We start from the raw sequence: 1,145,289 nt of genomic DNA on the forward strand, positions 1-1,145,289 counted from the left end.
AAGGTACTGTTTCTGAAGGAATGGTGCTCAGAGGCAGGACAGTGTGTGAGACTATGAAGAGGAGTCTGAGCAAATGGCAAGTCAGTGAGTAGAAAGAAACTCCTGGAAGTGAAAGAGTCCATAAAAATATGAAACCTTATTCTCTCTTTCCTTTTCCATGGCTTTTCCCTTGGTATGCTATGTTAATTACAAATATTCCCGAAGACTTCTGCTTTGGCTCTGACAGACTAGCTTATTGCAGACCCATCAACTTTCCAAGAAAATTAGAAAAGTGAAAAGCTAGATTAAAATACACATGCATGCACACGCACACACACACACACACACACACGCACATCACCCATTATCTGTTTGAAGATACTGGAGAAATTCTAAGGCAGCAAGTACTTGAAAGTCAGATGGCTGAAGAGAAGAGAAGGAAACTAAACCAACACAACATTCTGTGATGCCTTTACTCTCAGGTATTTGCAAATTTGTAACTGAAGGATGACTGGTCAGAAATCAGACCAGAGCTTGAGAGACAAAAATGGAATTCAGCGATCATTATGGAGCAGAGACCTAATCAACAATTTGAATTTCACTTTTGACTTCTAACGAGTTATTCTTTTAATAGTAATGATGAACCAGAAATAAACTGACCCGCACTGCAGGCTAAACTCAGCTTCAAACTAAGCTCAGTTTCAACTTCAGACTGGATTAAGGTGAATTTTCCTTACCATAACTGCTTACTAAAAGAAGCAAGATGTCCCCAGAAGTTTTCATACCTTCCAACATTCACTTACAAATTTATCAAGCTAGAGGAAACAAGAAAAAAATGACTAATTAAAAATTTAGTAAAAGTCCTCAGAATTTCAGATTAGTATCTTAGGTCTCTCCACCTTCCTAGGACCTGTGATATGTTCAAAGTGATATGAGCTATTAATAATTTCACATAATAATTCATGCTAATATACGGAGGACTTTTCAACATCTCCTTGAACCATTTGATAAACTTCAGGATTGTTTCAAAGAAAATAACTAGCTAGTTGTATAACCCCAAAAAGCTGGTTGATATTTCAGGCTATGTTGGAGAGAAGAACATTGGTAGTATGTGCGGGCACTATTTCAGGGACATGAAGATTGCCTTGGGGACCCTCTTGTGGCTTTATGTCAGCTATCCAGCCTGATTCCATGCATGTTAAACTGTTTACAAGCACAATTAACCACTGACCATATGATTTTCTGTCTGATCTGCATGCTATTACTGTTCCATGCTTTGAGAACCTCTTCTGTATTTCATGCAGTTCTGTTGTTTTAAAACACTGATGGGATATTACAGTGGAGCGACTCTAAACCTATCAAACTGCCACAACCAGTATCAAGTCCACCAGGGCATGATTGCTGATGTAAGGCATGAAGATCTGTGTTCGCTATGCTCCAGTGGAGACAGGCCTCGCTTAAGGAATCTAGGAATCTGAAAAGATGAAGGGCAAAAGGCTCTTGGTTTGTTTTTTAGAGAAAAGAGACATGACACAACATTTCTGAGTCTAGGAAAGGAATGCTTTATCTTTTCCTTTTCTTTTTTTGTAAGTTGTAATGTTGAAAGTATAAAAAACAAGGAGGAAAACAGGAAATTCTGTTGCAAGATTGAATTCTGTTGAGCTCAATAGAGCTATTGTTCTGTCACTATTGACACTGCCAATTCCCATCTTTTGGTGTTTATAAAATCCAGTTAGACCTGAAACAATATACACTAGACTCTAGCCGGCAAGCAATTTCAAAAAAAATTGAATAATATGCCTTCAATTATTTTTAACTCTAGGCCTTGCAAATTGTTCTGCCTCCAAACTACTCTGAATGTGCCCAAGCTCATTCGACTTGACATTGAAGTCAATTTCTTTCAGATATGTGTTTGGTATATATAAGTGTGATAAAATGCTCTTCAAAGGTACTTTAACTTGGATAAATGTCGACATTAAACTTCATCACTACTTTTAGGAAATATTGTCTTTAAAACAGATTTCCTATCGCTTGAATTAAGCAGTTTTAGTAAATACTTTACACAGACTTCCCTGGTGGTTCAGACAGTAAAGAATCTACCTGCAATGCAGAAGTCCTGGATTTGATCCCTGGGTTGGGAAGATCCCCTGGAGAAGGAAATGGCACCCCAGTCCAGTACTCTTGCCTGGAAAATCCCATGGACAGAGGAGCCTGGTAGGTTATGGTCCATGGAGTCGCAAAGAGTTGGACATGACTGAGCGACTTCCCTTTCATTTTCACTTTCCAGTACTCTTGCCTGGAGAATTCCATGAACAGAGGAGACTGACAGGCTGCAGTCCATGGGGGTCACAACAAGTTGGACACAACTGAGCGACTAACGCTTATAACTGAACTTCATTTGAGTAATGCTCAGCATTTTAAAGATCTGAAAATACAGTCCTAAATTAAGATCTTAGGAGGCAATGCTAGTAAGGGGACCTGGTACTCAAATATTAGGTTGGCCAAAAATTTCAGTTTTTTCTGTAAAATGTTACAGAAAATGTTACAAACTTTTTGGCCAACCAATACTATTTATTGGATCATCAACCCTGCCTTTATTCACATTGCTGTGTAATGTAGCAGTACTTTATTGATTTTGTCTGAGAAATGGAAAATAAAAGATAGGAGGAATTAATAAAATAGATATTGAAGAGATAATAAAAAGAAAGAATTAGAAGGATAAAGTGGAGGAACAGAAGAGATTAGAAGACACCACTGAGCAAGAAGTAGACTTGTTTCAATATTTACAACTAATTCAGTGGACATAACGCTGCTTTATGAATACTCAAGACCACATTTTTAACTGTTCATTACTCATTTATTTAACAAATAATCGCTGAAGACCTAATAGAAGCCGGAAACTCTTCTAAGTACTAGTGCTATGGCAGTGAACAAAACAGATAAAAATTCCTGTTCATGAACGAACTGGTGGATGAATGGATAAGCTAATGGTATATACATACAGTGGAATATCATTCAGCCTTAAAAAAGAAGGAAATTGACACATGTTACAACATGGATAAACCTTGAGAACCTTTTGCTATGTAAGATAAACTAGTCACAAAAAGACAGATACTATCTTATTCCACTTATAAGAGGCACCTAGAGTAGGCAGATTCAGAGACAGACAGTAGGGAGGCGATTGTCGGGGGCTGGGGGCAAGGAAGAATGGAGAATTATTGTTTAATGGATACAGAGTTTCAGTTTGGCAGCGTGAAAAGAGCCCTGGAGATGGATGGTGGTTGCACAACAGTATGAATGCATTTAATACCTTTGAACTGTATCCTAAAATGGTTTTAAGAGAAAATATTTATGTTATATGCATTTTAGCACAGTAAAAAAAATTAGGGGGAAAATCTTCCTGCCCATGTGGAGTTTATTATTTGGCAAACTCTGTTAACATTTTCCTATCTGTAGGTCGCAAAACGATATTGGTAATAGTTTTCTCCCCCTCCCACATTCTTCAGGGCGAAATATAACCAAAAGAATGTTGATTTTTATAAGATTCTGAAGAAACTTAATGCAAATTTTAGTATTCACACATCAGGGTAATCCTTTAGCGCATGCTGTGTGCTCAGTTGCTTCAGCTGTGTCTGACTCTGCGACCCCAGGGACTGTGGCCCACCAGGCTCCTTTGTCCATGGGATTCTCCAGGCAAGAATACTGGAGTGGGTTGCCATGCTCTCCTCTAGGGGATCTTCCCAACCCAGGGATGAAACCCACATCTTCTGCATCTCCTAGCATTACAGGTGGATTCTTTGGTACTTACTGTTAATAAGTTCCCTTGTGTTCTCTTAGGTCTGTCACACTGAAAAGGGAGCAGTGGGCAGGGGAAATCCCAATAGAAAGACTTTGCATGGGGAGGACTGCTGGAAAAACCCAAAGTTTAGGGGAGTTCAAATTGCTAAGACTCACTGCCAGCGTAATGGGCACAGCATCCTTCCTCCTGTGCCCATTGCTGGGGCTTCCTGGGGCCACCATAAGAACCAAGAATGGAAAGAGAGAACCTTTTGGCTCCTCATTTGCTCATCTTGTAGAATGCTTCAGTAAGGGCCTTAGAAATACATTGGTCGTGGGTGCCCCTCCCTCAAACTGAATTGTTTCTTACTTTTGACCTGTTCTCATAGATTTTCCTCTTTGAAGAGGAGTGATGTTTCTGTGGACCACTTGCATCAGATTTATCTGTGCTTTAAAAAATATGATGGTTCCTAGGCAGAATCCTTAGGAATCTGTGTTTTACTAGTAAATGCTAACAAGAAATGAATGAAATGATTATTTTCATATTGATTTGAGTATCAGACAAGTCCAGCTGTTGTGCAAGATGCTGGGGATGAAGTAATGAACAAAATGATTCTACTCCTCACCCTCTTACGCAGTTTCTAGCATAGCTCACAAAAGACGGGTGTGAGGAACACAATCAAAATATATTAAGAGACTGTGAGGGAAGATGATATGCAAGAAAACATTAATGGAAGTAATAGAAGTTTCTGAAAATAGAGTAAATGAAACAATCAATCATCAAAGGTATAACTAGGAGTGGGTAAAGGTACTAATTGTAATATCAAAAAAGTAACCAACAGAAACAAATTGCCATGTAAAACTATTAAATTTTAAGGAGAGAAAATAAGGGTTTCTGGGTTTATTTAATAAAAATTTTAAATTTTAGAGAAAATATTTTATGTATATGTATAGATGCATTTTTTCTGATGAAAAGATCCAATGTTTTATCATTTTTATTAGAGATCTCTGACTCTAAAATTTTAAAAACCTTTATCGTAGTAGAGAATGTTTTCCACAATTTTTAGAACCATGTTTATTTTAAAAGACAGTTTTCAAATTGGGAATCTGTTAAGGACTTTAGTATAACCTAAGAGAAAAATTATCTATCTTATATGTATCCATAGCTTTCCAATGTTTTCTATACTCCATCATCACAGTTTTATTTAGCATCCAGCCCCCATACCAGGAGACTGTAGGAAATGCACTCCCATGTCCCACACTGTTTGTGAGGGCATTGGGGTACACGTATGGAGCACATCTCTCCTCCCCTCTTGTTCCAGATGCTGCTGAGGGCTTTTCTGACATACCTGGTCACCTCTGTACCACAATGGACAGAGGCCAGTCAGCTTCACACCAAGATAAGCCTGCCATCCCCCAGGTCTGAGCAAATTGTTGGCTATGGTAGGGAATGGCCAGGACTGAATCTTCCAAGTAATCTTAACAACGTAAAGATAACTTTGGGGCTTCCCTGGTAGCTCAGTGCTGAAAAGAATCCACCTGCAATGGAGAAGACATGTGTTTGATGCCTGGGTCAGGAGGATTCCCTGGTGAAAGAAATGGCAACCAAATCCAGTATTCTTGGCTGGGAAACCCCATAGACAGAGGAGCCTGGAGGGCTACAGTCTGTGGGGTTGCAAAAGAGTCAACATGACTTAGCAACTGAACAACAACAAAGATAACTTTAAATTGCATATCAGGACTCACTGCTCCCAGGAGCTACCATCCCTCTGATCTTTTCTTTCACAAAGATTTGTCAGACTCATCCCCAAGCTTTGAGACCCATGCACGTTCCTCTTTCAGGAGCACTTGCTCTTTCATGTCACCATTCTCTCATGCCCTCCCCCAACCCCAGAATCCTCAATCGGTCTACTTCCCCCAGCTCAAAATTATATCTTTTGAAGATGCCACCCAGTCCACAAATAAAATCATATTCCTATTATTTAGTGGAGCAGTTCAGTTAGTCTAGATTACCTCTTTCTTTCCAGAAGAGGCCTTGCTTTGGTGTAAGTGTTTTCCTAAACAAAACAGCAGCCTTTAGTTCACTCTATAATGCAAAAATAGCTGCCTTTTTTTTTTTTTTAAGTACCTTTTATTTTCCCTGGTGGCTCAGAGGTTAAAGCATCTGCCTGCAATGCGGGAGACCTGGGTTTGATCCCTGGGTTGGGAAGATCCCCTGGAGAAGGAAATGGCAACTCAGTTCAGTATTCTTGCCTGGAGAATCCCATGGACGGAGGAGCCTGGTGGGCTACAGTCCACAGGGTCGCAAGGAGTCGGACACAACTGAACGACTTCACTTCACTTCACTTTTTTATTTTCTGCAGAAATTTAAATAAACAAAAAGAAAAATAATGAGCTGAGAGAACAAGAAGAAATTCTAGGACGAAGAAAAGAGCAGATGGTGGTTGATTATTTTAGTTAATTGTTCAACCAAAAGCTGGGCTCTATTCAGTTCCCTCTTCCTCCCCACTGAATTGGATTAGACTGAGAAAGCAGGGGTCAGATAGAAGAAAAGCCAAAAATTATTAAAAACTTCCTCTGTTACAGAAGGGATCAAAGTTGTTGAGTTTGTTTGTGAGGCAAAATCAATGATTAACTTGGAAATGGTTTTGGTAAGTGACTTCATTTGTTTATTTCAGCATGTTTTCAAAAACAGCATAAAAAGATTTTAATGTTACAAAACTAAAAGCAAGTCTATATAACAAATGGAATCATAGATAATATAGACTTACCCCTAAAAAAAGTATGCATTTACATAAAGCCAATAAAGAATGACATATGCAAAAAAAAAAAAGAATGATCTGTGATTGGACTAGCATAGGGACTACGTCTGTGACAAGGATGTCTAAATTCCTCGCCAAAAATAGGGTAGTGTGTATAAAAAAAGGAATAAAATATGATAATTTGTATTACTATAACACTGAAACAAAAAACATTAAAAATAAAAGGTTAAGGAAACAAGAAAAAAATGAATGTAAGTTTCAAGTGGAATTTAAAGCAAATATAATAGTAATAGCTAACATTGTATAGTACTGATTTTATGTACAAGTTCAAGTGTATCTCTTAAATATTTAATCTTCATATAAAGTCTATGTGGCATATACAGTTATCATCATTTTTCAGGTGATGAGATCGAGTGACAGAAAGGACAGATAATTTGAGCAAAGTGAAGGGAGAGTGAAAGTTGCTCAGTCATGTCTGACTCTTTGAGATCCCATGGACTATACAGTCCATGGGATTCTCCAGGCCAGAATATTGGAGTGGGTAGCCTTTCCCTTCTCCAGGGGATCTTTCCAAACCAGGGATCAAACCCAGGTCTCCCACATTACAGGCGGATTCTTTACCAGCTGAGGCACAAGGGAAGCCCAATTTGAACAAAATCACACAGAAATACTGGGTCTGAGATTTGTGCCCACAGCCTTCTCCACACACTGTGCTGATGTTTGTTTGTTGGGTTTTTTTTTTTTGGTACTATTTGTGGCAACTTTAAAATAAAATAAGAATATAGAGAAAATAAATCATTAATAATAGGAAAGAATTTATATTTACCAAAATGTATACACCATAAATAAAAATTATTCATTTTTAAGCACACAGTTTACATATTGAAATTGCATGTATAACAGAAAGCAAAGAAAGTTTACATAAATTCAAATGCAGACATCTGAAGAATGTATTTTCAGACCACTGTTCAATGAAACTAGAAAAAAAGTAAATTTAAAGAAAAGTGACATGCATAATTTTTAAAAACTATTCAGTGAAATAACAATTGGGCCAATAAATCAATAATGATTGAGGAATAGATCAATGAAACAGCAATAAAATGTTTCTGAAATGACAAAATATTAACCCTTGTATAAACTTAAACTCTATGGAATGAGGCTACACCATTAATCAAGATGAATTTAGTAGTTTTAAAAATATTTTTGATGTGATCAAATGTATAGAAGATAAATTAAGTATTCAACTTATTATACTAATAATTATCCAAAAGGAAAATTTAGGACAAAATTTGTTGTAATAAAAGCAAAATAAAATTTCATGTTGAATAAAATTTTACAGGGAAGAAATATGCCTTTAGCTATGTTCCTAACTTGATAAGATTCTGACTGTTTTTATACAGGTTGACATCTTTGGTGAGAAATTTTACTCCCATTCTTTCAAAATTCCTTGATAAAATCTTATTAGTAACTTTGATATTTTTAGGAAACTAGACATGAATTTTCCAAATTTCAATACTAATTCTTAACTATATTTCTTTTTCTGCTTTGCAATTATTTTCCAAATAGGTCAAGCTTTCATTTTGCCATTTGAGAAAAAAAAAATTAATTGAAACCAGACAAGTTTCCTTTGAAGTGCTAAGAAATAAAAATGGTTTCAGTCAGTTCAGTACAGTAGCTCAGTCGTGTCCGACTCTTTGCGACCCCATGAATTGCAGCACGCCAGGCTTCCCTGTCCATCACCAACTCCCGGAGTTCACTCAGACTCACGTCCATTGCGTCAGTGATGCCATCCAGCCTTCTCATCCTCTGTCATCCCCTTCTCCTCCTGCCCCCAATCCCTCCCAGCATCAGAGTCTTTTCCAATGAGTCAACTCTTCGCATGAGGTGGCCAAAGTATTGGAGTTTCAGTTTTAGCATCATTCCTTCCAAAGAAATCCCAGGGCTGATCTCCTTCAGAATGGACTTGTTGGATCTCCTTGCAGTCCAAGAGACTCTCAAGAGTCTTCTCCAACACCACAGTTCAAAAGCATCAATTCTTCAGCACTCAGCCTTCTTCACAGTCCAACTCTCACATCCATACATGACCACAGGAAAAACCATAGCCTTGACTAGACGGACCTTTGTTGGCAAAATGTCTCTGCTTTTCAATATACTGTCTAGGTTGGTCATAACTTTTCTTCCAAAGAATAAGCGTCTTTTAATTTCATGGCTGCAGTCAACATTTACAGTGATTTTGGAGCCCCCCAAAATAAAATCTGACACTTTTCCCACTGTTTCCCCATCTATTTCCCATGAAGTGATGGGACCAGGTGCCATGATATTCGTTTTCTGAATGTTGAGCTTTAAGCCAACTTTTTCACTCTCCTCTTTCACTTTCATCAAGAGGCTTTTGAGTTCCTCTTCACTTTCTGCCATAAGGGTGGTGTCATCTGCATATCTGAGGTTATTGATATTTCTCCCAATAATCTTGATTCCAGCTTTTGTTTCTTCCAGCCCAGCATTTCTCATGATGTACTCTGCGTATAAGTTAAATAAGTAGGGTGACAATATACAGCCTTGACGTACTCCTTTTCCTATTTGGAACCAGAGAAACCATTGGACAAACCTAAATTGAGGGTCATTCTATAAGCTAACTGGCCTATTCTGTTCCAATATGGCAAACTCATGAAAAACAGTTAGAATCAAGGGTGGTTTCAACTTAAAGGAGATCAAGAGCACATAATGGACATTACTCGGGTTCACAGCAAAGTTTGAGTAAGATCTACAGACTAGATAGTGGTCTTAGATCTGTGTTACTTTTCTGATTTTGATAATTATATTAATACAAGAAAAAATTGTGTAAGGAAATTGCAATTGACTAAAAGAATGTCCTCAAACAATCCTTACTAAAGGAATTTTAAAAGTTGTGCTTCAGACAAAGAGTAATCTCAGAACAATCTGACATGAGCAAAGGAAAAAGGAACAAAGAATTTGCTTAACTAACATTGACTAGGAAATAACAGCATGGTATTATGGAATAAAAGGAAAACCACCACAAAGAACTAAAATACTCAACAACAGCATCAAGTAGATCAGATGTGTTTAGAGTGCTAAGACTTTTGCATTGTAGGAAGGATAATAAGCATTTTAATTGATTTCAAACTTTGAGAAGCTAAGGGCTTATGATAGAAAGCTTAAGGTAACTACTCTAAGAATAGGAATGTGGTATTTATCTCCAAACTTATACTGAAAAGAGATGGAATAGTAAAAGATAATAAATATTTTAAAAAGCAAGAAAGGAGAAAAAGCAACATTGAAAGTGAAACCAAAACCACAAAAACAAATTCAAATGTATCAATACCCATTACGGACATAAACGGAATAAATACACCAGTTGAAAAATTGGCATTTTGGGTCTGTTGATGTTTTTTTCTCAGAATGGATTTAAAAACACATGCAATACAACTCAATTATATCTTGTTAATAAGAGGTACATCTAAAACATAATGATCCAGAAATTCTGAAAACCAAAGAGTAAAAATAGATATTCCTAACTAAACAAAATTTGGTATACTTATATTAGTATCATATCATATAAAGAAAATTTAAAAAGAATGTAAAAGGATATTCCCAAATAAATGAAAATTGATATACTTAGATTAACATCATACGAAGGAATCTTAAAAGCAAAAAGTATTTTTAAAGATAAACGATATCATAATTTTTTAAAGTATTAGTTCACCATATTTTAAAATTGTATGTATCTAATAACAAAATTTCAAAATACATTAAGAAAACATTAAGCATTTACAAAAGAAATAGAGAAATCCAAAATATAATGGTATATTTAATCATAGTTCTGAATAATTGATGAATCGAGCATACAAAAAGTTCTTTTATTTTTAAAAAATGTAGACCAATGGTCTTATGCTTAAATGTCATTGTGGTTATCCACATTCATAAACCATAACTAACTGTAAAAGACCCTCCACAGAAATCCTCTGGACAGAGGTAAAAATGTGAACAGAAATGACTTATAAGACAGTGCCAGTTTGACATAATTCTTTTACAATTAATAGTTGTTGGAAAATGGAGTCTGGCCTGATTTACAGTTATATCAACATTCACAGAGGCTGAATATAACAAACGTAAGGTTCACTGCAACCAGAAGACTTTTTTTATCACACTTTATAAATAGTGTTCTCTTTTAGCTGTGGAAGTCAAAGGGTCTCTTTGGTGGATAGAAATTGTAGTCAGGTTTTCCTGTCATGCTTCCACATAGAGTTCCCAATGGTTAGCTACTGTCCAGTTTCTTTAATATAAAACAAGAGACTCCCAGCAGGCCCATGTAGATGAAGACCTTCTGTAGGGTGCAGATCACATCTTGGAGCATCTTCTGTTTCCTCTCCTTGCCCAGTTTTATCCAAGCCTCTCAATACAGAAGGTTGCAGCTCTGCCTCACTGGGCTTCATGCCTGTGCTTTGCTCTCTCTCCTTCCTACCTGAAGCCTGGACACTTTTAACTTCTTCAAACCTTGGTTACCCACTAAGCAGAATGGTAACCATAATAAAGCCATAATCGATTGCATTGTTGTGAATCCTAAATGAGATACACTCTGAAAACCTTACCCAGAGATATTAGCATTCCCACTACCTCACACCATGCTCCTTAACCTCCTGTTACTCGCTAGGACTAAAGTCACTGATAACCCTTCCACACGGGGGATGAAAGGACTAAGATCCGTCACCTCCAGCTGATGTCATGCTACGTCAGGTGCTTCCCTATCTCGGGCATCTACTCTGTTCCCTCAGTGTCCCTGCTGCGGGTCATAGTCCGGGTAATTTAGATGCCAAGCTTAGCAGCCAGGGAGGCTGCATCATGCTTTCCTTTCTGTAACCAGCGCTGTTGCTATTGTAGTGTTTTGTGTGCGCTGAACACCAGATCACTATTATTATCATCACCGTTGCAACTGATGACAATAATAAAACAATGTCTCGGGCTTTGGCGGATGATGTCCACTCTCCCCAGGCTGTTTGGCTGATTCTGTCCTGTCCTCTCTGCCTGATCTAAAACAGATCCCTGAGTTGTCTCTTAGCTGATAATCTCTCTCCTACCTCATTTGATTTTACTCAGTTTTTTCCCCTCCAGATTTTAAATGATGAGCAAGCTCTGTACAGACTCTTCTCAAAACTGATTTAGTTTAGATTCAGCAGCAGTCTTGCAGGATCATGGAGAGAATGCTAGTTTAATGCCACAATCATCTCAGCTCCTACAGAGTATTCATTTCATTGTCAGCTGGTGGGAACAGGCGATTGCCATGGTAGAAGGCTGATTCCCTTCAGTAATGAAGCAAGGAAGGCACTGGGACATTTTCATTTCTGAATTCCAAGTGAGTACATATTGTCATTTCAGATGCTATTCCAAGAGCTATCATTTGCTGGAGTGCATCTGGTATCACATTTATTTACAGCATTCTAATTTTTCTTTAAAACTTAGGGAATGTGGGAAGAAACTGAGGATATTGATTTTGGATATGTAGAACTCAGCTAGCAAGATAGTGTTCAAGTAATATTCTCCAAGGGAAAAATGCTCAATTTCTCATCATTTCTGATACTGAAGAGAGCATTGGCAAGAATAATTGAAAATAGGTAATGGGCAATCAGCCAGAGGGTTTATTTGATAGCAAAGAGACATCCGAGTCCCAGGGAGAGAAAATCAAGTTGTAAGGGAGGTGAAGTCCTACCAAGTAGTAATAATGGAAAATTGTGCAACTTTTTACTTTGATACTGAATCATCTCTCATCCTGCTCTAACTGAGATGAAGAACACAATTTTATTAAATAAAACAGTAAAGGAAAGAAAAACAGAAGAGTTGTGTAAGATAATGATAATTGCCTTGCCCCGAGAAAAATCCATAATACAAAAGGAAACTGTAACACAATACTGAAAAATGAACTCAATATAATTAAACAAGTAACCGAGGATGTAAAAGACAACCACAAAGTGGAAGCTGAAAACTGTCAACAATAGCATATAATGTTAGATAAAAATAGGGTGATATTTTCAAGACATTCAAGGAAGAACGTGTGAGCCAAGGGTTTTATATGCAATACTTCAGTTTTTATAGCTATAGAAAACCAATTTTAACCATGTAAGAACTTGGAATGTTGCGCTTACAATTTTTTCCTGAGGAATCTGCCAGAGAACAATCAATCAAGAGATAACTTAAGGGACTTTCCTGATGGTCCAGTGGCTAAGACTCTGTGGTCCTAAAGCTTGGGGCCCAGGTTCAATCCCTGGTCAGGAAACTAGATCCCACATGCCACAACAAAGACTCAGCACAACCAAATAAATAAATGAATTTTTTAAAAGAGGTAATTTTAGCAAAGCCCTTCTAGTCAACATTGTTTTATGTATTTAATTATACATCCAAGAGTAAAATAAAGATGAGAATAAAGGTGGAATATTAGAATGTAAATGTTAAATGGTTTGAGTAAATAGAAACAACTCAATGCTTTGAGTAAATAGAAACAACTCAATGGTTTGAGTAAATAGAAACAGCTGAAAAATGGACAGGAAAAAATAAAGTTAACAAATTTGAAAAAGTTATAGAGAAAACCTTAAAATACTTTTGAAATGTACATTATATTTGAACAAATGGAAAGGTATTCCATATTATTTGAAAGGATAAGCATCATCAAGATGTTAATTCTATCCAAGATAACATAAACTCTAATAAAAATACCTTTTAAAAAAATGACAGAATTAGATGAACTGAATCTAAAGGTTATATGAAAAAATATAATGAAGCTCAAATTACTATGGAGAGAAAAAAATAGGAGAAAAAGGGCAATAGGAAGTAAGAAGATTAGCAGGAATAGATACTAAACATACTACATAAACCTCTAATTAGAACAATGTGGACTGGTGCATGGATGCCTCTGGTGGGTCAGTGGTAAAGACTGCCTGCCACTGCAGGAGATGTGGGTTCAATTCCTGGGTTGGGAAGATCCCCTGGAAAAGGAAATGGCAACCCACTCCAGTATTCTTGCTTGAAGAATACCATGGACAGAGGAGCCTGGCGGGCTACAGTTCATGGGGTCACAAAGCGTCAGACACAGCTTAGCAGCTGAGCACGCACGCTCAGAGTGATGCGTTAATATAGACTGACTGACATTCTAAGGAAACACACAGAAAACTAAAAAACTAGATCCAAGCATGTAGGATAATGTATGTATGCTAAATCAATGGTGAAAGATAAATTTTTCAATGGAAAAAACCTTGAAAAAAGATAAAATTAAATTCTAACCTCCAACTATACATAGGAATAAAATCCACTGATTGAACAGATATCTGAATATTTAAAAATTAAAAATTCTATAAAACCTATGTATGTACCAGAAAAATAATGAATTCTTGTATCAACTAGAAATGGAGAAAGCTAACTTATGACTAAAGCACTTGGAACTATTAAAGAAAAGAGAAAAAAGTTCAACCTCAAAAATTCATAAGGCAAATAAAAGAAGTTTAAAAGAAGAATAAGAGATTTAGAGAGGGAAGGAAAAGATTTGCTTTGCCACTGTAGTTAGTCTTTTGCCTTCCCAATTTGATCTTAAATAGTTTTGAATAAAGAGTCTGGATAATATGATTTCTAAAGTTCCTTTAATATGAATGTTTCAGAATTCTAGCATACCTGAACTACCGAAATACAGGAAAAAAACAGTTATATGCTTGGTTGAATATTGGTCTTTTTAGTCCCTTCTCAGTAATCTGAGTACTTTCTTTTAAACTCTTTACCCAATCATAAAATGCCAGCCCTGTTCCACTGTTTCTTCCCCCGATGGCCTTCATCTCTTATCACTCCTCTCAGTATGATGATCCTGCCATTAGCCCATGAGCAGTTATTCAAATCTCATGGATCAGAATTTCTGTTTCCTCCAGCAACCAAGAACTTTGGAATTTAACAGTGAACAAAAAACAGTTGATCAAGGTCACTGTGTTTATGGGGTGAGGGTGATGCAGTTAACTCAGAGCTTTTGCCTTGGGAAAGGTGGTAGGGAAGGAAAATATCCAATAACAGGAAATAAGTTCCATAATCTTTGACTATGATGTGTATTGGTGGTAATTTGTGAAAATAAAGTGTAAGACGATGGAGAGACAGATGTAGAAGAGAAGCAATATTGCTATCAGAAATAGGAAGTCAATTGTAATTTTATTTTACATAAACATACAACTTTTAGCTATTTAGAATTTATTACAAAAATTGTTTGAAGTTGCTTAAAACAGAAGATGCAGTTCTTTTTCCACTAAAGTATAGCTGATTTACAATATTGTGTTAATTTTAGATGTATAGCAAAATGATTTAGTTATATACATATTATTTTCCATTATAGGTTATTATAAGATATTGAATTTAGTTTCCTATGCTATACAGTAAATCTTTGTTGCTTATCTATTTTATGCTAGAAGTTTATATCTGTTAATCCCAAACTCCTAATTTAATCTCCCATCTCTTTCTCTTTTGGTAACCATAAATTTGTTTTCTATGTCTGTGAGTCTTTCTGTTTTGTATGTAGATTAATTTGTGTTATGTTTTAGATTCCACATAAAGGTGATTACAGTGTTTGTCTTTCTCTGCCGGGCTTACTTAACTAATTATAATATTCTCTGTGTGTGCTCAGCTGCTCAGCCATGTCTGACTCTTTGCAATCCCACGGACTACAGCCCACCAGGCTCCTCCGTCCATGGAATTTTCCAGGCAAGAATACTGGATTGCCATCTCCTTCTCCAGGGGATCTTCCTGACCCAGGGATCGAACGCTCATCTCTTGCATTGGCAGGCAGATTCTATGCCACTAGTGCTACCTGGGGAGTGGGTATAATATTCTCTAGGTCTATCCATGTTGCTGAAAACAGCAATGTTTCATTTTTTTAAATGAATGAATAATATATATGTATATCTCATATCTTTTTAAGCTGAGCATCTATTGATGGGCACTTGAATCATTTCTTTGTCTTGGCTATTTTAAATGGTCCTGCTGTGACTATTGGGGTGCAGGTGTCTTTTTGAATTAGAGTTTTCATTTTCTAGATATATACCCAGGAATGAGATGTCTGGGGCATATGGTAGCTCTATTTTTAGTGTTTTAAGGAAACTGCATACTGTGCTCCATAGTGGCGACACCAATTTACATTTCTACCAAAAGTGTAGGGGGTAGAAGACCCATTTCTAAAGGAAAAAAAAATCATATAGTATGTGAGATTGAAGGTAATTATATATAAAACCTTGGGTATAAATAGTGTTAAGATTATGTATTTATTTAAGGCATGATATTGTAGACGCTAAAGCCAAAAAAAGGAGAGTTGTGTTATGTAATTCCTATTGTCATAAAAGTCAGCATTACATGTTCTTTGAATTAATAATTCTATTTATTTATTTATTCAACATCTTTTTAAGCGAGAAGAGACAGAATGATTTGTCTATTGCTGACTTCTTTCAGTAGCTTGTTTACCCAAAGGATCCTAATATGGGCCCAGGAAAGATTTACCACTGGGTCTGTAACTAGTTTCCCTTCCTCAGGGATGCCTGAGGTAAGATTGACCTGAACTTGTGCAAACATTAACTTACGGAACAGGAATGCTTTTAGAAGAGTTCCCAAGAATAGCAAGGAGAGATAAGAAAGCCTTCCTCAGCAATCAGTGCAAAGAAACAGATGAAAACAATAGAATAAGAAAGACTAGAGATCTCTTCAAGAAAATTAGAGATATTAAGGGAACATTTCATGCAAAGATGGGCTCGATAAAGGACAGAAATGGTAGGGACCTAACAGAAGCAGAAGAAATTAAGAAGAGGTGGCAAGAATACAGAGAAGAACTGTACAAAAAAAGATTTTCACGACCCAGATAATGACAATGGTGTGATCACTCACCTAGAGCCAGACATCCTGGAATGTGAAGTCAAGTGGGCCTTAGAAAGCATCCCTACGAACCAAGCTAGAGGAGGTGATGGAATTCCAGTTGAACTATTTCAACTCCTGAAAGATGATGCTGTGAAAGTGCTGCACTCAATATGCCAGCAAATTTGGAAAACTCAGCAGTGGCCACAGGACTGGAAAAGGTCAGTTTCCATTCCAAACCCAAAGAAAGGCAATGCCAAAGAATGCTCACTACCGCACAATTGCACTCATCTCACATGCTAGTAAAGTCATGCTCAAAATTCTCCAAGCCCGGCTTCAGCAGTACGTGAACTGTAAACTTCCAGATGTTCAAGCTGGTTGTAGAAAAGGCAGAAGAACCAGAGATCAAATTGCCAACATCCGCTGAATCATGGAAAAAGCAAAAGAGTTCCAGAAAAACATCTATTTCTGCTTTATTGACTATGCCAAAGCCTTTGACTGTGTGGATCACAATAAACTGGAAAATTCTTGAAGAGATGGGAATACCAGACCACCTGACCTGCCTCTTGAGAAACCTGTATGAAGGTCAGGAAGAAACAGTTAGAATTGCACATGAAACAACAGACTGGTTCCAAATAAGAAAAGGAGTATGTCAAGGCTGTATATTGTCACCCTGCTTATTTAACTTATATGCAGAGCAAATAATGAGAAATGCTGGGCTGGAAGAAGCACAAGCTGGAATCAAGATTGCCAGGAGAAATATCAATAACCTCAGATATGCAGATGACACCACCATTATGGCAAAAAGTGAGGAACAAAAGAGCCTCTTGATGAAAGTGAAAGAGGAGAGTCAAAAAGTTGGCTTAAAGCTCAACATTCAGAAAATGAAGATCATGGCATCTAGTCCCATCACTTCAGGGGAAACAGATGGGGAAACAGTGGAAAAAGTGTCAGACTTTATTTTGGGGGGCTCCAAAATTACTGCAGATGGTGATTGCAGCTATGAAATTGAAAGACGCTTGCTCCTTGGAAGGAAATTTATGACCACCCTAGACAGCATATTAAAAGGCAGAGACATTACTTTGTCAACAAAGGTCTGTCTAGTCAAGGCTATGGTTTTTCCAGTAGTCATGTATGGATGTGAGAGTTGGACTATAAAGAAAGCTGAGCACAGAAGAATTGATTCTTTTGAATTGTGGTGTTGGAGAAGACTCTTGAGAGTCCCTTGGACTGCAAGGAGATCCAACCAGTCCATTGTAAAGGAAATCAGTCCTGGGTGTTCATTGGAAGGACTGATGTTGAAGCTGAAACTCCAATACTTTGGCCACCTCATGCAAAGAGCTGACTCATGTGAAAAGACCCTGATTTTGGGAAAGGTTGAAGGCAGGAGGAGAAGGAAAGGACAGAGGATGAAATGGTTAGATGCCATCACCGACTCAATGGACATGAATTTGGATAAACTCTGGGAGCTGGTGATGGACAGGGAGGTCTGGCATGCTGCGGTTCATGGGGTCACAAAGAGTCAGACACGACTGAGTGACTGAACTGAATTGAATTTGGTTTACCTAGTTTAAGTCTTATAAATAAATCTGAAATTTATGGAATTATGTGCTGTATCTGTGTTGAAGTGAAGGTGAAAGTTGAGTCATGTCTGACTCTTGGCGACCCCATGGACTATATAGTCCATGGAGTTCTCCAGACCAGAATACTGGAACGGGTAGCCTTTCCCTTCTCCACGGGATCTTCCCAACGCAGGACTCGAACCCAGGTCTCACACATTGCAGGCAGATGCTTTACCAGCTGAGTCACAAGGGAAGCCCAAGAATACTGGAGTGGATAGCCTATTCCTTCTCCAGCAGATCTCCCCCACCCAGAAATTGAACCAGGGACTCCTGCATTGCAGGCGGATTCTTTACCAGCTGAGCTCTCAGGGAAGTGCATTGAAGTATAGAATTTAATTATGTAGCCAGAACAGATCTATATGTGTGATGAATGAGGCATAATTCTTTGCAACCCCATGGACTGTAGCCCGCCAGGCTCCTCTGTCCATAGGATTTCCCAGGCAAGTATACTGGAGTGGATTGCCATTTCCTACTCTGATTCTCTGTTCATTGGTTTCTCTGTGCTTAACTTGTACCCAATTAGACAGCATAATTCTGAAAGCAAATGAGCTCAGGTACAGAAATGTGTACTCTGAGAGCTGCATCTGATATTTGGGGCCTCAAGGATATTGGTGCTGCTTGCATTATTGTTTTAATTCTTTGCTAATCATTTAGCTTAAGGCTGAGAAAGACTCTTATTTCATTGATTGATAATTCAGGGCTTTGTGATTGTACAGGTATAGTGAACAGTATAAGACACAGCATCTCCCAATTTCTTTTAGAAGGGATGCTGACACATTCTTCACATAACTATTCCTTATAAACAAACTTCATAGTGTCTGAAGGGCCAACACAGTGAAAGCAAACTGATTTTAAAGGGATTCAAAACTCTCTGGGACACATGTGTGGCTTCTTAAGGGTTTGGGCTCTGTTCAAGTCTTGAATTTCAAAAATCTAGAGTGATGAATTACTAGCAGTTTTCATAGTCTCCCTTTCACATATTAGTGGTGTCTACAGGGCTTATATCAAGAGCTTTGCAGGGATCCATTCCTAGAGAATGCCTGATATGTATTTGTTGAGTACAAAAATGTCTTTAAGATTTAGAAACAGGATGTAAAATATTAAATTGCCATTGTTATAAATTTTGAAAGATTCTTTTCTTTCCTATGGTTTGGATGCAAGACAATTATTGTATGATCTATTGACCATTTATAGTGATCACTGAACAGCAAATGCCAATTCTGAATGCGTTAAAGTCCAAATCATTCTTTTATGAGTACTACTTGCTTATACCTAAGATATGCAGATGACACCACCCTTATGGCAGAAAGTGAAGAAGAACTAAAAAGCCTCTTGATGAAAGTGAAAGTGGAGAGTGAAAAAGTTGGCTTAAAGCTCAACATTGAGAAAACGAAGATCATGGCATCTGGTCCCATCACTTCATGGCAAATAGAGGGGGAAACAGTGGAAACAGTGTCAGACTTTATGTTTTGGGGCTCCAAAATCACTGCAGATGGTGACTGCAGCCATGAAATTAAAAGACTCTTACTCCTTGGGAGAAAAGTTATGACCAATCTAGATAGTATATTCAAAAGCAGAGACATTACTTTGTTGACTAAGGTCCGTCTAGTCAAGGCTATGGTTTTTCCTGTGGTCATGTATGGATGTGAGAGTTGGACTGTGAAGAAGGCTGAGGGCCGAAGAATTGATGCTTTTGAACTGTGGTGTTGGAGAAGACTCTTGAGAGTCCCTTGGACTGCAAGGAGATCCAACCAGTCCATTCTGAAGGAGATCAGCCCTGGGATTTCTTTGGAAGGAATGATGCTAAAGCTGAAACTCCAGTACTTTGGTCACCTCATGGGAAGAATTGACTCATTGGAAAAGACTTTGATGCTGGGAGGGATTGGGGGTAGGAGGAGAAGGGGACGACAGAGGATGAGATGGCTGGATGGCATCACGGACTCAATGGACGTGAGTCTGAGTGCACTCCGGGAGTTGGTGATGGACAGGGAGGCCTGGTGTGCTGCGATTCATGGGGTCACAAAGAGTCGGACACGACTGAGCGACTGAAATGAAATGAACTGAACTTGCTTATAAGAGCACTCACTATATGTGTTTTGTATTTAGAAGTTGTTAGATGCATGGTGCTTGTCTGTTTTCCTCTTTTTTAAAACTTAAAATTATTTTCCCTAATAAATGTTCCTGCTGGATAAAGAAGGTATGATTCAGTGCACATAAATATTTTTTTGCTCCTGGAGGACTTCTCATTGTAAATTGATGAATGATCTTTAGCTGATTGAGCTGAATCAGTCTTCTAGTGTTTATCACAATAAATTTGCATTTTTTTTTACCTGTAAGTATGAGTATCAGACCCTGGCCTCATGGGAAGTCTACCAGAGAGATGATTCCTGGGGAGGCCCTACTTATAGCTGTGAAACTTTCCATCTGTTCTAAGTATACCGAATAGTGGAAACACCTCCTCGTTAGGAAAGCAAAGTGTGGGGCATGGGGAACAAAATGAAATAACTTTAAAAATGGGAATTCAAAAGATAAGATTATGAAATCTCTTTTGAGTCGTGGCTCCCTAAATCCCTGAGTTACATTGGTACAGTGAATATTTATTTTTACATTCTGAATGTATTGATATTTTACTGGACAGTATTGTCTACATCAGGGCTTCCCAGGTGGCGCAGTAATCTGCCTGCCCGTGCAGGAGATGCAGGAGACGTGGGTTCAATCCCTGGATCGGGAAGATCCCCTGAAGGAGGAAATGGCAATCCACCCCAGTATTCTTGCCTGGAAAGTAACATGGACAGTGGAACCTGGGGGACTACAATCCATGGGGCTGTAGAGTCAGACATGACTGAGAGGCTGAGCAGCACACACTGTCTACATCACACCCAAGGCTGATATGTTTAATCAAATCCATTTAAACAGCAAGTATTTTTAAATGCCTGTTTTTGCTTAGCACTGGAGCTTGTGCTAGGGATACAAGATATTAGCAAGATAGTTAGAACTTCTTCCCTTGGGGAAACCACTATCTCCAGGGAGAAACAGACATTTAATTAAGCACTCAAGTGATTATTCAATTATAATTGTGAGAAATACCTCAAAGGACAGGAGCTCCGAGCAATGGAAGGCTATAAACAGATGATCTGATGTGAAAGGAGGTTCAGAGAAGTTTCTTCATTGTCCAAAATCTTACAGCTTACAGGTAGCAAAGCAGAAATTTGCATCCAGGAAGAATCTTACTCTGATGTATTACATTTACTGCCTCCAATTACACAGCTAAAATAGTGGCACAAAGTGCCATGTGGTTAAAATGAATGGTGCATCAGTTTTCTAAGACTGCTGTAACATATCACTAAAAATTTAGTAGTTTACCTTAAGTTATCTAGGTTAGAATTCCAACAGTTCTCATGGGCTAAAGTCAAGGTGTCAGCAGATCTGTGTCCCTTTCTGGCGGGTCTAGGGGAAAATCTGTTTCCTTGCAGAATTTTCCATCTTCAAGAGGCTACCTGCATTCTTTGGTCTTTTCTCCCTCTTCAATAATGATGAGCTGGGTTCTTCTCACATCACATCACTCTGACATACTCTTCAGCTTCCTGTTTTCATTTTAAAGACTCTTGTGATTACATTAAACCCATGCAAATAATCCAAGACAATTTCTCTGTTTTAAAATAGCTGATTAGCAAACTTAATTCAATCTGTGACCTTAATTCCCCCTTCCCATGTAAAGCAGCATAGTCACTGGTTCCAGGAATTAAGATATAGACATATTTGGGGGCTGTCCTTCGACCTAACCACAGAAGGGGGGTGGGAAGGTTTCATAAAAAGAAAACTGAAACAGCGTGAACAGACCCAGAAAAAGTGGTTTCAAGTAATGGAGAAGAGTAGTAAATTTGATTCCTTTTCCTCTAGTTCATGGGAACACTAATGGGGAGACTATGAAAGAAATATAGTGGATGCTAGTTAGAATAGTCAGGGGTAGGCCAGATAATAGTGGCCTTGATTAGCTGGTTACACAAGTAGGGTTTATCCCATGAGCAGTGGCAAGGCACTGAAGAATTTCAGCAAGCCACAGTATGGTCAGGCTCTATTTTAGCTTTATTCCCTTTCAGATATAAATGGAAAAATATTCTCCTCCCTGACCCACTAGAACCATATGCAGTGATGAACCTGGCTGTATGCTAATCAGTAGGGTTCTACGCAGATGCTCTTTTTAAGACACCACCAGCCTGTGAGGAAGTAAGAAGGGGCCCCTGAAATCAACACTGGCCAGCCAGAGACTTCCTCACTTTAGCCATGACATCTCTCTCTCTCTTTTTAATCTTCAAGATAAACAGATAAGGGAGGGGGTAGCCAAGATGTCAGAGTTAGAAGACCCTGAGCTCACCTCCTCCTATGAGCACACCAAAATTACAACTATTTACAGAGCAACTATCAATGAGAAAGACCAGAAACCTAGCCAAAAAAAAAAAAAAAAAAAAATCTACAACTAAAAATATAAAGAAGGAACCACAGTGAGATAGGTGGAAGGATGGAGAGATGGTACAGTTAAGACCCACACCCTCTGGATGGTCAACCCATAAAGGGGAGGAAAATAACATTTGCTGAAGTCCTCCCCAAGAAGCGAGGATTGAGCCCCATGTCAGGCTCCCCAGCCCAGGCATTCTGCACTGGAAAGACGAGCCCCCAGGATATTTGGCTTTGAAAGCCATCAGGGCTTACTTTCTGGAGAGTCAGAGGGCTGTGGGGAACAGAGACTCTCCTATTAAAGGGTGCACACAGAGGTTCACACACTTTGGGACCCAGGGCAGAAGCAGTCATTTGAGAGGAGGCTGGTCAGACCCACCTCCTGATGTTGGAGAGCTACGTGCAAAGAATCAAGCTGTACTACTTTGTCACAGCATGAGTAAAAATAAATTCAAATTAATTCAGAACAGATTAAAGACTTAAATGAAAGACCTGAAACTATAAAACTTGGGGAAGAAAACATAGGCAGTGAGCTCTTTGACATGGGTCTTAGTAATATTTTTTTGACTGTATCTCCATTTGTTTGGTAGTATCTCCTCAAGCAAGGGAAATTGAAGCAAAAATAAATGAATGGGACTCTATCAAACTAAAAAGCTTCTGCACAGCAAAGTAACAACAAAGCCGATCTACTGAATAGGAGAAAATAGTTGCAAGTGATATATGAATAAAGGGTCAATACCAAAATATTCAAAGGACTCATACAACTCAACATTTAAAAAAAAATCACTCAATTGAAAAATGGGCAGAGCATCTGTACAGATATTTTTTCAAAGAAGACATACAGATAGCCAATGAGCACATGAAGAGATGTTCAACAGCATTAATCATCAGTTCAGTTCAGTTCAGTTCAATTCAGTCACTCAGTCATGTCCAACTCTTTGAGACTCCATGAACTACAGTATGCCAGGCCTCCCTGTCCATCACCAACTCCTGGAGTTTACTCAAACTCATGTCCATTGAGTCAGTAATGCCATACAGGCATCTCATCCTCTGTTGGCCCCTTCTCTTTCCACCTCAGTCTTTCCCAGCATCAGGGTCTTTTCAAATGAGTCAGCTCTTCGCATCAGATGGCCAAAGTACTGGAGTTTCAGCTTCAACATCAGTCCTTTCAGTGAATATTCAGGACAGATCTCCTTTAGGATTGACTGGTTGGATCTCCTTGCAGTCCAAGGGACTCTCAAAAGTATTCTCCAACACTACAGTTCAAAAGCATCAATTCTTCTGCGCTCAGCTTTCTATATGGTCCAACTCTCACATCCATACATGACTACTGGAAAAACCATAGACTTGACTAGATGGATTTTTGTGGGCAAAGTAATATCTCTGCTTTCTAATATGCTGTCTAGGTTGGTCATAACTTTCCTTCCAAGGAGTAAGCGTCTTTTAATTTCATGGCTGTAGTCACCATCTGCAGTGATTTGGGAGCCCAGAAAAATAAAGTCAGCCACTGTTTTCACTGTTTCCCCATCTATTTCCCATGAAGTGATGGGACCAGATGCCAAGATCTTCGTTTTCTAAATGTTGAGCTTTAAGTCAACTTTTTCACTCTCTTCTTTCACTTTCATCAAAAGTCTCTTTAGTTCTTCACTTTCTGCCATAAGGGTGGTGTCTTCTGCATATCTGAGGTTATTGATATTTCTCCCAGAAATCTTGATTCAGCTGTGCTTCTTCCAGCCCAGTGTTTTTCCTGATGTACTCTGCATATAAGTTATATAAGCAGGGTGACAATATATAGCCTTGATGTACTCCTTTCCCGATTTGGAACCAGTCTGTTGTTCCACATCCAGTTCTAACTGTTGCTTCCTGACCTGCATATACGTTGCTCAAGAAGCAGGTCAGGTGGTCTGGTATTCCCATCTCTTCAAGAATTTTCCACAGTTTCTTGTGATCCACGCAGTCAAAGGCTTTTGCATAGTCAATAAAGCAGACATATATGTTTTTCTGGAACTCTCTTGCTTTTTCCATGATCCAGCGGATGTTGGCAGTTTGATCACTGGTTCCTCTGCCTTTTCTAAAACCAGCTTGAACATCTGGAAGTTCATAGTTCACATACTGCTGAAGCCTAGCTTGGAGAATTTTGAGCATGACTTTGGTATCGTGTGAGATGAGTACAATTGTGCGGTAGTTTGAGCATTCTTTGGCACTGACATTTTCCAGTCCTGTGGCCACTGCTGAGTTTTCCAAATTTGCTGGCATATTGAATGTAGCACTTTCACAGCATCATCTTTCAGGATTTGAAATAGCTCAACTGGAATTCCATCACCTCCACTAGCTTTGTTCATAGTGATGCTTCCTAAGGCCCACTTGACTTCACATTGCAGGATGTCTGGCTCTAGGTGAGTTATCACACCACTGTGATCATCTGGGTCATGAAGATCTTTTTTTTTTTTTTTTTTTTTACAGTTCTGTGTATTCTTGCCACCTCTTCTTAATATCTTCTGCTTCTGTTAGATCCATTAATCATCAGGGAAATTGAAATCAAACTCACACTGAACTGTGACTGCAGACCTGTTAGAATGACTGTTATCAAAAAGACAACAAATAGCAAGAGTTGTCGAGGATGTGGAAAAAGGAAACTCTTGGGCCCTATTGGTGGGGATGTAAACTGATGCAGCAACTATGGAGAAAGTATGGATAGTCTTCAAAAAATTAAAAACATAACTACTGTATGATCCTGCAGTTCCATTCCTGATAATTTATCCAAAGAAAACAAAACCACTGATTAGAAAACACATGCACCCCTATGTCCATTGTAACTTTATTTACAGTAACCAAGATATGGAAGGAATCCAAGTGTCCATGAATGAATAAAGAGATGGTGTGTGTGTGTATATATATATATATATATACACATATATAATGTGAAGGAGGTGAAGGAAAGAAATATTACAGGGAGATTAAGAGGTACAAACTCCCATTTGCAAAATGATGAGTTATGAGTACGAAATGTACTGTGTGGGGAACAAAGTACAGTGACAGATAATAACTAGATTACCGTCGTGATTATTTTGAAATGTATAGAAATAATGAATCAATATGTTATGTAACAGAAACTAACATAGTGTTGTAGGTCAATTATAATACTCCAAAAACAAGTAAGCAAACAAACTCATAGAAAAGATCAGATTTGTGATTACCAGAGGCAGAGGGGAGGAGGAATTGGATGAAGGCAGTCAAAAGTTACAAACTCCCAGTTATAAGATAAATAAGTACTAGGGATGTAATGTACAACATGCTAAATATAACTAACAATGCTGTCTGTTACTTATGAGCTGTTAAAAGAGTAAGTCCTAAGCGTTCTCATCTCAAGGAGAAATATTTTTTTTTCTGTTTTAAAATCTTGTGTCTATATGAGACAATGGATGTTCACTAAACTTACTGTGATAATCATTCGACTATGTGGTGATGGTTTAGTTGCTAACTTGTGTCCAACTCTGCAACCTGTTGGACTGTAACCTGCCAGGCTCCTCTGTCCATAGGATTTCCTAGGCAAGAATACTGAAGTGGGTTGCCATTACCAACTCCAGGGGATCTTCCTGACCCAGGGATCAAACTCGGGTCTCCTGCATTGTAGGTGGATTCTTTATGGTCTGGGAAACCCTTGATGATGTATGTAAGTTAAATCATCATGCTTTCTGCCTTAAACTCATACAGTGCTGTATGTCTGTTATATCTCAGTGATACTGGAAGAAAAGAAGATAACCACATAAGAAATCGGTATTCCTGTCATGGGTGGGTAAGTCATTTTCTGCCTTGTCAACATTTAAGCCTCCAGTAAAATATGCCTTTAGTTTTATTGCAGGTTCAGTTAGACTCGAGCAATCTTTTAGTAACGAAAAGTTCTACCTATCACACCTGATACATCTCTCTATTTTCTCTTTGGTAATATTTTATTAATTTGAAACACATTTAGTGAGGAGGATAAAGTATACAGTATACAAGGTGACAACTTCTTACATTGGCTTTTTACAAAAATCCTCAACTTTTTACCATAAAGGTGCTCACCAGTGTAAGACCCTTTACAGTAAGTTTTCATACTTAAAAAACAAAGACTTAACTTGTGACAATTAAGGTAAGTTGGTAAATAAACTAGTCAATAAAGGAAGAAATAAATTATTTATCCCATCTTTCTTACCAACTGTGTATCATTCTTTAGCCAAGTATTAATAGAGGAGATATCCTTTTTTTTTTTTTAATTTTTTATTTTTTTTAAATTTTAAAATCTTTAATTCTTACATGCGTTCCCAAACATGAATCCCCCTCCCACCTCCCTCCCCACAACATCTCTCTGGGTCATCCCCATGCACCAGCCCCAAGCATGCTGCACCCTACGTCAGACATGGACTGGCGATTCAATTCTTACATGACAGTATACATGTTAGAATTCCCATTCTTCCAAATCATCCCACCCTCTCCCTCTCCCTCTGAGTCCAAAAGTCCGTTATACACATCTGTGTCTTTTTTTCCTGTCTTGCATACAGGGTCGTCATTGCCATCTTCCTAAATTCCATATATATGTGTTAGTATACTGTATTGGTGTTTTTCTTTCTGGCTTACTTCACTCTGTATAATTGGCTCCAGTTTCATCCATCTCATCAGAACTGATTCAAATGAATTCTTTTTAACGGCTGAGTAATACTCCATTGTGTATATGTACCACAGCTTTCTTATCCATTCATCTGCTGATGGACATCTAGGTTGTTTCCGTGTCCTAGATATCCTTTTTATAAAGGAATTCCAGCTTAAAAAATGAAAAAAAATGGTAGAAGTGAAAAATCATCATTATACAAATTCTAATAAATTATTCAACTTAATTAATAATCATCGATGACTTAACATCGTAAAAAAGGATAATATTGGACATTTTGTGTTCCTCCTGGAAGAAAGTTACCACATCTGTGAAGTAGTCTAGAAAAAGTTGACCCTGATTCTGCTCAAGCTTTTAGATCTAACTGCCAATTTTAGAACTATGGAGTTTATAAAGGAACATGTTAAATGCCACCAGTGGATACAATAATAATATTCAGACAACAGGACAGATGCCATAGTTTCTTCAACAATTAAGTTTCAAAGAGAATGAAGAAAAGTAGAGCGGTATCTGATAAATTAACAGCAACTTAGATAAAGCAATTAATTGTGAGGTGAGTCTTATTGGATTCCAGTTTAAAAAAAAAACTGGAAAACTTTTTAAAAATTATTAAGCAATTGGAAATGTGAAACTTTCAAGATATTTAATGATATTGAAGTATTGTTACCTAGTTTTTAGATATTACAATGGCATTATGGCACTGTATATAAAATAGTCCTTAGTTTTTAGGAATATGTACGTACTATCTTCCAGTACAGGGAAGGGGAGAGATGAAACAGAGCTGGCCACGAGTTGATGACTTTTAAATCAGAGACCTGAGAGCATGAGGATTCATCATCATGCTCTTTGGTTTAAAATTTTTCATAAGAAGTTAAAGTTAAAAGTAGATCTTTCCTTTGCATTTGTTATCAATCTTTTCATGTATTTTATTTAATCTGGTCAGCCATTGTATTATCCAAACAATTCCAAAGAAAGCATTTACATTTTTACTTTGCAGGTAATGATCTTGTACCACACTGACATTCCACATCATAAATTGATCATAAATTTATTGGTGGATACTTAGAGTTTAATTATCAACACCAGTCAATTACTTCTCATTCCATCTGACAAAATCATGCTATCATTGACATATCAAAGGGAAGATACATGACCTTTAATCTTAGAACATATAAAAATACTGACTGGATAAAACTTAGCACCGTGGTCTATAAATCATTACATCTGCATTGTAGCCTTGACTCTGTCTATCAAATCACAGTCCTTTATGGCTTTTCAGATCAACTGACTTTTGAACAGGGCTAATAATATGCTGACTTCCCTGGTGGCTCAGACGGTAAAGCGTCTGCCTGGGTTCGGGAGACCAGGGTTCGATCCCTGGGTCGGGAAGATCCCCTGGAGAAGGAAATGGCAACCCACTCCAGTACTCTTGCCTGGAGAATCCCATGGATGGAGGAGCCTGGTGGGCTATAGTACATGGGGTCGCAAAGAGTTGGACACGACTGAGCAACTTCACTTCACTTCAACAATATTCACTTAAAGGAAAATGGTGGGGATTAGTGTATTTGACAGTGTTTTAGCTCTCAGCATGAAGTTTTAACTGATGGTTTCAAAGTGTAATTAATTAATGAAAATAATTTCAGCCTTAGCATATTCGATAAAATATCTGTGATATCTGTTACTGACATGATTAACAGTTAAAGTACAGACTTTGGGAGTTTCCTGTGTTGTAGGCAATGACAATAACTCAATTAGTGCTTCTATAAAGACCATGATAATTTTTTAATATGGCTCCTTGCAAAAGCTTCACCCAGTTTAAATTAGTCTCTCTTGTAGTTACTCATGGAAATAAGTGAGAACCACAAAGTCTGACATAGATAACAAACAGGAGTGAGCACGACGACATCAAGAGTGACTGCTGCTTTCATTACCTATTGAGGAGCTTGGTCTGGTCTTTCTTCTGACTTTTCAGATTTTACATACCACCTTAATATTCTAGGGCTTAGAAGACTGGGCTTCTCTGGTGGCTCAGACAGTAAAGAATCCTCCTTCAATGCGGGAGACCCAGATTCAATCCCTGGGTCAGGGAGATTCACTGGAGAAGGAAATGGCAGCCCACTCCAGTATTCTTGTCTGGAGAATTTCATGGACAAAGGAGCCTGGCTGGCTACAGTTCATGGGGTTGCAAAGAGTCTGTCATCAAATGACTGAGCAACTAACACTTTCACTTTTCACTCGAGGAATGGAAATCAAAGCATCAAGCTCAGAGTTATTTTACCCCTTTGATATCAGAATCACGGGAGCTTCTCCATTGCTTTGAGCAGGAGGTTTACTTAAAAGACACCTAAAATGATTAGTCTGTACTCTAGTCTCACCTTAGAATTTCTAGTATTTCTATTTAAAGCTGTTTATTGACTTGTTATCACAGAAGCAACCTTAAGCTGCTTTTGAAAACATAGTCATAAATTTGTGCTGCTTTACCTACGTGTTGGGCTTCGCAGGTGGAGCCAGTGGTAAAGAATCTGCCTGCCAATGCAGGAGATGCAAGAAACGTGGGCTGGATCCCTGGGCCAGGAAGATCCCCTGGAGAAGGAAACGGCAAGCCACTCCAATATTCTTGCCTGGAAAATTCCATGGACAGAGGAGCCTGGCAGGCTGCAGTCCATGGGGTCGCAAGGAGTCGGTGAGGACTGAGCCACGGAACACACACACTGCCACGTGCTTATTGCCAGTTTCCTCTGTTTGTGAACCTAGCTTCTGCAGAAAACCTGGCTGTTACCCTGGCACAGTCTGTGGCTGCAAAACAATTGCTCCTTATGTAAAACTACCTGGTAAGAGGAATGTTCTTGGGACCATGGTTTCATGACTATGAAACTCTAATCAAGCAAGGAAACCTTTAAAACGGAACTGTCATACTCAGTTGCCTACACGGTGAACCCTGAGAACCTCAATTTCTCTGAAGGCTGAGAAATTTTTTGGACTGAGATCTTGGCAGTCGCTGATGAACTATTTTAATTCTTTTGAATACTAAAATGCTCTCCTTTTAGTTTAACTCTTGTGGCCTTTAGAACAGAGGGTGGCTTTACTGAGTTATGATCAGAAGCAATCTTTACTTACAGTCTCCACCATAGGTGGCTGGTTTTATTGCCTTGTATATGCTGTGTGCTCTTTTTTGGATGTTAGTTCTAAATGGTCTTGTAGGTCTTCACAGAACCGTTCAGCTTCTTCAGCATAGACTTGGGGCATAGACTTGGATTACTGTGATATTGAATGGTTTACCTTGGAAACGAACAGAGATCATTCTGTTGTTTTTGAGATTGCATCCAAGTACTGCATTTCGGACTCTCTTGTTGACCATGATGGCTCCTCCATTTCTTCTGAGGGATTCCTGCCCACAGTAGTAGATATAATGGTCATCTGAGTTAAATTCACCCATTCCAGTCCATTTTAGTTCGCTGATTTTAGAATGTCGACATTCACTCTTGCCATCTCTTGTTTGACCACTTCCAATTTGCCTTGATACATGGACCTGACATTCTAGGTTCCTATGCAATATTGCTCTTTACAGCATCAGACCTTGCTTCTATCACCAGTCACATCCACAGCTGGGTTTTGTTTTTGCTTTGGCTCCATCCCTTCATTCTTTCTGGAGTTATTTCTCCACTGATCTCCAATAACATATTGGGCACCTACTGACCTGGGGAGTTCCTCTATCAGTATCCTATCATTTTGCCTTTTCATACTGTTCATGGGGTCCTCAAGGCAAGAATACTGAAGTGGTTTGCCATTCCCTTCTCCAGTGGACCACATTCTGTCAGACCTCTCCACCTTGACCTGCCCGTATTGGGTGGCCCCACAGGCATGGCTTAGTTTCATTGAGTTAGACAAGGCTGTGGTCCTAGTGTGATTAGATTGACTAGTTTTCTGTGAATATGGTTTCAGTGTGTCTGCCCTCTGATGCCCTCTTGCAACACCTACCATCTTACTTAGGTTTCTCTTACCTTGGGCGTGGGTTATCTCTTCACGGCTGCTCCAGCAAAGTGCAGCTGCTGCTCCTTACCTTGGACAAGGGGTATGTCCTCACTGCCGCCCTTCCTGACCTTCAACCTGGAATAGCTCCTCTAGGCCCTCCTGTGCCTGTGTAGCCACCGCTTCTTGGATGTGGGGTTGCTCCTCCCGGCCACTGCCCCTGGAGGCAATGCCAAAGAATGCTCAAACCACAGCATTATTGCACTCATCTCACATGCTAGTAAAGTAATGCTCAATATTCTCCAAGCCCGGCTTCAGCAATATGTGAACTGTGAACTTCCGGATGTTCAAGCTGGCTTTAGAAAAGTCGGATGAACCAGAGATCAAACTGCCAACATCCGCTGGATCATGGAAAAAGCAAGAGAGTTCCAGAAAAACATCTATTTCTGCTTTATTGACTATGCCAAAGCCTTTGACTGTGTGGATCACAATAAACTGTGGAAAATTCTGAAAGAGATGGGAATACCAGATCACCTGACCTGCCTCTTGAGAAATCTGTATGCAGGTCAGAAAGCAACAGTTAGAACTGGACATGGAACAACAGCTTGTTTCCAAATAGGAAAAGGAGTACATCAAGGCTGTATATTGTCACCCTGCTTATTTAACTTACATGCAGAGTACATCATGACAAATGCTGGGCTGGAAGAGACACAAGCTGGAATCAAGATTTCCAGGAGAAATATCAATAACCTCAGATATGCAGATGACACCATCCTTATGGCAGAAAGTGAAGAGGAACTAAAAAGCCTCTTGATGAAAGTGAAAGAGGAGAGTGAAAAAGTTGGCTTAAAGCTCAACATTCAGAAAACGAAGATCATGGTATCTGGTCCCATCACTTCATGGGAAATAGAAGGGGGAAACAGTGGAAACAGTGTCAGACTTTATTTTTGGGGGCTCCAAAATAACTGCAGAAGGTGATTGCTGCCATGAAATTAAAAGATGCTTACTCCTTCGAAGAAAAGTTATGACCAAACTAGATAGCATATTCAAAAGCAGAGACATCACTTTGCTGACTAAAGATCCATCTAGCTAAGGCTATGGTTTTTCCTGTGGTCATGTATGGATATGAGAGTTGGACTGTGAAGAAGGCTGAGCACTGAAGAATTGATGCTTTTGAACTATGGGGTTGGAGAAGACTCTTGAGAGTCCCTTGGACTGCAAGGAGATCCAACCAGTCCATTCTGAAGGAGATCAACCCTGGGATTTCTTTGGAAGGAATGATGCTAAAGCTGAAACTCCAGTACTTTGGCCACCTCATGCCAAGAGTTGACTCATTGGAAAAGACTCTGACACCGGGAGGTATTGGGGGCAGAAGGAGAAGGGGATGACCGAGGATGAGATGGCTGAATGGCATCACTGACTCAATGGACGTGAGTCTGAGTGAACTCCGGGAGTTGGTGATGGACAGGGAGGCCTGGCATGCTGCGATTCATGGGGTCGCAAAGAGTCGGACATGACTGAGCCACTGAACTGAACTTATGCTGTTTGCTCAATGGCTTAGTCATGTCTGACTCTGTGGCTCTATGTACTGTAGATTGCCAGGCTCCATATCTATATAATATGCCAAGATTTTAGTAATTAGAAACTGAGGGTCCTAAAAATTGGGGAAAAACCTTTATGGTGAATCTATAAATCTAAATGAATGATCATAATATATTCACAAAAATTATCTAAAGATGTAGAAATATTTATTTTGCAAAATAGAAGTAACTTAATTTTCCCCCATTGTAAAAGGAATATATGCATGTTCATTGCAAATAATTCATAAAATCCAAAATGTACAAAGAAGAAAATTAAAATCACTACAATTTCATCACTGGAGGATGAAATCTGCTTACAATTGACTATATATATTTTTTCCATACCTTTAAATATATCTGTTTATTTTTACAAAGATATGATCATACTGTATAGACCTGATCCCCTCATCCCAGAAACACACACACATGCATGTTCACACACAAGCGCACATACCACTGGAATCTTTCTGTTTAAAAAATGCGCTTATATAGAGTCAGATACGACTATGCAACTGAACAGCAACCAAAGCATAAATATGTTGAATAATGTCTAATCAGAGGGCTTTCTATTTAGGAGTAGGAAAGGTAAAGGATGACTATTTATAAATTAGAAATATCAGATGTGTATATGTTTCATAAGGATCATATCCCCAGCTTAGCATGATAGAGGCACCAACGCAGTTTGAAGAAATATGTCATTTCAGGTATGCTACAGAAATAGGGCAGTATTTTCCCATATGGTTGAGAACAACATTCCAGTTTTCATCTTACAATGTCAAGTCTATATTGGTATTTTACTTTAAGACACTTTATTAGTGGGCTGGTTACCAAGTTATGCATAATTTTATTGTCTACCAGCTATATGGTGTGCTCTCCATATCCTTGTTGCTATATGGAAGGTGAATATGAGGAAGATAAAATACAGTTGCTACTTATGTCATCAGTCAGTAAAAATGAAATAGTTCTCCTGGAGTCCCGGACTTGGCAGTGCTTACAGATTCCAGAAGCCAAGTTCAATGTAGTTAGAAGGAGCCTTGAAGCATAAGCAAGCATTCTAGCTTTTAAGTTGCAGCTTTTTAGACTGCATGTTGCAGTAACAACTTGTCTATTTTAGAGATTGCCTAAAATACTAGGTGTATTCAAGCCTAATTTTCCTATATCAAACTGAATTTACCAAATTCTTGCCCTAAATAAGAGTCATCCTGTTAAATGTGATAACGCATCTCCTTTTGTCATGTGGGGTGCTGGGTGCTAAGTCACTCAGTCACTCAGTCCTGTCTCTTTGCGACCCCATGGACTGCAGCATGCCAGGCTCCTCTATCTGTGGGATTTCCCAAGCAAGACTACTGGAGTGGGTTGCCATTTCATACTCCAGGAGATCTTCCCAACCCAGGGATCAAAGCCATGTTTCTTGCATCTCCTGAATTGGCAGGCTGATGCTTGACCACTGTGCTACCTGGGAAGCCCCTTTGTCATGTGATCATTACTCAAAGAATGCTAAATATGCACCTAATATATTTAAGATTTATCTAGTCAAACCATCTTTAAATTACCAGTAGAAGAATTAAAGACTAGAAAAGTGACCTTGTAACATCACACAGATAATTACTGACTGAGCAGCAATAGAAACCTATGACTTGACACCTACGCAGTCTATTAGACGATGTAAAGGATTAACCATGTCTCTTATTTTTCGTGTTCTCATGCTTTGACATCTGGGGCCTTTCCGGTCTGGCGGGGCTACCCTCTTCAGAATTAGCCAGCTCCTAGAGGTGGTAAACAGCTTGCTCATCAGAAAACTTTTGGATGGCAAACCAATCAATCCAGAGCCCACCTCCCTAACAACCTCTTCAATGGACTTTCACACACCCAGTCATTGTCCATCTGCTCTAATCACCTTAGGACCAGGTACTAGGCAACTGGGGACAGTCCCTATGGCCTGAAACCCACTGAAATTATTCAAACTGGCCAATCTTATACCTGCTGACGCTGTCTTCCTGTTCCTCCCTGTGGAAATCACAGTAAAGGTGTGTCCCCCTACTTTCCCCTTCCCTCCACCTCCTGTCTGATCCTGGTGCTTCCCTGGGTGGTACCCACCCCCCACCATTACATGGCGATGTCTTCATTTCTTGTGACTTGTAAGTATAACAAGCTAACTTTTCAAGAGCAGTCATCTCCACATCTGTTTGCTTTGCCATACCTGATAGTAATCAAAATAAATCTATATATTAAAACACGTAGACCCTTCTTAACATGATTAACTTCAGTTACGTTACTACCACCAAATGAGCACTATACATACAGAGATTACAATCAGTGCTTCTGATTCTGCTTTATACCAATACTGCATCTTCTCCAGTCATTCAAGTCCATCTGAGAGGTTCATACTATACCTCTGTTATAATATTGTGTCTATTTTAATGTATACATAATATTATAAGTACTATACATATTTCAAACTTTCTTCCCTTTCAGTTTCTCCTTTTCCTCTTCCAGATTTGTAGAGTTGGCAAATAAGTTTTGATGTGAGAATCCCTGACAAGCTGCTCCATTCAATTCAAAGCACACAAGGCATATGACCTTTTGGTTTTGTTTTGGAAGTTCTGAACTATTTATGACAACATTCTTGTAACATGCTAGAAAAGAAAGGTGTGCCTAAAATCCACACCATTCACAAACGATATCCTGATGACCACTTAGAGTGTCCACCACCAGATGGACAGACTATAGGGAAGTCAGGTTTTGGAAAAGCATTTAAGAGTTCTCAGAGTGAGGGAACATTTTCATATCAGCATTTAGAAAAGTCTGGTTTTTTAAAACAAAGATTTGTATAAAAATTTCTTTCACCTATTAGGTTGAAAATTTCCAATTTTGTAGGTGAGAAATGGTAGAATATTGATGATTCCCTAATGTTTCATCTTATTACTAGAGTAAGTAGGGTTTTTCTCTGCCAGGAACTCCTTTTCATCAATGTGAGAGCTAGAAAAATAAGGCCTTACTCATAATAAAGATAAACTCTTACTCATATTTTAATTATCCCTTGAATCTATAGATAGACGATTATAGCATAATTCTCACTGACACAGTCTTACAGGCACAGTGACTCTTGCCTGTAAACCAAAGAGAGGAAGACAGAGCAAGATTTCAGGATTGAGAAGATAGAAACTCCCCTTCTGTTTTCCAGAGCAGAGCCTGTTTTCTGCTCTGGTATTATTACCTTGTCTTGTCGCTTCTAATAGGACAATTACCAAGCTTTCTGGTAGCTTTGACTGATGGTCTGATAATTTTATTTTTGTATCTTTCCCTAGCTTTTACAGATGCTGACTTCTATACTGGTTTCAAGAAAATACTGACTATTAACTGAGTACAGAAATTTCCTCAATATTTTTCTCCCTGGCATTATATTTCAACAGGGTTAAATTTGCAAAATGGATAGAGCAGCTGGTAAACAAAGATTGTATTAGTAAAGATCTGTACCTCCTCCAAGGGAAAGGAATTGATTGAAGTGAAAAAGAGTTTCTGTAGCGTTTATTTATAAAACGAACACAAGCAGAGCAAAACCTCCTGGGAGTCCTGTCCCTCCATGACCGTGTCTGTTTGTAGATTCCAGGCTTTGGTGTAAAAAACCATCAAAACCACTTTGTATTCATATGCATGGACTTTCTTTCCTCTCTCCTGATGTCTGAATAGCTGGAGAACATTAATAAATTCACTTTGGAGCCTGATGTATATGATCCACACGATCTTATATTTCACAGCGAGCTGTAGACTAGATGACCCAAGAGACACACCTTGGACAGAACCTATAGTTCTTTCTCAGAACCTATAGTTTTATCCGACTTACCTTTGTGCATAGGTTCTTGGTATTGTGTTGCAAATCAGCATATTGTTTCTTTGGTCTGATATGTTGAAGAGCATAACTGTATTGTTTAAATGCTAATGAACTTAAAGTCCTAGAAAGTCAGGTATAGAAACAGTGTGATCTTGGCCATAGTGTAACTCTACCATGATAACCTCTCAGTCATGACAATAACCGTCTGGCCAATTGTTGCTGTTGCTGCTGCTGCTAAGTCACTTCCATCGTGTCCGACTCTGTGCGACCCCATAGATGGCAGCCCACCAGGCTCCCCTGTCCCTGGGATTCTCCAGGTAAGAACACTGGAGTGGGTTGCCATTTCCTTCTCCAATGCATGAAAGTGAAAAGTGAAAGTGAAGACGCTCATTTGTATCCGACTCTTAGCAACCCCATGGACTGCAGCCTACCAGGCTCCTCCATCCATGGGATTTTCCAGGCAAGAGTACTGGCGTGGGTTGCCATTGCCTTCTCCAGTTGTTACCCAAGAGTTAATCACAGTCTGAGATAAAGGCCTGAAATAAGTCCATGGCTTTCCTTAACCTTGGGCTTCCCAGGTGGCTCAGATGGTGAAGAATCTGCCTGCAATGCAGGAGGTTCAGGTTAATTCCTTGGGTCAGGAAGATCCCCTGGAGAAGCGAATGGCTACCCATTCCAGTATTCTTGCCTTGAGAATTCCATGGACATAGGAGCCTGGCAGGCTACAGTAATTTAGTCATTTATTAAAATGACCAGTTGTGTGCTTAACTCATAGGTTTATTTCTATGATCAGAGATACTAATGCCTTTGAGGGCTTTTATTTCATAGAAAATAAGATCTTTACTAACAAATGATTTGCTGGAACACGTTCAAACTCCTGGATAGTTTTTTAAAATGTAAACTCAAAGCAACAATGATGGAAATTTATAAAGATTTGTGATATTTAAAACTGGAAGCATCAGAATGCAGTGAGCAAAATTCAAAATGTGAGGAGGAGAAAACACTCATGTTTGAGAGGAACAGAAAAGGAAAACTTAGACAGAAGGTTAAGAAAAGGTTGAGCTGTGACAACAATAGGGACTACAGTCTCCAGATCTGTCCCTGTGCAGGCAGGACACTGGCCTTGTGAGACCACTGGGTGGGCAGTAAACCAATACTCTCTGGCATTATTTCACCACCTGAGTATTTCTGCATTTCTCTTGGCTTATCTAGCCTTTTTATGTTGTAATTTCAAGCAAGTCTTGCCCCCCAGAATTAAGATCTTCTTTTCTACGAAGTGGTATCCTAGGATCCAGCATCTGGGAATAAATTAGCTTCTGTTGTGACTACATGTATTCTGTAATGTAGTAAAGACTCCTCATTTTTTTTTTCAAGTTGAATGTTAAGAAACCTGTAACATGTTTTTTTTTTTTTAAATTAAATCTTACTTTTGACTTAATAGAATTAAAGTGGTAAGCTAGTTTTCAAGTTTCCCTGATGGCTTAGATGATAAAGAATCTGCCTACAACCTGCCTGGGTTCAGTCCCTGGGATGGGAAGATATCCTGGAAAAAGAAATAGCCACTCCTTCCAGTATTCTTGCCTGGAAAATTCCATGGACAGAGGAGCCTGGTGGGCTATAGTCCATGGGGTTGGACAGAGTTGGACACAATTGAGCAAGTAACACACACAGGACAGTCAGTTTTTACCCTTTTAAGGTTGTGAAAATGTGGAGTGTGACTGTATTTTCAATGGTGTTTGCAAAATAGATACATGCTAAAGATTCACTGTGAACTGGTAATACTGTTATTAAACCTTGTAAGCCATCTCCTAATTATGAATTTAGTGCTGTGTGAACATAGCTGGGCATGATCTGGGGGTGTGATGTAGAGGTGCCCCAGATAAGGAGGCAGGATCAGAGGTTCAGAGGTGAGCAACTAGACAAAAGAATGCAGTAAAAGCAGAGGCAGAAAGTAGGATGGTCCTTCAGGTTCTTCTAAAATATGGAAAGAATGTACCAAACTGAGCTGATTTTGGATCAAATTTGGGGCATCCAGCTCTCAAAGAGCTGCTCAGTTATGCTCTAGGTAACTGATGCTTTGGGATTTGTCCAGTGGTTCAGAGTCCCAGTTCTGGTGATCAGAGAATAAAACTGGTATGCAGAGGAGCTTCAGTTTTATTTATCTTTCCTAAACTTGGACACCAGCTAAAGTTTGGCTTATAAATCTCTCTCCTTTGCTGGTAAATGAATGAGCTCAGGTATCCGCCTGAGTATGAAGAACATTTCATTGAATGTCATTTATGATTAACTTACTTTCAGAAGATGTTTAAACCTCAAGTATCAGTTTAACTTTTTCCCCTAAATAATATATGGAAATTAAACTAATAGTAATTTTCAATAAAGCAGTATAGTATAGAGAAGAGGAGTAAATGACAGAGCAAAGAGAGAAGAAAAAAAGTTTGCTTAGCAGGGGCTCCCCTGGTGGGCTAGTGGCTAAGACTCTTCACTCCTAACATAAGGGGCCCAGGTTTGATCCCTGGTTGGGGAACTAGATCCCCCACGCTGCGACTAAGATTGAAGATCCCGTGTGCCACAATTAAGAACCAGCACAGCCAAATAAATAAATATTTAAATAATAGCAATACAATTTTTAAAACACATTTAAAATGTTTGCTTAGCATCTTCCAGCCCTAATCTGTAATTATTGGAACACGCATACTACACTTTTTGCCAGCTGCTCAATAAAGAAGATAGATTGCTTGAGCTCCCTACACTTACTCAGTCAAAAAGATCAACCAATACCTTGTAAGCATATTTGCCAGGACTGAAAACCTGTGGCCATATGACAGTGGATTAAAGTGACCCACAGAGTGGCCCTAGTGGTTAAGAACCCACCTGCCAATGCAGGAGACGTAAGAGACACCGGTTTGATCCCTGGGTCAGGAAGATGCCCTGGAGGAAGGCATAGCAATCCACTGCAGTATTCTTGCCTGGAGAATCCCATGGACAGAGGAACCTGACGGGCTACAATCCACAGGGTCGCAAAGAGTTAGACGTGACTAAAGTGACTTAGTGCACGTGCGCACGCACACACACACACACACACACACACACAGAGCATTGAGGTGCTCTAAAGAAAATAGCTACTTACCAGCCAAGAACTATTCCAAACACCCTTAGATATCATGGTTAAAGGACAGCTTAATCCAGCTTTTGTTTCAGGTATCTTTCTGACTTTGCATCAAAACCCTACTTAAAACGGTTTAATCAGTAAGACTGAAGTAGATTTGATTTGTTCTGGCTTTAATTTGATCAACTCAATGGCAGCCCAATTTAGTCAATGATTAATAAAGCTATGGTTCTTGAATTAACCATGTTGTGGTATGTGGTTTTGTCATTATTGTAGCTGGTAGGCATAATACCATGGCTAGTTTTCTTTCTTCCTCAAATGATTCTGCCCTTTTAACTTTTCCTTTCCACTATACTGGCTGTTTTTACTTGAGTGATATTGGTATTTAAGTGAGGAGATGGGTTTTCTTTTCCCCCCTTTTCTTGATTTCATAAAGACCTTGAATGCTTTTTTCAGGTATCTTTCAGGTGGTTATCTTACAGGTACGTCAAGGCTGTATATAGTCACCCTGCTTATTTAACTTCTATGCAGAGTACATCATGAGAAACACTGGGCTGGAAGAAACACAAGCTGGAATCAAGACTGCAGGGAGAAATGTCGATAATCTCAGATATGCAGATGACACCACCCTTATGGCAGAAAGTGAAGAAGAATTAAAGAGTCTCTTGATGAAAGTGAAAGTGGAGAGTGAAAAAGTTGGCTTAAAGCTCAACATTCAGAAAACAAAGATCATGGCACCTGGTCCCATCACTTCATGGGAAATAGATGGGGAAACAGTGGAAACAGTGTCAGACTTTATTTTTGGGGGCTCCAAAATCACTGCAGATGGTGACTGCAGCCATTAAATTAAAAGATGCTTACTCCTTAGAAGGAAAGTTATGACCAACCTAGACAGCATATTCAACAGGAGAGACATTACTTTGTCAACAAAGGTCCATCTAGTCAAGTCTATGGTTTTTCCAGTAGTCATGTATGGATGTGAGAGTTGGACTATAAAGAAAGCTGAGCACCAAAGAATTGATTCTTTTGAACTGCTATGTTGGAGAAGACTCTTGAGCGTCCCCTAGACTGCAAGGAGATCCAGCCAGTCCATTCTAAAGGAGGTCAGCCCTGGGTGTTCTTTGGAAGGAATGATGCTAAAGCTGAAATTCCAGTACTTCAGCCACCTCATGTGAAGAGTTGACTCATTGGAAAAGAATCTGATGCTGGGAGGGATTGGGGGCAGGAGGAGAAGGGGACGACAGAGGATGAGATGGCTGGATGGCATCACTGACTGGATGGACGTGAGTCTGAGTGAACTCTGGGAGTTGATGATGGACAGGGAGGCCTGGCGTGCTGCGATTCATGGGGTCGCAAAGAGTCGGACACCACTGAGCGACTGAACTAAACTGAACTGACAGGTGGTTATTATCTTTTTCTCTGAATTAATGGAATGTTCTTTTCTTCCTGTGATTTCTCTAGAATAAATCTTTGCATTTTTGTTCATGGAGGCCCGCTTTGTCTCCTGCTGAACACTCTGACTAGGCCTTTGAGCTGTGACACTGAGTGGCAACGACTGTGGGATCCGTTAGCCCATGTGCTAGGCCCAGGTTTCTGCCCCCTGGATACCTAATGCTTTCCAGTGATTGGTTTTCAATGTCTATATGCTTTCTCTGCTCCCCCTACCCCCAACTTTTTAAAGTTGAATCTCAGTTTGTTCATTTCTGTTCTTATTTCCCAAGTCTTTGGGGAAATTTACATCATCTTCCTTTTGTTTTTTTCCATCATCTTTCTTTCCACGCTAAGTTTGTCGAGCAACTTCCAATTTGAAATAATTAGCCAACATGGTTTTGAGAAGTTCATTTCCTATTTCAGATTATTAGTAAACAAAAAATCTGTTCCTCTCTTCTCCTTACACCTCTCATCACTTCCCAGACAGCTCTGCGTATGATTAGTTGTGTTCATTTTTCCACTAGATTTTAAGTGTCTTTGGGGCAGAAGAGATGCAGCTTTGTATTTTCCATAAGGACTAGCAAAATACTTTCCACAGAGTAGGAATTTAGTAAATATGTGGGAATTACATTATTATGGATTTTGCAGTAGACTGTGAAAATGCCTCCTTAGAACTTGAAATATTGCCATTCAGTCTAACACATCATTTGTGGTTTTTTTCTTCTCAGTGTCTTTCAGCTGGTGTTTTCCACATGTACTTATGCAAATTAATTTGAATTAACACTGTTTTTATAATTTAGGATGCTGCAGTATGTCTTCTAAATCCCAGACACACAATAAGGATTACATTTGTTCTAATCACAACATGAAATTCAATAGGGAAGTTTCTTTTCGAGTTAATTGAGCATTTCCATCCTGGCATTTAAGATTTTAATTGCTTTTGTTTCAAGATATTTAAGTATTTTCTCTTGGCTATTTTCTAATTATTATATAACATCACAGAAGCAGATAGACAGGAATGATGTTTCGGTCTTTTCTCTGTTTTGCCAGGGAGCCCAAAGTGACTATATCAGCCTTGAGGTCTCTCTTCATAATTTCTGTGCTAACACATTCTTCTGATTTCAAATGGAAAATAATTACACCGTAAAGAATTTAGAAAATGTAAAAACAAAAGCATAATAAGGAAGTATAAATTAAATATAACCTAAAGTTCAGATATGATATAAGATATCAATAATGCTGAGGAGTATATTCTTTCATTTCTTAATTAAAATTTTTTGTTTTATAATTCTTTTTCCACTCAAATTCATATATGAAGCTTTCTTTTGAGTCCTTGAATACTTTACAATATCATTTTCAATATTTTCTTATTGTGATATTTTGCTATATCATGATTTGTTTTGACAGCCTTCTAGCTTTGAGTACAAAGGCTGCTGTTCTCATTCATATCCTTATAAAAACCATTGTGTTACCTTCAGGGATACCTTATGGTAAATTCATTTTCAATGCGTAGGCAGTCTTAAGTGTAGACCATGGTTGGCACATGGGCTGTGTTGAAGTTTAAATTCTTAAATTTCTTTTCTTTTGTTTTTACTTCAAGGACCACTGATTTCCACCGGTGAGCCTACAATCTGACCCGATAGTTTTTAGGCACCAAAATTAGGCTGTTTATTTTTTTTTACAGAACACCATAACTAGAGCTAGTCAAAGGTCAAAGCATTAGTGTGGTCATAAAGGAAGTGAACAAATTTTCTAATCTGTGGTGTACCATGGATAACGAAGTATATTTTCTTTCAGTATTTCAGTACTAATGGTAATGTAAGTGCTGATACTGAGTTAGTAAAAAATTGAGCTGTAAGTAAATTGGGAAGATGAAGAAAGGAGAGATAAGTACCACGGTGTTAGTGTGCCATGTCAGTGAGTCTGTTAGGATTAGGTTTGGCTGTATATAAAATAAAAATACAAAAGAAAACAGGCTTATTTTCTCTCAGGTAAATAAATCTGGGAGATAGACTGTCCAGATTGATTTTAAAAAGTTGCACCAACTAGTTGGGGACCCATATACCTTTAAAATCACTACCTAGTGATGCTCGGTCCACTTTGGACCTTCATACTCAAGGTCTAAAGTGGTTGTGTTGATCTATCCATGGCATCTGCCTCCAGAGATGAGCATAATAGGATTAGCAGTATACACCAATCCATCAAAGAAAAGTGTTCATTTACTTTTTTTTTTTTTCAATTTCAAGGGAAAAAAGAACTCAAGAACTAACCAAATCAAAGATTTATTTGAATTTGGAATTTGTGTGACATGACTTCTTTTATGCAATCATCATGAATTTTCCTTACAGTAAGTAACCTTGAGCCTCTCAGACAATTTTCTAGAGTCTCAAAACACAGATTGGCCCTCCTGTAGAATTTCAATCTATTTCTGAAATGTATACATTCCTTTCTTGGTAGGAGCCAGAATATGCTAACATCACTATATCCCCCTGTGTCTATGGTATAGTGGCCTTTGGCTTCAAGTAAAATAAAGGTGTTGATTGAGCAAATGAAGGAACAATTAGCATAACTTCTGGCAACTCACTGATTACTTTATGTTTTATCCTGTCATATTCCATATAGCCTGTTGATTTTCTAAGCCTTTTCTCTCATCTTGTTCTGAATAAGTCTGGCTACTATTCTGCTCACCTCCATTTCCCCAGGAGAATGTAGGAAATGATGCTTTGGTTGTACCTGGTTCAGATACTTAATGGCAATTTGAGCACACTATGTCACTTTTGAGGTGCTGGGTTTACTCATAAAAAGTAAGATAATGGTTCTTGCTGTATTGGCCTCACAGATTTCCAAAAAGATCTAATGAAAACTGATGATGAAAAATGTAAAAAGCTGCAAGCCAGGGTACAAATAGAATGTGGTGACATTCACCAAGCACTGAGCATGGATTGGTAAGCTCAGAAAGTTTTTAAGGAGAAGAGGTTATCCAACACAGGGTCCTGCATCAGCTCTGCTCCTTCCAAGCTTTTCCTCCTCTCCTTAAATAGACTATAGTCACCTGCAAGTATAAGAACTATATTTTTTTCTCTTGATCACTCACATTTCTTCTGCTCTTCAGTCTGAAGTGTTCCTTCTTTGACACTTCTGTTGCAAGCTTGAATCTCCTCCCTCCTCTCCCACCCCCTAAATTGGCCAAGGACATTCTTGATCTCTTTTAAATTCTCTCTTTAAAGCTAAGTTAATATCTGGTCTTGTTTTTTACTCTATTATCAGCCATAAGTAGCTTTCCCCAGAATCTTTTCAATATTCCAATGTTCATGAAGGAAAAGTTACTGGAGCAGAGATGAGAAGTACAGAAAGGAAAGAGTAGATACAGAAAGAGAAATGGAAGTCTGCAACAACCAAATATTTTTTTCCCATGTGATGTTTCTCTATTGATTTTCCAACCAAGCAGACTAGCTGAAACCTGCCAAAGAAGCCATCTCAGACATCCGCATGCACTGCTTGGAGTTTTGCTTTCAAATATGTAGAATCATTTATTTTCTAGGACCAAGAGCTGTAGAAACGCATACATAGCACATAGTGGGGAAACTGTATAAATCACTTTTTAAATTGTGACACGCCTAGTGCTCAACAAATATTTATTAAGTATTTATGATAAGCCAGGTACTATATTAGATGTTGGTGATAAAGGAATAAATAAAACAACAACAGCCTAGAGTGTAGTTTCTTTATACTTTTATTTACAGATCTTTTTGATTTTTAACTATGTGTTTCTGGTACCCTTAAAGTACTAAGTGGCAAACAAAATATACTACAAATGTACTTTATTTAGTGCGTTGCTTTTATAGCAGTAATTATTTCTTCAGTTACCTCTATGTGATACAGAAACAGAACTTGAAATAGTAATTGAATATGGAACCAATCAATAGAAGTTAGTAATGAGCAGTCAAAGACGGAAGCTCTGTACAGTCAGCAAAAACAAGACTGGGAGCTGACTGTGGCTCAGATCATGAATTCCTTATTGCCAAATTCAGACTTAAATTGAAGAAAGTGGGGAAAACCACTAGACCATTCAGGTATGACCTAAATAAAATCCCTTATGATTATACAGTGGAAGTGAGAAATAGATTCAAGGCACTAGATCTGATAGATAGAGTGCCTGATGAACTATAGATGGAGATTCATGGTATTGTACAGGAGACAGGGATCAAGACCATTGCTAAGAAAAAGAAATGCAAAAAAGCAAAATGGCTATCTGAGAAGGCCTTACAAGTAGCTGTGAAAAGAAGTAAAGCAAAAAACAAAGGAGAAAAGGAAAGATATACCTGTTTGAATGCAGAGTTCCAAAGAATAGCAAGGAGAGATAAGAAAGCCTTCCTCAGTGATCAATGCAAAGAGATAGAGGAAAACAATAGAATGGGAAAGACTGATGATCTCTTCAAGAAAGTTACAGAACATTTCATGCAAAGATGGGCTCAATAAAGGACAGAAATGATAGGGACCTAACAGAAGCAGAAGATATTAAGAAGAGGTGGCAAGAATACACAGAAGAACTGTACAAAAAAGATCTTCATGACCCAGATAATGACAATGGTGTGATCACTCACCTAGAGCTAGACATCCTGGAATGTGAAGTCAAGTGGGCCTTAGAAAGCATCACTATGAACAAAGCTAGTGGAGGTGATGGAATTCCAGTTGAGCTATTTCAAATCCTAAAAGATGATGCTATGAAAGTGCTGCACTTAATATGCCAGCAAATTTGGAAAACTCAGCAGAGGTCACAGGACTGGAAAAGGTCAGTTTTCATTCCAATCCCAAAGAAAGGCAATGCTGAAGAATGCTCAAACTACTGCACAATTGCACTCATCTCACATGCTAGGAAAGTCATGCTCAAAATTCTCCAAGTCAGGCTTCAGCAATACGTGAACCGTGAACTTCCTGATGTTCAAGCTGGCTTTAGAAAAGGCAGATGAACCAGAGATCAAATTACCAACATGCGCTGGATCATGGAAAAAGCAAGAGAGTTCCAGAAAAACATCTATTTCTGCTTTATTGACTATGCCAAAGCCTTTGACTGTGTGGATCACAATAAACTGGAAAATTCTTGAAGAGATGGGAATAGCAGACCCCCTGACCTGCCTCTTGAGAAACCTGTCTACAGATCAGGAAGCAACAGTTAGAACTGGACATGGAACAACACACCGGTTCCAAATAGGAAAAGGAGTACGTCAAGGCTGTATATTGTCACCCTGCTTATTTAACTTATATGCAGATTATATCATGAGAAACGCTAGGCTGGAAGAAGCACAAGCTGGAATCAAGATTGCTGGGAGAAATATCAATAACCTCAGATATGCAGAAGACACCACCCTTATGGCAGAAAGTGAAGAAGAGCTAAAGAGCCTTTTGATGAAAGTGAAAGAAGAGAGTGAAAAAGTTGGCTTAAAGCCCAACATTCAGAAAACGAAGATCATGGCATCTGGTCTCATCACTTCATGGGAAATAGATGGGGAAACAGTGGAAACAGTGGCTGACTATTTTGGGGGCTCCTAAATCACTGCAGGTGGTGACTGCAGTCATGAAATTAAAAGACACTTACTCCTTGGAAGAAAAGTTATGACCAACCTAGATAGCATATTCAAAAGCAGATACATTACTTTGTCAACAAAGATCCATCTAGTCAAGGCTATGGTTTTCCTAGTAACCATGTCTGGATGTGAGAGTTGGACGGTGAAGAAAGGTGAATGCCAAAGAATAGATGCTTTTGAACTGTGGTGTTGGAAAAGACTCTTGAGAGTCCCTTGGACTGCAAGGAGATATAACTAGTCCATCCTAAAAGAAATCAGTCCTGGGTGTTCATCGGAAGAACTGATGTTGAAGCTGAGACTCCAGTACTTTGGCCACCTGATGTGAAGAGCTGACTCATTCGAAAAGACCGTGATGCTGGGAAAGATTGAGGGCAGGAGGAGAAGGGAACAACAGAGGATGAGATGGTTGGATGGCATTACCAACTCAATGGACATGAGTTGGGTAAATTCTGGGATTTGGTGATGGACAGGGAGGCCTGGCATGCTTTGGTTCATGGGGTTGCGAACAGTCAGACATGACTGAGTGACTGAACTGAACTGAACTGAATGAGGAGGAGGAAAAATATTATTGAGTCCAAGCTTATACAGCTTACCACACCACAGACCAATAAATCAAGAAGTGTTGGGGCAAAAAATAGTGAATTTACTGAGAATGCCCACAGACTAAGGAAATGGTGGATTAATGTTCCAAAGAACCATTTTCCCTGTGTGAGAATTCTGGCTTATTTTACACTAAAAAGGGAGGGGATGTGATTGACTGTTGCCAATGTCTTTGTTCTTGAAACTGTCCTTGTAGGTCTGGTTGCAGTGTTCTTTTAAACCTCCAGCAAGATAATGTTCTGTTTTGCAATTTTCTAATATTATGTGAATTGTGAAGTGTTACACCTTTAATGGTCTAGCCTGGTTGGCAGAGATTTGAGAATGGGTTATTATGTATATTTCAGGCTATGGGCAACCTTCTTTACAAAAGTGCAGAGGCAGCATGATTAAGCACAGACAATGAGATTTGACAGAAAACAGCAAGATTCTGTAAAGCAATTATCCTTCAACAAAAAATTAACTAAAAAAATAAAAAAGAATAGGTCCAATATGGAGTTAGTTTTGTTCTTCTCTGTTACAAGAGGAGGATGAAGTCAGAAAACTTTAATTATTACCAGATTTGAAAATAACATTGTACCCTGAGATATGGCGTGATATAGTAGTTGAAGGGGAACTATCAAGAGATCTGGGTGCAGGCACCTACATTTGCCACTTTTTCTTGGGCAAATTAGTCTCTTTGGGCTCTTTGTGCTATTTATAAGATATGAAAATAAAATCATATCTTCTTAGGCCACTAGAGGCTGCATAAATCAAATAATATAGTATATGTGATAATAATTTTGTGCTTTGCAAAAATACTATTAAATATTATGATTAGTAGGATTTATGTTGAAAATATTTTTCAGTAAATCTGTCTTCTCCAAATGTAACTAATATTTTATTAGGAAATTTATGACCCCAATAGCCTATCTTCACTATTAAATGGAAAATGTGAGACCTATTTTCTATTTCTCAAAATGAAAACATGAGAAATGTTTGAGACAGGCATATTTCTTTTATGGTAAGGAAAGATACTTAGTTGTTTGGAAAATGGTCCATGCTGGTGAATCTGTGCCATCTTTGTCATCTCCATAGCAACAGGCTCTGATGTAACAAGCATCAAACCTGATGGAAAAATCAAAAATAGCTCAGAGATATGGTAATGGGAGTTTATAAAGTTACTAGCAAAGTAAGAAAATTAGTTTCTTTTAAATATCCTCTTTCACCTTTATCCTTAATGTGAAATTCCTCTTTAAAAGTCATTTGTAACCATGGCTCTTAAATTTTGTATACCAGTTATTCTTTTTTCTCTCTGTTAAATAATTGGCTTTTGCCGAGTGAAGCATTTTGGGGATAACAAAATATAGCAGGCTTATCACTTCTGACTCACTTAAGCAAACATTTAGCCTCTGGGTGCAAGGTAATATTCTTAGAGCCCAGCTATGGTTCTGAGAGTATACTCATCAGGGTCTCATCTCACTGCTCTTGGCTCTTTGGCTCCCACACTTAGAGTATTGAGAAATGAGAGTGACCGATAAGTGGACTATGGTGTATGTCCTTGTGCTTAGTACTTTCACTATTGATTTAATGATAGTAATAATAATAACAATGAATATTTATGTAGGGCTCACAACTAGCAGGCAGTATTCTAGATGTGTGTGTGTTTTCATTCATTGTATCATTAACAACACTTAATGAAATAGGTAGTATTATTACTCCCAAATTATAAGAAACAGAGTTCAAGTAACTTACTTCCAATTGCATAGCTGGTAATATTGACTGTTCTGTTTGTTTTATCTGGCCAATGGCATTTTATTTGGCTTTGTACCTAGAGGATCACCATCTAACAATGATGATTATTGTGGTAATATATCACATTTCCACCAGGTACAAAGAAGACTTGAATACTTAAGGAGGCACAGAGAAAAGAACTGAGAACGGTTTTTCCTGAGTAGGCACAAGGAGAAAGGGAGATGAAGTAGATTTTGGTTCAGGATAAATTCTTCTACTGTAATTTGCAATAATTGATAACCACCATTTTTAAAGCACTTTCTATGTGCTGGGCAATATAATGCACAATGTATATTGGGTTAGCCAAAAAGTTCGTTCAGGGTTTTCTGTAAGCACTTAGAAAATCTGAATGAACTTTTGGGTCAACCCAATATATAATATATGAAAGTGAAAGTGAAGTCTCTTAGTCGTGTCCGACTCTTTGCAACTCCATGGACTGTATCCTATCAGGCTCCACATACTATATATACACATATATATATATCTCTCTCTCTCACTTAATTCTCATAGTAGCCCTTTATATAGGCATTAGCTTCATTTCATAGGTGAGGAAATAGGGACAAAAGGATTTTGAGAGAATGATGGAATGATGAAATTGACCAATAATTTTTTATGCTTTCAATGGAAAATTTATCATGTTTGATGTTTGTCTTGCCTCTATCGATGCCCTGGACAATTATTTTATCCTTTGTGTATTTTGCTGTATCAAATTCTCAGAGATTACCAAAAACATATGGCAAATATGCCCATGTGTTATTTTACATTCATTTGTTCATTCAAAAAACACACTTCGGTTCAGTTCAATTCAGTCGCTCAGTTGTGCCTGACTCTTTGCGACCCCATGAATCGCAGCACACCAGGCCTCCCTGTCCATCACCAACTGTCGGAGTTCATTCGGACTCACGTCCATCGAGTCAGGGATGCCATCCAGCCATCTCATCCTCGGTCGTCCCCTTCTTCTCCTGCCCCCAATCCCTCCCAGCATCAGAGTCTTTTCCAATGAGTCGTCAACTCTTCGCATGAGGTGGCCAAAGTACTGGAGTTTCAGCTTTAGCATCATTCCTTCCAAAGAAATCCCAGGGCTGATCTCCTTCAGAATGGACTGGTTGGATCTCCTTGCATTCCTTGCAGTCCAAGGGATTCTCAAGAGTCTTCTCCAACACCACACTTATCTGACACCAACTCTGACCACGTGCCATGGCAAGTAATAGGAATACAGAGGAGAATAAAATATCCCCCTTGGCTTCAAGTTGCTTGCAACTGAAGGGGTAAGATGATAAACAAATAATAACAAATAAACATGCAGGATAAGCCTCTCTTTGGGGGGCTTTGGGAGTTGTCAGGGAAGTAATGTCTAACAGGAAGTATTGTCTGAACAGAGATGTGAAGGGTGAATTGAATTTTTCCAGGCAGTCTGGGAGGGGAAGCTGATTTCAACCATGGGAGAAAAGGGTGAGATTTTAAGATATTATGTGAAGAGAAAATAGAAAAACAAAATTGCCTTGTCTGAAAACCGATCACCCCTCTAAAACAAGTGACTTTTTATTTTTGTATTAGCAGTATTAATTTAAAAGCAAGCTTCTGATTTCTCAAGAGGATATACACTTGAAAGACCTTTTATGGCAAGATAAATCCATCAAGAGAATTGAGGATGATTTCTCATTGTTTTCTGCTTTTCACTCTTAAAGATATTTGTCTAATGAAACTGTTTTTCCCTAAGCATATTTCAGGATTTTTTGTCACATATATTGCAAATGTAAGCATTTTAAACAGAAGGTATTAATAGAAAGCTCAGGATATATTAAAGTGTACTAATTGAGTTGCAAATTGACCACTTTTGATGATAAACTTCCCACCCAGGCTTCCTTCAAATTTCAATTTATCATTTTAAGACTCTGCTTAGATATTACTTCCTTTCTGATCTTCCTTTTCTTCTTCTTTTTAAAAACTTTTTATTTTATATTGGAGTACGGTTGATTGACAATGTTGTCATAGTTTCTGGTGGACAATGATCTTCATTTTTTAATAATTAAAGGGTCTTTAGAAATGTTATCTTTCCTTCCCCAACTAGTGAAAGTATATGAAATACAGTTACTTTTTTCAGTTTGAGAAACACTGTCTTCCAAGTGAGGAATGCAAAGACACACTCAACTTTTTCTACTGATGTCTTTTGATGCAGCCATGTACAATCCTAATTTGTCTTATTTCCTGTCCATTCCAATCTCTCCTTTTGTCCCCAAAACTCTTCCACTTACCCCTTCTCTCTTATCATTAGGTCTAAATCACCTGTTTGGCGATCCTTCATCTACTCATGAATGTGGAAATTTATTTTTCCATCCTACCCAGTGCTTATGGTTTGATGAGTAAACTCTTTTCTGGAAACTCTCCCAAATGGCTATTTTAACTGCTGACAAATTTCCTAATCAGATCACTAATTCAGTGTTCCTGGGGATTTTCATAGGTTTGAAATCACAAACAATCCCAATCAATGACATCGTGTAAAAACCAGATTTCTTGCCTGCTTATGCTTGTGCATGTGTCGGTTGGAGGCAATCAAATTTTAACTGTCATAGAATCTTTTCATTTTTGAGCCAAAAATAATCTAGTGAATCTTTAATTGAGTCCCTTCATTTTCATAAATAGCATGCCTAAGCCCAGAATCTCATTGCAAGTAAGGGAGACCAGATTGCAAGGTAGGACCACAGGCTCCAACCTGCGCCACCACACCCCAGACTCTCAGTGCCCATCTGTTGAAATCGACTGGGCTTGGCCTTTCGTAAAATGTAGATTAAAAAAAAAAATTCTTTTAAAGAAATGGCTTGGAAAACACATCCTGTCTGGTGTTTGACAGCATCTTTCATTTTGGTCTGATTCTTTTCACTGCTGTGCAAAGAAGTAGTGGAGATTACATTTCAAATTATGTTTACTGATGCCCTCAGCTCTGAAGCACTTTGCTGGTCAGAGAAAAAAGGCATACAGAAAAATTAGATTCTTAAAAGTAATTAACAAGCTATTTAAAATGCATGATTCAGTACTCTGTAGGAAAAGGGTGAAGCTCAAAAGAAATTGACTTTTACCCCTTCTCTAAGGGAAAGCTCATTTTGGTCTCTTGGGTACCAGGCTTAGAGTGAAATTCTGAATGATAGGGTTTACCTAACCATGATGCTTAGATAGCATCACTGACTTAATGGGCATGTTTGAGCAAACTCTGGGAGATAGTGAAGGCTAGGTGAGTGTGATGTGCTGCAGTCCATGGGAGTGCAGAGTTGAACACAACTGAGTGACTGAATAACAGCAACAGCAACCGTATTTTCAAAGTGAACCCCTGTCATTTCCTTAAATATTTATCTCTTTTACTCTTTCAAGACCTGTCATTTATACCAAAAATTTGAAGCCATTTTTTTTTGTTCTTTCTATAATAATTAGATATTTTTCCTATCCCAGAAAGAACAAATTAACCTCTCTGTGCCACATAATCATGAGAATATTACATAGGATTCCCAAATGTTCTTCCTTTGAGACTCACAACAAATTGATGGCCTCATGCTGGGTCATTTTGGCTCCTCACTCATGCCCAGAGCAACCTCCTTTCTCTGGCTATCTCTGAGATAGCAAAGCTGAATTTTTTTTTCCTTCCTCTGTCATCCCTCCCAAAACTTCAGATCTTCTTCTGATTGGCTATAGAACGCAGAAATAGACTTGCTCTCCTTCTCGGTAATTTCCCTTAGGTATAGAATTTCATTCCTGGTATTTGAGCAGTGATGAAGGATTTGGGTTGCTCCTTCCATAGCACAATATTTCACAGGAGGCTGCAGAAAAAAAAAAAAAAAAAAAAAAAGGATCTCATACCTAATTCTCCAGAATAGTTGCAGGGGGAACAGAAATGCAGAAGTTAGAATCTAGGGGAGAAACTCAGTTTGAAGTTTGGTAGGTTGTCTGCTGCTAAGGTAAACAGGGCATGAGTCTGAATGAAAAGTTACTTTTTGCATGTATCCCAGAAATGTATCTGAGGATATGAAAGCACACGTGGAACTCATAGCTACAATGCATTCATTTAACCACCGTAGTAAAGGAGGCGGGGCTAAGCAAGTCGTTTCTATTAAATGTGTTTTCTTATTTTCCAGTGTTCACTAGGTGTATAATACATATGTATGAACATAAATGCATGCATGCATCTGCCCCCAAGTGATCATTATGATCGGTTGGTAATTTGCTGCTTTTATGCAGGAAGCTTTTAGAGTAAAAATGTTAGCTATTTTACATCTTAAGACAAGTCACTAAGTAAGGGCTGATACTGCATTCTTTAATAGTAATAGCAAACTACTCAGCATGAGTTTGGAGGCAGAAACATATATAGAAATTATATACCCTCAATATACACTTGGATCTCATTTGAAGTTGTTTTTTTTATGGTGATTATGGAATCTGGACCTTAAAGGCAAGCTTTCCAAAGTAGCCTGTCCTTAAAAACAGTGATAAAAATGGCCTCATTTACTGTTGAATAAGTAACTTGTCATTTCTGTTCTTTATGTCAGTGAAAGACCAAAATTGAGGGGAAAAGGACTTAAAGAAGAGAGTGTACTTGAGTACACTGTAGACTGCACTGTACTGGAGTAGACTGTAACAGGATTTATCCAAAGATAGTCGATCTCTGGTTTGCTCACATGACTAAAATACCAGCATCACTAACTGATTCAGGATCTGAAGCTAGTGATTGCAAGTCTTTGGGCTTGATGGAAACCCAGTGAATCATATCAAAGTGATGTCCTTAGTACAGACTTCTTTTATGTTTCCTAGTAGAATTATTGGCATAGGAGAATGCAGTACATATAGTAGTATTGAAAAGAAGACGGTATGAACAGGTGAGAAGCAAAGTTTCCATCAGAAACTGCTGGAGTGCTCCAGAAGGCCCTGGACAACCTCTGAATTTGCTGACATGGGGCCAAGGAGGATCATGAACACAGTAGCTGACCTTGCAATATTCTAGCTTTTCCCTCCTGTATTGTAGTACACATGGAAACTGATCATGTATGGAGTACACACCAAAATTAAAGAGATTGATATTTTGGTACTTTTGTAGAGCACACACTGCTGCATACTGATTGGGAACCTGGGATCTTGGGATGAATTATAGTCTTACTTTTGACATGTGGCTTCTAATGTGTTGTGGTGGTTGTTTAGTCACTAAGTCTTGTCTGACTCTCTTTCAACCCAATGGACTGTAGCCCACCAGGCTCCTCTGATCCATGGGATTTCCCAGGCAAGAATACTGGAGCATATTGCCATTTTCTTCTCCAAGGAATCTTCCTGACCCAGGGATCAAACCTACCTTTCCTGTATTGGCAGGCAGATTCTTTACCAGTGAACCACCAGGGAAGCCCTTGGTTTCTAATATATAGTCTTTGCATATTATGTTGGACACCCTTTTGCTGGGCCAGCAGGGTACTAGGAGGTTGTCAAATGTGGACTCACTCATTTGGGAGGCCTTCATCAGAGAAATCTCTCTGGGTGATCCCATCTTGTTGTTAGCATCCACTTCCTCCTCCCAAGGGAGTGGGAATAGTAGGGGCACAATCTGAATAGGTGCTAAAAAAAACAATTATACAGCTTTAGAACCTTTCACCATGGAACCCCCTATGGGTGCTGGCATTTTAGCAAGTCTGAAATACTGGCCAATATAATAAATTTTATAGATTTCTAAAGGTGAGAACTAGAGGTTCTTTAATGGTTGCAAGTTTGAGACACTGAAAAACCTGCCTAGTTGGGAGGAGAAAGGGGAGAGAAGAGGTCAGGCTTGCAAAGGAAAGCAGGGCTGTGATAAAGAGGTTAGGGTTAATTCTAAAGGGAGAGAGTTAAGAAACAGCATGATTAGAGCCAAGATCACTTGACTACTGTGTGCAGAATAGGTTGAGGTGGGGGAGGGAAGCTGAAGAAGTGGATTAAGAAGACCATCAATAGGGAAACCACGTTAACAGTTCAAGCTTAGTGGTGACTTTGACTAAGGTGGTAGCAGTGAAACTGGGTAGAAAAGATTGGAGCCAGGATATACTTCAGATTCAGAGTGTATTATTCAGACCTTAAAGGAAGGGTTTTGACATTATGTTGGGGAAAATATTCAGGTTATTCAATATAATTGGGAGCCTATAATCTGACATTGATGCTTTCAAAATGTGGTGCTGGAGAAGACTCTTGAGAGTCCCTTGGACTGCAAGGAAATCAAATCACTCAATCCTAAAGGAAGTTAATCTTTAATATTCGTTAGAAGGACTGATGCTGAAGCTGAAGCTCTAATACTTTGGCCAACTGATGAGAAGAGCTAACTCATGGGAAAAGACCCTGATGCTGGGAAAGACCGAGGGCAAGAGGAGAAGGGGGCGACAGAGGATGAGATGGTAGGATGGCATCCCTGACTCAATGGACATGAGTTTGATCAAACTCCAGAAGACAGTGAAGAACAGGGAAGCCTGGCATGTTGTAGTCCAAGGGGTCAAAAAGAGTTGGATATGACTGAGCAAATGAACAACAACAGTAAATCTGACATTAATTACATTAACCCAAGACAAGAGGCCCTAACAGTCATAGCTGGGGTAGACAGTATGGTGATCTCGGCAACGTTTATGGTTTTATTTATTTATTTACTTTTATTTTTGGCTGTACCGAGTCTTCACTGCTGCATGGGTTTTCTTGTGTGGGCTTCTCACTGCAGTGGCTTCTCTTGTTGCAAGCACCGGTTCTAGGGCATGGGGACTTCAATAGTTGTGGCATACAGGCTCATTAGTTACAGTTCCCGCGCTTTTGAGCGCAGGCTCAATAGTTGTGGCCCACGGGCCTAGTTGCTCTGTGACATGCAGGATCTTTCCAGACTAGTGATCAAACCCGTCTCCTGCACTGACAGTGGATTCTTTAGCACTGAGCCACCAGGGAAGCCTTCTTGGCAAAGTTTACATCAAGACTGATTGCCTTTCCTCAGGGCTACAAGCTTAGAATTGGACCCCTAATAAAACTGGGGGAAATCCACCCCCTTCTGCCTCATCCTTCAGAATGTCCCTCCTCCTATTGTTCAGAGTCACAATAGGTGACTCATGTGACCACTCAATCAGAGCAGACAGATTCCTGCCTGCTCTAGGCTCTGGTGTGAATACCTATAACCTGTGAACCCTTCTAGAAACACTTGGAAACCCAGTAAGAGTGTTAGCATGTGAATCTTGACTTGTAAAAAAATATATACAGTTTTTGATTGAATTTATCCTGGGCACAGAGATCTAAATGCTGCCATCTCAAGCCTAAGAAAATCTGGACCATTTGGTTAAGCAAAATATACTTCATATGTTTGAATTTCAATTCATTTGAATTTCTGTTTGAAGAAAGAAAGGATCCAGATATTGAAATGTTGATACAGGATTCTTTGACCTAGGCTATGAGCACCAGATGCCAAGTTTCCCCCACCCAATTGACATTTTCTGGCTAATACTAATTTTTACTTTTCAAATATCTGTTTCATTTTATTCTTTACAGAAATAACTCAGAAGAAGCCTGATTTTTCAAAAAGCCATAAACTTTTTACATCTAGACAGAAATTCCTTGAGTTCTATACAAGCTCCTGACTCCCTGTTTATCTTCATATTCCCTTGAACGTTAGAGTTTGAGGCCCCCTTTTAAGGATGATAACTAAGGCTGATAAATCACTCACTGATCACTATATTAGAAGTAATCACTAACTACCAATTGGTAAATTTAATCATTTTTCTTCCATAAAATATTTTTTCCCTATAGGCAAAAAAGTAAAGAATTGCTGCTTTTTTTTTACCTCTAAAAATGATAATCACAGAATAGTAACAAGAAAGAAAACTTGAATATGCTTTCTAAATCTCTTTCAAATAAGCTTAGATTGATTTTTTCTAACCTAAGCAAAAATCAAATCTTTTCCCTTACCCCAGAACTCTTCAACAAATTGACATTCACAGAGAGTGCTATTCCTGCGTTCTGAGAATTTTAAGTAATTAGGTCAGTAAAGTAGCCCATATACATGTGGAAAATCAGAGCCAATGGCCAGAAGATGATTCAAGCAGTGAGCTCCTATTGACTGAATGACCTCTAAGTCTCTCGACTGGAGGAGTTCCGCCTTGGTTGGACATGAGATTCATCTGGGAAGCTTTGAAAAATGCTGAATCTTGGGCTATACACCAGACCAGTTTAGAAAAACCTCTGGTTTTTGAGGCTGTCAATGGCACCCCACTCCAGTACTCTTGCCTGGAAAATCCCATGGACAGAGGAGCCTGGTAGGCTGCAGTTCATGGGGTCTCTAATAGTCAGACATGACTGAGCGATATCACTTTCACTTTTCACTTTCATACATTGGAGAAGGAAATGGCAACCCACTCCAGTGTTCTTGCCTGGAGAATCCCAGGGATGGGGGAGCCTGGTGGGCTGCCGTCTACGGGGTTGCACAGAGTCGGACACGACTGAAGCGACTTAGCAGCAGTAGCAGCAGCGATCCCCAGATGTAGCCATGGTGAAACCACTGATGCATCAGAGTTACTTGGGTGTTTTCTCCAAACTCACATGAATTTGAAACTCTCAGGATGTGAAGTTATTCGGTTAATATGCACAGAAAAGTTGGCACTATTTGCTGCTTCCTGTCAGTAAGCAGGTGTGAACCAAAGGATTGCTTTGAAGACCTGGGTGAAAACAGCTCAGCATCACCTAAACAAAGCTGCCTTCTAGATAGGTCAAACCCACCCAGTTATTAAGTGGTGCTTCTCAACTAAACAGAAGGAACAACCTTGGGAGGACAATGAAAGAGGAAGCTTACTAACTACTCACCTGTTCCGCCAGGTGCCAAGACACCTATGAATCACAGTAAGTGGGTGAACAGACACGGGCCTCTTCAGAACTTGGCTTCCATACAAAACCCAGGTCTTCTGTAAACCAATAATCATGGGACAAAAGGAGGAAGCAGGAATTGTCTCTAACTGAGGACAAAAATCCACTCCCAACAGAAAGACCCTCCCACTCCAATACACACTCAAGACTGTTTCCATCTGAGGAAATGGCCATGCGTGCACAGGAGGTAAAAATATTCTTTATAAAGGAATAATTAAAAGCTCTTTGAGGTCACAACTGAATTTGATTTTCTCAGTCTTTCTGGAGTAAGCCAAATTATGATGTGTTAACTGAGTAAACAGAGATTCATTTTAATAAGTGGATAGAGGAATAGTATTCTCCCTACCACCAGCAATGATGATGTGTTTTGGCCTCTGCTCTGTAACTACCCAAAACCTTTCAAAGTTATTATTCAAAGAGCACAGGTTAGCAGAGGATCTGTGCAGTTGAAACTGGTAAACATCTGGGAATCCAGGTGCTCGACATCTAAATTCTCTGTGGCAGAAGTGTTCCTTCATCATATGAAACTGTCACATTATTATTTTGCCTAATGATACCATCATTATCATATTCACTTGACTAACAAAATGCCAGATTCGTGCTCATCAATTTTCTGCTGTGCCTTTCCAAATCAAAGACCTTTATCTTTTTAAATCTATCAAATTAGCATGGTGGGCTCAGGCAACAGAGATGGCGTTTCAGTTGTGATATTCAAAAATTATATTCCATCTTAGTCCATCACTGTAATTTATGCATTAAATTTAATGCTGCCAAAATTTAGCCATTTAAGCTTGAACTGTTCTGAATTTAATTCTGTGTATCAAGACAAATACTTAAGTGTGAAAATTTCAATCACAAGAAATAAGAAAAAATTTAGAGAAGAAGGATAAGAAATATTCTTATTATACCATTTGGCTAACCTACCTATATAATTATAATTTGTTGGCCAAAGTAAACGAATAAATTTGCATTTCATGTAATTTTAAATGGTGCTTTGTCCATAGATACTTTATAAGCAAGCATAGTCAGTAGGAAGTACATGAAAATAGTTGCTGGAGTTGAAGAGTCTCAAGTACTGTAACAAGTGATTTGGAGAGACCAAATACAAAGAGAAAAGCAAGATGCTTTTCTTGTTAGGGGTTTTGGCTCTGGAATCAAATAAGATGAGTTTAAACCTTGGCTCAGTTATTTATATGTGAACTGGACAAGTCATCAAACTGTTCAAAGCCTTATTTCAGCACCACTTAACTCACATGTTTGTTGTCTGCCTCGAAGTCGACAACAGGTCTGGCACACAGGAAGTGCTAAACACTGATTATCTATTACTGTTAATAAAAAGATATTACATTGAATTATATTACATGAGAGTAAATAATATTTTATTGTTATAAAGTAATTTTTATTTCCATTTATTGACTGGTACCCAAGAGGGATGAGTGGACAGACGGTATTTAGATTTCGGCTAACTTTTGAGAGATGCTTTCATAATATTCATGTGAATTAAATGAGGGTGATGAACTTTTAACTAGATGATTAACTACTTGACATCAGTGAATTTGAACTCAGTAAACAGGATCTGCTTCAGCTCAACTAATGGCACCATCTAGACACCCACCAAGAGCAGAATCCTCTTGGCCTCTGAGAGACCTCAAAGTCCCTCCCTACTCCTCTCCTCAAGTCATTAACACAGATTTCTCCAGTTACAACTCTTGGAAACCTCTCTAACCATTTCCTTCTTCTCTATTCCTCTCTTAGCAAAGCACTACACTTGCTTGAGTCTCACCTTCCCATTCTCCTGCCCGTGTAATCTCTCAAGTTTCTGGTTTAAGAGCTCCTTACTTTTCTAAGTTTGCTTTCCCTGTCATCCCTTCAGTCCATAAGAAGCTTTTATCTTTCCTCTCGTTACAGAATGGCTGACAAATGCAATCCTAGTATGAGGATTAACTAGTTAAAACCACGTTTTGAGCAAGGATTTGATAAATTTTCACATCATTAGTTTTGCTTCCCTGGTTAAATGTGGAATACACAATTAAAACCTCTCACTTACACAAATCAAGAACAAGCCACATATATGCAGACCCTCTAATTACTAATGATTCTTCAGCTCCACCGCATGAAACAAATGCAGTGGACTCTTGCTATGTATCTGAGAAGAGCTCTCAAGCATGATGAAGACTAAAGTAGGCATATGGCAGTTAAAGGGGCTTCCCTAGTGGCTCAGATGGTTCTGCCTGGAATGCAGGATACCCAGATTTGATCCCTAGGTCAGGAAGATCCCCTGAAGGAGGGCATGACAACCTACTCCAGTATTCTTGCCTGGAGAATCCCATGGACAGAGGAGTATGGTGGGCCACAGTCCATAGGGTCACAAAGAGTCAGACATGATGGACACATGAATGGAAGTTAAAAGCATGAACTGTGGGGTCAGACTGCCTTGTTCAAATCTGTTCTAGGTGTAACTCTGGGGGAAGTTATTCAGTCTTTACTACAGATGCTATTGAAACATCCATGTAAATTGTTTAGCACAGTACCTACTGTATTTTCAGCATGCTATGATTGAAAGATCAAAGTGAAGATTCTGTTCTATATTTCTGGGAGTGTTTCTATATGGGGATATGCATGTATGCTTTAATTTTTCCTTCAAGGGTGATCTCTAGTACAATTCCAAAGAAAGCATAAAACAGAAGTGGGGGCAGGTCCTTTTAAAGTGTGGGATGTCTGCATATAAGGATTTATAAAAATCTAATTGCTAACATGTTGGCTTCCCCCAAATTTCCATTCATAAATCATATGTATTCATTTATTTAAAATATTTTGACATATGTTACTGAGTGTCTACTATGTCTACTGTTCCAGGCACTGGAGATAGAACAGTGAGCAAAACACAAAGTTCCTTAAATCCTAGGGGAGGGTAGCAGGCGGTAAACAAGCCAGTAAATATACAGTGGATCAGACTGCGATGAGTGGAACAGAGAAAAACAAAGCAAGATGAGGTATGTTGGATTTCCTCTTGTCCTGCTTTCATTTCTTAATTAATAATTGGAAGACTCCTGCCTAACTCATGTTGATTAGTTCCATCAGAAGAGCAGATCAGTAGCAGATAATGGGACATCTCAATAAAATCAGCTGGGATGGGTATAGAATAATCTTGGACTGTCAGGTGGGACACACAGCAAAAACAACAGCCTTTTGCATGAGGAATTTCTGAGAATATAGCAGTGTACTAATGAAATACATAAGAGACACTAAGTGAGGTGTTAGTCACCCAGTGGTGTCCAGCTCTGCGAGCTCATAGACTGTAGCCCACCAGGCTCCTCTGTCCAAGGAGTTCTCCAGGCAAGAATACTGGAGTGGGTTGTCATTCCCTTCTCCGGGGGATATTCCCAACCCAGGGATCAAACCCAGATCTCCTACATTGGAGACAGATTCTTTACCCACTGAACCACCTGGGACGCTCAGGGAAGACATGCTAAAGGGTAGTAGCTAAAGAAAGAGCGGTGCTAGAAAGGAATTGAGAGGAATGAACTGAATTGTGCCCTCCAGCACTTCCTAATACCAAGTTGCTTTTCCAGATATGAAGATCAGCAGAGACAGAAGGAAAGAAAGACAACTTTAAGTTAGCATTAGAATAGACACTTAGGAATCGATTGCATTGAATAATTATGTAAAAGAAGTCCTGGATTTTACATAGGGTAGTCTATCTGATGAGGCCTCACTATAAGGTGTCCAGGGAGGAGAGAATGGAGGGAAACACCTGTGGGAAGACAATTCCAGGAAGAGGGAGCAGCAAATTCAAAGTCCCACCAGCATGAACATGTTAGAATCGTTTTATGAGCAGCAGGAAGAACCATGAAGGAGATGAGGTCAGACAAGGTTGGGGGGAGGGGGGGCTTGGGTAGTGGGCAAAATACATAGGCTTATAAGACCAACTTAAAGACTTTGGCTTTTATTTGGAGTGAAAGCGGGAAACCTGCGGAGGGTTATTGAGTGGAGGAGCGGTGTGATCTGATTGATGGACTGACGGTCCCTCCAGCTACTCGGGAGAGCAGACTGAAGGGAGTGGGCAGGGGAATTGGGGGGTGGGGGGATGGGAAGCAGGGAGCCTTATTAGGAAGTAATGGCTACAATCCAGCCAGAGTTGATGGTGAAAGCCTCAGAAAGTGGTGAAACAGGATCAGATTCTGGGTGGGTGTGTGTTTTTTTAAATTAATGTATTTATTTTAATTGGAGGCTAATTACTTTACAATATTGTAGTGGTTTTTGCCATCCATTTGCTGACGTGAATCAGCCATGGGTGTGAAGGCTGAGCCGACAGGATTCATGGCTGGATCAACTTGTCACAGGTTACAAACTTCATCTGTGTATTAGTAGGTTGTCTCATTTAACTCTTGAAAGCTGGGAGACAGCCTCTGCAGGGCTGCCGCGTGGCTTTGAACTTGGTGTTATTACTCCCAGCTTCCTCTTCTTGTACAGAAGTCTCTTTCCCTAAGAGTTCTCTTAAGGCCCTTTGATCCAGTGCAACATATATTTAAGGTCAGAAGAAACATCTTAATTGAATTCGTAGTGCCTTCCTATTACATACTCATTCCTTTGAGCCATGAGAAATTTCCCAGCCTTCTTATAATGTGGCTTCATAGTGTCCCCAGGAGAAAATTTTAACTTCTGCAGAAAGCTCACCAGCTTCTTTGTCATTTGGTGATGGGTAATTTTTGCGGCTTTCTAGCTCCATTGCCGGCTGGACTCCTCACCTCTACTCCTTACCTCCACCCCCACCTCATACCTGGATGACCAAACACACACATACCCTCAGATATATCATCACCTCCATTCATAAAATTACCTTAACCACTTTAGATGTAGTTTCCAGGTTAACAAAACAAATCAAGTGTATATTTTCTGAGCTGGAAGGATAAAGAGAGCAAAATATGGCAAAACAAACCAAAAAAAAAAATTAGTCCTCTCATAATATTGTCATTAAAACCTCAAATATCACATGAATGTCCTCTTTTGGTTTTACCTTTGTCTTCTCAGTACTAGAGAACTTTTGTTTTGCACTTTAAAAACACTTCTGGGATAGGGTTGCTGGGGAAGGGATGTGTGATGGAGTGATGGAGTCAGAGAGATTTCTAAGTAGGCAAGTTATTTCCTTGAACATAATTAGAATTTAAACAGCATGATGCCGATTTTTCTCATTCTTCTCACTGAGGAATAAATGAAAATTAACAGCAGCATCTTTACTGAGATCAAATATAAAGTGATTTCGGCTTAGTCCCTTATAAAATCAAGGTAATTTCCATCCCTGGGATAAACAGTCCTCCAAACCCTGTGAATGAAAACTCAAATACGATCTTTCGCAGTTGTGTTCATTTTAGGTCCTATTTGCTTTTTTATAAAAGCAAGCAGTGTGGGAGGGGTAATTGTTTAGTCTCCAGACAACCTTTCCGCTTGCTCTGCAGCTCTGAGGCTCTGGCATGTCTGTGAGGGGAGCCACAGAAAGCTGCTCCCATGCTGGATCTTGGCACATGGGATGCCTTTCTCCCTGAGCCATCATGGCACCAATATAAGGCAATTTGGCTGGATTGACTTCATCAGGAATAGAGCTGTATTTTAGTATCCTTAGCAGTGCCCCCACCATGGAGAGTGGGCACAGGTCCCAACTCCTTAATGATTATTACTTGTGTGTGCAACTCTATTTTTCCATTTCCTCCTCTGGGAAATGAGTCTGAGTGGCTGACTTGAAGTTACAGAGAGGTAAGTTTACACAACCAGCTTCCCGATCGTTCAGCTCTCTGCTTGGTTTCTAGAGACGATTAAATTGATGATGACTGATTCAAGTTGATGTACGGCAGAGACCACCACATTGTAAAGCAATTACTCTGCAAAAACAAAAGTTACAATGTAAAGCAATTTCCAACAGTTATAATTCAATAAAATCCCCTGAATATTAAAAAAAAAATTGGTTCTGTTACTGTAGTACTTTGCTTCTGTTGGCCTAGGCATAATAAGTCACTTCTGGAAAATGCCAAGTCCTACATTTGGATCAATCAACAAAATGATTTTCAACCTCAGTGGTTCTATAATAATAATTTTTTTAAGAAAATACCTTTCTGGTAGAAATGGAATAGAGTACTAATTTCCAAATGTATAAAACAAATAGATTGGGGGTGTGGTCAGTAAGCTATCAAATAAGAAGCTGTTCCTTACTCTGTAGCAAGTATTTGTTACAGATTCCATTCATTTGTTTCTGTGTGTTACTAATAGTCTTGTGGAAACAGTGGCATTCTCGAGCAGGGTAATATATTAGGTTATTATCAGCCACAATAATTGTGATAGGTTAGATTCTTTACAATATTTACATAGTAGGCTTAGGACTCAGGGTGGGCAGGATATAATACCCTGCGTTTTAATTTTGGGCTCAGATGATGTCTTGCTTTGTCCAGAGGGTTATCAGCAGACTTGAACTGTGATTGCCTCATCGGCCTTGATCTCTTACTGTCATTGTCAAACTACCCCCCGGGAGCCTGCTGTCCCTTCACCCTGGGCCCCAGAATGACATGTGTGGAGACCGGAGCCCAGGAGCAATGAAGTCTAGCCTAGGCCGGCCACCCTAGGCTGTAAGTTGTTTGTGTGTTTGTACGTTTGTTGTAAGTTTTTATGTTTTTAGGTGGTTCGCTATGTAAAAAGGGCTAACAAATACAATAACAACATGGGCTGCTCAGTGGTAAAGGATCCATCTGCAATGCTGGAGACTTGGCCACACAGCTTTAGTCCCTGGTTGGAAACATCCCCTGGAGAAAGAAATGACAACCCGCTCCAGTATTCTTTCCAGGAAAATCCCATGGATAGAGGAGCCTAGTGGGCTACGGTCCATGGAGTTGAAATGAGTTGAGTACTTCTGGCAACAACAACACAAATGATAACAACTGGTAATTGGACATTTACTGGTTTAAGGGGCTATACATATATTGTCCCATTTAATTCTTACCTTAAGCCTCTGGGTTAGACATCATCCAAATTTTGGAACAAGATATAGTTAATGTCAGAGACAATACTTTTAAAAATGTGTATTTTTAGTTTTTTTGTTCATGCCACGGGGTGTATAGGATCTTAGTTCCCCGGCCAGAGATCAAACCCATGTCCCCTGCATTGGAAGGGTGGAATTTTAACCACTGGACCACGAGGGAAGTCCAGAGCCAATAATTGAGCCCAACCTTTTATGACTTCAAAGTGAGTGCCCTTAAATGATTTCAGAATTAAGTAATTCAGTAAAACTAATAGATGAGAATGAGACCCTAAATCTGACCTCTTGGCCAAGACCCAGAGGCCTGTATGATTTACACTTCTCACTTTTTCTCAGTGTGGCTCTGGCCACCTTGATATTCTTTGGAACCCTCAAACTTGCTCAAATTTACCTCTATCAAGCCTTCAAATGTGTCTTTTTTTCCCTTTTCTGTCCTTTTATGGCTGGCCACTTCCCATCCCTGGGATTCAGAAAGATCGAACAGACCATCTTAAGATAGCCTTTTTCCTCTCTTTATCCTATTTGTTTCTTTCATAGCATCAAAGCAGTTTACAGTTATCTTGAACACTTGCTTTTGCTGTTTCCTTCCCCTAGTGCAAGTCCACGAGGCAAGGCCACACTCTTACAGACTGCAGTATCCAGAGCATCTAGGGCAGTGCCTAGGTGCTCAGCAAATATTTGGAGAATGAATGAGTGAACCTATGAGGAATAGGACAGGAACATGAAGAGCAGGCTGGTGAGTGGTGAACTCCAGACCTATGCTGGACAGCACGGAGGGCAACCCTGGGTAACTAGACGGAGATTTAGGGTTTAGGGGGCGCAGGACAGGGGGCAAGGCTGCAGAGATAAGGAAGAAGTGTCAGACAAACATTGCCTGTTCTATAACCACACACACACACACACACACACACACACACACACACACAGCTTACACTAGGTTCTCAATAGACTTTATTCCTTGCGACTCTTTAAGCCGGAATATATACCATTGAAAACACACACTAGCATGTGTATCACGCCTTTTCAATTTGAATTGTATCTTTCATTTCCTTAGGTTAGAGAAAGAGGTTAACATGAGAAACAAAAACAAGAAGCCTCACAATAACCAATGCAAGGGGAACAAGGGCACCACATCAGATAGGACCTTGGGTGAGTCCCTGTAACCTTCACACAGGATCCTAAGACTCAAGAGTAAAGTTCAGACTGGAGCCTCACAACACTGATGCTCTCACTGGTGAATTTCCTTGGGGGGAGGGGGAATGGTAACTCTTACCACATGAGGAAGAAAGCAAAGCAAGATCTTGACAAGATGATGTGTGACAAGGTTCTGAAAGGGTTGGTTTCATGCTGGAGAAGCACAGCAGGGTGAAGCTTGACTTCCAAATCTGACTGTGGGATGAAGTACAGATGGATCCTCAAGGATTATATTTTAAATGAAACCTCACTTCTGTTACCTAGCTATGCTGTTATTTTTTAGTCGCTGTGTGGCCCACCAGGCTCCTCTTTCCATTTTCCAGGCAAAAATACTGGAATGGGTTGCTGTTTCCTTCTCCAGGGGATCTTCCCAACTAAGGGATTGAACCCATGTCTGCTGCATTAGCAGGTGGATTCTCTACCACTGAGCCACCAGGGAAGCCCCTACCTATAGTCCCTATACTAGCCATGAATTGCTTATTCCAAAATGCTGCAAATTATGATTGATGAGGGTACTGGTTAAGAAAAACAGTTTGTTCCTGTTTTTCTCCTCAGAATGCAAGGTTGTACTTACCGAATCTATTCACTTACTGATCTAACAATATTATTCGGCTCCTACTATCTTCAGTTCGGTTCAGTTCAGTCGCTCAGTCGTGTCTGACTCTTTACGACCCCATGAATCGCAGCACGCCAGGCCTCCCTGTCCATCACCAACTCCCAGAGTTCACTCAGACTCAGTCCATCGAGTCAGTGATGCCATCCAGCCATCTCATCCTCGGTCGTCCCCTTCACCTCCTGCTCCCAATCTCCCAGCATCAAAATCTTTTCCAGTGAGTCAACTCTTCGCATGAGGTGGCCAAAGTACTGGAGTTTCAGCTTTAGCATCATTCCTTCCAAAGAACACCCAGGGTTGATCTCCTTCAGAATGGACTGGTTGGATCTCCTTGCAGTCCAAGGGACTCTCAAGAGTCTTCTCCAACATCACAGTTCAAAAGCATCAATTCTTCGGCACTCAGCCTTCTTCACAGTCCAACTCTCACGTCCATACATGACTACTGGAAAAACCATAGCCTTGACTAGATGGACCTTAGTCGGTAATGTCTCTGCTTTTTAATATGCTATCCAGGTTGGTCATAACTTTTCTTCCAAGGAGTAAGCGTCTTTTAATTTCATGGCTGCAATCACCCTACTATCTTAGGCATTAAAATATAATATGATGGTTCAAGGAGTTGAGAACTTATGAAACAGTACTGGAGAGTCCGTAGGGAGAGCATCTCTTACTTGACTTCTTAAAAGAGGGGAGACTTAGAATATTCCATTTTATTTTCCCCTAAAATAACTTAACAATTGTGGTGATATGATGCAATATAAGAATGGAGTATGACAGTTTAAAAAAAATAAAGAATGACAAAGAATATTTTAGGATCTGCTTGTGAGTGTTTTTAAGTATCAGAAATATGTAGTATGAAATACTCATATGGCACTTTTTACTTTGATTCATTTCATCCTTATAGTCATCAACATTTTATTCTCCCCATTTTACAGTTGAAGAAACTGAGGCACAGGAGTTTGAGGAGACTGTCATTATCACCCATCTATGAAATGGAAGCACCAGGGCTTTACCCAAGGTAGACTGGCTTCAGAGTCCATGCTATACCAGATGGTGAATTGACCAAGCCCTAAGGAACAGTACTTATGAGAAAGTTCCAGCATCCCCAAGTGGACAAGGAACATTCATCTTTTGACCCTCTCATGCATGTAAATCCCACTGCATGAGATGTCTTGCTCTCTTTGCCTGGCATTATCCTTAAGATACATCCCAGTAGGCAGCAAGAAGCCTCCTTTGTCTCCTCCAGCCTGGATTAAGTGTCATTCTCCTATGTTCTATCGCCTCTTATTCCTGTGCCATTCACCTGCAACTCACCTTCTATAGTTTATTTGCGTGTGTTGCTTCCTCTGGATATGAACACCTTAAGGGTAAGATTTATGTCTTTGTGCTAGCTACCTAGGAGTTCCCTCATAAAGACCAGTTGTGAGGATTATATGAGATGGTACCTTTAAAGGTACAAGAAAGTGAAATTATTAGTTGCTCAGTTGTGTCCGACTCTTTATGACCCCATGGACTATAGCTCATTAGTCTCCTCTGTCTACGGAATTTTCCAGACAAGAATACTGAAGTGGGTTGCCATTCCCATCTCCAGGGATCTTCCTGATGCAGGGATCGAACCCAGGTCTCCTGTATTGCAGGGAGATTCTTTATGTCTGAACCACCAGGGAAGCCCAAAGGTACAAGAAGTGAGGGATGGTACGGGGAGAGAGGTGGGAGGGGGGTTCAGGATGGGGAACACGTGTATACCCATGGCAGATTCATGTTGATGTATGGCAAAACCAATATAATATTGTAAAGTAATTAGCCTCCAATTAAAATAAATAAATTTATTTAAAAAAAAGATTTCTTCTTATTAGCTCTCCAACTTGATTTTCTAACACTCTGTTTCATCTAAGAAGCTTCTTTCCAACTGGCCTTTCAGTCTGGGAGCCCTAAGAGCTCTGGTGCACACTCAGGTCTTTTGCATAGTTGCCTCCCTGCCTGGAGTGCCCCCGACGCCCCTCTTTCCATGGTTGTGTCTTCACTTCTCTCAGCCTCCAGCTAGACCATGTCTGATTTCTTATACTATAGACTCCACCTTATCATCTTCCAGTGAAACCACATTTGTTTCTTGAATTTTGTATCAGAATGAACTGTTGTATTAATTTACATTTTCTTTTTGCTGGTATAGAAGAAGCAAAATGAGGAGATTTAGTGTGATTTTCTTTGTTTGTTTTTTAATTTTTCTCTCCAGATTTTTTGCCTAATTTCAAAGAGGATATTATGCTAGGTACTCCAGAGGGGAGAGAAGAGAGGCTTATGCCTGGGAAGCTGGGGATTGGAGGATGGAAGAAAACATTTCCAAGCTTGGGAAAGAAACAGTATGAGTCCATCGGCAGGGGTCAGCTCTGGTTTGCTGGCAGTTTTTCAGAAAAGGTTCAGAATTCTACTGTATCTCTGGAAATGTTGATACCTTGGAACTGGACTTGTTGCCTCAGCTGAGTTCAGGGTTCAGATGTGGTATGGGGGCAGCCTGCCCATCCAGGACCATGTTGACTCAGTGACCTCAGCAAACCAATCCTAGCCATGCTGACCCAAAATGAAGATTCCTTCCCATATTCCAGAGCACTGAAAAGCTTCCCTGGGGATTTCTTTGCAACCCTAAGGAAGAAAAAGGGGTGGCCCCTCAAAATGACTGATTGAATTTTTTGCCAGTCTGACAGGTTAGGAATTCAAAGGTATGTTTAATTTTGTTTGAAGAAAATAAATTAATCTGACATTGCAGGCTCACCTGATTATAATTCAGACCTGGTATACTAGTTTTTAATCATTATCTGCAACTAATATGTAATAGTTTTTTTCTTCACTTGTTTATAGTTTGTCTTACAAGACTGCACATTCCGTGAGAGCAAGAAAGGGTTCAAGTAATTTTCTCAAATAAGTATTGAAATAATGAATTTTGCATATAACATGGTAGCTGTTCACTTAGCTCATCAGTGAAGTATACTTGCTAGACTAGAGTGTGAGGTGTTCTTTCTCTGATGCATCAGAAAGAAAAAAATATTCAAAGGAAGAACAATAAGCTTCCTCTAGTTTTTATTTCTACTTACTAAGAAAAATGTCTACCAAATGACCTCATCCAAAACTTTCCTTAGGGCCTAAAATGTAACAGTCATTGTGGTGTGTGATCTGTTGTAAATGAACAAAGGAATAGTGGGGGATTCGAAGGATAAAAAAGACATGGGGCCAGGAATGAAAGAGCAAAAGGGAGAGGGTGAAAGGGCAAACAAGGGGAAGGATGCTCAATAGAAGCCTGAGAAATTCCTGAGGAATTGCCCAAGAATGTTTTAGAAGGAGAGAGTGAGTGAATTTAGGAAATAAGCTCCACAAAGAGTATACTCAAGAGTCCCGGAGCCTTATAGAGGCTGAGTCCTTTTCCACCTGCACCCAGGAGACAGTGGCCTATCATCCACCCTAGGACCTATGCCAGCCAGTTCCGTGGCTGATGCTGCTACACCAGCACCTCACCATAGCCTGGCCAGTGGGAGCCAGGCCTCTGTCCAGCTCTCCTGTGTGTGCATCCCCTTGAAGACCAGATGAAGATGTTGAGAGACCCCTCAAAATAACAAGATTTGGATGTATTCCTTTAATGTAATTCTAATCAAAATATTTTAATGACTCAAACTTATACATGTGCTGAATCAGAAGCTCAGACATTTGACTGCTAAATTCTAGATAATTGAATTGAAGTTGAACTATCTCTGCCATGTGACCTTCCTTTGCTCAAGCCTTTAGTAGTTCCTTAGTCTTCTTACTAGATAATCTGATCACCTAAATACAAATTATACACCAGGGCACCTAGGAGTCTAAAGGAGAGAACCTGAAAATCAAGTGGGTAGTGAGTGAAGAAGAGTTGTACTTATATTTTGGGGGTCCCTGATCTGAATATGGTTTTTCCAGTGGTCGTGTATGGATGCAAGAGTTGGACTGTGAAGAAAGCTGAGCACCGAAGAATTGATGCTTTTGAACTGTGGTGTTGGAGAAGACTCTTGAGAGTCCCTTGGACTCCAAGGAGATCCAACCAGTCCATTCTAAAGGAGATCAGCCCTGGGTGTTCTTTGGAAGGACTGATGCTAAAGCTAAAACTCCAGTACTTTGGCCACCTCATGCGAAGAGTTGACTCATTGGAAAAGACTCTGATACTGGGAGGGATTGGGAACAGGAGGAAGAGGGGACAACAGAGGATGAGATGGCTGGATGGCATCACTGACTCAATGGACATGAGTCTGAGTGAACTCTGGGAGTTGGTGATGGACAGGGAGGGCTGGTGTGCTGTGATTCATGGGGTCACAAAGAGTCGGACACGACTGAGCTACTGAACTGAACTGAACTGATCTGAACTGAGCTGATCTGAATACTTCTTAGATGCCTGAGCTATAATAGCCCTGATGGTTCCACAAGGAATTATAAAGAAGAGGAGTAGGCAGTATATTGAAGCGCATAATGGAGTGACTGATATCTTGGTCTGGCTTAGGGAAGACTCCCCAAAAGAGGCAACATTTTAGCGCAAGCAGGGAAGATGAACATGAACTGGTCAGAAATAGCATGGGAATGTGGATGGAATCTTGTTTAGGGGAGGTACTAGATGGGGGGAGGGGGGCACGGGGGGAGGTCTTATTTCAGGTCACTATACACTTTTCTCTGTGTGGGTATGTGTTCAGTCATGTCCACATCTTTGTGACCCCACGGACTGTAACTCTCTAGGCTCTTCTGTCCATGGAATTTTCCAGGCAAGAATACTGGAGTGGGCTTCCATTTCCTTCTCCAAGGGATCATTCTGACCCAGGGATCAAACCAGTGCCTCTTGCATGTCTTGCAATGGCAGGCAGATTCTTTAACAGTGTGTCACCTGGGAAACCCACCTACCTCCACCTTCGTATATACTGTAGTCTACATGAAGGGCTGATTGTATAAAGATGCAGAAAAGAGATTTCCACTCTCAATAAGAAATTGTGCACAGAATAAGGACTTTATAGTTCTCAAAACAGAAAATTAGAGGATATAGGTGCCTATCTGGATTGTTTGTGTTTATTTCTCCTGGATTTGTTAATTCGATTTCAGTATCACCTGCTCAGATGTTCTGTTCTTTACAAATTATTACAGTGTTGCAGCATTTGAGTTCTGAAGATCTACCATGAGTACAGAGAGTTATGAGCTGTACCTCTAAAACTGAGATGCCTTTGTGCAGAGTGGCCTTAAAACTAGCCGTTATCCTTGGATGCTCTGCATTTGGCCACAACAGAGCCCTGAAGAGAGGCTGTTGGTGGAGGACCATAATTTCAACTCCAAGTAAAAATGACTCTAGGAACAAGACTTTCCATCCATTAGTAGTTAGTGGTGGGTTAGTAGTTTGATCAATAAAAACAGGGAAAAATATTTTGCTGTTGATTAAAAATATCTGAAATGTGCATTTTATTTTTGATGACAATCCTAAACACTGGTAACAGATGCTGGACACATTTCTGCAAGAAGCAAGTGAAAAAGCACAAGTCATCCATCTCTGATTTCATTGTAATGAACCTGCAACTCTCTCTCTCTCTTGCCCCAAAGAAAGCTTTAAGTAGGACCTAGGGCAGTACTGGTTATGCAGAGGAAAATTACATTTTCCCCCTGTGTTAACAGTAAAAGTAAGGACAAGAATCCAAGAATTGTCAGAAAGAGGCTACTCCTCATTGGCTCCCCTTTTTTGTTATTTTGATGGTGCTAAGATTGGAATCAGGACAAAATGGAGATGTGCGGAGATGAAGGGCATTTTTCAAAATTTACAGATTGCTAGTTAAGCTGAAATGGTCTTTTGGCACTCTCTGAAGTGGGCCATTGTAAGAGAAAAAAAATCATTTTTTTTTTGCTTCCACTTTTGGCATTGCAAATGAATATCCCTTTAGGAAAGTTATACGTGGAAGGAGACTCACAGAATCCATTGCTCTGTTCATTCAATGTGACAGGAATGAAAATGATTCTCCAGAAAACAAGGCAGGAGGAGTTGGATGGTATTTCTTGTTGCTTGTAACCTAAACTTTTTCCAATGACAGGATGATGGTGTCTGTTAACAAATATTTATTAAGTCCTCATTGTGTCTTGTGCTTAAAGTAACCGGACAGGAATGGAAAGGAAGGATTTTGGAATAAAGACGTAGACCTAATAAGACTCAATATGGTATCAACCCATCAGTGCTTTACTCTTACTAGAGAGCACCTGTCAATGTTTTTTTTTCTTCCCCCAAGATCTGGCTTTTACAATCAGGTAGAACTTACTCTAAAAGGAAAGGCCAGAAAGACCAAAAAAAAAAAAAAAAGAAAAAAGAAAGTACCAGAAGAATGTAAAAATAAGATGTATATACCTGGATGTTTCCAGACAGTCCATAGAAACCATTATCACATATGGATTATGACAAAAATCTGGACCTCCCAGCACCGGCTAAGGAGTTCACCTTTTGATTCTTCAGATACTTTGGCAAGGCTTTCAGTTATAAGTAAACATGCATAAACAACTGCCCATGATGAGGACACCAACAAATATATAACTGAAAAATTACTGATTTTAGAGTTAATAATTTGGCATCATAATTGATACTGGATAATAAAATTATAGGCAATGTTAAGTTCAGGCCTGCTGGTAAGTTGTTCTATCTTTAAAATTAATATGGAAAAGGAGGGCACAGAACTATTAAATAGTTTACCAAAAACCATTTCTGAAGGATATTATTAACCATTACCAGACATTCTGGTTTTCAGAGAACAGAATCAGTTTATGACTGCTGTCCTGACATAAATATTAATGCATTCCCCTTTAACTCTCAACAGTATACCACTCTGAATAAAAAATTATATCTAATAATGGGTCATCATGACTACTGTAGAAGATGAATCTGAGGCAAGATGAATAAATTTGCATTCCACCTGGGCTGTATTTATTGAGCACCATTGTAGACTCATCAATGATGATGATGATAGTAATGATAATAATAAGAACAGTTGTCATTTTAGCAGGTAATATTTATTTTGTGATTACTATGTTCTGGGTAATACACTAGACACTTTACATAATTAACTCATTTAATTTTTACAACAACCGTACAAACACTATTACTGCCTCTATATAGATTTTTTTTAAAAAAGAAATAGAAGCACAGAGTGATAAGTAACTTACCTAAGGTCACATAGACAGTATGTGTTGAACCAGAATGTTCAACAGAAACATTTTGATTCAAGAGCCTATTTTCCTAACCATTCCTGTTATTAAGAAGCTTCCTAATGCAATAGTTATGTTAGGAAGTATTACACAAGCATATGAAATAGATAACAGGATAATTAATGAGACAAAGGGAATAGTATTGTCTATTTTCCAGTGGTTTTTCCATCTGTGGAACTCAGAGTTACTGCAAGAAGTTTAAAAAAGTTATATAAAATATAATATATTGTCTATAAACTAGATAATATGTTCATATGCATTTCTGCTATATTTTTGTGATTCATAAGTTGTATCTTAAAAGCAGTACAGGATTCAAAGTAGTTTCTTTTCTCAATCCAAAGAAATATTTCTTAAAAACCCACTAATTTCAAGTTTCTGTGTGGCCAGAAGCAAGGAGGATACTAGAAAATCAATAAAAGCTGGAAAAATGGATTTGCTGAACAGCCTCAAAGGCCCAAGTGAGGTAGACGAGAGCTGAACAAATTTATATATTATTCTATTTGGGGGTCTAATCTTGTCCAGATGATATATGGTTTTCCAGTAGCACCAGGCTTGGAATGCAGAACATTAAGAGCAGGCTAGTGAGAGGCTGGTGATAGCAGCACTGGAGGATTCACCCATGGAATAATGTGTCTTCCAAACTGAACCAACAGAACCAATAAAGGGGAAAAGATAGAAGAATAAGAGGTTTGAAAGGTAAACCTAGAGAGTACCAACTTAAGAAAAAATAGCTTGAGTTAAAGGCAACTCAAGTTGGAGAAGCATCAAACTTAAGATGCAGGGTACTGTGAACTGAATGTTTGTGCCCCCCTACACAAATTAATATGTTGAAACCTCAACCTATAATGTGATGGTATTTGAAGATGGAGCATGTGAGAGGCCGTAGGGGTGGAGCCCTCATAAAGAGAATTAGTGCCCTTATTATAAGAGACATGACGGAGATGATCCTTCTCTCTACCATGTGAGAATGCTACAAGAAAGCAGCCATCTGACAGCTAGGAACCCCACCATGCAGGCACCCTGATCTCAGACTTCCCAGGCTTCAGAACTCAGAGATATAAACTAATATTATTTTAAGCCACCCAGTCTATGCTATTTTGTTACAACAGCTCAAGCTGCTTAGATCCAGTGTGTAGCTCGGGGTGTCAAGTGGCTAATGTGGCATGGAGATAAACAACTGTATCTGTGTAGAAGAAGCAAGAATGATTACTTCAGAGATGGGCTTCCCTGGTGGCTCAGATGATAAAGAATCTGCCTGTACTAAGGGTATTATTAGTAGTGTTAGTCGCTCAGTCATGTCTGACTCTTTGCAATCCCACTGACTACAGCCTGCCAGGCTCCTCTGTCCATGGGATTCTCTAGGCAAGAATACCGGAGTGGAGTTCCATTCCCTTCTCCAGAGGATCTTCCTGACCCAGGGACCGAACCTGGGTCTCCTTGGTTGCAGGCAGATTATTTACCATTTGAGCTACAGGGAAGACCCTCTAAGGGTATTAGTACACTGTAAATGCTTATTGAGTGGTTGTTCAACAAATGCTACTGAGAAATGTGACATGTTGATATTAGGGTGTTAAATCATCATGGAATTTGGAGATGCAAAACTAAGTTTGAAGATAAAGAAGAAAAACATAAATGAGTAGTTGGAGACATCTAGAAGACAAAAGTGAGTCTAGCAGAATAAGCAGGAAATAGTAAATGGTGGTGGTCATAGTGACTGGGAAAGGAGAATTCAAATGTTGCTTGAAAAGGAGAATAAAGTTCTCCAAAGCACTCACAAAATCCTTGGGAGGTTTGCTTCCTTCTTTTCTGCTCTTGCTGCAATTCAGTTTTCCATAACTGCTTTAGGTAATACATTCATCCTTTTAAAGCTAAATTTGTTGAATCATATATACTAAAAGGTAAATGGTGGGAGTGTTTATAATAAGTTCAAAGAATAAATAAATGAAGACATTTTTGTACATTTGTATTCCATTGTGCATTTATATTCCTCATTGTTTTGTGGATGTTTTGTGATCATTCTCCACTCTGTTTGCCATGAGACATGGTGAATGTTCTTAATTGTCGTCATCAGAATGATGAAACAGTTTCATATCACAGGTGTTGACGGCAGACAAATCTGTGGCTTCAGAAAAGGAAGTTCCAGTCTGAAGACAAATGAATGTTTATAAAAACCGAATAGATATTTCAAGGGTATTACTCTCAAATTTATAGGGGGAACAGTGCATGTCATTTCTGCAGGCCAGATTTAGGACATATGATATGAGAAATGTTTTCCATTTTGATTTCAACAAGAGCATAATTGTTCTCTTGCCTTGTGTCTGGTGCAACAGCACAACCCTTCTTCCCTTAATTAGATTTCCGAGGGTTCAGAAAGGGCCCACTCCTGATCTGAATCGTTTCCCTTGGTGACATTATTGGATTTTATGTCAGCAGCTTGGAGGCAAAACCCATCAACCAATCAGCAAGTTGATACGGCACCCCTGCTATGCAGTTGGTTTTGTGTTAGGTGCTCTCCAAGCGCCCACGATTGAATTGAAAACACAAAACCTACACATATGAAATAATAAGGGAGCAACAAAGGCCAAGCTGGGTGGAGCTGACACTCAGCACAATAGAAACTCAGAGCAAGGAGAGATCAGTGTGGGCTAAATAGCCAAAGTTTTTCAAATTATTATTACCAATGACTATCATTATAGCAACAATGGGCAGCTTTTATTGAGCATTAATTTCTCACCAGATGCCAGGTACTGTGCAAAGTACTCTGTGTGCCGTCTCTGATTTAATCCTCACAACAGCCCTTTTAATTATTCCCACTTAAAGGAGAAAACAACATACTCTTATTATTCACATTTTATACATGTGGATACTGAATCTTAAAATGGTTTCATAAATTTAACCGTGGTCACAGAGTTAACAAACAGTGCCAGAATTCAGACTAGACTGCAAATTTGTCTGACCCCAAACCAGTATACATATTAGCACAATATGTATTGCCATTCTTTGTAGAAGGAGACAGTCCATGAAGTCAGTCTTAAAAAAATATATGTTGATTCCAAAAGGTAGCGGAGAATGAGGGAGGGCATTTCAATGGGAGGAATAACATACACACCTAGCTGAACACAAGAAGGAGCATGAGGTCTATAAGGAACAGTGGAAAACAGCATGTCCGGAGCAGAAAGTTGGTGGCATAAAGGACTGTGAAAGCTGAGTGGATCTGCTTTGCATAGCACTATGCTGGGAATCTGCACAAACCAAGGTGTGGAGATTGAAGTTGAGTCAGACAGAAGACAGGTGGTACTATGAAGAAATTAGAATCATATTAGATAGCAAAAACTTTATATCAAATTACATGACCAAGAGGCTCAGGTCCACAAGAATCAGAGTAACAGAACAAGAATAGGTAGAGTAGGTCATGCGTTCATTCACGCTCTCCCTTCATTCACCCACAGGGTTGTACCCGCAGCATTCAAAACATTACACAAGGCACTGTGGAAATTAAGGAGATGATAAAGGCAGGCTTTCTTCCCTGAAGCAGTTTGCAGTCTAAACAGGGGTGTCTTGAGCTGGAGTTGTTAAAGTGTATGAGTCAGGAGAAAATGGAATGGGAGAAGTTTTTTTTTTTTTTTTAATAGAAATGTTTATTTATTTGGCTGCATTGAGTCTTGTTTGTGACACGAAGGACCCTGGGTGGGGAGTGTGGGATCTTCCGTTCTGGCTCAAGGGCTCTCCATTGCAGTGCTCGGGCTTAGCTGCCTGATTTCATTTGGGATCTTAACACTTTCCTGACCAGGGATTCCACCTGTGTCCCCTGCGCTGGAAGGCAGATTCTTAACCACTGAACCACCAGGGAAGCTCCAGGTGGGAAAAGAACTCTGAAGGGAGACTAACGCATGCTGAGTGGACTGACGACTCAGTCAGAGACATCATTTATTTATTCATAATTTATTCATTAACTGATATCAAATTGCCAACATCCACTGGATCATCGAAAAAGCCAGAGAGTTCCAGAAAAACATCTATTTCTGCTCTACTGACTATGCCAAAGCCTTTGACTGTGTGGATCACAATAAACTGGAAAATTCTGAAAGACATGGGAATACCAGACCACCTGACCTGCCTCTTGAGAAATCTGTATGCAGGTCAGGAAGCAACAGTTAGAACTGGACATGGAACAGCAGACTGGTTCCAAATAGGAAAAGGAGTATGTCAAGGCTATATATTGTCACCCTGCTTATTTAACTTATATCCAGAGTACATCATGAGAAACGCTGGGCTGGAAGAAGCACAAGCTGGAGTCAAGTTTCCCGGGAGAAATATCAATAACCTCAGATGTGCAGATGACACCACCCTTATGGCAGAAAGTGAAGAGGAACTAAAAAGCCTCTTAGAGGAGAATGAAAAAGTTGGCGTAAAGTTCAACATTCAGAAAACGAAGATCTTGGCATCTAGTCCCATCACTTCATGGGAAATATATGGGAAACAGTGAAAACAGTGTCAGACTTTATTTTTTTGGGCTCCAAAATCACTGCAGGTGGTGACTGCAGCCATGAAATTAAAAGACGCTTACTTCTTGGAAGGAAAATTATGACCAACCTGGATAGCATATTGAAAAGCAGAGACATTACGTTGCCGACTAAGGTCTGTCTAGTCAAGGCTATGGTTTTTCCAGTGGTCATGTATGGATGTGAGAGTTGGACTGTGAAGAAAGCTGAGTGCCGAAGAATTGATGCTTTTGAACTGTGGTGTTGGAGAAGACTCTAAGAGTCCCTTGAACTGCGAGGAGATCCAATCAGTCCATCCTAAAGGGTATCAGTCCTGGGTGTGCATTGGAAGGACTGATGCTGAGGCTGAAACTCCAATACTTTGGCCACCTCATGCGAAGAGTTGACTCATTGGAAAAGACTTTGATGCTGGGAGGGATTGGGGGCAGGAGGAGAAGAGGACAACAGAGGATGAGATGGCTGGATGGTATCACCGACTCGATGGGCATGAGTTTGAGTGAACTCTGGGAGTTGGTGATAGACAGGGAGGCCTGGCGTGCTGCGATTCATGGAGTCGCAAAGAGTCGGACACGACTGAGTGACTGGACTGAACTGAACTGAACTGAACTGATATAATATCTATTTTATGAGTGCACACCTCATACTACATGTTGGGGAAAATATAGAGTTCTCGTTAAACTTCAGTTCAGTTCAGTCACTTAGTGGTGTCTGACTCTTTGCAACCCCATGGACTGTAGCACACCAGGCCTCCCTGTCCATCACCAACTCCCGGAGTTTACCCAAACTCATGTCCATTGAGCCGATGATGCCATCCAACCATCTCATCCTCTGTCATCCCCTTCTCCTCCTTCCTTCAATCTTTCCCAGCATCAGGGTCTTTTCAAATGAGTCAACTCTTTGCATCAGGTGGCTAAAGTATTGGAGTTTCAGCTTCAACATCAGTCCTTCCAATGAACACTCAGGTCTGATCTCCTTTAGGATGGACTGGTTGGATCTCCTAACCCTAATAGTTAAACTTAGATATGGATAAAGGATAGACTTTAATAAGATGACCTCACAGTGTAAGGTCAGGGCATGCCTCCCTGAGGAAACGAGTTGAAACTGAGGTTCTCCTGGGAAGTAGCCCCCTCCTCAGGAGCTTTCAAAAATCATCTCATTTACATAACAAAGGATATTTGGCACTGTTCTCAATTAGGAAATCCCAAGGATTTTAGGAACTCTGTGCCAGAAATTGGAAGGGAGACCAAATATATATTTCTTATTGGAAATCACAGCATCCCAGGACTTTTTGTTCACTGCTAGAGCATACCATAGTGTCTCCATGCCTCCATGACACCATTCACCTCTGTCCCATGGGTTATACAGCTATAAACACCAGCTGTGTACAACAGCCAAAGTTGGAAACAATGATATTGAAAAACAGAGGAGGAATTCCATTGGGCAGAAGCACTGAGACTTGGCTCCAGAGTCTGGAAACTGTAGGCAGTGTGGGAGAAAAGCTTCCTTCTCCTCCTGGAAGTGAGGAGCCATGCGAGGGCGAGTGTAAAGGGGAATGAATGAACAGAAATGCAGAGAGAGCAAATATTACTCTCTTCAGGACTTCAGAGATAAAAGGGTTGAATGCAATAGAATGTTGATTTTTAAAACTAGCTTAAGGTTTGAGAGAGGCAGGAGTGAATTAAACATGTTTATAACTAGAAAAGGAAGAGGCTGGAAGAAAGGTGACTGATCCCTGTGACCAAGACCAGTGGTGAAAGCATTTTCTCTAGAAAGAACAGATGTGTTCCCCACTAACATCAAAGGGGAGGAGTGTAGATGAAGATAAATATTTTTGAAGTGAAGAATCAGGAATCTTTATCTTCTAGATATATTTTGACTATTGATTTCCCAAAACGATGCTTTATGGACACTGTGCTTTGCTACATATCACTCTGCTAAGAACAATAAACAAATCATCTTTAAAGAGACTATACAATGAAATACAAACAAACACCAAAATGGACTTTTTTCCTCATGTTGAGATATTGTTCCATCAAATATCCCGTCTTACCTCCAAATATTCTCTTCCTTCAGCATATAAAGGCCTTCTATGCAAATAAAGAGGTCATCTAAAGCTGTGTGTTCTCCTTCTTTCCTCCTTTTCAGAGATAACCATCTCACTGGCTCGTCTTCCACCCACCCTTGAACCTACTGCAATTTGATTTCCATGCCCTCATCGCCAGGAAAACGCTCTCATGTGAGGTCGGTCATGACCTCCATTCAAGGACACATTCAAGGACTAATCCTCTTGTATCTCGCTCTGCTCTTGACCCCATTCTCTCTCTATGCTTATTCTCCAGCCTCTCTGATGGATCCATCTCCGTCTCTTCCACATGTTCTTGTCCCATCTTCTCAAAAAAAGCCAGTGTCCCCGGGAGTCCTGCTGTAGCTGCAATCTGGAACATTTTGCATATATTATGAGCATAATTCAAGTGAAGCAAGCTTGAAGAAAGAGACTGAAATGGTCAGGAAATAAATACTAATGAAGAGATGATGAAGAGAGGGTCGTGTTGGAATGATGACAGTCCTGAGACCTTTTAATGAAATAAAGTAGATTTATACTGAATAGAGACATGGGAAGGCAGGGTAATTTGCAGGGTCCCTGTGTGACTGAACAAGACTGTGGACAAGGTCATAGATTCTCAGGTCTGCCCATGTTGGATCAGAAGAGTTGATCAGGTTTCTTGGCACACTCAGGGTTTTGCCACAGTAGTCAGTAGGGACCCTGAACTCCCTCTGATAGTTACATTTTTTGGATGATGAACTTTCAAGAATATGATGAAAGTTATGTTCTGTCTTCCTAGGGAACTCATACATGTCCACAGACATGAATTGAAGAAATTCACAGATCCTTACCCTCGATTATGGAAAGGGACTTCTCTGGTGATCCAGTGGCTAAGACTATGTGTTCCCAATGCAGGGAGCCCGGGGTTCGAACCTTGGTCAGGGAGCTAGATCCCACATGCTGCAACTAAAAAATGAGAAGTCTTGTGTGCCACAACTAAGACCTGGTGCCGTCAAATAAATAAAAGCTTCCCTCATAACTTCCCTGGTGGCTCAGACGGTAAAGCGTCTGCCTACAATGCAGGAGACCCAGGTTCAATCCCTGGGTTGAGGAGATCCTCTGGAGAAGGAAATGGCAACCCACTCCAGTATTCTTGCCTGGAAAATCCCATGGACGCAGTAGCCTAGTAGGCTGCAGTCCACGGGGTCGCAAAGAGTTGGACACGACTGAGCAACTTCACTTTCACTTTTCACTTTCCCTCATAGCTCATTTGGTAAAGAATCTGCCTGCAATGGCGGAGACCCTAGTTCAATTCCTGGATTGGGAAGATCCACTGGAGAGGGGATAAGCTACTCACTCCAGTATTCTTGGGCTTCCCTTGTGGAAAGACCTGGGCTCAATCCCTGGGTTGGGAAGATCCCCTGGAGAAGAGAAAGGCTACCCACTCCAGTATTCTGGCCTGGAGAATTCCATGGGCTGTGTAGTCCATGGGATCACAAAGAGTCAGACACGACTGAGTGACTTTCACTACTCACTTAAAATTTAAAAATCAATTATGGAAAACACCAAGCTTTGCAAACAAGTAAGAACACCCTACCCATTAACCTATTTGTTTGTACTTTAGCCAGAAGCCTTCACTAAGTAAGTCAGTATAGTTCTTAATAATCAAGTTTTACAAAAACTGAACTTGATTATTTTTCATTTTTTCCAAGTGCTATCCTATTCAGCTCCTCTACACTTACTGCTAAAAAGAGCACAAACAGGCATATGTTTGTCTTTTTTGTCTGAAATTTGTACACGTGACAACATCAATTCACAGTAGTTCATCCAGTTTCTCTTTTGCAACCAAATACATGTGGAAAGCTCTCAATATGACTGTTATATTATCCAAGAGGGGAAAAATGCATCTTGAAGTTTGTCAACAACAGGTTACTATAGATTTTTCTCACTTAACAGAGAATACTTTGGTGCAATACTTAGAAGTCATTGTCTTTATTAAAACATTCCCTGAACACTCATATCTTCTGTAAAAGTGGTCTGATAATGATGTGAGCTTACTTCTATTCCTATGGTATATATTCATCTAACCCATTGAAAGATAATTTCTGAGTACTCAATAAAATACTCAGTTCTATGCTAGATCTAGAGAAATGGTAAGATGAATAAGACAAAGTCTTAGTTAAAATTCTTATTTCAAAGGCCTGAGTCATTTGGCAGAGATAGACATGTCAATAGATTAAAGATATGGTATAATAATCAGTGGTCCTCAACCCTGACTTCATAATAGGATCCCCAGAGAGACTTCTCCAGAAATGATGATTCTGGTCTCTAACCAAGAGATACTGGTTTAACTGTTCTGAGATAGTGCCTGGACAACAGCATTTTTTAATAACACCCAGGTAAATGTAAAAACATCTGTGATGAGGAAAATATAGAGTACTGTGGAAACATTTAGGGATTATATAGGACCTCAATTGTATGTCTGAATTGATTCACTTAGTGAAAAAAGAATATCTAATTGAAATAGGGAGAAGGCTATCCCAAACAGATACATCAGTAACCTGCAAAGACATGAAAGTGGGAGGGTACAGGATGGGTTTATTTATTCCTTCACTCACCAAATACTTATTGAACACCTTTCTTAGAGCAGACACTATCCAAAGGCCCCAAGAGCTAGGTCATAGTAACCAGACAAATCATCCCAGCTCTTGTAAAAATATAGTATGATGGAATCGACTCAGTGGACAAGAGTCTGAGCGAATTCCAAGAGATGGTGAAGGACAGGGAAGCCTCGTGTGCTGCAGTCCATGGGATCCCAAAGAGTTGGACACTATTTAGTGACTAAACAACAGTAAACAACGATAGAAATATTAACATCATACTATTACTTGTAGAAATGATTGTTAAATTACAATTCTGAGAAATACTGTAAAGCAAGAACTATGAGGGTAGACCCCACTCATTCTGGAGAAACCAGGAAAGTTTAACTGAAGAATTGTTATTTAGGCTGAAATTTGAAGGATGAGCAAGATGTAGTCAGCATAAGTAAGAATTCAATGCAAAAAAATCTGCTGGCAGAATAGCTGTGAAAATCCCTGATATAAATGCAGGGTCACTGAGTGGTCAAACACAATGAGTTAGGGGAGAGTGACTGGGGACTGTGAAGAAAGAGAACATTTCCTCCATGTGGTCAGACCACCCAGGACTTTGTGGACCATGCTCCTGAGCACATCACATCCTTTCTGCTCCTGTACACCATCAGCAACCCACTGGTTTATATCTCTTGGAGATTATCAAAACGTCTACACCAAGAATCTCAAGGTTCTGAAGAAGTTCTGTCTCTTCGTTAATGTCCAGAGATGCTAACTGACTTGTCCAAATTTGCATCATTTAAAATCAATCTGAAGAGCTAAGTTTAGAACCCAAGTCTGGTGACTCCAAACCTGAGCCCGCTTCCATCACATCACAGAAAATGTTTTATGAGATGTGTTTTATGCAACTCAGATTGTGCTCATATGTCTAGAGTCACTTGTCTAAGTTTTATGACGGTACAAAGATGTCAGGAGCACTTGGTCGTTTGTTGTTTGTTTTTGTAAGAATAATAAAATCAAAAGATGGAAGGGCAGTCTTTTCAGGCCACACAGCAGTGGCTAGGGAGAACTGTCTAGATGACAGGAAACTATGAAGATAGATCTTTGTTTAGAGCTGGAGGGATGTTATTTACTCAGTAAATGTGTCCAAGAAGAAATGAAACCTACACTCTCTAGGATGAAATGTGAAGAAAAGAGAGGCTTCTCACTACCCGCATTCTACTGATGTAAAAAAAAGAGCTCTGGTTTGTCAAACAGAATCCAAGGAACCTGCGGGAGCTCAGAGAAAGCAGCTGACATATCTGGGAGTTCTTTGCCCTGCTCAAAGCCCTCATGCTTTGTGTATCCAGCCAGGAAGAAAGTTGTGTCTGCTAAAGTTGCCTCCACACGCAGACCATGCTAACTGGCTGCCATTTTGCTGGTGGGACCACTTCCCTCCAGTGACACCCCCAAGGAAACTACAGAGTACCTGCCTGGGTGGAAAAGATTCACAGTAAAGAAGAAACATATAGCAAGTTATCCTTTTTGGCACTTTTCCTCCAGACCGGATAAACTAAAGCAGCTATCACCACAAAATGATTCAGAGAGAAATGTTCCCTATTGATAGGAACCCGGGACACAAACTATATGTTTAAATAAGTAAACCACTAACTAGTTAGAACTAAATGCCAGGAAATGTAACATCTGATGACTCGCTAGAAATGTCAGTTATTTCATATATCTCTCAGTCTGTATCCTGAATTTACAATAATATAATACATACATATTTCAGAGAATAGAAGCCAGATTGTTTTGAACTTGGGTGAGCCTTTCAGTTGCTTGAATACATTCAAGGCTTTTATAAATTCATGATTATCTCATTAGGTCAGTATCGTTAGGAAATGAAATATCCAAAAAAGCGAATTTCTGATCACTAAAAGCAAAAACTTGAAATGTCAACATATATGTTCCGTTATTTCCACATTTACCATCCTTTGTATATTTCTTCTTCTTTTTACCCTGTCCCTCAAGGCAGACTCCCCACAGCTCTTTGTTTCTCAGATCCTTTATCCAATCTGTCTTCTGGTTTGATAGATTCCACCTCCTCAAAGTTCACGTGTCTAGTTTTGATTCCTATTTTCCCTTCCCATTGTTGGTGTCAGAGTTTATAGATCCCCTGAATTATTGCAAAATGTCTTAAACTCTTTACAGGGTTGTCTGCTTCCAACTCAACATTAACTCTATTGCCAGATTAGGTGCTATATACCAATGACAACCCAGCACCTGGGGCCAGGCTTACTATGCTTGGTGAATTTCCAACATTATGGAATCCACCTTCCTAAGGTAGATGTCCAAAATCAACCTTTCTGGCGCTTGGTAGCAAGGGCACAGGCGTGAGCCCAGGGCTCTGTGAATTAGGTTCACCCATGCAATACTTGGATTTCAAAGAGGGTGGCGGGGGAAGAGACTCTGTGTGAATTCCATTTCTCTAGTAGATGTTATGGCCAAAAATCTTCAGTTTCCAGTAGCAGCAGCAACTCATGTGGTTATCTCCTGGGGAGCCAGTTTTGTGTGTGATGCAGAGTGTCATTCTTCAAAGTACTCTTGAGCCTATTTCTTCACCTCTCCAGGGGTCCCGTGCATCATCCAGTATCCTGTAAGTATCCTGCCAGGACTCACTGCCCAGGTGCCCCAAGCCTGGCTGCACATAGGGATACAGGTCTGAGGGTCTTGCAGCAAACCACCCATGCAGGGCTTGTTGTGTTTTCAATTTCTACAGTGGTATTTTTACAGAATTCTAAAGAAAGCTCCCAAAGAGTTCATTTGAGCGTCTGCAAAGATTTCAGTCTGAAATTATTTTAGTTGAATGATTCTATCATTGGGATTTGTCTGTTTTCTCCTTTTCATTCCCTGTTCCTTTTAAGTTGAGTGACATGGGCAGAGCAGTTTCCTCTCTAAACTACTGGTGGCTCAGGGGTTTCATAGATCACCTCACTCAGATTCTCCTGTAGGGACTAGTTTCAAAGCACTGGCCCTAGTTGATAACCACATTCACTGGCCATCTGAGTCTGTCTACCTCCCTGAAGTAGCTGCATCCTACTTTTGCTGTGATAAATACTGACCCTCGAGAAAGGAACATTGTGTTCAGGTCCTAGATTATCTGGGAGAAATGATCAGAATGGCAATCTCTGGACGAACTCAGTGTTGTAGAAGTTTTTTGTTTTTTGCTACAAAAAGTAGATTATTCTGTTTGTGTTTTATGTAACAATGGGATGCTATGTTACAGTGGAATGCAGAGGTAAGAAAAGCATTGTCTTAGGGTGTCTATAGCTTAAGTTAGCTTTCATCCATGGAAGTTCAGTGGCTCATCTCTGACACCAGGATTTGAATTAGAAGATGCAAGTGTCCAGCTTCAATTTGGTTTCTAAAACATGTAGTTAAAACACCTTAATTCTGCAATAATAAATGCATCTTTAAGTATATCCTTCAAGCAGAGCTCTTGGGAGATTCATTTCATATTCCAGAGATTACTTAGCTGCAGTGTACAATAAACAATGCTCCTCCTGGGATACGAGGATGCTTTGACCCTCAATTAGATATGCCTTTGATTTTTTTTTTTAATTAATGGGGCAGATTTGTGCTCTAAGGCATCCTTGTTTTTTGTTGTTGTTTAGTCACTAAGTCATGTCCAACTCTTTGTGATCTCTTGGACTGTAGCCCTCTGTCCTTGGAATTGCCCAGGCAAGAGTACTGGAGCGGGTTGCCATTTCCTTCCTCAGGGTGTCTTCCCAACCCAGGGATTGAACTTGCGTCTCCTGTGTCTCCTGCATCTCCTTCACTGGCAGACGGGTTCTTTACCACTAAGCCCCAGGGAGGCTTGAGGCATCCGTGCTTCCTGTGATATGTAGCTGGCTAGGTTTAGACTGATCCTGTGCTATGGGTTACAGGATAGAATTTTGATTGGAAGAATCACAAACAGGATCACATGCATGCCTTTAATTCTATTAGTATATTGAGTCTGTTGCAAATATTTAAATATCAGGAGATTTCACATAAAAGAATATGTATCTGACTTTTTTTTTGAAAGAGCTAAAAAAAATATCAGAAAGCTTGAGATTCATCATGTCTCATGCCAGCTGGGTCTGAGGATGGCTGTCTCCTTCAGAGGACCAGCTACTTTCGCTTTTACCAAGGTCCCCAGCCTGACTTTCCCTTTCATATCTAACTGTCTGGTGTTGGAAAGCATTTGGGTTTGCAATCCCTGCTTACAGGCTGTTTTATTTATTATCCATGGAAAGACATTGGCCTTAATTAAATTACTTCCATCCAGTGGTCCTCTTTGATGGAAGAGGCACAGATTTCCCAGTTATTTCCACCAGAAATGCATTTTATACTCTTAATGGGATTAAGCCCTGTAGCTTGTGAATCAGCAAGTCTATTAGGTTCATAGAGAAGATCTGTCTATATCAAAGACATTCTTGTAACTCAACTAATTTTTGACACTCAGAAAATAGAGTACTTCAAATGATTAAAATAATTAGTAAAATTCTTCATCTTAAGATTCTGTGGTCTCTCAGGATTTCTAAAGTCCTCTATATTGTGACTAATCCACCCATGTCAGCCTCCACTCCTTTTGCCATGTCATCCCTCCAAGCAGGACAGTCTCCTCGGGCCCTCTAAATATTCAGAATCTTTCCTTTTAGACTCAGTTTAATTCTCAGCTCATGCCCTGGCTAAGGGGACAACATGATTCAATTTGTCTGTGACAATCCCAGAGGAATTATTAACAGCATTTCTATTGTTCTCAAAAGTGTCCATGTTTGAGTCCTACCCCTGGCAGCCTCAGTCCATAGTGATACCTGTGTTTGTATGATCATCACACAGAAGGGCCCATGTTCTAGAGTTTAGCAATTACAATTTTCTTATTACATAGCAGATTCTTTGAGTAGAAAGATTTCTTTTTATCAGCATCAAATATAATGGGCAAAAATAAGAATACACAAAAAAGATCTTAGTGACCCAGATAACCACGATACTGTGATCACTCACCTAGAGCCAGAAATCCTGGAATGCAAAGTCAAGTGAGCCTTAGGAAGCATAACTATGAACAAAGCTAGTGCAGGTGACGAAATTCCAGCTGAGTTGTTTCAAATCATAAAAGATGATGCTGTGAAAGTGCTGCCTCAATATACCAGCAAATTTGTAAAACTCAGCAATGGCCACAAGACTGGAAAAGGCCAGCTTTCATTTCATCTCCAAAGAAAAGTAATGTCAAAGAATGTTCAAACTACTGCACAATTGCACTCATCTCACACACTAGCAAAGTAATGCTCAAAATTCTCCAAGCTAGGCTTTAGTAGTACGTGAATTGAAAACTTCCAGATATTCAAGCTGGATTTAGAAAAGGCAGAGGAACCAGAGATCAAATTACCACCATTGGTTGGATCATTGAAAAAGCAAGACAGTTCCAGAAAAACATCTACTTCTGCTTTATTGACTATGTCAAAGCCTTTGACTGTGTGGATCACAATAAACTGTGGAAAATTCTGAAAGAGATGGGCATACCAGATCACCTGACCTGCCTCCGAAGAAATCTGTATGCAGGTCAAGAAGCATCAGTTAGAACTGGACATGGAACAACAGACTGGTTCCAAATAGGAAAAGGAGTACCTCAAGGCTAAATATTGTCACCCTGCTTATTTAACTTATATGCAGAGTACATCATGAGAAATGCTGGGCTGGAAAAAGCACAAGCTGTAATCAAGATTGCTGGGAGAAATATCAATAAACTCAGATATGCAGATGACACTACCCTTATCGCAGAAAGCAAAGAAGAACTAAAGAGCCTCTTGATGAAACTGAAAGAGGAGAGTGAAAAAGTTGGCTTAAAGCTCAACATTCAGAAAACGAAGATCATGGCATCTGGTCCCATCACTTCATGGCAAATAGATGGGGAAACAGTGGAAACAGTGACAGACTTTAATTTTTGGGCTCCAAAATCACTTCAGATGTTGACTGTAGCCTTGAAATTAAAAGACGCTTACTCCTTGGAAGAAAAGTTATGACCAACCTAGACAGCATATTCAAAAGGAGAGACATTACTTTGCCAACAAAGGTCCATCTAGTCAAAGCTATGGTTTTTCCGGTAGTCATGTATGGATGTGAGAGTTGGACTATAAAGAAAGCTGAGCGCTGAAGAATAGATGTTTTTGAACTGTGGTGTTAAAGAAGACTCTTGAGAGTCTCTTGGACAGCAAGGAGATCCAACCAGTCTATCTTAAAAAGTAAATCAGTCCTGAATATTTATTGGAAGGACTGATGCTAAAGCTGAACCTCCCAACACTTTGGCCACCTGAAGCAAAGAACTGACTCATTTGAAAAGACCCTGATGCTGGGAAAGACTGAAGGCTGGAGGAGAAGGGGACAACAGAGGATGAGATGGTGGGATGGCATCACTGACTCAATGGACATAAGTTTTAGTAAACTCCGGGAGTTGGTTATGGACAGGAAGACCTGGTGTGTTGCAGTCCATGGAGTTGCAAAGAGTCAGACACAGTTGAGTGACTGAACTGAACTGAGCTGAATATTCTATTGTTTTTATGTGCCATATCTGCTTTATCTGTTCCTCTGTTGATGGACACTTAGGTTGTTTTCATAACTTGGCATTATGAATAATGCTGCTGTGAGCATTGGGGTACCTGTGTCTTTTTGAATTAGTGTTTTTGTTTTTTCAGATATACACACAGGAGTCAAATTGCTGGGTCATATGGTAGTTCTATTTTTAGAGAGTAGGTTTGCTTTTGCCTGATTTTTTTCTTGCTTCTAAGTTAGTCTTGACTAATTGTTCCTTTTACCCAAGTTCAAAGTACACATTCCCAGACTAAGCACGGGCTGCTATATAATTAGTGAAAACATATGACACAGAAGTCAATCCTGAGAAAGAGTTCTCTCAATGTCTATGAAAACATCTTCCAGATGAGTGTTCACAGCAAGTGCCTGAATATATAAGAAGATGAATGATTCTGTGTAAAATTATCTTAAAATTTCCTTTATATTATTTAGACTGGATTTCTTGATAACACTAGATTGTGTTATTTTAGGTAGCAATTAGGTATTATTAGGTACCTATTTTAAGTAGCAAATCACTTGACTACTTATTTAGGTTGATTTTGGATAGTTTCTTTTCTTTTTTAATGGTATTTTTTGTTTTGTATTTTTTAGGAGAAACATAACCTCAAAGGTTAGAAATCTCTATATTTTTCTAGAAATTTCTGAGGTGTCAACATTTTTTCAAAGGAAAAAGTGAACATGTGTTCTGAAAAGAAACTCTAAATCAGGACTGGAGATATAGAATTGAGATATAGAATATAATAGCTAGAAGAGATATGAGATCATGTAATATAAACCTTTGATTTTTAAAGGGTGAATAATGAAGCCTGCAAGGCTAAGTTTATTTATTTGGAGGCTGCCCACAGAGAATTCGTTAGGCAATGAGGAAGGATGGGAGGCTCTAGCCATAGTCATCTGGGGCTCCCCACGTGGCTCAAGCGGTAAAGAATCCACCTGCCAATGTAGGAGTCGCAGGAGACTCGGGTTTGATCCCTGGGTCAGGAAGATCTCCTAGAGGAGGAAATGGCAACCAATTACAGTATTCTTGCCTGGGGAATCCCATGGACAGAGCAGCCTTGAGGGGTTAGATCACTGAGAGTGAGACACGACTGAGCATTCACACACAGCCAGTCATGAAAGAGTTGACAAATGGAAGGAACTTTCAAACTTGTAGTAACTACGGAGGTACAATACATATTTAGTAAGCAACTGGAGTGCTTCTCTCAATATGAAAAAGTTGACCCATCAGCTGTCTCAATGACATATTAACTAAGGCAACAGGGAAAATTTAAAGAGCAAAGGTAAAATGTAAAGAGTCATCATGAAGCTGTCAGAGCAAGAGAGTGTTACTATAAGAGATGAAAATCAAGCACTAGTCTTTTATAAAGGCATGGATAGGGGACTGGCAGATGGCTGCCTTGGATCCTTTAGATATGGAGCGAGGCTTGGCATTGAAAGAGATTAAACTGACCATTAAAAGACAAAATTTATATACATCCAAAGTTTAGAATGATGCTCCAAGTAGCATGAAATCAGATGCAGAGACTTGAGGGTGTAAGAAACCATGGGTTCTATTCCCAGTTTTTAAGGAATCGCCACAGTGTGCTCCCTAGTGGCTGTACCAGTTTGCATTGCCACCAAGAGTGTAAGTTCAGTTCAGTTCATTCGCTCAGTTGTGTCTGACTCTTTGCAACCCCATGAATCACAGCACACCAGGCCTCCCTGTCCATCACCAGCTCCCGGAGTTCACTCAGACTCATGTCCATCGAGTCAGTGATGCCATCCAGCCATCTCATCCTCGGTCGTCCCCTTCTTCTCCTGCCCCCAATCCCTCTCATCATCAAAGTCTTCTCCAATGAGTCAACTCTTCACATGGGGTAGCCAAAGTACTGGAGCTTCAGCTTTAGCATCATTCCTTCCAAAGAAATCCCAGGACTGATCTCCGTCAGAATGGATGGGTTGGATCTCCTTGCAGTCCAAGGGACTCTCAAGAGTCCTGTCCAACACCACAGTTCAAAAGCATCAGTTCTTCGGTGCTCAGCCTTCTTCACAGTCCAACTCTCACATCCATACATGACCACAGGAAAAACAATAGCCTTGACTAGACGGACCTTAGTTGGCAAAGTAATGTCTCTGCTTTTGAATATGCTATCTAGGTTTGTCATAACTTTTCTTCCAAGGAGTAAGTGTCTTTTAATTTCATGGCTGCAGTCACCATCTGCAGTGATTTTGGAGTCCCCAAAAATAAAGTCTAACACTCTTTCCACTGTTTCCCCATCTGTTTCCCATGAAGTGATGGGGCCAGATGCCATGATCTTCACTTTCTGAATGTTGAGCTTTAAGCCAACTTTTTCACTCTCCTCTTTCACTTTCACCAAGAGGTTTTTTATTTCCTCTTCACTTTCTGCCATAAGGGTGGTGTCATCTGCATATCTGAGGTTATTGATATTTCTCCTGGCAATCTTGATTCCAGCTTGTGTTTCTTCCAGCCCAGCATTTCTCATGATGTACTCTTCATAGAAGTTAAATAAGCAGGGTGACAGTATACAGCCTTGACGTACTCCTTTTCCTATTTGGAACCAGTCTGTTGTTCCATGTCCAGTTCTAACTGTTGCTTCCTGACCTGCATACAGATTTCTCAAGAGGCAGGTCAGGTGGTCTGGTATTCCCATCTCTTGAAGAATTTTCCACAGTTTATTGTGATCCATACCGTCAAAGGCTTTGGCATAGTCAATAAAGCAGAAATAGATGTTTTTCTGGAACTCTCTTGATTTTTCCATGATCCAGCGGATGTTGGCAACTTGATCTCTGGTTCCTCTGCCTTTTCTAAAACCATCCTGAACAACAGGAAGTTCACGGTTCACATAATGCTGAAGCCTGGCTTGGAGAATTTTGAGCATTACTTTACTAAGAGGGTTCCCTTTTCTCCACACCTCCAGAATTTATTGTTTGTAGACTTTTTAATGATGGCCATTCTGACAGGCAAGAGATGACACCTTATTGTGGTTTTGATTTGCATTTTTTGAATGATGAGTGATGTTGAACATCTTTTCATTGACCCAGCAATCCCACTGCTGGGCATATACCCCAAGGAAACCAGAACTGAAAGAGACACACATACCCCAAAATTCATTGCAGCACTATTTACAATAGCTAAGACATGGAAGCAACCTAGGTGTCCATCAGCTGATGAATGGATCAGGAGGTTGTGGTACATATACACAATAGAAAATTACTCAGCTATAAAATGGAATGCATTTGACCCAGGTGTAATGAGGTGGATGAAACTGGAACTTATTAGATAGAGAGATGCAGGTCAGAAAGAGAAAGACAAACACTGTATATTAACACATATTTATGGAATTTAGAAAGACAATAAAAATGATTCTACGTGTAGGGCAGAAAGGAGATACAGATGTAAAGAATGGACTTTTGGACTCAGTTGGAGAAGGTGAGGGTGGGATGATTTGAGAGAATAGCATTGAAACATGTACATTACCATAAGTAAAACATGACCAGTGCAAGTTTAATGCATGAAGCAGGGCACCCAAAGCCGGTGTTCTGGGACAACCCAGAGGGATGGGGTGAGGAGGGAGGTTGGGGGGGGGGTTCAGGATGGGGAAACACTGTGTACCCATGGCTGATTCATGTTGATGTATGGCAAAAACCATCACAATATTGTAAAGTAATTATCTTCCAATTAAAATAGATAGTTAATTTAAAAAAGAAAGGGAATATGGATTTTATGGGGGGAGAAGAGACTGCAGATAATTTGTTGGGAAACTACTTTACAGAAAATCATCAAAGATGAAACAGGGCAGGGCAGAAAGATGAGGCTGAAAACACAGACTAGCATTCTATTCTGTAAGGCCTTTCAAATTACGTATGGATATTGGACATTTTTTTCCATAGAGAAGAGGCACTGGTATGTCCAAACAGGAGAAAAATGTGGTCAGATTCTTTGGGGAAGATCTCTTTGGTGTCATTGTGGAGGATGTATCATTGGAGAAGGTGTTAGGAATGGAGACATAGACCAGTTATGAGGCCAGTAACAGTAAGGGAAGGCGAGTCTGAACAAAGAACAGTGGTCATGGAGATGAGGAAGACATGAGATTTGAGAGCACTGTAGGGATAAAGAGAAGAGGCTCCATGACGGACGAAGTGGGGAGTGGGGATGAAGAATAGAACTGACATAATGTCCGGATCCCTGGTTAGTGGGGACCTGGAGCCTTCTTGATGCCATGACAAACTGACCCTATGTTCTAGTTTGTTTGGGACTCTCCTAGTTTTCGTACTGAAAGTCTCATGTCACAGAAGACTCTCAGTCCTGGGAAAACTGGTACAATTTGTCACCTTAGTTATGAGCCTGATATGCTGGCCCCTCAGGTCACCACAGACATCTTCATGGCCACTAAACTGCCACTCTACGCTCAATCTCTGCCAAGTTTTCTAAATTAATGTATTCGTATCACACTCAGAGTTCCTGATCCAGGAACGGCTTACTCATCTGGGCAGGACAGCTGCCTCACTCATGGACGAACTGGCTGTAGACCCTCCTTTCAGCAGCTGCACCCTGTTTACCACTGTATTCCCAATAGAAAACACGGCAGGACACTCAGAAGTGACTCTGGCTGCTGTGTCTTCAGGTGGCCTCAGTCTTGCAGCCCTGTGCTCTGTGCCTTCCTCACTGTGGATGCTCAGTCGCTCAGTCATGTCCAACTCCCTGTGGCCCCATGGATTAAGCCTGCCCTGCCCCTCTGTCCATGGGATTGTCTAGGCAAGATGCTGGAATGGGCTGCCAACCCTCCTTCAAGGGACCTTCCCAACCAAGGACCGAACCCGCATCTCCTGCACTGGCAGATGGATTCTTTACTTCTGCCCAATTATGGTACCCAGTTATGCTGTCTGTGGGAAGTCAGATTAGTGGTGACTTGGGGGCGGGGGAAGCACCAGCTCTGGAATCACACAGATCTGGATCTGAACTTCATATGAGTGACCTCAAGCAATTTACTTAACCTCCTGGAGTTTCATCTGTAACAATGAGACTATTATTAGAAATCAAAGGCATGACAAAATACAAAATACCAGCCATCAGTAATTTGATTTCTTTTTCCTTGGTCTTTATAATTTCAGGTGATGTCTCCCCCTGAGGAGAGAGGCTGAGGTTCAGTTCACACTGTCAGCCTTGGTGCTTCCTGGCCAAGCTTCTCTATTTTCCCAATAGAGAATTTCTACTGAAATCACTGAGTGGCTGATGTTGAATCTGTCCAAGAGGTTACATCCCTATAGGAGTAAAGAAAAGAATGAAAAGCCTGGAGGAAATATGTTAGGAGTTTCCAGTAGTATTAGGTTCACACTGACTCCACATGTGATTTTCTGGATGTCTATTTATAGAGTCACACCTAGGCATTCACACGTGTTTAATATTGTTAACATTTCCTTTATAGAAAATATTAGCATTTCTAATTCTTAAATAATGATTGATGAATAATCCATTTTCCTTTGGCGAAATCAGTGACGCAATAATAACTAATGCTTCTTATCCAGACAAATGCATATTTTGAGGAATAGAACTGATTGGTGAAGTTGAAAGTAACTTACACCTTAAAAAACACCATTTATGTCCTTTTTACCATTTATGCAGCCAAGAAGTAGAAAAGTAGACATATTCATATGTGCAATCTAAATTTCTGTGAAGGACAATTTCAACAATTTTATAGGAAATGTGATTTTATGCTCAAAGACACAGGAAAATGCCATCCTGATTGTCAACAAGGCAAAAGTCATTGCTATTAACTGTATATCAGTAAGTGAGATGTCAATATTGAACCAGATTCTAGAATGGAGACATTCTAGAAAGGGAGACAGTTGAGTAGGCCTGAGTTCATGACAGTATCCAAAAGCTACTTTCTAGTGCAAGAGTGTCAACTTGAAGGAAGGTACTTGGAGAAGGGAACTTGCTGAATACATTATCAATTATTTTGAATAAAAACGTGGAGGACACTATCATTAAATATGTTTATAGCATGCATATGATAAGTAGCCCAAGTCATGGCAATTTAAAGTATGTGTAAAAATCTAACAAGATGGAAATTAGTAGGGCAAATTTACCATATTTTTTAAGATGACAAGTTAGAGATTACTAAGCTATAGCACATATGCAAATTTATGGCATAGCAAGTTCAAAATATTACAGCAATGTTATGGAGCAAATGTAGCTGGCATTGCTCTAGGAACCGCATCTAGAACCAGGGAGGTGATATTCCAGCTCTGCTTCTGTGTGCCCAGCAGCATATGCAATAGAGCATGAAACTCATGCCCTAGCCAGGGCTATAGAATAGCAAAAAAACGCCATGTCCTTAGTTTAAGATGAACTCCCAGAATAGCAAAGAAACATAAAATCTGAGACATGAGACAGTGTTGAAGCAAATGGGTAAGGGAAGAGTTCAAATATTTAAAGGCTGTCATATAGAGGAGTAGCTTGATTTTCCCCTTAGTGGCCCCCCAAAGCAGAATTCAAACAGTAAATGGAAGCTACAGGAAGGCAAATTTTGGCTCAATGTCTAAGGGGAGAAATCTAAGAAGAGGGGGGCTATTTAATATGGAATGAGGGGTGAATCATCCATCATTAGAGGCATTCAAGAATGGGCTGGGAAAGAATGGGTTTTTTGTTTGTTTGTTTGTTTGTTTTGGCACTAATATTACTTGTGGGACTAGAAGAATACTTGTGGGACTAGAAGAATTTTCCCAACCAGAGATGCTATAATTCTCTAAAAGTAGAGAAAAACACATTTGATCAAGACTTTCACTGTGAAATGTTATAATTTATTTTAGGGACTATGAAAATGGAGATTATTTTGAAAGACAACAGAGTACTCAGCATTAATTGCTCTCCAATAGCACTTGTCTTATGCCCTACAAAGCCACCAGGAGTTCTTGGCTGTGTACACACTGCCTTCCCCATTGGATAGCAGGTCCCTTGTGAAGAAAACACAGTCTGTCATTCACATCAATGTACTCACTACAAGAGTCCATTTTATCAGCCCCATTTCTTTAAAACCTCCTAGAATTCAAGCCATTCCTCATCCCTATTATTTTATATTATGTTTATCCAGGTCAAAAGTGTTAATTAAGCCAAACCCTCATGGTTTGTCCTCTAATGTGGTTTAACTCTGCTTCTGCTGCTGTTGCTGCTAAGTCGCTGCAGTTGTGTCTGATTCTGTGCGACCCCATAGACGGCAGCCCACCAGGCTCCCCCGTCCCTGGGATTCTCCAGGCAAGAACACTGGAGTGGGTTGCCATTGCCTTCTCCGGTTTAACTCTACAGTCCTACAAATGAAGAAGAGAATGTTGTTCTGAAAATGTACCTCTGTGTCTTTGAAAAACAGAGAAAGCTTAAATAACTTATCTTCTATTTCTTTGCACTGATCACTAGGAATGCTATCTTATTCTTTGGAACTGTGCATTCAAATGAGTATATCACTGCAAAATCATTGCAGATGGTGACTGCAGCCATGAAATTAAAAGATGCTTACTCCTTGGAAGGAAAGTTATGACCAACCTAGACAGCATATTAAAAAGTAGAGACGTTACTTTGCCAACAAAGGTCTGTCTAGTCAAGGCTATGGTTTTTCCGGTAGTCATGTATGGATGTGAGAGTTGGACTATAAAGAAAGCTGAACACCAAAGAATTGATGCTTTTGAACTGTGGTATTGGAAGGACTGATGTTGAAGCTGAAACTCCAATACTTTTGGCCACCTGATGCAAAGAACTGACTCACTGGAAAAGATCCTGATGCCTGAAAGATTGAGGACAGGAGGAGAAAAGGATGACAGAGGATGAGATGGTTGGATGGCATCACCGACTCAATGGACATGAGTTTGAGTAAACTCCAGGAGTTGGTGATGGACAGGGAGGCCTGATGTGCTGCAGTCTTTGGGGTCACAAAGAGTCGGGCATGACTGAGTGACTGAACTGAACTGAAATAACTTATCAGAATAAACATTGGTATGTTTCTTCATAAGGCTGTAAGTAGTCACAAAGCACATACTTCCTTCCCCTAAGCAATAAGTTTCCTCTATAAGCAACTATTTGGACCAAAAGCCAGCAAACTCAAATAGTAATGGAGAAGTCAAGTGGTAAAGAGCAATGACTGCTGTAGCTATGCCAACAGAAATTTACTGCAGGAGGGCACCCTGGCTGACTTTCTGTATTCATGTTAACGATACACTTAGGTAAAAATCAGGTAAAAAATGAAATACTCCACACTTAGGTAAAAATTGATTTCTAAAGAAGATGGGTCAGCTTGACAGTAAGCTGGATTGTGTCAATGCCACTCACTACACTTAAAATGAAATCGCTGTTAGAAACTTTATCTTTTCATTGTCATCAAGGCCAGGAGATGTATCAAGCTCAAATGGACAATATATTTGGAGGCAAAAATGAAGGGAGAAATACCAACGTTTTTCCCAAGAAAGAAAACTGGACCCATTTGTCTATGAGCAACAAAACTGAATTCATAGCAGCACTGAGATTCCTAGGGGAAAAATTTGACCTTTCTTGTTGCTTTAAATTGGTCTTTCTGCTGCTGTTGCTGCTGCTAAGTTGCTTCAGTCGTGTCCGACTCTGTGTGACCCCATAGATGGTAGCCCACCAGGCTCCCCCATTCCTGGGATTCTCCAGGCAAGAACACTGGAGTGGGTTGCCATTTCCTTCTCCAATGCGTGAAAGTGAAAAGTGAAAGTGAAGTCGCTCAGTCATATCCGACTCTTAGCGACCCCATGGTTTATCTGGCTTTACCCAAAAGCAGTTTCTGATTGCCTACTTGAACCCTATGAAATTGTTATAACTTCACAAAAGGAGCGAACACTTGGATCAGCCAGGGTCATAGCGTGGTTCTATGTGATTTTTGTCTTTGGATCTTCAGCTTCCATTTTTTTGGAGTCCTAGAGTTATAGCGATCCTCTCAGAGCACCTCAAACTCTGATCTGCCTTCCACTCAGGGACTGACAAGAAAGGCTACATCTGGGAGTCCTGGTTCACCTCTGAATTCCCTGGAAGTTCTCGCGAGGAGTCCCACACTGTCTCCTATGCGAAGGCTGCTGGAATAGGACCATTACATAATGTAAGGAGGCAGGGTGGTGAGGGACAAGCAGGGAGCAGGACGACTCAGAGTTCTAGACATTTTTGAGTAGCTTGGTTAGGTTTCCTTTTCTAACAATGGGCTGAGTATTCTGGTATGTCTTTTCTCTTCCCCTCTTTCCAGCATCCCCAGCCTCCTCCCTCCATCCCTGAATTTTCCTCTCTCATCCCCCAGAGAACTCAAGATAAAGACATAGTCAAGCTTGGTCAAGAGGAAAAAACATCCCATCCACCCCAGTGGCGGGTGTGACTGGTTGTGTCTAAGCAGAATACTGAAGTGTTCAGGCAGCTGCTGTTCTTGCCAAAAATAGATCCTCCTCTTGTGGAATTTGCTTTGCTTCTCAGTTCATGGGAGTTCAGGTCACCACCTCATGGGACACAGTTCAATCTTCATCTGTTCAGTCAGTCATTTACTTCATGGTATTAGAGGAATGATTATTGAGGTTGTGGTTAATAATGAATGATACCATTTTAGGAGTCCAGGGAGTGGTTCATGAACCTGGAGTCTCCAGGGCAGATTACCTTACCCGGGATAATGCCTTTATCCTTTAGTTTAGAAAATGAAAATCAAAACTGATACAGTTAATTGATGTGGGCCTGGAAATTTCACTTTCATCAAGACAATTCATCACCTTAAAGAATAGAAAAGTAAGCATGAAGAAATAAAAAATGCTAAAAAGTGTCAAAGTAAATGACTACTGGATGCCAATTAGGAGGGGGAAAATTATCTTAGTTTTCACAGGAGAAGGCAATGGCACCCCACTCCAGTACTCTTGCCTGGAAAATCCCATGGATGGAGGAGCCTGGTAGGCTGCAGTCCACGGGGTCACTCAGTCGTGTCCGACTGAGTGACTTCACTTTGACTTTTCACTTTGGTGCATTGGAGAAGGAAATGGCAACCCACTCCAGTATTCTTGCCTGGAGAATCCCAGGGATGGGGGAGCCTGGTGGGCTTCCGTCTATGGGGTCACACAGAGTTGGACACGACTGAAGCGACTTAGCAGCAGCAGCAGCAGCAGCAGCAGCAAAAAGGTTTTAGCGCAGAGCTCACATACGGAACTCAGGGAGTAAACGCTTCACAGTGCAGTGTCTGGAAATGATAGAATTTATGATGATAACTAGAATATATAAATGGGATGCATGATAAGTGAGTTTCAGAAAGAGGAACTAGTCAAGGCATAGAAGCAAATGACTGTGAAGAGAAAATACTTGCATACCTGCCTCGATAGTCTAAGAAAGAGCAATCAAGTAAGACTGGCATGCACTTTGAACTCAACAAATTTGAAGAATGAAAACGGGCACTCATAGTTGAGGGAAATGCGATATTTTTATATACAAGTATGCATGACTTAATTCACCAACAATAACAGCACGTTGATTCTTTTTCCTAAGCACTAAGCATACACACTTTTTATCTAAGTATTTATGGGTACATTTGCAATGGAGAAATATGCCCCTGTTGAACACACCATATGTATTTTTTCTTTGAAAAGCTAAATACTTTATTGAAGAACTGCTCCTGTAATCCATACTATGTAAGCAATGAGGTTAATTGGTTCCTATTTATCTGTACTTATAGGCCAATATAGAGAAATTTTTCACTGAGTCAAGCGAAAGTCCCTTTGCTTGTCACTTTGCTAGGGACATAAGGGAAGTAAACTAATATCCCCATTTATTCACAGAGTTAGCAAGTTTATTGAGGATTTGAGATTGATATGCATTATTAAAATAGTAATTAATGGCAGATTTTTTACTCACAAGCTAAAATGCATCTTACAGATACTATGTTAATGATTCTCAAATTTTAGTATGCAGGGAGCCAACAAAAAATAACCCTATAGGGCAGGGACTCTGCACTCTTGTCAAGCACTCTGTTATTTGAACACAGGTGGCCGGAGAAGCTTCCCAGGTGAGTCCATGAAGACTCAGAAGTTGTCAGGATGGATTTATAGAAAGCAGAAGATTTGAGATGAGTGTACTAGGTCAAATTTCAAGGATGGTGGGATTTAAAGACAAAGAGGAAAGTATTTTCTTAGAAGAAGGAAAGGCCTGAAGAAGAGCACCAATTTGAGAGTAAATGTGGCATAATAAAGGGCCAACCAGAAAACAAGCCTGAGAGAAGTATGAATGTTGGCACTAAAAGCTGGTTTCCACTCCCCTTGCATCAATTATCTACACAAACACAACTCAGGTGTCTAATGTCTTCATGAACATAACCAGAATATATACAGAAGGAATCTTTCTTTCTCTTTATGCCTGAACCTGATTTTCACATATGTGCTTAATTGCTTTGTCATGTCCAGCTCTTTGCAACCCCTTGGACTATAGCCTGCCAGGCTCCTCTGTCCATGGAATTCTCCAGGCTAGAATATTGGAGTGAGTAGCCATTCCCTTCTCCAGAGGATCTTTCTGACCCAGGGATCGAAGCCAGGTCTCCTGCATTGCAAGCGGATTCTTTACCATCTGAGCCACCAGAGAAGCCTGAATTTCATGTGTTATGTCCAATTATAAGGCTTAATGGACATTAAGAAAGGAAGCCCTAGAGCTACAATTGCTAAGCCAACCAAATTGTGTACCTATAGACAAATGCTAGATTTGATGGGTTAGTGCTTAGTGTCAAATTAATAGTCATTATGGCAGAAAAATGGCATAGTACCCCACCAAAAAAAAACAAAACCCACATCTTAGATGCCAGAAATAACTGAATTTAAATCATTGTCATATCACTTACTAGTGAAGACATTAAAGTTGGCCTCTTTGGAATTTTAATTTTCAAATCTGTCTAGGAGAAATAATTATAAAAGCACATACAATTCCTATAACTTGTATTGGATTTTGAAGACTGAATGAGATGGTCAATCTGACAAAGTAGCTGGCAGTGAATGAATGAACAATATTTGTAATAATTTCTATTTATAAAGATGTTTTAAATGGATTAATCCATGGTTATACAATGATATACTTCCCTGATGGCTCAGACAGTAAAGCGTCTGCCTACAATGCTGGAGACGTGGGTTCAATCCCTGGGTCAGGAAGATCTCCTAGAGAAGGAAACGGTAACCCACTCCAGTATTCTTGCCTGGAAAATCCCATGGACAGAGTAGCTGAGTAGGCTGCAGTCCATGGGGTCACAAAGAGTCGGACATGACTGAACGACTTCACTTTCATTTTCACTTTCTATTCAATGATATGATTTGTTTTAGATCAGATAGAGAAAACATCACAATTGTGATATAGGGCTTTCCTGGAGGCTCAGACGGTAAAGAATCTGCCTGCAATGCAGAAGACCCAGGTTCCATCTCTGGGTCGGGAAGATCCCCTGGAGAAGGAAATGGCAACCCACTCCAGTATTCTTGCCTAGAGAAACCCATGCACAGAGGAGCCAGACGGGCAACAGTCCACCAGGTCACAAAGAATTGAACATGACTGAGAGACTAACACTTTCACTTCACCTTCATTTTCAAAAGAGATTTATGCTTTTCTGTGCAAATAAGAGGTGAAATTTGACAACTGTGTAACTGTTTAGCAATGTGATGTGTTGTGAAATACACCTTAAGATACGTTTCTAAAGGGCCCAAAGTCTCCATTCGAGCTTCACTCCCTGCTGATGCTCACAGAGGTATCCAGTCCTATCAGTCATTTGTGGTTAGTGTGAATTGTTTGGTCAAATCTTTTAACTTACTGACAGTTGAGAGTAAATTCCTGAAACAGGAGATTGGCTGGATGTAAAGAAAAGATAGAACCATTCTGTAATAAGGAGCAGCCACAGAAGATGAAGCTGGCTAGATCCTCAGGCCATCATAGGGGAGGTCCTGCAAAACCTGGTCTGGTGAGAAATGGGAACCAGAATAGAGAAAATGACGCAAAGAATGGAGGCCCTGATGAAATGTCAAGTGTTTTTCCTGTAGCTTCCTTCTTGCAGGAGTATCACCGTTCCCTGCATGCATAGGCCTTCATTTCTATTAAATATCACACAAATGCCTTTTCCTTTTTGGTGACATCTCACAGAGCAAAATCTTCTATGATGAGAAAGTGAGGCTCAAATGGTCTCACCAGGTGGCCAGAGGAAATCTGAGAACAGAAATGATTTCTCCAAAAAATATATGTTAAAAAAGCATGCAATGAACTGTGCAGAGTGTGATCTAGGAAAAAAAGTATCAAAGGTGTTTGAAGTAACTCATTCCTTTCACGTGTTTTTTAACACTAAGATCACTGCTGCTTTACCACTGCTCACTATTCATTACTATTATTTATAATTACCCTCCTTTTTTTTCACCTGAGGAACTCAAGATGTAATGTGCCTTTCTGGTTTGCAGACTTTTTTTTTTCTGTTTACTATTCTGATTTTCCTGAATCACTATAGATGATATCTCTTTAGAAATTTAAACTTGTAGAGGGAAAGGGTGTCTTCCCATCTACATTAGCAGTACAGTGAGGTGAGTTTTATTGAAAGAATTCTCTTTCTTGATGGGAAAAAAAAAAGCAGAGTTACATTAGTGGGGAATTAGAAATAAGATCTACATCTTAATCATCGATTGCATAAAAGTGAAGTTATTTGTCACAAGAGAAATTGAGTATAGGATGGTGCAGTGGTAAAGAATCCGCCTGCCAATGCAAGAGACACAGGAGATGTGGGTTTTATCCCCGGGTGGGGAAGATACTCTGAAGTAAGAAATGGCAGGGGGGGGGGTGGGGCGCTTCCCCGGTGGCTCAGAGGTTAAAGTGTCTGCCTCCAATGTGGGAGACTCAAGTTCGATCCCTGGGTCGGGAAGATCCCCTGGAGAAGGAAATGGTAACCCATTCCAGTATTCTTGCCTGGAGAATCCCATAGATGGAGAAGCCTGGTAGGCTACAGTCCACGGGGCCACAAAGAGTCGGACACGACAGAGCGATTTCACTTTCACTTTCTAGTATTATTGCCTAGAGAATCCCATGCATAGAGGAGCCTGGTGAGCTACAGTCCATGGGGTCACAAAGAGTCAGACACAACTGAGCAACTAAGCACACAACACACACAGAAGGAAATGTGTTTGGTTTATACCCACAGCTAGTTGCTTAGTTGAGGTTACTTGGAGGATTAATTTACCAGACAATGAAAAATTAATCAATGACTCCCTAGCCCTAAGGTGTTTCAAAACATATCCTTGCTATTGCTGTCAGAACAGTTCCCATCTACACCCCCCCACCCCGACACACACAGACACTCACTCTTAATTGATGCTTTTGAACTGTGGTGTTGGAGAAGACTCTTGAGAGTCCCTTGGACTGCAAGGAGATCCAACCAGTCCATTCTGAAAGAGATCAGCCCTGGGATTTCTTTGGAAGGAATGATGCTAAAGCTAAAACTCCAGTACTTTGGCCACCTCATGCGAAGAGTTGACTCCTCGGAAAAGACTGATGCTGGGAGGGATTGGGGGCAGGAGGAAAAGGGAACGACTGAAGATGAGATGGCTGGATGGCATCACTGACTCGATGGATATGAGTCTGAGTGAATTCCAGAAGTTGGTGATGGACAGGGAGGCGTGGCGTGCTGCGATTCATGGGGTTGCAAAAAGTCAGACACGACTGAGCGACTGAGCTGAACTGAATGACTCTGTACAAATTCCCTGATGATTATCTAGTCAATCCAGCCAGTATCAGCACAATAGTATCAACCTAATCCTGAAAAAGTCTTACAGCTGAGGGCTGTAAGACTTTATGATAACTTGATTTCCTATTCAAAGAAGACATAGCATCCAAGAAATACACAGAACTGTGCATTTAAACAGTGAAAAAATTATTGTGTACCTGGGTGTGGTATTGGGGCTTCCCAGGTGATGCTTGCGGTAAAGAACTTGCCTGCCAATGCAGGAAACACAGGAGACACAGCTTCGATCCCTGGATTGGGAAGATCCCCGGGAGAAGGACATGACAACCCACTCCAGTTTTGTTGCCTGGAGAATCCCATGGACAGAGGAGCCTGGTGGGATACAGTCCATAGGGTCGCAAAGAGTCAGGTACTACTGAAGCTTCTACATAGTATGCATGCACAGGTGTGATATTGGGGATCTATTAGCTATCAGAAGCATTGGTATTTATCTTTGGAATGAGAACAGGGAAGTTCTGAATGAGAGAAGTCAGGAGCTCTCCTCGGAGCCAAACTCCACAAAGGCAGTGGACTTTCGATATCTAATCTGAGCAAGCCCAGGAAAACCCATCTGTACCCAAAACTTGCCTTTCACGTTGGAATTCCTACTCCTGGGGTTGCTATTTCGATTCACAAACTGAAAATGTACTTCATTGGAAAGGACACTGGAGGCACCCAGTAAAGACTTGCTCAAGGTGCCACCCAAGGGTGGAGCCTCATAATCAGGGGACATCAAAAGGTGGGGAGGGAACTCCTTGTGGGCAGACTCAACCCAGCTCATGGTTTCGCCTCCTAGACTTAGACAGTTTCTATTCCAGTTACAATACACAAACTAAATAAGGACAGTTTTTGCCTTTCAAAAACCCTAGCAGAAAATGGTCTTTGATTTCGCACACTCTTGGGCTTATCTCTCCATGTGAATTCTGACAGTAAAACGATAAAAACTGAGATTTAATTTTAACTCATGTTGGTGAGTCTGGGGCAGTAAATGGAGATAATGAGCTAGAGAAATATTAATCCAGGTCGGTTATTTAAGGCCTGCCCTTTATTTGAGGAGAACACTATTGAAGCCACCTGTGCAAGACAATGAAATTCTTCAGTTACGTTTTGGTTTATCGCCGGTTGCTCCTTGTAGTTTTCACTGTGTTGATTTTATTGCCATTGCCACTCATCCTCCGCTCGAAGGTAAGTGAACCTGGAGAACAGGCTGGTGGGTTTTCTGAGGTATCGAATTGCCCTTTATTGTTGCTATGCAATTATCTGTCTTGGAGCTGGAAGGGTGGTGACACCTTGGGCTTGAAATCAGGATGGTTATACATTGTACTTTGTCCATTTCTCTCCCTTTTAATGATTAATGCTGTTGATACTCAGTGTGATTAACTAGAATAATTAAATAGTATATTCAGTCAGAATTGTTCTCTGCTTGGCGACCAGATGAGAAGAACAAAAGAATCATGACCCTTGAGATCTTGTTGGTCTAGTTATCAATCTCCAGGGAGCATCCCAGGTTAACACAGTCCCTTGCCCTGAGACTAGGCAGCAATGTGACACTGGTGGAAAGAGCTCAAAGGACAATCGGAATTCCTAGGGATGATCTGTGCTATGTGCTTAGCCTCTTCAGTCATGTCCAACTCTGTGACCCTATGTACTGTAGCCCACAAGGCTCCTCCGTCCACGGGATTCTCCAGGAAAGGTGATCTACTGCAAATTAATTTACTTGGCAGTTCCATGTTTTGGTGTAGGCCATGGAACCCCCTGGAAGTGCTGCAGCCCTTGGGGTCACAAAGAGTTGGACACAACTTAGCAAATGAACAACACAAGAACATTAGAAGAAGACACTGAAAACAAGGAGTAATTTTCCTTGTTTAATCAGAGAATCTAACACATTATTGCACATGTTCTGATCGTTTGAGGTTTTTTTTTTTTTTTTTTTTTTTGGTGTTCTTGTAGGGATTTTTCAGTTTCCTTCAAGTCTGGTCAATCTATTAAGTGTAGAAATATAAACCCAATGCATTTTTACTACCTTGGTAAAATGATTTGTATCTGCAAACATTTAGTGACTGCCTTATTTGTGCCAGGTGTGACAAGGGTCTCTTGGTGGCAAGAGAACAGTCCCCAGAGCCAGGCTCTCTGCTTTAGGTCCCAGGTTTCCACTTAGAAGCTATGTGACCTGGAAAAATTAATTGACCTTTCTGTGCTTCTATTTTCTCCTATGTAAAACTGGGATTGTAATGGGCTTGCTGTAAGGATTAAGTGAATGAGCACCCACCAAGAACTTACTTGGAGCTGTGGCTGGCACACAGTAAGTGGGTTAGTGAGAATCTCCCCAAATCTGTTAACCCTACAGTGGTGCGGTTCCCACCACCCCATGATGCCTTTTCTCTGAGTAGAAGAAAACCTTCCTGAGGTTCTTCTCTAACAAGCATTAACCAAGGTTATATGAGTGTGAGTAAAAATAGAATCACAGTGATTGAAATACTCCAGCCTCCCTCAGCAGTCTGCCACTGGTCTGAAGGAAAATTGTCGTTCAGTCACTAAGTTGTGTCTGACTCTGCAACTGCATGGACTGCAGTATGCCAGGCTTCTCTGTTCTTCATTATCTTCCAGAGTTTACTCAGATTCATGTCCATTGTGTCAGTGATGCCATCCAACCATCTCATCTCTGCCCCCTCCTTCTCCTCCTGCCCTCAATCTTTCCCAGCATCAGGGTCTTTTCCAGTGAGTGGGCTCTTTGCATCAGGTGGCCAAAGGATTGGAGCTTCAGCTTCCGCATCAGTCCTTCCCAATGAATATTCAGGGTTGATTTCCTTTAGGATTGAGTGGTTGGATCTCCTTGCTGTCCAAGGAACTCTCAAGAGTCTTCTCCAACACCACAGTTCAAAGGCATCAATTCTTCAGTGCTCAGCCTTCTTTATGGTCCAACTCTCACATGTGTATATGACTACTGGAAAGCCCATAGCTTTGACTATACGGACCTTTGTTGGCAAAGTGATGTCTCTGCTTTTTAATAAGCTGTCTAGGTTTGTCAGCTTTTCTTCTAAGCCTTTTTCATTCACAGTGTGAAGGAAAGTGAGATGAGATAATGAAAAGTCCTTTTTGGCTCTGCCAAGTTCTCCTTTACCAACAAAGCTGGTGAGGGGCCTGGCCTTGGCTTCCCAAGGCTTCAAGCTGTCACCTGGTGGGGGGTGGGGGGAGAAAGAATGACCATGAGGGGCTACAGCCTCTCAGGCTGGGTCTCTCTCAGCACTGAGGTCTCACAGCACCCTGAGGTGAGAGGGAAGAACTCCCCTCCCCTACTTTTTATCAGACATTGTTCGGAACCCCCAGATTCTTAGAGAATTTCTTGTGAAAACAGCAGGCAGCCCCCGTTGTCCTTGATTTGGTGGGTTTTGTTTTCAAATTCCATGTGATTCATCCTCCCCTCTTCCCCCTGCCCCTCCTACCCCAGCTAGCTCTGAGGACTCCTCTGAGTCTCTGGCAGCCACTAGATGACAAATGTGAAGCATAGACACAAGTCTTTCATCTGAATGCCACCCCCACCCCTCCACCCACTTCAAAGACTCATTACTCCTTTCCGTGTTCATATGGCCTTCTTTTTCCAACTCCTCTGGTCCTACATGTCCCCCAGACCTGGCTGACTCTTACCGTGAGTACCTCCTGATTCATACCTGGACCCCTGCTATATTTTAATATTTCTGGTTACTCTCAGCATAAAGTCCTTACTTAGGGCTGAGAAAGTAAGTTAAACCAGTCAAGACAAACTTTGTCCATGACTGCATATCATCTGTGCTGCTCCTTTGACATATACATGCTTGACACTTTGCTTATCTTAACATAATTTTCAGAGAAAATGAATATAAGCTCTTTGCAAGGGAAGGGCAAGTAAATAAATAAAAAACAATGTTCTCTGTGCATGATTCATTAACCAGAAAAAGTGTACTCTTGCTAAGAAATGTAGTCATTTACTTTTTTTTTTTTTTCCAAAGTGCTATGTCAAGAGTACATTAGGTCTGTGGGGAAACCTGACATCAAGTTGCATTTGATGAACTGTGTCCTCTTTCCTTTCCCTCTAATCAACTCATTTGTTAAAACTCAATTAACATTATTGGGAGGATTTTTCCAAGTACAATAACATAATTTCATTTTTTTGCTACTTTGAATGCATATTTAACCATTCAATCAACTGCTAATTAAACCCGAAGTATATTATTTTAACTGTTGCTTACAATGAAAGCAGAACTTTCTTTCAGAGAACTTAGGACTTTAGAAGGCATAAAATTGAAGTAGCGGCTACTTTGGTGTGGATTGAAGTCATTGTATTGTAACTTTCAGGCTACCAAAGTGTGAAGCCTATACTTCTAAACACAGAGTAACAGAACAACTAAAGAGTTCAAGCAAACAAAAAGTCAATTTTGCTTCATAAAAACACAGTAAATCTATACGATGGTGGAACTAATAAACAATAAATTATTGACTGATTTTTTTTTCATTTCCCTGCTGAATTTTGAGTTGTTTCTGTAGACAGGCCTTAACCCTTAGCTTAATTCAACCTTAATTAAAAAATGTAGCTTCAAAGATGAGAGCCCGTAAGTGGCTTTACCATGTAATGTTCAAAAAGGAGGGGAAGGGCTTTGCTTTGCAGAGCTTGCTTCTGTTCCAGGCATTCTACCAGCTGCTTTATCCAAGTTATCTTATTTAAGGTTCATTACAAACCAAGAAGACAATCATAAATGTCCTAGCATTCTCATTTTACATTTTCAGAAACTGACATTCAAAGACATGTGACCCAGCAAAGGCCACAGGGATGGTGTTGAAATGGGATTTGAACTCAGGTTCTGTCAGAACTCAGATTCATGCTTTAACAGTGGTTTTGTTTTACCCTTTTCTATATTTTATATTTTTGAAGACTTGCCTTCTATTTTAAATAGTCACAAAATGTGTGGCTTGATACTCATTTAGCAACAACTCAGGCATAACTCCTCACCATAATGCTTTAGAGAAGAGGTGTAAATTATTAGCCACTTCCTTAACTGACCTCAGGCAACTCAACTTCTTGAAGGTAGACAAGTGCAGTAATTTTATACCCTGGGGATGGACCTAGGAGAACTGGAGTAAGGGTCTCATGTATGTCATCTGCTGAATGTCCCAGAGTCCCAGCTCTACAAGCTAGTGCAATCAGCTTCTCAGGATGTGATCCCCCTTCTCTTCACCCTGGATGTCTACCATGAGTCATGGCATTAAGCTGGCATCTTACAATTTTTAGATGGAAGAGATTTTGCAACTGTGTATTTCCATGTTTTCATGGAAATAATATTTTATAGCAAAAGAAAATATTCATCACCCCAGAAACCTGTGGGTCTAAGTCAGACAGAAGTTCAAATTGAGTCCTTCTGAATCAGGTATTGTAATTGGTCAAATTTTGAAGATTAGACTTTGCGATAGAAACAAGTCAATAGCTTACCAATACATGGCTATACAGATGTCCAACCAACCTCTGTCTGACTCCAGAGCCATAATCTCAACCACAACTAAATATCTGTGTCCTATGTCTTCCAAGGGGAATAAGTATACTCCTGATACATTGGTATAAAAGTCACTTTACTGAAGGAATTTTATCTTCTTATTGCTTTACATGAAACATCAGAAATACTGTCTTTTTAATCATCACAAAATTGTAAAGGTAGTCCCAGTCCTTCCCCAATTAGTAGTTGTGTGCTTTGTGCTCAGCTGCGCAGCTGTGTCTGACTCTTTGCAAGCCCCTGGACTGTAGCCCTCCAGGCTCCTCTATCCATGGGATTTTGTAGACAAAACCATTGGAACAGGTTGCCATTTCTTCCTCCAGGGAATCTTCCTGACCCAGGGATCGAACCCATGTCTCTTGCATTTCCTGCATTGGTAGGTAGTTTCTTTACCACTGAGCCACCTGGGAAGCTCCAAATTAGTAGTTAGTGGTCAGTAAAAGAAGCCTGTGATGTAATTGATGTTCATGTAAATGAGTAAAATTAATCCTTGAAACTGAAATGTTCTCTCTTTGGAGAGGAACTACCTTAAATATTTCCAGATAAAAACTTGTTAAAATTGGCCTAGGCTACACGCCTTAGTTCCACTGATATTCCCCGTGCAACATTATTCTTTTACGACTATTTTTAGCAGCTTGTTAATTTTATTCTTCTCAGAACTCTGTGCTATTTCTTTGCTTATTTTTCCAGTTCTTGGCTCTTTGTATTTCTTGTGATGGAACAACATGATAAAAAGAAGGCCAGGTTTGTCTGACGAGTTGTAAGGGAAGAAAATTGGACAATAATATTTTCTGTTTGTAGAGTGCATCTCTTACTGATATGTCGGGCCCTCTGGTTTATGTGTTCATTATGGACCCCCGTTTTTTTCAGGAAGACAGTCCCACAGATATTGAGCAGCAGTCCTTAGTTGACTGGCTATAAATCCAAGACCAGATTTCAGATTTCTGTCAGATACTTTAGGATTTCCTGGGAAAATACTTTATGCCAAGAGAAAGTTGAAAAGAGGAGAGGGAGAGTCAGCTGAACAGAGCCTTGGTTTGCTCTACCAGCCACAGTCAGCGATGGAAGAAACACGGCTGAGAGGGCCGCCTCTGTGTCTGTGGCTGTCGTGGGCTGCTTCTGTTTCCTCCACAGTCTATGCCTCTGATGCACCGTGAATCTCAAAGTTATAATAGAAATTATGATAAGTAAAAGAAATAATACATAAGGAGAGACTTAGGTGCTCCATCTAGAAAAACTAAACAGATGGGAGAAATATAGCACTTGTAAAGAAATGTAAACCTTAAAGGGATAAAGGCTCTGATGGAAGAGGGGAAGTGGTAGGTTGAGAAGCCTGACAAAGGAAAGGAAAATGAGTGGGAGAGAATTTTAAAAGACCACAAGTGAGAGAAGAGGGAAGAGAGGAACTCGGAGAAAACATAAGGAACTTCTAAAGGGGCAAATGAAATTGGATATTGTTTTCAATGTTGGTCTAAAATATTGTAGGGATTTAAAATAAAGGGGTGTGTGCATGCTAAGTCATTTCAGTCGCCTCTGACTCTTTGCAACCCCATCGACTGTAGCCCACCAGGCTCCTCTGAGTGGGTTGCCATGCCCTCCTCCGTGGGATCTTCTGGACCCAGGGATGGAACTCACATCTCTTATGTCTCCTGCATTGGCAAGCAGGTTCTTTACCGCTAGTGCCACCTGGGAAGCCCAAGATAAAGGGCTAAATGCTATAAATGCCAAGAAAATGAACATTTTAGATACCAAAGAGCATCAGAATGATGGAGGGCAAGAAGAAAAGTAAACATAGAATCATGCTGATGGTAATGTGGTAGGAGATGAACAAAACCAGGAAATCCAAATGTGATATATATTTATTTCATGAATATTTGATGAGAACTTTCAAAGCCCAAAGTATGGTGCTCAGTGTACAGTGGCATCTTACGCAGTGGAGGGGGATTCATGTTTGGGAACGCATGTAAGAATTAAATATTTTAAAATTTAAAAAATAAAAAAATTAAAAATTAAAAATTAAAAAAAAATAAATTAATGTTTCTGCTTTCAAGTAGCTTGCAAGGTTGCTGAAAAGTTAATATATACCATGGTCAGCATTCATCACAAAATAGGGTTGTATATAAATCCATGCCAGTGATGGAAACATATCATTTATTTTATCGGTGTGTAGTTAAAGGGTGACTCTATCTAGGGAAGCAACATTCACCACCCCCTCCCTTCCCCTACCGTGCACAGTCCCGCTTGCCTACAACGTGCTGCTCCTTCTCTGTTCTTTGTCTCAGAGAATCGGCTGCCCCTCATCCAGGTCTGCAATCTGTGTGTCACGTCAGATCCCTCAGCTCCTCCTAAGCCCACGCCACTCAGTCTGTGTTCCTTTACCTCCTGAATCCACCTGCCTCCCATTTGAATCTTCATTTCCGTTCCTGCCGGCACTGTTCTCCTCTAGGCTGCCTTCAACTCTCTCTTTCATAGACCATTTCTCACTGTTACCCTCTGAAGTCTCCTGCCAGAGGACTATTTTTAAAATGTCAGCCTCATCCTGTTGCATTTACCACTGGTCCTAATTCTTCCATGGGCTTCCCAGGTGGCTCAGTGGGTAAAAACACAGGCAGATGTGGGTTTGATCCCTGGGTTGGGAAGATCCCCCGGAGGGGCCCATGGAAACCCACGCCAGGATTCTTGCCTGGAGAATCCCGTGGAGGAGGAGCCTGGCGGGACACGGTCCATAGGGTCACAAAGAGTCAGGCGCAACTGAAAGGACTGAACACTCACTGGTACCACCTCTTCTGTGACTCCCTTTTGCTGACAGGGGGAAACATCTAACAGAACTTGTAGATATGCTGGGTCTTGGGATTTTGCCATTTCTTTGTCCTAATAGCCCTCCCCAAAGCCCCCGATATCTGAGTTCTTCGTTCACACTTCACTATCTGTGCCCCTAGAGTACCCATGACTATCCTTGCCTTTCTGTCTTTGATGTGCTGTGTCCCCTTCAGGGAGTGCCCACTCCTCTCACCTTGCGCTTGCTGGGAAAGGCAGCCCAGGCTGTGATACAAGCAGAATCACTCTCCATGCGCTCATTGCATGATTGTGAAGACATCAGCCTCCACTGTACCGAGTATTCCATTTTGCCTTTATCTTCACGTCCCCCTCTACACTGCAGATACCTCAAGAGCGCAGAACACGCTGTTTACTTGTTTCCTCTGGCCCAAGCACAATGCCTGTCCTACAGTAGATGGTTGATAACTGTACTGAACGAAAGGATTAAAGATCTCTCATGGCAGAAGGATGCAGATACCTGAGCGAGATCGTATAGGAAGCAGAGGATACAGGAGAAAGGAGATGATGAAGGAACTTCAAATACAGTGTAAGAGCCACTAAGGGTCAGAACAAGAATGTAGGTAGGTGTATCAGGGGAATGGGGATGTGTCTCTTCCACGAAGCTCTTCTCTTCAAGATACATTTTTATACTCTGTTTGGTAATGATAAAGTGAATGTCTACTGTGAGCCTCCAGCAACCATTAGAGTAGTCAATATTATCCCCATTTTACAGATGAGCAAGCAGGTACTCAAAGAGGTTAAGCAATTTGCCCAAAGTCACACAGTCTCTAACGGGAGTGAGGATTTACAGACAAGCTGTCTGACTCCCAAACTCATCGACACTACTGCTTCCTTGCTGGGATTTACATCAGATTTTTAAAAGCTTGCGCCGTGCTGTTCTTGCATTTGTAATTACTAGAACACATATTTAGATGAGGTCTCCCACTGGATGGCAGAGCAACTATGACACAGGATAAACAGATCATGTGAGCAAGAAATAAACACTGGTTGTTTCAAGCTGCTGAGATTTAACCTAGGCTGTCCCAATTTATCTAGCATATTCTGAAAAACTCCCTAACTGGTTCTGTCAGACTGCCCCCTGGTCCATGCCCTCATCTGTAAATTGAATAAGATTCTTACAAGAGTTTTGAGCGTTGTCTGTGAATTGGCTGCCCCAGGGTCACCTGAGGTACTTGTGGGCGTGAAGTCCAGGATGCTGCATGGTTAAGACGCATCGTAACTCTAAAGCAGTTAACCCACAGCCGGCATTTTTAATCACACTCTAGCACGTCATCAGGTTGGAAAACAAGGTGATCTCTGGCTGTTTCCAGTTCCGCTGTGTGCGTGGGATGTGAACACAGAACATCTCCATTGCTAATTGGTTTCGGAAGTTAAATGAAAAGGAAATAAAAATTCCCTTGTAATTGACATAGTGGAGCCACTAATTGCCTTCCCTTGCTACCTATTTTGGGCTGAAAACGAATAAGAAATGCTAATTATTTTTCCTTAACTTTGTAGTTGAGCTTCTTACTCTCCATCTTCCAATCTGAGGCCAGTAGGAGTCACTTTAGGGTTTTCAGTTAATATGGATTGAGTCTTGAGAAATTCCTGCCACAGTAGTGGTAGGTGTGTCAGGAACCATGCAAAGCCCTTTACAGGCTCTGTCATATAATAATAGTGTTTTTCTTGTAGCACACAGATTCATAATGCGTGATTTTTCTTTCTCCCATCTTAATTGCTGTGCATTCTCTTTGAAAATCAAATGCTGTGACTGAGGCTTGTGATTGGTCCTACTTTTCTCAAGCTGTGCTGAGAGACCGTACCCACATATGTACTAATTCCACATATGCCAAATTACTCCCTAATATCAGTCAGTGTGTCATTAAAAAGGAGAAGAGGTGAAAAACTGCATTTTAAAGGCTAATTTTTATTTCAATTCTATCCAGAACTATAATTTAAAAGAGAGCTGAGGTGATTTTAAAATACAATCAACCACATTTCCCAAGATAACTTGACACTCAGAACTTTAGTCAGAGGGGAGTCATTATCCATATTGCCTTGTCATAGCAGCATTTGCCTTTTCTGCCTCTGTAGCAAGTTCCTGGCTGCACTCTCTAGGGGTGGTTAAAACTAGATACAACGATGATATTGTGAAATGAGGAAGTGACCCAGGCAAGTAAAAGCTTTAGTTCCAATTCAAGCTCATTAGCAAAAGAGATGAAAACCTCAGGAGAACTATAAAGACCCATTATGATGGGCATCAAAATATCCAGTGCCAGGCAAGTAGAAAAGAAAAGAGAAAAGGCAAAGAAAAGAGATTCCTAGACTAAATAATTTATGCCTAGTAGAATATAGGGATCTCCTATCTAGGGATCAAGGTTTATTGTTTAGTTACTCAATAGTGTCCAATTCTTTGTGACCCCTTGGACTGTAGCCTGTCAGGCTACTCTGTCCGTGGAATTTCCCAGGCAAATATACTGGAGTGGGTTACCATTTCCTTCTCCAGAGGATCTTCCCAGCCTAGGGATCGAACCCTCATCTCCTGCATTGACAGTTGGGTTCTGTACCACTGAGGCACTGAAAAAGCCCAGGGATCAGATATCTGAATAAAAACAGTAGTAGGAAAGACACTGAGGAAAAAAGCTTCAGTCATTTAATAAGTGCCGGGCACTTACTATATGCCAACCATTGTTTTAAGTGCTTGGAACAGGGTAGTAAATGAAATATAAGACGTGCTCTCATGAATGTACTTGGGTAGAACTCTACTACATATTATTAGCAATGTGATTGTTGATCCTTCATTCAACATGGAATTAAAATACCTACTTTATAGAATTTGGGGAAGGACTACATAAAACAAGTATTATACCTGGTATGTCACAGGCATTCATAAATGTTATTGTCCCCTCCTCTTACTCAATCAAGTCAGAAGAACAGATTCGTCTCTTTACTCAGCAAATATCTTCACCTTTGAAATGAGGTTTCCTATCTATAAAGCCTATGGTCAGCAGTCTGGATGAAATTTGTACAATGAAGTCCCCTCCACCCTATTCTCCACCATAAACACAACGCTGATAAACATTTTGATAAATCAAAATGGATCAGAAAAGCAAGCAAGGAGAGCAAACATGAGAGAGAAAGCTGTGGTCTAAAGTGCTCCCACATCGTTTTGGGGTCAGAATTAATTTCAGTGCCACAAACTAAGTGCTAGAGAGTGATTTTCTTGGCAGGTCTGAATGACCAAACAAAACAGCTAGGCTGACCGCTGTCTGTGGAAGCATTCAGAGGAAGCAGTTTCTGCCCAGCCCCCAGCCAGGACTGACCCAAACTTCCTGATCCAGCAAGATGGCTGGATTTGCATTGTTCTGGCAGGACTGAACCTCAGGCTGACAAGATAGAGCACATACCGGACTGCAAGCTGGGGACTGGCTGCAGGCAACTGTAAAAGCTTTAGGAGGACAGAAGGGAACAACACAGAAACAACTACCATGCAGGGTCAATCTGAAAACAAAATTTCAAACTGCAGGAAGACAATCAAGAAGGTCTGATAACGAAAACCAACAGAGACGGAAACACTCCAAATAGGATAAAAGAAAGGGAAATCAGTAGATGAGAAATGGGGGAAGGGATCCATAATAAGTAACATTATTTTTGAAATAGAAATGTATCAATTACACCAACAAATTGAATAATCTAGAAATGGATAAGTTTCCAGAAACATACAACCCATGAAGACGGAGTCATAAACAGAAAATCCTCAACAGATTAATAAAGAGTGTGAGGTGCTTGAATCATAATCAGAAACTTCCTAACAAAGAAAAGCCCAGGCTCAGAGCTTCACTGGTAAATTCTACCAAATATTTTTTGAAAGAATTAATGCCAATCCTTTCCAAACTCTTCCAAAAAATTAAAGAGAAGTGAATACTTTCAAACTGATTTTATGAGGCCAACATCCTGATACCAGAGTCAGACAAAGAGTTAATACAATGAAAGAAAATCACAGGTTCATATCCCTATAAACATGCACATAAAAATCCTCAACAAATACTAGCTGATCAAACTCATTAGCACATTAAAAGGATCATACAACATGACCAAGTGGGATTTATCCCTGGGATACCAGGATGATTCAATACATACAAATCAGTTAATGTGATGTATCACATTAACAGAATGAAGGATTTCTTTTAAAAATTACATGATCATATCCAGCTGCATGCAACAAATTCTGGTAAATTCTCTTTTCATTTTTATTATGTTACAAATATTTTCTAATTTTCCTGGTTATGACTTCTTAGATACACCCATCATTTAAAGTAGACATTTACTTTCCAAATACATGGGGTTTTCAAAGTAAAAATAATTATCACATTATCATCCCAAGAGATGCAGACAAATCATTAATAAAATTCAACATCCTTTCATGATTAAAAAAAAAAAACTCTCAACAAATAAAGTGTGCAAGGAATGAACCTTGGCATAATAAGGGATGTATATAACAAGCCCACATGTAACACCATCCTCAGTGGTGAAAAACTGAAAGCTTTTCTATAAGACTAGAAGACAAGGATGCCCACTCTTACCACTTCTATTTAATACAGTACTAAAAGTCCTAACTAGAGCAATTAGGCAAGAAAGAAAACAAAAGTCATCAAATTGGAAAGACGTAAATGATCTTCTGTGTAGAAAACCGTAAATACTCTACAAAAAACTTAGAACTGATAAACTAATGTAGTAAAGCTGCAGGATACAAAACCAATGTTAAAATCAGTTGTTTTCTACATGTTAACAACTATCAGAAAAGAAAGTTAAGAAAATAATCCCATTTAAAATAGCATCAAAAATAATAAAATACTTAGTAGTAAACTTAACCAAGGAGTTTAGCCTTCTACACCGAAAACTATAAAACACTGATTAAAGAAATGAATGGAGACACACATAAATAGAAAGACATCTCATTTCCTGGATTAGAAGATTTAATATGCTAAAATATGTCCATCTACCCAAAGCAATCTACAAATTCAGTGCTAACCACATCAAAATTGCAAAGACTTTTTTTTTTTTACAGAAATAGATAAAACACCCTTAAAATTCATATGTAACCACAAAACTTTGAATAACCAAAGGTTATCTGAGCAAAGAGAATAAAGCTTGAGGCATCCATACTTCCTGATTTCAAAATACATGACAACACTACAGCAAATAAACAGTATGATACTGGCATAAAGACAGATACTTAGGCCAATGAAACAGAATAGAGAGCTTAGAAATAACCCATTCATATATGGTCAACTGATCTTTGACAAGAGTACCAAGAATATACAATAGACAGAAGACTTGAATGCACATTCTCCAAAGATAATATACAAACGAGCAACAGACAAATGAAAAGGTACTCAATATTTCATTGATCATCAGGGAAATGCAAATCAAAGTCACAGAAGTTATCACCTCACATCTATTAGGATGGCTTTTACTTTTTTCAAAAAAAAGATAAGTGTTGGTGATGATGTGGAGAAATTTGTACCTTTGTACACTGCTAATAAAAATGTAAAATGATGCTGTCACTATGGAAAACAGTATGGAGGCTTCTTAAAAAACTAAAAATAGTTACCATATGTACAATCCAACAATCTCACCTATAGATATATAGCCAAAAGAAATGAAATCAGGATATTCAAGGAGTATTTGTACTTCCATATTCATTGCAGCATTCTTCACAATATCCAAAACATGGGAATAACCTAAATGTCCATGGGCTGATGAATGGATAAAGGAAATGTGGTGTGTATAGACAACAGAATATTTATTATTCAGTCTTAAAGAAAAAGAGGCAATCCTGTCATCTGCAGCTACATGGATAAACTGGGAAGATATTATGCTGAGAAATAAACCAGTAATAGAAAAAATACTGCATGATTCCACCTTTACGAGGCATATGAAATAGACAAGCTCATAGAAATATAGAGTAGAATGGTGGTTGCCAAAAGTTGAATGGATGGGGAGTTGTTCAAAGGGGAAAGTTTCAGTTATGCAAGATGAGTAAGTTCTAGAAATCTGCTGAACAACACAGTATCCATAGTTAATATTGTACTGTACACTTAGAATTTTTAAGAATGTAGATCTCATGTTATGGGTCTTTAACACACACACAGAAACAAACAAAACCCAAAATGGGGCCTGAGGAAACTTTTGGACATGATGGATATGTTCATTACTTTGATTGTGGTGATAGTTTCACAAGTATCTACATATGTCCAAAACTCAACTAATTGTATACAATATACATGTACAGTATTTTGTGCATTAATTAATCCTCATTTTAAAAAGAAATATAAAGCAAGAACAGGTGAATACAAAAAAAAATGACTAGTTAGAAATCTTAGAAATGAAAGTCTTCTCTGAAATTAAAAAGAATTAAAAATTTAAAAACTTAAGATGAAACTATAAACTTTAACCTGAGTGCACTTGAAGACATACTCAGTGAACTAAAAAAGAATACTAAGAATTCACCTAAAAATCAGACATAATAAGTAAACATGTTTTACATGAAAGAATGATTTGAAGGTAGATTTAGAATTCCCAACACACATGTGAAAGGTATTCTTGTAAAAGAGATTAGAAGAGAGATTATATTCAGAGTAATAATGGCTAATTTTTTCAGAATTAAAAAAGATATGAATCCTCAAACAGAGCATTTCCAAGTAAAAAATAATTTACTTAAATATTAGTTCATGTTTAGATACATCATAAATGAGACTTTGAAGGAGAAAACCATTGAAGGAGAAAAATTTAAAGCTACCAAACTATAAAGAGAAAAAATGTATACAAAAGGATGATAATTAATTTCTTATTTTTTTCAACAGTAATGAAGATATCTAGTAAAGATTCAGTTTAAGTCAGTTCAGTTCAGTCGCTCGTCGTGTCTGACTCTTTGCGACCCCATGGACTACAGCACGCCAGGCCTTCTGTCCATCACTAATTCCTGGAGTTTATCCAAACTCGTGTCCATTGAGTCAGTGATGCCATTCAACCATCTCATCCTCTGTGGTCCCCTTCTCCTCCTGTCTTCAATCTTTGCCAGCATCAGGGTCTTCTCCAATGAGTCAATTCTTCATATCAGGTGGCCAAAGTATTGGAGTTTCAGCTTCAACATCAGTCCTTTCAATATCACAATTCAAAAGCATCAATTCTTCGGTGCTCAGCTTTCTTTATAGTCCAACTCTCACACCCATACACGACTACTGGAAAAACCATAGCTTTGACTAGACAGACCTTTGTTTGCAAAGTAATGTCTCTGCTTATTAATATGCTGTCTAGGTTGGTCATAACTTTTCTTCCAAGGAGTAAGCATCTTTTAATGTCATAGCTACAGTGACCATCTGCAGTGATTTTGAAGCCCCCAAAATAAAGCCTGCCACCATTTCCACTGTTTCCCCATCTATTTGCCATGAAGTGATGGGACCAGATGCCATGATCTTTGTTTTCTGAATGTTGAGCTTTAAGCCAACTTTTTCACTCTCCTCTTTCACTTTCATCAAGAGGCTCTTTAGTTCTTCTTCACTTTCTGCCATAAGGGTGGTGTCCTCTGCATATCTAAGGTTATTGATATTTCTCCCAGCAATCTTGATTCCAGCTTGTGCTTCTTTCAGCCCAGCGTTTCTCATGATGTACTCTGCATAGAAGTTAAATAAGCAGGGTGACAATATACAGCTTTGACATATTCCTTTTCCTATTTGGAACCAGTCTGTTGTTCCATGTCCAGTTCTAACTGAACATACAGATTTCTAAGAGGCAGGTCAGATGGTCTGGTGTTCCCATCTCTTTCAGAATTTTCCAGTTTGTTGTGATCCACAGAGTTAAAGGCTTTGGCATAGTCAATAAAGCAGAAATAGATGTTTTTCTGGAACTCTCCTGCTTTTTTGATGATCCAACAGATGTTGGCAATTTGATCTCTGGTTCCTCTGCCTTTTTAAAAACCAGCTTGAATATCTAGAAGTTCACAGTTCACATATTGTTGAAGCCTGGCTTGGAGAATACAAGACCCTTACGGAGAAAACTACAAAATATTATGAAAAGAGTTTAATGAATACCTAACTGAAAGAAGAGTTCATGGATGAGAATATTTTAAGGCCATTTCTTATTTTATAAATTTCATATAATTTGAATAAAAATCTAAAATTCAAAAGTAGAAGCCTAAAACTATCAAGACAACTTTGAAAAAATATAAAATATGGGACTTGAGTTACCGATTGTAAAACTGATTGAAAAGCTGTAGTAGTTAAAAGAGTTTAATAATTCTGCAGTTCACCACCTTTTGAAAGGTGATGGGGGTGTAAGTGATTGAGATGTAGAGTTCATAAATGCATGTGTCTGCATTTGTAGAAATTTGCCACAGGAAATATATAGTAGCATGAGTTAGTGGGCAAAGATGGACCATCTAATTAAAAAGAAATCAGGAATTTTGATTATCCATTTAGAAAAAAGGCATCAGACTCCTATACAAATCAATTTAGGTCCACATTTGAAAAATTTTTTTTTTAATTTTAGAAAAAAAATATGGGAATACAATATGTATAGAAAGAATTTCTCATACAGGATAGTAAAAACACAAAACATAACAGAAAGGACTTTAAAATAATTGAATCAAAATTAAAATCTTATCACTCAGAAACACAATAAATCAAATTTCATAGATAAGTCAGAGGCTAAGAATAATATTTATAAATATACATGTATAAAGAAATATTAAGAATCTAAAAATAACCTCACAAATTCACAATAAAAATAAACAACAGAAACACGAGAAAACACTATAAACAAGGTAATTTTCAGGAGAGGAACAATTATGTTCAACAACCATGAAAAAATACTTCAATGGTATTCAAGCAAATGCAAATTAAATTAAGAAGAACTTTCCATACTATCAGATTTCAAATAAATAAATCACTCCAATATACCAGTGGCTGGTGAATTGGAACCTTCTCATGTTGTTGGTGCTAATACTGTGTAAACTGATGCAACCTTCTTGCATAGCAGTTGGGCAATACCAGTAAGGTTCCAATGCATCCTTTCCACTCAGAAATTTTGATAATTACTTTCATATAATAGCTTAGAAAATCTCTTTCTTATATTCACATGGATCCAGGTATAAAGATGTTCGTAGCATTATAATAATGAAAAATTGAGAGAAAGAGCCGTAGACAGCCGTCAATAGAAAAAATGGACAAATGAACTGTAACATATTTATAAAAATAAATGCTATATCCATTAAAAAAATTAACAATAAGTCTATATGTATCAACATGAACACATTTGAAAGCAATAAAACATTGAGTGTAAAAACAAGTTGAAAAATCACACAGAGTGAAATAAGCCAGAAGGAGAAAAATAAATATCAAATATTAACACATATATGCACAATATGAAAAACGTATAGATAATCTGATCTACAAAGGAAAAATAGATGCAGTTGTAGAGAACAAACGTATGGCTACCAAGCAGGGAGGTTGGATGAATTGAGAGATTGGGATTGACATGTAACACTACTGATGACATGTGTAAAACAGGTAACTAATTATAACCTACTGTGTACCACAGGGAAGTTTATTCAATTCTCTGTGGTGACCTAATGGAAAGGAAATTCAAAAAAGAGGGGATATATGTATATGTGTAGCTGATTCACTTTGCTATACAGTAGAAACTCACACAATATTCCAATAAAATGCTTTTAAATATGTATGTATGCTAGATCACTTCAGTCATGTCTGACTCTGCAGCCCAACACATGGTATTTTCCAGGCAAGAATACTGGAGTGGGTTGCCATGTCCTTTTCCAGGGGATCATCCCAACCCAGGGACTGAACTGGCATCTCACGTTATACACACCAAAATCTTATTTAATCTCAAAACCGTATGTTGTTTATCAATGTAATAATGTCTAAATGTAATAAAATCATGAAAGCATGGATAGAAACCCAAATGAGCAATCCAAGGGTTGATTCTGAAAGGGTAAAGTAAGATTTGCAAGGAAGAGCAGGTAGGCAGCACTTTTATTACCAGAGATTTTACTCAAATGACATCTAAGGCCAAACAGGTAAGAGAATTCATGAGATGGTGCAGAGGCACCAGGAAAAACTGAGAAGCGCAAGTCAGTCTTAAAGGGGAATTATTGGAATTCTCAAGTCTGGAGAATTGTTGACCTGGAAGAATATGATCCCAATGTTGCCAAATTCCTCAGTTTTTCAAGAAAAGCCAGAAATTTGGGTTTTATTTCTAATATGAAATCTGCTGGTTTGCAAATCTCGACTCAAACATACACACACACCCCCAACCCCCACACCGTTGTAAGTTGTATTTTCTTCTTAGATGTGGCCATCAGTTTTCAACTGTTTAGTCTACATAATCAAACTAGGTTTAAAGTGTCCCTTCCAGAATATGGTCACAGGCAGGTAGAAGCTATCACTTGAGAGTGTTGGAGGCACACTGGGATGACTACCTGTTAAGGATTAGAGTTTAGAAAAGCAGTGTATGAGGAGCAGGGATCAGAATTCATATATGAAGAAGGAATGTAGATAAGACTCTTTAGAAATATTTTAGGAAGTACTGGAGTGAGTCATGTTATAGGTAGAGTGAAGGTGGCCTTCAATGCAAGTTTTGGATTCTTTTCAATAAGCAATTCAAAAATTACTGACATGACCATTTTAAATTATGTATGGGCCAGTTAAAATATGAAAGTTGTCTTGACAAGCTAATGATTTAACACTTGAAATTTTGCCCCCAAATTTGCCCCATCTGAGCAGACTATCAATGTCTAGCTGAAGTAGACCCATGTGGAAATGAAATTTCAACACTATGGCAGGGATTTTGTGTGGTAAAAAGAATTTGCTAGCATCATATTCTTTTTATTTTTCTGATGTTTTAGCAGTTCCTTGTAGAAGGGTTCTCCAGACAGTTGTCAGGATAGCTAGTCCCAATCCAGCCTTACACAGAGGAATGACAAAAATGAATTAAATTTAAAATCAACGGGTTTTGGAACAGCTTTGCCTACAGTGGAGGAATTGGAGTGGAGGCTGAAGGGCAGAGTCGAGAGGTAAAATGACAGTGGGATAGATAAGATTAAGAGACTGAAAGTGAAAATGTTAGTTCAGTTGTGTCCAACTCTTTTGCGACTCCATGGACTGTAGCCCACCAGGCTCCTTTGTCCATGGAATTCTCCAGGCAAGAATACTGGAATGGGTAGCCATTTCCTTCTCCAGGGGATCTTCGTGACTTGGGGATCAAACCTGGCTCTGCTGCATTGCAGCAGATTCTTTACCATCTGAGCCACCAGGGAAGCCCAAGAGACTGGTTGGCTGTGATTAAAAGGCAGGATAGTAGAAAGGTCCATTTTATCTTTGAAATCTAGGTCCTTGTAAGTATGATAGAAAACATAGAGTCACAGTGAAGAGTTTGGGGGTTATACGTGTGTTTCAACAGGCTTCCCAGGTGGCACAGTGGGAAATAATCTGTCTGCCAATGCAGGAGATGCAAGAGATGTGGGTACAATCCATGGACTGGGAAGGTCCCCTGGAGTAGGAAATGGTAAGCCATTCCAGTATTCTTGCCTGGAAATTTCCATAGAGGAGGAGCCTGGCAGGTTATAGTCCATGAGGTCACAGAGTCAGAGATACGGCTGAGAGACGGAGCGCACACACATGTGTTCTAACTAAGAGAAAAAGCAGACCTGGTCTTTCTCCAACATGGGCATTTTAAGTTAAGCACATATTCACAGATTCTCTCCAGAGCAAGTCAGAAAGATTTAGTCAAGGCTCAACTTTGCTCCACTGTTTTATTGTTTGTCAAGATTATAGAGGCAGACTTTGTATAAAATTGTCAACATCAAAACACCTTTATTCTTTCTCCTTGAAAAAGACAGCACAATAAAGATATGACACAATCGTGTCTTATTAAGAATTTCTTAGAAACTCCCTGAAGGTGCAGGAATGTTGGGTGAGTTAAAGACCAGGCCCAGAGGACTCACCGTGAGGTAGGTGAATCAGAGGGCAACAAAACTAGAAATGCTACTGCTTTGGGAAAACCTTAAATAAAAGACCTCATTAAACTCAGACAGCAGTTTGAGTTTTTTAAATTCGTAAATTTTGAGTTTTATAAATTTGTTAATTTTTCAAATGCAGCTCAGAATTTATAGAGGTTAAGCAGTGTGAGAGCAAAACCAAGCCATGTAAGATATGCTGCCCTTTATCGATTTAGTACATAGTGATATCATATAAAAATTATTTATGTAAGCCAAAGTAAAAGTATTAGTCACTCAGTCATGTCCAACTCTTTGTGATCCATGGACTGTAGCATGCCAGTCTCCTCTATCCATGCAATTCTCCAGTCAAGATTACTGGAGTGGGTAGCCATGCCCTTCTCAAGGGATCTTCCTGACCCAGGGATTGAATCTAGGTCTCTTGCATTGCAGGCAGCGTCTTTACCATCTGAGCAATCAAGGAGGCCCAATATAAGGATAAATTTCAACCATTCCTTAACAATGCCCTAAGCCAGAAACCCACAGATTTATACCTGGCAAAGCAAAAAACTACATTAAGAGCCTCTATCCTGTTTAGTTCCCTGTGTCTCCATAGAAGCTCGACTGTCTTTCTGAAAAAGCCAAACAGAAGGCTCTTCACCTCCAGGTCTGCATCACTTAGGAGCAAATTCAGTCTTAATCATGCACATAGCGAGGCAGTGTCCTTTCTCTGCAAAAAAGTACACCTAACTTTTTCTTCTGGGTTGACTTCCCCTTTTAGTAGAGAGAGAGGAAAGCTGGTGTGCATGGGTCCCACCCAACTAGAAACCAGGAAACGTAGGTAAAAGGAAGGGTGTGAATTTTACAAGCCACAGGAAAGTAAAGGCAAACACCCATAAATGCTGACATGAGCATAGAAAACTGACTATATGCTCTTACCTAGTTTGAAGGAAATGTGAAGAAAATATAAGAAATGAGGATGTTTTCATGTCATTGGTTTTTTATGTGTATTAAATTTTGACTCTTAGAGACCCTCAGAAATAACCATTTGCGGCCCTATTCTAAAGAGCAGAGACCTGCAGAGTTTCTTCTTAATTTCTCTATTCAGCAAGTGTGACTGCGATTTGAACAATGATTTCTCAGCCTTGTTATTTCACCTGACATCTTGCCTTTGCTCTGTCCAGGAAGCGGAATGTGCCTACACCCTCTTTGTCGTCGCCATATTCTGGCTGACAGAAGCTTTGCCTTTGTCGATAACAGCGTTGCTGCCTGGCTTAATGTTCCCGATGTTTGGGATCATGCCTTCCAAAGAAGTAAGTTTTCCTGCAAATGTTTGACTTAATTAGATTCCCTATTTTGTGCTGATACTTCCAGTGAGAAAGTTGTATTTAAAACGAGCAGTAATCCTATAGATCAAACCACTCAATCCTAAAGGAAATCAACCTGAATATTCATTAGAAGGACTGAAGCTGAAGTAGAAGCTCCAGTACTTTGGCCACCCGATGAGAAGAACAGACTCATTGGAAAAGACCTTGATGTTGGGAAAGAATGAGGGCAGGAAGAGAAGAGGGCAACAGAGAATGAGATGGTTGGATGGGATCATCAACTCAATGGACATGAGTTTGAGCAAGCTCAGGGAGATAGTGATGGACAGGGAAGCCTGGCGTGCTGCAGTCCATGGGGTTGCAAAGAGTCAGGCATGAATTAATGACACAACTTAGTGACTGAACAACAAAAACAAAAGCCTGTTGGTAAGGCTTCCACATAAGTCCTCCAGACTTCCAGCCATGCCTTGCCTCTAGAATTCTGCATGTGTGTCCACCTTCAGGTGGACAAAAGCAAAACACAGGCTGTGGTTACTTGAGCTGTGAGTGTCAGTAGAAGAAACGCATGTCTGATCTTTCCAGGCTGTCATCTACGCCCGGTGCCTCCCTCCTAGCAAGAGGGCCAGTTCTTTCACATCCTGCATCAGCTTTTTCTAGTCAACAAAATTCAGTCTCATACAGTGTTGGAAAAGTAATTTTTTTTTTAATAAAGAAAAAGCTTCCCTGTTTTCTTTTCTAGAAACCTGCCATTTCAGAAGATAAACCCAAATTAACTTTCATGTGTATTCCCTTTTTGTTCTTACTGAGAGGAGTTTATTCACGCTGAGAGGTGTTTCTTACCTTTATACAATCTAAGGGTACCCATCTGAAGAAAACGGATTCAGTTTCCCATTAAAAGCATGAAATGCATTGAAGCCAGAATATCTGTCTGCATGGAACTCTCAGCCACTCAGCACACAACTGCCTAGACCTCAGGTGAAACATTCTCAGGAAAGATGGCACATTCAAAATGCCAGGCATGTAATTTATCACCTGGATTTCCGTCTTTTGCTTGGGTACAGTACTGCTATCATGAAGTTCATCTGTCCAATATTGTGGGTGGAGACTTCTTTAAAAAACTAACCCTTGACACAGGTCTTTTTTTCTTTTATAGTTGAAATATAACCCACAATACAGTTTCTCCCCCGCCCCTCGCCACCCGCCACCACCACCCCCCCCCATGCCATGGGAGAGGATTTCTACACAGCCTTGTGATTCAATTTAAGCCAAGTATTTTGTAAAGTCAGGACTCTTGAATATCACCAGGAGGTACTTTAAAATAAGGTTTCTATGATTAGATAAGTTTGAAAACCATGTGGCATAGGGTATGCCCCTCTTTGAGAGTGAGCGTTTACACGGGTTTAAAGGTTTGGAGAAGGCCTACAAGAAATAAAATTTTAGAATCTTAAGAAATTTTGTTTTCTCAACTTATTTGACAACAGAAACTGTTTTTAAAAAAGGAAAATATTAATGTACCTCTCAGAGAATTATTTTGTAAATCCTGCTGCAAATGGTTGCCCAAGTGTCTGTATGCTCTACTAATCGCCATTCAAAATACAAAAGAATGACTGCAGTCTGGGCGTAATGGTGATAATGAGGATACTGGTGAGCCAGAGCTTGACTTGAGACTTTTCCTCATCATAGCCATGGCCAGTCTGCTGTAGGGTTGCAAACTAATTAGCCCCAGTTTACAGACGGAGAAATTAAGCAATAGAAGGCACTTGCCTGACATTACTCAGGTCTTTAAAAACTCAGTATATGGGTACCCTCTCTCTGTGTATATTTTTTCTTAATACTACTTTTTCCGGATCAGGATGTGGAACTGCTTTACGTTTGTATTGAAATACATCTGCATTCCGTTCAACAAAATAGAAAGATTATGTAGTTGAAGGTCAAAGTTAGGAGCGGCAAAATAATGCCTTTCTGGTGCAATGTTGTTTTCCCTCGTCAGCATAAATACTCATGGGTTTAATTGCAATTTCAGGTGGCATCTGCTTATTTCAAAGATTTTCACCTACTGCTGATTGGAGTCATCTGTTTAGCAACATCCATAGAAAAATGGAATCTGCACAAAAGGATTGCTCTGAGAATGGTGATGATGGTGGGTGTGAACCCAGCATGGTAAGTACTGTGTTTACTGCTCCAAGTTTACATTCCATCCAGACCATTTTTGTACAGAGCAAATAACCAGATAAGTAATGCACATCCAGGCAATCATTTGTATGGCAGTGTAATTCATGATTTTTTTTTCTCTGCAAAAATGAAAGTGATATAAAGGGTACTTGAACTGGAGGTGAAAAAAACTTTAATTTCACTGCAAGTCTAATTATAGGGAGATTGGAATAAGTGCACACAACTCTTTCACCTTTTATGCTCTGTAGGAGTCAAAGCTGAGAGAAGCCTGTACCTCAACAAACAAGATTGATAGACTTTAGAGTAGATTTCAGTACTATCTTGTTTATTGGTCTGATTACATATTCAAGACTTGTTCAAGAGTACGCTTGATCATCAGGAAGGATGTTAAGAACCAAAGACAAAGACATTTACGGACAAAATACAAATATGTGCAGAAAAATTGCGAGGTTAACATTTCTCTTTTTAAATGAATTGTTCCAGAGTAAAACAATCAATTAAGAAGTTTCATCTATAGAATGTGCCCACTAAAATAAATTTTGCCCACCAAAATAAAAGGATTTTGCCCATCAAAATCCATTAAATTAATTGGCCATTTTGGTTTTAATTCTAGCTCTTGTTAAGAACATGCTGCTGCTGCTGCTAAGTCACTTCAGTTGTGTCCGACTCTGTGTGACCCCATAGACGGCAGCCCACCAGGCTCCCCTGTCCCTGGGATTCTCCAGGCAAGAACACTGGAGTGGGTTGCCATTTCCTTCTCCCATAGATGATAACTAAAAAAAAAAAAAAAAAAAAAACCTCCAGTGTCATAATCATTTACATAATGGCATTATGCTTTAAAACCTTAGGTGATTCTTCCCATCTCATCTTTCTCTAAACATAAGAAAATTTATTGAACTGTGCTGCATAATTCGTGTCAGAGTATAACAATGTCTGTGTTTATCATTTATGGAGCACTCTTTTGTAGACAGAAAAAGCATTCAATATCTCAGATGAAGCCTATTTTGTACAAACATCTGTAACTTAAAAATTTTAGAACATGTACGTATCAAGGACGTTTCACTCTTAAAATGAAATGGTGTTCCATGCCTCTTGAAGTGCTATAGAAATGTGTCTCTTTCCTTTGACCATCTGCTCACTGGCCCCAGGGGGTGGAGTCATGCACTGCACAGTGGGACAGGGTCCTGTCCTTTATACCACTAAGTGATTTTTCAAGTTAAGGTATTTTCACCACACAAAAGTTTTACCAGTTCCCAATCTTTTTGTACTGAGAGATTGTTTTGCCAATGCCTTAAACTGAAATTGTTTCTATTTTTTAATTAAGAATAGTTTATTGTTTAAACAGTTTGCTTAAAAGTTTTGTTTCATTTTTCACATAGAAAATATCCACCTTATCTGTAGTTGGAAAGTAGGATGTGGAATTTTTCTTACAGATCTATTTCAAAAGAAAGAGAATTTCATAAATGGTTCTATATGGAAAGACATGCATCTGAATGATATTCTTGGACCTCCTACTCAAAAGAGATCATGTTTTTCCCCCAGTTGTGATTCTGAAAGCTTATAGACATGGTTTAAAATCCTATAATTTTAGGTATGTTATTTTTTAAGGGAGAAGGATTACTCTATTTGTACGAGGAGACAATGTAATACATCCAGCTCTTGACAACAGGCAGGAATGTCAGATTCAGGAGAGCATGAATAATTGAATCTACAGAAAATTCTGAAACCTCATTTTAGCTAGTGATTTTAACCATTTCCTCCACCCACCGTATACTGAACCAGAGTAATAAACGAGTAAAGAGCAGGTTTATAAATATTAACCTCCCTCCTTGCCCTTGTTCTTCCTTGGCACATATACAAATAAACAGAGATAAGACCCAAATATAAAAGAAAGAATAAGGGATCCTAAATGCGAATGCCAATTGCACCTTATTTTACTAGTATTTGAAGATGGGCCATCTTTGAAGGGCATTTGAATTTTGGTGTAATATTATAGGCTATTATACCATCTACCAACTTGCAGTTTGATTATAAATTTTATCATTTTTTCTGGTTTTGAAGAGAAGACTCTTACAGTTTCCAGGGAGACAAATCTTGTAATAAGTCCTGTCTTACATGTGCCATTTGGATTTCTACCTGTCTATCCTATTCTCAGAGTTCTTTACCTGAGTGAAACCTTAACTGTCTTTATGTTTTGTAAAAATGAATTCTTAACTCACAAATAACATCCTTTACAGGTAAGCACTACAGAGCTGGTGAAGCTAGAGAGCACAATTCATACTGAAGGCCCTCTTGTTTCAGGCTGTCCTTGGGGTTCATGAGCAGTACCGCCTTCCTGTCAATGTGGCTTAGCAACACCTCTACAGCTGCCATGGTGATGCCCATCGTGGAGGCTGTGGCCCAGCAGGTCATCAGCGCAGAGGCAGAGGTGGAGGCTACTCAGATGACTTATTTCAGTGGATCTACCAACCAGGCACTGGAAATAGATGGTATCACATTTGCTTTGGCCACAGTGGGATCTAGCTACTTGGGCAATGGGATAAACTCAAGGATTATATTTTGAATTAATTACCCCCAGGCATGATATGAATTCATCCTTACTCTGCCTCTATTTCCCAGTATTTATACCAGGAAATTATATTACCCAAATATTTTACCTTCAATTAATGGTTGAATTTACATTCTCTGACAAAAGGGGAAGAAAAAGAATGCCTTTTCTATGCTTCAACCAGTCTGATAAAACTCCCTTTTGTCTTTATCAGTACACTCAGGTTACTCTTTTACCCTGAAATGACTTTTCTGCATAGTGTGTGAACCTTTAATTCCTGTATTCTATTTGGAGACAGCATCACATTCTACCTTGGTTATATCTGGTTCTGATAAACTGCTTTGATGCAGTGAGAAAAATGTTGGGAGGATATTGATGTTTGTAAAACACTTTATTATGATGAAGGTTATGTCAGTACAAAGCAAATTTATTTTCAGCCTCTCATAATGCTTCCACCTTCACACACACACACTGATAATCCTTCATTTTAATTGTTTTTCTATTTAATGTTTTGCAGAAAGTATTAACGGACAAGAAGCAAATGAGAGAAAAGAGAAAACAAAACCAGTTCCAGGGTAAAGAATATTATTTTGATTAGGATTTTCAGAATTATATTTTAATGAAATTATAAACTGGGTCAATTTATTTTTCAGATACAGTAATGATGCAGGGAAAATTTCAAGCAAGATGGAGCTGGAAAAGGTACATTAAATTTGATTCTCTCTAAATAATTATACATGAAATTATATTAGATCTGCAGTTAGATATGTATGCATTTTAAAATCTGTTACTTGCTTCCTTGTCTATGAATTACTTTACTTGCCTACGTCAAAGCATGGTGTGATGCTTTGATAAGCCTTCATGGATGGACTGAAATAAAAATCCTCATAGAAAAAGTTTTAGGCTCTGAAATCAGCATCATTTTCTCCTTTTAACAGATACCATAGTGATGGCAGTTTGCATATGTAATTTAAAGAAATAGAGTGCTAGCCTCAGAATATTGTTTCATTTTCTTATCAAAATCTTGCTGCCTTTTTATTAAGCACATTCTATTACTTCCAGGTTATGAACGTACAGCAACTCCTATTCATATAATTACAATCTAGTTATCTTTAGTATCCTCCTTGCCAATAAATTCTAGTAGAATTCAGAAGCTGCTACCGTCAAATGAAGATAGAGGGACTGTTGTAGCCATTCTGGCTATTAAAAGAAGGAAGAAGACTTTTGTAAACTATCCCATAGAATTCATTTTCCCAGAATAAATCAATATAAAAATACTATACTAGGTTTTATTGGGAGAAATATATCTCAAGACCACTGAAAAGTAAACCTGCACAGAAATAGTCCTACGGTAACCACGGCATTAGAAATATGAGAGTGGGGCATATGTTCCTTCCTCAGGCTATAATGCATCAGCATGCAACTGAATAGGAAAAAGAAAACCGTCTTGTTATTTACAGAAATCTTTAAGGAAAGAGTGATTTTTATGTAAAGAGAAAACTAATGTAGTGATAAGTTTTAAACCACTAGCTACAGTGTACTTAAGGGTTTTTAAGATGAGAATTGAATACATATTTCTGAAAATATTATCATCTTTAGGGAGGGAAATAATTCTTTTAGGACATAGAAAATCAGCAGTCTGCCAGGTGTATTACAGAAAAATGCATCAGAAATGACCTTTAAAAACTGTTGGGTATACTTGCACTCACTTGGTAACTCTCTTTTGGTCATCTTTAGAAACCCAGTTTTCTGGTGTGATGCTTAAAATTTGAGATCAAGACCCTTCCAATGGACTGGTTATCCAGCACTGTCCCAGGCATGGTAGGAAAGTCTACGGATGAAAAGACCTCCTCTTTACCATGAGCAACTCAGGGTCTAATGGGGAAGATAAACTTAAAAAAAAAAAAAAAAACTGACATAAATACCACACCAAAGGTACACACAGAGACCAGATCTCCCAGAAGCTGAAACAACTAGCTCAGTCTGGGAATATTGCCAAGAGAGAATGTGAGGTCAAGAAATCTGAGTCTGGAGGGAAGATGGCACTCACAGTCAGAGATATGCACCCTCCAGGTGTGCAAGGACAGGCCTACTTGGCTCCCCATTTCACACCCTACCACATTCCACTGCTTGACAGAGAGTAAGTATTCAATAGATAATTATCTTGGCTAATTAATGAAGGAATGAAAAAGGAAGAGGTAATGTAATCAGAGAATACATAAAATTCAAAGACCCCAAAATGTAGAGAAAGGGGATTTTTCAGAAAGCATGTCCAGTGCAGGTGCCAGGGATGAGCTGTGGAAAGTGAAATGTTTGGAGAGGTTGGGCCAGGTGAAAAATAGTAGTTCGTGCCATGCAAAGGATCCTAGTTTATCTTAAGGGAAATGGAGAGCTTTGAAGCTAGGAGGGAGTATGGTAAATTCTGCCCTTTGAGAAGCTTACTGTGATAACAAAGTGAAGGACAGAGGGTATGGGCCTAACTGGACTTTCTGATTAGTATGACTTTGTGGATGAGAGTGATAAAAGCATGGAAGATGCCTCTGCTACAGAAAGCTAGATAGAAGAAGGTTTCTGATGCCACTGAGGGAGGAATAAGTTTTCAACAGGGAAATGTGAGATAACTGGGGTCTATTTTAGGCAGTAAAGATAAAAAGTTCTGAGTTTGGTAGAGAAGAGCTAGGCCTTTGAACAATGATTCTTTGGTTGTTCTATAACTTCATACATAAAATTTTAGCTTGGTGTAAAAGAAAAATTAAGAGATAACTTTTTGCTCTAATAAAGTGCTGTTTATAGGGGGTCACATAAAAGTATTTTTCACATACTATACATTTAAGATAGATTTTTATTTTGACAATTACAAATCTCAGATATAAATGTAGTAGATTATTATAACATGTTGTTATAATAAATTGCACCTCTTCTTTGCCAGATTTAAACTGGATAATTTAAGATTAACGGATTATGTGGGAGAATCTGTATCCACTTAATCTACCTATAAAATGGAAGGAATATTTATATTCATAATGTTTCAGTCTTCTACTTTTTTCATCAAGTAGATAAGACATTTTATTGAATTAAATTAAATCCTGTGTGGTTTGGCTTTGAACGTGAACTGCATGTCAAAAAAGATCCAAATATTACTCTTTTTGAGAGAGGATGGTTTAAAATAAATTTCAAAGAAGAAAAAGAAGAAGCAAAAGGGCATAGAGTTTTTTTGTAATTTGCACCATTTTGCCATGTTTTTACACATATGAAGCACCAACGTGTTGATTTGATACACCTACATATTGAAAAGTGATTACCACCATAGCTTTATTTAACACCTCCATCATATTATATAATTACCATTTGTTGCAGTGTGAATGCTCAAAGTTTACTCTCAGCAACTTTCAACTAATGTATATAATGTTATTAATTATAATAATCCTGCATTAGATACCTGGAACTTATTCATCTTTAAACTGGAAGCAGGTACCCTTTAACCTTTATCTCCCCATCCCACCCCCTAACCCCTGGTAAGCAACACTCTCCTCTTCATTCTATGCGTTCAGCTTTTATGGATTTCCCATATCAATGACTGTTGTTGTTTTAGTCACTAAGTCCTGTCTGACTCTTTTGCTACCCCATGGACTTTGTCTCACCAGGCTCCTCTGTCCATGGGATTTCCCAGGCAACAATATCGGAGTGGGTTGCCATTTCCTTCTCCAGGGGATTTTCCCAACCCAGCAATTGAACCCACATCTCCTGCATTGGCAGGCAGATTCTTTATCACTGAGCCACCAGCGAAGCCCCTGTAAAAGTGATTCCATGCAGTATTTGTCCTTCCCTGCCCGACTTATTTCACTTAGCCCAAAGCTACTATAATGATTGCCATTTCAACAGGTGTGAGATGATAACTCACGTGCTTTTGATTTGTACTCCTCTAATGATTAGTGATGTTAAGCGCCTTTTCATGTACCTGTTGACCACTTGGATGTCTTCTTTAAGAACTTGTCTTTTCAGTTCCTCTGCCTGTTTTTCAGTTGGATTGTCTGGGAGGTTATTCTGTTTGCTTGTTTGATTGGTTGGTTGTTTTTGCTAGTGAGTTGTGTGAGTTCTTTGTAAACGTTATCAGTCTTAAAATTCTTGTTATTAGAATTGCAAAGTATTGGTATAGGTGCTAATGATAATTTGATGGTAATTTTCCTATTGCTGCTGCTACAGCAAGCAGCCAATGGTGATGATTATATGTTGGTTTTGAAGCTGATGGATATTCACCAGTTCCTCAGATTCCAGAAGTGATTCAGGAGCACTCCTATCTGAGTCTCATTCCTATGCTGCATACATGAAAAAGACTCACAGTGTTCCCTTTTCACCATAGACAATGGCCCAAACATTAGCAGAGCTCCCTACTCATGCCCAGAATAAAAATGATTGATAGGTAGGTATTTAGCCCATAAATTCTTTTTACTCCAAAAGTTGCTGAAATATTTTTAGAGAAGAAAAGGAATAAGAAGAAAGGAAGAGCCCAAAAGACACTGACATATATGAGGGAATAATTTGTCAGGTTCCAGTGGAGCAGTTGGGAGACCAATCATCACTCATATTATTTCCATAAGAAATGAATTTAGGTATCCAGAAATCAATTTTTACATACTAAAAGAAGAATCAAGTTGCTATGTTTTTTCCTTCTTTCAAGCACTGGTATTAATCAAAGAAATATCTCAGATTTTTACAGTAGCTCAATTTCTAAACCTCCAGGCATCTTTGAATGAAGGGAACTGGAAATTCAGTATGTTTTTAATGAGAGGCCTAAAATAATTGTTTTCCATTCATCTGATATAATATGCAGTTTCCCCAAAAGGAGAAGTCCAAAGGAAAATTTCCTTGAACAAATTGAATGTTGCTGTTAATTAGATGTTGTTTAGTTTGGTGGTGAAATCCTTATTATTCAAAATCGAATTCTATAAAACAGCACTCTCTAATATTCTCCAAGAATTCTAAGGACCCTATAAAGGTGATAAGCATGGTTCATAAAATATCATGAACTAGGGCTGTTATTTCTGCCAAGTAGGGAGATATCAATTCTAGAATATCTGGCCCCTAGATCAAATGCAGAAATGGCATTTTAAATTAGATCAGGTAGGTGCTACAAACAAAAGTTCTAAATTGCTTTTCCCTTTTCCTAGACCAGGCGAAGATAGTTGGCCCGCAAAGCCAGTTTTAGCACTGCTGAGACTTCATTTGACACAACCTACTTTCCTTTACCCATCCAGCCAAATTCTGCAGGTTATGAAGATGTGAGCAGAAAGAGAGAGAGAGAGAAAGGCTATCACATACCCTTTAGGAATCACAGCATCACCAAAAGGCAAGAGATAACAAGGGCTGTGGAAGAAAAGGGAGCCCCTATGGATTGTTGGTGGGAATGTAAATTGGCGCAACCACTACAGAAAACAGTGGATCAAAATACTAACAGGGGATCTAGCAATCCCACTACAGGGTGCATATTCAAAGGAAATGAAACAGGATCTTGAAGAGATATCTGCACTCACACTGTAGCGTTAGCCACAATAGCCAAAATATGGAAAAAATAAATGAATGGATTAAGAAGATGTGGTATGCATATACCATGGTATATTATTAAGCCATGAGAGAAAAAAAAAAAAAAGGCAATTCTGCCATTCCAATTACATGGATAAACCTTGAGTACAGTATGCTAAGTAAAATAAGCCAGGCATAGAAGGACAAATACTGCATGGTTTCATTTATATATTGAATCTTGAAAATAAAGGTAAAACTCATAGAAATAAAGAATAGAAAACTGGTTCTCAGGAGTCAGGGGGTGGGAGTGGGTAAACAGGGAGATATTAGCAATAGGGTACAAGCATTTGGCTATAACATAAATAAGGTCAGAGGACCTAATATAAAACATGGGGACTAGAGGTGATAATATTACTGTATGGTTGAGATTGGTTAACGGACTGATACTTGAATGTGTCACCAATGAAAGAGAGAGAAAGGAAGGCGGGAGGGACACATGCTGTAAGTGAAGTATTTAAGGGCTGGGTGGGAATAATCTTTTCATAATGCATATGTAGATCAGATCACCATGATGTACACTTTAAATATCTTATGATTTTATTTATCAGTTATACCTCAATAATGTTGAAAAAGATCATAAGATATTTAAAGTATGCATTGGTGATTTAAGAACTATTCATGGTGAAATGGTTTCCCCTACCTGCTTGATTGGCATATTGATTGCCTCACATATTTATCTTTTTCTCTTTTTTTGAGAGCGTTTTAGTTCTACTTCTGGCAAATTTCAATTGTTGAGTGTAGTGATGTCAACTCTAGTCACCGTGCCTAGTCAATGGCTTCTCAGTCCTTACTCATAGCTGAAAGTTTATGCATTTTACTTGGTTTTTTTAACTTGGCAGTTTTCTGCACCTCTAGGAACACAAGATGAAGTTGAAGTTTTAAAAGACATTATAACTATCCTACTCACTAATCCAATTTATGAGAACTCATGCCATTCAACTGAGAATTTGGAAGCCTCATTATCAATGGCATTAAATCAGAACAAGGGATGATATTTCTGACATATACTGGGATTCAGATGGTGCTGATTCAGGTACTGGGATTCAGCAGGCAGGTGGTACTTTCCTGGTGGCTCAGTGGTAAAGAATCTGCCTGCAATGCAGGAGACTCAAAGATGTAGACTCAATCCCTGGGTCTGGAAGATCCCCTGGGGGAGGAAATGGCAACCCACTCCAGTATTCTTGCCTGGGAAATCCCATGGACAGAGGAGCCTGATGGCCTACACTCCATGGGGTCATAGAAGAGTTGGATACAACTGAGAGACTAACAACAACAAGCAACAGGTGGTGAGGTGAATTCACCTCTGAATAAATGATTTATCTAGACAGTCATAAAAAAAGAAGAATCATAGCAGCAGCCTGTGAGCACAACCTCACTCAAGATTTTAATGTTTATTGTAGTCAAAACCCTGGCTGGGCTCCATTGGTTTACTTAGCTGGGTTTCCACAAGTTATTAAAGAAATAATTTGCTATTGACAATGCATTTTCTTCTATATACCTTTTAATTTTGAACCACAAAAGCATGGTTCTTCACCTTTTATATTGTGGAAATATTATGTAGCAAGTAACATGAGCTTAGCCATGTTGGAAGCAACTGTACTTTCCCCTAACTGTACAACAAACCTCCATAAAATAAACCTCCCATAGAATTTATTCTCATACTGTGTTTGTTTTGTTTCCTAAAATTCTCAACAATATTTTTCTTTTCATAGTCCAATGATATTTTCTAACAAAAGGATACATTTATTTTGTCCCCAAATTGTTTTTCAAGTATCTTGATTGTGAAATATTTTAATATATACATATTTAAAGAATGTAACAAAAAATTTAAAGAAGATGATAAAATGGTTTATACCAATGCCCCAGCTTAAGAAAAAGGACATAACAATTTCTAAAAGTCCCCATGAGCTCTTCTTTGATTCCATCTCCTTTCCTCACACAATCATATCCAGCCCCTTATGGAGGTAGCCACAGTCTCCAGAATTTCGAGTTAATCATTTTCTTGTTTTCTTTTCAGTATTACCACTTCTATTAATTACTTCTTCATCTCAACAAACACCCCAGATAACGATAGTTTTAATAAGATAGAAATAGACTGGTATAACGGTTCCACGATCATGATGACTTTGACTGTTTCTATTCTTGCTCTGCCATCATCAGCACTTGATGGCTCCCTCAGGGTTCAGGATGGCTGCTGCATTGCCCTCTATCCATTCTCTGTTCCAGCTACTGGGAAGCAGAAAGGAGAACGCAAAAGGCATACCAGACATACACTTAGCAATTCTTCCATCCCTTTCCTGGGTTTAGAATTACTCACATTTCTAATTTCTCCTTGAGTTTTAGTTGTATTTTTCTAGGAACTTATGCATTCCCTCTCAAATTTAGTTGCATGTTGTTTTTAATATTCTCTTATTACCTGTTTAATTTCTATAGTATTTTTGGCTTTGTATCTTTTCATTCCTACTATTGGAATATTTTTTTCCAAAAGTGTACATTTTATAAGTCTGCCAAAGAACCAACTTTTGGCTCTTTTGATCCTATTTCATGTTCTACATTATTAGTTTCTTCTTTTTATTACTTTGTTCTGTCTACTTCATCTTTCCATTTAGTTTCACTAATTTTAAAATATAAATTTGCATTATTTGTTTGAACTTTTTCTTCTCTTCCAAAGTAAAAATTTGAGGAGACAAATTTTCTTCCATTTCTTCTGCTTTCCTTGTATTCTATATTTTTCAGTTTTTTATGTCTTCTGATTTCCATTATATTAGTCTTTGATTCATGGGCTGCTTAGATGTATGTTTTAAATTTTGAAATAAATGAAACGTTTGTAGCTACTTCTTGTTTTGTTGTTTATTTCTAACATAAATTCCCTGTGGTCAAAAGCTTGTCTGTATGACATCAGTTCTTCTAAACTTGCTGAGGCAGATTTGTGGACTAGCCATGGCCAATTGTGATAAATATTTCATTTTACTTAAAAAGAACTGCATATTTTCAACGTATTGGGTGCAGTATTTTCTAAGCCTTTTAGATCAAGTTTGCCAGTTGTGATTTTCAAGTTGTCTATGACCTAACAATTTTTGTCTGGTTAGCCAGCAATGAATGCAGCTGTTTTGTTGACATCTCCCTCTATGATGTGAATATGTCTGTGTCTTCTGATCTGTCAGTGTTGGTTTCTGTATAATTTAAGATTATGTTATTACATCCCTATCAGTTTAGAATATTTATATATTCCTGGCTAAGTAATGCTTTTACCATTTTGCCTGTCCCTTTTAATCAATGGTAATATTTTGGAATCAGCGTTTGTCTGATGAAAGTATAATAGCAATACTAGCTTTCCTTAAGCTGGTGTTTACTTGGCATTACTTCTGTCCTTTCAGTTTCAATAGTTCTATGTCCTTATACTTTAGATGTTTCTTTTATAAAAAGCATATTGTTGGTTTTTGCATTTTTATTCAGGTTAGAAATTTTTGCCTGACAAGATTGATCCACTTGAACTTTCTGTGACTTTATAAGTTTAGAGTAATTTTTAATGCCAGGTTTCTGTTTTTCAAGTACTTATTCTTTCCATCTCTCTTTCCTGCATTATTTTGCAGTTGTTATCTTTTTGTTCTTTGTTCTTTTTATATAATCCTACACAGACACAGGCACGCGCGCGCGCACACACACACACACACACACACGTACTGATGTCCTGTGCTGCTATGTTATTATATATTATTTCAGTCATTTTTTACCACTATTAAAGAACAGAATCTTTTTTTGAAATAGCATGTATGGTTTGGTTTTTTGTTCTTCACTAAGAAATTACAAAGGAAGCTTCTAAATACTTAACAGGATATAACATTTTGTAAAATAAATAATGGATTTAATTGATTTTCAGCATTGATGAAAACAGAATTTTTATGAAAAGTCCAGTTTTGTGTGCTAGATTTTAAATACCTATTTATTACACTATTACTATTAACGTATGAACTAATATCCTGATTCATACTATGCATCATAATTCTTTATTAACTATAGTGGATAGAAATCCTCATTCAAGGAATCTTACTGATAACTTCAAATTTGTTACCAGCTCTTCTGAGTCCTTCAGAAGATTGTATCTGATTGTATCCTCACCAGATCTTCATGAAGAGTTTACATCAAGAGTAGGAGAAGGATGTCCTCTTACATTTTCTTATGTTGTCTTCATTCTAGGGCTTTTTTTAAGTAACTTCCTGTAGAAATCACTTAAAGCCAGAAGCACATCGTGGAAGGACTGGTTGAATTAAAGCTAGAGAGGATAATTTGTTATCCTCTTAACCAAGACCATATAAACTCAACACGTCAAGAGTGAACAGGGTCGCATGGCCCTAATGTCACTCTCTCTATGCACTCTGGAGCTTTCCTCTCCTTTCCCTGTTTTCTCCGTCATCCCCCAGTGTGGATGCCGTTGAGCCACGAAGGTCAATCCGTGCGAGAGTTATTAGTCAAGAATCATTCATTCACTTGTATTTTAAAGTTAAAAGAGAAATATTGCATCTTCCAATAAGATGGCAGATTAAATAGGTCCATTTACCTTCACTCTATCCTGAATCTTCATTTAAAAAAAGAATAGACTTTTCAAGGTGAAGTCACAATTATAAAAATGTCAAGTGAGAAAATGACAGCAAAATCACTTTGAAACATGGAAAGTGAAAGAATAGGTGGGAAATGCCTCAATTAGTCAATGGAAGTGAAATTCTAGTCAACAGTGAGGAAAGAAAATAAGCAATCTAATTTACCTATCAGTAGCCCTCAAAGTTTTTAAAATGTTGAAAAGTGAAGGTACTTAAAAAATTGTTTAAGAAACAGTTAAATATACAAGTTTCTCCCCCAAGTCTCCATGGATGCAGCTGTTCCTCCTCCACCAAACAGAAGTGTAATCTTTAGACAGGTGACACAGAGGGTAAGGAGAACTTGATGCAGTTACGAATCAGGGATAATTTCATGATGAAAACAGAGATACCGACTGACCATTTATATGTTGAATGGTGAGAATCCTGCCTTCCACCCTGCTAGCCCCAATAACCAGACCTATTCCCTCCTCATGTCAGTAGGCAAGAGGCCAGGGAGGTTTTTCTTGGGGTAATGCAGCCAGTATAAGGGAAAAGATGAAAATATATAGCATTGGGTTTTCTCCCAAAAAAGCCCCAATCAGATGATACTAGATATGAGCCCACATTTACCAAAAAATCCCAAAGCACATGTACAAGGATTCCAGCCAGCTTTTCACTGCTTTAAATATGAGCAAAGCACCAAAGTTCCTGGATATCTGAAGACAGCCTCAGGCATGGAAGGGAGAGACTTAAACAAAGAAAAGGAAAACAGAAACTTGCAGGAAACAGACTGTGCAAAAAGATGAAAACACAAGAAAAGAAGCTATCATTAATATATTCAGAGAGGGAAGCAAAGAATCTGCATTCGTGAAATATGAAGGACATTCTGTAATAGAGGAACAAGAAGCAGAACATATATAAATAAAATAGGAAATAAATTTATAAAATACTAAATACAATGTAAAGATATGAAATATAAGTAGAAACTTTAGTATAAAAGGAATAAGCAAGAAGAGAAAAGATAGGAGTTTCAGAAAAAGAGTAGAGAAAATGGAGAAGATTCTATCAAAATTCAAGAAAACTTCCATGATGGAAAAATATAATTTTTATGACAAGCTCACACTGGGTACCAGCAAGATGGATGGGACAGATACACATAGGGAAGGACATTGAGAGTTCAGAATACAGTGAATGAGAAGACCCTAAAAGTTTCCAGAAAGAGAGAAAAACCAATTCCTTTGGATAAAAAACATGAATAACAGAAGACTTCTTTAGGGCAACCCTGGAAACTCACAAGCAATCAGGGGAGAATGCCTTCAAAAATCTAAGTAACATTGTTTCCAACCTAGAAATCAATACCCAGTGGAACTATCAATGAAGGAAGAGGGTAGACTTAAGTCTAGATAGCTCCTTGCAGGTGGAGAGTAAGAAAATGACTAGATGTAGGGCAGACAGGAAAGCCCTGAAGAGACAATGTCTCTAAGACAATGGAATTGGTAGAATATTGTTCTAGATTAAATATCCGCCTGCAATGCCGGAGACCTGGGTTCAATCCCTGGGTTCAGTCCCTGGGTTGGGAAGATGCCCTGGAGAAGGGAAGGGCTACCCACTTCAATATTCTGGCCTAGAGCATTCCAGGGACTGTGTGGTCCATGGGGTCACAAAGAGTCAGACACGACTGAGCGATTTTCACATCACTTTGTTGTAGATTAGGTGTTGCATCATTTTCTTTTTCAGAGAAAACATTTAAATAACCAGGGAATATTTTGGGCTGATTTAGTAGTATCCACTTAGAAAACTAATCAAGTAAGCAGGGGACACAAAACAAGAAAAGTAATATATACATCTGATTTCTCAGTTGTTAGTAGATCTCTAGACAACATTCTGAATGCTGAACTCTGCTCTAAGCAAAATTATGATGGCCATAATGGGAGGGTGATGGAGACTTGAGAAGTCTTAAGTGTGTTCAGTGGAGGAGGCTGTGAAAGAAAGTTTAATTCTCATCATGTAACATAGTGGAATTTTAACTCTAATACCTTCAACTGAGAAATGGTACCACAGGAATAGTATTAAAATGCAAAATTACAGTAAAGTCGCTCAGTCGTGTCCGACTGTTTGGGACCCCATGGACTGTAGCCTATCAGGTTTCTCCGTCCATGGGATTTTCCAGGCAAGAGTGCTGGGTGGATTGCCATTTCCTTCTCCAGGGGCCTTCCCGACCCACGAATCGAACCCGGGTCTCCCGCATTGTAGGCAGACGCTTTACCATCTGAGCCACCAGGGAAGCCCCTAAAATGCAAAAAATGCTCAAAAAGAGCTGGAAGATTTTAAACTTTCACAAGCAGAAAATGATTAGCAGGAACTAATATTTTGGGCAATTAGCCTTGCATAAACATTTAAATATAAATATAACCCATAATGTTTTTATACCACACTCACCCAGTTGAATTATTTTGTACAGAGCAGTGGACACTGGTATAAGTCCATAGTGATTCCTTTATTTTGATAGCACCTGGGGTCGGTGTATAACATGCCCCCAGAATCCACAATCACTGCCACCAGGTGGCAATAGTGAGTTATATCGGCACCTGCAGGATTTCTGTTCAGAAATGTCCCTGGAGTACTACCCATTTCACGGTGTCTTAGGATTCTGAATTTGGTCATGTCCTGGACGAAATGTTTTCAGTTACTTGAAAGAAGCTGTAGAAGACATACTCACAAGGTTGGTCTAAATGTCATATATTGTCGGAACTACAAATGTATGATGACAGAATTGGGATTGAATAAAAATACACTAGGTTGCAGTTGCTGTTGTGAAAGCAATATGAAAAGTAATTAGAGGTAAAGTTTTGGGTATAGATTAAAAAACTCACATAAATAAAAAGTGTGTTCTGGAAGGCAAAATAACACAAGGGAAATCACTGAAAGGAAACTCAGATACACAGAAATCTTCATTTCTGCTGGGACCGTTATGTCACATTGAGACTTATTTTGTTCTTCTGAAAATGTAGGTCTTTGTACCAGATTATCTCTAAATATCTGTACTCTATGATTCTTTTATATATTAAAAAAATTATTTTATATTGTGGAAGATAGAAACAGTATCAAGAAAGTAGCAGGCACTCTCATATCTTGATATATTTCACTTCAGTATAATTTCTTTTGTGTATTTGTGGATAAATGTTTTATTTTTAAAAAACTACATCATTGTATACATTTAATTTCATGTACGTCTCTCATCAAGAAACATAAAGTAAGCTCTTTCCTGCTCACAATATATCCTTGTCTCTGTCCTTTGTCAGCAGCGCAAGAGGTTTCCTCTGCCCACCTTATCCCTGAATGTCTCCAGCTTCAGCCCCTAGATGCTTTGCTTCTCCCTTCTTTGCTTTGGATTTTTTTTTCCTCTCCCAGTTTCAAAGAAAAGATACCTCACACACACACACAAATTCCTGCTCCACTCATAGATAAATGTAGTGATTAGTTCAGATAAATCTGCAAACATGTACTCTCAGGGTCTGAATCTTACTGTCTACCCAGAGTGACTTATTCCAACATCATTTCAAGATTAGGGTCAAACACTCTAAAATTAGGGTCAAACACTCTTGAAACTACTGTCTTGAGCAGATCAATTTGCTAAGGACTCTCCTACTCCTTTTTAGAGTTTCTGTACCAATCATTGTCTTAATTAGTGGTTCATCTCAGACTTTCTTATGAGCTCTATTTTCCTGCCCATTGCTCTCTACTACTGTCTCTCTGGTCCTCAATCTTTGCACCTTACTACAGTATCATCTTTTCAAGCTTCTCCTCCCACCTTCAATCTTTCAGGCATCAGGGTCTTTTCCAGTGAGTCAGTTCTTCACGTCAGGTGGCCAAAGTATTGGAGTTTCAGCTTCAGCATCAGTCCTTCCAATGAATATTCAGGACTGATTTCCTTTAGAATGGACTGGTTGGATCTCCTCGCAGTCCAAGGGACTCTCAAGAGTCTTCTCCAACACCACAGTTCAAAAGCATCCATTTTTCGGTGTTCAGCTTTCTTCACAGTCCAACTCTCACATCCATACATGACCACTGGAAAAACCATAGCTTTGACTAGATGGACCTTTGTGGGCAAAGCAATGTCTCTGCTCTTTAATATGCTGTCTAGGTTGGTCATAGCTTTTTTTCCAAGGAGCAAGTGTCTTTTAATTTCATGGCAGCAGTCACCATCTGCAATGATTTTGAAGCCCCAAAACATAGTCTGTCACTGTTTCCATTGTTTCCCCATCTATTTGCCATGAAGTGATGGGACCAGATGCCATGATCTTAGTTTTCTGAATGTTAAGTTTTAAGCCAGCTTTTTCACTCTCCTCTTTCACTTTCATCAAGAGGCTCTTTAGTTCTTCTTCGTTTTCTGCCATAAGGGTGGTGTCATCTGCATATCTGAGGTTATTGATATTTCTCCTGGAAATCTTGATTCCAGCTTGTGCTTGATTCCAGCCCAACATTTCTCATGATGTACTTTTCACATAAGTTAAATAAGCGGGGTGACAATATATAGCCTTGACGTTACGTACTCCTTTCCTGATTTGGAACCAGTCTGTTGTTCCATGTCTAGTTCTAACTGTTGCTTCGTACAGATTTCTGCATACAGATTTCTCAGGAGACAGGTCAGGTGGTCTGGTATTCCCATCTCTTTCAGAATTTTCCACAGTTTATTGTGATCCACACAGTCAAAGGCTTTGGCATAATCAATGAAGCAGAAGTAGATGTTTTTCTGCTATTCTCTTGCTTTTTCAGTGATTCAAGGGATGTTGGCAATTTGATCTCTGGTTCCTCTTACAATAACCCAAATCAGAGATAATGATGACTTAGAGGAAGTGATAGTGGAGATGGGAAAAACCAGCAGAGTCCAGACATTTTTCAGTAGATACGATTGATAGAATTTAGTGGGATGAGAATGAGGAGAATTTTAAGGACAAGCAATGTAGTATAGTGGCTGAGAGTGCTGTGGTATGAGCCCTGCATGGTCTCCAAACTTAAGTCTGCCATTTCCAGGCTCTGTGACCATAAGCAAGCCGCTCAGCCTCTCTGTGCTTCACATCTCCATACGTAAAGTCAGATAATGGTAGTACCGCTCTCATTATGTTGTAAGAAAAATGTGAATTAAAGCATTTATTTGATTTTAACTTAAAGCAGTGTTTTTGTATACTCAGCACACTCTAAGTGTTTGTAATCATGGGGGTGGTAATGCTATTATCTTCTGTAGACGATCCTGAAGAAGAGGATTTGAGGAAGGAAAGAATGAGTTCAGTTTTGAATATTTGGGGATTGGAGTTTTATCTGAGACATTCAAATTATATTGGACAGTCTGTCGGATTCATAGGTAAAAGGAGAAGCCTGGCTGAAAACATGTTAGGTGGTGTGATTTTCTCTTTCATTAAACCAGTGAAATGTATGAAAATCCCTAAGGAGAAATCTTACTGTGAGAAGAGACAAGCAAGCACCTGTGACAGGGTTTCAGGAAACTCCAGGGTTTTTTTGTTTGTTTTTGGCTGTGCTGGTCTTTGTTGCTGCGAGGGTCTTTCTCTAGTTGCAGCGAGTGGGGGCTCCTCTTCATTGCATTGCACAGGATTCTTATTGCAGAGGCTTCTTCTATTGCAGAGCACAGGCTCGAGGCACCGAGCTTCAGTAGTTGCAGCACATGGGTCCATAGTTGCAGTTCCCGGGCTCTACAGCAACAGGCTCAATAGTTGTGGCCAGTGGGCTGAGTTGCCCCGAGGCATGTGAGATCCTCCTGGATCAGGGATCAAACTCTAGTCTCCTCCATTGGTGGGCAGATTCCTTACCACTGAACCATCAGGGAAGCCCAGGAAACTCCAGTTTTAAGGACGCATCAAGGAGAATGAACAGGCAAGGGAGACAGAGGAACAGGCAGAGATGAAGAAGAAAAACCAGACGACTGAAATGTCACAGAGCCCAAAGAAGAGTTCTCCAGAGAGAAGGAGTCATCAACTCTTTTATGTGCTGCTGAGAAGTCTCCAGGGACTTGCCAGGTGGCACTAGTAGTAAAGAACCCGCCTCCCAGTGTAGGAGACGTAAGAGACACAGGTTCGACCCCTGGGTCTGCAAGATCCCCTGGAGAAGAAAATGGCTATCCATTCCAGTATTCTTGCCTGGAGAATCCCCTGGACAGAGGAGCTTCGTGAGCTACAGTCCACGGTGTCGCAAAGAGTCAGACATGACTGAAGTGACTTAGTGTGTGTGCACAGGAGAAGTCTGCAAACCTGGGGATGAACAATAGCTACTGAGTTTGTAATATGGAGGTTATGAAAAATCATAGCAAGTGCACGTTGAGCTGATTGAAGAGAAAGAAGCCAGATTAGAAAGGTTAAAGAAATGGAGCAGGTGAATATAGGCAATTCTTTTGTGTAGTTTGACAGTGAAAATGGACTTTTTGTAATTAAATAGAGGATTCTTCATTCCAACTAATGAAATGAGGTTGCTTTTTTTTTTTTTTTTTGCTAAACATGACTGAAAACTCTTGACTAAATGAAGTGACCCAAAAAGTTATAGATTCTATTCCAGATTTCAACAATCTGGATCGCAACAATCAGACCAAGAGAGTGTGTTAAATGGGCCACATGTGAGAGAAGGAATGAAGTTGCTTTTGTCTTTCACCTTAAGTTCTATCCTTAAAAAAAAAAAATTAGAAATAGTTATTTTTTTCAGATGGAGTCATTGGAAGATGTATTGTCCAGGAATTAGAGTACAGGGTGACTGAGGAAGAGCAGATTGAAGGTCTCTGGAAATGAGATTTTTAAAAAACATCTGTAAGGCTGGGATCTCTGAGGGGTATTCATAAAGATCATCCAGTTATCCAGATGCTTGACAGGATTTTCAGGATGGAGGAGTCTTGTGGGCCAGATGGGAATGTCATCTTAATTGATAGCAGTGGGTGATCAGGAGATCAGAACATCCTATTCAAAAGAATGGACAGGGAAAGAGATAGCCAAATGACATGAGCTTAAAGAAAAATTGATTTATTCTCATGTCAGTAGGAGATTAATGTTCTGGAAGAGGGTGGGGAACAAAGAGGACACTGACTCCATCTCTCAATGCTGAAGTATAAGGGGTTGAAAACATTCAATTTCAGAAGTAGTGGTATCCTCTGGAGAGGACCAGTTAAGGTGCCAAAGTAGAGAGACACTCCCAAAAGAGATTTAGGAAGAATTTTTCTTGTTAACATTTCTGTTGATGGAAAGATAAATGCTGCATTACTGGGCTGCTCTGACAAAATGCCATAGACTGGGTGACTTAAACAACAGGAATTTGTTTCTCCCAGGTTTAGAACCTGAAAATCCAAGATCAAGAAACCAGCAGGATTAGTGTCTGATGAGAGCTGTCTCCTTAGGTTGCAGACAGCTGCCTTCTCTCTGTGGTCTCACATGGCAGAAAGAAAGAGAGAAATCGAGCTCTTTGGCGTCTCCTCTTGTAAGAACTTTGATCCCATCATGCCAGGCCCCCACCGTGATGATCTCCTCTAACCCCATTACTTGCCAAAGTCCCAGTCTCCAAATACCATCATATTTGGCATGAGGGCTTCAACATATGAATTGGGGGTGGGATGGACATACATATTCAGTCCATAACAAATGCTATGACTGCTTCTTAGGATCACAAATAGGGCTCTTCTCATGGTACATTTTATTGTTGAACAGAATTCAGGCACAAATTCTGGAAACAAATATCGAACAAAGAAGGACCACATGATGTGTAAACTTATGTGTTTGTGCATTGCTTATTCTTCTACCATTGGTGGACTGACAACAATCACTGGTACCTCTACCAACTTGATCTTCGCTGAGCATTTCAATATGTAAGTAAAATGGTTGGGTTGATGATTTGATAAATGGACAGCACACAAATTATAAGAATTATTCTTACCTGTTTTAGAGAATCTAGAGAGAGAGAGAGCTATGTTGAGTTAATCCTCCTTTGTTCCCCATCAGGACTGCTATAGGTCTAGAAACCTCCCTTCTGCTTCTTTCAATAGAGTTAGATATGTAGGACATAGTGAATTAACAGGTGTTTGTAGATTCCAAGGTCAGCTTGGATAAAATAACTCCTGGGTAATCACTCTCACCAAACACGTGCGTGGGTTCCCAGTTGCTCAGTCATGTCCACCTCACAACCCCATGGACTGTAGCCCAGCAGGCTCCTCTCTCCATTGGATTTTTCAGGCAAGAATACGGAGTGGGTTGCCATTTCCTCCTCCAGGGGATCTTCCCAACCCAGGGATCGAGCCCACCTCTCCTGTGTCTCGAAACACAGAAGACACTTTTTATTATAAATAATATTGCAAATGGTAGTTACCTAAAGTGAAAGGGATTGTTTACATGGGACAATTTGTGTAGGGTTTGTCAACTGACATTTAAACTTAAATGATGAGTAGTAAACAGAATTGCTCATTACAGAAGATTTGGTGTTAGGATTGAAAAATATTTGAAGAATTGGACAATTACAAAAAATAGAAAGTAATAAAGTATTCTAAGGACAGATATATGAATCTGAAGGAGTGGAGTGATGCTACTTCAGTGCAAAAAATTGAGACTCTTGGACACAGGACACTGGAGTTAATTCCACTTTTCAGTCACAATAATAAGTTCTTCCAAGACTTAATTTTCTCATATCTAAAATAGTCCTAGTTCATATGAATATTGTAAGAATTAAATGAAGTAAACTATGTAAAAATACTTGGTACTATGTAAGAATTAGGAGAAGGCAATGGCAACCCACTCCAGTACTCTTGCCTGGAAAATCCCATGGACGGAGGAGCCTGGTAGGCTGCAGTCCATGGGGTCGCACAGAATTGGACACGACTGAAGCGACTTAGCAGCATGTAAGAATTATTGAAACAATACTTTGAAAGTCCACAGTGTTTTGTGAGAGCTCAATCTGGTTCTACACCCAAGGTATAATTCTAAGGACGAAGGACAGATAATAGTCAGAGTTTCTGGAAGGTGGGCAGTGTTGATGATGCCCTGGAACACGATTTAAGTCCTTTTCATAGAAAAATTCAGGGAAAACCACACTGTAGGAAGCAGAATCACAAACTCTGTAAACTTTCTAAGTTATTTACAAGATGTTCCAAGAAATTCAAGATTCAAAAAATGTCACTCTCCATTCTGGAAAGAATGAGAACTTACGTACAAAAAACAACCCTAACAGAGCAGTTTAGGGACAATATTACACAGACTACTGTGTGCATTTACTGGTTCTATGAGTATACATCCATCATGTGTACTCCAATGACTGACTTCGAAAAGAACCTTAGAAAGACATTTGGTTTATAAGTGAGAGACTTCTGAAATTCCCAGTGCCAGAAAAGATTTATTCAATGCATCTCCTAATTCAAGGCAGGAAATGTACTTAATCCCTTTCTGAAAGCTAGACTTCTATCTTTTCTCATGAATCCCCCAAAGAAAGAGATTCTACATCTCAGTCCTCTCTATAAATCTTTTCTAAAATTTAGACCAAGTTTTTATTTTTATTTTTTTTACTTTGTTGGTGTTAGAGAACTGCTGGTTTCCACCATTCCTGTGAAATTACTTGATATCGTCAAAATAACTATACTGAGTTTGCCCTTGGTCTTTGTGTTCTTACCCGATGCATCAACAAAATTCTCTTTCTTTTATTTAACTGTTCCCTGGACTCTTTGAATGTATTCATCCATTTTTCAATGACAGATTGAGAGCATTGTAGCACTTGGAGCAAAATGTTTCAGTAACTCTTTTCCCTAATTGTCTGATCTTGTAATTCTCCTAATCATGGGAATTTGGCCAAAACATTCTTTTTAGAAAGTGCTTAAAATATAATTAGAAATTTAGAGATTTTTTTTCCTTCAAGTTTTCTTTAGAATTAAGAGTTATATGAAAACTGGAAAACTCAAAATATCCCTTCTTGATAGAAAATATTGAAAGAGAAGGAGCAAAAAAACCTTATGTATAATTAAGGGCAGATGTATGAATCTGAATATAAGTTAGCGCTATGATGTTCCTTCAGTGCAGAAAATGGGGAAGCGTGGATACAGTCAGGGCACTTGAGTTAAAAATTCTACTTTTCAGTCCCTTACATCGTGAATTTGAACAATAAAAAGTAAGTAGCTTTAAAAAGTATATAGTAATTTGTATAATAAAAAGTAAATAGTAAATAAACAGACTAAGTATTTAATGAATGTTTTCTTAAATATTGACCCTAAAAATACAACAGCAACCCAAAGCAACATTGGAATGAAATGCACTCAATTTAATTGGGAAAATTTCCAGAAACTTAAAACTGCATGAAATAAAAAAAGGTTTATGTTCTATGTTCAGATGTTTGGAGCCAGAGAGAAATCTTCCTTTATTTCCAAAGCCACTACAATAATCTCACCTTTTCTCCTGACACTTCCTGCCATCTTTTTGAGCAATACCAGTGATCATTTTGTATAAGTTCATTTTGGGTCTTACCAAACTCTGAAGGGTACATTAGCCTGAGAGTCAATTATTTCCTGCCTTTGACACTTAAAAAAGGAAGCAACTGGATAATACATTTCAAAGCCTTATCTATCTAACTGTTTATCTACTTACTTAAATATAAAAGATGTTTATGTTTTATGCATGTACTCTTTTTGTTTTCTTTTTTACATATGGAAAATAAGAACAATGTCTGAGAAACCTAAATTTATCCTGTGCAAATGAAAACAGATCTTCATCCACTCAGTCAATTAACAAACATTTGTTGAGAATTGACAATGTGCAAGGCATGGTTTTGAACTCTTTTGAAGAAAACAAAAAATAAAACCTACCAGAAAGAAGATTCTAGCTTATTGCCTAGGCAAAACATACATATACAGAAACCATTAACAATTTTAAAACAGAATAACTTTTGTTTTTTGACATACAGAGAAGAAGGTAAAGTGACAAATGACAAGTATTGAGAGCCCTTGCCAGATGAATTGCATATATTATAGTGCACATGAACCCTTATATTTTTGCTCTGGAAATGGTATACAGTGGTGATTAAAGGCATTGACTCTGAGATTCAAATGTCTATATTCAAATACCAGCTATTGGACAAATAACTCAATGTCTTTAAGCCTGTTATTTTGCCAGAAAAAAAAAAAAAAAAACAAGGATAATAATATCTCTCTCTTTCTCTCATAGTTTCAAATTTTACGTCAAATAAATACCACTTAGAACGGTGCCTAACATAAAGCACGTGCTGTATAAGTGTTGGGTATTATTAGTAGAGTTGAAATTTTTGATGTTTAGCTTGGCAGTTTGCAGACCAAATCAAGATCAGTCAGACCCCAAAGTCTATCTTCCTAAAATATTATCTCCCTAGAAACGTTTGAACATGTGTCTTTAAAGAAGACTCTAGTTGTGTGCAATGCTTCTAATCACTAGAGAAAATTTGTCTGTGTAACCCGGCTCAGTCTTAAACAAAGTAAACAGTAAATACCATGCTCATGGAGGAAATGAATGCAAATAATCCATGAAATCAAAGTACATAAATTGTGTAGTCAGTTTTTCCAGGAAGTAGTAGAATAGCCTGTGCATGTCTTTGCACAATTGAGAAGAGCAATGTGCAGACTGATTGGCATTCTAAGAATCTGGGGACAGGAGACCAACGAGGAGTCTATGACCAACTTGTTGCCAAATGATGAGAGGCACAGCCAGATGAGTCATGAAGTGATGGGTGGATTTAGACTCAGGGTGCCGTACACTCAGAAGGTGGTGAGTGACTAGGCATGAGGATTTATAAGGGTAAGGAAGGGTTAAGGCAACTCTAGGAAATTTTGACGCTAGGGCTATATGTCAATAGATGGTGATTTCATGAAGTTCTAGAGAAGACTAGGCACATTCATTAGAGAAATGAATAAATTTTATTTTGGATATGGTGAAGTGACCTGCTCAGAATCTATCCACAAGGAGATTTTCAGCAGGCATTTACAAATTTATTGTTCCAATTAGTTATAAATTTGGGACTACATTTATGTGTGTGTGTGCTTAGTTGCTCAGTTGTGTCTGACTCTTTGTGACACTTTGGACTGTAGCCTTCCAGGCTACTCTGTCCATGGGATTTTTCAGGCAAGAATACTGGAGTGGGTTGCCATTTCCTTCTCCAGGGAAGCTTCCAGACCCAGGGATCGAGCCTGCATCTCCTGTGTCTCCAGCATTGCAGGCAGATTCTTTACCTGCTGAGCCATTAGGGAAGATATATATACATATATATACACACACACACATGTGTATATATATACATAGAAATTAAAATCTTGAGTGTAGCAAGGGAAATATAGGGAGAAAAAAGATAACATAATTGAAACATGGAAAGATTCTTAAGAAATATTGACAAAACGGAAGATGAGAAAAGTTAATCAAGGTAGCTGGAGAACCAGGAGCATGTGGGATTTTGACAGATGGAGGGGAAGACCATTTTCCAAGCAGAGAATGAGTCAGGAGCATGCAATGTGGTGGGAGGGTCAGGTAAGATGATGGCTGAAAAGAGGATTTTAGTTTTCATCTGTGACCTCCAGGAGGGCAGATGCAGGGGAACAATGTGGACTGGGGCAGAATTCAGGCTAGAGTGAAGGAGTGAGGACATAGTGAGAGAACAAGGCAGCTAGTTTAAATGATTGTTTTAAGTTTAACAAAAAAAAAAAAGAAGAAGAAGAAAGAAAGAACAAAAGAAGCATGGTGTAACCAGAGGCAGAGTGTTCCTTTAGAATAAGGAGGTATCAATTTAGTTTTACACTCAGGCAAAAGAGACAGTAAAAACAGCTATGTGAGGTTTGCGGGGAAAAGAAAGAGAGAGAAATTATTAATTGGCTAACAGTCAATTAATGGAGGTGGAATGGGATAGATACAAGGGCAAAAATGTCAGTCTTGGAAAAGAAAGATGTGTGCTCCTGAGTGGCAATGAGAAGGGACAAGTGAAGATAGAAATATTTCAAATCATGTATATACACACCCTTGTTTCACAGATGAGGAAACCAAGGCTCCAAGAGTTTAAACAATGATCACCAGTCAGTGGAAGCACTGGGAGGTGAAGGCAGATGGCCTGAATCCTGGTACCCTTTTTGCTCTGCAGCCTCATTGCCTCTCCCACCATCTGGGAGGGGGCCATGTTGACAAAATTTTTAAAAATCAAGTTTGCTGCCCGTGACAAGTAAAGACTGCATTGGTACTTGCATTCAAGTATTGCACTTTCTCGGAGAAGGCAATGGCAACCCACTCCAGTACTCTTGCCTGGAAAATCCCATGGGTGGAGGAGCCTGGTAGGCTGCAGTCCATGGGGTCCCACAAAGTTAGGCACGACTGAAGCGACTTAGAAGCAGCAGCAGCAGCATTGCTCTTTCTTTTTATAAAAGATAAACATGCACACATAAGAATTATTTGAAAGAGTTGCAATGCTGAAAACATGGCTATTTTGACTGAACCGCCCCTTCGTTGTTTTTGTGGTAAGTTGTTAGTTGTGTCCGACTCTTTGTGAGCCCATGGACTGTAGCCCACCAGGCTCTTCTGTCCAGGGGATTCTCCAGGCAAGAATACTGGAGTGGGTTGCCATGCCCTCCTTCAGGGCATCTTCCCAATCCAGGGATCGAACCCAGGTCCCCCGCACTGCAGGCAAATTCTTTACTGACTGAGGAACCAGGGAAGCCCTTGTCATCCTAAGCTGATATATAGCTTAGCAGGTGATTTTCAGACGATACTAATAAGACTGAGCCAATTATCTAAGTCAACCACAAGGTATGAAATTTCTTGCGTCTTTATCTTTGAATCTAGTACATGTGGCACGTAGATTCTGACTCCCTTATGATTAACTCACCATTAGTTTTTGACTTACCCTTGGGATAAGGCATTATGGAAATATTCTTTGTTTTCTGTACCTACTGTTACAATCTGATAGATTCTTTGGATTTTTATTGGCTCCTCATTAAAGAAATCCTGCTTGCTCGGCGTTCTCTACCTGACCCTTCTGCTCCACTGATACACTCTTCCAATCTCCTCCTTTCCTGACATTATTGTTAATAAATGTCACCCTGTAATTAACTCACTTCTTCCTACTCTGGTTCTTTAAAGACCTCCAGCTCTGCCAGCTTTTCTCTACTTGTGTGGATGCTGTATCATTTGAAACTGTTCAGTTACTCCAAAACTTACATTCCAGTCCCATCTCTTCTTATCAAAGCTATATTCACATTTCTATAAATTTGTCTTATCCATGCACACCCATAACCAGCACACCTGATTGCAAGCTTGTAAAAGTTTTCATGAATTATTGAATTATAATAATTATTATTATCTTCTTTTAGCCCCCAAGGAACACAAGTAGATGATCAATAAACATTGGTTAAGATGAACTGAACTAAGACATGAATGAAGTGCTGATTGTTCCTGGGGATCATCTAAGTAACTGAATAATATTTTGATATTAAAATAAAGTTATTAAGGGAAATATTCCTAGGAACAATTATTGCTTTCATAACAGAGGAGTTTTGCTGCATCGATATCACTTAAGAAATACACCAGCCATTAGTTAAACACAAAAAGCCAATCTATCATATTAAGAATACAAGATTATCACAAGTAAAATTTCACAGCTTGCTGATTATCAAAGTATATTATTCAGCTTGTGGGCGTCTGCTGTGAAATGTGTGGGTATACAAAGCAGCTTGAAAGGAAGTTGAATTATCAATGATTAGCACAGTCACTGTTGCTAATTATATGTTAAATAATAACTATAATTGCTTCACAAACCAAGAGATATGTTTATAGGCGCTCTGAATTCAAAGCCCACCTCCCTAACCTATCTGCTTAGCTAATTACAGAGGAAGAAGGTAAACCAGCTACCTAGCAATAGCCACGTTCAAAGCTCACCACGATTTTCTCCTGCAGAAAAGCGTAATATGTGCTTCTAAGTAATAATTTCTCTGGCAAATAGTACAGAAGAAAGTTGGGTATTGCAAAGGTTAGGCTTAGACGTTGGTTCAGATTCAACTTTGCCATATATTAGCTTAACTTCTACAAATGTAAGTCTCTTGCATCTGTAAAATGGAGGCAAAACTAGAACATACAGCCTTATTATGAAGAATAAATGGCATACTGCATCCGTGGCTCTTAGCAGAGGGCCTGGCAGGTAGGAAACTGTCAATAACCCCAGCCATTGTCATTGGTGCTGCTTCAACTTTTGCTCTTGCTGTTAGAAATCTAAGTCTGGTTCATGCATAAAAAGTAATTAATATTTGAAAAGTAACCTCTGGAAGTACATAAATGCAAATCTGAAAAGCGGCTTTGACTCAGAAATAATCAAAATAGTCATTAATCAAAAGGACTATAATCAGCGTGGATATCAGCTGATCTTGCCCTTAGTGGCCAATATCTGTTTCAAGGCAATAAATATCCACACTCACACACATTCTTTTGAGATCAGTGCTGTGTATTTAATTAGCATTATTTATGATTTTGTACTTGGACTTAAGAACTGCATCTATAGCACTGTCTTCCTAAATTTCAACACGACATACTCGTATGCTTCAGGTCGAAGCATGTCTCTCCTATGCCATCATTCCTGTGGGGTTCTAAAATGTCCTTAAAACATCAAGTCTGTACTCTAGTTTATGGATATTTTGAAATATATGTGGAATTTTCTCTCTTCACTTGGAAGGACATTGAGAACACTGGGCTTTAAAGAAGAGAGGTTGTGTTTTCAACAGTCCTCCTGGGTTTAAATATCCAGCTTGACACACTCTGTGACCTTGAGCAATCCACTTAATCTTCTGAGACTTTGTGTTTTCTGCATAAAATAAAAATATAATACATGCCTACAGGAATTTTGTTAGAATTAAATGTGCTTAACTCATTCCTGCCCCTCTGCCTGACCTCTAAGACTTAAGGTGCCCCTGGTGTATTTCCTTTTCCACTCATCTCCACTGATTCCTGAAATTGACACACCCATTTCCATGGTTTCTAAAGCTACCTGTGTGTGGGTAACCATCAATTTCACATCTCTAACTGCTTTCTCAATTCCAGACTCATCTATCTAACTGACTATCCACCAGAGCCACCAGGAAAGCTAAAGGGCACCTCACATGAACACCCTCACAGCAGCATCCAAGCCGCCAACCTGCTCTTCCCTCAGATTCATGTCAATGAATAGTACCTTTTCCTACACTGTATGCCAAATATTTGTAAAACCCACTGCCTTCTCTTCATCTATGTTGCTACCAATCTAAATGAAGTGAAAATCTACTCACCTCCCTGCTCCTCTGCAAACCTGCCTTGGTCTTCTAACAGATTCCGCGTTACAGATTACCATAAACTTTAGCAAATAGAAACAGCAGGAATTTATGACCTCATCATTTCTGTAGGTCAGGTATCTAGGCACGGTTTAGCCAGGTCCTTTGCTCAGCTGAAGTCAGGGTGCCAACGGGGTCTGCGATCTCCACCGAAGCTCAGAGTCCTAGGACAGGGTCATCCAGGTTGTTGACAGAATTCAATTCATTGTGTTTGAATCACTGAGGTGCCCATTTTATTGCAGTCTGTTGGCATAAGGTCACTCTCAGCAACTAGAGGATACCCCAAGATCCTTGCTAGATGGCCCCCTTCCTTTGGCATCTGGAAGCCAGCAGGAACAACTCTCTTTTAAGGGTTCTCTTGAGTAAGTCAGGCCCTCCCAAGATAATCTCCCTTTTGATTAACTCAGAGTCAGTCCACTGATGGGAACCTCTGCAAAATCTCTTCACTCTACCCATTAAAGAACTTAGCCTCAGGAATAAAATCTCACCATCTTTACACGTCTGTCCACACAGAAGAGGAAAAGAATATACTAAGTATGTATGCCAGGGGCAGGATTCTTGGGGGTCATCTTGGAGCTCCACCTACTAACTTGGCTTCCACTCTTGTTACCATCCATCTTCACAATCCATCTAGCTAACATGTTTTATGAAATTCATAAATTTACATACACTTTACATTAGATCATGTCACTAGCTTACTAACTATGTTTCTATTACTCCTAATTGCATTAATGAAAGTGAAAGTGTTAGTGACTCAGTTGTGTCTGACTCATTGCACCCCTATGGACTCCTCTGTCCATGGATTTCTCCAGGCACGAATACTGGAGTGGGTTGTCACTCCCTTCTCCACGGTATCTTCCCGACCCAGAGATTGAACTTGGACTTCTTGCATTGCAGGCAGATTCTTTACCATCTGAGCCACCAGGGAAGACCAATTGCCTTAGTATTAAAATCCAAATTCCTTCTGATGGCCTACATGGCTGTATATGAACTGACCCCTAGTGGCTATTTCTTGGACTTTATTTCATGTGACTGTGAACTTAGCTCACCACACACAGCCACAATGGTCTTCTGTCTAATCCTCCAACATCCCAAAATCATTCCTACCCCAGGGCCTTTGCACTTGATATTTCCTCTGTCTGGAATACTATTTCCCAGTTATTTACATGACTAGCTCCTTCTTGCCATTTAGATACCATCTCAAATTTCATTTTCTTTGGCCACGCTATGTAAAATTTCTCCCTCCACCTAATCTCTTTTTGCCACACTATTCTGTTTTATTTTCCAATTCATTATATGCTTACCTGTTTTTCTGCCTGTGTTCTTCTTTTAATACAAACTGTGAGAGTCTGAACTGTGTCCATCTAATTCACTGCTATATCCCCAGTAGCTGCAAGAGTACCCAGTGCATGGTAGACACAAAACATACTGCCAGGTGAAAGAAAAGGATTCCATCAGAATTAAATGTAGTTAGCATGGTTAATGTTAGAAGAAATCTCTATTTGCTTTAGGCAGACACTTGCAGTCCCTTCATTTATGGACTATACATGCATACACGCTCAGTCACACAGTCATGTTCAACTCTTGTTACCCACAGACTAGAGCCCTCCAGTCTCCTCTGTCCATGGGATTTCCCAGCAAAAACACTAGAGTGGGCTGCCATTTCATCCTCCAGGGGATCTTCCTGGCCCAGGGATTGAACCCATATCTCCTGCATCTCCTGCATTAGCAGGCAGATTCTTCACCTCTGAGCCCCCAGGGAAGCCCGTTATGGAATATAAAGGAAGTGGGGAAAGAATCACCACTGTGAAACTAATCCCTTCTAGGGTGCCACTCATTCCATTTTCATTCAAAATATTTATACCTCAGAGTGTTTACTTTCTTACTACTGAACAAAAAAAAAAAAAAAAAAAAAAAAAAGGGAAGAAAAAAGAAAAAAAATCCCAAAGTTTAGCTTTTTTAAACTTTCATTTTTCTAAATGGCCTATCCCTCCAGGCAAAAATTCTGAAAAGCTCCACTTCCCTCAAATCTCACAGAATTCTCTGCAATGGGTGGGGAGAACAAAGCAGCCTGATTTCAAGGTATGAGCTACAGATGGTGAAAAATGAAACTGGGTTTGGGGCATTGTTTTGAGCCTAATCCATGCAGCATTTCTCATTGTCTTTAGGCTGAACAAAATAACACAGGCCACTGACCTGTAATCCAAGTCTAGTAAATTGATGAAAGATAAGCTTAAGCCTTTTCTCACTTATTTTCCAACAGAAAACACTGTTTTTTTTTTTAAAGCAGATAATTCTCTACAGAGCCTCAGAGTTGGTAAAGCATTTTTTTTTTACATTCATCAATTTTATATATTCTTTATCATTTTTTACTTATCATTTGCCACTTTCAAATGGCACAACTGAGCTTCCCAGGTGACTCAGTGGTAAAGAATCCAGCTGCCAATACAGGAGACTCAGGAGACGCAGGCTTGATCTCTGGATGAAGAAGATCCCCTAGAATAGGAAATAGCCACTTGTTCTAGTATTCTTGCCTGAGAAATCCCAAGGACAGAGGAACCTGGCAGGCTCCAGTGCATGCGGTCACTAAGAGGTGGAAATGACTTAGTGACTAAACAAGAGCAGTAACAATGGCATAACTATATAAGCTAATCATAGGATCTCTTCACGGTAGATAAAATCATCCTCAAGTTGCCAGTGCTAATTCTAGGACCCAGGGAGATCAGCTCATAGAAATTGCAGACAAAAGAGAAATCTGCAGTTTTGAAAGCTTAATTTTGTTTTTTCTTTAAACAGCCTTTGCATTTCTTAGGAACCACGCTAAAATAGCAGTGTCTAAAATAAATAAATTTGGCTTGTGTTGATGTGTATAGCATGAAAGATCTTATTTATTTACATGATCTTTTTTAAGTAGCAAAATACAAAGTGTGATCTAAGTAGAAAAAAATACTGAAGTCTAGCATTTCTATTACATTCTCTCTATTTTGTGATTTCAAACATAATAAAAATATGTGAACAGTTTTTTTATTAATTCCATATTATTTTCTGTACTTTTCTCATTTCTGACTCTGTGTTACTGCTTCAAGAAGAAAAATTAAAGATAACTGTTTCTTGAATTTCCATTTCCCCACAGTCATAAAATAGATAACTATATGAGAATTTAGACTACATTTCAAAACAATGAATGTGAGGTTACCAAATAAACCGTGCTTGTACCTGACGTGGTTTTTTTTTTTGCTACTTTTTTATTATGTGAGCTAGAAAGCTGAAAATAACTAGAGAGTTAATGGAAAAGTTGATATTTTTCACAGGACTTTTAATTATTTTTATCTGGTCCTGATTTATCCCATTTGAGCCCCAAAGCACTGTCTAATTCTAGGAAGAAAAGTCTAGAATATGTCTGATAAGATGGTTGTAGCTGCTTTGGGGCAGAAGAAACAAGAGGGGAAAACAGCTTTGAGGGACAGTGTGGGTCAGATCAGAGTCCCTTCAGATTCTGGGATGTCAGCTCCCAAGATGAAATGGTAATGGACACATGCAGTCCTCTTAAGCTAATTTTCACCTGTTCCCAGGTCTGCTTGTTTGTCTTTCTTCACTCATGCACTGATGATTTGAATACAAATAACAAAACACACACACCCATGGGTACCCATTTCTTGTGCAATTCCACGAGTATCAGGTACTGTGCTAGGTTCTTTGGTAAACGATTTCTTAAAGATGGAATAAAGGGAGGAAAAGTCATAACATATCCGCCCTCGTTGTTGTGAGAAGCATGAATAACCATGCAGCGACAGAAGCAAGAGATGAGGAGCAAAGCTAACTCCTGTATTTAGTAGGGAATATCCCCCCGCCCCACCATCTTCTTTCTTGGCTACTATCGCAGGAAAGACGGGAAGTGCTGCTTCTCACGGACCATCAGAAGCGATTCCACTTGCACTCTTGCCGTGAACACTTTTCTGTATTCTCACACAGGCGCTATCCTGACTGCCGTTGCATCAACTTTGGATCATGGTTCATAATGTCCTTCCCGGCTGCCATTATTATTCTCCTCTTGTCTTGGATCTGGCTTCAGTGGTTTTTCCTAGGATTCAAGTGAGTACATAGTCCATGTTAATCAGGTCTTTATTTATTGGTGTCTGGGTTCCATGTTCTCAGCCCCTCATCCAGGGCTTTTACACCTATTTCATGCATGCTGCATTTCTGCATTTCTCTTCCCCACAAAACTGATATGTATGAACACATGCATTATGGATACTCTAGAATATCATCTATGGAAGAGTGTTTGTAGACAGAAACTCTATCTTGGTCTCCTCTGATCCTAAGCCATTAAGATATTAATAAACCAGAAGGACATATGAAGCTCATTATGATGAGGACCCAGCCCACCTGTTAAAGCAGAATTTTAAGAAATTTTGCTCCTCTGGTTTAATGTGTGGATTTCCTCAAACTATCAGGTAACTTTAAGCTGTAGCATGCAGAGCTTCCTGTTTCATCCTGACATTGTACTAACATTGACATGCCCTTGAAAAACTAAAACAAAAATCTGAGAGCATGCTCTGTGGAAAGAACATTGGATTGAGAATCAGGAAACCAGGGACAAAGTTGTGGCTTCTCACATGACAGATGAGTGATCTTTGCAACTCCTGATCCATTCTCAGTCTCAATATCTTCAACTAAGTCAGGAGAATTTAACCGGAAAATCGGCAAGCTCACTTGCAATGCTATAATTCTAATGTGGATGGGCCCTAGTTGAATATAGAGAAATCGAAGTATGAAACACTGATCAATCAAGAGCCAGAGAATTTGCAGATGTTACCTTGGCTGCGACTGAAGTTAGTGGTTCATAAGTACCAATGAGTTATACAGCTCAAATGCCTGCCAGCATTTAAAATTATGCAGGGTTCTACAGCAAAATTGAAAATGCTGCCTCAAGAGATTCAGCACATATAACAATACCCACAAAGAAAGGGGAAAGGGCTGTCTATCAAAACTTCAGGATTTTTTTCATGAAAAAACAAGCCAATTCACTTCTTCTTCTTTTTTTTTTTTTTTGGCCACCCTGAGAGGCATTTCCCCAACCAGGGATGGAACTCGCACCCTCTTTAGTGGACGTGCGGAATCTTAACCACTGGACCTCCAGGGAAGTCACTCAACTTTATCTTTATAAGGTTTTATTTAAATAACTTCAAGGACCTATGAATGAAACAGCATGTTATCCACTACAGGGGAGACTGAAGTCAGCTTTCTGTACTTCCTCTGAATAGCCAAACACTCCTGTGGAGTCATGTTCCATACCCGCGCCCACATTTCCCAAGCTTCATCATATAAGGATTGATATTCTTCCCTCTCCATTCCTCTTCCTGGTTTTTCTCCAGAACTGCCTGTTTTGTTAGTAGTGAGGAGATAGTACTGATGGTTTTTTTGAACAATCTATTTGTCCAGATTGCGGGAGCAGCATGAGGCTGCGCTCCCACTGGAGCCAATGTGTGGAATGTCACTGCCTACGGCAGGTGAGCATCAGAGGGAAGAGGCCAGCTGCATACTAAATGCCCCTTCCTGGAAATCCAAGCCTTTGGGGGTCTATTCAGTTGTGCAGGTAACAACATAGGATGCAGGGGACTGGAATCCCAAACCAAAGGAGAAAGCATCCAGTCTCAGACCCCAGCTGTTTCGTTCTTTTTTTGACTATATATAATTACTTTATAAAATATGTAGGCGACCCTTATCATCATTTTGAAGTGGCCCACCACTTAAAAAGGAGAAATTTAGAAGATAATGGGCAGAGGCACTGAAATGTGTTTCTCCGTGAGGAAAAACATCCTGTGAAGTGCATATATTAGCCAAGTCCATAAATCATGATCAGTGGCATGTTGAAGCAGTCCCCTTGCTGTCCAGTGTTGGTTACACATGGCACAGATTTATGCTCCAGCTAATTTTTCAGTGTCCTTTTCGATCTGCCAGGGTGTTCACCTCCAGAGGTTTTAGATCAACAAACAGAAATGATCAGCCCCTCCCCTGGCAGGCCACCAGACATTCTGATGAGCACATTGGGTGTTAACACAGTTAACTCACCCATTATAAATGACCCCAACCTATTGGGGAAGTGAAGCTCATCTGTCAGTGCCACAGGATTTATTTCAATGGAGAGGTTGATTCATTGTCATATGCTTCATCAGTTCCATTGCAAAGGCATTAACCTTCATTTGTAGCAAAGACGCTTTGGATTTTGACTTAACTATTGATCGTCCCCAAGCAAAGTGACAAAGTACATAGGCAGTCTACTGGGTAGAAAACAGTTTCTAAGGAGACTCATCCTTTCTTTAACTCTACTTTTTTTTTTTTTTTTTAAATTCTATTGATGGCTCTCAAGGCGGTCCACAGATTAGTTTCTTTTAATGGTAGAATTTATATTCTGACAAGAGGAAAAATTTCAAGACTGGCGCTAGTCAATCATTTAATGGAGGCTGTAAAAATTAAATATTACTCTTTTGATCTTAAATGCAACACTGATCATCTAATCATGTTCATTGGGTGGGGGGTACATGTGGGTGATGATGAATATGTAGGATGGATGACTTAAGAATTGAGGAATTTCTGCCCCTACAAAAGTAGTAACAGTCCAAACATATCTGAGTAACGAAACTGCAGAAAAATAAATATAACGTGTCTTCATGTGATAACTGCCCTCCTCCCACAGTCTTTGTCCCATCTACTCTTTCATAAATAGCCATGTTTACCCTTTAAAAACTGCTTTATCGAGGTGTGCTTGACATACAAAAAGTTGTAGTTACTAAATGTATACAAAACTTACTGTGTTTGGGGATAAGCCTATACCCATGAAACCATCGTCAATATCAATGCCATAAACTTATCCATCACTTCCAAAAGTTTACCCCTACCCTTTTGCTTTTTTTCCACCTCCTTTTGTGATAAAAACTCTTCACGTAAGATCAACCCTCTTAGCAAAATTTTAAGTATATTATTGTTGTTGTTCATCATAGTCTCTATTTGTACAGAGATATCCAGAGTGTGGAGGAGGGCATGGAAACCCACTCCAGTATTCTTGCCTGGAGAATCCCATACACAGAAGAACTTGGAGGGCTATGGTCCATAGTGTTGCAAAGAGTTGGACACGACTGAAGCAACTTAGCACAGAGACATCCAGAGCTTACTTATTCTGCATAACTGAAACTCCATACCCTTTAGCCAACATCTCCTCATTTTCCTCTTATCCTAACCCTTGGAATATACCAGGTTACTCTCTACTTCTGTGTGTTTAACTACTTTAGATTCCACATATAAGGAAAATCATGCAGTATTTGCTTTTCTGTCTGACATTTCATTTAGCATAATGTTCTCCAGGTTCATCCACATTGTGGCATGTAGCAGTGCTTCATTCCTTTTCATAGCCAAATAATATTCCACTATATACGTGTGGAATAGTTTTTATTCTTTTTCTTATCCATTTGTCCATCCAAGGACATTTGAGTTGTTTCCATATCTCGACTGTTGTGAATAATGCTGCAATGAACATTTGAATGCAGATATTTCTTAAAAATGTAGATATCAGTTCCCTTTGGATATATACCCACAAATGCTTTCCATACCAACATATAATGTAATCTAACTGAGCTACTCATACATTCCAAAAGATAATCCACGAGAATCTGGCCAGTTTTCCATTTGTTTCTTCCTCTGGAGGGATATTTTTAAATCAAGATTTAGAGCAACACTTCGCAAAATGTTATTCAAGGTTTTGAAGACCCTGGACTTCAGGATACAAGAATTAGTCACAGGAGAAAGGGGTCACTAAAAGTAAGCAGCTAAAATAAATAGAGACTGACAGTTACTGTTAGAAGTAAATTGGAAGATTATCTGGTTGATGCCATTAGAACATAAGGAGTAAAGAAATGCAAATAAAACTGTAATAGAATTGGTTTTATTTCTGAAAATAGACGGAGTTTGGACTCTGTTCATGATCAGCATATGTGACTTGTGTGCCTAAAGTATAACTGGAGTTTAGCATATTGTGTGAAAATTGATGGCTCTAACAACCAACTATCTTGTGTGCCTGACAAAGCTACTATAGAGTTAATGAGTCAAGTATTTACTGTGTATGCCAGTGTTTAGAATTACTGGGCTCCCCTTGCCAAAAAAAACCAAAAAACAAAAACATGGTACAGCCCCCATTCTCTAATAATTCTCACTAGTGAGATAAAACTTTTCTATGAAAATTAACAATCACACTTAAGAAACATATTAAAATATTTAACAGTCAGGTACGTAATAAAGTATTAAATTAGAGATGAGTGGCACATAGCAAAATTCCAGTGATGCCAAAGGACTTGGAAAAGGAAAAGCTTAGCAGATGATGTCATGGAAGGTATAGAATGACAGTTAGGCATTGAAAATTAAGCAAACCAGGAAAAAAACAGAAAAGAGGGGAGAGGACATTCAGAGAAAGAGGCAGAGGTACAGGCAAAAAGCACAGGTTTTTGTTATTAGCGGGGACCTTTATATTTTCTGACACTTTCACACACATATCTTCTATAAAGGGAAAATTCTTTGTTTAACAAGCTTAATTATTCTTTTTAAATTAATTAATTTTAATTGGAGGATAATTACCTTACAATATTGTGATGGTTTTTACCATCCATCAACATGAATCAGCCATAGGTGTACATGTGTGCCCCGAATCCTGAATCCTGTTCCCACCTCCCTCGCCACCATATCCCTCTAGCTTGTCCCAGAGCATCGGCTTTGGGTGCCCTGCTTCATGCAGCAAACCAGCACTGCTCATCTGTTTTACATATGGTAATGTATATGCTTCAGTGCTATTCTCTCAAATAATCCCACACTCTTCTTTTTAGCTTTAAGGAGATGTTCCAATGTGGCAAACCCCCAACAGCCAAACAAAAAGCCTGTGCTGCGTTTATTAAACAAGAATACCAAAAACTTGGACCAATAAGGTAAGACACACATGCACATAGACACAAACACACAGAGGGATGCAGCTTATACTGCAAGTATTTGTTTAAAGACAAATATGTGCATAATTATCTGTAATGTATTTATTACACTTGATAAGGGCCCCAAGTGTTCTACCCTTTATAAATATAACTCCACATGATAAAATACATACCATGTCTAACTAAAACTTACCAGGTAGAAGGATAAGAAGCTGAAAGGCCTACTGAGGAGTAAAGCCCCTTTCTAACTACAGATTCTCTTAAATAATTGATACATCCGATTTTTACAGTGTTTGCGTTCTCCCTGACAACAGTTCAGGGAGGTTCTGCAAAGGTTCTGACTGAGAAAGTAAATGAAAGGATTGGAATTTTCCCACAGATATCAAGAAATTGTGACCTTAGTCCTCTTCATTGTAATGGCCCTGCTATGGTTCAGCCGAGATCCTGGATTTGTTTCTGGTTGGTCTGCGCTTTTTTCAGAGTAAGCATTATGCGTTATATTTGTCACTTGTTTTATGCTCTGCTTTTCTCCTAAGTGGTTCTTATAACTCTGAAAAACTATATGAGATTTGCTTTTCTTCCTTTCCATTGAAAAGATTTTAAAAATTCTAATCTTTTCAGGAAAAAAACAGTGATAAAGAATGAAATTTAGGGTAAGGCAGCAAGCTCAGAAGCCAAACTGCCCTGTAACTAAAGATAAGGCTTCTTCAGACAAGATTATTTTCTTCCTTACAAAATTAGAAGGATGATTTTCAGGAAAGCCATGTTTTAATACGGTCAGGAGTAGAGACCTTGGAGCCGCACTGCTTTGGTGCTGTTCTTGGCTCTTCCTCTTACTTTGGGCAAGTCACTTACTTCTCAGTTTCTCCATCTGTAAGCTGGGGCTAATAATAGCACTTAGAATAGTGCTGTATTCGTCCCACAAGAAGTTCAATACAAGTGTTTATTATGTGCACTGAATACCACTCAGTGCTTCCTAATAACCTGATATGAATTCATATTCTGTGATTTTTGCCAACCTGTTTTTATTTCTATGAAGGGTATTTAGTTCATATTTTGTCTTTTCCTCTGTTGATGTCCATTTTTGTACTATTTCCCTATAAATCTATCCCTGCCCCTATTTTATAAATAAGGAATTACGGAATAAGCAAGAAGACTGACTTTACAAGCTACTGTTAGAAGCTGGGTCAGAGTTAACTTTGTCAGTGATTTATATCCCAGCAGACACTGCTGAGTCATGTGGAGTGAGGGGGATGATTGTAGAATAATTTGCTAAATTAAGGACCATCCTACATGTCCATATAAATACCTTGGTTTGAGGTTCACGTTTCCAAATCTGTCTTTCACTGAAGTCCTCTGTATCCTAAATTCAGCAGATCTCTGATTTCAACTTCCTGTCTCACATCCCCCCACAAAAATCCATGTTGTGGGGGTAGAAACTAAAAATGTTTGAGTGAAATCTATTCTGCCCACATGGATTGAAGAAATTCTTGCATCAGAGCCTTCTGGTTATATAGGTATTGCCAACATTTTTTTAAAGCCGCCAAGTGTGCTCGCCAATTCCTAGTGAGCACCCAAGAGCAACAGTGCAGTGTGGGGCATATTTTCAAGGGTCAGCTGCAGCTTCATAGACTTTTTCTTTCCATTAGGGTGAAACCTTTTCATTTCAAGAAGTCTAAACAGAAGGCAATATCCAATCACTTATAGCAAGCTGTTCATAGCAAACTGTTGTTTAATAGTTTGATTTAAACTTTATGGTTTTGTAATAAGACCTAGACCAACAGAAAACATAATTCTTCCTCCTTTTAAAAATGCCACTCCTATCATTCCAGGTGGGGAGAGTCCTAAACCCCAATGTGTAAAAACCAAATGAAATCAAACAATGGCGAATAAAAACCAGGCAGAAACCCCAATAGGAAATTTAACATAATCAGTTTCTATTTCTCCTCCTTATGGGAGGAAAATGTAACTCAGATGTTTTGTCTGTAGCAGGAAAACAAAGTGTATTTGCTTTAAGGAGGCACCCATGTTGTCTCAAATTCTGAGAGAAAACAATAAGAAAAGAAAAAAAAGCTTTGAAAGAGGAGGGAATTTGCATATATATATCTAATTGGCAATTATGTTTTTAAATTTCCTGAGCAAATAAAATTTACCTCAGCTTAATATTTTGTAATATTGAGACAACCTTAGTTCCTAATAAACTAAATATAAAATGATAATAGCTTAAAAAGTCTTTTAAAGAGCAATTATTTCTGTATTTATGGCTTAATTTTGTATGAGGTATATGTACTCTAGAATATATTTGTAATGTAGAGATTTTAGACATTTAGAGTTTCTGAAGCTAGAATGAGAAATCAAGATTTATTGCTACCACCTCATGTTTTCATTCCATCTGTTTGAACCTGGAAAGATTTCAATATGTCCTTTCATATAAAACAAAATCAGATTACATGATGCCTGAGCTAATTTGGCAAAAATCCAACAAAAATTATAACTGAAATAAAAGAAATAAGGAACTATAAAATAATAAATATTGGTTACATTTTTTGAATAAATTATACCAAGGCAGCATTTCACTCCACAATGAAAGAAAGTCTATATTTAGGGGGAAAAAAGCTGCTTTATAAAATTGTCAGATTGAATAAAATAATGGATTTCCTTGATTATCTAGATTGTTCAAGTAATTGTACAGGAATAAAGAGGCTCTTTACTATGTGTGCTTTGCTGAGTTACAAGGTAGTAAAATAATCTTAGGGTACACACTCTGCCTTTCAGACTCAAAGATTCACTAATTAATATGCTGACTTTTAAAACTGATTTTTAATTATTTCTTCCTGTTTCATTCATGTCTGGTCTCCAGGTGCTTCTTAACTGTTGGGGAATCTGGAAACCTGTCTTACTTGCAGGAATGGCCTGGTATTTCTAAGACCCCATCTGTTTCTGAATAACTCTTAATTTGTATAGCGATCATCTGTGAGCATCTCAAAGCCATTCTGATAATTAATATTCTTGATTGAGTTTCATAGGGTACAAAGCTTCAAATGAGTCGATTTCATTGCTATGATATGGCCAGGGCCTATAAACACAGAAGCAGATGTTCTATCTTGGAGAAACAGATCAATTCCTTTTCACAATTTACAGAAGAGTTTTAAAAGACTCTGGAAACATCCATGCCTTGCCACAATTCAATAGTAGCCTTTTATAGACAATTATGTAGGACTTGGCCTATTGTTTCAACCTCAATGTTTTGTCAATATGATTAAAATAAATAATCCAGAGAAGAAATTATTTACCAGATCTGTCAGCTTTACCTGAAAGGGAACTTTTGGCCTAGCATATCAACGTGTGTAAACATGATTCTTAAAAATAAGGAGACCTATGAAAACAATGGGGATGTGGTCTGAGATTTTCATTTTCACTCAGTTTCAGTTTTAGTTGTGAATCCATAGATTATAGAGCGGATTATCCAGAATAAATAACCAATACCACCACTCCTACTTCTATGCTGTTAGCATAATCAGTTGGTGCTTAGTTCATACAAATCCTTGATGGCCTTTTTTAATGCACACACTTATCTTTTTTAGGTATCCCGGTTTTGCTACAGATTCAACTGTTGCTTTACTTATAGGACTCCTGTTCTTTCTTATCCCAGCTAAGCGACTGACCAAAACTACACCTACAGGAGAAACCGGTTGAGTATTATTTATGATTCTGAATGAATTTGACAGAAGAGCAAAAGTACAAAATTTCCTTGGTTTCAGTTAACACTGTAGAACAGAAGGAGTGGACATGAACACAGCTGCTGGTTTTCATCTCCTGTTTACACACTGCAACCCCTGTTCAGACTGCACCCTTCCTCTCCTCATGCGAAGGACCATCTTACTTTGTAAAAGCTAGAAGTAGATTTCTTTACACACCATGGTTAGTTAGAATTCTACTATGGGTGACACTATTTGGTCTATCATAAGCTCATTGTCCTGGTCATAATCAGAAATAATCTTACTATTGACAAATACAGGAACAAGAACTTGGCAGTTACACTTCAAGATGAGCTTTCAGTAATAAATGCTGAGGATCTAAAAATGTGAGGAGTTTCAAGGGAAGAGTATTTACAGCCTCATAGTAGCCTTGGAGAAAATGCAAATCTACCCCACACTTAGCCATAACCTGGTGTCACAGAAGAAAGAAACCATATTCAATGGGAGATTTCATTGTCTTCATTACACACAGACAAGAAAGTGTGTCTGCTTGTTTGAGTATAAATACTAAACACTTCTCATCCATGCCTATGCTTTATACTATTAACACAGCAAGTTTTGGGTAGTCAAATTCCTATGTTGTCAATATGGCAAGATGGTTTAAAATTGTTTGGAAATAGGCTGGTAGAGTTGTGGGGTTTTGTTGTTTATTCATTCATTAGTCATTGATTTATGCTGGGGTGGAACTGGTTGCCATGCAGTTAGACTGGCCCACTTGACTTCTTGAGTCGGAATAGATGAGTGACTGATGAGTCAGATTTCCAGGACATGATATACGTAAACAGTATAGCATAGAAATAAAGGCCTTTTGTTCTTCATTTGAGACCAGCATATCTCAAATGTGCTATAAGAAGGTTGTGTAATATAGAGCAGAGATTCCTATGAGACCCCGAGGTCTCTGACCATTGCAATCAAAGCCCTAAGGGCTTGCAGTACTGTGTTCTCCATGGCTTAACTTCTCTGACCCCTACTTCTGAGTCGTCCTCTCAGAAAGAGCTTTGCCTTCTCCACCATCCTCTCTCTTATCATTCTTTAACTCCTCTTCTCCCTGATAAACCGAGTCACATTAGGTTTTAAAATGCAAGATAAGACATAAAATGGACTTCCCAGGTGGCTCGGCCTAAAGAATCCACCTGCCAATGCAGGAGACATGGGTTTGATCGCTGGGTCGGGAAGATCACCTGGAATAGGAAGTTTGATTTAAATCCTATGGACAGAGGAGCCTTGTGGGCTACAATCCATGGGGTCACAAAAGAGTCGGAAATGACTTAGCAACTAAACAAGAAGAAGACATAAAACATTCAGTTTTACATGAGAAGAACAGTCAGAGATGTTAGTGTTTAACAGGATATATGGTCTTAATTCAAGCAGAAAATACCGAACTTTCCATCAACAATGAGAGTTGGTTTGGTTTAAGTTTGTGGGAAGGAAACAGGAAGAGGACTTCTTAGTAATCTTAAAAGCTTACCATGTAGAAGGTTGCCTGATACACACAAAAGTTAAATGGGCACAAAATCCATGTTCATGGATGACATGATTTCTAAGCAAATCAATGGAGTTATCAGAATCCAAATACCAAGAGAAATCCTTGCGATTATTGCTTTACGAGCATTTTAAGGGTTTCCTGAATAATAAAATTATTTAATCTGAATTTTGAATTATATTAAACTGAAATTCAGGTGAATCTATCATGACCCTCCTCATGATTTGAAAAAAAATAAAATATTCAAATAAATACAAGTGAATGATAATGTTCCACAGATGCTGTTGTATCAATGGTGGATTGCAGATAGCCCAATGCACTTGTTACTCAGGGTAGGCAAAAATGTTAGTGTAATGAATGAATGAATGGCTAGTATTATATATGATGTTATCATTTATCTAATTTTTTTCTATAGTAAAATGCAAAGAAGTTTTCCAAGTTAGGGCATTTTTCTTTTTTTATAATATAATGTTCTACCTAAGCCAGGTAGAAATTACTCAAAGTCTAGATCAAGTTTCCTATATGAGAATAATACAGAAATATTGAAAACTTTTAATGAGATGGCTATTTAAGATAATAAGAAATGTCATATAATATTTAAGCAATGTTTAACTGTAGGACTTTTGTTTTTCAGTTGCTTTTGATTACTCTCCACTGATTACTTGGAAAGAATTCCAGTCATTCATGCCCTGGGATATAGCCATTCTTGTCGGTGGAGGGTTTGCCTTGGCAGATGGCTGTGAGGTAATACTCTGTGTCTAAGATACCTAGCAGTTAACTAAGCTATTCAAAAGAAGGACACAAGGACAGTCAAGCTTTTGGAATGCTCATTCTATCTTTGTAATAATGCAGATTTCAGTAGCCAAGCAGTAACTATACCACACAGATGAGGTGAGTCCAGAGTTCAGGAATTTCTGTGAGCATAAATCATCATTTTTATGATGTCCCAGCATATCAAAAGAAAGATAAATATAATTCTTAATCCATGAAATAGGATTAGAAGAGAAGCTTAATAATAAAAATAACATATAAAAGTCACTTATACAGAGACTCCTTGTAAAACATCTTTTCGTTGTTTATACCCTTACCTTATCTCATGATAAATTTAAGTAGCTCTCAGATTTCTCTGCAATTATGTGCTATGCTAAGTTGCTTCAGTCATGACTCTTTGAGACACTATGGACTGTAGCATGCCAGACTCCTCTGTCCATGGGATTCTCTAGGCAAGAATACTGAAGTATATCATGGTCCTAATATTGCCAAAGAAGAATGAGAAACAATACACCTGCATTACATTATTGTTACATATTAAATACATTAAAATTACTACATATATGCTTACTCAATGAAGTCCAGAAAGAATTTCACATAGCCATGTTAAATATTTATTATGTCTAATTTTAGGAGGGCTTCCCTGGTGGCTCAGCTGGTAAAGAATCCACCTACCATGCAGGAGACCCCAGCTCAATTCCTGGGTTGGGAAGATCCGAGGGAGAACGGATAGGCTATCCACTCTAGTATTCTTGGGTTTCCTTGGTGGCTCAGCTGGTGAAGAATCCGCCTGCAGTGTAGGAGACCTGGTTTCAATCCCTGGATTGGGAAGATCCCCTGGAGAAGGGAATGATTACCCACTCCAGTATCCTGGCCTGGAGAATTCCTTGGACTGTATCGTATAATTTTAGGAAGAAATGAAATCATCATGAGAAATAAAGTTGGCTATTTCTTTGGTCCATCGTCTATGCAGCTGATATAAAGTAAAAGTCTGGGGAAACCTTTGTCCCTTGAAATTGCCCTGGTTATAGGGTTGCTAGAAGAAGAATATCTTCCCCTGAAATTCCATGAAAATTCTCTACTCTTTAATTATTCTGGGCCTAGCAGCCTTGCATGAAACACTCAAAACTCATGAACATTTCATTTCCTTATTCAGTCATCAAAGTAAAAGCAATGGTGAGAGAAATATCATGTCCAGCCCTTCAATTTCCCTAAAGTTAATTTTTTCTGTTTTTCAAGACAAATAGCACCTGTTCTGTCCTATTCTTGACAGTCTAAGGAAAAACTGTGTTTTGCTTCTGACTTTATTGTCAGTTTTTCCATATGAGATTTGGATACTGAGCTTTCAGCAATTTGGTAATACGTGAAAGTCTTAAAAATTGTGTCAACTCTGAGTGCCACTTATGATATTGTTTCAAGTCTAGATTTGACTTGCTTCATAGACTGTTCAAGTATAAACGATAACAATAGAAGACAAAGACACTTTTCTACTAGCTCAGTAGTAAGGAGATCTGGTTTCTCAGAATAAATAACTTCCATTCCTGTATCGGTTAATTTGAATTGTGAGGAACTCAGAATCAGCAAATCTAGTGTTGATGTCAATATGTTCATCTCTCCTTCCCAGAATATCTGTCACTCAAAGTGGTTTTAAAAGCATTGGCCAGACTCTAGAACTGCAGAATGGAAGGAAATGATAAGGTGTGAACTTAATCTGACTCACTAGACTCTCTCTCTGGAAGAAGTAGGGAAAACTTGGAAGAGCTCTACTTAGCTGTGAAAATCCTAGCACAAAGCCTCAGATTTCTGTGGGATACCCAAAATCACCCTACCTCTGAGTGGTCAGCTTGAAGCCATGAGCATGATGATATGATCTCAGTGGCTTCCCGAGGTGAAGGACTGTATGTGATGTAATCATTTCCAACTGCATCTAATCTTACCTAATAAGATTAGGCAATCTAATTTTATCTAATACATAGGTAAAATCCATTATAATTTTACCTAATACATAGGTAAAATCCATTCTTTAAATATTGATATATTTAAAGAAGAATTTGTGCTAATGTGATTTAAATGGTAAATAGTCTTTTTCATTGAAAAATCAAAACACCAAACAAAAATATAAGTCAAAACTAGAATAATATACATAACATCTGGTTATCAGATCTGGGGATGTTTTTGCCAGCTTCTGATCTTGTCACTAGAGCCTTGCTGATGTCCATACTACTTTGTTATCCGTGTACAAATTCACACACGCAGGAGCTCAGTGAAGTCTCACAAATGGAGGATTGTCCCTTCCATTTGTAGGAAAAAAACAGAATAACATATCTGTTCATCTGAGTATGACTGATTTTCCTGTATTATGTACAGCGTATCCAAGGTCTGGACATCAGGCTTCTAAAGAACCCACTGGAAGCCACAGGAAATGGAGCAATAATTATTTGTACATCCAGAATTCTAAAAAGGTTGCTATATCAAAGTAATGTGAAAAGAAAAGAAAGAGGTTTTCAGACATGCAGAAACTAAAGAAACTTACTTTCCAAGCACCAATTATCAGGAAGTTACAGAAGATGTGGTCCTGTGGGCCATCAACACAAAGGAGTTAACAAGATAGGATTCCCGCAGCAGAAAGAGGTGAAGGGGACCCGTAAGTAATCTAGTGAATAGAAGTCTCTCTATAACAGTAAAGTAGATCTAAAGAGCAACTAGTCCCAGTGTAGCAAGAGGAGGAAATACTCCAAAATCGACATCTCCATTAGGGAAAATGAAAAAGAACAATTACCTGAAATGTCTATCTACTTGTGAGGAGTTTTCTACTTTTACTGGAGAGTGTACTGGAGGATTAGTGATGGGTGCTTAAAAAACTAAGCAAGCAAAAGAATAGGGAAATCATTTCTTGGAAAAACAAACAAAAACTAAAACAGAACAGCTAAAGCAATCACAGGACACTAAGTGGCTCAGTTGTGAACCATATTCATATGATCATAATGGCAAAATTTAAATACCGATTTAACCTAAAATGTTGATATATGAATTTAAGGGAATGGGGAGCAGGGACAAGAAATACATGTATGATGGAAGGTTTTAGAAAACTGAATTTTCGTGTACATATTAGAACATCATTGTTTCATCCCTGGGTCAAGAAGATCCCTTGGAGTAGGAAATGGCAGCCTGCTGTAGTATTCTTGCCTGGAAAATTCCACAGGCAGAGGAGCCTGTCAGGCTATAGTCCAAGCAGTTGCAAAGAGTCAGACACAACTGAGCAAGCATGCTTGCTCCAAATAATGTCTAAAATGGAAAATTTAGAAATATGAAAAAGTAGAATTTTGTAAGATAGCTATCATAAACATAAACGTGGGAATAAGTAGCTAATGTGAATGAAAGTTGTTGCCTCTGAGGAACACAGCTTAAATGTGGGAAGAGGAAGACCAGAAAGGATGCTCCTTTTCTTAAAGCCCTGTAGTACTACATGGCTTTTTATACCCATATATAGTAATTAGATGCAATTCAAATTTAACTGAAAAAAATGGGGGAAGACAATCCAAACTTCCTAAAGCTTGTTAGTGATGTTAAAATAAGAATAACTAAGAACTTCACAATGTCATAGTCACCTAGATCTAAAAAACCACAGAAAAATATGAAAGATTAAAATGATAATTTAGAAACTGAGTCCTTAGGTCAAATAATGCTTTTTTATATATTTAAATTGTCTGATTAAATGAATTATTAATGAATAACACATACTGCAAATTTGTTTTTTAGGAGTCAGGACTATCTAAGTGGATAGGAAATAAATTATCTCCTTTAGGTTCATTACCAGTCTGGCTAATAATTCTGATATCTTCTCTGCTCGTCACATCTTTAACAGAGGTAGCCAGCAATCCAGCTACCATTACCCTCCTTCTTCCAATACTATCTCCATTGGTGAGTATTTCATTTATCTTATTTATTCTCTTCATTAAAAGAATCGTGTTCTAGTTTGCGTGTTCTCATATTGTGGTGTAGAATCATTTGGGGCCTGAATGGTTCCCCATAGGTAACTTACAAGGCTGCTGCTGCTGCTGCTGCTGTAAGTCGCTTCAGTTGTGTCCGACTCTGTGTGACCCCATAGACGGCAGCCCACCAGGCTCCACTGTCCCTGGGATTCTCCTGGCAAGAACACTGGAGTGGGTTGCCATTTCCTTCTCCAATGCATGAAAGTGAAGTTGCTTAGTCGTGTCCGACTCCTAGCGACCCCATGGACTGCAGCCTACCAGGCTCCTCCATCCATGGGATTTGCCAGGCAAGAGTACTGGAGTGGGTTGCCATTGCCTTCTCTGACTTACAAGGTTAGTTGGCCTTATTCACATTCATATATTTTCTTAAGAGACCTCAACTCAGGAGAACTCTTTTATTCCATGTTCAAGCAGCAGGATCTTAAGAGAACCCTCTACCTTCTTTCTGACCATAGTCTTCCTTTACAGATAAATGGGAGGGTCAACCCAGACCTTTCCCAGCTCTAGAAAATTTTGAGATTCAGTACTCCCTGACAACTTTCATATTTAGATCTCTAACATTGATACTTCTCCCTCCAGAAGATGTCTTGATGTTTTGAGAAGCGCTTCATATAAGTGATTTGCAAGGGAATAAAAAGCCAGGTTTACATCTCAGGCTTCAAGCTTGAATGTCTCCGACACAGCTCTGTACAGCCTAAGAAAAATGTTAAAAGATAAGTAAGAAGCAGATTTGCAAAGAGAGAGAGGGGAAAACTGTCTCTCTTCTCCACAACTAGATGGCAATTACGAGAAATAGCTTCAACTAAAATGTTTTTCTTCCCCCGGCAGATGATTTTGGTGAAAGGAAAACACTTTAGATGCAGAAAGACTGCCCTTCTGGAATTGTTCTGCCACCAGCTCAAGGTGCAGACATTGGCACTCTTGAGTGGCTTAAATTAGAAAAGAAATGTAGGTGGGTGGATATTAGTGAAATACAATTTGGAATTTTTCTGGGGTTTATTTCTCAACAGGGAGCAGTTAAATAATTAAGAATAGTAGTAACTCTTCTGTGATGATCCCTAAGTAAAATTTATATTATATAACTCACAGAGGCAGTAAGTTAATGGAATGATGAGAATCTTTGGAGCCAAAGGAACCTGAGAGCCTACTAAGCTCTAACTGCTTGCCAGCTATGTTTTCAGATCAGCTACTTTAGCCTCTGTGGACCTCAGGTTCTTCATCTGCTATTTGGGGCTATGATTACCATCTCTTAAGGCCGCAGTGAAAATTAAGTTGTATATACAAATATATGAAGTTATTATATTATGCTATACATTATATACCATTAAACTTTATATGTATATATAAATATATAACTTTAATATATTATATATAATATATATAAATAATATATTATATATAAATATATAATATAACTATATATATATATATATTTGAGATTCCCTGGTAGCTCAGTTGGTAAAGAATCTGCTTACAATGCAAGAGACCCCAGCTGGGTTGGGAAGATCCCCTGGAGAAGGGATAGGCTACCCACTCCAGTATTCTGGTATTCTGGCCTGGAGAATTTCATGGAGGGTCACAAAGAGTCGGATATGACTGAGCAACTTTCACTTTCATATATAAATACTTACATATTATGTGGTAACATGTATATAAACACTTAGCATGGCACTTAGCACTAAACAGTTGCTGTTTTCATTTTGTTTCTGAAATAAATGATACTTTACTTTCTGAATGAACTGAGTTATAATGCTTAGATGGATATCAATCACCATATAAACAACCAAAAGAAGAAGATACGTTTTCTAAAAAATTTTTTTAAATGTGTTTATGTGTATTATTTTGTCTTTATATTTCAACCTGCTCCTGGGAAATTTATTATAATAATTTTGCTCATTTTTATGGCTGTCTCAAAATTTTACTTAGACTCCTTTTTATCTTTTCCAACAGGCTGAAGCCATTCACGTCAACCCTCTTTATATTTTGTTGCCTTCTACTCTGTGTACCTCATTTGCTTTCCTCCTACCAGTAGCAAACCCACCCAATGCTATTGTTTTTTCATATGGCCATCTAAAAGTTATGGACATGGTGAGTGAACTGAAAGAATGCTATCAGGTCCAGTAGACATTATTTTGTGATGTCTTGGGTTTTCTATCCTTTTATAAACTAATCAACTGGTAGGAAATGTATAGTTTGAGTCCTGCTTTGAAGGTGAGTGCATGTGACTGGCCCTAGAATTGTTTTTAAGAGTGATAACCTGGAGCAAACGTGCCATTAATATTTACAGTCACAAATACAGAGATATTGAATGCCTCAGTAATACGCTGGAAGAGGAAGAGAACATAGAATATACTCAACACAATGGTTTAAGCTTAGGGCTTGTCAAGATCAGGATCCAACTTGACCTAGCCAAATAGAAGAAGTAGGGTGAATGAAATTTAGCAATCAAGCACTGTGGTTTTCTATCACAAATATTTACACAACTGACATTTGCTCTGAATAACATGTTGGGCTCAGTGCCTGACTGATGGAAAGTCATCTTTGTTTTTCTGATTCTAATAGTGACACCTGAAATAAAATGAAGTGAAATTAGCACAGCAAGGAATAATAGAAATTATAAGTGACAAAATGTATACATTTTGCCAAATACAAAAGTCATGGTAGTGAAGAACTAGTTTGAGAATATCCTGGTCTTCTCTTAAACTTGATCACCCACTTCTGAACCAAACCAAGCAAGACTATAGCTAAAGGCTATTCAGTGAGCCTGCTGTGCAAATGCAGTTCCAAGTTAAGCCCCAGTTCCTTCCTTCTACACAGATTGCTGTTCCTAAGCCCCTGTAACATAAAAATTCTGTAAATGCCTCTATGCAGAAGTCACATAATTTACTTTGGGCTTACAAATGTGCATAATATACAATATAAACAATGTGCTAAGCTTGTGAATTTAAAAAAATCTTCTAAAATAAATGAGTGGCTTGCATGGACAGAAACTCTATAATATTCATTGCTAGGCATCCCATTTTGCCTTAGGGCTTCATATTTTAACACAGAGAATGCTGAGATAGGCAAGCTTTCTCTGTAAAGATCCAGAGAGTAAATATTTGAGACCCTGGGCCATAGGGGTCTCTGTAACAACTACCGCATCATAAAAGCAGCCAACAAAAGTATGTACACAAATGGGCAAAACTGTGGTCCCAGGAAACTTGGTTTACAAAGCAGTTTATGGGCAGGAGTTAGCCAATCTCTGCAATTTGAGATGGTTCAGTGGATACCAGAATAATGATATCAGAGCTAGAAGAATGAGAACTTTGAGAAAGATGAGTGGAAGGGATATTAGATCTCTGGTAAGAGAATATTGAAATGAATATGAAGGATTCAGTTTTCATATAGTGACCTGAAACATATTCACTGAAATACCAAACCAGAAAACTCAAATCTTGATTTGACCTGAATTGGCAGATTTTTTAAGGGATTTTTCTCTAAGTGTAATGACTTCAGTACATTCCTAAGAGAAACTTCTCTGATGCTCTCCAACTAAATGACATTTAGTTGGGAACAGATTCTTTTTTGGCATAAATGGAAGGACTTGTCTTATGAAACAAATAATTGATACTAATCACTTAAGATGCATGTAAATCTGCATATGCCTTCTGCAACAGTATTCCAATTCTCCCAATTTGTTTTGTTTTGTTTTTGTTTTTTTGAGACTAACATTCAAGCTCTTTCATATTCAAGGTTAAAGCTGGACTCGGCGTTAATATTGTGGGTGTCGCTGTGGTGATGCTTGGCATGTTTAGCTGGATTGTACCTATGTTTGACCTCCACACTTATCCTTCCTGGGCTCCTCCAATTAGTAATGAGACAACGCCATGACAAGCTTGACTATTCTGTGGTGAGTTTCAGAAACCACTACAAAGCCTTCACTGCAAACTTTGGCTCTAGAAAATTGATGATTCTTAAATCAGTCCTGGTGTAGTTGCTGTAGTTCCAGTGAACACCCCCAAGATCTGTTTTAAGATGCAACCAAGAGCATCTATGTGCCTTCATCAAGAAGCCTTCAGTTGAGATTTCGCTTAAGGACCATATGGATCCTACTTCATCACAAGAATAATTCATAACTTGATCTTCAAAGAAATGAGGTCATTTGCTTCATCTTCCACTTTGGGTTCAGTGTAACATTTCAGATGTCCATTTATTATTACAAAAACTTTCCATGAAGCTAGAAATAGGAAATAAAATATACAAGTTAATTAGGTACTTATATAAATCATTTCTGTGGTGTTCTAGAGTGTTGTCCAAGGAAATTTTCTGAAAAAAATCAAAGCTGTGGTCATCTAGTGGTGCAAAAGAAAAGTTTAATCTAAATAAGGTGTACATCCCATCATCTAAAAAAGATTCCAATCAGATTACTCTTGATATAGCTACATAGTATAACAATTGAAAGTAAACCCACTAAACCCACTAAACAACAGAAAACAGATAAGAATTTCCACTTGATCTTATGGTTCATACTTGTATGATCTCAGTGCACTGAGAAATGCATTTTGTTGCTCTATGGCTAAGGCTTGTTATGATTTCCACCATTAGCACAGTATAGTTAGAAAAGAAAGCTAAACAGTATAGAACTATTAACACATTTGTCTATTTGTGTAGCAGTTTTGCTTAAGCATTTATTTTATTTCATAGTTTTCTGTGATTGTGGGTTTCAGTTTGTCTGTCCTATTTCACAGCTATATAATGTCATATGTAAAAACAAAAGATTAAGAAATTTACATGAGTTATTACTGTTTATACAAGTATAGAAAAAAAGTCATATAATTCCAGTCCATTGCATCAATATTGAAAAGAAATACCAGAGGAAAATTAAAGAATAAAAGTTGAAATTGTTGATATATTCACAAAAGAGAAAAATAAGTTATCTGTGGGGAGACCAAAAGAGAAAAAGAACTGAACATTTAAACAAAAGTAAGAAGAAAATAGTGTCCAAGCTTTTGGGATATGAAAGATCAAGGTCTACTGGCATTCTAAAATTAAACTAAATGGAAAAAATTCACAAAGGCAAAAGAAATGTGTACAGTTAGGAAAATATGGAAAAATTAAAACATGTTAAAAATAAAATAGAAGACAAGGTTAAAATAGATCTTTAATAGCGTCTTTAATTTTCATAGAAGTCCTCAGGGATGGTTTCGTGTGTGTGTGTGTAAATAACATTATTTATAAAGTTATCCTTGAAAATTAAATATGATAAAGAGGATCTTTTAAGTTATACATGTTTAAAAAATTATATATACTTTTATACATATGTAACATTCAAAATTCGTGTTCATTATTTGTTTATTCAGTTCAGTTCAGTTTAGTTGTTCAGTCGTGTCCGACTCTTTGCGACCCCATGAATCACAGCATGCCAGGCCTCCCTGTCCATCACCAACTCCCGGTCAATGCAAAATTTATCATTTTTTCAGTAAAAAATGTGTCCATTTAATCATTACAGTATATTATTACTGCTTTGTGTGTATCACCTCTGTTCACCCTGTTTATCTGTTCCCTTACCTATCATATGTTGCACATTTATTTATGATCCACAGTATTTATTACTTTTCTGCCTTTTGCTAGCCATTCAATTTATCACTGTTGAATTATATGATGAATATATTTTCATTATGAAGAAATGAAACAACTTTCAAATTATAATGAGTACATTTTGCTTTCAAGAAAATAATATAAACATTTCAGCTTGAATCATTTTAATGAATTACTTCCAACAGCTGCCAGCTGAGTACAAGAAAAATGATACTTAGTCAAAATTTGTTTAAGTGAGCCATATGGTTCTCTTGTTACATCTTTATGTCTAGTTGATATATCAGAAATGACTTAACTCATCCACTTCCCATTTGTCCCATTTATATCAGAGTTCTCAAGCTCTTTTAGTTTGAGAGATATGCACTGTCTTTGAAAGTTTCCAACTGACAGCCCAAACAGATGATCAAACAAATCTTTGTCCTCCCACTCTAAAATAGATATCATTTTTGTTATTTTCTTGAGCTTTACTTAGAGGTTACCTAGAAATCTTTGTCACTTTAAATCTCTGTATCCTGCTCAGGGTTTGGATCTTGTCTAGATAATAGGGGCAATTTCACTAAATGCCTATTTACTGTCTGTTTCTGCAAGTGCTTGACGGGCTCCCAGGCACACGTGGTTCCTTTGCTTACCTCAACTGCCACTGTAACATGTTAGCACCCAGAATTCAGGTTTCTTTCCTTTCAAATGTGGGCACTGTTTTCACCCTACCAGGTCTCCAAGTCTTGGTTCTCTCCTTTTTCGGCCTAGGAGATGGGAAGGTAACTTATGAACTGAATTTATTAGCAAAACTTGATAAAACAATATCATGGCACACTAATTGTATCTGGACATGCATACTACATATTATTATATATAAAAGGTTATTATTAGATATTTTATTATATCTTTGCCATGGCTAAACATTTAATAAGATTTTTAAATTTTATTTATTTATTTTAATTGGAGGCTAATTACTTTACAATATTGTGGTGGTTTTTTCCAAACATTGACATGAATCAGCCATGGGTATACATGTGTCCCCCATCCTGAACCCCCTCCCACCTTCTTCCCCATCCCATCTCTCAGGGTTGTCCCAGTGCACCAGCTTTGAGTGCCCTGTTTCATACATTGAACTTGGACTGATCATCTATTTCACACATGGTAATATACATGTTTCAATGCTATTCTCTCCAATCATCCCACCCTCGCCTTCTCCCACAGAGTTCAGAAGTCTGTTCTTTACATCTGCGTCTCTTGCTGTCTTGCATGTAAGGTCATCATTACCACCTTTCTAAATTCCATATATATGCATTCATTCAGTTCAGTTCAGTCGCTCAGTCGTGTCCGACTCTTTGCGACCCCATGAATCGCAGCACGCCAGGCCTCCCTGTTCATCACCATCTCCCGGAGTTCACCCAAACTCACCTCCGTCAAGTCCATGATGCCATCCAGCCATCTCATCCTCGGTCGTCCCCTTAATATACTGTATTGGTGTTTTTCTTGCTGACTTACTTCACTCTGTATAATAGGCTCCAGTTTTATCCACTTCATTAGAACTGACTCATTCTTTTTTATAGCTGAGTAATGGCAATGGCACCCCACTCCAGTACTCTTGCCTGGAAAATCCCATGGACGGAGGAGCCTGGTAGGCTGCAGTCCATGGGGTCGCTAAGAGTCAGACACAACTGAGCAACTTCACTTTCACCTTTCACTTTCATGCACTGGAGAAGGAAATGGCAACCCACTCCAGTGTTCTTGCCTGGAGAATTCCAGGAACGGGGGAGCCTGGTGGGCTGCCGTCTATGGGGTCGCACAGAGTCGGACACGACTGAAGTGACTTAGCAGCAATATCCCATTGTGTATATGATTCTTAGTGATGACACTTTTGTTCCAAAGTTTTTTTGATCTAGCTAATGCATGACTATTATCTTATGTGAGGATTTTTCCTAGTTAAGTGTTTTTAGTTTTAGAAGGGAGAGGATTGTACTAGCAATGAAAAAGTAAACTCAAACAAATGGTCAGTTTTATTACTGTAACATAATACACAAATAAAAATAGTTTAAATTGTTACCCCAGGGCAGCATCAGCTATCTTATTCCCAAATGAAGTACTTTAGGCAAAGTAATAATATATGAGGTAAATTTTAAGTTATGCAAATAACAAAAATAAAGGTACAGAGCAAGATCAGACTAGTCCAGGAATAAACACTAAAAACAGCACAAAAATACAGTAGAAATTGAAAGTTTTTTCCAAATATGAGGACCTTCATTTGTCTAGAAAGAAAAAGACGTGGGGTTTTATAGAAAGAAAGAAAGAAAAGGACTTTTCTTAGTGACAGTATAGTGGTATAGATATTGGAGGACAGAGGTGGGGAAGATCTTAAGAGCAAATCATAATAAATATTTTATAAAATGCATTACTGTGTCAGCAATAATAATAATAATAATAGAAGTCCTTAGGAGAGAAGTTTGATTTAAAGAACCAGCAAAAATCCAGAGACTTAAGCAAGGACTGAAGACAGAAACTGCTAATCCCTAGAGATCTTGAAATTTTCTTTGAATAAGTATACAGGGAACAAGGGATGGGAGACCAAACGAAGACCCAAGCAAGTTAGGGGTTAAATGGAAAATTACATGGAGACAGAATATCATCTCAGTGAAAATGAGAGAAGAAAAAACCTCCACTTTATAGAGGGAAGCATGAAGAATTTTAATGTTTTGGCCTATGCACTTGGGGAGGAGTAAAATCTCCTTTGAAAATGTATAACCACACAGGTTGGGGGCCTAAAGTCTCAGTATCAGTGTTGTATAAGAGACTTCAACCTGAAATTGCATTTTAAAGCAATCCTGCTGCTGCTGCTGCTAAGTCGCTTCAGTCATGTCCTAGGTTGATAGTATTCCCAGGTACCTGGCAAAAAAATAAATAAATAAAATAAACACTGTTTTTCAACTTGAGGCTCAAAGAACTTTTTGGTTTATCATCAAAACTCATAAATTCTGCCAAAACATTAAGTTTTTTGTGCAAGAAACAACATAAACAAAAGAAATAGAATCCAAAGTGCAAAGAGAGCATATATACTAATTACAAAATAAAGCATATAAAGTGAAGATGCATAATGTTTGAAAATATAAAAGAGGGTCTTGGATATATATTATAAGTATGGTAAGCAGAATTCTAAAAATGTCCTCTTAATGTCTCCTAATTATTCAGTCAAATATTAATTTTTGTACTAATATAAAGGGATTTTGCAGATGTGAATGGTGGTGGTTTAGTCACTAAAGTGTGTCTGACTCCTTCTGATCCCATAGACTGTAGCCCTCCAGGTTCCTCTGTCCATGGGATTTCCCAGACAAGAATATTGGAGTGGGTAGCCATTTCCTTCTCCAGGGGATCTTCCCAACCCAGGGATGGAACCCGCATCTCCTGCAGGCAGATTCTTTACCACTGAGCCATTTGCAGACACATTTAAGCTTATTAATCAGATTACCTTAAAATAGGGAGATTGTCTTAGATTGCTGTTCTTCAGTCACCAAGTTGTGTCCCATTCTTTGCAACCCCAAGGACTGCAGCACCTAAGGCTTTTCTGTCCCTTACCATCTCCCAGAGTTTGCCCAAATTCATGTCCATTGAATCAGTGATGCCACCCAGCCATCCAACCATCTCATTCCATCTAATGTTATTCAGGAGGGCTCAGTGTGATTATATGAGCCTCCTAAAAACAGAAGAGGAAGGCAGAAGAGTCAGGTGGTAAGATGAGACAGAATGGGAAGTCAGAGAGATTTGAAACATGAAAATTGGATGACACCCCCCGCCCCTCCCACCACACTGTTGCTGGCTTTGATAATGAAAAGGGTCGCAAGCCAGAGAATGCAGGCAGTCTTCAGAAACTGAGAATGGCCCTTGGTTAAAACCCAGCAAGGAAACAGAAGCCTCTGTCCTACAGTTGTATGGAACTGAATTCAGCCAACATGATAAGCTTGGAAATAAACTGCTTTTAAGAGCCTCTAGTAAGGGTCACAGCCCTGCAAACACCTTGATTTAGTCCAGTGAGACTTGTATTGGAAAAATCTGCTAATCTATAGAGTACTGAGATAATAATGAGTATTGTTTTAAGTTGCTACATTGTGGTAGTTTGTTTTGGTAACAACAAAAGACAAATACAATAAGGAACAAGAGACTGCAAAAAGTAACCAGATAGATATGAAAAGCTGTCAAAAAGAAATTTTAGATAGAAAAATTATAATGATTTGAATTAAAAACTTAATGAATAGGTTAAACAGCACTATACAAACCAGAAAAGGAAATATGTGAATTTGAAGACATATTTTAAAAAAAAATTATTCAGAATGCAACACAGAGATATACAGAACTCTGAAGGGAGTTTAAAAATGTAAGCTAGAATGAGAAATATAAAATACATTTAATCATAAGTCCAAGAGTAAGTCTCAGATGGTAATGCATCTGCCTGCAATGTGGGAGACCCAGGTTCGATCCCTGGGTCAGGAAGATCCCCTGGAGAAGGAAACAGCAACCCACTTCAGAACTCTTGCCTGGAAAATCCCATGGTTGGAGGATCCTGGTAGGCTACAGTCCATGGGGTCACAAAGAGTCAGACATGACTGAGCGACTAAACTTTCACCAAGAGTAGATAATAAAAAGAAAATGAGAAATGCTGTCCCTGAAGATACAGTGGGTGACAATTTTCCAATATTAATGAAAGAAACAAATCAAGTTTTTTTGAAAGCATAAGGAATACAAAGCAGGATTTTTAGAAAGGAAATATGCCCTCACCTACATGATAGTGAAATAGTAGAACACTCAAAAGAAAGAGTGTTTAAGCAAACTCCAGGAGACAGTGAAGGACAGGGAAGCTTGGCGTGCTGCAATAAATGGCGTTGCAAAGAGTAAGACATGACTTAGACACTGAACAACAACGGCAACAAAAGAAAGAAAAGGACTTCCTCGGTGGTCCAGTGGTTAAGACTCATGCTTCCACTGCAGGGGAAGCAGGTTCAATCCCTCATCTGGGAACTAGGATCCCCAGTGCAACTAAGGTCCCATAATGCCACATGGCACAGCCAAAAGAAAGAAAAGATGATAGAGAAAGAAGACAGACTACACCCAAGGAACTATAATTAGACAATTAAACCAAGGCTACATCCTCAAAAACAATTGGAAACAGTTAAGAATCTCCAAGTGCTAAAACAAAGAGCTATCAACCTAGAATGATATATCTAGAAAAATCTATGTTTCAAGAATGAAAGAAAACTAAGAGGTTTTCAAACCAACAAAAACTAAGGGAGCTTACCACATACAAGGCTCATGAAGATACTTCTAAACCATATATCAAAGGGAAAAAAAAATAATTCAACACTGAAGGTGTGTGACACAGTAAGAAATGGTGAGTAACCAAATCAGTAAACATATGGGTTAAGAAAAAAGCTAGAATTAAAATACCAAAAAAGCATAAAAATGCAAGTTCAAAGACAAAGTATTCTAACGTAGCTCTCAAGTTTCCATTTATTCTTTAGAGCAGAACATCTAATTTAACTAAATCCAAGTCAGTTTAGTCATTTCAGTGTTTTTCCCCCTCTATTTCAGCATTTAACTCAGTCAACTTAGGTTTTTGTTTATTAGATACCATATCTTATTCCTTTCTTCTTGCAGTTTTTTTCTAAATTCTCTGAACCTTACATATGAAACTCACCCTGGATGAAGCAAGTTTGAACATATGTAATATAGGTTTCATAACTTTTGCTGTTCTTGCCTACTAATTTTATCATTTCTGTCATTTCTGCTACTTCTTATTGCTTGATTTTCCTCATTTAAGAGCTATAGTTTTATTCTTTTTCTTCCTGGCACTGTTTTTTTTTTTTTTTTAACTGAGAGCCAGACCTTGTTGATTTTACTTTGTTAAATAGTAGGTATGTTTAAGGTATATTTTTATTTCTATAAATATTTTTGTGTTATTCTGGGTACAGTTATTTGGAAACAATTTGCTCTTAAGATTTCTTGGGTAAGATCAAAACAACCCGTACTGGGACTGCCTTTCCCTCGCTGCTGAGGCATCTTTCCTAGTGTTTTACATGATGCTCTGTTACTTTTGAGGTTTTCCACTCTGATTGGAGGGCTTTCCTGGCAGCTCAGATAGTGAAGAATCTGCCTGCAATGCAGGAGAACCGGGTTCAGTCCCTGGGTTGGGACGATCCCCTGGAGAAGGGAATGGCAACCCACTCCAGTATTCTTGCCTGCAGAATTCCATGGACAGAGGAGCCTGGTGGGCTACAATCCATGTGGTTACAAATCATCAGACACAACTGAGCAACTAACACGCACACACACACTCTGGTTGGAGCATGAATTATTGCCAGCACTGTGTGAGCCCTTGTTGATCACTTCATCTAATAATTTTATGTGATTATTTCTTTACCTTCAGATAGTTTCCTAACAAATATGCTTTGATCAGTATTCAACAGAATAGAGGACAGGATTTCTGGAGATCTTTCTGTCTATACATGTCTCTCTTCTCTGATACTCTGCTCTGCAAACTATAGCCACCTGTCCTCCCCAGACTCCCAACTCCATCTACTCAACTCAGGTTATCATCACCAGGTTCTGCCTGGACTCTCCCTTCCCTGTGCTGTAAGTTGAATCAATCATAGGGCTCAACTATTTCCTTCATTTCAGAGATCACTGTCCTGTTTTGCCTGATATCCTGTGTCTGAAAACTGTTATTTCATAAAATTTTTCTTTTTCTTAGTTGTTTCAGGCAGAAGAGTAAATCCTTTTCCTAATGTTGCATCTTGACAAGAGTGGAGGTCTCTAGAAGAGCCAAATTTAAATTATAATCCCTTTTACCCCCTAGTAAACTCGGAATCAGGACAAGCTGAGTTAATTGGCTGGTTCTGAAATCTCCAATTTTAATCACTGGTGTACAGTGAAATCTTAAATAAGAGAGTAAATGGTAGATAAGGAGTCTCTATATTGGTATTCAGAGGTAGAAAAGGTTCTTCTGTGAGTGTAATTTTGAATTTGTTGAGTTTGAGATTTATTCAGCATTTATGAGAGAGTCAAGAAAAACTGACTAAAGTCATTTGAATAGTCCAAATGGGAAGCTGAGGACTGTGGTTAGACCTTTATTTTTAGCTTAAAAAACGATGTTTCTATAAGATGAAGTGAGTCTAGAACATACAAAAACAACATGTAAGAAACTGTTTTTTCTTCAGCTTCAATACTATGATAGCTACCTAATATTTATATCCTAAATTGTTTGCTATTTATTTTAACTGAAGTATATTTGATTTACAAGATGTTAGTTTCAGGTATACAGCAAAGTGATTCAGTTACATATGCATGTGTGTTTTTTTCAGATTCTTTTCCCTTACAGGTTATTACAAAATATTGAGTATAGTTCCCTGCGTAATACTACTACTAAACCCAGGTCCAGCTGCTCACTGCTCGAAAGCCAATACCTGAGAGATAAGTGTTAGAAAAACTTAATTTTGGAGGCCAGCAACCAAGGAATAAGGTGGACTCATGTCCAAAAACCAACTCCCAATTGCCACTCAGGCAGCATGTGTGCGCTCAGACGTTTAGTCATGTCCCACTCTTTGTGACACCCTGGATTGTGGCCTCCCAGGCTCCTCTGTCCCTGAGTTTCTCCTGGCAAGAATGCTGGAGTGGGTTGCCATTTCCTCTTCCCAGGGTATCTTCCCAACCCAGCGATCGAACCTGTGTCTGTTGCATCTCCTGCCTTGGCAGGTGGATTCTTTACCACTAGTGCCACCTCAAGGGCAAGAGCTTTGAAAGGGGAGCTTCAAGGGTGTATTGGCAGAGGGAGGGGGCAGAGAAGCACAGTCAGCTCTGAGAATCATCTCAAAATCAGTAATGTGGTGGTCTGATCAGTGTCGCCTTGATTGTTTCAAGTACAGTTAATCTTCAGTTCTAGGATTAATTCCCATTTTTTGAGGCCAGTTCTCAGATTATATGAAACAGAAAAGCTTCTGTCATAGCTACAATGTGGTCATCATTCTCCACCTGGTAGGGGCTTCAGTATCTGCCAAACAGCTCACAGAGTATGGCTCAGAATAGTGCCTATAGTCCTTCAGGACTAACTAAAGGTCCTTGATTTTGTTTAATAACTAAGCTATTATTATTTTGCCTTGTGTAAAGGCTCAGAGTTTAAAGTATAACAAAGCTCTAAGGCTAAGGGAGTGCTTAAACATAGTAGGTCCCTTTTTACCTGTTTTATATAGAGTAGTGTGTATGCATGCATGCTCTGCAATCCCATAGGCTGTAGCTCATCAGATTCCTTTGTCCATGGAATTTTCCAGGCAGGAATACTGGAATGGCTTACCATTTCCTCCTCCAGGGAATCTTCCCAACCCAGGGATCAAACTCACATCTCCTGCATTGGCAGACAGCTTCTTTACCACTGAGCCACCTGGGAAGCCCCAGTAGAGTGTATATGGTAATCCCCAAATCCTAATTTATCTCTCCCCCATTGTTCTCCTCTGGTAACCATAAGATTGTTTCCTATGTCTTTGAATCTATTTTTGTTTTGTAAGTTTATTTGTATCATTTCTTTAAAGTTCCACATACAAGCAATATATGATATTTATCTGTCCTACTTCACTTGGTATGATATTCTGTAGGTCCATGCATGCGGCTGCAAATGGTATCTTTGCATTCTTTTTTATGCCTGAGTAATATTTCATTGTATTAATATACCACATCTTCTTTATCCATTTGGAGAAAACCATAATTTGAAAAGATACACACCCCCCGATGTTCATCACAGTGCTGTTTACAGTAGTCAATTCACGCAAGCAACCTACACATCCATTGACAGATGAACTAATGATACAATTTTAAATTACTATTTTAATTAGAACACAAGATTTCATGGCCATATTTGAAAGTACCTTAGGACAAATATAGTTTCTTGTTTTATGTAAAAAGAATTAGGGGATGTAGAGATTTAAATCTTGGAAAAGATGTTTAGAAAAATAAGTCAACCTCAAAGTTGGCTCAACCTGAGGAGGCAAGTCTCTGACACAAGATATGGGCTGATAGGAATACTTTATCGTCTCAGTAACAAGGCTTTTTGTGGTTCATCCAACAAATGTTAAATGAATAATAAATAATGGCAGGTTATTCCTCAGGGTTTTGGGAAGTCATTTTTACTACAGTCCTTGACATTCCTCTCCATAAACTTTTACTCTCCATCTCAGCTGGGAAAGTAATTGCTTCCGGTCAGAGTTGGGATATACTGGCTGTTTTCCAGAGTTGGGGGTCTACTGGGTATGAATAGTTCTGTCCTCAGGTATCTGGGAATTGCTTTGGGATGCCCTGAACTTCCTTCATACAGAACCTACTCATGGGTCCTCCTTACAATTTGAAAAGGGTCAGAATTCATCCTCAGAACTGGAATTTGACAGTCTCTATTACTGCAAAGGTGGTTGAGGCTGTATTTGAGATTTAACGTGCTAGATAATTTATACTTCATGTTAAAGCCAGCTTTACAGTTAATATATTCCTGAAGGCCAGCGTTACTTATATTTACTTCCCCATTTTTTTTTTTTAAGCCAGAACTGTAAGGTTGTAAAGAACCTCAGTCTTCCCACAGGAAGAGAAGTCTTATTGGCCATGAGTTACATTCTGTCTCCTCTCTCTTTTTTTATTTTCATATATTCACTTGACTAAATAATATAAACAAAGAAAAAAAAAAACTCTATTCCCTAAAACACGTTTTGAACATTTCTAGTAGCTTACCTTTTAAAATCTGATAGTAAAGTACTCTACAAAATGTAAAGCAAGCTTTCAAGAAAGAGTATTTTAAACTAGCAATCCTTCATGTTTATTCTGAAAATAACATATATGGAAAGCAGGCATGATAACCAAACAATCAAGTACTGGTTGCTATAAGATGCTATTCCATCTTGTACAGCCTCCTCTGAACTTATTTGCCGAACATGGATACTGAATCTGTAGTTAGGTGGTTCTGTGGATGCAGTACGAGTGTTCAAAGAAGTTTAAAGTAGTCTTCAAATTTAGATATTGTTTAGTGACAAGAAAGAGCCAGCATAGTTTATCCAATTTGACACATTATATAGACAAAGTAATTATGTCAAGGTAAAAAAGCTTAACTTAAAAAGATACCTTTTTAAAGTGTACAGTGTGATGAGTTGATTTTCATATACTCTGTGGAATGATTACGAAGATCAAGATAATTAGCACATTTATTACCTCATGTAGTCACCTCTGCTTCTGCATGTGTATGTGCCTGTTGTGTATGTGTGTGGTGAGAATGCTTTTTAAACCTAATAAAAATATATATTTTTTAGTGTATAGACAGAAAGGAAAAACTCATACCTATTCAGTTCAGTTCAGTTCAGTCCCTCAGTCGTGTCCGACTCTTTGCGACCCCATGAATCGCAGCATGCCAGGCCTCCCTGTCCATCACCAACTCCCGGAGTTCACTCAGACTCACGTCCATCGAGTCCATGATGCCATCCTTGCAGTCCAGGGGACTCTCAAGAGAGTATTTATAATGTTACTTCCATAGACAGTAGGGTGCCTAGTGTCTAAAATCTCCTCCTCAACTCAGGCTGCAAATATTTAGTGTACACCTGTCCTTTGCCTACATCAATGGCGAAAACATAATGAAGACTGTAGAAATTTTCAAGGTTTGCAGAAGTTTTCCTGGATGATCAGCGTTGTTTATTAATTGCTAATTACAAAGTATAGCCTTCCATCTTTTATTTCCCTGAGCTGGGTTCTTTTAATATCTCAGTTTCAAATGCATTATATCTCAAGTTTTTGAAGAAAGATCTTAGTTCCAGTAGGATTCTTAGTGTCTCTAGTGACACAAGTTGGTCAGGTGTAATTTGAGGGATTCTTCAGCATTGGTGATGTTTTGCATTAACTAAGAGTTAAGAGTTTTGTGGAGTAGCTGTAAATATTTCTTATAGTGTTCTAAAGCCTCTCTCTAATAAGAGCAAATTATGGTTAAAAGAAAAAACACAACAAATGTGGAGATGGAGATTGGGATGGCAGATGCTGTTGACAGATTTATTCTAGAAGCACAGGCATCGCTTTCCATCTACACCTGAGCTTTGGTGAACTGAAGAGATGCAAGCAGTGCTCTGCAAACGCAGAGTGATACTGAGCCTCATTTTCCTCTTCCTGTTTTTATTCTTTACAATCCATCTGTTTTTCATTTCTACTATCTGAATGGCTGATGGAGTACCTTTTTAGAGCACTCAGAATGTCAGTGTGTGAATTGAAAGATGCATCACACTATAATTGCATGTTCTCAAGGAATTTTCATATTGTTAACTTTTATTAGAGTCTGATTAAGTGTCCCCTAAGAGACAAAGCCACAGTATCAGAATTATCAAAGCAATCATCACCAGTATATCTTCTAACTCTTCACCATGAAGAAATGTCAGCTTGTGAGTCAGGAGAGTCAATACTTTCTTGTTGACAGTTTATAATCCCTTTTTTCAGCTCTCTTAAAAAAACATATAACAAATGACAATAGATGGGGAAACAGTGGAAACAGTGTCAGACTTTATTTTGGAGGACTCCAAAATCACTGCAGATGGTGACTGCAGCCATGAAATTAAAAGACGCTTACTCCTTGAAAGAAAAGTTATGACCAACCTAGATAGCATATTCAAAAGCAGAGACATTACTTTGTCAACTAAGGTCTGTCTAGTCAAGGCTATGGTTTTTCCAATAGTCATGTATGGATGTGAGAGTTGAACTGTGAAGAAGGCTGAGTGCCGGAGAATTGATGCTTTTGAACTGTGGTGTTGGAGAAGACTCTTGAGAGTCCCTTGAACTGCAAGGAGATCCAGCCAGTCCATTCTGAAGATCAGCCCTGGGATTTCTTTGGAAGGAATGATGCTGGAGCTGAAACTCCAGTACTTTGGCCACCTCATGCAAAGAGTTGACTCATTCGAAAAGCTTTGATGTTGGGAGGGATTGGGGGCAGGAGGAGAAGGGGATGACAGAGGATGAGATGGCTGGATGGCATCACTGAGTCGATGGACGTGAGTCTGAGTGAACTCCGGGAGTTGGTGATGGACAGAGAGGCCTGGCGTGCTGCGATTCATGGGGTCGCAAAGAGTTGGACATGACTGAGCGACTGAACTGAACTGAACTGAATCACACCCTCTGTCTCTCCAAGTATTGTTCTGAATTCCTGTAAAGGTAAGTATAAAAATTCTCAGAAGAGTTGGAAAACCAGCTATTTCCTTTTTGTTGTTGTTTAGTCACTCCTTCATGTCTGACTGTCTGCGATCTCATGGACTGTACCACGCCAGGCTTCCCTGTCCTTCACTGTCTTCTAGAGTTTGCTAAAACTTATGTCCACTGAGTTGGTGATGTCATCCAACCATCTTGAACTCTGTCGTCCCCTTCTCCTCCTACTCTCAATCTTTCTCAGTATCAGGGTCTTTTCCAATGAGCCAGCTCTTCGCATCAAGTGGCCAAACTATTGGACCTTCAACTTCAGCATCAGTCTTTCCAATGAATATTCAGGGTTGATTTCTTATAGAATTGACTGGTTTGATCTCGCTGCTGTCCAAGGGACTCTCGAGTCTCCTCCAACACCACAGTTCAAAAGCATCAATTCTTCAATGCACAGACTACTTTATGGTCCAGCTCTCACATCCAGACATGACTACTGGGAAAACCATAGCCTTGACTCTGTGGACCTTTACTCAGTTGTTTCCTGTTTCTCAGAGGTTAGAATTAGCTGTGGGATGATTTATCCCATTGAACAAAAGATAAACCCAAAGCAAGATCTTGTGATGGGGTCTAGGATTTGTTCATGAAAATGCATCACTGTAATATATATTGCTGTCTTTCTTAGGGAAAAATGTTAAAAATCAACAATGATATTCTGGAAAAGACCATGTAGTCCACATTTTCACTTTTGGGGAAAATATGAGCTCATAGAGATCTTTAATATGAAGAGTTCATTCATTGATCAGTTAACTTTATTGAAGATATTACCAGGTAGGATCATATGAGTAGAGTTGTGGAAGCCTGGGTGGGGAAGTAAGGTTAAGAGAGACTTATGTAAAAATGCAGTAAGATTTTTGCACAGTTTTATCTAAATGTTATCAAAATTCTTTACACTTCCTTTAATTGTGAAAGCTGTTGTTCTGTCACTCAGTTGTGTCTGACTCGTTGCAACCCCATGGACTGCGGCATGCCAGGCTTTCCAGTATGATTATCTAATTTAAGGTTAGGAAAGTAAAGAACAAAATTCTAAAAGATATATGCACCGTTATGTTCATTGTAGTGTTATACATCCCATATATATCAATTTTATCTATTTAAAATTTTTCATTATGAAATACTCCAAACATATGGAAAAGTACTATTAACAATAATAGTGTATCCACCATCCCATGAACCCATTGTGCAAATTTTAAAGCTTTAGAGTTTAATAAATTAATTAATAATTAAATTGTTTTAAATATTTGTTCCATATATTTTCCGCAAAGAAATGAGCAACTAAAGCCCCCTAACTACATCGCTCATTAATAGAGAAATGCAAATCAAATCTACAATGAGATATCACCTCACACTTTCCAGAATAGCTATCATCAAAAAATCTACAAACAATAAATGTTGGAGAGGGTATGCAGAAAAGGGAATCCTCTTCTCTGTTGGTGGGAATGTAAATTGATACCGCCATTATGGAAGCCAGTATGAAGATTCCTTAAAAACCTAGGAATAAAACTACCATATGACCCAGCAGTCCCACTACTCAGTATATACCCTGAGAGAACCAAAAGTGGAAAAGACACATGTGCCCCAATGTTCATTGCAGCATTATTTACAATAACTAGGACATGGAAGCAACCTAAATGTCCATCCACAGATGAATGGATAAAGAAGCTGTGGTGCATACATACAATGGACTATCACTCAGCCATAAAAAGGAACTCATTTGAGTTAGTTCTAATGAAGTGGATGAACCTGGAGCCTATTGTACAGAGTAAAGTAAGTCAGACAGAGGAAAACAAATATATATTAATGCATATATATGGAATCTAGAAAGACAGTACTGATGAACCTATTTTCAGAGCACTCAGACATAGAGAACAGACTTATGGACACAGAGATGGGGGAGGAAGGAGAGAGTGGGACAAACGGAGAGAGTCATATGGAAACATATGCACTACCATATGCAAAATACATAGCCAAATTGAAATTTGCTGTTATGACCCAGGGAACTCAAACTAGGCTCTGTAACAATCTAGAGGGGTGAGATGGTAGGTGGCAGGTTCAAGAAGGGAGGCATATGAATAACTATGGCTGATTCATGTTGATGTATGGCAAAACCAACACAATATTGCAAAGCTATTATCCTTCAATTAAAGAACGGTACCTGCCTTAGAAAATAAGGCCCCCTAACTCATTACTGTTACCAGAGGTAATAACTAACCTCAATTTGGTATGTATCACCCCATCTATGTTTGATTTCAGACGTTTTCTACATCTGCCAATGCAGGAGATGTGGGTTTGATCCCTGAATCAGGAAGATTCCCTGGAGAAGGAAACGGCAATCCACTCCACTATTCTTGTCTGGGAAATCACATGAACAGAAAATCCCTGGCAGGCTATAGTTGATAAGGTTTCATAAGGTCAGACATGACTTAGTAACTAAATAACAACATGTATGTATAAGCAATTTATATTGTTTTTAGAATTTTTAAAGTTTTATAAAATTATTATTTTCTGGGTATACTTTTATAATATATTTTTAGTAACTGTATTAATAGCTTATTTTCTACTTTATTCATTTTAATTTCCTATAGCATTAGGTTTTATTTTAAAGGAAAATTTTGTCAATTTTTCTGATGATGGACAGTTTTTTTTTTTCCTAGTAATAACCTTGCATGTGGCTTGTTGTACTCATGGATGGGTTTTTCTAGAGACGATCGCTATGATTGAAATTGCTCAGTACTAGAGTGTAAGAAATGATGCTTTTGAACTGTGGTGTTGGAGAAGACTCTTGGGAGTCCTTTGGACTGTAAAGAGATCCAACCAGTCCATTCTAAAGGAAATCAGCCCTGGGTGTTCATTGGAAGGACTGATGTTAAACCTGAAACTCCAATACTTTGGTCACCTGATGCGTAGAGCTGACTCATTGGAAAAGACTCTGATGCTGGGAAGGATTGAGGGCAGGAGGAGAAGGGGACGACAGAGGATGAGATGGCTGGATGGGATCACCAACTCAATGCACATGGGTTTGGGTGGACTCTGGGAATTGGTGATGGACAGGGAGGCCTGGCGTGCTGCGGTTCATGGGGTCACAAAGAGTCAGATGTGACTGAGCGACTGAACTGAACTGAGAGTGTAAACATGTCCAGTTTTACTAGATATCACCTAGTTGCTTTCAGAAGTGGCTATAGTCATTTATTCTCCCAATAGCCATGTATGAAATTTTCTATTCTCTCACATCTTTGCAACATTTATTGTTAGACATTTCGATGCTTTCCATTCACACAGAAATTTTATCTTGATGTTACGTTAACATTTCCCTAATGTGTTGTGAGGCTGAGCATATTTTCATATACTTTTTAGCCCTTGGGATTTCATGTTCTTAGAATTATCTGTAACTGTATTTTCCCCAATTTCCTAATATTTCTTTTTAGCATTTCTAATAATTATTTAAATAATAATCCTTCTGATTGGAAACTTAAAAAGCTTTTCATGGTGTATTATCTCTGAATGAAATTGTCAATTTTAATATAGTAAAATGTGCTTTTTCCTTTAGCAGTGGTGCTTTTTCGCCTTTTTTGATCCTTATGGATATACTCTATGCAACTTCCTTAAGAAAAACGTCCCCATCCGCAATGCCATAGAGCTATCCTGTTATGTTTTGCAGCGATGCTCACATAAGCAACATAAAACTAGAGTATAATTTTTTTATCTTTGTCCAATTTTATTAGGATATAGTACTCTTATTACATGAGTAGAGTATCTTTTCTGCTTTTTCTATTCTCTGAAATCATTTATATTAAACATAGATTGTCATTCTTCTAAGAATGAGAAAAAATTTGCTACATATTTAGCATTTTCTTCCAAAATTTTATTATGAAAATTGCCAAATAAACAGCAAAGCTGAAGGAGTTTTAGTGAACATCCCTAAATCTACCACATACGTTCTACCATTAATGATTTAGTCTACTTGCTTTGCCACATATGTCTGTTCACCCTTCTATCCAATAAGATTTCCAGTTAATAAATTGATTTTAAATGTTGATTCCACTGTAATGTTATAAATCAAATCAAATTTTTAAAAGTTTGTTATGAGTGACTTTTGCTTTAGTTTTCAAAATTATTGGAATAAAGTTTTTAATGTTATCCTTGTTATTTTGTCTTCGATATTTGTACCTACGCCTTATCTCTCTTTTTTGTTTTTATGAATTGATTGATCATAACTAGTTCACAAAACAAATTCGAACAAATTACAAAAAATTAATTTTAGACAGTGTATTCTAACCACAAGGCCATAAAATAAGTAGCTGATAACAAAGAGGTAATTCAAAATAACTCCATATTTGGAAATTTTAAAAACACTTCTGATAAATTTTAATGCAACTTGAATTGCATATTATGTGGTTGTGTGTGTTATACATGTTCTATATGTCACTTGCCAGAAACAGGTTTATGTTCTCCGCATTTATTGCTCCCATCTGATCTGGGATTATATTCAATATGCATTTTCTTTTGTACTACATTTGTTCAGATCTCATTTCATGCACTTTAATCAGCCTCTACAGTTTTATTCTTATAGGTTCCATGCTGGTTTTATGTTATTGATGTCATTATCAGCAGAACAAACACTTTTCAGCTGAGCTACTCTTTCTGTGGAATTCCATACAACATTCCACCAATTCACCATAATCAGCACAAACCTCCCTTTGCTCATCTCAACATGGCGAAAAACTGTCATTCCGTCTGTTCTTTCTGGGAGATGGCATGTATCATTGAATTTTCTTACTCAGATTTCTGTTCATATTCAGATCGCCTATGCTTTTTCTGACTGAAAAGAGGTTGGTTGTAGAGCATTTGCTGGACATGAAGAATAACTGTTGGGTATTGCTCTTACTAGTATCTCAGAAAAATATAGTCCTCTTATAGGTAAATAGGCTTTCCCTCAGATATTTTCCCCTAATGCTTAGAATCAACAACATGGATACTTCTGGACTGAGAAGACTGCACTTATGCTTCTTTTATTTGGTTAGTCACAAAATACTTATTAGATTTAAAGTCGGATTGGGACTTAGCATTAATAAAAACAGTGTCTCATACTTACTGAGTGTTTATTGTGCAGCGGGCATGGTTCTAGGGGATATACACGTACTCATGCTAACTCATATATATGAGATGTGGATGTTTTATTTCACAATAAATCATAACAACTCTTCACTTTCTCCCTATGGTGAGATACACCTGATGTTTGTTTTCCCAATTTGTTAAAAGTGGAAAATTTAATTTAGTTCAGACTCAATGTCCACAGGGCTAGTTATAAAAAAGTTTTCATCATTTTCCTTTTGCCCTTTTGGTTAAGATTAAGTTAAGATCGTCACAGTGTATTAGAATAACATAATTTCAGTTATTATTTGCATAGCCTATGAAAAAATTCAAAGTCAATAAAGCATAATTTAATTATTTGGCCTTTAATATACTTAAAGTCTTGTCCCATTGACTATAGAAGATAATAAATAGTCCTCATGATATTTTTTATTATTTTCTTCTGTATTCATTTGATGCTGTTTACTAATGCTATACTCACTGCCTTTGTGTGCTTACTTAATGGCTTTTGTTCACGTTCAAATAGATGAGAGCAAATTATGTATATAGTCCTCATACATTCTGTGGAGACAGGATCTGGCTTTATTGTGCTTTCCTGAAAACTGAGATCTCCATTAGAGGACTGTTTCCTAATGTTGGTAACCATGTACTTGCCTTTCCTTTTTAAACTACATGATGTATCTATTGGTTGCAGGACCACCAAGTCCAAGGGTTTAACCTTTTATTTCTTCATGTGGACCATTTTTAAAGTCTTTATTAAATTTATTACAATATTGCTTTTGTTTTACTGTTTCATGTTTTGCTATTTTGGCCATGAGGCATGCGAGATCTTAGCTCCCAACCAGAGATGGAACCCACAAGCCCTACATGAGAAGGCAAAGCCTTAACCACTGGATCACCAGGGAAGCACCTTAACTCTCTTTTGAGTCAAATTCTCTTCTTTTTTAGTTCTTTTGAACTTTTAATTTTGTTTTGGGGTATAGCTTTTCAACAATGTTGTGACAGTTTCATGTGAACAGTGAAGGGTGAGTCAAATTCTTCTAGCTTACTCTTTGTCTTCTCTATCATGGGCAAGAACTCCTTTTTTCAAATCACTGGAAAGATAAATCTTTGCTTTAGGCAGTATCTGTCCAACATCTGGTCTTGTACAGCTAAGTGAAGAGGCAGGGGCCCCTCCACCGATCATCAATGAAGAGAAGTAAAATAAAACATGCAGCCAGTGATATGCTTTAGAATTTCTTCTTTGAGGAGACCCTGTTCTTTGTTACACATCTGCTCATTTTTAAGAATTAGTTTATTAAATCATCTTTGAATGGCCTTCCTCTCCATTCAGTATAAATCAGTTCAGTTCAGTTCAGTTCAGTTGCTCAGTTGTGTCCGACTCTTTGTGACCCCATGGACTGCAGCACGCCAGACCTCCCTGTCCATCACCGACTCCCGAGTTCACTCAAACTCATGTCCATTGAGTCGGTGATCCCATCCAACCATCTCATCCTCTGTTGTTCCCTTCTCCTCTACCCTTCAATCTTTCCCAGCATCAGGGTCTTTTCAAATGAGTCAGCTCTTTGCATCAGGTGGCCAAAGTATTGGAGTTTCAGCTTCAACATCAGTCCTTCCAATGAACACCCAGGACTGATCTCCTTTAGGATGGACTGGTTGCATCCCCTTGCAGTCCAAGGGATTCTCAAGAGTCTTCTCCAAGGAACAAGTGTCTTTTAATTTCATGGTTGCAGGCAACATCTGCAGTGATTTTGGAGCCCCCCAAAATAAAGTGTGTCACTGTTTCCACTGTTTCCCATCTATTTGCCATGAAGTGATGAGGCCAGATGCCATGATCTTGGTTTTCTGAATGTTGAGTTTTAAGCCAACTTTTTCACTCTCTTCTTTCACTTTCATCAAGAGGCTCTTTAGTTCCTCTTCAATTTCTTCCATAAGGGTGGTGTCATCTGCATATCTGAGGTTATTGATATTTCTCCCGGCAATCTTGATTCCAGCTTGTGCTTCGTTCAGCCCAGCATTTCTCATGATGTACTCTACATATAAGTTAAATAAGCAGGGTGACAATATATAGCCTTGACGTACTCCTTTTCCTATTTGGAACCAGCCTGTTGTTCCATGTCCGGTTCTAACTGTTACTTCCTGACCTGCATATAGGTTTCTCAAGAGGCAGGTCAGGTAGTCTGGTGTTCCAATCTCTTTCAGAATTCTCCACAGTTTATTGTGATCCACACAGTCAAAGGCTTTGGCATAGTCAATAAAGCAGAAATAGATGTTTTTCTGGAACTCCGTTGCATTTTCGATGATCCAATGGATGTTGGCAGGTTCCTCTGCCTTTTCTAAATCCAGCTTGAACATCTGGAAGTTCATGGTTCATGTACTGTTGAAGCCTGGCTTGGAGAATTTTGAGCATTACTTTGCTAGTGTGTGAGATGAGTGCAATTGTGCGGTAGTTTGAGCATTCTTTGGCATTGCCTTTCTTTGGGATTGGAACGAAAACTGACCTTTTCCAGGCTAGTGGCCACTGCCGAGTTTTCCAAATTTGCTGGCATTTTGAGTGCAGCACTCTCACAGCATCATCTTCTTGAATTTGAGATATCTCAACTGGAATCACCTCCACTAGCTTTGTTCGTAGTGATGCTTCCTAAGGTCCACTTGACTTAGCATTCCAGGATGTCTGGCTCTAGGTGAGTGATCATACCATCATGATTATCTTGGTTGTGAAGATCTTTTTTGTATAGTTCTTCTGTGCATTCTTGCCACCTCTTCTTAATATCTTCTTATTTTGCTAGGTCCATACCATTTCTGCCCATCTTTGCATGAAATGTTCCCTTGATATCACTAATTTTCTTGAAGAGATCTCTAGTCTTTCCCATTCTATTGTTTTCCTCTATTTCTTTGCACTGATCACTGAGGAAGACTTTCTTATCTCTCCTTGCTCTTCTTTGGAACTCTGCATTCAAATAGGTATATCTTTCCTTTTCTCCTTTGTCTTTCGCTTCTCTTCTGTTCACAGTTAATTGTAAGGCTTCCTCAATCATTTTGTCTTTTTGCATTTATTTTTCTTGGAGATGGTGTTGATCCCTGCCTCCTCTACAATGTCACGAACCTCCATTCATAGTTCTTCAGGCACTCTGTCTGTCAGATCTAATTCCTTGAATCTATTTGTCACTTCCACTGTACAATCATAAGGGATCTGATTTAGGTCATACCCGAATGATCTAACAGTTTTTCCTACTTTCTTCAATTTAAGTCTGAGTTTGGCAAGCAGGAGTTCGTGATTTGAGCCACGGTCAGCTCCAGGTCTTGTTTTTGCTGACTATATAGACCTTCAAATCAGGGTTCTCAAAAACTACATGGTTGACATTTTAGTTCAGCTAAGTGTTTTGTGCATGTGAGTGAGGAGCTGTCCTGTGTGTTGTGGGTATGTCTGGCATACCCTCTAGATCTACTCTCTAGATCCCAGTAGCCAATGCCCTCCCTTGTGGCAACCAAAAATATCTCTGAACTTTGTGAAATGCCCCTACACAGGCAAAATTACCCCCAGCTAAGAACCACTGACATATTTAATTATGTATACGTGTAATTGTGATTATAAACAATATTAACCTAATTGTGTTGTTGTGTAGTTGCTAAGCCGTGTCCAACTCTTTTGCAACCCCATGGACTGTAGCATAAAAGATAAATACTTACAGAAATCAGAGTGGCTGTTATAACAAAATATGGTTTAAATTTTTATATTTAAAAGCAAATAGAGTACTTTTAACTGATCATATTGATGAAAAGATAAAATAATTTATGACCAAGAACATTGCATTATAGCCTGGGTATAACAGCTAGCTGTTAGGCATTTGTATACTAGTATCTGAAATACACTGCTCATTCTTTTTTTTAGTGATTTTATTTATTTGTTTGCTGGTTGTGCTGGGTCTTCGTTGCTGCAGGGGCTTTGCTCTGGTTGTGGAGAACAAGGGCTGCTCTCTAGTTGCAGGGCATGGGATTATCCTTACAGTGACTTCTCTTTTTTTTTTTTTTTTTTTTTTTTTTTTTTTTTTTTTTTTTTTTTTTTTTTTTTTTTTTTTTTTTAAGGGCAAATCAAAGATTTATTTTTTTTTTTTTTTTCCTTTTCTATTTTTTTTTTATTTATTTATTTATTTTTTTTTTTAAATTTTAAAATCTTAAATTCTTACATGCGTTCCCAAGCATGAACCCCCCTCCCACCTCCCTACAGTGACTTCTCTTGTTGTAGAGCATGGGCTCTGGGGCCTGTGGGCTCAGCAGTTATGGCTCCCAACCTCTAGAGCACAGGCTCAATAATTGTGGCATATGGGCTTAGCTGCTCTGCAGCCTGTGGGATCTGCCTGGACCAGGAATAGAACCGATGTCTCCTACACTGGCAAGCACATTCTTTGCCAGTGAGCCATCAAGGAAGCCCTACACTGCTCATTCTTTCCTGCAGCAATCGTGGAGTGATTTCCCTGCCCTGCCTCTGTGCAGAGGACAGAGATTCCAGCAATGAAAATGAAGCAAAACAGTCCTTTTTTTCAAGTAAAATGATGTTTTCAAAGGTAGTTTTTCTAAAGATATAATCTTCATAAATTTAAAGAATATAAGCATTGTATTGAATAAAAGTTTAATTCTAAATTTTGTCAATTTCTCAGTTTTTGCCAAACTGCTATGTGCCTTGCAGTGTTCATAAACAGTAAAATTTCACTAATTTTACTGAGCAAAGGAAAAGCTGTTGTTTAGTTTTCAAAAATTATTTAGTAAGTCTTCTTTTCTCATTTCCTCGTGTTATTCAAACTAATAAAAATCTGCCACCTCAAAGTTTTAGAAATCAATTTTAGTGCCTAGAAAAACATGATTTGAAATTGGCTCATGATTTGTTCATGAATATATACTTTTCTTCAATTTACATATTTCCTTAATATTATATATATATATATAGATTCAAAGCATAACCTGATATTACATGCATTTCATTCATTTTTATGAATGTAGATTCTTTGACCATACCATGAAGTATTTGTATGTCTTCCCCTGATTAACATCAAGAACATTTGCAATGTTTGTGCATTTGTGTGATGATTTCTTTTCTGTAGATGTTTAGTGCTATATGACCATCTTCATCTTTACTACATGTTACCAAGGATCCTTGAAAGTAGTTACATCAATTTCAACTCCAAGTTATTACTGATAATTTCCCTCTCATTCTTTGCAACAGTTAATACAATTTTCCTATAAGCCTATAAGCCAATAAACCAATCTGGTGGGTGGATAACTAGTATGGGCTTCCATTTGCAACCTCAGGCCCCATGAATGTTAGGAATGTTCTGTGTCCATGTGTGTTTCTAGGCTTTCTATCTTGGTTCATTGGTCTATTTGCCTGCTCCTCTTTTAATAGCACACTGGCTTAAGTGAAATGAAAGCTAATCAAAAGAGCAATTCCTCCACCAATTTTGTTTGAAATTATCTCATTCTTGTCTCTTTTTTTTGGAGGCAGCTTATAAAGTTAAAAAAAAAAGTCTTCTTTAAACTATCACCTTAAGAATCAACGACTTTATTCTCCTTTAAATGTGAAAGTCTCCTTTTAGTCAGATTTATGAATTGTGTCATATAGAAACTCCTTCAATTTAGTTCTGTCTTGACCTCTAAGTCAGTGGCTCTAGATTAGAGGTGATTTTTGCCATCCAGGGGACATTTGGCAATGTCTGGAGACATTTTTGGTTGTCACAACGAGAGTAAAGAATGTCCCTGGCATCTATTGGATAGAGATCTGGGATGCTGGTAAACTTTCCACAATGCACAGAGCAGCCTCCACAACACTCTATTTGACCTAAAATGTCAGTACCGCCAAGGTTACAGATCTTTATTTCAGATAACATAAGGACATGGAGCACCCATTAGGACACACACATACATATCAGTGTTTGTATATGTTTGTGTGTGTATGTGTGTGAATGTATTTTAATCAGTACTTAGCCAACTACTTTCTTACTCAATGTGCTTTACCTGAGATTCTGAAAGCAATTTACCAACATTATCTTGTTAATCCTGATCCAGTGCTCTAGGAATAGGTGATAACTTAATTATGCTTCTTTTATTAATTCAGTGAGCTTTACCAGTGTTCATTACAAAAGAAAAACTACTGAAAAACTATATCTCATGCAGTTTTCTATGTGGTAGCTGATCTCCTCTTTCTTCTGCTTATAAAAGTTAGATGACTATTTTTCAGGCAAAATTTTTCTTCCTACTTTTCAGCATGCTATTGAATTCTAAGACCCTAATTCTTAGCACAGAAAGGAATCTAGTTTTAACACACATTTAAAATTTTTATTTTGATGGGTAGAAATATTTTCATGCTTTAATGAAACTCTAAGGAAAAATTTTTATTAAAAACTGTAATGGTTTAGTAATTAGAATCCTCCAGGAAAGCAGCTATTGTAAAGGAATTTGCTAATCAAGATAAAACAATGCCACTAGGTTTTAGATTTCACTAGACTTCATTTCAAAACTTGATGTTTGAAAGTAAAACATTTTGCAGGAATTCTGAAGGGATTATTATGAAAGTGTTTGATGATTCTTAAGGAGCTATATATCTGAATGTGGCTATAAAAGAATATTTCATGCTGAGGTTATTGGTTGTAAAGGCAAGTGTCCATCATCCTTGTTCTCATAGCTGGTGGGTGGAGTTATGACCCATAGAATGGGTCATTTTATATGTCAGCTTGGCTAGACCACAGAGTCCCAATCTGTGGATAAATATTTTTTCTGGATATGTCTATAAGTGTTTTTGGATAAGAGTAGCACCACTGACTCCATGGATGTGACTGAGTGAACTCCGGGAGTTGGTGATGGACAGGGAGGCCTGGCGTGCTGCGATTCATGGGGTCGCAAAGAGTCGGACACGACTGAGCGACTGAACTGAACTGAACTGAACATTTAAATTGGAACTTTGAATAAAGAAGATTGCTTTCCAGTGCATGGGTGGGCCTAATCCAATCAGGTGATGTTCTAAATAGAACAAAAGACTGACCTCTTTTGAGCAAGAGGGAATTCTACGGCAGATGACCTGTGCGTCTGAACTGCTGCGTCAGCTCTTCTCGCGGTCTCTAGCCTGCCAGCCCACCCGCGGATTTTAGATTTGCCAACTTCAATAAACTCATGAGCCAATTCCTTAAAATAAAATTTCTAAGTTATATACACATCTTATTTATTTTGTTCCTCTGGAGAATCCTGAATAATACAACATGTAAAGAAGTGATTTATGATGTATAAGCAATATGTAGAAAGATAGATGGATAAACAAATACTTTGATCTAAGCAGAATTAGACACAGTGTTGAGTAGCCAGTTGTGGTTTCTTTTATTCAAACTATTATTTTACAAATTTTTCCATCTTCTTTACTTTCAGATCCCATCATACATGTTGTGAGTTTCACAGACATCTGAGATAAATACTACATACTCAGCTCTCCTTCCTTCCTGGACACATGGGAAACTAAACTTCCTAGGAGTTCTTGCAGTTAGGGGCATCAGAGTGACTAGTTTTGACCAAAGAAATGTGCGTGGAAAGGACTGTGTCGTGTCCAGGATGAAGCAGTGAAAACCTCTCTGGGCAATTCTCCAGTCTCCCTCTTCTTCTCCTGCAACAGACTCTGAAACCTCGTGTTGAAATGTCAATGCCCCTTGTAGGAGAGATTTGTTGTGACTTTGTGGAGCAGAGCCTGTCTCTGTCCAGTTTTGAAGATGTGACATGATACAGAAATAAACTTTTATTGTATTAAACCACCAGAATTCATGGCTAATGTTTTACCTCAGTATAACCTACCTTATCCTGACTAATATATATGCCATGCTTCCTTGCTCACACTATATAAATACTGCAAGGAAAGTCAGTTGCAACTATATCCTAACGAAACATGATAGGATTCTCTAAAAGAACAAGTTGAATACATAATTAATATAATAAATAATTAACATGGTAAAGTTTTAATATTAGTATTACTGTTATTTGCTGTTTTGACTGAATTCAAATGTATTTAAATGAGTTTCTGTGTACAGACACATCTCTTCTGTCTCACACTTTTTGTGACATTGTCCAAATAATTTTAATTCCCTGTGCCACTATTTTCACAACATAATGGTATAAAAATTAGAACATTAACTAGTTTTTGGATAGTGTAAGCTTCTCAGAAGAAAGCACTTAATAAATGACAGCATAAGGTTTAGCTGAAGCTGATCTTCCAAGGCACAAAGAAGTGGTGGTTACATCATTTTAGACACATGTATGTATCATAAGGTGATACAAGTTGACATTATATACCTGACTTAGCTCTTTCTTCTACTTCCTTTCCTTCTAGCAATGATAAAACACAGGTATCACAATATTTCTCTAGTTCCTGAGCTAGCCTTCCCACCTACAAGACAGAGATGTATTTTTCAGGGGGGAAGAAAACCTCACACTTCATAGCTCAAACTAAAAAAGGTCTTGGTCATTTGCACTGCTGGAATAAACACCTTTCCAAACCTAAAAGGAGTGAGAAGGGTGCTGGATTCATTTTACTTCCTGGGTGCAAGCCCTAGATCTAAAAATTCTTATTTTGTGATGTTGAACTAGTCATTTAGTCTCCCTTACTTTCAATTTCCTCAACCTAAAAATACATTTATAAGTATGTAGTTATATGGTTTCATCTGGCACTTAATAATTACACAAAATTATATGTTGATGGAATAAATACAAAAACATATGGGTGGGTAGTAGTTATGAAATAAGATTGAAATAATGTTTATGTAAAATATTTTCTAAATGATTAGGTATTATAGAGATATAAGTTATTATAAATAAATAGTATTATAAAACAATAAGGTATTGTTTTGAAAACAATACTTTTAATGTTTGTTATATATGATTCTAAACACCAATAGGTTATCAACATAGAATTCTTATGGAGCATGTAAGCGTTTAGTGAATTACTCAAAAGTTGCGGAATTCCCTTCTGTAGCAGCCTAAGCAACAGGGGCTCCCATGCCCCACCCCTGCCTATCCCTTGATATGCATGTTAACATCATATTTGAACTTCAAGATGGAGATGGAGTGTCTGCAGTAGGAAGATGAAGGTTGGTCTTTTTATTTTTTTTAATTAATTAATTAATTTATTTTATTTTTTTAATTTTAAAATCTTTAATTCTTACATGCGTTCCCAAACATGAGCCCCCCTCCCACCTCCCTCCCCATAACATCTCTCTGGGTCATCCCCATGCACCAGCCCCAAGCATGCTGTATCCTGCGTCAGACATAGACTGGCGATTCGATTCTTACATGATAGTATACATGTTAGAATGCCATTCTCCCAAATCATCCCACCCTCTCCCTCTCCCTCTGAGTTTTAAAAGTAATGAATCAGAAGTAGTTTGAGAGAAGCCAGAGGAAAGATGCCTGTAAACCTCAACCTTGTATCATACTCACCTCTCAGAGGGGCCTCCCTGATTACTCAGTTGATAAAGAACTCGTCTGCAATGCAGGAGACCTGGGTTTGATCCCTGGGTTGGGAAGACCCCCTGGGGAAGGGAAAGGCTACCCACTCCAGTATTCTGGCCTGGAGAATTCCATGGACTGTATGGCCCATGGGGTTGCAAAGAATCGGACTTGACTGAGCAATTTTCACTTTCACCTCTCAGAGAAGATAAGTTGTCTTGAAAATTTCCATCCCAAGTTTCCCTTCACTCACCCTGTCCCCATCCTCCAGGAAAACACCTGTTAACCACACTAGTTCTATGAAGCAGCTTATAGGAACAACAGGATCTCATGCCCACATGGACATTCACATTTGGGCGTCAAAGCAAAAGTTCTGCCAGTCTAAGTTAAACATATAAGGAAGATTTTATTCAATGCTATTAAAACAGTTGCACAAGACCAGACCTGAGTCTGAATTCACTGCTACTGAAACAAAAGGCAAGAGAGTTTTTAACTGATGAGGTGAGAGTATGGAAGAGTATTGGAGGACATCGCAGGAAAGTTTGGTTAATGCAATGTCTGGAGCCATTGAGTTATTCCTCAGTTTGCAAATAAATATTTTTCTCTGTGATTATGCCATCTGTGTTTGCTAATAGGCACCCATACCTAGTGGTTCAGATGGTAAAGGATCTGCCTGCAATGTGGGAGCCCTGGATTCGATCCCTGGGTTGGGGAGATTCTGTGGAGAAAGAAATGGCAAGCCACTCCAGTACTCTTGCCTGGAGAATTCCATGGACAGAGGAGTCTGGCAGGCTTTCATCCATAGGGTCACAAAGAGTCAGACAGGACTGAAGCGACTGAGCGCCCAGGCCATTTTAGGTACTACTGAACTAGAATGTCTCCACCATATAATTTTTGGCAAAACAAAATGTAGTGGATAATGGACTCTTTTTAACTTCACACAAGAAGGTTTGGTCAAAGAATGACCTCACTGGGAGAAGTTTCTCCTCTAAGTTGGATCTCCACCAAGCGCATGTTGAAAACTCCATGATGTCAGCATCATTTTCCAGTCTTCCCAACTATTGTGATTAAAACATAATACTCACTCTCATAAAATCAAGTCACATATGTGGTTTAAATGAGCTGAAGAAACAGTAATTAGTTCCTGGGCACTTGCCTTATGCTCAGACATGTAGAAGAATCCTTGGACCCTGTGCTTCTTTTTAGTAATATGCAGTGATGAAGTTGCTAGGTTCTCTCCACTTTTATACACCACAGAATGAAGTTTCTTATAAAAAATTAAGGACTTTGATTTTCATTCTCAACTCACATCCTTGACATTTTTTAAGTTGAAGAGTTTATTTAATATCTTGCTCTTTAAACACAATTTGAGTTTCTTTAGGCACCTGGAAGCCAGAAAGCATCATATAATAAAATTAACTGCATTTTGAACCAGGCTGTAGGCTGCTTAATGGAAACTGAAATGAATTCCTTCCAAGTGGAAATCAACTCTCATCACTGTAACTGGGAACATCAGTTCCAACAAACAAAAGAACTATCTTTTAAAGAACAGTTTTATGTAGATAAATCTCCCTGTGTATTTCTAATCATACTTATTGTCACACAAGCAAGCATGTTAGAAAGAAGCTCACTTCCCCATAGTCGGATCTTGATTTCCTAACACTCACCCTCAAGGCCGTTTGGATTAATCACCCATACACACACAAATTGTGCCTCGTCGTATTTTTGCTACTATCAGCAGTCATCAAAAATGACCCAATCTCAAGATTAGAATATTGCTGTAATTGCTACTTCTCTAGGAATGGTTCAGACCCAAGCATTCACTGAACTGCTTTCTTCTAAGAAGTGTGGTTTCTTAGAATTCCTATGTGTTTTCTCCTTTTCTTTTCTGAGCTTTATTGAGATACACTTGACATGTAACATTGTGTAAATTTAAGGTATCCAAGGTGATGATTTGATATATGTATATATTGTGAAATGATTACCACATAGTACTGGTTAATGTCTCCATCATCTCACATAGTTACCTTTGTGTGTGTGTGTGTGTGTGTGTGTGTGTATCTGTTGTGTGTGTGGTGAGAACATTTAAAATTTCCTCTTTTGAGTACACAATACAGTCATCAGGCTGCACCTTGTATCACAACAACTTATTTATCTTACAACTGAAAATTTTAATTCATTAATAGACTGATGTCACCCCATTTTCCTCACACTCCATTAATTTTGAGAGGAGATTATGCTCCTTTGGCACATGTTTGGCTACTCAATTGAGTTAGGTGAACCAGACTGCAACTTTTAAAAAAATTTTAACTGGAGGATAATTGCTTTACAATGCTGTATTGGTTTCTGCCACACAACAATGTGAATCAGTCATAAGTATACACACACATACACACACACATATATTCTCCCCCTTAAGCCTCCATCCCACCACTCTAAGTCATCAACATTTTGAAAACTCTAATTTTCCACATTTATTCTTAACTCAAGTCTTAACATTTCTGGGATAGTTAAGATAATGGCCATCTCTTATAAAGGAAATGCTTCAACTGCTGGGCAGATGTTTGGGGCTGGCTGTTATAGATCATAAAGTCCAACTGTTTTAAGTGTATGATAAAATAATTTTTAGTTAATTTACAGTACTGTACAACCATAATCACAATCCAGCTTGAGAACATTCCCATCATTTCCAAAAGATAACTTTTGCAGGTTTTCAGTTAATTTTCATCCTAAATGCCACTGCAGGCAGCCGTTCATCTACTTTACACCTCTGGAGATTTGAATTTTTTAGACATTTCATGTAAATAGAAGTATACCACAGATACCATCTTGCCTCTAACGTCTTTCACTTCAGACAATGTTTTTGGCTTTCATCCACGTTGTGCTGCGTATCAGTAGTCCATCCCTTTTTGTTGCTGAATAATATTCCACTGTGCAGATGTACAACAGGCTTTTCCTTCAGTCATTTAGCTGTTCCTTAGCCCACACTTTCTGATTGATGCTGCTGAGGCTGCTGCTAAGTCGCTTCAGTCGTGTCCGACTCTGCGTGACCCCATAGATGGCAGCCCACCAGGCTCCCCCGTCCCTGGGATTCTCCAGGCAAGAACACTGGAGTGGGTTGCCATTTCCTTCTCCAATGCATGAAAGTGAAAAGTGAAAGGGAAGTCTCTCAGTCATGTCCGACTCTTCGCGACCCAATGGACTGCAGCCCACCAGGCTCCTCCATCCATGGGATTTTCCAGGCAAGAGTACTCGAGTGGAGTGCCATCTCCTTCTCTGCTGCTTGATGCCACCTACATTCAAACTGCCTCCTTGGTGTAATTAAACTTGTGCCTTTGGTGCTTCTGTTTTCAAATATGAGTGTTTAAAACTGGTTAATTAGAGTCCATATAGTGTCTGCTCCTCAGGAAGTGTGGGTGTTTTCTTAAAGTGTCCCCTTTATTTCCTTCCACTGACGTCATTGTTTCTCAGAATAACCAAGTAGAGCAAGCATTTATATCCAGTAGAATTCTTTCGATGTTTCTGTCACATGGGTGACACTTCTTAGTTTCTAGCCTATATGATTTATACCATTTTACATGACCTTGGTCTTTTTTGTTGAAAATTTAGGAGTGTAAGAGAAAGATGCCTTTGCTCATTTTTCCCACCCAGCTTTACATGGATGTATTTTATGTAACTCTCTGATTCTAGGGCAGCTCAATTTCTAATCCTATTTAGATAGTTTCCTTATAGATTTCCCCCACCCTGTTCGCCTTTTGGAACACTCTTCACAGTTCTAGGTACTACAGCAGCAGATTTGCAGCGCCCTTTATAAATACACGTCTTCCTGGAAATAGACACTATCTGGACCAAAGCGTGCTGCATAGATAGAAACTGAGGGTCTCTTTGAACAGATATTCTCAACAAAGGTACCTTAGTGAAAGTTTGACCTTGTTATCTTGCCAGGGGCAGCAAGATCTGCAGTGATGGTTTCCCGAATATCTCAGAGTTTGGCAAGCTATGAACATCAGGAAATCTTAGTCATTATGCAAACCATCAGCATGAGCCTTTTTAGCCCTCACCACTTCTGATAGATTTCAAGAACCCTCTTTCTTTGAGCCATCTCACCACCTCCTAGCTTCCGCAGCCCCACTGCCTTTTGGGACTAACTTGCTAACCCACAGCTTCATCTGAGGATGGACATATCTGAGTCATATGACTTCATCTGAGTCATATCTGAGGAGGCAGAAGAGGAAGCTTCCAAACAAAGAACTTAATGCTCTGCAGTTTTTAAAAGTTGGAATCTACAAGATCCAAGACCAAACTTTAGCAGAGCATCTGGGGAGGAGAAAATCTAACCCTACAAAGAAAATAACCATACCCAGGACTATTCGTTCCTTCAGGGCAAGAATCACACAGATTGTGTCAACTGTGCTGCTTAATGTACCATTCAGCATATAGCACGTGCTCAGATGAGTAAGTCAGTCACTTCACTATTTCCTCTGTAATAGTTCCTATTTAATTTAATAGTGTAATAACAAATCCATATGAAACCTAACTCAATTAAAAATGTTTTATTGGACAGTTTTTAAAAGCTAGAGGCAAAATGCTTTCCCCTTAGGTTAATGTCTACCAAATAAAAGTTAAAAAGGATGTTCAATGAGTAAAACATAAAGTCTACTCTATTTCAAACTGTACGTTAAGTAGGTTCCATTGTACATAACATTTGAGTTTTTTAAATTTTTTAATGTTCCTCATTTTATATTTGAAGGAACCATCTGAAATACATACTAAGCAGACCAAATCATACCTCTTTTTATTAATGTGGCTCATGAGATAAAGAGCTGATAAAGTTGTCCAGATTGATAACCTTAAAACCCCAACTGGCTTCTTCAACTGAGTTCAGAATGATCTGTTGTTAATGATTGATGAGAGATATTTTCTACACCTACTATGTTTCTGCTTCCTCTAGAGAATCACGAATTAAACTTCAAAAGAAAGCAAAACTGTAATAATTAAAAATGATACTGAACAGCAACTGTAAACTAAAAAATGCTAACAAAAATTATCTAGTCCCAATGCATCTAAGTTGAAACTTAAGCTACTTAGTATATATATACACATATGGACTCTATTTTTCTTTTTTTTTTTTAGTTTTTTTTAATTTTACTTTTCAATACTGTATTGGTTTTGCCATACATCAACATGAATCCGCCACGGGTGTACACGTGTTCCCAATCCTGAACCCCCCTCCCACCTCCCTCCCCGTACCGTCTCTCTGGGTCATCCCAGTGCACCGGCCCTAAGCATCCTGTATCCTTCATCGAACCTAGACTGGTGATTCATTTCTTATATGATATTATACAAGTTTCAATGCCATTCTCCCAAATCATCCCACCCTCTCCCTCTCCCACAGAGTCCAAAAGACTGATCTATACATCTGTGTCTTTTTTGTTCTTTAGTCACTAAGTCATGTCCGACTCTTTGTGACCTCATGGACTGTAGCCCGCCAGGCACCTCCGTCCATGGGATTTCCCAGGCAAGAATACTGAAGTGGATTACCATTTTCTTTCTCCAGGGGATCTTCCTGACCCAGGGATTGAACCCACATCCCCTACATTGGCAGGCAGATTCTTTACCACTGAGTCACTTGGGAAGCCCCTATGGACCCTATTTTAGCAACTAGATTATGATCACCTAGAACAGTTCTAATATATATATGGTGCAAGCTATATGTGTAATTTTAAATTTTCTACTCATATAGTTTAAGGAAATAGAAACAAGTGAAATGAATTTCTATAATTTATTTAATCCAAAATATTGCCGCTTCATCATGTTATACAATCCATGCTCCTATCACATTTCAAGTACGTGCTTAATCGTCACAGGTGACTAGTGGTTTGGGAACCGGGTACTACAGATATAGACTGTTAAATACGGTGGAAACTGTGCCATATTTAGGTGTATATTCCCTCTTTCCCAATGCAGAAAGTACTTGATAAATAGTAAATGAATAAGTATTCAATACATATTGTTGAATCAGTAGCTGGAAGAATATCCTGCGCAACATCACTGGACTTCTTCCATTTTCAGGTTTTCATCAAGGTTGAGGATTTTGGGTCATTGTCTTCAAGTATTTTCTCCTACCTAATCTCATTTTCTTTTATTTTAATATTTATTTTTATTTATTTATTTCTTTGGCTGCACTCAGTCTTCATTGCAGCATGCAGGTTCTTTTAGTTGCACCATGCAAACTCTAAATTGTGTATCATGGGATCTAGTTCCCCCCCCAGGCATCGAACTCAGGTCCCTTGCATTGGAAGCTCAGTGTCTCAGCCACTGGACCACTAGGGAAGTCCCTATTCTCATTTTCTTATCCTGATACGTCAGGAACACATATGTCAAATTATTGGCTGTGTCTCACAAATCCCTGAAGGACAATTCATTTTGCTCCCATCTTTTTCTTGGCATTTTTCTGACTGGAAAATGTTTATTGCTATACCTCCAAGGTCACTAATTCATCTTCCACTCCCCTAAATCTTCTGCTAATTCTAGTCAGTGAATTTTCCAATTGAGGAACTATACTTTGCAGTGTTAGGATTTGTAATTTTTTATAGATTCCATGTCCCTGCTGAGATTTCCTTTTAAAATTTTTTTTAATTGGAGAAAAATTGGTTTACAAAGTTGTGTTGGTTTCTATGATACAACAACACAAACCAGTCATAATGATACATATACCCCTCCCTCTTGAGCCTCCCTCCCCTGCCCCCACCCCACACCTCTAGGGCATCACAGAGCACCAGGCTGGGCTCCCTGTGTTATGAAACAAAAACAAAAACCAACTATCTATTTTACATTTGATGGCACCCCACTCCAGTACTCTTGCCTGGAAAATCCCATGGACAGAGGAGCCTGGTAGGCTGCAGTCCATGGGGTCGCGAAGAGTCGGACACGACTGAGCGACTTCCCTTTCACTTTTCACTTTCATGCATTGGAGAAGGAAATGGCAACCCACTCCAGTGTTCTTGCCTGGAGAATCCCAGGGATGGGGGAGCCTGGTGAGCTGCCGTCTATGGGGTCGCACAGAGTCGGACACGACTGAAGCGACTTAGCAGCAGCAGCAGCAGCAGTGTATATCTGTCAATGTTACTTTCTCCATTTGTCCTCTTCTTTGTTCCCTTATGAAGAAAACACTTTTCTTTAGTCATTTGAATACAGTTTCCTTTTTTTTTTGTAATCTTACTTTAAAATATGTGCCTGCTAAATCAATGTGTAGCCTATCTTGGAGGGGTGGAGCATTAATGACTTTCTCCGCCTTGACTTTGAGTCATGTCTTTCTGCTTCTTTGCATGCTCAATAATTTCGTATTGTGTACTGCAGTGCCTTTGAGGATGAATGCTGTAGAGACTCTGGATTCTTCCTGTGAATAGACAGTTCCATTATAAGATGATCACCTTGAACTTGAAAAGGCTTGCTCTTACATTTGTTTCGCACATATAATAGAATGCCCAAAATGTTTTCCAAACCCCTCTCATTTGGTGGTTCTGAAACCCCAAAGGCTATCTCCCCGATTCCACTCTTTCTACCCTATTTGGGCAACATCTAGAAGGACTTACTTGTTAAAGCATAAATAAGAACATATCACTCCCCTTCCTAAAACTCACCAGTAGCTTCTAACGGCTGTGAGAATAGAATCCTTCCTCTTTATAATTGTCTACTAAATGTGAGTGGCTTGACTTTTCCAACCTCTTTTACCTCAGCTTTCTCACTAATTTCCTGCTCTCCAAAGCCTTCCCCCAGTTCCTGAAATATGCCAAGCTCAATGCTGCCTCAGACTTTTTGCACATCTTCTTGCCTCCTCCAGACATTTGTATGATTGGACTCTGAATTCAATAAAAGTTTGTTGTTCAAGGTCTTATCTAACCTGCCCAGTTTACTCCAGACAGTCTCGGGTATATTGCTGTTTTAATTTCTTCATATCAATTATTATTACTCAGGATTAATTGTACTATTACTTGCTTACTTTGTGTCTCTCCAAGCTTGAAAAATAGATTCTAGGTGAAGAAGGACTTTATATGACTTATATTCCTACAACCCCAAACAGTATCTGAATCACTGTGAGTGTTCAGTGAATATTTGTTGAAAAACATGAAGAAATAAATTCTCTTCTGTTACCTTGAAAACTATCCAGTTTCGATAAATATTTTAAAATATGCTATTATATACAGCAGCATATACAATCTGTATTACTGTACAGATGTACAACATACATAGGTATGAATATAGGTATACATGGTCTATATTTGAGTGTATATACATGTGTGTGTTTAGAACCAGCATGACATTAAGATGGAATTCTGGTAACTATCCAAAAACCCAACAAAGCAACCTCAGAATTGAATTCTCTCTTCCTGCTGCCCCATGAGTCCAACTTCTTCCGAGAAGGATAACAGGGTATTTACCTTTTTTTATCCACATGACTGCACTCTGCCATCAGTTTTCCTTTCTTACTGATGTTTGGACAAATTGGACATGGGATGAAGAGGTATTTCCTCCCTGGAGTCTCAGTGTTTCTGGATTTAATTCTGAATGTCTCAATCACTCTGAGGTCTGCAAGCACCAAAGAGCTCTTGCTGAAGTGCTATCAATGATCTCATTTGGAAAATGTCCCTTTATTAAGAAGGCAAATTTGGGGGTACACGGAAGGACTCAGATGCTGGATCGTGAGGGGGTGGTCACCCAGGGGAAGAGCCTACCTCTCTGCTCACCCAGCACTTGCTTCAGTGTCTGGCTGAAGGGTCTGATTCAGTGTCCCTCCTTGTGTCTGCCTCACCTCTCTGCCCTCAAGTTCACACCAAAGCTCTGGTCATAATGGCCAGTTTAGTCTGAGGCCTTGCTTTTATGTTTATACTTCATTGATAACTTTACTTGTAGCAGGAATTCAGAGGGTCTGAGGAATATCTAAGATTGGTAGGAACTCTGGGTCATCTTTGAGACCCACACTGGCTTAATGCAGATATTTCAGTTTTACTAATCTGCACTTTACAACACCTGGTTGACTGGATACCTGTCAGTTCCCCTTAAGCCTAGGTAGAACACATTCTGACCTTTCTGTAAACATGCAGGTATGATTTCAACATATGAACTCGGTAACTATACTCCTTGCTTTCTCCTCTGTGACTGAAGGGCATCCTGCTACAAGAATAAAAGTGGACATAATTATTTCCTAATGCTGGATCCGAGGACCATCCCATTAACCTAAGTCTCTGTTTAGCCCCCAAAGTCTGCAGACACTGTCACAACTCAGTATTTTCTAAGCATGAAACAATGCCCTCTTGCCTCAGACCTGACACAGTGATGATACCTGTGAAATTCCTGGTAGTATACAACTTAGAGCAGTGTTAACCAAACCTTGGCAGCTGAGTCTCCATGGGATGGTCTCAGCTACTGACAAGGTTCCAGTATAATAATGAGTGTCAGAGACCTCGATTTAATTTCTGGGAGGGACTCTAATTCCTAAATAAATTGTGTGTGTGCGGGAGGAAAGATAAAAATGTGTTTCCAGCCTACAAGTCTGAAGTAAAACTTTTTACATCTTTCACTCTGGTTATCTCACATAAAACTGCCTAAATCTAATTCAGCTGTGTGTGGGAAAATCGGACCAGAAAATTTGAAATACAGCTTTTATGTGTATTTAGGGAAAAAATGAGAAGATCATCAATCAGAGACCAGGGACTGACAAGTCTCATTTCTTAACATATCAGTATACAGTTTAACCCAAGTTTCCCCCACGTACATCCTCAGGAATTGCTTTAGGATCCACAGTGGCAGCTGAGACTTTAATGAAAAGAGAACAAACTTCATAAGGCCATTATATTTCCAAAGATACTCAGGTATACATGTGAGAAGAAAGAGAGCCAGAAAAATTAAAGACCAAGATGAGGTCTATGTAAAGGTTTTGCTGATTATTCAAGTGAGTAAACCATTCAGAATATTTTCATTGCTTTTTTTACGTTTAGAAAGTGTGACAAAGTCCTGTTGATTACAAGTGGTTTGGTTTCCTCTTCAGCTCTCTAATACATTAAATTCCAGACCTTGCATTATCACAATGGTTGTAATTCCTGTTCTAGATATGCTTCCACAATCTCCCTCTTGTTCCAAGGTGGTTGCCTTCTATTCTTTTAAAACCAAAAATCAAGTAGCCTGCAAAATGTGATGTTAGAGGCTACCAATTTGATCAGAGTTGTAGAGAGGCAAAGCAAATAACAGATCTTAGATTTTAATATGACCACAAGACATGGTGTTGATACATCAGCAAAACACACATATACACACCACAGAAAGAGTTAGTCACTCACTCGTCTCTGAAACCCCAGGGAGCGTAGCCTGCCAGGCTCCTCTGTCCATGGAATTCTCCAGGCAAGAATAGTGGAGTGGGTTACTATTTCCTTCTGCAGGGCATCTTCCCAACCCAGGGATCAAACCCAGGTCTCCTGCATTGCAGGCTGATTCTTTACTGTCTGAACCACCAGGGAAGCCTGACACTCCACAGAGATCTATCTAAATATTTCTCCTTAGATTTCTACTTTTGAATGTGCTGTGTGCTTAGTTGCTCTGTGGTGTCTGACTCTTTGTGACCCCATGGACTGTAGCCTACCCGGCTCCTCTGTTCATGGGGATACTCCAGGCAAGAATACTGGAGCAGGTTGAAATGCCCTCCTCCAGGGGATCTTACCAACCCAGGGATCAAACCAAGGTCTCTTGCATTGCAGGTGGATTCTTTACCATCTGAGCCACCAGGGAATCCCAAGAATACTGGAGCAGGTAGCCTATCCCTTCTGCAGCTACTTTTAGATACAGGTAGTCAAAAATTGATCCATTTCTCTTTCCACACAATCCTTTTTAAGGCCTGATTTGCTTCTTCCATTTGCTTTTTAGGACTCCTCCTTAGACCCCTGCTGCTGTTGCTGCTGCTGCTGCTGCTAAGTCGCTTCAGTCGTGTCCGACTCTGTGCGACCCCGTAGACGGCAGCCCACCAGCCTTCCCCGTCCCTGGGATTCTCCAGGCAAGAACACTGGAGTGGGTTGCCATTTCCTTCTCCAATGCATGAAAGTGAAAAGTGAAAGAGAAGTCATTCAGTTGTGTCCAACTCTTCGCGACCCCATGGACTGCAGCCTACCAGGCTCCTCTGTCCATGGGATTTTCCAGGCAAGAGTAGTGGAGTGGGGTGCCATTGCCAGCCTAGCCAACCTGTAAGCCATCCTCCTGCAACAAGTTCTTGCCCTGGTAGGAGAAACTACCTTCTGCTTGGGATGGATTTCATGGAAAGAAAGAAAAAAGGAAAGAAAGGAGGAAGGGAGGAAAGGAAAAAAGGAAAGAGGAAAAAAGCAGCCTCCTTGGAATTCCCCAGCTTGAAATTGTGAAGCAGAGTATAGATTTTGGCCATTTTGAGTCAAGTGTAAAGACTCTTCTTACTGACCTTTCAGGAAATATGGAGAAACCCAATTGTTCCTTCTGCCTTGAGGCCACCCCAGATGGTCCAGATTGGGAATATTTTCTCCTCACTCAACTGTGGCTTATAACAGCATATTTGTAAAGTAACTACTTTCTCTTCTTTTTTATTTACTGCAAAAGTAATGCTTTGGGAAATTAGATAAGGGAAATACACAAATGTAAAGATACAAAACTAAATTCTAAAGTTTCACAGTTGGTGTCCTGGTGCCCAAGCGGACTTCACAGTTCACTTCTAGACCTAAGCTTTCTTAGGCTCCCTGGAGGCTCTCCTGTTCTCTGACTCTAGTTCCCTGAGACTTGGCAGAGGCATTGAGTTTCCACGGTTATGAAGGCATCTTCGGCGGGTCCAGGCTCCCTGGAGGTTAGTTAGCCAGGGCTCTGTGACTCATTTCTGTACCAGAAGTGATGGTCGACTGGATGCAGTGGCCTCAGGATAGCTGTTCACCTGCCTGTGTTGCCACTGTCCCCCGTTTGTCTGTAGATAAAGCCTCATTGCTAGGTTAACCCGAGCACATCTCTTCCTTGCAATTTTAAAGATTCTGAGACACTATCGTTCACATGAAAAACTCTGGAATGCACTCAGACTAAATTTTTCTTCAATGTATGAAACCACTTTAATTTTATCCAGAACAGTGCCCAAAAATTGATCAGAAAGGAAATAAATTATCATAAAAAGAATTCTGATGCTACATAATGTCATCTTTAAAAAAAAAAAAATTTAAGGTTACATTACAGATTTCTCTCAAGAACCAAGAAACTGACTGTCCTCAATTTCAGTCATTTTGAAAGCGATATTTTCTCAGTTCAAATGGTTTTAAAATTTTATTCTCTAAGGAATTCAAGACATCCTGGAGGAGAAAGTTACAATGCTTTCATTTAGAGTTTCCATATTTGTCAAAAGGAACTAATGTAGCTTTCTTATTTCCTGAGTTTTTTTTTAAGTAAATTATCCTTTTATTGCATGAAAACTTTGTAAAGGAAAAAAAACAGTCAAAATAGGTAGAAACTAGCTCACCTAGTTTCCTTTCCAAAGCATACATTTTTAGTGTCTTGCACAATATCTTCTCTGTTCCAGATTATTTTTAGTAAGAGCTTTTTCAATTTGGTGTATAATCAAGATAGTCTATTTTCACTGTTAGGTTACACATGGATAGACTTATCATTAACAAACAGTATTTAAATGGAAATTTTAGTAGAAAAATATGACTATGATTAATAGCCATTGTTGAAATGTCAAAACATGACATATTCTTTTCACATCTTATGGCTGTGATTAGCCCATTTGGAGGAAAAGTGTGTCCCTAACAGGTTGCCTTTGAATTACAAATTTTCCAAGATTATTTTAAATCACGTTTGCTCCAACTTTCTGCTTAAGTGACATTGTCTCAGAAATCAGATTAGCTAGAATACCAGATGCCTGTGTGGAATGGGACTTTGCAAAAGCAATGTCTATTCATTGTGCCTTTTAGATCAATCAAACTCAATGCCATACATTAATTAGGTCACCTGGGAAGGGTTTTTGTTTTCCTTTTGATAATAGTAGAGGAAACAAAAGATTTTAATTTAATTGGACAAAAGAGTTGGGCTTCCCTGGTGGCTCAAACAGTAAAGAATCCTCTTGCAATGCAGGAGACCTGAGTTCAATCCCTGGGTTGGGAAGATCTCTGGGAGGAGGGCATGACAACCCAATCCAGTATTCTTGCCTGGAAAGTTCCCGTGGACAGAGGAGCCTGGCAGGTTGCAGTCCTTGGGGATGCAAAGAGTAGGACATGACAAAAGCAAGTGAGCATGCACTGATGCAGGGCTAAAGGGCTTCCCAGGTGGTGCTAGTGGTAAAGAACCCAATGCAGGAGACGTAACAAACCTGGTTTCAATCCTTGGGTTGGGAAGATTCCCTGGAGGAGGGCATGGCAACCCATTCCAGTGTTCTTGCTTGGAGAATCTTATGGACAGAAGAGCCTGGCGGGCTACAGTCTGAAAGGTTCGCAAAGAGTCTGATACAACTGGAGTGACTTAGCATGCCTGCGTGCAGAGCTCTAAAATGAACCAAGATTTGACCACTGATTTTTTTCCTCAAAGGGAACACTGAAGAGTCAGGAGAAACTGTAAGACTAGGAGTCTGTTTGTACATTGCTTTATCTTTACTGTTTTTTTGTGACCACACATAGACTCCTCTATGTGTGTGTTCAGTTGTGTCTGACTCTTCGACCCCATGGACTATAGCCCACGATGCTCCTCTGTCCATGGGTTTAGTTTGTATCTTTTGAGTCCATAGAGGATTTAAGGGTAACGGATGGTACAAAAATCCCTTCTTTCTTTCCATATGTTTGCTATTCCTATACATTTTCTTAAATTTGGCCCACCCAAATTCATTCAGGGCCTTTATTTTTGACCAAGCATATGGGGACAGGAAACTTAACAAAAAAACTAAGAATGAACCATCTTACTTTAGATGTGAAACTCACAGATAAGCTTCCTTAGATGGCGATCTGGACCAGAGCTCTTTATATGGTCAGCTTAGGATTTTAGCCTGTAGCATCCAGAGCCTTGTAAAGGGTGACAAGCCACAGAATACACTATGCTTCTGATTCTAAAATGGGAAGTCTGATCTTCTGCTGGTGCAGAAGAAGACAGACAATCTTAAGAACCAAGAGAGAAGAATCAGGCCTGGAGGCGTGGAAGGCCTGGGCAGAAATATCAAAACCCATACACCCTACTTTCCAAAGTATTTGAGTTCAGTTGCATTTTGGTCACCCAAAGGTCACATTTCTGGCAACCTACCCAACACCTGGTACATAATAGATGCTCTGTAAATATTGGGGGAATTGATTAGAAAAAATGGCAATAATAAAATCTTTGACTCCACAGGAAAAGTCATCTTTTGAGTCATAGATAAAAGTCCATTGATTTACAATGATGAAGAAAATTTTTTTTTTAACAAACTTGGTCATCTGTGTCCCTAGATCACAGAAAAAACAATATTTTGGAAAGAATGGCCAGACTGTTGTGCTAGAAGCTGATGTTGAGAAAGAACAGCTGATATAAGACGGTCTCACTGTGTTCACAGTAAAACTGAAACAGTTAAAATTTATCACTGAGTTGCATAAGAGAAGCTTATATTTTGTTTAAAATACTGTGCTTAAGAAGACAGGAAAATATTAATGTGCATTAAAAGATGTGATTTAAATATTTAAATGGTTAAATATTATGGTGAATAAATTCTAAGCTTGAATTATTTAAAGCAATTTTAATTATGGGAAAACAGCTCATTTTCTGATAAAGTTAAATCGATGATAGTCTCTTTTTTCTCTTTCTGTATGAAATTAAGACTCCTGGACACAGAGCAGATATATACTGTCCATGTTCCCACTGAAACACAGTAATTGCCACACTTCTTCCTGTTACTGTTCTAGCAATGAATTGAACACCAGTCAATGTTAGCTACCAACTCCTGGGGGCTTCTGAAGCTTGCATGCTGACTCTGTAATTAAAAGCCTGTGCGAGGAAGCAACTGTCAGCTCAAGCTTTCCCTCCTACTGTTGGATATCTGTCAACTCAAGGATTTATTTTTTTAATATGAGAAAATGTCAGTTGCTGTCTGAAATAAATTTTTCGATGATTCAAGCAAACATTGAATGCCTGGTGGTTAAATAAGAAAAATACAACAATGCTTTGAAAGCAACTTCTTTCACATTGTAAAGATGATTTTACCCAAGATCTCAGGATAGATCGTAAATGTTACATATTCCCAGGTTGTAAGTGAAGGAATATATACACACACTTTAAATAATGTGTGCATGCACAGTATTTTTTTAAAGCTTTTGTCTGTATTGAGGAACTGATTAACTGTCAACTATTATAAAATTACAAAAATGTGTGATGCTAATACGGTCATTGTTGAAGTTTAAGTAAAGAATTCCATTGTCTTAACTGAAACCCAAACTTTTGGCTTTCATCTTTTCCTAGGGTGCTAAGAACTTGGGTAGGATTAGTATTTTTTAATAGAAGAACCTAGAAAAACTCAAGATCTCTTATCACCGTATCTATTCCTATGAACATAAAAACATTCTTTGTAGGGAAACAGTATGAAGTTTAGTTACAAAGATGATATTAATTCATCATGAGCTTTAAAACTTGCTAACAATAGAAAGCTTATCCTGATCTCATGTCAAAATAACAGGCTAATATTTTTAGTCCAGAAAAAAAAAAAGCCCCCATGTTACGAATATTTGCCCATAATGATATTTCCTTATCAAATTCAGCCATGTAAGTTTGAGTATAACTTATCTACATTAATTTATAAAAGCTAGACCTATGATTTAGATAGAGACAGAGTAATGGTAATATCTCATTTCGCTCTTGTTGTCCCATCAACTCAAACTTCAGCCATGCAGACTTCCGATAATTACTTTGGAGATTCCCATGAATCTCATATGTTCTCCAGTCTAATTCTGTAAGACATCACTCCTTCCTCACCACATTTCTTCCCCTTACAACCTTCCCTAAGAAGGATCAATAGGACCACTGGACACTAATATTCTCACCATGCTGTGGCTCAGCCAGTTCATATGTTCTTCCTGAAAATGGATATCCTTCACTGTGCATATCCTTTCTCCCACAGAACTTTTGGCTGGAGACATGTAAGACACTGTCTCCTCCTCTTCTCCTTCTCTTTTCCTTCTACTTGAGTCCTTTCAGCACTTTTTCCTTGAATGTCATAAACAGAAGGCTGCACACAAACAACCCACCCAGATCAGTCCCTTTAGACTCTACCCAAAAGGCTTGCTGAACTTTTAAGTCACAGGTAGAGTAGCTGGTACCTACTCATTTCTTCAGCAAGCCTTTACTGAGAGTTTTCAAATTTTTCAGTACATTAGCAAAAGAAAAACCTCTATAGGATGAAGAGTAATGACAGGATGATAGGAAAGATAAGCTCATTAAAGTAAGAGGAACATTTCTCTTGCTAAGCTAGTTTGGTAGCAGTAGGTGTCCAAGTGTGATTATACCCAATACCTGCTTTTATGAAGTGCCTCTAGATGACTTCGTTATAAACCTTAAGAGCAACAATTTCATCTTTATTTCATAGTTTTATGAATATATCTAGAGGCCTATTTGAGGTGTTCACTCCATAAACCCAGTTAATAGCTAATAACTCTCTAAGACCACTCAGTTGCTAAAAAGGTGGCCCATGCTAAGTTTTTATTTGCAGGCACTGAAATAAATTATGACATTTTGATTTCACACAGCCTGAGGTAAGGATTACTAAAGATGCTAAGCCCTATTACTAATCTCTTTTCTGCACAATCAATAAATACATTTTTGGCCTCCTGTCCTATATAAGAAACTCTTGTCGGGTATTTTGATGCATTAAAAAAATTAAAATAAAGTCACTGACTTGAAGATAATATCTAGTTTGGGAAGAATATATATATATATATATATATATATATATATATATATATATATAAAAGACCATATGCTATATTCCAAATTTGCAGAATTGATAAAGCTATGGAGATATAGAACTTTCTTTAAAAATAGGCACTGTGCTTATACAAGAGCACAAACTCTTGGTTAGTAACTGTTCAGAAATAACTTCTGTGGTCCTCATCTTTTGACATAAAATCTCTATGTTGAGACCTTGTTATTGATATATTATATACAAGAATAATATAGCATTGCTTTTGAACCAAAAACATGTTTGCTTTGAAATATATTCCTGATGGTTTTTTTGGGTACATAATGTATTCACTTGGCAGGATATTCAAAAGGTAAAATATAAACAGTGAAGGATGTATCTCAATCTCTTTTCTCATCCATAGTTACAACCTCCACGCCCCCGCCCCTGACTCCAAGCTAATACTTTAACCTGTTTCTTGTATATGTCTCTATAGAAGTGTTCTACTTTGAAAACTAAACATAAATACTGTGATTTTTTATATAAATAGCAGCATAATATACACTCTTGTCCCTCATTTATTTACTAAATATCATAACCTCGAGTTATTGTGATATGCATGCTATTTTTATATTAGTCCATGTAAAAGTAGATATGCCATAATATTCTTAATCAGCTCCCAGTGAAGGACATTTAGTTATTTTCTAATTCTTGCAAGCACTTGCAATGCTTTCATGAAGATCCTTGTACATACATTTCACACACAAAGTGGAACTGCTGGGTACATTTTAAATTTTGATAGGTGCAGTCAATTTCCTTCCAACAATAAACTTCTTTAATGGCAAATCCACTTAGGAGAATAGCAAATCCATGGACGGTATCTCTACCTTAACAGAACGAACCCACTTGTTCCTTAGGGATGTAAACATTCTTGTCTTAATGAGCGGGAGTACTTGAAGTGTAGTAAATTTGTTGAAAATGTATTTTTTAAAAACTATAGAGGGGGAAGGGAAAAAGAAAATTACTGGTTCCCACCGATTGTATAAAAATTAATTAACTCAACATGCAGATGTTTCTGTGGATTATCAAATTCTCCTTGCTTTTTACTCTGATTGTAGAGTCATCATCATTCTTGAGGTAGGCTTTAAACACTAGAGCACTGCCAAATTATTTTTGCAAAGTGTCATTGGAAAAGTTCATAATGGTCAAGAAATACCAGGGACACAAAGATCTTTAAGCAAGAAAAACATGTTTTCTTACGCAAGAGCCAGGTGGTTTGAAGTCTTAAGTTTACAGACTATATCTATAACCAGAGTGGTAAAGCCAAAATTATTCAAGACTTATTTTAAATGTAGCATCTGTCTTCAAAATTAGCCACAGTCCATAGAGTATAATTGTCAAGGAAAAAATTTTGGGGCTTTTATTTTTACTAGTACTAAAATCTTAAGCAGGGTAAATGGGAAATTTTTCTGTCAGTAGAATATATAAATATGGTCTAATAATTTTTCTGAACATTTTCTCAAAGTATTTATTTAAGTCAACAAACTACTTGATAAATATTTATTGACATGTATCTATCATGAGCCAGGGCACTGTTGTAAATAGTTACTGGGTACAGCAATGAATATTTCATGGCCTTTGACTTCTGTTTTTCTATAGCCTTGTACAGGGAGAACAATATGTTAACAAAAAGGCAGTGAAGTGTTACAGAAGTGTTAACAAGGATCAATGGATACACACAAGAAAAGATCAATTACTTTGGAGAGAGAGGAAAGACTTCACAAAGGGGACATCACTTGAATTGAGTCTGAAAGGATGAGTTGATATTCAACACACAGTTTTGGAGAGGAGATGACATGAGAAGGTAGAGGCCAGAGGATGAAAACATCTGGTATATTCCATGAAAAAATTCAGAATAACCAGAGAAAAAAAGCTATAGAGACATAGATAGAGATAGAAACACATACATATATTAGTATGTGTATATACACATATGTATGTATATTTACACACATAATATTAATACATCGTATATTTACATTTGTGATATATGTGTAATACATCATATGTGTATGTGTGTATAATCATAGATTACGGAGGGTAAGGGAAAAAGCAGAAAAGGAATGAAGCTTGGATAAGTTTGGAAGGGAAGGCAAAATTGGGTGAGCTTTGTATGTCACGTGCAGGTATTTTGACTTTGTATCTTCTAAATCAAAGTTTCCCAAACAATATTCAATTCATAGGCTGACTCTATTCCAGGTACCCATGCCAGGAACAACTCAGCTCTGAGGTGTCTGAGGGTGCAGCAGAATAACCGTGGACAAATCATCTCATCCATTTGCCCCAAGGTAGTTTTCCATGTGTGCCATGAAAAGAGAAAAATAGAGACATACTTCTGTCTAGATAATAAGGAGCTATTTAAGACTTTTTTCCAATGTTTTTTATTGAGGTATAATTGATTTACAATGCTGTGTTAATTTCTGCTGTACAGTAAAGTGATTCAGTTATCCATATACATAATTCTTTTAAAATATTTTTTCCATTATGGTTTATCATAGGATATATTGAATATAGTTCTCTGTGCTATACAGAACTTTGTTGTTTATCTAGACTTTTAAACTAGCAAATTAAATGCAGTTTACAAGGCTCAGTAGCAGCTGCATAAAAGATAAAGTAGTTTTAAAGTCCAAATGCAAAGTTGAGAATTGCTAACAAGAAAGTATTATTAATATGTCCAAGGAAGTAAAAGGATACACCCACATTTTGGCTTCATTGATGAAGAGGATAATGATGCCTTTCACTGCATTGAAAAATAAAGGATAAGAAAGAGCTTTTTGTGAGAAGGATGAGTTGCTCATTAAAGTCCTCATGTGTCAAATAGCAGTGGGACATGTAAGATACCTGTGCAATGTCAATATAAATATCAAATATTGCTATTAGATACATGGGTATTTAAAATCAAATAATAGAAACTATAAGTACAATTATCCAGCTCCTGTTAAAATCTACCCTGATTATGAATAACAAATACATGAAAAACTGGATTCAACGAAATAGAGATTTTTCTTTCCCAGGTAGCACAACTGACCTCGAGCTGGGTATTCCTGGGCTGGATGACTCAGCTCCAGTATATAAACAATGACCCAGGCACCCCAAGCTTTTCCACTGAACTGTTTTCTGATGATGTCCAGCCTTAAAGTCATAAGGCAAGCTCATAAAAAGGCCACATTTTTTCTAACTAAACATTTTCTAACTAAAACATTCACAATCCACAAAAGAACAAGAGGAGATGACCAAGAGCACAAACCAGCTGAGTTTAGTCACTCTTTTAGGATTTCCCCCAGACCCTAGCCATTAACTTATATCCATACCTGGGTGATCAAAACTGTGACATGTTAAAAAAAAATTGTCTACACGTGGCTGCCCTTTTCTGCAAAAAAAATCCTGGGAATGTAATTTTTTAATTGTGCACGTTACTATCCCAACTAAATCTTAGATCAGTTAGAAAGAAAATAAGATTAAATACTGGTGCATTACTATAGTAGTTCCTGGCACTCAACCTACTAGATTAAAAAGAGGAAAATATCATTTGAACTCTTATTTTGAAACCATGCTACTCCACAATGACATAAAGGTGTTTTGTTTCATTTTGTTTTGTTTGCACTTTTCAAAGGACTTTCTTAGACATTATCTCACATGATCCTCACAACCGTGAAGTAGGTGGGAAGTAATGTTTTGTCAGTTATTTTAAAGAAGCAACAGAAAAACCAGAGCTAGTAAGCAGTGAAAATAAAACAAGATGCCAAATTTTATAAGATTAGAATTTCTGCCATGGTAATATGGGGCAAAACTGATCAGTTTGTAACTGAATTGACAGGATATCTTTAATATTATGTAGGCCCACTGTTTCTCTCCATCCTTCAGAAGGTACGGGAAATTACAGTAGTTTATTTTCCAGTTGATATCAACTTGGAAAAAAGTAGTCTACCATTTGCCTAAACAATTTCAGGTCAACATTAGGATGGCATCACAAAGCCCCTTTAAATATGCATTGGGGTTGTGGGGGAGGGGGAGGCTTTCCTGGTGGTCCGTTGGGTAAGACTTCACCTTCCAACGCAAGGCGTATGTGTTCAGTCCCTGGTCAGGAAGCTAAGATCCCACGTCCTTCATGGCCAAAAAACCAAGACAGAAAACAGAAACAATATTGCAACAAATTCAATAAAAGACTTCAAAATTGGTCCACATTTAAAAGAAAAATCTTAAAAAACAATAAGTATGCATTGGGATAAGGAGATGTCAGGAGAATGAATGATTAGACCTGTTGTTCCATTTCTTGCCTTTGTTCTCATATGCTTCTTACTGTGATCAAGGGCTTCAGTAATGCAGAGACTTTGTTTATTTAATACAATGTTACCATGAGATATTGAATGTATATATTGTAGATGGTCCATTCTGAGTAGACTGGAAAGAAGAAGCTCTTAATTTGAGAGATGATGAGAACTCATCATGATCTAGCCATAGGAACTGCCAGTCACCCTTACCCCAAAGATGTTGAAACTTGCCTCTAGGATAAAGGTGGACCCTGTAAGGGTGACAGAAGCCTAGAAAAGTCAGGGGGACGCGCTAAAAGAAGAGTAGAACAAGAGGCTGAAGAAAGAATCTGCATAAGAAGCTGACTCAGTGTGTATGGCAAGACAACTTGGTATGAAAAGTTAAGTTTTAGCTTTCAGGGAGTTTGAAGCACCTTGTCTCCTTGTGTGGCCCTGTAATAAATTTTTCTCTGTTTCACACACATACACACAAATAAATTTTACCCACTTATGTGTCTTCATTTGCATCTGAATCAGCCTATAATGCATTTATTTTCTAAGTATTTCACTATCTCTGAGATTACAGGTCCTTCCCAGCTGACAATGAATTTAAACATCTTGGTGTAGCTGGGAACAATATTCAGAGAAATTAGGACTTGAACACAGGACTACATAAAGAGATCGCAAAATGAGAAATAAAATTAGAACTATCTCCACACCCTTGGTCAGATTAGAGCTCAGGTATTTTCTCTGGGACTTTTCAGATGCTTGCCAACATTTATAGAAGATCAGAAAAAGTTAAGAGAAATAGAATTAAAAAGAGTTGCTAGGAATTCTTTTAATTCCAGAAAGAAAAAAAAAAGGTAGCTTCATTTAGGGGCAGTCTTTTTCCCAGTGGTACTGTCTTTGCTTTTGTCCACTTGGAATGTTTGTTTGCTGGTGAAATGTGTTAGTTGCTCAGTTGTGTCCACCTCTGTGACTGTACCCCTCCAGGCTCCTCTGTCCACAGAATTCCCCAGGCAAGAATACTGGGGAATAGCCAGTATAGCCATTCCCTTATACAGGGGTCAGACCCATATCTCCTGCATTGCCAGTAGATTCTTTGCCACCTGAGCCACCAGGGAAGCCCTTGTTTGCTGGTAAACATGCCTTATAAATCAATTTTCTTAGTTTGTAATCCAGGGTCCTCAAGGCCAAATGTTATTAGTAGAATAACAAAATTTGCTGAATATTTCATGCCCTTCTAAAAAAAATCTTTTGATATTCTTTGTCTAAGCAATTGCCCATTAAATAAAAATCACTTATTATGGTCATGATTGTAATATAAACAGGCAAACTCTTGACATTTCTGTTTTAAAATATATATCCGTCAATTACGCTACTCCTTTCAACATTTCTCCTTTGGTGACTCATACATTTCTTTTTCAATTACTGTCCTGTTTACCTTAAAAGGTAAATTAATACTCTAGAAAAAGAAATGTAAGTGCTATGACAATCTCATGAAATTAATCCCACACAGAAGCTTTAATTTTTTGTTGTCCATTTACCTCCATTGTGAGAGCTTTCATTTCTTGTGAAAGGGAAATTTATCATCCAAGAATTACAGTAGTTTAGGAAATAGAGCCATTCTTTATATCTGCGTGTATTCTCTCAGCTCAGAGAGGACATGTCCAGACCTCTCTGAGTTAACCACATCTTAATGGTCAGTTGGGTGCTTCACATTCTGTAGCTTATTAATAATGATGACTGCATCTTCTTTTAAGTGGTAAATATTTCTAGCAGCTCAGGTAATCTTTCTTGTTTTTTTTGTTTTGTTTTCAAAGGGTTTTGGGGTTTTTTTTTTTTGTATGTGCTTTTGGCAGAACTGGTATGATTTTTTGGGGGGGGTTATCTGTTCCTTCTGCCTTCTATTTTCTTCTTCTACTTCTGACAGCCAGGAAATAGAGAATGTGTCTTTTACTTTCATTCTCGAATTTTCAGTCCTTCACAAAAAGTGGAGAGAAAAATATCTGCAGTTAATGAAAGGCAATTTTTCCTTTACCCACTGGAGAAATTGAAAATCTAACCTTTTGAGAGACAGCTTAAACTCTGATAAAATCTGCGTCAAATTAAGTGATACACCATTCCATAATTGCTCATCAAGTAGTTGAACTCACTCAATATTACTCAGGAGCCAGCTTATTTTGTACAATTTACAAATACTCTCTACTTTTTCCCTGTGAGTTGACCCCTTAGTTTCAGTGCCATTCTTCTCTGTCATTTTTCAGCTTTCACCCATTTGCTGATCAAATTACACAGTAGCCATCAGGAATCTTGAACATCAATTTCACATACAATAAGTTGAATGAAGAAATGTCTCCTTTGCCTGAGAAGAGCATCTTAATTTTTATGCTGGGAAGGAGGTCTATATCCTATTCTGGGTTTAGATATTACTAGTAATTTAACCTGCATCTAGTCTCATTTTTTAATTATGAAATAGGAATGAATAATCCTCTTAGGACTATTGTCACACACTAGCAAAGTAATGCTCAAAATTCACCAAGCCAGCCTTCAACAGTACATGAACCATGAATTTCCAGATGTTCAAGCTGGATTTAGAAAAGCCAGAGGAACCAGAAATCAAATTGCCAGCATTCATTGGATCATCAAAAAAGCAAGAGAATACCAGAAAAACATCTACTTCTGCTTTATTGACTCCACCAAAACCTTTGGCTGTGTGGATCACAACAAACTGTGGAAAATTCTGGAAGAGATGGGAATATCAGACCACCTGACCTGCTTTCTGAGAAATCTGTATGCAGGTCAAGAGGCAACAGTAAAAATTGGACATGGAACAACAGACTGGTTCCAGATCAGGAAAGGAGTATGTCAAGGGTGTGTATTGTCACCCTGCTTATTTAAATTATATGCAGAGCACATCATATGAAATGCCGGGCTGGATGAAGTGCAAGCTGGAATCAAGGTTGCTGGGAGAAATATCAATAACCTCAGATATGCAGATGACACCACCCTTATGGCAGAAAGCAAAGAAGAACTAAAGAGTTTCTTGATGAAAGTGAAAGAGGAGAGTGAAAAAGTTGGCTTAAAACTCAACATTCAGAAAACTAAGATGATGACATCCAGTCCCATCTCTTCATGGAAAATAGATGGGGAAACAATGGAAACAGTGAGAGACTTTATTCTTTTGGGCTCCAAAATCACTGCAGATGGTGGCTGCAGTCATGAAATTAAAAGATGCTTGTCTCTTGGAAGAAAAGCTATGACCAACTTAGACAGCATATTAAAAAGCAGAGGTGTTATTTTATCAAGAAAGATTGGTCTAATCAAAGCTATGATTTTTCTAGTAGTCATTTATGGATGTGAGAGTTGGACTATAAGGAAAGCTGAGTGCTGAAGAATTGATGCTTTCGAACTGTGGTGTTGGAGAAGACTCTTGAGAGTCCCTTGGACTGCAAGGAGATCCAACCAGTGCATCCTAAAGGAAATCAGTCCTGACTATTCATTGGAAGGACTAATGCTGAAGCTGAAACTCCAATCCTTTGGCTGCCTGATTCAAAGACCTGACTCACTGGAAAAGACCCTGATGCTGGGAAAGATGGAAGGCAGAAGGAGAAGGGGACAACCAAGGATGACATGGTTGGATGGCATCACCGACTTGATGGACATGAGTTTGAGTAAGCTCCAGGAGCTGGTGATGGACAGGGAGGCCTGGTATGCTGCAGTCCATCGGCTCACAAAGAGTCGGACACGAATGAGCAACTGACCTGACCTGAAATCTTTTAGGGTGGTTGCAAGAGTAGAGAAAGTTCCTATTACATGATGAATAAAAAAGGTTATAACAAAAATAACAATAACAGAAAGTAAATGATAGTCTAGCAGTTTCAGCAGTACAAAGGGGTTTCACATGTAGGTTTCATATATGTATATTATCTAACTTGACCTCACAAAGAATTAAAGAAGTATATAGCTAGAAGAGATGACCAATGAGGAAATGTAAGAGACTTCAAGTATCTTTATCAAGGCAAATCTTCTTCATTAAGAAGAATCAAAAGTTTGACTAAAGCAGTCATTGATTTTTACTCTCCAAACTATTTTTTCTAATTAAAATAAAATAATATATAACTAAGTCTACTACTCCTCATTCTTAAAATACTACTGTTCTGATCTTTGAAAAATAGCCTCTAAAAGTTAGAAAATTCTTATAGCCCAGTCTGTGACTCTATCCATAAATCTTTTCCACAACGTATCACATTCTCTGGATTCTTCTCAAATACCAATGCCAGGAAACATTCCATCTTGTTTATGGCAGCCTGGTACACTGTCAGTTTGAGTTGTCTTATCTTTTGTGGAGTCAGTATTTTCTTCCTCTCAGCTTCATATTATATATGCCATTTACCCTCTCCAAGTAGGAGAATCTGCCTGGCATCTGGCTATGTTCTTCGGGCTCTCTTACCCTAGCCCATTCTACATTCATGAGCATATAAAATGCTTGACAAAAGTCTGAGGCCATCTGTGGTTACTACCCAAGTGAATAAAATCATAGGTCTTCCATCAATAGAAGAGATAGATTTCACTCACATATTTGGAGACACATAGACTCAAAGATCATTAGCTCTCCAAGTGAATTTAAGGTCTCTATAGCCCCATGAAAACTAAATCCTTCTTTTTTTTTTTCATAAGGACTACTGTAATTCAAATCATATTGATGTTAAAATAGCTCTTAGCTATTAGCTAAGCAGAATCTGTAGCTAGGTCTCAGCTATTAGCTAAGCTCTTAGCTTAACAGAATCATACTTGCCTGCTATAATAGACATGAAAACAGAAATATTGTCAAAGCATCTCCCAACACTCAGACAGGTGGGAAAACTGGCCAGAACCTAGGATGCTGCTGCTAAGTCGCTTCAGTCGTGTCCGACTCTGTGCAACCCCATAGACAGCAGCCCACCAGGCTCCCCTGTCCCTGGGATTCTCCAGGCGAGAACACTGCAGTGGGTTGACATTTCCTTCTCCAAAGCATGAAAGTGAAAGTAAAGTCGCTCAGTCGTACCTGACTCTTAGCGACCCCATGGACTGCAGCCGACCAGGCTCCTCTGTCCATGGGATTTTCCAGGCAAGAGTACAGGAGTGGGTTGCCATTGCCTTCTCCAGAACTTAGGATAGAGTCACACGAAATAATTGATTGGGAAAGGAAACAACCAGTACTTTTCAGGTTTCCTCGTGAAACAGAAAGGACATGGAGACCATACATCCTAGAGTCTCCAGCCTCTACTTCACAGGCACTGAGTATAGCGCCCAGGCAGGTACACCTGGATCAACTCCAGTTGCAGAGTACTGCTTTGGAATCACTCAATACCTTGCAGTGTGCACCTTGCAATGCCCTGTACCATCTTCGTTTAGGACTTGGCCAAAATGGGATGGCACCTTACTTCAGGTAGGTCTGATCGAATTGATTTTTAAATATAAACAATGAGATGGAAGCTTTTGAATACCAGGGAATGGAATTCTGTTAAAGGAATCGGTCAACTTACACTTTTCAGTACCTATTGTTATCACTGTTCAGTCGCTAAGTCGTGTGCAACTCTTTGCAACCCATGGACTGTAGCCCACCAGGCTTCTCTGTCCACAGGATTTCCCAAACAAGAATACTGGACTGGGTTGCCATTTCCTTCTCCAGGGGATCTTTCCGACCCAGGGCTTGAACCTCTGTCTCCTGCATTGCAGCAGATTCTTTACCACTGAGCCACTAACCCACCAGTACCTACTAAGCAATTCAAAATAACACTCCACTTTCTGCTTGTCTAGATTCTCTGAGAAGTCAATATGACAGCAGGATTAAATATGCAAGGAATGCAATAAAGGAAATTCCTATGTGAAAAAAATAAAGAGAGAATTGGAAAAAACTGAGAGAAACTAAGATTGAATTCTGAATTCAGGTGAAGGAGAGAACCCATATTTCTCCATCCAGCCAGAGACCCTCTGCTCTGGAAATAGGAATATCTGGTTCTAGATCCCACTAATCTGGATCCCACTAACCTCACTCTGCTCATGAAAAGTTGGAAATCTGAATGAGTGAGCATTTCTCTGAGACTAGTTTCTTCAGAAGTTGAACAGGAATACTAACAGTGTCGCCCTGCTAGAGCTGTGCTAGTGAATGAAATAATAACTGTAATTCAGTGTCTAGCATAAGCTAAATTTTCAATAAATATAGCTATTGCAAAAACAAACCTTGATTACCTCAATTTTCTTCCAGATAAAAAGAAAATAGTTTCAAAATACCCTTTTCTCTTTTGAGATGCAGCATAGGATAAATGCAAAGAAATAAAGGAAAACAATAGAATGGGAAAGACTAGAGATCTCTTCAAGAAAATTAGAGATACAAAGGGAACATTTCATGCAAAGATGGGCTCAATAAAGGACAGAAATGGTATGGACCTAACAGAAGCAGAAGATATTAAGAAGAGGTGGCACAAATACACAGAAGAATTGTACAAAAAAGATCTTCATGACCAAGATAATCACGATGGTGTGATCACTCACCTAGAGCCAGACATCCTGGAATGTGAAGTCAAGTGGGCCTTAGAAAGCATCACTACGAACAAAGCTAGTGGAGGTGATGGAATTCCAGTAGAGTTATTTCAAATCCTGAAAGATGACAGTGTGAAAGTGCTGCACTCAATATGTCAGCAAATTTGGAAAACTCAGCAGGGGCCACAGGACTGGAAAAGGTCAGTTTTCATTCCAATCCCAAAGAAAGGCAATGCCAAAGAATGCTCAAACTACAGCACAATTGCACTCATCTCACACACTAATAAAATCATGCTCAAAATTCTCCAAGCCAGGCTTCAGCAATACATGAACCGTGAATTTCCAGATGTTCAAGCTGGCTTTAGAAAAGGCAGAGAAACCAGTGATCAAACTGCCAACACCCACTAGATCATTGAAAAAGCAAGAGATTTCCAGAAAAACATCTATTTCTGCTTTATTGACTATGCCAAAGCCTTTGACTGTGTGGATCACAATAAATTGTGGAAGATTCTGAAAGAGATGGGAATACCAGACCACCTGACTTGCCTCTTGAGAAATCTGTATGCAAGTCAGGAAGCAACAGTTAGAACTGGACATGGAACAACAGATTTGTTCCAAATAGGAAAAAGACTACATCAAGGCTGTATATTGTCACCCTGCTTATTTAACTGCTATGCAGAGTACATCATGAGAAACGCTGGACTGAAAGAAGCACAAGCTGGAATCAAGATTGCTGGGAAAAATATCAATAATCTCAGATTTGCAGATGACACCACCCTTATGTCAGAAAGGGAAGAGGAACTAAAGAGCCTCTTGATGAAAGTGAAAGACGAGAGTGAAAAAGTTGGCTTAAAACTCAACATTCAGAAAATTAAGATCATGACATCTGATCCGATCACTTCATGGCAAATAGACTGGGAAACAGTGGAAACAGTAGCTGACTTTATTTTTCTGGGCTCCAAGATTGCTGCAGATGGTGATTGTAGCCATGAAATTAAAAGATGCTTACTCCTTGGAAGGAAAGTTATGACCAGCCTAGACAGCATATTAAAAGGCAGAAACGTTACTTTGCCAATGAAGGTCCATCTAGTCAAGGCTATGGTTTTTCCAGTGGTCATGTATGGATGCGAGAGTTGGACTATAAAGAAAGCTGAGTGCCCAAGAATTGATGCTTTTGAACTATGGTGTTGGAGAAGACTCTTGAGAGTCCCTTGGACTGCAAGGAGATCCAACCAGTCCATCCTAAAGGAGATCAGTCCTGGGTGTTCATTGGTAGGACTGATGAAGCTGAAACTCCAATGCTTTGGCTACCTGCTGTGAAGAGGTGACTCATTGGAAAAGACTGTGATGCTGAGAAAGACTGAGGGCAAGAGGAGAAGGGGATGACAGAGGATGAGATGGTTGGATGGCATTACCGACTCGATGGACTTGGGTTTGGGTAGACTCTGGAAGTTGGTGATGGACAGGGAGGTCTGGCGTGCTGTGGTTCATGGGGTTGCAGAGTCAGACGCGACTGAGCAACTGAAGTGAACTGATAGGATAGTGAAGGGGGACAAAAAGATATTTTAAAAGCATAGACTGCAATCCCAGAGACCAGAGTTTGAATCACAGTCAGCCCCTCGAAGCTTACCAAACTATTGCAGATTAATCAAAATACCTGAGACCTTTCTCATCTGTACAATAGGGGTAAGGATAATATCTATAACAAATAGTTGTATCAAGGATTAATGAGATAACAAATGTATTAAAAATGTCTAACCAGTGCCTAACATATAATAAAGATTCAATAAATGTCAGTTATCAACAATTATTCATTCAGTTTAGTCACTCAGTCATGTCCGACTCTGCGACCCCATGGACTGCACCGTGCCAGGCCTCCCTGTCCATCAACTCCCAGAGCTTATTCAAACTCTTTCTATCTAGTCGGTGATGCCATCCAACCATCTCATCTTCTGTCATTCCCTTCTCCTCCTGCCTTCAATATTTCCCAGCGTCAGGGTCTTTTTAAATGAGTCAGCTCTTTGGATCAGGTGGCCAAAGGATTGGAGTTTCAGCTTCAGCATCAGTCCTTCCAATGAATATTCAGGACTGATTTCCTTTAGGATGGACTGGCTGGATCTCCTTGCAGTCCAAGGGACTCTCAAGAGTCTTCTCCAACACCTCAGTTCAAAAGCATCAGTTCTTTGGCACTCAGCTTTCTTTACAGTTCAACTCTCAAATCTATACATGACTACTAGAAAAATAATGGCTTTGATTATACTGACCTTTGTTGACAAAGAAATGTCTCTGCTTTTTAATATGCTGTCTAGGTTGGTCATAACTTTTCTTCCAAGGAGCAAGCATCTCAAGAGGCAGGTCAGGTGGTCTGGTATGCCCATCTCTTTCAAAATTTTCCACAGTATATTGTGATCCACACAGTCAAAGGCTTCCGCATGGTCAGTAAAGTAGTAGATGTTTTTCTGGTATTCTCTTACATTTTTCATGATCCAACATATGTTTGAAATTTGATCTCTGGTTCCTCTGCTTTTTCTAAATCCAGCTTAAACATCCGGAATTTCATGGCTCACATACTATTGAAGCCTGGCTTGGAGAATTTTAAGCATTACTTTGCTAGTGTGTGAGATGAGTGCAATTGTGCAGTAGTTTGAGCATTCTTTGGCGTTGCCTTTCTTTGGGATTGGAATGAAAACTGACCTTTTCCAGTCCTGTGGCCACTGCTGAGTTTTCCAAATTTGCTGGCATATTGAGTGCAGCACTTTCACAGCATCATCTTTCAGGATTTGAAATAGCTCAACTGAAGTCCATCACTTCCCCTAGCTTTGTTCATACTGATGCTTCCTAAGGCCCACTTGACTTCACATTCCAGGATGTCTGGCTCTAGGTGAGTGATCACACCATCGTTATTATCTGGGTCACGAAGTTCTTTTTTGTATAGTTCTTCTGTGTATTCTTGCCACCTCTTAATATCTTCTGCTTCTGTTAGGTCCATACCATTTCTGTCTTTCATTGTGCCCATCTTTGCATGAAATGTTCCCTTGGTATCACTAATTTTCTTGAAGAGATCTCTAGTCTTTCCCATTCTATTCTTTTCCTCTATTCCTTTGCACTGATTACTGAAGAAAGCATTCTTCTCTCTCCTTGTTATTCTTTGGAACTCTGAATTCAAATGGGTATATCTTTCCTCTTTCCCTTTGCCTGCTTCTCTTCTTTTCACAGCTATTTTTAAGGCCTCCTCTGACAACCATTTTGCCTTTCTGCATTTCTTTTTCTTGGGGATGGTCTTGATCCCTGCCTCCTATTACAATGTCACAAACCTTTGTCCATAATTCTTCATAATTCTCCATAATGCTTTGTCCATAATTCTTCTGTCTATCATATCTAATTCCTTGAATCTACTTGTCACTTCTACTGTATAAGCATTAGGGATTTGATTTAGGTCGTACCTGAATGGTCTAGTGGTTTTCCCCTATTTTCTTCAATTTAAGTCTGAATTTGGCAATAAGGAGTTCATGATCTGAGCCACAGTCAGCTCCCTGTCTTGTTTTTGCTGACTATATACAGCTTCTCCACCTTTGGCTTCAGAAAATATAATCAATCTGATTTCAGTGTTGACCATCTGGTGATGTCCATGTGTAGTCTTCTCTTGTGTTGTTTGAGGAGGGTGTTTGCTATGACCAGTGTGTTCTTTTGGCAAAGCTCTATTAGCCTTTACCCTGGGCCAAATTTCCCTGTTACTCCAGCTGTTTCTTGACTTCCTTCTTTTGCATTCCCGTTCCCTATAATGAAAAGGACATCCTTTTTGGGTGTTAGTTCTAAAAGGTCTTGTAGGTCTTCATAGAACCATTCAACTTCAGCCTCTTCAGCATTACTGGTTGGGGCATAGGCTTGGATTACCATGATATTGAATGGTTTGCCTTGGAAACAAACAGAGATCATTCTGTTGACTTTGAGACTGCATCCAAGTACTGCATTTCAGACTCTTTTGTTGACTATGAGGGCTACTCCATTTCCTCTAAGGGACTCTTGCCCACAGTAGTATATATAATGGTCATGTGAGTTAAATTCACCCATTCCAGTTCATTTTAGTTCACTGATTCCTGAAATGTCAACATTCACTCCTGCCATCTGTTTGACCACTTCCAATTTGCCTTGATTCATGGACCTAACATTCCAGGTTCCTACGAAAGAAATATTGCGCTTTACAGCATCGGACTTTACTTCCATCACCAGTCACATCCACAACTGGATGTTGTTTTTGCTTTGACTCCATCTCTTCATTCTTTCTGGAGTTATTTCTCCACTGATCTCCAGTAACATATTGGGCACCTACAGACCTGGGGAGTTTATCTTTCGGTGTCCTATCTTTTTTCTTTTTCATACTGTTCATCAGGTTCTCAGGGCAAGAATACTGAAGTGGCTTGCCATTCCCTTTTCCAGTGGACCACATTTTATCAGAACTCTCCACAATGACCTGTCTGTTTTTGGTGGCCCTACATGGTATGGCTCATAGTTTCGTTGAGTTAGACAAGTCTGTGGTCCACGTGATCAGATTGGTTAGTTTTCTGTGATTGTGGTTTTCATTCTGTCTGCCCTCTGATGGATAAGAATAAAAGGCTTCTGGAAGCTTCCTGATGGGGGAGATTGACTTAGGGGAAAACTGGGTCTTGTTCTGATGGGCAGAGCCATACTCAGTAAATCTTTAATCCAATTTTCTGTTGATGGGCGGGGCTCTATTCCCCCCCTGTTATTTATCTGGGGGCCAAACTATGATGGAGGCAATGGAGATAGTGGTAACCTCCTTGAAATGCACTGCTACACTCAGTGCCCCCAACCCTTCATCAGGCCACTGCCCACCCATGCCTCCACCAGAGACGCCTGCACATTCATGGGCAAGTCTGGGTCAGTCTCTTGTGGGGTCACTGCTCCTTTCTCCTGGGTCCTTGTGCCCTCCAAGAGTCTGTTTCCCCAGACCTGTGCAAGTTCTGGTGGCTCTATGGTGGGGTTAATGGCAACATCCTCCAAGAGGGCTTATGCTATACCCAACACATTATTCTCTATTATATATCATATAATATTATTATATTATACTTTGATGGCTGATGAATTAAACAGAGTCATCAAAACCTAAATTCAGACACTGCAATTTATACCCTCAAGATTTTCATCATCCTTTAAAAAAATGTTTTTCAATTTCTTACTTTGTTGTTATTCAACACTCATGGACTCAAGAGTCATTCTTGTCATCCTTACCAGTGACAAAGTGACCATTGCAGGGGTTTTGTTCCTTCTTAGATTTTACTTCTAATCTGCTAGGTGCCTGGTAACTACAGATTTAACTCAATTGTGTATAAAATAAGGATAAATATATTGTGATGAGAGTCTGGGAGATTTTCTTTATGCAATATTGAGCTTGAGTACCAAGACATCAGTGAGAAGCATTTTATTTTCCAAAGGTCATCTTCACATGCCTCCTGACTCTGCACTTTATCCCCATCACAACTCTCAAGCAGGCTGTGGTTGCTAACTGCAGTCCTGTGTACATACAAGATGCCAATAGATGGTTATTAATGGAATAAAATCAATTACCTTGAAATTTAGTAACATTTATGGGCCCTTTTTTTCAGTATAATAGTGTTACAGACTAAACAGTCTATAAATGCTCACATTGTTTTATTTCTGTCAATCACTTCACATATCTGGCCATGTGCCTTTGGTAACTTTGATTCTCTACCTTTTTACTAACAAAAGAATGAAAACTGTGCTAGTCCTGGCACTTCCCTTGTGTCTGATTAGGCAAGTATTGGCATATGAACCTGCCTTTAGTCATGGCAAACATTCAGTAACTCTCTGCTTATTTGGCTTTAAAAAGGTTTGTGAAGTGTATGTCTGGGTATCCTCAGCACTTCATTTTCCTTGTTTTCCAAGTGGCATTTAATACTCAACAAAAACTGATCAGAGGTTTAGAATTATCCTTGGCCCATTGTGTTTCCATGGTTACAGGTCTGTGTTGTTCATCTTTTGAATTCAGCCTCAATGACTTACCCTGCCTTTGTGACCTGTGCTTATTAAATCTTGATTACTATGTTCTCTCTGTGTCAGCCTCTTATTTATACACTACAATCACTTCTAAGGGAGACAGTCTTCCCACATCGTGATTGAAGCACCTGAACACAAACAGCCCTTTTTCAATATTTCTCACCTCTCATGGCAAAGTCCACACTAAAATAACTAGCCCATTTTCAAGTTACTCTTTGAAGAAAGCAACGTTTTTCTAAATCTCTCTTAACAATGCTACTCTTTCCCTATTCTCTCCAATGGATGATTAACCAACCACTGGTCTACCTTTCAACTTAGCAAAATTATTATTTGCATGTTTGTTTCTTACCAGGGTAATGAATGGATTAATGTAAAATAGAAGATAATGAGATTGTGTTACCAAAATAGTAGAATGTTATAACACTAATTAAAAGAAATTTTTCTGAAAATAAAAATGTAACTCAATTCATTTGGAGTGCCTACTACACTTTGTGAGTGTAAGAATTAAAGATTTTAAAATTTTAAAAATAAAAAAAAAGAAAGAAAATCTTAGATAAGAAATGCAAGTAAAATAGAGAAACTTAAAGTAGATTATCAAGGGAAGGTAACTGAAAAGTAGTCTGCATCATCATGTAAGAACCATAACAAAAATAACAAGAAAATAATCTCGTCTTAAGGAAAACAGAAATTTATTTCTCTCACAAAAGAATCCTAAAAGTTGGCTGTCAATGGAAACAATAGCAACTCCACAGCCATCAGGGATCCAGGGTTCTTGTACCCGATGCCTCCAAATTCTTAGTGGTCTGATTTATGACTCAGTGTGGTTGCTGGAGCTCCAGCTCTCATATCCACAGTCCAGGCAACAAGATGGAAAAAGGGGAGGACTCCTTGATACTTTATATGTCATGTGTACTTAACATCTCTTTGGCCAGAACTTGGTTACCTGGCTACAGGTAGCTGCAAAGGAGTCTGGGAAATGTAGTCTTTTAACTAGACTACGATGTAACCAGCTAATTCTGTTACTAGAGAGGAAGAGGGAAATTGATATTTCCCTGTTTTCTAATGGCAGCCTTGTCCACAAATTTTAAAATATATAGCTTTAAAAGCATAAAGAATACAGTGGACAGTATGCACTACAGACATACTGTAAGTAAGCTTTGTAGCACCACACACACACACAATATTTCAAATTCTTTAAAACAAAAGAATACTTGAAAAATTAAATTTTAATCTTTTCCCCCTTCTCATCTCTGACAGTGTCACCTGTATCTTTGGTAGGCCATTTGATAGCAAAGATAATTGACATTTATTGAGCATTTAATAAGTTCTAGGCAATGAACTAAATTTTTTATATGGACTTTTTAAAAAAACCCTCAAGCCAACCTTTTGATGAGACTGTAAGTAATTTTCCTTCCATTTTATAGAAAACAAATTTAAGGAGGTGTGCAATTTGGCCAAATTCACAGAACTATTAAGTGGGGAAGCCAAAACTTCAACCCAGTTCATCTGACCAGGGAATTCTCTTCTCACTATACCATAGCCTTCTTCACTAAATGTTAGCACTTGTCTCGTGTGCTACTTCTATGTACAATTTTTATTTCCCTTACCTTCTGCTTTTTATGTCCAATTACCTTTTTCTGCTCATTTTCTAACCAACACTCAGTAAATAACCTAAGCTTTCTACTGAGATGCAATCTTGAGTAAATTAGTGTGCTTATTGTCTAATCCAGCCTCCACACTGCCTAACATAGACCCTTGCAGAAAGAAGGTGATGCTAAATAATTAGGGGCAGAATAATAGAAAGTAATGAATGAGATACTTGTGACTGGTTTGAAGGCAAATTGTTCAGGAAGAAATAGATCATAACATATGAACAGAAATAGAAAACAGAAATCGGTTAAGTCTACACTCTGAAGTTTTGCATTAAAACATTATGGGTTGAAAAAAGGCTACAAGGACTAGCAGGATTTTGTGCAATTTTGATTCTGATCACTTAGTTTTTGTTTGTTTTGATTTTGTCACCTGGGAATGTTGAGAATGTTTGAGGGTATACAAAGCCTGATGAGACAGAATGATAATATTGGTAAGGGAGAGGAAAATATATGAAAATAACTCTGAAGGAAGTAGGACAGGATGAGATGAAGGGGTAACATGAGGAGCAGAGTCTCAGCAAGGAGAGAAAAATCCATTTTCCTGAGCTGCATAAAAGGATCAAGACATAGGATCAATAAATAATGTCCTTTACAAAGACTTTATTAGGCTCTATTGTTAATTGAAGAATCAAGAGTAGGAGAGGGGCTTCCCTGGTGGCTCAATGTATGCCTTAGAGCAACTAAAGTGGTATGCCACAAAACTATTGAGCCTGTGCTCAAGAGCCTGGGAGATGTGACTACTGAGCCCAGGTGCCCTAGAGAAGCCGCTGCAATCAGAAGTCCGTGCACCACAAACTAGAGAGCAACCCCCATTCGCCACAACTAGAGAAGAGCCTGCACAGCAACGAAGACCCAGCACAGCCCCCCCCCCCCAAAAAAAAGAGTAGGAAGGAAAACTGAATGAAAAGGATAAAGGATGGAAACTGTCGGTGTTGAGCCATGAAGTAACCTCAAACCTGGACATGGGAGCTTAGGCACGGAAAAGTCTTCAAAGAGCACAGATGGGCAAGTCAGGATGGTGGCGAAAGGCATCCTGAAAGGCTCGTGAAGAAGTCACCAGGGGAGACGGAGCAGTGCAATGGGTGGAAATAAAGGTACTGGAAACCAACCCCAACTGGGTAAGGGCATCTGAAAGAAAAGACAGAGTAAGCAGGGGAGGTGAGAGATGAGTGGACTTCTCCTCTGATAAACATTCTCTCGTCAGGTCATTGCATTCCATGGTAATTTGAAAAAATCTTCTATATTAGCACATGACAACAAAAGAGGAAAAGAACATCTTGTACAGATCTATTCTTCGAGGATATTCAAAGCAGCAGCATATGGTTTATTATCGTATTTCATAATCACAGAGTTATTGTACCCACCTGACATTTTTGTCAAGTACTCCCTTTATTTTCCTCACCACCTCTCCTTTTGACTTCTGATACTATTTACAAATTTATCTCTTTGGTGAAATGAGATCTTGAACTATTGCTCTGTGAAATAACTCATCAAAGAGTACATTCTCCAGACACAAGGCCAAACTGCCCCCAGTGGCAACTTTCAGCTGCATAAATGCCGATGCTGGTTATCTCCATGAAAAGATCCTTATGGTTTCAATACCATTATAGCATTTGTGTTGAATTATGTCCCCAACATGAGGTATATTTCCGATACACATTCCTTCGTAGTGTCCTCTGTGATGAGAAAATATTTCTGAGTAGTTACGTTTAAACCAGCATTAGAAAAATTCAGTAGTTTATTCAAGAAAATATTCACTGGGCTTATTCTGATCCCACCACTGCCGCGGGCTCTGGGAATACAGCAGTACATGAAACAAAGTTTCTGTCATCATGACACTTCCATTCTGGTGCAGAGAGTAGATGTGAAGCAAGTAATTTAGTATACGGAATATCAGTTGGGAAGAAGTACCATGAGAAAAAAGGGAGGAAGAGGGGATGAATGAAAGTTGCTCAGTCATGTCTGACTCTGCAACCCCATGAACTACACAGTCCGTGGAATTCGCCAGGCCGGAATACTGGAGTGGGTAGCTGTTCCCATCTCCAGGGGATCTTCCCAACCCAGAGACTGAACCCAGATCTCTCACACTGCAGGCGGATTCTTTACCAGCTGAGCCACCAGGGAAGCCCGAAGGTAGGATAGCACTGGTGAAATAGGGCTTCAGTTCAATTCAGTTCTGTTGTTCAGTCGTGTCTGACTCTTTGGGACTCCATGGACTGCAGCACGCCAGGCTTCCCTGTCCATCACCAACTCCCAGAGCTTGCTTAAACTCATGTCCACCAAATCAGTGATTCCATCCAGCCACCTCCTCCTCTGTTATCCCCTTTTCCTCCTGTCTTCAATCCTTCCCAGCATCAGGGTCTTTTCCAATGAGGCTAGGGAAAAAGAAATTGCAATCTTAAATAAAGGATAAATAAAGTCTCCTTGTTGAGGGGGATATCTGAGTAAAGAGCAGAAGAAGTTCAGACCAAAAAAACTGGAAACCAGAAGAAGGTGGGGAGAGTGGAGGAGGAGGAAGAAGAGGAGAAGGAGAAGAAGTAATTAAATGGGAATGGGAATAATGATGAAAAGACCCCAAGAGACTCTGAAGATGGAGCCTGCATGGTCAGAGAAGTGATGGGGTTGGAGAAAGAAAATATCTTGTAGAGTCTCTCTCTCTCTTTTTTTTTTTTTTTTTGCAGTTTACATTTTAATACCTTATTTAATCCTTTCTCTCCACTTTTCAGAGCTGTGGTCCACTCTAGATTATCTCTTTCCAGACAAATTTCCCTAGATTTGATGTTAATTATCAACATTCCTATTAGATTTTTAAAATTTTCTTTTAAAAGCTCTTTTTATTGTGAAATATAAAACATGAATAGAGAAATATATAATATATATTATATGCAATTATATATATATTGTAAATTACAGTGAATAGGTATATAATCATCACTCAGGCAAAAAAAACCTCGTAGGGTCTTGTAGATCGTTATAATATGAGAAGCTATTGGAGGATTTTGTGCAGAGGAGTAACACAGTAGGACTTCTGTTTTTAACAGACCACTCTGGACACTGTGTTGAGAAGAAATAGTGGATGGCAACAGTAGAGTCAGAGATGGTAGAAAGGCTATTGCAGCATTCTTGAGGTAAGGAAGGATGGCAGCTTGCTCCAGGATGTTAGTAGCAGAGGTAATAGGAAGTGATAGGCTTTGAATACATGTATTTGCTAATGGATGGGATGTGAGATATCAAATAAAGGAATAAGCAGTGACTCCAATATTTTTGCCATGAACAAGTGAAAAGCTGGCATTGCCATTTGGGGCCATGGAGGTAATTGCCCAAGGAGCAAGCTTGCAGCTTCTCTACTGATGGGAGGTTTCAATAAATTGAAATGTAAGGATTCCCATGTAATTCTTCCAGATGGCTTGATTAACTAGAGGAATGAGGAAGGGGTTGAGGATCATTTATCCCAATCCAGCCACACTGAATATTCATCAAACCAGACTCTTGAAGAAAAAAACCAATTCATCTGGTTCCAAAGAACAAAGTAGGAGTGAGAGGCACCAGCCCGTATGACCTTATGGCTCTTACGACGCTACTGTCACTTGTGGCCTTAAGAGAGGCTCTTCGCTCAGCCAGAGTCTCCTCCCTCAGGTGGGGGCTGGGGAGCCATGGCCGTAAGGCTAACTGCTCCCCTTGCTGTGTGTTGTTGTTCGGTCACTAACTCGTGTCTGCCTCTTTGCAACCCCATGCACTGCAGCATGCCAGGCTTCCTTGTCCTTCATTATCTCCCGGAGTTAGCTCAAACTGATGTCCATTGAGTCAATGATCTAACCATCTCATCCTGTCATCCCCTTCTCTTCCTGACCTCAATCTTTCCCAGCATCAGGGTCTTTTCCAATGAGTGGGCTCTTCCCATCAGGTGGCCAAAGTGTTGGGGTTTCAGTGTCAACATCGGTCCTTCCAGTGAATATTCAGGGTTGATTTCCCTTAGGGTTACCTGGATTGATTTTCTTGCTGTCCAAGGAACTCTCACAAGTCTTCTCCAGGACCACATTTCAAAAGCATTGATGCTTTGGTGCTCAGCCTTCTTTATGGCCCAATTTTCACACTGTACATGACTGCTGGAAAAACCATAGCTTTGACTTATGGACCTTTGTTGGCAAAGTGATGTCTCTTCTTTTGGGGAACATCAGAGAATGAGATGGTTAGATAGCTTCGCCAACTCAATGGACGTGAAGTTGAGCAAACTCCGGGAGACAGTGAGGGACAGGGAAGCCTGGAAAGCTGCAGTCCATCAGGTTGCAAAGAGTTGGACATGACTGAGTGACTGAAGAGCAAACAACATGGTAGGTGTATGCTTGACTTTGTAAAGAAACTGCCAGACTGTTTTCCAAGTGTTTGGAAAACAGCATCTCACATTCCCGCTAATAATACAGAAGCGCTCCAATTTCCCCATGTTAATGCCAGCACTGGATCTGGTCAGTCAGCTAATGATGATTTCTTTCAGCTTTCACATGTCTGAAAAAGTATTTATTTTATCTGAATTTTTAAAAGATATTTTTCTATGGTTACAGACTTTAAGGTTGAAAGTTTTTAATTTTCTTTCAGGCCATTAAAATTTTGCCCCACTACTTTCTGGATTTCATTGTTTCCTACAGGAAGTCTTCTATCATGCTTAGTTTTCTTTTCTATTTAATTCATCATTTCCCCCTAGCTACTATGTTTTCTCCTTAGTGCTGGTTTTAAGTAATTTCATTATTATAAGCTTTGGCATAATTATCTTCATGTTTCTTTTGTTTAGAGTTCATCAAAATTCTTAGATCTGTAAGTTTACAATTTTCATGAATTTGGAAAATTTTCTGACCATTATCCTTTTAATGCATTTTACTTTTTAGAGGAGTTTTAGGTTTCACAGCAAAATTGAACAGAAAGCACAAAGTTCCTGTACACCTTTTGTCACCCCACCATCCCAGCCCCCCGACATGTACAGCCTCCACCACTGTCAACAGCCTGCTCCAGAGTAATAACATTTGTTAAAATCGGTGAATCTACACCATCCAAAGTTCTTAACTTGCATCAAGGTTGACTTGGGGTGATATATATTCTGTGGGTTTTGCCAAATGTACAATGACATGTATCTACCATTAGAGTATGATACAGAACAGTTTCATTGTCCTAAAAATTCTCCATACTCACCCAATATCTGATAATTGCTGATCTTCCATGATTTTTCCTTTTTCAGAATGTCATACAATAGGAATTACAGACTATGTAGCTTTTTCAGATTAATTTCTTTCACTTAGTAATATCCATTTCAGTTAAGTTCAGTTGCTCAGTCGTGTCTGACTCTTTGCGACCCCATGAACCACAATACTCCAGGCCTCCCTGACCATCACCAACTCCTGCAGTTTACTCAAACTCTTGTCCATTGACTCGGTGATGCCATCCAACCATCTCATCCTCTATTGTCCCCTTCTCCTCCTGCCCTCAATCTCGCCTAGCATCAGGGTCTTTTCAAATGAGTCAGCTCTTCACATCAGGTGACCAAAGGATTGGAGTTTGAGCTTCAGCATCAGTCCTTCCAACGAACACCCAGGACAGATCTCCTTTAGAATGGACTGGTTGGATCTCCTTGCAGTCCAAGGGACTCTCAAGAGTCTTCTCCAACACCACAGTTCAAAAGCATCAATTCTTCAGTGCTCAGCTTTCTTTACAGTCCAACTCTCACATCCATACATGACTACTGGAAAAACCATAGCCTTGACTAGACAGACCTTTGTTGGCAAAGTAATGTCTCTGCTTTTTAATATACTGTCAAGGTTGGCCATAACTTTCCTTCCAAGGAGTAGGCATCTTTTAATTTCATGGCTGCAGTCACCATCTGCAGTGATTTTGGAGCCCCCAAAAATAAAGTCAGCCACTGTTTCCACTGTTTCCCCATTGCCCATTTCCCCATTTGCCACGAAGTGATGAGACCAGATGCCATGATCTTAGTTTTCTGAATGTTGAGCTTTTAATATCCATTCAGGGTTCCTCAATTTCTTTTCATGACTTAATAATGCATTTATTTTTAGCAGTGAATAATATTTCATTGTTTGGATGTATTAGATTTTATTTTTCCATTTTTCTGCAGAGACTACTATTGTTCTTTTCTCTTTTTTTAATACATCTTCAAATGTTTCTCTTTTCATTCCCTTCTCCCCCACCTCATCTCCTTCAAGGACTCCAAGTGCATGTATATCAGGTTAAGGGAAATTGTTCCATAGCATTGTTCTCTCTCTCTCTTTGGCTTAGCTTTTATTCTGTCTGAGTTTGGTTTCAGGTATATTCTATTGTTATTTCTTCAAGTTCACTGATCTTTTCGTCTGAGGAGTGAATCTATCATTTTTTCCAGCCTTATTGAAATATTATAAACATATATCTAAGTTAAGGTGTAGATAGTGATAGTAGATAGTGAAGTCGCTCAGTCGTGTCTGACTCTTTGCGACCCCATGGACAGTAGCCAACCAGGCTCCTCCGCCAATGGGATTTTCCAGACAAGAATACTGGAGTGGATTGCCATTGATACAGGTATATATCATAAAATGATCACCACATTAAGGTTAATTAACCCTTTATCCCCTCACACAATTACCATTCTTTTTCTGGTGATACATTTAAGATCTAGTGTCTTAGCAACTGTCACGTATATAATACAGTGTTGTTAATTATAGTCAGCATGCTGTATGTTAGATCTCCAAAACTTATCCATCTTAGAGTTGGACATTTGTCTGCTTTGACCAACATAGCCCCATTTTCCTCACCCCTCAACCCCTAGCAACCACCATTCTATTCTTATTTCCATGAATTTGGCTTTTTTAGGTTTCACATATGTTATACAATATTTGTCTTTCTCTGTCTGACTTATTTCACCACTAGTGAAATCTTTAGCATCCCAGCTACCATATTCTGCCAGGGACTATTGTGCCCTAGTGTTTGTGTGAGTTTAGTCATGTCCAACTCTTTGCAACCCCATGGAGTCTACCAGGCTCCTCTGTCCATGAAACTTTCCAGGCAAGAACACTGGAGTGGGTTGTCATTTCCTTCTCCAGGGGATCTCCCCGACCCCAGGATCTGTGCCCTAAATAACCCTCATATTGAGGTTCTGTTTGCCTGCTTGGATATGAGTGAGTCAGCCCAAACCCCAACTGATGACCCATTTCTCATACCACTCCTTGTACCACTTATAAATTAGTTCAGACTTCCAAAGAGCAGACTCCAAAATAGTATTAGATACCCAAAAGATTTATTGGAGAAATGTTTGTAAAACAAAAAGTAGATGAAGCTGGAGAAGACAAAGACAGAATCCAGACTGAGAAGGGTCTTGACCTCTGTGAAGGGGTAGAGGGAAGAAAGAGAGATATGTAGTAAGCTTCTTAGACTGCAGGGCAGTTCTCAGAAAGTTCTGGCCTGAATAAAGAGTGTCACTGAGCCAAAGTCACACTTGAGGAGTCCCCCATCTCACAGGGATGAATCTACACGATTCCTCATTTTACTGTTGCCATGCTCCATCACTAGGCGAGTGCAGCCCACGGGAAGCATGGCTCTTCTTGCAAACGTGATTGAGGATCCGGAAGTGGGGCCACCAGTCCATTACGTTCTCAGCAGCAGGAAACCTGAGAGGCACATTTTTATAACCATGGATACCACAGCTCCTCATTGACTAGTCTATGCAAATACTGCCCTCTAGAGTTCTGAAAGGTGTCTCTGACTCCTAGTATCTACTGCACAAATTAGCCTCTGTCTTTAAATTCCAACATTTAGGACTTCCCTGATAGCTAAGTGGTTAAGGCCTGGGCTTCCCATGCAGGGAGCAAGGTAAGTGCAATCCCTGGTTGGGGAACCAAGACCCCACATGCCACGTGGTGTGGCCAAAATAAATAAATAAATAAATAAGTAAATAAGTTCCAACATTTTGGTCCCTTCTTCATTCTAAAATCAGGGAACCTTGCTTCATACATCACTGGGAAAAAAAAGGCATAATAAGAAAGGAACTTCTGCATATTATCACCACATGTATACTTCTTTTCCTCTTGCTTCTAGGGGGAAGATATCCTTTCATAGAGCATAGGCCAACTCTTCTACTTGACCAAATCCTACCACCTCTTGCTTACTAAAGACAAAGCTCCAGAATTTTAAATTCTTTCTCTTTCTCTCTCTCCTGAAATCAACTTCCCTCCTCTACTAGGTCATTCACACCATACAAAGGCTTGCTATTATCGATCTTTTAAAAATGTATGAATTTATGAGCATGAAGGTATAGGTGAAACTGGCTGGTCCCAGCAGGATAGTCACATGTGGTTGACCTCTTTATCCTTGAGAAATGCTTGTTTTCAAACTCCAGGAATATAGTCCTTTCTTACCTCTACAAATAGGGTCTAGACAGCCTGTGAACAGCTCCTAATTCTAAAATGGAACAAGGGGAGTAGGTATGAGAATGCATGTCCTCTTTCTCTTCAATTCTCACCCCTTTTTTCTTTATCGTCCTGTCTTTCCATTTTGCCAATTTCACATTCCCTGGTCTGTTTTCTGTGGTTTGTTTTTTTTTTTCCCTAATCAGATCCTTTGGTGGTCCAGACCATCCAAGCGATCCTTGAGGTTGGTACCACTATGTGCACCTCATTGTGGCTGATGAGTTACTGACCTTGTAGCTGTAGTTGAGAAAGATCCAGAAGGTAACCAAGTAAAGGGTTCTTGCAGCTCTCCTGTAGCCAACCTACCTCTCACTTCCCATTACCACATATTTTTAGTAAAGATTTATTCCAGAACCTCTCTTTTCAACCTTTGAAAATCTTATGCTGCCCCAAAACTAGAACAAGAAAATTTTCACAGTGGGATAGCATTTATTAAAAACCAAATCAAAGACTTCACTCCTTTTATATGTTGAGAAAGTCTCAGCTTGGGGCAGCGTGGTACCTTCCATTGAAGTCAAATAAATCTATTTAACTGGAGTTTCTGGAGGAGTAGCCATGGGGTAGCCCATTCCTATAACCCTATTACCCTGAGTACTCCCCAGGTTAGAAGAAACCAGGCATGACCTGTTTATATTTTCTCTATTCATTTTTTTTTTTTTTTCAATTTTTTTGGCCATATCACACAGCACAGCACGTGGAACTTCCCTGAGCAGGATTGAATCCTGCAGTGCAAGTGCAGAGTCTTAACCACTGGGCCCCCAGGGAAGTCCCAGGCATGGAGTATTTTTAATCAACGATTCTCAAACTGTATGAAGCATCAAAATCACTTAGCAGCCTGGTTAAAATTCAGATTGTTGGGCCCTCCTCCCAGACTCTCTGATTTAGTATGTGTGGGTAGAGTTCACGAATTTGCATTTCTAACTATTCTCCAAGAGATTCTAATACTGTTAATCCGAGGAATCTTGGCTTTAGACCCTGTAATAGAGGCGTGTCTCTGAGGGTGGTACTTAATCTTCCTGCCTTAACCCCACCCAGTCTCATGGAGTTGTGCTACATCCTAGGGAGAGAGACAAAGCATCTCTGAGGCTCTGGAGGTGTGCTTGGCTTTTGTTCCCCTCTAATTGAATGTAACAGAAGCAGGAGAGAGTATCTCAGACCACCAGAGGCTCTGCACCTTGAGTCTTGAAGTGTTCTAAAGCATCAGGGCCAGTGCACAGGAAGAGCAATGAAAGCGGAGGCAGTGGTGAGCGAAGTTATATCACCTGAATCACAGTCGTTTTGCTGTTGATGGTGAGGATGGTCTTTAACTCCTTTTCGTCAGAGTTTTGCCTAAGGCCTTTGGATGAGATCATTTTTGTATTAAATTAAAGTTCTTGTAGCTTCTATAATTTGCAATTTGCCAGCTGACCGGGTAAATGCTCCCAGGGTTTCAGTAATGTGTACATTCAATAAATTGGAGACTAAACAAATTAATGCTATGATTCTTATTTAAAGAATGTGATAAAAAGCAGAGAAAAAAATATGAACTTGCTTCAGGCTGCACAGGTTGGTGCCAGAATTCAAAATAGAAGAGAGAATGAGTTTGGATCCTATGCTTGGACCACATTAGTTATTATTAGATATTCTTTTCAAATGCTGACCCTTGGGGAACCATCGCCACACCAAAAAAATCCCATTCTGGCTTTTCCCGAATGCTAGTAACACAAGGAAGAAATGTATTTGGCTAATTGGGAAACATCTGATTCCACCTTTGGGGGATCTGATTTGGTATTGCTTTAACAAGGGTCAAAGGTGAAACATCATGACGAGCCTGTGAGGAAAGGAGTTCTATTTTTTAGGAAGGGGAAAAGGGGAGACAGGTAAACAAAAGTGTGCTCTTCATTTTAAGATGAGAACAAAATCATTTTTCCCACAGCCTTTAAGGATGGATGCAATCTTCCTCCCCAGAATAAATACATCCTGGGAAAAATGAGACTAAGCACAGACTGAAAAGAAGCTTCCCTTGGATTCTTTGACTCAGGACTCTGATTTCTCCAATTGCATCGTCTCCTTCTCTGATTCTCACCCTCCTGCCTCCTCTTATCAAGACCTTCGTAATTACATTGGCCCCACCCAGGTTTCCTGAGATAATCTCCCTATTTTAGCGTCCTTAACTTAATCGCATCTGTAGTCCCTTTTGCCACAGACAGTAACATATTCACAGGTTTGGGGCATTAGGATGTGAATATTCTGGGAGGAAGACGTTAAAATGTAAATAAACTACCACATTGTATTCACATTGTGGGAGTCACATTATTGAGTTCATATTGTATTAACTTGGGGTCCTTTTGCCATTTCTACTGGTCCAAACACTGATCAATAAATGTGCATTCACAGAACTGCCGATCATGGGAACCACTCTCCACAAAGTCACCTACAGGGAATTTATAATCAACTTTTGTCCCATTCAATTTTGATGCATTAGTTCAAATGAAATACCCAAGTCACAAGCGCTTCCCTAAAAACTAGCTGCCAATTTAGCATCTTTGTCAATTTCAATAATTTGAATGACATAAGACTGTAATCGCATATGTGCATTTCTCGATTAGGTGTGCATTTCTCGAGGCTGGTTTTATGATTTTCTAGGCGCTTGCTCTGTGATGCAGTAGGACATATGCTCTGCTCTGCTCGCACTCATCCCGCATTCAACAGCTGTTTTCTAAGTACCTGCTAGGGGCTGTCGTGTTCTAGTTGCTGATCCCAGGGTTTGCTCCGCACGATTCACATGCATACATCAGAAAAGAGCCAGCCTTTGAACTGCTAACTCCAGGGAACCTCAACCACCAGTTAGGGACTCACTTTATATGTCTCACATTCAAACTTGCACAAAGAGAATCTGGGTTACTCGAGTGGTCACTATCATTATAGAGAGTGCCCCTGTGGAGTACAGTAGTCCTGTCTCCTGCAGGTTCTCAGAATAAGGCAGTGTATACAGAAGGCAATGTGCCTGGTGTATCTAGGGAAGAAAAGAGGTAGTAATGCTTTTGTTGCACATTTCACTTACCATCATTTCTTCTCTCATCTTTCTCCCCTCTTACACCTGGATCCATGTCAACCGAAATTCACCTTTTAATTGCCAACTATTGTTTTGTCATCTCCCTTTTAAAATGTCCTGCTTCTTTCATTTTGTTGAGTATGTAGATCAGATGCTTTCCAATATTCTGTTTCCTAGTGTAATTTTTAAGTGTAGTTTACCTTTGCATCAGTGGTTTCTTGTTTTACGTTCAAGGATGCTAAGGTTCATATTGGATTACTTCCGCTTTTTTCTTCCTTGAACGACCAAAAGTGCATACAGACTTGGTGCTTATCACACATAGGGTCGATGACTTTCACTTTGTCTCCTTCGTCAGCTGTAATTATCAGAACTATCCTGTCAATTTTGAAGGCATTAATTAAATACTTGGTGTCTACCTGGTGTAGTTTTCCAGAACTTATTTTCTGAATTCATTTTTTGGTCTGCCTACATAGCTATGGATTCCTAAATATTTAGATATTTAGAAGTACTGTGTAGTTTTGATGTCTCTGTGTTGTTTAGTCACTAAGTCGTGTCTGATTCTTTTGTGACCCAATGGACTGTAGCCCACCGGACTCCTCTGTCCATGAGATTTTCCAGGCAAGAATGCTGGAGTGGGTTGTCATTTCCTTCTCCTGGAGATCTTCCTGACTCAGGGATCGAACCCACGTCTCTTGCATTAGCAGGTGGATTCTTTATCACTGAGCCACCAGGGAAGCCCAATGTGTAGTTTATCGGTTGTCCAAAATAGCATCGAAAGACTACAAATTCACAAGTTCCCCGCTTATAAGGCTCTTTTTGTCTCTGAGGTTTTCTTTTTTTAAAATTGTATTGGTGAACATTTATGTGTCCTCAGCCATTCACCCCATGGACTGTAGCCCAGCAGGCTCTTCTGCCCATGGGATTTTCCTTGGAAGGATACTGGAGTAAATTTCCACTTCCTTCTCCAGGAGAACTTTCCAACCCTGGGATTGAACCCACATCTCCTGCAGTACAGACAGCTTCTTTACCACTGATCCACTGAGGAAGCCTGGTAAACATTTTTACACATAGATAAGTTGAGAAGACTAGAGACTCCATATAAACCAACATTTATAGTTTTCAATAAAGGTGCTAAAGAAATTCAACAGGAAAAGGATAGATTTATTAACTAATGGCCTAGAAAAATTGGATTTTCTTCTTTATTTTTTTAGTTTATTTTTAATTTGAAGATAATTACTTTACAATATTGTGTTGGTTTCTGCCATAATCAACATGAGTCTCTGAGGTTTTCAATTACTGTCTTCATATTCCAAGGTGCCACCCCCCACCAGGCATTCACTTCCACCGTAGCAACATTGGATACTTGGAATGTGGGCCTAGAGTCTTGATAGAAAAACAGCTTGCCTCTGCTACCGTGGTTGTTTGAAAGTGAAAGAGTTAGTCGCTCAGTCGTGTCCAACTCTTTGCAACCCAGGGGACTTTAGCTCGCCAAGATCCTCTGTCCAAGGGATGTTCTAGGCAAGAATATTGGAGTGGGTTGCCATTCCCTTCTCCAGGGAATATTCCCATCCCAGGAATCTAACCCAGGTCTCGTGCCTAGCAGGCAGATTCGGTACTGTCTGAGCCACCATTGTAGTTGTCTGGACAGCTGCAAATCAAATTTGCTTCCAGTAAGACTACAAAGATAGAAGGGCAAAGAGTTAAGCTCCCAAGTTTCCTCAGACAGCTCCGAGTGACTATTGGGCTGCTCCCCCACAGACCGCCGGCTAGTTCCCTCAGCCTCAGGGCCTTTAGGGGTGGAGTTCTGAGCAGAAGAGCACACGTAGGTGCAGCCCAGACTGGGCCCCACAGCTGGACAGGGAAGCACCTGCCAGGAGACTGTCCTCAGCAGGTGCCTCGCAGAGCAGCCCATCCTGCATCCCCTGAGGCCAGACTCGACTGTGAGCCCACAGGAGTCACTTCCAGAAATATCTAGTGGGGACTTCACAGCGAGTTACAATTCCACAGAACCAGATCACACCAGAGCCAGGGACATTTGAAGTCACGCTCATCAGCAATTCCCTTTGTCTCCACAGGCTGGTCAGGGAAGGGGAAGCTCAATGACAAGAACTATAGAAACAAACGAACAAAGAGACGAAGTCCTTTAGGCTGCTCCCTTCCGTAGACATCAAGTTTAAAAATTGTTTTACTAGTGGTACGAGGGCCCTCTTTCAATTCATCTTGAGCAGTGGGAACAGTGACAAACATAGCCTCACCACATAAGGGAAAAAAAAACCAATGACAGTAATGGAACAAATGGATACATATATAGCTTTTATATATCCTAAAGATATATAAAACCTGAGCTCAAGGTACTGGAATCAGCAAAACAATAGCCAAGGAAGCCACCTGTCAATTTTAGGGAGTGAGTGGGCACTGTGAGGTGATTTCTCTGAGTTAAGAAGTCCAATGGGCAGCGAAGAAAATTGCCCATCTTAGACAAGGAGATGAAGATCTCAGCTTCCCGCAATTTCTTGGGTGGACTCTCACAGCAAAGATTTTCTTTGTTGTTTCTTACATAGATTCAAAGACTTCCCAGGTGGTTCAGTGATAAAGAATCCTCCTGCCAAGCAGGAGGCCTAGGTTCCACCCCTGGATCAGGAAGATCCTCTAGAGAAGGAAATGGCAACCCACTCCAGTATTCTTGCCTGGGAAATCTCCACAGAAAGAGAGGCCTGGCGGGCTACGGTCCATGTGGCACAAAGACTCAGACATGACTGAGTGACTGAGTGCACACATTAGAGAGGTTGAAACTTTGATTGTGGCATCTGTGCCCAGCAGCTGCAGAAGCTGGGGAGTCAGGGTTTTTGAAGTTGACATTGTTACAGCACTCAGTGAGCAGATTAGAAATGTTACCTGGGACATGAATGGACAGAGAAGGATTTATCTTTCCTGTAGTTCCAAGTTTTAGGTATAAAGAGTGAGACTATCCTATTGAAATGATGATGAAATAAGCTAAAGACACCTCAGAAGATATAAACAGCATGGTTATGAAATAGGGATGTCTTATATGGGAATAATCAAATCACCTCAGAAGCAAGAGTCCACACTCCAACCACATTTCCCTGCATCCAGGACTGATAACAAACCAGCAAGCAAAGCATAAGCAAATCCTGTAGCTAGGGAAATGGCAAAGTCAAAACTAAGCCAGGGAAAATTTGCATCAGGAGGGAGGTATTTTCTTGCATGAAACACTAATGGGGCCAGGAACCTGGTCCCAAACTGGAAGCTGTGGCAGAGATTCTGAGTACATGCCCAGGAAGTTTCCTTGGAATAGAAGGATGATAACCAGCCAACTCTCTGTCTTCTTCATGCTCATCTATATGCTCGAGTTCTTGACAATAACTGGGCAGAGCAGCCTGATTGTCATAGTGCTGGGCAGAGAGTGGGTGCAGACTCAAAGGCTGCCGCCTGTGGACATGATTCTCGCCAGCCTGGGCATCTGCCGCTTCTGTCAACTGTGGTCATCGATGCTGCACAACTTCGGCTCCCACTTCCACCTTAATTACAATTTTTGGTGTTTCGGGATCATCTGGCAATTTACTAACATCCTTTCCTTCTGGTTGACCAGCTTGCTTGCTGTCTTCTACTGTGTCAAAGTCTCCTTCTTCAGCCACCCCATCTTCCTCTGGATGAAGTGGAGAATTGTGAGATGGGTTCCTCGGCTGCTGCTGGGCTCCCTGCTGGTTTCTTGTGTGTCTACCATCTTTTCAGCGACTAGTTATTACATCATCATTCAATTCATCTCCATGAAGGATTTCCCTAGAAACAGCACCATGCTTGAGAGACTGGAGGCGTTCCTGTGGGATTTTTCCACACTGCGGAAAGTGGTCGTATTGGTTATTCCTTTCCTCCTGTTCCTGGCCTCCACAGTCTTGCTCATGGCCTTATTATCCCGACATCTGAAGCAGATGAAAGACCTTCACACAGGCCGCCCCATCTCCAGCCCGGAAGCTCACTCTGCCGCCCTGAGGTCTCTTGGCATCTTCCTCATCTTGTTCACCTTTTATTTTCTGACCGTGCTCGTCTCCATCTTGGATGTCCTATTTAATAAAGAGTCTTGGTTCTGGGCCTGGGAAGCTATCATCTATGCATTAGTCTCTATTCATTCTACTTTACTAATGCTGAGCAGTGCCAAACTGAAAAGAGTTTTAAAGGCAAGGTGCTGGAGCCTAGAAGCTGCCTGAGGCGTAGGGAACAAGACCTCTGGGAAAATGAGCTTTTGCACTGATACAACTAATCCCAATAACCAAACTGGCAGGATTTTGACAATCCCCTGTGTGACATTGAGAAACCATAAACATCAGCCTCATTCTCTTTGCCCACAGCCACCTATCTCCAAACAACCAAGCTCTTCTGTTCTAAGCCACTGCTTCCTTCTCCTGTCCACAATCCCCAGGTTGGTGCAAACTCTCTCCTGACGTCCTCTACCTCTCTACCTCTGGGATCTTTCTCCCGGTGCATTCAACACAAGAGACCCGAAATCATGGTGTCCCCATTTTGTTTTTATCTGACCTAGTCTATGACTGCCAATTCTTCACTTACTAATATGAGTCTTTTTGCCCATACTCTGAATGTTTTCCATACTAAGCCCTTAATCTACCTTCCCTACTTAATCTACTTCCCTTAGTCAGGAAAAGATCTTGAATATCTCTCTCTGCTGCTTCTGAACTTTTATCTTATAATATGATTTTCCTTATTTGTGTCTCTTCCAAATACAGTGACTTTATGCTTTTAATACTCAAATTAAATTTTAACTCTTTCATTTTCATTTGCTAAGACATTACACTTTCCCCAGAAAAGGAGATGACTTACCCAGTCTAGGTTCATCTTGGAATTTGTTCAAACATTGGCAATTTAATTTGACCAGTTTATTCCCTGGCATAGGAACCAGCAACCAATTTAAGTATCCTTGCCTAGAAAATTCTGTGGATAGAGGAGTCTGGTAGGCTACAGTCCATGGGGTCACAAGGAGACAGACACGACTGAGCAACTAAGCACACACACATGAGCGTGCGCGTGCATGCACACACACACACACACACAGTTTCCATTGGCTGGATTCTTGCCTCTTCAGTGTACTACAAAATGGAATGAAATTTCTAGAAATATTCCCAGATTGAGGGAATCCGCGTTTTTTTAGCTGGTTTTCTTCCATGCATAACCCAGATGTCAGCAGGAACTCCTCTTCATAAGATCTGAGTGATTGGCTTAAGCCTTCTATAATCTTCTTTGCTCTCTGACAGTCTAAAGTTCTTTCCAAATGGACAAGAATATAGGAACTATACAGGAATCTAGTTAAAATCTCCTTTAGGACTTAAGTCCTTTTCAGTTTCCTCAATCCCACAGGTTTCTCTCATACTCTTATCTTTGTAGGACCAAGTCTTACCTTACCCTCTTGGCATCTCTCCCCTTCTTTCTTTCCTCTCCACCCTCACCCACCAGCAACAAAACTGGTAACTGACAGCTCACAGACCTTTGCGTCTCAGCTTCCATAAGCTCCAGCACTTATCCAGATATTGTTCCTAAGGACAGCTTCACTTCTTAAAGATTTCTGATGTCAGAGTTAAGAATACACTTTGTTCGCCTCATATATATTAGGGATGTCTGGTGAACTAACTTCTGGTTCTGCCATGAGAAGACTTAAGAAAGTAGGTATCTCAAGTTTGACTACAATAGTCCTGGAAGGAAATGGAAATTCTGACCCGGTCTCGGGTCTGTCACTCTGATTTGTCTCATCATCTCTTGAATTCATATTTGAAACCAAGGGTGTGAAATATAAGTACAAATTGAAACAACTTTTTCCAAAGACTCTGTTCCATCTGATACATCTCAGTAACATTTCTGCTGTTGCATTTGGCATTTCCCAAAGCCCAGTGGTTCAACTGTAGCAGAAAGTGGGACAGAACCCAGTGAATGCAGTAATGTCAATTGAGCAGAGTCATAACTAGATGAAATGGCACTGGGTCAAAAAAAGAAAAGTAGAAGATAGAAATCAACTTTGTGTTATCTGATCAGAGACCCCCAAGAATGCTTAGGAGACTGATGGGCTGGTGTGTTGCTAGAGTTTGGGAGCCCACCAGAACAAGTGGGACAACAAAGCAACTGAAATTTGAGTGATTGCTGTTCGTCATTTGTATCCACATATTGCATGTTCTAAAGTCTCAGAAAGTTGAAACAAACAGAAACTGTATTCCTCACATATGTGTAAATAGAGAAAATGGACAAAATAAAAGCCTTCTCCCTCTGCTCCCAACTATCAAATACAGAGATATTCTTCTAGAAGCTTTTAAATATCTGTAATACTTTCACTTCTTCAGAGGAAGGTGCAATGGAAAAGGTATCCAGGATATGCATGAGGTAGAGATATAAAAGCCAGTGGAAGGGATCCAGAAATTAATAAAATAAAATGCAGACACAGAAATAACAACCTCCCCTTTGCGTTGTGGCACCTAATAGTTTACAAAGAGCTTCCACATGTATTTAATCATTTTCAACTGGACAAGGTAGGTCATGAAATCCAATCCTGGGAAACAGAGCTACAAGTCATGTGAATTACCTAAGTTCATACTGCTAGCTAATACCAGACCTAAAAATTAAAGGAAAAGGGATAGAAACCAAGAGGTAAGTTTTAAAGGCTTGAAGAGTTTTAATTTGGAAAAAGATGGTTAGGATTTAAAAGGGAGATACTTTACAAAGAATAACAGAGGTGTTTGGAGCAAGAACAAGGATACCGTTGAGAGCATGAGTTAACTAGATATGAGATGCAGTCACCAGTGGGCCATGTACCTGTATTATCTAACTTGTAATCAGCCTATCTCATATAACACTCATCATTCATAGCACCTGCTGAGATGATCATTTGATTTTTATCTTTCATTCTATCAATGTCACATTTATTGATTTGTGCACTCTGAAGCATCTTTGTATCTGAGGATAAATTTGTTTTCATTGTGGTGTTTGATCCATTCAATGTGCTGATGAACTTGATTTGCTTATGTTTTGTTGAGGGTTTCAACATTTGTGTGCATCGGTGTTCCTGTCTAGCTTTGGTATCAGGATAAGCTAGCTTCATAAAATTACTTGGAAAGTGTTTCCTCTTCCTTAATTTCTTAGAAGAATTCAAGAAAGATTAGTGTTAATTCTTTAAATGTTTGATAAGCTTCACTGGTAAAATCATCTGGTCTTTGGTTTTTTCTTATTGAGAGGTTTTTAATTACTTATTTAATCTTCTTAATCATTATTGATCTGTTCATATCTTCTCTTTCTTCATGATTCAGTCTTGGATACTTTTGTTTCTAGAAATTTATTCATTTTTTCCAGGTTACCTAATTTTTGGCATATAATTGTTCATAGTAATCTCTTATGATCCTGTGTGACTCTGTGGCATCATTTGTAGTGTCTCCTCTTTCATTTCTGATTTCATTCATGTCTTTTTTTCCCTTGGGCTTGTCAATTTTATCTTTTAAAAAGCAGCTAATAGTTTTACTGATCTTTTCTATCGTATTTCTAATCTCTATTTCATGTATTTCCATGCTGATCTTTGTTATGACTTTTTTCTACTCACTTTGAGCTTAGTTTGTTCTTTGTTCCTAGCTCTATGTGATGTAAAGTTAGGTTATTTATTTAGCATCGCTGTTTTGCATAAACATATAGATTTATCACTGTGAATTTCTCTTCAAGAACTGCTGTTGCAGCACCCCATAGATTTTGGTCATTGTGTTTTCATTTTCATTTGTTTCAAGATATTTCTTAATTTCCTTTTTGATTCCTTCTTTGATCCATTTGTTGTTCAGGAATATGTTATTTAGTTCCTGCATGCTTCTAAAGTTTCCAGCTTTCTACTTGTTAACTTATAGTTTCATACTATAAATCATAATGGAGCTATTCTTAGGAACCTATGGAATCTATAATACCCAGACGAGGTGAGAAATGATGCTCTCTGGTACATGTTTGAAGGCAAGGTTGGAGAAAAACTTGTTTCTTCTGAGCTGTCTATTCAATAAAATTGTTACAGGAGACATAAAAGTCAATAAGATGTTAAATGCCCCTACGTTTTCTGAGATTGTTTATCAGGTGCTGTGTATTACATTCTCCTTATAAACCGACCCTGAGATGAATGCCTTTCTCAGCAGGAACTAAACCAAAGGCCAAGGTAGAGGTTTGTCTCTGATAATCCTTTGTTTTACTGCCACCACAGCTTTCAAGATTTAAATATTTTAAAATTTAAAAAAAATAAAATAAAATAGAATAAAATAAAATAAATACAAAAAATATATAATAAATCTTTGGGAAAAAAAAAAAAGATTCCCTTTACTTGAATCCAGACAGAGTGGCCTTAAATTTTGGACTTGAGTGCAATAAGTTTCAGTGTTTAGTAACTCATCAGTAGAACTCTGAGTTCTGCTTTTTTTCCCATTTTGGTGTTTGTGTTTATACTTTGTTGAAGGTTATACCATGTTATACTGTCCTTGTGTTAATGGTCCTCATTGTTCTCGTGCGTGTGCAAGCTCAGCTGTATCTGACTCTGTGACCCCATGGACTGCAGCCCGCCAGACTCTGTCTATGGAATTTTCTAGGCAAGAATGCTGGAGTGGGTTACCATTTCATACTCCTGGAGATCTTCCTGACCCAAGGATTGGATCCTCATCTCCTGGTCTCCTGCATTGGCAGGTAGATTCTTTACCACTAAGCCACCTGTGAAGCCTCCATTGTTCTTGTATTTCTATCAAAAATTATGCCCAGTTCTTTCCAAAATTGTTCTTGATAAAGGTAAAGGTGCAGAAGAGAAAGAAAGACTATCAAATAATAGCACGAGAAGTATTGTAGTCAAAAACCAATCATAACATACCTGGAATTGTAAACCTTTAAAAAATAATTATCCAGATTTACTTCAATTCTAGAAACACATATTAAGGGAGAGAGTTGGGAAACTTTCCCCTAAAACCCCCAGGGGTATCTACAATATATTTTACAATCAGTACAAGATAACTTATTCCTGTGACTATTCATAATGTCAAAATGCTTACTAATAGGAGGGGGGAAAGCATCATCTTTGATTTTTCTAGACAGAGCTTTTAATAGATTGAGATTCATTCACCATCTTTCAGCTCTATCTCAAAATTTCCAAACAACACTTGTTTATGATGATGTTCTATTTTTAATAAAACTTACAAAATTTATACTAAGTGTGAGTTGACTTTTTGCTAGTTTGGTGGCAAAGATATAATTGTATAAACTATATTTTTTGCAGTGCTAAGTTTGTTCAAATAGTTTTTTTAGATAGAATATATAAAAAATGACAGGTCATATTGATTAGATAAAAGATAAATCCTATATCATGACTGAAGTTTTCCTTTAAATCTTAAACTAAGATTTAAATGTTAGTTTTTTAAGATTAACATTTATTAAAATATGCTAATTTAATAACTGAAACACAGCCAAGATATAGTCAAAATGGCTGGGAATAATCACTTGCATTTGCAGGAAAAAAAATAGATCTTAAAATTTAAGTTTAAAATTAGAGGGAAGATAAGTTTCACAAGCCTTCATTCTTAAAGTCTAAAGATAGAGTGTGTAGGTAGATATTTCTTGAGAATATTGGCAGATTGGTGTTGTCAGTACTTGATGGTTTGAATGAGATTCACTCCAACAACTTAGAAATAAGACTGTCTTCTGAAAGATATATCAAGAAATCAACTTTTCTCTCTACCTCTGCTCTAAATGAAGGAACCTAAGAATTAACCGTGCTCCCATCAAACCTCAAGATTAATGTCTAGACAAAATCCAGATTGTAACATATTACTCAGAATGAGAAATAAAACATGTCTTAAACTAACAAACAAACAAACAAAAGTAGATAAGCAGAGAAAAAATAGGTAAAAGATTTGAACTTGATATTATTCCAGGTCTGCTCACAGTGGGACAGGGCATGTTTGGTCAACCAACTTGAAGCTTTCTAGTCCTATTGATAAGTCCTTCAAGCTATCATCTGAGATTTGTCACAAAGTTATACAAATCCCTCCAGTTTTTGCTCTATAGTCTCTTGCTCATTCATTATGATGATTTGGCATTTTATGTTATGATAGTCTCTGACTATGCCTCCAAGTGAACATAAAGGAAGATTTATAGATCCTAAAATATGGGTACAAGTAAGGAGAAGATCCATGACATACTAGAGTACAGCATGCCGACACTTTCAGGAAAGGCCCTGGATTTTAGGGCAAGTGTCTGATGCCCACACCAACTGCTCTGCCACCTTTGGTGCATTCTGAGAGCATCCCCTGAGACGCAGAAAGAGACTCTGCAAGGCCACTGTGCAGCTGAGGTTATCATCATGTTTTTGACACTTGATAAATATTAACATGTTGGTTTCTGTGAGGTTCATTTCTGCCATCTTCTTTCTCAGTCCCAGTTGTCTCTACCCAGACTTAAGATCATATAGTTTGAGTTTAGGGTGAAATTTCCCTGACATCTTGATCATTTAATTAACACGCATACTTACGCTCACCGCAACCTCATTTGTCTGTGTCAGTTTCAGTAGTATGGGTCCATTTCTTTTGTATGGAAGAATATATATGTTCTTCAATGAAAGGAATTTCCCTTTTATGTCCACTTAGAGGGATGGTCAGAGACTATACACATACACACACACACACACACACACACACACATATATTCCTTTTCAGATTCTTTTCCCTTGTATATTATTACAAAATATTGCATATAGTTCCCTGTGCTGCACAGTACGTTTTTTGTTGGTTATCTATTTTATACACAGTAATGCTTATAAAGTTGAAAAGTGTTAGTTGACAATTTTAACACAGTAGACGGATCACTAGCTAACTTAATCTAGAAATAAAAGGAAAATGCAAAATTATACAAAATTTTAAATGGCAAGAAAGAAATAATCACTAAAACATAAGAACTTTTTAATAAAAATTATGAGACCATTTGCAAAACTCTAAGCAAAACAGTTTTAAAATAAAGATGAAATAAATTATTTTCTAGAAAAATACAATGGGAACTTCCAGTTTTCTCTTCCACATGTAAGGAGATTGAAAGTTGCTACTCTGTCCCAACAGCAAGTAAAAAGCTAAACAACTGAGCCCTGGCAAATATTATGTAGGCCAAGTGAGCAAGGCTTATCTCATCAATAAGGCATGTTGATAGTATGGGCCCTTGTTATAAAAAAGTGAGAACCACACTTAAACTTTGTGATGTTCCTCCTCAAACTCTAGTCTACCCATGAGAAAAACGTCATAGACAAGCCCAAGTCCAGGCACAGTCTACAAAACATTCAACCAGTACTCCTCAAAACTGTCCAGTTTATCAGAATGTGGGAGAAATTGTTGCAGACCAGAGGAGAGTAAGACAGCATAATAAGTAAATTCAATGTGCTATTGTGGGTAAGATCCTGGAACAGAAAAAAAAAAAATTTAAGGAAAAACTAGTGAAATCTGAATAAGCTTCAGAAGTTAGTTAATAGTAGTGTATCATTAGTGTTAGACCCTTAGTTCCAACAGGTGTATACATGTTCCCTGTATACCCTAATAAACAATCAGGGGAAACAGGCATTAACATTCTTTGTTCTATCTTTGCAACTCTTTTGTACATCTAAAAGTGTTTTTAAGTCAAAGTTTATTGTTAAACAGTAATTAAAGTTCCCTGTCTAATACCTCCAACATTTGGGTCATTTCTTTGTCTCTTGAAAATGCTTTTGTTTTTCTTTTGTGTTTTGTAATTTTTTATTGAAGGCCAGACATCTTGTGTAGACTTGTAGAGGCTGAGGTAATAACATTTGTGTCTAGAGACAGCTGTGCCATTTGTACTGTCAGGGTATAAGAATGGTGGCTGGCATCTCTTCCTGCCTTGCTCTGCACAAGTGATCCATTCTATACATTCCTTCTCTCTTTGGAGGAAGTTGTCCCTCCATCAGTTTAGATTATTCAGTTTCCTTGTATCTGTAGTTCTCTGATAAGTTCAGAGAAGGTTATAACTTTGTCATTTATCCAGCTTTTCTCATTGATAGATGGGAACATGGCTTTTTTTTTTTTTTCCTGCTTCCTACATTCTAGGATCAAGCAGAACATCAGGGTTTTCCCTTCGTGACTCTATGTATACTACAGTGCATGTAGGAGGAATGAAATGCAGGAAAGGGATTAGAATACTATTAAAAAAAAAAAGAGAGATTCTGAATGTTTGAAAAATCACATAACCTTAACATTGAAAGGAATTATTAGAAGCCATCTATCCTAGATCTAAAATCTTTTCAATCATATCTTCTTTAGTTAAAATTAAATTTTCACTCCTTATATTTCCTCTAGAAGGAGATTTCTAGCTAAAAATCACTTTATCTTCTGCATATCTCCACCAGCCAAAAATTATCTGTTGTACTTTCAGCTGATGTGAAACACACAGAAATAATTTATTTATAAACTAAATTTTAAAACTTTATTTTTTACAAATAAGAAATTATATTCTAGTACTGAGAATGTTTTCAAACTGTGAACCCCTTTCCTGATTCTGGTACACCATCTGGAGCATTTGCCTGGTGGTCCAGTAGTTAGGAATCTGCCTACCAGTACAGGGAACATGATTCAAACTGTACTCTGGGAAGATTCCACACGCCCAGGGACAGCTAAGCCCGCACACCACAGCCCCTGAGCCTGAGCTCTAAGCCCTGGAGTCGCAGCTATTGAGCCTGCGCGCTGCAGCTACTGAAGGCTGCCTGCCCTAGAGTCTGCACTCTGCAACAGGAGGAGCCACGGCAATGAGAAGCCTGCACACCACAACTAGAGAGCAGGCCCTGCTCACCACAACTAGAGAAAGCCTGTGTGCAGCAACAAAGACCCAGGGTAGCCAAAAATAAAGAAAACAAAATGTCAAAAACTACCATATGGAATCTCCCTCACCTCAGTTTGAAAATAATCTACTGTACCAAACACTCATCAAAAAAATTTTTTTATTCTGTATATGTACCTATAGGTTTCCCTGGTGGGTCAGACGGTAAAGAATCTGCCTGCAATGTGGGAGACCTGGGTTAGGAAGATCCCCTGGAGGAGGGCATGGCAACCCACTCCAGTATTCTTACGTGCAGAATCCCCAAGGACAGAGGAGCCTGACAGGCTACAGTCCATGGGGTCACAAAGAATAGGATACGACCAACGTGATGGAGCATAGCACATGTATCTATAGAGAGAAGTGTATTATGCATCAAATTCTTTCTACTAACACATCAACTTAGTAATCACAAGGATGGGAACAAATAAAATGGGCAGAGTGGAGGAGGTCAGGGATATGCTTTTTGCAAGGAGTTAAAATATCAGCTGTATAAAACAGAACTGACCCATCTAAGGATTCAGTGTACCTAAGCCGAAAGTGGTTAAACACCAGTCAAAGAACCAAGGTGATGGAACAGATTCAAATCAACCATCTTTATTTTTTTACCAGAGGCAGGAATCTATGTGAAGAAGAAATCAGAAGCATCCACAATGTAAGGCCTGAAGAACACAGCCTCTCTTCCTTTTCTATAATTCCTAAATGCTAAAGAAAAAAAAAGCCTATAATGATGACCACTGATCAGGAAGATCTAACCTTGTAGCAATGTCCTCTCACCTTGACCTAAAGAAGGTCAAATAGCTAGCTTCTTGATTAGAAGAAGGTCGATGACCTAGCTTCTTCTTAAAAAGAAAGATTTCTGGGAACCATTCCAGACCAGCAAATCAGAGTTTCCTGGAGAAGCTCCTAGAATGTGCACTTTTAACCAAATTTCATGGGATTTCTTGGATCAGAATTATTAGGGAAACAGTATTAGAATACATTCTCTTACAATTTCTCATCCTAATCAGCATTTTTGTATTGCTAGCTAATCATTGCTGATGATCAAGGCATGATCAATGTGATGCTTAACAATAAAATATTAAATACCAGGAGCTGCCTGGGTGCTGGTTAAATTATAATTTTCTTTCTCAAAGTATAAATAGAAGAAACTTAATATTGAATTCACCTTATAGTAAATTTTAGTGAAAAGCTGGTAGCAAACATGTATTTTCTTTATTTTTCGCCTGGATAATTTCCTTTAGAAAATTATTCAAGGATAAGAGATAATCTTTTTAAAGGAATTATTTCAAGGCAGGTAAAATTATATGAGCAGGAACAAATCAAAATTTATTCATGAGCACATGACTGACAGAGGGTAGAATCATTGCTGAAACCTCTGGAGAGTATGTCTCAGACTGAATCTGCTTCGAGAGCTTCTTTGTGAAATATCCAGGGCTACATACTTCAGTGGAAATATATTTGCTTTACAGGAAAGTGAGAGTTTCTAATGAGGAAAACTTTGTCCTTTGTGGAAAAGACAAAAAGCACCAAGGCTTGATTTTAATTTGGGGAAAAGGGCTGATAAGACGGTAGAGAGCTCTTTGAATTTTCCTGCAAACTACCTCTTGAGTTTTCATCGTTGACCCTCAGGCAGTGTTTCTTAATGTTTGGCTCAAGACTATCTGAATCAGCACTATTTGATAGAAGTGTCTAAAATGCTAATTCCTAGGCCTCTACAGATTCACTGAATTAATATTTCAAGGATGGAACTCAGGAAGCTACATTTTTTAAAAAGTATTCCAAATGATTTAGAAGAACATTGAGGTTGGAAAATGAGTGCCCTTAAGCAGAGATCAGCAAATCTTTTCCAGAAAAAAAGCATTTCTAAGTATTTTATTTTATTTCTAAACCACTTTTCTGAGGTCTGATTGACATGTAAAAAGTGGTATGTATTTAAATATTTATATATTATATAGAGCTTGATGAGTTTTAAGGTAACTGTATACCCCTGATCGGAGAAGGCAATGGCACCCCACTCCAGTACTCTCGCCTGGAAAATCCCATGGACAGAGGAGCCTGGTAGGCTGCAGTCCATGGGGTCGCTAAGAGTTGGACATGACTGAGCAACTTCACTTTCACTTTTTACTTTCTGGCATTGGAGAAGGAAATGGCAACCCACTCCAGTGTTCGTGCCTGGAGAATCCCGGGGACGGGGGAGCCCGGTGGGCTGCCGTCTATGGGGTTGCACAGAGTCGGACATGACTGAAGTGACTTAGCAGCAGCAGCAGCAGCATACCCCTGATATCATCATTAACAATAAGGCCATAAATATAGCCATATTCATTCAACCTCCTAAAGTTTCCCCATGATCCCCTTATCATTATTATTATCATTGTTTCTGCGTATGTGATAAGAACATAACATGAGCTCTATCCCCACTGAAAATTTTGTGTATAAAACAATGTTGATAGTTTTAGGCCCTATGCTATATGACCAGAACTTACTTATCTTGTATAACTGAGACTTTGTACCGTTTGACCATCACCTCCCCCATTTTCCTCTCCCCTCAGATCCTGGTAACCATCTTTCTTATTTCTTGCTTTTTGTCTTTCCCACAAAGGACAAAGTTTTCCTCATTAGAAACTCTCACTTTCCTGTAAAGCAAATATATTTCCACTGAAGTATGTAGCCCTGGATATTTCACAAAGAAGCTCTCTATTTCATATATAGATGAAATCATACACTATTGGTCTTTCTATGTCTGATTTATTTCACTTAATATAATGTCCTTCAGGCCAGTCCATGTTCTCACAAATGACAGGTTTTCCTTCTGTTTTAAGACTGAATACTATTTTATTGTTTGTATACACCACATTTCCTTTATCCATTCATCTGTAGATGGAACATACATTGTTTCTATATTGTGGCCATTGTGAGTAATGAACATAGGAGTGCTGATATCTCTTCAAGATAGTAATTTCAATTCTTTTGGGAAAACATCCAGAAGTGGGATTGCTGGATCATATAGCAGTTCAATTCTTTAATCTTTTGTGGAGACAGTATAGTTTTAGAATGCCTTGAGCTAGAGGGATAAACCAAATTATACTTTTATCTAGAATGATTTTGTGTTGTCAATTAAAAAAAAAATAACCTAACTGCATTTTTAATAAGAAAACTCACTTAGATACGCTAGTTATAATGAAGTGCTTTTTTCTTTTTAGCTTATTTTCAGTTCAGTTCAGTTCAGTTCAGTCATTCAGTCGTGTCCAACTCTTTGCGACCCCATGAATCACAGCACACCAGGCCTCCCTGTCCATCACCAACTCCCGGAGTTCACTCAGACTCACATCCATCGAGTCCATGATGCCATCCAGCCATCTCATCCTCTGTCGTCCCCTTCTCCTCATGCCCCCAATCCCTCCCAGCATCAGAGTCTTTTCCAATGAGTCAGCTCTTTGCATGAGGTGGCCAAAGTACTGGAGCTTCAGCTTTAGCATCATTCCTTCCAAAGAAATCCCAGGGCTGACCTCCTTCAGAATGGACTGGTTGGATCTCCTTGCAGTCCAAGGGACTCTCAAGAGTCTTCTCCAACACCACAGTTCAAAAGCATCAATTCTTCGGTGCTCAGCTTTCTTCACAGTCCAACTCTCACATCCATACATGACCACTGGAAAAACCATAGCCTTGACAAGATGGACCTTTGTTGGCAAAGTAATGTCTCTGCTTTTGAATATGCTATCTAGGTTGGTCATAACTTTTCTTCCAAGGAGTAAGCATCTTTTAATTTCATGACTGCAGTCACCATCTGCACATATAAGTGATATCATATGGTGTTTGTTTTTCTCTTTCTGGCTTATTTTACTTAGTATAATAATCTCTAGGTTCATTCATTGTGCTGCAAATGGCATTATTCATTATATTTTGTGGCTGAGTAGTATTCCATTCCACATATTCTTTCTCCATTCACCAGTTGATGGATATATAGGTTTCTTCCATATCTTGTCTATTGTAAACAGTGCTGCTATGAACATTGGGGTGTTTGTATCTTTTAAAATTATAGTTTTCTCCAGATATATGCTTAAGAGTGGGATTGCTAGGTCGTATGTTAGCTCTACTTTTAGTCTTTTAAGGAAACTCTGTGCTGTTTTCCATAGTGACTGCACCAATTTACACTTCCATCAACAGTGTAAGAGGGTTCCCTTTTCTCCATAGCCTCTGCAGTATTTGTTATTTGTGGATTTTTTTTAAACAATGGCTATTCTGAGAAGTGAGAAATGACCTATGAGAAGTGATATCTCATTGTAATTTTGATTTGCATTTCTCTCATAATTAATGAGTTGAACAGCTTTTCATGTACCTATTAGTAGTCATCTGTATATCTTCTGGGCTTCCTCTGGGCTCAGAGGTTAAGGCATCTGCCTGGAATGTGGGAGACCGGGGTTTGATCCCTGGGCCGGGAAGATCCCCTGGAGAAGGCAATGGCAACCCACTCCAGTACTCTTGCCTGGAGAATCCCATGGAGGGAGGAGCCTGGTAGGCTATATATTTGGTATATCTTCTCCATACCTTTTTGTCTCTACCCTATCCTTCACCCTAAGATGACTGTCTTAACACCCTAAGATGTTCTGTCTATGTATGCTATCCTCCTTGCCCCCATCAGGAGCTAAAAACTTTGATCCTCAAGTCAATGATTTGATTCTCAAGTTAAACAGTAATACAACAAATTTGGATTACAATCCATTTTCCTAGCCTGTTCCCCTCATAATCTTGTCTGGTGTTGGCCAGAGGAGTAATAGCAGTTTCGTGGCCTCTGGTTCCATGCCCTGTGAGCTCTTTCCAAGGGGAGCTGTGAAGCTGAAAGTCTTCCGTTGCTCACCTTATAATAGCACAGCCCAGGATGGCTGCACTGTTGCCCGGGTTACAGGTTGATTTGCATGAGACACATAAAATCTCCAAGAAATGAAAGGTCCCATGGAGCTGATCATTTCAGGAGATAAACCATGTAAGAAGGGTTTTTGCAAAGTGATTGTTCTTTCATTCTTAAAACAGACACTAATTTCAAAGATAAAACATCTTGGAGACAGGGAAGGCCAGGAGGAAAGTACAGATAAGAACTTACCTTTCACTAAAACATGATTATTTTACATGTGAAAACTGAGATTAATTTTTGCTCTAGTGCTTGCATTTTATTCTCCAGCTAGAATTTGCTTTTCTCAAAGTGTAGCAGGAAGATTATATAATACAACAACATTTCCTAACATTGTCCCTCCTGTGCTGCATTCAACTGTTGCTGCTCACCTGTTTAGACTGTGCTTCAGACTGCCCATAGCAGTCATTATTAAAACCTCAGCCAGATGCTTTATAATTTACTGCCGATATTTACATTCTTAGTGGAAAATGTCTCCCTAGTCTTTCCTCACCTACACAGAGGAGGGATGGGACAGGAGAACATGATTATAAACTAAAGGCAGGACTATGAGTGAAATATTTAGCCATCTAAAAGTACACATTTCGGTCATTTCGAATAAACAGCTCTATGAGCATGTAAAGGTCCTTGTGATTATGTGGATTACAGCTTGTATTTATATACCATGTGATGCATTGGTATGTAAACACTTGAAGTTGCTGCAGCCTCTCCCTCAGGAAATAATACCTATTTCCTCTGTGCCAAGGGACTAGGAAGCTCTCTACCATGTCAGGAAAAATCATACAAGGGGAAGGGGGGAAGGATACAATAAAAATGAAACCCTGCTTGTTTAAACTGGATTAATCAAGTTGAAGTCACAACCAACATTAAGAAAAACAGTTTTTGCTTACCATTAACAGAGGAGGAAAAAGCAAGCATAAGATGTCTTGTCAAAGCAAGCATAAGATGTCTTGTCAAACCAAAATGAGAATGTTAAATTCTGTCTTATGAAATTGTGAGCACTAACAATCTGTAATTGAGTCTTGTTTAAAGGTACTACAGATAATAAAAAGCCTAAAAAGAAAATTATTAATAAGTTTATATTATATCTCCTTGATGCTGGGAAAGATTGAAGGCAGGAGGAAGAGGGGGCAACAGAGGATGAGATGATTGAATGGCATGAACCCAACGAACATGAGTTTGAGCAAACTCCAGGAGACAGTGAGGGACAGGGAAGCCTGGCATGCTGCAGTCCACGGGGTTGTAAAGTCAGACATGACTTAGCAACTGAACAGCAATCTCCTTGAATCTGTGGATACAGCCTGCTGTACATGGTGTAGTAGGAGTAAATGGGCACCAGTCACTGCATACTTGGATTCAGAGAGCTTCTGAAGGATGACAAACTGTTTTTATGTTTGTGATGTGTGTGTTTTCTTAGGGTTTTCTTGCTTCATTTTATAAAATAAAGAAAAAGAAGTCAGAGAGATAGAAAACTGAATGTGATAGAAGTGAAAATACTAAAAATCTACAAAGATTTGAAATGGGAAGGAGGAGTTGATTACCAGCTTCCATTCCACTTCTGCCTATATTTTATCAGAACATTGGATCTCCCTTTGAACACAAACTTTATCTTTTTCCTGTAGCCCCTTTCCAAATTTCGTTTCCCTTGCCTCCAACTTTCCATATCTGTCCCTCCACTCTTCTTGATTCTCTACACTTCTTCCCTCCTTGTCTTATCTTTCTTCCTCTAATCCTTACTTCTCTTCCCTTAATCATCAGAAATATGCAACGTGGAAGGATTAACAAACACGATAGAAGCACTGACACATAGCGGCACATTTAGGGGATCTGCTCAATTCTGCTCCTCTTCTCCTCTGCAAATACAGAACAAAGAAGAAAGTGGGAAGGGGGTGAAGGAAGATGAGGGGGAAGAGGAAAACAAGGAGGAGTGGGGAGGAAAGACTAGAAAGGGGAGGGAGGAGGAGGAGAAGAGAACTTCCACAAAAAAATAGCCAGTGACGTAAGCTTGAAGCACCAAGAAGTGATGCAGTCAAAATGTGGGGCATCAAGGGAGAAGAATAAGAAAGGGTGTCCATGAAGAGGGCAGAGATTATGATTCGTCATGAATACAAGTCGGAAAATGTGTAATTTGGATTGTTAAAATTTATATTCAATGCTTTCAGTTATTAAAGCAAACTATGATAATTCATTATAAAGGCTTTCATTCTAATAGTATCAAATGACATACCAATTAAGAACTGAAATTGCAGCTAAGTACCTTTTTATAAAAATATATTAGCAAAACTTAAAGGTACAGCATATATAAATTCTTAAATATTGCCCAGTCTAAACTATGAATAATTCAGTTTAATATGTAGCTGCTAGTCCAGACAAATGGCTTCAGCATACTTATTTAAATAATGAAAAACTTCATTAATTATGAAGGTTAGTAGTGGGATATAAAGGCGTTCAAATTGGTTTCTTTCTATGATATGCCCTTACAGAGAATTTGAAAATCCTCTAAGTTTAAGCAAAGATGAGATTTGCAGTTTGTTAAAACATCAAAAACTAAGGACTGAAATACTGCCAAATATCTACTTGTATTCAATATAATGCCATACTAGAGGATGTTATCTTTTTTTTTAATTTGAAGATTATACCCAACAGATTGTATGATTGTTATATATCCAATTATCTTATGAAATTTCTAAAGAATAAATTTTCATATAAGTGGGAATATAACCAGGTAAAATTTTTTTTTTTTTGAGTAAATCATACTTTAGGATACCTAGAGAGGCTAGCAGTAAATTTAAATTTTAGTAACAGGACAAATGTGTTAGAACTAATTCAATAATCTATAAAGGGACCTAAATGTGTTTTAAATATATATTATATAATTCAGTCAAAATTGCTGATCATCTACTCTTTATTTAAGACCCTATATTAGGCACTGTGTGTGCCTGCTCAGAAGTGTTTAATTCTTTGTAACCCCATTGGCTGTAGCCCACCAGGCTTCTCTATCCATGCAATTTTCCAGGCAAAAATACTGGAATGAGTTGCCATTTCCCACTCCAGGGGATTTTCCTGACTCAGGGATCAAACCCACATCTCCTGCACCTCCTGTAATGCAGACAGATTCTTATCGGTGAGCCACCTGGGAAGCCTTAATCAGGCACTAAGGTGGACAAAATATTTTATGTAAGAAACAAAAATACAAATAATTGCAAAACTACATTTGCTTTTATGTGCACTTTGACAGTTCAACAATACAGTGGGAGAATAGATGTAGGAGAGATTAAAATAATAATAGGAGGATCTGGAAAATCCCTATGGATTGATGAGAATAATGCAGTGCCTCCAACAGATATAACAGGATTAGGAAGTTTCAAGAAGTGAAAAACAAGAGCTAAGACCCAGAGGTAGTCACGCTTTTATTTTTGAAGTTCCTGCACTATATCAATTTGAAATCAGTTCCCTTGTGATTTCAACCCACTGATACTTCTCTGTCTCTGGGGTCACACACACTAAAACTATTCATCGCACTAAAAGAAAGCTTTTAATAATGACTGATTGTGTCTGAGTCTTCCGTAAGTAAAGACCTTCTGTTCCTTTTTAAATGACATTTTTAAAGTGTTTCTTAGCTGTCAAAGTTTTGAATCACTTTATTATCTCCATTGTTTTCTTCTAAATCAGTTCCAGATTGATAATACTGTTTCAAAAGTGTTGTCAAAAGTCTTTTTAACGGTAACAAAGCAAAACTGGATTACAAGGTCTCCTGCTCCCAAATGCAAATTAAACAGCAATCAAAAATTACAAACCCATTACAATTAAAGAAAAAAACAGAAAATTCTAGGGGTTTTTTTATGTACCTCTGAACCCCAATAAATATTACTGAATTTGTTTTGGAAAAAGTAAATTTGATGAAATTGTAAGAATTCTCAGTAATATGATCAATATAGAGAGAAATGTACTATAAAGTTGGTAGAGCAGAGGAAAGCTTTGAAAGTAGAAGACACTATGATTGACATCAGCCTTTTAGAAGCTCAGAAGAGGCAGAAAGAATTCTTATGGATCATACTGTTTAGGGGTTAATTTCAGAACAAGGGAACAATCTAAAGTTTGAAACCATTGTCTCTTAAAAATAAAACAAACCTTGAACTAGATAGTGTAGTCTCTACAAAGACAGGAGTGGGTTGTGAACAAAATATTAAATGAGAACTCAGCTCTCAAGTCCTGTGAAGAAGGCTCCAGCTCACACATATATTTCAAGTTTCACAAAGGAGATAAAATACATCCCCAGTCTTCAAGCAGAAGATAAATCCGTCTTAAGCAAAGCGCTAAGGCTGCCAAAAAAAAACCCAACCACCTTATATCAAAACTTTGAGAATCTGGATACAACTGCCCATATTAAATATCAGTAAGCTGAGGGAAAAGAGCAAAAAACAACCACAAAGAAAAAACAAGCAAAGATATTAGAGAGAGAATGAGAGGAAAAGAGGGATGAGGACAAAGCATGTAAAGACAGATGAAGAACCTTATATGGAAGAAAACATTATCCAAGGTAAAGAAAAGCTCCCCAAAGTGTTTTGAACCATAGAAAAATAACATATGAACAGTAATTCAATAAAAAATAAGCTAAAAAGATAATAAAGCAGTTATATAAATGGCTTAAGAAATAACGTTACTTCAGAGCTAATCACTAACTTGAAATCAGCAAGGAACAAAATTGACAGCTGAAAATCTATTAATTATACAGAAGAAAGGCTTGAGATAATCCCAATAAATGCAAAAGATGAAAAAGGAATTAAAATAATTAGCTAAAACATAATACATATATTACATTGCTAAAAGTAGAGGTCTAAAGAATAATTTCCCTGAAGTGAAAATCCAAGTACATAGATCAAATGGGTACATTGTAATCCAAGAAAAAAAATAAATGTAGGATTATCTATATAAATATGTTCTAGTTAAATTGCGTACTTCAAAAATAGAGTTCCTTTCTTCTTGGAAGGAAAGTTATGACCAACCTAGATAGCATATTCAAAAGCAGAGACGTTATTTTGCCAACAAAGGTCCGTCTAGTCAAGGCTATGGTTTTTCCAGTAGTTGTGTATGAATGTGAGAGTTGGACTGTGAAGAAAGCTGAGCGCCGGAGAATTGATGCTTTTGAACTGTGGTGTTGGAGAAGACTCTTAAGAGTCCCTTGGACTGCAAGGAGATCCAACCAGTCCATTCTAAAGGAGATCAGTTCTGGGTCTTCTTTGGAAGGACTGATGCTAAAGCTGAAACTCCAATACTTTGGCCACCTCATGCGAAGAGTTGACTCATTGGAAAAGACTCTGATGCTGGGAGGGATTGGGGGCAGGAGGAGAAGGGGATGACAGAGGATGACGGCTGGATGGCATCACCGACTCGATGGATGTGAGTCTGAGTGAACTCCGGGAGTTGGTGGTGGACAGGGAGGCCTGGCGTGCTGTGATTCATGGGGTTGCAAACAGTCATGACTGAGCGACTGAACTGAGCTGAACTGAACTGATGCATGCATGGGGGCAGGAAGTATATGGGAGATCTCTCTACCTTATTTTTAATTTTGATACAAACCTAAAACTGCTCTAAAAAAAATAAAGTCTTTAAAAGAGAGTTCTTCAGTTACTCCAAACACACACACACATGTCACCATAAGGGGAAGAAAATTGTTCAGTAACAAAAGAAGTCAGTGAAGTTCTACAAACTTCTGATATTAAAAAAAAACACATAACTTCAAATTTTATCCTTAGCTTAATTGCTTGCTTTCAGGTATATGAAATGTTTTCCATATAACTATTTATGAATCTACCCTTTCATAAATATTTTAACCCTTTAAGTCACCTTTTTTACCCCTAGTTATCTGTGTATTGTTTGGAGTGATATTCACCTAAAGTTAAAATAGTGATTTCCAAGTTGTGAAATAGTGATTTCCAAGTTGTTCACCTTTATTCACAAGAATATTTTTCCCTCGTACTTCTCTGTATTACTTGAATATTTTTTAAAAAGTATTCAAGAAAAAATAGCACCTGAGAGTATTCTAAGAGAACCTAGTGAAACTTTAAGGATTTTTATATCTTAATCTTAGAAATTCCTTCTTCTATATCCTCTTGGTCAAACAACTTGAAAAGGCCAGCCCAATTCAAAGGGAGGGGATTTAGACTCTACTTCTCGACAGATGAGCAGCTAAAAATTCAAGACCATTCTTCGTCTACTTTTAATCTACAGATACTGACATGCCTAAAATCACAAACTAGTACCTTGAACTTTATAGCTTGTAATTATCTTCATGCATTTCAGAATAGAATTGCTTTTAATGACCTATAAATATGAATTACCTTGATGACAAGTTAGGGGACCTAGTTTACAGTCCTCACTTAATAATTAAGTGAGGTGAAGTGAAAGTCACACAATCATGTCTGACTCTTTGCAACCCTGGAATTCTCCAGGCCAGAATACTGGAATTCTCCAGGCCAGAATACTGGAATTGGTCGCTTTTCCCACTCTCCAAGGGATCTTCCCAACCAAGGGAAAGAACCAAGGTCTCCCTCATTGCAGGCAGATTCTTTACCCACTGAGCCACAAGGGAAGCCCAAGAATACTGGAGTAGATAGCCTATCCCTTCTCCAGTGGATCTTCTGGACCCAAGAATCGAGCCAGGGTCTGCTGCATTGCAGGCAGATTCTTTACCAACTGATGGGAGGCCCTAATAATTAAGTAATTTTGAGCAAATCATTTACATATTCTAGTCTCAACTTTTTTCACCTATTAAAGAAGAATGTTGGGTTATGTTAACCAAGACTTCAATCTGGAAATCTTGAGATGATGCCTGGAGATGCTGATACTGAAGTCCTAGAGCAGAGTTAGGAGAGGGCAGCGCTCTCCTTCCTGCCCAGCAGCAGTGGGGCTATTGGCAGGACCACAAGAGCATCCATCAAGTAGGTGCCTGGCTTTAAATGGTCACTCTCTCCACTTCAGCTTTAGAATTATCACCTGTTATTGAAGAGGAAAAGTTAAAATTTTACATAACCTCCTGTTCATTCTGCCTCTGAAACTCAACTTGCTCCTTGCAAAGTCTGGATCATGTAGGTCACGTAGTCTCAGAAAGTGAGGACTTACAAAACTAGGAACTGGAGCTTATCTCACTCACCCTTGTCCTGATCTTTGCAATTGCCCAGCCCCTGAAATCCTGCTTAATCATGCCTGTCCATGTAAAGGTCAGGCATTCCCCTCCCCATCTTGACTGCTGTTCCCGTGCGTGCAAAACCCCTTAGTTTAAACCAGCCAAATAACAGCTAGTGTTGCCCACTATAGTCTGTCTATAAAAACTCTGTAACCCCTTTGTTCAGGGGCTCAGAGCTTAGAGTGTTAATTCCTCTGGGCCCACCAGCATAATAAACCTGAGTTCTCCAACTCTCCGAGTATAGCGCTTGGTTTCTTGATTACTGGTTTCTGCAAATTATCGGTAGTAGGTCAGATCAACCTGCCTTCATTTGTGGATAACCTCAGTGGGTTAACACAATAAAAGTGTATTTCTTACTCACAGGAAGTCCAAACGGCAAGGGCTGGGGATGGGAGCCGATTTGCTCCATGAAGTCGTTCAGGGACAAAGGCTTTATACATTCTGTAGTCCCACCATCTGTTAGAAACTCATAGGCTTCCACTGAATTCTCCAAAGCCATTTGGCTGACAGAAGGAGAGAGAAAACAGGGAAAATCACACAGCTGCCCCTTCTGCACCAGTCTGAAAATGACATATAACCCTTCTGCCTTCCATTTGGCTGGTTGTATCTGCTACACTTAAGAATGGGAAAGAAGGTCTATCTGTGACGCCGAAAGAAAAAGGAAATCAATTGTGGTGAAGATTCTGCTGTCTGACACACTGCCCAATCTTTGAAGCAGGGAAGCACCATGGTATTGTTCAAATCCAGATGAATTCATCCAGTTGTCTTTTAGAATGAAAAGAGAGAAGAATTTTTTTCAAGATTCCTGCCTAAGGGATACCAAATATTGAGTGCTAAAAGGAGAACTGAACAAATGAACTCCTACTTGTTCTTTTTTGTGTAAATGCAGTTTCAGTTACAACTAGAAATGTTCATAAGATGTACTATGGATGTTGAAAATGCTTTGCTAAAGTTCCTGTTAATGGCAAATGATTGCCAGTAAAATTATCAACCCTTTCTTGATGACCTGGGGCATACGAGAATTCCTGTTGGGAAGCTCCCATGACATCTGTCCACACTGTGCTTGCTTTCATAGGCAGCACTTTTAAGCTGCCACTTTGTTAGGCAGGACATTGACACACCATTTCATCAGAAATGCATCATTGTGTGCCTGCAGTTCCCAAACAAGAACCTCAAATGTTTGGAAAGATTGCTCTGTAATCAGAAACCATTCAAATTAAGCAAATCTGTATTTGCTTGTAAAATGACCCCCTCTCTTTTCTTCGTGTTCTTTAATGAGGCTTATTATTTTCATGTCCAAGGTTAAATGTCCATTCAGGCCTAACCGGTTTGCTCCTGATGTTCGTTTCAGACTTGTACCCCAAAGAGGTCATGATGTCAACTCTTGGGAGTTGGAGGAGTTACTGAAGTTATTTTTTTTTAAGTATTTAATGCCCAGTTCAAAAGCAAAAATATAAGGAGATATGACAGGTAGCAAAGACTTCAAGTCTTTAAGCGGTTGACTATCTTCTTATCTGTTTTCAAAGCAAGAAATTGACACAGAAACAGAACTATACTACAATCTAGAATACATCTGGTACCCCACCATTCAACATTTTTTTCTGATCATTGCTATCTTTTATTTATTGATAAGAAACACAATCAGAATCTATAATTTTTTTTTAGTATTTTAGTCCAGTTATTTTTATAATTGCCCTCTTCTTACTCCAAGTCATATTAATTTTCTATTTATATCCATTATAAGAAGTCAATTTAAACAAAATGTTACATGTTAAATAAGTAATATTAAAAGTGGACATGCATATGGCAAGTATTCTGAGGATGATACAAGAATGAAAAACTTTGGGAAACAGGGTATGGGGAAATTCTGCAACACACATTCAACTGTATCTATAGTTGTCATTGCTGTGAGTAACATGCAAAAAGGGGCAATAATATAAGAGGTCATTTTCTTTGTACTAAACTGCAAACTATTATATTTACAGTTTGTATTGTTCTTCACAGGGGACATTCCATACTAAGGAATAGTTATTTACACATAAAAGCAGATGAAATTGGCTATTAGACAAGTGATTCCCTGGTAGCTCAGTTGGTAAAGAATCCAAGGGTAAGGTTTACTTTCTTCTCCTCTAAAAGTCATATTACAAGTGATCCAGAAGAGGCTCATGTTTCTTGTTCCTCTTCCATCCCTGGAGCAACTACAGGTTCAAAGATGCCTCACCACGCTGTCCACATCCCATATAGCAGGATGAAGGAAGAGACCAGAAGACGAAAGCTCCTTCTCTGTAAGTGCTACAGTGCTACATCTTTGTAAAGACTAACTCAGAATGGCCACATATACATATAGAGGAGGCTGATTGGTTGGCCATACGGTCCACTGAAAACTCCGTTAATATAGAAGAAGAGGATGTTGATGAACAAATAGCAGTCAAGATCTGACTGATCTCTCAGAACAGAAAAGATGAAAGTATATTTAGCGTTATTTTATCAATGCAGGACTTTATAGTATCTTATTGTTCCGTTCCATACCAAGTTACGTACAAACCCCTTGGCCTAAAGCTAAAGAACCTTCATAGTTGTCCACAGTTGTCCACAAATGTGGCACTAAGCTGAAAAAACTTTGAAAAAGCAAGAAGTTAGAGCCGCTTCTTTTTCAAAAACTATACAATGAGACTGACTTTATCTGGGTGAACCTGATAATTAAGCAAGATGGGAATTTGAGCATTAAAGAGCATGCATATAGTGTTTACTTAGTAAAGATGTTAACTGACACTAAAGCTTAGAAAGGTATTTTTATATTTTTAGCTCTGCTAAACGGCCAGCAGGTCACAGAAGGTAAACTTAAGACTCCCACAGAAGAGGCTGACAATGACAAATGAAAATGAGGTTAAACAGAATCATTAAAAAATCCCTCTGGTAGAATTTCAGAAAAATAGAAATTAAAGCCAGATGCTTCTCTTACCCAGCTCATCCAATTTAAGTCTACATAAGAATCCAAAAAGCTCGATTCGGAGTCTTCATAGAAAATGCTCGGGGTTTGGGGAGCGGCAGGAGGCTTGGTTAGCATTTGCCAACACTGGGACATTTTGTAGGAGGCCCCAAAATCACATAACTAAATTTATAGGAAGTCCCTAAAATCTGTTCTAGAGATAATAATTAAATAATATTCATCATCATGATACCACCATTGGGAAAATAACTCCCAAACTTTCAGTATCCTGGAAATAATTGTGACACGTGATAAATAGAAAGTTTAGCCATATTCTCCAAAGAGTAACATAGCTTTTAGTCCAGTATAAAAATGAAAATAGTGTGGAAATAATGATTAACAGAACAGAGTTACATTATTACTCATTGTTCAAATGGTATCTGAATATAAGAACACACTTAAAATTGGTATAGTCACTATGAAAAACAGTAAGGAAGTTTCTCAAAAAATTAAAAATAGAACCACCATATGACCCAAGGGCTTCCCAGGTGGCAACAGTGGTAAAAAAAAATCTGCCTGCCAATGCAGGAGATGTAAGAGACACAGGTTCGATCCCTTTATTGGGAACATCCCCAGGAGAAGGGCGTGGCAACCCACTCTAGTATTCTTGCCTGGAGAATCCCATGGACAGAGGAGTCTGACAGGCTAAAGTCCGTAGGGTTGCAAAGAGTTGGACATGACTGAAGCAACTTAGCACACACCATATGTCCCAGCAATTTCACTTGAGTATTTTTCCAAAGAAGACAAGAATACTAATTCAAACAGATATATGCAACCCTATGTTCACTGAGTATTATTTGCAACAGCCAAGATATGGAAGCAACCCAACTGCACATCAATAAACCAATGGATAATGAAGATGCAATATATATATTTCAATGGAAAATTGGTCAGCCGTATAAAGAATGATATCTTGCCATTTGTGACAACGTGAATCGATCTAGAGGGTATTATGCTAAGTGAAATGAGTCAAACAGAAGAAGACAAATAATACTTCATTTATGTGTAGAATCTACAAAAAAAACACACAAATTAACAAACATAACAAAACAAAAATAGACTCATAAATACAAAGAACAAACTATTGATTGCCATGGGGTGAAGGATGGAAGAACACATGAAATAGGTGAGGGAGACTAAGAGGTACAAACTTCAAGTTATCAGGTGAATATCACCTCCCAGTGACATTTGTAATATACAAAACAGGAAATATAGTCAATAATATTGTAATTACTTTGCGTAATGAGAGACAGTAACCAGACTTAACATAAGGATCATTTTTAAAAGTATAACAATTTCAAATCACTGTGTTGTGTACCTGAAACTAAAATAATATTGTAAGTAAATTATACTTTTTTAAAAAAGAATAGGGTTGCAATGTACAGCTTGATGATTATACCTGTAGTCAACTTACATGCAGAATCTAAAATATGATACAAATAAACTTATTTATAAAATGGAAACATACTCACAGATTTTATAAACAAATTTATGGTTACCAAAGGGCAAAACTGGGCTGCGGGAGGGAGATAAATTAGGAGTTTGGGATTAACATACACACACTAGTATATAAAATAGATAACCAACAAGGACTTGCTATATGACACAGGAAACTATACTCAATATTCTGTAATAACCTATATGGGAAAATAATCTGAAAATGAATGAATATATGTAAATGTATAACTGAACCACTTTGAGGTACACCTGAAACTAACACAGTATTATAAATCAACTGTGCTCCAATAAACTTTTTTAAAAGGTAATGCTGAGAAAATTAGCTTAACTGGGTATTAGGTATAGCTTCACACATAACTGCAGAATAAGTAGAGCCTCTGTCCTTTCTTAGAGCCTAGCTGTTCTGCTTAGAGCTTTAATTTCCAGCTCAAGATCAAAAGAATGAACCAGAATGTTTCCTTAGGTGGTATAGCAAAATGGTTGATATTTAGTGTCAGACTTTATTTTGAGGGGCTCCAAAATCACTGCAGATGGTGATTGCAGCCACGAAATTAAAAGAGACTTACTCCTTGGAAGGAAAGTTATGACCAACCTAGATAGCATATTCAAAGCAGAGACATTACTTTGTCGACTAAGGTCCATCTAGTCAAGGCTATGGTTTTTCCAGTGGTCATGTATGGATGTGAAAGTTGGACTGTGAAGAAAGCTGAGTGCCAAAGAATTGATGCTTTTGAAATGTGGTGTTGAAGACTCATGAGAGCCCCCTTGGACTGCAAGGAGATCCAACCAGTCCATTCTAAAGGAGATCAGTCCTGGGTGTTTTTTGGAAGGACTGATGCTAAAGCTGAAACTCCAATACTTTGGCCACCTCATGCGAAGAGTTGACTCATTGGAAAAGACTCTGATGCTGGAAGGGATTGGGGGCAGAAGGAGAAGGGAACGACAGAGGATGAGGTAGCTGGATGGCATCACTGAGTCGATGGACATGAGTTTGGGTAAACTCTGGGAGCTGGTGATGGACAGGGAGGCCTGGTGTGCTGCAATTAATGGGGTCACAAAGAGTCAAACACGACTGAGCGACTGAACTGAACTGAACTGAACATTTCTAAAAACAGACCTAAAGTCCAATCCTATAGGCAGCTAAATGATAACGTGTGTGAAATTCACAGCCATATATCCTTTTACATTAAAGTTGAAGCATTGATTGGAAAAGAATGAGAACCATGAAAATGGGAATGAGAGCAACTGGATTAATTCTAGAGAAGCTGGGGAGCTTGAACTTCCAAATTCTGCTTTCCATCTTTGCCAGTGGCAGCAGCCCATTCTTGCTTTCTAAAGAGGCTAGACTCTTCTCACCGAAAGAACCAATAATGATCTTTCCAAGAGAGTTTTCTAACAGGAAAATTTTAATCTCCCTCTTCTTGTTACTCCTGACATACAATTTTATTAAGATCCAAGATGTTAGGCACAAAGGAAGAGGAAGTAGTATACGATATTGTAAGACTTTGCCAATATTCATTAGCTGAAGCCTGGGGAATACTCACCATAATGCATTCTAAGGGGCTAGAATCATATAGAAGGAAGGCAATATTGGATGAAGCCAAATTTATTGATACAAGAGGAATTACCAGAAAATTTGAATTTAAGGCATTAAACAAAGTAGCCTGGATTGGCCGGTTTGATTGCTTGCCTAAGATTTAGAATCAAATATGGTTTGTGCTAACTGGGGTTGAAAAATCAGAACTAAGCTACTATTTTTTAGTGAAAGGTATTAAATATTTAAGGTAATTGGAATGCTTTGGTGACTTTTTAATCGCTCATCTTCTAATTATGTCTCTAGGGAAGGTCTGGAGGATATCTCTTTCATAAAGGCTTTGAGAAGCACGGTAAGGGCAGGGAGCACAAGTATCCTCGAAGTCCTCTGGAGTCCAGGATTAACAGAGTGGGAAATGCTGTTATTAAAATAGATTCTCTGCATTCAGGGTGGTATACAGACGTTGAATTGGTGATGTCTTTTCTCTACACTTCTTAGAAACCATCAAGAGTAGCTTGCTTCCATCATCTCCATTATATTTAGTTTTCAGGGACTTTGAAAACCTATCTATCCCATAGTATATAGTGCTGATTTAAAGCAATGCTATCACATTGATTGGACCCTCCTGGTAAGCAGGAAGTAGAAACCTTGGTATGTCACATGAGGATCAGAGAGTAGAAATATCCGCCAGGAAAATTCAGGGGTGTGACAATTCAGTGAAACTTCTGGGAGTCCAGTAGCCTGGGACACGTTGATACAGCCTTCCACGGTGAGAAGTCCTCTTTAGCTACTAAGAAAGAGGCTAATTAGATTCTCTGTATCTCTTGGTGGTCTTGTATATTTTATTGGACTATAATGCTCCAAATCATCTACTGAGAAACCAGAAAGGGCTTCACATTTTTTGTTTGTTTTTGTTTTGTTTAATTGTATTTATTTATTTATGGCTATGCTGGGTCTTCGTTACTGTGTGAACTTTTCTCTAGTTGCAACAAGTGGAGGCTACTCTCTAGTTGTGGTGCACAGGCTTCTCATCGCAGTGATTTCTTTTGTTGTGGAGTGTGGGCTCTAGGACATGCAAGCTTCAGTAGTTGTGGCTCCTGAGCTCTAGAGCAACAGGCTCAGTAGTTGTGGTGCATGGGCTTAACTGCTCTGCAGCATGTGGGATCTTCCCAGATCAGGGGCTGAATTCTCCTGCATTCAATGTCTCCTGCATTGGCAGATGGATTCTTAACCACTTAGCCACCAGGGAAGCCCCCGGCCGCAAGTTTAAGTGGGTCCAGAGCAAAAAACAGCTCAGCAATAGTTCCAGGCTGCTGTGCAAATTGTTCTGCCATTTGATCATACAACCCAACAGATGCATCTGTGTTTCAAATGTTTGTAGCAGATAGGAATGCTACATGGAGTCTTTGGCCAGACCCTGTAAGTTAAATACATCATAGACATTTCAGATTTTAGGGCAACCAGTCAATCCTAAAGGAAATCAACCCTGAATGTTCACTGGGAGGACTGTTGCTGAAGCTGAAACTCCAATACTTTGGCCACCTGATGCAGAGAGCTGACTCATTGGAAAGGACGCTGACACTGGGAAAGATTGAAAGCAACAGGGGAAGGGGGGCACAGAGGATGAGATGGTTAGATAACATCACCGACTCAATGAACATGAGCTTGAGCAAACTCTGGGAGAGAGCGAAAAACAAGGGAGCCTGGCATGCTACAGTTCATGGGGTCACAAAGAGTCAGACACAACTTAGTGACTGAACAACAGCAAATGTTATCATCTGCAGATAACTATTTTCCTTTAAAAAAATAACTTATGACTTGCCAGTGAGGGTAAATATAACTGAATGCTTGATCATTCGCCAGCAGGTTGCCATATTTTCTAAGCTGCCCGTGCTGAATGGGGAAGTGTCTGCCCCTTGAGTCAGAAAGTTGAATGTTCACAGAAACAATCCTCATCAGGAAAAAGTAGTATAAAGGAGATGAGAATTAGATAGGTCCCAAAATACAAACAACAGCGAATGACTCAGATTCCTGTAACTCCTTCTAGAGCCACATCTCCTTTATCTCAGCCTCATGGGAAGTTCACAACAACCAAATGATGAAGAAAGTATTCAGACGGTTTTGCACACTACACTGGAACCACCCAAATAGAAGAGCTGCAGCACAGCAGCTCCATTCCATGGGTAGCGCTGAAGTACAAGAGTGAAAGGAAATTCTCCCAGCTGGCAGGATTTAGAATAGTACTTTTCATTTTTCATTTTGCCTGGAAAGAGAGATAGTCTAATCCATGTATCTACATTGATTTATAGGCAATGGTAATGGTTTGGCTAGCTGTCAAAAATTTGGAAGAAACACAGTTAGAAAACTGATGGCAAGAAGGCCTGGGGATGAGATAGTGACCTCTCTGAATGAGTATGGAGTGTAAGGATATTTACGTTGATGTTTAGTCGCTATGTCGTGTCTGCCTCATTGTGACCCCATGCACTGTGACCCGCTAGTCTCCTCTGTCTATGGGATTCTCCAGGCAAGAATACTGGAGTAGAGTTGCCATTTCCTCCTTCAGGGGATCTTCCTGACCCTGGGATCAAACCCATGTCTCCTGTATTGGCAGGCGGGTTCTTTACCACTGAGCCTCCAGGTAAGGCTAAAGGATATTTATATCATATGTAAAATCACATGAATGAATAACTTCAGCAGAAGAGAAATTTAATGATCAAATGGAGCAGATAAAGCACTCTGTAGATGTCAGTCAGACTCTTGAAAACCACTTCAACCTTGCCAGTAAAGTGGTCATGACAACAGGAAAGGAGGTTATGTTTTCACTCAGCTTTATGAACTTATAATCCCCAAAGCCAATATGTCTCTGCTATTTTTGGGTTCCCAGCCTGCCAGTAGCAGCAACCAAGACTGATTCCCTGAAATAGCATAATTCTCTAGGAAATATGGCACCTGTGGAAAAGGAAGCATTTTGTTCTCTTTTGGACAGACACTTATTCTGAAAATGTATTTTCCTTCCCTGCATGCACTATTTTGACAGAAACACCATCCAAAGATTTACAAAAATCCTATTCATCACTGTGGTGCTCCAAACAGCATTGCTCCTGACCAAGGAACTCATTTGAAAGCAAACAAATGTCATCAGTGGCTTATGCTAATGGAATCCACAGAGTTGGCCTCATACTATAGTGTAATGGACTTTGGAAGACTCAGTTACAGTGCCAGCCAGGTGACAAAGCATCGTGGGCATAGCTAATGTCTTCTAGCAGGAGGTAACGCTCTAAACAGTGATCAGTATATGGTGGCGATTTCCTTACAGCAAGTATTCCTAGGTCCCGAAATCATTAGGTAAAAATGAGAATCGTTCCTCTCACTATTACCCCTAATGACCCTCCAGAAAAAGTTTTGCTTTTCTTCACCACAACTTTGTAGTCTGACAGTTTAATAATCTTAGTTCTCAAGATATGAGTGCTTCCACAAGGGCACACAACAATTGTTCCATTAAATTGGAAGCTGAGAGTGCCACCTGGCCATGCTGAAGTACATATATAGCTGAACCAACAGGCAACACGTGTTACAGCTCCATTTGGGGTTATTAGTCCTGTTTGTCAAGGACAATTGGGTGGAGGGGATTGTTTGATTTTTGTACAATAGACTAAGTAAGGATTCAGGAGATCTTAAGTGTATGGATCAGTTTCAATCATTCAGAAAGCATACACTAATACAGTTTCTCTTACCTTGGGCGTGGGGTATCTCTTCACAGCTGCTCCAGCAAAGCACAGCTGCTGCTCCTTACCTTGGAGGAGGGGTATCTCCTTACTGCAGCGGTTCCTGACCTTCAACATGGGATAGCTTCTCTAGGCCCTCCTGCGCCTGCGCAGCCACAGCCCCTTGGGATGCTCCTCCCAGTGGCCAGCCCTGGCCTCAGGGCATGGGTGACTCCTCCCAGCTGCCGTGCCTGGCCTCGGGCTCGGGGTGGCTCCTCAGGGTCACCGCCCTTGGCCTCGGGTGGGAGGTGGCTTCTCCTGGCCACCCCTGACCTCAGACGCGGGGTAGCTCCTCCCAGCCACCACTGACCTGGGATGCGGGGTAGCTCCTCTCGGCCGTTCCTGCGCCGTCGCAGCCTGGCACTCTAGGCCGCTGCCCCTGACCTCAGACCTGGGGTAGCTACTCTTGCAGCTGCCTGCGCTTAGTGCGCCAACTCTCGCAGCTGCCTGTGCTTAGTGCGCGCCGGTAAGAGAAACCTGAGTAAGATGGTAGGTGTTGCAAGAGGGCATCAGAGAGGAGACACACTGAAACCATACTCACAGAAAACTGGTCAATCTAATCACACTAGGACCACAGCCTTGTCTAACTCAATGAAACCAAGCCATGCCTGTGGGGCAACCCAAGATGGGCGGGTCATGGTGGAGAGGTCTGACAGAGTGTGGTACACTGGAGAAAGGAATGGCAAGCCACTTCAGTATTCTTGCCTTGAGAACCCCATGAACAGTATGAAAAGGCAAAATGATAGGATACCAAGAGAGGAACTCCCCAGGTCATTAGGTGCCCAATATGCTACTGGAGATCAGTAGAGAAAAAACTCCAGAAAGAATGAAGGGATGGAGCCAAAGCAAAAACAATACCCAGGTGCGGATGTGACTGGTGATAGAAGCAAGATCTGATGCTGTAAACAGCAATATTGCATAGGAACCTGGAATGTCAGGTCTGTGAATCAAGGCAAATTGGACGTGGTCAAACAAGAGATGGCAAGGGTGACCATTGACATTCTAGGAATCAGCGAACTAAAATGGACTGGAATGGGTGAATTTAACTCAGATGATCATTATATCTACTACTGTAGGCAGGAATCCCTCAGAAGAAATGGAGTAGCCATCATGGTCAACAAAAAGGTTCGAAATGCAGTACTTGGATACAGTCTCAAAAACGACAGAATGATCTCTGTTCGTCTCCAAGGCAAACCATTCAATATCACGGTTATCCAAGTCTACGCCCCAACCAGTAACGCTGAAGAAGCTGAAGTTGAACAGTTCTATGAAGACCTGCAAGACCTTTTAGAACTAACACCCAAAAAAGATGTCCTTGTCATTATAGGGGACTGGAATGCAAAAGTAGGAAGTCAAGAAACACCTGGAGTAACAGGCAAATTTGGCCTTGGAATGCAGAATGAAGCAGGGCAAAGGCTAATAGAGTTTTGCCAAGAAAATGCACTGGTCATAGTAAACACCCTCTTCCAACAACACAAGAGAAGACTCTACACATGGACATCACCAGATGGTCAACACCGAAATCAGATTGATTATATTCTATGCAGCGAAAGATGAAGAGGCTCTATACAGTCAACAAAAACAAGACTGGGAGATGACTGGCTCAGATCATGAACTCCTTATTACCAAATTCAGGCTTAAATTGAAGAAAGTAGGGAAAACCGCTAGACCATTCAGCTATGACCTAAATCAAATCCCTTATGATTATACAGGGGAAGTGAGAAATAGATTTAAGGGCCTAGATCTAATAGATAGAGTGCCTGATGAACTATGGAATGAGGTTTGTGACATTGTACAGGAGACAGGGATCAAGACCATCCCCATGGAAAAGAAATGCAAAAAAGCGAAATGGCTGTCTGGGGAGGCCTTACAAATAGCTGTGAAAAGAAGAGAGGTGAAAGGCAAAGGAGAAAAGGAAAGATATAAGCATCTGAATGCAGAGTTCCAAAGAATAGCAAGAAGAGATAAGAAAGCCTTCTTCAGCGATCAATGCAAAGAAATAGAGGAAAACAACAGAATGGGAAAGACTAGAGATCTCTTCAAGAAAATTAGAGATACCAAGGGAACATTTCATGCAAAGATGGGCTCGATAAAGGACAAAAATGGTATGGACCTAGCAGAAGCAGAAGATATTAAGAAGAGGTGGCAGGAATACACAGAAGAAATGTACAAAAAAGATCTTCACGACCCAGATAATCATGATGATGTGATCACTAATCTAGAGCCAGACATCTTGGAAAGTGAAGTCAAGTGAGCCTTAGAAAGCATCACTACGAACAAAGCTAGTGGAGGTGATGGAATTCCAGTTGAGCTGTTTCAAATCCTGAAAGATGATGCTGTGAAAGTGCTGCACTCAATATGCCAGCAAATTTGGAAAACTCAGCAGTGGCCACAGGACTGGAAAAGATCAGTTTTCATTCCAATCCTAAAGAAAGGCAATGCCAAAGAATGCTCAAACTATCGCACAATTGCACTCATCTCACACGCTAGTAAAGTCATGCTCAAAATTCTCCAAGCCAGGCTTCAGCAATATGTGAACCGTGAACTTCCAGATGTTCAAGCTGGTTTTAGAAAAGGCAGAGGAACCAGAGATCAAATTGCCAACATCCACTGGATCATGGGAAAAGCAAGAGAGTTCCAGAAAAACATCTATTTCTGCTTTATTGACTATGCCAAAGCCTTTGACTGTGTGGATCACAATAAACTGTTGAAAATTCTGAAAGAGATGGGAATACCAAACCACCTAACCTGCCTCTTGAGAAATCTGTATGCAGGTCAGGAAGCAACAGTTAGAACTGGACATGGAACAACAGACTGGTTCCAAATAGGAAAAGGAGTACATCAAGGCTGTATATTGTCACCCTGCTTATTTAACTTCTATGCAGAGTACATCATGAGAAACGCTGGACTGGAAGAAACACAAGCTGGAATCAAGATTGCCGGGAGAAATATCAAATACCTCAGATAAGCAGATGACACCACCCTTATGGCAGAAAGTGAAGAGGAGCTCAAAAGCCTCTTGATGAAAGTGAAAGAGGAGAGCAAAAAAGTTGGCTTAACGCTCAACATTCAGAAAACGAAGATCATGGCATCTGGTCCCATCACTTCATGGGAAATAGATGGGGAAACAGTAGAAACAGTGTCAGACTTTAATTTTGGAGCTCCAAAATCACTGCAGATGGTGACTGCAGCCATGAGATTAAAAGACGCTTACTCCTTGGAAGAAAAGTTATGACCAACCTGGATAGTATATTCAAAAGCAGAGACATTACTTTGCGGACTAAGGTCCGCCTAGTCAAGGCTATGGTTTTTCCTCTGGTCATGTATGGATGTGAGAGTTAGACTGTGAAGAAGGCTGAGCGCCGAAGAATCAATGCGTTTGAACTGTGGTGTTGGAGAAGACTCTTGAGAGTCCCTTGGACTGGAAGGAGATCCAACCAGTCCATTCTGAAGGAGATCAGCCCTGGGATTTCTTTGGAAGGAATGATGCTAAAGCTGAAGCTCCAGTACTCTGGCCACCTCATGAAGAGTTGACTCATTGGAAAAGAATCTGATGCTGGGAGGGATTGGGGGCAGGAGGAGAAGGGGACGACCCAGGATGAGATGGCTGGATGGCATCACGGACTCAATGGACGTGAGTCTGAGTGAACTCCGGGAGATAGTGATGAACAGGGAGGCCTGGCATGCTGTGATTCATGGGGTCACAAAGAGTCGGACACGACTGAGCGACTGAACTGAACTGAACGGAATACACAGTTGGAAATGCAAAAGAATTAACCAGGATATTCCTTGAGAAAACGTAAAGAGAAAGGAAACAGGAATAGGCAAGGAAATCTTCAGACCATAATTCAGATCTGACATCTGTGAGGGGAGCCTGGTAGATCAAGCCTCCTACTGTGAGTCAGCTTTAGAAAGTCCTGGTTAGCCCCATAGGGAAGTTTAGCCAAAGGCTTCCTATAGAGGAGTACCTTATTTGGCCAAATAGTCAGGCCCTCATACCCCAGGATGCTCAGTTATGGGCTGGGAGCTCCCTGGAAGTGCATGGCCTGAGCCTGAATGCTGTAGCAGATCCTGAAGGTGCTACAGCTGGAGGCTGTCAGCTCACTGCATTCCTTCTGGCAGGTTGTCCCTGGAAGCAGACCAGAGTTTCATCTCCATGACTGAAACAGTCCAGCCACCACACTGTGCAGACACATTTCTTCATATACATTCAAGAGGAGATCTTCTGTGGGTCTGGTGAGCCTCTCCCCTTGAGAGAAAACTTATTAGTGGAATGAACTCTAGCTCTCATCACTGAAGTTGGTCTTTGGTCTGAAGCTGGTACTCCATATCTTCTTTCCCCACTCTTTAGTCTAAATTTTTTTCACCCTTACTCATCATCTTGACAGTTCTTCTTATCTAGTAGTGTGACATATACCTTCTTCCTAAGAGTTCTGGTCCCCTGTTCACATATACTTTTAGGCATAGATTGCGTCCTTTGTCCATTTATAATCCAAAAGTCAGGAGGTATCCAAGTGGACCAACAAGGTCCCATAATTATTCCTACCTGCCTGTACTATGTAACTGTAGTTCCCCTTCCTCCTTCTGATCATAGTCAATTATCCCTGCTAAGATGTTAGCTACCCTTCTCTGCTTGTCCAAAAACACAAGGAATCCAAAGTGCTCAAATGGTAGCCATGGTTATAGCTCAGTAAGACATTTGTTGTGTCTTGCAGAAACAGTAACCATCCTTTGGGGACCAAGACTTATTACTTTGTAGAGACTAGAGTTGAGATGAGAAGCAGAAAATCTTCCAGCAGGTCATCGGAGTCAGTGCAGGCAATCTCGCTTCTATCCCTTGGTTTCTAGACCTGTCCATCCATATTATTCAACTCCTATGCCAACAGGAAGCAACTGGACCCCTAAAAACTTTATGATCTATCAAGTTTCTTAATCTTCACTGGATTCATCTCCTATACTCTAGAAAGTATGTGCCTTATTAATGCTTCCAGCAAGCTAGCCTCTTGCTCATTCTGTCCAATGAGCATGATGTCATCGATGTAACAGATCAATGTGCTTTGTATAGGATGTTCCTATGGTCCACATCTCTGCCTGGGAGCAGTAGGAGCCTCTCACATGGCTTCCACTGATGCTATGGAAGGGGCAACCTCACTACCAACAAACAGGGGTGAAAGTCATCACTGCCCACTAGGCCTCCTCTGAGTATCCCAGCAGGAAAAGGAATGGGTGCCTCTTTATTGCTGGGTGTCGTGGAAGTCTCCACTCACATCTTGGGGTGGGATGGGATGTCTTATTCTCATTACTCCTGGAAATGAAAGTCCTCACTCCCTGCTTAGCCTCCTCTGACACTACCCCAGCCAGGGAACTGGAACGCCTCCTTACAGCATGACAATAGCAGAGTTCTAGGCTGTTGCTGTTGTAAGAGGAAGGAGGATGAAACCATAGCTTTTTTCCCATGATGTTTAGTTGGAGTAGAACAAGTTTTCTGTCTTGCTGGCAACCTCTTTCCTGGTACTTTGACTAGCTGAAACAGATTTTGTTGGAGTTATCATTATCTGTGCCTGTTAGCATTTCCAGGTCGCTGATTCTTTAAGTTTGATATCCATAAAACAAATATAAAACCCAGAGAATTATCCACTATGTTATTCCTTGAGTACCAAGGTCCCTAGACAGCCTTATTTCCAACTTTGAGGGGTTTCTTATATTTATTTTATATAAAGTTTAAGATTTTTTATTTGTACTTAGTAGGAGGAATAGAGGGAAAAAAGCACATAAGCTTCATCTTCCTGGAAGGGGAAATCCAGCTTGTGTCTTTAAAATTTTAAGTCTGATTGTAACACTCAGTAAATTTAAGTCTGATTGTAAACTATTTTAATTGTGCCTTAATAGCTAGAGTAAAACCCAATGTCCTGATAACACCCAACTAGGTCTTATTCTAATAGATATCTGTTTGTCTGACATTATCCCCCTAAGTCAGTCTCTGGCACCTAGAGGAGGCCTGGCCCCTAACAGGTAATCTATAAATACTCTTGAATTAATGAATTGAGTCGGTGATCTCTTTTTAATATTGAAGACAATCACTTGAGCAACCACATTCCCAGAGGGTCAAGTCTCTCATATCTCTATTTGGACCTGCATTCCCTGAATTATCCAAGAACCCCAGAAGCTTGCTTATCCCAAAGGGGCTCTAGTAAAAAGAATTCTAAAAATATTCCCCCAAGATTTCTTTTCCTAACACCAGGAACTGCGAATATGATAAAATATTATGCTTATGTCAAAAGGGCTTTGCAATGAAATTAAGGTTACTAATTAGTTGACCCTAGGTTATTAATTAGTTGATTGACCTTAAGATACAGTGTTCTGGATTATCCAGCTGAGTCAAACATCAGTCCTTTAAAAGCAGAAGAGGAAAGCAAAGTGGAAAGCATAAGAAAGACCTGAAATGCCATTACTGGTATGAAGATAGAGGGGCCATGTGAGAAAGAGAGTGAATTAAAAAGTTGAACGAGGCCCTCTGGTCAATTACTGGCAAGGAAACAGGAAATCAGTCCTATAGCTGAAAGGCACTGAATTCTGCCAACAGCTCTAATGAGGTCAGAAGCAGATTCTTCCCCAGAGCGTCCAGATGAGAGCCCAGCCTGGTCAACACCTGGATTCCAGTCTCTGAGACCCTGAGCGGGGAATCCAGCTATGCTGCAGTCAGACTTCTGACTTATAGAACTGTGGCTAATAAATGACTATGGCTTAAATCTCTACGTTTGTGGTGATTTGTTACACAGATATAGGGGGGGAAATATATATATATATCTATATATATAGAGAGAGACCATTCTTGAGTCCAAATGCCAGAGAAAGTGCTAGAGGAGTTAACTGTTTCCTTATTTCCTTTGTACATAGTAGTTTTCTCCTGTCATTGCTTCTGTTAACATGTGTACACTATTGTTATTGAAAATAACTCATCTTGCACTGTTAACACGTTCTTACCCACCAGTGTGGTGAAGCATATCTCATCCAGTTCTCAGAACAGCATTATTATTCTTGAGGAAAGCTCAAGCTCACAAGCTAACAACTAGAGAATTAAACTGAAGATTGTACTTACTGACTCAGGCATTGTTTTTTGAAGAATGCTACTACTCCAAGGTGGCTTAGTCCAGAAGTCCTTCTAACTGCAGCCACGACCGTGCTGGAATCTCAGCCCTCAACTGGTCTAGGCCAGTGGCAAGAAAAGACACTGATGACCCTTGTTAGTCACACAAGATGCAGAAAGGTTTTGATTTGCCATCACACTTTAATGTTGTTTATTATGAATGGCAGGTATTGAATTCTGTACCCACAAATCCATAGGTTGAAGTCCTAATCATTGGTACCTCAGAATGTGACCTCATTTGGAGATATGATCTTTTTATTTTTAATTGAAGGATAATTACTTTGCAATACTGTGTTGGTTTCTGTCATACATCAACATGAATTAGCCATGGGTATACATATGTCCCGTCCCTCTTGAATCTCCCTCCCACCTCTCACTCCATCCCACCCCACACCTCTAGGTTGTCACACAGTACTGGTTTGAGCTCTGGAGTCATACAACAAATTTCCGCTGGCTATCTATTTTACATGGGGTTCAGTTCAGTTCAGTTGCTCAGTCATGTCCAGCTCTTTGCAACCCCATGGACTGCAGTACACAAGGCTTCCCTGTCCATCACCAACTCCTGGAGCTTACTCAAACCATGTCCATTGAGTGGGTGATGCCATCCAACTATCTCATCCTCTGTCATCCCCTTCTCCAGCCTTTAGTCATTCCCAGCATCAGGGTCTTTTCCAATAAATCAGTTCTTCGCACCAGGTGGCCAAAGTATTGGAGTTTCAGCTTCAGCACCAGTTCTTCCAATGAATATTCAGGACTGATTCCCTTTAGGCATTGTATATGTTTCCATGCTTCTCTCTCCATTCATCACACCCTCTCCTTCTCCTCCTCCCCCATGTTCATACGTCTGCGTCTCCATCACTGCCCTGCAAATAAATAGGTTCATCAGTACTATCTTTCTAGATTCCATATATATTCCTTAACATATAATATTTGTCTTGGAGATACAGTCTTTAGAGAAGTAATCAAGTTAATCAAGAAGTAATCAAGACCTAAATTAAGGTCATTAGGTTGGGCCCCCAGGCAATACGACTGGTTTCCCTTATTGCAAAGGGGCAGGTCAGGCCTACAGCCTTTAGCCCTTGGCTGTTATGCTGAGATCATCGTCTCAAGACAGCACAAGACTGGGAGACTTGCAAGACCAGGAGACTGCAAGACCTTGAGACCCTTAGCCAACAGGAGGCAGGCAATGGTCCTCGGGGCGGAAAGTGCGGTGAGAGATGGATTGCTGCCTTCTCCCAGGGGCCTTTCGAGCCCTCTAGTCTTAAGCTGGCAGGTAAGCTGGAGCGTCTGGGGGCAGGCTGAGGGCTGTGTCCCACAGAACTCCAGAGCCCCTGCCATGGCTGGCCATGCTCAGGCCTTGAAGCAGTGGTAAACCTCTCTCCCATCCCCACCTCTGTGCCTTAATGGTGGCTTTGGTCTCCATGGGTTGTGATCAGAGGGACCCAGCCCACTTTGGGCAGCCTAAGAGACTTGGCTGGGTCCTGGAGGCCTGGTTCTCTCAGTGGTGATGGCTGGGTAGGGTCTGGAGGCCTGGCCCTGAAGGCCCTGAAATCTGCCTCTTTAGCTGGGCCTTGGCACTGGCAGAAAGACTCAGACTGGGTGCTGGACAAACACTCCTGGGCATGAGTAAATCCCCTCCTCTCAGCCAGGACCTGGGCCTTGGAGGGTAAAATTCAAGACTTGGGATCTTGCCCTTTCTTATTAGACCAGAGAATAACAGTAACATTGGTTTTGGTGGAGGTTTACAGGAACATCATGAAACCTTTCTTTACTCCAGACTCCAACATTTTAATATCATTTGGCCTCACTTGCATCCAATAACAAAGTGAATAAACATAGGGAGAAATGGCCACTTACAAGTCAAGGTTCAGATCAGTTCAGTTGCTCAGCCATGTCTGACTCTGCGACCCCATGGACTGCGGCACACCAGGCTTCCCTGTCCATCACCAACTTCTGGAACTTGCTCAAACTCATGTCCATCAAGCTGGTAATGCCATCCAGCCATCCCAGGGAGAGAGGCCTAGAACAGACCCTCCCCTCACAGCGCTCAGAAGGAATCAACCCACTGACACCTTGATTCTGAACTTCTAGCCTCCAGAATGTTGAGACTGTAAAGGTGTGCTATTTATGCCACCCAGTCTGTGGCACTTGGTTAAGGCAGTTCTAGCAAGCTAACATAGCGGGTATGTGCTCTCTACAAGCAACCTCCAGTTGGGCTTCACTAGTGACTCAGATAGTAAAGAATCTGCCTGCAATGCAGGAAACTTGACTTTGATCCCTGAGTCAGGAAGATCCCCTGGAGAAGAGCATGGCAACCCACTCCAGTACTCTTGCCCAGAGAATTCCATGAACAGAGGAGGACTATATGGAGGGTTACTGTCCATGGGGTCGCAGAGTCAGACATGACTGAGCAATTAACACCTTCACCCTCTCTACAAATTACACCTTTTCTTGAATTTTATAAGCGGCAGCTATACATATTTACCTGCCTGGATCCCTGAAGAGACTTGCATTTGTTGGCCCTAGCAGTGAACTTGGATGAACAGTCCAGACCTACCCTTGCTTTGAAGAGCACCCCAAACTGAAATGGCTAATCTATGTCCTTTCCTGCCAGAAAGCCTTAACTGGAATTATGCCAATCAATCAGAGAAGTTCTAAGAATGTTGAACACCCCAAATGCAGGGTTGATATCTTGATCTCCTTGCTCCCAGGGGACACATGGGCTCCTAACCAAATTTTCCAGCCTTCTCTTTAATGTCCTCTTCTCTGAAATCACAGTAATAGAAAAGAGTGACTACTTGAAGCTGCTTTATCACATATTCCCAGAGCAATGTGTAGAGCTTTGTGTTAAATCAATGCAAACAAGGCAGACTGTTGAAATTATTCTTTTAGAGCAAGTAAATGCTGCTCCAAGTCAGCTTACTACCTCCAATTAAGTCAATATGTTGCTGGCAATTTGAAATGGAATCTTTCTCACAAAGAAAATTTTAAAGTTCTACTACCATTCCCCATTATGTTGAGAAGTCTGAGAGCAGAGACTGTGACATGTTCATTCCTTTGGCTCTGTAATGCCCAGAACCATTCTCAGCAAATGTCAATAAGACTTTATGGAATGAGTCCAAGCATGAAATAACTAGGGCCTAGACGGGGGATTTGGGAATAGAACACAAAGGAACTGGTAGATTAAATTAAATTAGCAGGAAAGTGTTGTGTGACGGGGGCACAAAGCTGAATAAAAGTCCAAATTTTTAGATCTCAGGAACAAACAGGCAGCAGGGGAACCATGGACAAGAAGGGCAAGAGTGCTGCTTCTTCAATTGAATTTAAGGTTGAAAACTAAAATTTTCCTAGAGGATGGTAAGAGAAATTTCAGAAATGGAGAAGTCAGAGAGATGTAGTACAGTTTGAGAGGTGCCTATGAATATAAGATAGATATATATTTGAAACATAAGGAGCTCTTAGAGGCACTTAGGATCCCAAAGAAATAGTCCTCCAGAAAGGACCATAATCAAATTAAAGGGGATTATGCAAAAGGAGCCAACAAAGAAGAAACTTAAAGAGATAAATGGAGAAACAAGAAAAAAGTTATTGTGTCAAACCAGGCAGTGTACCATATTGTCAAATATGGAGAAAGGAGGATAAGAATAAACCCTGATTTAGGTATCTCTGGTCACTTTTTAATTGAAATGTTTTCTGTAAAATGGAAACAGTGGAAATCCCAATAAAGAACCACAAAATTTGAAAAAAGTAGGAAGTGACTGTAGGAATATTTTGTTTGATGAAGATGAAATGGACAGAGAAAGTATTGGATTGGCCAGAAAGTTCATTCAGGCTTTTCTGTACGACATTATGGAAAAACCCAACTGAACTATTTGGCCAACCCAACAAAAGCATACAATTTGGGTGCATAAGGGACAGAAGCCATACCTCCACGTGTTTGCATATAGCAGGACAGGAAGTGATGGAGGACAGATACAACAGCAAAAGAGAAAGCAGGAAGCACAAGCATAGAGACAAAGCTGAGGACAGGCGGGTGCGTGAATAATAGACATGTCCCTGGAGAACAGCTGGCTTATCATCATGGTATTGGGAGATGAGGGAGAGCAAAAAAAGATCAGGAGCCACAATCAATGATCTTTGCCCAGAAGGCCACCTCAGGAATAGAAAGAAAGCTGAACGTGGAAGAAAAGTATGTATTCTTTCACCTTGATTGGCCTTGTCATTCTTATAAACTTTGGTGTTAACTGTATTCTTGAGTATGCAGTATTGCACTAGATCACAGTCATGAATTTTGGATTACTGAATATTTAACAATAAATATTATGATTTTGGTACTAAATTATGCTATGTAGTCAGTAATCTCAATTATGAAACATAATTTTCCAGACTATAGCAATTTTCCAGTTCAATTGCAAGCTACATTCACATTAACAAAGTCTTAAAAGCCTACACATATAAATCCCAAATTTAAATATCATTGATACCATGCAATCTCGGGTTTGGAAGAAATGGAAAGATTTAAGAAGTGCTCCTTTCTTTTGCTAGTTGACATTATGAGGTTAAGTAAAGTTATAGAGACTTCCAACTGAAGGGAAGCTTTTCTTTCTTGAACATTTTTCTTCCACTTTGTTATTCCTACTTTCAATCTAAAAACTCAATATAGCCTTGATATAGCTTAAGTTTGTTTATTATTTTCACTTATTTTCCTCATCTTAAGAATTCTAAGAGAGAGGAGGCAAGGAGGAGTACTCTTCAAACTTTTACACTAATGCTGCTTTTATTGAGTAACTTTCAATTAACTGGCATCTGAGCCCCAAACCTATACACACATCTCCTGGAAAAAAATCAAAATTTCAAATAAATGCCCAGTAAGCATGCTCAGTAAAAAATGTCCAGGTGTTTATTATCAAGATTTTGTTTTCACACAAATTAGGTTTCTGGTTTCATAGTTTTCCTCTTTTACTATTAGACGAGAGCAGACATAAATATAACAAGTTATTAGAAAGTAGAATATTTCTAATAAAATGAATATTGCCTTGTTTCTATTATTGATGATCTCTCTCCTTTTGTTGGTACTAAATGGCAACTATTAAATGATTTTTTTATATTAATTCTTTGCTAAGCTCTCTGAGGTTGCAAGGAAAAGACAAATTAGATATTAGGTTATTATAAAGATACCCTAGAAAATAAAAAAAAGCATGGAAACCCATCACAGCAGCTATATTTATTTAGAAGTGCATTTGTGACATTGAGGTCCATGAAGAACCAGAACAAAGGCCCGTTTCACTCAAGATATTTCAGACTGAGGCCTAGAAACCCACCTCTTATTGAGGCAGCCTCACATTAATGAGGTTATCCAATACGGAACACCCCAATTGGGCTGAATTTTGTACTAAGCTATCTCAGTAGCAGATGGCATACCGTATGTCCATACCATATAAATTTACTTTATGCAGGGCATCTATCTGTGGCTGAATCCCTGGGTGCTGTATCTATTTAATTTTATGCACCTGGCATAAACCATGGTCTCTTAAACAGAAGCTTATTTCCTTAGAAAGGATCTGAGAGCTATACTTACCCACCATTCCTCTCTGGTTTTATTGCTTCTGGAGGTAGGTCCTGTCTAAATAACAAAACATCAGTTCTCAAACATGAATGAATATGTAAGATTAACCTGTAATGTTTATTTAAAATGTGGATGTCAATCCACAGTGCCTGGATGTTTTTATTGAATAGATCTAGAGGGAAACAAGGATGTCCATTTTCTAAAAAGCACCTCCAGTGCTTTGATGAAGCTGATGAAGATAGTAGAGGGCCATACTTTGAGGAATTCCTAATAGAGAAGACTCAGGAATTGATGTTTTCTTGGTGTGCTTTGCTTTGTCCAGAATTCAATTTGGTCATATAATCTTGGCCTAAGATTCTTTAAACACTTTAGAATAGGAATCAGAAACACTTTAGATACCCTTAGAAAGAGAAGAGAGAAATAAAGGGGAGGAGGTGTTAGATGTTACCTATCACATCAAGATTAGAAAAAAAATTATTTATCAGAAATGGTTCTGTGCAAAATGGCCATCATTCACCATCATCAGCACTTCTAAACTGTTAGACGCTGTTAGAATGGGGGCCATTAGAAGACTCCATCCAGCTGGACTTGGAAACTTGATGAGATCCTAGCCCAGTGACAGATGGTAGCATGGAAAATAATGCAAAACACAACTAAATGATAGCTGGAAATGAGGGTTCATACTGGGAGATAACACACCATGATCTTTAACTAACTAATGAGAAATTAAGTTCATTAAACTAAACTTGTCTAAGCCTTCAGTATTAGGTTGTGTCAAGTGTTAGGAAAAAAAAAAAAAACTTCGCCTAACAAGAATAGACCATTTCTTTTATAAAGAACTTAAACATAATGATTTGTCTTCTTATGTGGATGGTTACATATTTTCATTACCAAGCTTTCCTTGCAATACTTTTTAATCGATTACTTCTGTTTAATAGGTAAGTGTTTATGAAACATCAGCGGGAAATTTTGCTGCTAGGTAGTCATATAAAACTTATGAATCATTTTTTAGGAAGCAGTAGAGGTGATCTCTCCTCTACATGTAACTCAACCTAGAAGATTAAATGGGTAGTACTCCTAAAATATTATGGGAGGTTTAATTAAAACTAGGTGATTCAGCATATAAGATTTGGAGAAGCAATGTTTGTCAGCAAGAATGGGAAGACGGGCACTGGAAAAGACCAGAAAGGCTAAGCACTAAAGAAACTAGAGTTGATTAAGAACAAAGACAGCACAGGAGCCCAATAACAAGGTGGATGAGAGCATAGATATTTTTTTCTCTCTTCCCCGCACCCTCCCAGGTTTATAATCCTGACTCTTCCCTATCTCTAACGCAGGGATAATAACAGTATCTGTTTCACAGGACCGCTGCAAATAGTCAATGAGCCAACATTGGTGAAGAGTTTAAGCCAGAGCCTGACACATAGTAAGTTTCAAGCAGCTCTTGGCTCTTATTATTAACAGGAGACTCCTGCTACTCTAAGACAGGGGGTTTAAATAATAAAACCTTCCCCATAGGCAAGCCAAATCCCTTCTTCTCTTTCAATTTAAACTCATATTCTCTTATTCTGTCAGTTATGGCAATAGGGATTAGCCAGACACTTTTCTCTGCACGATGACCCTTCACACTCTGAATAGTTTCATGCAATTGGAAACATTTGTGGATGTAGAGCTCTTCAGGGGAAAATGTGTCCCAATCTAATTTCACAAAGTAATGTCAGAAAGGAAACAATCAATGAGGTTACTCCAAATCAAAGTGGTTTAGGGAAACTCTTTTAATCCATCTTTAGGCCAGTAAAGCATAGAGACTCACTGATGTACAAGAGATGTATAAGAAAAGTGTTCTTACATCTGTATTTCTTACTATATATTGAAGTAAAATGAAAGATTGAGAAAAGGCCTAATCTACTAAATCACAGTAATCTACAATCTGCTTCTGTATTAGGCTATCAGAATATTAGTTTTGAACCATGGGTTTTATAATCCATGATTTTACTTTAGTCTAATCTTGGTTTTAGTTTCCTGTTTTAAATAACAACTTAAAGGCAGAGAACAATACTTACACCTATTTCAGTTCAGTTCAGTCACTCAGTCATGTCTGACTCTTTGTGACCCCATGAATTGTAGCACGCCAGGCCTCCCTGTCCACTACCAACTCCCAGAGTTCACTCAAACTCATGTCCATCGAGTCGGTGATGCCATCCAGCCATCTCATCCTCTGTCGCCCCCTTCTCCTGCCTCCAATCCCTCCCAGCATCAGTCTTTTCCAATGAGTCAACTCTTCGCATGAGGTGGCCAAAGTACTGGAGTTTCAGCTTTAGCATTAGTCCTTCCAAAGAACACCCAGGACTGATCTCCTTAGATATATTTAGATTCTCACAAACCCAGCAAATCTTTTACCCATTTTAAGTATTCGCTAAACATTAGCGCTCAATGAGTCCGTAGTGATCAAGTCAGAAATTTAGGAACTAACTAAATTATGATTTCTGAGCTGTTTATTGAAAATAATGGCAACTGGTGAACATCACACAGTGGTGTACATTCCACATGTACACAGTTTTTTTTCAAACAGTGCAGACATACAGTGAATACAATGGAAACCACATTGTCTTCAATGAGCCCTGAGGGTACTCATGGGTCAGTTGGGGGATCTGTGGGTGAGGTATTCCGGGGCCTTGTGTGTGGGGTTCTTGGTGGAGTCAGTAGGACCCAAGTCTCCTTACTGCCCTCTGAGAGTCCTCTCTCTTCTTCTCCCTCCATTATGTTCTCCCTCCTATCCTGCAGCTTCTGACTCAGGGCTCTATGAAGCTTGTGTCTCACTCATGCATCTGCAATCCCCCGTTGGAGAAATCACGGATCAGGAAGTTCCCACTTGGCCCTAATCTGTGCCATTTTTGGCAGGGTTTGGCATGGGGTTTAGAGAGTGACCCAGGTAAATTTCTTCCTATCCTCTATAATGCTTCCAGACTTACATTGTTTTTCTCCAGTAGTGTGCTGAACTTCTCCACTGGAAACCTAGAAAACAAAAACTCTCTCATCCACCGGTGACTGGTCCAAGACACTGTTCTCCAGGAACTCCCAAACTGCAGTAAAGAGGGGCTGGAGCCAGTTCACAGGCCACTGCTGGGGTGCACAGACAAAGAAAGGCACTTTGATCTGTGGACTGATACCAAGTTGTGGTTGTTGAGGGTGAGGGATGTAACGAGAGTCTTAGCCAGCCACACTGCTGACATCATCCTCAAGCATACACTTAACTCACGCAGGTTCCTCCCTAATGGAGCAATATGTTTTGTTCCCTATGTTATATCATCAAGTCACCAGTCTCCATGGAATCAATACTGGCCTCAGGCCTTCCCTGACTTCATTCTCATTGAGTTCTGAGGTAGTTTTACAAATTGCTCAAATCCCTGTAAGAAATAAATCACAGCCTTTGGCACTATAGACCCAGAGTTCTTCCTTTCAAGTAGCATCAGGATATGTTTTACATATGAAACATTAATATACACAATTCTTCTACTGTTTCCCATAACAAAAAGTTGAAAGATATGTAACAAAAGAGAACTAGAATGCTTCAAGGTAATTTTCCTCTAAGAAGTCTATAAAGTTAAAAAAAATATCATTTATGTCATCTCTCTCATATGTACTTGGGAAATGGTAAAAGAGCTGCAAATTACTGGAGATCATGTGATATGAATCTAAATATTAGAATCTAATGACTACAAACCATGTGAATTACAACTGTACAATAATCTTCCAGTAATAGCAAGAGCTTAAGTGTTTTCCTTGCATGTTGAATTCTTTTAACTGTAAGTTTAATTGGTTATGTTATGTTCTACAGAATTTTACTTTGCTTTTATTTATGTTTGTTTTCATCTTCTCTGTTTATGGCTTAGGCAATTCCTTACTGAATTGTCATCTGTAGGTAAGGTTGGTGAATAACTGCTGATGATATTTGAACTATAGAGAATATACAAGTGCCCCACTTATTCCTTCATTGCATGAATTTCTACTCTTTTAAAATTAAAACATTTCATATCCATTACTCTCCTATTAAAGTTCAGATATGATGCTTGGAATAAATGATGTTTCAAGTTGTTATCACTCAGTCACTACCTCACCTTGTAATCAACTTAGTAAATATGCATAGTTCATTGAATCTTAAGTAGGTAAGTTTATAACTTATTCAATTCATCTTTCCATGAATTTATTATTTTTAGTGATATTTATTTAGAAAACTGTGTTTTAGCTTTTGACCAAATTAAAGCAGATTTATATGCAATTCCTGATAGGCTAATGAACACTTATTTCAGTTATAAAGTGAAGTCGCTCAGTTGTGTCCAACTCTTTGTGACCCCTTGGACTGTAGCCTACCAGGCTCCTCTGTCCATGGAATTTTCCAGGCAAGAGTTCCTTCTCCAGGGGATCTTCCCAACCCGGGGATCAAACCTGGATCTCCCGCATTGCAGGCAGATGCTTTACCATCTGAGCCACCAGGGAAGCCCTGTGAAGTCTATATTTCAGTTATAGACTTTTTTAAAAAGTAAAATAGAAGGTTGAGAGGAGGAGGCAGAAAAATTAACTGAAACTTCAATGGTACTTACAAAATAAGTGTAATATTAACTTAAATTGATAGGTCCAAGAATCAAACACTAAAACCTAAAATGGAAATTTAATAAACTCTTTTCAACTGTTACAAATTACTCAAGTAAAGAACAACTCTATAGAAAGGAAGCAATGCATGCACACAGGACCAACAAATGTTAAAAATTTTCCACCGTTTTTAAAAATAAAATGTACTTTAAAACAGCAATGTGAAGTTTCTACCTCAATTTGTCATATTTTAAAAGTTGAAACAAAAATTGCACTGAGAAAAAAACGGGTAGTGCCTTACATCGATGGAGGGAATGTTAATTGATGTAGCCTTCTTGGCAACTGGATGATAGATATGTACACAAACTTACTGGCAATTCAAAAATACATACCAAATAACTTGAAATACATATTTATTAACTTAGAAATACCTCTCCCCAAAAAGATATTCTGAGGAAATAATTAATGTATCTGCAAAAATGTAGCCATGTTAAACTCTGTAAATAATCTGGGTGAAGTAACTATGTCATAAATTATTGGATAGCCTTTTAAAGGCTCAGATGGTAAAGAATCTGCCTGCAAATGCATGAGACCCGGTCTGATCCCTGGGTTGGGAAGATACCCTGGAGATAGAAATGGCAACTCACTTCAGTATTCCTGCCTGGAGAATTCCATGGACAGAGGAGCCTGGTGGGCTACAGTCCATGGGGTCGCAAAGGATCAGACACAACTGTGACTAACACTTTCACTTTCAGCCTTTTAAAATGGTGTTTACATATTTGCTGATAAAATGTATTTGTTGGCATGTAAAATTATTTTAAATTATTGTTAATGTGAAAAAATCATTTTTAAAAGATTATAAATATCTATGCATGTAAATATAAATAGATGTAATTTGGGGAATACGTATCTGTGTGGTGGGAATTTGTGTAACATCTTTTTTTTTTACTTTGGTTCATCTATATTTATAATTTTGTTCGGTGAACATGTACTTAAAGTTTTTTTAAGTAATCTAATAATTATTATATACAAATGGAATATACCTTAAATAAATCATCCCCCTCAAAAAGATCTAAAGTTGTGATCCTTTTTAATGAAAGAAAATTAGAAAATATATTAGAAACTCTTTAAGCGATACACTCAGTGTATTGTCCTCTTCTCTGACAACTATTCTTCTTCACCCAGGTGGTAGAGCCCAACAACTGTGTTTATAATGGCTAATGATGGTGTTACCAAATGTGGGTATTCGTGCAAACAAAGCCACTCAAGGTTTCCTCCTCTTCTGGAAATGGGAATTCATATTGACCCCAAAGCAGGTGTGTTATATAAGGTAGAGAAAATAAATTTACTGAGAGAGAAAGAAGGTGAAGAAAGAGTAGAGAAGATGGGAGACATACCAGAAAGAAAAACATGACTAGTTTTAGTTTCAGCCTGTTTTCTAAAGTTGATCAGGCCTGACTGTACTTCCTGTTCCAGGATTCCATGAAAAAAGCTATATTCCACTATAGTCTATTTTGTTCTTCACCTAGTTTAAGTGAATTTTTGTTACTTGCGAAGAAAAACCACAAGTTAAGAAATGATCTATCAATTAAGAAAATAGGAATCACACCAACTGTTTTAATAAGAGAATGTAACAGAAGGAATTGACTTAAGGGATAGTGGAGAGCTGAAAGGTGAATAAAGGAACACTGTAGTATGGTGGAGGAAGCTGCCACCCCTAGAGCTGAGATGACAGGAAGAAGAGGGTGGGAATCCTAGAAAAACTAGTAGTTTGAGGACAGACAGCCTGGCTGGGGCTTGTAACTCAACAGTCCTAGAGGATAGATGTCAAGGAGCTGAGATTCGGATATGCAAGGATAGGATGCCAGCCAGCTGGTGCTGGTCTCCGGGAGAAGGCAAAATGAAGCAGATTTCTTAAATCTGGGGAGATGTAGAAACTAGAACCAACGGCTGCTGTACCTACTGCCAAGGTGAAAAATCATTGCTCAGTGATGTTGACAGTCACAAGAAGCAAGACAGGAAAGAACATGCCCCCTTTTTCTGCTCCAGTCTCCAAAGACAAGGAGACAATCGTCAAAACAGAGAAGTGATTTGCAGAGCCCCTGCCCTAGTAAGACAGGAAAGAGTATAAAAGAGTTGGTTTAAAACAGAAACAAGATGACTTAATAACAAGTAACTATGGTAAAAGTGGTGGCTCAGAGGTTAAAGCATCTGCCTGGAATGCGGGAGACCTGGGTTTGATCCCTGGGTCAGGAAGATCCCCAGGAGAAGGCAATGGCACCCCACTCCAGTACTCTTGCCTGGAAAATACCATGTAGGGAGGAACCTGGTAGGCTACAGTCCATGGGGTCGCAAAGAGTCGGACACAACTGATCAACTTCACTTTCACTTATGGTAAAAGTACATTTTATTTTGCTTCTTGATTTTATGTTGATGCCAAATACACAGTCTAAAAATACTTTCAAAATGAATGAATAACTCTGTAGAGAAATCATAGGAACTGCTCAATAGATAAATGAAAAAATTCAGGGAAAATTTGCTATTTTGGCAGCCTGTGTCCTACTAGAATTCTTTTAATTAGCTTGTTTAGCCCTAAATATAATCAAGTTTGTGCATTTAGAAGCAATTTAGTATGTTTCAGTTGAATAAAAATGAAAAAATAAGTTGATAACTTTTTTGTTCACATTGAATTCCAGTAGTACCAAAATGAGTGTAAGACAAGAAAGTCAAAAATTAAATGGTAACTATGTGAGATGATGGATGTATTAGTGATGGATATGATGTTAATTGCTTTGATTATGGTAATCATTTCACAATGTATGCATATATCAAAACATCCATTGCATTCCTTAAATATATACAATTATTCATTAAGAAAATTAAAAACTAAATGCTCCTAAATCTATTGAAGAAATTGAATCAATTACTTTAATAAAACAAAGAAAATCACATTCTTCAAAAACTTCACTAGTGAAAATTCCCAAGTATTTAGGCAAGAAATAATATCAATCAATTTTAGATAAACTCTTTAAAAGAGCAGAAGAGTAGATATTTTCCATATACTTTATACCAACATAGATATTACAAAAAAGTGAAAGTATAGATCACTCTCTTGCAAATGTAGATGAAAAAATCCTTTTACAAGTTGTTAAATCAAATATAGGCTTATATGAGAAGAATAATGCATCATAACTAACTGGTGTTTATCCCAGAAATGCATTAAAAATTAATTAATGTATTTTCTACCTTAACAGAATGAAGGAGAAAAAAAATGATAATTTTAAGAGATGTGAAAAGGTATTTGATAAAGTTCAACACCTACTCATGATTTTTTAAAGTCTTAGCATATTGGGACTAGAAAGGAATGTTCTTAAACTTATAATGATTTATGCGGTCTATGAAAACCCCATAACTAATATTGCAAATTTATTGGAAATTTTGAAAATATTGCAAAAAATATTAGAAAAAGTAAACACTCCACTCTGAAGTCAGGGATAAGATTCAAATGCCTACTCTCACCACTCTTATTCAGCACTGTACTAGAGGTCCTGGCATGTATAATAAGACAAGTAAAAGAAATAAAAGATACAAAGAAAAAAAAAGAGGAAGCAAGACTGTTTATTTGCACATGACATATGAATGTATATTTATTATCCAGATAAAATATATACAAAAACTATTAGAACTAATAAGTGAGTTTGGCAAGTTTTTAGGATTAACAAGTTTAATAAACAAATATCAATTTTATCTTCTGTGCTGGCAAAGAATCAGTAGAAAGTAAAATATTAAATCAACATCATTTACAACAACATCAAATACCTAAAATTAAATCTAACAGAAGCTGTGAAAGACCTCTATGATGAAAATTTAAGAACTTTACTAAGAAAAAATTAATTAAGCATAGCATTCACCATATTTATAGCTTGAGAGACAATATTTTTAGGATGTCAGTCCTCCCCAAATCAACCATGATTTTAATGCAATACCATCCAAAAGTGCAGAAAGGTGTGTGAGTGTTTGTCAGGGTGTAAACTGGCAAGGTGTTTCTAAGAGTCACATAAAAACTCAAAGAAATGAATAGGCAAGACAAACTTGAAGCAAATGAACTTGGAGAACTTTGACTATAATATTTCAAGATTTATTATCATGCCACAATAATTTAAAGTGTGGCATTGTACACGGGAAAATAAATGGAACAAGGGAATCAAATAGCCATGGCACCGCAGCAATTCAGTGGGAAATGAATAGCTTTTCAATAAATTGTTCTGAATAATTGGATGTCTATACAAATTTTTTTAAAGTCCTTAACTTCCTGCTTCATGAACTATATAAAAATTAAAGAGATATATCAAAGGAAAATGTGAAAGGTAAATAAATAAAGAAAATAGAAAAAAATAGTGGACAGTATCTTTAGTATTTTCAGTTCAGTTCAGTCACTCAGTCATGTCCAACTTTTTGTGACCCCATGAATCGCAGCACACCAGGCCTCCCTGTCCCTGTATTTTGGGATAGATGAATACTTCTTAATATAGCACATAAAGAGCAGTAGAAATTAAAAAATGGATTTGTTGGACTGCATTAAAATTAAGGACTTGTAATCATCATCAAAAGATACCATTATATGATATGAAAGCATTACTGGTGAATGATATTTTCAGTTCGTCTGTCAAGGCTTGTATATAAGATATTTAGGAACTCAAATATTTAGGAACTCAGAAAAAAAATTAGGGTTAGGTTAGGTTAGGGTAATCTGTATAAAGACAGATAACCCAAGAGAAAATCAAGCCATAAACTAAAACAGGCATTACAAAAAGAGGAAATTGAAATGACTAATAAATGTATAAAAATATGTTCAATTTTAAATGTCAACATGAAAAGAACAGACAAAGATGACAAAGATGTGGAACAATTGAAACTGTCATACACTGCAGTAGTGATGTTATCACTTGGAAAAACTCTTTGGCAATACCTACTAATGTGAAATTTACACACATGTTATCAAGCTTCTATTCCTTGATACGTAGCCACCATGTTATGAATGTCAATATGAAGAACATACACAAGAATTATTCATAGCAGTGCTGTTTTAATAGCCCTAAATTGGACAAATATAAATGTCTATTTGCAATAAAATTGATAAATAAGTTATGGTATTATTTTTTAAAGGAACACTACAGAATAATGACAATGATCAAATTACAATTTCATGCAACAGTCTAAATATATTGCTATATTGTCAAAAAAGAATGTATGCTAAGATACCATTCATAAAAAGTCAAAAAGAAAAAGAAAAAAACAGACAAAACTAACTAGTTCTTTTTAGTCAGCATATTGATTGCCCTTATAATGGGAAGAGAGGCTTGATGGGGCATAAAGAGGCCTCCTGAGATCCTGGTAAAGTGCAGAGTATGTGGGTGTGTTCACGTTGTGAAAACACATTAAGCTACTCTAAATAGCTTAAGATGTGTTGATTTGTGTATTTTTTAAATGTCTGTTATAATCCAATCATATTTGCATTAGCAAACCTGAATGGAAGTACGAAGCAGTTAATTAAAGAGAAATGAGGAATAATGAGATAACTGGAAGGCAGATCCAAAGAACTTGATAAAATCAGAAAAAAAATAGAAGCAATTAAAAGATGCAGAAAGTAAAATGACATGTGCTAATGAACAGAAAGTGGGGGCTTCCCTGGTAGCTCAGATGGTAAAGAATCTACCTGTAATGCTGGAGAACCAGGTCCAATCCCTGGATCAGGAAGACTCCCTGGAGAAGGGAATGGCTACTCACTCCAGTATTCTTGCCTGGAGAATCCCATGGACAGAAGAGCCTTGGCGGCCTACAATCCACGATGTCGCAAAGCATCAGACATGACTGAGTGACTAACACACACACACACAATGTATATACAATAGTATTCCAGAAGGATACAATAGAGAGGGAGAACTCATATTGGAAAAGGTAGCAGTTCATCATTTACTAAAGCTGATGAAAAATTAGAATGGTCAGTTTGAAGAACCACAAGAAATCCAAATGAGGATAAATAAAAACCAACACACACTTCAAGTGTAATGAAACACAAAACATCAACAGACACCTATATACATACACTCAAAATTTAAGCAGCCAGAGATAGAAAAATTATCTTAAAAAGGAATGACAATCATCCTGGAAGCCAGAAAACTATGGAAAAATATCTTTAGTCTAGACATGTATACCACATGCCTGTACCCTAGAAGAAAGTAAATCTGGGAATGTGAATGTACTTGCTTCTTGGAAAGGCTTAATTTACAATGTAGAAAATGACCAAAAAGTAAGAAGAATGTTCACAGATGTTGGACAGCTCCATCTGATGAATATCCTCTAAATCTCATCCCTTGATTGCCCAACCTCAGTGTGCTAGACATCCAAATATTCGTTCTCTCACCCCAGCAGAAGAATGCTGCTTCAACAAAAGCAAAGCAAAATAAAATATGCTCATTGCCTCCCCCTAAAGTGCCCCTTTGGCATGTGCAATCATGAGTGCCATGAGCTACAGGCATTCAAGACCCTGTGGGCTCAAGTTTAACTTGGGTTTCTCCCAGAAGAATTCAAATTGGAGAGTCTTTCACAGAATGAGAGTTATTACCAGAGACAAATTTTATCTGAGTGACCTATCTGTGTTTCAGGGCAAAAATCAAACTATTATGCATTTGATCTTCTTTTTATTGTCCTGTGAACTGCCTTCCTCCTCTTTGAAACCCCAGGCCCTATTCCCATTCCTTGGTTCAGGATGGCATACCTACCTCATTTTACGCTTCTGTCTTGACATAATTATTTTTTTTCCAATTAATCTGTCACATGCCAATTGATTATTAGACCAGCTGAAAGAACTTTGTAAGGATGGAGGAAAATTCTTTCTTCCACACTTCCTAAAAAGGCACAATACATAAATTTCATTAGTTATTGCCTTCAACTCCAATTTCTGATTCCTAGGTCACGTGCTCTCCTCCTTGGGATTACTCACAATGATGATTTTGTTTTTTTTTATTAAGATATGATTAACATGTAACATTATGTTAGTTTCAGGCATACAACATAATAATTTGGTATTTGTATATATTTCATAATGAACAACACAGTAAGTCTAGCGGGTATCCATCGCCATGCAGTTACAGAGCTATTTTGATATTTTATAATTTATCAACTAAATTCTAAAAATAATCACCAGCCACAAACCCTATATAAAATACTAGACGAAATGGGAGAAATAAAATTTGATTAATACTCTTAAGTACCATTTTCATTTCTGCGAATAATCACTAGAGCTTCATTGGTGTATGTGACTTCCCTCCACACTATTCAATCAGTATTGCCTTTGTCCTCAGCCACCACCTCAGCTCATTAAGACTTTCTGACTGACAAAGAGAACCAACTTCATTCATTACAGAAGTGAACAACTGATGATCCTGCCTGGGTGAAAAATGCTACAATGTTCCATTAATTCTAGTGAACACGATAGTACAGGAGGACACTACGGGTTCCCAAGTTTCCATCTGTGCTCCTTCCAGTCCTTATTGTTTACTTTGTACAAAATGCTCTGCAAAATGCCTTCTGCTGCTTTTCAGTATCTTGAAAATACCATTTGTTTGGCACTACAGCTGAGATTCTTTGGAAAACTTGAGGCCAAAAATACACATACACACTCAAAATTATCTTTAGAACAGCATAAACAATATGCCTTCTCCATCTATGTACTGCTGTTTTTAAAATGTGTAGATGCTCTGCTGATTAATAAAATACAGCTTATTTCATTATTTCACTCATTTAATTTTTGTTAAAGGGATTCAGTCCATCTCATCACGTGAAACAAACAGAGGGTTGGAATGATGACCTCGGGAATGATTGTCCTCTTACCAAAAGAAAGGTAATATCTTTTGAGGCAAAAGCAGAAAACAGTTATCCCACTATTTTCAAAATCTGTATAAGCACAGAAAAGTGGAAATGAAGATTTAAGTTTTGAAAATCTGCCAATTATTATCTCTTCTACTTGAAACTCTGTATGCAAATACAAAAAAGAAAATGACCACCGTGTTATAATAAAGTGTAAGAAATCTTAGCTTTGGTCTTAGTAATATCACAACAGAATTATTTAGTACTTATGTAGCAAGTTTTCTCGTTCTAAAAATGGAGGGGAAGGTTAAGGAGGGAAAGCATTGAATAAGCTAAGATCTACAGTATCAAAAACTCTATCACTATCAAAATTCTATGCTTCTTGATCTTTCAAGATTTTTAATTACAAAAACTCATTTTTCCTTTTTCTTTTTAAGAAATGGATATTTTTTAATATGGCAGGCTTCCCAATTATTAGTCACATATATGCCATGGGAATAATTTTACTGTCTGATATTAGGGTTTGAGCAAAATCAGAACTGTACTATTTGATGACAAATATATGAGGAAAATTTTTTATGGAAGTCTAGATTCATATTTTGATGGGATTATTTCTCTGACCTAACACGTGACTTGGATGCTTTTATAAGAAAAGGATGATGTGTTAGGAATAGATTAGAGCTCATTATGAAAACATGTTGCATTAACACAAAGTGCAATAATCATGCATTAGAGTCCAGGAGAATAGAATCAAGCAAATGATAACTGTCATTTTCTCAGTGAACTCTAAAAAGGATGCTTTAGAGCCCTGGATAGAAAGATAATAATAATAGCCCTTTATTAAACATATACTAGGTGACAGCTATTTTGTATGTTCTCTGTAACACTCTGTTATAAACCACATGGCAGTATTGTATGTAGTGACCATCCGCTAAAATTTATGTATGAGGAAATGATGCAATTAGGGCTCAAATAGATAAATAACACAACTCACAGATCTAGTTATTGGCAGACATGGATCCATTCTCAGTTCTCTTTGAGCTTATGATTCCCCTGCCATTTCCACTTTGAGACCATGACCTTTAGTGATCTCCAAAAAGGGAGTGCTATGTTCCCTGTGAAACACCTCTGTCACATTTAAATCTCAGATTTTACTTCATAAAAATCAAGTAAACCACATGAGGGAAAGTCTATAAAAAGTGCAGAAAGAATATTGAGGAGTTGCAGCTTGTGTTATTTAGTATGTGGTGGAGAGTATGAAATCTTGACGTAAAGAGCAAACTGGCTCTCATTTCTAAATCCATAAGTGCATTTGGTAGCGGTCTTGTAAAAATTGTCTTATTAGAATATCTAGCAGAAATAGAATATTTGGTTACTAATTTAGGAGCTGTTTAAAGCTAGCAGTTTACAATTTTATTTGGAGGAAGATGCCTCAGAAGCAAGAAGCACAACTAACTTAGCAGCCGAAAGTTTCTTACTCTTAAAGAATGGTGATTGTTTCTTATTAAATCAGTGGACACAGATCAGCAGAGCTGCCTCCAAAGATAATTTTGGTCAAATGAAGCCCTCAGGGAACTGAGGCAAAGGTTTCATGTTAATTTGAGTATGCCTCACAGTGCCAAAGGCAATAACAGAACCCACAGCAAGGAACATGGTAATAAATTAGCTGGATGTACATATTGGAAAAGAGAAGTCGAATAGGATGCTAGTCCTAGTTAAACCTGGGGATTTTTTTCTATTCTCGATTTTCACAGCAAAGTGATTATACAAGTGCAGGTAAATCTCAAGAGGCTGAATAAATGATTCACAAGCCAGTTGGAATGTCTCCATTTTAGATACAGTCATTGTTTTGGTAATGACATTGATTGCTTAATTCTGCCAGTTTCCTTAACAACAAAAGGAAATGGAAACCATTCCTGTAATTGCCAGTTCCCGGCTTAAAACAGAATCCAGTTGAACTGGAATGAAAGCCATGCTAGCTTTTCAGTTAATTAGGCTTCTCAATCAATCAGCAATAGTTGCTGAGCGACAGTTCCAGGGATATTCCTTCAGGTAAACTCTGGTTGTTAGATTTTCTCTCAAAAACTTGGAGGGAGGGGCAATGAGTGTGCTTTAAGAGCTAAACTTTGAAATCAACATATTAAGCAGCAATGAGCAAATTTGCCTCCAAGAGACTGAATGGTTCCCCTGGCTAATTGTAACCTGATTGAATGAAAAGCAAGTTATTTAAAGGAAGAACGCATTAATGAATTGAGAAATGAGTTTGCTGTGAGGGAGGTGGGGGAAACGTAGGAAGCGAAAATCCAAACCTCTAGAGGAAAAGGAATCTGGTCAAAGCAAGTCTGAGGCACATTTAACACTGGAATATTCTACCTTTGAGGACCAACACAAATTAAAAATAGGAGGCTTAATTCTTCCTGTTGTAAATAAGAGAGCTTTTCTCTTTCTTCCCTTTTCCTAGGGTAATTACACTAAAGTTTGTAAGTTCTTTCTCTCCTTTTCAAAATGTATGTCTTTACATTTTTGTAATTTTTCTAAAATTAGATATATTTGACCTATTTGACCTATAGATATAGTTGACCTTGTGAAATGAAATATTTTCCATTCTGTGCTCTACCAGTAAACTAGTCTTTTCCAAACATAAATTTCTGAGCCCAGGTGAAACAAAGCCAGCTATTTGGAAGCCATCAGCTACTTTCTCCCCAGTAAGTGCTGAGGAACTGGGGGATGTGAGATGCCATCCACCACATATCCCTTCTCTCATGGTAAATAAGGAATTAGTATGTGAGCAACAAAGAGGGTAGGATTAGCTCTGGATAACTAGATGCACATGAAAGGTATGATTTAAGCAAACCCAGATGCTTGCCTCTTCCCATACATGTGAGATTTAGTTTTCTCTTAATTAACAGTAATTTTTTAATATTCAGATTACCTGCTCCTTGCTGTAAACTTGTATGTAGCCCGGCTCCTCCTCTGCTTCCTCAGAGTCAGCTCTCTTGAGGTCACCTGGGATACTGTCTCCCAGGCTGGAGTCCTAACATTCCCATAGAATAAAACCTAACTCTCAGCTTTCAGGTTGCATGTATTTTTTAGTCAACAGCATCATATTAGCTTCAGGTATATAGCATAATGGTTTGATATTTGTATGTATAATCTACCCTCCATATCCATGGGTTCCACATTTCTGAGGCTCAAAAATATTTGAAAAAAAACATTCCAGAAAGTTGCAAAAAGCAAAACTTGAATTTGCCATGCTCTGCGAATGACTTATGTATTTATGGCTACTTATGTAGCATTTACATCATATTAGGTATTATAAGTAATCTGTAGGTGATTTAAGGTATACAAGAAGATGTGTAGGTTATATGCAAATACTGTACCATTTTATATAAGGAACTTGAATATCCCTAGAGTTTGCAATTCGTTGGAACCAATCCCCAGAATACCCAAGGATGACTATATTGAAAAATTATCACCACAGTAAGTGTAGGTACTATCCATTACTTTTCATAGATACAAAATACAGTATATGTTTTCTTTTCCCAATATGTTTTATTGAGATATAATTACATACAGCACTGTGTAAGTTTAAAGTATACAGCCTAATGGTTTGACTTACATATGTTATGGAATAGTTACCACAATAGGTATAGTAAACATCCATCCTCTTGTTAGGCAGAGTAGGAAAAAGGAGTCCAGAATGGTGGTGGCTAAAAGACAGAAGGGAAAAGCCCATGAAAATAAAACAAAGGAAGGTCCGAGGACCAGAGTGAGGAGCTCAGGTAAAAGAAACAGCACTCCTGGCTAGTCCAATTTACATAGGGCAGGCCCAGGGTAAGGAGAGAAAAACATACAAAAAGAGGAGCCAAAACTGGGCCAGGGCTTGTCTTCTCTTCTCTTTGCATCTTTTGGGTCAACCCACCCTCACACATCGAGGATGTATTTTCCTTTGCTTGCCAATAAAACTGAGCTGTAACACAGCTGTAACACTGGTCCATCCGAGGAAATTACACAGGGCTGTAACACTGGTCCATACATTGGTTCAAATTTTTGTTGTGATGAGACAACCGAGGAAATTACACACTCCCAAGACAAGCTCATATAGATACATTAAAGCAAATCAAAAGTTTTGTTTTTCTTCTGATGAGAACTCTTAGAATTTACTCAATAATTTTCATGTACAGTGTCCAGCACTGTTAATTAGCTTTGTCATATTATACATTATATCCCTAATACTTATTTTATCTTTTAACTGGAAGATTGTACCTTTTGATTGCTATTAGGTGGAATCAGGGCCCAACAGTGGCCAGGAGTCCTGGAGTGGTTCTCACCTATCAGTGTATGGGGCCAGGTCCTGGGGTTAGTGCCAGTCCACTGATGGGCAGGCCAGATCCTGGGGTTTCAGGCTGCAAGAGGAAGGGTCCTGGAGCTGGCTCCAGCCCATCTGTCAGTAGTTCTGAAGCCCAGGGAGACCCAAGACTATTGTCAGCACACTGATGGGCCCTGATGAGCCCAGGGTCCTTGGCTAAGGGGCGCTGGGGGTCTCAGTTTTGATGTCAACTGGCAGGTGGGCAGATCCAAGATGCAGGCGACCCCAGGGCTAGTGCTGGCCCTCTGTTGGGTAGGACTGGGTCCAATGGCTAGCTGCAGGCAGCCCCAGGGGCCCTGGGGTTAGCACCAGCCCACTGTTGGATGTTCCTGCATGCTGGGTTCCTCTGGTGGTGGGACTAAGTCCACAGACAGCTATGGGTTCAGAGGGCCCTAGGGCAGCTGGCCTACTAGTGGGTGAGGCTGTGTCCCTGCCTAGCTACCCGCCTTGCCTGGCTTAGGGCATCCCAGGACTGGTGCCCATAGGCTTGTAGGCAGGGCCAATTCTGGCACAAATATAAATTAGAGAGAGGATTTCAGAATGGTGCTCATCAGCTCCAGTGTCCTTGTGATGGGATGCGCTTTCCCGTCTAGCTACTTCCAGACTCTACATCCCCAGGCTAAGTTTCAGTTGCTTCCTACCTCTCCAGGAGGTTCTCCAAGATCAGCAAGTGGGTCTGATCCATGTTCTTTTCAAAGTACCGCTTCTGCTGAGAGTCTCAGAGTGTGTGAGATTTTTGTGTACCCTTTATGAGTCGGATCTCCAATTCCCACAGCCCTGTTTCTCTCCTGAAAATATGTTTCACTGGCTTCTTGGGGCTCACCTTCCTGCTACGGGACCCAGTGTGGAGCTTGGCTCTTTCACTCCTTGGGAGAAGCTCTACAATCATAGCCATTCTCTTGCTTATAGATCACCTACCTGGTGGTATGGTTCTTGACTGTATTTTGTCTTCACTTCTCTTACCCCATCTAACTGTGGTTCTGTCTTTATATTTTTAGCTGTAGAAGATCTTTTCTGCTAGTCTTCAGAGTGCTATTGTGGATAGTTGCCCAGCTATTTTGGATAGTTGCAACTTTGGTGTACCCGTGGGAAGAGGTAAGGTCAGTGTCTTCTGGCTTTGCTATCATAACTTGTCCTCCCACCACTCCCTCATAAGTCTTTTCAAAAGTTAAATTAGCTTCTTGCCGGCTTAAAGACCCAAGAATATTTTTCTCAAGGACCTAGGCATCATGTTTTGGAATTGTACTAATCAAGGAAGATAGCACCCCTATCTTCTAGCTTCTGTGGGAGAATCGTGGCCTAACTTTAGTGGGAGCTTCAAGTTGCAAAACTACCTCCTGTCATAAACACGAGAAGTTTATTTTTCTTTGGATAAGGCCAATTAGCTGCCACTGCTGGTCACTGCAATTACCAAGGGAACTGAGGATGAACTCTGTATGACATGTGGTGCTAAATTTTTTACTGAAGAACTTACTGTACACCTTGAGAACAAGTATGTAATGCATCATACCCACTTGTCTACACTAAAGGGAGGAAATTTTTTTCATTTTTGCAATCTCATTAGCACATTGCCTGTGATGTACATCACATTGTTGATGAATGCTTATTCAATAATAAAATGGTTTTCTTTCTTTTCTACCTTTGCGGTGAAGTCCTCTGAGTCAGGAGGATCTTGTTTCTGATTATGTTTTTCTGACAACTCCCTTTGCTTTGATTTTATGCTTGTTACAAATTCTTTATTATAAATGGTTGTCCCTAAAAAGTCTGAGTTTAATGCATTAAATAGGTGCAGGAGTTTTGATTTGCAAGATTATTCTTCTCATTATAAAATAACAAACATTTGATTATACACATCAGTCTCTATGAGTTTGATTATTGTCATCACTCTCTCAAACAAGAGCGCATTGTTAATATGCTATCAAGATTTTAGGTTTGTAAATCTGAGACCCAACCTCCAATTCCTGATGAATTGCTAAGATTAATGCTATTCTTTGAGGACACAACAAACAGCCAACAGCCTTCCCTAGTGAATTCTTTAGACATGCAAAATTTCTTCAGAAATAAGAATATATTAGATTAGAAAAAGTTGACTCCCTAGCAAGAGTTCCTAAATGTTAAAATAAATGTCGTCTGTTCAGGTCTTGCTCTAGGCTTTAGACTAAAAAGAGGTACTTATTAGGAAGGCTTCAACTCTGTTTCTGTGAATTCTTCAATGTAGAAAGGAACAGGCATTCTATTAAGGAATTAAGAAAACAACTACAACATTATGTTCCAGTGTCCCTGTTTTAACATCTCTCAGACACAGAGCTTGGTAGACAGCAAAAGGAAAACACCAAAAAATCCTCTTTATTTTGACCTTAGCAGTAGGGTTCACTGCTCCCAATCTACAATAATGTAGAGCTTTCACTTTTGTTCTTCAAGTCAACAACTTCACCATTTGGGGAGCCTGATGCTGTGTGATTTATAGAGGTTTTATTGTATGTATCTCTGACAATTTTAGTTCTTGAAAATTATTGTTAAATATTCACACGCTTCACTGACTCAATGAACACGAGTTTGAGCAAACTCTAGGAGATGGTGAAGGACAGGGAAGTCTGACGTGTTGCAGTCCATGGAGTGGCAGAGTCAGACACAGCTTAGCAGCTGAACAACAACAACAGTTCTTAGGTAGCATTGAACTTGAAAGAAACAGTTTTCTTGGAAATTTCAAGATATCATCGATTATCTTGAGCTAGATAATCTTTTAACTAGATAACGCACTTGGATCCCTTTGCTTGAAGTTCTAATAACAAGCTCTCATTTCTACTTACTCTTCCCATGCTCATTCTGTCATACAGCCTCTAAATATGCTGGCACATTTCCTCAGAGCAGCTCATCTTCAGTATATCATCCTTTCTCTGGGCTATGTACAACCTAACACTATGGATGTATTTCACCAGGCTGGACACTATAAATTCCTTAAGATATAAAAACCACTGAGATTTATGTTCACTTGAAATTTGAGGTACTTAATTTTGATTCTAGATAAATTTAATCTACTGTTTTTTAATCACTCTTTACTAGGAAACTTTTTAGGTTTTGAGCCCCTGATTTTTAGACTACCTTAAATTTTGAATATGACACATTAGGGAGGTATGCCCATAACTAAATTTTACTATTCAAAAAATGAATATTCAATTATTCACTTCAATCTCATCTAAAAACTAAAATATTTATGAAAATAGTAGCTAGTTACATTTTAATCTCATCCCTAGCTCCCATGTTTTGTAAGAAAAAAAGTGCTAGATGAATAGTCTATTAATCTCAAAGCCTTATCCCAACTTCAGTCTTGAAGTGTATAAAACAGATAATCATTGTTAGTCATACTCATCAAAGGTGAAAAACAACAAATGTACAAAAAAAGGGCATTTGAAAATGGCAAGCATTATTAGTTCATAGACTTTCTTCAAAACCTTCTATAAATGTTTTAATGGAAATTAAGCAGAGTGAGATCAAATTGCCAACACTCACTGGATCATAGAAAAAGCAAGAGTGTTCCAGAAAAACATCTATTTCTGTTTTATTGACTATGCAAAAGCCTTTGACTGTGTGGATCACAATAAACTGTGGAAAATTCTGAAAGAGATGGGAATACCAGACCACCCGACCTGCCTCTTGAGAAACCTATATGCAGGTCAGGAAGCAACAGTTAGAACTGGACATGGAACAACAGACTGATTCCAAATAGGAAAAGGAGTACATCAAGGCTGTATATCGTCACCCTGCTTATTTAAATTATATGCAGAGTACAACCTAAGAAACGCTGAGCTGGAGGAAGCGCAAGGTGGAATTAAGATTGCCGGGAGAAATATCAATAACCTCAGATATGCAGATGCTGCTGCTGCTGCTAAGTCGCTTCAGTCGTGTCCGACTCTTAGCGACCCCATGGACTGCAACCTACCAGGCTCCTCCATCCATGGGATTTTTCAAGCAAGAGTACTGGAGTAGGGTGCCATTGCCTTCGGATATGCAGATGACACCACCCTCATGGCAGAAAGTGAAGAAGAACTAAAAAGCCTCTTGATGAAACTGAAAGAGGAGAGTGAAAAAGTTGGCTTAAAGCTCAACATTCAGAAAACGAACATCATGGCATCTGGTCCCATCACTTCATGGCAAATAGATGGGGAAACAGTGGAAACAGTGTCACACTTTATGTTTTGGGGCTCCAAAATCACTGCAGATGGTGACTGCAGCCATGAAATTAAAAGATGCTTACTCCTTGGAAGGAAAGTTATGACCAACCTAGATGGCATATTGAAAAGCAGAGACATTACTTTGCCAACAAATGTCCATCTAGTCAAGGCTATGGTTTTTCCAGTGGTCATGTATGGATGTGAGAGTTGGACTGTGAAGAAAGCTGAGCGCTGAAAAATTGATGCTTTTGAACTGTGGTGTTAGAGAAGACTCTTGAGAGTCCCTTGGACTGCAAAGAGATTCAACCAATCCATTCTAAAGGAGATCAGTCCTGGGTGTTCTTTGGAAGGACTGATGCTAAAGCTGAAACTCCAATACTTTGGCCACCTCATGAGAAGAGTTGACTCATTGGAAAAGAGTCTGACGCTGGGAGTGATTGGGGACAGGAGAAGGGGACGACAGAGGATGAGATGGCTCGATGGCATCACCAACTCAATGGACAAGACTTTGGGTGAACTCCGGGAGTTGGTGATGGACAGGGAGGCCTTGTGTGCTGCAACTCATGGGGTCACAAAGAGTTGGACACGACTGAGCGACTGAACTGATCTGAACTGAAGCAGAGTGAAAAAGCATCAGTATTAAAAAAACAATTATATATTTAAACATACAACTTAAACTGTACTTCTGAACCTAACTACATGTATCACTTGCACCCATATACAGACATATACATACAGATACACACAACACGATTTATCTTTTATTTCTTGAAATCCCCCATAATATTTTGTATCCTTCTTAGGATTGAAATCAATGTCTGAATTTTGCTACCTAAAGTTTTTAAAAGATTCTTATTAATATTGTTTTTCACTTGCTTAAGAATGTTCTGTTCCATCCTATATTATACATAGTTTGTTACAAAGATGGCTTTTTGCTTCACATGCATGCATGTGATGCTAAGTCACATCAGTCATATCTTACTCTTCACTAGCCTATGGACCGTAGCCCACCAGGTTCTTCTGTCCATGGGATTCTCCAGGCAAGAATACTGGAATGGGTTGCCATGCTCTCCTCCAGGGGATCCTTCCGACCCAGGAATCAAAACCCGTGTCTCGTATGTCTCCTGCACTGACAGGCAGTTCTTTACCACTAGTGCCCCCTGGGAAGCCACTTGCTTCACTGTGTGTTAGTCGCTCAGTCATGTCCAACTCTTTGTGACCCCATGGACTATAGCCCACCAGGCTCCTCTGTCCATGAAATTCTTTAGGCAAGATATTAGAGTGGGTTGCCATTCCCTTCTCCAGGGAGTTCTTCCTGACCCAGGGATTGAACCTGGGTCTCCCACATTTCAGGCAGATTCTTTACTGTCTGAGCTACCAGGGAAGCTCCTTGCTTTACTATAAAAGTTCATAAATCTCACTTAAAAATAAAGCACTTAAAATAAAATCCCCATCTCTACCTCCAAACAAATCCATCTGATTTTTAGTTATTCTTCAAGTGGAAGAACTTATAATTAAGGTTTTATCATTTATTTTGTCTTATTCTTTCCAATGCTAATCAGCAATTATATACAGAGAACATGATTCTTTCCATTAAATTATTTACATGATCAATCATAAAAAATGTGATTTGATAAAAAAAGCTTATAATAAAATTTTGTAATTTAAGTAGCTAAGTTATATTTAGCAGTTAAAATGCAATTTCATTTCATGTTGTCTTAGAGGGTGTTGAAATGCTACATTCAAACGAGACAGGAGGAGAAATTTGGGTTTAAATTGTTTAAACAGCAAGACTCTGACAAATAGGAAGATTCACTGGCACTCAGTAGAAATTGACATGCCCTGAACACTAAAATATCAAATTATTTTCTTATCTTGCTTTAGCAATCCTGGTTCTCAGTTGCAAAAAATTCAAATAACCATGTCTGATTACTTCAGTTCTTTTCCAGACTGGCCAGGTGCAGTCAGAAAAAGTTCACTCACATGAAGAGAAGCAGTGATGGGGTCTCTCTCAGGGCCAGGGTCTCTGGTTGGTCATGCACAGCTTGAGGGAGTGTCATTTACCTTCACTATTGCCCTGGACTTGTGTTTACCACTACAGTTGTCTGTAGTTGTCTTGAGGAAGAGAGTTTTTTCCTAATAGGAGGAAAAGCACCATTCAAGCTGTGGGACAATAAACCAGAATCTCTATCTGATTAATATGCAGCTTCAACCAAACCTGTATCTCTTGTGAAAATATGTGGAAATTCAAATGTGTTATTTCCACTAGAAAGCTAGTAACTTTACTGAGGATACCCTATTCTGAAATAAAATAACAAAAAATGATCAGCTTTTATGGTAAAAATATAAATAGAAGTCTAGTAAACATATTATTGGTTCCTCTCTGTTGCAGTCAATAGTTTTAGTTGGTTTCAGTCAAAAAATGGCTAAGAATTTTGGACATCATAATTTGAAATGGAATACAATTAGAAAACAAATTGAAAAAAAAAATTAACAATCTCTATATTTAAAAATTAACCTAAGAAAGAAAATGAAAACAAAATTGCAATGAGCAAAATAATGGTGCATTAAAATACTTGAGACTATTACAGAGAAGGCAGTAGTTGCTTATTAAATGTTATTAAAAATAATAATGTAGCAAACACCGTGATGTTATAAAAAAACATGTTAATATAATGCCAAGAGGGAAGGTAAGTACTCGCCTTAACTCTTTTGCTCTCTTCATAACTCTCTTTTAACATTGTATTTACAAAATTTTTATTTTAACTTTTTATATAGCTGCCTCCTTTGCTACTCTGTGCAGTCTTGAATAATAGACTCCCAATATTATAGAATTTTGGACTTTAGAGCCTGCTATAAAACCTGACACACATGAAATCAATGTTTCTTGTACCCCTGGATATTAACATCTTCTAAGGAAGGTGCCTAGTTTCTGCCATTCTACTTAAAGATTAGGAATAGTTACCTTTCACTCCTCTATATACTTCAAATATTTGCAAGTCATGGTATTCAGTTCAGTTCAGTACAGTCGCTCAGTCGTGTCCAACTCTTTGCGACCCCATGAACCACAGCACGCCAGGCCTCCTTGTCCATCACCAGCTCCTGGAGTTCATGTCCATTGACTCGGTGATGCCATCAAACCGTCTCATCCTCTGTCATCCCCTTATCCTCCTGCCCTCAATCTTTCCCAGCATCAGAGTCTTTTCAAATGAGTCAGCTCTTTGCATCAGGTAGCAAAGTATTGGAGTTTCAGGGTCAACATCAGTCCTTCCGATGAACACCCAAGACTGATCTCCTTCAGAATGGACTGGTTGGATCTCCTTGCAGTCCAAGGGACTCTCAAGAGCCTTCTCCAACACCACAGTTCAAAGGCATCAATTCTTCGGTGCTCAGCTTTCTTTATAGTCCAAATCTCACATCCATACATGACCACTGGAAAAACCATAGCCTTGACTAGATGGACATTTGTTGGCAAAGTAATGTCTCTGCTTTTCAATATGCTATCTAGGTTGGTCATAACTTTCCTTCCAAGGAGTAAGCGTCTTATAATTTCATGGCTGCAGTCACCATCTATAGTGATTTTAGAGCCCAAAGAAATAAAGTGTGACACTGTTTCCACTGTTTCCCCATCTATTTGCCATGAAGTGATGGGACCAGATGCCATGATGTTCGTTTTCTGAATGTTGAGCTTTAAGCCAACTTTTTCACTCTCCTCTTTCACTTTCATCAAGAGGCTTTTTAGCTCCTCTTCACTTTCTGCCATAAGGGTGGTGTCATTTGCACATCTGAGGTTATTGATATTTCTCCCGGCAATCTTGATTCCAGCTTGTGCCTCTTCCAGCCCACCACTTCTCATGATGTACTCTGCATATAAGTTAAATAAGCAGGGTGACTATATACAGCCTTGACATACTCTTTTTTCCTATTTGGAACCAGTCTGTTGTTTCATGTCCACTTTTAACTGTTGCTTCCTGACCTGCATATAGGTTTCTCAAGAGGCAGGTCAGGTGGTCTGGTATTCCCATCTCTTTCAGAATTTTCCATAGTTTATTGTGATCCACACAGTCAAAGGCTTTGGCATAGTCAATAAAGCAGAAGTAGATGTTTTTCTGGAACACTCTTGCTTTTTCCATGATCCAGTGGATGTTGGCAATTTGATCTCTGGTTCCTCTCCCTTTTCTAAAACCAGCTTGAACATCTGGAAGTTCACGGTTCATGTATTGCTGAAGCCTGGCTTGGAGAATTTTAAGCATTACTTTACCAGCGTGTGAGATGAGTGCAATTGTGCGGTATTAAGAGACTGTATTCTGCAGGTAGACTATCTATATTCACACTTCAGCTCAGCTGTGTACTAACTGAACAACCTTGAGAGAGAATGAGAATGAAGGCATTTGTTCCCCAACCCTGGGTCTTTTTTAGATGTGTGTGTGTGTTCCGTTGCTCAGTCATGTCAGACTCTTTGAGATGCCGTGAACTGTAGCCTGCGAGAGGCCATGAATTGTAGCCCACCAGGCTTTTCTTGTCCATGGAGTTTTTCAGACAAGAATACTTATTCCTCCTCCATTTTCCTCTTCCAGAGGATCTTCTTGACTTAAGGATGAAAGCGGCTTCTCTTTTGTCTCTTGCAATGGTAGGCAGATTCTTTACAATTAGCACTACCTTGAAGAAGTTACCTAACATCTCCAAGTCTCAATTTTTTCAGCTGCAAAGTTGACATAATAATAGAAACACTTCATGGGAGTTTGTACAAAACTCAGTAAAAAAATTTATATTAAGGTCTTAGTAAAATGCTGGCCTATAATGCACATATTCACCTTTATGTAGATGGCAATGCTTCTGGGTGTAACTTTAGTTGTTATTGCTATTGTTACTATTAGCCCCTTAAATTTTTTACTTCCAGTATGATCAGATATCACATTTCAAATAATAATGGAATTTTGCTACTGAACGGAGAGCTATGGACTTTGAAAAAATTCCAGATCATTTTACAGCTAAAAATTAACAGTATCAACAAGACACACTCATGCCAAAGTAGTACTCTATTGTTCATAGGCCATTTGTGCAGGAAAGCAAGTTTTATATTTCTAGTCAGTATTCAACTCATCATTTGAATTTACTGATGACTATCTTAAGAGTATTAGCAAGTGGCTATATTATTATACAAACTCTAAAATTCAAATAAAGAGTTGGCAGTGACAGGAAAAATGTTAATAATATTTTGTGGTACATAAAAATGCTACAAATTTTCCCATATTTTCATGCATGATATCACTGTGGATAGGTCAGGATTATGAAAGATTTGGAAAACTGACCATTAACTAAAAATTCTGGTTATTTGGTATTGTCCCACTAACTCTTTAATTTTTTCTTCCTAGTTTCAGCTCTTGAAAATGTGTGAATGTGGTGGAAATACATGTAGGTATATATTTGCCACAGGAAAATTTAATTATATAAATGCCAATGCTTCTAAGTGAAAAAAAAAAATCCCCAAATATACAGATTCCTTTAGAATTCCAAAGAATCTCACTTGACTATGTTAAAGCTCTTTAGTATTAGCCCCCTGAAATCAAAATGAAAAAATTAAATTAGTTGAAACTTATAGAGATTGTCCTGTAACAAAGTTTAGCTGTGATTTTTTGTTGGACTACAGAAAAATTGAGTTTATTTTGGAAACAGATTCATAAACCCTACTCTGTTCTTTGTAAATGTCATATTTAGGAAAGAAAAAACAAAGTGCAAGATCAGTTTGCAGGTTCAAGTGTGCCAATTGTGAGAGGATAGCAACTAAAAAGCAGCAGCAATTTCCTCAGAGATGAACTCAATTAGGTCTGAATTTCATGAGCTTTTGTAAACACTTATACTATGCCATGACTTGGGAGTACTTTCCCTGAATTCTCGCTACTGCATGTGAAATATGTAATCCTTTTTTTTTTTTGGCCAGTACTTCCAATTGCTTTAATGGGATTACATGCACTACAGTTAGTATTATATTTTATTTTTACACTGAAATATTCTCCCTCCTCGCTCAAATTAATCCTTTTGTGTAATCAGCGTTGCCTAAAATAAAAGCTCTTTTTTCAACATAGGAAGAAGAGAGAAATAAGGAGAGAGGAGAGAAGAAGGGAAACAATATCCATCTGTTCAGCTAAGGAAGTAGGGGGAGTAGAGTAGAGATGAGGCAGAAGGAAGAATTCATAGGCTCAGAAAGCAGGATAAAAATAATGTATATTTGATTATGTGACCCTCCAAGATCTGTGGAATGTTGATTGTTTTAAGCACTAAAGAATTTTTTTCAGATATTCAGCAGTATTACTTTTTTTTCTATTTTGTAATAAATTATCTACAATAAAATGTTAATTCTCTATAGGTCACTCCATCCCTTGCCTTTTGGAAGCCTTTTACCTTTAAAATCAACTTTATAGAGCTATAATTTATAAATAGTGAACTGCATATTAATGATAAAATTGTTGAGCTTTGACATATATATGTATCTGATAAACTATTGCTACAAATCAAAATATGGAATGCTTTAATAACCCCCCCAAATATTCCCCATGGCCCTATGCAATTTATTTCTCTCTCTGCTCCTGGCTCCAGGAAACCATTGATCTGCCTTCTGTACTGATAGATTAGTTTGCAATTTCTAAAATTTTAATGAAATAGATACATATGTACTTTTTGTGTCTGGCTTCTTTCATTCATAATAATAGTTTTGAGATTGACCCATGTTGTATGTATCAGGAGTTTATTCCTTTTTATTACTGAGGAATAATCAATTATATCAATTCACCACTTTAAAAAAATCCATTCACCAGCCGATAAACAATTGGATAGCTTCCAGGTTTTAACTATCACGAATAATGCTGATCTGACCTTTCATATACTAGTCTTTGTGTAGACACAGTTCTCATTCTTCTAGGGTAACTTAGGAATGTTCATACGGTAACCTTATGGGTTTCTCAGATGGCAATAGTGGTAAAAAACTGTCCTACCAATGCAAGAGATGTTTAAGACACTTGGGTTCAATCCCTACATCAGGAAGATCCCTTGAAGAAGGGAATGGCAACCCACTCCAGTATTCTTGCCTAGAGAATCCCATGGAGAGAGATGGTTGGCTGGCTACAGTCCATGGGGTTGCAAAGAGTCGGATATGACCGAAGGGACTTAGAATGCAAGCATGGTAACCTTAAATGTATAACTGTATTAGAAACTGTCAAAAAATTTTTTCAAAGTGGTTGCACCATTTCACATTCCCATCAATGAAATATGTTTCATGAATTCCACATTCTCACTAAGCACTGCTGTTGTTAGTCTTTGCAACTTTAATTCAAACGGGTATATCAGTTTAGTTCAGTTCAGTGGCTCAGTCAAGTCCAACTCTTTGCAACCCCATGAATTGCAGCACACCAGGCCTCCCTGTCCATGACCAGCTCCCAGAGTTTACCCAAACTCATGTCCATTGAGTCAGTGATGCCATCCAACCATCTCATCCTCTGTCATCCCCTTATCCTCCTGTCCTCAATTTCACCCAGTATAAGGGTCTTTTCAAATGAATCAGCTCTTCGCATCAGGTGGCCAAAGTACTGGAGTTTCAGGTTCAACATCAGTCCTTCCAATGAACACCCAAGACTGATCTTCTTTAGGATCGACTGGTTGCATTTCCTTGCAGTCCGAGGGACTTCCAAGAGTCTTTTCCAATACCACAGTTCAAACGCATCCATTCTTCAGTGCTCAGCTTTCTTTATAGACCAACTCTCATATCCATACATGACCACTGGAAAAACCATAGTCTTGACTAGATGGACATTTGTTGGCAAAGTAATGTCTCTGCTTTTCAATATGCTATCTAGGTTGGTCATAACTTTCCTTCCAAGGAGTAAGCGTCTTATAATTTCATGGCTGCAGTCACCATCTATAGTGATTTTGGAGCCCAAAGAAATAAAGTGTAACACTGTTTCCACTGTTTCTCCATCTATTTGCCATGAAGTGATGGGACCAGATGCCGTGATCTTTGTTTTCTGAATGTTGAGCTTTAAGCCAACTTTTTCACTCTCCTCTTTCACTTTCATCAAGAGGCTTTTTAGCTCCTCTTCACTTTCTGCCATAAGGGTGGTGTCATCTGCATATCTGAGATTATTGATATTTCTCCCAGCAATCTTGATTCCAGCTTATGCCTCTTCCAGCCCAGCACTTCTCATGATGTACTCTGCATATCAGTTAAATAAGCAGGGTGAAAATATACATCCTTGACGTACTCCTTTTCCTATTTGGAACCACTCTGTTGTTCCATGTCCAGTTCTAACTGCAGCTTCTTGACCTGCATACAGATTTCTCAAGAGGCAGGTCAAGTGGTCTGGTATTCCCATCTCTTTCAGAATTTTCCACAGTTTATTGTGATCCACACAGTCAAAGGCTTTGGTGTAGCAAATAAAACAGAAATAGATGTTTTTCTGGAACTCTCTTGCTTATCTGATGATCCAGCAGATGTTGGCAATTCGATCTCTGGTTCTTCTGCCTTTTCTAAAACCAGCTTGAACATCTGGAAGTTCACAGTTCACGTATTGCTGAAGCCTGGCTTGGAGAATTTTGAGCATTGCTTTACTAGCATGTGAGATGAATGCAATTGTGCGGTAGTTTGAACATCGTTGACATTGCCTTTCTTTGGGATTCTAATGAAAACTGACCTTTTCCAGTCCTGTGGCCACTGCTGAGTTTTCCAAATTTGCTGGCGTATTGAGTGTAGAACTTTTACAGCATCATCTTTTAGGATTTGAAATAGCTCAACTGGATTCTATCACCTCTACTACCTTTGTTAGTAGTGATGCTTTCTAAGGCCCACTTGACTTCACATTCCAGGATGTGGGTATATAATACTGTCTTATTGTGGTTTTAATCTAAATTTTCTTAATGGTTAATGATGTTGAGTATCTTTTCATGTGTTCACTTGCCATTCATATATCCTCTTCTGTGGAATATCTTGCCTATTTTTATGTTGTAGTATTGACTTATTAATGAGTTGTACAAGTCCATTATATATGTTGGGTCCAAGTCCTTTGCCAAGATATGTGTGTTGTTGCTTAATTTTTTTCCAATATGAATAGTGTCTCTGTATAGAAAAATATTTTTAATTTTGGTAGAAACATATTTACCATATTTTATTTTATGATTTACTTTTTTTGCCTCTAATCTGAGAAATCTTTACATAACTTAATGTCAGGAAGATTTTGCCTGTCAAGAAATTTTTATAGATTTAGCTTCTCTCTTAGGTTGTACCATCAATTTGAGTTAATATTTGTGTATGATAGGAGATGATGGTTGATACTTATTTTTTGTATGGGTATTCAGTTAATCTAGCACCAATTATTGAAAAGATTATTTTTGTGCTACCTTTCATATTTTTCACAATGCTGATTTTCTAGGACTAACCAAAGCTCAATTTTAAAATATTCAGCAATATTATTTTATACCTATTTTATAATAAATATCATCATCTGCCAGGAAATGGTTAATACTCCATATGGCGTTTATTCTATGTCTTTTGGGAATCTTTTTTCAAAACTAAGTTTTATTGAGGTGTAGTTTACATACAGCAGACTTTTAGTGAACATCACTTTTGAAGTTGAGTCAGAAGTGAAATCAATGATTTTTTGTTCTGTTCCGTTGCTGGCTTCTCCCTAATTCTATTGAATGAAAATTATGGATCATTTCTTTGTATCATGTACTGTGTTAGGAAAGAGACAAGAATAAGAAACCATTTCCTAGAAGATTTCATTTTAAGAACTAAGAGTAAAAACGTCACGTACAATCTAGTCACTGCTATAATAAAGGTTAAGAAAAAAAATATTGACAATCACAGAGAAAAGAGAAGTTAGAGAAAACTTCATAGAGATGGTATTGCTTTAATTAGTTTACCTTTATTATAGTACTTTTTGCCTTCTTTTGAAAAAGAAACATTCATCACAGAAAATTTAGAGTATAAAAAAGGATATTTACCTCATTAATCTGGATTTTGTATGTTAGCAGGCTCATCTGGATCAGAAAGCTCAATGGTGAGGTGTGCCTTAAATAAAGAAGGGAAACCTGTACAGCTTACCTGAGAGATCTTCCCTATCAGTTCAGTTCAGTTCAGTCCCTCAGTCGTGTCCGACCCTTTGCGACCCCATGAATCGCAGCACGCCAGGCCTCCCTGTTTATCACCATCTCCCAGAGTTCACTCAGACTCATGTCCATCGAGTCCATGATGCCATCCAGCCATCTCATCCTCTGTTGTCCCCTTCTCCTCCTGCCCCGAATCCCTCCCAGCATCAGAGTTTTTTCCAATGAGTCAACTCTTCGCATGAGGTGGCCAAAGTACTGGAGCTTCAGCTTTAGCATCATTCCTTCCAAAGAAATCCCAGGGTTGATCTCCTTCAGAATGCACTGGTTGGATCTCCTTGCAGTCCAAGGGACTCTCAAGAGTCTTCTCCAACACCACAGTTCAAAAGCATCAATTCTTTGGCGCTCTGCCTTCTTCACAGTCCAACTCTCACATCCATACATGACTACTGGAAAAACCATAGCCTTGACTAGACGGACCTTAGTCGGTAAAGTAATGTCTCTGCTTTTGAATATGCTCTCTAGGTTGATCATAACTTTTCTTCCAAGGAGTAAGCGTCTTTTAATTTCATGGCTGCAGTCACCATCTGCAGTGATTCTGGAGCCCCCCAAAATAAAGTCTGACACTGTTTCCACTGTTTCTCCGTCTATTTCCCATGAAGTGATCTTCCCTATAGGGAAGTCATTTATTGATTTGGTTGCTAGAGCTAGCCACACCCAAGTGCAAACTGTCTTGGACTGAACAAAAGAAAAAGAATGAATATAACAGGAATGGGATGGCTATGAAAGGCCTGGAGGTAGGATTCCATTAAATAAGAAGAGACATATTGAAACAGGCAGTGTCTACTGTTTGCCTAATACTCACCCTGAGCTAAGCATCCTCACTGCTTCATTGAATTCTCACAGCATCCTTAGGGAAGCTTTACAAAGAGAGAAATTACGGCAAGAAATGTTAAGGCCACCATGGTAGATTAAATTATGGTTCAAAAATATTCACCCTCCCTTACTATCACTGTTCCATCTACTGATCTTAGGGTTGGTCATGTGATTGGCTGCAGAGTGTACTTCCTGGTCCCTTGGTTAGACTTTGGGCTTGGCCGTGTGATTTACTTTGGCCAATGGGATACTAGCAGACAGAACACAAGAACGGGTTTGAAACATGCATGCATGAAGGACTTTTCCTCTTATTTCCCTGCTTTCAATATGAGATGAACATGCCCTAGGATAGCCTCCTGGTTCAAAGAGGAGGAAAGACAAGTGGAACGGACCTGGAACTGACCTGTAATTTGGAGCACAGCCCAGCCTGGATCAGGTAACCCACAGAGAGGTGAGAATTTAAGTTCAGTTCAGTCGTTCAGTTGTGTTCGACTCAAAGCGACCCCATGGAATGCAGCACAACAGGCCTCCCAGTCCATCACCAACTCCCGGAGTTTACCCAAACTCATGTCCCTTGAGTCAGTGATGCCATTCAACCATCTCATGCTTTGTCGTCCCCTTCTCCTCCTGCCTTCAATCTTTCCCAGCATCAGGGTCTTTTCAAATGAGTCAGTTCTTTGCATCAGGTGGCCAAAGTATTAGAGTTTCAGCTTTAGCATCAGTCCTTCCAATGAATATTCAGACTGATTTCTTTATGATGGACTGGTTGCATCTCCTTATAGTCCAAGGGACTCTCAAGAGTCTTCTCCAACACCACAGTTAGAAGCATCAATTCTTTGGTGCTCAGCTTTCTTTACAGTCCAAATTTCACATACATACATGACTACTGGAAAAACCATAGCCTTGGCTAGGCAGACCTTTGTTGTGAAGTAATGGCTCTGCTTTTTAATATACTGTCTAGGTTAGTCATAACTTTTCTTCCAAGGAGCAAGTGTCTTTTAATTTCATGGTTGCAATCACCATCTGCAGTGATTTTGGAGCCCCCCAAAATAAAGTCTGTCACTATTTGCCATGAAGTGATGGGACCAGATGCCATGATCTTAGTTTTCTGAATGTTGAGCTTTAAGTCAACTTCTTCACTCTCCTCTTTCACTTTCATCAAGAGGCTTCTTTAGTTCTTCTTCACCTTCTGCCATAAGGGTGGTGTCATCTGCATATCTGAGGTTATTGATATTTCTCCCAGCAATCTTGATTCCAGCTTGTGCTTATTCCAGTCCAGCGTTTCTCATGATGTACTCTGCATAGAAGTTAAATAAGCAGGGTGGCAATGTACAGCCTAGACATACTTCTTTCCTGATTTGGAACCAGTCTGTTGTTCCATGTCCAGTTCTAACTGTTGCTTCTTGACCTGCATACAGGTTTCTCAAAAGGCAGGTCAGGTGGTCTGGTATTTCCATATCTTCAGGAGTTTTCCACAGTTTGTCATGATCCACACAATCAAAGGATTTGGCATAATCAATGAAGCAGAAATAGATGTTTTTCTGGGACTCTCTTGCTCTGTTGATGATCCAGGAGATGTTGGCAATTTGATCTCTGGTTCCTCTGCCTTTTCTAAAACCAGCTTGAACATCTGGAAGTTCATGGTTTACATACTGTTGAAGCCTGGCTTGCAGACTTTTGAGCATTACTTCGCTAGCCTTTGCTGCTAAGCTACTAAGTCACTTCAGTCATGTCCAACTCTGTGCAACCCCACAGACGGCAGTGCAACTGTCTGGTAGTTTAAGCATTCTTTGGCATTGGAAAGAAAACTGACCTTTTCCAGTCCTCTGGTCACTGCTGAGTTTTCCAAACTTGCTGGCATATTGAGTGCAGCACTTTCACAGCATCATCTTTTTTGGGTTTGAAATAGCTCAACTGGAATTCCATCACCTCCACTAGCTTTGTTAGCAGTGATGCTTCCTAAGGCCCACTTTACTTCACATTCCAGGATATGTGGTTCTAGGTGAGTGTTCACACTATCGTGATTATCTGGGTCATGAAGATCTCTTTTATATAGTTCTTCTGTGTATTCTTACCACCTCTTCTTAATATCTTCTGCTTCTTTTAGGTCCATACCATTTATGTCCTTAATCGAGCCCATCTTTGCATGAAATGTTCCTTTGGTATCTCTAATTTTCTTGAAGAGATCTCTAGTCTTTCCCATTCTGTTGTTTTCCTCTATTTCTTTGGACTGATCAGTGAGGAAGGCTTTCTTATCTCTCCTTGCTATTCTTTGGAACTCTGAATTCAAATGGGTATATCTTTCCTTTTCTCCTTTGCTTTTTGCTTCTCTTCTTTTCACAGCTATTTTAAGGCCTCCTCAGACAACCATTTTTCTGTTTTTCATTTCCTTTTCTTTGAGATGGTCTTCATCCCTGTCTCCTGTACAATGTCACGAACCTCCATCCATAGTTCATCAGGCACTCTGTCTATCAGATCTGATCCCTCCAATCTATTTGTCACTTCTATTGTATAATCATAAGGGATTTGATTTAGGTCATACCTGAATGGTCTAGTGGTTTTCCCTACTTTCTTCAATTTAAGTCTGAATTTGGCAATAAAGAGTTCGTGATCTGAGCCACAGTCAGCTCCTGGTATTGTTTTTGCTGACTGTATAGAGCTTCTCCATCTTTGGCTGCAAAGAATATAATCAGTCTGATTCTGGTATTGACCATCTGGTGATGTCCATGTGTAATATCTTCTCATGTGTTGTTGGAAGAGGGTGTTTGCCAAGAGAACAAACTGGTCATAGCAAACACCCTCTTCCAACAACACAAGAGAGGTGAGAGAGAAGGGCTGACTGTCGTTTTCTCCAGTGGGTTTTTGGTGGTTTGTTATTCAGCCACCTAAGTGAGTGGCAGAAAGAATTTGAACACTAACAATACAGGTACAGAATCTCTCTCATACTTCTATCTGTACAAAAAATAATGAATTCTTTTCAAATGTTCAGGTAAAGATAATTAGTTGGAGCACAAAGCAAAGGGCCATAACTCAGGAGAAAGTAAAATAGATCAGGAATTAAGAGAATATTTCATCAATTAAATAACTAGATCTTGGCAAATCATTTAATCTCTCTGTACTTTCCTTGAAAGACTGTTGTGAAAAATAAAGTAATCACTGTCAAAGTTCTTTGAACATGTTAAAAGTGTTATGGAAATTGTAGTATTTCCTTTAAGTCTGTTTTGTTCCTGCAGAATCTCAGTGCCTGATGCCATAAGTGTAAGTACATTTGTTAAAATAAATTGAAGTAAATTCTTTGCAAACAGCATTCTCAGTTCATAAATAATAAAAACATAAAGCATATTTATTATAAGGGGAGTAATTAATTTCTATTCTTGACAAGAGCAGGAAAAAAATGTCAAGGAAGTCCCTTCCCCTTATAGCAGTTGACCCATATGGAACATACAGAGGATGTCGTTTCTGACCTCTACTACCCAACTAATGGTACCCAGACTGACATTGTATTAATACTAATGAGAATGTTGCTGCAGTCTTCTAACAGGATGCCTTTTGCCCCAAAGAGTGTTTTAATAAAGGGAAAATATTTGAATTTAATATATTTTCTGCAGTATAAAAGTTGAGTTTTATTTTAAAATACAGATAATTCAGAAAACAACCAAAGGAGCTAGTGAATTCCAAAGCTAGGTCACTATGATAGGAAGAAAATGTTCATTTATCCTTTTCCTTCTCTGTTTACCTTAAAGCAAGATATAGCCAAATGAGATGTCTCCTTTTTAATACATTTCACATTTTATTCACTTAGGATTCAGGCCAAGATAATGGTTAGTTTGGGTTCAGGTTAGGAGGAAGTTTGTTCCTCATACCAAATCACAGAGAAATTCAAGGTTTAGAGTTGCCATTTAGGTTTTTCTACTTTCTATTGTAACATAGGCTGCCTTTTTGTCCCAAAACTTCTCCCATGATTTCCTGAAAAAGTTTTTGGTGATGCAGATAAAGAGTTACATCAGCTCCAAACTTTCCTGTTAAAATATTAAACAGGAACATTTGAACAGTATTGCATCACCAACATGAAACTGACTAACAGTCTGGAAGCAATAAATTTCACTTAAGTATCCTTCACTGTAGTGAGTGTTTCATCCTGTGACAGATATTCTCCAGTGAGGATTTTGGATGAAATTTTCTGTCTAAGCTAAAATCTTTTAATAGCCAATCCTGAACCATTTCTGGCCTCCTGTCCATATGAATTAGGAATGTAATTAAATCTATTGGTGTCATTAGTGTGAGTATTGAAAGAAAGGAAGGAAAAGATCAATCTTCTCATTTTGGCTTTAAATTTTCATCATAATGATTTCTTTGTTTTATGTATCAAAAATTTATTGTATCTGTGCAAAGGCCATATATTTACAATTCTTTGAAATGCTGGAAGATGACAGGAGGGAAATAAACATCAGAAATACAAATGTAACTGATATCCTGCATTCCTTGACAGGATCCAAAGTGTTAAAGTTGGTTTTATTCCTTCCCTGGAATAGAGACATAGACACAGAGAATGGACATGTGATCACAGGGCAGGAAGGGGATGGTGGGATGAACTGGGAGATAAGGATTGACATATATACACTACCACGTGTAAAATAGATAGCTAATGGGAAGTTGCTGCATAGCTCAGGGAGCTTAGCTCAGTGCTTTGTGGGGACCTAGAGGTGTGGGATGGAGCATGTGGGGCAGTTTAAGAGGGACAGGAAATATTTTGTTGTATAGTAGAAACTCCAGTGTTCTTGCCTGGAGAATCCCAGGGACGGGGGAGCCTGGTGGGCTGCCGTCTATGGGGTCACACAGAGTTGGACACGACTGAAGCGACTTAGCAGCAGCAACAGCAGCAGCAGAAACTAACAAAGCATTGTAAAGCAATTATACTCCTCTTTCCTCCAGCAAAAAAGCTGGTTTTATTCTACTCACAAAAGTTTACCTAATTTTGGAGTCTCCGCACTCTAGATGAAATAGAAACTAAATAGAAAGAATTTAGCACTCTTGTACGGATTGTAGTAGTGGCTTAGACTCCAAGTCATGTCTGACTGTTGTGGCCCCATGGACTGTAGCCTGCCAGGTTCCTCTGTCCATGGGATTCTCCAGGAAAGATACTGGAGTGGATCGCCATTTCCTTCTCCAGGGGATCTTCCTGACCCAGGAATTGAACCTCGGTCTCATGCACTGCAGGCAGATTCTTTACCAACTGAGGCACGAGGGAAGCCCATTGCAGGCAGATTCTTTACCAACCAAGCTAAGAGGGAAGCTCATATCAATATCGATTGTGCTTAGTCACTAAGTTGTGTCTGACTCTGCGACCCCATGGACTGTAGCCCGCCAAGCTCCTCTGTTCATGCGGATTCTCCAGACAAGAACACTGGAGTGGGTTGCCAGGCCCTCTTCCAGGGGTCTTCCTAACCCAGGGATTGAACCAGGGTCTCCTGCATTGCAGGCAGATTCTTTACCAACTAAGCAGCCAGGCAAACCCCTTGCAATGACTTCAATCTTTTAAAAAAGACAAAAGGGATCAAATGGCTCCAAATGCTGTGGTATGAAAACAATAGCAAGTCAAAAATGTTAGTTTTGAAATCTGATAAAAACAAAAAAATTTCAATTAAAAGAATTTCTCAAGCTGAGTGCTGCACAAACTACAAATTTGGGGAGAGTTTCTCAACACTTTTCTCTCATCTTTGCCTAATATCTTCAAGACGTTCAAGCTATTTCAGTTGTACTTCCTCTATTTCTTTCCAGTCACTTCCTTTCCTTCATTTCCATCACCCTTGCCTACTCTTGCCATCCTCTACCCTCTGTAGTACAACCTGGGTGATTTTTATTGTAAAAAATAAAATATGTGACTATAACTCTGGTGCCTAACACCCTTCATTGCTCTTTGGGTAAAGGTCAACACCTTTAGGATGGTCTACAGCACTCTATTCTGTCTGGCTTCACTTCTATGCATTGCAGCCACCCTGGCCTTCTTCCTGGCATTTAGAGCAAACCAAACTCCTTCTTGCCTCAAGGTCTTCAAATATGTTCCATCTTCTGCCTGAAATACTATATAATAACTATATATATATATATATATATACTTATTACATATAAACACATAAAGTGCTTCTTATTGAAATGGTCTAACATTCATATTAATAATACATGTCTCATTTTATTTCATCTATGGCATCACTCCCCCTACCTCCTGGGTCAGGAAAATCCTCTGGAGAAGGAATAGGCTACCCACTCTAGTATTCTTGGGCTTCCCTGGTGGCTCAGCTGGTAAAGAATCTGCCTGCAATGTGGGAGACCTGGGTTTAATCCCTGGGTTGGGAAGATACCCTGGAGAAGGGGAAAGGTTACCCACTTTAGTATCCTGGCCTGGAGAATTCTGTGGACGGTATAGTCCATGGGGTTGCAAAGAGTCTGGCACGACTAAACGACTTTCACTTTCACTTTCACCCTACCTCCACCCCAGATAATTTTGAAGCAAATCCCAGACATGTAATAAAGACTTTCTAACTCACACTTACCCTGAAGATCTCTGCTCAAGCACCAGCTGCTTCCCCCATCCCTCTGCCTTTTAAGTCATACCTTCTGGTCATATGGTCTCATTGTACCCAGTGTGTCTACTTTAATGCTATTATTTCAGTATATAATTACATATTTATGTGTATGGGTTTTTAATGTCTATCTTCACCCTATACTTTAGGTTCCATGAGAGAGAAATTGTGTATTTTTTGCTCATTTGCCTTTCTCAGAGTGAATTCTTAACAAATATCTATTAATTAAGCTGTGGGGATTGTCATAATAGAACTCTGTCTGTTGTTACCTTCTTAGCATTCTTCATGGTCTTTTATTTTTTTAAAAATATTTATTTATTGGAAGGTGCCGATTCTCAACTGCAGCCCACAAGATCTTCAGTCTTCATCATTGCATGTGGAGTCTTTAGCTGGGGCCTGTGGGATCTAGTTCCCTGACCAGGGATTGAACCTGGGCCCCCTGCATTAGGAGCCCACAGTCTTAGCCACTGGACAACCAAGGAAGGTCCCTTTTATGGTCTTTTAACATCAGAAGATTTCCTGCATATAGCCCCTGCCATGTGGTACCTTTAGTTTCTCCCTATAGAGACTTTTATCCTCTCTTTGATTTCTTTTGAAGCACTTGACCAGGTATTGCTTTACCAACAGATGCAGTTGGTCCTATTTTCAAAATGAATGTGCAAACAAAATTTATAAGTAATATTTATTTTCTCTATCTTTTTAATGCTCACTAGCTTTTACATCATAATCCTATTTCTCCCCAGTGAATAATATTGTCAAAGAAAGCATTCTGGGAAGATGCCATCAACATAAATGTTTATTATGTATCAGTGTATAACCAACACTATGTCAACTGAGAGGAAAAATATTTCATTGAAAGGGGATGATAGATAATCTTAATGAAAATGACTGTCAACAACATTACTTGATCTTAGTTTCTTAATTTTTAAAATTTTAGATCATACAAATGTAAGTTTCATTGTATTACTTTATTTACATAAATGCCAATATTATTTGGATTCTATATTTTAATATAAGAAAATCTATATATCAAGAAAAATTAAGAAAGCGAAACTCTGGGAAGTTTTTGAGAAGGTAAACATGCCCCTACAAGTCTGGTATTACATATTTCTAAGAAATTCATAATTTCTTAGAATTATTTTATAGCTCTTTAAGACAGTAGCATATTTTGATATTTTGTTGACAGAAAATTTTAGCCTAGATGTATAATTTTTAATAATAATTGATCAATAGATTTTGCTATCATGTAATATAATGCTATAGGGGATTCTCTGTTTATCAGGACTTCATAATGACTAAAGTTTTCTGCAAAACTACTATATCAGCTTGAATTAAGAGATGTAATAATGGTGTAATACAGAAGATGACACTGTGCAAAGGAAGAGAAAATTCTAAGCAGTTGCTAGAAAAGCAAATCTATAAAATTAAATATGCTCCCAGTCACAGCAGTAAATATTTTATTAGAGATTTTCATGTGATTATGTGATGAAGACTTGGTTCTTGTCTTGGCTTCACCCATATCAACCTTCATGACTCCAAATATTCCCTTTCCACACTTTCCCTTGTTACCTTGTCACCTCCACTGCAATTTTTTCTATCCCTTTGGCATAAGATTGTTCATCTTAAAAATAAAATATCCTACAACCAATTTTAAACACTCTGTTTATTAAATCTGTTTATAAGTGATAATTAAATGAGATATGAAATATTACCTCTCCTGACTGCATCAGCCTGAATCAGAAATACATTCTATAATTAGCATATCTTAAATTACTTTTCTCTCACTAGGTATATAATCTTACTAGGTAGAGAAAATGATTGAGTTAATTCCCCTACAGTTTCTCAACATTTGAAAGGAAGTTCTTGCATGCAATGTCATTTTTAATTTCCATCAAATTGGATGTTTCAAAGGACTTTTAAAGGCTCTTATTGACCTTGGTAGAAATTGATACTTATATAATTCAACTGTTTCATTCGTCATATGTAATATGTGCAAAGTGGCTGTTCAGAAAATGTTAGTTGAAATGAGAATTTCAGTTATTATTTTTTTTTCACCTATGGTTGGCAACTAAATCTGGGCAAAGAGGCTTTAACATTCTGTGATATATGAAAAATAATTATGTAAAGACTCTAACTATACTTATACTGACATTTTTACAGCATAAGACTCTTTAAAGATCAAACTCTATGACCTAGTCTTTTAACTACATATGTAATAGACATATTTTAGCATTCAAGTATCTCACCAAGTTAAAGATACAGCACCATCTTATGGATACATCTATATTTTTAAATTTTGGAAATATAAAAATCTTTTGAGTTTGAGAACAGAAAAGCTTTGTGAGTAAAATAATTGTAGGAGGAGAATATTTTACTGTAACAAGGAAAAAGGATGCAATACTGAATAACTTAAACATCTATGTGGGCATGCAGGTATGAATGTGCATGTTTGTGATGGCATGGTAAATAAAGAGATTTGAAATTCTTTTTTCCTGTCAGAATTCAGAATTTGAAGAAGAGAAATGAACTGTTATCACAATACAAATTCATAGCTTTGTGAAATAAGACATGTAGCTCAGAATACTGTCAGTCTCTAAATGACACTGGGGCATCACTGATTATCACCTTGCAAAGATATATTCTTATAAAGACATGAACCACACATTTTAGAGAGTAATAAGAAATTTAGGTATGATAATAAACCTATTTAACTACCTCCTGATACTACAGAACTGGTAATAAAGTCTCCTTATATTTATCTAGCATTTAAACTGGAGAAGGCGATGTCACCCCACTCCAGTACTCTTGCCTGGAAAATCCCATGGACGGAGGAGCCTGGAAGGCTGCAGTCCATGGAGTCTCTAGGAGTCGGACATGACTGAGTGACTTCACTTCCACTTTTCACTTTCCGGCATTGGAGAAGGAAATGGCAACCCACTCCGGTGTTCTTGCCTGAAGAATCCCAGGGACGGGGGAGCCTGGTGGGCTGCCATCTATGGGGTCGCACAGAGTCGGACACGACTGAAGCGACTTAGCAGCAGCAGCAGCAGCATTTGAATGTTTTCATAAGTAATTTATGTCCATTTTGTTCCAATTTTAGGTACACATATTTCTGAATAAACACTTCCTAATAAGCATTATTATTTTATTATAAAATACACAGCCATTTTAAGGAGATTATAGAAATTTTTTTATTTTAAGGAGATTATAGAAAAATTGATGAACAAAGCTCCCCTATTAATTATTAAGGTGGAGTTATAAGTATATGGTTCATATCCTTAATACTTAGCTCACTTTAGCTATCACAAAGACTTAAGGCTCTACATGATTTACCCAGTTCACATCGTGTAGAATTACTCTATGCTGACTAAAACACAGATTCCGTGGTTCTTGACTTTTCGGTGTCTTGACCTCCATGATAAAAGCCTTGAAATCTCTCTTTTTCAAAAAGTTCATAGATAAAACACATCTTGCACACAATTTTAGGGACTTTTGTACTCCCTGGAGCTCATCCATGCTCTATGATTTTAAATATTATTCTCCTTATTTTAACATTTGTTTCCTTAAGATGTAATACTGACAAGTAAAACCAAGGAGCTTTATCACAAAAATGCAAAATTTTCTTGTGGTAGAAATGACACATAACTTTTACACACACACACACACACACACACACACACATACTCCTATTGGGCTTTAACTCCTTTTCTCCCACAACTAAATTTTACTAAAAGGCCAGTGTTAATAAAGAAGTTCTTGTTAGTTTATTTTTATACACATTTTATTTTCATGATATTTACTTTAGAGTGAGATGTAAAATATGACACTACAACAAACAACAAAGAATTTTTGGTTTTATCCTCATGGAGTACTACAGGGTCCAATAATGCCCTGTTATGAATAGTTTTCTGTCATTTAGACTAGACTCTAAATTTCTAAATTGTGCCTCAAATGTAAACTTGGAACTGATAGAAAAACACAACATAAAGTTAAAAAATTCTCACTATACCATATATATATTTTTATGTTCACTTCTGAGATGTGGATAAGTAGTTTATAGCTTAATAAGAAAACCAGGGGGAATTAATAGATTTATAATAGTAGTAGTATATTTAAATTCAGATCCAAGACTCTACATCAGATGTTAAATTAATTTTTCATGTTATGAACTGCAGAATTATCATAATATAAAAGTTATTTTATTGGTATCCTAAAACCATCTTCCTAACAATACAATGCTTTAATTTTTAAGGGCATATTTCATAAAAATTCATGAAAAATTTAGATATCTGATAATTTAAAATAGAAATGAAAATATTTTCACAACCTATACTTTTAGCTGTAATATGATCCATGGGATGGATTTATCTGCTTTACATAGTGTAATACTTACTTTGTCCTTAAATTGGGAAGAAAGAAGAATATTTGAGAGTTAAGTAATTGCTGAGTAAAAAAATGAGTGAGCTGCAATAGTAAAATTGGAGACCAATCCTTGAAAATTAAGGATTCTCCATGTAATGTCAAAACAGTTAAAAAAAAGAAAAAAAAGAAGATCTCTGGTGCAGTAGAAATAGTGGATTCCTGCTAGAGCTTTAGCACCAAAATCAGCTAGTAATCATTGTGTTCACTGTCATACACTCACAGAAAAAAAAAAAGCCAGATTCACTTATGAATATTTCTGATTAAGAAATAAAAAAAAATCTCAATCCTCAGGTACACATTTAAAAAGTAAGGTGAGATGGAGTGAGAAGTATACATAAAACACTTTTGCTATATAATGAATGGCTTCCCTGGTCGCTCAGCTGGTAAGGAATCTGCCTGCAATGTGGGAAACCTGGGTTTGGTACCTGGGTTGGGAAGATCCCCTGGAGAAGGGAAAGGCTACTCACTCCAGTATTCTGGCCTGGAGAATTCCATGGACTGTATAGTCCATGGGGTCACAAACAGTCAGACACAACTGAGGGACATTCACTTTCATATAATGAAGTATGATGGTGTCTAGAGAACTGTTTGAGTTGCAAGCCGAACTATCCACTTTTTCACAAAACACTGTTTTTACTTGTGAGAACAACTCAACAAACAAATATTAAATATTCAGATATTTGGCAGACTTTTCTCAATGAGTGTGATTAGCTTTTCATTTTGAGGAAAATAGCTAGCAACTTTTGTTGTGCAAGTGATAAATTCAAGCTTTCAAGTGGAAACTAGAATTTTGTAAAAGGTTACGGTCAACACCGAAATCAGATTGATCATATTCTTTGCAGCCAAAGATGAAGAAGCTCTATACAGTTAACAAAAACAAGACCAGGAGTTGATTTGCGGCTCAGATCATGAACTCCCTATTGCCAAATTCAGACTTAAATTGAAGTAGGGAAAACCACTAGACCATTCAGGTATGACCTAAATCAAATCCCTTATAATTATACAGTGGAGGTGAGAAATAGACTTAAGGGACTAGATCTGATAGATAGAGTGCCTGATGAGCTATGGACGGAGGTTCGTGACATTGTACGGGAGACAGGGATCAAGACCATCTCCATGGAAAAGAAATGCAAAAAAGCAAAATGGCAGTCTGAGGAGGCCTTACAAATAGCTGTGAAAAGAAGAGAAGTGAAAAGCAAAGGAGAAAAGGAAAGATACAAGCATCTGAATGCAGAGTTCCAAAGAATAGCAAGAAGAGATAAGAAAGCCTTCTTTAGTGATCAATGCAAAGAAATAGAGGAAAACTACAGAATGGGAAAGACTAGAGATCTCTTCAAGAAAATTAGAGATACCAAGGGAACATTTCATGCATAGATGGGCTCGATTAAGGACAGAAATGGTATGGGCCTAACAGAAGCAGAAGATATTAAAAAGAGGTGGCAGGAATACTCAGAAGAACTACACAAAAAAGAGTTTCATGACCAAGACAATCATGACGGTGTGATGACTCACCTAGAGCCAGACATCCTGGAATGTGAAGTCAAGTGGGCCTTAGAAAGCATCACTATGAACAAAGCTAGTGGAGGTGATGGAATTCCAGTTGAGCTATTTCAAATCCCGAAAGATGATGCTGTGAAAGTGCTGCACTCAATATGCCAACAAATTTGGAAAACTCAGTGGCCACTGGACTGGAAAAGGTTAGTTTTCATTCCAATTCCAAAGAAAGGCAATGCAAAAGAATGCTCAAACTACCGCACAATTGCACTCATCTCACACGCTAGTAAAGTCATGCTCAAAATTCTCTAAGCCAGGCTTCAGCAATATGTGCACTGTGAACTTCCAGATGTCCAAGCTGGTTTTAGAAAAGGCAGAGGAACCAGAGATCAAATTGCCAACATGGAAAAAGCAAGAGTGTTCCAGAAAAACATCTACTTCTGCTTTATTGACTATGCCAAAGCCTTTGACTGTGTGGATCACAATAAACTACGGAGAATTCTGAAAGAGATGGGAATACCAGACCACCTAACCTGCCTCTTGAGAAACCTATATGCAGGTCAGGAAGCAACAGTAAGAACTGGACATGGAACAACAGACTGGTTCCAAATAGGAAAAGGAGTACGTCAAGGCTGTATATTGTCACCCTGCTTATATAACTTATATGCAGAGTACATCATGAGAAACGCTGGACTGGAAGAAGCACAAGCTGGAATCAAGATTGCTGGGAGAAATATCAATAACCTCAGATATGCAGATGACACCACCCGTATGGCAGAATGTGAAGAGGAACTAAAAAGCCTCTTGATGAAAGTGAAAGAGGAGAGTGAAAAATTTGGCTTAAAGCTCAACATTCAGAAAACGAAGATCATGGCATCTGGTCCCATCACTTCATGGGAAATAGATAGGGAAACAGTGGAAACAGTGGCAGACTTTATTTTTCTGGGCTCCAAAATCACTACAGATGGTGAATGCAGCCATGAAATTAAAAGACGCTTACTCCTTGGAAGAAAAGTTATGACCAACCTAGATAGTATATTCAAAAGCAGAGACATTACTTTGCCAACTAAGGTCCGTCTAGTCAAGGCTATGGTTTTTCCAGTGGTTATGTAAGGATGTGAGAGTTGGTCTATAAAGAATGCTGAGCACTGAAGAATTGATGCTTTTGAACTGTGGTGTTGGAGAAGACTCTTGAGAGTCCCCTGGACTGCAAGGAGATCCAACCAGTCCATTCTGAAGGAGATCAGCCCTGGGATTTCTTTGGAAGGAATGATGCTAAAGCTGAAGCTCCAGTACTTTGGCCACCTCATGCAAAGAGTTGACTCATTGGGAAAGACTCTGATGCTGGGAAGGATTGGGGGCAGGAGGAGAAGGGGATGACAGAGGATGAGATGGCTGGATGGCATCACTGACTTGATGGACGCGAGCCTGAGTGAACTCCAGGAGTTGGTGATGGACAGGGAGGCCTGGTGTGCTATGATTCAAGGGGTCGCAAAACGTCGGACACGACAGTGATTGAACTGAACTGAACTATCTGCCAAAGTAAACAGACATTTTTCCAGTAGTTAATTACCTTTTGATGAGATTATTGACAAATGTAATTTGTTGAATACTATATAATAAAATTAAATGTGTCATCTTTTTGACAGTCTGCATTGCCCAATGAACCAGTGTTTTCCAAATGACCAATGACAGTATGAAATTATGTATTCGTAAAAGATCCATTCAAAGTTCGAGATAGACTAATGGATTTTTTAGAACCACACAGTAAGAAAAATTTATTGATGTCGTTGTAGATTCCACATTGCAACTACTGTTAAAGAAACTACCACTCATTTAGTTTTGGTTTAATATCAAAGAAGAATATCCACCATCGTGTGAAAAGGCTATTGCAATACTCAACTCCATCTTTTACAACCACATATCTATGGTTGTTTTTCATCTATTCGAAACAAAGCAATATATTGCAACAGATTAAGTATAGAAGTAGTTATGAGAATATAGACGTAGATATGAGAATGTAGAAGCACATGTAAACCAGACATTAAAGAGATTTCTGGAGTGTAAACTAACACAATTCTTCCCACCTTTTTATTTTATAAATATAGTTTTTTTCATAAAATATGTAGCATGTTATATAACAGGTTATTATTATTAAATGAATAATAGTCATTTCTAAATTTCTTTAGTTTTATCTTTCTAATATTAGAAATACTAATAGATTTAACCTACATAACCAAGAGATCTTCGGGAACCTTAATAACTTTTAAGAGGGTAAATGGTTCTCATACCTAAAAACAAATGTGCTAATCACTGTTAGTTCAGTTCAGTTCAGTTGCTCAGGCTTGTCTGACTCTTTGCATGCCAGGCCTCCCTGTCTATCACCATCTCCCGGAGTTCACCCAAACTCACGTCCATTGAGTTGGTAACGCCATCCAACCATCTCATCCTCCATTGTTTCCTTCTCCTCCTGCCTTCAATCTTTCCCAGCATCAGGGTTTTTTTTTGAATGAGTCAGCTCTTTGTATTGTGTGGCCAAAGTACTGGAGTTTCAGCTTCAACATCAGTCCTTCCAAAGAACACCCAGGACTGATCTCCTTTAGGATGGACTGGTGGATCTCCTTGCAGTCCAAGGGACTCTCCAGAGTCTTCTCCAACATCACAGTTCAAAAGAATCAATTCTTCAGCACTCAGCTTTCTTTATAGTCCAACTCTTACATCCATACATGACTACTGGAAAAACCATAGCCTTGACTAGAGGGACCTTTGTTGGCAAAGTAGTCTCTGCTTTTGAATATACTGTCTAGGTTGGTCATAACTTTTCTTCCAAGGAGTAAGTGTCTTTTAATTTCATGGCTGCAATCACCATCTGCAATGATTTTGGAGCCCCCCAAAATAAAGTCAGTCACTGTTTCCACATTTTCCCCATCTATTTGCCATGAAGTGATGGGACCAGATGCCATGATCTTAGTTTTCTGAATGTTGAGCTTTACGCTAACTTTTTCAATCTCCTCTTTCACTTTCTTCAAGAAGCTCTTTAGTTCTTCACTTTCTGCCATAAGGGTGGTGTCATCTGCATATCTGAAGTTATCAAAATTTCTCCCGGCAATCTTGATTCCAGCTTGTGCTTCATCCAGCCGAGCGTTTCTCATGATGTACACTGCATATAAGTTAAATAAGCAGGGTGACAATATACAGCCCTGACGTACTCCTTTGCCTATTTGGAACTAGTCTGTTGTTGCATGTCCAGTTCTAACTGCAGTTTCTTGACCTGCTTACAGATTTCTCAAGAAGCAGGCCAGCTGGTCTGGTATTCCCATCTCTTTCAGAATTTTCCACAGTTTATTGTAATCCACACAGTCAAAGGCTTTTGCATAGTCAATAAAGTAGAAATAGATGTTTTTCTGAGATTCTCTTGCTTTTGCAATGATCCAGCAGATGTTGGCAATTTGATCTCTGGTTCTTCTGCCTTTTCTAAAACCAGCTGAAACAACTTGTCACTGTTAGAGACCATCGTAATAATAAATAGTTAATAAAAACATATTCTTACTCTCCCTGCTCAATATCATTAGACTATCCCTTATAATTTTCTCTGGTTAAAAACTCAATTTCAATTTAATTTTCTTGAGCATTCTTGTTGAAATGGTCTAAAGTTTTTTTTTTTTCTTTTTTTTGGTAGGACTAGACTCTTCATCTCTTGAGACACTGGTTGAATTCCTGGCCAATCAACACAATGCTTTCTTTACAGTGTCCTAGTACGGTGCTTAATATAGTCTAGGCACTCAATAAATTGCATTGACTAGCAGAAAATGTGTTTAACAACAAAATCAATAAAAGTGAAAAAAAAAACTGTGAAAGCTAGAGGGAAAAAATTTCCATTTATTGCTTTATCCATTTATGAGCATAATTACTAGATTTTATCCATTCCCACAAAATAGTTTGTATCTCTATTAACATTTAAAACACAAACACATTCTTGTAGGATAAGTACCTGCTTCTCTAGGAGATCTTAATTATCATCACATATATTATACATCTTGAATTAATGCAAGACTTTTCTCATGACATTTTGGACCCATAGGTCACAAGATGCTTTTGCCTTTCTTTATTCCCTGTACTTTACAACAAGCTCATTTCTGTTACCTCTTCCAAATTTCTTATAAAATGGAAATTAAAAAATGGAACTGTAATCAATCATTGTTGAATGCTGACAGATTGAATAGTAACAGAAAGAAAGTAACTTCTCATTGTGGGCTCAAACCTTCTTATTAAAATTATGAAATCTTTAAGATTTTAATAAAATCCCTTACCATATTTGGAAGTTCTTTTAGTTCGGTTGTTTCAAGGCAAATAATTTAGACGTACAAACTATAAGCTATGTAAGAAAATCAATAAATAAATGCATTGAACCATTTACTAATTTATCTGCAATTTATTTCTACGGTTCTACAGTTTAAAGTGAGCTACATAATAAAGTAATTACAATAACAATAAAGTACTTGGCATTTACTCTATGCTGCTGCTTAGGCACTCAGTCCTATCTGATTCTTTGTGACCCCTGAGCTGTAGCCTACCAGGCTCCTCTGTCCATGGGGATTCTCCAGGCAGGAATACCGGACTGGGTTGCCATTTCCTCCCCCAGGGGATCTTCCCAACCCAGGGACTGAACCCAGGTCTTGAGCATTGCAGGTGAATTCTTTACCATCTGAGTCACAGGGAAGCCCATTTACTCTACACTGGATAATCTTTTAGTACTTTGGATATATTATCTTATTTAATCTTCACAACAAAAGTTTAACTGTATCTTGCATGTGTAACAGTGTGGACTACTAATTTTTCTGATCAATTTGTGCTGATCATCTGCATATATTTTTACCCTTTATTTGTAAAAAGTGGGGGTGGGTGTCACAGAACAATCTTTGCTAGGATTCAAATTCTAACTTGAAAGGTGAAAAAGAAAAAGAAAGCTGAAAAAAAGAAAAAGGAAAAGCAAAGTAAGTAGAGGAATTTCAATGAAGTCACCAGGAGGATTATTGCCTCATAAGATACACTCATCTTAAAAGTTTCAAAAAAGGTGTTATTTTATCTTACTTTTACAAATGCATACCTTTTTATTAGCTAGGTTTGTGAGCTGACATTTTTCTCATACATATTTATGAAACTGGTCCTTCCATTTGACCTGAAAAAGATTCCTCTGTCTGTTGTAATATAATTTTAGCTATAACTACAAAAAATCATAGACTTAAGGAATATTTTGTGAATTTTTTCTGTATTACCACAGGAGCATATATTACCATAGCTTCTTATTTTGTTCATGTCTGTTTCACATGCACCCCCTCAGGGACTAAATTTTACTCTTTCTATCTACTCAGAATAGTGCATAGCCTAGAGTGGGTGCCCCCAAAATGTCTGTTCAGTGAAATTATGATTTCATCTGTGACTTGAAAGAGTTAATACCTTTCTTTCAGGTCAAATGCACAAATCAATTCTCAACTAGAAAACAGACCACCTATAGCTATTCAGGTCACACATCTGTTTCCTTAAATATCTTTTCCAAAACACATTCGATATTCTATTTTATTACTGTACATCCGTCTTATCCTAGCATTAGAAGTGTTTCATTAAAAAGCAGTATAACTTCCATTTGTTTTTATGCTCACCTTGACAAAAATAAAAATGAATCATTGACTACAGCGTATTATGTGTATTTATGAAATGGCATAAAGCAATCATAGTTTTATGTTAGGCATCATTTATTCAATTATCCCAGAGCATCAACTGATGTTATAATTACCTGAAAAGGTAATATTTAAGGTAGAAATTTGGCAAGAACATTAGTGTAAGCACAAACTTGAAAATGTTAATTAAAAATTATTAGGGCTCTGTTTATTCTTAATGATCAGGTTTTCTTTTCAGATTCCTTTTCTTCAAACCATCTCTGTTTTGGAGGAGAAGTAGGGAGGGTTCCTCATAGATGCATCACTGGCCATCTTCTCACCATGACCATGTTTTCTGGACCTCATCATCCATACCTGCAGCTTCAACTACCACCAACATGCAGATGATTTATTTGCCCAGGTGTGAGTAACAGGTTTGCATTTCAAAATGGGTTTAGGAGCATTCTGATAAGTGCCCCAAAACCTGATGTTTCTCCATAACTACATGTCCCTTAGAAGTTCATATTTTATCTATTCTCAGTTTGTCATATCCTGGGAGTCATTGTCTACCCTTGACCCTCTTCCTCAGCATCTCATACACGTTCCATCAATTCCTTTGTCCATCTCTTAAGTTTTCCTCCCATTTCCATCTTAAATTCAAGCCCTCATTGTATCTGTCCCAGATTTCTTTAGTAACTAATCTCAATAGTATCCTGCGTCTCGTTGTACTGTCCTTGTATTGCTCCAGATTGACTCTTAAGAGTTACAGATCACCTCATGTTGTACCTTACTGTTTACTTTGGGTGTATTCCCATTTTCTTCAGGACATAGTTTAAATTCCAAAGCATGGTATACAAGGGCATGGACACCTGCCCACTGTCCTGCTCAAGGCTGAATTTGCCTGTCTGCTCTCTAGCCTCATCTTCCCCATCGTCATATGTAGCCTTTATCTGGGGCATGCTAGTTTGTTTGCAATTCTCCAGAGGTGGAAAACAATTTCATACCTTTGCAAATGTGGTTGCATGGTCTATAGCGCCCTCACTCCAATAGCTATAAATCACTCTTCAAAACATCTATCAAGTAAGGGAAGTCTTCCACTACTCAAACGTGAATAAAGTATTTTTTCTCTGTATTACCATTATCTCCCAGGTTATCAGACCTATCACTGGATTACGGTTCTAATATTTATTTTCTGTTTTTTTTCAATGAACGTTTTCTCCTCTGTCATTCTCTAACCTGAAATTTTCTAAAGACTATCTCTGGTTCTTCTAAATATACCCTGCATAGTTTTAACAATGTTAGTTTCTTAACCAATGTAAGTTTCATTAATTAAATTCTTAAACATTCTCTTTGTTGTTCTGTATATTTCTTTAATTTATGCCCTTTAAGCCATTTTCGTCTTTATAGACAGTGTATGTTATTCTACAAATTATTAGGTATTTTCCAGTGGGATTTCCAAGGCTTGGAGAATCTTTAATTCAATAACCACTTTTTAACAGGAAGAGAATAATAAGCTATCACATTAAGCAATTTTAACTAATAAAGGAAACAAAAAATACCTTTCCTTGGCAAGAAAAGGAAGGGCAATAAAGCTGCTCTATATAAATTACACTTTTGGGTGCCTAGGAATTAAATTATTATTTGTTATCCATTTAATAAACATCATACATTTAATATACTGATTTGTAATTAGACAAATTACAATAAAACCTACTATTTGGAACTAGAAAAGATTCAGTATGTTGTGTCCTTGTTTTATTAGCTGTTGGTTCTGCATGAAAGGGTTGTCTAAGTCTCAGGATCCTTATCTGTACAATGGAACTAAAAATAAATGGGATCAGGTTTGTAAAGGGCTTAAAGCAGTACCTGGTATAAAGCACTGTAAATAATAATCCTCATCACCTATCTCAAAAGGCTACTTTGGTGACTTTATTCGCCAAGCACATGTACAAAACTTTGCCAAATATAATGTATACAGCATTAGACACTGTAACTTAAATGAATGTTTGTTATTTATGATTTACCCTGCCAAAAATGAAACACAGTCTGTAAATAATCAGTTTTTGAGATTTGTGTTTCTTGGCAGTTGGAGCTCAGCCAGCTGAGCACCTGAGGTGTCACACCCTCAGGGAACACCTTTTATCACCGTGGGTGTCATCAAGGATTGATAAATAGGCAAGTTTCCCCAAGAGTAAATGCTTCTTTGTTTTTCTACGTCTAAGGAGACTATGGGTAAATGCTGAAGGAAAGTCTCTCTCATGGGTACCTAACTGTGGAAGTGGCTGCAAAAACCAAAAGCTCCTATTTGGCCTCGGGGTAGACAAGCTCAGAGCCGGAAGTTTTACCTGCCTGGTGATAATTGCAGTGAGCTTCAGTTGCTTCCCCGCCAATTTGGCCACTGCACACTTGCACCTTGAGTTGAAGGCACTGTTTTCCCTATTTCCTTCTTTGTCCGAATTAAGAACACCGGAAAAATCACAGAAAGAAATTCCTAGGTGGTTCTAACACCGGGACTGAGAAATCTGCGCAGATAAGACAGGCTTCGGGTGCTGCAACGAGACGCCCACTTGAGGCCGGAACCAACAGTGACCAAGTGTGTGCTTCAATGAGCTGCGGGCTCTTCCAAACGCTAACAGCACTGGACACCCGGTGTGCGCTCAAATATTTACCAAATAAATGTCTACACTGCACAACCTGTCTTGAGTCAAATGCATCCCAACCCAGAAAATAATCAAGCTATGTGATTATTATAGAGCTGAATCAGACTGCCATTTCGCAAATACAAAACCGATCTTGCTCATGCATCTACAGGAATAAAGATGGTTTAAAAAGAAAGCCTCTCGCGTTTTGTTTTTGATTTTCTTTTCAAGAACATTCCTCTGACTTTTACAATATGGACTTCACGATAGCGTCGGACAGCAGCAGAGCAAGAGACTTTATAAAGTCTCTTCCCAACGTTATTTGGAGGTAAACGGCTCCGGCCGCACTTTTCCGCGCTGGGGTTCAATCCTAGGTATCAATTTCAGGTCGGAGACGCCCCTTTTGGCCGTTCCCCTCACCTGGGGAGGTAGAAGGGGGCAACTCTCTTGGCCCCCTGTCCGCCTGTGCCTCAGAAATCTTGCGGAAGAAAAGAAAGGTGGTGATGGTGAGGTCACAGCCATTTAAAGATCCCAGGTCGGCGGAGGCAGAACCACTAAGCTGAGCGCCTCCGAATCTTTGCGAACCGCGCGCCTGGCACCCAAGCACTCAGCCCGGGTCGCGGCGGCGGCGCGCGCACGCGCACTCCGCGGCCCCGCGCCCGCTCCTCAACATTCCATTCCACGTGTTGCTTGTTGTAGGCGCCACAGGTTCCCCACCTGCGCTGGGGCGCTCGGGCGGCCGCGCCTCTGCCGGCGGAGGTTGGAGAACCAAGAGGGCGGCAGGGCCCCGGCTCTCTGAGCAGTTCGCGAGGCGCTCGGGCTCACTCCTGACGCTAACTCCGCCTATTTAATCCCGGCGGCCCCCGCCCGCCCCTTTCGCCCTGGTGGTAGGAAACACTCCTGGGTCCAACTCGACGTGTCCGGAAAGCCTCGGTCAGTTTCCCTTTCGTTCTGCGGCAGTAGCTGCCAGCCGCTCAGCTCGTGCAGACCCGCGGGCGCAGCCGCCGAGAGTGAGGCGCCTGGGGGACCGCGGATCGCGCGGCGGGGCGCCCCCAGCACCATGCTGGACCCGTCTTCCAGCGAAGAGGAGTCGGACGAGGGGCTGGAAGAGGAGAGCCGCGATGTACTGGTGGCGGCCGGCGGCTCGCAGCGAGCGCCGCCGGCCCCGGCTCGGGAAGGGCGGCGGGACGCGGCGGGGCGCGCGGGTGGCGGCGCGGCCAGACCCGTGAGCCCGAGCCCCTCGATGCTGAGCGAGGGGCGAGACGAACCTGAACGGCAGCTGGACGAGGAGCAGGAGCGGAGGATCCGTCTGCAGCTGTACGTTTTCGTCGTGAGGTGCATCGCGTACCCCTTCAATGCCAAGCAGCCCACCGATATGGCCCGGAGACAGCAGAAGGTGAGTTACTTGCAGGACCCGGCGTTTCCAACCTCCACTTCTTCTTCCCTGAGCTTTTCTCCTGGTAAAACTGTGGGGCCCTTGCCCGCTGTCCTTCTGCAGGACACTGCGTTTTTGTTACTCTTGGAGGGCAAGGGAATCTTTGGGTGTGTGTGTCGGGGGTATAGTTTTTCAGCCCGCCGGGTATTCGGTTGCCGCGGACGCGCCTTCTCCCCCACGGTTGGCAGAAGCGGTCAGCTTGGCAACTATGGGGCCGATACCGGCCCGGCTGTGCGGCTGCTGCACCCGGCGGGCTCGGCCCCGGCCGGATCCGGACGCAACTCCTATCAACTTTAATTTCAAAACAGCGGTGGTGCATTCCTGTCCACTTCTGCTAGAGCAGGGCTTTACCCTGGATATGAATGAGTGTGGGATCTTCTCTAGGGAGAAGGTGTAGAAATGTTCCCCTAAAACAAACCTAACCTGACAAGTTTTCCTGTACTGCTGTACAACTAGGACATCAAATCCTAAGGCGGAATAGTGTGCAGCTTAAAGAGAGTGGCTGTGGGTTAGTAATGACTAGTCCCGGCAGGCCTTAATGAAATACGCTATTGATGAAAAGTCGGATTGGTTCATGACCACTTCAAAACAACGCACTACACACCCCCGCCATTCCCAAAGAGGTAAGGCATTCGTTTCAGGTGAAATGCATGCCAACTTTAGTTTTGAAACAAGACCCCCAGGAGTCCAATTTTGTAGCAGACAAAAGTAATGACTCAAATTGCCCTAATTGGGAATGTTTTCAATAGAAACTAAGAAACCCTCTTAATAGAATGTGAAGCTAGAAGGTTCCCTGGAAATCTGCACCAGTCGCCTTAGCTTGGGACAGGATATGAAGACCCAGAGAGACTGTAATTTGCCCAGAGCATGCCTGGTTGCACAGAGATTTGTTTTCTGAAGCATTAACCTCAGAATGTGAGGTATTTCTTAGAAATTTGGAGCACTTCTGAATTGACTTGTGAAAAACTGTATTTCCGAGTAAATGCAGTCTATACATTACCCTTCACCCCCATTTACCCAGCTTCTCTAAAACAAACCTAAACCAAGCAGCTGTTTTGAATAACTCTCTGGGCATGCTTATGGGATGATTCTGTACACCTGTAGACTAATTACCCAGACCCTTCAGGTGCCTAGCAATTCCCTGGTGGCTCAGATGGTAAAGCGTCTGCCTGCAGTGTGGGAGACCCGGGTTCGATCCCTGGGTTGGGAAGATCCCTTGGAGGAGGAAATGGCAACCCACTCCAGTACTCTTGCCTAGAAAATTCCATGGATGGAGGAGCCTGGTGGGCTACAGTCCATGGGGTCACAAAGAGTTGGACATGACTGAGTGACTTCGTGACTTCAGCTGCCTACGCCTCTAGGTAACTCAGTCACAGAATGCTAGAGCTGGGAAAGAAACCTTGGGATCCAGACAGGCCTCTCATTTTGAAGATGTATTTGAGTAACATTTCCTATTCCCTACACAACTGGCATGATCAGAGCCACCATTCCTGAGGTCAGTTTGGAGGGAGTGCCCCGTGGAGGTCTTGGAGCCTTCCATTCTGCTCTCAGGTGAGTACCACACTGTTCTCTTTTGCTTGCATTGGGTTGCACTGCAGTCATTCACGGCCTCTCAGCTCTGTAGGTCAAGTGACTTTCAACTTCAGTAACTACAATTATAACTAAATTTTGATGTATGTTGTTTAGTCATATTAAGTTTATGACTATCATCCAGTCTCCAGTACTTCCATTCATATTGCATTTAACCTTATTTTTGGTATTAAAGTATACAAATAACGTGTAATGAAAGTAAGACTATTCCTTCTGGAATATTATCACTGAAGATGCTTTTGCAAAAAGTCACTTGCTGGTAGCTGATTCTTACTGTGTATACTTGTTGCATTTTGTTAGTAAAACAAACACTCCCTTGCTTGTTCCAATAATACAGATTTCTCTGACTCCTCTTGTTTAAATAGAATGTTTTTCCAGAAATTATTTGAATTGGCAAACAGGTGCAGTCACAATACCGCTGAGGAAATAATTTTTTATAACATTATTCAGACGTCATCAAAAATAATTACAAACAGCAGAAAAAGAAGCAGAACTCTGTTTGTGTTCTGTGCAAGAACACTTGGAAATTTTTTTCCCAGATATTGAGCATTGAATGCTGTCAGATGAAGTTTTGCAAAGTATTCTTATTTTTAAGGGGGGAGGCCCCAAAACAACTTAAGTGTTTTCCCTTATTCAAAAAGCCCCACACTTTTTCTTTAAGCATGTTGCTTGCTGAAGGGAGCTGGAGTAATTCTTGGCAGTTGGGTTTCCTCCTAGGACAAAATGAAATGGAAATTTAACTATATTCCTGTGAATTTGATGCTCAAACCAAGAATTAATGCCCAAAACTTTGTCTTGAATTATACAGTTGGGTTATATAAAAGAAATGCCAGGATAATTGCAAAATCACTAATCCATTGTATATTTTTATTCTGTATCTTGAGGTAGTCAGACATCTAGTAAAAGGATTTAGTAGCTTACATTGTTGTCATTGAAGTGCCTATTGCTGCTTACTCACTCCTCCTAACTTGAGTATTTAGAAACAGAGAAATTGAGATCTGAAAGGGTCCTCATCTTTAAAAGAAGAAAACTAATCACAGGATGGTAGAAGCCTTATTCTGGCGGTCAAAGCTCTCTTGCTATTAGGTTGAGTGAGTTGGTTGAGTTTCTGTGAACCAGCTGAGCTGCAGTGATTTTTGTTTTCCTGCTTGGCTAAAATGGCCCGCAAAGCTATCAAGAGGTTGTATCCTTGAATTGAAAAATCGTAGTGGCATTAAACTCAGCTTACTAAGACATGACTGTCTTTGCTTTTGGCTGGGAAGTTTCAGCTTAGAATAATAATGGTGGTTGGCTTATGCCAGTCTAACTTAGGACTTCACAGAAAATTCTGGAAGTGAGTGTAGAGGAAACATTGACAAAGCTTTCACGAGGTGGTCACACCGCCTAGATGGTTCGCACATGATACGAATGTGAAGTAAGAAGCAGCCAGTGGCAGAATGACTTCAGTTGTGGCTAATGCTTTAGTCTCTGTTTATTCACATAATCTTTGCTCCGTCAGTTAACAGATAATGATGAACCTTGGATGATTCCAGATCATTGGTTAAAGGTGGAATCTGTTGAAACTAGGAAACAATAACAGATAATCCGTTATTAATAAAGGCAATTTGTCTTTGGACATCAGCTTTTACTTCATAAAGGCAGGTTGTCTTTGGAAAACATTGAGACCCTAAATGAAAAATACAGTCCATAGTGGTTTGAAGGTAGGGGAGAATCTGATGAACATAAAGACTGCCATAGAAGAGGTTAAGTATATTCCATAGTTGAGGGCTTACAGATCGCAGGCCTCAATTTATAAGAAATTTCAGGTGTGTATGCGAAGTTTTGGTTGTCCACTCCATAGGTTTCTAGTCAGTAAGTTGCTTTTTCATTATTAAATTTAGTGACAGATATTAAAGCCAACTATCTTAAACTAGACATAATGAAGAGGGAATTTAAAAGATTAAAATGGTACCTGATAACTCTCCATGGGATTCACATACCCATGTTCTTTGCATTTTTATGTGTCCCTGTAATCTTACTAAACTCCTTAAACCTCCTTATGTAATCACTCCCACCACTTTGCATAATTTTCCACACTAATGAAGTTTGAGAAATGTATACAAATAGTGTGAAATCGCAGATGGTGGGGAAGTCATCGCCTTTGGTAAAACTGATCAAGGAGAGAGCATCATGGAGAAATAGTATTGGGTGGAGTGACACATGGTGGGTTCTTGCCTACATGTCTCACATGTGAGTGTCAGACTACAATAAGTGGCTGCTTTTAGCCCTCTTTGGAAATGGGAGTATTTTCTGTGGCTTAAAAAAAAAACCCACAAAAACCGTTTCTCACTGCTTAGGTGATATCCAAGCTCAGGAAAAAAGCCAATTTCATGGAAAAAAACCAGCTGGATTTATAAACTCCAGAAATCACATACCTTATGCTAGATGTCATTGCGCCTTAGTGCTGTGTTGTGCCATCTTCAGGACCTAAGATACGACTGAGGCCTGGTGTATAAGAACCTAGTAAATGCTTGTTGGATACGTGAAGTGTCAGGTTTAGTCCATGTTTCAAAGACTTAGTGAGGTGTGTGGGCTTAGTCATTGCCGACTCTTTCCAACCCCATGGACTATAGCCTGCCTGGCTCCTCTGTCCTTGGAAATTTCCAAGAAAGAATACTGGAGTGGGTTTCCATTTTCTTCCTCTAGGGGATCTTCCTCATCCAGGGATCAAACTCGTCTCTTGCATCTCTTGCTTTGGCAGACAGATTCTTTATCACCCAGGCCCCTGGGAAGCCCCTCAGTGAGGTATAGGGAGAGGGAAAGAGTCGACTTCTCTTTTTCGAAATTAATCTTCCTAAACATGTTTTGAGACCTCTTGGATTCACCCTACCCTCCATAGTTCCCTGACCAGGGATTGAACCCAGGCCCCCTGCATTGGGAGCATGCAGTCTTTAGCCATTGGACCACCAGGAGGGTTACCCCACCCTCTCTGAAGAAAGCCATGAAAATGATAATACCTGCTACTGTATAACTAATGACTTCACAGGGGTTTTCCCAGTGCCACTACCAAATCCAAGGGGACAGGCAGTGTGGAAGCCCCATGATGTGCCTTTCTTGCTTGCAGGGTTCCAGGAGATACTGCTGCTGCTGCTAAGTTGCTTCAGTCGTGTCCGACTCTGTGCAACCCCATAGACAGCAGCCCACCAGGCTCCCCTGTCCCTGGAATTCTCCAGGCAAGAACACTGGAGTGGGTTGCCATTTCTTTCTCCAATGCATGAAAGTGAAAAGTGAAAGTGAAGTTGCTCAGTCGTGTCCGACTCTTAGCGACCCCATGGACTGCAGCCCACCAGGCTCCTCTATCCATGGGATTTTCCAGGCAAGAGTGCTGGAGTGGGGTGCCATTGCCTTCTCTGCCAGGAGATACGGTGATGGTCTAAAAAGCCCAGTCTCTCAGGGAGTTGGGATAATTCATGCTTTACTACTCAGGCTTTGGTTCTTTATGGGGCAAATACAAAAGGGATGGGTTATGTTGTTTTTGCTGCTTTTAATAATAGGGAGTACATTGTCCTGTGGGGTGTAAGTAGGAAACCACACATTAAAGTGAAACCTCGGACGGGACTTACACAGTATCTCAGAGAAAAAAAAGTGCTACTGGTTTCAACTGATTCATCTATTCCTCCAGAAGGTATCTTGGGACCGCAGCACTTAATTTGGTGGAATGAGTTGTGCTAATGAGAACTCAAATGGATTAAGTGATGTTGGAGTTTGCTTCTTTCAAAAATGAAATCAGCAGTAATTTCTGATATACATTGACTGCTTATAAAGTGAAATAAAATATTGTGTGTGTCCCCTCTTCAGTTTTAAATGGAAGCAGTTTCCTCCATTTCTACACTCACAAGATAAATAGCATAGCTTGTAAAGTCATTAAAGACCTTCAAAACAGAATTAAAGCCAGTTGCCAGGTTATTAAGTATGGGAATTATGAATGGAAAATCCCATCAGTTATAATTTTCTATGAGGCAAGCCTCCTGAGTTATTGTGCTGCTTTTTATGCATTTCAGATTAGGCCTTTTTTGGGAAAGAGGGTGGGTCTTATTGTCATGTGTTACTGCCATTTCAGTTTTTAGCCTAGGGGAAAAAATAAAACCTCATGATATCACATGCCAGCCTTCCATGTCCTTCACCATTACCTGGAGCTTGCTCAAACCCATGTCCATTGAGTCAGTGGTAACATCCAGCTATCTTGTCCTCTGTCATCCCCTTCTCCTGCCTTCAATCTTTCCCAGCATCAGGGTCTTTTCCAATGAATTGGCCCTTTGCGTCAGGTGGCCAAAGTATCGGAGCTTCAGCATCAGTCCTTCTAATGAATATTTGGGATTGCTTTCCTTTAGGATTGACTGGTTTGATCTCCTTGTGGTCCAAGGGACTCTCAAGAGACTTCTTCAACACCACAGTTTAAAAGCATCAATTCTTTGGCGTTCAGCCTTCTTTATGGAAAGGCAGAAAGATACAATTCCTTTTTTTTACAAAAACCAAAAAAGCAAAACTTGGGACTCTTCTTAGCTGCACGCTAGAATCATCTGGAGAGCTTTTTAAAACATCCTGTTGTTCAGATTGTACTGCAGACTAATTGAGTCAGTCTCTGGGGTTATAGTCCTGAAACTTTCCAGGTGATTCCAATGTGCCATCAGACACGAGATGCCCTGTTTTAAAGGGAAACTGCAGGGAAATGACTTCCAGCTTGTGTCTGTGTCACCTGGGCACGGTGGAAGTATTTGCAGTAGTGAGAGTGGGAGTATTTGCAGACTGCTCAGTAATTAAACCCATATTACACATGAAGGGAAAGGTAATAGGGATGCTCTAAGCAAGGAACAAAAAACACGTCAGTATTTTAGACTTCACTGAATCAATAGTGGGAGGGCAGTGCATATTTGGACTTTTAAAAGGTCTTTAATTTGATGAAATGCTGTAGACCATTAAACTGCATTAACAGTTGAATAATTTATTTATTACAAAACTATGGATAGATTGCCAGGTTTGGAACAGAACATACAACAGGGTAAACCTGAGTGTTTTTCATTAAAAAAATGAACTGGAAAACAGAATATAGTGAAATCTCAAGTTGGAGTTGACACTGAGCAACAACTGCCTACTTCCCAGTTGGCTCACTGGGATAGAACCCGCCTTCCAATGCAGGAGACACAAGAGACGCAGGTAAGATCCCTGGGTCAGGAAGATTCCCTGGAGTGGGAAATGGCAACCCACTCCAGTATTCCTGCCTGGAAAATTATATGGATAGAGGAGGGCTACAATTCATGGGGTTGCAAAGAGTTGGACACAACTGAGCATGAATGCCTGAGCGAATTTCACAATGATTTGCTCCTAGGAGAACATTAGTGGGTGGCATTTTTCTTCAGTGTGTATGCTAAGAATGTATATGGGTTTTGCAAAAAGTAAGCTTTAGAAGACATTCTCAAGTAATTGTTTTAAGTGAAGCAATTACAAACTAAGGACTTACCTGAGAGTGTCTTTATTTTTGTACTCTTTCCAAAATTCTAACATTAGGTGGACAGGTAAGGAAAGCCTCCATTTTCTTCAAACTGTGTAACTTATATCTTTGGCTCGCATTTGGGAGCCTTCGACTTTGTAGAGCGTCATTGATGCTTTGCTTTGCTTCTTGAGATTTTATCACATCACTTTGTAAACTTGATGGTTTGAATACTTTCATTTCATAACCTCCAAGTTAGTAATGAATTTTTATGATGAAAATGTTACTAGGGCAAAGGGTATGAATAATTAAAAGGCTATCTTTCTCAATCTGATAGCTGAGATGATACTCAATTTGCTCATTTCTGATTGCTTGGGGGGATGAATGTATATGATCTGATATCCTCTTCCCACTTTTCTATTGAGATCATGGTTTTACTTATTAATGTGTCCCCTTCATCAGTATGTTGAAGATAGTGTTCCTTTGGGGAGACTGTTTATGTAGTCTGCCTTTCATTTTGTTTTTAGATATAGTTCAATTGATCTTTAAGTTTCTTAAAAACTTATTTCTCATTTATGTTCTTAGATAATCAATTTCCCATTTAGAATTAAAGTTTGAATCAAGGAGTTGACTTTGCTTTTTTCCCCAAATAGCTCAGCTATTCTTGAAGCCTAGCTTTTGATTAAGCTTTATTTTCATTACTAAGGTGTTCAGTTCAGTCGCTCATTTGTGTCCAACTCTTTGTGACACCATGGACTGCAGCACGCCAGGCTTCCCTGTCTATCAACAACTCCCAGAGCTTGCTCAAACTCATGTCCATCCAGTTGGTGATGCCATCCAACCATCTCATCCTCTGTTGTCCCCTTCTCTTCCTGCCTTCAATCTTTCTAGCATCAGGGTCTTTTCAAATGAATCAGTTCTTTGCATCGGGTGGCCAAAGTATTGGAGTCTCATCTTCAGCATCAGTCCTTCCAGTGAACACCCAGGACTGATCTCCTTTAGGATGGACTGCTTGGATCTCCTTGCATTCCAAGGGACTCTCAAGAGTCTTCTCCAACACCACAGTTCAAAAGCATCAGTTCTTCAGCGCTCAGCTTTCTTTATAGTCCAACTCTCACATCCATTCATGACTACTGAAAAAAACATAGCTTTGACTAGATGGATCTTTGTTGGCAAAGTAATGTCTCTGGTTTTTAATATGCTGTCTAGATTGATCATAGCTTTTCTTCTAAGGATATTTCTAATTTTATTATACTGTCAGTGTGGCTCACAGAGCTATTTCACTGTATCTAACTAGTATTTTTACATTACAAATTAGTGTATATATATAGTCTGACTTTAAGATGTAAAGTTTTCATCTAAATCAGCATTATTGTAGTAACCCTTCCTGTCTGGTCATCTTTGCAGTAACTAAATTATCCTATAATTATGTGGACAGCTGACCTTTGAACAACATAGGTTTGAGCTGCACAGGGCCCATCTGTGCACAGTTTTTTCAGTAGTAAACACTGCTGTACTACCTGATTTACCATTGGCCTATGCAGAACCTCGGATATGGAGGATTGGAGAGTTGGCGTGCTGGTTATAATAATGTGCTGATTTCAACTGTGCCAAGGGTCAGTGCCCCTAAGCCCAGCATTGTTCCAGGGTTGACTGTATTTTCAATTTATCTTGCATTTCTAGAAGTATTCATGAATTTTAATGCCGGATTCTTTATATACTTAGGAATCTTTATACTATTACCAGTGAAAAGTAACTCTCTTTGATTCATAGTGTGTTGAGTAAAATTTCTATTCAATGTTTTATCCAATTTTAGCACTGAAACAACTTTCTGTTGAGTTTATCAGATATATTGTAGGTATCCTTAATACATACACATCCACACTCATACATTCACCTATATATACTTACAAGCATTTGTGTACACATTATTTGCATATGTATGTATGTGGGCTTCCCTGGTGGCTAAGTCAGCAAAGAACCTGACTGCAATGCGAGAGACCTGGGTTTGATTCCTGGGTTGGGAAGATCCGCTCGAGGAGGGCATGGCAACTCACTCTAGTATTTTTGCCTGAAGAATCCCCGTGGACAGAGGAGCCTGGCAGGGTACAGTCCATGGGGTTGCCAAGAGTTGGACATGACTGAGCAACTTTGCCTTCCTTATGGTTGTGCTTAATGTATTGATTCACTGGGCAGAGCACACTTGTTTTAAGAGGCTGTGTCTCCAATTTTCTTCATGGATTTTGAAGCTAGTGGACATTCCTCTGAAGAGCAGGCTTTCATTTTATATTTAGTCTCTGGTGTTTTTACAAATTTTATGGATCTGTATATTTTACTGGAAGATGGGAAAAATTAAATTCTGCCATGAAACCTGTATTCTTACTATTTTAACAAATTTAGGGAAATATATTCCAAATCTTATTTAAGGAGATGAGAATGTTATTTTGGTTCTCTAGAAAAATGCCTAAGACTAAAATGCTACTGTAGTCAAAGCCTTACAAAATACTTAATATCATCAAGAGCAGTTCTGAAATATAACAGGGTGAATCTAACCTACATTTATGAGCTCTGGTTTCCTTAACCAGAAGGATTGTGTATATTGTTGGGCAGTGGTTAAGTAAGGAGACTGAGATAAAACACATTCTTGTTATTCTATCTCTGCTTCAACCAGGGTCACACTGCTTTTACATATTAGAACTACACACCTAAAATGACAGAAGGGGAAGATGAACTGTCTAATTATGAAAAATTTGTAATCTGAGTGTAAAATTCCATAAGAATTTCGAGAGTTTGATCACTGTGCCCTAGAATCCTAGGCTTTCGGTTTTATTTTTCCCTTTAATTTCCTTATACATATTTGAGACAAGTGAAGAAGGATGTATGGTTAAATCCAACACAAATCTAATCGGTGAGGTGTGGAATCTGTGGTCCTTCAAATAAATAGAGATCAAAGGACAGTTGTTTGGAGCTTAGTGGAAAGATTTGGTTTCAGAAGGTAAACTTGAAAACTGTCCTGTGGATAGTAATCAAAGTCATGAGCACAGCTGTGGCCAAAATAGAATCCAGTAAAGAGGTTTTAATGACTTAGTCTTAAAGAACTTCAGGATTTAAAAGATAGGAGGGAAGATTGAATTGGCAAAGGAAATGAAGGAATAGCCAGGTCTATAAGAAAGATAGGATGACCTTTGTCAGAGAAACTAAGAAGAGCTGTTTCAATAGAAAGAGGTAGGAAACAATGTTGGATGTTCAGAGGTCAAGTGTAATAAGATAGGGATTGAAAATGTTAATTGAATTTAGCAGTATGGAGATGACCACAGTATTGCAACTCAGAGCTGAATTTCACAGCCCAGTTTCTCAAATGTTGATTTCTAAACTATATTTTGTATGCTGAATTCACATCTGATGAACAGCTTGAGTTGTCACACAGTGACTTTGCCACACAAAAGGTTCAGTGTTTGCATAGACTGTTTTGTGCGGGACACTGTACAAATATAAATGTATACATGTACATGCATATGTACTTGTGCTTTTGTTTTATAGAAGTGAAATGAAAGTCATTAATGATAAACCTGGATTTCAAATATGGAACAGTTGAGACAGATCACGAAATATGCTGCAACCAGCAAATCTTTGATATTAGTTGGGTACTTAAGTTTAGCTGTTCATCTGTTTTGAATGAAATGATCTCAGCATTTGTGCAAAGGCTGGAATATGTAGAAAGTGGGATACAGGACTTTCATAGTGGGATACAGGACTTTCATGGTGGTCCAGGGGTTAGGATTTTGAACTCCAAATGCAGGTTCGATCCCTGTTTAGTGGACTGGATCCCACATGGCACAACTAAGACCTGGCACAGCCAAATACATATTTAAAAAGTAGGATGAAATCAGGCTGGTAATATTTTTTAGCCTAGTGGTAATTTATCCCTCCCCTGTTGTTCCTTTCCTCTTTGTTTTACTTTCCCACTTCCGGTGTCTATCATGCTTATGGGAATCTTGTCTGAGAAGAGTGAGGTTCAGCCTTTCCTCACCCTCTAAATTGCTGTCTCCTGATCTGTAAAATGAGGCTTCCCTGGTGGCTCAGTCGGTAAAGAGTCTGCCTGCAATGCTGGAGACCTGCTTTCAGTCCCTGGGTGGGGAAGATCCCCTGGAGAAGGAAATGCCAACCCACTGCAGTATTCTTGCCTGGAGAATTCCATGGACAGAGGAGCCTGGTGGGCTACAGTCCATGGTGTCACAAAGAATTGGACACGACTGAGTGACTAACACTATCTGGAAAATGACTCATACTTGCTCAGTAAGATGCTGTGAGGATTACATAAAATTTCTGAAAAGTCCTTAGCACATTACCTGGCGTGGAGTAGATCTGCAGAGTTTCCTTTCTCGTAATTTTCATTCAGTAAGGAATTTTCATTCTGTAAAATGTATTTCATTTAGCTGTCAAATACTGAGGCTATGTTTGAACAGATACTGTGTGCTAGGCCCAAATTTAGGCATTGAGAATACAGGTGTAGACAGGACAGCCCCCATGAGACTTGTATTATAGTAGAGGAGACAGATCATTAGCATGTGTATGTTCATATTAAGGGATATTGACTGTGGGGAGGCATGGAGGCATTAGCAGCTATTTCGGGTAGGGTGGGCAGGGAGTGCCTCTAAGGAGCCAACAGTGGTTGAGCAGCACTTGAATGAAGTGAAGGTTTGAGCCACTTTATGATGGGGATGTAGAGGGGAGAAGGATATCCAGATGGCATTCACAGCAAGTGCAACAGCCTTGAAGGGGAATAAACTTGTCTTATGAAGAGCAGCTTGAGGTCTAGGGTGGCTAAGGTAGAACTGAGAGAGGGCGAGTAGGAAGTGATGAGTCTGGAGAAGTTGGCATGGGTCAGCTTGTGTAAGTTTTTTTAGGCCGGTGGTCCCCAACCTCTTTGGCACCAGGAACCGATTTCGTGGAAGACAGATTTTCGGTAGAGGGTCGGGGGAATGGTTTCGGGATGATTCAGGCGCCTTGCATTTATTGCGCACTTTAGAATGCTGTCGCTGATCTGACGAGAGGTACTCTTCCATGGCCTGGAGCTTGGGGAGCCCTGCTTAGGCCATGGTAGGGTCAGAATTTAAGTGAGATGTGAAGCTGTTGAGTACTGAGCAGGTTCAACACGTGATCTGATTTACATTCTAAAACAGTTTGTATCTGAGAATAGCCAGTGCCGCTGCATTGCACAGTTCCAGGGACCATCATTTATGCAGAATTTAAGACCATGCCTTGAGGTCATCCAGCCTTGAGAACAGACTGTCAAGGCAAGAGTGGAGGTCTGGCAGTGGTTCCGGTTTGAAGAAGGTGGTAGCCTAAACGGGAGTAGAAGATATCGGTAGTATTTGCTCACCATTGTTTAAGTTCATGATTATATTACAATGGACAATATGGAGGTAGTGTTATTTTGAAAATTATAAGGTGTTGTATCTGTTTAAATTTGTTCATGTGGTTAAAAATCAAGCCTTTCAAAACTTGCAATAAAAAGCAGTCTCCTTTCCCACTTTTTCCCAACCCCAGTTACAGTCTCCATGGGCACCCCTTGACTCTTCACTCTGATGTTTTTAATTCTTCTGGTGCACCCTTTATACATTGGATTAAGATGCACAAACCACTTTTCCTCCTCCAGCCTCCTAAAATGTCAGCTATTACTTTCTGTAGAAGGGAGGGGAGGAAGTCGGAGAGGTTGAGCTCACCTGCAAGCACCTGGCTCACTTGCTTCTAGTTGGAATGTGGTTATTTACCATTATTGGTTTCTGATAGTTGACCCCAATAAGTCCACAGACTTCTTAGCTAGGTGCATGGCTACCTTTTCTCATGTTGTTCTTTTTTTTTCGGTTAACCGTGGGATTGAGCATGATTATCTACAGAGAGTGTTGGACAAGAACACAGCCCAGGGGAAGGTTGACTTTATTTCTCACACGTGAGAACGGGACTGGGTCCCATGAAGACCTATGGTCTTCAGGAAAAATTACACAGGCAGTGTCTTTGTCCTTACAGAATTCAGAAAGTCAGGCCATGAGTGGCTGAGATTTGCTGAGAAGAGCAGGCAGTGAGTCTTGGCAGACTGGAAGCAAGTATGTAGCAGACAGATTGTTGTCTGGAATAGTCAGGAATGTCAATGGCCATTAGGAGAACAAGCAGGGAAAATCCCCTGTGGTCCAGTTGTTAGGATGCGATGTGCCACTTTGATTGCTGTGCCAGGGTTCCATTCCTGGTTGGGAAACTAAGATCCCACAGGCTGAGAGGTGTAGCCAAATGGTTAAAAAAAAGAAAAAAAGTCAGGATCTTTTCTCTGTTCCAGCTTCTGGTGGCTGGATAGAGCCAGAAGACTAAGTTCAGGCAAGTGGGGTAAGAATAGAGGTGATCTCTGCAAACCTTCTGGGCCTTTCCCAGAAGAGGGACACGTCCTCCCTTTTTCCCACAGGCTGGAATCCCCAAGTCAGCCACTTGATCAGCCATGTGGATGAGGACATGGTTGCTACTTGTTGAGAATCGCAAAGCATCATGTCTGGGGAAATTGGGGCCCTCATAACTTTGCAAGGAAGAGCTGCCACATGCTCAGATCTCAGAGAAACAAACTTCTGTCATGTTTGTGCTAATTTTAGGTGACTTGATTTTGGTTATAGTCTCTGCAGCAGAGGATGAGATGGTTAGATAGCATCATGGATTCAATGGACGTGACTTAGAGCAAACTCTGGGAGATAGTGGAGGACAGAGAAGCCTGGCAGGCCACAGTCCCTAGGGTCACAAAGAATCAGACATGACTTGAACAGCAGCAACAAATAATCTCCATCATATCCACATCATGTCTACAATTAGCCTTTTTAATTTATGTAATATACTCATCCCTCTATTTCTCAGTTTTCCATCTATAGCCATTATAGCTGTACTGTTCCTGCTGTTAGTGTTAATTACTTGCTGTTCATTTCCTCCTCTTCGCTACATTTCCAACCTAGCTTCCCTGGCAGCCTTTGTGGCCATGTCACAAGGTTCTGGGCTAAGAGACAGGAGACAATGCTCTTGTGGCTGAGGAAAACACTAAGGGAATTTGAGATGTGGGGTCAGACACACTTGATTCTGAAACCATTGCCAGCAGCACCAGCATCCAGACTTTATCTGTAAGGAAAATACCCTCCCCAGGTTGCTAATCTTATTTCACATTTTGTAAGAATCATTAAGTTCTCTGCTCTTTGAGTAGTTGCTTCTAGAAATTCAACGCTGCTTAATGGAGTTGACATCATCAAGACTGTTTTTCTCTGCGAAACCCCATAATACACTTGATTGCATTTCTTATAAAATTATTTTTTGGGGAGTCTTTTCTTCTCTACCCATCTTGTCTCCCTTCAGTGCTTCCTTAAGTTGTTCCAAATTATAAACCAGAGCTTATCAGCAGGGATGGTAATAATGCATGGCAGACATTTAAAGAAAGTGGAGTGTTTTTTGGTTTTCTCAGTGATTAGGGGATTGTCACTGCTGTTTAGTGGGTGGGCTCCAGGGATCCTAGAAATCCTGGAATGCATGCTGTATTGTCTATCATACATGACATTTGAATGCCCAGTTGGACATTTCTGTAAGGTAAAGCTGGTTTATACTTATTTGAGCCTAGAGCATAACTCTTCATTTCAAAATGCAAAGTGTTTTTTTGCATGGGTTTAATAAGTTATTTTTCTAGAACTACAAGGTCTGAGTAAATTAAAGGCAGATTGGACTCCAGTAGGAACTTTCCTGAGACTTGCTCACCGTTTTGAAAAATGTCACCAACAGCAGCGATGCTTCTGATACTGTGTTAGCAATACGCAATGCTTGTGTCAGCCTTCATTTTCAGTTGTCACATTCTCTTTGATTTTATGGGTCTGTATATAAAAACTACTTAGCCCTCATTTCAAAATGTCAACACTGTTCTTTGTATTTTTTTTGACATCTTTCAGTTAAATATTGCCTGACTTCCCTTAAATTCTGACTTCTTCGTTATATAAGGCTAGATGCATACATTCACTGTCTTGTGGACCAGCTCTGCCTAAACATTTACATACGAATAGCTGTGTTATTTCAGTTATTGATATTTTATTGTTTCTGTTCCAGTTAGGATGTTTATACTTTTGAAAACATCTCTGCAGATAATATAACCTAGGTATAAATTTCATTGCTGCAGAGCAAAAGGATTATTGTTCTGTTGTCATTTGCAATCATAGGAGTCTATCAGTTAGTGCCCATCAGGAGAGAGCGATTGCACTCCAAGGGGCAGTTCACAAATGAGAGAGTCTGACAGGTTTAAGGGAGCCAGTGAAAGGAACGATGAAGCCCTTACTACCCCTGGGCCTCCCAGGGCAGGAGGAAGGCTGCCTAAGGGAGGCTGTGGATAGCGTCTAGTCACTGAGACCGTGCCTGGCAGGGAGGGAGCTAGAAGTGTGACTCGCCCTCGTCTTTGTCGTCCATCCTTCCGATTCCGCTGATGCTGGTCCTTCACCAGAGAGGAAACCCAGAAAGAAGGTGGGAAGCACAAGGGCTTGCTCGTGTGAGTCACTGGTCCCCCAGGGCACCGGGCAGAGTAGGCAGTAAGGGTCAATAGGCCTGGAGGGTGAAAGGGAACAGCCAGCATTAGCTTTGAGTCGCGATTCCGCAGAACGTTCATCTCTCTCCAGTTCACCCCAAGTCTGTCCCTCGTGTGGTCTTCCTCTGGGGTTCTCTAATCTGAACTGGGGTTTGGACAGCAGGCTGCATTGTCATTCTCCTTTCATTGTTCTTTTGATTTGGTGACACTTTTTGTTTGAAACGTTTCCGCTTGCACCTTTGTAAGAAAGAGTGTGATAAATTTTTTCAAATCCATACAAGTCTGTAGTTATCCTTATTTTGATGGAGAAATGGGCTGGCCATAGAAGTCTGGGATGAAATCATTTTCCCTCAGACCTTTGAAGGCATTGCTTCACAGGTGTTGCTAATGAAAAGTTTGGAGTCTGGCTTCATTTTTACATGACCCATTTTTTCCCTGTCTCATATGCTTCTACTGTTCTTTATTTTGAGGGGATTCTAAAATGTTACAGTCTTTTTAGCTTTTAAAGAATTTATTGTGCTGGGTACTTATTTACTCTGAATATGGCTGAAGGAGTGTATCTTTCAACTCTTGGGCGTTCTTATATTTTGTGAACTTGAAAGGTAGGGAGGCTAGGCAGTAAAGGGTGGTGTTTGTTGACCTTTAGGCTGAGACAGCTTCTTAATCTTCCTGCTGTCTTTATTAGAACATTTAAAGCATTCTATTTGGATGAATTTTCTAATCATAATCTTGAGATTGTGATTAACAAACAAGTGACTTTCTTTTCATCTGCCTCTTGGCTTTACTTCAGGAACACATAGTAATACAAAATTCAGGAGAATCAAAGAACATGACAGTATTTATATTATGTGCATACTCCTTATTATATAATTTTCTATGACTTCGTTTTATGTTTGACTCTGCTGTGCATTAATGAAGCTGTTAACGGGAGTAAGGCCCAGAGATCCTAAAATGACCTTGATATGATGAAATAGAAACATCTGGCTGTAGAAAGGAATTTTCAAAAGAAATATTATTCAGCATTTTTGGCTATAGGCATTAACGTAATGGTAAAAGACGCTTACTCCTTGGAAGGAAAGTTATGACCCACCTAGATAGCATATTCAAAAGCAGAGACATTACTTTGCCAACAAAGGTCCATCTAGTCAAGGCTATGGTTTTTCCAGTGGTCATGTATGGATGTGAGAGTTGGACTGTGAAGAAAGCTGAGTGCTGAAGAATCGATGCTTTTGAACTGTGGTGTTGGAGAAGACTCTTGAGAGTCCCTTGGACTTCAAGGAGATCCAACCAGTCCATTCTAAAGGAGATCAGTCCTGGGTCTTCTTTGGAAGGACTGCTGCTAAAGCTGAAACTCCAGTACTTTGGCCACCTCATGCGAAGAGTTGACTCATTGGAAAAGACTCTGATGTTGGAAGGGATTGGGGGCAGGAGGAGAAGGGGACGACCGAGGATGAGATGGCTGGATGGCATCACCAACTCGACGGACGTAAGTCTCAGTGAACTCCGGGAGTTGGTGATGGACAGGGAGGCCTGGCGTGTGCAATTCATGGGGTCACAAAGGGTCGGACACGACTGAGTGACTGAACTGAAAGATAAGAATAAAATGAAAAGTTCTCACCTTATTAGTTATCCAGCTCATTTTGACCTGAGTGTGTGTGTATGTGTATGACTTCAATCAGTCAGTTCACTCTCTCAGTTGTGTCTGACTCTTTGTGATCCCATGGACTGCAGCACGCCAGGCTTCCCTGTCCATCACCAACTCCCGGAGCTTGCTCGAACTCATGTGCATCCAGCTGGTGATGTCATCCAACCATCTCATCTTCTGTCATCCGCTTCTCCTCGTGCCTTCAATCTTTCCCAGCATCAGGGTCTTTTCAAATGAGTTAGCTGTTCGCATCAGGTGGCCAAAGTATTGGAGTTTCAGCCTCAGCATCAGTCCTTTCAATGAACGTTTAGGACTGGTTTCCTTTATTTTTATTTATTTATTTTAAAAAAATATTCCATTTGGTTTATTTCATGTCGGTACATTTCTAAGTTATGCAAATTGTACATTTTAATACCGACTTGATTTTTTTTAACTCAGTGTATTTATTTTTTTAATTTTTATTTTACTTTACAATATTGTATTGGTTTTGCCATACATTGACATGAATCCGCCACGGGTGTACATGAGTTCCCAATCCTGAACCCCCCTCCCACCTCCCACCCCATATCATCTCTCTGGATCATCCCTGTGCACCAGCCCCAAGCATCGTGTATCCTGTATCGAACATAGACTGCCGATTCGTTTCTTACATGATAATACTGGCATGTTTCAGTGCCATTCTCCCAAATCATCCCACCCTCTCCCTCTCCCTCTGAGTTTCTATACATCTGTGTCTCTTTTGCTGTCTCGCATACAGGGTTATCATTACCATCTTTCTAAATTCCATATATATGTGTTAGTATACTGTATTGGTGTTTTTCTTTCTGGCTTACTTCACTCTGTATAATCGGCTCCAGTTTCATCCATCTCATTAGAACTGATTCAAATGTATTCTTTTTAATGGCTGAGTAATACTCCATTGTGTATATGTACCACAGCTTTCTTATCCATTCGTCTGCTGATGGACATCTAGGTTGTTTCCATGTCCTGGCTATTATAAACAGTGCTGCAATGAACATTGGGGTACATGTGTCTCTTTCAACTCTGGTTTCCTCTGTGTGTATGCCCAGCAGTGGGATTGCTGGGTCATAAGGCAGTTCTGTTTGCAATTTTTTAAGGAATCTCCACACTGTTCTCCATAGTGGCTGTACTAGTTTTCATTCCCACCAACAGTGTAAGAGGGTTCCCTTTTCTCCACACCCTCTCCAGCATTTATTACTTGTAGACTTTTGGATTGCAGCCATTCTGACTGGTGTGAAATGGTACCTCATTGTGGTTTTGATTTGCATTTCTCTAATAATGAGTGATGTTGAGCATCTTTTCATGTATTTGTTAGCCATCTGTATGTCTTCTTTGGAGAAATGTCTATTTAGTTCTTTGGCCCATTTTTTGATTGGGTCGTATATTTTTCTGGAATTGAGCTGCAGGAGTTGCTTGTATATTTTTGAGATTGGTTGTTTGTCAGTTGCTTCATTTGCTATTATTTTCTCCTATTCAGAAGGCTGTCTTCTCACCTTGCTTATAGTTTCCTTTGTTGTGCAGAAGCTTTCAATTTTAATTAGATTGACTGGTTTGATCTCCTTGCAGTCCAAGAGTTTGGGATATTTTCTTTAATATAAAATAGTATAAATTTTCAGTTAAAACCAGGCTAAGTTGAATATTTTAAGCAGTTTTAGGACAAAACCAATAAAGGAGTAATGAGGGGAATTAACTTATGAGGTAAGTGTTAAGGTCAGAGCGAGGCCTGAATTTCATTAGTAACTTTTTGGCAGAAGTTGGTTCTTTTTGTAGTGCAAGGCCCCCAGGCCCTGCTCCCTAACCATATCAATATGTAACGGTTTCAGTAAGGAGTACCATCTGTGTTTTTTCCCCAACCAAGGGCCAAGTGACTGACAGTGAGAACATTTACACTTTTTACAAACCAGCTTCTTGTATTCTCATTAAAGATGGCTCTTCTTCAGCGTATTTGCTTAAGGTACTACACTTTTGATTTGAGTTTTTTCCCTCACCAGGGACTTTACCAGGCCAATGTTTTCATTTATTCCCAAATTATATATTGCTGTTCAGAGTCCTCACAGCAGAATAATCTCAATCTTCACAATATATAGTCTAAAATGTCAACTCTACATAATGTGCCTGAAATATTAATGTTTACCAGGTGCTGAGATATTGTTCTTCAGAGCATGAAGGTTAAAGAGGGATAACACTCAATGATGGTTTTTGAAAGAAATGAGAAGGATTAAAAGGCATTTTTAAGTGTCTGAAGTTTGAGCTCATTTTACTTCTTTTTCTATGTTTGCTCAGAGGATGTAAGCAATCTGCTTAAGGTCATTCAGTTTGTAAATGATGGTGTTTGAGTTCTAACTCAGATCTCTGTCTCTAAACCCTTGGATCTTTACTCAGGCACTTCCTAAGGTGTCTTTTTTTTTTTTTTTTCCTTGCAAGATTAGAACTGCTGTTTCTGGTATAAGAGCTCTTATTTAAAACTCTGTTATTAGGTTATACTGAAATCAGAAGTACGTGGGTCAAATCACGTGCCCCTGGAATTTTACTGTCTAGAGTGAAAATCTGACATAAGGTAACTTGGAGCATTTTTGTGATCTTCAGCAGTGGCTTTAAAGGGAAGTTTGTGGGGATTGTGTGGGAAACCGAATAGGAAATCTGAAAATGTCAGGACCTCATAATTGGAATTCTAAATTCACATAAACTGTAATAGAGTCTGTCAGACTGCAAAGGAGGTTATTGATCTCGATTCCAAGTGCCTGCTCTGGGGGCACCTGTGGCCAGCTCTTCTCATTCTGAATCTGGCTAGGGAAAGTTGTCATTTAAAAGAGCTCAACCCAGGTTTCTGTTTTACTGTTTCAACTTTTACTGTCTTTTTCTCTATTACTTATCAGTTTCCAAAATTTTTTATATTCTGATTATAGAAATATGTGCTTATAATAAAGTCCAGAAACATAAACTGGGCTGAAGTACTTATGCTTTACCCAGAGGGTAATAGCAATGAGTCCTGAGCAATTCATCCTTCTCCTTTCCACTTCTGTTTCCCCCCGTTGATGAGGCTATAAACAGTTTGATGCCTTGCCTTTTTCCTGGAAAAGAAGCACTATATCCTGAATACTTTCCTATTCAAAACACCTCTCTTAATACTTTTTAACAGTTTTGTACTCTTTCCTTAAATACATATCATAACTTAACATTTATGCTGTGATGAGCATCTGCGTGTATCTTATGGGATGAGGAAAAGATCTCACAATGTTTCTAGACTGAGAATAAAGAATGCATGTATTGAGATTTGTAATGTGTTGAATAATTCTTGAACAAATGTACACACATATTTTTATGAATAGTTTGTAACAAATACACTTACCTCACTGTGTCTTTGCTAACTTTGAACATTGTCTGTAAGTTATTTTTTTTAACAGACATCTGGTCCTTACTATTGCTCCGTAGTTAGAGAGCTTTGCATATTTGACACACATGGTGACTTGTTTTTTTTATTATTTATTTTTAATGTTAGTTAAGTTGCTCCCTTTTCATGTGTTTTTCGGGCATCATTGAGTCCATATTGTAAAGGCTCTTGAGGCAAGCTAAGAGCCAGGAACTCATGTTGGTGGGTCTGAAAAGTCTAAGGTTTGTATTTGTAAGAAGATTGGCAGGTTGGTGATAGGGAGAGGAGTTTGGTAGTGTTTCATTAGTCTAGGAGAGCATGAAAGTGGTGAAGGTAAAGATGTAAAACCCTCCTTTAACAACAGGAGGGTTGTAAAAGATGTGTAAGAAGTAGAATGAGAAGCAAACAGGGACTGATTGGATGAGAAGGATTTAAAGATTTTTAGGGTCTTGCTGGTGCCACTTGTGGAATGAGGACCCATTACGAAGAGGAGAAGCAGGAGAAAGGTTTGGGTGTAGTCCAGTGAGGATTATCTTGGCTCTGAACAGGACGCCCAATAGCTTAAACCACTGCACTTGCTTAGCTCACTTTGCAAGACGCATTGGCTGGATTGGTGGCTCCGATGCCATCATGATGCAGCCTCCTTTTGCTTGCTGCTCTTCCATCCTTTGTTATTCAGTCACTCAGTCCTGTCTGGCTGTCTGCAACCCCATGGACTGCAGCATGCCAGGCTTTTCTGTCCTTCACTGTCTCTGAGTTTGCTCTAACTCATGTCTATTGAGTTAGTAATGCCATCCAACCATCTCATCCTCTGTCACCTCCTTCCACTCCTGCCTTCACTCTTACCTAGCATCAGGGTCTTTTCCAGTAAGTCGGCTCTTTGCACCAGGTGGCCAAAGTATTGGAGCTTCCGCTTCAGCATCAGTCCTTCCAGTGAATATTCAGGGTTGATCTGCTTTAGGATGGACTGGTTTGCTCTCCTTGCTGTCCAGAGGACTCCATCCCTGGCATGAGGCTTTTGCCTTTATGGTTGCAGCTACCTGCAGGTCTGGTATTTATTCCAGGATAAAAGGAGGAGCTGTGGAGAGACTTGATTCAGGAAAGGAGTATCCCTCTCCATCTTGACTTCTTTCTATACCTTATTGGCAAACTGTAGCTATAAATAAGGCTGGGATAGTAATTTTTTTCTTACTGATCTGTGCTGGAGAAAAGCGGAGAGAGAGGGCTTTGGAATGGGAATTAAGCCACTGACAGTCTGCCAACAAGAGAGCAGAATACAAATATACATTTTAGTCCTGTTTGTAAAAGAGGCTTTTACGGAATGGAAAATAGCATGTAGATTTCAGAAGTTCTCAGGATTTAAGACAAAGGTAGATGCAGTCTGCATTTGCTTCATATTCAGTCTTGTGATTAAAGGACTTCAAATTCCTGTTTCAAGGTTTTTCTTTCCGAGGACCCCACCCCGTACCTTCCAACTATAAGGCCAAACTTTCATGACATCCCATCATTCTGGTTCAGTTTACTGTTCTTAATTGCCCTCAGAATTCTCTTTAGTGTGCTTATCTTGTCAATGGTAGGTTCCTTTGTCCACATTTGGAAGTGGAATTCCAGTCTGTGATTTATCAGATATGACAATAACCACATTTTTCAATCATCCTCTATATACCTTTTCATATCTGATGAAATAGATTGTTAGGACTAAATAAAATGTGTCTGGTAACTCACTTCCAATGATGGCTTCCTTCCTATCTCCCTCTCCATGATTTTGAGACGAGGGCTAGCATCCAGGCAGCATACTGCTAAGGAATACTACTTATACCAATAAGAAAGTGATCCCCTGCATGAAATTCACAACCTCTTTCTCTAGCATCATGCTTGTTTTCCCATCAGTCTTCCTTTCCTGCCCTGACTTCAAGCAGATGGGGGTCAAAGTCACACTTGAAAAAGCTTTCAGACTCCACAACCAACTACTTCCTCTCTAGGGAGAAAGGCTTTTAAGTCATTCAGAGCTTTTATAGGTTATATTTATATGAGTTATATTTTCATATATAACAAGTCAGTAAACATTATCTAATTTTTTTAGACCTTGTATAAATATAATGATGTCTCTTTTGTACTATGATTTTCAAGGACATCATTCCTTTTTGAATTAAATGAAGTGGTGACTAATAGCTGGAGTGCTAAAGCCAGAGTTCTCTGTTCAGTACTCTCTTCAGAGGGTACCTGTCTTCCCCAGGGTCAAATCAGCATTCCCTTCGTACCAAACACTTATGCAACACAATATAATCTTAAGTGTTTTGCTATGGAACTTGTTGGTCTCTGCACATTCAGCTAAATTTTTTGCCGTTGTTGATGCATATTCTATTATCTGCAGTGATAATAAGCCCCAAGGTTGCTCATGGGAGTTCTGGGCCCTTGATTGTGTGGAGCGTGCCTGTGCCAGCATGGCTGAGCAGTGTGCTGGTGTGGGGTGCTTGTTTGATGTTCTGTAGCAAACGTGGGTGGTGGCTCTGTCTTGACACCCTAATGGCTCTAGTTTCTCTTCCTTTTCTGTACGTATGCATCCTCTCCTGACTTTCCAGTTATTATATGTTACATGCGAAGCATGGACCTGGTGAAAGAAAGCAAGCCCCTCATTTCTGGCAGCTCCTAGAACATTGCTTCAGAGTGCCTGGAGCTCAGTTGTGTTGACTGATAGTAGCAGGCTCTCCGGAAGGACTGCAGTGGAGTGTTCTACCAGAGCTGTGTGCCGGGAGGCGCCTCTGGGGTTTCTACCTTAAGCTACAGGAAAATGCTTACAAAGCATGAAACCTGATGCCCAGTGCCTGCCCTCCACCTCTTCTTCCCCCCACCGTCCCCCACTGTCCCCCCACCATAAGTCCCCTTGTCTCCTGTCTTTCCCATTTCTTCCTTCCTTTCCCATTTCTTCCTTCCTCCCTGCCATCCCTCCAGCCTGATTTCCCGGGGATGGATTTGGTATGAATGGTGTGGATCATGCAGGATGATACATGATACTGTCAAGATTTTAACACAATAGGAACATTTGTGTATCTTTTGATGTAGGAGTTCACTGGTCAGGATCCAATCAGGAAAACAGTGACCCCCAAGCGGTTTAATGGTGGGAACTGAATAGAGGGAACCCTGAACGTATGGAAAAGCCAGAAGAGCGCATGTGGAGGTGTCATGCAGTGTAGCGGTCCCCAACTTCAGGAAGCTGCTCCTGTCCCTTGGGCTAAAGGGACACAGGAAGGAATTGGTGTTATTGGAGCCAGGGAGGGGAGCTGCCTGCTGGGGGCTGGACTGGAGCAGAGGAGCTGCCTGGTGAGAGCAGAGCTCAGGATCTCAGGTTCTCTGCAGCAGGTGGAACAATAAAGGAGATGTGGTTTTCTAAAATGTATATATTATACATATTATTTATCTGTATGTATACAAAAGCTTTTGTGCTACATTTGATAAAGGCTTATTTTAGAAAGCTTGTGAATTTTTACCTAACTAAAAAATTGATGACATTTTGATTCCACTTATTTGACTTGGCATGAATAGAATGCTAGATTCCTAATTAAAAGAGAGAAGGTTTACTGTATAGCGTAGGGAACTATAGTCAATACCTTGCAATAACCTATAATGGAAAGTAATTTCAATAATATATGTGTATATATAAAGCTGAATCACCTTAATATGCACCTGAAACATTGTAAGTCCACTATATATCAATAAAATATATATATTCAAAAAACAAAGGAAACGTGACTGCTGGAGGTGCTACCTGCAGGAGAGGAGATGGGGGTAGAAATACCCTGAACTTTCCCTCCTTAGGGTATTCATTCTCCTGCTCAGTTCCCACCAGCTGCCAGTCTGTCCAGGAAGACTACCTGTGAAAGGGGCAGATAGAGGGGAGGGCAGGCAGAGTTTGAAGAGCTCTGAGGTTCATGAAATCTGAACTTTTTACCAGGAAACTTCCTTGGAAATCTATAGCAATGGCATTTGTGGTGTCCTGAATACAAATAGTCAAGCTGTTAGGATTCATCTGTGCTGTAAGTGTGCTCTTAAAGAGGCTTAGTAAAATGCAGACTAAACTTGTTTTAGATATTCTTAGACTAAGCAGTTTAAACATAATGAAAATAAGTTTCCCCCAGATATTTTACAGATTGAGAACCTCAGAATGCACTCACATACTTTGTAAACAGAGCTTTTCCAAAATTTGATAAATGCAAGCTGGATTTATGCTTATGAAAAAAATGGGCAACTAACACACTTCTTAATCACTGATAGAAATAGGAATTTCTGCATTGTCTCTAGATAGCTTAGTAAGGAGACGGAGTTTAGACTGAATTTCTTTGTTAGCCTTCAAATGAAAACTGTAGATGCAGAAGGTTGTGAAAGATTCAATAATTATCCGTTAACCTGACTGGGACTTTGGAAAGCAGATTCCATGCTCTTGTATTGAAACTCTTACTAGAACATGAAAAGCTGTTGTAAGAGACTTTGGAAGAAGCATTTTTTTTTTTCCCCTGTGAATTCTTCAGAAACACAGTGTAGGGGAGGAAAAATAATTTTCCTTCTATCTTTCTAGGTTCTTGGCTGAGACAGTCTGTGTAATAAAAGACAGATTAACAGGAGAAAAGCAAACAGAAGCTTTAATATCACGTATACTTCCTATGGACATGGACAGGGGAGGCTGGCAGGCTACAGTCCATGGGGTTGCAAAGAGTCAGACACGATTGAGCAATTAACACTTTCATTTTTTCATGCTTCCTATATACATGGAAAAGATTCCAGAAAACTCCCCGAGTCATTCCCTGAAATTACCCAAGCTGCTGCCTTAAATATCATTTCCATCTGAAGACAAAACACACTTGGGGGAGGGAAGCCAGTTATGGGAGATTTTCAGGCAAAGCACAGTAAACAAGGGGATGGTTATTACTTAGATTTAAGTTCATTGCCTTATCCATTGATAACTCAATGATAAACTCATTGGTAAGAGTTTCAGAAACCTGATCCCCTCCTTATTTACTGGAATAGAGAGGGAGACACCCTTTTGCAATTGGAAATTTCCCTTATAAATATCTTTCAGAAGGGTAACTTCTACTTGGTTTTCAGAGCTTCTGCTATTTCTTAAAAAAATCAGCTTGAGATTGAAATCCTTATGCCAAAGAAGCATATTTTTGGGGTGATATATTCTCCCCCTCAGTAGCTTCTGGGTATAAATATCCAGATTTCCTAGATGTAGTTTCTCTTTTCCACCATCCACTGCTTCTGAGTTTGTCTAGTGTGGCTTGCTGGAAGCTGCTGGTTGCCTTGGTGTGTCAAACTCTTGAAGGAAAAGTAAGAGCATCACATTTTAGACACTGATGCAGAGTATGTGGCCTGTTACCTTGGAAATATTTTAACTTGCAGCGATCTCAGAGTAAAACAAAGTGCTGTGAAGGGCAGAGAGAACAAAGGGCACGCGGGACTTCGCTTCTGTGAGACGTGGCAGAGCTGGGTTTCTGCATCTGATTTTGGAGACCTTCAAGCCTTGGTTCCCTGGGGGCTTCCCTGGTGGCTCAGATGGTAAAGAATCCACCTGCAGTGCAGGAGACCCGGGTTCAATCCCTGAGTCGGGAAGATCCCCTGAAGGAGGGAATGGTTACCCACTCCAGTATTCTTGCCTGGAGAAGTTCATGGACAGAGGAGCCTTGCGGGCTACAGTCCATGGGGTCCCAAAGAGTTGGACACAACTGAGCGAACAACACTTGCACTTTTTCACGTGAGCCTTGGGGAGCCCTGGCTCCCCTCGGAGGAAAGCAGAGCATAGACTGGGGTATGATAGCCTATAGACACAGAGTCTCCGTTCTCTGAGGTTGCACAGGCGTTTGCCAGCTTGAGAGGAAACTTTCTGTCCTTTGCTCTCTTTCTGTGTAAACTGAGGAGACATTCAGGCTCCCTTGTCCTCTTTGACCCAGCAGTGACTCGGCGTCTGTGGGCTCTGTCTGAGGAAGGGCTTGTCCTGGCACACAGCCTCAGCGCAGACTTCTGTCTTCGTCATGCTAGCTACTGGGCTGGAGAGTAAAGGCATTGCTCTGCTCGGATGTCTGTAAAACCAGAGCTTAGCTTTAGGCGAATACTGAGGTATGCTGATATCAATTTAAAAAATGCACAAGTTATGAGTGAAATTTTTTTTGAGGCAAAATGAGAACTGCAGCCTGGGAGACAGCACCTTAGATAGCTTTGAGAAACTGCTCCAAAGAGCAGGAGGGAAGTAGGGGGGAAGGTCAGCATATATGTGGTTTTGGTGAAGGGAGAGTACATGCCATCAAGCATATATTTTTCAGAAGGTTTCTGCCTAGTCACGAGGCACAGTCATCACCATGAAGGATTTTAGTACTTTCTAGATAGGAGGAGATGCAAGAATTGGGCTTGCGAAATTGAATCCTGAAAATACCTCAGTTTCTTGACAGTTCCCCCTGCCAACCCCAACCATCAGTTTAGTTCAGTAGCTCAGTGGTGTCCGACTTTTGCGACCTCATGAATTGCAGCATGCCAGGCCTCCCTGTCCATCACCAACTCCCGGAGTTCACCCAAACTCATGTGCATCGAGTCAGTGATGCCATCCAGCCATCTCATCCTCTGTTGCCCTCTTCTGCTCCTGCCCCTAAATCCCTCCCAGCATCAGAGTCTTTTCCAGTGAGTCAACTCTTCGCACGAGGTGGCCAAAGTATTGGAGTTTCAGTCTCGGCATCAGTCCTTCTAATGAACACCCAGGGCTGATCTCCTTCAGGATGGACTGGTTGGATCTCCTTGCAGTCCAAGGGACTCTCAAGAGTCTTCTCCAACACCACAGTTCAAAAGCATCAATTCTTCAGTGCTAGAGTGCCTCATTTCTGCCCTCTACCCTGCACTCCTTTCAGGAGTTATTGAAGGTCAGCAGCTACAGAAGCACATGAGTCAGTTTTTGTAGAGGTAGATGGCAAGTGCCGGTTTATAGTTGGTACTCTGAGATTATCGCATGGCAAATGACCCTGGAGTGCTGGACCACAGTAGTTACCTTCTATTCCTAGCTATACTTCTGTTCTCTAGGCACCTTTTAGTTGAGCCTCCAGGGAAGTCCCCTTAACCAGCACTTAATGCCTTTACCACTCACTGCAGCTACTCCTGTTTCATGCCATGAACATGTTGTTTGCTTCCTTTCTATGTTGGGAAGCAAAACTTGCTTCAAGGAGATTAAGTAAATAATACTAAGAGCAATAACTGATATTGCTGTCTGGGTTTGAATATAACTTGACTCATTTCTGGCAGTGTGAGTTGAAGCAAAATTATTTTTGAAAGTGTTTTCCTGTGTGTTAAATTGGCAAAATGAGAGTTTCTTTCCTATAGGGGTGGTGTTAATGATTCAATGAAGAGAAAAAAATCTTTAAATATATCTGAGTATGTGCTGGCCATTTTTCAAGCAAGTGGAATGATGTAAAAACGGTAAGTGCAATAAAATGAGAAAAGATAGAGTTGTGTACATAATTATAGAAGAAAGTAAAAGATCCATCAGAGTTTGAAAGGAGTTTATCAATGACACCTTCTGGTAGGAGGTGAGTGAACTAGATTAGAAGAGGTGAATATGTGGAATAATGGAGAAGAGAGACTTAAGTTCTGGTCTTTTTTAAAAAAATTTATTTATTTTAATTGGAGGCTAATTACTTTAGAATATTGTATTGGTTTTGCCATACATCAACATGAATCCACCACGGGTGTATATGTGTTCCCCATCCTGAAGCCCCCTCCCACCTGCCTCCCTGTACCATCTCTCTGGGTCATCCCAGTGCACCAGCCCCAAGAATCCTGTATCCTGCATTGAACCTAGACTCGCGATTCGTTTCTTATGTGATATTATACATGTTTCAATGCCATTCTCCCAAATCATCCCACCCTCTCCCTCTCCCATAGAGTCCAAAAGACTGTTCTATACATGTGTCTCTCTCTTGCTGTCTCGCATACAGGGTTATCGTTCTGGTCTTTAGAATAGTGGTCCTCAAACTGCAGCATGCTAGTCAACTTGAGCATTAGGCAGAGCTGGAGATGTGCTTCTGTTTAAGTCTGAAAGCCTGAGAATTGAGGGGCTGATGGTGTGCGTCAGAGACTGAAGACCAAGAGCTCTGATGTCCAAAGGAAAACGATGGATATGCCAGCACAGGTACAGAGAGCAAATTTGTTTTTCACCTTCTTTATTCTCCTTGAATCATCAGTGGACTGGGATCCAAGGCCCAGCAGTAGTGGTGAGGACAGTGTTTACCCAGACTCCTGGTTCAAATGCTAATGTCTTTGGGAGGCACCCTCATAGACACACCCAGATACATCTTATTAGCCTTTTCTGAGCCCAGTCAAGTCTACATGTAAAATTAATCATCACATCACCTTTCGTGTTTTTTGTGTTCTGTGTCTTGGGACCTCATTTTTTACTGCATTCAGCCTATTTGATCTTGCTGTTCCTTACTAAGATGTAAGTCACTGGTCTGCCTCTTTCTTTACATTTTTGGCTATATATTTGAAGGGCTACCAGCAGAGTCTATTTCACAAGTTATATCACCATTCCCTTCTATAATGATTCTCTGGCTGAATTTCTGAATATACATAGCTCATTGAAAAACTTGATGTGGCATTTCAAACCCCTCCTGATAGGTTTCCTGTTTCCTTTTACCTCTAACTTGGGCTTCCCATGTGGCTCAGTAGTAATGAATCTGCCTGCAATGCAGGAGAAGTGAGTTTGATCACTGAGTCAGGCAGATCCCTTGGAGAAGGAAATGTCAACCCACTCCAGTTTTCTTGCCTGAAAAATCCCAAGGACAGAGGAGCCTGGCAGGCTGCAGTCCATGGAGTTGCCAAAGAGTCGGACATGACTGAGTGACTGAACAACAAACTCAGTTTACCTTTGAGATTTACAAAGCATACCTAGCAAGATGAAACTGGAGCCTATTATACAGAGTGAAGTAAGCCAGAAAGAAAAACACCAATACAGTATACTAATGCATATACATGGAATTTAGAAAGACGGTAATGATAACCCTGTATACGAGACAGCAAAAGAGACACAGATGTATAGAACAGTCTTTTGGACTCTGTGGGAGAGGGAGAGGGTGGGATGATTTGGGAGAATGTATAATATCATATATGAAATGAATTGCCAGTCTAGATTCGATGCAGGATACAGGATGCTTGAGGCTGGTGCACTGGGATGACCCAGAGAGATGGTACAGGGAGGGAGGAGGGAGGGGGGTTCAGGATGGGGAACACGTGTACACCCGTGGTGGATTCATGTTGATGTATGGCAAAACCAATACAATATTCTAAAGTAATTAGCCTCCAATTAAAATAAATAAATTTATATTTAAAAAGATTCTCAACATTTATAAAAATATTAACTATTTTCATTGGTATTTGAGAGATTTATACTTTCTACTTTAGGCTAAATTCAGTATACTATCTTTTTAGCGCATGAAGCAATTTTTCTTCCACGAGGTTGTTAAATCAATTTTATATCTTTTTATTCCTTTATAACTTTTATTCCTTAGAGTAGGGGTGAATAAACTTTGCTTACTAGATTTTATGGTACCTTTATCACTTAATATTTGAACATCCTCAGCACTTTAATATGACTAAATGGAATATGTAAGATGCCGTTTTGGCCATTTATTACCTTGCATTTGAGTAAATGTTCCAAAAACTCAATCCTGAAATTCCTGCAAATACATAAAGTCGCTCAGTCGTGTCTGACTCTTTGTGACCCCACGAACTGTAGCCCACCAGGTTCCTCTATCCATGGGACTTCTCCAGGCAAGAATACTAGAATGGGTAGACCTTTCCTTCTCCGGGGATCTTCCCAACCCAAGGATTGAACCCAGGTCACCTGCATTGCAGGAAGATTCTTTACCATTTGAGCCACTAGGGAGGCCCTATGGGAACTCACCATATTTCCTTACTCCTGTTTTTCAAATACATATATACTCCAGTTGTTTCCTTCAATATTTTAACTACCATGATGTCCAATATTTTGTTTCCTTCTGTCTCTTTAAATATCTGGGTACCGTGACTTTTCCTGGATAATAACTTATATATCAGATCCTCCTGTTGGCTCTAGTTCCATAAAGTTCATTTCAGCCATTAATGCTTAGTCCTGAAAGTAAAAGTGAAGTCACTCAGTGGTGTCTGACTCTTTATGACCCCATGGACTGTAGCCTACCAGGCTTCTCAGTCCATGGAATTTTCCAGGCAAGAGTACTGGAGTGGGTTGCCATTTCCTTCTCCGGGGTATCTTCCCAACCCAGGGATTGAACCTGGGTCTCTCGCACTGCAGGCAGACGCTTTACCGTCTGAGCCACCAGGGAAGCCCGTAAGTCATAGACAAAACCCCAAGCTTCATTTAAAGTTGAGGATTCTCTCCTCTCCTTGAGGGCCACTTCATACTGAAGCCTGGAGTGTGATGGGTGGTGCAGTTGGCTGCTTCTCTCCTGACCAGCTGGCCTGATATCTGACTCTCAAAGGGGAGACTAACTTATAAATATGTGGCCGCCTCTTCTATTGCTTTATAACAAGAAAAGGTGGTAGGTGGGGAAATAAAGCATGGGACACCTTTGTAAGAGGGCTAATTTTAATTGGGGTGATGAGAAAAGGCTTTATGGAGATAGTGGCATTTGAACTAATTCATAGATAAAGCTTCAACAAATGGGATGGGTTCAAAGGAGAAGTTGTGGCAGATAGGTTGGGAGGATTTCGTAATATGGTGAGATTGGCAGCATGAAGGGCATTGGAAAGGGTGAGTGATGAAGTATAGTTGGAAAAGTCAAATTGTAGATGTCCCTGTGTGTGTGTGTGCTTAATTGCCCAGTCACATAGTCCGTGATACTGTCTAACGATCTTACCCTCCGTTGTCCCCTCCTCCTCCTGCTCTCTTTCTCAGCCTCAGCGTCTTTTCGAACGAGTTGACTCTTTGTATCAGGTGGCCAAAATGTTGGTGCTTCAGCATCAGTCCTTCCAATGAATATTCAGGATTGATTTCCTTTAGAACGGACTGGTTTGATCCTCTTGCAGTTCAAGGAACTCTCAAGAGTCTTCTTCAGCACCATAGTTTGAAGGCATCAATTCTTTGGTGCTCAGCCTTCTTTCTGGTCCAACTCTCCCATCCATACATGACTACTGGAAAAACCATAGCTTTGACTACTTGGATCTTTGTTGACAAAATGATGTCTCTGCTTTTTAATATACTATCTAGGTTTGTCATAGCTATAATTTATACAAAACAGGTATTTTCTACTTAATTTATTACTTTCCATCCTAGTGTCTGAGTGCCAGTCTTCTAAAATGCTTCCTATGCATTAATACAGGATATCCAAGGATATTTTAGAATTCTTCTTACTCATATTGTGCATGCTTTTGTTGCAAGAAAGAGATGTGGTGCAGGAGAGGATGGTCACATCTCAGGCGAATCCCTGGGACAGCCACCAAGTGTGTGGGTTCTTGGCTTTATGCAGGAAAGAATTCAAGAGGGAGCCATAGTAAAGTGAAGATTTATTTGGGGAGATACACACTCAGTAGAGTGTGGGCCATCTTGGAAAGCAAGAGGCCCCAGAGTATGGGGTGGTCAGTTTTTATAGGAGTGGGTAAATTCATAGGCTAATGAGTAGGAGTAGTCGTCTAGCTATTTTGGGGGTTTCTAGGAATTGGGCCACTGATCACTTTTTGACCTTTATGGTTGGCCTTGGAACTATCATGGTGCCTGTGAGTATGTCATTTAGCTTACTGATGTGTTACAGTGAGTGCATACTGAAGCTCAAAGTCTAGTGGAAATCAGTGAGAAACCTATATGCAGGTCAGGAAGCAACAGTTAGAACTGGACATGGAACAACAGACTGGTTCCAAATAGGAAAAGGAGTACGTCAAGGCTGTATATTGTCACCCTGCTTATTTAACTTCTATGCAGAGTACATCATGAGAAACGCTGGGCTGGATGAAGCACAAGCTAGAATCAAGATTGCTGGGAGAAATATCAATAACCTCAGATATGCAGATGACACCACCCTTATGGCAGAAAGTGAAGAGGAACTAAAAAAGCCTCTTGATGAAAGTGAAAGAAGAGAGTGAAAAAGTTGGCTTAACGCTCAACATTCAGAAAACTAAGATCATGGCATCTGATCCCATCACTTCATGGCAAATAGATGGGGAAACAGTGTCAGACTTTATTTCTGGGGGCTCCAAAATCACTGCAGATGGTGATTGCAGCCATGAAATTAAAAGACGCTTACTCCTTGGAAGGAAAGTTATGACCAACCTAGATAGCATATTGAAAAGCAGAGACATTACTTTGCCAACAAAGGTCCATCTAGTCAAGGCTATGGTTTTTCCTGTGGTCACGTATGGATGTGAGAGTTGGACTGTGAAGAAAGCTGAGCACTGAAGAATCGATGCTTTTGAGCTGTGGTGTTGGAGAAGACTCTTGAGAGTCTCTGGACTGCAAGGAGATCCAACCAGTCCATCCTAAAGGAGATCAGTCCTGGGTGTTCGTTGGATGGACTAATCCTGAAGCTGAAACTCCAATACGTTGGCCACCTCATGTGAAGAGTTGACTCATTGGAAAAGACCCTGATACTGGGAGGGGTTGGGGGCAGGAGGAGAAGGGGACGACAAAGGATGAGATGGCTGGATGGCATCACTGACTCAATGGACGTGAGTCTGAGTGAACTCTGGGAGTTGGTGATGGACAGGGAGGCCTGGCATGCTGTGATTCATGGGATTGCCAAGAGTCGGACACGACTGAGCAACTGAACTGAACTGCCTTCTTGGACCTGTTGGTTCTAATCAGTTTATATCGCGTTCTCAGGCTATGTCCTTCTTTTAAAGGTTGTGCCTTGCCCCCTTCCTCTCTCACTTTAGTTGTATCTACATTGTTATGGCATGCTTTTTTGAAATGGGAACTCTTAGAAATACATCTTCCAAAGATGTTTCTTTACTTTATCTGTTAGAAATCAGTGATCTGTTAGGTTGAAATTGGTATTCTTTATCATTAAGGATCCCTTTTAGAGTAAAGGGCAAGAAGGGCATTTGTTTTAACTTTAAAATTGTGAAAGCTTACACTGATTTTAGAAGATGAATTTAATATGAATGTGAAACCCAGGTTATGTCTGGATTGTGTTTTTACTCAACTAGTTTTCTTGTATTTGTGATACTTGACCCCAACTTGAAGGTGTTGGTTCTCTTCAGGCAGGGCTGGTCTCTTCCTATTGAGGGAGCTGGAAGCAGAAAGAGTCAGCTTTGGATAGGGTTTGTGTTCAGTTCTGTTCCCATCTTGGTGCCCCAATTGCTTAGAAACTGGATTCCTGCCTTCCTAATCTAGGATCATGTATCTGCTGGGTATCCCAGTTTCCTTTCAGATGCAAGGTACTCATCTTGAATTCCTGGTTCTTCTTTTTGTCAGACCTCTTGGCTCATAATACCTTCCAGCTTGCCTTCCACCTGGATCCTGTTTTCACTTTCAACTTTCGGCTTTTGAATGCTCCACCTTCTGCACACTTGCCCTTTGATGCTGTAGTCTTATCTTCCTCAGTGAGGTCTGCTGTTAGATCTAGGTCTCTCTCCTTGCTTTTGCATTCTGACCTATGTGAAATTTCAAGTCAAGCCTCCCGTTGTCTGTCATGTCAGATGGCTTAATTTTATGGCTGAAATTACTTTTCCTTTGTTAGGTGTCATAACCTGGCATGATAGCATAATTCCTCAAGGAAGTTAACTCTTTGTTATGCATATCACACATAACTTGTATGCTGTGTATTTTCAAATATTATCCATTGTATCAGACTGTAGCCCCTGGTGACTCAGTAAAGAAAGTGAAAGTCACTCAGTCATGTCTGACTCTTTGCAACCCCATGGGCTGTACAGTCCATGGAATTCTCTAGGCCAGAATACTGTGGAGTGGGTAGCCTTTCCTTTCTCCAGGGGATCTTCAACCCAGGGAATCGAACCCAGGTCTTCTGCATTGCAGGCGGATTATATACCAGCTGAGCCACAAGGGAAGCCCAAGAATACTGGAGTGGGTAGCCTATCCCTTCTCCAGCAGATCTTCCCAACCCAGGAATTGAACCAGGGTTTCCTGCATTGCAGGCAGATCTTTTACCAACTGCCCAGATAGTAAAGAATCAGTCTGCAATGCAGGAGACCTGGGTTTGATCCCTGGGTTGGGAAGGTCCTTTGGAGAAGGAAATGGCAACCCACTCCAGTATTCTTGCCTGGACAATTCCATGGAGAGAGGAGCCTGGCAGGCTAAAGTACATGGGGTCCCAAAAAGTTGGACACAACTGAGCAACTAACACACCCCCAACACCCCCACACTCTTTGTATCAAGTACTAGCTTTGTCTCCTTCATTGTTTCCCTCTCCAAAGGGTATCACTTTATTATCCGGACACAACTTGTCTCATGATTTCAGACCAAGGTATACGTGTGTGTATGTGTGTGTGTGTATGTATATATATATATATATATATGTATGTATGTATGTATGTATGTATGTATGTATGTATGTATATGCCAGGTCTGCACTGTATAACTTAAAGCTCTTCTAGATCCCTTGGAGTAGGAATTGGCAACCCACTCCAGTATTTCTTGCCTGGAAAATTCCACAGACAGAGAAGCCTGGCAGGCCACAGTCCATGGGTTGCAAAGAGTCAGATGCAACTGAGCACACACACGAGTTTAACTAAGGACACATTCAAGAATCAGAGATGAAACTTAAGGCTACATGTCCTAGCCCCTGCTAGTCTTTGATTCATGTACCTCTTTTTAAGAAGAATCTTTAAAAAAAAACAGGTGTTTTGGAAATGATTTTTGGTTTTTTGATGCTAATGCAAAACTCATTAATGTGGACTAGTGGGTAAGCTGATGATCTTCATCGCTGTTCCTTGTCTTCCCTCCCCTGGGAAGTACCTCTGTACTGCATAAGCTAAGCCTGATTCTCATGACAGCTTTCTGCTTTCTGTGGCTGAGTAGTGACTTGATTTGCCATGGGGCTATTGTAGTCGCTGTCTGGCTTAGGGACCCTGGAGTATAGGGAAATGATAAGAATTCTTCTTGAGCCAGGAGGGCAGAAGGAAATACCTTCCAAATATGTGAATGATTAAAACCTAAATTTCTAAAGAAAGTAACTAAAAAATAATATTGATGATCTAGTATGCAGACTTTTTTTTTTTTAAAGCAGGCACTTAAAATCAAAAGTGAGAACATTGAATCACTTCCTAGTCTACTAGTAGAACTAGTAGTCCCTTAAAAAGTACTCCCCTTTTTAAAAATAACTTACAATAACACCATTTCTATCCTGAAATAGAATTCATAGATGATCTATAATATTTATTTAAGCATATTCAAACAAATATAATTATGCAATATAAATCAATGTACTACCCTATCTATAGCATAAAGAAGTACAAATGACTTTAGAAAGTAATGTGTAAATCAGTATTCAATTAACTTGGACATAACTACCCTGAAGACAACATTTAAAAGGGATGCGCTCATATTTAAATTGAAGGACTGTGTTTGGCAATCATCAGTGCAGACCTCTGTAACTGTGTGCTATTGTTGATTCCAGTACTGTGGCCAGTAACACGATTTTCCAAGCCAGCAGATAACCACTGATAAATTTTCTCATAGAACAGAATACTGCCTTTCATGGATTTGCATAGTGGTTGTATTTCTGAAAAACTGTATATTAAAACCATGCAAAAATACTTCATTTGTATAAACTAGACTTAGTGTTAGGCTCAAACAGTAGGTGAATTTTCTGTTAACAAGAATGTCCTGGAAGATGCTTGAAGCCTCAGAGTGACCTTCATGTGGCGGATCATCTAGTGAGTCTAAGTTCCGCTTACCTAATGCCAGCTGTACCCCTCGTCTTTGGGACAACCACAAGTAACCCCACAGATTTCCAAACTCTCTCTCAATGAAAGTGGGATATGGCCACCTTAGAGACCCTCTGATCCCGTCTTTTAGCTGGTGCTTATCTGTGGGGGAGCTGCCTGGGGGCAGGAGGAGGTGGGTGAGGACCCCCGTGACCCTCAGTGTGAGAACTTCTCTGACACCAGATGAGTTCAAGGACCTGTCATTCATACACGCCAATGTCTCAAGTATGTATCGTATTCTTGATAATAGTATTTACTTTTCTCTCCAGTAGAGAGTTCTTCTATAGCAATTTAAACTTTGACATTAGAGCTAAAATCTGGGAAAGATAGGTTGGTTATATGTTACATTAGAAGCATGTCTAGGGTTATAGTTTTGTGTGGTGAGGCAGTGGCTTCTAGAAAGGAGCAGAGCTAGTGGTTCCACGATAGGGTGGGTGGATGTGTATATTTACATTTTTTCCTTTTTTAGGTTTTTAAAATTTATACATTTTGGCCACACCGTGTGGCATGTGGGATCTTAGTTCCCTAACTAGTGATTGAACCCTAGCCCCCTGCAGTGGAAGTACAGAGCCTTAACCACTGGACTGCCAGAGAAGTCCCTTACCTCTTAGGCATGGATTGATTTATACTTAGGTGTCCAGTGTAGATTGAGGTTTTTTCCTTAAAACACACACAGTCACACTCCCAGTGCGTGGGCACTGGGAGGAAGTTCCTTCTGCTACCACGTGATGGCCTTGTGCATGTGACTGGCTTTGCCCAATAGGATTTTACCAAATAATCCAGTCACAACAGGGTTGATCCAGACCAGAAAAACTGTACATTTGGTTCATAGGGTTATGAGGAATAATATTTCTTGCTTAAATCCTTTAAGTTTTAGAGCAGTGTGTAACATAGCTCAAGCTGACTAGTATAAGAATCAGTCCAGATAGGAACAGCTGAACCATTCAGCTGCCCAAATTGTTAGTCCACAGAATTGTGAGCTATTACAGGATTGTTCCTTAGCTACTATTTTGAGATGACTTGTTACACAGTCAAAGCTAATCGATACATATTTGTGTGCAATAAAAGCTTACTTTTCTTCTCTCTATACTCACTCCTCTTGGTTGCCAAAACTATGGCCATCTCCCTAATCCCCCTGCCTTGAGGTGTAAAATCTTACTGCTCTTCCCTTCTCTTGCCTCTCTGTGATGCTTCTAGTGACGTCTTTATAGTCTGTTGCTTCTTTCAGTTCCCGAAAACAATAGGCCCTTGTTAGAACCATCTGGCCAAGCCTGACGGCTGCACTGTAGACTTTGTTGCAACTCAATCTCCAGATCGCCATAATCATGTGTATAACTTCCCAGTGGGGCTTTACCACGAGAAAGATGTCATATAGCGGAACAAATATTAAATTTGAAGTCAGAATAGTCGAGTATAACCTGGCTAACTGTAAGTTGTGACCCTAAGAACTTTCTCTAACCTCTTCAAAATCTGTGTCTTCAGCTCTTTTCACCCATCACTTGTTTTCTGTTTCAAACTTTGGCCTCGTTCTCTTCACTTCCAAAATGTTAACTGCATTTAACAACCCAGGCCTTTTCTGCTTCTGTCTCCTGTTAACTTGCAACCCCCAATTCACTGATACAATTTGTATGTTAGAGTAGGGTCCTCCCTGATTTATGCTGGGCCTTGTGGTCATTCATAATCTTTGATTCTGCCAAGTACTGCATTTAGCAGATCAAGCTGCACTAAAGGTGTCCTGGTCAAGATGTTTTTAGTTGCAAGTAATCAAATCTACTTGAAGGGGCTAAGAAACAGAAGGGGTAGTGATATTATTATAAGGCAATGTCTCATAGTGCTCAAGGGCAGGGTAATCAGCCAGGCCTCTTGAAAGCGTTGACTTGGGAACTGGAAACTCTTAGGAACAGAGACAGCAGGTTTGTTTCTCTGTCTGGGGCTGAGTGACCTCTCCCATTTGTCTCCCGTCTCATCCTTGGTAATGCGGTTTGGTATGCTCAGTTTCTTCATGCCTAAGACTATGATACAGCCTTGGACTTGACATGTTATTAAACTACCTACCAACAGACTGCCTAGAAGAGGTGGTTCTGCATCCCTTGGAGAGGAAACTCTGACCTAGCTTAGGGCAGGTGTGCTGAGAAGTGTGATAAAAGTGTGAAAGGTTCACGTGGGATACACATGGGGTTGCCTCTGGCCAGGGCAAAGAAATTCTCGAAAGGACCTGCTGTGAATAGGGCAGACAGACCATGTGTGTTTTCTTTTTTTCTGAATAAACTGAGTTTTGCTTCTCTTGCCCTTATTTATGAAGTCAGAATCCGCAGTGGAATCTATAGGGCTTGTGGGTGAAAAAAAATGTTTTTTTCAGTGTCTTCTCTTAACCTTTGTTCATACCTGAGGATAAACAATAGGACTATCCTTGGATACATACACTGTTTGAAACTGTCTTGTTGGTCCTGTAGAACACCAGCGACTGAGGGTGGCAAGATGTCCATCTGGTAGCTGAGCCCGGAAGAATGGTACTGTGTGCTTCTGGCAAGAATGCACGTGGCTCAGTTGTGTCCAACTCTTTGTGACCCCGTGAACTGTATGTAGCCCACGGGCTATCTGTCCGTGGAATTCTCCAGGCAAGAATACTAGAGTGGGTGGCAGTTTCCTTCTCCAGGGGAATATTCCTGACCCAGAGATCAAACCCAAGTCTCCTGCATTACAGGCAGATTCCTTACTGTCTGAGCCAATCTGGCAAGAAGGGATACAAAATACTGTTCTGTTTAGTAGCTCTCAGCTCTTCAGTGGAAGTAAGAAGATGGGGCTCAAGTACTAGGATGTAGTCAGTGTGAAAAATCGATGCGGCTTCCTTCATTTCTCACTCAAGGCAGGGCTGGAGAAGGAGACAAACTTTTTTGCTGACCCATAGTTCACAACCATGGTTTCATATTAGTGTCATCTGATAAGCCTTTAAGAAAAGGCTGATCCAGACCAAGTGAATCAGAACTCTGGAGCTTGGCCTTTCTCTAAGCTCTGTAGGCGACTCTAACATCAGTCACAGTGAGAGATGACTTCTCTATCCTTTCTTGTTCCACTTCTAGGCTGGCGCATTGTTCTGTCTAAGGCTTTTATGTTCTGGTAAGATTTCTGGGTTATCTATGTATCTAAAATGTGCTGGCTTTATGGATAAAAGGTTTTATTCACTTGTTAAGCAAATATAAGAGATGAAACTTGACAGATGGGAACTAGATATGCAGAGCCTTTTGAAGGACTTTGGGCTTTATTCTGTAAAATGAGATCTAGTGAAGAGTTTTAAAGAGAGAAGTATAGCAAGATCAGGTGAGTGCTTTTAGAAAGATTCTTCTGGGCAAAAAAAGGAAGATAGAGGAAGGCAAGGTGAGCATCTGGGGAAGTCCTGGCAAAAATATGACCACCTGAATTAAAGTATTTGCTGAGTAGGTGGATTAAAGATTTGCTGTGTTGACAGGATGAATAGGATTTGATCATGGATTGGATGAGTATAAGAAAAAGATAGGGATTTATGGTGACTGCCATGTTTTGGATTGACTGATGGTGAATGGTGGTGGATTTCCTCAAGTTCGGGAATCCAGACAAAGCAGAGTTGAATCTGACACTACTGTAATTTGGGCACTTTGATGGGACTCACTGGCTCTTAAGGCCTAGGCTTATTTAGACTAAGCCCCTTTGAAGGGTTGGAAGCTAATAGTGTTATAAGCAGAGGTGTGGTTTTTTAAATTTTTAATTTATATTGGTGTATAGGTACAACAATGTTGTGTTAGTTTCAGGTGTTCAGTTCAGACAGTTGTGTCTGACTCTTTGCGACCCCATGAATTGCGGCATGCCAGACTTCCCTGTCCATCTCCAACTCCTGGAGTTCACCCAGTCTCATGTCCATTGAGTTGGTGATGCCATCCAGCCATCTCATCCTCTGTCGTCCCCTTCTCCTCCTGCCCCTCAATCCCTCCCAGCATCAGTCTTTTCCAATGAGTCAGCTCTTCACATGAGGTGCCCAAGGTATTGGAGTTTCAGCTTCAGTATCAGTCCTTCCAAAGAATACCCAGGACTGATCCCCTTTAGGATGGACTGATTGGATCTCCTTGAAGTCCAAGGGACTCTCAAGAGTCTTCTCTAACACCACAGTTCAAAAGCATCAATTCTTCAGTGCTCAGCTTTCTTCACAGTCCAACTCTCACATCCATACATGACTACTGGAAAAACCATAGCCTTGACTAGATGGACCTTTGTTGGTGAAGTAATATCTCTGCTTTTGAATATGCTATCTAGGTTGGTCATAACTTTCCTTCCAAGGAGTAAGTGTCTTTTAATTTCATGGCTGCAATCACCATCTCCAGTGATTTTGGAGTTTCAGATGTATAGCAATGTAATTCAGTTATACAAATACACATCTATTCCTTTTCAGATTCTTTTCCCATTTAGGCTCTGATAGAATATTGAGTAGAGTTCCCTGTGCTATATAGTAGGTCTTTGATAATCTGTTTTATATATAGTAATGTGTATATATTAACCCCAACCACCTAATTTATCCCCTCCCCACTTTCCTCTTTATAAACCATGGGTTTCTTCTTAAGTCTCTGAGTCTACTGCTGCTGCTAAGTCACTTCAGTTGTATCTGACTCTGTGTGACCCCATAGACGGCAGCCCACCAGGCTCTCCTGTCCCTGGGATTCTCCAGGCAAGAACACAGGAGTGGGTTGCCATTTCCTTCTCCAATGCATGAAAGTGAAAGTGGAGTCGCTCAGTCATGTCCGACTCTTCACGACCCCATGGGCTGCAGCCCACCAGGCTCCTCTGTCCATGGGATTTTCCAGGCAAGAGTACTGGAGTGGGGTGCCACTGCTTTCTCTGAGTCTACTACTGTTCTGTAAATAAGTTCATTTGTATCATTATTTTTTAGATTCAATAATAAGTGCTATCATGATATTTGTCTTTCTCTGACTCACTTCACTCAGTGTGATGATCTTTAGGCCTCTTCATGTTGCTGCCAATGGCATTATTTTGTTCTTTTTAGTGGCTGAGTAGTATTCCATTGTATATATGTACCACACCGCCTTTATCCATTCCTCTGTCAATGGACATTTAGGTTGCTTCATGTCTTTGCTGTTATATAGTGCTGCAGTAAACATTGAGGTGCATGTACCTTGTAAAATTATCATTTTCTTCAGATGCATGACCAGAAATGGGATTGCTGGATCATATGGCTCTATTTTTTAGTTTTTTAAGGAACCTCCAAGCTTTCCTCCATTAGTGGCTATACGAAATTACATTCCTACCAACAGTGTAGGAGGTTTCTCTTTTCTCCATACCCTCTGCAGCAGTTTTTTTTTTTGTAGACTTTTTGGTGATAGCCATTTTGACAAGTGTGAGGTGGTATCTTACTGTACTTCTGACTAGCATGTCTCTAATAATTAGTGAAATTGAGCATATTTTCATTTGTGTCTTGGCCATCTGTATGTTGTCTTTGGAGAAATGCCTATTTAAATCTTCTGCCCATTTTTTTGATGAAGTTGTTTTTTTATATTGAGCTACATGAGGTGTTTGTATATTTTGGAAATTAATTCCTTGTTGGTCACATCATTTGGAAGTATTTTCTACCGTTTGGTGGGTTGTCTTTTCATTTTGTTTATGGTTTTCTTCATTGTGCAGAAGGTTTTAAGTTTAATTAAGTTCGATTTCTTTTTTCTTCCTTTACTCCAGTAGACGGATCCAAAAAGAACTTCGGTGATTTATGTCAGAGCATCCTGCCTGTGTTTTCTTCCAGAAGTTCTATATTCTGGTCTTACATTTAGGTCTTCAGTCCATTTGAATGTGGTGTTAGAGAATGTTCTAATTTCACTGTTTTACAAGCAACTGTCCAGTTTTCCCAGCTCCATTTATTGAAGAGATTGTCTTTTCTCCATCATATGTTCTTATCTCCCTTATTGACCATGGGTAGGTGAGTTTATTTCTGGGCTTTTTTTATCCTGTTCCATTGATCTCTAAGTCTTTGTGCCAAAACAGTAGTGTTTTGATCACTGTAGCTTTGTAGTATAGTCTGAAGTCAGGTATGAGATGGTTGGATGGCATCACTGACTCTATGGACATGAGTTTGAGTAAGCTCCAGGAGTGGTGATGGACAGGGAAGCCTGGTGTGCTGCAGTCCATGGGGTCACAAGGAGTTGGACATGACTGAGCAACTGAACTGTGGTCAGGGAGCCAGATTCTTCTAGCTCTGTTTTCCTTTCTCAAGATAGATAAAGATTCCAAAGGGAGATGATATCCTGTTCCTTTTGAAACAGGGTCATATATGGTTAGAGGAGGTAGTTCACTAGATCTGAGTCCATTTACCTGGCAACCAAAGGTCTTTGGAGGCCTTCACCTGGAGCTACCAGATACTATTGTTAATCAGTAGGACATCTCAAGTTTAACATCTCTTTGTGTTGTAACTTTTTGACGATAGAAAGTGACATTTCATAGGTCAAAACCTTATAGCCATACTATCAGACTATTTATATTCCTTCTAAACTTAACATTTTTTTTATAGCTCTTTCTGTTATGTCAGATACATGTATATAAGTGGGTGGCTTTCATCCTCTCTCCATCCTTATATATTGAGGGTAAGTTTCTTCTGTGTGTTTTGGTATGGAAGAAAAATATCTTGTTTACTGAATGAGTACAGTCTTTTGCCTAGAAAAATTCATTCAGGAATGAGTCATCTGGTATTCACAGAAAGCATCATTCCTTTAATGAAGCCTTTTGTTTTTCCCAACTACAGTATCGTTAGCCATTTCTGAAAATCAACATAATCTCTTAAGTACCTTAGTCATATGAAATGAAGGCATTGTTTGCCTTTGTGCCTTTTTCCACACCAAATGTGGTAGCTGTGTTTTTGATTTCTGCCCCTGATTGTGGTTCCCTTTTAAAAACACTTCCCTGGTGTTGTGGTTACTAAAAAGCTTAGCAGTCTCTCTAGCTTATTTCCTCTTAATTGTCTGTAGAGCAAAATTATGATTGTTTTCAAACTAAGCATTCCCCAGGCCCTTATTGGATAATGTAGAAAAGTGTTTCCTTTCCTCGTTTTCTTTCTCCCCCTTTATGCCTCTATCTATTTGTGTAATGGCCTTTGAACCTCTAGAGAGTATGTTGACATAACACTATCAACATATCAGCTTTCTTACTTTTCATTTTAATGTATATATTCACATAACCCTAACATATAAAGGATGTGCTTTATTTTTCATATGCCACATTATTAGCATTGTCTACACTGGACTTAGTAATGAGCTTAATTGACTTTCCCATATTGTCATATTTCTAGTTGTTTTGATTATTTTGATGTTAAGCATCAAAGTTTCTAAGATGGCTAAAGAGGACAAGAGAAGGGCTTCATGTTATCAGGGGCCTTTCACAGGGTTTCAAGGCAAGGCCCTATACTGGCAAGAACAAAGCTGCAAAGCAGAGCCTTAAGCAGAAGAGAGCTCGTGAGGGTAGGCTTATCCTGCTGCACCAGATTTCTTTCCTTTGCTCTCCTGGACCCACCTTCTACTCTTCTCCAGTCTGCTCTCTGCCTCAGAGGCTGACCTGTGTGGACGTGTGCCCTCCAGCTTCGGGTTGGAGTCTGGCCCATGGGAACCTGGCAGAAGGTAGAGGGAGGAAAGACATCTAAGCATTTATTCTCTGTCTCCCCATGAAGGTCATCTGGAGGAAATAGTATGCCTTAGCTGGAATTCACTGCTCTGCACAAAATAACCAAGTGTGTGATGATCCCGTGAGTTGCAGCAACTGCTCCTTCCCAGCTGCCTGTTCAGCCTGGGGGAGGTAAGAGCTCCAGGGCTGCTGGCACAGGTCGGGGTACCATCGGTTGGTTCCCTTACACCTCCTCCTTGTCAATCACACTTTTGTAAATAAATCCTCCTCATATTATCTCATTCTGAGCGTTGCATCTCTTGTGTGTGTGGCCCTGACTGATGTATTGGTTATACTGGATATTTTCCTTAGAAGAACATTCTGGGTATTATGTGTGCATATTAGGTCGCTTCAGTTGTGTCTGACTCTGTGCAACCCTATGGACTGCAGCCTGCCAAGCTCCTTTGTCCATGGGATTTTCTAGGCAAGAACACTGGAGTGGGTTGCCATCCCTTCCTCCAGGGGATCTTCCCAACCCAGGGATCAAACCCAGTTCTTTTGAACTAGGAGAGCAGTCTCTTAAGTCTCCTGTGTTAGCAGGTGGGTTCTTTACCACTAGCACCACTTGAGAAGCCTTCTGCTAAGCTGCTAAGTCGCTTTAGTCATGTCCGACTCTGTGCAAACCCATAGACAGCAGCCCACCAGGCTCCGCTGTCCCTGGGATTCTCCAGGCAAGAATACTGGAGTGGGTTGCCATTTCTTTCTCCAATGCATGACTGGGTACCACTTAATAGGAATTATGCTGTTTAAATTTGGGTTTAGTTGACTCTGGCTGAGGTTATTCAGTTCTTCCTTATTATGATGGTTTTAGAAGGGATAGACGGGAATCCAGGACAATTTTTTGGGCTATTTTATGGTGTGCAGAGAGGATAGTTGTTTTTTTTTTTTTTTTTGTACATTCAGATCTTTGGATCTTCTCTTTTATTTTCACCAGCTGCTTGCAGCAAAGCTTGAAGGAAATTAATATTCCTTCAAAAACCTAATAAATACTCAGTTTTCATTTCTATCTCTACTTTGATAAAATGGTTTAAAAGAAAATGTGTTTTTCTATGAGGTGTAGATTTAAATGGAAAGTTTTCTATGGTGATATCTACATAATCATGTAATTCTTCCCAGTCCTTTAGTTTAATATCAAATATGTCATATTAAATTTTATATAATTAGGTTTGCTTTTCCAATTTTACGGTAGTGAGCTTGGATTTTAATGACTGTTAATTTGTAATAAGGCTTCACTTGGAGCTCAGTTGATAAAGGATCTGCCTGCAATGCTGCAAAATTTGTAATAAATGTATCAAGTAGGGCTATACTGGCTTATCGCTTTCATTTTTCTTATAGAGTATTAGACAACATTTATTCTTTGAAATTTTTGATTCATTTCATTAATAATTTTTTATTGATAGTTGATTAATATTCCAGAAAATATAGAATTAACTGAAATAATTGACATTTTTAATATTCAGGTTTTTTCATAAAGGGACATTCGTTTGCATTATTTCTTACACTCATACTGTTGCATAATTTTGTTTATTGCAAATTCTTATGTAGTATTTTATTATTTTTCTTGGTCTTGTGTGTTTTGTGTGATGTCTTCCTTGTTTAGTTGCTTAGTTGTGTCCAACTCTTTGTGACCCCATGGACTGTAGTCTGCCAGGTTCCTCTGTTATTGGGATTTCTCAGGCAAGAATAGTGTTGCAGTTTCCTTCTCCAGGACATCTTTCCAACCCAGCGATTGGAAGGCATGTTCTTTGCCATTGAGCCACCAGTGATGTCTACCTACTTGCTAGTATACAAGAATGCAGTTTTTACTGTGTACATGGCATCACTAAATACTGTTAATTTTGCCATTATTCTGTAGATATTATGTCTGTGAATAATAGTCATTTATGTTATTTCTTACTCTGGTACGTCTTTCATGTCATAGTAATGAGAATTTTCAAAGGAGTATTAATGATGGTAGTAGACTTCTTTTTGAAGCTGGTATACTTGAAGAGAAGTTCTGCAGTTTTCCCTGATGTTTTAACTTTGGTATAATACATTTAACCATGTTTATCAACTTCTATTTTAAAAATATCAATTTTAAAAATAACGGGAAAATTGTTTTATAATTCTTCCCTAGATATTTGTACAGTAACAACCCCCCTTAAGCTGGAGGCTGCCTCTGTCCGTGGTATGTGGTGTTTTGGGGGTAACCTTTATTAGTCTTACATATACTCTTGTTGGCTTCCCAGGTGGCGCTAGTGGCAAAGAACCTACCTGCCAATGCAGGAGACATAAGACACAGGTTTATTCCCTGGGTTGGGAAGATCCCCTGGAGGAGGGCATGACAACCCACTCCACTGTTCTTGCCTGGAGAATCCCACAGATAGAGGAGCCTGGTGGGCTACGGTCCATAGCGTCACAAAGGTCAGACAACTGAAGCGATTCGGCATGCCTGCTAGTGTTACATTCTCAGATAGGCTAGTCCAGGGAATCTCTGCTGTTTTCGTCTCTCCCTTAAGGAGTTTTGGTATCACTTTGGCTGCCTTGAGCCTACTCTCTACTCTGATATACAGAAGAACAGAACAGAATGAAGCGAAGAAAACCAAAGGAATCTGGAAGATGCTGACTGTGGATTTTTCTTTTCAGTGCCATTTTTGTAGAATGCCATGCTAGATTACATATGCAATTGTATGTCCTTTATCCAGAATTAAGAATAAATTTCCTCTTAATGCTTGTACTGGTGGTGTTTTAAAATATTTTATTTAGTGATGGTTGGACATGATGTGGGGTGGTGGTGGAGATGGTCAATATTACAGCTGGAAAGTGGATCTACAGTTATCAGAGTAAATGTATTATACAGATAAGACAAGCCTGGCACATATATACCTATGTAAACATGTGATAAATATTTAATCTCTTGGCTGACAAAACAGTGTTATAATCTTTATTGTAAATAAAATCAAATTGATTAATTAAATTTTTATTGCTGCTTTTATAAACTGGATGCTGTTAATTATCTTTCCTACAACTGAATTGTTTATCCTTGAAAAATGGTCTATGCAGAAAGTGAATAATAGTATAAGATGTAAGATAATCTGTTTTATATAAAATCTAATACTATATATAAATTCATTTTCACATGCAGTATTGCTATTGAACAAGAAATGGAGAGGTTAGGTAATTTTCATATCTTATCACCTCAAGTAGACGTGACTGAAGAGTCTAAGTCTTCCATTTGTTGTCTTTATTTTGTATCTTGCCAAAATGTAAAATCAAAGGTAACTTACATTCTAACATTTACGGTGTTTGTTTTCCCATAATGTAAAATTTATAAAAATATAGTTCTGTTTCTTGAATTTTTTTCCTTTAAAATTGAAATTGCTTACACTGATAATTAATTCTTGCCTATCTTTAGAAAAGTGCTTCATAATTTTTTCCATGTTATGTTATACTTGGAAATACGGTATTTGTGTACTTCTGGTTTTGTGTACTTCCAGGTGACTGGAAAAGCTACCCTCATTTGTGCTGATAGGACCAGGTGATTCTTGCTACCCTGGGCCTAGCCTTATTCTGGTTCATGGCGCATACGCTGTGGAGTCTCAGTGTAGACCTCATTACAAATTTAGCCAGCATAGTGAATGCAAGTTCAGGACTGTTAAACACAGAAAGTACTATAGGAATAGGTCCAGTCGCTGAATTGTTCTTTCTTGGCTGAGGTCTCTACTCAGATGGTTTTTCATTCTTCTCCAAACTTTCCAGTGGCTCCCTAATACTCACAGCAGAAAAACTGAAGTGCTTAGAGTGACCGCCGAGATGTTGGCCCTTTGATTTTGTGCCTTAGGGATCTCTGCCTCCTTTCTTTTCCACTCACCACTGGCCTCTTTGTGCTGCCTCAGGTGCCAGTGCCCTGAGAGGCTCCTCCCCAGATACGTGTATGTCTCATTCCTTTACCGCCTCAAGGTCTGGCCCAGATGTAACCTTTTGTCTGAGACCGACCTGACCACTCTTTCGAAAATGGATTTGTTGATTTTTTTTTTTTTCCTTCACTTCCCTCTGTATTTTCACGTTAGCTAACAGGGAACTTGGGTGTGTTCTCATCTTTTTCAGAAAAAGATGAAGTGCAAAATCTGCAAGGTATCTCAGCTTGCCCTTCCTATAGTTCTTGAATGTCTTTACCACTAAATCCATTGGTGTCTTCTCAGTTGATGTTCTCCTGCCCTTTGTAGCAGGAGAAACTTAAAACTGGTTCCTCACTTGCTGCTTGTTTAGTTGCTAATTTGTGTCCAATTCTGCTATCTCATGGACTGTAGCCTGCCAGACTCCTCTGTCCATGGGATTTCCCAGGCCAGAATACTAGAGTGGGTTGCCATTTCCTTCTCCAGGGGCTCTTCTTGATGCAGGGATCGAACCTGCTTCTTAATTCTACCCTTTTCCACCCATGAACAGAGGAGCCTGGTGGGCTGCAGTCCATGGGGTCGCTAAGAGTCAGACATGACTGAGTGACTTCACTTTCACTTTTCACTTTCATGCATTGGAGAAGGAAATGACAACCCACTCCAGTGTTCTTGCCTGGAGAATCCCAGGGATGGCGGAGCCTGGTGGGCTGCCATCTATGGGGTTGCACAGAGTCGGACATGACTGAAGTGACTTAGCAGCAGCAGCAGCCACCCTACTCTAATTCCGCAAATGAGTTCCATTTGTGAAGCTTTGATGGCTCTTCTGTTTTTCTTTTCTTTCTTTTTTATTTTTTAGCAGCACTTTGGATTCTTCAACTCTTTAGGGTAATTTCCCAAGGGTTAGACCTTCACTTTTCAGTTACTGTCTGTTTAGTTTTTCTGCCTCAAATGTGTCACCTATTTCTATCATATTGCTATCATCTCTGTTCTTCTGGGCCTATCTTGGCTGCTATCTTCAAGGGCACACTTCCCTGAATAGTTTATAAGTATTGTTTTTAGTCAAACCTGTTTGTCAAGTTATTCTCTGCTTCCTGGTTGTCTTCCTCTCCACGCCACCCTCCCCGCCACACAGACACACACACAGGTTCAAACCTTACTTGTTCTTTAAGAACCAGCTAAAAGCTGTTTGCCATCCGAAATCTTCCCAGAGTACTCTAATCTGATATTTCTTGAATTTTTACAGCACTTCTTAAATCATGTAATTTTAAGGCCATGAATGGATCAAGGACTTATTGTTAACTCGAACTATTCTTTTAAAAAAATTCTTTTTAGCTCTTGAAGCAAAATTTTTAAGGGAAATGTCTTTGGGTACCAGTTAAATACTAAGAAGTGGAAAATAATTTTAATGTTTTGTTCCTTAAAATTGTTCATTTTAGTACTTAAAGCATGATACATATCAATAATTGTTCCTTGAATTCCCAATTTAATTTTGGCATAGTGGAAAATGGTCAATTTCAGTAGGAATTAACACACTGAAAAAAAACTAGATACATTTCCATCTATTAGCAAAGATTTTGGATCCTGTAGTGGCCTGTCATGTTGCTAATAAAGTAGGATCTCATGAGTACAGTTAGGTAAAATAAAAGTGTTACGGACAGAACAAAAGTTGGAAGGAAATAAATGAAAATGCTACTAGGAATTGTGCATAGACAACTCTCTGGATTGTTTACCAGAGAAATAGTACCCTACTGCCATTCTGTGTTCTTGCCTGGAGAATCCCAGGGACAGGGGAGCCTGGTGGGCTGCCGTCTACGGTGTTGCACAGAGCTGGACGTGACTGAAGCGACTTAGCAGCAGCAGCAGCAGCCTTTCTGTAATACCATACTGCCATCATAAGCTGAGAAGGAAAATGCATTATTTCAGTTAACTAAACTGTTTTTTTTTAATTAAGACTTTTTTTTTTTTTTTTTTGAGTAGTGTTAGGTTCACAGCAAAACTGAGGTGAGGGGAAGGTTCAGAGATTTCCTGAATACCCTCTGCTCATGCACATGCCTCACCATTAGGGTGGTACGTTTGTTAACTGTGAGCCTATATTGACACATAGTCATTCTAAAGTCCATAGTTTCATATGGTTCCTTCTCAGTGTTTTGCATTCTCTGGATTTGGACAAATATGTAATGACGTATATCCACTATAATGATATCATAGTATTTTTATTGCCCAAAGTGAAGTGAGAGTGAAAGTCTCTCAGTTATGTCCGACTCTTTGCGACCCCATGGACTATACAGTCCGTGGAATTCTCTAGTCCAGAATACTGGAGTGGATAACTTTTCCTTTCTCCAGGGGATCTTCCCAACCCAGGGATCGAACCGGGGTCTCCTGCATTGCAGGTGGATTCTTTTCCAGCTGAGCCACAAGGGAAGTCCAAGAATACTGAAGTGGGTAGCCTATCCCTTCTCCAGCAGATCTTCCCGATCTAGGAATCGAACTGGAGTCTCCTGCATTGCAGGCAGACTCTGTACAAACTGAGTTATCAGGGAAGCCCAAATTGTCTTTAAAATTTAACTGTCATTTTCATTATCAAAATTGCATAGTTTCATGGAAAAGGGGACTTTGGGTGGTGGTTTATGTCTCAGCTATGTTTATGGTCTCAGCTACAATATGGTGGTTTCCATATTGTACTGTGATTTCTTCTACCGTTTAGCCAGCTGTGGTTTTGGATATACAGCAGCATTTTAACATCTGTTCTTTTACATATGTGGTGATTACTTCACTGGTCTTTAGAATGACTATGTGTCAATGTAGGCTCACAGTTAACAAATGTACCACCCTAATGGTGAGGCATGTGCATGAGCAGAGGGTATTCAGGAAATCTCTGAACCTTCCCCTCACCTCAGCCGAGACCAGACAATAATACTGCTGTCTATCCCCCATGGCTATGCTGGTAGATTTCTAGTAACCTGGGAAGAGGTCTATTTGTGTTCCATCTCCCCTTAATGCAGATGGAAGACTAGACTCGGAAGCATGTCCTTACGTCTCCAAATGACTTCTGGGCATTTGTGGTGGGAGAAGATTAACTTAAGGTGAATAGGCGTTCACAACCTGTGTCACATGTGCTTTGGCGAGTGGTGCAGGCAACTGGCCCACATTCAAGACCAGATTTCTAAACGCTGGTGATTCAGGATTCTTTTGTAAGTTTACACTTTTATTTAGTAATTGCATGTATGCAAACATAGGTGATTTTTTACTCTTTATATTAGTCTATCTAACTCTGTTTTATTTAAGACCATGATCTTGCAAATACTAGCTTTGCCAAAGTATTTTTCGGAAAGTGACTTGCAGATGTTTTCAAGGGAATGATATTATTTACCTGTCGTCCTCCACTGGCCCTGACTATAATTCCATGAAAGACAGAACCAATATTTCATGTATATATTTTCACTATGCTTGACTACTTACATAGTAAGTAGTCTCACTAGTGGCTCAGATGGTAAAGAATTTGCCCGCAGTGCAGGAGACCTGGGTTTGATCCCGGGGTTGGGAAGATCCCCTAGAGGAGGAGGGCATGGCAACCCACCACAGTATTCTTGTGTGGAGAGTCCCCATGGACAGGCGAGCCTGGCAAGCTACAGTTCATGGGGTCATAAAGAGCCGGAGTCCACTGAAGCAAATAAGCACACAGCAGTTAGTTTTGAATGAATTCAGAGTGAAGGAAATATACACACATACATAAACAACCCTATACACTACAGTGAGTATTTCATAGCATAGTTTGTGACATTCATGATCTCCAGCCAGAATGGAACCACCCTGTTATCTTTGGAATGATTAAATATAGCTTTCTTGGTATTCTGTTAGCATTTCCCTTTTCCTAGACAGATTTTCATTAGTTTTTAAAGGGAAAGGTTATCATTTATTACAAACTTCAGTCTCTTAATATTTGAGAGCTACAGTGGTAATCCCAGTGTATGCTTTTCTTGTGTATGGTGCCCTCTTACCAACCTCTTTGTCCAGCACTTTGTCAGGTAAAAGGGATCTTTGATCTTCGGTGAAATTGCTTAGTGTGAGAGTGGGTTTTCTTAGAAGTTCAGACTTTGCCCGGTGCTGAGGTGGAAAATTAGTGAAGTTTGTGACTGATATTTTATTGGCAGCAATCCCAGGGACTTAATGTAAACCAACAGCCACACCCATCCTCATTCCAGCAGGAATTGTAGAAGTACTTCCCCACTTGGGCATGTAACTCCCAGATCTTAAGTCTTATTTACTTTAAAAAATGAGCTTTATCTGTATATCTTCCTTTGAAATATAAATTTGATATTAAGTTCTGATGAAAATCTGTGGTTGAAGATATTTAGGATTTTGGAGACAGGGATGTTTGTTTTTCAGGTATGAATGGCAGAGTTATATATCTATTTTATTGCTGGGGGGAACCCCAGGTAACACCAGTTGCTGCTGCTGCTGCGGCTGCTGCTGCTGCTAAGTCACTTCAGTCGTGTCTGACTCTGTGAGACCCTATAGACTGCAGCCCACCAGGCTCCCCCGTCTCTGGGATTCTCCAGGCATCATATTTTGTTGCTTGAGGTGATAATGTAATATGTGTCTGAGTTGCTTGTTATTGATTAGTCACTAAGGCATGTCTGACTCTTTTTGTGACCATGTGGACTGTAGCCTCCCAGGCTCCAAACCTTTCTTAATTTTGTAATATTGAATTTGGTTTCCCTTTTACAGTCAGAGGAGCCAAATAACAGCTCCAGTTGATCCTACTGGAGGCGAGGGATGAGGCCTGCTTTCTACTTCTTATTAGAACATTGAGTTTTGCCTGGTATTTCTTCTAGCTTCTGAAATTCTTTTGGAGTAGCTTAATAGAATGACCCTCCAATGTTAATTTCTCCATTAAAAAAAAAACCACACACATAAACAAACAAAACCTCTCTGATGCTGGGTTTTTCTATTTTCAGTTAAATCTTCTGGTTCTTTATTATTATTATAAGTTTTGTCCAGTGAAAGTCAAGATTGCTTTCTTTTACTGATGACATTTTAGAACTATGTTCTTTTGAGCTTCATGGTGTTATAGCTGAAACTTAGAAAATATCAAATGACTTTGTAAATAAATGAAGTTATTTTATAACTAAAGTGGATATTTATTGAACTTGGAAATATCTTTAACTTTTACTTTTGCCATCTACAAATTGTTTGCCTTGTGATCTTTAGCTTTTCTTTTCTTTTCTTCTGAATAACCTATTAGATAAAAATTGAAGATTCCCCAGTGTCCAGATGCAGATTTTTTGTAGTTATTACAAATGAAAAAATGGAAATTATTGAAGAAAATCTATTAAGCCTGTTTGGTTGGTTGGTTGGTTGTCCTCTGATAATGTACTGTATATGGGAGCAATTAAATTTCTTTTTACTTTATTTCAGTGTTTAGTGCTTGCTTACTTTTAAATGGCTGCATATTATCCTGAATTGTTTGTCATCTTCGCAGACCTTTTGAAAGCAGTGTGATTGTTTACATCCACTGATTTTAGCAGCATCAGAATAAGAAAGTTTTGATTCCATGCTGTTTCTATAGCAGTGTCAGTAAATGAATGCTATTTATTTGTCCTTATTTCACTTAAAATAGAATCTTACAGACTTTATATTTACTTTACCTTTTTAGTCTTGCAGTAGACAATCTTGTGAATGCTTTTATTTCCCAGGACTGGAGTGTTTCTGCAGTATAGTGTTAGGTTAGGAGCCAGGGACTCTGAAAACTGCCTGCCTGGATTTAAATAGTGATTCTGCTTCTTACTATGGTGTGACCTTGAGCAAGCTAGTTAACATTTCTGTGTTGAAAGTATTCTTACTTTGAAATAGGGATAATAGTTCCTATCGGTACTGTTTTACACTATTATGTTCACTGCTATGAAGTATAAAGGATTGTTGTATAGAATGCCTTGTTTTACGGATTCATAAGTGTTCTTGCTGTATGTCACAGTTTTTACATAGTTGAAAAGGTGGCTCTCCTTCAGCTATGATGAAGATAGCTTTATCTACCAGTTTAACCATCATTCTTCATTCACAGAGTAGCTTAAAAGAGTTTTCAGTGTGGCTTTTGCATGCAAGGGCAGGAATCTGGGAGGCTGGTTTTATAATGTTGTTCAGAAGATTTCTTTTGCTTTGAAAAACATTGTTAACAAATTTGATCTAGTATCTCTTCAGCATGTGAAGGGAAGAAAACTTTAAGTTTTGCTTTTGAATTTCTCTGTGTTGAAGAAAAATAAAACATGTTAAAGTTGATGAATACAAGTAATAAAAATTGCATATATAACCTTAAAATGTGGATGAAATCAATCAAGTTAGAGAGAGTGGAGGACAGTGCTCTCTGACCAAGGGCGTACCTAGGTGTTACTGCACTTGACCTTCAGCTGGACCCTCAAGGTTGTAACGGCCCTGTTCTTGAGGAAGGGCACAATATACCATTATCATATTTTTTTTGCTGTTAAAATGGTGGTTTGGAGATGGACACTTAAGAACTATTTAAATTTTTTGTACACTTTAGTTCTAGAAAAGATGCTATAGGAGACAACCCAGGGGAAACTCTAAAATCTTGGTTAGGTGATAAAAATTGCAACAGCACAGGGGCAAGTGTCTTGTGACCCCTGCACCCAACCGAAGACCAGCCGCTCTTAGCATATCTTACCTGCAGGCTGGAATAGCATATCTCGACCTACAGCCTGGAATATCTTCAAGTGCTAGTAAAAACAGAACTATCTACTACCAGTTTTATCGTTCTGGAAAGATAAAGGGAAATAAGAACCTTCTAGGATGAAGAAAAACGAAGAGCTAGTTGTTTAACTGACTTTTGCTTCAAGACTGGCTGAAGTTCTTCAAACAGAAAGGAAGTAATGTAAGCTGGAATCTTGGTGCTTCAGGAAGGAAGACGAAACGTCATGAGTGCATGCAGGAGACTAAACATTTCCTCATGACTTAAACACTTGATGATTGAAACAAATGATCACATCTTTATGCAAAACAATGATACTTAAAAGTGGGGGAGGCCAAAGGACCTAAGTGAAAGGGGAGATCTCCACCCTGGAGGTGACAAAATGTTGGGATCAGTAAATTGTTATAATTCATATATATAATACCCAGAGAACACTGAAGAAATCAAGGAATTCTAAAAAAAAAAAAAAAAAAAAAACAAAAAACTTCAAATAACCTGAAGGAAGGCAAACGAGAAACTGCTTGAGATCAGAGGAATGAAGAAAACAAATATGAAACAAATAACAGGGCAGACTTACGCACTGACCTATCAATTACTTTAAATTCTTACACCAACCATTTGCAGAATTTGGCATAGTGGATAAAAAAAACATTATACTCTGCTTACAAGAAATTCACTTCAAATTCTGTGCCAGTGGGTAAGTTGAAAGTAAAAGGATGGAAAAATTATACCATGCTATCATTAATAAAAAGAAGATAATAGAAATGACATATCAGTACCCAGAGAGTTAGATTCCAAAATGAAAAAAAGTTGTTAGTGGGATTTTAACTAGTGATAAAAGGGATATGTGTGTGTGCTCAGTCACTTAGTCGTGTCCAACTCTTTGCAACTTCATGGACTGTAGCCCACCAGGCTACTCTGTCCATGGAATTTTCCAAGCAAGAATACAGGAATGGGTTGCCGTTTCCTTCTCCAGGGGATCTTCCCGACCCAGGGATCGAACCCGCATCTTTTTCATTGGCAGGCGGATTCTTTCCCACTGAGCCACCAGGGAATCCCTGATTTTTCTTTATCGTCTGAGGATATCGTGTTGTAAGATTGTAGGTTGACAGTTTTTGTTTCAGCGCTTGTATAACATTGTGCCACTTCTGACCTCCTTATTTTCTGATGACAAATCATTTTTTTCCCTATAGGTAAGGCATCATTTTTCTCAACTGCTTTTTTTGTTTGTTTACTGTTAGATTTCAGAATTTTAATTATGTTGTGCCTTGGCATGGATTTCTCTGGGGTTCTTCGACTTAGGATCTTTTCAACTTCTTGAATTTGTAACTTTGTCTCATGGAAAATTCAGAGTTTTTAGCCATTATTTCTTTTAGTACTTTTTCAGACCCACTCTTATTTCTCTTCTGCTTCTGTGATTCCAGTGAAAGTTAGATTGTTACAGTCCCACAGGTCACTATGTTTTTCTTCCAGTATTTTCTTTGGTATTTTTCATTGTCTTCCAGTTTACCGATTCTTTCCTCTGTCCCCTCCATTCTGCCTTTGAGTCCATCTATTGAGTTTTAAATTCTGGTTCTTATATATTTCATTGCTAAAATTCCTGTTTTTTGTCTTTCCTTTCTAGACTTCCCATGTCTTTGAGGTTTTCTATTTTTTTTCCCGTGGGTTTTCTTTCCTTCCTAGACCTTCCCATGTCGTTTAGGCTTTCCATTTTTCCCATGTATTTTACACGTAGTCACAAATGTTCCTTGGAGTACTTTTATGTTGGCTGCTTTAAAAATCTTTGTTTGGTAAGTCTAACATGTCATTTCAGTATTTGGTATCTGTGAGATCTTCCTGGTTTTCGGCTATGCTATTTTTTTTCTATGAAACTTAGATATTTTTGTATCATGTTAAGAGACTCTGGATGTTGTTTAACTGTTTCTGATGGGGCTGTGGTGGGAGAGAGGGATACTGCCTCATTAACTGCCGGTGGAGATATAAGTCAGTTGACAAGGAGGAGGGGATTCTTATTTACTGCTGGGATTTCTGCCTCAGTTTCTACCTCACTATGGACTGCATAGTGGTTCCCACTGGTTGATGGTAAAAGTCCTCGGTCTCCACTAGGCTTTCTCTGCCCCTACCTTGGAGGAGGAGGGGCCCACCCTATTGTGTGGGGGCTGAAGTGCAGGCTCCCATATTGCTTCCACTGAGACAGAAGGAAGAGTGCCTGTTACTGCCTAGTGGGCATAAAATTCTTGACTGTCTACTTGGCCTTCTTTGGCATCACCCAGGCAGGGGCACAAGGAACATTGTTCATCTCAAGAGGGTGGAATTCTAGGTTTGCACTTGTCCTTTGCTGGCATGAGGGGGTAGGGGTAAAGGTTTTCTGTGGTGATTGGCGGAATAGAGAGGCTATTACCCAAGTGTTTTCATTTTTGTTATGGTGCACATTTCCTGGTCCTTAGGCTGCATAGAGAAGCCGTTTTTACTAATTTTTTCACTTGGGCCTGTTGGTGTTTCTAGGTCTCCTGCATCTTCATCTCCAAGTCAGGGATATATGAGGGGCAGATACAGCCCCCATGTCCGTCCTTGGTTTGCATGGCTTTTATCCTGTCTGCTGTTTCTCTTTACCAGTCTTATGCTTGTTTTATATATGATAGCAGATATTTTCAGTTGTATTTAATGGTGGGAAAAGTATGTCTACTCAATCTTCCCAGAAGGAAAAGGACTGTATAGCATTTTGAAATGGCACGGTCTTAGAAATCACAGACAGATTAGTTGGTAAGGGGGTTAGGGACAAGGTGAGGGGTGGCAGAAAGGATATGAAAGTGAAAGTTGCTCAGTGTGTCCGACTCTTTGTGACCCCATGGACTATTCAGTCTACAGAATTCTCTAGGCCGGAATATGAGTAGGTAGCATTTCCCTTCTCCAGGGAAGAGAACCCAGGGACTTCCCAACCCAGGGACTGAACCCAGATCTCCCGAATTGCAGGTGGATTCTTTACCAGCTGAGCCACAAGGGAAGTCCAAGAATACTGGAATGGGTAGCCTATCCCTTACTCCAGTGGATCTTCTCAACCCTGGAATCGAACTGGGGTCTCCTGCATTTCAGGTGGATTCTTTACCAACTGAGCTATCAGGGAAGCCCAGAAAGGATATGGGTGATGTGTAAACTGGTGACACGACAAATCCTTATGTGTTTTGTGTCTGTAGGATGGATGTAGGAAACTTCACAGGTGATAAAATCATGTACAACTTACTATGCACACATAAAACCTGGCAAAACTAGATAACATGGATGGATTGTCTGTTAAAGCACTGGTTGTGATACCATAGGATGGTTTTGCAAAATATTACCATTGGAGCAAACTGGCAAAGTGGACATTAGATCTCTTTGTATTATTTCTTGTAACTGTGATTTTGTGTTTAACTCAGTAAAAATTTTAATTAAAAATAAGTTAATGATTCAAAATAGAAATTTTGTTTTCAAAGCTGAAAGTGTATGCTGCTGCTGCTGCTAAGTCTCTTTAGTCATGTCCGACTCTGTGCAACCCCATAGATGGCAGCCCACCAGGCTCCCCCGTCCCTGGGATTCTCCAGGCAAGAATAGTAAGGTAATATTCATAGAAAGCTTGTTTCCAATTCTGGGCCTTCCCTCTTGCTGTAGGTAACTATGTTAATAGTTTTTGTTTTATCCTTGTATTGTTCCTTTAGAGAAACATATTTTCCATTAATTTTGCATCCCCCATGCCCACTCATGAAGAATCATGAAAATGTTATTCTGCACTATGCTTTTCACTTAGCAGCCTTTGTTGATCACTCTATACAGACTGGTCTCTGTAGGGAGCTCAGACCTTCATCAGTGGGCTGCATGGATGAACCATATTTGTTTGCTCTTACAAGTAATGACACAATATCTTTGTGTTTGGGTTGTTTTGTATTCTTGCCAGTGTGTTTTAGAATATACTAAAGACAGGATTTCTGGATCAAGTGTGAGTGTATTTGTATTATTTCCAGAATTATTTCTAAAGATGTTATAAAACATTTAATATCTGCTATGGCTGGACCGCCTTCCTGTTTGTGAAATTACTGTGCTTTTCCTGGCTATTCTTGCTATTTATTTTTCCACCTTGAACTTTTAAATCAATCTTGAAAGGGCATCTTGACTGTTTCGGCTATTGGATTGCACCTACATTATATGGTTTTATTAATCAAAATTTAGTATCTGAAAAAGGTGGCATAGCAAATCAGTGTGGAAAGATAGACTTTAATAAATAGTGTTGGAACAATTGGGTAGCCATATGGAAATATAAAATTAGATTTGTTCCTCACATAATATACAAGGATAAATTCCAAATTCAGAATAAATTGTAAATACTGAAAATGAAGTAGTATCAACACTTAGGAGCAGAGAAGAACATTCCAGTGCCAGATTCGAACCCCAGAAGCTGGTACATGACCAGAGACATCAGGAACAGAGTCAGAATACCCAGACAGGTTAAGAAATTCGGTTTAGAAATGTGTCAGAATAAGGGCCAATCTTGATTGGTAAGAGCTACTAACTGAAACGTGAATGAAGCTCATTAGACCCAAGGCAAAAGAGAAAATAAGTGCAAATGGTCCTTAAACTTATGCAGGTGCACATAATCTGTAATTTAAAAGGTCATCTCTGGGATTTCCCTGGTAATCCAGTGGCTAAGACTCCATGTTCCCAATGCAGGGGACCCGAGTTTGATCCCTGGTCAGGGAACTAGATTCCTCACGCCGCCGCCGCCGCTGCTGCTAAGTCGCTTCAGTCGTGTCCGACTCTTCACGACCCCATGGACTGCAGCCTACCAGGCTCCTCCATCCATGGGATTTTCCAGGCAAGAGTCCTGGAGTGGGGTGCCATTGCCCTCTCTGCAGCTAACACTGAGAGAAGCCAAATAAATAAATAAATGTTTAAAAAAAGTCATTTCATCACTATCAGTGGCAAAATTCCAAGTTTTATATTTCTCGTCTGGCAAAGCTTTGAGGAGAATGGTACTCAGACATTGCCTGTGAGTTCAGACTCACCGTTTCTGGGCAAGAGCTGTTTCAGGGTGTTGTAAAGAGCATGGGTATCATAACCAGATGGGCCTCTGTTCCTGTTTGCTCAAATTTCTTAGCCTCTCTTAAGTTTCAGTCTTCTTGGCAATGAGTGAGGATGGTAAAAATATTTACCTTGGGTTGGTTGCTGTGAGAGTTGAATGATGCAGAGATACACTCAGTTTTTGTCTCTGGCTTTATTCTTGTCACTGTTTCCTAGTGTTTATGTTAAACAATGGGTGCTAATCCTTAAGGGACCAGGAAAGTTCAGAGAAATTCGTTTAGCTGAAGAATAAGGAGCAGGAGGTTTGAGACCCCATGGACTGTAGCCTGCCAGGCTCCTCTGTCGATGGAATTCTCCAGGCCAGAACACTGGAGTGGGTAGCCATTTCCTTCTCCAGGAGGTCTTCCCAACCCGGGAATCGAACCCAGGTCTCCTGCATTGCAGGCAGATTCCTTACCAGCTAACCTACCAGGGAAGCCCACTTGGAGGTTGAGATTGGGTGATTGCACGCTGGTGCCTTTTGTCTGAGCTTGTTGACCTGCCCTGCTGAGGCAGCTCCAGCAGAACCGCCAGAGAGCTTTTTAAAAACATAGATCTACCACCTGTACCCCCAGTATGATACCTACTGGAGTAGGTGGTGAGTAGGAACCTGGGGAGAAGGGGAGAAAGAGGAGAATGGAGCTAGGTGCAGATGGGAAAGAGACTGTCTCAGAGCCCAGCTCCAGTTAGGTCTATTCTAGGTTATGCTTTAAGTTTCTGGAATGGACTCAGTGGAGTCTCTTTCATTGCAGCCAAAAGAGCCCTTCTAATTGCAGCCAGTCTCCATCCATACTCAATTACAGAGCCCTGTTACTTAAAGATCATGGACAGGCAGGAGGATCAAAGCTTGTTAGAAATTTGGAATTTCTAGCTCCACCGCAAGCCTGCTGAATTAGCACTGGTGTTTTAGCAAGATCCTCAGAAGATTTATATGCATATCAGTCAGAAGCACTCTATTGGGTTCAGTTCAGTTGGGTCCAACTCTTTGTGACCCCATGGACCGCAGCACACCAGGCCTTCCTGACCATTACCAACTCGCAGAGCTTACTCAAACATGTTGATTGAGTCGGTGATGCCATCCAAATATCTTATCCTCTGTCGTCCCCTTCTCATCTTGCCTTCAATCTTTCCCAGTATCAGCCATGACTACATGGACCTTTGTTGGCAAAGTAATGTCTCTGCTTTTCAACATGCTATCTAGGTTGGTCATAACTTTCCTTCCAAGGAGTAAGCGTCTTTTAATTTCATGGCTGCAGTCACAATCTGCAGTGATTTTGGAGCCCCCCCAAATAAAGGCAGCCACTGTTTCCACTGTTTCCCCATCTATTTGCTATGAAGTGATGGAACTGGATGCCATGGTCTTCGTTTTCTGAATGTTGAGCTTTAAGCCAACTTTTTCACTCTCCTTTTTCGCTTTCATCAAGAAGCTCTTTATTTCTTCTTCACTTTCTGCCATAAGGGTGGTGTCATCTGCATATCTGAGGTTATTGATATTTCTCCCAGCAATCTTGATTCCAGCTTGTGCTTCATCCAGCCCAGCATTTCTCATGATGTCCTTTGCATAGAAGTTAAATAAGCAGGGTGACAATATACAGCCTTGACATACCCCTTTTCCTATTTGGAACCAGTCTGTTGTTCCATGTCCAGTTCTAACTGTTGCTTCCTGACCTGCATACAGGTTTCTCAAGAGGCAGGTCAGGTGGTCTGGTATTCCCAACTCTTTCAGAATTTTCCACAGTTTATTGTGATCCACACAGTCAAAGGCTTTGGCATAGTCAATAAAGCAGAAATAGATGTTTTTCTGGAACACTCTTGCTTTTTCCATGATCCAGTGGATGTTGGCAATCTGATCTCTGGTTCCTCTGCCTTTTCTAAAACCAGCTTGAACATCTGGAAGTTCATGGTTTATGTATTGCTGAAGCCTGGTTTGTAGAATTTTGAGCATTACTTTGCTAGCGTGTGAGATGAGTGTAATTGTGTGGTAGTTTGAGCATTCTTTGGCATTGCCTTTCTTTAGGATTGGAATGAAAACTGACCTTTTCCAGTCTTGTGGCCACTGCTGAGTTTTCCAAATTGCTGACATATTGAGTACAGCAATAAAAGCTATCAGAGAAACTGCTGCTGCTAAGTCGATTCAGTCGTGTCCGACTCTGTGCGACCCCACAGATGGCAGCCTACCAGGCTCCACCGTCCCTGGGATTCTCCAGGCAAGAACACTGGAGTGGGTTGCCATTTCCTTCTCCAACGCAAGACAGTGAAAAGTGAAAGTGAAGTTGCTCAGTAACTGTCCGACTCTTCATGACCCCATGGACTGCAGCCTACCAGGCTCCTCCGTCCATGGGATTTTCCAGGCAAGAGTACTGGAATGGGTTGCCATTGCCTTCTCCATCAGAGAAACTATACCTAATTAAAATTTTTATTACCTGATTTGGGTACCTTTTCATTCTCAGTATTGAGACTTTATGAGTGTACTGGAAATGACCTGCTGCTGCTGCTAAGTCTCTTCAGTCATGTCTGACTCTGTGCGACCCCATAGACGGCATCCCACCAGGCTCCTCTGTCCCTGGGATTGTCTAGGCAAGAATACTGGAGTGGGTTGCCATTTCCTTCTCCAATGCTTGGATGCATGCTAAGTCGCTTCAGTTGTGTTTGACTCTGTGTGACCCTATGGACAGCAGCCCACTAGGCTCTTCTGTCCATGGGATTCTCTAGGCAAGAATACTGAAGTGGATTGCCATTTCCTTCTCTGGAAATGACCCACTAATCATCTAATATGATAAGATATTAAATAGTGTATACACATTGTCATTTAATACTTGAGTTAGGTCCTAGTCTACCCATTTTGTGCAGGAGGAAACAGGCAAGGGGAGTTTTTCTCCCTAGAATGGGATGGTGATGTTGTTTGTTCTTAAGTCTTGTCGAACTGTTTTGTGACTCCACAGACTGTAGCCTACCAGGATCTTCCCAACCCAGGGATCAAATCTGTGTGAATTTGAGATGAGCATCAGATGTTTTCTCTACTTGATAAGGATTGGATTTTGGAGGAGCACATCCCTTGACTTAAAATTTATTAAATTTAAATTTTAACCTTTGGGAAAGTAGAATTTTGTCTTTTCTTTCTGCTGACAATAACTCAGTTAATTTCTAAGCTAAATAATTTCAACTGGAGCTACTTTGGAATTAAAACGAAACATTTTTCTGTTAATGGTTGCTAGTTTAGAGGAAATGATTGACTGTTACGATCATGTGGGAACTCATACAGACTTATTCTGTATTAATCTCATCAAGGTCTAATGGTTCTCTGAAACAGTCCATCCTTTGGGAGACCATTTCATGATTAGCTCTGGCTGTTTATTTTTGTTGTATTTCTCCACACTTCCACCCTCCTGTACCATTTCTTGCTCGAGCCCAACATGGAGAATAACGTTTAGAATCACATTTTGGTTGACTTCTAAATGAGGGTTAATGTTTTGATCTTTTGTTGCAAATTGCAGTTAAACTCTTCTGGGGTACAGCTTTTCAAAGTTACTTTGTCAGTTTTTCCAGATGTGAGGTCAAAGCATAATCATTTGAGCACCTTCATGAGTTTGGGCATTACATGGGATCTTGAGCACATCTCTTGCTAGAAGGGCTAGCTGGCATTTTGGGTTCATTAGGAGTTGCATCACCAGTAGGTGAGCTTTTGCAGATCAACTCAATTATAGTTTTGATTAGGAAAGCAAACCATATGCTCCATGTAGAATAATTTAATGAGTTGCGAGAGCAACGTACCCAAATCACTTTCTTTCTTGTAGTTGTGTTGCAAAGTCTGTGCAGAACAGTCTCTTTATTTAGCTTCATTTATATCTTAACTATGTCTTGGCTTTTGCCTGGAGAACTGCCTGCTTCATTTTTTTTCCCCCTTCATGCTTCCTAATTTGAATTTTGAGCTTTGTGTAAGAGCTCTGTGGGACTGACCTAGGAAGTATTCCCACCCAGCCTGTCACAGTATATATCTGCTCAGTGGCTTTTTAGTCATGTCCAAGTCTTTGCACCTCCATAGGCTGTAGCTCACCAGGCTCTTCTGTCCATGGAATTTTCCAGGCAAGAAAACTGGAATGGGTTGCCATTTTCTTCTCCAGGGGATCTTCCCAACCCAGGGATCAAACCTGAGTCTTTTACGTTGGCAGGTGTATTCTTTACCACTGAGCCACCAGGGAAGCCCTTACAGTATGTAGCCCTTTAATTAAAAGTGTCTGATGGAGCCGATTATACAGAGTGAAGTAAGCCAGAAAGAAAACCACCAATACAGTATACTAACGCATGTATATGGAATTTAGAAAGATGGTAACAATAACCCTGTATGTGAGAGAACAAAAGAGACACAGATGTATAGAACAGTCCTTTGAATTCTGTGGGAGAGGGAGAGGGTGGGATGATTTGGGAGAATGACACTGAAACATGTATAATATAAGAAACGAATCACTAGTCTAGGTTCGATGCAGGATACAGGATGCTTGGGGCTGGTGCACTGGGATGACCCAGAGGGATGGTACGGAGAGGGAGGTGGGAGGGGGGTTCAGAATGGGGAACACGTGTACACCTGTGGCAGATTCATGTTGATGTATGGCAAAACCAATATTGTAAAGTAATTAGCCTCCAATTAAAATAAATACATTTAAATTAAAAAAAAATAGTGTCCGAAGGAGGTTTCTAGAAAAATAGAATGTAACAAACTTAGCAAAACAGCAGTTCTAATTGGTAATTGACATTGTTTCTTGATTCAGTTTCTTTTATTATGAAAATAATACTATTTTCAAAATCACACAATAATAGATTCAATTTGTTTTAGTACATTCAGTTCAGTTCAGTCCCATCTGACTGTTTGCGACCCAATGGACTGGAGCACACCAGGCTTCCCTGTCCATCACCAGCTCTCAAAACTTGCTCAACTCATGTCTGTTGAGTTGGCAATGCCACCCAACCATCTCATCCGCTGTCATCCCCTTCTCCTCCTGCCTTCAGTCTTTCCCAGGATCAGGGTCTTTTCAAATGAGTCAGTTATTCGCATCAGGTGGCCAAAGTACTGGAGCTTCAGCATCAGTCCTTCCAATGAATATTCAGGACTGATTTCCTTTAGAATGAACTGGTTGGATCTCCCTTCAGTCCAAGGGACTCTCAAGAGTCTTCTCCAACACCACAGCTCAAAAGCATCAATTCTTTTGCACTCAGCTTTCTTTATAGTCCAACTCTCACATCTATACATGACTACTGGAAAAAACATAGCTAGATGGACCTTTGTTGGCAAAGTAATGTCTCTGCTTTTGAATATGCTATCTAGGTTGGTCATAACTTTCCTTCCAAGGAGAAAGCATATTTTAATTTCATGGCTGCCATCACCATCTGCAATGATTTTGGAGCCCCCTAAAATAAAGTCTGCAACTGTTTCCATTGTTTCCCCATCTATTTGCCATGAAGTGATGGGACCAGATGCCATGATCTTAGTTTTCTGAATGTTGAGCTTTAAGCCAACTTTTTCACTTTCTCCTGTTTCACTTCCATCAAGAGGCTCTTTAGTTCTTCTTCAATTTCTGCGATAAGGGTGGTGTTATCTGCATATCTGAGGTTATTGATATTTCTCCCAGCATTCTTGATTCCAGCTTGCACTTCATCCAGCCCAGCGTTTCTCATGATGTGCTCTGCATATAAGTTAAATAAGCAGGCTGACAGTATACAACCTTGATGTACTCCTGTCCTGATTTGGAACCAGTCTGCTGTTTTATGTCCAGTTCTAACTATTGCTTCCTGACCTGCATACAGATTTCTCAAGAGGCAGGTCAGGTGGTCTGGTATTCCCAGCTCTTGAAGAATTTTCTACAGTTTGTCATGATCTACACAGTCAAAAGCTTTCGTGCAGTCAATAAAGCAGAAGTAGATGTTTTTCTGGAACTTTTTTGCTTTTTTGATGATCCAGCAGATGTTGGCAATTTGTTCTCTGCTTCCTGTGACTTTTCTGAATTCAGCTTGAACACCTGGAAGTTCACAGTTCAGCTACTGTTGAGGCCTGGTTTGGAGAATTTTGAGCATTACTTTGCTAGCATGTGAGATAAGTTCAATTGTGTAGTTGTTTGAACATTCTTTGGCATTGCCTTTCTTTGGGATTTGAATGAAAACTGACCTTTTCCAGTCCTGTGGCCACTGCTGAGTTTTCCAAATTTGCTGGCATATTGCATGCAGCTCTTTCACAGCATCATCTTTTAGGATTTGAAATAGCTCAACTGGAATCTCATCACCTCCACTAGCTTTGTTTGTAGTGATGCTTTCTAAGGCCCACTTGACTTCACATTCCAGGATGTCTGGCTCTAGGTGAGTGATCACACCACTCGGGTTATCTGGCTCATGAAGATCTTTTTTGTACAGTTCTTCTGTGTATTCTTGTCACCTCTTCTTAATATCTTCTGCTTCTGTTGCTGAGTCACTTCAGTTGTGTCCGACTCTGTGCAATCTCATAGACCGCAGCCCACAAGGCTCCCCCGTCCCTGGGATTCTCCAGGCAAGAACACTGGAGTGGGTTGCCCTTCCCTTCTCCAATGAATGAAAATGAAAAGTGAAAGTCAAGTCGCTCAGTCGTATCCGACTCTTAGCGACCCTATGGATTGCAGCCTACCAAGCTCCTCCACCCATGGGATTTTCCAGGCAAGAGTACTGGAGTGGGGTGCCATTGCCTTCTCCCTGCTTCTGTTAGGTCCCTACAATTTCTGTCCTGTATTGTGCCCATCTTTGCATGAAATATTCTCTTGGCATCACTAATTTTCTTCAAGAGATCTCTAATCTTTCGCATTTTATTGTTTTCCTCTGTCTCTGCATTGATGCGCTGAGGAAGGTTTTCTTATCTCTCCTTGCTATTCCTTGGAACTCTGCATTCATATGGGTATATCTTTCCTTTTCTCCTTTGCCTTTCATTCCTTTTTTTCTCAACTATTTGTAAGGCCTCCTCAGACAACTCTTTTGCCCTTTTGCATTTCTTTTTCTTGGGGGTGGTCTTGATCACTTTTTCCTGTACAGCGTCATGAACCTCCGTCCGTAGTTCTTCAGCTCTCTATCAGATCTAATCCCTTGAATCTATTTGTCACTTCCACTGTATAATCATAAGGGATTTGATTTAGATCATATCTGAATGGTCTAGTGGTTTTCCCTACTTTCTTCAATTTAAGTCTGAATTTGTCAATAAGGAGTTCATAATCTGAGCCACAGTCAGCTCCCAGTTTTGTTCTTGCTGATTGTATCGAGATTCTCCATCTTTGGCTGCAAAGAATACACTCAGTCTGATTTCATTATTGACCAACTCTTGATGTCCATGTGTAGAGTCTTCTCTTGTGTTGTTGGAAGAGTGTGTTTCCTATGACCACTGCGTTCTTCTGGAAAAACTCTTAGCCTTTCCCTGCTTCATTTTGTACTCCAAGGCTAAATTTGCCTGTTACTCCAGTTATCTCTTGACTTCCTACTTTTGCATACCAGTCCCCTATATTGAAAAGGATATTTGGGTGTTAGTTCTAGAAGGTCTAGTAGGTCTTCACAGAACCATTCAGCTTCAGCTTCTTCAGCAATACTGGTCAGGGCATAGACTTGGATTACCGTTATATTGAATGGTTTGCCTTGGAAATGAATAGAGATCATTCTGTCATTTTTGAGACAACATCCAAGTCCCCATTTCAGACTCTTTTGTTGACCATGATGGCTACTTCATTTCTTCCAAGGGATTCTTGCCCACAGTAGTAGATACAATGCGCATCTGAGTTCAGTTCACCCATTCCAATCCATTCAGTTCACTGATTCCTAAAATGTCAGTGTTTACGCTTGCCATTTCCTGTTTGACCACTTCCAATTTACTTTGATCCATGGACCTGACATTCCAGGTTCCTATGCAGTATTGTTCTTTACAGCATCAGACTTTACTTCCATCATCAATCACATCCACAACTGGGTGTTGTTTTCACTTTAGCTCCGTCTTTTCATTCTTTATGGTGTTATTTCTCCACTCTTCTCCAGTAGCATGTTGGGGACGTATGGACCTGGGGAGTTCTTTCAGTGTCATATCTTTTTTCCTTTTGTACTGTTCATGGGGTTCTCAAGGCAAGAATACTGAAGTGGCTATCCATTGCCTTCTCTAGTGGACCACTCTTTGTCAGAACTCTCCACCATAACCTGTCTGTCTTGGGTGGCCCTCCATGGCATGGCAGTAGTTTCATTGAGTTAGACAAGACTGTGGCTCATTTTACATGTATGTTTTAGTACATATATGTATAGAAAATACTTTCTGCTTCATCGGCCCATAGTATCTTGATATAAACTACTCTTGTGTCATAGTACATACTACATAGCATTCATAGTACATGAATGAATGGGTTTGGCAGTATCCCAATAAAACTGTCTACACTAATTTTAATTCTGTACAATTCTGACATGTCATGAGCAATATACTTCTGATTTTTAAACCTTTATATATTAGAATATCTGTCTTAACACACAGGTCATGGAAAATATTTGCCAACCCCCATATTGTAAATTTTATAATTTTTACTGTTATATTTATGCAGTTAAGATGGTTATTAGAGTATTTGCTTCAAAAGTCTGCATTCGTTTTGGGCTTCTCTGAGAAGGTTTCATGTCGTCATTTTGCTTATACACTCTGCCTAATATAGGTCTCCTTCCTAGTGGAAGTGAGAATGAATGGTATAGCCCACTTTGAATGATAGTTTGGGGATTTCTTACAAAACTAAGCATACTCTTATCATACAGTCCAGCAATTTTTTTCCTTGGTCTTGACCCAAAAACTTTTGTTCACACAGGAACCTGCTTGTGGGTATTTGTAACAGCTTTATCATAATTTCCAAAATTTAGAAGCAATCAAGATGGCCTTAATAAGTGAATAGATAAATAATCTGGTACATCCTGACAATGGAATATTATTCTGTGCTTTAAAAAAAAGTGAACTATCAAGCCATGACTAAGATGGAACTTGAAATGCATATTATTAACTAAAAGAGGCCTTTAAATGCATGACTAAGTAAACGTATACACAGAGTACATCATGAGAAACGCTGGGCTGGAAGAAGCACAAGCTGGAATCAAGATTCCCCGGAGAAATATCATTAACCTCAGATATGCAGGTGACACCACCCTTATGGCAGAAAGTGAAGGGGAACTCAAAAGCCTCTTGATGAAAGTGAAAGAGGAGAATAAAAAAGTTGGCTTAAAGCTCAACATTCAGAAAATGAAGATCATGGCATCTGGTCCCATCACTTCATGGGAAATAGATGGGGAAAGAGTGGAAATAGTGTCAGACTTTATTTTAGGGGGCTCCAAAATCACTGCAGATGGTGAATGCAGCCATGAAATTAAAAGACGCTTACTCCTTGGAAGGAAAGTTATGACCAACCTAGATAGCATATTCAAAAGCAGAGACATTACTTAGCCAACAAAGGTCCATCTAGCCAAGGCTATGGTTTTTCCTATGGTCATGAATGGATGTGAGAGTTGGCCTGGGAAGAGAGTTGAGTGCCAAAGAATTGATGCTTTTGAACTGTGGCATTGGAGAAGCCTCTTGAGAGTCCCTTGGACTGCAAGGAGATCCAACCCGTCCATCCTAAAGGAGATCAGTCCTGGGTGTTCATTAGAAGCATTGATGCTAAAGCAGAAACTCCAATACTTTGGCCACCTCATGTGAAGAGTTGACTCATTGGAAAAGACTCTGATGCTGGGAGGGATTGGAGGCAGGAGGAGAAGGGAATGACAGAGGATGAGATGGCTGAATGGCATCACTGACTCGATGGACATGAGTTTGAGTGAACTCTGGGAGTTGGTGATAGACAGGGAGGCCTGGTGTGCTGCGATTCGTGGGGTCACAGAGAGTCAGACACAATTGAGTGACTGAACTGAAGTAAATGTATATTACTGTGCATCTGAAAAGGCTTCTGTATGATTCCAACTATGACATTCTGTTAAAGGCAAAACTATAGAGAAAGTAAGATCAGTGGTTGTCAGGGGTTAGGAGCGGGGAGAGTAATGAATGGACAGAGAAGAGAAGATTTTTAGGGCAGTGAAAATCTCTGTGTGATGTTAATACCATCATTATAGATACATGTCATTATGTGTTTGTCCAGACCCAGAGACAACACGAAGAGTGAACCCTAAGGTAAACTGAGGTTTGGCTGATTTTGATGTGGCAGTGTAGGCTTACAATCGAAACAAACGTTACCATTCTGAAGGATGTTGAAACTCATGCTGTGTATGTTGGGACCAGGCTAAATGGGAGATCTGTTCCCTCCACTCAATCCTGTTGTGAATCTAAAAAATATTAATTGAAAGTTTGCATGGATAGGAAATGCTGCTTTGAAACCTGAATAGATCTCACTTCTCTTTAGCTATCATTAATTTAAGGAAGTGTTTTTTTCTTTTTTGTTTTTTTAAAGAAAAGCTAGTACAGATGTAACTTGAAAGACTATTCCGTAAGTATTGGGTTGGCCAACATCTTCGTTTTCCTAAAGCCAAACGAACATGTAGGCCAACCCAGTATTTCCCAATACCCATTGTGCTTTTTGCACTATACCAAAAATGGTGTTACCAGTTAAAGCACTAAAAAGTAGTCGAGATGAGGCTGTTCTTCAGAACTTTATGGTATTAAAAAGCAAAGACATCACTTTGCTGGCAAAGGTCCATATAGTCAAAGCTATGGTTTTTCCAGTAGTCATGTATGGATGTGAGAGTTGGACCATAAAGAAGACTGAGCACCAAAGAACTGATCCTTTCAAACTGTCATGCTGGAGAAGTCTCTTGAGAGTCCCTTGCATAGTATGGAGATCAAAGCAGTCAGTCCTAAAAGAAATCAACCCTGAGTATATTCATTGGAAGGACTGATGCTGAAACTCCAATACTTTGGCCACCTGATGGGAAGAGCTGACTCTTGCGAAAAGACCCTGATGCTGGGAAAGACTGAAGACAGAAGGAGAAGGAACAGAGGATGAGATGATTAGGTATCATTGATTCAGCAGACATGAATCTGAGCAAACTTCGGGACATGGGACAGGGACAGGGAAGGACAGGGAAGCCTGGCATGCTTACTTACAATCCATGGGGGTTGCAATGCGTTGGATCAAAGTTAGAGACTCAGCAACAACAACGTGGTGATGTTGTCAGGATGCCCCTTCTGATACCATGCATTCCCAGGCATTTACTTAAGTTCAACATTTTATGATAAAATTCAGTTTCTAAGACAGTTTCTGCACTTTGATAAGGCATAAGCAAGCAAGGCAATTTACAAGTGAAGGGGGTTCTGAGTGTTTTTTGACTAGAGAACTATAAGAACTCCATTTTGGTTAATAATTTGAAATGAGTTTTAATTTCACAATAACACTAGCAAAAAGAATTAAATGTAATCATTACAAATTAGCATAATTAAGCATTATAATTACAGACTTTTAATATAATTAAGTCTAAAATACTTGTATAGAAAATGAACGTGTTTCTTGATTTTGCTCTAAGTATGTCTTTAAGTTGGAAGTGGGAAGAATAGAAAATAAATGTAAATGCAGGTTATTGATTTACATCTTGCAGGAAGGGTCAAAAGGCACTTGGTGATATAAAGGCATAATCAGCTTGCTTGTTTCTCTAAGATAATGAATAACATTGACTTTTAAAGTTTTTCTGGCATATGTTGCTTTGAAATCTGTGGGCAAAGAAGAATGGGCAATGATAGACCCTTGCCCATTGGTCCTTTTATCGTAGCTTTTCCTGTTGCATTCCACATGGATATAACCCCCCAAAGTATGTGAATTCTAACTTTATGACAAACAGTACTTTGAGAGCCAACTAAAAATAAGTTTCCAGTGTGCATCAAACAATACATTGGCTCTGTAACTTCATTGTAGGGCACTGTACTTTAAAAACAACTATAGTCATGTTGATACAATTAGGTTTTATTTTTAGTTTTGAATTTACTATAATACCTGGAAGAAAGTAAGTACTAAAATATGGAATGTATAAATGCTGTGCACTAGGTGTTGTAGAGAGATGATGAAGATCGGGCCAATGCCTTATCATAAGTGTTTTAATTTATGTTAAAACACTTGTATTAAACTTGTTAAAGTGTTTTAACACTTTAACTTGTAATTCCCATGTTAGAAAGTTCTTTTTACACTAGTTTTCGTTTTTGTTTACTAGAACATTTATCATCTCATAGACTTTGAGCTTTTAGCATCTATTCTAAGTTTTGCATCTGTAGCTAACTAGAAGTGAATGCTCTTTCCATTTTTTGAAATTCTATTTTATATCAGTGCCATGAAGATCCTTTAGAATAATGCTTTTCAGCATGTAACCTCCATGTATACATCATTTCAATCTTATACATGAGGAACTGATTTGCTTAAGAAGCCACTGAGTAAGCTACTGTTACAAATAGAGTATGTAGTTTCTCGGGACTTCAGTTTACTAAGTTCCCTGAAATACTCGGGAGGGAAAGCAATCAGTGAAATCTCCGATTAACTGGGGACCAAGAATACTGGAATCTCAGACAAGGAAAAAGTACCAGCAAATGATTTAAATGACTGAGTAGATAAATAAAAGATGAGTTTAGCAAATTTTCTCCCCAATCAGTAGTCAGTCCTGCTTATTAGCACAGTGCAATGTAATAAAATGTTCTTAGGAAAAAATTATCTTGCTATTTAAAAAAAACCACTTAGCAATAAGATTTTTCCATATCTTTTCATGGCTTAATAGTTCTTATTGTGGATACTTTAAAATACCATATTAAAAAGCTGTTTTATACTAGGATGTGAGGGAGCATATTTTTATCTTAAGACATTGCCATCTTTTTAATGTTGCAATTTTAGTTAAACATTTTTCATGATATGATATAGCATATATTTAGTATATTCAGAAAACCACATGAAATAAATATGGAGATTAATTATTTATTAAAGGCAAGTGCCCTTGTCTTGGTGACAAGGTGATAAGGCCTTGCCAAGGACCCAGAAACCTGCCAGTGTCCTCTCCTATTAAGATTAGCAACCATAGTCCTAAACTTAGATTAGAATTATCAGAATGAATTGGCCTGCATATGTACACATACATACATACACATATATATATATAATATCTATCTACATGAAACTAAAGGTAGATAAGCCCCTAGTTTCTACTCTTTCCTCTTTCTACTGAACAAGCATAGAAACAATAACCAAATGAGTGTAGTGAGTATCCCTAGTGCCAAGACTGAGGTCTTGAAATACTGCTTTCCATAGACTCATCCAGTATCTTATAATTTGTTGACCTGTAGAACATTATTGTGGCAAATGCAGGAGCATCAAAAGATGTCAGGTGGATAGTTTGCCCCTTTTCAGAGCTATCTGAATTTGATTTGCTTTATGCTTCTGTTGTGGCTCAGATGGTACAGAACCTGCCTGCAATGCAGGAGACCCAGGTTCAATCCTTGGGTTGGGAAAATCCCCTGGAAAGAAGGCATGGCAACCCACTCCAGTATTCTTGCCTGAAAAATCCCATGGGCAGAGCAGCCTGGTGGGCTACAATCCATGGGGTCACAAAGAGCGGGACACAGCTATGCAGCTGACAGTTTCAGTGTTATGGGCTGCAATGTCTCTGAACTTCTCCAAATTCATGTGTTGAACTTCTAACCTGCAGTACCTAAGTGACTATCTGGATACCTTTTACAGAGGTGATTAAATTAAAATGAGGCTGCTACGATGTGCTTAAATCCAGTTTGGTCAGTGTCCTTAGAGTGGGAGCTGAGTGCATAGAGCAAGTAACGTGTACACACAGGGAGGACTGTGAGGATGCGGTATGAGGGTGGCCTTCTGTAAGGCAAGGAGGGAGGTTTGAGAAGAAACTGAACTGCTAGCTACTAGAACTGGGGAAATGAGTTCGCTGTTGAAGCCACATAATCTATGTTATGGCAGACCTTGCAAGCTAATAAACCAGGGCAGGAGTGAACTTAGAAAGGGAGCCCCCTTTCTAAGGCTGGGATTCAGACCTCTTTGTAGGAGCTATGGATCAGCCCATTGGGTGTCAGAAGTTGACAGAGTTGTCCAGGCCAGAGCTGGTTCACCATTGCCAGGCAAGCAGGAACCCTCTCCAGGTGAAAGGCAGCTTGAGACTGGCAGACAGGCAACACCTCTAGGAGTTCGGGTGGACCCAGACTTGTGGGTGGATGCACAGAGGGATTCAGGCAATGGGAACCTGATCATGGGCTGAGGAGGGCAAAGCACTGGGGTGTGCAGTGTCGGGGCCATGGTGCTGTGCTTACTGGGTCAGGGTGGGTCTGTGGTCTCCCTCAGGTTCTGTGGCTTCGGGTATGGGCTGGCGTGCCGCATGCCTCCCATATGCTTGCTGTTTGTTGCTCCGCGATAGTACCTGGAAGGAGCTTTTGTTGTTCAGTCGCTAAGTTGTGTCCAACTCTTTGCAACCCCATGGACTGCAGCATGCCATGCTTCCGTGGCCTTGTCTATCTCCTGGAGCTTGCTCAGACTCATGTCCGTTGAGTCAGTGATGCCATCCAGCTGTCTCATCATCTGTCGTCCCCTTCTCCTCTTGCTCTCAATCTTTCCCAGCCTCAGAGTCTTTTCAGCCAAGGCAGGCATGTTTGAATCAAGGAGAGAAAGCTCCTTCCTTCTGTAGTGTTCCTCTGGCCTTCACCACTGACGGAGCTTAACATCACCTTTAGGGCAAAGGAGGAATGCTTCCCAGTGTTCAGCTGTCTTTAGGGACAGGCAAAGAAGGGTGGATTTGGAGCCAAAGGGTGATAGATTGACAGATGGTTAAATTCTCCCTCGCCTAGAAACTAATACCATCCGTAAATTTTTGGAGGAAATCATTAAAAAAAAACCAAAAACTTTCAGCTGACTTCTTTGGTTCTAATACTCCCCGTATTCAGATCATAGGCTAAACTAACATATTTATTTCTAGACTTGAATACAGTTATGAATACCACAGAGGGAAGGATTATGTAAGGGAGTAGGTTTGGCAAAAATTCTTTGTGCTAATCTTAAGTAACTCAGGGTTTCATCTTTATTATGTGTACTGAGATTGCTGTATTAGACTATTTCAGGCTACTTTATGGTAAGCTGTGAGAGAAAGAGAAAATGATTAGAGTGGTTAATAGATGACAGGACTCTGGATGATCAAGTTGTATACCTATGCACATTAAGTTATTTAAGTCAGTGTTAAAGTAGCATTTACAAATCCATTAACTGTCATTGCCAGTAGAATGAAGTTACTAGAGGAGGAATTAACTGGGCAATAAATCCTAGATTTTGGCCTTTATTTCCCAATCAGAACATTGTTAGATGTGTCCTTTTTTTAGTTTGGGTGCAGGAGCAGGGAAAAAAAATAACAGGTCAAACTTTTTTATTGCTAGTTCTAAGCAACTTTGTTTCAGCATAAAACTAAGATCATCACCAAAAGTTATTTATTCATTCAAAAGAGAACACTAATCTTCTACAGCCACAGAAATAAGAAAACATTGATGTAGAACCAATTTTTATAGCTTCAATATAATTTTGTAAGTTATCTTCATTATGAATAGCTTCTGACAACCCAAGTCTCATGTCTGGTGAGTTGACCACAGCAGGAATATCCAAAAACCTGAACATGCTACAGTTAGTAGCTCTTCTTACCACTTTCAGAAGTGATCATGCAGCCAAGGTTTGCATATCCAGAGTGCTAATACAAATATTAATATAGTTGAAAAGGCATGACTCCTACTTAAATGAGAAACTACTGTTTTGTTGGAGAAGACACTTTAAAAACTGCATAAAGCATCCATAAAGCACTAGTGTCATAGGTCAATGTGTCTCCTTTTATCACCCTATTAAAGTTTTAGCACTGGTAGGAAATCAGTAGTATCTTTGCATGTTTTCCCTTTCCTCTGTTGTTGGGGGTTGGGATTCTCTGAGTTACAGGGCACACATTTTCCTGGTGACTGCTGTGCTGTCTTGTAAGGTCCTCGCTGTTGGACTTTCACTAGTCCTTCAGAGTTCTGAGAACCTCAGTTGTGACTTCTCCTCATACTTGTCCCGGGTACAAGTCTGATGGCTTGACTCATAATTGGGAAAGGTTTAAGTGACATGGCAGGGTAAAAGATTTAGAAGCACTACAGTTTAGCTTGCAGGCTCCTAAGTGGTGGAGAGTTTTGATCGTTGTTTCTACAGAGATCAAATGAGTCTTAACCCATCTGGACCTAAACTATGTGAAGTATAAAGGAAGGAAGCAATTAGTGTATGAGAATTCTTTCAGTGTTAGTCAAAGCACTCTGCTGAGTGCTAGCTTTGCGAACACAAGGAGATACCCTGTGGTTTTTGCCCTTGAGGAACTTGTAGTTAATAATGGAAGATAAGACCCACAGCACTAATATTAATTGGATAGCTTATTGCTAGTCCGTAGCATCACCGACTCAATGGACATGAACTTGACCAAATTTCAGGAGATAGAGGAGGACAGGGAAGCCTGGCGTGCTGCTGTCCATGGAATCACAGAGTCAGACGCAACTTAGTGGCTGAATGACAACAACCTGTTCCTAACAACTGGTCCTAACGAGGTCCTCCCACTGAAGTACAGAGCTTGTGTTTGATAAGAATGCTCCTTTCTAATCCCCAGAGTTTATTCATTGTTTCGCATGGGGTTCTAACAAACTCAGTGGCCTAGCTTTTTGTTTTAAGTGTATGATGTTAATGGTAGCAAATAGGTAAGGGTAAGAGATTCTACAGACAGCATGGTGATTAGAATGAAAACTGGTGGTTGACTTCAAGGCAGGAGCTAGAGAACGTAAAAAATGTGTCAATCTAGAAAATCTGGAGAATAATCCAGGAAATCTAGAGAAACAGACCCTTTATGGTATATTGTGTCCTGAGAGCCTTTCTCTCTATGATTGAGAGTAATAATTGCCATTCATGATAATAAGAAATTTAAGAAAGGCTTAAATATTTTCTGTTTCATTGTCTTGGTAACACATCCTCTGGTTATTCCAAAATCCTTGGTATTTCCTTAGAATGCCATCAAAGAAAATATTCTATGAAAATGGTAAACTGGGTGATCTTTTGTCTTTAAACACAACTCGTCGTGATTCTAAAATTGTCATTCATCTGCATAGTATTTCAGAGATGCTGGATGTTTATCGAAACTATTTTCCTAAAAGAATAAAAGTATAACTAGTACATAGTTTATACCTGTGGTTGTAAAAATGCAACATGATGGTCTTCCATGGTTGTGAAGTCTTCCATACTTATATCCAAATCACAATTTATAGATAGGCCTTGTTTGGCTTATAAGAAGTCATTTAAAAACAAGGTCATGAGTTTTCTCTTCTTAGAAGAACGTCAGTTATGCTGACGTCCTGTTTCCTATCTTTATTCATTGGCCGGGGGGATTCCTGACTTGAATATTTTGGTTGACTAATTTATGGCAGAAAACAAAGAGGAACTAAAGAGCCTCTTGGTGAAGGTGAAAGAGGACAGTGAAAAAGCTGGCTTAAAACTCCACATTCAAAAAACTAAGATCATGGCATTCAGTTCCATCACTTCATGGCAAATAGATGGGGAAAAGTGGAATCAGTGACAGACTTTATTTCCTTGGGCTCCAAAATCACTGCAGACAGTAACTGCAACCATGAAATTAAAAGACACTTACTCCTTGGAAGAAAAGTTATGGCAAAACTAGACAGTGTATTAAAAAGCAGAGACATTAATTTGCCAACAGTGGTCCGTCTAGTCAAGGCTATGGTTTTTCCAGTAGTCATGTATGGATGTGAGAGTTGGACTGTAAAGAAGGCTGAGTGCTGAAGAATTGATGCTTTTGAACTGTGGTGTCGGAGAAGACACTTGAGAGTCCCTTGGACTGCAAGGAGATCCAACCAGTACATCCTAAAAGAAATCAGTCCTGGGTGTTCACTGGAAGGACTGATGTTGAAGCCTAAACTCCAGTACTTGGCCACCTGATGCGAAGAAATGACTCATTGGAAAAGACCCTGATGCTGGGAAAGATTGACAGCAGGAGGAGAAGGGGACGACAGAGGTTGAGATGGTTGGATGGCATCACCAAGTTGATGGACATGAGTTTAAGTAAACTCTGGGAGTTGGTGATGGGCAGGGAAGCCTGGCATGCTACAGTCCATGGGGTTGCAAAGAGTTGGACACAACTGAGCGACTGAACTGAGACTTTCAAATGGCTGAGAGTAGTGAAAAATGAAACTGTGATTCAAGGAACTTGTTCAGAGTCTTTTTTAAAAAAGAAAAAGAAAAACAAGCCTGTCTGTCAGGTATCATGCCAGTCCCTGGAGACTTAAAGAGACAGGATTCCTGTGCTGGTGAACCTCATGTTCTGGTCAGGGTGCCAGGCAGTGGGCAGATGGACAGACTGCCGTGGTTATGGTTTGAGATTCACAATGGGACGGACCTACACCTGGGGTGCATCTGGGCACATGTGCATACTTGCTTTAGACAAAATAAGGCATTTTTGAGCTGAGATTCAGGGAGTGAAAGGACTTAAGAGTACAACATTTGAGACAAAAGAGTGGGATGTGCAAAGATCCTGAGGCAGGAACGTACTCAGCATATTAGAGAAAGTTAAAGATCTTTTATCATATTTCATTTTTTCTTGTTGAACGTGAACTGTAGATAGAGTGTCAGTTTTTAAAAGCCAGTTTTTTTGTTTGTTTTTGTTTTTTTTTAATCATTTATAATATAGGGTAATTTGGGAGGTATTTTACTTATTCACAGTATAGATTCTTCCATAATAGACACAAATTTTTACTCCATTTATTCAGTTTTTTTTTTTTTTTTTTTTGTCCTTCAAGGATTTCTTTAAAAGGTGGATTTTTTTTTCATACTGTGACAATTTTTAGACTTTTTTAAACTTTTTTTCTGGAGAATTTAGTTAATTGTATGTTTTACATTTTGATTCTTACTGGAGTCTTATTATAGTAGTCACTAAATTGATTCTTTTAGTGTTTACATGTAAACAGCTATACAATTTTTTAGTTAACTAAAACTTTTCTTCCTTTGCTATGTATATTTTTGGATTCACATTTTCATTTTATTGCATTTAATGCATCCAGTATGTGTCTTATAAGCAGCAGTGATAATAGTTGTCCTTATCTTTTTCCTGATCAGATGGGAACATATCTGTATTTTACAACTAACTAGTATATGTGGGATTTTGTGCTAGACATGCTTTGATACTCTGTACTAAATGAAGCACCTATCTTGAACACTGTTCCTTGCTTGTTAGTATTTTTGTTAGCAGAGGGTAGATTGAGTCTTTTCGATCATTAATATGATGACATGACTTTTGCCCTTTAATCTGATGTAACAGATTATTCAGACATCTTTTCCATGTTAGACCACCTATGTGTTCCTGGCATAAACCTTAGTGGATTTAGGCAGTATTGTTATCATCTGGGAGCTTATTAAAAACTCAGACTCTCAGGCCCCATCTGTATCTCCTGATTCAGATTCTGAATTTTAAAAAGACTCCAGGATGACTCTATGAATGATAAAGTTCAAGAATCACTGCTTTGGAACTCGATCAGTGTTTGTAAAGGTTACCTGGGTATTTTGGGGGAAAAAGCATATTATCTGTGAGGTAAAAATTTTTCTCTAATTTGGTTTGACAAGTTGTTAGGTTGAACACTCTATGCTCTTTACTTTGAAAATCTTGAGATGTGTTAAATTACCAACATTACTATGTTTATCAAAATATTTCTCATAAATAATATTTACGTTGTGAATCAAATTTCTGGTAGGAATAAAACTAGTATTATGACTTGATGTATTCACTTATTTGTTGAATGCATAATATTTTCCAGGTATTGGCCTCGACAGTAGATAATAATGTTTTGTGTATATGCCATTTATGGAGCACCATTTGCATATGGTATTGTGTACCTCCGGGGATAACTGACTGAGAGGGATTATACTTCTGATGTTGATTCATTCTAAAGTCTTCCTGGAGCTTCTGAGTGACACAACCAAGATGTCATTTCACCTCTTGATTTTGTGGTTCAGTAACTTTTTTCTCCTATCAGTAAGTGTGTTGACTGAAAGAGCTATGAACCAAATCCTCCCTAAAACAAAGCAAACAACTACCTATTTAAGATTCAGTTGGTAGTATATATTCACTAGTTGGAAAGTGCACTGTTAATATTTTAATCTCCTTGTCCGGACTGCTTTTTGGCCCTTACATAGATTTTAGGCTTGCATTTTGTTCTCTTTTTAATTCTTTAGGTTTAATTATATATTGTATCTTAATGAGCTATATTCATTTAAAATGCAAGTCTCTGTTAATCAAAGGAAAAAAAGAAAAGAATGTGTCTTCTGTTCGATTTCTTGCACTATTTAGTCACCACATTTTGTAGGTAATAGTCTTAGATAAATTGGCAATATCTTAAAGCTGACATTTAAAGGGAAAGTTCAGTATTCTTGGATGGTAGGAAGTTAACAAACTTGAATCTATTTAAGATGTTTGTAAAGCCATTTGTGATTTATATACTCTGTGATTGAGTGAACATGAAATAGTATTTTCACAATGGAAGACCATTTTCTAAATGTGAGGTACACCTGGGCAGGTGATGTCTTCCTTGCCACGGGTAGAGGGGTCTTCATTGGGTCACACCTAGCCATCCATAGTAACTGTTAACAAGTGCCTTCTGCATAGGGAGTTTTCTCCTCTTCCCCACGCTGGGTCTTGGAACAACTGAGCAAATTAGGCAAATTTGCATAAATAATCTACAAACTTGGGAAGCCTGAAACATTCTACTCATAGTATCATTCTTTTATTTTCCTCCTGGGGACAAGCACTTCATGAAATACAGTTTATAATAAAACACAGATCTCTATAATCAAGTCGAGAAAAACCTGTGATGAAAGCAATGGTCGTTTCCTGTGAAAGTGTTAGTCACTCAGTTGTGTCCGACTCTTTGCAAACCTATGGACTGTGGCTCACCAGGCTCCTCTGTCCATGGAATTCTTCAGGCAGGAATACAGGAGTGGATAGCCATTCCCTTCTCCAGGGGAATCTTCTCAACCCAGGGATCGAAGTTGGGTCTCCTGCACTGCAGGCAGGTTCTTTACTATCTTTGAGCCACTAGGGAAGCCCAGTGTTTCCTGTAGTGATTTCGATAAGATCTTCATTAAGTTGCTAAGTTAGAAAGATTCTTCTGTTACATGAAACTATAATAAGAATAGGCTTTGTGAAGACTAGTCTTTGGTTGGCTTTGCAGTATTTGAGATAATAGAGAACATATGTACAGGTTGATGTAGACAAGTGGTAAATATCCTCTTTGCTAGGTGTGTTTCCAGGTTAAATTAAAGAATTGCATTGTTTCAACTAGTATGTCACATCTTAAATAATCTGGTTAGTCTACGGGAAAGTATTTATGCTTATTTTGACTTTTCATCAAGGAGGGCATTTTTACTTTGACCCAGGGCTTGGTGAGCTACAGCCCTGGGCAGGCAGGGATGGTAGTGTCAAGAAGCAAGATGAGGTGCTTGAGGAGTTTCATAGTATCTTTTTCTGTTTTTCTTTTTCCCTTGGCAATTAAATAATTAGGGAAGGAAAGAGAACTCTTTGGTTAGACCTTCCTTATAGTGTTAGAGTGCTTTTGTAGACGTACTTGAAAGGATTGTAAAAATGAGAATTCTGTGTTTGAAGTTCAAAGCATAATGTTCAAGGGTCACAGATAGGTGGGATGGACTGAGGAGTTTTAATCAGTGGAAGTACAAATGGAGGGAAACTTGTAGAATCATAAGGAGCTTGAGAGCTCTTTTTTTTTTCAGGGAGAATTTTAGCACATGTAATGGTGTGACTGAAAGGTACAGTTGTTTACATTTCTTCCTCTGTACTCAGTACTCACTGAAAAACAATCCAGTAGGAATATTCTGGCTTGTACATGAGTCACATTAGAACTGCCCAGATCCTATCCATGGTGCATTGGACAAGAAGCTAACAGAGGCAGGGTGCTATTAGGCAAACAGTTGATCTTGAGAAACCAGATGCTTGCTGTTAGTTGTTTCCTGGCATGGGGTAAGCCATCTACCTTTATTTGTTCACTTTGTTCCTATTAAGTCAGAACATCATGTAATTGGTTCACTTTCTCTGCTTTCTAAAGAAAATAGACTGTTTGAAAGATCACCATATCTAGTTTACTTAAAATTCAAAATGCTGTGCCATTAAATACTTCTGAGAATCGTAAGAGTGCTTCTTTTAAAGACTGTTGCATTTTTACCAGTTAAAGTTAGTTTAAAACGGTATGTTTTTCTACACTAGCTTTTATGGTCCGACAAGGGTCCGTATAGTCAAAGCTATGGTTTTTCCAGTAGTCATGTGTGGATGTGAGTTGGACTGTGAAGAAGGCTGAGTGCTGAAGAATTGATGCTTTTGAACTGTGGTGTTGGAGAAGACTCTTGAGAGTCCGTTGGACTGCGAGGAGATCCAACCAGTCCATCCGAAAGGAGATCAGTCCTGGGTGTTCATTAGAAGGACTGATGCTGAAGCTGAAACTCCAATACTTTGGCCACCTGGTGAGAAGAACTGACTCATTGGAAAAGACCCTGATGCTGAGAAACATTAAAGGTGGGAGGAGAAGGGGACAACAGAGGATGAGATGGTTGGATGGCATCACTGACTTGATGGACATGAATTTGAGTAACTCTGGGAGTTGGTGATGGACAGGAAACTCTGGCGTGCTGCAGTCCATGGCGTCACAAAGAGTCAGACACGACTGAGCAACTGAACTGGTGTTATCAGAATAATCATATCTGTTCACTGAAAGATGTGCTTGAAAAGTATGTCTTGCTTGGTATAGTGTGTTCATTTGATTGGCAGACACTGACTCTGCCTTTTGTTTCAGGTTCCTTCCTTTTTAGTATTCAACACAGAAAGCAAATGTGATACGTGGGAACTGGTCTGTTTACAGACTGACTTACCTGTTTGATTTACTTACCTTTAAGGTATCAACATTAATATAAAATGTATTTTCTTTACCAGTGATGATTTTGAGACACAATTAGATGCATATGAATCATTTATTTTAAGGGAAATTTTGCATTTTGATTTAATCAACCTATTCGGTAATCTTAATACTCATGTCTTTAACTTTGCACAAACATTTTAGATTATGGATTATAATTAGATTGAGTACATTTCAAAAAAATTTAAAATTTACTCTGAAATTGAAAAACTTCCAAGACAGACTGTTCTTGTTTAAAAAAAAAAAAAAAGGTTTTCATTCTGTCTTGCTATGCTTAGAATAGTTAAATAGCAATGGAATAATGTTTAAGTGGGTAAGTCACATTTACTTGTTAATGGCATCCTGTGTAGCCTGTCTCCAGAGAGTTTGCAAAGCTGCTGTTACCCTGGCAGCTGCTCCCAGTCGCTCTGCCGCTGCATACCCCCATGTGCTCAGTTTGTCCTTTCCCGGTTCATAACACACTCAAGGTTTAGTTCACACTGAGAGTCAAATAAAATGACCCAAGGAAGATTCAAGTGTTTGAAAGAAGAACCAAGAATAGTTAAGGTTTAAGAATTGATTGTTGTATGTTTGTGTGAATGTCTAAAAAGAACCCCATCTTGTTTCATGTCTGGTTTCCTCCGTGTTTCTTTCTGTCATATAAAGTCTAGAAGTTAGACACCATTTACTGCCTAAGAGAATTTCTTGTAATAAACAAGTACAGGTAAGAACTTCAGCATCTGAACCTTATACATACATTACAGATGGGTCATTTGTCTTCTGTCTTTCCCCATCAGCATTGTCTCCTACAACTTATTTGGCTTGGTCCATCATGGTCTGCAGTGCAGAAGAAAATGTAATTCAGACATCTGGGAGAATTGCACCCGTATAGACACTGGGCATACCACATGTTGAACTCTGAATTTAAATGATTGCTTTTTTATTTTAGGTGCTGCCATTTCCTTATGTACTTTCTCATAATTATTATTCCTGGCCTTTAATGTTAAGACTTGATGGCTAAGAAATGTTTTAAAGATGGACTGTGAGAGCTTGAGTCCACTAAAGATTGGATTATATGCCTGTGAACTTTCAAGTATTGACTCAATTAGGCAGAACTAGTCATGCATTGGGAAATCTTTAAGAGCCATCTTGAAACAAATTTCAGACCCGAATGGTGTTCATGAGCTATAATTTTGAAGAGTGACTGAGGGATGTGAGTACTAGATTTAGATACTTATTTTAAAAAACAATTTCCTGTGGATTAAGATGGATGTTTTATTCATAAGTGCTAGTTTGATCTTTATATGTCTTGATATTTTATAGTCTTACAGTTCCTGTTTTGAATTCATTTCTATATAAAGTCTTCATTTTCAAAAGTTAAATTGTACAAGGAACTATTAGTATTGTCTTGGGTTATAAGAACTTTAATAAAATCCCATTTGAGGAAAAACTCATCCACAGTGACAGGTTTTTCTCTTTTTAATCCCCAGCTTTATCATTTGCAAACGTCGATAATGGGACCTGTGTTTCTCTCCTCAAACCTTCCCACTATGTGAACATGTAGAATTTGTCTTCCTTTAGCATTCTACCTTCAACTGTAGTTTATATTTGTAGGAAAATAGGTAAGTGCCATTTCTATTTCCTTTCTTATGAACTGTTCTTTGTTAAGGAAGATCCTTCTTTACCTGCTAGCTGCAGATACTTCTCTGTACATTTTTGCCTTTCTAAATGGTGTTTTTATTTTTTGTTCTCACACATTTTTAAAGTTTTATATAGTCAAATTATCAGTGTTTTCCTTTTGGCCCCTAGGTTTCATATGCAAATAACCTTTGAAGGCATTTGTTGAATGTACACATTTATCTTTAGATATCTTCAGCTGTAAGTTAACTTCTTAGAGCATACTGTTACGACTGTTTGGTTGCTGTGGGAGGGGGATGGGTTAGTATTGATGTCCTCTGTGCTGGAAGACTAGAGACGTTTTGAGGTTAGGATGTCATACTTCTAGTAAGTGGCTGAACTTTTTTGCATTCCTTAGCAATTATCCCCTGCAAGACCTTTTTCCTCTTGAGTGTTTTCCAAAGTCAAGATAAAGTGGTTGAGGCAATTAAATAGGAGCTCTCACTTCTAATTACTGGGCCTTTGGAGTCAACGAACCAATTAGAGGCTAAACCTTCCTTGAAATGTTCGGGCCTTGGGGAAGTTGGGTAGTAGAGCAGTACACCTTTCTTTCTGACAGATGAGGAAGAGGTTATAAAAACACGTAAGCCCTGAATATTCTCTGGCTGCTGTCTTTGGCATTGCTTCCAGTATGAATGATACCCTAACAGTGAAATCTACTCCTACTTCACGTCCTTACCGTCCTTCTTCACATGGTAACTAGTGCTGCCAAGCCGAGGTCCACGAGAACCATTATCATTGCCTCTGCCATCTGAGACTTTCCCTCTCTGAGAACTCATGGATATCGAGCTGCTGGGACCAAGAGCTGGAGAGGAAAGGTATTGTTGAATCCTTCACGGTCAATGTCCGATAGGAGCTAAGGTGTTCTGAGTTTTGGAAACAGTAAGGGTTAGTAAACGGGAAGTAATGAACTGCTTCTACTGCTGGAGCAGGCATTTGCACAACCCTGGCGACTGGTTGAGGACTTAGGTCCTCTGGGGAGGACAAGTCCACTTAAGCCTGACTGAACACAGGGGACATCTCAGTAAACTAGTTCATTGCACGAGGGTTTGCTTGAGTCTAAAGTCATCTTGAATCATGGAAAGGGTGGTTACCACAAGACTTCATAAAAATCGTGCCTTAGCCCTCTTAGCCTAAGATCATCTGGGACCTAGCTATAGTCCAACAAGATCATTGACTCACTGCAGTGAGGGTGACCACACACCAGAGGAACCATTCATGGACTTCCTCCCAATGAAAGGAAAATAGAGTTGTTACAGAATTTTGGAGGAGGAGGGAATTCAGGTGAAATTTAAATGAAGCAACAATAGGTTCAAAGCAGAACAGGACTGTGTCTGAAATGGGTCAACATCCCTGCAAAGTGGACCATGGTCCTGTTTCCTAGGAAACTACGAGAACAATGTGAAATGTTGTATCCAGAAGCCTCTTTCAGAATTTCTGCACCAGGGCTGTAAATCAAGGTGACTTCTGTTTGAAGAACAACTTACATCTTCCAGGCAAGAAGGAAAGGCTTCATTATAACTAGAATTTCAAGCAGCAAAGTTTCTGATAGTTTGATTTTAGAGAATGAGGTTTCTCCATGAGGAAGAAAACGGTAGACATTCTAAGAGAGGAGTTATTACAGCACCTCAGACTAGCAGAATGTCCTTGACAGAAATATAGCCTCCTGTCTGTTACTCCAACCTGATGAATGACTGGGCAGATTCTTCCTTTCTTTGAGTGAATGTTTGCTTCTCAGTGTCCTGTAGCTTGCTGTGCCATGTGTAGGGCATCTATGCCATCCAGTCTTTGAGTGTGTGTGTTCAGCAAATCCAATCACTAAGTCATATCCAGCACTTTGTGACCCCATGGACTGCAGCACATCAGGGTTTCCTGTCCTCCAGTAGCTCCCAGAGTTTGCTCAAGTTCATGTTTCTTGAGTTGGTGGTGCTCTCTAACCATCTCATCCTCTGCCACCCTTTCCTTCCTTTGCCTTCTATCTTTCCCAGCATCAGGGTCTCTTCCAGTGAGTTGGCTGTTCGCATCAGGTGGCCATATCATTGGAACTTCCACTTCAGCATCAGTCCTTCCAATGAATATTCACGGTTGATTTCCTTTAGGATTGATTGGTTTGATCTTGAGTCAAGGGAATCTCAAGAGTCTTCTCCAGCCCTACAATTCGAAAGCATCATTTCTTTGGCCCTCAGCCTTCTTTATGGTCCGGCTCTCACATCCGCACGTGACTACTGGAAAAACCATAGCTTGGACTAGATGGACCTTTGTTGGCAAGCGATGTTTCTGCTCTTTAATATGCTGTCTAGGTTTGCCATAGCTTTCCTTCCAAGGAGCGAATGTCCTTTAATTTCATGGCTGCAGTCACCATCTACAGTGATTTTGGAGCCCAGGAAAATAAAATCAGCCAAATGACTTAAGATATTCCAGAAAGTTGTCCTACCTGCTGGGGCCAGAAGATTTCCTGGAATGCAGTTACTTCTCTTGGCTTGTATTTCCTCCCTTTTCCCTGTCTCAGACAAGTAAGTGGAAGCCTATAATGAGCTGTGCAATGTACTAGGTGCTTCAATTAATTACTAATATGAACACAACATTATTTTCTTTGCAGAGCCAATCTCCACTGGGGGAGATGGATGTGGAAGCAAATTGTTACAGTGTGCTATAGTTAGCATTGAAGAACTGAACCACCTGTCTTGGGGACACACAGCTGGTGATGATTAATTGCCTGTTTCTAAATGTCTGTTCGAACTATAATAAATCTTCAGTCATCTGGAATTTGGGCCTCACATTGGGCTCGAAGATGAGAATTCAACTGTCAGTTTTCAGAGGGTGTACATCATTCAGAAAGTTTTGCAATAAGGAGTAAATAGCTGATAGGCCTGTGGTTTTTATGGTCCTTTCTGCAGGGCCCCAAGGAAGTGTGGCTTCTCTGGTGGCACTAGTGGTAAAGAACCTTCTTGCCAATGCAGGAGACTTAAGAGACATGAGTTCTATCCCTGGATCAGGAAAATCCCCTGGAGGAGGACATGGCAACCCACTCCAGTATTCTTTCCTGGAGAATTCCATGGACAGAGGAGCCTGGTGCTATAAGTCCATGGGTTTGCAAAGAGTCAGACATGACTGAAGTGACATGGCATGCAAGGAAGTATATGCACAAGTTCCCAATACTTTGCTGTCAAATGGGCTGAAACACAGGTGACCAGACTTTCAGATTTTTTTTTTTTTTTTTTGAGGGGAGGCATGCTGTAAAACCCTCATGAAGTGCAGGAAGGTGAGATATTTTGTCTCAAATCACTCAACTGGTAGAGCATGGCCTATTTTTGTGTTTAAAGTTTTATCCTTTCTGGAATGATTTACCCAGAGACTATTTACACAAAAGAGTCAAGAATGGTGGTTTCTAAATAGTCCGTCATATTCTTAGGGGGTTTAATTCTTAAATACTAAACTAGACCTGCTTTTTCTAGCAATGGTGATATAGCTTTGAGAAAAAGGCTTCATTCCTAAGGAACTCAGTTTCAATTGGGGAGAATGGTTGGGGCTGGGAGCACTGGGTAATAAACAGGCTTCTGTTTTCCAGTGTGAACTTCTATTTAAACCCTTTTGGGGGAAAAAAGTGGCCAAAACATGCTGGAAAACCACCTTTATAGAAGGGAAAAAATCGAGTTTGGTGATGCTTCATTGCCCTTTGCTTTTTTCATGTAATGGCCAGAGCTCTGAAAGTGGTGGTTGGAATCCTGTCTTGAATATAACGTTATATTGTTGACTATCACCCTTAGAAACACTTACTTCTCAAATTGGAAGGGAAAATTATTCACAAAAGTTGTGCTATATGTTTCTTACCTAGACAGTACCATACACTCACTGATAAATCTATCAAAAGTTGTTGATAAATCCTTACAGTCAAAATTTCCCAAATTGACAAATAATAGAGATAGAAACACTGCAGATGGTGATTGCAGCCATGAAATTAAAAGACGTTTACTCCTTGAAAGAAAATTTATGACCAACCTAGACAGCATATTAAAAAGCAGAGATATTACTTTGCCAACAAAGGTCCATCTAGTCAAGGCTATGGTTTTTCCAGTAGTCGTGTATGGATGTGAGAGTTTGATTATAAAGAAAGCTGAGCACTGAAGAATTGATGCTTTTGAACTGTGATGTTGGAGAAGACTCTTGAGAGTCCGTTGGACTGCGAGGAGATCCAACCAGTCCATCCTAAAGGAGATCAGTCCTGGGTGTTCATTGGAAGGACTGATGCTAAAGCTGAAACTCCAATACTTTGGCCACCTGATGTGAAGAGCTGACTCATTGGAAAAGACTGTGATGCTGGGAAAGATTGAGGACAGGAGGAGAAAGGGATGACAAAGAATGAGATGGTTGAATGGCATCACCGACTCAGTGGACATGGGTTTGGATAGACTCTGGCAATTGGTGATAGACAGGGAGGCCTGGTGTGCTGCGGTTCATGGGGTCACAAAGAGTCGGACACAACGGAGCAACTGAACAGAATGTCAGTCCTTGTTCAGTCACCTCCAGATGAACATCCTTGTGTAAACCTAATCTATAAATATACTGCTTAACTATTTGTACGTGTCTATAAATAATGTTGACTTTAGGCATTATCAGTCTTTTCTCACAGTCTCTTGACTGGTTAATCCTCTGCCCTCCCCTTTGAAACTTACTCTTGGCATTCTTATGCTCATTATTAGCAGACTTGCAGTTCTTCCTCTCACCTGTCACCCCAGTGATGCTAACTTACCACATACAGGAATAAAAACTGCAGTTAGACGTTGACTATAGAGATGCAGACATAAGGGATCATATGACTTTGATCTTTTTCTAAAATATAAGGTTTATTTCTTCTGGAGCCTTGTTACTTGACTCTTCTGACCCAGGAGGACTTAGAAACAACTGGGTTAAAGGTGACCTTGTGCCAGATGGGGCTTCCAGGAAGGGAAATGGTTCATGTGTTTGGGGATGGCAGGCTTGCTGGGAGAACAGAGTTGGAACCCCAGAATAAAGATGCCAAAGAGGCAGATCTTGGGAATAAAACCTTGTCTTCAGAAATCCTGGAAGAAGGAGAAGGCAATGGCATCCCACTCCAGTACTCTTGCCTGGCAAATCCCATGGATGGAGGAGCCTGGTGGGCTGCAGTCCATGAAGTCGCTACGAGTCGGACATGAGTGACTTCACTTTGACTTTTCACTTTCATGCATTGGAGAAGGAAAGGGCAACCCACTCCAGTGTTTTTGCCTGGAGAATCCCAGCTACAGGGGAGCCTGGTGGGCTGCTGTCTCTGGGGTTGCACAGAGTCGGACACAACTGAAGCGACTTAGCAGCAGCAGCAGGGGTATGAAACTGTGTTGGATTTATTATCTGTAGACTTTTTGATGACCATTCTGACTGGTGTGAAGTGCTACTTTATTGTAGTTTTTATTTACATCTAGCTAGTAACTTAGTGATTTTAAGCATCTTTACCTGTGTCTTTGGCCACCTGTATGTCATCTACAAAGAAAGGTCTATGTAGATCTTGTGCCCTCTTTTGGATTGTTTCTTCTTCTTCTTCTTTTTTTTTTTTTAATATTGTGCTGTATGAGCTGTTTATTGTAGAGATTTATATCTTGTCTCTTGAATCCTTTGCAATTATTTTCTCCCATTCTGTAGGTTGTCTTTTTGTTTTGTTTATGGCTTACTTTGCTGTGTAAACCTTTTAAATTTAATTAGGTTCAATTTGTGTGTTTTTGTTTTTATTCTCATTATGTGATGGGTCAAAAAAGATCTTGCTATGATTTATGTCAGTGTCTTGCCTAGGTTTTCCTCTAGGAGTTTTATAGTATCTGGCGTTATTTTATAGTATCTGGTCTTTAATCCATTTTGAGTTTATTTTTGTGTATGGTATTAGAGAATGTTCTAATTTCATTGTTTTACATGTAGCTGTCCAGTTTTCTCAGCACCACTTACTGAAGAGACTATCTGCTCCACTGTATTGTGTATTTTTGCCTCCTTTGACATAGATTAATTGACCATAGCTGCATGTATTTATTTCTGGATGTTGTATCCTGTGGAGGATATGGAGGAAAGGGAACTCTCCTATACTGTTGGTGGGAATGTAAATTGGTACAGTCACTATGGAGGACAGTATGCAGGTTTCCTTAAACTAAAAATGGAGCTAACATATGATCCTGTAGTTCCACTTCTGGGCATGTATCCAGAGAATACCATAATTTGAAAGAATACATACACTCCAGTGTTCATTGCAGCACCGCTTGCAACAGCCGAGATATGGAAGCAATCTTAATGTCCATCAACAGATGAATGGATAAGAAAGATGTGTGTGTGTGGGGGTGTATGTCTATAAAGTGGAATACTACTCAAGCACAAAAAATAATTAAATCCATTTGTAGCAACATGGATGAGCCTAGAAATGATTACACTAAGTGAAGTAAGTCAGACAAAGACAAATATCATATGATACCACTTATATGTGGAATCTAAAAAAAAAAAGATATATGTACAACGCAGAAATAGTAAACCAATGCTTAGAAGGGGAAGCATAAAGGTGAGAGGGAGAAATTAGGAATTTGGGAGTAGCATATACACACTACTATGTGATAAACAACAACGAGCTACTATATAGCAAAGAGGACTATACTCAAGATTTTGTGCTCACCTGTATGGGAAAAGAATCTGAAAAAGTAGATACATATATAACACATATATAAAATGTATAACTGAGTCACTTTGCTGTGCACCTGAAACTAACATGATGATGTAAATCAGCTGAACTTCAATTGAAAAATAGGGTGCTGGATATTTGACTCCCCAAATATCCAAGAAGAAGCTGAACGTCTGGATTGAATCACCCAAGCTCCTGAGCCCGAGAGAGGACAAGCAGACCTGAGAACAAAGAGGCTTCCCTTTGCTGTTTCTGTAAGAGCTGGGATGAGTGAGATTCAGAATAGCATTAGGGTTTTAGTCTCTTAGCTGGATTTTTACCTGGGGAATTTACATAAGTACTGATGCCTAAGTACTTCTGTCAGTTCTCATTTAAATTAGGCATAGGTCACTAGGAGTCTTAAACGTCCCACCACCTAGGTGAATCTAATGTGCAGATTAGAGATCCTACATCAGACTGGAGCCGAAAGAGCGGTCTGCAGAAGACCTGTAGCTGGAGAGAGGAAAATCAAAACAAATGAAGTGAGGTAGCTTTAACTGTGGCATCTAAAAATCTTAATCATGAATTCCCGATTAAATGGTTTCCAAATAAAGGAGAGGGAGGTTGGTTGGTCACTGTTGAGACCTGATTCAGTGTCTGGGAAGATTCAGTGCAAAAAAAAATCTCAAAATATAAAGCAAAGATATGAAAAGCTAAGATAGAAATCATGAAGAGAAAAATGAGAGTTGGAGAGTAGATTTGAGACTGTAAATGGAACTAATTGGAGTTAGCGATGTGAGTAAGGGGCATAAATAGGAAAGGTGAAAATTACATAACAGACAATCTTCCTGACCTGAGCTAAAGAGAGAAATGGGCCTGCAAATTGAAAGGGCTCAGTAAGGTCTAGGCTCACCTGATGAGAGAGGTTTACATATATTCATGGTTTACATATAGTCCGACCAAATTCCCATTTTCTCTGTCCATATGTACTCTGCTGTGTTTAGTCTGTCAGTCATGTCTGACTCTCTGTGACCCCATGAACTGTAGCCCACCATGTTCCTCTGTCCATGGGATTCTCCAGGCAAGAATACTGGAGCGGGTTGCCATGCCCTCCTCCAGGGGATCTACCCAATCCAGGATTCGAATCCAGGTCTCCCACACTGCAGGTGGATTCTTTACCATCTAAGCCACTGTGTGTGTACTAAGTCACTTCAGTTGTGTCTGACTCTCTGCGACCCTGTGGGCAGTAGCCGTCCAGGCTCCTCTGTCCATGGAATTCTCCAGGTAGGACCTCTAGAGTGGGTTGCCATGGCCTCTTCCAGTGGATCTTCCCAGCCCAGGGATCAGACCCATGTCTCATAATGTCTCCTGCATTGGCAGATGGGTTCTTTACCACTAGTGCTACCTGGGAAATCCCAGCCATACAGATGCAAGAAAAAAAAATCAACTTTAAGATAATGGTGCAAGGTGGTCTCCAGCTGGCCATGGTTTTTTCATCTGCCAGGGAGTTAGAAAGAGATGGCATAGGGGTATCTATACATTATTGAGAGAAACATGCCACAATCCAAGAATTTTACTTCCAGCCTACATCATTTACCTGCCTAGGTTAAAAGAAAGATACTTGAGTCTATGCAGGAATTCAGAGTACCACCCACCCGCCTCATCTAAGAACAGATGCTAACCAAATAGTAAATGAACTAGAATAGATTTCAAGATGGGAAAAGGTAAGGAAGTATTCACAGTAAACATTATAAGTACTCAGATACCAAGAAATTAAACCTCAATGGATGGAGATAGCTCTCTGGGGATTTGTAATCTAGTGCAAAATAAGGACACGGATTGCTCAGTCATGGCCAATTCTTTGTGATCCAATGTACTACAGCCAACCAGGCTCCTCTGTCCATGGGATTTTCCAGGCAAGGATACTGAAGTGATTTGCAGTTTTCTTCTCTAGGGGGTCTTCCTGACCCAGAGATTGAACTCAGGTCTCCTGCTTTGCAGGTGGATTCTTTACCCACTGAGCCACCAGGGAAGCCCAAGCATACTGGAGTGGGTAGCCTATCCCTTCTCCAAGGGATCTTCCCATCCCAGGAATCCAACCAGGGTTTCCTGCATTGGCAGGAAGATTCGTTACCAACTGAGCTACCAGGGAAGCCCCAAGGACACAGTAAGCCTCTCTAAAAATGTAAAAATAAACTTCATCAGACAACCTAAGTGGTGGAAGTGGTGGGCAGAGGAGAAGCTTTCTGAAAAGATTTCAGGAGAATGAGGAGAAAAATAAGAGTGAGCTTACTAGGGGATAAAAGAGGGTAAATAGAGGGTTATAGCTGGCAAACTCAGTTTCTTAAGCATAGTATTTGTAATCTTGTTTCCAAAGAACAGTCATCTGATTATGAGCACAGGAAAAAGGAAGATGATACTCATCAGATGGAAGAGTGTAGCAGAATTTCTAAACCAATGAGGGAGAAAATAACTTGACCAGCCCCTCAAAAATAAGGAAATGAAACAAAAATAGCAATATAAAATGACTGAAATACAAAAAAATTGAAGGAATACAATGACTAAAATACCAGTCATTATATTAAGAATGAACAAATTCAGTTATAAAGTCAAAAGCCATGAAACTGGCTTAGAAAAGCAAACCCAGCTAGGTGCTATTTATTGCTTTGTTGTTGATATGTCTACAAGAATGTTTGAAATACAGAGATGGATTAAAATGATACTAGGAAATGCAAAATATATTAAGAGAGCAGTATTAATATTAGAGAAAGAGGCTAGGACAAAGAGTGAAAATGCAAGTTTATTTTGAGGGTAAATTAAAAGCATAGATGCATCAAGAAACATCAGTTTAAAATATAAAACAGCAAACGAAGAAATGAACAGAAAATCCTTGCACATAATTGATTATATCAGCACATTTGGTGTGGATGGCCCAATACAAAAGGTAAAAGAAAAGCATCTGTTGATATGCAACGACTTCTGCTGTCATTTTCAATGAAAATTAAAATAGTAATAGAAACAAACTTGATGCCAGTCCTTAAAGTTTAGAATAAATATCACCAACTCAATAGACATGAGTTTGAGCAAGCTCTGGGAGTTGGTGATTGACAGGGAAACCTGGCGTGCTGCAGTCCTTGGGGTCGCGAAGAGTCGGATATGACTGAGCAACTGAACTGAGTGTTGTTTTAGTATCAACCAAGTTATTTAGTCATAGTATATTTAACATGTTCTGGAAGATTTTAATAAATTTTAGTAGCAAAATATCTCTAAAGATATTGAAAGAGAAGATTATCTTTATACTAATAGATGTTATTTTTTGCCTAGGAAACTCAAGAGTGTAGTTAAAGAATTTGATAAGGTTGCTAGAATTAAGTTAAATGTACCAAAATTAATAGCTTTTCTTTGCACTAAACATCTAGAAATGCAAATGATTTGGAAGAATGACAAAAATCGAGTTAGTAATAAAGTCAACAAGATAAACCTAAGATGTGAGACAAAAATTATAATTCTAACATAAAATCAAATCTGAACAAATAGATTGACATTTCTTGTCCTTAGATGAAAGGTTCAGTGGCTTCAGTATGTAAATATCAAGTCATTCAAAATATACAGACTTAAAGGCCTTTCACTTCAGATCCTATCCTGCTGTTTTTTTTTTTGATTGGAAGAAATAATTATACACTTTATATAGAAAAATAAGTGCTTGAGAATAGAAAACTTAGGAAACTGGCTACTCAAGTTGGAATATCTCTAAATCCAGTACTATAAATTATCAATATAGTATTAAGAATAGTTAAGTCAGTGGAACAAAGTGAAATCTAGAAATATATTTTATAGAATTTCACATAGGATAGTGATAATTCATAATGAAAGTAGGAAAGAATAGATTATTGAATAGTACTGGCATAGTCAAAGGAGATGTGAATTTTCTTGTGTATTAGAATAAAATAAGGCACAAAGGGGATATGACATAATATAAAAAATAGAAGCCTTAGAAGTAGAGGAGACCTCCTTAACCAAGACTAGAAATACAGAAAAGAACATTTGACTTCATGAAATCTCTTCTGAGTAGCAGCGGATACCATAAACAATGTCAAAAGTCACCCCCCTCTGCAAATATGGTACAGATGGTAAAGTATCTGTAGCAATCCTGGGGAAAATCCTTTTACTAAAAGACAAGAAAGACAACAGGATAATGGATAAAGAAATACATGCAGTTCAGAGAAGACCAAGTTGAAATGAACACATTTATGAAAAGATGAAAAAGTGGTAAAAATACTGCTTTCTACTAATACTTTGTCTTTGTTTCACTGGTGTGGCTAGAAGGGTTAGTCTTGGATATAAAACTTTCTAGAGTGATCTGTCAAAATCTATTAAAATTAAATGTACCTTTTAACTCAGCATTGACACACATGGGAGTCTGCTTGGTAGAGTCAAAACAGTGTTAAATAAGGATACATGCGTAAGAATGGTTTTTGGTCTATTATTTGTAATGTCATAAAGCTGAAAACAGTGTAAATCCTATCAGAAAGGGGATGGCCATGTAAATTACAGTGAAGCCCTATATCGTGGACTGCTGTTCAGCCCCTAAAATAATGGCTTCGAGCTTCAACCAGATTTCTTGGAGGAGGGGAGGTTTCCCTAGAGGTACAGTTAAGTGAGAAATACAGCCTACCAAAAACTATACAACTGCGCATTTTTGTAAAACCAAAAACAACCATGATTTAAAATACCTTCATGTGCAGTTCATGTAGTTGTGTGCATATTTGCATCTAAGGCATTATGAGTGTAGGGAAAAATAATGAAAATGTTATCAGTTCTCACTTAGGGGCAGGGTGGCATGGAGGTGGTGTTCAGAGGTTGGTTATAAGTCAGTATGTAAAGAGAAGGCTGATGAGGCAGTAGTGTGGAATCAAACAGAAAAAAAAATGGTTGTGATATTCATGTATTTATGTAAAATTATGTAATGTATAGAGAAATGAATTAAAATTATCATAGTCTCTTTTGGACTTCCAATGTCAAGATAAGTTGAGCCTACACACTTTTTTCTCCTAAAAATGTTGAAAGGACCAACAAATATCTAAAAATTTAAAAACTTGGCAGTACTGCTAGAAAACATGGAAGGATGCCACCAAGTAGCCTGAGACATTGAGGAATTTGTAGCAGTTCCACAGCAGATAGGATCAGATAAAGGGAGATGCTGACTGGCCATTTAGTCAACACGTGCACTGGATGGGACTATCAAGTGAGTAACCAGTCAGTGGATGCGTTTCACCCCAAAGACTGAAGTCTTCAGTTTGAGCAGCAGGATATTGGAGCATCATAGGAAGGTATGTGGCGGGTGGTAAAATGAAGGCTTTGGACATGTCTCAAATTCTGCACGTATGACTCCTCATTGAAGACTGCTGATAGAATAAATGGGAGATTTGCCACAGTGGGCTTTGCTTTCCTTGAGCCTTGGATCTTGAAGACCTGGAAGGAATTGTTACTGGGGCCAGGAGAGGGGGAAGGGAATCAAGGAGCCTTTACTCAGTTGCATATTGTAGATGAGTATTATAATTTAGGTTGTTGTCTAGCAAATGCTCACTCTCCTGTCTGCTCACGCTGGGCAGAGTGTAGTCCTGCCTGTTCACTTCAGCTTGGTCTTTTGACTTGTTTTAGCCAATGGCATGTTAGTGGCTGTAACATAAGCAGAGTTTGACATGTGCCGTCAAGCTGGGGTTGGCCCGCTGACACCTACGAACTCCAGCATGAGAAGACTGTGTCTTAGTAGCGTCTGCCCGTTGATCCTGGCCTCAGCATGAGACCAGTAGAACAGTCACCACCCTGGTCCACCCCAACCTGAGCAGAGCTGTTCCAGTTGAAGACCAGCGAGCATGAAATTTAATGCTTCTTCGTGCATGGAGAGTCTGTGGATGTCACACAGCAGTAGCTGAATGAGACCATTTCAGTAGGAGGAAAATTGTTTTACAGGCCTTGCAACTATATGTTCCTCTACAGTTAAAAACTATAGGAAAAAAAATTTGAACTTGGAAAAAGTACTCAAATTAAAAAAAATCCTAATGAGGAAAGAAGTGGAATGGAAGAAATAGTAATGAACACTGAAGCTAGTAAAAATTTACAATCAAGTTTAATATCTATTTATAAGAAGGTTGTGAATCTTCATGCAGCTAGGAAAGGATTTTCAAAATGCGCAAGCTGTCCTGTTGGGAAGAACATCAGGAATCTACTGTCAGTAAAGTTTATGTTGATCTGGAAGAGAAGGAAAACCTCGTTTACCATTGTGTTTTAGTAGGGGAAAAGATCATATATAGTATTAATTCTTGATGGTGATAAGCAAACGTGGGTTCAGATATGCTAAAAAAGGAAAACCACTAGTAAGAAAGACACACTGCATCTTTTTCTTTAAATACTGTGTCTCCTTTTGACACAGGGGGCAGATTTATTTTCTAACCAGAGTAATAAATTGCCTCCCTCTGGAACAAAGTTTGGGTAGATGTTCTGGTAGCACCTTTAAAAACAAAGAGGAAATGATGTTCCTTAAACTGCAGGGTTCTTCAGCTATAATACAAACCCAATGTGTGTGCAGCATCCCGTTGAGCCACCTTGCGTTACCCCTTTTGGGTTTGAGGGCAAGCAGGACCCATGAGAACGTGAAGCTAATGCCGCCTTCTGTGTTGTGAACAATAACATCCTTTATCTTTGATCCAGGAGTCTCCTGTCTTGCGCCAGTATCTGTGAAGCAGTGGCAGGCTAATTTGTTAGCTTGCAGATAGAGTGAAATCTCAGACTCGCCACAGACATTGTGCTGTACTGTTTAACTTTTTATAACATACCTTGGTAAAAGGTATAATATAATGAACTGAGTATAATCGTCATCAAACTTTTATAATGCAAAACAGCACAGCAACTGAATATATAAGATGGAAAGTCCTAGAATACTGTAGGTTACTTAGTATTTTAAGTCATAGTTGAGAGACTTTAACCAGTTCTTTCAAAATTTAACAACTGGTCAAATCTCTCAAAATTTATATTTGCCTATCACCCTCTAAATCTATACCTCTGGAGTAAGTATATATATTGAATATCTATAGAGGTACATGTACCATATTTAAAAAGTAACGTAAATTAAGTGCCCATGAAACAGTTTAAAGCATTAAATATAGTAGACTTCAAAGGACATTTCAATACATATTAGAGTAGAAACAGTTCAGTCTTTATTTGCTTGCTTAAATCCACTTAAATTAGCAGTTTCGGACAAAAAAAATTCTAACAGAAATTAACATTCTTCTGACTTGGGGATCAAAGAGAATATCAAACAGGAAATTAGACTGTGGGGATGATGTGAGACATGCTCTGAGGCAAAGGTTATGGTAAGTGGATAGACCATAGTTGATAGAAAATTTTTAGCCTGTGCTTTTATCAAACAAAATGATCTGAAAATAAATGAATTTAGGCTTGGAAACTAGGGAGTCTAAACTAAACCATTTTCCTTGGAAATGGTTCTGGTTCTTATTGCTAAATATAAGCCTGTGCTCACACATTGTTCCATTTTTAGAAAAGAAAATATAGCTCTTTCACTTTGAAGGAAATAAATTGGCTTGATGAATTTTTTGTCAGTTAGTATGTTTCCACTGTGTGTTTTTTTGAATTTTATAGAAAGACAAAAAAAAATTTAGAAAGTTAATTTTTTATCTTCAGAAAACAACTTTCAGTAACTCAGACCTACTCTTAGAGAGATGAATACTTATTTCAATAGGCAGTGGTTGAAATTAAGTAAAACTGAAAAGTTTTCTCTTTTAAAATGTTAAAATGCTTACGTAACTTTAATTCAGTATCTGTGAACTACATTGATTTTTTTTTTTCTGGTTGTCTCTTTTCTACACCTTTTACTGAAAATAAACCCTAACCTGTAATATTCAGAATTTGCACCAAACAAAACTAAGCAGCAAAAAGATTAATCTATATAGCGTGCACAGCAAACAGGTTTTCACAAAATGTGAACCCTAGACATCAGAGCAAAACTAGTGAGATCTGTCTTCATTCCTCTAAAATGTATCAAGTACTTTAAGGAAAGTTCCTAAGAAAAGTGGGATGAGAGTTGGAAGTACAGTAATAGAAAGTATGGTTTGCTTCAAGTAGAAAAGAAAATTAAACTTTTGTATGCTGACCTTTTGCAGATATTAAAGCAATGCTAGTAAAAGTAATACTTGTTCATTGTGTACGTTTAGCATGTGTGTAAACATAGAGAAACGTTTTGCCAGCTGAATCCTTTCCCAGACTTTTGGTCTGGATTCTGTTTGTTCATCTTGTGTCCAAGATACCTTCTTCCGACGTCTTTCATGGTTTAATGTACAGTAATAAAGTTATGGGTTTATCTTTATTTTCCTATTAAAATAGATAGCCTTAAAGTTCAAACAGTCTTCATTTTTATTTTTTAATAACAATTTAGTGCTGTCACTAATCAGTTCAGTTGCTCAGTCGTGTCCAACTCTTTGCGAACCCATGAATCGCAGCACGCCAGACCTCCCTGTCCATTACCAACTCCCGGGGTTCACTCAGACTCATGTCCATCGAGTCAGTGATGCCATCCAACCACCTCATCCTGTCGTCCCCTTCTCCTCCTGCCTCCAATCCCTCCCAGCATCAGAGTCTTTTCCAGTGAGTCAACTCTTCGCATGAGATGGCCAAAGTACTGGCCAAAGTTTCAGCTTTAGCATCATTCCTTCCAAAGAACACCCAGGACTGATCTCCTTTAGGATGGACTGGTTGGATCTCCTTGCAGTCCAAGGGACTCTCAAGAGTCTTCTCCAACACCACAGTTCAAAACCATCAATTCTTCGGTGCTCAGCCTTCTTCACAGTCCAACTCTCACATCCATACATGGCCACTGGAAAAACCATAGCCTTGACTAAACAGACCTTTGTTGGCAAAATAATGTCTCTGCTTTTGAATATGCTATCTAGGTTGGTCATAACTTTCCTTCCAAGGAGTAAGCGTCTTTTAATTTCCTGGCTGCAGTCACCATCTGCGGTGATTTTGGAGTCCCCAAAAATAAAGTCTGACACTGTTTCCACATTTATTTCCCATGAAGTGATGGGACCAGATGCCATGATCTTCATTTTCTGAATGTTCAAGAGGCTTTTTAGTTCCTCTTCACTTTCTGCCATAAGGGTGGTGTCATATGCATATCTGAGATTATTGATATTTATCCCGGCAATCTTGATTCCAGCTTGTGCTCTTCCAGCCCAGCATTTCTCATGATGTACTCTGCATATAAGTTAAATAAGCAGGGTGGCAATATACAGCCTTGACATACTCCTTTTCCTATTTGGAACCAGTCTGTTGTTCCATGTCCACTTTTAACTGTTGCTTCCTGACCTGCATACAGGTTTCTCAAGAGGCAGGTCAGGTGGTGTGGTATTCCCATCTCTTTCAGAATTTTCCACAGTTTATTGTGATCCACACAGTCAAAGGCTTTGGCATAGTCAATAAAGCAGAAATAGATGTTTTTCTGGAACTCTTTTGCTTCTTCTATGATCCAGCGGATGTTGGCAATCTGATCTCTGGTTCCTCTGCCTTCTCTAAAACCAGCTTGAACATCTGGAAGTTCATGGTTCACGTATTGCTGAAGCCTGGCTTGGAAAATTTTGAGCATTACTTTACTAGCATGTGAGATGAATGCAATTCTGTGGTAGTTTGAGCATTCTTTGGCATTGCTTTCTTTGGGATTCTGATGAAAACTGACCTTTTCCAGTCCTGTGGCCACTGCTGAGTTTTCCAAATTTGCCGGCATATTGAATGCAGCACTTTTGGCACTCAGTAAATGAGCAATGATTTTTGAATGATTGGGGCTGATTTATTTTAGAAGAGGAGCTGCATAAATGGAATAAATAATGAGTGAGGCTTAGGCCAACTAGCTTTTCAGAAATGCTCTGCCTGTTTTCACACTCATCACAAATGTTTAAAAGCTTCCATACCACAACGTCCTTTCCAACATCAAACATCACAATTTTGAAATTGTTAATGTAATCAAAAAACTTACTATTTAGTGTTCTGTTTTATTAATAGAGTAGTTGAGCACTTAAAAGTATTAATTTATATGAATTGTTCATATCTTCTCTATGTCAGTTCTAATTCTAGAAGTTAACTTTTGCCCGTTTCATGTGATGCAGTTTTCTTCCAGTTTGTTTGCTTTTTAATTTTCCTTGGGATCTGTTTGTTTTGACATAAATCTTGTACATTTAAAATCATTGATTCTTATTTCCTTTGCCTGGAAAGTTCTCTGTCAAGAGCCTTGATTTTTACCTTTGTTTTCTTGTACCTTTATATGGTTTAAGTATCTTGTCTGTACTGAATTTTTATTAATTTTGTATGTGGATTTGTTAAGAACTGGCATTCACCTTCCCATTCAGAAACAAATGGTATGTTTCTCCAATTATTTAGACTTTCCTGAAAATCTGTTAGTAAAAGCTTGTGGTCCCTATGTAGATCTTTGATCCTTACATTTTTTTCCCCTGTTTTTAGTTTGTGATTATATTTACCAGAGGAACACTGAAAATTATCTTTGTTATTTAGAAAAGGTTGCTTTTGTTTTTGAGGGGACATTTTGATTCTATCCATTGGATTTCCTGAACTCCCTTATGTATCATTTAATTTAGTTATTCAGTTAGCTCAACTTTCCCAGATGGAAAGTAATATCAAAGTAAAGTGATATTCTTATGAGTGATTCTTTTATTGTATGACTTTTAATGGGACAGTCTCAAATTTTCACCAAAGGAATACTTATTGTTTTGCGTGAAAGGTTGTAATGTGACTCTTAAGATTTATTTAATTTAAAAAATCAGTAGTCCATACTGAATTTGACAAAAACCTTTTTTAGCATATGTTAAGCATTCATTAAGATCATTATAGGGGCTTCTCAGATGGCCCAGTGGTGAAGAATCCACCTGCAATGCAAGAGACCCAGGTTTGATCCCTGGTTTCAGAAGACCCCCTGAAGTAGGAAATGGCAACCCACTTCAGTATTCTTGCCTGGAAAATCCCATGCACAGAGTGGCTGGCAGCTCAGATGGTAGAGAATTCCTTGGTGGGTCAGACGGTAAAGAGTCTGCCTGCAATGCTGGAGACCTGGGTTCAGTCCCTGGGTCAGGAAAATCCCCTGGAGAAGGGAATGGCTACCCATTCCAGTATTCTTGCCTGGAGAGTTCCATGGACAGAGGAGCCTGGCAGGCTATAGTCCATGGGGTCATAAAGAGTTGGGCGTGACTGCTACTTTCACTTCACTTTCTTTCAGAGGAGCCTAGTGGGCTACATCCACGGGTTGCAAAGAGTTAGATACCACTGAGTGACTGAACACACACACATCCAAGATCATTATATGGTTTCCAAAAGTTTGACTTGTTGAAGTGACATAACAATCAAATTTGTGTCTTAAACTTTTCTTGAAGAAATATGACTTAAACTTCATGGAAAACTATTTCAGTACACTACTGAAGTTGGTTCGCTGATTTTCTAAAATGTGGTGTTGTTCAGTCTTTAAGTCCTGTCTGACTCTTTGTGACCCCATGGACTGCAGCACAGCAGGCTTCCCTGTCCTTCACCCTCAGAGTTTGCTCAAACTCATGTCCATTGGAGTCAATGATGCCATCCAACCATCTCATCCTCTGTCATCCCCCTCTCCTCCTGCCTTCAATCTTTCCCAGCAAAAGGGTCTTTTCCAATGAGTCAGCTCTTCACACTAGATGGCCAAAATATTGGAGCTTCAGCATCAGTCCTTCCTATGAATATTCAGGAGTGATTTCCTTTAGGATTGACTGGATTTGATCTCCTTGCAGTTCCAAGGGACTCTGAAGAGTCATCTCCTACACTACAGTTCAAAAGTATCAGTTCTTCTGCATTCTTTATGCTCAGCCTTTTTTATGGTCCAACTCTCATGCCCTGACTCCTGGAAAAACAACAGGTTTGACTAGATGGACCTTTGTCAGCCAAATAATGTCTCTGCTTCTAAAATTCACTGTCTGGGTTTGTCATAGCTTTTCTTCCAAGGAGCAAGTATCTTCTAATTTCACAGCTGCAGTCAACATCTGCAGTGATTTTGGAGCCCAAGAAAATAAAATTTGCCATGCAATGATGAGACTGGATGCCATGATGTTCTTTTTCTGAAGGTTGAGTTTTAAGTCACTCTTCTCTTTAACTTTTATCAAGAGACTGTTTAGTTCCTCTTTGCTTTCTGCCATAAGGGTGGTGTCATCTGCATATCTGAGGTTATTGATATTTCTCCCGGCAATCTTGATTCCAGCTTGTGCTTCATCCAGGCTGGCATTTCACATGATGTACTCTGCATAGAAGTTAAATAAGCAGGGAGACAATATGCAGTCTTGAAATACTCCTTTCCCAATTTGGAACCAGTCCATTGTTCCATGTCCTGTTCCAACTGTTGCATGCAAGACAAGAAGCAGGTTTCTCAGGAGATAGGAAAGGTGGTCTGGTATTCCCATCTCCTTAAATTAAAAAGGCTTTAGGATAGTCAGTGAAGCAGAAATAGATGTTTCATTTTGGAATCCCCTTGCTTTTTCTAGGATCTAGTAGTTGTTGACAATTTCATCTCTGGTTTCTCTGCCATTTCTAAATCCAGCTTGTACATCTGGAAGTTTTTGGTTCACATACTACTGAAGCCTAGCGTGATGAATTACCCTGCTAATGTGTGAAAGGAGCACAGCATTCTTTGACATTGCTTTTCTTTGGGATTAGAGTGAAAGCTGACCATTTCCAGTTCTGTGGCCGCTGCTGACTTTTCTAAGTTTGCTGACTTATTGAGCGCACACTGGAACAGCATCATCTTTTAGGATTGGGCTCTGCCCCAGGCCAGTTACATTAATCCCTGGGGTTGGGCCTCAGTATGAATACTTGCAAAAACTCCCTAATTCAAATGTGCATAAAGCGAAAATTTGCCTTGCCCACAATTTCAGAATTTCCAGCTGCTGCCGCATTCAGTCCATAGTGTGGGACGAGTGGTCCTGTGGATTGGATACTGTGTGTGTGTGAGTATTTGCCTTGGAGTAGGTTGTTTTGTCATTTGCCATAATGTTCCGCCTAATTCTCTTTTGTTATTGTTTAGTTGCTAAGTTATATCCAACTCTTCTGTGACTCCAAGGACTGTAACTCACCTGGCTCCTCTGTCCATGAGATTTCCCAGGCAAGAATACTGGGGTGGGTTGCCATTTCTTTCTCCAGGGGATCTTCCTGACCCAGGGATTGAATACTGCATTGGCAGGTGAATTCTTTACCGCTGAGCCACTAAGGAAACCTTCTCTTCCTTTAGGGTGAGTGAGTTTTTCTTTTTCCCTAGAGGACTCTCTGAGTCTCTCATATTTTAAGTAAACCTTCTATAACAGTGTTTTCTTTTCACACTTAAATTATTAAATTCATTTCACCGTCTCCATGGTGAAGGGTGATTTAAAGATGGATAGGAGAGAAGGAAAAGAAATGAGCATCTCCTTGTGTGGCTGGCACTGTATGCAGACTTGTTACACATGGCATTCTCACTCAGTGAGGCAAGGGGCCTCTCTGAGGGTTCAGAGTTCTGCAGAAAACCCTGAGTTCCACTTCTTGACTCATCAGTTCTGTGCTTCAATTTCCTGGCTTGTAAAATGGATACTAGTTCCCATTTCCTGGGTAGCCTTGCAGGTTAAGTGAGTTAATTATGCAAGTGCTTAGAAAAATATCTGACATATAAATGTGCTTAGCAGATCTTCCTGGCTGGTGCTAGTGGTAAAGAACCCAGCTGCCAGTGCACTAGACATAAGAGACACAGGTTCAGTCTCTCAGTGGGGAAGATCCTTGGAGGATGAAATGGAAACCCACTCCAGTATCCTTTCCTGGAGAATTCCACGGACAGAGGAGCCTGGTGGGCTACAGTCCATAGGATTGCAAAGAGTTGGACACAACTGAAGTGACTTAACACAGGGCATGACAGTTATAATTTTACCCTTAAAAGAGCCAGTTGAGATTTCTATTACTATCCCCGTTTTAGAGGAGGAGAAAAATGATTTAACATTATGATGTTAAATCACTTGTTCCAGGTTACCCAGTTAACAACTGTCAAGTTTAGACCCACATGTGTCTTACTGTGAAGCTCATACCATTTGTTTTATACCATAGAGTCCCTGAACAAGATGAGGGTATTTGAAACCATTAGTATTTTGAAGTCTGTGATTAGGAATTTTTTAGTTTTTATTTTATCTTAGAGACCATTGAGGATATTGACCTCTGACAGAGGGACTAATAGTATTTCAAGAAAATTAGGCATCATGTATAAAAGATTTAGAGGAGGAAGGGGCTTTTGCAGGAAAGAGAATTGTCACTGTAAGGTATGATGGGTTTTAAATGAACAAGGTGATAGAATTGAGGAATAGCACAGACACTGGCCTGGAGATGTCAAGCAGTCCTCAGAATTGTGCCATTGGGAGCTGTGGATCCAAGGGCTTCTTCCCCAAGGTACAGAGAGCTCTGCCTCATCACAGATGGGAACAGAGATGCTGCCAAAGCCTCATCCAAAGGGAGACAGTGAAATTTGGACTCTAGTTTTTGACCTATGAATTTTAAAACCATTTGCTGGCAGAAGAACAGAGCTAAGTGTCATCTATCCAGGAATCATCAAACTAAGCTGAACTATCTGAAGGGCAGTGCTAATCAGAAAGCAGAAAGTCACATTAGATGTCTCAGTTACCTACTGAGGTCTCCAGAAGTATGTGGTATGTATCTCATATTAAAAGTAGATTCAATTTGACAGTACAGTTTGAATGGCAGCCTTGCTGTAATCTGGAAATACATACTTATGGCAGCTGTGACTTTTTTTTGATAGTGGTACTTAGCAGCATATGCTATCTTTCAGGTTATCTACATTTTTCCATCATAAGCTCTGTGCTTTGCAGCTTGGTTGTCATTCCTCATTTGGGTTTTCTTTTTAGAATAAAGTACATCTTCTGTGCTCTTGTGACTTTATATGCATGAGATCTTTGGGCTATTCAGTACTGAAATACAACACATAAAAGGCAAAATATTTGCTTATAAGTCTAAACATATGGCTTCCAAAGGAACTGTTATTACTTATATAATTATCCACAATATGATTTTCTTCACATCTAAGCAGAAACCTTAAAAATAGCATGCAGTTTATTTCTTTTTGCAGAACCGAAAACATTATCTTGTCCTTTTTTTCCGGCATTTTGTTTTCAGTTTAAGGACAATCACAGTTCTCTGTGACTGATACTGTTTTCAAGATCAGTAGTGAAGGACCAGTGGGTTAGCTACTTCAGAAACCTTTCAGATTCCTCTTTTATTTGACCTTAGGGTTAAGTAGCCATCTATTTGGATCCTATATTTGGTTTTAAAATATTTTAAATAGTTATAGGAACAAAGTGCATGCATGCTCTGTCCCTAAGTTGTGTCTGACTGTTTGCGACCCCATGGACTGTAGCCCACTAGGCTCCTCTGTCCTTGGAATTTTCCAGGCAAGAATACTGGAGTGGGTTGCCATTTCCTCCTCTAGGGGATCTTTGCAGTGACCCAGGGATTGAGCCTGCGACTCCTGCATTGTCAGGTGGATTCTTTACCACTGAGCCACCTGGGAAGCCCATGGGAACAAAGTAGGAATTTTAAAAATTTCTGTTTTCCTTAGACTTATAACAACTTGTTACGTATTTCCGATATGGGTAACTCAGTCCTCATGTTACACCTTCACCCTCAGTACTCAAGCATGCTAGAACATTAACTAGCAAATGAAGGTCATGCCTCTAGATTTGGGCTTGCCGGTATCAGCTGTTTTCTGTGACTAATCTGTCAGGTGCTTGTCTCACTCAGCCAGGTCGGCAATATAGACTCTTGAAGGTGCCTGCTTTAAACCATCCTTTATTAAGAGACAAGTTTGACTTTAATTATCACATTTCCTTCGTTAATTTGTGATCGACAGCTGGCTACAGACTTTAATAAAAGCTGTATATAGTAAAAGTTATATATAAAAGCTTTCTCTACCCCCCAGTCTTTATTTTCTAGATTTGTGAGCAAAAACCAATGTAAGCTTATGTCTCCCCAATGAAATAAGAAAATGAGAGGCAACAGATTAGTTCCAGTAAGGGTATCAGAATACCAGAAGCTTTGCAGTATAGATTATTGAAGTTCTATTAGGAAATGCTTCCTTCCCCCAATTTAACTATCATCACATGAATATCTGAAAATCTAGAAGTTCTTCCAATCAATAATAGCTTCCACCATCATATTTTCCTAAAGGTAGTTGAAGTTAGATGATTTGGAATATCCATGACTAATTTACAGTTACTAAAGTTATTTACACACCACACTGTCTAGAGGGAAGGCAGAGGTAATAAGAAAAAGGCACAATGGATGTGCCAGCTGTGTAGAATTGAAGCCTTTGTTGGTCTAACTGCACACTTTTGAATGTCTCTCTCAACTATCCACTTTTCCTTTTAGAAATAACCGCACGGTAATCCCTCTCCAACTGAGAAGTTAAACTTTCCTGAAAAGCACTGTGGTTGGCACAGCCATGGTCTCCAAGGAAAGAGAGGGTTAGGGTAACATAATGTCTAAAAGCATAAACTCTAGAATCAAACAAACTTTCAAGTTTGGAATCCCAGCTGTATCATTTGTTGGCACGGGCAGTGTCTTAACTTCTGAGTCCACAGTTTCCTATCTATGAAACGGGGATAATATCTTTGTCACAAGAGTCTTGAAGATGAGAGCACTGTTTAGCGTGGAAACCTGGGAAACATTCAATACAGGAAGATCTCTTAACTATCTAAGAAAAAAGTTAAAATGACATCAAAGGGGCGTTTAAAAACTCATTAACTCAAACTTCTAAAAGTTCTTCTTGAAAACAGTCTATGTTTGACAAGCATTGAAAACCTGCTGTGGCAGGTAGCCTTTTCCTGAATCTTTTCTTACATTGCCTATGGGCTAATTACTATTTTTGTTTAATTAGGTAGTTAATAAATGCCAGGCATTTGTCTTTTGTACTTTATATATATTAGTTCACGTCATTCTTATGTCAGTCCTGGGAAGTAGAGACTACTATTATTTCCACTTTCCAGATAAGAAAGGGAACAGTAGAGAGAAGAGAGGAGTTCCTTTTCCAGTAGCCAGCAAACGGAGGAGTGGGGTTTTAGCTTCAGCTCCATCAATAGGACCTGAGTTTACCTGTCACTCCCTATCGTGTTAGCTGGGATAGATCATCTGCTGAAGAACCTTCTGCCATATCTCAATGTTCTGAAAAGCCCTTTTAAAAGCTTTTGAAATAACCCTTCCTTGCTTGAGATTTATTGTCTTGCACTGGTGCACACCCTTGCCAACACCTAAGAAAAGGTGTTAGCAGGATGGCTTTTCAAAATTACCTTGGTGTTAAAGGGCATATTTTTTCTTAGCTGAATCTGTCTGTATATTGAAAGGGAAAGGAATGAACAGTCTGTCTTGTTTCCCTACCCCGTGGTCCAGTGAGCATGGCCTATGGGACACGTAACAGAAATTACTGGGTTTGTTTGAGAAGAGTGAGCTAGTTAAAGTGATGAGATACAAGAATACTCTGAAATCTTTATAAAATATTTCTAAATTACAACTGGATAACAAAGACTCTTTTGCATACATGACAGTGGTTCAGATCATTTCAAAAAACCTTCATATTGCTGGTTTGCCTTCGTAAGAGATAGAGAAAATGAGCCCAGAAGTCAAACACCTGGGATTAGCTCCGCACCCATCCAGCTCTGTGGCTATCCTTGGAAACATCAGCTAGCTGGAGTATGCCTTCTCAGCTGTAAGTTGAAGACAATAAGGGTTACCCTGTAGGTTCATTTGCGTGAGAAAGTGGGTTTACATTTCAGGTAGCAGAGCACAAGCTGTTGCTTCAACTACGATCATTTTTATTGTTATTTGATACCTTTCTTTACATAGAGGGCACTTTATATCTCTAACAGAGAGTATTTGTATTTAGTTTTAGAAATATCCGAGACAGCTTTGTTTTAAATAGACATTGGAGTAGATGCTGTAGGAAGAGAGTTTGGGTAATACTGATCCGTGGGTTCCTCACTGCTTCTGACCCCACCCCCTCTCCCCCCACCAGGGAGTAGCTGGCAGTCACTTATCTAGGTGCTAATTGAATATTTAGATTCCTACATCTTCTGGGTGCTCTTCTGGGTACTGGCTCTCCATCCTTAGCTTCCTGAGTTTATTATTATTTTTAACACAGGTCAGAAGTAAGCCATGAAAGGTGACTAGAATTCTTTGGCCACTGTAATCAGTTGTCATCCATAAGGAGGGAGAATTATATATACTATTAGGCTTGAACTGAAAATCCTTGATTTAGAGAAATTGAGGTCCTACTTGATATAATTTTAATTTGAGCCCTGACTTTTTGCTGGAGTAAAATCTAACTGTGAGCCTTCTAAATCCTGATCTGGCCAGTGTACTGCCTGGGGCATGTGAACTCTGTTACATGCCAGAACATGTAGCCTTCAATTGGTATAATCCATCAGTGTCAGATGAGCCCCTCTGTTTGGATTAGATTCATGAGAGGCAGAGTCAGTGAGGGACTCTGTATGGCTCAGAAAGCCGGCACACTTGGCCAGCCATCTGCCCCAGGCTGAGTTGTGGTAGGAGGTGCAGAAGCCACGAAGCCAGGTAGTAGGGTGAGTGTAGGCGGCAAGTGTTGCTTTTAGTTTAATAGACTCCAGATTGTGTCAATGGGGAAAATAAGGCTTCAATGGGGTGAAATTATTTTGTGCACTCTGTTGAACCAGTGAGTGGCATGCCTATGCCTGCCTTGAATGTATCCAGTACCTTGTCTTTTCTGGGCTATGCTGTTTGGTTATTTCTCCTTCCTGGAATAGTCTTCCTGTTGCTTTAAGTGACTTTCCCGTTTAGATCTCTACTCTTAATCCTTCCTTCTGTCCTCATTCTAAATAGTACTCTGTCCTATCTCTCTTTATCTCTTGACTCTGCTTAATAACACCAAGCAGCATCCTTCCACTGTGTTTTATACAAATACATATATACAGCCAGCCCTCTGAATCCAGGAATGTTGAGGGCTAACAGTATTCTTGTTGAATGTGCTCAGTCATGTCCAGCTCTTTGTGGCCCCATGGATTGTAGCCCTCTAGGCTTCTCTGTCCATAGAATTTTCCAGGCAAGAATACTGGAGTAGGTTGCCATTCCCTACTCCAGTGGATCTTCACAACCCAGGGATTAACCCCTTGTCTCTAGTGTCTCCTGCATTGGCAGAGGGATTCTCTACCACTGCGCCACCTAGGAAGCCTTGAGTGTACTGCACCATTTAAGGAACTTGACCTTCTGCAGATTCTGATCTCTGGGGGGGGGTTCCTGGAACCAATCCTCCACAGATACTGAGGAGCCCTTTTTTCCCACATCTTTCTGTTTCTCTATGTAAAATGTAAGCTTCACGATGGTAGACTATTTTTTCTTTTTACAATTTTATTTCCAGTGCCTAGAAAGTGCCTGGCACATAGTAGGTGCTAAATAAGTATTACTTAAATTAATGAACAAATGTATTAATCAGAATGTATGTGCTTGTGATTACCATGTTGGTTGTCAAGGATACAATTATAAATAGGATAGAGTTACTGTAATCAAGATGTTATTGTCTAGTGGAAGAGAGTGAAAACCAGGAAATTGGTGTATTTTATATTCTAATAGAAATACGAATACTTCATGGCAAATAGATGGGGAAACAATGGAAACAGTGACGGACTTTATTTTGGGGGCTCCAAAATCACTGCAGATGGTGACTGCAGCCATGAAATTAAAAGACGCTTGCTTCTTGGAAGAAAAGTTATTACCAACCTAGACAGCATAAAAAGCAGAGACATGACTTTGCCAATAAAGGTCCGTCTAGTCAAAGCTATGGTTTTTCCAGTAATCATGTATGGATGTGAGAGTTGGACTATAAAGAAAACTGAGCACCAAAGAATTGATACTTTTGTACTGTAGTTTTGGAGAAGACTCTTGAGAGTCCCGTGGACTGCAGGGAGATCCAGTCAGTCCATCCTTAAGGAAATCGGTCCTGAATATTTATTGGAAGGACTGATGCTGAAGCTGAAATTCCATTCCTTTAGCCACCTGATGTGAAGAACTGACTCCTTAGAAAAGACCCTGATGCTGGGAAAGATTTTAGGCAGGAGGAGAAGGGGACAACAGAGGATGAGATGGTTGGATGGCATCACCAACTCAACAGACATGAGTTTGGGTAAACTCCAGGGCTTGGTGTTGGACAGGGAGGCCTGGTGTGCTGCAGTCCATGGGGTTGCAAAGAGACACGACTAAGTGACTGAACCAAACTGAGGAATATGAATAGGCTTCTGTAGGAACACCTAGGATAAGATTTCAAGCCTTGGGAATCAGAGAAGGTATCCTGGGAAATGTGTTATCTTAGCTGAGCTATCTTAGAAGCAGCTTGATTGAAGTAAAGTGTGGGAGGGATCATGACGGGATGCACCAGGCAAAGGGAACTCTGGATGGAAGCATCTGAAGAAGCAACAGAGCTTAGAGCATTTTAGAAGTTACGTACCTGAGTGAGTGGATCTTAAAGTGTTCTGGCCAAATTGAATATATACATCTTCAGACATACTGATGAAATAAATGCATATTCACAATATTTGGCTACACTAAATCTCATTTCATATAAAGTAATATTTTGAAAACCTTGCTTTTCCTGCTTTAATAGTTATTTATATTTATTCTTTTGGTACATATTTTCCATGTCAATATTGAATAGAATCCCTTTGGTGTTTTCAAACAGAGTTCTCCAGAGCTCATCATAGTTCCCTTAGTTAGTTTAGGGCCATCATATACCAGGCACAGTGAATAAAAATGGACAAAACCCCTTTTCTCTCATGGATGGAGTTTACAGTTTGGATCTTGGTGATAAGGTGCTTTTTGAATATAGGTGTGGTGTGGCACAGAGTGTTATCTCTGTCTATCTGCATAACATTCAGAGCCATTTTTGTTCCTCCCTCTTCTGACAGTTAATCATGCCTGTATTTCTAAATAATGTTGCTGTTGTTGATACTGGTGTATTGATGAGTTTGGGCCCTTATCTGCTGATTTCCTATCATCAAGGTGTAGGGCTTAGTGCTGGTACCCATCTATCTCCTAAGTTTCCCTTCCCACTTTTCACTCTTCCCATAGAGTTGTGCGAAACTTTATTCTCAAATCACTATATATTATGTATATGCCAATACTGTTCACCACTGGGAGTTATATAGTACAATTATATTTCCTTTTCTTTCTCCTGAAGCCAGTGGTGACTTGTTTGTTTCTTAGTTTTCACTTTACCAATTGCGCATTTTCCCCCATGATCCGAAATCCCCTCAACACTGCCCTCTACAAGGTTGGTCCATGTGTAGGAACATCCTGTTTACTGTTCGTGGTTTAATCTCTGGAGACCTCCATCTTACTAACTGGCCCGGTTGCTCTGCCTAAGACCTAGGCAGACTCCTAGGTCTCCCTTCCTAGAACCTTCCTTTGCTGCTGTTCTACTTATTCAGTTTGCCTCTTCTGAGTCATTTTTCCTGCAACCTAGATTCCTGTCTTTTTGTCTTTCCTTTGTTCAGTTCAGTTCAGTCGCTCAGTCATGTCCGACTCTTTGCGACCCCATGAACCACAGCACGCCAGGCCTCCCTGTCCATCACCAACTCCCGGAGATCACTCAGACTCACGTCCATCGAGTCGGTGATGCCATCCAGCCATCTCATCCTCGGTCGTCCCCTTCTCCTCCTGCCCCCAATCCCTCCCAGCATCAGGGTCTTTTCCAATGAGTCAACTCTTCACGTTAGGTCAGGACATACTCTCTCACAGCATCATCAGATTAAAAAGAAGGTGTGAGAGCAAAGTGCATTGTGATGACAAGCCTTAACAAGTCTGCCCTTTGAGTCATGGTGCTCCAATCTGGGCAGAGGTGCTTTCTGTGGCTCATGCATCTCTCATTTCCTATGTTTTCTCCACCTTCCTAGTTGCAGCTTCTGTTTTTTAAGACCTTGTCCTTCCCTTTCTCGGGACAGAATCTCCTTTTGATGAAGCACATCTTCCAAAAGCTTCCTGAAAGATGGTGGTACATTGGAGGAATATTTTTGAAATTCTTGAATACTGAAAAGTGTCCTTTTTACTCACCCACTCAGTTGATATGATGACTGGGTAAAGAATTTTAAATAATCAGTTTCCTGGAAAATTTTGAAGCCCTGGCTCAGTTGTCAAAGTTGCTAGTGAAGAGTCTGAAGCCATTCTAATTTTTCCTCTGTTTATTACAGTGATGTGTTTGTTTCCTGTTTGTTTCACCTTTGTGCTGGGAACTTAGCCTTAATCTGGAAATTCACAAATTTCCTTCCTGGGAGATTTTCTTGAATTAAAAATTATCTGTTGATTTGCTTTTCAGCTTTCCCTGTTCTTTGTCTGGATTTCCAATTAGCCTGGTTGCTTAGCTAGTCCTCCAGCTGTCACTTCTGTGTTCTGTGTCTCTTTTTCTCTGCTTTCTCAGGGAGTTTTTGAATTTTTTTTCCCCCCAGCCTACCTGTGGAGTACTTCATCTCTGTTATTGTATTTTTCAAAAGCATTTTTTGCTGAATTTTTAAAATAGCTTTATGTTCTTTCATGTTATATCTTTTATTTTTCAGGTAGTATTAGGGATAGATTTGTTGTCTTTCTCCATAGTCTGTTTCTTCCAAATTGCCTTTTTCTGTTTGTTTTTATTTTATTTTATGTTAGAGACCCTTACCTCTCTGGGAATCCTTGGTTGAGTATATGTAATTACATCTTATCCAAATATCTATGTATTTATAGGTACAACTGAGAATGATGACTTGTTTGCTTAATAATACATTTATATATACTGCTGATTAGTTATACAAATTCATAATTACATAGCATATATATACACCTGTGAAAGTGAAAGGTATTAGTGGCTCAGTGGTGTCCGACTCTTTGCCATTCCAGGGACTGTAGCCCACCAGGCTCCCTGTCCATTGAATTTTCTAGATAAGAATATTGGTGTGGGTTTCCATTCCTTTCTCTAGGGGATCTTCCCAAATATACTTGTAGATACTTAAATATACAGTATGTATATATGTACTGATTCTATTATGTTCTATGAAGTTACTCACTGTACATATCTACCTATATTCATATATTTGCCAATGTATACAGATATACACACAAATCAATCTTGTAACAGAAATTCTGAATTAGTTGGAGAAAGATTCATGTGTTATCTTCTCTTTTATAAGTTCACTTTAGGCATTAATCCAGTTTAGATTTTGATTTTTTCATTTGCTACTAGCCTTAAATGTTTGCCATATAATTTGAATATAATTAGGCAAAATAATACTAATATCAAATTACAAAGATAAGTAGCTTTCTTCAGAAATGGTGACAATCAGATTAATAGCAAAGGTCTAGGCAGGAAGGAATTCTGCATTTCTACAGTCTCATTTCTGAATAATCAGTTATCCATTAAAATCATTACAGTCCTCTATAAATCAGTGTAATGACTGCGTACTCTAATGAAATTAAGCTCTTCTACAGAATCTAGGAGTTTCAAAAGCCTTTTTGCAGTGAAACCCCAACTTTGTAAGACTTGAGGAGCAATATCCCTATCATTTTCCTTTAATTTGCAATGTGATTTGCTTAATGAAATGTACCAAGTTAGTAATTCTTTTCTATTTGTACTTTTGAAAAATTAGAAATGTAACTTTATTAAAATGGTATTTCATTTTGTTTTCTGACCTTTGCGTTTCAATCCATAGTGTGTCTTTTGTTTTAATCCTGCTTTTTGTCCACTGACATACGCTTTATAACTTGTAAGAATGTATGCCTTTTCAATAAAATAACTGTTCATTACTCTGCATGTGTGCTCAGGCGTGTATGTCTGACTCTTCATGACTCCATGAATTGTAGCCCACTAGGCTCTGTCCACTCCAGTATTCTTGCCTGGAGAATCCCAGAGACGGGAGCCTAGTGGGGTCGCACAGAGTCGGACACGACTGACGTGACTTAGCAGCAGCAGTAGCAGGCTCTGTCCATGGGATTTCCCAGGCATGAAAACCGGAGTGGGTTGCCATTTCCCTTTCCAGGGTAATCTGCCTAAGCCAGTGCTTGAACCCACATCTTCTGCATCTCTCACTCTGGCAGATGGATTCTTTACCACTGAGCCACTTGGGAAGCCTTTCGCTCAGTAAGAACCCTACTTACTATGTCACTAGGTCTTCATTTTCAGATAGTGATCAAACCTAAATGAGACAAGCTCCACGTTGGTTTTGGCAGTGCCTTGGAAGACTATATAGACTGTGATAATCCATAGGGTGAAAAACTAGTGAATTTTTTGTCTTTGTGGAAATATGGTTTCCTCCTCTAAAACTATGTGAATTCCTTAGCCTGTTATTTTTCTTTTAAAATCTCCTGGATTCCGCTCCCCCCCGCCACCAAAATAGGGAAGTTCTTAGAAACCATTGTTAATTTGTTAAAAATTTTCTTTCCAACAAAAGCACTCTTTAAATATGTTAAATTTAGTGCCTTTTTTATTTTTCTGGCCATCCCACTGTCCCAACTCTGTTGATAAAGATTGGTTTAAGAAACACTGATGGTTTGTAGCTATCACTTTTTTTAATCCCAAAGGCTTTCATGGTGTAAAAATGAAATAATTGAACTCCTTTCTCACTCTGAAGGGTGGCTTAGCATCAACTCTGAAGATTGCTTAGCAAAAGGTCAGTAAACATGCAAATCCCACCTTCTGTTGAATTTAAGAAGCTTTTGCCCCATGTCCCCGAATGTCTGATTTCATATACTATTTTAAGAGCTGTCTTAAAATTCAACATTCAAAAAGCTAAGATCATGGCATCCAGTCCCATCACTTTGTGGCAAATAGAAGGGAAAACAGTGGAAACAGTGACAGATTTTATTTTCTTGAGCTTCAAAATTATTGCAGACAATGACTGTAGCCATGAAATTAAGATGCTCCTTGGAAGAAAAGCTCTGACCAACCTAGACAGCATCTTAAGGAACAGAGACCTCACTTGGATGACAAAGGTTCCATATAGTCACAGCTACGGTTTTTTCCAGTAGTCATGTATGGATGTGAGAGCTGGACCATAAAGAAAACTGAGCACTGAAGAACTGACGGTTTTGAGCTTGTTGTTGGAAACTCTTGAGAGTCACTTGGACTGCAAAGAGATCAAACCAGTCAATCCTAAAGGAAATCAATCCTGAATATTCATTGGAAGGGCTGATGCAGAAGCTCCAATATGTTGGCCACGTGATGCAAAGAGCTGACTCATTTGAAAAGACCATGATGCTGGGAAGATTGAGGGCAGGAGGAGAAGGGAGTGACAGAGGATGAGATGATAGGATAGCATCATTAACTCAGTAGACATGAGTTTGGACAAACTCCAGGAAATGGTGAAGGACAGAGGAGCCTGATGGGCAGCAGTACAAGGGTTGCAAAGGGTAGGACATGACTTAACAACTGAACAACAACAAAAGAGACGATTTGATATGATGTCCCTTTTTAAAAGGGCTTCCCAGGTGGTGCTAGTGGTGAAAAATTCTTGTGCCAGTGCATGAGACATAAGAGACGTGGATTTAATCCCTGGGTCAGTAAGATCCCCTGGAGGAGGGGATAGCTTGGCGTATTTCGAGTAGGAAATCCTTTTAAGAGACATAGGTACTAAAATTCATGTCGTTGGTACTCAAATCAGGCTGTTGATTTCACCACTTGGGATATAGCACAAAAACATTATTTTATAGTCCTTGTGTTTTACTCCAGTAGAAGAGGCTTTCAAAATCAAATGTGAAATTGCATTTACTGTCTCACCTCTGTGGTCATTGAAATACGTATGAAAACATTTACAGGTCTTAATGTGAATGCTCAGAAAGCATTTTTTAATTATATTTTACTTCATTGTCTAAAAACTTTGCTTTATTTGCAGCCTGACCATTTTCTAAGGTTGCTTACTCCAAAATTCATTTATTTGAGAGGCGACATACCCTATAAATTGAGAAAGAAACAGCAACCCACTCCAGTATTCTTGCCAATGGACAGAGGAATCATGCAGGTTACAGTCCATGGGGTCGCAAAGAATCGGACATGACTTAGCAATCAAACCACCACCACCACACACTATAAAAATCAATAAGCCCTGGCTGTGTTTGACCAAAAGCAACTCCTAATTTCATGGACTTAGGGTGCTTTTACATGTACCTAAACAACTGAGGTTATAATCCAAGTGTATAAACACTACAAGGAAGTTATTAACAAAGTATAAAGGGAAGCAGGTGTATATTCTTTGGGTTCCATTTGCTTTTAAGAACAGATTTTATGCTTCTCTATTGGGAAAATATTCAATTTTAAGTGTCATGTCATGTGATGATTTTTAAAAATTTTAGCATTTTAAGTAGGAAAAGCAATCATTTTGGGAAATCACGATGGTACTTGTACCTCATACTTCTGTCAATCTTTTTCTCTCTGAACTGTGTCAATATACTCAGGAAGATGGGCAGGCAAATAGAATCTGGCCTAGATAACCTTTTATAAAAACTTTTAAAATGGATTTCTATTCTGTGTCAACAGTATGATGTGAGCAATAGCTACCTGTGGGGTTTTCTTTTTTACTTCAATTATAATTTATTTCTCCTAACCTATTAGCACTTCATGGCATCTTCCAGGTGGCACTAGTGGTAAAGCACCCACCTGCCGATGCAGGAGACATAAGAGACTTGGCTTTGATTCCTGGGCCAGGAAGATCCCCTGGAGGAGGGCATGGCAACCCACTCCAGTATTCTTGCCTGCAGAATCCCATGGACAGTGGAGCCTGGCAGGCTATGGTCCTTAGGGTCACAGAGAATCAGACACAGCTGAAACCACTCAGCACATACACATCCAAGTACTTAGTAGTTGGTGAAAGTGAAAGTGAAGTTGCTCAGTCATGTCCGACTCTTTGCGACCCTGTGAACTGTAGCCCACCAGGCTCCTCCATCCATGGGATTCTCCAGGCAAGAACGCTGGAGTGGGTTGCAATTTCCTTCTCCAGGGAATCTTCCCAACCCAGGGATCGAACCCAGGTCTCCTGCATTGCAGGCAGATGTTTTAACCAACATGCAACTAGAGATTGAATGTCCAAAAAAAGAGTGTTATATAAGAGAACTGTTGAATCCTTTGAAATTTTAGCTGATTTCTCGGGGCATGTATGTCAGGATTATCTAGAATTATAAATTACTACAAACCATCTAAACCAGGAACTGGAATTCTGAATTTGGCCAAATGAGCCTCAACCAGGGCATTACTATCCCCTTCCTGTATTGCCACAGAGAGCACTTTCAAAAATAATTGTTTAACTTACGCTAACAGAAGCTGAACAGCAGAGTTTCAAAACATTGCCCCTTGGCCATGTTTCAGAGCTTTCCCACCAGTGTGCTGAAACACACTAAAACAGTGCATTTATAATCCATACATACATAAAAATATTGGAGAAGGAAATAGCAACCCACTCCAGTGTACTTGCCTGGAAAACCGCACAGACAGTGTACCCTGGTGGGCTACAGCTCATGGGGTTGGAAAGGGTTGGACACGACTAAGAAACAGAGCACACGTGCAAATGTATGGAAAGAGGAAGAAAGGGGGCAGGGGGACGCGCTGCTTTGCAGCACGATTCCAGGAAGTACTGCTCACATTTATTCAACACAAAGGGTATTTCCTGGAGGTATGCAGGCTGACAGGACTATGGATGCCGCAGGATGAGACACCAGCTGGAGGGGATTGGGATACCTGAATGGCATTTGAGGAGAGAACCCATGACTTGATCATATATCATTCTGATACAAGACTATATGCAAGTGTTTGAAAACTCAGTTTTATATGAAAGGTATAAATATTTTAAAACTGAATCTTTTATTAACAAATGTACAAGTTCCTTTTGTAATATAAATAAACTTCCTTGTATCAACAATTTCAAAATTATTCCTTAAGCATACTTAGAGAAGGAAATGGCAACCCACTCCAGTATCCTTGCCTGGAAAATTCCATGGATGGAGGAGCCTGGCATGCTATAGTCCATGGTGTCGGACACAACTGAGCGACTTCACTTTTCTAAATATACTTAGATGCTGTTTTGCAGTGCTCAGATACAAATGATAGCAGCTGAACAGGGCTTCAGTTCAGTTCACTTCAGTAGCTCAGTCATGTCCGACTCTTTGCAACCCCATGAACAGCAGGACGCCAGGCCTCCCTGTCCATCATCAACTCCTGGAGTTTACCCAAACTCGGGTCCATTGAGTTGGTGATGCCATCCAACCATCTCATCCTCTGTCGTCAGCTTCTCCTCCTGCCCTCAATCTTTCGCAGCATCAGGGTCTTTTCAAATGAGACAGCTCGTCGCACCAGGTGGCCAAAGTATTGGAATTTCAGCTTCAGCATCCGTCCTTCCAATGAATATTCAGGACTGATCTCCTTTAGGATGGACTGGTTTGATCTCCTTGCAGTTCAAGGGACTCTCAAGAGTCTTCTCCAACACCACAGTTCAAAAGCATCAATTCTTTGGTGCTCAGCTTTCTTCATAGTCCAACTCTCACATCCATACATGACTACTGGAAAAAATCATAGCCTTGACTAGATGGACCTTTGTGGGCAAAGTAATAGGGACTTGTTTTAAACTCACTTTCTGACTTTGCTTTTTTATTTTGAAACCATCAACCTTGTCAGTATGCATTGAGGTATTTTTATGGACTCCTTATAATTTTCAGTTAGTTCATTCTGGTTCTGTAGTGTCCATTAAGTTAGCCATCTTTTAAATCCATTCGCATCCAGCAACAAATCTGCAAAATGAAAATAAAGCATTAACAATTTTCTTAAAGAGAAAAATACTTTTAGCTTAAAACTCATTACTAAACTTTTTTGTACCATTAGTACACTATGGTAGGAAACAATAAATGATGCGCTTATCCTGTTTCTTCACATAAAAGCTGAAAACAGATGGGACAGTGCAGCTTGAATTATATTCACTCTTTTGCTAACATAATTTCGTGTAGAATCCAGGCAAACTTCTATAGGAAGCCTTCTTTGGAAGAAAACGATGTGTTAATTGAAATGTTTTCAGAATAAACTCTTGGTGTCAAAGCCTTTGCATATCCTGTCAGTGTAGAACATAAACATAGGCCTTGTTTGTGTAATGTCTTATTGATTTCATGGTTTTCTTCTGCCGCACAGAATATTTTATACCCAGTATTTTGTATATTTCTCTACAAAGCAAGTAGTGTTATTCTAAGCATTACTTGTCTCAGTGATAATTTTTTATAAAATATTTTTCATAACTGGGTATTCACTAATATATAATGGGAGTTCTTTTGATAAAATAATTTGAATTTGTGTTGTCTCTGTCATCTGACATCTTTGTTTCTATTTAGAATTTTGACAACTGACACCTTTCCATTATCCTTTGCTTTATTCATCCCTTATACAATACAGTGTCCATACAATAACATATTCATGACATGGTATTGGTCATATGTGTAAGCTGATGAAATAGGTTTTGGTGAGAGATTTGGTTTTAGCTCTTATTTGCATGACCATGAGTCCATGAGTTCAGTATGATAGTCCTGTAACCTAGCTTGTGAAACTGTTGTTAAGCTATTAAAATTCTTAGATTTTTGGTATTTAAGATGGATGTATTATGGGAAGGTATCAGCATGATTAGCTTGGTATTTTTGCTTAACTTGATAATGTTTACATGATACTTTTTTGCATAAAATTATTAGAGTACACAAATCTAGATTTTGTATTGTCCTCATCGTATTGCCTAATTAGTGGCAAAACTGTTTATGACTATCATCAGAGGACAGTCTTTATTTAAAAAGTGCTTTTTAGTGGAAACAGATCCATAAAAATCTATTTAAGTACAAACTTTTGAAGGAGACTGAGCTGTGAGGAATTTCGAAAATTGATTTACAAAAATTAAACCTGTTTCCTGAAGACAGTGTAAAAACAGCCTATTCAAAAAATTGAAAATAGCATTAGGAAATAGGTATGAATTTTATCTAATTCAGTAGATAAAATTTAGAAATTCACATGATACAAATATCATAAGCATAAGATTGAAAATTTAAAATATGTATTTCAAAACACTCAAGATTCTTTTGCTTACTCCTTTTAAGTAAATTGCATTTATTATTTTAAAAGCAAACAGTTTTTCACGTTGTCCAATTCCCTTGAGTCACTTTGTTTTCATTTTATTATTACCAGTCATAGATAATACAAACTCAACTTAGAAGTACTAAAATAAGGAAAAGACAATATTAAACAATAATAATGATGTAGCGATGGTAACATCTTTATTTGTTAGAAGGAAAGATTGTGAAAGAGAAGCAAATTAAATGAGAACTAAGCACTTTTTATGTATATACTAAACACTTTTTGATTATGAAGGGATTGTGACTAAATTTGTTTTACTGACAGATTTAGCCAGAGGTCAGGGAGTCCATGGGGTTATAGCATTGGACACACACAGAGAGACAGATTTGTGTATGAGTGAATTGATGCTTTTGACCTGTGGTGTTGGAGAAGACTCCTGAAAGTCCCTTGGACTGCAAGGAGATCCAGCTGGTCCATTCTAAAGGCGATCAGCCCTGGGATTTCTTTGGAAGGAATGATGCTAAAGCTGAAACTCCAAGACTTTGGCCACCTCATGCAAAGAGTTGACTCATTGGAAAAGACTCTGATGCTGGGAGGGATTGGGGGCAGGAGAAGAAGGGGACGACAGAAGATGAGATGACTGGATGGCATCACGGACTCAATGGACATGAGTTTGAGTGAACTCTGGGAGTTGGTGATGGACAGGGAGGCCTGGCGTGCTGTGATTCATGGGGTCGCAAAGAGTCGGACACAACTGAGCGACTGAACTGACTGTCCAGCACTTGATGGGGACTGCTCTGCATCAAGTTTTATCTGCCAAAATGACAGTTACTTCATTAAGAAAGTTGAGCTATTGAAATAATATTTAAATATGATCCAGTGGTTTAAATAGTGGTTTGAATAGTGGTTAAGAATAACAAAAAGGGCCACCTGCAGTACATCAGTTGGAATGTTCCACCGTGTAAAATATGACCCCCAGTAGATGGATAGGGGTGTATATATGTCCACAAATTCATGCAAGCATTTGTGTTTGTTTGTACTCAACTGAGTGTATTTTAAATTATTCATCATTTTTGATGGCCATTGCTATTGGCTAACGTGCTAGATTATAATCCAAGACCATAGGAAGAAAAAATTTTGCTTTCTTCAACCATAACTGTATTCGAACATTTCATTCAAAGTGTTAGGTTATTTTACAAAGTATTGGAAAATGAGGATTCCCCCCCCCCAAAAAAAAATCTCTATTGTTTGAGAGTAGGCATTTCTTTCTTGTCTTCCCTATCATTGTCACAGTACTTGGAATATAGAAGGTTCTCAATTTGTTGAATTGCTCATTTGCTGAGTATATGAAGAAATGTTAAAAAGTTGAGACAGTTAATGCTCTTAAGTTTAGTTTCCTGTTTGCATGCATTTAGAAAGTTGTACGGTGATGCAGTAATAGAGAAGCAAGCATCATTTAAGGCTTTAGGCCCCACTGAGTCCAAAAGTCTTTTCTTTACATCTGTGTCTCTTTTGCTGCCCTGCATGTAGAATCGTTGGTACTGTCTTTCTAAATTCCATATTTGTGCATTAATATACAGTATTTGTCTTTCTCTTTCTGACTTCACTCTGTACAATAGGCTCCAGATTCATCTACCTCATTAGAACTGACTCAGATGCATTCCTTTCCTTTTTATAGCTGAGTAATGTTCCATTGTGTATATGTACCACACGACTACATCTGCCAGTGGACATCTACGTTGCTTCCATGTCCCAGCTATTGTAAATAGTGTTGCAGTGAACACTAAGATACATGTGTCTCTCTCCATTCTGGTTTCCTCAGGGTATATGCCTAGGAGTGGGATTGCTGGGCCATATGGCACTTCTATTCCCAGTTTTTAAGGAGTCGCTACACTGTTCTTCATAGTGGCTGTACCAGTTTGCATTCCCACCAACAGGGTCAGAGGGTTCCCTTTGTTCCACACCCTCTCTAGCATTTAAGCTGCTTTTGTGTTGTAAGGGACTGATGGGTTTACATACTAACATATTGCAGGAATATTTACAAGAGAGGGGTCCTGCAAACAGTACTGTACTCCAAAGTATTTGCCTACCAAACTGTCTGCATTCTATAATGACAAAGAAAAGGGCATGTGACTAATATTTGGAAGATGTGATGAACCACAAAACGGTCTCATGGAAGCTTTTAAATTGTTTAAAATTTACCACCGATTTTTCACTTTGATAACCTTGTGTAATTCCTTGAGATGTACTAATGATTCTGATCCTAAATTATATTTGTGATTGTTAATATATTGATCTCTCGTATTGATGTTATATTTATTCACTTTCCTTTGTAGCTAAATTTCACTGTGATATTCAGATACATTTCAGGATTTTGTCATACTCAGGACTTCAGAAAGTTGTTCCGGAAAGTGTGGAATGTGCTGTTCTTTGCTACAAAAACAAATTTGGGTGGTTCTGTAACTTAGCAATGTAAATAGATATAGGATCAGTGGTATTTGTTAACAGGATTTTCATGAGAGAAATTAACTGAAAAGAAACTAACCCTAGGATAATGTCTTAAGTATGAAAAAAAAAAAAATTCAGATCCACTGTAGCACAAAATATTTAAGTTTTCTGTTCTATATATTCACATCCTAGAATATCTTTTAGTTTTTGGCATCTTGAATTCCTTTTCAGTTTTCTTGGACATCTGTTTTGTGATTTTAAGTTTTCTTCTATAAAATGGCACTGATAGTATTTCTAAATATTAATGAAGTGAATAAGGACTCTCCTTGCAAGCTGGCTTGGCTCTGTGTCTCCCAGTAGGTGGGCAGCAGATGGAGTGGAACCAAAGGCCACTGTACCAGGTGACAGGGTTTCAGGACCAAAACGTATATGCCATGATCAGAATGACACAGCATTTCACTGTTTACAAGTCTTTGTTTATGCGTGTTTAGTATAGTTTTAGATTATCTCTTTAAACCAATGTATTGTGTGGTGATACATGGGACATCTGGCCACCGATGAGTGGCACTGCGCGGTAATCCGGCTCCACCCCTGCGGTTTTTGTTGTATTTGGAGGTTTGTTCTGTTTGTGTAGCCAGAGACTTTCCGTGTTTGTTCAAATTGCTTTAATTTCTCAACATTATAGCCAGTTTTCTATTTTTTTCTTTAAAGCTTATAGGTTTAGTGTAAACTCACCAGTTTCTGTAAGATCAAGAAGTATTATGTTGTCCTAAGTGAGAAGTTTGCTTCAGATGTCATCATTTCTAAGTTTTTCTAGCAGGCAGGATGTAACACCTAAGGAGCGCTTATATCTTAAAATACGATTTATCATCACACTAACCAGAGGATGAATCTGCTCTTGTTTTTTTTTTTTTTTTGTCATGGGTAAAAGCCTAATTTAAAAGTTGATTTCAGTCCTGTCCTGTGTATCAAGTGTATCTATCATTCCATGTTAGGTGGGTCAGAAATTAAAATTCTGAAGTTTGTAGCCAAGTATTATGCCATGGACATCTAAATCAATTCATTGATACCGTCCTACCATTTGATTTAGTTGAGTAGATTTGTTTAATTAATGAATACCAGATTCAGCAAACCTCTAACCTAGCTGAACATCAGCCCCTTCAGAGCTTAAAAACTGAATAGCTTTCCAGGAGTTCCCTCTATTCAGAATTCGGAAATGTTCGGTGTAGGTTAGGTATTCAGTATGTACATTCTTGAAAAAGCTTCTCAAAGTTGTGATTAGCCAGATCTGGGAAACTTGATGGTTTTTTATTATAGAAAAATGACCAGACTTGCCTTTTTGTGGCATCTCATCTGTTTGCCTGGATTTAGTCTTGCACAGCAGGTTGAGCTCTGCTGTGGAAATTTCCCCTGAGTTTCCTTTTCAGGCAGCACTGAAAAGATTAAGAAGTTGGATGTGACTGGGACTATGAGACATTATCAAGTCCGAAGAGGCAAAGATAACTAGACAGAAACAGACAACCTGATGACTGAAAGAAAGATGTTATCAAAGACTTAGCGTTAAGATCAAAAGCTATACTACACATGAAATATAGGGTGATTAGTTACTTTTTAATTTTAGGTAAATAATGGATAATTTTTAGTTGCAAGTATGTTCCAAATATTTCATGATATACTTACAGTAAAATCTGTCTGGAATTTTTAATGTAAATGTTTAATCATTACCTATTTCTCTGAAATTGAAATTTAATGGGACATCCTATGTTTAGCTTGGCAGCCCTATCTTGGAAGCCTAGGGCTACCTAGGGGACTCAGTGAATAAAAGAATCCCCCTGCAATGCATAGGACACAGGAGACAAAGGTTCAGGCCTGGGGGTGAGAGGGCCCGCTGGTGAAGGAAATGGCTATCCTCTCTAGTATTCTTGCCTGTGAGATCTTATGGAGAGAAGAGCCTAGCAGGGTACAGTCCTTAGGGTTGCAAACAGTCTGACACAGGTGAAACGACTGAGCACACACCTTGGAAGCCCACAGTTTGGAAGGACAAGGTACCCTGCTCAGATGAAGTGGAACACAAAACAGCTAGCTGTTCAGCTTAACTAGCCCCAAGAGCAGGCTTTATTTTAAAATACCTATTTTTGATCTAAGATGAAGACATTAAATTTTTATTGAGATATATTTATAGTATATTCAAGTGTGTAATGTAGTGGTTCTTAATTTTTAGACTTTATACTGCAGATATTGGCTATAAGTTCCTGTGCTGGACAATATATCCTTTTAGCTTATTTTACAAATAGTAGTTTGTTCTTCTTAATTTTGTTATCTGTCCTGCCCTTCTCCACTTCCCTGTCCCACTAGTAATCACTAGTTTTTTTAATCCTCTACATCTGTACTCTTTTTTTGTTATATTCATTAGTTTTTTAGATTCTACACATAGGTGATAATATACAATATTTGTCTCTCTCAGACTTATTTCACTAAGCATGGTACTCTCTAGGTCTGTCCATGTTGTTGCAAATGGCAGAATTTCATTTTTATGGCTGAGTAGTATTCCGTTGTGTATATACCATATCTCCTTTCTCCATCCATCTGTTAATGGGCAGGTTGCTTCCATATCTTGGTAATTGTTAATAATACTGCTGTGAATACTGGGGGTGCATGTATCCTTTTGAATTCATGATTTCTTTTTTTTTCCTAGATGTATACCCAGGAGTGGAATTGCTGCTTCGTATGGTGGTTCTGCTTTCAGTTTTCTGAGGAACCTTTATACTGTTTTTCATAGTGCTTGCGCCAGTTTACATTCTCACCAATAGTGCACAAAGATTTACGCTCCTCTGTATCCTCACTAACATTTATTAATGATGATCTTTTTGATGATAACCATTCTGACAGGTGGGAGGTGATATCTCAGTGTGGTTTTACGTTACATTTCTTTGATTAGTGTTACTGAGCAAATTTGCATATGCCTGTTGGCCATTTGTGTGTCATCTTTGGAAAAATGTCTTTTCAGATCTTTTCATTTTTAAAGGAAAAGAAAATATTAAAAGTAGCAAGGAAAAATAACAAGTTGCAAACAAGGTAACTCCCATAAGGATATTAGCTGACTTTTCAGCAGAAATTCTGCAGGCCAGAAGGGAGTGACACTGTATATTTAAAGTGATGAGCAGGAAAACCTACATTAAGATTCCTCTACCCAGCAAGGCCCTCACTGAGTTTTGATTGAGAGATCCAAAGCATATAGCCAAGCAAACGCTGAAAGAATTCAGCACCACCCAGTCAGCTTTACAAGAAACGTTAGTGTGTGTTGTGTTAATCACAGTGTGTCTTAGTATATAGCCCTCTTTGGCTAATCTCTTTAGGACTCAGGGCTTTCTGGACTTGGGTGTCTATTTCCTCTTCCAAGTTAAGGAGATTTCCAACTATTATGTCTTTAACTATGTTCTGTACCCCTTTCTTTTTTTTCCCATTTAGAACCCCTATAACATGAATATTGGTACATTTTTTTGTCCCTGCAGTCTCAAATAGCCCTCATTTGTTTTTAGTTTCCTTTTTTATTTTATTCTGTTCAGCTTCAGTGATTTCCTTCACTGTCTTCCAGCTCACTGATCTATTCCTTTGTCATTTAGTTTACTGCTGATTTCTTCTAGTGTATTTTCTGCTTCATTTATTGTGTTTTTCATCTGTTTGGTTGTCCTTTCTATTTTCTCTTTGTTAAAAAAATTTTTTCCCTCATTTTCATGCCCTGCTCATCCTTTCTTCTTCTCCTGTGTTCTTCAATCATCTTTACAACCGTTACCTTGAACTCTTTCTTGGGTAGATTGCCTGTGTCTACCTCACTTAGTTCTTGTTTCTTCATTTGGGACCTGGACATCTGTTGCCTCATTTTGCCAAACTTCTTTTTTTATTTCTGTGTATCTGGGAAGTTGGTTACATTTCCTGGTCTTGGAGAAGCACTGTTTTGTAGGAGACATCCTATGAGTCCCAGCAGCGCATTCCCCTCTAATTCCTAGAGCCATATGCTCCAGGGTTGCCTTCTAAATGGGCTGTGTGGGTCCTTCTGTTATGACAGGCTGACCACTGTAAGTTGTCTGGTAGGACATGGCTAGCTCCTGGTTTGGTTGGCTGTTAGATCCTGCCTTGTTCTAAGGCTGCCAACTGATGGGTGGACTAGTTCATGAGATGGCTGGTTGGGGAACCCTGGGGGTTCCTGGGACTAGTGCTGGCTCACTGGAGGGGTACAGGAGATTCTGGGGTTGGTGCCCACCCACTAGTGAGCAGAGCCATGTGCTGACCTCTGACTGCAGGGCATGGATGTCCCAGGGTGGGTAGGGCCACTGGTGGGTGGGGCCTGTCCCCAGTTGTTCTATAAATAGTTATAATTTTGGTGTGCCTATGAGAGGAGGTGAGCTCAGGGTCTTTCCGCTCTCTGCCGTTGTTGAAACTCCGTGTGTGTGTGTGTGTGTGTGTGTGTGTGTGTGTGTGTGTGTGTGAATTACTTGAAAGCTAACTTTGTGATGGAATGGACACTCATTTTGTTGTTCCCTCTTAAGCAGAAATGGACTTCCCTGGTGGCTCAGACAGTAAAGCATCTGCCTACAATGCAGGAGACTCAGGTTCAGTACCTGGGTCGGAAAGATCTCCTGGAGAAGGAAGTGGCAACCCACTCCAGTATTTTGCCTGGAAAATCCCATGGATGGAGGAGCCTGGTAGGCTACAGGCCATGAGGTTGCAGAGAGTCAGACATGACTGAGCAACTTCACTTTCTTAAGCAGAAAATCACTGTGTTCTCTTTTTCTGACTTCACTTGGTGAACAGATGTGCTAAGCATTTGCCTTTACCTAGGAGCAGTCTTTTGTATTTGAATTCAGAGTTGCTTTTAGAATCTGAAAATCTAAAGCAAATATTTATATTATGTTAGTCTAGGTGGTTCAGTTATTTTAATGTTAATCTTGAAGAGGATTTTTATCTGTTTAATCTTCACAGATCCTTGAGTTTGCCAATATGTATGATGGCTTAGAGGTAGTATGGCATTTTTTTGGTGGCTAAATTTTGTAAAGTTAAGGAAATGTGAAATAATCTTCATTGTTAAGGGAATAATGTAACCCTTGCATTTTTGTCCCCAAGTACATAGTATAAATGCAATAATCAGTATGAGTTAGTTTATTTGACATTTTAAAAGTTGTTGCAGCTAAGATTTCTGTCCTAGGTAGAGACAGAATTTTGTTATTTCTTAGGCTGGATGGCATCACCGACTCAATGGACGTGAGTTTGGGTGAACTCCGGGAGTTGGTGATACAGTGAGGCCTGGTGTGCTGCGGTTCATGGGATCACAAAGAGTCGGACACGACTGAGTGACTGAACTGAACTGAGGGAAATTGTGTTAGGCATTACGAGATGTTAGTTGATTATTTTTTATGTGATTTTTGATTCAGGTCTCCTTATTGGAAAGGTCAGGACAGAACAGCAGAGCTAATTGACCACATGGTAGCTGTCCTCTACTCTTCTTGCTTAACAGACTTTGGATTTTATTCAGATACACGGTTCCTGTTTTTTAAACAGGATTGACTGGTTTCTTCTTGTCTCTGGGTGACTTTTCATTGGTCAGCCATAATATTTCCTTTACTTTCCTTTAGTGAGTTCTTTAGGAATGGATGCATGAATCATTTCTGGCCTGTGACCTATGGGGGAAAATTTTTTCTCCTCCCTCTGTCTCATTTTCAGAATGGAAATATTTTCTTCCATCCTTCCTTATTGTTGCATGAGGATGCCTTGCATAGATTTGACGTAGATTTCTTTGAAGACAGTAAATCTGTGAACAAGCAAACACAAGGAGGATACAGACTTACTGATAAGGTTTGGGTCCTCCATGACTTTATTGAGTCACCAAGTTAACTGACTCTGGAACCCTCTCACCTTTGGACTTGTTGAGATACGTGAATAATCCTTCTTATTGTTTAACAGGCTCTTTTGAGTTGGGACTTCTTCAGCTCTCAGTCAAACGCACCCTCACCAAATTAATGAAGTAGACTTCATATTTTTCTTAATAGATTCTACCATGCATACATATGTCAGAAGGATGGGTTCACAAAGATGACAAGCTGAAAATCCCTTACCTTCCTTGCTAGTCTTTCTTTTCTTCTTTAGAGAGCCATTTCTCATCCATGACACCCCTCCTTTAGAAAGAAGGTAAAACTGCAAACATTTCTGGGGAAAGCAAATTTATATCATGTTTTCTTCTTTCAAAAGAAACTATCTCAGACTACTTACTATCTACTGGAAAAGGCCATTCTGTGGCTTGGAGCTGGTCAGTGTGTCTGAGCTGTTAGGCCAGCCTGTGTCTACTGCTGAGCCTGTCTGAATTCTTTAAAATGAGTGTAAAATCACTGTTTCTTGCAAATATGTCTCCAGCATATGAAACTTTGCGATGAAATACCAGATGGTTCTCAGGCACAAAGTTCTTCCTGCCTGAGAACAATATCCTCTGCAAAACAGAACCATTCACACTGCAGCTCAACAGAGAAACCCTTTGCCTTCCTTCATGCCTCACCGAGTCTCGCCACGAACTTATTGGACACAGAAACTTTCTTGGAATTCTTTTCTAAGACTGTTTGTTCCCTCTTCGTCATTCAGTTTTATCTCCGCCAGTGTCTTCTGTCGTGGTTGTGATGGGATACATTCCCAGAAAAGCAGTAGTGAATGGTGATATTTTCTTCCACTCTGGATTTTCTTCCTCTAGATAAATCCATAATCAATAAACATTTTCCTTAGTGGGGAAAGGGGACCTATACGGGTAACTGCCATTGATGTTTAAGGAGTCTGCACCTTAGCAAGGAGAAAGCCATGTGAAGCAATTGATACATGTGTGTATGAGGTGCAAAAGGGACAGAGAGGATGGGATGACTTAATATGGGGGGAGCAGAAGGAAGCTGATTTCTGGGAGGTTTCATCTGAGTTATGTTCATAAAGGATGAAAGGATATTCCAGGCAGAGGGAAGTGTTTTCAAAGGCTCAGTAATGTGGAGGAGAATGATGAGATGTTTGGAGGTAAAGGGGAACACGAAGAGCTTTTCCTTGCCTCTTCAGTCGATCAAATCACGTTTGGCTTTCCTAGCCTCTGATAGCCCTGTCTTGACATGAGTATGACGAATGGGATTTGGGGAGTTCTGGAAGAAACCCCAAGGCTTGCCAGTGGCTAAGAGCATGCCAGTGGCTGTACCTGTCTCTGCCCCCAAATTATATGAATTGGACCACGTTATTCACTTCTCCGAGTCTGTTCCCTCCAGTTTTAAACAAGGAACCCACCTTGATAGAAAGTTTAAAGTAATCCTTGTAATGAGGTTAGAATCCTTGTAATGTGCTTGCTATGTATAAGTAGTCAGCTAGTATAAGGTACTGGGTAGTAAATTACACAATAGTTTTGGTCAGGGGGAAATTAAATTGTCTCAAAAAGGCAGTTCCTTCATGATGTATCTTGACATAATTCACTAGTGTTATTTGTAGGAAACCATTGGCTAGAGTTTGAAAGATGGCTCATGGCAGACTGTTCAAACTTTGTCGGACTATAAGGTAGCAAAACTTATCCTGAACTATTTCCTATTCCTGCTATTTTTTCATAGTAAACTTCCAAAATTGCATGTTTGAGGAAGCCTTGTTGATTTTTGTCAGACCTTAATGGGGGAGGAAGAGACTTTTAATTAGAGTAAGAACATCTCAGAGTGGCTCCTAAGGTTTCTCTTTGAACTTTCTACCCTGCCTCCTACCTCCAGCCCCCAATTCAGTTCAGTCTCTCTGTCGTGTCCGACTCTTTTACCCCGTGAATTGCAGCATGCCAGGCCTCCCTGTCCATCACCAACTTCCAGAGTTCACCCAAACTCATGTCCATTGAGTCGGTGATGCCATCCAGCCATCTCATCCTCTGTCATCCCCTTTTCCTCCTGCCCCCAATCTTTCCCAGCATCAGGGTCTTTTCCAATGAGTCAACTCTTCTCATGACATGGCCAAAGTATTGGAGTTTCAGCTATAGCATCAGTCCTTCCAAAGAACACCCAGGACTGATCTCCTTTAGTATGGACTGGTTGGATCTCCTTGCAGTCCAAGGGACTCTCAAGAGTCTTCTCCAACATCACAGTTCAAAAGCATCAATTCTTTGGCACTCAGCTTTCTTCATAGTCCAACTTTCACATCCATACATGACCCCAGTTATCTCTAAATTGCTTGACTGCACCAGATTACTAAAGCTGTTATTATTTATGGTGATTGGTGTATTAGAGTTTTCTAGAGAAACAGGCCCAATAGCAGATTATATGGGTAAATAAAATACAGGAATTGGTTCAAGCATTATGAAGGCCAGAATGTCCCATAGTCTGGCCTCTGCAAGCTAGAAAAGTGAGGAAGGCATGTTGTATCTTTAATCTTGAGTCCAAAGACCCCAAGAACCAGGAGCTCCAATGTCTATGGGCCGGAAAAGATGGACCCATCAGCTCAAGGAAAGAGTTTGTCTTTCCTCAGCCTATTTCATTGTATTCAGCTTTCAATGAATTACATGATTTCTGCCCACATTAGTGAGGGTGGATCTCTTTATCTGGTCAACTGAATCAAATACTAATCTCTTCTAGAAACACTGAGTAATATACACTCAGAAATAACTAGCGGCCATCTGGGCAGCCCCTGGTCCAGTCAAGCTGACACATAAAAGTAATCATTGCCTTTGGTTTTGCTTTTGATGAGCTTATGTTATAAATGGGGACCATTAGAAGTGACCTGTGGAAGACCCTACAGATTGTGGAGTATCCTGAATACAGACAGCAGTCTTAAGCTAGAGCTTGTGCTCCTAATTACTCACTGTAGTGGCCCATTATATATTGTTGTTGTTCAGTTGCTAAGTGGTGTCCAGCTCTTTGTGTGACCCCATGGACTACTACTCCATGGCCTTCACCATCTCTTGGAATTCACTCAAACTCATGTCCATTGAATTGATGATGCCACTCATCCATCTCATCCTCTGTCACCCCCTTTCTCCTCCTGCCCTCAGTCTTTCCCAGCATCAGGGTCTTTTCCAATGAGTTGACTCTTCACATCAGGTGGCTAGTGTATTAGAGCTTCAACATCAGTCCTTCCAATGAATATTCAGGGTTTACTTCCTTTAGGATTGACTCCTTTGATCACACAGCTGTCCAAGGGACTCTCAAGAGTCTTCCCCAGTACCACAGTTTGAAAGCATCAGTTCTTCGGCACTCAGCCTTCTTTATGGTCCAACTCTCACATCTGTACATGACTACAGGAAAAACCATAGCTTTGACTATATGGACCTTTGTTAGCAAAGTCATGTCTCTTCTTTTTAATCTGGTGTCTAGATTTGTCATAGTTCCAAGTCATTTATAACCTTGTTAATTGATGAAGTGAGTGACAATAACTATGATAGGCTATTTTCTCATCCACTGGTGGTTTGAGGCACTATTTCAGTAAGTAATTAGTGCTGTTTTCATCCTCAAATTGCTTTTAGTGTAGAGGGGACTTTGAATAAGTGAATACATACAGGAATGACATACTTCTTATTGGGAAAAAAAATGTGTGGCTATGAGGGAAACAGGATAATATGGAGGTTGGAAAGAATGTACCCTTTAGATCAAGATAATGGTTGAGATTTTGCTCCATCTCTTCCTAGATGTGCAATTAGGCAAGATGCTTAACTTCCTCATTTGTGAAATGAGGATGAACTTCCTAGAAGATTTAGGGGCATTTACTGAGACATGTGAAATGTGCTCAGTATAATGCAGCAAGGAAATTCATAAAATCATGGATTTAACTTTCCTAGGTTCTGTGTTCACTAGAAGCTCCCCTCCCCCAAGACCATCCCCTATAATGACTTGTAATCTTGCTGGGGCTTGAATTTGACTAGGAGGTCAGTGAGAGTGTGGGTAGAAGTCATATTTAGCAGCTTGGTAAGCCTCACCTGGGACCCATTGTCCACCATGCAATGGATTTTTCTGCTCTGTACTCATCACTTAGTATACGTGTTATTATAAAATATGGTAAAGCAGTGATTGCAAACCTGGGCTTTTAAAAGTCCCCCGTTTCAATAACTGTGGGACCAGTAAAACTCAGTCTGTCCAAATAACTTTATTTTTAGGCTGCCTCAGGCACTTGGAGTCTGGTATTCACTGTTCACTGGGGCAAGTTCACTGAATGAGGAGTTTTTCATATAATATAGCATATGGAAAGAATATTTTGGTTTACAGTGAATCAAGATAAGCTTTACTAGCCAGGGATAGAAGTGCTAGGGCATTGCCTTCTTGATGGGGTATCTCTTTGAGATTTCTAGCAGTTAGTATTTGGTTCAGCCATATGACCAGTTAGCCTGCCCCCACTCCCACAAAAGAGTGATCTGTTTGTGTGTGTGCTAAGTTACCTCAGTCATGTCCAACTCTGCAGTCCTGTGGACTGTGGCCTGCTAGGCCCCTCTGTTCAGGGGGTTCTCCAGGCAAGAATACTGGAATGGGTTGCATGCACTCTTCCAAGAGATCTTCCTGACCCAGGGATTGAACTCGCATCTCTTAAATCTCCTGCATTGGCAGATAGGTTCTTCACCACTGGTGCCACCTGGGAATCCCAATCTATTCATAGAGATGTTAATTTCTTTTTCATATAAAAGGAAGTTGGGAGGTGGCAGTCCTGGGTTGTAATGACTGCTCAGTATTGGGGAGGGGCTTAGGCTCTCTTTATCTTGTTGCTTCACCATCATCTTGAGCTAAGTGACAGTTCTAGTTAGCAGGTCAAATTTCATCCAGTGGAAACAGAGCAAAGAGGCAAGGAAGGGCTTGCTTCAGCTATTCTTTATGGTTTTAGGAAGTCACACACAGTTTTGCCTACATCCCATGGGCTTTCATTTAGTCACTTGAATACATCCATTGTCAGGTGAGGATGGTATTTGTAGTCTTAGTTGGGCATATTCACATATTCACATGTCTGAAATACCTGCAGCGATAGAACAGAGTGAGAAGTCATTTGGTTCAGTTCAGTCGCTCAGTCGTGTCCGACTCCTTGCGACCTCATGGACTGCAGCATGCTGGGCCTCCCTGTCTATCACCAGTTCCCAGAGTTTACCCAAACTCATGTCCATTGAGTTGGTGATGCCATCCAACCATCTCATCCTTGGTCTTCCCCTTTTCCTCCTGCCTTCAATCTTTCCCAGCATCAGGGTTTTTTTCAATGAGTCAGTTGTTCAGATCAGGTGGCCAAAATATTGGAGTTTCAGCTTCAACATCAGTCCTTCCAATGAATATTCAGGACTGATTTCTTTTAGGATAGACTGGTTGGATCTCCTTGCAGTCCAAGGGACTCTCAGGAGTCTTCTCCAACACCACAGTTCAAAAGCATCAGTTCTTCAGCACTCAGCTTTCTTTATAGTCCAACTCTCATATCCATACATGACCACTGGAAAAACCATAGCCTTGACTAGACAGACCTTTGTTGACAAAGTAATGTCTCTGCTTTTTAATATGCTGTCTAGGTTGGTCATAACTTTCCCTCCAAGGAGTAAGCATCTTTTAATTTCATGGCTGCAGTCACCATCTGCAGTGATTTTGGATAGGAAATTGTTAACAGCAGTGACTCCCACAGGATTGTATAATGTATGAGATGGGCTGGAACTCCTTTGTTACTCTGTTCTGACAGGCAGTTTGGGGAAGTCTGTTTCAGAAACCTAGCAGGCTATTTTTCGTGGTTTTAAGCAAATCTTTTTGGCAGAGTGTCCATAGCAAAGGAAAAAGCAAAACCTGTCCCATAATCTCCAGCTAATAATCCCATAATCTTTTCCTTCATCTCATTAACGGGAGTTAAAGCTATGCCTTTGTGTATTTCGGAGACCATCTTTGCCTGGAATAAACCCTTTTACCTCCTTGAAGAGTGTCTTTTTTTCTCCTTCATTTAAGATTTTTGTGCACACCAACCACTGCCAGCCCCCGCCTCCCACCCCCGCCACTGGTCACCTGTCACTCTGCTGTAGAGTCTGCTCGTGGTCTCCTTCACTCGCCAGGAGGTCAGGCAGTGCCTGCCGTGAGTGCTGACACTCATGATGAGGGCTGCAGGTCAAGGCAGGCTCACACAGTGGTGGCTGTCCAGTTCCTGAGAGGCATAATGGTTGGGCTCCAGCTATAGTCAGGATTTGGGCTAATGCTTCAGTTGGTCATGACTTAGAATGAAAAAGCTAGGATATAATTTGAACAGGGAGAAAAATAAAACCTAAAACCCCCAAAAAACCCCAACACTCTAAGCAACATACACCATCTCTGAACTCTACAAGTATTTTTTCTGAGGCCACCATTATTACAAATAAATTATCACTGCCAGCCCAGATTTATAAAACTTAGCTGTTACTGTTAGTATTTTAAGTGTTCTTTATATAAGGCTGATTTCTAGCAAGGATATTTATATCCTAGTTTAGTTTCATATAAAAAGCTCTTCTAAATTCCCATTAAATAATTTCAGGTGGTCATTTTTTTTTACTTTTGAAAAATATTCATTTTTTAGTAAATAGACTAGTGTGAAGACAGTCCATGGATGAAACTAAAATATAGGCTGACAAATAAAACTGGCTGCCCTCCGAAATGTTAATCAATTATGTCAAATAGGAGGTATGCATATAACAGGTTTCCCCCTTTGCTTAATTCTGAACTGGTTTTTATAATTATCTGAAGGCTGCAGATAGCATCTTATTATGTTAGTGTTCTAACAACTGGGAGGGTTCTTTGGTCATGGAGTGAAGGAATCAATTCTAAAGAAAAAAAAATCAGCTGGAACAATGGATCAAGTAAATGGAGTTAGGATGAAACATGGCTTGATGAAGCATTAGAATTTTTGTTGATTAAAAGCACGATATCAGTCAGTTGATGTGACTGCCAGGAAGAGTTCATTTGTTTTCATTTGAGCTAATAGACACAGAGTGCTTAGAATGTGGGAAGTGTTTCTCCCACTCGTCTGTGTTGGTCACATGACCTTAGGATAATCGTGATCAGTCTACTGAGTATATTTGAGGAGAGACATTGCTGTTCTAATGAGTATCGTGATGTTGTAGTGCTCAGAGTTCTTTCTTATGTTTAGTATTATGTAAGTAAGGTTTGCTTAACTAGATAATGCTTAATTTACAGACAAACTGAAGAGTACTCTTAGGATGTTGGGGGAACTAGGAACGTATATTCTAGAGTTTAATTCTAGGATAGAAGTTAATTCTAATGTTTATTCTAGTACCTGTCTCCAAGTTCCTGAATGCCTGCATTGAAGAAGAGAAGTAACCTTTAATTTGTTTGGTCTTAGATAGTATAGAAGTAGGATTTATGGAAGGCATAGGGAAGCAGGTTTTTTTCCTTCATCAGTTCAGTTCAGTTGCTCAGTCACATCCATATCTTTGCGACCCTGTGGACTGCAGCGAGCCAGGCTTGCCTGTCCGTCACCAATTCCTGGAGCTTGCTCAAACTCATGTCCATTGAGTCGGTGATGCCATCCAACCATCTTGTCCTCTGTCATCCCCTTCTCATCCCGCCTTCAATCTTTCCCAGGATCAGGGTCTTTTCAAATGAGTCAGCTCTTCGCATGAGGTGGCCAAAGTATTGGAGTTTCAGCTTCAACATCAGTACTTCCAGTGAATAATCAGGACTGATTTCCTTTAGGATGGATGGATTGGATCTCCTTGCATTCCAAGGAACTCTCAAGAGTCTTCTCCAACACCACAGTTTTTCCTTCATAGCTGTCTAAAATTAAAATGAGCTTCACAGTGAGGTATAAAGGTAGCGTGTGTATGTGTGTGTCTATTTTAGTTTTAATAGGCTCAAATGGAAACTGAGCGACTACTTGATATGGTAATGCATTAAGTAGACTGTTGAGTACCATGATTGTTAGTTTTTTCTGTTTCTTTCAAGTTTTCAACCTTGAAATTTAAAAAAAAAAAAAAGAAAGGTGTGGGGGATATACAGTCAAGTTCAAATCTTACACCTGAAAGGAGAAATGAAAAAAGTCAATTGGTTTGTTCAGCCTTTCTGCAGGATGATCTGATAAACAATGTTCAGGGGGTTATAATTGTTCTGAGTTTAAAACTGTGTAAAGTGGCTATTAAAAGTTAATTTAAAAGGAAAATTAATTAAAATTTGAGTATATAAAAAGTATCCTGTGATTTAAAACTTAAAATGAATAAAATGATACAAGTTGAAAATTTTTTTCATCCTTATTCTCCATATGTCCAGTGTCCGAGGACATCCTTCTTTCATAGTTTCCGTGTATGGAAACAAATATATGTTCTGATTTTTCAGAATAAAAATGGGAGTGGTGGCTTATTTTACGTACTCTTCTATATTGTTTCCTTTCCCAAGATATTTTGAAGATCTTTTCATATCAGTACATAGGAGAACTTGGTCATATTTTTTTCATAAAGCTAATAGTATTACCACTGTTTGGATGTAGTGTTATTTACATGGCAGAAAGTGAAGAGGAACTAAAGAGCTTCTTGATGAGCATCAAAGAGGAAAGTGAAAAAGCTGGCTCGAAACTCACATTCAAAAAACTAAGATCATGGCCTCCAGTCCCATCCCTTCATGGTAAATAAAGGGGAAAAAAGTGGAAACAGGGACAGATTTTACTTGTTTGGACTCCAAAATCATTGTGGATGGTGACTGCAGCCATGAAATTAAGATGCTTGCTCCTTAGAAGGAATGCTATGACAGACTGAGACAGAGCATTAAAAAATAGAGATATCAGTTTGCAGACAAAGGTCTGTACAGTCAGAGCTATGGTTTTTCCAGTAGTCATGTACACATGTGAGAGTTGGACCATAAAGAAGGCTGAGCACTGAAGAATTGATGCTTTTGAACTGTGATGCTTGAAAAGAGTCTTGAGAGTCCCCTGGACTGCAAGGAGATCAAACCAGTCAATCCTGAAGGAAATCAATCCTGATTATTCATTGCAAGGACTGATGCTGAAGCTCCAATAATTTGGTTACCTGATGTGAAGAGCTGACTCATTGGAAAAGACCTTGATGATCAGAGAGATGGAGGCAAATGGAGAAAGGGGCAACAGAGGATGAGATGGTTAAATAGCATCACCTACTCAATGGGCACAAATTTGAGCAAACTCCAGGAGATAGTGGAGGACAGAGTAGCCTGACAAGCTGCAGTCTATTGGGTTACAAAGAGGCAAACATGACTTAGTGACTGAAAAACAGTAATTTGTGAAAAGTTGGGTTGTTGGCTTTTTTTAAATTTTAAGATACTATGGGTCTTGAGGGGGTGGGAAGTGCTACTGTGCAGAGCTGAAATTGGTTAAAATTAACTACAGTTTTAACTCAAGCCTTCCTTGTCGTGTTTGAAAGCCTTAAAGGGATTCCAGAGTTCCAAAATATTTACATCAGACACATACTGCCAATGCAGTTGTTGTTTAGGTGGGAGACAGATTTCTGGTGCTTCCTATTCCATCATCTTCCTGAATCCTTCTGCTCTCATGTAGACTTCAGTTGGAAAAAGAAAAATGTAAATTGTTAGGCATGCTTTCATAACTTGGTTCATTTCTCTGAGTGTATCCATTTAGTCTATCTTTCTATTGGCTTAGACTCTTGTCAGTTTCCAAGATATGTGTGTTTGAAAATTAGTTCTTTAGGATGAGTTGCAAGTATTTTTTTTCCCCTGGCCTTTTTTCTCCCTCAGTGATTTTGTTAATGCTAAATTTATTTATTTAAAAAAGATATAATTGACCTATACTATTTGTAAGTTTAAGTATATAATGTAATTATTTGACACATATCTATGTGGAAAAATGATGTTCACAATACTAAATATATTTTTAATGTTTATGCAGTTAAATTTAGGACCTGTAGATTTTGATTCATGGTTTAAAAAAAACTTTCTCATACCAGTGTTTAAAGGAATTCTCCCATTTCTTTATTGATTTATGGTATAAGAAATTACAGGTAATTCATTTGGGTTGTAACCTTGTGTTATGGTTCAATCTAATTTTTTTCTGCATGGCTACCTAGTTATTCTAACACCATTGATTGAAGAAACCATCTTTTACTACTGATTTGAGGTGCCATGAAGGTATTTTATAATATACTTCTAGTTGTATTTGAATCTATTTCTTGGGTCTATTACATTGGTCTCTATCTATTGATTTATAATACAGTTTATGTTGATAATGCGAATAGCTTTTTGGAAACTCTGCTTTCTGCCTTCCCACTGCTAGATTTTAAATTGCCTTTTTCCCTCCATATCTCTTTTATATGGAATTGTAGACCTTTTCTCTGTGCTAATAAAGTATCCTCTGATTGTTCGTATATCGTTATAATATAGCCATCATTTTATGCCTTAAATGTAACTGCAGTAATTTTTATCTATAAAAAAGTTGAAGCCTAATGCTCTGGCATGTTTTGTGAAGGACATGAGCATTGTTAAGAGTTTCTAAGAAGATGGTTTCTGCAAATCTCCTTTTCTCCATTCCTATTCAGGAATGTTCCATGTCGTAATCACCAGAACATAACTCATCGCAACAATGGCTAAACCTAAACACTGGCAAACTAGAAATTGCAGAGATTTAAAGGAGTTCCTAAAGAACAAATGCCTCTGATAGAAGAAAACTGAATAAAGATACCCCAGTTTCTATGTTTTGAATAATATTTATTTCTCAAACGAGGGAGATGGGACAAATGGTCATTGACATCCTCTCCAGGTCATTGTCATCCCTCCCGAGTCCCTTTCCACTGTATTCTGAATACCTGGACACTTGGTTTGCAAATTGAAGCCCTCCTTGGTGGTTCCCAGTGCTTGGCAACTAGAGTGCTATCAGTGGTCTCGCTCTCAGCAATTGCTATCCTCCTTCCATCTGGTCCCTTTGGTGAACTGTTGTTTAGAGAGGGAAAGGCATGGGCTTAATTTGCCTTGCTAGTACACACACACACACACACGCACACACACACGCACACACGCGCGCGCGCACACACACACACACACACACACACACACACTACCTCCTTTCATTCTCTGTACATTGTATAGAAATGGAGAATGTAATATGATGACATTCCTGCTTTCCAGCCTGGTTTAGCTTTCCCTAAAATGAAGAAGATAAACTGAAAAATGGAATGCTCTTCTCTCTCCACTGCTCAGGGCAAGAGGTTTTTTACACTGGAGCACAGTAGGACCCTTCTTTATCAATTTGTTACTACCAGCAGCGGTTTTTTTCACAGGCTGTTAGACTCCTAAATAAAACCCATGTTTTGAAAGAGCATGTCTCTCCGATTTGAATGGCATTTTAACAAGCCTTTTGAACAGCTTTAAACTTACTTCATATCAGCCTTCTTTTCGAAGCCAAATCATCCCAGTTTGTTTAGTCTTTCTAATCCTTTAATCATTTTGTCTTCGGCATGTTTCCAAATGCTTCACAACTCTCCATAGAATCTAGAACTGGGCTGAATTCTTTTAACAGTCTGATGAGGATGACTGAAATGGAGAGATCACTCCCTTCCTGGTCCCTATATATGTCAGGATTTGTTGTTTTCTCTGCAAGACTATATTCTGTCTCCAGTTAAGCTTTAAAAATATAAATTATATATATATGTTTGTGTGTGTGTGTGTGTGAGAGCTGTGTTTAGAGCGGCCACACGGGCTCCTGCTTAGAAGGGTCCCATGCCAGGTTGAATGTTTTTGCGGCTGTCTTGAAATTAGTTTTTTCAATAAGGTGCTCCTCACTCTCGTTTTGCAGTCAACTGTAGAAATGAAATAGCTGCTTCTGCTTGTAGTTGATGACTAGAAGATGTGGTTAGTAAGTCATGGTCCATGTCTAACCTACCCTCTGTAACCATGGTAGATAGCCACAGGTGAACAAACATGGTTGGAAACTTACACTCCTCTGCCTGAGTCACTGCCTTCCCCTAGCCTGCCTGGAGATGCACTCACTGCCCCTGTTGCCTCTCTGTTCCCCTCCTCCTCATCCCTTTATCTCAGCTCAGGCACTGAGGTGTGTTTTTTCATGATAATCCAAGCTTTTGGCATCTAACAGATGTCCTTTCCAGAGAATTCTTTCTCTGAGTCTCTCTGTCTTTCCTGTCATGTTGTGTTCAGAGCTGTTGGTTGTCCACTCACCTCCAATAATTCTTATCCCTTCTGTCCTCTGTTCAGGACAGCTGGCAGTTAACTTCTTATTTGAATTTTAGATTTTTTCCCCTTTCTCTGCAAAGAGATTGGAGTGTAGTAATCACAAGAATGCTGTTTGGGGCAGAAATTTGGATTCCATTTTCAGTATTGGGTATTTCAAAGTTCATGGGGCAATAACTTACAAGCTTTTAAAAACTGACCCATAAGTGAATTCTGGGCATCAAGTCTTAGACACACGTGGCAAATATAACTCTTAAAAACCGTTATGTGTCATCAGTTAGCTAGTTTTTTTTGATCTGATTCCTACCCCCCTTCTTTTTTTCTTACAGCTTAACAAGCAACAGTTGCAGTTACTGAAAGAACGGTTCCAGGCCTTCCTCAATGGGGAAACCCAGATTGTAGCCGACGAAGCATTTTGCAATGCGGTTCGGAGTTACTATGAGGTGAGTTTGAAGAGCTTTGTTTCTGGAATTCTGATGTCTTTTAAAAGATGTTTTTAATGGCTTCCCGTTTTAAGAAGCTCACACATATAATAGGAAGGCTGTGAGTTTGCAGCCTTCCTTGAAAGCATTGTTGATTCTCTTTTGCAATTTAAAAACTAATTCCACAGCCTGGTTTTGAGAGATAAACAGAATTGGAAATTATTCAGATCTTTTGTGGAGAACTAAGCTGTTTAGAAAAATCTTCTGGCACTGATTGATAGAGCTGAGCTTAGTTATCTGTGGGGCCGCATGTCTAATTTATCCTTTTTAATCAGAATCTCAATAGTAAATTCCTATTTTAAATAGCAGTTAATAAGCCCTTAAATATTACTTGCTAATAGTACATGAGCCATTCTGTTCACTAAACTTTTTGTAATAATTAAAGCCAGTAACTAATTTTATGAGGATGAATGGAACTCTTTTCTTGACGGAGAAATAATACTACGATCCCAACTTTCTCTTTCTTCTGATTTTAGTTTGTGACTCATCAGAAATTCTCTATGGATTTCCTATGGGCATCGGTTTTCACACAGGGTCGTTAATTGCTTCAGTGAAGGGCCAGTAGTTTTACTAAGAAAGTTTCCTTTTTTTCCCTGAGGACTTCAGAGTCATTTTGGGCATGGACTCCTTCCGCCGTGCACATATCTACACCTCTCAACTGAAGAACAACATGTGAAGGCGTATTAGGCTAGACAGATGAAAAATGTAGCGGTGCAATGTGTCTGAACTTTTCTGAGGTAGGGAAATATCTTTGCAAGAATAGCAGAGTAACTGGATGTACAGATTTTTGTGGTTAGTAATTAATTGATGGTATGTGTGCATCAGAAGTTGCTTAATGCAACTCTAGGGAGGTTTATGTTTAGTTCAGTTCAGTCGCTCAGTCGTGTCCGACTCTTTGCGACCCCATGAACTGCAGCACACCAGGCCTCTCTGTCCATCACCAACTCCCGGAATCCACCCAAACTCATGACCATCGAGTTGATGATGCCATCCAACCATCTCATCCTCTTCGTCCCCTTCTCCTCCTGCCCTCCATTTTTCCCAGCATCAGGGTCTTTTCCAATGAGTCAGCTCTTCGCATCAGGTGGCCAAAATATTGGAGTTTCAGCTTCAGCATCAGTCCTTCCAATGAACACCCAGGACTGATCTCCTTTAGGATGGACTAGTTGGATCTCCTTGCAGTCCAAGGGACTCTCAAGAGTCTTCTCCAACACCACAGTTCAAAAGCATCAATTCTTCAGTGCTCAGCTTTCTTTATAGGCCAACTCTCACATCCATACATTACTATTGGAAGAAACATAGCTGTGACTAGATGGACCTTTGTTGTCAATGTCTCTGCTTTTGAATATGCTATCTAGGTTGGTCATAACTTTTCTTCCAAGGAGTAAGCGTCTTTTAAATTCATGGCTGCAATCACCATCTGCAGTGATTTTGGAGCCCCCCAAAATAGTCTGTCACTGTTTCCACTGTTTCCCCATCCACTTGTGATGAAATGATGGGACCAGATGACATGATCTTAGTTTTCTGAATGTTGATCTTCAAGCCAACTTTTTCACTCTCCTTTTTCACTGTCAACAAGAGGCTCTTTAGTTCCTGTTCCTTTTTTGCCTTAAGGGTGGTATCATCTGCATATCTGAGGTTATTGATATTTCTCCCCACAGTCTTGATTTCAGTTTGTGTATCATCCAGCCCAGCATTTCTCATGATGTACTCTGCATATAAGTTAAATAAGCAGGATGACAATATACAGCCTTGACACACTCCTTTTCCTATTTGGAACCAGTCTACTGTTCCATGTCCATTTCTAACTGTTGCTTCTTGACCTGCATACAGATTTCTCAGGAGGCAGGTCAGGTGTCTGGTATTCCCATCTCTTTAAAAATTTTCCATAGTTTTCTGTGATCCACATAGTCAAAGGCTTTGGCATAGTCAATAAAGCAGAAATAGATGTTTTTCTCGAACTCTCTTGCTTTTTTGATGATCCAGCAGATTTTGGCAATTTGATCTCTGGTTCCTCTGCCTTTTCTAAAACCAGCTTGAACATCTGAAAGTTCATGGTTCACATACTGTTGAAGCCTGGCTTAGAGATTTTTGAGCATCACTTTACTAGCATGTGAGATGAGTGCAATTGTGTGGTAGTTTGAGCATTCTTTGGCATTGCCTTTCTTTGGGACTGGAATGAAAACTGACATTTTCCAGTCCTGTGGCCACTGCTGAGTTTTCCAAATTTGCTGGCTTATTGAATGCAGCACTTTCACAGCATCATCTTTTTGAATTTGAAATAGCTCAACTGGGATTTTAGCACCTCCACTAGCTTTGTTCATAGTGATGCTTCCTAAGGCCCACTTGACTTCACATTCCAGGATGTCTGGCTCTAGGTGAGTGATCACACTTCTGTGATTATCTGGGTCATGAAGATCTTTTTGTATATTTCTTCTGTGTTTTCTTGCCACCTCTTCTTAATGTCTTCTAATTCTGCTAGGTCCATCCCATTTCTGTCCTTTATTGTGCCCATCTTTGCATGAAATGTTCTGGTTTGAATATCGCCCTATAATATAAGAATAATAAAGAATTTTGATTTTGAAATTAATTCAGTCTTTTTCTTCAAAGTTAGTAGCATTATTAGGGGAAAAATGTCGACCCAAGTGTCTAAACCACCTAACTGGGCATACTTGATAGAGAGGAACCACAAAAGGAAAAGAAGAAAGAAATGGCAGGTACATACTCAGTTGCTTAATAAAAGTTAGCAGTAACAATCTTGGTAATTTTATAACTGCTAATTACTATTAGATTCTGTAGTACCTTCATCTTCTTTTCTTTATAGAAGTTTTCTTTTTTTTCTTCAAGCCCCCCTGACCCCGAAAGTAACTCACTGTATGGAGGAAGACATAAAGTGGACAGTAGTCCTACAAGTGTTTTTTTTTTTCCTCCTAGCCATATCTTTTCCCCCTGTTCTGTTTTTCCATTTAGGAGACTTCAGCTGATTCTGTGGATGGATAAACATAGGTTTATTGTAGTATGTTACTTTCCAAGTTGTTTTTCTCATCAGATATTGGCTTCTGTTTACAAAATTCAGGTGGACTTCATCCAAATGTAACCAGTGACAGTATGATTTATAACAGATAGATGGAAAAGAAAATGGCCTTTCCTTTTTGGATTTCCGAAAGACAGTATATAATTGCATACTAGCTGCTTTCAGTGTAACAAACATTCAAGTTCTATTACTGTGCCAAAAATGAATGTTGTAATCTTCTCCCCCACCTTTTTGGTGGGTTAGCTTTGTTTACAACTTTTCAGAAGTCAGTGAGTGAAAGTCGCTCAGTCATGTCTGACTCTTTGCAATGCCATGGACTATATAGTCCATGGATTTTCCAGGCTGGAATACTGGAGTGGATAGCCTTTCCCTTCTGCAGGGGATCTTCCCAACCCAGGGATTGAACCCAGGTCTCCCACATTGTAGGTGGATTCTTTACCAGCTGAGGCACAAGAGAAGCCCAAGAATACTGGAGTGGGTAGTCTATCCTTTCTCCAGCAGATCTTCCCTACCCAGGTATCTAACAGGGGTCTCCTGCATTGCAGGTGAATACTTACCAACTGAGCTATCAGGGAAGCCCTTCAACAACATTTGGACAGGATGTGCATTTTTCTGATTACTTCCATTAATTTATGTTCTCTTCCGGTTCCTGAGAATGGATGAGAGTTAGAAGTGTTTAATTTTTAAAAATTGCCAAAGTAGTATAAAGTAAGTCTTGCCCCCATCATTACCACGACAACTACTTGCTTTTCAGATTTTCTGCTTCTATAATGATACAAATGGGAATTCCTTCTGTAAGGGGAAAAAACACTCTGAAGTGTGAAATCACAAATCTCATATTAAAGGAAAAATTACTCATTTTCATGCCAAAATATTAAGCTCTATTTTTGGCACTTTTTCCACAGTTTATTGTGATCCACACAGTCAAACGCTTTGGCATAGTCAATAAAGGAGAAATAGATGTTTTTCTAGAACTCTTGCCTTTTCAATGATCCAGCAGATGTTGGCAATTTGATCTCTGGTTCCTCTGCCTTTTCTAAAACCAGCTTGAACATCTGGAAGTTCACAGTTCACGTATTGCTGAAGCCTAGCTTGGAGAATTTTGAGCATTACTATACTAATGTGTGAGATAAGTGCAATTGTGTGGTAGTTTGAGCATTCTTTGGCATTGCCTTTCTTTGGGATAGGAATGAAAACTGACCTTTTCCAGTCCTGTGACCACTGCTGAGTTTTCCAAATTTGCTGACATATTGAGTGCAGCACTTTCACAGCATCATCTTTTAGAATTTGAAACAGCTGAACTGGAATTCCATCACCTCCACTAGCTTTGTTCCTATTGATGCTTTCTAAGGCCCACTTAATTTCACATTCCAAGATGTCTGGCTCTAGATTAGTGATCACACCATCATGATTATCTGGGTCATGAAGATCTTTTTTGTACAGTTCCAGAAAAACATCTATTTCTGCTTTATTGACTATGCCAAAGCCTTTGACTGTGTGGATCACAATAAACTGTGGAAAATTCTGAAAGAGATGGGAATACCAGACCACCTGACCTGCGTCTTGAGAAATCTATATGCAGGTCAGGAAGCAACAGTTAGACTGGACATGGAACAAGAGACTGATTCCAAATAGGAAAAGGAGTACATCAAGGCTGTATATTGTCACCCTGCTTTTTTAACTTCTATGCAGAGTACATCACGCGAAATGCTGGGCTAGAAGAAGCACAAGCTGTAATTAAGGTTGCCGGGAGAAATATCAGTAACCTGAGATATGCAGATGACACTACGCTTATGGCAGAAAGTGAAGAGGAGCTAAAAAGCCTCTTGATGAAAGTGAAAGAGGAGAGTGAAAAAGTTGGCTTAAAGCTCAACATTCAGAAAACTAGGATCATGGCATCTGTTCCCATCACTTCGTGGGAAATAGATGGGGAAACAGTGGAAGCAGTGTCAGACTTTACTTTTTGGGGCTCCAAAATCACTGCAGATGGTGATTACAGCCATGAAATTAAAAGACATTTAGTCCTTGGAGGGAAAGTTATGACCAACCTAGATAACATATTCAAAAGCAGAAACATTACTTTGCCAACAAAGATCGGTCTAGTCAATGCTATGGTTTTTCTAGTGGTCATGTATGGATGAGATTTGGACTATAAAGAAAGTTGAGTGCTGAAGAATTGATGCTTTTGAACTGTGGCATTGGAGAAGCCTCTTGAGAGTCCCTTGGACTGCAAGGAGATCCAACTAGTCCATCCTAAAGGAGATCATTCCTGGGTGTTTATTGGAAAGACTAATGCTGAAGCTGAAACTCCAGTACTTTGGCCACCTCATGCGAAGAGTTGACTCATTGGAAAAGACCCTGATGCTGGGAGGGATTGGGGGTATGAGGAGAAGGGGATGACAGAGGATGAGATGGCTGGATGGCATCACCGACTCAATGGACAAGAGTTTGGGTAAACTCCAGGAGTTGGTGATGGACAGGGAGGCCTGGCGTGCTGAGATTCATGGAGTCGCAAAGAGTTATACAAGAGTGAGTGACTGAACTGAACTGAACTTGGCACTTTTATTGTATATTTTCATTTTGAAACACTTTATTCTGGGATTCAGATGTTTTCTACATCAATAACACTTTAAGAACTCTTTAATATAAGTATTGTATAATATGATTGTTAAGAGAATTTTTAAAACATTAAAGAGGAAAAGTTTCTGCAATGCTAAAACTGCTCTAAAAATAATCACTATTAAGAAGGGAAGTGTTAGTTGCTCAGTTTTGTCCAACTCTCTGCAACTGTACAGAATGTAGCCCAACAGGCTCCTCTATCCAAGGAATTCTCCAGGGAAATATACTGGAGTGGGTAGCCACACCTTTCTCCAGGGGATCTTCCCAACCAGAGAATTGGGCTTCCCTGGTCGCTCAGAGGTTAAAGCGTCTGCCTGCAATATGGGAGACCTGGGTTCGATCCCTGGGTTGGGAAGATCCCCTGGAGAAAGAAATGGCAACCCACTCCAATATTCTTGCCTGGAGAATCCCATAGACGGAGGAGCCTGGTGGGCTAAAGTCCATGGGGTCGCAAAGAGTCGGACGTGACTGAGCGCCTTCACTTCACTTCTCCTGCATTGCAGGCAGATTCTTTACTGTCTGAACAACCGGAGAAGCCCTAAAATATTAAAGAGGACATTGAATAAGGCCCTATTATTCCAAAGCCTATAGACAACTCAAACAGTTTGCTGTTTCTCTTTTGTATATATGAAACTGGAATTACTTTTTTTTTTTATGTATGTCATGAGCATTCTTTAAATATTCTCTGTGAATATGATTTTAAGTAGCTGTGTAATAGACCATTGTCTGCCTGTGTCTCAGCTTTATTTTTAGACACTTAAGTTTTCTTAAAGTGCTAAAATAAGTGCTGATATGGTCATTTGTATTCTTACATAAATTCATCTTTGATAAATTTCTGCAAGTGGTATTCCTGGATGATGGAAGATAAATATTGGCTAAACTCTTATACAGATTACCAAATTGTTCTCAAAAGTATTAACAGTTTTTGCTACCATAACCGCATATGAGAGTGCTGGGTTTTTTCCCCCTTTCATACTCAGTATTATCATAAAATAAATGCCAACTGATTTTTATTTTACTGTTAGCAAAGTTCAGCATTTCCATACCAGTCATTCGTATTTATATCTTTCTGAATTATCTGTTCATGTCCTTTTTGTCCATTTGGATGTTCATCTTTTAAATACTGAGTTACAAGTTTTCTTCATACATTAAGATGAATGTTAATCCCTTTTTATACTGCAGTTATTTTCAGAGCCTACCCCCCCACCACCCTCCATTTTGCAGTTTTGTTAAGATACTTTACCTCTGATCCTCATTTGTTTCCTGTTCTGGTAGAATGAAAGACATATTCATATTCCAAGTAGAGACTGTACCACATTTCCTTTCAATTCTATTTTCTTCATAAATTATTCATGACAGTGGTTTGCATCATGCTTTTCATCCTCTCCTCATTCTATCTACAACCCTTCTTGGATTAGTAACTCTCAGAGTAGAATCAGTCAGTCAGTTCAGTCACTCAGTCATGTCCGACTCTTTGCGACCCCATGGACTTCACCATGCCAGGCTTCCCTGTCCATCACCAACTGCCAGAGCTTGCTCAAACTCATGTCCATCAAGTCAATGGTGCCATTCAACTATCTCATCCTCTGTCGTCCCCTTCTTCTTTCCTTCAATCTTTCTCAGCATCAGAATCTTTTCTAATGAGTCAGTTCTTCACATCAGGTAGCCAGAGTTATTGGAGCTTCATCTTCAGCATCAGTCCTTCCAATGAACACCCAGGACTGATCTCCTTTAGGATGGACTTGGATCTCCTTGCAGTCCAAGGGACTCTCAAGTGTCTTGTCCAACACCACAGTTTAAAAACATCTATTCTTCAGTGCTCAGCTTTCTTTATGGTCCAGCTCTCACATTCATACATGACTCCTGGAAAAACCATAGCTTTGTCTAGATGGACCTTTTTCAGTAAAGTAATGTCTCTGCTTTTTAGTATGCTGTCTAGATTGGTCATAGCTTTTCTTCCAAGGAAGAAGCATCTTTTAATTTCATGGCTCTAGTCACCATCTACAGTGATTTTGGAGCCCAAGAAAATAGTCTGTCACTGTTTTCATTGTTTCCACATCTGTTTGCAGAGTAGAGTATGTTGGTGAAGCTAGGTCTTTACTATTGATCTGGTTCCCCACCTTTGAAGAGAGAAGATAATTTCTAAAGCTCCTTTTCTCTCTGCAAGCCTCCAAGTGTTAATTTGTTTCTTTATTTCTTCTGTTTCTTGCCCTGAAGCTTTCACATCTCCACAATGTAAAGGACAACAACAGCAACAAAAAAGAGCAGGGCTTTATACTATAGCTCCAGGTCTAAGCTCCAGGCCATGGTGTTTGAATTTTTATACGCATTTCTGTCGGAAAAAAATCTCTATATACTACTTCCTAGTCTAGAGCATCAGGGAGCTTGACTCTCACTGTTAGTTTCTTCCAAAGAAATTGGGAATGGCTGCCTCAGCTTTGGACTTCCTGCTGCTGCTTAGTCACTTCAGTCGTGTCCGACTCTATGTGACCCTATGGACTGCAGCTTGCAGCCCATGAGATTCTGTCCATGAGATTCTCTAGGCAAGAATACTGGAGGGGGTTGCCATGCCCTCCATGAGGGGATCTTCTCATCCCAGGGACTGAACCAGGCTTCCTGCCCTGTAGGCAGACTCTTCACCACTGAGCCACCGGGGAAGCCCTGCCAGCTTCACATTACCAGCAGTCAATTTCATATCATTCCTTTCCTTCTACCTACTGTCTTTCCCTGACATTATGCCCTGTCCTTTAGTATCTATTTAAAAAATAAAGACAGTTGCGTAACAGTTGATTTGTGAAAACTGAGAGTCTTTTAAGTCTCTTTTGCTTTGTTTTTTGTAACTGCCTTTTTTAAATTAAAAAGCACCACCCAAGGGTCTTAGTTTTTTGTGTATGCCAGGATAGAGGAAGAAGGGCTGGTAGGGTTGGCATTTAAATATTTTGGTGGCAGCTTTTTGTTAGCACTTTACTTTGGGATGGAAAGATTTACTGTTCATATTCCAAGGGCTATTTGACCTGTTGAAATTTCTTTTGAACTCTGGGAAAAAAAATACCATGAAAAAGGCTATTTTTTCAGAGTGAATTGATGATCGCTAAGTAAACCAGGATTGGCATCCTGTGTCAGGAGGGTATGAAGAAAGGTCATTGCGTTCACACATGAAATCCTGTAACCAGTAATGAGAAGTGAGGGTTTAAATTTTCGTGCAGCTCTGCAGGTCACATTGTGTTTGTTATTTTTGATATTGGCCGTCTTGTTTCACATCACATTTTCTTAAATTCTAAGGATGGCATTTCAAATTAAGTATTTGAAAATGTCTGAGATTCCTATTTCTGTTTAGGATAGCTTGTTTTTTTGCTGCCTGTCTGTGTTTTGTAGACTTGCCTGCGTTCTTGACACTGTCCATTTTGTGAAGACCTGATTTATAGATTGTAGAATTTGTTGTTTGAGATAGCTAAGGAAATCTTGTTGGAGCATTTTTTTTCTCCTTTCTTCATGTATTTTCAGGAGAAATTGAGATTTTTTTTTTTTCCCAAGCCCATGGAGTGAATTTTTGTGGCTCAGGACATGTTTTAGTCCTTTGTTAACTAAATCTTTTCTTCTGCATCTGTGTTTTTATATAAGAGTATTGTATCTTTATAGTGGATCATGTGTTAGTCGACCTAGTACAGATTTCAAGTTTGGCTGACGATATGGAAGTTAAATCCAAGCCAGGTCACCACAAGGGGCAGAAGCACTTCCCTGTCTCATTCTGTAATCCTCAGTCTTACGTCATTGTCTCATTCTGTAATCCTCAAATCCAGTGGGCAGATGCTCAAGTGTGGGTCTCCATATAGTCAAGGTAGGGTATACCATATCTGTGGTGCATATTTCAGTACTGTGCTACACGCGTTTCTGACACCATGATTCAGGAAGTTTCGACATACCTGGCCCTTCATAGACCCTTGGCTCTTTGAATAAATTCAGAGCACAGCAGTATCCTCCTTCAGGGAAAGTGTGAGGTTGGTGACTGCAGGATCTCTTCTGAGCAGTCACACTTCAGCTTCCTGATGAGTAAGCTGTTTGGTCACAGATTACTTATAAGATTTCTTTCATTAAAAGGGGAAATGCTCTTTAACTTGAAATGTCTTCAAGAAGTTGCTTAGTTTCATTTATTTAAAATTTTCCTGTAACCATAAGGTTAAGTAAAATTTCTTTGAAGAACTGTATTCGGCAAATGATATTTTATATGGAATTTTTATTTTGGTATCAAACATTCTTTCTAATTTTAGAATTAAATTTTCCATTTGTTACTTTGAGCATTGTTCAGTTTATAAAAGTTTTCAGGGTAAATATGCCTATTTCCTTGACTTTATGACCCTGAAAAAATTATGAACTTTTTTGCTTATTTAAATGTCACTGTGAAGTATCTGGTGGCTCAGACAGTAAAGAATCTCCCTGCAATGCAGCAGAGATACAGGTTCGATCCCTGGGTCAGGAAGGTCATCTGTAGAAGAAAATGGCTACCCTCTCCAGTATTCTTGCCTGGAGAACTCCTTGGACAGAAGAGCCTGGTGGGCTGCAGTCCATGGGGTTGCAAAGAGTCGAACACGGCTGAGTGACTAACACTTCACTTAGTCAAAGATATTTCTTCTGCCTTTTTTTTTTTTTTTTTCTGTTGAACTTCTGTCTTTAAAGATTTTTGTCTTATCTTTGGTTTCAGGGGTAAAATCTTGAGAGGAACCATATGTATCCTTGTTAGCACAGTCCCAGTGGGTGCTGGACTCATCTTTTATATTTAAAGGTATATATTTAAAGCTTTTTTCTCACATAGCCATAGTTTAGAGTCTTGAAAATAAACAGGTAAAATATGCAAGACTGTGGTTATCTCAGATAGTCATTGATCATCTGTTCCTTAGTACAGTTTTGGTTTAACTTATATAATACCTTCAGAATATTTGTTGAAAGCCTGCTTTTATTTGGTACCCCCATGAAACACGCTAAGACATAGTCCTGAATATTTACTATTTTACAGTTGAAACAACTTTTTTTTTTTTTTTTTCGTCACTGGAAGAATTCCTAGAATGGAGAATCTTGTTTGCATAAAGAGGTGCCCCTCTTTTGCATCCAAATCCTGGTTTGAGATGGGAGTTTTAGTTAAAAGTGATTGAGCTAATGAGGTGAGAATTGGTGTCCTGAAGGAGGACAGCTATTTCTTAAAAATGTAAGCTGTTCAGTAGGTGCCTACTATTTTTAGCTGAAAGTATAATGTCATATTTGTATGCATGTGTACCATAAACTTTCAACCATCCCTTCTGCATGAGGTGCTGGTGGTACTCCAGATACAAGGGTTATCCCTTGCTCTTAAGGAAGGTGATAGTCCCTTAAGGGTTAAGGCACATTCCTGACAGTCTAGCCGTGGTGTGAGAAGGAACCAAGATGAGTGCTACAAGAGGAACAGGGCTGGTTTCAGAGAGAAAGTGATGAGTTGCAGTATACAGCTGATGTTCCTAATCTAGGTGGAATTCAGAAAATCTGTGAACTCCGATGGACAAACATGACAGCTTTAATTTTCACTAGCCTCTGACTGAAATTTAGTATTATCTCAGAATTAGGAATATAGGCAGTAAACCAGAGTGGTTCTAGCAGTATCTGTTGGCTTTATCACCAATCAAAATTGGTATATTTTGGTATCACAAATTTTATTGCAGCTGTCTTGAAATACTGTTTATGTACATGAACTCCCCTGAAACTGGTACTCTTAAATCCCTTATTACATCTTGCTGATGATTTCTGAAAGATGCACATAAATTGCTACAGCACAAATTCGTTTTTAAAAATATTTTTATAACTGCAGTAAAACTGCTTTCCTTCATAATCCTATGAATTACTTTTATGCTGTTAAAAGCATTATTCTGAGAAGGTAGTCACAGACTTTAGCAAAATGCTAAAAAGTTCATGCTACAGAAATGGTTAGCTATCTCTGACTTATAGGACCTGTGAAGGCTTCATCATAGAGGAGATGAGTTTAAACACAAAGGGGAGACAAGCGGAACAAAATCGTTTCTATCTGTGTTGGAATTCCAACTCTAACACTTCTCATCTGTGAGACTCTGGAACTGGGTCTTGTTGTTGTTAGTCGCTAAGTTGTGTCCTACTCTTTGCGACCGCATGGATTGTCACCTGCCAGGCTCCTCTGTCCATGGGATTCTCCAGGCAAGAATACTGGAGTGGGTTGCCATTTCCTTCTCCGGGGGATCTTCCCAACCCAGGGATCGAACCTGCATCTCCTGCATTGCAGGGAGATTCTTCACTACTAAGTGACCAGGGAACTTGATATTGCTGCTCTTCATTTTCTTCATCTTTAGTACAGATTGATAATGTACCTGCTTCTCAGGATTGTTGATTAAACCAGTTAATGAATTTAGGTTGCTAAGCACGATGCTTAATGTGAACTGCTATTATTATTATTATGTGGCTTCTCCAATGGCCTTTAATCTCTACATGGTTGATGAAGCAGTAAGTAATGATTTTTCTGCTTTTGTGATGTATTTGTCACACTGGAGTATATTTAATCTTCTATAAATTGCTGAGATTAAGATTTTAGCTTGACAACTTAGTTCTCAGTTCTAAAAGTTTCTATCATGTAGAGGAATTTAATTTCCTGCTTAGCTTACCTTTGTTTCTCATAAAATTACGTGCAGGTCTGATAGTGTAGCATGGACAGAAGGTATTAAGCTAGTGGCGATCATAAATGAATATGTAGGGGCATTCAAAGGGAAAGAGATTAAATATACTTAACCTGTGTTCCAGGCATACTGGGAAGGGAGAAGGGAGACCAGCTTTACTCTTTCTCCCTGTGCCTGGTAGCCTTTCTTTCTTTTTTTTTTTTTTAAATTGGCTCCTTTTCATACTTCAGTGCACTCACACATGATAGGCTAGGTGTGAACCTGGCCTTCCTTCTTTGGATAGCCAGAGAAGGATGATGGTTCTAGCAAGTGAGAGAGCAGAGAAGAAGGGCTGTGTTAGGGGGCTTGACACTTGCTCCCCTCCATGCAGAGTTCCACACACCCATCAGGCTGGCGCCTTCTCTTCCCGACTCCCTTGTCCCTTCTCTTCCTTCTGCCTCCCTTTCTTCCTTTCCCTTCCTCTTCCTCCCCTGCTTTGCAGAACTCTCAGCACACAGACTGGCCCCTTGGGGCGCCATGGAGTGGTGGGTTGTGGAGGTTGCTTCCTCCTGCGCTTGAATCCCAACTTGCTCATGACTAGCAGGAGTACAAAGAGAGCTGAGAGTCTGCATAACATGGAGAGATTGATATTTTGATTTGTCCTTTTCATGGCTCTTCAAAGTTGTGTACATTTGTAATGGCATAAGGTAACCATTCCTGAAAGGTTTATTACTGAACTACTAGTTGGCAAGTGATCATAACACAAATGTTGCAGGCTTGGAGAAAGCAGAAGGGAGTCTACCATGACCGTAGATTGTTTTCCTCTGATTGAGGAACAGGTTCGTTTCATTGTCTCTCTTCCCTGTTACACAGACCAGCTGGCAGAGTTCTTGGTCCCTGCTTTGTTTCTGAGAAGTCATCCATGGTCATTGCATCAGCCTCTCTGCTCTGCAGCATATTGTGATGCTCGGATTATACACGTACAGTAAGTTCCTTGTGAACATTTAGACGTTTGTGTCTTAGTCCGTTCAGGCTGCCTTAACAAATCATCAAATTGGATGACTTATAAAAAACCAGATTTCTCAGTTCTGGATCCTGGGAAGTCCAAGATTATGGTTCTGGTGGATGCAGTGTGCTGTCTGGTGAGGACCTGTTTCCTGGCTCATAGACGGCACCTGCCCTCTGTGTCCCGGCATGGCTGCAGGGCTAGGGAGCTGCATTGAGGCTTTTTGATATGAGCTCTGATGCTGTTTGTGAGGGCTCTACTCTCAAAACCTAAACACCTCCAAATACCCTACCTTCTAATACTCTCATATTGTGGGTGTTTAGGATGTTAACCTTTGAATCCTGGAAGTACCCAAATATATTACAGCACCTTGTTTCATTCAACTTCCTCATATATACTTGACTGGTAAGTGATGGTGGGGGAAATGTGATTACCTGAATATACTATACACATCTTGCTTTTCATTATTCTGTGACTTTTTTTTTCAAAGGCTCCTGCCTGCCTTCACTGTGTGTGACAATTTCTAGGTCCATCCATGTCTCTACGAAAGGCACAGTTTAGTTCCTTTTTATGGCTGAATAATATTCCCTTGTATATATGTGCCACAGAGAAAAAGAAATACTGTATATTAATGTTTTTATAGAGAGAGAGAATCTAAAAAAAATTACACAGATGAACCTGTTTGCAGAGTAGAAATAGATTCACAGACATAGAGAACAAATGTATGGACACACAGGGGGAAGGGGGATGGAATTAATTGGGAGATTAGGATTGACATGTATACACTACTGCTATGTATAAAATAGATAACTAATGAGAACCTCCGGTCTAACACAGGGGACTCTGCTCAGTGCTCTGTGGTGTCCTAAATGGGAAGGAAAGCAAGAAGAGGGGATATATGCCTACGTACGGCTTCCCTGGCGCTCAGCGTGTAAAGAATCCGCCTGCATTGCACGTGACCCAGCTTCTATCCCTGGATCGGGAAGGTCCGCTGGAGGAGGAAATGGCAACCCACTCCAGTATTCTTCCCTGGAGAACTCCGCAGACAGGAGCCTGATGGGCTGCAGTCTGTGGGGTCTCAAAGAGTTGGGCACAACTGAGCAACTAACACTAACCAACTGTGTATATGTATGATTGACTTGCTTTGCTGTACAGCAGAAACTAACACAACATTTTAAAGAATTCATTTGAATCAGTTCTGATGAGATGGATGAAACTGGAGCCAATTATACAGAGTGAAGTAAGCCAGAAAGAAAAACACCAATACAGTATACTAACACATATATATGGAATTTAGGAAGATGGCAATGACGACCCTGTATGCAAGACAGGAAAAAAGACACAGATGTGTATAACGGACTTTTGGACTCAGAGGGAGAGGGAGAGGGTGGGATGATTTGGGAGAATGGGAATTCTAACTTGTATACTGTCATGTAAGAATTGAATCGCCAGTCCATGTCTGACGTAGGGTGCAGCTTGCTTGGGGCAGGTGCATGGGGATGACCCAGAGAGATGTTGTGGGGAGGGAGGTGGGAGGGGGGTCCATGTTTGGGAACGCATGTAAGAATTAAAGATTTTAAAATTTTAAAAAAAATTAAAAAAAAAAAAATAAAGAAACTACAACAGAAGTTAAGAGTAAATATTCCTGCCATCTACTCTGTCTGTCCTGTAAGACTGAGCTCGCTGGCTACATCCTCCAGGCAACTGGCCCTAGTCCCCCTCCCTCCTCTCTCCACCTCTCCCTCATTCTTCCTTCATCCTTCTCTCTCCTTCCACACCCCTTCCTTCCTCCTCCCTTTTCACTTCCTTCTTTTCACCTTCCTCCCCTCTTTTCCTTCTTTCCTTACTCCCTCCTCACCCATGATTTTTCCATGTCAAAAAATGTCTAGCTATGTAGAAATGCAATGGAGAGTGTTGATAGGGAGTGCTTTGAGTAGTCAGATTAAAAGGTAATCGTAGGACTTCTCTGTGGTGTAATAAATCAGAGTAACTGCTGAGATTTATTATTTTTTTATTGAAGTGTAGTTGATATGTAATTGGGATCTACTTTTAAATCAGCATTTAGCCATCTGAATAAAATTGTTTTATGTGCAGGAGGGGAGAGAAGGAAAAAGCTCTCAAGTTAGTAGTGTCTAAGTATCAATGTACAGCCAAACTTGTTAGGAATGCTACCAGTAAAACATAGCAGAATTAAAATTCTGTTCCACTGAATGCCTACCAAAAAAAGAGTAATGGTTGAGTTGCTTAATGACAGTCATATCAACTGCACATACAAAGTTTCTATTTAACAAACACTAAATATTGTCTTTTTTTTTTAAGTAAAAAATGTGGGATATACTGCTGTGGTAAGATAAGTAGTATTTTAGTATTTTCTGCCCAGTAATTTTACTTCATGGGGAAAATGATTATGCCGTCTCCAGGGCATTCTTAAATTTAAAGCCCCTTCAACTAAGAGATGGAAGGCTTGGAAAGATTGCAGTTGCCAAATGTTGTATAAGATTTTCTACAGCAGGCAGTCATTTCCTCTCCCTATTCTTAAAACACTTCATTATTACTATTAACTTTTGGGTATGAAACTTATTTCCTTTTCATTTCCAAGATAAATTTCTGGTGGAAAATCTGAGCAGTATTATCTGTAAAGTGTTTGTGTGGGTGTGTGTCAGTTGCTTAGTCGTGTCCAACTGTTTGTAACCCCATAGACTGTAGCCCACCAGGCCCCTCCATCCATGGGATTCTCCAGGCAGGAACACTGGAGTGGACTGCCATTTCATGTTTGTAACTAATATTTATTGGGAGAAAAAGGTTCTGCTTTGTAAATGTTAATATGACTTATTTTTGTAAAATTTTATGTGGTCTTATCCATTTAATATTTTGTTTATTCAAAATTTAAGTAACCTTGTTGGTGAGAACTATTTATGGGCTGTTTTTATGCCTTCATACCTTCAATTTACACATTTTTGAAGTTGCCAGACTATTCAGGCATTGCTACTAGATATCTGTCATTCTCGCTTGCTTGGAGGGACAAAACTGAGTAAAGGATAAAAGTGTTTAATTGGATTCTGACAAGCCTGTTTGGAAAATTGATGCAAAATGGTAAAAAGTGATAGGTTATGCCAAATATGAGCTTCCCAGGTGGCACAGAGGTACAGAACCCACCTGCTAATGCAGAAGATGTGAGTGCAGTCCCTGGGTAAGGAAGATCTCCTGGGGTAGGAAATGGCAGTGCACTCCAGTATTCTTGCCTGGAAAATTCCACGGACAGAGGAGTCTGGTGGGCTGCAGTCCATGGGGTCACAGAGTCGGACACGATGAGCACTCATGCACGATGTAATGCCAGATATAAGAATAAGGTTGGGATCAGTCATATTCTGAATTCAAAGTGCGACTGTATAGAGTAGATAATATTGGGAAAGATTATTTGTACTATGTAATGGGTCTTTGTTTTGCCAGTTAGCTACAAAGTTTCCTTAAGTGGCAAATTTTGTTGCTATATTGAAGGTCAGGTCCAATTCAGATGTTACCGAGATTGTCAGTATTTGAACCATTATTTTCTGTTCTGGTATGGTGAAGGCATGTGCATATTCCAAGTAAAGACTAAACTCCATTTTACTTCCTTTGGGTACTAAATGATTATAAATAGACTCACACTATTACAGGTCAGGTTTTTGACCTCAAATGACTTTGCTGCAAACTTTTGGGAAAAAAACAATTCCTAGAGTTTGTCATGTTGAATTGTGTGTAAAAGACTATGGCCCTTTGTAAAATCTAGGGGAGCCCAATCATATGTTTTTGTTGAGGTTTGTATTAGGACCAGGGCAGACTTTAAGCTTCAACGGTAACTTACTAAGAGCAGAACATGTGAGACTTTTATTTTAGAACTTTGTATTGTGGTTGGTTTTTACAGTTATACAGCTTGCTTGCTTTCTCTCACAGATTGTGTTCATTTTTAAGCTGTAGATGCTGAAGAATTTTGACCACAGCAGATGATTATAGCTAGTTTTGTCCTTGGGAAAGCAACTCTTTTTTTAGTTGCAGGACCAACACTAGACTCCAGATCTTGAAAGGAGCATGAACTGAAGGTGGGCCGTGCAGTTAGCCTTGGTCCACAGGCATGGAAGGACACTGGCATTTTCCTTGGAATAGGTGTGCGGAAAAGACCCTGAAGCTGGATAAGATTGAGAGCAGGAGGAGAAGGGAATGACAGAGGATGAGGTAGTTAGATGGCATCACCAACTCAAGGTGATGAGTTTGAACAACTCAAGGTTTGTTCAAGCATGAGTTTAAACAAACTCCAGGAGATAGTGAAGGACAGGGAGGCCTGCCATGCTACAGTCCATGGATTCTCAAAGAGTTGGACTCGACTTAGTGACTGAACAACAAGGTGTGTGGAAGAGAATCCTTTCATATCTTCTAGGCGTCAGCAGAACAATATTTGCTGCTTTGAAATTTCAGGGAACAGAAATCTTTTGTGACTTATTGAGGAGCCAGACTTGATTCATGGGGCTTGTCCAGAAGTTCAAATCACTCCCCACCAGTTTGGCTCAGGAGAGAGAAACCTCCAGCAGAAAGAGTTATGAGGACTGACCAGTCCTAAGTAGCAGTCAGGGGCAGTTCAGTAACATTTCCTCACTTAAGAGTGGTGTCCAGTCACTAGAGAGAACTTCTAGGCTATTTAGCACTGGAGAGATGAAAAGTTAAGAGGTTTGGTATATAATGGAAGAGAACAAGAACCTCAGATAGAACATAGTAACAGGGGCAGTCACCCTTGTAAGGAAGGAAGTGCAGGCTCATGCCATTTCAGAGGAGAGGATGTGTATAGGTGGGTTCGTCCATCACCCGGACTTGGTAAATTCCTGGTGCCAAAATTAGCCCCTTGATGGGAGTGTTTAGGTTCATAGATCATAAATTCAGAACAGTCCTGTGAACCGACTACCATCTTGGCAAAGCCAAAAGCAAGGCTGCTGGTTTACCTGTTTAAACTTACACTCTTCAGTCTGTTTGCTGAATAGACCATTGTCTGAGATAATTATTGCTGTCTTAGCCTGGGTGTTCACCAACTTATGAGAAGTGAAAAGACATAAAGATAAAATAGAAATTTTTAAAAAGTAAAGAAACAGAATTACTTCAAGAATCAGTTATATGAGAAGACTTCAGTTCAGTTCAGTCGCTCAGTTGTGTCCGACTCTTTGCAACCCCATGAATCGCAGCACTCCAGGCCTCCCTGTCCATCACCATTTCCAGGAGTTCACTCAGACTCACGTCCATCGAGTCCGTGAGGCCATCCAGCCATCTCATCCTCGGTCGTCCCCTTCTCCTCCTGCCCTCAATCCCTCCCAGCATCAGAGTCTTTTCCAATGAGTCATCTCTTCGCATGAGGTGGCCAAAGTACTGGAGCTTCAGCTTTAGCATCATTCCTTCCAAAGAAATCCCAGGGCTGATCTCCTTCAGAATGGACTGATTTAAGAGTCCCTTGGACTGCAAGGAGATCCAGAGTCTTCTCCAACACCACAGTTCAAAAGCATCAATTCTTCGGTGCTCAGCCTTCTTCACCGTCCAACTCTCACATCCATACATGACCACAGGAAAAACCATAACCTTGACTAGATGGACCTTAGTTGGCAAAGTAATATCTCTGCTTTCTAATATGCTGTCTAGGTTGGTCATAACTTTCCTTCCAAGGAGTAAGCGTCTTTTAATTTCATGGCTGCAGTCACCATCTGCAGTGAATTGGAGCCCCCAAAAATAAAGTCTGACGCTGTTTCCACTGTTTCCCCATCTATTTCCCATGAAGTGATGGGACCAGATGCCATAATCTTCGTTTTATGAATGTTGAGCTTTAAGCCAACTTTTTCACTCTCGTCTTTCACTTTCATCAAGAGGCTTTTTAGCTCCTCTTCACTTTCTGCCATAAGGGTGGTGTCATCTGCATATCTGAGGTTATTGATATTTCTCCCGGCAATCTTGACTCCAGCTTGTGTTTCTTCCAGTCCAGCGTTTCTCATGATGTACTCTGCATAGAAGTTAAATAAGCAGGGTGACAATATACAGCCTTGACATACTCCTTTTCCTATTTGGAACCAGTCTGTTGTTCCATGTCCAGTTCTAACTGTTGCTTCCTGACCTGCATACAGGTTTCTCAAGAGGCAGGTTAGGTGGTCTGGTATTCCCATCTCTTTCAGACTTACGGAGACAAATACTACCAAGATCAATGGAAAAAAAATGTACAAATAAACACAATTAGGAATATAAAATGAAAATTAACTACAGATAGAGCAATTTAAAAATTGTAAAATTACTTTCAATAATGCTGTGCCATAGATTAGGAAACTTAACTGATTGACCCAAGAAGAAACAGGAGACCTGAACCATTATCCATTAAGAGCGTGAAGTGACAATCCAGCCTGTTCTACCAAGAGAGACTAAATAGTTTCACCAAACCTTCACGGAAAGATAATTTCTAAGAGTTGTCTCAGAAGCTAGGAAGAGAAAGCTCGTTTGAAGCTAGTATATCTTTGCAAATAACCAAATTTGGAAAATGTAATAATAAAAAACTAAAGACCGGTCTCATTTTATGTGGGTACATGTATGTGTTAGTTGCTTAGTCGTGTCTGACTCATTGCGATCCCAAGGACTGTAGCCTGCCAGGCTCCTCTGTCCATGGAATTCTCCAGGTAAGAATACTGGAGTGGGTTGCCATTCCCTTCTCCAGGGGATCTTCCCGACCCATGGATCAAACCCAAGTCTCCTGCATAGTAGGCAGATACTTTACTATCTGAGTCACAGAAAAGCCTGTGGCTGCATGAATCCTTAATAAAATATTAAATTTTAGTGGTACACATCAGGATGAAGTATGTTTTTATCCTATGAGTGTGTGAATGATTCAGTATTAGAAAAACTTAATATCACCAATTATATTAAGAGGTAAAAGAGAATAATCCTATCATTTTATTAATGTAACAGAAATGGCCTCCCTATTCCTTAGGAAACACCAATGTTGAAATTGGGCCAATTAATAACCCCTGCGGTTCCCTGATAGCTCAGCTGGTAAAGAATCCTGCTGCAGTACGGGACACCTGTGTTCAGTCCCTGGTTTGGGAAGATCCCCTGGAGAAGGGAAAGGCTACTCACGCCAGTATCCTGACCTAGATAATTCCATGGACTGACTGTACAGTCCATGGTGTCGCAGAGTCCGACGCGACTGGTGACTTTCACTTCACATCCCAGTAGTCTCTAAGTATTCAAGTGAAAGGAAGAGTTACCCGTTGCCTACTTTAAATCAAAACGAGGTGTGATTAAGCTTAATGAAGAAGGCATATTGAAAACCAGGATAGGCCAAAAGCTGGACTCTTGAACCAAACAGTTGGCTAAGTTGTGAATTCAAATAAAAAGTTCTTGAAAGATATCAAAAGTACTACTCCAGTATATCACTCTTTCTTGTGAAGGATGAGAAAGCGAAATAGCTTTGCTGACAGGAGAAAGTATAAGTGGTCTGGACGGAAGATCAGACTACTCACAACATCCCCTTAAGCCAAAACCTAATCCAGAAATCGGAGAAGGTGATGGCACCCCACTCCAGTACTCTTGCCTGGAAAGTGCCATGGACGGAGGAGCCTGGTAGGCTGTAGCCCATGGGGTCACGAAGAGTCGGACACGATTGAGCAACTTTACTTTCACTTTTCACTTTCATGCATTGGAGAAGGAAATGGCAACCCACTCCAGTGTTCTTGCCTGGAGAATCCCAGGGACGGGGGAGCCTGGCGGGCTGCCGTCTGTGGGGTCGCACAGAGTTGGACACGACTGAAGCAAGTTAGCAGCAGCAATCCAGAAATAGGCCCTAACTCTCTTTAATTCAATGAGGGCTAGGAGAGGTGAGGAAGTTACAGAAGAAAAGGTTGAAGTTAGCAGAGATTGGTTCATGAGGATAAAGGAAAGAAGCCATCTCCCCAACAGTGCCAGGTGAAAGCAGCAAGTGCTGATGTAGAAGCTACGGCAGATCCATTCATTGTCCTAGCTAGAGACCAAAAGTCTCTCTAAGACAATGAAGGTGGCTACACTAAACAACCAATTTTCAACACAGGACAACAGCCTTACATCAGAAGGTGATGCTATCTAGGACTTTCATAGCTAGAGAGGAGAAGTCAATGCCTGGATTCAGAGAACTGGCTGGATCTCTTGTTAGGACTAATGTAGCAGGTGACTTTCAGTTGAAGCTCATGTTCATTTACCATTCTGAAAATCCCTGGTCCTTAAGAATTATGCTAAATCGACTTTACTTGTGCTCCATAAATGGAATGACAAAGCCTCAGTGACAGCCCATGTGTTTACAACATGGTTTACTGAATATTTTAAGCCTAATGTTGAGACCTACTGCTCAGAAAATTCCTTCCAAGATGCTAACTGCTCACTGATAGTGCACCTGATCACCCAGGAGCTTTAAGGATGTACTACAAAATGTTTTCACGCTTGCTAACACAATATCTGTTCTTCAGTCCATGGATCAGAGAGATGGAGAAAAATCAAGTTAAAAACTTACATCATCTAGCAACAACTCAAAAGTTGTAGAGAAGAAAGGAATGGTGAATTCCATCTCCTCTTTATATACTTACAGGTTAAGAGGTTGTCACACGTATTTTTGGATAGAGTGTATGACTTTTCCTCTTGAGTTATATGAAATCAGTCATATAGTTTTCCTGCCTGTATAACCTGTTAGTATAATCTGTATCAAATGAAAAAAATCAGGCCAGGAGAGCCAATCAAATTCTTGTTTTGATCTTGTTTTTATGGGAGGTTTGTGGGTGTGAAGGAACAAAAGCTATTTTTCTGAAGTTGGCATATACATTAAGATGATGATAATCACAATCCAGCTATATTTGCATGTTTCCTTTATGAGTCATGAAATACTTTCTGTAATGGGCAATCACTTATTAGTTGTTTAGCTGGAGATATTAACAGGCACAAAAATAGATCAGTAGTTATGTATGTTATATATGGAAAAAATGATACTGAATGTTTTATGTCAATAGAGACTTCATTAGAGGTAAAGGATTGTGAAAATGCCTTAAAGACCCTATCATCATTCTTATGTCATAAAATAAGTGAATTAAGACTATAATGTAAAGATGGTGATAGTGGTGGTAACACATATCTGACTGTATATTGAACTGAACCATGTTGTAAATGCTTTAGATACTGCACGTTTTTTTATTTAATCCTCATAAGAGTTCTAAAAGGTGTGCGCTGCTGCTTTCCCTATTTGACAAGTAAAGAAGCCAGGGTAGAAAATTTCAAGTAATCTGTTCAAGGTTACAGAACTAGTATAAGCACAGGATTCAAACCTGGGAAGCTTGGCTTCAGAATTAACTAATCCTGTGTAATTCACTAAACCTGAAGCTTCCCACATAGTTCAGTCAGTAAAGAATCTGCCTGCAATGCAGGAGACCTGGGTTTGATTCCTGGGTCGGGAAGATCCCCTAGAGAAGGAAATGGCAACTCACTCCAGTATTCTTGCCTGGAGAATCCCATGGACTGAGGAGCATGGCAGGCTACAGTCCATGAGGTCACAAGAGCCAGGCATAAGTTAGCAACTAAACCACCACATGTGAAATGGAACAATTCCTATTCATGTTAAAACTAATGAGACCTATTTAGTACTATGAAATGTGATATGAAACAAAGACTTGTTTTTAAATATAAAAATGTCACAGCTCCATGAGCTTCATGAACCTGAGTCAAAGAAGCTTTGTGATCAGATGTGCCAGTGGGGCTGCTTCATCATCAACCGCATGAAACACGCTAGGGAATGTGGTCCCTTAGCGTAGGGTGCCTGGGCTGTGTGTGCATACACGGCTCCATCTGTGGGCGGGACTTTTCCTATCATGCCTCTCTGCCGCTTAGTTCACACTACGTATTTGTCACTTCAGAGTTCTTGAGTGAGGTACGACCTTGACTTCATCTTTGAATTCCTGGATACACAGAAACCATTGATTCATGAATATATTAAAAAAAAAAGTTGGTTTTTTCCCCCTCCATACAGTGCACCATGTGGAATCTGGGTTCCCTAACATCCTGCACTGGAAGTGCTGAGTCCTTACCACTGGACCACCGGGGAATTCCCCAAAATTGTGTTGTTGTTGTTGTTTTTTGATCACTGCTCTAGTACCCAGAACTGTGCACATAAGTCAGTTCTTGATAAATATTTGCATGAATGAATGAAAGAATAATGTAGATATTGAGTAGATGGTTCTTGGATTGTCCTCCTGGAGTGTATGTGAAGAAGAGGCAATGCAAAGTTCTTAGGTCAGAGAATCACTTTTACTATGAAAAATCAGATCAGTAATTGATTTTATACAAATCAGTGTGCTAGGCTCTGAAGGAAGACAAATAATAAAATCCTACCCTCAAAGAACTTAGACTTGAGAATCAAAAAGCCTTTATTAGAGGTAAGAGTTAATTAATGTTTTCAACACCTGCATAAAAATATACCCATATAGTATATAATTTCCTAAGAAAGGATGTAAAAAAATGAAGAAAATACTATTTATTTCTTTAAAATGTAGCTAGCACTTATTTTTACTTTAAAAGGTACATATGTTATATATCCTGATAACCATAAATACAACTTTTTAATGCTAAAAAGTTCAGGGTAGAAAGAATATAGTTTGTATTGGGTTAGGTGGTTTCTGGGTTTGTAGGATCTGAGTGTGTCTTGAGCTGGGACTAGAAGGTCAGTGGGTTGTTGAGATAGTTGCACTTAGAAACTTTTTACTTTAACTGGCACTGCTGATATGATAATAGGGCCTTCTTTGAAGTAACAAAATGAACAAAATCTGGTACTTTTCTTTGGATAGTATCTATTTGACTTATGACCTGATACATATTTATATCAGTGTGTATATATATATATATGTGTGTGTGTGTGTGTATCTTGATATACAAAAGATAACTAAAGGAGCATTTAAAAATTTGTAGGGTCCAGTTGCTTATATATTAAAAATAGTTGTTACTTTATGGCTGTATATTACTCCCTTTTTGTGTCATTTTTTCAGATTCAGAGATGTGGATGGAATTTATTCTTGACTTTTGGAGAGAAAATGTGAGACAGATGGCCTCTGATCCTGTGATATTAAATTAGCCTTTTTCTGGACAACTGTTGTCAAAGTAATTCCTAGCGGAGAGAAGACATGTCAAATCATTGCCTGTTCTATTTTTTTTTTTTTAATGGATGACTGTATAATACAGAGGTTGCCAAAAGCTTCTGATAAGTCTTAATATTTTGAAGAATAAGTGCTTGAAAAGTCAAACATTTGTTGGGTACCTTGAGCAAATTGCACTGTGTTGGTGTTGGGACAAAGGGGGGAAACAGAGTTTACAGAATTAAGCGGACACTGCCCCTCTCGAGACATTCTACATCCAAAGTATAGCCAACATAAAGCATCCAACTACACTATATAACTTATAGCAAAAGTAAATGAATGTCAGGTAGGTGCGGAAAGAATATGCTTAGTCTCTGTCATGTCCAACTCTTTGTGACCCCACAGACTGTAGCCCACCAGGTTCCTCTGTCTGTGGGGACTCTCCAGGCAAGAATATTGGAGTGGGTCGCCATGTCCTCCTCCAGGAGATTTTCCCAACCCAGGCGTTGAACCCAGGTCTCCTACATTGCAGGTGGATGCTTTACTGTCTGAGCCACCAGGGAAGCCCAAGAACAGTGGAGTGAGTAGCCCTTCTCTAGGGGAACTTCCAGACCCAGGAATTGAGCCGGGGTCTCCTGCATTGCAGGCCGATTCTTTACCAGCTGAGCTACCTGGGAAACCCACAGAAAGAATAGGAGCAGGATATTTCAACTGGAGTGACTGCAAAAAAGATGGGGATCATCTGGTTTTGTTTTGACATTGATTGATTCATTCATTTTGGCTGTGTTGGGTCTTGGTTGCGGCATGTGGGTTCTTCATTGCGGCATGTGGGATCTTTTGTTACAGCGCAAGGAAACCCTAGTTCTGACATGCAGACTTTAGAGCACTGGCTTAGTAGTTGTAGCTCATGGGCTTAGTTGCTCCGAAGCTCGTGGGATCTTAATTCCCTGACCAGGGATCGAACCTACGTTCCCTGCATTGCAAGGAGGATTCTTAACCTCTGGACCAGCAAAGAAGTCCCTGGGGTCAGCTTTGAAGGATGAGAAAATGCTCCTAGGTAGAAAACAGGAAAGAGCTTTCATCAAATGGGGAATGGGGATAGGACCCTTTTATTGAACTCCCATCATGCTAGCAGTGTGCTTGGTGAATTACAAAGAGATGTGAAATGGATCGTCTGATACTCAGCATGGCCAGGAGAGGCAGGCATTACTCCCCCATCTTACACATGAGACAGCCAAGTCTCAGGGTGACTTAGCTTACACAGCTAGCACATGGCAAAGACAGGGTTTCGGGGCAGATCTGTTACACGTAGCCTTGTGCTTTAGTACCGTTTCTGCTAGTGTGATGACTCTATTGCTGTTTTTATCCTCTGCTGCCTCCCAGGAGGGATTAAATTCCCTAATAAATAAGTAAGGGTTTGTGACCTGTGAATTGGAAAAACTTAAGGGATCTAAGGGGGAAAATCCTCTTAAACACCACTGCCTTGCTCTTTCTGACTGCTGAGAGCTCGCTCTGAGTTAACCGCACTCCGGGGAACTGGTCTTAGAAAGACAAAGCTTACACAGACCTTTGATGACTGATTGCGGCCTAAGAAGGTCTCCAGTCTTCTTCATGGTTTTAGGGCAACTTTGAAACAAGAGAGCTCCAAAAGCAGGCTCCTCATCCTCAGTGATTCTTAACTATAGGAGCAAAATCATCTGTTAATAGAACAGGGCAAGTTGTTGTGGTTATTCAAAAGATTCTGTACCCGCCCTCCACCCCACTATGAGTATGTTGCTTCTTCTCCACCCCTTTGAACAAAAATACAATCTAAATGATTGAGTTAATATTAAAATGTATTTTTTCCCCTAGTCTCAGAGAAAGATAACAATACCACCAATTACTGTCCTTAATCTTGCTCTTAAGGATGTTCAGCTCCTTTTTCTGCCCTCTTAATGCACAGGCTGTGGTGTGAGGTTTTTCCCCCAGTTACTTTCCAAATTACTAGTAATGTGTTTCTCTCTGTTGATTGTCATTCTGTCCTCTAACTTAGTAGATTGACTGAGAAGGAAAAGTTGTTCTCAATTTGGTGTTCAAGTGTTTTAATTCAGAATGTGGAAGAAAGTATAATTTATGTAGGTTGATTTCTGCCTGTTAAAGTATAAAGGAATTTGGTTATATTCCAAATGCTCATTTATCTTAGCATTCAGATATGGCTATAAGAAATTCTGTTTTATGAGTGTTCAATCTGTAGAAGAATTAAAGGTTAACCACATTGTGTGTATTTAACTATTCTGTTGCTTGAACTAAGTGATCACCCTTACAACGATAAAATTAACTGGATCAACCTTATTGTGTGAGTAATATTACAGGTTAGAATCTGGAGGATAAGACATTGACAATTTAATTATCCTTCATTGAGAACCTATGATATGCCAGAAGCTGAGTATTGAAAAAATGAGAATAAGATTTAGTCCCATACCGTGAGATTAATAGAGCAGAGGATTTTGTAGAGGGAACTGTATCAGTTGCTGTCTAAGAGCTCAATGTAAGGGCAGTGATTTTTTCATTTTTAATTGGAGAATTACTGCTTTACAATTTTGGCTTCTGCCATACAACATTGTGATTCTGTATACGTGTCCCCTCCTCCGTGAGCCTCCCTCCCCTCCCAGCCCAGCTTCTGCCCATCACAGAGTGCCAGGTTGAGCCCCCTGTGTTACACAGCAGCTCACTAGCTGTCTGTTTCACACACGGTAGTTTTTCTGCCTGTCAGTGCTGCTCTCTCAATTCATCCCATCCTCTCCTTCTCCTGGTGTGTCCACAAATCTGTTCTCTCTGTCTGCATCTCTATTCAAGGGCAGTATTTTTTTATAAACTACTTTTTAAAAGGTATCTGTCACTGCTCAGGAGTCTAGATGGGCTCAGCAATTGGTCTCAGCTGGATTCAGTCACATGTGTGCCGTCACCTCAGCATTAGGGATACATCTCTGCTCATCTTGGGTGTTCACACATATTTGTCCATCTGTGGGTTGACCTAGGTTGCCTCAGCTGGTGCACTTGTGCCCTCCTCTATCACTAGCCTTCTGTGCTAGAGGACAGCAGGATTTCAAGAGGGAAGGGAGGGAGTGCAAAGCCTTCTGAGGCTTAGGCTTGGAACCGGCACATCATCACATCCGTGCCAGTCTGTTCGCCAACTTGAGTCACCAATCTATCCAGCTTCAAAAGGTGTAGAAATAAATTCCACCTCCTGATGAAGGACCTGGCAAGTCACATTGCAAAGGCATCATCAGGAGGGAGGTACTTAGGCCCATTTTGTAATTAGTGTTCCTACTGTAGGTATAGTTTCATAAAAGGAACAAAAAGTCTGTCTAAGGCCTCCATAGAATGAGTGCTGCAATAGGAGCCCAGGAAGCTGTAAGCCCTATGAGTTGAAGAAGCATACATTTCAGGCTGATAATAGTGGAAAATGAGGTTGAATTGAAGGAGAAGAGGACCAGGCTGGAGAAGTTCTGTTGGAGTTTCTAGAAGCTTGGATGTTATCCTTTGGATAAAGGGGGACGTGTAAGGTTTTAGACAAACAGGAATGCCATCGTGAACTTCATTCCTTTTTTTTTTGTAGGTTGCTCTGGCAACAGAATGAATTCAAGGTGAGCAAAATATTGCTCGAGATTAGATGCTGTTGCCTAATTCTAGACTGTGGAATGATGATGATGAAGCCAGTGAAAAGTACTCACTCACAGGTGGTAAAGCTGACCATGTTGATCATTCTTTTGAACAAACTCCTTTGATGCAGGTGCTGCGTTAGGTGTTTGAGAAACGTGAGTGAGGATCCCCTTCCTTTAATGTCATAAAGGCTTCTTGGAGCTATAGGCTCCTAGACAAGTTACCCTTTCCTCATGCATCTCACTGTTAGGAGTGCAGATAATAGAGAAGAATAGTGATCCTGGCTTACATAGTGAGGAAGTGATGGCTAGTGAGATGGTAATTTAAAATGTCTGTTTTGGCTGTTCTTTCTTATATATTTAGTTACCAGAGCTTTTAGTGATATTGAAAGTAATTATATTATTTAATATAAAGAATAATGAATGAGGTATTTCTGTTGTTCAGTCACCAAGTTGTGTCTGATTCTTTGTGACTCCGTGGACTGCAGCACGCCAGGCCTCTCTGTCCCTCACCATCTCCCGGAGTTTGCCGAAGTTTCCAATGAATGAGGAGCAGGAGTAGGAGTGAATTTTGTAACTTTCACGCATCTGTATCTGCCCCCTAGTATAGTGTGTGACTGTCAAGGTAATTCAAAAGCTCATATGTTAGTTCTTAAATTTACCGTATTCCATTTTAGCATATTCAGAGCTCTTTGCTGGGTTCAGAAATAAGTGGAAAATGTATTTGTATGTGAAAAAAATTTTATTGCATGTGTCTGAGAGAATATGTGGCAGTAGTGATTAATTTATGGGAGAAATTTTGAAAAAATGTAAGGATTTACCAATTTGCAATCAAATGTAGTAACATCTTAAAATAATTTTTACCTTTAGAATTCTTTAGAAATAAAGATACCTCTTTCAGAAAGTATTTATCACTAGCTTTTCTTGCTTTTTCTTGTTCTCAGTCTACTTAGAGTCAGTATTCTGTTCCTGCTAAATCCCATTATGATGCATTTAATTACTCACAGAAACCCTATCCAGTTGTAATTCTCAAGATTAAAAGCAAATCCAATGTGTTTTGTGGATCCCTAGAGATCTCTGATAATACTTGGATAAATCAACTTGTGAGGCAGTTTATTGAAGCTTCTTCAGCATCCTCTGCATTTAGAGATACATTCACACAGTATTGCCCAGATAGTATTTAGCTTTTTTTTCTTATAAAAGTCGAGATTTCTGGATGTTTGAGCATTCTTGAGAGGTTGATGAGTAGCGGAGGGATAGAGATCAGGTGATTCTTCTCCACCAGCTTAATGAAAATTATAACCTTCTCGAACTTATTTGGAACCTAGAAATTAGGACATATACATGCATGTACCTAATTGGTGTATAACCCTCTTCTTCCACCTAGATGATGACCCTCTGAGAACAGCACGGTGCTGTGTCCCTGGTGACACAGGCTCTGGCTCATATCAGTGCCTTGTGTATAGTGAATATTACGTTTATCATGGTTAGTGGTTATATAGGTATAATTCCGTTGGGTAAATCTCAGGAACTTTGTTTACCTATTCACCTTCCAGTTTGTACCCATTCCCTTTGGTGGCAGGACACTGACTAACTTCATGTTCCCTCCTGCCATGTGCTCAATCAGTGAAGGGATTTTCCATAGCAGGGTAAATCATGGTTAACCTGAGCCAAACATGATAATTCTACCCTGATTACCAGTGGGTCCATTCAGTGTGGATTTTCTAAAGCGCTGCTACCCAAGAAGACGTTGAAGGAAGTCTAGTTAGGTTTCTGGAAAATAAAATTGTCTTGCTCTTCTATGGAAAGATGTGAGAACTTTGTGCCTTTAATGTGCCTCTAAATGTGATCAGTCATTCTTTGTGCCTCTAAATGTGATCAGTCATTCTTCCCATTGAAACCGGAACAACAGTAGCTGGCCTCGGGGATAATGAAATGAGCCTGTAGATGAGAAGAATCAACTTACTATACTTAGAGGTAGGGTGGCAATGTGGAAGGGCAGGCAGGGATATTTGGAGCATGGGATGAGCCAACCTTTGTATATTTCAGTCTCCTTTGGTTGAACTTTACAGGAAGGCTAATGAAAGCCTCTTTAATTCTTGGATGTTAAAAAGATAGAAAGGTTAGATATTGAATAAATGGTCTAATAGTCAGAAAGTAACATTAGTCAAGTCAGGAAGCAATAGTTAGAACTGGACATGGAACAACAGACTGGTTCCAAATAGTAAAAGGAGTACGTCAAGGCTGTACATTGTCACCCTGCTTATTTAACTTCTATGCAGAGTACATCATGAGAAATGCTGGGCTGGAAGAAGCACAAGCTGGAATCAAGGTTTCCGGGAGAAATATCCATAACCTCAGATATGCATATAACACAACCCTTATGGCAGAAAGTGAAGAGGAACTAAAAAGCCTCTTGGTGAAAGTGGAGAGTGAAAAAGTTGGCTTAAAGCTCAACATTCAGAAAACGAAGATCATGGCATCTGGTCCCATCACTTCATGAGAAATAGATGGGGAGACAGTGGAAACAGTGTCAGACTTTATTTTGGGGGCCTCCAAAATCACTGCAGATGGTGACTGCAGCCATGAAATTAAAAGATGCTTACTCCTTGGAAGAAAGTTATGACCAACCTAGATAGCATATTCAAAAGCAGAGACATTACTTTGCCAAAAGAGGTCCGTCTAGTCAAGGCTTTGGTTTTTCCTGTGGTCACGTATGGATGTGAGAGTTGGTCTGTGAAGAAAGCTGAGTGCCGAAGAATTGATTCTTTTGAACTGTGGTGTTGGAGAAGACTCTTGAGAGTCCCTTGGACTGCAACGAGATCCAACCAGTCCATTCTAAAGGAGATCAGCCCTGGGATTTCTTTGGAGGGAATGATGCTGAAGCTGAAACTCCAGTACTTTGGCCACCTCATATGAAGAGTTGACTCATTGGAAAAGACTCTGATGCTGGGAGGGAAGGGGAGAAGAAGGGGATGACAGAGGATGAGATGGCTGGATGGCATCACTGACTCAACGGACATGAGTCTGAGTGAACTCCGGGAGATGGTGATGGACAGGGAGGCCTGGAGTGCTGCGATTCATGGGGTCGCAAAGAGTCGGACACGACTGAGCGACTGAACTGAACATTAGTCATCTGTTTTCCTCTCCTCCCCCCACCGCCCAACTTCCCTTCTTTCGTCTTCAGACATCCTGGCCCCAGGATAGAAGACCCCTGGACCTGGTCCTGATAAAATGGATGCAGTTTTGAATCAGGCTTCATGGGGTCGCAGGCATTTGTGCAAGTGTCCGCTGTTTCCATCTCAAAGAGATCAGGAAACGGAGACAGTCTGAGGACTCCTCCTTATTGGATGTATTGCCAATTATAAACTTCATGAAAAGAGCACAGATCTGATTTCTCAGGGACAGATGAATTTAGGGATGAGTCCTCCCTCCCAAGGCTGTTATTGACATTTTGGGTCAGATAATTACTTCCTGCTCAGGGCTGTTTTGTGGATTGTAGAATATCCCGCAGTATCCTCGTCCTCTACACGCTGCATGCCAGCAGTACTCTCACACTGGGACAATCAAGAGTGTCTCTGGAAACAACCAAATATTTCTTGGGAGACAAAATTATCCCTTACTTGAGAACTGCTATGTTGGGGGTAAAAAATTGTTTCTTACAGGTGCGTTTGTCCTAAGGGGCGGGGGAGGACGGGGGGAGTTCTGTCTGCCATTGCCTAAGCAGTTCATCGTACAATGAGAAAGAGACAATGAATTATCAATACTAAGTTTTTCAAATTGGTCTTTTCAACCATATGATGAGCCTTTAGATTTGAGATGTCTTGAGCTAAAATATAGCTACCACTTAAATTCCTTCAGCTTTCAAGATCAGCAACTGATCTTTAGCAAGCTAAATTGCATTGTTTTTAAAATCCTGTCTTCAGCTGTTAAGTAATTGCATGTTTAACAGCCTCTGATATGATGATAACTGTCTTCTTGATAAGGCTTTATTTTGTCAGTGTTAATAAATGTCAGTTTACATTCCCCTCATGTTGAATCTTTAGGCCTGGGATGAGCATTTAATGTTGCAAGACAGAGGGAATGATTCATTTCTGCTTCCCATGGACTGACTGGCATATTGGGTAGCATAACACCATACCTGAGAACTGATGACTGGCCAGAAACATACAGTCATATATGAATGATTTCTATTTTGCCTCACAGATGGAAAAACAATGAGCAAAAAGTGTTTAGGCAGATTTTCAGTCTCTCCAGAACTAGGAAAGAAACTCAGGTATTTAAAAAATTATCTGTTTTTTGCTTTAGAGTTTACTCACATTAGCATATGTCATGAGCCATGGCTGCCTAGCTTTTTGGCCAATGGGATTTCAGTATGCAGTACATTCATATAAACTCTCAGATTGGCTTAACTGGCTCTGATGTCACAATTTCCCCCATTAGGAAGTCACAGTTTTCTTGAAATCACATTGTGCTAATAACAAATCCTGTTATTCTGTTTCATTATGAGAAAGATAATCTACCAAAAATAAAAATGCTGGAAGGAGCAAGATACCTTTGATCGATGCAGACCTTTTCCATTCCTGTGCTTTAATTATCTCCTACCAACCCTGGAAGCTAACTTCCTAACTTTCTTCTACAACGGATGTGGTTGTATTTTTCACATTTGTCTGTTAATAGGCAAATGAAGGAATGAGCCTACTTAGAATTACTTCTTCAGCTCACAGTTCTGCTTCATCTCAACTGTGGAGGCTCGGCATCTTTCTACTACTAAGCCTTCCTGACTCAAAAGGAAAAGCCATTTGGACAGCACACCTGAATATAACATTTCAGGTAGGAAATCGCCTCATATCAGAATTGGGAGAGAGTGGAGTGTTCGGGAATCATTCTCCTCTGGAAAGGGTGTCTGGCGTGGTGGTACTTCCCGAAGGATGGAATCAGAACGCTTGTAACCCAATGACCAACTTCAGCAGGCCTGGGCAAGCAGACTCTTGGCTGGCCCTCATTGAACGGGGTGGCTGTACGTTCACACGCAAAATCAATGTGGCCGCAGAGAAGGGAGCAAACGGGGTGATCATCTATAACTACCCAGGTACAGGCAACAAGATATTCCCCATGTCTCACCAGGGAACGGAAAATATAGTTGCTGTGATGATAGGCAACCTGAAAGGCATGGAACTGTTGCACTTGATTCAGAAAGGAGTCTATGTGAAGATCATCATTGAAGTGGGGAGAATGCACATGCCCTGGGTGAGCCATTACATCCTGTCTCTGTTCACCTTCCTGACCGCCACCGTGGCCTACCTGTTCCTGTACTGTGCTTGGAGACCTCGAGGGCCCAGTTCTTCCACCAGGAGGCGAAGGCAGCTGAAGGCAGATGTGAGGAAAGCCATTGGGAAGCTTCAACTGCGAGTGCTCCAAGAAGGGGACAAGGAGCTGGAGCCAGATGAAGACAATTGTGTTGTTTGCTTTGACATTTACAAGCCTCAAGATGTAGTACGTATTTTAACTTGCAAGCATGTTTTCCACAAGGCGTGCATTGACCCTTGGCTTTTAGCCCACAGGACATGCCCCATGTGCAAGTGTGACATTCTGCAAACTTAAGAAACCCCGAGGATCTCCTGAAGATGTAACTGAGTCTTTCCAGTGATTAAAGTTAAGATGAATTCTCTTTTAGCACTTTATGTAGAGAGAAAATTCAACTGCAGTTTTTCCACACAAGTACTAAAGAGGGTGAAACTTGGTTGTTTTAAAAATAAAACTCTGTATCATGTCCAGCTATTTGAACTTCTTGTTTTTCTAGTGTTGTGTTATACATTTTTGTCCTTATCTAAGTAAGGGCTTTAGTATACATTAAGCTTTGATTTTCAAATTACAGTGATTGTGATATTGATTCCATGGAGAATTAGTCATAATATTTTAAAGTTTCTTTATACTAATTTTTATACTTTGCTTCCATATGTTTAATTTTTGGTATCTAATAATACTTCTGTTCAGTAAACTTAATTATAGGATGAGATCTTGATTTAATTTTCCATGGTTAATTTTATTAATACCCAGGAAATCTGGTTGCCAAATCTACTGACTGGGAAGGAAATGTGTTCTGAATAATTATTTTAGATGCTAGCACTTTTGGTTATATATCTAAAAATATTTTAAATTATAGGCCTCATTTAGGGTAGCATTATATATATTTTTAAAAAATGTATCTTTGTTTGCCAGACCCTGCTTGAAACCCTAGCATAATGTATCAACTATGGTTGTAGGTTTTCCTTCTAGAATTGACTAGGAAATACTAAATGGTAGTATGTCTTTATTTGGGACGTTTTGAAAATATAGACCTACAGCAGAAGTAAAATTTTGTTCAGTTGCTTTTCAAAATTGTATCTCTTACCTTTTTTTTTTTTCTGGTAGATATCTGTATAACAATAAGAGGCCTAAAGATGTGGGTTTTGTTGCTTTGATGAAAATCTCTGGATAATATGCAAAAGCATTGATGTCCAACTCAAGTGGCACTTTGTGAGTCAACACACTGTGTACCTCACTGTCTGTTTTGAAGAGTGGGTGTGTGGAAATCAGATTAACAGCCTTTGGGAAAGAACATAGACCATTGTGAGCGGAAGGTGTCACATCAGTGTTTTTCTTTTAATGCTACTTTTTGATGGGCCCATAAGAAATCTTTTCTCCTTTGTTGTTCCTACTTCACGTTGTCATGTTGCTAATTGCTGTTTCATAAGAATACACTAGCTTCTGTAGTTCTGGCAAGATGAAACCTGAAGTATCTCTTAGTACCATATGCGTAGAAGTCAGAGACATTTATGTACAAGGTCAAAATTCTTGGCTTTGGCGTCCTAGCTGGTGAATAAGAACCCCCGAGTAATTCTCCCAGGAAAGTGTATGGCAGTACCAGTGAGTGCCCATGTCTGTTAGTTCACATGTCATTCTTTGGGCTTTGAAGTTACATTGTGCTCTTGGCCTAAGTGTAGCAAAAATACAGGCAGAACTAACAGTGTATGTGGGGTCTTCCACCACGGATGTTTGCTGACTTAGGTAAACATTTTGTTAAAAGATTCGATGACCTTTAACAGTCACTGATGTCAGTGGTTAAATTCAAGTGAGGACCTCAAAGTTTGTCTTTCTAAAATCTGTAGCTACATTTTTGTTCAGAGTAAACTGTGGTAAACCAACATTGCTATATTGAATCTTTTCCCCTACATTTGTCCTCCTCTTTCTCAAAATATTGTTAAGCTGCTAACAGATGTCAAGGTCTGCAGAGAAATGACATTGGTCTTTTCTGTCTTTAGTGCTGCCAAAAGTGAGGGTAGTGAGGCTGAAGAAATGGAATGGGATACCCTGCTTTTAAAAATTAAAACCAAACGGATCCAACAAACTTATGAGCAAGCTTTATAAAATTAAGTTCAAAATTTTACATGCTAGATTAAAAAATATATTGTATGGTGAAAATGTGAGTTTAAAACTGTGTTATTCACCACTTCTACCCCATATCTGGTCGTAGTACTAATTTTTAAATAACATTCATGGTTAAAACTTGGCATTTTGTAACGTATATTTACTTCACTGATTGTGAAGGAAAGTGTTAATTGTATGGCTTTTCTTGCATATGTATTCAGGTTTTAAAATTCATACATTATGTAATTTTTATATTTTTTAGTTTAATGTGATACCTGGTATCATAACATGTAACTCAAGGGCTGAATCTGTCCAGTAACATTGAAATTACCCATAGCAACATTCAAAGCATTCAACCAATAAATATACAGCATGCTGTAAGCTCTTACCTAATTGGCTGTGTTGTCTTTTATGTCATAATCATATCACCCAACAGTAAACAGTATCTAGAGTGACAGTAGTGAGAGTGGGAATTTTTTTTTTCAATCTAAAGTTTTCCTCTTTCTCTCTCTCAAAAAAAAAAAAAAAAATCCAACACTCATAAGACTTCTTTAAGAACTTCTTACAAAAACATGCTGGAAGACAGTGGAACTTGTTTTCACCCAGAAGGTATTTTTCATTTTAATAGTTTGCATTGATCATCAACAGATGTGGAAGCCACATCCTTTTGTTGGGTTGGTTCTTCAGTCACTTAAGCAGAGAGAGAGATGCGTCTACTCAAGGTTGGCACTCAGAGAAACTATGCTGCCTCTTCCTGGCTCATGAAATTCAGCTTCCTTTGGCTGCTTAGCCAGCACTGTTGCAGAACCAGCGCTGTTTGGACTGCTTACATGAACATATCGTTTCATGTTGGGAATCGCATGTTGTCAGAGTTGGGGGAGACTGGAGTGTTTGGAAGAAGCTCCGCTTTGAAGACAGTGGCGGGAGTCATCGTGCCTCCAGAGGGAAAAACACAAAATGCCTGCAGCCCCAGTACCAGTTTCAGGAAATTAAAGAACTCGCAGACATGGCTTGCCCTTGTCGAACGGGGAGGCTGTGCCTTCACCCAGAAGATCAAGGTGGCGGTGGAGAATGGAGCCAGTGGAGTGATCATCTATAATTTCCCAGGAACTGGCAATCAGGTCTTTCCCATGTCTCATCAGATATTTGAAGACATCGTTGTGGTGATGATTGGTAACTTAAAAGGCATGGAGATTTTGCATTTAATTCAGAAGGGCATTCATGTGACCGTCATGATTGAGGTGGGAAGAAAACACATCATCTGGATGAATCACTATTTCATCTCTTTTGTGATCATCACGACTGCTACATTAGTGTATTTCATCTTTTATCATATTCGAAGAGTTTGGGTAGCAAGGATTCAGAACCGGAGGTGGCAACGGTTAACAAATGATCTCAAGAAAGCATTTGGCCAGCTTCAGGTTCGGGTACTGAAAGAGGGGGACGAGGAAGTAAGCGGAAATGGAGATAGCTGTGTAGTTTGCTTTGAACTCTATAAGCCTAATGATACAATTCGTATTCTGACTTGTAAACATTTTTTCCACAAGAATTGCATTGACCCCTGGATCTTAGCCCATGGGACGTGCCCCATGTGCAAATGTGATATTCTAAAAGCTTTGGGGATTCAGGTGGATGTTGAAGATGGAACAGAGTCCTTGCAAGTTCTAATGTCCAATGAGTTGGCTGATATCCTGTCATCTAGTGAAGAGGGCACAAATAATGAACTTCCTCCTTCAGGAAGGTCAGATAAAGTGACACACGTGGAGGCGGAGGAGCCCCTTCCTTCTCAGGATGTCGGCCGGTCTAATTCAGTAGCAGCAGACATCCATCCTCCGCCTTGACATCATGGCCTTCGAGGAAGTGAATTAAACCTGTTTGTGAAATCAGGTCCTAAATACTGACAAGCAGTTTGTCCAAACTGTGATTTTCATGTCTTTGTTGTTGTTGTTGTTGTTACTTTGGTAATTTTCTGCATTTGTCAAGTCTCAGAAAAGAGAAAAAGCCCGAGCAGGGTTTTTTTGTTTTTCTTTTTCCTGTTTCTCACCTTTACTAAATGTAATTTTTTTGTCAGTGTATGTTGCTCCTGTGAGTATTTATGTTTATTTCTATGTGCACATGAATTTTTATTTTACTTTTTGGTCACCCCACGTGGCTTGCAGGATCTTAGTTCCCTGACCAGAGATTGAACTCGGGCCACCACAGTGAAAGTACTAAGTCCTAACCTCTGGACTGCCAGGGAATTCCCAATCAAGGACAAAATTTATTCCTGAATTTTTTTGCATATATATTGGGCTTTATTTTGGTAGGAAAATTGCTAATATATTTATATGTTCCTTATAATACAGAAACTATCAATGAAATTTGAAAAACATAAGTGAGCTTTTATAAGCTCGGGAGAATAAAATTTATCTTTTGATATTTTTAGTACAATATGCTAATTTGAAGGTCATTGTGCTGTGTTCTCTTCATTCTTGGTGTGAAATTTTTGCTGTATGGAATTGTACTGTTTTGACACATAATTCTCTTCAAACCATTAGTACATTTTATGTTATCTGTGTATATATGATGATAGGAATTTTAGAGTTAAAATACCAGCACTTTTTAAGGAAATAGCAGATATTTTAGCACCGAGTATTGCTAATCACAGCTGTTACATGTTCATAATGTATGCTGCTGGTGCTAAGTTGCTTCAGTCGTGTCCGACTCTGTATGACCCCATAGAGGGCAGCCCGTCAGGCTTCCCTGTCCCTGGGATTCTCCAAGCAAGAACACTGGAGTGGGTTGCCATTTCCTTCTCCAATGCATAAAATTGAAAAGTGAAAGTGAGGTCGCTCCGTCATCTCTGACTCTTAGCAACCCCATGGACTGCAGCCTTGCAGGCTCCTCCGTCCATGGGATTTTCCAGGCAAGAATACTGGAGTGTGCCATTGTCTTCTCTGTCATAATGTATAGAAAGACTTAAATAAAGAATTCTTGTGGTTAGTCATAGTGTACTTGTTTCACTTATGCCCTACCCCACTCCCTAGTTAATTTTTTGTAATTAAATAAAACACTGTAACTATGTGATTATTTTGTAGATAAGTATCAGAATGTAGAAGTTATTATGAATTGCTGGGATTGTTAGTTTTGTTCACTCTGTATTCCCAGGATCCGGCACAACACCTGACTCAAATATTTGAGTAAATGAATAATAATTATTTTTTAAATCATGTAATTATTATGTGTTAATCTGAAAAACTGGACTGTTTATCCAAATCACACAAAATAGTGGGAACTTAATCCTGAAAATTTTCATCCCAAATCACTTTGATAAAACAAAAATTTAATTTTTAGCCCAGGCAGTATTCAGTATCACAATTTAGCATGGATGATTTTACTTAAGAGCCTTGAACTCTCCAAGGCTGACAACAGGGATTTGAATTCTTGTACAAGCCTAGAGAGAGCTCTATTAAGAGGAATTTTGTGAGCTGCTGTGTGCTATCAATACTGGAATGCATAGCCAGGCAGGAAGGCAGTAGTTGATTCTAACTGCAATGCCAAGGAAGACTGTTTAAAGGAAGAGGTACGCTCCTCTAAGAGCAGAGAGAACTGAGACGCGGGAAAAAACTAAGCAGATGGCCAGGTGCTGGCAGTCCCCAGACCCAGGGTCTCAGGTTATGATCATTCTGTGTACTCTTGGCAAATTCACGTGGAGTGTGTATTCCATGTTAGACCTAACACTTGAGGAATTTGTTGTTTGCTCTTCACACTGATACTGACCATTGTCTTGTCCATCTTTCCACTACATACATTTTCTCCTTTCTCTCCCATGCCTCCACTTTATTCATTATTGTCCATCTTAAATCTGACTTACCTTCATGTGTGAGAAATTGGCATGAATATGCTTTTATAATCAAGCATTTCTTTGTTAATGTGGACATCAAACATTGAACACAGTGTGCTTATGGTCTTGATTTGAGAATTTTCAACAGATGTTCATTAGAGGATAGTTAGAGTCTGTTTGAAACAAAGAAGGAAAAGGTCCCATCAGGGAACTCGGGAGCTATGATTGCTTTAGTGCCTACCATGTGGCAGGCAGCAGCCTGAGTTCTTTGCCTAGCTGTTTCGTATGTCAGAACAAAACAGCAGTTTTAATCCTTGTCTTTAGAATGCTGTAAACAGATCAATAAACCACTTTTACTCTGGGTTGAATAACCAGAACCTGGAAATAGCACTGCTGTGTCAAATGTCAGGTATTATTCATTGTAATAGTTTTTTATACCTATTCTTTGGGCTACATGTTTTCTCTTATACCTAGTGATGCAAATGTATTTTACCATAATGGCGTGGGACCATAATATGAATTATTTTGCCCCTAATACCAATGTCATATGAATTTCCCTTGCATTCCTCCTTTGTATATATTTTTGCATGTCTCTGGTAATTGATTCCGCATGCTCGCCTCACTAGGTAGGGGTTTGACACTCCTTATAAAAATGACACTTGTTTGTTTATTATGGGGATAAATTGGACTTAATGTTTACTGACATGAAAATGAGTCTGAAGCACTTGCCCACTGACTGAGTGAAGCTACAGGTGAGTTTACCTATATAGTAAATCATAAGTGTTGCCTCGTATTAAAAGGCACACTATGTTTATAGTCTGTATCCCTGTTTCTTGGCTCTACATTTACTCTAGTCATCCTATAGAGAGATGTTGGTCAGCCATAATATTTACAGTAATGTATTTCAAAGGATTTAGTGAGCCAGGCTCTGGCATTTCTGGTGGTATTTAAGCATAGTATATGCATTAAAGTGTTTTCTCCTATCACACAATTCACTGGTTTCTGAAGCAGCTTGCATGAACTAGTGGGAGAAAGGATCAGAGTTTGAAGACGCGTTAAAGAGGAGGCCTTCACACAGTGATCCTGTGAAGTCCATTTAATGGCAGCTTCATGTTCCTGCTCCATCATTTACTGTGAGCACTAGTTTCTGTAGTTTAGAATTTATTTATTTGGTTTTTGTACTTCTTTTTTTTTTTTAATGTTTAGTGTTTAGTAATCCTGACTCGATGGACGTGAGTCTGAGTGGACTCCGGGAGTTGGCAATGGACAGGGAGGCCTGGCGTGCTGCGATTCACGGGGTCGCAAAGAGTCAGACAACGACTGAGCGACTGAACTGAACTGAATGAAAAAGAAGGATTATGGGTTGTTATAATTATTAATACAGAAATATGCATGCCTAGTTTTCTAACCTGTAAGAATTTTGGGGGGAGAAGAGGGGTAGAGTAATGTACTTTAAGTTAGAGACATGATCTGGTCTCAGGGCACGGTTGTTAGAGTTGTATGTACACTTTACACTCTACAACACTTGCACATTTTATAGTACTTCAGCATATATTTGTTGTTGTTTAGTTGCTCAGTTGTGTCCAGCTCTTTGTAACCCAATGGACTGAGACACACCAGACTTCCCTGTTCTTCACCATCTCCCAGAGCTTGCTCATACCCAGTGTCCATTGAGTTGGTGATGCCATCCAACCATCTCTTCGTCTGTCATCCCCTTCTCCTCCCACCTTCAATCTTTCCCAGCATTAGGGTCTTTTCTAATAGTCAGCTCTTCATATCAGGTAGCCCAAGCATTGGAACTTTAGCATCAGTCTTCCAATGAATATTCAGGACTGATTGTTTTTAGGATTGGCTGGTTTGATCTCCTTAATGTATATATTAAGCTCAAATATCATCATAACCTCACAACCAAAATGTCCCTTTTTTTTTTTTTTTAATAGCGACACCACAGCTTAAAACATCTGTCTTTACGATTATGCTGTCATTTTTGTCAGGCCTCTAAGACGTTTTCTTTGATTTCAGCTGCTGGTAGGAATTTTTCTCCTCATTGTTAACGACCAGGGTAACTGATTTGGGAACGTTCCTACATCAGTAACATTTATCTCCTAATTCAGCAGCACTATTGCTGCTGCTTTGGTGGCTCAGACGGTAGAGAATCTGCCTGCAATGCAGGAGACCCAGGTTCTGTCCCTGGATTGAGAAGATCCACTGGAGAAGGCAATAGCTACCCACTACAGTATTCTTGCCTGGAGAATTCCATAAATAGAGGAGCCTGGCCAGCTACAGTCCATGAGGTTACCAAGAGCCGGATAAGACTGAGCGACTAACACTTCCACTTTCATTGCTGCCACATAATTTCTCTCAGTTCTAAAAACTTCCTAACTTCACGGCGACTTCTTCAGCATTCTTTCTCTGAAGCCTCTTGACCTTCCTACCATTTGCTCTTTGTTCTCATCCCAAGCAGAGTTGCCTGTAACCATCCTCTCCGGTCCCATCTTATCTTCTCCAGCTTCAGCCTAGAACCAGTTGTAAGACATTTCAGTCTCATTCTGTGTACCAAGCGATACCGAATTTCTTGTTTTCCACAGTTTTTTTCTATAGTATCATTCGTCTACCCTGAGTTGTCTGTGTTGATATCCACCAGATCTTTACTTCTGTTTAAAAATTCTTATATTAATCTCAGCTACTTCTATTCCTCCATAGACCAGTACTTCTTAGCCATGGCTACACATCAGAACCTCCTGGAGAGTTTTTAAAATGCTCAGTACCCTGACTGTACCCAAGACCTCTGGGATAGGGCCCTGGTCCTGGGTACCCAGGTGTTTCCAATGTGCAGACAAGTTTGAGAACCACTGCCAAAAATAAGGCTTTTCCAAAAGGCCTTTATATTAGTTGGGTTCCCAATTTCATCCTCTGATTCCTTCAGATTTACTTATTGTCATTTTCCTGAAAATATGTAGATAAACATCTACATATCAAGTTATAAAGGATTACATTTCATGGAGAGAAATTGATAAAGATTTCTGGGAGTATGGAGGAGTGCATTTCAACTAGAGAAGCAAGCAACTCTTAAATAAGGAAATAACATTTAAAATGGAACTGCTCCGTGGGGAAAAGGGTATTCTCATGGAAGAAACAGTGAACAACAGTGTCTTTTAAAGAAGTTTGACTGTCATGTAGAATTTTGGTTAAGGAAAATGAAGAATGGGAATTTTGGAGGCAGTTGCAATAACCCAGGAGTTGATAAGGTGAAAATACGAACAAAAACAGCAGGTGAATTGGGGGAGATGAATGAAAGGTGGGTCATGTCCCAGATAATAATTCTTTTATTTTATTTGCTGGTGAGAATTTTCTACTTCATTGCTTACCAAAGTAGCAGTGATTTCAAAACTTACCTCCACCCGTAATTTTCATCTGCAGTTAAGCAACCCAGAGTGAATGCAGAAGAGAAGGGGCTAGGCTAGAAGGAGTTGAGGAGGATTGTGAAGAGTTAAGGATGACTCCTTGGTTTCTGATCTGGGCTGATTGGAGGTGATGATATCATTCACTGAGGTAGAAAATATAGTTAGATGAAGCCAGTTTAGGGTAGAAGGGGAGTTCCAATTTTTAGTACGCTCAAGTTGAGGAACCCAAAGAACTTACAGGTGCTTTACTACATGGCTCAAAGTATAGGTCTGTGCTAATTAAGGTAAAATACAGCAAAAGACATGATATATGCTAAGTGCTTAATTGTAGGAACTTATTAATGAGAATTCACCTGTTGTTTACTTTCACATTAGTTGTAGTTTACTATTAAATTTGATGTTACTATTTTGAACCCATATCTCCATTTGCAAAGTTGTAGTAATATAGGATTTTTTCTCTCAAAGATGTGTGAAAGCCTGAGTAAAGTTGATGACTGTCAAAATGATGATGAGGATGTTAGTCATAACCAGAGCTACAGTACACTTACCATTATATAAGCTTCACAGGCAGAAACCCACTAGTCCTAAGAGTAAGTCTGAGGTAGGTGTGATCAGTACCCCCATTCTTTAGATGAGGAAACTGAGGCCCAGCCAGGCTAAGTAACTTGCCCAAAGTTAAACAGTCAGTATGTGGCAGAGCCTGTATTTGAACTCAGTCTGGTTCCACAGCTCCTGATCTTTACCACTACACTACAGGTAGCTTGAAAAGCTAGTTTTTAAGTAATGGAGAACATGTTTAGGTGGGTCTAATGTTGAGGACTTACAGGATTGGGCCTTAGAAGAAAAATCTTAACTATAGGCTCTGAAAGTGCTAACAGGAGGTTAAAGTAGTAAGTCATGAGATCTCAGGGTAATTAGGAAAGAGGCGTGTGGGTAGACGAGGGTGTGGGAAGGGTACATCTGATTGAGTGAAAAAGCAAAATTAAGCTTTAGGAATGGCCACTCCCAATTAGAGGTAATGATGCTGAAAACTAGTCATTCTGTCATGTAAAAACTTTAGTCAGAGGGGTTTTCCATACCTTCCTTTCCTCTGAAGTTGGAAAGGTCAAAAAAGAAATTGTTTATAATTCTCCTAATAACATCAGTTTGTTTTAGAAGTTTGGTCCTTGGAAGCACACTTGCCCTATTGAAAAGAACATCATGCTTTTCCATCTGATGACCTGCACACTCATATCCTTGCCCCAGGGCAGAACATCTCAGAACAGTGGTCCTCAGACCAGCAGGATGAACTTCATCTGAACTCATGTAGTTGTTGGAACTACACAGTCTCAGGCCCCACTGCAGGCCTAAACTCTGGGGGACCCAGAATCTATTTTAGCAAGTCTTCTATTTGATTCTGATGGACATTCAAGGTTAAGAACCTCTCCTGTCTCAGAGGGTCAGTTCATTCTTGGAAACGGATGCATCACACAGTTGTAATCAGATCGAAATAATGTAAATGAAAATAATTGTAAATTTTAAAACCTTGCACAAATAAGAGTTGTTAAATTTTCCAAGACACACGTTTAGGTGCATTTCAGGTGCCACTGCTCTCAGATTTTATGCGTAGCTTGTGCATTAATGGTTGCTCCTTTCCTCTTCCAGTTCTGGTTTCTTTACCACCACTATCACATTGCCAAGAGAGTTGTAAGGAAATGAATAGATAGTAGACAGCAGCTTATGAATTTCACAGTAGAAGGTTAGGAAAACACTGAGAAACTGAAACAGCTTGGGCAGTCCATGCACTGGACGAGGCAGCCCACACTGGAAAGGATAGTATTGCATACCACCTATTCACTAAATCCTGGACTTCAGTGGTGGCTCAGACGGTAAAAACATCTGCCTGCAATGCGGAAGACCAGCAATCAATCCCTGGGTTGGGAAGATCCCCCTGGAGAAGGAAATGGCAACCCACTCCAGTACCCTTGCCTGGAAAATCCCGTGGACACACGGAGGAGCTCACTTTTTACTTTCTTTCATTCACTAATGGTCTGAAAATAACACACGAAAACAGTGGGTTGTACATGGAATTCAGAAAAGAAACATAAATACTTAGGTTTGGGACCATAAAATCAGCTTCACGAACACTGGAGGGAGAGTCAGTGTCTTCAAAATTGTAGCTGAAAGTAAGTGCAAGATGAGTCATTGAGCATCTAAGCAGTTCATCTCGAGGTGCTTGGCCTTTCCTAGTGCATTAATGGACTTCCCTGGTGACTCAGACAGTAAAGAACGTCCCTGCAATGCAGGAGACCAGGGTGCAATCCCCAGGTCAGGAAGGGAATGGCTACCCACTCCAGTATTTTACCTGGAGAATTCCTTGGACAGAGAAGCCTGATGGGGCTACAGTCCATGCTACTGCAAACAGTCGGACAGGACTGAATGACTAACACACAACACACTGCGTTAATAGAAGCATTGCTTCTGTAACTAGAATTGCTGTCCTTTTGCATTAATAGGTTTTACTCATATGGCATATTCATTGGTGAAGCATTTCATGCATGTGTTCATTAAATATTGACTTGCCCTGGAAGCACAGGGGCGAGTAAACCCAGTGCCCTCAGAGCTTTCTTTCTACTGGAAAGAAATTATAATAAATATAATTTATTGAACAATTGTAAGTGCTGCATAGGAAAACAAAACAGGATGGACTTGTCAGAGGCAGAGTTGGCAATTTTAAATAGAGGAGGTTTTGTCAAGAAGATGAATACTTGGGCAGGGGGCTGAAAGGAACAAGGGTCTCGTGCTAAAACAGAGAAAAACGTGAAATGTGTGCCAGGAGGCCCCTGTCACCTGAGGAGTGTTTAACCTGGAAGGCTGAAGACAGTGTTGCTGCTGCTAAGTTACTTCAGTTGTGTCTGACTCTGTGCGACCCCATAGATGGCAGCCCACCAGGCTCCTCCGTCCCTGGGATTCTCCAGGCAAGAACACTGGAGTGGGTTGCCATTTCCTTCTCCAGTGCGTGAAAGTGAAGTCGCTCAGTCGTATCCGACTCTTAGCAACCCCATGGACTGCAGCCCGCCAGGCTCCTCCATCCATGGGATTCTCCGGGCAAGAGTACTGGAGTGGGGTGCCATTTAAAACCTGAAGAATGGCCTTGGGGAGAATTTAGATAGTCTCTACTATCACAGAGGTAAGAAGTAGGTGAGAAAGTGACAGCTACCTGTAGAAACAAAGGACTTTCCAGTAGCTGGTCCTGTCCATAGACAGGCTGAGCTTCCCAGGTGGCACTAGTAAAGAACCTGCCTGACAACGCAGGAGACATGAGACATGGGTTTGATCCCTGGGTCGGGAAGATCCCCTGGAGGAGGAAATGGCAACCCACTCCAGTATTCTTGCCTGGAGAATTCCATGGACAGAGGAGCCTGGCGGGCTAAAGACCATAGGGTCTCACAGAGTGACACAACTGAATTGGCTTAGCAAGCATGCACACAGTTTATTCCCCCCCACCCCCCGTGAACTGGGAGTTTCTCTTCCCTAAAGGAGTTTGGTGGTTTGGTTGTCTTTTTGATGGTGGTGGCCACGGTGGTAAGAGAATTCAAGCTCTGAAAGGGTGATTGGATTTATACCTTTGAAGTCTTGTGCAATCCTGAAAATCACATTCTGAGATTAAAAAATATCATTATTCCACCCATAGTTGCCATCTGGTGGAAAAACAAATAATTACACAGTATAGACTGCGGAACTCATCCAACACGTTTTTATTAAGAGTCGTTACTTGCCAGGGAGATGTTGTTCAAACGGTGTGGGGTTCATTTTTCTTTGACTTAAAGAATGTTTGCTTTCAAGATTGATTTACTTTCCAGAAATTCTTTCTTAGTTTTGGAACTTGGTTTGCTTGTAGGCTCTTGGCTCATCAAGAGTAAATGACTTGCAGTCCTCAAGATTCATGTTTTCTTAGCCGCCGTTTGAAAGGGCAGTAGCTTATTCTCCAGTGCACTGATAGTCTTGTGGAAAATATAATTTGATTCTTAGAAATATCTTCTCCCAATTTCTGCGTCAACATCTTCTCAGAAAACTTTCTTGATGATGTATCTGCAGCAAAGGACTCATATTGTTTTCAATCCATTGTGGATTATTTTGTTAAAACACAAGATCGTGTATTTCACTAACCCTGAAATATATAATGAAAATAATTTAAGTCAGTGGAGAAGACAGATAGTTATGTGAAAGAAAAACTGATTCTTGTTGAGGTTTGACAGAAAACAGCAAATTCTGTAAAGCAATTATCCTTCAATAAAAAAATAAATTAATTTTAAAAGTTATTTGTGAAAACAGGGCAGGAAGTAAATTTCAGAACAAAAGAGGTTGTTTGCTGTTGATTTTAACTTATGGTTTCTTCACATTTGATAATAGGATTGGTTAAATCAGTGATTTTCAAACTGCTGCAGACTTTCTTCAGTTTCTCCGTATGTTTGCACATTTTCGTAACATGATGTTGGTATAAAATAGGGTACAGGAATGTCAGGGCAATGTCTCATCACTGCAAGTTTCTAAACACATACTCTCTACTTCTTGAGGGACAGGTAACGATTCGGGTGCTGGCATAGGTCCACAGATTCACAGTTTGCATAACTGATTAAGAGCATATTTTACTATTTTATTTCATGTAATACTCAAAAAACTGTGTGAGAAAAAGTGATATTTATTCCTATTCCACCAGCGAGGAAACTGACCCAATACGGCTCAGTCTCTCAGCTTGTGCCACACCTTGGACACTCAGGTCTGATTTCCTTCTGGGTTTTGGTACATTCTTTCACGGCCAAGAGCAGTGCAGCAGACATGAGGATGAGATAAGAAGCGCTACACAAAATTGGAGTATTGTAAACCTGGAAACCACATTTCCTTCCATACAATGAAAATAAATGATTTTAAGGATTTACTGAATATTAGATACTAAGACTGTAAAGTAATATAGTCTTACTGTATTATTTTAAAAATTTATTTAAAAAAATAAAAAATTTTGAAAAATTTATTCTCTATATTATTATAATAAAGGGGGAAAATCCCCAAACAAGGAAACCTCTCCATAATATAGGCAGAATAAAGCAGCTCAACCTGTGAAGTTACTGCTGTTGTTGAGTCACTCAGTCATGTCCAACCCTTTGTGACCCCAGGGACTGCAGCACTCCAGGCTTCCCTATCTTTCAGTATCTCCTGGAATTTGCTCAGACTCATGTCCGTCGAGTCGGTGATACCATCTAACCATCTCTTCTTCTGTCATCCCCTTCTCCTCCTGCCTTCAATCTTTGCCAACATCAGGGTCTTTTCCAATGAGTCAGTTCTTTGCATTAGGTGGCCAAAGTATTGGAGCTTCAGCTTCAGAATTAGTCCTTCCAATGAATATTCAGGACTGATTTCTTTTAGGATTGAGTGACTGGATCTCCTGTTGTCCAAGGGACTCTCAAGAGTTTTCTCTAGCACTACAATTCAAAAGTGTCAGTCTTCAGTACTCAACCTTCTTTAAGGAGCTTTCAAAGTTTTCTTTAATTTTCTATAATACTATGAAACGTTGAATGAAACAGGGGAAGAGTGAGGGAATGGGTTGGAAAGTGGGAGGGTGATGCCTTTCTTTCACTGTATATATACATATAGAAATTGACCTTTTTTGCCCTTAAGACTTTCAGTCTGTACAGATCAGAAGCCCAGCTAGTAGTCAGTCATCATGCTTCTCTGTTTTTATTTGTGCTTGGATTGAGTGACTTGGTAGACTTCGTTTCCTGCTCTGTACTTACAGGGTTAAGGAGATTTTCTTCATCAGCTTAGGGAGATTTAAACTAATCATTGAGCTAGAAAATACCTATAAAGGAATACTAAAGGATCTGCTATTAGCTGATATTAGAAGAAAAAAGATTTATAAAAATTTGTAATATTAATAATGGGAATAGCATGCATATGTTTTCCCCCAAAAAAGTTTTTTTTATACTTTTCAAATCACATTTAAGTACATCTGAATGTAAAGTCATCTCAATTCCTACTGCACACAAAGTGAGAAGCCTTTAGTAGTTTAAGGGGTTTAGATCTGCTTTAAGGGCTTTAGAGTTGATATAAGGAATTTAGATAAGTTATAAGGCAGGATCTTTTGAGAGCATCTGCTTCCCAGTTTATAAAGGTCTAGGCATATCACTTACCTATATATATATATATATTTTTTTTAAGTTTGCTGTCAGTTTTAATTTACAATTTCTTAACATCTTTGAAGGGAATGGGATTGGTTAAAGGAGTGATTTCTAAACCTTGAAAATTCATGGATCAGAAAGGAAGAAAGGGAAAACCAGCAAAGTCAAATATTTTTTGCCAAGAAAGGTCAAGAACCACTACAAAACAAAACTAACCCACCATCTACTGTTAACAACATTGTATTACAGAGAAGTGACTTGAATCTATGATTTCTACAAATAATATATGGAATAAATTTAGCTTTATTAAAATTACTTTCAGTGTTCATTTCTTTACATTGAATCAGTGAAAACTTCATCCCACACTGGTCAAAACACCCCCATTTGGATTTAATAACTTTCCACAATCCATTAGGACTACGGGGACCTCATTATTTTCTTCAAAATTTGCCTATCAAATGATACCATACCGTACAGAGGATTTTTAAAGGTGCAGTTCTTAAGAAGTTCATAGTCTAAGCAGGAGAGAGATATAATGATGCTGTACGGAATTTGCTCACTGGAGGACAGGTATGTTTCTTACCTTCAGAGAGAATGGACAGTGCTAAGAAGGCCCAGCCACTCCAGTACTCTTGCCTGGAAAATCCCATGGATGGAGGAGCCTGGTAGGCTGTAGTCCATGAGGTAGTGAAGAATCAGACAGGACTGAGCGACTTCACTTTCACTTTTCACTTTGATGCATTGCAGAAGGAAATGACAACCCACTCCAGTGTTCTTGCCTGGAGAATCCCAGGGATGGGGGAGCTTGGTGGGCTGCCGTCTATGGGGTCATACAGAATCGGACACAAGTGAAGCGACTTAGCAGCAGCAGCAGCAGCAGCAAGAAGGCCTGGAATGAACAAGTGGCGTAAACTGGACAGCGTCACAGAGGAGGAAGGAATGACAGGAGTATATTCTGCCTGATTCTCTTCATTCTGTCTGCTCCTTACTTTCTCCCCTTCAGTTTAATGAACCATAAGTTGATAAATCGTCATATTTGATTGCATGGTCTAGGCTTAAATTTTCCCTCCTCTACAGTTCGGCTGTGTGACCTCAGACAAGTGTCTTTACCTCTCTGTGCTTTAGTTTCTTACCTTTAAAATATATACCACCACCTACTTTATGTTTCAAGGTTAATATAAATAAAGACCTAGAATAAATTTCAGCTGTTTTCAAATGCAGTCTTTCTCATGTAACTCCCTGACTTGAGCATTTGGATGGTGTTCCATGCTCTGGGGATAAAGACTAGACGCCTTTCAAAGACTTATAAAGCTAGTCCCTTCTCTCTCATCACTGTAGATTCATTCCCTTCACCAAAGCCCACTGAGGCCAGCTGTGTCCCACTCACCCCACTGTCCCTTGGTCTCCCCTCATATCTCAGCTGATTCTTCTTGGTCTTCATCCCTCATTCACCTTCTCAGGGAAGCTCTGTGACTTCCTCCAATAGACTCACAGCCTTGCTACAAACTCTCATCGTGCCAAAAATGCTCAGTTCTCAGTAACATTCATCATCCCACAGTCATTTTAGTTTCTGTAGCTTGCTTCTTCCACTATAAGTTCTGTGAAGGCAGCAAACCTATACCATTTTGCTCACCAGTAAATCCCCAGCACTGAGCACATTGCCCAGCATGGAGTATGTTTTGTTAAATATTTATGAAACAAATGGTTGTGCTTTTGGGGTGGAGACTGTTGGAGGTTAAGTATTTTTCTTTATTGGAACAGAAAGTATGTTCTTGGGAGCAGTGGAAGAGAATGCTGGAAAGATAGGTTGAGGGAGACTTGGATGGATGGTACGCCTGAAGTTATATAGTGCCAACAGGGAATAATCTGTCAACTAGCTTTAGACATGAGAAGTGACCTGATAAGAAATAATGGTATTAATGCTGGAAAACTGGGAATTATTTGATATCTAGTAAAATTAAATTCATCCCTGTTACCAAAAAAATTGATCATGGATTTGATAACACCTGAACAATAGATTAAGAAAGGGTTTATCCACGGGCCACATAGGTTATTGAAATTATTAGACAGTGTTTTCTTTGTCATTATTAAGGAGAAAAAGGCATCTGTTATAAGTGGGGCTCTTGTTCTTTCTCAGTGTTTTCCTGGCTGAAAACATGTTGGCAGCCTTCCCAGGAATCATCTCATAGATAGCCACAATGATTTGGCAAGCAGATAATGTTTTTCTCATCATTATACAATCCTTTTGAATCAAGAAGCAATGCATGTTTCAGATCAAAAGCAATATGTAAACAATAAGTACTTTTGTAAAAAAAAAAGTATATTTGAAGTTTTATTTGGACAGCTGAGCAGACTTAGCCTTTGCAGATATAGCTGCTTGTTGCAGTCACCACATTTCAATTTTGTTGTTGGTTCACCATGACTTGAAGATAGTAACTTCTGTGGTCTATAAACTTAGCAGGTGAATGGAAAGAGTGGCAGTTGGTGGTACTCAGAGGACCCATGTACAAGTTAAAAGTCCCTAAGATGTGGAGAAAGGTAGCATGCATACTATGTTAGCTTTCTGATGTCAGGACCATCACACCTCCACCCCCACCCCACCATGCTGAATTGGTGTGTTCAGTGGCTTTTTCGGAAGGTGATCAGTGGTTGGTAATTCCATAAGTGTTGGCCAGCACCCAGCATACTATATGGCTCTCGGGGTGAACCCTTGGTAGGAGGAGGAGGGGTACGGTGGGATGGAAGAGTGGGAAAGAAGAAAAAGCAAAGGGGTGTTACTTTTAAATTCCAAAGGTGGGGATTCAGTCTCTATTCTCCCAGTAACTTTGTGATTTTCGGCCAGTCACTTCTCTGCCTACCCACTTGATCTGCCAAAAGAGACTGATGATGAAATAAGGCACAGGGATGATGAGGATGAAAGGAGATAATATACGAAGAGCTCTGGGAAGACAAAACCTGTTTATCAATGGGAGTGTTGGTAAACTAAATTCCTGAAGCCATTTCTGTGCCAGGATAGCCCCCAGTTACATGTTCTTCAGACAGAATTTCATTGGAGAGGAAGGCACCCTAGACACAGAGATGAGCATCTGGAACTAGCCTTCACATGGGGTTACAGTTTACCTGCCTTTAACTTGATAAGTATTATTATGAAAGGACACAGGAATCAAGATAGTCGCAACCTAATGAGACTAAATCTATCATTGTTACAGTTTCATAACTTAGAACATCTGAAAATTTTTAAACTATAATTTCTGCAAAAACAGCACAGGTTGAGAAATAGACAATAGTATGGTTTTTAGACAGCTTATTTTAGACATCTTATTTTTCTCACTGAACTGGTTTCTCTGTGACATCACTTATTGTGCCTCTTTCCCTGAGATGTCTTTGCTTCTCCCATCATAGGAACAGGGTCCATTTCCTATACTTCTTTCTTCTGTAAACATAACTGAAACTCAGTAAACCATACTGGTTAATTATTTAAATTATGCAGTTGCCTGGAGGGGAAATATTGAATTATTAGTTTAACCATCCAAACTGTTTATTCCCCTCTCATTCTCTCATTCAGTGGATACTCTCTAAGTGCTTGCCTTGGTCGTAGGTTGGCCAAAAAGTAAGATTTTATGGGAAAACCCTGAATTAACTTTTTGGCCAACCCAGTACTAAGTGCCACAAATACAGTGGTGAGTGAAACTGTATTTGGTTTCATGGAACTTAGCCTTATGTGAGTAAAATGTAATAGAATTTACAATTAAATATTACAGTTACAAAGTGACTTTGAAGGAAGAAGAAAGGGTGCTAGGATTGCATGCAAGCAACATAGGTTATGGATGATTCAGGGCCTTAGTGGGGATCTGGAGAGCTGTTAGAGGTAACTTGGGGGCTGTGAGATGAGCAATGTGAAGAGTTTGGAGGAAAGATGGTGGAGGCAGGGGGTGGAGACTGAGTGGCAGGGCCATTTGCAGTGAAGCCAGGTGGCAGGTAGTTTGGGACCAGCCGAAGTGTAGGACCTCAAAGGCCTTGCTGATGACTTTTGGTGGAAAGTCAGAGAAGAATTTTTAAGCCAGAGAAGAATTTAAAGGACCAGACTAAAAATAACGTTTTTTGTTTTTTGTTTTTTGTTTTAAATATCAGTGAAGAGCACACCTTGGGGAAGATCAGAGTAGAGAGGCTGTCAGGAAAATTTCCAAGGCAGGAAGGAAGGCCAATTAAGAGGCAGCTACTCTTAGTCTCAGTGAGGGGCATGAAGAGGTGAGGAGGGATTTGGGGGTGGGTAGGGTCAACAGGGTTCAGTGAGAAGGTGTATGTTGGGAAATAAACATGGAGGAGATGGTGGAGTTAAGAGTTTCCAAGTCTCTCCAGAAGGGAGGGGGAAGTATTGCTACTCACTGAAGCAGACGGGCAGAAGGGTGAGCAAATAATGGGAAAAGTCATAAATCCCATTCAAAGTTTGTTAAATTAAGGGTGTCAGTAGGATGTGTAAGGAGAGCTCATGAGTCTCTCGTGAAGTTGCCATCAAGCTGTCCACTGAGACCGCACTTATCCTGTGGCTCAACTGGGCTAAAGAATTTGTTTTCCAGCCCACTCCCTTGGTTCTGGGCTGCCTGCAGAGGACTATTAGAGAACCTCAGTTCCTTGCCTCAGAGCATCTTACATCTACCCCCAACCACCCTGGGCAAGGATGGGAGAGTGCATGGCAGGCTTCCATATACTAGTCTCAAAAGCGACGTACTTCACAGTTCTCTGTCGTCCAGACCTCACACCGCCCTTGTTTCCTGATTGGTCTCCCTCACTGCCTACATGTCATTTCCCAGTTTCAGCTTTTTCCCTCCCCCTCATTTTCCTTTTCACCCACGTTTTCTAGAAGGACAGTTTATATTTGCTGTCTTAACTTGGTTACAAGGTGTCGTCTCCTGCTGCAGATCACTGCCTACCCTTTACCTATCTTCTCTGCCACAGGGCCCTTGACGGTGGTAGAGACAAATCCCTGCCAGTGTTTGTGGTACTTGATTCTCTCTCTCCTGACTGCTAACGTGTCATGTTTTTTTGCCATCTTTTTCTGTGACACTACCCACCTTCCCCTGGATCCCATTCTTCTGCCCACTTAGTAAATGTAGGTATTTCAGAGAGTTTTGTTCCATACTCTGGTACTGTTTTATTTGGTTTTCAAAGCTGGCCATTATCAACACTAAACTAATAATCAATGACCGTGCCCTCCCCATCTACCCACCACCATCTGCAACCCCTGCCCTCCGCATGTTGTTCTGCCTGTATTCTTTAATTATCTGTGGCTAGTGGAATCCAGACACCCCAGTAAAAACTGAATCGTGTTTTCCATGCCTTTACACGTCCTAGAATTCATCACGATGTGTTAATTATCTCCCTTCTGCCTCTCTCTCTAGCCCATGATGCTTGCCCTAGATCAAGGCCTTAGTGCTTTTTGCTTGGTCTCCCGTGCTCTCTGGTAGCTGATCCCAATCCCTGTTCTGGCTGATTGTCACCACCAGTTGTTTGTCTAAACTGTGCTTCTCAGTGTTTGAGCAACAAGTTACCCACCATCATCCTGACCCTCCGGCAGAGCTCAGATTCCTGGCTTGGCACAAACTGCATTCAGCTATCTGGTCTCTGTTGGTCTGACTGGCACAACTATTGCTCCCTTCACCCTTATATTTAATGTTCCTGAAGTATGGAAATTCGTATATTTCCCTCAAAAGGTCATGCGATTTTATACGTCTTTGCTTGTTATCTTTTACTTTTCTGAAATGTATTTTCTTCTCCCTTTTCTCCTTACGCAACCCACAGGTCATTCAGATCATAGACCCTTTGTTTCTGTCCTGTTTTTCCCTCCTCCCCAGCCTTGCCCCCCAGATAACAGAGTTGATAACCTCCTTCTCCTTCCCTCCCTTTGCATAGCTTTAGTCCTCTAGGTTTCTGTGTGTCCTCTCTCTCTCAGGGGGTATGAGCTGTTTGAGAGCAAGGTCTTTGGTTCACTTTGTGTCCCCAACTCTTAGCAAAATGCCTGACACATTGCTACCACTTAGGAAATGTTGATTCAGTAACATGAATTTTTACTGAGTCAGTATGAGTGTAGGTATCATTTTATAGGGGAAATTAAGACTTTATAAACCTAAGTTCATCAGTGTCCTTGCTTCAGAAACACTGTTTGGTGACTTGGTAGAATTTAGTACTAACTGTTAAGCAGAAGAGATTGAAAATAAAAAAAAAAAACTGAAACCCCTGCCAGCTAAAAGCATTAGATATCAAAGTAATTAAATGTTTTTCTGAAGCCAGTCATAAGGCATTTATGTTGTACTTAAAAAATATCTTGCCATCCCAGCTTTATATGATTACTGCATTTTCAAAAATTGTTTCAATTTCAAATATCTTCCCCTTAGAAGTAGTCTTCCTTGTAACATTTCAGTATTTCTGTATCATGGTGCAATCTGGAGATAGAAACCACACAATAATTGAACAGGAAAAGGTATAAACAATGAGAGATTTGCTACAGTGGGTAAAGAAAATACAAGAATATCAGAGTAGCAGACATAGGGAGCAGAGCCCCCAAGGAAGCAACAGATCTGGAGGAGGGTCCCATTCCCTTCATCCCAAAGGCTGGGGCCACATCTCCCTGGAGGAGACGTGGTGTGTCCTTCACAGACAGTCACCACCGTATTGTGCCAGTGGGACCCGCGGGAGTCTGCCTTCTGCAGTGCTACATCGCACAACTGCCCAGGAACCTGCCAGGGGGAGGGGTGCCTCTCTAAGCCAGCCTTGGGGTCTGCAGAGAAGCTGCCCCAGGGATGGTACCATGTGCCTGTAGGTAGACGAAAAGAACCTAGAACTAGAGCCCTCATCCTCCAGTGTCCCTCCAGCACCCTCTAAAATTGTGCCAGCTGCCAGAGGCAGGGCCATCGAAGGCCAGACTGGAAAGCAGGAGAAAAGAGGTGGAGACACCCTGGTGTATTTAGATGGATAATAGTTAAAGGCATTTTTAGGTAAAACATACTATATTAAGTATCTTAATTTTATTTTCCTTGATCTAAATAAATGCACTTTTCTTATACCTGTACCTTAAGATTTAACCGTAATTGAGCCACAGCTGGTTAAAAAAGAGAAAAAAAGAGGAAACATTGTGTATATGTGTCATATGTTTGCCTGCTATAAAATTCACAACCCTTATAAGCTGTTGTTCAGTTGCTCAGTCATGTCCGACTCTTGCGACTCCATGGACTGCAGCATGCCAGGCTTCTCTGTCCTTCATCGTCTCCCAGAGTTTGCTCAAACTCATGTCCATTGAGTCAGTGATTCCATGCAACCATCTTGTCCTCTGTTGTCCGCTTCTCCTCCTGCCTTCAATCTTCCCCAGCATCAGGGTCTTTTCTAAAGAAACAGCTCTTCACATCAGGTGGCCAAAGTATTAGAGTTTCAGCTTCAGCATCAGACCTTCCAAGGAATATTTAGGATTGTTTTCCTTTAGGAGTCACTGGTTTGATCTCCTTGAAGTCCAAGGGACTCTCAAGAGTCTTCTCCAACACCACAGTTCAAAAGCATCAGTTCTTTGGCACTCAGCCTTCTTTATGGTCTAACTCTCACATCCATACATGACTACTGGAAAAACCATAGCTTTGACTAGACAGATCTTTGCTGGCAAAGTAATGTCTCTGCTTTTAAATAGGCTGTCCAGTTTTGTCATAGCTTTACTTCCAAGGAGCAGGCTTCTTTTAATTTCATGGCTGCGGTCACTGTCTGCAGTGATTTTGGAGCCCAGGAAAATAAAGCCTGTCATTGTTTCCACTTTTTCCCCATCTATTTGCCATGAAGCAATGGGACCGGATACCATAATCTTAGTGTTTTGAATATTGAGTTTTAAGCCAGCTTTTTCACTCTTCTCTTTCACCCTTACCAAGAGGCTCTTTAGTTCCTCTTCACTTTCTGCCATAAGTTAGTAAGTTAGTCAACCAAAATATTCAAGTCAGGAATCCTCCCTGGCCAATGAGCAAAGATAGGAAAACAGCATTTTGTACGAATGGTCTAAAAAAGGGAGAAATCAAGTGGGGACAAGGTTTAGGACATGGTAACTCATGGCAGTCATTGGGGCTGCTTTGCATGGACCGTGTGTGCTGCTGGCCCGCACGCAGACAGACATGGTAGCAGCAGAAAACAGGGAGTGGGGTCTTGATTTAGGAGCACCTCAATGGCACCCCATTCCACTCCAGTGCTCTTGCCTGGAAACTCCCATGGTCAGAGGAGCCTGGTAGGCTGCAGTCCATGGGGTTGCAAAGAGTCAGACGCGACTGAGCGACTTCACTTTCACTTTTCACTTTCATGCATTGGAGAAGGCAATGGCAACCCACTCCAGTGTTCTAGCCTGGAGAATCCCAGGGACAGCAGGGCCTGGTGGGCTGCCGTCTTGGGGTCGCACAGAGTTGGACACGACTGAAGCGACTTAGCAGCAGCAGTATCCTGAGTCAGTACTTAGGAAAATGATTGATATTAACTTGTGTTCCAGAAGTCTTAACAACAGATGGAACTCATGGGGGCTATGTTAAATAGTCCTGCAGGCTCTTTGGAAGAATATTTTGTTATTATAGGAAGAAAACAGGAATAAAGTCAGTCTCATGTGACCTATAGAGGATTCATAGAAATATTAATAACAGAATCAATGTTTTGCGAATCCTGACTGATGTTTGTTGATAACTGGGTCTTTGACTTAGAAGAAAGGAGAGATCTGAGGCCAAGTCTGATGTCTCCCACACAGGATGACCTTACTGCTTGTCACCCATCTCTTCCTACACATTTCACAAGTGTCTCTCTCCCTAGTTGTCATTGTATCTTATTTCTTAGCTGGCATTTGTGGACAGCTAGAAGTTTCTTAGATTTTGCTTTTCCATCATGGATTCTTCGAGCTGTGAGAAGTGTGTGAGAAGTTGGGGAGCTGGTGAAGTCATGGATAGGAACAGGTGTACCCCACCCCCATCTGTACAGTTGTGATTAATGATTGTACCCGGAGGATATTGACTTAGATACTAGGCTTACCACACTGTTAGCTTTCAGTTTCTCAAACCTTCTCCTTACTGAAGAACTACTCAGAACTCCCAAGTACAGATAGAGAAGCTGGGTCATCTCTCCAATTACCTTCTCAATCAGCTCTTGAGGGTATCAGTTGCAGAGATCGCCCCACATGACCTTCAGGTCTCCACATGACCTTCATGTGGCGAGTCTATATGTCAAGGACGGATCATCTTAGGAGGTTCTCAAAACTCATTGTTTTTTCTCCTAAATATTTCAGCATTTTAAGAGAGATGATTTGAAGCTTCCATTTTGTCACTAGTTAACATGTTTTACAAAACATTTGAACCACTGAAGAATGTTTGGTGTCATAACTCTTGGATTGCTAAAAGCAGTTGGCGTTAGTGGCCCTACCTAATTGTAAGTGGGTTTTTTATTAATTTTTTGTTTTGTTTTCAGGTTTTTCTGAAGAGTGATCGAGTGGCCAGAATGGTTCAGAGTGGAGGATGTTCTGCCAATGACTTCAGAGAGGTGTTTAAGAAAAATATAGAAAAACGGGTGCGGAGTTTGCCGGAAATTGATGGCTTGAGCAAAGAGACAGTGCTGAGTTCCTGGATAGCCAAGTATGATGCCATTTACCGGGGTGAAGAGGACTTGTGTAAACCGCCAAACAGAATGGCCCTGAGCGCTGTGTCTGAACTTATTCTGAGCAAGGAACAACTCTATGAAATGTTTCAGCAGATTCTGGGGATTAAAAAACTAGAACACCAGCTTCTTTATAATGCATGTCAGGTAAGTGATTATGCTATTTCCTCTTCTGCTGTCTGACTCAGAAAATGAATACCCAGTGTTTGCAAGCCTATAAAGAGATACTTTACGTTCTCTCATCACTTTGTTTGAAAATTTGAGTGAAACTGAATTTTAATAAGTCGGATAATGACATTTGGAAGAAGCTTTAAAGAATTATTTGATAGAAGAAGAATATCTGTGCATTTTATTCAACAAGTAATTGTTCGCATGTGCCCTGTCTTAGACCATCAGATTTGTACCTATTGGGTATATATGGGGCATGCCCTGAATAGTAAAGTGAAAATCATTTCTTATCTGAAGAAGCTTGGCAATTTATAATAAATAGGTATTCCTCACTGCAAAATAGTTTTTCATACAGATATGATACTCTTCAGAGTTTTATGGCAGTGACTGAAATTTCAAAATTTTTCTTCCTTAACCCAGCCAGATAGAATGAATTGAAGAAGGTTGCTAAATTTCATAATTTAGTAATGACAGAGTAAATAATATATTTTCTCTTCAGTTGTTATTTTAATCATGCATATCAAAAATTGAGTACAATGTCCGGTTTGTTCCATGTCTTTCACCTTTGGAGCCTATGATTCGTCTAAATGTATGCCTTCCATAGTTGTATTTTGTTTGCTTATTTTAGTGGTGTAAATGATTGAACTGTGCCCTAATAAACAATGTAAGTTGACAAAATTCTGGCATTTTAAAATTTGTATGTTCATTAAGAGTGATACTTCTATAATGTACATATGTTTACATTTATTTTCAATCTTTTTGCAAATCTGCTTCTCAATTTCTGTATTCTATATGTGTCATTTACTTTGCATTACTAATTTGTGACTCATTTCCAGCGAATAAATTAGCAGAATTAATTAATAGACAAGCAGTGTGGAACCTTAACTCTGTGAACAATTCATGCATTCACTGTAATTGTTTTCACTGTGTTATTAAACCAGGTGGTGGTTTTGATAATATTGGAGGATGCCTATGAAGCTAAAATCTTCCATTGTAAAAGAAGCACTACTGGGACTTTGTATTTTTAATGAAACAGTAACTCACTTGTATAGTTAAATATTGATGAACATAATTTATTAGTAAGAGTCAGCTTTAGACATTCAGTAGATGTTTACCAACTAGTCAAGTCAAAAACTTTGCTAGGTGTTGGGGAAGCCAAGCTAAACCAAATAAACTACTTGTTCTCTATGTACTGAAGTCTTAATAGAGCAGATAGGCCTCTAAAATCCATGATTACAAATGCTTTAGAATTTATCCTGAATTTTACAGGGTCATCACATAAATTCCTGTGGACCTGTGAGTTTAAATTAATTCAAGATGTGTTAAATTTAATCTTTTGCTTACTTCTGCAGATGATTTCTACAGTAAGGGTTTTGACTTTTGACCCCCTGGTTTCTGTCCTCTACGGTCTGGAACATACTTCTAGTTTAAATCTCCATCTGTAATAACGCATGTATTTTTTACCTTCAGTTCTGTTGGTATTTAACCTCCTGTATCTTGATGCTTTTTAAGTTCATACACATTTAGCATTTTATGTCTTTTTGTGAAATTAACCTCTTCATATAAACTCCAATTTTGTCCTTGATAATCTTTTTTCTTTTTTCCAAAATCTGCTTTGTCTCCAACTCATATGGCTTCTTCTGCTTTCTTTTTTAAAAATTTTTATTGGGGTATAGTTGCTTTACAGTGTTGTGTTAGTTTCTGCTGTATAGCAGAGTGAAGCAGTTATATGCGTACATATCCCCTCTTTTTAAATTTCCTTCCCCTTTAAGTCACAGAGCATTGACTAGAGTTCCCTGTGCTATACGGTAGGTTCTCATTGGTTGTATATTTTATGCATAGTAGTGTACGTGTGTCAGTCCCAGTTTCCCAGTTCATCCCAGCCCCCCAACTTCCCTCTTTGGTATCCATAAATTTGTTTTCTGTATCTGTGAATCTTCCTTCTATTTTGCAAGAAACTTCATGTGTACCATTTTTCTAGATTCCACATACAAGCGATATTATACAATTTTCTTTTCTAAACTCACTTCACTCTGTTTGACAGTCTCTAGGTCCATCCACCTCTCTGCACATGGCACTATTTCATTCCTTTTCATGGCTAAGTATACTTTAACTTTCTTTTGGTTAAGGTTAGCATGGTGTATCTTTCTCCATCTGTTTACTTTTAGCCTATCTGATCCTTTGTTTAAAGTGGATTTCTTATAAACACCTTATTACTTCTTGGTTTTGGTTTTAATCAGTCTGACAATCTGTCTATTAATGGGTGTGTTTCGACCATTGTATTTAAAGTGATGGAATTGGATCAAATTCCAGTCTTTGTAAGCCTTGGCAGTTTTTTGTTTGTTCTTTGTCTCCCCTGCTTTTTGTTGCCTTCTCCAATTTTAACTGGATTTTTGTGTTGTTCCATTTTATAGCCTATTTTGATATACTGCCTATCTTTTAAAAGTGTCTTTAGTGATTGCCCTTGGACTTACAGTATACATTTTAACATAATCTAAGCTCATCTTCAAATAACAGTGTAGGGCTTCAAGTGTACTAGAGGTCTCCCATAGTAGAGAATTCTCAATTCTTCACTCCCATTCCTTATGAAATTTCTGTCATTTATTTCACTTATAATGTGTTCTTTTCACCCATCATATGGTTACTACTATTGCTTTTAACAGATAACTTTTATATCAAATAATAATAAAAATAAAAGATACACACTTATATAATTTCACCTTCATTTATTCCTTCTCTGACACTTTTCTTTCTTCATGTAAAAGTTTCTGGCCTGCATCATTTTCCTTATCGGAAAAACTTAACATTTCTTGAAAGGCATGACTGCTGCTGCTGCTGCTGCTAAGTCGCTTCAGTCGTGTCCGACTCTGTGTGACCCCATAGACGGCCTCCTACCAGGCTCCCCCGTCCCTGGGATTCTCCAGGCAAGAACGCTGGAGTGGGTTGCCATTTCCTTCTCCAATGCATGAAAGTGAAAAGTGAAAATGAAGTCGCTCAGTCATGTCTGACTCTTAGCGACCCCATGGACTGCAGCCTACCAGGCTCCTCCATCCATGGGATTTTCCAGGCAAGAGTACTGGAGTGGGGTGCCATTGCCTTCTCTGGAAAGGCATGACTACTGATAATGAATTCACCCAGTTTTTGTTTTTCTGATAAAGTCTCTTCCTCCTTTATGTTTAACAGATAATTTCCCTAGATAAAGACTTACCAGCTTTTTTTTTTTTCTTTTAACACTCAAGATTTTACTCCATTGTCTTGCTTGTGTAGTTTCTGAGAAATTTGATCAAACTCTTAACTTGATTCTCTCTATATAAGATGTTTTGTTTTTGTATTTCTCTTTGTTTTTGTCCTCTAGCTTCCTTTAATACTTTCTCCCTATCTTAGTTTTTTGTAGCTTGAATATGATATGCCTGCCTAGATATGAGTTTTTTATATTTTTCTTGCTTGGAATTTTTTTTTCTTAGTTTTTTATTTTTTAAATTTTAAAATCTTTAATTCTTACATGTGTTCCCAAACATGAACCCCCCTCCCACCTCCCTCCCCATAACATCTCTCTGGGTCATCCCCATGCACCAGCCCCAAGCATGCTGTATCCTGCGTCAGACATAGACTGGTGATTCAATTCTTACATGATAGTATACATGTTAGAATGCCATTGTCCCAAATCATCCCACCCTCTCCCTCTCCCTCTGAGTCCAAAAGTCCATTATACATATCTGTGTCTCTTTCCCTGTCTTGCATACAGGGTCGTCATTGCCATCTTCCTAAATTCCATATATATGTGTTAGTATACTGTATTGGTGTTTTTCTTTCTGGCTTACTTCACTGTGTATAATCGGCTCCAGTTTCATCCATCTCATCAGAACTGATTCAAATGAATTCTTTTTAACGGCTGAGTAATACTCCATTGTGTATATGTGCCACAGCTTTCTTATCCATTCATCTGCTGGTGGACATCTAGGTTGTTTCCACGTCCTGGCTATTATAAACAGTGCTGCGATGAACATTGGGGTACATGTGTCTCTTTCAATTCTGGTTTCCTTGATGTGTATGCCCAGCAGTGGGATTGCTGGGTCATACGGTAGTTCTATTTGCAATTTTTTAAGGAATCTCCACACTGTTCTCCATAGTGGCTGTACTAGTTTGCATTCCCACCAACAGTGTAGGAGGGTTCCCTTTTCTCCACACCCTCTCCAGCATTTATTGCTTGCAGATTTTTGGATCGCAGCCATTCTGACTGGTGTGAAGTGGTACCTCATTGTGGTTTTGATTTGCATTTCTCTAATAATGAGTGATGTTGAGCATCTTTTCATGTGTTTGTTAGCCATTCGTATGTCTTCTTTGGAGAAATGTCTATTTAGTTCTTTGGCCCATTTTTTGATTGGGTCGTTTATTTTTCTGGAATTGAGCTGCATAAGTTGCTTGTATATTTTTGAGATTAGTTGTTTGTCAGTTGCTTCATTTGCTATTATTTTCTCCCATTCAGAAGGCTGTCATTTCACCTTGCTTATATTTTCCTTTGTTGTGCAGAAGCTTTCAATTTTAATTAGATCCCATTTGTTTATTTTTGCTTTTATTTCCAGAATTCTGGGAGGTGGATCATAGAGGATCCTGCTGTGATTTATGTCTGAGAGTGTTTTGCCTATGTTCTCCTCTAGGAGTTTTATAGTTTCTGATCTTACATTTAGATCTTTAATCCATTTTGAATTTATTTTTGTGTGGGGTGTTAGAAAGTGATCTAGTTTCATTCTTTTACAAGTGGTTGACCAGTTTTCCCAGCACCACTTGTTAAAGAGATTGTCTTTACTCCATTGTATATTCTTGCCTCCTTTGTCAAAGATAAGGTGTCCATATGTGTGTGGATTTATCTCTGGGCTTTCTATTTTGTTCCATTGATCTATATGTCTGTCTTTGTGCCAGTACCATACTGTCTTGATGACTGTGGCTTTGTAGTAGAGCCTGAAGTCAGGCAAGTTGATTCCTCCAGTTCCATTCTTCTTTCTCAAGATTGCTTTGGCTATTCGAGGTTTTTTGTATTTCCATACAAATCTTGAAATTATTTGTTCTAGTTCTGTGAAAAATGTGGCTGGTAGCTTGATGGGGATTGCATTGAATTTGTAAATTGCTTTGGGTAGTATACTCATTTTCACTATATTGATTCTTCTGATCCATGAACATGGTATATTTCTCCATCTATTAGTGTCCTCTTTGATTTCTTTCATCAGTGTTTTATAGTTTTCTATATATAGGTCTTTAGTTTCTTTAGGTAGATATATTCCTAAGTATTTTATTCTTTTCGTTGCAATGGTGAATGGAATTGTTTCCTTAATTTCTTTTTCTACTTTCTCATTATTCGTGTATAGGAATGCAAGGGATTTCTGTGTGTTGATTTTATATCCTGCAACTTTACTATATTCATTGATGAGCTCTAGTAATTTTCTGGTGGAGTCTTTAGGGTTTTCCATGTAGAGGATCATGTCATCTGCAAACAGTGGGAGTTTTACTTCCTCTTTTCCAATTTGGATTCCTTTTATTTCTTTTTCTGCTCTGATTGCTGTGGCCAAAACTTCCAGAACTATGTTGAATAGTAGCGGTGAAAGTGAACACCCTTGTCTTGTTCCTGACTTTAGGGGAAATGCTTTCAATTTTTCACCATTGAGGATAATGTTTGCTGTGGGTTTGTCATATATAGCTTTTATTATGTTGAGGTATGTTCCTTCTATTCCTGCTTTCTGGAGAGTTTTTATCATAAATGGATGTTGAATTTTGTCAAAGGCCTTCTCTGCATCTATTGAGATAATCATATGGTTTTTATTTTTCAATTTGTTAATATGGTGAATTACATTGATTGATTTGCGGATATTGAAGAATCCTTGCATCCCTGGGATAAAGCCCACTTGGTCATGGTGTATGATCTTTTTAATGTGTTGTTGGATTCTGATTGCTAGAATTTTGTTGAGGATTTTTGCATCTATGTTCATCAGTGATATTGGCCTGTAGTTTTCTTTTTTTGTGACATCTTTGTCAGGTTTTGGTATTAGGGTAATGGTGGCCTCATAGAATGAGTTTGGAAGTTTACCTTCCTCTGCAATTTTCTGGAAGAATTTGAGTAGGATAGGTGTTAGCTCTTCTCGAAATTTTTGGTAGAATTCAGCTGTGAAGCCGTCTGGACCTGGGCTTTTGTTTGCTGGAAGATTTCTGATTACAGTTTCAATTTCCATGCTTGTGATGGGTCTGTTAAGATTTTCTATTTCTTCCTGATTCAGTTTTGGAAAATTGTACTTTTCTAAGAATTTGTCCATTTCTTCCACGTTGTCCATTTTATTGGCATACAACTGCTGATAGTAGTCTCTTATGATCCTTTGTATTTCTGTGTTGTCTGTTGTGATCTCTCCTTTTTCAGCTTTCTGAATTTGAGGGTTGGTGTCTGTCATTAAATTTGGAAATTTCTCATCCATTATTAACTTCAGGTATTCCTTATATCCTATCTTTACCTTCTCCTGCTAGTATTTTGCTTATCTTTTTAATGTCTAGTTATGTTATTATTCATAGTTCTGGAATGTTCTGTTTTGTGTGTGTTTTGTTTTTTGTTTGCTTTTTATTTCTTTTTCTCTTTGCATTTCAGAGAGGAAACATTCAGCTGACCTTCAGGTTTGTTGATTGTTTCTTCAGAAGAATTCTGATTCTAAAGAAAGAATCCACAGGTTTACTGATGAGCCCATGGAAGGCATTGTTCTGTCACTGATTTTGACTTCTAGCATTTCCTTTTGACTCTTTTCTTAGAGTTTCCATCTTCCTACTTATATTACTCAGCTGCATGATTTCAACTTTTTCCATTAGAGTCTTTAATATATTATTACTTTAGTTCAGTTTCTCACTTGTGTCCGACTCTCTGTGACCCCATGAACTACAGCACACCGAGCCTCCCTGTCCATCACCAACTCCCGGAGGCCACCCAAACCCATGTCCATTGAGTCAGTGATGCCATCCAACCATCTCATCCTCTATCGTCCCCTTCTCCTCCTGCCCTCAATCTTTCCTAGCAGAAGGGTCTTTTCAAATGAGTCAGCTCTTCATGTCAGATGGCCAAAGTATTGGGAGTTTCACTTTCAGCATCAGTCCTTCCAGTGAACACCCAGGACTGATCTCCTTTATGATGGACTGGTTGGATCTCCTGCAGTCCAAGGGACTCTCAAGAGTCTTCTCCAACACCACAGTTCAAAAGCATCAATTCTTCGACACTCAGCTTTCTTTATAGACCAACTCTCACATCCATACATGATCACTGGAAAAACCATAGCCTTGACTAGACGGACCTTTGTTGGCCAAGTAATATCTCTGCTTTTTAATATGCTATCTAGGTTGGTCATAACTTTTCTTCCAAGGAGTAAGTGTCTTTTAATTTCATGGCTGCAATCACCATCTGCAGTGATTTTGGAGCCCAGGAAAATAAAGTCAGCCACTGTTTCCACTGTTTCCACTCTTTCCCCATCTATTTCCCATGGAATGATGGGACCAGATGCCATGATCTTCGTTTTCTGAATGTTGAGCTTTAAGCCAACTTTTTCACTCTCCTCTTTCACTTTCATCAAGAGGCTCTTTAGTTCTTCACTTTCTACTATAAGGGTGGTGTCATCCTCCAGCCCAGCATTTCTCATGATGTACTCTGCATATAAGTTAAATAAGCAGGGTGACAATACACAGCCTTGACATACTCTTTTTCCTATTTGGAACCAGTCTGTTGTTCCATGTCCAGTTCTAACTGTTGCTTCCTGACCTGCATATAGGTTTCTCAAGAGGCAGGTCAGGTGGTCTGGTATTCCCATGTCTTTCAGAATTTTCCACAGTTGATTGTGATCCACACAGTCAAAGGCTTTGGCATAGCCAATAAAGCAGAAGTAGATGTTTTTCTGGAACTCTCTTGCTTTCTCGATGATCCAGCAGATGCTGGCAATTTGATCTCTGGTTCCTCTGCCTTTTTGAAAACCAGCTTGGACATCTGGAATTTCGCGGATCACGTACTGTTGAAGCCTGGCTTGGAGAATTTTGAACATTATTTTGCTAGCATGTGAGATGGGTGCAATTGTGTGGTAGTTTGAGCATTCTTTGGCACTGCCTTTCTTTGGGATTGGAATGAAAACTGACCTTTTCCAGTCCTGTGGCCACTGCTGAGTTTTCCAAATTTGTTGGCATATTGAGTGCAGCACTTTCACAGCATCATCTTTCAGGATTTGAAATAGCTCAACTGGAATTGCATCACCTCCACTAGCTTTGTTCATAATGATGCTTCTTAAGGCCCACTCAACTTCACATTCCAGGATGTCTGGCTCTAGGTGAGTGATCACACCATCATGATTATCTGAGTATGAAGATCTTTTTTGTACAATTCTTCTGTGTGTTCTTGCCACCTCTTCTTAATATCTTGTGCTTCTGTTAAGTCCATACCATTTCTGTCTTTTATTTAGCCCATCTTTGCATGAAATGTTCCCTTGGTGTCTCTAATTTTCTTGAAGAGATCTCTATCTTTCCCATTCTATTTTTTTCCTCTGTCTCTTTGATCACTGAGGAAGGCTTTCTTATTTCTCATTGCTATTCTTTGGAATTCTGCATTCAAATGGGTATATCTTTCCTTTTCTCCTTGATTTTAGCTTCCTTTCTCTTTGCAGTTATTGATAAGGCGTCCTCAGACAGCCATGTTGCTTTTTTGGATTACAGTTACTTAAATTCCTTGTTTGTTAACTACATATGTGCCCCATCTTAATCTGGTTTGGAGGCATGATTTATCTCCACCGATTATTCTTTTTTTCTTTTTTGCCTTTTGACATGCTTTGTAGCATTTTGTTGAAAGCCAGACATGTAGTATCAGGTAAGTAAATGCTGTGATATATTTGCCTTTAGTGTCAGCACTTATGTTAGTCTGACTGGGAGGTTGGTTGGGTTTAATGTTTGTTGTAGCCACAGGTATAAGAAGCTTTAAATTCTTCTAGTGTCCTTGTCTTTGTCTCTGTCTTGACGTGGTCTTCCCTAAGTATTCCTCTTCAGAGTGTATCTTGCAGCTCTTTTAGCCATGGTCAGCTCTTATTCTGGAGCCACTGGTAGTATGGTAAGGTTTTGGGGAGAAGAAGTGTGTTCTACCATTTGATAAAGTCTCAGTCTTTCAGAGGATCTATGTCACAAGAAAAGACACCAATTCTGGGAAAGATTGAAGGCAAAAAGAGGAAGGGGGCAACAGGGGATGAGATAGTTGGATCGCATCAGTGACTCAATGGACATGAATTTGAGGAAACTCCGGGGAATAGAGGAGGATAGAGAAGCCAGGTGCGCTGCAGTCCATGGGGTCACAAAGAGTTAGACCCAACTTAGGGACGGAACAACAACAACAGTATCTCAGCTCAGTAACCTTCACAGATGTTTCTATCCTTTGTCCATGAATATTGTTTTTCCTGTTTATCTACATCCCTTTATCGCCTTCTCTAGCTGAACCATCCCTATGTATTTCCTTGAAATCTTGACCCTGTTCACACTGGGTTTTTTGTTATCATATTTCCTTTAGACAGGACAGAAAGACTGCAGAGGATTAGAGAGGGCAGCCTCCTCCTCTAGCTGGGATTTGTTTTTCCATGTTTTCTTCTAGCCAAGTCTCTCCCCGTTTGTTAGGGAGAAGAATCAGGGAGGTAGAACAATGGCTTCTCTTTCCCTCTCCTTGCCAGGTCCACATGTGAAACCTTCTTGGATCCTTACTGTGAGAATTTGATGAGGTTACTGGAAGAAGGCCCAGGAAAGCATGGAAGCTCCCTTATGGTTACAACCCCAGGTGTTTCTCACTCTAAGCCCTCAGCTTCTAGTTATTTGCCAAAAATTACTTGTCAGATACATGTTTTTATATTTCTGACATCCATTGACTTCTGCTCCAAATGTAGTATCTCTCTGTTTGGCCTGTGTTTCCAGATATTAGGTTAGTGATTTTCCCCAAAACCCCATAAGTGAAGAAAAGTCATTGATTTTCAGCTTCTCCAACTCTTATTGTAAGGACAAGAGGGATGACGTCTTCCAAGCTCTTTACATGTCTGAGCTGAAATTGGAGTTCCTTTCACTTCTAAGATGTGAAAGAAAAGCTTAAAGATTTTTTGATGAACTTAAATTACAAAAATACTCATACATAAGTGAAGAGCTTTCCTTTGGAATAACAATCGTTTTTCAGAAATGAGGAAAATGGATTGTTGAGAAAAACAGCTGAGATTCTTTTTTTTTCCCCTCAAGAACCAATCTATCTTATCTGTTCCTTTGTTGTCTTTCAACAGAATTTTAAAAAGAAAAGATTATAGAAACCACAAAAAATAGCCTGCCCCAGTATAGGAAAGGAATGATATGAGGAGAGAAATACAGAGAGCAGGGCTTGGAGGAGCAGAGAGGGTCTAAAGCTAGCTGAGTGGCTCGCACATGGCTCCAGGTATACATTGGTGGAATTTTCTATACTTTTCCTGGGTCTCAAGAAAGGCTCTGAGACTCTTGCTTCTCTATTTATTTACCGTTGTCTTACTCCTTGTTTTTGCCAACAGCATCCTCCTTGTTATTGTTCAGTCTTTCAGTCGTGTCCTGTTCATTGTGACCCCATGGACTGCAGCGCGCCAGGCTTCCCTGACCTTCACCATATCCCGGAGTTTGCTCAAGTTCATGTCCATTGAGTCAGTAATGCTCCTAGGAGTGTCCTCCTAGGAGATCTCAAAGATGTGTTGTTGCTTCAGGGTCAGAAGCTCAGGATAGGAAGCTCTTCTGCTAGGACATGCAGGAAGTCTACAGCCAGACAGCGCCTGGGGACTTGGGAAGGAAGGGAAATGAATGAGGAGACACAGCCAGCAAGTACCCCACATGGTTTTGCAACCCTTGTCCCAGAGCCCTGGGAATTGCATCTGGAATGGAAAAATAGGAAGCCATCATCTGAAAAAGCATAGGTGTTTCTGTGACTTCCAGTCAAAGCCAAGAACTTAACTAATGCAGGCATAAAAGAAATTCTTAAAGCACTAATTTAGAAGATAGCACATATCACAATTAAGTTATGAAACCAGGGATAATCAAAAGAATAATTATTTACAGGGTCTCAGAAATAAAGCGTTTAAGAACAACCCACGTATGACATAGATGAGTGATTGTGCTATTAAAACTGTCAGATTTTGGATTCTTTGGTTTGAGAATATCGTATTTGCATTGGAGCACAAAATGCTAAGGAAAAAAGATGGAAAAGAGTGCCAAGGGTACATTCAGCAATGAGCAACATAACAATACCACAATCTGACACCATTAGCCGTCGTTTACTTGAATCAGGGTATTAAAGTAACGGGGGTGAAAGAAGCCTAGTCTGTCAGTAGAAGGTTTAATTTCAGGGTAACTCTAAGGAAATGCACTGCACTTCAAGTAAATACAGTTATACTTTTGGGAAAATGAAGCTAGTAGATATTAAAGCCATGTGTTTTATATTCTTGGGTATAATTTTTATTCTTTTAATCACCTATTTTTGAATTAAAATACTGTTGCCTAAGTGGTACTAGTAATGAATCAGCTGCCTTTCTTTGAACGGAAATGAAATGCTTTTTAAAGATTATTTAAAAATATGACAAAGGATGGTGCGGTTTGTTCAAATCAATTAGTTAACCCATTCTGTGTAATCCTGTAGGGAACACAGATGGGAGCATAGACATGACATCTAGTTATTTGTTAGCTTTAATCTTTAAAAAAAACAAAGCCCTGCTGTACATGCCTCAGTGATGTGGTCAGTCCCTGATACACCTTCTTGAGGCTGAAGATGCCACGTTGGGGAGGACTGTGTAATCTTCAGGTGTGCCATGGAAAAGGGTCAGGAGGACAAGGAGATGCTGTGTATTCTGGGGGAGGGAGGGACATGTGCAGGTATGGAGATATAAGCAGACCCTTGAGCTGCAGGGAGCTACTAGGATAAGGAGGGGTTGGGGCTGTGGTTTAAGGTGATATTAGCACTCGTGGGTGTTCTTGCCTGGAGAATCCCAGGGATGGTAGAGCCTGGTGGGATGTCATCTCTGGGGTCGCACAGGGTCAGACACGACTGAAGCGACTTAGCAGCAGCAGCAGCAGCAGCACTTGTGGGTAAGGCTGTTGTAGATTGCAGAGACACACTCCTAAATGAAAATAAGCAGAGTCTGAGCAGTGGAATACACAGTCCCATATACAGGCTGTCATTCTCCCTCTTCTACTCCTGTATTTTAAGAGGATTAATTAACTGAATTTTACAGCCATCTAAATCCTGATCTTTTCTGCCAAAGGCAATCTTAGTTAATCTTTCATAATCTCATTCCATTCACTGGAGAAAGTCTCACCCGTGTTTACCTAAGAGTCAAAGCAAAGTTAACTGAAATCTTCTTTTTTAAATACAGCCCCCTACTTCTCCTCCAAATTCTTTATATCCTGCAGACTCTTAATAACTGTATTAAGTAATACTCCTGAATTGTTTGGATGTTTGTAAGGAATAAGCAGGAATATTTATGAATAGTTAAAAAGTATTGTGTTCAGTCTTATGATTTCTTTTCACTAAAAATTCTCAGCTTTAGAGATTAAGTGCTTCAGGTCTAGAAATTAAAAAATAAAATAATCAAAAGAGGCAGTTGCAATGCCTCTTGCATCTCTCCTTGTGAGAGTCTTCGTTTGAAAGTGCAGAAACAATGAGGCATTCTATTCTGAAGACCCCCTATCAAGGTTGTAAAGGGAAAATAGAGATGCGCATTCTCAGAGGAAATTGATATCTGCCTTTCACCCCTGTCATCTTTTTTCTCAACTAGTAGCATGTGGCTGGTAATACATTTTATCATAATTTGTCTACTTTGGCAAAAATAGAAAAGCACATTCTATAGAGACAATTACATTTGATAACAGTCATTGCTAGATAGGAAAATAAAGTTGAGGAAATGACTGTTAGCAAGGTATATCTTTCCTTGTGAGTGTAATTTTAAATCTCTAGATGCTTGAGGGAAATATTCAAGTGAATGTCATTAAATGGCAATTGTCATGTTTTAGGAAACAACAAGAAGCAACTGAAGGAAGACCTTGAGACTGATTGGATCTTATAATACCTGACTTTTGAAATCCTGAATTTAACAATTGGAATAGGTATAAAGTTTATATACATATTCACTTTTAAAAGTGAAGGTATCATGATATAAGTTGATGAATCTGATTTCAGTTAAATGAATTGGAGTTTGGTTAATAATGTTGAATCAATTTCTTCTCTAAAAATTAAGGTTTTAAAATTGTGAATACCACTGTTATATTCTTAAATCAATGTATAGCTTTTATCAGTGTTGCTTCATTTGACTTTGTATTATTATTATTTTTTTCTGATCTTTGGCCTCTATGTATGGTAAAGATACAATCAGATGGTAAAGAATCTGCCTCCAATGAGGGAGACCCAGGTTCAATCCCTGGGTTGGGAAGATCCCCTGGAGAAGGGAACGGCAACCCACTCCAGTATTCTTACCTGCAGAATCCCCATGGACAGAGGAGCCTGGTAGGCTATAGTCCAAGGGGTCACAAAGAGTCGGGACATGATTGAGTGACTGTCACTTTCGCTCATGTGTAGAGGAGCTACATAAAAATATTTCTAAGTAAGATTTCTCCTAAAATATTTTAATTTGTTTTTACTTTCTCCCAAATCTCATCAGATAAAAATATAGCTTACCATCAGACATTCTGTGCATTATTTTTAGGCTTTTCTTCTTTACCTTGATCTAGCCTATCGAAATTAGGATTTTATTCCAATATTTCCACATTATTTTAAATGATAAGACAACAGAAATCTATAGAGATAAGGCATTTTTGTAATAGTAATAAAAGGGAAAAGTGTATTTGCCAATGCGCTTTGTGACCTGTTTTCATCTATTCATGTATAACAAAATTATATGAATCTACTGTTCCAAGTATAATATGAATGGTGTTCTCAATTTTTCATGAAAATATGTTAATAAAATATCCTATCAAAATTAAAATGAAATATATGTGATAAACATATTTCTTTTATACACTCAAAAACGCTTGTTGAATTCCTTCTAAAAATACCAGTTAACAATGAAGATACAAAAATGACAAGATTTTATCCTTTCACTCAAGGTAAAATGACAAGATTTTGTTCTTTTCCTCACAGTGTTTGGTGTGGTCAGCAGACAGGTATGTAAACAAAACATGATGAATGGTATAATTAACCAGTGTGTCTCTGCAGTTATTTATATGAGGCAGGATGTGAGCACGTGGATGGCAGTATCTTAATTTGGTTCTGGACGATCTGCATGGATTTCTTTAGTGCTCCTGCCCTCCAAGTTAGAATGACCTGAGGAGCTTTAAAAACCCCTGGATTCCTGGGCCTCACTTCAGACTAAGTGAAACAGGCGTGTGGATGTGGGGCCTGGTGTCTGTCTTGTAACAGCTTTCCCATGTGATGGCTGAGACTCAAGGACCCCTGGCCTGACAGTTCTTTTGAGGACTTCATGCCATGGTCACATCTAACTCTAGAGGATGCTGGGAAGCAGTCTAGCTGTGTGCCCAGAAGAAGAAATGATTTGGAAGAATGGAAACCCAGTCCTCTTTTGGAGCTCCAGTGAAGCTCTGAGGAGGACAGTTCCTGAATTTTGGAAGCTGCACAGAAATTTAGCGAGCTGGAGGAAAACGACATGGGCACGAGGAGAATGAAATGGCTTGGCATCTGTGGGGTTTGTGTTTTGCTGAACTAACAGATGAGGCTACAGAGTTAGGAAAGGACGTGAATATTAAGGACCTTGTATGCTAGTTGCAAGAGCTTGGGATTATCACATAATAGGGAACACTGTTGGTCTGTGAGCGAAGGAAATGACAGGAGCGAGTTGGGATTCTGGAAAGATCGCTCTCTGTGTTCTAAAGAATGGGTTGCCTGTGGCCCATCCCCTGTCTCACCTGACCTGTGGGCATGGGCAGTATCGCTAGAGACAAAAATGGAACATGACCTGCATGTTAATAGTTCCAGTAGGTCTGAGGCTCTGCTTCTTGCCCTACTGTGCTCCTGTTTTCCTCTGTTGGCTTATGAAGTTCCTAGACAACTGGATTTCACTTGGGCATTTCTCTTCGTATTCTCCTGGATCCATACCCTGTATTAGGCTTCAGAATCCTCCTCTGTTCCTGCACTTGGAGCTTTAATCTGAGTCAGAGCACTCGACCACCTGCTTGCCTTAAGGCACCTGTGCATGCTCAGTTGTGTCCATCTCTTTGCAACCCCATGCTCTCTTTGTAGCCCTCCAAGCTCCTCTGTCATGGAATTTCCCAGACAAGAATACTAGAGAGGGGTGCCATTTCTTCCTCCAAGAGATCTTCCCAACCAAGGAATCAAACACACATTTCCTGCATTGGCAGGCAGATTCTTTACCACTGCACCACCTGAGAAGCCCTTGTCTTAACAGAGATACGATGAAAGCCCAGGAATTCAAGCAGAAAATGGGACCAACTTGAGTCTGCAGTTTAAGACATACTATTCTCTAGAACTATGGGTACCATCTACCTATTCCTCTCCCTCACATTTTGTAGAAAAAATAGTATGCTTTAATGGCTCTCTTCCATTTACATTGTCCATATTTATCTGACACAACATTTAGGGGCATCGCTGATTCGGGTTTCTTTCAACATAGTACCCATTCTGTTCACATACTGATCCAGGCTATCTGTATATGGCAGTCCCTCTTCCTATGGAGCAATGTTGTGGGGTGAAGGCGTGAAAGTGAAAGTGAAGTCGCTCAGTCGTGTCCGACTCTCTGCGACCACGTGGACTCTTTGCAACCCCGTGGACTGTAGCCCACCAGGCTCCTCTGTCCATGGGATTCTCCAGGCAAGAATACTGGAGTGGGTTGCCATTTCCTTCTCCAGGTGAAGGCATATGTGGGGGGAAAATCAAGCATTCCATCGTGTACCTGATGAAATCAGAATGTTACTTGTCCATGATGGTAGGTGGTAGTTTGAAGCCTGAAATTTCAACAAGAGATCAGAGCTGGAGATAAAGATTTGGAAATCATTTTGATAAAGGTAGAATTTTGAGTCGTGAGACATGATGAAATCATATTGGTAGAGTTTGGATCTCCAAAAAAAGGGGGGCCCAGGACAGAAGCCTGCGGACACCAGGATTTAGAGGCTGCACAAAGGGGAAAGAGCCAGCGATGGAGGAGGAAACCAGAAAGGGTGGTGTCAGGAAAGTCATGGAAAGACATTTCAAGGACATTGGTTACCCATGCCACATGACAGCAAAGTGACCCCTGAGTTTATCAAATGGAAGACATTGTTGACATGGGAAGCTTTTCTAGAGTGTTAGGGAGCAAACCTGATTGGAAAGGATTAAGCGAAGAACCAGGAAGGTAAGAAAGAAGTGTTAACAGGAAAACTTCAGGGAATCAGCTAGCAGTGAAGAATATTAGTCAAGAAATTCCTGCTATCTAGTATATTGAATCATTTTATTAAAAAAAAAAAAAACAATTTACCAAGTGCTTGCTATGTGTCTGGCTCATAGCATCAGACTTGACTCTTAGTTGTCTATTGCTTTCAGATTTTTTGAAATATAAGGACCACAGAACCTTGATTTCTTCTGATAGGTGGTCAGGAAAACTTGTTCTTCAAAGCACTTAAAAAAAAAAAAGAAACTTGAAAAAGCTAAAGAAAAGGGATTAATGTATGCTTACAAAGAGTATTCTGTGAATTTAACACTTTTAGCTGATTATTGGGGTCATGATATCCTGAATCCTCTGCTTAAGACCAGAAACAGATGAAATACCTCCATTTACCCGTATCACTTTAGATAGAGCAGGGGCAGTTGATCATTATCTTAGTAAGATTTTCCTTGTGTAATGGGTAACAGTGATGTTTCTAGCTGTTAATATTTGTTACAGACTGATAGAAAGGCCTCTTTTTAAATGTATGAAAATGATGTCGTATCCTATTTGCAAAGTGTTTCCATGATTCTGATGTGAATGTCTCCAGATGAATGGCCTTTATATCTTGTTTTATGAAGCCTCATCATACGTTTGTGAACTTACTATGTACATGGTATGGTACCAAGAGGAACAGTGTTTGAAAGATATAAATAGACTTGCTTGTTTGTTTGTTTGATAAATCAGATGCTGTTAGGACTGTTCCACTGAAAAGCATTGCATTGATTTTTTTTTTTAAATTTCACTATGCTTATTTTGAATATCACTTTCTTTCACCCTGTTCACATGGATCGGCTCTTCTTTCTACTCTTTTTGTGGCAGACTTCTCTATCTGAAACTTCTCAAAATCGGTAGGTTCGAAATGCTATTTTTTTCTGATCTCAAACCTGGTTCTACTTATGTATATTCATCTTTCCAACTCATAACCAGGAGCTGTTCCTTTTTTACTGCCTTCAGTCCAGACAATAGACTGGCACTATTACTTTCTCTCTCTGTTGTATTATCTGTTCCTGTCTACATCCATCCCCATAGCTGGAAGCTTCAGTACCTCTCATATGTAGCATGATAGTAACCTTTCACCTGCTTCCCTCTTCCAATCCTATGTATCTTTTTGCCAGATTAATATTATTGAAGTGTCATCCTGTTTTCATCATAACCCATGGCTCAGACAGTAAAGAATCTGCCTGCAATGCAGGAGACCCAAGTTCAATCCCTGGATCATGAAAAACCCCTGGAGAAAGAAATGGCAACCCCCTCCAGTATTCTTGCCTGGAGAATCCCACGGACAGAGGAGGCTGGTGAACAACAGTCCGTGGTGTAGCAGAGTTGGACATGACTGAGCAACTTTCACTTTTCACCATCCTGTTCTCTTCGTGACCCAGCTTTGAATAGGGAAAAAAATACGGTGACTATGAGCAGAATGAGATTCACCCCTTGGCTAAGCGTTCAACATCTGTGGTGTTCAGTCTGGCCCCCACCTGGCTTTCTTAGATTCTTTCCCAGGTTCTCCCCCTGTAACTATTCTTTACATATCTCCTGTGCAAGGTAAGCCAAGTCACTCCCTGTTCCTCATTAACACCCTGTATTGTCTTGACTTTTCATTTTGTCTCACTTTACTCTTTTCACTTGGAATCCTTCTTCTCCATTCTTGAAAATGCAAGACAAATTCCACTTCCACAAATCTTGCCCTCACTCACTTTTCTTAAATATCACAAGAGGTGGGGAAATTCCATGAGGAATATACAGTTCCCTATCATACTCATGTGTATTAGTGTTAGTTGCTTAGTCCTGTCCGACTCTTTGCGACCCCATGGATTGTATCCTGCTGGTCTGTTCAGGCCATGGAATTTTCCAGGCAAGACTGCTGGAGTAGGTAGCCATTCCCTTTTCCAGGGGATCTTCCTGACCCAGGGATCAGACCCAGGTCTGCTGCATTATTGGCAAATTCTTTACTGTCTGAGCCACCAATTGTTGTTCAGTCATTGTTGTGTCTGACTCTTTGCAACCCCGTGGACTGCAGCATACCAGGCTTCCCTGTCCTTCATTATCTCCCAGAATTTGTTCAAGCTCATGTCCATTGAGTCGTGATGCCATCCAACCATCTCATCCTCCTGCCCTCAATCTTTCCTAGCATCAGGGTTGTTTCCAATGAGTCAGCTCTTCTCACCAAGGGACCAAAGTATTGGAGTTTCAGCTTCAGCATCATTCCTTCCAATGAGAATTCAGGGTTGATTTCCTTTAGGATTGAATGGTTTGATTTGCTTACAGTCCAAGGGATGCTCAAGAATCTTCTCCAACACCACAGTTCAAAAGCATCAATTCTTCAGTGCTTAGCCTTCTATATGATCCAAATCTCACATCCATACATGACTACTGGAAAAACCATGCCTTTGACTAGACAGACTTTGTTGGCAAAGTAATGTCTCTGCTTTTTAAATACACTGTTTAGGTTTATCATAGCTTTTCTTCCAAGGAGCAAATGTCTTTTAATTTTATGGCTGCAGTCACCATCTGCAGTGATTTTGGAGCCCCAAAAAATAAAGCCTGTCACTGTTTCCACGTTTGCCCCATCTATTTGCCATGAAGTGATAGGACTGGTTGCCATGATCTTAGTTTTCAAATGTTGAGTTTTAAGCTAGCTTTTTCACTCTCAACTTTCAGCCTCATGAAGAGGCTCTTTAGTTCCTCTTTGCTTTCTGCCATTAAAGTGGTGTCATCTGCCTATCTGAGGTTGTTGATATTTCTCCTGGCAGTCTTGATTCCAGCTTGTGATTCATCCAGCCCAGCATTTTTCATGATAAACTCTGCATATAAGTTAAACGATAGGGTGACAATATACAGTCTTGATGTACTCCTTTCCCAATTTTGAACCGGTCCATTGTTCCAAGTCCAGTTCTAACTGTTGCTTCTTTACCTGCATTTACAAGTTTTTCAGTGGCAAGTAAAGTGGTCTGGTATTCCCATCTCTTTACCAATTTTCCACAGTTTGTTCTGATACACACAGTCAAAGGATTTAGCATAGTCAATGAAGCAGAAGTAGATGTCTTTTCTGGAACTCTCGTGCCTTTTCAACGATCCAACGGATGTTGGCAATTTGATCTCTGGTTCCTCTGCCTTTTCTAAATCCAGCTTGTACATATGGAAGTTCTTGGTTTACATACTGTTGAAGCCTGGTTTACAGGATTTTAAACATGACCTTGCTATGTGTGAAATGAGTGCAATCATGTGGTACTTTCAATATTTTTTGGCATTGCCCTTCTTTGGGATTGGAATGAAAACTGACTTTTCCCAGTCCTGTGGCCACTGTTGAGTTTTCCAGATTTGCTGGCATATGGAGTGAAGCACTTTAACAGCATCATCTTTTAGAATTTGAAATAGCTCAGCTAGAATTCCATCACCTCCACTAGCTTTGTTTGTAGTAATGCTTCCTAAGGTTCACTTGACGTCACACTTCAGGATGACTGGCTCTAGGTGAGTGATCACACCACAGTAGTTATCTGGGTTATTAAGACCTTTTTTGTACTTGCCATTTCTTCTTAATCTCTTCTGCTTCTGTTAGATCCTTGCTGTTTCTGTCCTTTATTGTGGCCATCTGTGCATGAAATGTTCCCTTGGTATCTAATTTTCTTGAAAAAATATTACCATTCTGTTGTTTTCCTCCATTTCTTTGCACTGTTCACTTAAGAAGGTTTTCTTATCTCTGAGCCACCAGGGAAGCTAACATAGCCATACACACCTCTTTTATTGCATTGTAACAACCTGAACATATTAAAATATTTGACTCTTTGTACCACTAATTATACTGTAATATTTCATGTATTTCCTGTTGGGGGACTCATGGCAGGTGACCAACAGAGTGAAAGCTGGGGGTGAGGTGTTGTAAAGGAGTAAATGGTGGTTATGTTTAACCCTCAGGTCAAACTGTAAGATTCAGACCCTGGCCTTTCCAAGTATTAATTGTGTGATCTTTACCCTAGAAAACTGCTTAAACCTATCTGTGCTTCAGATTTTTCATCATTAGACTGGGATAATGATAAGAACTATTCCATATGGTTGCTCTGAGGTTTCAATGCAGTAATGTTTACAAATGCTTAGAATGGTTTCTGACATAGAGTGCTGTATAAATTTACTCTTATTAGTCCTGGTGAGACTAAAGTTATAAACTGCACTGCAGAGTTCTCTAAAATCGCTGATAGTGTCTGTGTTATTTTACTTAGTGCTAAAATCTATTTCATTGTTATTTCATTAATGTGAATGTATATTTACTTATCTTATTGAGGGAAGTGTAGTTCGTAAATAATTGCTTGAAAATGTGAGCTCATGACTTCTGTCTAGAAGAGAAAATATTAATGCCAAATGGAATACTAAAGAAAATTTCACGATGTGTAAAAATTTACGAAGTTCTAGCTACCATTTTAGAGAATATATATGACTATTCTCCAGGCTATCAGAGTCCTCTGGTTTTTATGTTTGAGGTTAAATTTCTTATATTCTTACTTTTGAACTTTTTGATCCATTATTTAATATAGTTTAGTTCAGATCACATAGGGCAATTTATATCTAATTAACTCATTCATCTTTCTTCTACTTTTAAGTAGTAATGACAGGGAAGTGTAGTTTGGGAAATTCATTTTTAAGACTCTTAGAACTGTGCTACAAGAATCCGTGGCAGAACTGCTGTTTCTTAGTCAGGTTCCTTATACATAATTTAGAAAGTAGATATAAGAGTGTTCTCTAAAAGCTTTGCCTCTAGCAAGAGAGTGGTACCTGATTCATACATAACATCATACAGGCAATGGATTGCTCTCCAGAGTATGGGAATAACTTCATTTTCTTACATTCTTTTTGTTGTATGAAATTGCACAAAGAATTTTAGTTACCTTGTAGTTGCTGGCTAATTGTCAATGATCAGAATAGCAGGGAGGAAGATTTGTTGTTGTTGTTGTTGTTTTTTTGAAGGAGGGTGCTTCATGAAAGATGAGTCAATCTGGAGGGATATTAGGGTCCAAAAACCTTACAAATACAGGTGGTATTATTCTCTGTATTTATTGTACGTCAAAACTGGGAGTAGTTAAGTGAATCCCACCATTGGAGATGGATTGGTTTAGGCCTCTTGTCAGGGTGATAGGATGAGCTAACAAGGGTCATATGTTGCAGTGTGAGGTAGAGTTCATAAATGCCTGAGAAGCTGAACAATTAGAAGACAACTATGAGGAGATGTCATCAGGCAATTCCTGCTTTGTTACTCAGTAGGTAGGTAGGTCATCTTCGCAGAAGATCTGGAGATTGATCTGGGCAGCGAAGGTAAGAAGAGCATCCCAGGCAGGAGAAACACAAGCAAAATACATGATTGGGAAATGTATGTTTTGTGTATAATGGGCAAACTAATTTGTATAGGTAATGTAACTGTCTGGGAGGTTAAAAAGTGAGATTGGTACAAGATATGGTGGACCTGAAAACTAAGCCAAGCTATCTGGGTATCATTGTTTCATTCATATCCGTTTGTCCCTGTTCACTTACTCCCATCCTTCCAGCACCTGCCCTTTATTCCTCCTCCTCTTCTAAGCTGTTAGCCTGATCAACGGTAGTGAGAATCATGTGCAGAAGCAGGGGAGCCGTGATAAAGCATAGACTGTAAAGAAGGGCAATTCAGGCTTAGTTCAGGCCATTGCTGGAGGCCTGAAAGTAAAGACCTTGCTGTCAATGGAAGATGAGAGCTGGGACTTGGGAGAGAGGGCAGAGCTATGTGCTAACTTGCAACAGCTGAAACACAACTTGAGAAATTGAGAAACAACTACAGACAATAGCTAAGAACCAACTGTGTGTGCTTAAGGGCTGAGAGAATGAAGGGGTGAAGAGAATGAAAGAAAACAGAGCAGGAGCAATCAGTGAGGTGGAGTAGCATATCATCTTCACGATAAGTAATTTGATTAAGTAATGGCAGAAAATTAACAGATCTGTTGATAAAGTTAATGAATTTGCTAATACTTCAACTTTTGATCAGGGTTTTTCAGCTATGTTACAAAATCCATGCATATTTGGCACTGTCAAATAAATCATTGGGCTATTAGAAAATTATATGAAAAAAACAGAAATAAAAAGGAAAATCATATAATAAATTGTTAGGTAGAGTGTTCTTTTGGAATCAGTCTTATGATTTTGCCAATTACTTCTCTCCAGGGATGGGATGCCAATATATCTCCAGATATATAGATAATATAAATAGAAAGAATTAATCTCAGAGAAAACATTAAGTGTATATAGCAGTGCAAATCCTAGTCTACCTGTATTTTTCATGCTAAACGATCAAGATGAATATTACAAGAAAATAACATAATTTGTTTGAAAAGAGATGTGCCATAATTTGACTGGGGACTCAGAAAAAACATTTTTTTCCAGTGGGAGAAAGAAGGGCACGACTGACTAGGGTTAGCACGTATAAGACATCATTATGGAAAAACACAGCTATTAATCCTTCTTTCTTAGTGATTGACAATATTAATGTGAAGACAATTATCCTGGCTCTCGAAAATAGATTAATCATAGAGGGCAATGATGCTAAACAGTGCTATGAAAAGTACTTTTTATAAAAGACTTTTTTTTCCCTTGAAGATATGAGCAAATTTAATGAATTCAAATGTTTGATGTTTGCAGCTTTTAAAGCATTAGAATGATATCACATATTAATACTATAAAATGAAGCTGTTGGGTGAAACTTGGTAAGATTATTCTCATGCTGTTTAAACTTTTCTTACCTATAAAATAGTTGTCTTCCAGTGAAGTCTTTGCATCTTCCTGTGGACTTCTGCAAAGGGAGATTTGTTGATTTGTAGGACCTCTTCTCAAACTGCTTCAGTGGAACTTGAGAGGACTGGGCCCCAGACAGCCCAGAATTTGAGAGATGCAAGTCAAGACTAATCCATGTTTTCTATTCCTCAAAGTTCATTTTTTAATGTTTCCATTGTTCAGTTCAGTTCAGTCGCTCAGTCGTGTCTGACTCTTGCGACCCCATGAATTGCAGCATGCCAGGCCTCCCTGTCCATCACCAACTCCCGGAGTTCACTCAGACTCATGTCCATGAAGTTGGTGATGCCATTCAGCCATCTCATCCTCTGTCATCCCCTTCTCCTCCTGCCCCCAATCCCTCCCAGCATCAGAGTCTTTTCCAATGAGTCAACTCTTCACATGAGCTGGCCAAAGTATTGGAGTTTCAGCTTTAGCATCATTCCTTCCAAAGGACACCCAGGACTGATCTCCTTTAGGATGGACTGGTTGGATCTCCTTGCAGTCCAAGGGACTCTCAAGAGTCTTTTCCAACACCACAGTTCAAAAGCATCAATTCTTTGGCACTCAGCTTTCTTCACAGTCCAATTCTCACATCCATACATGACCACTGGAAAAACCATAGCCTTGACTAGATGGACCTTTGTTGCAAAATAATGTCTCTGCTTTTTATATGCTATCTAGATTGGTCATAACTTTCCTTCCAAGGAGTAAGCATCTTTTAATTTCATGGCTGCAGTCACCATCTGCAGTGATTTGGGAGCCCAAAAAAATAAAGTCTGACACTGTTTCCCCATCTATTTCCCAGGAAGTGATGGGACCAGATGCCATGATCTTAGTTTTCTGAATGTTGAGCTTTAAGCCAACTTTTTCGCTCTCCTCTTTCACTTTCATCAAGAGGCTTTTTAATTCCTTTTCACTTTCTGCCATAAGAGTGGTGTCATCTTCATATCTGAGGTTATTGATATTTCTCCTGGTGATCTTGATTCCATCTTGTGCTTCTTTCAGTCCAGCATTTCTCATGATGTATTCTGCATATAAGTTAAATAAGCAGGGTGACAATATACAGCCTTGACGTACTCCTTTTCCTATTTGGAACCAGTCTGTTGTTCCATGTCCAGTTCTATGTTCCATGTTCAGTTCTGTATCTGTTCTGACTGTTGCTTCCTGACCTGCATTTCCATGGCGGCAATCCTTTTGGATATTATCAACCAGGAAAGACATATCTTCCATCACTGAATTCCTTGATCAGTAGTTTCTTGTGGCCATTCTATTCTGTTTTAAATACTCTTTTTTTTAAACTGTTTTCTATATGAAATGTGAACTCGTAGAAAGCCTCTACTTCTGTAGCTACTGAAGAGCCTTCAGTAGTACTTGCTGTATAGTAGATGTAGAAGAAACAACAGTTGGTAAAGTAGTCCGTGGATCATTCAGTCAGCATTTTTCAGAGCTTATGTCATTTCCAGAGCCAATGTCCTTTCACGAAGAATTTAACACATCTCTGAAAGGGTAAGATTGATAATGTGTACGTATGAGGTGACCATTTTCTATTGCTTATGTTTGAAAAGTCATGCAGCCTCTTCTAGAACAAATGAATAGAGACTTCTTTTTTTTTATTTTTTTAAAATCTTTAATTCTTACATGCGTTCCCAAACATGAACCCCCCTCCCACCTCCCTCCCCATAACATCTCTCTGGGTCATCCCCATGCACCAGCTCCAAGCATACTGTATCCTGCATCAGACATAGACTGGCGATTCAATTCTTACATGATGAGACTTCTATGAAGGAGATTCTCCTAGAGCCGTGGTTCTTTATGTCTTTTAAGTTAACTACCCCTTTGGGTAAACTCTAAAATTCAGACAATTCCTGAAGGAAACAAATGCATACCTCTCCAAATTTTGTTCCCAACTTGGATGGTTCAGACTCCTGGTGGTCCAGGTTAGGAACATCTTAGCCAAGAGAATTCTGAATGTAGAAACAGTAATTCCCATGTAATGAACAGAAAGAAAATAAAAGTACTAAATATTTGTCAAGACAGTGAAATATTTTGAATATTGAAGCTGTAAAATGTTCTGTATGATAGACACTGAAGGTGTTGCACAGAGTCAATATATGTATGGGAATCTTTTATGGTCAGGGTTAAATGACCCTCTGTAAAGACCTGAAGAATATTCCATACCAGGAAAAGACATCAGTGAGGTATAAGTAGTCAGTTGTCATATAAAGCATTGAAATCAGGAATCTAAAGAAAAAGAAAATGAAATTAAAAGATGTCTTTGTGTACTGAAGACTTGTCTTTGGCCCCAGCCACCAACTCCACACTCCACAAATTATCCTCATTGTCTTGATCTGAGAGCCCAAATCAGACGCTAGAGATGGATGCCTCACCAGCATTTAAAAGTGTGATGTTCCACATCTACTGAAGTATCTGTTTGGGCTTTTTTTCTGCTTTTTTGTTTGAAGAGAAGGAGGACAGGAGATGGTGTGTAAAACCAAGTTTTCAGAAAAGAAAAATAGTTTTTCTCATCATAATGATGTATACAACTGTATTGGCCAACTGAAATGGACTTGAAGTGATTCTAGGTTTCACTACATGACTGTAGTTGAATGGTTGTGGGTTGTGAAGGAAAGAGACGTCACAAACAACACGTCGACTTTGGGCTTGAACACATGGTAATTAGGCATGCCAATTATACGACATGGCATTACTCATGAAAGGAGTGATTGGGGTGGGAAGCTGGAAAGCAAGATTCAGTTTGAGGTATGTTAAATGCAGTGTGTCTTGTCTTCATGCAAATTGAAATGGTAGGTGATGGTTGAGTTGCTCAGTCACGTCTAACTCTTTACGACCCCATGGACTGCAGCACACCAGGCCTCCCTGTCCTTCACTATTTCCTTGGAGTTTCCTCAAATTCATGTATACTGAGTCAATGATACCATCCAACCATCTCATCTCTGTTGCCCCCTTCTCCTCCTACCCTCGATCTTTCCCAGCATCAGTGTCTTTTCCAGTGAGTTGGCTGGTTTGATCTCCTTGCAGTCCAAGGGATTCTCAAGAGTCTTCTCCAGCACCACAGTTCAAAAGCATCAGTTCTTCAGCACTCAGCCTTCTTTATGGTCCAACTCTCACATCTGTACATGACTACTGGAAAAACCATAGCTTTTATTATACTAACCTTTGTCAGCAAAGTGATGTCTCTGCTTTTTAATACACTGTCTAGCTTTTTTTTTAATACACTGTCTAGCTTTTTTTCCAAGGAGCAAGCATCTTTTAATTTTATGGCTGCAGTCACCATCTTCAGTGATTTTGGAGTCCAAGAAAATAAAGTCTGGAAGGCAGTTGAAAATAAAAGACTGGGACCCTGGTGAGAGGTTGGAGTTATACATACTTGAGGGTTATCAGTGAATAGATAGCTATTTATGGCTATGGGCTTTGAGGAAAGGACCAAAGAAGTGAATATGTAGATTAAAGTGGTCTGTGGCCCCAGTGCAGTGTTAATAAATGTTAATTTCTCATGGGAGAACATCTCCAATGTAATAATGGAAATTAAAAGGAAATTTGTTGCCTTATTAAATTTAGTTTTGAAAATTCTGAAAATGAGGTACATTGTTGAAGCTAAACAGTCCAGGATTGGGTGGGGGGAGGTGGATGTGTTTATAAAAGGGCAGAATATGGTGTTAAAGCTGATCAGTGCCTTGACAGTGATGATGACTGTACAAACCTAGACGCATGATAAATTGCATAGAAGTCAATACACACAGATACGTGTGCATGAAACTAAGGAAACTGGAATACGCTGGATAACCGTGTCAGTCAGTATTCTGGTTGTATATGATGATCTGGTTTTATAAGATGCTACCATGGGGGAAACTGGGCAATACAGTGGATATCTCTCAATTATTTCTTACAACTACACGTGAAACTACAGTTATCCCAACTGAGAAATCAGTCTTTAAAAAAGATTCATAAAAATTATATAGACTTTCATGTTATGAAAAACAAAGATAATACTCAAAAGAAGACAAACCATATGGGACATGGAATGGTAAACTAAAATTCTTATTTTGAAAAGTCAACCAGCTGATTTATTAATACCTCCTAGAATTCTTTCTAACATGTGTTGTCTTTATTGTATTAGCTTTTCCTGTTTTTTTTTAAACGTTTGGAAATATGTTTTTCTAGTTTCACAAAATAACACTATAGTCATCAAAGTTAATATCCTGTCTCTGAGAGACTGCTATTAAAAGACACCATAGCAGTGCTCTGCTTTTCTTTGTGTTTTTTCAGACAGATGCAGTTAAGGCATTAGTATTTTTTTGATTGTATTTATTTGGCTCCATCGGGTCTTAGTTGCAGCACACGTGATCTTCATTGTGTTACATAGGGTCTTTCATTGGGGTGCAGGGACTCTCTCAGTAGTTGTGGCATGCGGGATCTTAGTTTCCCAACCAGGAATCGAACCAGGGTCCCCTGCATTGCAGGGTGTACTCTTAACCGCTGGACCACCAGGGAAGTCCCAAGGCATTAATATTTTTTAAAAGTAATAGAAAACTCGCAGAAAGCACTGATAAACCCCAGAAGTGACTCAAACAACTCCATTTAAAATTAGTTAAGAGATGTTAATATAAAGATAGAGATAAAGATGTTAAGTAATATTTTGTGGTGAAATTTGAAGAATGTCTAAGATTTTAAGATGTTAAATGCTATTTCTTGGTAGGACTCTTACTCTTTACATGCGAGTAACCATTTTGTTTCTTTGTGGAAAAATATTTATCAGCATTTAAGTAAAGAAGAGAAGATATCTCATATTATGTTTACTGTATTTGAGCTACTGTAGTTAAATAAAATTTTGTTTTTAATTTTAATTTTGTTCTTAAACAAAATTTTTGTTTTTAGGACCATGATTTTGTTTACCTGGAATAGACATTTATCACATTTTCTTTTCCATAATAATTATATTAGTTTTTAAGGTAAATCATTTTGACTTTAGACAGTGAAGAGAAACTTGTTTAATTATGAATATTAGTTTAAATAAAAAGTATATTCATTTTTGAGATGACATAGAAACTCCTTTATAGCAAGGATTTAGTTTAGGGAAATTCTATTGTTAATCTCATTTTTAAATGAACTTTAGTTTTTTAAAATCAACTTAGAAACATTTTTCAGAAAGGTAACCCCAGATCTGTCTGTTAAATAAACAAATTAGATAGATGAATGGACAAACAGATAGAAACCTTTATGTCCATCTCACCTGTTGTTTTTGATGGAGACAGACACAGTGACCATTATGAAGTTCTGCTTAAAATCTTTTTGTGAATTTCCAATGCATTAAGAACCAATTCCAAACTCCTTCATTTGGCTCAGGTGTTTAAAGAAGCCCTGCCTCTCTCTCCAGCCCCACCTCTCATTACCCTTCCCTTTTCTCCCCTTCCCCGATCCCCACACCAGTGTCTGATCTCATCCAGATGTTTGGTGCCCTCTTCCTAGAGCATCTTTCCTTCTCCTTGACTTTTCATATAGTGCCTTCTGACAGGACCATCCTACTGACCTACTCATTTTTTTTCAGAATTTTTCTTTTTAAGGCCTTTCTTTTTTCAGTGTAGCGTGGTTTATATGCAGTTCTTCAGCAAATGGACAAGTTAGTCTGTATTATCCCGGATGTCTAATGTTGTCCTCAGTACTAATCCAATTTTTAGATGGACTTTTACTAAAGTATGGTTGTGTTGTGAGGTCTAGGCTTCTTGATGATGGAAGTGAGAGAGGGGAAGGAATTAAAATGGAGAGAAGCATCAGTCTGCTCTATGTCTGTCATGCACACAGTGCCTCCCACACTGTGCATGGCTCACAGGAAGAGATTTTATAAGGAACCAATAAAGAATTAGAAGGAATCATGAGGAAAAGTTAAAGGAAGTAATAGAAAAAAGTTAAGGATTATTTCAGTGGAGAAGTTATTTTCCATGTAGATGGAAATATCTTTAAAAATGAGGCTAACATGCTAAGCTTTCAATCAAATTTAGAATGAGAGAATGGGATTCTAATGTGGTGCCAGCCTGTAAAAGGATTTCTTGGCAGTATGAGCCTGTTGGTGCTAGAATGAGGAGCATATAAAGATTTAAATGGTAGAAAGTGATAGCAGTCAGTCAAATAGTACTTTGATAGTTTAGCACTAAGAGAAACTTATTATACAACCAAAGGAAATATTTTTTGAAAGAACAAGGAAAATAATGAAACCTTAGTATCTCACTCTCTGGAAATGCATTCTGGGAATTTGAAAGAACAAGAGATTTATCTGTTTGGAACTATTTAGGACTGACGTTAATGGAGGCGGAAGAATGAGCTGAATCTTTTCTTAATGGAGGCGGAAGAATGAACTGAACTGAATAAACTTAATGACAACTTCATGCGTCCTCAAGGATACCAGGATTTCTTGCCTTAGATATGTTGGGGATACATTTGGCAAAGGATTATTATAATTAGAGTTTTTGGTAAACTGAACTATTAACCTTAGAGATTTATTACCTTTTTTTTGGTGTGAGCAAATCATAGTCAAAAGTGTCTAAGAAATTTAATTATGCTGTCAATCTAATTAAACAATTTTTTCTGTGTTCTCAATAGGTAGCTGAGAAGACTTATAAAGTTTTTTTAGAGTCATTTTAGTGTTTCTTTAATCTGTAGGTCACTGCCATTAAGTAATCATGTACATGTGGTTTTCTGTTTTATTTTTAAGTTGGATAATGCAGATGAACAAGCAGCCCAGATCAGAAGGGAACTTGATGGCCGTTTGCAGTTGGCTGAGAAAATGGCAAAGGTAAACTGTTGACTTTGATATACTGTACCACATTTCTTTCTGTACTTAGATTTCTGTAAGCTGAAAGTTTTGTATAGATAAAGCCAGTGTAATTTTATCCATGCATATCTCTTAAGCTCAGATTCCTGAATGCGTATTATCTAAATGGAGAATATTATTTATTTTATATATCCATCTTTATATGAGATATTTAAATTCAATGGTAACTTTTGTAGATTATTCTTAAAACAATTCCCAAATTTCTCAAACTGCCAGGCTTAGAAGTTTAATATTGCGCTAAGCATAATATAATCAGAGAGAAGACCGTCTTCCTGAAAAATCATGTGATATATCCCAAAGTATCTGGCACAGTGTTTGGCCCACAGTGGTGTCAACTAATATTTGAATGGGTGAAAAATATAATTTGAGGTTTGTAGTGCAGAGTCTCAGGATACATCAAATACAATATTTTATTTACTTTTATTTATACACTGTGTTTCTGTGAACGGAAACAGATTTCAAACAAAAGCTGTGTTTGTTTTTAATACTGAGGACTCTTTGTCTAAATCATTTTCTAATAAATAGATGCATTAATTTACTTCAGTGGTAAAAGTAAAATTCTAGTCCCTTAAAAGAGACTTGAGATTATAATGCTTTGGGTCTGAGAATAAGATTTTTTTTTCCTTTTCTCTTCTGCGAAATGAAAACTTTGAATATGTTTTATTCAAACATAATAAAGGAGACTTACTCTCCTTTCTCCCCTTTTCCCTCTGATTCTGTCTCTGTCTCTCTGAAGAGTCCTCTCTTGGGGATTTTTTCATTTTAAAAATTAAGGCACAACATGTATATAGCAAAGTACATAGATCTTTAGTTTACATCTTGATAAATGTGTGTACACCCTATATAACCACCTCCCAAATCAAGACAGTGAATTTTACCAGATCTGTCCCACACTGCATTTGACAATTGAAGTTTTGTGTTTTTCAAAGAAAAATATATTTATTAATATGTAAGTTTTAAGACAGCTAATGTTGTATTTATCTAAATGTCTATTCAACTAAAAAGTAGAGAAATCATTGAGAAATTGGAGAGAAATAGAAAAACAGAGAAAAGAGAAGTTGGGTAACAGAAATAGTAATATATTTTGAGAGCCAAGCCAAGAGATGCATGAGAAGGATTCTCCAGATGAAGACATGGGATGATGATATGAATTAGGGGCTAAAGAGTTAAATTCAGAGGGCAGAGGTTGAAAGGACAACACACCTTGTTACTATCCTCTGCATACCTGGAGAGTCACAACATGATTCCAGAGATTCAAATGTGGAATTTATTGGCTAGAAATCAAGTAGCTTTAGGAAGAAAAATTGTTGCTTAGTCACAGTAATGTTCAGCTCTTTCTGCGACCCCAGGGACTGTAGCCCACCAGGTCCCTCTGTCTGTGGGATTCTCCAGGCAAGAATATTGGAGTGGATTGCCATTTCCTTCTCCAGGGGCTCTTGCAGACCCAGAGACTGAACTTGAATCTCCTGCAGTTCAGGCAGATTCTTAATCACTGAGCCATTGGGAAAACCTCGGGGAAAAATGCTTTCCCTCAAATCCTAGCCTGTGTTGGAAGCTGTCTAGAATGACATTGCTTTTCTTGAAGAACTGAGGCTGAGAGAGAATCCAGAGAGATGTGCACTGTGGGCAGGACTCTGGACCTGTGATCTGCATTTCTGAGTTGTCTCCTTGTATTTAGATTGTACCTGAGCTGTTCACACTGTCCCAAGTTCTTCATCAAGGGTCTGCCTGGATATGTGATAATTTAGATGAATTTCCAGAGGGTTCCAGAGTAGGAGGGAGAGCCTAGGGTGTGTTCTCAAGTTCATGTCTGTGGAGAAGAATGTGTTTGTATAACCTCAGAGCTGAGTCAGAGGAGCGAGGTCAGTGACGCACACCAGCAGCTTCTCTTTAAGGGGACCCTACTGATTCCATCAGAAATGTTGATAAGGTAGAAAAAGCATGAAGAAGGAAGGAATTGAAGCCAGTGGGATTGGAATAAAAAAAAAAACCCTCAAAATATAATGTCTTTTGGTAAATAGATGTTTAATTGCTTTCTACTTTGTTTCACCAAATTGAAGCCACCTTCCTAAAATATAAAGCTAGTTGTAATTTACTGATCTTGTTGTCTTAAATCTCTACCATAATCCTTTGAACCCACAAGGGCAGATGATATAATGAATTTATTTTATAGACAAGAAGATTGAGATTTAGGCAAGATTACTTAATAAAAGACCTCAGACATTGTTCTTTGGTCTCCAGAGCTTGGATTTGTTTTTCTAGGCCCTGATGCCTCTTCAGCCTCATAATTCCAGAAACTTGGTTTATTCATAGTTTAGAGTTGGCAATCAACTATTAGGAACACCTATCACACTTGGTACCTATTATTATAGGAAATCCACATGGAACAATGAGAACTAGTGTTTTAAAGATCTGAGTGGAGGTTTGAATCTGTTCTTCCTGCACAGTCCTGGGAAAACTGTAGCAAGGATATCAAGCCAGTCAATCATAAAAAGTCAACCCTGAATAGTCATTGGAAGGACTGATGCTGAAGCTGAAGTTCCAATACTTTGGCCACCTTATACAAAGAGCCAACTCACTGGAAAAGACCCTGATGTCAGAAAAGTTGAGGGCGGGAGGAAAAGGGGGTGACAGAACATGAGTTGGTTGGATGGCATCACTGACTCAATGGACATGAGTTTGAGCAAACTCCAGGAGATAGTGAAGGACAGGGAAGCCTGGTGTGCTGCAGTCCATGGGGGTCACAAAGAGTTAGCAATAGAACAGCAGCAACTGTTACACTTCACAACACAGTACAATGACATTGAATCCACAGGGCAGAAATCTGTTTCAAGGGATATAAATATTTTTTCTTGGTTCTTTTTTTCTTATCATTTTTATTGGAATATAATTGCTTTGTATCATTGTATTTTTGCTGTACAGCAACATGAATCAGCCATATATATACATTGACTTTGGCTGAAACTACACCATTTAGCCAAGACATAATTAGGAAGTAGTGATAGAAAAAATGTGATGGACTGGGCCAGAAAGACCTCTGGACCAAATCCATGTTTGCTGTTTCCTGGATATATAACATGAGCAACTTATCTAACCTTTTGGAGCCTGAATTTCTCTGTTCATAAATTCAGTGGCTAAATATTGAACACCTTATTAAAATAATCAGGTGCTATTTTAGGCATTTGGGATACGTCCAGACAGATGTAGTTGTTTTGGGATAACATCAGACAAAAGTATCCCTGCCATGTCCTCAGAGAGCTTACATTTTATTTGGGAGAGACTTGCAATAAGCAGCAAACATGCTATGTAAAAAAATTATGGAAGGTGATCATTGCTATTTAGAAAATAAAGCAGAGAAGATGGAGTCGGGAATGTGGGAGTGAAGGAGGGTGTTGACAATTTCCAGGCAAGTGATTATGGTGGGCCAGTTCTTGGCAGTTCTTTCTTTCTAGGACATCAGGCGTAAAAACTTGGAATCATCTTTGACCCTTTTTTTTTTTTGCTCATGCCACGTTTGTCAGGAAATCCATTTGTGCCTCTCTTCAGAGTATTTCCAGTCTGACAGTTGTCACCGTCTTCATCCTACCACTCTGATCCATGCTTCATCTACTGGAAAGTGAAGAGCCCTTCAAGAGTGACTAGATTTGAATAATGGGAATTTTATGGAGCAGATTCTTTTTTATGTACATAATGTGTTAGGGCTGATAATGAGCTAAGCTGTACAGAAGACCAAATTAGAACACTAAAATGGTTTATAGGAACAGCTCACAGTTAAGCTACAGAATAGTGCTATTTCTGATGCTGTTCTAATTTAAAAGATCAAATTTAATATGTACATTTGGTTTTGTTTCCAAGAAAGAGGCAACATAAGCAGGCTAAATAAAGTTTAAGAAATACTATCAACAAACCTCAAAGCTTTAAAACAGAGTTGTTGTTTTTGTTCCCCCAGAGAGAAAAAGAAAATCTAGTATAGTCTATTTCCTGTAAAGTTTGAAAATGCTGATACAGTCAACGTGATTTCTCCCAGTCTCTTCCTTGAAGTATTTTTAATGAAAGCTAAATAAGAATAGGTTTTTTTCATATGCTAATATTACATTTTCCATGAAATAACACCTTGAAAATTTAGGGAAAATAACCAGTACATCGAAACTGTCAAACACATGATGTATCTGCCTTTTACTTTCCTAAAATATTTCTAAAAGACAAAACTCTGATGGTCATACAAATATAAAATGAATAAACAATGATTGTACTCAGTGTATAATTAATGAGCAAGCTAGTTAGATATTAGAACCTAGTCTGAAGAGCATTTGAAAACTAGGTGTGTTTAGGCAAAGTTAAGATCCATGTAAAACCCAATAAAAGTGATTAATTTCCAACAAGGATTTAAAACTATAATCATTGGGTTGTCTTACTCACCAAACACACATTACTTATATCATCACCAGGCAAAACTGTACAAAGTAACACGTAGCTTCAGCCTTCTGGGATCTTATATCAGTAGTAAACAGTACACTGGGGGCTTCCTTGGTGGCTCAGGTGACAAAGAATCCACCTGCAATGCGGGGACCTGGGTTCCATCCCTGGGTTGGGAAGATCCCCTGGAGAAGGGAACAGTTACCCACTCCAGTATTCTGGCCTGGAGAATTCCATGGACAGAGGAGCCTGGCAGGCTACAAACAGTAAATTAAACTAGGGACATTTACCCTGCATGAGCCTTGGATGGTCTTTGCTCACATATGGTGTTGAAAGGACCTATTCTCTCACCTTTTTGCCTAATATCTGGGTTTTGGCTACTTTTTATGATAGCTTTTAAAATTAGTTCGCAAATGTAAAAATGCTTTTATGCTTTATTTTCTTTCCTCTTTTGCATGTATTGAAAAACTATCCAAATGCTATTCCCTACCCCCATCCCCAAAAGAAACCAAGTTATTTCATAACTGAGTAGCTGTGTGTTTTTCTCTGAGGATGCAAACTTATTATGTGGGAGTAAGTAAGCAACTTACTAGTTGCTTCAAACTATAGAGGAATATTAAAAGGCCACTTAAGAAGCTTCCTTGGGAAAATTAATAATGGATATAGATATTTAATAACTATGATAATACATTTGCAGTTTTAATATTGATTATATGTAAATTATTTTAAAAGAACTATGTCAAGGTTCGGTTGGGAGGAAAGGAAAACAGGTGGTTTGAGGCTCTGGGACTGACTCATGGGGTGGTGCCAGATGCTCCTTGCCGCCTCACGAGCAAACTGGGGTGAGCGAGTCAGATGAGGTGCAGGTTGATGAACAATGCTCTGGACGTGTTCCATTCACCCTGGAGATGAGGATGGCTCAGGCTGAGGTTTAAATGATGCCAAAGAAAGCGGTAGTAAAGGCATTGATTTTCTGGAGCATTAGGCAGTCATCTGAATGACGGCTGCTTTAGGCCCTCTCTCCCCAGCCCATTTTGTACAGCTGCCATCCCATCCCATCCCTGGTGGCTCAGACGGTAAAGAATCTACCTGCAATGCGAGAGTTGTGGGTTTGTTCCCTGGAATGGGAAGGTCCTCTGAAGGGGAGGGCATGGCAACCCACTCCAATATTCTTGCCTGGAGAATCCCCATGGACAGAGGAGCCTGGGGGGCTACAGTCCATGGGGTCACAAAGAGTCAGACATGAGTGAGTGACTATGCACACAGCACAAGGCTTTTAAAGCCTAGAGACTAAAGGATCAGGTAAATGCATTATATTTAGTGTCACAGTTTCTGAGACAGGCAAGTATATGTATATAATGTAGTGTTTTATGATGAAATTGAGATCCGATTGGTGTGACATTGTTATGTTAATAATTATTTTCAAGGAAAGACGATTCCCCAAGTTTATAGCAAAAGAAATGGAGAGCGTGTACATAGAAGAGTTGCGGTCTTCAGTGAATTTGCTAATGGCCAATTTGGAGAGTCTTCCAGTTTCAAAAGGCGGTCCAGAATTTAAACTGCAAAAATTAAAACGTTCCCAGAACTCTGCCTTTTTGGACATAGGGGATGAGAATGAGATTCAACTGTCAAAGTCCGACGTGGTGCTGTCATTCACCTTGGAGGTAAGTGCCTTTATCCCATGTTCACTTCTGACGGCATAAATGAGGCTGCAGGATAATTTCTGCTGACCTTTGTGATAACATTTCAAATTTAAAGCACCAGGATATATTTTAAAGAGGTTAAATTATTCTTCATTGGCTAGACAATCAGATTGTGAATGCAAATTAATGCAAATTGTCCTTTAAACATAACAGTTGTGTAAGGGTTCAGTTCAGTTCAGTCGCTCAGTCGTGTCCGACTCTTTGCGACCCCATGAACCACAGCACACTAGGCTTCCCTGTCCAACTCCAACTCCAGGAGTTCACCCAAACTCATGTCCATCGAGTCGGTGATGCCATCCAACCATCTCATCCTCTGTCGTCCCCTTCTCCTGCCCTCAATCTTTCCCAGCATCAGGGTCTTTTCAAATGAGTCAGCTCTTTGCATCAGGTGGCCAAAGTGTTGGAGTTTCAGCTTCAGCATCAGTCCTTCCAGTGAACACCCAGGACTGATCTCCTTTAGAGTGGACTGGTTGGATCTCCTTGCAGTCCAAGGGAGTCTCAAGAGTCTTCTCCAACACCACAGTTCAAAAGCATCAATTCTTTGGCCCTCAGCTTTCTTCACAGTCCAACTCTTACATCCACACATGACCACTGGAACTACCATAGCCTTGACTAGATGGACCTTTGTTGGCAAAGTAATGTCTCTGCATTTCAATATGCTATCTAGGTTGGTCATAACTTTCCTTCCAAGGAGTAAGCATCTTTTAATTTCATGGCTGCAATCACCATCTGCAGTGATTTTGGAGCCCAGAAAAATAAAGTCAGCCACTCTTTCCCCATCTATTTGCCATGAAGTGATGAGACTAGATGCCATGATCTTAGTTTTCTGAATGTTGAGCTTTAAGCCAACTTTTTCACTCTCCTCTTTCACTTTCATCAAGAGGCTTTTTAGTTCCTCTTCACTTTCTGCCATAAGGATGGTGTCATCTGCATATCTGAGCTTATTGATATTTCTGCCGGCAATCTTGATTCCAGCTTGTGCTTCCTCCAGCCCAGCGTTTCTCATGATGTACTCTGCATATAAGTTAAATAAGCAGGTGACAATATACAGCCTTGACGTACTCCTTTTCCTATTCGGAACCAGTTAAATAATAAAATAATATAAGCTTTGAGGCAAGTTGCTTGGTGCCAGCGAGGCCAGTGTAAGTTTATTGGTAAAAGAAGTACTGAAACACACTTGAGTAGAAATAGGATTTAAAACATATAATTGAATTCTCTATAATTTGAAAACTCCTTTTGAGCTTTTGATTATTCTTGTTGTTAATCTACTTTTACTATGAGAATCAAATCACATAAACAAGCTGTAGTATATAATATTACAAAGGATGCTTACTTCTTGGAAAAAAAGTTATGACCAACCTAGACAGCATATTACAAAGCATATTGCCAACAGTGGTCCATCTAGTCAAGGCTATGGTTTTTCCAGTAGTCATGTCTGGATGTGAGAGTTGAACTGTAAAGAAAGCTGAGTGCCGAAGAATTGATGCTTTTGAACTGTGGTGTTGGAGAAGACTCTTGAGAGTCCCTTGGATAGCAAGGAGATCCAGCCAGTCCATCCTAAAGGAAATCAGTCCTGAACATTCATTCGAAGGACTGATGTTGAAGCTGAAACTCTAGTACTTTGGCCACCTGATGCAAAGAGCTGACTCATTTGAAAAGACCCTGATGCTGGGAAAGATTGAAGGTGGGAAGAGAAGGGGACGACAAAGGATGAGATGGTTGGATGGCATCACTGACTTAATGAACATGAGTTTGAATAAACTCCAGGTGTTGGTGATAGACATGGAGGCCTGGCATGCTGCAGCCCATAGGGTCACAAAGAGTTAGACATGACTGAGCAACTGAACTGAACTGAATGTATAATATTGAGTACTATAGATGATGAGAAGTAAAGACTTCCTCCTTTCTGGGACTTGCAGTTTCCTTATAGGTACAGTAAAATTCTTTCTTAAAAAAGCAAGTATACATGTTGTTCATTTAAAATTGTGTTCCCCAAGACAGCACAACTCATCCCTTGTATACAAAGCACTGGGAACCAAAGATAACTGATCAGTGACTACTGCTCCCTCTCCCTGTGGATATTTTTCATGATGCATTTCCTCACTGCTCATCTCTGTATATAGGTTTTTACACAACATCCACACATATGCTCGAAATATCTAGCTTAAATTTATAGCCTCTCAAAAATGAAGAGAGCTTGTAGCTCTCTTCTTGCATTGTTCTATTCTTTCTCTGTTGGGGCCCACTATTGCTATTTGAGTCTGCTAATTAACAAAGCAAAGTATGTAGTCTTAGGAGGTACAGTTTCAGATTTGTTTATAGTTCTTATACTTGGCTTGTTACCTTTGTGGCAGAGAAAGCAAATGTCTGCTTCTGTTCCTTCCTCCACTTATTCAACTTGAAATTCAAGTTTAAAGAGAAGACAACTGCCTCTCTCTTTTCACTTCTAGCCTAACCTTTCCTTTGTAAGTTAATAGGTTAAATTCAACATCAGAGTAGAAATAGGAGATTTTCTTCTGACTCCAAACTCAGTTCCGGGATTAGCTAATAACTTTGCCAAGTAGCTTTACTCCTGGATTTCTTCTCAATCTCTTTAACCTCATAACTTAAGAATGTTTAATTTGAACCTAAGTAGTATCTCAGGTATAAAATTTCCCATTCATTCTTGAGTCAGGTTTCCTAAGGACTTAAATGAAAAATGCCAACTCCTTTTTTTCTTAAGGTTTTGTACAAAACAAAATCAGCTATTTAATGACAGTCTAACTTTCCCTACCAAGAGTTTGGCATTTAAATTCATTAATGATAAAAATAATTTGAAAAGCAAATTATTTTTGTAACGTTTAAGCATACCATTATTTCTGTAAGCACGCACAACTGAAAACAGTTCAAAACACGTTTTCTTTTCTCTATTGTTTTAAAATCTTTACACCATTGTAAATAATTAGCTTTTTATGAATTCTCTCTCCCTTTTGAAAACAAAATTATGCTCATGAGTTCATTTTTCTATGAATTGTTAGAGTCTGTGCTTTATTGCCAGTGTGTTCAACAAGACTGTTCAGTTAACAATAAAATGGTGTTAGGGGGATAATGAGTTAAAACTTCATTTAGCCATGGTCTAAGAAGCTTCCATATTTTTATAATTATTTTGACACGCTCTGTTACTATGTCTATGCAAGACAGATATTTTCCTGTCATAGCATAGTACAGATATGGTCCCTAGTGCCTACAGTATTTTAAATAGGAGTTGTGTCTCAGAACAAATCGAGATCACTTTCAAGGGCAGATTACACCATGCTTGTCTGTGGAACTCCGGAGGGAATGGACTAGGTACCTCCTCCAGCCCAGGGCCTCTGACCTTCGCCTAGCTAAACTGAATAATTACCTTTCACCCATTATCCACGCTTCCCTCATCAGATACCAGATTTCAGCCTGAGAAAACTTGGAAAGGCAGGCGGTTAATCCATATTAAGGATTTCACATTTCATCCGTCAGGTTGAGTCTATTCAGTGGAGAGGGAATTTTTTTTCTCCTAGAAACAGAAGTCTCAGTCTAAAGAATAAGTGCAGATTTGAAACACTGCTTAAATTTTATCATCTCTGTAAAATTTCTACCCACTCATCCCGTCTCCCACCACAGCACCTAACATAAAATTCAGTTACTTATTATATTATTCATTATCTGGTTTTCTTTACTAAAATGTAAACTTTAGGAAGTTAACATTTAGGAAGTCTTTTTTCCTTCCATTTTTGTTTACTGAGGTAAGAGCCTGAAAGAATACCTGGCCCACTCAGTTGACGCGATGACTGTTTTTTGAGTTAGGGACTTTAATGGTATTAAAAATCAGCCATTGGCCTCACAAGATTACTTTTAGGTCTCTTCATTCATGAAGCTTTCAGAGAGAATTATAAAGCAAAAGACAAGCTAACTCACAAAACACTAACCTATATAATTATATGTCAAAATTAAATAGCCAAGGGAATTTAGGAAAATACTCTTCCAGGAAGTGACGAGTCTGTATGTTGTAAGGGAAATGGTGTCAGTGCCATGAATATAGTTGATTTTCACACTGTTTTTGTTGGTAATAGGGCAGCAGACCCCATGACCTCCTCCGTATCTGGAGGTACTTTTATTGTCCCCTGTTCACCAGACTGCTCAGCTTCCTCTTACTACAACCTGAGCATCCCTGAGTTGCCACGTAACTCTGTGGATGGACAATGTCTTGTTCAGAAACATGCTATTTCATATTTTATACATTCTTCCCTTCTTTATGCTTCTAGAATAACTTTGTTTTATTCATATTACATCATTCATCTAGAGAAATAGGAAGAGAAGACAGAACAGAGATCAGTTTTATTTCCTGCAGTTTTGTTATTAAGTTTCGCTGGGAATTGGTTGAAACAGTTACCTAAAGTTAGAGGAGATGATGGTCCATGGAATTCTTAGCTGCTTTTATCCTTCATAATTGAAACTAGCTGTGCTTTTCTAATTCCTTTTTTTTTAATGTTTTATTTTTTATTTTTTTTAAATTTTAAAATCTTTAATTCTCCAGTTTCACCCATCTCATCAGAACTGATTCAAATGAATTCTTTTTAATGGCTGAGTAATACTCCATTGTGTATATGTACCACAGCTTTCTTATCCATTCATCTGCTGATGGACATCTAGGTTGTTTCCATGTCCAGGCTATTATAAACAATTATACATAGTGAAGTAAGCCAGAAAGAAAAACACCAATACAGTATACTAACACATATATATGGAATTTAGAAAGATGGCAATGATGACCCTGTATGCAAGACAGCAAAAAAGACACAGATGTGTATACCAGACTTTTGGACTCAAAGGGAGAGGGAGAGGGTGGGATGATTTGGGAGAATGGGAATTCTAACATGTATACTGTCATGTAAGAATTGAATCGCCAGTCCATGTCTGACGTAGGGTGCAGCTTGCTTGGGGCTGGTGCATGGGGATGACCCAGAGAGATGTTGTGGGGAGGGAGGTGGGAGGGGGGTTCATGTTTGGGAACGCATGTAAGAATTAAAGATTTTAAAATTTAAAAAAAAAATTAAAAAAAATAAAAATAAAAATAAAATAAAATAAAATCTTTAATTCTTACATGCGTTCCCAAACATGAGCCCCCCTCCCACCTCCCTCCCCATAACATCTCTCTGGGTCATCCCCATGCACCAGCTCCAAGCATGCTGTATCCTGCATCAGACATAGACTGGCGATTCAATTCTTACATGATAGTATACATGTTAGAATGTCATTCTCCCAAATCATCCCACCCTCTCCCTCTCCCTCAGAGTCCAAAAGTCCATTATACACATCTGTGTCTCTTTCCCTGTCTTGCATACAGGGTCTAATTCCTTTTGGAAGTCAGATCTGCAGAATATTGTTGTTTTATTTACTTATATGTGTGGGCTTCCCCAGTGTCTCAGCGGGTAAAGAATCTGCCTGCAATGCAGGAAACAGGAGATGCAGGTTCTATCCCTGGGTAGGGAAGATCCCCTGGAGGAGGGCATGGGAACCCATTCTCCATTCTTGCCTGGAGAATCCCATGGACAGAGGAGCCTGGTGGGCTACAAGAGGTCACAAAGAATCGGACACAACTGAGAAACTAAGCAGGCACGCATGCATGGATTCACGGTAGAAGTTACATCTTTTGAAAGTGGCAGTCCTGCAGGATAGAATGTTCCCAACACAGATGTGAGTGTTGTTTTGAGGGGCAGAAGACTGTTTCACAGTCGTCTGTTTTAGGTTGTCCTGTTTATAGTATAGCTTGTAGCGGTAACAGAAATAATGGTAAGCAGATGCTTCCTTTGTTCTCTCTTGCACTCTGGCTATTAAACACACGACGGAAAGAGATGCAAGACAGATGTAATGTGAACTCGTGCCATCAAGATTTCTAGATTTATCTACTGTACTCAGTTCTGTTTCATGTTTAGTACTTCACCTCAGCTTCCTTGAGTGTTAGAGCAACTGTGAACGCTGTTCCTATTATCTATTAATTCTCATAGTCTGTTTTCAATGTGTTTTTATTCATAAGTTGGTATGCATTTCGGTGTGACAAAATGATAAAAGCCCTGGCTGAGGGAAGGAAATGCTTCTGAATTTGACTTGTATTTTTGGTGATCAGTTTGCCATATGTTTTTTTATGGAAAAACGAAAGAGTAGGCATTTGTATTTACAAAAAAATCTTGTACCAGAACTAAAAGGAATAAAAGTTCTATTAAGATGATTTGTTTCTTTGAGACTTTTTGCCTCAAGGTTCATATCATAACTCTACAAAAGGTATAATGATTTAGTAATGTATTTAAAAATCAATAAATGATACATTCATTTTTAGTGGATATTTTGGTAGCTACATGGCATGAATGCTGTTAATCTTGTTTGTACATATACAACAGGAGAGCAATAAAATATACATATGTATTATATATATATATATGAATACCATTGAATATATTTTATGGATGTTGAGAATTTAGAAAAATTCATGATGCAAATTTTTTTAAAGGCTGTAGTAAATAATATTCAGTAGTATTCATATTCTATGTATATATCCAGTGAGAATGTTAGGTTACAATATTTTAAGATTGGCAGCCTTTTATACAAAGATAAAAAGCACACTTGAAAAGTATGTTTTCCTTCTCCCCAGGAGTTACAAATATATAAGCTAATATCAGTCTTTCTACTCTTTTCCAGTAGACTGTATCAAATTAATGGATTGGGAAAATATTTTTCCTTGTCTGATTAATAGTAAGATATTCTTGGCAAGTTATATTTTTTATATTTTCATAGGGTATACATTGGCCATAAAGGAAATTCTTTTGTAAATGCTGATAGTCATATAAATGAGTATAGACATTTTCTGATGCGAGGTATTGACTATCTGTGAATTGATATGATTATCTGTGAATTGGTATAATGGTGACAATGTCTACCAGTCACCTTATATGGAATTCAACCTGTATTCTTGTAACACATTCACTGAATTTTCATCATTCTGCTTTACCTCATGCAGACCTGCCAAGATTGTTTTCTGGATCTGAGTGTTTATCTCACTTCATTGTGGCTCATATCTGGAGACTTTAACTTAATTGCTGGTGGGAGATGCATCTTCAGATACCAGACTTCTTCAAAACGTTATGTATTATACCGTCCATGAATAAAGATGGATTATAAAGAAGATAAAATACCATTGAGATTGTCAGATAATTATATCAATTGGTCTCTCTCATTGTAGTTCATGCTGCTGTCTCTGTTGCTAACTGTTGTCAATTTGACAAATCTGTGAAACATTTTTCTTGTCTTTAGATTGTCATAATGGAAGTGCAAGGTTTGAGGTCAGTCGCTCCCAATCGAGTTGTTTACTGTACAATGGAAGTGGAAGGAGGCGAGAAACTGCAGACAGACCAGGCGGAAGCCTCAAGGCCACAGTAAGCCCGCTGGGGAAAAAATGTGTTCTCCTTCCCTCCCTAAGAAACGTGCCTTATCGATTTGCAGAATTGTGTGGCTTTGCACTCTGAAACTGTTACTTGGCTACTTTTGTCTCAACTGTGTTACAGTCATTGTGTGCCTTTCTGAATAATGAGGCTGTAATTAGAGCTATAGCAGAATCCCCTGTGTAGTGCAAACAGAAAATCCAGCATGCATATATGAAACTTATTATTAGGCAATTAAATGTTTGTCAGTCATTCGTAAGGAAAGCATGTGTTATCATGTGTTATTTAAAAGGTAGTGCTCAATTCTGTTTCAGCTACTAGTAATATAATCTATAGCTTTTCCATTTCAGTGGCGGTGCTGAGGTAGATGTTGTGGGTGATGTCTTGGGATGCTCCAGTGAGTAGGCTTGAGTTAGAGAACCAGTTCATGACTACCGAGCAGTCGCTGGATTTGCTAACGCTGTTCATTGCTGGCAGTTTTATGTTTCAGATGCTGGGAATGAGTGTAATTAAGTTTGGAAGATGTTCTGTTTAACTGATTTCAAACTTGCAAAACATCACCACCTCTGGTAGAAAAAACCTTACGTTGGCCAGAAGAATTCAAATGAAGATCCCCTGGCCTTAATCTGCACACTGCCTTTCAATAACATTTTTTATTCTATTTAAATTTCATGCAGAATTTCTTTACAGGACTTGGCATTTTTGCCTTATTATGGTGTCCATATGTGGAGTCTTCATTCAGGAAACCTCAACCTCTGAGCTTCTGGCTAATCACTGACTAGGCACTGGATAGACAGAGATGAATAGGAAACTTTGGTTTTTCTTAAAACAGACGGAGTCAAAGGAGGTACACAGAGGATTATGTGTAACAGGGCAGATGTGCACAGAGTGTTAAAGGGCTGAGAAGAAGCAAGCTGAAACTTCTCATCTTGCCTTTCAAAACCCTACACGTCTACCCCTGGCCAGTCTCTCCTTTCCCCCGGGACCTCAGCTTACCCCTCTGTTCCTCTGTTGAGTCACTCTTCCACCTCCCTGGACCCCATGAAGTTCCTCATACCTCTCTACCTTCGCTCATCATGGCACCTGCTTTTTCCTCTGCCTGCAGTGATGTTGCCTCTTATCTTTTTAAAGCTGGATCCTTAGTACTGAGAAATAATCACTTGCTGAGCACAATTCATTCCTTTAGATAACCCATTGCTAAGTAGATATTTTCTGACTCATCACTTTATAATTTTTAAATTAATGGTTTCTCATCTGTGTATTTTGTATTGTTTCCCTTCCTCTGTCTCTTTTGGGAAAAAAAAAAAAGAACGTATTTGGCTGCACCAGGCCTTAGTTGAGGCACATAAGGATCTTCAATCTTCATTGCAGTGTGCAGGATATATATATATATATTTTTTTTTTTTTAATTGCAGCATGCAAACTATTAGTTGTTGCATGTGGAATGTAGTTCCCCAAGTAGGGATAGAATCCAAGCCCCTGCATTGGGAATGTGGAGTCTTAGCCACTGGACCACCAGGAAAGTCCCTCTTCTCTCCTTTTGAACAGAACTCTTGTCCTATCAATCTTATATCCTAGTACCTAGTAGACACTCAGAATTTACTAATTTGCATGCCTGAGCTTACTTTTATGCCTTATCATAGTAAATATTAAAGGGTGTTGTATTTATTCCTGCAGCCAAATAGAATTGACTTACAATATGACAATGAAGTGAAAATAAAGAGGATAAACAGCTTTTTAAGAGGTTAAAACCTCTCAGGAAGAGGCTATGTGACATGGAAAGGGAGATTGGAATCATTTCTAGGAGGGCATACAGAGTCAAGAGAGAGGTTTGGTATTTGTTTTAAAATATTAGCTGTTTTACTGTATTCACAGTGTTATGCAACCACTGTCAATTTTAAAGCATACGCATCACCTCGAAAAGAAAATCTCTTTTTAAAAAGCTTTATTTTTTATTACTTGACCATACCATGTGGCCTATTGGATCTTAGCTCTCCTTCAGTTCAGTCACTCAGTTCTGTCCAACTCTTTGCAGCCCCATAGACTGCAGCACACCAGGCTTCCCTGTCCATCAGCACCCCTGGAGCTTAATCAAGGTCATGTCCATCAAGTCAGTGATGCCATCCAACCATCTCATTCTCTTTCATCCCTTCCCCTCCTGCCTTCAATCTTTCCCAGCATGAATGTCTTTTCCACTGAGTCAGTTCTTCACATCAGGTGGCCAATGTATTGGAGTTTCAGCTTCAGGATCAGTCCTTCCAATAAATATTCAGGACTGATTTCCTTTAGGATGGACTCCTTGCAGTCCAAGGGACTCTCAAGAGTCTTCTCCAACACCACAGTCCAAAAGCACCAATTCTTCCATGCTCAGCTTGCTTTATGATCCAGTTCTCACATCCATTTTTTTGATCTCCAAAATCATTGCAGATGGTGATTGCAGCCAAAAATTAAAAGACGCTTACTCCTTGGCAGAAAAGTTATGACCAGCCTAGACAGCATATTAAAAAGCAGAGACATTACTTTGCCAAGAAAGGTCCATCTAGTCAAGGCTATGTTTTTTTCCAGTAGTCATGTAAGGAAGTGAGAGTTGGACTAAAAAGGAGAACGGGACGACAGAGGATGAGATGGTTGGATGGCATCACCGACTCAATGGACATGAGTTTGAGTAAACTCCGGAAGTTGCTGATGGACAGGGAGGCCTGCCGTGCTGCACTCCATGGTCACAAAGATTCGGACATGACTGAGCGACTGAACTGAACTCACATCCACACATGATGACTGATAAAACCATAGCTTTGACTGGACAGACTGTTGTTGGCAAAGTCTCTGCTTTTTAATATGCTGTCTAGGTTGGTCATAGTTTTTCTTCCAAGGAGCAAGTGTCTTTTAATTGCATGGCTGCAATCACCATCTGCAGTGTTTTTGGAGCCCAGAAAAATAAAGTCTCACTGTTTCCACTGTTTCCCCATCTATTTCCCATGAAGTAATGGGACCGGATGCAATGATCTTAGTCTTCTGAATGTTGAGTTTTAAGCCAGCTTTTTCACTCTCCTCTTTCACTTTCATCAAGAGGCTCTTTAGCTCTTCTTCACTTTCTGCCACAAGGGTGGTATCACCTGTGTATCTGAGGTTATTGATATTTCTTCCAGCAATCTTGATTCCAGCTTGCGCTTCAGCCAGCCTGGCATTTTTCATGATGTACTTTCGATATAAGTTAAATAAGCAGGCTGGCAATATACAGCCTTGGTGTATTCCTTTAGCAATTTGGAACCAGTCTGTTGTTCCATGTCCAGTTCTAACTGTTGCTTCTTGAGCTGCATACAGATTTCTCAGGAAGCAGGTGAGGTGGTCTGGTATTCCCATCTCTTTCAGAATTTTCAGTTTCTTGTGATCCACACAGTCAAAGGCTTTGGCATAGTCAATAAAGCAGAAATAGATGTTTTTCTGGAACTCTCTTGCTTTCTCGATGATCCAGCAGATGTTGGCAATTTGATCTCTGGTTCCTCTGCCTTTTCTAAAACCAGCTTGAACATCTGGAAGTTCATGGTTCATGTACTGTTGATGCCTGAGTTCAGTTCAGTCGCTCAGTTGTGTCCGACTCTTTGCGACCCCCTGAACCGCAGCATCCCAGGCCTCCCTGTCCATCACCAAGTTCCAGAGTCCGCCCAAACCCAAGTCCATCGAATCGATGATACCATCCAACCATCTCATCCTCTGTCAGCCTCTTCTCCTCCTACTCTCAATCTTGCCCAGCATCAGGGTCTTTTCCGATGAGTCAGCTCTTCTCATCAGGTGGCCAATGTATTGGAGTTTCAGCTTCAACATCAGTCCTTCCAATGAACACTCAGGAATGATCTCCTTTAGATGAACTAGTTGGATCTCCTTGCAGTACAAGGGACTCTCATGAGTCTTCTCCTGGCTTGGAGAATATTGAACATTACTTCGTTAGCGTGTGAGATGAGTGCAATTGTGCAGTAGTTTGAGCATTCTCAGGCATTGCCTTTCTTAGGGTTTGGAATGATAACTGACCTTTTCCAGTCCTGTGGCCACTGCTGAGTTTTCCAAATGTACTGGGATATTGAGTGCAGCACATTCACAGCATCATCTTTTAGTATTTGAAATAGTTCAACTGGAATTGCATCACCTCCACTAGTTTTGTTCATAGTGATGCTTCCTAAGGTCCACTTGACTTCACATTCCAGGATGTCTGGCTCTAGGTGAGTGATCACACCATTGTGATTATCTAGGTTGTGAAGATCATTTTTATACAGTTCGTTTGTGTATTCATGCCACCTCTTCTTCTTCTGTTAGGTCCATACAGTTTCTGTCCTTTATTGAGCCCATCTTCGCCTGAAATCTTCCCTTGGTATCTCTAATTTTCTTGAAGAGATCTCTAGTCTTTCCCATTCTGTTGTTTTCCTCCATTTCTTTGCACTGATCACTGAGATACTAGACTCTCTCTCTATATATATATATGTATATATATATGATTTGCAAATGTTTTCTTCTATTCATGCATCGTCTTTTTACTTTGTTGGTAAAATCTTTTGAAGCATAAGTTTTATCTAGTTTTTGTTGCTTGTGCTTTTGGTGTCGTATCTTAGAATCAAGTGCCAAATCCAAGGTCACATACTTTTATTCCTGTGGTTTTTTGCCCACACTGTCATGATTTCAGCTTTTACATTTAGGTCATTGATCCATTTTAAGCTAATTTTGGTACATAGTATGTAGTGTATACCTTCCTTCTTTTGTGTATGACAGTCTGGTTTTCCCAGCACCATTTATTGAAGAAACTACTTGTCCATTCAGTATTCTTGGTACCCTTTTGGAAATCATTTGACCATAGATATATGGGTTTATTTATGTACTCTCAATTTCAAAATTATTCCAATGATACGTTTATATGTTTAATCTTATGCTAGTACCCCATTATCTTGTTTACCATTGCTTTGTATTAAGTTTTTAAATCAGGTGTGTGTGTCTTCCAAATACATTCTTTTTCAGGATTATTTTGGGTATTCTGATTTTCCATATTAGTTTTAGGATCACTGTCAACTTCTGCAAAAACTTTGTAAATATCACCAGCTAAGATTCAGATAGGAATTGTAATGAACCTGGGGTCAATTTGGAGAGTATTGCCATCTTAACAATATTAAGTCTTCCTACTGAGGAACATGGGATGTCTTTGCATATCTGAATCTATAATTTCTTTCAACAGTGTTTTGTAGTTTTCAAGGTATGTTTTTTTATTTCTTTGGTTAAGTTTATTTCTGGTATTTTATTCTTTTTGATGTTATTATTAATGGAATTTTTCATTTAAATTCATTTTTGGATTATTTATTGCAAGTGTATAGAAATAGTTGATTTTTATATATTAGTTCCATATGATGCACCCTTACTGAACTTGTTTATTCTAATAATTTTTACTGGATTTCTTAGACTTTTCTCTATTTAACATGACATTTGCAAATAATGATTCTTTTACTTCTTACTGTCCAATCAGAATGCTTTTTATTTAATTTTTTGCCTAATTGCCCTAGTTTCTTCAGTACAAAGTTAGATAGAAGTGGCAAGAATGGACATTCTTGTATTCTTGATTATAGGGGAAAAGCATAGTCTTTCATCATTAAACATGATGTTAGCTGTGCCTTTTTAATAGATACCCCTTATCTGTTTGAGGAAACTTTTCTATTCCTAGTTTGAGTGGAATTTTTTTTTTCCGTGAAAGAGTGCTGGACTTTGTCAGTTGTCTTCTTTGCTTCTATTGAGATGATCATGTGGTATTTGCCTTCTATTCTATCAGTATGGTACATTGCATTATATGGTATTGGGGGTGTTAAACCAACCTTGCGTTTCTGACGTAATTGCCACTTGGTCATGATATGTAATTCTTTTTGTTACTGGATTAAGTGTTCTAGTATCTTGTTGAGGATTTTTAAAATCTCTGTTCATGAGAGATTGGTCTGTAGTACCCCTTCTTTGGTGACTTCAGTCTGGTTTTATATTGGCCTCATAAAAACTTCCTGGAAGGGTGTGAAGAATCGGTATTAATTATCGTTATGTGTTTGGTAGAGTTACCAGTGGGACCATCAGGGTTGGATTTTTGTTTGTAGGTCTTTTGTGATTACTAATGCTGATTACATGATGAACCATGATAGCCCTGCTAGGTTAGGTTCTTGGTGAAAACCTGCTTTACAGATGGCTGCCTTCTTGCTGTGTCTTCACATAGTGAAGAGAGCCAGCTCATTTCTCTTCATCCTTTTATAAGGACAGCCATATTTTCATGGGTCTCTCCCCACATTACCTCATCTGAGCCCCATTACCTCCCAGAGGCCCTGCCTCCAAGTACAATCGCATTGGGGATTAGGGTGTTTGCATATTAATTTGGAGGTTTCATAAACACTACCCTACTCTAGCACTCCATGAGTTCTTAAGGGAGTGCAAAGGCCCTTAGACGCTCAATACCATGATGTTTTTAAAGAATCTTTTTTTTTTTCAAGTTTTACTGATGTATAATTTATATGGCATAAAATTCTCTTATTGAAATTTAGATGATTTTTAATAAATTTATACACTTGTGCTATCATCACAATTCAGTTTCAGAACACATTATTTCACAAAATTGCTTCATTCCCGTTTGCAGTCTTACTCAGTTCCAGGAAACCACTCAAATGCTTTCTAGTGCTATAATTTTTTTCTGAACATTTCATATAAATGATATGCAAAATGTAGTCTTTTGTATCTGGCTTTTTTTTCACTTGGCGTAATCTCTACAAAGTGTGTTTAATTGATACTTAAATATTTGTTCAATGAAATGAGTTAATTTTTAGATAGTTATTTTAACAATAACAAGCCACAAATAGTAAAATTTTCAAAAAATGCTTCCCATTTAATTTCTAATAAATTCAGAATGTATTTATAAAGAAATGCTATACTAGGAAAATTATACATGGACACTTTAAATGAATTAAAATATTTGGGAGTTAGGAAATATTACATTAAGCCTCCAATACTATTTTCTTGGGGGCTTCCCAGGTGGCACTAGTGGTAAACATCCAACCTGCCAGTACAGGAGATTTAAGAGACCAGGTTTGGTCCCTGGGTCAGGAAGATCTCCCGGAGGAGGAAATAGCAGCCCACTACAGTATTTCTGCCTGGAGAATCCCATGGACGGACGAGCCTGGTGGGCTACAGTCCACAGGGTTGCAGAGTTAGACACGACTAAGGCAACTTAATGCGCAGACAGTCCCTTTTATTTCTCTTACCACAGGGAAGTTTGGCTGAAATATCTCACGTGCATTTCCTCATGAATTCTGAGTTAATTTGTAAGAACTAAAGGATGTGTTTGTTATTGTTCCCAGCACAGATTTCTTTAAAAATGTATCCCCTAAATGCAGACCAACTGCAGCTTTTCAGCAACGTGGTTACTTTTATCTTGAATTCATCTTACTCAACAGGAAAGGGATTCTCTCCTCCATCATCATAGTGAATTGTGCCTCGGACATGTTTTCTAAATGTTACTGTTACAATAGTTTGTGCTTTGCTGGAGATCGATTCATCCTTCTGTCTAATAGTAAAGTGCCTTATTTAGTCCATATTTCCAATAAATGTAATCAAGATTTCTAGCCATTGCCTATTTCATTCCTGTAATTCAGATTTCCTGCCAGCAATTAGGTAGAAACAGCGTGTGAGGTTGGTACATAACTTAGAATATGGAACCTGGGATCTAATAAAAACGATGTTTATAAACAAGTTTGATTCATGAGGAGTGGTAGTCATCTATCGAAGCTTTATTTTTACCTTTGTTTTCTTTTTTAATAGAGGTGAGGGAATGTAGACAAATGGTATCGTCAGTCGAGAAAATTCGTCTTTTCATAGTCTCTCAGTGAACCTGGGAAAGTTTAGTTCTCTGTAATAACATACAGCATTGTTGCTCCACTTTTATAGCTTTTTACCATTTTGAGACATTTCACTTTTAGCCCATACCCTTAATGACACCATCTGAACGGAAGTAGAGGGATAGTCAGACAACAGGCTGACGCTGGAAGGGACAGGGAGTGACTTGTTGTCGTGTAGTGGTCACCAATCTCTTGATATGTGGTGATCTTAACACACTTACACACTTTCCCTACAGACAGTGAGCATTCTTTGAGTGCCTAAAACAGAAGAGCTAATGATACCTATGGAAGGCCCAGGTAGATCTTGATTCTGGGGAAATAAATGCAAGGGAATTAATTTTAAAAAACAAATCAGGAACTGCTGGGAGCTGGGAACGGGAACTTACTTTTCAAGGAGTGCATGCTAAGTCACTTCAGTCGTGTCCACCTCTTTGTGACCCCATGGACTGTAGCCCACCAGGCTCCTCTGTCTATGGGATTCTCCAAGCAAGAGTACTGGAGTGGGTTGCCATTTCCTTCTCCAAGGCAAGCAGTATAATGTTTCAAATACTCAAGGTGACTAAAATTCTAGGGTTTGCTGTCTGTAGTTGCGCTCATAGTTAACAATACTGTATTGTTCTCCTAAAAGTTCTTTAAGAGGGTAGATCTCATGTTAAATGTTCTTGCCACACACAGAAAAGTTCCTGGGAAGCAGCACTGTTTTTTTGTGATACCCTCTCTCTCTCTCTCTCATCCAGTGGTGCTGTCTTTTAAAGACATTTGAAGGTTAATAGGTCTCTGTCCCTGACCCCCATCAAAGCAAATAATAAAGTAGAAAGGCAAGGAACAGTAAGAAAAGCTATTGAGATGTGTCATTAGACAAATATATTTATGCTTATTGGAACAGAACATTCTTCTACCTCATGGAAATGATGGGAAACGCAGACTTCAGTACTTGCTTCTGGAAACTTTAAATTCTGAACCAGAATTATAATAATCTGTCAAACTATTGAAAGATTATTGCCACTTATGGGAAGCTTAACAGAATAACAAGCTACTGGGACATGTTTAAGAGAGATTAAATAAAAATAAACCAAGAGAAAGGTAACCATATTTTTTCAAAAAAACATAGTTGTTTTCATTTTAGTATCTACTAAGGCCAAAATTAGTTTTGAAGTATTATTCATTATCCAGCTACTCTCGCTGACGAAAATAGAATATACTACATTTTAAAATCATCTGTCAAAAGTATGCCTATTCTTAATGCATCAAAAGGAAAACACAAACCACACACATTTCATTTTTCTCATTTTCATCTTTCAAAATACAATATTCTCTCCTCTTAAATAAATTTGCCAGAAATAACATTTTTGTAAAACTCATGCTACTGGTGCAGAAGAAAATGAAGCCTAAAGAGACAGACATTGGCCAAATACAGAAATTACATTCATTGAGAGATTATTTGGAAGTCAAAGAAGCTAATGTGTGGATCCTGATCATCAGTGGCATCTGAATTAATAGGAAAGCGTGATGGATTAAGATTCCAGATGCTTGCTGAAAAGCGCTAATGGAAAACAGCATTGAGAAAGCTCGGGAGAAAGTGTGTATCTGTGAATCTCAACATCTCGAGGAGGGATTTACAGTTTGTAAGTAAAATGAAAAGAAAGTGAAAGTTGCTCTGTCGTGTCCAACTCTCTGCGACCCATGGACTACACAGTCTGGAATTCTGTAGGCCAGAATACTGGAGTGGGTAGTCTTTCCCTTCTCCAGGGGATCTTCCCAACCCAGGGATCGAACCCAGGTCTCCTGCATTGCAGGTGGATATTTTTTTACCAGCTGAACCACAAGGAAAGCCCAAGAATACTGGAGTGGGTAGCCTATCCCTTCTCCAGAAGATCTTCCTGACCCAGGAATCGAACTGGGGTCTCCTGCATTGCAGGCAGATTCTTTACCAACTGAGCTATCAGGAAAGCCCCTGACGTCCCCTTATAATCCTTGACTTTCTTCCAGAGCAAAGTTTTGGAGCTGTTTTCATCATTATTTGATCTATGTAGCCAATTTATTGAGTGGAAAACATTTCACAGAGTGTAAGTAGCAAACAACTCCTCTCATGGTACTGCTTTCAGATGTGCTCCAGAAATACCCTCCTGTTCTAGTGGGAGAGATCTTAGCAGAAACCAGAGCTTTGCTGCCCATTTTCAGGTATCCAGTCACATGTTTGAAAGTGAAAGTGTTAGTTCCTTGATTGTGTCCAGCTTTCTGTGACCCCATGGGCTGTAGCCCACCAGGCTCCTCTGTCCATGGAATTCTCCAGGCAAGAATACTGGGGTGGGTTGCCATTTCCTTCTCCAAGGGATCTTGCCAACCCAGAGATGAAACCTGGGTCTCCTGCTTTGCTAGCAGATGCTTTACACTCTGAACCACTTTTCAGGTGTCAAATAACATGTTTAGGTATTCAAGTTTCCTATCACTTTAAATCAAAACGTACCCATTTCAAAAGGGTAAGATTTCCCTTGGTGGCATCCCTGGTGGCTGAGATGGTAAAGCATCTGCCTGCAATGCAGGGACCTGGGTTCAATCCCTGGGTCAGAAAGATCACCTGGAGAAGTGAATGGCTACCCACTCCAGTATTCTTGCCTGGAGAATTCCATTCACAGAGGAACCTGGTGGGCTACAGCACATGGGGTCGCAAAGAGTCAGACGTGACTGAGTGACTAACGTTTTCACTTTCACATTCTTTTCCTTTGTTTCCTCCCAGCATGCCCAGAAACCTGTCCTGGGGAAAGGGTACTACTGTCTGTTCCTCACTTGCGTTTTGTTTTTGCCTGCTCGTATGTTCTTTTCTACCAATTTTGGGTAGGCTGGAGGAGGGAAGAGCTGTGAAGGGGCACAATGCCATTTTATTAATATATAAGTGCCCTCTGTGGTCCTCTCTTGGTTACCAGATGCCTTGTATCGTGGAAAATGTCCACATTTAACTTTTCTCTCATGTAGTTCCTTGGAGAAACACCCCCTGCTGCCCAGAGCCTCTGACCTCACACTCTTCCTTTCTAGAATAATGCATCCTGTAGCCACCTTCTTTCCTCTTCCCCTGAGCCACTGCTTTAATAATGTTACCCACAAGTCCTCTTTCTGCTTGAATCTAGTTTTCTCAGCAGATGGCTCACATATTGGGTTGGCCTGAAGGGAGAAGAGAGCGGCAGTGGATGAGATGGTTAGATAGCATCACCAACTCAATGGACATGAATCTGAGCAAACTCGGGAGTTAGTAGAGGATAGAGCAGCCTGGCATGCTGCAGTCCATGGGATCAAGAATCAGATACAACTTAGTGACTGGTCAACAACAAAATTTCATTCAGGTTTCTCCATAAGATATTAATGAAAAAACCCTAACGAACTTTTCGGCCAACACAGTAAATTGGAGACCTGGGTTTGATCCCTGGGTCAGGAAGATCCCCTGGAGAAGGGAATGGCTACCCACTCCAGTATTCTTGTATGGAGAATCCCATGGACAGAGGAGCCTGGGGCGGGGCTGCAGTCCATGGGGTCGTAAAGAGTTGGAGATGACTGAGTGACTTTCGCTTTGCCTTTAATAAAATGGAAGTTCCTTGAATACAAAGGCTGTATATGATACCTCCTGGTTCTTGTTTAGCACCAGCCACAGATAATATGGCCCATTTGTGGTCTGTAATCTAATTAAAATGTTTTCTCTACTCTTTAGATTATTTTTAAAAATACAGTCTCTCAGTAGGTATCAGCGTAAGACTTTTGAGCCCGCACCTACCCAGATTAACAGGATATCCAGTCCTCATTCTCACACCCCAAGCTCCCATTTATCTAGAAGTTCCCTGGGAAACATATTCCCTTTAAAGGACCAGTTCTTCTGCTTCTGTGTGCCATATTGAGGCTGGAATTCAAAAGCACTTTCAGATCTTTGTTACCCTGGCTACCCTGAGATGAAGGACCACTTGGGTAAACAAGAGGACTTGCCAAGGGATACAGAGGCACAAGTTCAGCTTTAATAGAATTGATATATGATTCTTCTAGTTCATAAATACTGTTCCCTGGAGCCCTTCCTTTCAGGGAAGAGCCTGCTAAGTGCAAGTTCTCTCTCAACCCACTTTTCAGACTTCTTTCTTTAACTTTACAAAAGAAAGGTTCACCTCTCATCCAACTTGAATCTTACCATGATGTTTTTCCTAGAGTGGAAAACCTCCACATCACCATTCAAAAAGAAAAAAAAAATTAATGTTCCTGGTAGTTATGAGAAAACAGTTGACCAATGATATAATAAATCCTCCTGAAAATTAGATGTCTTCTATTTCTCTGCTTTCAACAAAGTTGATGGATTTATTCAAGTTTTAAACTGCTGGATGATTGAAAAATAGTTTTTGCTTATCAATCACGGTATTTTTGTACATTCAAATATGAAGGGAACAAATTGATAGTGCTGTAATAATGCCCCATCTACTTATTTTCTTAGAATTTGTAGGAGAGAAGGAAAACAGGTTAAAATTGATGTTGAACTGTCTCAGTGTAGAATTAAGCTACAATCATTTGTATATACATGAAATAATAGGGAAAATAGCTCTATCCATTTCATTAAGACATGCATTTCTAATGAATATTTTTACTTTTCATATTTATTAATATTCATCTGTCATACTTCTTTTGGATCACTTGAATAGTAATTGTAATAAACTAAATTTAGATGGAATTTTACTTTGATTTTTATTTTTGACAAATTTTGTATGTATTTAAGGTGTCCAATGTGATGACCGTTGTGTGCAGACATTTTAAATTGACCTGACTATGGTAATCATTTCACATACTCATTACCCCCATGGTCACCTTTGTGTGTTAGTGTGGTGAGAACCCTTGATCTAGCCTTAAGAAATTTCAAGTATACACATTATTATTAGTCACCATGCTGTACTTGAACCTTTCATAACTCAAAATTCACACGCTTTGATCAGTATCTTTCCTTTTTCTCCACCTCCCAGGCTGTTGGTAACCAACATTCTACTCTGTCATCATGAGTTAGATTTTTTGTTTTAAGATTCCACGTATAAGTGAGATCATACAATATTTGTCTTTTTGTGTCTGGCTTATTTCACTTAACGTAATGTCTTCCAAGCATTCAATATTTCCATGCTATTGCAAATGACAAGACTTCCTTCTTTTGTACGGCTGTGTAATATTCTGTTGTATGAATAACACATATTCTTTCTGTAGATGGATGCTTGTTTCCCTGTGTTGGCTACTGGGAATAGTACTGCAATAAGCACGTGTTAGTTGAGTCACTAAGTCGTGTCTGACTCTGCGACCCCATGGACTGCAGCACGCCAGGCTTCCCTGTCCTTCACTATCTCCCGGAGTGTGCTCAGGCTCATGTCCTTGGAGTCATGTCCTTCTCCTCCTGTCCTCAGTCTTTTCCAGCATCAGGGTCTTTTTCAGTGAGTCAGCTCTGAGCATCTTTTCATGTATCTGCTAGCCATTTCTAAATCTTCTTTGGAGAAATCTCTATTTCTGTTCTTTGCCTATTTTCTGATCAGGTTTTTTCCTTTTGCTGTTGAGTTATACAAGTTCTTTATGTTTTGGATATGGCCTTATTATCAGAGATACAGTTTGCAAATATTTCCTCCCATTGCATAGACTGCCTTTTCAGTCTGTTCATTGTTTCCTTTGCTGTGCAGAAACTTTTAGTTTGATGCAGTTCTCCTTGGCTATTTTTGCTTTTTTGCAGCTTGCGCTTTTAGTGTCATATCTAAGAAGTCATTGCGTAGACTAATGTCAAGGAGACTTTCCCTTATGTTTTCTTTTATAAGTTTTATGATTTTATGTCTTGTTTATAAGTCTTTCATCCATTTTTAGTTGAGTTTTGTGTGTGGTGTAAGATGTACCATCTGCGCATGGATATCTAGGTTTCTCAGCACATTTACTGAAGAGATTATGTCATATGCCAACAGTTTCACTTTTTTCCTTTCTGGTTTTCATGCTTTTCACTTTTCTTGCCTTTTTCATTTTTATTATGGATAGGACTTCTAGTATTATGTTGATTAAAAGTGGTAGATGCCCTTATCTTCTTCTCAATCTTAGAGGAAAACTTTCAGTTTTTTTGCTGCTAACTATGAATCTGTGGGCTTTTGTAACGTTGAGTTATATTCCAGAAGGAAATACATTCATTTGTTCCCTCCTTCCTCTCTCTCTTCCCACGACATGTAGGGCTTTATGATCAGAGAAAATTAAAGTTTATATACATATTTATATATATGTAGGTACAGATAATTTTAAAAGTTGGATGTGACTGGGTGACTGGACAACAGCTAATTATGTTGTTGTTCAATCACCGAGTCATGTTTGACTCTTCGTGACTCCGTGGACTGCAACACACCAGGCTTCTCTGTCACTCATCATTTCCCAGAGTTTGCCCTAGTTCATGTCCATTGAATCAGTGAGGCCATCCAACCATCTTATCCTCTGTTGCCCTCCTCTCCTGCCTTCCATCTTTTCCAGCATCAGAGACTTTTCCAGTGAGTCAGCTGTTTGCATCAGATAATTATAAGAGCATCAGTAAAATGTTCAGTTCAGTCGTGTCTGACTCTTTGTGACCGCATAGACTATAGCACGCCAGGCCTCCCTGTCCATCACCAATCTTGGAGCTTACTCAGACTCATGTCCATTGAGTCGGTGATGCCATCCAACCATCTCATCCTCTGTCATCCCCTTCTCTTCCCGCCTTCAATCTTTCCCAGCATCAGGGTCTTTTCCAGTGAGTCAGTTCTTAGCCTCAGGTAGCCAAAGGATTGGAATTTCAGCTTCAGCATCAGTCTTTCCAATGAATATTCAGGACTGATTTCCTTGAGGATAGGCAGGTTGGATCTCCTTGCAGTCCAAGAGAATCTCAGGAGTCTTTTCCAATACCATCATTCAAAAGCATCAATTCTTTGGTGCTTAGCTTTTTTCATGGTCCAACTCTCACATCCATACATGATAACATAGCTTTCACTAAATGGACCTTTGTCAGCAAAGTAATCTCTCTGCTTTTTAATATGCTGTCTGGGTTGGTCATAGCTTTTCTTCTAAGGAGCAAGTGTCTTTTAATTTCATGGCTACAGTCACCATCTGCAGTGATTTTTGGAGCCAAAAAAAAAAAAAATAGTATCTCACTGTTTCCATTGTTTCCCCATCTATTTGCCATGAAGTGATGGGACTGGATGCCATGATCTTTGTTTTCTGAATGTTGAGCTTTAAGCCAACTTTTTCGCTTTCCTCTTTCACTTTCATCAAGAGGCTTTTTAGTTCCTCTTCACTTTCTGCCATAAGGGTGGTATCATCTGCATATCTGAGGTTATTGATATTTCTCCTGGCAGTCTTGATTCCAGCTTGTGCTTCATCCAGCCCGGCATTTTGCATGATATACTCTGCATATATAAGTTAAATAAGTAGGGTGACAATATACAGCCTTGACGTACTCCTTTCCTGATTTGGAACCAGTCTGTTCCGTGTCCAATTCTAACTGTTGCTTCTTGATCTGCATACAGATTTCTCATGACACAGGTCAGTTGGTCCAGTACTCCCATCTGTTTCAGAATTTTCCACAGTTTGTTGTGACCCACATAGTCAAAGGCTTTGGCGTAGTCACTAAAACAGAAGTAGATGTTTTTCTGAAACTCTCTTGCTCTTTTGATGATCCAACAGATGTTGGCAATTTCATCTCTGGTTCCTCTGCCTTTTCTAAATCCAGCTTGAACATCTGTAAGTTCATGGTTCACATACTGTTGAAGCCTGGCTTGGAGAATTTTAAGCATTACTTTGCTAGCATATGAGATGAGTGTACTTGTGTGGTATTTTGTTGTCAAGCATTAAAATATAGTAAGGTAAAATTCTAAATTTATGAGGAATAAATAGAATCAAAGTAAAAATTCAAAGCAAAAAACAATATCAAATTTTTTGTTAAAGAAGAATTATAGAGGTGTTTTTTAATGGATGGTGATGAAATCATTTTTTGTGATAAATTCCCTTGAATCCACTTAAAAATAATATCACTGCTTCATGTTAAATGTCAGTGTTTCCAACACACCAGAAATCATACCCTTTGCAACTCTTTAAATTTATATTTAAAATTTCTATATGTCAATTTAAAAATGTGTGAAGAGGGTACATAATTTTTCAAAATTATTTTAGGAAGTACATGAGACAAACTTTGAAGGCTGCTTTTCTAGAACGCGGAGTGTTTTGGAGCCAGACTGAGTCCTGAGGTTAGAAGACTTTACTGTTGCTGTGCTGCAGACAGGCTGCTGAGCCCAGACAGTCAGAGAGATGCCTTTATTCTTAACTATTCCTATACTTAAATCTGTAGTACTGACCAGCAGCCAAGGAGATATCCCTGGGGCTCAGTTCCACTGATACACATCTTCATGGAGACCAGATGAGCATCTTAAGACTACATGTCTTAAGACTGTGTGCTTAGTCGTTCAGTGGTGTCAAAATCTTTGCGACTCCATGGACTGAAGCCTGCCAGATTCCTCTGTCCATGGGGATACTCCAGGCAAGAATGCTGGAGTGGGTTGCCATTAGCTCCTCCAGGGGATCTTCCCAACCCAGGGATCGAACCCAGGTCTCCTGCATTTCAGGCAGATTCTTTACTGTCTGAGCCACCAGGGAAAAGAGATGTGCACAGTAATCACTGCCTAGACATTGCTGTGAACAACAAGTTGGAGTAAAGTACATGTAAAGGATTTGCCAGGATCCTCAGAACAATTAAAAAATTAGAAGAATGATAATATCCATAAGTAGGAAAGACATTTTACATTTAACTGCATGGCATTTGGTGTGAAGTGGTAAAATAAGCTGATTTTTTTTTTAATGAGCAGAATTTACAATATTTAAAAATATAAATATATAGAAATTAGATAAATTGGCAAGAAAGTAGGATATTTAAAAATTCAAATTTTAGGATTTTAAAACGTTAATTTCAAGGAGCTCTATATGAGGACAACATGGCTGCAAACCAAAGAATGAGACAGATCAGAGTGTAGATCTCAGCATTGCCACAGATTAACCATCTCATCATGGCTCGCTATTTTCGTCTCTGAGGTGTTTCTTCATTGGTAGCATGGGGACATCTATGCTTGCTCAGTCACATCCTACTCTTTGTGACTCCATGGACTGCCAGGCCCCTCTGTCCACAGAACTCTCCAGGCAAGAATACTGAAGTGGGTAGCGATTCCCTTCTCCAGGGAATCTTCCCAACCCAGGGACTGAACCCATGTCTCCTGCATTAGCTGAGGGGATTCTTTACCACTGAGCCACCAGGAAAGCCTCAAAATGGGAATGGTGGTGCCTGTATGAGGGATTATATTGTGACTAATTGACCTACTGTGTATAGGAACACTTAACCATGATCTTCTGCTTTTATCTCACCCCATATACTCTCTATTCTCTGTTTTAGCTTTTGCTCTGTTTCAGTTTTTTTAACCTTGTGTTCATTTTCTACTTTCTTTAAACCTTTTCTCGTAGCACCCTGTTTTAAAATCAAGAATCTCAAGGAGGGGGCTCATAGTTGAAAAAAGATTCAATGCTCTTGACCACATGAACAAACATATTTTGAAGCCAAATATGCTTTGGTCTGCTGAGTTCCATCTGATTTTTGGCTTGGCTGTTTTCTTTGTCATGTAAAATTTATTTGATACGAATCCTATGACCGCTTTTTTTGGTAAGATAGAAGAGTTAGTTTCCTTCAAAAGGAGGTAGTTTTCAACATGAGTAATGCCCCAGTGTCAGTCACGGATGGACAGCGTTCTTCAGTTGTCACATATTTGCTATCAGCATTGGATTTGTTTCTCAGTTGAAGCCATTGAAGATTTATATCTGCTCTGGTGGAGCACAGCTGTCAAAGGATCACCAGCTCTGTGCAGCTGAGCGTCCCACTACTGTTGATGGTAATTTTGCAACCGTGTCTTCATGTTGGCACCATGTTAATACATTATGTGCCGGGCACTCAGCTGTGATGTATACTAGAGCTGTGGAATAGAAATTCAGCTGGGGACTCCCACTACAGTTGACATGTGGAGCCATAAAAGAAAGGATAATCCTAAAATCAGTGCAACTTATATTACCTGGATTGTTCAGATACATGGAAATCTAAAACAGGTGGTAAAAATGTTCTGGTAAGAAAGGAATACAGATGACTGTTTCTGCAAATTAGAGCATTCAAATGGCCTTGGTGATGGGGGGACCCTCGGTGAGTCAGGGTCAGAAATGCAGTACTGGCCTGCCTCTGTGTGAGAACAGGGTGCTTTCCCCTGCCTTTCTCTGCCAAAAGAAATGTGGATAATGTTCAAAGATCATTTGAACTCAGTGTAGGTTTTCCCCCAGGCGATCTCAGCACGCTCTCTTCTTCATTAGCATTTTTTACTTAAGCATAGTATAATACATAAATAAAGTTTAAATACATAAACACAATTCAACATATTATATTTAATTTTTTATATTCATCCTAATGTCAGACTTTATTTTTGGGGGCTCCAAAATCACTGCAGATGGTGATTGCAGCCATGAAATTAAAAGACGCTTACTCCTTGGAAGGAAAGTTATGACCAACCTAGATACCATATTGAAAAGCAGAGACATTACTTTGCCAGCAAAGGTCTGTCTAGTCAAGGCTATGGTTTTTCCAGAGGTCATGTGTGGATGTGAGAGTCGGACTGTGAAGAAGGCCAAGCGCTGAAGAATTGATGCTTTTGAACTGTGGTGTTGGAGAAGACTTTTGAGAGTCCCTTGGACTGCAAGGAAATCCAACCAGTCCATGCTAGAGGAGACCAGTCCTGGGTGTCCATTGGAAGGACTGATGCTAAAGCTGAAACTCCAATACTTCGGCCACCTCATGCGAAGAGTTGACTCATTGGAAAAGACCCTGATGCTGGGAGGGATTGGGGGCAGGAGGAGGAGGGGACGACAGAGGATGAGATGGCTGGATGGCATCACCAACTCAATGGGCACGAGTCCGGGTGAACTCTGGGAATTGGTGATGGACAGGGAGGCCTGGCATGCTGCAATTCATGGGGTCGCAAAGAGTCGGACACGACTGAGCGATTGAACTGAATGACTGGTTATATACTCCTTCATACAAAAACTCATTTTGGGGTTTGGGAGTAATATCCATAATGTGTATGTTTATGTATCGATACATATATACCTATATACACACATTATTATGTGGAGATTTTTTTAAGTTGAGTAACGTATAAGATATCATTGCAATAGTTGTAATGAGATCAAGACTGAGATTCTTTGGAAGTAAAAATTAGTTTTTATTCTAAAAATACACAAAAAATATGAGATCTACTCTCTTAATGAATTTTGAGTGCCCAGTATAGTGCTATTGACTATAGGCAAAATGTCATTCAGCTGATCTGTAAAATTTATACTGAACTGAAAATTTGTAGCTGTTGAACAGCAACTCCATCTTCATTTCACTTCAGACCTGACAGTTACCATTCTACTCCCTGTTTCTATGAATTTGACTGTTATTTAACTCATGTAAGTGGGATCATGCACTATTTGTCCTTCTGTGGCTAACTAATTTCACTTAACATAATACCTTCAGGATTCATCCTTGTTGTCACATATGGCCAGATTTCATTTTTTTTGGGGGGGGGCGATTTTATTTTTTACTATTTTAATTGGCAGAAAATTGCTTGACAGTGTTGTGTTGGTTTCTGCCATACAGCAGTGTGAATCAGCCATAATTATATCTTCTCCCTCCCTCCTCCTCTCCTCTCCCTCTGTCCCACCCATCTGGATTATCACAGAGTGCCAGGCTGGACTCCTGTGTTATATAGCAACCCACTGACTGTCTGTTTACGCATGATAGTGTATATATGTCAGCACTACTTCCTCCCTTCGTCCCACCCTCTCCTTCCCCGTCTCTTGGTAAACAAGTCCATTCTCCACTAGATTCATCAGAACCCTTTTCCTAGAGTTCATATATATGCATTAATTTATAGTACTTCTCATTCCCTTTCTGATTTACTTAGCTCTGAATAAGAGGCTCTAGGTTCATCTACCTCACTAGAGCTGACTCAAATTCGTTCCTTTTTATGGCTGAGTAATATTGCATTGTATGTATGTACGACAACTTCTTTATCCATCTACTGATGGACATCTAGGTTATTTCCATGTCCTGACTGTTGTAAATATTGCTACAGTGAACACTGGGGTACATGTATCTTTTAGAATTGTGGTTTTCTCAGGTTATATGCCGGAGAAGACAATGGCACCCCGCTCCAGGACTCTTACCTGGAAAATCCCATGGACAGAGGAGCCTGGTAGGCTGCAGTCCATGGGGTCGCTAAGAGTCGGATACGACTGAGCAACTTCAGTTTCACTTTTCATTTTCATGCATTGGAGAAGGAAATGGCAACCCACTCCAGTGTTCTTGCCTAGAGAATCCCAGGGACGGGGGAGCCTGATGGGCTGCCATCTATGGGGTCGCACAGAGTTGGACACGACTGAAGTGACTTAGCAGCAGCAGCAGCAGGTTATATGCCCAGTAGTGGGATTTCTAGGTCATATGATAGATATAGTTCAAGTTTTTTAAGGCATCTCCATACTGTTTTCCATAATGGCTATATTAGTTTACACTCCCACCAGTAGTACAGGAGGATTCCTTTTTCTCCACATCATCTCCAGCATTTATTGTTTGTAGATTTTTTGATGGACATTCTTACTGGTGTGAGGTGATACCTCATTGTAGTTTTGATTTGCATTTCTCTAATAATGAGTGATTCTGAGTATCTTTTTATGTGTTTGTTGGGTATCTGCATGTCTTCTTTGGAGAAATGTCTGTTTAGGTCTTCTGCCCATTTTTTGATTGGGTTGTTTGTTTTTCTGATGTTGAGCTGTATGAACTGCTTGTTATTTTGGAGATTAATGCTTTGTCAGTTGCTTCATTTGCAGTTATTTTCTCTCATTCTGAGGACTATCTTTACATTTTGTTTATAGTTTCCTTTGTTGTGCAAAAGCTGTTAAATTTTATTTAGTTCAGTCGCTCAGTCGTGTCCGACTCTTTGCGACCCCATGAATCACAGTACACCAGGCCTCCCTGTCCATCACCAACTCCCAGAGTTCACTCAGACTCACGTCCATCGAGTCAGTGATGCCATCCGGCCATCTCATCCTCTGTCGTCCCCTTCTCCTGCCCCCAATCCCTCCCAGCATCAGAGTCTTTTCCAATGAGTCAACTCTTCACATGAGGTGGCCAAAGTACTGGAGTTTCAGCTTTAGCATCATTCCTTCCAAAGAAATCCCAGGGCTGACCTCCTTCAGAATGGACTGGTTGGGTCTCCTTGCAGTCCAAGGGACTCTCAAGAGTCTTCTCCAACACCACAGTTCAAAAGCATCAATTCTTCAGCGCTCAGCCTTCTTCACAATCCAACTCTCACATCCATACATGACCACAGGAAAAACCATAGCCTTGACTAGACGGACCTTTGTTGGCAAAGTAATGTCTCTGCTTTTGAATATGCTATCTAGGTTGGTCATAACTTTCCTTCCAAGGAGTAAGCGTCTTTTCATTTCATGGCTGCAGTCACCATCTGCAGTGATTTTGGAGCCCCCAAAAAATAAAGTCTGACACTGTTTCCACTGTTTCCCCATCTATTTCCCATGAAGTGATGGGACCAGATGCCATGTCAAATTTTATTAGGTCCCATTTATTTTTGTTTTGTTCCCATTAATCTAAGAGATGGGTTAGAGAGAATCATGCTGCAATTCATGTCAAAGAGTGTACTGCCTGTGCTTTCCTCTGTAACATCTTTATGCATCCATCCACTGAAATTCATTTAGGTTGTTCCATATTTTACCTGTTATGAATAATGCTGCAGTGAACATGGGAGTATAATGTCGCTTTCAAATTCTGATTTACACACACACGCACACGCATATATATATATATATACCCAGAAGTGCGATGGTATTGGGTCATATAGTAACTCCGTTTTTAATTTTTTTGAGAAACCTCCATACTGCTTTCTATAGCAACTGCATCATTTTTTTATTCCTACCGTCAGTGTTCCATGGTTTCTAACTTCTCCACATCCCTACCAGCACTTGTTTTATATATTTATATATATATATATTTTTTTTTTCTTAAGATAATAGACATCCTAACAGGTGTGGGGTGATGTCTCATTGGGTTTTGATTTGTTTTCCCTAATGATTACTGATGTTGAGCAGACTTTAATATACCTTTTGGCCATTTGTATAATTTCCTAGAAGAAATGGCTATTTATGTCCTTTGCCCATTTTCTAGTCAAGTTACTTATTTTTCTTCCTTCTGAGTTGTATGAGTTTCTTCTGTGTTTTAGATATTAACACATTATCACATTATCAGACTCACTGTTTATAAATATTTTCTCCCATTCCATAGGTTGCCTTTTCAATCTGATGATTGATTTCTGTTTTGCAGCAGTTTTTTTTTTTTCCAGTTTGATGTAGTCCTAGTTGGCTATTTTGGCTTTGTCACTTATATTAATACTTTTAGTCTCATATCTAATAAATCACTACCTAGGTCAATGTCATGAAACTTCTTATGTTTTCTTCCAGAAGTTGTTTAAATTCAGACTTCATAGTTAAGCCCTTAATCCATTTTCATTTGATTTTTGTGTATATGGTGTAAGAGAAGGTTCCAGTTTTATTCTGTTACATGTGAATATCCAGTTTCCCCAGCAATACTTGTTGAAGAGACTATCTTTTCTACATTATGTATACTTGATACCTTTTTGAAATGTCAGTAGATTATATATGTTAGGAGTTTATTTGGGGGCTTTTTCATACTGTTCATGGGGTTCTCAAGGCAAGAATACTGAAGTGGTTTGCCATTTCTTTCTCCAGTGGACCAAGTCTTGTCAGAACATTCCACCATGACCCATCCATCTTCCATGGCCCTGCACAGCACGGCTCATAGTTCCACTGAGTTAGACAAGGCTGTGGTCCATGTGATCAGTTTGATTAGTTTTCTGTGGTGTGGTTTTCATTCCACAAGCTGGATTTAGAAAAGGCAGAGGAACCAGAGATCAAATTGCCAACATCTGTTGGATCATCAAAAAAGCAAGAGAGTTCCAGAAAAATATCTACTTGTGCTTTATTAACTATGCAAAGCTTTTGACTGCGTGGATCACAATAAACTGTGGAAAATTCTGAAAGAGATGGGAATACCAGACCACCTGACCTGCCTCCTGAGAAATCTGTATGCAGCTCAAGAGGCAACAGTTAAAACCAGACATGGAGCAACAGACTGATTCCAAATCAGGAAATGAGTACATCAAGCTGTATATTGTCACCCTGTTTATTTAACTTATATGCAGAGTATATCATGCAAAATGCCGGGCTGAATGAAGCACAAGCTGGAATGAAGACTGCCAGGAGAAATATCAATAACCTCAGATATGCAGAAGACACCACCCTTATGGCAGAAAGCAAAGAAGAACTAAAGAGCCTCTTGATGAAAGTGAAAGAGGAGAGTGAAAAACCTGGCTTAAAACTCAACGGTCAAAACACTAAGATCATGGCTTCATGGCAAAAAGATGGGGAAACAGTGGAAACATTGTTTTTCTCATTTATGGAAACCCATAAATGAGAGACTTTCTATTTGGGGTGATTCCAAATCACTGCAGATGGTGACTGCAGCCATGAAATTAAAAGACACTTGCTCCTTGGAAGAAAAGCTATGATCAACCTAGACAGCGTACTAAAAAGCAGAGACATTACTTTGCCTGCAAAGGTCCATCTAGCTATGGTTTTTCCAGTAGTGATGTATGGATGTGAGAGTTGGACTATAAAGAAAGCTGAGAGCCAAAGAATTGATGCTTTTGAACTGTGGTGTTGGAGAAGACTCTTGAGAGTCCCTTGGGCTGCAAGGAGATCCAACCAGTCCATCCTGAAGGAAATAAGTCCTGAATATTCATTGCAAGGACAGTTGCTGAAGCTGAAACTCCAATACTTTGTCCACCTGATGTGAAGAACTGACTCCTTGGTAAAGACCCTGATACTGGGAAAGATTGAAGACAGAAGGTGAAGGGGACGACAGAGGATGAGATGCTTGGATGGCATCACCGACTCGATGGACATGTGTTTGATCAAGTTCTGGGAGTTAGTGATGTACAGAGATGCCTGGCATGCTGCAGTCCCTGTGGTCACAAAGAGTCAGACACGACTAAGCGACTGAACTGAAGTGATTTGGGAGTTCTCTGTTCTGTTCCATTGGTGTATATTTCTATTTTTATGTCAGTACCATACTGTTTTGATTACTGTAACTTTGTTATGTGTTTTGAAATCAAGAGGTGTTATGCCTCCAGCTTTTTTCTTTTTTTTTACTCAAGGTTGCTTTGGCTATTTAAGGCCTTTTGTGGTTCTGCTTGAATTTTAGAATTTTTTTTCTATTTCTGTTCAAAACATTACCACTGGAATTTTGATAGAATTTGTAGATTGCTTTGGTTAGTATGAACATTTTAATAATGTTGATTCTTCCAATCCATGAACATGGAGTCTCTTCCAATTTATTTTTTGTCATCTTTCAATTCTTTCATCAGTTTCATATAATTTTCCTTCTGTAAGTCTTTCATATCCTTAGTTTATTCCTTAATATTTTGTTCCTTTGGGCACTATTCTTAGTGGGATTGTTTTCTTCTTTGGTTAGTTCATTTTTTATTGTACAGAAATGCAATTGTTTTTTTGTATGTTGATTATGTATTCTGCAGATTTATTGAATTTATTAGTTACAGCAGTTTTTGTGTACTCTTTAGTGGTTTCTACATATAAGGTAATGTCATCTGGATAATTTTACTTCTCCCTTTCCAACTTCTATGCTTATAAAATTCCTTTTTTTCCCTTATTGCTCTGGGTAGAATTTTCATTATTATGTTGAATAAAAGTGGTAAAAATGGACAGCCTTGCCTTGCTCCTGATCTTAGAGGAAAAGTTTTCTGTTTTTCACCATTGAGTATGATATTAGCTGTGAGCTTGTCATAAATGGTCTTTATCATATTGAATAAATTATTTTTATTCTTAGTTTGTCAGCCTTTTATCATAAGAGGATGCTGAATTTTGTCAAGCTTTTTTCCTGCCTCTGGTTTGATGATCAGGTGATTTTAGCCTTCATTCAGTTAATATGGTATGTCCCATTGATTTGTATATGTCAGGCACAGGAATAAACCTCACTTTGTCCTGGTGCGTATTAGGACCTTTTCACATCCTGTTGAATTTGTGTTATTGGTAAGTTGTGAGGACTTTTGTATCAGTATACATAGGGGATATTTACCTGTAGTTTCCTTTATTGTGGGCTTCCCAGGTGGCACTAGTGGTGAAGAACCTGCCTGCCAGAAGATGTAAGAGACGTAGGTTTGTTCCCTGGGTTAGGAAGATTGGGAAGATTCCCTGGAGGAGAAAATGGTAACCCACTTCAGTGTTTTTGTCTGGGAAATCCCATAGACAGGGGATCCTGGCATTCTGCAATCCATGGGGTTGCAAAGAGTCAGAACTCACTGAGCATACACAATGTTTTCTTGTGCTGTCTATGTGTGGCTTTGGCATCTGGATAATGCTGGCCTTTCAAAATGAGCTTCAAGGTGTTCTCTTCAAAATCTTGGAAGAGTTTGAAAAATAATTATCATTAATTCTCCTTAAAATTGTGGTATAATTCACCAGTGAATCCATCTGATTCTGGGCTTTTTCGGGGGAAGTTTTTGATTACTGATTCAATCTCCTTGCCAGTTACAAGTCTATCAGATTTTCTCTTTCTTCATGAGTTGGTCTTAGTAGGTTGTATGTTTCTAGGAACTTTGTCCATCTCTTCTAGGCTATCCAGTTTGTTGGTATGTAATTGTTCCTAGTGGTCTCATATGACTCTTTTTAATCCCTGTGACATCAGTTGTAATGTCCTTTTTTCATTTCTAATTTTGAGTCTCTCTTTATAGTACATAGTCTAAAGGTTTGTCAATTTAAGAAATTCCTGCTCATACCACCTAAGTGACATTCTTTTTCCCCTACTAAAGTAAGTTTTATTCATGACTGGCTTTCTTCATTAAATGTTACTTAAAAGATACTTCATCACTAATTATTTAGTAAGATTAATTGTAAGTTGATTACTTTTAATTTCATGTATTTTTAAAATTACAATTCTAAGGCTTTCTGTATAGAAGAAAGTAGACACTTAAATCTTCTAAAGTATTGATAATTATCAGGTAACTTTTACTGAATGAGACCCATTGTTCATAGTATTTTGGCTTCTTTCTGAAATTTAAAGAGAACTCTTTATGTATGGAAGCTCTGTTATCTGGAAGATGTGACAGTGTTTTCCCTTCACAGTGTTTTACTTCGTAGAAAGAATAAGTCTTATGTAAACTTTTGGAGGGTGTTGTTTGTTTTGTACTTTCCATCTTCTCAAAAGTATCAGCTCTGGAAATACCACATCAAAGATACTGCTGTAATATCATTTAAAGAGAGTTTTGAAAGATGAAGAAAGAAGTCTATTCTAAAATTTCTCTTGTTCTCAGAGCAGCTCTCATTGACCTAAGATGACCAAAGAAACCAGTAAGTTTGGCAAAAGAGAAGTGAAGAATTAGCCAGTTTTTAAATTTTAGTTAGTTCGTTAGTAATTTTTAAATTTTAATGCTATTATTATCCTGGCACAAATTTCCTTGTTACACAAAATGCACGATGAATTTGGTTGCAAAGATTTGATACTCTGGCTTATAAAATAGCAAATTTTTACCTGAAGCAACTTTGTGAAACTCTCACTGTGTTCTAATGTTTAATTTTCCTCTCCTTGCCATAATATAGCTTTGCTGGCAGATGGCAACATTTGGATCATATTGCAATTGGCAAATTCTCATAGAAATCTTCAAAAATTTTAATATTTGAATGTGGAGGGGGGAAATCACAAATTTTATGTAACTGCAAGAGTGGCAGAGACAAATTCTTAAGGATTTTTCTTCTGTTTATACACTGTATTACTTCATGTTTAAATAGGATAGATGTCTAGAAAAAAAAGTTAAACTATTTACTATGAATATAATCTTGAAAGTGAAAAGTGAAAGTCTTTGTTACTCAGTCCTGTCTGACTCTTTGCAAAGCCACCAGGCTACACCAGGACTGTAGCCCACCAGGCTCCTCTGTCCATGGGATTCTCTGGGCAAAAATACTGAAGTGGGTTGCCATTCCCTTCTCCAGGAGATCTTCCCCACCAGGGATCGAACCTGGGTCTCCTGCTTTGCAAGCAGATTCTTTACTGTCTGAGCCACCAGGGAAGCCCATGAATATATAATCTTAGAGTTGTAAAAACTTAACCTTTTGTCTTCCACATTTGAAAACCATGTTCTAAAGTAACAACTGAAGTTTTTATTAACATAATATCAGTAGCTAAGGGTTAACATTTCTGTCAGTGTCAAACAACTTTTCCTGTAGGTTCCATCTAAAAATTCAAAACATTTTCGTCCAATTGCTTTCTTTACAAAGGACCAGCATTTCAGGTTCCCTCCTTCTCATGTTATTTCATTGCAAATACTCAATTCTGGGAGAAGGCTCCAAGGTAAACTTCTAGGGGAAAGACTCATGAGTTCTTCAGTATATAAAACCCTCGGCAGGTTGGGACGAGGACAGACATGTACTTTTTTCTAAGTTTGACTTCAGGTGAACTCATGTCATAGCAGGAACTTGGTGGACTTCAGTATTTATTTGAGCTCCTTGCTTAAGCACACACTCTGTTGGAGAAGACTCTTGAGAGTCCCTTGGACTGCAAGGAGATCCAACCAGTCCATTCTGAAGGAGATCAGCCCTGGGATTTCTTTGGAAGGAATGATGCTAAAGCTGAAACTCCAGTACTTTGGCCACCTCATGCGAAGCGTTGACTCATTGGAAAAGACTCTGATGCTGGGAGGGATTGGAGGCAGGAGGAGAAGGGGACGACAGAGGATGAGATGGCTGGATGGCATCACGGACTCGATGGATGTGAGTCTGAGTTTGGTGATGGACAGGGAGGCCTGGCGTGCTGCAATTCATGGGGTCGCAAAGAGTCGGACACGACTGAGCGACTGAACTGAACTACTTGTAGTAGGACTAGAATGGTTAACGGCTTAAAGTAAGGGTCTTGATTTCTAATGAAAACTCATTAAAACTGCAAAAGTAACTATTTCTGGAAGGCTCAGAACAGGCTTGTGGGCTTAATGTTGATGAATCACTTTTGTGATGAAACGTACTGACAGATGGACCTGTTTCTCTCATCATCAGAGAGATGAGTGATTACATTAAATTTTCATTGTTAATATCCCTGGGCATATCTGTGAATGTTTCATGGTTTGGTTTTTCAGAGAAGGTCCCCAACCTAGCCAGTGACCTTTGCTATTTTTCCTCAGTTGGTGGCATCTTTAGAAAGAGAAAGCTTGTTTACACCAAGCTGAGCTTTGCTTTGTTAGTTTGACTCCACAGGGCTGCTCTTTCTGTTCAGAAAGAGATTAATTCCTTTACTTAGCTACTGCATGTGTGGTTTTGTTTTCTTTCTATCATGTAGCTTCTGATGGCCTGGGCAAAAAGTTTATATCCATTTTATACTCATCCTTTTCTTTAAAGCAATCCAAAGACGTAATACTTCACAGCACATTTTTCTAAACTGATCAAAATTATTCACAGTTTTATAGCATCACTTATGTAAATTAAGACATATTACAAGGAAGATAATTAATCTGATCTAGAAATATTTATCCATATGGCATGAATGAGCAAGAATTTCACAGTAGAAAATATCACTCTTTTATTAGATAGGAAACAGATTCATTGTTCACAAAAGAAGGCTGTCTTATCTCTCCTTGCAATTGCTCTGGAACTCTGCATTCAGATGGGTATATCTTTCCTTTTTTCATTTGCCTTTCACTTCTCTTTTTTTGTCAGCTATTTTTAAGGCCTTCTCAGACAACCACTTTGCCTTCATGCACTCTGTCTACCAGATCTGATCCCTGGAATCTATCCATCACCTCCACTGTATAATCATAAGGGATTTGACTTAGGTCCTACCTGAATGGCCTAGTGGTTTTCCCTACTTTCTTCAATGTAAGCCTCAATTTTGCAGTAAGGAGCTGGTGATCTGATAATATGAGCCACACTCAACTCCAGGTCTTGTTTTTGCTGACTGTATAGAACATTTCCATCTTCTGCTGCAAAGAATATAATCAATCTGATTTTGATATTGACCAGCTGGTGATGTCCATGTATGGTTTCTTCTGTTGTTGGAAGAGGGTGTTTGCTATAACCAGTGTGTTCCCTTGATGGAACTGTGTTAGCTTTTTGCCCTGCTTCATTTTGTACCCCAAGGCCAAATTTGCTTGTTACTCCAGGTATCTCTTGACTTCCTACTTTTGCATTCCAGTCCCCTATGATGAAAAGAACATTTTTGTGTGTGTGTGTGTGTGTTACTTCTAGGCCTTGTGGGCTTCCCTGGTGGCTCAGAGGTTAAAGTGTCTGCCTCCAATGTGGAAGACCTGGGTTCAATCCCTGTGTCAGGAAGATCCCCTGGAGAAGGAAATGGTAACCCACTCTAGTATTTTTGCCTGGAGAATCCCCTGGACGGAGAAGCCTGGTGGGCTACAGTCCACGAGGTCGCAAAGAGTCAGACACAACTGAGCGACTTCAGAACAGTTTGACTTCATCTTCTTCAGCATTAGTGGTTGGGGCATAGACTTTGAAAACTATGATATAGAATGGTTTTGCTAGAAACAAACCAAGATCATTCTGTCATTTTTGAGATTGCACCCAAGTACTGCATTTCAGACTTTTGTTGACTGTGAGGGCTACTCCATCACTTCATGGCAAATAGATGGGGGAAAAGTGGAAACAGTGACATTTAATTTTCTTAGGTTCCAAAATCACTGTGGACTGAAATTAAAAGATGCTTGCTTCTTGGAAGAAAAGCTAGGCACACCTAGGCAGCATTTTAAAAAACAGGGAAATCACTTTGCTGACAAAGGTCCATATAGTCAAAGCTATAGTTTTTCCAATAGTCATGTACAGATGTGAAAGTTGGGCCATAAGGGAAGCTGAGTGCCAAAGAATTGATGCTTTCAAATTGTGGTGCTGGAGAAGACTCTTGAGAGCCCCTTGGATAGCAAGGAGATCAAACCAGTCAATCTTAAAGGAAATCAACCCCACATACTCACTGGAAGGACTGATGTTGAAGCTCCATTACTTTGGCCACCTGATACAAGGAGCCAACTCACTGGAAATGTCCCTGATACTGGGAAAGATTGAAGGCCAAAGAAGAAAGGGGTGGCAAAGGATAAGATGGTTAGATAGCATCACCAACTCAATGGACATGAATTTGAGCAAACTCTGGGAGATAGAGGAGGGCAGAGGAACCTGGTGTGGTGCAGTCCATGGGGTCGCAAAGAGTCGGACATGACTTAGCAACGAACAACAACAACATAGTCTGGAACTCTAATTCTGTGTTGTCGTTGCCTCTGTCCGCTACCACCTATCTACGAGTTCCCTAAAGGCAGATCAGGTCTTATTCAGCTTTGCTTTTCCAGTGTCTGGCTCAGTGCTTGACCTGTAGCTGATGAGGCCTTTGACCTCAAATGACTAGCAACAAAATTCTGTTGAATCATGAGAGTAATCTATAAGGAGAATACTGATTAACAAAAATTAGATATGCATATAAAACTGACAACCATCTAGTATTCGTGCTTGAGAATGTTGAACCAGAGTCTGAACAGACTTAAAAGCAGCTAGGAGCCAGTTGTCACCCTAATTTCCACCCACTGTACAGTGAAATACAATCTGCTAAGTGACATTGTACCAATGACCTTCTGTGGCCCAGATCTTCACAAATTGCAAATAGCGCAACACTGACATCCCATCTTGCATATCCAGAATATTTGTGCAGCAACAAAAGCGTTATATATAATTAAAATCTCCTCTAAAAATTAAATGAAGTTTCTTGAAGAAAATGCTCCTTAAATTTAAGCTGGAATTGTAAGTTCTTTAAAGCTATTATAATATATTAATTTTTTAAAAGCACATGAGCAGTTTTCAAAAAGACATTTTTGTAACAAAGTAGAATATTTTTATTTAACCAGAACACAACTGTGATTGTTTTCACTTAAAAGTTTTCCACCCACATTGTTTACTTGTAATTTTGCATATGTAAATAAGGATTAATGAGGCAACCACTAAATTTACATACATATAGTTAATTAAGAATAAAGTTGCAGTTCCAAAATAATGAAATATCCAATCAGGCAACTGAATTCCACCTGTTTTGTAAATACATGATTTTAGTGGTCAGAGGACCCAGATCATATTTCATTTTCTAAAACCATATTATTCCCTTGAAAATATATGAAATATATCTTTACACAAGTTCATTATGTGTGCATACTAAGTTGCTTCAGTCATATCTGACTCTGGGCAACCCTGTGGACCATAGCCTGCCAGGCTCCTCTATCCATGGGATTTTCTAGGCAAGAATAATGGAGTGGGTTGCCATGCCCTCCTCCAGAGGATCTTCCTGACCCAAGGATTGAACCCACATCTCTTATGTCTCCTGAACTGACAGGCAGTTTCTTTATCAGTTGAGCCACTGGGGAAGCCCTAAGTTCTGTATGCTTCCATTGAAAAAACATGACAAATGTGTCTTTAGCTGGTTGAATTTGAAATATAATCCACAATTAAATTTTCTTCTGAAGTTATAAACATATCAGACATATGATTTGATTGGTTAATGTTTGTGAAGTCTTCAAAGGGAAACTGGAAACAAAGTGTTTTCTGATTTTAAATTAGTATTCGGTTTTATAATATGTACAAAATAGACCCAGGTGGCACAGTGGTGAAGAATCCAGCTGTCATTGCAGGAGACACAGGAGATGGGGTTTTGATCCCGGGTCAGGAAGATCCCCTGGAGTAGGAAATGGCAACCCACTCCAGTATTCTTGCTGGGAAAGTCCCATAGACAGAGGAGCCTGGCGGGTTACAGTCTATCAGGTCACAAAGAGTCTGGACACCACTGAGCACACACACAAATAGACTTTGCCTCAGTATTTCATTTTTATTTCAGTAAATACTGTGTCAGATTCACCTCATAGAGAAAATTGTGATTACTGCTTAGGCAGTCAGGTAGCTTTTAATTCTTACGATGTATTCTATAATAATTCTCTCCTTAACTTGGGCACAGGTGCAAGGATGACAGGATAAGAAATGTGTGCCCAAAAAGACACGTGGTAAAATACTACAAAATTGTTTTGTCCAAGCTCCAAAAAGAGCTTAAATAAATTTCAGCTCTCAACAAATAAATGAAATGTTTATTGAATAAATTGCTAAAACACACCTGTCACTCATTAAAAAATTTTGGCTAAAGAAAGTTCCATATCGTCACAGTTTAATGAGACAGAGATTAAGAAATGAAGAGTAATCTTAGGTAAATACTTTAAAAATGTACATGTGTTGTTTATCAGTCTCAACAGTTCTGATATCTAGACATCCACTTGTTTGAGAATTTCTCTGAAGCACTAAAAATATATTAAAATTACTGATGATATTATTTTAGTTAAATGTAATGTTATGCTTTAAATACAAAAATGGCTTTCAGACTCAGGTGATTAACAACACCCTCTTCCACTTGGCGTTGGCTCCCTTATCCATAGAACTGTCTGTCTATAAACGTGAAATATTTTCCATGCTTTTATTTATATCAGTGGAAGTCTGGTCTAGGCTCTGGTACACGCAAGTTGTCCAGTTGTCTGATGTGGGAATAATTAAAGAAGCACAGTTCCCAATCTTAACTCTCCATCTATTTAAGTCGCCCCCTCACACCCATGGGTTCCATGTCCACAGCTTCAGCCAATCACACTAGGTCCTCAGTTGGTAAAATCAGCAGATGTGGAACCCACCAGATACCAAGGGTGTCGACTCTACCTGCCTAGTTTTATATGAGGGGCTTGAGCATCCACGGATTCTGGTATCTGGGGGACACACTGGAAATCGTCTCTCACAGACACCAAGAGACAACAGTATAGCCCAGCAAAATATACTGTAAACCAAACTTGGTTATTCAACCGCTGACTCACTTCCTGGTTCTTTGAAGACTGGTTAGAATAAAGCATATGGTGTCATTCATGCAACAGAGAGTTGCTGAGCTGAGTTCTGTACTAAGTGTCACACAGGTACTGGATTTGAAATGATTAAAATCAGAAATAGCTAGTAAATCAACTAGATATTTAAAAAATTAATTTTAAAAATAGCTATATTTATCAAAAGGTATCATTAGGAAAATCAAAAAGCAATCCAGCTAATTGGTGAAGATATTTGAAATACATATAACAAAGAACTCATAATTGGTGAAGATATTTGAAATACATATAACAACTCATAATCAAACTACAAATCAATGAGGAATAAAGGACAACACAGTCATGAAATAGGCATGTAATTTGAATAGCAACTTACACAAGAACATATCTAACTGGCCAATAAACATGAAAAGGTGTCACCTCATTTGTAAGCAGAATATAATAATATAATGAAAATACAATAATAAAAATACAATGAGTTATCATTGTATCTACTTGAATATTAAAATTTAAAGGAAGTAAAGATTTTAAAATTTAAAAAAAAATAAAAAATTTAAAAAAATAAAAAAAAAATTTAAAGGAACAACAACAAAGTTATATAAAGCAATGAGAATCCTCATAGTCTGCTGGTAGAACAGTAAATTGGTACAACCAGTTTGCAGAAATGTTTGGCATTATATACTGAACTTGAATGTATTCAGGCCCTGTAATTCAGCAATATGCACATAATATGCACCCAAGAGAAATACATGCACTTGCATATCAAAAGGTAGGAATATGACTGTTCATAGCAGCAGTTTTGCATGACAAATTTCCCACATCACAATGACCTCTAATCAAGGCATGAAACCTGTCAATTTATGGTGTTGCTTTGTACCCCTCTGCCTGCATTGTGGGAAACCTGGGTTCGATCCTCGGGTTGGGAAGATCTCCTGGAGAAGGGAAAGGATACCCACTCCAGTATTCTGGCCTGGAGAATTCCATGGACTACGGCTGGTCAGTTGGACATGACTGAGTTCAGTCGCTCAGTCATGTCCAACTCTTTGCGACCCCATGAACCGCAGCACGCCAGGCCTCCCTGTTCATCACCAACTCCTGGAGTCCACCCAAGCCCATGTTCATTGAGTCGGTGATGCCATCCAATTATCTCATCCTCTGTCATCCCCTTCTCCTCCTGCCTTCAATCTTTCCCAGCATCAGGGTCTTTTCAAATGAGTCAGCTCTTTGCATCAGATGGCCAAAGTATTGGAGTTTCAGCTTTAACATCAGTCCTTCCAATGAACACCCGGGACTGATCTCCTTTAGGATGGATAGACTTGTTGGATCTCCTTGCAGTCCAAGGGACTCTCAACAGTCTTCTCCAACACCACAGTTCAAGAGCATCAATTCTTCGGTGCTCAGTTTTCTTCATAGTCCAACTCTCACACCGGCTGTTCATGGGGTAATAGAGTTCGACACTAATAAGCGGTGTACACTTTCACTTTTGTATCCATTGTTCCAAGAACTTTCAGGGTAATTTGTATCAGCTTATCAGCATTGTGTTTTTCATAAGATGATTGACACCTGTTTTGATGAGACTATCAGAATCTGCTTACACAGAAGCGGGATATGTCTACTTGACTAGCAAAATGCAAAAAGGAGTGTCTGAGATTCCATTTTGCGCTCACTGATTATAAAGTGTTCCATGCACACATTGCTTCTAGATAGCAGAGAAACAGTGCGCCCAGTATAGTCCTTACAGAGAGAGGCAAAAAATACAAGCAAAAAACGGGGAGGACGGCGAGAGCCTGGGTCTGGTCTCTCTGGACCCTTTGCTGTTGTCTGTGATGCTTTTGCTGTATTGAATCCCTTTCCTGCAATAAACTTTAGACTGGCAGAAATTCTCATTTTGGGTCCTGTGCATCTTCTCTAACAATCAAAACCTGTTTAAATGCCACTATTATTGCAACCCACTCCGGTATTCTTGCCTCGATAATCCCACAGACAGAGGAGCCTAGAGGGCTACAGTCCATGGGGTCACAAAAAGTTGGACATGACTGAGCAACTAAGCACATTATTGCAACTTGAGCAGAATGTATATCCCATAATTATTGGGTATAGGTTTTTATTTATATCAGTTATGTGAAATTTGTTAATCATGTCGTTCAGTAGGTCTACTGATTTTATCAGTTACTGAGAGGAGGGATACATTTAAGTTTTCCATTTTGAGTAAATAAGATTTTGCTTCTATTTTTAGTTCTATTAAATTTTTTCTTCATATGTAAGACTCTGCTATTCAAGGCATACAATTTATGTTTTATCTTCTTGATAAATAAAACTTAAATGATAAATAATACTCTAAAAAAATTAAAATATAAAAATAAAAATAGCTATAGCATTGGCACTTGAAATCTAAAGCAGAGATATACCTTAATAAGGAAACATCCAGGAACATATAATTACAAAGTAAGTAACTGCTTTGTAGAAAAGGAATATGATCCTAGGCAAAATAAATGGCACAGTAATCTTACTTCTTTGGGGGATTGTCCTGTGCTGCAAATGGAGATGGTTAGGGAAGTCTTTGAGAAAGTAACTCTTGAGTTCTCAGCAGAAAGACAAGTAAAGAGATCAAAGCAGTCAATCCTAAAGGAAATCAATCCTGAATATTTGAAGCTGAAGCTTCAATACTTTGATCACCTGATGCGAAGAGCTAACTCATTGGAAAAAGACTCTGATGTTGGGAAGGATTGAAAGCAAAAGAAGAGGGTGACATGGAATGAGATAGATAGCATTGCCAAATCAATGAACATGAATTTGAGCAAACTCTGGGAGATAGAGAAGGATAGGAAAGCCTGGCATGCTGCACTCCATGGGGTTGCAAAGAGTCAGACATGACGTAGCAAGTGAAAAACAATAATTACCTCCACCACATAAAAATAAGACTGTTGATAACCATAGTAGCTCAAGGACAGAGTGAATGAAGAAAAAAAAAAAAGAAAACAAAAAAATCCCAATCCTCCTTCTGCACGTCCCAACCAAAAGCAAGGAGAGGCCTGCCAGGTAGTTTTGAATCTTAAGAAATTCTTCTCTAGATCAGATTTCCAACTGGTATATTGATGACAAAAGCTATACCTAGACTATAAGGTTCTTAGCTTCACTGACATAGCCATCAGCTTTGTACTGCTGCAAAGTACTGTAAGAACTGGAGTTTTAATTTTATTTTGTTTCAGAATTTCTTTCAAAGAGAACCTGTAAAGAGTCAGTAAACATTTTAAGAATTCAAATTGTCTTACATCTCAGACTTGGATGAGACATTCTGCAAAGTGCTTCCTACCTCAAGACTGGGTACCATGTGAAAATAACTAAATTTATGGGGAAACAGTGGAACAGTGGCTGACTTTATTTTTCTGGGCTCCAGAATCGCTGCAGATGGTGCTTGCAGCCATGAAATTAAAAGTTGCTTACTCCTTGGAAGGAAAGTTATGACCAACCTAGACAGCATATTAAAAAGCAGAGACATTACTTTGTCAACAAAGGTCCATCTAGTCAAGGCTATGGTTTTTCCAGTGGTCATGTGTGGATGTGAAAGCTGGACTATAAAGAAAGCTGAGCGCAGAAGAATTGATGCTTTTGAACTGTGGTGCTGGAGAAGACTCTTGAGAGTCCCTTGGACTGCAAGGAGATCCAACCAGTCCCTCCTAAAAGAGATCAATCCTGGATATTCATTGGAAGGACTGAATCTGAAAATGAAACTCCAGTACTTTGGCCACCTAATGCAAAGAGCTGACTCATTTGAAAAGACCCTGATGCTGGGAAAGATTGAAGGCAGGAGGATAAGGGGACAGCAAAGGATGAGATGGTTGGATGGCATCACTGACTCAGTGGACATGGGTTTGGGTGGACTCTGGGAGCTGGTGATGGACAGGGAGGCCTGGCGTGCTGCGGTTCATGGGGTCACAAATAGTTGAACATGACTGAGTGACTGAACTGAACCGAACTGAACTCTCACTGATGAAGGAGCATGGAAAGCCAAACATGCATCAGCCATGTTTTCTGGTCAACACAGATGAACTTCCCAGAAGTCAAAGAGCTATTAGCAAAACCCATGTTGTTACCACCCAATATGGATAAAACCTAGAGGGTTTTCAGGACCTGTCTTGTTTCGTACTTGATACATCTGCTGCTGCTTTCTGCTAAAAAAGAGAATGTAAGATCACTGTCCAGCTGCTTGCCCACCAGTATGAGAAATCAGTCAGGAATTAGTCATTTGGACCTCTGTCCTCCTATCAGGAGAATAGGGTGCTCAGGTGTATTGGGAACAATCATTTATTTCATATTTTCTAATTTTCCAGACATTATGATAGAAGTTTTATTAACTTCATTCACTCTTCTGAACCCTTGTCAGGGAAGACTCACTCCTACTTTCTAAAGAAGAGAATGGATCCTCAAAAGTTTGACATACCTGATTAACTCACCTATTGACACCCAGTCCTCTTAGATTACAAAGTCTGTATTTTTTTAACACATCATCATCTTCTCTCTTGAATGTGTAATGTGTGCTTGTTATGTCCAGAGCCCAGTGGTGGTTGCGGTAAGGGGTCTAGCTGTGGTTGCTCAGACAAATTGTAAACATAGAAGGGGGATGGCATAGGTGGGAGACTATGGTCTTAATGTGAAAGCCAGTGGGTACCTTTAATCAGAAGAATACTATCTGTCTTATGCTTCTCTTTTCCCCACAAGGTAAGTCCCTAAGGCCGTAGTCTGTTTTCTTTCATCTTTGTATTTTTAACATTCATCCCTATAATGGGTATATACTGGGTTCTTATTAAATATCATTCTCAAGGTTGCACAAGTGAAACAAGAATTAGTGTCATTATTAAAATGTCTCTTCAAGTGCCAGCTTGGCAAGTTACAGGGAAAAACATAAATCACTTTCACTCTTTTGAAACCTTAACGGAGTTTCCACTATCTCATAAGTATCCAACATTTCTTTAAAAAATCAATTTAAATGTCCTTAATTTTTAAAAGCATGTCTGTTTTTCATTTAAGTTGGAGATTATCACAAAATTGAGTAATCACTGGCCATCAGAAGTCAACAAATGGGGGTTTCTCTTGCTGAGTGACACAGGGTAGGTCTCATAGGATCTAGAAGCACCAAGAGCCAGCGGCAACTATGGTCTGTGAAAATTACCATACCCAGTTGCTTGCCAGGTTCCTCCTGAATCGCCTGTGATGTCACCTCTGGGCTTCAGACTGGAGCACAAGTCCTCATCTGATGCTCCTGGGGCTGGTTTGGATCCCGCCATATTTTGCTTACTTTATTTAAATCCACTTTGTTTCCACACCATACATCGTACCCTTGTTGAGCACTTGGTGCTTTTGGCTGTCTTCTCAATTCCCCTTCAGAAATGGTCCCAGCTGACTCCAGTCCTCTCTGGAATCTGAGATGTTGGTGTAACTCAGAGACTTCTCCCCTGGCTCCCCAACTACTCTGCACCTGGAAAATATTTTCATTTCACCTAAAAGAGTCATTTAGTAATGAAAAAAAAAAAAAAAAGGGAATTTTATCTGCAAACAGACCCCGAGGAGTTTTTCTAGAACTAAAACAGGCCTTTGTAGATGATTCAGTCTGATGTTTCCCTTTCAACCTGCTGCTCAGAGACACAGCCAAGAGTCTTTTACCTTTGGAGCAGCTAGAAACAGCTGAGAAGTGTTTGCTTTCAAATGTTAAGTAACTAAGAATGGGATGCACTGACATTGTCTTACCCTAGCAATTCCAGGGCTTTCACATTAAAAATATGCATAAATTTTCAAAACATTTTCATGCTGATATGTTTAGCCTCAAAGAACATTAACCCCTGCTTGAAGTTCTAGCAAATTAGAGATTAATCATGGGAAGATCTGGTAAAGTGAGTTCCAGCTGTCCCTTGAACAACGTGGGTCTGAACAGTGCAGGTCCGCTTATATGTGAATTTGTTGATTTGAGTTGGTTAAATCCACAGATGTGAGAGTTGGACCATAAAAAAGGCTGAGCACCGAAGAGTGATGCTGTAGAATTGTGGTGCTGGAGAAGACTTGCGAGTCCCCTGGACAGCAAGGAGATCAAACCAGTCAATCTTAAAGGAAATCAACCCTGAATATTCATTGGAAAGACTGATGCTGAAGCTCCAATATTTTGGCCACCTGCTTTGAAGAGCTGGCTCATTAGAAAAGGCTCTGATGCTGGGAAAGATTAAGTGCAGGAGAAGAGGGTGACAAAGGATGAGATGGTTGGATGGCATCACCAACTCAATGGGCATGAGTTTGAACCAACTCTAAGAGATAGTGAAGAACAGAGAAGCCTGGTACACTGCAGTTTATGGGGTCGCAAAGAATCAAGCATGACTTAGTAACTGAACAACAGAAACAGATGCCTGTATAAGAAGGGCTGACTATAAATTATACTTGGATTTGTGACTTCACAAAGGGTCAGCACCCCATCCTTGTGTGGTTCAAGGATCAATTGTGCCAGTAACTGATGGACATTCCAACTTACTAATAACAATATGCTATACTAATTGGTGATACTTATAACCTACTAGTTGGAAGCAGTATAAATAGTTTAAATTTCCTTTTATCTTTAAAGGACAATACATTAATTCTATGGTAAAGCGTCTGTCTACAATGCGGGAGACCCGGGTTCGATCCCTGGGTCGGGAAGATCCCCTGGAGAAGGAAATGGCAATCCACTCCAGTACTATTGCCTGGAAAATCCCATGGACAGAGGAGCCTGGTAGGCTACAGTCCATGGGGTCGCAGAGAGTCGGACACGACTGACATATGGAATCTTTTGATGACATTTTAAAGAGTTTTTTTCTGATTCCAGTTCATATAACACATTCACCTTTTATTTTCATGTCAAAAAACAAGACAAAATCAGATGGATGGTCTCACAAGTTTCAAAGGTGCAGGTATGAGAGCAGTATGAACATATATTGATAAATATCTGTAGGTGACTAGTGGTTTATGCAATCTGTTCTCATTTATACAACATTGTATTTTATTATTTAAACCTCTTTCTAAGAAAGCATGCGTATAGCAGATTTTATGCTTTAATTTATCTTCTGTATCAATTATTTAGTTTGTCTTTCTCTATGTAGGCTCTTAAAAATCTTGATTTCTGTTTTATAAAAACTTATTTTTTGTCCTGTCTTCACCAAGTAAAATTGTAATGCATGACGTGACAAATGGTTCTCTTTAAAATTAGATGCTTCAAGGTAATGTCTCTGGACCACCCTGCTATGAGGGAGAAAATGAAAAATGCTTATGAGAGATTATATCTTCTTTCTTTTCTGAAACCTGATTTTGTGCTAACATGCTTGTTTGACTTGTTCAGAAGAAAATGGTACAAATATAATGATTCTCTGTACCCTGGATATGGAAGTTTAATGGCATTGAATACTTCATAAATGAAATGCAGACTTTTGAGATCCTGTTTTCCTTGAGGCTCTAGCAATCTTGAGAGCACTAAAATGGAGTTGTCCTTTGAAGGGAAAAATCCTACAGATGGTAAGAGTGAGAATGAAGGTGAAGGCTGTAGCATTTTTCTTTATGAAAGTGATCATTACCCACCCAAAGCCGTCGCCGAATATTGTTCTACCTTAAATTGCAACATACACCCCGAGATTTCTTCTTTGTTAGGTTGAAAAAACGGAAAATTTTGTATTGTCTTTTTATCATTATAAAAGGTTTTAGTGTGATGTTTTTGAAAGATCCTCTCAAAACTTAGAGTGATAAAACTTTTTACTTCAAAGGATGTTTTTCATTTCTGTTATTAAGATTTGCAGTGTGTCAGCTTCCCTGGTAGCTCTACTGGTAAAGAATCTGCCTGCAATGCAGGAGACCCTGGTTCAATTCCTGAGTCAAGAAGATCCCCTGGAGAAGGGATAGGTTACCCACTCCAGTATTCTTGCCTAGAGAATCCCCAGGGACAGAGGAGCCTGGCGGGCACCAGTCCATGGGGTCCCAAAGAGTTGGACACAGCCAAGCAACTAAGCACAGCACGGCACAGCATTTTAGACTGTAAATGGTCTTTAAAAGAAAGATTAAAGATCATGTGCAAAAATGGGTTAAGATTCAGAGTACTCTAATGCTCTCCTTTCCAGATTGGTCTTTTTTAATCCTCCTTTCTTTTATTCCCCTCTCTACCCTTTTTCTCCATTGTTGTTCACTTCTTAACCCATAATTTCTTTCTCCCTGTCTCTTTCTTTGCATCCCATTCTCAAGCATCTTTATTCGTTTTTGATCCTTGGAGCTTGTGAGGAGTAATACCTACCTTATCACCAAATATGAGTAAAATAATCCAAATCCAGTTTCTTGGGCAAATTCCCTGTAGAACAGCAGAAAGAGACCTCAGACCTATTTGAAGTCAATTGCAGAAAACTTGGAAACATTTTCGACTTTCCACGATGGTGTTTAAGTCAGTGCTACAAAATATCTGATGCATTGATGCTTAAGTTATGAACAGAAACTTTTATGTAGGCAAAGATTGTTGGGTAAATATTACATTATTTTAATCTTAAAATGCCAAAACTATGAGAATGTTAATTTATCTATAGTTTGACTGTTTTATAAAGTTCAGCATAAAACAGCTTAAGAATTACATATAATTCTTTAAGACTCACCTTTACCTGTGTAATTGAACCCTTATTTAATGTTTCTATTTTAAAGTTAGCAATGTATAGCATAGAATTATGTCATTTTTAATTATAATAATAACTCAATTTCTGTAATAGAATTAATGTTAATTTGGTGAAGACATCATTTGGAAAAACAGTCACTAGTTTGAAAATAAAGCAAAACTATTTGAAAAAGGAGTTTATAACTTTCCTATATGACACCAATAGTCAGACAACATAAAGGAAAAAGATTGCTTAGAATCACAAAATAAGAGATACAGTTGACTCTTGAATAGCATGAATTTGAACTGTATGGGTCCACTTACATGTGGATATTTTTCAATAGTAAATCCTATGGTGTTTTGCAGTTGGTGGTTGGTTGGCTCCACAGATGAGCGGAACTAGATACAAAGGCCAACCATAATTATATGGGGATTAACCCTCATGCTGTTCAAGGATCAACTGTACTGTGAGATGAGTTCAATAAAGCAATGTGTAAGACCTATGTGGAAGTTGAAAAAAATTTAAGTCTTTACCAAGAAATATTGGAATAGATTTTAATTAATGGAGACTTTTCTTTTTCTTGAATCAAATATAATTTGGAAATGTCTATATTCTTTTTGTTCTAACAGATATCTTGTGAAGCTCTAATGAAACTATTGTTTTATTAGCACAGTTCAAGAGAGAGATTTTTAGGACCAAAACTTTAAAACCAAACTCAACCTTATATAATAATAAATATATTTCATTTCTAAACCAGATAATATTGGGATAAAAAGAAAAGTGAAACTGCCATTTTAATATTACTAGTGAATTTCAGACAACTTGAAGATTTAAACAGTGGAAATGTGTGAAAGAAACATAGGTTAAATTTTATATAATCTCTAAGAAGAAAATTTTTAAGTAGGATTTAATGTCAAAAACTATACATCAGATCAACAGAATTGGCTACCTAATATTTTTAAACTGTACATTTTACAAAGCCATACATGAGTTAAGTAGAAAATAACCAAGTATGAAAATATTTGCCATATGTATGTCTATCATACAAACAGTTTTTAAAAATTGCCAGTTGATAGAAAGCCTAAGAGAGAAACAGACGATGGTAATAAAAAGGCAAGCCAGAAATGCAAGTGACCAGTAAAAAAGATGGTGCTTGACCCCAGAAGTTATTTAAAGTGTACTTTATAGAACCCTGTTCAGTTCTGTATGACTTGGTTTATTGTTTACATTTGAGTTTATATATGTTGGTCTCCCCTACTAGTCTGAGTTCATTTAATACGAGATCTGTCATCTTGATTTTTTTTTTTTTTTGGAATGCCCGCTACCTTTCCCAATTCCAGTCACATAGTCAGATAGATGAAAAGATGAAAAGGTAGTTGATGGATGAAATAATTTTGAGATTACATATATTTTTAATTCATTACTGCTGGTTATAGATGAAGAATATAGATTGAGACTGCTTTCAAGTTCTTAGCTTCTGTATCACAGTGCATTATGTATTCACAATGAATACAGATTTTGAGTTAAGGGATTTGAGTACTTTTTGACATAACTGTTTTACTGCTCATGGTTTTCAACGTACTTTAAAACAAATACACTATTAACTTTTGAGAATTCTTTCAGATCACAACATAAATCTACTTCTCTAGCTACTTTAAGAGACCATGGGAGGTATCTAGCTGTTGAGAATACAGAGCGAGAGTGGAAAGAGACGTATACTACAGAATATAATAATAAAATTATTTATGTCTATCATCTTGTATTAGAATGTATTTTTTAAGAGGTTAGACTTTGATTACTGACACTAGAATATGTCTGGCACACAAGAAGTACTCAGTAAGTTTTTTGAATGAAGGAAAGGCCCTGATTCTGTTTCTAAAATTGATTTATTTTAACTGGAGGATAATTACTTTGCAGTATTGTGATAGTTTTTGCCATACATCAACACCTGATTCAGTTTTGTGTCCCCTCTTTTTTAATACATCATGCATGGTTTTATATCACGTTGATAACTGCCATAGGTAGTAACAAAAATTTTCATTGATGTAACATAATTTACATAATCTTTCCCCTAATATTAGATATTTAGGTTGCTTGCTTTTGTTATTTATGTATAATGCCACGGGAGAATACATTCCTGCTTATACTTTTTTTTTTTAATTACACATGGTTATATTGTTAGGATAAATTCCTAGAAATAGCCTTACTGGGTGAATAGACTGAACATATTTTTTTGGCTCCTGATACAAATTTCCAGCATATTTATTTATTAGCAAGTACATAATAATGTCAGTTATTTCAGTTTGTATATGACTTACCCAGTTTTCATGGCCGCAAAACCCTGCAGTCCTCATAAAGGTACTTTGTAGATATTTTATTCATTTGAAGATTTACATTGGAAGTCTGAGTCCTCATAAATAATACATTCATAGAAGAAGGAAAAGGCAATGCATTTTGAGTCAAAGCAAATTGACAGCAAGGGTAGTGTATTCTTTCATTGCATAATACAGAGAAAATAGCAAGACGATAATAACTGGTATTAATTCCTGAAAGTGTTTAAACATGCCAGTTAAGTAGAAAGCAAGGAAATATCATGGTGAATATTGAAAATAGGCCTATTATCTTTTTCCTTTCTTCCGTGCTGCCTTTTTTTGGGTGGAAAGGGAGGGAGACTTTGTATTTTTTAATTAACTCATTATAGAATTCATAAGCATTTTTAAACTGTATGTAACTTTTTAACTTTTATTTTTCAGTGGAGAAATTATCAAGTTTATTAAGTTTGATAACAAATTATCAAATTACCAGTTTGCTTATATCCTGGAATGTTGCAATTTATGAGAACTATCATTGCAGTGTTTTTATTTATGCACTCTTTTAAAATTGCATTTTTGTTGTTGCTGAATGCCTCTAAAAATTTAGACGTCTGGCTGGTACAGTTAGGATCTGCTGATACCTCTGTGCCTTGGATTCTCCCTTCCTGAAAGTGTATTATTTAAGCTTTCCTCACTTCACAGGAGTTGACCATTAGCATTCCATATCCTGGACTCAGAGTTCCTATACCTTGTTTGTAGGGAGATGAACCCTCATGGATTGCCTCCAGGCCTATGGTATTCATCTATTTCTTGTCTTTATTGGCGTTACTGATTTTGAGACTGGATATCCTGGATTCCCTTCCAAGTTGTATATTATCAGTGATTTCCCATTCAATTTTAGCTCTTTGTTTTCTAATTACTGTCTCTACTTGCAATATATTGATTAGATTCCTTATTTGACTTCTCTAAGGTGGTTTTTTACCTTATCACCATTCCTAGCATAGTGTTAGTTCTCTATTTTTACACAAGTCTAGTAATTGAGAAGTAACATGACCATGGGATTGTGAAAAATAATAAACTATTCATACTTAAAGAATATGGTTACTATTGAACACTTTCAGTTCAGGTCAGTCGCTCAGTCATGTCCGACTCTGCCACCCCATGGACTACAGCATGCCAAGCTTCCCTGTCCATCACCAACTCCCAAAGCTCGCTCAAACTTATGTCCATTGAGTTGGTGATGCCTCACTGAACACTTTACATCACCAAATAGGACACCAGAAGTTGACAAAAATATAAAAAGTGTCAAAATTTCAGTCTTGGTAGGAGATCTGAATACCTATATGCTGCTGTATAAGGGATACCAAAGCTCATCAAGGATAAAATAAATTTAAATAGCACAGTGGCAACCTTGACCTTGTATCCATATATATCACACTCTACCCACAATGCAGAATAATTTTCAAGTACTTATGGAAAAGTTAGACACACAGATAAATATTTTATAATATAAAGCTGGTTTTAATTATTTTAAAAGATTACTGTCATACAAATTTTATTCTCTAATATGATACCTAAGCATAGAACTTAAAAAGGTGAACTTCGTTTAGAAATTTTGTTTTCCAAGTTTGACCACATGATACTCGTTAAAGAAAGGGGTATGTCATGGGAATCGACTCTGGAGTTACTATTCAGATTGCCTGACTGTATTAAGGCCTAAGACCCCTCACTCTAAACTGAAAATCATTCTGTCCTTCCTTATTTTGATTCTGAATCTATTTTCATTTTTATTCCTGTTTTAACTCTACTTTATCTCAGACCTTCTCAGTTCTATGAAATGGCAAAAAGATTCTTTGCTAATCCCTTTCTACAAATCTAAGATAGAAATTAAGTTGTTTTCCTTCCTAAATGGATCTCCTCTTTCCCTCTGAAGTATTACATTAATTTCAAAAGAACAAACTAGCATTTTGATGCTAGTTTCTTTAGTCATTGAAACAGCCTCTGCTTTTACTGAACATATATCACTGTATTAAAAATTAAAATTGCATGATAGGAGAAGACGTCATGAGTATTCAATTTTGGTATACGTTTCTCGGGGTTTTTTTCATTTCTTTATTTCAGCTTTCTGAAGAAGCTTTATAAAGTACTTTAGACAGTGCCACTACTTGCTTTTTTTTAAATAAGAGATTGGTGTTTTTATTTAGTGATTTATTTTTAATAGGAATCTTCATTTCATTGAATTTCTCTTTCTTTCGTCTCTGACGTCTTTCTTCCTCTTACTTTACCCAATGGCATTTTCTTCATGCTGTGCTAAATCTCATCTCTCATCTCTCAGAACTACGAGAAACATTTATAAGATTTTTTTAATATCAAATGTATGCCAGTTAAGTTTGTAAATAGACTAGAATGAGTTGGTATGTGGTAATGATGAGATGCTGTTAATTAAAAGATAAACCAAGAAAATATGTTAATTTTGTTATGATGATTTGAAAAGTCATAGACAAATTTACTCTATTCTTTGGAGAGTGTGCTAGGAAATCAATGGCAAAACACTCCTATATTTTATAATGCTTATATCTTTCCTTTTGACATGAGCTTAAAAAAAGCATATAAAGTAAATGACAAGATAATTGCCTCCACTTTAAAAAATATAAATAAAATGCCTAGTAAAGACTTTACAAGAGGAGCTGGGGTGAAATTTTCAGCATGAAAAAATGGTTTCTGAGACACTGCCTCTTATACTCACTCAGACCCCTAGAAATGTTCCCCAGCCATCCATAAAAATGGTATTGTAATTTATATTTAAGTTAATAAAATAGGTACCAATAGCTATATCTACAATGCTTTGCTTTTTTATGGAAGTATAGTTGATTTATAATGTTCTGTTTCAGGTGTACAACAGTGACTCAGTTACATATATATTTTTAATGCTTACTTTCACCTAGATTCTTATGTTTTATAGTCTAATGTGCTATTTTTTTGACCAGCTGAATAATTATTACAAGCTGTAAAGCTTATTGTTATTTTCTTTCTTGACTGCCATCTGTCAAAATCAAAAGGGAGGATAAAAATCTCACTGAGCCACGAGAGATCCTGTACTGCCTGATGTGCCTTCTAAAGAGACACATCTATATGGAAGACAAAACTTAATGCTGCATTTTAAAGAGACTCTTTGCTACTTCATTGCAGGTGGGGAACACAAGGAGACTTCACCACTACTCATCCACGGCCTGTGGTCAAAGTAAAACTCTTCACAGAAAGCACTGGTGTCCTGGCTCTTGAAGATAAAGAACTGGGAAGGGTGAGTTACAGTCAGCGCCACGTGCCCCAGGCAGCACGATTCTAACTTCTCTTGATTTAGACTTGAAGTATAGTATAGATTTAGCATGCAGTGTGTGAACTACATTAGTAATTTACTTGTAATTTCCTATGAGCCCAGCTTATATCTCGGATTTACTAAACATAATTGCTGTGATTAGACTGTGTTGTGATAGGTCTTGGGTGTGTAAGGGGAACACATAATGTCATAGTCACTGACTGAGCCATTCCCGTCACACGTACTTCACTGGCCAGCAACGGAGTGGTGTGGACCGACTCATCCTTCTTGGTGAAAGGTAACCCTGATTTAAACGTTTCTGTCCATGGACTAAAAGCATCCTCTTTATCTTTGAAGTCATCTGTTCCTTATATTGTGATTAGACTGATTACAGAATGTCTCTATCTCAAGTGCATTTCTCTCTTATACCTATTTTTCTCTGTGCGAAGATTTTTGTCATGCACCTTTTAACACAGAATTATTTTCCCCCCCATGGCCACCTCCTCATACCTAGAATATGAGTGCTGAGTCACCTTAGTCGTGTCTGACTCTTTGCGACCTTATGGATTGTAGCCTGCCAGACTTCTCTGTCCATGCAATTTTCCAGGCAAAGGTACTGGAGTAGATTGTCATTTCCCGCTCCAGGGGATCTTCACAGCCGCCTCTAATTCCTGGCTCTTTCACCTACACTCAGCATCTTCTGACTGTAAAAGCACTCACGGTAACATGTTGTGCTCTCAGCGCCTCTCTGTGGGAAAGATTTTCTGCACTTTTGTTTCTGAAATAGATGTGTTCCAATGAGTTGTCTATAAAGTTATGTTCTGTAATGTGGCTCTATTTCACTCAGACCTGAGAGCTGCTTTCATAGGTATTTTCCAGATGATAATACCTCGAGAAAATATTATCCAGAGGATAATAGCTCGAGAAATCTCTCTTAGGGATTTCTCGTGATGGTGGATTGCTGCTGTGATGCTCCATGTTGAAGGACACTAGGATTGGTGTGTACACTGGATTTTTTCCCCTTAAAGTTAGGATTGCTATTGATCTCAAATCTTCCTCCTTGTCTGTCTACACCTTTGAAGTTTCTTTTCATTTCTAGAGATTTTGTGAATCTCTACCCACAGTCCAGAAATTGTGAGTCTGCACTTACATTCTGTATTTCCTCTTCTGTTTCCCTGTTGCTACTATTTCTTAATTACCTAAGAGAGCTAAACCATAATGTTCATTTATTCGTGTGCCTGTATATTTGTGCATTTATTCATGCAACAAAGGTGTACAGGTGGCATAATCTGAGAGAAGAGCCCTGGAGTTTCCATATGGTATGATGGATTTGTGAGTCCAAATTTTTCATTTAAATTATGGTTGCATTCATTTTACCTTATTCCCTTACTGTGTTTTTCGTTGCCTAATAGCAGCAGCCGTTTAAGTCTAATGCTATAATGTAACTTGAGGTATAGTTAATTTATTCTTCAGCTCTCCATATATATGTGTATATATATATATATATATATATAAATTGCATATACATATCCCAAAGAAAGGCAATGCCAAAGAATGTTCAAACTACCACACAATTGCACTCATCTCACACACTAGCAAAGTAATGCTCAAAATTCTCCAAGCCAAACAAACACATGAAAAGATGCTTAACATCACTCATAATCAGAGAAATGCAAATCAGAACCACAATGAGGTACCATTTCACACCAGTCAGAATGGCTGTGATCCAAAAGTCTACAAGCAATAAATGCTGGAGAGGGTGTGGAGAAAAGGGAACCCTCTTACACTGTTGGTGGGAATGCAAACTAGTACAGCCACTGTAGAGACCAGTGTGGAGATTTCTTCAGTTCAGTTCAGTCGCTCAGTCGTGTCCAACTCTTTGCGACCCCATGAATCGCAGCACGCCAGGCCTCCCTGTCCATCACCATCTCCCGGAGTTCACTCAGACTCACATCCATCAAGTCCGTGATGCCATCCAGCCATCTCATCCTGGGTTGTCCCCTTCTCCTCCTGCCGCCAATCTCTCCCAGCATCAGAGTCTTTTCCAATGAGTCAACTCTTCGCATGAGGTGGCCAAAGTACTGGAGCTTCAGCTTTAGCATCATTCCTTCCAAAGAAATTCCAGGGTTGATCTCCTTCAGAATGGACTGGTTGGATCTCCTTGCAGTCCAAGGGACCCTCAAGAGTCTTCTCCAACACCACAGTTCAAACTCATCAATTCTTTGGTGGTCAGCCTTCTTCACAGTCCAACTCTCACATCCATACATGACCACGGGAAAAACCATAGCCTTGACTAGATGGACCTTAGTCGGCAAAGTAATGTCTCTGCTTTTGAATTCCTTAAAAAACTGGAAATAGAACTGCCTTATGACCCAGCAATCCCACTGCTGGGCACACACACCGAGGAAACTAGAATTGAAAGAGACACGTGTGCCCCAATGTTCATCGCAGCACTGTTTATAATAGCCAGGATGTGGAAGCAACCTAGATGTCCATCAGCAGATGAATGGATAAGAAAGCTGTGGTACATATACACAATGGAGTATTACTCAGCCATTAAAAAGAATACATTTGAATTAGTTCTAATGAGATGGATGAAACTGGAGCCAATTATACAGAGTGAAGTAAGCCAGAAAGAAAAACACCAGTACAGTATACTAATGCATATATATGGAATTTAGAAAGAAGGTAATGATAACCCTGTATGTGAGACAGCAAAAGAAACACACATGTATAGAACAGTCTTTTGGACTCTGAGGGAGAGGGTGAGGGTGGGATGATATGGGAGAAGGGCATTGAAACATGTAAAATATCATATGTGAAACAAATTGCCAGTCCAGGTTTGATGCATGATACAGGATGCTCGGGGCTGGTGCACTGGGATGACCCAGAGGGATGGGATGGGGAGGGAGGTAAGTGGGGGGTTCAGGATGGGGAACACATGTATACTCGTGGCGGATTCAAGTCAATGTATGGCAAAACCAATATAATCATGTAAAGTAAAATAAATAAATTAATTAAATTTTTAAAAGTATGTAAAAAAAAATTCTCCAAGCCAGCCTTCAACAGTATGTGAACTGTGAACTTCCAGATGTTAACCTGGATTTAAAAAAGGCAAAGGAACTGGAGATTAAATTGCCAACATCTATTGGATCATCGAAAAAGCAAGGGAGTTCAAGAAAAACATCTGCTTCTGATTTATTGACTAAGCCAAAGGCTTTGACTGTGTGGTCACAACAAACTGTGGAAAATTTTTAAAGAGATGGGAATACTAGACCACCTGACCTGCCTCCTGAGAAATCTATGCAGGTCAAGAAGCAACAGTTAGAACTAGACGTGTAACAACAGCCTGGTTCCCAATCAGGAAAGGAGTACCTGAAATGCTGAGCTGGATGAAGGACAAGCTGGAATCAAGATTGCCTGGAGAAATATCAGTAACCTCAGATACACATGTGACACCACCCTTATGGCAGAAAGTGAACAGGAACTAAAGGGCCTCTTGATGAAAGTGAAAGAGGAGAGTGAAAACGCTGGCTTAAAACTCAACATTCAGAAAGCTAAGATCATTGCTTCTGGTCCCATTACTTCATGGCAGATAGATGGGGAAACAATGGAAACAGTGAGAGACTTTATTTTGGGGGGCTGCAAAATCACTGTAGATAGTGACTGCAGCCATGAAATTAAAAGACACTTGCTCCTTGGAAGAAAACCTGTGACCAACCTAGATGGCATATTAAGAAGCAGAGACATTACTTTGCCAACAAAAGTCTATCTAGCCAAAGCTATGGTTTTTCCTGTAGTCATTTATGGATGTGAAAGTTGGACTCTAAAGAAAGCTGAGCACTGAAGAATTGATGCTTTTGAACTGTGGTGTTCAGGAAGTCTCTCAAGAATCCCTTTGACTGCCAGGAGTTCCAACTAGTCAGTCCTAAAGAAATCAGTCCTGAATTTTCATTGGAAGGACAGACACTGAAGCTGAAACTCTAATCCTGTGACCACCTGATGTGAAGAACTGACTCATTTGAAAAGACATTGTTGCTGTGAAAGATTGAGGGCAGGAGAAGAAGGGGATGACAGAGGATAAGAAGGTTAGACGGCATCACCGACTCAATGGACATGAGTTTGAGTAGGCTCTAGGAGTTGGTAATGGACTGGGAGGCCTGGCGTGCTGCAGTCCATGGGGTCACAAAGAGTCAGACATGATTGAACGAGCGATTGAACTGAACTGATGCAACTTCTAAATAATGTGCACGAATGGTATATTTTCCAGTTGTTTGTATATCTGGAAAAGGCCTTGTACTCCTGTGTTCCCATCATACACGAAAGACAATTTTTCTATCTGTATAAGAGTTTCTCAACCTCAGCACTATTGATGTTCTGACGAAGATAATTATTTGCTCTTGGGAGCACTCCTGTGCATTTTATATTTCAGTAGCATTCCTGACCTCCAGTCAATATATGCCGGTAGTCTCATCCCCTCTTAAGTAAAGTCGATAAGAAATGTCTCCAGACGTTGCCAAGTGTCCCCTGGGAGCAGACCTGCTTGCAAGCCATTGACCTATACTAATGACCTCAGTAGGTTCCATGATTATAAATGTGTTCATGGGTTAATGACATCCCATTTTTAAATTGTCTTCCTTGGAGCTTTAGATTTGTATATCTAGCTTGCATACTTGGTATTTCTAGTATATTAATGGATATCACACACTAAATATTTTTGAAATATGAACTTTTGATGAGCAACCCCATCCAGTCTTCCATAGAGGTTGTTGTCAAGGCAGTGACCTCAGTTTACCTTTTTTTCTTCTTCTTTGACTAATATCTAGTCTATTTACAAGTTCTGTCAGCTTTTTCCTAAATTTATACTGAGTTGGTTCACACTTCAACATTTTCTCTACCCTGATTCAAGACAGTTTCTCACTAGTAGTAGCACTTACTGCTTCCTCATTTGTCATCCTGTCCCCTCTGATTCAGCTTTCACACATCAGCCACTATTATCTATGTAAAATTCAACACAGAAGCACATCATTCTGTCTTTGAAACCTTACATTGTCTTGTCATCTATTTGGAAGGAAAAACTCAGACTCTTCATCGTAGTATGCATATGCCCAGGAAGGGTTCTCAAAGTGGGACCCTGTACCAGCAGCATCAGCAACACCTGGAAGATGGTTGCAAATTCAGATTCTCAGGCCCAAATCTCTTTCTGCTGAATCAGAAATTTGGTGGGTAGGATGCCACAGTCTCTTTTAACAAGGCCTCATCATTGGACAACTGACATTGAAGAACTCCACTCCACCTGAACAGGTCTCTCTAAATTTATCTCCTATCACGCCCACCTTGTTTGCTATGATTCTTCCTTCATGCTTGGCTTTCTTTCCTCAAACATGATCAGATTTTAAATTTTGGGTCAGGACTTCCCTGGTGGTCCAGTGGTTAAGAATCCACCTGCCAATCTAGATGCTCGTATTTATTTTGACTGTTTCATCTATTGGGCTTCCCCGATGACTCAGATGGTAAAGAATCTGCCTGTGATGCAGGAGACCTGGGTTTGATCCCTGGGTCGGGAAGATACTCTGGAGAAGGGAATAGCAATCCACTCTAGTGTTCTTGCCTGGAGAATCCCATGTACAGAGGAGTCTGGCAGGCTGCAGAACCTGGGGTCGTAAAGAGTCAGACACGACTGAGCGACTCACAACAACAATTGCATCTATATGATTCTCCACTACAGTGAATAGATATAGTGAAAGTGGACATTCTAGTCTTATTCTTGATCTTAGGGAAGAAACATTCAGTCTTTGAATATTAAATATAGCATTATTGGGACTTCCCCGGTGGTCCAGTGGTTTAAGAGTCTGCCTGCCAATCCAGGGGACATGGGTTTTATCCCTGATCCGGGAGGATTCCGCATGCCATGGCCAGCTAAGCCCATGCGCCACAGCTGTTGAAGCCTGCATGCTCTAGAGCCCATGTTCTGCAGCAAGAGAAGCAGCTGCAATAAGCCTGCGTGCAGCAACGAAGACCCAGTGCAGCCAAAAGTATATTTATTAATTAATTAATTTTTAAAAACATGTGCACTCACACACAATCAGAAGAAAACGGTGGTCATCTCTGGATGGTAGAGCTGTTGGTAATGTTTTCTATATATTTATCTACTTTTACATGTGGGGTCCCAAGAGTTGGACACAGCTTAACAACTGAACCACTACCATCACACTTAGAAACAGCTTAAAAAGTTTAATTTGAAGAAAAAGGCCTTACATCATCTGAAGTCTGTAGTCGTAAAATGATATAATTCTGTATCTGGGGATCTTGGCTGAGTGAAGTTTTCAAATTAAAATTTAGTGTGGTATTTGAAAGATGAGTAAACAGCCCTTAAAATAGATTGATACCACAAGGTGATACCATTAAATGGCTGTAATATAAGAAACTGACAATAAGAAATGCTGACAAGGATGCAGATCAACAAACTTAAACTTATAACCGATTGTATGACTTGTTCTAAAAGAGGCAATACTGTAGAAACAGGCAATAGATGAACTGACCAGGGATTGACCCAAGGGGGAAGTGGTTGCCTGTAAATGGTGTTCAGGGATCTTTCAAGGTGAAGGAGTATTTACGTGTGGCACTGGACATTGGGTATATGGATGTATGCATTTGCCTGAACACATAGAACTGTACATTACAGGAGATGAGTCAAGATGGAGGAGTAAGAGAATGTGGATGTTTGAACACGTCAAAAATACACCTCCACGTCTAACAGTTCTCACTGAAAACTAACTGGAAACTGGCAGAAAGACTCCTGCACAGCCAAGGCTGTAGAAAAGATACGAATATCCCGTATGAAGAGAAGAAAAGCAATCCTCTTGAGCCTTGTGACCCTGCACAGGAACTTAGAGAAGAAGCGAGAATACAGTTGGACCCCTGCCCTAGGGAATGTGCAGTGAGAGCCACAGATTACACACCTTAGTCTGGGGGCCTAAACAGGGGAGACGATGCCCCTTGGCTGCTGGGGAACTGCTGGGACAAAAGTGTAGGAACCCTACACTCAGCTTGTGAGCAGCAGGAGTGCACTGGCTTCTCCCCCACGTCAGAGTGGAGGGAGGTCTGTCCTGGAGGCTGCCAGGTTTCCCAGGACACTGGACCTGAGGCAGCCACGACTGCAGAGGCTACCAAGTTCTGGCCTGGGCCATTGTTGAGCATTTACTTAAGCAGCCTAGATCTCTGTGGCAGCCAGTCCACCACCACTCACCACCCTGTATGTTCTGAAAGTCCACGTGGGTTCCCCCACCCCGCAGTGTTGTTCCACCACAGGGCAAGGGTGGCGGAGGCTGGGAGGAGTGATCAGCTGTGAGCAACACAGGGATTTGCACCCGAGGCTGTGTCTGAGCAGAGTGAGGGAAACAATTGTGGATGCACACTCAGCGCAGCAGAGAAAGCTTGGGCCTCTGCCTGAAGCAGACAGGAGCATAGAGTCCCCTTTTTGTCCCATTTGCTTCAGCACTGCCCACTGTGGGGCATGGGTTTCCAGTACAGAGAAAGGGGAAAAGCCATCCTTAAAGGGAATAGAGCCAGCTCAGGCTCACCCTCAGGGATTCTGCTGTAGCAACTTGGAATCAGACCTCTTTTCCCTTAGGCCGTCGAGGGTCACTGAGCAGAGGGGAGGACTGGCCGCACACCTGGCTCTACCCTGCCATCTCCAGTCCCACCCCCTACCAAGGCCATAGCTGCTGGCACACCCTGAGCAAAGACATGACTTGTGTTCACATCAAATCCAGCACTCCTACCAAAGGCATTGGGCACATCTGCATAGGGACTCTACCACGTAACAATACTCCTTCAGGACCACAATAGGTAACTTTCACCTAAATTCATAGCGGCAGAGAAAATTAACCAAAAGGAGGTAGAAGGATTGCTGTCATTGAAACAGCAAAAGAAAACCTCTGAACAAATAATGAAATAAACACCTTGCCAGATAAAAATTCAAAGCACTGGTAATAAAAGTGTTAACTAAATTAGGGAAAAGGGTAGATACATTCAATGAAACTGTTTACAGGGAACTAGAAAATAGAAAAAAAGATACAATCAGAAATGAATACAAGAGCTGAAGTTAAAAAAAACACACATGAAAGTATAAAGAGTGTACTAAGTGATACAGAAAAACACATAAGTCATCTGGAAGATAGAGTAATGGATATCACCCAGTCAGAACAGCAAAAAAAAAAAAAATTTGTTTTTCTTTTTTTAATGAAAACAGTTTGAGATCTCTGGGATAACATTAAGCCTGCCAATACTTGCAGTATAGAGGTCCCAGAAAGGAAAAGAGGAAAGGAGTTCGAAAATTTATTTGAGGAAACTGGAGTTGTAAACTTTCCAAACTTGAGGAAGGAAATAAATATCCAGATATTGAAAGCAGAGCAGATTTCAAACTTGACGACCTCAAACAGACCCACACTAAGCCATAATTAAAATGACAAAAGATAAAGAATTATAAATGCAGAAAGACAAAACAGTCAAATACATGGGAATCAGGGTCGGACATGACTGAAGTGACTTAGGAGCAGCAGCAGGACTACAAGGCTATCTTCTCTACAGAAGCTTTGCAAGCCAAAAGGGAGTGACATGATATATTCAAAGTGCTGAAAGGAAAAAACCTGTAACCTAGGATATCTTCCTAGCAAGATTATCATTTAGAATAGAAAAGATAAAGAACTTCTCAGGCAAGCAAAAACTGAGAGTTCATTAGTACTAAACCTATTCTAATAAATATTAAAGGGTCTTTAAAAGATACTCAACATCACTCATTATCAGAGAAATGCAAATCAAAACCACAATGAGGTACCATTTCACGCCAGTCAGAATGGCTGTGATCCAAAAGTCTACGAGCAGTAAATGCTGGAGAGGATGTGGAGAAAAGGGAACCCTCTTACACTGTTGGTGGGAATGCAAACTAGTACAGCCACTATGGAGACCAGTGTGGAGATTCCTTAAAAAAACTGGAAATAGAACTGCCTTATGACCCAGCAATCCCACTGCTGGGCATACACACCGAGGAAACCAGAATTGAAAGAGACACGTGTACCCCAATGTTCATCGCAGCACTGTTTATAATAGCCAGGATGTGGAAGCAACCTAGATGTCCATCAACATATGAATGGATAAGAAAGCCGTGGTACATATACACAATGGAGTATTACTCAGCCATTAAAAAGCATACATTTGAATCAGTTCTAATGAGGTGGCTGAAACTGGAGCCGATTATATAGAGTGAAGTAAGCCAGAAAGAAAAACACCAATACAGTATACTAATGCATATATATGGAATTTAGAAAGATGGTAACGATAACCCTGTATGCGAGACAGCAAAAGAGACACAGATGTAAAGAACAGTCTTTTGGACTCTGTGGGAGAGGGAGAGGGAGAGGGTGGGATGATTTGGGAGAATGGCATTGTACATGTATAGTATCATATAAGTATATGTATCATATAAGTATAAGTATCATATTATATAGTATCATATAACTATATAACATGTATAGTATCATATAAGAAACAAATTGCTAGTCTAGGTTCAATGCAGGATACAGGATGCTTGGGGCTAGTGCACTGGGATGACCCAGAGGGATGGTATGGGGAGGGAGGTGGGAAGGGGGTTCAGGATTAGGAACATGTGTATACCAGTGGCGGATTCATGTTGATGTATGGCAAAACCAATACAATATTGTGAAGTAATTAACCTCCAATTAGAATAAATTTAAATTAAATTAATAAATAAAGGGTCTTTAAGATAGGAATCTATCAGTCAGTCACTCAGTTGTGTCTGACTCTCTGTGACCCCATGGTCTGCGGTACGCCAGGTTTCCCTGTTTATCACCCAACTCCCAGAGCTTGCTCAAACTCGTCCAAAAGTCGGTGATGCCATCTAAGCATCTCATCCTCTGTCATCCCCTTCTCCTCCCACCTTCAGTCTTTCCCAGCATCAAGGTCTTTTCAAATAAGTCAGTTCTTCACATCACATGGCCAAAGGTTGGAGTTTCAGCTTCAGCATCAGTTCTTCCAATGGATGTTCAGGACTGATTTCCTTTAGAATGGACTGGTTGGATCTCCTTGCAGTCCAAGGGATTCTCAAGAGTCTTCTCCAACACCACAGTTCAAAAGCATCAATTCTTCGGCACTCAGCTTTCTTTATGGTCCAACTCTCACATCCATACACAACTCCTGGAAAAGCCACAGTTTTGACTAGACGGACCTTTGTTGGCAGAGTAGCATCTCTGCTTTGTAATATGCTATCTAGGTTGGTCATAGCTTTTCTTCCAAGGAGCAAGCATCTTTTAATTTCATGGCTGCAGTCACCATCTGCAGTGATTTTGAAACTCAAGAAAGTTAAGTCTGTCACTGTTTCCATTGTTTTCCCATCCTTTGCCATGAAAGTGATGGGCCTGGATGTTATGATCTTAGTCTTTTGAATGTTGAGTTTTAAGCCAACTTTTTCACTCTCCTCATTCACTTTCATCAAGAGGCTCTTTAGTTCCTCTTCACTTTCTGCTATCAATAGGAGGAGGAAAATCCCACTAGGAAAGGCGAATAAATACTAAGGACTGAGGTTCAACCACTTACATTAAGCCAGTATGGAGATTAAAAGGCAAAAATTATAAAAGCAACTAAGCTCTAATAAATTGTAAAGGGATAAGTGTGAAAATTAAAATATGACATCAAAGCACCATGTGGAGGAGGGACGTAAAAAATGTGGCTCTTTTATAGTGTGTTTAAACTTAAATGACTCCTAGTTTAAAACAAGCAAATATGTGAACCTCATGTTGTTCACAAATTTAAAACCCACAGTAGATACACAAAAAGTAAGAAGAAAGAAACACAACCATACTATTAAGAAAAATCATCAAACCACAATGGAAGAAACAAGAAATGAACAGGTTACAAGATAAATATTTTTGTTAAATCATGACTTTATAGGTTCTCTGCAGCATCAATATAAATTTAATATTTTCTCTTTTATAATACATTACAAATTTGTTCCAGAAATACTGTACCAGTACCACAACCAACAAAAAACATGCAAAGTAGTGGTCAGTATTTCTTGGCAGGTCTTTTTGTCCTTAGAATGTATCTCAATAAAGATGTATGTCTGATTACTTTATTTAAAATTGTGCTAAGTCACTTCAATCATGTCTGACTCTTTGTGATCCTATGGACGGTAGCCCACCAGGTTCCGCTACCCATGGGATTCTCCAGGCAAGAATACTAGAGTGGGTTGCTGTGCCCTCTTCCAGGAGATCTTCCTGACCAGGGATCAAACCTCTGTCTCTTAAGTCTTCTGCCTTGGTAGGTAGGCTCTTTCCTACTAGCGCCACTTGGGAGGCCCTGATTTAAAAGTAGCCAGTGCAATAGAAAGGTTAAATGTCTTATTTATATTCTAAATGGTAAAAATCACTGAAAATATCTATAAATTCAGTCATTATGGAGATTTCCTTCCACGGATCTATCAGATAATAGTTCTCACCCAAACAACTCACTATTAGATCAGTTTTGCCATACTAAGTAAGGTTGACTTTTTATTAGGCATGATCTGGGAGGCATTTACTCTCTGGATCTCTGACCCCTTGTCTGTAAATTGAGCTAGGTGAAATACAAATACTGTTGTCATTTCTAGTTTTCCCTCTTTATCATTATATTGCTTTACTGGTTGCTGTGACTACTTACTATCATAATCCTCTTTGAAGAAGAGAGTAACGGTCCATGTTTAGTTAAAGAATGATAATCAGAGGTTAAGGCCACTCAGCAATTGCAAGAATCTGGATTTGAACTTGAGCTTTCTGACTCCAAAGTCTGTTTCCTAAAATAATCATTAAATACTATTTGTGATAGGATGAGGAAATGTGACTATTTTACAAATCATGGTGTCAGTATGGGCCAATTTAATTTCATGACTTAAAGCAGGACTGAATATTATTTGAGCTAAAGCTGTTTCATGCATAGTCATTTTCTACCATTTTATACAGTGATTTGAAACATATTAGGGTACTCTCTGGTTGCTTTTATTACTTTCATTTTTGATGGTGCATCTCAGCTTTATGTTCACACAGGGAATGGTTCAGGGAGTGTTTGAAAAGATTCAAGTGCTGGACCCCCAGTTTTAGTTGGTTTAGGATGAATCCAGAAAGGAGCATTTAAGCACTTCTCAGGAGCTAGTTACCTGCATATATGGTTGACAAACATTGGCACAGAAAGTATCACTGATACTAATGTGCAGCCAATGTTAAGAACTAGTAACTCATTAAAAAAACAAACAAAAAACCCCACAAATTATTGTACCACATAGTTCTGTGAAATGATACCTGAAATTTAGATAGGGATTAGGCAGTTGAAGGTTATGTTCTTTGGCAAATGCTTGGCATGTAGATTTTGTTAGCAGATGACAGATGTGAATACCTATTTATGGAAACTAGGTGGCATAAGGAGATTTTTCATCCGAATTGGTGGCCAGCCTCCCACCGGGTGCTACCTGGAGGCAGAACAAGGTATTTTTCTTATTATGGGTACGTGCAAGCAGGCAAATAGTGGACCAGTTAAGCACCCAAAAATATACGGTTTATCACAATCTATTGTCCCCTCAAACTTTAAAAACAAGGCTTAGATAACATAACCATGTAAAAATCTAAGTAATCCCACAAGGCATCTATTTGTGAGCAGTGCAGTTTCCATAGTCTTTCAGGATGAATTATTGGTACTGTTTAACTTATCAAATGGTGTTCTTGAGTCCAAAATGGATTTTTGAAGTTTCTACCCAGGCAACTTTTTAGTTTTAGAAGTGTTGCTATGAACACGTTCTTTCCGACAATTGTTAGAAAAAGAACCTATCTGTGCAAACACTGTGAGTTTATGGTCTCGGTACCCCATCATCAGTATACACAGGAGAGCACTGGTTGTTCTGCCTCCCTGAGGATAGAGAAGCATATAAATCAGAATCTATTTTCTTTATGGTAGAGTAGAGCTGGAACAATGTCCATTTTTCTTATTTGATTAAATGATATTTCAGTATTTGTGCTTTTATTCAGCATTCCTTGATATAGAGATGGTCATAACCTCACAATTCATAGTGACAGTCATTATGCATGTTTTACAAATGTGAATACTATACGGAAAGTTCAGGTGCATATAAAGTATTAAGATAAATTAGTTTTGCTCAATTGATTATTCCACTAAAATGAGCTATTATCTTTAAAACATCCTGTTACATCTTAATGTAGCAGGTACAAATTAGCTTATATATATGCTTTTTTCATCAACTTGTTTCTTACGTGGCTTTCTGATGTATCGAAGGAGATCCATCTGAAGACTTATCAGAATATGCGCGATTTCTGTTTAAGAGAGAAGCAATATAGTGTGTTCAAACATCTGTTTCCTTGGGGGATAATTACTGTTTCAGGAGCTCTAACTCGTTGGTCAGGCTAATTTTCTTTTCTGCCCCTCTTGTTTTCCTGGATTATATCCTGTTTAATTTTTCTCATTTATATAGTTCTCTCCAAGCTGAGTTCCCTCTGAGTTCTTCATTTATGTTAAAATGTTCAAGAGCTCAACATATTTTTAGCTAAATTCAGAATATTTAACTATACCCCATATATAGAACTGGTTAAGACCTATAGAGTTTAAATCATGCCTCTGCATGCCTGGGTTTATAGGCAGTCAGCATAGAACTTCTTATTGCAACATGCAAAGCAGTAGATCAGGAATAGACTACAGATGTTTTATTGACTAACAGTCCTAGTTTTCACAAATAATTATAAAATCTTAAAAATCATTTTAGGTCTTCCCTTCACTCAGAGTTTATATTTGAGGATTAAACTTTCCCGCATTATACCAACTTGATTCGTCTACATATGCATCAAAGCAGCTTTAGAGAAACTGCTCATGAAATCATAATCATAGATATTTTACTATTTGAAAGCAAAATTTGATATCCAGTTTTATTGAAATAGCTGATACTAGATGACAGCTATTTTAGCCAGCAAATTAGTATCATCTGCTGCAAAGTGGAATGGAAATTTGTTTGCATTTCCGAGATATCTAACTAACATCACCTTACAAAGTAAACTCTTATTTTTGTAGTTCTAACAAGAGGTACAGGGCTTGCTTGTTGGCTCAGCAGTGAAGAATCTGCCTGCAGTGCAGGAGATGTAAGTTTGATCCCTGGGTTGGGAAGATCCCGTGAAGGATAAAATGGCAACCCACTCCAATATTTTTGCTGGGAAATCCCACAAACAGCAAGTCGTGTACCTTTTCTGTAGCCATTTGTCTCAAGACTTTGATGTCATGTCGCAGAAGCCGTTCTGGTGACAGGAAAGGGACCACAGACAGGTGATGGGCCAGAGATCAGGCATATATGGTGCAAAGTCTTTCTAGGTATTTTTCTTTGCAGCTTACATCTGGCTCGTTAATCACAATCTGTAAAGCGTTAAAGAAGACTTAATCCTCCTGAGTCAGACTTGGAAAGGAGACTGACAGTGTGCATCACTGTTCCTTAGGGAGTCTCCCTCAGACCCTCTCTGAGGAGCTGGCCATCATCTTCACAGTAAAGCGAGGGGAAAGCATTTTCTTTCCTTCTCAGTGCTGAAAGAGCAAGTTATAAATAGACATGCTCCACAGTAGGTCCATGTGGGTGATTATAGTTGACATTTCAGTTTGCTCAGAAAAATAGAGGCTCCCTCAAACCTACTCAGGTTTCCCCTTAGCTTTCATATCACTTTCCATAAGTTTTCCTCAGTGAACGTTTTATGGGTGAAATGCACTAACTTCTTTTTTTTAACTACTTAGTCTTCCCTTAATCCTTTGCTAACTCATCCATCCTTACTATTAAACTAAAATCACCCCTTTAAATTGATTACGGATTTTATTGTCCAATCCAGTCTTTAATATTTTTTCTGCTGTGCTTTTGGACTACTCTCTGTCCCCTTGAAATAGCACACTTCTCTACTGTGTGGGTTCTATTTATTTTATATTTTTTTAATTTTTATTTTTACTTTATTTTACTTTACAATACTGTATTGGTTTTGCCATACATTGACATGAATCCACCATGGGTGTACATGAGTTCCCAAACATGAACCCCCCTCCCACCTCCCACCCCATATCATCTCTCTGGATCTCATTTTTTTTCATTCTCCTATCTTTTGATATCTTTATTTAATTGGGGTCCAGACCCTCTTCTGCATCAAAATTTCTACTCCTATATCTTCAACAATCACCTGCGATAGGGCTTCTGCATCCCTGACCAGTAACCTATCTAGTTTCTCATTTAGCTAATGAGTTAGACTTCCCTAGTGGCTCAAACAGTAAAGAATCTGCCTACAATGCAGGAGATCCGGGTTTGTTGCCTAAATCAGAAAGATCCTCTGGAGAAGGGAATGGCTACCCACTCTAATATTCTTGCCTGGAGAATTCCATGGACAGAGGAGTCTGGTGAGCCACAGCCCATGGACTTGCAGAGTTGGACATGACTGAACAGCTAACAACAGCAACCTTGATCCCAGATAGAATAAGTATTCAACTTATACACTGTACCAAATCCTTATTTCTAATAGATGTAGTATCATATTATGGTTCTAGTTTATACTTTTGTAAAAACTAGTACTAATCATGTTATCTTTTTTGCATGCTTACTTGTCATTTGTAATGACTTAAGTAATAATGATTTACTTTGTCATTCTTTGAATCTGTTCAGACATTTTTCCAGTTTTTAGTTGGATTGCCTGTTTTCTTATTCTTAAGTTTGGAAAGACCATAATAATCTGTTATTTGTGCATCTTTTATCAGAATTATGGTTTGTAAATATTTTCTCCTAGAATTCAGCTCATCTTTTCATTTTGTTAACAGTGTGTTTCAAAGAGCCACAGTCTTAATTTTGATGAAGTCCTTTTTTTTTTTTTTTTTTTCTTTTTATGGCTTGTACTTTTGTTGCCATATGTAAGAAATCCTTGCTTAACCCCGGGTCAGAATTTTCCTATACTTTCTTCTAGAAGTTTTATAGTTTCATAGTTTTAGATTTAACTCTTTGATCTTTTTAGTTTTTATTTCTAGAGTACTAATAAATCAGAGTTCACATTTTTGTGTAGGAGTATCAAGTTGTTCTAGTACCATTTATTGTAAAGACTTTCTTCCCTTAGTACTTGTCAAAAATCAGTTGTCCACATGTTTGTTGGGTCCACTTCTGGATTCTGTATTCCGTTCCGTTTATCTAGTTTTCTATCTCAATGCCAGTAGCACACTGCCGTGATTACTTTGACTTTATCGTAAGTCTATTATATTAAGTAGTGATAGTTCTCCAACTCTGTTTCTCTCTTTTCTTTCCAACTCCTGCATAGTTTTGGCTATTATAGGTCCTTTGTTTTGCCCTGTGAATCTTAAAATCATTTGGGGTATTTCTAAAAAAAAAAAAATCCACTGTGATTTTTACTGTGATCATATTGAATCTGTATATCAGTTCGGTAATTGATTAACAAAGCTGAGTTTTCTGACCCAGGAACACAGTATACCCCTCTATTTATTTAGGTCTTATTTTGTTCTCCATAACAATGTCTTAATAGTTTTCAGTGTACAGATCTTGCATTTCTTTTGCCAGATCTGTCACTGAGTATTTCATATTTTTGTTGCTACCTTAAATGACATTATTTTGCTAGTTTTAATTTTTCAATTTAGATATTGTTATTATGTTGAAATGTAATTGACTTTTCTATATTGATCTTGCATCCTGTAACCTTGATAAACTCACCAGCTAGTTCTGCTGGTATCTTGGTAGATAGTGTTTCCATAAACAATTTTCTTGTCTGCTAATAGAGATAATTTTACTTCTTTACACTCTAGATGCTTTTATTTATGTATTTTGGTTGTCTTATACTTATTTCAACCTCTAATACAATAGAAATGGTGACAGTGGACATCCTACTCTAATTCTTGATCTTAGGGGAAAAAATGAATCTTTGAACATTAAATATAACATTCGTTGTAGGTTTTTGGTAGATCCCTTTCCTCAAGTTGATAAAATTCCTTCTGCTATTTTATATTTAATCTATTTTGGCTCTAATCTTTATTGTTTCTTCTGTATACTTTGAGTTTAATTCGTGATACATTTTATTAAAGCTGAATCCAGTGATTTAAGAAAATTCTTTTTTCTGTTGGATTGACCAGAAAGTCCTTTTTGATTTTTCTGTAATATCTTAAGATGCAAATGAACTTCCTGGCCAACCCAATAATCTAGACATTTAGTGCTCTAAGCCCCCATTCCCTAAATACTAGTTCAGTAGCAGCCCAGACCATATTTTTATATATTTTTTCTCATGTTCATTCTCTTCAAAATATTCTGTTTTATTTTGATTCCTTTGACCCATGGGTTATTTGAAATGTGTTAGTTTCCACATATGTGAGAGCTTTTTGGAGTTCTCTATGTTATGGATTTCTAATTGATATCTAATTGAAGTCTACTGGCCTTAGAGAATATACTTTATATGACTTGGATCCTTTTTAAATTTATTGAGTCTTAGTTTATAGCTTATAATATGGTCTGTCCTGTGAATAGTCCACATTCAGAGTTTTAAAAAAAAAAAACTGCATATTCTTTTGTTCAGTAGAATTTTATAAATGTCAATAGTTGAAGTTGTTGTTTAAATATCTATATCTTTACTAATTTTGGGATCTACTTTCTAAAAAGCAATTATTGAGAGATTGATATTAACCTGAGTATAATTATAGACTTATTTTTTGATGCTTGTATTTTGAAGACATATTATATGCATAAATATTTAGGATAAATATTATGTACATAAATACTTAGGATTTCTATTTCCTCTTCATTAATTGATCACTTTGTCACTCTGAAATAACTTTCTATTGTATTTCATTTATACCTTGTAATACCTGGTAATATACTTCATGTTAAAATCTTCTTTATTTTAGCTATCCAAGCTTTCTTCTTAACTAATGTTAGTATATTATATATTTTTACATCCTTTAATATGTTTGTTTCTTTGTATTTAAAGGCCGCATATGATTGGATCTTTATTTTTTATACAATCTGACCATCTCTGCCTTTCAATCAGTATTTAAAATGTATTTTAATATGATTATGGGTATGATTAAGTTTAAATGTCACTTAGGTTTTTTTTCTGTCTTCCATGTTCTTTATATCTCCTTTTTTTCTCTTTTAGACTAATTTTATATTTTTTGTTCCATTTTTCTTCTTTGTTTACTTATTATTGATTACTATTAAGTGTTGCTTTAAATTTAGTCTAACTTCAAATGATAATATAACAAACATTTCATGTGTAGTTTATGAGCTGTGCAATATTATATCTCCATTTCCCATTGAAGGTAAGGCCTAGGACATATTATTTCAGCAATAGCATCTGTGTCAGAGAAGGCAATGGCAACCCACTCCAGTACTCTTGCCTGGAGAATCCCATGGACGGAGGAGCCTGGTAGGCTACAGTCCATGGGGTCGCTAAGAGTTGGACACGACTGAGCAACTTTACTTTCACTTTTCACTTTCATGCATTGGAGAAGGAAATGGCAACCTACTCCAGTATTCTTGCCTGGAGAATCCCAGGGACAGAGGAGCCTGTTGGGCTGCCATCTATGGGGTTGCACAGAGTCGGACACGACTGATGCGACTTAGCAGTGGCAGCAGCGTCTAACAGTTTCTGATGCACAATACATGTCCAGTTACTGCTGAAAGGATGAATGAACAAATGAACCATCTCCTGAAATTTCAGTTTCATTTCTCCTTTGCATAGTTATACAGTAAGGTGAATCAGTTTTGCTTGAACACTCTGGGTTCCCTAACCAAGTGATAAGCCTAAACAGCAATAACTGAATGATACATGATTTGGATTCTATTGTAAAAGTGAGGTTCTAGGATGTTCAGCCCATCTCCTAGTTATAATACACTGAAGAAGCAGGTTGAAACATCCTTACATTCGTTCCTAATCTATTCCTTTAGTTACTGTATCTGGGAACTATCCAAAGCCTATTGTTCAGTTGCTCAGTCGCGTCTGACTCTTTTGCGACCCCTTGGACTGTAGCCTGCCAGGCTCCTCTGTCCTTCAGATTTCCCAGGCAAGAATACTGAAGTTAGTTGCCTTCTCCAGTTCCAGACCCAGGGACTGAACCCGTGTCTCCTGTATTGGCAGGTGGATTCTTTCCCGCTGAGCCACCAGTGAACCCCTCAAAGCTTCTTTGGAACAACCTATTTTATTGTCTTTGGCACTAAACCAAAAAGCTGAGTACTTTTATCTCCTGCTAGTTTTTATTACATGTATTTTGAGTCAGAAATTAAGTCTTTAGGTCAAAGATCCAGCATTCAGATTGGTTGTTGAATATCACAAAATAAAAGTTTGAAACCTGCTCCCAGAAGATGTAAATTGTGGTTTTAGCTCTGCCTTAATACACAGTAGGGCATGAACAAACCCCTGAAGCTCTCTCCCTTGACCTTTATTCCTCGCCACTTCCGTCTTATATTTCTCTGAATTCATGAAGTTCTTTGGAACAAGTGAAAATGTAACACCAAGAGTTCTTAATCTCCTATTGTCCTATCTTCTTTTTTTCCATTCTTTAAAGGACTTCTTTCTAGTTTACATACATATAGAATGACAAATTAGGAAGGTTTTCATGAATCTTATCATCTTGGCAGATTGTAAGGTTGTAATTATCAGCCCTTGCTTTGACTTCTTATTCAGATGAAGAATAATAATTCACCTTCATTCTTCAGGATGGCAGTTGGTTTTTAATATAAATACCAACACTTATCTGTAAATTAGTTCCCAAACCCTTAGCTATAATTGTTTTCAGTTTAAGGATGCAGCTGAAGTAATTGAAGCATAGACATTATCATAACTTACTCCTTCCTATCGCTCCATCGTATGTATGGATTGACAGAAATAAAATTGGTTTGACTCTAAGAATTCTTATAGTACTTAATAACCAAAGAGTGAGAACAAAGCTAAATTAGTTATTATACTGTTTGTGAAATAGTGAAGGGAATGTGTTGGGGAGGGGAAGTAAAATTGAAAGTGCCTATCGTTATCTTGAAGTAATTTTCCTTGGCTATTCATTTAACTTCAGTGTCAAGTTATTTACATAACAAGAGCAATGCCTATCTTTTAAGGGTGATGTGAGAATTAATTTAAATTCCACAAAGCGTTTTGAGGCACTGAGTTGAAAGGTTCTTTATAAATGCCAGGCATTATTATAACCAGACTAGTAAAAAGAAACACTCAAGATAAAGCTACTCATGCAGGGTCCTCTAATAGAAACTGTATTGGTAAGGAAATATAAAGGTTACTGCTATTCATAATTTATGGCTGAGGGGAATAGATCAAGACTAATAATAATGCTGCGATCTGTGGGGTTCGCAAAGAGTCAAATACGACTGAGCAACTGAACTGAACTGAACTGGGGAAGCCAACCCACAGTTTGCCGCAGTAATTGAACTTGTGAATGGTTGTTTCTAAGAGGCTGAGATAACAGAACACATGCCTGGGACAGCCTTACGCCCTTGTCCTTTTTGGGCTTGGTGTCACTGGTTTTCTAATGCCAGTGTAGAGCCAGAAAGACACTATTTTGCCTTCTTTCATTTGGCCTCCCATAATGACCAAGTTTCAGCTTTAGCATCATTCCTTCCAAAGAACGCCCAGGGCTGATCTCCTTTAGAATGGCCTGGTTGAGGGGCAGGAGAAAAAGGGGACGACAGAGGATGAGATGGCTGGATGACATCACCAACTTGATGGACGTGAGTTTGAGTGAACTCCGGGAGGTGGTGATGGACAGAGAGGCCTGGCGTGCTGTGATTCATGGGGTCGCAAAGAGTCGGGCATGACTGAGCGACTGAACTGAACTGAACTGAACTGAATAATAATGCTTTACTGTCTAGTTAAGTCTTAAAGACAGACGTAGCTGTGATGGAATATATTGCTTCATTCAAGGAGAAGTTTGAAATTGAGACCCTACAAGCAATAACAGTGACATATGAAGATTATTTAAAGCCAGTGTCTTTAATTGAGCCATGGAAAATACCATGACAAATTTGACTACGTCTTTCAAAGTCTTCAAGAAAGACTTTGAAATGGAAGATGTAATCCTTTAGCATTTGGGTGTGTGGAACTTGACATTTGCTAGAAATACAGGCATGATGGTCTTCATTCTAGTAACCACCAAAACCTGTCTCATTGTGAATCCTTTTTAAGTTTTTTCTTTTGATTTATGATAAGTGAAAGCTTTAACACAAAGGGAGAAACATTTTTTTCAAAAGATTTCATACAAGCAGAATACTTCAGGAAAGTAAGAGAGATAATCACATACATAAAACCATCGTGTTAAAGTAATCACAGATAATGGTAGAAAACTATATGTAAAAATCTTTGAGTCACACAATTAGCTAAAGAAGTCTAGTAGGTAAATTTAATGTTGTTATGATCAAATTGTAGCTTTTATTACCTGTGTATTGGTTTCCTGTTGACACTTCAACAAATTACGGAAAGCTTCGTGCCTTAAAACAACCCAGAATTATTATCTTACAGTTGTGTTGGTCCAAAGCGAATCTTGGTGGGCTCAAATTAAGCTGTTGGCAGGGTTGTGTTCCTATCCAGAAGACCTAAGGTAGAATGCAGGGTTTTTTTGTTTTGTTTTTTTACTTCTTCCAGCTTTTAGAGGCTGCCTGTATTTGGCTCATACATGGCCCTCTTCCATTTCCAAAACCAGCAATGGCTGATTGTTGCTCACATCACATTGCTGCATCACTCCTTTGTCTTCTTCTTCCACCTCTGAGAACCCTTGTAATTGCATTGGGCCCACTTGTATAATCTCCCTTTCTTAAGGCCTTATTTCCATTATTAGTGACCTTAATTCCATCTGTTAGCACAACTCCCCTTTGCCAGGGAAGTAACATAGTCACAGGTTCTGGGGATTAGGACTAGGCATTTTGGGGAGACTCTTATTCTAAATTAAAAGATACTTGCTCCTTGGAAGAAAAGCTATGACCAACCTAGACAGCATATTAAAAAGCAGAGACAGCACTTTGCTGACAGAGGTCTGTATAGTCAAAGCTAAGGTTTTTCCAATAGTCATGTATGGATGTAAAGTTGGACCATAAAGAAGGCTGAGCGCCAGAGAACATGCTTTTGAGCTGTGGTGTTGGAGAAGACTCTTGAGAGTTTCTTGGACAGCAAGGAGATCAAAACAGTCAACCCTAAAGGAAATCAAGCCTGAATATTCATTGGAAGGACTGATGCTGAAGCTCTAGTACTTTGGTCACCTGATGCAAACAGAAGACTTCTTAGAAAAGACCCCAATGCTGGGAAAGATTGAGGGCAGGAGGAGAAGAGGTGACGGAGGATGAGATGGTTGAATGGCATCGTTGACTCAATGGACAGGAGTCTGAGCAAACTCTGGGAAATAGTGAAGGACAGGGAAGGCTGTCATGCCGCAGTCCATAAAGTTGCAAAGAGTCAGGCACAACTGAGCAACTGAACAACAACAAGAAATTATTCTACCTGTTGCAGTCAAAAAGTGGAAAGATGAGAGTTTCAAAATATTTTAGAGACTGCCAAGTAAGTACCATACAAGTTCTGGCATTTGCTACCGTCATTTTCTGTTATAAAGTTTTGGCAGTGATTTAGTTGGCAAGCCTTTTTCTCTTTTCACCACAAAGAGGTATCAGTTTGCATTTTGCATCTTTATTTCTAATTTCTCTAAGCATCTACCCATCTTTCCAACAAATACTTGGTAAGTATCTAGGATGTGAAGCAGTAAGGATAGACTCAGACAATATAATGCTTAGTGAAATAAGTCAGACAAGAAAAGACAAATGCTATATGATATCACTTGTATGTGGAATCTAAAAAAAAAAAGTACAAATTAGTGTATATACAAAACAGAAACAGACACACAGATGTAGAAAACAAACCAGTGGTTAGCAAGGGGAAGAGGGGAGAGGGGGAGGGACAAATTAGGGATATTGGGATTAAGATACAGGTATTATATATAACATAAATAAGCAACAAGGATATACTATAGGACACAAGGAATTTATAGCCATTATCTTATAATAACCTACAATAAAAAACAATCTGCAAAAATACCAAATCACTATGCTGTACATCTGAAGTTAACACTATATTGTAAATCAACCACACTTGTCAAAAACAAAATGCCTTACTTGAATATAGTGGCTTAAATTACCCTAGAAACTACTCTGTCATTATGAGATCTTACCCTCAAGGAGCATACTCTGCTAAATGCGTTACTTGAGCCCCTTCATATAATCGTTCATTAAGTAGTGATGCCAGAAAAGATTTTAAAATAATTTACACACCTTGATGTTTGTTTTCCATGCTGTCTACCCCACCCCCATTATTCAAATATCAAAGCTTACATACCTCTCTTAAAAAAAAAAAAAAAAGCCAATGCCAAGAAAAAAATACATAGTTCAGATAATCCATGCTTATTTGCTCAATTGTGTCTGCCTCTTTGAGACCCCATGGGATTCTCCAGGCAACAGTACTGGAGTGGGTAGCCATGCCTTCCTCCAGGGGATCTTCCTGACCCAGGGATCAAACCCTGGTCTCCTGCATTGCAGGTGGGTTCGTTACTGTCTGAGCCACCAGGGAAGCCCCTAGTTCAGATAGTACTTTCTTTTTTTCTTGTTTAACTCATTTTTCAAAATGGCTTTTCCTATTGTAAAAAAGTACTATATAGAAGGAAGGAATTGTGTAATTTTCTGTCAGGCCAATAGCACACTTCTTTAAGAGCTTGCAGGCTTGACCAATTCTATATTGTAAATTCCAGGATTCTTTCCAGCTTTGAAAATACAAGGAACTGGTTTTATCCTATAGACCATAAATTGACTGCAGATTAGTGCAAATATTTCAATATACAAAAAACAAAACAAAACAAAAAACCCTTGTGAAAGTGACCAGGTTGCTCTTTGTTTCAACTAAGTAGGACAGGAAGCAATGATATTAAGTCAAAAGAGAAATAATTTAGACTAAGCAACCTCAAGTGTATTAAAACACTGGAAAATGTTACTTAAGAAGGATGTAGATTTCTCTTAGGAAAAATCATTCAGTTCAACTTCTTCACACACTGAAAATATAGGACTTGAATATTGGAGAAAAAATGCTAGTTACTAGCATGTGCTAAATAAAAATTTATTGAAATGAAGTAAATTCAGTTAGTCCTTTCACAGTACATAATTTCTCAAGTTTCTAAGCTCTCAACAAGGTACTTGAAAGGTTCACCAGGAATAGTCATCATGAGTCTTTGCTAAACAGTAAAATGTATTGTCAGTTGGAGAAAGAAAAATGTCAACTGAACCCCCAAAGTCAAGGTTTCCCATAGATAGCTCTACTTGTCTGGAGTGACGTCCCCTTGGACACTTCCTTAAAGCACCCTGTGTCTCAAGGACATATGATTGTCAGGAAAAAAAAAAAATCTAATCACAAATTGAAACATTCTAGCTAAAAGCATTTGCAGTCCCTTCTTACTGTTTTAAAGATGTATTTTTAAAGGCCATTTCATTTCTTAACTGGATGTTAGACATTTGACTGCACATGACTCCTCTCCAGAATGTGTACAGCTGGATAGGTGGAAATTTTCATTACACAAGAGTATGACATTTTGATTGTCATTCTCTGGTTTAGAAGCGTCTTTTGACTACGTGTTATGGATAATATACAAACTCCTTTGCAAAACTTACGCTTTTACAATCTATCCCCAATCTTCCTTTCCAATCTCACCTATCAGTGCAGCCTTCCTATCTCCTTACCCTCTTCAGTCTACATGGCCATATCCTCACCCCCTTTCCTTTGCACACAACATCCCTTCCATCCAAAGTGATCTTGCTCATCTTGCCTCATCTTGTTCATGAAATAGTTAAGTGATGTCTTCCCCCATCCCTAATGATTTAATCCCTCAAACCATTATACTCTGCCTCACCTAAAATTTCTCTTATTGATATCTCTAGTGACTTCTCCGTTTTTAAACCAAACAGTAATGGCCTTTCCATCCTCACTGTGCTGGCATCGATGGCCACTTCCTATTTCCCAAAACACTCGCTGCCTTAAATGTAGTAAATCCCACGCTCCTGGTTTTTCTTCTGCCTCCTTGACCTCTGGTCTTACTTATGGCATTCTCTCTTTTCTTCACCCTTAAAAGTTAATGTTCCATGGGGTCCTCTCCTTCCCTTTTGATAAGGTAGAGTATTGACATGGCAGAAAAAATATAATGAACATCTGTATGGGTTGACATTTTGTTGGTGGCAAACAGTGTAAACTGATTAAGCATAGGTCCCAGAGAACAAAGAACTGACCAGTCAAGCTTGGGGCAGGGCTTAACAACCAAAGGTGGTGGTATGAATGTCAGTGTCAAGATGGGACTATGTGCCTGTTTTAGGGTGCCACTCTAAGGGTGGTTCAGTTCCAACACCCTCCTGTCTTTAGCAGGCCCGCCTCTGTGCTTTTCTCTTTCAAATCATATCTGTTCTTTTAGACTCCAAAATGAAGCGGTGATTCTTCTTTGAATCTGTCCTGATTCCTTCAAGAATTTGTTGATTGCACCTGCCTTTGAGCTAGATTCATATCAAATATGTAACTATAATTTTACTCAAAGACCGCAATGCAGTTGTTACGGTCATGGGGTCTCTTTTCTTCCTCTGGACCGAGAGATTTATGGGCAAAGGTGGTGAGTTCTTCATCTCAGATCCTGCCTAGCTCCCTCTCAGTTATTCTAGATTCCCCACTTCCCAAGTTTTTCATTTTTTGGGGGGGGGGGGTGGTTTGAAACAGTTTAAGGACATATTAAGTTGTGAATTCATAGATCACAAAGTTCAACTAATGTGTATATGTACAGATGCATGTGGCTTGGCTTTAATTAATGTACCTTAATAGAAGGAAAAAAATGTAGAGGTGTCAGCTTGTACAAGTATATTTTAACAAGAAAATCCTTTTGAACTCCATATTACTCTAAATATTATGTATATATGTTTTTACACTTCTTTTTCTTCCTTAGTATTAAATTTGACAATTTTAAACAAAGCCTGAATAAAAACTTTTTTTTTTTGTTTTCCATTACACTTTAGCAAAGATAGAAAGTAATGTTTCCATTTTATTATGAAGAAGATACATTGGCTTTATATTTAAGATAAATGTTAAAATGTGTTGGGTTATGCTAAATAAGTCATTTCATGTGTTGGTGATAAAAATAAACTAGAAGACTAGAAACAGAAATGTGTGTAGAAAAGCTAAGAGAAATGAATAGCAAAGAAGAAGCTATTTTGCTAAATAATATGAGAAGCCAACTATTTTGTACAGAGCTATGATCTAACTAAAATATGAGAAGAACTGCTGGGCTTTCCTTACGGCTCAGCGGTAAAGAATCCGCCTGCCAGTGCAGGAGACATGAGACACAGGTTCGACCCCTGAGTTGGGACGATCCCCTGCAGAAGGAAGGGGCAGCCCACTGCAGTTTTCTTGCCTGGACAATCCCATGGACAGAGGAGCCTGATGGGCTACAGGCCTCGGGGTCACAAAGAGTCGGACACGACTGAGCAAGTGTGCACAGGATTTAACTAAAATATGAGAAGAATCATTAGTAAAATGTTTTGTATACTAAATATTTTAATTATCGTACAAAATTATTTAATTATGTACATCAACATCAGACATCCCTCTCTGAACATGAACTAAGTCCTGTTGAAGAAGAACTGCTTATCCACTTACGAGATAGAAATCTCGAAGCACTCAGCTAGACGTGCAAGTCTCCTGCAGCAAAGCTCTGTTAATGTAATGTTAGTATACTACTATATGCTATAACAAACAGATGACAACATTTCAGAATTTTAAAACCATTGTTGTTGTTCAGTCACTAAGTTGTGTCTGACCCTTTGCGACTTCATGGACTGCTGCATACCAGGCCCCTCTGTCTTCCACTGTCTGCCAGAGTCTGCTCAAATTCGTGTCCATTGAGTCAGTGATGTCATCCAACCAGCTCATCCTCTGTCACCCCCTTCTCCTCCTGCCCTCAATCTTTCCCAGCATCAGGGTCTTTTCCAGCGAGTTGGCTAGTCGCGTCAGGTGGCCAAAGTATTGGAACTTCAGCATCAGTCCTTCCAGTGACTATTCAGCCATTTATTGTGGGTGTTCCTGATAGGTAGATTTCCTCCATGTGGGGATTCAGGACTCTGGTTTCCACCCTCTTACAGCTGTCTCATTTCCTAGAACATTGTAATCCTCTACTTCTGGCTAGCAAATAAGTGAAGAAGGCATACTTATATCTTAAGCATCATTACCCCAAAGACTTACCACTTGTCTTCATATTCCTTTAGCTGGAACTTTCATGTGTTTCTACTTAGATGCAAGGGGAGCTAGAAGACATGGCTGGCTATCTGCTTCCTGGCACCAATTCTGTACTAGTGAAAGCATGAATCCTGGTGGACAGTTAGATGATCTGTCATAGCTCACCCCTCTAGCCAAGACAACAATCGTTACCCTTTCTCCCACCCATAGAAAGCTTTCAGTTCAACTCAATGGAAGCAACCCAGAATTTCATCCTGTCCTTACTTCCAGTCCAAAGTCCAGCATCTTAATCAGATCTAGCTGTGGCTCTTTGGAGCCTGGTGACCAATAAACTAGGGTTTATGTTAACTGCCTACTATTCCCCCTCCCCTCCCCACTCTGCCCAAGCACAAATCCAATATATAGCAGCTTATCAGGGGGCAGGAAAGCTACAATTAAGTTTCTCATTCAAAAAAATGTGAAGTGGGAAATCCAGAGCAATACTTGTCCAATGAGAACAGTGAGATGCTGCCTTGGCAAACCCTGTGAAGGCTCCATGCCTTGCAGTCTTCAGGAGTTCTTGATTATTATGCATTTGAAATTATTGCATTATTACATATTTAAAAATATTTTTTTTTTGCCCTTCTTTCTCCCTGGCCCTTTGATCTCTGAACATTTAGAAACTTGTCTTTTTGTCATCCATGGCTGAATCATGTAAAGGAGTATGATCGCTTTCTACTTGGAAACCTGGTAACCATTTCACAGAGTTTCTTCACCAGTACCTTTTTTAGAACCAGTAGATTTCATATCTACGGGCCTTCATTTGTTACACCTGCAAGTATTTGCACCTTTAGTAGTGTTTGTACCATTAGTACAGTGTGCCCAGAAAAACAGAAAATCCCAGGTTATTTCAATGGAGGAGATTTAACACTGGGAATTAGCTACATGTGTAATAGAGCAGAGACACCAAGCAAATGATGTTGAATAAACTTAGAGGCTAACAAAATCAGTAAACTGCTGCACCCCAAGGGATAGAAAGGCTGTAGAAAGAAGTGATATTACCATATATCATCCGAGTTTTTAGCTCCAATAGGAGGAAGCCATCAGCTCCTTGCTTATTCTTTCATCTTTGTGTCCTCACATAGTAAGCCCTTAAATGTTTAATTGAACAGAGATAAGCAATAAATCTTTCCACTGACTTTAGTTAGAGATATTCATGAGAAAATTAAAATGTGGCAGAGATGATGGTGCTCAGTACTGAGATGAGCCTTAATTTGGGAATCAGCTGCAAATAGCTATTTTTGGACCTTTTTAGTAACCTGTTATTGGCATTTAAAGAATAAGAAATTGTCAAAAGTTTTAAATCTCTTCCTGTTTAAGACGTTAGGAGTTTGGAACAATACCAATTTTCATATCAACATAGAAGAATTTAAAAGGAATAAAGTCTGTAGGTGGTTCATGCCAAATTTTTATTTTTTAAAGACGAGATAGGAAGAAATAGAAAAAGCTTTCCAGACTTGCTAGGGAAATAGCAGTTAAAACTACAGAGGATGTATAGCTCTGTCTTAGTCTTGGCCTCTCTTTTGGAACCATCTCCTGAGTTAAAAATGACATTCCGTTGTTTGCTGGTTTGAGCTGGAAACTTTCAACTCGTTTTCCTTTACCATTTGTTTAACGTATCTGTAAAATATCCCATTGGATATTCCAGCAGTCAAAAAGAATTCATTCTAGAATCTGATCATAATTTTTGAAAACATCACAAATGCCATGTAATCTGCTCTTGGCTGAGCCTTCATATGCTTTAGTGTAGAAATTCTGGACTGAACCTGGCTATGGCTTCTAAGATGGGCTAGAGAAAAGTCTCAAAGTAAATGCATTTGGAAGTTGAGACTAGTTTGAGAAGCTTTTATGATATGACTGTGTTGTCTCTCTTAGAGAAAAAGCCTTGCCTGAATATTTCTTCATGAATATTTTCACTTACATGTGGAAATGAAGGTTTTTTTATTTTCTGCAGAGTATACCAAATTCAGTTGCCATGTTGTGTTTTAAAAATATTTTATCATACCTAAGCATGTTTATAGTTCTCCCATTTACTTAGAAACTTCAAGTTTATTTACTTTTTCATGTTAGTTTAAAATAAGAATAGCTGAAAATATAATGTCCTGAGTTCTGTATGTTTATTCCATTTAAAAATAATCATTAAGACTTGAATATAGGCTGTGTCTAAATGGTGTCATGACTGACTAAAAAGGAGACAATACTTTTTCTTTTATCTAATTGATACCTAGCATCTGAAGAGTATTTCTTGCCCATATTGACTCTGTGGAACTGTGGGATTGTGAAATAGTGACTTGATAGTTTGGCAGTTTTATGAAAAATAATTATTTTGTTAGAGTCCTCATAATATCATCTTTATAGTTTTGAAAACAGTAGTCAGGAAAAAGCTTCCTGTGTATTGATGGATGTGCGGTTATCCATCTTTCCCATCTCTAATTGAGTTGATTTCCTTTAATACTGCTTTGCAATGAAAATATTAAAACATGAGGTATATGTTTGCTGCTTCCAATAATTGGTTTTGCTTTTTGAGCATGCTATCTATAATTTCAAAGAACATTTCTTTCTGAACTCCTTTGCCCTGAGGAGTTTAGAGTGGTCTTGAAATTATAGGTGTCTATTAAGTATTTTTCAACTGTCAAGTCAACTGTAGCTGCTGTGCTATTAATTCATTATGAAGTGACACAGGAAGAAAACTCATTATGTGATAATATGAAAACACATATTTGTCAAAAAAAAAAATAAACGAGTCTGTACTGAAAACCCATTTGCTGTGGTGGGAGTGAAATGGTTTATCAAACACATTTAGGTGTGACACTGACTTTTTAGACAGAAAAATGTAGAGAAAAGATTGAATTCTGCTCCTTAGAAATTCTATATTATACACCTAAATGTGTTCTTTTTTGTCCCTTACAGGTGGTATTATACCCAACTTCCAATAGCTCCAAGTCAGCTGAGTTGCACCGAATGATAGTTCCAAAAAATAGCCAGGACTCTGACTTAAAAATCAAATTGGCAGTGCGAATGGATAAACCACCACATATGAAACATAGTGGGTGAGTGTGTACTTGAAGATGTTTTTCTTCTGAATTACTGAATTTCATGGTATCATTTTTGTCATTTTCCTCAGAGAAAGTATTGGGCATTCACATGGAGTTCCCCCCCACCAAAATTACATTCATGAAAAGGGTGAAAGTGAAAGTATTAGTTGCTCACTAGTGTCCAACTCTTTGCACCCCCATGGATTATAACCCACCAGGCTCCTCTGTCCATGGAATTCTCCAGACAAGAATACTAGAATGGGTAGCCATTCCCTTCTCCAGGGGATCTTCCTGATCCAGGGATCAAACCCTGGTGTCCTGCGTTGGAGGCTAATTTTTTACCATCTGAGCCATCAAGGAAGCCTCAAATTTCATTCTAGGTTAACTAAATTCTTTAAATGTATAGACATTTTTATAGCTAAATATATGAGTATTTAATTAGTGTGACTGTTTACATGCTAACACATTACTGGTACTTGATTACACTGGTATTACACATCATTTACATGGATAAACAACAATGATGTATGGAGGTAACATTGAAGACATATTTTTCAAAATACAGAAATAGTTGAAACAAGCCTAGCTTTCAAATCACCAGAAATAAACTTACATAGACTACTTTAAAGTTAAATGCTGGTTCAGATATAGTCCAAGACTCTATATAAGATTTGATGGGAAGGGTATGAGTATTCATCCAATGTGTGAGTGAGAAACCAGATCAATATGGGAGGAAGCTGATGCTGTGGATAACCAGAAGTGCAGGGACTGGCCTCTGGGGATTGCCATGGGTCAGTGTCAGGTTTTATCTCTGAGGTTCCTTTTTACCTTGTAGCTGATGAGGAAATAGGCCTAAACTCATGAATACAATTCAGTGAGCTTTTTTTTTAACCCAGATTTTTCCCAGATTAATGCTTTATGACTCGCTACAGCCAAATTCTAGCCTAGGGTGCTAGCCATAATAAATAAATTTTAAAAAAAAAGAATGGAATGATTTTCATTACTAAAGTTTAGCTGCAGAGTACATCATGAGAAGTCCTGGACTGGTTGAAGCACAAATTGAAATCAACATTGCTGTGAGAAATATCAATAACCTCATGCAGATGACACCACACTTACGGCAGAAAGCAAAGAAGAACTAAAGAGCCTCTTGATGAAAGTGATAGCAGAAAGTGAAAAAGTTGGCTTAAAACTCAACATTCAAAAAACTAAAATCATGGCATCTAGTCCCATCACTTCATGGCAAATAGATGGGGAAACAGGGAAAACAGTGAGAAACTTTATTTTCTTGGGCTCCAAAACCACTGCAGATGGTGACTGCAGCCATGAAATTAAAAGACACTTGGTCCTTGGAAGGAAAGTTATGACCAACCTAGACAGCATATTAAAAAGCAGAGACATTACTTTGCCAACAAAGGTCCATCTAGTCAAGGCTATGGTTTTTCCAATAGTCATGTATGGATGTAAGAGTTGGACTATAAAGAAAGCAGAGGGCTGAAGAATTGATTTTGAACTGTGGTGTTGGAGAAGATTCCTGAGAGTCCCTTGAACTGATCCAACCAGTCCATCCTAAAGGGAATCAGTCCTGGGTGTTCATTGGAAGGACTGATGCTGAAGCTGAAACTCCAATACTTTGGCCACCTGATGCAAAAAACTGATTCATTTGAAAAGACCCTGATGCTGGGAAAGATTGAAGGCAGGAGGAGAAAGGGACAATAGAGGATGAGACGGTTGAATGGCATCACTGACTTGATGGACATGAGTTTAAGCAAACTTCGGGTATTGCTGATGGACAGGGAAGCCTGGCGTGCTGCAGTCCATGGGGTCACAAAGAGTCAGACACGATTGAGCCACTGAACTGAACTGAACTGAAAGTTTAGCCACAAATCTAACAGTCTCTGTTTTTTCTTGATTTTGGATCATTTTCACTATCATTAATCGGAATTCTTTATCAGGTAGATTCCCTATCTCTTCCTGTTTGGTTTGGTGGGCATTTATCCCGTTCCTTTACCTGCTGAGTATTTCTCTGTCTCTTCATCCTGTTTATATTGCTGTGTTTGGGGTGGCCTTTCTGTATTCTGGCAGTTTGTGGAGTTCTCTTTATCGCGGAGTTTGCTCACTGTGGATGGGTTTGTATGGGTCGCTTGTCAAGGTGTCCTGGTTAGGGAAGCTTGTGTCGGTGTTCTGGTGGGTAGAGCTGGATTTCTTCTCTCTGGAGGGCAGTGAAGTGTCCAGTAATGAGTTATGAGATGTCAGTGGGTTTGGAGTGACTTTGGGCAGCCTGTATATCGAATCTCAGGGCTGTTTTCCTGTGTTTCTGGAGAATTTGCATGGTATGTCTTGCTCTTGAACTTGTTGGCCCTTGGGTGGTGCTTGGTTTCAGTGTAGGTGTGGAGGCGTTTGATGAGCTCCTATCAATTAATGTTCCCTGGAGTCAGGAGTTCTCTGGTATTCTCAGGATTTGGACTTAAGCCTCCTGCTTCTGGTTTTCAGTCTTATTTTTATAGTAGCCTCAAGACTTCTCCATCTATACAGCACCGCTGATAAAACATCTAGGTTAAAGATGAAAAGTTTCTCCACAGTGAGGGACACCCAGAGAGGTTCACAGAATTACATGGAGAACAGAAGAGGGAGGAGGGAGTTAGAGGTGACCTGAATTAGATGAGGTGGAATCAAAAGAGGAGAGAGCAAGCTAGCCAGTAATCACTTCCTTATGGGCGCTCCACAGTCTGGACCACTCAGAGATGTTCACGGAGTTATACAGAGAAGAGGGAGGAAGGAGACAGAGGTGGCCAGAAGGATAAAGGGGGGAATCAAAAGGATAGAGACAGATCCAGCCAGTATTCAGTTCCCTAAGTGTTCTCCACTGTCTGGAACACACAAAGAGATTCACAGAATTGGGTAGAGAAGAGAAGGGGGAGGGAGGAGATAGAGGCAACCTCATGGAGAAAAAGGAGTCCAAAGGGGGAGAGAGTAGTCAAGCCAGTAATCTCGCTCCCAAGTAAAAATGGGTACTGAAGACTGTGTTCTTAAAGGTACAAAATTGATAACAAATATCAAAAAGCAAAGATTAAAAATCTAGAGTAGAGGTTGGATTTTCAAAAATACAATATTAAAGAAAATAAAATTAAAAAACCAAAGTCACAAAAATTATAAATATATATATATATGAAGTTTGCTTTTAAGAGTAGTCTTTTTTCTTCTTTTGCAAAGTAATAGCAGGTTATAAAAATGAAAATTAAAGGCGTAATAGAGGACTTAAAAAAAAAGAATGATAGTAAAAATATATCTAGGACTTTCTCTGGTGTGGAGAGTGTGGGGTCAGTTCATTTTCAGAGAGTTCCTTGGTCTGGCTTTTATTTCTCAAGATCTATAGACCCCTTCCTATGTAGTTGGTACTAACTACAGGATTTTAATCTATTGCACCTGTCACTTCGAAGGTGATTTCCTGTTTTAGCTTCTTCTGTTTGCTGGTCTCTTCAGTGTCTGATTTCCGCCCTGACACAAGGGGGCAGTGGTGGACACTTTTTTAGGCTCACTTGTTCAGTCGCGCTGTGGGGAGAGAGGGATGGTGCAAACGACACTGGCGTGTGCTCGCAGTGTCTCAGCCACACTGGGCCTGCCCCGCTCACGGCGTGTGTGCCCTCCCTGCCTACACTGCTCAGGCTCTAGGTTGCTCCACTGGGAACCAGCCGAGGCCAGCCCTGGGCTGCATGCGCCTCCCAAGTCTAAGCCACTCAGGTTCAGGCACTAGGGTAGTCCACAGGGGTGCAGACTCGGTTGCGCCCTTCCCAGGTCCGAGCAGCTCAGGTGGTGAGGTGTTTGGCGAACGCTGTCGCTGCGACTTATTGCCTCCCCCTTCCCTGCCGCTTGGTTTTCTGGGTGTACAACCGGCGCACCTTGTCAGGCGGATGTTGACCACCCAGCACCCCAAGATGTCTTAGTTAGCAAAGAAGCCTGCTTGCAGTTTGGTAGATAATGCCTCTCTGGGGCTGCGATTGCCCGCTTCCAGCTCTGGCTGCCTGTCACCAGAGGGGGATGGTCTGCAGCCGGCTAGCTCAGTCTTTCCGTGAGCGGGCCTGACTGTGTCTTAGGTTAGGGCTTTTCACGTGGTAGCTTTCCCACAGTCCGGTTTGCTAGCCCAAGTTAGTTCCCTCAGATTGCCCTCGGGGCATTGAGGCCCCATCCTTACCCTAAGCAATGCAGCCCGTGCCTCCCTGCCCAGCCCCCGCTTGCTAATGGGGGATAAGGGCATCTGTGCTGCTTCTCCGCTGGGGACGTTACCGTTGGGCATGTAATCTGTGGGTTTTAATTATTTATTTATTTTTCCTCCCAGTTATGTTCCCCTCTGTGGTTCCAAGGCTCGCCACAGACTCCGCAGCAAGAGTGTTTCCTGGTATTTGGAAACCTCTCTTTTTAAGACTCCCTTCCCATGACGGATCTCCATCCCTACCTCTTTTGTCTCTCTTTTATATTTTTTCCTACCTCCTTTTGAAGACAATGGGCTGCTTTTCTGGGTGCCTGATGTCCTCTGCCAGCATTCAGAAGTTGATTTGTGGAATTTACTCAGTGTTTAAATGTTCTTTTGATGAATTTGTTGGGGAGAAAGTGGTCTCCCCGTCCTATTCCTCCACCTTCTTAGGACCGCCTCTCTGTTTCTTCTTGTACAAAGAGGCATCTCTGCTGGTTTTGGAGCTAAATCACTAACACTGTGGCAGAGTTAACTGGTAAGTCAACAAGATAAGGATTCTTCAAATGACCATTAGGGAGAAAAGTTAGACTGAGCAGGAGGCAACCTAGAGGTACCTTCTGCAGCTGAGATGAGCCTCTAAGGACCATATGGCTTCCTTGGTTTGAGCAATCAATAGCGTATGCTTTGTCAGAACCAGTCATATTTGGGCAAAAAAGACCTCAGTGGGTAGGCTCTGAGAAAGAACAAGACTTTACATATTCCATAGTATTGTAACTTTAATGCAGTGATGCCCAGTGTAACTATGACTCATTATGCAGATGGAGTTCCTGGGATTTAAAACCTAGGGCTCTTTCTTCCTCCATCCACCTATCTGCTCACTGTTGATTTACAAAGCAGTCATGGATTGAGCCCTTCCTCTGAGTCAACCAGAACAAATCTCAATGAGATACTATCCCAGGCCTGAAGGGACTGACTAGCCAGGGATTCAGGCTTGTAGACAAATAATGATGATACTGAGTGATAAGCACCATAAGAGAGGAGTGGGAACTGGTGGAAATAATACCTGATTCTTGCTAGAGCTGGTCAGAGGAAGTCTCAGAAGACAACTGACTTTTGAGATGAAGCTTGAGGCATGAATTCAGCAGGTGGGCAGTGGGGAAGAAAGGCAGTCCAGCCACCAGCCATCTGGCATAGGGTGTACATGGGCAGGAGATCTGGAAGTGCTGTTAGCTAACCATGACAATTTTGGTTTAGCTGGAGCGTGCTTAGACTAGAGAGAGTACTACTGCTCTAAAATACTTACAGAGTAATAGGCACTAGACGGAGATATAAAGGAACAGATCATGTTCCAAGCCTTATAGTTAATTCCCTACTCTTCTGAATTCAGTCTCTTGATGAATAATGGCACAAGAAATGGGAACCTGGAGACTTCCCTGGTGGTCCAGTGGCTAAGACTCTGAGCTCTCAATGCAGGGGGCCCAGGTTCAATCCCTCCTAGATCCCACATGCTGTCACTAAGACCCAGTGCAGCCAAAATAAATTTATATATATATGTGTGTATGTGTGTATATATATATATATACACACACATATATATGTATAATATACATGTATATATGTGTATATACATGTATATATGTGTATATACATGTATATATAATGTATAATATATATGTATATATATGTATGTATGTATATATGTGTATGTATGTGTATATATATATTTTTTAAAGAAATGGGAACCTGTACACTGCTACACCAAGATAGCCCCTGATTTACACATGGGCAGCACAGTGGTGAATACCCTTAGAGCCTTCAGATTGTCCCAAGAACCAATACTGATTATGAAGTTAGGCACATGGCAGGTTCTGAAGCCTTAGCTCCTGGGGAGAGTAAGTTCTGCTCTCTCATCCTTGGCATTTTCTTGCTCCAGAATATTCCCGTCAGGTGAGACAATCTACTTGCCTTTGAAGACTTTATATGTATATTCCCTTTTTATCATTCCTTTGCAATGAAGGAGAATTGGTTCATATCACATCTTAGAGCCTTCTGGATAAATTAGGACCCCCAGAATGGTTCTGGAGTTGACTACTGCCCAAGGCTATAGATGAAGGAGATGACTAAAGAGAATATATCATAGTCTCTGACTGTAATCTGCAAAGTTTAAGAACTGTCGTGACTTACCTTTACTAAAGGCTTTCCTGGTGACTCAGATGGTAAAGAGTCTGACCCCACTGTGGAAGACCCAGGTTTGATCACTGGGTCAGGAAGATCCCTTGAAGAAGGAAATGGCAACCCACTCCAGTATTCTTGCCTTAAAAATTCCATGAACAGAGGAGCCTGGCAGACTACAGTCCATGAGATTGGAAAAAGTCAGACACAACTGAGCAGCTAACACTTTCACTTCACTTTCACTAAAAGATACCAGCAAGCATTTCCAGACATTCTAGAAATGAAAATATCAGTGATGTTGTTCTGCTAGTTGGTATGTTACGGAGCATAATTAAGAATATTGTATTTCCTAATAGTTATTCAAAAAAGCTATATAAGACCATTATTGAACATAATAATAACTATCAACCAGAATTTCATCATTGCTGTAATAGTAATTTATCACTCTAGGCAGACCACAAGCACCTGTCTAGGTTTCTCTGTGCCTCTGAGGTAACAGCTTTAAACAGTTTGAATATCACCCTGTGTTGAAATATATATGGAAAAATATGAATTGACACATAATCATAGCTATCACAACCATATTCATCTTTCTCTTTGGTACTTCATAGATGGGTTTTACTAAACTTAATTACACTGAAGAAGCAAAAGTCACCCAGCCTTTTTCTTTCTAGTGCTCTTTCATACGCCAAAGTGGTAATGTGGGCATATAGGGGAGTAGTAGATTAACAGCATTTTACTTTGGGGCAGGATTACATTCTATCAATAATTAATCCTAATGAATGATTAACAGATGCATTTAAAATAATTAAAAGAGAAACAGTTAAAAATTTATCTTTACAGTTGTCAAACAATAGATTGGAGGGTTATGGCTTTTTGTGCTTGGAGAGCTTTTCAGAGCTAGACATCTTTGGGACATTCATCATAAAAACCTTTTCTCTGTTTTAATGGTATGGGCAACAGTTATCAATTTATCTCTCTTATATGAACTGTTTTAACATGAATTCTCCTTTATTAATATATGTATATGGCCCTTTGTTATCACTATGTAAATATTTTTATTAATGTTATCTATATTTTATGTGTTCCTGACTATATAAGTTTCTTAGACCCATTTGAACCACTAGTAATTCACACCATGTGTAAACCAGCAAAGATATTAATAGGAATAGTGATGATAAAAGTGATATGAAAGTGATAATAGTGTGCTCCTTAGTGTTTTAAGAAAAAAGTAATGAATACATTCCTAAGTTAAAGAACCTTAAAGATTTAGAAGTGATTTAGAGGATAGTGTATAATTTAATGTAAAAGAATATGTAAAATAAATGAAGTAAATGGTGTTTGGACCTCAACTATTGTGTTTTAAAATGATCTTTTTTGAACCAAAAACACCAATCTAAAGCTTATGTTTCTGGTAATTAATCAGCCCATGTGTATACATTATAGTTTTTTTAACAGGAGTCAGTTCAGTTCAGTCACTCACTCATGTCGGACTCTTTGCAACCCCATGAATTGCAGCACGCCAGGCCTCCCTGTCCATCACCAACTCCCAGAGTTCACCCAAACTCATGTCCATCGTGTCAGTGATGCCATCCAGCCATCTCATCCTCTGTCTTCCCCTTCTCCTCCTGCACCCAATCCCTCCCAGAATCAGGGTCTTTTCCAGTGAGTTAACTCTTCGCATGAGGTGGCCAAAGTATTGGAATTTCAGCTTCAGCATCAGTCCTTCCAAACGAACATCCAGGACTGATCTCCTTTAGAATGGACTAGTTGGATCTCCTGCAGTCCAAGGGACTCTCAAGAGTCTTCTCCAACACCACAGTTCAAAAGCATCAATTCTTCGGTGCTCAGCTTTCTTCACAGTCCAACTCTCACATCCATACAGGACTGACTATATGCAAGTAAAAATGGATATTTAATTTGGGTAACATACGAAGCATTACTATATGACAGGTGATAACATTTGGGTACATTTATTCTTTGGAGGTATGTCATATAAACTAATTACATAAACCCTTATATAAATCTGTTAAATGAATTTCAGTCTAGGTTTCGAGTGGTAAGTAATTTACATTCAGCTTTAGAATTTACTTTCCTGCTTTTTTTGGGTGGCCGGAAAACAGAAGTGCTCTTGAAGGAATGGATTGTCCTTTAGCGTAGCCTAGTGGCTGAGTGACAGTATTAACTTAAATCTGAGAGCTGCTATCCTCATTTTTATTAAATCATGTTTTCCTAATTAAAATGTTATTTTTTCAGCCACAAGAAAGGCAAAATAAAGTGGAACTAATAAAGCAATGATTATTACAACAAATCTACAACTGAAAAGGAACACGAAGAAACTTAAATGGTCACAAATAGGTAGAAGCATTATGACTAGAATCTACCAGTGTCTGCTTGATGCTGATTTTTTTTTACTATAAAAATAAAAAATAAAACTTTATAAGTATGTAACTGTAGAATAATTATTTCACAGTCAAAAGTGATAAGATAAACTGTCAGCCAAATCACTGCCATATAGATCTCATCCTTTGTGTGTAGTCATGCTTGACAGTTTGAACATTTATTAAATGAATAGACATTTTGAAATACTTTGAGTGTAAAACTCCTAAATTTGCATCATAAAGGTATAAAAGGCCCTGTGCCCATCGCTTGCCTCCGGGGCAAGACAGCAGGTAAGCTTCCCGCAGGAAGAACAGGATAAGCCGGAAGCTGTCTGTGTTGCTGTTTTCCTGCGCTTCCCTGTGTAGAGGACCAGCCAGGCATTCAGGGGCTGTGGTGCGGTGCTTAGGGAACCTTTCAGTCATAATGTTCAAGTGTGGCATTGGCTCCTAAAGTGGAATGACTGTACTCTAATAAAGTTTCATTTTTTTTATTTAAGGTTTATGATCTTCGATTAATTTAGGGGACAGTCAAAGACCAAAAGGAGGAAAATCTTATCTTTGTCAAAGTGGCATTTTCTTGGAGGGTACCTTATAAAAAAGAAAGTCTGTTTTTTTTTTTTCCCCCAGGGAAAATTGATTCCTCATTTTAAATTGACCTTTTAGCATGACTTTTCTATATGCTTCTATATGCCCTTGTCTAAAATTTTGGCATCTGACCTTCATTCATCTGAATATATATATATGCACACACACACACACATATATGTATGTCTATTTGCATTCCCAGTTCCCAATTTACTACTGCATTCTGGCTTACCTATCTTTATCGAAGTCTTACTCCTTATAGCCTTGCCAAAACTTCTGACAAAGCATTTGCTAGATTCTTAATAAATGATGGATTCTTTTTCTAAATATGATTTTTGTAAGAGAAGTCTATCTGTGGTACATTGATTTAGTCATTGTAGAATGATAAGGGTAAGTATCATTACCAACTTACCAACTTTATTTTGCCAACTGCCTTAAAATTCATGTCACCTTATATATACTAATAAAAATCATTGAGCTGTGGCTTTCATTTTAATTAACTAGTGATTAATAAATTATATTGTTAGAAACTTTTTGAAACATAGCTTTAATAATTATTAAACTACATGTATAATTGTTACACTCCTTTGCAAACTTGTCTGATTTCTCCTGTGACAAATTAGTCTGTAACTTTAAGCTTAAACTGCGTATTTCTATTCAACACAATATTTTTCTGTAGGAGGGTAACATCTTAACATACATTAATTTTTCTACTGTTCACGCACCAAATAACCTTTTTTTTTTCTTTTAGACATGCTTGTTTCACATCTGGGCATCTTAAACAATGGTATTTTAGGTCAAATAACTAAGGGTAGAAGATTAACTCTTTTTTTCATTTTTTCAGAAACCACAGATCATATACATTGGTTACCTTAATTAATTTGGGACACTTTTCAAAAAGGTAGTGAAAAATTATTTAGGAATACTATAAAATTTTATAAACAGTGTATATAATTATAATGGAATGGTTTCCTCTTAACTGAAGCCTTGCTATAAAATTTTTGTATTATATACTTGAGACTATGCTATGTTTTATTATTTGAATATATCCAGAAGTTTGGAAATATTAACACTGAATTAATAAAACAAAAATCTTGGGCTTGTTAAAGGTCTGAGCATTGTGGAAGGTCAAGAAAAATTTGAACATTTAAAGATACTTATTTTTGGTTCATTTCTCTGATAAATGTAGCTGAACTGTGGCATAGATGGAGGATGTACGATAGTAGTTAAGTAGAATGAAACTTTAAGAGTGAAATGAAACTTTAAGTTTAAGAGTCAAGACACCTGTATTTTGGTCTCAGTTCTGTCACTGACTTTGGGTAAGTCAGCATTTTTGACCTCAGTTTCGTCAATTACTGAAGGAGAGTGGGCGAGAAAATGTGAATGGTTCCTTCAGTTCAGTTCAGTTCAGTCGCTCAGTCTTGTCCGACTCTTTGCAACCCCATGAATCGCAGCACGCCAGGCCTCCCTGTCCATCACCATCTCCCGGAGTTCACTCAGACTCACGTCCATCGAGTCAGTGATGCCATCCAGCCGTCTCATCCTGGGTCGTCCCCTTCTCCTCCTGCCCCCAATCCCTCCCAGCATCAGAGTCTTTTCCAATGAGTCAACTCTTCGCATGAGGTGTCCGAAGTACTGGAGCTTCAGCTTTAGCATCATTCCTTCCAAAGAAATCCCAGGGTTGGACCCGTGGAAAATTATAACTCAGTTGATCATTTCCTCCCCCATGTTTATTACCTTTATAAGAGTATGAATATCTTTTAGTGTCTTTATTTCATGTATCAGAACTTTTGAAAAAAATGTTTTTAACTTTCTTCCGCAGTAGATTAGAAGAGCACAAAAGTGAAATTCACTCAGTCATGTCCAACTCTTTGTGACCCCATGGACTATACAGTCCATGGAATTCTCCAGGCCAGAATCCTGAGTAGAAGAGCATAGCAGTCAGAAAATTTTAATATCAGCTGTTTCCAGCTTTGCAGAGTTGAGAGCCTTATCCTTTCTGCCAGTTAGATTGATCTTTATATTCATCTTTAACTGCTCCTTCTTCCCTGTAGTGTTTCCCACTGATGAATCCATTCCTTCTGCCAACCCAATGCAATCTCTGCCCTAACAGCAGCAACAACATAGAAACCTGTTCAATGACTTTTGTACTGATTTTCTTGTTTTACCTGTTTTCCAACACATGCAGTAGTTAGGAATACAATTTAAGGTCTCTACTAAAAAACTTCTAGTGCCTCCCCATTGCCTGTGGAATTAGATTCACACTTTTAGCCTAGCATTCAAATTCCCAAAAACCTGCCCCATCTCATCTTTCCAACTTCTTTTCTTCTCTGTACCCAACACCACCCCCTCAACTTCAACCAAATCAATCAATTCATGTACCCTGAACACGCTTTTACTAAGGCAATCCTATTTTGTCTACTTTTTCACTTAACAGAACCTACTAGTCCGATTCTGCATTACACATTTTCCCACGCTAGTACAGGCATCCCAAGAAAGATAGCTTTTTAATCTAACTTGCCCTTGAGCAGAAAGTTGGGCAGTCCACATCACTTCATCTCCATGACTATGGTTTAGAGGGAATTTCTGAATCCTTTACACCACAAGATTATAAGCCCAGCTCAGCTCCAGCCCTCTGTCTGCTTCATTGGGACCCCTCCCACCAAGTTGAAAGTGAAAGTTCCTCAGCCGTGTCCGATTCTTTGTGACCCCATGGACTATACAGTCCGTGAAATTCTCCAGGCCAGAAGACTGAGGTGGGTAACCGTTCCTTCTCCAGGGGATCTTCCCAACCCAGGGATCAAACCCAGGACTCCCGCATTGCAGGTGGATTCTTTACCAGTTGAGCTGCCAGGGAAGCCCTCCCACCAGGTTATATCACAGAATCTGAAGTGGGAAGTGGGGCAGAAGCCCTTGTCTGCCTTAGTGTGTTCCTTAAGTACAAGGTGTTCCTCTAGCCTGCCCTCCTCTCCATTTTCCTTTCAACATAGTCTCCAGGCCCCAGGAGGGTGAGTAGCCCTCTTCTGTCTGCCTAGAACCGACCTTATGACCTTATGTAAAACTCTCTAAGTTGGCCATGCCTGAGCTTTGCTACATTGAAGGAAGAGATATTTATTTAGAAAATTCATTCCTTGTCTATGTGGTGGGTTGACTACATAAGTGGACCCAACAAATGGGCTCCCTAAATTCTCACCCTTTGCCCTGTATCTACATTGTCCCCTCCAGCTTTGGGCTTGGTCATGTGATTCACTTTGGCCCTTGAGACAGTAGCAAACTTGGCATAAGCAGAGGCTTAAAAAAGCATTTGTGCATTTTCACTTTCTCTCTTCCTCTCTGTCTTCATCATGAGGACGCATGTGGGCTAGACCACTAGAGGAACAGAACTGAATCAACCCAATTGTTCTAAGGTCTCAGACATATGAGTGAACCAAGACCAAATAGCCAGCTTGTAAAAACACATGGGTAGGTCACTGAGCCCAGATCAGATCAGTAGAATTGCTCAGTTAACTATATGTTCATGAAAAAAAATAAATGATTTTTGTTTTAAGTTGGTAAGTTTGAGTGTGGTATATTGCACAGCAAAGGCTAACTGATACTATGCACTGTTGTCTTGCTATAAAATCCTATCCACTTTTTTTCCTCTCTTCTGTTATATATTCAGTTCAGTTCAGTCACTCAGTCGTGCCCAACTCTTTGCGACCCCATGCATCATAGCACACCAGGCCTCCCTGTCCATCACCAACTGCCAGAGTTCACTCAGACTCACATCCATCGAGTCGGTGATGCCATCCAGCCACCTCATCCTCGGTCGTCCCCTTCTCTTCCTGCCCCCCAATCCCTCCCAGCATCAGAGTCTTTTCCAATGAGTCAACTCTTCGCATGAGATGTCCGAAGTACTGGAGCTTCAGCTTTAGCATCATTCCTTCCAGAGAAATCTCAGGGCTGATCTCCTTCAGAATGGACTGGTTGGATCTCCTTGCAGTCCAAGGGACTCTCAAGAGTCTTCTCCAACACCATAGTTCAAAAGCATCAATTCTTCAGTGCTTAGCCTTCTTCACAGTCCCACTCTTGCATCCATACATGACTACTGGAAAAACCATAGCCTTGACTAGACGGACCTTAGTCGGCAACGTAATGTCTCTGCTTTTGAATATGCTATCTAGGTTGGTCATAACTTTTCTTCCAAGGAGTAAGCGTCTTTTAATTTCATGGCTGCAGTCACCATCTGCAATGATTTTGGAGCCCAAAAAAATAAAGTCTGACACTGTTTCCACTGTTTCCCCATCTCTTTCCCATGAAGTGATAGGACAGGATGCCATGATCTTTGTTTTCTGAATGTTGAGCTTTAAGCCAACTTTTTCACTCTCCACTTTCACTTTCACCAAGAAGCTTTTTAGTTCCTCTTCACTTTCTGCCATAAGGGTGGTGTCATCTGCATATCTGAGGTTATTGATATTTCTCCCGGCAGTCTTGATTCCAGCTGTTATATATTAGATACACAAATTTGGATTAATCTTAATTCTTGGCCTGTCCCATATACCACATTAATTATTATCTGTAGCATGCAAGCCCAGTTGTGTCTCACTCTTTGCAGCCCCATGGACTGTAGCCTGCCAGACTCTTCTGTCCATGGGATTTCCCAGGCAAGGGTACTAGAGTGGGTTGCCATTTCATCCTTCAGGAGATCTTCCTGACTCAGGGATCAAACCCCTATCTCCTATGTCTCCTGCATTAGCAGGTGGATTCTTTACCCCTGTGCCACCTGAGAAGCCCTTATATTTAATTATATGTATGCTATTTCCTGAATATGCTGATCTATAAACATAGTTTATTCATTTTATCAAGATAGACCTTTGAGTGATTGCCAGATTTCTCCTATTTCAGACAGTGCTTGTTATATCTCCTGTTGCACATATGTAATTTCTCTCGAGTGTGTACCTAAGAGTGAAATTGGTGAATTGATGAGAATATACAGGTTATCTTTACAAGACAATACTACAAGTTTTACCAATAGTTGTACTAGCATATATCTTCTCCAGCTATATGTGAGGTCCTTTCCTTTTTTTCTGGATTTTATTACTTATACTTAACATTTTTGTCTTAAATCTATAGCTTTTTTGTTGTTCCTGAGGCAGGGATCCTTAGAACAATCGGTTCATTACTTTGCCCACAGGATTTAAATGCTGATAACTGGTTGATTTTATGTACTTTCAAATGAAGATCGAATGCAAAATTCCTTCATATTCCTGATCTTTTCACTTCAGTCTCCCAAATTTGTGTTCCAGGTACACTGAACATTCCCTGTTACAGAATTACAGTCATCCACAGTTTTGTTTGTCCCTCCAGCTGAAATTAACTCCTTGTAGAATGGAGTTTATTATTTACTATTATTTGACCAGCCAGTGAATACATGCTTGGTTTCATCAAATCAGTCATTCAGTACAGATTTATTGATTTTCATGTGCCAAACTCTTTGAAAGAATGAAGAAAAAGGTTAAATTCGCTATAAAATTATTGATGCTTAAAAAGAGGTATTAACCAGCACCAAAAGATACATTAGATATAGTAGAAGTAATTACTTCTCCCACTGAAACAGAGTAACTATTAACCTAATTGCATAGGCTAGAAAATAAAACTGTAAAATGGAAAACTACTGAAAAATACAGTCATATATACAGAATATAATGGACTACCAGGTATCAATTGCTTCTTCCATGACTTTACAACCTAATTAAAAGTATATCATAAATAAGTGGCTTGCAGAATCTCTTTAACTGGTGGTTTGCAACTATTTCCAAAACCCTTATATCATAATTCAAAACAGTTTTAAAAATAAGCTCTTTTATTACTCTTTTTCAAAGGTATTGCCCAAATTGGGCAAGTGTGGTTTTCAGTAGTCAGTCCTGTCAGTGAAAGAATGGGGATATAATGATTACTTGAGGACAGTGTGTTGACTGAACAATATTGTCCATGTAGGTAGTAATTGTGAGGGCTGTGTGTTTATGAGTATTTAGTAAACTAAACAAACACGGCATATTTAAGAAGAATGAGATTGGCTCAACCCCTCTTATGAAATGTGAAAATCTATAGCAGGAGAGTTGATCAAACCTGAATGATCAGATTTCTAGACTGATGTAGCCTGTGATGACCAAGGCAAAAGAAATCATTGAAATGAATAAGGATTGGAAATGAGTAAAACTGCTATTTTAAAAAATTGAAAGTCATGTTACAATTGCAAATACTAGGGCAGAGAACATGGATAGTTTATCAGGCCCTACCTTGCCTCTTTTTGCATTGGACACAAATATACCTTTTTTATTCAAAGAAAAACATGCTTGCTTGTGTTTAGTCTTTTGCCTTGACCTTAAGCAAGACACAGTTATGGACATTTGACAGGACCTGCTTACACGTAACAACACTTGTAGTTAGTTATAGATAATCGTATGTTGTTCACTCAGAGGTGTAACCGTTAGATTTACTAAGCATATCTGAGAGAGTGACAGTGTTAGATGTGTTTATAGTGAAATGTATGAATAATTGATGAAACATTTTAAGGCAGAATGAAAACTTCTAAAGGACAATGTAATGCCGTAGCAGTACTGCTTTGTTGGAGTGGCTGGAGTGTGCAGCCTGGCTCTAGCCCCATCACAGTGTACTCTTGGTGTAAATTTCTTAACCTCCTTGTGGCTCAGTTCTTCACTTGTAAAGTGGAATAGCAATCACCTATTTCACAGGGTTGCTGCAAGGGTTAAATGAGTTAATATCAGTAAAGTGCCAGGCACACAATTGACATTCAGTACATCTTAGCTGTTATCATAAATAGTTAATTCACACTAATTTGCAATTAAATGCCATGGTTTTTTCTTACTGAATGAAAGGTTCTTTAAATTTTATAGTGCTTTACCGTTTTCAAAAGTTTCACACACATGTGAATACCATGTTTTAATTTTGTGAACTAGTATTACATAATATAAAAATTTAATTTATGTAACTATTTTCCTATTACCGTAATAAGTGAAGTTAAGCCACTCAGTCGTGTCCGACTCTTTGCGACTCCGTGGACTATAGCCCACCAGTCTCCTCCGTCCATGGGATTCTCCGGGCAAGAATACTGGAGTGGGTTGCCATTTCCTTCTCCAGGGGATCTTCCTGACCCAGGGATTGAACCCAGGTCTCCCACATTGCAGGCAGACACTTTAACCTCTGAGCCACCAGGGAAGCCTGTGGTAATTCAAATTCATAATTTGAATTGCTGTAATAGTACATATTTAATATAAAAACTGGAATTGGAGAATCAAGAACATAAAAGTTACCGCATAAAACCACTTTTGAAAAAATCTTAGGTCTCAACACAACATTATAAATCAAACTATACTTCAATAACTTTTTTTTGAAACAGTAAAGTAACTGGGTAGAGAAAAAAATCTTAGGTATTAAAAGTTAAAAGTAAAAGCGTTTATTCTCTGACCCCACGAGCCATATCAATAATTTTGTGCATGTATCTTTGTTATATTAATATATACAATTTACAGTCATCTCAGATGTCTCATATTCTACCACTAATATTTTCTGCCAGCATCACTCTATGTATTTAATGTTCTGATTGTTAGAGTCATATCATAAATAAATGGGTTAAAAATTATTTCTTAATTAAAAGAACCCCTATACTTGGATTCCAACAAAATCAATTGGTTGTAATAAGTTATGTAAAATAAAAAATTGAACTTTGCAAGACAGAGCACAAATTGCACTAATGATTGATGGGTAATGAGTGAAATGAAAAATTATTAGGCAAGGAGGAGAAAGTGTTTACCCTGCTACCAAATATTCAGTGAATGGATTATAGCTGAGATCTTGCGTTTAATCTTTCTTATGGTAATTGTTAGGAAGAGGTATGAAGAATCATGGGACCTTAATAATATGCCCTGCCATTTTAATTGCCAAGAGAAGCAAGAGAATCTTAATTGCCAGGAGATGCATTACTAATTAAAGTGTCATTCTACATTCATTCTGAAATAATTACTTTGAGTATTTATAAGAGCTGAGATATAAATTTAGTTCCAAATTCAAGAGCATACCCACAGCAGACTTTGTTAGAGTGATCTGTGATTAGGAAAGGTTAACAATCATAAAATTTGGAATGTTTCTTTAACTTGGCACAAGTTCGCTTTTTATTGGATTGATTATTGAACTTTAACACAGTTTATAATATTTTAAAGCTTAGTATTTTTTATAAATTGGTATAATGCTAAGTTGAGCTCCTAAATTACTTTCAGATTTCTTGATGTTTTTTTTTTTTTGTTTTGGCATTTATCGCCTTTTGGGGAAAATCTTCAGTAAATAGTGATGTCAGTATTATATGAATTATATGATCTGTTAACACTCCAGTCAGTTTAGTTCAGTTGCTCAGTCATATCTGACTCTTTGCAACCCCATGGACTACAATACGCCAGGCCTCCCTGTTCCATCACCAGCTCCAGGAGTGTACTCAAAATCATTTCCATTGAATCGGTGATGCCATCCAACCATCTCATCCTCTGTCATCCCCTTCTCCTGCCTTCAACCTTTCCCAGCATCAGGGTCTTTTCCAATGAGTCAGTTCTTCGCATCAGGTGGCCAGAGTATCAACTTATAAATGTCATGTTCAGTGGACTCTTAAAATTATAGATTACCTCTAAAAATTTTCTGGTTAAAATAAAATCACCTAAAAGGACATGTACTTGAGAAGAGTTTAGACAATTATTTATCTCTCTAGAATTTAAGGTGCAGAAATTTCCATACTCATATTCCTCATTTCATTGCACACCATCAGCAGCTGTTTTACTTTTTAGCCCTTTTTTCCCTGGTGTCTTCTTCTGTGCCTACCTGCATAGATACCCATTCTATATTGGATAGTGTACCTTTGATGTTAGGTAATTTTATAAAATACATTTGTGTATGTATGTGTTTAAAATTTATATATTTTGGGCTAAAGATATTCAACTTCTTATGTTTTCATTAAACATTAAGTATTTTAAGACCTAGACACATGATTATGTTTATATTCTCCTAGCTCACTGCTTCTTGATATTATGTACACTCCATAGTATTTATTACATTTTGCTTATGCAGTTCTCTTATGACGACCACCCAAAACTCTCTCCAGTCCATCTCCATACACAGTGCCCCACTGATTGTCCTTGTTCATGTCCACTGGTAGGCCTGTGTCAGAATTTCTCCACCATATATAATGAAGAATCAGACATATACATACTTAATTTCATTAAGTAGTCTAGGATTGCTTTCTAGATTATTTGTCTCTGTTTACAATTCTACTTGCCCTTATGCTTATCCACTAAACTTACCTTTCAGATTTTTGCTTTTTCTGAATAGTGGTGGGGGTGTTTCATTTGATTAATAAGTCTGAGTACCTTTTCCCACACATTTTTGCTAGTTAGGCTCCTGCTTTTGTGATTCATATGTTCATCTCCTTTGCCAAGTTGAATTTCTAACTTGCTTTCAAGATTTCTGGAATATTCACGTGTTTTCTTTCTTTTTGTTTCAGCATTTTTCACAATTTGGGGACCACATGTAACTTTTGAGCACTTAAAAAATGCAACCAGTGGAACTGAAGAACAAACATTTTTATGCCATATAATTTTTATCAACTTAACTAGCCACATTTATCTTCTGGAGATAACTGGTAGATAATCTTCTGGTGGTTTTTGCTATTCCAGATATCATCTCCATCTCTTTTACCTGCTGAATAACCTTGTTGAACAGAAATGCCTGATATTTAAATCCATCCATTTTCTTCCTATATTTGTGCTTTGTGTGTGTACATGTGTGTTAGTCACTCAGTCATGTCCGACTCTTGGCAACAGTCCATGGACTGTAGCCCACCAGGCTCATCTGTCCATGGAATTCTCCAAGCAAGAATACTGGAGTGGGTTGCCATTCCCTTCTCCAGGGGATCTTCCCAACTCAGGGATCAAACCTGGGTCTCTGGCATGGCAGGTAGTTTCTTTACCATCTGAGCCACCAGGGAAGTCTATATCTGTGCTTTAGAGTCATTTAAAAGGTATCCTTTATCCCTAAGTCACAGAAATAATCTGCTTTATTTTCTTCTTTTAGACTTACAGATTTGTCTTATACCTTTAGGGCTTCCCTGCTGGCTCAGACGGTAAAGCGTCTGCCTGCAATGCGGGAGACCCGGGTTCGATTCCTGGGTTGGGAAGATGCCCTGGAGAAAGAAATGGCAATCCACTCCAGCACTCTTGCCTGGAAAATCCCATGGACGGGGGAGCCTGATAGGCTACAGTCCATGGGGTCGCTAAGAGCGGGACACGACTGAGCAACTTCACTTTCACTTTCACTTTAGGTCTTTAACCCACATAGAGCTCCTATTTAGACAGGTTGTAATAAGGAAAGCCTCCAACTTTGTTTTTTTCAACAAGTAAGTTTTTTCACAGTATTGTGTGGAAAGCAGTCTATCATTTTACCTTTGCTTTTGTGGTATAGAAGCAGACTACTGATTATAACTAGCTGACTTGATCAGTTCTTTTTCTAATAAGTTTATTGTGTCACTTTTTTTTTTTTCTGTAGGTGATTATGTCATCTGCAAATAATGGCAGTTTTTCCTCTTAATTTGCTATCTTTGCTTTCTCCTTTTCTTGTCTTATACTGTGGGCTCGGCCTTGAATGCTGTTATTTAATGACAGGCTTGCGTTTTCTCAGTTTTAGAAGAACTAAATCTGTATTAGCATTCTCCAGAGAAAAAGAACCAACAGGAGATTTGTCATAAGAAGTTGGCTCGTGTGATTATGGAAACTAGAAATTCCAAAGTCTGCAGAATCAATGTCCCAACGGCTAGAAGTTGCTGTACAGCCAGAAAGAGCCAGTGTCCCAGTCTAAAAGTGTTCCAGTCTGAAGACTGTCAGAGAGGAGAATTCCCTCTTACTCAGAGGAGGGTTAGCATTTTGTTCTAACCAGGTCTTCAACTAATTGGATGAAGCCCACCCACATTAGGGAGGGCAGTCTAGTCAGTCTGCTGATTTAAATGTTACTCTTATCCAAAAATATCCTCACAGAAACACTTAAAATAATGTTTGACCAAATATCTAGGCACCCCATGGCCCAAAGTGTGAAACATGAAACAAAACAGGAAATGATTTAAGCCAAACAGAAGTGTGAAATGATTAAGCATAAGGTCATGAAGAGTGAAAGTCAGGATTAGTGGAATCAAGGCAGCATGCCCTACAGAAAGAAATTCAGAATCTTTTTTTTTGTGATGCTGAGCTCTCAGAGCGTATCTACAAACCTGATTTGGCTCATCAGGCCACATTTGTTGCATCTCTTGGTTACAGAAATGATCCCTCACCATTCTTAACTGTTGAGGCTTTGCTGGGTGCCGTGTACTCAGAAATCGCATTTGTTTATTTTCTTAATGAGTTAGGGACCTTACGCAGTCACATATTTTGAAACTGATTTTAAGAGAATGAAGGGAATTAAAAATTAATGCACTTTTCTTTTTTTAAGCCTCCTCCATATAGTCTTTTAAAATAATGAAGTCTCCATTGAAGTACACTGCTATTATTCTGCCATCTAATCAGATATCTTTTTCTTTGTCTCCTCTGATTATCTGACATTAAAGTTTTAGAGGTATATGGCCTTGCTAGTTCTTGAATAACCAATTTGCAAATTCTCAATATTAGGGGTCTTGATGTAGGACATAATTCAGCATCAGCCTGGTATTTATACATCCTTTCAGGATTGTGTCAGTCTATGAGCTTGGCATGGTGAATATCTTAATAAGTAAATTTTAAGCCTGTGTCCTTGTTATAAATTATATTAAAAAAGCAAATCATTTAGCCAAGTGAATCTATTTGGCCCCTCTGTGTGGTTACTTTGCTAAAATAAGTTTAGATAGCATGTTGAGAGGGCTTTGTTGAAATAGGCTTTACATATTAAAAGCTTTGAATATTCTTAGTTCAAGGAATTTACCTTAGTATAAAAGCAAATTGTTTTGACTGTTTAAAATGTGATATGAGGAAACAAAATTGCTCATGTTAAAGTGCTCTAGAGTTTAGATAAAAATCAAAAGCATCCTTTTTAAAGAATTCAAGTACGATAAATAGAATTTAGATCACCAAATATTCACACTCCTAAATCAGTGGCAAATTAGATAACACACAGGGCTGGAGATGTGAATATTATATAATGAAGATAATAAAGGAGTTGAATGTGATGTGCCCTGGGTGCATGTTAGCAGCTAATTTCAGTATGAATGGTCGGCAATCATTTGCTGGTTGAGATGCATGTGTTCAGCTAAATGGAAGTCTTGGGTGTTCTCTCATACACCCCATTATTTGTAATTGAACACCTGATTTCTACCATGCAACAAATTAACATCTGCACTGGATCTGTCTTTTATGCATATGGATACACTGATTAGAATTTTGCAGATAGTCAGATACTTGAAAACAAAAAGACAACGTTGTGAAACACTTCCAGCCATAATTTTTGATTACATATTGAGAATCGTTTAATTATCTTACTCCATTTAATTAGCCCTTCTACTTAGGTCAATTGCTTTTTTTATTAACGTGACATGTTAGCAATTTGTTAATTGGCATGAAATAACATGAGACTTTAGGGGTGTTTCATATGAGAAATACATGTACTTAAGGAAGCCAGGGGAAATGCGAAGAGGTAAATGTGTGCGTTAGCCCCCTTGGAGCAGGTACCAATGTCACCATCATGCCACCAAACCTGCATTCATCCTTCTTTGGGTTTCCGTCCTTCTATTAGGCAGAATGAATTTACATGAGCAGTTTATAAAAATATGAGACTGTGGATATACATTTGAAATGGCGCTTTTCTGAAATCAAGAGAATGATGAAAAGTGAGGAGAGAGAGTTACACATGTATATAAATAAATGCTAATAACTGAGAGGAAGATAGGCAGAAAGATACATGCATGTAAGAAAATTATTAAGATTTAGTATCACTCCTTTAAGCCAGCATACCCCAGCCTTTTTGGCACCGGGGACCGGTGTTCATGGAAGACAGTTTTTCCTCAGACCAAGGTCAGGAGAGTGGTTTCAGGATGATACAAGCACATTCCTTTTATTGTGCATTTTATTATTATTGTATCAGCTCCACCTCAGATTATCAGCCATTAGATCCTGGAAGTTGGGGACCCCTGCTTTAAGCCACAAATAACTTTAACCCATCAGCAGTATCCTTTTCATGGCACTGACTAAGGCCTCTTTATTTATTGGTTTCCTGTGTGCCCACTGAAGTAAAAAAATACAATCCTGTTGATTTTTAAATGAATTATAGTGCCACAAATTTCTATGGAGTGTCTGTAAAGATACTATCAATTACACGCAGGAAGAAAGCTGCATTTTCTTCCAAAGAATTTCTCCAGGATGTGCTATGCATAGCCGTGTTGGGGAGGCAGGTGGTTAGCCAGAGCCCCTTTAACCACCTAGCGTTATATTCAATCATTTAAATACATGTATCTTCTTTTTAAACCTTAAGTGAATGCTTATTGCCTTCTGTCACAAGTTTGAGGAGCTATATGATAATGAGAATGGAGAGCAGAGAATAATGCTGGTATTTCTGTTATTTCTCTACTTTCTACTTGATTCTAAATAGGTTTTTGTGGTTACTTCCTGCCAGCATAGAATTTAAGAACTAAGAGATTTGGGGATTACTTGACCAATATTAGCATTTTATAAACGAAACACTGAAAGCCTGAGTGGTAAGACTTTTTAAAGTGCATGTGGGTATTCATTCCGTTAACCTGTACTGAGTGTGTCCTAGGAAAAGCATTAGGTTGGGCCTTCTGGAAAACAGATAAATTTAGGTAATGCCCTCCCTGGTGACTTGGACAGTAAAGAGTCTGCCTGCAGTGCAGGAGACCTGGGTTGGATCCATGGGTTGGGAAGATGCCCTGGAGGAGGGCATGGCAACCTATTCCAGTATTCTTGCCTGGAGAATCCCTGTGGACCGAGGAGCCTGGTGGGCTACAGTCCATGGGGTCTCAAAGAGTCAGACACGACTGAGCAACTAAGCACACAGCACAACTCCCTCCCAGTGAAGAACTGTCGTTTTCCTTTCCTATTAGTAACATTTTTATCCACTTGGGGGCACTGTGATCCAATTTAAGAGGAAAAGGGGAAAATGTTATTTTGTTAGGTTTATTTCAGTTGGAAAATGTGCTCCTGGTGCTACTATAAGGAAACTGTGACTCCTTATATACTTTTAGGTAAAGTACCTTTTTAAATCTACAACTGGAGGTGGCTGCAGCTTTTCTTCAAGTTTCAGAATAGGTGTGGATTAACCGGCGGTTAATGTATGTTGTCTGTATGAGAACCGTCAGCCTCACCTGAGAACTTGTAGAAACAGATTTTCAGGCCAACTGCACTAAATCAGAAACTTGGAGCGTGGGACCCAGCCCTGTGTGTTTTCACAAGCTCTCTATGCTGATTATGTTGCTTGCTAATAACATTCAAGAAGCACTGAATTACAGTATGTGATTTTTTTGTATACTTTAAAATTTTCTGTTAAAAATTGTTATGTTGAAAATTAACTTATCAGATATGTTTGAAATGTTGTGAAAATGTGTTTCTTAGGAAAGTCTTCTCTCCTATAACAATAAATAATTCTAAAGAATTAAATTTATTTTTCATTTGTGATTATACAGCTGGATCCATATGAATCAGAACAGTTGGTAGATTAGCCATTTTCATCCGTCCCAAAAAAAGAAACCGATTTTAATCAATCATTTTATATTATGTAGAGAAATAGGGCAATTAATGGAATTTCTCAAATTTAACTCCTAGCTCACTTAACATGACTTAGATTTTAACATAAAACTGCTAATAGTATTTCTTTACATCTTTTATAACATCTTTGTCTTTATTATAAGAGCTATTATATCTCTTGGGTTTGGTTGGGTCATTTGATCCTCAACCATTTCAGGCAATCAAGAAGCCAGTCATTAGCTCTGTTTATAGTTAGGGAGAACTGAGGCCCGAGACCAGTTTCAGAATTCTTATCTAAGTGTTATATTACTGTAGGGACACTATGCTAATTCTGTTTGTAAAAAGCTAATTTTGTTCCTCTGTCTCGGAGAGTTAGTGGAAACTGCCTGGAGAGAACGCCTCTGCCCTTAAAAGAACAACTCCAAACTTCCAGTGGTTTAGGAAGGAACGAGAACCTTCTGGAGATACGGTGACTGGACTGTGAGGTCAGGACCAAGTTTTCCCCTCCTGGAGGGATTCCCTTATATCCCCCCTCCATGCTGCACTAGACCTCAGACGTGCCCTGCCTGCATCTCATTCTCTTTCTCTTCTGTAATAGGCTTTTCTTCCTAATTTCTCTTTGTTCAGCTAGAGTAGGGCAGAGCTTCTGCCCTACTTGATGCTAAGGGAGAACAAATAAGAAAGTAATCACAGAAAATACAAGAAAGTACCTGTAAAGCTTGCTATAATTCTGTGGATTCTGACCAGTTTATCTGCTGTCCTGGGATACCACGGGGTCTCTCCAGAAAGCTGACTTGAGTTACATGGTGTCTCATTGTGGTCTCCAGCTCATCTGCCCTTAGTCTTTTCTCCAGATCAAAGTAATATATGTAAAATACAAAGCCTGCTGTTCATACCCAGTTCAGCAACTTGGACAGAATGGACTTCACCCCGTGTACAAGGACTGGCCTTGAGATTACTCTTTGGGGCTCAAGACCACCTTCTCCATGAGAGATTAGACCTTAAGTGAAGAGAAGCGTTTCATGTATATAGAAGCTGGGGCCTGTTTTCTCACAATTCACTACAACTGTGCAGTGAATCTTGTAACAAAGTCAGAAAGTATATTCAGTTAGTGTTGCTAATTGAAACTTAAAGGTGGTGCTTAATATATAGTTTCTATAGTACTGAAAGAATCAGAAGTTGGTTATAAACTGTGTGTTTCCTGTAGTTCGTAGCAATAACCCTACCTACCTAATAGGATCATTAATGAGTATTAAAGTAATATATGTAAAATGCAAAGCATGGTAACTGGAATTCAGTAAATCCCCTAGAATAAAATATAACCTATTATAAACAAAACAATCATGAAATGCAATGGGAGTAGTTACTTGATTCAGAGGATCTCAGTGGAGGATGTGGGCTATGATGGGATATGTTCTGATGTACTATTATAATCTGTTATTTTACTTACTTTTTTCTGGTTTTTGGTTTTGATTTTTTTTTAATTTCAGGTTGATTGAAAAGGTTAACCTGAATGCTAGCAAATTAACTTACTTAAGCCTTTTAAAATTTCAGACTTTGTGAAATCACCTAAATGTTTACTAGAATTCTTTATTTCTCTTTAGAGTTTCATAAATACATTCAAATTTTATTTGATGATCAAGGATCGTGTATTTACCATGGTCATCTACCTGAGACTCTCTGAGTCATAGGAACTCCCATGGTAGTTCATGTTCACTTTTCATTGTATTTTCTACCTTTTGTTAATGTTTATGGTGAATGTATCTTCTGTCCTAAAATGCACAAAAATATTAAATTAGTTATTCCCCTTGCCTGGAAAATCCCATGGATGGAGGAGCCTGGTGGGCTGTAGTCCATGGGGTCACTAAGAGTCAGACACGACTGGGCGACTTCACTTTCACTTTTCACTTTCATGCATTGGAGAAGGAAATGGCAACCCACTCCAGTGTTCTTGCTTGGAGAATCCCAGGGACGGGGAACCTGGCGGGCTGCCGTCTATGGGGTTGCACAGAATTGGACATGACTGAAGTGACTTAGCAGCAGCAGCAAGGAGTACCAGCTCCAGCATATGTCTTCAGTTTCTGCAGTGAGGGGCTATTTTTTGTCTATTTCCTCTAATTACAGAGAGAGAAGGAGAGAGAAGGACTTCTCATAAATCAAAAATTATTTGGATTCTAATCAATTACAGTACAGAGTAATTTATGTTAGCATCCCACTAAAAAGCAGATATATATGTGCCTGCAACTGAATCATATCCCACATCCAGAGATGTAATTATGATACAGACCTTCAAACAAGATTCTCATTTCTTTACTAGGAAAAAAAAAAAAAAATAGCCTGCCTTCTTAATTGAAAATGAACAGCTCTTAAATTCTTCTGCTTTAGGTGGTGCCATCATACAGAGAATGGGGGGAAAAGCTATTTAGAGATCATGGTCTTCTATGTAGTGATTTCTTTTACACTCCATTTTATTATGATGGTGGTTATGTATTAAGAAAAACCCAGAGATACCTTTAGAATAGTTTCAATTCTTTAAAATAATCTTGACATTCTACGAATTCATTTGTCAATTCTAGTCTTTATTCCGTAGCTGTATGGCTAAATGGGGGAGAACCTCTGCTTATATTCATTTAAAATTAGATGTTTGTATACTTTTTAAATAAATAGTAAAAGGGTTATATAATATCTTTTCTCCATCTGTGTTTCTCTCCCCCACATCTACTTTTGCTTGTGGATGAATAGCTGTCAGAATAAGATGGGAATATTGAATTACTTGAACCAATGTATATTTGTGTTATTTTGCGGGGGGAAGTACTGATTTCTTGTACTGACACGTGCAAGAAAGAAAAGGACCAGATTTTGTTCCAGTGTTCCATTTTAGAGGGAAGTACTTCACAAAGTACGTTTGGAAATGGTGTTCAAGTCGTCATTTGACAAAAATAGTAATATATTTCTCCAGTAGATGGCGCAAGCATCCCCCCCCCCGAAAAGAACTATTTTTATCTGTTGAATAGAAAACTTGATAATAAAGGTAGCGTTATTTAAGTAATATTAAGTAATCTTCAAGACTTTTTTTAATTGTAAGAAAATTTTAGAAAGTGAAGTGGTAGTTCATTTTGGACATACCAAACTCGTCAAGACATTTTATCAAATTAACATAGAAAAACTTTAATGTTTAACACTATATGAATATCAAAGATGTCACTAAGGTCAGTTTGAACCAAAAATATCTGAGACTTTCAATTCTGAATATGTTTTGTAAATGTCAGAGGTGGTTTTTTTTTCTCCTACTGACTATCTCGATTTCATTTCTCTTTGTATCCTGCATTCACAGGCAAAAACATTGCCTATGAATAAGCAAGTAAAGAAATAAATGGAATTATTAGGCTTTAAGTTAAAGGAGAGGGAAAAACGTTTTACAGGAGTAGCCCAGTGAATCCCAACCTGATTGTACATGGCCCTCTTATTACTGTTGCCTTTTGTTATTCATGCTCCTCCAAATAGATGCAAGTGAGAAACTGATCATCAAAGTGTTCTTTTTTCATAGTAGTCCAGGGTATTTTAGTAGGTGGATAAGTGGCAATTTCTTAATAACCTAAGGAATTAAGTAGCTGGCAAACATAATACATGTACTCTATAGAAATATTGCTTTTATCTCACAAATAAGAGCTAGGTGTTTTGTCGTAACTTGTCTGCTATCATAGTTATCCTTCATTGTAGGAAAATGTATACTTAAATTTTTGTGCCACTCTTTAAGTTTTTTTCTTAAAGTGGGAAAAACTGAAAAAGTCATAGCCGCTTTCCCAAAGCTTTCCAAAGAGTCCTTTAAAAGGTTAAATTGAAGTATTTTCCAGTCTATACTACTATTCCTATAATAATGATGATGCCTTGATTTTCACTGTGCTTTGTAATTTCAAAAGCCCCTTTGCATACATCATTTAACTAGGTATTTGTAATGACACCACCTGTTTTAATCAGGGGAAATAACTGAATTTCTGTTTTACAGGTGAAAAAATAGTGAAGGGCACACCAGACACATAACAGTTAAAAGTTAAGGAGACTTAAGAGACTCATTCGTTTTCCCTCTCATGCTGTCTTTCTCTGGTGTCCTTCCGTCTCTCATTATTTTAACTCTTTCATCTCTATTTTATAAAAGCTCTTATTCTGTACCCCTATTATTTCCTTCCATGCAAGGAATATCCATGACAGTAAAACTCCTGGCTCCTCTCTACGCCCCCCCCCTTTTTTTTGATGTATCTAATTAATTAGTTTGAGAGCATAGTCTGGGCATGCATAGTTCAGCTCTTTCCATTTGGTTCTGTCGGGGGCAGGATCTCCACGTGGACAGATTTGGCCTGGCCAGCACTGCCTGCCACAGAGTGGGGAAAGTATGTCTGATATAATACCGAACCTCATACGGGAGCCCACTCTTACAGAAATAAGCCAGATTCTTCAGTATTTATCAGTGAGAAGGTGGTCTTTTAGCCTTTTCTTAACACTCTTTTGTCTTTAGCCAGTTTGTTCAAAACTCAGGCAGAGGAAAGAGCTACTAAATTACTGAGCCTTCTCAAAGACCCCACCCATGTTTATATATCACAAAGTTAAAATCTGTGTATATTAGTGGTAGTTAGAAATCAGGTGATATTTTGAGATCTTTGGACAGAATGTATTGTGTTTTAACTAAAAGGTTCCTGTGATACTGTGACCTAGAAGCCGTTTTCAGCTGGAAGTCCTAGGAGTCCCTTTCAGGAATGATGGGCTTTTTGGACGAGCTGGGACTCTTGCACCTTTGTGCCTGCTTCTCCAGCAGCCAGTCCACCTTCCTTTATGTTCTGAGCTCCTATGTTAAGTTAAATATCAGGATGAAATCCTGCTGCTCAAACACTGAATACTCTTGATTAAATAAATATAAAACCACCCACTTTCTGGAAGATCCAAAGTCTACCTAAGACTTTTTCTTTTACCTCAGTATATATTATATAAATTTTTGCTGGCGATTTACTTTCTTTATTAGGTTGTTATCATCATTCCTAATGGCAAGACTAAAAGTAGCTGTTTAGTCATTTCAAAACCATTAATGAAATGTCTGCGGTATAAAGTCATGGTGCTCTGACAGGGTGGAGGGGTAATGGATGTGGTCCTTACCCTCACGGAGCTCACTGTGTTGTGCAGGAAACAGACTTTCATCCACGGTGCCGTATGCTACGGCAGAGCCGTGGAAGGAATGTCTCCATCTCACCTAATCCATGTAAAAAGGCATCTGACCTCATTAGCGACGTCAGGGACAGCTTCTCTGAGAAAGTGATAGTTGAGCTCTGAGGAATGAGAAGACATTGGAAACCTGAGAAGCAAGAATGAAATGAATTTAAATTGCTAGAAATGGATGAGATTGTAAGATGTGTGGGACTGATGGAGTAAGACAGCCAACACACAGACAAGTAGAGGAGCAGTGAGAAGTCAGAGTATTGGGACAAAGGAGTAGGTGGTGTCCCCAGAAGAGCCAAGAAAAGTATGAGAGGATCTCAGCACAGGAATGTTCCAGATGTGAGCAATCATGGAAATGTCTGCACTCAGCTAATCAGTCCAGAATTCAAGAGCAGAGTATCAGAGAAAGATGAGCTAGACCAAGAGCAAAGCTGGATCCTCAGCCGAGAGTACTGGGTGACATCAGCATGCCCATGTGAGCTCTAGGGAACAGGGCAAGGACAGCGATGCTGAGGCCAAAGTACAAGGTTGAGCTGTCAGGACAGCGAAGGGATCTCACTGCTCAGTCCAAGTCTTGACCCAGAACTCACCCTGATGGCAGGTGAGACTGGTCACAAAACACAGAAGTGAAGCTCAAAGTGATACAGTTTAGGTAGAACAAGGCTGTTGGGGTATGTGTCAGGAGGCATTCAAATACCTTTGCAAATAACTGACGTGAAGAAAAGTTACTTTAAAAATGGATATACACAGTATGTCTTCTAAATTTTTAGAGCCCTCCAAAAATGTCCTCATTAACTAAGACCAGGGAATAATGTTATAGAAGCAGAGACCTTTCAGGAATCAAACAGAACATGGTGATTATGACCCAAATTTTACAGAAAACTTTTCGTTTCCAAATACAAATGTTTATAGATTCTAAGTAAGATAATATTAGAAGTGAAGAGGATATTTTTAATCATGATTAGGATATTGGACTTCCCTGGTGGCTCAGATGGTAAAGCGTCTCCCTGCAATGCGGGAGACCCGGGTTCGATCCCTGGGTCAGGAAGATCCCCTGGAGAAGGAAACGGTAACCCGCTCCAGTACTCTTGCCTGGGAAATTCCATGGACAGAGGAGCCTTGTAGGCTACGGTCCATGGGGTCGCAAAGAGTTGGACACCACTGAGCCCTGATTAGGATATTAATTAATTCCAAACAGAGTGCAAAAACTGAGTTATAAGATTGTAGTGTTTGAAGACACTAGTCATCTAATCTAATTTCCCAAAATGTGCACTGGAGAACATGACTCCTCCATGGTCTTCTATAAGAGAGTAATTTTGGAGACCCTAGTTACACTGTTCTCCCTAGCCTGTCCCCACTCTTCAGCGTCCCATCTCCCAGCTGTGTAACAGCCTTTTACTAGTCCTCACACACAGAGCAGTTAGCTTTGCTTAACTCAGTATTTCTCACATTTATTTGCTCGCCAAATCCATTCTTGTTTCCGTGTACTACTTCTTTCTATCCAGATGGCCCAAGACACACACAGTGGAAAATACTGAATCCCATATTATCTGCTCAATGATTTTCTTTCCAGAGTGTGTATGGTTTATAAAAATTATCATTTTTATGTTTGTATCTCATTGAATTTATGCTGAATACGAAGTAGGTAGAACAGATATATCCACTTACAAGAGAGGATACTGAGAGCTTTAATATCCATGTTAACTCAAGATGACCCATATTGCATATAATGTTTAAAAGTGTTAAAGCATTTTGCATTGCTTTAGGAGTATTTTGCCCCCAACGGAAAAGTATTTCCCCTAGTAAATAAGATGTAGTATGATATATGCATAAAAGCCTTTGCTAAAACTTTTTGTTTCAGTATTACCAAACCATTTACATTTTCAGGGAGAGGAAAGTTGAATGGATTGTGTCACAAAAATATCTAAGAGTGCCTAAGTAATTTATTTCATTTTCATCATTAAGTGCACCAGAAGTTTTTTGCTATGTGGTGCAGAGTATCGTTCCCTTTGGAATGTGTCATAGCGTGACCCCTAGAGAGTCACATCCTCACAGCCTGTATCCCTCCTCCAAGGGGATGGAGGCATAGGCTTGACTCTAAGCAAGTTTGCCTGATAGGAATAGATTACTCAGTACATTCTTGTAACATTCGTTTTCCTCTTACTCTCTTCTGAGACATTTTATAATCAGCTTGGTAAGTTCACTAATTTTCTTCAGCTTTTAACAAGGCAGTCAAGTTTCCACACAAGCAGAAAAGCATTGTAATTTGAAATACATTCAAGTGGAGGAAAAGCATGAAACTATGCCTATAAAATATGCCCTTTGTGGTAGAGTATATTAGAATAAGAGCCTAATATATTTGTATAACTTTTTAAATATCAGAATTGGTGAGATAATGAACTATTAAAGCATATGTATTGGGGTACTTTTTCTGCTAATTGAGATAGAGTATTGATGGTCAGTTATCAAAAAAACATGAAACACTGTCTTTATAAGAAAAGATTTCTCTGCACAGCTAGAATAGTTTGGCTTGTGCTTAGCTATTTAAAACTACTTTTTGTAGAACTGCTTGGGTAAATTTCCCCAGATCATTTTTGTTTCTAGGTGACACTGTGCTATCATTTATTTTAGAGCACCTCCTTTCAGAGTGGTCACTTGTAGATCCTGATGTCTTGTCTAAGGGTGGGATGTGATTATAAGGTCTTCTCATCTTGGATATTTGCCTATATTCATTTTCCAGTTTGTACAATGGTGGTGTGGATGGTAAAAAATCCTCCTGCTATGCAGGATACCCAGGTTCGATCTACGATACCCAGCTTCGATCCCTGAGTTGGGAAGATCCCTGGAGAAGGGAATGGCTGCCCACTCCAGTATTCTTGCCTGGAGAATTCCCTGGACAGAGGAGCCTGGTTGTGCTACAGTCCATAGAGTCACAAAGAGTCAGACACAAATGAATGACTAGCAGTAAGCCAGTTTTTAAAGGATAGCTTTTATATCTTAGACTGTTAGACTTAATCTGATAATGCTGATATGAGCTCAGACTTAACTGAAATTAACAGGAGATGAGACTCCTCAGGGAGAAAGAGAGGCAGTTTTTATGTTACTGATTCTATAAAACGTGATACAGAAAATGAAGTACATTTTACTCCTCTGCTATTACAAGTTTCCTGTTGACATAGCGCACACATTTTAACTTCTTACTTAATAATAGGAGGGGGTTTTTTTATTTATCATTTCTTTCAAAATGTTCTATGATTTTGTTTGGTGATGATCCTTCCCTGGCCTCCTCACCTCTTTTTCTCCTTCCCAGAAGAATTCAAGAAGTTTTATAAAAGCCAACTGGCAAGTATTTACTTCTAGGTGTCTTAATGTCACACTGTTGTTTTGAATCAGTTTCTTTTTCTCATGCTTAGCTGGAAACAAAACCAAAAAAAAAAAAAATGGACTTAATCTTGTGGGGTTAAATAAAGGAAAGAATGTCGTGAAAGAAGGAAGATTCCTTTTATTCTGGAGCAGAGTGGGAGCGGCAAGCAACGCCCGTGTGGGGAATGACTGAAAGTGCCTGAGGGCATTTGGTCCCTATTGGTTTTCACATCAAATGCAGTGGTGCCCATGGATAGCCTGTATTGTTGTCAGTTAAATGGGATCATGAGTGTCTGAAAGGTGTTTGAGAATGAACCGAAAATCATTTTCACAAGTGGATGATTACTTCTGCCACATGTTAACCGAACTCTAGCAGAATGGCCCAGATTTTTGAGCCTGCATTAATTGCTCTTTCAACCTTGACTGAGGTTTCTTTTTAAGAAAGGCCTTTCCAGGACTAAACTACTCTATATATTGATTTTTTTTTTCTTTCTGTATTTTTCCTTGAAAAATGAAGGCTCATAGAAGAATAGGCTTTATCATTCCACATGTAGATTGTATGTTCCATTTCTTTGAATAAAAAGCTAGACTCATAAGTGATCTGCCCAAAGTAACAGTGTTTTTTTTTAAGTGCCAAATAATTCCAAGATTCTGTATACAATTATGTTTTTCAAATATTCATTAGTGATGATTTTTCATCATAAAGTAAAATCATGAACTCCCACAGCATGGACTCAATGCAAATAAATCGTCATATTCACCTTTCTATTAGAACTGTCTGCCACTGCTCTAATTGAGACTAAACTACAGTATTTAGTAATACATCTGGAGAATTTGTGTGTTAAAGTGTTTTTTGAACAACTTTCTAGTTAGAAAGATTTTATAAAGTGATTTTAAAATGTTTGGATAAATGAATTCTTGATTTCATGTTACCATTTTCTTTTTCAAATATGGCATGGTTAGAGAATATTGGCTATTTCTTTACTAGAATAATACAGGGTATGTTGTAGTTTAGACATATTGTGTTATGAAGACAAGTTAAATCTAAATTTTTAAAACTAATCAGAAATTGAGCTCTTGAAATTTCATTAACTTTTCTGATTATATATATATTAGCAGATGATATATAGCATTTGTAGAAAGTGGCTTAATTTATTAGTAAAACTAATTTCAGAGGTTTTTTGGCTTAAAGGAAGACAAGTCATAGAATGTTATATAGGAATCTGTTTTATTAAATACTCATGGGTACTATGTAAAAAAAACAAGCATTTAAAATAATTTTATTTTTATAGGCATCGTAATGTGAACATGTGATGAAATATGAATATCTATTTGAAAATTCAGCAGAAATAAACTTAATTTTATAGATTTTTGTTTTGCTTGAAGATGATTTTTACCAAACTTCATTTTACTCAACAAATATGTGTTGAGATCATTTTATTGGTAATACATGCTGTTAAGATCAACATATCTCTATAGAAAAGTTTTTATTCCTGTTGTCAGAGAGTATTATGATGGATCTCATTAAGACTCTGCTTTTCTTTATTCACAAATGAAAACTTTAAGGAGCAACTGTGGTATGTGTCCCAGCTGGCTTCTTACTTAACAGATAACGCTTTTAAGGATCACGTTGAGACCATAGAGGTTGTATGATTTTTAATGTTAAATATTGAGATTCTCATATATAACTGTGCTGTAATGGAAGAAAAATGATGACCAGTTTGCCTTGTTGATAATAACTATATTGACTTAAAGGTTTGACTATACCAAAACTCTCTTTATTTTCTTTTCTTTGACATTTTCCCCTAACAACATGGTTATCATGGTACATATTTTACATATACAAGTAACAGACTTGAAGTTCATTGTCTCTTAGCTTTGATATTTGAGGACAGAGCATGACCTAAGAATAGTTAGACATACACACACAAAAAAATCGGTGAACGAAGCACTGATACACATTTAGTTCATTTTGCGCCTTGTTTCCTAGCTGATTCCTGTGTTTCTTGAAAGCAAATAGTACTCTTCATTAGAAATAGTCCTATAAGAGGGATTAATACTTTAAGATTATTGCTGTATGTATACTGATTTATAAAACCAAATGCTTCAAGGCTTTATTCTTATATGTTAAATCCGAGCTTTGTGTCAGTGCTGCTAATTTGTTTGTAAGCAGAGATTTTAAAGTTAAGCAGGCAATTTTTTTGTTCAAAGGGAGCAGCTTCTTAATACCTTTCTTAAGTTGGGTTATTGATGAAAGCAAACACTTTACAATAGTATCTGAGCAGTATCCAAAAATAGTTTACAGAAGTATTGTGACACATTGGACATATTTCAATGAAAAAAGTGTTATTTTTAGTGTAAATTAACATTGGAAATACATGTTTTTCAAATATATTACACACAATAGAATATATCTCTTATCCTCATCTAAATAATAATCTGGAATCAAATTTAACATTGATTAGGGAATTTTTTCCCTAGCATCATACTCTAATGCAGAATACTAGAGAATGCAGTGAGCCAAGAGGAGCAACTAGATCTGATAGACAGAGTGCCTGATGAACTATGGACAGAGGTTCGTGACATTGTATAGGAGACAGGGATCAAGGCCATCCCCATGGAAAAGAAATGCAAAAAAGCAAAATGGCTGTCTGGGAAGGCCTTACAAATAGCTGTGAAAAGAAGAGAAGTGAAAAGCAAAGGAGAATAGGAAAGATATAAGCATCTGAATGCAGAGTTCCAAAGAATAGTAAGGAGAGATAAGAAAGTCTTCCTCAGCGATCAATTCAAAGAAATAGAGGGAAACAACAGAATGGGAAAGACTAGAGATCTCTTCAAGAAATTAGAGATACCAAGAGAACATTTCATGCAAAGATGAGCTCTATAAAGGACAGAAATGGTATGGACCTAAGAGAAGAAGAAGATATTAAGAAGAGGTGGCAAGAATATACAGAAAAACTGTACAAAAAAGATCTTCACGACCCAGATGATCATGATGGTGTGATCACTCACCTAGAGCCAGACATCCTGGAATGTGAAGTCAAGTAGGCTTAGAAAGCATCACTATGAACAAAGCTAGTGGAGGTGATGGAATTCCAGTTGAGCTATTTCAAATCCTGAAAGATGATGCTGTGAAAGTGCTGCACTCAATATGCCAGCAAATTTGAAAACTCAGCAGGAGCCACAGGACTAGAAAAGGTCAGTTTTCATTCCAATCCCAAAGAAAGGCATTGCCAAAGAATGCTCAAACTACCGCACAATTGCACTTATCTCACATGCTAATAAAGTAATGCTCAAAATTCTCCAAGCCAGGCTTCAGCAATACATGAACCATGAACTTCCAGATGTTCAAGCTGGATTTAGAAAAAGCAGAGGAACCAGAGATCAAATTGCAAACATCCACTGGATCATGGAAAAAGCAAGAGAGTTCCAGAAAAACATCTATTTCTGCTTTATTGACTATGCCAAAGCTTTTGACTGTGTGGATCACAATAAACTGTGGGAAATTCTGAAAGAGATGGGAATACCAGACCACCTGACTTGCCTCTTAAGAAACCTGTATGCAGGTCAGGAAGCAACAATTAGAACTGGACATGGAACAACAGACTGGTTCCAAATAGGAAAAGGAGTATGTCAAGGCTGTACATTGTCACCCTGCTTATTTAACTTCTATGCAGAGTACATGAGAAACTCTGGGCTGGAAGAAGCACAAGCTGGAATCAAGATTGCCAGGAGAAATATCAATAACCTCAGATATGCAGATGACACCACTCTTATGGCAGAAAGTGAAGAGGAACCCAAAAGCCTCTTGATGAAAGTGAAAGAGGAGAGTGAAAAAGTTGGCTTAAAGCTCAACATTCAGAAAACTAAGATCATGGCATCTGGTCCCATCACTTCATGGCAAATAGATGGGGAAACAGTGTCAGATTTTATTTTGGGGGGCTCCAAAATCACTGCAGATGGTGATTGCAGCCATGAAATTAAAAGACGCTTACTCCTTAGAAGAAAAGTTATGATCAACCTAGATAGCATATTCAAAAGCAGAGACATTACTTTGCCAACAAAGATCCATCTAGTCAAGACTATGGTTTTTCCAGTAGTCATGTATGGATGTGAGAGTTGGACTCTGAAGAAAGCTGAGTGCCAAAAATTGATGCTTTTGAACTGAGGTGTTGGAGAAGACTCTTGAGAGTCCCTTGGACTGCAAGGAGATCCAACTGGTCCATTCTAAAGGAGATCAGTCCTGGGTGTTCTTTGGAAGGACTGATGCTAAAGCTGAAACTCCAGTACTTTGGCCACCTCAAGCGAAGAGTTGACTCATTGGAAAAGACTCTGATGCTGGGAGGGATTGGGGGCAGGAGGAGAAGGGAACGACAGAGGATGAGATCACTGGATGGCATCACGGACTCGATGGACGTGAGTCTGAGTGCACTCCGGGAGATGGTGATGGACAGGGAGGCCTGGCGTGCTGTGATTCATGGGATCTCAAAGAGTTGGACACGACTGAGCGACTGAACTGAAGAGAACGCATTATGAATCTGATTGTGAAAACTGCTGATATGTATGCCTTTTCTATCCATTTCGGTTTTTGGGGGGGCACACCATGAAATTTGTGGGCTCTTAGTCCCCAACCAGAGGTCCAACCTGAATCCCCTGCAGTAGATTCTCAGAGCCCTAACTACTGGACCACCAAGGAAGTCCCTCCATAAGGATGAGAAAGCATGATTTTGTTTAAAACTAAATTCTGTAGGTAGACGAAAATGAATAATGTTTAAATCCCCACCAAAACTAAAACAAAAGACTTGCTTTTGCTTTGCTCTTAAAGCCTCTTTAAATAAGGTGAAAAAAAAATCATTCATTAAAGAATGTTGCTCTCCTGCTGTGTGATACTTACTTTATTGGGTAACATTATATAAATTGTCACATGGAACCCAGTTAAATGTCTGTTCCCATTTTGCCTGTTGTTTGGCAGGTCTGATATACATACTCTTAACTTTTTTTTTTTTTTTTGAGATAATCATGTATTTAGAGGAGCTAATATTGACTCAACAGGCTACAGAATATTTGGGGAGAATACAACTGCAGAGCAGATCCACTCCCCGCACCCCAGCCCCTCTATAGTATACCAGCCAAGGTACTGTCTGTCTCCTGGATGACAAATATGTCTCTTGGATAATATTCTCTATACCTTTATAGGGTAGAATCAGATTTCATAAAGCATTAAAAAAATGACTTTTTCCAGAGTTCAGATTCACATAGCAATAGAATATTAATAATAGACTTTTGAAAGTTCTAAACTATTTTTATGAAGCAGAAGTAAGTGACAAGTAAATAACTCTCAAGGATTTAATTAACACTATTGCCACTGTATGTCGAATAGATTTAGTCCTATCAGGCATACCATCTCCTTTTATAGAACTATGCAGTTATAATTAATGTTCATGGTAATGACCCTGAGATACTTATAGGGTTCTATTCTAAATCATTAAGGAATGATCAAATTATATTTTATGACTGTTTGAAGTCAAGTCAACCTATTGGATATAAATTCTTTAAAAATTCATTATAGATGTATATACAGTCTTCCTAGAATAACTCATTTTTCAGTAATTAAGCATTTCTATATGTGTAACGAAATGAATTTTTTGCCTAATATAACATACGTTAAATGTAACTTTAGTATATTTTTCTGAAATTAAAAAATTACTGCATTTTTATCCATAAAAGAGATAATTTATAGCCTAACACTCAACATTAAAAACAAAACGCCATACTCTGAATTCAGCAGTAGTACTCAGCATAAAGATGAGTCCAAAGAGAATGCATTTTCACTTTTATAGATGCTTTCTAATAAATGGACTACCTGATTATAACCAATCATTCAAATGATTTGTGCTCCTTTTTCCTTACTCTCTCTACACCTCAGTCATCCCCAGATAAGACCACCCCTCTTCAAAGAATTTAGACTGCTCTAAATACCAGACTTGAGAATAGCTTTGAAAACTAGAAAACCCATTTAACCATTAAGCTTATAGAAATCCGCCATAGTACTCACGATAAAGTGACAAGACATCCTCATCTTTGCTCTATAGGAATTCAGCTTAACCATGCCAGAAATATTATTTATGGAGCTGTAATATCCATATCCTTCAAATCCTTAATAAAAGTCATCTTTTTTTCTAATTATAAAATTAAGATGAGGAGACTTGCCCGGTGGTGCAGTGGTTAAGACTCCATGCTTCCAATGCAAGGAGCACAGGTTTGATCCCTGGTCTAGGAACTAAGATCCCACATGCTGCATGCCCGGGGCAGGTTAGTAGGATGAGTTCTCATACATTGTTAATGGTAATGCAAAATTGTACAGCACTTTGGAAAACAATTTGGCAGTTTCTATAGTTAAACACACTTTCACTATAACTCAGTAATCCCAATCCTAGATATTTACTCTGGAGAAATGAAAATATGTGCCCACACAAGGACTTAAATGTGAATGGTTATGCGAGCATACGAAATCACTTCAATCATGTCCAGCTCTTTGTGACTCCATGGACTATAGCCTGCCAGGCTCCTCTGTCCATAGAATTCTCCAGGCAGGTATACTGGAATGGGTTGCCATGCTCTCCTCCAGGAGGTCTTCCCAACCCAGGGATCAAACCTTCATCTCCTTTCGGCTCCCGCTGAAAGAATCTAATTTTATACCAGTAAAAAAGAAGCTAGATGATGATTATTGATACCTAATTCTAGAAGGCATGATTATAGTGAAAAAAGTTAGATTTGAAATTAAGTTTAATGATTTCTTATTTAGTATTAGTTATTGCTTCTGATATCTTTTATTTCTGTTCATTTCTTATGTAAAATTTTTGTCTGGCTACTAGGAAAGCTAAAGGAAGAAACTGTCATATTTTCCCTCATAGCATTGGTAACATTTATATTATGCAGAAATGTTTACTTCTGTTGAATATAATTTTTTTTATATTGAGACAAAAACTCTAATGAGGAATTCCTTTCTAGAAATGTTTGATCAGTGGTGACTTCTTCCATGCATGTTCTATTGAATTCTTACAGTACAGTAACCCATAATGCCTCAAGGCCCAACATTCACATGCTTACCTTGGTTCCAATCTTGAATTGTCTTTTATTCTATTCTTCACCACATCCTCCAATATATCCACGTGCATCCACCCACCCCTTTGCTTTCTCTTTTCACAGAGATCATACCTTTTCATTTCAAATGTGTCGAGGCATCATTTTGAATGAAGTTGCTGCTGACAGCATTACCCCTTATGCAGAACCTTCGCCATCAGCCACTTACACTTGTTTGTGGTGTTGATGGTTTGTGTATCACTCTTCACTTTCGCTTCTGTCTGACCAGCATGCTAAGTGAGACAGGTTGAAGAAGCAGCCTGCGGTCACAAGCAGAAGTTACTCTAGATGCCCTCTTGACTCCTTGGCAGCTGTTTGCTGCGCATCTTGCTGGTAAATTTGTACAGAGAGCATCTGTCATGTCCACAGTATATATAGCTCTTGGGGTCATTGCTATTAACCCTGTAATAAGCACTGGGGTGTATGCCTTTCAGAAGAGGAAAATTGCATAGGAAAGACAGGAGGAGAGCAACTAAACACCTATCACTGGAACCATAGAAGAGAAATTAGAGGCTGGAGCAAAGGTGGGGCAGAGGGTTTTCAGGGGCCCTCAGGAGGGGAGAGTGAGCAGGTGAGAACAGTACTGACGGATGTTTCTGAGAGTCTCTAACTGCATCAGCACTACATGCAGAAGCCCAGATGACAGGGTATCCAGAGTATTACAAAACTAAATACAAGTTTGCAAAATCCTCCCGTTAACTAATGTGTCTGAGAGAAAGAAACTACGTCATTGATTTGGGCAGGACTGGCTATATTTTCTAGGCAGGAGCCTAGGATTTATGTCAACTTTTAGTCATTCCATTCCTGTTTGTGTGGTTTTTTTTTTTTTTTCTGAAAATTTAGAAATACAGGGAATAAAGACGGAAAATTAAATTTTCCATGATCCCACGATTCAAAGGCACTATTACTAAAAATTTTGAAATATCTATTTCATATATTTCTTTTACAAATTTCAAATCTCTTAAGTATTGATATGGTTTTGAAACTTTTTTCTTAAAACATTATATCATGAGATATTCTTTATGTTATTTTATCAAAAATATTTTTTCAGAGGCAGCATAGTATTTCTTTCTGTGCATTTTCCAGCATTTATTAAACAATACACCTACTGTTGGACACTGTTACCTTTTTTCATAATATGAATAATACTGTTCTATATATCCATGTAACATATGTATACGTGTGTGTGTCTGTTTCCCTAATTCCACGATGAAGAAGTGGGGTGCTATTTTTGTATCAGTTACGTTCAGTCACTCAGTCGTGTCTGACTCTTTGTGACCCCATGGACTGCAGCATGTCAAGCCTCCCTGTCCATCACCAGCCCCTGGAGTTTACTCAAGCTCATGCCCATTAAGTTGGTGATGCCATCCAACCCATCCTCTATTGTCCCCTTCTCCTCCCGCCCTCAATCTTTCCCAGCATCAGGGTCTTTTCCAATGAGTCAGCTTTTTACATCAGGTGGCCAAAGTATTGGAGCTTCAGCTTCAACACCAGTCCTTCCAATGAATATTCAGGACTGATTTCCTTTAGGATGGACTGGTTGGATCTCTTTACATTCCAAGGGACTCTTAAGAGTCTTCAACACCATAGTTCAAAAGCATCAATTCTTCAGTGCTCAGCTTTCTTTATGGTCCAGCTCTCACATCCATGCATGACTACTGGAAAAACCATAGCTTTGTCTAGATGGACCTTTGTTGGCAAAGTAATGTCTCTGCTTTTTAATGTGCTGTCTAGGTTGGTCATAACTTTTCTTCCAAGGAGTAAGCGTCTTTTAATTTCATGGCTGCAATCACCTTCTGTGGTAATTTTGCAACCCCCAAAAATAAAGTCTGTCACTGTTTCCTCTGTTTCTCCATCTATTTGCCATGAAGTGATGGGACCAGATGCCATGATCTTAGTTTTCTGAATGTTGAGCTTTAAGCCAGGTTTTCACTCTCCTCTTTCACTTTCATCAAGAGGCTCTTTAGTTCTTCCCTTTCTGCCATAAGGGTGTCATCTGCATATCTGAGATTATTGATATTTCTCCTGGCAATCTTTGATGCCAGCTTGTGCTTAATCCAGCCCAGCGTTTCTCATGATGTACTCTGCATATAAGTTAAATAAGCAGGGTGACAATGTACAGCCTTGACACACTCCTTTTCCTATTTGGAACCAGTCTGTTGTTCCATGTCCAGTTCTAACTGTTGCTTCCTGACCTGCATACAGATTTCTCAGGAGGCAGGTCAGGTGGTCTGGTATTCCCACCTCTTTCAGAATTTTCCACAGTTGATTGTGATCCACACAGTCTAAAGCTTTGGCATAGTCAATAAAGCAGAAATAGATGCTTTTTTCTGGAACTCTCACTTTTTCAATGATCCAGTGGATGTTGGCAGTTTGATCTCTGGTTCCTCTGCCTTTTCTAAATCCAGCTTGAACATCTGGAAGTTCACTGTTCACATATTGTTGAAGCCTGGCTTGGAGAATTTTGAGCATTGCTTTACTAGCATGTGAGATGAGTGCAATTGTGCAGTAGTTTGAGCATTCTTTGGCAATGCCTTTCTTTGGGATTGGAATGAAAACTGACCTTTTCCAGTCCTGTGGCCACTGCTGAGTTTTCAAATTTGCTGGCATATTGAGTGCAGCACTTTCACAGCAATCACCTTTTAGGATTTGAGATAGCTTAACTGCAGTTCCATCATCTCCACTAGCTTTGTTCATAGTGATGTTTCCTAAGGCCCACTTGACTTCACATTCCAGGATATCTGGTTCTAGGTGAAGTGATCACACCATCGTGATTATCTGGGTCGTGAAGATGTCTTTTGTACAGTTCTTCTGTGTATTCATGCCACCTCTTCTTAATATCTTCTGCTTCTGTTAGGTCCATACCATTTCTATTCTTTATTAAGCCCATCTTTGCATGTCCTGTTATTCTACAATAAGGTGGTCTTGTTTTACACTCCATGAGCAGTGAATAAGAAAGCTCATCATTTCAGCACCCCTTAGCCAATATCCCATATCTTTTTTAAAAGGGGGCAAAAAGTATGTTTGCTTCTTTTGCAAAGGATAATTATTTTCATAAAACAGAAGCTAAACTTTCAAGCTAAGATTTCAATTTTAAAAATCGAGAGAAAGTCTAAGGACTTTAAGACCATCAACAAACTGTTAGCTAAAGGACTTTTTTTAATCATTCGGAATTGTATATAATTTAGATTAGTTTGAATACCCTCTATAATGTTAAATCTTGACTACAGAAAAAGGAATTGTGATAAAATATTGAAAAATCAGATTTTAATTTAAAAATTAGGTCTCTGTCATACTTTTTAACTTCTAAAATGTTTTCCACTTTTATGGGAGGTATGTGATATAATTTTAAATAGCTCTCCATGACATGCTCATACTTGATTAATATTTAATTTCTTCCCTTTCCTCCTCAATCCTTAAGCCTACATCTGTGTATTCAGTAAGAACAAAAGTTCTGTTCTCCAGTGATTAACTATTTGAATCATTTCAATTCAGGTTACTAACAGCAATGCACAGTTAAACAGAAGTCGTGGTTGAAACCATTGTTGAATTATACAATGTCACTGTCATTAGTATCTGAGTTTCATAGTTAGGAAAATTTGCACGAAGAAGCTCGCATGTCAGATAAATATCCTAGTAACAGGGCTTGGACCTTAGCAATCATCACATATAGTTCTTTGATTTGATAGTTGAGGAATTGGAAACTGAGACTGGTACAGGCACATCTTGAGGACACTCAGCTGGAAAGAGACTCTTCATCCTGGGTTCTGGACTCTGCAGCCGGCTCCCTGCCAGGCCACACTCCTCAGCCTGTCACCTGCGAGCTGAAACATCTGGTACCCTAGCCTCAATTCATAGCATACGTCTCTCCTGAGAAATATGTGTAAGAATACAACTCCTACTGCTTCGTTGATTATCCTTTCTAACTCCAACTTCGCTCAGTTTGTGGAGAGAACTGACAAATTGATAAGCCACATATAGCAATTCCCTTTCAAGAGCCTTAGAACAGACTCAGTCATTGTGTAACACAGAAGTTGTGTGCTGTCACAGGTTCCAACTGAACTAAGCTTTGCAGGCTGCTCTCGAGAATAAATACCTATGGAATAAATATGATTATGTGGCACCACACCATTATTCATAAGATATTTTTGTTTTTCTTACCAGATATCTGTATGCTCTTGGGCAGAAGGTTTGGAAAAGATGGAAAAAACGTTACTTTGTTCTTGTTCAGGTAAGTACACTTTTTTCCTGTCATATAATCACTGTAAGCCAATCAAACTTTTATTTGGGTTGTATCTGTCAGTATCTACTGTATTAGAAATTAAAACTGAAAAATTAAGAAAATATTTAATTCATTTAAAAATGAAAGTAGTAAGGCCATTCCAGTGCAACTAACCTTTTTATTTAAAATAAGTATTTTTTCAAGCCAAACATTTTAGTAAGCTAAATGGCATTTTATGCTTTTGTGCACCTCTTCAATGTCTGGCTTAATAAAAATAGAATGCAGCTGTATTTTCAAATCAGCTTCTGCCTTCAATCTGTTGCAGTCTCAGGTGAAATTTAGCCTCTGGAAAACTCCACTATATGCTCTTGAGAGAGTAAGTGTGAAACGGGCGAAGATGTTTAAACATAGTTTTAAAAATGGTTTTGACCTCACAAGTCCCCTGAAAGGATTTTGAAGATCCTCAGGATCGCAAGACCATACCTTGAGAACCACTGCATTATTCTGATATTTTATAAATAAAAGTTAATTCATTAAAACATGCCTTTTTAAAAAAATGTATCATATATATCTCTTATTCAGAGGTACAGGTTTTTTAATTGCCTTGACTGGTGGATTTGTTTGTGATAGGATTCTGAATATAGGCAGAGTGCTATAGTGTACAGTTCAGTAGACTCTTGTTTTGTTTTGGTGTTTGAATTATGAATGACCTTTGCTCATAGAACATACTCATTTAGTTAAGGTTACTTTAAAGAATAATTTTGAGTAATAGTCATCCAGTTCATGATAAATTCAAGCTGTCTTATTTTCAATGAATATATATGAAAAGAGAAGCTCTCTTGGTGTCATTAATACAAAACAGTCTGTAAAATCTTATTGATTCCTATGCACACATTATTGTTGTTATTCAGCTGCTAAGTCGTATCTGAACTATTTTGCAAGCCCATGTACAGTAGCATCACCCCAGGCTCCGTCTGTCCATGGGATTTCCCCAGACAATAATGCTGGAGTGGGTTGCCATTTCTCCTCCAAGGGATCTTCCCAAACTTGCATCTCCAGCATTGGCAGGTGTCTTCTTTACCACTTGAGCCCCAGGGAAGCCCTGCTCACGCATTAAGCAAGTATCGACTAGATCAGGTTAACATGATGATATCCCAAGGAAGGAAAATCATTTGCTGTCTTCCAGAAATAAAGTAATCTATCTACTGCTGGATAAAATTATTTTATTGATCTGCCATAATAGCATGGTAACTTCATGAAAGTATAAATTTTTAATCAAAAGTGGGTATTTTCCCCACCTGAGTAAAGTGTAACTTTTTCTTATGAAAATAGAATTGAGAATCCCATGGTGGTGTAGAGGTTAAGACTCCAGGCTTCCATTGCAAGGGCTGGTTCAATCCCTGGTTAGAGAACCAAGATACCACATGCCATGCAATGCAGTCGAAAATAAATAATAACAAAATTTATACGTAAGCAAATAGAACCAATATTTGGTCAACCAGATTAATAAAATATGCACATACATTTGCACACACAGAGACAATATTTTTTATATAAAACCCACACATTTGCTTTTAGTAAGGGCTCCCTGTTGGGAGTTCTCAATGGTCTATCATCCAAAAGTCACACCTATAAAGCATCTTCTTTGGTTTCTAGGCTCAATTTCTTTACATTGTCACAAAAATTTAAATGGATTTACTAGGCAGTTTGAGCACATATCTTTCTGTGCATTTTAATTTTATTTCCACTTATAGATTTTTTCATCTACATCTAATTTGGCAAGTTTGTGTTAGTGACTTGTTTTTGTCAAATCTTTCCAAAGCATTCAAATGATTTTTCATGAAAACTGCAGCTTCTTTTTCATGGTCATATATCATGCATTTACACAGAATATCATAAGTTCTCATCCTATAAGTTCAGTAGCTGATGTTATTGGCCTATTCAAATGCTACTGATTCTTAGTAAGGATAGAGTTGAACTGGTGGAAATAAATATAAGAACACATGAGAATGTCACCCAGTAACCACAGATTTCAACATGTCATACCTATTAGTCAATATGGTTTTTTAAGAGCAATTTTAGGTTCACAACAAAATTTAAGGGAAGGTACAGAGATGTCCTGTCTATCCTCTGTCCCCAGATAACTTCCTCCACTATCAACATCGCTCATCAGAATGGTACATTTGATACCAAGGGTGAACTACACTTGATACATCATCTTCGTCAAAAGTCCATGCTTTTTCTTAGATTTCACTTTTGGTGTTGTACATCTGTGTATTTGAACAAACATACTATTTATCACTGTAATATCATACAAAGCATTTCACTTCCTTGAAAATCCTCTCTGTTCTGCCTATTCATCTTCACCCTCCCACCTTTGGCAACCCCTGATCTTTTAACCACCAGTTTGCCTTTTCCAGAATGTCATAGTTGGAATCTTGCAGCATGTAGCCTTTACTCATTAGCTGCTTTCACTTAAGAATTTGCATTTAAGGTTTTTCCATGTTTTTCCATGGCTTAAAAGCTCATTTCTTTTTAGCACTGAATAATATTCCATTGTCCAAATGAAGCACAGTTTATCTATTCACCTACTGAATGAGATCTTGGTTGCTTCCAAATTTTGGCAATTATCAATCGAGCTGTTATACACATCTGTGTGTGGGTTTTTGTGTAGACATAACTTTCCAGCTTCTTTGGGTAAATACCAAGGAGCATGATTGCTGGATCATATTCATTATGTTTAAAGAAGGAATCCTGTAGAGATCCAGTAAAGTGACAGTAGGCTAAAAGAGTTTCTAATATACATTGTTTTAATATACTTTGTGTTGGAGAAGAGTCTTGAGAGTCCCTTGGACTGCAAGGAGATCCAACTAGTCCATTCTGAAGGAAATCAGCCCTGGGATTTCTTTGGAGGGAATGATGCTAACGCTGAAACTCCAGTACTTTGGCCACCTCATGCGAAGAGTTGACTCATTGGAAAAGACTCTGATGCTGGGAGGGATTGGGGGCAGGAGGAGAAGGGGACGACAGAGGATGAGATGGCTGGATGGCATCACGGACTCGATGGACATGAGTCTGAGTGAACTCTGGGAGTTGGTGATGAACAGGGAGGCCTGGCGTGCTGCGATTCATGGGGTCGCAAAGAGTCAGACACGACTGAGCGACTGAACTGAACTGACTGAACCAGGTCTTTGGACAGCTGGAAAATTCTCCATATAACAAAAATATGTTTAACATTTTAACGGCAACATTCAGTTTAAACCAAAGGAGGTAAACCTCTATACTCTATCATTAAAATTTAGGATAAACACCACCAAACTTTCATGAATTCAGATGTATTCTACCTGACATCTTATCTTAAAATTTGAAGTCATATTTAAGTATTGTGAAAGTGTTAGTCACTCAGTTGGGTCTGACTCTTTGCAACCCCATAGATGTTCCTCATCAGACTTTTCTGTCCTTGGGATTCTCCAGGGAAGAATACTTCAGTGGGTTGCCATTCCCTTCTCCAGGGCATCTTCCCGACCCAGGAATTGAACCCAGGTCTCCTACATTGCAGGCAGATTCTTTACGGTCTAAGCCACCAGGGAAGCATTGTATCTGTATACAAATATATGTATATACACTTATTCACACAGAGAATCCCATGCCCAAGTGTATTGAGATTTACATGCCAGTACTCTGACAACTTTTTAAAGTGTTAAATATAATTGAATCATCCTTTCAATTCCAAATGTAATGGGAAGACGGATGTACACACTTCAAAATCAAGATGGGTATGTATGGAGATTCAGCAAGAAGGACTCGTTGGGAAGAAGTGGGTCATTTTATTAGTATCTTTAAAGATAGCTCTCATTCTATTGGCACATGGCTTGTGGATCCATACCTGCAGGCTGCACTATTGAAAGGTGAGGGAGTTGTTTCCAGGAGGACAGTGTACCCCTGCTGTGTCTGCTGCTGCCATCGGCAGAATGGTGCTCTGGTGATAATGTGAATCTCATCACCACTTGTGAGTGTGTATTATCTGAGTGATGGAGCTGGAGGTCTAGCCATCAGCCCAAGAATTTGTGCTCATAAAAATTGATTGAGAGTCTCGTTTGCTCAGCTGCAAAGTCGTTGTTCAAAGTGAACACTTGCGGAGCTGCTGAGGTGAAGAGACTTTTCAGAGACTCTTGTATCAACATTTAAATCAGAGTTGAAAATGGGAAAGTGAATTACTTATCATTGTGGGGTGTTAACTGAGCTAAGTAAGATTAGTTTTGGACCCCATTTACATTCTAAAGCCAGTATGCTTACAGTGTTAAAAAGATTTTTCATGCTTTTTTTAAGAGGCTGCATTTGTTTCTGATGAAGGTAAATTTGGGTCCAAGCCAAACTGAAATAACAGTGATTTTGAGGAATATGTTGAAATCTTCCCAAAACTTACATGTGTTTTCATTAAACTTATATGTGTTTCTTATTAATTTTTATTAAGCGTATTCAGTGTTTAGTGTTACATTTGGAGGATATCATTGATGTAAAGTACTTATGACACTAAGTATGTTTTAGTTCATTGTAATTAACCATTTAATGGCTTTAAAATTCCATATTTGTATCTACAATTTAAGCAAACTGAATTTTTTCATAAATCTGTATTCAGCTAATACCTCTGCAAATAACTGTATGCCCTCAGATGCTGCATATTTTGTGGTGATATAAAAATTCCTGAAGCACTCACCTATTAATACAACTATTGCTATCTTTAATATTTATTATGCAAATATGGCAGGCATTTATGCAAAGCATTTTTTACCACCACACAATCTCTTTTAGTCTTCAGAATAAGATTTGAGGATAGGTATTATTATCCCCATTGTACAGGCTAACTTGATGTACAAAGAAGTTAAATATTAATAATTTGGCCAGAATTATACAGTTGGTATGCGATAGGTAGCATCTGGTGATCAGATCCAGTTCTGTCCATCTCCAGAGGCTAAGCTCCCATATCCTTTGTCACTGTGCCATGATCAAATAAATGCACCCAACTGCAGTTGATCTGAAGACAAACAGGTATGTGCATAATCATTGTGGAACATTCGTTTCATGAGGTACACAACAGTGTTACTACGTTAAAGAAATGGCCAGTGAGTGATGGCATAAAGAGACCCGCACTCATGAAGCCCACTTGCCGCGGGACATTACTGGAGACTGAAGTAGATAGACATCTATGTTGTTTTGGCCTCATATCAAAGTGTTCACTGCTTATTGCCGATGTGTCAGAATCATGACTTGAAGTTGCTACAAACAACAGCAGGCTATCGAGGCATAATGTTAATTACATATCAGCTGAGCTGGCGCAGGATGTAAACAGTCAGCCATGCCACTAAGTGATCTGTACCTGCTGGAAACATACGAGAGCCACTCTCTTAATGAGACACCATCAAAGTCTGCTCTCAGCTTAAAGAAGTGGCTCACCAGCCTATTGATGGCTGAAATATTCTGCACACCCTGCAGCAGACTGCTGTCACGTTATCTGAGAATGCCACCACTGCGGGAAGTTAGATGATCTGGGTTTAGTCTTAGGACATACACTGATGTTTGCTAATAGTAATGCAAAGTGAATAGATACACTGCTGTCAAATCAAGAAACTCATGGGGTAGCATCTCTCTGGCTTTACATTTTAAACTGATTTAAGATGTACAAACCCAAGACGCACTTGGTATAGGATAAACTCAAACCATACACAAGTCTTTGTGGCCCTCATCAGAACCCCTACCAGCACGGCCCCCTGATTTCAGTCTTTTCCCCCAATGGCCAAGTAGCCACCACTAGTAGTTTGAACTTTTAAACTTGTTTCAGTATAATCCAATCCTAATGGAATCATCCACATATATGTGTGTTTTCTGAATTGTTTTGACCTGCTTTTAAAATGCGTTATGGGATTTCCCTGGTGGTCCAGTTGACTAAGCCTCTGTTTCCAGTATAAGGGGCCTGGGTTTAATCCCTGGTCAGGGAACTAGGTCCTGCATGCTGCAATGAAGATTGAAAATCCCACATGCCACCAAGACTGACACAGCTAAATAAATTAATTAATTAAAATTAATATTTAAGATAAATAAAAAATAAAACGTTACCATGTCAGTATCTAAAAATTCACTTTATTCCTTTTAATGGATGATTGGATTCCATAATTTAGTTTAAAATAATTTACATAACAGTTCCCTGTTTTTTAAAATTTAAGTTCCTTTCTTTAATCACCAAATAATGCTGGAATATATATGCTTGATCTTTGGGCTCATGCATGTGTTAGAGTATTCCTATAGAAATGAAATTGCTTGGGCAAGACATAGATACCTATAATATGAAGTAAGATTTATAAACTTGATGACTCATGAATATTTAAATATTCACTGAAACTTTTTTTTTAATTTGTCTTTTTTTTAATAGTTAATGGTCATTATGAGTCAAGTTGCATGTATTATTTTATCTTTCAAAATGTACATAGGAAAGAAAATTGAAAATTCTTTTGGCTGTGGGAAAAAAATCTCAGAGGAAAAGGATTTTTTAAGTTTCCTTTTTTATGATAGCCTTTGTAATAATCTAGTTTTCTGTAAATGAAATAATGCATTTACTCTTCAAAATAGTTGTAAAATATATTGAAATGATCATTTACCTGTGTCTCAAGAGTTAAAATTATAAAAGAAAGTGGAATGAGAGTAGAGCTGAATTTGATAAGGAATATCTCATAAGGATCAGGAAATGATCCCAATGCCAAAATTACTCTTTTACATGTACCTTGTGTTCCTTTAAAATTTGTGTTGGTATTTTCAAGTAGAAAAATATCTGTTTCTCTTCTTTTCTAGCTCACACCTACGTGAAAGAGTAAAGACCTATGAGTGAGGAATGTGCAATATTGTAACCGTATTATTAATCTGAATTAAATGTTAATGGACTTAACTGTTTTATAAGACTCAACTTTAAAATGCTGTATGTGTATATGTTTATATGTATGCATGCATTCATATGCATTTATATGTATGCACGCATTCATATGCATATATATCTTTACACATACATGTGTAGTGTTCCTGCTGCATAATAAAGACTTGGTAAATGTGAGATAACTATTATCTCACCTTTAATTTGGGTTCCTTCTCAAACCTATATAAAACATAAAATTGATTCATATTTGAGCATCTGTGCATGTGTGCTCAGGTGTATCCGACTTTTTACATCCCTGTGGACTGTCCTCGTCCAGGGGATCTTCCTGACCCAGGGATCAAACCTGCATCTCCTGCACTGAAGGCAGATTCTTTACCATTGAGCCATTGGGGAAGCCCATATTTGAGCATCCTTGAACCAAAACCATGGTGTCATTTTTGTTCCCTTATTTTTTTCATTACCCCCATGTCAATCAGAAAATCCTGTTTTATCTACAAACAGAATAGTATCCTGCTTACATTCAGTTCTTTCCATCTTCTCTGCGATCATTCTAGTAGAAACCATTATTATCTTCACATGGATTTTCACAATAGAATCCCAGCTGTTCTCTCTGGGTCTACTTTCCACCATTCTCCTGACAATCCATTCTTCACATTGCCAGAATAATCTATTTGAAGCATAACTCAGATTGTGCCAATTTTCTGTCTAAATTCTTCCATGACTGCCTATTACAGTTAGAAAACCTCTGACCATAACCAAGGGAAAGTCCTATATATTGTCCCTGTTGTGGCCTCTAGCTTCCTCTCAGATGAGTCCTTGCCCATCGCTGAGCAGCAGCTTGACTTGTAACATTCTGCGTCCAGGTTAATTGCAGTGCCGAGAACTGGGGTTTAGCACCTCCAGGTCACCAGCCCCCTCTCTCAAATATATAATAATATGAGTTTATTTTTAAAGTGTGATTGCTACGCAAATATGCCTTTGAATTAAATCTCCCTACCTTTCTTCCTAGGACTGGGAAGCCTGGTTGTGCTGCAGTTCATGAGGTCAGACATGACTTAGTGACTAAGCATCCACCACACACCTTTCTTCCACTTGGTTGTTGCTTAGCTTCTTAAGCATCTAAAGAAATTTGAAACATTTATTCTACCTTTTACATTTATTCTACCTTTTCCCCCATGACTAGCTTGTTCTACCTCCCCACTTAGGTATCAGGTCAAATGTTACCTGAAATGGGTCTTTTTTGCCCACCCAATCTGAAGTGACTCCCTGTCACATTACCCAATTTTATATTTCTCAGAACATTTTTCTCTGATCAGAGTTATCCATCCTCATATTTATTTGTTAATTATCTCTTTATCCCTTCTAGAATATATGCTCCATGAAAATAAAGACCTTGTCTGTCTTATAATCTACTGTGAGTAGAAACTGACTAAATATTTGTTCAATAGATGAATATATGTGAGTCAGTCTGAGCACTGTTTTTAAAAAGACTGCCTTTCCTCTTTCTATTTTATACACTGATTGCTAAATCTTTTTTATGCCATTTGGTCAAGACAGTAAATATATATTCCCTTCAAATCCATCATGATCTTGAAGAATATATTCATTTTCCTTGATTAAATTAAGCTCTGGGATTTTTTTTTTTTTAATAACTCTAGCAGCACCTTTGGCCTCTGCCAAGAACATTTCCAGTTAAGGATTTTTAAGCCTTAATCTTTACTGAAATTAGACGGTGGCAGTTGCTAAGCTGCCAGCTGTTAACATGATCCCTGCAGTAGGAACCCGACATACAAACCAGAATGTGGTGGTCTCTAAGAACTCATCGTTAGCACTTACACATGTGGATACGGACAGGTGTTGAACAGGTTGGCAATTGAAAATAAAATGGGAGGTTTCCTAGATCAGATGCTGGTACCTCATGGGACCCCAGCAAATTAAGGTGCCCTGTGATGCCAAAACAACCTGATTTAACTCTGTCCTCAGATTAAAGTACGTTTATATCCCCCAGTTCTCAACAAATCCATTCCTTTTGGAGTTATTAAGAATAGATTGGGTTAAGGATATTGAATGTTTATCATGGCTCTTTCTGCTGAATGAATTTTCAGCTGCAATATAGTATATTATATAAGCTTATAAGTCAGCTTATCCCTGAAAACAAATACCAGATCAGAATAGGTCCGACCACCTGTTTCTATCTAATTCCCTGGCATGTGGAGATGGGCCAGACTGCCTTCAGCCGGAGGCACTGGGAGCATGGGGACCCCCTGGCTCCTACCATTTAGCTTTCAGCAACATATATTAGGGCTTCCCAGGTGCCACTCACTAGTGGTAAAGAACCCGCCTGCAAATGCAGGAGACATAAGAGACGCAGCTTTAATCCTTGGGTCAGAAAGATCCCCTGGAGAAGGAAATGGCAACCCACTCCAGAATTTTTGCCTGGAAAATCCCATGGACAGAGGAGCCTGGCAGGCTGCAGTCTATAGAGTCACAAAGAGTCAGACACAACTGAAGCGACTTAACACCCATGCACAGCATATATTAAAGATTAGTGCCAACTGATAATGAATTATCTCCAAGTGGGATTTCTCCAGTGTACCCTCACCCTGGATGCTGACTGCCAAACCAGCAGCTACAAGGTGTTGACACTGTTCAGAAGGGTTCACTTGATCTTATACTACAGGTGCATTGTAGGGTTTGCCTCAGTAAGGTGATTTAGCATGACCTTACAAAAGAAATGGGCAAAAGTGGAAGGCTCTTGGGGATATTAGAGGGATCAAAAGAATAAAATGCAGTGTCATTTTATGGAAACAGAACCAGGAACTAGTGAGTCAAAGGACGGTGTTCATACTTTTTGCTTCTTGAACCAAAGTATTGAAAAGCCAAACTGTACTTTTTTCAGTTGCCTCTTGGGTCAAATTCCCTAATTGTCAGTGACAGCTTTGTTGGTCGTTGGTATTTTGTTTCTCTTCCATCTGTGCTCTTCATTAAACCTCAGGGCCCAATCATCTGTGGTAAACTGCAGGACTGTTAGGTGACTTTTGAAATATTAAACAATACTGAAAGAAGGAAAAAATAAAACACGTGTTCAATACTTGTCATGTTATAAATCACCATGGTTGTCAAAAGTAGGTGATTTTTCTGAAGCTGGTGGCTTTTTTGCTTGGATGTATTTTTTCTTGGTATCTCCAAAGATTTTTAAATTGGTGCTTAAACATGTCCATCATGTTAAGAAATAATCGTGTTATTTAAAGGTAGCTAGAAATACAGTACTTAAAGCATAAAACAGCAACCGAACCTGTACTTCAAGTTATATAAAGAAAAAAGCAACATAGATTTAAGCATTTTACACCGCATAGGAAAAACAAGTAGCCTTTTGACAGGTAGTTTTAAAGCTAGATCTTAAATAGCAAGCAAATTTTTAGCACTTTAGGTACACTATGCATATCAAGCCTGGACTCTTTAATGCATGACAGCGTGAACATGACTTGTATAAAGACCTTTAGAGATGAATCTTTTTTGTTGTTTTAAGAGAATAATTTTTAAAATATATACATTGAAATATATATTCATGATAATATCCATTAGAAATAGAGGGAATAATATCTAAACTACATTTAGAGGCATCTCTGATTTTTCTTCTCATCCTCAATTTCTTGTCCCTTTATGTATTCAAATATTCAACAGGTATTTTCAATACCATGACCACTGTCTTTTTAATGGAAAGAAGCAACCCATCAGCCTGGGGTGAAGTAGACATATAAGTTGGGGAGAACCCAGTGAGGCTGGAAAGCAGAAGCCTGAGGAATGAAGGCCAACAGTCCTTAGACATTCCCAGCCTGGAAACATACAGCCTCAAAATGGGGTCAATCCTGACATCACACTTTCCTACCTATTACAGAACAAAATGTATCTCTAACCCACGATGAAATGACTCTAGAAAGACACATAAGAAGAGAGAGAGGGATGATGGATCCCTGACAGCTGGGTTTGACTTATTGGGAGACGACTGCCTATCAGGCAGGCATGGTGCTAGCTTTTCTGCAGTAGGATCTCCAGTGCTCACAAGGGCTTCCCAGGTGGTGCTAGTGGTACGGAACCCATCTGCCAATGCAGGAGACATGAGAGACGTGGGTTTGATCCCTGGGACAGGAAGATCTCCCGGAGGAAGGAGTAGCAGCCCACTCCAGTATTCTTGCCTGGAGAATCCCATGGACAGAGGAGCCTGGTGGGCTACAGTCCACTGGGAAGCAAAGAGTTGGACACGACGGAACCAACTTAGTACACAGTGCTCTCAAAGACCTGTAGAACACGTGTTATTGTTGTCTCTGTTTTATAGAAAATCAAGCTGAGCAATACAAGGGTAGAGTGAGATGTCCCAGGTCTTGTCAAACAGAAGCTGAAAAGAATAAGGAGAAGTAATTGAGGGAGAAATGAAAGTGGGACCTAGATTTGAAATGGCAGACTCATTTGTTAAACATGGTTTATCCCCCTTCACTTTCAATCAAAATACTTCCAATATTGAAATATGATTGTCTTCAGAGAGCCCTTTTCTGGATGCTTTATCAAAAATAGACTCCCTTCCCTGCCATACTCTTTACTCTGTTTTATTTTTCTTCAAAACACCTCATTCAAAACAACCCAAAATTGTTGTAGATATTGTTTATCTGTGATCCAGTCTTCTCCATATCACTGTGTGAGAATTGATATTATTTTTGTATTTTTTTCTTATTCTGATGCCGAGGATGTTATTGTATACTCAAGGCTTAGAAAAAATACACTGTAGATATTCAATAAATATTTGTTGAATGACTGAATAACAGGGAAAACTACCCATGGAAGAAGATAATAAAAATTGAAAATGGACATAAAACTACAGTTAGTTATTTGCCATTCTGACTAGTAAGAAATGAAATGCTAGTTATCACATCTCTAAAAGGTATCAAGGAAGAACCAGATGCATCTTCCTAAAAAAGACCAGAGAGAAATAGGAGCGCTCCCATCAGTCTTCAAACTATTTTGCTAATTTGCTAGATTTTACAACTCTAGGTCACTGTAAACTTTTCATCATAAGTTTAAATAGTTACAATGGAAGTAGTTTCTAAAATAAAACCATTAAATCGATCATAAACATTCTCAATCGAATTTGAATATTGTTGTGATTTTATGTACATCTCTAACCATTGCAAATTGTATACTATTAGTTTTTTCTCCTTGAATTCTTATTTCCATGACTAATCCCCAACAGAATTTTATTTTTAGGAAATAATGATTATGCATCAATGGATTTCCCTGATGGCTTAGCTCATCTGTGTAATACAGGAGACACAGGTTCAATCCCTGGGTTAGGAAGATCACCTGGAGGAGAAAATGGCAATGCACTGCAGTATTCTTGCCTGAGAAGCTCCATGGACGGAGGAGCCTGGCAGTCTACAGTCCATGGGACAGTCACAAAGGGACACAAATGAGCAACTAAGCACACATTATGCGTCAGAGTCTCTTTGATCCCTCTATCACGCTTTTCTGCAATTAAAAATGTCTACAAAATTGGAATAAAAAACTCTATGTTGGAGTCCTAAACCCCAGTTCCTTAGAATATGACCTTATTTGAAAATAGCCTTGTGTGTGTAATCAAGATGAGGTCATACCAGAGAAGGGTGTGCCCATAATCGAGTGTGACTAGTGCTCATATTAAAAAAAGAGGGCGCTTGGAAGCAGATACGCACACAGGAGAATGCAAGTGAAGATGAAGGCAGAGATGGATATGATGCCTCCACAAGCCAAGGAGTGCCAAAACTTGCCAGCAGCCTGCTACACGTGAGAAAGACAAGGAGCAAATTAGCCTCACAGCCCTTAGCAGGGACCAACCTGCTGACCCCTTAATATTTCAGCTTCTAGCCTCTAGCACTTCAAGACAATAAATTTCTGTTGTTTAAGCCAAATAAAATAAAGATCCAGAGAGCAGAGGGAGCCAATATAAATAATAACACAGGAAGGCCCCAAATCCCCTTTCCCTAAAAAATCTTTGTTATTAAATCTTTTTCTCCTAAACTCCCAGATTTATTTCCCCTTGTCCCTCTGTTTGAAAAAACCAAGTCAGTCAAACTGCCTCACCTGAAGAAAAATAAAAGTCAAGGGCTTCGCTGGTGGCGCAGTGGTGAAGAATCCGCCTGCCAATGCAGGAGACACAGGTTCAATCCCTGGTCCTGGAAAATCCCACATGCTGTGGGGTGGCTAAGTCCCTGTGCCACAACTACCGAGTCTGTGTTCTAGAGCCCAGGAGCCACAGCTTCTGAAGCCTGCGTGCTGCAGTTACTGAAGCTCACACGTCCTAGGGCCCATACTCCACAAGAGAATCGACCACAACGAGAAGCCTGCACACCGCAGCTAGAGAGTAGCCTCTGCTTGCTGCAACTCGAAAAAATCTTGAGCAGCAACAGAGACTCAGCACGGCCAAACACAATTGTTTTTAAAACAAGAAGAGTAAATGAAAATTCCTATGACCAGAAGGCTTTAAGTATTAAAAATCTGTTTTGTATTGAAGTATAACTGCAATTATAAGTAGCACACAGTTTATGAAAACATATAAGTAATTGAAGAATAATTATTAAGGTTAAATTTGACTGGAAATGCCTATGTTAATGAGCTGGCTATAGCTTCCCTTCCCAGTTTACCTGTGAATGACTTATTTATTCTATAATGAGAAAGGGTTTCACAGTAATTCCTTTTTTGTTTTCCCAGATATGAGCATTTCCAAGATATTTTCTTATAACTTTCCAAAATGTGAACATGGGGAAGCCTGGCTTATCTAAATAAACACATGGGAACAGAACCTTTGTCACAGTGATCTCTCTCACTGTCTCAAAATTTTTTTCTAATTCCTGAGTTAGATGACCCATAAAGTGATATATCTTATTATTTTTAATATTTGGTCATTTTATAACTAGGAGGTTAATTCAAGAAGGCTTTAGAATTAGAGCCTTCTACGGTTATACTGAAAACAAAAAATTATGGAAACCATGTTACTTTCAAAATATGTTGTTTTGCCTCTGATTATAAAGAACCATACAGTTGCAACAGGAAGAATGTCTCTCAAAACCTCACTATCATTTGTAAAACAGCTAGCTAGTGGAAATCCGCTGTATAGCACACGGAGCTCAGCTAGGTCACTGGATGGGTAGGACTGGGGAAGAAAGTCCTAAAGGGAGGCAATATATGTATACTTATAGCTGATACACTTCATTGTATGGAAGAAACCAATGCAACATTGTAGAGCAACCATACCCCAATTTAAAAAATCGCTGCATAAATGCCTGCTAAAGAATGAAAATTGGGTTAGAGAGAGCTGTTAGTTTCTACTTGCTTTCAAGCTTGAGGCTGAAGAGGTGAATTCTATCACTACTTCAGTGGGAAACTACAAGGAATCAGTGAGGCTCTCCTATCATTTGGCAAATAGCAGACTTTGAAAATCTGTTTGTTCAAGGATAGATTTAAAAGGCAGTGTCGGAGAGACAAAGGGAGACCTATGAAGAGATTCTATAATATTGAAATAAATATATTGATTTTATTTTTTAAATTTATGAAAAACGTGGTCTCTATTGAAAAGTTTGCAAAACTGAGGCGTTGTCTGAGATTAATAAAAGAGTTCTGGGAGAAATCAGAAGGATTAAAACTAAAAACAGCAGCTAATTGATGCCACATTTTAGGTAGTGATGTACCGAAGAAGGAGCTTCCCAGGTAGCTCAGTGATAAAGAACCCACCTGCCAATGCAGGAGACATAAGAGACTTGGATTTGATCCCTGGGTCAGGAAGATGCCCTGGAGAAGGAAGTGGCGACCTACTCCAGTATTCCAGCCTGGAAATCCCATGGCCAGAGGAGCCTGGCATGAGTCAGATACAGCTGAGCAACTGAGCATACACACAAGTGCAGAATGACCACTGCTTCAAAGTCAGTTCTATAGAAGAAGAAAAGTTACCGAAAGACAAATCATTTTTTTTATTGAATATAACTTGCATATAGTATATAACTCCCTTACATAACTTTCACAAAATCTGAAGTTTACATATTGTTATAATTACTTATTTCATACGCCTATAACATTTTAGGAATCATTTTTCATGTTTTTCTTTGAGTCACGTGTGAACTGAAAGCTGCTCACAATGGCAGATACTAAGGAAGGAAAGCAAGTATCCAATAAAATAAACATATGCTTTTCTAAGTGTGAAGAGAAGAGGACAAAACAGATGAACAGAGCAGACATAAGAATAAAAGTAAAAAATACAAAAGAAACATTTTGTGAAATTTGAAAGATATTAGTCTGCAGATACACAGACTTCCCACATTTCAGGAAGTTTAGTGAAAACAGGTTTTCATCTAAACATTTCTTTCAAAATATTTTTTTCAATTAAGGTTGTGTATGTTGCTTCAGATATCTCCTTAACACTGAACTGTAGAAGTCAGGAGAGTTACAGCTACAGAGAATTAATGGGAAATTTTATGACTTGAGAATTCAATATACCTCCAAGAAGTTGTTCATGAATAAAAGCACTGGAAAAAAATATTGGGTTGGCCAACCCATTCAGGTTTTTCTATAACAACATCTTACCAGAAAAAGTTAAACCAACCTTTTGGCCAAACCCAGTATTATAATATGGGCGGAGATTCAGACAATATACATTTCACTTTCCTAAAAATATTTAAAGGGAATTTCTGATATTTGAAATGTAAATGAGTGTGCAGTGCTGTGCTTAGTTGCTCGGTTGTGTCCGACTCTTTGCAACCCCATGGACTGTAGCCCGTCCATGCTCCTCTTCTCTTGGGATTCTCCAGGCAAAAATACTGGAGGGGTTGCCATGCCCTCCTCCAGGGGATCTTCCCAACCCAGGGATCGAACCCAGGTGTCCCATATTCTTTACTGTCTAAGCTACCAGGGAATCTTCCTGACCAGAAATCAAGTAAATAAGTTGTAGTATCTCAGAAATAGCAAACTTAAAATATAGAAGAATTAAAGAGCATAATGTTAAGAAACAAAGGTAGCTACATCTAAATTACTGTTACAAAATATTTTGACTCAAAGAAAAACTTGGGAAATTATTCCTATAGTAGGTTATAGGCTTATGAAGTAATTAAGTAATTATAACAGTATGTGAAATGTAAACACCAGATTTTGTGAAAGTTATATAAGGAAGTTATATACTGTATGTAAGTTATATACAGTAAAAAAATGATTTGTCTTACAGTAGGTAAAGAAAATATAGGGTCAATGATGCCTTTGAAAACTTGTAAAGTAACTGGTAGAGATTAAAAATAGGATGCCAAGGAACTTTTAGTAACCATATAGCAGAAGACAGAAATATATATGTAAAATTCATATGTATATATGCATTTTTAGTTTAAATGAGTTAAATGGACCTAGTGACAGATTCTTGGAATGGAATAAAAACCAAAATCCACATGTGAGATGTACCACAGAGAAAAGGCTAAAACACAGAAAGAAAGTAGGATGACAGTGTTAAATTCAGACCAAGTTAAATTTAAGAGGATGATTAAATATATGAAAGGATTATACTTTTATATCAATTACAGACATAAACATTACTATAAAACAAATGAGGGTGATTTATCAAATATATACCTGAGAGAAGATAAATAATAAACAGATAATGCCTCAACTGGTTTGCTGCTCAACTCGCTTTCCTCTCTCTCCCATTACCATTAGTAGTCTTTGATTGTAGATCCTTAGACATACTGACTGTCTTACACCTATCTTAATAGTAGCTTTGCCAGAATTTGAGGCAATTAGCTTGTTATTTGGGCTTCCATGGTGGCTCACATGGTAAAGAATCTGCCTGCGATGCAGGAGACCTGGGTTCAGTCCCTGGGTGGGAAAATCCCCTGGAGGAGGGGCATGGCAGCCCACTCCAGTATTCTTGCCTGGAGAATCCCATGGACAGAGGACCCCGGCGGGCTGTAGTCTGTGGGGTCGCAATGAGTCGGACACGACTGAGCACCTAAGCACACAGAGCGCAGCTTGTTGTTTGGGAATACAGTTGTTTGCAAGTTCCAGAATGTGAGTTTTAGTGTGATACATTGGAAGGACTACTTGCTAGATTCTGGAGACTTGTGTTCTCCATTCCAGATAGCATTCTCTTTCTGGGTGACCTTAGGAAAATCAGTTTCCGCATCTGTGAACTTTGTAGTTAAAATTGCAATCTCAAGGGTTCATACATACATAACCCTCATCCCTCAATAGCAGTATGTTTCAGAGAATAATCTTATGTTTTCTTTTCAGTGAAGCTTAGCTCTGGGAGTAGATACTTGATTTAGTGAGAAATCATAGTCTCTAGTTTCCAATGTATTATTTTAAAATCCTCACCACATAATTGAAATCTGTAATTCCAGTAAATGTGACAATATTTTGTTCCATTGGTCAATTTTTACTAATTAAATAAATACCTTGCAGAATGTTATGACAGTACTCTCAAAAAGTAAACCTGTAATGTTGAAAAATACAACAATCGTATGTATTATTATATAATATGTATCTGATATACATGTGGAATTTGGAATGAAATTATACATTTTATTATGTCCAGTTTCAAAGCTGCTTACTATTTTTTGTCCAATCAGCTTTCAGTTTGCAGTACATTTTATTATATTGGTCTCTTTTCTCTAAGTAGAAATGCATGAAAGATAGAAAGATAACGTTACTTAAATGAACCAGATATTTTTGAGAAGGTTAAGAATTTCTTTTAAAATGTGAATAATCACTCCCTAAATAGTTGTTTCCAAAATTATTTTTTGCTTCATTATTTGTTGTTTCATTTTATTTTTCCTGAATTTTCTTAGCATTTTGATGACCTTATGGTGAGAAAGTAAATTCAGTGACCTATAAGTTCAGTTCAGTTCAGTCTCTCAGTTGTGTTCAACTTTTTGCGACCCCATGAACCACAGCACATCAGACCTCCCTGTCCATCACCAACTCTCAGAGTCCACCCAAACCCATGTCCATTGGGTCAGTGATGCCATCCAACCATCTCATCTTCTGTCGTCCCCTTCTCCTCCTGCCCTCAATCTTTCCCAGCATCAGGGTCTTTTCCACTGAGCCAGCTCTTCGCATCAGGTGGCCAAAGTATTGGAGTTTCAGCTTCAACATCAGTCCTTCCAATGAACACCCAGGACTGATCTCCCTTAGGGTAGACTGGTTGGATCTCCTTGCAGTCCAAGGGACTTTCAAGAATCTTCTCCAGCACCACAGTTTAAAAGCATCAATTCTTCTGCGCTCAGCTTTCTTTATAGTCCAACTCTCACATCCATACATGACCACTGGAAAACCCATAGCCTTGACTAGATAATCTTTGTTGACAAAGTAATGTCTCTGCTTTTTAATATGCTGTTTTAGGTTGGTCATAACTTTCTTTCCAAGGATTAAGCATCTTTTAATTTCATGGCTACAATCACTATCTGCAGTGATTTTGGAGCCCCCCAAAATAAAGTCTGACACTGTTTCCACTGTTTCCCTATCTATTTCCCATGAAGTGATGGGACTGGATGCCATGATCTTCGTTTTCTGAATGTTGAGCTTTAAGCCAACTTTTTCACTCTCCTCTTTCACTTTCATCAAGAGGCTTTTTAGTTCCTCTTCACTTTCTGCCATAAGGGTGGTGTCATCTGCATATCTGAGGTTATTGATATTTCTCCCAGCAATCTTGATTCCAGCTTGTGCTTCTTCCAGCACAGCGTTTCTCATGATGTACTCTGCATGTAAGTTAAATAAGCAGGGTGATAATATACAGCCTTGACGTACTCCTTTTCCTATTTGGAACCAGTCTGTTGTTCCATGTCCAGTTCTAACTGTTGCTTCCTGACTTGCATACAGATTTCTCAGGAGGCAGGTCAGGTGGTCTGGTATTCCCATCTCTTTCAGAATTGTCCACAATCCAAGAGTAGCAAGAACCATAAGTGTCTCAAGTTATTAGATTCACTGTTCCCAAACCTAGCTTTGGGTGTTTTTCCAAATTAGAAGAAGTCTTCTTATAAAGGAATTCATACTCTTTGAGAAAAACTATAAACAGTGATGGAGAAGGAAATGGCAACCCACTCCAGTATTCTTGCCTGGAGAATCCCATGGAAGGAGGAGCCTAGTTGGCTACAGTCCTTGAGGTCACAAAGAGTTGGACACGACTGAGCGACTTCACTCATAAATACTGGAAAAAAAAAAAAAACTTTAAATGACCTATAATTGTATTCTGCAGTAATAACTACTGTTCACATGTATGAATAGTGTTTACCCAAAAAAGTACACTCTACATTTTCTTAAATCTTCTCTTTATGTTGTAATACATCTTAGAAATAATAAAGAATTGTGCTGCTAGGGACATCAGGGTGCATGTATCCTTTTGAATTAGTGAGGTTTTTTATTTTTCAGATATATACCCAAGTGTGGAATTTTGGGTCACATGGTAGTTCTATCTTTAGTTTTTTTGTGAAGCCTCCGTGCTGTTTTCCATGGTGACTACACCAATTTATATTCCCAGCAACAGTGTAGAAGAGTTCCTCTTCTCTAACATTTGTTGTTTGTGATCTTTTGATACTAGCCATTTTGACAGGTGTGAAGCGATACCTCATTGTGGTTTTGCTTTGCAGTTCCCTGTTGACTAGAGGTATTGAGCATCTTTTCATGTGCCCATTGGCCATCTGTATGTCTTCTCTGGAAAAACGTCTATTCAAGTCTTCTGCCCATGTTTTTAATAGGGTGACTTGGATTTTTGGTATTCAGTTGTATGAGCTATTTATATATGTTGTATATAAATCCCTTATTGGTCATTTGCAAATATCTTCTTCTGCTCACTAGGTTGTCTTCATTTCATGTTGATAGATAATTTCCTTTGCTGTCTGAAACCTTGTAAGTTTAATTAGGTCCCATTTGCTTATTTTTGCTTTCATTTCTTTTGCTTTAGGAGATAGATCCGAAAAATACATTGCTATGGTTTATATCAAAGGGTGTTCTGCTTGTGTTTTCCTCTAAAAGTTTTATGGCCCCAAATTTATATTTAATATGACTATTTTTTAATGGCTCTTCTGTTAATAGTTCATAAAATTTTGGCCAGAAGGTCATCAAGTTGGGAAATGCTGGATCATAGACATAAAAGACCTAACTATAAACGGATAAACAAAAAGTGCTTTAATCTCTGAGCAAGGTTTTAAAAAATGCTAACATTTAATAACATATGCAAATTTTATGTTATGGTTTTAAACTTGGGCAGTCTTCTGATAAAAAAACTAAAAGATAAATTTAATGCAACCAATATGTAAACTTTTTTGTCATGCAGGTTAGCCAATACACCTTTGCTATGTGCAGTTATAGAGAAAAAAAGTCTGAGCCTCAAGAATTAATGCAGCTTGAAGGATACACTGTGGATTACACAGATCCCCACCCAGGTAATTCCTAGTTGAATCACTTGCCATGCCTCTTCTGTATTCATGAAATTCTCCTAAATATCCTGTGTCTATTTTCCATTCAAACTCCATTCAGTAAATGGAACATATTTCATTCATATACCTAGCTAGATAAGGCTTGATGGGATTTAAATTATATCTTTATGAGGCTACTTAGTTTTAACCATAACTCACCATCTCTGTTAACTTAGTGAAAGGATGAAATATCTGAAAGATACTATAATATGGAAATTGTAGGATAGGTATCAGCAATGCTTGCAGAAACTTCTTTACTGAAAAGCAAAAAGGTACAAGAGACAGAAATAGGGAAAGAAATGGCTAATGAAATACTACCGTAAATTATATTCTACTAATTTTCTCCCCAACAATGGATACTTATATTTCTCTCCTCCCTCCTAATGTATTAATGCTGAGTATAGTGCTGGATACTCAGTGTCTGAGATTAATGAGTGAGTGAGTAAATGAATGATTATGTGGAGATTAATAAAATTAATAAGCAAGGTAAAGAAATATATGTATTTCCCTGGTGTCTTAGTGCTAAAGAATCCACCTGCCAATGAAGAAAATGCAAATTTTGATCTCTGGGTCAGGAAGATCACCTGGAGAAGGAAAAGGAAACCCACTCCAGTATTTTTGCCTGGAAAAACCCCATGAACAGAGGAGCAGGCTACAGTCATGGGGTCGCAAGAGTCAGACATGACTTCACGACTAAAAAATAAAAAAGAAATACATGTATCTGCTAATAAATAGAATAAGAAATTAATATAGAGAGATGAAAAAAGAGTCAGTGATTATATCCACTAGTAAATCACTTAAAATCCAAAATATCTTCCCTGTGAAAGAGTTTTGCAAAAGTAAAATACTGTACAATGTAAATATCATTTTAGTCTTACCTGTATTGTTTTTGACTAAACTAGTCATATCTGTTTCCTACATATAGAATGAGAAATGTGCTAACAGATAAGGAGTGTCTTCTCTGGCATGAAATACCAGACTTTGCTATGAATTATTGTGTGTGTGGCAGAACTCTGCTATATTATGAACTGTTTCCTAGCCTATTTTTAATTTCCAAAGTGATATGGAAGTATAAATCTTTCTCATATCATTTCCCTTCAATTCTTCAATTGTGGATATGATTCAAAGGCATTGAGCTGCAAATAGCAGATCAGTTCTTTTCCATGAGACCATTTAATGAACGAGGCTAAAATCTGCCAACTGTGCGAATTTTTACCAATTTTTTTTTTCCTCCACAGGCCTTCAGGGTGGGCATATGTTCTTCAATGCTGTTAAAGAAGGAGACACTGTAATATTTGCCAGTGACGATGAACAGGATAGAATACTGTGGGTACAAGCCATGTACAGGGCCACTGGACAGTCATATAAACCTATTCCTGCAATTCAAGCCCAGAAGCCGAATCCTAAAGGAGGAAGTCTCCATGCAGATGCTCAACTTTGTAAGTTTTGTTGAAAAATAATTTGATTATCAATTAGTAACCTTAGTAAGATATAAAATTGTCTGAGTCAAATCTGCTCAGTATTATGGTTTGCATCATTACCTGATTCCTAATTGAATAAAAATAGTTCATTTTAGTAGTCATAGAATAAGTTATCTAGCTTTTCGCACAAACCTGGAGTAAATGATGCGTGTGGTTTTCAGTCATGAATTTGCCAGGCCTTGGGGTGTCTCTGGGAATCTCAAACGCATAAGAGAAAGTTTATTTAAACTTAGTGTAATTTTTAACTTATATATGTTCTTTTGAAATGGGAAACATATTGCAAAATCAAATTGGCATTGATAAGATTCCAGAACACCAAAACGATGAACTGTCGCTTTTTAGAGTTGTTCTTAACAAACCAAGAGAATACTAGGCCTATTTTCTGATGTAAGTCAGGAAAACAGAAGTCATCAAGGCAACTTTCTTTTTCTAAATACTTTTATATTCATGTCACTTTCTGTATGCTAATTCAAATCATTATCAACTCAATTATTTGTTTTAATTTGTAAGTAATTGCAAATTATGTAATAATGATAGAAACAGTTCCAAACATAGCTTTAGTAATCATTAAACCAAATGTTTTAACTTGTTGTACTCCTTTCCAAAACTTCTCTGTTTTCTCCTGTAATGTAATAAATCAGTTTGTCTTTAACTATAAGCTTAAATCGTGACTTTTCATTCAACACCCTTCACTCTCAAGCTTCATCTTCAGGGGAGCGACATTCTGACTTCTCTTACTTTTCATACATCAGATAACTATTTCCTGTTCTGTTTAGGCACCCATTAATATTACATTTAGACATCTTAAACAAAAGCACTTTAGGCCAAATAAAGATGGTATATAAGCTCAACCCGTCTCCTGCATGCTTTAGACTTCCTAGTATACACCTTTAAACTTACCTGATCCGTCTTCAAGTGATTCTGGTACTTCATACATAGTACATGCTCCTCACAATTGTAGGCTTCTGTGTCTCCCTTCCTGGCTCCTGTACAATTCTGGTCATGCATCTTACTTCTACAAACGTTATAAATCCCACAAAACATTGATATTATTATTATGCCTGGGACAGTCAATTATCTTTTAAAGAAATGTAAATAATAAGAGAAAATATTATATACTCAAACATGTAGTTACCATTCCTACCACTCTTTATTCACTTACTGAGATATTTCACCTCCCAAATGATGTCCTTTGACTTTTCTTATGCGCAGCTTTTAGTTTTTTTATGTAAGAAAATGTCTTCATTTTACCTTCATTTTGAAAGATGCTTTTCTTTCAGTTCTTTAAAGATGTTGCTCTGCTTTCTGCTAACTCGCTTCATTTCTTCCCTGATGAAAAATTTCAGTATTATTTTTGTTTCTTCCTCTGTACATAATGTGTGTTGTGGTTTGTTTCTCCCCCATCTCAAGCTGCTTTAAAACCTTTTGCTTAAACACTGGTTTTGAGCAATTTAATTATGATGTGCTTTGGTGTAGTTTTCTTCACAAAAATATTCTTGAGTTTTATTCAAAGACATAGTTAAATTACTTAAGAGAAATTTAATCCCTTCAGGTTTAGCTTTTAGGTGGAGCCAAATAACATCTAGTCTGGGCTCCCCTGGTGGCTCAGTGGGTAAAGAAATCTGCCTGCAATGCAGGGGACCCAAGTCTGATCCCTGGGTTGGGAAGATCCCCTGGAGAAGGAAATGGCACCCCACTCCAGTATTCTTGCCTGGGAAATCCTATGGACAGAGGAGCCTGGCAGGCTGCAGTCCATGGGGTCACAAGTGTTAGACACGACTTACTGACTAAACCAAGACCACCTGGATGCCAGCTGATTAGCAGTGAAAATTGAAGTTTTACCTTCTGGCTGTTGGAAGCAAGCACCGTTCTAGTCTCTGTGTGCATGTGGGCACTGTCCCCTCTAATCCTTTGAGGATTCTTCCCCATCCTCATATTGTTGCCTCCATTGAGTGATGTGGTCAGTATTCATGTGAATACGGAGTGAGGTAGGGGGAGGAAACAATAATCTTTCCTGCGGATTTCAGCAGTCTTGACCTTCCTGAGCTGTCAGCTCCCATCTTCTCAGCCCAGAGAGACCCTTAGCTCTCCCTGAGTTCTTCCCAGAGCCACCGCTTTGAAAGTTTCTCCAAGTATTAACCTGAGGCAGCTAAAAGACTCATCTCACTGGTTTCCCTGCCTCTCAGGAATCAATCTGCTATGTTGCCAGATGTCCAAAATTTTGAGAACTTTCTTTAAAGTATTTTTTAATGATTTTTTTTTTAAGTTGTTTCAGGTAGGAGGGTTAATCTGCTTTAAATTATACTGTTTTGACCAGAAGTACAGTTATTGTTTTATTTGTTAGAGCAGTATTTCTCAGCAAGACGGTCATTTTAGGCTAGATGATTCTTTGTTTCAGGGGTGTGTGGGGGGGGGGCGGCGGGGAAGGCTGTCCTATGTATTATGGGATGGTTAGTATCCTCCCTTGGAGAAGGCAATGGCACCCCACTCCAGTACTCTCACCTGGAAAATCCCATGGACCGAGGAGCCTGGTAGGCTGCAGTCCATGGGGTCGTCAAGAGTCGGACACGACTGAGCGACTTCACTTTCCCTTTTCACTTTCATACATTGGAGAAGGAAATGGCAGCCCACTCCAGTATTCTTGCTTGGAGTATCCCAAGGACGGGGGAGCCTGGTGGGCTACCATCTATGGGGTCGCACAGAGTTGAACACGACTGAAGTGACTTAGCAGCAGCAGCAGTATCTTCCCTGTCTCCTACCCACTGCTGCTGCTAAGTCGCTTCAGTCATGTCCAACTCTGTGCGACCCCAGAGACGGCAGCCCACCAGGCTCCTCTGTCCCTGGGATTCTCCAAGCAAGAACACTGGAGTGGGTTGCCATTTCCTTCTCCAATGCATTAACGTGAAAAGTGAAAGTGAAGTCACTCAGTTGTGTCCGACTCCCAGCGACCCTATGGACTGCAGCCTACCAGGCTCCTCCGTCCCTGGGAATTTCCAGGCAAGAATACTGGGATCCCTGTAATAACTGACTCCACTGTCCGAGGTCTAACGACCAAAATTTTCTCTAGATGTTGTCAAATGTTCCAGGGCACAGAGACAAAGGTGGGGATGGTTATTGCCGTTTAAGAACCGCCAAGTTGCATTGACTTGGAAATTATTTTTATGAAAATGTCTCCCTCATTTGCTTGTGTTCCAGTATATTTTTTTTCACATCTTGAGTATAAGGAATACCCAAGACATGTACTGGTGTTATAAAGGATGTTGTTGTTTAGTGGTGAAGTCGTGTCTAACTATTTTGCAACCCCATGGACTGTAGCCCACCAGGCTCCCCTCTTCATGGGATTTCCCAGGCAAGAATACTGGAGTGGTTTGCCCTTTCCTTCTCCAGGGGATCTTCGCAACCCAGGGATCAAATCTGTCTCCTGCATTGGCAGGTGAATTCTTTACCACTGAGCTACCAGGGAAGCCCGTATTATAAAGGATATCATCCATCCTACACAAAGTGGGAAGAGAAGTGGTTGGGAAACACTGGGTCATTAAAATCATCACTTCCTGATACGGATTTAATAAAAGATCTGATAATCAGTTTAGTAAGAGAGCCATATAATGTCTTCCCAGCAAAATCTTTCTATTAGACAGCAATGTGTTGTCAAGGCAGTGTTGATCAGGCTAAGTGGAACTGAATTTTTTAGCCCCTTGATTAACTTGCTTTAAAAAAGCTAAATGTGTTCTAAAAATCCAAACTGTTCCAGTCGTGTTAAGAGGGTTTTTTTGTGTTTACTCGCAGACCCTGATGTTTTATCTTTAAAAAGGAAAGGAAAGAATAAAGAAAAATGTATTTCTGTCTCATCTAAATGAGATACTGACCATGACCTTTATCAGAGATGCCATTGAACTGGTCCAGAGAGTAGTTTTGCCTTAATTTTCCTCTCTTCCTTGACTTCTGTATTATTCCTTTCTCTCTTTCTTGATCATCTCTTGGAAAGACAACTTCTAGAGTCATTAGTGAACTGAGAAAATGACATAAAATTAAAATGACTAGAAATAAATATTTCTAACGCATTTAAATATGTTTTTCATTTCTTTGCTGGCCTATAGCTGGTAAGGGTAAGTATTTTTATGACTTTTTTTTTGCTTTACCATACTAAAATTTTTATAATGATTAAATTTTTTCAAGTAATATCATGATCTTATTTAGAATATCATGATACTGCTTTCTAGGCAGAACTGGAATATTTACATTAACCTTGTCATTTAGGAAGCAGAAAAGCTTATTTTTGCCACAACAGGGAAGTAAAAACAACCTAGTATCTCTCATTCATGTGAGCGTAAAGGAAATTGCTATGAAATTGTTACTATAGCTTACAAAAATGCTCTGTAACGTTAAGTGAGAAAATCCTAAATTATATATGTGATATTATTGCCACTGTTAAAATTTTTTTAATATAGGTAGAATTATACATAAAATATTTACAGTGGATAAGTTAATTAGAGGGATTGATTGCTAATTCATTCTCTGTTTCCTGAATTTTCTTTGAAGTATCTGTGTTATAACTTTAAAAAGAAAAGCTCAGTTTTGAATCCAGCCATACTGAATGGTTAGGAATAGTCAGAACAAAATAATAATTATCAAATCTAACTTATTAGGAACAACATTATTATCTTTTTTAAAATATAAATAATGGTGTATATTCATAGATTTATCTGATAAGAGGATGTATTCTACTTCCCTGTTGCATTGACTTTTAAGATACATGGAAATTCTAAGGAAAAAAGTGAATTAAAGCAAGGCTGAAGAATGCTATCCAGTTTTTCTGCTTCAAACTGTGCACTGTCTTTTGCCAAACTGCCAGACAGTGTTTGGCTAAACTATCCTTAATTTTTATCCCCAAACAAAAGATTATGCAAGCACCTTTTAAAAAAATTTTCCTTTCACTTAGGCACAAACATAATATATTGTGTTTGTTACCTAATACAATACAGTAATAGCTAACTTTCAATAATAAATCAGTGTCAAAAATGAACCTGAGTACTTCTTTTCAATGTTAGGCCAAATTTTTAAAAAATTCTTCAGTCAGATTGTAAACTTATATTTAATGTTTTAAGCTAATTCTCCTCACTGACCCTAGTAAGTTAAATTTCACCCTTCATTGGTAAAATATGATGAATAGATTATTTAAAATAAATATTACTATGATTACAGATCTGTATGTGTTGATTAAAATTGTCATCGTGTGAAAGTATGATTTGTTATCTGCTGCAGAAAGTAAGACGTATAAATCCGTACATTCATTTTTAATATATTTACCAAAATTGGCCAAAAAATTATTTGAGTTAATAATAGAGGTATGAACAGACTCCTCAAGAAACAGTATCTACCAACGTTTTCTCTTAGGTCTTCAGCATAAAATGTACAGGAACATACCAGCCAGATAATCTACATAAAATTTTAAAACATTAGTTCTTCCTATTAAAGGCTATATGTGTGCCATCAAAAGGGAGGTGGTAGTTCTTTGTGTCACTTTTGCTGTGAATCTTCAAGCTAATGAAGATTGGAAGCTAAAAGGAAAGTTTAATCGGAGTGGGAGATGGTAAATGGAGCTATAGGCAAACCCCTAAGCACAGGGTAATTCTAAAACAAGTTGTTGTGTTTCCAAAGGTTCATTTGCTACTTGGTTTAGCTCAAGATTTTGCAGAAGAGACAAGCTCTCAGCTAGCAGCACCCTCTTATTAGTCCTTTTGGTACCTGGGTCCCAGGCCTGGACCCCTGGGCACATGAATGGTCTTAGAAGGTGAATGAATGGCCTCCTTTTCTTCTTGCCCTTTCCCCCAACTCTCTTTTACCTTCCCTTTGCTCTGTTAATCTCTAATCTCTCTCACACCAGGAACAGCCAAAAAAAAAAAAAAGGAAAAACATTCGGCATCCTTAAAATTAGTTGCAAAGGAAAAAGAAACATTTCAATTAGTTTTTTCCCTTCTCACATGCTGAACTCTGACTTAGGTGCCCTTCCTAGGGTTTAGGTTCACTGTGGTCAGCTCCCACCAGATAGCCCTCCCAGCATAGTGGGATCTGCCAGCTTGCTAATAGACCTCACAGGGTTTTCTATGCTAGCTATTTTCAAGTCAGTGTTAACTGTTCAGATTGATACTGTGAGCCTACTTATTAATCTTTTCTCTTGACTTCCGACAGCTATTAATGAAAAACTTACATTTTCAGATCCCATTTGAATAAAGCCTCTAACATTTCTTAAATCTATTGCAAATAGTAATCTTTCTCAATTTGAGTTTTATTCCATCCACTTTTACCACGCCTGGTGACAGTACTACCTAAAGACGCTAGAGCATGTATCCAACTGTTACCATAGAAACTCTCCACCAGTATGCTCATTTACCATGTCTAACATCTGTACTTAGTCCATAGGTTAATCATCACAATTTATGACAGTTTTACAATACATTGTTTCATCTCATATCTCGTTGGTTTCTTTTGATAATTTCCTTATATTATTTCAGGAGACTAAACTACCTTTGAAGATTAGATTAGTGCCATGAATAACTTTCTGTTTAAGACTAGTTACCATAATTTTGTGTTCTGATGAACATTAATTGAAGATAATCAAGTATAAACTCAGTTTTAAAGCAAGCCTCCCAAGCCTTGGATTTGGTTACATAATTGATTGAAAGCATGATTTCCATTTAATCCAATTGATAACTCTGTGTTACCCCCACAGCTGATTGAAGATATGTTATACCAAGAGAAAACTATATGGAAAATATAATTTTATAAAAATAAGAAACTAGGTATTTAATACTAGCTATTTTCCTTTTTTACTTTGGTTCATGAGAGAATTTTAAAATGAAATGTTTTCCTACAGAGAGATCAAAACTGTCTCCTTTATAATTTATTTTTATTCATAAATTCATGAAATATAGTAAAGTAGTACATGGTGAAGTATGTTTGCATAAAATATTTTAAATTGTGCTGATCAGACATAGAAAAGAAGAAAATACTCAGGGTCTTTACAGCCTGTGTTTGAAAATGGGATAATCCCTAAGAGAACATTTCCTTTTCATTGAATTTATAGCCCTGGAGGGAGTGTAGGGTTTTTTTTGTTTTTTTTTAATAAAAATTTTAGTGGGTTTGCCTGTATGTTTTTTCACTGTCAGTGTATAGTCTGTTTGTGGCTTAAATTATTATTGTAAATATTATTTTTATCAGTAACAGTATTTGCTAGAAAAGTATCCATTTATGTGTGTAATTTGGAAAAACTTATCACATTAAATAATATATGAGTTATATTTCATAAGAAAGATACTTTATAAATTCATTTTTGAATATATGATTTAATTACAGAAAAGAACTATTGACTCAATTTTGTCATGAACTTGTATATTTTATTTTAAAGACTGTACACCTATTATTTTAAAATAAGAATTTCCTTCTACAAACTTAATAGTAAAAGGGGAATTATGGATTTTTTTTCTCTGAAATCTCTGTATATCATGTTCTCAACAGATAAATCATTAATGGGTGTTATTTTTAACATCTTGTTATGACCTTCTCTGGTGAAGGAAATAATGAATAAAATCCAGCAGATGTTTTTTAAAACTATAATTTCCTAAAGGTGGTGCTAAAAACTTTTTTTTTACTCAGATAAATGGAGAGATGAAGATTCTAAGATAAATTCTTTAAATATAAAATCTGATTTCATAATGGGTGCCTTGCAGTTTTCAATATTCTGCCTCCACATTCAATATAATTTCACATTATCATATATTTAACTATATTAAAAGGCAATCAGACATAAGAATAAATACAGGAGAAGTTGGATTGTCTCATTTCTCAGTTCAGGAAAAGCAGTTTAGTTCAGTGTTAAATGCAACTAATACTAATTTACCACATGTAATGTATTTAATCATTCAGATAAGCAATTATTAAATACAAAAGAGTATATATGCCACTTCCTCCATGGACAGAACCTCATACCTCACATCATTGATGAGTGCCATTCATTGCTTCCTTGCTGCATTCACCTTTTAATATCCTTCATTGATGTGAGATATAAATTAGTTTGTGTATCTTTTTTTTAAACATGTGATTCTGAAGACCCTTCAGCTTGAATTATATACTTCTTCCATCCACAAATATGGCTGAAAGTTGAACTTGACATGGATCAATATGATCTGAGCTAAATATCTAAATGTGACTGATTATGTTAGCATCATGTCCACAGATCAATATTGAGTTTTATTATGAGCCGGACTCTATAATTGGGTGTAATCAATAAACTTTTGTCTCCTTTCCTATTGCAGTTTTAGGGTTGGACCATCTAGGTTTTTAAAAACTACATTTAGCTTGCATTTAGGACTGTGCTGCTTGTGATGACCAGAAATGAGATCTCTCTGTGAATTTTAAGGAACAATGGGGCCTTAGCTCAACCATTGTGAGAAGAGCCCACTTTTATCTTGATAGCTGGTTGCTTGCCCAATATGCGCAACATCTCTTACGGAGCTAATGTAGTAACACCCCAGCACTCCTTTGGGGTGGTGTGTGGCTCGCTGTCTCTATCGTTAGTAAAGAACTCACATTGAAGACTTTGACAAAACATACCATTAATGAAGGCAATCATAAAAGCTTGCCTTTTGATAAACCCGCAGGGTCTACAGACGTTGAAAGATGCAATCTGTGAAGAACAATAAATTTGGGCCTTTGATTGAAGTGCCATTTGGGACGTTGTGCTTTGTCTGCATATTTGCACAAGCATGATGTTCCCTTTTTCATGTCTCTTAAACTTGAAGCCTGGAAGCATTCATTGCCATTTCTCCATTAAAGTTGGTCCCATTAAAAGCTCCCTACAAAAAAAGGCTGGAAGTGATCCAGCTGAAGCAAGTGTGTTCATTTCTGCCCTAGTTTGCCATTTGGAAAGCAGGCTTCTAGCCATCGTTGTCATTTTTTTTATGAATAGACCTGGGCTGTTTTCCAGCTCAGTAAATATATACTTAAAATGTATCAACTTTTCTTAATATTAGGGTGGGGTGAGATTATTTCTGTGGTAGATATTTGAAATAGCTTTGAATGAAAATAGAATTTCCTCCTTCCAACTGATTGGCAGGTTTTTCCCTGTCATTTTTATTTAGGCTATAAAAATATTGTATTTTATGGGTTTTGCTGAATTCATGGCCTCATACTTTATGTAGTGCAAAGTATTTATCTGTTATCATGAGACATTCATTTTGTGTTGTTCAAAAACCTCATTTGCTATTATTATTAAACCAGAAAAATAAAGGTACATGCTTTTCTGAATTCACAGATGCAGACCGTTTTCAGAAACATGGTATGGATGAGTTTATTTCTGCAAACCCCTGCAAGCTGGACCACGCCTTCCTGTTTAGAATACTCCAGAGGCAGACTTTGGATCATAGACTGAATGATTCCTATTCTTGCTTGGTTAGTACAAACTTATCTCATCCCCTATAGGTTAAAGTGAGAGATTTTTTTAAGTGAGAAATACTTGTTATGAAGCAGCCTTTTATCCCTGACTCATTTAATAACTATAGTTGGAGTTAGGGATAAAGGATTCCAATCGATTGCTTCCCAATTTGAAAATTATACACTTGAAGATCACTGCTGTGCCACTCAATAGCCAGGAGAAAGGACTCTAACAGACGCTGAACTGTGGTTTCTTGGTCTCTCTGGAGAGGTGGAATGAAAATAGAAGGCTTTTCTAAAGACTAAAAAAATAACCTCTGTGATAGGATTTACTAACACCTATACAGACATTTTAAAGTTTAAATTCTGCTCACTAAATGGTGATACCATTCATGTCTCTCTCTCATTCCTACAAAGACTACCTAAGTGACAGGGGAGAGAAACCGTGTAATAAACAATATTATGATGGCTGTGTGTAACAGAGGAAAGCTTTAGTTTCATCTAATGCTCCAAAAATAATTGGAATTACTTTATTTTAAAAATGCATTAAGAGTAGCTAAACTGCTACTTTGTGTTTAAACCAGCCAAAATTTGGAATGCAAGCTATAATTTACAAGTAGAAGGGAAGGAATCCTTGACTCCTTAGAATGTGTGCATTGAACTATAGCTTAAAAATCTCTTGTGCCTTTAAATCCAAGGATTTGTTTTGTTGGTGGCAATTCGTCTGAAATTCCGCTGGCCAGAATCTTCATGTTTCTATCACCACTTCGTCTCTTGGCTACTGAACACGGTAGCTGCATGCAATAGAGTTACACTCTCTTTAAGATTTTAGACAGGACATACTCTAAGCTCACCAGAGATGTTTCAACAGACAGGAAGAAATGGAACAACTTACTGCCGTGATCATGCTGATGTTCATTAATTCATTTATAGACTCACTATTAAGTACCTGTTATTCAACATGCAGTTATGTAGCTTAAACCCAATCGAGCCCAAACTTTATAATTAGAGAGTAAAACAAGTCATCACAAAGCCCTCATCTATCTTTCCGGGGACAAGCACACATAGATTGATCATCAACAGGAACACTTTCCTCTTGGATTCCACTCCATGGGGTTAGTTCTTGAAATGTCAGAAAGTCGTTTTGACCACGTGGATGACCTCGCAGGCCGTATGGAGTGTGAGGAGAACACTACAGTGTATTCAGCTGGACCTCAAGGGCAGGTGTGATTAGAAAGAGCATTTGAGCTCGAGATGACCCTGGATGTTAACATGGCTCAGCAGCTGATTTGCACTGTCGTCTTAAGCAATTCACTGAACACCTCTCAACTTTAGCTGCTGTATCTATAACATGGAATCATAATAACTAGTATGCATGATAGTTCTAAATATTAAAGATATATACAGTATGTCTAGTACAGCGCCTTCACCATCACCACAGTAGTATTCTAGTATTTTTTCCTCCTCTTCCTTCTTTTAAAATTTTTTATTGAATTTTAGTGCATTTTATTTTTATCTCATCTTTCTGCATTTCACACTCTTCTTTTCCTTTATCCTTCTCTTCTTTCTCTCTTTTCTATCTTGAATTAATCCATATAATCCACTGAAATATTTTGTAAACCGGCTCTCCCTAACCTGGCCCTCTGTTATTAGCCAAGCTCATATACCCACCCTAACATCTCTCTTCAAGAGAACCAGAAACTGTAAGACATTAACTTTGTTATATTTGTCATGGAAAGACAGTAGAGTGAGAACAATATCCAAAATATTTAAATACCCAAATAATAATTTAAATACCATGGCTAAAAGTTACTGAAATTCTCTCAGTTCACTTAATACAGTGCTTTTGGAAACTAGGTGATTTCAGTTATCTGGTTTGCTTTGCCATTTTATTTTTAATTGATTCATATAGAGATTGAAGTCTGTTGGAAGGTTATTCTTTGCAACCCACATTTTAGATGCCGCGAATAAATTTGACTAGTTGTGAGTGACAGCAGAGAAGAGCAGGTTGCCCCTGCCTTGCTATGGCAGTAAAGAGAGGATGGTGTTAAGCTGTCAGTGGCCCAGACCAGTTCCAAAATTGATGGCATTTGCTGTTTTAAAAACAATAGGAAACATACTGCTAATAGAAAAAAAAATTGTCAAAAGACACTGTAATGCATTTTCTGCTTACAATACCTAATAGTGTCTGCAGAAAAGTGAATTCTGGTACAGAAAAAATAATAATTTTTTTCTGTTGTTGTTCTTCCTTTTGCAGGGGTGGTTTAGCCCTGGCCAGGTCTTTGTGTTGGATGAGTACTGTGCCCGTTACGGCGTGAGGGGCTGTCACAGACATCTCTGCTACCTTACAGAACTGATGGAACATTCGGAAAACGGTGCTGTCATTGATCCAACCCTGCTCCATTACAGCTTTGCATTCTGTGCCTCTCATGTGCATGGCAACAGGTATTTTTACTTGCAAACACACAGTGAAATGTGGAGGGTTGAACTTGGGAAGAGAGAAAAACGTGCTTTGCCACCATCACCTAGTAACAGATTTTAAATAGCAATCACTTCTTGCAAGAGAGAAAAGAAACAACCCACAAAGGAAAAATGTACATCAATATGCAGTTGATTTAGGTGGGCTGCACTTTATGTTTCTTTTTGCCATTAAAACCACTTGAAACACGGAGTATCTGTGAGATTAGAAGTTGCCTTTTAGTTCTTATGCACCACCTAGTACTAGGATCTGCCTAGCTTGAGTGTCTTCTGGATTTCTATTGTAATGCATATATATGTCTGGGTAGGGTTTGTGAGCAGGTTTGTGAATACCTAATGATTCTTGCTTTTCCATGGTGGAATGTGCTCATTGATAAAGTGAGATAAATAATGGGTTGATGTAGGTCTCCTCCCAGCCCCTTCCCTGATCCACACTTGAAGAATAGGTATCCCCTTTTAGCACTCTGAGCCAGTGACCTCACCTCTTGTTTTACCAAAATAGCAAAATACATGTAATGCAGGCCCCCACAAGTATGTATCTCTGGACTTAAGTCTTTTTTTCGTATTATTTACTCTCTTCTCCCAGTCTCTTTCCAGGGAAACTTTGCTAGCGGGGGCTCCTCCCATAAAGGAGATAGCTCTTATCATTGTACCTTGCCTCAGCCATTCTTTCATCGTCACCTCTTTATTTTCTTTATATACGTATATATGTGTATGTGTGTATTTTGGCTGTGTCGGGTCTTAGTTGCAAGCTCAGTAGTTTTGACACACTTGGGCCTGGTTGCCCCCAGACATGTGGGATCTTAGTTCTTCAACCAGAGATCAAATCCACATCCCCTGCATTGGAAGGCAGATTCTTAACCAACTAGACCATGAGAAAAGTTCCTGTCTCCCTCTGTTTTATTTCCGTTCTTCCCGCAAGCCTAAGCCTCACAACATAACAGAACAATAATACTAACTATGTGAGGGAGGGCAAGCTGCTTCATCTAGTTGTGTCTCCACTTACCTGTCTCTAAGAAAGAGAATAGTATCTCTCTCTGAAATCATCAGTTGTGATAGAGATTCATCAAGCACTTAGAACAGTGCCTGGTTTGGGAGTGGTGAAAAGAATGTTCAGTTCAGTTCAATCACTCAGTTGTGTCCAGTTCTTTGTGACCTCATGGACTACAGCATGCCAGGCCTCCCTGTCCATCACCAACTCCCAGAGTTTACTCAAACTCATGTCCATTGAGTCAGTGATGCCATCCAACCATCTCATCCTCTGTAGTCCCCTTCTTCTCCCGCCCCCAATCCCTCCCAGCATCAGGGTCTTTTCCAGTGAGTCAGTTCTTTGCATCAAGTGGCCAAAGTATTGGAGTTTCAGCTTCAGCATCAGTCCTTCCAATGAATATTCAGTACTGATTTCCTTTAGGATAGACTAGTTGGATCCCCTTGCAGTCCAAGGGACTCTCAAGAGTCTTCTCCAACACCACAGTTCAAAAGCATCAATTCTGCGGAGCTCAGCTTTCTGTATAGTCCAACTCTCACATCCATACATGACTGGAAAAACCATAGCCTTGACTAGACAGACCTTTGTTGGCAAAGTAATCTCTCTGCTTTTTAATATGCTGTGTAGGTTGGTCATAACTTTTCTTCCAAGGAGCAAGCATCTTTTAATTTCATGGCTGCAGGCACCATCTGCAGTGATTTTGAAGCACCTCCCCCCCCCCCCCCCGCCACACACACACACAAAGAAAAGCATGTTAAGGGACAGTTTACACTGTCTAAGTATGATTATCCTGTCAAGCTACCTTTCCATTGTTCTCTTCATCTTCCCCACAAAACTCCTCTCACCTTTTCCCCCATTTGGCTCCCATCTCCTCACTTTGCTGGTGAGCTTACTTGAAATAGATCTCCTTCTCCAGCTTCACCCTCTTTACTCTCATGGGAAAGTCAGTGCTATGGAATTCATAAGTCCCTGTGCTTCTGGTAAAGGCTGCTCATTTTCCCCAATGTAGCTATTTCAGCTCTTTTCTTTTTATTTTATTTTTTTTCTGCCACTTCTTTTTTAATAATTTCTGTTTCTCTAGACCCCAAGTGTTATATGGTGTTTTGTTTTTATATCTGTTCTTGAACTTGCTCTCTTGTCCTGAGAATTTTTTTCTACTTCAGTGAAAATTCTACCTTGGTGATCTTGCCACTTTCCACAGCTTTAATGCTGACCTCTCGTTATACAGATAATTCCAACTAAATTATTCTCCTAAGCTATAGGTCTCTATCTACAACTGGCAGCTTGACTATTCTGCTGATGCTTTAAAGTCTCCATGTTTAAAGTTAAGTCCATCATCCTCATGAAGCCACCTCCTAAAGCTCTCTGAGCTCCTAGCAGAGTGCCTGACAAAAAGCAACACCCGAACACAAAATCTAAGTGTTCAGTATACATTTGATGAATGAACGAATGACTTTATTATTTGTGTTAATGTCTTTTCCAGTAACGGCCTATCCATCTTCCATCTGTCTTTTCCTTTTACTTCCCTGGTGGCTCTGCCTGCAATGCGAGAGACCTCAGTTTGATCCCTGCGTGGGGAAGATCCCCTCGAGAAGAGAATGGCTACCCCACTCCAGTATTCTTTCCTGGGATATCCCATGGACAGAGGAGCCTGGCAGGCTACAGTTCATGGGGTTGCAAGGAGTCAGACACTACTAAGCGACTCAGACTTTAATCACTTTTCCTGTTACCCCAAAATAAACCCTCTGCACTCAGCAAACTTTGAGGGATTGGGTGAGATGCCAGGGCAAGCATGAGACAGTCAGGATAACCGGATGACTGTTTGATAGGCAAAGTAAGGTGCTGTTGTAGTAAAAACAGTCTCTTCTCTCTCCAGGCTCTATCTTAATTCCTCCTGACCAGTGGGTATCAAAAGCACGGCCTCCAAGTTTAGGCAACAGTCTGAAATGTAGGAGGACAAGAAGGTTGCCGTGAAATAGACAGACCCAGAGAGCACAATAGGATCAGCATGTTTTAGTCATTAACACAGAAAGGTGAAATTAAAGTGAGGACATTAAGTGGAAAATTTAGTTAATGTGCCCCCAAAAATGCATGTGTTTGAGACACATGTTAATGGAAGGTTACTGAGGTAACTGGGAGCTCCTGCCACCACATGGGAGGCAGCGTGATTTGAATCTGTAGGTTGCCATAGTTACTTCTATTCTGTAAACTATTGTTTTTCTTATGATGGTACACTGTAAAGTGCAATGTATGGTATATTTATCTGTTCACGCATGTATTATACTTACTATTACACAGTAAGGGCTTCCCTGGTGGCTCAGACTGTAAAGAATCTGCCTGCAATGCCAAAGACCCAGGTTCAAGCCTCGGGTCAGGAAGATCCCCTGGAGAAGGGCATGGGTACCCACTCCAGTATTCTTGCCTGGAGAATTCCATGGACAGAAGAGTCTGGCAGGCTGTAGTCCATGGGGTCGCAGAGAGACATGACTGAATAACTAACAGTTTCACTTTTCATTACACGTTAAATCCATTTTCCAGATTAAAATGTGTACATATGCAGGTATCCCTGGGTGGGGTTTTAGAATAGTCAGTTTCAATAGTCAGTAGTTTCTGATTCAGCATTTAGGTTAGACATATCTTAAGAGAAAAGAAAGGAAAGAGTATAGATTTGGTGGGAATTTGAACCTCAGTTTAGGGTAAAATGTTCCAAGATAACCTTAAAGACATAATACTTTCTATAATGTTTAGAGTCTAACAAATGTCACTCAGAAATGTCATGCTGTCACAGTAAAAGAATTAAAAGAGGCAGAAGACCTCTACTTGAACCTTGGCTCTGCAACTTGCAAGCTGAGCCATGTTGCACAAATTATCTAACCTTTCTGAAACTGGGCGTTACCATATGGAAAAAGCGAAGCACTAAGGGGACGATCCCGGGTAATTATAAAGCACGATATCAATATGGATTGGACATTATTCTAATATGTTTCCCCTTGTCAGCCAGCCAGAAGCATGTGAATTGTGAGAGGATGAAAAATGTGAAAAATAAGTAGTTATGCAGGGCTTCCCTGGTGGCTCAGCTGGTAAAGAATCTGCCTGCAATGCAGGAGACCCTGGTTCAAATTCCTGGGTCAGGAAGGCCCCCTGGAGAAGGGATAGGCTACCCACTCCAGTATCCTTGGGCTTCCCTTGTGGCTCAGCTGGTAAAGAATCCGCCTGCAATGCAGGAGACTCTGGTGCAATCCCTTGGTTGGAAAGATTCCCCTGGAGAAGGGAAAGTCTACCCACTCTGTATTCTGGCCGGGAGATGGGGTTGCAAAAAGTTGGACACAAACTAAGTGAATTTCACTTTCACTGCAGGCTCAGTCAAAATATTTCAATGTGTATGTATGTAATTACACTCTTAATTTCTTCACTGATAGAAGGTTCTGGATTTTAGCAACCTCCTTTTGTCAAAATAAACTTCTCTCATCCCCGTCTGTGGCGTCTGATATTTATCCAGACTTCCATTAAAAATACCATCAATGTCAAGTCTGACTTTTCTACAGCATTGGCCATATTCTCTTGTGATCATTTTTCCTTCTGTCAAGACACAGTCTCAAAGAGTCACTTTGCTCACCTGAACTGCCTCCGTCAAAAATGCAAACGAAAGGAAGACTGTCTTTTGTTCAGGATGGGCACAAATGACAGTGGTGCTGTCTGGCTCTGAACCATTTCCAGGAGCCCATCCTGCCACAAGGCACTCGGCGCCGTAGGCGGGTGCGTTCCCAGCAGATCCAGCATCTCTGAATAGCACTCTGAGTGTTTCAGGAGTAAGAGAATAGAGTTCAACAGAAGAGATCTGGCTGGTACAAAGACCCAAGGAAGAGAAAGAAAAGGAAAGGAAGACAGAAAAGTGAGTCAAGGACAGAAAACTGAGCCACCCCTGCAGGATGCAGCGTGCTTGCCTCACACGGCCCCACACGCAGCCTCGGCGCCACTCAGGGCTGTCAGCGAGGAGAAAAGAGACTTTCAGAGACAATGCCTGTTGGGCGAGTTCTAGGCTGATGTACGGGCTTAGACATCCGGGTTTTGTGAGTCAGGCTGAGGGTGGAGAAACTAAAGCAAGAACACAGAAGGGCTTTCATGCCCCTGTTTGATGTGAGAGACGCAGCGGAGACGCTGAGTCTTGTGTGATCTAGTAGGGCCATCTTTGAGCTGCTGTGTACCCGACAAAGGCCAGCTCAGCTGTGCAAGTTTTTCAAGTCCAGGGAGGACAGTGTGACTGCAGTTTATGTGTAAAGCAATCCTTGCTTTCTGTGGATTCCAGATCATACCACAGAGTAGTACGCAACCTTCACAGGTATCAGTCAAATCATCGTATCATGATACCTCCGTCTTCAGAGACGACATTTCCTCTTACTTTGGAAATCATGCCTCAACTTCCTGCCTCTCATTTTAGAGACAGGGGTGCACATTTTGAGTCAAATCATAGACAATTGCCTCAAATAGTGTCATTAAGAATTTTCATTACCACGTCTTAATTCTACTCTTTTGATACATGACTTAGAGAAATTAAGTGTAAGTATCACACCCATTATGAATCTAGAGACTCACTTCTGGGACAGGGGAGCAAGCAGATAAAATACCATAGCAAGGTGAAACTTATACCATGTGGCTGACCTGACAGATTTTATCACAGGTGCTACATGTGTAGAGGCAGAAAGGACAGTTAGCAATGAGGGCCTTTTAAATACACACTGAGAAACTATTATTGATTCTGTCAGAAACTATATTACAACCTAAATCTGCCTCAATCAGACTTTCCAACAGAAATACCTGTACCTACCCAACCTAGAGTTCAGTACTATTGATAATTATGCTTTTTAAAATAAGACAGAGTCAGAAACTGAGCAAGTTGGGGAGAGATTTACTATGTTGGAAAGAGTGCTGAGCTAGCAGTCAGCACATTTGTCTTCTTGCCCAGGTTCCCCCACTTTAGAGCTGTTTTTCTTGGAGCAGTTGGTCCTGTCTGAGCCTCAGTTTCCCCGTCTGTTCCTTGTGACTAATATCATCAATTTTGCCTACTCCATACAGTTGCTAAATCAGTCAGATATGATTATGTAAACACTTTGTAAGTGATAATATATCACTTAAATATCAAGCAGTGATATTTTGCATAGGGTATGGGAGTTAAAGGGCTCCCCAGGTGGTGCAGTGGTAAAGAATCTGTCTGCCGATGCAGGAGATGCAAGTTTGATCCTTGAGTCGGGAAGATCCCCTGGAGGAGGAAATGGCAACCCACTCTAGTACTCTTGCCTGGAAAATTCCATAGACAGAAGACCTGGAGGGCTACAGTCCATCACAAAGAGTTGCACAAAACTGAGTGATTGAGTGTGCACACACACACAAAGGAGTTAATAAACTTTGGGGAATTTCTCTGTAAAAGACTGACAGTGCAGAGCTGGACTTGATAGTGCTATCAAGTAGCTCCCTCTACACAAGTCTCAAGCAGGAAGATGAGACTGGGAAAGCCTTAAATAGATGCCTCACTTCATCTACTGTCCATGATCATTAGAAGGAGCCACAGGAAGGTTCTGGGATCTCCTCCCCTACATTCCGTCCCAGCCCCTCTTGTTGCTGGAAAGCAGTGGGGTCTAACAGGGCAGCCACATAGACACAGGCAAAGCAGGAACCAGGTAGCCCATTACCCAGGGTAAGTAAGTTACCATACTGCACCTTGCGGCAGTAATTACCAAGGTCACCTAATCAATTTTCTTTCTTGTCACTCCACACCATTCATGCACAGCAAACAACTCCATTTTTTTCCCCCCTAAAGCAATGCATTAAATAGCCTACTGAACGTAAATAATTGCAGAAGAAATAAGGCAAAGGGATTTTTCAGTATGCCTTAGAATAGCAGTCCCCAAATTTTTTGGCACCAGGGGCTGGTTTCGTGAAAGATATGTTTTTTTCCACAGACTGAGGGGATATAAGCCATGGGGAGCGGCTATAAATACAGATGAAACTTCTCTCACTCACCCACTGATCACCTCCTGCTGTGCAGCCCAATTCCTAGCGGGCTATGGACCAGTATCATGGGTTGGGGACCCCCGTGTTAGAATATAGATCAAGTTAACAATGAAGAGAAGCAAGAGCTGCTTTTCTGGTGTAGCCAAAAGTTTAGGGCTTTTCAAGCCTTTTAGCATCTAAAATGTGGAAGAGAGTTTGAGGTATCAAGTTGGATCTCGGTGTGGTTTTCTAACATACTAAGGTTTGTAAAGAATATAGTGTGTGATGCTATTGCATTAAAAACAATCCAATGAAACTATATATATGTATATATATATATATGTATACATCCAAACCATTTGCTATCACTATTGCACGTCAGTTTGGTGCTTTAACCCTGTATTGTATATATATACTAACCCATGAGTTCATACTGATGTCTCTGCCTCCAATCCAGTACCCTAGAGTTCATATTCACTATCCTTTTTTGCTTATTTGTAACTTATCTCTTCAGCAGTGAGAAACATGGCTTCCACTATCCCATCCATTTACTTATTTGTTCAGTCCCACTCCAGTGTTCTTGCCTGGAGAATCCCAGGGACGGGGGAGCCCGGTGGGCTGCTGTCTATGGGGTCGCACAGAGTTGGACGTGACTGAAGTGACTTAGCAGCAGCAGTATATGTGAAAAGCAGTTTCAAAATTCACCAACTAGAGTACTTTGTGTACAGGTCCTTCAGTCATTGAGCTTAGAGTTTCCAATCAAAACTGTCTTCCACGGTTCAATATGACACTTCCTTTCCTCCCTCCCTCTCTCTAGTGAGGTTCTCTCATACAACACAGTTAGAGTCACGTGCACAATATGCATTCCATCCTAGGGTCCTTCAGCATCCTAGTTGATATAGAATGTTTTTTTCCTTTACGCTTATATACAGTAAAGTTCACTCTTTTGCTTTATGGCTCTTACAGTTCTGTCAGTTTTGACAGATACATTGAGTCATCTATTCACTACCCTCGTGCCAGTTCTGTCGTCCTAAAAGTTCCCCTGTGTGCTCCCTGCTATTGTCAACCATTTCATTAAATTTTTTCTTTATTATTCCTTCCTTCTACTTTCTTGGATTATTTTTTCTACCTTCCTAAATTAAATCATTAAATTCCTAAATTTAACTCATTAATAGTCCTCTTTTCTTCTTTTTCTAAAATAAGTATTTAAGCTTCAGTTTCCACTAAGTACTGCTTTTATTACATATATGCATTTTGATAATGTATCTGATTAAAATTCTTTGTAAGCAATTCTCACTTTCCATTATAATTTCTTATTAGACACAGAGTTATTTATATTTTAGAATTTCTACAAAAGTGAATCTCTTTGGGTTAGATTCTTGAAAATTGATTTCTAACTTAATTTCTCTGTGTTCAGAGAATGTAATCCATGTGATATTGATTCTTCATAACTAGAGACTCCTTTATGGCCAATTGCTGACTAAAGTCCGTCTAGTCAAGGCTATGGTTTTTCCAGTGGTCATGTATGGATGTGAGACTTGGACTGTGAAGAAGGCTGAGCACCGAAGAATGAATGCTTTTGAACTGTGGTGTTGGAGAAGACTCTTGAGAGTCCCTTGGACTGCAAGGAGATCCAACCAATCCATTCTGAAGAAGATCAGCCCTGGGATTTCTTTGGAAGGAGTGATGCTAAAGCTGAAACTCCAGTACAGCCACCTCATGCGAAGAGTTGACTCATTGGAAAAGACTCTGATGCTGGGAGGGATTGGGGGCAGGAGGAGAAGGGGATGACAGAGGATGAGATGGCTGGATGGCATCACTGACTCGATGGACGTGAGTCTGAGTGAACTCCGGGAGTTGGTGATGGACAGGGGGGCCTGGCGTGGTGCGATTCATGGGGTCGCAAAGAGTCGGACACAACTGAGCGACTGAACTGAACTGATATGTTAAATATGATAAATGTTTCATCTTGCTTGAAAAATATGTATGTTGTGTAGTTTGGTGGGGCAAGCAGGAGTTGTGTGGTTCAAATCTTCCAAACTCTTACTGATCTTTTGCGTACTTGACCTATAAGGTTGTAACCAAGGTGAATGGAAAGCTGCCACTGCAGTCGTGGTTTCTTCCTTTGCTTCTACCAATTTTTGCTTTGTAATTTGAGGCTGTTTATTAGGTACTTTCAGGTTTAAAAATTATTAAATCTTCTTGGCAAATGGCAATTATTCTCATGATTTAGTGACCCTTTACATAATTAATAATGCATTTTACATTAAAGTTTCTTTAGATGGTTATTAGTGTAGCCTTCTTTGGGCATTTGTCTGATATATGTTTATTTTTTTAGTGTCATATTGACACTGCTGTACTCTTATAAATAGCAAACTAGATTCTGATTTAATTATCCAGTATAATTTCTATTTTTAATCATTTTAGTTCATTTACAATTATCAGATGTATTGATATAAGTAAATGCATTTCTACCATTTTATTTGAGACTCTTTTTGGCTCATGTTTCTAAGTTTTCTGTTTGTTTATTGCCTCCTTTTTGTTTCATACAGGTTATTTTCTTTTTTTTGTTTCCCCCTCATTTACAGTTTTCACCATTTGAGATTTTACCTTGTATGTTGCTAAAATTTTAAATCTTACACAATCAGCAAATTTCCTCTCATTCTGGAGAGTGGAGAGTGCAGAGGCCTTAGAATATTTGTGTGTGACTTAACACACTTATACTGTCTAGTAGTTTAATTTTATCCTTATTTGTTTTCTAATCTTAAGCATTAGACATTATTTTTATTGTTTTTATTATTTTATACTCAATACTTGCTTCAATTTAGAAATTACATTTTTCCCAAAGTATATTATTAAAATAGAATACCTATAGATCACCAATTTTTATTTGAAGTTATCTTTGTTTCATTGACATTTTTGAAAGAAAATTTTGCTTGTTATACATTCTACTTTGTTGTTTTCTCTCCAAACTTTGAAGGTAGCACTCCATTGTCTTCTGGCTTCCTTTGTTAAGAAGGCTTCATTACCATTCTTTTTTTTTTTTCTATTTTTATTTATTTTTTTTATTTAAATTTTTATTTTTACTTTATTTTACTTTACAATACTGTATTGGTTTTGGCATACATTGACATGAATCCACCACGGGTGTACATGAGCTCCAAAACATGAACCCCCCTCCCCACTCCTACCCCACACCATTCCTCCGGATCATCCCCGTGCACCAGCCCCAAGCATCCTGCATCCTGCATCAAACGTAGACTGGCGATTCATTTCTTACATGATAGTATACATGTTTCAATGCCATTCTCCCAAATCATCCCACCCTCTCCCTCTCCCTCTCCCTCTCCCTCTCCCTCTCCCTCTCCCTCTCCCTCTCCCTCTCCCTCTCCCTCTCCCTCAGAGTCCAGAAGTCCACTCTACACATCTGTGTCTCTTTTACTGTCTTTCATACAGGGTCATCATTACCATCTTTCTAAATTCCATATATATGTGTTAGTATACTGTATTGGTGTTTTTCTTTCTGGCTTACTTCACTCTGTATAATTGGCTCCAGTTTCATCCGTCTCATTAGAACTGATTCAAATGTATTCTTTTTAATAGCTGAGTAATACTCCATTGTGTATATGTACCACAGCTTTCTTATCCATTCATCTGCTGATGGACATCTAGGTTGTCTCCATGTCCTGGCTATTATAAACAGTGCTGCGATTGCAAATAGAACTGCCTTATGACCCAGCAATCCCACTGCTGGGCATACACATTACCATTCTTTGAAGGGGAATTTAACTTAAGACTTTTAAGATTATTTTGAATTTTTATGTTTTGTGGATTAACTGTTATATGACTACATGTGGATTTCTTTTTAAAAAATTCTGTTTGGGATTTTTGTGGCTTTCTGATCCACATGTCCTAATATTGGGTAGGTATAAATTTCTTGTGGAATTTTACCTTGATTGGGATATGAGGATCCATGCTTGTCATCAGTTCTGGAATATTGTAATCTCTTTAAATTTTGTCTCCTCTCTAAACGTGCTCTCTCTTAAATGCCAATTAACCATATATTAGGCATTTTATCTTCTATATCTCTAAATATGTCTAATATATATTCTGTCTGCTTATTTCTCTAGCTTCATTCTGTGTAATATTTTTAGTTCTATCTTCTAGTTCAGAACTCAGCAAATTTTTTCTATAAAGGGCCAGATAGTAAGCATAGGAAATATTTTGGGCTTTATGGGCAATATGGTGTCTATCACAGTTAGTGTACTCTTCCTGTAGAGCAAAAGGAGTCAGTGGGCAGTGTGTAAATGAGTGAGTGAGGCTTGTGTTCTGTACATATTTTATTCACAAAGATAGGTGGGGGGCGCTGCTTCCACGTTTCTCAATCAGCTATGACATCTGCCTTTTGACCTACTCATTAATTGTTAACTTCCGTTTTCTAGGTGTGTTTATCTATTGTTTCTGCTGATGTTTTTGCCAGGGTCACTGTTTGCTTATTCTGCTAGCACTTTTTGTAGCAAGCACATATTCTTGGATTAATGTGAGGAAATTCTAATTCAAGGCCCAGGCTGATAATGCTTTCTTCCCAAAAGGACTTGCTCTTGTTTTCACTTAGTGATAGGAGGTGCTACAGGAGCTCTCTTATTTTCCATCTTAGAAATTCCTCAATTGCGTGGGTGGTACCCAGTTTATGAAGTCAGGCATGTGGGGCATATTCTCAGGAATGACTCTTTTTATTCAGTCTATAGATGTGGTAGAAACAGACTGATTTCCTTGCTTGCTCTCCTTTGCAAGGATATTTATTTTCTAGCCCATCCTTTCGCTGATGGTATAGCCCATTCAAGCACCCACTTTTTGCAAGCATCTCAGGTTCAGCAGCCCCTAGAGATGGTCTCTGACTCATGGTGCATCCATCCCCTTGAATATAGCCATGGAAGTGAAAGTCACTCAGTTGAATCCGACTCTTTGCAACCCCTTGGACTATATAGTCCATGGAATTCCAAGCCAGAACACTGGAGTTAGTAGCCTTTCCCTTCTCCAGGGGATCTTCCCAACCCAGGGATCAAACCCAGATCTCCCACATTGCAGGCAGATTTTTTACCAGCTGAGCCACAAGGGAAGCCCAAGAATACTGGAGTGGGTAGCTTATCCCTTCTCCAGCAGATATTCCCAACCCAGGGATCAAACGGGAATCTCCTGCATTTCAGGCAGATTCTTTACCATCTGAGCTATCAGGGAAGCCCTGAACATAGCCATAGACTTCCTTGAAATTGACATTTGCCTCTGAGGCAGCTCTGGTGTTCACATTCCTCTTCAGTTTCAGCTCCTAGTTCATTTTTCATTTTCTTGCCCTTAGGAGAATTTTTTACTTTTTTTAAAGTATAACATAACACTTAACAGTATACCTATTTTTTTATTCGGTGTTTAGGTGCTTTGCAATGAAGAGGGATTTTTGGAGTATCGTGTCAACCAATTAGGAGCAAAAATTATGTGATAAAACTTGCATTTTGAGAAAAATATTTGGATATCTCTAAGGAGAACCTCCTGAGACCCTCTCCCTAATCCTTCTGTTTCAAGCAGCACCTGATTAACTGCCGCTCATCCACTGCATCTCTGCTTAAATATCGTTCCCAAACTACATCCTTACCTAAAATTCAAATTACAACAGAGCTTTGTGTTTATGTCCTTCTTAATGTAAGGTACACTTACTGTCTGATTTTTGTTTTATGCCTTTCCCTATTATAAACTCTGCTAAGGCAGGAGACATTTCTGTTAGGTTTATATTTTGTCCCCAGTACCTGGCCAGTACTCAGTAAATATTCATTGAGTAAGTTAAATGAATGACACTGGACCATCTATTTACAGATTTTATAGGTGACATGTTAGAACACTTCATAAATAAAGCTCACAATTAAGAGTTCTAAATGAATCAATTACAGTGAATTTTATGGCCCTTGTAAAGACCCCATATAACCATCAAGATTGTGTCATTTTGCTATATAGAAATCAGTGACTTAAAACAATGAAATCCCCTTATATATATATAATTGAAAGTGATTATAACAAATGATAAAAGATCCCAGTTGATAAGGTTAGAGGGAAATTAATAATTCCATGTGCTATGGGTCAGAATGTAAGCTGATAAGTGCTTTCTTAAGAAGCAGTTTTGCGATATGTATCAAATGCCTGCAAATGTCATCTTATTTGTCCTAACTCAGGCTACCATGGCAAAATATCATAGACTATGTGGCTTAAAGAACAGAAATGTATTTTCTAACAGTTCCAGAGACTAGAAATCTGAGTTCAGGATGCCAGTGTGCTTGGGTTCTGAGGAGGACCCTCTTCCTAATTTGCAGGTTATGGCCTTCTCCCTGTGTTCTTACAGAAGAGAGAGAGAAAGACTGACTCTTCCTCTTTAACAAAGCAACCAATCCAGTCAGATTTGTGTTCCATCCCTAAGACCTCATTCCACCTTAAGTACTACTTAAAAGACCTGTCTCCAAATACAGTAATATTGAGGGTTGGGACTACAGCTTACAAATTTTTAGGGAAATGCATTTTGATCCATAATACCATTTAACCCAACAATATACTTTCAGGAATTTATCCCAAGGAAGCAATCAGAGGTTAAAAATATGTAGTATAAGATTGGTTATTGCAGCAGTATTTATGGTCATAAAAAATGGAAAAAGTCTAAATTTCTACTAATGGAATATTGGATAAATAGATTGTGATATATCCATATGATGAAATACTATACTTCCATTAAAAAGCATATCTTAGGATATTTAAATGATGTGAGAAAATGTTTATACTTCATTAAAAGAATCAAATTACACATCAGAATGTGCAGTATATGTATAGATTTATAGAAAGAAGACTGGGTTATATTTACAAAATGGCGTTACCAGTTGTTTCTGATTGGGGCATTTACAAAAATTTTCGTCTTGGTGATTTTCTGAATTCTCCCAAATTGTAGTGTATATATAGTTCTTTCATTTGAAAAAGTTACTTTTGAAAATAATATTAGGTATTGATTAGATATAATACTTATATCAGAGAACACTGTTAACCTTAATTCTGTTTATTTTCATTTTAAAATCCTCTCAATATTTTATTTCTCTTTAACTCAAGAATTGTGTGCAATAATGATTTTAGTTTGATTCTAGGAAAGGCCATTTATGAAATACTTGGTAACTATCCTTTAAGTTGCTTCAGTCATGTCTGACTCTGACACCATAGATGGCAGCTCACCAGGCTGTCCCGTCCCTGGGATTCTCCAGGCAAGAACACTGGAGTGGGTTGCCATTTCCTTCTCTAATGCATGAAAGTGAAAAATGAAAGTGAAGGCGCTCAGTCGTGCCCGACTCCCAGCGACCCCGTGGACTGCAGCCCACCAGGCTCCTCCATCCATGGGATTTTCCAGGCAAGAGCACTGGAGTGGGTTGCCATTGCCTTCTCCTACTTTACCATAAAAACTAAGTCACAAAATTGCATATCTTCATCGTGTCAAATTCCTGCTCTTTTTGTAGAAGTATCTAAAACCTCCAAAGAAAATAGCATACGTTGGAAATTCAAATATGGAAAGGATTAGGATGGAAGAGGGTTTGGAAAAAGAGAATACGATTTTTAAATTTCATCTCCAAGATATTTACACCTAGAAAATTGGTTTCTTCTATTTCAGTGAATGTATAGGTGTAGAATTAATATCTGCTTCTAGATATTTAAAATTTCAGGGGAAGTGAAAGAACACTGATTATATATTGTATGACCATCTAAGGGATATATCCTTTTGTTTGAAACAATAGGAGGTATTATAGATTAGAGAAGGAAAATGAGAGGTTACTGTTTTCTCCCTCAGCTTCCACCATTTCTCATTCTCGCACTGTGTCTTTCTCTTTTTTTTTCATTCTGTTCACAAATGGATATTGGTGGGAAATACACGAAGTACAAAGTGACTTTTGCCTGCTGTGCTTCAGGCAGAATTGACAATTCAGAAAGACCACCCTCCAGGTGTCTCTCCCCTTCTCACTCTCTCTGGTGGAAGCCAGGATGTCATATATCCCTCATCAGAGAGGCCAGGTGAAAAGCAGCCAGTAAGAAACTCAGAGGCACCATGAACTTTATCATTTGCCCACTCTTTACTTATAAATTATCTTTTACCACAAACCACCAAACTGCCCAAGATAAGCAAACTTCCCTGAGGGGTTGAGGAAGGAAGAGGTGTGTGAGGAGGGGAAAGGAAATCACATCAATTTACCAGACTTTTTTATGCAGTATTAATTCCTGGGGTATTTATTCAACCTACAGATTTCCCAGGCACTCTGTTGCAGGTGGTATGCCCACTGCTAGAGATTATAAAGCAAAGGGCAGATTTATCCTTTACGTATCTAGACGCTGTCCTGATGATGGAAGTGGTTAAGGAAATAACCATAGGCCTGACCTTGTGGCTCAGTAATAAAGAATCCATCTGCCAATGCAGGAGACGTGGGTTCAGTCCCTGGTCTGGGAAGATCCCACGTGCCTTGGAGCAACTAAGCCCATGTGCCTCAGCGGCCGAGTCTGTGCTGTAGAGCCGGGGAGCTGCAGCTATTGAGGCCACATGCCACAGCTACTGAAGCCCACGTGCCTTAGAGCCCTTACTCTGCAGCAAGAGGAGCCGCTGCAGTGCGAGGCCCAAGCACCACAACTAGAGAGTGGCCCCCCTATTTGCAACTAGAAAACGCCCGAGTGCAGCAACAAAGAGCCAGCACAGCCAAAAATAAATGCTAAAAAAATTATAAAAAGAAAATGATCATAGAAATGTTATGGCTTTCATTGAGTAATAGCACAAATGCTCCTCATCCCCAAATGGTGTTTTTTAAGTGGTAATTGTGGGAAGATCCCATGATTGAATAATTCCAGGATGCACCATTAAAGCAAATTAAACCCATTCCTTTACTGTCAATCTTCTCAGACCTCACAGTTGCCCTCAGAACCTCCAGGAAGTTCTCATGATTTGTAGTATTCAAAAATAAAATACATGGGCTGTTTCACCCTTTTTGTTGGGGTTTGTCACCGAATCGTTGCTCCTTAAAATACGGTGGTAGCTGGTAAATCATCTTTACTTAAATTTGTGCAGATAAAATGGATATTAAAATGCCAGAATTTGTATTGGTCTTACAGGCCTCTGAAACGTTGTATGATGCTGAGAAACGGGCTACAAAACACATAAACTGTCTGCTGTCCTGTCAAGGGAAGGGAAGCTACCTGATTAGTCCATGTCTGAACATTTAGGCAGGTCCCCTCTGTGATATTTTGTCTTCTGCTCAAATACCTAACTCTGCAACCCAGTTCTACACTCTTTTCCTCTCAGCTCTTTCTTGAAATACAGTGGAATCATCCTTTCCCTTCATGGAAACTAATTTATTACCTGAACTACCCCAAAGGCCATCAGAGATTATAGAAAATGGATGGGTAATACTGTGCATCCCTCTTGTTCTGCAGGTGTCTTTTCAGAGCATCTGCCTCACTTTAGACCTTGGCTCAGTCAGTTAAGAATCGGCCTGTGATTCAGGAGACTGCAGTAATTCAGGAGTTCAGTTCAGTTCAGTTGCTCAGTCGTGTCCGACTCTGCTACCCCATGAATTGCAGCACGCCAGGCCTCCCTGTCCATCACCAACTCCCGGAGTTCACTCAGGCTCATGTCCATCGAGTCCGTGGTGCCATCCAGCCATCTCATCCTCTGTTGTCCCCTTCTCCTCCTGCTCCCATTCCCTCCCAGCATCAGAGTCTTTTCAAATGACTCAACTCTTCACATGAGGTGGCCAAAGTCCTAGAGTTTCAGCTTTAGCATCATTCCTTCCAGAGAAATCCCAGGGCTGATCTCCTTCAGAATGGACTGGTTGGATCTCCTTGCAGTCCAAGGGACTCTCAAGAGTCTTCTCCAACACCACAGTTCAAAAGCATCAATTCTACGGCGCTCAGCTTTCTTCACAGACCAACTCTCACATCCATACATGACCACTGGAAAAACCATAGCCTTGACTAGACAGACCTTTATTGGCAAAGTAATGCCTCTGCTTTTCAATAGGCTATCTAGGTTGGTCATAACTTTTCTTCCAAGGAGTAAGCAAAATGGCTGTCTGAGGAGGCCTTACAAATTCAGGAGACCCGGGTTCAATCCCTGGATTGGGAAGATCCCCTGGTGAACAAAATGGCAGTTCACTCCAATATTCTTGCCTGGGAAATCCCATGGACAGAGGAGCCTGGCAGGCTATAGTCCATGGGGTTGCAAAGAGTCAGACAGGACTTAGTGACTAAACTGCCACCTCACTTAGAGTTTATGTTGTGCTCATTATGGAAGGAATTGGTAATCATGACATGATGTCACATATATAGAAAGGGTTCTGTTTGCTTTAAAGTGCTTAATGTGCCAGATTGATAGATAGTACAAATACAACATTGCTTAGTTCATGAAGGAATTGAGTGAAATTAATTTTACAGGCCTTAATATGTGTATAGGGTCTATTTTTTTGGATGACTCTGCCCTTCAAAAAAGGCATTCTGTGTGTACGTGTGTACGCACAGGCACGCACATGTGCACACGTAGTGGCTTCTGTGAAAACAGAATGCAGCCCATAGGCAGATGTCAGGTCAGACATCTAAGCGTGAATGAATGGCAGAAAGTGCTGTTATATGACTGCTTTTTAAGAATCTTTCAGGTGATAATTAACATAGACACAACTGCTTGTGGCATTCAGTCACTTTTTATGTAATACCAGAAGGAAGTTCTATGTCATTTGACAGTATCATTTATTTTAAAAAGTATATCTACTATTGAACTGTGCCTTATAATTTATTCATATCTTAAACTTATTTCTCCTAACACTCTCTTTTTATTAAAATCATGTAACTTCAATAACTACAGACCTCAGGAAAAAATGAAAAGATATATTCACTCTTGGGACATGAGCACGCCCTTCCTTCTCATTGGAACCACTTTAATATAGTAGGCAGAAAGTTAAACCCCAGTTAACATTCGAATTAGAAAACTGGTCTTCTTTGTTACAATTTTAAATAACCACATTTTAGCATCATTATTGTCAATGTCAAAGAGGCAATGTTATTTTTACTTTTATTATCTCAGGAAAAATAATCTCTTCTTAAGATTTAGAGCACTTCATTTTACTAATAATAGTGTTTAGGTAAACACTAAAGATTTTCTGCTTAGTATAAATGCACAGTAACTTTTGTTAGAGATCTTTTTACCCAGAATTCTTGACTATAATTCCTGCTACTGTTTGCTTTTCAAAAATTTCCTACTTTACCTACTGTTATATAATGAAGACATTCCAAACAGTGCATGCCATATTAATACTAATAAGTAATAATAATGATATATGTGATATTATTAATTCATGAATTCTTATAGTCCTATATAGCTGACATTTTCTATTCTACATTGCACTCATTCATATTTTTAGCATTTGTATATTGAGTGTTAACCATATGCCAGCTAGGGTTCAGGGCATTAGTACAGCACAGAGGAGACAAATGTATATCATGTTAGACGACGTCAATCATCTAGTATATAATGGCAGACAATAAAGAGGCCTGTGGAAATGGGAGATGACACTCTTACATCGGGTAGTTAGAGATGACCTCGTTAATCCTGAGTCATGTCACTAGAGATGAGAATGAAGGCAGTGAGAAAGCCACATGTGTGCCTAGGGAAAGGCTCCTAGGCGGTGGAAGCTTCACATGAAAGGCCATGAGGCACAGCTCACTTCCTGTGTTTGACACCTGGGGTAGGGAGGCCAGCATGGCTGCAGTGAAGGGACTTGCTTTGAGCAGGCAGAGAACAGAGTGGGATTTTGACTTTTACAGTGAGCGTTACCTCTGCAGGGGTATGACTCCTGCTTGAAAATGGCTCACAGTAGTGCGCAGCCAATACTCTGATAAAGAAAAGACTGAGAGAGAAAGACCATGTTTGCTGTAGTCATACCCAGGGGAGAGACTGTGATGAACGACAGCAACAAGGGGAGCAGAAGTGGTCGGGGTAGTCAGTTCTGAATAAGTTTTGAACATGTAGCTGACAATTTATAAACTGAGCTTGTAAAATATTGTATTTTAAATCTCCCCTTACCCTGAGTCTACTAGGTAAGTGTTCATAAATATGACTGGTTTGAATCTCTCTCAAGGCTTCTGGGAGTACCTATGCTATATGAAAGAGCAAATTTTAGGATTTCCTTTGTTAACGTCTTTTAACTGAATTACTGATGTGATAGTAAGTGTTTTAAATTGTAGTGATATTTCAGCTCTCTGCCTTATACAAGTAACAGAAAATGTGTGATGTGAATAAGCGTGACATCTGATGGATCATTGAAAAAGCAAGAGAATTGCAGGAAAACATCTATTTCTCCTTTATTGACTGTGCCAAAGCCTTTGACTGTGGGGATCACAAAAAACTGTGGAAAATTCTGAAAGAGATAGGAATACCAGACCACCTGACCTGCCTCTTGAGAAACCTATATGCAGGTCAGGAAGCAACAGTTAGAACTGGACATGGAACAACAGACTGGTTCCGAATAGGAAAAGGAGTACGTCAAGGCTGTATATTGTCACCCTGCTTATTTAACTTATATGCATTGTACATCATGAGAAACTCTGGGCTGGAGGAAGCACAGGCTAGAATCAAGATTGCTGGGAGAAATATCAATAACCTCACATATGCAGATGACTCCACCCTTATGGCAGAAAGTGAAGAACTAAAAAGCCTCTTGAAGAAGGTGAAAGAGGAGAGTGAAAAAGTTGGCTTAAAGCTCAACATTCAGAAAACGAAGATCATGGCATCTGGTCCCATCAATTCATGGCAAATAGATGGGGAAACAGTGGAAACAGTGGCTGACTTTATTTTTCTGGGCTCCAAAATCACTGCAGATGGTTACTGCAATCATGAAATTAAAAGACACTTACTCCTTGGAAGGAAATTTATGACCAACCTAGATAGCATATTAAAAAGCAGAGACATTACTTTCTCAACAAAGGTCTGTCTAGACAAGGCTATGGTTTTTCCAGTGGTCGTGTATGGATTTGAGAGTTGGACTATAAAGAAAGCTGAGTGCTGAAAAATTGATGCTTTTGAACTGTGGTGTTGGAGAAGACTCTTGGGAGTCCCTTAGACTGCAAGGAGATCCAACCAGTCCATCCTAAAGGAAATCAGTCCTGAATATTCATTGGAAGGACTGATGCTGAGACTGAAACTCCAATACTTTGGCCACCTGATGCAAAGAGTTGACTCACTGGAAAAGACCCTGATGCTGGGAAAGACTGAGGGCAGGAGGAGAAGGGGACAACAGAGGATGAGATGGCTAAATGGCATCACTGACTCAGTTGACGTGGGTTTGGGTGAACTCCAGGAGTTAGTGATGGACAGGGAGGCCTGGAGTACTGCGGTTCCCGGGGTTGCAAAGAGTCGGACACGACTGAGCAACTGAACTGAAACTGAAAAGAAGTTCCACCATTGTTTCTTCTCAAATATAGCTTCCATTTTTTATTAGTGGTTTCTTTTATTGCTCTGTATTTTCTTTTTAAACATAGAGGAAGGACTGCCCTGGAAGTCCCGTGGTTAAGACTCCATGCTTCCACTGCGGGAGGCACAAGTTTGATCCCTGGGTGGGGAGCTAAGATCCCACATGCCTCATGATGCAGCAAAAAAAAAAAAAAGAAGAAGAAGAAAGACAGTAATGCATGAGCACTAAAAGCCCTGGATTTGGAATGTAAGAGACGTAGATTCAAGTCCAGGATCCTGTCCTGACAAGCTGTGACCTTAAGGAAGTCACCTAACCTCCCTGAGCCTCAGTAGCCTCCTCTCTTGGGGACTGGAGAGAAGATTACTGTGTTCAGCCAATATTACTATAAATCTAAAACAGCAGAGTACCCAGTGCATTGATCATTACTGTGTTTGTTTTAATAACGATCATGACAAGAAGATATTAATGACACAGAAGTATTTGCATTTCCTGGGAAGAATAATTTTAGAAGGAGTTGTTACTTTGAGACTTGAGTATAGCTAAGTTGCCATTTAGCCTCAATATTTTAGATATAGAAGGTTACTTCATACACCTGATATTTAGTACATAGCCTGGTATATTGGTGTATACATAGTCTGGTATATTGGGTCTTGTAGCTCAGATGGTAAATAATCCACTTGCAATGTGGGAGACCTGGGTTTGATCCCTGGGTTGGGAAGATTCCCCTGGAGAAGAGGATGGCTACCCACTCCAGTATTCTTGCCTGGAGAATTCCATGGACAGAGGATTCTGGCAGGCTACAATCCGTGGGATCGCAAAGAGTTGGACAGCACTGAGTGACTTTCACTCACTGACATGCACACTAAAATAAGGACGTGTGAATAAGGGCAGGTCCAAAATATAAAATGTATTTAACCTGTCAGATGTGTACCTAATTTAGTAATAAGCTCAGTAGAACGACAGCCCTTCCGTATGAATAACCGTCTGTATCTCAGTGGAGGTGACACAAGTGACACCCCCCTGACTTTCTCACTCCTTACCGACTGAACCCCTGGCTCCATTCAGTCAGGCAGGCAGTGTGCCCCCGTGAACCTTCATATCACCTGGCGACATAGTCTATCACTGTGGATTAGTCTCCTTGGATAGTTGAAACAGTAAAATTCACTCAAATATAATCGTGTGGCATCCGTCAGAGAGCCAGATCAAGGGCTGTGTCAGTCAGAACAAAAAAGATAAGGCCTCTGCTCTTTTACAAGTTTGCATAGGTGTATTTAATGAAATAATCACCTACAACTTGGTGGTAAGAGTTTTTATGCTATGTATTAATAATAACATAATGTAGTTAACAGTTTTCATCTACCCAGATTCCCAAATTAATGAATTATGTAGATAAAACTCTCCAGTTCAACTTCTGTGATCGTTGGCAATAGGCATTCTTGGGTTATAGTCTGGATTTTGTGCTATTATTTGCTCGATAGGTAATAACTCCAAAGTAAACATGTGAAAAAATCCATTGTTAAATTATTATAAACCGCTGGGGTTAGCTCATAGTTCATTGCTCCAGAATTTACAGTCAGACTTTCTTTTTTCTTCTTAAAGATTTTGAAAGACCAACATTTTGCCATTAGTTTTTTTTTTTTTTCAGTTAACTTTCAAACTGCATTTCAGTGGATCAGAATGAAATATAATTGTATGTAATATTTTCAAAGCACAAATTCAAGCAGGATTCAGCTTTCTGAAATAATAAATTATTTACTCTGTTTTAGAAAAAAATTCTCAGACTTTACTGATAGCTGTTTTTTCTGATATGAATAGAAGGTCTTTAAGCCAGTCTGATTCCCCGTATAATCTTAGAATTAATTGCTTTTATCCTACTTGACTAGTTTATAAATATCAAAATTGAACACACACATATACAGAGATCCTTTTGTAGAAAACAGTTGGAACAGCAAATCCAAATCTTGGTGGGAAAGTTATTTTTAAAATCCATTTTTTTCATAATCCTCACTTCTACCTATTTTATACATAAACATTAAAAATTAGTAAGTTCAAATGGTAAGTCTTTGGGAATTAAAATATAATCTTAAAAAAAATAAGTTAATTGGACAAAGAATGATTGGTGCTAAGAAATGTGAAAGATTCATTTTGTTGAACTGTATAAATATGTAAAGTTAATGAAAAAGTCCTGTATCTTTTTCTCCGTTTTTAACAAAGACAGTTAAATTCACATATTGAAAATTTTATATGAGTACTATACTACCAGATATATTTTTTTAATTTTTATTTTTACTTTATTTTACTTTACAATACTGTATTGGTTTTGCCATACATTGACATGAATCCACCACGGGTGTACATGTGATCCCAAACATGAACCCCCCTCCCACCTCTCTCCCTACAACATCCCTCTGGGTCATCCCCATGCACCAGCCCCAAGCATGCTGTATTTAAATTGATACAGAATAAATTCTGAATCCATGCTATTAGGTATATTTTATATTTTCAATTCTAATCTCTTAGTAAAAGAATACTTCTGTCCGGTCATTACCTTAATTTCATAAGCATATTTGGTTAAGCACAAAAATCTTGAAACATAGGTAGACTTTCTTCTCTGTGTGTTTTCATTCAAATGTTTATATTTAATTTATATTTAAACAAAAAAAAAGAGCAGTAAATCACTACACACATCCAAAATGTCTTTTCTTTATAGCAATTAAAATTAAATCTCTAATTCACATTAGCTCAAATTTTATTTGGAAGAGAAGCAGTTAAGACATTTTAGCTTACGTTCAGTATATTCTTTATAATAATTCCATTCAGGATATTTAATTGGTCAACTGTTTGGTATCACTATAAAACACTTTTCATTGCCGTTCTCAAGGACTAGTTATTGTTTTCTGGATCTGCAAACTGTTTATTGTTATCCTTTGCCTTGAAGGCTCTCTAAAAGAGAATAAATGCCTTCCATTCATTCCAGGTCAAAATATGGAGCAAACGACTGCAAACACCTCCAATAAAGTTTCACTGTAGACATAAGCTTTATGTATACTGTGAACCAGTGTGCATTTTCCTTTATGATTTTGATTTTTCAGGGAAATAGAAAAATATAAAATATATTCATTTTCTATCACTAAAATTACTGATTCTACTTTTGTTTCAGGCCTGATGGAATTGGAACTGTTTCAGTGGAAGAAAAAGAGAGATTTGAGGAGATAAAGGAAAGACTCTCTTCCCTTTTAGAGAATCAGATAAGCCATTTCAGGTATATACTCCATTAGTACAAGTGTTTGCTTGCTTAATTCACTCAATCTTCTAATCTCCTACAAATGTGGATTATGTTGTTCTACTACCGCTCAAGAACTATCAGTTAGCTTCTCCTCCATTGTTTGCAAGGTATGATATTCACATTCCTCCATCAGTGGTCTCCTTCTCAGCCTGCCTTTTCAATTTCCACAACTCATTAGGTAGCACCCACCCCCTGCAATATCCATTCCACTCACACTGTCTTCTCAGCTTTGCATAAGCTGTTCCTTCAGCTCTGGGCATGTTTACCACGCAAGGAGACTTTCTCATTTATTCCAACAGAGAGTGGAAAACCTGAAGTCTTTTATTGTTCATCATCTGTACTATGCCCTAGTCACCCATCACCTAGTAAGGACATACATTTCTTAAGTCCTTAGTTATCCTTTTATTTACATTCTGTGAGAATAAGGACCACAGTGCACCTGGCACAGTTTCTCAGTCCAAAAAAATGAAGTACTGACACTAAGAAACATTGGCAGGATGAAAGATAAATATCTTGATAATATTCCTTTTTTTCCATGATTATACAGGGCTTAATAGAACTTAACGGTCAAAAGCAGAATGATGCCTTTTTCTATTACTCTCATCATTAGATCCTATAAAATGCTGCCATGTCAATGTATTGTATCTTATAGCACATCTGTCATGTTGTAGGTATGTAATTTGGAATCATTTTGTATGAACTTATTAAAAAATAAATTTAGTTAATATTGCCCTCAACAGTTTGAAAACACTGTGATTTAACCATGTGAACAGTGTATGGCTGCTCTGAGTCTCCGTTTCCTTATTTGTAATATGAAACGCTTAGACTCTGTGATTTTTTAAAATGATCCTGAAGGAAAAAATTATCATAGGATATGCTATTCATCTGTTTCCCTGCATTAGTGATTTCAGCTGGAGCTGGTGCCTCCAACTTAAGGTAAGTGAATAAGGGAGGATTTACTTTGTCATGGTAATTGGGCCTGGGCCAGTCATTCAGTGCTGTCCTTAGAAATGCTGTGCATGAGACAGAATTCTTGGAGAATTATGAGAATTATTCTGTCCAAAAGGGCAATAAATTCACATTAGCAAACACATTTGCAGAGGATATTTATGCATTTGCTGCCAAAATTAGTATCTTTCAGGCTGTATAGACACCATTATATTCATTGTGTATGTCATTTAATGAAAATATATAGTTTTTCTGTTGTTGGCATTATTGAGATGCAGCTCATCATTCAGTTAAATATCTGTATCAGGAACTACATAAGTCTCCATGGTTATTTGTAGTAGTGCTCTCATGTCCAAGTAACAGATCACCTCATATTGGTCTAAACAAATAGATGCATATGTTCACTTACACGCAGCTCTCAGATAAGATGAACTTCGATACAGGCTGAATTTAGTAGCCAGAGCTCCATTTCTTTGTGTTTCTCACATGGCTCTCTTTTTTCAGGGGGTAGCTTTAGCCCTAGATGGATAGCAAGACCAGGAATTCCTTGGCCTCACATTCGTACATGGAGGTTTAAGGGGAAGCTAGTAGAGGCTCTCTTTTTCTGTGATTCTCTCCTAAGATGGAAAGTTGCCTTAGAAGATCCTGGTAAACTACCTCTCATATCTCATTTGCCCCAGATAGGTCATAGGCCTGGTCCTTAACCCAACTCAGGCCAGAGGAAGCCCATGCACTAGGTGCTTACTCACTGACAAGCCATGGGACCACCATGATTGAGTCAGCCTGGTCAGAACCAGCCCACCAGGGACCTTCCACCACAGTAGAAGTTGTGAAGTGTGAAAGTGTTAGTTGCTCAGTTGTGTCCGACTCTTTATGACCCCATGGACTATAGCCTGCCAGGCTCCTCTGTCCATGGGATTTTTTTCAAGACAAGCATACTGGAGTGGGTTGCCATTTCCTCCTCCAGGGGATCTTCCTGACCCAGGGATAGAACCCAAGTCTCCTGCATTGCAGGCAGATTCTTTACCATCTGAGCCAGCAGAATGACTATTGCCCACATCATTTATTGTATTCATTTCCTCTCTCTTATGGTTTATTTCTCTACTTTTCTGTAAAGTCTGTAAAGATGTACTCGAATTCTTTTTCATTTTTATTTCTTTGATGTACTAAAGATAAGAGCTAAACCAAACTACTCTAGATATTTTGGGCTGACTTTTATATTCCCTTTTGATATATGTACAGTTTGTATAAATTTTATGAGTTTTGTTTTTCCTGAGTCCATAGAAAACTGGATGAGAGGGAATGAGGTTAAAATAAAACAGAGGAAATTTTAGGTTTCCATATAGACAAGTTTGGAAGCATATTTAAATTATCCATGAAGATTTTCCTAAGGATTCTGTCAAATGATCTTCCTTAGCCATTTATCAATACATTAAAATTTAGAGAGAACATAAATTACTTATCAACTCACACTAAAGAAGTAACCAGAGTACTATTAATAGCTCTTGCATAAAAAAGTTATTCAAGCCCAATTGTGTTTCAGAAATGAATTTCAAAGACACAGATAAAGTAAGGCAAATTAAATTAAACATAAATGAGGGACTTCTGGTTAAAGACAGCAGGTTAAATGCATGTCTGGCTCAGCTTCCTTGCAGAACCTAACCAAAACAACAGAACAGTATTTTTCAGAAGATAGAAACCTACAAAGACAAGAATGAAAGAGGGAAAAATGTAAAAAAAAAAGTTTAAAATGTGGAAGTCAGATGAATGGGTGGTATCTCATTTAGCCGCCCAGGAAAAACTGGATCATAAACTGGAAGTAGGGAAAAAGAAAGAAGCAATCTGATTTATGTCATACAATCGCCAAAACATTTGGAACTGCCAGTTGTAAACCCTCCTGGAAATTAAGACTAGGACGATTTGCTGTAAATCTGCTTAAGACACACTTAGATCCCCAGATCTCTTTTCTAACTCATCAGCTAGGCTGCTGCCCCTCCCCTTCCCTAGCAGAGCACTGCAGGTTTTTTCCCTAGAGAGGGTAAAATTAGAGGGTACCTGGGCTGAGGTGGAGGAGGGGAGGAAACAGGCGCAGCTGGAGTTTGGGATTATATAGAAACGTGGGGATTAAATAAATGTTTATTCTGAAATCTGAGAATCACAGCCTTCTCCTTCCACCTCACGCACTTGGCACCCAAAACGCTGGCAGGCAAACAGGCTTACACCTTCCATACATGTTATAAGTATCTTCCCCTGGGACTCTGACTAGCCCAAGAGAAAAGACCTAAAGCTGTGAAAAATAAAGACTCCCACAAAACAGCTCAGCTCTAGTCCCTGTCAGCAAAGACCACAGTATACACATACCCACCTAGGTGTGTATAGCTTCTGTTTAGTTATTTAGTAATGAAGTTTTGAAAATGATCAGACAGCCAAGGTAAGGCTTCAGATATTTGAGGAAAGTATTTTCTGTAGGACTCAAAGCCCAAACAAGTAATACAAAACAGCAACTTGGGGAAAAAAACCAGACTATATGGGGGAAAAAATGGTGGAGGAGGTGGTGGGAATCTATTATTAATATATTCAGAGAGATTTGAGAATATAGAGTATTTATAAAACAAAAACAAGATTTAAAAAAAGAATCTTACGGAAAAATAAGAGCTCTTATAAATTGATGCAGATGACACAAACAATACGTACACACTACTGAAAAATTAAGTTAATGAAACCTTCCAAAAAGTAGGAGAGTGAGAAGGATAGGAAAATAGGAATACGGTTGGCCCTTCCTGTCCTAAGAGTTGGACTATAAAGAAAGCTGAGCGCAGAAGAATTGATGCTTTTGAACTGTGGTGTTGGAGAAGACTCTTGAGAGTCCCTTGGACTGCAAGGAGCTCCAACCAGTCCATCCCAAAGGAGATCAGTCCTGGGTGTTCATTGGAAGGACTGATGTTGAAGCTGAAACTCCAATATTTTGGCCACCTGATGCAAAGAGCTGACTCATTGGAAAAGACCCTGAATGCTGGGAAAGATTGAGGGCAGGAGGAGAAGGGGATGACAGAATTTGAGATGGTTGGATGGCATCACTGACTCCATGGACATGGGTTTGGGTGGACTCTAGGAGTTGGTGATGGACAGAGAGGCCTGGCATGCTGTGGTTCATGGGATTGCAAAGAGTCAGACACCACTGAGCAACTGAACTGAACTGAACCTACTCTAGTATTCTGGCCTGGAGAATTCCATGCACTGTATAGTCCATGGAGTCACAAAGAGTAGAACACGACTGAGAGACTTTCACTACCAAGTCAGTGTTTCTAGATTATGATCCGGGAAGGAGGAGTCTGGGCAGATCCCAGTGACACCCTGACTTGAGAAGACAGAGCTGAGAGTCCAGGAAATGTAAGGCAGCCAGAGTTTTCAACTCAAAGTTCTGAAGGAGAGAGTAGACAGACCTGCAGCTATTTGCTGAGGGTCCCCCTGGAGTCTTCAGCTAAGGAATAATCTGTGCATCACTGTGAAGAAACTGTTCGAAGTTGGGCAAAGAATTACGTGAAATGATTATAAGGGATTTCTTTACACAGAGCTAGGACTGGTTTCAGTTTCCAATATCTAAAATAGAAGCCTAAATCATGAGCATCAGGGAGAACAGACAATTTTGCCTCAGTAGTGGAGAAAAAATTAGCCCTGGAGTAAACACTGTCATGGTCTTTCCTAAGGACGTTTAAAACCAAGATTCATATAATAAAACTATTTTCAGGTAATTTAACTGCCTTCCAGAACAAAATTCAAGAATATTTAAAGGAAGACAAAAGTTTTCAGCCACCAGTATTGTAAAGCAACAGTGTCTAACATCCAGTCTAACATTCTCAGCATACAAAGAAATAGTAAAATACAACCAATAAAGAGAATAAATACAAGCAAAAGTGAAAATGACACTGAAGATAGAATTAGTGAACAACAGTATTAAAATAATTATTGTTACCGCATGCCATATGTTTAAGCTGTTAAATGCATCGTGGGAAACCTACAACTAACATCATACTTAATGGTAGAAAAGGAAGAAAGAGTGAATGTTTTCCACCTTTGATCAAAAGCAAGGCAAGACTATGTACTCAAAAATCAATAATTAGTGTTGTGTAGAGTCCAGTAATAGACTCACATACATATGGTCAGTTGATTTTCAACAAATGTATAAATAATTTGCAAAGTATACTTTATTCAATACATGAAACTGACTATTAGATATCCAAATGTAAAATAATAACCTAGATCTATACCTCATACCTGGTCCAAAATTTAATTCAAGATGGATAGACATAGGAAACAAAATCTGTGTCATTGGACTAAGCACAGATGCTTAAATGAAACACCAAAATTATGATTCATAAATGGAAGGATGTTACCTTGAATTTTTCAACATTAAGAACTTTTGATCTTCCAAAGACTCTGTAAGGGAATCTCAGAATGGGAGAAAATATTTATACAATACATATTCCTCAAAAGACTTCTATCAACAATATAACACTTTTTTTTTTTGGCTGTACCACATGACTTGCAGAATTTCAGTTCTCTGACCAGGGATTGAACCTGGGCCACAGCAGTAAAGGCCTCGACTCCTCGGTCACCAGGGAACTCCCTATAAATAACTTAAAACAATAAGAAATAAAACAACCCAATAGAAAGTTGTTTTGACAGATACTTCATTGAAGATGTAACATCATGATGAAAAGGCACATAAAAATATGTTCAACATCATTACTCTTTAGGGAACTATAACCTAAAGCCACATTGATTGACAGAAATGTAAAATGATACAACTCACTTTGTAAAATAGTTTGTGATTTTTAAAAAATGAAACACCTAAGGTATGACCCAGCTATTCCACTTTTAGGTATTTCCCCAAGAGAAATGATGGTATATAGCTACAGAAAGACTTTGATATGAATATTTATACCAGCATTTTCATAATAGCCAAAATATGGAAACAAGTCAGGTGACCATCAACAAAGAATGGATAAAAAAAAAGTACTAGATTACTTCTGAGAAATGAAAAGGAATGAAATGTTAATGCATTGCAATAGCATGAAAGGATATCAAAACAGCTGAGAGAAGTCAGACCTAAAAAAGTTCATACTGTATGATTTCTCTTAACTTGGAATCACAGAAAATATAAACTAAATGACAGTAAATGAGAAGTTGCCTGGGCCCCAGGTGTTGGAAGGAAATGTTGGGGGTCATGAATATGAATATTGCATTTGTTGCCGTGATGGGTTCACGCATGTATGCCATGCATACATATTGCCAAAATTTATCAAAGTGAATACTTTATAAATACGTGTAATTCATTCTATGTCACTTATACCTCTAAATCTATTTTTTTAAGTTAAGTACTTCTCTTTCATTGTGGGAACTTAGTAGGATAATATCTAAAACTGGAAAATTAAAAATTTAAAATGTTATCATGTAGGTCAGGGATATGACATTTAAATACCAAAAGAATCAGCTAAAAGTTTAGAACATGTTTTCCTAGAGAAATTACTTGAAAAGTGGGATGGAACTGACAAAAATGGACTTAGGTTTTTCATAAAAATCCCCTTAGAAGAAGTTTCCTTTTAGGCTATGTGCATATGTAACTTTGATAAAAATAGATACTGTATTTAAATTTTTAATTTAAAATTCAAAGAAAAGAAATAGTTTAATCATTGGGCAGATCTATGCAGACTCATATTTCTGTGTAATTAATTGACTAAAGTGAAAATCAGGGTGACTTTAATTTATTCAGACTAAGTATTAAACTCGGTTGAATTTTATTTGATAATTCAGTGTTTTTCACTTTGCTTAGCTATTAGAGAGCTATCAAAGTGGTAAAAACCCAAAATATTTATCCTGAAAAGCAGAACAAAATGATTCCCTTCTTTTCAAACTTGTTTTGTGAGGATTAATTAAGCTTCTGTATAGTTATTTTCTGTATTTTATTGATTCAGGATTACTTGTACTCTGTAAATGTGTTAAATTATTTACACATCACGGGCAGCTAATGCTAATTCAGAACATACCCAGTGGGACCTCAGAGGCCTGAAATGCTAAATGTAATCTGTGGATCAGTAACATTCCATTCATAAAATGTGTCACCCACAGGTTAATGGAAATAAACAATAGGAAAGACAATGGGTGGATTATGCAAATATGCTGAAAAGATTTAAGCAGGAGGAGCGGACTACAAGAACCCAATTTGTGTTTTATTTAAACATGGATTAAGGTTTATGGTATACAAAATGACTAAAGCTACTTTCCTAATTTGCTAATACGCTAAAGAAAAGTACCAGTGGGGTGGGAGTAGGGGGCAGGGAACTCTATCAAAATAAATTGGTGATTTCTTTTTTATGTATGGGTGGGGCAGAGGGTTAAGAGGGTGCAGAGAGGCAAGATTAGATGAAGGAAAATTTTAACAGTAAATGAAATGATGCACAGTGTTCTAAAGAGAAATGTGTGTGGCTAGATTTAAGTGCCACTTATTTGCACTTGCCTGACACCAATGAAAGTTTCACAAAACTAAAACCTAATCTGAATATAAATTCAACTACTGCTTTGTGAGGAATCAGTCTTTCTGTGTAAAATTTGGGTCTAGTAAAAGAACTTGAGCTTAAACTATGTGTGCTTTGGAGGGAAATCTCTTCAAATTACAGTGTGAAAAATAATCATTCCCATGATAATTATGCCTTAGAAAATATGTCTACTAAGTCCTTGGGTAATGACAAAAGACATGGAAATGGGTAAACTTTCCAAGTTATTAGTGTGAAGGTGTCTAAGCAGAGCAAAATGGCGCCACGATAGCCCAGCTGCCTCAGGCACTTGACCTTGAGGTGGGGGTGGGATGAGTGGAAGAGATCAGGGAAGGAGGCTTTGCTGAACCTAACTGAACAAGGGAGGCGCTCCTGCAGGATGAAATGGCTGACATTCTGTGCTCTCTAAGTGGAAAGTGACCCTAAGAAGGACCCCTTGTAAAAAGCAGTAAACCTGCCCCTACCATGTGGCAGCTGACTTATGAGGAGCCCACGCACCATCCCAGCTCCAACCCTCATTTCAGAATATCCACGTGGCCTGCCCTCCAGTTATCGGTGTGTGTGAGGATTTCATGGGACTAGAAATACTTTGGATAAATGACTTCTGGCAAAAGAGCTGCAGAAGCCAGGAGGGCTGGGGTGGAGGGGCGATGCAGTGACCCCAGCGGAGACTGGCAAATATGAGGAAAGGCGGGGAGCCGGGACCTTGCTTCCCACAAAAGTCAGATATGTGATGTGGGTTTCCATCTTAAAATCACACATAAATACACAAGGAAGTGGGGGAAATCATTTTATTTTATCACAGAGTTTGAATGGCAAAACTTAAACAAGAAATTAGAAGGAAATGCATTTTAAGTTTCCTCTATGGGACCTGAGGGATTCTGCTTTGATTACCATATTTTTCGATGTTCCTGTATCACCGAAACCTGAGAATCTTTTTCATCACAGTTTATACCTTAACCGTTTTAAGACATTTAAATCATGGGACTATATAAATTTCAGCAGTTAAAAGTCTCCTACATGGCTCAGTGCCCTTTTAACCACGTTTTACTGTTGTCCAATAATGTCAGGTAATGGAAAAGGGAATTATTTAGCATTCTTGGATATTACATGTTTCACTCTTTTGTTCCTCCTTTTTTAAAAGATACTGTTTTCCCTTTGGACGACCTGAGGGTGCGCTGAAAGCTACACTTTCATTACTTGAAAGGGTATGTTTGAACGTTACTTTGTAAGTACTATTTGCATTCTCAATGGCTGTGTAGTTATTGAACAAGGCTGCCAGCCCCATTCCTTAGGAGTGTGATATCTTACAGGTTTGTTGCATTTCATCAGTTTCTCATTTTTCCTTACTACATTCAAATTCTTCTGTAGCCTCCTTTTCCTCTCCAAAACCTTTCTGAAGCCTACACCACTGCCATCCTGAGTTTATAGCATCCTTTTGGTAATATCCGTTTTTCCCACCTCTTTTTTCCCTCTTCAGGAAATAGTCATTTTTTATTTCCATTTAGTATAATCATCTGTTTCTCAGACTGTACAGTTGTCTTGTATTATCCCCCCTTAATGTACTTCTACCTGTCATATTCCTCATATCTGTAATCATTCTTGGCATTTAATATTCACACACATATCATTTCTTAATTTGTCTCAAAATTTATTTCAGTTCAATTTATGTGTTACTTTGAATTCACAAATGACAGAAATTGATGATGATAGAAGTCATGAAATTATATAAGTATATGAAAAGTAAATAGCAAATAAGGCTTTATGTCCATGTTAAAAATCATTTTTTAATGAAAGTATATTCTCCACTGCTTTTTTTTTTGTGGTAGATTAGGTGAAAAAGGGAAGTATCATTTCATCTATCTATAAAACTATTCACATGCTAGTTGGAAACTAGCAGTTGAGTAATGTGGACAAGTTTTATTCCTTATGCATATTAAAAAGTATATCTACCGATCATCTCTGTCTCATGATTTGATTATTCTGGTCTTGATTTGTTGACTTCAGAGCACTTGTTCTTACTGATTTTTCTGCTCAAGGAATTCCAGGTAATGCATTATTTATTCGCACCTCTCTGAAAAGCAAAAAGGGGAGACAGTGTTCAGTGATTTAAGAGTTTAGGAGAGGAGATGTAGAGCTGATGACTGGAGTGAGATCTTTGGAATACAGATTAGTGTTATCTATCTATCTCTGTCTTATGCTTGATCACTGTGAATATTGTCATAATTATTTTACTAGAATTTTTATAATATTAAAAGCTGCATGTAACTCAGACTTTTCATAGTTTTCATTTCATCCTATGCATTAAGGTATTGTTGATGAGACGAAAGTCTTTAAAGGCAGCTTTGGTTTTTAGAACGGCATCCCATCCTGGGTACCCAGCGCAGCCTGGCTATGTGCTGGTTTCCATGGCAGAGCTACTTTCCTTCCCCCAGCAGGGAAGAGTTAGTAATAGCAGAGATGCCCTCATGCCCTACACTGACAGGTGGCAGAATGAACAGTGACCTTTATTTCAATTATAGTAACTGATCATGTCTCTTACTGAACTGAGGAAATGATAAGGGCTATTTCTTCATTTTCATGTCTGTACTTACTGACACCTTAGAAAAATAAAATCTGCACGTGAATTGTTGATACTTACGATGCCGTGAATAAACATGGGGAGGAGGCATGAAACATATGTTGTGCCTCCCTTTTGCACTTGCCAGTCCTTTATCTGTACTTCTCCAGGAAAGGGGATTCAGTTTCCCCACTGAACTGAACTGAACACACACTTCAGACAGTGTCCAACTTCTAGATACTATGAAATACTGCCTGATTTTAACCCTAGATACAGGTGTTCTAATTTTAAAGCTGTTACTGTTATTTGAAAGCTTGGCACCATGGGGAAAGTCTAATAGTAAAATTAATCTTAAATTTTAGTAGTAATCACATTAAAAAGAATAGTGCCTGTTAATGCTTTAACTGTAGGCAGAAGGATTTTTTTGTGTGTGTGGCAACAAAGAGTCCAATGTGCAGTTCTGGTTAAAGTGCCGAATATATGTCAGTGTGTTAAAGATTTTTAATATGAGAATATGAAGAAATTTTAATTTGATAGGAAAGGAAAGTTTTAAGTGATAAAGTTTGCTGTTTTCAGAAGGAAACCTTGCCTGACAAGATGAAAACATGTTGTCAAGGATGACCAGTGCTAGAATAATTGAATGAATTTGAGATTATAAAATCCATAGTGCCGAGGCTGGTCAAAATAGAATGAAACAATGAAGCATTAAATGGACGTCTTCATCTTCTTTTAATATTTTTTTCAAAGTGAAAGACAGAGTAGTAAGAACACTTACAAAAGTATTGTCTTCTTTATGTTAAGATTTTGCTGTACCTGTTTTTTGTAGAATTTGAATGGAAGCAAAGCAAGAAAAATCACATTACTTATAGGGAAGATAGAATTTGACTAATTGTATAATTAAAACTTATTGTAAGCAGTTTTTTTTTATCACTTGGAAAGTTTTAAGGAAAACTGTCAAGGAATCATTATAAAAGTACTTAACTGAGTTATATTTCGAATTCTGGATATAATTGCATTTTCCATTTGCCAACAGTAATACTTGTAAATGGAAAATCCAAAAGTATAATTTAGGAACCCATAATAATAATTTAGGAAAGTAGTCAGTTTTTGTTTTTGCTTTTGTTTTTAATTTCAGAAAGCTTCCTTTTGTTTTGAAATTTAATAGTCCTTTCATTTCACTAAAACAAAGAAGCCCACCTCCCCCCGCTCGGCCCCCAGCAGATCAAAATAAAGTACAATTAGTAAGAGTAGCTGCTGCTGCTGCTAAGTCACTTCAGTCATGTCCGACTCTGTGCGACCCCATAGACGGCAGTTCACCAGGCTCCCCCATCCCTGGGATTCTCCAGACAAGAACACTGGAGTGGGTTGCCATTTCCTTCTCCAATGCATGAAAGTGAGCAGTGAAAGTGAAGTCGCTCAGTCTTATGTGACTCTTAGCGACCCCATGGACTGCAGCCTACCAGGCTCCTCCATCCATGGAATTTTCCAGGCAAGAATACTGGAGTGGGGTGCCATTGCCTTCTCCGAGTAAGAGTAGAGATCTTAATTATTGTAGTCTGTAAATAATGCTTATTTTAATGGAATTTGTATTTTCATGTATATTGCTCCAAATATTTAAGGCTTTTAAATCAAGGATGTACAAGGTAAACTTTGTACAAGGACAAAAGTTTCATCCCAAGGACTGTAACCCTCATCTGAAACAGCTGCTCTAGTGGCTTTCTGTTTCCCTGGAGGAAAGGTGACAGTCACCCTGAATGGTAGCTTGGCCTATGGGAGTTTTTGATGTCCTTACATGAGGCTTATACGGGAGGAGCCAAGACTCAGAGATTCCTTCCCAGTTGTGAAGTGCCTACTCATTGCCTCCCCTGAGGTTACGTAGGACCCCTTCCTACTAATAACGTTTAGGACAATTTGTGTACTTGCTTTTCATATTCTATACAGTCTCTGTCGTTCTCTTTCTCTCTCTAGGTTTTAATGAAAGATATTGCCACTCCCATACCAGCAGAAGAGGTGAAAAAAGTGGTCAGAAAATGTCTTGAGAAAGCTGCCTTGATCAATTACACAAGACTCACAGAATATGCCAAAATAGAAGGTCAGTGCAGTGAGCAATTGCTGAAGTGGCCGTGAGAGCCAACAATGCCTATTAACTGCATTTTCTGTGAGAAGTCCTTTCCTTCCCTGAACAAACCTGTGCCGTGGCAAAGGGAAATGTCTCATTAAAATCTCAGCTGGTGAACTGAAGAGCTTTTTCCTATTCATTGCTTTAATATGCCTCCTGGGACTCTGCTTGAATGAAAGACCCGGGATTCGTGCTTAAGTTGTCCTTTGTTCTTATTTTGAGTTTTGAAGAAACCAAAACGTGTTTTCATGGGTTGTATTTTTTGACATTACAGTGAGTATGTCTAACATTTAAAGGATGGGCAGTGTATTCATTCTTGGTGTAGTGTTACATAATTTCATTTTCACTTCTGCAGTGTCTCTCAGAGAAAAGAGGAAACTTGTTGATTATGGTGAGGGCTGAAACAAACTGATAGAATGTCCTTGCAACTTTTAATTGCTTACAATATATTGATGCATTTCAAAGATTAGATCTCTTGAGAGGATTGTGCATTTTTTCTCTTTCTTCAGGTTTTATTCATTAAGGATAATTACTCATTTTCTTCATTAAGGTTTAAGATGCTTAGAAATACATAGATTGAAATTTGTGGCAAAGTCACACAATCAGCTCTTATCTAACTGTCCTTTGACTGGTATAATTAAAAGCAATAGAAATGACCTCAGATTCTCTAATTATCATAAAACTAGCTTGTGTAATACATGTAGCTTTAACTTAGGGAAGAAAAAGTTTATGGTGTTAAATAGTTATCTCTAAAAATAAAAAATAATTGTCCATTAGAAAAAAAATTTAATAATTTCTAATATAAAAGTGTACATAATGAATTATACATTTATTAATTAGTTGATATTATGATAGATTCATCAAAACTGGGACGGTAAAATAGGTGATTATAATTGGCTGTGTTATATCCTTTTTTCTCTCCAAACCTGATCAGGCTTTCTAACGAGCACATGATAACCAACCTCCTGAGTGATTAACAAAAAAGCCATCCCATCACTATAGCAACCAATATTATATCACGAGAGTAACAACATGAGACCTCCTTAGTTACCAGTTTAACATCATTAATTATGATATCATGTTGTGTTAAAGCAAAAGCAATGAATATTAGATCATTTGGGGAAAGTAGAAACAGATTGGTTTTCACGTTTTAAATACTCATCCAAACAATTTTCATGTTTTGGGAATACTGGGTTTTGTGAACATGGATTGAAAGAATTTATATAAGAATAGAGATACTAAAACTTTCAAGTTTGGCAAAGAGAAAAAACTTGTGGATAACCTAAGCAAACACAAGATTGTTTTATCCAAATATTATGAACCCTGTACAAAAAAACTTTGAGAATCCTTTTGGTCTTTACTATTTTAGTTAATATTTTTGACCATTACCTTATCCAACAATATTGAAAAAATATGCCATATATTTTTAATTTTATTTCTGTATCCATTTTCTAGTTGTAGAGTCCATTTTAATATGGACAAATGAAAAACTTTCTTTTATTTATACAAAACCATAGGCTTCTTTCATTAATCAGCTAAATAAACGCATTAACAACGTGATCAGAAAGAAATGGTTATACTTCTGAATCACACACAAAAACAAGTCTGTGTTAGAGAAAAGCCTAAAATAGGATCCAGTGAGGTGGGAACAGGGAATTCTCCCACCTGTTCCTTTCTGGAGTCATCCCTCTCAGAACATTCTAGAAAAGGGATCTTAGAAATCTTGTCAGGTAGGACTGCTGAGCAGTCTCTTTTCCAAAAAAAAAAAAAAAAAAGCATGCTTATTAGATAAGGAAAACTTTTATGCTTTTCATTTTCTCCCTTTCCCCTCTATTTTTATATCTTCAAAAATAAAGAGTTTTGTTTCATACTTAGGGTCAGACCAAGAACAAACTCAACTTTAAGTTAGAAATAGGATGTGGGGTGGTTTCTTTGCTTTTACATTATGCAAGTGAGCGACATGGATAGACTTTGCTTTTCTCCTTAATTTTCTTCTCTTATGTTTTAGGCCCGGCAGAAAAGGAAACAGGTAATAAATGTTTGTGCATGCATGCGCCGTTATTTCTAACGTGGTGGTGTTGTGTTTTGATATGGATGAATAGCTCTTTCCCTTTCAGGGATCTTGTTTGATCACTTTGACTAAGATACTGAAAAGATTTTGACTTTTGTTGGAGCTATTGCTAATGCTTTGTAGGGAAAATACAGGCCATTTATCTCTGCAAAAGTTCAGTACTATTTTTTGATATGAATTCAAAGCAATACATGTTAGGCTGTATTAATGTTATGCATCAGGTTTTAAGCATGTACACTAATCTTATTTGGAGCTGTCGTCAATATTTGAAGGACTCTTACAACTAGAAAAGAGGAACATCTTCCTTTCATCATTCCCGAAAGATAACCTGAGAGTAAAAACATATAATGCTGTTAAATAAAAAGTAAGCTGCTCTTACCTTTGCAAGTTGTTCATCATAGCAGAGGTTATAAAACTCCATTCTCAAGAAATTGCTGGGAAAGAGTTCTTCTCCAGGTCTCTAAGGTTTTTTAAAGGTTTTGTTACTTTTGTGTGTGTGCATACCACTTTTTCCCATTGTAATTAATTTAATTACAGGGGCCATTGTGTGTTCATCCCATCCATCTCTGCTTCAGATTCTTGCAGGCAAGGTCTCTACTGAAATTGTTCACTGTTTTGTCGCCTACACCCAGCACTGTGCCCATAACACAAAGTAGATACTCACTGTGGAGAGAGACGAAAGGGCCATTAGTTAGTTCCACCTGAAAACAAAGGTGCTCGAGACAAGTGATGGACCTTTCTAATGCTAGTTTTCTCATATTAGTCAAATTTTGCATGGAGTCTTATAGACAAGTTTGCTTGGGTTGTTTTTAACTGAAGTTTTCCATTAAGTACACTATTTCATTTTTGTTTTTTCCTACCGTCAATTGTCTTCCAGTATTTGACCTCAGAAAGTGTCAGGAACAAAACACTCAGAGCGAAGAAAAGGGGAAAGAACACACCTACAATGGTCGCTGAAGTGCACTTTAGAAAAAAAGGAATTCGGAAAAGAATATGAGACTCTCCTCCCTTCTCATGACAGCCCATTGTGAGAGCCACAGTTCCATGCTCTTTAACAAACTTTTTCAAAACCTTTTAGAGCATTTTATCCCAAACATTTCTGTTGAAAATAGTTTTTACGTAATTTGCAGACAAGAAGTCCAGGGTTGTCAGTGGTTTTCCCATTTGCCATAGAGTAAACAAGTCAGCCAGCTGGGACTAGAGTCAGGTGTCCTGATCCCCAACCTACAGTGGCTACACTTCTGCCCCCGTGAAATGAGACGGGGTCACAGTTCGCCTTGGTAAGGATGGAGCAGAGGCAGTTGCCCTACTTGTGAAACTTGCTGTCCCCTGTGTACTCACTTCCACCAGATGAAAGTCAGTCTTCCCTTCACTTGCGTTTAACATCCCTGCCATTTCTCAGCTGTCTAGACTGCAGACTCTGGGGAAAAGACTTTTTAAAAATTAAATGCTTTCATAGAAAAGATTAAAAAAAATCAGTATAGTCTCAGTAGTTTAAGTGAATGGAAGAGAAAGATACCCTCCATGGAAGACTGTTCTGAAGTAACAGAAGAGAGGTTTTCAAGAAGTGTTATATTCTTCTAGTTGCATTGGGTTGCAAGTTAACAGGGTTGCTTAACAAATGTTCTTGGAGGTACTTTCAACAGTAAAAATGAGAGTATCAGTTGCGTGTGGAGGAGCTTAAAGGTTTGATAAAACTTTGAAATAGTACTCTCTTGAGCATTATAATCATTATCCTCAGTTAGTTTGTACAACGCAAAGAATAAAATTCATCCAGAGTTTGTCATCATTTTGTCGTCTATTGACCTGCCTGTTGCCCCAGGGGTTTTTCATTTATACTGCTTCAGTAGTTTCTTAAACTGCTCTTCAAAATAAATATTTTACAGATGAGGCAACTGAGACTATAGAAAAAGTCAGCAACTTGCATGAGGTCATGCTGTGATTAAAATTCAGCAGAGCTGAGATTTGCACCCATGTTCCTCAGTCACCATAGCCCTCTCCATGCTTTTCCTCTGGCTTCCCTGCCTCCAGGGCTATCTGATCCAAAGTCATGACATTTTCTGATAAACCACTCACATGCATCGCAAAAGCCAAGGGTGATTTGTACAATCACTTTTTCCAAAAATAATATTTAATAAGAGGAAGCAGTTACATGCTAGGCCCTATTCTAAGTGCTTTACATTTATCCTTTACAACCTCTCTTTACAGTAAATATTACTTTTATTTTAAATATTACTCTTATTACCTTTTAGAAAACAGAAGTAGAGGGGTAATTATCTATGAGCTCATCTCTGGTCACATAGCTAGTAAGTGGAAGATTAGAACCCACTGTCTACCTATTAAGCTGTCTTCATATTTTCCCTGCGTCTTCCTTCCTCTCCATTCTGCACTCAGTTAAAATGGACATTTGAAATGGAACAGTGTGGCTCATAGAGATACAATGAAAGCCAAATTTTAACTTAAAATTCTTTGTTAGTTGTATTTAAGAGGTATTTTAAAAAGCAGTGAAATTAATTTTAAGATTATAGGTTATTAACCCAATATATCCAAATATTACCATATAAAAAATGTATTCAGTATACACAGTTATTACAATATTTTACATTCTTTTTTTCCTACGATGTTTTTGAAATCTAGTGGGTATTTTCCTCTGCCAGCACACCTCCATGACAAGTAGCTACTCATCCATATCACAGTGACCAGTGGCTGCTAAACTAGACAGCACTGGTCTCTGGTGGAAGGCTAAGAGGACTCCAGAAACTAAATCTTTATTTTCCCTGACACTTCTTAAGTGTCAAATGTTGAATGTAATTAAAATGTGCCACCTCTCTACAACCCCAAGTGATTCTCCCTTATTTTTCTTTATAACCCGTACGATCTAACACGCAAGAGAGTTATTTCATCCAGCTATTGTCCTAGAATGTTAGCCCCTCCCCTCCAAGGGCAAGGCTTGTGTATTTCAAAACTGCTGTATCTCTAGTGCTGAAAAAAGTGCCTGGTGCGTTGTTACTCGATATAAACTTTATTGAATAAAGGATTCAGTTTATTGCACAGTGATCAGACTCTACTGTAGAGAGAATATCTGTAAACTAGCAAGCTGGCTTACAAAAGGTCTTTCAAACCAACCCCTGAATAGTTAACAGCATAGAGCAAAAATGAACCACTGATTTAAAATAACAAGATTGGAAAAATTAAACCAGAATTTCATGCCCTTTATTGGGGTGGGGGTTGGGGGAGGCGTGGTAAAGAGGCTTTGGATCATACAAGCCAGAAGCTATAGACAGCAATTGTATTAATTACAGCTAGTAATCTAACCTGTTTCAGTAGTTGTTTCTATCATTTAGAATCATGTTCAGTGTTTGACTCATAGTTCTCATCCTTGGGAATTCAAATTTTCCATTGGCAGCACAGATTTGAAGAGATAAAGGGATTTTACAACTTTGTATTAGATGAAATAAAACAGATGAGCCTTCTCTAAATGCCTTCTTTCCTTCTTGGAAATTATTTATATGAGTTTTATGAGAACACATTTGTAGTTCATTTGAAGAATTCCTTTGAAGAACCTGCAATTTCTAGAAAGCAATTTTTTGTTGTTGTTGGAGATTTACACTGTTGCAAAATCAGCCAGTTTCCTCTTTGGTTTAATTTTACCCCTAACTTTTTGTATAATAGGAGGATCATTTTTATTGATAATCTAAGGTTCAAAATGATACTGAAACTAGGTTTCTAATTGTGTGTGTGTGTTTTTAATCACATGCCTTATTGATGCAAATTAGTTATTTTTAAAGAATCCATTCTTTAATTCAAGGAATTTTTTAATGGACAGAAACAAAATGTCTAATATAAAATGTCTAATAACCATCTCTGCTTTCTCCTAAAAACTACATAAAATTTTGTGACTTACGATGAAAGAGGACAGAGACCTCTCCTTAGAGCTTGCCTTGACCTGAGATGTTTTACATCAGTTTGGTACCTAAGCTCCTTGTAAATCTCAATATGTGGAGGTGCCCTGAACAGAAGGTAGCATGGAATGAACACGCAGAAGCTTTGTGCAGTGAGGATCTGTCTGGGCCCTTGTTGCCAGGTTCCCGGCTCTAACCCCCTAGTGCTCTCATTTTCAAGGTCTCAGTTGAACAGGAGAGACATGCTTTCCCAGAGGGCCGCGCTGCTTGCTTTCTTTGAGTGGAGAAGTTGCACTGCAGCCCTCCTTACGTCATTAGGATGTGTTTGCCATCTGGGTGGCATTTTAATTTAGCACTTCATTGTCAAAGTGGAGTGGTAAATAATAAATATATGAAATCAGTAAAGAATCTGCCTCCAGTGCAGGAGCCCCAGGAGATACAGGTTTGATCACTGGTTGTGGAAGATTCCCTAGAGGAGGGCATGGCATCCCACTCCAGTATTCTTGCCTGGAGAATCCCATGGACAGAGAATGTCCTGGACAGAGGAGTCCATGGTGTCAAAAAGAGTCAGACACAATTGAAGCAACTTAGGACACACGCACATTCTACTTAAGGTCATGTGTGTACAGAAGTAAGTTTGTAAACTGCAGAGTTAATGAAAAATTTTTTGTTAATGAATAATTTCTTTCTACCATTTCCAGGATAACATAACAGTTTACTGTCATCAGAGTTTTTTGAGTTTCCTTACAAATTTAATTTTTTAATTTTTGCAGGATTATGTGTCACCATGAATTCAGGCTAGAATGTCTAAGTAATAGACCTGAAATCTTGCATTCCCATAAACCCTGACAACACTTTTCAAGAGGTAATTTGTGTACCAAAAGAAACAAGTGGAAATGCAATTGTTAGTTGCTCAGCCATGTCTGACTCTTTGCAATCCCATGGACTGTAGCCTACCAGTCTTCTCTGCCCATGAAATTCTACAGGCAAGAATACTGGAGTGCGTTGCTATTCCCTTCTCCAGGGGATATTCCTGACACAGGAATTGAATCTTAGTTTCCTGCATGCAGGCAGATTTTTTACCATCTGAGCCACCAGGGAAGCCCAAAGTCCTTGCCCTGAAAGTAATAAAATTAAAGAATTGAAGAATATCTGTCCAGCCTTTTAGGACAATGTGACTTGGACGCTGGCATCATGGCCTGAAAGTAAAAACCTCAGTGACCATTTCTGCTTCTGATGATTTCACCTGATGGTTTAGGGACAAATTGATAGATAGAATGTCTGACTCTAAAACAGAATGACCTGTTGTCATTTCTTTAAAATATTTGAGAAAATCATATAAATCTGTAAATTTTTTTTGAGCTACCCTGATTTAGTATCGTTGATTATCTAGATAGGGATCAAATTAAAATTCATTTTTGTACTATATATAAGGAAAAGCTGTGAGAATTTTTCAGGTGGTCAATAAAACATTTAAATTACCTAAGAAGATAATGGAAAATTCTTCAAGAGATGGGAATACCAGACCACCTGACCTGCCTCTTGAGAAACCTATATGCAGGTCAGGAAGCAAAAGTTAGAACTAGACATGGAACAACAGACTGGTTCCAAATAGGAAAAGGAGTACGTCAAGGCTATATATTGTCACCCTACTTATTTAACTTATATGCAGAGTACATCATGAGAAACGCTGGGCTGGAAGAAGCATAAGCTGGAATCAAGATTGTTGGGAGAAATATCAATAACCTCAGATATGCAGATGATACCACCCTTTATGGCAGAAAGTGAAGAGGAACTAAAAAGCCTCTTGATGAAAGTGAAAGAGGAGAGTGAAAAAGTTGGCTTAAAGCTCAACGTTCAAAAAACGAAGATCATGGCATCTGGTCCCATCATGTCATGGGAAATAGATGGGGAAACAGTGGAAACAGTGTCAGACTTTATTTTTCTGGGCTCCAAAATCACTGCAGATGGTGACTGCAGCCATGAAATTAAAAGACGCTTACTCCTTGAAAGAAAAGTTATGACCAACCTAGATGGCATATTGAAAAGCAGAGACATTACTTTGCCAACAAAGGTCTGCCTAGTCAAGGCTATGGTTTTTCCAGTGGTCATGTATGGATGCAAGAGTTGAACTGTAAAGAAAGTGAGTGCTGAAGAATTGATGCTTTTGAACTGTGGTGTTGGAGAAGACTCTTGAGAGTCCCTTGGACTGCAAAGGAGATCAGTCCTGAGTGTTCTTTGGAAGGAATGATGCTAAAGCTGAAACTCCAGTACTTTGGCCACCTCATGAGAAGAGTTGACTCATTGGAAAAGACTCTAATGCTGGGAGGGATTGAGGGCAGGAGGAGAAGGGGACGACAGAAGATGAGATGGCTGGATGGCATCACTGACTCGATGGACGTGAGTCTGAGTGAACTCCAGGAGATGGTGATGGACAGGGAGGCCTGGCGTGCTGTGATTCATGGGGTCGCAAAGAGTCGGACATGACTGAGCAACTGAACTGAACTAACTGAAGAAGATAATTGTTTCCTGATAGCTATAAATTACTTTGATTCTATCAGCTAGGATGATACAATTGAAATGTTAATTTTAAACTATTTTTACCAGCATGTTCTTGTCAATATATTGATATCTTTCACAGCTCCTTGCCACACCATTAGCCTTATTCTATATGATGTATGTACAGAAGGTATTAAGACCATATTCTTTTTTTAAAGTATTATGCAAATAATATAAATTCAGTTTGACTATTTCCACATCTGATTTGGAATAAATGAGGATTTCTAGTATGTTTATTTGCCCCAGCTTTTCTCTCACACCAACTCACTAGGCACTCAAGATAAGCACCTGCACTATAAAATTTGTGTTCATGTCAGTTAGCCAACTGATGACAATGTTGGCAGATTCGTTCCATATATCCAAAGCCAGTTTGGGAACATAACAGGCAGCAGTTGCAGGGATTATTGACTAGAAGACGCAAGTGAAGGCATGATTTGCTTAAGTCTGACAGAGCTTTCATGTTCTGTGTGTATCTTCCGTCAGCTTAGGACAGAGTACAAGTGTGTGGTACAGTTGCTCACTAGCTGTCTCTACACTCAGGTCACTAACCAACTAAGTGAAAAGTCAAATGAAGACATGAGGTGCACCCCTGTATGCCGGTGGCAGCATGGTGGCAGTGCTTTCAACCCTCCTAGGACCTCTGCACCCACTGTTTATCCACAGCTTTAGTTACCAAAGTACAAGGGTTCTAACAAAGCATGGAGACATTTCTTTCCAACTTTTTATTTTATATTGGAGTACTGAAGCCGAACCTCCAATACTTTGGCCACCTGAAGCAAAGAACTGACTCATTTGAAAAGACCCTGATGCTGGGAATGATTGAAGGCGGGAGGAGAAGGGGACGACAGAGGATGAGATGGTTGGCATCACCGACTCAATGGACATGAGTTTGAGTAAACTCCGGGATTTGGTGATGGACAGAGGAGACTGGTGTGCTGCAGTCCATGGGGTTGCAAAGAGTCAGACACAACTGAGCGACTGAACTGAACAGGTAGTTAGCAATGTTGTGATAGTTTCAGGAGGACAGCAAAGGGTCTCAGCCATACATATACATATGTCCATTTTCCCCCAAACTCCCCTCCCTTTAAGGCTGCCACGTAACATTGAGCAGAGTTCTCTGTGCTATACAGTAGGTCCTTGTTGCTTATCCTTTTTGAATATAGCAGTGTGTACATTTCCATCCCAAACTCTCCAACTATCTCTTTTCCCCTTTCTTCCCCCCTGGCAACCATAAGTTTGTTCCCTAAGTCTGTGAGTCTGTTTTTGTTTTGTAAATAATTTCATTGTATCATTTCTTTTTAGATTCTAAATATAAGGGATGTCATGTGATATTTCTCTTTCTCTGACTTCCTTTACTCAGCATGACAATCTCTAGGTCCATCATGGAGACGTTTCAGGACACTTAGCCCTGTCTCCTCTAAAAGTAGTTCTGGGTCTGCATTCCTCTAATGTCCTTTCTGATTGACCTTCATTTAATTCTGGGAAAGCATTAGTGTGTGCTGCTCCTTCTAAAGCAACTGTTGGCTGCACTGTCATGCTACCCTCTGCTTTTGGCTTCTGTCCTTTATATTGAGGTTAATATTGCCAGTGCTGAATGACTTGTCATGCCGTCAAGTCTTTTGTGACCTAAGTGAGCAGAACTTTTCCTTGATCATCAGTCTCTTGGTCAATGAGTCATCCATCTTTTTTTCAGTTATCACTTTATTCTGTTTTGAGTGTGAATTGCAATAGATAAGGACAGTTTCAGAGACAGTCATAGCGTATTCCATATATAAAAGAATGACAACCTGATTCAATCATGAACAATGTTCTCTTTCCAGATTAGGCTATCATAGGAACATGACCCTAAGTTTCAATGACACCTAAATTTAAGATTTTTTAAGGGCAGTCAGTACCTTTTAGTCTTATAAAGAGCATAGTAAGCCTCAGCTTTCTAGCTCTGTAGCTGCAAACTTTCTGTTACTCACATCCACCTGTCTCTTCTCTTCTGCATCTTCAGGGGATGAGTTATCTTCTCTTCAAGGCCAACTCATCCACCTGTGATGTTGACCCCAATTCTACCTACCACTTTCCAGAGGTATTTTGTTCCATCATATATCCCTTCTTTCTCCTGTGGCTTGTACCTCTGTTTTCTTTTACATTACCTTCCTTTTATAACATTGGTATCTCCCTTAAAAACACCTTATCTTGAGTTCTGCCTCCTTTCAGCTGCCATCCAAACAGCAGGGTATAATCTCACTTTCGTTTCACTCACTTTCATTCTACTTTGCCCAAAGAAGTTTCACTCTACTTGGCCCAAAGAAGATTGCCTTGCAGTCTCACCACTCTGTCTGGTGGGGAGTTAGTTACCCTAGTCTGGTGTATGGCTGGTCAGAAGGAGAGAGGGAGGGAGGGATGAAACTTTTAAATTCTGCCCCTGCCTCCCCCAATGTTGCCTTCCCTCTCGTCACTGGGATTGGTAGCAGTAGCTCAGGTGGCCAAGATCTGCGGTATTATCAGGACAGGGGCTCAGCTGTACTTCAGTGAGAGCTTGATGAAAACAGGAAAGAGCTGAGCCACCCCCACTCATCCCTTCACTCTTCTGCATCCCAACCCTCTAGCCTGGTGAACTAAAGCTAAGGAGACTTTTAACCAAGTGCTGTTGTTTTAAATCTAAGAAATCAACGGTGAACCCCTATCCATAGGAGTTGCCTGATGGATTAGTATGAAAAGGGAATCAGTATTGGTTCTGTGTTGCCTGAGACTCTCTACTTCAAAGACTAAGATTCTCCCCTTTCAAAGTGTCTGCAAAGGGCACAGGCCCACCCATCACCCCATTCTCGGTACTTCCAAATGATCTTGAGCTCTCAATCCAAAATTACTAGACCCCTAAGGAGTGCAGCTCTTAGTAAAGACAATAAGTAATATGTATTATCTGGAACTGGTGAGGAAGAATTTAAACTGAGCGTAATATTCTCAAAGCAATACAGGAAGATGCTTAGCAATATGATGCAGCGACTAGCAGTAGTGAAAAACTGAGTGGAAATACTGGGTATGAAATAATATGGTTGTAAGAAAAACAGGATATAGGATGAATACAGCTGAAAAACTTGCAGTGACCCAGGCGATTAGAAGGAGGGCAGCAAGGAAGGAGAAATAAGTAGACAATACAAAAGAAAAATATAAGTGTTATAAAGAATAGAAATAGAGTAAGATAGACTTCTGACTACTTAGGAAAAAATGCAGCTAAATACAGTATGAAAACAAAAATGAGCTAGAGACACATGACAGAAAATGCTCGAAAAGTATTGTGAACAAATACAAAAACTGAAAGTCAGAAATTGATACATTTCTCAAAAAAGCTGTATATTGGTAAAATCAGCCCAAGAAACAAAGTTTAAATGGCCATAAGTTTTAAAGAAAATGAAGTAGTTGTCAAAAATCTCCCATCCCCAAATCCCTAAGAACAGTTGTTTGGGGAGGTAAATTCTACCAAACTTTTAAGGAACAAATAATTCCTATCCAAAATAAGTTTAATAAAATGGGAAATGAGGGGAGTTCACTTCATATAACAAGCATAATCTTGATTCCCAAGCCTGATAATGACAGTAGAACAAGAGAGAATTATTATAGGTCCTTTTTGTTATAAGCATATATATTAAAATGCCTAGATATATTAGCTCACGAATCCAACAGTATATTTGGAAAATAACATATCATGATCAGTGAGATTTGTTTCAAATATATAAAAGTGATTCAACATCAAAAACTTAAAAACTTAAAGATCATATGACCTCAATAGATATTTTTAAAATGGTGAAACAGTTCAACACTTAGGCATTAAAAAGATTAGACCATTAGCTTAGAAAGAGTTCCATAGCTTTGTAAAATTCATATAGAAACATACCTACAGTGGATATTTAATGAGGAAAATTTAAAGTCATTCTCTAGGATTACAAATAAGACAAATACATACATTATCATTTTTCATAATACTGAGTCTCAGACTCTCTAAGAGGAATGAAAAAAAAAGTGAATCAAAAGAATAGAAAGAGAAGAGATAAAACCACCATTGTTTGCAAATGATCATCTTCCCTAGAATATTCTACAGGATCTAAATAGAACCTATTATATACGAGAATTCATCAAGGTTGTAAAGTCAGCCTGTTAAAATCAATTGCCTTTCTCTATACCAGTGATCCTCAAACTTAATTGGGACCCATTATACTCTTAAAAATTAATGCAAAACAAACATATAAAACAAATGTATAAAATGTTGTTTAAAAATAAACATAAGCCCATTACTTGTTAACATAAAGTATTCTTATGAAAAGAAAAAATGTCCAAAACGAACAAAAAACTATGTCGTGAGAAGTGTAACAGTGTTTTACCTCTTTGTACAGCTCTTTTAATTGCTTCCCTGATTGAAAACATCTAGATTCTCATACATACTTCTACATTCAGTCTATTGCAAACTGTTATTTTTGGTTAAGACAGGAAAAAAAAATCTGTGTTCAAACTTACTGTAGTTGAAAAGTGTTAGTAAACTTTTCATATGAGTTTTCTTCTCAGCAAGTGGAAGTTTATTATAGGTTAATTGAAATGTGGAATCTGAAAGCAAATCAGTAAACTGTTCATGATGTTTCATTAAGTGCCATTGATTTATCATATATTTTGAATACATCTTTTAACACCAAGTATTGGTCATTTGAAAAATATGCAGTGACTTGTGATCTTTTTATTATTAACAAATATTATGTAATACTGAAAAAAATCACCCTTGTCACTATCACACCTGACTCATCAAAAAAGCCTTAAAGTGTTGGGAAGCTATCAAGCTCATGACAGATATGTTTTCTGAAATTCTGCCCTTACTTGAAAGCTTCCATTTTATCACTGGCAACAAATACTATCTGTTATTTCCTTAAAGTGACAGGTTTACTTCATTTTTCAGAAAACGTCTGCCAGATTTCCAAGTCTGAATAACCATACTTTGTTAGTAGTTCTCAACTAAAAATGGTTCTCTGTGAAAGAATAAAATGCAGTTAGCTCAGCCTTGGACTGAAACAGTCCAAACACTTCCCTGAGATAGTCACTGTGCTTCAGTATACAAAAGCACTTGACACAAATTCATTTTGTCACAGATGATATTTTTTTAAATGTATACTCAAGGGTAGAAATTCAATAAAATTAATCATTTTTACTCTTCCATCAGACATTCCTATGTAAAACCAGCATTTTTTCTTGAGTACATGGTGATAAAGGATACATGAGAAGTATAATTTAGCACCTTAAGCCTTGATTCATGGTGAGGTGACAACAGTTTTTGCACCATTAGTGTAAATGTCAATAGAATTTAAAGGCAAAACATCTTATTATGAAGATGACTTTGACTATGCAGGCTCCCCAAAAGGTGTTAGGGATCCACAGTGGTTCATGGACCACACTCAGAAATACTGCTTTGCACCATCATTCTATGTAGATAGATGGATAGATAAGGTACCTTTCACAGTAACTACCAAACTCTAAGGTATCCAGCCCGACTATACAGAACTTTTAGACTTCTATAAAGAAAACTTTGAAATTTAAATAAAGGTCACAGCAAGTAATCTAAATAGATATAGAGACAGTTCAGATGCTGCTACTGCTAAATCGCTTCAGTCGTGTCTGACTCTGTGCGACCCCATAGACGGTAGCCTACCAAGCTCCCACATCCCTGGGATTCTCCAGACAAGAACACTGGAGTGGGTTGCCATTTCCTTCTCCAATGCATGAAAGTGAAAAGTGAAAGTGAAGGCGCTCAGTCGTGTCCGACTCCTAGCGACCCCATGGACTGCAGCCTTCCAGGCTCCTCCATCCATGGGATTTTCCAGGCAAGAGTACTGGAGTAGGGTGCCATTGAGATGATGTAATAATATATAAACTCTCCCCCCAAGTTAATCTATAATTTCACGGCAACGTCCATCAGAATTCTAGGATTTTAGGGAAAACTGATAAAAGTTACTTCAAATTTAAATAAAAGAATAAAGGGTACAGGAAAACTGTATTAACTTAAGGTAAAAGCAAAACAGTGTAGACACTTGCCTTGCCACATACTGAGACAATTTATAAAACAATCCCCAAAACCCAGGATCAACCAGATACTCAGAACAGGAATGTAGAGACAGAGGCGTGGATAAATGGGAGACTGATGTGCTTCATCCAGAATACAGTGGGATCACAAATCACTTTGGAAGGATAGGCTGTTCCAGGGATGTTAAAAAGACAACAGCAGCAGCTAAATGGATTAAGAGAAACTGAATCTGTCTCTCAGAAAACACATGGTCTCCAGACAGATTTAAGACATCAGAGTATTACAGAAAACATCTACTACTGTAAATGCTTCTTTTTATTGTTGGCTATCATCAAACAACATTTTTATCTTTTCACTTCCTCAATTTTCCAAATTTCCGATTTAGTAACTTCATTTTTCTCTGCAGAATTGTTAACCAACCATTTATAATTGAAAAAAAAAATTCTTCACACACTCTGGAAAGCTACTTTGAGTGCTCCATGAACCATATTAAGTCAACATTTCAAAGGAAGATTTGTAAAATAATATGAGGTAAATGCCTAAGATAAGGCATCGAGAGTACTTAATTAAATATACCCCAGATACCTCAGAATCTGGAAAAGTTACAGCCTTCCAAAAGCTTCTCTTGGGTGAATATTTGCCTTCTGTAAAAATTCTTAGTGAGAACGTAAGCACCTGCTGAGGAAACAGACCGTTTCTGTAATGTCTCCTTCAGAGCGTTCCTCCCTGAGAACTATTCCCTTGGCCGTGCTCCGTAACACTCTGAACAGCTCTTGCTAGAATCTCATCTCCTTCCTCTGAAGATGCATGGAAATCTCATTACAAGTGTTCAACACCTGTTACCTAAAAGGTCTCAGAAAGGATGTCATTTATTCAGCTCCCTTGACAGGGTGCCATGTATTTTTTTGTGTTTTTTTATTTTTGTGTAGAATGTGGCTCACAGATAAATGTAGTCTTGAAATAACTAGCTTTCCCGAGCAATTCTGTGGAATTTATCATTCTCTAAATCCAGGTTTTGAAACCAACTGATTGATGACCCTCTTATTTATTTACTAACACATGTCAACAGGCAAACCAAGTGACAGGCAGCAGTGTGGCTCCTGTAGCACCTTGTTAATCCGAGTAGTTTAGATGTATTAAACAGTCTTTTCACTTGGACAAAACCAGAGTAATGCAAACTGACAGATTTCACCTCTTTATTTCTAAACAGAGTGTGTAAGTGCTCAAAGCCTTAGACCAGATAACTAGTTTGGGAAATTAGGGAGATATCTTGTAGCCCATAGCAAAGTGGCCATATGGCTTCAAGCACTCAATGTAAAAGACCTAATCAAAGAATTTGTATTGCTGGATTTTTTTTTTCAAAAGGGAAACCTGTAAAATATCCCTAAGGCATCAGTGTACACACACTTTCATGGTGGCAGGCAGACCCAGGAGGTTACAAGCAACCGTAGACGTACTCAGGAGGTCACCAAGCCCAGCCCTACTGTCTTCAGTTGGTCTGTATACTTGCCCAACTAGACAAATACATTATCACCACTAATGCATGGACTGGCTGCCCTAACAGATCTTGATTATGTGTCAAAGGAAACAAAGACATGCATACATACAGACAGACATCAAAATCTTTAGACTAGGGACTTCCTTGGCGGTCCAGTGGTTAAGACCACCTTCCAAAGTAGGGTGTGCAGGTTCAATCCCTGAATAAGGAGCTAAGATTTCACATGGCTTGTGGCCAGAAACCCAAAACATAAAGCACAGCAATATTGTAACACATTCAATAAAGACTTTTTTAAAAATGGTGAACATCAAAACAAAAAATATCTTAAAGATCTTTTGACTACTTTCTTAGCATCCAAGGCTATAAATCTTCAACTGTGGTTGCTGTGTCTAGAAAACTTCTCATTTCTTCTCCTTCAGCTTGTCTTCCAGCTGGCAAGCCTCTGCGATGCCTTTCTCCTCGCCCATTGCTCATTGCTGAGCAAACCATCTTCACCCCCATTGCCTCACTGGATCCTGCTTACCTAACCCACATTGTTCACAGGCAGACTTTCTCCTAAAAAATGGAGAGAAGAGTATAGGGCCAGGAGAAGGATGAGTACGGAGGTATGAAGTTACTCCCTTTATGTAGGAATGTAATGAATGACCATGGGAAGGCTGTTTGTTTTAGGTAAATATCTTCTGATTACCTTTATTCTGGGAACTTCCCTGGTAGCGCAGATGGTAAAGAATCTGCCTTCAATGCAGGAGACCCAGGTTCAATCCCTGGGTCGGGAAGAGCTCCTGGAGAAGGAAAGGCTACCCACTCCAATATTCTGGCCTGGAGGATTCCATGGACAGAGGAGCCTGGTGGGATACAGTCCATGGGGTCTCAGAGTTTGACACAACTGAGTGACTTAACACTTCCACTTTCACTTTCAATCAGAAGACTGAAAGGACCAGGCATGAAATTTAAGATGCTATAGGCCTTAATTATATGATAATTTAGTATTGGTGTGACAGTTACTATAATTGAGATTATTCTGATGGTTTTCAGTTTCTGAATCTGAGTTATATTGAGGAGAAATGAATATGGTATATATGTGTGTGTGCTTACTTGCTCAGTCATATACAACTCTTTGTGACCCTTTAGACTGTAGCCCACATGGCTTCTCTGTCCATGGGATTTTTCCAGGCAAGAATACTGGGGTGGGCTGACATTTTCCTCCTCCAGGGGATCTTCCCAACCCAGGGATCAAATCCACATCTCCTTGTCTCCTGCATTGCAGGTGGATTCTTTACCTGGTGAGCCATCAGGGAAGGGAAGTCCATGGTGTGTGGGTATGTGTGTGTGTGTACATATACATATACATATACCTATGTGTATACATACACGTGTGTGTGTGTGTGTGTGTGTGTGTGTGTGTGCATGAAGAGCAATAAAACCAGGGAAGGGACCATTTCTCAGTTTCAGCTGCTGAATGTATTGATACGTGTGTGCGTATAAGATACAGATAGATTTCATGGCTGAAGACTTGTCTTTAGAAAAGCACCTGTTGTCCAGTTGTTAGCTGTCAGAACTGCCAATGGAAAAAAATTCTGCTGTCATTAGACTCCTGCCACATAGTTCTAGTGAGAGCTAACCAGGCGAAAGTAAATATGCACCCAAGAAAGTTTTCTTCTCTTTCCAGCCGTCATAGGCTCTGCAGTCAGCACACTGCAGATTTTCATTTCTGTTGAGATCTTCTGGTTTCACAGATTTGAAGAAAGCCAGAGTCTCAATAGCTAAAAGGACTAAATTAAACTTGAATAAAACTCAAATCAGGTTATCTGTTTCTCCATGCCCCCCTTTTTTTGGCCACTTTGCAGCTTGTGGGATCTCAGTTCCTGGCCCAGGGATGGAATCGGGGCCACAGCAAATCCATTTTTAAGGAAATGGTTGGCTATAGAGCACAGGAGAATTGACACTGGACCATAGATAATGGCAGCCAAATTGATACCCCAAAACCAGTAGGCCACCAGGCAACTCCCCTGTTTCTCCACTCTTAAAAGTCACATATTAGAAGCCTGTGATAAATGTTAAATAATACTCAACTGGTTGTGTATGGATCTGAATAGTCCTGTATCTGTAATTCCATCACAATCATTCCTCACTTTACGATCTTAAGAGAAGGGACTTCCCTGGCAGTGGCTAAGACTCCACTCTTCCAGTGCAGGGAACCAGGGTTCGATCCCTGGTCTGGGAACTACATCCCACAGGCAGCAACTCAGAGTTCACATGTCCCAGCTAAAGATCCTGCATGCTACAACCAAGATCAAAGACCCAGGGTGCCACAGCTAAGACCCAGAGCAGCCAAGTAAATAAATAATAAATAAGATAAAAATTTTTGAAAAAAGATCTTCAGAGGAGACAATACCTCCATATTCCTCCTCAAGAAAGTTTCACCGAGTGTCACTGACATTTACGTCCAAATATATCTGACTTTTTCTGACCTGTCGCTCGTAAATCACTGGCTGTGGCTTATAGAGGTTGCTCAATGGGATCCAATTTGGCTGCCGTTGTCTATGGTCCAGTGTCAATTCTCCTGTGCTCTATAGCCAACCATTTCCTTAAAAATGGATTTACTGATGCAAAAGACAATCCAGGTAAAGTATTTAATATATCTGTGACCACAGGGCAATTGTTTGAAAGCACTATATCATTAGCATGGTTAATTCCAAGGAGGTATTAACTGCAACTGTTGCTTTAAATGACAGGGTCATTAAACAAGTTGGTCCCAAAGGGAGTCTTGGAATTAGGAAGCCACAGACCTATTGTTTCCAAACATCTGTGGCATTGGTATTCTCAGGGATTGTAAATGGCTATAGGGAGGCATTCCAGACTACTTTTGTTCACCTAAGGATTGTCCAAAAATATATCTCATCCTATCTGGAATAACATTACAGAAAGGGATAGTGTGTTCTGATTCTACGGAATAAAGTCGCTTTTTTTCTAAAATGAAATTTATGTAACCATGTAGCTTAACTGCAGGTAAAGGAAGAAATAATTTGAAGTTTCAACAGGTCATCTTTGTTTTTCATAAACACTAATAGTTGTCAAAGTGCATTCCCCAGACCAGCACCTCCTGGGACCTGCGAATTGTTTGACCCCCACATGAGAGCTACTGAATCTAAAACTCTGGGGGTGGTGTCATCAATCTGTGTTTCAACAAGCCCTCCAGGTGATTCTGGTGCATGATGAAGTTGTGAATCATAGACCTATACTGAAGACATACAATTCATTGATTAGAGCTATGTTTTATGTCTAGCCCTCAGGGTGTGTGCATACGTGCTCAGTAGCTAGGTCTTGTCTAACTTGTTGTGACCCCCATGGATGGTAGCCCACCAGGCCCCTCTGTCCATGGAATTCTCCAGGCAAGAATACTGGAGTGTAGTCATTTGCTCCTCCAGGGGATCTTCCAGGGACTGAACTCGTATCTCCTATATTGGCAGGCAGGTCCTTTACTCCTGAGCCACCAGGGAAGCCTGTCCGGAACTCATAGAACTATAATAGGTTGCAATGAGACAGTTCAAGAGAGAGTCGGTAACAAGCCATCCTTTTGCAGCAGTTAACAGTGCCAAGTTTTGGGGAGCCATATCCTAAGCAGATATAGATCAGGTTGGGGTTGTGGGGTTTAGATCTGGGCAACACCTCTCCCCTAGATTCTAGGATGGTCTTTTTAGCCAGCAGGTTGTATTCTCTTCCATCTAGGGGACTAAGTTGAGAGCATTTCCCCCAAAATCATCTCATCTAGTCATAAGCTCTAAAGTGACAGACAGGTGGGAGGAGGAGTGGTTCTTTTGTTTAATGGGAAAGTACTTGCTCTCCTGCCCTCCTTCCCTCTTGAGATATAAAGGCCCATGAGTATTGAGGTCTGACCAGGGGTAGGACCCCCCAAGGACCTAGTTGTGCTAGACTCTGGCACTGTATTTCTTACCAGGTTGCCGTGCCTGGAGCTAGAGGGTAGGTCAGAAAATCTCAGTAAAATTTACATTTTCCAATTGTGTTCTCCATCTGAATCAGACGGACAGACAGAACATTGACCCCAGACAAGAAGTAAGATTCAAATTAAGACAGGCAGGGGAGCCAGGAGAAATTCCCTGAGCCAGGTGGGCTGGCCTAAAGGGTGTATGAATGGAAAAAGGCATTTAACATAGAGGTGGTAGCTCGGATGGAGCAATTTCTGATCTCTCTGATATAAAGCATGTATGTGTACATAGCAGTGTGCAGCATGTGTCCGTAATATGATACTGCCCTGTATTTTTATAAGAAGATGAGGAGGATGACAGGAAGAGTCACCATCTTTTGGGCTGGCCAATAGATGGCCAAGAAGTTCATTCAGATTTTTCCATAAAATGTTATGGAAACCCATATGAACTTTTTGGCCAACCTGATACTTTGGTGGAGGAAGGGCACAGGAAAATAGAAGGATCCATTCCACCTTTTCTCAGCGGGGTCTGTGGGTAGATAAGTTTTCTGATCAGCAGTCCTCAGGGAAGGTGCCAGCAGTTCTTGCTACTGAATGACCTGTGGGGTTTCAGGTAGAAGAACTCAGTTGTTGTACCCTTGGACTAGCCTCCTTGTTTAGCTGAACCTCACAAGGCACAGGCTCCCTGTCTGGGACTCCACAGTGTCCCATGTAGGCTTCCGTGTTGCCTGTCTCCTTACTTGGAACAAGCTGTACCCCTTCCTTTAACGCCTTTCTCTAGATGACGATCATTTCTCCATTTCCTCCCCTTCTTTCCTCTTTCTTTATTTCTTTATTTTTCCTTTTCTCCCCAGGACCTGCAGTTCTCCCCTGCATCTCTTCTTCAGGTGTACAAGTTCCTCTCCTCAGTTACCTCCTGAATGTCAGCGCTTTCTCCTCATTCATCTGATTTCTGTCCTTTAGAGGGAGGGAGAAACAACAGGGGAGTGAGTGAGTTCTTTTTCTTTAGATGGGAGGAGGGGAAAGATGGGCAGTTTCAGCCTGCAGCTAACTTTCTCTGATCTGAAGTTTCTGAACTCAAACACACACCCACCAAGAGGATAATTTGATTCTGTAGAACTCCATGTATTATACACAAGCAGTTAAAAGCCACCTTTTTGTTACATCTTTGATCCTATTTCTTTCCTATTTCTTTCTACGTAGTGAGTACATTTAATTCACTCTCTGTCAGAGCTTTTTTTGTAGAACTTTCTCTTATTGACCGAAAAGGGATGGGATGCAGCTCTGTCCTCTTCCTTATAAGCTGATTAGGGAAAGAGATACATAAATTCATTAAAGGCAGAAGTTCTGTTCGTCATTCTATCCCCTCAGTTATTAATACAATATCTTACATACAGTGTTTGCTTGTTGAATCAAATTCAGGGCCACAAAATCTGGGGATGGTGAAGAACCAGCAAGAAATCTAAGCACATATATAGGAGCTATTGTTGGTGCACTCCAGCTAGTTGTCATGATCTAGAGGCAAAGGAGAAAGACAAGGCAGTACTGTGATGAGATTATCACCGTAGCCCTCAATCCAACACCATCTTGAGTTCTATTTCTTCTTTAGCTGCAAGTCAGTCTGTTAAAAGTTAAGGTCAAATATGTTTCAAATCTCTGTATATCTTATATGGAGAAAAATGGACCAAATGATCTTTAGACTAGTCTTCTCCCCATGTCCCCTTACAAACTTCACCCTGAGCATCAGTGTGTATACACAAGGAACTTTAACAGGCAGTGGCAGGGAGGGAGGCAGCCAAGGAAAGGAGGCTGAGAATGTGCACCCTATTTGAAGCAGGGGAGCAGAGTTAAAGCATACTAATGCACAGTGGTCAAGCTGTCTTTTTAAAGGACATGCTCAACTGTGTCTGACTCTTGCAACCCTTTGGACTGTAGTCCACCAGGCTCCTTGTGCATCGGATTTTCCAGGCAAAAATATTGGCGTGGGTTGCCGTTTCCTCCTCTAGGGGATCTTCTTGAGCCAGGGATAGAACCTGTGTCTCCTGCATTGGCAGCAGCTGCTTTCCCAGTGAGCTACCTGGGAAGCCCCTCTTAAATGTACAGAAGTGAAGTTGCTCAGTCGTATCCGGCTCTTTGAAACCCCATGGACTGTAGCCTACCAGGCTCCTCCTTCCATGGGATTACATAATTAAAGGGCTTCCTTGGTGACTGCTGATGCAGGAGACATGGGTTCAATCCCTGGCTCAGGAAGATCCCCTGGAGAAGGTAATGGCAATCTACTCCAGTTTTCTTGCCTGGGAAATCCTATGGACAGAGGAGCCTGGTGGACTATAGTCCATGGGGTCGCAATAGAGTTAGACACGACTCAGTGACTAAACAACAACATGTAATTAAAAGGAATTGCTTTGAGGAGCCAAGAAGTGTTATCATAGCAAAGTAAACGTGTTCCAGAATGAAAAACCATCTTAGCCAAGAGCAATGCTTTGAAATTCATCAAGAAATCTTGCTACTTTAGCTATCTATTTTTTTTAATATCACTGTTTGAAATGTATTACAACTATCAGCAAATTGATGTTGAAGCTTGAAGAATATTGAGGCATCTATAATGCTATAGAAATGTTACAAAAAGAGGGAAGTGGACATTTTAAGGGTGATTTCTCAAATATTCACAGCATTCAGAATTTTAATGGTGCTATTGATAACCTTGTTATCTAATAGACTTCTGACTACAAAATGCATTAAACTTCTTGGCAGTAGTCAAATGAGTGGCAGCCAGAGATGGCATACATAGTGTGCTTGATAAAAATGCTATTTATTTAAAGTGTTAGAGTGCCCATTATGTTCAAGTATGAAGTTTTGAGACTCTCAGTAAATTTAATCTAGAAGAAAATGTTTCAGACTGTTTTTAAGTTTCAGTAGAACACAAGGTACTCTGAGTTTTTCCTGAAGAGAATGTCAAATGTAAAAGCTAGTTTTGACATATTCACATGTAATACGTTTTCAGGTAGCTTCCTTGGTTCTTTTCCATTATTGCCTACTTGTGGCTAAGGATATGGTGACTTTATAAGCTCAAACTTTCAGCTATTTCAGAAGTTTATATTAAATAAAGGTGGATAAGTTTATATTAAATAAACTTCTGAGTTTATTTAGAAGTTTATATTGAATAAATATAGTTTATTTATATTGAATAACTGCATTTATTTATATATATATATTTACATATATTTTCAGTATGTATATGTGTTTGTTAATCCTATTCAGAGAACTGAGTGGAAAAGAATTCAAGTTATTGTATTACTACTGTTTTAACCTCTCTAAGACTCTTTTCCCTAATCTGGAAATGGGGCTCCTGATTCCCTGACTGGCAGAGTGGTTTTAGGGGTTCAGTAAATAATGTTCTAAAGTATGTAGGAGAAATAAATTCCCCTTCTGTGATCAAAACAATTACATTTTGTTGCCTTTCCCTTTCCTCATGAAGTTGAAATAATATAACCCATTATAGGTCAAGCCCCAAATCAATAGGAAGTGTAGACTCTCTTAGATGGAAGCAATCTTAGAAAGTTCAGTGCTTCTTGTCATTTGTGTGGCTCATGGACTACTTTGAGAATCTGAGAGTCATGACTCTTCACTACCAAAAAAAATGCCTCTCTACACAAAAATTAGCATATAACGTTAAGGGGTTCAAGGATTCCCTCAAACCTAAGGTTCAGTTCAGTTCAGTTGCTCAGTCATGTCTGACTCTTTGCAACCCCATGAATCACAGCACGCCAGGCCTCACAGTCCAACTCTCACATCCATACATGACCACTGGAAAAACCATAGCCTTGACTAGACGGACCTTAGTCGGCAAAGTAATGTCTCTGCTTTTGAATATACTATCTAGGTTGGTCATAACTTTTCTTCCAAGGAGTAAGCGTCTTTTAATTTCATGGCTGCAGTCACCATCTGCAGTGATTTTGGAGCCCCCCAAAATAAAGTCTGACACTGTTTCCCTGTCTATTTCGCATGAAGTGATGGGACCAGATGCCATGATCTTCGTTTTCTGAATGTTGAGCTTTAAGCCAACTTTTTCACTCTCCTCTTTCACTTTCATCAAGAGGCTTTTTAGTGCCTCTTCACTTTCTGCCATAAGGGTGGTGTCATCTGCATATCTGAGGTTATTGATATTTCTCCCGGCAGTCTTGATTCCAGCTTGTGTTTCTTCCAGTCCAGCGTTTCTCATGATGTACTCTGCATATAAGTTAAATAAGGAGGGTGACAATATACAGCCTTGACATACTCCTTTTCCTATTTGGAACCAGTCTGTTGTTCCATGTCCACTTCTAACTGTTGCTTCCTGACCTGCATACAGGTTTCTTAAGAGGCAGGTCAGGTGGTCTGGTATTCCCATCTCTCTCAGAATTGTCCACAGTTTATTGTGATCCACACAGTCAAAGGGTTAGGAATCCTCAATTTCATGTGACACCCTCAGTCTAAAGATGGAAAAATTAAGGAATATAAGTGATATGCTCTTGAAAATTAAAAATTATTTTGAAAACTCTTCCTCCCAAAATCTCTAATTTAAGAACACAGCTTTCGTGGATTTTTGAGCGGTGTCCTCAGACCACAGCTGCATTTTATCGGTAGACTTCCTGTCTCGTCAGCCTTTAGTGTGTGCGTGACTAAAAGCTATTTGCAATCGCACACAAAGTGAAATGAAATAATTTGGGTATTGATTCTGTTTTTAACATGCACATTCCCCAAAATTATACTAATGCATTCTCGTGAACATGCATTAAGTACCCATCGTGGTCTAAAGTCAATTCAAGAGAATGAGAGCCCAAGATCTTGAGACCCATTTTCTCACTGATCTGAGCGCAGTCTAATAACAGGCTCATGAGCCTCTAATAGGAGAGCTCAGAGAGAGGAGTAAGTTACTCGGCCTTAAAACTTTGAGGATGTCCCACACTTAAGGTAACATTCAAGTTATGACTTGAATGATGAGTAGTTTTCTGCTCGAAGCATCCAAATGACCTAACTCCTTGTGGATGCAAATTTTAATACAATGCACAACTGTCCTTTCAGTTTAGAATAATTTGCTTACTTTGTATATACATGGTAACTACTCCCAATATATGTGGGGTGACCTACAAAGCCCTGTTTGGCAGTTTCATCAACCACGCGGTTTGCAGACCTCAGGGTCATTGTCCTCTCTGGCTTGAAATTTCCAGTCACAAATGCTTGCAAATCCTCTCCTCAAAGTGTCCCTCCGCCTTCCTCTTTCTTTTCTGTTCCCATTGCCATCTTCCAATCATTCTCCGTACACTAGACAGGCCCCTACCAGTCCTTCCCTGTTCTGCACAGTCACAAATTCATTTTCCCCAAATTAACTTACTTATTCTAAAGCCCAGAGAAGAAACATTCGTTCCAAGTTACCTATAGCATAGAGTTGTGTGATGTGTGTGTGTGTGTGTGTGTGTGTGTGTGTGTGGTCAGTCATGTCTGACTCTTTTGTGACCCCATGGACTGTAGCCCACCAGGCTCCTCTGTCTGTGCGATTTCCCAGGCATGAATATTAGAGTGCGTTGCCATTGCTCCTCCAGGGGATCTTCCTGACCCAGGGATTGAACCCATGTCTCCTGCATTGCAGGTAGATTCTTTACCACTGTACCACCTGGGAAGCCCCATAGGATATAGTTACTAAGTCTGTTTATCTTCTTACTTAAAGCCTGGATGATCCAATCTCAGGCTCCTCAGCCATCATAACCCAGCTCACTTCTGCTCCATCCAGGCATGTGCAGGGCAGAGATGGTAAGAGCTCATGCTAAGTTATGTCTCACCTTTACCATGTATTCGCTGTTTCCTCTCATCTCTCCATGCTTGTTTCTTCATCTATGACTTATATGAATAAATAGCCAAATGGCTTAAAGTTGTTAGGAAAACTAGTGTGATGATACATGAGAAGTGCCTGGTGCTGCCCCTGACACATCCTTGGTTCTCAATAAATGGTAACATTTGTAGCCAGCTGCATCCTGGCCTTCCTCTGAAATGCACCATATCTCTGTCATTCCTAGAAATGCTTCTTTTGCTTACCAAGGTCATTGGTTTCTCCTTTAGGACTTGCCTCAGTTTCTGATTATCTTCCCACTGATTCCCCCACATGCACCTGCGCTCAGCTGTCTCTCACATCCCCTTCATCACCTCTGTTGGCTTGACACTGTTTCCAAAATTCTTACGTTTCCTCACCATCACAGCTAGAACTGTTCCCAAGTAGAGTAGACTGCTGTGCAAAGTCATGAGCCTCCTTGACTTCACCTTTATGTGAGGACGTTGAAGTGATCATGAAACAGAGGGAAGATTGGATAATGGATGCCTGAGGATCCTAGCAGGAGTGATTTTTGGAGTCTGAGCTGTTTAAAAGCAAGGACATGTCATATTTCCTCCCACTTCCCACAGCTGAGATCCTTGTAGGCACACTCCGCTCTGCGGTGTTTGGCTCACTATTTTCCTGAAGAATCAACCTACTCTTTGATCCCTGTCAAGAGGGCCAGTGGCTTTCATCCTGCAGGGGAATTTAGGAGGATGTGTACCAGGGTTGGAGGATGGGAACCCCCACATGCATCACACTGTAACCTATAGTGAGTGTATAATAAATGTTTAATGAACAAGCACCAACCACAAGCTGTGTTTCACTGCATCATTGTATGTCACTTGGGGACACATTAAGAGCAAATGAAAATCTCCTCCACATTTAAGGCTGAGGTTATAGGGAGATGCTGAGGAACTAGATTATTACCCCCCCCAAAAAAAGACTCCTTAGGTTCCTCAGAAAAAGCTCTTTATCTGAATATTTTCCTTTTCTTCCCTACAATCTCTATATATGGGCAAAGAGAGAGTCCAGAAATCTAAGACAATGTTTATCTTAAATATCCTTATTGAAAGCTCTATTTTGAAACAATCTCATTACACAGGGCACCTCTAATTTTTGCCAGTTCATTTTCTCTCTGAAATCAACTGCTTTGCCTTCTGTGTTGCTGAATTCCAGGTAGCTGCACTTAATCTCTTTGTGGCCTAGCCTTTTCATACTAGTTTGCTGTAATAGGAAAAGAACCTTCAGCTTTAAAGAGCGGCTCCCCACCCTTCCCCATTGGAAGGGAGGAAATCAGTTAATTGCAGCCTGTTAGAGTTGTTTTAGGTGACTTTGTACTTCTTCAGTTTAAGATCAACATGAACCTTAGACATTTCAGGCTGGAAATTTAAATAGCAGCAAAAAAGCCTGGGTTTCGCTAATGCCAGGAATGACTCATCTGGTGAGAATGGTATTGTATTGATAATACAATACCGAGAGAAGGAGAAGACTGTGGTATCTGCTTTTCTTTGTATCTCTGACCTTGAGGAGAATTACAACTTGTTTGTTGCAGAAGTTGAGCATCTAATATGCCGATGCACCTGTTAGTTCTAATATGTTAAATGGCAAAGCACTTGCCGTTCCCTGTGATTGCTTTGTGGGTGAAGTATTTTCTGCAATCTGGTGAACTGATTTTTGTTTGTTTGTTTGTTTTGTTTTAAAGAATGTATTCATTTGTATTTCTTGTCCCTCTTATTTCTCAAATATATGCTTTCTCATTCTGTTTCAACACCCTGGTCTCATCATTACCTCTTTTAGAATCTGCTTGGCTTTTTGTTTTCAAGGTAACATGATTATGATTTGTTTTTAATATAGAGACCATGAACCAGGCGACTCCCGCGAGGAAGCTGGAAGAGGTTCTTCATCTAGCAGAGCTCTGCATTGAAGTCTTACAGCAGAATGAAGAGCATCATGCAGAGGTGATGACTTGTTTTAACTCTCACATAAAGCCACGCATAATGCTTTGCGATAGTGGGAAGGGCACTGAAGATGTGGCCCGTCCACAGCCTCTGATACACACCTGGCCATTTATCTATAGTACACTGAGTATGTGCGCTTTTCCTGGAAATATAACTCCTATATGTTACAAAGGAATTGTGTATGTCTATAATTTAGTATCTGTACCTGACAACTGTCTTTCTGTGCGGAACTCGGAAGAGCTTATGAGATCTGCCGAAGGTGTACAACTAGCAAGAAGCAAAGCTGGGACATGACCCCCATCTAATGATGCGAGATCACTCACCAGCTTTCCTCCCTGTATCCTGATGACTTTAGTTTAGGAATGTGAGTGAGTCGATGCGCACAAGAAGTGGTCGTAAACAATAACAAAATCACACAGAAGACATTCATAACTGCCTCATTGGTAACTCTAGTGTTTCACTTTTACCATCAAGCTTTTCTTTCAATTTTCACTAACCCTGCATTTTTAATAGTTTTTGAAAGTGCTGGTTCTAATTATGTATTGACATTCAGTAGAGATATAAAATAGTATTTCATCAGGCAAGCTGCTTATTATGAGATTTAAAAGTGTCATTCTTTCTAATAGCCATGAGTTTATTTTTTTGTAAAAATGGGAGTTTTCCGACTTTGAATTAGGTAGAGAAAATGTATAAAATTAAGTAAATATAATAAATTTCAGTGCCCTAGCAATCCTTTTGGAGAAGGCAATGGCACCCCACTCCAGTACTCTTGCCTGGAAAATCCCATGGACAGAGGAGTCTGGTGGGCTGTAGTCCATGGGGTCATTAAGAGTCGGACACGACTGAGCGCCTTCGCTTTCACTTTTCACTTTCATGCATTGGAGAGGGAAATGGCAACCCACTCCAGTATTCTTGCCTGGAGAATCCCACGGACAGGGGAGCCTGGTGGGCTGCCGTCTGTGGGGTCGCACAGAGTCGGACATGACTGAAGCGACTTAGCAGCAGCAGCAGCAATCCTTTTATTCTTGAGAAAGTATGTGAAATGAGCAAGAAGGGAAAAGAACAGATACAGAAGAATTTATAGAATATTTATGTTTAATGAAACCCAGTCCTCAAAATATAAGAAACTATAGGAAGTACATTTTAAGCAAATTCTCAGAAAAGAATATTCATGAAGCCGTGCTATAGATAACTAAGATGTATTGTATCTGCTTATAAATATGATCATTCAAAACATCTGTTTTTAGCTCACACCATGGAATCTAGTTTTTACCTTGCATCTGTCATGTGTGAACTTGTTATGGATATTTTATTTTAAACTGAAGAAACAGCTGCTTCAATAATTTGAAATGAATTCCCAGGAGGAGCTTTTCTAGACTAGTACTACCGCTGTGTTACAATGAAAATGATTATATGATAAAAATGTATATATGTGTTATCTTTGTCTTTTGTTAAAAGGCATTATCATCAGAGTATTAGACCTTTTTGAATTAAAAAAAAATTCTGATTGGCTATCCAATTTCACCTAAACAGGTACATGTAGTTTACATTTCACAAAAATTACATTCAATCTTCTTACACTAATAAGGAAAATAATAACTCTTCTGTCTTTTAAGTGTAAATAATGTTAAATACTTCCTGCAACCACTACATGCTTGTTAAAGTACAATATATCCAAACACAATTAAAATGTAAGTATTACTTATTTTCTAAGCTATAAAAATAGTTGATTTTATTGAACAGATATAATCAAAACTTGTAAATATCACTGAGCTAGATGTCAAAATACAGAAGTATTTTAATGACCTCTTTTTAAAATGCTTTGTGACACTATGGCATGTCTTCATTCCACAATGCTTCCAAATTCTTGGGATTCCTCAGGGAAGAGAGGTGAGTAGAATCATTTTCATCATTTTTCTAGCATGGAATAACTCTTTTATGTGAAGATAAGATAGAACCCACTCTGGTTATAGTTTTAAAGCCACCTAAATCCCTCTCCTTAGAATTAGCCATTCCCTTCTCCAGGGGATCAATTGAACCCAGATCTCCTAAATTGCAGGTAGGTTCTTTACCAGCTGAGCCACTAGGGAAGCCCAAGAATACTGGAGTGGGTACCCTGTCCCTTTTCCAGCAGATCTTTCTGACCCAGGAATTGAACCTGGGTCTCGTGCCTTGCAGGCAGATTCTTTACCAGCTGAGCGACCAGGGAAGCTGAAATTAAAGACTGTATGTATTTAAATGGACCAATCTTGGTTGTACTGTTTCCATGAATGTGTCTTATTACCAACTGCCTGCATAATTACTGCTGGCCATCAAAGTAAAGACCAGCTTTACCTAAAGGATTTTGTCATTTGGGGTTTGATTGTATCTTTTACTGTTTTCCCCCCCATCCTGCCCCCACCATTTTCAACCAAGAGATCCAGGCTTTTCTCTGTTGGGGGGAGGGGTGAATTAGTCTGATTCCAAATTCATTTCCAGAGTGGATGGATGGATGGCACTGTACAGTAATGTTGATTTTGCTGGATGTCCAGGCTCGACTGTCTTCACTGCACGAAAGAGAACCCAGCCCAGCTCCCTAGGTGGAGGTTAACAGATCTGTCTGAGACACCTTCAAGTGGCCGTGTGTCAGCGCCTCTCTTTTTCCCTCCTCCTTCCCTCCTCAGGACTGGTTCACTTCACAGGGCCAAGAGGTTGTTTCTGTCCTTCAGCAGTTTCCCAGTTGAGCAGGTTTCATGTCCTTCAGATCTTTCACAATAACTTGCTTCTAAGACAGTCCTCCCTTCTCTCTGAGGGCCTCTCAACCTCTCCCCTCAGGCTTTTCTTCCGAATTTCTGTGTTTTCTCTTGAGAAAGATAGTTTAAGCTCCTTTCCAGAAAATCTTTAAAAGCCATCTTTCACATTCCTGGGACGAGACTGTGTCTGACCAGAAATTTGGACAAACTGATTCAACCACTGTCCATCTAAGGCCTCTCACTCTGACAAAGGCGGCAAGTTTCAGATGCCTTCTGGAAAGCCTTGGGCTCTCACCCCAGCACACGCCTCCACACACATGCACCACGTTCCTGGTGAGACAACTTGCCAGAGGTACACAGTCAGGCCAACTCCAGACTCTACACTTTCCAGGGAGCCACATTGTTATTTCTTAATTTCAGTAGAGTGGCTGGCATGGGCATCTTGTCTTAGTTCTGCTGGCAGGTTTGACTCTCAGCATCACAGCAGGGATGTAAGTGCAGAGAGAAAGATGATGCTGCAAGCCTGAGCTGTCCCTTTAATCCTGTCAGACTCTTCCTCTCCTGGTGAATCCTGGGACTTGGTTGTGGGGATGGAGGGTCAGGAATATCCCCCAGGGAAGAGGCAGAGAGAGAGAGAGCATGATGGATATGAGCACAGCTCAGGTTATTACTCTGTGACTTATTGTTGCGCCAGAATCTTAATTGAAGGTCCCTAAAATATTTTAGCATCCACCATATTGGTGACACTGTAGGCCAGGCGAATGTCAGGCAGTAATTTGGTGCTTGCCACTTGGCTCACCGTGAATGGTGGATGTGTCCTGCTCTCCAGCTGACTGGGTGCCAGGGTGTTCCAGCAGCAGAGGAGTGCAGGGAGAGGAGTTCAGTGCGGACACACATACTTGTGATTATGGTCATTCACGTAAACATCAGTGTCTGAACCAGATTATGTGTCTGGATGTGAGTGAGTGAGTGAAAATCGCTCAGGCATGTCTGACTCTTTGCAACCCCATGAACTGTAGCCTGCCAGGCTCTTCTGTCCATGGCATTCTCCAAGCAAGAATACTGGAGTGGGTAGCCATTCCCTTCTCAAGGGGATCGTCCCAACCTGGGGCTCGAACCTCGGTCTCCTGCATTGCAGGCGGGTTCTTTACTGTCTGAGCCACTAGGGAAGCCCATGCATCTGGATAGATTCTAACAAAAAGAGAAAGGTTGTTTGATTTTTTAAAATGTTTCCCATTATTTTTGTTTATTCCTTATCCTTATTGTTGTTCAGTCACTAAATCCTGTCCAACTCTGTGACTCCATGAACTGCAGTACACGAGGCTTCCCTGTCCTTCACTATCTCCTAGCGTTTGCTTAAACTCATGTCCATTGAGTTGGTGATGCCATCCAACCATCTCATCCTCTGTGGCCCCCTTCTCCTCTCACCCTCAGTCTTTCCCAGCATCAGGGTCTTTTCCAATGAGTTGGCTGTTCACATCAGGTAGCCAAAGTATTCGAGCTTCAGCTTTAGAATTGGTCTTTTCAGTGACTTATTCATAAACAAGATCTGTTTACTACCCGCTACTAAGTAATTGCAGTCATCTCAACAGTTGAGTTCATCTTAATTACACAGCATTTATATCTGGATAGCCAGTGAGATATATCGACCTTTCATTTTTAGGATGGGTTTAGGTTTAAGGTTAGATTAGCCTGTGGTACAACAGATGTTCCTCTCTTTGGAAGAAGATGACCAGCAAGTGACTTTCATATGGCTGAGCTTTAGGGGAAGAATTCCACCTGCAGCAGGACTCTCAGACAAAACTGCACGGTCACAAATACCCTACCGAAAATGTTTCTTAGTCACTAACTTACAAACAGAATAATAAGAGTAGCACTTTACCTTGACATACCTGTTGAAGTATTTTCAGCTTCTCATTTCACTTGATTATTTCAATATTTATATTCATCTAGGAACCCAATTAGATATTTTCATGAATTGAGTTGCAGAAAACTATGATTCCTTTGACATAAGTTTAGGTGTCACCCTGAAGGTTCAAATCCATTCTACTGGCTCCTCAAGAGAGCTTCAATATTTCTAGAATATGGCCTCTCAGCATCATGTTACTGTATGTGTATGTTGGGAGGGTGTAACGATACCCTGGACACTGAACTGTGTCCAGAGCTTTTAGGATCATCCACAAAATACAAGATTGCAAGCTGATCTTTTTGGGGTGTGGAGGAAGCATATAATAGGTTCCAAAATCAGATGCACTGTTTTTGCTCATTTATGCAGTCATCATTTTTTTATTGTTGTAAAATATGAAATGTTTAGTGCATTTTGAGGGTAAAAGTAATAACAAGACTAAGACCCCAAAGAAATATGAAAAGATATTTTTTTAAATAAGACTATAATAGATGTTCTGGCAAGAACATCCTCAGAGGACAAAAACATTGGTCTGATCTGCAGAACTAGATAGACAAACAGAAGAGCAGAAAGGCAGTGTGAGATATATATATATATATATATATATATAGTTGATTAAGAAACTAGATAGACAGTTTCTAAATGTGTAGTTGATTAAGAAACTAGAAAGACAGACAGAAAGGCAATGTGCTATATAGAGAGTTTATTAAGAAGAGGCCATATATGTAAGAGCTTGGTCTCTACCCTCCAGCTGACCTGAATTCAAATCATTCCTCTGTTACCAATTGTATGACTTTGGGCAAGTTCCTTAATCTTTCTGACTTTGCTAACCTGTAAAACCCCTGGGTTGGGAAGATCCCCTGGAGAAGGGCATGGCAACCCAGTCCAGTATTCTTGCCTGGAGAAACCCATGGACAGAGGAGCCTGGTGGGCTACAGTCCATAGGGTGTAAAGAGTCAGACACAACTGAAGTGACCTAGCATGCAACCTGTAAAATAAGGATGATTGTACCATCTACCTGAAAGGATTAAGTAAAATAATGTGCAAAAAGTCTTTAGAACAGCACATAGAAACTATTCTACTCGTGTTGGACATTACTATTCTTAAAACATCTAAAACTAACATTGTAGGATTTGTGTGAATTTTGACTCATTTTTGTGTTGCTGATAATGATTCATTTTTTACTTTTGTACAGCAAGAGATTTTCATATCCCTTGACTTTTCCACACAACCCTGGAGGAGGCTAGGACAAGTATTGTTAGTGCCAATATGCAGATGAGGAAATGGAAATCCATCCAGGAACTGATTTGCCCATGAGCACTCAAGTCTCACCAAGTTCCAAAGCTCAGTACTCTTCCAGTTTTAGAGATAGTCTTGCTTGCCGCTGTTTCCAACTTCACTGAGTAAACAAACATGGCTTTCAGAGTATTGTCAGCCACAAATATCATTCTCACCATACAAGATTTATTTATTGTTAGATTTTGATAGACATAGTATGGCTGAAGAACTGCAATCAAGTTTTATTTTCAGTTCAGTTCAGTTCAGTCGCTTAGTCGTGTCCTACTCTTTGCAACCCCATGAATCGCAGCACGCCAGGCCTCCCTGTCCATCACCAACTCCCGGAGTTCACTCAGACTCACGTCCATCGAGTCAGTGATGCCATCCAGACATCTCATTCTCTGTCATCCCCTTTTCCTCCTGCCCTCAATCCCTCCTAGCATCAGAGTCTTCTCCAATGAATCAACTCTTCGCATGAGGTGGCCAAAGTACTGGAGTTTCAGCTTTAGCATCATTCCTTCCAAAGAAATCCCAGGGCTAATCTCCTTCAGAATGGACTGGTTGGATCTCCTTGCAGTCCAAGGGACTCTCAAGAGTCTTCTCCAACACCACAGTTCACAAGCACTTCCCTCTTAATTAAGTTAAACGTTGCTTTCTGCCCCTGCTATCTCATTTACACTAATTAGTGGCTTAGCTTTAGGGCCAAGACTTCTGATTGGTGCCCTACAGATGAATGCGTTTCTGAGAAGGGTTTTCCCCTCCCTGGTGGTGCCCCTCATGCTGAGGAGCCTCGGCCACCCCCAAGAAATGTGTAGGTAGGAAATTATACAGCCTCTCTTCTTACTACCAACCCAGAGTGGCAGGACTGCCACCCAGAGGGGTGGCAAAAAGCAGAAGGGGACAGACAGGTGGTAGAACTGACCCTGTGTTCTCAAGGTAACAGCCTCCCTGCAACCCTTGTTTTTCATTTTCAAAGACAGTAGCTACTTAAAGCTTTCTCAGCTAATCATTAGAACAATCAGTATCCATCACAGATGGTCTTATGTTCAACAGGAATAACATTATCAGAAATACAGTTTGAAACATAAGATATATTCATCTGTAAAACATAATGAAAATTTCAAGTTGATAGCAAAGTCTTGCCAACCTGAAGCTGTTTTGTGTGTGTGTGTGTTTTGTTTTTAAGAAAATGATATTCCATTGTGTTCCATTCTCTATCATGGCTCTGTCTTCCAAGTTAACTTTTTAAAGAGCTTTGGAAATTTTTCTGAGTCTTGAGACAATCGTGACCAAACATGACTGTTATTTTCTTAATTAGAACCTTTCGCAAAGCTATTGGTTGTGAACTGGAAGTGAGACTTTGAAAATGTTTCTCTTTGCAGTACTGCGTTTTTCCTAGCATTTCTATCATGATGTAGTCAGAGGAAAGAATCCAATTCTTCTTATCTGTGTCACTAACACAGCTCTAAAAGATAGAAGCAAAATATATAAACAATGAAATTGTGTTTGCTACTTTTCTTTGCATGTATATTATTGTCATAAACTCATTCTAAGAGAAATTTAAATTTTAAAAATTCAAATATAATATTTTCAAAGAGCAATAGCTTGATGTACATAGAATATATGGCTTCCAACAGATTTTTACATTCATATATTTGTAACAGCAAAGTCAAATTTATATGCATGGAGTCAACCATTAAAATGTCCCTAACACTAGAGTCTGTTATTTGTACTGCACCACCCTTTTTCTTTACCTACTGTTTTCTTCAGTTTCCACCTACTAATATGTTACACAATAATATTTTTATAAATATTTTGAACATTATTATTGTGGCAAAAGTTTATAAGAAAATACTCAATATGTCAATATCTTATAATCCACTTTTTTTGGTTTATGGTTTGGCTCTTTTTATTATAATTTATTTAATATAATAAATATATATTTTATATTTATTATATAATAAATATTTGCATTTAATATAATAAATTCAAATTTATTGTAATTTGAATTTATATTGGAAGGAATTAATGGAGTTTTGCAACCACAAATCTCACATGTTCTTAGAAAGTTCTTCAAAATAAATATGGACTTCTCTGAGTATAGTACGATGAAACTTTTTCTAAGGTTATTTTTAATTGAATAACAAAAATATCTGTATCACATAAATGCATGTGATAGTTTTATAGTTACTTGGTTAAAAACTTATAGTGCTATCAAAAGCTACGTTTAAAAAGGGGAGGGGGGAAGACCTGAGAGACATTTCACTAAAAACAGTATAAAGAGAGCCCTAAAACATATGAGAAATGTGAAATTCATCTAAAATTAGAAAAATTCAGATTAAAACAAAACTGAGAAAAAGCCAGAAAAGCTCACATTATTTTTTGTGTGATTATTCTCTGGTGGCTCAAACAGTAAAGAATCTACCTGCAATGCAGGAGACCTGGATTGATCCCTGGATCAGGAAGATCCCCTGGAGAGGGGAATGGCAGCCCACTCCAGTATTCTTCCCTGCAGAATTCCATAGACAGAGGAGCCTGGTGGGCTACAGGCCAGGGGTCACAAAGAGTCAGACACAATCGAGTGACTAACACATGCACATAATGAGAATACTAAAAATAAGATATACCTTCTAAGCAAAATGTCAAGTCTATAATACAGTGTTGTAGGTACTGTGCTGGGAGTGGACCTCTAGGATGTGTTCACCTTATAAAATGGAATCTCTGTACCACCACCACCACGCTTTCCTTTTACACCTTTTCCTGTTAGTCCACTCTCTGAAATGACCATTCCACTCTCTGCTTCTATGAAATTGACTATTTTAGATTTCTCATATAAATCATAAAGTATGATTATGTAAAGTATTTGTCCTTCTTGGTCTGGCTTATTTTACTTGTTCTCCAGGTTCAATCATGTTGCTACAAATGGCACAATTGCCTTCTTTTCTTCAGGTGAAAATTATTTTATTGTGTGTACATATCATATTTTGTTTTCCAGTCACTCATTTGTGGGCTTTTGTTATTGTTGTTCAGTCACTAAGTCGTGTCCAACTCTCTGTGACCCCATGGACCTCAGCACCCCAGGCTTCCCTGTCCTTCACCATCTCCTGGAGTTTGTTCAAACTCATGTCCATTGAGTCAGTGATGCCATCCAACCATCTCATCCTCTGTCACCCCCTTCTGCTCCTGACTTCCATCTTTCCCAGCATCAGGGGCTTTTCTGATGAGTCCGCTCTTCATATCAGGTGGCCAAAGTATTGGAGCTTCAACTTCAGTGTCAGTCCTTCCATTGGATACTCAGGATTGATTTCTTTTAGGATTGACTGGTTTCATCTCCCTGCAGTCCAGTGGACTCTCAAAGAGTCTTCTCCAGCACCACAATTTGAATGTAAAATTTATTCAGTGCTCAGCTTTCTTTATGGTCCAACTCTTGCATCCATGCACAACTACTGGAAAAAACATAGCTTTGACTATACAGACCTTTGTCAGCAAAGTGATGGCTCGCTTCTGTGTCTTGCATGCATGTTCAGTCACTTCAGTTGTGTCCAACTCTTTTCAGCCCTAAGGACTGTAGCCCACCAGGCTGCTCTGTCCATGGGGATTCTCCAGGCAAGAATACCAGAGTGAGTTGCCATGCCCTCTGTGTCTTAGCTACTGTGAATAATATTGCATTGACTGTGGCAGTATAAATACCTCTTTGAGATTCTTATTTCAATTCCTTTAGAAATATACCCAGAGATGGGATTGATGGGTCATATGAGAGTTCTAGTTTTAATTTTTGAAGGAACTTTCATACTGTTTTCCATAGTGGCTGCACCAATTTATACTTCTATCAACAGTGTACAAGGGTTCTCTTTCCTCTACAACCTCAAAAAAACTTATCTTTTGCTTTTGTGAATAATAGCCACTAATATCTCATTCTGGTTTTGATTTGCATTTGAAAATCAAATGATGATTAGTGATGTTGAGAACATTTTCATATACCTGTTGACCATTTGTTGGTCTTCTTTGGAAAAATGTCCATTTGGTCCTATGTCCATCTTTTAGTCATGTTATTTATTTTTTGTTTTGTTTTGTTTTTGCTCTGAGTTGTAGGAGTGTATTATATATTTTAGCCCTTTATCCTGCATATGGCCTACAAATATTTCCTCTCATTCCCTTGTTGATTGTTTTCTTTGCTGTTCATTAAGTTTTTAGTTTGATGATTTGCTTGTTTTTGCTTATGTTGCCTGTGCTTTTGGGGTCATATCTGAGAAACCATTGCCAAGGCAAGGCTAAGAAGCTTTTTCTCTGTGTTTTCTCCCAGGAGTTTCATAGTTTCATGTCTTAAGTTTAAGTATTTAATGCTTTTTGAGTTGATTTTTGTATATGGTCCAAAACAATAGTCCAGTTTGATTATTTTGCTTGTGAATATCCAGTTTTCCTGGCACTGTTTATTGAAGGGACTTTCCTCATTTTATATTCCTCAAGAATATAACCTTTTAGAAGGTTAGTTGATCATATATGTGTGGGTTCGTTTCTGGGATCAGTATTCTGTGTCATTGGTCTGGGTGTCTGTATTGATGTCAGTGCAAGATTGATTTAATTACCACAGCTTAGTAATATACCTATTTTGATATCAGAAATTGGGGTGTCTTCAGCTTTGTTCTTAAGATTATTTTAGCTATCTGAGGTCATTTGTGATTCCATATGAGTTTTAGAATTTTTTTTCCTATTCCTGTAAAAAAAAGTTCAATGGAATTTTGATAGGTTTTGTGTTGAAACAGTAGATTGTTTGGGGTAATATGGGCATTTTAACAATATAAACTCTTCCAATCCATGACACTGGATAGTTTTCATTTATTTGCAACTACTTTAGTTTCTTTCATCAGTGTTTTATAATTTGTAGTTTACAAATCTTTTACCTGTTTGGTTAGGTTTATTTCTAGGAATTTTCACTCTGTTGTTTCTTAATTTCTAATTTGTTTTTCAGATTGTTATTAGTGGGTACAGAAATGCACATGATTTTTGTATGTTGATTTTTATATCCCACATGTGTGCATGCATGCTCATTTGCTCAGTCATGTTTGAGTCTTTGCAACCCTATGGACTATAGCACACCAGGCTTCTCAGTCCATGGGATATTTCAGGCAAGAATATTAGAGTGGGTTGCCATGCCCTCCTCCAGGGTGTCTTTCCAGTATATATTCATAATTATGCTAGTTTTCTGGCGAATTGACCCTTTCCCATTAGGTAATGACCTTTTTTGTTTCTTGTGGTAATTGTTAACATATGTAAGTATAGCCACTCCTGGTCACTTTTAACTATCATTTGCATGGAATATTTTTTTCTACCCCTTCAATTTCAGCCTATATGTGTCCTTAAATTTAAAGTGAGTTTCTCACAGGCAGCAGTCTTATTGTTGTATCTTGTGGTTTTATCCACAAGCCACTGTGTCTTTTGATTGAAGAGTTTAACACATTTACATTTTTTTTTAATTTTTTATTTTTACTTTATTTTACTTTACAATACTGTATTGGTTTTGCCATACATTGACATGAATCCACCACGGGTGTACATGAGTTCCCAAACGTTTACATTTAAAATTATTGATAGATAAGACTTACCTTTCAGCTGAACTTCAGATCTTTTCACCATCTGTTTTAAACTTTTAACTCACAGTCACATACAAAACCCTGCAGTTTTACTTCCTGAATACACTTTATGTTATTGGTGTCAAATTTTACCTCTTCTGTACTAATATATATCCCTTAATAAATTTTTGTGGTTATGAAAGTGAAAGAGAAGCCGCTCTTTGCAACCCCATGGACTGTAGCCTACCAAGCTCCTCTGTCCATGGGATTTGCCAGGCAATAGTACTGGAGTGGATTGCCATTTCCTTTTATTATTAATACTTGCCTCTTTTGGATTTTATAGTACAGTTTAAAGTTATTTATGCACCAGCATTACAGTATTATTTGTCTATATATTTACCCTTACAAGTGATATTTACACTTTCATACATATTTATGTTAGATTTAGCATCCTTTGTTTCAACTTGGAGAATTTTCTTTCACACTTTCCTACAAGGCAGGTTTAGTGGTGATGAACTCGCTAAGTCTGGGAAAGTCTTTATCTTGCCTTCATTGTTAAAGGACTGTTTTGCTGTGTATGGTATTCTTGGTTAGCAGTTTTTCTTTAGCATTTTGGATATATCTTACTACTCCCTCCAAACCTCCAGGGTTTCTGCTGAGAAATCTCATAATATTAGCCTTATTTTTTTTATATGATGAGTCATTTTTCTCTTGCTGCTTTCAAAATCCTCTCTTTATCTTTAATTTTTAACATTTTGTAATTATAATATGTCTCCCTATAAGTCAGCCCAGCTTGGATCTTTTGGGCTTCATCAGTTTGTATGTCCACTTCCCCAAATTTGGGAAGTTTTCAGTCATTATTTCCTTAAACAAGTTTTCTGTCTGTTTTTGTCTCTGGGACTCTAATAATACATATCAGATTGGTTCACTTGAAGATGTACCACAAATATCATAGGCTTTCTTCAGTCTTTTTTGTTCTTTTTTTTTTCATTCCTCTGACTAGATAATTTCAAATTATTTGTTTTCAAGTTCATTGCTTCACTCTTCTGCTTGATTAAGTCTGCTGTTGAAGCTACCCTTTAAACTTTTTGGTTATTGTATTCTTCAGCTCCAGATTAATAATTGGTTCCTTTTTATTGTTCTCTTTGTTGAACTTCTCATTTTTTCTTAAATTATTTTCCTGATTTCATTTAGTTATCTGTTTGGTTTTTCCTCTCTCTCTTGTAGCTCACTGAAGTGCTTTGAAACAGTTTTTGAACTTTTTTAGGAACTTTATAGGTCTCCATTTCTTTGAAATTGGCTATGGGAGCTTTATTCTGTTCTTTTGTTTGGTGTCCTGTTTCTAGATTCCTCATATTTCTTGTAGTCTTGCATTATTGTTGTGCATTTGAAGAAACTGTCACTTCCTCCTTTTCTTTCTCTCCAGACTGACTTTAGCAAGGGAAGTCCCTCACCAGTCTGCCTAGCCAGATATTTTAGGTAGTCTGGTTGGTCAGATCCATAGGTGGGCTGGTTGGTGGGCCTGCTTCCAGTTTCCATGGACAGGTCGCATTATTTTTGAGAACTTCCTAAAAAGTAAATATTCTTTTCACCCATCTAAACAGCAGAGAGTTTCTAGGTCCTATCTAGTGGGACCTAATTTACACTGGAGGGACAGGAAATTGCTCTCTCTGAATGTGTGTTTTGATTTTAGACTCTTGATTCATAAAAAAGTACTACAAGTAAAATGTAGTTTTTTAAATGTGAAATAATTTTATGGATATATATTTAAATAGTAAGCAAATTTTGTATTGATAAATATGAAATCTAATATATAGTTAAAATATAAAATGACATTTTATTTCTAAAAATACATCAATTTAAAACATTTGAAAAATATGTAAAACAAAAATTCCTGCTATGTCTTACTTTATTGATAACTACTATGAATATTTTGGTGTATTTATCTCAATTCTTTTTCTCTATGACTAGAAATATTAAAATATTTGGTATCATATTCTACAATAATGTTCTACAATTTCACTTGAATCACATTTTTACAGTATTTGTATATGTTTCTAACAAGTAATCAGGTTTACATTATTTCTTTATTTGTTTACAGGCATTTGCCTGGTGGCCTGATTTATTGGCAGAGCATGCAGAGAAATTTTGGGCTTTATTCACAGTAGATATGGATACAGCGCTTGAAGCACAACCACAAGACTCCTGGGACAGTTTTCCTCTTTTCCAACTGCTTAATAATTTCCTCAGAAATGACGGTAAGCATTTGCATTTCTTTTAGTGTGTTAAATGAGGAAGAGGAGAGAACTTTGTGTGTGTGAGTGCGTATTTACAGAGTTCTAGCACTCACTCAACAACAATCGACCCAGGTAACATATTTGCTCATTCCCCAGGTATATCTGGCTGGGGTCCACGGGAGACCAGCAACACTCTCATATTGTTCCACTGGCCCCCAAAGTTGCTGTTATGCCTACCCTCCTGCCTTCAGGAGTACTGATAACACAGGGACCTTCTCACTGTACCTTGTGAATCAGAAATCTTCAAAGATCAATATTTCTAAAGTACCTGAGAATGCTAACATCCCTGAAATACATTCTAGAAACTTATTATTCTAGATGTCCTGCCATATCAAGGCTTCTGCTTATCCACAGTGTGCTAATGTTTACAGAACAGATTTGGTTCTACAGATGATAGTAATGTTACCCTGTGGTATGGCTTGTTCTCTCTCATTTAGAAATTAAAGAGAATATAAAGGTTCTCTACTGAGACATCTTTTTCCAGTGCAGTAATAACTTGTATCATGATTCTTGTCCGTGGTCTTCTAGCAGATTGTATAGACACAGGTTTTCATCTGAATTTTTGAAGGTGTTTCTTAGCATATAGTTTCCTGTGGGCCTTTCCTATGATGATTTTTTTAGATGCAGACACAGAGAACAGACTTGTGGACACAGGAGGGCAAGGAGAGGGTGGGAAGAATTGAGAGAGTAGCATTGATATACATACACCACTAAGTGTAAAATAGATAGCTAGTGGGAAGCTGCTCTATAGCACAAGGAGCTCAGCTTGGTGCTTGTGATGACCTACAGGGGTAGGAGGGAGGCTCAACAGGCAGGTTGTATATGTATACATATTATCTGATTCACTTTTCTGTACAGCAGAAACTAATACGATGTTACAAAGCAATTATACTCCAATTAGAAATTTTAATTTTTTTTTTTTTTCGTTCAACTTAAGTTTGGTTTCTACTGACAGCCTTTGCTTCAACATTTGTAATGGTCTTGGGGTCACTAATTCCCTATTCTAGAACATTCCTCTCACTGTAAGGCAGGTTGAACTCTGTGTCCTCCTAACCTCTGGTTCTGACTTATTCTGTTAGGTCAGTGGAATGTCCTTCTTTTGTTGCATATGTTCTTTCTCCAGCCATTATTCCCAGTCATTTAACTCTTAGCATTTTCATGCCCATTACCATTCTTATCAGCTTCCTCTCAAAAGACCTCACTCCATTTTTCAGTATTGCTCTGGAGTGTGGTGCCTAGTAGAACGCAGTGCCCACAACATGACCTGAGTAGCCCAGGCCCCAGGAAAAGCTGCCCATCTTCTGCCTTGTCTTCCTGCAGCCCATGACTGCCCTCTCTGTCCCAGGAACTTAGTCACACTGGTGATACAGTTCACACTTGCTGTCTCTGAAAACTCCAGATCTTTTTCCTTCTCTCTTTCCAGGATACCACTACTCTGTATTTCTAGGTTTAAACTTAAATAGTTGTTTGGACTTTTATCCTATTTTTTAATTACTCTGTTGATTTTGTTCATCACTCTAGTCCATCATTTCTTACCTTCCTTTGATTATTCATCCCTCTGAGTCTATGCTAAAACTATAGCTCTTTTATTGGGAAAAAAACATCTACATAGATATGAAATTGTGTGTAATATTGGACTCCCCATGGACATCTGTATTTTGGATATCAGGGTAAGAACCTTTGTTTTAGTAACTGGGGCATCATGTGGTAGTAATTAATAACATGGGCTTTAGTGCCAAACAGATTCACGTCTGTCTCTGCTAGTTGCTACCTGACCTTTGACAATCGCTTATTAAAGTCAAAGAACTAAGCTACAATTCCTACTTCAGTTTCAGCAACAATGTCTGCTCTTAGGAGTTGCTACACCCACAGTTATCCAAATGTGAATCATTTATTCTGCAAATTGTCTTCAGCCAGTTTTTAAGTTCTAATTTAGTTTCCTTCTGCCAGCTAGCAGACTTCAAATGACCTTCTTCTTTCCCAGTCTCTTATCATTTTTTTCTGCTAAGAAATTACAAGTCAGGCTTAATATTGTCTTATGATAAATATATAGCAAAAAACCTGCTGCCAGAAATGAATGTATTATACATTAAGTCCCTAAATGAAAATAAATAAGTATAGGATTATTTCTAACATTGCTTTTTTCCACTTGTGTGAAAATTCAAGAATCAACCATATTAAAATTTATTAGAGGGTTATTTTAAGATGAAAGTACTTATTAATGCTCACAGTAAAGATAATTTAACTTATTCAATATATTGCAATTTATTTATAGAGAAAACAAAATATGTTGTAGATTTCTTAGAAATTTTCTTGGGGAACCTCTACTATAATGCCAATAAATTAACATCTTTTAAATTTTATTTTTAAGATCTCTTAACATGTCCAAAAACAAAACACTAAAAAAGAGAAAAATTGATTTTTAAAAGAGAAATGTGATTTTTAACCAAATGTTTAATTCAAAAGAATGTCATATCCCTCTCCTGTTTAAACCATTTATATAATATTGGCTACTATCAAATGCATAACATAGTGTGTTTTGTCATTTTTGTACATGTTACTTAATCACACAGAAGCACTTAGTAATGATCTCTTTTGAGTGCTGTCCGTTTGGGGGGCAAGTCTAGATCTAGGTTTGATTTTGCAGTGATTAACATATTTTAGAAAGCATCAATTATTTCAGAGAAAAACAGCTCCTTTGTGTAGTCAGGTAGATAGAAAAGTTCCCCTGTGCCATAATTTCCTTTTGGTATTGGGAAAACGATGTGGTCTGGGGAATTGAAATAGAACACAGTAACTTTCAACTCAAACTCACAAGTTATCATCCAAAGCCAAGACCGCTTAGTATTAATATCTCACACGACTGAAGCGACTTAGCAGCAGCAGCAACTGCTAAGACAAATTTTTTTGCTTGTAGTATAGTAATGAATATTATAATAATGAAGATTACTGTTAATAATTATGTGTTTGTTTTATTAGGTTCCTGAAATGTTCAGATGGTCGTTTAGTGAATTCAGTTCAAATGTTAAATGTCAACCTAAAGCTGCCCCCAAATTGTCCTTTTGGAAAGCTTATGCGAAAACATAAAATTTCTACCCTTTTACCACCACATCCCCAAAGAAAAATTCTTGTATCACTGCCATGGTATGACAGTTTTTACCATATTGACCCAATTAGAGTTATAGTCCAAATTCTAATTAATTTCAACCTTAACTAGTCAGGGGTAAAATAGGAACAGATTGCTCTGAACTGTCCAGTCTTATTAGGTGAGATAATTTGTTGAACAGCAGTGCTTGCTGTTACCCCAGAGAAGGCAATGGCACCCCACTCCAGTACTCTTGCCTGGAAAAATCCCATGGACGGAGGAGCCTGGTAGGCTGTGGTGCATGGGGTCGCTAAGAGTCAGACACGACTGAGTGACTTCACTTTCCCTTTTCACTTTCATGCCTTGGAGAAAGAAATGGCAACCCACTCCAGCGTTCTTGCCTGGAGAATCCCAGGGATGGCGGAGCCTGGTAGGCTGCCGTCTACGGGGTCGCACAGAGTTGGACACGACTGAAGCAAATTAGCAGCAGCAGCAGCAGCAGCAGCAGCTGTTACCCCACACGTAGCATACCACTAATTATACAGAAATTTTAAATGGTTGTGATTTATTATTAATGATGTCACATACTTATGTCTGCTTTTCCAAAATAAAAATTACCAACATGCCTCTAGCAGAGATATTAGTTAGAATTTGTGCTGTATTTGTGCTTGGAAGCTTTCTAGCTGAGTTGTCTTTGTTTTTTAATGAATAATTTAGCTGTTCACACTGGATATTTACCATCTTTATTTTGTGAAAACATTTATGCTTTGATATTTAAAAATAAGTTTATCTTTAGGGGAGTGGAGAGGATCTTAGGCAAACATCTTCATTTTCTATCTAGGAGGCGAGGTACCTGGGAGGTGAGGTACCTCAGCTAGGGCTTGCTGACAGGAAACCAGTACAGCAGTGAGTTGGAGCCTGACCACTTCATCTACAATAACAAATGCAATTCTGGGGACATTAGAAAATAAGATAATACTTTTAAAGATAGTAGATTCTTGAAGCTTTTGAAAGTGAAAGTGTTAGTCGCTCAGTCATGGCTGACTCTTCGTGACCCCATGGACTATAGCCCACCAGGTTCCTCTGTCCATGGAATTCTCCAGGCAAGAATACCAGAGTAGGTTGCCATTTCCTTCTCCAGGGTATCTTCCTGACCCAGGGATTGAACCAGGGTGTCCTGCATCACAGGCACATTCTTTACCATCTGTGCCACAGAGAAGCCCATTTAAACTTATATTCCTGCCTAATAAAATGTTTATCAGCACCTTAAGTTATAGAAGTAGAAGTAGGTTGGTTAAAGCATGCAGAAAGGACCAGATAAAGTGTTGACTTAGCATGTACACTGTAAAACATCCATGACAAGAATTCCAGGGACTGAACAAATTAGAGGGGAAAGAGATTCAAGATAGCAAATTCAGTTGCTGTTTTAAGGAGGGGAAGCAAAGAATTGTGTCTGGGCTAGGTGTGTTTCCTTCCAGTTGTGCATGATTAGGGGAAGTCTTAGACTCGAGAATCCTTAGAGATGCAACGTGATTTTCCTCAAGGGAAGAGTACCAGCTGCACCACAATTTTAGCTACTGTCCCCAATCTCCTGCCCCTCACAGGCTCATCCACTGGCTCCCAGAGCAGAACTGATGAAGAAAACAAACTTGGGCTCCTTCATTTCTGTCCAAAAAAGACTGAACTCCTGCTTGCCTCTCCACCCTGCCTCCATCCATCCTGATGCACTCTCCCCAACTAAAGCCTTAATTAGATGGATAATCACTTTAAATGGTATCTAAGGAAACAGTTTTGAAAAAGAGATGTATTAAAATTAGTGAAAATAAATGTTTTCATAATGAAGCAATTAGCATGATAGTTGAATGATCTTGAATGACTGTGAAGCTGGTACAAATAGACTCTACCCTTGTGTGCTATTTTCCACAATTGTCCTGTGGATAATAGGTAGGGCTAGTGACTGCCTCTGACAAATGAAAGCCATCTGCAAATAGCACAGATCATGCCTCTCAGGACTACCGAAAGGCAAACCCTTGGAGCTACTCACCTTTTAATCTGTGGATATGCTAGCAAGTGGCAAATGACCATTCTACTGGGAACTGATTCCCGGGTGAAAAATACCATGGCGCTTCTTCTTTAATTAACAGCCTTTTTCGCATTGCTAGCACATTAAAGCCATCCCAAAGAACACCCGTGCTTGTATAATCAGTGTCACAGCATCTCTGCCTAAACGAATAATAAATGTTCAGGTTCTACACTAAGTGAAAACCTATTCTCCAAGACTTTCACCTTCATAAAGATGGGCTCATAAAAATCGAAAAAAGAAAAATTGGAATGTGGTCTCATGAGGATAAAAAGGCTAGTGTTAATAATTAACAAGGAGAGTGAAGTGGAGTCAAATTAGCCATAATAGAGCCCAGAGTGACTGGCAAAGTCACCTCTCATTATCAAAAAACTCATTAAGAAATGAAGAGGTGGAAATCCCGCTGGGTTATTCTCACACTTCGGCTGTATCAGAGATTATTTTTCAGATTTCTTTCAAATGAAGAACTGTTAGGTCACCATATTGTATATTAGGTTAATCTTCAAGCTTTGAAATATGGAGGGCTGGCACCTGCATGTCATTCTTCCTTCAGTGCTTAAATGAGCTGTATGTCTGAAATTCACAAATTAGTGTTTACAGATAGATCTGTACATGCATCTACTAGGAACAGTTGAATGTAACTTCTAGATTATAGCGGGGCTGTGTGCCCCCTTAGATTTATAACGCTCTTACAAACTATGAAATGACCACTAAAACGCGTAAATGACTCCGATCCCAAAGTTGATTAAATTCAAAATTGTGTGTCACAACTTGTTTTACCCACCAGTATAATAAAAGGAAGGTAAATTCAATGACTCACTAGCTTTGTTTATACTGAATTCTTCTCTAGAATCTTTACTCCATGTAGACATTAAATTTTAATCTATTTGCATATTTTCTTAGAAGTTAGTGTTACTGCCATACTCAACTGTTTCCATTATCAGGACGGTATTGAGGGACATAACCCCAAAGATCAGAAGGTTGCATGTAACTGGAGTAAAATTCCAGACTTTCCCATCTGGCTTTAATACTAATCTCATGAAAGGCAGCATAAGAATTGCTAGACCACAAGACTTTCTGTTTATTTTTGCCTTAAGCCTTGCTGAATGCTCCCAGGTGGCTCTGTGGTAAAGAATCTGGCTGCCAATCAGGAGGCACCAGTTCAATCCCTGCGTCAGGAAGATCCCCTGAAGAAGCAGATGGCAACCCACTCTAGTATTCTTTCCTGGAAGATCCCTTGGATGGAGGAGCCTGGCAGGCTACAGTCCATGGGGTCCCAAAAGAGCTGGACATGACTGAGGACTAAAATAGAAGTTGCTGAATGATTATATTAGTTTGTTTTTCCCTAAGTTAATTCTTCAAGAAACAGGGTCTGAATGCCCATGATTTACCAACTCTTAGTCACCTTCAGTTCAGTTCAGTTTAGTTCAGTCGCTCAGTCATGTCCGACTCTTTGTGACCCCATGAATCACAGCACGCCAGGCCTCCCTGTCCATCACCAACTCCCAGAGTTCACTCAGACTCACGTCCATCGAGTCAGTGATGCCATCCAGCGATCTCATACTCTGTCGTCCCCTTCTCCTCCTGCCCCCAATCCCTCCCAGCATCAGAGTCTTTTCAAATGACTCAACTCTTCGCATAAGGTAGCCAAAATACTCGAGCTTCAGCTTTAGCATCATTCCTTCCAAAGAAATCCCAGGGCTGATCTCCTTTAGAATGGACTGGTTGGATCTCCTTGCAGTCCAAGGAACTCTCAAGAGTCTTCTCCAACACCACAATTCAAAAGCATCAATTCTTCAGTGCTCAGCCTTCTTCACAGTCCAACTCTCACATCCATACATGACCACAGGAAAAACCATAGCCTTGACTAGACGGACCTTAGTCTGCAAAGTAATGTCTCTGCTTTTGAATATACTATCTAGATTGGTCATAACTTTTCTTCCAAGGTGTAAGCGTCTTTTAATTTCATGGCTGCAATCGCCATCTGCAGTGATTTTGGAGCCCAAAAAGATAAAGTCTGACACTGTTTCCTCTGTTTCCCCATCTATTTCCCATGAAGTGATGGGACCGGATGCCATTACTGATACATAAAAACAGTTCCTACCCTTGAAAAGGATATAATCTAATGGAGATGGGCACATACTACTATGCCCATCCATGGGCACTACTATGGGCACTACTAACTATAATGCAACAGATTATAAAGCTGCAATTCAATTATATGTACTACGTGCTATGACATTTTTAATTATAGTTTTAAACTTGGATTTGTTGCTCCCCAAATTATAAACTTTATAATATCAATGCTCTCGCTCCTTCTAACCACCTATCTTGAGGGAATAGAGACTTTTTAACAAGTGCTCTGGCCTACTCTGGTGGGCTAGTGGCTAAGATTCTGTACTCCTAATACAGAGGACCCAGGTTTCATCCCTGGTCAGGGAACTAGAGCCCATGTGCTGTAACTAAAAAATACTGCCTGTCGCGACTAAGACCTCGTGCAGCCAAATAGACAAATAATATTTTTTTAAAGTGCACTGAGAGGAAAGGGAGGGTTGGGTGTGGTTTTAGGAGGTTCTCATTCCAATATAGTATAAATTAAATATTACCAAACTATATAAAATTGCTGATCATGTTTTTAGTTAATGGAGAATAAAACCTGAAGAGTTTTCTATTTTACTTAAAGTTCAGTGGGATGCTGTCAGAGTTTCCTTTAGGGGTTGGATTTTTTTTGATACTTATTCAGTAAACACATATTTACTGAGTGGCTACTTAATGTCCCAGACTCTTGGTTGGGTACTGTTCCAATATCTGAGTGGGGAGTATGTTTGATTTGCTTTTGTGTGTGTGCTTTCTTTTTACATAATGCTGTTTTAGGCTACAGTCCTCCTGGCTTTTCTCCTGAACTTCATATTCATACTTCTGTGATGGGGATCCCATTATATGCATCTGTCAACAGGGAGAAAGTGAAAGTTGCTTAGTCGAGTCCAACTCTTTGCGACCCCATGGAATTCCATGGACTCCATGGAATTCTCCAGGCCAGCATACTGGAGTCGGTAGCCTTTCCCCTCTCCCTAAAGAAGATACATGAACCCTAAACACAATACACAAACTCTTTTATCTGCTTATTCTTAATTTTTCCAGTGATTATTGTCTTAGTAATTGTTACTAAATGGATCAAGTTTAAATTCTCTGTTGAAATCTGACTGTTAAAAGCCTTTGACAAGTGCTTTTGTAAATGTAAGACTCTTTGGGTATGTAAATAATCAACAATAATTTATTATTGGGATTAATTAATTAATGCTCAAAATAATTGGGCACATCTGCACCCCAGTTTACCTTTTATTTAAGCCTTTTACTTTTTTTGCCATTTCTAATTGTACCATTGAGCTTGATGTCATTGATGCTTCCCTATTTTTGACAAGGTGGTATTTGGAAAACATGGAATCTTTTGGAAAAAAAAAATACTTTTATCAACAAAGTAGATGCTGGTCCTCCACTTACGTTCTCATAACCACTATGTGAGAATCCTTCTGAGCGGTTCTTTCTACTTCCACACCTCTGGTATAAGGTCACAACATTCTTGATTGATGCCATGTTGAGAACCTGCCTCTTCCAATGAGCTGTGGCAGTGGATGCCTTGTAAAGGCTTGATTTGGACAGGTGGCAGTCCCAAATCCTAACCCATCCTTATTACACCATATGGGGAAGATAGAAGCACTCATTCTGATGCCTGGGGCTATGTATTAAGGGGGCTTTTGACAGTGTCTGATAGGAGTGGGATGCAAACTGGCATATGGGCAACTGAGAAAAGGAGCATACATTTACATACACAAGTATAGTGTCGTCTGTATCCAAGGAGTCCTGCTTTTTGAAGCCGACTCCTCTCTCTCTCTCTTTACCTTTCTATGTGTATTTTCTCTTCATTTCTTCTCATTTTTCCTCTTCCTTTCTCTCCTCCGTCCCATCCCTCCCTTCATCCTTCCTTGCCTTTTACTAAAGAAGTAGTACTACCAGTTGCCAATTTTCTAAAACTTTGGAACTTAGGTTTATAATTTGATATTTTTAATAAAAGAGAAAAGCTCTGCTAAAACATGAGCAAACTTTGGGCCAGAATTCAACACTTGTGACTGTACTTAGGAAATAAGGGAAATCTCCATTTTCTCCTAATTCTGCAGGATGTAATAGTCTGCTGTCAAATCATAACTAAACAGAAGAAATACTCCCTTTGGTACATTCACTAAAATAAGAGACATAGAATTCCCTGGAGATCCAGTGGTTAGGATTCCAGGCTTCCATTGCTGGGACCCTGGGTTTGGTCACTGGTCAGGCAATTAAGATCCCACAAGCGTGCCCAAAGGAGTAATAATAATGAAAGGAGAGACACAAAATTGACATTTATATCCAGTAGAGGAGCTTGCCCAGGAGGTTTAGTGGTAAAGAATCTACCTGCCAAGCAGGAGACACATGTTCGATCCCTAAGTCAAGAATATCCCCTGGAGACGGAAATGGCAACCCACTCCAGTATTCTTGCCTGGAGAATCCTATAGACAGAGGAGCCTGGGGAGCTACAGTTCATGAAGTCACTTCAGTCGTGCCCTACTCTTTGGGACTGTATGGACTGTCGCCCGCCAAGCTCCTCTGTTCATGAGATTCTCCAGGCAAGAATACTGGAGTGGCTTGCCATGGCCTCCTCCAGGGGATCTTCCCAACCCAGGGGTCGAACCTGTGTCTCCTCTGGCTGCTGTATTGCCCATGAATTCTTTACTACTGAGCCACCAGGGGAAACCCAGGCTACAGTCTATGGGGTCACAAAGAGCTGGACACAACTTAGTGACTAAACAACAATGACTATCCAGTAGAATCCTTAGCTGTCTAATATTGAACATACTGGTCTAAAAATAGGATTTCTCATAAAAGTATTTAGTGCTGTATATTTTACACAAAATATGAAAAGATACACAGGCCTTGATACATTCTTATACAGAATAATAATGTAGCAACTATATAGTAATCTTCGTAGAGTATTCAAGTCATTCATTCAACAAAGATTTGAACACTTGCTCTGAGACAGGGATTTTGTCGAGTACTAAGAATACAGACAAGGTCCCTTCTTCATGGACCTTGCACCTTTATAGGAAGAAAGATGCGTCATCAAGTACAGAAGTATAGCATGGACCACAGTAGAAGCCTGTGCAGGGTGAAGAAGAAACAGAGGAAACCAGTAATTTGGCAAAAGGACAACAGAATGAAGCATCTCAAGAGAGGCTTAGATGGGAAAGTATCTACTTGAACTAAACCATCAGAATCACTATGGCTGGACCACAGGAAGTAAGGGAGTCAGGTAACCAAAATGAGCCAAAGAGGTCATATTAAGATACCTCATAGATGGCTTTCATTTCATACTAAGGCTTTTGAAGTTTGTCTTGAGGATCCATTTAAAAATTATAATCTTTAAGAGATACATTCTTTGTTTCATATTTTAGCACACCCCTCTGCTTGAGATTTTAAGAAGATGAATGGGCAGAAGGAAAATTTAGGTGCCTAAGACCAGTTAGGAAATTATTGCTTTAGCCAAGATGGGAGATGAGAGGACTGGACCTAGGACAACAGCAGTGTTGATGAACAGAAGGATGAGATGTGCTAGAAAGATAGTAAGGATATTAATTATGCAGGTTCTCACTCCTAATTGGAGGTAGGAACTGAAGGAAAGACCTCTGGTACAACTTCCAGGTTGCTGGTATATTGATCAGGTGGGATGATCTCTGTTTTTATTCCTGGGATTGGAATAAGAGAAGAGAAGCAGGCTTGTTTAACAAGATAATGAATCCAGTGCTTATCAAGTATATCAAAAAAAAAAGAGAGAGCTCTTACTAGAAATAATCTGAGTCAACTGCTACTTAATCTTAGAATCATTATAATATGTAATAATATAATAATCGTGTGTGATTCTCCTTATGTGCTTCATTTTAACAAACTAAGCATGACTTAATAGCCAACATATCTAATCTCTAAATGTACAATAAAGTAGCATTTGAATTAATGAGGTAAAGTGCTCATTTGTAGATGTAAAATTTGTTTCATAAAAGAGAGCTCTTGCCAGAAATACATTTGAGTCAACTGCTACTTAATCTTAGAATCATTGTAACATTTAATAGTAACTGAGCTGTGATTTTCCTTATGTGCATTTTCATCTTAACAAAGTATGACTGAATAGCCAACTTACCTAATCTCTAAATGTGTAGTAAAGTAGCATTTGAACTGATGAGGTAGACTGATCATTTGCAGGTGAAATGATTTGTTAACATTAGGCAGTATTTTGGCTTTGCTATAGTTCAAAATAATGATGATATTGAATAGTACCTATCAAGATGCAACTGCTGAAGAAGCAATCGGCTACCCACTCCAGTATTCTTGGGCCTTCCTTGTGTCTCAGCTGGTAAAGAAACCACCTGCAATGTGGGAGACCTAGGTTAGGTCCCTGGCTTGAGAAGATCCCCTGGAGAAGGGAAAGGCTACCCACTCCAGTATTCTGACCTAGAGGATTCCATAGACTGTATAGTCCATGGAGTGGCAAAGAGTCGGACACGACTGAGCGACTTTCACTTTCATCAAGATGCAAAGCCTAAGGTTCTTTATACTTTTTATTCAGAGGCCATATAAGTGAAGGCTTAGGCACACAGTCTAGCTGTACAGCCATGTAAAATTGTCCATGAAATTGTCCTTTCAGTGTGTATTATAAGCTCATTGAATATTTTCACAGTGTTAGTTCACTTTTATTTATTGAAATATAGTTGGTATAAAATATGATATATTACAGATGTGCAGGGCTTCCCAGGTGGTGCTAGCGGTAAAGAATGCGCCTGCTAGTGCAGGAGATGCAAGACACACAGGTTTGATCCCTGGGTCAGGAAGATCCCCTGGAGTAGAAAATGGCAACCCACTCCAGTACTCTTGCTTGGAAAAATTCCATGGACAGAGGAGTCTGGCAGGCTGGTCCATGGGGTCACAAAGAGTCAGACGTAACTGAGTGACTGAATACGTACACATATACATAGGTATACCGTGTAGTGATTGAGAATTTTTAAATGTTACACTCCATTTATCTTTACTGTGAAACGTGGGCTATATTTCCTGTGTTTTGCAAAGTATCACTGGAGCATACCCTTTTATTTTTTATTGGAGGGTAATTGCTTTACAATGTTGTGTTGTTTTCTACCGTACAACAGCAGGAAACAGCCTAAGTGTACACATGTCCTTTCCCTCCTAAGCCTCCCTCCCAGCCCCCCATCCTACCCCTCTAGGTCACCACAGAGCATCAGGCTGAGCTCCCCTTGCTAAACAACAACTCCTACTAGCTATCTGTTTTATACATTGAAATGTGTATGTTTCAATGCCACGCTCTCTCAGTTCATCCCGCCCTCCTCTTCCCACACTGTGCACAAGTCTGTTCTCTGCATCAGTGTCTTTGTTCCCCTGGAGCTTATTTTATACCTGGTAGTATATACCTCTTCCCTGGAGAAGGACATGGCACCCCACTCCAGTATTCTTGCCTGGAGAATCCCACAGACAGAGGAGCCTGGTGGACTGCAGTCCATGGGGTCGCAAAGAGTCAGACACGACTGAAGCGACTTAGCATGCACACACCCCTTAGTCCTCTTCCCCCTTCCTACTGGTAACTACTATTTTGTCCTCTATATCTGTGAGTCTGTGTCTTTTTTATTTACTAGATAAGTACACTTTTAATGATATTATATACTGTTTGTCTTTCTCTGACTTATTTCACTTAGCATAGTGCCTCCCAAGTCCATCAGTGTTGCTGCAGTTGGCGAAATTTCTTTTTGAATGGCTGAGTAGTATTCCATTGTCTATATATGGGCACTTGTTGATAGACGCTTCTTTCTCCATTCATTTGTTGATAGACACCTACTTAACGGTTGTAAGTAATGCTGCTGTGAACATTGGGGTGCATATATCCTTTCAAATTAGTGTTCTTGTTTTTTTCAGACATATACACAGGAGTAGAATTGCTAAAAGGCCACAAAGAGCCAAAACAATCTTGAGAAAGAACAGAGCTGGATAAATCATGTTTTCTAATTTAGTTCACTTTTCAATTCATTGAATATAATGGTTTTGCTAACCTTTTCACTTTTTCATGTTGTAACAGTTTTCAAAAATTCTAATTCCGAATACATGTAAGTCATCTAAGATATGGTGTAGTGTGTTTGTCATTTGCAGGGTTTTTTTTTTCTTTTTTTAACCCAGAAGAGTTTACGACATTTCTAGATCTTAAAAGGTGCTAATATGATGATAGTAAGTTGAACAGATGTGTAAATGAATAGAGAGCATGATAATAGTTTATGGTAACTAAAATTGAGAAAAAATAATATTATAATCTGGACTTCCCAGGCGGTTCAGTGGTAAAGAATCCACCTGCCAATGCAGGAGGTGCAGGTTTGATCCCTGGGTTGGGAAGAATCTTTGGAGAAGGAAATGGCAAACCACTCCAGTATTCTTGCCTGGTAAAAATCCTATGGACAGAGGAGCCTAGCAGGCTACTGTCCATGGGGTCACAAAAGAATTGGACACAACTTGGTGACTAAACAGCAAGTATTATAAGCTGAAAGTTAAGAAGGTGTTCTGATATTCAAATCCTTGTTGTACTGTCTAATGACTAAGTGACTTGGCCAAATGTCCTAAATGATTTGTGCCTCAGTCTCCTATATTGAAGAGATTGAAAAAAATAATAACAATAACACTTCCCTCACAGAGCATTTGTGATGATTAAATGAGAGAATACCTAGAAAGGAACTTAACACAGTACTGACAGTTCAGAAATGCTAATGATAACGAAGAGAAGAAGGTGGAGGAGGAGCATAAGGAGATTTCTGAAGTAGAGATCCAATAAATTCAGGTTAGCGCATATACTTCTAAATTTTCTTACTGCAGTGATATATTGAGTAAGCATCCTTACTTACGTGTGCCTAGTCACTCGGTCATGTCTGACTCTTTGTGACCCTGTGGACTGTAGCCCGCCAGGCTCCTCTCTCCATGTGGATTCTCCAGGCAAGAATACTGGAGTGGGTTGCCATGCCCCTCTCCAGTGGATCTTCCCAATCCAGGGATCGAACCCAGATCTCCCACATTGCAGGCCGATTCTTGACTGTCTGAACCACCAGGGAAGCCATTTGGTAAAAGGAATTGAATTACATGATCTGTAGTACCTTCTGCCTTTCTAGGAATAAATAAAGCTCCTTTCAGTGTGTTAATAAAAACATCATTAAGATAACATGAGTCTCCTCCATAAGACATTTATTGTTAATATGACTATTATTCTCACTTTAGTGGGAAATCTTTTATCATATAGATAAGCCAGTAAAGATTATTACACCTAAAAAAAAAAGCTAAACTATGTCAATTAGAGATTCAGAAAACCACAGTGTTGTGTTTCCTTCTGTACTTGGGAATAACTTCTTAGTCCTTGTTCATGTGTAGTTTTCAGCCTCTGACCAATTTTAGAATCACTAAATTAAAGAGATTATGAGCGTTTTCTTATTAGTGCTACCATGGTAAACATCACATACTTTGCCCAAGTTTTAAATCACTGTTTAGGTTTTGATCTATACTTGTTATATAGATCTCCATGGTGGCACAGATGGTAAAGCATCTGCCTACAATGCAGGAGACCCAGGTTCGATCCCTGGGTCTGGAAGATCCCCTGGAGAAGGAAATGGCAACCCACTCCAGTACTCTTGCCTGGAAAATCCTGTGGATAGAGGAGCATGGTAGGCTACAGTCCATGGGGTTGCCAAGAGTTGGACACAACTGAGCGACTTCACTTTAGGTTTTTGAAGAAGTATTTTTGCCCTGAGAGAGATTATGAGGTATTTGGTGTATTTAGCCGAATATTTTATGAAGAGAATACTGTTGGATTGGTTAAAATGTTTATTCTGGTTTTTCCATAAGATGTTACAGAAAAAAACAAACAACCTTTTTGGCCAAGCCAATAGTAATATGTTCTAGTAATTGGATTAGTAACTATAAGCATATACAGCTGTTCAAATTCTTATAAACAAAAGTATTGAGATAGTCGACATTTAACACTGTGTAAATTTACGGTGTACAATGCAGTAATTTGATATACTTTTGTATTGATGTGATTAATGCATTAAGGTTAGTTGTCACATCCTTCACCTCACATGGCTACAGTTTTTCGAGCAGGGGGCTTGGTAAGAACATTTGAGATCTACTCTCTTGGCAACTATAAGTATATAGTACAGTATTGTAAACCACATTCATCCTGCTGGGAAAGAAAAGGAATGGGATTACTGATGAGCCTTTTCCGCATCTCCTCCTACCTCTGCCACCACCAACATCATCAACTTTTCATCTGGTCTGTAGTAGAAAAGGACTGAGTATTCACCTTCTTCTCTGCTTCCACCCTTTGGCACCTACTCCAGCTCCACACAGCAGCCAGAGAGACGATATCATGTCACTCCTCTCTTAATAAAAATAAGAATGCATCCCACTCCCCAGTAAAATTCGTCCTTTTCACAGAGTCCTACCATTGAGACATTACCTGGGAGTATTCTTCCCCCTCCCTCACTCTGCTGCTGCCATATCAGCTTTTTTGTTTTACTAGAAGCACCCCAACTCATTCCTTCCCAGAAACTTTCCCTCTAAATCTTCCATGCAAGGCTCCCCTATCATTTAGGCTCAGCTAGAATACCATCTCTTAAGAAATACCTTTGGTAACCACAGAGTGCTTTTTTAAATGAATACATTTTCACTTTGAAGGTTATTTAAAGAAATCATAACTGAGTTTAGGATGTCCCCTTGAGAAATATGCGCTAGCATCTGAAAAATGACAAATTCTTTGTTGACAATTGCTTAGCATTACTTAGTATTTTCCTACAGAATTTCTCTTCTTTCATGGTGCAACTTGGGCACACACTGTGTTCGTTCCAGCTACCACAACAGAATACCTCACACTGGGTGGCTAATAAGTCACAGAAATTTCTTCTTTACCGTTCTGAAGGCTGGGAAGTCTGACATCAAAGCACCAGCAGATTCAGTGTCTAGGGAGGGCTAGATTTTCTGGTTCACCGCCAACCATCTTCTCACTGTAACTTTACATGGTGCAAGGGTCCAGGGATTGTCTTTAGGGTCTCTAAGAAGGGTCCTGATCCTGTTCTTGAGGGCTCTGCCCTAGACCTAATCACTTCCCAAAGACCCCATCTCCTAATACCATCATGTTAATGTGCTTACTGTCCTCAGTCACTCAGTTCTGTCCAACTCTTTGCAACCCCAAGGATTGTAGCCCACAAAATCCCATGGACAGAGGAGCGCTGCTGCTACGTCATTTGAGTGGGACACAACTGAAATGACTTAGCAGCAGCGCTCCTCTGTCCATGGGATTTTCCAGGCAAGACTACTGGAGTGGGTTGCCATCTCCTTCTCCAGGGGATTTTCCAGACCCAGGGATTGAACCCACGTCTCCTGTGTCTCCTGCTTTGTGGGCGGATTTTTTACATGCTGAGCCACTGGGGAATGGGAGTTAGGATTTCAGCATATGAATTTTGGACATGGACATTCCATCCACAGCACTGGCTATTCTAATACAGTTATGACCTGTGCATAGAAAGCAGCCATCTCTTCTCTTAGTGGAGGTAAAGTGCATCTTGTCCAGCAGTCCTGTCCTAGTAGTATCAACTCTTAGACTCCTGCAATGGCGTTAGGTAGGATGTTTGTTCTATTACTACATCACAATTCACTGAAGACTAATGGGCAACTAAAAAATGCATGTGATATGCTGTCTTTTTTTACATACACTCATGGAGAAGTGAGTGATTAAGAAAAATTTCACAAATAATTAAAAAGTTCATAAAGTGGAATAGACATTCCCAAGGCCACAGTCACCCTCCTGGTGAGTTAAACTAGTATATCTCTTAGAAGCAAGCAGACTTATCTTTTAGAATTGAATAGGTTTAGTTCTGTGCTACACAGCATACCACAGGGATTATGTATGCATGCCAAATCTTTTCAGTTGTGTCTGACTCCTGCCCCGTCATAGACTCTCGCTCGCCAGACTCTTCTGTCCGTGGGACTCTCCAGGCAAGAATGTGTGCTGACTGCGCAGTCATGTCTGACTTTGCGACCCCATGGACTGTAGCTTACCAGGCTCCTCAGTCCATGGAATTCCCCAGGCGAGAGTACTGGAGTGTGTTGCCATTTCCTTCTCCAGGAGATCTTCCTGACTGAGGGATCAAACCTAAGTCTCCTGCATTTCAGGCAGATTCTTTACCATCTAGGCTACAGGGAAGTCCCAAGAATTGGGACTTTCCCAGTATTCCCAGGCAAGAATACTGAAGTGGATTGCCATGCCCTCCTGGATCTTCCTGACTCAGGGCTCTAACAACCATATCGCTTATGTCTCGTGGACTGGCAGGCGGATTCTTTACCACTAGCGCCACCTGGGAAGCCCATGAGGATTATAACTGGTTAATTGCCATATTTACATGTGTCAAGATCTTTAGGGCACTCCACAGTTCGTTGGAATCTCCAACAAGTGGCCAAATGCCTCGTGAGCTAAACCTTTTAGAAAATAAAGCCATACAACGTGCCCGGAAGATTTTATAGATACATTTATGGTTTTGACAGCCATATGGAGAAGGTGACTATATTTCTTGGTTAGTTTTCATTGCGTGATATCCAGTATGAGGAACAAAGCCCGTTGTTCTCTGTATTTTATTGATTCTATGTGATACTCTTTCCATAAAAGTTTTTCATCCATGTTTTCCAGATGCCTGCTATAAGCCCTCTGACAAACTCTGTTTCTGCTTGACTATTTCAGCACTTTTATGTAACGGAAAATTTCATAAACACTTGCAAGAAATCTTTGTGCCCTTGGTTGTCCGCTACGTGGATCTCATGGAGTCCTCCATCGCTCAGTCAATTCACAGAGGTTTTGAGCAAGAGACATGGCAGCCTGTCAAGTAGGTATCTTGCAACAGTGTCCACAGAGCCCCTGTCTCTTCTATCCTGCCCTTATGACTTTACACATGGCCATCTGTAGTTATTGCTTATGGTGGTCCCTTCCCACGTTGTTTGTTTCTTTACAGGAATATCGCCAACAGTCTTCCCAATGTAGCTCTTCCAAAAGTTCCAAGTCTGCCTCTTAATCTTCCACAGATTCCTAGCTTTTCTACTCCTTCGTGGATGGCTTCTTTATATGAGTCCACGTGTGTATCCCTCACTTCTTTCCTGGTGGTGTGTTAGCTGGTGCATGGCCTGGGCTGTGTTCTGTGCAAACGTGTTTAGATTGCATGGCATTTACCATCATTGGTGGAGGAATACTATGTTTTGGTTTTATTTGTTTGAGTTTTTGAAGCTATTAAGCTAAGCTTAGCATATCGATGATACATAATATAGATTTTTTTTTTAAGTACTCCCAGCTTTGATGTTCATATGTGATCTGTGGGGCAGGGTCATTTTGTGCCCTAGGTTGTGACTCTAGTCTAAGTGATATAACCGGACTTTTCTGTACTCAGGCAAGCAGTGTGGTTAGTGCTGTGTATGTCCAGGATCCTTTGTTGACTCCAGTTGTGTGATTTATCTTGTCTATGTAGAAAAACCTTTGTAAGAATAGTTTTAAGAACACAATCTTTTCCTGCTTTTATCTTAGTCTCACCTTTAAAGAAACAATAATGCTGGTTGCAGAGAAGGGTTTGTCCTTTGTTTCTCAGTACCAGCAAGTCTTCTTTTGTCCTTTCATGTACCATTTGTTGCATCTTGTTATTTTTTAAATAATCTTTATATTATTACAAACCATATTTATTAACTCCAGATTGTCACAAGCCTCCCTATTGCAGATTTGGTAAATGAGAGTCATTAAAGTGAAAAAGATGTGGGCTTTGAAATCGATCAGTCCTACTTTTAGGTCCTTATTCATCATTAGCTTAGCTTATTCATCCTTAAGTCTTCCTTAACCTCAGTTTCCTCAACTCTAAAATGGTTATGACGTCTAATTTAAAGATGTTTTGGGGAGGATTTTTAAAAAACTGTGAAAAGAGCCTGGCACAGCCTAGGGTCTCCATAAATGATAACTACTGTATAACTACAATCAACATTATGATTGTTATTACCATAATTATTATTACATTATCACCAATCATCATTATTACCCATAATGAATGGTTTCCAAAAGTTTGAGCCTCACAGAAATGAAATGAGCTCAGTAATAGCCCATGCTTTGCACAAGATCTCACATGAAGTCAGCTAGAAAAAAATAGTAATTCAAAGAAGAAAATTAGCTACCATTAATTGAGATAGAGGGCCAAATTCTTTATCTTGGTTAAGCCTTGTGACAACCCTGTGAGATAAATATCACTTTCCCCTTTTTCCAGTTAAGGAAACTAAGTCATTAAGAAGTTAAAAGGCAGAACTTGTCAGTGTCTCAGAGCCAGCAAATGACAAGCTTTGAACCCACATTTGTATAAATCATCTTAATAGATGCTCCTCCAATTCTCTCCCTGTCTGTAAAATTCTGGCTTTTTTAGCTCTAGGAGTGAATGCCAGTAAGGTAAGTTTACTGCTGGCATTTTCAGGAAATTATCTCAGACTCCATTTTTCACATTTGGATTCTTTAACCTGTGATTAATACTTTTAGGGATAGGTCACTAATCAGAAGTAATTTTAAAATGAAAAAGTTATAAATAAATTGCAGGTTATACATGCCAGCTTGAGAGAAAACCTATTTACATTTTTCATCTATTTAATTGTAACAAACACTTGTTACCTTAATTACATTCCCAATTAAGCATATGTATCATTTAGAATCATTCTGTAACAGGATCAAAGAACAGAAAACATATATCCATATTCCCTATAAAGGTTTATTTGTCACATATTATGAGAAAGTCCATTTTTATTAGAATTCTACCTTTACTATTTGGGCTTTTGTCTTAATGGTGGGTTTTGTTGCTGTTGTTTTGTTGAAAAATTAGAAGAAATAAATTTGCTTCTTTGCCAATTACATTCAATTACTCTTAAAACATAGTTCTTCTGATCTACCAAACTGCACACTGTAAGTGTATCAGAGGATTTTGCTTCATGATTTTTTTCACTTATTTTTATTATATAAGCAGCAAAATGAATTAAACATAGTGTTTTCTCAAACTTTTTTTTACAGCAGTGTCAGTAAGGTTCTCTGGTTCTTTTGTTTAATGATACTTTTGGGGCACTGAATATTAAGGTTTGGAGACAGTAAGTGAAGAAAGTGCTGTGGGTAATGTTCACTGCTTTGCTGTGATTGCTCCCTTGAGAATTTAACTCTGAGGACATCTTGGCTAGTTGAGGAGATCATGAGGAATTACGGGCAGAATGGGAGGAGGAGAGCAGAGTAGATTGGTGATGGAGCTGAGATGCTGAGGCGGTGGGGGAGCAAGAGCATAGAAAGAAGCCTTTAATTAGCCAGAGCAGGAGGTGATTGTTTTTAAGCTGACTAATTAAGATATGTTTAGCTAAACAATGTGGTTATTTAAAAGAATTTTTCTTTATAAAAATTTTCTACCATGCCCTTGTGATAAATTAGTTTGTCTTAAAATTTTTCTTTTACAAACCTGAAACAGAAATTTCAGATTAGTATATGTTAAATGTTGGAAAGCTAAGCAGAAATGAATCATACAGCAGTTTTTGTTTCTTTTTCTTTTGCTCTCTTTTAGAATTAAGTTGCAGTATACACAGGACTGTTATTTTCACATCATCTCTTTTCCTCTTAGGCTGTACACTAGGTTAATGGAAAGTATATAATACTATCATTGGCCCAAATATTATATACTCTGACACAAATTACCTCCTTGCATGGTGTGAAAACATGGTCCCTAGAGTAACCTTACCATAGTAGTGAAGGCATAGCAGACCTTGGCTTCTTGGTTATATGGATGGAAGGACCTGAAATAGATGATGTTGCTCCAACTTGAGAACACCTTTCTCTGTTAGACCATACCTGTACTAAGTAAGGTTTAATCATGAGCGAGAAAAGGCCCAAAGCATTTCAAAATAGAGGCAAGATTTGCTTCCCTACCCAATCTATTATTTCATTCCTGGTACCTGTTTCACCTTTACCTGTAACTGAGAAATTGAAAGCCCTGAAGGCAACATACGTGAAGACAAACAGAAGGCATCATGGTGACAGAAGCATATACGCATGAGTTGGGTGAAGCTTATAGTTGCCATCATATGGATTTTCTTGCATAAAACATACTTCTTTGAATTTCTAGGAGGAAATATGTATTTTATGTTTATCCTAGAGGTTGGTAAAGAACATTTGTCTGTTCCTATGTATATAATTTTATTTTTTACTTTAGTAAAGATCATTACCCATTATTTGACCCCTTTTTATGACACTTCACTGCTATATTTCTATTTTGTTCTCCTTGCCTTGCCTCATTCATTAAGAAGAAGTGAAAAGGGAAAATTAGGAGGTTGAGCAAAGAAAATATTGATCATTAGAGGTTTTATGTGGCATTTTTTCACTGGCAACAATTGATAACAGAAAAAAAAAAAAAAAGAGAAAACAATGTATGGGTGATCCATGTAGCTAATAGTGGAAGTTCACAATGTTCGTTCTTCCTTTTTCTTCTAGCAATGGCTCAGCAACATCAGAAGACCTTTTTTGGAAACTTGATGCACTGCAAATGTTTGTCTTTGATCTTCACTGGCCAGAACAAGAATTTGCCCATCACTTAGAGCAAAGACTTAAACTAATGGCCAGTGACATGATAGAAGCCTGTGTCAAAAGGTAGACATGTATTTTCAAGTTGCTGCTTACTCTGCCAAGCACCCGAAATACCACATTTCACCAAGTACCTTTTACATAACTGTCACAAGAAAGGTTTCAATATGTATAGCTTTTCCAAAATTTAAAGGACATTATGTACTTCGACCTAAACTCTGAGGATGAATGTACTTGATACAGTTGGCCCACTCCTTTTTTTTCAGGTCTCCTGACCATTGCCACTGGGGCTTCCCAGGTGGCGCTGGTGGTAAAGAACCCGCCTGCTAATGCAGGAGACATCAGAGAAGCCGGTTCAATCCCTGGGTTGGGAAGATCCCCTGGAGGAGGGCATGCAACTCACTCCAGTATTCTTGCCTGGAAAATCCCATGAACAGAGGAACCTGGTGGGTTCCAGTCCATGAAGTCACAAGGAGCTGGACACGACTTAGCGACTAAACAATAAACCATTGCTCTCAGCCATAGTACCCATACCCATATTAATCCTTTCTGTTGTGCTTATTGTTATCTCTGGGGATGCTGTACTTTAAATCCCCAAGGCAGTGCTTCCTGACACATGGAAGAGATCTGTTAAGTACTTTATGCATTATGTACTGTGTCCATGTGCTGTGAAATGACGTGGCAAACTTCAGTGATGATCATTGCCATCAATTGTTCTGTTTTCTGGTATTCTCTATCCACATCAGAGGAGTTCCAAGTGTCCATTTACATTCTTCAGAACTTAACCAGAAATAAGTTATGAGGCTTTGAATTCTTCCACATGCACTTTTATTGTATTTAATACTTTTTACAAAATCAGCATTTCGTCCTAATTAGCATTATTTTCCCCATTGCCTTTGTTCATGAGATATACAAGAGCAATGCAGGCAGCATACTGGAATAACAAATTCTGGTTGGAGCAACTGGATAATACTGAAATCTTCAAAGCAAGAAAAATTCTCTCTTTAAAATAATGTTTAATGGCTTTGTAAAGCAAAGACATGAATTAGATTATTTAATGTTTAAAAAATATCAGGTTTGGCATCTGTGATTCTAATGTATCAAATCTATGGATATTCTTTGGACATTTTAGCAAAACAATTTCCAAATCATCTATTAAGCAGTTTCTTTAAAAAAAAAAAAAAAAAAACCTAAATGCAACTTCAGGTGTTTGAAAGAGAAACTGACATAAAAGAATTATATATTCTGTTTTGCACATTAATTATGTGTTTTAGTTTTTCCCAAACTTGTCCTTTTTTTTAATTTGGTAAACCCTCACACAAAGGATTTGTTCTCTTTAGTATACTGCTTGGATACTCATGCAGACATCTAGTGTGTACTTTGAATGGAAAAACTTCACGGTTTCACTTAACTGTCTGAGTGAGTATCCAAGTAGCATCACAGTCTGATCTTTCATACAAGACACCTAAAAAGAAGAGCATCCCACCTCCCAGCTCCCAGGCAAGGCCACACTCCGTATTTGCATGTTTTAAATTAGCATCTTGTAGTGTTGATTTCACTTTTACAAATCAGGGGGGACATATCAGATTTCTTACTCTGAATTCATGTTTTAATGAATAGAACAAGAACCGCATTTGAACTCAAGCTGCAAAAGGCAAGCAAAACCACTGACCTGCGCATTCCAGCTTCTATGTGTACAATGTTTAATGTGCTAGTTGATGCCAAAAAGCAAAGCACCAAGCTCTGTGCCCTGGATGGAGGACAGGAGGTAAGTGGATTGAATGTCGCATGTGGTAATGTAGGATGCCCTCTCACAGAAGGACATGCTGTTTCCAGAAGTTTCTTACTTGACTAGATGAAAAAGACCTAGTTCCCCATACAAGTGTTTAAACTTTTCTGTATTATAATAATGGAATGCCCCTTTATTCTTTGCTCTTATCTGTTTCTTCTTTTTAATACAAAGACTGGCCCAAATTTTACAAGTGGCCATTGAATTTCAGATATACCTTTTAATGGCTTAGGTGTTGTGTATTTACATAAACCTTGCTTTTCACAAACAAATGAGAAAGCTAGAAAGCTACTTGCTTTGTTTATACAAATATAGAGTATCCAGAGTTTGCATCCAAAAAACAGGCCACAGAAAATAGCCCGAGAAATATTTTGTTTACACAAAAGTTTCCTTTAAAAAAAAAAAAAAAAGATCAAGTAGAAATATACTGGAAAATTGGTCTTTGCTTTTTTCAATGAATACCCCATTGTTTCAATTTGATTTCTATTTTGTTTGGTTCTGTATTCAGACATAGAGTTTATTTTACCCCATGATTTTATCTTTGTTGAGAGTGGTGATTGGGTGAAATGGATCTCTTTTTCTTAGATTATCTCTTTAAGTTAATATTTTGTTGCATCTTTGCCCATTGTAATTACTTTTTCATCATTTCTTTATTTTTCCCTTATGTTCTCCTTCATCGTGTTTTATTTTCCCTCATGGCATGATCCAGTTTGATAGTCAGTGGGTAAGTTTCATTTAAAAAACACACACACATTTTCATTTGAATTATTATTCTTGTAAGTGTACCTTTTTTATGTTCATCTTTTCAAAATAAAATAATTCCATTTTCAGGTTTTTGGTTGTTGTGTATGTGTATAATACTACATAGCAATACCAAAGATGCATTAAAACAGATGTAAATACTTTCACTTCAAGTAATGTCATAGGGAATGTTTCTTCCCTGTTGAGCTGCAGAATCAACAGGCTACTTTACAAGTTTTTAAGATAAAATTATTTAAAACCAAGTGAATTCACCCTTTTTAAATTCTAAATAAATTCAGAAGCAGAGTGATTATTAACATTTTTAAGATGCATATATATGTAATGTACACTTTCACTAACAGTATTAAAAGAATTTAGAGTTGGGGCTGTAGATGATATATAGTATATACACAGGGTAGCCTGTAAATTTGAGGACCAAGAGGCCACTCTTAAGGTCACTCCATACAGAAGAACCCAGTTGTGAATTTCAGTGAGGGATATGCCCACTGTGATAACAGCCTTTCCTCCTACTGATGGTCTGGGACAGCACTATCATCAGATTCAGGGAAGGGCAGGCCTGTGTCAGGAGCCTTTCCCCTTCCACACACAGGTTTTCTTAAGGTACCACCCAGAACCTTGGAGGAACATCGTTTGAAAACCCTTTGTACCTTACAGAATTGACTAGATTAAATAAATATTTTCTTAATAAGTCAAATGCTTGTGCTCTATGGATATGTTAAATCTTACAAGTCTTAGAGTTGACGCATGGGAGTCAAACTCAGAACCAACTCTTCACTGTGCTAACAACTCTAATCCAAGCAGAAGGACATAGGTAACCACTAAGAGGATGAGGTTTCCCAGGTGACGAGTGGGAAAGAATCCGCCTGCCAGTGCAGGAGATGCAAGAGGCATGTGTTCAGTCTCTGGGTCTGGATGATCCCCTGAAGGAGGAAATGGCAACCTGCTCCAGTATTCTTTCCTGAGAAACTCCATGGACAGAGGAGCCTGGGTACAGTCCGTGAGTCGGACACAGCTGAGCACACGCACACAATACTACACAAAGAGGATAAGAAGGTCCACTGTTTTGAATGTCGTGCTTATTTAACCAAGAGACAGACATAAGCTGTTTGGCCATAATTTGTTCACGTATCCACGTATTTCATTCTTTGGGCAATTCAGGGGGGGAAAAGTGTATTTCTAATACCACAGCATACAACCTTACAGACACAGTAAGGAGCTGATACATGTTATCGCGTGTTTAGTTTTATCATTCTCTGATCTCTTGAAACGTGATTTATTATCTCTAATTATCCGAATGAGTAGGCAGCCGGCTTGGCTATCAATGGCTCATAACCACATTCTTGGTTTTCTATAGCTAGATGTAAACCTTTTATTGTCTGCTTGAGAACATTGTCTCTTTATACACACATCCATTTCTCATCAGGTTTATGGAATCATCTTGCCTCTTCCATTAATACTGAATTTATCCATTTGTTCTTATTTTCACATACGCTGCAGTGCCTGACACACAATAGATACATAGTAAATGTTTGTTGAATGAGAAGACTGATTTTTGTCACTGCATTAAAAATCTTCAGTTCAGTTATCCCCATTTAAAAAAAATCCTCCCCTGTAAGAAACAACTCACTCCAGTACTGTGAAAGAAAAGCAGGCGCCCACACAAATGACAAAACATTGTTGCATTGTCAAATGATTCTTTACATTAATAGGTGGATGATTTTGAAGAGTAATCTGCTGTTCATTATGTCTGCACCTGTACCTTCTCACCAGAGACAATTAGTTCCCCACAACTTTCACACAATTAATATACTTCAAAATGTGCAGGTGTAAAACCCATTAGCAACCCTGAAAAGTGGTAAACAAGAGTTTCCGTGCACAAGAAGTATTTTATACTTTGCTTTTAATCTCCAGGAAATATATACATGTAATTGCACAGGCTTTTCCTCTCTCTGTGTGTTTAAGACAAGTTTGGGGATGATTGCAAAGTGATGAATACATTACATGCATAGGTGAGCCCATGCATAGGACCCGATTGTATAGCAAGCAACAAATTAAAGTTGTTGAAAAAACTGGATTATTACACAATTTGGAAACTCATAAAGATATATAGTATACTATGTAGGTAAACCTAGCAGATTTTATTTTTTTCTAGATTTAAGGGAATTACCTCTGCACAATCTCTAGTGAATTTATCATATCATCATTGCTGGGACAAAAGCTTACCAACTCCTTACCCACAGTGAAGCCCCTTCTGGACTCTTGAATTATCATTCTGTTTTCTTACGTGGCTTACGATGATGCAGACACTCTCAGCCACAGCCTGGAACAGCATTTAATAGAGTAATTAGTGATCAAATGATCTGCTCTTGTGACAGCTGTGTGTAATGAGTCAGCAATCTCATGCCAGGCCCTCAGGGACAGATGTGGCGATCCGAAAACCACCAGTGCTTAGAAATCCTCATTATCCATCCCTGCAAAAGAGCAGATGACTGCATGGGCCTTCAGCAGTCATATGCTCTCAGACCCACTGTATCTCATGGTTCATCCATTGAAAGTGAAAACACATTAATAGAACAACTCAGGGACCCCTACATACGTGGGATTTGTTTTCAATTGCAGTAAAATACTTCCATTTCCAGATCTAACAATCTAATACCTTTAAAATCGTCCCAGCAGAAGGACCAAAATTTTTAAGAATGCTGGATTGCACTGGCATTTGGCTAGTCTTCATTTCTTACATGTCTGCATGAGAACAGTCAGGTGAGATGAGGATATTTACCCATGTGCCTGATATTTACCTGTGCCTGACCTGAATTCCCTGGGCTCCATGAAGTAAAAATTCCTCAGTCAGTCAGTCAGTCCAGTTGCTCAGTCATGTCCGACTCTTTGGAACCCCATGGACTGCAACACACTAGGCTTCCCTGTCTATCACCAACTCCCGGAGCTTACTCAAACTCATGCCCATTTAGTTGGTGATGCCATCCAACCATCTCATCCTCTGCTGTCCCCTTCTCTGCCCACCTTCAATCTTTCCCAACATCAAGGTCTTTTCCAATGAGTCAGTTCTTCACATCAGATGGCCAAAGTATTGGAGCTTCAGCATCAGTCCTTCCAATGAGTATTCAGAACTGATTTAATTTAGGATTGACTGGTTTGATCTTGCAGTCCAAAGGACTCTCAAGAGTCTTCTCCAACACCACAGTTCAAAAACATCAGTTCTTCGACACTCAGCTTTCTTTATAGTCCAACTCTCACATCCATCCATGACTACTAGAAAAACCATAGCTTTGACTAGATGGACCTTTGTCAGCAAAGTATTGTCTCTGCTTCTTAATATGCTGTTTACATTGGTCATAGTTTTTCTTCCAAGGAGCAAGCTTCTTTTAATTTCATGGCTGCAGTCACCATCAAAGTTCATCTTAATCCAAGTGCAGGGTCACCTAATGGAGAAGCAGGGCACCGACAGTTTACTTTTGAGGTCAGTTGTGGAAAGAATTCATCTAAGAATGATCTGGAAAGTACCAGTTTGTAGAATCATTGATCCAACTTGAAATATTCTGATAGAAATTTTATAAGCTTTGATTGTTGCAGACAAAAATTTGGCAGGTTTTGAACAAAAATTTGGTCTGCTAATCTAAATGAAAACTTATCAACTTTAGCTTAGGAAATGTCCATATTTCCAGATAAATTCTGTTCATGCCTGTTTTGATCTCTTTGTGTGTTTATATTTGTCTTTGGAAACTATCTGGATCCCCTAATGAATAACTTTTTTCTAGCTAACTTTCTGTTACCTGTATGTGGCATTTCTGGGTTATTCTCTTTGCAGAGTATGTATGTAAAATATGAATCCTGAAGCTACCTCCACATTTCCACTCAGAGTACTCCTAGACCACATCTGCTACCTGTACAGCTAGAGCAGACTCTGGAAGTTCCCAGCTGCTTTCAGATTTAGTATTAGTGAAGTCAGAGCTGGTCAGATAAACTGACAGCAGCAAACTACTGCTCAGTCACTCGGTCGTGGCCAGCTCTCGGCAGCCTCATTGACTGTAGCCCGCCAGGCTCTTCTGTCCATGGAATTTTCCAGACAAGGATATTGGAGTGAGTTCCCGTTTCCTACTCCAGGGGATTTTCCCAACCCAGGGATTGAACCCACTTCTCTTGTGTCTCCTGCATCAACAGAAAGGTTCTTTACCATTAGTACCACCAAAATCTCACATTAAAAAAAAAAAACAACCTAGCAACGATTATACTATTTAGGTTTGCCCCCTGGGTAACACATTTAAAATGTATACTTTTTTTCCCCTCTTTTAAAATTATATACTTTTAAAATCAGAGTATAATTGATTATAATTGATTATAAAAACTTACAATATTATGTTAGTTTTTGCTGTACAGCAATGCATATCAGCTATAAGTATACACATGTACCCTTCCTCTTGAGCCTCCCTCCCACCCCACTTCTTCCTTTTTAACTTGCTCTCTTTCCCTCCCTCTGCTTTTGGCTAGATTAAACATGAAAGAAAACAGCAGTCTAAAGGTGTGCATTATAGGAGAATTGGATGGCTCCTAGAGCCTGCTTTTCCCTGCCTTTCAATAAAAAGGAAATAAATGACCTCTGTAGTGGCTCATCTCTTGATTTTAAGAAATTGCCAAAAGTCAGTGCAACCCAAAAGTCAAATGTGTAGAAGCTCTGCTGTTCTATATCCAATAGCTTTCTGATGCCATTTCATTATTTTCTTGGTTAAAAATGAAAGTTATGGCAAAGAGAGATAAACATTGAGGATAAGGCATGCGCAAGAAGGTGAAACTTTGCAGCTTCAGGGGACTCTGAATGTTTTGTAGCACTTTCCATGTAGAGGAAGGAGAGTAGCTTGAAACCCGTCTCCTGTATCCCTTTCCTTTTCTACCCCAAAGAGAAGGCTCAGTCTGCTATTTTTATTTCCTCCTGCTACACAGGCGCAAATCTGGAGAGAGAAGGATATGAAAAGAGAGTGCCTGGAGGGGGAGCCAGCAGAGCTTATTTGCATAAGCTCCTCCACTGCCTGGTCAGCGGAACAGTTTCAGTTAGGAGGAGGGGGTTCGTGGGGACGGGGAAGTGATGTTTTTGTACCTGCGCCTCTGGGGTCTTCTTGGTCATCTCAACTACCAGCCAGGTTTTTAGGCCAGGTGTTTCAAGCTCCTCCTTTTCTACCTTGCTTTTCTTTGTTTTGTTGTTTTGTTTTTCCTTTCCTTCTCTTCAAGCTGCTCTGAAAGCAAAAAAAAAAAAAACAAACCTACAGCAGTAGGAATCCACCCTCTGGGCTTCCATTCTGTTTGTCCTTTGGGGAGTACAAATTTGGGGATCAGTAAGGCTTTAGGTGAGACAGACACTTAGTATTTTCTTTCCCTGAGTGAAAAATACTTGCCTAGAAAGTTCCCTGTTCATATATGTGTGCTTAATTTAAGATCTCTTCTCAACACACACACACACACGCAGGCATACACACACACCCAAGCAGGAAAAGAAAATAATCCCCGTGCTCCAAAATTCTGCCTCCTTTCTTCATTATTTATGCAGGTAGATGATGGCTTGTTGCTTTGAAAGCCTGTGGGGGGACCTCATTCCTGCGTGTTCCAGAACAGACCTAAGTTGATGTTTTGTTCTGTGTGGAAACTTTGAGACATGTTTTCAGAAGGAAAAATAGCTTTCAAAAACTCCCATCTTTGGAAACCATTCAACCAGCAGCTGTTAAGTTGGTCTGATGTTTATACTGACCTGAGTACTTTTACTCCATGCATTATGTTAGCTGTTCCAAGAAGCCTTGAACCATCAAGATAGGGTTAGTCTTTACAAGTCACATTTTCTGTGAAGTGGCTATTGCGGACAATCAGCCGTCAGATAAATGCTTCTAAAGGAAGAATTACTGTTTCAATGAATGTGCCTTCACACACCGCTGAAGCCAAAGCTCCTGCTAATTTAAGAGAACTCTCTAGTAGTCTCTAAAGAAGGCAAAAAATAAAGAGTCTTTCAGGTTTATTTTAAATACATCTTTTTTTTGCATTTACTTAAAGGCATCATTTTCATGAGGAAGCAGTAAAAAAAACTATGGGGAGTGAGTGCTGTTTCATTGTACCTTTTATGGCCTATTAATTTGTTACCATCTATCACCTTTGTTGATGAAATTTTAATTTTGCCCTTGCTTGAGCATATTGTAAGAATTGTATAAACTGCAGCTCCCCATGCTGATAAAAAGGTCCTTTCAGCGAGAACAATTGGGAGCTCATTTTATTTCTAGAACACATTTAAAATAACTTATGAATGAGAGTTGTCAGACATGAAATGCTGTATTAATTAAATCTTTTTCCAGTCTTTTTGCTTCTCCAGCTAAACCAACCCTTTAGAAAAATACTCGGCCACCTTAATTATAGAGGAGAAGACAAAAAGTATCCTTCACATTCCTCTGTCTGAATAAGAATAAGAACTCAATTCATCTGTATAATAACCCCATTAGCTGCTTAACTCAACAGAGCACATGGGAAAATTTTCAAACCCCACAATGTACAAAGTGTTGATTGGTGGATCATTTTCAAGGTTTTGTTCTTCTAAGGTGCAAAATGGTCATTTTGTGTAAATCTGATATGTCATAACTAGTAGCTTTAAAGCATTTATGCCTAATGACAAGTAAGTTTTGTGTCCACTTCAACTAATGCATCTTTGTCTTTTAATATCTAGCAGCAGTACCATTCCAAAATAGATGATTTGATTGACAACACTGTAAAAGAAATCATTTCACTCCTAGTTTCAAAGGTAAGGTATTCTTTATATAATTTTCAACTGTGAATTTTTAGAAATGTGTATCTTAGGTTTCGAAATACCTGACTCAGAAATAATAACTTTAAGGTAGATGTGAAAAAGTTCGTATTTTAAGAAAAATTAGGATCAAATTATGAACGCTCTTTGTCAGTAACTTTTGGGTTTTTGTTTATGATTAATTTGGCTTTCTAAAGTTTCTAAAAATAACTCTCTTGTCCAGTAGCCGCTTACTCTTTCACACTCACGTTCTCTTACTGTTTGTCTCTAGGGATGAGTTGAGTGGCCATCAGTTCTTGGAATTAGCTTGTTGGTTGTGGTGGCAGCACTGGGACTCTAGAACCAGTCTCACAGGTGGACAAAGGCTGACAGGGTGATGTCTGAGGTTCTCCACTCTCAGAGGCCTCCCACGACTTCCTTCAGATATCTTTGACAAAAGCTATGCCCTTGAGTTGTATAAGTAGTGATGAAGCATCAGTGAGTGTTCCATTTAAAATTCCACTAAGGGCTTCCCTCGGAGAAGGCAATGGCACCCCACTCCAGTACTCTTGCCTGGAAAATCCCATGGATGGAGGAGCCTGGTAGGCTGCAGTCCATGTGGTCGCTGAGGGTCAGACACTACTGAGCGACTTCACTTTCACTTTTCACTTTCCTGCATTGGAGAAGGAAATGGTAGCCCACTCCAGTGTTCTTGCCTGGAGAATCCCAGGGACGGGGGAGCCTGGTGGGCTGCCGTCTCTGGGGTCGCACAGAGTCGGACACGACTGAAGTGACTCAGCAGTAGCAGTGAGGGCTTCCCTGGTGGTCAGATGGTAAAAATCTGCCTGCAGTGCAGGAGACCTGGGTTCAAACCCTGGGTCAGGAAGATCCCATGGAGAAGTGAATGGCAACCCACTCCAGTTTTCTTACCGGGAGAATCCTCATGGACAGAGGAGCTTGGTGGGCTACAATCTATAGGGTCGCAAAGAGTCGGACACGACTGAGCGACTAGCACTAGCACTAAGGTGGAACAGACTGCCATAGGTGACATTTGAGGTCAGGGTCCGATAGGAAAAGAGATGGACAGCCTGAGAGCCTGGGAAGCTGAAAGAGTGAGGAAAGAGGATGGATGGGTCCCTGAGGGGCACTTTCATAAGAACAGATACTTGATTGAAGAACCCCAGATCAGACTTCATAAAACAATTAGAAGTATATACAGAATGCGAAAGAATAAAAAAAATACAAAGGAAAAGCCACCTTCAATTCAGTAAACAGACATAGGACATGTTGTTTATTTTTTCAAGGTCTCTATTGAATTTGCTACAAGGTTGCTTCTGTTCGGTTTTTGTTTTTTAGCCACAAAGTATGTGGGTTCTTAGTTCCCCAACCAGGGATCAAATTCACACTTCCTGCGTTGGAAGGCAAACTCTTTACCACTGGACCACCAGGGAAGTCCCCAAGTACATGTTGCTTAGAAAAGGAAAGATAGAGATGCCCAGTAAGCATGAAAAATGTTAAGCCTCATTAATTTAAGCAATACCAAAAAACTACAATTTACATAATATATTCTTCTAGAAATTAGCACAGATGTTTTTAAGCTATCACTTGATTTTAGAAAGGTCAAATGGGACACTCAAATTTTCTGTATATGGAGGTATAAATGGCTACAAACTTTCTAGAAGATAGTTTAGAACTCTGTCGAGTACACTGATGCCCATTCACCTAAAATCCTTTTTGTATTTTTTTCTTACTACCCAGAGAGAGGCACAAAATTTATATACATTAATAGTTGTCACGTTATTTCTAATTAAAAACTGGCATCAGCTTTAATCTCTAACATGAGATCAGTGGTAAATTTTAGGACATCTATATTAAGAAAGTTTGCTTTCAAAGACTATAATATTAAAGTTTCATAATATAGTGTTAAATGGGAAAAAAGCTGAATATTTAGAAGTGGAAACTATTATCTGAATTGTTATCACATACAGAAAAGACAGATAAACCTGAAAATGTCAACAGAGCTTTTATCTGGGTGGTGGGATTATAGTTAATTTGAGGGTATGGAGGATTTCTTAGAATTTATTTTGTGTGTTTTCCAAATTCTCTGGTAGCAGGTCTTCAGGTGTAAAAAAGTCACAAAGAAAAATTATTTTGGAGTAACATCACCTTCCATTTGTTCTTGCTCTGGTGGCTTCCACCCCAGAAATACCTGCACTGGCAACACTCACTCACCAACAAGGGCAAAGGAGAAGAGTTAACAGGAAAACCTTCTGGCAGGCTGGGGAGGTGGTGAACCGCAGGAGAATGAAGCTCCTAGAGGAAGAACCAGGAGGTTCCTGCCCTCCCCGGAGTCTAGCCAGCCGCTTTGAGCAGCAGTGTGCTACCAGCCCGCCACAGGGACATAGTTAGCAGAGCACCTCCATTGTCTGTGAGCCATCCGGGGAAATTCTGTCCAGATGGAGCCTCACTGTCAGCACACTTCTTCTGTGGAAGTTGTCTTCCGTGAGAACGATACATAAAGGGAGCTACTGAAAGTGCAAGGGTTTCCCTGGTGGCTCAGAAGATAAAGAATCTGTCAGATCCCCTGGGGAAGGAAATGTCTACCCACTCCAGTATTCTTGACTGGAGAATTCCATAGACAAAGGAACCCGGCAGGCTATAGTCCACAGGGTTGCAAAGAATCAGACGTGACTGAGTGACTAACGTTTTCACCTTACTTTTTTTTCATGCAGTTCATAGGGCTTACCAGGTGGCGCAGTGGTAAAGAATCTACCTGCCAGTGCAGGAGACATGGGTTCAATCCCTGGGTCAGGAAGATCCCCTGGAGGAGGAAATGGCAACCCACTCCAGTATTCTTGCCTGGAGAGTCTCATGGACAGAGGAGCTTGGCAGGCTGCAGCCCACGGCGTCACAAAGAGTCAGGCCTGACTGAGCACGCACTCACACACATGCAATTCACAAAGGTTTAAATAGGTAACAAGGCAAAAAGACTGTAATTAGTTTTGGTTTGGGGAGGAGGGTTGCAGAAAAGGCAGGCAGGGCTGCACATCATCTCTGCATTTGTTTCTGGCAAAGGAAGAAACCTAAATTTTTCTATATCAAATGTGTTTGGATAATCACAAAACTAGTGTATTTGACTCAGGAAATGGTGTTCCAGAGATCAGCACTATCCTCTAGAACTGTCTGTGATGATACAAATGTTTATCCTGCACCATCCAGTATGGTAACATGTGGGTGTGGAGCACTTGAGACATGGCTAGTGCAACTGAGGAATTGAAATTTTCATTTTAATTCATTTTAAATAGCCTATTGAAACTAGCTATTAATATTATATTTAGAAATCAGGTCTAGATTGTAGTTATTCTCTATGGATCCTTTCTCCTATAGTCAAATAGCACTTTTAAATAATCTTTAGTTTAAAAGTAAAAAAATAAATTCATTTGGTAGTTTGGGCAACCATCTTATTTAAAAATGCTATTTGCTCAAAGATGACAATAAGTAGCAAATTTTGTTTCATTAAGCAAAGATAAATTATTACAATTCTGTTATACAATTCCTAAATGCTAACGTACCAAAAAATTGCCTGAGAGCTTTTTAAAATGCAGATGCCCAAGTCCTGCTTTCCAGAAGTTTTGGAAGAAGGACAGGATTGTGCATGCTTAACCACTCATCATGGTGATTTTGATGTAGGGGTTTCTGAGTCAGAAACACTGCTCTGATGACCCTGCACCTAGATGGCTATATAAACTACCTTAAGACTAAAGTATATTTAAAAATAAGACAGCTCCTAAGATAGTGTATTCCCATTTGTTTTCACCAAAGAAGAAATGATTTTTTAAGAGAGATATTTCTGATGTACCTACTGAGAAAGAGTGACTATACATGTATTATTTAATTCAACCTGCACACATAGCACCTAGGAAATAGGTGGTCTTACCCTATTTCACAGATAAGAATCTATTCTTCAAACCAGCAGAGTAAACTAACCAGAGTCACACACCTAATAAGTGCAAGTGTCAAGATTCAAAGCTGAGTTTCAGATTCCCAATCCAATGCACTTGCTGATTCCAGATCTCCAGGAAATCAGTAAAAAACAAAAGACTGTGAAAATTAAAATATGTAACTTCTACACTGATGACCTTTATGAACAGCAAATTCTAAGAGATCTGTCCTAGACTTTTTATACCATATTATTTCAATATCATATTAATTCAATATAAAGTAGATTAATAAAATAGTGAATTCCTTGTATCCCAAATGCTTCTTTCCATACTTTAAGTTGTCTGTGCATATGGATAAATATGTTTATTACATATGGATGAATAAGGAGTAACACATCCTTCTTTTTATCTCCTCTCTTCAATTCTACTTCTGCATCCTCTTCTTATCCACATGTCTTCACAAATATTTTGAGATGATCCATGTCTGTTAATCACATGTAACACTCAGCAGCATATGTCCCACCTACACACCCATTTTTCATGCCTGGAAAAGAGCTCAGCTTTCCATCCTTGGGTTCTCTCCACCTAGCTGCTTAATGGTGGTATTCTTGACTTTCCATCTATGCTTTTCTTTTGAACTCATTCCGTACATTTCTGTGACTTTCCCACTTCCGGTTTAACTATATGCTGATGGTTCCCTCAGCATATAGGGAAACTCCTCTCCCTGAGAGGTAGTATGGAATCTTGCTGCAAAGCCCAGCTACAGGCCTGAGGAGTTTAATGTGTTCATCCTAAGAGCAATGAGAAGTCATTGAAGGGTTGGAGTGGTAAAGAGCAGCAGTAGGGAATTAATCACATTTATTTGCATTATAAGATGATTCATTTGATTGTGCACAGCAAACTGATTGAGAGGGAGTAGGAAGGAGATTGTAACATTGGTCTCTGTTGGACTAATCCAAAGACATTTAAGATATACAATGGGTAGGGTGGTAAGACTGAATGTGTCCTCCCACAATTCATATATTAAAACCTAGTCCTCAGTGTGGTGGTATTTTAACGTGGTATACTTGGGAGGTAATAAGGTCATGAGGTTAAAGCCCTCATAAATGGGATTAGATTCCTTATATAAAACACCCCACAAAGCTCCCTAGTCCTTTCTGCCAGGTGAAAACACAGCCAGAAGATATCATCTTTGAACCATGAAGTGGGTCCTCATCAGACATAAAATCTGCCAGCACCTTGATTGCTGCCTTCTCAGCCTCCAGTTCAGTTGCTCAGACATGTCCGACTCTTTGCAACCCCATGGACTGCAGCAGTCAGGCTTTCCTGTCCTTCACCATCTCCTGGAGCTTGCTCAAACTCATGTCCATTGAGTCGGTAATGCTATCCAGCCATCTCATCCTCTGTCATCCCCTTTTTCTGCCTTCAGTCTTTCCCAGCATCAGGGTCTTTTCCAATGAGTCAGTTCTTTGCATCAGGTGGCCAAAGGAATGGAGTTTAAGGATCAGCATCAGTCTTTCCAATGAATATTCAGGACTGATTTCCTTTAGGCTTGCTGGTCAGATCTCCTTGCAGTCCAAAGGACTCTCAAGAGTCTTTTCCAACACCACAGTTCAAAAGCATCAATTCTTCAGTGTTCAGCTTTCTTTACAGTCCAACTTACATCCATATGTGACTACTGGAAAAACCATAGCTTTGACTAAGAGACTTTCCTGGAGCTAGAGCTCCACCTCACACCCAAACATGCTGTTGTAACTTGTAACTCCTAGCAAGGCTAGGCACTTCCGTGACTGCCAAGCTTGGGGTCTAAGTAAAAGTACATAGTAATGGCATGAATCACAAGTCCATTGAAAGTCTATGATCCAACAGATTGTGTTAGTAGTTCTTATCCCCCATGCAATTACAGAATGATCAGAGCCCAGGAAAAGGTGACCAAGAAAGGAAAGATCAGTCCACACACTTTGCCCACCTCTGGTCTCTCTTCTAGCAGGGACCTTGAGGATCTCTTGGCATTGGCAGGTCGGTATAAAGCCCTGACAAGGCTCCCCTTTTAGGGGCTGCCTTCAGTCATTACGAGGCACCACAAAACCACAGAGCAGTACCTAACAGAAGCAGAGATATTAAGAAGAGGTGGAAAGAATAAACAGAGAACTTCACAAAGCAAATCTTCACAACCCAGATAATCACAATGGTGTGATCACTCACCTAGTCCGAGACATCCTGAGTTGTGAAGTCAAGTGGGCCTTAGGAAACATCACTGCAAACAAAGCTAGTGGAGGTGATGGAGTTCCTGTTGAGCTATTTAAATACTAAAAGATGATGCTGTGAAAATGCTGCACTCCATATGCCAGCAAATTTGGAAAACTCAGCAGTGGCCACAGGACTGGAAAAGTTCAGTCTTCATTCCAATCCCTAAGAAAGTCAATGCCAAAGAATGGTCAAACTACCACATGATTGCACTCATCTCATATTCTAGCAAAGTGATGCTTAAAATTCTCCAAGCCAGGCTACAACAGTACATGAACCATGAACATCCAGATGTTCAAGCTGGTTTTAGAAAAGGCAGAAGAACCAGAGATCAAATTGCCAACCTCCATTGGATCACTGAGAAAGAGAGTTGCAGAAAAACATCTACTTCTGCTTCACTGACTATGCCAAGGACTTTAACTGTGTGGATCGCAACAAACTGTGGAAAATTCTTAAAAGAGATGGGAATACCAGACCACCTGACCTGCCTCCTGAGAAATCTGTATGCAGGTCAGGAAGCAACAATTAGAACTAGACATGGAACAGACTGGTTCCAAATGGGAAAGGAGTACATCAAGGCTGTATATTGTCACCCTGCTTATTTAACTTATATGCAGGGTACATCATGAGAAACACTGAGCTGGAAGAAACACAAGCTGAAATCAAGATTGCTGGGAGAAATATCAATAATATCAGATATGCAGATGGCACTACACTTATGGAAGAAAGTGAGAAAGAATTAAAGAGCCTCTTGATGAAAGTGAAAGAGGAGAGTGAAAAGGTTGGCTTGAAACTCAACATTCAGAAAACTAAGAACATGACATCTGGTCCCATCACTATATGGCAAATAGATGGGGAAACAGTGACAAACTTTATTTTAGGGGACTCCAAAATCACTGCAGATGGTGACTGCAGCCATGACATTAAAAGACACTTGCTCCTTGGAAAAAATCTATGATCAATCTAGACAGCATATTAAAAAGCAGAGACATTACTTTGCCAACAAAAGTCCACCTAGTCAAAGCTATGGTTTTTCCAGGAGTCATGTATGGATGTGAGAGTTGGCCTATAAAGAAAGCTGAGCACTGAAGAACTGATGCTTTTGAACTGTGGTGTTGGAGAAGACTCTTGAGAGTCCCTTGGACTGCAAGGAAATCCAATCAGTCCATCCTGAAGGAAATCAGCCCTGAATATTCATTGGAAGGACTGATGTTGAAGCTGAAACTCCAATATTTTAGCCATGTGATGCAAAGAATTCACTCATTTGAAAAGACCCTGATGCTGGGAAAGATTGAAAGTGGGAGGAGAAGGGGACAACAGAAGACGGGATGGTAGGATGGCATCACCGAATCAATGGACATGAGTTTGAGTAAACTCTGGGAGTTGGTGATGGACAGAGAGGCCTAGTGTGCTGTGGTCCATCGGGTTGCAGAGTCAGACACGACTGAGTGACCGAACTGAACTGAAGGACTTGACTATACGGATCTTTGTCAGCAAAATAATGTCTCTGCTTTTCAATAAGCTATCCAGGTTGGTCATCCCACTCCAGTACTCTTGCCTAGAAAATCCCATGGACAGAGGAGCCTGGTAGGCTACAGTCCATGGGGTCACGAAGAGTTGGACATTACTGAACGACTTCACTTTCCCTTTTACTTGCATGCTTTGGAGAAGGAAATGGCAACCCACTCCAGTATTCTTGCCTGGAGAATCCCAGGGACAGAGGAGCCTGGTGGGCTGCCGTCCATGGGATCACACAGAGTCGGACACAACTGAAACGACTTAGCAGCAGCAGCAGCAGGTTGGTCATAGCTTTTCTTCCAAGGAACAAGCATCTTTTAATTTCATGGCTGCAGTCACTATCTGCAGTGATTTTAGAGCCCAAAAAGATAAAGTCTGCCACTGTTTCCATTGTTTCCCCATCTATTTGCTATGGATTGATGGGACCGAATGCCATGATCTTAGTTTTCTGAATGTTGAGTTTTAAGCCAACTTTTTTACCCTCCTCTTTCACTTTCGTCAAGATGCTCCTTAGTTCTTCTTCACTTTCTGCCATAAGAGTGATGTCATCTACATATCTAAGGTTATTGATATTTCTCCCAGCAATCTTGATTCCAGCTTGTGCTTTATACAGCCCAGCATTTCGTATGATGTACTCTGCATGTAAGTTAAATAAGCAGGGTGACAGTAAACAGCCTTGACATACTTCTTTCCCAATTTTGAACCAGTCCATCATTCCATGTCCAGTTCTAACTGTTGCTTCTTGACCTGCATACAGACTTCTCTGGAGGCAGGTAAGGTGGTCTGGTATCCCCATCTCTCTTAAGAATTTTCCACAGTTTCTTGTCATCTACACAGTGAAAGACTTTAGCATAGTCAATGAAGCAGAAGTAGGTACTTTTTCTATGATCCAGCAGATGTTAGAAATTTGATCTCTGGTTCCTGTGCCTTTTCTAAATCCAGCTGGAGCATCTGAACAATCTCAGTTCATGTACTGTTGAAGCCTCACTTGGAGAGTTTTGAGCATTACTCTGCTAGTGTGTGAGATGAGTGAAATTGTGTGATAGTTCAAACAATCTTTGGCATTGCCTTTCTTGGGGATTGGAATGAAGACTGATCTTTTCCAGTCCTGTGGCCACTGATGAGTTTTCCAAATTTGCTGGCATATTGAGTGCAGCACTTTCACAGCATCATGTTTTAGGATTTGAAATAACTCAACTGGTATTCCATCACTTCCACTAGCTTTGTTGGTAGTGATGCTTCCTGAGGCCCACTTGACTTCACACTCCAGGATCTCTGGCTCTAGGTGAATGATCACTCATTGTGGTTATCTGGGTCATGAAGATCTTTTTTGTTTAATTCTGTGTATTCTTGCCACCTCTTAATATCTTCTGCTTCTGTTAGTTCCATACCATTTCTGTCTTATTGTGCCTATCTTTGCATGAAATGTTCACTTGGTATCTCTAATTTTTTGAAGAGATCTCTAGTCTTTCCCACCCTGTTGTTTTCCTCTATTTCTTTGCATTGACCACTGAGGAAGGCTTTCTTATCTCTCCTTGCTATTCTTTGGAACCCTGCATTCAGATGGATATATCTTCCCTTTTCTCCTTTATCTTTAGCTTCTCTTCTTTTCTCAGCTATTTACAAATAGCTCCTCAGACAACCATTTTTCTGTTTTGCATTTCTTGTTCTTGGGGATGGCCTTGATCACTGCCCACTGTACAGTGTCATGAACCCCTGTCCATAGTTCTTCAGGCACTCTGTCTAACAGATCTAATCCCTTGATGCTGTTTGTCACTTCCAGTGTATGACTGTAAGGGATTTAATTTAGGTTATACCTAATGGTCTAGTTGTTTTCCCTACTTTTTTCAATTTAAGTCTGAATTTGACAATAAGGAGTTATGATCTGAGCCACAGTCAGCTCTCAGTCTTGTTTTTGCTGGTGTCTAGAGTTTCTCTATCTTCATCTGCAAAGAACATAATCAATCTGATTTTGGTATTGACCATCTGGTGATGTGCATATGTAGAGTCATCTCTTGTTTTTTTTTTTGGAACAGAGTGTTTGCTATGACCAGTGCGCTCTCTTGACAAAACTCTAATAGGCTTCTCCATGCTTCATTTTGTACTACAAGGCCAAACTTACCTGTTGCTCCAGATAGCTCTTGTCTGCCTACTTTCGCATTCCAGTCCCCTATGATGAAAAGGACAGTTGTTTTTTTGTGTGTGTGTGTGTTAGTTCTAGAAGGTCTTATAGCCTCCAGACAATGAGAAATTATTGTTGTTTGTAAGCCATCCCGTCTACAGCATTCCATTACAGCAGTCTGAGCAGACTATGACAAGGGGTTAGTATTGGGGAGAGAAAGAAAAACATTGAGGATTCATCCAGGTTTATAGCCTGAAGCAGGAGATGGATGTTGATGTCTTTCAGTGATGCAGGATGCCCTGGGAGAGGAACAGATTTAGAGGAAAAGACAGTGATATCAGTATCAGCCATTTGGGAGCTGAGCTGCCTCTGAAATACTGGAAGGAGGAGATACCAAGGGAACATTCAGGTATTTAGGTGTTTGGGGCTGAAATTCAGAGGAAGGATATGGGATTGAAATACTGATGTAATCATAAGATGTCAGCTATTGGAAATGATTCTATCAGTAACTGCTATTCTCAGGCATATGTGTTATAACTGTGATCTGCAGGGACCCCTGTGGAAGATGTAGACAGATGAAAACCACCTTAAAACAAAAGCAAAAGCTTCTAGGGACTTCCCTGTCAGTCCAGTGTTTAAGACTGCGTGCTTCCAATGCAGGGGACTTGGGTTCAGTTCCTGGTTGAGGAACTAAGATCCCAAATGCTATGTGATGTGACCGAAGAAAAAGTTTCTAGCCAGAAAAGGACTTAGATAATTTTTACCAAGAGAAAAAATGCAGGCAGGAACATTAAATCTTGCCAAGGGAAGCATACAAGAAATGCCGCATTTACTGCTACCTCATATTGTTGTTCAGTCACTAAGTCATGTGTCCAACTCGTTAGTGCCCTGTGGACTGCAGCACGCCAGGCTTCCCTGTCCTTCACCATCTCCTGGAGTTTGCGCAAACTCGTGTCCATTGAGTCCATCTCATCCTTTGTCGTCCCCTTCTCCTCCTGCCCTCAGTCTTTCTCAGCATCAGGGTCCTTTTCAGTGAGTCAGTTCTTCACATCAGGTGGCCAAAGTAATGAAGCTTCAGCTTCAGCAACTGTTGCTGAACGTGAATGATCAGTGTTGATTTCCTTTAAGATTGGTTAAGTCCAAGGGACTCTCAAGAGTCTTCTCCAACACCACAGTTCGAAAGCATCAATTCTTCAGCACTCAGCCTTCTTTATAGTCCAACTCTCACATCCATACGTGACTACTGGGAAAACTGTAGCTTTGAGTAGACAGACCTTTGTTGGCAAAGTGATGTCTCTGCTTTTTAATACACTATCTAGGTTTGTCATAGCTTATATTAGAATTAACTCAAACAAACTGGGAGTTCAGGAGCGAGAGACTTCATTCCTGCTTCATGCTACCAACTGGGTCTCCTTGCATGACTGTTTCCTCATCAAAAAAGCAGGAGCATTGGATGAGAAAAATATCTACAGCCTTTTCTCAGTCTAAAGCAAAGATCCTTATATATGTTTGTGTGTGGAGGCCTCGAGGGCCTGCATCTTTTCTGCCCAGGCTCTCAAGTTCCATAGCACACGATGTGCTAGAGTTAGAAGACAGCCCTGAGATCACCTAGCAGGGGCTTTTCAAGCATTTTCATAATGTCTGTGACATATTTATATATACTTTGTGATGTGTGTGAGATATATCAATATTTAATGTCTTCAAATATGTCTTAGATGGTGGTTACTCAGTCACTAAGTCGTGTCCAACTCTTTGTGACCCCATGGACTGAAACCTGCCAGGCTCCTCTGTCCGTGGGATTTCCCAGGCAAGAACACTGGAGTGGGGTGCCATTTCCTTCTCCAGGGCCATTTCCTTCTCCAGGGTGCCATTTCCTGCCTCCAATCCCTCCCAGCATCAGAGTCTTTTCCATTGAGTCAACCCTTCGCATGAGGTGGCCAAAGTACTGGAGTTTCAGCTTTAGCATCATTCCTTCCAAAGAAATCCCAGGGCTGATCTCCTTCAGAATGGACTGGTTGGATCTCCTGGCAGTCCAAGGGACTCTCAAGAGTCTTCTACAACACCACAGTTCAAAACCATCAATTCTTCAGCCCTCAGCCTTCTTCACAGTCCAACTCTCACATCCATATTTGGCACAGGAAAAACCATAGCCTTGACTAGATGGACCTTAGTCGGCAAAGTAATGTCTTTGCTTTTCAATAGACTATCTAGGTTGGTCATAACTTTTCTTCCAAGGACTAGCATCTTTTAATTTCATGGCTGTAATCACCACCTACAGTGATTTTGGAGCCCCAAAAAATAAAGTCTGACACTGTTTCCACTGTTTCCCCATCCATTTCCCATGAAGTGATGGGACTGGATGCCATGATCTTTGTTTTCTGAATGTTGAGCTTTAAGCCAACTTTTTCACTCTCCTCTTTCACTTTCATCAAGAGGCTTTTGAGTTCCTCTTCACTTTCTGCCATAAGGGTGGTGTCATCTGCATATCTGAGGTTATTGATATTTCTCCCGGCAATCTTGATTCCAGCTTGTGTTTCTTCCAGTCCAGCGTTTCTCATGATGTACTCTGCATATATGTTAAGTAAGCAGGGTGACAATATACAGCCTTGACGTACTCCTCCTATTTGGAACCAGTCTGTTGTTCCATGTCCAGTTCTAACTGTTTCTTCCTGACCTGCATACAGATTTCTCAAGAGACAGGTCAGGTGGTCTGGTATTCCCATCTCTTGAAGAATTTTCCACAGTTTATTGTGATCCACACAGTCAAAGGCTTTGGCATAGTCAATAAAGCAGAAATAGATGTTTTTCTGGAACTCTCTTGCTTTTTCGATGACCCAACGGATGTTGGCAATTTGATCTCTGGTTCCTCTGCCTTTTCTAAAACCAGCTTGAACATCTGGAAGTTCACGGTTCACGTATTGCTGAAGCCTGGCTTGGAGAATTTTGAGCATTACTTTACTAGCATGTGAGATGAGTACAATTGTGAGGTAGTTTGAACATTCTTTGGCATTGCCTTTCTTTGGGATTGGAATGAAAACTGACCTTTTCCAGTCCTGTGGCCACTGCTGAGTTTTCCAAATGTGCTGGCATATTGAGTGCAGCACTTTCACAGCATCATCTTTCAGGATTTGAAACAGCTCAACTGGAATTCCATCACCTCCACTAGCTTTGTTCATAGTGAAGCTTTCTAAGGCCCACTTGACTTCACATTCCAGGATGTCTGGCTCTAGATTAATGATCACATCATCATGATTATCTGGGTCATGAAGATCTTTTTTGTACAGTTCTTCTGTGTACTGGAGAAGGAAAAGGCAATCCACTCCAGTATTCTTGCCTGGAGAATCCCATTGACGGAGGAGCCTGGTAGGCTTCAGTGCATGGGGTCGCAAAGAGTCGGACACAACTGAGTGACTTCACTTTCTGTATATTTTTGCCACCTCTTCTTAATATCTTCTGCTTCTGTTAGGTCCATAGCATTTAGACCCTGTTAAAACCCAGCAGGAAATTTAAACCCATATGCCGTGTGGCACACTGCAAGTTTCGTTGTACCAGTCACTTCAGTGTGCCTTCATCTTTAATTTCCCTGAGGGTGTACGTGATGAGACAGAGTTGGTAATCACCCAGACAGAGTTTAGGTGCTCAGTATTATTCCAACAAACCCAGTAAATGACATCCACAATAAAGAGCAGGGAAACAAAGAGATTACAGGGTTTCATTCCCACCTGACGTTCTCAGGAGAACCGAGCTCAAGGCAATCTGTGAGTATTTATATACTCCCTGAGCTGTACAGAGAAAGTTCACAGGAAGCAGTTAAAAACACAGCAACTAAATCCAGCATTTAACTGGATTTTTTTGGATTCTTGCAGCTCTACACAGTTAAAAGCCAGGGGGAAACTATATCGCTGTTAGTCAACATTGATGTTAATAGATGTGGGGTTTTACGGTAGCTCTTCCACCACATGTGCCTTGACAAAGAAAACCTTCCTGTTGGAACCATATGGCTCACCTGGTTGGTCCCAGGGGGCCAGTCACTGCTCACTGCCATGTAAGCACTTAGAGTCCCTGCTGTATGGGGCCTCCCCCAGGACCATTTGGAGTAGGAAGGATCCCAGGGAGAGACTCTGCCCTGTTGTTAAAATGGAGGCCAAGAATTCTGTGACATGCGTGCAGCAGGACCACCCATCCACACGTTGGACTTAGTGGGGTATAACCTGGTGCTGCTTCATACTCTAAAGAAAGGACAAGCTAGACAGGCTGCCATCTGCCACAGTGGGGAAACTTCTGCCTGCGGGTCATCTGCTAATGGACTTCCCCCAATGTTGTTTTAGCCACTCCATTTCAACTATCCTGCTCAGGTCCCAGGCTACCATGTGAATGAAGCTTACCCACTATCCTGTGATGGAAGTCAGTTTCAGTTACACTGTTTGTCCTTCATCACTTCCTGCCTTGCCTCGTGACCAACTGTATACATCTCTTTCTCTCCTGCTAGTTTGTATGTTCCTAGAGGGAAGGTTCTAAGATTCATCCTTTTTGTATTTCCCATACTAGGTGCTCAATAATAATAACCAAATAGTGTTTATTGAACACATTATATACCAAGCACATTACTGTCATATCATTTAATTATTACAAGTTTGTAATGTGATGATAAAAAAACAGAGCTTTGGAGCCAGACCACCTCTGTATCCAAAGCCTCCCTCTACTGTCAGCCCCAAGACCTTGAAACAGATAGTATCCCGACCTGGGTCTTCTGACTTATGGTGTCAACTCTGTCCTGCCTCCACAGATATCATTTCATCGAATAAGACCAATTCTCTCATAACCAAATTTATTATTTCTCCTTACCACTGAACAACCCCCAGGTTACCCCCACTAACTTGTAACTTAATATGTGTAGGTTTTTAGACATATAATCCCTAGTGATTTAGCTGATCATACCAATAATATTCATTCTTTACATCTCTTAGTGTGTTGCCATTTCACAGCCCCTTCATCTGAATCATCTCTGTTGATCTCCACCCCATCCTTGTTGTGGGCAGAGCAGTGTCAGCCTCCTTGTTTTACTGATGAGTACACTGAGGCTAGAGAAGCTGAATGTCCAGCCTCTTAACTCATAGCCAGAGAGTAGGCAGAGCTACAACTCAACCTCAGACCTTCTAAATCCATCCAAGGTCCACCGCTACCTTGCCTAGCCCCTCAGCATCACTCACCTGTGTAAGCAGATACTTGCTTGCAGGCACCAGGAACCAGGTGCTGTGCTAAAGCCTTCAGTGGTTCAGGTTGTCTGGTAACCATAGCAATGGTCGCTCTCCTCGTGGCAAATGAGATCACCCAGTTCACACTAGCGCTCAGGATTTGAGTTACTAGAGATGAGGCATTTTCCACAGAGGGCCATTAACTTTGGAATTCCCTTCCCCTCATCTGACACAGCCCTGGAGTATTGGCCTTCTGGGTCTTTGCCAACCACATCAAGTTGAGTTAGCCAGCTATGACTGGCAAAAAATCTGAACAAGCAGGAGGAAAGTGCTCAATTGACTTTTAGTTGTGAGCAATTTGTAATTTTGTGTTATTTGCTGTTTGTGTCCCCTAGGATAACTAACCAACCATACATAATTCTTGTTCTTTAAAAACAAAATTTTAGTCAGCAGTTTGCATGAATTTGTTTCTGTGTTCTTACATCATGTCGCAAATGATGTGATGGAGAAACCTATAGGGAAGTTTTTGTTTCTTTTGCATAAACTATTTTGCAGTAATTGACCAGCCATAGAGAAAAGATTATCTCCTGTGCACTCTCAGCAAGTTCCCTGGTCACCAGAGACCAATAAGCTGTGTCCCTGGAACTATTATCACTTTGTTGAAGAAGCTGCTATGTGAACAAAAACCAGCCTTCATTAATTTCCCTTTTCGTATTTAAAAAACCTTGTCAGTATTTTCCCTTTGGGAAATATAATTTTTCAATAGTGCATATTATTTTAGTTCTGAAAAGGAAAGATGTAGGGTCAGTCAGTTCAGTGGCTCAGTAGTGTCCGACTCTTTGCGACCCCATGAATCACAGCACGCCAGGCCTCCCTGTCCATCACCAACTCCCAGAGTTCACCCAAACTCATGTCCGTAGAGTAGGTGATCCCCATCCAGCCATCTCATCCTCTGTCATCCCCTTCTCCTCCTGCCCCCAATCCCTCCCAGAATCAGAGTCTTTTCCATTGAGTCAACGCATGAGGTGGCCAGAGTACTGGAGTTTCAGCTTTAGCATCAGTCCTTCCAATAAACACTCAGGACTGATCTCCTTTAGAATGGACTGGTTGGATCTCCTTGCAGTCCAAGGGACTCTCAAGAGTCTTCTCCAACACCACAGTTCAAAACCATCAATTCTTCGGCACTCAGCTTTCTTCATAGTCCAACTTTCACATCCATACATGACCACTGGAAAAACCATAGCCTTGACTAGACAGACCTTTGTTGGCAAAGTATTGTTTCTGCTTTTGAATATGCTGTCTAGGTTGGTCATAACTTTTCTTCCAAGGAGTAAGCGTCTTTTAATTTCATGGCTGCAATCACCATCTGCAGTGATTTTGGAGCCCCCAAAAATAAAATCTGACACTGTTTCCAGTTTCCCCATTTCCCATGAAGTGATGGGACCAGATGCCATGATCTTCGTTTTCTGAATGTTGAATTTTAAGCCAACTTTTTCACTCTCCTCTTTCACTTTCATCAAGAGGCTTTTTAGTTCCTCTTCACTTTCTGCCATAAGGGTGGTGTCATCTGCATATCTGAGGTTATTGATATTTCTCCCGGCAATCTTGATTCCAGCTTGTGTTTCTTCCAGTCCAGCGTTTCTTATGATGTACTCTGCATATAAGTTAAATAAGTAGGGTGACAATATACAGCCTTGACGTACTCCTTTTCCTATTTGGAACCAGTCTGTAGTTCCATGTCCAGTTCTAACTGTTGCTTTCTGACCTGCATACAGATTTCTCAAGAGGCAGGTCAGGTGGTCTGATATTCCCTTCTCTTTCAGAATTTTCCACAGTTTATTGTGATCCACACAAAGGCTTTGGCATAGTCAATAAAGCAGAAATAGATGTTTTTCTGGAGCTCTCTTGCTTTTTCGATGATCCAGCAGATGTTGGCAATTTGATCTCTGGTTCCTCTGCCTTTTCTAAAACCAGCTTGAACATTTGGAAGTTCATGGTTCACATATTGCTGAAGCCTGGCTTGTAGGAGATCCTTATTAACATCTCTTCTTTATCTTCATGCCATATCTTAATGTTCCCACTCAATGAAATAAAATGCTTCACATTTTTAATTATATTACAGTATATATGTGTGTATATATATATATATATATATCTTTATTTTCATTTCATAGAAACTGAAAGTTTTAGAAAGGTAAAATTCTTAAGACCATTTAAATTCCATATCACTGCCCCAACACAAACACACTGTTTGACTGATGGGAGAACCGGTGCACTGGTTGTCTGGACTCCACGTTGCAATCAGCAACAGAATCAGGATTTATTTTCTCAGTCTGGTGCTCTTTCCATTGTACCCTGACATGTTTGTCTCTCTTTGAGCTCCTGACTGCTTTGTAAGCTTCTGAAAGCCGGGGTGATCCTTACGTGTCCCAGTTGGAGCTGCTTGGTGAATACTCGCAAGCTAATATATCAGACTTTATTTTAGTGTTACAAGAGTCTCGGATGTTACACCTCCTTTTCATTATCTGTTCTCTTTTTCATTTAACCTCTTCTGTGGTTAGAAAAAGTTGGTGAATGGTCAAGTGATATTATGATAGAATGGGCTTTGAACGCTTGACCATTGTTTCTAAACATCTTATTTTTTTCTTGAGGTGTTATTGACATGTTATTGACATTATATTAGTTGCAGGTGTACAACATAATGATCTGATACCTGTTTGAATTTCAAAATGGTCACCACAATAAGCCTACTTAACATCATCCATCCCCATTCATAGTTATAATATTTTTCCTTGTGATGAGAACTCATCTATACTGGTGTTGAAAGTTATTCTAAGGAATAGTCTCAGGGATTTAAAGTTATTTACTAAGTGGTTTAAATTATCTCACACATAGTAACCAGACTCCTACTATACATTGTTCTTTTATCTTTAAAAATGTACATATTATTTCCTGAAAAGTGCAAGGACCTTAGAGTTCATCTTCAAAATAAGATAATAAACATCACAAGTCAACCTCTTAGGTGTCAGTTTGTATGTTTGGGTTTCTGAGAAGTTGGTTCAAGAATTGTTTTCCCTGTTATGTGTTTGTGTGTGCAGTCCTATCCTAAATACTCAACCATAAACTGGATTCTAGTTTGTTTCAGTGCTGGAAGGGGTGTTGTCTAAGCTCTCAAGATATGATGAAGGCACTTTCTTTTCATCCATCCTGTCATTCACTGTGAGTATTTTGAATGAGTTCTCCTCTGCTGTCTTTTGACTGCTATCATAGTGCTTATAAGTTAAGAAAATAATTCTCATAATTATCTCTTTTCCACTTAAGGTGAAAGCAGCTGCAAAATATGTTGATGTTCCAGTAAGTATTTTTTATTTGCTTTTAAAAACTATATATAATTCCTCTAAAAAAGTATTTATGGTTCACCATGGGTTTATTTCAAATCTTTAAACCATGTAATTCCCTCAGGGAGCAGTTTATTTTCCTTAAGCGAGGACTAGCCCTCGTAGCAAAACCTGGCAAGGTTATTTCAGTGTACTTTTTGTGTTGTAACTTGGGGACGCTTATGGAGGTCAGTTCGTCTTGAGACCATACCAGCTCATTGGTAGCTCCAGGATCAGGGATAGAATGCCTCACATTATTTATAGAAAAAAAGTTCACTCTCCTTCCCTTTTCGTGAAGGCTCTAACAGGTGTCTTGTAGGAGTTTAAGTAACAAACAAGAGGAATCAGTTAAATCAGAGGACTAGTTTTCTAAATAGAGAAGTGTTATAAATAAATCAATGTTGACTTACTTATCATTTGGTTTTTTACAGAATTATTGGGAAATAACGCATAACCTGTAAACGTGTTCAAAAATTAAGAGAGTAAACTATGAAACTTGCTTAGCTACAATGAAAAAATAATTTACATGATAATTATAATCAACAAGTTAGTACAGCATTTGTAAGTTAACAATCATTAACAAAGTTTTTGCCTTAAATTCTGTTATCACATATATACGATCAAGGCCTCTGACATTCTGTTGAATCATGTGTCTTGGCATGTATATCAAAGAGTTAGAACATAATGGAAAAAAAAACATAAAATTTAAAACTAAGTGGAATATAAGTCATCTCATCTTTAATTTAGGCTGTGCTTGAATAGCATTACCATCTCTTGGTCATTATTATAAATGTTAGCACTTTTAGTGCTGGCAAGCTTTGTATATCTGTTGTAGGTGGCTCTTATTTTTAAATTGCATGACTTCATTTTATACTATGGATAGACAGTCCCCAGATTTATTGATGCTGTAGTTATTAAAAATGAACATTTGAAATGAAAAGGCCATGGACTTTCCTATCTTTGCCTAGGGTTTCTTGGGAGTAGGTTTTATTTGTTTTTAGTTTTACAAATAATTCCCAAAGAAGTTTTGTCATACTCTTTGTCTTGTATTAGAATCAGAAAATCAGTACTGGGCAATAAGCAAAATAATCACATGTGTGTGGTCCTGCAAAGGAGCAGCTCAAAAGAGAGAAAGAAAGCAGTAAGGGGGAATAGTTTATTGCCATCTGAAGAAGAAAAGGACCAGTCATCATGGGAACATATGAACTTTATTGTTCTTAATGAGTACTTTATAATATAGGTTTTTTTTATAATTTTGAATTATTAAATACAAATGGAATGGAACATCGTAGTTATTTCTGTTCTTAGGGCTTTTGTGATTCTTAATTTGACTCTGTACTAGATCTGTTAGAGCCCATAGAGCTTCATCATTGAAAGACACGGGAAGTGGTTCATTCATGCTCCTTCTCAATGCAGAAGCCCCCTCTCCTAATAGCCCTCAAAAAGATTCAGTCAAGCTCTTTTAATTTTTTCAGTGATTGTAGGCTCACCATAAGGAAGCTTCCTCTTATGTGTAATGAGTTGAAATTCTGTACCTCTGTGAATTCTATTTTGTTTCTAATTCCTTTTCTGCATGATAGCCCTTCAGATATTTGGTGATAATTATCATGCATTCTCTTCCCAAGAGATATGATGGCTATTCAAAAGGATTTGTTGTCTAAGAAATTCTTATTTTCTACATTAAACCTCCTCAACTTCTTCACTAAATTTGTTGGCTAAATCTTATTTAACACTCACTAAATGCTAGACTCTGGGCTATAATGAAAATATATATGTCCTGCCTGCAAGCTGTTCCATGTCTAGGAATAAAAGAGATAGAGAAATAGTTCAGTTCAGTTGCTCAGTCGTGTCTGACTCTTTGTGACCCCACGATCTGCACCATACCAGGCTTCCCTGTCCATTACCAACTCCCAGAGCTTACTCAAACTCATGTCCATTGAGTCAGTGATGCCGTCCAACCATATCATCTTCTGTCATCCCTGTCTCCTCCTGCCTTCAATCAGCATCAGGGTCTTTTCCAATGAGTCAGTTCTCACATCGGGGAAATAGACATATCATGGAAACAGCCATAGCAATTGTACTCAGACTCTTTATCATACCAGTCACTTTCTAATGAATTCCAGCTTACTAATGTCACTATTATATCACATTGCCACACACAGCAAAGCATGCTAAACCACAGATGTGGTGTGGCCATGGTAGATTGCTAGAGTTTCTCCCTTAGATCTGGAAATAAACTTTAATTTCAAAAATTATGAGATCTGTTAGCTGAGATCTGTTACTATTTTTTTATGCTAAAACTCGCAAGATACCTTTCTGAAGCAGTCTTTAACAGAGAACCTTATGAGAAAAAAAGAACAGTGGCTTACCTTTCACAAAAATTAACTCACAACTGATTTAAAAACCTACTTGTGAAATGCAAACAATAAAACTTCTAGAAGAAAACATAAGAGAAAATACTACCTTAAGTTTAGATACAAACCCCAAAACATCCATGAAAGAAAAACATTGTAAGCTGGACTTAATAGGTGGCTCAGCTGGTAAAGAATCTGCCTGCAATGCGAGAGACCTGGGTTGGGAAGATCCCCTGGAGGAGGGCATGCCGGCACACCCCAGTATTCTTGCCTGGAGAATCCCCATCGACAGAGGAGCCTTGCAGGGTACAATCCATGGGGGTCACAAAGAATCAGATGCAACTAAGCCACTAAGCACACACAATACACTGCACTTTTAAGGAAGTAAAACAACAAGCTACAGACATATATTTGTCAAAGACTTTATGTAAAATGTACAAACAACTCTTAACACTCAGACAGCACAATTAAAAAATGGGCAAAAGATCAGAACAGATACTACAGTGAAGACATATAGGTACCAAATAGGCAAATGAAAAGATGCTCAGTATCATTTGTCATTGGAGAAATGAAAATTAAAACAGTGAGATACTATTACATACCTGTTGGTATGGCTAAAATTTAACACTGTTAATAGCAAAATGTTGACAAAGATCCAGTGCAAGAGGGATTCTCATTCATTGCTGGTAGAAATACAAAATTGTACAGCCACTTTGGGAGACTATTTGGCAGTTTCTTACAAACCTAAATATAGTCTTTAGCAACCCACTGATTACACTCCTAGATATTTATTCAACTGATCTGAAAACATATGTCCACAATGAAACCTGCAAAAGTGTTCATTGCAACTTTATTCATAATCACTGAAAATTGAAAGCAACCAAAATGTCTTTCAGTCCAGCATATGGATAAACAAGAAGTGGTATATCCATACAATTAAGTGGTATTCCTAATGCAGAAGAGAAGGGGGAATTCATGTTCCTGGAACATACTTGATTATCAGGTATACCTTATAGCACAGGCTAAAGGTATATAAATGTCAATAACAGAAAATGATTCAAATATAGTCATTTAAATATAGCATGTTATGAACATAGTCTTATGTATCTTTACAGCTTTATTAAGGCATAACTGATGTATTAAAAACTACACATATTTAGTGTTTATAATTAGATGAGTTTGGAAATAGGCATATACCTGTGTATGGGCTTCCCAGATGGTACAGTGGTTAAGAATCCGCTTGCCAAGGCAGGAGACACAAGAGACCCAGTTCGATCCCTGTGTCAGGAAGATCCTCTGGAGGAGAAAATGGCAACCCACTCCAGTATTCTTGCCTGAAAAATTCCATAGACTGGGGAGGCTGGCGAATTACAGTCCATGGGGTTGCAAAAGAATCAAACATGACCGAGCGACTAAACACATAGCACGCATATACCTGTGTGAACACCAATTACTTTATCAAATGGAAATAGAATTATACCACTTCTAGGCTTGTTGCAAATATGTTAAGCACTTTCCAAGACTCCTAGAATGAAGTTAGTGATTGATAAATGTTAGCTGTCATTATACAACATTATTATAGTAAATCTAGTGTCCAGATTCTAAAAAATTAATCATTCTGTTCTATACTATCTTATTCACATCTATTAATGTGGCAAATCTATCAGTAGTCTTTAAAAACCAATGAATACTTTTTAGTTTACCTCCTATTGTAGAGAGCAGCCAGCATAGTTAAGGGAATCTAGAAATAATGGCTTATAGAGAAAAAAAAAAAAAAAGGAAATCAGGATATTACTCTTGAGGGAGGAAAAACCTAAGAGACAAGAGAGTCCTGTTTAATGGATGGAGTTCCCATTTTGCAGAAGAGGAAGCCTCAATATTTATCAGTCAAGAGGACAGAACAAGGATCAGTAACAAAACCCCAGTGGGAGCTGGGTTACATCAGTATACTAAGAACAAAAAAAAAGAAACTAAAATTTTTTACAAAGGTGATATAGTATAGTAGTAATTACTCTACTCTTTGCCAGGTGTGGCACTGCAGATTGCTGAACTATGTGGGGGAAACAACCAGATGACATTTAACATTTAAAGGGACATTTAAAAGCCGTTTCTGGGGCTTCTTTCATGGTCCAGAGGCTGAGAATCTGCCTGGCAATGCAAAGGACACAGGTTCGATTCCAGGTTAGGAAACTAAGATCCTACATGCCTCACAACAAGTGAGCCCACGCATCATAACTAGAGAGTCTGCACACGGCAATGAAGACCCCACCTGCCACAGCATAGACCGGATGGAACCAAATAAATTTTTTGTAAAAGCCCTTTCCAACTCCAATTCTGAAATTTTGCTTTATAGGTCGTTGAGTTATCGGGCATTTTGGTGTGGGTATGTATGTGAACAGTGCCTATTGCAGGTTATCCTGCTGCCATTATTACACACATCACATATGATCTCTGTGCTGGTCAGTGAGGTGACAGCTAGAGAGACCTGGAGGACCAGATGAGGTTGACGGTGACCGAGGACAAGGAAACTCCCCCTGGATGGGCTGCTTAGCGCTGCTGCCTGATCCTGGGTCCTCCCTGAGAAGGTGGAGGTGGCTTATCCTTTTCCTGTCTTCATTAACAGTTCTCTCAAACGTTCTCTAACACTTGCCAAAGATTTCTAACCTTCCAATTCTCCACAGTGTGACTTGAATTCAGCTCTATACTGTGTGGGCTCCTACAGTGGTCCTGGTGGTAAAGAACCTGCCTGTCAATGCAGGAAACAGAAGAGACATGGGTTCAATCCCGGGTTGGGACGGTTCCCTGGAGAAGGAAATGGCAACCCACTCCAATTCACACTGGAGTCAACCACTCTTGCCTGGGAAGTCCCATGGACAGAGGAGCCTCGTGGGCTACAGTCCAAGGGGTTGCAAAGAGTGGCAATGTGAGCGACTAAGCACACAGCATACTATATTGAACAGGCTTGGTGTGGAGTCCAGGATCTCAGTTCAAGTCCCGCCTTTGCCTCTTCCTGGCAGTCTGACCCCTGGGCTTCCCACCTGGGCAGTGACAATACTGCTGCCATCCCTGTGCTGTCTCCTTCTGTAGGTTCTTTTGAGGATTTGATGCACATATTAATGTGCATAATATTAAATAATAATAAAAGTACATATTTGTTTATAAAAATAATGAAGTAAATATCAATATATATTATAAAAATAATAAAAGTATATATTATGTGCTTTATAACTGTCACACACTATTGATATAAACAGGATTGTCTTCGCTTCTCCCTGGAATGATGCTCCCTGCACCATACATTGCCCTGCACCCTCTGCTTCAGAACATGACCATTTTCCAAAAGAAAAACCATTTGTTTTCCACAGGGTGAAAAACATTAGATTGCTTTTCATTTATTTTCCTTTTATTTTAGACTCTCAAGCACCTTGCATGTGCCAGTGATGACTTTTAAGCGTACAGCCAGTCAGTTCAGTGACAAGAGGCGTCTTTCCTCCTTCCTTTGTTCAGGCACTGCTTGTTACTTAGATGAGGCCGCTGGAACACTCAGTGCTTTACGTCAGAGTGAGAGCCAGGCAGAACATGGGGAATGGTGCGCGTGCCCACTGGGACGTGTTCACCTGCAGAGGCAGGTCGCACCAGGACCAGGCTGAGAGTCTCGCCATTAGAGGAGCAGGGGAGGTAGCCTTCTGTTCTTCCTAGAAGAGTGCTTTACTTCTTTCATCTTTGTTTCTTTGGTTTTCTTGTCTGTCTCATTCTTCTTACAGAAGGTAAATCCATGAACAGCCTCCAGACCCTAACATTCTAGCATCCTCATGTGTCCTTTAGGCCAAAATCTGAAAGGTTCCAAATTAGTGCCAAATAAGACAACCCCAGGCAATCTGAATTTTAAAGGTGAAATTAAATAATACCCACAGCATTTAAGTTTTACTTCTTCAAGTCCTCAGTCTAGTTTCTATAGTTGACATCATAGCAACTATAGATAGGGGAAAGGTTACAACTGTATTATAAATGGGAGATTTAATATCTTCATAATCACCCTAATTATTACACATAATAATGAAATATAATATTGAGTGTATATAATAATGAAAATAATAGTATAAAGCTAATATGTGACATACATGTTAGCACTTTCCTCTCTGTATCAGCAGCTAATTGTCAAAACTCTTGAGACATTAGTGATCTTGTCAATCAAAAATAGCAAGAGAGATACTATACGCTCGTGACCTCAAGTGGGAAACTCATAGTAAGATGAAAATTAAGCCCATGAGTCTCAGTTGAAAACCAACCTGCCTCTTTTCCTTGAGTACTTGAGGCTATTATTTTAAATTACTATTCAATATTCCTTTTAATATTTAAAATAACCTCCTCTTTGGAAGGTTTTCTGCCACGATACAACAAAAATGTTTGATCATGCTAGCACTTAAATCAATGAATACATAAAATATGTCACTATTTAGAAGGAATAGTGTGAAGCTTTCAGGTGAATTTTAAGAGTTTGAACAATATGGCTGCATAAACTATAGGAGTGTTAATTATAGCAGATTCTAATGTAAGATATTCTCACAGCATTGTGATAGGAATCTACTTTTTTACTGACTGTGCTTACAGGGAGCAAACAGAAGACCCTTATCCAGAGCAAGATCCTGGAGTAATGGAACCCTCTCCCTTAGAATGTGGGACTGAATGAAATTACATACTTAAAACATACATGTTACATGCTCCAAGTCCAAGAGATGTTTTCAAATGGATGTGCATACCATCATCTAATTCAGAATTTCCCACTTCCTAATTTGGGTTCAAAATGCATTATACTGTGAATTAATCGAATTTTGAATAGCGCTACATTTAACAAAGGGAAAGGTGTCTGTGGCTGCTGCTGGAAATAATTTGTTTTAAAAAACTGGATAAACAGTTATTAGGAAATCTTGAAAATTATATATCCATATGACTTTTCCATTATTTACATTTCTTCTGCCCCTTTTTATGAACTAGTCCTCATCCTGGGCTTATATTTAAGTTGGAATAAATCTAATTCGAAGACCTTAGTTCGGTTTCTTTCCTTTTGATTTTCTATGTGAATACAACATAATTATTCTAGTTTTTAGAAAATTTGGCTTAAAAAAGTGTATGTATGTTTTACATATAATCATCACAGCTATACTCAAAACTTTTTTTTTAATTTTAAGTATTTGAGTGTACATAACTTCTTAAACTACTCCAAATTCTTTTGAGAAGCTTAATGTTAAGAGCATTTTCACTCAAATATAAAACATAGAAATTGCTGCATAAATTCCAAACTAATAAGGAACATATTAAACAATTTAAAAAAATATGTTGTTGTTAAAGGTACCTCAGATAAGTTGTGTGTTTGTACAATTAGGTCTTGTGTTCTCTGATCATCAGTCATAGACTTTTCCTGAATCTGAAATGCCAGAATGGAAATGTGAATTTTTTCTACCACAACTTCAGATTGAAGAGACATGCTATTGTTTTAAATCTCAGAAGATCCATTTTTCTTGCAAATTAAAATAATGACCAGGTGCAGGTATTTCATTTATGAAGCATGCACATTATCATAAATCAAGATATCAGAGTTCCACTCCTGATTGTTTCTTCAAGGCAGGCTTTTCTAGGTTATGAGACGTGCACTTTCAAATTAAGTCAATTAAACTGTAGCTTCTATTAATCTTTGAGACGGGAATAGTATATTTAAAAATTTGTCTTCTTGTTAAATAGACACCATGACAGTGTTTGCATAGTGTATTGTTAACCTTCCGTGGAAGGTTAAGCAGCTTCTTCTGTATCTAAATCTGTAGCTGTGAAAAATGTCTACAGCACTGCACCCACCTACCCATGAATGAGGAAAGTGAAGACTTGCACCTGTGGAATTAGGTGCAGCAGCAGGAAGTAAGAGCATTTGTAGCATATAATTAACGAGGAATTTTTTCTTTCTTTTTTTGAACGGCATGTTCATCTCACTAAGTTAACTAGTGATTAACGCTGGGAGAAAATGTGCTGGAGTCTGCACCCTTACTTAAACACATTCACTCGCTGGTGTATTCTGTTTCTTATGCGGCCCAAGTCAGAGGAACTCACCTTTCCATACGCTATTCCCTTCCATATGTATCGATTTCTTTATGCCCCTGGGGGAATTTTTTAGATGTTTTACCTTGTACTGTCATTTCATTAGCCACATTCTGTTCTTTTCTGAATCAACTTAAAAGTAATCCAGGAAGTCTTATTTTGATTTAGAGATTACTACCCTAAAAAGCAAGATGGAGAAGTTAGTGCTTAGTGAACTGAAGATCTCAAAGGTTTAAATGGAGAATGGAAAACAACATTGACTCTCTTTTAGGGGTAAAGGCAATGGCACCCCACTCCAGTGCTCTTGCCTGGAAAATCCCATGGATGGAGGAGCCTCGTAGGCTGCAGTCCATGGGGTCGCTAAGAGTCGGACACGACTGAGCGACTTCACTTTCACTTTTTACTTTCATGCATTGGAGAAGGAAATGGCAACCCACTCCAGTGTACTTGCCTGGAGAATCCCAGGGACGGGGACCCTAGTGGGCTGCCGTCTATGGGGTCGCACAGAGTCAGACACGGCTGAAGTGACTTAGCAGCAGCAGGGCTTTCCTGGTGCCTCAGATGGTAAAGAATCTGCCTGCAATGCAGGAGACCCAGTATTTTATACATAATGTGCTTGCTGTAGGGCTTCCCGGATGGCACTGGTGGTAAAGCACCCTCCTGCAAATGCGAGAGACATAAGAGACACGGGTTAGATCCCTGAGTCAGGAAGATCCCCTGGAGGAGGGCATGGCAACCCACCCCGTATTCTTGCCTGAAGAACTCCATGGACAGAAGAGCCTGGTAGGCTCTAGTCCATAGGGTGACGAAGAGTTGGAACCAACTGAAGCAACTTAACACGCATGTGCTTACTGTATGGTCTTTAATCGTTATTTTCTCCTTTGTTAAGAAAACTATAATTATAAATTACTTTGCCAACAAAGGTCCATCTAGTCTAAGCTATGATTTTTCCAATAGTCATGTATGGATGTGAGAGTTGAACTATAAAGAAAGCTGAGCGCCAAAGAGTTGATCCTTTTGAAATGTGGTGTTGGAGAAGACTCTTGAGAGTCCCTTGGACTACAAGATCAAACCAGTGCATCCTAAAGGAAATCAGAAATCAGTCCTGAATATTCATTGGAAGGACTGATGCTGAAGCTGAAACTCCAATACATTGGCCACCTGATGCAAGGAACTGACCCATTGGAAAAGACCCTGTTGCTTGTAAAGATTGAAAGCAGGAGGAGAAGGGGATGACAGAGGATGAGATGGTTGGATGGCATCCCTGACTCGATGGACAAGAGTTTGAGCAAGCTCTGGGAGTTGGTGATGGACAGGGAAGCCTGGTGTGCTGCATTCGATGGGGTCACAAAAAGTCAGACATGACCGAGTGACTGAACTGATAATTACCAGTATAGAAAACATTTCTAAGTGTACCTCTCTAGAACGTAATATTCTTGATAAAAACTCATCCAAATCTGCAGTTGTTGAGTTGAACCGGCTATTCCTTTGATAAGACTGAGGACACCCACTTGGCACCAAAATGTGCAGCAATATTCTGTCTGGCTGTTGCAGTCACATGCATGCCTTTCATTTACGCACCAGAAAATGAAAACTGAACCAAGTGTGTTCAGTTTTTGTTTTCTGACTAAACTTTATTTCCTAATAAGATAATGTGTATTAATGGAATGAGACACAGTGACTTCCAAAGTATGTAAATTTTACTGCCATAAAGCAAGAGTCTTAGCACGAAGGAGCACTGAACCAGCGATAATGTCTTCTATCCAAACACATTTGTACTGTAAGTAAAAACTGTTTAAAAGGAAAATTATATCTTTTTCAGCAATTTATCAGAGATAATTACCCTTCATACACCAAAGGAACGATGAAGTGTTTTAAAGAACTATAATTCTAATTGGTAAATGTCACCAGCTGTTGCAGTTATTCTTACTTGTGTATATTCTTTTAATGATTATAGTTTCATGCCACAAGCTACATGAAAATATATTCACTAGGTGTGAAATTCCCGTATGTCACAGTTTCAAGAATAGGTAAACAGCTCAAAGATAAAGGAAGAAATAATGCTAATGAGGAATGTAAAAATTGTAGGTTTTGTTTACTAGGCAAGCAGAGCTTAATTTGCCAAAGGGGAGAAAATGTAATTTCAAGAAGAAAAAGACGACACTTAATCTGTTGAAATAAACTTAAATGAGCCTTACTTAACACCCCCAACCAGGGATTCTAATTTTCTTAGTTGTAAAACTGTCTCAGCTTACACATTTCAGTATTATAGCCCTTCGGTCTGCCAAAGGGAACAGCACAGAGTTTTCTTTTAGGCTTAAATTGTAAAGTGTTTGTTAGTTTCAGATGGCAAAAGATACGTTTTTCCTGGACAATGTTTCATGATGTCTAATGTTATCTTAAAAGTGATCAAAGAAACAGAAAATTACCTTCCGAGTCTGTGGCAGGTGTATAAAGGCATCATTCTCCATTTCACCTGGCTATAACTCAGTTTCCAGTGAGTCTGATGGGTCCAGTGTTTAACTATTGTAAACTTATATGCATACTCCTCTTTTGAAAGGCAGAAATGAAAATGGGGTGAGGCAAAACAGTGGAGGAGGCAAGCCTCACATGTGTTTATTCTTTAACTCTCAGTCCAACTGGGCAAAACCCTGTTGCCTTGGTATTATACATATCATAGTGTTTCCTTTCCAAGCACTTGACAAACTCACAGGTGGAACTGACTTGTTATCATATGTGGAAAATTACTCTGTCATTTTCATTCTGCAGCAGTATGTTTTCTGAATGTACTAATTTTTAGTGTTTTGACAAAGTTTGAGAGACACGGAGAGAGATCCTTATCTTACGGGCTTCAACTGTTAATAGTAGCTAATAATCCTGTACAAATTACCCCACCTTTTCACTGGAAATCTCAGTATAACACCACTTGCCCCCAAAGAAGAAAATCACCTAGGTTTCTCTTGAGTATCCTTGCAATTATTTAAACTTTCAAACATTGCTGATGAGGATTATGTAGAAAAACACCAAAATGATTTTGGTAAGTTTGGAATATATTTTCTGCATTGTGTAGGAATGCTCTTGAAGGAAAGATTAATAAAGACGTTTATATAAATAGTTGTTTCTGGTTATAACTAGTCATGAATTTTGTTATATCAAGGTTATGTTTGAAAGTATCCTTCAGTGTATGTGATATAAATTTCCCTTTAAGCTATGTATAAGAACAGTAAGTACTTCCTGGGATTTTCATTGCCCAGAAATAACTTTGTTAGCAAAAAGTCAAATTAATTTTTATTAATGAGATATGCCAATGTCTGCACTGTGCACTGGTTAAGATTTCTGTCGTTCATTTAAGGAAAAGGCATGACCACTGTCCTAACATCACTCAGAGGTATATCTTGTCTTTCCTGCAGTGTTTTAGTCACTCAGTCATGCCCAGCTCTTTGCAACCCCATGAACTGCAGCCCACCAGGTTCCTCTATCCATGGGATTTTCCAGGCAAGGATACTGGAATACTTTGCCATTTCCTTCTCCAGGGGATCTTCCTGAATAGTTAAATGATTCACATCTTCTTTCACCTAATTTCCTTATGTTATTTACTTTTGTGAAGAGTCCATTGATGGCTTATATAAGTGCATCCTACAGATATGAAATGATGCACAACTCACTGACTTATGTGGGCATCAGTTTTACCATTTCATCATATTATTGACCTATTCTAATTAAATGAATAACTCAGTACAGACTATGAATCAACTCCAGGTATAGAGTATATAAATCATCTAGTCAAGCTATGTGAAACTATAAAGAACTAAAGATAAGTTTAGAAGGAATACTCCTGAGGAACCATTCAGAGTTTCGTCCCCTCCTTGTGCAGATTTTGTAGATTCCATAGCAAGGAGGACTTTTATTAACTGCCCTGTCTCATCTAACATTAGAAGATGTGAAATGTTGGATAACTTTGGAAAGTTAGCTAGTCCACACCTTTGGCTCTTCATAGGAGACTAGTTCATCCATAGTCTTATCGCATTTCTAAAATAATATAAGTCCTTGAGGTAGTATTGATAAATATGGATGAGCCGAAGCAATGGATAACCCACCAAATTTTCATTTCCTTTTTATTTTGTAATGCATTAAATGTTTTTTGTTCAATATCTCCCTAATAAGAAAACTTATTTTGTATTCCATGAACACCCATAGTAGTTGAGGAAGGCAACCCAAGGAAAGCTAACATTTTTTAAATATATATGGATAAACCAGCCAGAAATGCTGAGAAAGAAGTTGTAGTTGCAATTAAGAAATGATTATTGATTATGGGAATTTTGGGAAAAACTTATTTATACTGAGCGTATTGGCTTAGCAAGGTAGCCATTTTTTAAAAAAGGTATCTACTATCTTACAAGCACATATTTCTAATCATCTAAATGATGAACAATAACTATGACCTCAGGTTATAGACCTCAATAGTAAACTTTTATTTACTTTAATTATGGAATTTGAAGTTGTCCATTGTTGATCTTTTTTTTTTTTTTAATTACTGATGCAATGGGCATGAACTTGGGCAAGCTTCAGGGGATGGTGAGGGACAGAGAGGCCTGGAGTGCTGCAGTCCATAGGGTCGCAAAGAGTCGGATACGACTAGGCAACTGAACAATGACAGTCGTTGATCTTAAGCATATTTTTCTAGTGTAGCTTTTGAAATGATATAATGAATGATTTTCTAGGGTGGTGATTAAATAAATTTTCACAATCAAAACCTAATATTGTTCTATTCCCCCTGCTTTTTCCTTACAACAGAAACCAGGAATGGATCTGGCAGATACCTATATTATGTTTGTTCGGCAAAATCAAGACATTCTTCGAGAAAAGGTCAATGAAGAAATGTACATAGAAAAGTTGTTCGATGTAAGTAGCTACTCTTCCAGAGTCAGCTGGCATTGTAGATGTACTGCGAAGGGAAAAGTTGCATTTTGAGGGTGTGTCTGCAAATCACTCTTTTTTCCTTTTTTTTCTTCTACACAACTAATAGTTTATTGTTTTGTTTCTTTGACTGCTGACAGAAGTCTTCATAGATTTTTTTTCCTGTACTTGAAAACTGTCACTATTAGAATGAGAATCTCAAAATCATTCAAAGGTTCATTTTAGCAAGCAAGAAGATGTCCAGTTTACCGTTGCGTACAGCTTACATCACTTGCCTTTGCAGCAATCCGTAAACAGAATAATACTGTAATGTATTTGGCCCCTAGTATAAAAGTTTTTTTTAAGTCAATATGATATTCTTCATGCAAACAAAGAAAAAAGTCGCAGTAAAGCCAGATATCTGCCACTGTACTGTTAGTGTGTCTTTTCATCTTGTTTTCCAGTACTAAGGTTTGCTAACAGATAGAATGCTGCTCCGGTCTCGTGGAGGTCTTCACAGGGGCATGGCAGCTCCTAGAAAGGGGAGGTTATAGTGTTAGATGCCTTGATCCACAAGTTTCATCCACTGAGTATCTGTAAAAGAGACGAAGAGAGCAGTCCATTTCAATAACAATGTTGTCACTTATTTGTAATTAGGCAGCAGTCAGTTCAAAGGAAATGGTACTTTGCTGATGACATAACTTTGCATAATCCATTCCATTGCTGATTCTGATGTGTAATGTTTGCTCTGAACTGTATTTATTTATGTACATCTTCTCTGCATTTTAGAAATGCTTTTCTGGCAATTTCATTTAATTATGCAAGTTACTGCAAATGTTTTCACAACAGCAATTCACGGGCTTCATGGTGACACTTCAGCTGTGGCAGTTACAGAAGGTCTTGCTACGTCATCCTCTCCACCATGGTCTGTCGTGTCAGTGTTTGCTGTTTGTTGGGTTGGGTGGTCAAAATGAGCCTTCTCTTTCGTAGTTTATGTTTCTAGCCTCTACCCAGGCTGCTTTACAATAAAAGTATCATCTGTTTTAATAAGCTAAGTGTTAATATGTGTGAAGAGAATGATTTCCGAAAAGCTTTGATGCCCTGCAGGGGTAGAAAAATTATCATCCATCCAGCTGGCTCTTTTACAAAATACTGAAACCGTATTAGCAACTTCTGCTTCCATTTGGTATTGCTCTGAATTTACGAGCATATGTTTCACTTCCAAGTTCTCTTTTACTTTTTTTTGCTTATGTGGTAATTTTCAAACATGTTGAACAGAAAAGAAGAGTTTATGTTATTCCCGTTAATGTTTCTTCTTGGTATAGTGGAAGCACATTTTCTATGTTGAAAAAATGGTAGAGTCATTCTATAAATAGACCACTACGCATGTCTGTGTGTGTGTGTTTCTGCGTGTTACACACTTCTTAACATCTTCAATTTTTTGTCTTGGTGACCTTTTTACTACAGAACCCATCCTCAGTTTGTAACAGAGGTAGAATTTCTTCGTAAAAATATTTCCCGCTTCCACTCCCCTCCATTCACCAAACTTCTTTTGAGACTTCTGTATGGCAGCAATTGACAAAGGGAGCTAACTAAAGTAGATGCAAGGAGGCCAACGTTAAAATGATGTTCTCGTTCTATCGTCATGGCTATAGGGGTATATTGCACTTTCCTTCCAATGCCTAAGCATCAGGCATGGCTGTAGGTTTGCTTCTAAAAGGAACCCATAACAAAAAACCATTCTGTTTTGGTTATGAAGGTTTTGTCATTTTGAATATCCCCAGGAGGACATTGGACTTGTTATTTGTAAAATAGTTACAGTGTCCTTAAACATTCTAATATTTTTAAGTTGCACACTTGTATTATTGTAATTAAAAACAAAAAAGTAGACTCTAATTCTATTGATATGTCATTAAGAATAACATAGATGAGGGGGTACTAAGAGCCCCTAATTAGCCAAGACTGAATTTGCCTCAATTACAGTTAGTAAATGAGAGGTTATCAAGTATGTGTTGAAAGGTAAAGTAGAATGTGTATCTTAAGCAACAAATCATTACCAAGAGACATTATATAATTATTGGAAATCCACTTGGCTGTAGCTTAAAATAATATTGTTAGGTGTCAAGAAGCAGTTGAAAATAATGACCCTATAAATACTGTTAGGAACCTGAGTCTATTACAGATAAAAGATTGAAAGGAACAATTTTATTCAGGCATCAGTGACAAACTTTTGCTATTCCAATTAAAGTGTTTCCTGAGTAAGTAAGGGAATGGAGCCTCCCACCTTCAGATGCAGAGGGAAATGTGTACACACACAAGCACACAGCACTGAGTCATTACGTAGTGGTTTTAACCAACCTAGATAAGAGTACAGGGGCTACAGTATGAGAGCTTAATTCCTTATAAAGGATATACTTTTTATCCAAAGGAAATTTGCTTCATTTTAGAATACATACTAATATTTCTACATAAATCAATTATTCTACAAAACACTGATCCTGCCTCCAGAGAGATGTTATGGGGAGGGAGGTGGGAGGGGGGTTCATGTTTGGGAACGCATGTAAGAATTAAAGATTTTAAATTTTAAAAAAATTTAAAAAGTAAAAAAAATAAAAATAAAAAAGAAAAAAGAAATCAGGTGTTTTACTAAAGAATCTTTTTCTGCGTGATGCCCCATGCATGGAAAAGACTGCTGAAAATTCTGTGAAACTTGTCCTAAGAGTAATAATAAATCACTCATGGTGTTCCTGGTCTTAAAATCCTTTTGATTAATGAAGCATCTTAATAGTTCCTAATTTGAAGGGAGATATGTGCTCAGTCGTGTCTGACTCTTTGCAGCCCTATGGACTGTAGCCCGCCAGGCTCCTCTGTCCATGGGATTTCCCAGGCAAAAATACTGGAGTAGGTGGCCATTCCCTTCTCCAGGGGAATCTTCTGACTTAGGGGCTCAAACCTCTTGTGTCTCCTGCATTGGCCCACAGGTTCTTTACCACTAGCGCCACCTAGGAAGCCTGATAATAGTTCCTAATATTTCTGACTAAATTCTTAGGGTTCTGTTTAAATAATTGTAGGGTTCTGTTTAAATAATTGTACCAGTGACTAAGGTCCAAAAAGATGGGCACTGCCCTAGATTTGTGTCCATTGTTTTGGGGCTGTACCATGAAGGAGGATGGTACCTTCTGTCATTGTCCATGAGCAGCCCACACAGCCATACACCATCACCCTTCTTTCTGAGCATCCTGCATTGCTGTGATTATTGTTTTAGCTTCTGTGGAAGTTTTTTGGTTTCTTCAATGTGTCAAAGAGGGAGTTGACTAAAATATATATTATCTAAAAGGCCATAAATAGCATAATCTTAGACTTTTAGGTCAAATCTTGAAGTATTAAAACTAAAGTATCATTTGAAGATCATGGTTAATATCAGAACAGATATCAAGACATTCTGCTTCACTCCATAAGTTAAACTTATAAAATACTTTCTATTTTAAACAGAAATAACTTCAGAAAAATGTTCAATAAATGATGGCAGATACCATATTTAATAGAAGGTACTGGATTTGACTAAGGTATTGGGTTGGCCAAAAAGTTGTTCAGTTAGTGAATACATTGGTCAGTAAAATTCATCATCAAAATGAAAAAAAAATATGACTTCTATTGTTACTTATAACCGAACAAACTTTTTGGCCTACCCAATACATTCCTAATTTTTTCAAAGTGTCAAATTATAATTGTGGCCTTACCTGTCATCACTGCTCTCCCTAGGGCACCTCCATGTACCAGGAAATGTGCTAGGTTCTTGACCTGTGTCATCTCTAACCTGGGTAGATGCTTGCACGCGTGCCAAGTCACTTCAGTCATGTCCGACTCTTTGTGACCCCATGCACTGTAGCCCACCAGGGCCCTCTGTCCATGGGATTCTCCAGGCAAGAACGCTGGAGTGGGCTGCCATTTCCTTCTCCAGGGGATCTTCCCGACCCAGGGACTGAACCTGGGTCTCTTTCGTCTCCTGCATTGCAAGTGATCTCTTTACCACCGGCACCACCTGGGAAGCCCTGTGGGTAGATGCTGTCACCCCCATTTTAGCCTTATTTTCAGGTTAAGAAATGTCCCATCCAGAGATGATAGAAGACTTGTTACATACTAAATCAGACTTTGAAATTGTGTCACTTTAGTTTCAAAGTCCATCTTATGCCTACCATACTTCCAACTCAATGGACATGAGTTTGAGCAAGCGCTGGGAGATGGTGAAGGACAGGGAAGCCTGGAGTGCTGCAGTCCATGGGGCGTGAAGTCAGACATGACTGAGTGACTGAACAACAGCTTCAGATTTACAGAATTTGAAATGATAAAACAGTGTTTGGAGGAAGAGGACTGGACCAGGAAGCCAGAAACCTGAGTTCTAGCCACAGTTCTGCCATTGACTGGATAAGTGCACTTCAAGAAGTTCTGTCACCTGTCTGAAACTCAGTATAGATAGCACATGTAAACCAAAGAAGTTGGTCTAGAACTCCAGATGGTTTCTGAAATCCCTTCCAGATTTTAAATAGTTCTAATTTTAGCCGTGGCGACAAAAGGTACTAGGTTGCTTGCATGCCAAGTCTTGCACCCCAGAGTATCAGACAGTTCTAAAGTGCTTTTGTGATGGCCAGGTGAAAGCAAGAAGCAGTAGCAGTTACAGTAGATAAGTAGAAAAGAGATTTTACATAAAGAATGTCATGTGATATTCTGTACAGCTATCACCATGGTTCTGAATCCTACAGGTAGAAAAATAGTTGGAACCTGTATATTCTGTATTCATGTTAAGTCTTTCAGAATGACCAGAATATCTTAAACGGAGGCTGTCTTTGCTTGTCAAGTGGTACACATACTGAAATCTATATGTGAATATAATATTCCCAGAATTGCACAATATATTCTTGTAGCTTATATTGTACAACATGGGAAATAAAGCCAATATTTTATAGCAACTGTTGTTCAGTCGTTATGTCTGAATGTAGTATAACCTTTAAAATTTGTAAGTTACTACAGGTACACCTGTAACATACAATATTGTGTGTGTGTGTTAAGTTGCTTCAGTCACATCTGACTCTTTGCGACCCTGTGGTGTGTGACCTGCCAGGCTACTCTATCAGTGGGACTCTCTAGGCAATGATACTAGAGTGGATTGCCATGTTTTCCTCCAAGGGATCTTCCCAACCCAAGCACTGAACCCACATCTCTTATGCCTCCTCCATTGGCAGCAGAGCTCTTTGCCACTAGCGCCACCTGGGATATATATATTAATATATATATATTAATTAATATAATATATAGCAACTATTTTGTTGTTGTTCAGTCACTGTCATGTCCAACTCTTTGTGACCCCATGTACTGCAGCATGCCAGGCTTCCCTGCCCTTTGCTAATTCCTGGAGCTTGCTCATATTCATGTCCAGTGAGTCAAGATACTGTCTAACCATCTCGTCCTCTGCCACCCCTTTCTCCTTTTGCCTTCAATCTTTCCCCGAATCAGGATCTTTTCCAATGACATCCATACATGACTACTGGAAAGAAACCATAGCTTTGACTATACTTTTAAAAAAGAAAAGAATTAAACTTAGTGATTATCATTGTATTTTGAATTTAGCCAATGGGAAAAAAAATCTCACATGTTAAATTTACCTTGCTGCTGCTGCTGCTAAGTTGCTTCAGTCGTGTCTGACTCTGTGCGACCCCCTAGATGGCAGCCCCCCAGGCTCCCCTGTCCTTAGGATTCTCAAGGCAAGAACACTGGAGTGAGTTACCATTTCCTTCTCCAATGCATAAAAATGAAAAGTGAAAGTGAAGTCGCTCAGTCGTGTCCGACTCTTACCTTAAGACACATTAAAAAACTGTGTCTTATCTGGGTTAGAGAAATTTAAAGGAAGTTCTCTAGCAGAAGAGAATATGGATTTACCAGAAGTTCTGCTTTATAGGTAATCTCTCTTATCCCAACTTATAAAACATCATTGTCAGTAGCTGTTTAAAAAATGCTAGCAAATCAAAACCGTTTACAACTTGTCTGATCCTAATGTAAAACCATGGCAATGCTTTTCTAATTCTTTCTTTGGAGAAGAGAATAGCAATGCACTCCAGAATTCTTGCCTTTAAAATCCCATGGATGGAGGAGCCTGGCAGGCTATAGTCCATAGGGTTGCAGAGTCAGATGCCACTGAGCATGCAGCACAAGTCCCATTTTTAATGCCTACTATGAGGTTTCTTCTCACACTGTCAGGTTTCAGGAAACACAGAGCTTGCCCCAGGTACCCATGGGTCAGCAGAGAGGCTGGACACTTTCCCAGAGAGCTTTGAGTCTCTGGGTTGAAAAGTCGTGATGTTTCAGAAATCAAAACTGACGCTCACAGTAATTGTCACAAGAGCATCCTCTTATAATGGTCGCTTATAATGTCCAAGAATATCCCAAATGCTGAGGCTAGTAGGGGTCAACAGAAGTGCATCCCATTGTCTGGGAGAGACACTAAACCTACCTACCTCTCTAAACGTTTGTGCCTTTACAAGGCATTGCCCATCTTGAGACCCTCTGAGACAATTTTGTTTTAGCTCTCATGTTGCTGAAGACACATCAGGGTGCAGTCTTTAATTGGTAAATCATGTAGATTAAACATTCTCTTGTGTTATAAACTGATTAAATAATTGTTGAGTTTCATCTCAACGAGATTTTTTTATTATTTGTATTGTGATGTCTTCTAAAGTTAAAAGTAATTCTTTAAATGATAGTTAATCAGTGATATTCATCCACATAGTGCTTTGTAAAGGATTAATTTTCAGGACTTTCCTTGAAAAGGATTCTTTTTGGTAAAGAAACTCTAAGCATTTTAAGTAAAACTGACTTCAACAATGTCAGTAAGTTCATGGCCATTTTAAGATATGGTAAGGGGGAAAAAAATGAAACTCTTGCAAGTGAATATGCTTTTCAAAATAAAACTAATTTTGCACTTCTACCTCTTGTTTATTTCTGGTCTCCCAAATGAAAAAGGGAGGAAATGCTCAGAGTTTTCGAGTTCAGTGTTTCACACCCATGCCCAAACTTTCTGATTCAAGAATTTATTCATCCTCAGTAAGATTGATGCTACTATTCTTAATTTATTTAAAAATTAAATTAATTTCATTGGTTTTCCAGAAATACTTGAAATCCACAGAACATGAGTAAGAATGGCTGCTATTAATAGATAGTAGAATATATTTAGAACTGACTGTCTACTCTTTCAGTCATATTCCTTGGATGAATTTCTTTATGTGTATAATTAGCCACATTACAAACAAAGGCTGGAACCCAGTAAGACCCATTCAGAAAGCTTCTTTGCCTTCTTGCATTTCTTATAATTCCATAATATTATAGATACATTTGCTTATATATGACTGTCGATTTTAAAATAACAGTTTTCCTATTTTCAATGTTATTTCACTTTCAAGTGACAAACAAGTTGTTATATCCAAGGGTCCCCAACCTCAGGGATCTAATGCCTGCTGATCTGAGGTGGAGCTGATGTGATAATAATGGAAATACAGGTTACAATAAATGTAATCCTCTTGAATCATTCCAAAACCGTACCCCCCAACCCAGTCCATAGAAAAATTGTCTTCCACGAAACCAGTCCCTGGTGCCAAAAAGGCGGGGAACCACTAAATCAGTATAGATTCTGATTACAGAGTATTTTCTCTTCAGTGTTGTCTCTATGTAAAAAGAAGTCAAATATAAAACATTAACTTGGACCCATCCATGATTTTCCTATCAACAATCAAAATCAAACGTTACTGTCACTCTCATGTCCTAACCATTATTTTGCTTTTCCATCACTAGAAAAGATGAATGATGTAAGCTCAGTGATGTACTTGAGACCAAGATCATTTATTTCTACCCACTGTTATGTCATGTACCCTGGGGTCACGTTATGCACTAAAGGTAGATCAGAAGCTTGACTGTTTCTTATCCATGTTCATGTCGCCTCTCCTACATTTTAACAATTTCTTATTTAGCAGCTTTAATATACTGTTTTCCAGGGGGTGTTTTTTAATGTAATTATATGTATTTGTTCCCACTTTATTTTATCCACAGTATTTGTACTCACATAGAAGTTGTTTGACCTCTTTTAAGACAGTTGTAGTCAACACTTGTTCTGTATATGGTCACGTCTGTTTCAGCAAATGACATACAAACCTTGCTCCTTACCTGCTTCTCCTCCCCCCGCCCCAAAGTTTATTTCTCTTCAAAACCTCTGCTCTCGAATTGCAACTCATTCATTTTAGTTAATCATCTTTATTTTATTGTTGAGTTATCATTTGTAAGTGTAAGAATTTATGAAAGAATCTACTTTAGATGTACAGTGTATGCCAGAATGACTTTGGCAAGTCCAGACGCAGCTCCTCACGGCCAAAGGCCCTTATTTGAATCTAAGCTGTTGGTGAATGAAGACCTAAGAAACCTGAGCTCAGCGTGCCTAATTGCCTAAAAGAAACTCCATGAGAAAAAAAAATGTATTATAGCCGGTTGATCTTATTTCTTTGATAATTCAAAAGAATCTTCAAGAAATATGTGGACTTCTCCCTTAGATTCTTGAAATGTGATCACGGGACACAATTGTCATTTGGCACATACCCAGAAATACACATCTTTGCATGAGGCACCTGGACATATGTGGCAGGTCTGGTAGAATCAGGCTAATTAACAACACAGGCTTAAACAGGCACCTCATCTGGCAGTGCAGTTAGTTGCCTGATGGTGCTCAGCGGGATTGGGTAGTGCTTTTTATTTTTCTATCCTAATGGTCTGCTGCCCACCTAATTTTGCCTTATTGTCAGTCACTACTTACCGCAGCTTGGGGCCCTCCCAGGAGGCTAAATTATTATCAAAGGATTAGGGAGATGTAGCCTTGCAGCTCTGACATTTCTGATTACTTGTCTATGCCAGAACACTAATTAGCTGTGACTAATTAAGAAAAATGTTCCTGCCATAGAAAACCATTTAAAAGAACTAAGAAGTAGGAAAGCAATTCAAAAGCTGAGCAGTGCTCAGATTTGCTGATGCTCTTTAGATTTCCACCAGAGCCTTAACTCACCTTTAATTGTGCTCAGAATTTAAAAAAAAAAAAAAAAAAACTCACTTGTGAACTGATCTGAGGTTTTTGCTTGAACAGGAGAAAAAAAAATTGGGGTTGATCACTTAAAATCACTTCACTATGGTAAAACTCTCTCTGATGAATGGAAGATGTCAAAACTTGCATTTTCCTCAAGAAATTTTTCTAAACATCAAATGCATAAATGTGTATTTGCTTTCATTCACCCAAGCCAGTGACAGTAACTTAATAGTCATGGAAGAAATCAGAATATTCCCACTCCTGATTTTATCAAAGATAGTTGAAATAATTACAAGCAACATGTTGAGCAGTTCAAAAGTTATTCAGTATTGATTGCTTGCTGCTTTCACATGGATGATGGTCTGGAAACTCTTGCTTCTCCACACAGAGCCTGGCTTTCCCTCGGTGGCTTTGCATGCTTGCACTGCAGCTGGCTACCAGTGACTTATTAATGAAACTACCCAGGGCTCCCCTGAGACTAGCCATCTCCATCAGTTGGCCAGTGTGATGTTTTCATAAAAACGATGGCTACCATTCTCCTTATCTTCAAACCCAACTTCATAAGCAAATGACACATGGCTTTAAAGCCATTTTCTGTGGTTGCTTTTTGATCTCCTCCATCAAACATGCCCTCTGCAAGCCTCCCCTGCAGCCTTACCTACACGGTTGGTGCCATTCACAAGTGAGCACAGGAGTGGCGGCCAGAATGCCACCATTGACTAAGTCCAACTAGAAACACATTCTGTGTCAGGAAGCAGCTGTTGTAGTAAACCAACATCATTGTGGCAAAACGGGGTGTTTGTTAAACTTCTTGAAAGGAAACTATATAAACAATTTTCACAGGTACTTACCTAAACTCAAGAGCCCTCAATTTCTTGATCTCAGCCCAGCCCTACATAAGACACCATCTATATTTCACTCTCTTAAAATGGGCAAAATGTTTTATTTGAAATAAAGCAAGTTCTAATCCTTACCTCACCTACATTTTTCATGCTGTTTTTAAGCCCATTTCCCCTTTTCTTTTCAGTGGAGAACAAAAAGCAGGTAGCCAGCATCTCTAGGGAATAATCCTTCCTATATATGAAGAATGTTAGTAAGACACCTGTCATCTTTGTCTACTCCAGGATAAATAGTCCCTGTTTGCTCTACTTCTCATCATAGGCCCCTTTTCTAGCCCTTTAATCTTTGGGGGGCTGTCCTTTGAAGCTTCTCAAAATGCTCTGTGTCATGCTTAGGCTTTGAGAGTCAGGAATTCGTTGTTGTTGTTCAGTCACTAAGTCGTGTCTGACTCTTTGCGACCCCATGGACTATAGCACCACAGGCTTCCCTGTCCTTCACCGTCTCCCAGAAGCTTACTCAAACTCATGTCCATCAAGTCCGTGATGCCATCCAACCATTGCGTCTTCTGCCACCCCCTTCTCCTCCTGCCTTCAACCTTTCCCAGCAGCAGGGTCTTTTCCAGTGAGTCAGTTCTTTGCATCAGGTGGCCTAAGTATTGGAGCTTCAGCTTCAGCATCAGTCCTTCCAATGAATATTCAGAACTGATTTCCTTTAGAAGTGACTGGTTTGATCTCCTTGCAGTCCAGGGGACTCTCCAGAGTCTTCTTCAACACACAGTTCAAAAGCATCAGTTCTTTGGCGCTCAGCCTTCTTTATGGTCCAACTCACATCCATACATGACTGCTGGAAAAACCATAGCTTTGACTAGACAGGCCTTTGTCAGTAAAGTGATATCTCTGCTTTTTAATATACTGTCTATGTTTGTCATATCTTTTCTCCCAAGGAGCAAGTGTCTTTTAATTTCACATCTATAGTCACCATCTGCAGTGATTTTGGAGCCCAACAAAATAAAGTCTGTTACTTTCCATTGTTTCCCCTTCTATTTGCCAGAAATAGGATATAGTATTTGAATGTGGCTGTACACATTCCTATTTATACATTCTCATGGAAATTTTTCCCATACTTGCTCTACTGATCCTCATAAATTAGCTCCATATACTCGCCACATTTCTTGTTGACTTTCCCCTTAGTTCTGGCTTTCCTGGTGGCTTAGATGGTAAAGTGTCTGCCTGCAACGTGGGAGACCTGGGTTCGATCCTTGGATCAGGAAGATCCCCTGGAGAAGGAAATGGCAACCCACTCCAGTACTCTTGCCTGGAAAATCCCATGAACTGAGAAGCCTGGTAGGTTACAGTCCATGGGGTCGCAAAGAGTCGAACACAACTGAGCGACTTCATTTTCCTTTCCTTTCTTCTTAGTTACTGTCTATATTATACACATAAAATGTATGTTTATTAATGTCAAATGTTCATCCATTTGATGTTTTGGGTATATATGATCTAGAAAACAAATCCAATTGACCTTTCAATTGGGATGTGTAAGAAATGGTGGTAAATATTGAGACTGAAAGGTTAAGCATTGAGATTTCCCTGGTGGTCCAGTGGTTAAGACTCCACACTTGCAATGCAAATGGCACAGGTTCAGTCCTTGGTTAGGGATTGAACATCCCACATGCTCCACAGCCAAAAAAATTTAAAAGGTTAGGCATTGGTTTTGTCCCACATCGTTGAGTATCTCTGTCACAATGACTCGGTAGGATTCTAATTAAAGTAGGAAATCAAAATCCCTTTTATTATTTTGTCATACAACTAGTGTTTACTTTCTCAAAGCCACACACTGCTAGAGGCTGAGAATACAGTGTTAGGTAAGATAGACCAAGTTCCTGCTCTAATAAGGGAACTTACATTCTTATGGTCAAATGGTCTTTTGAAAAAGTTAACTTCTACATTAAAATGTTTCACATTTTCAGCTACTGAATAGACATTGTTGGCTTTTTTTTTTTTTTCAAATAGTATACTGTGGAGAATTAAAATTGAGAAAGCTTTCAAATAAATAGTGAGTATCTTTGACTTGTTTTTATTTCTCTCTGTTGCAAGTGGATGATTGGAAACCTGCCAGGATGTAGAGCTGATTCAACAGTTGTACCTAGGCCTAGAGCTTGCAATATCAAATGCCATGACAGTGCAACAAGGGCACGCTCTCCCTCTCTACCCTGCAGAGGTTCTCTGCTGAAAAACCAGGCTTCTGCCACCTCCCAGGAGGGCCCTTCATGTTCACTCAGACTCAAGTCTGAGTCACAGTGCCACAGCATGGTGGTTCTCTGCCTTTTTTATACACCTCTCACAAGACCAGCAAGCACTGAAGGCACCCGGGACATGTCCTTTATTGGTGAAAACTCACAAGGCAGCATTGATGCTCCACACTAGGTAGCCCCACAGCCTTTGATACCCTCCATGAACAGCTACTAATACCCCTGAGCATATGCCAGAAAGGTTGTTCGCTGCATGCATGACAGACTCTGAAAAACCAGTCTGGAGCTGAGCACATCAACCTCTGAGCACATATAATGTCATCATATCTTTGTGTGTAAGAATGTATATGTTGTGTTGTTGTCTTTCAGTTGCTAAGTTGTGTCTGACTCTTTGCGATCCCATGAACTGCAGCACTCCAGACTTCCCTGTCCTTCACTACCTCCTGGAGTTTTCTCAAACTCATGTCCATTGAGTCAGTGATGCCATGCAACCGTCTCATCCTCTTTCGTCTCCCTCTCCTCCTGCCGTCAATCTTTCCCAGCAGCAGGGTCTTTTCCAATGAGTTGGCTCTTCATATCAGGTGGCCAAATTGTTGGAGCTTCAGCATCAGTTCTTCCAGTGAAGTGTTGATTTCCTATATGTGGATACTCTTATATGTACCTAGGCGTGGGGGGGTTCATTAGTTTACAGTACTTTCTCCTTTACTTAGTTCATCACCTACAATGAAATTAGACTGTCACATTTTCAGTTCTGTTTTAGTCGTGTGTTAAATTTCATTAGCCAATTGCAGTTGTTTACTTTTTGGTGATGCCTGCAACTTTAGCATTCATTAAATTATTCTGCTATTAATGAAATGTTTCATTCAAGTCAGCAGTTCCTCTGGCTCTGATATTATCCTTTGTCTATTGAAAAGCTGCCCTGCCACTATTATATGCACGACAGTTTGTATCTCCAAATATTTTAAAAGCATTCAGTCCCTCAAAAAACGTGTAACACATGTTATGTGCTGGACATTCTGCTAAGGGCTAGAGATATTAAGCAAAAGACTCGGTTTCTGCCTTATGGATACTCACATCCTATTGAGGCAGATATAGAGCACATTGTGCAGTATTTCTACAGACACATGTACAGAGATTTAGAGGCAGAAAATACGGGAGCTTCTAATTCTACCTGGTAAGAGATAGTGTTGGCTTCATAGAAAAAATGATGGTTGACCAGAGTCTTCAATGTCATGAATCTGGCCAATGAAATGTACGTGGGGATAAAAGTCCCAAGAGAGGGATTGACTTACCCAAAACTTGTAGATATAGAGAAACCCAGTATCTACCAGACCAGCAGATCACTCATTTCCTGTGAGAGTGCACCATGAGTCAGAAACAGAGGGATAACTGTTTACTTCTGTCCCTACAACACTCTGGAAAAGGACCTTTGGAATAATTATTCCCTATTTTTAATAAGGAAACTGAAGCAAAAAGACTGGCTAACCATTCATTCTCAGACTGAGGTTTTATCTCAAACTTGTACCATTCAATAGAAACTGCAGGAGTCTAATTTATTTTTATCCAGATCCTACATTATTGATTTAAATGCAATATTGACCAAACTTTTATATATAGTACTCAAAATGAGTCACTGAACCAAGTGAACAGGTCTTATGCCCAAATAAATCATTCACAGTCTATGTCTGCATCCCAAACTAGTACACATACTGTTGTAACTGGGTTGACCACTGTGTTCAGCCAAACCATTGATTAGTCAAAAGATTAGCCCAACCAGTATGCATTCCATCATTTGTCATTAAGTAGGGGAGGGGGAAACAACTGATAATCTGAAATTTTCACTTTGTAATCCCTGGTCGTTTTAGCACCAGGAAGAGACCCGCAGAATAAATTTACAAAGGCACTTGCCTGCTTGATGATAACGAATAATGAAGAATAGTATTGATTTTAATGCTCTTTGTGAAGTGTGAGGATAGATAGGCTAGTTTAGTAATATTACTTTCAGGATATTTTGGGAGAAAGGAAATTTGGAGTTAATAAAATAGAGATGAGTGGAAAAAAGCTTGTGCAACCCCCAGTTTCTGGAACTTACCCTATTATATAACTTACCCTGTTTCATGATTGAAGAGGATTGAATGCATCTGGAAGCATCTTAGTTATTACATTCATGCATTTTAAAAAAGAATGGAAAAAAGTACTGAACTTCAAGAGTAGGAAAAATGTTTCATCATTCAACAAGCATTTATTAGGTACCGACTATATGCCAAACGTCCCACGTTAGCACTTCTTACACTTTCTCCTGCTTAACAGACACCATAGTGCTCATGAACTCTGCTTTGCAGTCTTCCTCATAGAACTATAAAAATGAAAATCGCCCTAAAAGTGAGTTTATTGAACACAGAAGGGGAAAAAGCATGAATCAAGTTCTTCTATGTTCTGTATTTTAAAAATAAAAAAATAAGAAAACTGTACATATAGATCGAATCCCTTCATGAATGAACTAGGATCTTCTTTCCACATTGCTTTGTTTTGTTGCAGTGAAAAAAGATTTTCTCAGCATCTCTAAGTTTTAGAGTATATGGCACTTTATAAGCATTAGAGTATATGGCACTTAAGGAGAAAACATGTGGGAAATGCATAGCACAAGAACCAGTTGGTTAGTTATCCTAAGGCAGTCTGGTTCTTCAAAAAATTTATTATATTGTGTAATTACATTGTCAGGTGTACAAATACCTTTGGAAATATAGATTACATTAACTTGTAAGAAAATGTGATGGACTTCTTTGGAACAATAAGCTTCTCCTATATTATTTCGTAATCCTGCATTATAACCATGAGGGAGCACCAGGAATGATAGAGCCATTTTCTTAGTTGTCTGCTACAAATACCAAACTGTTCTGAAAAAATCAGAGACTTCCTTGATGAAACAGACTGTTTCGTAGAAGGAAATGGAATAACCTAGTAGTCATGAGCACAGACTTTGGAGCATAGATATAAGATGAATCTTAACCCTGCCACTTATATAAACTTAAACAAGTAAATTATTTAATCTAAACTCAGTTTTCTACCTCTGTGAGCTCAGTTTCCATGCAAAATGAAAATAAGAACCATCTCATCACGGTTGGTATAAGAATCAAATGAAAATTGAACTGATGCACTTGAACTTCCCATGGAGGTATTAAAAAAAAAACCAGATACTTTTATAGTCAGATTATTATTATATAATATATAATATAGGTAGCATTATTAATATAAAATCATAGTAATAATGCCTCACAGTTCTTAATAAATTCCATTTATTCTTCTTTATACTTTATTGTTTCATTTTTATAGAATATCTATTCTTCATTAAAAGGCCAAAATGAATAAATTAAAAACGAAATAACATCTAATAGAAACATCTATAATTCTAGACTTGCATATTTGGATGAACAAAGCTATATTTAAGCAGCATTTTAAAAAAAAAGACAATTTGGCTTTTCTCTTCAGTTCATTTTTAGGAGAATCAAAAGCTATATTGTTTCTAATCACGCCCTTTCCTTTGATAGTCAAATCTAATCTCAAAGTATTTCTGGAGAGTATAAGAATCTTATTGTAAAGCTAGATTCATCTCGGCTGCCCTTCATATGCCAGATGAGAAAACTGAGGCATACAGAAAGCAAGAGGCTCAGTCCAGTGAATGGTAGCCTCACACGGCTCCTGGGTACTCAGCCCCCGAAGCTTCTGGGTTGATGATGTCCTTCTCTGGTGTGTTCACGACCAGCCCTCGGCTTCTGAGTCCTCCTGCATGCCTCTGGGTCCAGCTGGTTGACAGAGGTAGATTGGGTTGAACACTTCCTGTATTCTAAACGTAATAGACTGGTTTCAGTTTTCCTTAAATATAGCCCTAATCCTATTCCAAACCAACAAAAAATCCACACTTTAGAACTTTTAAAATGCTGTGTTTTGAGGATCTGTTTTGTAGAATCAAATATAATTGTTTCTGGGGAATGCCTTGAGTAGTGGGGGGAAGGATGGAATTATTACATCAAAAGTACATTTTAGTGTTAAGAAATGAGAAGTGAGTGACCACAAATTTAATTATGTCAAACAGATGTACTGTGGACCAAAGGAACACTCCATGTATAAAGAAGCATTTATATTTACTTTTTAATGTACTGGTGAAAGTGTATTCACTTTTCTAAATATTTTGTAGCCCTCTAAAGCCGCAACATGATCTTAAAGGATGCTTTATATTTATCAGATTTTTCAAAACCTTCACCTTTTCAAAACTGTTATTTGTTCTTTTATTCGATTCATCTTGACATTTAAGAGGTACATACTTCCTCAGATGAGATTTTCTAGATGGTATTTCATTTCAACACAGTGACTTGACTGTAATAAAAACAGACAGCTTCTCTTGAAATAAATGAAGAAATACATACATACTGTGGAAATTTAGCCATTCCATATCTGGGGGCACTAAAAGTATTGGTTGTGGGTTTTTTATGGTTTTTTTTTTTTTTCTGTTGTTCACCTATTGAGATGAGACTAGCTGGAGAAGAATGAAAATATATCAACTAGTTGTACCAATTCATAATCAATAAAAAAGCTAAACACTTGAGCAGAAAATAGATCACAGATTTGTTCCCCAGCAAAGCAGTTATTTTTACCCAGCCATCATCATCAGAAGCCGCATTATGACAAATGATTTGCTCGAAGCCGCGGTAATACATAGACCCTATGGGGTCCTGTGATTCAGATTTAGGAATATCAGCCCCAGAGGGTCTGAAGACATTGTGCATTAGTATGTATTGAGACCTCATTCCAGGTGGCAAGCGGCTGGACTTTCTTAAAAAGAAAAATACATAAAACTTCCAAAATAAAGATAGAGTGCTTGTTTCCAGGCAAGCAGTGTTGTATTGCATTGAATCCCTTGCCTCCAAATGTTATAAATTAGGCAGAAAAGGGAGCCGTGCATATTTAATATATTTGTTTTGTATTTCCACTAGTCAAGGGAATAATGAAATTCCTTAACTACTTCTCTTTAACTTGCATGAAGAAAGCACGGTGTGTTGCTAAATCTCTTTTCAACCAGCACTGCCGAGAAACAACTTTAATCCTTGTTAGAAAATTGCCGAGTCTGGGACTGACAAAGAGCTCATGCTTGTTCCATTGTTAGTGCTCCCCGGCCCCAAGAGCAGCGCCCTTTACAGCTGCGTGGATCCCGCCCGGCTCAGCTGCACTATTTAGGAGACGAGGTTTGTCAATTTCTATTGACAATGGAGAGAGTTTTTCAGGGCCTGTAGCAGTGCTGACACAGTTGGGGATCAATGCCAGCCATTCAGAATGCACCCTCTTTCATTGCTTTGGTTTGTTAATTCAAGACTAAAGGTCCACTGAGGGGGTTCAGGGTGTTTAAGAAAGCTGATGAACTGTTTAAGAAAGCTGATGAACTGCAAGCGTTTATAGCCCTGGTGTGGCAATTTCCATAGTCAGTGGCAACTCCTGGCACTAAGGGAGCTGTGTCCTTGTTGACCCTCTTGTTATTAAAAATGCACAAGTGCTGCGCTTCTCAATATTTCAACACTCTTTCATTGTCAATACCACCTTCTGAGCCCTTCAGCTTGTTGCTTGCTCTAAAGATCTTCTTAGATTGGGTTTGAAAACTTCACCTTAAACACTAGATTAGACTGATGTTCTGTTTTCCGTGCTCCTGTTGATTTGTTGAACCTTCCCAGGGCTGGAAAGCAAGTAGCAGCTTGATGGGGAGACGGGCCGCTAATATGATTTACCAGTCTACAGTCATGCACAATAAGTGTGAATAAATACAGGGGTCTCACAGAGTCAACCCTAGCCTTTCCTTTTCTTTTATTTTTGCTTTAAAAGAGATATCTCAAGAAAATGAAGTGAGTAATGCATGCCCTTACAGGAGTTGAATGAACCACAAAAAGAAAAAAAAACACACATATTTTTTGTTAAAGTGGTAGGCTGCTGGCATGGATTGATGGAGGAAAAAGAAAAAAAGAGTGCAGAATATACACTTACTGCTTTATTCCTAAGTAGACCAAGCAGAGAATAAGCAGTAATGCCATACCCATGACTTGAGTGCAAGCTCCAGCGCCCCTTCGTTGTCATCCCCTGAAGGGAAAAGTGAATAGTCAACCAACTTGCTTTATAAAATTAACTTTTCCAAACTGAAAGCACATTTGCTAACAGTCACACTTCACTGCACATTCACCCCTTTCAAATTTTTTTTCTTTGTTTTGGGGGATTGGTTTGCTTCGGTAGAGCGGGTGGGTGGCTGAGGGGAATGAAGCTAACTTATTTTGAATTTTTTGAATTTTTTCTCAAAATGAAAAAAATGGGACCTACCATCCTCCACCCAAAAGAAGAACATTTCTATTCCAGCTCCAGAAATAGGGAAATGCTACTGACATCTGTTTTGTTTGGTGGTTTTATTTTTTTGGTGTGTGTGTGTGTGTTTCAGCATATACAAGAAAGAAGCAGTCCTAGTGAGGTTTTTTTTTTGGTTTGTTAGCTTATTCTTCATAACACCATAAACTCTAAGTTAAGCTGCTTATTTTTCTTCACTTGCTTGCTTTCTCTGAAGTTCTTCAAAATGCTTTGACTTGGGAATTAAAATTATACATGATTAGTGGATGAAATAATTTCCCTTATAGAATGTTCCTTGTAGAATAATTTGTTTGCCTTTAAAGCAAGATGATGATAAAGTGGCTTAAGCATTTTATTAACATTAATTCTTTTTCTCTGATTTTATAGTTAACTTTAGATATTTGATTTCCAAATTATTCTTTAAAATTACAATTTTGGCATTGTGTTACAGAAGTTATATTAATAATAAGTTTCTGTGTTATATTAGATGTCCTTTCAATTATCACTTAATCATAAGTATCATTCACATGTAATAGAAAAATGAAGTTACATTAATTTTAAATTATCTGTGGATTTTTTAAGAACATAAGATGCATAAGGAGTAATTTTAAGAAAGTATTTTCATTTATCTCAAATTCATACAACCTACCACATATATAGTAACTTTATAGTCTAACAGCCAGATTATTGCGTATGTTATAAACTTAGTACAATATATCATATTTGTCCCCCAACTAAATTACCTCTTGAAGAAGCACTATAATTTAAGAGTCATAACCATTTCGGCTACATTTTAGCTTTCAAGGTACTTGGAGAGAGGAGTCGAGGTAAGGGTTTTATGTTACTTCAGTATACTCATATTCAATATCATCAATACCTGTGAGTGTTTGCTTGCATTAAAATAGAACTTAAGAAGTTGAGGCTATCATTTAAAATAAGAAAATAGAAGATTTAAATATCAGATACTAATCTATTAAGATTTAATATGTCAGCTGAAGTACTGAATTTATTAGTTTATTTTTAAAGAATTTAGGCTTATCTTGTTTTATAAAACTTGTATCTGATACCTTTACACATTCTGAAAGTTAGGAAAGTAATCATTAGGAAAAAGCAAAATTGGGTACATGAAAAACATTTTTTAAAAAATCCTTAGCCCATCTCACAGTTTAAAAACTGGAATGGTCATTCATCCATTTACTATCACAGTATTCAATAGATCAATTATTCATTTTCAAATAGCTTATCTCATTTTATGCATGTGTGTCCAGTATACCTACCAATTAATAGAAATAAGTCTGATGAAATCTTAAACCAATTCATTTTTACATTAGGCTTAAACTACCATTCCTTACACTAAATTTTGTTAGAACATGTTATAAAATGCAAGTCCAGGTGAATTTCAGACTTACATCACTTGAGATTTCTTTTAGAAATTTGAATTTACCGCTTTATTGTGGAAGAAATATAAAGACTTTTTTCTGTTTGAATACCTAACAACATACGCACATGCATTTGTGATCTGTGGTGTCACTGTTTTTGTATATTCCAGCAAGGCACAAAATCCCTTCTCTCTCAAAAACTCTTTTGTCACTTCCTAAATGCTGCATGGACGTTGATATTTCTCACATTATCTGAATGAATAGCATTATTTTCTTACAGTATTACCTAAACCTGGCTCTGGCATATGAGTACCAATTCCCTTAAAATGTCATCACTGACGGCAGATTGCCTTTTCTTGAAAATGGGAACAAAATTTCTTTTTACAATACTCAAAGACATTATATAGGAGCAATAAAGTACATTAGAGGAGAATTTCAGTTTTCCCCTCAAGAGAGTTTTCATAAACAGAAAACATGAACCCTCCGAAAACACTTGCAAAATGAAACAGATTGTTTTCTTTTATAATTTGGTCAACTGACATGTGTTTTCATAATTATTATAAGACACAAGAATTCCATCCTGATAACATTCCTTTCTAAGATCTGAAATCTTTATTTTAGGTGGCTTTATGCCATCTTGGCAAATACTTAACAACCAGTAATAGATAAAGGTGTTTTGGGGGATTAGAGGTTAGTAAACTGTGGATGTTTTTTGCCATCCCTCCTTTAAAATGCTGCTTCTAGGTGTTGCCTACATGCATTATGGCATCTACTGATTTTTACATAACCTACAGATTAATGGGAAATTTCCCTTTGAAAATAATTCACCCATTTTTTTCCTGCTGCTTGGCAGTCCATTCACTCCCATATTATGTATTTAGTACCCATTGTTACCTATAAATTACAAAGCAGGCTGCTAGGCTGCAAATGCAAAAATACTGTTTCCCATGAATATGTTGCAGCTGAAAGACTGTAATGTTAATTCATATAAAGAACAGCCCGGGTCAACTTAGCAGATTTTCTAGCAAAACATACAATTCTGTTAACAGGAAATTATAGCATTATTGACTTCAAGTGCTGATCTGTGGTCATTTTGGAGTGTTTCATTACCCCCTCATTACCAAATCTGTTAAATGGATACTGCAGAGGTTGTTTCCTTGTTTTGTTCTCCTGCCTTCCGCCCCCATCCTTCTTTGCAGCAATGGTACAGCAGCTCCATGAAAGTCATCTGTGTGTGGCTGGCTGATAGATTAGACCTTCAGCTTCATATTTACCAACTGAAGACACTCATCAAGATTGTGAAGGTAAACAAAATGTGTTAAGAAGTGAATTGCCCACCAAGCTATAAAGAATAATGGCAAGATATTGACATATAAGAAAATCATATTTAATAGAACCAAGTGGACGTAAGTACTGTAAAAACATCACTGTTGGCAATGATGCACTGCTGTTTATTCCATTTTCAGTGAGACTATAAAATAAACACAGATTTATCGTGTTTCCACTAATAAAAAGTATTTTGTTACCAAGGAATCACATTTTAAGATAATATACATAAAGCCCCTACCATATTTACCTAAATGTAGTAGGTCCATAATAATTTTGTATTAATTATCTTAGTTACAGCAATGTTTTTTCCTCATACATTTCCTTCATATTTATTAATATATCATTAGAAGGATTAATTATATTTGCCCCTAAGACAAGGAGAATCTCCATTATATCCTGATATGAAAGTAAAACGTTGTAACTGCCTGAATTCTTTTGGAAGCATACCCCAATATGTGAAAGACGATCAGTGTGAGTATTGGGGACCATCCATAACCACCAACAGATGTAATCTCAGTTCACCAAGGCTGTCTTGACTTATGCCTTTCAAGAGTATACTTAGGAGAGACTTTAAGATAATATCTTATTCACACCTTTAAAACTCACATGATTTTTCACACCTTGTAAATTCTAGTAGAAATGCAGAATGTACCACAGGTATACCTTTTTCTTAAAATTGAGACAAATTCTACATTTTGGCCAAAAACAGAACTCTGCTGCTGCTACTGCTAAGTCGCTTCAGTTGTGTCCAACTCTGTGCAACCCCATAGACAGCAGCCCACCAGGCTCCCCTGTCCCTGGGATTCTCCAGGCAAGAACACTGGAGTGGGTTGCCATTTCCTTCTCCAATGCATGAAAGTGAAAAGTGAAAGTGAAGTCGCTCAGTCGTGTCTAACTCCTAGCGACCCCATGGACTGCAGCCTACCAGGCTCCTCCGTCCATGGGATTTTCCAGGCAAGAGTACTGGAGTGGGGTGCCATTGCCTTCTCTGAAACAGAACTCTAAGCTATTGCAAATCAGCGGTTCTGGGCTACAGTCCTTAGGGTCGCAAAGAGTCAGGCACAGCTGAACGGCTAACACTTTCACTTCACTTTCATGTATTTATCTGTATGTGTGTGTGCCTATATATTTGCATGTATCTTTATGCACATATATACATATGTATATATATTCGTATGTGTATGTGTACACACACACGTCGTCTATGCAGTGGTTCTGACAATGTCATTCCTGATATAACATTACCAGCATCACCTGAGAACTTAGACATGCAAATTCCTGGGCTCCACCCCAGACCAACTCAATCAGAGTGTCTGTGAGCGGCACCTGGCCATCTGCACATGAACAAGCCCTCCAGAGGATTCTGATAGATGATAAAGTTTGAGACGAACCATTGTATCACATCGTTAAAAGTTTTATTCATATTAAAATATTTTCCACCATTCTCTTGGTTCCTGCAGTCTCATTAGATTGCAGACTCTTTTGTACCATAGACACAGAAGTTATCATAGATTAAAGTACCCACCAAGAGGAAAGTTCTAAAGTCAGAAATTGGCAAATCTGCTCAAACAGAACCAGACCTATGATGTCACAGTGATAGCAATCATGATTAGTCATAAACAGCAAGTAAAATTATAGCCATCCAGTAACTTTTATACACTAAACACATTCCATTTCAATCAACAAACTACCTTTGATTTAGAACACTTTTTACCAGGTGTTATTTATTTTACAAAAAAAACTGAAAACACACCACGATATGTTCATATTTGCTTTAGCTCCTCTATGATTTCTTCCTTGCTTCTAGAAACGTGACTTGGAGAGCTTTCAAATGAAGTTTGTTTTTCATAAAAGATAATCAGAATTATCTGTGTTTATGTTCTAAATATATGTACATGTTAAGACTGCAGTCAATAATGTGACTAATACTAGGATTAGCTTAGGATCAGCTAATATCCCTTAAGATCAGCCATATTTTCAAGCGAATATCTGCTGTATTCAGAATGTCAGAAATTACGAACTCAGGTGACTGATATTAGTTGATAGGTTGGTAAGCTCTTGTTTTTAGAATAAGAATCTGCATGTTTTATTAACCCATCATTTTTTCTTTCAGTCGTTCCTTTTCTAATGTTCACTAGTCATTCACATAGTTAGCAGGAAAAATGATTAATAATTTTGTTAATTACAGGGTGACATTTCTGTTTTATTCTAAGTCAATCCATCTTGTTTTTAATCTTATTTTAATGTAGTGTTCATTATGGCTACCAGCAATCAAGACTGATAAATATGAAATTAAATTTCATGTATATATGTTTGACTTTCCAGGTTTTATTTTTCACAAGCAGGCCCCTAAACTCAGTCAATACTTTCTTGGGCTGATGCATTTAATCAAGTCCTAGTGTTTTATTTAATAATTAAAAGTGGTTATTTTTACAATGAAAATTAGGATGAATTAATTTAGTGTTCTAATTTTTTTTTTCTACTTTGAATATAAGCAGACACTAGCCAATTTCATACATAGATTCATCACTCTTTGGAGCCTATACAGTTATAATGTTCATTTTCCAGTGAATTTACACAGCTGTTGTTAAACAGCACATGTATATAGAGTTGTGCAGGCTCTGAGTAGGCTGTCCTTCCATCCACATCACATAGACTGGACCTGCCTGTTACAGCAGAGTAGTGCATTCTACTCAGGAGCCCAGCTACTGGACTCTAGAATCCTGGTCCTTGCAAGCACTGTCATTCTTCTGTGCCCATGGAGACCCGGATGCCATCAAAATGTGTATGATAACCAACTCTGCCCCACAAAGACACCTAGACAGTCATTGGTTCATTCGTGTTGCTCACTAAGAAGATACAAATTGCAATAAAATTTTCACAGAAGATGTAGGACTAAGAAATTAACAAAGTTGTAACATCAGAATGATTTATTTGGGGAAGGGTAAAATAGAATCCTCAAATAAAATGGCTGATGGATTGCTGTTCTCCCTAGAGGCCATTTGACATTTTGAAGCAGTTAACATAAATGAGCTGCCTCTTTTACCAGGAGAAAAGACAAGTGAGCAGCACCCCGCGGCAGGCACTTGTCTTAAGTAAGAGCCAAGCAGACCTTCTTGGCAGCCACAGAGGATCTCTACGTGTCAATAACATTTTATGAATTCTAAAAAAAGAGAGATTGCAAGGGTTCCTGCCCTGCAGTTCCCCGAATGGCTTATCACTTCCTAATAAGAAGGAAGCAGAGTCCAATTTTATACAAACTACAAAGCCTTTAATATGGCAAATCCACACTACAGCTCTCTCCCAGCCAACTTACTGATAATTAGAGTGAATATAAAGAAAGCTATTCCAATAAAATAAGAAAGTAGGGCTCACAAACTCAGTATATAATTGCCAGTGGAACAATAATACTTTATTTCAGATGTTTTATCTGTAGATGAATATTTTGTATGCTTGATATATTTTTAACCTGTTAGACTGTTAAAGGCTTGAACACAAATCTCTTATGTAGCAATACCATGCAAACTAGTTACCAGATTTTCTAGACAAAATTGGTCTAACAGTTACTTTGTGGGTTCTGGAGTAAATTACATAAGTTTCGGTGTGAAACATCACCATAGTAATAATAAGGTTTAAGGGTTTAGAGGGCTTCCCTAGTGGCATAGAATGGTTTAGAAAAAGACAGTGAGGATGGTATGTTTTATGTGTCTTAATATAAAATATTAAAATCAAATTAGAATCGTTTTGGTCATCTAAGGAAAACAAAGGCACCAAACTCTTCTTGCTGTTGAGATGCTGACCTCAGATACAGTCCGTGTCCCTCACAGTTCAGGTTATTTTTTGGACACGTGGTAGACTTTTCAAATATGCATTTTATTTATGACAAGAGAATATCACTTCTGAAATGTGAATGATACCATAGGGCATAAATCAAATCCTAGATGACAAGAAGATAAAATGTGAAAATACCAATGACCCCACTACCTTGTAATGGTTCTGCTCCTTCCCAGAAGTCTGTTCATAGACCAGGTGTGTATCCAGGGGCTTAAGATGCCATCCATCAGCACTTCCGCCCTCAAGTGAATGAGCACCTTCAGCTCAACTGTCTGAATATTATATTTTCCTTTTAATTGTGTTGAGTGAAATCAGGCATCCCATAATGTTTCAGCTGTTGGAGTTGTTACATGGGGCCGGAAAGTACATCATTCCTTCTTCTTTGACTTTTTTCTTCTACTAAGTGCAACCTCCAAAGAAGTGACTTTTAGCAATCATTTAGAACAAAAAACTGGCACATGGATATGTACGGATACTCTGGGACAATCCATTGAAACCTGGCTGTTTATTATTCTAAATCTAACATAGGACAGGAAAAAAAAAAAAAACTTTAAAGATATTTAGCATTTTAATGGCCTTGGAAATGTTTCTATAGAATAAGCTCTCTTTATTTATATTTTGATCCCCCATTCAACTAACTACAATTTTAAAAATCAATAATAAAATGCCAGCCTTGTTTAGTCATAAAAAAGTCACGTGTGAAGACAGTCTCACTTAAGGGGAAAAGTAAAATGAGGAAAATTCTATAGTTTACATATCTTAAGAGCCACAGAAATCAGAGTTGTGTAGTTATTTCTGTTGTTAAGAAGCACTGTATAAACAATAAAATGGTATTTGTTCTATTTCAGACACACAACACACCAAATAATTTACTGTTTCACAAAACTGTAAATATGCCTTTCATTAGCCCACCAATGGAAGCTTAATGCTGGAATTTAGCACTTCACATTCCAAGGCAACTTCAGAAGGGCAAAATTCCTAGGGACATTTAGGTGCTCACAGATTTTTACCCAGTATACATATAAATAAACTTTATAATTCACAAATGCTAAAAATGCAGACTTATTTTAGTATTTAGGATTAATCCTCTTCCCTCCACACACACCCCAAAACCTAATGCAGTTTATAAAATATATTTTTGAATCCTCAGTTGAAAAACTAAGAATTCCTTCACATTGAAAATGTACAAAAGTATTTATCATTTTACTTTTGTTACAGGTTATTCAAATAGTAAATGCTGTGCAGTTAGCAATATTTTGGTTAAAAAAAATCTCGTTTGTCATCTGACAGTCACAACATTTTGATCTACTCAGAGTGATTCTAGTTTGAATAGCACTATCAGAAGTCTCTCATTTCATTTCCTCCCTGGAACGACACCTACGGGATGACTAGCATGGGCAGCTACAATCCGAATCCATTAGTGCACTGCACCAGGTCATTTTTGAAATGCCAACTGAGTATGTATACATTTAGACATACACATATACATCCATAGGAGCTTCCCAGGTGGCACTAGTGGTAAAGAACCCATCTGCTGATGCAAGAGACATAAGAGACGCAGGTTCAATCCCTGAGTCAGGAAGAGCCCTGGAGGAGGACATGGCAACCCACTCCAGTATTCTTACCTGGAGAATCCCATGGATAGGGGAGCCTGACAGGCTACAGTCCATTGGGTTGCAGAGAGTCAGACACAACTCAAGCAACTTAGCACACATGCACACATATACGTCCATACATATAATCTGTAAGGGATCTAAGCAGTTTCTCTCTTCTTCATCCAGAAAACCTACAGGGACTTCCGACTGCAGGGTGTGCTGGAAGGCACCCTGAACAGTAAGACCTATGACACCCTACACAGACGTTTAACAGTAGAGGAGGCTACAGCTTCTGTTTCAGAAGGAGGAGGACTTCAGGGCATCACAATGAAAGACAGTGATGAAGAAGAAGAAGGCTGATGACACGCAGCTCTGCAGAAGGAAGGAGGACCTTGACTTTATTTTGTACCTGTTCTTGTAATTACATTGATTGTTTGGACCAAATATAAATGCTTGTATTTCACGCTACATTTAAAAAGTTAATGTGGAATGAGAGTTAAAGGAGAAAATGCAAGTATTTTTTTAAAAAAACAGCCTTTTTTTGTGTGTAGCTTGATCTAAAATGATGACCTTTGGCTGGCTCTGTGATTGGAACACGAATCTTTTTTTTGAAGAAGATTTGACTTTTGTTTTCTGTAATAACATCAAAGTCATGTCCTGTGTTGTGAAGTGAGATACGTATTTCTCATGATACAACATTGTGAGAATAAGCCACTTCTAATCACTGTGCCAGTCCCATCATACGTACCCTTGTTAAAACGGTGTGTACTTGACAGTTTATCATTTATGTGCAAGGTTTGTGTCCTAGTTAATTTACCGTTGTGATGTGTAACCTTGGTTCTTAGCACTCCAAATTGGTCTGGGCTTAAAAGATCACCAAACCTAAATATAGACTAGATTATCCAATGGGCTTGTGTCTTGTTCCATTCTGAATATGTCTTCTTTCAAGTATAAAAAAAATCTCAGAGTGTGGGTAATAAATGTGCTGCCTTCAACATGCTATGTTCTACTTCTCAGCATAACAGCTTGCAGGCAATAGAAGTCTGCTTGGTCCTAACCACCTCTGTATTTATTAGGGTTATATAGATTAAATGCAGTAAAAAAAATGTTAGCAGTATTACAAACATCTCAAGAGTTTGGCTCTGTGTTTTTATTTTGTTTATTTATAATCAAATGAGTATGAGATATTAACACTCCTTTCCACCTAGTAGGCACTGCTGCTAAGTCACTTCAGTCGTGTCTGACTCTGTGCGACCCCACAGACAGCAGTCCACCAGGCTCCCCCGTCCCTGGGATTCTCCAGGCAACAACACTGGAGTGGGTTGCCATCTCCTTCTCTAATGCATGAAAGTGAAAAGTGAAAGTGAAGTCGCTCAGTTGTATCTGACTCTTAGCGACCCCACGGACTGCAGCCTACAAGGCTCCTCCATCCATGGGATTTTCCAGGCAAGAGTACTGGAGTGGGGCGCCAAAGAATTAGCTACTATGACAGCACATTTCCATAGCAAAGATAATGTTGACTGCATACTCATATATTATGTACTACTAGTTAACATTATCAGTTAGTGTTAATAATGAGTAATACTAGAAATGCAAATAATGTTAACTAGCAATTGACATTTAATTAACATTTTTTTCTTCCTCCAAAAGATTTTCTGGCTATAATTTTGAATTACTATTTATCTTTGAATTTTTTTTTCAAAAATATGTCAGCATTCATTCATAAGTAATTTCTAAATTTTTCTTAATTGTTATTTATTTATTTGGGCTGCATGGTATCCACGTGGGATCTTAGTTCCCCAACCAGGGATCAAACCTACATCCCTTGCAGTGGAAAGCACAGTGTCTTAACCAGGGAAGTCCCCATAAATAATTTTTAAATGAAGTAAGTTAATGCAGAATAAGTGAAGGTACTCCTGAACTTGTGTAAACATAATTTCTGAAGCATTAGAAGTAAAACAACTTCTTGGCTCTCCACATTTATTCTCGTGCCTGACCTAGACTAGGCCACAGTTAAAATACTGTAAAATATTGTATTTGTTCAGTGCTGGGTCCTAGGGGTAGGAGACCCTATACTACAAGAATAACAGGACAGGGAATTTCTTCCCCTTTCCTGGATTAGAGACCCACTCTGTGTTGACAGGCAGTCGGTCTTGGAATACTGTCCTTTCCTTTCTTGTCTGCCATCACACCAATACTATCCTTTTTTCAAGTCCTTGACTGTCCAGTCATGCTACCCTCAAATTCCCAGTGGTACCCTCCCCAGGGTAGCTCTGCACAGCTCAAATTGCTCTCTACTTGGAAATTACTCACACTTCTTTTCCTTTATGTCAAATGCCTGTTTCTTTGACACAGCTTGTTTGTTGTTTAGTTGCTAAGTCTGGTAAACAATCTACCTGCGAAGCAAAAGACGGGGATTCGATCCCTGGGTGGGGAACATCCCCGACGGGTTACAGTCCTAAGGGTTGCAAGGAGTCGAACGTGACTAAGCACACACAGTTGCTAAGCCTTGTCCAACTCCTTGTGACCCCGTGGACTGCAGCCCACCAGGTTCCTCTGTCCAGGGGATTTCCCAGGCAAGAATACTGGAGTGGGTTGCCATTTCCTTCTCCAGGGGATCTTCCCGACCCAGGGATAAAACCCAAGTCTCTGGCATTGGCAGACAGGTTCTTTACCACTGAGCTACCAGGCAAATCCTTGACATAGCATATCTAAGAGTAATTGGTACATTTTGTCCTAAAATGAATAATTGATGACCCCACTCTCTTAGCCATATATATATTCAAGGGACTATCTAGCTGATAGAATTCAGAAATAAAGGGGAAAGCATGTGTTGTAGGGGAAAGAAATTAGTTGGGACCAGGAGGGTCTCACTGCTGACCTGACCTATGTCGCCTTCTTTGCTGGTCACTAGCCTTCTTTGCTGGTCAGCCTCTTGTAGCTTCTCTCCAATTTGGGTATTCTTCCCTTGTACACCCAGGAGATTTCTGAAAGTTTCCTCCCCAACTCCAGTCTCCACTGGCTTGCACAGAGAGGACAACAGTCAAAGGCAGGTAGTGGAGATGCTCACGGTTTTATGGTTTTATGAGGACTGTGTGGACTCACCTTTGAGCCACAGGAAGGTGTTTGGAAAGAAATTTATAAAGTTACCCTGAAAAAGAATGAAAAGTTATTTTTGGGTTTTTGCCCAGAAATGCTCTTCAATATAACTGCAAATTGCTTGAAATAACTTAATATATTATTGTTCATTGGTGTGTGTAACTGTGAAGGTGAATGCCAAAGCATCTGTCTATTAAAAGGAAGCCAAGTGTTGTTTTTTTTTTAAATTAAGAACTTAATTGAAAATCTAACAAATGTAGCACAATTTTTGAAATGAAAATAATCTTTAACTTAAAAGGAATCTACCTTCCTAAACGTCTTGAGAAAGGGCGGGGGGCGGGGAGGGGGGACCTTCTTTGGATAGTTTGGTGACTGTTACAGGAGAAAATAAATAAATAATACAGTCTAATATCAAGCCGGAATGGGTTTGTTAAATAACACATCTACAGGGAAAGTTTCTCTAAGCACTTGTTGGAGAAAAATAATAATAATGCCTTTTTCCCGGAAAGGGAAAGAACCACACAGAGCTTAATGGAAACCTCGCAGCTCCAGCTGTGGGTCGTCCTTGTATTCACGGATTTTTCCACTTGAATTCCCTTTAGTTCTTGTTCATTGTCCCTCGCTCTGGAGAAAGGATTTCCTGCTACTTTTGCAATAAGCGCGCGGGCAAAGCGACTCTGGGCTCCCGCCGCGCCCCCAGGGGCACAGCCGGTCTGGCCCCGCGGCGACTGCGGGTGAGGGGGTCCCTGAGCTCCAGGAAGGTGCCCTTAGTGGGAAAGCGGCCACTCAGCCATCGCCACTCCTGGACCCTGAAACCCCTTCCCTCTGCCGGGAGAGGGGCACGCCCGCAGGCACCCCGCGAAGGCCCGCGGAGACCCCAGGCCCGGGACACCGGGCGCACCCGGCCTCCCGGAGACCCTTCCGCCACGCCTTTGGTAAAAGGCCCGATGGAAGAAATTAGAGCAAGAGCTCGATCGCTTTTATTTCTTCCTCCCGACACAGAAGATGGAAATTTCCCGGTCTGGATCCCTAAAGGGAGGTGATAGATCGATGTTCCCGAGAGCTGTTCACTTGCCGCTAGCAGAGCGGCGGCTCTCCGGCAGATCGCGTAGTCAGTCGGCCCCGGAGCCTCTGCGCTCGCCCTTCCCCGCATCCCCCGCCCGGCCGACGACCCTCCACCCATCCCACCGCCGCGGGCTCAGCCCGGAGCTCCGAGGTCTAGTGTGTGGGGGTTCGGAAGGGTGGGGCTGAGTCCTCACGTCGCCCCTTCCCCGGTGCTGTGCAGGGAGACGCCGTGGGCGGGGGTCGCCTTTTCCCTTCAAGTACGACTCTCTGGACCGGCAAGAAGCTTTCGGAAAGGCCGACGGCTCACTTGGACCCGGTATTTCGCTGCAAGTCAAGCCTAGGGGCCTGGCAGACGCAAAGAGGAGCGGGGTAGACCCCAGCAGCAGGGACAGCTCCGAAGTGCCCCAATTCCAAACTGGGACCCCACCCCCACCCGCGCCCAGGTTTGGGCTGGAAGATGCTTCGGGGCGCACCTGCCTTCATCTCTGTAAGGCTGAAGTAAGACGCTTTCAGGGAACGCAAAGCTCTGAGAACTGGGTTCTCCAGAAGTCACAAGGACGGTCAACCACAGCCTCTATCGGAGTGCAGAGTGTGAGTATGTACCTAGAGAAAGGAAGCTAGGGAACAATGCGACGTGTTTCCCCCAGGTGAAAAAGATCCCGGTGTAAAGAACTACCCAGAAGCGAATGCACGTGACACAGCTTTCAGTTCAGTTCAGTTCACTCAGTCGTGTCTGACTCTTTGCGACCCCATGAATCACAGCAGCCAGGCCTCCTTGTTCATCACCATCTCACGGAGTTCACTCAGACTCATGTCCATCGAGTCAGTGATGCCATCCAGCCATCTCATCCTCTGTCATCCCCTTCTCCTCCTGCCCCCAATCCCTCCCAGCATCAGAGTCTTTTCCAATGAGTCAACTCTTCTCATGAGGTGGCCAAAGTACTGGAGTTTCAGCTTTAGCATCATTCCTTCCAAAGAAATCCCAGGGTTGATCTCCTTCAGAATGGACTGGTTGGATCTCCTTGCAGTCCAAGGGACTCTCAAGAGTCTTCTCCAACACCACAGTTCAAAAGCATCAATTCTTCGGCCCTCAGCCTTCTTCACAGTCGACCTCTCACATCCATATATGACCACAGGAAAAACCATAGCCTTGACTAGACGGACCTTAGTCGTAAAGCTAGAAAAACCTGGGTTTGAATCCCAACAGCTACACGTTGTCCCCTCGTCCGAGATCTTGTCCTTAGGCAAGTTACTTAAACTCTCTGTAAAGAAGGTGATTGTGAGAGTTAGAGACGTGTAAGCAGTTGTGGCCATTGGTTTTTTTTTTTTAAATTTATTTCTTTTTTGGCCATACCACGGGGCATGTGGGATCTTATTTCCCTGACGGGGGATTGAACCCCGTCCCACTGCAGTGAAAGTGCAGAGTCTCAACAGACGGACTGCCAGGAAAGTCCCCTGTTAACTATTTCTGAATGTAGGGGTGGATTCAGAAGAAATTGTAGGAGGTCAGCCTCTGCCAATATACACGACCACTCTCCCACAATCCAGTTCCTCCGGGTTGGCTCAGGGTCCTTCTAGATCACAGTCATCTCGGCGGACCTTTAGCCCTGTCCCTGGCATGTCCGTGGACTGGCTAGAACTGTCCAGTTCCAGGGTTATTTATATGGCCAGCCTGGTGGAAGGGGAGGAGACAGGGTGGGTCAACTCGATTGTCTCCAAAGAGCACCAGCATTCCTCAGCCTTGCTGTTGGGAGGGGAGGCCGCTGGAGACGTGTCTTGGGGTCCACATGGGTATATTGTTAGCCAAGGCCTCCGAACTGTACGGTTCCGATCTGGGGGTGTCAAACCACAAGCGAAGAATCCCAGGCCTCGGCCTGTGCCCAGTAGGTTGAGTTCAAGAGACTTGCAAGGACAAATTGCTGTTCATTAGTGTTTTCCAAAGTTTAAGGAAGCTAGAATGACGTCCTGAGTCAGCCCAGAAATGCTTGCACGGAAAGCGCTTGGAAAATGCGAAGCGGCACCGAGAGGCAGAGGAGGTCAAAGGCCGCCCCAACCTCGGCCTTCGTGACCTCAGCCTTGGCAGCCAAGTATAAAGGGCAGCGTTGAGGATAACCGCCAGCACGGAGTCTTGCCCGGAGCGTTGAACTGACAGCTCTTGTAGGCTGTTGGAAAAACGCCAATAGCGTGGAGACCCTGCGTGGGGCGAGGGCGCGCCCAGGGTCACAGACCAGGATGTCCGTGGTGGGGGAGCCGCGAGCCCGCGGTGATGCCGGGGCCAGGCACGCGGTGGCCTTGAGGAGGTAGAAACCGATCACTCCCCAAAGAGAAAGATTCCAAGCCCAGTTTTGTGCCGGGACTAGAGCTGCTTATATATATACTGGAGGGATGTTCCTGAGCCCCCTCAGTCCTTTAAGATATCCTGCTTGCAGCTTTCTGAGTTACAGACATAGGGAACACGATTTTATGGCCCCACCCACAGCTTCCCACTCTGGAATGCTACGGTGACTTTTATCTCCCCTACTTTGCATTTTATATTAAAGTTAGCTTTATTTGTGTACTTATTTGCAGTGCGATTAAAAACTAAATCAGCCAATAATCATATTCTAGATTTGTCTGAAATCTCCTTTTGTGTTGTCCATCCCTTGGATCAGCGGTTCTCTGGTCCGGGAGGAAGTGGAATTGATTTCAAACTCAAGCACCATCGGGCAGAGTAGACACTCCTTCCTGGGCCCTGGCACAGGCTCCTTTATGGAGCCTCCACACTGTATGCACCTTTGCAAAAACTGAAAGTGGTGTGTCAAGTTCTTTTTCTACTTTGTCAATTCCAGTTTGCCTTTTTTCACTCTTTTGTTAAAATAATTATTTATTTATCTATTCAGCTGCACCGGGTCATAGTTGTCATCCACGGATTCTCCAGTTATAGCACCTGGGCTCAGTAGCTGAGGCATGTGGGCTTAGTTGCTCCCTGGCCTGTAGGATCTTATTTCTCCCACCAGGGAATGGAACCCCTGCATTGTTGCAAGGCAGATTTCCTAACCATTGGACCACTAGGGAAGTCCTTGGTTTGCCTTTTAACACCACCTCCTTTCTGACATCCAACTGGTAACACCTCTCTTGGGTGTGATTGCCAAAAAGAAAACTTTAAATGCTGAAGTTTGTTGTTAAGGGTATTTTCTTAAAATGCCAAGGAAGCAAAGCTAATTGTAACTTTGGAAGGAGATTTTGGTAGGGAGGTAGAAAAAAAATTCATTAAAAGGGGTTATATTAGTAAAAGGTCAGAACTCAATAGGACTCGATTTCAAAAAGTCAAAAAGTGAAACAGAGAAATGCCAGGGTAGCAGCAAATTGTATCAGGGGAGGGCTTTTGTTAAGCATCCCTCCCCAGCCCCCACATACAAACCCAGAACTGGGTAATAATTTTTTAAACATACATCCAAGTTGCTATATTGAAGAAGCTTACTTATAGTCATTTATTCAAACTGTGCAGTTTCGTTACATTGGGTGATTGCTAGATGTGTTCTTTCATATAATTAGGACAATCTATCAGAAATTTGATTAATTTTAGAAATGCATAGCAGCTTCTAAAGAGATGAAATCTGCCTTAATCAAATTGGGATTTTTGAAAAGCTTTTGTGAAAGGTTAATTCTCACATCTACAGAAGAAATTGTCCTCTGGGGAACTCAAGGCTGGATGTGGGAGAGCAGGCCCCCAAGGATAAGGAAAGTCCTCAAGGTTGTGAAAAAATAATTTAGCAAGTAGGATTCTTCAAGTGCATTTTAGCATTTCCATGTCTATAACCAGAAAGCAAATCATTGAGCAGGACAGTTGTTTTAAAATATAGTTGTCTGAAAAACATTTGGGAAAAGTTTATAGCTTAACTTTTTAACAAGGTGATGGATAGCTTTTCATATGCAAAGTAGTTTTATTTTGAAATCTCTTTTCAATCTCAAAGCCTCCCAACAATAAAGTGGGCTTTGATTTAGTCCCATTTTACAGAAAAACAATTCAAGGCAAAGAGGAACTGCCACCATCCATTCTGGTTAACAAGGAGTCCACTAGCTGTGTGGCCCTCCCCAAGCTGGCACTCCCCGGCTAGGAGGCCAAAGCAGGACGCCAAACTGGCATCATTTATTTCAGCCCTTAAAATGTCTGGGACATATCGGTAGGAGTACTTACAAAGAAGAAGTTTCTTAGAGGGGAGGAAAGTTTCTCAATTGCAATGGCTAATTGAAGAAACTAGTTATAAAAGGATAGAAAGAAACAAAGAGAAGGAAAGAGGATTATTATTTACCCTTTATGGGGCAGCAATGGGGTGGGGGCACTTAGTGGAGGCAGAATTCACTGCATACTTGAAAAAGTAGATGTTTTCTCCTCTTAAGTTCCTGCCTATACAGGTTTAACTAAAAGCTCTAGAAATTAAAATAACTGTAAACTGCTAATGGGTTGGACTGAATGTTAGAGAATGTGGCGAACTTTGCACACAGGTTTTGCAGAGAAAGGGGAGGCTGGAATAACATGTAGAAAGGCAGAGATGGGAGAAAAAAAAAGGCCTTTCCTCTTTCTAATTTCCAATGACAACCACCTGGGCAACTGGGCAAGAGGGGAGCATGCCACTGCTCACCCGCAGACGGACTAGACTTACCAGGCGGGAAGCACTGGGCGGAGGCATAGACCAGTCCAAAGAGCACCTGCTAAAATAAGGGATCCCACAAACCTTGTCCTTAGGTTTTCCCTTGCCTCGTGTTGTACAGGCAATCATTAAGAAAATGCCTTCAGCAGGGCTCCAGAATTTGAATTTGGGTGAACTCCGGAAACGGTGAGGGACAGGGGGGCCTGGCATGCTGCAGTCCTTGGGGTCGCCAAGAGTCATATACAACTTAGAGACTGAACAGCTGCAACAATCCCCAGTGGTAAAGAATCCACCTTCCAATGAAGGAGATGCTGGAGGCAGGGGTTTGATCCCTGGGTCAGGAAGATCCCCTGGAAAAAGGAATGACTACCCACTCCAGTATTCTTGCCTGGAGAATCCCATGGACACAGGGGCCTTGGCGGGCTGCAGCCCATGGGCTCCCAAAGAGCTGGATACCACTGAGCCACTGAACACACACATCTGAGCTCAAATGCAGAAAGAAAATAACCGAATCCAAAAGGTAAGACAGCAATTACACATATTTTCTAACTACTGCATTTTGCCTTTGGCCCTTACATTTATGTTGGTCAGTTGGAGCCAGGTTGACAGCGGGGACTTCACTTATCTAGGATAATAATAATTTGGAATTTCCTATTAATATTAAAGGGTAACGAATTTGCTTTACGAATAAAAGGTCCACGTTAGCCAAATAAGAGGGCAACAGGTCCTTTGGAAAATGAGGGACCCCAATTACCATCATGTCCACTGCCTTTTGAACACAGAATATGCTCTCAATTTTTAGAACTCTTTTGCTATGAATGAGAAATCTAAATCAGCATCACTAAAGCCAATCACTATTTCTCTCCTTTTTTTTTTTCTCCCTCTCTGCCTTTCCTTTCAACACTGTTGTGAAACTTCAGTTACTCTCCCGCGTGAGCAAAAAGCTCAGGGAATCAGCGACTGTGCCAACACCGGGAACATATCCAGGCCCATAGTGCGAAAAACGGAATATGTGCTGTCGAATTATTACTTTTGTCCTTTAGGTTTACATCGACGCCCTTGTATTATGTAAATTTCTGAGAAGCTGTGAATCACAGGGTTAGACAGTAGAGGGTCCCCCCTCCACCCTCGCCTCCACTTGCAGCAGGAACCCGACCCCATTCAGCCTTTGAACGGCTCACAGCCTTGTTTCTTCCTCCCGCTTTTTACCCGGACCCAGCTTGCCTCCCCGCCCTCGATCTCGCAGATCTGCAGAGAATCAGAGCCGCCCTCCCGGCCCAGGAGCCGCGGCAGGCCGCGTTCCCGACGTCAGCCGGCCGTCGAGGTCACCGCGGTTGGAGGAATGCCGTTTCTCTGCGGCCAAGGTCCGCATGTACGCGGAAGGCTTAGTTTCGCGGGGTTTCCGGCACCCTCTCTCTCTGTAAGACTGAGGGGAAACTCTGAGGTCAGCAGCCCCACTATTCGTGAAATTCAAAGGCTCAACTGAACTTAAAGAAGAGACAAGAAAAAATGACTTCCAAATGACTTCAAACTTAGAAGGCAATGATTTAACCTAACATGGTAAAAGTTGTCAGATTCCTTAATGACGGATGGATCAAGCCTCATCTTGGGATCTTCCCGGCGTGGGTGCTACAGCTCAACTCTTGGAAAAGGGTCAACAGCTGTGGGATCTGGTCTGAGAGAGGCCTTAGGGAAGGAGGTGGCGGGGATCGCAGAAGAGCGTCCGCCCCCACTGAGAAAAGGGGGCAGGCCAGTAGCTGAGCGATTCCTCAGCTTCAGGACTGGGGAAGTCACCTGCAGGCGGCCCTGGGGGCATTGTGCTCAGTGGCCAGCCGTCCCATCTCCTTGGAAGGGAGGAGAAAAAAGAAGGCGCTTGACAGGGAGAGTTCAGGACCCGGAATAAAAGGACAAATTGGAGGGTGAGGGCAAGCGGAAAGTAGAAGGAAATTGTCTTAAAACAGGAAAATCTAGTTGGAAAATTCCCTCGCATTCCCCAGGACCGTCAGAAGACACGAACTCATTCTGAGCTCAAGCAAAAGGGCCCGAAGGGACTCCGTGGGGGCAGGCAGTGGGGGCTACAAAAACAGTGCAGGACAATGGACTGAAAGGTTTTAGGGAGAGAACTCAGAGGTACTCCCGCCCCACCGTCTCCTTATAAAATTGGCTTAAGGAAGTGTTCTCCGGGAAACTCAAAATGATGGGCAAAACTAATAAAAAGATGTTCTAGTTCCTTCTTGGGCGTGTTACCGCGCCAGGCCTGTTTTCTTTCACCTGACAACTAGATTCAATGACCCTTCAGTTACATTCTAAGTCGTCAAAGCAAGTCTATTAGCAAATGTTCTGTTCAAAAACTTTACAAACACGATTTATCTGCCATCTGTTAACGTGGTCTTTAAACCCGATCCAGCACCCCCTCCCGCTCACGAAACTCTTTGGAGGTTTTGGAGACCCCCGCCTCTTCTCGCAGCCTTGGGGCCTGGAGGGAAGGCAGCCGCTGCAGGATCCGCTGGGGTGCGCCGGGAGAGGGAGGAGAGTGATCACGCCCGGGAGGGGCCGCGGGGCCCCCGGGGCTGGTGGTGGTCCCCAGGGCCCGAGGTCGGAGGGATCAGGTCGGCGAGCGCGCGGCGCTGGCTGACCCCGCACCCGGGAGGCAGAGCCGGGGCCGCGGAGTCGGCTGGACTGGCATCGGCACCGCGCGGCGGGCGTGGAGGGAGGGTCGAGCGGTCGGAGCGGCGCCCCGGCTCCCGGCCCCCGCCTGGAGGCCGGAGCCACCGGTCGCCTTCGGTCTCGCTAACGTCATTTGAACTGTTTGGGACTCCTGAGCAAGAGCCAATGAGTGGAGAGTCCGGCCGGGGAGAGTGGGTCAGCTTTTGTGTTTCACTTCAGGCTTTTATCACCTGGCTCAGCTCCGGCCTGTATGTCGGGAGTGAGGCCGGCGCCCGAGCTCCCACGCCACCGGGAGGCAGTCCCCTTCGGAGGCCGGGGCCGGGGGCGCCAAGGCACCGCCAAGGCACCGCCAAGGCACCGCCAAGGCGGTGTTGGAGGCCCAGGCACCCGAGCGCTGAAGGTCGGCGCGGGGCGCTCGGACGGCCGGGGTCCAGGGAGGTAACTGAATTTATAAACGACTCTCAGAGATTTCTTTCTCGCCCAAAGATTTTGCTTTACCTCGATTGCTTCTCCGGTTTTCTAAGCTCGTTCACTGTGTTATTTGAATGGTAACTGTCGACTTTTATTTCGTGAGAGATAAGGAAGAAACTTGGAAAATAAAACTGCTTTAAACCTCGTGCGTAATATCAAAGAAAGGTCGCGTTGTGTGTTAAATACAGTTTTTATTTTGACCAAACAAGCACCTTGAAAAATATATCCCGACTGCGGCAAAACGCCAGGCGGCCAATTGCATAACCGCGCTATCCGTGTAGGACAAGAGAGCCTACTTGAGGTATCCTTCTTCTCATCGTTCACTTGCTGGGTTTCAGTAACATCGCTGTAAATTACCAGCAAAACTTTGCTGGTTTTTTTGTTGCTTAACTTCTAGGCAGCTCCTCGAATATGTTGGAGAAATTGGGTTGCTTGTTTATAAACTTCATTTTCCATCAAGTCCAACCCTGAATTGCAGCCTGGTAGTCTGGAGGGAAAACACCTCACCGGCCTGTGGGAACGGGTGAGAAAAAGCCTACCGTTAGTGGAAGGGCAGAAACAAACCCAGGGCAGGTGTCCTGCCAGCTCATTACCAGCTCTCACCTTTGGGGCTCTTAATTTACTCTGACAAACTGACCTAATATGCAAATGCTGTTTTGAAAGGAGTAATTTCATTTGGTTTAAGGGAAACCCTAATATGAAAAAAAAAGAGTAATAACAAAGACCTAGGGATAAACAAGCCATATCCCCACCCCTCCTCCCTCAAAAGAAAGGAGGGGGTCTTCCAGTTAACTAACCTCCTTTACTCCTAACTTGTGATACTTACTGCCTTTCAAGTGCCATATGAAATTAGCAAGAATTCCTTATTTGCTACCAAACTAACCAAAAGCAAAAATAGAAGCCTTAAATCTGAACTCTGGGCCCGTGTATTTGGTAATGTCCTGGAAATTTAGTTCTCACGGTATACTCCTGAACTAATCAGAAGAACACAGCAGACTCCTTCCTTGAACTCTGCAGACCCTTCCTATTTGTGTCCTATTCCATCACCCGCCTTCATCACACGCAAGAAATAACAAAAGGCCAGTCAGAGATAAAGACTGAGCAAAACTGTAGGAGAATTTATGAATGTTTTTCCTCCTCTAGAAGGAAGTACATTACCCTTGGTACTATTTATTAAATAGGAAAAAAGTGGGGATGAATCTAAATGCCTGGGAAAGTGTAAGGGGTCATCATCTTAATCTCTTCTCTCTTTTTTAGCTTTCAAGTAACTAACAAGAAGCAAAAAGAAAGCCGGATAGTTGCTTTTGATGAAGAGGTGGGGGTGGTAGGTGATGGAAAGCCCTGAAAACCTTAAAAATGTGACTGGGGATGAAATAGGGCACTTGGTAGGAGGACAGATACATTATAATATTTCCCAGTCTATTTCTTAGTTTTTAAATATTCAGCAGTATTTTGACATCAAAGAAGAAGAGGTTAAAGACTGTGGATTATTTGGTAACTGATGGTTCTATTATATTGTCTTCTATTGCAGATTGCACTAATCATGACCCGTAATGGCATTTCCTTGTGACAGGTATGTAAATGAAAAGCCTGTGAAAATTATGCAAGTTCTTGAAAAATATCAAGAACACAGGTTAGGAAGCATTGAGATGAAAATCAGATTCCCTAGAAAAAAGAAGAGAACTTTTAAATTACTTTTGCAAAACAGAACTTCTTTCTTTTCTCAGAAAGTCTTAAGTTAGAGTTATCTGGTTTCTTCCTACCAAAGGTTTTTCTGCTTCCCTTACACATCTCATGCAAGATAAACCACTCATTTGAAACTCACCTTCCATGAGGATTTAAAGTAGTAGGGCAAATGAATACTGCTTTTCTGTGGCTGGGAAGGGGAGGGATACTTAATCGTTAGTTCTAGTGAGCAAAGGGGGATTATAGGATTCTCCAAGAAAATTCAAAGAAACCAAGTTTCTATTTTGCTATTAACAAAACAAACAGGTCTCCTTTGCATTCTTTTAACAAACAATTTTAAAGTGTTGAACTGTTTTAGAAGCCTCTAAATTTGTCAAATAAGCTCTGCTTTCATTGGTGGTGTTTTTGTTGCTGTTATTTTCCAAATGTGCTTGGAAAAAAACCCAAAGTACTGGATAGATTTGTTAATAAAATGGAAGAATTTGCTGAATATTGTGCATTTTGTTTCAGAGAGCCTTAATAGAGATTTTTTTTTTAATTAATATATGTTAGTTTTTTTTTAATGGAAAATATTCAAGGAATGTTAGAATCACAAGACCTGGATTTATAAAGCATCTCCTCAGTCTTTAGGGTAAGGAAGATCCAGTCTAGTAAAGGACAGGTATAATTGCTACTTTTCGATATTTGTGTTACTCAAATGACACTATAATTTCAGACAACACTTGTCAAAAAGGCAAATCCGCAAGAGACCAGTGAAAAGCAAACCATTGAAATATTAACCCCACCAAACACATATACTTTAGCCAATAATTTTCCTTTATAGTTCAGTGTCCGATGAAGGAGAAATTTACCGGGGTCAAATCAAGGCTCTTTGCCGTTGAGGAGGAGGGAGTGGGGGAGGGGAGGAAGAGGGAGGGAAGCGCGACAAACGTAAAACAAACTGGTGGCATTCAGGCAAGGAGACAGGTAACGTTCCGGAAGCGGGTGAGTTGTACATGTCAGCTAAGCGCTCCAAAGCTTTCCAGAGTCGGGCAGTTTCGTGCTTCTTTGCTTTTTCCTTTAAACTGGCACTGCATCGGAGGAGTGCAGCAGGAGGGGGATTTTTCGATGTTGAGAAGCGGCAGGTAGGAAAGGAAACCTGATCCGGCCCCAAAAGGCAGCAATTAAAGTCTTAACCGCGATCCATCTGTCGTGGGACCCCCACCCCCGCTTTCCCTTAGCAAAGCCGTCCGGCTCTCTTTGTCTGAGCAGGGGAGAAGACACAGGTTCGGCGGCCCCAACAGCAAACGGAAAGACAGTTTCCAGCCTGGGCACACCCTGGGTGACTGCGCTTGGGCCGAGGACCGCTCCAAAGTGCCCCCGGGGGCGTGGTGCCTCTTCCAGAACCCCGGCCCGCGTTCTGCACTAGCCCCATTCTGCACTTCTCTACAGCTGCATCTGTCCTCTCTGCCAGGCGCCACCTCGAGACCTGAGACCGAGCACCTGCAGGCCTAGTGGCTAAGGCCAGTCGCATCTGGAGCTTCCCCCCATCTGGCCCTTCGGCTACCTTCAACTTCCAATAGAACTCACGCCTCCTCCCCCATTTCGTTAGCAATCGGGTTTCCCCCACCCCACCCCCACCCCATCCATCCAGCTGCTCTGTTTCGCGGCTGGGCATCTCTCCGGCTCTCCCAACCCAGACTCTCTCGGTTTCCACTCTCCTTGGCCCGCCGAGCAGAGGCGGGATAGTTCCCCGCAAAGAGACAGAGGGAGTGGCCCCTAGCTTCTTCTGGGCAATGGGGTAGGAAAAAGGGACTATTTTGGAGCATATGGAGGTCAATTTCCTCCGCTTGGGGTCCAACTTTGCATTCGGTGTGTAAGTGATCAGCTGCTCAACAGTTCCAGGGTTTCTAGTCTGCTAGCATCCAGCTTCCCACCGCCGACCCTTTCCATCGCTCCTGCTGGAAGAGGACGCCCACACCCGCTTGGCCCGATGTCTGGCACCCGCCACCACCCGTTCTACACGCACCCATTCGGGGTAACTCACCAGGTAGATGGCACCCTGGGCTGCTGCGGGTGGCCATTCACAAGAGCTTGCAGGCCGCGAGACCCGGGAGCTGGCATCTCTGCGTTGTTCCTCTGCCTCTCGGCGCGGGCTCCCGGCTTCCGGCGCGGGCTCCCGGCTCCCACGCCCTCCCGGTGCAGCGCTAGTGCATGCCCGGCACCAGCGCATCTGGCCGCAAGGCTAAGCTCTGCACGATCGCAGGCTGGCCAAGGGCAGCGGCCAGGACCGTGCGCACTGCTGCGCCCGGAACGCTCCTGGCCGCGCCCGCCTGAGCGGTGGGAACCCGCGCTGCCGGAGTCACTGGCCCCGGAGTCTTTCGGGAACACTCCTTATGCTCTGCGACAACTCCCGGGGAGTTTTGGCTCAGACGCCACACCCAGAGGGCGCTTGGAAGAGGGGCGTTGCAGGACACGGTCTCCAAGCGCTCTCTCCGAGGCGGAAGCGCGGCTAAGGCCACTCCCGGAGCGCAGGCAGGTCGCTGTGCTCATTGCCCCCATTTGCCCCCCTGCACACTCACCCTGGCTATCGCCCGCGCTTCTCTGGGGAGGGTGTGGACACCAGCAATCAGAAGATTGGAGGAGGGAATCAATAACATTGCTTCCCTTCTCTGCCCTACAGTTATTTAAAATGCTCCGAGAGAGCTCTAGTTGAGCGCAGGTACTTAAAGACTCGTTCCGGGAGAGCGCGCGCGTATATTTGTGTGTTAGGGGGGCGGGGGTGGGCTCGGTCCTAGTCGAGGTTTCTTTTGGTGTGACTCCCGCTTATTCCCTGCAACTCCTCCTTAACTTTGTGGACGGAGTGTGTCTTTCCCAAGCTTTTGTCGTGGCATCGCACTTACAAAACCACAAACACAAAACAAGCCTCTGATAGGCCTTTAATCTCAGAGGCATTTAGGGAGGCTAGTTACCTGCTGGCGTCTTCCAAATGGTCCAGAGTCGGTTCGGGCCGCGGAGACTTCGGGATTCCGGGAGCCCTCGGTCCCGGGCCCCGAAGGAAGAGAGAGACTGCGGTGAGGAGGCGCGGCTCCCACCCGGGTCCGGCACCGGCCCGGAGAAACCAAGCGGGGAGGGCTAGGATTTCGCTGCCGGAGGCTTCCTGGCCGTGGCTTTCTAGAGCCTGGCGTTTGATAAATATAGCCTGGCGTTTGCCCCTGAATTAGAGTCTGTTTCCTTATTTAGCCCTTGCACAATGATTTTAGATGATGTCATTTAGAGCTAAACGAGAAAATTGATCTCAGATTTGCTTGGCCTCTAAAGCCTGGTTAAGCAGATTGAGAATTAAAAAGACAGGAAAAAGCAAAGGAGGGGGGGCGGAGGAGACCGAAGTGTGCGCCCGAAGAGTGTGTGCGCGGAGGGGAGGGTCCGCAGCGCGGAGGAGAGCGCCCCCGCCTCTTCTGGGCGGGGGAACCTCACTCGCCAATGAAAAGTAGTCACTGACTGCCGAGGGGGGGAAAAAAAGTTTTCCTGTTGACTGTTGGAAGCGAATTGAGCAATTATCTAGTTTACCTTCTCCTCTTGGAAGTTAACGATTGGCGAGATCTTGGCTGCGTTATTGACACAACACTTTCTATTGATAGAAATAAGTAGTGATTGTCCCCGAGTCATTGGTGCGCCAAGAACTCTGCGATGGGCTGGCAGGAGTCCATTGGGCTGGGCAGGCAGGTTCGGCTGGTGATGCTGGGGAGGAGGAGGAAGAGGCTGCTGGTGGTGATGGTGCCCGTCCCCCTCTCCGCAGGTCTGTGACAAGCAGGGAACAAGGCAACGACGGCGCAACCCGGCCCCGGCTGACGACGGACGCTGGCGACTCCGACATGGACAGTAGCTGCCACAACGCGACTGCCAAAATGTTAGCGACTGCTCCGGCCCGGGGCAACGTGATGAACACCTCCAAACCCTTGGCTTTCTCCATCGAAAGAATCATGGCACGCACCCCCGAGCCCAAAGCCCTGCCCGTCCCCCACTTCCTGCAGGGATCCGTGCCCAAAGGGGACCCCAAGCACTCGCTGCATCTTAACTCGTCGATCCCCTGCATGATCCCCTTCGTGCCTGTGGCGTACGACACGAACCCGAAGGCGGGGATGACGGGCTCGGAGCCCCGGAAGGCGAGTCTCGAGGCTCCGGGGGCCCCAGCCTCAGCACCCGCGGCGCCCGCGTTCAGCTGCAGCGACCTGCTCAACTGCGCGCTGAGTCTCAAGAGTGACCTGGCCCGCGACGCGCTGCCGCTGCAGCAGTACAAGCTGGTAAGGCCGCGGGTGGTCAACCATTCCTCCTTCCACGCCATGGGCGCCCTGTGCTACCTGAACCGAGGTGACGGCCCGTGCCACCCGGCGGCCGGCGTCAACATCCACCCGGTGGCCTCCTACTTCCTCAGTTCCCCTTTACACCCGCAGCCAAAAACGTATTTAGCGGAAAGGAATAAACTGGTGGTCCCGGCGGTGGAGAAGTACCCCTCGGGAGTAGCTTTCAAAGACTTGTCTCAGGCTCAGCTGCAGCACTACATGAAAGAAAGCGCCCAGCTTCTGTCGGAAAAAATAGCATTCAAAACCTCTGACTTCAGCCGAGGCTCTCCTAACACCAAGCCCAAAGTTTTCACTTGCGAAGTGTGTGGAAAGGCAAGTACTGGGGGTAGGGGGTGGGGAGGCGGGGGCGGTGAGTCTTCTTTCCTTCCTTCCTTCTAAATTTATTTTGTAATTATTTGTATACATTTATCAGAGTGTTATCACCTCCTTCCCTTTCCTCTACCCGGGGGTGATCTCCAAGGGCTGTTTGGGCTAACCTGTTGTACTTGTGTTTAATTTTAAGGTCTTTAACGCGCACTATAACTTAACCCGTCACATGCCGGTGCACACGGGAGCCAGGCCCTTCGTTTGCAAAGTGTGTGGAAAGGGCTTCCGGCAAGCCAGCACCCTGTGCAGACACAAGATCATCCACACCCAGGTGTGTTCGACTGTATCAGTTTCACCTGGTTTGTTTCCGAACGGTTTTGTTTTTGTCTTAATGGCCGATAAACTCTTACTCCCTACAGTTAAGGTTTGTTTGAAATGTGCGGGCTGGACGAAGGGGAAATGCCGGTATTGTTTGCCTTTGTTCTGCTTAAAAGCATGAGGGAGAGCATGACAGTGTTTTCAGTTTTTCAGACTCCACTCAGTAACAACGTACCTTCATTTCTCTGCTTGTTTCTTCTTTCCGCTTAGGAAAAACCCCATAAATGTAACCAGTGTGGCAAAGCGTTTAATAGAAGTTCTACTTTAAACACGCATACCCGAATACACGCAGGCTACAAACCGTTTGTGTGTGAATTCTGTGGCAAAGGATTTCATCAAAAAGGTATGGAACCCAGAAGGCGTTGTCTTTCGCGGGAGTCTTACCGAAAGCCCTCAGTTCTGGAGGCTGTTTTAGAAGATGCGTTTTAAGTGCATCTAGCTACCAGCGCCTGCGTTGCCTTTCCAACCTCCTACCCTAAGTGGGATTAGACAAAGGCATGGCTCTTACACAGAGGGAATATTTCTTTTTAACCTCTTGTTCTCGTTTTATACAGTTGGATTAATAACTATTGTATTGAAATGTGGCGGGAACGACCTCATTGTCGATATTTAAATATAACTTCGGGGAGCCGAGTGCAGGTGGGCATCTAAGTCCTGCCCGGGGCTGTCGGATCTGTGGCCCCTCTTCTCCCGCCTCTTGGTCCTTCCATCGTCTGCTCATCCCTTTTCAAGCTCTCTTTTCAGGTCCACGTCCCTGTCGTTTGTCTGTTGCAGGGAATTACAAAAACCACAAGCTGACCCACAGCGGGGAGAAGCAGTTCAAGTGCAATATTTGCAACAAGGCTTTCCACCAGGTTTACAACCTCACGTTCCACATGCACACCCACAATGACAAGAAGCCCTTCACCTGCCCCACGTGCGGCAAGGGCTTCTGCCGGAACTTTGACCTCAAGAAGCACGTCCGGAAGCTACACGACAGCGGCCTGGGTCTGCCGCGCCCGTCGGCTGGGGAGCCAGGTGCGGACCCGTCGCCCCCTCTCCAGCCGCCGCCGCCGCCCGCGACGCTGCCGCCTCTGCCGCCGCCGCTGCCGCCCCCGGGGCCCTTGCAGCCTGGGCTCCATCCGGGCCACCAGTGATCAAGGCCAAAGTCTCTTCCCCGCCCCAGCCGGGGTCCCCACTCCCGAAGCAGCTGGTGGGATAGAGCTGGACCTCTCTACCCAAACTCGTCTGTAGAACCCAGGGCATGTTGGGCCCTACGCGTTAGCGCCAACCAGAAGCCTCTGAATCCCCCGGTGTTTTCGCCTCTTGCATGCACCTGCTACATGGTTTCGTGTATTATATGCTATATAGGCACTAACAATTATGAGAAAACTTGGGGGTTTGTTTGTGTTCTGATTTTTTTTTTAATTTGGAAAGACTTTCATCTCGGGTGGAGAGATGGTGTTTCTTTTGTTTTTTAAAACAAATTTTCTGCTGTATTTATTGAGATCTGTATTATCCTACGCGGGGATGCTGCAACCGTTTTAATTTTATTATTGTATATATTCCCATTGTGTTGATTCTGCAATCTTGAGATGCCTGCCGATTGTTTATTACCATTTTCTCTTTCCCTGAGGTCAAAAACAAACTCTGTGTGTATGTTATATATACACGCATAGACGTGTGTGTCTGTTAAGACACTTGCCACATTCATGAGCGCACATGCACATATGCACACATACACGTTAGATAAGGGTGGTTCATTATGGATGAATTTGAAGTTGAAAGTTTGGTTTTGATTCTTGCACGTGAAAACTGAGTCATTGACTGTTGGAAATAAATCCTTGGAACATGCTTATTTAATCAACAACCTTCAGGGCTCTGTTCCTGTTTTTCAGCTAGAGATCACTGATTCTGACCCCCTCAGCCCTCTTCTATTTTAAAATATTCAACCATAGACTGGTACCGACAATCTTGGTGAAAACATTCACCAAGAGCAAATAATAGTCTGTCCAAATAACAGCAAATTGTTACAACTTTGGTAAAGTAACAAAATTTGATTTCAGTTCAAAGACAGAAGATGTGGCGCTTTCTAACAGGAGCATATCTCTGTCCTGGACCATCGGATGTGTTTGTGGTGCAAAGTTAACTGGGAACAACATATCTGGAAGGTACATGTAATACGCTTCTTCACACAGGATTACAAGGATGCCCTGTAAACGAGGGATCTATTGTTCATATCCTGGAGGCACATACTGACTTGTACACAGCTGGCAAAGGGAGCCTGCATGTTTTTATGTGTCTATGTATGTTTGCAGACGAATATACCTCCATTCAAGGAGGAAACATGGATGAAAACCAAACTGTGGCGGGTGCCAGGTCCTTGAAATGCTTCAAGTGTTAATCAGCAGCTCTGCTGTGAGCTCGGGCTCTGGTGTTTTCTAACTACAAGTCTCTCCTGTTTTCTTGCCAAAACAGTGAAACAACTGCTAAAGACTTTAATTAAGAGGGGTAATTAGTTCAGATTTATCAAAGCCGGGTTGTTATACTATTAGCTGCTCAGTAGAAGCTGCCAGACAAGCTCCCAGCCCAGCCCAGCCATCCTGCTGCAGCGGGGCCACATCCAGGGAAAGAGGCTAGGGGTGGGGGGAGTGGGCAGCAGGGGTCCCCGTAGCCCCGGGAGCCTCGGAGTGCTTCTCGGCCCCTCCCTCGGCCTGGCGCTCCGGCTAGGCCAGGCTATGATGCAGGACCCACCGCGGATCCTCACCAAGAGTTTAGGATCCTCTCCCGGGGGCAGGGCGGTCTTCCACGCCCTCCTAGTGCCTCGATGGTCGAAGGTCGCAAGAGAGGTGCGGGGGAAGGAGTTTAACTTTTTGATCTGGCCTCAAAGAGAGTCTTGAGGGGCGCTGAAGGAAATGAGGCGAGAGACGGCAGGCTGGAGAAAAGGAAGATAGGCAGGGGGCGCCTCCCGGCGAGGCGGCGATTTCCTTGTCAACCAGAGCCCCACATTTCCAGGTAGTGGAAGGATTGACGGCTTCCAGGATCCGAGAGCCGACGACAGGAGGGGTTCCTCGGGGGTCCAAGAGTCAGAGAGGTGGTAGACACCCTGGGTGAGGCGACCACCAACGAGTGGGTGAGCGGGTCCCACAGGACACCCTCGCCAAGTTCCACTGGAGCCTCTCTCGGGTTGGGGAGCCCAAGGCCCCGGGCACGGAGTGGACAGCAGAGCTTCCGAGAGTAGGGAATTCCTGGTTCCGCGTGCAGGGGTCGCGTCTAGACTTCTCAGCCCTTGAGCTGGTACGCACGCCCTTCATCAGTCAACCCATCGCCCCTCGGGGCACTGGGACTCTGAAGTCCCAATCTGGCAATCTGGAAATCGAACCCCAAACTTTCTCTTTTCTTGACCTTTCTCTTTTCTTGTGGAGGAGGTCAAAGGATATGAACAATAGATCCCTCCCCTTATCCTTTGCTGAGACTAGATCCCTGTTAGATTTAACTTCAGAAAGAGATGGAGAGTTTTGAAATTCCATAGGTGGATAAATTCTGAATCTACAAGGCTGGCAGAACGGCCATTCTTGTTGAATATCGCAGCCAAGTGAAAAATCTTGTCCGAGGTGCTGGCCACATTCCCTCAGAGCTGCCTGAACCCCAGGGAGCTTGGGGGAAATGTCTCCTAGCTTACAGGCATCCACTTTTTCCAAGGAGGCTTAGTCGGATCTCGAAAGCGTTTGTTCTCTTTGGGTACACAGAAGGAAGTCAGAGGTCATTATAAAGGGCAGAAAATGGCCTTTGCCTCTTGAATTTATTCTCAATAAGTATTTGAACTTATTCTCAAAACCAGGATGTAATTCTCCCAGACTTTCAAGGTTACACAATTTTACCGGTAGAAAAGAAAATGAGCGTATTTGAGGAAAATACCAAGCCATAAAACACTCACAGTTAGGAAGCACTATAAGTGGCCCTCCCATCTTTTAGCCCCTGCCAGTGTACCTCGACTTGTGTTGAAAAAGTTTTCTAGGGAAGGATAGAATTGGTCTGTTGAGGGGACCGAGGTATAGAGGATCTGCTATTGTAATCTGGGATGACCTTTTGCAGGTCTGATTTGGGATGGGGCAGCCATTCCAGAGAAGACAGGCAATGGAACCGTTGTCTGTCTGATCACAGGTTTCAGTAGCCTGAAGTAGTGATGATTATGTAGGAGAAGCCAAAAGGAAATTCTCAAAACTAAGCACTCAGGAGAACTACTTGTCAGGAGGTGAATCATCGATGAACTTTGATTTATGACAAAGCTGTTAGAACTCACTGAACATCAAGGAGAATCTCTTTAAAGACAGGATGAGCTTAGAGATTAGTTGGAGTGGTGGCCGCTGGGGAAGAGGGTGTTGAAAATTGATGAAAAGGGCTACTTAGCTAATAGTCAATAGAAGACCTTACAGTTCTCCCATTTCCAACAGATATTAAAAGGTGCCCTTTCACTATCTAACCTGAATATTTGTGTTTGTGTGTGCTTCTATAAATGTTTGTGTTCATTCATGAGATAGGCACCCCAATGGTATGCATCACAAATTGACTCATATCTCAATCCACTATCTTTAGCCAGCAAATTCTCTTCTTTAGGAAGGAAGAATGGCCAGTGTTCCGAGTATCTGCAGAGGGAAACGGTTTATCTTCAACTCTCAGCTGGAGTTATTAATAAATTTGGGTACAGGGGAAGGTGGCCCATCAGACTGCAGGAACCAGTTTTAGAATGTTGCTGATCTGGGGCCTTTATGTTTTGTTCGCTTTAGGAAATCACAATGTAGAATGGAATTAATAACATAAGTAGTTACTGCCTACACATTTTATTTTAATCCAGATCCCAAATTCTGATTTCTAATAATCTCTTCTCAAAGGATATAAAATGTTCCAACTTTTAAAAATTTAGTTTGAGAACAAGTTGTTATTGTGCAAGATTAGGACTGAAGTGTCAATTTTTCAATAGTAAATGAAAGGATTTTTAGGGGCTCATCAGAGCAGTTATTTGTTCATGAAGTTTGCAGCTTAGTGAGTTTCTTGCAGAACTTTGCTCCTTTCTAAATGTGAAAGGAAGGAATCCACAAGGTGCAATGGAATCTAATTTCCAGAAATGTGAACACTGTTTAATAATTGCCCCTTAGTTTGGCAGGTAAGTCAGAAATCATAATTTTGTTAGATGTGGTGACAACTCAAAGCATTGACTAAATTATAACTGCAATGGAACATTTTGTCTCTGCAAAATATTTATCCCCAAATATATAGCATAAAATACAAATGATCTCAAATTCAAAATTAGGGTTTAACATTTCGGTTTGTCACTTTATAAACCATTTTAATAGATAAAACCTTTATGATGCATAAAGTTTTTGATTTTAAGGGATCATGACTTGCTCTGTTACAAACAGTATATTTTCAAAAGCATGAAAATTAAACACAAACCTAAATCTCAGTGGGTAACAATATGCAATTGTTGTCTGGTCCCAGGAAACATTGCCTTTTTCTATATTTTTGCCAAAAACATATGTTACTTTCACTCTAGAAATTTGTTTCCATTAGGTTAATTAAAGACCAAAAATAAATCATATTTGCAATTATAAGATACCTTATTATAGATTTCATTGTTTCTAGAAATCTGTTCATATGTCCATTCCAGCTCTAGGCAGACTAAAAACAGATACATTCATCAACACACTGATTTTTAATATTCTATTGGTGTTGAAGCAATTGCCAGTTCAAGGCAGGTTACTTACTCCAGGCAATAAAGAGGAAGCTTGTTTTTTAAATGACCTTGATAGGAAAATCTACCTCCACTATTATATGTTTTCTGCTTGTATTGTGACATGTTGCCCATAATGAACTTTGAAGAAAAGTCAAAATCCATCGTGCATTTCACCATTCAAATATCACAAATAACCATGTACATTTTCTGTTCAAGTTCAAGGTGATTTTGGTGTCAAATGAAATCATATTGTTGTTGGTCTTATGGAGATCAAGTTACTAAATAAAGATGAAATAAAATTCTGCCAATACAAGTCTGCAGGGCTAATATTTTACTGACAAACAAACAAATGTTGCTCATGGGTACAAAGCTCTGGGAGTAGGGAGAAACAGCATCATGTACCAGTTCTTCACTCAAGCTACAAATCTATTCCCCAGTGAAGAACAGATTTCCAGTCTGATTGAATGTTCTTCTCCTTGATAGCAATAATATACACTTTTTTTATGTGAGAAATATAAAAGTTCAGACCAATACGGAACCCTTGAAGCATAGTAGCAATATTGAGATGTCTCTTGATAGCCCACATAGAAATGTAACTGGAGGAGAAACAGCTCCAGTACTTTCGCCTGGGAAATCCCACGGACAGAAGACTTGGACGTAACTGAGCACTCACGCATACATAGAAATGTGTCACTTAAATGTGAACAAAACCTGGAACTGGTGAAACATTCCACACATGTAAATTGTTTGCACAAATTTCTGAATAAGATTTGCATTTTTTAAAATTTCGGCTAGAACTAAAGTTTGGAAGAAACCTCTACGGAACAAACAGCCTAGTTTCTTCAACAAACAGTAGTGAGAGTGTAGGAGGGAGAGCTGGAAAAAGAGAAGCAAGTGGTATGGAGACCTGTAGAAAGGCTGAGGGCAAGGAGGAAAATGATGAGGACAAGGAGGAAAACAACTATCACTTAAAAGAGATTTAAAAAACTTTTTTTTTTTAATGTGGACCATTTTTTAAACAGTCTTTATTGAATTTGTTACAATATTACTTCTGTTTTATGTTTTAGCTTTTTGGCCCAAAGGCATGAAGGATCTTAGCTCCCCGACCAGGGATTGAACCTGTGGGTTGCAAGAAGGGGAAGGCTTAACCACTGGACCACCAGGTAAGTCTCAAAGAGATTTTAAAGATGGTTGCCGTGTTTTTAACATAGCTATTTAACAGTTGCTAAAATAGTGCTATTAATAATCAATTGCTACATATAAATCTTATTTCAACCCAAAATTAATGAAATAAACGGTAAAAATGAAAGTTATTTGTAACATCTGAGACAATTAGAAATTTAAACACTGTTTAATAAATTAACAAATCATGTTTACTTTTTGAGATATGAAAAAAGAATAGTGGTTTTGTTAAAAAAAAACAACAGTTCTTTTAGAACTATATTCAATGATTTAAGAGTGAAATGATATCTAGAATTTGCTTTAAAATAATGCAGAAGAAGGGAAGGGGTATGAGTACAGATGAATAACATTGGCCATGAATTAATCCTTGTTGAAGCTGGGTAATGGTAAACAATACTATATTATACAACTTAAATACTTTGATTCAATTTAAATTTTCACTTAAAAATATTTTACAGTAAGTTGTATCATAAAACATTTTCTCCCTAAACACTCATTTTCCTATCACCTGAAAGCATTAGTTGTGTATACTAAATAAAGCATTAATTGTATATGCTGTTCTTTTTAGTCTGATTCTAATATTAATACCATTACATTATAAAACCTTAAACATTTTATAGAATTAAATAATACTACAATAAAGCAATTAAATAACTGTCAGTTTATGGAAGAGAATGTAAAAGAAGAGAACCATGGAATTTCCTACTCTCTTGAGAAGCAAAGTGTGAGAGTAAATGACAATTGAAAGATTATATTGGTTAAGATATTTGAGACAGTTAGAAGAAATATATATATGCTAGTGTTAAGTGAAAAGCAGTACAGAAAAGGGAAACCTCAGCATTGTGCAGTCACTCAGTTCCAAGAAAACCAGAACTAAAACTCAGTGTTCATTCATTATTTCATTGATTCATTCAAAGTGCTTGGGTCTGGGTATCCAATAAGAATTAACACTCATATTATTTTATCTTCCTGGAATTCACATTTTACCTTGGAAAACAGAAAATTGTGCATAGGCTCAACAGACTTCCCTTTCACTAAGACTGATGTGATCTTCATGGATGAAAGACCTCCTTGCTAATATAGGACCTAATGTAGAGCCTCTGGTATGGTACCATGGGACCAGATGACTAGCTGCTGGTACATTGATTACACTGGACTCTTTCCTCTTGAAGGACAGCATGTTGTTTTTTGCTGGAAGAGATACATATTCTGTACATCAGTCAGTTCAGTTCAGTCGCTCAGTCGTGTCTGACTCATTTTGACCCCATGAATCGCAGCACGCCAGGCCTCCCTGTCCATCAGCAACTCCCGGAGTTCACTCAGACTCACGTCCATCGAGTCAGTGATGCCATCCAGCCATCTCATCCTGGGTGGCCCCCTTCTCCTCCTGCCCCTAGTCCCTCCCAGCATCAGAGTCTTTTCCAATGAGTCAACTCTTCTCATGAGGTGGCCAAAGTACTGGAGTTTCAGCTTTAGCATCATTCCTTCCAAGGAAATTGCAGGGCTGATCTCCTTCAGAATGGACTGGTTGGATCTCCTTGCAGTCCAAGGGACCCTCAAGAGTCTTTGTCTTTTTTGTGCATAGTGCCTTTGCCAGCACTTTTATTTATGGATTCGCTAAATTCCTCCTTTACTTTTGTATCGCATGAAATTTTCAGGCTAAGAAATTTTACAGCAAGAAAATGGGGCTACTACCCAGTGAATACAGAGAAATTTGCAATGCCGATGTGTTTGAACTGTGGTGCTGGAGAAGACTCTTGAGAGTCCCTTGGACTGCAAGGAGATCCAACCAGTCCATTCTGAAGGAGATCAACCCTGGGATTTTTTTGGAAGGAATGATGCTAAAGCCGAAGCTCCAGTACTTTGGACATCTCATGAAAAGAGTTGACTCATTGGAAAAGACTCTGATGCTGGGAGAGATTGGGGGCAGGAGGAGAAGGGGAAGACCCAGGATGAGATGGCTGGATGGCATCACAGACTCGATGGACGTGAGTCTGAGTGAACTCCAGGAGATGCTGATGGACAGGGAGGCCTGGCGTGCTGCGATTCATGGGGTCACAAAGAGTCGGACACGACTGAACGACTGAACTGAACTGAACTGAAAATGCCTAAGAAATCCAAAGCATATGATTGGTGTTATCCATCATATATATCTTACAAATAGCAGAGAAAAGAAAAGATGCTGAAGGCAAAGGAGAACAGGAAAGATATATGCATTTGAATGCAGAGTTCCAAACAATAGCAAGGAGAGATGAAGAAATCTTTCTAAGTGATCCATGCAAAGAAATAGAGGAAAACAATAGAATGGGAAAGACTAGAGATCTCTTCAAGAAAATTAGAGATACCAAGGGAACATTTCATGCAAAGATGGGCACAATAAAGGACAGAAATGGCATGGACCTAACAGAAGTAGAAGATATTAAGAAGAGGTGGCAACAATACAGTGAAAAACTATACAGAAAAGATCTTCATGACCCAGATAACCACAATGGTAAGATCACTCACCTAGAGCCAGACATCCTGGAATGTGAAGTCAAGTGGGCCTTAGGGAGCATCACTACGAACAAAGCTAGTGGAGGTGATGGAATTCCAATGGAGCTATTTCAAATCCTGAAAGATGATGCTGTGACAGTGCTGCACTCAATATGCCAGCACATTTGAAAAACTCAGCAGTGGCCACAGGACTAGAAAAAGTCAGTTTTCACTCCAGTCCCCAAGAAAGGCAATTCCAGAGAATGCTCAAACTACCACACAATGGCACTCATCTCACACACTAGTAAAGTAACGCTCAAAATTCTCCAAGCCAGGCTTCAACAGTACATGAACTGTGAGCTTCCAGATGTTTAAGCTGGATTTAGAAAAGGCAGAGCAACCAGAGATCAAATTGCCAACATCCCTTGGATCATTGAAAAAGCAAGAGAATACCAGAAAAACACCTACTTCTGCTTTATTAATTACGCCAAAGCCTTTGACTGACTGGAATATTCTTGCTGCTGCTGCTGCTAAGTCACTTCAGTCGTGTCTGACTCTGTGCTACCCCACAGAGCGCAGCCCAACAGGCTCCTCTGTCCACAGGATTGTCTAGGCAAGAATAATGGAGTGGGTTGCCATTTCCTTCTCCAAGGCATGCATGCACGTTAAGTCGCTTCAGCCCTGTCCAACTCTGTGTGACCCTATGGACAGCAGCCCACCAGGCTTTTCTGTCCATGGGATTCTGTAGGCAAGAATACTGGAGTGTGTTGCCATTTCCTTCTCCAGGGAATATTCTTAAAGAGATGAAAATACCAGCCTCCTGAGAAATCTATAGTTAGGTCAAGAAGCAACAGTTAGAACCGGACATGGAACAACAACCGGCTCCAAATCAGGAAAGGAGTACGTCAAGGCTGTATATTGCCACCCTGCTTATTTAACTTATATGCAGAGTACATCATGAGAAACGCTGAACTGGATGAAGCACAAGCTGGAATCAAGATTTCCAGGAGAAATATCAATAACCTCAGATATGCAGATGACACCCCCCTTATGGCAGAAAGTAAAGAAGAACTCAAGAGCCTCTTCATGAAAGTTACAGAGGAGAGTGAAAATTTTGGCCTAAAACTCAACATTCAGAAAACTAAGATCATGGCATCTGGTCCAATCACTCTGTGGCAAATAGATGGGGAAACAGTGGCTGACTTCATTTCGGGGGCCTCCAAAATCACTGCAGATGTGATAGCAGCCATGAAATTAAAAAACGCTTGCTCCTCAGAAGAAAAGCTATGACCACCCTAGATAGCACACACTCAGTGGAAGCGCAGGCGGCTGCGACCGGCGCACTAAGCTCAGTCCTAAGTGCGGCCGAGAGGAGCTACCCCACATCCGAGGTCAGGGGCAGAAGCCGGGAGGACCCCATGCCCGAAGGGTGGCAGCCAAGAGGAATTACCCCACGTCTGAGGTCAGGGGCAGCGGACAAGAGTGCTAGGCTGCGACGGCGCAGGACTGACCGAGAGGAGACACCCCGAGTCCGAGGCCAGGGGTGGCGGCCGGGAGGAGACACCCCACGTCCAAGGAGTGTTGGCTGCGAGGGTGCAAGAGGGCCTAGAGGAGCTATCCCACATTGAAGGTCAAGAAGGGCGGCGGTGTGGAGATACCCCTCATCCAAGGTAAGGAGCAGCGGATGCACTTTGCTGGAGCAGCCGTGAAGAGAGAACCCACGCCCAAGGTAAGAGAAACCCAAGTAAGATGGTAGGTGTTGCAAGAGGGCATCAGAGGGCAGACACACTGAAACCATACTCACAGAAAACTAGTCAATCTAATCACACTAGGACCACAGCCTTGTCTAACTCAATGGAACTAAGCCATGCCTGCAGGGCAACCTAGGGTGGGCGGGTCATGGTGGAGAGGTCTGACAGAATGTGGTCCACTGGAGAAGGGAATGGCAAACCACTTCAGTATTCTTGCCTTGAGAACCCCATGAACAGCATGAAAAGGCAAAATGATAGGATACTGAAAGAGGAACTCCCCAGGTCAGTAGGTGCCCAGTATGCTACTGGAGATCAGTGGAGAAATAACTCCAGAAAGAATGTAGGGATGGAGCCAAAGCAAAAACAATACCCAGCTGTGGATGTGACTGGTGATAGAAGCAAGGTCTGATGCTGTAAAGAGCAATATTGCATAGGAACCTGGAATGTCAGGTCCATGAATCAAGGCAAATTGGAAGTGGTTAAACAAGAGATGGCAAGAGTGAACGTCGACATTCTAGGAATCAGCGAACTAAAATGGACTGGAACGGGTGAATTGAACTCAGATGATTACAACTGGTTAATGAGAGGGTAACAGGCAGGAAGGCCAGGGGTCTCCAAATGGAGGAAATAGCCTGCAAGTGTCAGACATTTTATCTCTCTTAAGCGGCAGGAGGAAACAAACTAGCGATATTTTTTCCTTCTCTATACAAATTTGAAAGGAGGTTTCTTTTAAAATTCTGTGTTGCCAGGACATCTGGTTTCACCTGAAGTTAACCATTGCCTTTTTCTTATGGAAATATTTATCTTAAGCTATGCTAATGTACTATGCATTTACCCCAAACTCTGTCTTCAAGTTGGTTCCGCCTTTTGGGCTCAGAATCTACTTGATAAACCAGTATGTTATACTCCGATATTATTCCTCTAATCTATGTAAATGACACTATTTGTATGGTGATTTGCCCTTCTTCATGACTGAGCGACTACACTTTCACTTTTCACTTTCAGGCATTGGAGAAGGAAATGGCAACGCACCCCAGTATTCTTGATTGGATAATCCCAGGAACGGGGGAGTCTGGTGGGCTGCCATCTGTGGGGTCACGCAGAGTCGGACACGACAGAAGTGACTTGGCAGACCATTATATCTACTACTGCGGGCAGGAACCCCTCAGAAGAAATGGAGTAGCCATCATGGTTAAAAAGAGAGTCTGAAATGCAGTACTTGGATGCAATCTCAAAAAAGACAGAATGATCTCTGTTCGTTTCCAAGGAAAACCATTCAATATCACAGTAATCCAAGTCTGTGCCCCAACCAGTAATGGTGAAGAAGCTGAAGTTGAATGGTTCTATGAAGACCTACAAGACCTTTTAGAACTAACACCCAAAAAAGATGTCCTTTTCATTATAGGGGACTGGAATGCAAAAGTAGGAAGTCAAGAAACACCTGGAGTAACAGGCAAATTTGGCCTTGGAATGTGGAATGAAGCAGGGCAAAGACTAAAGGGTTTTGCCAAGAAAATGCACTGGTCATAGCAAACACCCTCTTCCAACAACACAAGAGAAGACTCTACACATGGACATCACCAGATGGTCAACACCGAAATCAGATTGATTATATTCTTTGCAGCCAAAGATGGAGAAGCTCTATATAGTCAACAAAAACGAGACCAGGAGCTGACTGTGGCTCAGATCATGAACTCCTGATTACCAAATTCAGACTTAAATTGAAGAAAGTAGGGAAAACCGCTAGAGCATTCAGGTATGACCTCAATCAAATCCCTTATGATTATACAGTGGAAGTGAGAAATAGATTTAAGGGCCTAGATCTGATAGATAGAGTGCCTGATGAACTATGGAATGAGGTTCATGACATTGTACAGGAGACAGGGATCAAGACAATCCCCATGGAAAAGAAACGTGAAAAAGCAAAATGGCTGTCTGGGGAGGCCTTACAAATAGCTGTGAAAAGAAGAGAGGCGAAAAGCAAAGGAGAAAAGGAAAGATATAAGCATCTGAATGCAGAGTTCCAAAGAATAGCAAGAAGAGATAAGAAAGCCTTCTTCAGCGATCAATGCAAAGAAATAGAGGAAAACAACAAAATGGGAAAGACTAGAGATCTCTTCCAGAAAATTAGCGATACCAAGGGAACATTTCATGCAAAGATGGGCTCGATAAAGGGCAGAAATGGTATGGACCTAACAGAAGCAGAAGATATTAAGAAGAGGTAGCAAGAATACACAGAAGAACTGTACAAAAAAGATCTTCATGACCTGGATAATGACGATGGTGTGATCACTCATCTAGAGCCAGACATCCTGGAATGTGAAGTCAATTGGGCCTTAGAAAGCATCACTACGAACAAAGCTAGTGGAGGTGATGGAATTTCAGTTGAGCTATTTCAAATCCTGAAAGATGATGCTGTGAAAGTGCTACACTCAATATGCCAGCAAATTTGAAAACCTCAGCAGTGGCCACAGGACTAGAAAAAGTCAGTTTTCATTCCAATCCCAAAGAAAGGCAATGCCAAAGAATACTCAAACTACCACACAATTGCACTCATCTCACACACTAGTAAAGTAATGCTCAAAATTCTCCAAGCCAGGGTTCAGCAATATGTGAACCGTGAATTTCCTGATGTTCAAGCTGGTTTCAGAAAAGGGAGAGGAACCAGAGATCAAATTGCCAACATCCACTGGATCATGGAAAAAGCAAGAGAGTTCCAAAAAAAACATCTATTTCTGCTTTATTGTCTATGCCAAAGCCTTTGACTGTGTGGATCACAATAAACTGTGGAAAATTCTGGGAGAGATAGGAATACCAGACCACCTGACCTGCCTCTTGAGAAATCGGTATACAGGTCAGGAAGCAACAGTTAGAAGTGGACATGGAACAACAGACTGGTTCCAAATAGGAAAAGGAGTACGTCAAGGCTGTATGTTGTCACCCTGCTTATTTAACTTGAATGCAGAGTACATCATGAGAAACGCTGGACTGGAAGAAATACAAGCTGGCATCAAGATTGCTGGGAGAAATATCAATAACCTCAGATATGCAGATGACACCATCCTTATGGCAGAAAGTGAAGAGGAACTAAAAACCCTCTTGATGCAAGTGAAAGAGGAGAGTGGAAATGTTGCCTTAAGCTCAACATTCAGAAAACAAAGATCATGACATCCGGTCCCATCACTTCATGGGAAATAGATGGGGAAACAGTGGAAACAGTGTCAGACTTTATTTTTTGGGGCTCCAAAATCACTGCAGATGGTGATTGCAGCCATGAAATCAAAAGATACTCCTTCGAAGAAAAGTTATGACCAACCTAGATAGCATATTCAAAAGCAGAGACATTACTTTGCCGACTAAAGTCCGTCTAGTCAAGGCTATGGTTTTTCCTGTGGTCATGTATGGATGTGAGAGTTGGACTGAGAAGAAGGCTGAGCACTGAAGAATTGATGCTTTTGAACTGTGGTGCTGGAGAAGACTCTTGAGAGTCCCTTGGACTGCAAGGAGATCCAACCAGTCCATTCTGAAGGAAATCAGCCCTGGGATTTTTTTGGAAGGAATGATGCTAAAGCTGAAGCTCCAATACTTTGGCCACCTCATACGAAGAGTTGACTCATTGGAAAAGACTCTGATGCTGGGAGGGATTAAGGGCAGGAGGAGAAGGGGACAACAGAGGATGAGATGGCTGGATGGCATCACTGACTCGATGGACGTGAGTCTGAGTGAACTCCGGGAGATGGTGATGGACAGGGAGGCCTGGTGTGCTGTGATTCATGGGGTCACAAAGAGTTGCACAGGACTGAGCGACTGAACTTAACTTAACCTAGACAGCATATTAAAAAGTAGAGACATTACTTTGTCCATCTAGTTAAAGTAGTCACAAGTGAATGTGCGAGTTGGAGTATAAAGAAAGCTGAGTGCTGAGGAGCTGATGCTTTTGAACTGTGGTGTTGCAGAAGACTCTTGAGAGTCCCTTGGACTGCAAGGAGATCCAACCAGTCCATTCTAAAGGAAATCAGTCCTAAATATCCCTTGGAGAGATTGATGGTGAAGCTGAAACTGCAATCCTTTGGCCACCTGATGCAAAGAAATGACTCATTGGAAAAGACCCTGATGCTGGGAAAGATTGAGGGAGGAGGAGAAGGGGACAACAGAGCATGAAATGGCTGGATGGCATCACCAACTCAATGGACATGAGTTTGAGTAAACTCCGGGAATTGGTGATGGACAGGGAGGCCTGGAGTGCTGCAGTCCGTGGGGTTGCAGAGTCAGACATGACCAAGCAACTGAACTGAACTGAAGAATTTTCCACAGTTTTCTTGTGATTTGCACAGGCAGCTGATTAGTCATGGGAAAAAATACATATGGTTCATACCTCCTGCCTTAACCAAAGGAAATTGCAAAAGGGCAAATATTTATATGAAAAATATGTAACTATAAAAGAAATAGAAGAAATTATGAAATATTTTTTAATACTCACATAGTGAGGATAACTTTCTAAGTATGGCAAAAAATTCAAAATACATTAAAGAGATGTGTATAAACTAACCTCATAAATATGAAAAGAAAATGCACATCTAAAAAAATGAAACAAAGTCAAAAGAAAATCATAAATTAGGAGAATGTTTGCAACTTAAAAACCAAACATAGAGCAAATATCCTTGCTGTATGAAGGACAGTTCCTGACACATTTGTTATGAAAAGGATGTACCTAACAAGTGTTTATAGAAATAGTTCTTTAAAAAGAACATACAACCTCTCTGTATTAAGAGAATTTTAGATTAAAACTTCAGTGAAGCAATTTTCACCTATCTGATTAGCAAAGATTTAGCTCACTTTGTTGGTGAGGTTTGTGGAAACAGTCACTCAGGCAATACTGGTGGTAGTTACTACTGATACAATACGGGTGGAGGGCAATTTGACAAAACCATTCCAATTATGGGTTGCACATCCCCTTTGACACCACAATTCTACTTTTATGACTTTATCTCATATTCAGAAAATTCTTTTTATATAATTTATTTCAGCATAATTTATCAGAGGAAAGACTGAAAACAACTTGTATATCTACGCCTAGAACTAGGTTAAATTTACTGTATTTTATTCATACAATAAAAACATTGAAATCATTAAAAAATGAGAAAGGACTTTAGAATGTGGTTGGAATTTTACAAAGTTAAGTTTTAAAAAAACAAGGTTTTACAAATATCATATATTGAGGCATATATATGGAATCTAGAAAAATAGCACTGATGAACCTGTTTGCAGGGATGGAGTGAAGATGACGCAGACCTAGAGAACACAGTTGTGGACACAGTGGCAGAAGAAGAGGGCAGAGCAAATTGAGACAGTAGCATTGCCAGATATACACTATCATGTGAGAAATAGCTAGCTAGTGGGAAGCTGCCATATAACACAGGGAGTCCAACCTGGTGCTCTGTTATGACCTTGAGGGGTGGGACAGGAGGAGGGAGGAAGGCTCAAGAGGGAGGGGTACATATATACCTATATATCAGCTCAGTTCAGTTGATCAGTTGTGTCCAACTCTTTGTGACCCCATGGACCGCAGCACACCAGGTCTCCCTGTCCATCACTAACTCCCGGAGTTTACTCAAACTCATATCCATTGAGTTGGTGATGCCATCCAACCATCTCATCCTCTGTCGTCCCCTTCTCCTCCTGCCTTCAATCTTTCCTGGCATCAGGGTCTTTTCCAATGAGTCATTTCTTCACATCAGGTGGCCAAAGGATTGGAATTTCAGCTTCAACATTAGTCCTTCCAATGAACATTCAGGACTGATCTCCTTTAGGATCGACTGGTTGGATCTCCTTGCAGTCCAAGGGACTCTCAAGAGTCTTCTCCAACACCGCAGTTCAAAAGCATCAATTCTTCAGCACTCAGCTTTCTTTATAGTCCAATTCTCACATTCGTACATGACTCCTGGAGAAAACATAACCTAGACTAGACAGACCTTTGCTGGCAAAGTAATGTCTCTGCTTTTTAATATGCTGTCTAGGTTGGTCATAACTTTCCTTCCAAGGAGTAAGCATCTTTTAATTTCATGGCTACAGTCACCATCTGCAATGATTTTGGAGCTCAGAAAAATAAAGTCAGCCACTGTTTCCCCATCTATTTGCCATGAAATGATGGGACCGGATGCCATGATCTTAGTTTTCTGAATGTTGAGCTTTAAGCCAGCTTTTTCACTCTCGTGTTTTACTTTCATCAAGAGGCTCTTGAGTTCTTCTTCACTTTCTGCCATAAGGGTGGTGTCATCTGCATATCTGAGGTTATTGATATTTCTCCCAGCAATCTTGATTCCAGCTTGTGCTTCATCCAGTCCAGCATTTCTCATGATGTACTCTGTATATAAGTTAAATAAGCAGGGTGACAGTATACAGCCTTGACGTACTCCTTTTCCTATTTGGAACTTCCATTTCCAGTTCTAACTGTTTCTTCCTAACCTGCATTCAGATTTCTCAGGAGGCAGGTCAGATAGTCTGTTATTCCCATCTCTTGAAGAATTTCACACTCCAAAGGAGAGTGAAAAAGTTGGCTTAAAACTCAACATTGAGAAAACTAAGATAATGCCATCTGGTTCCGTCACTTCATGGCAAACAGATGGGGAGACAGGGGAAACAGTGGCAGACTTCATTTTTTGAGGGGGGGGGGGATCCAAAATGTCTCTGCTTTTTAATAGTCTGTCTAGGTTGGTCATAACTTTTCTTCCAAGGAGCAAACGTCTTTTAATTTCATGGCTGCAGTCACCATCTGCAGTGATTTTGGAGCCCCCCAAAATGAAGTCTCTCACTGCTTCCACTGTTTCCCCATCTGTTTGCCATGAAGTGATGGGACCGGATGCCATGATCTTAGTTTTCTGAATGTTGAGCTTTAAGCCAACTTTCTCACTCTCCTCTTTCACTTTCATCAAGAGGCTCTTTAATTCTTCTTCACTTTCTGCCATAAGGGTGGTGGTGTCTGCATATCTGAGGTTATGGATATTTCTCCCGGCAATCTTGATTCCAGCTTGTGCTTCATCCAGCCCAGCATTTCTCATGATGTACTCTGCATATAAGTTAAATAAGCAGGGTAACAATATACAGCCTTGACATACTCTTGTCCTGATTTGCAACCAGCCTGCTGTTCCATGTTCAGTTCTAACTGTTGCTTCCTGACCTGCATATAGGTTTCTCAAGAGGCAGGTCAGGTGGTCTGATATTCCCATCTCTTTCAGAATTCTCCACAGTTTACTGTGATCCACACTGTCAAAGGCTTTGGCATAGTCAATAAAGCAGAAGTAGATGTTTTTCTGGAACTCTCTTGCTTTTTTGATGATCCAACGGATGTAAGTCAAGTACTCCAATAAAAATTGGTTAAAAAAGAAAGAAAATGAGAGTGGCCCTGTGTACTCATCAAGATTTCTGAGAAGAGCCCACAAACCTGGATCTGTAGATCTGAAAAGAAAAGGAATTTATTGGGTAGGAATCATTTGGCTTACAGATCCTATTGCTCACAGTTTGGGTTACAGAGTTTTGAACGGAACTCAGGCAGAAACAAAGGGAGGCAAGGCATAGCCGGGTTCCGTCTAGGATGCTGCCAGTGGCACCATTGTGGTCGACACTTGACTCCATCACAGTCATGTGTCCTTGTGCTAATACCTCAGAACAATGAATCCCAGTCAGAAATCCCATCTTGGCCTCTCAGAGAATGGTGTTTGGGTGTTTATTCCACTCATCTGCCTAAGCTTCCCCAGATTAGAGATTCAAGGCTCATCAAAAAGCCTTCAAAACGAGTTACAAAAGATCTTTCTTTCTTTCCCCACAGAACAGTCTATGCCGACTGGTAGAGTAGGTTGAAGAGTAGCATTTAAAGGAGAACCCTGGTGATGAAACATATTTTCCTGCTACATGCTGCCTGAATTACCCTCATAATTTTCATTTGATTTAGCTGGAAACACACTCCAAGAAAGGTTCCTTAGGAGTATTGGGAACTATTTTTTTGTTTTGTTTTGTTCCAGGAGCAATTAAAAATAGGTTATTAAAATACACACATATGATAAGAAAATAAAGTTTAAAGCTAACAGGTGAGAAAATGAAGGCAGGAAACATAAAATCAAGCCTGGATTAGGTTTAGTACCTGAAATTTATAGCCAGATCTTACTGGTTTCCTGGCACAGAGGCACTAATTTTGTTTTATTCATTCAAAAAGCAAACATGAAAAGAGAGAACTCATCAGTGTTGTGACTGACTGTATCTATAGGAAGATTTGTCAGGAAGAAATATACTACGCTGGTAGTGAGACACGGTAGGAATTTCCACAGGTAGGTCTTCCTAGAGAGAAGACACTGAGAGGATGCAGCGAATTTCATCCTCAAAAATGTCTGAGTAAACGCTCAACTCTTAAAAATTGTTTTGTCTAGTTTTGCTCAGCCTGGGCCATTGGCAAAATGTCAAAGCACAGCTGAGGGGCCTAGCAGTTTGACTTCTTAAACAGCTGTATTGAAGTATAATTTATACATTATATAAAATACTCATCTAAAGCATACACTCTAATTTTAAAAAGTGAATCCATAGGGTTATGTAATCGTTAGTAAAACTGCTGAGAACAATTTTGTCCCCACAAAAATAAACCTCACCCCTACAGGTGGCCACTCACTTTCTCCCCCACCTCCCAATCGCTGGCATTCTCTGCCCTGCTGCCCCTGAGGAACCTCTTCTCCCCTATGGATGGGGGCTGCGTGGGGGAGGGTGCATACTCTGGGGCCTGGAATCTCCAGTTTCTGCAGCCTGGCCCTGGGAGAAGGGGATGAGAAGCACAGGCAACTTGCCCCTTCCAGGGGGAAACCAGTACTTTAGACTGGGAGCTGGGGTGGGAGTGGGAGAGAGGGTAACACTTACCTTCTTCACTGTATCTGCCTGCAATAGAGCACCCAGAGACCCAGGACTGAGCTTCTGTATCGTGGAGCTAAGGGTGGGGTGATAAAGAACTGGGCCATGGTTCAACCGCCCCTGACTATCACTATTATTACAGGATTTGGTTCATTTTCTTAAATGAATGTTTCTGCACTTGTCATGCACCCTTAAGAATAATTTCCAGAGATTTTAAGTGATTATTTTGTATCTATATCTATATATGTATATGTAATGCATATATAATTTAATATATTTGTTGTTGCTTAGTTGTGTCATACTCTTTGTAACCCTATGGGCTGTGGCCCATCAGGCTCCTTCTGTCCATGGATTCTCCAGACAAAAATACTGAAGTGGGTTGCCATTTCCTTCTCCAGAGGATCTTCCCGACTCAGGGATCAAACCCACATCTCCTGCTTTGGCAGGCGGATTCTTTACCGAGTCACATGGGAAACCCAATTTAATATATACAGTACAATCATTTAATAATATGTGACATAAGCATATATAAAATATATGGTTTTTACCAGTTAGGTTAAACTGGAGAACAGGACTTCTGATCTCTTTATTCCCACATTCTGAAAGTTCTAAACAGCTTTTTTTTGGTCTTTCTTAAGATATTTCTCCAGTATGTCAAAGGTGAAATATTACGCCTAAATCGTCTGCCACATCCTCTCTCATTTGCTCCATATCCCCCACACTGGTTTTCTCTTAGCCTCTTCAATACGAAGACAAACATGATAACTCTCCAGTATGGGAGGGTCCTCAGAAAATTAAAAACAGAACTACGGTATGATCCAGCAATCCCACTTCTGGATATATGTCTAAAGCAAACGGAAACTACTATCACAAAAAAATTTGCACTCCTATGTCCATTGCAACATTATTCACAGCAGCCAAGATATAGAAACAACCTAAGTGTCCATCAATAGATGAATGAATAAAGAAGATACTATATATATATATGTATATATCTGAATATTCAGTTCAGTCGCTCAGTCGTATCCAACTCTTTGCGACCTCATGAATCACAGCACGCCAGGCCTCCCTGTCCATCACCAACTCCCGGAGTTCACTCAGACTCACATCCGTCGAGTCCGTGATGCCATCCAGCCATCTCATCCTCTGTCGTCCCCTTCTCCTCCTGCCCCCAATCCCTGCCAGCATCAGAGTCTTTTCCAATGAGTCAACTCTTCTCATGAGGTGGCCAAAGTACTCAACCCTAAAAGAAGGAAACTCTGTCATTTGCAATGGCATGAATGAAGCCAGAGGACAATATAAATGAAATAATCCAGTCAAGGAAAGATGAATGTTGTATGATATCATTTATCTGTGGAATCTAAAAACTCATAGAGAGGAGAATGGTGATTACCAAGGCTATAAAGTGAGTGCAAAATGGAAATGCTGGTCAAAGGGTACAAACTTTCAGTTAGAAGACACAATAAGCTCTGGAGACATAACATACAACCTGATGATTATAGTTAGTGTATTACATCCTTGAAACTTACTAAGTGAATTGATCTCACTTGTTCTCACCACACACAAAAAGAATTACTCTATCAGGTGATGGACATGTGAGTTAGCTTGATTGCAGAGATCATGTCACAATGTATATGTTTATCAAAACATGATGTTGTATAACCTAAATGTGTATGATTTTATTTGTTAATCATACCTCTATAAAGTGGAAGGAAAAACGCCTCAGATTCATAGTCAATGATGAACATGGCCAATGCTTTCAAGAAATGTCCAGTTTCTCAGAAGTGGATGAAAACAGGAAGTTCCCAATTGCAATTTTTCAAAAGCAGCCAAGGAGTTCCTCACTATCCTTCTATTTGTGACACTAAACTACAGACATATTGATAACTTCCTTCGTGGGGGATCCAGGATAGGGAGAGCTCAGTGGCTGACACCCCTCAAGCTTGCATCCAGCCTGCTTAAAATCTTAGCCTTAAGACCATTCAGTCCTGCTGTTCTCTCACCCTTCATCCCCTGCCATAGTCAAAATAGAAGTCTACCTGGTCAACTTGCTCTTACACAAAGTCATCCTCATCCTTCAAGCCAGTCATCAGTTCCAGCGATCTTCAGCCAGATCCTCAGCATTTTCACAGCTAGCATGACTTCAGCCATGTGCTTGTCAGGATTTTCAGCATCTTCAGTTCAGTTCAGTTGCTCAGTCATGTCTGACTCTTTGTGACCCCATGAATTGCAGCACGCCAGGCCTCCTTGTCCATCACCAACTCCCGGATTTCACTCAAACTCACGTCCATCAAGTCGGTGATGCCATCCAGCCATCTCATCCTCTGTCATCCCCTTCTCCTCCTGCCCCCATCCGTCCAAGCATCAGAGTCTTTCCAATGAGTCAACTCTTCTCATGAAGTGGCCAGAGCACTGGAGTTTCAGCTTTAGCATCATTCCTTCCAAAGAAATCCCAGGGCTGATCTCCTTCAGAATGGACTGGTTGGATCTCCTTGCAGTGCCAGGGACTCTCAAGAGTCTTCTCCAACACCACAGTTCAAAAGCATCAATTCTTCAGCGCTTCCTCACATCCATACATGACCGCTGCAAAAACCATAGCCTCGACTAGACAGACCTTTGTTGGCAAAGTAATGTCTCTGCTTTTGAATATGCTATCTAGGTTGGTCATAACTTTCCTTACAAGGAGTAAGCATCTTTTAAGAGCATCTTAGTCTCCTATTTCATTGTATCCCCACTTCAAGCCTCAACCTTGAATCAATTCATATTCCTGTTTTCTCTCTTACTACACAGTTTGCTAAAGTGTTGCTGAAGAAAACCACAAAACTGAGTGGATTAATGCCATGGTACACACCTGGTTTCAATTTCAGCTGGGGAGTTCCACCTCCCAGAAGGCAAAGTAGCTACACAAATTATTTGGAAATTTTCTGCATGAGAGATTCATTTTTCCTCATTTGTTTATTTATTTAATCATACATATATATATATATACATACATATATATATATATATATATGTATCAGTATAGGCTGATGGATGTTTATTTTATACTTTGGGTTGTAATAAAACACCACTCACATCTGGTTTGGAGGAGTTCAGAGACCCTGCTGTGTAAAATATGGCTAATGCAGAATCAGAAATTGAGACCTGGGAGAAACTTTTGGATCATCTAATTCAAACCCTTTCCTTTTCTTACAAATGAAGTTGTACATTGTCTCTCTCTCACTCCCTAAATAAAGAGATGGAATCTGATCTCACTTATCCCATCTCTATGTCAGTAAGTTTTCCTATGCCTCACACAGCCACCCGCTTAAATAGGTAACATAAATCTTGACTTTTAAGTAGCCTATTTAGAAAATAAGCATGGCTGTTCCTTTGAATTTCCTCATTCCTTTAATAAAAAGAAAACTGGAGGCATTAGGTAGGTATGGAACTGCCTAATTCTGCAATTGAGTAACTCAGTCGTGTTCTCGGGCTTCAGACCTATGAAACCAAACAAAGAAAACATAATCCCCTTCTGCTACAATCTGTAGCTCCCCTGTTCCTCCCCGAGGGAAGGAGGTGATGCCCTGGTTGACGCAGCCATTACTGTGTGTTCTTTGCACCGACTTGCCTTTAACATGTAAGTTAGTTCTTTTTTTTCTAGACTTGGGCCAACTTTTTCCCCCACAAAAAATTTACAGAGAAACTTAAGTTGAAGTTCACCTGTGTTTAATGTTTGCAATTTAAAGAGGTGAAGTTCACTTTGCCTTAAGGACATTTTTAATAAGGAATTTCTTATTCTGAGAAATGTATGTTTAAAGGCTGTTCAAAATGAAAACAGCCTGTATCTTACTTGCTTTACAGCATTGTTGAAAATGGGGTTCTCCCTATCAGAGCTGTGTGCAGTAGTAGATGGATATTTCTCATCTTGGTATTTTTGATAAATATCACCTTGATGATATTTCTCATCTCATCCCATCTCACATAGAGAATTAATTTTCCTGAAATAGCAATGATAATACTGAAGATGATAACAACAATCGTGTCTAATATTTATACTTAACTTTACAATGCATCCAGTACTTTGTGGAGATGATTTTATTGAATCCTCTCAACCACCCCCATGAATTAGGAATTGTTATTATCATCCCCATTTTGGAGAGGGGGTAATTTTGCTTTAGATAAATAATTTGCCCAGGGTGGCAGAGTTAGGAAGAGGCTAAGCCAATATTTTAGTTGCAGTATATCTGACACAAAGCCTTCAGATTTTGCTACAGTGCTCTAATAGTCTATTGCCACTTATGGTTATCCCTTATCAGCCCAAGTCCTTGGACAGCAACCATTTCCCCTCCCTAACACACTCACTCACTCACCTCCATGGCCTCTGTGGCTTCCAGTTATTGTGACATTCAAATTCCTCCACAAAATGCCTCCACTATAACTGCTTCCGCACATGAACCCTTCAATCCCGCCAAAGAAGTCACTTCCTGCCCCCGCCCCCATGAAGTTTCACCTTGTTCAAACAGCTCCGTTCAGCCTCCATGCTCCCCCCACTTCCCTCACCCTCGCCTCCTCACCACCTGTCTACATTCTAGCTGGGTCAATGCAAAAGAAAAACTTTCAAGGATGGAGAGAAGCTAGGCAGTGGGTGGCTGAGCCCAAGGTGAAATAAAATAATGTTTTCTTTTATTGATTTACCAATGTTTGTCTTTTTAATTTCTGGAGAGCCTCAACTGCATGCAAAAATGTTAATAGGAGTTGAAGGTCTCTTATTCATACAGTTCCAATCTATTCTGCAAATATAAAGCAGTGAAAATGATTTGGATGTGAATAATCCTCCCCAAACCTTTACTTATTGAAACGGAGCAGAGCTAATTACCAGGTTGGAGAATCTGCATCCACACAATTTGCTGGTCTCACAAACATAATTTTCTTTAGAATGAATAGAAAATATTTGCTCTTTTAAAATCTGTTGTGAATGGTGGGGCTGTGTTCTTTCTGTCTGCTGAAATGTGGCTGCACCATTCACTGCTATTACTCCTCAGAGCCAGGGATTTCTCTCCCTACCCCTTGCCTGTCCAGCACCGTGGGGCTCAGCATACGTTAAACTCCTATCTGTATTCATCTCAGCGTAGTGATCTGTGTGTTCTGTTGGTCATTGTGTCCACTGGGGAACATCAGTGTGATCATGGTAGTCTGGGTGTTTGTCATTTCTTCCTGCAAGATGACTTCACATTCATATTCAAGTTGGGAAGATAAAGATAACCTGTCACAACTCAGGGGTTTATTTAACCACTTAACTGTTTTTTTATTTCGCTGAGAGTGGGAGGAAATTTTCATTGGAGCTGCTCTGAAAAGGGGGTGGAACGAATGTTTTTTGTCTGTGAGCCTTAGGAACCATCTGGAATACACATGAGATTCGTTTTCTGTCATTGTCTCTCCCAACCATGAGGCTGTTGTTCCAGGTGTGTGAAGTGCCTGCAGGGCTTATGTTTAATACTTGGTTTTCATTATACCCAACAGCTTGGTCCTTTATTCTCTGAGGGATGTGTTTTCAATACCGCAGGAGATTTCTTTATACCCAATCAAATGAATCTTTACAAACAGCTCAACTGGTGTAATGTCTCAGGTGGGCTTAAGGGACCTACACGAACAAGGTTGATGTGTAGGCCCAGGGGGCATTCCAATATGGCTTTATATTAACGGCATTTTTGAATTTCTTGTTCTGGTTTTCTAGAAAAACAGGCACTCCTCCTCCTGAAACTCAACAAGCCATGCCAGGGTTCCTTGAAACTTATGTTGGAAAAGGAAGAAGCAGGGCACATATGAGATACACGGTAAAGTGAATGAGGATGCTGGGGGAGACAAAGATGATGTCTGTAGATGCATTTCTAAAAATGGATGAGATTTTTGTGTTGTTCAGAATTAACACATTATCTATTTTAAGATTTATTTTTATATGGACCATTTTTAAAGTCTGTATGGAATATTGTTTCTGTGTTATGCTTTGCTTTTTTTTTGGCCTCAAGGCATGTGAGATCTTAGCATCCTGATCAGGGATGGAACATGCACCCCCCTCCATTGGAAGGCAAAGTCTTAACTACTGGACTGTCGGGGAAGTTCTCACATTATCTTTAAGATGGAAGAAAAAATCAGTAAACAAAATAAATGAACATAGCTACATATGACAATAGCCACATATGACAATTCACCCATAGGTGAATATTTGGAGTATAATTTTGAGTGAAAAGTACCCAGAGATTACATCTTTCATGACACCTTTAAATAATCCTTTTCATTGTGACATATAATACACTAAAAATGAATAAAGAGATCCTTTTATAAGTTTTAAGACAACCAAACAAAACTATATGCTATTAATAAATACAGTTGAGTTTAATATAATTATATTTAAAAAAAGACAACAATGAACTCGTTTGAAGGTGAAAGGCAAGGACACAGGATGGGTGAGGATCCCATGTGGCTGTGAGTTGTCATCATTTAAATTTTCTCTTAGATGGTGATTTCACAATTGTTTTTTATATTATTGAAACCAATAAACTGACAAATGAACAATAAACAAATAAGAGCTTTCTACATATCACTGATAGAAGCCTGTTATGAATTTAGGATTATGGTTAGTGCAGTTATCTGCACTTGATGTCCAAAAAATAATTCTGACAAAGGAAAAGAGGAAAGAAAAATATATTTGCCCTTTGAGTGATATACTCCAAGCATGGCTGCTCCCATACTGCACTATGTGTCTTTCCCCCCAGTATTGGACATTCACTATTCACCTTGCCTTTAGATAGTTAGATAACTAGAGAACCATTACTTCATGGGAAATAGATGGAGAAACAGTGGAAACAGTGTCAGACTTTATTTTTGGGGGCTCCAAAATCACTGCAGATTGTGATCACAGCCATGAATTACTCCTTGGAAGAAAAGTTATGACCAACCTAGACAGCATATTCAAAAGCAGAGACATTACTTTGCCAACAAAGGTCCGCCTAGTCAAGGCTATGGTTTTTCCTGTGGTCATGTATGGATGTGAGAGTTGGACTGTGAAGAAGGCTGAGCGCCGAAGAACTGACGCTTTTGAACTGTGGTGTTGGAGAAGACTCTTGAGAGTCCCTTGGACTGCAAGGAGATCCAACCAGTCCATTCTGAAGGAGATCAGCCCTGGGATTTCTTTGGAAGGAATGATGCTAAAGCTGAAGCTCCAGTACTTTGGCCACCTCATGCGAAGAGTTGACTCACTGGAAAAGACTTTGATGCTGGGAGGGATTGGGGGCAGGAGGAGAAGGGGATGACAGAGGATGAGATGGCTGGATGGCATCACGAACTCGATGGACGTGAGTCTGAGTGAACTCCGGGAGTTGGTGATGGACAGGGAGGCCTGGCGTGCTGCAATTCATGGGGTCGCAAAGAGTCGGACACGACTGAGTGACTGAACTGAACTGAGAGAACTCTCAATTCCATCAGCAACCTTTGGGAAACTACCCTCCTCTTGCAGCAGAAAAGTAGTGAGAAAAAAATTTGTTCTCACATGTTCCAGGCCAAAGCGCCCTCTCCTTTCAGGTAGTGGAGTGACAGTCCTGCTAGGACCCTCACCAAGCCTATATTCTAGGAGAGCTCTAGTTGAGGTGTATGTCTCCACCATCAGAAATAAGAGAGTTAAAAAAACAAGTTGAAAGTCTTCCCTGGTGGTTCAGTGGTAGAGAGTCCATGTGCCAGTGCAGGGGATACAGGGTTGGCTCCTGATCTAGGAAGATTCCACATGTCATGGGGCAACTAAGCCTGTGCGCCACAACCACTGAGATAGCGCTGTAGAGCCCATGAGCTGCAACCACTGATGCTGAGTGTCCCAGAGCCAGTACTCCACAAAAGAAGCCACCACAATGAGAAGCCTGCGAACCACAGCTAGAGAGTAGTCCCCACTTGCCTCAACTAGAGAAAGCCTGCATAGCAACAAAGACCTGGCACAGTCATAAATAGATAAATACTTAAAAAAAAAAGTTTCAAAATTGATAACTTAAGTTTCCAAACAGAACAAACAACCTTCCTTGCCTCCCACAAACTTTCTAAATGTAGAACTTTTAATCCTGACTTATTTCACTGATTTTTTTAAATCCACTGTTTGCAAGTTGGGTTTCCTGGGAAACAGGCTGACTTGGAGATAATTGAGATGTATTCTTGGGCATAACCTCTATAAACTTGTGAGGGAAGTGGGACCGGGAAGGTTGGACTGCTAACGCAGTCTAAGAGAAGCCTCACCCGACCCCACTGTGTGCTGTGGAGCTGGGATCAGTCTTCAGAGATGTCCTGAATGGAGGTGAGGGGGCTGAGCCTTCCAATACCCCTTCCCCAGGAGCAGCCCACATCCAAAACTGCTTTTCGGGAGGATTTTCCTGTTGCCACTTTCTTTTGGGCACCTCCTCTCCCTCCAAGTGAGGAGAGAGTGACACTGCAGCCACTTTCTGTCCCGCGTGTATATACTGAGCCAACTCATCTATGACTGCAGCTTGCCCTTTTGTCGCCTCTGTCCTCAGGGCCTAAGCTAGCACTCAGCTACACCTGTGAGCTGAACAGGAAGCATCATTGCACTAGTAACGGATGTCACAGGAGTCTGGGCCATTGGCTGGTACTGCTAACTGTGCCTCTGGCCTTGCTCAGACCCCATCTCTAACGCACCACTTCCATCTAGTTACCACTCATTCTCTCCTGCGGATGCCATGGCCTTGCTCCAGAACTGCACATGTCTCACATTTCGATTCTTCCACAGCAGCTTGCCGTAAATCCACACAACATCTTTTCCATCACAGATTCCTCTAGGACCATAGGGTCTGCTGGGTTATACAGCCCAGTGACAGGGTTGCTTGTCCCACAGCCTAATCCTGCCCCAGGGCCCCTTACTTCTCTGGATCTCATTAAAAGCTGTCAACCTTCCATGTCACTCAGTAAATGGTTTGGAGCAGCATTTACAACTGTGAAATGTGCTGTCTCCAGAACCTAACATGTGATAATCCTGGCATACCTCAGACCACTAAAATCTTAAACAACTTTTACTGATGTGGTTGACTTCTGAGGCTTCTTAAGGTTTATTTATTTATTGAAATGTATTGTATTTTGGCTATGCTGGATCTTCGTTGCTGTGAGAGAAATTCTCTAGCTGAAGCGAGAGGGAGCTACTCTCTAGTTGCGGTGCACGGGCTGCGCATTTCGGTGGCTTCTCTTGCTGGCGAGCACACAGGCTCCAGGGTGAGCAGGCCTCAGTACTTGTGGCTCCTGGGCTGTAGAGCTCAGGCTCCATTGTTGTGTCACTTGGGCTTAGTTGCCCCAAGGCATGTGGGGTCCTCCCAGATCAGGGATTGAACCTGTGTTACAACAGATTGATTCCAAATAGGAAAAGGAGTATGTCAAGGCTGTATATTGTCACCCTGCTTATTTAACTTACATGCAGAGTACATCATGAGAAACGCTGGCCTGGAAGAAGCACAAGCTGGAATCAAGATTGCCAAGAGAAATATAAATAACCTCAGATATGCAGATGACATCACTCTTATGGCAGAAAGTAAAGAAGAACTAAAGAGCCTCTTGATGAAAGTGAAAGAAGAGAGCAAAAAAGTTGGCTTAAAGCGCAACATTCAGAAAACTAAGATCATGGCATCAGTCCCATCACTTCATGGGAAATAGACGGGGAAACAGTGGAAACAGTGGCTGACTTTGTTTTTTTGGGGTTCCCAAATCACTGCAGATGGTAACTGCAGCCGTGAAATTAAAAGATGCTTATTCCTTGGAGGGAAAGTTATGACCAACCTAGACAGCATATTCAGAAGCAGAGACATTACTTTGTCAATAAAGGTCCGTCTAGTCAAAGCTATGGTTTTTCCAGTAGTCATGTATGGATGTGAAAGTTGGACTATAAGGAAAGCTGAGCGCAGAAGAATTGATGCTTTTGAACTGTGGTGTTGGAGAAGACTCTTGAGAGTCCCTTGGACTGCAAGGAGATCCAACCAGTCCACCCTAAAGGAGATCAGTCCTGGGTGTTCATTGGAAGGACTGATGTTGAAGCTGAAACTCCAATATTTTGGCCACCTGATGCAAAGAGTTGACTCAATTGAAAAGACCCTGATGTTGGGAAAGATTGAAGGCAAGAGAAGGGGACAACAGAGGATGAGATTGTTGGATGGCATCACTGACTCAATGGACATGAGTTTGGGTAAATTCCGGGAGTTGATGATGGACAGGGAGGCTTGGCATGCTGAAGTTCATGGGGTCGCAAAGAGTCGGACATGACTGAGTGACTGAACTGAACTGAACTTCCTGCATTGACAGGCAGATTCGTTACCACTGAGCCACCAGGGAAGTCCCATAACGTCCATTTTAAATCTTCTGGAATACAGGTGCTTTACCCAAACTTTCAGCATACTAGCTACTTTTGCTCCTCTGTTTCAATTATCATGATAACGTTGGTGGAGTGGCCAATGGCATGCCACAAGGGATGTCCAGACCTCCTTCAGAAAACTTTGCAAACAATTCCCCAAAGAGGTTTTACTAATTTTTCACTCCCACTTGGTGCTATGTGGGAGGATTAATTGGTCCACATTCTCATTAGAATTTGATAAGGGCATACTTTTTGACTTTAGCCATTCTAACAGGTGGGATATGGTACCTCCTTGTGGTTTTAATTTGGACTTTCCTAATGATTAGGAGGATTCCCTGGTGGCTCAGATGGTAAAGCATCTACCTGCAATGCAGGATACCCGGATCGGGAAGATTCCCCTGGAGAAGGAAATGGCAACCGACTCCAGTACTCTTGCTTAGAAAATTCCATGGATGGAAGGAGCCTGGTGGGGCCACAGTCCGTGGGGTTGCAAAGAGTCGGACACGACTGAGTTACTTCACTTTCAATGATTAGTGATTTTTTTTCCTGGCCATGCCACACAGCTTGTGGGGATCTCATTTCCTCACCAGGGATTGAACCTGGGCGCTCAGTGAAAGCCCTGAGTTCTGACCACTGGACCACCAGGGAATTCCCCTAATAAGTAATGATTTTAAACACTTTTTCTTGTAATATAGGCTATACCTATATATTCTATTATCAAGTGTCTGTCCAAGTCTTTTGCCCATTTAAAAAAAGGGGGAGATTTTTTTTCTGTTTTTGTTGGTTTGTAGTAGTTGCTAAAAATATAGCAAGGCCATGATTTATTTTTAAAAGCATATCCCCAGAATACCATGGCCTGACTATTCATTTTTAAAGGTGACTTTGATGAGCAGAACTTTTTTTTTAATAAAATCTAAACTATTATTTTTTCTTTTATGATTAATGTTTTTGTGATTTGAGAAAACTTTTCCTACTACAAATTCATGAAGATATATGCCTATATTTTATGCTAAAAGCTTTATGGATCTAGCTTTTACATTTAGGTCTATGATCTATCTAGAGTTAATTTTTGTGTGTGGTTGCTCAGGGGTAGAGGTCCATTTTCTTACATATGTTTATCCCTTTCCAGAATCATTTGTTAAAAAGACTTCCTTTTCCCATTGAATTGACCATACATGTTTCTGGACTGTATTCTGTTTCATTGGTGTATTCACTGATGCTTAGGCCAATTAAATGTTTAATAAATGTCTTATTTTTATAGCTATAAAGCCAGTGAGTCAGGCAGAATAAGTTCTTTACTTTGTCCTCCTTTTAAAATATGGCTTTGGATATTGCAGATCCTTTGCATTTTCATATATATTTTAGAATCAGTGTATATATTTCTGTAAAATTCCTTCCTGGAATTTTGATTGGGATTGCATTGCATTTGGAGAGAGGGGAAATATTATGATATTGAGTCCTTCAATCCATAAATGGGTTATGTCTTTTCATTTGTATATGTCTTCTTTAATTTCTTTCAGCAATGTTTTCTGTCAATAGTTTCCAATGTTGGTATATTTTGTATTGTTTGCTGAATTTATTCCTAGTTATGTGGTGTTTTTGATGGACTTGCAAATTATATTTTTAAGAAGTAATTTTAAAATGTTTTGGATTACAATCTATTTTTGCATCCTGACCTTTTATTCAACCAAATTTATTTTATTAGTGGTTTTATTAGTACTTTGGGAAGATACAGCTGGGTTTTCTATGTGTATTTGCACATTATTTGAGAGTAGTAGGCTTCTCTGATAGCTCAGTTGGTAAAGAATTCGCCTGCAATGCGAGTGACCTGGATTTGTTCCCTGGGTTGGAAAGATCCCCTGGAGAAGGGAAAGGCTACCCACTCCAGTATTCTGGCCTAGAGAATTCCATGGACAGTCTATGGGGTCACAGAGTCGAACAGGACTGAGCAACTTTCACTTACTGAGAGTAGTGATGATTATGCTTCCTCCTTTCTAGTATTTATGCCCTTCATGTTTCTTTTTTTTTTTTTGCTTTGAAACATTGGCTAGAACTTGCATTACAATATTGAATGGAAGAAGTGAGACCAGACATCCTGCAACATTCCCAGTATTAGTGAAAAAGAGGTTAGTATTTCATATTATGTATGTCATTAGCATTAGCGATAGTATTTTACGGATATCCTTTATCAAAAGATGGAGAAGGCAATGGCAACCCACTCCATTATTCTTGCCTGGAAAATCCCATGGACGGACGAGCCTGGTAGGCTGCAGTCCATGGGGTTTCTAGGAGTCAGACACGACTGAGCGACTTCACTTTCCCTTTTCACTTTCATGCATTGGAGAAGGAAATGGCAACCCACTCCAGTGTTCTTGCCTGGAGAATCCCAGGGATGGGGGAGCCTGGTGGGCTGCCATCTATGGAGTCGCACAGAGTCGGACATGACTGAAGCAACTCAGCAGTTGGCAGTTTATCAAAAGGAAATTCCCTTATTTTAAAAAAATTTTAATTATTACTGCAGTCATAGTTTCTTTACAATGTTGTGTTAGTTTTTGCTGTACAGCAAAGTGAATCAGTTATACATATACATATATCCCCTCTTTTTTCCTATTTAGGTTACTACAGAGCACTGAGCAGAGTTCCCTGTGCTAAACAGTAGGTTCTCATTAGCTATCTGTTTTGTACATAGTAGCATATATATGTCAGTCCCGGGATCTCCCATTTCACCCCACTCCTCCTTTCCCTCCTTGGTGTCCACACATTTGTTCTCTACTTCTGTGTCTCTAGGAAATTTCCTTCTCTTTCTAGCATGGTTAAGAGTTTTTGTCGTTAACACATTTTTTTCCATCTGTTAAGATATCAAATACTTTCTTACCATCTGTTCATATGACAATATGTTTTATCATCTCCTAATATGCCTTCAAATAGCATTGTATTACCTTGTGAAAAAGTATAATACAAGTGCTTGTATTCTTTCTCCTGACACGTGTTTTGTTATTCTTTTATGCTTTATTTTTGTATCAGTGTTATCAGTTATTGTTTTTCATAATTAAGTCTTTTAAGTAAATTATATATATACACATATACATTATTTTGTCTGTCCCATCCTCATATTCAGGGTTCCACTTGACAGTATTTTGCTTTGGCCTGAGAAACTTCTCTCAGTGTTTCTTGTAAAGGTCTCCTGGAGACAAAATTCCTCAGGTGGTCACTAATGAGAATGACTTTATTTCATCTTCATTTTTGAAGGATAATTCTGCTGGAAATGGAATTTTAGGCTAGGAAATTTTTTCTTGCAGCATTAAAAAAATTTTTTTTCATTCTCTTTTGGTCCTTTTCACTAGCTTTTTTATTGTTTCTGATGAGAAGTAAGTCATAACCCACACCAGTTGTTTGTTTGTTTGTTTTCCTTTTGGCTGATTTTTCAGATCTTCTCTTTATCTCTATTTTTTTCAGCAGTTTAACTTATACGTGTATGTGTGTGTCTGTGTTTTGTACTTGATTTGTGGTCACTAAACTGCTTGGACCCATGATTTGATGTATTTTATAATTTGAGAGAAAAATTACCATTATTTCCTTGAGTATTTCTTCTGTTCCTCTTCTTACTCTTTTATTTTTGGTGCTCCATTTATATGTATATTTGACTCCATTTAGATGTTTATTGTCCCAGACGTTTAAGATGTTCTGTTTTATTTTTCACCTTTTTTCTCTTTGCATTTTAATATGAATAATTTTTATTGATTTATCTTCAAGTTTGGGGCTTCCCTAGTGGCTCAGTGGTAAAGAATCTACCTGCAGTGTAGGGTCGAGAAGATCCCCTGGAGAAGAAAATGGCAACTTACCCCAGTATTCTTGCCTGGAAAACCCCATGGACAGAGGAGCATGGCAGGCTACAGTCCACGGAGTCACAAGAGTTAGACTTGATTTAGCCACTAAACCACCACCACCACCATATTCAAGTTTACTAATTTTTCTTCTGTAGTACCCAGTGTGCTGTTAAGACTATTTCTTGAATTCTTTTTTAAAAAATTAAATTAAATTAATTAACTTTTATTGAAGGTTAGTTGACCAATATTGCTTGAATTCTTAATTTTGATTCATATTTTTTCATTTTTAGTGATTTTATTTCACTTTGTTTACAGTTTCATCTCTCTTCTAAAATTCTCTATCTATATATATATACATAATGTCTTTTATACTACGTCTTTTGAACATTTATCATAGTTACTTTAAGATCATTATGTTATAATTATGGGATATTTTATGACCTGAGATATCTCTTAATCTGCTTCTATTCACTGTTTTCCTCTCTTGGCCATGGATGGTATTTTTTTGTTTCTTCTTGTGTCTTACATAGTTTGATTGTATGGTCAGATATTACATACATGTTAAGAGAATAGTAGACATTAAAGTAAATGATATAATGATCCCATCTTTTCTGGCAGGCTACTGGTATAAAACACTAAGGTAATCTCATCTGTAACTGAACTGAATCTTAACTTTGTTGCAACTTTACGTTCAATTCACCTCTGGTTTAAATATTTTGGGGGGCAACATCAGAACTTTTCTTCAGCAGTGCTTCGTTCCTGAAAGAAAAGTGAAAGTGTTAATCACTCAGTCGTGTCCAACTCTTTGTGGCTCCACGGGCTGTAGCCCACCAGGTTCCTCTGTCCATGGGGATTCTCCAGGTAAGAATTACTGGAGTCAGTAACCATTCCCTTCTCCAGGGGATCTTCCCAACCCAGGGATCAAATGTGGGTCTCCTGCTTTGCAGGCAGATTCTTTACCTCTGAGTCACCAAGGTAGCCCCTTTTACCAAATATCTGGAGATCTTTGTGCTCTAAAGCCTAGTTGCTGGGTTTTCAGGTTGTTGAAGGGTTGTTCAGGGGGTATTTCTCTTGGCTCCCCTGCATGAAACCAATCTTTTTGTGTATCATCCCTCTGTACTGGGTGGAAACCTGTAGGAAAATTGGGGTAGGCACAGACTCACTCTTGGCTTGGGATCCTCAGGGTTCCAATCCACACGTGCTGCTACCAGAAGCTTTTTGAAGGTTCAATAGGTCACTCTTTACCACTGCCAGGGGTGACTTCCACCTCTTCCCTCTGCTCTGCAAGAGATGGAAGAAACTCATTACTATGTTTTTTAGTTTACTTCGGTTTCTTTGTGTCGTCAGCTCTCTGGTTGTTAAATAAAGCCATGATTTAGTGTCGTGATAAATAAAACCTGATTTAGTGTCATGGCTTTTTCTCATTGCTGTTTTGTTGCAGAAGGTTAGCTTTTTCAGCTGGTTGACAATAGTGTTGGAACAGTGGTCTCTTGTTACTTTCTGTATTCTCACTGCAAGTGGAAGTCTCTTGCTTTTTGTCCACCATGTCAGCAAGAAAAAGGGAAGATTCAGAAGCTTCTACATGGTGTTCTTCTCTGCAATCATCTTTATCCTACATGTCAAAGAATTACTGTATTAGTTCTGTGTGTGCTGTGCTAAGTCGCTTCAGTTGTGTCTGACTCTTTGTGCCCCCGTGGACTGTAGCCCACCAGGCTCCTCTATCCATGGACTTTGTCCAGGCAAGAACACTGGAGTGGGTAGCCTTTCCCTCCTCCAGGAGATCTTCCTGGCCAAGGGATCAAACCCATGTCTCTTGAGCGTCCTGCATTGGCAGGCAGCTTGTTTACCACCCCGCCACTCTAGCAACTGGGATCTAATAGCACTTCAGGTCTCCGAAGATCAGCTTCAACCCAGACCATTCGTCCAAGAGTCCTAGAAAAAAACGAAATAACAAACAAACTTTGCATTCTCCCTTCTCAGTAAACAATTACCCAAATAACTGGCTATAGGACCCTTTGGGGAAGGATTGGAGGAATTATTATCGTGTATACTTGCCAGAATTTTGCAAGGCTCTTTCTCACAGCACTTCTCTCTGTCTGTCTCTGGACTACATTATTTTCTCACTCTTTCAAATGACGATAAAATGGAAAGTTGCAGGGCACCAAGAGATGCAACATTCTAAAGAGTTTTTCAATCCATTTCTTTCCTGTCAAATAGGATACTAAGCAATGCTGAGATGTTTAACTGCTGCTTCCAGTCTTTTGCTTAAAGGTGGGATTCTGCAATTATTGAAGGATTCTGAGCCATGAGATGACATTATCTCCTCAGAATTGTAGATGAACTACAAGCGGAGGTTCTTGAAACTTCCAGTTGAGCCTCTGATGTGTTGAAGTATTGTCTCCCAAAGGAGTGATTATGATCTGTTTTTGTTAACTTTCTCTGGGATGTCAAATTCCAGCAAATGTCTTATGTAACCTGGAATCTAATCATCACTCATTATTTTTGATACTTTCTATTAAACTAAATGCTAAAGGGAAAGTTTCTCCCCATTGTCCAGAAGAAACACCAAGACTAGGTTTGCATAGTTTCTAAACAAGCAGGGACTTATGATAGAAAATTTGCAAATATTGTATGTTCTTTTCCTTTGCTGCAATATACAGCTTATCTTCTGGGAAGTGAAAGTGTTAGTCACTTAGTCGTGTCAGACTCTTTGTGACTCTGTGGACTGGGCTCCTCTGTCCATGGAATTCTCCAGGCAAGAACACTGGAGAGGGCAGCCATTTCCTTCTTCAGGGGATCTTCCCTACCCAGGGATTGAACCCAGGTCTCCTGCATTGCAGGCAGATTCTTTACCATCTGAGCCGCTAGGGAAGCCCATCTTCTGGGAAAAGAGCCCACAAAGAGCAATGGATCCTAGTTCCAGTCCCAATCTGTTAAGTCCATCTCCTCCTCTTGAGTGAAATGTAGTTATTTATTGCTTACTGACAGATATTCATTGAATGCCTACAATCACTCATGCATTGTCCCAAATATTGGAAATATGTTGGTTAAAGAAGATGAAACCCCTGATTTCATGGAGATTCCATTCTAACGAGGGGAGGTAGTAAAAAATAAATTATGTGAAATGCAGTTGAATGTTACCGAGAAAAATAAAGGAAGGACGAAGGGAAATGCTTCTGGATTGGAGTTGGTAGTGGTTTTAATTTTTTTAAATTAATTTATTTATTTGATTGCACTGGGTCCTACCTAGTCCCCACATGTTGGGTCTTCATTGTGGTCCCGGACTCTCTAGTAGTATGTGTGAACTTAGTTCCCCACCCAGGGACTGAGCCCATGTCCGCTGCATTGCAAGGCAGACTCTTAACCATGGGACCACCAGGGATGGCCCTGGTGTTAATTTTAACTAAGGCAGTTACGAAAGGCCTCTTTTTAAATGATTACATTAAAGGTGCTTGTGGGAGGATACCAGAAATCTGAAAGCCCACGAATGGGCATTTTTTCTGAGCATCTCCCACAACACCTAAGTTAGCAGCAAATTGGGACCAAAATCCAGGTATGAGAATTCTCTGTTCCCTGCTTTATTCCATTATGTGACACTGTTACAAGGACTCATAAGGGATTCACTGAAGCATTGTTTCAAGCAATGTGAAGTAGCTGTGAGCTGTTGGCAAACAGGAGTGGCAAACAAATTAGCCTAACAAGTCCTTATTGATTACCTACTGTTCAGAGAAGATCACCACTTCCCTAGGGATCTCAGAGGAATGCACACTGGATTTTCTGCCTCCAAGAAGCTGACAGCATGGGCTGGGGGTGGGGCTAAGGCGCAAACAAATAAAGCAGATGTTCTGAGGATACAATCTGAACAGTGCAGACGCCGAAGGACAACTAAGGATGCTCTTAGGGCAGAGTCTTTTGCCAAAATTCAAATGACTTTCTTCACAGGCTTGCTGTGAATAAAGAAAATTCTGCTCCTTCATGGTCCTTTCAGCCTCACTCATGCACATGGATTATCATACTGTCAACAGCGTAATCTAATAAGAAGGATGGCACTCTATTGTCTTTTGTTAGCTGGCTGAAACCCAAGGACTGTGGTTATTGAATACAGAAGGGCAGACAGATGGAAGCTTCAAGCTGCCCTATAATTGCAGAGTAGCCTTATCTTTGAGAATCCTTTCCAGAACAGCACTATTACCTGTGGTTAAGTTGGATGGTACCTTCTATAGTAATATGGAATAGACCTACTGATGAAGTTTAATTGTTACCAATTAGATTAGCAGGAAAACTTATATCAGACACCATGACTTATCTAATTGGACTACAGAAGTGAAGCTGTCATATTCAGGATAAAAAATAGTTGTTTTAAATGCCAGTTTTTACATTGCATGAAAAAATAGTGGCTGGAAACTGGCATTATATTGCCTCCTTATGCTGTGACAATTGTGTGGAAAGTAAACAAGCAACTGAAAGGGTGTTAAAAAGTAGTTTTGATAAAAAGTAGAAAAATTCAGAAAGTCTAAGAGGGAAATGGCAACTCACTCCAGTGTTCTTGTCTGGAGAATCCCAGGGACGGCGGAGCCTGATGGGCTGCCATCTATGGGGTCGCACAGAGTCGGACACGACTGAAGCGACTTAGCAGCAGCAGCAGCATGCTTCATTCCATTGCTGACTTTGTGTTCATTTCCCCAAACATTATTGACTGGAGACATTTCAGTATTCACTTACATAACAAATCACTGACCACAGGCATTAGTTTCTGCAAAAATCCCCCAGTCAATAATTTGTTAACATAAAATAAACTCTGCTACTCTCTCTCTCTCTCTCTCTCTATATATATATATAATAGATATTATATCTATTATTTTCCCATATTACACATTCTTAATTGGGAGATTTGTGGTCTACTAGGTTTTCTTGTTATTGAAGTGTTATTAAGGGTCTGCCTTTAGGAATTTGAATTAATTAACTCCTCAATATTTGAAAGTCTTCTAAACACTTAGAAGTGTCAGTTAAAGTTAGGAATAGTATTGTTGGATTTTTATTGGAAACTTCATTAAAATTGTTTCAAGATGATCTACAACAGATCCCAGAAAAAGCAGCTTCTAATTGAATTCATATCAGAATTCCCTGTGAAAAGGGACTGTCTATGCTTCATGGAATCAGGCCATCCAAAGACCTGGTTTACATTAATTCTCTACAGACCTAGAACTTACAGGCAAGCAGAAAGTTCAATCCCATCACTCCTAAGGTTGTCTTAACGAACCTGGTGAACTGGAATAGAAATTTCTTTCAGGGACTTCCCTGGTGGTCCAGTGGCTAAGATTCCCTGCTTCCAACGCGGGAGGCCTGGCTCTGATCCCTGGATGGAAGATCCTATGTGCTACCACTGAGACCTGGCTCAATCAAACAACTAAATATAAATAAATAAATATTTTTAAAAAAATTTCTTTCAGTGTCTCCCCTTGAATCTCTGTCTCTCCTGAAGGAGTTGAGGGAGATGTCCTGGTCACTAAGCCAGGGCAGGTTAGAAGTAGAACTAAGCTGTGTTGTAATTAACAAGTTGTAACCAACAAGTTCATCTGTGGCAGGTCACTGTTAGAGAATATGGTATGAATTGGAAAAAACAAAAACAAAAAAACCTGTTGAATATGGTCGAATACGGTGGTGTGCAATCTGTGATTGATTGGAAGAAAACTAGCAACCCTCTCTGGCCTTTATCTCTCCTTCATCCAGATACCTAGAATAGGTGGTACTGGGGGCATAGGACAGGATGGCACTACAGTGATGAAGGAAAGTTTAAAGGCTGTGGAGAATAAGGGGTGAGTTTAAAAAATTAAAAGCTTCTGCACAACAAAGGAAAATATTAAGCAAGGTAAAAGACAGCCTTCTGAATGGGAGAAAATAATAGCAAATGAAGCAACTGACAAACAACTAATCTCAAAAATATACAAGCAGCTTATGCAGCTCAATTCCAGAAAAATAAACGACCCAATCAAAAAATGGGCCAAAGAACGAAATAGACATTTCTCCAAAGAAGACATACGGATGGCTAACAAACACATGAAAAGATGTTCAACATCACTCACTATTAGAGAAATGCAAATCAAAACCACAATGAGGTACCACTTCACACCAGTCAGAATGGCTGCAATCCAAAAATCTGCAAGCAATAAATGCTGGAGAGGGTGTGGAGAAAAGGGAACCCTCCTACACTGTTGGTTTGAATGCAAACTAGTACAGCCACTATGGAGAACAGTGTGGAGATTCCTTAAAAAATTGCAAATAGAACTACCTTATAACCCAGCAATCCCACTTCTGGGCATACACACCGAGGAAACCAGAATTGAAAGAGACACATGTACCCCAATATTCATCGCAGCACTGTTTATAATAGCCAGGACGTGGAAACAACCTAGATGTCCATCAGCAGATGAATGGATAAGAAAGCTGTGGTACATATACACAATGGAGTATTACTCAGCCATTAAAAAGAATTCATTTGAATCAGTTCTGATGAGATGGATGAAACTGGAGCCGATTATACAGAGTGAAGTAAGCCAGAAAGAAAAACACCAATACAGTATACTAACACATATATGTGGAATTTAGGAAGATGGCAATGACGACCCTGTATGCAAGACAGGAAAAAAGACACAGATGTGTATAACGGACTTTTGGACTCAGAGGGAGAGGGAGAGGGTGGGATGATTTGGGAGAATGGCATTCTAACATGTATACTATCATGTAAGAATTGAATCGCCAGTCTATGTCTGACGCAGGATACAGCATGCTTGGGGCTAGTGCATGGGATGACCCAGAGAGATGTTATGGGGAGGGAGGTGGGAGGGGGGTTCATGTTTGGGAACGCATGTAAGAATTAAAGATTTTAAAATTAAAAAAAAAAAATAAATTTAAAAAAAAGAAAAAAGAAAAAAAAAAAGTAATCCAAAGTACCCAACACCTAGCTGAGGCTTGAGAGAAGGAGAGCTGTAGTTGTCTGAGGAAATGCAGGTGGACCCAGAGAAGGACTGAGAAACTGAGGCAGGGCCAGGATGGATATAAAGGAACACCCATGAGAGGGATATTCTGGAGTAGGGGTAGATTTTGTTTCTGAATGCAATAACTGAGTGCTGTTATTTGTGTTTTCTCTGAAAGAAAAAAAAAATTTGTTCTTGGCTGTGCTGGGTCTTCATGGCTGTGTATGGGCTTTCTCTAGTTGCTGTGAGCAGAGTCTACTCTCTAGCTGTGGTGCATGGGCTTCTCATTGTGGTGGTTCCTCTCGTTGGGAAGCAAGGGTTCTAGGGTGCATGGGCTTCAGGAGTGGTGGCTCACAGCATGTGGAATCTTCCCAGACCAGGGTTTGAATCTGTGTCCCCTGCATTGGTACGTGGATTCTTAACTACTGGACTACCAGGGAAGTCCAAAGAAATTTGTTTTCTTCCTAATAAACTTGTGATCATGACGATAGCAGGAAAATCGGACAAGATTTTCCTATTGCATATCTTAGATTTTTCTGGGATGGCAGGGTAAAGGTGGGAGAAGGGCACAGCAACCCACCCCAGTGTTCTTGCCTGGAGAATCTCATGGAATAGGAGCCCGGTGGGCTGCAGTCCATAGGGTCACACAGAGTCAGACACGACTTAAGTGACTTAGCACACACACAGGGTAAAGGTGGAGATAGAAAAGGACTTATAAAGGCTAGCAGAGTAATTATCCCATAAAACTGATTACTTTGGGGACTTGTGGATCATATCTGTGTTGTTGTTATAGGTTCTGGGTCTTATAAGCCATGGGAAAAGTGCCATCACCGGGAGCATGAGTAAAAGTTGACTTTGGCAGATAGCCCTGCATGATTTTTTTTTCCATTTCTGTTGATTCTTATTTATTTTTAAAAATTTTATTATTGGATGACAATTGTTTTATAGTGTTGTGTGAGTTTCTGCTGTACAATGAAGTGAATCAGCTATATGTATGCATATATCCCCTCCCTCTTGAGACTCCCTTCCACCTTCCTATTCCATCTCTATAAGTCATCAGAAAGTACCAGCTGAACTCCTTGTGCTAGACAGCAGCTTGTATTTTTCATCACTAATTCTATTTACAGAATCTGCTATTTTGCCCGTGTCATGGTATGGTTTAGTTCAAGAAATAGGCCTTTGGAAATTTTTTTTTAATTGAAGTACAGTTGCTTTACAGTGTTGTGTTAGTTTCTGCTGCACAGCAAAGTGAATCAGCCACATGTATACATTTATCCCCTCTTCCTTGGATTTCCTTCCCATTTAGGTCATCACAGAGCACTGAGTACAGTTTCCTGTGCTATACAATCAGTTCTCATCCATTATTGGAAACTGTTTTTAACTTTATTGCTTTTAAGATGCACCAGGGTAAACTGTCCAGATGGAAGAATAACAGGCATCAATCATAATTATATTGTGGGTCATCTTTCCATACTCGAAGCAGCACTTTTGGTTAAGGTCATAAGTGGATATGTTATTATGGGAGAGATAGGAGTGACCTGTCTGCAGGTCAAGAAGCCACAGTTAGAACTGGACATGGAACAACAGACTGGTTCCAAATTGGGAAAGGAGTACATCAAGACTGTATATTGTTACCCTGTTTATTTAACTTTTATGCAGAGTATACTCATCATGTGAAATGCCCGGCTGGATGAAGCACAAACTGGGACCAAGATTGCTGGGAGAAATATCAATAAGCTCAGATACGCAGACGACACCACCCTTATGGCAGAAAGCGAAGAAGAACTAAAGAGCCTCTTGATGAAAGTGAAAGAGGAGAGTGAAAAAGTTGGCTTAAAGCTCGACATTCAAAAAACTAAGATCATGGCATCAGGTCCCATCACTTCATGGCAAATAGATGGAGAAACATTGGAAACAGTGGCAGACTTTAATTTTGGGGGCTCCAAAATCACTGTGGATGGTGATTGCAGCCATGAAATTAAAAGACGTTTACTCCTTGGAAAGAAAGTTATGCCCAACCTAGACAGCATATTCAAAAGCAGAAGCATTACTTTGCTAACAAAGGTCCATGTAGTCAAAGCTATGGATTTTTCAGTAGTCATGTATGGATGTGAGAGCTGGACCATAAGAAAGCTGAGAACCGAAGAACTGATGCTTTTAAACTGTGGTGTTGGAGAAGACTCTTGAGAGTCCCTTGGACTTCAAGGAGATCAACCAGTCAATCCTAAAGAAAACCAGCCCTGAATATTCATTGGCAGGATTGATATTGAAGCTGAAGCTCCAATCCTTTGGCTGCCTGATGTGAAGAACTGACTCATTTGAAAAGACCCTGATGCTGGGAAAGATTGAAAGCAGGAGGAAAAGGGGATGACAGAGGATGAGATGGTTGGATGGTATCACTGACTCAATGGATGTGAGTCTGAGTAAGCTCCAGTCGTTGGAGAAAGACAAGGAGGCCTATCGTGCTTCAGTTCATGAGGTCACAAAAGAGTCAGATATGACTGAGGGACTGAACTGAATCGATAAGTAAAAAAGCAGGTAGGAGTTATGGAAAAGATTCGATACCTAGGATAGAGAAGGGTGTGTGTGAGGTAATAATTGTCAAAGTCAAAAAAAAAAAAAAAAAAAGAATGGAGAGATGTGATCTTACTGAAGTTCCAGGCAAGCTATGAGTGGGGCTGCTTTTAGCTAGGGGGAAGAGCTGGTTTCTTGCTGGGTTTGTGCAGGCACAGACATGCTGCTCCTGGCTCCAATTATTAATATCTGGCAGGTGCTATTCTAAGTGTTTTACATATAGTAACCTTTAATCACCGACTCGATGGACATGCGTTTGAGTAAGCTCCAAGAGTTGGTGAGGGACAGTGATGCCAGGCATGCTGCAGTCCATGGAGTCACAAAGAGTCAGACATGACTAAGTGACTGAACTGAACAGAACCTTTAATATCTGTAATAATACGATCATCTCTGTTTTCCATATGACAAAACAGGCACAGAGAGGTTATATAATTCATCAATCACCGTAGAGCTAAGGGTGGTAAATTACAGAGTCAGGATTAGAAGCCAAAAGTCTGCTTTCAAAGTCCAAGCTCTTAGCCACTATATTACCCTGCTACCAAGCAGCAAGAAGCAGATGTGGGGTGAGAAGGTGAAGGCAGTGGGTATATGCTAGGAGGAGGGCAATAGGGGATGTGTCAGATTAGCTATCTAACATATAGATTATTCTAGAAACATAGCTTACATTGGCTCGTATTTTTCAGATCCTTCTGCTCAAGTCATACCTGTGCCAGCAGTGCTAAGACTATGTTAAAGAATAGGTTGTGTGTGTGTGTGTGTGTGTGTGTGTGTGTGTGTGTACTGTTTCAGATAGCACCTTCACATCCAGTTTCCTGAGCTATCCCTTCAACAGTTCAAATGAAAGAAGTAAACTATCACTTGAAAAGGATATATTATATAAAATGTATATCTAAGAAACTTGAATTTATTTCAAAATGTTTGTTGGTGCTCAATTTACTAATGAAAAAAAAAAACACATTATTTCATGCAACTAGCATTCTCAAGAATTGAAATTTGTCCACTAAGTGCTAAGGATTTCATATGCTGCCGGGTTTTAAACGTTTCTGAAAGAACGCTTAAAAGCACCAATGACACAACTGACTCTGCTGTGTGTTCAGGATTAGAATAAAGCTTTTGACAAAGTCGTCAGTGTGCTGACATTGTTATTAAAGGTCCTTCACCTTTTGATGGAGCAGTTGAACAATACTTGTTTGCTTGTCCCAGAATCATGTGGGAATGATTGTTGGGTTTCAAGGTTTTCAGGTGCTTTTTTCTTTTCTTTTCTTTTTTTAAGCCAAAAGTGATGCTGGCAGAGACAAAGAGTGCCGTGACAAAAGCTGCTTGTAACAGCGGAGATGAGTTCTCATGCTATCCTTAATAGTGATAAGAGTCTCTAGCCATGGGTAGCTTTTTTCATACACTTATTATTTTTAAGCAAAGTACTTGCATAAAATAGCTTCCCCCCGCCCTTTGGAATTCACTTCCCTTTCAGAGGTTGTAAAATAACCTGTTACATAAACTTACAATGGATATTTCAACAGTGTTTCACATTGCCTCGAGTGAGGTATACATGGGTTTAATCAAGGGCATTGAGAGGCTTCAGGTGCTGTCGCATCTCTGGATGGGACTGGAACTCAAAGCCACTACATTTTTGAAAATGTGACGTTCTGATTCACCTCCCCACTTTACTCTCTGGTTCCTTAAAATATTTAGAATGTATAAATATGACAAAAGTGTTACTGACCCACCCAAGTCAGTACCCACCAAGGGTTCTTCTGCCTGGTGCTGCTCTCTCCATTAGAAGGAGACCCAAGTTGGTTCAGAAGCAAAGAAAAGCTTAATTCTTTGGTGAAAGATTGGAGAGAGGGGTTTCCCTGGTGGCTCAATGGTATAGAATCTGCCTGACAATGAAGGAGACACAGGTTTGATCCCTGATCTGGGAGGTTTGACCCCTGATCCAGGAGGATCCCACATGTCACGGAACAATGGGGCCTCTGTGACACAGCTCGTGACCCTGCACACCCTAGAGCCTGTGCTCCACAAGAGCAGCCACCACAATGAGAAGGCTGTGCACCACAGCTAGAGAGCAGCCCTCCCCTGCTGCAACTAGAGCAAAGCCCAGGCAGCAAAGGAGACCCAGTGCAGCCAAAAATAAATACATAAATAAAATCACTTTAAAAAAAAGAGAGGAGAGAACAAGATGGTGGAGGAGTAGGTGGATGTGGAGTACATCTCTCTCCAAGGATACCTCAGGAATACACCTTCCAGACACAGAAGTGCATGCAGAAAACCAGCTGAAAGTGGACAGGAGTACCTGACAAGCAGAAAAGAATATATAGAACCACACAAAATTTGGTAGGATGAAGGAACTAAGGGGGAAAACAGGAGTGTTAGTAGGACTGGACCTGCCCTTGACAGGAGGGGGAACTGAAGCAGGGGTCTGATCCCCCCACTGGGGCAACTGTCTGAGTCAGAGGAGAAGCATTAAGTCTGAGAGTAAAAGAGCTGATCTGTGGCAGCCTAAATGGAATGAGAATTGGGCAGTCCTTGCCACAGCCATACATACTCTGGAGACGGACACAAAGTTTAGGGATTGTGGAGCAATCCCAGGGCGAGGGCTGCTGTTGAATGTGGAGAGATGAATAGAGGGAATGGGAGGGAGGGGATTGTGGTGGGAAATTCCTGTGGAGGAAAGCCAGGCAGCCATGGAAGCAAGGCAATATTGCTGAGTCACATGTAGGTGGTGGAGCCATCACCATAGGCTCTCTCTCCCCACGTGCCAGCATTGGCAGCTGAACAATAGAGAGGCTGGCCCATCAAAAGCCTGACACACTGAACTAGAGAGTAGAATCCCACCCAGGGTGCCCCTTTAAGTGTCTGACATGGCAATCTACAGAGTAGGACCCCAGTCAGGGGGACCTCTCTATGTGCTTGGCACCGAACAATAGAGAAGGACCCCAGGCAAGGGAGACCTCTACGTGCCTGAACAGGTGGAGCTACAGAGAAAGACTGGTCAAAGAGGGCTTTTGATCACCAGCTACAAGAAGCTCTAAAAAGATTCTGATAAGGCCATAATGTGGCCTGCCAGGCTTCTCTGTCAGGGGAGTTCTCCAGGCAATAATACTGGAGCATATTGGCCAATACTGGTTGCCATACCCTTCTAGAGCACTATATTTCCTGTTGCCCTAGCCACCAACTCCCCTGAGTACCTGGTGCTGCCAGAACCCCTACAATCCAAGCAGCTGCACCACCTCTACACCTGTCCCTCACTGGGGCAGACACAAGTGCCCCAGGGCAGCCTCAGGAACAAACCCCAGTGGATGACCCACATGCAGAGCTGGAAATAAAACTACAATTGAAACCCAGGGGCAGTGTGTCTAAGGAAGAAGACCCAAAACCTTCCACCAGCTGTACAAGCTGCAGATTAAATCCACATGATCAACTGGGCAGACTCTGTGTCTATGGAACATATAAAAGCACATTGGGGGCTCCCACAAAAGAAAACACACTAGTTCTGATAGTGCGGACATTGGAGGCAAGAACACACAGGAGTAGGCCAGATTAGAAGCTGAGCTGCCCCCACAGCGGGTCCAGAGACCAGCAGTGTTGGAGGGCCTCCTAGGGAGGTGAGATGGACTGTAACTCCCAGTGAGGGAAAGAACTCTAACAGCAGTGACTCAAGAAAAACATTTATTATTCTTATGTTTTGACTTCTTCTGTAGATTCATTTGTATTTTTTTAAAATTTTTTCTTCTTGCCACCCCACCCCCAAATTACAATTGTTTATTTTATTGGCACTATTGGAAGAAACACAAGCTGGAATCAAGATTGCCGGGAGAAATATCAATAACCTCAGATATGCAGATGACACCACCCTTATGGCAGAAAGTGAAGAGGAGCTAAAAAGCCTCTTGATGAAAGTGAAAGAGGAGAGTGAAAAAGTTGGCTTAAAGGTCAACATTCAGAAAATGAAGATCATGGCATCTGGTCCCATCACTTCATGGGAAATAGATGGGGAAACAGTAGAAACAGTGTCAGACTTTATTTTTCTGGGCTCCAAAATCACTGCAGATGGTGACTGCAGCCATGAAATTAAAAGACACTTACTCCTTGGAAGAAAAATTATGACCAACCTAGATAGTATATTCAAAAGCAGAGACATTACTTTGCCGAGTAAGGTCCGTATAGTCAAGGCTATGGTTTTTCCTATGGTCATGTATGGATGTGAGAGTTGGACTGTGAAGAAGGCTGAGCGCCAAAGAATTGATGCTTTTGAACTGTGGTGTTGGAGAAGACTCTTGAGAGTCCCTTGGACTGCAAGGAGATCCAACCAGTCCATTCTGGGATTTCTTTGGAAGGAATGATGCTAAAGCTGAAACTCCAGTACTTTGGCCACCTCATGAGAAGAGTTGACTCTTTGGAAAAGACTCTGATGCTGGGAGAGATTGGGGGCAGGAGGAGAAGGGGACGACAGAGGATGAGATGGCTGGATGGCATCACTGACTCGATGGACGTGAGCCTGAGTGAACTCCAGGAGTTGGTGATGGACAGGGAGGCCTCGCGTGCTGCGATTCATGGGGTCGCAAAGAGTAGGACACAACTGAGTGACTGAACTGAACTGAACTGAACTGAATGAAATCTATTTAAGGTTTTGAGCTTTTTTTCTCTCCGTCATTTTTTATTGTTGTTATAAACCTCTGCCTCTACATTGTGCTTTTGCAGTTCTATAGAGTTTTCCTTTTCTTTTCCCTTTCTTCTTCCTACTTTTCTTCTTTTCTTTTCTCTTTTTTTAATTTCAATTTTGTAAACCTGTTATTATTTTTTCTTCATTTATTCCTTTGTTTGCTTTTCCTACTGTTCTTTTCCCTTTGCAGTTAATCTTTGACATATATAAATCTTCTTTACCTTAACTTTGCATATCTATTCTTTCTTTCTTTTTTTTTCCCTTTCCTTTCAACATATTTGTTAGTTTTGTTTTCATTGCTTTATTCCTCACTTGGCTCCTTGCTTTAGTTTTGTTTGTGCTTTAGTTAGTTTTGTTCTTAACTGGTAGATATAATTTTTTATTTCCTTTGTTCCCTGGGTAAACCTACCCTACTTTACTTCTGTTGGACTGTTTTGATTTTGCTTATGGGTGTATATGTATATATTCCATTATCTTGATTATTATTTGCCTGATTTTGTAACTGCCATTTGTCTGGGGTTTCTCATTTTTGGGTACTTGTTTTAATCTCACTTAATGCCGTAACAAACCACTGGTGGAATCTTTGTTCCTGACCAGAGATCAAGCCCTGAGCCTTTGGAATGGGAGCACTGACTCCAAGACCCTAGACCACTGGAGAACTAATCCTAGGGAGTATCAAATAGTGAGAACTCACACGAAGGAAACCACTTGAATACAAGACCTTGCATCACCCCACCACCAGAAGCGCCCTGTGCAGGACACCTCATTTAAACAGCAAATGAAACAAAAATACAAACCTAATTATCAGCAGACAGGATAACCACCTCACTCAGCCTTGCCCATCAGAGGAAAAACAAACAAAAATACTCATCACAAATCTCAGTCTATACAAAACTTACACATACCACTGGACCAACCTTAGGAGGGCAGAAACCAAAAGGAAGAAAGAATTCAGCCTGGAAGCCTGGGAAAAGGAGACCTCAATCACAGTAAGTTAAAAAAAAATAATCATGAAAAGGCAGAGAAATACTGCACAAATGAAGGAACAGACTAGAAACACGAAGTCCAAATAAATGAAGAGGAAATAGGCAAACTACCTGAAAAACAATTCAGAGCAATGGTAGTAAAGATGATTTAAAAAAAAAAACAAAACCTTGAAAACAGAATGGAAAAAATGCAAGAATCAATTAACAAAGACCTAGACAAATTAAGGAATAAACACACAGAGACAAGCAACACAGTTACTGAAATTAAAAATACTCTAGAAGAAATCAATAGCAGAATATCTGAAGCAGAAGAATGAATCAGAGTTGGAAGATAAAATGGTGGAAATAACTTCTGAAGAGCAGAATAAAGTAAAAAGAATGAGAAGAACTGAGGATAATCTCAGAGACCTCTGGGACAATAATAAATGCACCAATATTTGAATTATAGTGGTCCCAGATGAAGAAGTTTATGAGAAGAAGATGGGGATGAGAAAATTTTTGAAGAGATTATAGTTGAAAATTTCCCCAACATGAAAAAGGAAATAGTCAATCAAGTCCAAGAGGTGCAGAGTCCCATACAGGATAAGCCCAAGGAGAAACACACCAAACACATACTAATCAAGCTACCAAAGACTAAACACAAAGAAAGAATATTAAAAGCAGCAAGGGAAAAGCAACAGGTAACATACAAGGGAAACCCCATACGTTTATCAGCTGATCTTTTGGCAGAAACTCTGTAGGCCAGAAGGGAATGGCAGGATATATTTAAAGTACTGAAAGGGAAAAATCTACAACAAAGATTACTGTACTCATAAGGATCTCATTCAACAATTGATGGAAAAATAAAAAACTTTTCAGACAAGCAAAATGTAAGAGAATTCATTACCACCAAACCAGCTTTACAACAAATGTTAAAGGGACTTATACAGTCAAGAAATACAAGAGAAGAAAAAGATCTACAAAATCAACCACAAACAGTTAAGAAAATGGCAATAAGAACACATATATCAATAATTACTTTAAATGTAAAAGGATTAAATGCTCCTACCAAAAGACACAGACTGGCTGAATGGGTACAAAAACAAGACCCATATATATGCTGTCTACAAGAAACCCACTTCAGATCTAAAGACACATATAGACTGAAAATGGGAGGATGGAAAAATATGTTCCATGCAAATGGGAAGCAAAAGAAAGCTGGAATAGCAATCCTCATATCAGACAAAATAGACCTTAAAATAAAGAAGATTGCAAGAGATAAGGAAGGACACTATATAATGATCAAGGGATCAATCCAAGAAGAAGACATAATAATTGTAAATATCTATGCACCCAACATAGGAGCACCTCAATTCATAAGACAGATGCTAACAGACATAAAAGGAGAAATTGAAACACAATAATAGTAGGAGACTTTAACACCCCACTCACACCAATGGACAGATCATCAAAACAGAAAATTAATAAGGATACACAAGTCTTAAGTGATACATTAGATGAGATGGATCTCATTGATATCTTCAGGACATTCCATCCAAATGCAGAAGAATACACCTTCTTCTCAAGTGTACATGGAACATTCTCCAGGATAGACCACATCTTGGGTCACAAATCAAACCTCAGTAAATTTAAGAAAATTGAAATTGCATCAAGTATCTTCTTGACCACAATGCTATGAGACTAGATGTTAATTACAGGAAAAAAGAAGTGTAAAAAATACAAACACATGGAGACTAAACAATACTTTTCTAGATAACCAACAGGTCACTGAAAAAATCAAAAGGGAAATAAAAAAATTTCTTGAAACAACAATGAAAACATGACAACTCAAAACTTATGGGATACAACAAAGCAGTTATAAGAGGGAAGTTTATAGCAATACAATCCTACGTCAAGAAGAAAAACATGAATAGACAACCTAACTTCACACTGAAAACAAGTGGAAAAAGAAGAAGAAGAACAGCAAAAACCCAAAAAAATTAGTAGAAGGAAAGAAATCATAAAGATCCGGGCAGAAACAAATGAAAAAGAAAAACAACAGTAAAGATTAATAAAACTAAAAGCTGATTTTTTGAGAAGATAAACAAAATTGACAAACCTTTAGCCAGACTCATCAGGAAAAAAAGAGAGAAGAATCAGATCAACAAAATTAGAAATGAAAAAGGAGAGGTTACAACAAACAATGCAGAAATGCAAAGGATTACAAGAGACTATTATGAACAACAATATGGCAATAAAATGCATAACCTGGAAGAAATGGACAGAGTCTTTAAAAAGTTCAATCTTCCAAGACTGAATCAGGAAGAAATAGAAATTATGAACTACCCAATCACAAGCACTGAAATTGAAGCTGTGATCAAAAAGTTTCCAAAAAACAAAAGTCCATAGCCAGATGGCTTCACAGGAGAATTCTATCAAATATTTAGAGAAGAGCTAATGCCTATCCTTCTAAAACTCTTTCAACAAATTGCAGAGGAAGGAGCACTTCCAAATTCATTCTACGAGGCCACCATCACCCTGATGCCAAAGCCAGCCTAAGACAACACAAAAAAAGAAAACTGCAAGCCAATATCACTAATGAACTTAGATGCAAAAATTCTCAACAAAATTTTAGCAAACAGAATTCAGCAACACCTCAAAAAACTTATAACCGTGATCAAGTTTGATTTTTTTCCAGGGATGCAAGGATTCTTCAATATATGCAAATCAATCAATGTGACACCATGTTAACAAATTGAAAGAAAAGCCATATGACAATCTCAATAGATGCAGAAAAAGTCTTTGACAAAATTCAACACCCATTTATGATTAAAACTCTTCAAAAATGGACATAGAAGGAATGTACCTCACCATAGTAAAGGCCATATATGATAAGCCTACAGCAAACATTATTCTCAATGGTAAAAAACTGAAAGCATTCCCCTAAGATCAGGAACAAGACAAGAGTGTCCACTTTCACCACTATTATTTAACATAGTTCTAGAAGTCATAGCTATAGCAATCAAAGAAGAAAAGAAATAAAAGGAATCCAGATCAGAAAAGAAGAAACAAAGCTCTCACTGTTTGCAGATGACATGATACTATGCATAGAAAACCCTAAAGATAGTATCAGAAAACTACTAGACCTAATCATGAAATTAAAAGACGCTTATTCCTTGGAAGAAAAGTCATGACAAACCTAGATAGTATATTCAAAAGCAGAGGCATTACTTTGCCAACAAAGATCCGTCTAGTCAAGGCTATGGTTTTTCCTGTGGTCATGTATGGATGTGAGAGTTGGACTGTGAAGAAAGCTGAGCACCGAAGAATTGATGTTTTTGAACTGTGGTGTTGGAGAAGACTCTTGAGAGTCCCTTGGACTGCAAGGAGATCCAACCAGTCCATTCTGAAGGAGATCAACCCTGGGATTTCTTTGGAAGGAATGATGCTAAAGCTGAAGCTCCAGTACTTTGGACACCTCATGCGAAGAGTTAACCCATTGGAAAAGACTCTGATGCTGGGAGGGATTTGGGGGCAGGAGGAGAAGGGGACGACAGAGGATGAGATGGCTGGATGGCATCACTGACTCAATGGACGCAAGTCTGAGTGAACTCCAGGAGTTGGTGATGGACAGGGAGGCCTGGCGTCCTGCGATTCATGGGGTCGCAAAGAGTCGGACATGACTGAGCGACTAAATTGAACTGAATCAGTGAATCTAGCAAGTTTCAGGATATAAAACCAATATACAGAAATCACTTGGATTTCTATGTACTAACAAGGAAAAATAAAAAAGAAAAATTAAGGAATCAATCCCATTCACCATTGCAACGAAATGAATAAAATATATAAGAATAAACTTACCTAAGGAGACAAAAGAACTGTACAGAGAAAATTATAAGACACTGAAAATTCTTAAAGATATGGGAATACCAGACCATGTGACCTCCCGCCTGAGAAATCTATATGCAGGTCAGGAAGCAACAGCTAGAACTGGACAAGGAACAACAGACTGGTTTCAAATAGGAAAAGGAGTGTGTCAAGGCTGTATATTGTCACCCTGCTTATTTAATTTACATACAGAGTGCATCATAAGAAATCCTGGACTGGATGAAGCACAAGATGGAATCAAGATTGGCAGGAGAAATATCAGTGACCTCAGACATGCAGATGACACCACCCTTATGGCAGAAAGTGAAGAAGAACTAAAGAGCCTCCTGATGAAAGTGAAAGAGGAGAATGAAAAAGCTAGCTTAAAACTCAACATTCAGAAAACTAAGATCGTGGCATCTGGTCCCATTGCTGCTGCTGCTGCTAAGTCGCTTCAGTTGTGTCTGACTCTGTGTGACCCCATAGGTAGCAGTCCACCAAGCTCCCCCGTCCCTGGGATTTTCCAGGTAAGAACACTGGAGTGGGTTGCCATTTCCTTCTCCAATGCATGAAAGTGAAAAGTGAAAGCGAAGTCGCTCAGTCCTGTCCGACTCTTAGTGACCCCATGGACTGCAGCCCACCAGGCTCCTCTGTCCATGGGATTTTCCAGGCAAGAGTACTGGAGTGGGGTGCCACTGCCTTCTCCACTGGTCCCATTACTTCATGGCAAATAGATGTGGAAACAATGGAAACAGTGGCAGACTTTATTTGATGGGGCTCCAAAATCACTGCAGATGGTGACTGGTAATTAAAAGATGCTTGCTCCTTGGAAGAAAAGCTATGACCCCTAGGTAGCATATTAAAAAGCAGAGACATTACTTTGCCAACAAAGATCCATCTAGTCAAAGCTATGGTTTTTCCAGTAGTCAGGTATGGATGTGAGAGTTGGCCTATAAAGAAAGCTGAGTGCTGAAGAATTGATGCTTTTGAACTGTGATGTTCAGAAGACTCTTGAGAGTCCCTTGGACTGCAAGGATATCCAACCAGTCCATCCTAAAGGAAATCAACCCTGGATGTTCATTGGAAGGACTGATGCTGAAGCTAAAATTCCAATCCTTTGGACAACTGATGCAAAGAACTGACTCACTGAAAATACCTTGATGCTGGGAAAGATTGAAAGTGAGAAGAGAAGGGGACAACAGAGGATGACATGGTTGGATGGCATCACTGACTCAGTGGACATGAGTTTGAGTAAACTCTAGGAGTTGGAGAGATAGACAGGGAGGCCTATCGTGCTGCAGTCCATGGGGTCACAAAGAGTCAGACATGACTGAGCGACTGAACTGAACTAATGAAAGAAATCAAAGAGCATACAAACAGATGGAGAGAGAGTCCATGTTCTTGGGTAGGAAGAATCAGTATTGTGAAAATGACTGTACTACCAAATGCAATCTCCAGATTCAATGTGATCTCTATCAAATTACCAATGGCATTTTTCGCAGAACTAGAACTAAAAATTTCATAATTCATATGGAAATGCAAAAGACCCTGAATAGCCAAAGCAGTCTTGAGGAAGAAGTATGGATCTGCAGGAATGAAACTTTCTGACTTCAGATTATGCTACAAAGCTGCAGTCATCAAGGTAGTATGGCTCTGGCACAAAAACAGAAATATAGATGAGTGGAACAAGATAGAAAGCCCAGAAATAAACCTATGCACATATGGCTACCTTATTTTTTACAAAGGAGGCAAAAATATACAATGGGGCAAAGACAGCCTCTTCAATAAATGGTGCTGGGAAAACTGGACAGCTACATGTAAAAGAATGAAATTAGAACACTTCCTAACACCATATGCAAAGATAAACTCAAAATGGATTAAAGACCTAAATGTAAAACCATAAACTATTAAGCTCTTGGAGGAAAACATAGGCAGAACACTGAAATGAAAGCAAGATCCTCTATGACCCACCTCCTAGAGTAATGGAAATGAAAACAAAAGTAAAAAAATGGAACCTTATTAAACTTAAAAGCTTTTGCACAGCAAAGGAAACTATAAGCAAGGTGAAAAGACAACCCTCAGAATGGGAGAAAATAATAGCAAATGAAGCAACTAACAAAGGATTAATTTCCAAAATATGCAAGCAGTTCATACAACTCAATACCAGAAAAACAAACAACCCAATCAAAAAGTGGTAAAAAGACCTAAACAGAAATTTCTCCAAAGAAGACATACAGATGGCTAACAAGCACATGAAAAGATGCTCAGCACTACTCATTATTAGAGAAATGTAAATCAAAACTACAATGAGATATCACCTCAAAAATTCTATAAAAAATAAATGCTAGAGAGAGTGTGGAGAAAGGGAATGCTGCTGGTGGGAATGTAAAATGATACAGCCGCTATGGAAGACAGTATGGAGATTCCTTTAAAAACTAGGAATAAAACCACCACCAGTTCGGTTCACTTCAGTCACTCAGTCCTGTCCGACTGTTTGTGACCTCATGGACTGCAGCACGCCAGGCCTCCCTGTCCATCACCAACTCCCAGAGTTTACTAAAACTCATGTCCATTGAGTCAGTGATGCCATCCAACCATCTCATCCTCTGTCATCCTCTTCTCCCCCTGCCTGCAATCTTTCCCAGCATCAGGGTCTTTTCAAATGAGTTAGCTCTTTGCATCAGGTGGCCAAAGTATTGGAGTTTCAGCTTCAGTATCAGTCCTTCCAATGAACACCCAGGACTGATCTCCTTTAGGATGGACTGGTTGGATCTCCTTGCAGTCCAAGGGACTCTCAAGAGTCTTCTCCAACACCACAGTTCAAAAGCATCCATTCTTCGGCACTCAGCTTTCTTTATAGGTCAACTCTCACATCCATACATGACTACTGGAAAAACCATAGCTTTGACTAGACAGACCTTTGTTGGCAAAGTAATGTCTCTGCTTTTTAATATACTGTCTAGGTTGGTTATAACTTTCCTTCCAAGGAGTAAGTGCCTTTTTATTTCATGGCTGCAATCACCATCTGCAGTGATCTTGCTGCTGCTGCTGCTGCTGCTAAGTCGCATTAGTCATGTCTGACTCTGTGCGACCCCATAGACAGCACCCAACAGGCTCCTCTGTCCCTGGGATTCTCCAGGCAAGAAGACTGGAGTGGGCTGCCACTTCCTTCTCCAGTGATTTTGGAGCCCCCAAAATAAAGTCTGCCACTGTTTCCAATGTTTCTCCATCTATTTGCCACGAAGTGATGGGACTGATGCCATGATCTTAGTTTTCTAAATGTTGAGCTTTAAGCCAACTTTTTCACTCTCCTTTTTCACTTTCATCAAGAGGCTCTTTAGCTCTTCTTCACTTTCTGCCATAAGGGTGATGCCATTTGCATGTCTGAAGTTATTGATATTTCTCCCAGCAATCTTGATTCCTGCTTGTGCTTCATCCAGCCCAGAGTTTCTCATGATGTACTCTGCATGTAAGTTAAAAAAGCAGGGTCACAATATACAGCCTTGATGTACTCCTTTTCCAATTTGGAACCAGGATATTGTTCCATGTCAGGTTCTAACTGTTGCTTCTCGACCTGCATCCAGATTTCTCAGGAGACAGATCAGGTGGTCTGTTATACCCATCTCTTTCAGAATTTTCCACAGTTTATTGTGATCCACACAGTCAAAGGCTCTGGCATAGTCAATAAAGCAGAAATAGATGTTTTTCTGGAACTCTCTTGCTTTTTTGATGATCCGGCTGATGTGACCTAGCAATCCAACTCTTAGGCATATATTCTGAGGAAACCAAAATTGAAAAAGACACAGGTATCCCATTGTACACTGTAGCACTGTTTACAATAAATAGAACGTGGAAGCAAACTAGAAGTCCATTGACAGATGAATGGATAAAGATGTTGTGGTACATACACACAGTGAAATATTACTTAGCCATAAAAAGGAATGCATTTGAGTCAGTTCTAATGAGGCAGATGAAAATGAGGGCCTATTATACAGAGTGAAGTAAGTTAGAAAGATAAAGATAAATATATTCTAATGCATATATATGGAATCTAGAAAAATGATACTGAATAATTTATTTACAGGGCAGCAGTGGAGAAACAGACATAGAGAATAGACTTATGGCCATCGGGAGAGGGGAAGAGAGGGTGAGATGTATGAAAAGAGTAACATGGAGACTTATATTACCATATGTAAAATAAATAGCCAACAGGAATTTGCTGTATGGCTCAGGAAAATCAAACAGATTCTGTATCAACCTAGAGAGGTGAGATGGGGAGGGAGATGGGAGAGAGGCTCAAAAGGGCGGGGATATATGTATATCTATGGCTCATTCATGCTAAGCTTTGACAGAAAACAGCAAAAGTCTGTAAAGCAATTATGCTTCAATTAAAAAAAAAAAAAAGAATGGAGAGGTGTGATCTTACTGAAGTCCCAGGCAGGCTGTGAGTGGGGCTGCTTTTAGGGAGGGGGAAAGACTGGGTTCTTGCTGATTTTGTACAGGCACATGTGTGATGCACCTGGCTCAAGATTGCAATGCCAGGTTGATCCTGGGCACAGCCTCTCTGCACAAGGCCTGCCTCCCACTATCTTGAATTGCAGTGTTGTGTGCAATGCTTCATCACATGGCCTGCCAGTTCAAGTGTCGGTGAAGCCATGCTAGGAACTCTGCTCAGAAGTGTGGGCTGTGTGGCCTGTGCATGAAGCAGGCACCCGATGAGCAAGTGAAACTAGACTAACCAGAAAGGAAAAGAGAAAAAAGAGGTTAGACTTAATTTTAGTATCCAGATTCTATTTTTATTTCTTGGGAAATGTTAGTGGGCTTTGCCAGTGAGAAAAATGATACTGTTGCATCATCCAAATACTTCTAGTTGAACTTTTTACTTAAAAAGTTAAAGTACTACATTCACATGAGTAGGAAGTTATAATAGAGGTCTAAATGTAACAGTATTGATAATGTTTGTTAGGGCTTCCCTTGTAGCAGCCAGAAATAAATAAATAAAAGAATTCTGCTAAAGAATCTACCTCCAATGCAGGAGACCAATGGGTCGGGAAGATCCCCCGGAGAAGGACTGCCTACCCAATCCAGTGTTCTTGGACTTTCCTGGTGGCTCAGCTGGTAGAGTCGGCCTGCAATCCAGAAGACCTGGGTTCAATCACTGGGTTGGGATGATCCCCTGGAGGAGGGCACAGCAACTCACGCTGCTGTTCTTGCCTGGAGAATCCTCATGGACAGAGGAACCTGGTGGGCTACAGTCCATGGGGTCGCAAAGAGTCAGACACAACTGAGAGACTAAATACACTGCTTTTAATATCATGGTTCACAGGGATTCATTTTACTGTTATGCTTCATAATAGAGGTTTCATATATTCTTTAGGATGCATGATGGTCTTTAGCCCTCCCAATGGCACCCCACTCCAGTACTCTTGCCTGGAAAATCCCATGGATGGAGGAGCCTGGGAGGCTGCAGTCCATGGGGTCGCAAAGAGTCGAACACGACTGAGTGACTTCACTTTGACTTTTCACTTTCATGCATTAGAGAAGGAAACAGGAACCCACTCCAGTGTTCTTGCCTGGAGAATCCCAGGGATGAGGGAGCCTGGTGGGCTGCCATCTATGGGGTCGCACAGAGTCGGACACGACTGAAGTGACTTAGCAGCAGCAGCAAATAAATAAACAACAACAAAAATAAAGAGATTGAAACAAAGAAATAATCTCTTCCATAATGAGGCACTTGCCTTAAATGGAACTATTATTTTCATAATTTCTAGTTTATTTTTCCTAGAAAATGTCTGAAGCATATAAAAATACATATTTTTAAAGTCCTTTTTTTGCACTCTAGTTAAGTGTTCTTGCCTGGAGAATTCCAGGGATGGGGGAGCCTGGTGGGCTGCCGTCTATGGGGTCGCACAGAGTCGAACATGACTGAAGTGACTTAGCAGCAGTAGCAGCAGCCGTAAGACAGTATGGGCTGCTAGGCAATGAAGCTCTAGGGCCAGAAACTGGGATTGGAATCCTGTCTCCTCTGATCACCAGTTCGGTGACTTTCAGTTATTTAATCTCTTCATGCTTCAGTTCCTTCGTCTGTGTGTGCAAAGGTGCTTCAGTCCCGTCTGACTCTGTTATGTCATGAACTGTAGCCCTCCAGGGTTCCCAGTCCATGGGATTCTCCAGGCAAGAGTTCTGGAGTGGGTGGTCTTTTCCTACTCCAGGGGATCTTCTGGACCCAGGGATCGAACCTGTGTCTCTTAAGTCTCCTGCAGTGGCAGACGGGGTGTTTACCACTATTGCCTCCTGGGAAACCCTCCTTGCTGGCAGATTCTTTACCATCTGAGCCACCAGGGAACTCCTTTTGCATAAAAATGGGGCCAATAAGCCTCAGAGGTTGTTTTTAGAATTAAATGTATTGTCTATGTTACATGCTTTTCTGATATAACATTCAGTAAATGTGAACAATAATTTTATTTATGTAAAACAGATATTTATTTTTCAGCTTTATTGAGGCTGAATTGACAAAATTGTAATACATTTAAAGTATACAACATGATAACCTGATATACGTATACATTGTGAAAGGTTTCTCCCCACTGAGTTAATTAACATATCTCTTTCATACAACTGATCCTGTGTTTTATCCTTTTTGTAATAGTTTCAGCTAAAGCTGAAACTCCAGTACTTTGGCCACCTCATGCAAAGAGTTGACTCATTGGAAAAGACTCTGATGCTGGGAGGGATTAGGGGCAGGAGGAGAAGGGGATGACAGAGGATGAGATGGCTGGATGGCATCACTGACTCGATGGACGTGAATCTGTGTGAACTCCGGGAGTTGGTGATGGACAGGGAGGCCTGGCATGCTGCAATTCATGGGGTTGCAAAGAGTTGGACACGACTGAGCGACTGAATTGAACTGAACTGAAGCAGTGGGTTAGAGGAGCTTCTAATCTATAGTCAATCAATCAGAAACACAGGTGCCAAACTTGGACTTTTGATTGGCATCAAATGGGTTGGAGGCTGTGGGGCAGGGGTTGGGGGGCCATCTTCTAGAAGTGAGACCTAAAGCTATGGAATCTGATGCTACCTCCAGGTAGATATCATTAGAAGTGAGATGAGTTCCCACAGATTCACGTCACATAATCACCTTTTGGGATTTTTTGAATGAAAACATTTAAGTTCTACTCTCTTAGCAACTTTCAGTTACACAGTACAGTATAATCAACAATGTCACTATGTTATCCATTAGATCCACATCATCTTACTGCTGAAAGTTGGCACCATTTTACCAACTGATTCCTATTTCCCTGACCCCAACCCCCAGCAGGGCTTCCCTTGTGGCTCAGCTGGTAAGGAATCTGCCTGCAATGTAGAAGACCTGGGTTCAATCCTTGGGTTTGGAAGATCCCCTGAAGAAGGGAAAGGCTACCCACTCCACTGAGTGACTTTCATTTTCACCTTCAGCAACTGCTTTTGTATTCTTTATTTCTATGAATTTGACCTTCCTTCCTTTTCTACCTCCCTCCTTCCTTTCTTTCACATTTCACAAATAAGTGATAACACAGTGTGCCTTTCTCTCCCTGGCTTATTTCACTTAGCATAAAGCCCTCCTGGTTCAGACATATCCAACTGTGCATCCAGTTCCTGTGTGTGGGCTTTTCCCCCCACATCAAGCCGTTCTCAGGCATCAGTTGTGTGTCCTAGTATTCATCTCGCAAGAGTCAGACATGACTGAGCGACTTCCCTTTCACGTTTCACTTTCATGCATTGGAGAGGGAAATGGCAACCCACTCCAGTGTTCTTGCCTGGAGAATCCCAGGGATGAGGGAGCCTGGTGGGCTGCCATCTATGGGGTCACACAGAGTCGGACACGACTGAAGTGACTTAGCAGCAGCAGCAGCAGTATTCATCTCACTTCTAATGATATCTACCTGGAGGTAGCATCAGATTCCATAGCTTTAGGTCTCACTCCTAGAAGATGGCCCCCCAACTCCTGCCCCAAAGCCTCCAACCCATTTGATGCCAATCAAAAGTCCAAGTTTGGCACCTGTGTTTCTGATTAATTGACTATAGATTAGAAGCTCCTCTAACCCACTGCTTCAGTTCAGTTCAATTCAGTCACTCAGTCGTGTCCGACTCTTTGCGACCCCATGAATTGCAGCACGCCAGGCCTCCCTGTCCATCACCAACTCCCGGAGTTCACACAGATTCACGTCCATCGAGTCAGTGATGCCATCCAGCCATCTCATCCTCTGTCGTCCCCTTCTCCTCCTGCCCCTAATCCCTCCCAGCATCAGAGTCTTTTCCAATGAGTCAACACTTCGCATGAGGTGGCCAAAGTACTGGAGTTTCAGCTTTAGCATCATTCCTTCCAAAGAAATCCCAGGGCTGATCTCCTTCAGAATGGACTGGTTGGATCTCCTTGCAGTCCAAGGGACTCTCAAGAGTCTTCTCCAACACCACAGTTCAAAAGCATCAATTCTTTGGCGCTCAGCCTTCTTCACAGTGCAACTCTCACATCCATACATGATTACTGGAAAAACCATAGCCTTGACTAGGTTTCATTAATTTGCTGGAGTGGCTAACACAACTCAGAAACATTTTGCTTACTAGATTATCTATTACAAAAAGGATAAAACATAGGATCAGTTGTATGAAAGAGATGCTTAGGGCAAAGAAGGGGGAAAGGATTTGTAGCTTCCTTGCCCTCTCTGAGTATATCACTCTTCCCAAATAACACAAATTCGCCAACTGGAAGGCTCTCCAAACCCTGTTCTTTGGGGTTTTTATGGAGACCTCATTACACAGACTTCAGTGGTTAACCAACCTCTGTTCTCTCCCCTCCCAGAGGTCAAGGGAGTGGGGCTGAAAGTTCTCAGTCTCCAATCACATGGTTGTGTGCCCTGATAACAAGCTTTCCAAAAGTGGTCTCTTTAACATAACCAAAGACCCTTCAATTGCTCTCACCACTAGAGAGGCCATTAGCAGAGGATGAGATGTTTATATAGCATCACTGATTCAAAGGATGTGAATTTGAGCTAAATCTGGGAGGCTGTAGAGGACAGAGGAGCCTGGTGTACTGTAGTCCGTGGGGTTGAAAAGAATTGGACACGACTTAGCCACTGAAGAGCAACAACATCACTGCAAGTTCTGAGGGTTTTAGGAGCTCTATGCTCAGAATGGGGATAAAGACCAAATATTTATTTCTTTTAAAATATGTTTATTTTATTTATTTATTTGACGTCACCAGGTCCTAGCTGTAGCATGAAGGATCTTTTTTAGTTGGGTCATGCAAACTCTTTGTTGAGGGCTGTAAGATCTAGTTTCCCGACCAGGTATCAAACCTAGGCCCCCTGCATTGGGAGCATGGAGTCCTAGCCACTGGACCACCAGGGAAGTCCCAAGATCAAATATATATTTCTTATAAATCATGTTATATCTTGTTGTCGCAAATAAAAGTTTTTCTTTTTTTATGACTGAATATACTCCGTTGTAAATACACACCGCATTTCCTTGATCATTCATTCATTAATAGACACTTAGATTGTTTCCATTCCTTGACTATTGTGAATAATGCTACCAACGAACATGGCCACACAGAGATCTCTTTGGGAAAGTGGTTGTGTTCCTTGTGAATACGTGCTCAGAAGTAAGATTGCTGAATCATATGGTGGGTTGAAGGCACCCTGGAGAAGGGAAAGGCTAACCACTCCAGTATTCTGGCCTGGAGAATTCCATGGACTGTATAGTCCATGGGGGTCACAGAGTCAGACATGAGTGAGTGACTTTCATTTCACACTTAATGGTGGTTCTGTTTTTAATTTTTGGGGAACCTCTATAGCAGTTAGTCTTCTTATCACCAGTGTACAAGGGTGTCCTTTTCTCCGCAGTGCTCGAGAGCGTTTTTGTTATCTCCTGTGTATTGTGTAGTAGTCATCCTAACAGATGAGAAGTGATCATCATTATGCTTTTGATCTGTATTTCCCTGACGACTAGTGATGTTGAAACCTTTTCATGTATCTGTTGTCCATTTGTATGTCCTCTTTGGAAAAAATGTCTAGTCAGGTCTTTGCTCATTTTTTAATTGCATTATTTTATTTTCAGCTGCAGGAGTGTTTTTTGTCTGATAATGGATATTAACCATTATCAGATATGTGGTTTGCAAATATTTTCTGCCATCCAAAATTTACCTTTTGACTTTCTTGATGTTTTCCTTGGCTGAGCAGATGCTTTTTAGTAGATACAGTCTCACTTGTTTATTTTTGTTTTGGTTGCTTTGCTTTTGGTGTCAAATCCAAAAAATTATCACCAAGACCAATGTCAAGAAGTTTACCCGTTATGTTTTCTTCCAAGAATTTTGTAGTTTCAAGTCTTACATTCAAGTCTTTAATCCATTTTGAGTTAATTTTTGTGTATGGTGTAAGAAAGGGGTCCAATTTCATTTTTCTGCTTGTGGCTGTCCAGATTTCCCAACTTCCTCATTGTATACAAAGGATATACAATTTTCCTTTGTTGAAAATTAACTGACCATATATGCATGGGTTTATCTCTGGGCTCTCTATTCTGTTTCATTTATCTATATATCTATCTTCACACCAATACCACATTGTTTTAATTACTGTGAGGAAAGGGACAGTGTTAGTTGCTCAGTCACATCTGACTCTTTGTGACTCTATGGACTGTAGTCCATCAGGTTCCTCTGCCCATGGAATTCTCCAGGCAAGAATACTGGAGTGGGTTGCACTCCCTTCTCCAGGGATCTTCCTGACCCAGGAAGCAAGCCCATATCTCTCGCATTGCAGGCAGATTCTTTACCATCTGAGCCACCAGGGAAGCCCATAACTTTGTAATATAGTTTGAAATCAAGAGGTGTGATGCCTCCAGTTTTGTTCTTTCTCAAAATTACTTTCTGGTTCTATTTAAATTTAAGGTTTTTTTCTTTATTTTATTTTATTTTTTTTTACTATTTCTGTGAAAAATGCCATTAGAATTTTGATAGGGACTGAATTAATTCTGTAGCTAACTTTCGGTAGAATTTGGATCACAAGCAAGGAATATCTTTCCACCTATTTGTGCCTTCTTCAATTTCTTTTGTCAATACCTTAGAGTTTTCAGTATACAAATCTTTCATCTCCTTGGTTTATTCCCAACTATTTTATTCTTTTTGATGCTACTGTAAATTGTATTGTTTTCTTAATTTCTCTTTCTGATAGTTCACTGAAGAAAGTTATACTTCAACACTTGCCTTTGAATCATACTGTTTTAGATGTGTCTCTTACATACAATATATAATTTTAAAAATTTACCAAATATAAATTTTTTCTTTTAGCAGATGAACTTACAGTCTATATTTGTTATAATAAGTATAAACTGTAAATTCATCTGCTACAGTTTACTGTGGACTGTGAAGAAAGCTGAGCACCAAAGAATTGATGCTTTTGAACTGTGGTGTTGGAGAATACTCTTGAGAGTCCCTTGGACTGCAAAGAGATCCAACCACTCCATTCTGAAGGAGATTAGTCCTGGGATTTCTTTGGAAGGAATGATGCTAAAGCTGAAACTCCAGTACTTTGGCCACCTCATGTGAAGAGTTGACTCACTGGAAAAGACTCTGATGCTGGGAGGGATTAGGGGCAGGAGGAGAAGGGTATGACAGAGGATGAGATGGCTGGATGGCATCACCGACTCGATGGACATGAGTTTGGGTGAACTCCTGGAGTTGGTGATGGACAGGGAGGCCTGGCGTGCTGTAGTTCGTGGCGTCGCAGAGAGTCGGACACGACTGAGCGACTGAATTGAACTGATAACAAATATATTGAACTTTATTTACTTTTGTCATGCTAAGTGTTAATACTTCATAATTTTTCTTTTGTTACATGAATTTCTTGATGTGTACAAGTTTTTTTTTATAATTTGGACAATTTTTGGTTTATTTTAACACTTCTTACGCTTATAACTTTATATTTTACATCTAATATTCCAAAATTTTAATTTGGCAAATTTAAGGTACACTATTCCTTTTGGAAAGAAATAGGAAAATTTGCATTTTATACTTTCCCTTAACTCTTTCCTTATCTTTCATCTTCCAAATGTTGTTAGTTACACTCTTATTTTCAGTCACTTTTGGTAGTTTCTTATATGTGGCCTGAACAATGCTAATTCTTTAAGTTTCTTGAGTCTTGCCTATGGTTTGTATTAGTTTCAGGTGTACAGCAAAGAGATTCACATATATATATTTCTTCAGATTCTTTTCCCTTATAGATTATTACAGGGTATTGAGCTGTACAGTAGATCCTTGGCATTATGGTAATTTTTAAGCTCTCTTTTTTTGGTTCTTCAATTTGTTTTCAATCATGTTTAACATGCTGTTAATCACTAGTAGTAGTAAATGTAAGTTACTATTAATATTCCAGTTCTTGCATTAGGTGGTGTAATTCCAAATGTTCATTATGTTTTTGAGATAAAATAAAGTAAAAAGGGCAAGCTTGTTATGATTAAATAAATCCTGTGCTTCAAATTTCTAATAAAAATTTTCAAATAATCTCAGAAGCTTTAATAGCTTTTTCTAATAGAAAACTTCTATTTTTTCATTTTAACACTATTCTATACTATCACTAGTGACTTCCCTGGTGGCTCAGATGGTAAAGCATCTGCCTACAATGTGGGCGACCTGGGTTCGATCCCTGGGTCGAAACGATACCCTGGAGAAGGAAATAGCAACCCACTCCAGTATTCTTGCCTGAAAAGTCCCATGGACAGAGGAGGCTGGTAGGCTACAGTCCATGGGGTCACAAAGAGTCTGACATGACTAAGCAACTTTACTATCATTAAACTATTACTATGAAAGGCAATGCCAAAGAATACTCAAACTACCACACAGTTGCACTCGTCTCACACGCTAGTAAAGTAATGCTCAAAATTCTCCAACCCAGGCTTCAGCAATATGTGAACGTGAACCGTGAACTTCCAGATGTTCAAGATGGTTTTGAAAAGGCAGAGGAACCAGAGATCCAATTGCCAACATCCGCTGGATCATCGAAAAGGCAAGAGAGTTCCAGAAAAACATCTACTGCTGCTTTATTGATATGCCAAATCCTTTGACTGTGTAGATCACAATAAACTGTGGAAAATTCTGAAAGAGATGGGAATACCAGACCACCTGACCTGCCTTTGAGAAACCTATATGCAGGTCAGGAAGCAGCAGTTAGAACTGGACATGGAACAACAGACTGGTTCCAAATAGGAAAAGGAGTACATCAAGGCTGTATATTGTCACCCTGCTTATTTAACTTCTATGCAGAGTACATTATGAGCAATGCTAGCCTGGAAGAAACACAAGCTGGAATCAAGATTGCTGGGAGAAATATCAATAACCTCAGATATGCAGATGACACCACCCTTATGGCAGAAAGAGGAACTAAAAGCCTCTTGATGAAAGTGAAAGAGGAGAGTGAAAAAGTTGGCTTAAAGCTCAACATTCAGAAAACAAAGATCATGGCATCCGGTCCCATCGCTTCATGGGAAATAGATGGGGAAACAGTGGCTGACATTTTTGGGGGCCCCAAAATCACTGCAGATGGTGACTGCAGCCATGAAATTAAAAGACACTTACTCCTTGGAAGAAAAGTTATGACCAACTTAGATAGCATATTCAAAAGCAGAGACATTACTTTGCCAACAAAGGTCTGTCTAGTCACGGCTATGGTTTTTCCTGTGTTCGTGTATGGATGTGAAAGTTGGACTGTGAAGAAAGCTGAGTGTCGAAGAATTGATGCTTTTGAACTGTGGTGTTGGAGAAGACTCTTGAGAGTCCCTTGGACTGCAAGGAGATCCAACCAGTCCATTCTGAAGGAGATCAACCCTGGGATTTCTTTGGAAGGACTGATGCTAAAGCTGAAACTCCAGTACTTTGGCCACCTCATGCGAAGAGTTGACTCATTGGAAAGGACTTTGATGCTGGGAGGGATTGGGGGCAGGAGGAAAAAGGGACAACCGAGGATGAGATGGCTGGATGGCATCACGGACTCGATGGACGTGAGTCTGAGTGAACTCCGGGAGTTGGTGATGGACAGGGAGGCCTGGCGTGCTGTGATTCACGGGGTCACAAAGAGTTGGACATGACTGAGCGACTGAACTGAACTGAACTTAATGTTAGGAATCTTCATAATAGCATTATTTCATAATATAATAGTTCCAAGAATCCATCAACATTAGAATGGAAAAGTAAATTGTGGTATATGCATATAACAGAGCAATGAAAATGAAGTACTGTGATACACACAACAACCTGAATTAATCTCAATAATGTTGAAAGGCAATAAGCCAGACACAAGAGCACATACCATGTATTCCATTTGTATAAAATTGAAAAATGGACAAACCAATCTAGAATGTCAGAAGTCAAAATACTGATTAACCTTGAAAGTGGAGTGGTGACTGGGAGAAATAACACAGGCATAGGCTTTTGAAATACTGGTAATGTTCTATTTCTTGATTTGGTTACTTGGTGTATTTATATTTTTAAATTTATTGAGCAATATACTTATTACTTGTGGACTTATGTGTTCATTCATCTTCAGTGAGAAATTTACTTGTAAAAACCATCTGCATAATCTTTATTCCAGAATTTGATAGTAATTTATGTAATTTTTTTCAATTTTTTAAATGGTTCAAATTGCCCTTTATGGGCTATGTTCCATATAACATCAACTGTTTGCTAGGAAGTATACCAAATATTTTGCATTTGCTATCTTATTAAATCTTTATAATAATCCTGTAAGCTAGAAAGGTCCTTTATGCATAATAACTAAATTCAGAGAAACAAAGTTTTTTGCCCAAGATCATACAACTAGTAGTATAGCTATACTCTCCTACCCTGACAATGTTTAAATCTGCAAGTTAGTTTTAGAGCAGAAACAGTTTTCAAATTGGAGTCTTAGGTATGGAGGACATAGCTAAGTCACTTAACCTAGCTGTTTTTACTCAATAGTTGCAATAGAAATTACCTTTGACAAGCAAAGCAGTGCCAGTATCGTTTTTCTTGAGTTTTTAAGTTCCTAACTGAATAGCGGGAAAAGTCATAAACAACCACAAACAATACTAAGTACTTTCTTTGGACACGGTCACCTGAATTGATTTCTAAATAAAATGCTTGGAAAATTAACATTTATCTCTATTTGTTGTGGAACAAAGAATTCTAACCAATCACTGGATTTCCGAGGCTGTGATAAATACTTGCCTCTGTCCTTTGATGCTTTATACAGGGAGGCAGACTGCCTAACACTCCAAAAGGGATTCTACTATGAAACATATTGTCTGACATTACATTAAATAGCTTGAAAATACTGTAACCATTGATGCCCAGTTGTTGTTAAAGTATCTTAGAATCAATGAAAGAAATTAATAAATAGAAAACCCAATCCTAAGAGAAATCTTCTTATGGTTTCCTAGTTAAGAAAAAATAAATTAACACTCTCAGCAGGGGGAAAGCAGTAGATTGTGTGGGATTCTCTTGAAAATGAAGACTTCACTCCCAATGTTAATTTAATTTGGATGCACTTCTGAGGAAGTCATTTATCACCTTACTATGCATATACCTTGAATAATATTTATAGTTCTATACAAGCATTTAGTAAAATATACTTCTATCTCTGGAAGGCCAATTCAGAATCGGCTAATAGAAGCAACAATTGAAGGAAAATTTTGATAAGAGAATAACCCCTTCACATGTCTTATGAGCATCAGTGTTATGATCAAAGACTGAGAACAAGGAAGCTCTGGTTGAAATTATCCACTCCTTGTGCTATTTATGATGCCCTGGGCATCAACACTTTGATTCACAAGACGCAAATTATCAGTATGTTGACTCCATTTTCAGTAGTCATGAGTTTGGGAAGCTTAGGTAACAAAAAGACTAGAGCTGTTTCACCTTACAGAATCTGAGCTATATTATTGATGTCAGCGTGAACTAGGGTACAAGTATGGACGGCCTAGTTCAAGAATGGATGTGCTGGGCAAATAATTATATCAGAAAGCAAGACCTACTCCACCATGTTACCATTGACTGTTAAACCTCTAACCTGGACTTGCTGTTGGGAGGCCCTTTCTATCACACCCTCTTCATGCCTCTGTGAGCTCTGAGCTCTGTGTTGTTCCTTGCTGAGAGGACAAAAGAGTCCAGTCTTTACTAGACATCTTAGTGTTTTGGTTTCCTCATTCCTGTAATCGAAGACCCTCTCTCCTTGCCATGATATCCTGAATAATGATAGATCTGACTACTAAAATGAATTCAGTCTTTCATTAAGAAAAGGGGAAAATCAAATATTTGAAGATCAGAGGGTTGCAGATGTTTACCAGATAAAGAAGTATCAGGAGAAAAAGGCTGTGACTCTGCTGCCAGCAGAGACTTGGACTGTGTGGGTTCAAACCCATACACCTCCACTCACCAGCAGTGAGACTGGGAAACCACTTACACTCTTGAATCCTCAGTGTTATTTTCTATAAAGTAAGAATAACACCTACTTCTTGAGAGGTGAGGTAAAGGATAGAAGCAATCTTATAGCCACTATGCTTATTAATTATAATTATAGTATTCATATAAGTATATATATAATTTGTTATATATTATAATATAAAATATGATAGGTATGATAGAATAATTATAAATAATAATTGTTTAATAATTGATATATATTTATATGTATTTATTATATTTATATAAATATATGTAAGTATAATTATAGTAGTTATTTTCATCTTAATTATAACGCCTAGCACATTTAAGATGGCTATGTTTAAAGCTGAACATTTTTAGGTCTGTTTTAGCAGCTCTCTCTCCATCTGGGAAGTACATGATTGGAGCATGTGATTTGAACACAGCCAATCAGAATGACAGGTACCAACTCCAGTCACCGTGATTAGCCTAGGATGGGCAAGGGACTGAATTGAGTCAGTTACTTGAGATCTTTTTTCAATCCCCTTTAATCAGTTGCTTACTGTAGGGCTTTTACTATAGTTTTTATCATTATTAAGTTTATTGAATGTATGCCATAATGATAAGTAAATAATCCATATATTTGTAGAAAATTCTGGTGAATAATAATGAAGCAACTTCGACATTTTATATATTAGAGGGGGAAAGAATGAGAAAGTGGGTCAAGTAGTAAGTAAACATTAGTTTCTAATGGCTGGATGATCCCATGTATTTGCCAAGAGCCCTGTCACACATAATCAGAAGAATCCTGACTAATATTAGGAAAAAGAGTCATCCATGTCCAGAGACATTGTTCAGTGGGCTCTGGGGGCAGCGCCCAGAGCAACTTAACCAGGAGGACCAGATCTAGGTCCTTAAGAAGACCATAACACTCAGATCAGCTGGGGTAAATCAGATTTTAGGGGACCTCTAACAACTTTTACAAATCAGAGGTGGCAAATCTCAAACACCTGGATGACAGAATAATTGATACTAGAGCTAAGACACTGCACCCCTGCTCTTGCTGCAGGCCACTGGTCTCAAGGCAAATTGTCCTCTTTGATCAGAGAATTCATCACTTTGGTTAGAGTCTCCGGTGTTCCAGACAGAAGCTTTAAAATTCTGCGTCAATTACCTAGAATGTACTGTTTGACAGTTACTTAATTTTAACTCTCATCAATATTTTGCATTTCTTATCTGAAGTTTTAAACAAAAATATAAATTCTAACTCTAGTTTTTTAAAATTTAGTCATAAATGGTTTGGACTGAGAAGCTGATTGACTTACATGAAGAATTTTAAACCTCCTGAATTTTCTTTCCTCTGTCATTTTACCCAGTGGTGATGATCTTCATCCAATCAGCTTTCAATATTTGATTATGTAAATAATGCCTCCAGGAAATCTGATGTTCTGATGATAGTGACACTGGTCAGTGATATTTAATTGTGTCTTTATCCTTTACCTAGTTTTCTGTCATACCTCGCCGACCCCTCACCACCGTTGGTCATCCCAGTAGCCGGTCCATTGATGTGTTATCTCTAGGGCAGAAAATTGCCTGTATTAGAAAATGTTGTAAGTAGCCATGGGCTCTGGGCTCCCAGCTGCCATCTGAGTAAATAATGCTTTTTTTTTTTAATAAAAAGATCATGCAATCCAAAGTCACATTTAGACTTACTTTAGTCTCTTATATGATCAGCCATCAGAGATGGAGCTAGCAGCGAGACGTGGACAAGAAAGACTCTCGATTCTGATTTTCATCTTTGCTCCTTGGCAACACTTCCTGAGAACAGTGTGAAGAAAATTCCAAGACTAAATAGCCAATGACATAATACACTTTCCAGCATGCTGAGAAATAGAGAATGAGGAAAATTAAAGCTCTGAAGGTTTCCCATGAAAGATTTCATAAATTATCTTCTAGCACAAAAATGAGGTTGAAAATAACTCCCCACAACATTTTTTTTATACTTGTACCAGGTTTAAAACTATGACAAAAATAAAAAAAAAAGTATGTGGGCATGGATATATAATATACTTAACTATAAATGAATATAATTTTAACTGTGACTAAATATGTTATACTTACAGTTTTACAGGCACAGGGTATGTGCTTACAGGAGTTGGCTCATTTAATTTTCACGGTATCCCTAGAGCAGTAGCTATTATAAAGTCCATTTTACAGATGAGAAACTGAGGGTTGTGGGTTAAGAAATTTGCTGGCAGAGCAGGAACTGGGGCTTCAGGGCAGTTTCATCAGTTTCAGATCCTGGACAGTGCTGACATTGCTGTTCCATGGAAAACTTAAGGAGAAGAGGGCGACAGAGGATGAGACGGTTGGATGGCATCACTGATGCAAAGCACATGAACTTGGGCAAATGAGAGACAGGGATGCCTGGCGTGCTGCAGTCCATGGGGTCATGAAGAGTCAGACACCACTGGGTGACTGAACAATAACACTTCAGCAAAAAAAAAAAAAAAAAAAAAAAAACACAAACCCTACCCAAACTTGCTCAGTATGCAAGCATATATTTATTTTTATTTTTAATGTATTATTTTGAAATAATGATAGTGTGTTAGGGTCCTCCAGAGAAACAGAAGCAATTGAGGGGTGTGTGTGTGTGTGTGTGTGTGTGTGTACACATGCGCGTGCTCAGTCGTGTCTGACTCTTTGTGACTCCATGGACTGTAGCCTGCCAGGCTCTTCTGTCCATGGAATTTTTCAAGCAAAAATACTGGAGTGGGTTGCCATTTCCTCCTCCAAAGGATCTTCCTAACCCAGGGATTGAACCCATGTCTCCTGCGGCTCCTGCACAGGCAGGCTGATTCTTTAGCACTGAGCCATCTGGGAAGCCCTGTATGTATGTGCATATATATGTATCTCCAGGATATATATATATAGATCTCAAACAATGTGGGGTTAGGGGCACCAATGCCCCCGGGCTGTAAAAATATCCATGTATAACTTTGTACACGGCCTTCCCTGGTGGTTCAGATGGTTAAGAATCCGTCTGCAATGTGGGAGACCTGGGTTCGCTCTCTGGGTTGGGGAGATCCCTTGGAGGAGGAAATGGCAACCTACTCTGGTATTCTGGCCTGGAAAATCTCATGGACAGAGCAGTCTGACTGGTTACAGTCCATGGGGTCACTAAGAGTCGGACATGACTGAGCAACCAACACATAACTTTATAGTCAGCCCTCCATATCTGTGCTTCTGCTTCTGAGCATTCAGTTAAACCCAGATTATATAGTGCTATAGTTATATTTATTTTTAAAAAATTTGCTTATGAGTGAACATATGCAGTTCAAACCGGTGATATTCAAGGGTCAACTGTTTATGTATAAATTTATATATGTATCTCTGTCTCTGATTTATCATAAAAACATGTTGGAATAAACGTTCGGCTGCATGTATTTTTTTTCAATTATGGTTTTCTCCAGGTATATGCCCAGGAGTGGGATTGCTGGGTCATATGGTAATTCTATTTGTGGTTTTTTAAGGAACCTCCATAGTGTTCTCCTTAGTGGCTGTATCAATTTACATGCCCACCAAAGGCGCAACAGGGTTCCCCTTTCTCCACACCCTCTCCAGCATTTACTGTTTGTAGATTTTTTCATGATGGCTATTCTTACCGGTAAGAGTTGATACCTCATTGTGGTTTTGATTTGCATTTCTCTAATAATTACTACAGGGAGGCCTGGCATGCCTCCCTTATTCATGGGATCGCAAAGAGTCAGACAGGACTAAGTGGCTGAACTGAACTGAAACGAATAACTAGTGTTGTTGAGCATTTTTTCAACTGCCTCTTGGCCATCTTTTTCATTGTTTTAATTTCATGGGTTTGTTTGTTTGTTTTGGGAGCAGAAGAATCTCACCATGTTTTGATAAAGGCATCTTTTAATCCATTGTATTCAGGCAGCTAGAAACTTGGTAAATTCTATTTATGAGCTCTCATGTATAGCATTGTTTTGAGTTTTATCTGGGGAATACAAATAATCATAGGATGCAGTCATTGCTCGATAAGCTTATGGTCTGATTAAGACACAGACACAGAAGGTATAGGAAACTTTTTTTTTTCCCATCCAAGGTCTTTTCTTACTCTTTGAGGACTTGACCACCTGACTCTCAATTCATGTGCTGGCTTGGGGTTTACCTAAAAGTAGGAATATATGTCCCAGGCTTGGTCTTTTGGAGAGTTTCACTTCCCAACTACTATGATGGCTTCAAACCTGGGCTTGGAACCCAAATTAGTTAGGTGAATTTTGAGACTTTTGAAAAGTGATTTTATTTATTAATTAAGTTATTTCAATTTTTCTTTTTGGCTGTGCGGGGTCTTCATTGCTGCACAGGCTTTTCTCTAGTTATGACGAGACGGGGCTACTCTTTAGTTGCAGTCGGTGGGCTTTTCATTGCAGTGTCTTCTCTTGTTGCAGGCTCTTGGTGCCCATAGGCTTCAGGAGTTGATGTTCCTGGGCTCAATAGTTGTGGCTCATGGGCGGATCTTCCTGGACCAGGGATCAAACCTGTGTCTCCTGCATTAGCAAGAGGATTCTTTACCACTGAGCCACCAAGGAAGGCTGAATTCTGAGACTTTTGCTAGAGCTATTGCAAAAGAAAACCTTTGAATGAATTTTATACTAGAAAAATTTAAACCTGAAGCTGCCAACGGGTCATCTCATAGAAAGCAAACAAAAAATGCCTGAGAAGAAAGCCAGAGTAGAATGTAGCGAAACTGAGAATGGAGGGAAGAGACCAAGGTTGATGCCATCATTGGAGCCTCTGAATTTAGCTTTGTTGGTGTGTTCGTCACTTGAACTTCCTAGTTACCTTTTTGGCTTATGCTAGTTTGAGATTTTTTTCTATTCATTTCAACTAAGATTTGTGACCATATAGGAATATCATACAGACATGGAAAACATGCAAGGAAGCTTACCAAGTAAAATAAACTATCAATCAATTTCTTGGGAAATCTAAAAGTCCATTCTTCTTTCTAGGCCTAACTGTTCCAGGTTTGATTCATGTAAACTAGGGAGGAGTTTGGGGAGGAAATGGTAGGCATTGGGATAAGTTTTTAAAGTATCCTTAGAAATTTAAGTTTCATCATTGATAATGGAGCCCAAGATTCAATGTGAAGAAATTTTCCTTCTTATGACAATCTTGTATGGGGGATCCTAAAGTTTCAGCGTATTTCCTTTGGGAGAAGTCCTGAAAAGGACTTAACAAAAAGAGAGAGAGAGAGAATTTGTTTATTGGAAGGATTGAGGCATAGTTGGATAATGTTTAGGCATGTCAGGCCCTGGATAGGAAATGGCAGCCCATTCCAGTGTTCTTGCCTGGAAAATTCCATGGACAGAAGAGTCTGGAGGCTATTGTCCATGGGGTTGCAAAGAATGGGACACAACTGAGCGTGCAGGCACAGGCGTGACAGGAAGTGTTCTGGAGTAGGATCGATCTACAGTGGGGGCTTCCTTCTGGTGCCCCCTGATGCTCCCTCCCTTTCACTGGGAATATCTTTCGGGCAAATCTAGAAATCTCTGCCGGCCCAACATCTCCTTCCAGAGAGCTCAGCAACTCTTGCTTCAAGAAATAACATCTTTGAATTAAGGCAGTTACATTAAGACATATTATTGTGTTTATTCTGCATTTTTTGGTCATGTCATTTTGTATATTATGGTCATGACATTTTATTTTACTTTGCTGCACCACACAGCATGTAGGAGCTTAGCTCCCTGACAAGGAATCAAAACTGCCCCCTGCAGTAGAAGTGTGGAGTCTTATCCACTGGACCACCAGGAAAGTCCTTATAATAGTTTTTAAAATAGACACTAGAATACATAAACCAAGGGCATTTTTGCCCTTGAGATCAGTTAATAAAAATTTCCAGACAAGATCTAAGGCACAGAACTGGCAAGTTCTAATTCGAGTAAAGTAGAAGGGGTGATGGAATGTGGAATCCAGAGGAGGATCAGTCATGTGGCCTCTGGCTTGCTGCGACTACATAGGAGGCCTGTGAGAACAAGGGCGTGAAGAACCTGTCTGATCAACGTTTGAGTTGTGGCCCTATCGCTTCCCTTGGCAGTTCCTAGGAGCTCAGTGTCCTTTTCCTTAATAGAGGGTAATAAAAATACCTACTCCAATGATGTTAAGAACATTTGATAAAAATGGGCCATAGACCATGGAGCCGGAGCGTATGCATAGATGTATGTTTGGTGTTATCATGTCATCTTCATCACCACTGCTGTAGACTGGTTTTATTACAACAGGAAGGTAGCACGACTTAATTCCCAGGTTTGCTTCAGGCAGGTATGTTCTGTTAGAGCTGCACTGTCCACCGGAGAACCTGATGGGGATCTGGCGAGGAATGTAAAAGCTATGTATGCTCTGGACCTCAGTAAGTCTAGAGAAGAGTAAGACGAGAGAATTGCACCAAAGGGAAGCAGACATCTGCTTCTGAAACATGTTCCATACAATTCAAGGAAATTACCCACCCCATTCTTTTCCCCTTATCACCACAAGCATATACTGCATTATAAATATCAATAACATCTGAGTGCTTTATCAGGTCCTAATAAATGAATGCTTTTATTGATAGCAGTTTTCCTCATTCCTTGAGTCAGAAATGCTAAAATTATCAGAGCATCTCACTGTGAACACTGTATGTGCTTAATTGGATTCTGTTGGTCTCTATAGGCCCTAAATACCCAGACAAAATATAAAACATCCAGTCCATGTTGTAGTATTACCAAAACCCATGTCCAGAGAGCTGGAAGCATGGATGTGTGGTCCTGTGGAGTCAGAACATTTTGATGCCACACAATGTTTGATGAGTGGGGATTTCTGCCTCTTGATGCTCAGAAGACAACACAGATCCAACCAGGGTCAAGATCCTGAGTCCCAGAAAATCCACTTAGCTTCCATATTCAGAATTCTTTGTATTTGTATCAGGGTGCAGTATAGGAAAATGAACACAGCTTTGGAGTCATGCAGACTTAGGTTTGACTTTCATTTTATGTACTTACTAAACATGTGGAATCTTATCAGAGCTCTTTGAGACTCATTTCTCGCATTTGCAAGGTGGAGATGATCATCTGTGCTGTGGCCAGGGGAAGTGAGGGTCATATCAAGGCACTGTGACCTCCGTGTAAACCCCAAGAGAACTGGGGTTCTCCTAGGAGAAGCTCCTAGGAGCTTTTCCTCCTAGGAAAAGGTATAGTAGGGAAGTAGCAACTATGAGAAACAAGGCTCTGACACCAATTTATGTCTGTCATACCCTGAAAGTGTGAAAGTGTTAGTTGCTCAGTCATGTCTGACTCTTTGTGACCCCATGGACTGTAGCCCATCAGGTTCTTCTGTCCATGGAATGCTCCAAGCAAGAACACTGGAGTGGGTAGCCATTCCCTACTCCAGGGGATCTTCCCAGCCCAGGGGTCAAACCCAGGTCTCTTGCATTGCAGTCTTTACCATTTGAACCACCAGGGAAGCCCCTCTTATACCCTATGACTCAGTAATTCCATTTCTAGGTCCTCTCTGGGTTGCACACTTCTCACTGTATCTTCACATGGCAGAATGAGTTAGGGAGCTTTGTGGGTTTTGTTTGTTTTATTTTATGTATTTATTTTAAAAATATTTATTTATTCATTTGACTGCACTGAGTCTCAGTTGAACAGTACGTAGGATCTAGTTTCCTGACCAAGCATAGAGAGCAGGCCCCCTGCACTGAGAATCTTAGCCACTGGACCACTGGGGAAGTCCTTGTCTGTTTGATTTATAAAAGCACCGGTCCCATTCATAAGGGCTCTGCCCTCATAACTTCAGCACTTCTCTAAGACCCCACCTCCTAATATCATCACAACGGACGTTGCAACATACAGATCTTAGGGAGATACAAACATTCAGACCACAGCAGACTTGTATGTGTTTTGAAGGTAGAGAAAATAGAGTTTGCTGCTGAACTGAATGCAGATTCAATGAGAAAAAGAGAGGAGTCAAGGATAATTCCAAGTATTTCTGGTTTGAGCAACTGGAAGGAAGGGATTGTCCCTTAAGACATTTTTCTTCTCTCTCAAGCACCATCCTTTTCTGGTTTTCCTCTTTCTTCTGTGCATATTATTTTCTTGGCGGTATGTGGGCATCTGCTTATGATATGCCAAACCAGTCACTAGATACAGTACCTTTTCCTCCCCGGCTTTCTTGAGATATAATTGACATATAATACTGTGGAATTTTAAGGCGTGATTTGATATTAACACATATTGCCTAGGGGCTTCCCAGGTAGCTCAGTGAGAAAGCATCTGCCTGCCAATGCAGAAGACACAAGAGATGTGGGTTTGATCCCTGGGTCTGGAAGATCCCCTGGAAGAGGAAATGGCAACCCACTCCAGTATTCTTGTCTGGGAAATCTCATGAACAGAGGAGCCTGGCAGCTACAGTCCATGGAGTTGCAACGAGCAGGACACCACTGAGCATGCGCGCACACACACGCGCATATATAGAAAAATGATTAAAGTACAATTGTGGATTAGATGTGTAAATTACCGTCAGAGGAAATTGGAAATATGAACCAAGAGCAACTTGAAGGTTCACTGCCTTTAAGAGAAGGTCACTTTGATGGGGGCATCAAAGGATGACTTCATAGACCACAGCAAGATTGAGAAAATCCACCAAAGGAACGAAGCACGGGAGTGAGCTCCTAGAGCGGACTGTTGGGAAAAATAGGTGGTTATCATAAGCTTTGGATATTTCCCAACCTGAATTCTTGTTTCTGGAGCATATTTGCATTACTTTCTGTGTCTTTGTATTGCAAGTTTCTTCAAGTTTTTTGTGACCTAGTTGTTTGAACAGTTTTCTTTGGATTAATGTAATATCAAATTTAAACCCTCACTGGTGCTGTTACATACAATTTGCTTTGAGTCATCACTTTTAAATTATAATGTTCATTTGTACATGTATTTTGTTTCTTCAGTTACAAACATGTGATGCAGAAATGTTAGTTTGTAGTGTTGACTAGAGGATTAGGGTGGTTTTACTTGATTGAAGTATTTAGTTTTTGATGAATATTTAAGTTCTGCAACTTAAATACTTACTGCTTGTGCATCAGTTTCAACGGTAGGGAAACTAAAGCAACTTTAAAAGATAAAATTTGGTGCCATCCAGTGGCAAAATTGTGAATTGCCACATAAGAGCAATTGTGAAGAGAATTTCACGTTGAAGCTATATTGGTTCCCTAGTATATCCTGTAACCCACAGAGACACCAGCAACTATAAAAGAAAATCATGGCATAAGTTTGGAACTACATTTAACTGCAATATGGCATAATATAATATAGAAAAAATATTGAATTAAGAGAAGGTAAACATGTTCTGGAGTTGCTTCATTTATAAAATGGGAATATGTTCCTACACTATGGCTAAGAGCTGGAAAGCTCCCATTTTTTAAAAGAACTAACTTGCATATTATACTTTGGCACCAACTGTATTAGACAAGTAAGATTTTTATATTGCACTATGTTAAATAAAATCTTTATATTTGTGAATTTGAAAACCTTTCTTTTTTTTCATAATTTATTTTTCTTTATTTTTATTTTTTTTATTTTTTTTTATTTTTTAAATTTTAAAATCTTTAACCTTTCTAAAATGTTTAGTTCAAGTTACACAAGCCTTGCAGAAATCTGAAATTTTCAGTCATCCATAGGAAAAATATGAAACCCCTCTCCCCAGGTGCCAAAAATAAGAGTGAAAGTCCTCATCGTGTAGGAGACTCTCTGCCTGCTGACACATGCATTCTGTTGAAGTACCAGGACCGGTTGAGTTATAGCCATATGTATTAAAAATCTTTTTTTTCAATGAGACATTCATTTATAGCACAATGACCTGGTTAGGACTTGTATTATAGGTTCAGCTGTTGAAAAACATTCAGTAATAAGTGGCTTAAACAAGACAGAGATACGGATCTCCCTCATGTTAAAGTCTGAGTAGGCAATTTAGAGCAGTCATTCTACAATCATCCAGGATCCTGACTCCATCTGCCTCTGGCCTTAAACATGCAGCTTCTATCTCATAATTTTTGATGGCTGCCCTTATCCTCTTCTCATCCCTAGCTTTCTCTACACTTGACCTTTGAAGCCAAATGAAGCAAACAAGATAAATGGGTCTTACTCTGCTTCCGACTCTCTTATCTACTGAAAGTTCTGTTCCTGATGAAACATCTGGTGCAAAAATAATGCCGATATACTCTTCTCTAAATGGAACATACACAATAAAATGAACTACCATTTTACAACTTTGGTTTTACATATATCCTAACAGTTTTCATTGTTGGCTGTCTTTCAATAACTTGATTACATTGAAATGCCCAAACTTTTGCTTTTGTCATTTGAAGGTCTCAGGCAGAGACCATTTTACTGTTGGAAAGAAATCATAACTTTTTCTACTGTGGCCAAAACCTAGTATATTCTGGGCTGACTGGAAGTTCTATGTCCTCCCAAAGGGATTTTTTTCACCACTCGCATTTGGAGGCAGCAGAAACAGATTTTATTTTCTTGGGCTCCAAAATCCCTGTGGACAGTGACTGCAGCCATGAAATGAAAAGACGTTTGCTCCTTGGAAGAAAGGCTGTAACAAACCCAGACAGTGTATTAAAAAAGCACAGACATCGCTTTGCTGACAGAGCTGCATATAGGCAAAGCTATGGTTTTTCCAATAGTCACGTATGGATGTGAGAGTTGGACCACGAAGAAGGCAGAGCACCAAAGAATTGATGCCTTCAAACTGTGGTGGTGGAGAACACTCTTGAGAATCCCTTGGACAGCAAGGAGATCAAACCATCAATCTTAAAGGAAATCAACCCTGAATATTCATTGGAAGGACTGTTGCTGAAGCTCCAATACTTTGACCACCTGATGCGAAGAGCTGACTCATTGGAAAAGGCCCTGATGCTGGGAAAGACTGAAAGCAGGAGAAGGGGACGATGGAGGATGAGATGGTTGGTTGACATCACAGACTCAATGGACATGAATTTGAGCAAACTGCAAGAGATAGTGGAGGACAGGGAAGCCTGGTGTGCTGTAGTCCATGGGGTTGCAAATAGTCAGACATGACTGAACGACTGAACAAAACAGTAACAAATTCTTAATCCATTTTGGAATTGAATCTGCTTATGTCTGCTGTGTCACATTCTCTCTTTTTCAGATCTCCTTGTGCAAAAAGCAGCTGTGTCTTGGTCTTCTATCCACAGGGCGGCGCACTAAGATCAACACTGTCCTTCACTTAGATCTGCTAAGCTCCAGTGGTTCCCAGTGTATAATCATAAGGGATTTGATTTAGGGCATACTTGAATGGTCTAATGGTTTTCCCTACTGCTGTTACTACCCCACTTTCTTCAATTCAAGTCTGAATTTGGCAATAAGGAGTTCATGATCTGAGCCACAGTCAGCTCCCGGTCTTATTTTTGCTGACTGTATAAAGCTTTTCCATCTTTGGCTGCAAAGAATATAATCAATCTGATTTCAGTATTGACCTCTGGTGATGTCCATGTATAGAGTCTTCTCTTGTGTTGTTGGAAGAGGGTGTTTGCTGACCAGTGTGTTCTCTTGGCAAAAGTCTGTAAGTCTGTTAGCCTTTGACCTGCTTAATTTTGTACTCCAAGGTCAAATTTGCCTGTTACTCCAGGTATCTCTTGACTTCCTACTTTTGCATGCCAGTCCCCTATAATGAAAAGGACATCTTTTGGGGGTGTTATTTCTGGAAGGTCTGGTAGGTCTTCATAGAACCGTTCAATTTTAGCTTCTTCAGCATTACAGGTCGGGGCATAGACTTGGATTACTGTGATATTGAATGATTGGCCTTGGAAATAAACAGAGATCATTTTGTCATTTTTAAGATTTCATCCAAGTACTGCATTTTGGACTCTATTGTTGATCATGATGGCTACTCCATTTTTTCTAAGGGATTCTTGCCCACGGTAGTAGATATCATGGTCCTCTGAGTTAAACTCACCCATTCCAGTTCATTTTAGTTCACTGATTCCTAAAGTGTCAATGTTCACTCTTGCCATCTCCTGTTTGATCACTTCCAATTTGCCTTGATTCATGGACCTAACATTCCAGGTTCTTATGCAATATTGCTCTTTACTGCACTGGACTTTACTTCCACCACCAGTCACATCTACAACTGGCCATTGCTTTTGCTTTGGCTCTGTCTCTTCATTCTTTCTGGAATTATTTCTCCACTGACCTCCAGTAACATATTGGGCACATACTGACCTGGGGAGTTCATTTTTCAGTGTCATATATTTTTGCCTTTTCATGCTTTTCATTGGGTTCTCAAGGCAAGAATACTGAAGTGGTTGGCCATTGCCTTCTCCAGCAGACCACATTTCGTCAGAACTTTCCACCATGGTGTGTCTGTCTTGGGTGGCCCTACACTGCATGCTTCTTAGTTTGACTGAGTTAGACAAGGCTGTGGTCCATGTGATCAGTTTGGTTAGTTTTCTGTGATGGTGGTTTTCATTCTGTCTGCTCTCTGATGGATAAGGATAAAAGACTTATGGAAGCTTTCTGATGGGAGAGACTGACTGAGGGGGAAACTGGGTCTTCTTCTGATGGGCAGGGCCATGCTCAGTAAATATTTAATCCAATTTTCTGTTGATGGGTGAGGCTTTGTTCCCTTCCTGTTGATTGATCTAAGACCAAACTATGGTGGAGGTAATGAAGATAATGGTGACCTCCTTCAAAAGGTCCTGTGCACGCACTGCTGCACTCAGTGCCCCTGACCCTGCAGCAGGCCACCGCTGACCCACGCCTCTGCTGGACACTCCTGGACACTCAAGGGCAAGTCTGTGTCAGTCTCTTATGGGGTCACTGCTCCTTTCTCCTGGGTCCTGGTGTGCACAAGGTTTTTGTTTGTGCCCTCCAAGAGTCTGTTTCCCCAGTCCTATGTAAGTTCTAGTGGCTCTATGGTGGGGTTAATGGTGACCTCCACCAAGAAGGCTCATGGCATACCCAAGTCTGCTGCAATTGAAGCAAGTATGGACAACCACAAGATTATTCAGGTATGACCTAAATAAATCACTTACTTTACAGTGGAAGTGACAAATAGATTCAAGGGATTAGATCTGATAGACAGAGTGCCTGAAGAACTATTAACGGAGGCTCATGACACTGTACAGTAAACAATGATCAAGACCATCCCCAAGAAAAAGAAATGCAAAAAAGGAAAATGATTGTCTGAGGAGGCCTTACAAATAGCTGAGAAAAGAAGAGATGCTAAAGGCAAAGGAGAAAAGGAAAGCTATACCCATTTGAATACAGAGTTCCAAAGAATAACAAGGAGAGATAAGAAAGCCTTCCTCAGTGATCAGTACAAAGAAATAGAGGAAAGCAATAGAGTGGGAAAGACTAGAGATCTCTTCAAGAAAATTAGAGATACCAAGGGAACATTTCATTCAAAGATGGGCTCGATAAAGGACAAAAATGGTATGGACCTAACAGAAGCACAAGATATTAATTAAGAAGAAGTGGCAACAATATACAGAAGAACTATACAAAAAATATCTTCATGACCCAGACAATCACAATGGTGTGATCACTCACCTAGAGCCAGACATCCTGGAATACGAAGTAAAGAGGGCCTTAGGAAACATCACTATGAACAAAGCTAGTGGAGGTGATGGAATTCCAGTTGAGCTATTTCAAATCCTAAAAGTTGATGCTGTGAAAGTGCTGAACGCAATATGCCAGAAAACTTGGAAAACCCAGCAGTGGCCACTGGCCTGAAACAGTCAGTTTTCACTCCAATTCAAATAAAGGCAATGCCAAGTAATGTTCAAACTACTGCCCAATTGCATTTATCTCACACACTAGTAAAGTAATGCTCAAAATTCTCTGAGCCAAGCTTCAGCAATACGTAAACTGTGAACTTCCAGATGTTCAAGCTGGATTTAGAAAGGCAGAGGAACCAGAGATCAAATTGCCAACATCCGTTGGATCATTGAAAAAGCAACAGAGTTCCAGAAAAACATCTACTTCTCTTTTATTGACTATGCCAAAGCCTTTGACTGTGTAGATCACAACAAACTGGAAAATTCTTAAAGAGACCTACCTCCCAAGAAAGCTGTATGCAGGTAAAGAGGCAACAGTTGGAACTGGACATAGAAAGACAGACTGGCTCCAAATCGGGAAAGGAGTGCACTAGGGCTATATATTGTCACCCTGCTTATCTAACTTATATGCAGAGTACATCATGAGAAACACTGGGCTGGATGAAGCACAAGCTGGAATCAAGATTTCCAGGAGAAATATCAATAACCTCAAATATGCAGATGACACTACCCTTATGGGAGAAAGCAAAGAAGAACTAAAGTGTCTCTTGATGAAAGTGAAAGAGGAGAGTGAAAAAAAACCTGGCTTAAAACTCAACATTCAGAAACTAAGATTATGGCATCTGGTCCCATCACTTCAAGGCAAATAAACGGGGAAACAATGGAAACAGTGAGAGACTTTATTTTGGGGACTTCCAATCACTGCAGATGGTGACTACAGCCATGAAACTAAAAGACACTTGCTTCTTGGAAGAAAAGCTATGACCCACCTAGACAGGATATTAAAAAGCAGAGACATTACCTTGCCAACAAAGGTCTGTCTAGTCAAAGCTATTGTTTTTCAAGCAGTCATGTATGGATGTGAGAGTTGGCCTATAAAGAAAGCTGAGTGCTGAAGAATTGATGCTTTTGAACTGTGGTGTTGGAGAAGACTCTTGAGAGTCCCTTGGACTCCCCTTCTTTTTTCATAATTATTATTCATATCAATACATAACATATGGTAATATTTCTCATCTAAACAAATTTCTCTGGATCTCACATCTTCCACTGGCTTCTGCCATGTCTCTGCTCCTGTTGATAACAACATTTCTTGGAAAGGTAGTGAAACTGAGCAGGATGCTGTGGGTTCCTGGGTTCCAAAATCTTCCTGCATCCCCCATTTCTTGTCTGCAGGAAAAATTTTAGCCTCCTAGACCTTCCCTGAGTTCCAAAGCGCAGATTCAAACAGTTACTAATTAGGGAAGGGTCCTCCCTAAACAGAAACAAAGAAGGAACAGTAAAGAGCAACTGGGCAGAGACAAAGCAGGGTCCTGGTTCCTCCTCAAGAGATATACCTTAACAATATATCATTGAGTTCCTTTGCAGAAACTAAGGCCCTCACCTGGGTGGATGGTAACTTCAGGCAGAGCACAAGATTTCTGGAGTGCCACCCTGTTACCTCACCACCAACCAATCAGAAAAATATTACACATCTTGCAGCCTTCACCTCAAATTTGCCTATAAAAACAGTTCCCCGAAAAACATTTAAGAATTCGTGTTTCTTGAGCATGAGCTGCCCATTCTCTTTGCATGGCCCTTCAATAAACTTTTCTCTGCTCCAAACTCTGATGTTTGGTTTGTTTGGCTTCACTGTGTATCAGGCATATGAACCTGTGCTTAATAGCTTTTACACTTACTTCCCCTCCTCCCATTCTCTCATGTATCTGCTCAAGGAGAAGACTCTTGAGATTCCCTTGGACAGTAAGGAGATCAAACCAGTCAATCTTAAAGGAAATCAATCCTGAATATTCCTTGGAAGGACTGATGCTGAAACTGAAGCTCCAATACTTTGGCCACGTGATACAGAGAGCCGACTCACTAGAAAAGACTCTGATGCTAGGAAAGATTGAAGGTAGGAGGAGAAGGGGATGACAGAGGATGAGATAGTTGGATGGCATCACAGACTCAATAGACCTGAGGCTGAGCAATCTCCAAGAGTTAGTGATGGACAGGGAAGCCTGAAGTGCTACAGTCCATGGGGTCACAAAGAGTCAGACATGACTGAGCGACTGAACAACGATAACAGACTTTCATTCCCATCACTGTACTCAGAGTTGTTCCACTCAAAGTCAGAAATGATCCCCCCATTCCCAAATCTTTGTGCTGTGCCTAATCTCTCAGTTATGTCTGACTCTTTGTGACCCCAGGGATTGTAGCCCGCCAGGCTCCTCTGTCCATGGGGTTTCCCAGGCAAGAATGCTGGAGTGGGTTGCTATTTCCTACTCCAGGGGATCTTCCCAACCTAAGGATCAAACCCAGGTCTCCCGGATTGCAGGCAAATTCTTTACTGCATGAGCCACCAAGGAAGCCCCAAAATACTGGTGTGGTTAGTCTATCCCTTCTCCAGAGGATCTTCCTGATCCCTTTTCAGCACTGAGGAAAGACACAGGATCCTAACTGAGGCCAGAAAATGGTTAAGAGAAATGGCACCTGAGGGTACCGCAAACCCGCAGCGGTGGGCAGAACTAGCCATCCCCGATGAGAGGCCCAGTGGGGACTGTAACACAGAGGAAGGGAGGGGCCACCTGGAGAGATATTGGGTGACTATTTTACAAGGTCTCAAGAGGGGGGCCAGAAAAGCTATGAGTATCACAAAACCCTCCGAAGTGATTCAAAGGGAAAGCGAATCACCCTTTGAGTTCTGTGAAAGACTGTATGAGGCCTATAGACTTTATACACCAATAGACCCAGCCAGAGGCTGCTGGGTCTCAGATGGTGATAAATGCAGCCTTTGTGTCTCTAGCCTACCCTGAAAATGTCAGATGGGGGGACATGAAATGACTCATGAATTTTTATACATCCCTGAGAAGAGGTGGCAAGAATAGACAGAACTGTACAAAAAAGATCTTCATGACCCAGATAATCATGATGGTGTGATCACTAATTTAGAGCCAGACATCCTGGAATGTGAAGTCAAGTGGGCCTTAGAAAACATCGCTATGAACAAACCTACTGGAGGTGATGGAATTCCAGTTGAGCTGTTTCAAATCCTGGAAGATGATGCTGCAAAAGTGTTGCACTCAATATGCCAGCAAATTCGGAAAACTTAGCAGTGGCCACAAGACTGAAAAAGGTCAGTTTTCATTCCAATTCCAAAGAAAGGCAATGCCAAAGAATGCTCAAACTACCGCACAACTGCACTCATCTCACATGCTAGTAAAGTAATGCTCAAAATTCTCCAAGCCAGGCTTCAGCAATACATGAACTGTGAACTTCCAGATGTTCAAGCTGGTTTTAGAAAAGGCAGAGGAACCAGAGATCAAGTTGCTAACATTTGCTGGATCATCGAAAAAGCAAGAGAGTTCCAGAAAAACATCTATTTCTGCTTTATTGACTATGCCAAAGCCTTTGACTGTGTGGATCACAGTAAACTGTGGAGAATTCTGAAAGAGATGGGAATACCAGACCACCTGACCTGACTCTTGAGAAATCTGTATGCAGGTCAGGAAGCAACAGTTAGAACTGGACATGGAACAACAGACTGGTTCCAAATAGGAAAAGGAGTACGTCAAGGCTGTATATTGTCACCCTGTTTATTTAACTTGTATGCAGAGTACATCATGAGAAACGCTGGACTGGAAGAAACACAAGCTGGAATCAAGATTGCTGGGAGAAATATCCATAACCTCAGATATGCAGATGACACCACCCTTATGGCAGAAAGTGAAGAGGAGCTAAAAAGCCTCTTGATGAAACTGAAAGAGGAGAGTGAAAAAGTTGGCTTAAAGCTCAACATTCAGAAAACAAAGATCATGGCATCTGGTCCCATCACTTCATGGGAAATAGATGGGGAAACAGCGGAAACAGTGTCAGAGTTTATTTTTTTGGGCTCCAAAGTCACTGCCGATGGTGACTGCAGCCATGAAATTAAAAGACACTTACTCCTTGGAAGAAAAGTTATGACCAACCTAGATAGTATATTCAAAAGCAGAGACATTAATTTGCCAACTAAGGTCCATCTAGTCAAGGCTATGGTTTTTCCTGTGGTCATGTATGGATATGAGAGTTGGACTGTGAAGAAGGCTGAGTGCCAAAGAATTGATGCGTTTGAACTGTGGTGTTGGAGAAGACTCTTGAGAGTCCCTTGGACTGCAAGGAGATCCAACCAGTCCATTCTGAAGGAGATCAGCCCTGGGATTTCTTTGGAAAGAATGATGCTAAAGCTGAAACTCCAGTACTTTGGCCACCTCATGTGGAGAGTTGACTCATTGGAAAAAACTCTGATGCTGGGAGGGATTGGGGGCAGGAGGAGAAGGGGACGACCGAGGATGAGATGGCTGGATGGCATCACTGACTCGATGGACGATGAGGTTGAGTAAACTCCGGGAGTTGGTGATGGACAGGGAGGCCTGGCGTGCTGCGATTCATGGGGTTGCAAAGAGTCGGACACGACTGAGCGACTGAACTGAACTGAACTGAATGCCCAGTACCTTTGTTAGAAAGAGACTTGATGTCTAAATTGGGGGCACAAGTGACCTTCCCCCCCACGAAAGACCCACTGTTCAAGTAGGCTCAACCACCTATTTGCTCTCCCTCTCAGTAACCCCTCAAGATGAATAGAGGTTGCACAGTCTCCCGGAAAGGAAACCGGATGGGCTAAACAGTCAAGAGAGAGAGTTAACTCAAGAATTCCCTGTGGTCTGGGCAGAAGACAACCACCCCCAGGCTTGCAAAACAAGTCCCACTGGTACTAGAACTCAAACCTGGTACAATTATGTCAGCACCCACCTTGGGCCTGACAGACCTTGCTTAGCTGTTTACTCTTTACGTGACTGAAAAGGACAAGGTGGCTATGGGAGTGTTGTCCCAGACTCTGGGGACATGGGACAGACCAGTGACTTATTGCTAATCAGCTGGACAGTGTTGCCACTGGGTGGCTGGGATGCTTACGGCCAGTTGCTGCAGTTGCCTTACTCATCCAGGAGGCAACCAAGCTGACTTTGGGCCAAGATTTGATCATGAAAGTCCCGCATGAGGTCAACACTCTCCTGCAAGGGGACCCCCATAAATGGCTGTCAACATCCCAGATTACTCAATACCAGGGACTGTTATGTGAGAACCCCCATGTTACTACTGAGCCTTGTCAGGCCCTGAATACAGCCACTCTCTTTGTTGTGGGAGAAGGTGGGCCCTCACATGATTGCAAGGAAATATGCCTGCAGAACTGACTTGAGACCAGCCAATCCTGGACCCAGATTTGCTCCTGTACACCAATGGCACCAGCCTGGTGAAACAAGGACAATAACTCTTGGGATATGCAGTAGTCATGGAAGAAACCACCGTTGAGGCTAGCTCTCTGCCATCACACTGGTGCGCTCAACAGGCCAAACTATATGCTTTAATCCAGGCCCTCCAGCTGTCAAAAGGACAAAATCTCAGAACTGCACTGCCTGCTCACAGGTCAATGCTGCCTCTTGGCACAGACAGAAACCTCCAGGGATTCAAGTAAAAGGCACACTGACCTTTGAACACCTAGAAGTGGACCTCACTGAAATGAAACCTCACCGACACTACCATTACCTGCTGGTCATGGTATGTATGTTCTTGGGATGGGTAGAAGCTTTTCCTACCCAGACTGAAAGAGCATCAGAAGTAGCCTGGTGCCTGCTTAGGGAGATAGCTCCCAGATTTGGATTTCCTACCAGCATTGGATCGGACAATGGCCCGGCTTTTGTAGCTGATTTAGTGCAACAAGTAAGCAAAACTTGAAACATCAAGTGGAAATTACATACAGCATATAGGCCCCCGAGTTTTGGGATGGTGGAAGGAACCAACCGGACACTTAAAGAGACACTCTCCAAGTGGATCTTAGACACTGACTGTTCCTGGGTGGACTTGTTTCTAATGGCTCCGCTCAGACTCAGGATGACCCCACAGTCCCATGACTCTTCTCCATACAAAATTGTGTATGGGAAGCCTCTTCCCATAATAAAACAGGTGTCAACAAATTTGCCTCAGGTAAGGGGAGGTGAGATTTCACAGCAGATGGAACAACTGAGTAAGGTAATAAATCAGGTAACTAAGTTTGTACAAGAAAGGGTGCCATTCCCCCTTGGGGAACAGATTCACGAGTTTGTGCCCGGGGATCAGGTGTGGTCAAGGACTGGAAACACGACTCCTTGGCCCCACATGGGAAGCCCCACATGGGAAGGGTCCATATACTGTTGTTCTAACCAGCCCTACTGCAGTTAAAGTTGCAGGTGTCACTCCCTGGATCCTCCACATGAAGGTGAAGAGGGCGTACCACCCAGACCCAGAGGACGCCGAGTGGACGATACAAAAGGACCCCACTGATCCCCGTGAAACCAAGATCATCTTAAAGAAGAAACAGAGATGAAGCTCTACAATCAACTGCTGCTTCAAGGACTTGCTGGTATCATCTTGAGACTAACCATAGTTTCGTTACAAAGAGGACCTGTGCTATAATTAAAGGTGAATGTTGTGTATATATTCTTGATTTATCTGGCTATAAATCAGCCACCCTAGATGACATGAAAGATCAGGTAAAAGTTATGTCTGATGATAATCTTCCTCTTTGGACTTTGGTCCTATCTTGGGTGAAGGGTGATTGGTGGAAAACTATATTTACCATTGTTATAGTTGCCTTGATAGTTCTGCTTTGTGGACCCTTTATTTTACAATGTATTGGAGAAGGCAATGGCACCCCACTCCAGTACTCTTGCCTGGAAAATCCCATGGACGGAGGAGCCTGGTAGGCTGCAGTCCATGAGGTCGCCAAGAGTCGGACACGACTGAGTGACTTCACTTTCACTTCTCACTTTCATGCATTGGAGAAGGAAATGGCAACCCACTCCAGTGTTCTTGCCTGGAGAATCCCAGAGATGGAAGAACCTGGTGGGCTGCCGTCTACGGGATCACACAGAGTCAGACACGGCTGAAGCAACCTAGCAGCAGCAGCAGCATGAACTTTGTAACCCAAAGGTTGATGTTGTTCTCCCAGATTGGAGGTTGGAGAGTCAGGGTGCAATATATCCCTATGAATGATGCTCATACTATGAGTTAACTATGGTGTTTCCAGTAGTCATGTATGGATGTGAGAGTTGGACTGTGAAGAAAGCTAAGCACCGAAGAATTGATGCTTTTGAACTGTGGTGTTGGAGAAGACTCTTGATAGTCCCTTGGATTGCAAGGAGATCCAACCAGTCCATCCTAAAGGAGATCAGTCCTGGGATTTCTTTGGAAGGAATGATGCTAAAGCTGAAACTCCAGTACTTTGACCACCTCACGCGAAGAGTTGACTCATTGGAAAAGATTCTGATGCTGGGAGGGATTGGGGGCAGGAGGAGAAGAGGATGACAGAGGATGAGATGGCTGGATGGCATCACTGACTCGATGGACATGAGTTTGAGTGAACTCCAGGAGTTGGTGATGAACAGGGTGGCCTGGCGTGCTGCAATTCATGGGGTTGCAAAGACTTGGACACGACTGAGCAACTGAACTGAACTGAACTGAACTGAATGAGTTAAGAGCATCAAGAGGAGGGAATGAAGGAGGAAACAGACAGAAGAGGCTCAATCTTGAAAGCAGGGCTCCATCTTGAAAGCAGGTCTCCATCTTGGGCTGGACTGTGGACTTTGAGCTATACGCCCAGTATCTGTGGAAACAACATACCAACTGGAAAACCAGGCCCCCTGGATGGAAGAGCCCCAGGGCTCATACTTAGACTCTCTGTTGCCTGAAAAAATACCCTAATTATCTGTGTAACCGAATAGAATCATAAATTCTATTATGCTTATTGGAGTATGACCACAGGCCTATTGATAATTGTCCACTGTTAACTACCTAGGCTTAAGGCATATGAATCATGGGTTAACTTTGACTGTATCTTTCTTTTCCTTTGTTCAGACTAATTTCAGGAACTAGATAGTGGAATTGCACTCCACAATCTGCATTGTCCTTCTGAGTGAGTTTGTTTCCCAGAACATGTGGCTACAAGTCTCACCACCAAAAATTTAGTTTTGGGAAATGAAATTCACATTTTATGGCAAGACAAGAAAAATTTAAGCAAAACATTTTTTTCCTGCTCTTTGGCCTCTTCTCTCCCCTCTACCATGCACTGCGTATCTGCATTATACATCAACCAAACCTTCCCATTGGCAGAAATACCTGATCAACCATAAAGAGCAACATTCTCTGAGCATCAACAAGGTAACTCCTTAGAAGATAACATTCCTTCTTGATTTTGTAAGGAGTCACAGTGACCCATCACTTCATATTTACAGATCTGGGATTATGCAAACTGTCAAAAACACATCATTTAAAGTATAGCTCTCTGTCTTAAAAAACTTATATAACTGTGCCTTGACTGCTAATGGGTGGGACAGTCCTCAGAACTTTCTGGGAGGCCGTTTTCAGGTTATAACCCTCAGTTTGACTTGAATAACATTTAAGACTCTTGAGAATCCCTTGGACTGCAACAAGATCCAACCAGTCCATTCTGAAGGAGATCAGCCCTGGGATTTACTTGGAAGGGATGATGCTAAAGCTGAAACTTCAGTACTCTGGCCACCTCATGCGAAAAGTTGACTCATTGGAAAAGACTCTGATGCTGGGAGGGATTGGGGGCAGGAGGAGAAGAGGATGACAGAGGATGAGATGGCTGGATGGCATCACTGACTCGATGGACGTAAGTCTGAGTGAACTCCAAGAGTTGGTGATGGACAGGGAGGCCTGGCGTGCTGCGATTCATGGGGTCGCAAAGAGTCGGACACGACTAAGCGACTGAACTGAACTGAACATTTCTCATTTCTTTCTTAGATTGACTGATTAATTTTTCCATTGAAAGTTTCCATCCATCACCACAGAGGGTCTAAATTTAACATAGTGACAAAGTGTGAGGAAATGTATTGAGGTCGAACATTTAAGCCACATCCTCCTTCTATCTTTTATTGATAATAAAGATCATGGTTTGGTCTCTGTTAGATCGCTGCATCTCCTGGGATAGGGAAGAGTGGAGTGATATTTTTTGGGTCTCTTAAGCTACAATCACAAGGCCTAGAGCACTGAAATAAATGTAAGTATTTCATTTTTAAGATTATATCCAATCCAGCCAGTGTAGACTGTTAGGGAGCTGTCCCTTCAGAACTTATGCTGAGCTCACTGAATCTCTTGGTTTATAGGACTTGATTTGCGCATGCCCATGTTTTATATTGAGAGGGTAACAGGCAGGAAGGCCTGGGGTCTCCAAATGGAAGAAATAGCCTGCAAGTGTCAGACTTTTTTTTATCTCTCTCTTAAGTGGCAGGAGGGAACAAACTACAGTGTCAGATTTTTTTCCCCTTCTCTATACAAAGTTAAAAGGAGGTTTCTTTTAAAATTCTAGTTCCACCTGAACTTAACTTTTCTCAAACCTTGAGCTAACCAGTGCGTTTTTCTATGGAAATGTTTTTCTTAAGCTATGTTAATGAACTGTGTATTTACCTTAGACTCTTTCTTCCAGTGGGTTCACCTAAGATTCAGAACTGACTTGACAAACTGGTATGTTTTACTCAACAAACCAGTGTGTTTTGCTCATGCAAATGGTCTCTTAAGCTATGTTAATGTATTTGCTTAGAAACCTGACTTTCTTCAAGATATGTCAATTGTTTTATGGCCTGGGATGACTCACCTTGTACCAATGTTATCTCAAAATGCATCTTGTGGGTGAGGGGCCTGGTGCCACTCTGAGTTTTGAGACATTTCCTTTCTCTAATCAGAAGACTGCTGGTAGGTATGTAGATTCCTGCTAAAGACTAGCAGGGGGGGGTGGGCGGGGAGGGGGCACTCTTTCTGCCCCCTTCTGATGTCTATGTCAGAAGCTTTCTCTATCTCTTATACACTTTAATAAAACTTTATCACACAAAAGCTCTGCGCAATCAAGCCTCGTCACTGGCCCTGGATTGAATTCCTCTCCTCCAGAGGCCAAGAATCCCAGCGTTGTTCAAGGCTCAGCAACAACCTTTCAATATGAGGTGTTCAGCTGGACTCTTACAAAGATATCGCTGCTGAACCCTGGGAATCTCAGACCCTCAAAATTGCCAGAACTTAAACTGCAATTGTTGTTCAGTTGCTAAGTTGTGTCTGACTCTTTATGACTCCATGGACTGCAGCATGCCCGGCTTCCCTGTCCTTCACCATCTCCTGGAGTTAGCTCAAATTCATGTCCATTGAGTCAATGATGCCATGCAACCATCTCATCCTCTGTCGTCCCCTTCTCCAGCCTTCAATCTTTCCCAACATTAGAGTCTTTTCCAATGAGTCAGCTCTTTGCATCAGGTGGCCAAAATATTGGAGCTTCAGCTTCAGCATCAGTCCTTCCAATAAATATTCAGGCTGATTTCCTTTAGGATTGACTGGTTTGATCTCCTTGCAGTTCAGGGGACTCTTAAGAGTCTCCTTTAACACCAAACTTCAAAAGCATCAATTCTTTGATGCTCAGCTTCTTTATGATCCAACTCTCACATCGGTACATGACTACTGGAAAAACCGTAGCTTTGACTGTATACACCTTTGTCAGCAAAGTGATGTCTCTGCTTTTCAATACACTGTCTATATTTGTTATAGTTTTTCTTCCAAAGAAGGAGAAATGTGTTGATTTCATCACTGCTGTCACTGTCAGAAGTGATTTTGGAGTCCAAGAAAATAAAATCTGTCACTCTTCCCATTTCCCCCCATCTATTTGCCATGAAATGATGGGACCAGATGACATGATCTCCATTTTCTGAATGTTGAATTCTAAGCCAACCTTTTCACTTCCCTCTTTCACCTTCATCAAGAGGCTCTTTGGTTCCTCTTTGCTGTCTGCCCTATTCAATTTTCTCATAGATGATAGGTATAGTCTTTCCAAATTTTAATAGCTTATTGTAAAGTGTTTTCTGATTTCACACAGTACAAGGGAGATTGTCCCTGAAATATGTTGTGCATAGAGAAAAGGGGATTGGTTTAAAAAAAAAAAAGTGCAGCAACAGTAGTCCTTTGAATTAAGCCTGTAAGACATTTATTATCTCTGAAATGTTTTGTACTTTTTTTCCAGATATGCACATTCTTTCTGCTTTCAGAATACTTTGACAGTTGTAACCAGAGAAACAGAAAGGACGGAAGTTTTAGAGTAAAACTGCATTTATAAAGCATTTGTATCACAATATAATAAATCTCCTTTGAAGTCACTTATCACCTACATTTTTCAAAAGTAACTGCATAGTTAACTGCTAAGAACAAGCTATACAACTGAAAAAAAAATCACCTAATCCAATCTAAATCCCTTTCCAAGAGAATCACTCAGTGGCATTGTTTAGAAAATGGAATAAAAAACACTGTTCACCTTGTAACCATTATTGTACGTTTATTGCTGAGACTTCTGGTTTGGTTGCCATTGAGGGATTTTTCTTTGAAAATGTGAAAATCAAGGTTTATTTTCATATTTCTGTTACTATGGAGGTATTCATTGTCTTGGGACACTTAATGCAAAGGAAACAAATAGAATTATGGGAGGCATAAATGGATGTGAACTTGTGACCGCCTCCTCTGAAGCTAGAGCAAGTCTTTTTCCTTACCTTTCTCAGTAGATGGTTTGAAAGAGATCTGTGAGAATATGGGGAGGCAACTGAGGGAGTCCATTAAGCAAAGTCTGGGGGAGTTAACTAGGGCCCTACTACCAGTTAATGCTAATATAGGGTTTCACCTTAGGGAGTGGGGAGGCATAGAAACAAAACAGGTGAAAAGTTAGGGTGTTTGGCTTGGCATGGTTGATATGACTAGAGCTCAGCCACTGTCTTTAGGACTTCAAGTGGATGTCTAAGCCCCAGTTTTGCTCATTTTCTAGGTTCTTTAAATGGATCAAAGCAACAAATGAGATGTATCATAAATGGAAGCCTGGTGGCTCTCTTTAGGGACTATCTCCTAAGTAATTCAGACAGCATCTTGTTCTCGCCTTCTGTCTAACCAGAGGCTATCTCATCAATGACTCTTGGTCCTTGGCTCTCAGTACCAAACTCACTGAATCTTAGGTCTTATCTTTATTCCATGCTTAGACTTCCCAGGAAGTTTGAAGTGAGTCCTTCTGGCCTTCCTTTTTTCCACCCCATACACATTCCTCTCCATAGTGGTGGTAGTGGTGCTGGGGTGGGGGCAGGTGGGGGTGGGGGTGGAAGGCTGATTTAGTGGAGCCTGAGGCACTGTGCTAAATTAATGCCCTTTGGTGGCACAAACTCAGCTTTCTGACACTCTGTTGAAAGAAAGTAAAAGTGTTAAGTCAGTCATCTCCAACTCTTTGTGACCCCATGGACTGTAGCCCACCGGGCTCCTCTATCAGTGGAATTCTTCAGGCAAGAATACTGGAGTGGGTAGCCACTCACTTCTCCAGGGGATCTTTTTGACTCTGGGATGGAACCTGGGTGTCCTAAATTGCAGGCTAATTCTTTACTGTCTGAGCTACCAGTTAACCTTGATATGCTGTTGGATTTAAACAAAAATTAGATAAATTGGACAGTGTCTTCACAACAAGCAGAAGACGCTGCCTCTTCTCATCCATGCTGCTGGTTGGGTTAGTGATCAGATGTATGCTCTGCACAACCACCCACCTTCTACCTGCCTTTTCTTCCCTTAAGGTCCTCCCACGTAGAAGATCTCAAATCAACTTAAAGCTCAACTGGACTTTCTCATCCACCTTTTACCACTGAGATACAGAATACTTGCCCTTGTGTTACTAACACTGGAAATAAATTCTTGCTTAGCTATTTGATTTTTCATAATATCATCTCTCACTAGGCAGCCCCAGAAGGAAGGAGGGGCAAGTTACAGGAGCTAAAATGCTGCTGAAAACCCTCTAGTTTAGTTTTCACCACTTTGTCATCCTTATCCAGTTCAGTTTAATTGTTCTTGTGCCTCCTTCTCAGGCCTGTATCTCCTTGAACTTCCCCCTGACAACAGCTCCTCTCTTCCTTTCAACTGATATTCTGTTGTCGACAAGCTCAGAAATACTCCAGACAACCCTTTACCTTCCTTCTCAGCAAAATCTTGACTTTTGTCTGATGAAAGCACAGTTATGTTTTACAATACCCCAAGTGGAGACCATTTTAACCCGTTGTTACTGTTATTTAGTCACTTCAGTTGTGTCCGATTCTTTGGCGACCCCATGCACTGCAGCCTGTCAGGCTCCCCCATCCATGGGATTCTCCAGGCAAGAATACTGGAGTGAGTTGCCGTTTTAACCTGTACATCATGGTATATGGAAAAAAGAGTATTACATTGCTATTATCATTCCCTCTGAACACCTCCAGCAGCAGTTTGCAAACCCTCAGTCTTTAAGCAGCAATTCCAATTGTTAATGATTTTCAGACTGGGGAACAAGGAGAATTCATGGATGTAGCAGGTGGGTAAAAAGTGGATATTGTGGAATAATATTCTAAGTTAGGAAAAAAGAGGGACAAAGATATATAGGTGAACTACATTCTGCTTAACAGTGAAATTGGTCTAGGAACACAGAATGTCTTTCTGTTTATTTGTGACTTAAAAATTTCTTTTCAGCAGTGCTTTGTAGTTTTCAGCATACAAGTCTTTTGCCTCATTTGTTAAGTATATTCTAAGTATTTTATCCATTTAAATAATATTTTACTTTTATTTGTATTATTTTTAAAATATAAAAATTATTTAAAAATTTTTTGATTCCACCTTACTGCTTTAAAGTATTTTTATTTATTGACATAATTTTTTATAATTGACATAACTTTATATTAGTTTTAGGTGTACAACATAATGATTTGATATTTGTATGTACTGAGAAATGATCACCCCAATAGGTCCAATGCTTAACATCTGTCACCGTTGTTGTTCAGTTACTCAATCATGTCCAGCTCTTTGCGACCCCATGGACTGTAGCACTCCAGGCTTCCCTGTCCTTCTTCTCCCGGAGTTTGCTCAAACTCATGTCCATTGAGTCAGTGATGCCATCCAACCATCTCATCCTCTGTCACCCTCTTCTCCTCCTGCACTCAATCTTTCCCAGCATGAGGGTCTTTTCCAATGAGTTGGTTCTTCGCATCAGGTGCCCAAAGTATTGGAGCTACAGTATCTGTCCTTCCAATGAATATTCAGGGTTGATTTCCTTTAGGATTGACTCATTTGATCTTGCTGTTGAAGAGATTCTCAAGAGTCTGTCACCCTACATAGTCACAAAATTTTTTGTGTGTGTGATGAGAACTTTTTAGATCTACTCTCTTAGCAACTTTCAAATATGTAATACAGTACTATACTACATCTCCAACACTTACTTTTTAATTGGATGTTTCTATCTTTTGACTCTATTCACTGATTTCACCCACCTCTACACCCTGAAATTCCAATCAAAATCACGACAGTATTTTTTTGAGATATAAACACTTCTATGTGAAGGCCAAAGAACTAGGATAGCCAAAACAATTTTGAAAAGCAAGAGTAAAATTAAAGGAATCACAATACTTGATTTTAAGTCTTATAATAAACCTACAACAATCAGAATTGTGTGATGCTGACAAAGTGATAGACACATAAATCAATGAACAGAATAGATAGTCCAGAAATAGAGCTACTTAAACATGGCTGATTTATTTTTGGCAAAGATACAAAGGCAATTTAATGTTGAAAAGGGGAGCCTTTCAACAAATCATGCTGGAGCAAGTAGACAACCACAAGCAAACAAATAAATGAACAAAAAAATGATCCTTGACAAAACTTCATGCCAATGCAAAAATTAATCTTACATGAATCATAAAATGTAAAACTTAAATCCATACAAGTGTTTAGTAGTAAACCTAGGAAAAGTCTTCATGACTGGGGTTAAACAGAGAGTTCTGGACAAGGTATCAAAAGCACAATCCACAAAAGAAAAATATTAACACATTAGACTTCATAAAAGTTAAAACCTTTTTCTCTATGGTAGACATTTTTCAGGGAAAAAAAGAGAAGTTATAGATTGAAAGAAATTATTTGCATTCCAGATATTCTATAGAGGGCTTATAACCAGAATACATAAAGTATCTAAAAGTGAAGAGAAAGAAAACCCAATTAAAAATGTGGAAATGCTTGAAAAGACAGTTCACTAAAGAGCTTGTGTAGAAGGCAAATAAATAGCACATAAAAAGATATCCAACGCCATTTACCACTAGAAAAACACAAATTAATACCATAATTTTAATACCACTACAGTATTTCATTCAGAATATCTAAAATTAAGATGAGTAAATATACCAAGTCCTAATGCTGATACAGAGTAACTGGAACTCTTCTGGACTCCTGGTGATAATAAAACACAGTAGAGCCACTCTGGAAAACAGATTAGCAGTTTCTTTTTTTTTTCTTATTAAATTAAAAAATTTTTGTTCATTTTTTTTGTGCTAGGTCTTTGTTGCTACATGCGGGCTTTCTCTAGTTGCAGTAAACAGTGGCTACTCTGTATTTGCAGTTGATAGCTTCTCTTTGCGATGGCTTCTCTTGTTTCAAGCACGGGCTCTAGGGCACGCCGGCTTCAGTAGTTGTAGCACTGGAGCTCCGTAGGTGCGGTGCCCGCACTTAGTTGCCCCACGGAAGGAGGAATCTTCCTGGACCAGGAATCAAGCACATATCCCCTGCATTAGCTGGCAGATTCTTAATCATGAAACCACCAAAGAAGACCTGGTAGTTTCTTAAAAAGTTAAATTTCCCTAAACCCTAGCAATCCTACTCCTAGGTAGTAAAATGAAAACATAAAAACCTCTACAGATATATGCAACTCTATTCAAAATTGCCAGGAGTCAAAACACTGAAGTGTTCTTTAGTGAGTGAATGGATAAACTGTAGAATATACATACCATGGAATATTATGCAACAATAAGAAGGAATGAACTATGGATACACTCTACAACTTAGATGTTTTCTGAATATATAATGCTGACTAGAAAAAGGTTATACCAAAATTGCATACAATATGATTCCATTTGTATGTTGTTTTTTGTTTTTTTTGCTACATTGCACAGCATGTGGGGTCTTAGTTCCTCAACCAGGGATGGAACCCACACCCCCTGCATTAGAAGGGCAGAGTCTTAACTACTGGACCATCAGGAAGTCATTCATGCAAAGATTAAAAAATAGCAACAGAGAGCAAATCAGTGATTGCCTGGGGTTAGACATAGGAGCACAATGTTACTACAAAGGATGTTATGAATATGGAGGGAGTTTTGAGGATGATATAACTGTTCTCTATCTTAATTGTGGTAGTGGTTGCCTGAATCTATACAAGACGTATCCTCTAATTTTTGCTGTCTATACTTCAGTTCAGTTCAGTCGCTCAGTTATGTCTGACTCTTTGCGACCCCATGAACCGCAGCATACCAGGCCTCCCTGTCCATCACCAATTCCAGCAGTTTACTCAAACTCATGTCCATTGAGTCTGTGATACCATCCAACAATCTCATCCTCTGTCATCCCCTTCTCCTCCTGCCTTCAATCTTTCCCAGCATCAGGAGCTTTTCAAATGAATCGGTTCTTCACATCAGGTGACCAAAATATTGGAGTTTCAGCTTCAACATCAGTCCTTCCAATGAACACCCAGGACTGATCTCCTTTAGGATGGACTGGTTGGATCTCCTTGCAGTCCAAGGGACTCTCAAGAGTCTTCTCCAACACCACAGTTCAAAAGCATCAATTCCTCAGCACTCAGCTTTCTTTACAGTCCAACTCTCACATCCATACCTGACTGCTGGAAAAACCATAGCTTTGACTGGATGGACCTTTGTTGACAAAGTAATGTCTCTGCTTTTGAATATGCTATCTAGGTTGGTCATAACTTTCCTGCCAAGGAGTAAGCATCTTTTAATTTCATGGCTGCAATCACCATCTGCAGTGATTTTGGAGCCCCCCAAAATAAAGTCAGCCACTGTTTCCTCATCTATTTCCCATGAGGTGATGGGACCGGATGCCATGATCTTAGTTTTCTGAATGTTGAGCTTTAAGCCAACTTTTTCACTCTCCTCTTTCACTTTTATCAAGAGGCTCTTTAGTTCTTCACTTTCTGCCATAAGGGTGGTATCATTTGCATATCTGAGGTTATGGATATTTCTCCCAGCAATCTTGATTCCAGCTTGTGCTTCTTCCAGCCCAGTGTTTCTCATGATGTACTCTGCATAGAAGTTAAATAAGCAGGGTGACAATATACAGCCTTGACGTACTCCTTTTCCTATTTGGAACCAGTCTGTTGTTCCATGTCCAGTTCTAACTGTTGCTTCCTGACCTGCATGCAAGTTTCTCAAGAGGCAGATTAGGTGGTCTGGTATTCCCATCTCATTCAGAATTTTCCACAGTTTACTGTGATCCACACAGTCAAAGGCTTTGGCATAGTCAATAAAGCAGAAATAGATGTTTTTCTGGAACTCTCTTGCTTTTTCGATGATCCAGCGGATGCTGGCAATTTGACTTCAGGTTCCTCTGCCTTTTCTAAAACTAGCTTGAACATCAGGAAGTTCATGGTTCACATATTGCTGAAGCCTGGCTTAGAGAATTTTGAGCATTACTTTACTAGTGTGTGAGATGAGTGCAATTGTGTGGTAGTTTGAGCATTCTTTGGTATTGCCTTTCTTTGGGATTGGAATGAAAACTGACCTTTTTCAGTCCTGTGGCCACTGCTGAGTTTTCCAAATTTGCTGGCATATTGAGTACAGTACTTTCACAGCATCATCTTTTAGGATTTGAAATAGCTCAGCTGGAATTCCATCACCTCCAGTAGGTTTGTTCATAGCGATGCTTCCTAAGGCCCACTGGACTTCACATTCCAGGATGTCTGGCTCTAGGTGAGTGATCAGACCATTCTGATTATCTGGGTCATGAAAATCTTTTTTGTACAGTTCTGGTATTCTTGCCACCTCTTCTTAATATCTTTTGCTTCTGTTAGGTCCATACCATTTCTGTCCTTTATTGTGCTCATTTTTGCATGAAATGTTCCCTTGGTATCTCTAATTTTCTTGAAGAGATCTCTAGTCTTTTCTATTGTTTTCTTCTATTTCTTTGCATTGATCGCTGAGGAAGGCTTTCTCATCTCTCCTTGCTATTCTTTGGAACTCTGCATTCAAACGGATATATCTTTCCTTTTCTCCTTTGCTTTTCGCTTCTCTTCTTCTCACAGCTATTTGTAAGGCCTCCTCAGACAGCCATTTTGCTTTTTTGCATTTCTTTTTCTTGAGGATGGTCCTAATCCCTGTCTCTTGTACAATGTCACAAACCTCTGTCCATAGTTCATCAGGCACTTTGTCTATCAGATCTAGTCCCTTAAATCTATTTCTCACTTCCACTGTATAATCATAAGGGGTTTGATTTAGGTCATACCTGAATGGTTTAGTGGTTTTCCCTTCTTTCTTCAATTTAAGTCTGAATTCCCCCACTGTCTATACTTACTAATATGAAATCCTGTCTAGAGCCTTAACCTAGTCTTTAACAACTCTAGTCTCTAACTCTAGTTTTTAATTTCTAAGTTCCTACTATACATTGTCATTTAGATACCTTGCTGGAATATTGCATTCAGTTTATCTAACCCGACAATTCAACTCCACCTACTCCTGTGTTAGTTACTATCCTTCTATTCCACTGTTTCCAGTTCAGCCATTTCTGGCTCCTCTGTTTTCCAGGCATTTTCAGTGTTCTATTGATTCTACCTCTGGACTATTTTTCTCATCAATATAAGTCTTCCTTTCCATGTCTATGTACTTTTCTTCTGTTTCTGAAATGCCCCAGATACATCCATGCTGGTGGTCATGAGAACTGAAAGAATACCTTTTCAGCTGTCTGTGTTTTGATTTGGAAACTTCTTCAGGCTCACTCTTCTTTGTCCTACTGAAAGTCTCCTCTTGTACTGGCTCCTATTGGTTTCAGATCACATGCTCCCCCTTTTTTCTTCTCTACTAGTCCATGTACCTCCCCCAGCGTTCTCTACCATCTACACGGTCATAGCTCCATGCTAATAACTTTATGACTAGGTGATTTCTGATAGGTATCAACATATCCCAAGAGAGTTCAAAAAATTATATATTGTCACTAGGTTACTTCATCACAAACTTTAACAACAACAAAAAAATTCTGTCAGTTAACTCTGAACATTTGCCAAAGAGGAGAAGGAAAGGAGATGGAACTATTGCCTGGCATTGAAACTGAGTTCCTCTGCCAAATTTATAATTAAACTCTCTGTCCAAAACATTATTTCCTTTCTTGTCTAATACCTGTTTCTCTCAAGACTGAGGATTATAAAAGAAAAGGAGGGACTGAAACCAAGTCAGGCCCTGTGAGACCCTCCCAGGTACAAAAGCCTTCCGTGTCCACCATTGTTAGTTCCTAGGAAAAAAGCTTCAGCCTCCCAGATCTTCCTTGAGTTCTAAAGGGCAGATTCCAAAAGTTACTAATTAGGGAAGGGAGGAAATGGAAAAACGAAGACGAAACGGTCAAGAATAATAGTGTGGCAATAAACAACTCTCACCCCAAATTTTGTCTACAAAAACACTCCTTTGAAAACCAGTGTAGAGTTTGGGTTTTGTTTTGAGCACAAGCTACTCATTGTCATTGCTTGGCCCTGAGGTAAATCTTTCTCTGCTCCAAATTCGGACATTTAGCTTTGTTTGGCCTCACGGTGTTGGGCTCTCCAACTTGCATTCTATAACAACTGATGTCACATTAAAAATATACCATCTGGTAGAGATTACTGGTGATAGAAGCAAGGTCTGATGCTGTAAAGAGCAATATTACATAGGAACCTGGAATGTCAGGTCCATGAATCAAGGCAAATTGGAAGTGGTCATAGGAGATAGCAAGACTGAAGGTCGAAATTCTAGGAATCAGTGAACTAAAATGGACTGGAATGGGTGAATTTAACTCAGATGACCATTATATCTACGACTGTGGGCAGAAATCCCTTAGAAGAAATGGAGTAGCCATTACGGTCAACAAAAGAGTCCAAAATGCAGTACTTGGATGCAATCTCAAAAAAGACAGAATGATCTCTGTTCGTCTCCAAGGCAAGCCATTCAATATCACAGTAATCCAAGTCTATGCCCCAACCAGTAATGCTGAAGAAGCTGAAGTTGAACAATTCTATGAAGACCTACAAGACCTTTTAGAACTAACACTCAAAAGAGATGTACTTTTCATTATAGGGGACTGGAATGCAAAAGTAGGAAGTCAAGAAACACCTGGAGTAACAGGCAAATTTGGCCTTGGAGTACAGAATGAAGCAGGGCAGAGGCTAATAGAGTTTTGCCAAGAGAATACACTGGTCATAGCAAACACTCTTTTCCAACAACACAAGAGAAGACTCTACACATGGACATCACCAGATGGTCAACACCAAAATTGCATTGATTATATTCTTTGCAGCCAAAGATGGAGAAGCTCTATGTAGTCAGCAAAAACAAAACTGGGAGCTGACTGTGGCTCAGACACGAACTCCTTATTGCCAAATTCAGACTTAAATTGAAGAAAGGAGGGAATCATCCAGGTATGACCTAAATCAAATCCTTTATGATTATACAGTGGAAGTGAGAAATAGATTTAAGGGACTAGATTTGATAGACAGAGTGCCTGATGAACTATGGACTGCATTATACAGGAGATAAGGATCAAGACCATCCCCATGGAAAAGAAATGCAATAAAGCAAAATGGCTGTCTGGGGAGGCCTTACAAATAGCTGTGAAAAGAAAAGAGGTGAAAAACAAAGGAGAAAGGAAAGATATAAGCATCTGAATGCAGAGTTCCAAAGAATAGCAAGGAGAGATAAGAAAGTCTTCCTCAGCGATCAAAGCAAAGAAATAGAGGAGAAAAACAGAATGGGAAAGACTAGAGATCTCTTCAAGAAAATTAGAGATACCAAGGGAACATTTCATGCAAAGATGGACTCAATAAAGGACAGAAATGGTATGGACCTAACAGAAGCAGAAGATATTAAGAAGAGGTGGCAAGAACACAGAACTGTACATAAAAACAATGGTAACACACTCCAGTACTCTTGCCTGGAGAATCTCATGGACGGAGAAGCCTGGTAGGCTACAGTCCATGGGGTCGCAAAGAGTTGGACACAACTGAGCGACGTCACACAAAGTGTATATTCTATTCTTAGATTCTGACCTGTGCTTTTACTACTCTGTTCATAGTTGTTTTTTTTTTTTTTTTAATGGAAACATTTCAGGTTATGGTTTTCATGTACTTTAGGATCATTTGCTGCATATTTTCCACTGATATCCTATAGAAAATATTGAGGAACTCACTGATTTCATGTAAGAATTAGCTATCTGTGTTTATGTAAATAGTTTTCCCATATTCCCATTTTAAATACATCAGCACAGGAATCAGTCTTCTCCACAGAATGAAAGTAACATAAGCCAACCATCAAAATATTTTTAGGAATACTATGACAAGAATTAAAGCAAAAGAGCTCAGATCCTTAGATGTTTATATTGGGGTGTTTCTACAAATCTACATGCTTTCCATTATATCTGAGTCTGGAGATCTTAAGGTTAAACTAAGTCCACGTTAGATTATACAGATAAAATCATTTAAATAGAAATGATGGTTTTTCAGCCAGGATGCTGAGACTTTTTTTTTTTTAATTCCTGATTTCATTATTTATTTATTTTTGGCTGTGCTGGGTCTTTTTTGCTGTGAGAGTTTTTCCTCTAGTTGCTGCAAGTGGGGGCTACTTTCTTGTAGTGTGGGGGCTTTTTATTGTTGTGGCTTCCCTTGTTGTGGAGCACAGGATTTATGGTGTGTGGGCTTCAGTAGCTGCAACATGTGGGCTCAGTAATTATGGCTTCTCAGGCTCTAGAGCACAGGTTCAGTAGTCAAGCATGGGCTTCCTTGCTCTGTAGAATGTGGGATCTTCCTGAACCAGGGATTGAACCTGTGTATCCTGCATTGGCAGGCAGATCCTTTACCACTGAGGCACCAGGGAAGCCTGATGCTGAGTCTTAATAAGATTTTATTTTGGTGATTCTTTAGCTCCTCCAATTACATATCTTTCTCCTTTCCCAATATTACTTTTTCCAATCTCTACTTCCCTACTTCTCTGCTCCATTTCAAGGCTAAGTATAATCAGGACTGTTAAATTGAATTTCCGTCCATCAGTAGCAGAGCTCTATAAATTCTCTAACTGAAACTCATTAGCAATTGTAAATATTCCTTAGTATTTACATTACACTGTATTTTAATCTTATTTACGTGGATAACTCACACCTATCATTCCCGACTTTATAAGCCATCATAACAGGTCACAAAAATTCAACAAAGAGAATGGCAGTTCCAAGGACTATTACTATCATAAGGATAAGAGTTAAATATTCATTAGTGCCAGGAAATTAAAAAAATGTCCAGATATGCTCTGGTAATTTTGTTTGCTCCAAATGACATTAGCAAACATGTAAAGTATTATTGAAGAATATTTCCAGTTATAATTACATCAAATATAATTTTAATAAATTATTTATAAAATTGGTAGATTCTAACAAAATTGTATCAGCATGTTATTCAAAGTCATTAAACCTCAAAAGGAAAATATAATCAAAGTGAAATAATTATAAGGCATGTTGGGATTTTCTCAGTAATCTTTCCATTTAGAAGTGGGTTTAGATAGTGGGGTACCAAGCCTCTATAACAGAGAGTCTTACATATACACGTTCATTTAGTCTTTCATGTTAATTGATTCAGAGGGACAAATATTGATGTTTTCTCTGTAAAGAAGCTTTAAAAACTCTTCTCAACCTTAAATTTTATAATTCAAGAGTTATAATTTTTAGAAAAAGTCTTTTTTTTTTTTAATGTGGATGTGACCAAGATGCTGATTATTGTCTGAGTGCTACATCACATCCATTCTCCAGGTTTCTAACTTGATCTGGGCCCGGAAGGCTGACCTCTATGGATTTCATCCCCAGGGTTTGCCCTAAGATCTCCTGTTGTGTTGGGTTGATGAGCTACTCTCGCCAAAGTTTGGAGTACAGGAAAAATATGCCAAGGGACTCTCGAGTTAGAGTCCCTGGCTGAGACCCTGACTTATGTTGGTCTCAAGAGTGATCCTCAAAATGGAATCCTCAGGTTGTGATATTCACATACTTGAATGCATAAATACCATCTTCTTTGGGAAGCAATGGCATATAATAACATCACATTACTCAAATTATCATTAAAGGTGGCATGGGATGGAATTTTGGGCCTTCAACAGTGGCTCAGCAGTAAAGAATCAGTCTGCAATGCAGGAGACTCAGAAGACTCTGGTTTGATCCCTGGGTTGGGAAGATACCCTGGAAGAGGGCATGGCAACCCACTCCAGTATTCTTGCCTGCAGGATCCCATGGACAGGAGAGTCTGGCCGGCTACAGTTAATGGGGTCACAAAGAGTAGAACATGACTGAAGTAACTCAGCACACATGAGTGTGATAGAGTACAGGGAGCGAACAAAGTAGTGAGGGACCAAACAGTCTTCCACCTAGTTGACATGGCACCCATGGGGTGGATTGTGGAATGGACTGGACACTTCTGGGAACTCTGGAGAGTGTACATTAAAAGATAAAGTCTAGAATTCCCAGTTCAAAACACTAGCCAATGGAAAATTCCAATAGCTCAATAAACCTGAAACACCAAGGACTCAGATTTTGCCGGCAAAAATGTTTGGGTAACTCCACCAGATAAAGAATTCTGTTCAGCCAAGATGCTGGCAGAAAGTAGAGGAATGCGTGGTAAAACACATAAGCTGTTGTTATTGGTTTTGTAGCCGACTACAAAAAGCTTTCCTGGCAGTTTTAAATGAATTGTTTTCCTCTTTTCCCTGCTTACATTTTATGAAGAGTGTCAGTAGCGGCTAACATCACAGTCTAGATTCCAGGGGTGGGAAGTATGACAGAAGTTGCATCACTCAACCATGACACTACGGCTGGTGAGATTATGTGTTTCTCCTGTGCAGGGTTCATAAGTTCTTCATAAAGGCAAAGGTCAAGGGTAAAAGCTGAATACCAAAATGAAGGACTGTATGCCTTATTCTCTGTTTGCATACCCCCACCTTACACTTTGATCCATACCAGGCCCTTTAGCCTTTTAGCCTCTGTGTGTCAGACACTGACCTCTATGGATTCCATTATCAGGCTTCTCTTGTCCTTTGGCCTCTAGCTGGGTTTGGCCAAAGAGAGACAATAACAGGGTATTGGGAGGTGAAAAGAAAAGCATGTTGGGTTGCTTATTCCCTTTGCACCTTTACTTTTGCTTGGCCAGAGTTGTGGCAGTGGCTGTGTTCTGTAGCTACAGCCTTCAGTTCCTCCTCTACGGTCCCAAACATTTTCTAGGTTATGGAGACACTGTTCCCATTCTCGTCCCTTTGGTTGTGAAGTAGCAATGATCTGCCTCTCTTGCTGATGATCCCTGAGTGTTTCACTAAGCCTTGCCCATACTTCTTTCATGGAACTCTTTCAGTTACAGCCTTTGTGTTTGCCATTTCTTTCCTGTTAGTACAACAATATACTATGGAAGGAAGAAAAAAATTGAGAGGGACTTGATAAGGACAGCCGTTGGCAGTGGGATGCACCTACAAGTGGTGGAGAAAATGAGGCTAGGAAAGCAGAGCAGAGAATATGGGCACAGACATCAGCTGGTATTCTAGATGAATACCAATCAGCGTTATAGATCATAGCAATAAGTAGTGGTGTTAACTGATAGGCATGTGGGGTAAAGGAGGTGAGAATCCAAGTGAAGTTAGTCTCTGGAAGAACCTGCTAGCCAAGTGAACAAAGTAAATGAATCAGAATTTTTTTCAGGCATCAGGGCTTCAGGCACCAGAATTCTCATCTCTGTTTGGGACTTGGCAAGTGCATAGAAAAGCTTTGGTTTTGATGACAGTTTTTGAACAGATTACCAAACACTGTTCATTTACTTCATACACTAGCTTGTTTTTTCATCCATTCATCAAATAGGTATTGAATTCCTTTTATACTGCAGGTCCTGAGCTGGACACCAAAGCTATAAACAACTATGTGTAAGATATATTATCTTACTTCATGGGATTCACAGCTTACCAGGAGCTGAACACATGTATGAATGTAACTAGTACTTGGTTACTAAACATCTTTTTTTGGGTATATCCTGTAGGTACCTCATACTAGATACCACTCTCCATTTCATGAACAGCAGCACGGCTACGACCTTGTTTCAGAGTTGACCCCTTGGCCCATTGGAGTCATTCTTTTTTTTTTCTAAAGTCTGTTTTGTATATATTCTTATTAGAGGATTTTTCTTACTTATGCATCTGATAAGCAGCCAAGGTTGAGAAACTACTGTATTAGATATAAATTCTTCCTAAACTGAGGTCATAATTGGTCCATAGAGAATGGAGTCAGCTGTATCTTGTGGGGGGAGTGTATGTGTGTTTGTGTATATCCAGGAAGGAGAAGAGTCCAGTATTTCTTGCTAAGTTGTATATATGGAGCTGGTGGTGCTTGTTGGAGATGTCAGAGACATAGTGTGTGATTAGTTGTTCAACCACGGATTCTCAGGATGATATTATTTGTAAGAATCTCCACATTCAAGCTGTCATCATTGTTATCAGCACTCTGGGATCTTAGGGACTGACTTGTGCAGATTGAACTCAAAAGCCAAAAATGTCAATCTATTATTATTATTTTTAATAAGATACACATATCATTGCCTGACAGTGTATTCTGTCCTGTGCAGGGAAGTCTGATTATAGCTGGACACAACCCTCTCTACAGAATTGAATGTAGTATAAAGAAAATAGGTTTCAGCTTCGGCCCCTCCCTTACTTGAGCCCTGTGAGTGCTGGGCTTAACTGGGAACTGTAGATTATTCCCAGTAGAGAAGGGAAGCCAGAGTTGAAACCAGGAAATATTTCTATGTAAACATTTTTGGTAAATTGCCTGAAGAAATCTCAGAAGAATGGGACCTGAATTTTCAAGCCCTTAATAATTCACCATGAATTCTTTTCTTAGTATAAATAAGAATTCATTATTGTACTTAATTTTAAATTTATAATTTTGTCTTTTTTATTGAAGAAGTTCCAACACATGGTATCTCAGGCTGCCCCCAAATCTGGATCTGTCCCTGTGTCTCTAACATGGGGATCTGGGCACTGCTGGCCTGACCAGATAATTGTCTTTCATGGGCAAGATTCTGTTCACCTTTTTGATTCCATGCATCTCACAGTTCTGGGGTTATCGTTTCATTGCTTCAGGCAGAAAACAAGCAATTAAGTTACTGCTTGTTTACATAATTGTATCCCATAGAGATCTTGAGAGGAAAACAGGATCTCCTGAAAGGGACCTGGAAAATCCCTTTAGTGATTCATCGAAAAACAATTCCTACATCTTACCTGGTGGTCTTGTGGTTAAGAAGCTACCTGTCAATGTAGGGGACATGGGTTCGATCCTGGTCCAGGAATATTCCACAGGAGCCACTAGGCCCAGGCGCCACAGCTACTGAGCCAGAGAGCCTAGAGCGTGTGCTCCACAAGAGCAGCCACCACAACGAGAAACCCACGTCCTGCATTGAAGACCTCTGTTTTGGTGCTAGTCATCTGTTTCATTTGAGGGTGATACTTCTCTTTTTACTCATGTTGTCAGGCTAGTGTGCCCAGTATACCATATGTAATAATAGCAACAGTACTATTTTCAAGATAGTACTCACCAGTGAAAACTTTGATATGCTTTTTGTCAATTACCTCATGAAGCAGCATTGGTTGCAGAAGACTTGTCAGAGATGAGTGATTAAAAATGTTTGTTTCCACCATTCTCTTTTCATATAGGCATTTTTGTAAGCAAAATAGTTTTGCTAAATGAGTCTACAGAAAATGCAGGTATAAGGGCGTTTCTTCAAAATCCGTAGGCATAGGTCTTTTAAAAGTAGAATCAACTAGTCTCAGTGTACCTGTATTTCAGGTTGATTTTAGAGCTCACAATGAAGCTGTAGCTCAATTTCATTTTCTTTAGACATTTAGAGCAAACAACCTTTGAAAGATCAATCTAAAGAAGTGATCTTGATTTAAATTCCTGCCAATACAGTTAGTGTATGTTTCTACCTTCTTCATTCATTGCATGATTTTACTTTTTGTGTGTATCCTCAGTGATACATGAGCAATCACCATAATATTGGGGGACAATCTGGCTGTTTGATGAATTAAGTCTGTACCAGGTTCCCAAGGGCCTCTGTAACAAAGTGGCAATGACTAGGGTTGTTGCTGTTCAGTCACTAAGTCGACTCTGTGACCCATGAACTACAGCGTGCCAGGCTTCCCTGTCCTTCACTATCTCCCTGAGTTTGCTTGCGTCCGTTGAGTCGGTGATGCCATCCAACCGTCTAATCCTCTGTCGCCCCCTTCTCCTTTTGCCCTCAATCTTTGCCAGCATCAGGGTCTTTTCCAATGAGTCAGTTCTTCACATCAGGCGGCCAAAATATTGGAGTTTCAGCTTCAGCATCAGTCCTTCCAATGAATATTTAAAGTTGATTTCCTTTAGGATTGACTGGTTTGATCTCCTTGCTGACCAAGGGACTCTCAAGAATCTTCTCCAACACCACAGTTCAAAAGCATCAATTCTTCAGTGTGCAGCTTTCTTTATGGTCCAACTCTCACATTTGTACATGACTACTGGAAAAATCATAGCTTTGCCTATACAGATCTTTGTTGGCAAAGCAATGTCTCTGCTTTTTAATACGTTGTCTAGATTTCTTATAGCTTTCCTTCCAAGGAGCAAGCGTCTTTTAATTTCATGGCTGCAGTCACTATCCACAGTGATTTTGGAGCCCAAGAAAAGAAGATCTGCCACTGTTTCCACTTTTTCCCAACTATTTGCCATGAAGTGATGGGACAACGGGACTTAGAGCAACATAAATTTATTGCTTCACAGCTCTAGAGACCAGAAGTCTGCTATCAAGGTGTTGACCAGGCTGTGGTCCCTCCATAGGCACTATGGGAGAATCCTTGCTTCTTCAAGTTCCTGGTAGTTTCTGGGGTTCCTTGGCTTGCAGTACTAGAACTTCACCTCTGTTTCTGTCATGGCTTCTTCCCTTAGTGTGTCCTTTTTTTCTTTGTAATTTGTTTGGCTGTTCCAGGTCTTAGTTGTGGCCCATGAGTTGTTTTTTTTTTTTTTTTAAGTTGTGGCATGTGGGATGTGGGATCTAGTTTCCTGACTAGGGATCAAACCTGGGCCCCCTTGCATAGCGGCCAGAGTCTTAGCCACTGGACCACCAGAAAAGTCCCCTGTGCCCTTTTCTTTTACAGACATATTGTGATGGATTTAAGCCATCTGAATCAGGTATGATCTTGTTTTGTTTCTTTCCTTCTTTTTATCTGTAAAGACTCTATTTCCAGATAAGGTCACATTTCAAGGTTCTGGGTGAACATAAATTTTGCCATTCAACCCACTACAAATCCTTTCAATTTCATTAGGTGCTAGGAATGCAGTTCCCTCCCTGACAAGAGGGATGGTATTTCCCTGTTGCGGGCTCAGCAGGTGGCACAGCCAGGCATCTACCAGCCACGGAGCTTTCATGGCAGCCAAGAAGCTGAGTTTGTAAGCAGGCCAGGTAGCCTGTGCCCTAGAAAGAGGCAGGAAAGAAGCAGAAGTGGTTTCTGGCAGTGAAAGTTTTCTTGAACTTAATTCCTTCTTAAAATTCAACAGAGGTGTTCTAAGATGTGGAACAGCCTTTGCTATCTTTGTTGTTCCTGAAACCCCTTTCTTTTCTCTTCTCTGTGGCAGCTCATTCTCCGGTCTCCCTCACATTGGACTTGTGCCCAATGAGTAAACTTTGCCTTAAGCCTTCTGCTCCTGGGCTCTCACTTTCTACCCACTTCATTCTTTGTCTTTGTTTTCTCCACTCTTCCTCATTTTGTTCTTGTTTCATCCTTGGTCTAAATCTATTTCTTTCACAAAACTGCACAGATCCCTCAGACCCAAGAGGGTGTAGTGTGGGCAGTGGACACTGGAAGTTTCCAAAGACAGAGCACAGGTCTTAGACTCCTAAGAGTTTATTCATTGCTGTGGTATTTGTCTTGACACAACTTTGACACTGGGCATTTAGCCTCTTAGGGTAGGGATTGTGTTTATTTAAACTATGTTTACAAAGTAGCTAAGAAATATTTGGAGTTAGCCAGCATATATGAGCCCAGGAAATAATCTCTTTATCGAAAATTCTTGTCTTTCACGCTTTTGCCTTGGTTTTGTTTTAGGTCATTCAGTGATAAATGAGAATGATGGACAAGCCTGTGCCTGTCATGGGCAATGTCCACATTACACCATTCAATGAGAGCACCTTCTTTTGATGTCCTTTCTTCCGCTCAAATTTTATTATGTTTGTTTCTGGGGAGCTATACAGATGGCAATGATCATGAGAGTCAGTTCAGTGTCAGGGACACATTCTTCACCTGACTTCCTGCTTCCTGATGTGACCTTGTCTATGCTGAGTTTATTTTTTGTAGCTGCTGCTTCTTATACTGCAGAAAACAATATGTATATTCTTTTCTTCTTCCTGTCTCTAGAGTGAGATGACTACAGTAAAGCATTGGTTTCATCCTTTCTCTAACCCAAATCAGGAGTAGAATGAGAAAACCTTGACCTTCCTACCTCCTCATCTTGGCCTTCTGTTTATCTCCAGCTCAATTACACTGATGATGACTCCAGAAAAACTGCACTTGTATTTTATTTTTGCTTTAAATACTTCCTCCTTGCTTCAAGCTTTTCTCAGTCATTTAAGACATCTTCTCTTTTGAGATTTTCATTCAAACAAGGCTGAGAGGAGGAACACTGTTTTTCTTCCTTGATTTGAATATGTTTTAGTTACATTTGAATATATTAGATTCATTATTTGCCAGGGAGATATATTCCAAAATATATTCCAAAATTTGCATTTCCCCGATTTGCTTGTATTGCCATAACATATAATTGTTACCCAATTTATAAAATGCAGAGATATGGAACTGGAAATTTAGAGGTCCTTGTAGACTTATAATAACAATTACTAAGCAGGTAGTCAACAGATGAACAGCAAACCTGTCCAGTGAGTTAAGCCTTGCTGCATAACTTTTGAGGGATGTTGTGAACTCTTGGGGATTTTGTGAAACCAACAAATGTTGATCCTAGGCCTTGAAATTTTCTTACAAATTTTTTTTCAGGGAGGCTCCTTAAATAATGATAATGGTAATGGCAGAGGAGATGAAATAAAAAGTAGTTTTCTCTGCTTTATTCGTCTAAGGTGGGGGCAAATATAATCCCCCACGCCATCACTATCTCCACCCAGAACCTCTTGGCAGAAATTGTGGTTTTTATGTGGATGGTTCCTGCTCTTATCTTACCTAATCAGATTTTTTAATTTCTTGGTTGTAAAGGAGGTATATTTCCTTCTCAAAATAATTTGGGACTTAGGCAACAATAGTAGTTGTCACTTAGACATTTTTCTTTCCTAAACTACTTCTTATTTTAAACAATATAAGACTTGGTACTTCCTGTCAGTAAGAAATTTATTTATAATAAGTTGAATATCTTATTAGGGTGAGTGATATAGGTGATACTGTGAAATTTATTGTTCATGTGAGAAATACAGAGTATTGATAGATCAATAGATCAAATGTCCACCTCTTTTCTTTCTATGGCAAAGTTCACATAAGATTGAGAATGAGTTCTGAATACAAGGAAGTAGTGCATGAAACAGAGTAAAACAGTAAACCCCAATAATAGTTCATGCATATTGAGTATGTCCGTCACTTAATCTTCTTGAGAACGTTGTGATGTTTTCCGATGTCCTGATAGGAAAATGACTTGCTAGACAGTTGGTGAAGGAGGGATGAAGTCTAGATCTGGCTCACTGTAATGCTCACGTGTCTAACTACTACCCTTACGGCCTCTCAGGAAGAACAGAACCAAAGTAAGGAACAAAGGAAGAAAGTCAAAGAATGTGGAGAAAGAGAGGCAACTTGAGTGGCCTAGACCTAACTTTCCAATTTCAAGAGTATTGACCTAGCACCCCACATGGGCGGAAGGGTTCTCCCCTATTGAAGGAGTCTGAAGGATTGACTGCAGAAGTCCTATGAAAGCATTTTAGGTGTATCCCAGCCTTGTTTTTCATGCATCTATTGTCTCTCAATTGTGAAGAAATTTCTGATACCTGTCACATTTATTACAACTGTCACTATGATGAAAAACCTTTGAATTCTCCCATTTTAAGGAAGAGTATTTATCATGTACATATTTTGCAAAATCCTTGAGCACCATAAACATCTGACTGATGGTTTGGAATACAAAGGAAGGATTTTTTTTTTTTTTTTTGGCCAGGTTAATATTTCATTACCAGGTCAGAAGTGCATAGGATTTCAAAATAAAGTAAAGAGAGAGCTAATGGAGCATCGTGGGCTCCAGAGTCACCACAATCCAGGAGCCTTTCCTGGCTGTGCCCATTTAGGGATGCAGTTTTGATAGTTTTCTGGTAAGTGTTCCACCATTTGGAGGGTAATTCACAGTAACCAATCATTCATTTCAACAAGCATGTCTTGAATACCTTTTGTGTTGAATATGCTCCTTTGAACCTTCTAGAACTCCTGTCCCCTCTGTACCTGCTCTGTCCCTGAAGGGTTGACCTTTATGGACTATATAATAGCCCTCTGGTTTTCCTTGTGCCAAAGTTGTAGAAAGCACTAGCAGGAGGTAGGAGGGCAGGAGAAGGAAGTAGGGTTATTCATTTTATGGGCTGGGGTTCTGCAAACTATGACCCTGGGTCCAAATCTAGCCTGCAGTTAATTTTTACAAATAACGTTTTATTGGCACACAGCCATGCTCATCCATTTAAGTATTGTCTGTGGCTGCTTTTAGTCTCCAGATGTCAGAACTGGTGAATTGTGACAGAGATTTAATGGCCTGCAAAAATTTAAAAGACGCTTACTCCTTGGAAGAAAAGTTATGACCAACCTTGATAGCATATTCAAAAGCAGAGACATTACTTTGTCAACAAAGGTCCATCTAGTCAAAGGTATTTTTTTTCCAGTGGTCATGTATGGATGCGAAAGTTGGATTGTGAAGAAAGCTGAGTGCTGAAGAATCAGTGCTTTTGAACTGTGGTGTTGGAGAAGACTCTTGAGAGTCCCTTGGATTGCAAGGAGATCCAACCAGTCCATGCTAAAGGAGATCAGCCCTGGGTGTTCTTTGGAAGGACTGATGCTAAAGCTGAAACTCCAGCACTTTGGCCACCTCATGTGAAGAGTTGACTCATTGGAAAAAACTCTGATGCTGGGAGGGATTGAGGGCAGGAGAAGGGGACGACAGAGAATGAGATGGCTGGATGGCATCACTGACTCGATGGACGTGTTTGAGTGAACTCCGGGAGTTGGTGATGGACAGGGAGGCCTGGTGTGCTGCAATTCATGGGGTCGCAAAGATTCGGACACGACTGAGCGACTGAACTGAACTGAACTGAAAGCCTAAAATATTAATTTTCTGGTCCTTTACAGAAAAAAAAAAAGTTTATTGACCCCTGCTTTAGATAAGTCCCTCTCTGGGCAGGGTTATTGATTCCCTAGGCATCTCCATTCCTGTCAAAAGTCACCACTGTCTGGTGGCTTTCCCTATAGCTTCTGTGACAACCCAGGTAGAGCTCTTTCTGTGTTCTGGTAACTGTCTCTTCCTCTGGACCTATTAAGGCCTACAGATATCTCACTGTTTCTAGTCCTGGGGAGCAAGTGGGCATCACACTTTTTTATTTGTTGCCCTCCTTTATCCCTGCATACACTCCTTTCATGTCTCCTAATTTACCCAATTGAAATGACAGAGAACTGCAGATAAACAAACAACAAGAGACTTTGGGAAAATAAATGATAATTGTCTGTTTCTTAGCTAGATGCTTGACAGAGCGCTTTGGACATCCTCTCATTTTATATGCCTGCAATAACCCCTGAAGTAGTCCCTATTATTTTCCTATTAATAGATAAGGAAACCTAGGTTTTTTTGAAAACTAAGTACCTTGTCCATGATTTATACTTCGAGGAGGAAAAGTAAAGATTCTGATCCAGGCTCTTAATCTTAGGAGATAACAAAGGACAGATTGTGGTTCCCTATTCTTTTCAGGCTGTCGAAATAAAGCTGAGATGGCTGATTTTGGCCATATCTTGAAGGAACTCAAACATTGTATGAAGGACCGTGGGCAAAAGAGTCTGGGCATGACACACTAAACAGACGTGTGTATCTCCTGGAAAAAAGTTTTGAACTCATGACTATCACATTTGTTTAGTGATATACACTTTCCAAAGTATTTTCACAGCCTCATAACAAGCCTGTGAAGCCAGATGACAATTCTTAGAACAGTTATAGAGTTCAGCACACTGAGACTGAAAGATTAAGTACAGCATATCCACACCCAATGAGTATTAAGAATTCATGCATATGTGACAAAGTCTAGTGTTCGTTAAAAGCCCTGACTAGGACTTCCCTGGTGGCTCAATGGTAAAGAATCTGTCTGCCAGTGTAGGAGACATGGGTTTGATCCCTAGTCTGGGAAGATCCCACATGCCGCAGAGTAATTAAGCCTGTGTGCCACAGCTATTGAGCCTGTGCTCCAGAGTCCAGGAGCCACAACTACTGAGCCCTCGTGCCTCAGCTACTGAAATCTGAGAGCTCTAGGGCCCATGCTTGCAACAAGAGAAACTACTGCACTGAGAAGCCCATGTACCTCAACGACAGAGTAGGCCCCGAGAAGCCTGTGCGGCATCAAAGACTCAGCACAGACAAAAAAAGAAAAGAGAGTCCTGGATAATTGGCCCTGGAAGACAGGAGAATATTCGTTTTGTGAAGACTAGCCGCAGCTCTAGAAGCTGAAAAACGAAGTCCATCTGTGGTCTTCCTAGGGTGTCAGTGGCCAGAGAGTAATATTTCCTTCTGTTTTGAAAATTTTCTCCAACATGTACTTTTCTCATACCTGCCACAGCTGGGTTTCAACTCTCCTGTCAACAATATTGAACCTAGAACATTTTTATAAACTCCACTCATATCTCCAATTACAAAGAAAATTAGAGCCCTCTCTGGAAGTTGAGTTTTCCCTCTGTATCTTTAGCTTTACATCGCCAAGATCGTATTCATAATCATTTCTCTAAAGACTTTCCTTCTTGCTATGTTTCTCTGCACTGTTCTCAGTATCACCTGCTTCCTAATCACCACTTAGCCAAGCTTGAAATACCAAATTTGCTTCAGTTCTTCCTCTAACCTGTCATCCTTACGCGTGGTGTTGACTCTGTCCTTTTTAAGTTTTTACTATCATTTTTACTCAGATCCCTTCTGTATACTACCGAGACCATATTCCCTTAAGCACACAACTCTGACCATCTCATTGATTTGAGCAAAAAACCTCTGGACCTACACACTATTTATAAGAATAAAGTTCAATGTGAAATTATTAAATTCATTAATAAAATTAATATTCATTGGATGTGTACACACAACACTTAATTTCTCAGTCTCCGTTTGCTAGACTCTAAAACTGCTCTAAGAACGGTCATCAGGCTTCACAGTTTTGCTGTGAGGCTGTGAAAATGTTTTGAGAAGTGCATATTGCTAATGAGCGTGATATACATGAGTTTGAAACTCTCTCCCCCCCCCCCCCCCCGCCCGCCCCCCAGGAGATACAGCCATCTGTTGAACGTGTAATGTTCGGACTACTTCCTTCACCGTCTCCGCCTGTCCCCTGCTGCGAACAGTTACAAACTTGGTCAATAACCATCCTGGAAGGACGTGAGGTCCCCGGCTACGGACGTAGGTCAGAGATCTAAAAAGGCAGAAAGATTTTCGGGGTGGAGCTGGGGCAGGGTATGACCTAGTACCTGGCAGCGCAGCCGATTGGCGGAGAAGAAGGTTGTTCCCTCAGGGAGGGCGCTGATTGGCTGCGGAGGAGGAGTCATGACGTCCTAAGAAGTTGAGCAAACACCTCCTCCTCACCGCCTGCATCCCAATTTCGGCTGGAAATTTGGAGCCTCCCCTCCCCGGGCCCGGGAGCTCAAAGGCGGCGGGGACCGGACGAGGTGAGGGCGGGTGGGGTGCCAGGAGGAGCTGAGCTGATGGGCAGTGGGCTCAGCCTGTGAGATGAGTTTGGAGACTGCTGGCGGGGCTCCGCCTATCCGCCGGGAGGTGCGGGCCAGTGTTCTGCCTAGTTCTCCCTGCGGCGCTGGGGACCCGGGAGCTCCGCGGACGCCGGCCGTTGCCGGGGCAAGAGTGGGGAAGAGCGTGAAGAGCGTTCGGGCCTCCTCCCCAGGCCTCCCTCCGAGCGTTTCCCTGCGGACGAGGGGTGGGAAGTCGGGGGCAGTGGGCGCAGCCCCGGAATTGCTGTATAGGCAGGAGAAGGGATGGCAATGTGGATTTCTGTTTTGGCTAGGGCTGAGGTGGGGGGCGGTTGCTGGGGAGTAAAGAATTGGTATTGAAGTTGTAGAACAAAGCCTCTGTTAATTCTTGGACTGTGTGCTTATTTAGATAGGCGGCTGCGGCGGGTGGCTGACGGATGGCGGCGGGCACCGCCCCTCCGGCCCAGCAAGCTCGCACCCCCAAGCTTGCTTTCGGCGCAGTAACTGGTTGACCTTTTCAGCCCCTGGCCTGCTTAAACAAATTCGCATCACAAACTTACTCACACTGGCCGTGTGTGCCTGACCTTTCTCTGGGATGCGGGCCATCCCCCTCCATCCTCTGCTGCTGCTGCTGCTAAGTCGCTTCAGTCGTGTCCAACTCTGTGCGACCCCAGACACGGCAGTCCACCAGTCTCCCCCGTCGCTGGGATTCTCCAGGCAAGAACACTGGAGTGTGTTGCCATTTCCTTCTCCAATACAGGAAAGTGAAAAGTGAAAGTGAAGTCGCTCAGTCGCGTCCTACTCTGTGCGACCCCATGGACTGCAGTCCACCAGGCTCCTCCATCCTCTGACAGACAGGAAAAGTGCGAAAGTTGAATGTTTGGATATCAGCGTCTCCTGAATTTCTGAGACCCCGCAGGCACTGTGCGGGCCAGTTGGAGACTTCCTCCGCGGAGGGGGCGCGGTTAGAAGCAGTTAAATACCCTGTTTAACTCAATGGGGCTAAATGCCCTGGGTACTTCTGGAAGCAATATGCTTTCCAGGTACTGATTTTAGGAGAGTGGAAGTGGCTTGTGGCGTGGGAAGAGGGAGAGAGTGTGTTTAGTAACTCGAACGAAGACGAGCATTTTTTAAGTTGTGGGTCGTCAGTTATTCGGCTGTGAAAATGTAATTGATTAGGGCGACCTAGCTGTGCACAGGAGTGAACTCTCATCGACTTTGACATATGGCTTTCATAAACTCTATATTGAAAAAACAACAACAACAACAACAAAAACCAACCGTGACACTTGGTGTGGGCTGCTTCTATATATGTATGTGTGTTGTGAACTCCTCTCACTCCCTCTCCCCCTTTTCCGCTATTAGGAGGAGCGAACTTATGGGCCACAGGACTTTCTAGCTGTGTAACCTGGTGGCCCTTCTGCAAAATGAGCTAGGAGGACAAAGGTTTAAGTCAGGTCCCCAAGTGACTTTCCCACTCTCCAGAAAATCCTATTTGTTATCAGCCTCGCTTGTTTTTGGTGACAGCATCATCAGAACTCTGATTTATCTGTAATTGAAAATGTATACCATAAGTAACCAGTCCTCTAAGCATTAGCAGGATTTTGGAAATGATCTTTGGTGGGTAACCAATCCCATTTAACACAAAATTTTCATTTTTTCCGAATATTCTTGTATTAATTTTCTCATAGAGATAACATTACAAACAGTGACAAGTTTCTGTGGTGAGGCCACAAAAAATTCTATGGAATTTATGGAATCACAGAAATGCTGTATATCTGGAATGGAAAGTAACCAACAATGTTATTACCGTATTCATAGAATTAAGATACAGTCGATTATAAGATGTATCCTCCTTTCAAGGATGCTAAAATGTGGGGAAAAAAAGTAATTTAAATTTGATGAAATATAGTATTAAAATGATAACTTATTATCTTGAACCCTCATGCCTGAAGGGTGAAGGTAAAGAGAAGGCTTACTGGGCTTTTTAAATTTTTTTTCCTAAAAAAGTAAGAAGAGGGAGGGATGAACATGGAGTCATTATGAAGGCCTCCCCACAGTGTGACCCAGAGGAAGGGAAAGTGATGTTCCACTGTCAGGGGTGATGGATGGCTGTGTTTACCTTTGAGGAGAGGGCAGCCTTGCAGCCTTTTGCTTAGCATTTACTGAGTGTTTATGACATGTAAGGCAGTGCTCAGCACTTTATGACTATTAGTGCAAGTAAACTTCTCAATAACCCTATGAGGTAGGTATAAATCCCATTTTGCAGGTGAAGTACAGACAGATTAAGTTACTCACCAAGGTCTTTGAGTAAGTGGGAAGCTGAGGAACCAAGGCCATTTATGGAGGAGAGTAGTCAGAGTTTTTTGTGAGGTATCACCCTCCTATTTTTGGCTCCTGGTCACTGCAGTTAATGCAGGTAACTTAGGTGAATATCCTGTCTTTCTCCACAGTGCTTTTGGTATTTTGTTTCCCTGTTTGTGTACTTTGGCTGGATCTTCATGAGTCAGAGTGCCTATTTATGTTCTAAAATTTGAATGCCTTTGTGATCCACAGTGTCCAGTCACTATACTTCATGTTGTTGTTGTTCAGCTGCTAAGTCATGTCTGACTCTTTGTGACCCCATGGACTGTCCTTTACTATCTCTGGGAGTTTGCTCAAATTCATGTGCACTGAATCAGTGATGCCATCTAACCATCTCATCCTCTATATACTATACTTAATAGAATCAGCATATTAAAGCTGAAAAGGATGTTAGCATTATATTCCAGCTTGAATTATGAAATTGAAGTCACGGAAGGAGTCCCATATCTAGTTATATGTCTCAGCAACCAGATCTGGATTTTAATACCATTTTTATTTGTATTTCATAATATTCATTGATCTATGAGATCTTGACAAGAGATTAGATCTTTCTCGAGCCTTGTTGGGCCAGTGGTAAATACGAATCCCTGTTCTTATTCATAAGTTTATTTTGTTTGCTTCACTGGTCTTTATGACATTCATTTAAATCTGCTCATTTATTTATTCATTCTTTCACCAAATATTTAAGTTCTCCTGTAGGGAAGTCACTGGAAATATAGAGATGAGGAAAACAATTCATTTCTTCAAAGAATTTATAGAGTTTAACAAAGGGACAAATTAAGCAAATAAACATTGTGGATAAGACTCCAATGCAGAACTAATTTTGCATTCCATCTCAGTGAAGCTACATTTGTAGGCTAGAGACTAGGAGACTGGTAGGTGGTATTATCTTTGGATGACTTTGAGTAGCTGATGGGCTTCCCTGGTGGCGTCTGCCTACAATGTGGGAGACCTGGGTTCAATCCCTGGATCGGGAAGATCCCCCTGGAGAAGGAAATGGCAACCCACTCCAGTACTCTTGCCTGAAAAATCCCATGGATGAATGGAGGAGCCTGCAGGCTATATTCCATGGGGTCCCAAAGAGTCCTACAGACTGAGAGACTTCACTTTCACTTTCACTTTGTAACTATTTTAACATTAAAAGAATATAGCTATGCAACAGGAAATAGAAGAATGGAGGACAGTGTTGTTCAAGCCTCATGTTCATGCCTCGTTCAAGCCTCGTTCATGCTCATGTTCAAGCCTTGTTCTAACAAGCCTTGGGGTTGGGAGGTACTTGGAGGAGTTCTAGGCTATCACTAGGTATTCTGTTAACTTGGAACTCTTATGAACCTCTTCAGGATTATTACCGTCTGGATGCCAAATATGTAGTGTGGGCGAAGACTCATGGTCATGCAGTTGCTTGCCTTTATTGTATCAAGGCTTCCTGGGAAACTATGGCTTTAAAAATATATATTTATATATTTGGCTGTGCCAGGTCTTAGTTGCAGCACACGGGATCTACCATCTTCTTTGCGGCATGTGGGATCTCTAGTTGTGGCATGTGGGGTCTAGTTCCCTGATCAGGGGTTAGACCTGGGCCCCCTGCCGTAGGAGCTTGGAGTCTTAGCCAATGAACCACCAGGGAAGTCCCATCGTGGCTTTTTAAATACACTTGCATGTTTTGAATAAACTGGAAGTGAGGGTATAAATCATTTGCATTTCTCACCCTTTATTTATTTTAGTCAACTGAAGGCTACTCCATCCTTAGTCACTCTAAATTTAGCCCAAATGTATGCCTGATTATATGCAAACAACTTGACATTGAGAAATCTCCCCCTGTGATTTGGTGGTTTTAGTGTGAGTCACTAGATTGTATTCTAGTGGAATTATTTCAAAGATCTAAAATATATGGACAAAGAGCACATTTCTGATTGGGGGCTAGAGACAGATGATATGGCCTTAAATTTTCTTTATTAGAATGTGTAATCCTTTTTACATATCCCAGTGAAAGCAACAGAAATTAGAAGGGGCCAAGCCTAACTCTGTTTTGTATTTTATTGTTGAGTTGCTCAGTCCTGTCTGACTCTTTGCGACCCCATGGACAGCAGCACACCAGGCTTCCCTGTCCTTCACTATCTCCCAGAGTTTGCTCAAACTCATGTCCATAAAGTCAGTGATGCCATCCAACCATCTCATCCTCTGTTGACCCCTTTTCCTCCTGCCTTCAATCTTTCCCAGCATCAGGGTCTTTTCTAATGAGTCATAATACCCTCAGTTCGGTTCAGTTGCTCAGTCATGTCCGACTCTGTGCATATTCTATCTTGGAGCAATTCAGAAAGTCTCACTGTTATATATTTCTTGATGACCTGAGAATGAAATGAATGGTAGTCCCAGAAAGTTCTATACTTGAGAGCAAGGTTCAAGGCTCAAGCAGTTACTGATATAATCAGACTCTCTATAATCATCTCCTTACTAAGCATCCAGAAATTTAAAATTTACCTTGGCTGAGTCTCAGGATGGATTTTTGGTGACATGTAGAAAAGGGGTTGATGGAGGCACCCCATGCTGGGGGAGAACTGGTCATATAGCCAATACCATATGGATCTGATTTCTTTCTGAATTGAGCTGGCAAGAGTAACGTGTCAGATATAAGAGGTGTGGATTTGCAAGCTATGGCAAAGAAGAATCCCTAGCGTTAACTGTTAACCTAAAGATTCTTCTCTGGCTTAAAAGCAACCACGCTAGTCGGATTTCACTTCAGTTGCTTCATCTGTAAAATGATGAGAATAATGAGTATCTGCTTAATTAGATTGCCACAAGGAGGAAATGAAATACTGTCTATAAAGTGCTCAGCATAGTGCTTGACATATAATGTTAAATCAGTGGTAACTATTGTTCTATTTCTTTAAAAACAAAGTGTTGAGAATTGGGATTCCCTACAAAAAGTGAAAGTGAAAGTAGTTTCCTAAATAAAACAGAGAAGGTCAGCCTCTGTTACTTTCGTTTCCTCTTCCCCAGGAAAGTCTGCCTCTGCCAACACGTATGTGTATATTACGTGAGTATATATGTCTGTGTCTCTCCTCCCGCACCATACCCCCAACTCCAAACAAAGGAGGTATGGAGGAAGAGGAAAAGGCAGAAGAGTGCTTCTGAGAAAGGGGAAGCTGTGGTTTTAAATAAAACCTGGGCTGAGGAGAGAGACTGCATTACTTGGATAGGTTTCTGAATCTTTGTGCCAAGAACTGCTACTAAGTATAGAAGATTAGGATCATTTGGTCACCCATGGTATGTGAGATATAACCGCTGCTGGGAAGATGAGACTGTGGGCTTGTCAGTATGTTGAGAAAAATCACTTGTCTTTGGAACTGATTTCATTCATAAACATATGGTTGCAAGTTCTATGAAATATTGCAGATTTTCCTTTGGCTTGAGGGAGAATAAATGGCTTGGAGTTAACATAGTCTATTTAAAAACAAAGCTATATATATATAAATCAAAGCCTTAGGTAGAGTATGTAACAGTCTTACTGAAACGTCGATCATCTGTATTTGGCCTGAGTAAAAGTTAGCCTGAACTCCTCATGATCAGACTGTTTACTTGCTGTGTGCTGTGTTTTCTCTCCCTGCCCTTCTTCTAAAGCCTTCTTAGCTGGACTCCTTGCTGTTTGCTTTATTCTTTCACTCTGTGTTGTGAGTTATCCTATGCATTTTCTATCTAGGGTGATAAGTAGTTCGCCTGTAGGAAATGTACTTGTATGTTCCGTTGTTTGGACAAAGCTTCCCTCTCTTTAAGGTTGGTCTGATTTAGAGATTGCAGTCTGATGTAACAGAAATGTGTTCTATAAGAATTTTGCTATATGCTAGGGAATTTCTAGAAGATGTAAGATCATTTAGTATCTATATTTTGATGCCAACCTTAAACATAGAAAAGCAAGGTTTAGCACCCAAATGATCTGAAATAACCTCTGACTACTGTTTATGTTCCCATTTGAAAACTGTTTAGTATTTATGCTTTAAAATTTTTGTACAATTTACTCTGTGCTGACACATAGTAAGCCTCTTGTAAATATTTCTTAATTGAACAAATGAATAGAGTTATATAATCTGGGACAACAGTCTGAGAACTGATTAAGGTCTGGGTTTAATGTAATAGCAGGGAGGGGTGGTAGGGTAGAGGACAGGTTGGAAAGGTGAAAAGCAACAACAGGGTCAGCGAAGTGAAGCTGAGGGGTGTCGGGTGGGGCAGGGGTTTAGGGGTATGCTTTCCAGCTTCTAACACCTATGGTGAAAACATGTTTGTCTTGTTTTCCAATCTGCCAGGACCAATGCTTTTATAAAATTCAATACCAATGAATTACTAGAAAAAATGATCCTGTCATATAAAGATTTCTAAGTGCCTACTTTCTTTTTCTGTACACATCTCATCCTGGACCAGTAAAAAGCAGCTCAGTGACCGACAACAGGCTGTAAAACACAGTGAGTAGAACTAGGTTAGGAAATGATCAGAGATTAAACTGGAAAGAGGTTGGAGCTGGATTGTCAAGGATCTTGAACATTATGAAAGGATTCTAAATTTTTCATCATTAAAATTGGTATAAATGATCTTCCTGTATTTGTAGATGAACTTGCTTAAAACCTTTGTGCTGAATGTATGGTTTGATAAAGCATATATTTTAAAAATATGATTTTGACACAGCGAATATTGATTAGTGTCCTGTCAGTGCTTGAAACTTTTTGTTTTTTAATTTTGGATTTACCTTTGTTTGTGAAAGTTCAGTTTTGGTTGGGTAAAGGAACACTGCAATGTCATCCAGGTTTTCCCTCTCCCTTCTTCACCTTGAATCTGTTACCACCTGGGTTGGTTAGATTTTACAACAGATTTCTCAGGAGACCAGAACTGACCTGTGAGCCCTCCTGCCTTTCATTGTCCTACTCTTATAATGTCCTTACAGTCATCAGGTTTCAAGATGCTGCGAGTGTCCAGAACCAAACTGGGCAGGCTGAGCCCCAGCCTCTCCAGAGGGCTTCACCACAAGGCAGTGATGGCCTTGAGGCGGGAGGATGTGAATGCCTGGGAAAGGCGGGCTCCTCTGGCTCCCCGGCACGTCAAAGGGATCACCAACCTGGGATACAAGGTCTTAATACAGCCTTCCAATCGGCGAGCCATTCACGATAAGGTAATATTTCCAATTTGTAAAGATATGTGAAAATGAAATGACTGTACGTATGAAAATTACAGAGCATCTGAGTGAACCTAAAATGTTAGCTGTGCTGTGCTTAGTCACTCAGTTGTGTCCAACTCTGCGACCCATCAGGCTCCTCTGTCCATGGGGATTCTCCAGGCAAGAATACTGGAGTGGGTTGCCGTGCCCTCCTCCAGGGGATCTTCCCAATGCAGGGGTCAAACCCAGGTCTCCCGTATTGCAGGCGGATTCTTAACCATCTGAGCCACTAGGGAAGCTCAAAACCTTTGCTAATGTCACTTAAGGACAACACAACAGTGTTTTTACTTCGGTTGTAGTGAGATTATATAGTTAGGAGACTTCTAGTTAGAATACTTTCTTGAGCCCAGAATTTAGCCAGTAAGTATTGTTTTCACTCATTCCATGCTTTCTCCAGTTTAGGGATGACATCCTTCCCATCATTCTTTCATATGTGACCCTGGTTTTAGGACTGGGAAGACCAGTGTCTCCAGGAAATGCTTTACTATGTAGAGTTTGTTCATGAGTCCTAACCTTGCCAGTCACCTCACATTCATCATCCTCTTCATTCTTCACCATAATCTTATGACGCAGATTTAACTTTTATTTTTACTTTAGAGACACGCACGTGGTTTTCCTTCTGTGAGCCATTTGAAAATATGTTGCAGACAATGACACTTTATCTCTAAATGCTTCAGTATGTATTTCCTAGGAATAAATCGTCTTCCTACATAACCATAACTGTCGTTTCATTTTCACACCTAAGAAATTAATAATTCCACAAGATCATCACACATACCAATTTCAAATTCCCCATTGTCCCTAATGTCTTTTATGGTTTTTATTTTAAGCAAGGTTTAAATAAGGTTCATTGAATTTATTATTATGTTTCTTTAGTTCTTTTAATCTAGAACAGTACTAGGTTTATTGTTAATGGCACCCCACTCCAGTACTTTTGCCTGGAAAATCCCATGGACGGAGGAGCCTGGTAGGCTGCAGTCCATGGGGTCGCTAGAGTTGGGCACAACTGAGCGACTTCACTTTGACTTTTCACTTTCATGCATTGGAGAAGGAAATGGCAACCCACTCCAGTGTTCTTGCCTGGAGAATCCCAGGGACGGGGGAGCCTGGTGGGCTGCCGTCTCTGGGGTCGCACAGAGTCGGACACGACTGAAGTGACTTAGCAGCAGCAGCAGGCTTATTGTGGTGATCATTTTGCAATGTATACACCTGAAACTAATTTTGGTATACATCTGAAACGAATATAATATTCAGTTCAGTTCAGTCATATTCGACCCTTTGTGACCCTGTGGACTGCAGCATGCTAGGCTTCCCTGTCCATCACCAACTCAAATTTGTGTCCATTGTCAGTGATGCCATCCAACCATCTCATCTTCTGTCCTCAGTAAGAGGATACTGAATGGAGTTTAATGTTTCTTAGAAGAATGTTTTTTTGCCTTTAGATTGCATCTCACAAAGAATATTCAGTGTGTTGTGTACAAAACATATCTGAACTAGTTTTTCTATGTGGTTACATGTCAGCTTGAACCAGTTGGATTTATTTGTTTTCGTTTCTATTAAATTTTAACATTTGCTTTTAAATCCTTTTCTATTTAGTTTTATTTTTTAAATAAGTTAAATATGTATACATTTTAAAGATGTTGTTGCTGTTTTTCAGTTGTTAAATCGTATCTGACTTTTTGGGACCCCATGGACTGTAGCCCTCTAGCTCCTTTGTCTATGGGATTTCCCAGGCAAGAATACTAGATTGGGTTGCCATTTCCTTCTCCAGGGGATCTTCCCCACCCAGGGATTGAACTCGCATCTCCTGCATTGCAGGTGAATTCTTTAGCACTGAGCCACCTAGTGAAAGTGGAAGTCGCTCAGCCGTGTCCTACTCTTTGCAACCCCATGGGCTATACAGTCCATGGAATTCTCTAGGCCAGAGTACTGGAGTGGGTAGCCTTTCCCTTCTCCAGGGGATCTTCCCAACCCAGGGATCGAATCTAGGTCTTCTGCATTGCAGGGGGTTTCTTTAGCAGCTGAGCCACAAGGGAAGCCCCTTTAAAGATTAAAACCATATAAAAAGATGCAACACAGAGAAGTCTTGCTCTTATCTTAATCCCCTACATTCCCATCTACCTTGTAGGCTACTGTTTTCATGAGTTTCTGATCTATCATTCCTGTTTCTTCTTACAAAAATATGTGTTATGTGTTTTCTTATTTTCCTTTTAATCTTATGCTTGTATACTGTATATACTCTTTCACACCTTGCTTTGTTCTTTGGCATATCCCCTAATGCTGGGAAAGATTGAAGGCAGGAGGAGAAGGGGATGACAGAGGATGAGGTGGTTTGATGGCATCACTGACTTGATGGATGGAGTTTGAGCAAACTCTGGGAGATGGTGATGGACAGCGAAACCTGGTGTGCTGCAGTCCATGGGGTCACAAAGAATTGGACATGACTGAGTGACTGAACTGAACTGAACTGAAGGCATATCCTGGAAATCTATCCATGTCAGTTCATAGAAATCAGCTTCATTCTATTCAATGTCTATGTAGTAATTACTCTGTTATTATCGCTCTCTGATTTATCATGATGTATTTAACCAGTCTACTATAAATGGGCAGATAATTTTCAGAGAAACCAGACATGAACATGTTTATTACTTTTACTGTCTCTCCTCTAGATTTATGCTTTCCTTTCAGGTAGATTCCTAACTAGATTTATCTTCATTTTATTTAACTGCCGCCTCTGGTGCCTTAAAAATTCTGCCTGGATCATGCTGCTGCTAAGTCACTTCAGTTGTGTCTGACTCTGTGCGACCCCATAGACAACAACTCACCAGGCTCCCCCATCCCTGGGATCATGCTACCCCTTTATTTAAAAATCTGAAATAATTCTTTGTTGCCTGTATGTACTAGTTATGAAATCTCAGTTTAATGTGTAAGACTTGAGTTTCTCATTGATAAAATGGGGATAATAATAGCACCTACTTCATGGGAGTTTTGAGAATTAGATAATTCACCCAAAGAGCTTAGCAAAGCATACAGTAATTTATTAATAAATATCAATGGTAATTTTTATTTAATAAAGCTAATATTCACAATGATAATATTCAGTCTACTTTTCTAAATTGATTCACTTATTATGCCCTAAACATCTCCTTACTTTCCCATCTCCATATTTGTATGTGTTTCTTCAATGCCTCTTACTGGTATTACCACCTTGTATTTCCTATCTCTTTTCCTCCAAATCCTACTCAGCCTTTTAGATTAATTTAAATTTCTGTATTTCCATCATCATCTCTCCTGGGAGTTATCTCAATATCTGTTAAATTAATATATCATTTAGATTATTAATAATCATACTAATTATCATTAAGTAATGATTATTCATATTAAGTAAGAATAATCATACTATTCTTCAGAATTCAACCTAATACCTTGTGCCTCTGATTCTTTCTACAATACTTTGTGAGCTCCTTTACAGGAGGAACCTTGCCTGTCTTTCTTTGGGTTTTATCTCATCTCTATCACAATTCACTGTACAGAGTAGGACAATAGTAAATACTAATTGAACCCCACTCCCCCAAAAAAGAAAGAAAAGAAAATGTTGCAGATTTATGTCTTTCTTTTTAAAATATACCCAAGTAGTAAATTACTGGGCTTCCCTGGTGGCTCAGTGATAAAGAATCCACCTGCCAATGCAGGAGACATGGGTTCAATCCCTGGATCAAGAGGATACCCTGGAGAAGAAAATGGCAACCCACTCCAGTATGCTTGCCTAGGAGATTCTGCAGACAGAGGAGCCTGCCAGACTCCTGTCTGTGGGATTGCAAAGAATCAGACACAATTTAGCGACTAAACAGCAATAACAACAATAAATTACTATTTAGCATTTCACATTTCACAGCATTGTTGAAAAAAATATATTTTACAAGTATATTTAAATCACACGTTCTAGTGTGTTAGTGGCTATTAACTGTTTTCAAATAAAATTGTGTGCTGAATTTTCTGATTTTTGTTTTTGCTGCAAAAGTCAAACATGTTAAATTCATCTTTAGTCAGCAAGTAAGAATTTTAGAAGTAGTTTTTCCATTATTTGTTCCTTATGTTTTATTCTTTCAAAAGTTTGTGTCTTTAACTGCTAAATTTATTTAGTAAAGAAAATATGAATACAACAAATCAGGGGAATAACTTTCAATCAAAATTACATTCCCAGGAATATGTCAAAGCTGGTGGCATTCTCCAGGAGGATATTTCTGAAGCTTGTCTAATTTTGGGAGTTAAAAGACCACCAGAGGAAAAATTAATGCCCAAGAAGACTTATGCATTCTTCTCCCACACAATAAAGGCTCAGGAGGCCAATATGGGTTTGCTGGATGAGATCCTAAAACAGGTATTTAGTGGGCAATATTCATAAATGTTAACACCGAAACTTTTTTTTTTTTTTTTTTTTGCCTTTACGGTCAAGAGGAGTTTTAGTTTTCTTTTAGCATCTAGGAAATACATCATGTTATTCACCTCAACAGGAAAGATAACCTGTAAGATAGTGCTTGAATAGTTCTGCTGCTGTTAGGGCTCCTCTGCGGGGCAGGGTCGTAAAAAGAAGAATCAAACATATTCATTCCTTTTGTATTCTAATGATAGAAGCATTTGTCCCAAATGATCTCTAATTTATAAGGTTAGTTGGTCAAGTATGGCCGAGTAGAATTTTAGAGCTGAAAAGAACCTTAGGGATCATATAACCCACCACCCTAATTTTTCAGATGGAGCCCAGAGAGGTGAAGCAAATTGACTGAGTTTGCTCTGTAGTACCAGAACTGAACTGGAGACTATTTTTACATATTCATAAAGGAAAAAAACCTTTTTTTGAGATTATTAATACTGTGGAAAAACTAGCATCTATTTAAATTACAGAGTATTCACTCAGCAAGTATTTACCAAGTGCCTACACTGTGTCTGACACTGATTACTGCAATGAACAGAGCTTATATTTGAGTGGAAGGAGACAGATGGTAAATAAATGATACCTCATACATTGCTTGGTGATATATGTAATGGAGGTAAATATGACACAGTAGGAAAAAAGGAGTTCTGGGCACCAGGGGAGGTGAGAATGCTAGTTTAAATAGGATGGCTAGAGAGAGCCTCATCGCTAAGTTGGAACTGAGCAAACCTTTGGAGATGAAGGATCAAGCCATACCCACCTGGGCAAAGTCAGCTAAGCTAAGAGAATAGTAATACAAAGCCCTGACAGTCTTTTTGAGTGGAGGATTAGAGAAAATCATATTCTAAGATGCTTTTTTTGCCTGCTGTGTGAATAATAGTTGGAAGTGAGAGAACAAAATTAAAAAGACTGTTAGTCTGGACTAGTCCAGATGCTAGGCTGCCAATGATGGTGGCTTGCACGGAGGTGGCAGAAGCAGAGGTTGTGACATGTGGACAAAACCTGTGTATATTTTAGAGGTCTGAGCCCACAGGAATCGCTGATTAAGTGAGTGTGGACTGTGAGAGAAAGAGAGGAGTCAGAGCTGACTCTTACGGGATTTTGGTTTCAGTAACTTAAAGGAGTTGCCTTAGATTGAGATGATGCCACTGCCAGAGGAACAGGCTTGTTTATGCCTTAGATTGAGATGATGCCACTGCCAGAGGAACAGGCTTGTTTAGAAGGATCGAGAGTTGGGTTTAGGGCCTGTTGAGTTTAATTTGTCCATTAGACATTGAAGGGGAGAAGCTGAGTGGGCCATTGACTGTGAATCTGTAATTCAGGAAGCCAGCTCGTCCTGATACACAGTTGTCAGAGACCAGAAGGTATCTAAAGCCATGAGATTGGATGAGGGTAGGGAGTAGATGCGGATGGAGAAGTCCAAGGTCTAAGTCCTGGAGTGAAGATATTAGACCGTTAGAAACTAGACTAGCATTTGACAATAGGCAGAGGACAGGAGAATTTCATGAACAGTAAAAGCAGTAGTTCAGTTCAGTTCAGTTCAGTCGCTCAGTCGTGTCCAACTCTTTGCAACCCCATGAATCGCAACACGCCAGGCCTCCCTGTCCATCACCATCTCACAGAGTTCACTCAGACTCACGTCCATCGAGTCCGTGATGCCATCCAGCCATCTCATCCTCGGTCATCCCTTTTTCCTCCTGCCCCCAATCCCTCCCAGCATCAGAGTCTTTCCCAATGAGTCAACTCTTCGCATGAGGTGTCCAAAGTACTGGAGCTTCAGCTTTAGCATCATTCCTTCCAAAGAAATCCCAGGGCTGATCTCCTTCAGAATGGACTGGTTGGATCTCCTTGCAGTCCAAGGGACTCTCAAGAGTCTTCTCCAACACCACAGTTCAAAAGCATCAGTTCTTCGGTGCTCAGCCTTCTTCACTGTCCAACTCTCACATCCATACATGACCACAGGAAAAACCATAACCTTGACTAGACGGAGAAAAATGTATTTTATATAGGCATCCATAATACATTCTTACTATTTTCAAATTCGCTAAACAGAGACTACAGATAATTTGCAGTGTTTCAAAAAAACAAATTCAAAAACTAATTAATGAAAATAATAAGAATGTTTCACGTTAAGCAGATAAACTCCTCAAAAAGTACTTCAGAAACTTTTTTTGGGGAGTTGTATGAACTTTTGTTCATTTCAAGAAAATTAATAAAAACAGACCCAGCAGGGCTGCTTTTGGGCCACATTTTTGTAACAAATTACTTGGAGTTGGATGAATATTAAATATTCTCAAATACATGGACATGTTAAAAATTATATTATCTTTGCGGGAATAAATAGATTATTTAAGACATTCTATAATTACAATGTCTTAGTAGCTTTTAAGCATGAATTAATAGAGGATTTCCAAGAGAAAGGGAAGATCCCCTTTTCTTGGAAGGGAAGGAAAGGGGAAGGATATGATTTTCGAGAAAATGAGGAAGTGAAAAACAAGCAGCTTGTTTTATTTTTTAAATAAAGCTTGCTTGTGAGAGCCTGGAGAGAGAAAACAGAGAAAGAGAAAGAGATACTAAGAGAGTCAGAAAGAGAGAGAAGAAGAGAAAGAGAGGAAGAGAGAGAATGAGATAGATTTGTGTGTATGGACTTGAGAGGGTGTTTTGTTGTTGTTTTTAAGGTGGAAGGGAGACTTGGGCATATTGAGAATGGCTGAAGGGAAGGAGCACAGTAAAGAGAGAGAACGCAAGAATGAGAATAAGTTCAAGAGTGGTGTTGGAAGACACAGAAAAAAGTTGGTGTCTAGCTCACAGGGATTAGTCTCAGGAAGGACTCATTGTTGAGACTAGAGGGAAGAATGTGAGGATGAGTGGGGCATTATGTAGAAATGTTGGTTGATAGTGCTGGGCTAAAAGTTCAAAGATGTCATACCTTTGTTATTTTATTGCCTGCTGTCAAGGGGCATTAGCATCCTGCTAGGAGCATTCTTTCGCTTCTCATCACAAACCTATCCTTGGTTTGTGACCCAGCATTTTCTAAATATTTCATGGTGTACCTCATGGTAACTTCTGTTAGCAAGTCAAGATATATTTTATAAGAGGGAAAAGTGTGAAATATCCACTTGCTCATATATGTGTTCTACCCATTGAAATTAAGCTGGATGATTTAGAAATTTTTTTATCATTTCTTCAGGAAATCCGACTTATTGATTATGAGAAAATGGTGGATCATAGAGGAATACGGGTGGTGGCATTTGGACAGTGGGCAGGTGTGGCAGGTAGGTATCCGAGGCTGTTACATTTGCCTGTAAATTTGCCTGGAAAGTAACTGTGTTTTTTCTGTGGCAAGGGGATGGGAGTGTTCATTTCCACCAGTAAAAATAAACATGGTGGGTGTGAGTAAGGATGATGAATATCAGGGGAATAAAATGAGCCACTACATTTATTACAGAGATAAAGAAAAGGAACAGAGAGGACAACAGCTATGGATAGGCTTGGAATTCTTCTGTTTGGGAGCTGGAAAGAGAGGTCAGTTTGGGATGAGAAATTTGAAAAATGAAAGAAAGGGTGAAATGGGAGAGGTAAGATGTGGAGATCGGAGAAGGCAATGGCACCCCACTCCAGTACTCTTGCCTGGAAAATCCCATGGACGGAGGAGCCTGGTGGGCTGCAGTTCATGTGGTCGCAACGAGTCGGACACGACTTCACTTTCACTTTTCACTTTGGTGCATTGGAGAAGGAAATGGCAACCCACTCCAGTGTTCTTGCCTGGAGAATCCCAGGGACGGGGGAGCCTGGTGGGCTGCTGTCTATGGGGTCGCACAGAGTCGGACACGACTGAAGCGGCTTAGCAGCAGCAGCAGCAGATGTGGAGACAGGAACCCATGGAGGAGCAGTCTACAAGGATGAGAGGTGGAATTTGGGGAAAATTAACACTTGATTTTTGTCCCAGCTAGTACTTTGAACCATCTTTAGTTGAGAAACACTACATGTTATAACTTTGTATCAGATTAGACTACTTGAAGGTCTGTGATTGTCAGAATAAGTAGACAGAAAATTTGTAAAGTATAGAACACAAAACACTATCAACCACCATGAAGTCAGCGACAGCTCTTGCGCACCCAGCATTCCACCTAGCAACTCGCAGAACAGAATAAACATTCCTTTCAGGTCATGTGGAACATCCACCTAGATGGGCCATGTGCTGGGTCACAAAACAATCCTCAATGAATTAAAAAGTTTAAAAACCATAGAGTATGTGCTCTGACTATAATAAAATCGACTTTGGTATTATAATACAAAGATACCTAGAAAATTTCCAATATTTGGAAGATAAACCATGTTTTTTAAAATAATCCATGAGTGCAGAAGACCTCCCACAGGAAAAATTAGGAAATATTTTTAATTGAATGAAGAATTAAAATAGCAGACAAAAATTTGTTGAATAAAGGTAAAGTGCTTTTTAGAAGGAAATTTATAGCATTTAATGCTTTTATTAGAAAAGAAGAAAGCAAAAATTTAAAAGCTGGTTATTTTTTTAAAAATCAGTAAATTTTATAAACTTCCAGTTAGATTAATTTTTAAGAAAAGAGACAGAGAAGTGACATTTAAATAAAGCAATATTAGGAATACAACAGGAATTATCACTATATACATCACAAATTTTAAAAGGATAAGGGAATATTATGGATAGGCCAATAAATACAACAATGTTGACAAAATAGGCAAATTGTGCAAGACACAACTCACGAAAAAATAAAATTCTTGAATCTCAATGTACAAAATAAATTATAGGCATTTGTCAAGAGAAGCAAATTATTATTTGTAAAGAATTATTATAGTAGCTTCATTCGTAATAGCCCAGGCAATCAGCAGAGGAATGTATAAATAAATTGCAGTATAGCCATAGAATGGAACACTCCTCAGCAATAAAAAGAAGCAAACTTCTTATACACACAAAGTATGCCTGAATCTCAAAAGCATTATTCTGAGTAAGAGTAGACAGACAAAAGAATAATAAATATTTAAAATTTCATTTGTGTGCAACTATAGAAGAAACTATGCTACACAGACAGAAATAGAATCAGTTATTCAGAACCAAAGCTTGGGGAGGATTGACTGGGGTGATGGGAGTAGCTTATATCTTAATTATGTTGTTGGGAATATGGGTGTGTACGTTTGTTAACAGTTAACAAAGTTTAGACTTTAAATCGGTGTGATCTATAGTATATAAATTATTCCTTAAAAGTAAACATCAGAAAAAAGATCAAAGAAAATTTGTCAGGGATATGGAGAGGGAAAGTTCTCTTCCGAGAAAGAAGGGGAGAATGGATGCTGAGGTCCTCACTATGGGCATGCTAAGTTTTTGCTATTTTGAAGGACATCCAAAATGAGAAATCCATGAGGTAGCTGACTGGGTCTTGAAATAAAATATCAGTGTTAGAGATACAGACTTGTAGTCATCAGCATACAGAGAATACCTGAAATTTAGGAATGAATGAGTTTAGCTAAGGAAAATAAAAATGTAGAGATTAAAGAGAAGAGAGCCTGGAGCAGAATCCTGGGGGTGACAGTGTTAAGCAAGGGGCAGGGGACACTATTATACAAAGACTAGGCATGCAAAGAGGAGCATGCAGAAATTTAGGGTGATGGTGTGTTCAAGCCAGGCACGCTGAGGGAAGAGAGTTCCAACAAAAAGAAGCTCTATAATCCACCTGCAGTACAAGAGACCCCAGTATGATTCCTCAGTCTGGAAGTTCCCATGGAGAAGGGATAGTCTACATACTCCAGTATTCTTGGGCTTCCCTGGTGGCTCAGACTGTAAAGAATCTGCCCGCAATGCGGGAGACCTGGGTTCAATCCCTGGGTTGGGAAGATCCCCTGGAGAAGGGAAAGGCTACCCACTGCAGTATTCTGGCCTGGAGAATCCCCATGGACAGAGGATGCTGGGTACAGTCTATGGGGTCACAAAGAATCAGACACAACTGAGTGACTAAGTACACGTTGCCAAATGCCTCTGACAAGTAATTCAAGGTCTGCAAAGTGTCCACTGAGTTTAGCTGTGTAGGTCACTGAAATAGCTGAGGGTGGGAGGAGGGGTCATAAGGTCAGTGGTGACTTTGTTTTCACATGTTCATTTGTTTTTGGTACCTGAGAAATGGAGGTGTGTTTAAATGTTAAGAATTAACCAATAGAGAGGGTTAGAAAGAGGACATAATTCCAGAGTAAATTCCTGAGTGAGACAGGAAGGATGGGACCTGGAGCAAAGGTGGAGAGATTAACCTTAGAGAAGAAGAGGCACACTCTTTCCATTTTAGCAGGATTGGAAGTGGAGGGGACAGGAGGCGGGGTGCAGCTGGGTTAATACTTTTGATGGCAGAAACTTGAGGGAATGGATAGATAACTTCCAGGGCCCCTTCCAAACTGAGATGCTGTGGTCCGTGCTTCCTCAGAGCATGGAGCAGGTTGGAGAACTGGCAGAGAAAAGAGTTTCCACTCCTCCTAACTAACGGTCTTTCTGTTGGTCTGATTCTGCAACAGGGATGATCAACATTCTTCATGGGATGGGTTTAAGGCTCCTTGCTTTGGGACATCACACACCTTTTATGGTGAGATGTTTATTGTGTCTAATTTTTTTTTTTCTAAACACGTCACATTTCAAACATAGAAACGTATCTTGGGTGGTCAACTAATGGGAACCACATATGCTTGCTTCCAGCACATTGGCATGGCTCATAACTACAGGAACAGTGGTCAGGCTGTGCAAGCTGTCCGCGATGCTGGCTATGAAATATCTCTGGGTTTGATGCCGAAGTCAATAGGGCCCTTAACATTTGTGTTCACAGGGACTGGTAACGTATCTAAGGTAAATTCCAACTGTCTTCTTTCTGTAAAGCTGTCTGGAACTTGGGCACTCACCTGAAGGATGTGGGCATTTTGTTGACGTTTCAGAGCCTTTTTTTTCCATGACTGGGCATTCTATTTTTGGTACTTTTCTTACCTATGAACTTTTCCTGTAGTAAAGAACAGTACTGGTCCAAACTTACTCTTTTTGCTTTTAGTTGATTCCAAGCTGTCAGGGGCTTTGAATGTTTTTTCTTTTCTTTTTAGACAGATAACTCTTTGCAGTGAAAAGTTCTGTTCTTAGGGTGCTCTATTTTACCTCCGTCACTGAGATGTCCACAAATTTAGAAGTAAACCCAAGATGAGATGCTAAGAAATTTAATTCAAGACTAGAATAAGTCTTATAGCTATAATTATGTCATAATTAATGTCTTATCCCTATAAACTATAGTTGTAAGTCTTATAACTAATAAGACTAGAACTGTTATTTTCTCCCTTCTGGGGTAGTTTTGAGAATGCATTTGTGATCCCCTAGAGAAACTTATAATTGTAAAATAGATATTTCTTCCATGAGACTGTTTTACAGACAGGACATCACTATAGTATACTGTGAGATAGTCATGTGATTTTTTTTTGGGGGGGATAGGAAATACAGTTTCCCCCTTCAGATAATTTCTGCAATGGAGCAAAAGTTAAATAGAAATATTTTTATTGCACTCTCAATTCTAAACACTTTTGTGTCTGTGCTGAATAAGCTTAAGTAAAAAATTAAAGCTCTTTCCAATGTGCATGTGTGCGTGCTCCGTTGCTTCAGTTGTATCTGACTCTTTGGGAGCCATAGCCCACCAGGCTTCTCTGTCCATGGAATTCTCCAGGCAAGAATACTGGAGTGAGTTGCCTCCAGTTGCCTCCTTCAGGTGATCTTCCCGACCCAGGGAGCAAACCCACGTCTCCTGTGTCTCCTGTATTGCCCATGTTTTCTTTTACCCAGTGAGCCACCTGGGAAGCCCCCTCTCCAATGAGTGGTATTTAAATGGTTTGCAGGCTGTATGCAAGAAGCTCATCTGTACTTTCATGTTATGGTTCCAGTTACAGGGTAGGGCAGTAGAGCTATATAATCGTGGAGAAAGTGAGCTGGAACCTTTTGAGGAAATGAGGAAAACATATTGGCTCTTTTCTGATTGATTTTTAAATTTTCACTCATGCATTGTTTACAGGGAGCCCAAGAAATCTTCAATGAATTACCTTGTGAGTATGTGGAGCCACATGAATTAAAAGAAGTTTCCCAAAATGGAGGTAAGGAGGTGGGAGGGGAGAGAGACTTATGTATCTTTGTTTTTAACAGTTTGTGCATTACAATATTTTATCATCATAAACCTATATCACTTGTGACCCACTTTACTAATTTCTTTCTCCTCTGCAAGACCTGAGAAAAGTGTACGGAACAGTGTTAAGTCGCCATCATCATCTTGTCAGGAAAACAGATGGTGTATATGACCCTGTGGAGTATGACAAATACCCCGAGCGCTACATTAGCCGTTTTAATACTGATGTGAGTATCAGACCTAGCTTTTGAGTTACTTGCTCATGACACACTATAGTTAGGCTATTTTTAAGGCCAGAAATTGTAAATGTGTACCTTGATTTTCAGTTCCCCTTGTTGATTTGTTGTGAGTCCTTTGGGTATTATGAGTTGTTCTTAGGAATTGTTGGCTTTTATTGATGTTTGGAGTGGCAACGGCAACCCACTCCAGTACTCTTGCCTGGAAAATCCCATGGATGGAGGAGCCTGGTAGGCTGCAGTCCATGGGGTCGCGAAGTCGGACACGACTGAGCGACTTCACTTTCTCTTTTCACTTTCATGCACTGGAGAAGGAAATGGCAACCCACTCCAGTGTTCTTGCCTGGAGAATCCCAGGGACGGGGGAGCTTGGTGGGCTGCCATCTATCTATGGGGTCGCACAGAGTCGGACACGACTGAAGTGACTTAGCAGTAGTAGCAGTTTGCCTGGTAACTTTGTGGCTTCTGTGGGTGTGCCCTTTTCTTCACTGACTCTGTTTCTCCTTGAGGTTCTAATAGCTCTAAATCATTTCCTGTGGGTTACTGTTTTCTGTATTTATCGTGAGTTAGTCCTCGGACAAAGAACAATGTGGATGAGTTTTGATTACAACATTGATCCATCATTTCTATGACCACAAGTTGCAGTAATAATCTCGGCCAGCCATCTTGAAATACATTTTGATTACAGGGAACCAGCGTGAAATAGTATGGTCTCCACTGTACAAAAGTTACTTCCAATTCACATGGGGACACAATGGTCTCATCTTGTAAAAGGGATAATATATGTGTGCTCTGTAATCACTGGTTATGCATTCGTCCTCCTCAAAATCAGCCAACAAAAATGCATGCACCTGTCGTGGAAAGGCAGGTTTTAAATAATTTTAAATGTTTGAACAAATATAGCATTTATAGATTTTGGTATGAAATTCAGTGTTATAACATATAGAGCATGTTATAGAAGAAGGACCTTTACCTGTACCTTGAGAATGCTTGAGAAACAGGAATTATAAAAACTAGTTTCAAATGGAAAAATTTTGAACCTAGTAAATTTCCGTCCCTTCTCTTTTCCCCAATCACAGAAGTATTGGTGATTGGATGCATCCTAAAACTTATAGTGACCTAGTTATCATGTATGCATGCATATAGCACGTTTGTCCATGGAGCTTACAGATGTTATCTGATTTAATCTTCACAGCATTCCTTTGAGGAATGGGGTACGTATTATCCCCATCTGGCAGGTAAGGGAAACAGAACCCAGGGAAGTTGAGATAGAATGCTTTTAGATCATACTCTACTAGAGGCTGAGCTGGAAATAGATCCCTTGGTTGCTTAAATTTCTATTTCTCTTTTATCGGCTATGTAGTGTATTGTAGCACACCAATATTGATATTTATGTTCATATGTTTTTCTATGAGGTAGTTCTCCACCAAAATCTGGGTGGGTATTTATCGCCTTTGCTTCAAAATGTAGCTACTGACTTGGCAAATAACAAAGTCAGTTAGAGGTAATGTTGTTTCTCATGAATTTTACTGATAGTTCTCTTTCAACACACTGCACTGAAAAGGGCTATTTCCTATCTTGTTGAACTTGGAATTTCCTTTCCAGATTGCACCCTATACAACTTGTTTAATTAACGGGATCTACTGGGAACAGAACACCCCTCGTCTACTCACCCGCCAAGATGCTCAGAGTCTCCTGGCTCCAGGCAAGTCCCCAGTTGCTGGTGTTGAAGGCTGCCCTGCATTGCCACACAAGTAAGGACTTCAGCAATGACAGCAGTATTCAGCAGCAGGCCTACTGGGAGAGTATCACACGCAGGGATCCAAATAGCACAGGACTTGACTGTTAGTAACTGGTTGTCTGCCTTACCTTACTTAATATCCTGGCAATATTTGACAGTTAACCTTCTCTCTCTCTCTTTTTTTTAATTGAAGTATAATGATGTACAATCTTGTTAGTTTCAAGTGTACAGCAAAGTGATTCAGTTATACATATGTATAAAGCAACATCCCCAAAGTTAGAAAAAGTGTTCTGGACTTAACTGTGTTAAGTGATCACTGGACTCTGTGATAACATGTTAGAGAGAACTGATATAACAAGGTTTCTTTTTTTTTCTTTCTTTCTTTCCTTTTGCCCTATGCAGCCAGTTTATTTTTTATTGTAGTTGATTTACAATGTTATGTTAGTTTCAGGTGTAAGCACAGTAATTCAGTTATATATATATATATATACACATTCTATTTCAGAATCTTTTTCATTATAGGTTATAATAAGATACTAAATATAGTTCCCCGTGCTATACAATAGGTCCTTTTAAAAAAATCTATTCTATATATAGTAGTGTGTATCTGTTAATCCCAAACTCCTAATTTATCCCTCCCTCACCTGCTGTGCTCATTGGAAACCCTAAATTTGTTTTCTGTGTCTATGAGTCTATTTCCTTCCCTCCTTCTTGAAATTCTCTCCTCTTAACTTCTATGAATCCACATGTAGCTAAAAATTAAACTCCTCAGAGAGGTCTGTACTTGCTTCCACATTCCCATCTCTCTTCAGTTTGTTACTGTTTTTTCCCCTGAAATTCTTTTGCTTATGATTTTAAATTTTCTTGTATTTATGATTTTTCCTGCTTTACTAGAACTTAATCTCCTTAAGGATAAGGGCCCTGTTTGTCTTGCCAACAGATATCCAGTATGTTGTTTGACGTATAAAGTTCAAATAATTACTAATGTTGAATAAATTCAGTAATCAATAACTTATTTGTGGAGCACCTGGTCTTCCTGGCACTGTGCTAAGCTGAGTAATAAAGAAAAAATATGACTGTTACCCTCATGCATGTAGCTGGCATCAGGTAAATGCCACAGGAATGCTGGGAGCAATCAATATCAGAGGAGTTTAGAAGAAAGTGGGAGGGGGTGTGGGCTTGGCAAAGTCTTTAGAGAGGAGTAAGAACGAGGATTTCAACACAGGGTTGGTGTTTGATAAATATGACACCAAAGCACAATTTAAGACAGTGAGTGGGATAGTCTAGCACTAAGATAGGGTTTATATGGGCAGTTGGAAACTAGAGATTGGGCAGGAAAATTGTGGTCAACCTCTAAAGGATTTCTAATCCTGGACTGAAACTTTTGTTCATAATTTCAGAGATTTCCATGTATTAACATGTAAAGTTATACACTATTAAGCAGGGTGGAGGTAGTGCAATTGAAAAATCTAAGCTGTTTAAAGCTAACTAAGTAGTTCAGCTTCAGGCTATTGTCAGTGATTTCTCTAGGAAAGCTTTTTAAAAAAATCTTTTTATTGATATAGTTGATCCGCCTGCAATACAGGAGACAGGAGACATGGGTTCTATCCCTGGGTCGAGAAAATCTCCTGGAGGAGGAAATGGCAGCCCACTTCAGTATTCTTGCCTGGAAAAAAAAATTGCATGGACAGAGGAGCCTGGCAGGCTACAGTCCATGGGGTTGCAAAGAGTCAGATATGACTGAGTGACTAAGCATAGCAGATTTACAATGTTGTGTTAGTGTCAGGTGTACAGCAAGTGAACCAGTTATACAATACATATGTGTGCATACGTGCTAAGTCATTTCAGTTCAGCTTAGTTCAGTTGCTCAGTCATGTCCGACTCTTTGCGACGCCATGAATCACAGCACGCCAGGCCTCCCTGTCCATCACCAACTCCCGGAGTTCACTCATACTCACGTCCATTGAGTCCGTGATGCCATCCAGCCATCTCATCCTCTGTCGTCCCCTTCTCCTCCTGCCCCTAATCCCTCCCAGCGTCAGAGTCTTTTCCAATGAGTCAACTCTTCGCATGAGGTGGCCAAAGTACTGGAGTTTCAGCTTTAGCATCATTTCTTCCAAAATACACCCAGGGCTGATCTCCTTTAGAATGGAGTGCTTGGATCTCCTTGCAGTCCAAGGGACTCTCAAGAGTCTTCTCCAACACCACAGTTCAAAAGCATCAATTCTTTGGTGCTCAGCTTTCTTCACGGTCCAACTCTCACATCCATACATGACCACTGGAAAAACCATAGCCTTGACTAGACGGACCTTTGTTGGCAAAGTAATATCTCTGCTTTTCAATATGCTATCTAGGTTGGTCATAACTGTTCTTCCAAGGAGTGAGCATCCTATCCAACTCTTTGTGACTCTGGACTATAGCCTGCCAGGCTCCTCTGTCCATGGGATTCTCTAGGCAAGAGTACTGGAGTGGGCTGCCATGCCCTCTTCTAGGGGATCTTCCTGACCCAGGGATTGGACCACGTCTCCTGTGGCTTCTGCATTGGAGGCAGGTTCTCTGTTACTGAGCCACCAGGGAAGCCCACATATATCTATATCCACTCATTTTTAGGTTCTTTTCCCTGTAGGCCATTGCAGAGTAATAAGTAAAGTTCCTATGGTACAATAGGTCCTTACTAGTTATCTATTCTATATATAGCAGTGTTTACGAGGAAGGGATTTTTCCTTTTTGTTTCACCTCTTTTCATTTCCTATCTTCCTCTTCCTCTTTTTGCTTGTGGTTACTAAAACTCCTATCAGGAAGATTCTCTGTATCCCAGAAGATCTGTTTCCTGAACAATGAGCCATAGGAAAAAGAGCTAAGAGCCTAAGAAATATTTGCCATTTACTTTAAAAAATTTCCAAGCACTTTTCATTTTTATTCATTTTTAATTCTGTTGGAAACTCCAGAGATCCATGCTCTCATCTAAGTATTGATGTTATTTACAGACTTGTGGCAATCTGTGATATTTCAGCTGACACAGGAGGATCCATTGAGTTTATGACTGAGTGTACAACCATAGAGCGTCCCTTTTGCATGTATGATGCAGATCAGCATATTATTCATGACAGGTGAGTTTGCTAAAGGTGTTAGATGCGGTGAGATACATAGGAATATATTGTTTACTTCGTTTGATATGCTACTCTAATATACCCACACTAAGTGACTGAGCACAACAACAATGCAAATTTCCACAGATATGCTCAAACATATTTAAAAACTTGGTGGAAAAACCACATACAAATTTGAGCGCTTAAATGCACACACACGCATATATGTACTGCATTTCAAAATGGGTTGCTGAAGAAGGGAAAGGTTTTATTTGAAAAAGCTTGTTTATTTTCTAATATACTATGGCACAAAATTACAAATATATAATAGAGTAGACATCTGGAAAAATTAGAACTTACACATAAATTTTGTCCATCTGAATGAAACGTGTTGATTCTCCTAGTGTGGAAGGCTCTGGGATTCTGATGTGTTCCATTGACAATTTGCCAGCACAGCTTCCAATTGAATCTACAGAATACTTTGGAGACATGCTTTACCCTTATGTTGAAGAAATGGTAAGTTGACTGGTAGCATCAGCAACATCTCTGTGGCTTTAAGTAGAACTTTGGAGTGATCTTATGAACGTTCTGGTCTTCTGTATCTAAGAAATCTGTTGTAAAATGAAATGCCAGCCCTTCCCCAAAGCATGTACTGACACTCTTATTTCATCCATTCTGCTTACTTGTTTCATGGGAAATGTTATTATGTAACTGCCTTCATGCTTCATTACAATTGTATTTACCTCTCATTATGCATACTTTATTAAGAATGTTCCTGACATTGGAGACGAGGTTTACTTTATTTCCTCTTTTCTTCTGCTTTCTAGATCAGTTCATATTGGGGCATTCTTACTATACTGTGACTGGATGTGTGTATGTATGTGTGTGTGCTTGTGTGTGTGTGTGTGTGTGTGTGTGTGTGTATGCCCAGTTGCTCAGTTGTGTCCGACTCTTTTTGACCCCATGGATTGTAGCCCACCAGAGTCTTCTGTCCATGGGATTTTCCCGGCAAGAATACTGGGGCGGGTTGCCATTTCCTGCTCCAGGGGATCTTCCTGACCCAGGGATTGAAGCCATGTCTCCTATATCTCCTGCATTGGCAGGAGGATTCTTTACCACTGCGCCACGGATTTGAAAAATCAGAAATGGCAAAATTTTGTTTGAGTTTAATCATTAATGCTTAGTTAAATGACAGCCTATATTCTAGTCATGTATTATTCACTGTGATCAGTGATTGTTGAAATACTGGGTGTATCTATTTTTAAAAAAAGAATTTACCTTTATTATTTATTTATTGGGCTCTGCTGGGTCTTAGTTGTGGCATGCAGGATCTTTAGCTGCAGCCATGTGGGATCTAGTTCTCTGAGCAGGGATCGAATCGTGGCCCCTGCTTTGGGAGCACAGAGTCTTAGTCATTGGACTACCAGGAAGTCCCAGTATTGTGTTATCTAAATTCCACTTTCTCTGTCAGAAAAAGGCTTTCTTGTTTCATTATATATTGTAAACATTCACACCCATCATGCTCTATTTCCTTGCTAATGGTTGTCTGCCTCTGGCAAGGTTCCAAAGGTCTGAAGAGTGGCTCTTGTGCTTTTCATCCATAGTTTCACCCAGGAGCTCTCATACTAAGATGTGGCTTGAATAAGTGCAGCTTCCAGTCTATCTTCTTTTCTTTCACTTACTATTCTATTTTGACCCTTTATTTTTCCTCCTGGAATATGTCAGCAGGGAGATATAACAGGCTTTATTATGGCTGGAAACAATATTATACAGCATTGACTATGTTCTAGACAGTGTTCAGATTGTTTATTTGGCTGCATCAGGTCTTGGTTGCATCACAGGAATCCTTTGCTGCAGTGCTCCAGCCTTCTAGTTGCGGCACTCAGCTCTGGAGCGCCCAGGCTCAGCAGTTGCAGCACACGAGCTGTCTAGCTGCAGCTCAAGGGCCTAGTTGCTCTGTGGCATGTGAGATCTTAGTTCCCCAACTAAGGATCGAACCCACATCCCCTGTATTGCAAGTGGACTCTTAACCACTGGGCCACCAGGGACGTCCCCAAATTACTTTATATATTTTAATTTTTTAATACTCATGGTCACCCTCTCAGGTAGGTACCATTATCAACCTATTTTACTGATTAGAAAACTGAGGCACACGAAGAAGTGAAGGCTGAGAAGGGTTGCTGACGCATCTGGTGCTGGACCTGAGGCATGTCTGGAATTGATGCTTAGGAGTTAAAGTAGCTTGACAAATTGTCAAATTTTACTGGAGACGTCAACTTGTTTTATGGCCTTGAGCCAAGCACTCACTTGCTTTCTGCACCTCGGATATTTACCTATAAAATGATATTTAACCTTTAAAAACGTATTTGCCGTTATTATTTTTATTTTTTGGCTTTGTTGCTGCTTGCCAGCTTTCTCTAGCTGTAGTGAGCGGGGGCTCCTCTCTCGCTGCGGTGCTCAGGTTTGTCCCTGTAGTGGCGTCTCTCGTTGCAGAGCACAGGGTCTAAGGCATGCAGGCTTCTCTAGTTGTGATGCGTGGGCTTAGTTGCTCTGTGGCACGTGGAATCTTCCCTGACCAGGGATTAAACCCCCGTCTTCCTCATTGGCAGGCGGATTCTTAACCATTGGAATACTAGGGAAGTCCTGATAATACAGAATCTTAATGGTCCCTCCAGTTCTAACATTCTGTAACTGTAAATGTCTAAGTGGCTGAAAGGCACATATATATTTTAAAAGTAATTTACCCAGATGTTTACTATTTGCAGTGATGCTCATTCATTTCCCTCTGGGATCATTTCCCTGAAGAATCAGTAACTTTCGTTAGCCCTGAACATGAATTTTGGATTTCAGATTTTCTTTCTTGCAGTTCTAAAATTTCTGTTTCTTTCTTTTTTTTTTCTCCTGATAATTTCTTTTGATTTATCATGAGTGTAGTTTTCCTTATAACATGGAGCAGAGTTGTAAAAGCCACTCTACAGTCTACCTGTTATTTCCAAAATTCTGGGTAAACTTCAGCTTGAAATATAGTGATTGTCTTTTCCCCTGAGAATGAGTTGGGTCCTAGTTTTCTGATTTTCTTAAGCTAAATAATTTTGAAGTACATCGTGGATACAGTGAAGACTCACACTGTGGAAATGCCAGACTGTTACATTTCTCTGTAGTGTTGATTTTGTTTGGTTTATTTGGCTTTTTTTCTTTTTTTTAAAGCAGGCAATTAATAAGGCTAGACTTAAACTGAAAACTCTTTCTCACCTGAGACCGGTATCTCAACTAAAAGCTCAGGTTTTTCATCCTTTCTGGGCTGCTTGTCGTCTGACCTGCGCATGCTCAATCCTTCCAGACTCGGACCAGCGCTGACATGGAAGCTGGGCTTCACTTTTATCTGAGTCTGTCATTTCTGGCATTTCCCGCTCACACTCTGGAGCAGGTTGTGGTGCCCAGGGTTTTGTTCCTGTTCCCTTAAATCAGAAAGTCAGTAAGCTTGCTGCCTGTTTCTACTTCTTCACAGCACACGGCCCCTCCTCGGGGCAATACCAAAAGGACAGCACACTCAGTTTCAGCACTGATTATTTCTTCCGAGTTTTGACACTCTCCCCAAACTGCCTGCTCGTCTTCATTCTCTGAAACTGTCATGTAGTTAGTTTTGTTTGTATTTTGTCCAGAGTTTATAGCTGTGATGTATAGAAGGGATAGTTAGCACTTCGTCCCTACCTGAAAAAGAACCCCTCAGTCACAATGCATTGATTAGATCATCTTGACTCCAGCAGAGTCTTGGAGTACCTAGAAGAGTTGTTGTTGAGCCTTTGGCTTTCTTTCCGTTTCTTTTTTTAAAATATAATTTTATTTATTTTTGGCTGTGCTTGGTCTTGGTTGCTGTGAGGGCTTTTCTCTAGTTGCAGAGAGCAGGGGCTCCTCTTCATTGCAGTGTGAAGGCTTCTTATCCTGGTGGCTCCTCTCGTGGAGCATGCGTTTGAGGGCACGTGGGTTCAATAGTTGCTGTTCCCTGGCTCTCGAGCACAGGCTCAATAACCGTGGTGCATGGGCTCATTTGCTCCACAGCATGTGCGATCTTCGCAGACCAGTGATCAAACCTGTGTCTTTTGTATTGGCAGACGGTTTCTCTACCACTGAGCCACCAGGCAAGCCCTGAGCTTTTGACTTTAATTCATCTTTTTGAATCCTTCAAGTATGCATTTTAACGCAATGCTTAGCTTATAAGGCCAAATTATGGAAAATATTGCATACTAATTTGCCTTTATGAAAGGATTTGATTGTTATTTCTTAAAATGTCATTTTGTTTGGCTGCTCTGACACCATTTACCATCTAAGAAGTTGCTACTAACCATTTTCAATTCAAAAATGATCATGCTTCAAAATTTCAATTACAAGTTTATTTTTCTTGGATCTTAGACCCCAGTTTTTCATTGTCCTTAGTCAAAATTGCCTTTTATTGAGTACAGTTGATCTCATACAGATGTTAGGAGGAAAATGAGCCAATTCAATGAAATTCTTAGTAAAGTGTGTTTGAGAGTTAGCCCATGTAACTGATGAGAGCTAAATAAAATTTGAATGAAATTTTCTTTTTTTGTTTTGGCTGCACCCACGGCATGTTCGATCCTAGTTTCCTGACTAAGGATCGAACTCAAACCCTTTTCATTGGGAGCATGGAGTCTTAGCCACTGGACCAACAGGGAAGTCCTTAAACAAAAAGAAAAATTTTTTATTAAAGAATAAATACAATTTTTTATATTATATGATAGTATACAATATTAAAGTGTCACAGATAAGTGATACTTAAGTATATAGCATGATAAATTATTATCACAAAGACATGCAGGTGAACACTACAAGGTGAAAACTAGAACAAGGTTAACATCCCAGAAATCCCCTGTGCCTTTCCCAGCACTCTCCCCACTCTCCTTCCTAAAGGGACCTGCTGTCTTGACTTATAACTGTGGATTAGCTGTACCTTTTACGGGAAAATTTTATTTTATGAACATATTAATCAGAGTTTTAAAACACTTCTGATACTTCCAGTGAACTTCTTGGGTCTGTTTAATGTTCTTTGTTTTACTTTTTCTTGGTTTTCAGTCCGTTCTTATTACTTAATATGCCTGTTTATTTTTGATTGAATGTTGGTTATAGTTTATATAAATCTTAGAGATGATTTGAGGCTCTGGATGGTGTGTGTGTGTGTGTGTTTCAGAGAAGATTTCCTTTGTTTCTGGCAAAGAGGCTAGGAGAAAATCACCTCCGTTCAGTTAAGAATGGAAGTGATTCCAAAGCTGAGCCTTGGTCCTTTGGAGAACTACATTTTTCAGTTGACCCTTTATTTAGAATATCATCTTTCAGGATCCCAAATGGAAATCTGGCTTTTATTAGGATCCCCTTCAGCTGAACTTAAACCCCAGTGTTTTTTTTTTTTTTTACCCTGTGGTCAGCCACAAACTCTTCTCAGTTTCTCTCTGCTCAGCATCCCAGCCACTGCTTCCACATTGGCAGCTACATCTAAGAAAAGTGCTTAGATTTGTTGGCACAGCCAACTTCTCTAAATTTTAACACCGTCTTCCTTTTATATGTCCCTGCTGCTAAGTTGCTTCAGTCGTGTCCAACTCTTTGCAACCCCATGGACTGTAGCCTGCCAGGCTACTCTGTCCATGGGATTCTCCAGGCAAGAATGCTGGAGTGGATGGCCATTTCTTCCTCTGGGAGATTGGTCTTCCAAACAGGGTGGTAGGATTGTCTTGGAGGCATCAGTCTCAGTGCTGGACATATGTAAAAACTGATAACTGTTTCTATGTAGTCTTGATAATACCTGTACCTGCTTGCCACTAAAAAATTAAGTATATTATCTATGTTCTTTTGATAACAGTATGAAGCTATATTTAAAGTACCTTGGATATATCTGGGGTTTAGTTTCAGACCACTGCAATAAAATGAATATCACAATAAAATGAGTAACGCAAATTTTTTGGTTTCCCAGTGCATATATAAGTTATGTTTAAACTATACTGTAGTCTATTAAGTGTGCCATAACCATAAGTCTAAAGATGATATACATACCTTAATTAAGAAATACAGTATTATATGTCAACTATGTGTGTGTATTAAGTTGCTTCTGCTGCTGCTACTGCTAAGTCATGTCAGTTGTGTCTGACTCTGTCCCTGGGATTCTCCAGGCAAGAACACTGGAGTGGGTTGCCATTTCTTTCTCCAGTGCATAAAAGTGAAAAGTGAAAGTGAAGTTGCTCAGTCATGTCCAACTCTTAGCGACCCCACGGACTGCAGCCCACCAGGCTCCTCTGTCCATGGGAGTTTCCAGGCAAGAGTACTGGAGTGGGTCACGAGTGCCTTCTCCGATTAAGTTGCTTCAGTTGTATCCAATTCTTTGTGACCCCATGGACTGTAGCCCACTAGGCTTCTCTGTCCATGGAATTCTCCAGGTAAGAATACTGAAGTGGGTTGCCATGCCCTCCTCCAGGGGATCTTCCTGACCCAGGGATCAAACATGCATCTCCTGCATTTCAGGCAGATTCTTTACCACTGAGCCACCAGGGAAGCCCGTATCAACTATAGTTCAATTTTAAAAAAGAAAAAGAATATTGCTAAAATATGTTAACCATCATCTGAGCCTTCAGTGAGTCATAATCTTTTTTGCAATAGTAATGTCAAAGATTACTGATCACAGATCAGCATAACAAAAGTAAAAATAATGAAAAATTTTGAAATATTGTGAGAATTACCAAAATGTGAGACAGAGACACAGAGTGAGCAAATCTGTTGGGAAAAGGGCACTAGTAGACTTGCTTAATACAAAGTTGCCACACATTTTCAATGAAGAAAAAAATCAATATCTGTAAACCACAGTAAGTTGAACCACAATAAAACAAGGTATATGGACTGTCCTGTTTCCCCCTGATTTTCTTTTTTGACGTGATAGAACCTATAGCATTCCAGGGCATAGGATATCCTTTTGAACCAATATGGAAGTTTTGTTTTAGTTGAATTCAATAGATATTTATTGTCTATTGGAACAAGGCAGACACCTAAATGAAGAGAATTAAAACACAGCTGCTGACCTATAGATGCATGAGGTCCAAGAAGGGCATAAGACACACGCGCAATTCTACTGAAAGATGGAATGTGATAGTAACAGGAAGATGCTAATGACGTTGTGGAGGAAGAGGATCTGTCCAGTTGACGAAGTCGGGAAAGTGGAAGTAGGAGGCATACTGTGCGACGTAGATGGGGGAGCGAAGGTGGGAGCTAATTTAACATAAGGTTTCTGTGTGCTGTCAGATCAGATGGAATTAAGGTAAATATATTGGTTCCATGTTAAAAGGGGTCTTAACACTGGGAAAATAGCTTGAGATTAATTTAGAAAAGAGTGATGAGCCTCAAAAGTGTTATATGTGAAAGTGACAAGACCTACCAAATGCTTCAGGAGGCTGTGCTTGCAGTTTTGTATTGGATGAATTCTAGCAAGGGAGAGAGTTAAATGCGGTAATTTAGAAGCCTTTTTAAAAATATATTTATTTGGCTGTCTCAGGTCTTAGTTACGACACAAGGGATCTCGATCTTTGTTGCGGCATGCAGGATCTTTCGTTGTGGCAGGTGAACTGTTAGTTATGGTATGTGGGATCTAGTTCCCTGAGCAGGGATCGAACCCATGCCCTCTGCATTGGGAGAGGGGGAGTCTTAGCCGCTGGACCACCAGGGAAGTCCCCGAGCAACCTTTGGTCTTTGTTTGATATTTACCTCTCTTTAGGTGGACTCATGACAATTATTAGTTTCTTGGGGAAAAAATGCACTGAATTTTCAATAATGACTGCATGTATCCACTAATATATTTATTGAATATTTGCCATCTTACAATTAGTAGCCTTACAGCAAGATGCCAAGTGCAGTTCCTACTTTCCAGGTCTGTTTGGGGGCAGGTTTTGATAAGCTTCCCTTGTGGCTCAACTGGTAAAAAATCCACCTGTAATATGGGAGATCTGGGTTCAATCCCTAGGTTGGGAATTCCCCTGGAGAAGAGAAAGGCTACCCACTCCAGTATTCTGGGCTGGAGAATTCCATGGACTGTATTGTCCATGGGGTCGCAAAGAGGTGGACACGACTGAGCGACTTTCACTTTGATAGAGGCTTTACAGAGAAGGCTGTTCTTCAGCTGCATCTCGGAGAACAAAGAGAACGAGTTTGAAGTGGAGGAGTAACATGTGAAGTGGCTACATGGTGTGGCCAAGGGGCAGGTGAGGACATGATGTGGGTACCCACCTCCAGGCTGTTCACATGATTGAAGTGTTGGGTGTGAGGCCAATGCGGGGGTTGAGGCAGGAGAGGCAGAGCCAGATGATAGTGGAAGCTTGAGACTAACTTGAAGGCAATGGAAATCTACTGAATTATTTTTAACAGGCACAGGAGCCTGTTTAAACACAAATAATCAAATTTTCAGATTGGAGATAAATGGAGGGAAGAGATGTGGAAGGTAGTTCCCATGATCCCAGTAAGGCCTACGTAAGGCTATAGAATTAAAGAGCAGAGAGAGAGAGAGAATGAAAAGATACATAGGAGTTGAGTGATTTAACCATATACTGAGTGAGATGTGAACTCATTTTACTGTCTGTTAATGGCTCTTGCCTTGTTGACAGGGTTGGTAGGTGGAGGAGTCAGCTTGAGAAGGAAATACTCCAGTGGGAAGACCCCAAGTGTCAGTTTCATCAATTCCCCTAAGAATGCCTGGCTTATAAATATGTATACCTTTTTTTTTGTTGTTGTTTTTTGTTTTTTTTAATGCTGGTTTCCCAGGAATAGCGAGCCTAGGTATCTGATGTTTTAGATACATGAAAGTAGTTTTGTATTTTTTTTTAATACAGTAAATATATACTGTTCTGCCAGCATCTGGTTGGTACATTTAACACTTTCTTAAGTTGGGTGAGTGCTGTAGGGTCTTGTTTGTCTCATTGACCTTAAGGCCACACCCATCAGAAGCAACCACACTTATCTGATCTTTACCCTTTGGCGTCTATTCAAAGGTTGGATGCCTTGGAGGAAATGAGAAGGACTGGAATGCTAGGGTGTCAGTATGAGGTGTGGCTTTTGTTGTTGGCTCATACTTGTGAGATAATGGGAAGGGTATGAAGGATTTTTGGAGTCTACTGAGTCAAGTCATTTTCCTTGACACTTCTGAAATGCTGATGTGTCTATATATGGAACCATTGCTGACCTGAGGGAGACTCCCTATGGTAGCATATCCCATTTTCTACTGCTAATAGAACAGGCTGAACCTTTGGGATGGGATGGAGGTCCTCAGAGTGAGGACTGTGGTGATAAAGCTTGTGGTGATATTTGCCAGCACGCTCAACAAGACACAGGCTTCCCTGGTGTCTCAGGGGTTAAAGAATCTACCTGCAATGCAGGAGACACGGGAGATGTGGGTTTGATCCCTGGGTCAGGAAGATTCCCTGGAGAATGAAGTGGCAACCCACTCCAGTATTCTTGCCTGAAAACTCCCACGGACAGAGGAGCCTGGAGGGTTACAGTTCAAAGGGTAGCAAAGAGTTGGACATGACTGAGCGACTAAAGAACAACATACGCTCAACGTGACACATCTAACTGGTGGGGAAGTCTAAGTTTTCTGTGTTTCCAGTAAGCAAACGTGATTAAGGTTTTGGAATTGGAAACTGTACTGAATAAACATGTTTTGGGGGGCAGAATTCATTGCTTGCAGAAGACTCCTTTTGCCAATTAATTATACAATTCAGTGATTTTAAAAAAACTTTTCCAAACATTTTTTCCTTTGACTAATATTTTAATATAGATAAAATAGCAAGACGCCTTCTTTGCAACATCATTTATCTTTTTCCAATTTCATTTCCTTTTCAGATACTATCAGATGCGACACAGCCTCTTGAAAGTCAGAATTTTTCTCCTGTGGTGCGAGATGTAAGTTATGAAAAGTTTTTCTTTTCATGAATGTATTTTTTCCTCCACTTTCCTTGATCCCTTTTCCTCTTTCCCTCCCTGTCTTTCTCCATCTCTGTCACTCTCTTTTCTCTGTTAGTCATGAGCCCATGACTGTGGGACTAAATATGCTGACTAAAGAATTGTCTTGTATCATATATATTCAGGCAGTGATTACATCTAACGGCATGTTGTCTAACAAGTATAAATATATCCAGAAACTCCGAGAGAACAGGTAAGCCTCATTTACAACCTCTTGTTTAATACATTTATTCTTGGATCTCATGAGTATTTTTTAAATGCTTCCATATGAGTTCCTGATACTAGGATTATGCAATATGTATTTTTTAAATGTCTGTAAATACTAGGAATTTCAAATGAAGTGACTGGCTGAAACAAATGTGAGTTATTTTCCTTTGAACAGTACTGTAGCATCATTTTGGCTTTCTAATATCCATGTAGACTTGTGTGTAGGTAAGCAAAACTTCAAAAGCTCTGTCCCTGTTCTTTCTCTAGCATTTTGCATATTGTAATGTCTCAACTATTCTCTCAAAGGAAAATGAGCAAGCTAACCCTTTCCTTGGCACTTTCAGATTGATTTCTAGTTGAGGATTTGGATTCTCTTTCACTTAGGATAATGTTTAGCAAACTGGATTCTTGGTTAGCAGTTAAGAAAAGTACTGAAAAAAGAAAATGGTGAGAGGTCAGTTTTCCCTGGGATTCTTATTAGAAGGAAAGTGTCAAAAATTAATGAGACAAATCCACTGGAGAGAACAGTTCTCTTAGGAAGATACTTAGTTAAGGCCTTGGTTTCCATGATTGGCGTTACTACTCAAAATTTGAAAACATAGACATCGACATTGGAATGTTCTGGTATCCAACTCTTTGTACTTGGTCTGTGTTTATACCTGCTCTATTGGTCTATTCACATTTAACAAAATGACCCATGCACTGAATTCTCAGGAGAAGCCAGAGTGGGAAAATTAGAAGCAAACTGCCTGATCTTCTGTCTGTTATTCTATACCTATAAGAAGTAAATAAGATCTCAAGTATTATTGTTATGCCTTTTCCATGTGTGTTGGTTAGCTTATACTTACTTTTGTGTGTTAGTGAAGTATTCTGTCATGATACCAGGGTTATATAATTTTTTTTTTTTTATAAAAAAGCAGTTAGTTTATAGAACTCCATAAGTGAGTGCCTTATAGGGGAAACTTCATATATTTGTTTTTCATAGTTTTGTTTATCTTTGGATTTTCATTCTGATGATCTCTTTTTTACATGATTAATCTCAATGACATGTCTAACATGACTAGTCACTCTTTGTACACCATATTCCATGTAGCAGCAGATCTGACTGCTAGGACTTCCTGTCTTCCTTCCCAGGTAGAATCTTGTGCCAAGAGATTGAAAATGAAGATTGCATTTTGGAAGGAAATTAGAGTTTTCTTGAATCCCTCCCTTATTGTTTTGTTCTCTTTATTCGTTGTCCTGTGCTTAGTCGCTCAGGTATGTCTGACTCTTTGCAACCCCATGGACTGTACCTTGCCAGGCTTCTCCATTCATGGGGATTCTCCAAGCAAGAATGCTGGAATGTGTCACCATGCACTCCTCCAGGGGATCTTCCTGACCCAGGTCTCCCACATTGCAGGCAATTCTTTCACCATCTCAGCCACCAGGGAAGCCCCTTTATTTAGCACAGTAATTATTAACCAGGAGTGTGGGGTTGCTGATGGGGCAGATAGTATTAATATCTAGAAGTAAGTTTTAAAAAATGTATTTTGAACATTTTCTTTTTAGAGACCAAAATACTGTGTTTCATATACCCAAACTGCAGAAGATGTTATTAGAAAGGATCTATAATAGCCAATGATAGTGCTTCCTTCTGGGAGGTGAAATGGGATAGAGGTGGAAGTTAAATGAAAGCTCCCATCATCAGTGATAGGAGTGTTGGGAGTAAAGAGGGGTGGGAGCATTTTATATTTACATTTATTTTTATTTATTTATAATTAATGAAATTAAGTGAAATTAAGTTAAGGTTAAAGCTTGAGAGACATCCTAGCTTAAAAGATTCCAGCAACAGAGCCTTCTGCTTAAGTCTCTGGCACCAAACCATTTCCATGGTTTTATACTGATATCTGGGAATTTGATTCAGAAGACTTTTAATGAGTATCTTTAAGACAGAATGCAATGAGCAATAGTGGGCTTATAAAGATGGAGAAGACTTAGTCACTATCTTGGAGGTCAGAGTTTGTAGGATAGACAAATCATTAACTGTCAGGCAAGTACAAATTCTAACAACAGAGAAATTCAAGAATTAGAGTTCTGCCTAGTGACTCATCTTAGATTTCTACATTTAACCCATACCATTTGTGATTTCAAGATTGTGGTTTTAGAAAGAGACTCACAAACTTAGAAAATGAACATAGTTTCCCAAAGGGAAGGGATAGTTAGGGAATTTGGGAAGGTCATGCACATATTGATATATTCAAAATGGATAACCAACAAAGACCTATTGTGTAGTACATGGAATTCTGTTCAATGTTATGTGCCAGCCTGGATGGGAGAAGGGTTTAGGGGAGAATGGATACACGTATATGTATTCCTGAGTTTCTTCATTGTTCTCCTGAAACTATCACAACATTGTTAATTGGCAATATCCCAATAGAAAATAAAAAGTTTAGAGTTTGAAAAAAAAAAAGAGAGAGAGAGAAAATCATGGTTTTCACTGGTTTCAAGTGACCCAAAAGATAAATCACAAGACTGTGTCTAATATGGATAATAACCTCCTGCTCAGAGTGTAGTATCCTCAGATTGTTGTGAGGAGTAAATAGGTTTCTGATAAAAGGCCCCTAGCATGATTTTGAATCAATGTTCTCCCCTGGAAGGATAGTGTGAGACCAAGTGACTCAGTTGTGAACAGCCAGGCACTGGTCCAGCACTTGTACCTCACAAGTGGCACTGGGAATTCATACACATCAAAGATGTCTGGATCTATTGTTCATTATATGGGATATAAAATAATTAATGTAAAATGTTGGTATTGGGAACTCCTGGTGAGATTCTTATTGTAAGAAATGTGGGGGGAAAATGATTGCTTCACAGTCTAAGTTTTATTTATATATTTTTAAAATATAAATTTATTTATTTTAATTGGAGGCTACTTTACAATATTGTATTGGTTTTGCCATACATTGACATGAATCTGCCATGGGTGTACATGTGTTCCTCATCCTGAACCCCCTTCCCAACTCCCTCCCCATACCATCCCTCTGGGTCATCCCAGGGCACCAGCCCCGAGCATCCTGTATCATGCATCGAACCTGGACTGGCAATTCATTTCACATATGATATTATATAGGTTTCAATGCCATTCTCCCAAACCATCCCACCCTCGCCCTCTCCCACAGAGTCCAAAAGACTGTTCTATACATCTGTGTCCCTTTTGCTGTCTCGCATACAGGGTTATCATTACCATCTTTCTAAATTTCGTATATATGCATTAGTATGCTGTATTGGTGTTTTTCTTTCTGGCTTACTTCACTCTGTATAATAAGCTCCAGTTTCATCCACCTCATTAGAACTGATTCAAATGTATTCTTTTCAATGCCTGAGTAATACTCCATTGTGTATATGTACCACAGCTATCTTATCCATTCGTCTGCTGATGGACATCTAGGTTGCTTCCATATCCAGGCTATTATAAACAGTGCTGTGATGAACATTGGGGTACACATGTCTCTTTCAATTCTGGTTTCTTCAGTGTGTATGCCCAGCAGTGGGATTGCTGGGTCATAAGGCAGTTCTATTTCCAGTTTTTTAAGGAATCTCCACACTGTTCTCCATAGTGGCTGTACTAGTTTGCATTCCCACCAACAGTGTAAGAGGGTTCCCTTTTCTCCACACCCTCTCCAGCATTTATTGCTTGTAGACTTTTGTATTGCAGCCATTCTGACTGGTGTGAAATGGTACCTCATTGTGGTTTTGATTTGCATTTCTCTGATAATGAGTGATGTTGAACATCTTTTCATGTGTTTGTTAGCCATCTGTATGTCTTCTCTGGAGAAATGTCTATTTAGTTCTTTGGCCCATTTTTTTATTGGGTCGTTTATTTTTCTGGAATTGAGCTGCAGGTGTTGCTTGTATATTTTTGAGATTAGTTGTTTGTCAGTTGCTTCATTTGCTATTGTTTTCTCCCATTCTGAAGGCTGTCTTTTCACCTTGCTTATAGTTTCCTTTGTTGTGCAGAAGCTTTTAATTTTAATTAGGTCCCATTTGTTTATTTTTGCTTTTATTTCCAATATTCTGGGAGATGGCTCAGAGAGGATCCTGCTGTGATTTATGTCGGAGAGTGTTTTGCCTATGTTCTCCTCTAGGAGATTTATAGTTTCTGGTCTTAAGTTTAGATCTTTAATCCATTTTGAGTTTACTTTTGTGTATGGTGTTAGAAAGTGTTCTAGTTTCATTCTTTTACAAGTGGTTGACCAGTTTTCCCAGCACCACTTGTTAAAGAGATTGTCTTTAATCCACTGTATATTCTTGCCTCCTTTGTCAAAGATAAGGTGTCCATAGGTGTGTGGATTTATCTCTGGGCTTTCTGTTTTGTTCCATTGATCTATATTTCTGTCTTTGTGCCACTACCATACTGTCTTGATGACTGTGGCTTTGTAGTAGAGACTAAGTCAGGCAGGTTGATTCCTCCAGTTCCATTCTTCTTTCTCAAGATTGCTTTGGCTGTTCGAGGGTTTTTGTATTTCCATACAAATTGTGAAATTATTTGTTCTAGCTCTGTGAAAAATACCGTTGGCAGGTTGATAGGGATTGCATTGAATCTATAGATTGCTTTGGGTAGTATACTCATTTTCACTATATTGATTCTTCTGATCCATGAACATGGTATATCTCTCCATCTATTAGTGTCCTCTTTGATTTCTTTCTTTTATAGTTTTCTATATATAGGTCTTTAGTTTCTTTAGGTAGATATATTCCTAAGTATTTTATTCTTTTCGTTGCAATGGTGAATTAATTTCTCTTTTTCTTTTCTCATTGTTAGCGTATAGGAATGCAAGGGATTTCTGTGTGTTGATTTTATATCCTGCAACTTTACTATATTCATTGATTAGTGCTAGTAATTTTCTGGTGGAGTCTTTAGGGTTTTCTATGTAGAGGATCATGTCATCTGCAAACAGTGAGAGTTTTACTTCTTTTCCAATTTGGATTCCTTTTATTTCTTTTTCTGCTCTGACTGCTGTGGCCAAAACTTCCAAAACCATGTTGAAGAGTAGTGGTGAGAGTGGGCACCCTTGTCTTGTTCCTGACTTTAGGGGAAATGCTTTCAAGTCACCATTGAGGATAAAGTTTCCTGTGGGTTTGTCATATATAGCTTTTATTATGTTGAGGAGTGTTCCTTCTATTCCTGCTTTCTGGAGAGTTTTATCATAAATGGATGTTGAATTTTGTCAAAGGCTTTCTCTGCATTTATTGAGATAATCATATGGCTTTTATTTTTCAATTTGTTAATGTGGTGAATTGCATTGATTGATTTGCGGATATTGAAGAATCCTTGCATCCCTAGGATAAAGCCCACTTGGTCATGGTGTATGATCTTTTTAATGTGTTGTTGGATTCTGATTGCTAGAATTTTGTTGAGGATTTTTGCATCTATGTTCATCAGTGATATTGGCCTGTAGTTTTCTTTTTTTGTGGGATCTTTGTCAGGTTTTGGTATTAGGGTGATGGTGGCCTCATAGAATGAGTTTGGAAGTTTACCTTCCTCTGCAATTTTCTGGAAGAGTTTGAGTAGGATAGGTGTTAGCTCTTCTCTAAATTTTTGGTAGAATTCAGCTGTGAAGCCATCTGGACCTGGGCTTTTGTTTGCTGGAAGGTTTCTGATTACAGTTTCAATTTCTGTGCTTGTGATGGGTCTGTTAAGATTTTCTATTTCTTCCTGGTTCAGTTTTGGAAAGTTGTACTTTTATAAGAATTTGTCCATTTCTTCCATGTTGTCCATTTTATTGGCATATAATTGCTGATAGTAGTCTCTTATGATCCTTTGTATTTCTGTGTTGTCTGTTGTGATCTCTCCATTTTCATTTCTAATTTTATTGATTTGATTTTTCTCCCTTTGTTTCTTGATGAGTCTGGCTAATGGTTTGTCAATTTTATTTACCCTCTCAAAGAACAAGCTTTTGGCTTTGTTGATTTTTGCTATGGTCTCTTTTGTTTCTTTTGCATTTATTTCTTCCCTAATATTTAAGATTTCTCTCCTTCTACTAACCCTGGGGTTCTTCATTTCTTCCTTTTCTAGTTGCCTTAGGTGTAGAGTTAGGTTATTTATTTGACTTTTTTCTTGTTTCTTGAGATATGCCTGTATTGCTATGAAACTTCCCTTTAGCACTGCTTTTATAGTGTCCCACAGGTTTTGGGTTGTTGTGTTTTCATTTTCATTCATTTCAATGACTATTTTGCTTTCTTCTTTGATTTGTTGGTTATTCAGCAGCGTGTTGTTCAGCCTCCATATGTTGGAATTTTTAATAGCTTTTCTCCCGTAATTGAGATCTAATCTTACTGCATTGTGGTCAGAAAAGATGCTTGGAATGATTTCAATTTTTTTGAATTTACCAAGGCTAGATTTATGGCCCAGGATGTTATCTGTACTGGAGAAGGTTCCATGTGCACTTGAGAAAAAGGTGAAATTCATTGTTTTCGGGTGAAATGTCCTATGGATATCAATTAGGTCTAACAGGTTTATTGTATCATATAAAGTTTATGTTTCCTTGTTAATTTTCTGTTTAGTTGATTTACCCATAGGTGTGAGTGGGGTATTAAATTCTCCGACTATTATTGTGTTATTGTTAATTTTCCCTTTCATACTTGTTAGCATTTGTCTTACATGTTGTGGTGCTCCTATGTTACCGCTACTGCTAAGTCACTTCAGTCGTGTCCGGCTCTGTGCGACCCCATAGACAGCAGCCCACCAGGCTCCCCGGTCCCTGGGACTCTCCAGGCAAGAACACTGGAGTGGGTTGCAATTTCCTTCTCCAGTGCATGAAAGTGAAAAGTGAAGGTGAAGTCAATCAGTTGTGTCCAATCCTCAGTGACCCCATGGACTGCAGCCTTCCAAGCTCCTCCGTCCATGGGATTATCCAGTCAAGAATACTGGAGTGGGGTGCCATTGCCTTTGCCATGCTCCTACGTTGGGTGCATCAGTTCAGTTCAGTTGCTCAGTCGTGTCCGATTCTTTGCGACCCCATGAATCGCAGCATACCAGGCCTCCCTGTCCATCACCAATTCCCAGAGTTCACTCAGACTCACTTCCATTGAGTCCGTGATGCCATCCAGCCATCTCATCCTGGGTCGTCCCCTTCTCCTCTTGCCCCCAATCCCAACCAGAATCAGAGTTCTTTCCAATGAGCCAACTCTTCGCATGAGGTGGCCAAAGTACTGGAGCTTCAGCTTCAGCATCATTCCTTCCAAAGAAATCCCAGGGCTGATCTCCTTCAGAATGGACTGGTTGGATCTCCTTGCAGTCCAAGGGACTCTCAAGAGTCTTCTCCAACACCACAGTTCAAAAGCATCAATTCTTCGGCGCTCAGCCTTCTTCACAGTCCAACTCTCACATCCATACATGACCACAGGAAAAACCATAGCCTTGACTAGACAGACCTTAGTCCGCAAAGTAATGTCTCTGCTTTTGAATATACTATCTAGGTTGGTCATAACTTTTCTTCCAAGGAGTAAGCGTCTTTTAATTTCATGGCTGCAGTCACCATCGGCAGTGATTTTGGAGCCCCCAAAAATAAAGTCTGACACTGTTTCTACTGTTTCTCCATCTATTTCCCATGAAGTGATGGGACCAGATGCCATGATCTTCGTTTTCTGAATGTTGAGCTTTAAGCCAACTTTTCACTCTCCTCTTTCACTTTCATCAAGAGGCTTTACAGCTCCTCTTCACTTTCTGCCATAAGGGTGGTGTCATCTGCATATCTGAGGTGATTGATATTTCTCCTGGTACTCTTGATTCCAGCTTGTGTTTCTTCCAGTCCAGTGTTTCTCATGATGTACTCTGCATAGAACTTAAATAAGCAGGGTGACAATATACAGCCTTGACGTACTCCTTTTCCTATTTGGAACCAGTCTGTTGTTCCATGTCCAGTTCTAACTGTTGCTTCCTGACCTGCATACAGATTTCTCAAGAGGCAGGTCAGGTGGTCTGGTATTTCCATCTCTTTCAGAATTCTCCACAGTTTATTGTGATCCACACAATCAAAGGCTTTGGCATAGTCAATAAGGCAGATGTTTTTCTGGAACTCTCTTGCTTTTTCGATGATCCAGCGGATGTTGGCAATTTGATCTCTGGTTCCTCTGCCTTTTCTAAAACCAGCTTGAACATCGGGGAGTTCACGGTTCACATATTGCTGAAGTCTGGCTTGTAGAATTTTGAGCATTACTTTACTAGCATGTGAGATGAGTGCAGTTGTGCGGTAGTTTGAGCATTCTTTGGCATTACCTTTCTTTGTAATTGGAATGAAAACTGACCTTTTCCAGTCCTGTAGCCACTGCTGAGTTTCCCAAATTGCTGGCATATTGAGTGCAGCACTTTTGCAGCATCATCTTCCAGGATTTGAAACAGCTCCACTGGAATTCCATCACCTCCGCTAGCTTTGTTCGTAGTGATGCTTTCTAAGGCCCACTTGAGTTCACATTCCAAGATGTCTGGCTCTAGATTAGTGATCACATCATCATGATTATCTGGGTCATGAAGATCTTTTTTGTACAGTTCTTCTGTGTATTCTTGCCACCTCTTCTTAATATCTTCTGCTTCTGTTAGGTCCAGACCATTTCTGTCCTTTATTGACCTATCTTTGCATGAAATGTTCCCTTGGTATCTCTAATTTTCTTGAAGAGATCTCTAGTCTTTCCCATTCTGTTGTTTTCCTCTATTTCTTTGCATTGATCACTGAAGAAGGCTTTCTTATCTCTTCTTGCTATTCTTTGGAACTCTGCATTCAGTTGCTTATATCTTTGCTTTTCTCCTTGGCTTTTCGCCTCTCTTCTTTTCTCAACTATTTGTAAGGCCTCCCCAGACAGCCATTTTGCTTTTTTGCATTTCTTTTCCATGGGGATGGTCTTGATCCCTGTCTCCTGTACAATGTCACGAACCTCATTCCATAGTTCATCAGGCACTCTATCTATCAGATCTAGACCCTTAAATCTATTTCTCACTTCCACTGTATAATCATAAGGGATTTGATTTAGGTCATACCTGAATGGTCTAGCGGTTTTCCCTCCTTTCTTCAATTTAAGTCTGAATTTGGCAATAAGGAGTTCATGATCTGGGCCACAGTCAGCTCCTGGTCTTGTTTTTGTTGACTGTATAGAGCTTCTTCATCTTTGGCTGCAAAGAACATAATCAGTCTGATTTTGGTGTTGACCATCTGGTGATGTCCATGTGTAGAGTCTTCTCTTGTGTTGTTGGAAGAGGGTGTTTGCTATGACCAGTGCATTTTCTTGGCAAAGCTCTATTAGTCTTTGCCCTGCTTCATTCCGTATTCCAAGGCCAAATTTGCCTGTTACTCCAGGTGTTCCTTGACTTGCTACTTTTGCATTCCAGTCCCCTATAATGAAAAGGACATCTTTTTTGGGTGTTAGTTCTAAAAGGTCTTGTAGGTCTTCATAGAACCATTCAACTTGAGCTTCTTCAGCATTACTGGTTGGGGCATAGACTTGGGTAACTGTGATATTGAATGGTTTCTCTTGGAGACAAACAGAGATCATTCTGTCTTTTTTGAGATTGCATCCAGGTACTGCATTTTGAACTCTTTTGTTGATCATGATGGCTACTCCATTTCTTCTGAGGGATTCCTGCCCGCAGTAGTAGATGTAATGGTCATCTGAGTTAAGTTCACCCATTCCATTCCATTTTAATTCACTGATTCCTAAAATGTTGATGTTCACCCTTGCCATCTCTTGTTTGACCACTTCCAATTTGCCTTGATTCATGGACCTAACATTCCAGGTTCCTATGCAATATTGCTCTTTACAGCATCGGATCTTGCTTCTATCACCAGTCATATCCACAACTGGGTATTGTTTTTGCTTTGGCTCCATCCCTACGTTCTTTCTGGAGTTATTTCTCCACTGATCTCCAGTAGTATATTGGGCACCTAATGACCTGGGTAGTTCCTCTTTTGGTATGCCATCATTTTGCCTTTTCCTACTGTTCATGGGGTTCTCAAGGCAAGAATACTGAAGTGGTTTGCCATTCCCTTCTCCAGTGGGCCACATTCTGTCAGGCCTCTCCACCATGACCCGCCTGTCTTGGGTTGCCCTGCAGGCATGGCTTGGTTTCATTGAGTTAGACAAGGCTGTGGTCCTAGTGTGATTAGATTGACTAGTTTCCTGTGAGTATGGTTTCAGTGTGTCTGCTCTCTGATGCCCTCTTGCAACACTTACCATCTTACTTGGGTTTCTCTTACCTTGGCGTGGGGTATCTCTTCACAGCTGCTCCAGCAAAGCACAGACGCTGCTCCTTACCTTGGATGAGGGATATGTCCTTACTGCCACCGTTCCTGACCTTCAACATGGGATAGCTCCTCTTGGCTCTCCTGTGCTGTGCAGCCACCACTCCTTGGGTTGCTCCTCCTGGCCCTGGGCATGGGTGGCTCCTCCCAGCTGCCGCCCCTGGCCTCAGGCTCGGGGTGGCTCCTCAAGGTCACTGCCCCTGGCCGCCCCTGATCTCGGATGCGGGGTGTATCCTCCTGGCCGCCACTGACCTCGGACTAGGGGTAGCTCCTCTCGGCAGCCGCCCCGACCTAAGACGTGGGGTGTCTCCTCCCGGCCTGCGCTCCTGCCCTCGGACATTGGATAGCTCCTCCCAGCCGCCGCCACTGACCTCGGATGCAGGGTAGCTCCTCTCAGTTGTTCCTGCGCTGTCGCAGCTGGGCACTCTAGGCTGCTGCCCCTGACCTCGGACGTGGGGTAGCTCCTCTCGGCCACGCCTAGTGAGCCGGCCCGCAGCCGCCCGCGCCTAGTGAGCCAGCTCTGCAAGCCGGCTTGATTGTTATATCTTCTTCTTGGATTGATCCTTTGATCATTATGTAGTGTCCTTCTTTGTCTCTTTTCACAGCCTTTGTTTTAAAGTCTATTTTATCGGATATGAGTATTGCTACTCCTGCTTTCTTTTGGTCTCTATTTGCATGGAATATCTTTTTCCAGCCCTTCACTTTCAGTCTGTATGTGTCCCTTGTTTCGAGGTGGGTCTCTTGTAGACAATATATATAGAGGTCTTGTTTTTGTATCCATTCAGCCAGTCTTTGTCTTTTGGTTGGGGCATTCAAACTGTTTACATTTAAGGTAATTATTGAGTATGATCCCATTGCCATTTACTTTATTGTTTTGGGTTCGGGTTTATACACCTGTTTTGTGTTTTCTGTCTAGAGAAGATCCTTTAGCATTTGTTGGAGAGCTGGTTCGGTGGTGCTGAACTCTCTCAGCTTTTGCTTGTCTGTAAAGCTTTTGATTTCTCCTTCATATTTGAATGAGATCCTTGCTGGGTACAGTGATCTGGGCTGTAGGTTATTTTCTTTCCTTACTCTAGGTATGTCCTGTCATTCCCTTCTGGTCTGAAGAGTTTCTATTGAAAGATCAGCTGTTATCCTTATGGGAATATCCTTGTGTGTTATTTGTTGTTTTTCCCTTGCTGCTTTTAATATTTGTTCTTTGTGTTTGATCTTTGTTAATTTGATTAATACATGCCTTGGGGTGTTTCACCTTCGGTTGATCCTGTTTGGGACTCTCTGGGTTTCTTGGACTTGGGTGATTATTTCCTTCCTCATTTTAGGGAAGTTTTCAACTATTATTTCCTCAAGTATTTTCTCATGGTCTTTCTCTTTTTCTTCTTCTGAGACTTCTATGATTTGAATGTTGGGGTATTTAATATTGTCCCAGAGGTCTCTGAGATTGTCCTCGTTTCTTTTAATTGTTTTTTTTCCTCTCTGTTTCATTTATTTCTACCATTCTGTCTTCTACCTCACTTATCCTATCTTCTGTCTCCGTTATTCTACTGTTGGTTCCCTCCAGTGTTTTTTATCTCATTTATTGCAGTATTCATTATATATTAACTCTTTTTTATTTCTTCTAGGTCCTTGTTAAACCTTTCTTGCATCTTCTCAATCTTTGTCTCTAATCTATTTATCTGTAACTTCATTTTGGTTTCAAGATTTTGGATCATTTTCACTATCATTATTCAGAATTCTTTACAGGTAGATTCCCTATCTCTTCCTCTTTCGTTTGGTTTGGTGGGCATTTATTCTGTTGCTTTACCTGCTGGGTATTTCTCTGCCTCATCTTGTTTATATTGCTGCATTTGGGGTGGCCTTTCAGTATTCTGGCAGTTTGTGGAGTTCTCTTTATTATGGAGTTTCCTCACTGTGGGTGGGGTTGGATGGGTGGCTTGTCAAGGTTTCCTGGTTAGGGAAGCTTGTGTTGGTGTTCTAGTGGGTGCAGCTGGATTTCTTCTCTCTGGAGTGCAGTGAAGTGTCCAGTAATAAGCTATGAGATGTCAATGGGTTTGGAGTGACTTTGGGCAGCCTGTATATTGAAACTCAGGGCTATGTTCCTGTGTTGCTGGAGAATTTGTGTGGTATGTCTTGCTCTGGAACTAGTTGGCCCTTGGGTGGTGCTTGGTTTCAGTGTAGGTACGGAGGCGTTTGATGAGCTCCTATCGATTAATATTCCCTGGAGTCAGGAGTTCTCTGGCATTCTCAGGATTTGGACTTAAGCCTCCTGCCTCTGGTTTTCAGTCTTATTGTTACAGTAGCCTCAAGACTTCTCCATCTGTCACTTCCAAGGTGGTTCCCTCAGTTTTAGCTTCTTCTGTTTGCTGGTCTCTTCAGTGTCTAATTTTCGTCCTGACACAAGGGGGCAGTGGTGGACACTTCTTTAGGCTCCCTTATTCAGTCGTTATGTGGGGAGGGAGGGGCGCTGCAAATGAATAACACTGGTGTGTGCTTGCAGTGTCTTGGCCACGCTGGGTTTGCCCCGCTCACGGCATGTGTGCTTTCCCTGTCTACACTGCTTAGGCTCTAGGTTGCTCTGCCAGGAACTGTCTGAGGCCAGCGCCGGGTTGTATGCACTTCCCAGGTCTAAGCTGCTCAGGTTCAGATATTCAGGTACTCCTCAAAGGCACAGACTCGGTTGGGCCTGCGTTTTGTGCCTTTCCCAGGTCTGAGCAACTCAGGTGACCAGGTGTTTGGCGAGCGTGGTAGCTGCGACTTATCACCTCCCCTGTCCCTGCCACTAGGTTTTCTGGGTATACAACCGGCACACCTTCTCAGGTGGCTGTCGACCATCCAAAACCCCAAGAAGTCTTGGTTAGCAATGAAGCCTGCTTGCAGTTTGGTAGATGATGCCTCTCTGGGGCCACGATTGCCCCCTTCCAGCTCTGGCTGCCCTCGCCTGCCTGTCTCTGGCTGGGGATGGGCCGGTCCGCAGCCAGCTACCTCTGCTCAGTCCTTTGTTCTGTGAGCGGTCCTGACAGTGTCTTAGGTTAGGGCTTTTCGCATAGCTCTAGTCAGTCCTTTGTTCTGTGAGCAGGTCTGGCGGTGTCTTAGGTTAGGGCTTTTCACGGATTAGCTATCCCACAGTCTGGTTTGCTTTCTCAAGTTTGTTCCCTCAGATTGCCCTGGGGCATTCAGGCCCGGTCCTTACTCTAAGCAATGCAGCTCTCGCCTCCCTGCCCAGCCCCCGCTTGCTAGTGGAGGATGCGGGCGTCTGCGCTGCTTCTCCACTGGGAGTTACTGTTGGGCACGTAATTTGTGGGTTTTAATTATTTATTTTTTCCTCCCGGTTATGTTGCCCTCTGAGGTTCCAAGGCTCGCCAGACTCACCAGTGAGAGTGTTTCCTGGTGTTTGGAAACCTCTCTTTTTTAAAGACTCCCTTCCCAGGATGGATCTCTGTCCCTACCTCTTTTGTCTCTCTTTTTATCTTTTATATTTTTTCCTACCTCCTTTTGAAGATAATGGGCTGCTTTTCTGGGTGCCTGATGTTTTCTGCTGGCATTCAGAAGTTGTTTTGTGGAATTTACTCAGCGTTCAAATGCTCTTTTGATGAATTTGTGGGGCAGAAAGTGGTCTCCCTGTCCTATTCCTCCGCCATCTTAGGACCACCTCCTGCTTCACAGTCTATGTTTTAGTTTGGTTTGGGGACAGCAATGTTTTATTTAAAACTTTTAAAAATATTTTCTACCCTCCTTTCATTTATAGGGAACGTGCTCAGTCACTTTCAATGGGCACCAAGAAAAAGGTCTTGGTTCTTGGATCTGGTTACGTATCTGAGCCTGTATTGGAATACCTGTCGAGAGATGACAGTATTGAAATAACAGTAGGTAAATAAGTCCCAATTATTAAAGAAGAAGAAGTAAAACTGATTTCAAAACATGGTTACTCTGTGAATTTTAAATCACAGTCTTGTTTCTAAACTTCAAAAAATTATTTTTGGAGATGTTAAAGTGTGTTTTACTCTCTGATTAGTGAAAGGAAATCTAAAGCTTGGACTTTTTAATTCTTGAAACAGGTTCTGACATGAAGAATCAAATTGAACAATTAGGCAAGAAATATAATATTAATTCTGTTAGCCTGCACATTGGTAAACAAGAAGAGAAGTTGAGCTCCTTGGTGGCAACACAGGATCTTGTCATCAGGTTAGTATGTAGCAAGAAATGATTGACATATGTTTCATTGTTATTTTTTTAGTTTCTCTCTTCTGTCTTCTTTCCCCTTCTCCCTCTATCCTTCCCTCCTCTCTCCTCTCCTTTTCTCTTCTCTCAATAAACTTTTTATTTTTTATTTTTTAAATGCATATTTATTTATTTGGCTGCACTGTGTCTTAGTTGCAGTATGTGAACTCTTAATTGCTACATGTGGGGTCTCGTTCCCTGACCAGGGATCAAACCCAGACCCCCTGCATTGGGAGTATAGAGTCTTAGCCACTGGACCACCAGGGAAGTCCCTCAATAAACTTTTAAATTGAAGTGTGCATCTGGGAAAGTGCATAAATCAGAGCTAGGTAGTTCAATGAATTTTCACAAAGTGAACACAGCATGTAACCATCACTCACATCAGAAACAGAATATAATAGCAGCCAAGAAGCTCTCCTTGTGCCTCTATTTATTACTAGTCCCATCCTTCAAGGGTAAGCACTGTCCTGGCTTCTAACATAGAGATTCATTTTTGCTAGTTTTCATTGTGTGCAATCAAAATCTTTTAGTGTGTCCCCTTTTGTGGCTGCCTTCTTTCATTCAGTATTGTGACTGTGAGAGTCTTCTGTTTTGTTGTCTGTAATTGTAGTTTATTCTCTTTGCTGTGTAATGTTCCATTACGTGAATATACTATTATTATCCATTTGACTAGTGATGGATATTTAGGTTGTTCCCAGAATTTGGCTATTATGAATTGTGCTGCTATGAACAATTTAGTCCTTGTCTTTTGGTTACCATATATATGCATTTCTGTTGGATATTTACCTAGAAGTGGAATTGCTGGGTCATGAGGCACTCATGACTCATATTTTGGTGGCTATTTTAACCTTTGGACTTATAAAGCTTAAATGAGAGTGAGTAGATTCTTTAGCTCCTATGACCATTTTTAGCCTTAACGGAGAAACAGACCTTGAAATATATAATTTATTACTGTCTAATACAAATTCAGATCTAACTTCTAGATATTTGGCTATGTGATACTAGATACTTCATTTTGAAATTACCAAAGTGATGAGAATAAGCTGTTTATTCCTAGAATATATTTTTTTCCTAGAAGACAGAAGGAACTTAAGCTGCTCTTTCATAATTATATAACTTTCATAGTTCCAACTCAAACGATATCTTTGGGAGAAGTTCTATGATGTCCTCCTTAAAAAAGATAGGGGTGCTTGGAAATCAGACACAATGAAAGGTAATTCTAAGGGGAACTTTCACATTATCTCTTCATATAGGATCACTTTGAACACTCAAAATCATTATTCAATATATAAAAATTTAATGTGCATTAATTATTTTTCAGTAAAAATTTATTAATAACCAATAGACCTTGTCTGTCAGGATGTGAGTATGAAAGCAAGCCCTTATTCAAAATGAAATATTGTAGCCTACTGATAAAGAGAATTTTTTTTGCCACACATAGGTACCTAAATATAAAATTGTTGTTTGATTAAAAAAAAAGAACATAATAAAACACATTTTGAACAAAATTGGAAGCAAAATATGAGAAAATCATGGACACAGACAACAAGCTAATAATAGGCATAAATTTTAAAATTCATTGAACTTGTGACCTTTAAGATTTAACATTAGCAAAATCTGTTTCATATTTAATTTTTCTTAGTTGATTGAGTTTCTGTGCTGAATAGTGGAAATGCTGTTAAACATTGCTATCCTGTAGTGTTTCTTAAATATCTTTTTATTTTTTAATTTGGAGAAAGAATGTTTTTATGTAAATACAATGCTAGGGGCTATCAAAGTGAAACAAATGGAGAATGTTTCACAAGATTTTGTAATAATATATCAAATTCTCATGGTCTTATTTTGCAATTTTAGTTTTTAATGAGCTAATGAAAAGTCATAGTTGAGTTAGATATATTACTTTGAGAATTAGATTTATATTTTTTCTATGTTTGCACAAGTGGCATTTCCAACTATTTGGATTGAGTTATGTGCTGGTGAATAGATGCTCTCTTACATACATAATGAATTATGAGTTCTAATAGCTTTGTCTAATATAGGCACCTCCAGTTAAAGTCCTACCGTTCTAGTTCTCAGTGTATTATTAGATTAGTGCTGATAATGACAAAATTTAAAAAAATTCTTAGATCTTGATAAAATTTTGATCAGGCAAGTTTTCATTGTGAAGAATGTGACAAAAAAAAAAAACCTTCACTTAACCTTTAAGGTAATGCCATGGAACATTTTCTGTTAATACTTTTCCAACAAAGAGTTTTGTAGATATTTGGTACATTGGCTTTTGAAGGGCTACTATATTCAGTAACAATTATTTTTGATTAAAAAAGCTGAAATACAGAGATAAAGAGTTTTCATATTATCATTGGCAAGATACATACATAATTCTGTTCTGCATGGTAATAAATCTAAGTAACAGTACTCTGTTCTGTTAACCTGAGGAGAGATAAGTGCCTGAGAGGTGATTTTATTGTTTGGTTTTATGTGAAATACAGACAATCTGAAATAAACAGGATGAATGTAACAAGTAGTGATACACTATAATAATGTTTATAAGTTTGTATCTATATTTTCATTATACTGTGTAGATAGCGTTACCAAATAGGTAATAAGCTAGTAGAACTTATTGTTATATGACTGATAGGATGCTTATTAGTCCTTGGATAGAATATGAATATACTAATATATATCAATATTTGTGCAAAGTCATTTTTTTGTTATTGTGTAGTCCCAGCACCAAAGTAAAACATCTGAGCGAGATGCTTAGAAAACTTAAAGTTGAGTTTTGAGTACAGTTTCAGTTTTTGCTCACCATATAGACTTTTAGGGCTTCTTAGGTGGTGAAGAACCCACCTGCCAATGCAGGAGACATAAGAAATGCAGGTGTCATCCCTGCATGGGGAAGATCCCCTGGAGGAGGGCATGGCAACCCACTCCAGCATTCTTTTTTTTTTTTTTTAATTTATCTATTTTTTAAATTGAAGGATAATTGCTTTACAGAATTTTGTTGATTTCTGCCAAACATCATACTCCAGCATTCTTGCTGACAGAGGAGCCTAGTGGACTACAGTCCATAGCGTCGCAAGGAGTCAGACACGACTGAAGCAATGTAGCACGCGTGCATAAACTTTTAGCTGTTTTGATAGCTTTTACAACAGTCAATACCCGTAAAACTCATTTCCTCCTCTGGCCTTGCCTGCTGCTGCTGCTGCTGCTGCTAAGTCGCTTCAGTCATGTCGGACTCTGTGCGATCCCATAGACAGCAGCCCGCTGTGCTCCAAGTCCCTGGGATTCTCCAATACGTGAAAGTGAAGTTGCTCAGTAGTGTCCGACTCTTAGTGACCCATGGACTGCAGCCTACCAGGCTCCTCCGTCCATGGGATTTTCCAGGCAAGAGGACCGGAGTGGGTTGCCATCGCCTTCTCCTCTGGCCTTGCCTAGACTCTCCTTTTTAATGTAACGTATGGATTACCTTGACTTAGTTTAATGACAGCCATTTGGAAGACTTGGAGGTAAAAAGAATAGCAACCTCATCTTTTACTAGGGAACTCAAGACAGAAAATCATAGAAATATAAGGATAAGTAAAATAAATTCTATTAAATGTTATAAAGGGAGTGGCATACAGAGGAAGATCTGGATTTGGGAAAACCTGGGAAAGTTTCCTGGAGGATGTACCTTTTCAGACTTTTCTTAAAGGAAGGTTTGACCTGGATGGGGGTGGGCAGGTGAGGGACAATTTTAAGTGGATATAGTGAAAGTAAAGTTTCAGAAATGGAAAAGTAAAGGCTGTGAGTGGAGAATTATAATAGCTTCTATAATTTATAAAGGAGATACAGGGAGGAAAAATGGAACGGTGAACTGAAGATCATATTGAGAAGAGTTTTAAATACAAAAACAGGATGAATTTATTCTATGGTCTTCAAGGAGTAATTAATCATCTCTGAGAGAATTATCACGTGATGTCTTCACTTCAGCGCAGGTCAAGGTGTGTTGGAAGGAGAGTTGGAAAAGAAAGTTTCTAACAAGTTTCTCCCTCTGTTTTTAAGCTTATTGCCTTATGTATTGCATCCTCTTGTGGCCAAGGCATGCATCGCAAGCAAAGTTAACATGATCACTGCAAGCTACATCACCCCAGCGCTAAAAGAATTAGAAAAGAGGTAAGTTTCAGTCAGTTTTCAGCGGCTCCATGGAATTTTTAAATTTTTCTATCTGAAGTTTCCTTCTTTCTCTTTCTACCTCTTTTAGTGTGGAAGATGCTGGCATCACAGTCATTGGCGAATTGGGATTGGACCCTGGTCTTGATCATATGTTGGCAATGGAAACAATAGATAAGGCCAAAGAAGTGGGAGCCACGGTGAGCCCAACTGAGACCCAAAGTTCCATTTAGGAAATTATTAAGAGGTCTAGATTTTTGTGTACAGAAATAATTTTTCTACAATTTTGATTAAAGAAACTGCTATGTTTTTTAAAGGTTATATTCCATTTATAATTATTATAAAATGTTGGCTGTGTTCCCTCTGTTGTACAATATTTCCTTATAGCTCTTTTTTTAGGCACTTTTAAGATCATAGTTTATTTATTACTTCAGATAAAAAGATAGTATACATATTAGGGAATCCCTTAAAACTCAACTCTAGAGTTATATACCTTCTAGTACTTTTGCACTGAATGTTAACCAAAAAAATCTCTAAACCCCTGAAAACCCCACTAGTAACATGAACTAAATTTTGACATTTAATTTGTTCAATATATAGTATTTACGTTATGAAACCAAAGGACTGTAGCCTATCAGGCTCCTCCATCCATGGGATTTTCCAGGCAAGAGTGCTGGAGTGGATTGCCATTTCCTTCTCCAGATCCAATAAACAGTGCTGTGTTTTATTTATACATAATAGTTTGTACCTCTTAATACCCTGCCCCTCTATTGCACCTCCCCGCCTCCCTTTCCCCACTGGTAACCACTAGTTTGTTCTCTTTATCTGTGACTCTGCTTCTTTTCTGTTATATTTGCTAGATTTTTAGATTCCACATATAAGTGATATCATGCAGTCTTTCTCTGTCTGCTTATTTCACTTAGCGTAATACCCTACAAGTCCATCCATGTTGTTGCAAATGGCAAGATTTAATTATTTTTATCGCTGAGTAGTATTCCATTGTATACATATACCTCATCTTCTTTATCCATTCATCTGTTGATGGACATTTAGGTGCTTCCATATCTTGGCAACTATAAATAATGCTGTGATGAACATTGGGGTGCATGCCTCTTTTTAAATTAATATTTTTTTCAGGTATATACCCAGGAGTGATATATATATGGTATATAATATGGTAATTCTATTTTTAGTTTTTTGAGAAATATCCATGCTGTTTTCCACAGCAGCTGTACCAATATACTTTCCCACCAATAGTGTATATGGTTCCCTTTCCTTCACATCCTCTCCAACGTTTGTTATTTGTGTTCTTATTGATGATAGTTACTCTGACATGTGTGAGGTGATATTTCTGATTGTGATTTAATTTGTATTTCCCTGATGATTAGCAGTGTTGAGCATCTTTCTATGTGCCTATTGGCCGTCTGCATTTCCTTTTGGAAAAATGCCTGTTCAGGCCTTCTGCCCATTTTTCAATCAGGTTGTTTGTTTTTTTGATGTTGGGTTGAATGAGCTGTTTATATATTTTAAGTATTAAAATGTTATTAGTCATATCATTTATAAATACTTTCTCCCATTCAGTAGGTTGTCATTTGTTTTGTCAATGGTTTTCTCTGCTGTGCAAAAGCTTTAAATTTTAATTAGGTCTCATTTGTTTATTTTTGCTTTTATTTCTTTTGCACTGGGAGACAGATCCAAAAAAAATATTGCTCTAATTTGCGTCAAAGAGTGTTCTGCCTATGTTTCCTTAGGAGTTTCATGGTTTCTGGTTTCACACTTTGATCTTTAGTCTATTTTGCGAAAAAGCTGCTGCATTCTAACTCATACTACGACTAGAAATTTCAAGTATAATTTTGAAACTGCAGAAATATTTGTGTGGTTAAAAAGAGTCCAAGTCTTAGCATAAATTTTTGGAGAAATAGATGCTACTATAATATTTTGGTTTGATCAAAGACTTAGACTGCTACTTCATCCAAAATAGACTAGAGACCTAAGTGTAAGACCAGAAACCATGAAACTTCTAAAGGGAAACATCAGCAGAATGCTCTTCGACATAAATTGCAGCAAAAAATATTTTGCTTTTTGATATTTAGACTGCTTTGAAAATTCTGTAGTATGGTTTGACTTTTAAAAGTGAGAAAAATTCTTTATAATATTATCAATCTGTTGGTATATAAAATATCTTTTATACATAAGAAGGAGCTATTGGACATAAAGTGTGATGAATCAAATTATATATAACCTAAAATAGATTATATATGTATATAATCAAATAAAAATTCTAATTAACTAAGCTGTATCACATAATTAACAATATTTTATATTAATATATTAATCAGTATGAATAATTATGCACATATAACCAAATTATAATAAATATATAATTTGAATTAAAAGGAGGCAATGATCAAGCAGAATTGAACTAACAGTTGGAGTTTTAATGGAGCAAAATGTTAGTCACAGTATCTAGAGGATTAAAATATATATATATATAAATATAATGGACTTAAGTGGTGTTTGGCTTTAAGGATGTATTTTTGAAAGCCTTTGTAACTTTAAGAAAGGAGAAACTTTAACAAGTTTACTTTATTTGTGTCATTGTACTTAATCATTTGGATAGATTAGTCTATCTTATTGCTGATTCTTTATTTTACAGATTGAATCTTATGTTTCCTACTGCGGTGGCCTTCCAGCTCCTGAATATTCAGACAATCCTTTGAGATACAAATTTAGCTGGAGTCCAGTGGGAGTTCTGATGAATATAATGCAGCCTGCTACCTACCTGCTCAATGGAAAGGTGAAGGAGGGTCATCAAAGCTTTAGAGATACAAACCCAAAATAACTGCCTAAGGAAATCCAAAATCTTTTCCCCTGATTCCAAGGCCCTTTAATGCTGGCTGTGCTGCTTGTCCTCCATTTCCCCCTCCTGCAGTGTTTCCTGGTGTGCATTTTCTGTTCTATTCAGTGTGCTTTCCCCACCATCCCCAGCAAAGCTCATTCTTTCCTCTTTGCTTTCTTGCAAATTGTTTCTGCAGTTTAAACACTCAGCTGCTCTGCAAGTGTATCTGCTGGTTATCTTGCAGTTTGTTTCAGCATGGCAAATGTTTACTGAGTCCCTATTATATGCTAGACTTGGGCCAAGGCACTAAAGGTTATCACGCTGAGTGAAGTTCCTGATCTCAGAGAACTCATGACTGAAATGGGGTGGCTCTTGGGATGGAGAATTTGGTGGGTGAGGGAAAGAAACTAACATTTCTTTCCCAGCTGCTGTGTGGCAGAATGTAAGAGCTCTCTGAGTTTAGTATTGCTTTCATCATTTTACTATAAGGAAACTGTGGCACAGAGAATGCTCACAGCCATTCAGCTGGGATTCAAATCCAGGTCTAAGCCTTTTTACCTCCTCTTTTACCAGAGAGCTTCATGGCAGGAAAGGCAGACACTGGAAAGTTTTGTATAATTCAATGAGAGAAGTTCCAAAGTATGCTAACATGTCACAGTGATACAGATGAAAGAGTAGTTGACTTGATTTTGGTGAGGAAGTTGGGGAGAGGAAAATTAGCAGGAAGAGATGTACTCAGCTTTAAGGGTTAAGAAGGTGCCAGCCTGGCAGAGACACTGCCACTCATGACTGTGCTGAGTGTCAATTCATCTAATTCTTACAACAATGCTATAAGGTTACCTTTTCATACTGTTCATGGGGTTCTCAAGGCAAGAATACTGAAGTGGCTTAAATACTGAATACTGAAGTTGGTTTAAGGCTCAACATTCAGAAAACTAACATCATGGCATCCAGTCCCATCACTTCATGCAAATAGATGGGAAAACAGTGGAAACAGTGGCTGACTATTTTGGGGGGCTCCAAAATCACTGCAGATGGTGATTGCAGCCATGAAATTAATAGATGCTTACTCCTAGGAAGGAAAATTATGACCAGTCTAGACTGCATATTAAAGCATCAATTCTTCATGCTCAACTTTCTGTATAGTCCAACTCTTGAGAGTCCCTTGGACTGCAAGGAGATCCAACCAGTCCATCCTAAAGGAAATCAGTCCTGAATGTTCATTGGAAGGATTGATGTTGAAGTTGAAATTCCAATATTTCGGCCATCTGATATGAAGAGCTGACTCATTTGAAAAGACCCTGATGTTGGGAAAGATTGAAGGCAGGAAGAGAAGGGGACAACAGAGGATGAGATGATTAGATGTCATCACTGACTCAGTGGATACGAGTTTGGGTAAATTCCAGGAGTTGATGATGGACAGGGAGGCCTGGCATGCTGCATTTCATGGGGTTGCAAAGAGTTGGACACGACTGAGCCAGCTGAACTGATAAGATTTCCATGATAGAAACAGGCATAAGAAGCACTAACTCACCCTCAGTCAGAGATGGCAATTGGCATTAGTGAAAGTTGCTCAGTTGTGTCCAACTCTTTGTGACCCCATGGACTGTAGCCTGGCATGGACTGTAGCTTCCCAGGCTCCTCTGTCCATGGAGTTCTCCAGGCCAGAATACTGGAGTGGGTAGCCATTCCCTTCTCCAGGGGATCTTCCCAACCCCAGGATTGAACCCAGGTCTCCTGCATTGCAAGCAGAATTTTTTACCATCTGAGCCACCAGGGATTGCCAGTGTCCAAATCACATTGATCTGCTTTGATAGTTTATGCTCTTGACTGTAAAGAAAGACTCACACTTGGGAACAAATATAACTGGATCAAGGGTTCCTTTTTATGTTTTGTGCCCCAAGCACCTCATGCTCAGTCCTACCTCTACAGGGAGTGATAAATTATGTGATCAGACATGGGTCTAAAAAAGATTATTCTGGCAGCAGTATGATAAGTTCTCAGTGTATCTGTGATCTAAATGTATTTTGTGTGAAAAAAGTAAATTGAAAGAATTTCTTAGGGTGAATGTTATTATCAACCACTAGGTTCTGTACCTATGATGAGTGTGGCTCCCAGCCTTGCCTACAAACTGGAATTGCCAAGGCACTTAAAAAACACAGATGTCTGTGCTACATTCCCCAGAGATTCTGATTTGCCTGGGCTTGGGGATCTTTAAAAACCTCCCAAATGATTCTAATGTACAGCTGAAATTGAGGTGAACTGATTTAATGACCAGAGGACCAGAGCTGAACTTAAAGCATGACAGAGCAAGCAGGACACTTTACCTTGATTCTGGAAAGACACATTCACGTGTTTCAGGATATGAAACAGGACCCCTAGGTTCTGGTCCAAGTGCTGATATCCCTGAGTGTTACCAAAGACCATGCAGTTGTAAAGGTCAACTGGGCATCAGTGTCCTGATGGTGGACATTAACGTTCCATCTAGTTCTCCAGGTCTACAAATCATGAAGGTTTGGGCCCCTGTCTGAGGTTCTACCAGGCACACATCCTTTTCTACACCACTGCCGATCTCCTGTTGTGTGTCAACAGCCCCTTCCACCTTCTGCTGTGTGGATCAGAGACTGACCCACACTTGATATAAACTTACATATGAATGCAAGAAGAATTCTTGCTACCGTTGCTCAAAATGCTTATTGTCAGGAGGCCAGATAAAGATTATATGGCCAGATAAAGATTGTAGCAAGGAGAAGGTCAGTGGAGAGCAATATGTGCAACAGAAAGAGCAGGGAGCCTGATGCCAGGGGGCCTGGCATGGTGCTCTAGCTCTGCCGTTTGCTGGCTGGGCAGTACTCAAGCCATCATTTCATCTCTCTGAGCTTTGGGTTCCCTGCCTGAAGATAAACATAATCACACCAGCCTTGCAGGGTTCTTGCAGTCGGGCTCTGTGAGGTCATATAGATTACACTCTGCTTAATAGCAGATTGTCAGGCATGTCTTAAGTCCCCAGCAAATTAGCTGCATAAAGAAAGAAATGGTGATGAGAACTCAGGGAAAGCAAGAGGTTGTTTTCAGGCAGTAGCAGTTGTATTTGTTGAATTTGAAGTTTTCCCCTTTCATCCTGAACTCCTTTTGTAAAAGAAGAGTGCTTTTTTGCATCTCCCTGACACTGTGGAGGACACCAAGAGAAAACACGATGCTTTTCTTTTCTTTGCTAAAATGATACTTTTCTCAAGGTCTCCTCTTGTGACTGCAGCTTATCCTGACCACTCCAGCCCCTGTTAACTATTCTCTTGTCTGAACTCCCACACTTTGATTGTCTGTGTCTAAGAACTTTCTGGATGCTGTATTATTCACTCAGCGATTCAAGTGCATCAGTCTATCCTAACCTGGATTGTTAGACTTCTCAAAGCCTCTCTTGTCCCTCCATCCTCTCTGTCACCATCACCTTCTGCCATGGAGCAGGACTTACATAATTCACAGAATCATCACGGCAGAGCCAGGTGGCTTCTCTGGCTTCTGCTTGAAATAAAAACCTTAAGCTTTTCCAGCAACTCAGGCAGCAGCCTAGGATTTAGGATGTTTCTCACTGGAAATTACTGCAAGGATGTAGGACCACGAGCTCTATTACCGGTACTATTGTTCACTTCTAACTTCTAATCCTGTTTCCAACACATCTGATTTCCTTGCACATGTTTGGAGACAGTGATTGTGTCTTCTCTGAGTTGTCTTCCCTCCATGGGTGGTGGAACATTGATGGCATCTGGGGGTGAGGTGGCAGAGCTTTGCCACCATCTCCTTCAGCCTCCTCTCCCAAGTCACTCACAAGCAAAACACATAGCTATAAGTAAGGATTGTGTTCTGCAAACACAGCTTTGAGATGGGCTTTCTGCCTCTGTCTCTATTGCCTGCCGCTCCCTTGACTTCAGCACCCAGCCTCCTCTTTGTACCTGCTGCTCTCCAAGCCTGCAGCCATTCTTAATGCAATTTTCAGGTGCATTACCAGTGGCATGATCAGGAATGCTGGACCTGGTTCATCAATATCCTTCTCAAAACATTGACCCACAAATGAGCACCATTAAGGGGACAGTATGGTATAGTAGGGGTATAGAATCTCTATGAAATCCCTCAGTGGTAAAGAATCCATCTGCCAATGCAGGAGATATGGCCTTAATCCTTGGGTCGGGAAGATGCCCTGGAGAAGGAAATGGAAACCTTTCCACTCCAGTTTCTTGTCTGGAGAATTCCATGGACAAAGGAGCCTGGTGGGCTATAGTCCATGAGGTCACAAAAGAGATGGACACGATTTAGTGTCTAGACAACAGCAACAAATGGTATAGTAGAAAGAACACGGATGTTGGATTCAAATACTTCAGTTTCATTCAGTTGATCAGTCATATCCAACTCTTTGTGACCCCATGGACTGCAGCATGCCAGGCTTCGCTGTCCATCACCAACTCCTGGAGTTTACCCAGACTCATGTCCATTGAATTGATAATGCCATCCAACCATCTCATCCTTTTGCCATCCCTTTCTCCTCCTGCCTTCAGTCTTTCCCAGCATCAGAGTCTTTTCCAATGAGTCAGTTCTTCAAATCAGGTGGCCAAAGTACTGGAGTTTCAGCTTCAGCATCAGTCCTTCCAATGAACACCCAGGACTGATCTCCTTTAGAATGGACTGGTTGGATCTCCTTGCCATCCGAAGGACTCTCAAGAAAGAGTATTCTCCAACATCACAATTCAAAAGCATCAATTTTTAAGCACTCGGCTTTCTTTGTGGTCCAACTGTCACATCCATACATGACTACTGGAAAAACTATAGCTCTGACTAGATGGACCTTTGTTGGCACAGTAATGTCTCTGCTTTTTAACAATGCTAAGTTGGTCGTAGGTTTTCTTCCAAGCAGCAAGCGTCTTTTAATTTCATGGCTGCGGTCACCATCTGCAGTGATTTTGGAGGCCCCCAAAATAAAGTCTGTCACTTTTTCCATTGTTTCCCCATCTATTTGCCATGAAGTGATGGGACTGGTTGCCATGATCCTAGTTTTTTGAATGTTGAGTTTTAAGTCGGCTTTTTCACTCTCCTCTTTCACTTTCATCAAGAGACTCTGGTTCTTCTTCACTTTCTGCCATAAGGGTGGTGTCATCTGCATATCTGAAGTTATTGATATTTCTCCTGGCAATCTTGATTCCAGTTTGTGTTTCATCCAGCCTGGCATTTCACATAATGTATTCTGCATATAAGTTAAATAAGTAGGGTGACAATATAAGCATTGACGACTCCTTTCTGGATTTGGAACAAGTTTGTTGTTCCATGTCCAGTTCTAACTGTTGTTTTCTGACCTGCATACAGATTTCTCAGGAAGGAGGTCAGGTGGTCTCGTATTCCCATCTCTTTAAAAATTTTCCACAGTTTGTTTTGACCTACACAGTCAGAGGCTTTGGCATAATCAAAGAAGGCAATGGCACCCCACTCTAGTACTCTTGCCTGGAAAATCCCATGGACAGAGGAGCCTGGTAGGCTGCAGTCCATGGGGTCGGTAAGAGTCGGACACGACTGAGCAACTTCACTTTCACTTTTCACTTTCATCCATTGGAGAAGGAAATGGCAACCTACTCCATTATTCTTGCCTGGAGAATCCCAGGGACAGGGGAGCCTGGTGGGCTGCTGTCTATGGGGTTGCACAGAGTCGGACACAACTGAAGTGACTTAGCAGTAGTTTTTCTGGAATTCTCTCACTTTTTCTGGAATTCTCTCGCTTTTTCAATGATCCAACAGATGTTTGCAGTTTGATCTCTGGTTCCTCTGCCTTTTCTAAATCCAGCTTGAACATCTGGAAGTTCACAGTTCAAGTACTATTGAAGCCTGGCTTGGAGAATTTTGAGCATTACTTTACTAGTGTGTGAGATGAGTGCAATTGTGTGGTAGTTTGAACATTCTTTGGCATTACCTTTCTTTGGGATTAGAATGAAAACTGACCTTTTCCAGTCCTGTGGCCAATGCTGAGTTTTCCAAATTTGCTGGCATATTGAATGCAGCACTTTCACAACATCATCTTTTAGGATTTGAAATAGCTCAGCTGGAATTTCATCACCTCCACTAGCTTTGTTCGTAGTGATGCTTTCTAAGGCCCGCTTGACTTTGTATTCCAGGATGTCTGTCTCTAGATAAGTGATCACACCATCGTGGTTGTCTGGGTCAGGAAGATCTTTTTTATATAGTTCTTCTGTGTATCCTTGCCACCTCTTCTTAATATCTTCTGCTTCTGTTAGGTCCCTACCATTTTTGTCCTTTATTGTGCCCATCTTTGCATGAAATGAAGTTCAAATAGACCTGTGTTTAAATCTGCCTCTGAGTGACTGTCTCAGCCTCAGTTTTCACCTCTGAAAAATGGGTTATTGTGTGGATTACAGGTTATGTATATAAGGCACCTGGCACACAGTGGGCCCTGCATAAATGCTTGTTTGCGTACTGCTTGTGTTAAATGTATTGTTGGTTTAGCAGTCAAGCTTATTGTCAGTGGTCCTTGGTGGCTGGGAGACATGTCAGTGTGCATGACATATGGGGAAGTCTTGCACTTAGAGCAGCCTACACCAGCAGTGAGTAACGAGCCAGTGTCTCTGCTGGAAGTGGATCTTGGATGTAATTGTTTTCGAGTCAGGAAAAAAATGCACATTCTCTTCCAAATAGATAAGTATGTCTTTCTTTCTTGTCCAAGTCATACAGGACAGGGCTTCTGAATAAGTAACATGGTAGGTCACTGCAAATACAACTCTGAATTGATACCAAATTATCCAGTAATGTTGGGGTCCAGTGGCTTCCATTTCAATCACTAAATGGATCATTACCATTCAGCTTATATTGCCCTATTTTCCTTATAAGGATCTCATGACGGACTTAGGAACCAGCTGATTTACTTCTGATTAGTACAGTGCTGGAATAGAGTGCTTTTTACTGACTTTTTCTTAAAAATCCCTAACCTTCAAACATGTAGCCAAATTTTGAATTGCCATAGCTTGTAGAAGAGAGTTAGGTGAGAAGACTCTAAAAGTTAACATTTGCCTATTTATTAGACTTAAAAAAAAATTTAGAATCCTGATGGAAGAAGTTTTCTCTAAAGAAAAGTGCATTTGGGAAATGTTTGCTGTGAAGTTCAGAAGAGTTTCACAAGACTATTAAACTAAAAGCATTCCTCACTTCCTTCAGATTCTCCCTCTTGGAATTTTTGATGGTGCTTGATGCTGTTTAAAGTGAGGCTTTTTTTTTAATAGCCGTGCCAGGGATCAAACCCCTGCCCCCTGAATTGGCAGGGCAGAGTCTTAACTACAGGACCACCAAGGAAGTCCCTAAAGTGAGCCTTTGACTGCGGAGACCCCACCAGGCCTGACTCTGAGGTCAGAACTGCCCATTTCCTCCTGGGACTTCAGTTCTATATACATATGTTTCCATTTCCCCCTTCATACCAAGACACGCATCAAACCTCCAGACAAATAAACCTCACAAAGCAGTACATTTAGCCAGAGGCTCCTTTGAGCAAATTCCCCAGACTCCATCCAAAGGTCCATCGCCAGCTCCCTCGAACAGTGTTGTTTTGTGAAGCTCTCAGACGTGGTCAGAGATTGTTTCCAGGGGTGGGAGCAGGACCGAGTCTAATTCCACCAGGATGCTCAGTTCTGATTGTATTCCTCCAGAATGTTTTCCATGACCTCAGGGATGATCACCTGCCTCTCAAGTTGAAAGAAGAATTTAGCCCCTTATTCAAGATGAAAGGGAGAAAAATCCTTCACTGCATCTTGATTGTGTGTGATGCAGGGGGAGGTGTAGGAAAGAGGATTCCTGGGACACCAGAAGAGCTTGGGATCAGTGTTGTAATTTCTCACCATCAGTAAGATCAGGAGGTGGCATTTTTATTTATTTAGGTTTTTTTTGGAGTCTCACTGTGTGTTCATTGCATTGTTCTTGTGAGAGGGCGTCGCCCCCACTCCCTTTCCCGACATCCACAGGCTGGTTGACTGGTCTAGGCTGTGAGTGTCTTATTGCTGCTCTAGTGCCGCTCCAGGTCTTGGTGGACATTACGTAAAGGTTTGTGCAGTGAAGAAAGGAGTGCGTGGAGGCAGGAGCTGAGTCTTATTCATCACTGTCCTATTCCCAGGTGCCATCCTGGCACACACATAGCAGGTGCTCTGTAAATGCCAGGTGTGAATGGATGTGAATTGTACCTGATGTAGCATTCAAGAGGGGGGATGGGAGTGAAGAGAAAGAACAGAGTGAGAATGTGGCCATTTCTATGTGAACACAGAAGGCACCTTGAGTATCTGTTCGTATAGCGTCTTGCCTATTTAAAAACAGAACTCTAGGGGACATAATTCAGTGTCATCTTATCCAGGGTGAGGGAAAATCAGAAACAAGATCTTAGTAAAAAGCGAAATGCTTTAAGTCAGATTTTAAAGTTTGGAAGAACAATGCCCTTGTGAATTAAGTTATTAGTGGGACAGGTTGAACATGGGATGTTGACCAGGGTGAGTGTTAGTTCCTCAGTCGTTTCTGACTCTTTGTGACCCCATGGACTGTGTAACCCACAAGGCTCCTCTGTCCATGGGATTCTCCAGGCAAGAATACTGGAGTGGGTTGCATGCCCTCCTCCAGGGGATCTTCCCAACGCAGGGATTGAACCCAGGTCTCTTTCTTGCATTGCAGGTGGATTCCTTACTACCTGAGCCAGCAAGGAAGCCATTAAAATATTTTTTTCAAATCACCTATTGCTTTTTTTTTTTTTTTTAGTAAAAGCTGATTTTTAAAAATATATATGAAGGATGAAGATATGTCCAAAGAGAGAATCCACTGTTTTAATTCCACATATGCCTTTTCAATGTTCCCCAGGTTGTGAACGCTGTAGGAGGTGTCTCCTTTCTGGATTCAGTCACTCCCATGGATTATTTCCCTGGATTAAATTTGGAAGGTTATCCTAACAGAGACAGTACGAAGTATGCTGAGATTTATGGCATTCCATCTGCTCACACTTTATTACGAGGGACACTGAGGTACAAGGTAAGTGGCTCTATTTGAGGTGAACAGGTTGACCATTTGGATGTAAGTAATGCAAGCATGTAATTTTTCTTCATAATCAAAATAATTAAGATGATAAACCAGATTGGAGTCTGTTTTCTGAGAACTCTTTGGAATCATTGTTTCAGGAGATAACACGGCTGGAACAAAAATGGTTTTTGACTCATGAGAAGTGTGGGGGAAGGTGGAGGGCCAGCTTCAGATGTACTCAGGTTTGGGGGGTCCAGTGACCTCATGGGGACTTGGTTTCTCTCCACCTCTCAGCTCTTCCTTCAAGCTTTGGCTGTGTCTCCTGTCTCACAGAATGGAGGGATGGTAGCAGGATCTTAGGTTCAAATCCAGTGAGAATGAAAAACTATATCTTTACAGTCAAAAGTAGAGTTTTTATCTTGTGGGCCCCTGAGATCAGTGCAAAAAAAGGTGCCAGTCAGCTTTGGCCCTTGTTTTTCATCCCCAGAGCTGATAATGTAGCCACTGTCACCTTCCCCAAAGCAAATCTTAAATGTTTTTTTTACCACAAAATAGAGTGTAGATACTAGGACTATAAATATGAATGTCCAGTACACATTCTTTGAATCACAGAAGAATAGTTACAAGTGTGACCAGATTAAGACAATCAGTATAATGAGAAATCTATATGCAGGTCAGGAAGCAACAGTTAGAACTGGACATGGAACAACAGACTGGTTCCAAATAGGAAAAGGAGTATATCAAGGCTGTATATTGTCACCCTGCTTATTTAACTTATATACAGAGTGCATCATGAGAAACGCTGGACTGGAAGAAGCACAAGCTGGAATCAAGATTGCTGGGAGAAATATCAATAATCTCAGATATGCAGATGACACCACCCTTATGGCAGAAAGTGAAGAGGAACTCAAAAGCTTCTTGATGAAAGTGAAAGAGGAGAGTGAAAAAGTTGGCTTAAAGCTCAACATTCAGAAAACTAAGATCATGGCATCCAGTCCCATCACTTCATGGCAAATATATGGAGAAACACTAGAAACAGTGGCAGACTTTGTTTTGGGGGGCTCCAAAATCACTGCAGATGGTGATTGCAGCCATTAAATTAAAAGGCGCTTACTCCTTGGAAGAAAAATTATGACCAACCTAGATAGCATATTCAAAAGCAGACACATTACTTTGCCAACAAAAGTCCATCTAGTCAAGGCTATGGTTTTTCTAGTGGTCATGTATGGATGTGAAATTTGGACTATGAAGAATGCTGAGTGCCGATGAATTGATGTTTTGGAACTGTGGTGTTGGAGAAGACTCTTGAGAGTCCCTTGGACTGCAAGAAGATCCAACCAGTCCATTCTAAAGGAGATTGGTCCTGGGTGTTCTTTGGAAGGACTGATGCTGAAGCTGAAACTCCAGTACTTTGGCCATCTCATGTGAAGAGTTGACTCATTGGAAAAGACTCTGATGCTGGGAGGGATTGGGGGCAGGAGGAGAAGGGGATGACAGAGGATGAGATGGCTGGATGGTATCACCGACTCGATGGACGTGAGTTTGAGTGAATTCCGGGAGATGGTGATGAACAGGGAGGCCTGGCATGCTGATTCATGGCGTCACAAAGAGTCCAACACGACTGAGCAACTGAACTGAAATGAACTGATAATGATTTCCTAGGGCTGTTATAACAAATTACTATGAAAGTTTTAACAACAGAAATGTATCCTCTCAACAGAGTGTGTGCAAGGTTTGGGTCTTCTGGAAGTTTTGAAACCTTCTCTTGCCACTCTCACCTCACTTCCAGTGATTGCAGGCAGTTCTTGGTGTTCTTTAAGTTGTAGACGTATTGGTCCCATCTCTGCCTCCATCTTCATATCATCTTCTCTTGCTTATGTTACTGTGTCCTGTCCTCTTCTTACCAGGACACCAGTCACTGTATTTAGGACCCACCCTAAATACTGAGATCCTTAACTAATTACATTTGCAACGATTCACATGAGGTCTTTGAGGTCCTGAGTGGCCAAGAATTATGAAGGGTACATATTCAACCCTCTATAACTAACATAGCTAAAATACATAGATCTCTAAAACTTAGGGATCTGATTTCAGATCTCACTGCCCTGTGAGATTTCCTGGAACCTGTGCTCTCATGAGTGTGATTTCCTCGCTATCTGGGAACTAAATGAATTGTCAGTAATAACATCTTAAGTAGATAGAAGAACCATGGACGTTTCATAAGCCTTTAGGCACAGGACAAATTCTAGTGGGAAGTGAAGTCATGCCCTCCCCAGGTCTGGCAGATTCTTGGTTCTGTTTTCTTCTTCTTCTAAGACGGTAAGTAGGGACTATTTTTTCCAGGGGACTCAGGAGTTAGGACTTTCTGATCAGTTAGTCAGTTCAGTCACTTCAGTCGCTCAGTGGTGTCCAACTCTTTGCGACCCCATGAACTACAGCACGCCAGGCCTCCCTGTCCATCACCAACTCCCAGAGTTTATCCAGACTCGTGTCCATCGAGTCGGTAATGCCATCCAGACATCTCATCCTCTGCCATCCCCTTCTCCTCATGCCTCCAATCCCTCCCAGCATCAGGGTCTTTTCCAATGAGTCAACTCTTCGCATGAGGTGGCCAAAGTATTGGAATTTCAGCTTCAGCATCAGTCCTTCCAAAGAATACCCAGGGTTGATCTCCTTCAGAATGGACTGGTTGGATCTCCTTGCAGTCCAAGGGACTCTCAAGAATCTTCTCCAACACCACAGTTCAAAAGCATCAATTCTTCAGCACTCAGCTTTCTTCATAGTCCAACTCTCACATCCATACATGACCACTGGAAAAACCATAGCCTTGATTAGATGGACCTTTGTTGGCAAAGTAATGTCTCTGCTTTTCAATATGCTATCTAGGTTGGTCATAACTTTCCCTCCAAGGAGTATGCGCCTTTTAATTTCATGGCTGCAATCACTATCTGCAGTGAATTTGGAGCCCCAAAAATAAAGTCTGACACTGTTTCCACTGTTTCCCCATCTCTTTCCCATGAAGTGATGGGACCGGATGCCATGATCTTAGTTTTCTGAATGTTGAGCTTTAAGCCAACTTTTTCACTCTCCTCTTTCACTTTCATCAAGAAGCTTTTGAGTTCCTCTTCACTTTCTGCCATAAGGGTGGTGTCATCTGCATATCTGAGATTATTGATATTTCTCCCAGCAATCTTGATTCCAGTTTGTGTTTCCTCCAGCCTTCTCCAGTGTTTCTCATGATGCGTTTTGTATATAAGTTAAACAAGCAAGGTGACAATATACAGCCTTGATGTATTCCTTTTCCTATTTGGAACCAGTCTGTTGTTCCATGTCCAGTTCTAACTGTTGCTTCCTGACCTGCATACAGGTTTCTCAAGAGGCAGGTCAGGTGGTCTGGTATTCCCATCTCTTTCAGAATTTTCCACAGTTTATTGTAATCCACACAGTCAAAGGCTTTGGCATAGTCAATAAAGCAGAAAGATGTTTTTCTGGAACTCTCTTGCTTTTTCCATGATGCAGCAGATGTTGGCAATTTGATCTCTGGTTCCTCTGCCTTTTCTAAAACCAGCTTGAACATCTGGAAGTTCATGGTTCACGTATTGCTGAAGTCTGTCTTGGAGAATTTTGAGCATTACTTTACTAGTGTGTGAGATGAGTGCAATTGTGTGGTAGTTTGAACATTCTTTGGCATTGCCTTTCTTTGGGATTGGAATGAAAACTGACCTTTTCCAGTCCTGTGGCCAATGCTGAGTTTTCCAAATTGCTGGCATATTGAGTGCAGCACTTTCACAACATCATCTTTCAGGATTTGAAATAGCTCCACTGGAATTCCATCACCTCCACTAGCTTTGTTCGTAGTGATGCTTTCTAAGGCCCACTTGACTTCACATTCCAGGATGTCTGGCTCTAGGTGAGTGATCACACCATCATGATTATCTGGGTTTTGGAGATCTTTTTTGTACAATTCTTCTGTGTATTCTTCCCATGTCTTCTTAATATCTTCTACTTCTGTTAAGTCCATATCATTTCTGTCCTTTATTGAGCCCATCTTTGCATGAAATGTTCCCTTGGTATCTCTAGTTTTCTTGAAGAGACCTCTAGTCTTTCTCATTCTGTTGTTTTCCTCTGTTTCTTTGCATTGATCAGTGACGAAGGCTTTCTTATCTCTCCTTGCTATTCTTTGGAACTCTACATTCAGATGCTTATGTCTTTCCTTTCTCCTTTGCTTTTCGCTTCTCTTCTATTCACAGCTGTTTGTAAGGCCTCCCCAGACAGCCATTTTGCTTTTTTTGCATTTCTTTTCCGTAGGGATGGTCTTGATCCCTGTCTCCTCTACAATGTCATGAACCTCCGTCCATAGTTCATCAGGCACTCTATCAGATTAGTCCCTTAAATCTATTTCTCACTTCCACTGTATAATCATAAGGGATTTGATTTAGGTCATACCTGAAGATCTAGTGATTTTCCCCACTTTCTTCAATTTAAGTCTGAATTTGGCAATAAGGAGTTCATGATCTGAGCCAGTCAGCTCCTGGTCTTTTTTTTGCTGACTGTATAGAGCTTTTCCATCTTTGGCTGCAAAGAATATAATCAATCTGATTTCAGTGTTGACCATCTGGTGATGTCCATGTGTAGAGTCTTCTCTTGTGTGGTTGGAAGAGGGTGTTTGCTATGACCAGTGTGTTCTCTTGGCAAAACTCTATTAGCCTTTGCCCTGCTTCATTTTGGGCTTCCCTAGTGGCTCAGACAGTAAAGCGTCTGTCTGCAATGCAGGAGACCTGGGTTCATTCCCCGGGTTGGGAAGATCCCTGGAGAAGGAAATGGCAGCCCACTCCAGTATTCTTGCCTGGAAAATCCCATGGACCGCGGAGCCTGGTAGGTTATCATCCATGGGGTGGCAAAGAGTCGGACATGACTGAACGATTTCACTTTCACTTTCTGCTTCATTTTGTACTCCATGGCCAAATTTGCCTGTTACTCCAGGTGTTTGTTGACTTCCTACTTTTGCATTCCAGTCCCCTATAATGAAAAGGACATCTGTTTTGGGTGTTAGTTCTAAAAGGTCTTGTAGGTCTTCATAGAACCGTTCAACTTCAGCTTCTTCAGCGTTACTGCTTGGGGCATAGGCTTGGATTACCATGATATTGAATGGTTTGCCTTGGAAATGAACAGAGATCATTCTGTCATTTTTGAGATTGCATCCAAGTACTGCATTTTGGACTCTTTTGTTGACCATGATGGCTACTCCATTTCTTCTGAGGGATTCCTGCCCACAGTCGTAGATATAATGGTCATCTGAGTTAAATTCACCCATTCCAGTCCATTTTAGTTCACTGATTCCTAGAATGTCAACGTTCACTCTTGCCATCTCTTGTTTGACCACTTCCAATTTGCCTTGATTCATGGACCTGACATTCCAGGTTCCTATGCAATATTGCTCTTTACAGCATCGGACCTTGCTTCCATCACCAGTCACATCCACAACTGGGTATTGTTTTTGCTTTGGCTCCGTCCCTTCATTCTTTCTGGAGTTATTTCTACTATTTCTATGCTACTGATCTCCAGTAGCATATTGGGCACTTACCGACCTGGGGAGTTCCTCTTTCAATATCCTATCATTTTGCCTTTTCATACTGTTCATGGGGTTCTCAAGGCAAGAATACTGAATGATTTTGCCATTCCCTTCTCTGGTGGACCACATTCTGTCAGACCTCTCCACCATGACCCGTCCTTCTTGGGTGGCCCCACACAGCATGGCTTCATTTCATTGAGTTAGACGAGGCTGTGGTCCATTTGATCAGATTGGCTAGTTTTCTGTGATTATCATTTCAGTGTGTCTGCCCTCTGATGCCCTCTAGTAACACCTACCATCTTACTTGGGTTTCTTTTACCTTGGATGTGGGGTATCTTTTCACGGCTGCTCCAGCAAAGTGCAGCCACTGCTCCTTACCTTGGACGACGTTGCCCCTCCTGACCTTGAACGTGGAGTAGCTCCTCTCAGCCCTCCTGCACCCATGCAGCCACAGCTCCTTGGACGTGGGGTAGCTCCTCTTGGCCGCCGCCCCTGACCTCGGATGCGGGATAGCTCCTCTTGGCTGCTCCTGCGCCATCACAGCCTGGTGCTCTCAGTCACCACCCCTAAGCATCTGATAACTTTAGGTATATAATCTCTGGTAAAATGTATAGATCCCCAAATAGAGGATTTTAAGAGATTTAAGAATAAACTAAAGCTCTCAAGAATGTGTAGGGGTGAGAACCACCCCACCGAACCTGAGAGAATGAAAGATGTCACAGATTTCATATCCATGAGGGCCACCACCCTGAGCAATGTCAGCAACCCTTCAAGTAGCCAGAATGTTCTTTCCAGTCTTAGAGATGAGACCCTGTCACCCAAATATGATTGGGAGACTTTGACTTTTTCCCTGCACCTGCTTATCACATGAGTCCTTCTAGACCCACCTTAATATCACCTTCTCATGGTATCTTAACTCCTCTCCTTGACTCCCCTCCTCCCAATCTATGTGAGTCCTCCTCCTTGGTGCTCCCATAACTATGATAGCCCATTGTAGGGCAGTCTTCAGTGGTCGTGGTTTTGCTCTCTATGGACCAGGCCTCATTCATTTGTCTTATTGGAGCCTTCTCCTGGACTGTAGTGTCTTCATGGGTTGGGAATGCATATTTCATGTCTGTGGCTTCAGCCCTAAGCACAGTAATTTGCTAAGGACTTACTGATAAGTGAATATACATAATAAATTCATCTCAAGAGGTCACCGTAAAAATATATTTCTGAGATTGAGAAATAGCTCAGACACGTCTCAGTATCTGAGATTTTGGAAGAAGAGCATTCCGGCATTTATCAGATCCTAGAAGCAAGCTGGAATTACTGCTTTTTTGTTTCTCCTCTTTGAACTGTATTTACATTGGGTTAGAGCAAATGAATGTGAATTCTTTAATTAGTAACGTTTGAACAGTTTGAGTAGTACAGCTTATCAGAAATGTGAAAATCCACACATTAAATGGTGAAATATCCAATGGCAACAGAAACTGTATCTTAATAACTTTATTGCTTTCTGAAATAATTTCCTGCCTTTCTCTTCTTCCTCCTCTTCCTTCTCTTCCTCCTCATCCTTCTATTCTCTCTCTGTTTCTTTCTCTCTAACTGCAGTGGCTATAAAGCCCCTTATTTTGACTTTCTCATTCCACCCTCCCCCTACCATGATTTGCTCCCAAGAGAACATACATTATGATCTTCCTTCACTTTATTATCATTCAGAATCCATGCATCCTGTCACTTGTTTTTGTTTTAGCATACTGGATGATGGATAATGGGGTGAGGGCATGGGGATGAAGGACACAGATACTTTCTATGCCTGCAGTTCAGCAGCTGAATAGACAGTGAATTGCAGTTTGTGTTAAGTGCCATTGTAGAGGTATGCACAAAATACTGCAGGAACCCAGAGCAGAAGGAAGTGCCCACTTACCTAGCAATAAGTTCAGATGCACTGAACTGGGTCTTAAGAGTAAACATTTCATAGGTGATAAAGAGGTGTTACCACATTCCAGGCACAGGCAGTGTGCACCAAGGCCCATGTCTCTGGAAGAGCCCAGCAGCTTATTTAGGGAATGTGAGTGGTGGAGAAGATCATTAGTTGAGTCAGGCTGGAGGGGTGTATTGGCATGGGTTTCATGCCAAGAACTTTGGCCTGTCCTACAAGAATGAAGGACCCATGAGGAATTTTTATCAGTGGTGACATTTTAGAAATTTCGAATTCTTACTTTTTCTCCTGCTCCTTATCTACATTAGAATAATGACTCAAGGAGTGGAATGGATTTTCTGCTTTGGGGGATATTCTTACATGCTCCTTCTTCCATTATAAAAGAGAGGACAACTGTTCTGTTAAATATAATTCTGCTGACTTGAGTGTGTAACACAAGAGGAAATTTGCTTTTATGCTGTCAGAAAAGCACCACTCACATGTTACCAGGAAAAAGTAAAGACCCTGTTTCGCAAGTTCTCTTAAGTAAACCAGTGGAATGGTTGTTACACTACTGATTTTGGTTTGAACCAAAGGGTGGCTGCATCAATGCTGGCAATACAAATGGCTATCTTCTGTCAGTTTTCGAAGTGAATTATGAAGATAGATTCTTCTTTTCAAAAGAATTAAAAAACAATTTAAAAGACATTTTCATGTGTTGCTTACCAACTCTTGTTACAGGGGTATGCCAAAGCTTTGAGTGGATTTGTGAAGCTGGGTCTCATAAACAGAGATGTGTTTCCTGCCCTTCAACCTGATGCCAATCCGCTCACCTGGGTGAGTGGCTCTGGAATTACACATTGTCTGCTGCTCTTCAGAAATGCCCTTCTGAAATGGTCAGGTTTGCACCTGGGTTTTGACCAGCAAAGAACCCATCCTATGGTGTATGTGCAGGAAGTTAAGTCCTAGTTCCAAAGCCCCCTTTCCCTTCACTATTTTGGGAGGATTGAGAGGACAAGGAGGTTGACCCATGGGGCCTATTTCCTGTAGCAACTTGTACCACTTGATTGCCCCCTCAGCCCTGAGAGAGATGGGCTTGCCCTCTGCGTTGGGCTCTGGGCTCTGCCGCTTGTCTGAGTGCTGGCCCCATTGATGAGAGTTAAACTAGGGCCTCCTGAACCTGGGAAGGCAGGAGAGCTCCTGGTGGTATTCCAGAACTGATTCCCAATGCCCAAATTAGGTCTTTCATTTGACCATTTGTAACCATGAGGAATTTGAGTTTTTAAGTACTGAGTTTATGCACATATCTGTATTGTATTTAAATCCTAGAGTCTCAGGGTTAGAAGGAACTTTGGAGACTTGGAGTGAGTGAAAGTCGCTCAGTCGTGTCCAACTCTTTGCGACCCCATAGACTATACAGTCCATGGAATTCTCCAGGCCAGAATACTGGAGTGGGTAGCCTTTCCCTTCTCCAGGGGATCTTCCTAACCCAGTGATCGAACCCAGGTCTCCCACATTGCAGGTGGATTCTTTACCAGCTGAGCTATCAGGGAAGCCCTGGAGACTTGGAACTGAATGTAAAGTAAAGCTTCCACTAACTGCCAAGAATTAATTTGTTACCAACTGGTTGTCCAACTTAAATTAACATGCCCATATTTCAATACAGATGCCAGAAATCTGTCCCAAGGAGATAAGAATCTGTACTGCTAATCCCATTTCTCCCAGTGAAGCTGTGGTATTCTTATTAGCTGGTTGCTTTTAAATTCTCATTTTTTGTGTATATGAAAGTTTTTTCAATCAAAGTTTCACCTTTCATAATTAGCTTGTTGGATAGAAGTGAATAAATATCCATGGAATGAATCTGATGTTGAGGCAATTTGATTGGGAAGGTTGGTACAAGCATTCTTGGGGCTGGTCCCCTTATCTTGGCAGCTACAGTCTAGAACAGGGGCTGGCAAACTGTTTTTTTTTTTTTTTTTGTAAAAGACCAGATTGTAACTTTTCTAGGCTTTTATGGGTCACATGGTCTCTGTCAGACTACTCAGTTCAGACTGCTCATAAAAATATGAGCATGACTATGTTTCAATAAAAGTTTTTATTTACAAAACCAGGTGGTGAGCTCAATTTGGTCTGTGAACTAGTTTTTTTTTTTTTTCCTCTTTGTGGGAAGGCTTTTGATTTTTAATTGAAAGATAATTGCCTTACAGTGTTGTATTAGTTGCTGCTGCACAACAAAGTAAATCAGCTACATGTATACATATGTCCTCTCCCTCTTGTTTCTCCCTACCAACCCCCATCCCCCCACCTAGGTCATCACAGAGCACCAAACTGAGCTCCCCGTGCCATATAGCAACTTCCTGCTAGGTATATTTTACAGATGGTAGTGTATATGTAGTATGAAACTTGCCTATGGTAGGCCATAGGCTATGAGCTATATATATATATACATCTCCACTCTTCCCATTTGTCCCACCTTCTTCTTCCCTTGCTGAGCAAGCTTGTTGATCTTTAATCTAGAGCACAGCCTGGAGAAAGTCTTGTTTAGAAAGTGGGAAAAGCTATGATCACTGTTTAACTGTTCTTTCTTGAGATTTTATTATCTGCACAATCTCCCTCATTTCCTGAACTTACAAAAGAATCGTGGTTGCTACTAGCAACCACAGCAAAGATCCTTCCACTCTATCCTGGCCAAAACAAGAATACCAAATCCTAGACTTCTGGAGGGCAAGGGATAATGGGTGAAGGGTGATGAAGAGGATCTGCAAAGGCAGGCAAAGTGATCATAAATATGATATTACTCTTTTGGCGTTGATTTGGTGTTATGACTCATTTTTATCGCTGAAATATCATTCTAAAATACCATGCATTTATTGATGTGTAGGTGTGCAGACATATGTATGCACATGTGTGTGCCACAATTTACTGTTTCTGCTGCTGCTGCTGCTAAGTCGCTTTAGTCGTGTCCAACTCTGTGCGACCCCATAGACGGCAGCTAATTATCTCTAATTTACAATTTGAGGTCCAGTGTCTTCCTAGGATAATCTCTAAACGTATTTTTTATTCTATTTGGAACTTAGAAGTTGTATCTTTGTTTTTTTAACCAGAAAGAACTCCTCTGTGATCTAGTTGGGATTTCATCCTCTTCCAAATGTGATGTGCTTAAGGAAGCTGTCTTTAAGAAACTGGGAGGAGACACAACCCAGCTGGAGGCTCTCGAATGGTAGGCATGCACCAGTCAACCTAGAGCAAAACACTGGATCAATGATCACTTAGTTCTTTCTAGTCAAAAAAAGGTCAAGATAGAAACAGACATTTCACATTGTCTTTGATGAATTTACTGCTCTAATGTTGGCCCGTTGTAGAGAGATTACCACATACTGTGTTCAGCTCAGTTCAGTCGCTCAGTCATGTCCGACTCTTTGCAACCCCATGAATCGCAGAACACCAGGCCTCCCTGTCTGTCACCATCTCCCGGAGTTCACTCAGACTCACATCCATCGAGTCCGTGATGCCACAGCCATCTCATCCTCTGTCGTCCCCTTCTCCGCCTGCCCCCAATCCATCCCAGCATCAGAGTCTTTTCCAATGAGTCAACTCTTCGCATACTATGTTCATAAGGGGATTAAAAAGTATGTAGAGAGAGGAATTCAATGACAATTATAACTTGAGAAATACTTATTTTTGAGAAACATCACTACTCAGTTTTCAAGAAAGGTGGGGCATTTTTTCTCTCCTGTAGGAGATTCTCCTACTCTTCTTTAACTACTTTAAAATACACATTCTGCTGGTATCCTTCACATGGAACAACCAACCTGTAAGTTAATCTCAGGAGAAACTTGGCAACAGTGTGCACTGATGGTATGTCAGATCTGGCTCCAGGCAGCACTCATGGGAGAGTCTGGGGATGATTCTAAAGGTGAAAACGTTACTGTTATTATTTTACAGTAACTTGGGAGTCCTATAACTTCAGCTGTCATCTTACGATTCTGCCCTTTCAAGATGAAATCCAATGAGTGTTCCCTTCTGCTTCCCAAGTGAGTGTATATGTAGGTCTTGGAATTAACGCAGCTATCTCTTATTCTTCTCAGGTTGGGCCTACTCGGGGATGAACAAGTCCCTCAGGCTGAGTCTCTCGTGGATGCCCTCTCCAAGCATCTGGCCGTGAAACTTTCCTATGGTAGGCCATACCCTGTGAGCTGAATATCCCAGAAGAAGGATCTTAAGAGCCAGTGAATTAGATTGGCAGGAGTCACACAGTGGGAATGGACAAACGTGATGTCAGGGAAAGAGCACTAGGGCTATTTCTCCAGAGGGAAGAATAAGAGAACTACTAAGTAAGAGTGAACTTGAAAACATGGCAAAGGAAACCATGATTAGTTTTACTTTTAATTTTTGACACATTAAGGGAATGCTGAAGCAGCATTCTGGGGAGAAGAGAGGATGGCCTCTCCAGCAGTACTCTCATGTCTGTAACTGGGTTACAGTGAGACCAGTCTGCACAGAGGAATCTGGTCAGAGTTATCATTTCCTTGAATTTTTAATTTGTCCTTTGGGCTACAAAGCAGTATATCTAATTATTTAAGGATATACATAATGGGAAGGAAAACTTCAAAGCAGAAGGGGAGGAGCAGGGGGATGAAATATGGTATTGGGGTTGTAATGATAATGATGTTTTCAAATGTATATTTATTAATTTTAAGGTCCTGGAGAGAAAGATATGATTGTGATGAGAGACAGCTTTGGAATCAGACATCCTTCTGGACATTTAGAAAATAAAACTATTGATCTTGTGGTTTATGGGGATGTCAATGGTTTTTCAGCCATGGCTAAAACTGTGGGGTTACCCACTGCTATGGCAGCCAAGATGTTACTTGATGGTAAGTTCTTTCATTGAAGGACCAACTCTGTCTCCATGTTATCTCCAAGTCATTCAACACCTGGATGACACCAAGACTAATCAAGTAATTAGTCTTCAGTATGACACTGGCTTTCGCTAAAAGTGAGCCAGTTCAGAAGATCCAAGTTCTGGCTGACTGGGAGATCACCCTGTGATGAGTAAAAAACATGGGCTTTGGAGTTAGACCTGATTTCTATTCCATGTAAGCCCCAAGACGGCTGAGGGATGGAATGCCAGTTACTTAGAATCTCTGCATCAGAGTTCATCTGTAAAGTGGGGAAATTGTCATCACTAATTCATAGGGTTGTATGACATCGAAGTGAAATAATACATAAACCTCCTATTACATAGAAGGGGTCCCCAGGGAATATTAACTGCCTTCTTTTCTTTCCTTTTTTTTTTTTCCCTTTTTTGTATTGAGTGACTTCATGTTCACTTTTCACTTTCATGCATTGGAGAAGGAAATGGCAACCCACTTCAGTGTTCTTGCCTGGAGAATCCCAGGGACAGGGAAGCCTGGTGGGCTGCCGTCTATGGGGTCGCACAGAGTCAGACATAACTGAGCGACTTAGCAGCAGCAGCAGCAGCAGCAGCAACACTGAATTAGCAGATGGTAGTCACTTCCAGATCTTCAAAAATATAAGCCATGTTTTATCAATTTTCATATTTCAATATACTGTCAATGTTCAGTATATGTTTTGAACTAAAAGAATTCAAATTTCAACTTTCCTTAAGGTCATATATGCTTTCAGTAAGCTTATCTCTGAATATAACACCTCATTTTGTCCTTGTAAAGGTGTGAAGGGAATAAAAAACATCAAAGCATTTAAATGTGAAATAAACAGAAGATATATCAATAGTAGCATATTGTTGTTGTTTAGTTGCTAAGTTGTGTCCAACTCTTTGTGACCCTATGGACTGCAGCCCACCACCCCCTCACCTGTCTGTAGAATTTTCCAGGCAAGAATATGGGAGTGGTTTGCTATATCCTTCTCCAGGGCATCTTCCCGGGCCAGGGATCAAACCTGTGTCTCCTGTACTGGCAGGTGGATTCTCTACCACTGAGCCACAAGGGAATGTTAGTCTATATACAGTTAAACTACCTGCTAGTTATTGAGGAACTATAGTGAAGAAGTGATGTGGGATGAGGTCATCATGGCCTTTAAGGAAAGTGCCCAAATTTATTCTTTCAGCCATCCTAATAGATGCCAGTGCCCAAGTTACCAGATTGGTTTCAGATATTTTATTTTTTTTGCCATACCATGCAGCATGTAGGATCTAAGTTCCCAGATTGGGAATCAAACCTATGCCTCCTACAGTGGAAGTGTGGAGTCTCAACCACCGAACCGCCAGGGAATTCCCTCAGATTGGTGTAATTTCATTGTGTTGGTGTTAAAAAATGACATCAGCAAATCAGACCAGTTAGGTTTACAAGTTTTTTTCTTCTTATACTTTTTTTCTCTGATCTGGTAGTTAACGCAGTTAGGTGTATAAATTCAGACTCAGCCCCTAAGTTCAGCTGTGCTTTCCATGAACCCCTTACAGTGTGTTGATTATGTAATAATTTAGTAGGAGATATTTAAGCTACTCTTAAAAAAAAAAAATCCCTAGGCTGCCAACAATTCATTAACTTGGAGTTTACTGCTATATGGTAATTCTTGCTGTAGAAATTAACCGTTCTTACCACCTTTAAAATGGTAACTTCCAACTTACTTTTTTCTAGGTGAAATTCAAGCTAAAGGCCTGATGGGACCCTTTTCAAAGGAGATCTATGGACCAATATTGGAGCGAATTAAAGCAGAAGGCATTATGTATACTACACAGAGCACAATCAAACTATAATTGAGAATTATATTTTATCTTCCCAGCCAACACAGCTCTGAACTTCTGTGCAGTAAACATGCTTGTTAATGTGATATTTTAAAACATGAAGCATGATATGCTTTGATATGTCAATACAATGGTGATTTTGAAATATAAATCTCTATTTTAATATGAAAACATTTGTTATAAGAAATGCCAGTAATTATCAGAGCTTTAATAATTCTATCATGTATTTTTTAATATGTATGTAAAAGTGATAAGGCTTGTACCTCTTGTTAACTTATTATGCAACTTTTTTTCTTACAAGAATATATTTTCCTATAATTAGCAGATGAAGTTTTATCTTTTTAGTAAGAAGAAGATTTCTTCACACAGCTTTACTTTTGTTTTGCTTTTGTTTTTCAGACAGATTCAGCTGGATGTTTCTAGATTACCTGTCTACAAGCTTTTGCAATAATGCTATTTGTGCCTTTTTGTAAAATTATGATTTAAGAAAGTGACATTTCTGATAGTTTCCTCTTTAATGTTTAGAAAAGGAATAGGTAAGATGAAATCAAAATCTACAGGATCAGCTCATTAGGCACAGGAAAAGAATCTAACAAATCCAACATCCTTTTGTGATAAAAAACACTCAACAAACTAGGAATAGAGGGAATTCTTTAACCTGATAAAGCGTACCTATGAAAAACCCAGAGCTAATATCGTACTCAAGGATGAAAGACTGACAGATTCTCCCCTGAAATCAGGGACAAGACAGAGATGTACACTCATGCCATTTCTATTCAGCTTGTACTGGAAGGTCTAGATGGGGTAATTAGGCAAGAAAATGAAATAAAAGACATCCATATTAGAAAGAGATGTAAAACTATCTCTGTTTGCAGATGGTATAATCTTATACATAGAAAATGCGAAAGAATAATCTAAGAAAACATTAGATCTAATACATGAGTTCATCAGTTGCAGGATTACATTCAAAAATTGTACTGGTACACAGTATCAATGAATAAAGCAAAAATGATATTAAGAAAACAATTCTTAAAAAAGTGTAGAATAGGAATAGAATGAGAGTTCAGAAGTAATGCTTATTGAGTTTTGAAAAAGGTGCTAAGACAATTCAGTTGAGAAAAATAGTCTTTTCATCAAATGGTGCTGAAACAACTGGATATCCACATGCAAAAGAATAAAGTTGGACTCCCTACCTCATAGCACATATAAAACTTATCTCAAAATGGACCAAATACCCAGATATAAAAGCAAACACTGTAACACTTTTAGATGAAATCACAGGTGTAAATCTTCCTGACCTTCGATTAGGCAATGGCTTCTGAAATAAATGACACCAAAGCAAGCAACAAAAGGAAGAAAATAGATAAATTGGATATCATCAGGATTAAAACCTTCTGTGCTTTTAAGAATACCATCAAGAAGGCAAAAGACAAGCCACAGAATGAGAAAATGTTGCAAACTGTATATCAGGTAAGAGAAGAACTTGAATAGATAGAGAACTATTGTAGTCAATAAAAAGTCAAAGAGCCTAATTTAAAAAAAAGGATAGAGGATCGGAATTGACAGTTCTCAAAAGAAGATATACAAAAGGCCACTGAGCACATGAAAAGATGGTTAACACACGTCAGCTATCAGGGAAATAGAAGTCAAATCTTCAATGAGATAGCACTTCAGCGTCACCTGGATAGCTATTGTGAAAAAATAGTAAGTGTTGGTGAAAATGTGGAGAAATTGGAACCCTCATAAACTGCTGGTAGAAATATAAAATGGTATGGCTGCTTGGAGAAATAGTTTGGCAGTTCCTCAAATGGTTAAACATAGAATTACCATATTATCCCTGGTGCAGGGTGAGGCTTCCCTGGTGGCTCAGACAGTACAGTGTCTGCCTGCAATGTGGGAGACCTGGGTTCGATCCCTGGGTCAGGAAGATCCTCTGGAGAAGGAAATGGCAACCCATTCCAGTACCTTTGCCTGGAAAATCCCATGGACAGAGGAGCCTGTTATGCTATAGTCCATGGGGTTGCAAAGAGTTGGACATGTCTGAGCAACCTCACTTTCACCATATTATCCAGTAATTCCACTCTTAGCTATAGAAAAAAATGAAAATGCATCCACACAACTTGTAAACAGATGTTTATAGTGGTATTATTCATAACAGCCAGAAATAAAAACAAGTCAAATACCCATCATATTAACAAAATGTGGCATATCCAGACAATGGAATATTATTCAGCAATTAAAAAGAAACTGGGTACTGATACATACCACGACATGGATAAACTTCAAGTGAAAGAAGCCAGGCAGGAAACGCCACGTATTGTGTGATTTGATTTGTATGAAATGTCCAGAATTGTTAAATTTCTATATGGAGAAAGTAGATTAGGGCTGGGGGATGTTGGGGAGAAGTGGGAGTGACTGCTAACAAATTTGGAGTTTTGGGGAGGGAGATGATGAAAATGTTATAGAATTGATTTTGTGGTCATGGAGGTACTACTCTGTGGCTATACTAAAAACTACTGAATTGTGCACTTTGTGTGAATTGTATGGGGTGAGAATTGTTTATCAAGTTGTACAAATAAAACTTTATTTTTCTCCTTGAAGGAAAAATGCTTATGTTGAGGGATATAAATTAAACCTTCTGTGAGACTGTGCTCATATTCTGGCATATGAAACTAATTCTGCTGTCAAAATAAGCAGGTAAGATACTTGGGACATATGGCAGTTGAGAAAATATCTATGCTATTTGAAAAGGATCAAAGTTGATTAAGGCTTGGTCTCAACTGCCAACATCCGCTGGATCATGGAAAAAGCAAGAGAGTTCCAGAAAAACATCTATTTCTGCTTTATTGACTATGCTAAAGCCTTTGACTGTGTGGATCACAATAAACTATGGACAATTCTGAAAGAGATGGGAATACCAGACCACCTGACCTGCCTTTGAGAAATCTGTATGCAGGTCAGGAAGCAACAGTTAGAACTGGACATGGAACAACAGACTGGTTCCAAATAGGAAAAGGAGTATGTCAAGGCTGTATATTGTCACCCTGCTTATTTAACTTCTATGCAAAGTACATCATAAGAAACGCTGGACTGGAAGAAACACAAGCTGGAATCAAGATTACCAGGAGAAATATCAATAACCTCAGATATGCA

General features: G+C 39.6%; 7 protein-coding genes across 28 annotated transcripts; all 7 read left to right on the plus strand.

Moving 5' to 3' along the window:
* SLC13A1 (solute carrier family 13 member 1) lies at window positions 105,468-206,958 on the plus strand. 2 transcript variants are annotated; one of them, XM_005679402.3, is made up of 16 exons: window positions 105,468-105,608; window positions 125,957-126,085; window positions 128,121-128,257; window positions 130,571-130,758; window positions 131,335-131,392; window positions 131,471-131,519; window positions 148,672-148,829; window positions 161,265-161,384; window positions 166,163-166,261; window positions 166,641-166,742; window positions 169,846-169,952; window positions 172,137-172,246; window positions 176,033-176,194; window positions 178,216-178,353; window positions 180,001-180,157; window positions 206,584-206,958. In XM_005679402.3, the coding sequence occupies exons 1-15, from the start codon at window positions 105,510-105,512 to the stop codon at window positions 180,136-180,138; spliced, it is 1,794 nt and encodes a 597-aa protein (XP_005679459.1). In that variant the 5' UTR covers window positions 105,468-105,509; the 3' UTR covers window positions 180,139-180,157; window positions 206,584-206,958. The 2 variants fall into 2 exon arrangements, with proteins under 2 accessions (XP_005679459.1, XP_013818888.1); XM_013963434.2 differs by lacking the exon at window positions 206,584-206,958 and having other exon boundaries at window positions 105,493-105,608; window positions 180,001-180,535.
* TAS2R16 (taste 2 receptor member 16) lies at window positions 258,816-259,759 on the plus strand. The gene has a single exon (XM_005679401.2). It carries the CDS (start codon window positions 258,824-258,826, stop codon window positions 259,757-259,759), a length of 936 nt encoding a protein of 311 aa, XP_005679458.2. The 5' UTR covers window positions 258,816-258,823.
* Window positions 356,427-925,857, plus strand: CADPS2 (calcium dependent secretion activator 2). 19 transcript variants are annotated; one of them, XM_018046978.1, is made up of 32 exons: window positions 356,427-357,125; window positions 499,505-499,618; window positions 557,991-558,323; window positions 588,315-588,395; window positions 594,278-594,514; window positions 601,874-601,995; window positions 649,134-649,245; window positions 679,560-679,699; window positions 723,643-723,709; window positions 743,953-744,061; window positions 745,333-745,533; window positions 749,673-749,681; window positions 754,886-755,022; window positions 757,262-757,449; window positions 781,133-781,234; window positions 789,905-789,968; window positions 793,289-793,412; window positions 795,448-795,468; window positions 821,170-821,273; window positions 823,155-823,163; window positions 834,861-835,017; window positions 853,072-853,213; window positions 853,340-853,459; window positions 856,864-857,019; window positions 858,574-858,721; window positions 859,452-859,466; window positions 866,220-866,291; window positions 884,432-884,515; window positions 884,618-884,650; window positions 897,909-898,016; window positions 919,167-919,271; window positions 924,912-925,851. In XM_018046978.1, the coding sequence occupies exons 1-32, from the start codon at window positions 356,790-356,792 to the stop codon at window positions 925,083-925,085; spliced, it is 3,924 nt and encodes a 1,307-aa protein (XP_017902467.1). In that variant the 5' UTR covers window positions 356,427-356,789; the 3' UTR covers window positions 925,086-925,851. The 19 variants fall into 19 exon arrangements, with proteins under 19 accessions (XP_017902467.1, XP_013818874.1, XP_013818875.1 ...); XM_013963417.2 differs by having other exon boundaries at window positions 356,428-357,125; window positions 866,217-866,291; XM_013963420.2 differs by lacking the exon at window positions 859,452-859,466 and having other exon boundaries at window positions 866,217-866,291.
* Window positions 532,270-533,520, plus strand: RNF148 (ring finger protein 148). Its single transcript, XM_005679399.1, has one exon. It carries the CDS (start codon window positions 532,426-532,428, stop codon window positions 533,335-533,337), a length of 912 nt encoding a protein of 303 aa, XP_005679456.1. The 5' UTR covers window positions 532,270-532,425; the 3' UTR covers window positions 533,338-533,520.
* RNF133 (ring finger protein 133) lies at window positions 535,851-536,984 on the plus strand. Its single transcript, XM_005679417.2, has one exon. It carries the CDS (start codon window positions 535,851-535,853, stop codon window positions 536,982-536,984), a length of 1,134 nt encoding a protein of 377 aa, XP_005679474.2.
* On the plus strand, window positions 942,003-945,218 carry FEZF1 (FEZ family zinc finger 1). Of its 2 annotated transcripts, XM_018047518.1 has the most exons (5): window positions 942,129-942,627; window positions 942,778-942,999; window positions 943,190-943,324; window positions 943,582-943,714; window positions 944,146-945,215. In XM_018047518.1, the coding sequence occupies exons 1-5, from the start codon at window positions 942,199-942,201 to the stop codon at window positions 944,505-944,507; spliced, it is 1,281 nt and encodes a 426-aa protein (XP_017903007.1). In that variant the 5' UTR covers window positions 942,129-942,198; the 3' UTR covers window positions 944,508-945,215. The 2 variants fall into 2 exon arrangements, with proteins under 2 accessions (XP_017903006.1, XP_017903007.1); XM_018047517.1 differs by having other exon boundaries at window positions 942,003-942,999; window positions 944,146-945,218.
* AASS (aminoadipate-semialdehyde synthase) lies at window positions 1,061,835-1,142,962 on the plus strand. 2 transcript variants are annotated; one of them, XM_018046980.1, is made up of 24 exons: window positions 1,061,835-1,061,946; window positions 1,069,280-1,069,504; window positions 1,073,754-1,073,930; window positions 1,077,172-1,077,256; window positions 1,080,519-1,080,586; window positions 1,080,697-1,080,843; window positions 1,082,039-1,082,117; window positions 1,082,246-1,082,373; window positions 1,083,988-1,084,136; window positions 1,087,111-1,087,233; window positions 1,087,617-1,087,728; window positions 1,097,098-1,097,157; window positions 1,097,343-1,097,410; window positions 1,111,438-1,111,559; window positions 1,111,748-1,111,874; window positions 1,115,952-1,116,062; window positions 1,116,151-1,116,259; window positions 1,118,716-1,118,856; window positions 1,127,779-1,127,946; window positions 1,136,151-1,136,246; window positions 1,138,514-1,138,629; window positions 1,139,498-1,139,586; window positions 1,140,110-1,140,286; window positions 1,142,030-1,142,962. In XM_018046980.1, exons 2-24 carry the CDS (start codon window positions 1,069,295-1,069,297, stop codon window positions 1,142,146-1,142,148), a joined length of 2,781 nt encoding a protein of 926 aa, XP_017902469.1. In that variant the 5' UTR covers window positions 1,061,835-1,061,946; window positions 1,069,280-1,069,294; the 3' UTR covers window positions 1,142,149-1,142,962. The 2 variants fall into 2 exon arrangements, with proteins under 2 accessions (XP_017902469.1, XP_005679455.2); XM_005679398.3 differs by lacking the exon at window positions 1,061,835-1,061,946 and adding an exon at window positions 1,066,646-1,068,803.

This window comes from Capra hircus, chromosome 4, assembly GCF_001704415.2.
Source record: "Capra hircus breed San Clemente chromosome 4, ASM170441v1, whole genome shotgun sequence".
NCBI lineage: Eukaryota > Metazoa > Chordata > Mammalia > Artiodactyla > Bovidae > Capra > Capra hircus.

Excerpts from the sequence above, each read along its gene's own strand:
- SLC13A1 (XM_005679402.3), top strand. The coding sequence starts at position 105,510 with ATGAAATTCTTCAGTTACGTTTTGGTTTATCGCCGGTTGCTCCTTGTA. Across the intron at positions 126,086-128,120 it reads GGATCATGCCTTCCAAAGAA|GTGGCATCTGCTTATTTCAA; the intron begins GTAAGTTTTCCT and ends TTGCAATTTCAG. Across the intron at positions 148,830-161,264 it reads TTCGCTGAGCATTTCAATAT|GCGCTATCCTGACTGCCGTT; the intron begins GTAAGTAAAATG and ends ATTCTCACACAG.
- TAS2R16 (XM_005679401.2), top strand. The coding sequence starts at position 258,824 with ATGCCCAGGAAGTTTCCTTGGAATAGAAGGATGATAACCAGCCAACTC.
- CADPS2 (XM_013963417.2), top strand. The coding sequence starts at position 356,790 with ATGCTGGACCCGTCTTCCAGCGAAGAGGAGTCGGACGAGGGGCTGGAA. Across the intron at positions 781,235-789,904 it reads AATCAGATAAGCCATTTCAG|ATACTGTTTTCCCTTTGGAC; the intron begins GTATATACTCCA and ends CTTTTTTAAAAG. Across the intron at positions 853,214-853,339 it reads GAGACATGGCAGCCTGTCAA|GAATATCGCCAACAGTCTTC; the intron begins GTAGGTATCTTG and ends GTTTCTTTACAG.
- RNF148 (XM_005679399.1), top strand. The coding sequence starts at position 532,426 with ATGAGCCTACTTAGAATTACTTCTTCAGCTCACAGTTCTGCTTCATCT.
- RNF133 (XM_005679417.2), top strand. The coding sequence starts at position 535,851 with ATGCGTCTACTCAAGGTTGGCACTCAGAGAAACTATGCTGCCTCTTCC.
- FEZF1 (XM_018047517.1), top strand. The coding sequence starts at position 942,199 with ATGGACAGTAGCTGCCACAACGCGACTGCCAAAATGTTAGCGACTGCT. Across the intron at positions 943,325-943,581 it reads ACAAGATCATCCACACCCAG|GAAAAACCCCATAAATGTAA; the intron begins GTGTGTTCGACT and ends CTTTCCGCTTAG. Across the intron at positions 943,715-944,145 it reads CAAAGGATTTCATCAAAAAG|GGAATTACAAAAACCACAAG; the intron begins GTATGGAACCCA and ends TGTCTGTTGCAG.
- AASS (XM_018046980.1), top strand. The coding sequence starts at position 1,069,295 with ATGCTGCGAGTGTCCAGAACCAAACTGGGCAGGCTGAGCCCCAGCCTC. Across the intron at positions 1,080,844-1,082,038 it reads GGACTGGTAACGTATCTAAG|GGAGCCCAAGAAATCTTCAA; the intron begins GTAAATTCCAAC and ends CATTGTTTACAG. Across the intron at positions 1,082,374-1,083,987 it reads TTAGCCGTTTTAATACTGAT|ATTGCACCCTATACAACTTG; the intron begins GTGAGTATCAGA and ends TTTCCTTTCCAG.